This window comes from Choloepus didactylus, chromosome 12, assembly GCF_015220235.1.
Source record: "Choloepus didactylus isolate mChoDid1 chromosome 12, mChoDid1.pri, whole genome shotgun sequence".
NCBI classification, from domain to species: domain Eukaryota; kingdom Metazoa; phylum Chordata; class Mammalia; order Pilosa; family Megalonychidae; genus Choloepus; species Choloepus didactylus.
This window is the reverse complement of record NC_051318.1, coordinates 79,416,845-80,570,277: the sequence shown is the minus strand read 5'-3', so window position 1 is coordinate 80,570,277 and position 1,153,433 is coordinate 79,416,845. Positions and strand designations below refer to the sequence as shown.

The 1,153,433-nt window shown below is 37.9% G+C and overlaps 5 protein-coding genes and 3 pseudogenes across 5 annotated transcripts; 4 read left to right on the top strand and 4 right to left on the bottom strand.

Moving 5' to 3' along the window:
* Window positions 1-128,862: 128,862 nt before the first annotated feature.
* On the top strand, window positions 128,863-131,346 carry LOC119506895 (aldehyde oxidase 2-like). The gene has a single exon (XM_037799923.1). It carries the CDS (start codon window positions 128,863-128,865, stop codon window positions 130,525-130,527), a length of 1,665 nt encoding a protein of 554 aa, XP_037655851.1. The 3' UTR covers window positions 130,528-131,346.
* A 175,613-nt stretch (window positions 131,347-306,959) lies between these two features.
* DIAPH3 (diaphanous related formin 3) lies at window positions 306,960-891,559 on the bottom strand. The gene is made up of 28 exons (XM_037800254.1): window positions 891,263-891,559; window positions 862,516-862,548; window positions 826,747-826,923; window positions 799,146-799,250; window positions 725,704-725,834; window positions 692,052-692,126; window positions 691,894-691,963; window positions 687,258-687,394; window positions 684,428-684,533; window positions 676,783-676,893; window positions 676,341-676,459; window positions 675,414-675,530; window positions 670,665-670,783; window positions 665,585-665,649; window positions 658,289-658,393; window positions 655,848-656,156; window positions 654,218-654,332; window positions 606,635-606,730; window positions 598,404-598,498; window positions 594,417-594,518; window positions 543,583-543,822; window positions 534,010-534,139; window positions 515,943-516,067; window positions 499,009-499,173; window positions 471,928-472,063; window positions 442,022-442,117; window positions 441,465-441,524; window positions 306,960-308,181 (listed from the first exon to the last, which is right to left on the bottom strand). Exons 1-28 carry the CDS (start codon window positions 891,440-891,442, stop codon window positions 307,919-307,921), a joined length of 3,582 nt encoding a protein of 1,193 aa, XP_037656182.1. The 5' UTR covers window positions 891,443-891,559; the 3' UTR covers window positions 306,960-307,918.
* LOC119507142 (RNA-binding protein with multiple splicing 2-like) lies at window positions 415,283-416,985 on the bottom strand. Its single transcript, XM_037800251.1, has one exon. The coding sequence runs from the start codon at window positions 416,951-416,953 to the stop codon at window positions 416,375-416,377; it is 579 nt and encodes a 192-aa protein (XP_037656179.1). The 5' UTR covers window positions 416,954-416,985; the 3' UTR covers window positions 415,283-416,374.
* Window positions 666,513-667,031, top strand: LOC119507143 (40S ribosomal protein S24-like). Its single transcript, XM_037800252.1, has 2 exons — window positions 666,513-666,938; window positions 666,979-667,031. Exons 1-2 carry the CDS (start codon window positions 666,547-666,549, stop codon window positions 666,983-666,985), a joined length of 399 nt encoding a protein of 132 aa, XP_037656180.1. The 5' UTR covers window positions 666,513-666,546; the 3' UTR covers window positions 666,986-667,031.
* Window positions 891,560-923,417: 31,858 nt separating the features above from the next.
* LOC119506894 (protein CDV3 homolog) lies at window positions 923,418-938,013 on the bottom strand. The gene is given in 3 exon segments (XM_037799922.1): window positions 923,418-925,050; window positions 925,053-925,894; window positions 938,000-938,013. Coding segments are annotated over 3 exon segments (945 nt in total). The 3' UTR covers window positions 923,418-924,961.
* Window positions 938,014-939,771: 1,758 nt separating this feature from the next.
* Window positions 939,772-940,485, top strand: LOC119506893 (annotated as a pseudogene).
* A 3,737-nt stretch (window positions 940,486-944,222) lies between these two features.
* Window positions 944,223-944,603, top strand: LOC119506642 (annotated as a pseudogene).
* Window positions 944,604-975,694: 31,091 nt separating this feature from the next.
* On the bottom strand, window positions 975,695-984,785 carry LOC119506892 (annotated as a pseudogene).
* Between the last annotated feature and the right edge of the window lie 168,648 nt (window positions 984,786-1,153,433).

Sequence of the window (1,153,433 nt, the reverse complement as noted above, 5' to 3'; positions counted from 1 at the left end):
AAAAAGAAGAGTACAGAAGAAAAAAGGTACTCTAGTTATGACATTTCTTTAAAAGTGGCATGTAGAACTATTTCACTCTGTTCACCATAGAGATATCTAACACATATGTTAAAGTACACTGGACTCAAAATAATATGGTAAAGTTAAAAAAACAAATAACCAGAGTTGAATCTGTCACTTTATCAGTCCCAAATTTCTTACTTCATGTTTGTATAAGTACCAAGAAGAAAGCCTACATAACTGACAGGACACTTTGCTAGAAACCCAAATAGGAAAGGAGTAATTTACTGCAAACTTCAGGTTACTCGAACCACTAAAGCTTTAAGGTCTAATTTTAGTTTCCTTAGAATTACTTATTCTTCCTTTTTCCATTCTTAAACTCAGTTTGAAACCCTATGGCTGGAAAACTCCGTCTAAGATTTCAGAAGTCAGCTAAGAATTGAAACTTTTACCTGGTCTTTTATAGAGAAAGTTGGAAAGAAGAAAAGCCAGGCTGTTCAGTTGGCAGAGACAATGAAACCTAAGACAGATATTTCTCTTTCAGGGTTGGGGGGAACACAAAGATGGGTCAAGACACAGAAGTGTAGGCAGCAACCTTGTCCCCAGGAGCTGCAAATCAGCCAAACAACCAGAAAGGATAAACTCAAAATAAGAATTACTTCCTATCTCTGGGGTTTCTCATTTTACACAGACCACTCTCTGCATCATATCCCAACTTCATCTCTGACTTCCTTCTGCAGGGAAGTCTGTTTTGACAATTTATATAGACAAAGTTTGCAGTAAATCTCTGTAAGCAGACAACTGAAACCTCGGGGGCAGGTCATTTGAAAACCTGGAGAGATCAGAATTTCACGTTGCATTGAGAATAAGTTTAGAGGAATTATGGATTCGATTTTGTAAAACATTCTGGACTCCACCCATACACACCACACACAACACACAAACACCCACGCAATGAAGTCAATGAGAGAACCTGGGCCCTGAGGCCACTGGATCTGCCTAGCATTGCAGAGAGGCACTCAGTCTAAAATCAGGAAAGCTCTCTTACCACACTTGGGAAAATAGAAGCTGACCAAAATCATATACAGTCTGGCTGACTTCCCCATCAACTCACATATCACCCTACTATCATTCCCATCACCACTTCCATCCTTGTACATATCTATGCAAGGTCACCCCTTCCAATCACCACCTCTCAGGACCTCATCCCATGCCTTTTCTCTGCTCTCACTCTTCACCCCACCCAGAGAGAACCAATTTTAGGTCCACACATCAACATGCTCTCTCCTGCTTACATGCTTCTGCCCGCACCTCCATTGGATAAGTGCTCGTGTATGCTCGGCATTGCACCAAGTGCTCGATATGCATTACTCATGTTCCTGAGAAGGGGCTACAATGATTATTACTATTTGACAGACAAGAAAACCAAGGCTAAAAGAGTTAAGTAACCTACCCAATAATTCACAGCCCTAAGAAGTTGAATTGAGGGCCACCGCCCTGAATCCTGCCTTCAAAATCCATTTCATCATGTTTCACCCCATCCTCTGCCCTTTGCTTAGCTAACTCATTTCCCAAAAATCTACTCAAGCATTACTTTCTCCAGCAAACTTTTCCTCATTCCACATTTTGATTTAGATACCATTCCCCTGTTCTCTCTCAACAGCATGCCTGTTACTCTATCCCAGCACTTACCATGCTCTTCTGCACTGCTTGATTTACTTGGTTGTCTTTCCTCTAGTATCTAGAATAAGCCCATAAACCCCTTGTAATCCCAGGGCTTAGCCCAATGTCTGGCTCATAGAAGGTATTCGATAAATGTTTGTTGACCAGCTCAGGAATAAATAAATGCAACATGGCTATGAGATCATAAGCAGCAGAAAGATTAAAACACAAGTCTATCTGACTTCAAAGCCATTTTTATTCTTATGTACCATATTGGCTCCCAGCTAATCAAATATAAATGTCCTCACTTCACCCACAAAGTAGAAAGAAGGATGTCCTCAAATTAGGGTAGTGAGAGAACCAGAGTTAAAAATGTATTGTTTCTTATGCCTAGAAGCATCTCTGGCACACAGCAAGAGCCCAATAAATGCTTGTTGAATACATAAGCCCGGACCTGGCATTCAGGTAGCCCCTGCCTTGTGTGCCCTTTGCTATCTGTGAGGATTGACTGTGGGCATTATGTGCTCTAGAAGTTTGCTACTCAGGAAGCCTGCTAGAAATGCAGAATCCCAGACTCCACCGCAGACCCATTAAAACAGAATCTGCATTTTATCAAAACCCACCAAGTGACTAGTGAAGTTTGAGAAGCATTACTCCAAAATACAAAGAGTGTATAAAGCTGTGGTTCCCACCCAAGGGACTTGCAATTTAAGTTAGAGAGAAAAATCATCCCAGTCATAAAATACAATAGATTAGCACCATAAAAATATACCATAGCAAAGGAAAAACAGTATTAGACACTGTAAATTGAAAACTGTAGAGAATTAAATTGTAATATTTCAGGAAGCTCTTCTTAAGCAGGGTAGAGAACATAAAGCCCTCAATAAAGGCACTGTCTGCAAGAAGCTGGTGGCAAGCTCACTGCCCTGCACACCCACACAAAATCATGGGGAAGACAAACCACAACAAAAACTACACAGTTAGCAACATATCATAATTTGGAGAAAAGGCCTATAGAATCAGGTTATAGAGATAAGCTACCTCAGTGCAAATCCCAGCTCAATCATTTAGAAACTCAATGATCTTGTGACCTTAGGTAAGTTGCTTAAACCTCAGTTCCTCTTTGGAAATTGGGTTAATGATGGTACCTAACTTACCAAGTTACAATGGGAATGAGATAATTCCTGCAAAGCACTTGGCAGAATGCCTAACACAAATAAGTGCTCAATAAATCCTTGTAATTGCATAATCTTACTCATTCTTGAGATAAATAGGTTTATTTTGGCCTGGCTCCCCTGCCTCAATTAGCACCGTGGGCTGCCCTGCCCTCTGTCTACTTCCCCATCCCAAAATGTGGCTTCTTGTCTCCATTTTAGGGTTCCTAAATTAGGGCACAGTTAGCTCTAAACCCCCTGACCTTATATGAAAATATGGGGAGTAGAAGTATATGTGCACATATTTTGGGAAATGTTCATCACTTTTATCATATTTTTAAAGGCATCAATGGCCTCAGAAAGGTTATTTATAACTACTCCAAATGAGGTGAGATGGTGAGGCAGAGAATGCATAATGACAACAGATTTGAATTCTGGTCCTGATCTCAAATAGGTGTGTGGCCTCTCTGAACATGTCCCCTCATCTGTAAAGTGGGGATAATGCCACTTTAATGATACCATGCACCATGAAGGGTTTTTGCAGTATTCAAATGAGACGCTGCATAAAATGGTACTGTTATTGCAGAGAGCTTCCAGATGTTAGTGATAATGATTAACAAGTGACTTGTCAAGCACCTTCTTCCACGAGTCCCATAGAACCCATGCACCCACTCTAAGGAAACTTGTTCTCAGGAAACATCCTCTTTCAAGTGCTGCAGGGGAGTTGAGCTGGTCAGGAGGCTATGGGACCCCTGCTTTGCCTGCCATGCTTACAAAGATAGGGATGGTTGGCAAACGTGGCAAGATGGAAACAGCAGGGGTGGGGACTGGCTAAAAACAAACGTTGCCCAAGTTTAAGCAGGGTGAATGGTGGCAGCTTCTGGTTTGTCAGCTATGGGTTAGCATCCTTTGATCTCTAGACACGTGTCTGAGGCAGACATGCCCAGACGTGTCTTCCAGCCAGCAGGGTTACTTTTCAGCAACACATTTCCAGGCAGCCTTGCTGTGGCATTTTCATTTGTCAACAACACAAGTGAGTGGAATTCCAAAGTTAAAAGATTTTGCTTCTTTAATTAAAAGAGGTCAAAACAAAGCAGTCTAGAGACAGGGAAGGAAAACAATCTCCACCAGTAGCTCAGGACACGAGTCTGACTTTGAACCCACCATCTCTACACTGTAATCAAGTGGATTGTCAGAAGCCATGAGTATACAGCTGAGGTGCAAGTGAAAATGAGACTGTGAAGGGTGTGATAACAGTTCTACATCCATAACACTTTCATCTTATAGTACACTTGTGCATCAAATATATTTGCCAGCAGTTTCCTGCCTTTCAAGCCAGAATCTAACTGGAAGACTGCAAAAATGAGAAATACCAAGAAGTCAGATTGTTTTAATCACAGGTAGGTCAAGAGTAGGATAGCCCTGTGCTGAATGCACAAAGAAGGCATTCAAGTTTTTAAAGATGTGTTAGTGTCTTCATCATGTCTGAACAATTCATTCCAATCAACTAGACTTTACCAGCTTGCATTCCTTTTGAATTTAAAAAAGAAAAAAATGCAATCTCTCTCTTTTCCTCTTATCACTTTCAAATCAAAAACAAGGAAATTAAATCAGTTCCTGGAGAAATGACATAAGACAGCTATTTATGGCTTCAAATTCTTGGTGATACAGAAAAATAGGATAGTGTCAAGTGTTTCCTGTCTCTGTTTAGAATAAAATCATTGTACATGTTTCCCATGGCCATATTTAGCTGATTTCCTAAGTCCATGCATTTATTCACATTTTCTTCTCTTTGAGCTTTACTGCTTGAACAGTGCCAGTAATGAAGGAAACATATTTGTCTCTCATAACTGTTGGAGATGACACAGAGAAGCAAAATGAATGTGGGTAGTGCTGTTTTGTCTCAAATTAATGAGGGTTTTCAAGTATTTGTGTAAAGAAAAAAATCGACATTTAAAGGGTTGGAATCTATTGCCCTTTCCAATGTTTTCCTATAAGAAAAAATAAATTTTTATGCAGAAAACATTGCATATGCAATTCAACAGAAATGATAGGGACAACTAGAAATGAAATATGAAGAAAAAATTAAATCATCCAGGTACCATAAAGCAATGTATAGCTGAAGGTACCTTATCACTTTAAATTATACCTTTTCATTCCGAATAACTACTATTATATAATATGAATCCTTGATGTTTAATAATAGAAATAACCACAGTCAGATGCCAAATCAAGAAGAACAGATCTGTGCTTTGAAAAAAAGAACTCTCTTAATGTACATGCCACATAAACGTTAAGGGCTTGAGCTCTGAAAGGAATCCTGTGGTGGGGAGCTATTGAGAAAAGCAGTTCTGAGCAAAAGGAGAGGGGAAAAAAGCTAGTTACGAGTCTGGTTCTTGCCCAGTTGAAGTAAGTGACACTATGAAAGTACATCCAGGCCTAGCTCTGTGTGTGTGAACACTACCGCACACTGACACCCTCCTGGTTGCCTAGTAGCAGCTGGCAGAATTCAATGTGTGGCATGTCCATCCGTCAAAAATACCTACTGAAGTGTATAATGAGAAGAGAGTGCTGTGATATGCATCTTAAGGGAATACAAAAAAAATTAGACTTTATGACTCACTATTTATCTGGTAAGACAAAAAGCCAAACATAAAATAGCAAATCTCTGCAGTGTAACATAGCAACAAACACAATGTATTAATATTGCAAGGTGCAATCTATTAATAGTGCAAAGTAGAGAAGTAAAGGGATGCCCAATGTTTTAGTTTCCTAGCTGCTAAACCAAATAATATACATTGAATTAGCTTCAACGAAAGGAATTTAGCGGCTCACAGTTTGGAGGCTAAGTCCAAAATCAAGGCATCAGCTAGGCGGTGCTTACTCCCCGAAGACTATGGCATTCTGGGGCTGGCTACTGGTGACCTTGGTCCTTAGCTTTTCTGTCACATGGCAATGCCCATGGCAGCACTTTCTCCTTTCTGTTCTGTGTTCTGTTGAGTTCTGGCTTCCGGCTGCTCCCTGTGCCTTCTCCCTCTGTCTGACTTGCACTTTGCTTATGAAGGACCCCAGGAATCTGGATTAAAGCCCAAACTGCTTCAACTGGACCACACCTTATCTGAAGTAACATCTTGAAGAGATCCTATTTACAATGAGTCCACCACTACCAGAATGCAGACCAAGACCAAGAACATGTCCAAACTGGGGTATACAATTCAATCCATGTCACCCAACAATAATATTCAATGAGTACCATATAAGGAAGAGAAATACTGAGAATGAGAGTATTAGTTTAGTCATTTACATTTTCCTGGAAGAGGTGAGTTTTTCACAGAAGAGGAATTGATGGAGAAGATCTATGAAAATTCATAGGAGAATGGAATGTGTTGTCCAATGGTACTTATCAGAATGTAATCAGCTCCAAGTAACAGCAAATTAAAGCAATGCAGATTTCTTTGTCACACATAAGTAGTCTGAAATCAGCAGTATTATATTAGTTCTGCACGCTTGCGAGGTAAAAACTGGCATCTCTGATTTTTTGGCCCTCCCTCCTGCTCATGAGATAGCTCTAGCTCAGCTCTCGTCACTGTAACTTCATTGAAGACAAAAAAAAAAAAAAAAAGGAAGGGAAAAGGAAAAGGAAGGAAAGATTAGGGGAGGGACAGCTAGGCAAAGAGAAGGGAAGAAAAGGAAAGAGGGTATGAGTAAATGTGGTATATGTCCCTTTTATTAGGAAAAGCAAACACTTTTCCAGAGACTTCACCCCTCCTGCCAAGTTCTACTTATCTCATAGGCCATAACTGTTTCTCATGGCCACATATTGAGTCTGAAAAAGTGAGCACTGAGTTTTTCTAGTCTCCAGAGTGGGTAGCAGAAAGGAGTTGGGACACCTAATGGTTAACCAACAAACAGTGCTGGCCACAACTGGACAGGCAAACACAAGCAAGTACAGACAATGGCGAGATTAGCTTGAGTAACTGAAACTACCTGGAGGGTATTTTGAAAGACTTTCTAAATCACACACAAAAAATGAGCACAAAAATAAATTGGGGGTAGAAATAACATCTAGAATATCTTGTTTACAAAAACATTCACACCCTTATAACACACTTTCACACTTTTATGCACTGGAAAATTTCTACCCATGACAGAAGAGCAGTCATCTCTGAAACAGGATATGTAGTAATTTGCCATGCAGCACACAGGAATTCTCAGACATAGCATAAGCAAGGAAACAGAAATCACTTTAACCAGAGAAAAACTACAAAGTGGGTTAAAGAACAGACTATATCTGCTTAAAGAATCTCCCACTGATGTTCCACAGTTCATCCTCTCTCTACTCTGGTCTGTTATCAAACAAGTGGCATCTGTGTTATCTGACACTGAGGCACTTTGTCTTGTTTGCGGATGTTTTACTTATTTGCAAGCGCACCCTGCGGAATACCCACTTTGGCTGAGGTGGGGGAAATGAGACGGTACTATTCCCTGCCTAATCCATGCCAGATGCTTTCACATGCATTGGGTCTTTTGAGGTCCGCCACAACACTGTAATTTTAAGTTACTAAGGCAAGCCGACCCAGAAGGAGCTCGACGTGGAGGAGCAGCATGGTGCCAAACCAGGCCGGTCAGACTGCCGAGCAAGTGGTTCTTCCTGGGCACCACACTGCCTCAGGGAATTCTAAGTGACTTGTGTAAGGACTCCAGAAAGTAGCAAAATGTGTACCCCGTGTCAGATGCTGAATACATGAACAAAAGCAATCCTCCACTGACCACAAAAAAAGAGAGTAAGAAGCAGTGAAATATTTTTCAGCTTGGAGAAGACCAGGTCAACTTGATTCAAGCCATTCTGGCCAACTGAACTTTACTGAAGGCCTTTCCATAGTTTAGGGAAAGTCACTAAGCACTGCAGTGGACAAATCTAACTATTTGCAGGACTCAAGGCAATGCAATGCTGTGGAAAGAGTGAGGGCTTTAAAGCAAACCATCCTGGGTGCAATCCTAGTTCTACCTGTTGCTAGCTAATGTCCTTGAATAAGTCTTTGAAACCCACTGAGCTTTCTTTCCTCCTGTGTGCAATAAGACTAATAATATCTACTTCAGTGAGATAATATGTACAAAGCACCCAGTAGAGTTCTTGACATCTAGGGCTGGTGCTCAATGAACAAGACCCAACAGTAGTGATACAAGCTCTGCCTCGGCAGCACAGCCTCCATATGACGATGATTCATGGATTCAGGATGAGGCACTTTCCCAAGGTGTGACCCCCAAGTGGGCTAAGAGAAACAGCTAGCAGGGCTCTGTGCTCCCCATTAATAAAGCACATAACTAACAGCTGATTGAGTCAAGAGTGTTTGAGCACGAGGAATAAGATAGAGAGGATGTCAAAGGTTAGAACCGGTTAGAGAATGGAAAGATAAAAGGGAAACAAAAGGGACATAAAAATGGAGTGGTGAAGGAGGCATGAAGAAAATCAGAAAGAAAAAGAAAAGGAAGATACTCTAGAAGGATTAAATGCCCAACAATTACAGGAGGAAAGGCTTTAATTAAAAAAAAAAAAAAAAAGTCTTCTGAGTTCACAAGGCTACGTTACTCCCAAGAGTGGAGCGAAATGGAATTCCCAGTGAAAACTTGGAAATGGGTGAATAACCAGTGTAAGCTTGGCACTGAAAAGGCTAGAGATGGGACCGATTTGGAATGGATAAAAGGATAAAGCAAGGTTTGGTGGGGGGGGGGTGGGGATGGGGGTGATTGTTTTAAAACAGGGTTTTTCAGCCTCAGCACTACTGACCTTTGGGGCTGGATAATTTTCTTTCGTGGGGACTGCCCTGTGCACTGCAGGACGTTTAGCAGCATCCCTGTCTTCTACCCACTAGATGCCAGAAGCCCCCTCCCCAGTCGTGATGATTAAAAATGCCCCCCAAACACTGCCAAAGGTCCTGTGGAGGACATAATCACCCTTGGTTGAAAACCGCTACTTATAAAATGCAGAGAACTGTGTATGTTTTAAACCACAAGGAAAGAAATATATAAATAGTTTCAATTTCTTGTCATGTCAAGTTTTTCTGTTTCATATCAATATAGAGAAAAAAATGCCAAAATTTCAAATGGTAAACAGAAAAAGGAAAAATAGCAATGACTGTCAACTGAATGGATGGGAATCAGCAGTTCTTTGCTGTTGTTCTGTGCAATTACGCCAGTAAGAATAACTTTGTGGGAAAGACTTGGACTGTAATTTTATTTAATTTCAGGATATGAACAATTTAAGGCCACAGAACCCTTATTTACAAAATAGTAAAATTTCTATTAGTTTGAGAACAGATTTCCAGACAAGAGTTTTGAAAGAACTCAAGAAGACAGTATCCTTACTCGTGGATGGAAAGTAGAAATGAATGTAACAAAAAGTTTTTTATAGCCTACCCTTGTCTTTTGGCTTTTTTAGATATACTGCATTTGGAGTCCTTCAATTGTTCCTACCTTCCAGCTTTCTTTCTATATGAAAGCTTTAGAATTTAGTCATGAAATACTGCACCCCAGTTGCTCCTATTTTTTAACAGATTCTGCAGAGTTGATATTAGTATAGTTTAATGTTTTAGGCAGAAGTCCAAAAAAGAAACAATTCAACCCATGTCTTTACTTAGTCAGATATTAAAGAAATGTAATTTATAATAAACATCTGCTTTCCAGTAATAGCATAACAGAAGGCAAGTAAATTGGGTGTGAGAAACAGCATACACTCATGCATACGTGTAATTAAACCTTTGAAGAATAGCTGAGTGACTTTTTTCATATTGGTCCAAGAAATAATAATACCCGTGTCAATGTCAGGTCCTATGGAAGTATGATCCTAAATATAATGGCCTGGTCCAGTGATAACACCTGTTAAAATCTTTTAGCTTATGGACAACTCTCCGGGGTACATGCTTAGGTGACACTACAGGAAAACAAAACTAGTCAATTCCAAAGGGGAACAAATCAATACAATTGATTAGTTGGCATTGTGAACACAACTGTAAAAAAAAGGTGATCACATTTAATTTTCATTTTCTGATTGTTTGCCTTAAATTGCTTTGATAAGGACTTACAGGAAATTACTACAGATACTGCTTGTGTTATCTTCATGCCAAAATATAAAATGCTTATGTTTTCTTCTGCCTCTTGTAAAATATGCCCTTGGAAAAATAATGGATATTTGAAAAAGTAATTGCTGGATTTTTTGGAAAATCCCCCAAAGATAAGGACTTTAATTTAAAAAATAGCCACTGGATTAATACTAATGAACTCTGGTATAGAGCATGTTGCTAATGAGGTCAAATTCTTGAGATAATTCTGGCGTAAGCTTCTTATTTTGGTTTAGTTCCATAACTATGTATTGTAGCCTCAACCTGGGCCAGCCAAATCAAAATTGCAAGATGTTAATCTAAGAGGGACTGGATGAGAGCGTCTAAGTAAATCAAGTCTAACCCATGGCCTTAACTGGAAAATTAACTCAAATATATAACCCTGCCAAACACATGACCAGTTTGGGTGTGGGGGATAAGATCAACCAGCATGTCTTGTTTGTTTGGTTGATCAATAATATCACCTTCATTTAGGAGGAAAAAAAATTCTGAGTCCTGCATAAGAAAGGAAAGTTCTACAACTGGCTGAAATCCAACCTAACATTACTAGTTACTCACAATGTGTCTCCAACATTCGGCAAGACCAATCTGTAGACGTGGCCTAAAGCTTCACAGTTAAGTCACGGCCTGCATCAGTCACTGTTTTACCACTATTATCAAAGAATATTTGAAATGCCATTTGTTGGAAAGATGACTCCAATTCTAGGATTCAACTGAAAAGAAAGGGCTAATAGGGCAGGGAAGTAGAGCATCCCCAACTCTACAGAATGAAGTTCCCAATGACCAAACAAACCACCGAGAATAATGAAAATGAACATTCTGTTCCATGCCATCAGCACTGTTATTCCAGTTAACCGTCACCCAAAAACTTGAGCCTTGACGCAAGCTGACAAGGAAATTGAAGTGAGATACTGTGTTATTGGCGCTGAAACAGTATATGATGTTTGGAATGCTGTGGAAAGATAATGATAAAAACAGAAAGAAGCTTTCAGTGTTGATTAGAAAAAATCCTGCATATGACTTTGTCTGTTGTTGATAATTAATTTTGCAAAAAAGGCAGCCATATTATCTCATCTCGGAGGTCTTACAGTTGCCCATTCTTCACCCTACTTTTATGAAAATGAGATTAAATAACAAGAACACAAACTGGTAGTAGAGATTCCTTTTTCAAAGCAATCTTCACATCTATACACTTTCAACCTGATTTCGCACATTTATATTTTTACCGTTTACTATAATTGATGTTTAAAATATTTAATTCTAGGCACTAAACAATCTGAAAAGTCAATTTATGTTTAATATACCTGTCTATTAAAGCATAAAATTAGAAAATACATTTTCAAAAGATTATTCAAAAGATATGATTGAAGCAAACAAACAGAAGTTGTGATGATAGATGGGTAATCAGATGGCTTGTGTTCAGCCATGCCAGAAACTGAGCTGTGGCCAAATATCTATGGTGTGTTACAGATTTCTTTTTCAAACAAGCTGCCCAAATTTGCTATCAGCAATTCTCATCCTGCCTGTGTGTGTGTGGTGGGATGGTGGGGGTGGGGGGAGGGGGCAACAGGCTAGTCAAGAGAGCATGTCAAAATGCCAAACTCCAGAGTTCCTATAATACAAATTCTCAATCTTAAGTCAGAGTGGGGTCCAGGGCCTACCTTTCTAATCAGGTAATTCTGATGCAAGTGATGAGTGAGCTATTCTTTGAGAAATATCATGGCCTTCTGCTTAATTCTTGCTATGCCGGTTTGCATATTTTATGTCCCCCAGAAAAAAGCCATATTCTTTAATGCAATCTTGTGGGGGCAGATTGATTCATCTTTTTGGTTAGGGTGTGACCTCTTGATTGAATATTTCCATGGAAATTTGACCCCACCCACATCAGGGTAGGTCTTGATTAGTTTACTGGAGTCCTTTAAAAAGAGCCAACACAGGCCCAGACGCTTGCTGACACTTTGAGATGCTAGCCCAGAGTTTGCTCCAAGAAGCTAAGAGATGACAGAATAACCTAAGAGCAGCTGAGAGACATTTTGGAGAATGCCATTTTGAAACACAATCCAGGAACAAAAGACCAGCAGACACCAGCCATGTGCCTTCCCAGCTAACAAAGGTTTTCCGGATGCCATTGGCCATTCTTCAGTGAAGGTATCCTTTTGTTGATGCTTCAGTTTGGACACTTTTATGGCCATAGAACTGTAAATTTGTAACCAAGTAACCCCCTTTATAAAAGCCAATCCATTTCTGGTATTTTGCATAACGACAGCATTAGCAAACTGGAACAACTTGCAAAATCTTCTCTTCCCAACCGATCTCAGAAATACGTGCTCCTGGAAAAGCCCTCTCCTTACTTTCTGCCTCAGGATATCCTTTTAGGTTCTCCCTCCCAAATCTTCTGGCATCTCCCTGCTTCACTTCATTCTACTGGACTGAGGTTTAGACTGTCCTTAGCTTCCTCAATCTAAGCTTGCCTGACATGAAGAATCTAGTTCCCCTTCAAATGCAATTTTCTGCAAGGTGCAGATACCTCTGTTCTTCCTTCAGCATATCTGTTACCAGAAGATCAGAACATTCCTTATTTGAAAAAGGCAGGTGGTGCAATATAAAGAACTTGAGTCAGGAGACCAAGGTTTGCTTCTTGATGCTGCCAATATGGTTTAGGAACTTGGGAAAGTCGTCTTATACTCTGAGCCTCATCTCCTCATCTGCAAAACAAATAAAATATTACCTATCTCTTAAGGCTATATTTAGGGTTAAATGAGATGCTGTTCATGAAAAGTTCTTTGGAAACTGTAATTTCCTATATGGATATTACACTATTAAATAAAGTTTCAAATATCTTTGTGAGGCAAAAAGAAAAAACCTGCCAGTAATCATTTCAAAGTCCTCACTCTATATGGAAGAAAATATGGAACTTTTGCTGGCTTTTTTCTCACAGAGGGTAAAAAGTATAATTCCTTCCTAGTAATTTAGTCCTTTAGACATCAATAATGTACTCTTTAGTGATCCAGAAACCAATTGTTCTGGATATTTTCCGTTTTCCAAACCCTCTTCCTCTCTTCTCTGCCGTACTTCAGTGCCTGGAGGTTGGCTCCTGCAGACCAAATCTCCTGAGCATGCTTGCTGGCTGGCTTCTGGGTAGGGGTGGCCAATGGAGGCACCAGCAGGAGATGGACAGCAGGAAGAAAGGAGCTAGGATATTTCTTCCCCACTCATTCCTTGTTTACATACCACATCTCTGACAGCAGCTGTGACCATCCACTAAGACAGCAGCCCTTCTTCCACAATCCCAGCCTTTAATGCCTTCAGTTACATTATTTCCTCTCTTCAATTCTAGGTAGGGTAATAGCTTCCTGCTTTATCAGTCCCTGAATGGAATGTTTCACCATTCTTTGTGCATTCCCTTGTTTGACCCCAGCCTGTGGTGGTTTGAAGCTGTCCGTAACCCAGAAAAATATGTTCTTCGATCTACTCCATTCCTGTTGGTATAAGCGCACTGTTAGAAGGAACTTTTGATGAGGTTACTTCAGTTAAGGTGTGGCCCAGCCCTATCAAGATGTGTCTTAATCCTATTACTGGCGCCCTTTTATAAGCAGAATGAAATTCAGACAGAAAGAGAGAAAGCCACAGAAGGAGCAGCCAGAAGCTAGACATCAACAGAACCCAGAAAAGAAGGGAGAGACCAGGAGATGCCACAACATGCCTTTGCATATGACGAGCTAAGGACCAAGGATCACCGGCAGCCAGCCCCAGGACACCAGTCTTCAGGAAGAAAACATCACCTTGAAGTTGCCTTGATTTGGACTTTTTCCCAGCCTCAAACCGTGAATGAATAAATTCATATTGTTTAACCAGCCCCATTTTGTGGTATTTGCTTGAGCAGCCTAAGAAACAAAAACAACCCCTGTAATTACTCTTTTTATTAAAGTCTTCCCATTTGAACCATCCAGAGTAAATTCTGTTTCCTGCTGGGACCTTGATTGAAAACTACACATATGAATTTTTAAAGCAAGACTTAAATTTGAGTTCACTTTTATGACCAGGGTCTTTTGTTACTGTAGATTATATTCCATTCTCCTATTCTTAGTCAAAAGCTGGCATTACTGCTAATATTGAATATTCTGCCTGAGGCAACACAGTGAAAAAGATTAGTGCCCTAAAGCTAAACAGAAACAAACAAATTCTCTCTCACAACGAATCTCTCTGAAGTTTCTTGTTACCACAGTGTACTTTGGCTTTAGGGCGTTTTTTCCTTTCCTTTCTTGGTTTTGTTTAAATGATGGATGGAGGTTTTTCAGTTGAGAGGTGGTATTATTTCTCATCATCATTGTTATTTAGGTGATATGTGAAATGATTTCAATTTTTTCAATGTGTTTCTAAGTTTATAATGTGGATTAAACTCCCTCAATATGTTTATGGAGAAAAAATTAATGAAGAAGTTATTAACACTAGAAAATAGGGTATCTCAATTACACAGTAGCTTCTTCCCAATGGTTTTCTTAATATTTGTATATTATCATAATGGCTCAATACAATTTATACAATATATGGAGCCATTATTGTGAAAAAGACCCATTAAAATAATATCTCCATTCTTACCAACAGAATCAACACTCCATAATGGATCAGAGGGAGTCAAATGCAGGATTACACGACAGCCCAGAAGCTGTGTCATGGTCTACCAGGCCAGGTAAGTAACACACATTTTGTAAAAGAGCCAAGTAAATAGTTACAGAAATAGGAAGGTCTCCGTAGAGTAAATGTGCATTCAGGCAATTATTAAAATATGGATTATGGAAAATTCTCTCCTCCCTTTTCTCTAGGCTTACTCTTTTAATAAGAACAAAAGTAAATCAAATGTGTGTGCACAAAGACACAGAATACATTCTAATAACCTCAGGGACTCTGTTTTAATTGACTAAAGGGATATATTCCAGAGTGGAGAAATGATATCTTGTGACCCCTTCATTCTACCTGGGTGTTACAGCTGATAGGGACCTGTGTGAGGCAAGCTAAGAACAATCCGTGCTATTCTTTTGCTGGATATTATGGGTGCAGCAATAACGAGCGTGCAGAGCTTCAAAGAGCAGAAACGATTTCAACCTTAATAACCCCTGTGGCATTTTTCAATTTTCCAGGCTGCCAGTCAAATGAATGCATGTCTGGGAAGGAGAAGAGACAAGAAAGGGATAAGATTAACCTCTGAGATCCATGATAAAGACTCCATTGGCTAAACTTAGTCATGTGTTAGAAAACAAACACAGGTAGCCATAGCCCTCTCAAAACACTGAGCACGAATGTTAGAACAAAGATTCTGGGAGAGAAACTGTGCTCTACGGGATGGTCTGGCTGAAATAATCTTGGAACGTTAATCATTCTTATTTTCTTCTTCCTCTAGACTGAACGCAACCCAGCAGTCTCCTCCTGATGTTGAAAGTAATTAGCCCAAGAGACGGCTGTTAAAAGACTGGCATTGTCTTTTCAAATGAGAAAGACTTCAGAAAATGCAGACCTGCCACTGCCTAAACCGTTGGATCACCACTGAAGTGAGCAAACAGAGTTCTTGGCGCTTCTCTCTTCCTCATATATGCTCTGCAGCCCTTTCCCCAGGCTTCCCTTACCCATCGAGAAAGGGTAACACTTTCCTCCAGGAGGTGAAGAACCTCTAATTACGGATGCCTCTAAAAGAGCTAAGATTACTTCTATTGCCAAAAAAAGGCAAAATGCAGAATGAATTTGCTCTAAAGATGGAGCCATTGTGCAGGTGGCTCACTGCACCTTGTAGCTTCTTCCATTTCCAGGTATCAAACACTTTCAAGTTTTCCTTCAAAGTGTCTCTCAAGCCATCTGTTTTTCTACCCAGCGCTTCTCCCTGAACCTTTGTGCAAATACTGGACAGTCTGAAAATAAGACAAGGGACTGCTCATTGCTGGAGACAGGGTACTTAAGGGTAAGGAAAGTGACTAAGAGAGAAAATCCACTGATTCTGTCTGAAATCGCCAGGGCCAGCCTTAGAATTTTGGAGAGGGTCACCAGGATACAGCCACGGGGCTGCTGACCCCAGTGGCTTCTCACCTGATCTGATCCTTTTTTCACTAATTCATCCATATAGCTCGTCATTTATTCATGAAAGAAACATATTTGAAGTAGATATTATGTACAGATTTCTATGACAGACAATAAAGAAAAATAAAAGGCAAATGCAATCCAAAGACATGTATCTTACTAAGGAGAGTCTGCCCCCACCATAACCTACCTCTATGGTTTCTAGCCTGGATAACTGCAACCTACCTGGCTAGTGAAATTTCCAAATGTAGTTCTGCTATATTATCCAGTATTTAAAACCAACACAGCTTTTCCCTTCCTGAGAGATAAAGATTAACATTCCTAAGCAGACTCATGAGCCCCTGTGGCATCTTGGCCCAGCCTTACTCTTCAGCCTTACTTTGTACCTTTCTCCCTAAGCATGCTGAATTCCTTGCATTCTAGCTTTTTTTCCTAAAACAAACTTCTAATTTGGAAAAATCTTAGATTTACAAAAAAGCTGCATAATGTTAGAGAGTTCCCATATAGCCCTCACCCAGTTTCAGTTTCCTCTAATGTTGTTGTCTTCCACTACTGCGACAGGTTTGTCGAAATGAAAAAAAAAAAAAAAAAAAAAACAGCATTGGCACATTAACTAAGTCCCAGATATTATTCAGATTTTACCAATTTTTCCATAAGTACCCTTTTTCTGTTCTTGTATCAATTGTGATGGACACTTTTACATCTTTATCTCACGATGGGGTCTTTACACATGCCTTGGCATTGCTTGAAACACTCTCATTTACCCTCATTCCTCTTCCCAGCCCTCTTTGTAGTTGCCTGTTAATAGCTGCTATTCTCAGATCTCAGCTCAAATGACATTTCCTCAGCGGAGGCTCTCTGAATTCTGCATCTGGGATTCCTACATTACATGCCCTCATAGAACTGGGTACCCTTCCTTTGTAGCACATTTCTCAGTGTGTAAGTTCACCCTCCTTAGTGTGATTATTTGATTATTGCCTCTTCTTGCAACTAGACTCTAAAGACCATGAAGGCAGAAACCCTGTTGTTTTTGCTCATCATTGTAACCCCAACACCAATGTCTGGCATGTAGTAGGCACATAATAAATGTTTTGAATGATTGAATAAATAAATGAATGGATGATAAGAAAAGAGTTACATGATAATAGGAGCAAGACTATAGAATATAAAAATGAGTGATACAGGTAAAATATGATGCTGAGATCTGCTCCCCTTTGCTTGCCCACACACCCCTTTACTGGCCCATTGTCCTGGGTTAATAACTGTCCAGATCAGGTTTACAATAAAACCCAAGATAAACTCTAAAAAAAAAAAAAAAAAAAAAAAAAAAAAAAAAAAAAAAATGAGTGATACAGATTTTGAAGAATCACAAGACTTCAAGAAAAGGAGAGACAAAGAGAACAGCAACATTTATGGGAAGACTTTATGGAAATGAAGGTTGGGACTTAACCTGGACCTTTTACTCTCACAATTAACAATTACTGAGTACCTTTTAAGTGCAAGCCCTGGAAGTATTCTGTTCCGTTTAAGCAAGGAAATAACACGAACAGAGTGTCATTTCTACAATGTTTTAAAAGCAACAATGGTACAATATAAAGGATGGATTCGAGCAAGAAGAACTTAGAAAGAACAGTTAAGTTAATAATCCACTAAGAAATACTGAGGACTTGAACTAAGGCAAAGGAGGTGCAGATGGGGAAATATCTATGTAGTTGATTCAACAAGGATACAAGAAGAAATTCCCAGTAGGGGCAACAGCAAGAAAAAAGTTATGAGTTAAAAATTAGCATGGATATCTGGGATACAGTGAGAATATTTCCAAGTTGCAATAAAGGGCTCATGATAGAAGCAATGAAATAGAAACTTAGATAGATGAGTTCTGCTTTTGAGAAGTCAAGGAGATTGGACTTGATTATATTAGTAATGAGTCATTAAGCAATAATGACATCATGAAAGTGAGATATAGGATGAAAAGAATCTAGAAAAAGGTAAGATGCATTGAGAAGTTGCTACAGAAATCTAAACTCCTGCCTTAGAGTTTTAACATGAGAAATGCTGAGAAAGTGGCATACCTATGACACTTTTTTTCAAAGAGACTGATTTAAACAGTACCCAGAAGAGCATCCAACACAGTGTCCAGTACAGAATACTTTAACCTCAATACTTATGATTGAGCTACTCTTCTTTATGGAGAAAACATGCTGGGAGACCAGATTTTGAATATCCATGCATATTCATTGAGAACTCTTTATAGGGCAAATACAGTGCAGCATACAAAAAAAAAAAAAAAACACATGGTCCTTTCTTGGACAATCTTCATCACTCTTGTCAGCTTTCAGGAGAAACAAATGAATAAAATATACTTCTGTGGTAGTCTCTGTAATGGCCCTCAGTGATCTCCACTTCCTGACATTCACACCTTGTATAGTCCCCTCCCACATTGTACCAGGATTGATCAGTGAGCCAAATAACATATCCCAGAAGCAATGTTTTATCACTTCCTAGAGAAAATCTTCTGCACGCTTCCATCTTGGCTCTCTCTATTGCTGTCGTTTAGGTCACTCACTCGGGAGAGCCAGCTGCTGTGCCATGAGGACATTCAGGCAATTTCTGGAGAGACATGTGATGAGGAAGGGAAGCCTCAGGCTCAAAGCCAGTGAGAAACTGAAACCTGCCAACAACCACGAGTGAGCATGGAAATGGATTCTCCAGGCCTACTCAGGCCTTGACATGACTACAGCTGTGGCCGGCAGCTTCACTGCTAACACATAGGAGACTCTGAGCCAGAACCACCCAGCAAAGCTGCTCCCAATTTTCTGACCCTCAGAAACTGTGAAAAATTATAAATGTTTGTGATTTCAAGCCACTAAATTTTGGGCTAATTTGTTATGCAGCAATAGATAACTAAAAAAATTTCATACTACTAAACATTGAAAAACAACTAAAAACCATGTTTCCATCTTCCCCTAGCTGCTAAGAAGTTATAAGCCTAAATATTATACTTGGTTTCTGTTGCTTTTTTTCAGTCTGGAGTTGATATTTCCTCCTTCCCCTTTCCCTTTATTTTTCTGATCCCCAGCCTTTCACTGATTTGGGTTTCATTCTAACTAATTATTTATTGTAAAACTCCTAAATACCTTTTTGGAAATAGATATGCATTTAAAAAATAAAATAAAAATAATAAACATTAGATATGGTTCCAGTCATCCAAGAGATCATAATCGGAAGGGAATGAAAGGTGAGCAATAATATGGTACAGTCGACTGTAAGTTATTCAACCACACAGCAATTGCTATTAGAGTTCAAAGGAAAGAGATACTAGAAAATTTGTGTTTTAGGTCAGGATCTCCAGAAGCAGACCCTGTGATAGGATTTGTATTAGGAAAGTGCTCTCAAAATAAACTACTAAGGGAATGGAGAAAACAGGGCAGGGAAGAGAACGACGCCAAGCCAGGGTGATATTTTAGTCTCACAGAAGATCGCTTCAGGCTGATCCTGCATGAGAAGTCGGCAATTTAAGTAACATCTCAGAGTTTGTCATGAGACAGAAAACAAGCTTCTGTATCAGTCACTCATCAGCAAGGGGCTCTCTGGGGGTTCAGCTCCGAGGCACTCCATCCTCTGCAACTCTCTGGGTATGAAGGCAAAGGGCTCCAGTAGCCCATGAGCAGTCCTCCAAAGAAAGTTTCAGGAAGAAGATCAGAAAGAAAAGCACCCTGAAGCCAAGGGAGGGGAGAACAGAAATGGTAAAGAGATCTAAGGGCATCTGAGTGGGATCAAGGTTTGCTTCATTAGGGAAAGTTTTGTGGAAGGAGGTGGTTCTGCTCTCGTACTGAGCCACAAAGGGTAGGTATAGAAATTAGGACAGCCAGTCAGGAGAAAGAATTTTACAGAATCTATGGTTAAACCAACCAGTTACAAAACTAGTAGAATCTGCCAAGCACCACAGAATGATTTGAATGATAACCTAGATCCTTAATTCTAATCCGAATCCTAAAATGAAGGGTGGGGGTGGGAAGTGTCTTCAATCCATCACTTTCTGGATAAGGAAAGCACCATCAGAAAAGGGATGGTGTGAGGTTTAAAAAAAAAAAAATTTTTTTTAAATGCTTCTTCCAAACCTTAGCAATGTTATTTTTCACTCCATTCTGTCTCTAAAATACAAATACACTATAAAACCCTGACCTCAATCCTGAATAAAAAGAAAACCTTGTAGGAAGAGGATAAGAGGCCCACCCATGTGTTTCAAGACTCTCTCTTCTGTTATTATCATCATCCTGAATTGCTGAAATTTGGGAACTATTTCAAATGCAAGATTTTTAACTTAATAATATGACTCTCTCTTTTCTTTTTTTTTTTTTTTTTTGGTAGAATTTATCACTAACAATCAAAGTGCAGTAATAGCTTTTCCTCTTATGCACGCTTTAGGATAGAGTCTAACTTTATCTGGAGTTAGGCATAAAGGCATAAATCATTAAGCCTCTGCTTGCCTTATCAAGATCCTATCTCTCAGAAAAATCAGGCATCCAGGGGACGCCATTCACAGAAACTCTATTTTCTGGCTCTCCATCAGGATTGCAGACATCTCTCCCCAAGGATTCATCAACCACCAAACAAAGAGGAAGGCAGGTCAATGACACCAAAATCTGCAGCTTCAGCAGCTTCTGAAGTTCCTGACCAGAAAAAAAAAAAAACACAAGAAACAGTGAAAAAACACAATCTCAAAGGAACTTTAACAAATGGTCTCAGAATTCATAGGTTACATCCTGGAAAGGAGACTTTCAAATTCCTATAACAAGCAAGTTTCTGGAGCTTATATAATGATGGGCTCCCAGCCACCCCAGATAGGTCCCCCTACTGTCTTACTAGCTAGAATCTACTTCTCTATTGTGATTTTTTAAAAATCATTTTGACAAGAGGATTTCTCCATGATTACTTTTTTATCATGTTATATCATGATTTAGATGTTGATAAAAGAAACTATAAAAGAGCCAAATTTGTTTGTAGAATATAGGTTTACTGCCTTCCCTTTGGATATTCCTCTTTCAATTCATCCCCGTGTTCATGTAATTTGGCACCACCAACTGATTTCATGGAATCACAGAATTCCAACCCAGAACAGAAACCATTGCATTTAGGGCTGTTGCTTGTTTTATAGGTGTGGAAGCTGAAATTCAGAGAATTTAAATAAACCTTCTTACAGCCACACAAAGCTTGTACTGGAAGCCCAGCCACCAGTCTCCATATCCAAAGCTTTTCCAGTGACATCACAATTCAAGTAAAAAGGTGGGAAACAAATTTAAGCTCCAAAATAGTTATGAATAAATAGAATTAACGTTATTCCAAGTCACAGATACTCAGAGAGGCAGCTGTATGGAAAAACAAAACAAAACAAAACGCTACACGTAAGAATCAAAAGAACTGAGGTTGAGTCCCTCTGCCACTTATTTGCTCTGTGATTTTAGGCCAATTGTCTAACTTCTCCTACACCTCTGAGTCTTCATCTGTGAATGGAAATTTACATAATTTACTTCACAGGACTTTTGAGGAGATCAAATATAATAATAATATATACCTTATAATGTATAAAGTAGTAAAGAATGAATTTTCATCCTGATCGCGGATACCATAAAAATGTAGCAATATCAAGGTATTTTTGAAGGACCATATTCACATCAGTTCAGGCCTTCTAGTGCTCAGGTAGTGTCTTTTTACTACCAAATAGCAGACCCTTAAATTGTGGATTCTTGATATAATAGATCAAGAGAGTTCCTTCCAATGTGTTAGGTTCTATTGCCTCAAAATAATAAACTGCCAAGCAATATCATGTATCACATTAGTGGCAGATTATTCAGTGACACTCCCAAGCAGAGGAACTCACAGCTCACAGACAGATGCTGGGATTCATCCTTTTTTATCTCATCCTTTTTTGTAAAGCCCTGAGTTTTACGGAGTAAGAAAAGTCTTAACTTACAATAATCAGAACAAGATGATTGATGAAAACACTCTAAATTCCTAGAAACACAAAACTTTAAAAGTATCAGGGTAAAAGCAAGATAAAAATAAATCATTCTGGACTTAGAAGAACTACTTTTGGGGCAAAGATTTATAAAGGACTTCAAGGAGAGGGAGTCTGAATATAAAGCATTCAAAATTCTTTTCTAGACATTCACAAGTTCTCAGTGATTCTCAGTTCATTTTTCTCAGGAAGCATTGTTCTTTTGATATCAATAAAAGACTCACATTGACTTCAGCACTGAATCTTTCTCATTAAAGTCTCCTCTCAGTCTGAAATGGGTGGTCTAGAGAATAATCCCCAAGGAAGGAAAGTCCCTATCAGCTACAACCCTTACTTAGGCTCTCACACATCTGAAATGGGCTTTCCAGGAAGAACGCAAAATTTCCCAAGAGATAGAGCTCTCTACCTGTATCCTTTCTCCACAGAAAGTAGATCCCAGTGAATTATTCAACTATCTATTTTTTCAAAGCATTATAGTGTAGACTTAGAAATGCTTATAAAGCAGTAGTCTACTTAGTAGAGTTTCAAAAGAGCACCACACATTTTGAAGCCCAACTCAAAAGGAATTTTCCAATTGTTACTCACAAATCCCAAATATTTAAGGGTGTCCCACTTACAAGTACATAAAAACTCTTTGTGTTTCCTGATATAGTCTAGTACTTGGACCCTCCCAGGAGCCTCTTATTATCCTACCCCAAATGCATCTAATTTACTACCACTACCTACCTATCAAGATTTTCCCTCTGATCTTGGTGGCCAAAACTGGGACACATGTCCACCCTAAATCAGTCACTGGAGAGTGGGGAATTAGACCACCACGCATGGCTCATACAAATCAGGATTTACTGCTGAATCCTGTGGAAAAGGGTAAACACTGAATACATCAGATTCTGCAATGGCCAATGAATGGAAACGCAGCAATATCTATCAGCACTGCCATTTTTTGAGTACGATGCTTACCATTTTAGATGCATTATCTTATTCAATCTTCAACCATCCATGAGGTATTTCTCACTCTCCTTATTTTACATATGAGAAAAAAGTTGCAGAAAGGATCAGTAATATGCCCAGTGTCACACCTCTTTTCATGGTGGAGGCAAAAACCAAAGCCAAATTTGACTGCAAAACCCATGCAATTACCCCTCCCCAATTCCCTGCTGAACTTGAAGTGAGAACGTCAGCAGCTATTGTTTCTGTTGGATTATCATAATGAGGTGCTATAGAATCATCCATCCCTTTTCCTTGGAAATTTTCTGCCAGAACAGATGAAAGATACTGAGCCTAGATCCATTTTTGTTAACCTAAACCAACTTAGATTCACCTATGTTGGGATTTTTCAACAAAATGGCAACAGAGAATTACAAAAAGAACCAAAGGCTTGCCATGAAGTTCTGAAAACAATAGGGTTAGTAGGAGAAGATACCAAAATATCCTTGACTCACTGGAGAAAAGGTTCCTGTTCTGATCCTCACACACTGATACTACAGACGGACCCAGCTTAGCTGAGGCGCTCTCTGTGCTTCAACTGTTTACTTAAATAGCACCAGGGTTCTCAGAAACAGTTGCTATGCCAACCAGCCCCAGGACTATATATATATTCATGACCAGGACTTATTCTTAGGGCTTTGTTACCTCTCTTTCACAAGTTTGATTCTCTCATTGCTAAACTGCTTGCGTTCATGCATCACAGCCTTTGATAGTTAGGCAGCTTCCTTTTCTCCTACAGGTGAGAAATCCAAGTGAAGGATTGCAGCCTGTGCTGAGCGACCATTTGACGTCACAATTTTATAGTCCGGGGCCAGGCTGTCCTACTTGCCCAAGCCTCTAAAAATTTGGTGTTTAGATGATCAAGGGCCGTGCTTTTTGCCATCTATTATTAACTGTCACATGTGTGCATTACCACAGCCAAGAGGAGAAAGTAAAGCATGATTTTGAGATGCCATGATTATTGTGCCTTCAAAATTTCTTTACTGCATTTTTAATGGGACTCATATCTCAGAAGGGCAGCAGCCAACAAATATGGCCAATCAATCCACCTCTAGTCTCCTGCTAGAGATACATTTAAATAAACCTGTAAAAATGAACGCTGATGAGAAAAGGCTCTTTAATTACCTTTTCTCCTGTTTATGTTACTTTGATGGCTTTTGTTCAAATGCATCTGAATTTTCAGTCTATTTTATAATTGTTGAATGTAGCCATTTCAATTAGATTTGATGGCTGATAAAACCATTGTTGACAGGGAGTACGCAAATGAATTTGGGGAAACCAGATTAGTGATGTTTGTGTTGTTGCGTTATATAAAACGGAATGTCCTGGCGACAGCATGATGATTCTGGAATTTTTTTTATAAAGAACAAAAAAGCAACTCTGTGAGGAATAAGATTTTCAACAGAGAAGCCGTTTCCTGTTGAGACATCATTTCAAATCCTCAAGTGTGTAGCACTTCTACTTCAAACATTATAAAACCAAAAAACAATCATATAATCTCTTCTAACAAGAGGTTTGCAGCTAGATAGATTGCTTTAAAGGGGAAAGGAACAGAGAGAAAGTCAAGATCTAAATACTGATAATACAAGCTAAATCCATTTAAATTGATAAGGTAGAGAAAGCATAGTGATAAAGCTTAAGGGGTTAAGGCTTTATGTTCACCCAAAAGATCAATACCTAGGGAAGAAGAAAACTTGGAAACATTTCCATCTCCAATTAACAACTGAAATATACATGGCAGAAGGGGCAGAGTAGAAACAGACAGGCTTTTTCCTCTGCTAAAGAAGGCTCAGGCTCGGTTTGTTATCGATGTAACAATTGTGTGAATGACAGTGTTTAAGTGCTGAAATATTTGCAAAAAGGAACAGAAATCTGCTCTTTCTTCCAAGTCATTAAAGCAAAGTCAGATATTTGAAGCAAAATAGAACCATACATGGTTAGCCAAACTGAATAAAAACTGACATTCACGCAGCGTGTCCTACCTGCCAGGCACGATGGTCGGTGCTGTTCAAACGCCACCTCCCATCACAGCCACAACCATCCAGCATCCTGATCTGGGAGGTGCAGTATATTGGCCACACAGCTGGTCAAGGGCAAAGCTGAGATAAGGACATGGGATAACGACCTGGGACAGACTGCAACACCCATGCTCTCAACCACTTGGCTGGGGCAGGATATCCAGCTTAGTTTCATCTTCTACAACATGCACTTATTGGACTGTCTGTTCTTTGCTGCTCTTTACCCTCCTCACTCAGTGGAATCTGAGGTCTTCACCGGGAAAGCTTAGCCAGGGATGCAAGGGAACAGCAATGTCTACCATCTAAATAGTTGCAAACAGCCTGATGTTAACATATCTTGGAGAACAAATACCAGTATAGTTGATTATACCTTTCATCTTTAATTCAGATGTTTTGATATAATATAATAATCCCAGCTAGCGACCATATAGTGCTTTCTATATGTCAGGCAATTTTCTAAGCACTTTCTAGATAGCAACTTATTTAATCTTCACAAAAATCAGACAATATAGTGATTCTTAAGTTCATCACCCCCATCTTACAGTTGGGGATCGAGAGAGCAGAGGCCCCTCAGCTACTAAGTAGACAAGTCAGATTCAACCCCAGGAATCCAGCTTCAGAGTCCACACTCCTGTCTGGCAATATTTACCCAACCTATGGGGGTAACAGAGTGTATGCATGAGTATGTATCAAACACAGCTAAGTGCTCTGTATCTAATTGCATATCTCTGGTCCACTGGAAAACAAAAAATTGTTTTCTATTACCTGTTGCTTTTCATGATTACTAGTAGTGCTAGTTGACCTGGGCAAAACTTTTTTCTAATTGTTATTACATGCTATGGAATTGCTAATATTTCTATGTCCCAAATTTATGAACAATATATTTATAACCTATTTTCTGAGTGCATTGCGTATATTCTCTACTTTTGCACTAAACAACTTTGTAAAAATAACATCTACTTGTAAACTTTCCATACCTACTCTCCAAACAGAAACACAGCATTTCCTTTAGACCTCACAAGTCCATGAAGTAATATAATAGCAGAGAACCAGGCATGTGGAAATGAAAGACAATAATCAATAGGATCAGCTCAGAAAAATACAGAAGAAAGAGGGAAAATTATGAAAGTGGTGGCTAAAGAAAGTCAAGCTCTCTGGCTCATACCAACTGGTGAACAATTAGACTTACTGCTAAAGGTCCTGGAGCGGTTAGGCAGAGACCTATTAGCCAAGAAATCAGTTACTATATTCTGAATATCATGCCCTGGGCTGCCAGGAGAGGGAGAAGGAGAAGCAGCCAAACTCCCTAACTTTAAAGAACTTACAATCTGAAGGGAGAGAGATGGACATAAGTCAATATAAATAAGAACAGGGTTTCATGTACATTTGTCTTATCTCCTTCCAATAAAAATACTTGAAAAAGGCAAGAGTCTAATTTTTTTATATTCAGATGACCAGAACATGATTATTCCTAAAAAAATAAGTAAAACTATTATAAAATCATTGAGAAAAGAATAAATAGCATAATGAAGTCATTGAGTGAGGTTCTTGAAATGAATGGAAAGGACTTTATTGAGGAATAGAATAAATGCTGAACTTTGAGGAGCTGTTGTAATCCAATGGCTGCCAGAAGTTAGAATCATTTAAAAAGTTACCATTGTTTTAACTCAGGACCAACATCCAAAATGAAAATTAGTTTGGAATTAGAGAGTAACACATAGAAGAAATTAGGAGCAGTAGGCACTGCATTTTTTTGGTTGTTGTTCAGTAGTAAGGCAGGAATCAGAGAAAAAGGAAGTTTTATAATGATATCAAGTCTACATTGTATTTTAAATATGAAGATAATTGCCTTTACCCATTACATTCAGAATACGTGTTTTTAAACTGGTAATAGATAGTCCTTATTCATCTACTCTCTTTCTCGATTCCCAACACCCCTCCCCCCATCCCATGAATGAAAAGCAAATATTTACAATAACAGAACCAAACAGAAAACATCTGGATGGGTTCAGGCATGCATATGAGAGTTGTATTATAAAAATAAAGGGAGCCGGCTCCTATCCACATGGTACAACAGAACCAGGCAGACATACCACCAAAAGCAACAAGAAGGTGGACCAAGGGGTGATTTCAGTCAGACTAAAATAGATGCTTTGCTGCTCTTAATTTCAATTACATATGACAGTGTACCTCAACATAGCCTATAGGTAAAGTATGATTCCAAACCTGAGAAAGCATAAAAAGTTACATTTCTTAAAACTGTATTTTTCATAGATAAACTTTAATCTTACTGTTTAGTAGGCAGATGGCCTTAGGACAGTGTGCCAATTTCTCTGGATGTCTTACTCTTCATCTGTAAAGGGATGGGGGTGAATTGGGAAGGGGTATATAATCAAAGAACACCAGCCTAAAACTCTGATTCTGGCACCGTGACACATACCTAAGCGAGTGGCCTTCAACACGTGACCTGCCGTGGATGCATCTCACCAAGCTACTCTTTCAGTGTTTAATGCAAGAATTCTTCAAGTAAATAGCACTACTGTTTAATAAACACTTATTTTGTTTTCACTAGAATTTTATTTATAAAAAAGCAAGCTTTGTCCTTCTCATCCAACACAGTAGCTTCTGCAAGCTGTATTTTCTGAAGGAAGACAGGATAGTTGATATCCTGTTTCAAGTCAGTTTATCTTTTAAATCTTGCATTCATTTAGCAAGATCTGTTAGCAAGTACACTGCGAAGTTTCTGGGAACAATTCAAATCACCGCCTTTCTCTCCTCTCTCACTCTTCTGTTAGAGCAGAGGAGGGGAGATGAGTGGATAGAAGAGGAGAGGAAGGGAAAGGAAAATCTTATCCAGGTTTCAAAAGATCACAATCAAAATGAAAGGTCTTACAGACATTCCTCCCTTCCAGCAGTCAAAGTGTGGAGTCTAACCCTTCTTGAGGGCTTGTTTCTTGGCCCTCCCTCCTCAGTAATGATTGCCTGGTCCACAATTTCACCCTGTAAGAAAGGAATAAGTTTCGATTTCACATAGAGACAGCATGGAATAAGGGAAATGGAGGCAAAACCAGTTTAAACAAGCCCCAGACAAAGAGAAGAGAGAATCTGCCTGATGTAAAGAGACATGAGGTAGTATCAGAGGCGGGAACTCAACAGCAAAAAAAATAAAAATTTGGGGGGGGATTGGCTAGTCAGTTCAAAATCTCAATAATGAGCTAGTTGGCTCTCTGGGATTGGCTGTACAAATTAAAATCTCAAAAGATGAATTAGTTAGTGTTCTCGGATAGGCTGTAACCTCTGTAGTACCCAGTCAATGGGGAAACGGGAGGGACTTGCGAATTAGGAGTAGGAGATTTAAAGATCGCCATTCTCTTCCTCTGGCGCGCCAGCCTTCAGCGTGTTTGGCTGGACGCCCCATCTTGCAAGATCGTAAATAAATTCTTTTCTCCTCCAGAACCAAGAGAGCGTTTATTCCCTTACAGGTACCACTTTATTTCCGACAACCGCCTGCTCCTCCGTAATCTCTTCGCTCAGCTCTGTTTTCTTAGTGCTCTCCCTGCCCTCAGTGTCTCTTCTGTGATTGCTCTGGCCTCCCTGGCTTTCTCCAAGCTACCTCTGCTCCCCTGTTATCCTGCTCTTCTATTCTCGTAACCCTTTCTGTGCCCTCCTCTGCTCTGCCCCTCACCCCTACCCCACCCCAATGATCTCTCTAGCCTCTGCAGCTTTTCCTATGATCACTCTCCTCAGTTTTCTTGGTGATTTTTCTGCCCTCTCAAGCTTTTTCAGCTTTCTTTAGAACTCAGAAAACCACAAAAATTTCAGAGATCAATTTCAGTGTGGATAAGCACCCAAACTTGTAAGTGCCTATGCCACTGCTTTCCTGAAACTTTTTGGATGGAAAATCTCACTGCAAAGGCCAGCCTTAGGAAAGTTCAAGTGCTTAGTTTTAGTAAGAGAATAACTTCCCCTCAAACACTGGCCTTTCTGCATATTATTTTGGGTAAGGTGAAAAGAAGATGGCTATGTTTATTATGCTTAGCTTATCTGCTTTCATTTGATGTGAGCTACATATGATGAGAAAATTCAGCATGCTGGGAAGTGAGAAAAGACCCAAGCATTCATTTGTTCATTCGTTCATTCATTCATTCAGTAAACATTTATTGAATGACTACAACATGCTGGAACTGCAGGACACTGGACTTGACCTCAATCTCCATGAAATAATTATAGACTTGCTTTCCATAAATATACTATATAGACTGTCTCTACTTGGTATGCCCTTAAACTAGATTGGAAAACGTCAAAATGCTACTGCATACATCTTCCCACCACCTTTGTTTCACTGTCCAGTGAATATCTAGTGATATTGTTTATTTCTTCTCACCATAAAAGATATATTTCTATGATTCCTATCACAGAGCAGATTAGGTGCATTTAAATCAAAAGTTTCTACTGACTCTCCCCTTTGCAAGTCAAGTATGACCATCACGATTAGCAGTCATATCATATAGAATCAGAAATGAATAGGACAACAAAGGTCATTCTTTTGCTTGATTTCTACATCCAATATTTAGGGGGTTTCTTTGCTTAGCTTTTATTTTTACATTTTGTGGGGAAATTGGAAAACTGAATTTTTATTGTCAACATCAAGCCAGATTGTGTAATCTGAAGATATTTGAAGTGCTGAATCAAAAGTTAAGCTCTCTGTTCTGTCCTACCAATTGTTGGGCTTTTGCTTCTCTCTCCCTTTAGCACAGGAATTCCAAACTGGTGGTTTATAGGCAATGTCTGCCAAATGCCATGTCTCACTGGCCTGAAAAAAATATTTTTTTTTCTGATTATAAGTGCTCTAGCCAGACTGGCAATCTCCACTTTGCCACACACCTGTAATATCTATTGTCACATGCTTGTCCTACTTCACACATTTATACTACCCACCTAGTTCCACAGGCCCTTGAGTTTCTGATTCCTAAACTGATTAACAAGTTGAGCCCAAATGACAGATAAGATATGGAGGAATATGAACTTTTGATGATAACTGAGACCATCCTAACAATAGGATTGTTGAAATGCAGTAAAAATACACAAACTTCAATTAAGGCTTATTTTCCCACACCTTCTCCATTTGGATGGATGATTAAGGGTGAACTAAAGGAAGGATGCCCTTCTCATTCCCTGATATTCCCAGGAGAGCTTTCTGCAGTGTTTGGAGTGAGTGGTGAGTTCTCTCCTCTAACAGACACTAGCAGGGATGTGCACTTTCTCCCAAGGATGAGAATGTGGTTTTGTCAGTGATAAATCTGGCTCAAGAATCAGGAGAATTGTTTATAAATAATTCCTCAAACAAAATCACACACATTATCAGCTTATCTTATGTGATGTGGTGAGGTAATGCCTGAGTACAAAGGGCAGTGGGATTATAAGAATTTGTCCATTTCCTTAACTCTGACAGGATCCTACCTCCATAGAAAGTGTTCCTGATACTTGCAAGCTCTTTGAGGAAACCAAGAGCCCAGGAATAAATCATACCTCTTCTAGATATGCTCTGTATAGCCAACTTGCTTAACTTATGTGTCAGGATCTTAAACGGTGTATCTTTTGGGGGGTGGGGGGGAGTAACTATAATTCTCCAGAAATTCTGGAGTTTCTTCCCAAGATTTCTAGTCCTAAAGAGGCCAACTGGTGTCAGATAACAGAGTCTCCTTCGACATTCAGTCCTTTTCCAGCCCACAAAAAGGGTTCAGGGTTATCCAAGAAGGTTAATCCAAGCTTCTATATGATATTGCAACTGTTCCCTCCCATCTCTCCATCCTGTCCCCCATAGCTCTCCCTATGGGAGAAAGCAAAGCCAACCAACGCATCTTTCCTTTATGCTCAGCATCTTATTCAGTAAATTCTCCTAAACCTGTTTCTCAATATTATCTCATTAAGAAAAAAGATAATTGTGATATTAATGTCTTGCTTCCCAACACTTACTGAAGTCACAAGCATTTAACTTCACACTTAAAAGAAATGGATACCAATGTATCTGACACCTAGTATTCAAATGCAAATCTCATAGTGATGCTGAAAACTCAGTTTCTTTTCATTTCTGACTACAAAGAACAGATGGCATTTTCAGTGAACTGATCTCAAATTGCCTGTGGGACCAGAGGAAAAGCACAGGTACGTGTATAGATCCAACTTGGAAAGTAACAAATTATATTTGGAAAAATATACATCTAGACTAATTCAACCCATTATACTAATGACGTGCTGCCAAACATAGGAAAAGCTTTTCCAGTCCTAGAGCAGGAATCTAGGGTCCCTGTGTAGCATGCTCAGGATTTCACCTCTCCTTGCACATTTTCCTTACCCGAAGCCCAGGGCATGACAAATAGGCAGCGCGGCACAGACAGCAAAGTGGCTCTTTTTCCTGTCCCTTCTGCTCACCGAAGGATTGTAAAATGCCAACACAGTGCTGAGCGTTCGGCACAGTCTCTCCTTTATTCCTCACAACAGTCATGTAGGAGGAACCGTTGATTTCTTTTTCCATTTGACAGAGATGGGGAAGCAAAGTTTAGAAAGGTTAAGTAACCTGCCTATTACCAGCTGAAGTGTTTCCCCCAAAAAGATAACCCCTGGTACCTTTGAATGTGACCTTATTTGGAAACAGGGTCTTTGTAGATGTACTCAGTTTCAGATGAGGTCATACTGATTTCAGGTAGGCTCAAATCCAATGTGACTGGTGTCCATATAAGAAACAGAAGAGACAGAGAGAGAGGAGAAAGCCACGTGAAGTCATAGATACACTGTTAAGGTCATGGGAAGACAGAGGTGGACACTGAAGTTATACAACTAAAGCCAAGGAATGCCAAAGATTGTTGCCCATCACCAGAAGCTGCAAGGAAGGACTGTCCTCTAGAGGTTTCAGAGGGAGCATGGCACTGTCAACATGTTGATTTTGGACTTCTATCCTACAGAACTGTGACAGAATAAATTTCTGTTGATTTAAACTGCCTAGTTTGTAGTAATTTGTTATGGCAGCCCTAGAAAACTGAAACACTGCCCAAGATCAAAAAGCTAGCAATAGACCAAATCAGCATTCCAACCCAGTTCTGTCCACTTAAAAACATTTTTCATTGCTACACATTTGGTGCTCTGGTTAATTACAGACTCTGATTACAGCAATTTGTCCTATATATCATTTATGGATTGTTAATTTTCAGGGAATTAAAGTACAGTAAAATAACCTTAAGACTACAGTACTAAAATGATCAGAATATAATCAAATTTTTCTTGGATGTTTCAGATGATACTTTAAACCCTTGGAATGTCTCAGGTGCATCATCCTGCAGAATGATTGTGCTAATGAAATGTAGGTCAGAAGAATAACAGATAAATCAGCTTCCACTTACATATAATCACTATCCTAATTCTCATAAAGACTTGCAGAGTTCATGATGTAGTGATCTACTAACTTTTTTTTTTTTTTTTTTTTAAGTTCAAGTTAACAAATCTCTATCTAGTGCCTTCTACGTGCCAAGCCCTGGGGTAGGCTCTGGGTAGCTGTAATAAGTTGATATAATGCCTGTCCTTAAGGAGGACACACTCTGACTTTGAAACACTACATTATGCTTTTGCAATAGAATTACCTTTTCAATACTTAATTAGCTGTAAGTGGAATATTAGCAGCAGCAGATCCACATTTTTAAAAATTGCAATTGGAATGTCCACTGATGTAAAGTGACTAAATACTATTTTTTCTCTTTTTTTCTTTAGACTGTCTTTTTCAATTAGCAATAGGGACCTTCCCACATCACACAAGCATCTTTTCACAACTCCACCACACACACACACACACACACACACACACACACACACACACACACCTCATAAGTTAATAAAACATTTTGCTGTTATTCTTGGCATTATCTGGCAGCCATCACTGTGCATATTTACAGATCCTGCAGAAAAGTTTCTTATGACTCCTAGGAGAGAGAGAGGGAGGGAGGGAAAACAGGGAACAAAGGTGGAAGGAAGGGAGAAAAGGCGTAAAACCTTCCCTTTGGCATATGTCTGGGAAAAGGAGACTCCTTATGATATCGCTGGATCAAAGGGAGTAAGAAGTTTCCAGGCTGACAGTCACGAAGCCACCAAAACCTCACTTTTAATGAAAAAAGGAACTGTTAACTCCTGTACTGTTGTAACATACTTACCCAAGACACCTTCCCTGCTAAGTGCCACTCATTCCAGAATGAAATGCTGTAACAGAGAAAAATGCCCTGAGCAACCGAGGACCAGGGGAAGGAGGAAAGTGAGTGGTTCAACTGTCCCTGTAGGGGAGGGAAAGCGTCTCTTGCCTTGACAGCTACCCCATTTAACTTGCGTGCAGTCAGCCCTACTTGGCACCAGTGAAAATTCAGCCTTCCAGCAGATTCCCCACCATCTGCCTTCTGACTGCCAGCCTGCAGTCAACACACCTTGAATGCTTAAATCCTGGAGAGCTCCCAGGGGCTGCCTTTTGGGGGCAATTAGAAGATCCGTGGAAAGAAAATCTTTACTTTGCTACTTGGCTGAGGTTTCCAAATTTAGTTGAAATTCTGGAAGAGAATATTTGGGTAAATATTATTTCCTGATTTTTTCTTCTTCACCTTGGTGCTTTTTTAGTTCCCATAGCCAGCAGCCTTGGAGGCTGAGGGAGTGACAAATGGACACAAGGATGGCTTGAGTCTCCAGAAAATCAGCAGAGATGTTATTCAACTGACAAGGAAGAAAAAGAAGAAATGAAAACAAACAAAATAAGCTCAGATTTTGGCCCCAGGCCTCCACCAGGTATCAGCCAATTTATTCACCCTGAAATATGAAGAGATTCCAGATGGAAACATTTTCACTTCTTTTTATTATCTCTTTACTTTATTTGGATTTTAGTGGTTACTATTTGAAAGTTTCCTCATACAGGGATAAGAAAGAAGCTAAGACAATTGCTCAAAATCCGTGGAGGAAAGTGGGGGAAGTTTTGACATTTATTCATTTAGATCACTGCAGTGTATGTTGCAAGAAAGCCAAGATTTGTTCTTCCAAAATGTATCCATCTTACACAAGAAAAAAAAAAATAAACAGGGAGACAATTTTGGTTTCTTTTTCTTACAAAGCACATGACCGGGACTGGGTACAATCAAAAAAATGTCTTCCTGATTCACAAGGGTCCTGACTATTGACCAAAGCTAAATGGCAATCCAGTTGCATTTGTACCCTTTGAGAGCCTGAAAACATAGACAACCTTACGGCATTTTTTACGAGAAGAATCGGGTGAAAAGTCCTGAAGACGTTAGAAACAGTTTTTTAATGTCAGGTTAATATCACCCCACAGGTTCCTTTTTCTTCATTACTTCCCATGATCTCCTTTTAGTTATCACTGAATGATTCCTCTAGACTTGGATTAATAAACTCCTTAAACCTTTTAAATTCAGATCTACATTAAGCAGATTCATAGTTCTACCCATTTTCCTAGGCATACGCATAAAGAGGTCATCAGTTGAGATATAAATACTGTGCCTCAACAACTACACTTTTCTAGCTATGCTACAAAGTACTTTAGAAAACACACTCAAGCTGAAACAAGTTTCCTCGTGAGAATAGGTGGTGACCTACTTTCACCCAAAAAACATATTCTCATCATACTGTTCCCATGTTCCAAGGGCTGTTTAACATTTTCTTGCAGTTATTTAGAAAAGCAATGTAAATTATTCTATAGCATCTTCACATGAATGTCAGTCACTTCCATTCAGAATTAAACTTAGATTGACTTTACAACCAATTAATCGTCTATTTTCCTGGATTTGGGGGAGATAAGAAGTATTTCTCTATGTTGCATGTAACAGTCTTGGTCGCATTAAAAATTTCTACTCTGCCCAAAACAGACTCAAAAGGAGGAAGTGTGGTAACTTTTGTTTTTTTAACTGAAAAAGAATGAAAGACCCCAACTGTATGACTTGTATATGTCAAGTTGCAGTTCAGAGTCCCAGAACTACACAGTGGCGTTTTTCCAGCCCTTAGTTCTCTGTTGAGTTAGCTGGGCTTATCTCATTGGCAGACTCCAGAAGCTAGAAGTAGGTTCCATAAAAGGGTCTGACGCTTTATATTCAATGGAATCTTCAAGGCAAAAATTTTATCAGGGTTCCAATTAGAACCTGAGACTGATTACTTGCATTTATAGACCTCCTGTCTAATTCTCAGCTTCCCTCATCACTGGATCAATGTTTGTTCACAAGTTGATTGATTGTGGAAGCATTTCAGCAGATCCTCCTCTGGAGTCTTCTTTCTATTGCTTTCTGTTGCATTGGAGAAACTCCAAAGGCTTTACTTTAGCCAACAGAGCAAATGGCTACGGAAGTGGCTATGGGGCCATCCTGCTTCCATTTATAACCCAACAGCACTACTTATCAGTGGTATCACCTTCAGCAAGTTGCTAACCCTCTCAGAGTCTGTTTCCTCACACATAAAATGCAAATATATTACAACACCAACCGTAAAGAGTTGCTATGAGGATTAAATAAACCAATCTGTATAAAACACTATAACAGTGTAGTGAGCTCTCAAAATAGGGGATAATATGAGCAATATATTATTAGCTTTTCCTAGTTCACTGGAGTCTTATCCAGGTAAAACACAGCATTATAGTTTTGTCCAAAATGTCCTTGAAAAACTTTTAACTCTTCCCAAATGGTGTTTTCCCTTTTGGGTGCACAACCCCAAAAGACATGGCATCTGTAGCAAACGCTGTGGGGTGTCCTGTTGTTATCCCCTTTGTGTGCCTTAGGCAAACACATGCCACTCTCTTCATCTGGCTATGGGAGCACCCTCAGCCCCAAGCAAGGGTTAGTCGAAGTCTGGCTAGTAAATTCCTCAGAACCCTCAACCAATGACAGATGAGGAGTTGGCAGATAAACATCATTGCTTATTTGGTCCTTAGTTGGAATACTCTAGATGCCCTTGAGGAACTGAGCACCAGATGCTCTCAGAGGTAACCAGCTCACAACACACTTTTATCGTCTTCCTTCCGTTTCCTGATCACTTCTCAATTCTCCCAGTTTTTCATAGGAGGACCTTCCATATATATTACTTACCCTTGAATCCTTGTCTCAGAGTCTGCCTCTGGGGAATTCATATCAACATGCTCTCTCTCAATAAACCACAATAACCATGTTTTTACTCAATGAATATAGAAACAAGTTGTTTCTTTTGGGGTGAAGTCCTAGTAAAATAATTGGCTTGGCTTAGAGGCATCTGATATATATGTATATACCCTTAGAGATGAAATCATGGTGGGACTCCACAGTGTGGCTCCACTTTCCCACTCTAGCTTCCAAAAGAACCGTCTCCATTGTCCTGAGAGGTTCCCTTTGAATATAAGTACTGGATCTGCCTCTTCCCTTCCCTTCCTGAACAATTCACTACAAATGCCATAGCTGGAACCAGGCCAGACAGGCATCTTTAGGGGAAGTACAGAGAGTCACAGCAGCTGCTCATGAGACATCAGTACACAGGTGAGGTGAGAAGAGCAGGGGAGGCCCAGAATGGCAGGTTGGAACCTGAGTATAGCATACCTAGAGTGAAAATGGTGGTTTCTAAATATTATTTTTTGCAAAAAGGAACCAGGGCTGATTTCAGAGTTGGGGCATGGAAACTTCAATGTGATTCTGGAACATCATGTGCCAGGATGAAAGGAAGTGCTCAAAGAATAATGGGGATGTATCAAAAGCAAACAGAAGTCATCTTTAAGGGGTTCCAACTAATCAGATCTGGGGAAAATGAAGAATCACAATAAGGAATGCTAACAAACGATAAACACTGAATAAAATAGAAACCCTTGAGTCCATACTGATAATGAAATTTGAGGAGAAACAGGACATTTACATCATCTCAAAGAACTTCCCAAACAAAGCACTTGTTAATTGCAAAAGAAAAAATGGTTAACTTTACTGTGAAGCAGCCTGGAAGACACCATCTTATTCAAGTGATCAATGTAATATCACTAATAATGAAACAAATCAAAATCATGCACCACGACCTGATAGGATGCAATGAGAAGTTTCACCTTTGTAATATTCCTGCCAAAGATGCATAACATCAATCTAATCATGAGGAAACATCAATAAAACACAAAATTGAAGGACAACGAGAGACATTACACAAAATAACTGGCCTTCAAAAATGTCAAAGTTGAAGAAGTGAGGAACTTTTGTAGGTTGTAGGAGACTGAGAGACATGACAGCAAAATTTAAACATGTTTCTGGCCTGAACTGTTTTACTATAAAGGACATTATGAAGAAACTTAAATGGGGTCAGAGGATTAGATGGTAGTAATTATTTTCCTGATTTTGATGGATTCTTTTAGGCATATAGAAGAATGTCTTTGTATATAGGAAACACACTAAAGTATTTTGGGGTGGTAGAGCATCAAAGCAGTACTTACTCTCAACTAGTGCAGAAAAAAGAGGTATCTGCATTGTTCTTTAAAATTTTTCTGGGAATTTGAAATTACTTTGAATTTAAAAGTTGTTCTTTTTTAAAATAGGCACAGACACCCAGAGAAAATACCTACAAATACTGATATTCCAGGATACTCGAAAGAAAAATCAGTTAAACACTAGAAGACCCAGCAGTCAACAAAGTTTAGCAGCAAACATAGTTTCCATCAGGGATTCAGTGCCTCACACCTAAGTATAAATGGTCAAAAATCATCAAACTCTTAAGGAAGATTTTCAACATGCCAAAACAAATAAAGGACAAAAGGATCCAAAAGAAAAATACACACAGGAAAAAAAGAGCATTGGTTCATTTATTGAGCAATATCTATAGAGCATTCACAGAATTGCTGCCAAGTCTCTACATGCAATAACAGTTGTTTTTTAATGGTTGCTTCCACTCTGACACAAATTTTAATTTTTCCTTATGTACTTCTAGACATATCTTCCCATGTTGTTGTTAACATTTATTGAAAGAATCCCCTGATAGTTCTTTTTAACAAATTTGATGGAGTTGAAAATCATAAATCAAACCCAAATAGTGGTTTAGAATCAGACAGCCTTGGGCTTGAATCATGTTCTACCAGTCATGCTGGATGCTCTTTTCTCCTATTCCTACTACCTCATCTATAAAGAAGGGATAATGATGCCTACCCCCTTAGTATTGTTGTGAAGAATGAGATAATATTCATAAATTCACCTAGCACCTAGAAAGCACTCATGAAGTGGTGATATTGATAGTATTATTATTATTCACCACTGTCTTCTCTGATCTAGACATATTGGTTTTCCTTTTAGAAGAGGCCCTGTGCTCCACATTTGTTTCAGTCAGGTTCCACTGACAAATATCTATGTCTGAGTGCCTTCTGGTCACTCCACTTATTCATGACACCCATGCCACCAACAAGTATCTACACCCTGGTTTAGTTATTAAACTATTGTCTTTCAGATTCGCACCCTCCCTTCTAAATTCTGTTTGGTAATGCCAGGGCTGAGACTAAAATCCTTAATTCTCCTTAGCTGTTCCTTGTCAGGCTCTGCCACAAGGGGGTACTAGAGGGAGAACAAACACCTCTCTGTTTGAATCCTGTTCCTGTTTTGGCTTCTTGTTTGCTCTAACAACCCTTCTTCACCCTGGCAGGAGCAGTTGTTAGTGTATAGCAGTTGCCAGCCTCATCACACCTCCCAGGAACACCCGTTTTGCCCAGCCCCTCCTCTAAGACACTAAGTGTTAATAATTCCAAACTCTTCCCTCTTCTTTCAGCCCTAGGGTGTACCTCTACAATACTTAGTGTTCCCTCTTTTTTTTGCCTTTTCATTTCTTCAATACCTAGTTAACAATTCTTTATTTTAAATTCTTTCTATTAACATACTAGGTGTGCATTCTGCTGCCTACTGGACTCTGACTAATACAGTTGGGCTGTGCTTCCTCTTAGATTCCTCTTCAGACTCGATTCCAGGATCCCCTCTGTGGATAATCTCATGTTTTAAGCTTAGTCAATCTTTCTAGTAGACATAGGCATTTCCTTTGGATAAAGGCATTTCTCCATGATTGTTCAGGCTAACTCCACATTCTCTGTCAAAGAAACACCTGTCCTGCATCTGATCCTTACATTCATGTCTGCTGGCCCCTCAGGGAACAGACAGGTTGGCTTGTACCTGGCTGCCACCGACCATTTCCCTTCACATCTCTTAACACAGTAAGATCACCTGTAAAAAGGCTTTTGATTTGGGCTAGCAACAGCAGGGAAAACTGTGGAAACAGAGGGCAGTAGAGAAAGGTAGACAGATGTATTATTGTACTTCAATCACTTATTCTGCCTCTCTTCCAGTTCTGCTGTCTCCGGGACACCTTAAAGAATTCATTAGTATCTTTCTTAAATATTTTCATCTTAAGAGGCACAGTTCCCTTTTACCTCTCAGATCAAGCCTTAACTCCTAAGTTAGACACCAGATATCATTAGGATAGCTTCAGCCATTTAGACTGACCACACATTACAGTCTTGGACTGTCTTTTCCATTTTGTAAATCTGGTTTTGGTGACAAACTCAAATACTTTCCCAGGACTGTCTTTTCAAAGAAAGAACTTGTTGCAGCCTATGGGAATAGATCCACTTGGGGAAGTGAATGCCTGAGATAAAGACCTATGGTCCCACAGCAAACACTCAGGAATGTGGTGCACCAAGGAGAAGGCCCACAGGGAGCCAAAGTTTCCATAAAACTTGGTAAAGGCCGAGAGGGAATCCCTCCAGAAATGGAGCAAGCTTCTTGGAAGAGTTTGGAATGAGCGTCACCCCAGTTACATGCTGTCAGGGGCTACTGGGCTTCCTCAGAAGGATTTGAGGGCTAGGGAATCTTTTCTGTTCAACCCTGAATGTTGTTATGCCCCTATAATTGGAGGCCTTCCATATACAAGTTACATTCTTTACCTGCTTTTAAAAAGAAACTTGTATAATTTCCTTGCCTCAGTGGGCATTTCCATCTGTCAAGTGCCATGACTCTTGACAATCACACATAACTTACCACTAGAAGAATTTCCACAGGACTTTTTAAAAAATGCTTATTAAAGAAATTTCTGATAACTTATCTTCCATACTCAAACAGTTACAGTGGTTAGTTACTCTAGGTTTTGTTTGTTTTTAATGTCACCTACAAAGAAAATTATCTTCATATAATTCATATAATTCAAAAAGATGGTTCAGGCTATTCCTGTATGATATCATATATACAGCTAAAAATGGAAAGTTTGGTAAATTTTCTGTATTTTTGGTGTACATAACATTAAATACCTAGGTTTTTAAAAATATCTAGACCACTGACATACCTTATAAATCAGCTAAAGAAAAAGTTATGATGTGCAAAACATATTCAAATTTTAGTGTTCCTACTACATTTTTACTTGATTATGATTTTGCTTTAATGTTAAATATTATGTTTGATTTCTTTTTTTTTTCTTATAAGACAACTTGGTACTAAATTATCCTTATTTTTGATGTGTCTGTCATCACTAACTTTTTAATTATATTTACTGTCATTCATTTCTTTTCAGTATTTCTTCTCAGTTACATTCTTAGCTGAAAGTGTATCATGATTAGGGTATGTCATATTTCAATTTTTTTCATTCTCTTTATTTTTCAGGGATTTATATCCTTAACTTAGCTTGATTTCTTAATGTTACAAACCTCTGATTTCAGGAACCTAAAAAAAATACTGAGGGCAAAATGACAGATATAATCAAAAGAAAGTTTGCTAACTGATTTCAAAAAGAAAGGAAAATTTGATGAAGCAGGCTGTCTATTTAAATCATCAATGGCATACTTAACCAGTAACACAGTCTCTGCTTCACATGTGGCACAGTACAAGATATTTCTAAATTCTTCTTTCTACAAAATGAAATGTTTGACTATGAATATATCACTGAAACATGTAGTTTATTCATACTTGAATGTGAAGAACATGCTTCTCTTGATGAATCATCTGGAGGTGGTAAATGTAAGTTGCAATGTATTTATTTTTGTAGAAATGTCCTTTAACCCACACTTGTGGCCAAACTTTGTATTCATCCCACATTTTATTGGCTGCTTTAAGAAAAAGAAAAAAACTTACCTAAAAATAAATAAATATGTATTAGTCAGACATGCTTATTTCTGTTTCTATCTCCTTGGAACTTGGCATTATCTCATAGAACTGAATTTAAATACATTTTCTCATGACTAAATTGCAACTCATCATCAAAGCTCGCCTCTCCTAAGCCAGAACAAGAGTCACTTTGAATAAAATCCAAACTCTTTATCCTGACCAGTAGGGCCCGGCCTGATCTGTTCTTGTCTTTGTCCTCTTCTCTTACCACTCCCTTCTTTAATATATTTCAGCCACACCAGTCCTTATGTTACTTGAATTGGGAAGGCTCATTTTCCCCTTAGGACCTCTCCATTTGCTGTTACTCCTGCCTAAAAGTTGTTTTCCAGATTCTTTGAAGGGCCAGCTTGCTCTCACCATGTGTGTCTTACCTCAATGCTGCCTTCTCAGAGAGGCCTTCCCTTAAACTCCCATCTCAAGGAGCCCTCCTTTCCCACCATTCTCTATTTCACTGTCCCGAGTCATAGCATTTATCTGTACCTGAAATCATTTACGTACTTCTTTTTGTCTGTTTTGGGATGAATCTCTGGATAGCCGCAGGCTCTCTGGCCCTGCCTTCAATCCCGACCATCTTAGTCTAGACCTACACTTCTCTCTAGCTTCCTAGTTTGTTCTCCGGGTTCTAGAGCTTGCCCAAAATCCTGAGTTATTTTCACTGGCCCTGATCTCTTGCCTTCTTCCTACAAGCCCCCGCTGCATCAGGAGTAGACTCAGCTCCCTGAACCCTCGTGTCTTGTTTCCATAGAGGAACCTTCCTAAAACTTTTCTGTAAGAGGCTTTTGCTGTCTTGGCCACAGGACACTACGAGAATCTTTGGATCAGACCTGGGAACTTTGTTTTTTAAGGAGATCAGTGTTCAGTCAGACTAAACATGAAGGCTGTTTGTTCTCTTTCTGCTTCAGCATTCCTGGAGACAGCAAGTTCCCCAATTCCCCATCATTCCTTGACATTTTCAGGAACAATCACCTCTAGGAATAAATGATTTCCTGCTCATCCTATCACAATACCAAAATATGATTCAGATAGCTTAATTCTAGCAACATATGGTACCTTAAGGTGGTTAGTTGCATGAGTTCTGTAGTCAAAGCCTGGGTCCAAATTTCATCCGTGGCATTTATTAGCCATGTGACCCTTAGCCTCCTAAGTATAAAGTGAATAACAACAGTAACTTCCTGAAAATCTTGTTGTGAGGATATAGTGAGACAATTTGACATGTTCAGATCTATGCTGGACATGCTCACCTATTACTTAGGAAGGGAAGTATGCAATATGTAATGAAACTACATATAATATAGACCCAAGGTTACTTGTCAAGGATTTATCTGTGATAGCAAAATATTGGAACAAAACTAAATGTCCAGCCAGAGAATGCTGTTTGACACAACGAAGTACTATGCAGTCATGAAAAGAATGAGAAGTAGTACTATGAAATGATGTGGAGGGATTTCCAGGATATATTAATTGAAAAAAAACAGATACAATGAAATATATGTGTATACCTTTCTACTAAGATAGAAAATAAGAAACCTATGTGTATGCATATATTTACAGATATATTTACATATCTATCCAGATACATATACATGCATTACATACCCAGGCTTATTGCTGGAGAAGTCATGGACACACCTAGAGTTCATCTCTGTGCCATCGCCTACCCCACCTCCTTTTCTATTGTGTACAGATGCTACAATAAGTTTCCATTTTGCAGCCCCGGGGAAAAGTTAGGTCTAATAAAAAGATCCAACCATACCTTAAACCCAGAAACCGGGAACAAGCAGCCCAGCTGCTTATCAGGGTGGGAACTCTCAGTGGCAGGGTCCCCTCTCCCTGGGGTATATAAATACCACCTTTGGGCAGCACAGGTTTGTCTCTAGTTTCCCCAAAGTGGAGCATGCAGAACTACCATCCACCAACCCTGACCCAAGCTTTTAGCTTCCCCAGGCCACCAGGGAGCTTCCCCTGCTCTTCTGGATCCTCTGTGCTGTGTATGTAACAAAGCAGTCATTTGCTGAAAGTGTCTTCTTGTGCATGAGCCTGTGTTCTCTTGACATTATATTTGCCACTTGTTACAATTATATTCGTATATAACTGATTTACTTCTTTTTATAAAATGAAACATAGGAAGACTAAAGCAGAAACTAATGAAAATGGTTATCCATAAGGGGTAGGTAGGAATTGAAAGAGAAACAGGAGTAAGACTTTTCCTAAGTAATTTTTTTAATGTCACTTTGTCTTTTGAACTATGTAAACGTTTTACATATCCAAAAACCAAATTTAAATTAAAAAGGATTTACAAAAAGCAGACTCTAAAATTGAATACAAACAGAAACAAATGAACCTAACTACATATCAACACGATAATATAACCAAAAAAAAAAGAAATAATTAAATACGTTTTGGACACAGTAGTCTGACTGAACATGCTTGGTAGAATATTATCAGACAAACCCAAATTGTGGGACTTTCCATGAGACATCAAAGTAGATGGGGGAGAGGGGGTTGTTCCAAGCGAACAGAAACCAAGGAGATAAGGCAACTAAATGCAATGTGTGATCCTTCCTTGGATCACAGGTTTTAAAAAAGAACAGCTATAAAGGACATTATTAGGACAGCTGAGAGAAACTTGAATATGGACTGTATGTTACAATATATCATTGTATCATTAAATTTTTTGGATATGATCATGATGACGTGATTATGTAGGATAATGCTATTGTTCATCAGAGCTATATGCTGAAGTATTTAGAGAGAAAATGTACTGATTCTATAGGAAACTTACTTTCAAACTTTCAGCAAAAAGAAAGAAAAAGTAATGTGCAAAATATTCATTCTATTACTCTTTCAACTATTATATAGATTTGGATTTTTTCTAAATGAAAAGTTGGGGCAAAACCCCCTAAACAAACACACTGAAGAAGATCTGTGTCTGGGTAGTCAATACCTGTTGCCTATTACTATCTCTGATTCTCCCAATCTGGGAGGCTGTGAGCAGGAAACCTGGAATAAATACACATGATGGATAAATAAAAAAGCAATCATGTACTGGGATCTATTTTCAGCCCACTGAAGCATGTCAGTTGATACTTTACTTATTCATTTCCCATAGGAGGCCCAAACAAATAAAACTGCCTCTAACTTTAAAAAAAGGAATAATACCGTCTCCAAGCTGTCCTGGAAAAAAGCAGTTAAATCTTATCCTTCTTTCACCTCCTCCTCCTTTAGTGATATGCCTTGGCAGAAACTCAAGGGGAGTACCTTCCTAGCCAGGCTCTGGGAAAAAGGCAGACAACACTGCCTCCCACTCTTGTTAATTAGGCTGGCAACATCCCACGGAGTCCAACCTGCCCATCCTGTCAGGGGTGACAAAGTACCAGGCCAAGCAGCAGACCCCTGGATAGACAGGTCAATGCTATTTCAGGTTTATAAATAGCGAAAGTGAGACAGGAAACCCTTCTCCCATATCAGGACAAGGAAAGCATAATCCACAATTGATTCAGTTCACCTTATGTGGGGGAGCGTTTAAAGATCTACATGCTTTTCCTTTTAAATTCCTGCTACACAACTGCCCTAAGAAACTCCTTTAGATACCCACTCTTAAATTATGTACTTTAAAAAAACTTTTTTCCCCAATATATAATATTTGCCCCCACAAAATGATGAAATGACAATTTGCCACTGACCTTCTATTTTCCTTTCTTTGTAGGCTTAAAAGCCTGTTTCATTTCTATGGCAGGATTGTGTCCAGGTAGAGACACATACTCTTTGTAACTGTTTAAAAGCTACAGAAAGTCTCTATTGAAACAAAATGCTGCTCATATCCCCATCCATGCCAAGAGGAATAAATCACACAAAAGCACCTAAAGACATGATTACATTTATAGATTTTTTTCCCTTTTATAGAGGCAGTATCTATATAGAGTTGAAAAATGGTGTATTATCACCACTGGAATTTGAATTCAGCTAATGAGAACTCACAGCAAAGGGAAGACTTCTTGAGAGGCTGCTTTTGGTCTGGGCCCTGCCCAAGGGCCATTTAAATGGGCTGTCTTGCTTCCTTTTGAGGCTACTGCACTGATCTGCAAATGTATCTGAAGTTTCCATTTTTGCATCAATAAAAAATATTTAAGCAAGTATCTCTTTAAAGCATGCATCCTAAGCTAATTATAGAGCTGGATTATTAATGCCAAGTGATCACTGTAAAATAATATCATATTTGCACAGTGTTACCTACATCTGTGCTTCAGTGCACACTCACATATGTAATCTCACTTAATCTTGGGAACTCTGAGGGAAACAGCATGGACATCTTTCCATTAGGTAGTTAAAGCAACTGGACAAGGCATGATCATTCTCAATACAAAAACTTTGTGTCCACCATTTATCAGAAGTGAAAAACTCTAACTTGACAACCAGCAAGATTTCAATCTCAATTCTGTCACTTACTAGCTCTGTGATCCTGGACAAATGACCAAACCTCTCTGAGTCTCGGGTTCCTCATCTGCAAGATACACAAAATAATGCTTACCTCTTAACAGTGGGGTGGATAAACTTAAGAGATGGTTCAGCACTCAAAAATGACAGCTGTTGATTCATTCACTCATTCAATATTTATTTAGTGTTTTCAGCAGTAGATGGGAACAACAGAGATCTAGAGGAGGGAAGTAATACAACTGTATTAAGACACAGTGCCTACCTTCAAGAAGCTCACAGACTAGAAAGATGGCAGACACTTAGATAAATCATTAGAATATAGTGTGACATTAAGGTAAGCAGGCTGTCACCACCAAGTACAGTTGTGAAGGTTTTATACTGCACAATTCCAAGGAACAACATTCATGCCATCATATATGGGAGTGATGACGCCCCCTGGAGTTATGTAATGCCCAACCTGAGCAGCCATGTACAGCAGCCCTGCTGGTAACAGAGAAAGGTTAATAAAGGCTTTAGAAAGGTGATACGTGATCTAGATAATTCCAGAAATGGGGACAAGAACTTGAGAAAGTATGAAATGAATACAGAATTGCACAACCATCATTGTCATAGATGGAATGTGTGCAGGGCAGAAAAATGAATTTGAAAGAATAAAAAGATAACTCATGGTGCAGTGCATTGCCAATCACACCAAATAATTCACACTTTATTCTCAAAACAATAGAAATGTTTTACTGCAAATTTGTGGCTATTGCCTTATCAGACTTTACTACCCATCAGCCCCCAGTTTCTGTTTGGAGATCCACATGGTTCTAGGGATTTCCAAATAGAATAAAACCTACAGCATGTACAGAGAATATTGAGACAAATGTGAAACACTGTGACTGAGAGGGAAATCAGGCTTGGAATAAAGCTGCCACTGCAGCAAGAAAACTAGAGAGACAGGAAGAAACCAGGCTCCTGATGACTATTGAATCCCTGGGTCTAGCCTTGCCTGAAGTCCACCTACTTCTGGACTCTTTAGTTATGAAAGCTGTGGTGATTTAAAACTGTATATATCTCAGAAAAGCATGTTCTTAAAGTTAATCCATTCTTGTAGGCATGGACCTATTGTAAGTAGGATCTTTTGGTGAGTAGGATTTTAACTGAGATAGGATGTAACCCACCTGATTCAGGGTGGGTCTTAATCCTCTTACTGGAGTCCTTTACAAGAGGATGAAATTCATACAAAGAGAGAGAAAGCCACAGAAGCAAGAAGCTGGAAGCAACAAAACTCAGAAGAGAAGGGAAAGACTAGAAGACACTGCCATGTGCCATGCCATGTGACAGAGGAGTCCAGGATCACCAGCAGCCAGTCTTAGGGAAAAAGGTATTGTCTTGATGATGCCTTGATTTGACCTTTTCATGGCCTCAGAACTGTACACCTGTAAGCTAATAAATTCCCATTCTAAAAGCCAATGCATTTCAATGTATCTGCTTTGAGCAGCTTAGCAAACCAGAACAAGAGCCCATAAAATTCTATTTATTATTTAAGCCAATTCAAGTTTTATTTTCTGTTACTTTCAACCAAAGCATTCTTAATGGATGCAGGTGTCAATGAAAGACTTTATGCAAGAAGTGGCATAGTTGTATTTACATTTGAGAAACTATTACTGGCAGCTGTTGGGTAGAATATGTACTGCAAGTGACCAGAAGTTAGCAGAAGAGTGTGTTGCCAAAGCCCAAGCAAAGAAAGACAAAAGAATGAGTTGTTTATCCTGACGTAAAAGAGATCTTAGATGTTTATTTTTAATGAGTAAAGCCAAATCATAAATAATTTATATAAAATATTTTTATTTTTTAAATCCTCATTTAAGTGTTTATATGCCATTTGACTTTTTACTATATATATATATATTCTGTCTGAATTTTTTTAATGAAAATTATATTGGTTGTGTAATTTCTTAAAAAAATTAAGAAATAATGATCAGGTGACAAAAGTCTTTGGCCTTGAAAGGAAAGGATGGATTTAAAAGACCTTTAAATCCCTCCTGAATGCCTCTTTGTTGCTCAGATGTGGCCCTCTCTCTCTAGCTAAGCCACCTTGAAAGGTGAAATCACTGCCCTCCCCCCTACGTGGGATCAGACACCCAGGGGAGTGAATCTCCCTGGCAACGTGGAATATGACTCCCGGGGAGGAATGTAGACCTGGCATCATGGGATGAAGAACATCTTCTTCACCAAAAGGGGGATGTGAAAGGAAATGAAATAAGCTTCAGTGGCAGAGAGATTCCAAAAGGAGCCGAGAGGTCACTCTGGTGGGCACTCTTACGCACACTTTAGACAACCCTTTTTAGGTTCTAAAGAATTGGGGTAGCTGGTGGTGGATACCTGAAACTATCAAACTACAACCCAGAACCCATGAATCTCGAAGACAGTTGTATAAAAATGTAGCTTATGAGGGGTGACAATGGGATTGGGAAAGCCATAAGGACCACACTCCACTTTGTCTAGTTTATGGATGGATGAGTAGAAAAATAGGGGAAGGAAACAAACAAACAAACAGACAAAGGTACCCAGTGTTCTTTTTTACTTCAATTGCTCTTTTTCACTTTAATTATTATTCTTGTTATTTTTGTGTGTGTGCTAATGAAGGTGTCAGGGATTGATTTAGGTGATGAATGTACAACTATGTACTGGTACTGTGAACAATCGAATGTACGATTTGTTGTGTATGACTGCATGGTATGTGAATATATCTCAATAAAATGAAGATTAAAAAAAAAAAAAAAAGTTTACCTAGGGGGAGAACCTAAGATGGCGGCTAGATGAGACAGAGCAAAAAAAAAACACCTCCATGAAAAATAACAGATAAAAACCAGAAAGTGACCCAGAACACCACTTCCAGTGATGCACCAGCTGGACAAGGTCTGCTAAATCCACAGGGACCGTGCACTTGGTGAAACCGGGAGTCTGCATTCTGAAACGAGTAAGCCAGCTGAAATTCCCGCAGCCATGCTGTGGTGTGGGGAAACTGCGGGTTGGCGTTTGGAGACAGACTAGTTCTTTTTTAAAAAAAAAAAAAAAAAAAAAAACCCGGGAGCAGCTGCAGATATGGCAGTGAGAACCGCGCAGTGAAGCACTGCAGGAGTGGGCTGTAGCCAATGCCTCGGTGTCTGGCATGGAAGATAGCCCTCCCCATACCCACTGCTGACTGTCCCGGGGACAGAGGGACAGAGGGGAGAGCCAAAAGGAGAAAGAAACCGCACCTCTTGCAGCCGGCTTCCTGGAATGCTGGTGACACTCCTACCCGGGGCCGGACCCACAGACCAGATCCATGCCAGGAAACTCAGTCTGACAGGAAGTGTATCCCACGGCACCGCGCACATGCCACAATATCGGCCGTGGACAGTGGCCTTGGGTGCACCCACAGCTAGTTGTCCCAGAGCTGGGAAGGTGGAGCTGTGCAAAAAGTGGGGGGTTGAGACACCCCATTCAGCCATTTTTGCATCAGGCCGGGAGTGCCCCTGCACGGCCCGATGGCCCGGGGCTTCCCTTGAGCGACGGTGCACACTTCTGACATAGTACAGCCTTCCCACAGCAGAGGTCCTGGAAGATCACAGCTATCAAGCACAGCAAATGCCAAGAGGCCAAAAACAACAGAAAATCTTAAAGCATTTGCTAAAACCAGACGATATGGAGAACCCAATCCCAAATACCCAAATCAAACCATCAGAAGAGACACAGTACATGGCACAATTAATCAAAGGACTACAGTCAAAGAATGAGAGCATGGCACAGGATATAAAGGACATGAAGAAGAGCATGGCACAGGATATAAAGGACATGAAGAAGATCCTAGAAGAGCATAAAGAAGAAATTTCAAGAGTAAATAAAAATATAGAAGACCTTATGGAAATAAAAGAAACTGTTGGACGAATTAAAAAGACTCTGGATACTCATAATACAAGATTAGAGGAAGTTGAACAACGACTCAGTGTCCTAGAGGACTACAGAACAGAAAATGAAAGAACAAAAGAAAGAATGGAGAACAAAATCAAAAAAATCGAAACGGATCTCAGAAATATGATAGATAAAATAAAACGTCGAAATTTAAGACTCATTGGTGTCCCTGAAGGGAAAGAGAAGGGTAAAGGTCTAGAAAGAGTATTCAAAGAAATTGTTGGGGAAAACTTCCCAAATCTTCTACACAATATAAATACACAAAGCATAAATGCCCAGTGAACTCCAAATAGAATAAATCCAAATAAACCCACTCCAAGACATAGAAAGCAGCAAGGGAAAAGCAATTCACCACATACAAAGGAAACAACATAAGACTAAGTAGTGACTACTCAGTGGCCACCATGGAGGTGAGAAGGCAGTGGCATGACATATTTAAAATTCTCAGAGAGAAAAATTTCCAACCAAGAATACTTTATCCAGCAAAACTCTCCTTCAAATTTGAGGGAGAGCTTAAATCTTGCACAGACAAACAAATGTTGAGAGAGTTTGCCAATAAAAGACCTGCCCTACTTCAGATACTAAAGGGAACCCTACTAACAGAGAAAAAAAGAAAGGAGAGAGAGAGAGAGAGAATTTTAACAGACATATATAGAACCTTACATTCCAAATCACCAGGACACACATTTTTCTCTAGTGATCATGATCTTTCTCCGGAATAGACCATCTGCTGGGACATAAAACAAGCCTCAATAAATTAAAAAAACAAAAAACAAAAAAAACAATTGAATATATTCAAAGCACGTTCTCTGACCACAATGGAATACAAATAGAAGTCAATAATTTTTTTATTTTTAACTCCACTATTTACTTCCTACAGGATATAAAATACATAAACTCTAATGACAAATCAGTGGTTTTGGACTCAATGTACAATATGTAATTTTTGACAAGAACTATATAAAGGCGGGGGAATGGAGGAGTATAGGAACATATTTTACAAGTCCTATTGAAGTTAAGTTGGTATCAAAGAAAACCAAGATTGTTATGGATTTAAGAGGTTAAATATAAACCCCACAGGAAACACAAAGAAACTATCAGAGAATATGACCATAGAGATGAAAAGTAGAGTATGGGTTATGAGAAGTGGGGGAAGGGGCAATGGGGAGTTAAGAAATGAGTGTAGGGTTGCTGTTTGAGGTGAAGGGAAATTTCTAGTAATGGATGGTGGGAAGGTGATAGCATTACAACATTCTAAATGTGATTAATCCCACTAATGGAATGCTAGGGAGGGGGTGGAATGGGAAGATTTAGCCTGTATATATGTTTCCACAATTGAAAAAAAAAAAAAAAGACAGTCTAAATAGATGACAATTGAATGCCAAGGATGATCCTGGATGGGATCTGAGGATGCAGGATAGGAGGCTCAAAGGGACACAGTCGGGACATAAGGAAAAAAAAAAAAAAGGAAATATAGAATGTAGGCTTTGTATCAATGTTGAATTTCTTGAACATCTTAGCTGTGCTTAATGGGATTGCATAAAAGAATGTTCTTGTTCATGGGAATTGTATATGTGAATTATAGTGTTTGTTCAAGGATGTGTGCAGCTTGCTCTCATATGTTTAGAAGACAGAGCAATAGATGAAGGATGATAGGGAGGGAGGGAGGGAGGGAAAGAAGAAATGGCAGTGTGACAGCATGTTAAAGTTGATGGATTGGGGTATCAGGGGAGGGGGGTCAGGGTATGCTGTGTATGGGGTTTGTATTGTTTTTGCAACTGTTCCTGTAACTTTGAATTTATTTCAAAATAAAATTAGAAAAAAAAAAAGTTTACCTAAAACAATGGCTTCAGATAGGTTAAGTTTAAGCCCTACCTCATCCACAACTCTTTTCTGGACTCTCCCTGTCCAGAGTGACCCTCCACCTTGGAACTCCTAATACCCTCACTCTGCATAATCATTCAACCTTCCCATATTCTGCCCTGTACTAAAGGTTAACTTTTCAAGAATCTGTATTTTTTGTTCCAAAGTTCCAGGAATCTTGATTCATGTTCTTTGTAGCCTTACTGTACCCAGCTCAGTGTTTTTCACATAGTAATTATTCAACTATCCCCTGTTCCTCAGTCCCCTGCCCCCTTCCCCCAGCCCCAAACCCCTGACCTGGGGGTAAGAAGCTAGAAATCCCCACTAGAAACCCCCAAAAGTGTTATGCATGCTTCTATCCAGCAATGGGCAAGACTCACTGGGGCTCCAGTTTTAGCTCCGCCTCTATGTTACTAAATAGTCTCGAGAAAGCCTCAACCCTTCTGGCTCTGTCTCTATCTCTAAAAGCCTTCACAGAAATATTTGAGGGGTCAAGATCAAAAGTCAAGATAATCAGAACCTGTGAGACAGAGAAGGAAAAAGTAAGCTGGTATAGGAAGATAATATTGGGAAGGAAATAACACGTCAGAAGGAAGATAGTTAAAGTACACTCCAGAGAAAATGCAATTGATAAAAGACATTCATTTGAGAAAAGCAACAGGACAAGGGGACATAACTAACCAAACAAACCGTCTTCAAATGACTAGGATAAATGTCGCAAAAAGAGTCGATCCTGGTATGTTTTGGTCGTCAAGGTCGTTTACTCAAAATGTTCACTGAGTGTTTCTATTTACAAAGCAGTGTGGTAGATACTAAGATGACACTAATAAGCAAGACAAGTACGGTTCTCAGGGGTTCAGAGAAGACCTTTTGTCTTAATTTCCTAGAGGTACCATTACAAAGGACTACAAACTGGGTGGCATAAACCAACTGAAATTTATTTTGCAGTTCTAGAGGCTGGAAGTCTTAAATCAAGGTGTCAGCAGGGCCACGTTTCCTCTGAAACCTGGAGGAGAGAATCTCCTTGCGTCTTCTCGCCTCCAATGCTTGCCAGTCATCCAAGGTATTCTCCGCTTCATTCATCACGTGACTTTCTCACCTCGTCAGTCTGTCTGGGTCCAGTTCTCCCCTTCTAAGGATACCAGGCGTATTGGATTAGGGCCCACCCAAATCCTGCTTGTCCTCATCTTAACTATTAATATCTTCAAAGACTCTATTTCCAAATAAGGTCATATCCAAAAGTCCAGAGGTTAGTACTTGAACACACCTTTTGGGGGGACATGATTCAACAATAACTACCTCCCAAAAGAAAATGAAACTTAATATTGAATCCAAACGATGAGAAAAAGTTAACAAATCAAAGGGAGAGCTGGTAGAGGGAGGAGGGGAAGATGTTGAATAGAACTCGTTTCCCAGGCCAAGGGAAGAGCAGGTGTAAAAGAGCAAGACACATTCCAGGTCCTCAGTTCCATATAAATGGATCATCTGGTGTGAGTGGCACAGTATGCAAACAATTAGCAGGGACAGGGTCACAAATGGTCTTTTATATGTTTGATAAGAGTTTGGATTTTACCCTAAGAGCGATGAGAATGCTGTATTATGACTAAGGCATTAAAAATAATGAAAACTAGAATCATCTGTTCTATGTAAAATAATTTACAAGCAATCTGGAAGAAAATTTCTGATTTTGCAGCTTTTCCAGCATTTGTACAGCACCACATGGCTGGCATTCAGTGACATTTGTTTAATAAAGAATTGGTTTAGGACTTTTCTGAGGATATAATTCTTTCAATTAAATCAGAGGTTTTAAAAAATGGTATCTTACAGACATGGTAAGACATAGCAATCCATGTAATAATCTTACCCTAGAACCCAGGTTTACATTCTGGTTGCCTCCTAAGACCCCGGATCCTTGAACCTGCCATTCGCAGACTAGCCAGCACTGCGCTGGACTTGAGAAGGCTGAGTTTAAAGCACCCTCTCTGGCCTCCAAAACAATTCTGTACAATCTCTGCACTTCAGGCAAGCTGTCAATCCTTGGATGGTTGTACCACTGCATTTTTACATTGTACATCCTTTTGGGAAACAACAGCTAAATATCAGAGTGTGAAATAATGTTTTGTTCAGGGGTCTGCTGCATATATCAAGTCAAGTTCTTTTTTTTTTCCTTTGGCCTTCAAATTGTTTCATGAGCTCCCATAATAGCATTGTACCACATGGTCTTCAGGAAAACAGACTTTGAAAACAAGAGTTGATGGGTCCTCACAGGCAAGTTTCTTAGGTATGTTCTTCCAACCAAGCATGGAACATAGTTACACTTAGACCTTGGGATACTTTTTCACACTATCTGTTTTGTAAACATGCGTCTGGTAACCTGGAAAAAGCTCACTATGATAAAACTAAGAACTGCAATGGTGGAATGAGTAACATCACAATCCAAGCCTCAGATTGACAATGCAAGCAACTACGCATGGGCCTAAGACCATTACTGATCTCAGCTGGCAGCAAAAAGTAATTTGGAGAAGAAATGTTTCTGTGGTCAATAATGCCTGAACCTCCAATCAGAAATACCAAGCTTGGAACTCAACAAGATAGTCTTCCCACAAAAGCAGAGAGTTCCAAATTGCTTCAGAAATAAAGATGTGTCATTCAACTGTTAAGTAAAATAAAATGACAACCTGGCTTGGGCATCATCAGGAAGGGCCTCTTTCTGAGAAAAGATTTTCCAGAAGACAAAACCAATTCACCTGCAGGGGCTTTCTGAGAACAACGAAGCATATCCTATAGAATTGCAGATAAGCCATACCTAGTGATAAACCAGTTTCGGTCCAGTAAAGATAGCTTATGCGAATGGACAAGCAGACCATGCTAATCAACATTTATCTGCTCCCCATGTTGTAAGATCCCCCACATGAAACAAAAACCTTGAATATCAGCTAGTCACTGTAAACCCCCACTTGGAAATTCCCTAAACGCCTTTAATAAGCAGACGTCCAATGAGACTCACTCCAGCGCCAGCATTTTCTCCTTCAATAAACCTGAGCTTTGATTCTGCTGGTGACTTTGTTTCTTTTTAAAACAACCTAGCCAAAACTCTGAAGGAAGATCAGATGGTGCAGACCTAAAGGATCAGCTCACTTGAATTTTTCACCACTGTTTGGTAAGGACTGGACTGCATAAGTGTCCTTGGCCAACATGTGTTGGAATCATATTAAATACCTACTCTACTAGAATGACAATGACCATCTCCATTGCAGTGTTCTTCTGTCTGCTGGATCCCCTTCATTCGGCTTCAGCTTTCAGCCCCTCTTGCACCAATATAGATAGTCTCTACTGATCACCTTGTCTGCCTCTCTGTCTCTGGTCAGGTACACTGGAAACAGACTGATGGAGAGAGATGTACAGACAGACTTATTGGAGAGTGCACTTAAGACCAACACATGTAAGGGAGTGATGGAAGCAGATCTGGGCAGAGGAAGAAGTTGAACTAGGATGCACCCACAACAGAAGCCTCCATCAGTCAGACCATGAAGCTAGGATGAAGCTAGGATGGCCCTTTAGAGTTGCCCCTGACAATGATGAGTGTTTCACCCGAACCCTGGTGATCTTGGAAAACAGTATAGATTAAGTAATCCCCCACCCTTTGTATTACCATTTAGGTCAGCATCCTGCATTCATCTCTGCTTCCTCCTAAATCCTGTTGGTGTGGTAGGCAATGTCCCAAAGGGACTCCAGCCTGCTTCTACTCCTCCAAAAGGGGTAGACTAAAGCAAGCAGCTTAAGCCAAAGGGTCCTGTGGCTTTAAGTTTTGCAGTGTTTTACTATGTTTAAATATATTTTGTGGCATATTTTAAGGGAGGATTTCTAATACTTGCTTTTAATGTCCTTGCTAGCTTTCAATTGCAGGTGCACAGTGTTCAAGCTAGAGTGTTTGGGTTAGATCATTTTTTGTCCACCATCCAAGAAGCCTTACAGGGATTGTTTATATGGGAAAATGTATACGGAGCTCCAAACACTCCGCTCAAAAGAAGTTTTGGAAGAGAGCCCAGGTGGGGTCTGCCACACAGGTAATGGCTGAAATGAGCACATTACAATTGTCAAACCCTTCAAACACATAGATGGAAAACACAGGCCCATTAAAAACTGAAGTTGCCTTTTAACAGTGCCTTAGTTAAACTGACAGTGCAGGGACAAAATATCATTCTCATCAACTTGTTTCCAACAATTCCAGTACCTCATATTCCAAAACAAGGTGAAGGCCGTTTCAAGAGGTCACACATTTTAACAGGATTGTCCTTCATTTCAGGAACAAGCGCATCTTACCAAAGCGGCTCAGCTGTTGTCACAAACAGGATCTAGTCACTGCTCCCACTCTCCCTAGCATTATGCCTGTTTTTCTGAAAATGAAGCTGGCACGAGGGGCTTAAGTGCCTTTAGCCCTAGACCAGGGATGAGGTCTGCAGCAGGCACTGGTGAAAGCATAGCCTTCCGCAGCCCTGATTGTGGGTTTGCCCTGGCTTGCAGCCCCAGGCTGGCTTCCTTTCCAGCATAGGGGCCAGAAATGTCCCTTTAACTCACTCTCCTTGGCTTGCTTTACCTGTGAAACAGGAGGTGCGGGGGGGGGGGGGGGGGGGGGGGGGGGGGGGGGGGGGAGCCTTTCCCAGGAAGATTCTGTTTTCATTCCCTAATCAAAGAACAATAGCCCTCCCTTCAAGGGGACCTAGAACCCAGCATAGTTTGTGAGTGACTTATTTCCCTCCCCAAAGAGGCTTCAGAATTTCTGAGTCCCTCTGATTCTTTTCACAGCAATACTGATAATCACGCCAACCCTCCCCAGCATGGCTAAAGCTCTGGGTGAAGCCCAGCATCGGAGCTGTGCCCAGTGCAATAATGCTGGTTAAATAATGCCGTTCATCACCTCCCAACAGTCAAGGAGTTTAAAATCTGTCAATTCACCCCACGTGAGGGAGATTATGTGATTTACATGTTAAAGTACCCCTGTGGTTTGATTTGCATAGCAAAGACTTTGGGGGCATGGAAACAAAGGATCAGTGTGCATGACAAGAGTGCTATTAGCATAGAGCATTCGGATTTTCAGACAGCCCAGCCTGGCAAACCATCCAGCAGCTTCACCCCACGCTTTGAGTTTATAGGATTTGACAATTTCTAATCCACAACAAGGGAAGAGCTCAGGGAGTGGGGGTATGAGATGAGGTTTGCTAGAAAGGCTGTCTTCTCAAACAATAATTAGTTTCCTTAAAGGGTTGCCCTCCTCCCCACCTATTTTTTTATTCTTCTTCTGATAAGCATTCCAAGGCAGAAATATTCCTCCTGATAATACTAAAAGAGCCCAGCTACAACCATTTCTGAACACTGGAGAACTCAGGCAGTAGCTCCACCTTCATCAGCTATACCAACCACACACATACACATACACACACAATAACCATCCTACTGAAACCTCCTGGGCTCAAGCTCCTGGGCTGGCCTCTGGCAAAATTATGAAGCAAGTTGAGCTTTTCCTTTTTCATCCCCTTCCAGTCATCTTCTGAATACCCTTTTGGCATTTTATAAAAATTTACATGATTCTATGATTCTATACTTGGTTAATTTATAGTGAGAGACAACTCAACATGAGCCGCGCAGAGCCGGTGATTTTGCAGGTCATGTTTCCAGATTAGAGATGGGAGGTTGCTGGGTGAGCACAGAATCAGAACAGTGTCAATATCCCCATGGGCCCTTCCTTTAGTTGAGAGTATCAGGATGAGTTTCTCCTGTACACATATTCACTCCCTCAACTACTCAATTTCCTAGGAGGGGTGAGACTTTGCAGTTATAAAAATGAATAAAATCCGTGTCCCTGCCATCCAGGAGCTCCCAGTAGAGTGGGGGAAACAAAATTATAAAGTAATGTGCCTAATACTGCAATGCAGAGAAGCACAGGGAGCTCTTAGATGATAAAGGAGAAGTTAAGCAGCCACCACCTGGGTGGTGAAAAGAAGACACCCTAAGGCAGGACGGAAAGGATCTGTGGGGGAAACTGCCAGGTTGAGCCTTCTCAAGCCTAGAAAGGGCTGAATTGGGCTGCAAAAACCCTGACCAACTCGTAGACTTTGGCAATGTTTTGGTTCCTTGCAGACTCTGTCACTCCCTCTTTCATCTCACCTCCTCCCCACAATTCTCCTCAGTTACAATTAAGTGGGTGAAGGCTTTTTGAGAAACACATCCGCTCTCAGTCATAACACTTCTTTCCTGCTTATCTGGCTCCCAAGGATACTACTCCCTAATTATTCTGAGGGCACCTTTTACTCTCAGATCCCCGCTCCCCCTAAATCCACTCCCGGCAATGCACACACACCTACACACACACACACACACACACCTACACACACACACACACACACACACACACACACACACACACACACACACACACACACACACACACACACACACCCTAAAGTGTACTCACATCTTATTTCTTCATTCATTCATGTAGTATTGGTCAAACAGCACCTAATGAAAATACTGACTAAAAAGTTTAGGGACTTGGGTTTAAGTCCTAACTTTGTCACATTTGTTATTTTGGGCAAGTCGCCTAATTCCTCTGCAACCCAGTTTTCTTCAAAGGTGGGGGAAAAAGAAAAGGACTAGAAAAGCTTGCAACTCTAACATAAGAGAACGTAAGACTGTTTAATGGATAGTAATAGACAAATGGTACCATGGGAATGGGGGGGTTGAAGATCAAGGTGAGCATCCCAGAAATGCCACCTTAAAAGTTTTGACACCTGTCCCATTAAGAGTGTGTCACTTACCACCCTGAGTCCGTCTATGGATCTTTAAAAGAAGATCAACAAATGTATCTTAGGGCTGTTGTGAAAGTTAAATATAGTGCTCTATGTGAAAACCACTTTGCGAATTTTAAGTGCGATACACTGACGCTAATGTCTTAATTCAGATGAGATTTGAATTACAAGTACTAGCAGCAGGATGCTGTGGGACTTCCCTTAAACCCAGCAGTTTTTCAAGGGAGAAGAGGAGAGTTGGGTGAGGACCTTACCCACCTGGAAATATACGGCAAGGTCTAGAAACATGTTTGGTTGCCCAGTCAGTATGATCATCAAGACTTGGAATCTTGGAATCGTATGACTCCCAAAGGGTTATTATCCCATGAAGAAATTCCAGTCAGAAAGTTTTCCTCAGAGATTTCATCCCCAAGCTCTTAACTGACTTTGGGGATTTTGATGGAGGCTGCCCAGTGACCCAAAGTACCATAAACAGATGAGCAGAAGGGTCGTGGAGCAGGATAATAATTCTAGAAAACATACTCTTTTTTTATTGAGGGGGAGAGGAAAAGAAAGCCAAAACTATGAAACATTTCTTTAGTATAATTAGGTGATAGGAATCAGGAAAATGATTTATGGATAGCAGCTATTAATACGACGCATCATTCACAGGGTAAAAACCTGCTGAATCTAGTGTATTCCATTCTCAAGCACACAGTAAGGTTGTAGCTACAGAGATCACTCTTCCTAGGAATCTATTAATCTTAAAGGTCTATGAGCATACAAGGTAAGGAGATAAAATATCTGCCTTAGTGATATTCCTTTTAATTTTTGGTTTTAAAAATGTTTGCTCCCTAGCCAAGTGTTATACATTTTGAAGCATGAGTATTTCTACTGGATATCTGAACATTCACTTTGGAAACACTTCTTGCAACTAGACTGACCAGTGAACATAATTTGGCAGATATTTAATGGGTTAGTTTCAGGCTCCAACTGGTTCAAAACCATAGATGGAGAAAAATGAATTATCAAACAACAAACTCTTTAATCTTCAAATAACTGTTCAAAAGGGAAAAAAAATAAAAACATTATACATATTCTTGTTGGTTATTTCTCACCATAATCCCATAAGGAGGATGCTATACTAAATGAGGGAACAATCTTAAGGAATAAGAAAGTTTTGAAGATAGGATTCGAACTCACATCCAATAAGTTACTTAAACTCATGACAGCAATTCTGAAAATGCAATAGTTGCCCTCTATGTATGTTTTCCTTAAATTCTGTTGTTTTGTTCCATGCTATGCCAATATATGCTCTAAAAGGCTTTTTGAATAGCAATAACTTGGTAGGAGAGGGATTGCAGTGCTTTACCATTTTGTCTTGATTTGTCACGTTCATACTAGATTTCTGACCTCGAGCCTGCTGTTAAGGTCTCTGAATCCTGGCATCTCTGACCGGAGCAGAGAGCTCTTTCCTTTACCCTCTTGAAATGTTAGTGGGGGGCACGGGCACTGACATTCCCCACTGAGATAAGAGCCTGGCAGTGAAATTGCCTAGCAGAGGTGAAGCCCTTGTAAAACACAGAGCTAAGGCCTAATAGTTTTAAGGTGGACAGAACTCGGTGCTTCTGAGAGCTCGGTGTTGTGGCGCTAATAACACATTCTGAAACCCTGAAGTAGTCTCTTTGTGAGGAAGCAGCTGATAAAGGCATATGTAGATAACATTCCAGAGTTTTCTTGTGTCTGACTATAAGCCTGGCGCTTTTAAAAATGACATGAAGTCTGGCAAATCACCAGGATGGCATTTTTTAAATTACTCCTAAAAATGAACTAAATGGCAACCGCCAGGATTTACCCTACGTTCACAAATTGTTCTTGTAATTGAAGGCTAAAATCATTTGATAAAGCCCTAAGAATAATTTAAGTCTTAGAAAAATCCAAACTATTTTGGGTCTGCTTTTGTCCAGGTACTCCCCTAGGAAATGAACTCTGAAATTTTCTAATTAGTAGTTTATGGTAAGAAACTCTTTAAAGCTATTCTCCCTCCATCCCTGAAAAAGCATGCACACACACCCTTTCTGTATAGACTTCACTTTTAAGTGATTAGGAGGTCACTTTTAAGACATCAGGTGGTGCTGTCTCCAGACTTGCAGATTATCTACACTTAGGGTGTGATCTTGAGGCTCAGACAGGAAGGGCTGAAGGTAAAAGAAGAGGATTTATTTTCCATAGACTTGTATATGTTTAAACCAGAAGGGAGACACTCAGTAGTGGCAGGGGTAGAGAATCTTACATGTGTGAACAAGGTGTCATCCCTGAGAAATGAGTGGCTGTTCCTGGTATGGTTGCCTAGACTGGGAGGCATCATTTGCCCGCTTGACACAGAAGAGCCTCAAAGCCTTCTGGGTTATCAATCCCCTAGAACTGCAAAGTGCTAAAGGGAGAAAAGTCATCTGAAAGAAAACAATGTTTATTCAAAAATATTTCCAGAAGCTATGCATGCTTCAAGGAGTATTGACTGCGCATATTTTCTTTCACATAATAAGGAAATTGAGGCGATTCCACTGCTGGAGCAGCTGTGGCAAAGAAAGCTCACCAATACAAGGACAAGTACGGATAAGATCCTCAGGCACTGTTGGCATTTTCTGTTAGATTGCAAAGGATCCTGGGAAAAGAGTTATGGTAAACATTCCTGTTTTTCTCAGGATGGGAAGGAGATGCTGACTCTAAGACCAAAGGATCCCAGGACACACTGACTATCTCTGCTTAGGTTTTAAACAGAAAATAATCACCAATATGCCATTTGACATGAATGCATTTTAAAATAAAATTACATAAGACTAACAAACACGGAAGAGGCAAGATGGTAATTACCTACTTCTGGTTCCCTTTAGTAGTAACTTATCCTCAGACCTAAAGTTTTCATATGGATCTTTTAACAGCTAAAGAATCCATTTAAAGATGTACATTCCGAATTTGTTGTTTAGTTTCCTCAGTCCCCACCCTGAAATTAAGCTTATGTTACACTTACACTCTCTTGGTGAAATGTTTAAGGTCAAATGTTTAATAAATTTTTCAGGCTTATGTGAGAAGAGTCTCCACTCTCCCCCATCTTTTCATTTACTGCATTTTTCTGTGTAAGGAACGCCATATCTGAACAATCCATTTTAAAAATAAACAAAAGCTCTGTGGGTGGATGATCTTAGATTGTGCCTGAGAACCGTCTTTAAATCAGCCGAATCTCTCCTGTGTTCCAGTCACAATGCTTTAACTGCCCAAAAATGGAAGGCACTCACCTACAAAACAGAAAATCCATCTTTCAATTGTCCCAGGAGGTTCCTTCTCAAAATGAATATTTCTATGTGCAGTTTATATCCTGTTAATTATAGCCCTATTACTTTGATTGGGAATAGATATTGGTATGTTGAGAGAAACTAATATTTATCTCAGAAATTTCATTTATGTCATTGTACCTTAGTCCCACAGATACATGCAGGATTAAGTTAATGGCATTTCAGACTGGAAAAATTCAGAAATAGATTGTTGGTATACACTTTATCTTCTGGAAGTAGAAGCAAAAACTTTGTCAAAAATTGGGAATTAGAAACTGCTATGATCTAAACCAAATAAATGATGAAAAAAATAGAAATTTATCCATACATTGCAAAACTGTGCCCTCCTGATATCTATTTTTTATACACACACACACACACACAAAGTGTCATATGCATTCCTATTAACACTCTGCCCTAATCAAGGTTAGTATATTTTATGTATTTTATGTACATTTTTTAGTTCAATTCCTCTTACAAGGACACATAGAATTCTAAACACACAGTTTTATGGAAAAATCCAATCTTCAAAATACTTCCCAATAGAGACTGACAATGACAAACTGTTGAAGTTAACCAAAATAGCAGTGGATATTTTGGTTATGATTAAAGGAATGGCAATGCCTAATACATACTGACTGACAGAGAGATTATCAGAGGTTTCTAGGACAAGTGCTTTGCCATCAGACTGTGGTCTTAGATGTCCACCAAAGGCCATTCACTATTCAAGGCTAAGAAAGATTTATAAGGTCACAATGGTAACCGGGTATGACAGTCATTCAAAACAGGATGTGTGAATCAAGATATCAAAAGCTTGTATGGCATAGTGGTAGAACATTAGTTAAGGGAAATTTTAAAGCAGGACTTAGTATGAGAATGGTTCTCTGGAGAGGCTGAAGATAATATTTGTTCCCATGACCTTAGAGATTAGCATCACAAAGCTACCACAGATAAGACTCAAGCTAGCTTACCCTATCATCCTTTTGATTTTTGAGCTCTTATACAATGTTTTGAAACTTGGAACAAGTAGAAAGTTATCAAAGAAAACCTAAGACTCTCTTAGTAGGAAGCCCTAGTATAGCCATGCTGTGATCAGTATGATGTAGTGATGATTCAAATAAAGATTGAAGGTAACCTCCCACAGCTGGTCTTGGTAGGGATCTGTCCAATAAAAGCACTCAAGAAGAAATGGAAGTACCAGAGCCATATTTACGTGGTAGAGAATATGTAATACTTAACATTTTTAGAAATAAAAAGGGACCTAAGATACCTGATCCAACTGTTATTTTACAGATGGAAAAAAAATCGAATTTGGAGAAGCCGAATGTCTTTTCTAAGGTCATGCAGGAACTTAGTGGAAGGCAGTTAAATTCAGTGGAGGAAGAGCGCTTTAAATTTACTGCCCCGTGAATCTCATCTCCACCACTAGGTACCTATGTATGGCTTGAAGTATGTTTCTTAATCAATTTTGGTTTCAATTTTTCCTCTGTAAAATAGATGTAATAATAGTTGAGTAGATGTCCCTTATCCAATGTGATAAATTTAAGTGTATTAAAAGGTCATTTCCATTTCATTAAAGTGGAGCAAATATTGACAATTAGTAGTGAATCTAAGCATAGAATCCTTTTTGATTTTCTTTTCAAATTTCAGTATCTCTTGTGGTTGTGGCATCCATACCTAATTTAAATGCATTTTTTAAAAACAAATATTTATTAAATCCTAATACACTTAACTTAGTTTTCATAAAAAATCATTCTATTGTACTTTGTATTTCATTGAATTTTGTTAAATTTAATGGAAATACGTAATTACATTAGGAAGTGCAACTTGTATAATCAGATTTGGATCCAAACATCTCCGGCTATTGGTAACATGTTACCTCCACTTAGGGCCACAAAGGTGATCGGCTTCCAAGAGAAGGGCCTGGTCTCTGGGAGCTGCCAGTGTGCCATTAGCATCAGTGTGGTTTACAGATGAAATGGAGAAAGTCAAGTGCACGTGGTTACAAAAGCATCTACTGGAAAGCACAGGTGTAAAATGACAGAAAAGGAAGCTGTACAAATACTCTCTACAAGAAAAATGAAAAAGCTGGAGAGACTACAATTAACTAGATGGTAGGCCTGGAACCCGAACTGACATTTAGAACAAGTACAGGAGTGTATGAGGAAGCAAGACACTGCAGATAGTTCAGCTTTTGTAAGTGAAAGCACAAACCGGTGACCAGCCCCCATTGCTCAGCACCTACAGCAGTGGCTGGCTACAGCATCGTGACCCAGATTCTGGGAGTGGCTGACTGGGGCTAGAGCTGGTAGAGGAAACCTCTTCCTCTAAAAGTTGGGTTTTAAGGTCGAGGTCCGGCTGGGGGACCCCTGAGGAACCAGTATGGAAGTTGGCTTCAGTTTCAGCCCTCTGGGCAACAGTGCTTCCAGCCTCCCACCAGCATCCACCTGGACGTAAAGAGCCAGGGCGCCTTCTTTGGCCATTTCCTTCGTCCATCTGTGTGTGGGAATTTCTTGGCACAATATAGACTCCGGCCTTGATTTAAGCCCTCTTGGTTGCAGTGGTTTGTGGCCTCACACCAGCATCAATGAGGACTTTAAGGCCCAGTACACCTTTTCATTGGTTGCGTTTCTTCTTTCTTCTTGTGTTGCTTACTCTGGTGGATCCCTAAGAAACCAACAGACATGCTAACCTTGGTTTCTCTCAGCAGCAACACTGTCTGGCCTTATACTAGCATCTACAGGGACATAAAGAGCTGGTGTAACACCGCCCCACCCCCCCACCCCCACAACCTCCACTTTTTGTTTTGGTTGGTTGGTTGGCTTTTGTCTTTCTCTGTTTAATGTTTTTGGGTCTGGCAGATCCCTAAGGGATGAGAATGGACCCTGGCCTTGGTTTTGGTCTCAAAAGCAGCAGTTTCTGACTTCCCGTTGGCAAATAAGGGATTGGCGAGACAATGCACTTCATTATTTTTTTTCCCTTTCTTTTTTTGTGGGTGTTTTATCTTTGTGTTAATATTTTATTCCCACCACCATCACCACCACCTCTTTCTTTGGTTCCTTGTTTTTTCCTTTTTACATTTTTTTCCTTCTTGTTCTCAGTCTGGCAGAAGAGTGGGAAAACTAGCTTTCCAGAGGGATCAAAACATTATATTCAGAATGTCCAATTCTCAACGAAAAAAAATTACAAAACATACCAGGAGACAGGACAGTATGGCCCAGTGACAAGAAAAAAGAATTTGATGGAAAATGTTACAGAGGAAGTAGTCTCGGGAATAACTAATCAAAGATCTTGGAACAAATTGGATCAATGAGCTAAAGGAAAGCATGGGAAAAGAACTAAAGGAAATCAGGGAAGCAATATATAAATGAAATGAAAATTTCAATAATGAGATAGAAATTGTAAAGAAGAACCAAATGGAAATTCTGGAACTCAAAAATACAATAACTGAAGTGAAATTTTCAATAGAGGGGTTCAAGAGCAGATTGGAGGAATCAGAAGAAAGGATCAGTGAACTCAGACAAAATATCTGAAATTGTTCAGATTGAGGAACAGAAAGAAAAATGAAAAAAAAAAAAAAAAATGAACAGAGTCCAAGGAGCTTGTGAGACACTATCAAGTACACCAATATACACATCAGAGGAGTCCCAGAAAGAGTTGAGAGAGATAAAGGGTATTTTAGTTTTCTTGGCTCCTTAAGCAAATACCATGCAATGTGTTGGCTTAAATTATGGGAATTTATTGGCTCACAGTTTTGAGGTTAGGAGAAGTCCAAATCAAGTCCTCATTGACAAAATGCTTTCTTCCCAATGTTGGGCATCCTGGGGCTGGCTGTCAGTGATCTTTGGTCCTGGGCTCCTCTCTCACATGGCAATGCACATGGTGACCTCTCCTGGGTTTTGCAGACATTCAGCTTCTGGCTGTTTCCACTGTGACTTTCTCTCTGTGTCTGAATTTTACTCTGCTTATAAAGGAAACCAGTAATACGATTAAGACCCATCTGATTGAGTTGGGCCACACCTTAACTGAAGAGATCTCATCAAAAGGTCCTACTTATAATGGGTAGGATCCACAGGAATGGATTAAATTTCAGAAAATGTTTTTTCTGGGGTACATAGCTGCAAACCACCACAAAGGGCCAGAAAAAATATTTGAAGAAATAATGGCAGAAAACTTCCAAATCTTATGACAGATATGAATACACAAATCCAAGATGCCTAATAAACACCAAGCAGGATGAACTCAAACAGATCGATACTAAAACACATTATGACCAAATTGCCTAATGCCAAGGAAAAAATCTTAAAAACAGCAAAAGAGAAGCAATGGGTCACATATAAGGGATCATTAATAAGACTAACACCCAATTTCTCAATAGAAACCACAGAGACTAGAAAGCATTTGGAGGGCATATTTAAAATGCATAAAGAAAAGAACTATTTCCCAAGAATGGCAAAGATGTCCTTCAAAAATGAAAAAGAAATTAAGACATTTCCAATCAATCAAAAATGAGTGCATTCATTACCACAAGACCTGCTTTACAGGAAATGCTAAAGGGAATCCTCCATGTTGAAAAGAAAACAACACCAGACGGTATCTCAATGCTGATGAAAAAATAAAGATCTCCAGTTTAAGTAACAATATGGGTAAATAGAAATGCCGATATTGTTTCATTTTTCATTTGTAATGCTGTCTTTTGCTTCTTACAAGGCTTAAAATTCAAAAGGATGAAGATACAAGTGTAAATGTCTGTTACTGGTTACACAGCGTAGAAAGATTCAATTTGTGAGAGAACCTAAGATGGCAGATAGGAGAGACAGGGCGAAAAAACACATCCATGAAAAATACTAGATAAAAGCCAGAAAGTGACCCAGAACACCAGTTCCAGCAATGCACCAGCTGGACAAGGTCTGCTAAATCCACAGGGATCATGCACTTGGTGAAGCCGGGAGTCTGTGTTCTGTAACAAGTGAGTAAGCCTGCAGAATATCCAGCAGCCACACTGCAGTGTGCGGAAACCATGTGTTGGCGTTCGGAGATGGACTAGTTCTTTTTTAAGAAACCCAAAAGCAACTGCAGATATGGCAGCAAGAACCACACAGTGAAGTGCGGCAGGAACAGGCTGCGCAACAGCCTCACTATCTGGCGTGGAAGACAGCCATTCGTGCACCCGCTGCTAATCATCTCGGAGTGAGGAAGGCAGAGGTAAGCCAAAAGGGGAAATTAACCACACCCCTTGCAGCCAACTTCCTGGCGGGCTGAGAATGCTCCTGCCTGGTGCCGGAGCCACAGCTCAGAGCTGCACCAAAAAACCCAGTGCGATGGGAAGTGTTTCCAGCAACACGCACACATGCCACAATGTCGGTCGTGGACAGTAGCCTTTCACGCACCCCACAGCTAATTGTCCCAGGGCTGGGAAGGCTGAGCGGTGCAAAAAGGGGGGAAATTAACATGTCCCATACAGCCATCCTTACAGCAGGCTGGGAACACACCTACACAGCCCGGTGGCCCAGAACTTCCCTTGAGGGACGGTGCGCACTTGTGACATAGCACAACCGTCCCTCAACAGAGGCCCTAGAAGAGCATGGGTTGGAAGAGGGACCCAGTCGGAAATCCCAGGGACCATACATCAATACCAAGGACTTGTGGGTCAGCAGCAGAGACAATCTGTGGTGAGACCGAAATGAAGGTTTAGATTCCTGCAACAGCATTAAATCTCCAGAAACACCTTGGAGGTTTGATTATTAAAGCTGCCCTGCCTCCTGAACTGCCCAGACACATGGTCCACATTCAAGGTGGACAGCACCATTTGGATCCCCCAAGAATCAGACCCCCACACACCACAAAAACAAAGTTGGGAAGAACTGATTTGAGGGCAATACGTGACTCACGGACACCACCTTCTGGTTAGAGAAAGTGTATGCCACCAAACTGTAGATCTGACAAATTAGAGATCAATCTTTGAATAACCCTACATATCCTAGAAGAACCCTATCAAGTAAAGCAAATGCCAAGAGGCCAAAAACAACAGAAAATCTTAAAGGATATGAAAAAAACAGATGATATGGATAACCCAAACTCAAACACCCAAATCAAATAGTCAGAGGAGACATAGTACTTGGAGCAATTAATCAAAAAACTAAAGACAAACAATGAGAGCATGGCAGGGGATATAAAGGACATGAAGAAGAGCATGGCACAGAATATAAAGGACATGAAGAAGACCCTAGAAGAGCATAAAGAAGAAATTGCAAGAGTAAATTAAAAAAAAAAAATAGATGATCTTTTGGAAATAAAAAACTGTTGACCAAATTAAAAAGATTCTGGATACTCATAGTACAAGACTAGAGGAAGCTGAACAACGAATCAGTGACCTTCAGGACTGCAGAACAGAAAATGAAAGAACAAAAGAAAGAATGGGGAAAAAAATTGAAAAAATTGAAATGGACCTCAGGGATACAATAAAATAAAACGTCCAAATATAAGACTCATTGGTGTCCGAGAAGGGTAAAGGTCTAGAAAGAGTATTCAAAGAAATTGTTGGGGAAAACTTCCCAAACCTTCTACACAATATAAATACACAAAGCATAAATGCCCAGCAAACTCCAAATAGAAGAAATCCAAATAAACCCACTCCAAGACATATTCTGATCAGACTGTCAAATACCAAAGAGAAGGAGCAAATTCTGAAAGCAGCAAGAGAAAAGCAATTCACCACATACAAAGGAAACAACATAAGACTAAGTAGTGACTACTTAGCCACCACCATGGAGGTAAGAAGGCAGTGGCATGACATATTTAAAATTCTGAGAGAGAAAAATTTCAAATCAAGAATATTTTATCCAGCAAAGCTCTCCTTCAAATTTGAAGGAGAGCTTAAATTTTTCACAAACAAATGCTGAGAGATTTTGCTAATAAAAGACCTGCCCTACTTCAGATACTAAAGAATGCCCTACTGACAGAGAAACAAAGAAAGGAGAGAGAGAGATGGAGAAAGGTTCAGTACTAAAGAGATTCAATGTTGGTTCATTAAAGGACAATAAGAGAGAGAGGGAAAAAATATATCTGACAAACATAAACCAAAGGATAGGATGGCTGATTCAAGAAATGCCTTCACAGTAATAATATTGAACATAAATGGATTAAACTCCCCAATTAAAAGATAGAGATTGGCAGAATGGATCAAAAAATATGAACCATTAATATGTTGCACACAAGAGACTCATCTTAGACACAGGGACACAAAGAAATTGAAAGTGAAAGGATGGAAAAAATATTTCATGCAAGCTACAGCCAAAAGAAAGCAGGTGCAGCAATATTAATCTCAGATAAAATAGACTTTAAAAGCAAGGATGTTATGAGAAACAAAGAAGGTCACTACATACTAATAAAAGGGGCAATTCAACAAGAAGAAATAACAATCACAAATGTTCATGCATCCAATCATGGTGCCACAAAATACAGGAGACAAACACTGGCAAAACTAAAGGAAGCAATGATGTTTCCACAATAATTGTGGGAGACTTCAAGACATCACTCTCTCCTATAGATAGATCATCCAGACAGAAAACCAATAAGGAAATTGAAAACCTAAAAATCTGATAAATGAATTATATAGAAGACTACATCCCAAATCACCAGGATACACATTCTTCTCTAGTGATCGTGGAACTTTCTCCAGAATAGACCATATGTGGGGACATAAAACTAGCCTCAATAAATTTTTAAAAAATTGAAATTATTCAAAGCACATTCTCTGACCACAATGGAATACAAGTAGAAGTCAATAATCATCAGAGACTTAGAAAATTCACAAACACCTAGTGGTTAAACAACACACTCCTAATATAAATGGTTATAATGTAGAATGTAGGGGAGATAGCAATAGAGAGCAATTAATGAAGGGGGAACGATAACCCAATAAGAACAGATAAGCTATCGTGGGTAAATTTAACATACTGGGAATGCCCAGGAATGACAATGGTTTTGTTAATTTCTGATGGGTATGGTAGGAACAAGTTCACAGAAATGTTGCTATATTAGGTTATTTTCTTGGGGTAGAGTAGGAACATGTTGGACTCCCTTGTTATGGTTTGTTTGAAATGTTTTTTTAATGTACTTCTTTAAAATTTTTTTTATATAGCTGATTTTAAAAAGAGTTAATTAAAAAAAAAAAAAAAAGAAAGAAAAAATATGCAGAGTCCCCTTGAGGGGCTGGTGGAGAATGCAGGGGTGTTGGGCTCCCCCACCTCGATGGTTGCTGATGTGCTCACATAGGGGACTGGTGGTTTGATGGGCTGAGCCCTCTACTACAGGACTTGCCCTTAGGAAGACTGTTGCTGCAAAGGAGAGGCTAGGCCTGCCTATAATTGTGCCTAAGAGACTCCTCCCAAATGCCTCTTTGTTGCTCAGATGTGGCCCTTTCTCTTTAGCTAAGCCAACTTGGCAGGTGAAATCACTGCCCTCCCCCTACATGGGATCTGACACCCAGGGGAGTAAATCTCCCTGGCAACATGGAATATGACTCCCAGGGAGGAATCTAGACCTGGCATCATGGTATGGAGAACATCTTCTTGACCAAAAGGGGGATGTGAAAGGAAATGAAATGTTTTAGGGGCAGAGAGATTCTGAAAGGAGCCGAGAGGTCACTCCGGTGGGCACTCTTACAACCCTTTTTAGGTTCTAATGAACTGGAATAGCTAGCAGTTAATTTCTGAAACTATCAAACTACAACACAGAACCCATGAGTCTTGAAGACAATTGTATAAAAATGTAGCTTATGATGGGCGACAATGTGATTGAGGAAGCCATATGGACCACACTCCCCTTTGTCTCGTTTATGGATGGATGAGTAGAAGAATGGGGGAAGAAAAAAAAAGAGCACCCAGTGTTCTTTTTTACTTTAATTATTCTTTTTCACTTTAGTTTTTATTCTTATTATTTTGGTGTGTGTGGTAATGAAAATGTCAAAAATTAATTTTGGTGATGAATGCACAACTATATAATGGTCATGTAAATAACTGAATGTATGCTTTGTTTTGTATGACTGCATGGTATGTGAATATATCTCAATAAATATGAATAAAAAAGATACAATTTGTGACAACAAAAAAGGGAGGAATAGAGGAATATAGGCACTGTATATGAAGCTATTGAAGTCAAATTGGAATCAACACAAATTTAATGGTAATAGATCTAGTATGCTAAATGTAATCTCTATGGTAACCATAAAGAAAATATTTTAAAAATCTACACAAAAGAAAAATAATTCAAAATGGTTTATTAAAAAAGATCCACCTAAACAAAAAGGAAGGCAATAATGGAGGAAAGGAGGGTCAAAAAAGGTATAAGACTTGCAAAAAACAATTAGCATAATGGCAAAAGTGAACCTTGTCTTATAGTAGTTTCCTTAAATGTATATGGATTAAACTCTGTAATAAAAAGCCAAATATTGGCAAAATGGATAAAAAAACATGACCCAACCATATACTGCTTACAAAAGACTCACTGTAGATCGATAAAACAAATAGGTTGAAAGTGAAAGGAAGGAAAAATAAACCATTCAAACAGTAATCTAAAGAGAGGAGTGGCTATCTTAATAGTAGACAAAATAGACTTTATGTCTAAAACTGTTATAAGAAACAAAGAAGGGCAGTATATATTCATAGAAGGGCCAATTCAACAAGGTGATTTAATAATTATGAACATATATGCATCTAACAGCAGAGTGCCCAAATATATGAAGCAAACACTGACAGAATTGAAGGAAGAAATAGACCATTCTACAATAATAAACTACCCAAACTGACTCAAGAAAAAATAGAAGACATCAAACCAACAGTAAGTGCAGAAATTGAATCAATAATCAAAACCCTTCCACCAAAGAAAAGTCCAGGACCAGATGGCCTCACTGTTGAATTCTACCAAACATTTAAAGAAGTGTTAATACCAAACCTTCTCAAACCCTTCCAAAGAATTCAAGAGAATGGAACAGTTCCTAATTCATTCTATGAGGCCCGCATTACTCTGATACCAAAGTCTGATAGACATCACAATAAAAGAAAATTACAGACCAATTTCCCTTATGAATATAGATGCAAAAATCCTTAACAAAACATTAGCAAACTGAATCCAATGGCATATTAAAAAGACTATACACAATGACCAAGTGGGATTTATCCCATCAGTGCAAGGGTGGTTCAACGTAAGAAAATCAATGTGATACCTTACATAAATAGAAAATTAAAAAAAATCATTATCTGAATAGATGAGATGCAGAAAAGACAACTGACACAATTCAGCACTCTTTCTTGATAAAAACATTCAGAAATGTAAAAATAGATGGGAACTTTCTCAACATGATAAAAACCATTTATGAAAAACCCACAGTTATCATCATACTCAATTGGGAAAGACTTAAAGATTTACCAGTAAGATCAGGAACAGAAAAGGACGTCCATTTTCACTACTGCTATTCAACCTTGTACTAGAAGTTCTTGCCAGAGCAATTAGGCAAGAAAAAGAAATAAAAGTTTCCAGGTTGGAAAGGGGGAAGCAAAACTATCTTTATTCACAAAGGACATGATCTTATATATAGAAAACCCAAAAAAGAACCTAACAGAAAACTATTAGAGATAATAAGTGATCTTAATAAAGTGTCAAGGTATAAGATCAACTCAGAAAAACCGATTCTGTTCTTGTACATTAGCAATGAACAATCTGAAGAGGAAATTAAGAAAACAAATTCCATTTACAATGGTATCTTAAAGAAAGAATAAATTTAACTAGGGATACAAAAGACTTGTATACTGAAAACTACAAAAACACTGCCAAGAAATTAAAGAAAACCTAAATAAATGAAAGACATCCCATGTTCATGGAGTGGAAGAGTATTCATTACTGATATGTCAGTATCTCCAAAAGCATTATATAAATTCATTTCAACCCGTATTAAAATTCTGGCTGCCTTTTTTGCATCAATGGAGAAAACAATCCTTAAATTTATATGAAACTTCAAGGGGCCTTAAATAATTAAAACAATATGGAAAAAGAAAAACAAGGTTGGAACACTCATATTTCCTGATTTAAAATTGTATTACAAAGTGACAGTAACCAAAGCAGTGTAATACTGTCACAAAGACAGAGACAAAAGATCAGTGGAACAGAATTGAAACTCCAGAGACAGACCCACACATCTATGGAAATTGATTTTTAACAAGGTGCTAAGTACATGCAGTGGAGAAAGAATAGTCTCTTCAACAAATGGTATTGTGTGACCTGGATATCAACATGCAGAAGAATGAAGTTAGATCCCCACTTCCCACTACATACAAAAATCAACTCAAAATGGATCAAGGACATAAATATAAGAGTGAAAACTACAAAACTCTCAGAAGATAACATAAAAATCCTCAAGACCTGGGATTTGGCAATGGATTCTTTAATATGTCATCAAAAGCATGAGTAACAAAGGAAACAACAGACAAATTTGATTTAATCAAAATTTAAAACCTTTGGTCATTGAAGAAAATTATTCAACGAAAGTGAAAACACAATGTACAAATTGGGACAAAATGTCAAACATTTATCAGGTGAAAGTTTGCTATGCAAAATATATTAAAAATCCTATAACTCAACAAAAAGACAACCCAATTGCAAAAATGGTCAAAGGACTTGAATAGACAATTCTCCAAAGAAGATATGCAAATAATGTCCAATAAACACATGAAAAAATGCTCAATGTCTTTAGCCAACGGGGAAATGCAAATTAAAACTACAATGAAATATTACTTAACATCCATAAGGATAGTTGTTATATTTTAAAAAAAGAAAATAAGTATTGGAGAAGATTATTGGAACTCTAATGGTGGCTCCTCAAGAAGTTAAATATAGAATTATCATTTGACCCATCTGTAAACCCAAATGCCCATTAACAAATAAATGGATAAACTAAATGTTGTACATATACACAATGGCATATTATTTGGCCACAAGAAAAAAATGAAGATATTAGACATGCTGCAACATGAAAGAACCTTGAAAAGATTATGTTCAATGAAATATGCAAGACGCAATGATATCACTTTTAAGAGATGACTAGAAATAGCAAATTCACAGAGTAGATTAGAGTTTAATGAAGGAGAGGAGCAAAGGGAGGGCGGTGAGGGATATTTGTTTTAAAAAAGTTGTTCTTTAGAATCTACGGCTAGAATATATTATATGCAAAAAATAGAAAGCATCTAATGAAATCTCACAGAACAGTATCAATGCATAGAGAGTACCCAAATGGTAGCTATTAATATACAAGTTTAGAATTCATTTCTCCTGACTTCCTGTCCACTTTTCTTTCTTCTACCCATTTTTTGCATTAATACACAAAATTGACTTTTTTTCTTCCTAACTCCATTAATAAAAATACCCAGTTGTGCTGATTTGGATGTAGTATGTCCCCCAAATGCCATGTTCTTTGATGCAATCTTGTGGGGGCAGACATATTAGTGTTGATTGAGTTGGAATTCTTTGATTGAGTGTTTCCATGGAGATCTGACTCAATCAGCTGTGGGCGAGACCTGTGTTTGATTGGATAATTTCCATGGAGGTGTTACCCCACCCATTTAGGGTGGGTCTTAATTAAATCACTGGAGTCCTATAAAAGTGTGCACAGACGGAAGGAGGTGCTAGAGCTGAGAGAGGACAAAATGCCCCAAGAGCAGCTGAAGCTGAGACAGACATTTTGAAGACAGCCATTGAAAGGTGACACTGACATTTTGGAGAACACTATTTTGAAATGCAACCCAGGAGCAAGCAGATACCAGCCACATGCCTTCCCAGCTAACAGAGGTTTCCCAGATGCCAATGACCTTTCTCCAGTGAAGGTGCCCTATTGTTGATGCCTTACCTTGGACACTTTATGGCCTTAAGACAGTAACCTTTTAACCAGATAAACCCCCTTTATAAAAGTCAGTCCATTTCTGGTGTTTTACATTCCAGCAGCATTCACAAACCAGAACACCAGTGTTTGCTACAATTCCAGAGTCATGCTACATACAGCTGCCATGATCTGAGAAAAATATTTGTATTGTTTTCATCATAACAGTTGGTTTCTATCCTTCTCACATGAAGATGCAAGTAATTTATAAGTTAAATGCTATGTTTCACTGATTCTAAGGGGCACATTTGTCCACATTTTAATATCTTTGAAATGTGGCTGCCTTCCCCCTGCCCATGACATCTTATACTTGCAGTGGCCCAAGTGGCAGTCATAACACAATCAAACTGCTTGCACATTTACTTTCCTTAAAAGTACCAACATCCAAATTCATAAGTGAGAGCAACCTTGGTAGAAAATTACAAATCAATACAGCATCACTCCTGAAGAATACTGCATCACCAATTATTTCAATGGCATAGAGAGTGCTGTTGTATGGAAAAATACAAACACTGACAATGAGGTATAGTAATTCAGAAGAATCTGAAGATTTAGGAATACCTAATCCAATGTACCTGTTTCTCATGTACATATAGGAGTTACGTATGATTTTTAAAATACTTTGCCAAATAAATACTTTGCCAAATAAATATAAAAGGGCTCTTTCATGGATATAATATAAAGATTATAATAATTTTTTGACTATGGTGGAGCAATTGATACCAAAGTAGCACTGCAGTTGTAAACAACCTTTATAGTACACCAAATATGTGATGCACTGTTTTCAGGCATTGGACACAAGCAGCCCAAGACTCTGATCCTTGAGAAAAGGGAAACTCACCAACATGAGCCCCACAATTGCTCAGCTCTGTGACTGAGGATTTTTGTTTTGTTTTGTTTTGTTTTGTTTGTTTGTTTACTTCAGTGCAGTGAGCTAGAGTCCGAGCAGAGCATGGCAGTACATCTGAACAGAGGAGGCATAGATCAGAGTTTGGGATAGCCAAAGCAACTGGAATCTATAGGGCAAGACACCAGAGGAGGAAGCTGCACAAAAAGGGGACTCCAGAAGTCTGGGAAGGAGTTTCTCATGAGTTGTTAGCCAAGGGCTGGGCTCTGCATGGTCAGAGCGAGATTATAGAAGGTTTACCAGCAAGCATCTGCTATAGGGTGCAACATGGAAAAAAAACAGAAGTGGTCAACTAGTGTTTAAGATCTTACTAACACCTTGTATACCCTCCAAAAACATCAGAAGGCTGCTTCTTAGAAATAAGGACCAAAACCTAGAATAAGGCTTACTCTAGATCTACCCAAGCAAAACCTAAAACCAAGCCTGACAAGATCTGCAGGAGAGACAAAGTTCAGAGGGTGATGTGGAGTTGCTACACAGTGTATCATGGAAACACAAGCTCAGAAACAATAGAGATTCCCAGCAAATGCCTGCTTTATTACATTCACAGCAAAAAGGGTCTAAAAAGAGGAGGGGAAAGATTCCACCATGTCTTCATGGTGGAATCTTTCCCCTCCTCTTTTAGAGGCCAACTGCTCAGTTGACAGGGAATTTCAGCAGAGAAAATTTTTAAAAAGTAAATTTTAAGAAGTAAATTCTACACAGAGGCCAACTGCTCAGATCAGGGTCTGTATGGCAGCTCTGTACATCCCACTTCACATTGGAGATGAGGGATCAAATTGTGACTGGTCCCTGGTGAGGCCAAATACTCAGCAGGTCTGCACACCTCCCTTCTTGATGGGGATGAGGGACACCTGCACCGCCAGGATGCTGGGCTTTTATACACTGCAGGAGGAGGAGGCCCTGCCAATGAGCAAACTTTGCGCCCTGGGACTGGTCAAGATTTAATGTCTCCCCCAATTTCCTGCAGTCTCCTTCAAAATAAAACATACCAAACACCTGCACACAACAAGCATGAGTAGAAACAAACCCCAACATGGAAATGAGAAGGAGGGGAAATGGAGGGGATTAGGTGAGGTCTGGGAGACAGCTGCTGAGTGTGTCTGTGGACTTCCTGAGACGTTGAATCCTACAAAGTTAGAAGGGTTTGGAAAAACCCTTGAAGTATATAACTAAGGCTAAGGTTACAGAAATGTAAGGTGCTTAGTCAATAGTAACTGCCTACTAAAACAAAATTGTCACCCTTCAGGCTCTCTACTCTCTTCAGAGTCTCTACAATTTATGAGCCAAACTAAAAAAAAATAAAAATAAATAAAAATAAATACCATCCCACCATCCCCCAAATAGCCCAGAAGTTAGATTTAACAAACAAGGACTTTAAAGCAACTACTTACTACAAATATTTTCAAAGAAATAAAAGAAAAATGTGTTTGAAAAAAAGAAAGAAAGTATGGTATAAAGGAACAGGTTAACAGGGAATTTCAGCAGAGAAAGTTTTTAAAAAGTAAATTCTACAAGTGAAAGTAAAACAATTAAAATGAGAAAGTAGGCCTAACAGCATATTAAAGAAGGCAGAAGAGTTTAGTGTATTTGATGATGTGATGAGAGAAACTACCAATTTCAAAAAGAACTTATTGAGGAAAAATGAAAAAAGCCCAAAGAGGTTCCAAGTATTACAATTACGTAATAAATACATGCATTTATACATATGTAAGAGGAAGAAATAAGGGAAAAGAGAAGAAGAGAGAAAGAGAGATAAAGAAAAAGAAGAGAGAGAGAGAAGAGAAAGAAAACAGCACAATGATTGGAAAGGAGGCAAGAAGTGGAATTGCCTCTATTTTCAGGCAATATGATTGTCTCGACATAGAATCTTAGGGAATCTACAAAAACCAATTCTAGAATTGATAAATGAATTTAGCTAGCTTACAAGATACAAATTCAATATACAAAGATCAATTTTATTTCTATACATTAACAATTGGAAGGTGAAATTTAAAGGAAATCAATTACATTTATAATAGCATCAAAAAGTATACTTTAAAGGCTATTCTTTTAAAGTATACTAGAATAGCCAAAACAATTTTGAAACAGAGGAAAATGCTGGAGTACTTACACCACCTGATTTCAAGATCACTACGAAGTTACAGTAGTCAAGATAATGTGATGATGGTATAATGATGGATGAATAGATCATAGGAACAAAACATAGTCCGGGAAACAAACTCATACATATGCGGTCAATTGATTTTTGACAAAAAGTCCCAACTTAATGCGACAGAGAAACATGCATTTCATCAGACCATACTGAAACCACTAGATATCTGTCAGGAAAAAAAAAAATGAACCTTGACCCCTATCTCACATCATACACAAAAACACAAAAATTAACTTCCAATCTATCATACCTAAATTTGAAGGCAAAACCTATGAAACGCCTCGAAAAAAATAGAGAAGAAAGTCTTTGAAAACTTGGTGAAGGCAAATATTTCTTAAATAGGACTCAAAACATCCTAACCATAAAAGAAGAAATTGAAAATTATACTTCATAAAAATTTAAAATCTCTGACAGCTGGGATTAAGGTGAGGCAAGTGAAGGCAAGGCGTGCAAGAGCAGCGGGAGATGATTTTCTTTAGATTTGATATTTTGTTCATCATGAAATTTCAAACCAATTTTGATTTTTTTAATCACATTAAAATATTTATCATGATTTCCGAGTTTTTTTGGCATTCTGTTACATTTTGTGATTGAAGCAAGGGGCTTACTTCCCTCGCCTTAGTTCTGGCCCTGATCCTGAGCCCCCTGAATTCTGAACTCAGAATTATCTTGGTTCTGTTCAACTTAGTAGGACCTCCAGGCTCTGTTTTGCACAGCCCCTGTTCTGAGGCCTGAAAACTCTCTCCATTCAGTAACCTGGGGTAATGAGAGCAAAACTCATTTGTTTTCCTTCTCACAGGAATCACTGTTTTACCTATTGTCCAGTGGCTGAACATCAGAAGAGTGACTTGAGTCTGTAGTTTGTCATGGCTGGAAGTAGAAATACTTGCAAGCCTTTTGAAATGTATCTTTAGCATTTGTATCTTTAAAGCTCAAATAAACATGGCAAGCTTTTCAATGCACCTCAGTGTATGCTGGTTTAGAAGAAGGAACTATCAACTTTTCTCAAGATATTATGCTCCTAATCTATATTAACATTGTACAACTCACCAGCATGATTTATTTTTATCATGCTTTTTTTTTAAGTTTAGGAATATTTGGCAATTACTTATATGTCTGCTCTCTGAAGAAGTAACACTGATCTGAAGTTATATTCAATGTGCAAGTGTGAGACACAAAACTGTAACTTGAAACATGATGACAGATGCTGAAAGTTGCTGGATTCCTTACATGAGAATGAAGTTATTTCCATCTAATTTGGGGAGTTATATTCTCTTTTCATGAGGGAGACCTAATATCACAGCAAGCTAGAAATATGGAGAACTTTAAAGAGAGTCGGTTCGCACAATTGCTACAGAAGCTTTGAAAGATGTTCCATCTTGTGTTGTATACTCCTTTCCTTTTAAATTATTCTAGTAGCACATAACCAAACTAAGATTTTCCCTTTTAACCACATTCAAATATATATTTCAGTGCTAATTATGTTCACAATATTGTGCTACCATCACCACCATTCATTACTATCATCCCAAATAGAAAACTGTAAAACTTAAACATTAACTCCCTATTCCCAAATCCCTGAACACTGCTGCCAGAGCAACTTTTTATACTTTTTCTTTCATAGAGCAATTGTAGATTTACAGAAAAATCATACAGAAAGTTGAGTTCCCACCTATCCCCTCCCACACATAGATTTCCCTACTATTAATATTTTGCATTTGTGGGGTACTTTGTTACAATTGATGAGAAAATATTACAATTATGCTGTTTACCTTTAGCCCACTGTTTACATTAGGGTTCACTCTGTGTTGCATAGTTCTATTGTTTGTGTTGTGTGTGTAGAGCAACTTACATACATCAAATTTCCCTGTTTATTCCCAACAATGAATGAGTATATCCATTTCTCTATGTCCTCTCCAACACTGGTTATTTCCCACTTTTTTTAACTGTAGCCATTCTAAGGGGGATGAAATGGTATCTCTTTGTAGTTTTGATTTGCATTTCCCTGATGGCTAATGATGTTGGGCATTTTCTCATGTGCTTTTTGGCCGTTTGTATATCTTCTTTGCAGAGATGTCTATTCAAGTCTTTTGCCCATTTTTAAACTGGGTTGTCTTTTTTGTTGTTAAGTTGAGGGATTTCTTTATATATTCTGGATATTAAATCTTTATCATATACATGATTTCCAAATATTTTCTCCCATACTGTAGGTTGTGTTTTTCTCTTCATGATGAAGTCCTCTTTTGCACAAAAGTTTTAAATTTTAATGAGGTTTCATTACGTCTCTTGTTGCTTGTGCTTTGGGTGTAAAAATCTAAGAAACCATTGCCTAACACAAGGTCCTGAAGATGTTTCCCTATGTTCTCTTCTAGTAGTTTGATAGTTATGATTATTATGCTTAGTTATTTGATCCATTTTGAGTTCATTTTTGGATGTGGTATGGGGTGGGGATCCACGTTCATTCTTTTGCATATGGACATCAGGTTTTCCTAGCACCATTTGTTGAAGAAACTGTTCTTTCCCCATTGAGAGGGTTTGGCACCCTTGTCAAAAATCAGTTGGCTATAAACATAAGGGTTGATTTCTTAACTCTCAAATTGATTCCATTGGTCTATATACTTGTCCTTGAGACAGTACCATGCTGCATTGATTACTATGACTTTGGAATAATATTTAAGAAGTTGTGAGTCCACCAACTTCATTCTTTCTTTGCAAGATAGCTTTGTTTATTCAGGGCCCTTTACCCCTCCATACAAATTTGACAGTTTTTCATATCTCCCCTTTATCATGTTGAAGAAGTTTCCTCCTATTCCTAGTTCTGAAAAAGTTTTTATCAAGAAGGGGTGGTGGGTGTGATTGTGAAAACCTTGCGACTGACATCTCCTTTATCCAGTGTATAGGTCAATGAGCAATAAAATGAAGACATGCATTAAAAAAAAAAAAATAGGTTGGGAATCTGGGGAAAAATACCCCTACATGAACTATGGATAATAGTTTATAGTATTACTTTAATCAATTTTCATCAACTGTAATAAATGTAACTACTACTAAAAAATATAAAACTACAAAAAAAAGTGCTATCATCAATTGTAACAAATTTTCCTCACCAACACAAGTGTTGGTGGTGGGAAGGTGTATGGGAATCCTGTATTTATGCATGATTGTTCTGTGAACCCACAATTTCTCTAATAAATTTTTTTTTTATTAAAAAAAGAGTAGTAGATTTTGCCCAACGCCATTTCTGTGTCAACTGAGATGATCATGAGTCTTTCCCTTCATTATATTAATGTGGTGTACTAGAATAAATGATTTTTACATGTTGAAACAAGGCATACCTGGGATAAATCACAATTGATCATGTATGGTATATAATTCTGCTTTTGGATGGTTTGCTAGTATTTTGTTGAGGGTTTCTGCATCTATATTCATAAGGAATATTGTTCTGTAAGGTTTTTTTCCTCATGGTACCTTTACCTGGCTTTGGTGTTAAGGTGATGTTGGCCTCATAGAATGAGTTACAAAGTATTCCCTCAGATTCAATTTTTGAAGATTTTGAGCAGGATTGGTGTTAATTTTTCTTGGAATATTTGGTAAAATTCACCAGTGAAACCATCCGGTGCTGGACTTTCCTTTCTTGCAAGGTGTTTGATTACCAATTCAATCTCTTTACTTGTTATTTGTCTGTTGAGATCTTCTGTTTCTTCTTGAGTCAGTCTAGTTTGTGTGTTGCAAGGAATTCATCCATTTCATCTAGGTTTCTAATTTGTTGACATATAGTTAGCCATAGTATCCTCTTTTAATAAGTTTTATTTGTATGTGGTCAGTAGTAATGCCCCCCTTTTCATTTCTGATTTACTTACTCATGTTCTTTTTGTTAGTCTAGATAAAGGTTTGTTGACCTTATTCATCTTTCCAAAGAACCTCCTTTGGTTTCACTGATACTCTTCTATTGTTTTTATTCTCTATCTCTGCACTAATCTCTTATTTCCTTCATTCTATTCAATTTGTGTTTGCCTCTCTCTAGTTATCTCAGTTGTGAGGCTATGTATCTGATTTGAGATATTCTTTCTTAATGTAAGCATTTAGAGCTAGAAATTTCCATCTCAGCCCTAGTTTGGGTATGTTGTGTTATTTTCACTTGCCTCAAGATATTTCCTAATTTCTCTTATAATTTCTTCCTTGACCCTTTTGTTGCTTAAGAGTGCATTGTTTAATTTCCACTTATTTGTGGGTTTTCCATTTCTCCCTGTTATTGATTTCTAGCTTTATTCCATGTGATGGGGAGAAGACGAATTGTATGGTTCAATATTTTTTAATTTATTGAGACTTGTTTTGTGACCTATCTTATGGTCTATCTTGGAGAATGATGCAGATGCACTTGAGAAGAACATGTATTCTTCTGCTGTTGGATGATACAGATGCACTTGAGATGAACATGTATTCTGCTGCTGTATTTGTATGTTACATCTAGGTGATTTAGAGAACCATTCAAGTCTTTTATTTCCATATTGATCTTCTGTCTAGATGTTCTATGCATTATTGAAAGTGGGAGTCTCCTACTGTTAATGTAGAACCATCAATTTCTACCTTCAAATTGTCAATATTTGCTTCATATATTTTGGGGCTTTGCCATTAGAGGTATACATAGTCATGTATTCTTGTTGAATTCAGCCCTTTAGCAGTATATAATGACCTTCTTTGTCCCCTGTAACAGTTTTTGGATTAAAGTCTATTTTATTTGATACTAGTTTAGCTACCCCAAGACTTTTGGTTACTATTTCCATGGTATATGTTTTTCCATCCTTTCACTTTCAACCTACTTATGTCTTTGAATTCTAAGGTGAGTCTCTTGTAGATAGCATACAGTTGGGTCATGATTTTTTTATCCCTTTGGTCAATCTCAGTCTTTTACCTGGGGAGTTTAATCCATTTACATCTAAAAGTAACTACTGATAATGCAAGACTTTCTTGTGCCATTTTACTATTTGGTCTTTGTAAGTTTTATACCTTTTTTGACCATCAATTCTGTTAATGCCTACTTTCATATATATTTAATTTTTTTGTAATGAATCACTTTGAGTCCCTTCCCATTCTCTCTGAATATATTTTTCATGTACTTTCCTTTTTGTTACCATGGGGTTACAATTTAACATCCTAAATCTATAACAACATTTTATTAGATACTGTGCCGGTTTGTAGCTGTTATGTATCCCAGAAAAGGTCATGATCTTTTAATTCACTCTTGTGGGTGCAGACCCATTGTGGGTGGGACTTTTGATTAGGTTGTTTTAATTGAGATGTGACCCAACCCATTCAAGGTGGGTCTTAATCCTTTACTGGAGTCCTTTATGAGAGGATAAAAGGCAGAGACAGTTGGAGAGAGTTGAGGGAGAAAAAAAACCCCAGAGATGCTAAGAGAACCCATAGATGCTCAGAGAGAAAGCCACTGGAATCAGAAGCTCCAAACAAAGAAACCCAGCAGTGAAGGAACAGCTGACACCAGCCATGTGCCTTGCTATATGACAGAGGAACCCTGGATGCCAGTAGCCTTTGTTTTCAGAGAAGTTAACCTCTTGTTGATGCCTTAATTTGGACACTTTCACAGTCTTAGAATTGCAACTTGTAACTTAATAAATCCCCATTGTTACAAGTCAAACCATTTCTGATATATTTCATTTTGGTAGCTTAACTTCAATTGCATACGTATACACTGTTCCTATACCCCTCTATCCCCCCACTAAATTTTTGTACTTGTTACAAATTATATCTTTATACTTTTTATGTCCAAGACCATAGATTTATCATTACTTTTTGTTCATTTACATTTTAGCACCTGTATGAAGTAGAGTTACCAAAAAACACAATAGTACTGGCATTTGTAACTACCCATGTTACTTTTACTGTAGGCATTTCTTCATGCTGCTTTGATCTACTGCCTAGTAACCTTTTCTTTCAGTCTGAAGAACCTTATTGAGCATTGCTTATAGGGTTAGTCTAGTGGTCATGAACTCCCTCAGCTTTTATTTATCTGGGAATGTCTTAATCTCTACTTAATCTCTACTTCGTTTATGAAAGTCAGTCTTGCCAGATATAAAATTCTTGGTTGGCAACTGTTTCCTTTCAGCATTTTAAATATTTCCTCCCATGGCATTCTTGTTTCCATGGTATCTGATGAGAAACTAGAACTTAAACTTATTGTGATTTCCTTGTACGTAACTGCTTTTCTCTTGTAGCTTTTACAAGTCTTACCTTGACAGTTGGATTACTCTGTGTCTGGGCATGGTTCTCTGATTTTATCCTGTCTGAGCTTCAATGGGCCTCATGAATGTGTATATTCATGTTTCCTGTTAAATGTGGGGAGTTTTCTATTATCATTTCTTTGTATATTCCTTCTTCCTCTTTCTTTCTTCTTCTGGGACTCCCACAATGCATACACTGTATGCTCAATGGTGTCCCACTGGTCTCTCAGGCTATGTTCACTCTTTATTCTTTTTTTTTTTTTCCCATCCCATTCCTCAGCCTGAATCATTTCAATTGTCTTATCTTTGAATCACTGATTCTTTCTTCTGCCAGCCCTGATCTGAAACCCCCTAGTGAATTTTTCATTTTAGTTATTGTGGTCTCAGCTCTAGTGTTTGGTTCCTGCTGAGAATCTCAAAGAGATTATCGTATCATTCACTCATTGCTTTCCTCAAATCCTTTAATTAGTTCTCTATGTTTTCCTTTATCTCTTTGAACATACTGAGGAATTTTTTTTTTTTTAAGTCTTTGTCCTATATGTCCAGTCTGGTCCACTTCATTGACGGTTTCTGGATTTTCATCTTGTTCACTGAATAAGCCATTATTTCCTATTTCGCTGTAATCTTATATTGCACACTGTACATTTTAATGTTTTAAAGTGTTAACTCTGGGATTCCCTGAGTTGTCTGTTCCTTAAAGTTTTGTATCCAGCTAGAGCTATGACAGAGATGTTCTAGAGTGCCAGGAGCTAACCAAAACAAACAAGAGCAAAAAGCACCTTCCCCAGTCTTTGCAAATTGGCTCTTTGACTGGTGGTCTGGCTTCAGACCTCAGTCTTCCTATCAAGAAGATCAACCCAAGGTGAACAGCAAGTGCAGGGCCCTCTCTGTCTTACCTGTGAGTTGGAATGGCCCCTACTCTCTTTGAAATAGACTTTCACATCCTTTGGGGTGCTCTATTGTGTGACTTAATGCAGGTAGTCCTTTGCCCCAGGTCACTTCCACTTAATTGTTACTTACACTGCCCTGGCTGTCCACAAGCTGCTTCTCTGACCATGACAAACTCTGGGAGTATGCACCCGAGACAAATTCCCCAGCTCAGTCTCGCAGCCTCCCCTCCCACCCCGCCCCCAATACCTTGATACCTGACATACATGCACTCCAGTATGTGTACAGGGATCACTCTGCTCCCTCTGGAACAGGGCCAAGGACTCCCATGAGAGTTCAGGCTGGCTCCAACCCACACTAGGGAGCAGATGGAGGAGGTGAAAGGATGGGGTCAGTAAGGGCACCAGGGGCTCCTCCTATGGCTTTTGAAGCTGAATTTCCTTGATTAGGTAATTGCCCTTTGACTCTTTTCCATAGTTTTGAGGAATCATAGTATCTTTAAGATTCCTGTGCAGCTTCTACCTGAGGGGATTGGGAACAGTGGCTGCTCTTGGAGTGGCCCCAAGTGATTTGAAGTAGCTGATCAAAGTCAGTGATCCGAGTTTCCTGTGATTGTAGTACTGAGGTCCCATTCCTTTGTTGGCTGTCATTTGGGGGCCACCCTTAGCTTAGCTCAGAGGCCTCTCTCTGGTCCTCACACATGGGCCTCTACCTCTCAGACCAAGCAATGGTGCACGGAATCCTATTCACACTTAGCATCTCTCTAACTTTCCCATCTACCACATCCCCCTTAGCTCCTCTTCTGCTGCACTGCTCTGACTTCAGCCAACGTAAGCTCTGTGCTTTTACAGGCTCATATGATTAGATCGGCTCCACCCTGAAAATCCAGGATAACCTCTCTATTTTAAGTTCCATAATCTTAATTACATCTTCAAAGTCCTCCATTTCCCCGTAATAGAACACAACCCGGGTTCCAGGGATTAGGGTATGGACATCTTTGGTGGCCCTTCTGCTTCCCACAGATATTTAAGTGCTATTGAAGTTCAGAGGCGAAGGGAATCATACGAGCTGGGAGGTTAGAAAGTGTTCACAGAGGTAAAACATGAGTTGGATTTTAAAAGAGGCATCATGTAACACCAGGTGCTCCTTGTGTTGGGGAGGGAAAAGGATATGCCTGCAGCAGAAGCCACTCCAGATAAGGAAGAAGAACCGTACAAGTGAGGACACATAGGAAAGCACTAGGCAACTGCAGTAAGTGAAGATGACTAGAATGATAGACTCGAGGAAACAGATGATAGGGAATTATGTTAGAGTGCAGGTTAAGGTCAGCTGGTGGAAAACAACATATGCCAATAAAGGAATTCTGGGTTTTATTCTACAGGCAACAGGGAGTCATTACAAGTTTTTTTAGTGGAGGAATGAAAAGTAAAAATGATCATCTGGCAAGATTAATCCAACCAATATACAGAAAATGCAGGAGTGAGGAGGGCAAGGAGATCGCCAGATAAATTAGAAGGCTATTAATTCTATGCATCCAGTTGTGCAACAATAAGGGTGGATAGAAAAGAAGGAAAACTGGTGAGACACCCTAGGGAAGAACCAACTGGACTGTCAGATTGATCAGGGCATGGGCATCTTTGGTGGCCCTTCTGCCTCCCACAGATATTGCATATGGAATATTGCATAGGAAAAAGTGATCTTGGGGAAAATGGGAAGAGGGGAGGGTAGAAGGAGAGGTAGAATCTACTACTAAAGAGGAGACCCAAGCAGCTTTAGCAGATCAAAAGTGATTCACTTCTGAGGTGAGCAGCTCTGCCCTAAGAGAGAATAGTTGGATTCTGCATCTTACTCAGCCTTCACATCTTGCCATCTTCCTACTTAGTGTAAGAAATGGCTCCTCCACAAAGCAGCTCACTGCCAGAGTCCCCCTGACTTCAAAAGCCACATCTCCAGGCACAATAAAGCAGAGGCACTTTTTCCCCCTGAAAAATTTCTTTTAATATTTAGAGATATTTCCAAACAGCGGTTCAATTAGTGTTTTTAAATTTCTATACTTAATGAAAAACTTACAGCCCCACAGTTGCTTCTGAGGATTCTGTGCACTTATGTGTTATTTTTTTCTGTTTCTTCCTCTTTTTTTTTAATAGACTCAAAATCTTCTGAACTTTAATCTTTGGGAGCATCTCTGCATCTTAGAATTGATGTATATAATAATAATAATAGAAAAAGTCCCCTACTGTACAAGAGGCTGGATTAAGAGATCACTCTTAAAGGCACTTCTTAATAAACATTCTTTGGCAGATCTGAGATTTACAGGGGGCCATCATCAAAGCAGCCATGTAAATGGGGACATATTGACAACTTTCCCCCTTAAAGGCAGAGGAAAAAGGATTTATATGCTTGAACCACAGCTCGCTTGGGAACTCAACAAGGGACTTATTTTGTTTCTCTTTTAATAGCTCCTCTTGGGTACTTTATAGACCAGTTCTCTCATCTCAAGTGTCTGATCCCAAGACATAAATTAATTTTAGAGGCACCTTTTATCCATCTTGTCTGCTAAGGCAACATTCACTATTTGTTTTGGTTGCCATAGAGATAATTGATTTCCTGCGATGGCAGGGGTCTTGTTTGGGGGTATTAAAGGGTTTTGGGTCCAGAAATCCTTTAATTTTCACACCATGAGGAAAACCATTTAATCAATGGAGCATTTGTATACATCTTCCACTTATAATGGGAATGATTTTTTTCACCTTGTGAAATTTCCCTTTTTATTTCTTATCACTTCCTTTTTTATAGTCTAACATCTCCTCTCCAAGTGTTGACTAAAACCACAACAAAGGGCAAACAGTCCATTTATTATTGTTTTGTAGGATAGTCAGACACAGCCTCCCAGCAGAATATTATCTGAAAAAGCAGCTGAAGAATCTGAGAAAACGGTGGATTACAGAACCCTATTTAGGTGGAGGAAGAGGCTACATTTTATCAAGGGAAGAAACACTTTGAATACCAATTCATAAAATCAATCTCCCAGTGACCAACTAAGGCTGCTAAAGACTGGATCCCTCTGGAGTTTATGGGCCTGTTCTGATATTTACAAAGGGAATTGTTGGATTCTGCTACTGTCAGAACAGAATCTGAAAGCCCTTTTCAAGTACGATAAGAAAAATTAAGAAATATCAGTTTTTAAAGCACACTCTTTAAAATACACAAAGAACATAACAAAATATAGTATTTTATACACATTCTTTCTTACCTTCCTCATTTTGACTACAATGACAGAGCCTGAAATTTCCATAACAAATTACCCACAGATCTTTAAAGGTATTATAAAACATAACTACCAGAAACACATATTGTTGCACTCCATCTTTGAGAATCATGAGTTATAGTATTTCTACACATATAACACCCCGAAAATCCTACTGCAATTATCCACAGGACTAATAAATTTTTTTTGGCTGAAGTAACTTTTATTGTAGTTTGAAAAGCTATTACTAAAGGGAAAAAATTAAATCATTGATCAGAATGAAAAATCCTTAGGAGTAATAATTGTGAGCAAAACTAAGAACCTACTTCAGTTCTTTTAAGTGCACAGCACAAAATCAATTTGCAGTGACCCTGAGAATCAGCCTTCCTCACCACATGACAATGAAAGAAATGGAGGAGGAAAACAAATTAAAGTAGGTTCATAAAAGTCTTTTTTGTCTTCCAAAGATTTCAGGGTATCTTTCAACTCTGAAACTTTTAAAGGCAGCTCTTTGAATGTTTATCAATGTCGTTGTGAATTCTTACTGTAATGGCTTTTAGGCTGACCCTAGAAGCTGGTGATTCACTTCCTGATTCCTCTGTCGCTCCCATTATTTGTTTATTCCACAAATGTTTTTTTAGTATCTATTATGTACAATGTGGCACTGGGCTGGGCAATGGAAGGCTAGGAAAACACCTAAAACAATCCAGACAAGCACCAAGGAGAGGATAACACAAGGCAGATAACTGGAGGTCTCCATAACAAAACAAAATGCCAAGGGAATGCAAAGTGGAGGGGACAGTTCCACTACCTGCTTTCCACATATTATCTCATTTAACACAAACAACATTCCAAAAAGGGAGGCACTATCAGTACATCCAGTTCACCAATGGGAATGCTACACTTTAAAAGGAGTTGGTACCAAACAGAATCTAGACTTGAGTCCAGCTCTCTCTGAGTCCTAACCCAAGCACTATCTGCTTCCTTAGTTCACGCATTATAGTTGGCTTCAAAGTTGACATTTAAGCTGGGTCAGGAAGGATTTTAACGCAGATAGGCGGGGAAAGGCATTCCAGAGGAACAAAAGCATATATGGAGACCACTGCATGTTTCCCTGGGATGACACAAACAACAGCTAAGCCTGACAAGGTACTCACTTGTGCCTGACACTATTCTAAGTACTTTGTACATATTAACTTGTTGCATCCTCACAACGACCCAATGAGGGGAGGTACTATTATTATTCCCACTATAAATAAGGAAACTGAGATAAATCTAGCAACTTGCCCAAAGTTAAGCAGCTAATAAATGGCAGAGATTCAAACCCAAGCAGTCTGTGACTCCCTACCCACGCTCTTAACACCAGCACTGCCTGACTTTCTGAAGACAGCAAAGAGGAGTGGCGGTGGCACAGGGCTAGACAACCAATGCCTGACGATAAAGGCTGGGAAGGTGGCTTGGAGCCAGGCTGAGGAGGACCCTCAGCGGCCTTCTTCAGGCTTTGGTGAGGCACTTTATTTATTTTATTTTTTATTTTTGAGCAGGAATAAGCTGAGCTCAGTTTGTGTTTTACAAAGGTAACTATGGAGCAAAGAGGAGCATGGATAGGAGGGGGTAAAAATTGGAGGCAATTTTATTTCACTAACAAATTATTTCTTAATAACCCTACACATGCACATACACACCACACAGTTCACATACCATACACACAACCTACACACACACCACACATACATACACACACACAAGACATACCCCATACACCTCACACATGCACCTCTCAAATATTCTGCACACATGCACACCCAGATGCATACATACATACCAAATACACATATCCCACATATATACACACTCACGATACACACACAAACACACATAGATGCACCATACACATACACACTGACATACACATTCATTCCCTGGCCTCAACCATGAAGTAAATGAGCTAAAAAATGCAATGCTCACAAAGAGTTCTTTACATGATTTCTCTTCTCCTTTCCTGGACACAGACTGGATATCGTCAGGAATCCTGAACCTGTTAGCAAAAGAATGTTGCATATCTCCATCTTCCATTTTTAATGACTTGACATAACTAAGATTCCTCCTCCTCCAGATTAATTTGCATCTTTTCTGAGCTCAAAAGCATGCCAGGGGAGTTAGTCAGAAAAAGGTTCTTGGGCAGCACTGTCCTCAACTATTGCCAATGATGTCCTGGTCACCTATGTTTTAAATTGAGACTAGCTAATAACATTTTAGTTTACCCAATTTGATCTAGTTTCCTGTTTATAAGACTAAGCTTGGACAAAGTCCAAGACAGTGACTCTAGCTCGCCAGAGAATACAAAAGACCTATAGGTAGACTTAATTATGCAATTGTCTTTTTGTCTAATCTTTTACATTTTTATATAAATATACATGTACAGCATTTGTTACTTATAAGAATATACTTGTGTCTAAACAAAATGAAAACATCTATTCTTCAGTCAAAATGGCTGCCACCTAGATGGCAAGTTATATTCAGATTTTGGTTCATACTTGTAAATATAATTTTTTTAAGCCGTCAAGAATTTCTTGAGGGCAAAACAACACATAATTTAAGTTTTGCTGAGGGGCCATGAAAACCGAATCCTTTAGGGCACATGTAGAGCACTTATAGGAAACGTGGTCCAGGAAATGTGGAGCCTTTGTTTGGTCTGAATCAAAGATCACATTTTCATATTTTGAGGTCAAATTACATCAGTTTCTTTCCAGTAAAAAAAAAAAAAAAAATAAAAAGCATCATACTAGAATGTTAGTATCTGTAAAACCAGTGAGACTCAATATTTTGATCTCTCAGGATGATTTACTGAAAACAAGACTGATGAGCTGCAGCAGCCATTTAATACCCACAGTTGTGCTTAGGAGAAAAGGATTTCCAGGATACAACATTTGCAGGGAAAATTCAATTTAGCATCCTTTATATTGAGAAGCCACATTCAGGAGAAGAGAAAAAAAAAAAAAATCCTCCAATATATACAAACATGGAGTTTTAGCCCATTATCATAAGTAGGGCTATTTTGAGTTACTGAGATAATTTACGGATATGACCAGTTTATGACTAGATAAAAACATTTCAGTGAAAGAAACAAAGTGATTTCCATTAACCCCAACCCCCCTTTTTCCTCTGTCTGTTCATTGTGTGGTATTGCTGTGTCCACACAACTGCATGCAAAATCTATTCAATAAACATGTACTGACCACCCACTCTGCTAGGTGCAGAATGAGACATAAAATTGCAGGAGACTTCCCATTTGCCCTCAGTGAGCCTGAAATCCCTCAGGAGAGAAAAGAACATGTGCGAAAATCTAGAAAACAAGAAAGCACAGTTATAAGGACATGCAGGGTGGTGCAGACTGCTTTAGGAAGACAGAGCTGGAGCTGAGAATCACCAGACTGCAGGCTAAAGAAGACATCTGCATAATTCCAACAACAGGAGATGAAATTCCCATTTCAGGGTCATAAACTTTAAGTCTTTTGAGGGATTATCTTGGCTGCAGAAACAGATGTTGGAGACCTTGTGCTAGAAATATGGAGAGTTAATGACTACAGGTGGTTATCATACCAAAATGACAAATAATAATAATAAAAAAATCCATAAAAATCTGAGTGGTTTCTGTTAGGTTTGCTGGCATATTTTCAAACACTGATAAAGGTCGCTCATAAATTACCATTCAAGTTGATTTCCTTTTTCTCAGTATGCTAGCAAAATGCTGTAATGAACAGCCATACCATCCCAGCGGAATTGGGAGTTAGTGTTACATGGGAAAAACAGGTGAGGTTGCTTGCTCAAGGACATAAAAGATGTTTCTGCCTGAGTGATATAGCAATGAACTCACAAATCTCCTGGTTGGTTTGGGACAATCCCAGCAGCCATCCTAGTGAGTTTTGTTTTTGTTTGTTTGTTTTTCAGGCACAGGGAAGTTTTCCTGTGGAATTTCATGAAGGACTCTATCAGAGAATCCTCGAGGCTCTTTCTGATTTAAAAGGCAATCACAGGTTTCTGGAGGGGCACTCATACATACCCCCTCCTTCTTCCCCTTGGCATCTGCAATCTGAATTTCCTGCACAGAATCCTATCCGTATCTATAGAAGAGTTGAATTGCATCAGCGGCACCCCTCACCACGTGGGAAAAGGCTCACCTGTGGGGAAAGGCTCTGTTAATATTTCTGCTGAAGTCTGAGCACCCTAGAACCTGTAGGTTAAGTATATTATCAAAACTGCCAGCCTTCAAGGGAAACAGCAATCTCCACCATTTCCAGAACCCCTATCATGTTCAAGAGCTTTACGTGCATTTCTTTTTTAAACAAAAATTCTGTAAGGTTAGCTATTGTTATTTCCTTTTCACAGGGTTCAAAACATTAAATAATCCGCCCAAGGCCACATGTACAGAAAGTAGTAAGACTCCCTGATCCCAAACCATGTTCTTGTCTGATCTAGGATTGTAAACATAACCCACAAGTGAGTTATAAATTTCAATTTAAGCAACGTTTCAAAAGCAAGGTGATTGACTAGGTAGTCTACTGGACTAATCCTAAGAGATACTGAACAAAACCCTTGAGGAACCCAGACCATAGTGTTCTAGGTTACAAGAAGCTGACAAAGGGATCTTGGCTGGGACACCACAACCACATACAAATAATGAAAGGTCGGTGTTAATGGAGTGTGGCTCATTTTCCCAAGTGAGTTTCAAGGCATGGAAACCCTTTCAGAAATGGTGGGCTTGAAGATTCGTCTACTCACATAGCATGCCTACTAAGGTGTACTGAATGAAGATTTGACCCTAAGCATATTATAAAGCCATGACTTCTCCCTATGGAACTGAATCTAAAAGCAGAGTTGTCAAGTAAAACACGAACATTCAAAATCGCTGTGTTTTCCTTCAGAACACAAATGTCACTTCAAATATTGCTGAAATCTCATAGACTGGAAATGGGCTGACACCAAAGTGCAGGGAAAAGTAGAAATGAAAGAAGAGATCTGTCCTAATAATCTTACTCTCCTACTGCTTAAAACTCAGAGTGGCACACATCCCAGATTAGGCAAATTTCCGAGCATCTCATATTCATATGTAACATGTTTTCATTATTCTTTTGGTTCCCTCGGCAGTGGTTTTTGCAGGGTGCTTGTGTCCAGAGTAAGACAGATGTTCAAGTTCGTGTGCAATGGAGTGAGAGGAGAAACGAGTAAGCGATTAATTCTTTCAATCATTTATCTCAATAATATCTGAGTGTCTCCTTTGTGCACCACTGGGGATACTGTTGAGCAAAACAGAGTCCACAATCCCTGCCCTTGTAGAACTCACATTCTCCTGGGGGGATAACACAAACAAGACAATTAAATAAGACATATTGTTTGTTAAACAATGGTTAGTGCTGAAGAGAAAAAAATACAGGAAGTGCATGGGGTGCAATTTTAAATGAGTTGTTTATTTAACAGAGGACCCCATGTAATCCATGGAAAGACTTCAAATCAGGGAAGATCTCCTAATATTGGTACAGTACACTAAGTCAGTTGGTAGACAAAAATTTTTTAAAAAGATTTCCTAAGCCCTGACAATATCGACAGGAGAGAGGAATTACGAAAGGGGTTGATTGCTCTCATTGTGGAATGGTGATGATATCTACTTCTATATTTAATAAAGGCTAATTTCAGTCCTATAAACATTCACAATGAGTTATTTAATGTAAGCTGGCAAAAATATACCTATGGAACACAGATGTTGTCTTGTCACTATTGGTTATAGACGAAGAAAGGAATTAGCAAACTCTCAGGGACAAGAGCAGCTGAAAATTGGGGAGACCAAGGTCCCCTTAGCCTACCTAGAACAACTCTGCTCTCACTGGGGTGATGATGGCACCTGCTCCAGCAGCAGCCCAGAATGGCCTCCCTGGTTCTTTAATAAGCCTATTTTCTTTTCACACAGAGTAGAAAATATTATCAAGCTAAATCTTTCCCTCCACCAACAACTTAGGGATAATGTGCACCTTGTGGATCAAGCTGATCACATAAATTAAGGCTTTGAAACACAATATCTGAGCATTTCCCAACTGAACAGTTCTTTTCTGTATAAATTAAAAATGTCTAAAAGGGGGTTTATTAGAAGGAGGCTATCAAGGCTTTTTATGAACATGCTTTCTCTTTTGATCTATATAATTTTCAAAACGTGTTAGACATATGAATTCCAGCACAACTGGAATTTTAAGTCTAGGAATCAGAAGGAAGAAATGCAAATAGAAAATACATGATTTGAGGCCATGACTATTTCACCGAAATTAGTCATTAAGCAGAGGAAATGAATTTTGGTAAAAAGCCGACATTATCTAGCACTTTATCAACCAGAGAGTTCCAGAAAAAAATCATTTATAATATCCCTGCCCCCACCCCCCAATACAAATCTTCAATCTATTCACCACAGCACTACAAGGAGGCTGTTATTTGCTTTCTTACTGGTTTGGGGAGGAGAGAGAAAATTACATCTTTGCATCAGTGAGCTTTTTCAAACAATGGTGATTTACATGTCAATCTCCTGATTATTAAATATTATCTATGTGATTTTCAACTGCATCCAATGGAAAAAAAAATTTAAATCACAGATGATATTTTAGAAATACTAACTACTTAGAATTTATATAAAACCTTGGAGAAGATCAAAGTCCTTTCAAGGAGTGCTTGGGGATCACTGAGCCAGAGCAGATCTCAAGTAGTCATTTATTTCCGGGTCTTCCCTTCAAGCATGTCAACATTAAAATATCAGATATTGAGAGAACTTGCAGGTTCTATTATCAATGAATTGAATCCATAGGAGACAAAATTAATAGTGCCTCAATAGGTGTGGGAGACTACCAAATAGCAAGTATAGTGTTCATAACACATCCAGTTTGGTAGTCAGGGGAAGTTGTGTGCAAATATATTGTAAGCACCCTTGCTTGTCTGAATGTGAGCCAAGGAGGCATAGGGTTCCTCTATTTGGAGAGGGTACTCCATCATGTAACAGGCTATGGGATATATATATATATATATATATATATTTTTTTTTTTTAAAGGCAAGCAAAGCAGGATTCAGGCTTAGTGGTCATAACTCAAATTTTTCACTCCCTTTACACTTGAAGGATGAATGCAGGTTTACAGTCATTTGACTGTACACTCTACAACTCTGTGATCTGCCTAAATGGACAAAGAATTAGCAAAATGTGGAATTCTGAGGTAGCATCACTTCCTTAAATATTTGAGGGTTGCCAGTGACTCCTTTCTGCTCTTGAAACAAAGAGGGAACAGCTATATAAATGAATGTGGTGTCAATTAGAAGAAACAAAGCTTTAGAAATCTCAAACTAAAATATGGGATCCACAGGTAGATATCAAGGTCTTGCTTAGCACAGTGTCTGGTACAAGTAGGGCTATCTGAAGAGTGGATTTCTAAGCAGGTTGGCTGCCATCCTACCCTGCAGGTTTGTATCCTTCACCAGACAGTGACCCTTAAGGGAACAGAGATTTTTCACATTCACCAAGTCTTCCTGGTTCCCAGCATGGTAGCAGATACACAGTTAGAGCCTGATAAGTGAATGAATATACCCTCCAGAACTAGCACAGTTGTAAGTCAAGTTGTATGCTTCCAAAATCACAGCCTTTGGCTTTTCTGCATAATCAGATTTTCTGCCCATTATAGCTATGAGTATGGTGGACTGATTTTATCATTAATCATGGGTATTTCGCTTTTTCAATTGCCCTACACAGCCTGGTTACAATGCTCTCTTATCCCGACAAAAAGAGGCAACTCTCAGTATCGACTTCCCCTTGATTTAATTTGTTTATGGCTTGATTAATCTAAATCCCAATCAGGGAAGAGTATAACTATCAATCTGACCACGTGAACTGTGGAACGGTGCCGCTTTTTTTGTTTTAACATAATACAGGGTAATTTGTTTCTTCTAATTAAATATCTGACATTATCTATTGCATTAAAGTTCTTAGTGAAGTGACTCACACACAAAGTATCCTCGTAACTGATGACTGATCGTGGGCTCACTTACATTGCGTGACTGAAAGGAGACCATGTGTATTTTCATCAAGGTCTATGCCAATGTAAGGTTCGTATTTCCTGGCGTAAAGGCTCCTATTCACCAAGATTTCCAGGAAAGTAGCCTGTAAGGAGCACTGGAGACATTTCCCATCACCAACGGGGATGTCAGTAGCAGCACTACTGCCTCTTCCCCTTCCACCCCAGCTTCCTGGAAACTGAGATCATCCCTCTTTGGTGGAAGACCAAGAGTCCCTAACCTGTCCCGAGGGGCTGCAGGGTAGAAAAGGCAGAATAAGCAGCAAAGTGAAAGAGTGGACACTGTTTCCAAAAGTTTCATTCTCATTCTCAGATTATGGGTTATCTGAAGAAAAAACTTAACCAAAAAATCCATTCAGCTCCATGAAACAGAGGACGCATAAACACTTTCCTAAAGAGCAACAAACCTTGAGTTTTTCCTGCTGGCAGGAGCTGATCTTCACGGATACCTGTGCATTACTAGACATTAAGAAGGAAGGTGAACTGTGTCCTCTCCTCAAACATTTTTTGCCTTTCCCCCTCCCTCTTCTACTGAACTCACTATGTTTACAAGTACAAGCTATGACTCTGGAGATGGAAAATCTGATACCGTCAGCACAAGTTGAACAAAATGAAAAGGGAAAAAAAACCTACACCCATCTGGCCTTCCATATGCTCTGTAGCCCAGAGGCTAATATAATTTCTTGAATGTTGGTTATAAAGCAATGTGATATAGATAACTGCTATACATTGAGCTTATTTAGGCAAGTGTTCTTTCTACCCAATAAACCTCTGAAAGGATTAAAGTACAATCATTCCCAATTATCTGTCCGTAAGTTCTCTCCTTCCTGAGAATTGACCATGCCCTACAACTGGTCTCAGTATTTATCCCAGACTGATTCTATCTAATGAACCAAGGATCACAATGTAGTGAAAAGATATGACATTTGGGGACTGTTGGGAGAGTTAAGATGACAGGGGAGCAGCAGGGTAAGTGGCGAAGCAGGAGGCTGATGACTGATCTGCCTAGAGACAGAAGCCAGATTGTGAACGGCCTTGTGTGCCACACAAGGGTTTGAAAAGTGGTAGCTTTTGTCTTAAAGAAATAATTCTGGTGACAGTGTGGACAGTGTGCACAACAAGAGAAAAAGAGATGAGACGGGGACTAGTCGGGGCTATCATATGGTCTAGCAGAGAGACCATGAAGGCTAATCTAAGGCAATTCAGGAGGGATGGAAAGGAAGCACTGGGTTCAATTCTGTAGCCAGATTTATATACTAGGAAAACTTCTCTTGAAAAGAAACAAAGCAGAAGAAAACTCTGAGAAACCCCTCTCAGAATTTTTGCAGCCCCTAATACAAGCATACCTCATTTTATTGCACTACACTTTATTGCACTTCACAGATACTGCATTTTTTAAAAACTGAAGTTGTTTGGCAACCCTGGGTCAAGCAAGTCTATTGGCATCATTTTTCTAACACCATGCACTCACTTCTATCTCAATGTCACATTTTGGTAATTCTCACAATATTTTCAACATTTTCACTATTACTGTATCCATTATGGTGATCTGTGATCTTTGCTGTCATTATTATAATTGTTTGGGGGAGCGATGAACCATGCCCATACAAGATGGCAACCTTAATCCATAAATGTTGGGTGTGTTCTGACTGTGCCACCAACAAGACATTCCCCATCTCTCGCCTTCTCCTCGGGCCTGTTCCCTGAAACACAACAATATTGAAATTAGGCCAATTAATAACCCTACAGTGGCCTCTATGTGTTCAAGTGAAGAGTCACATTCCTCTCACTTTAAATCGAAAGCTGGAAATGATTAAGCTTAGTGAGGAGGGCACCTGGAAAGCTGAGAGAGGCTGAAACCTAGGCCTCTTGCACCAAACATTCAAGCCGTGAATGCAAAGGAAGGAAATTAAAAGGGAACACACAAATGATAAGAAAGCAAAAGAACCTCATTGCTGATATGGAGAAAGTTTCAGTGGTCTGGATAGAAGATCAAACCAATTACAACATTCCCTGAAAGGAATGCCTAATCCAGAGCAGGCATAAGTCTCTTCAAGTCTATGAAGTCTGAGAGACGCAAAGAACCTCAGAAGAAAGGTGTGAAGCTAGCAGAGGTTGGCTCATGAGGTTTAAGGAAAGAAGCCATGTCTATAACATCAAAGTGCAAGGTGAGGCAGCATGTGACATAGAAGCTGCAGCAAGTTATTCAGAAGAGCTAGTTAAGACAATTAATGAAGGTAGATATCCTAAACAACAGATTTTCAATGTAGATGAAAAAGCCTTCTGTTGGAAGATGACTTCTAGGACTTTTATGACAGGAGAGGAGAAGTCAATGACCAGCTTCAAAGCTTCAAAGAGCAGGCTGATTCTTATTAGAGGCTGATGGAGCTTGTGACTTTAAGTTGAAGCCAATGCTCATTTATCATTCTGAAAGGCCTAGGGCCCTTAAGAATTATGCTAAATCTACTCTGCCTATACCATATAAGTGAAAAAACAAAGCCTGGATGACAGCACATCTGTAAACAACATGGTTTACTGAATATTTTAAGCCCACTGTTAAGGCTGGCTGCTCATAAAAAAAGATTCCTTTCCAATTATTACTGTTCATTGACAATGCACCTGGTCACCCAAGAGCTCTGATGGAGATGTACAAGATAAATATTGTTTTCATGCCTGTTAACATCCATTCTGCAGCTCTTGGATCAAGGAGTCATTTAGATTTTAAGAGTTAATATTTAAGAAATACATTTCAGAAGGCTGTAGTAGTCATAGATAGTGATTCCTCTGATGAATCTGGGCAAAGTAAATTCAGATTCACCATTCTAGATGCCATGAACAACATTCAAGATTCAAGGCTTTAGTGGAGTAATTGAAGATATGGTAGAAATAGCAAAGGAATTGGCATTAGAAGTGGGGCCTGAAAATGGGACCAAATTGCTTCAAACTCACAATAAAACTTGAACGCATGAGGAGTTGCTTCTTACGGATGAGCAGAGAAAGTTGCTCCTTAAGATGGAATGGACCCCTGGTAAAGATGCTACGAACAGTGTTGAAACGCCAACAAAGGATTTAGCATATTACATAAACTTAGTTGATAAAGCACTGACTCCAATTTTGAAAGAAGTCCTATTGTGGGTAAAATGCTATCAGCATCATATGCTACAGAGAAATCTTTTGTGAAAGGTAGAGTCAATTGATGCAGCTAACTTAATCATTGTCTTATTTTAAGAAATTGCCACAACCACGCCAACCTTCAGCAACCACCACCTTGATCAATCAGCACCATCAACACTGAGGCAAGATTCTCCACCAACAAGATTACGACTGTACTCACTGAAGGCTCAGATGATGGTTAGCATTTTTTAGCAACAAAGTATGCTTTAATTGAGGTATGTACATTGTTTTTTTCAGACACAAATAGTTGATGTAGTTTCAATAGACTCCAATAGTGAGTAGACATAACTTTTATGTGCACTGGGAAACCAAAAAATTTGTGATTCACTTTATTACATTGGTCTGGAACCAAATCAGCATTATCTCCAATGTATACTCTGTATGAGGAATATTAAGGGAACTTTCAGTGTGCTTGTTAAAGATTACTGTTAAAGAGGGAGAGTCTTAGAATTACAAACCTTACTTCTTTGTTATAGGAGCAACATTCATTAATATTCTAATTTATCTTGACATCAATTTGCTTCTATATTACTTTTAAAAGGCATAATTTCCAGCATCCTAATTTATTCTTTTACCTTGAATATAAAAATGCCCTTGATTTTTGTCTCCTTTCATTTTTTTCTAATGCTGCCTCAGATTTCCACCATGAAAACTCTAGTCACATCCCTTGACCAATGACTTTAACACTCTTCATAATAAAACTAACACTAAACGGATTTCAATGATCTAGTTTAAGTTTTTCTAATGTCTCTTTTATAGACATCCTTTAAAATTGGAGGCCACACAAAGATCTTTGTGCCAGTTACCAAAAATAAACACAGGGATAGTTTGCAGGATACTTTTTTCCCCTAAAAATTTAGCCCCTTGCATTAAAATCCAGTCAAAACTATTATTACAAGAAAGAACTAAACAAGCCCATGATTCAATATGCAGAATTAGCACACGAACACCATCATCACGTTTGCCAAGATTGTGTCATGCTAACAAAAACTCTCTATTTATATATCCTTAGGATAATTGTGTATTACCAAGATTCTCACTTACTAGAAAGGACCAGGAGCCCACCTGAATCCCATTTTGTAGGTCAGCAAGTTCAAGGTCACCCTTTACACACAGCATCAGAAGAGCCCGGGGCCTAAAGAGATTCTAAATTAGCTTCACATACGGACCTGGGCTTGCAGCACTGCTCCTCAGGCCCCACAGCCAAGGGGAGTCTGATGATCTTAGACACTTGACGTAGGTAGATAGAGGGGGTTGTCAGACACATTTTAAAAGAGTTAATGGTTCCTAACGAGTAGGGAGAAATCACGTATTCTCAGAGGTTTCTTGGGGAAGCTGGGCACAGATTCTCTTCATCAGAGAAGCAGATGTTTCCGATTTCTAGTTGTTTTTCTCTTTGCTATGAACATAGGCACAGGTTAAAGAGAACTGCTTTTGCTGGGCCAGTCTGAGAGAGACGGCCTCGGAGGCCCTCACCTGTTCTCATGGCAGGCTGCGCAGACAGACAAGCTCTTGGGAAGTAAACAAGCTTGTCAGTTCGCTAAGGAAGCAGCAGTCCAGCTGTCATTCTATTACACAACACTTAGTTTTTAATTTTATCCTGAAGACATGAAAATAGGCATCCAATACCCCTTCTCATTTCTCTTAAGTAACACAATGGAACTGAGATTCTCCGAGTGACAGGGAAAATGTAATCAGAGTAGCTGCAATGGAGAAAAATAAAATAAGGCACAAGTATACAGCAGCAGCTTACTCAGGGCCAGGTTTTTAATGGGCTTTCTTAATTGTGTCTGCAGTCTTTAACTGCAGCTTCCATTTTCACCAGTATAAGCCCACATTTCAAAAGCAAATTGGATACCTGCATGAACAAGCAGGCAGTTAGGCAGCTAATTACTGTTTGCAATTCAATTACCTAATTACTATGGGCAAGTGTAGGGTGTTTGTGCAAGCAAACAGACCCACCCACCAATATTGCAGATTTGATTAAGAAGGCTTAGGTGCAAAGATCCATGTTCATTGGTAGTACCTAATAAGCTCAATAATTTTCCCTCTGGGCCCAGGGAGTTTTTGGTTAAATGTTCTTCTAGGAGTGGAGTGCAGAAAAGCCTGCCTAAGTGGACATCACAGGCCTCTCCCGGAACCATGCTGAAGGCTAACCTGGCCCCTGGCCCCTTTCTACTCAAAGTGTGGTCCACGGACTGGCACAATTGGCATCCATCCTCTGGGTGCCTGTTTGAATGACAGAATCTCAGGCCCCACTCCAGACCTAGTGAGTTAGGATCTGCATTGTAACAAGATGCCCTGGTGAGTCTGTGTGTGTGAAAAGCACCTCCTAAATACTTGCTCAGGAAATATGGCTTCTCCTTGCTCCAAGTTAAGCAGAGCTAGGTTGAGGTAGAAGAGTAGGGGTGGGCTGGCTTGGAGGCCTTCCTTTAAAATGGTAGAATGGAGATGACCAGTAGTTATTCAGCCACAATGAGCATGCTGTCTGCTTCAAGATAAACCCCATATAAGCAATGATTCATCCTAAATTTGCACATGTGCAATAACCAGGTGGACTCTTTTGGGGATGTCCTGGATTAATATGACCTTAAGTATGGAAAACACAGCATATGTGTATGCCTGAAACTACTCACCGTGGGCCCAAGGAGAGAGCAGAGATGGAGCTGGCTGCCTCTCTAAAGACTCTGCAGATACATCTTTCACTCATCATTCCATGAACATTTTCTACCCATTTGGGATCCTTTCGACTCATGATATTTATCATTCTGTGACTGTCCTCAACCAAGACTTTGAGTTCAATTAATCAGTGCAATCTGCCTCCACAGAAGAATATAAGGACTCCTTTCTGGTCTCTGCCAATCTCTACAGAGACAGCCACACTGATCCACTTGCCCAAACATTACCAAGAGGATCACTGAAAAGCTCCAGGGAGAAACATTTTCTACTCCCAAATAGACTGCTTCAACTACCTCATCAATCTCTCTCACTTTGCATGGTGCGGGAACCTGAGAGCAGTGCCATTCCCAGGCAAAATTGTGTAGTCTGTCTTCATGATGTAGAGGAAAGCACTGCACAGGAAATCAGAGGGCTGACCCTACCGCTAACCAGCTGTATGACCTGGGGCAAGCCACTTAAGTCTCAGTCTCCTCATCCATAAAATGAATTCTCTCTGGTTCCTACAATAATTTGTCATCATCCTTTCCACACTCAAGCTCACAATTTCTAAAGCCACCTCTGGCTGCCAGGTGCACCCCACACAGCATTCTATTAGGGCCTCTGGATTCCAGGTCATTCCCTTGCATGAGACTTCTCTGCTATTTCCTACCTGCACCTCCCTACTGTAAATCTCATCCTCTTCCATGCTTCCTTTGGCTAACTGTTCCATTGGCAAGCTTCCTAAAAGATGTACCCTAAAGTACTAGGAGATAACTTAAACATATTAAACTTTCCATGGAGTATTCAGATTTGTGTGGGAAACTCTTTCCTTAGCACAGAGAACTCATTCTCTCAAACAATGAAGTTTTAAACTTGTTTCCCTAATAAATGAAACTATGGCATCTCTACAAATAGCTGATCAGAAACATTGGCTATAAGGCCACAAACTCCATCTCTCTTTTCATTTGACTAACTGAGGCCCAGAGAGATTAACTCACCTGTCCAAAGAGAAGAAGCGAGGATTATAACTAAAATTTCCTGAATCACAACACTCTCAGAAAGGTCATTTTATTATTACTATTATTATTGTAAAGGTAACTAATTTGAGTTATGCTGACTAATCAGCATGAGCATTAGCTTTGCCTCCCAAAAGATAAAGGGCAGGCAAGAACTCCAGACAGGGAATGGATATCATCTCAGGATTTCTTCTGTAAAGGAAAAGAGAAAGTGCCTTTCATGAGAATGCTTTACGGTAGTTATCCCATCTAAAGTTATTAGGCTCTTAAACAAAATCAACCAATCAACAACCCACAGAGTTGCTGAAAGCCCAGATATTACTACAGCGGACAAAGTACCAAGGGAGAAAAGGGATGCAACAGAATCATAGGAGACATGCTCCCTATCGTTCATGGAATTCAATGACTTGACATCTCTGGCTTGGGTTGGACTTGATCTTTAAGTTATTTCACATTCTGAAAATTCTTTGACCAAATGTAATAGGTACAAATAATGAATCAAACTAAAGTAAACTTTAGTAGGAATAAATAAAAGGTCTGCCATATGGATCCACATTAACAAGTATACAAGGAGAAGGGTGAAGGCAAGGCTTACCAGCTATATGTGAAAAAATGATTTTAATCAAAGTCTTGTGATTTTGAAAGGGTTCATAGGAGTTCAAGCAGCATTGATACATGTTCTGTTTAATATCAATAAGGAAATAATAATCCTATTCTGCTTGGTTAGACCACATCTAGAGTGCTGCATTCCACTTTGATGCCACATTTAAGAAACGTATAGACAGCCAGAAACATGTTCAAAAGAAAGTGGCCAGATTAACGAGGAGATTATGAACCTTGTCACAAGAGGAATATTAGAAGTATGTGAAACGGTTTGTCCAAGGGAACAAAAAAGGTCCGGAGTGATCTCATAAATGAATGGCTGCCATTTTCAGGAGAGGGTGGTGCTTTTCTGTGTAGCTCTTGGAGACAGAGCTGGTACCAGTGGGGCAGAGATGCGAGGAGTGCCTTGCAAGCAATCAGGGACGTCCAAAAGCAAAATGGGTGACCTCCAAAGGTCAGTCACCAGAGCAGTGCAAACCCTCCTGTGTGGTCTTCTCTGAAAAAGACCCAAGCATCAGATGAGTGGGCGAACAAGATGACTTTTACTGGTCCTTACAACCAAGGAGGCTATGAAATGGAGAGAGAATCTGGACAAAAAGAGGAGGAAAAGATGAGCAAATGCCAGGTGTTAATTACTACTTTAAGTGAAGCCATTTCTATCTAGGAAACAGCAATAAATCATTCATTTATCATAGAAACAGCAATAAATCATTATCATTTTTAGTATATCTTGCTAACATACTTTTTTTTCAGAATTAAACTATTAATACTCATTGGTACAGTAAATCTATCACCTATTAGTAAGTTTGGTTTTTTTTGCTAATGAGATACAAACATCTTGTTTTTGTAACTATAAAACTCATGTTTTATTCTATACCTAATATGTGAATTCCATCTATGTGCTTTATTTAAGGCCCTCATATCCATTAGCAGATTTTAATTTTACCTGACTGGTTGAAAAAGCATCATGTTAATGGCAACTCATTAATAAACTTCACAAAGACATGCAATGCCTTCACTTTGTATTCATTCCTGGTTTCTTAGTTGCTGCTGGTGTAACTAAAATTTATTAAGATGTGACTGTCTTCCATAGTGTGACCATCTGTGTTATTAATACAAAAGCAAAACAAAATCTGCTTCTTTTATCTTACTTCCACCCTCTCCTCACCACCAACCAGTGATCATCTTATTTTGACTTGCCCAAGAGACATGGACTGTTGCCTTATTTTAAGAATCCTCATTTTGAGAACTTTTCAAAGTTGACCTCTCTGCACACACAAGGGACTTGACAATATACATCATAAAATGTGCAGATATCCACAACTATTAATTAGCAAAGAAGTTGAAATTATCAACAAAAAACATTCTCCAGTAGTTTGTGTGACTATAGCCTGTTTTGAAATTGTACTATACTACTCCAATAAAAGCCTGGAAATACATGGAAAAAAGATACATCAATCCATACAGGAGTGATCATCTTTCACAATTAGAACAATAAGTTACTAAGTCTTTTTATTTTTTATTTTTTATTTTTTTTAGGAACAGCACAAAGGGAAGTGACTTTTGAACAGTTAAGGCTAAAATGAGAGCTCTGGGTACCTAGAGGTATAGGAAAGTAACTCTCAGAATATTGGAGAGTATGTGTAAGGGAGATGAAAAGACACAAAAGGCCATTTTGTCTGCTTTTAAGTTTAGTGGAACCAACTGCCAAAAAAAAAAAAAAAAAGATTATGCAAAGCTCGTATCTGAAGAGGAGGTATAAAAAGTCTCAAATAAAATGAGCCCAGGGCTATCCTGGAATAGTAAGAATCTCTTCACTCAAAGATCTCTGTAGAGTCTACATTGACTCCTCTCAGGAACTCACTCCAGATCCTCACAAGAAATGTTCATTGAATTCAACAGCTATTCTTGGAGAGTTCAGCCCATTAGCTGCCTTGGGATTTCAAACTCATACTTTCCTCTTGATCACCACCACTTTCACAGAGTTTCTGGCAAACAGTAGAAGCCCGGGAAGGAGCAGGAAAGACACTACAAAGTTAGTTAGTTAATTCTCTTAAGTAACAGAGGACACTGGCCTTCACTGGGCCTCTTCCCAGCAATCCTCTTGTCACGGCAACAAGCTTTCTAATGGACCAGCCTCAGAGAAAAGAGACCTAACCCACAGGACACTTGTCCATTCCTCTACATCTGAACATATGAAAAAAGAATTAATAATGCAAATAAATTATCATTTGCTCTATGCTCTGTTCTTTAGGGGATAGATTTACATATTTAATTTCTCTTGATTCTCAAGACAGACCTTTGAGTTAGCAAGAGTGGATATTATATTCACTCAATTAGTAAATGAAGAAATCAAGGCAAGAAGAGATTGAGACTTTTCCCACCTGTGTCACTCAACTAAAAACTTTTTAAGGTTGTATGACGACTCACAAAATTAGGATTAAAATCCCAGGTGTCTACACTCATAATTTATGGCCCTTTGGCCAAGCCAATTACTCTCCTCCCACTACTATGCAATTCTCTTCAACAAAAAAAATTGCTAATTCAACACTAGTTTCAGGAACTGTTCTAGGCTCTCATGAATTAGTCAAGTCCACAAAAAACTCAACATCTAGATGAAAAGTTAGAGAAGTAATTACATGATTCATGTTGTATATTATAATAGAGGTTCATAAAAGATGCTCTGGGAACACAGCAGAAAGAACATTATTATATCTGAAGAAGTCAGAGGTAGTGATGTTTGAGCTAGTTTTTTAAAGAAGTTTTCCAAGTAGAGAAGAGGTCAAGGCAAGTCCTGACCAAAAAAAAAACAGGGTACATACAGGCACAGAAAGATGCAGGCAAGTGGCATTCTAAAGAAATAGTGAATAGTTCAGAGATAGGCAGTTGTGAAGGTTGGGTTGTGTATGAATCTATATGCCAGGTTAATCAGTTGGGGCTTAGCCTTATAGGTTATGGGGAGCTATGGAAGGGGGTCCCTCTAAAGACTTATCAATGGCCTATTAAAAGCAGAGTGCCAGGTTTCAGACACCATTCTTCTGGCATGCTGACTAGAAATTAGAACAGCAAGGCTCTTTTGCTTATTCTAACCTGTCTTCCCCTGAACTGACATCACCATTCACCTCCCCTCCTACACTATCCAAGAGGCATCTAATGTAATTGAACATCCCTAACAAATTCTATGTTTGCACACTGAATGGAGTCATTCATTCTGGCTACAGGATCTTCATTATAATTGCATGAAGCTTTTATTGTGGACCACATTATGAGAGTATACTCAATCCTGGCACAAGGAGAACGGCCTGGTAGAGCCAACTGCAAATGTCATGTCCAGTTTTTATGCACACAGTGAGTGGGAGTTGAAAAAAAAATCTAACTCCCATTATCATGATTCCTCTTCTTCCGATACACACTAGCATGTCTCAGATTACATTGTCTGGCTCTCAGGGAAGAAATCTAGGACAATGTTGAAAAGGGAAGGGTTGCTACTGCAGTGTAAGGGCTCTCCTCTGAGGCTCCAGCTGCAGACAGCCACACTCCATGCTGAGAGTCGAGCCAAGCTCTTCCCAGATGATGGTTGAAAAAGCCTGTATAAAACAGAATATGAATCCTGGAGCCTAATGCTCCCTGTAGGAGTGGAAGCAGAGAACAGTAGGAACTGACTGTCATTTTCTTTGTCTGTGGTAACAGAACAAGGGAAAGAAGTGTCATAAACATGAGGGAGAAGTGGGAGATCTTTATGTTGAGCCACTAAATTCACTAAAGGCTGAAAACAACAAAAGGTAAGTTTGCATTTGGCATTTTATCTGGTACATTCAAGGGCGTCAGGTGCAAAGAGTTTTAAATGGCAGCTGTCTTATTTCTTGAGAGGAAGAGACCATCTTGCCTAAAAACCTTGGGTCTAAGCTGTGAGGCCCTGGGTGCCTGTATCTATGATGATCCAACCAAAGAAGCAAAACCACTAGAAGATGATTATAGATGTAAAGGTATTTATCATTTATATGTAGATATTGATTTATAGAGAGCATGGGATTTATTACAAGGATTTGACTTTGTAGAATTTTGGCAACTGGTAAATAGTATCTGCAAGGCCAGTGTCTTCCCCATCTGATGCTGCAGCTTGATGTCTGCAGGGCAGGCAGTCAGGAAGGGAAGGGGAATGTCAAGTAAGGGAGAGCAAGGACAAGCTGGAACACATGAGGTCAAAGTAGAGTGTGTATCACTCTCACTGTCTCCTATTTTAATGATGTGGGTATCTTCCAGGAAAAAATGGATCCTTTGTCATGGAGATAAACACACATGTAGCCCAGAAGTCAAAGAACCTAAAGGAGGATCCAGGGGAGAGGCAGACAGTAGTAGGTCTGGCTGATCTCACACCAGTGAGGCGAGCCAGCAGAGAAGCAAGGATGTGTACGGAAGTACCTGGTGACTTTGCTCCGATCTTTTGAGCATAAAAACAATATGGCTACTGTTAAAATTGTGCCCTCAAATCTGGCCCAAAAAATGTCTCTTGTGGCCCACCCTAATGAGAAACATACAGAGAAGGGAATTCTGGGAAAGGCAATCTACCCTGGTCAAGTCTACACATTGGAAAGCCACCACCATGCGCCTTTAGAATTAACTTCATGATTCTAACTGGAAGGTGGAAAACATACAGGTGTCCAAAGGGAAATTCTAGAACAGGAAATAAGTGGAAATCTTAAAACAAACAATTCAACCAAAGAGCATGGGAGCTTAAAAAGGAGCACCTTCATTCCAGAGTATTATGTGTTCAGGAGTGTAGTTAGAACCCCAGTTGTGGCCTAAATTCTCTTGACAGTGGGATTCAGGCAACTCTAGAAGACCAGCAGGCATGCACTTTACTATGTTATCATATTTATTTACTCATGGGACATACAACATATCGTTGCTCAAAAGAGAAAACCTAGGCTCAAGGAGATTAAATATGTCCAAGGCTAAACAATCAGGAAGTCGTAGGGCTGGGATTTGAAGTCAGGACTGTCAGGGTCCATAGAGCATCTACTTTTATTACCCATATTATGTGCACAAAAAATAATACTGGTTGAAGTGAATATTAAACTTCTTTAGGCCATCTCTTACCCTTCAGGGCTCATATTAAATACTATTTCTCTAACTTTCCAGGACAGAGTGAGGTCCTCCTCTAACCTCCCACAATATCTTGATCACAGCCCACTAATTGCTCTCCTTTCACCGTATTACAGTTATCTATTTGTACATCTGTTTCCTTGATGTACCACATCTTATCAGCGCAGTGTTCCCAGTACCCAGCCCAGAGCCTTGCACATAATAGGAACCTAAAACTCAACTGATTAAACTTCTTCAGAAAAGTCATATCTTTACCCTTCCACAACATACTATTTTCAGGCTTCAGAGACCCTGAAGTTCTTTCTTAAGCCAAAAGAAATACTTTTACTTCAATGTAATTTCTCATTTATTTTCTCTTTTCTGAGAAGGTACAAATGACTAGTCTTCAACTTCAGAAAAAAAAGCAGCAGGCAATTTTCTGTCTCCATTTTTAATAATCTCAATTCCATAGCCTAATTTTATGATTTTCTTAAGAAGCACCTTGTAAACTATACTTATGTAACACGTACAGATGTTTAACCTAAAATTTTGTATATACCCCAGCCATGCTTTCTCTTCTATTTCTTCCCTTGCATATTAATTTCCTTGAACTATTCTAACAAATTATCACAAAGTTGATGGCTTAGAACAGCACAAATTTATTCTCACAGTTCCGGAGGCCAGAGCCTGAAAACAGTTTCAGTGAAAAGAAACTAAGGTGTCAGCAAGCCCACACTCCCTCCAGATGCTCTAGGGGAGGATCCATTCATTGCCTCTTGCCGAGGGCTGTCACCACTGCTTGGCTTTTGCAGCCACCTAATCCCAATCTCTGCCTCCGTGGTCACACTGCCTCCTCTTGTGTGTGTGGAATCTCCTTCTGCCTCCCTCTTAAAAGGATACATGTCATTACAATTAGGGTCCACCCAGATAATCCAAGATAATCTCCCCATCTCAAAATCCTTAACATAATCATATTTGCAAAGACACACTTTTTCTTCTGGGGGGGGACATTTTTCAGTCTATCCCACCATGTATTTTCTCCTTTTCCTGCTACTGTTGCCCAGATCTCTAGGAATAAGCATCTGCTTCATCAAACTCACTCAACAGCTTCTCAGGGCAACAAATAATTACCATGAAAATTATACCAAAGAGAGGGAAAAAAGGCAATGTACGAGTTGCTTGGGCTACCACCTGATTTTAGGCTTCCTGATTCCCATTGGCCTTGTCTAAATTTTATTCTTATTTATCTAGTGGTCTTCCATGTGTTCTGTCCTGTGTTATTCACAGTAGGGGTTATAATAAAAAAAAATTATTTTAGCTCTATGGAATCTCTCATTTCCCTAACTGCTCAATCCAAACCCAGCAATGTCCTAGGTCCAGACCACTCAGTGTCCATGGGCCAGCAGCATCAGCAACACACAGAAGCCTATTAGAGGCTATTAGAGGGGTACAATCTTTAGACCCTCCTCAGACCCACTGCATCAGAATCTATAGTTTAACAAGTTTTCCAGGTGATTTATATGCATATTAATTTTTGAGACCTACATCCCTAAGTCACTGGAGGCAACAGAAGTTTAGAGGAAACAACCATGGATTGGCATCAAAAAACCTAAGCTGGAATCCAAGCCCTGTTATATTTCTATCCATGTGACCTCTGGAAAAATCATTTCATATCTGACCTTCAATTTCCTCAACTGTATATGGAAAATGGTAAAGTGATCTGAAAGCCACCAATATCAGATTCCTAGGTCCTACCCTGTAATTCCTGAATTAGAAGTTCTCAAAGATTTAGATATTCCACAAGCTCCCCAGGTGATTCCTATGCACAATTTAAAAGCTACTATAGTCAATAAATAATAAACTGACACCAATTTTATGTACTGACACCAATGCCAGTGACATGAGGGTCAGCTCTAGTTAAATTGAAGGGTGTTGATTTGGACAGTTCTCTTAGTAAGTTGATGTTTGTACCATTATTTTGTCTTCCTTCTTTACCGCCCATCACAGATGAAGGATTGTTAGCCTTTCCCAAAACCAAATCACAGCAGGAGGATGGCTTTATGGGAGAACTACCGGCACAGGCAATCATTCTGCCAAGACAAAGCAGCACAGTGCCTAGCGGGTTATTGTTTTTAACAGTGGCTATTCATTGCTCTTCTGATTTGTCTAAGAATATAAAAAAGATTTCCAAGGAGAAACTATATCTGGCAGTTAAATAAAATGGTGAAAACTTAATTCTTTCTTCTCACTGCTGTGGACGCTCTTGAGACCAAAGAAAACCTTTAGAAGTCCTGTAAGATTAACTAATGAGTAAAAGATAGAAATCAACATTTAGTGAGCATCTCCTACATACCAGACACTGGACTAATTGCTCTACAACTGTTGATTCACTAAATCCCCATGGCAAGCCACTGAGGCAGGATTGTCACATTTACAGAGGATGGATGGGTATGAGTGTCAGACATAAATATCCATTACATACTATTTTAATGCAAGGATTTTTTATTTGGGATCCAGTTAGTTCATGGTTTTAATAAGAGTCTCAAAAAAAAAAAAAAGCTAGAAACTAATACTCTGAGAATATGTAATTTAAAATTCATTCACCACCTAATCCCATTCACAGCTCTCAACTTGACGGTATCACTCAAGTTAATTCATGAAATATTGTTGAGTGCCAGCTCTGGGGCCCTGGCCTCTGGAGGCACATAACTAATTGGCAGGATAAGGGAGGGTTCCACGAGCACTAAAGGATGTTATTGCCTATGAAGACTGCCTTATATCCCAAGAACAAAAGAGCCATAAATGCAAAGTCTTTTAAACAGGATAGCATTTGACTAGAGCCACAATTTAAAAATCACTCCGGCACTTATGGTTGACCAGGATGGTAACCTAAGACACTCCAGGGTATCATTTCCCCCACAGAATCTTTGAACAACTAGCAAACACTAGCAGAGCCATCTTCCTCAAAACTCTGGAAAACAGTTAAAGGGTTGCAATAATGGGGCAGATGTCAAATCAAGGAAATACAGCTTTAAAAGCAGTAGGAGAAGTTTGTGGCAACCTTGTGGGCCCTTCCTCCACCCCCTCCCTGCACAGGGTGGATCCAAGCTGTGCTCCCATTGTGGGTTTCCGGCCCTGTTCCAGAGGAAGGAGAGTAACACCTAGGCACTAGAGTGCCCATATGTTGGTGCCAATCTATCAAGTGGCAGCAAGAAAGACTGAACCAAGAAATTCATCTCTGGCTCAGCATCTCAGAACTTACCCCGCTGGCAGAAGCAGCTTGCAGATAGCTAAAACAGTGTAAGAAACACTTAGAGTAAAGCAACCTGGGTCAAAAGATTACCAGTTTGAAGATATACAATAGAGCTCCTAGAGGAGAGGAAAAGTTTATTTCACAGGGAGTAGAGGGGATATTCGGATTCCCATGAATGGGGGCATTTTTAAGGCCATCAATGATCAGAGGGCACAAGCATGGACAACATGCAGTCTCTCATAAGAGAGAAGAACCTAAATTTCAATTTGCCTCAGCCTGCTCTCCTTGATAGCAGGGCTAAACTCTGAAGGAAAGCACCAGCCAATGCAGAGCAAATTTGCCAAGATTGTGAAATGTGTTTTTTACATTGATTGTTTTTGTTAGCTCTGGCACTCAAGGAAATCTCTGTCCTATCACTAGCTGAATATAAACTTAAGAAACAGACAGTACAGGGAATAAATCCTAGCAGTAACACATAATATTAAAATGTGCAGTGTATAACAAAAGATTACAAGACAAATAAAATAGGAAACAATGACCTGTACAAATGAACACAAAACTATTTTTGATAGACAGTCTATTTTAACTGATATTACTATAGCTACCCCAGCTCTATTTTGCTTACTATTTGCATGGTATTTTTTTTCCTCTTTTTCTTTCAACCTAACTTGTGTCTCTGCATTTAAGGTGAATGAGTCTCTTATTAACAGCATATAGTTGGCTCATGCTTTTTTTTTTTTTATCCATTCTGCCCATCTCTGCCTTTTGGAGAGGCTAGGGTTGGGGGATAGGTGAGGGCTTGGAGACACCACCCTAAGTGGATCTGCTTGATCACAATGGAATGAAGCCCAAAATGAATAATAACAGAGAGAACTGGAAAATTCAACAGCACATTTTTTTAATATTCATTTTATTGAGATATATTCACATACCATGCAGTCATACTAAACAAATCATACATTCGATTGTTCACAGTACCATTACAAAGTTGTGCATTCACCAAAATCAATCCCTGACACCTTCACTACCACACACATAAAAATAACAATAATAATAATTAAAGTGAAAAAGAGCAATTAAAGTAAAAAAGAACACTGAGTGTCTTTGTTTGTTTGTTTCTTTCCCCCATTTTTCTACTCATCCATCCATAAACTAGACAAAGGGAAGTGTGGTCCTTATGGCTTTCCCAATCCCATTGTTACCCCTCATAAGCTACACTTTTATACAATCGTCTTCAAGATTCACGGGTTCTGGGTTGTAGTTTGATAGTTTCAGGTATCTACCACCAGCTACCCCAATTCATTAGAACCTAAAAAGGGTTGTCTATATCGTGCGTAAGAGTGCCCACCAGAGTGACCTCTCAGCTCCTTTTGGAATCTCTCTGCCACTGAATCAACAGCACATTCTTAACCAATGGGCCAAAGAAGAAATCACAAGGGAAATTATGAAATATCTTGAGGCAAATAAAAATGAAACACAACATATCAAAACTTATGAAAGTCAGCAAAGCAGTAACATGGGGGAAATTTATAGCTCTAAATGTTAACATTAAAGAAGAAGAAAGAACTCTAACATCACACCTGGTGGATCCAGAAAAATAGGAACAAACTAAACACAAATTGAACACAATGAGGGAAATAATGAAGCAGAGATAAAGCAAACAGATAATTAAAAAAAAATTAGAATCAAAATGAAAAGTAGGTTCTTTGAGAAGATCAATAAAATCAACAAATGTTTTGCCAGACTGACAAAGAAGAGAGAAGATCCAAATAACTAAAATAAAATAAAAGGTGGGATATATTGCTACTGACCCAACAGAAATAAAAAGGATTAATAGGATACTATGAACAACTGTATGCCAACAAAGTAGAAAACCTAAATGAAATGAATGAATTCCTAGAAACACACAAAATACCTATTGTGATTCAGAAAGAAACAGAAGATCCCAACAAACAGAAAATAAGTAAAAAAAATTGAATCAATAATCAAAACCACCCAACAAAGAAAAGTCCAGGACCAGAAAGCTTCACTGGTGAATTTTACCAATATTCCAAGAAGAATTAACACCAATCCTGCTTACACTCTTCCACAAAATTGGAGACAAGGGAATGCCCTGTAAACTCATTTTGAGACTAACATCACCCTCATACAAAAGCCAGATAAAGATGCCACAACAAACAAACAAAAAAAAAAAAAAAACAGACCAATATCCCTTATGAATATACATGCAAAATTCCTCAGCAAAATACTAACAAAATCCAACAGTACATTAAAAAAAGCTAATAAATGAATTCAGTCAAGTGGCAGGGTACAAGAGCAATACCCAAAAATCAGTAGTGTTTATACATACAAGCAATGAACCATCAAAAGAAGAAATCAAGAAAAAAATTCCATTCATTAACTAAAGAATCAAATATCTACAATTAAATCTAACCAAAGATGTAGAAGACTTGTACATAGAAAACTATGAAACATTGCTAAAACAAATCAAAGACCACCTAAATAAATGGAAGGACATTACGTGTTCATGGATTGGAAGACTAAATATCATTAATATGTCAATCCTACCCAAACCAATTTATAGATTCAATACAATCCCAATCAAAATTCCAACAACCTCCTTTGCAGAAATGGAAAAGCCCCTCATTAAATTTGTCTGGAAGAGGAGGGATCCCAAATATCTAAAGCCATCTTGAAAAAGAAGAATGAAGTCGGAGGACACACACTTCCCGATCTTAAAACTTACAAAGCCACGGTCATCAAAACACCACGGTACTGGCACAAGGGCAGACAATAAACCAATGGAATTGAATTAAGAGCTCAGAAATCAATCCTCACATTTATGGCCAACTGACTTTTGACAAGGCAGCAAAGACCACTCAATTGGGAAACAATAGTCTCTTTAATAAATGGTGCTGGGAAAACTGGATCTCCATTTGCAAAACAAATAAAAAAGGAAGACACCTACCTCAGACCTTAGAGAAAAATCAACTCAAAATGGATCAAAGACATAAGTATAAGAACTAGAACTAACAAACTCCCAGAAGAAAATAAAGGGAAACATCTTCATGCATTAGGCAATGGTTTCTTGTGTTAGATAATGGTTTCTTAGACTTTATACCCAAAGCACAAGCAACAAAATAAAAACAGATAAATAGCACTAATCAAAATTAAAAGCATTTGTGCCTCAAAGGACTCTGTCATAAAAGTAAAACAACAACCTACACAATGGGAGAAAATATTTGGAAACCACACTTCTGATGAAAGTTTACATGTCTGATCAAAGTTTAATATCCAGAATATATAAAGAAATCCTTCAACTTAATAATAAGGAAACAAACAATCCAATTTTTAAGATGGGTGAAAGACTTGAATAGACATCTCCCCAGAGAAGATATACAAATGGCCAGAAAGCACATGAAAAGATGCTCAGCATCATTAGTCATCAGGGAAATGCAAATCAAAGCCACAATGAGATTCCATTTCACACCCATCAGAATGGCTGTTATCAAAAAAAATGGAAAATAAGTGTTGGAGAGGATGTGGAAAAATGGATATACTCATTCATTGCTGGGAATAAAAAGGAAGTTTGATGTCATATATAAGTTAACACACACAGAAAATTAATGGAACTGTGCAACACAGAGTGAAGCCAAATGTAAACAGTGGGCTAAAGTTAATAGCAGAATTATAAAATTTTCTCATCAATTGTAACAAAAGTACCACACAAATGCAAACTGTTAGAAATAGGGAAATCTATGTGTGAGGTGGGGTATATGGGAACTCTGATATCTTCCTGCATGATTTTTCTGTAAATCTACATCCAACTGCTCTAATTTAAAAAGTTAAAAAAAAAAAAGTCACTCTGACAGCAGTGTCCATGGGTTTGGAGGGAAACAACGATACTGGGGGCAGGGGAGGAGGCTGTAGCCAAGCCAAACCAAACCAAAGGCTCTGAACAAGTGAGAATGGAAAGGGGTGGCAGATGACCCCCACCCCCCACCCCCCACCATCCCACTCTATCAGAATGTGGACACCTGGCCCAGGGACTGAACATCAGTAGGAAGGGGGGCAGCACACACCTTAGCCTCAAGAGGCAGCAGCAGCAGGAGGGTAACTGTGGACCTAGAACCGTACTGGCACCCCAGCTGGGTTCAGTTACCTAACTTCTTAGGCTGTGTAATCTTACTTGTAGAACAGCAATAGTAAACTTACAGGGCTGTTGTGAGGAATAACTGAACAGAACATGGGAAACGCCCTCCTTACAGCTTGGCTTCTTTCCTTCCCTACACCTTGTTACTCAAGGTGTGATGCATGGGTCAGCAGCAGCATTGCCTGAAAACGTGCTAAGAAATGCAGACTCTCGTGCCCCATCAGAACCATGGACTCAAAATCTGCATTTTGATGCAGTCCCCAGAGATTTCAAAGCACACAGAAGTTTGAGAAGCATTGCCCTTCAATAATCCTCCTGGAATGCTTCCCATTCAGGCCTCTCTAGCTCTTCTCTGACCTTTTAGCTTTGACCCCTCCATCTTCTCCCCTCCTCCTGTCGTCCAAGAAGACATGAGGCAAAGAGAGAAGAAATGAAGGAGAAAAATATATACCAGAGCCTAGAAAAATGTTCTATGACTATAAAAAACACTAATTTTTTTTAAACAAAACTCACTAAAAGGCATTTTTAAAGCAGTTCTGAAAAGTGAACTTCAAAAATGTTTGAGTAAAAATTACTTTCAAAGACAAATTCATTTAGCAGTTTTTCTGCTTTGTTTTTAAGGGGAAATGTCTCATTTTATTGGCACACCTTTTAGTCAAGCTTGTAAAATAACTGGTAAAAAGAAAAGGCAGTGTACTAGGGACAGTGGTAATCCAGTTTTATAAAGCAACAAACAGTACCCATGACAGAGAGAAGAATCTTTGATTTTGTGGATAAAGGAGCAAACTCAGCCCTGAATACCTCTGTGTTTTGGCCACCATTCAAGCCAAAGCTTTTAGGCTCTTGACATCGTGGAGCAACGACTTGGTAAAGGATCAAAGGATGGAGAATTCTCAGCAAGTGAGAGTTGGTTCAGGCTCTGCCAAGTCAGGTATACTCTGCATAATATCCCCGAGCAAGGGAAAGCTGCTAAGCTGGTGAGCCAGCAGCTCAAGGCAGCAAAACCAACGTCTGATTCCAAACACAGAGAAGGCGGCTCTGTGATCTCTAAGGTCTATGGCTGAGGAATGGCATGCCTGCTGAGAAAACGAGAACCACAAAATAGACAGCCTTGGGTCAACACCTCCAACAGTCATCCAAAGTGGCACCAGCAAAGTCTCCCTAGAGAAGTCCTAAAAATACTTTTAAAATCTACTCGAGAATCCCCTCCTGAATCCCCTAACCCAGGTAGGAATCAGCAGTGACAGAACATCCCCTGGTTTTACAAATAAGTGACAAGTACATAGATAAAAAGTGTATGCTGTTGACTTGGATACTATTCCCATTTAACACAATTTTAGATCACTACGGCCAGTGCCATTGTGATAGAGAATCAAGAACTAGGATGGTGACACTCTCAATTCCCAGTTCCATTCTAAGCAAATAAAAAGTGACTATTTGAGTGCCCAAAGTTGTCAATAATGATAATAATTCCATTTATTGAATAATTACTCTCTGCCACAGACTATTCTTACAAAATGATACCCTACGGATGGTAGCTAACAATATTCCCATTTTACAGATGAAACTTGGGCACAGAGAGAGTCTGTTTCTTAATCAAAGATACGCAGCTGGTAAAAGATGAATCTGGCCATCACAAATACGTCTTTCAGATTCCAAAGCCCTATCCATCAATTCATATTGCCACTGTGTGGAGTGAGTTGCTATATGGTGCATCATGGGAACACATGAAACGTTCAGGCACAAAAGAAACGTTCAGCAAATGACCACTTCATTACTTACACAGCACAAAGGAGCCAAAAGAGTAGGGGAAGAGATCCCATGGTGGCGGGTCTCCTGGGGAGGCCAAATGCTCAGGTCAGTGTTGGTGGATGGCATCTCCAAACACCTCACTTTGCAGTGGACAGGAGAGAAATCTTTGCTGCCCAAGAGCAGGTATTTATATGTCCCAAGGAGAGGGGCCCTGCCACGGAGAATTTCCCATTTCCAGGTTTAAGGTATGCTCAGGACTTTCCATTAGACCTAACATCTCTCCCAGCTGTGGAATGAAAACATATTGAAACATCTGCACATAGACAAAGGTGGGGCGGGCAGTAGGCAAGTGTTGGAGATGGCCCTATGGGGGTCTGTGACTTGCCAGCACTCTGCTAAGACCCTCACCTGGACTGTGCTCAGCTTTCTTATCTACGAAACAAAGACCTGAGGCTGATAGTCTCCTGTGCCCTCTCCTGCCCTGAGAAGCTTTGATTCTCTGTGATATGAGGTTAATTTACATCGTGTAGAGTATGATGGAAAATCATTTATAGATTTTGAATATGGTATTTCGTATTCCTTTGACCCAGACCAGAACACAAAATACAATCAAAAGTGGGAGGAGGGGAGGGATAAAAAAGAAAAAAAATTACAATCAAAAGTAGCCATGTTAAATTTGAAAGTCTGAGCCAAATTAGTTTTAAAAAATTATAATTTTGCTTCTAGCCCTACTACCAGCCATAGTCAAAACCACTTTTGTTTTTGGTTTTCAAAGCATATTCCACAATTTTCCATGATAACTCTCTCAATTATTTTTAAGAAAGGTGTGTTTTTTTTTGTTTGTTTTTTTGTTTTTTTTAACTATCCTAACCCTATCAGGAGATAAGGCATTTCTTTCTTGTCCTAAGTCTGAATGCTTATTTGGTACTTGCCCATGTCCCTAGGACTCTGTGTGCTTCCCTTTATAACAAAAAATTTTTTAAATGACTTTGAGACTATCATGCTATAAACTATTAAAATTCCTTGGTATTATCCAGCAGATTAATGACCCTTAACCTTTGTTTTAAAATTACCAATTCAGTCAGCGAGGTTTCTCTCATCAGATTTTATTCTGTTGGCTGTACTTTTTATCTTGTCACTTAGCCCCTGCCTTTGAAAATGTCTGCAATTAGATTTAATTCACCTGTGGTACCTATCAACAAGAGGCTATTTATATTAACTTATATTAACTAAAATTTAAATAAAATTTAAGAGTTAGTTCCTCAGTCATACTAGCCACACTTCAAGTGTCCAATAGCCACACATGGCTAATGGCTACTATACTGGACAATGGAAGCACAACATTTTCATCATTCTGGAAAGTGCTATGGGACAGTGCTGTTCTAGATGGTCCCCCCTCCCCCCACAGACTCCCAGCCCTTATTAGCATATTAGCAGAGCACTTAGCCGGTAAATAACTTTCAGCTGTCTCATCTGAAAAGTGCGTATAACACTTTTATGACTCAGGAAAGAAGAATGACCCAGATTACCTCTGAGGTTTCTTACTTGTACGATAACCTCACTTCTGTGGCTCCACTAAGAGTTGACCCTTAGTCAGGAAGATAACTACAACATAATAATGTTTCTCTCGGAAAAATCAAATGTGAATTACATCATCTCAACTCACAGAATCTCTGCCAAGAATATAACCGACTTAGGTGTAGGAACTCATTCCAACTTCACAAATTTCTTTGCTCCAATATGGTTAGTGGTACTTACACTCAATCAGTTTCTTCACACCCCAGTAGGCCTTGGAAACACTGTGATAAGAGGACCAGCCTGTCTCAGAAGGGTCACAGAGTCCCTATAAGAAGACATCTGGGAAGCAGAAAATTCATTTAAAAATGCAAACTACATAGTCCTGTGAGTAATTAATTGGGGAACATAAGTTGTATTTGAACTAAAATGGAACCTTTGATTACACTTAATGTCTGCTGGATGATTGATGTACAAAGCATTGACTGTTTACTAAACAAGGGGTTTGTCTTTACCATTTGAAAAATCTTGTTTAAAACAGTTTCAGAGATGTAATCATTTCCCTGGCACTTACTGAACTGTTAAATTGAATTCATGCTGTCCTTCCACATTTCCCAGCCCACTCAGGAAGTATGAAAATGGGAACCAATGAGCAAGCCCTGGATGTTGCGAGCAAGGTCCAAAAGCCATTGCGTGAACGTTTATTAATGCAAGTCAGGCAACATCCCCTCCACGTCTGAAACAGACTAAGTTTCCTAATATGGGATACTATTCATTTCTATGATAAACCTTATAGAAATTGTTGTATATCAGAAGCCATGTAAAATACCCAGATTATGTTTGAATAACAATTCTGAAAACAAGATATAATAGGAAAAGATATCAATCCTCCCCCACCCCCCTCCAGTAGCCATCCTTGTTCTAGGCTTTCCTGAGCAGATAAAATGAATCAGGGATAGGAGCAGGTAACTCTCTCCATCTTTTCACTAAGCTTGCTGGTCACAGATTGTGTCAGCTCAACCTTGTTGTGTCATCCTTCGCGTCTTGCCTCAAAAGGAACCAGAAGTTTCTGGGCAGATTAATGGAACAGTGGTTTTATCTCGGGATTCATCAACCCTCACAAGAGAAAAGCAAAACTATATATATAGGTACATTTCTCTTGAGAGAGGGTTAATAGTTGTCATGAGATTCTGAAAGAAATTCATGACCCAGAAGAGATTTAAAAGTCCTGATTTCAATGGATTTGGACTGCAGACTCAAGTCCCCAGTAAAAGCACAGGCTCTGCCACTAGTATGGGCAATTAGCTGGCACAGCACTGGGGCGAGAGCTCTGTAAAGAGAAGCAGGACTTGGATGCTTAAAAGCCTCCCTTGCATTCCTAACTTTTAATAGCTGAGATGTGATCAATAAAAATGGGTGATGGGAGAGAGGCGGGGCAAGATGGCAGACTGGTGAGCTGTATGTTTTAGTTACTCCTCCAGGAAAGTAGGTAGAAAGCCAGGAACTGCATGGACTGGACACCACAGAGCAATCTGTCTTTCGGCATACTTCATACAACACTCATGAAAATGTCGAACTGCTGAGATCAGCGAAATCTGTAAGTTTTTGCGGCCAGGGGACCCGCACCCCTCCCTGCCAGGCTCAGTCCCGTGGGAGGAGGGGCTGTCAGCTCCGGGAAGGAGAAGGGAGAACTGCAGTGGCAGCCCTTATCGGAAACTCATTCTACTGATCCAAACTCCAACCATAGATAGACTGAGACCAGACACCAGAGAATCTGAGAGCAGCCAGCCCAGCAGAGAGGAGACAGGCATAGAAAAAAAAAACAACACGAAAAACTCCAAAATAAAAGCGGAGGATTTTTGGAGTTCTGGTGAACACAGAAAGGGGAAGGGCGGAGCTCAGGCCTTGAGGCGCATATGCAAATCCCGAAGAAAAGCTGATCTCTCTGCCCTGTGGACCTTTCCTTAATGGCCCTGGCTGCTTTGTCTGTTAGCATTTCAATAACCCATTAGATCTCTGAGGAGGGCCCTTTTATTTATTATTTTTTTTTTTAATCCTTTTTTCTTTTTCTAAAACAATTACTCTAAGAAGCCCAATACAGAAAGCTTCAAAGAATTGCAATTTGGGCACGTCAAGTCAAGAGCAGAACTAAGAGAGCTCTGAGACAAAAGGCAATAATCCACTGGCTGAGAAAATTCACTAAACACCACAACTTCCCAAGAAAAGGGGGGTGTCCGCTCACAGCCACCATCCTGGTGGACAGGAAACACTCCTGCCCATCGCCAGCCCCATAGCCCAGAGCTGCCCCACACAACCCAGTATGAAGGAAGTGCTTCAAATAACAGGCACACACCACAAAACTGGGCGTGGACATTAGCCTTCCCTGCAACCTCAGCTGATTGTCCCAGAGTTGGGAAGGTGGAGCAGTGTGAATTAACAAAGCCCCATTCAGCCATCATTTCAGCAGACTGGGAGCCTCCCTACACAGCCCAGCAGCCCAGAACCACACTGGGGGGACGGCACTCACCTGTGACATAGCACAGTCATTCCTCAACAGAGGACCCGGGGTGCACAGCCTGGAAGAGGGGCCCACTTGCAAGTCTCAGGAGCCATACGCCAATACCAAGGACTTGTGGGTCAGTGGCAGAGACAAACTGCGGCAGGACTGAACTGAAGGATTAGACTATTGTAGCAGCTTTAAAACTCTAGGATCACCAGGGAGATTTGATTGTTAGGGCCACCCCCCCCTCCCCGACTGCCCAGAAACACGCCCCACATACAGGGCAGGCAACACCAACTACATACACAAGCTTGGTACACCAATTGGGCCCCACAAGACTCACTCCCCCACTCACCAAAAAGGCTAAGCAGGGGAGAACTGGCTTGTGGAGAACAGGTGGCTCCTGGACGCCACCTGCTGGTTAGTTAGAGAAAGTGTACTCCACGAAGCTGTAGATCTGATAATTTAGAGATAAGGACTTCAATTGGTCTACAAACCCTAAAAGAACCCTATCAAGTTCACCAAATGCCACGAGGCCAAAAACAACAGAAAATTATAAAGCATATGAAAAAACCAGACGATATGGATAACCCAAGCCCAAGCACCCAAATCAAAAGACCAGAAGAGACACAGCACCTAGAGCAGCTACTCAAAGAACTAAAGATGAACAATGAGACCATAGTACGGGATACAAAGGAAATCAAGAAGATTCTAGAAGAGCATAAAGAAGACATTGCAAGACTAAATGAAAAAATGGATGATCTTATGGAAATTAAAGAAACTGTTGACCAAATTAAAAAGATTCTGGACACTCATAGTACAAGACTAGAGGAAGTTGAACAACGAATCAGTGACCTGGAAGATGACAGAATGGAAAATGAAAGCATAAAAGAAAGAATGGGGAAAAAAATTGAAAAAATCGAAATGGACCTCAGGGATATGATAGATAATATGAAACGTCCAAATATAAGACTCATTGGTGTCCCAGACGGGGAAGAAAAAGGTAAAGGTCTAGGAAGAGTATTCAAAGAAATTGTTGGGGAAAACTTCCCAAATCTTCTAAACAACATAAATACACAAATCATAAATGCTCAGCAAACTCCAAATAGAATAAATCCAAATAAACCCACTCCGAGACATATACTGATCACACTGTCAAACACAGAAGAGAAAGAGCAAGTTCTGAAAGCAGCAAGAGAAAAGCAATTCACCACATACAAAGGAAACAGCATAAGACTAAGTAGTGACTACTCAGCAGCCACCATGGAGGCAAGAAGGCAGTGGCACGATATATTTAAAATTCTGAGAAAAATTTCCAGCCAAGAATACTTTATCCAGCAAAGCTCTCCTTCAAATTTGAGGGAGAGCTTAAATTTTTCACAGACAAACAAATGCTGAGAGAATTTGCTAACAAGAGACCTGCCCTACTGGAGATACTAAAGGGAGCCCTACAGACAGAGAAACAAAGACAGGACAGAGAGATTTGGAGAAAGGTTCAGTACTAAAGAGATTCGGTATGGGTACAATAAAGGATATTAATAGAGAGAGGGAAAAATATGGCAAACATAAACCAAAGGATAAGATGGCTGACTCAAGAAATGCCTTCACAGTTATAACGTTGAATGTAAATGGATTAAACTCCCCAATAAAAAGATATAGATTCGCAGAATGGATCAAAAAAAATGAACCATCAATATGTTGCATATAAGAGACTCATCTTAGACACAGGGACACAAAGAAACTGAAAGCGAAAGGATGGAAAAAAATATTTCATGCAAGCTACAGCCAAAAGAAAGCAGGTGTAGCAATATTAATCTCAGATAAAATAGACTTCAAATACAGGGATGTTTTGAGAGACAAAGAAGGCCACTACATACTAATAAAAGGGGCAATTCAGCAAGAAGAAACAACAATCGTAAATGTCTATGCACCCAATTAATGTGCCACAAAATACATGAGAGAAACACTGGCAAAACTAAAGGAAGCAATTGATGTTTCCACAAAAATTGTGGGAGACTTCAACACATCACTCTCTCCTATAGATAGATCAACCAGACAGAAGACCAATAAGGAAATTGAAAACCTAAACAATCTGATAAATGAATTAGATTTAACAGACATATACAGGACATTACATCCCAAATCACCAGGATATACATACTTTTCTAGTGCTCACGGAACTTTCTCCAGAATAGATCATATGCTGGGACATAAAACAAGCCTCAATAAATTTAAAAAGATTGAAATTATTCAAAGCACATTCTCTGACCACAATGGAATACAATTAGAAGTCAATAACCATCAGAGACTTAGAAAATTCACAAATACCTGGAGGTTAAACAACACACTCCTAAACAATCAGTGGGTTAAAGAAGAAATAGCAAGAGAAATTGCTAAATATATAGAGACGAATGAAAATGAGAACACAACATACCAAAACCTATGGGATGCAGCAAAAGCAGTGCTAAGGGGGAAATTTATAGCACTAAACGCATATATTAAAAAGGAAGAAAGAGCCAAAATCAAAGAACTAATGGATCAACTGAAGAAGCTAGAAAATGAACAGCAAACCAATCCTAAACCAAGTAGAAGAAAAGAAATAACAAGGATTCAAGCAGAAATAAATGACATAGAGAACAAAAAAACAATAGAGAGGATAAATATCACCAAAAGTTGGTTCTTTGAGAAGATCAACAAGATTGACAAGCCCCTAGCTAGACCGACAAAATCAAAAAGAGAGAAGACCCATATAAACAAAATAACGAATGAAAAAGGTGCCATAACTGCAGATCCTGAAGTGATTAAAAAAATTATAAGAGGATATTATGAACAACTGTATGGCAACAAACTGGATAATGTAGAGGAAATGGACAATTTCCTGGAAACATATGAACAACCTAGACTGACCAGAGAAGAAATAGAAGACCTCAACCAACCCATCACAAGCAAAGATATCCAATCAGTCATCAAAAATCTTCCCACAAATAAATGCCCAGGGCCAGATGGCTTCACAGGGGAATTCTACCAAACTTTCCAGAAAGAACTGACACCAATCTTACTCAAACTCTTTCAAAACATTGAAGAAAATGGAACACTACCTAACTCATTTTATGAAGCTAACATCAATCTAATACCAAAACCAGGCAAAGATGCTACAAAAAACGAAAACTACCGGCCAATCTCCCTAATGAATGTAGATGCAAAAATCCTCAACAAAATACTTGCAAATCAAATCCAAAGACACATTAAAAAAATCATACACCATGACCAAGTGGGGTTCATTCCAGGCATGCAAGGATGGTTCAACATAAGAAAATCAATGTATTACAACACATTAACAAGTCAAAAGGGAAAAATCAATTGATCATCTCAATAGATGCTGAAAAAGCATTTGACAAAATCCAACATCCCTTTTTGATAAAAACACTTCAAAAGGTAGGAATTGAAGGAAACTTCCTCAACATGATAAAGAGCATATATGAAAAACCCACAGCCAGCATAGTACTCAATGGTGAGAGACTGAAAGCCTTCCCTCTAAGATCAGGAACAAGACAAGGATGCCCGCTGTCACCACTGTTATTCAACATTGTGCTGGAAGTGCTAGCCAGGGCAATCCGGCAAGACAAAGAAATAAAAGGCATCCAAATTGGAAAAGAAGAAGTAAAACTGTCATTGTTTGCAGATGATATGATCTTGTATCTAGAAAACCCTGAGAAATCAACGATACAGCTACTAGAGCTAATAAACAAATTTAGCAAAGTAGCGGGATACAAGATTAATGCACATACGTCAGTAATGTTTCTATATGCTAGAAATGAACAAACTGAAGAGACACTCAAGAAAAAGATACCATTTTCAATAGCAACTAAAAAAATCAAGTACCTAGGAATAAACTTAACCAAAGATGTAAAAGACCTATACAAAGAAAACTACATAACTCTACTAAAAGAAATAGAAGGGGACCTTAAAAGATGGAAAAATATTCCATGTTCATGGATAGGAAGGCTAAATGTCATTAAGATGTCAATTCTACCCAAACTCATCTACAGATTCAATGCAATCGCAATCAAAATTCCAACAACCTACTTTGCAGACTTGGAAAAGCTAGTTATCAAATTTATTTGGAAACGGAAGATGCCTCGAATTGCTAAAACACTCTAAAAAAGAAAAACGAAGTGGGAGGACTTACACTCCCTGACTTTGAAGCTTATTATAAAGCCACAGTTGCCAAAACAGCATGGTACTGGCACAAAGACAGACATATAGATCAATGGAATCGAATTGAGAATTCAGAGATAGACCCTCAGATCTATGGCCGACTGATCTTTGATAAGGCCCCCAAAGTCACTGAACTGAGCCATAATGGTCTTTTCAACAAATGGGGCTGGGAGAATTGGATATCCATATCCAAAAGAATGAAAGAAGACCCCTACCTCACACCCTACACAAACATTAACTCAAAATGGACCAAAGATCTCAATATAAAAGAAAGTACCATAAAACTCCTAGAAGATAATGTAGGAAAACATCTTCAAGACCTTGTATTAGGCGGCCACTTCCTAGACTTTACACCCAAAGCACAAGCAACAAAAGAGAAAATAGATAAATGGGAACTCAAGCTTAAAAGTTTCTGCACCTCAAAGGAATTTCTCAAAAAGGTAAAGAGGCAGCCAACTCAATGGGAAAAAATTTTTGGAAACCATGTATCTGACAAAAGACTGATATCTTGCATATACAAAGAAATCCTACAACTCAATGACAATAGTACAGACAGCCCAATTATAAAATGGGCAAAAGATATGAAAAGACAGTTCTCTGAAGAGGAAATACAAATGGCCAAGAAACACATGAAAAAATGTTCAGCTTCACTAGCTATTAGAGAGATGCAAATTAAGACCACAATGAGATACCATCTAACACCCGTTAGAATGGCTGCCATTAAACAAACAGGAAACTACAAATGCTGGAGGGGATGTGGAGAAATTGGAACTCTTATTCATTGTTGGTGGGACTGTATAATGGTTCAGCCACTCTGGAAGTCCGTCTGGCAGTTCCTTGGAAAACTAGATATAGAGCTACCATTCGATCCAGCGATTGTACTTCTCGGTATATACCCGGAAGATCGGAAAGCAGTGACACGAACAGATATCTGCACGCCAATGTTCATAGCAGCATTATTCACAATTGCCAAGAGATGGAAACAACCCAAATGTCCTTCAACAGATGAGTGGATAAATAAAATGTGGTATATACACACGATGGAATACTACGCGGCAGTAAGAAGGAACGATCTGGTGAAACATATGACAACATGGATGAACCTTGAAGACATAATGCTGAGCGAAATAAGCCAGGCACAAAAAGAGAAATATTATATGCTACCACTAATGTGAACTTTGAAAAATGTAAAACAAATGGTTTATAATGTAGAATGTAGGGGAACTAGCAGTAGAGAGCAATTAAGGAAGGGGGAACAATAATCCAAGAAGAACAGATAAGCTATTTAACGTTCTGGGGATGCCCAGAAATGACTATGGTCTGTTAATTTCTGATGGATATAGTAGGAGCAAGTTCACAGAAATGTTGCTATATTATGTAACTTTCTTGGGGTAAAGAAGGAACATGTTGGAAGTTAAGCAGTTATCTTAGGTTAGTTGTCTTTTTCTTACTCCCTTGTTATGGTCTCTTTGAAATGTTCTTTTATTGTATGTTTGTTTTCTTTTTAACTTTTTTTTTCATACAGTTGATTTAAAAAAGAAGGGAAAGTTAAAAAAAAAAAAAAAGAAAAAAGAAAAACAAGGAAAAAAAAAAAGATGTAGTGCCCCCTTGAGGAGCCTGTGGAGAATGCAGGGGTATTTGCCTACCCCACCTCCATGGTTGCTAACATGACCACAGACATAGGGGACTGGTGGTTTGATGGGTTGAGCCCTCTACCATAAGTTTTACCCTTGGGAAGACGGTTGCCGCAAAGGAGAGGCTAGGCCTCCCTATATTTGTGCCTAAGAGTCTCCTCCTGAATGCCTCTTTGTTGCTCAGATGTGGCCCTCTCTCTCTGGCTAAACCAACTTGAAAGGTGAAATCGCTGCCCTCCCCCCTACGTGGGATCAGACACCCAGGGGAGTGAATCTCCCTGGCAACGTGGAATATGACTCCCGGGGAGGAATGTAGACCCGGCATCGTGGGACGGAGAACATCTTCTTGACCAAAAGGGGGATGTGAAAGGAAATGAAATAAGCTTCAGTGGCAGAGAGATTCCAAAAGGAGCCGAGAGGTCACTCTGGTGGGCACTCTTACGCACACTTTAGACAACCCTTTTTAGGTTCTAAAGAATTGGGGTAGCTGGTGGTGGATACCTGAAACTATCAAACTACAACCCAGAACCCATGAATCTCGAAGACAGTTGTATAAAAATGTAGCTTATGAGGGGTGACAATGGGATTGGGAAAGCCATAAGGACCACACTCCACTTTGTCTAGTTTATGGATGGATGAGTAGAAAAATAGGGGAAGGAAACAAACAGACAAAGGTACCCAGTGTTCTTTTTTACTTCAATTGCTCTTTTTCACTCTAATTATTATTCTTGTTATTTTTGTGTGTGTGCTAATGAAGGTGTCAGGGATTGATTTGGGTGATGAATGTACAACTATGTAATGGTACTGTAAACAATCGAAAGTACGATTTGTTTTGTATGACTGCGTGGTATGTGAACATATCTCAATAAAATGATGATAAAAAAGAATTGTTGCAGGTAAACTACTCAGGATATTTAATAGCATCTTTGCCCAATTCTATTCTGAAGCAGATATTGAGAGCCTGTCATTTCCTCTCAGAAACACCATCCTCTAAGTTCTTAATGCTTTGCCAAATTTCTTTTATGCCTCTTCTTCCCAAAATTTGTGTGGGGTGTGTGTGTGCGTGTGTGTGTGTGTTTGGAGGTAAGGACAGGAAGCACAGAGTAAATGGAAGAAAAATTCCTAAGGTTTTGGTTAGTCAAGAGAAGAATAAGGAATGGAGCCTGGAATTTTAACTTTTTACCTAAAACTGTGGTCTCTGAAACACCTTGTCCTCGGTTGCCACAAATCAAATGCCTGGTCCAGCAGTTTCTTGTCCAGGACAAGTCCAGGGCAGTCACTCTATATCTTATTTGCTTTTGAATTCCCAAAAATGGCAGCTTCCAACCAGCATGCACCCTCGGGTATCTCCCTGTGCTTGTGCTTAACAGGAGAGGTCCATGCTGGAGGACAGGAGCATTTTTACATGGAAACACAAAGAGCACTGGTTATTCCAAAGACAGAGGACAGAGAACTGGACATTTATGTGTCAACACAGGATCCAGCCCATGTGCAGAAAACAATCTCCTCCACGTTAGGCATCCCCATCAACAGGATCACCTGTTACGTAAAACGAGTGGGAGGAGGTTTTGGAGGGAAGGTTGGAAGACCGGCTGTATTCGGGGCCATTGCAGCTGTGGGCACCTTCAAAACGGGTCACCCCATTCGTCTTGTTCTTGATCGTGAAGATGATATGTTAATAACTGGAGGAAGGCACCCATTATTTGGAAAGTATAAAGTGGGATTCATGAACAGTGGGCGGATCAAAGCTCTGGATATCGAGTGCTACCTTAACGGAGGATGCACACCGGGCGACTCGGAACAGGTAACAGAATTTCTTATACTAAAGCTGGAAAATGCATATAAAATCCGCAACCTCAGGTTCCGGGGCCGTGCCTGCATGACAAACTTACCGTCGAATACAGCATTTCGTGGATTTGGCTTTCCACAAGGAACCCTGGTAACGGAATCTTGCATCACAGCTGTGGCAGCCAAATGTGGCCTTCCGCCAGAAAAGATTAGGGAGAAAAACATGTACAAAACAGTGGATAAAACCATCTACAAACAAGCATTCAACCCTGAGACTCTGATACGATGTTGGAATGAATGTCTGGACAAGCTGTCCTTTCATAGCAGAAGAAAGCAAGTGGAAGAGTTTAATAAGAAGAATTATTGGAAGAAAAAAGGCATTGCTATTATCCCCATGAAGTTTTCAGTTGGTTTTGCTACAAGTTACCATCAAGCAGCAGCTCTCGTTCATATCTACACAGATGGGTCTGTATTAGTCACACACGGAGGCAACGAACTGGGGCAAGGCATTCACACCAAAATGCTTCAGGTGGCCAGCCGTGAATTACAAATACCCATGTCTTACATGCACATCTGTGAAACAAGCACAGCCACGGTGCCCAACACAATTGCTACAGCGGCCTCCATCGGGTCAGACGTCAATGGAAGAGCTGTGCAGAATGCTTGTCAGATCCTCCTGAAACGCCTTGAGCCCATCATTAAGAAAAGTCCAGAAGGCACATGGGAAGACTGGATAGAAGCTGCATTTGAACAAAGAATCAGTCTTTCAGCCACTGGATACTTCAGGGGCTACAAGGCCTTCATGGACTGGGAGAAAGGGGAAGGAGACCCATTTCCATATTATGTTTATGAAGCAGCCTGTTCTGAGGTTGAAATTGACTGCCTGACTGGAGCTCATAAGAAAATCAGAACAGACATCGTCATGGATGCATGTTGCAGCCTAAATCCAGCCATTGATATCAGGCAGGGCCTTGGGGAGTCGGGGATGTTCCTGGGGTCGTCTGTGTTCTTCGCCATTGCTGATGCCGTGGCCGCGGTGCGCAGAGAAAGAGACGCGGCCGAGGACTTCACAGCCAGGAGCCCAGCAACACCGGAACAGGTTCGGATGGCCTGTGCGGACCGGTTCACAGAGATGATCCCAAGAGATGACCCTAAGACATTTAAACCTTGGTGTATACCTATTGCATAACACTGTTGTCATTTTCTAAAAGATGTTTCAGTTTTTCACAAGTAAAAGATGGCTTGTTAAATTAATCCTCACTGGACTCCAGACAGATGCTCTTACACTGTTGTGGGGAAAAAAGGACACAACTTTCAGAAACATTACTCAAGTATGACTACATTAACAAGATGAATCATTAGTTACAAATTATTTACTTAGACTTTCCAACCTAAATATCACCAGAAACACAAGTGTAGTGCTGATTTGTTTCTGGAGAAATCACATCGATGTTGCTGTAAAAGCAAATTTTCCTTCCAATCTAACAGGACTGGGAATACAGGTCACAATCATAAAATGAAAGACATGACTCAGTAGATAAATCTGTGATTATTTTTCCAGTGATGTATTTGATTCACAAGTAACCACAAAGCAGCAAAACCACAAGAGTTCTATAAGGTTGTTTAGTTTAGGTTAGTTTTGTTTTTACCATGGATTCGCTATGGGTCTGTGTGTGTGTGTGCATTTGACAGCAAAGAAGAGGTCTTTTCCTCACGAAGATCTGCTGTTCAACTGGCTAACATTCTTTTGGAATTTGAAAAAACAATTTAAAAACATTTCAATGTATTATCAAAAACCTTTTCTTTCCATTTTTTATTTGTCAAGTTTATGAACAACATCTGATCTGGTATCAGAGTTGCAGAAATACTCCATGGCTCAGTTTCCCATACATCAAAGTCGGTAACACGGAACAAAAGAATTATAAATTGTAATCGCCTCTATGTTTGGTGTTAAACCATGCAGGATCCACCGAATTCCATTCATCTGAGTCGTAGGGGACTTCAGAGGGGGAGAAACAGCAAGTATATTAGGTCAGAAAGTCAGGGGGTAAACTGACACTCCAAAGCCAGAATTTACGTGAACGGCAAGGAATGAGGAAGGCGAGGCGGGGTGAGCGCCACTGTGCTCGAAGGGACCTGGGCGCAGCTGGGCACGGGCCGGTGCGCTGACTTTGGAGGCCCCGCGGGAGCACAAGGCGGGAAGCCGAGCTCAAAGAGAAAGGAGACGGGAGCAGAGGGTCATGGACAAGCCAAAAATTACGAAAGACCCATGAGCAGAAAAGCTGGGAACCCAGAGGGAGTGGTCGGGGTGAAACGAGTTGCAAGTCAAAAAAAAAATTTGTGCTCTTTTGAAAATAAAATCCTTAACTCTTTAATCTAATTAGAAAAAAAAAAAAAAAAAAATGGGTGATGGACAACAAGCCCTGAAATATGGGTGCTGTGCCCAGGCTCTGATTTAATAACATTAATATCTGTTGTATACCTGGATGTGCCAAGCAATTCATGTAAATTATTTCATTCAATCTCAATAATCCCTCAATATGGGTATGATTTGCTCCAGTATGGGATGAAAAAACTGAGGCTCAAGCTGGCTAAACATTTTTTCAAGAAACAAAGCTAACCCATTGCACTACCAAAAGTAGAATCCAGGTTTCTCTGACTCAAGAAGTTTGTTAATTTATTTGCTAGGAATATCTTTCCAGGCTCTAGGGATGTACTTTCCATTCTCCTCTACCACCACCTAAAACTGAAAGGGTGGCCTGTCTAATGAGTCTGCAGGCAGGGGCGAAGTCAGGCTAATTTTAGAAGTCTAATGAGAAAGGATTAAGATATTTCCTGTTAGACAGTCAACACAAGTGGCTCTCATTGGCAACAATGTAAAACCAGTGCCTACAGTAGGCAAAGGAAGCAGCCTCTGCCTGCTTTTGTAATTCTCAGCTGGGTTGCCCCTTTAAGAAGCTTAGCCCACATGGTCATATTCACAGATTCTCCAAATCAAAACCTTTTAAAAACACCCAGGAGTGAGCCCTAACTACCAAGGAGTAAGACATCTTTTCAGGAAAGAACATCGAAGTTTATCTGAATGTCAGTGAGTTTCAGCTATTCAAGAGAAAAACCATCTAGAGAAGTGATTTTACTCAATTTGTGAATTTTATTCAATTCCAGCAAACTTTTGACACCGGCTTTGTGCAGGAATTGTGCAAAATGTAGCAGAAAAAGCAAAAGATGTACAGCATGAGATTCCTGTCCACTAGGATTCACAATTAATGCACTGACTGACAGATATACACCTACACATATAGCCTGGCAGACTACAGTAAGTTGTAAAATTGATTTCCGACAAAAGTGCAAGAGTAGAAGACGTGAGGGAGAGAGTGATTCTAATGAGTGAGGAGGGTAGCTGTGAGAGACAAGCTTCAGAAGGACTTGTGGAAAAGGACTTCCAGACAAATAAAGACAGGTGAGACATTGATGGGAATAGTATCCCAAAAGCATGGAAGTAGAAAAGATGTGTCTGGAAAAGCAATGATGACCTGGGAGGGCCAAGACAATAATGAGCAATAAGTCTGGGAAGGTGTGTAGGATGTCAAGCGCACAGTGCCATCAGGGCCTAGAAGTTCAGGTTTTATCCTGTAGACCCCTGCTATTCAAAGTGTGGTCCAAGAACAAGCCTCAGAAACACCTAGAAACATGTCAGGAATATAGAAGCCCAGGCCCCACTCCAGGCCAACTACAAGAGAATCTGCAGGATTCATATGAATATTAAGTTTGAGATGCACTGACGCAGACAATGGGGAGCCATTGAATGTTCCTGGGGGAGAGAAATAACCTGGTCTTATCGGGGCTTGGGAAATACAACTTTGACAAGGAGTGTGGAGGGCACACAGAGTAGCCACTTGATGACCACCATCTTTATAAAACATGAATAGTTATCTTCTGTAAAGATGATTGTTAAATGATACCCCTGCAGTTACAGCTCCACCATATTTGACTTTGAGATAATTCCGACATTTTTTAGAATACATGTTTATTCAATAGGAAAGAGGATAAGGAAGGGAAACCTGGTAGCTGCCTACAATAGATATTTTTTGCTTTAATTCACTATCTGGAATCTACGTAACTGCTATTTGGTTTTGGATGGTTCAAGTTGTTTAATACTACCTAAAATCTGGTAGCCAAAGACCTTGTAATATGAGATAAGAATAGTCAGGCAGGCTCAGTGCCCCAATTCCAGAATAGTCTTAGCATCTTGCATACTCTCCCCCATTCCCCAAACACCCATTTTGAGATAGTCACAATAATTTTCTTCATTTCCTGCCCAGACAGCTGTGGAATGTTGTAATTCATCGTTAGACAGCTGCAGTGATCCTCCTTTGGAAAGGATACATCTTATCAAGGATGAGATTCTCAATTTTTTAGTTTATTTTTTAAACAATGATATACCCACCACATGGAGAAACACTCCAGCAGTAGAAACCTCAAAGTGAGGTAGCATCTAACATGAACTTCCCTGCTCAGAGGTCAGTGCTACAAACACCCTCACCAGATTGCTTGTAATCTCTGCTCTTTCTGCAAACAGTCCAAGCCACTCTTGTTGGACAAGTCCTGACTCCTGAAAATAACTCCTTACTAGCTGAGTAAACCTTAATCCTCTCCTGCAGGCAGTCTAGTAGAATCTAGTAGGTGATGAGTACCCCGTTTTAATCTTCAATTACCTCCTCACTCCACATCCACAAAACAACCCTGCTATCTTCTGATCTTTACTGTAAGGCTGTGGAAAGGAGAGGAAAAGAGCTAAGATAAAATCTCTTCATTTGTGTATGTGTGCATGCGTGCCTGTAGCTTTGTGGGAGTGAGATAGACACCACATAAAAACTGAAAATTACCTCAGCTGACCGCGAGAGAGACAGGACTTGGAGGACTCAAGAGAGCTGAGATGATTAAAGTGGGTAGGAGTGTCGGGAGAGGTCTAAGAGGTTAGAATACTTAGATTATTTGGGAAATGTTGGACATAAGGTCAAAGGAGATTTGTTACTGACAAGTCCTATAATTTAGATATCACAAATCACAAACAGGACACATATGAAGGAATCTTTTTCCTCAAAAGGCTTCTTCTGCTTTTATAACCTTTTATTTAGTGCTATCTTAAATTTTTAAGGTGCCTTGGAGTTGGTAAAATGGGTCCAGAGGAAGTTCAAGTCCCTCTAGTTTGTTTTGTGAAATGGGTGTTTAACAGTTATTTGGGGGCGTTTTTCCAAATAAAAATTTCATTCTTTCCCCATCTCAATATCTCTAATAATCATTACTGTATTATCAAGTAATGCTAGATTCATAACTTCATAAGGTCAGTCATAAAACTCTATTCCCTTAGCTAGAGAGGGGACAAGGTTCTTGTTCACCAGCCCAGCCTGGAAGTCCTCAGAAACCAGTAGTCAAAAACCTCCTTGAATACCTACTACAGACCAGGGACTTGGCTCAGAAGAGGATGCCAGAAGACAGATAGGCATAAACCCTGTCTCACAACACATGTATTTGAGGGAGACAGTCAAGAAAAGTGTAATTATATTTGTCAATAGAACAGGAGCAGCTTCCTCCTTGGGGAAGGGTGGGTGTCAGAAAAGCCTATCTGACCAATTGGGGAAAAAACTCCCTCCACGAGTGAGTTGTTCTTTGAATTCCAACAGAGATTTTTGGTAGCCCTGGATATGCTCTCCCAGGATTAACCAGCTTCAGTGGTTAATAAGTTGACTGAGGAATGTAAAGTAGAGCTAAAACCATTAGGCACAAGATGTTATCCTAGGATCACAAATTCCAAGAGGTTTAAACTCTTCAGACAGGCTGTGCCCTTAGAGTGACAGTCACATCCTTAGAAAGTCCTCATGTATCAAGTATGTGGTCAGCATCCTCTAGCGTAGAGGGAAAGGCTAGTTTGTCAGAGTACCTCACCATCAAGGTAGCTTAGAAAGGGCAAAGAATAAAGAGAATTGGACTGCCTGGGTTTGAATCCTGCCTTTTCCATGTACTAGATACTTGACCTTGAGCTTCCTCCTCTGAAGAATGGGAATAATTATAGTACCCAACTCAGAAGATGGTTACAAGAAATAAATGTTAATATTTGTACAGTCTTTAAAATAGTGCTTGGCTCTTAATAGATACTTTGAAAGGGTTATGAGGCCCTTGATTAAATGTCTGTCAAGCCAGGGTTGCTGAAGCACAGTTTATTCCAGGTAATACTTGATTTTTGACTGGTGATAGGATAACCTTTCTGTGGGAGAGGAGGCCATGTATCTGGAGCAGCCTACCTTTCAACCAAAAAGATCCACTAAGACTATATATATTCAAAGAGAAATAAAAGAGCTCTATGCCTCCTTTCCCCCCAAATATGAACTAATGAAAGGGATACAATTTCCCAAGAGACTCTCACCAGGTGTGTGTGGGGGGGGGGCAGGGAAGAATTACCTCCTCTTTTGTATTAATAACATTCAAGCAAAAACAAGAGGTAGACATCTCCGTATTAAGGGACTAGAGATCTCAAGACCTGACAAATTAGCATTACATTCTGTTGATACTCTGTCATGTATCTCTTCTTTTCATTTCAACATTGAATTGACCTAGACTGGAATTTGACTTATCTCAGATTATAAAATTAATTTTCATAAATCTTGTTTTCCCAATTATTCTCCACACAAGTTAGCAAATGACCTACCTTCTCTAGCCCCCCAAAAACAACAACAACAAACCAACAGCAAACACTGAGGCATACATATTACCCCTAGACTGACAGACTTCCACAAAACTAATTGCCCCATCCTCTTATCAGAGGTCTGTCCTGAAGCAGCAGCCACATGGAAACTATTTATAAGCTGCACAGGGCAAGTAAATGCCAGGAAGCACGACTGGCCGCCTTTAAGATTTTACACAGACACATTCCAAGTCCCAGAGCAGTTTCTCTTCCAAAATTTTAATAATTAGTCATTTTCTCAAGCTGTGACCCAAAAAAAAAAAAAAAAAAAAAAAATGGAAAGGACAAAGCTTCCTTAGGAGGACACCACTAGGATTGCATTACCAACTTTGTCAGGCAGCTTAATAAGCATCCCACTGAGAGGGCTGCAGATAAAGACTCTGCTGAGAGGCACTGGAGTCCCTGACCTGCCGGCTAATGCTCCCAGCTTTTCCAGATGGCCATTCTCCCAAGCGCAGGCTGCCAAGCCTGTCAAATGGGGCTAGGACCTGACCACCACACCCTCAATTTCGATTCTGAGTAAAATCAGGCTTTGAAGCCAGGTCTCTGAAGATCAGACGCAGTGACATGAACTTGGTCCCCTAATAAATCACAGCCAAAGCTGGTGTTCAGGAAAGCACACGCTCTATGATTCTGCTGGCAAGATGAATTTCATCATGGTCTCACTTGTCCCCTTCTGCCTTGGGTAAAAGCTTTCAAAGAAGTTTAATCAGAGTGTCCAACCACTCCATGCTTATCCTTTGTCTAAAGACATCTTTGCGGTTGTTCTTTTGGGAAGTCATCTTAGAGTTGGCCTCAAAGGGAGAAATATATTTTTTATATTTATTCTGAGGGCTGGGGTTCTTACAGAGGCAACGTTGAGAGCAAAATCCACGTGTGATGAATCTAGGAATTCTAAACGAAGAAAGAACAAAAGGTAAATACCAACCCAATTTTTGAAGTATTTTTACATTTTCTATCTAGAACTGCTGAAAATAATAATGCCTGAAAGTGACAATTTACCTTCTGAATTCAGCTTCTGTTAAGCAGGTGGTACTTATGGAATCACCAGTAAAAATCAAAACATCACAAAAACATTGACATTTTACTGCTATGCTTCTCTTATCAATTTTTAAATGGGCCAAATGATATAATATTTTCAACATAAGACTGAAAACTGCAAATATTTTTTATCTTTAACGTAAAAGTATGCGCTCACAAAGAAAAATCTATTTGTCAACCTTGTGCATACATGACATTTTCATTTCCCCATTTGCTGAGGAGAAACACAATGTGCATTGTTGAATGAAATGACATTTAGAGAATTGTGTCGTTGTTGTTGTTTTTACCACTTTTGTCACACTTACAATTTTTATTTCAAATATTACATGAATAGGCCCTCCCTAAATTTTGGAAATCAAATCAGCAAAATTCCTCATGAGGCAACAAAATTTTCACTCATTCAAATCACCCTTTTATGTCAGTTGTTAAGATGATGCCTATAATGACATCAAAACCCTGAATATACAGAAAACTCAGGCTCTTTGGGCAATATTTTACAAACTTTCCTAAGTTTTCAATTGCCATAAACTGACCCAGGTCCATCCTTGTTTCATGATAGCCTTATCCTAACTGTCGAACCAGATGCATTTAATTTACAGTTCCTGATCCTAAAAGAATCACGTTTGCCTCTTGAAAAAAAAATACCACTGGTCATACCCTATCATTAGAAAAACAGATTTTTGTGGGAAATAGACTGCCTGTCCTATTTTGCAAGCAGAGCAATTTTCTCTGAAGTACCTCCTTATCCTGAGGAAACCCATTATACAGCTTCTCCAAGATGGCAACCAATACCTCAACCCATTCTGGCTTCAAGTGTTTTATGCTCTGGGAAATGAGGGTCTTATTCCACATCAGGTCCACTAAACATAGATGTCAGGCTCTCATCGTTATTTCGTTTGTTCTGTGACAACAGCCCTGTAGCAGTGGTCACCTTATTGTCATTTCTAGCTGAAGAAACAGACTCAGAGAGGTTCAGAGAAGTAGCTTAGCTATCATGGAAACTTGTCTGGCCTTTGAATCTAAAATGTTTGCATTCAAAACCTGAATTCTATTCAGTCACCTTGCTTCTATTTCTGGCTAAAAGCAAAATATTGTGGCTTAGGTAGTAAAATTATATAGTGGTTAAGAGCTAGGTTCAAATCCTATCTCTGCTCCTATCTAGCTGTGGGACTTTGGAAAACAGTATTTCACTGAGTACAATGAGATGAGCAATGTTCATGTCTCATAAGAATTTTGTGAAGATTAAATGAAGTATGTGGAAAGGGCTTCCCATGCAGCAAAGTGTTCAATAAATATTGGCTGCTGCCATTGTGTTATTTTACTTTCAAACTAACTTCTAACAGTCCTGGCTTCTAATATTCAAAGTCTTACCTTGGGATGTGCTCTTGCACAGTCTGCCTTCATGTGTGAAAAACTCAGACTTCACCAGGGAGCCAAAGCAAAATGGAAAATCCTTAAATTAGGGACTCAGAATAGATAGGCTTAAAACAGTACCATTCTGAGCAATGGACACTCAAAAAAATGAAAAAAGTGACCTTTGCAATAGTAATAGTACTATATTATTCATCACCATAATGACTCACAGTGTAATGATTTTTTTAATACAGTTTCACTGAAAGTGTTAAAAATCTCTTCAAACTGCTATCTATCTATATATATATCTATATATATATAGATATATATATATCTATATATATATTTTTTTTTTTTGATTCAAGCAGAGGCATCTTTAGGACTTGTCAAAATCACAGATGTCTAAATATAAATCCTAGGGGAACTCATAAACAACCCACCCTCACCAAACCCATGCCTCAGTTGGTCACTAGGGACCTGCAAATAAACATAACAGGTGTTTTAAAACATCATTGACATCATTGCAAATAGTTGTTTTTCTTATTTCTACTTGGATTCATACTGTAAAATAAGAGTAGAATATACATGAAGCCAAATTCACCAAGCATTTATTGTCTGCCTACTAGGTATAAGATGATTTGGGGGCAAATAACTTGGGGTTTTCATGATTTTGAATTATAAACGGCTACAGGGTAACCCACAATGCTGTCTCTAGTATTTGCTCACTGAAATAGAGTTGAATTTGGAAAGTATTCTGTATCAGTCAGCTATTGCAGTGTGATAAGCCACCCCCAAACAATATTAATTTATTCTTACACATTTCTGCTGTCCAGCTTGGGGCCAAGTGATCTAGGTTGAACCAAGCTGGGCTTAGCTGCATGTTGGTTTAGGGCTGTCCCTTGCATCTTCTGTCTTTCTCAGACCAGCAGGCCAGCTGGCACTTCTTTTTATGGCAATAGACATGCAAAAGGACAAGGCCACCATGTAAGTACATTTCCAGCCTCTGCTTATATCATGTGGACCAACATCCCATTAGCCAAACTACATAACTGTGACCAAAATGAAAGAATCAAGTAACACTTCTCTAGTAGGCATAAGGGGTAGGGGTAGGGGTACCAGGTATAGGATGAAGAATTGGGGCCAATAATTCAATCTTTCACATATACTTTTTAGAGAATGGTTAATGCCTCAAAGACTTTGTGCCTAAATTTAGAGTAATTATTTGGGTGACTTTTGGGATATGTACCCAATCCTTAGAAACTTTAGCTAAGGTTAACATTTCAAAAATCATCACACATTACTTAAGCACTACAAACTTTCCTATTAAAAATATAAATACTTCTTATATAAAAATAAATTTCAGCCGAACATTAGTTACCTATGTCTACATATTAGGATTATAAGAAATTCCATTTAAAGCAAGATTGGAAGAAACTAAACTGCATGCTCTCTGAGGTCAGGAATTATTCTGAAATCTTATCATTGTAGTTGGTACAATGCCTGAATGCAGACCAGACACACAGAAATACTTGTTTACGGAAAGCTTGAAAAACAATTACTAAAATACTTTCTCATAGGCTGGTGCCTTGTTTACACTCCTCGCTTATTATTAGTTTCCGTTTTATCTTTTCTTGGTTTGCAGGCTTCCCAACCCAGGTTCACAAGCCTTCCTACCTCATGTGCTTGTTTATTGCTCGTATATTTGAAGCTATCATCCATGTAATGAAAACTTAACCACTCTTCCCAATAGAGTTGGTCAGATTTGGGGCTTGTATCTGTTGTTTCAGGCCCCTTTTGGCTAGCCTTTATACGTCTTCAACTCTGGTGCTTGTTTTAACAACCTATGGAGCACTGCTTCCTTTCCTGTCTAGAATGGCCAACCCAGCTGTCTCTTTCCTCTGTCTTTCTACTGCCATCTTGCCCGAAAACAGGCACACCTGAAAAAGATGACGATCATTTGTCTGGCAACAAACCATGACCCCGCCTTCAGAACTATGTGTTCACTCTAAAGGACTGAGTCATTAACTCAGTTTCTACCCCCATGATGGTTAGTTACATGCCAACTTGGCTAGGCTATACTACCCAGTTATTCAATCTAACACTAAGCTAGCTATTGCTACGAAGGTATTTTGACAACTACAATCAGTTGACTTTAAATAAAGGAGATTTTCTAAAGTGGGTGGACCTCATCCAATCAGTTGAAGGACTTCAGAGCAAAAACTGAGTTTTCCTACAGAAGAAGACATTCTGCCTCAAGTCTACATCAACTCCTTTCTGAGCTTCCAGCCCTCCAGCCTGCCCTACAGATTTCAGACTTGCCAGCCTCTACAACCAAGTAAGCAATTCCTTGCTTGAAATGTATATAACATAACACATGTAAAACACGCAACGCACGTAAAACACGCAACACGTGCGGCACGACACACCCCACACCACATACCCCACACCCAATATATAACACACCCCATATATAACACCACATATCTAACACATTATGGATATATATTATGTATAACATATATATATACACATGCACACACTCTTTCGTTTCTCTAAAGAATACTTACTGATACAAATTCTAGTACCTGAAAATAGGGGGCTACTATAACAAATACCTAATGTGGAAGTGATTTTGGAATTGGATAATAGGTAGAGGATGGAAGGATTTTGACGGGCATGATAGAAAAAGCCTAGATTGCCTTGAAGAGACTGTTAGTAGATGTTAAAGGCGATTTGGGTGAGGGATCAGAACAGAGTGAAGATTACCATATGTAGAGTGACTTGCCTAAATTCAACTGTCTTGTTTTTTGTTACATTAAAAGAATAGAATGCAAACATTTCCACTTACCTCCTAGGGAAATTCAAAAATTGAGACCTCTCTGCCCAAAAAGAAAGGGAACCTAGCTTCACAGTTACAAACAATTTGTGTATAAGGATGCTGAATTTAACAGGCCATTCACGAAAAAAGGAAAACAGGGTTTCAAGGCAGTTCAAGTCCCTCTAAGAGACAAGATGTGACTCCCCCAGCAGGAAAGTGCATCCCAAAGATGGGGCAGAGAAGGAATTGGTGAATGAGAAGCCTCATCTCAAAAAGGTGGCTTAGCAAAGGCCAACTCTGAAGGGCGTGCAAGAGAGGCCATACAGAAAAGTGATAAAGAGGAAGGACTCTGGAGCCATTCTGCCTCGGGTCAAACTCCAAATGCACTCTACTCTACTGCACGACTTTTGAAAAGTTACATGACATCTATGCTACTCACCTGCTATCTCCATTTCCTCTCCTGTAAAATAGGTTAATATTAGCTTCTACTTTGTGGGGTTGTGAGGATTAAATGAATTGATACCTGCCAAGCCATTAGAACAGTGCCTGGCACACAGTATGTGCTCAGTAGTATCAGTCCTCATTATTCATACAATATTTGAGAGCTCTGGGGTTGGGGCTATGTCATGCCCAGAGTAGAAACTTTTTGCATGACCTGTGTTCACACCCGTGAATTCTCCCATCACAGCTCAGAGAGGAGTCACTCCCAAAAGATCTACCAGTGCACCTGGGGACTCCTAGCAGGAGCAATTTCTGACTGCACCAGAAAGCTTTACCCATTTCCCAAATGTCCCATTGGGACCACTGTTAATCTTAAAAACAGAGCCTACTGAACTCAGACCCCAAAGGATTAGCAACTGAAAGCCAGGGTCCCTTCCTTCCAGCTCCCACTTAACTCTAGTTCACTCAGTTCCCTCATCTGTAAGACAGAAATATCCCCCATCTCATAAAACCATTTTAAGTAGTAAATGAGATGAACAAAAATCAGCTAACAGTGCCTGCCGCATAGCAGTTACTCAAGGAGTATTTATTTCCCTAATTCTTTCCTTTGGCTAAACGCTGTCTTCAATAAACACTATTACTGGACTAATATTTTGAGGCAAAAGCCTAATGGGAGGAGGGGATTTGTTCTGTCATTAGGACACTGCAGGCTATACCACATCCGCTAATTCACTGCTTCCCCAAGTGCTTGTTTTTCATAATGTGGGTAGGTCAGAAGGAATGACTTCAAAATGGGAATAAAATGAGGATAAGAAGAAAAAGATCATTAATAATATCAAGCTTTAGGTTTATAAGAACACTGGCTTCTGTTTCCTGAACAGAAAAGTCTATGATTTCCTTTTCCAGTCTCTGGAAAGCTGAATTTCAATTTATTCCTGCCTGATAGGTAAGTTTTGCTTTGCTGTAGTCATTAAATTCCTTTAAGTTCATAAAACAGGAGGAGATATCCTGGATATCCTTTTTCATCACTGAATGAGCACCTATTGCTATTCCAGAAGTGAAGAAGATAAAGACACGTTAACAAATAAGAGCGAAAAGGCTCTGGTGTAAATATTAATCAGAGTAAAGGTATTAGTACAGAGAGATCCACAACCTGTTCACTACACCCACATGACCACGTGAAAGGTAACGAGGGAGACTGCTGGAGAAGACGCAGTTGGAAGACTAATATAGGAGACACAAAGGTTTACTCAAAGTACAGCTTATACCACACCTCGCTCTCGGCAGGACAGCTAATTTCTCAACCAGTCAGCCCACTGCTAGAAATGCTGAGGAGGGGGAAAAAAAAATCCTTCCTGCACACTTTCCTGTCTTTCCCCCAGATTCTAAATCTTCACACAGAAAATAATTTGCAAGCACAAGCATTTCTGAGATTCAATGAGTTTTCCCTACCACCTCGTTTGTTTCTTCATTCCCAAGGGGATGCTCCTAGCTATCAGGAAATGTGACCCAGAAGTGTGGCGGCACATGTATGCATTGTTTCAGGAAGATGGGCGTTTCTCTGTCTCCACCAGTTGAACTCCCAGATTCAATCTTTGAAGAAAGTTTTAAGCAGTCCTGGCTTATTGGGAGTCCTTTGTTCTCAGGACCAGTTCCAGAAACAGCCCACACAATGTCTGTAAATTGCTTGGTGGTATGTGTTGTGATCTGAATATGTATTTTCAGAGATCAGAATATGCTATTGATATTACCTTTACATGGCTTTTTAGGAAGATTCCTAGTTACCAACCAGTACTATGTCAGTCCTAATCTAGGTCACACTTCAATAATCAATTTAAATTATCACAGGCCAACCAATAGAGCAAACATAATATAAATAAATACAATCTTTAAATTAGTTCTAATTTTTCCCTTTGAGCAGTATAGAATATTAAAATGCTTAAATAATCAGAAATTATGTAGGTATTCCACACAAATATCTATATCTAGCAGAGCTTTACACCAAAATGAACTCTGACCTAGAAAAATGTATCTATACTAAACAACAATATCAATAATTCATTTACTTTACTGGAATAGGAATCAGGGTAGGGAAGTCATAGATGATTAAAGGAAAAGATCAGGGGTTCAAATGGACACCAAGAAACACAAACGTTCCCAGGGCTGCCACTGGCCAACAGGGCAAGTTTGGACAAGGCAGAAACAGCCTGCCGCATCCCCACCCCGACCCTAAGCAGCTGCAGCCCTGTGCGCCTAGGGCCTGTTGACTGGAACAGGTCTGCATTTCAGACCCCATTTGCAACCCCAGGAAGGTGCATGCCACATTTCACTAACAGCACAGTCTCAGAAAGCAGCAGCCCTTCTTGATCCCAAGGCACACGCCACAGAGGATTGAAAGCAGGGTATCGGCGGTGAGCTGTTGCTTGGTAATGGAGATTGTCCTGCAGGTGAGTCTTTCACAAGGTGGCCTCTGCTTCATCCTTGTGGTGGTTCAAGTGGAAGTGAAAGTTTCTCCAATCCCTGGCACAAAACTGAGTAAAAAATATTATCTCTTGCCAACCTTGTCTCCTTGACAAGGGGAGATTTTGAAACTGAAAGGAATGCTCACTCAGCCCCTTGCATCAGCACTAAACAGCCTCTGCTTCACTGTTGGGTTAATGCATAAGGATACATATTTCTGATATGAAAGCTCCACCACACCAAATGCTCTGATACATAAGAGCTCTTACTGTACAAATGGCTCCAGTCCTATGAACGCTTATATTCTTTAAATAGGTTAAATTTCATCTTTCCAAATGAAAATTCCAACAATGGCTCTTCATAAACAAAAATAAGAGTTATGATGGGGAAAGAAGTTAGAAACCACCCCACTTTTTTCTGAATTATCTACCGGCTTCATGTTTCTCTTTTTCCCATCCTCCCACAGTCTGTCGTTGCCAGCAAGGAGACATGAATGCTGAAGCAGAAACAAAGGGAAAACAGAAACATATATTTATATAAACTCGTATTGATTCAACTAGGAAGAAACCCCACAGCTTTCAAGGTCTGGGTCACAAATCATGATCAGAAATTCTGATGTGTGAGGGATACACGAGTACTTTTGCTTGTTATCATGGCTCACGCCTGTTGTGGAGCTAGAGTTAAGCTGAAAAACACCGAATGTAGTTTTAAGCCTCCACTTATCAGTTGATATCTTGGGAAAGGGAGGATGGTGGGGATGAGTCCAGGCCTGTATGTTCAGCAATGTGCTCCATCAATGACAGATCCACGTTTGGGAAAATCGGAGTGAGGCCACACCCCCTTTCCAAACATGAGAAAACTCTGTTCCTCCCAAGATGACCCAAAATGTTCTAATTATTGGCTATTCCCTCTGGTCCATGATGCAGCCAACAAGCAGGTAGAGTTCAGTGAACCCACAAGTGCACAGCTGTTATTTTTGACTTGTGGCCAAAACAAAAATTGGAACAGTGTTTACCCAGACAAGTGTAAAGGCTTCTGTTTAAAGCAGCTATTTTCCAAGCCAGATAAACAGCTTTGAAATGAAGAAGTGAATCCTTTCAGAATGTCTGAATCAAAGCAAGGTCAATGTCTTAAAGACAAAATGTTAACATAGATTACCCACATGATTGCATGACTCTCCCAAAGAATGAGGCAGCCTCCACGCCTCCAAGCTGCCTGTAGTTCTAGCTTCTTTGTCAACTTGTTTCTGTGTTTTGGAACAACTTTCTGCATTTGGGAAAGGTGGCTATGTCTATTCAATTAGCTCATGATATAAGTCAGGGGACAGCAAGATGCTGTGCTGAAAGTTTCTATGAGCCAGCAACTGCACAGCCCAGCAGCCTCACGGCCTCTGAGGCTCTTATTTGGCAGTCTGAAGACAGAAAAACAATCAAAGTTTCACTTTGGCCTTGAGTCAGTGATTCCAACCTTTGAATTTCCACTAAGAAATGGCATCAGCCAATACCTTTATTCTTATAGGAGGCAAAAGGACTGGTAAGTAACAGCCAGGAGAAGCCGGAAAAGTCACCTTCCCTGTTCCTTACACAACCACTGTGCCTGTGCTAATCTCATAATCCATTTTACAAACCCCAAACAGTACAGAGCAAGGAAGGGATTCACACCACAATAATGTTCCTCAGAGGTTTTCATAACTTGATACCTATTGTGCTGCTTATACTGTACCAGCAAGTGGGTATAAAATAGCAGATTTTGGAGCCTACAGAAGCAGTGTCCCAGGTTAGAAGAGGAGATGATTTTTTCAGCAGAGTGAATATGCATAGCAACTACCTAAACAGAGGCCTGGGTCCTGGTGAGCTTTCAGCAGCAGCACATCCATCTGTACTTTCATCTGAAGTGGTCTGTTTCAGTGATAACAAAGCTTATTTAGTAAGGGTTTGAAAAGACTGTCTCTCTTGATTCCAATATGGTTACAGACCACATCTGCAGTGTGGACAGCCTGGAGCCTACCATCAACTTCCATTCATTCCCAAATTCTCCCTGTCCTCTTCATTTGGAGCAATAAAATCTCACCAGTTTCAAATGTCTGGGTTGTCTAGAACAGCAAACGCCATGTATCCAGAAACAGTAAGAACAAGAACATGCATAACTACAAGGTATCACCTGTTCCCAAACACTATCGTTCAGGTAGTCAGCTGCATATTGCTGCTGACTTCATACCCAGTGGGAAGAGATAGTTAGCAGAAGCCCACTGAACAAATGGATGGGAAGTTTCAAGCCTACGAGCATCAAGCTACTCCAAAAGTAACAAGAAGTGACAGCTGAAGTCATGCTTAACAGAATTAGTTCTAAAATGTGAAATGGGTTTTAAAAGAAGCCCTGCAGTTTTATCAGCTGTGAATGAGGCTTAGTGTGAAACATCATAGGTGGGGAAATCCCTATCAAAGCTGAGACGCCTGCTTTGTTCTCTGTATATGAAAACTGGATCTTTCTAGATAATACTTGAAAGGACTAAGACATGGGCAGCAGATGGGTGGGTGGCCAAAGCTGTGTAAAAAAAGCGCTTTAAGAAAGGGCTTCGATGAACTTCATAAGCAGCACCATTCAGACCAATCCTTGTAAGAATTTCAGAACAGTCGCTTGCCTGATAGTTTACATGAAGTGAGCAAGGAAAATTGTGCCCACCACCTTCCTTCCCTCCCCCAGGCCATGTGTTTCTGCTACTGGTTGTGTGGTTATTTTACCCTTGCTCCATTCCTGATTCATGAATTTCTTATAACTCTCTAACAGAGATTGGCAAACTTTTTCTTAAAGCGCCAGATGGTAAATGGATTAACTTTTGCAGGCCATAGAAGCTCTGTCACAACTACTTAGTCTTGTTGTAGCACAAAGGCAGGCATAGATAACACGTAAATGAATGAGCATGCCTGGTGTTCTGGTTTGCCAGAGATGCCATTATGCAAAATACCAGACATGGATTGTTTTTTTTTTTTCATTTTTTTTTATCTTCATTTTATTGAGATATATTCACATACCATGCAGTCATACAAAACAAATCGTACTTTCGATTGTTTACAGTACCATTACATAGTTGTACATTCATCACCTAAATCAATCCCTGACACCTTCATTAGCACACACACAAAAATAACAAGAATAATCATTAGAGTGAAGAAGAGCAATTGAAGTAAAAAAGAACACTGGGTACCTTTGTCTGTTTCCTTCCCCTATTTTTCTACTCATCCATCCATAAACTAGTGGATTGGCTTTTATAAGGGAGATTTAGGTTACAAATTTACAGTTCTAAGGCCATAAAATGCCTTCAAACTAAGGCATCCACAAGAGGATACCATCATTGAATAAAGGCCAATGGCATCTGGAACACCTCTGTAAGCTGGGAAGGCACATGGCTGGGTCTGCTTGCCCTTTGCTCCCAGGTTCTGGTTTCAAAATGACTTTCTCCAAAAAGTTTCTGGGCTTGTCGCTCTTAGCATATCTCTCTCATCTCCTAAGCAATATCCTTAGCATATCATCTCCTAAGAATGCTCCTGTGCATTCTTGCTTGTTCTCCCAAGGCGTCTCTAAGTATCTGAGAGTCCTCTCTTAGCTTCTCCGGGGCAAACTGTGGGGTTCATCTTTCAGCGTAGCATCGCCAAACACCTATCTGTCTGCATCTCCAAGCATCTGGGTCTGTTAGCTTTTAGCTTCTCCCAGGGGCAAACTCCGGATTACATATCTTAGCTTCTCTCCAAAACATCTCTCTCAGCTTCTCTGAGCTCCTTCTCTCCATGAGGTCTCTTAAAGGACTCCAGTGATCTTCTAATTAAGACCCCCTCCCCAAAATAGGTAGGATCACATCTCCATGGAAATGATCTAATCAAAAGTCCTAACCTATAGTTGGATGGGTCACATCTCCATGGAAACAACCTAATCAAAAGGTTCCACCCTAATCAAAAGACTAATAAGTCTGTCCCCACAAAATTGCATTAAAGAACATAGCTTTTGTGGGGGACACAATAGCTTCAAAGCAGCACACCTGGATGCCAACAAAACTTTATTTTAAAAAAAATAGGAAAGGGGTCAGATTTGGTCCATGGCTGAACCCCACTCTATCACACTGCCTCTTGAATAAAGTTAGCCTTGGAAAATAGTAAGTTTTCAGTTCCTCTCCCACATTTTGGTAATCTTTTGGGGTAGATGGGCATGGTCCCCCATCTGTTCATACCTTCCACCATCTATGCCTTTGGGTAACCTCCTCCCACACTGACTCTGGGCCAGACATATTACTTGCTTTTACCGATAGGGCTGTGGCAAACATAACAAGCAGAGACTTGAAGTGTCTCTTTTCTTCCAACCCTTGCCAGCAACCGCGTTTACAAGTCTGGGCTGGCCTGCTGGGTGAAAAGAAAACATGTGGCCAGTCATCTCATTTCTCCAGCTAACAAGTCAACCCCCCAGAAGCAGAGCTGCCTACCTGACTGGCAGCCTGACCACAAATTCTTGAGAGAACCCAGCTGAGACCAGCAAAAGAACCAAACAGCTGAGCTGCTGCTGGTCCGACTTGCTGACCTGCAAAATATTGTTGTTGTAAGGCACTATGTTTTTGGGACGGTTTTTTTTGCACACACTAGATAACTGATACACCTCCCAACTGTTTTCCATATCTTCTCCATCCCAGTACTTAAGATTAACCTCTGTCTCCTGCTTACTTGGGTCACTTCAGAGCTGTACTTCACTTTCTAATACATGCCTACTTGCCCTTTCCATACCATCCAGTCATTCAGTGCCTCATCCAGTCAGGTCACAACTCTCTGCTAGGTGAGTGAATTAGTTTTCTGTTGCCACAGTAACAAGTTATCACAAATTTAGCATCTTAAAACAATGCATATTTATTATCCTAGAGTTCCATAGATCAAAAGGTTAAAAATCAAGGTGCTGGCAGGGTCATGTTCCTTTCTGGAAGCTCTAGGAGAGAATGCATTTCCTTATTCATTCGGATTGCTGGTGGAATTCATATCGCCTTGCTGCTGTACGATGGAGAGCCCTCTTTTCTTGCTGGCTGGCAGCTAAAGGCCTTTCCCAGCTTTTAGATGCCATCCACATTTCTTGGCTTATTGTCCCCTTCCTCCACCCTGATAGCCAGTAATAGTGGTCAAGTCTCTCATGCTTCAAATCTCTCCTGCATCTTCTTCCTCATCTTTCTGTGATTCCAGTTGGGAAAGTTGTTTTTATGGATGCATGGGATTAAATTGGACCCACCCAAATAATCCAGGAAAATCTAATCTCAAGGTCTATAACATTTATTCCATCTGCAAAGACCCTTATGCTATTTTTTTTTTATTTTTTTGTTATCATTTTATTGAGATATATTCACATACCACGCAGTCATACAAAAAAAACATACATTCGATTGTTCACAGTACCATTACATAGCTGTACAATCATCACCTAAATCAATCCCTGACACCTTCATTAGCATGCACACAAAAATAATAAGAATAATAATTAAAGTGAAAAAGAGCAATTGAAGTAAAAAAGAACACTGGGTACCTTTGTCTGTTTGTTTCCTTCCCCTATTTTTCTACTCATCCAACCATAAACTAGACAAAGTGGAGTGTGGTCCTTATGGTTTTCCCAATCCCATTGTCACCCCTCATAAGCTACATTTTTATACAATTGTCTTCAAGATTCATGGGTTCTGGGTTGTAGTTTGATAGTTTCAGGTATCCACCACCAGCTACCCCAATTCTTTAGAACCTAAAAAGGGTTGTCTAAAGTGTGCGTAAGAGTGCCCACCAGAGTGACCTCTCGGCTCCTTTTGGATTCTCTCTGCCACTGAAGCTTATTTCATTTCCTTTCACATCCCCCTTTTGGTCAAGAAGATGTTCTCCGTCCCACGATGCCAGGTCTACATTCCTCCCCGGGAATCATATTCCACGTTGCCAGGGAGATTCACTCCCCTGGGTGTCGGATCCCACGTAGGGGGGAGGGCAGTGATTTCACCTTTCAAGTTGGCTTAGCTAGAGAGAGAGGGCCACATCTGAGCAACAAAGAGGCATTCGGGAGGAGGCTCTTAGGCACAATTATAGGGAGGCCTAGCCTCTCCATTGCAGCAACCGTCTTCCCAAGGGTAAAACCTACGGTAGAGGGCTCAACCCATCAAACCACCAGTCCCCTATGTCTGTGGTCATGTTAGCAACCATTGAGGTGGAGTAGGCCAATACCCCTGCATTCTCCACAGGCTCCTCAAGGGGGCACTACATATTTTTTTCCTGGTTTTTTTTTTTTTAACCTGTTCTTCCTTTTTAAATCAACTGCATGGAAAAAAAAAAATTAAAGAACAAAAAAAACAAACAAAAAACAAAAACATACAATAAAAGAACATTTCAAAGAGACCATAACAAGGGAGTAAGAAAAAGGCAACTAACCTAAGATAACTGCTTTACTTCCAACCTGTTCCTACTTTACCCCGAGGAAGTTACATAATATAGCAACATTTCTGTGCACTTGCTCCTACTATATCCATCAGAAATTAACACACCATAGTCATTCCTGGGCATCCCCAGAACGTTAAATAGCATATCTTTTCTTCTTGGATTACTGTTCCCCCTTCCTTAATTGCTCTCTATTGCTAGTTCCCCTACATTCTACATTATAAACCATTCGTTTTACATTTTTCAAAGTTCACATTAGTGGTAGCATGTAATATTTCTCTTTCTGTGCCTGGCTTATTTTGCTCAGCATTATGTCTTCAAGGTTCATCCATGTTGTCATATGTTTCACGAGGTCGTTCCTTTTTACTGCCGTGTAGTATTCCATCGTGTGTATATACCACATTTTATTTATCCACTCATCTGTTGAAGGACATTTGGGTTGTTTCCATCTCTTAGCAATTGTGAATAATGCTGCTATGAACATTGGCGTGCAGATATCTGTTCGTGTCACTGCTTTCCGATCTTCCAGGTATATACCAAGAAGTGCAATCGCTGGATCGAAAGGTAACTCTATATCTAGTTTTCTAAGGAACTGCCAGACCGACTTCCAGAGTGGCTGAACCATTATACAGTCCCACCAACAATGAATAAGAGTTCCAATTTCTCCACATCCCCTCCAGCATTTGTAGTTTCCTGTTTGTTTAATGGCAGCCACTCTAACAGGTGTTAGATGATATCTCATTGTGGTCTTAATTTGCATCTCTCTAATAACTAGTGAAGCTGAACATTTTTTCATGTGTTTCTTGGCCATTTGTATTTCCTCTTCAGAGAACTGTCTTTTCATATCTTTTGCCCATTTTATAATAGGGCTGTCTGTACTACTGTCATTGAGTTGTAGGATTTCTTTATATATGCAAGATATCAGTCTTTTGTCAGATACATGGTTTCCAAAAATTTTTTCCCATTGAGTTGGCTGCCTCTTCACCTTTTTGAGAAATTCCTTTGAGGTGCAGAAACTTCTAAGCTTGAGGAGTTCCCATTTATCTATTTTTTCTTTTGTTGCTTGTGCTTTGGGTGTAAAGTCTAGGAAGTGGCCGCCTAATACAAGGTCTTGAAGATGTTTTCCTACATTATCTTCTAGGAGTTTTATGGTACTTTCTTTTATATTGAGATCTTTGGTCCATTTTGAGTTAATTTTTGTGTAGGGGGTGAGGTAGGGGTCCTCTTTCATTCTTTTGGATATGGATATACAACTCTCCCAGCCCCATTTGTTGAAAAGACCATTATGACTCAGTTCAGTGACTTTGGGGGCCTTATCAAAGATCAGTCGGCCATAGAGCTGAGGGTCTGTCTCCGAATTCTCAATTCGATTCCATTGATCTATATGTCTATCTTTGTGCCAGTACCATGCTGTTTTGGCAACTGTGGCTTTATAATAAGCTTCAAAGTCAGGGAGTGTAAGTCCTCCCACTTCGTTTTTCTTTTTTAGAGTGTCTTTAGCAATTCGAGGCATCTTCCCTTTCCAAATAAATTTGATAACTAGCTTTTCCAAGTCTGCAAAGTAGGTTGTTGGAATTTTGATTGGGGTTGCATTGAATTATAGATGAGTTTGGGTAGAATTGACATCTTAATGACATTTAGCCTTCCTAACTATGAACATGGAATATTTTTCCATCTTTTAAGGTCCCCTTCTATTTCTTTTAGTAGAGTTATGTAGTTTTCTTTGTATAGGTCTTTTACATCTTTGGTTAAGTTTATTCCTAGGTACTTGATTTTTTTAGTTGCTATTGAAAATGGTATCTTTTTCTTGAGTGTCTCTTCAGTTTGTTCATTTCTAGCGTATAGAAACATTACTGACTTATGTGCATTAATCTTGTATCCCGCTACTTTGCTAAATTTGTTTATTAGCTCTAGTAGCTGTATCGTCGATTTCTCAGGGTTTTCTAGATATAAGACCATATCATCTGCAAACAATGACAGTTTTACTTCTTCTTTTCCAATTTAGATGCCTTTTATTTCTTGGTCTTGCCGGATTGCCCTGGCTAGCACTTCCAGCACAATGTTGAATAACAGTGGTGACAGCGGGCATCCTTGTCTTGTTCCTGATCTTAGAGGGAAGGCTTTCAGTCTCTCACCATTGAGTACTATGCTGGCTGTGGGTTTTTCATATATGCTCTTTATCATGTTGAGGAAGTTTCCTTCAATTCCTACCTTTTGAAGTGTTTTTATCAAAAAGGGATGTTGGATTTTGTCAAATGCTTTTTCAGCATCTATTGAGATGATCATTTGATTTTTCCCTTTTGAATTTTTAATGTGTTGTAATACGTTGATTGATTTTCTTATGTTGAACCATCCTTGCATGCCTGGAATGAACCCCACTTGGTCATGGTGTATGATTTTTTTAATGTGTCTTTGGATTCGATTTGCAAGTATTTTGTTGAGGATTTTTGCATCTATATTCATTAGGGAGATTGGCCGGTAGTTTTCCTTTTTTGTAGCATCTTTGCCTGGTTTTGGTATTAGATTGATGTTAGCTTCATAAAATGAGTAGGTAGTGTTCCATTTTCTTCAATGTTTTGAAAGAGTTTGAGTAAGACTGGTGTCAGTTCTTTCTGGAAAGTTTGGTAGAATTCCCCTGTGAAGCCATCTGGCCCTGGGCATTTATTTGTGGGAAGATTTTTGATGATTGATTGGATCTCTTTGCTTGTGATGGGTTGATTGAGGTCTTCTATTTCTTCTCTGGTCAGTCTAGGTTCATATGTTTCCAGGAAATTGTCCATTTCCTCTACATTATCCAGTTTGTTGCCATACAGTTGTTCATAGTATCCTCTCATAATTTTTTTAATTTCTTCAGGATCTGCAGTTATGTCACCTTTTTCATTTGTTATTTTGTTTATATGGGTCTTCTCTCTTTTTGATTTTGTCAGTCTAGCTAGGGGCTTGTCAATCTTGTTGATCTTCTCAAAGAACCAACTTTTGGTAATAGTTATCCTCTCTATTGTTTTTTTGTTCTCTATGTCATTTATTTCTGCTTTAATCCTTGTTATTTCTTTTCTTCTACTTGGTTTAGGATTGGTTTGCTGTTCATTTTCTAGCTTCTTCAGTTGATCCATTAGAGCCAAAATCAAAGAACTTTCTTCCTTTTTAATATATGCGTTTAGTGCTATAAATTTCCCCCTCAGCACTGCTTCTGCTGCATCCCATAGGTTTTGGTATGTTGTGCTCTCATTTTCATTCGTCTCTATATATTTAGCAATTTCTCTTGCTATTTCTTCTTTAACCCACTGATTGTTTACGAGTGTGTTGTTTAACCTCCAGGTATTTGTGAATTTTCTAAGTCTCTGATGGTTATTGACTTCTAATTGTATTCCATTGTGGTCAGAGCATGTGCTTTGAATAATTTCAATCTTTTTAAATTTACTGAGGCTTGTTTTATGTCCCAGCATATGATCTATTCTGGAGAAAGTTCCATGAGCACTAGAAAAGTATGTGTATCCTGGTGATTTGGGATGTAATGTCCTGTATATGTCTGTTAAATCTAATTCATTTATCAGATTGTTTAGGTTTTCAATTTCCTTATTGGTCCTCTGTCTGGTTGATCTATCTACAGGAGAGAGTGATGTGTTGAAGTCTCCCACAATTATTGTGGGAAACATCAATTGCTTCCTTTAGTTTTGCCAGTATTTCTCTCATGTATTTTGTGGCACCTTAATTGGGTGCATAGACATTTACGATTGTTATTTCTTCTTGCTGAATTGCCCCTTTTATTAGTATGTAGTGGCCTTCTTTGTCTCTCAAAACATCCCTGCATTTAAAGTCTATTTTATCTGAGATTAATATTGCTACACCTGCTTTCTTTTGGCTGTAGCTTGCATGAAATATTTTTTTCCATCCTTTCACTTTCAATTTCTTTGTGTCCCTGTGTCTAAGATGAGTCTCTTGCATGCAACATATTGATGGTTCATTTTTTTTGATCCATTCTGTGAATCTGTATCTTTTAATTGGGGAGTTTAATCCATTTACATTCAACGTTATAACCGTGAAGGTATTTCTTGAATCAGCCATCTTATCCTTTGGTTTATGTTTGTCATATATATTTTTCCCCTCTCTCTATTAATATCCTTTATTGTACCCATACCGAATCTCTTTCGTACTGAACCTTTCTCCAGGTCTCTCTGTCCTTTCTTTGTTTCTCTGTCTGTAGGGCTCCCTTTAGTATCTCCAGTAGGGCAGGTCTCTTGTTAGCAAATTCTCTCAGCATTTGTTTGTCTGTGAAAAATTTAAGCTCTCCCTCAAATTTGAAGGAGAGCTTTGCTGGATAAAGTATTCTTGGCTGGAAATTTTTCTCACTCAGAATTTTAAATACATCATGCCACTGCCTTCTTGCCTCCATAGTGGCTGCTGAGTAGTCACTACTTAGTCTTATGCTGTTTCCTTTGTATGTGGTGAATTGCTTTTCTCTTGCTGCTTTCAGAACTTGCTCCTTCTCTTCCGTGTTTGACAGTGTGATCAGAATATGTCTCGGAGTGGGTTTATTTGGATTTATTCTATTTGGAGTTCGCTGGGCATTTATGATTTGTGTATTTATGTTGTTTAGAAGATTTGGGAAGTTTTCCCCAACAATTTCTTTGAAAACTCTTCCTAGACCTTTACCCTTTTCTTCCCCTTCTGGAACACCAATGAGTCTTATATTAGGATGTTTTATATTATCTATCATATCCCTGAGGTCCGTTTCGATTTTTTCAATTTTTTTCCCCATTCTTTCTTTTATGCTTTCATTTTCCATTCTGTCATCTTCCAGGTCACTGATTCGTTGTTCAACTTCCTCTAGTCTTGTACTATGAGTGTCCAGAATCTTTTTAATTTGGTCAACAGTTTAATTTCCGTAAGATCATCTATTTTTTTATTTAGTCTTACAATGTCTTCTTTATGCTCTTCTAAGGTCTTCTTGATATCCTTTGTATTCTGTACTATGGTCTCATTGTTCATCTTTAGTTCTTTGAGTAGCTGCTCCAGGTGCTGTGTCTCTTCTGATCTTCTGATTTGGGTGCTTGGGCTTGGGTTATCCATATCGTCTGTTTTTTTCATATGCTTTATAATTTTCTGTTGTTTTTGGCCTCTTGGCATTTGCTGAACTTGATAGGGTTCTTTTAGGATGTGTAGACCAATTGAAGTCCTTATCTCTAATTTGTCAGATCTACAGCTTCGTGGAGTACACTTTCTCTAACTAACCAGCAGGTGGCGCCCACGAGCCACCTGTTCTCCACAAGCCAGTTCTCCCCTGCTCTGCCTTTGTGGTGAATGGGGGAGTGAGTCTTGTGGGATCCAATTGGTGTACCAAGCTTGCGTGTGTAGTTGGTGTTGCCCGCCCTGTATATGGAGCGTGTTTCTGGGCAGTCAGGGAGTGGGGGTGGCTCTACCAATCAAATCTCCCTGGTGATCCTGGAGTTTTAAAGCTGCTGCAATAGTCTAATCCTTCAGTTCAGTCCTGCCACAGTTTGTCTCTGCCACTGACCCACAGGTCCTTTGTACTGGCGTATGGCTCCTGAGACTTGTAAGTGGGCCCCTCTTCCAGGCCGTGCACCCCGGGTCCTCTGTTGAGGGATGACTGTGCTATGTCACAGGTGAGTGCCGTCCCCCCAGGGCGGTTCTGGGCTGCTGGGCTGTGTAGGCAGGCTCCCAGTCTGCTGAAATGATGGCTGAATGGGGCTTTGTTAATTCACACTGCTCCACCTTCCCAACTCTGGGACAATGAGCTGAGGTTGCAGGGAAGGCTAATGTCCACGCCCAGTTTTGTGGTGTGTGCCTGTTATCTGAAGCACTTCCGTCACACTGGGTTGTGTGGGGCAGCTCTGGGCTATGGGGCTGGCGATGGGCAGGAGTGTTTCCTGTCCACCAGGATGATGGCTGGGAGCAGACACCACCCTTTTCTTGGGAAGTTGTGGTGTTTAGTGAAATTTCTCAGCCACTGGATTATTGCCTTTTGTCTCAGAGCTCTCTTAGTTCTGCTCTTTTCTTGACCTGCCCAAATTGCAAGTCTTTGAAGCTTTCTGTATTGGGCTTCTTAGAGTAATTGTTTTACAAAAAGAAAAAAGGATTTTAAAAAAAAAAAAAAAAAAAAAAGGGCCCTCCTCACAGATCTAATGGGTTATTGAAATGCTAAGAGACAACGCAATTAGGGCCATTAAGGAAAGTTCCACAGGGCAGAGAGATCAGCTTTTCTTCGGGATTTGCATATGAGCCTGAGGGCCTGAGCTCTGCCCTTCCCCTTTCTATGTTCACCAGAACTCCAAGAATCCTCCGCTTTTATTTTGGAGTTTTTCGTGCTGTTTTTTCTATGTCTGTCTCCTCTCTGCTGGGCTGGCTGCTCTCAGATTCTCTGGTGTCTGGTCTCAGTCTATCTATGGTTGGAGTTTGGATCAATAGAATGAGTTTCCGATAAGGGCTGCCACTGCAGTTCTCCCTTCTCCTTCCCCCAGCTGACAGCCCCTCCTCCCAAGGGACTGAGCCTGGCAGGGAGGGGCGCGGGTCCCCTGGCCGCAAAAACTTACAGATTTCGGTGATCTCAGCAGTTCGACGTTTTCATGAGTGTTGTATGAAGTATGCCCCAAGTCAGATTGCTCCGTGGTGTCCAGTCCACGCAGTTCCTGGCTTTCTACTACTTTCCTGGAGGAGTAACTAAAACCTACAGCTCACCAGTCCACCATCTTGCCCCGCCCTCCCCTTATGCTATTTTACATAATATTCACAGGTCCCAGGAATTAGGATGTGGACATTCTTTGGGGAGGGGAGGGTCCACTATACTGTCCACCACAGTGGGACAATTTGTGGCAATGGAACCTGATACCGCAGTTCTTTGCAGCTCTGTTATCATGAGTTTAAGGCTTACTGCGAACTCTCAGTCTGGCCAAATCCCCGCCACAACCACTATCACAGCCACTTCAGAACTTCCCCTACATATTCTGAAATTGCTGCTCTTATTTATTGTAGTCTTCACCCATATCAATGCATCTCTCTGTCTACACAGCTCTTCTCCATACATAGTTGTAAATTAGGGTAGCTGGATCATGATCCTGTGAACATGAGATTTCCAAGAATGGTGTCAGGAGTCTCTCGTACCACTGTGTTAGGATAATGAGCTCTAACAGGTTGTCACTTTTCTATCCCAGGCTGCTTCAAGCTCTAAGAAACAGCTATGCTTACATATAAGATCATACAGGGAAAATATCGGCATTATAACCAATGTCCTAAACTCCTACCCTCATTGGAATGGTGCAAACTGGTTTATCGCTGTCTATTAAAGCCACTGGGACCCATTCTGGATCAGTTAGGATGCCTTCAGCTGCAAGTAAAAGAAACATTACTATCTCACATTACAAGAAGAGTAGACATAGATTAGACTTCAGCATTAGTTAATTCTGCAGCTCAGCAAAATAATCAAGGTCACAGTTTTGCTCATTCTCTCCACCCTGACATTCTTGGTGTCATCAAGCTGGTAGCAAGGTGGCTACAGCTCTTCCTGGCATCACATCCAATTATAACAACATGCAGAGGAAGGAGAGACACTGCCTCTTTCTGTGCCTTTCCTTTTGTTGTGAGGAAATGTTTTCCCACAAGTTCCCCAACAGACTTCCTCCTCTGGTTTTATTGCCAGAATTGCATATGTGATCTAATTTTAAAGCAAGGCAAGAGTATGAAAATTTGTCACTTGATCAAGGCCTTCTTTGATCATCATTTAAGATAGCAATTGCCCCCCAGCACTGCTCCCAGCATCCCCTTCTGCCCCCTTTTCTAGGCCTTGATTTTCTCCTCAGCTTTCATTGCCATGTTTTGTTATTTGTGCATTTTCTTCCCAACCACTCCCTACCCACAAATGCTAGAATGTCAACACCATGGTGATAGGGATTTGGGACCTTTCCTCCCCACCCCCCACCTAAAACAGTGCCTGGCATGTAATAGAGTTCTCTCAATATTTATTAAATAAGTGAGCAAGAGATAACCCTTGGACCAACCAGGCCCTTGGATCTGGGGGTAAATCTGCTTCCCCTAATCCATATGGCTGGGGGCGGGTGGGGGGCAAGATGGGGGAGGGTGGATTACTGACCAAAATTGAGTTTATATTATACACGCAACTCACATCCCCACTTTTCACCCTATTTCCTCCCCTCTCACCACCACCACCAGTAATGGCCTGGGGTAGCTAAGAAGACAGAGTCTTAGCCATGTCAAATCTCCAAGGGGTTTACTGGACTTGTAATCTTTCATTTCAAACCAGACTCACAGAAACTTCTTTTCAAAGTTCCATTTTTCTTATCATTTGGAGTAGTAGGAAAGGTTATTGAAGCTATCATTTCCAGCGGCATTATTTAATCCTTTGCTATTCCAAGATTTGTAACACCTTATATAATTTCCCCCTTATACATCTGAGGAAGCAATTTCCCTCAATTTTACATAAACCTTCTCCTTAATAATAGTTTATCAGATGAAAACTGGAAATAACCAGATAATCTAAAGCAATTAGTTGAAGCAATAAAAGGAACTGGGGAGAGCAATTAGGCAGATGTCTGGCTTTTCAAACTACCCCACCTGCAGGAGCCTGAGCAGAGCTTGGAGAAAGGGGCAAGTGACCATGTTCCTCATCATTAACATCAAGCTTCTGCAGCATAATTCATAATATTCCTCACGTTCCATTCTCCAGAGTTCTTGAGATGCCCAAGGTAGGGGACCACCAGGTCTCTTGAGGAAACTTTAAACAGACCCATCCCTCAGAGAGGTCCAGATCAGGCATGTTACGTCAGTCCTAGAAATGCTTCCTCCTCTCTTCCAAAATGCCTTTATCCTTGGGAATGAAAGGGGGGGGGGGCATTTGGTTTGTTCTTCCCGTATCATTACAGTGGAACGGTCTTGCTACAACTACTACAACACAACCTAACTCAGGCTCTGAAGGCTCTTTCTCCCTGGAACCCCTTCTGCCTAAGAAATCCTGGGCTCCCCTCAACACTCAGGAGTCTCTTTTACCCCCTCACAGAACTGCTGCCCTCACCGCTCCCCCCTCCCCCAGGTTCTGCTCACCAACTCTTTTCCCCAGGAACTCAAGACAACAGCCTAAGTGACATCCACCTGGATCTTACACTGGGCTCTCCAAGCTCCTTCCCTGCTAGGTACTCGGGGGAACTGATGATTTTGGCCTTCTGGTCTCTACAGCCAGGTCTACTCAAAATGGGCTGACTCTCTTTAGGTATCCTCTGAGGAAACCCAAGTTATAAGCTGATGTTTTTATTACTTCCTTGCTCTATTAAGAGCTCCTTCAGTTTGGCTCCTGTGTCCATACAACAAGCACCCTTCTTTTTCTGAGCACTTTCTTATATTCCAAGATGTTCCAGGCTCATCTTGCATTGTCCCTGCCCTGGCCCAGGAATCAATCACTTCTTTATGGACCCCCTAGTTTCTTTTACTGAGAAACGGTGTTTAGACACCAAGATCTGGGCACAAGGTATATTTGCTGCTAATGTAATGTCATTGCTTCCAGGCCCTATCAGCAGAGAGAGCCAGGAAGTACACGTGTGTACACTAACCCATGCATGCACATGTCTATATTTTCACGTCTTTCTATATATGTATATCAAAGTCTGAGTTTATACGGATACCTCTAATTCCAATTCAATACCACATCTTTCATTTTAGACTTCCTTCCCCCTTTCCTTATCTGTAATGTCTTTTTCCAATAGTGAGAAACCCAGCTCTTCTTATCACCAACGTATTTATTCATTCAATTCTAGTATATACAGTAAACATTTCAGGATTTCCAACCCACACCCCTGTGAGAAACATTAGCTAAGTTACAGCAGTTGTACATAGTAATTTTTGTCTTTAGTTTTACAATATTCAGTCAAAATATTGTTTCCCAGAGTTGCTTAGATTCATTCTTTTTTAGCTAAAAGATCCTTTATTCTGAAGACTCTCTCAAGCTACCTAATATCCCTTCTCACAATCTTGAAACCTACTCTATCTATATGCAATTGGCCCAAAGCATTGGGTTTTGATGTTTTGATACCTTTTCTTCTGGAAAGCAGACATATTTAAACACACTTTTAGGGTCTTACTTTTAAGCTCTACTTTTAGATCCTTAGCCTAAATAAGTGTCAAATATATATTGTGCCAGATCTTTAAATGCCTTCTTTATAAGATTAAAGCTCTTAATTAAAGGAGGAAAATGGGCTTGACTCTTGTGTATACTGTATTTATGCTTTATTATTTTTCTATACAATACTTTGGATGCCTGAGATGATCATTATAAATTTCTTTTTATTATTCTAAATTTGTATTATCCCCTTAAGTAGTATATTGGATTGCTATAGTTCACAACCTCCAGCCATAAAATACAAAGCAATAAAATCTTCTAATTAATGCACACATATGCAAAGTTTCTAATTAAATGCAAAGCTGTAATTGGACCCAGTGCCCCATCTAACACAAAACAGCAACAGTAATGAACTTGGGGGAGGGGAAGGTGGAAAAGCAGCTGGAATACTCGACAGTCATTGAAGTTGAAGGGCTATTTACAGTAACTTAAAGCAAAAATATTATTCTAGATTTTAGGGAGAAGAAACAGCCATAAAACCAATAAGGAGAAAATCTGTCTCCATCTATTATCACACAGAGATAAGGTCTATTATACTCATGACACAATAAGGTGGGGGAAGACAAAAGCAAATTTATGGATGTGGTACCAAACAAAGTAAGCTCATTTACTGACTATAACCTGCCCACACATAGCACTCCCCGCCCCCAAAAAAGTAATATACACACACCACATGCACGCACACCCCTCTATTACTGGGAGCATTAAGTTCCCACTTCCATTTCAGTTTTTGTTCTATAAGTTTCCATGTAACTGTAACTTTTGCTGCAAATGGAGTTGTTCTATCTTTGCCTGCAAGTACTTCCAATGATGGTGGTCAAATGACACACAAAAAACATTTTTCATGAATAACTTGTTTCCAAATAAAAAAAGCTTAGGGGTTCTGAATTTTATAAGAAATGGGGGGGGGATCAAAGTTATTGTATTAAATTAATTTGAAGATCCAAACAACAAAGCTTTCTCCCCTAGTCTTCTGAGTGAGCACTAAATGTCACCACCATCCACACGGTGGCCTAAGCCGGGCCTAGATACCATCCACCATTCCTCCGTTTCTCTCTGTCCCGAGGCACATTCACTACAACAATAAATTCTATCGGTTCCGTCTCCAAAATGCAGCGTGAATTCACCTACAATGTTCTGTCTCTGCTGCAACAACCTTAATCCAACCTACCATCATCATCGTAATTGCCCCTTAATTGTCCTTGCCCAATACCTATTTTGCCCACCTTGAATCCGTCGTCTTCTGTATTACAAAACGAGCAATTTTCCACAAACATTCATGTGATCATATTACTCCATGTATAAAGAATGTTAAAGGCTTCCCATTTCCCTTTGGATGAAAGACCATCCTTGGTCTGGTCCCTGTGTGGGACTCATCTTACCCCACACTCCATCTGGCTCTCTGAACTCCAGCCCACAAGCTTCCTTCAGTTCCTGGAACATTTCCTTTCTCCTCAGGGCCTTTGCCCATCCTTCCCCCTCTCTGCCACACTAATTCCTACTCATCATTCATATTCCAACTCAAACATCACCACCTCCAAGAAGCCCTCCCTGACCCCCATGTACTGAGGCAGAGTACCTGTCACATAGTCTCAGAATACATATATTCCATTCATATACCTGGCCTTTTTTCTTCATAGCACCTATTATAGTTGAAATGTTACATTTACTTGGAAAAATTACTGTCTTTCAACCACAGACTATAAAGAATTATAGCTATTTTTATTTTTTATAATATCCTTAGCACCAAGCAGAGTTAATGTCAAGCACTTAGTAAATGATCAATAAATATTTATTGTATGAATACTATGTAAAGAATAGGCAGAAGATAAAGAAGGCAAAGGGAAAAATTCTGTATCAACCAACAGCAGGTGGAATAAAAATCCTGTCAATGCACGCAAATCTCCTATTGCGATCCCTGAAGCTCTGCTGAGCTCAAGACAGATGGAAACCCTGCAGCAGCCTCACAGAATGGCTACTAGATATGACCCACATACAAAGCAGAGAGCAGGAAGGACGCTCCAGGGCAGAGAGCCAGCAGCCTGTTGACATCCATAAAATATAAGGCTAGCTCCAGCTTTGACCCTCTCAGGTCCGGTAAAACATGGCAAAGATATAGAGAGAGGATGGGCTGCTTTTCTGGAAACATTCCAGAAAATCTGAATAGATGACCAATATCTTGAACATAAGACCATTTAGCAGCTTCTTGTACTACCTGTTAACGTGCTGCTCTCTTTTCAATCTCAAAGAATAGGAGAATCAAATGCTTCACAGTGATTTTTCTTCTTCCTGCCATTTCCAGGTGACACATTGTAGTGAGATAAAAATAAAGATAATGCTTTCTGGTCCTCTCTTTTCTAGCTCCCACAAAAATAATCACATCCTGACCACGAGCGAACCACCTGGGGAGAAGAGACGGCTGTCCCCAGGAGGAAACCACAGGCAAACACTGGGCCTGCACTCAAATGGAGGCATTCAGCAGGGATGTGACCCCAGGGCGCAGCTGAGCCCCTACAAAGAATTTCCATGCCGCAGAAGTTCTGAGCATCCAATGGCGCCTAAGGCACGGGCTGTAAAAACACTAGAAGCAGATCTGAGGCTAAGAAAGGGAATAGTAGGAAATAGGCAAGCAGAATCAAGGCCTGTGGCCAAGCAAACTTGGTTCATTAAGGGTGTGAGAACTGAGAAACAGAGAAGACAAAGCCCAGGAGGCAATTTTCTGTCCCCCTCATCACACTCATTGTCCTTGAATCTTGTGGAAATTTCGTAAGACTCCAGGTCCTTACTGGTTTCATTTTCTGATTTTTGTCCCTCTGACGAACCTGCCAGGAAAATCTCCAACCATCGATCAATTCAACTACCTACATTTCCATTCATATGCTTGGTGCGCTAATTATCTGCCTCAGGAGAAAAATATCCTAACTGTGCAAAATGGCAAGATTATGAATTAATAACCTCTCCTCTCATCTGAGCTCCTGGCCCTCTTTCTCATGATCCCATTCAGAAGTCTTAACATCCCAGTGGGCTCCTTTTTTTTTCATATTTTTTTATTGTAGAATATAACATATATACATAGAAGTGATAACTCTCCAAGGGCAATTTAGTAGTTAGCAAATTTCAAGGAATGGCACAGGTCACAGTTTCAGTCAATTCCCCATTGTGAAATATAACATATACAAAATGGTAATATTTTTCAAAGTATAATTTAACAAGTAGTTATACAGGAAATTTCCAAAGTTTTTATGTTACAGCACCATAGTTTTAGTTATTGCCTGATAGTGAAATATATATACAAAAAGGTGATGACTTTCAAATTACAATTGAACAAGTAGCTATAGAACAAATTTCAAAGAATGCTATGGGTTACAGTTTCATCATTTCAATTCTTTCCTTCTAACTATTCTAATATCCTAGAAACTAAGAAAAACAAAAGTATATAGAGATTAAGTATTCATAATCCTTTGTTAAAATCCATCTTGTCTGTTGCTATCCCTTCCTCTAGTTTAATCATGTTAAACCTTCTCTCTCCCATCGAGTCACAGTCCCACCTTTACTCTCAGCCAACTGCACCTTCTATTTCGTGGGGGAAATAAAAGCCATGAGAAACCTCTCAATCTCTTGCCCCTCCCATCCAATGGGAAAAATTGTCTGGCTCCTTACCTTCCTTCCTGACTCAGAAGATATGATTCTACTGGTACTTAAGGCTAAGTGCTTCCACGTATACTCAGGATTATACCCCATCTAAGTTTTCAGAAAATTTGTTCTGTCAATTATATCCTCTCTTGCTCCTCATGCTTAACAAGTCTCTCTCCATTAAAAAAAAAAAAAAAAGTTTTTCCTTTGCCTCTTTCCTTCTCAACTTTACCAGGTATCTTCTATTCCCAAAGCCTTCCATCATGTCACCTCATCTTCACCTGGCACAACAGAACTAGCTCTCACTAACAGCAGCTGCTCCTGATCAAACACAATGGACCCTTCCGTCTTTATTTTGCTCATTGCATTTGACACTATTGACCACTTTTTCTCTTTGCTTCCATGATACCACTCTTTCCTACTCTTATTCTCGCCACCTATCCCTTCCTTCTTGGTCTCTTTGCAGACTTCTACTTCTCCCTTTCTCTGCCTGTAGTATACGTATTACTTATAAAAGCTAACCGGCCCCAGCCACCACTAACCACATGTAGAGATGACTTTCAAATAGTCAGCCCTTAGTTCCCGACTACTGTGTCAAGAGTCTATCAAACGTTTCCATCTGGACATCCCAGAACTCTAACTCATCACATCCCAAATTGAACTCAAGTGCTTCCCTACCCAACTGCTTTCTTATATAGACCTTGCCCACATGCTCAATTCACCCACAGCCCACCAAACCAGGAGCCTGAGAGCCACTCTAGATTCCTGCCTATCCTTCACCTTTCACACCCACCTGCTCACCAAATACTATTAATTCTGCCTCTAAAATACCTCTTAATCACCCTTCTCATGTCTGTCCCCACTTTAACCAGCATGGTCAGGCTCTCTTCCCATCATTACTTTCCTGAACCATAGCAGTGGACCCCTAATTTCTCTCATGGCCTCTACTCTGCTTCCCTTTAAATATGTCCTGTGGAGTTCTTCTCTGCTTTTATTCCACGGAAGACATACTTTAGGGTAAGTAACAAAATGCCCTAGCATTCCTATAAGGGATTCACAATCTGAAATGGTTACTTCCTCTGATATTAATTATGTTCTTTAGATATTAATACCTACTTTTTTATAAGGCTTAAACAAGTTAATACGCGTAAAGTATTTGGAAAAGTGCCCCATATGAAGAGTGGTCAAAAAAAAAAGATAATATTCCAGTAAGAACTCAATAAATGTTCATTGAATAAACTATAACAGAGACTCAGCAGAGGACTTTATTTGCATCTCAGTATTATGCAGGTACCTGGGGACCAAGTACAGGCAAAGAGGACTTCAGATTCCAGACTAACAGGAAAGAAACTGCTGACAAGATGCCAATTAGGGCCTCAATGATTCAAGGACTGGTGTTTACAATCTGCATTTTGAAAGAGCAATTTGAAATAAAAAGTACATAAAAATTCGGCTGTTTTTTATTTTTGCCTCTATTGGCCAAAAAAGTATATACATTTTAAAAAGAAACTAGCTATTACATTTTAGACTTTTATTTTGCTTACTCTCAACTGTTCTAGGATTCAGAAAAGATGTCATGATTCAGTTCTCTATATAAATATATAAAGATACCTAAGATGTTCAGTAGTGCCTGGCACAGATTAGGTGCTCAATTAATGGCCATCATCTCCCATAGTGCAATGGGGATATGACCAGAAAACAGAGGCAACCATAGAACCATAAATGTGCTTTTGATTCAGGTGATTATATGCCTCTGTGTGTGTGTTAATGTGTATGTTTATATACACTTTTGCATTTATCACATCACATTCATCTAGCAGCCTGTGCAGAGGGCAGCAGAGTCCTAATTGTACTAGTTTTATATATAGGGAAACTGACCCCAGAAGCAGATCAACTCCCCCATAACAGTCAATGAAAGATTTTAGCCTGGAATTCTGCCTTGTAGATTCTTAGCTTCTTGCTCTTTCTCTTGGAAGTTGAGGAAAAGATACAAAGGATGTTGAGGAACAGGGGCACAAGGGAGGTTAAGGGACAAGAGATAATACAAGAAGCTGCTTTCCAGGTTATCTGGGTCCCCCAAATTTAGGCAAGACATAGAGCTGTCAAGCAACTGTGGACATGGCTTATGAAATCTGTCTCTTTACTTTGATATTATCCCTGATAAATTCATTGTAAGCAAGCATTATCTGAACTCATGATTTGTTGTTTACTGTTCCAGTATGAAAGGTCAGAACGCAGCACTATATTCTACACGTAAGGATCACGTTTTTCTTTGAACGTCTCACTTGTTCTAAAGGAGAAGTGAGATTCTGACAAGCATGGGTTGATTTCCCATTGTGTTCCCCAATTTCTTGGCTCAATAAGCTGGACCTTCAATAGTGCCAAGCATACGTTGGCTGCCCCGGATCACCCAAGGTATGTTGGAGGCCTTAGGAGACCATATGTTAGGCATCTGACATATGTTAAAAAGGAGCTGGTCATATTTTTGGAGTGGATTTCCATAATGCATCTTCGGCAGTGTTAGAATTAGCCCTGTGGCCCATCATGTTTAAATTATGGCTAATTACATATGAATCTGTGAACTTTTCCATGAAGTCTTCTCAATTGCACCTCCCCCTTATGACAGTCATTCTTCCTGAATTTTTCAATGCTTTAAACACAAACGTCAATGCCTTGCAAAATTTCATAATTCTATTCTCTGCCATTTTTCATCCAGTCATGGATCAACATAATTTGATGAGAAATGTATAATTATGAAAATACCATCAAGTAGACATCACCTGTGTGAACCCAGTGCTAAGCATTATTGTAATAAGGCAGTGAAGAGTCATGAAATTCTCAGCCAGCCTAAACTTAACAAAACATGAAGTCATTTAACTTAATTGAAAGTGTCAGCCCTGAGTTTTTCCTACTTCAGCAAGAGAAGTTCCATATAAATTAGAGCTGCTTGAGGAAGGACTGCCTTCACAGTTGTCTTCTACAAAGAACAGGCAAAAAGCACCAGGCTTACAATGGCATTTCATAGTCACTCAACCTTTCTATGTACCAATTTATTATCTCCTACTGCCACGTTTAAAGTAAGTCCCATGAAGTGCCGCATCGGAAAATAGAATCATAGCTGGAAGGTACTTCACAGATTATCTAATCCCTGCCATTGATTTTACAGATGAGAAATTTGAGCCTAGAGAGGCAAAGTGATTCTCCTGAGGTCACAGACACATGGCAGTAGAATTGGAACTAGAACACAGATTTCCTGACACCCAAGACAAGAAGTTATTCTGGGCATGTTATTAGAACCTGTACCAGTTTGTATATATTATGTCCCCCAGAAAAAGCCATGTTCTTTGATGCAGTCTTGTGGGGGCAGACATATTAGTGGGGATTAAGCTGGAACATTTGGATTAGGTTGTTTCCATGCAAATGCGCCCCACCCAAATGTGGGTGATAACTCTGATTGGATGATTTCCATGGAGGTGTGGCCCCACCCATTCAGCATGGGCCTTCACTAGTTTACTAAAGCACTATATAAGCTCAGACAGATGGAGTGAGCTTGCTACAGCCAAGAGGGATGCACAGGAGCTGAGAGATGAGCTGCAGATGAAAGACAGTTTGAAGACAGCCATTAAAAGCAGACTTTTGCTCCAGAGAAGCTAACAGAGGAAAAACACCCCAAGAGCAACTAAGAGTGACATTTTTGAGGAACTGCAGTCTAGAGAGGAACGTCCTGGGAGAAAGCCATTTTGAAACCAGAACCTAGGAGCAAACAACCAGCAGACACCAGCCAGTGCATTCCCAGCTAACAGAGGTTTTCTGGACACCATTGGCCATCCTCCAGTGAAGGTACCCGATTGCTGATGACTTACCTTGGACACTTTATGGCCTTAAGACTGTAACTTTGTAACCAAATAAACCCCCTTTATAAAAGCCAATCCATTTCTGGTGTTTTGATTTCCAGCAGCATTAGCAAACAAGAACAGAGCCTATCTCAGTTATGGTAGCTGAGAGATAGAAGAAAATCCTGAATATTTGCTCTTACCTGAGAAATGGAATATTAAAGACTTGATCCTTATCTCCTTCCCCACCCAAACAGGCCATCCGTACTAGTCTGGCTTCATGCCCACAAACCTCACCACTAGAGGTTCTTCTATGCATTTCAACCACTTAGTTCCTGCGAATCTTGATTAAATGAAAATAATACATTATACAGAAAGGGATCCACCCTAAAATGGCTGAAGTAATACTTTAACATGGAGTTCAAGTCAGAAATCAGTACCTGAAGGAATAGGATAGGAGAAAGATAATATTTGATGGAAGTAACTGGTGGAATAGGACAAGAGAAAAGGACATGAGACATGGTGGGGGACAGTGGTGGGCACCTACAGTCTGAAGGTCTGGGTAGCTAATAGGCTTCAGAAGAGCAGAAATGATTGCTTAAGAAAGGACAAAAAATGGGGGCAAGATTCTGATCAAGAGCACTGGAAGGGGTGACCAGTACCCACACACAAGAACCCATGAATAATGATGACCAGTATTTTCCTATATTTAGAGAAGAATATTATCTCCATGGGGCATTTTCCTCTTTCATCCATTTCTCACTCAGAAAATGGATTGAAGTTTCTTGTCTATCTTAAGCACACTTGCCTAAGGTTGTCTGTGGGCATATACTGTAAACAGATGGTTAATCCTCTAACCAGAAATCCATGACTTTGGGCATTCTGCTTCTGAGTTCAGGCAGCAGAGAGAACGCTCCCAAACAAGTCATCACCCTCCTTATCATTTTGCTATGAAACTTCCTCAAGAAGGTTTTGGTCAGTTTTGAAGTCCATAAAATACAGACGAAAGCTATAGCCATTATCTGGGCTTTACCTCCCACTACTTTACCTCCCACTACTTTTCCTCCACACCTTTATACCTCATGCATACTGGGCCGGGCAAGGCGGTTATGGTAACACTCAGGGGCTCTGGACTTAGTGTCCTCCCCTGCTTTAAACTGGGTAAAAATATAATGGGGGTGGGAGGTGGGGAGAAGAGGGTAATTCTCCTTGTGAGGTAAGTAACCCCCTACAGGGATAAGAAGATATTATATTTACAAGTCACTTTTTTGGAGTGTCTAAGTCAACCAAATAGCAAGGGACCAGGCTAAGAGAAAGAACTCAAAGAGAAGAACTCAAAAACTCAGGCCCTGTCCTCAAGTGCTTGCAATCCAATGGTGGAGAGAGACAATTTATGTAGAGGAAATGGGCACCAATATCAAGATCAATTAATGAGAGGAAAGGGGAGAAGAACAGAAGGGAGGAGAAAGATGGGTGGAAAATGAAAACATAAATGGATGAGTGGGCAGGGACAGTGAATGTATCTTTAAGTAGACGACAGTAACAGTTAAGTGAGCACCATGTTTCCAGCACAGTGCTGTGATTTACAGCCATTATCTTATTTGACGATATTTATGACTTTAGATGTCTAGGAAGAAACTAATAATTAGTGTATTAGTATCTGTCTCTAAAGATTAACCTCTAGGAAAAATAACTGAACAAAGAAATATCATTTACAAGTGACAAAGCCAAGCCATTGCCAAAGGTTTGATAGCAGTGAGTCAGTGGTGAAAACTCGACCTGTTACCTCCTTCCTCTAGAAACATCATCTGCCATTTTATCAACTTTGCCTCAAGTGTTCCCTAGTACCTGGCACAGCACCTTGGACGGAGTAGGTATCTATATACATTTGTTTATTTGACTTGGATTATAACTGCTTGCATCCTCCCTGACCCTTCATTATTCTCATTAATGAGGGACCCAATCCTACCCTTCAGTTTGACAGCACTTCAAATTTCTAAATGGCCAAACAAGACCCACTGTGGACGTTTGGCTGATGTATCCTCATCATATACAGTCATAAAAATCTCCCTCTCCTCTCTCCACATGCCCACGAACACTCCCAAGTGCAAAGTTGCTCTGAACTACAAAAAGCACGTGGAATTGAGAGATTAGTGATGCAAAGACAAAGGGTGGTTGGAAAGCAGCAGAGGGCAAAGGAACAACAGCACTTGTCATGCTGCAGACATTTTCAGCGAGAGCCGGCCAAAACCTTTGTCTGCCAGCTTAGTAAGGGCTGGCCACAATAGGCCCTCGGTTTGCCAGAGAGATTCTATTGTGGACTCTCTCTAGGCTCAGAGAAATAATTATTAACTGGGGCTTCCACAGGCTAGGATTACGCCAGGTGGAAAAAACCTCGGGCTTTAATCTGCTGGATCTGCAGTTTCAAATTGGGCCTAAACACCTCCTAGTGCTATAAATGCTGCTAGGAGAGCCAAGCTCTCATTGCCTTGGACCTTCAGCTCTCAACTCAAGCTTTTCTTTTATGTTTCCATGTTAATTAGAATTCTTTGCAAGTGAGAGAATAATTGGTCTGGCTACTATGCACTATCAACAGGCCACTGTTGAGCTTTCACCCCAAATTCAGTGATTAGACCTCAGTCGGTCTGCCTTCCAGTTAGCCTAGCTTGGCCCTTCCTATCTGCTGAATAGACCATAGTCAAGCCTGTAGTTCTGAGATTGGAAAAATATTAGACCTCCTTCCACCGTTAATCTCGGTGACTACAGAGCTCTGAGGGAGCAGGCAAAAGAAGAGACCCTCTACCGAGACCAAAGCAGAGCATAACTCACTGTTATAAAAGAAACAGAGCCATTCAGAGACATGTGAGAAACAGGCCTGAAGCAACACAGGGTCATGCTAGAAAGCTGGGATGCACCCAGACTGGGACACGGGCTCTTAAGAACAGGGTGGGTTGCACAATGCTGTAAAATGAGCTCAGAGCCAGAGGCCATCAGCCTCTCCAGATGGAGACTCTAGATAGTACTGTATGCTGTTGCACAACCAGCTTGAGGATAGCTTGTCACAGCCATTCATTTGCCATCAGGAGCATGGCCTTCATGCATGGAGGGTTACAAAACCAACTAGAACACGAATTCATTAGCTCAGTATGTCACTTGCCTCTATCTAGTTTTTTGATATTGTGAAGTTTCTTTTCCAAGAGTGAAGGGATCTGTGTAACTAAGTTCTCAAAGAATAGCAAACATTGTGTAACAAAGGGTCTGACTCCCATGTTTGATGCCTCCCAGCTAACAGCTTTCAAGCACCACCACACTACCTTCCTCCCTGCCCCATACATGGGCAAACTAATAAGAAAACCCAATGTTTCCTCCCTTGGTACTGGCAGAAAGTTCAAACCATCCAAGTCCCACTCTGCATGGGAAACTTCATCACTGTAGCCCTACCCCCAACTACTATAAAACCCCAAGCCAATCTCCTTTCTTGCTCTCAAGTCATTTTCATATCAGCTTGGGAACCCAATTTACTGTCCCCAGAATGCCTCATTATGTGAATAAAACACATTTTCATACACTCTTGGTATGCATGTGGCGTCACCACAACCAAATTTGGGTGGCGGTCCATTCCATTTTCATGGAGTGACCACAGCACACTGTTTAAAATGCATAATAACAAACATTATTTAAGAGATTTGACCTGGGAAGATTTCCAAGATGTATTCTTAAGCACACAAATTATTTACAAAACAAAGGGTTGTATGATTCCATTTATGTAAAAATAAGTATTTGTTGTGTGTGTGTATCTATGTATAGAAACGAGCTGGACCTTGACTGTTGATCCCAGTTATTCCTGGTCAAAGGAGTGGTGAATAGGAAGGGGTTGAAAGGGTACTTTCATGTTTTAATCTTTATACTTAGGTAAGGCTTAAATCATTTACTCTAGAGGTATTGTTATACTATTCATATAAGGCACTAAGAAAACATAGGACACTGAGCCTAAATAATTTTTAAACTAAAACAGTTTTTATTCACCACACAGGTAGAGACTACTTTTATAGACACATCCAACATTGATGAGGATGTGAAAGAACAGGCCCTCTCTACATTGCCAGTGAGCTGTGCAGGAAACTGAGTAATAAATATAGTCTCAAAGGTGGTTAAATTCTTTGACCTGATAATTCTATTACTAGTGATCAACCCCAAGGAGATAAAGCTATGCACAGCAACTTATGAGAATTGTCATCAGATTATTTCTATCAATGGAATACACACATGCACAGTTTAAACACAATGTTATGAGGCTTATGGGGAACACGGCAGCCTCTGACCAAATATTTTACATACCCCTAAGCCAATTTCTCATATTCCTCCTGTCCCCACTCATTGATATGCTTCTGATATGAAACTCCATTTCTTAAGATGATACACTTTTATCCTACTTCTCGATTCATCAGTTTTGGACTCGATACATTGGTCTTACTATAGTGGATGACCCACGTCATCTTACCTGCCCCCTCCTTCCTCGCTAAACTGTTGTATCACAGTCTTCATATCATAACTATTTTTATACAGAGCCAAGAAGTATGCTATGGTTTCCTTTCTCATACAATATTTTTCCTAAAGCTTATTCTTTCCTTTCTAAATCTAACATTTTCCCTTCCCAGAAGTCCTACCTAGGACTTCCCTGTCTTGTGTTGGAAGAAAACCCCTTTCAGGGGGCAGAGGGGTTTGTCTCCTTTGTTTACTCCCCAGTTTGCTTAAGCATATCATCCAGCAGAAAGGACCCAGGGAGTTTTTTGTTTTGTTTTGTTTTTAAGTAATTACATGTCTGGAAAATTTTCAAGTTTTCTTCACCTTTGTTTTTAGCTTCTTTCCTATTAGTTGGCTATTGGAGTTTCTGGATTTATCCTCCAGAGTTTCCCTCTCTTTCCTCCATTTTTTTTTTTTTTCCTCCTTGTATTTACTGAGAGTTCCCTGAACTTATCCTCCAATCCTTTTTTTTATTTCTACTGCTGTGATAGATTGAGTTATGTGCCCCAATTTTGACATGTTCTTAACCTTAATCCACATTCCTATGGGTGAACTCATTGTAAATAAGAGCTCTTCAAGTTCTTTTTATTTAAGGTGTGGTTCAACTGCATCAGGGTGGGTCTTAAGCCAGATTACTGGAGGTCTAAAAAGGGAAAGCCATAGGAAAGAGCCAGAAGCTCCAAGTCAGCAGAAACCCAAAGAGAGAGGGGAGGACTTTGCCATGTGACAGGAAAGCCAAGAAACCCCAAGGACTGCTGATAGCCAGCATAAGAACACTACAGTCTGCAGGGAGAAAGCAGGCTTTACTGACATCTTGATTTTGGACAATGTCTAGTCTCAAAACCATGAGCCAACAAATCCCAGTTGTTAAGCCAAAACCAGTTTGTGGTATTTGTGGGAACAACTCAGGAAACCTAAGACAATACCATATTTCTAATTTTCCAATACCATATTTCCAATCCCTTGGTTTTTTGTTTTTTTATAGTATATCTTGTGGTTGTTTTATAGATGCAATATCTTTTATTGCCCTAAAGATATTAAATATAGAAATTTTTATTTCTTTCTGCATTATGTGTTTTTATGGGTCCTCTTTTTCACGTGTTTTTCTCTTTAACATTGGAAGGGTTCCTCAAATATTTAGTGATCCTTGGCTGTATGTTTGTATTTAAGGCTGGCAATTCTAAATTTGCTGATTGGAAGCTTGGTATTCACGAGCATGACTTGCCTACCAGCAGAAGTGCAATGTGTATGGGTATATGACTTATTATTCTCTTATGTGCTAAACCGGAAGATAATTCTGAAGTAAATAAGGCTTTTGGTGAAGAACCAAACATCATCTGGAGATCTCTTCACTAGGAGCATTGTATTTCTCCCAAAATTCTCTAATTTCCTGCTGGGAGGGAGAAAGTTCGGCAACAAGGCCACATGACTGGCTACTGGCATTCTAGGAGGAGGGAAGTGGAGATCACTGATGATTCCAGAGATGAGTATGTAGAGTTTCATTGAACAGCCCTGCTTTCAACGCTGTGTGCCTCCTCCACTTCCCATCATCTGTATGACCACTGAAAGCATGGTGATGCCTGGTGCGCCTAGGAGAAGGGAGACAGACAAATTGACAGAAGGGGCAGATGAAGTACTGAGACTAAAGGAACTGTTAGGTTACTGGAATGATGTGCCATGTTCCTCAGGACACATGAGCTGGAGCCTTCTGCAAGACCAGTGTAGTTTACTGACACTTACATTCTCTTAAAGATGACTCCTACTCTTAGAACTAACTCTCACCAACATACGGAGATAAAATGTTGCATGTCAGACAAAAATACCAGGCAACAGCTTCACATAGAACTCTATGGCTAAAATAAATCTTCCCGGTAGCTGGTTAGAAACTTACTGTTTCTGTGTATTGAATTTTAGCCTATTTTTCTAGTCATGCATTCCTGTAAAGACACTTATTATAGACTACAAAGAGCTGACTATGAAGACTAGCTACAAAAGATGAATTATGCAAAGGAAAGATCGTGCATTCTTAATAAATATACTTGTTAACAAACCTGCAGCAAAGAAACAACAAGCTAAGAAACAGCCACTACCCAAGAAATAAATGCTTGTCATTCTAAGGATAGTATTGCTTAGAAATATCCCGCATGATTTGAAAGACTTACGTGAATGACATCCTGCAATTTCAAGCAGATGAATAAGGTTCAAGCCCATGAGGGCCTTAAATCATCACTGGGAGGGAATCAAGAAAACACTCTCTGCCTTCTTTCTAGAGTTCTGGTTGGAGTTTGGCTCATGCCAGGATCAGAAAGAGACTCACTTTGAGGCTTCTTTGGTACCTTGTTGAAAGAGATGAGAAGCATCCATAAGGCAAGTTCAGAGTTGACTTTGGCATGACCTGGATGATTCGAGGTCCCTATCACTAGCCACTTGCACCTTGAGAGTGGTGACTACTTGCTGATAACTGAAAACTCTGCTTCACTAAACTCCTCTGTATACGCAAGAAATTTTATAAAGTACCATGCCAGTGAGGTGAGCTTAGGACAAACTCCAATTTATACTAAAAAGCAATTCAAATATTAGAAATAATGCCACAATATATACCCACGCACATACCTACCCATGTCTAACCATGCCCATGTTATAGTTACCATGTGGTTAAATTATCCTATAGAATGCCCTGCAATCTTCAAAGCCAAGAATAGGTACCCCTCCTGCATGCTGTGATAGTATCCTATACTACTCTTAACCCTGTTTGAAATTGCCTACTTATACACTTGTCTCCTTTCCAGACTCCGAGTTAGATATGAAGGGTATATCAGTCAGGGTTCTCCAGAGAACCGATACACACACACACACACACACACGTTAAGAGATTTATTTTAAAGAATTGGTTCATGTGATTGTGAGGATTTAGCAAGTCCAAATTCCATAGCAGGCCAAAGGCTGGAAATTCTACTAAGAGTGATGTTGAAGTCTTGAGTCAGAAATACATAGGGGAGGCCAGCAGGCTGGAAACTCAGAGGAAGAGAGGGTATAGTCTTGAAGCAGCATTTCTTCTCAGCGAAACCTGAGGTATTGTCTCTTATAGCCTCCAACTGATTGGATGAGGCTCATCCACATTATTGAGAATAATCCCATTTACTTAGAGTCAACTGATTGGAGACAGGATTAGCATCTACAAAATACTCCCACAGCAACTTCTAGGCTAGTGTTTGACCAAACAACTGGACACTGTAACACAGCCATTTGACACATAAAATCAACCATCACAGCATGGATGGGGCCACATTCACCATCACATACCTTGCCCAAAGCCTACCACAGGGTGGGGTACAGAGCAGACATTCAACACACACTTGCTACATCAAGGAATAGCTTACAATTTCTTTATTAAAAGCTCATCATAAAGCTTTTCTCACGTCTCTACTGATTCCAGATTCTAAGTAATCTGGAGATAAATATGAAGGTCTAAAGGGAGAGAGAGAGTAATTGAAAGTCAAATTGTCAAAAGAATCTGTTTTTGAAATGTTAATATTGAAACCACAATTCTGTCGAATTAAAATGACTTGACCAGTGTATAAGCCAACACAATCACTTCAGCAAACAGTTCAGCACTATTTTTTAAAGTTCAAATAACATAGCCTACAAACAGACAATTCTATCTCCATACACTTCAAAAACTCTTGCACATGTGCACAAGGGCAGATGCATGAGAATGTTTACTGCAGATTTATTCATAATGCCCAAGAAATGGAAGCACCCAAATGACCTCTGAGAAGAGAATACCTAAATAATGGAATATCACTCAGCAGTGAGCTGGAATGAAGTAAAGCTACAGTCAATACAAATCTTAGAAACAAACGTTAGAGGAAAAAAGCTTATAAAACGACATACATGGGTACCGTGGTACCGTATTTATAAAGCTCAAAAAGCAACAGAACTAAATATACTTTTATAATGTTTAAGGATTATAAGTGGAAAATATTGTTCATAAAGGAAAAGGAGGAAAAGATAAGCACTAAGTACAAAAACTCCCATTACCTCTGTGGAGGAAAGCAGGATGGAGGGAGAAAGGGGATGCCCAGGCATTCCTTTCTTCATGGTGTCAGTAATGCTCTAGTTTTTAGGTAGACAGTAGGTTTATGCATATTCATTTTATTGAGCTTTGTATATGTGTTTTAACATAGTCTTTATGAAGCAAATATTTTATGATTAAAACTTTAATAACAAATCTTACAGGCACCTATAAAAGAACACTGTGCTGATCTGCTTTTGTTGGCTTAGCCACTGCTTTTAACATGAAATATTTCTTCCTGGAAATCTCTGTTCCTTTCTCTTTAGTAACACTCTTTACTTTTTTCCTTGTTCTACATGTATTTTTCACAGCTCCGAATCCATTAACCACTCTGACATATGGATTTAAATGCCCTATTACACTCTGTTGGAGTGTCTCCAAGTCCAGTTTTCTCAACTCTCTCAAAATCAGCAGCTTTGCTTGTGACCTTTATACTCAACTCTCTCATCCGGTTGTACAGCCATCTCCCTTACACCTGTCTTCCCCAGACTCGTAAGCACATCCCAGGAGAGATCTATAGCCCCTGTTGACTCATTTAGCTTCAGATTATTCCTCCTCTTAACCTTGTTCCTTTGGTTAAGCAATTCTGCTTGGCCAAGCGTTCTTACCTGTGCCCTTAAGTTTCTTTCCTTCAATTCTCTCTTTGACCTTCTCTAATCCAGCTTTTACCCACTTCAGTCCACTGAAATATAAAGCTACCAAATACCTCCTCCTCAGGGGGCTAAGCCTTCTGGCCTCCAGGCCAGCCTCAGCCCCTTGACCTCACAGCTGTTTAGGATCTTGTGAAACACTTTCTCCCTGGGTCAGCTGATGACTCCCACAATGGCCAGCTGAAGGGGTTTCTCACCTAGAATGTAAAGGAGCCAGCAGAGCAGGCTGCCCAAGGTATTTTGCATGCTGCAAAGTAGCTCCCAGTTAAAAGAGGGGAGCTTTGAGATGAGAATCAGTTTTTTCATTTGGAAGCTGAACAAAGGATTGATCGCACAACCTGAAGTACCTTGAGGAGAGAAAAGAGCTGCCAATGATTAGAAAATACAGGCCTTCTTTCAAATAATTTTTCAGCAATTTAACACAGTATAAAATAAAAATTTTGAAGGAATCTGAGTTGGGTCCAAAGTCCACTGTAACAACATATTAGGTTTTTTTTTTTTAATTTTTCTGAGCAGATTTGGGTTTTAGTTTTATGGTAAAAGGTTTCATTGTTCAATTTGTTTTTGTTGAGATTTAGAAAGGGCTAGAAATAATCTTTCTGCTCTGAAATCACACCTTTTAAAAAAATATTCCTTTATGGCCCTTATTGTATTTTGTATGTTAAAGTTGTAGGATATTATTTATAATATAGCTTAGATTTGAGTTGATAATCTGCACTAGGACATTCAAGATAGCCTCTCACAACATAGTCCCAAATTACTGTTGCTAATCGACCTCTATAATTTCATACTCTTTTGATAAACAGGCTCTGTTCCTCCTCCCACCTTTGCTTTCCTTCCTCCATCTCTCTGCTCCCGCAGGTTTTTTGGGTTTTGTTTTTGTTTTCCCTGACTGATGATCTCCTTGCCCTCTCATTTCCACTGGTCAAAATTCCTCCCATTCTTTGACCAGGAGCAGTTCTCAGACTGTACCCTCCCTGACCTTATTTTGTTTTGTGTACTTGCTATATTACTTCTTTAACTTATTTTGAAATAATTTCAAACTCACAGACAAGTTACAAAACTAATACAGAGCAAAATACCCTTTACAGATATACCAGTTTTAACATCTGCAATATTTGTCATAACTTTTGCTTTCTCTGTACGTGTGCATATATATTTCTCTCCTGAACTTCTTTGTAGTAGGTTGCATATATCATACCCTTTTACTGCTTAACAACTCTGTGTATTTCCTAAGAATAAAGATCTTCTTTTATGTAACAATAGTATGGTTAGCAACTGGAGGAAATTTAACATCAATATGATACTTTTTATCTAAACAGTCTACATTTCAATTCTGTCGGTTGTCCCTAATAAAGTCTTTATAACATTGTTCTCCCTTCAGGGCAGGATCCAGTCTAAACTCAGATATTGCATCTAGATATCACGTCAGTGAATATTTCACGATGCAACTAATAACCAATCTGTGGGTAGTCAAAAGAAAGAACATAAACAACCTGCCTATCACATCCTTCCCCTAGATTTAGCATCCACTCTCGGTTCTTACACAATCTTTACTATGATGGCTGAAAAATGGGGAATCTTCAACTCCACTGTTCCACCCACATTTATCTGTCTGTATTCTCCTATAACGGAGAGCCCTCATTTTTCCCTTTCATATTTTCTATTATCAGTATAGACTCAGATTCCTGTTTTATACAACAGGCTGAAATCTTGTTGTCCTTATTTTGATACTTAAGTTTTTGTGTTATTTTTTGGGTTGTTAGGAACCAAGGCACTGGAAATAAAATTTTGAGTAGCAAATAATGCACAAGTCAGAGATTTAAGTTGGTCAAGAATAGTACTGTTGAAAGACCATGACCAAGAGGGATGAGACTTCTCCAGTCACGTAGTGTGTGCTTCTCCACCTTCCTTCCAGTGCTTCAACCACAGTGGCTTTCTCTCCATGCCTTGGAAAAGCCAAGATCCTACCACCAAGGCTCTGCGCTCTTCTCCACACTGTTCTCATGTCTCTTATCAAAGAGGCCATGCCAGGCTATCCCATCAAGACCCTTGTCCATCCTGTTCATTCCTTCAACATAACCTTTACAGTCTGCAATGTAGAAAAAAGATATCAGGGAGTATGGATTTTTGTTCAAGGGCAACAGATTTTGGAAAAGAAAAGGGGAACCATCATGACATTTACGGTAATTGACTATAGATGCACCCTCTCACCTGAGCTAAGAAACCTAACTTAGACAAAAGTGTTCTATCAACTAGACGACTTGCTTGCAATCTGAAAAACTAGAAATGAACAAATCACTGCACACAAATTCGAAATAAATGAAATGTCCCAAGGTGAGGCCCTAAGCAGAACCTCCTGACTTACCTAGGGATGGCACGTCCTGCATTAGTCACACTGTTTGAAAGTACTGGTGTAACCATCAGATGTACCTCAGGGACTTTTGAGAATGTAATTTACAACATCTAACATGGATGAAAGGTGAATGTCTTTCATACCCAGATGTGCAAAGCCGAATGCGTAAGGGCAGACAACTGAAAGTATAGTTGCATTAGTAATAATTATGAAGAACTTTCTCTCCATTACCCCACCACCTTCCTTATTTTTCTGGAAAGTTGTGGAAGAAAGCAAAGTGTCCCACAAGAAACTATTCTGGAAACATTTAAGCACCTAAATTTGGGGTATTTGAGGCCTTGAAAAATAAAAATCAATCAATCTTGGAATTGGATGGTAAAATAATCCAATTCTGATTGCTTTATTCACTCACAGATAAAATGTCTCTAGTTAAGGATTTGAGGGATTTGCTCTCTAAAAAACTAGATATGGGAAAAAAAAAAAAAGATTGGCAAAGATTTTTTTTTTTTTCTGATCATAAGAGTAACATGCTCATTGTAAAAAAAATCTGAAGGTCTAGAATTGCAAAAAGAATGAAATATAACAGCAAGTGTGCCTGTAATCTCACTACCCAAATATGCTATTATTTTCATATGGGATGAGAACTGAAGTCAGACTATAAAGAAACTCCTATATTCTGATTCTTTAAACTAATTTCTATTCTGAGCATTTCTCCTTGTTATTAAATAATCTTCAAAACCATGAATTTAAGTGCCTACACATTTCAGCATGTAAGAATACCCTCATTAATCTAACTTCCTTGTTTTGGGAAATGTAGGTTGTTTCTAATTTTTAGTCATAATAAATAATGTGCATTTCTGGCTTAAAAATGGCAGATTGATCACATACTGTAGCCTTCTGCTTTTCTGATCTTGCTAAAACATCAGTAAAAGGGTAATTGATCCACAAAGAAAGACTGCAGAAAGAAATTTTGGCAAAGAGAAGATTTCAATACTTTCTAGAAGATGGAAAGAGAATGGAGAATGACTTAGAAGAGGGAGAGACTTCCCAAGGGCCTGCAGACGATTCTAATGGGAAGCCACCCAACTGACCCTGCCAAGTGCTGAGAGATTCAGCCCTTGAAAATATTTTGCTGTTTCTTCCCTATAGCTAACTCTTCCTGAACAGCTCTCTGCAATACCAGTCAGGAATGACAACACATTTCTAACCTTGACCAAGCTAAGAATCAGCAGGCTCACAGAGAGCCACCTGCAAAAGAAAACTTGGTCAAGTAGAACTTTCTCAGAAGAGAGAAGTACTAGTCAGTCACTGATTATTTGGAGGGGAACTACCTTTAACTTGAAATAGTCAACAGGGAGTAGGCATAGCCTGTATTGGGGTTTTCCCCACACCTACCCTACTCTCCATCCTTCACTGTCCAGTCTCTTGATCTAATTCTGATCTATAAAGCAACTCCCTGCCTTTCTAGAGTATTTATACACCTCTTCCAGTCTTCAATGCTCCAGAATTTCATTTCACTAGACCCTCCTTTAAGCTAACTGTCCTTCTCCCTGCATGCCATGTAGGTTATTTTATTCAGTACATATGTTGAAAGTTTTTGACTATTTAATTTATTGAGTCATGGCAGCAACTACAACTACAAACGCCGGTTTGAAACTGTTAAGTACCCCAGAAAAGCCATGCTCTTTTAATCCAATCTCGTGAGTGCAGACTTATTGTGGGTAGGATCTTTTGATTAGGTTGTTTCCATGGAGATGCGACCCTGCCCATTCAGGGTGGGTTTTAATTAGTTTACTGGTGTCCTTAAGACACTTGTGACTAGCCCACACGGCACCAGCAAGCTTACTACAAGACTGATAGAGAAGTGATTTTTTTCAAATCTGAGCACTTCTTTTTTGACCCTTTTCCTTGGTGTAGCTAATACCACACTTGAACGCTATCCACCTCCACACTATCATAGCTCTTGTATTAGTGTATTTATCACTCATAATGTAACTATTTGTTCACAGAACCATCTCCCACACTAGCCTATGAGATCACTGAGGTCAGGGACCATATTTTCGATCAACTCATGTTTTTTGAGCACCTGCTGCATATCACAGTGTGATAGGAACAGGATATACAGTGATAAGTTAAACATGGCTTACTTGAGCAAATACAATATGGTCTGAATGTCAGATGCATTCATTAGCAACTGCCACAATAATGTTGTATAACAAACCATCCCAAATCTCAGTGGCTTATAGCAAGCATTTATTCTCACGTCCATCAGTGTACAGTCTCTAGAGTTTGGTTGATCTGGGTTGGGCTTTCATGGGAGATTCTGCCTCAGGCTGCAGGTGGACAGGGATTTGCTCTGGGCTGCAAGTGGGTTCTGGTCTGAGACACTGTGTTCCTTCTGGAGTACAGGCTACTTGGAGCATACTTTCCTCCTGGTGGATCACCGGAGCACTAAAGGTCAAACACATTAAAAGCCTCTGCTATATGGTGTCTCAACTTTCCATTGGTCACAGCAAGTCACATGGTGCAGGAAGTCCCTGCAATGTTACATAAACTTTAAATACTCATTGCATCAATAGATATTTGTTCAATATTTGTCTACATCTCTCCTGTAAGCTCCATAAACGCAGAAGTCCGATTTTTCTCACTGATTGCGCCGGTTTGAAACTGTTAAGTACCCCAGAAAAGCCATGCTCTTTTAATCCAATCTCGTGAGTGCAGACTTATTGTGGGTGGGATCTTTTGATTAGGTTGTTTCCATGGAGATGCGACCCTGCCCATTCAGGGTGGGTTTTAATTAGTTTACTGGTGTCCTTAAGACAGCTGAGAGCCAACAGACCCAGACGCTTGGAGATGCAGAAAGAAAGTAGTTTGGAGATGCAAAGATAAGAGATGAAGCCCAGAAGTTTGCTCTGGAGAAGCTAAGTGAGAGCCCACAGATGATTAAGGGGAAAGTGACAAATCAGAAGCCGAAAGCAACGCAACCCCAGAGCAAAGGACCAGCTGACAAAGGTGTTCCAGATGCCACTAGTCTTTCTTCAGTGAAGGTATCCTTTTGTTGATGCCTTAGTTTGAACACTTTTATGACCTTAGAACAGTAAATTTGTAATTTTATAAATCTCCTTTGAAAAAGCCAATCCATTTCTGGTGTATAGCATTCCAGGCTTTAGCAAACTGGAACACTGTTTATTTGCCAAGTTATCTCTTGCATACAGGTGCTCAAATTTTGAATCAAATTGAATTAAGTATCATGATAAGGGAGTTCAGAGAATAGATCATATGGAGCAGAAATTTTAAATTCTTAAAATTGCCTGCTAAGAGTCATGGGAGGGAGCTTTAAAAGTGTTCTAGGCCTGTGACTCACCAGACCAATTAAACTAGAACCTCCACATTTTAATCACTGCAAACTTAGATAGGGCCCTGGTGTGTTTCAAATACATGCCAGGTTATTCTAATGTACAGCCAGGGATAAGAATCACTGAACAGAGAACACCTAACTTGGATTTGGTTAGTCCGGGAAGACTTCCTGAAGTAAGAGGCATTTAAGCAGAAACTATCCCTGGAATGATAAGCAGATACTGGCCCAACTGAGGGCAGATGGTGGCTATGGAAGGTTTTTAAATAGGATTGCTGCATACGCCAAGGCACGGAGGTAAGAGAGACTGTTTCACCTGGTGTCTAAATCCAGGTGAGGTGAGTGACTAAGAAATGTTGCTCTGGGGAGAATTCTTAGATAAAATAACCAGAAAAGCAGATGTTTCCCGAGAAAGGCTCTCTGCCCTGTCTGATTAACTTCCTTTGGCTGCTGACCAGGATGAGACTTTTGTTTAGTGTGGCTTTTGCCTGAGTTTATTTTTGCTGCTGATGTTAGGCTGAATCCTTTCCAGCTCTTCTTGATGTAACTCTCTAGGCAGCCATCTCATTTCTAGGATATGACAATCTTTCTACACATTTTTGTTCATGATGAGTGTTGAGTTACATTATAATAATAAGCAGGTGGTTTTATTTTTTCTAAGTATCAATATAAGAAATATCCATCCCAAGAAGATTTCTACTTTAAAAACTGCACTTCAAGACAGACTTTATGTAGCTCTATATTCTCCCAATTCAGAGCCACATGATGAATCCTTTTTAAAAATCAGTAAAGGTTTGTTGTTCTTGTCAAACTGATTTGCTTTCCTGAATCCAATAATGAGAAATAGTTATCCACGTTTTGTCTTATTTGCCAAAAAGCTTAGAGCTAAAATTGCACAATATTAGCCCAGGTTTGGGGTATAATTCTCTTTCCCACTTTATCAAGTTTTAATTATTTTTATCTTTAGCAATTCTACTTATATGTGTCTTCACATATCTTAAATACATTTTTGAAGCAAGAACTACAAATTACCAGCTTAAGTAGTCAGGCCTTTAATTAGAGTCTATGGTGAACAGAAAACCATGTTATACTTGGTCATTGGTCTCCAGGAATTTTCAATTAACTAAATATTCAGAGATGAATTTCTCTGCAAATAAGGATTTCAATGAAAGGTTTATAGTTTTTTAGGCCTCCAATTATCTCTACAATAGGTCTAAAACTAAAAGTGAATTTCCTTTCATTCTATCTTATCAGCGGCATAACCATTTTTTATTAAAATTCTTCCTGTATACATAGAAGATTATCTTCTGGAAAGATATATGATATACACACATGTGCAAAGCTAGTGTTAATTATTACCAACGTACCATTATGAAGGTTGCCAAACATGAAATGTTATTTGGAGCCATTCCTGTTTGAAGAGGCAGGCAGTAAGAATGAAATAAATGCATAAATAATTGCTGTCTGCTGCCTTTTTGCAGCCTTACTGAGAAAATAGTATCAATGTGAAATCAAGTAATTTTGAGCCCTGTCATTTTGCAGCAGAGAAGAAAATTTAAGAAAACAGAGAGCCCTGCCCTCCTGCTCTGAGGAAGTTACCAAAACAAGATTCAAAAAACCAAGTGGAGACTTTCCAAAGAAAATTAGGCCATTATGAGGTCAACACCATGGTTTTCTCCCAATCCATTCTTCAAATAAAATGCATAATAAAAAAGGCCCTTTAAAATGATTCCTTGCCACAGTTCTACCTTCTGAATCCAATTAGCAATTTTATCACAACCTCATTTTACTAATATCTATTAATCTTGAAACACTTATTCCTGGCATTCTATTGATCTCTTTCTGGTCTTTATTTATAAGGGGAGAAAGCTTCTTACTTCTATTTACTAACATGAAAAAAACAATTTAAGGCAAGACACTTAAAACTCAAATTTCCATCTAAATGAGCAGTTACAGGAGGGCAGATGGGTCTAGATTACATTGGTAAACAGTGCTGTGCTATAGACTAATCAAACAATTAATGCTAACTGATATACTTTTGTCAAAATTGTACTTTCTTAATTTCTGATTTGTTGCCTTCCATAAAGTTATTTTGGAAACCTAGAGCTTACTGCATTCAGTTCTTACTAATGGGCCACTGACATGACTTAAGTATCATTCCACCCCGAGTATACATATATCAGGTTCAAGATTTCTGTTGGTTCAGAATGGACTGATGCTTACTAAGTCATCCCCACCCACCCACCCAGATTTCTTGTAACATAGCTGAAAACATCAGAAGGTCCAGATCAACAGGTCTTGACTCAAGTCATATTTGTAGAAAACATCACAAGCATTTGTCTCAAGCGACTGTCATTTACAGCTGCTTTAGAAATATTTCTAATGCATTGTGGAGTGGCTTGATCATTTTGTTCAATAAATGTTGCATTTTCAAAATGGGACAAGAATTAAAATTCAATTCAATTTTTTATTTGCTTACAAGTCACAGTGAACTGCTTTGTGGTTGTTCCTTAGACACCAGTGCCTATTTGTTGGGACAAACTCAGGAACCGCAGGAGCCAGACCTCTCACGTGTTATTCTAAAGAAGCTGGAAAGTTGCAGAGCTTCCTGCTTCTCTGGATGTAGAAAAATCCTGCCTGATCCTTCTTCCACTATGTGGTGTCATGACAGACTAAAAACAGCACCAACTCGTGGTGAGCAGTTTTTCTACCTACACTGTCTCCCCCCTTCCCTCACAGGCTCCCTTTTCTTCCTCTATAACTATCTGGTCACATGCAACTCTATAGAAATTTTTTTGGTTAGTTAATTCACATGCTTTAGAAAAAGAAAACACAGCAAAATGCCAGGTTCTATGCTAAGACATTTACAGAGGAGAGTTTAAATTTCCTAGAGCTGTTCACAGCATGGTACGGAAATATATTCAGTTTAATTCTTTTCCTTCTCATCACCAGAATTATTATTGAAAATGGAGTTGTTTTATAGCTATTTCTTTTGATTGGTTTAAAAATTCAGTTTGATGGGAATCGTAAAGAAAAAAGTAACCCACAAAGTTTAGATGTGGTTTGGAAAGGCAGCAGAGGGATTTGGAGAGAACAGATCTGATGAAAAAGAAAAATGTTTAAGCATTTTCAACTGACCATAGTGGAATCAGTGAAAAACAGGGAGTCTCAGAAGGAAACCGCAACAAAGTAAAACACGTTTATAAAAAAAATACTTAGCCGTTTTGAGAGCTGTGCTGGGAAGGAAAAGGTGATTTTTTTTATCTAAGACTATAACGAAAGGATCAGAATTATAGATTTGATGCCTCTATCGGAATCAAACTTTTCCATGACAACAAACTAGACTTCCATCCCTGGCTAAACATCTTGGAAATGTGTGAGAATATGGAACTGATCATATCGAGTTGGTTCCGTCACAATTTCTGGAGAAGCAACACACAGTAAAGGATCAGCGTGATCATTTTGATTGAGAACAGTCTCCATAAAATATAATATGACCAGTTATTAGAGCTGAAAGTCTCCAGGCTTTGTCTATCTATAGACATGAAACAAACAGATTACAGTGTAATCTATTGATTGTTACTATCTGTAGAGATTGTTCTGCAATCAGTTCTGCAGCCGTGATTGCAAATAGAAGTAAACATGCGCAAACAGTATGATGCCCTGAGGGAACACACAAGGAACAGAGGTGACGCTTTACCCTCCTCTCTATTCTGCCATGAACTACCCCTTTCATGTTGGGGAAGCCCTATAAACTCTACTAGTTCCCTCAACTATCAAATAGGAATAATAATCCCTTCTCTACTACCTCACTCAATTCTTATGACTATCAAATGACACGAAAGTAAAAGAACTTTAAAAAGATTAAAAGCACCTAAAACGTAAGGCATTATTAGTACTTTCTAAGCAATAACACCAGAGTTCATTCTTGCATCTACCCAAAGCTCAGCCTTTTGGCAGCACAGAATGTTGTTATTAGTATGATTGTTTTCCAACCCTCTTCCTATCACATCCCTACTTCAAAAATACCAGAGGAGACAGTTTTTGCAAAGGAGACTTCCCTTCTTGTTTTGCTCTAAGTGGAAATGTTCTATTGACAGACTTTGATTTTTAGAACTTGGAAACCTCTGGAGACAATTTAAAATTTAAAGGCAAGTTAAATCCCCTTCCCAGTATTTCAGTGGTAATTGCATTAACAATATTATCCTGTCTGCACTGATGAAGTCCTTGCTTTCCCCTTATGATATCATACACATATAAATTTGAAGGAGACAGAGCTATACTTTCTGGGAAACGCCAGACGCCCTCACACAGGTTCCTACAAGAGGGAAAGGGCCTTGGCGCAGTCATCCTAGGTGTTGGGTCTGAACCTGGAACTTCAGTGCTCAGTACATCCAGGGGTCATCAGGCTCAGAAGAAACGGCTCACGCCCACCTAATTCACAAGTCTGATGTTCAAAATCCAGAACATCAATTTATTCACTAAATAAAAAATAATAATTCTCCATTGGTAGATCTGCTCACCAGGTTGCTTAATGGATATGGAATCAGATTTTTTGCGTAACAAAAAATGGCTTCCATGGTCAATTCATGAGAGAACTATGGGATATCTGGTACTGCACAGGTCCTTGGGCTCACAGGTCAGAAAAACCAGCCTTCTGGACAGGGCTAGAAACGGAAAAGTAACTTTGTACCCTTTGACCAGAACTATTGCTGACAAATCAGCTTTCAGATTAAGCCATCTTTCTTTTGGCTCTAGGAATGCTTTTCCTAAAAGGTTTGCCAGGGACACATTCTGTCTCTAAGGAAACCATATGTATTCACCCTGATATTAAATGTTTTATAGAAATACTTAACGGGTAGTCTCATTTACCCATTTCCAGATTCTTGAGCTACACCTCCCTATGACCCCTGATAGATCACCAACAATTCCTCCTCATGTCCCAGAATCTGCTCCATACTCTTATACTTCTAGGTCTTTGAGCAGGATTTGTTCTGGAATGTTTATTATACCCAGAACACTCCTATAATACCTTCAATACCAACTTAAAAGTCTGCTCCTCAGTACCCACTGAGTAAGCAAGAGATGGTGTTCATTTAAAGAACTGTATCACCAAACAGACTATAGAGCTTAAGTCACTTTGCTTAAAGGGATAAAACAAAAAAAGAGCATCCTCATTTTGCAATAGGAACAATATTGATACAGAGCTTCAAAGAACAGTACCATCGTTTTAGTACTATGGGCCCACTGTGGCTGAGGGGCACCTTCTTGGCTAGGAGGATTTTTTTTTTCCAAAAAAAAAAGTTATATTTTATCCAATTAAAAAGTTGTGTCACTAATCACTAATACTTTGGAATTCAAGCAACCTTGCTACAAAACTACTCCATCCCTGGTCCTGAAGTTCAGAGCCACTGAGAGTTGGACAATGTTGGGGATTGAGTCACGTCCCCCACAAAAGACAAGTTTCAGTCCTAACTCCTGGCCCTGTGAGTGTGAACTCATTTGTAAATAGGACCTTTGGAGATGTTATCAGTTAAGCTCTGCCCAAACTCGATGATGGCAGGCCTTAATCCAATATGGGTAAAGTCCTGATAAGCAAAGGAAATTGGACACAAAAGTAGAATCAGAGGAAGACAGGAAGAAACAGATCACCACGTGACAGAGGATTGCCATAAAGCCATCACCAGAACACCACGGACTTGGGATCAAGTATGGCCTTGCCAACAACTTAATATAGGACTTCTAGCTTCCAAAACTATGATGCAATGAATTCCTATTACTTCAATCAAGTAGTATGTGGTATTTGTCATAAAAGCCCTGGCAATCTAAGACACTGTGGTCAACAGGCTTACATTTGCATTCATAGCAGTGTACTAAGTGTTTTGTATGGATTATCTCATTTAATCCCCACAATGACTTTATGATGTATGTTATTTTAATTAACCCCATTTTACAGATGAGGAGACTGAAGTTACCATTCAAATTGTAGGATGTAGAAGCAGGACCTAAGCCTACTAGTAAAATCTGACTCAATACAGTGACAAAGGAGTCTATCACTGTGCTGATGTGAATCTATTATGTACCCCACAAAAACCATGTTCTTTTAATCCAATCTTGTGGGGGCAGACCTGTTGTAGGTGGGATCTTTTGATTAGGTTGTTTCCATGGAGATGTGACCCACCCAATTGTGAGCAGGACCGTTTGATTAGATTATTTCCATGGAGATGTGGCCCCACCCATTTTAGGTGGATCTTAACTGGTTTACTTGAGTCCTTAAGACAGCTCAGGGAGAGAGAGCTCAGAGCCAATACAGACCCAGACACTTAAGGAAGACAAAAATATTTGGAGCTGCTAAGCTAAGAAATGAAGCCCAGAGTTTGCCCTGAGAAGGTAAAAGAGAACCCCCAGACACTTAAGAGATAAACGCCCTGGGATAAACAAGCAAGAACGCACAGGAGCTGAGAGAGAAGCTAAGGCAGCAGCCCAGGGACATTTTGGAGAAAGCCATTTTGTCAGCAGCACCCAGAAGGACTAGCACACATCACCACGTGCCTTCCTATGTGACAGAGAAACCCCGGATGCCACTGGCCTTTCCTTACAGAAGGAATTATTTCCTCAGGGAAGGAAAATGTCCAAATTATGCCTTAATTTGGACATTTTCATGGCTTTAGAACTAAGTTTGTGAACTAATAAACCTCCATTGTAAAAGCCAAACCATTTCTGATAATTTGCATTCCAGCAGCTTTAGCAAACCGGAACAGTTAGAAAAGTGTGTATTCCTCCCATTACCACAGTATGTCTGATACTAAGTGTAAAAATGGACCTACTTGTCTCACATTTGCCAAACATCTTGGTAAGATCTGGGCGAATAAGGAACCGGGAAGTGTAAAATCTTAGTTTTTTTGATACAGGAATTGTGCAAGGTTCTCCCTGGATCTGCTATGGTTGCCAGCAGACATCTTTCTCAGCTGTCCAGAGCCATAAACACAGCTCTGTGATCCAGTGATCATGCCCTGAGCTGTTCGAGAGACTTTCTCACAACTGGGAAGTATAAAGGTTTAAACTAAAGAAAGGTTTTTGTGCCCTACAAAGCCATAATTCAAAAGTATTTTTTAAAAGGGAATTGTGTATTTAAGGATTCAAGTTCTTGGTTTCAGAATATTAAACATTTTCTGGTTATGTATATTCCTATTTTCCACTTTTAGGCCCATGTGGCAGTATAATTGTACCCCTGGGAGCCCCAAGGAGAATACTGTCTGCCTCACCCAACATTCAGTGTTAGAGAAAAAATGTTCCTTCTAAAAAATCAATAAAGTTCTACCATCATAAATTGACCATAATTGCTGGATGTATTACTGTATCCTCATTCATGTGATTTGCTTATCCAGAGGAAGCTATTGTGTAGGCCATCTCCAGTTTCCACTGAGACTCAGCAGGCTGCAATACCTAAACACAACTGCTGTTCAGTGTCCTTCTGTCCATTCAAAAGCATACATTTGGCACCGACCCTGTCATGATCACTTTGTTATCAACACTCAGCATTTTAAGTTTTATAAGTATACCCAAGGGCTAAATATCATTTGGCCAGTATAAAAATTTGAATACCCATGCTTAATATATATAAAGTATCACTTAATCAATGAATACTCTTGTCAATTTGGACAAGGGAGGAATGCTTTATAGATTGAGAGGGCACTCAGTCTTTGAAACTGGCTGTTACCTCTTCCTTCCTCATCTGTCTTTCCCCCAAATTTGTCTTCAAGTCACCTTCTCACATCTCATACTAACACACACTTAATCAAACAAATCTGTAGACCAGCTACTTGCATGGCTGCTCCATCATTAAGATCTATCACTTCATAGTACCTGACGTTTATAATAGAATTTTCCCCCCTTTTGATTAATATTTGTTCAATATCTCTTGCCCTTGCCAACCCAAGAAACTCTTTCCTGGGGAAGGAAACAAATCTATACCTTTTATCACGATGATTCAGAGGAGAAAAAGAGATTGCCCAACACACTACAATTGCTGTTCAACAGAGCCACATGCTCCTTCTTGAGAAAGGATGGAAAATGAGCTGCCGGCTAAAAACTCGTGAAGAGGATCTCAATTATAACTTCTCATTGGTGCTTTCAGTGACAGTACATTTGACCTACGACAACTGAAACGCACAGATGTACTCCTGAGTCTGCTCATTAGCCTAATGAGGATGGAGTCAGGCAAAGAGTTAATTTGACTAATTTAATCAGCATGCCCTTCGATGTGCCTACTGGGAGAACACCAAAATGACGGAGACAAACACAGAACACACACGAGAGGAGTTACTGAGCTGTGTTTGTGACTAGGCATTGTCACAGTTTGAGAATATTAAAGAACCAAAGCTAGAAGGAAGCTTAATGATTGTTCAACCCAATCACGGCATTTTAGAGTCTAACAAGGTTAACAAATCATAAAAATAAAGTTTATTGTAAAATATACAGGAAAACATTTCATAAACTAAACTGATATGCATGTGTGTAAGATACCAATAAAGCGTTTCCCCAAAATAACAGAAAAATTTAAATGGATACATTGTCATATTTTCATAGAACAAGTACTCCCCCCACACCCCCCCCCAAAAAAATCTGATTCTTCAGCTGTGAGGACACACTTCACCCTCACCTCAGTTATCTGATAAGGATATTGAATTTGAAATTATAAAAATTTTTCTCCAAACTTTTCCTGTTCTGGAAGACTCGAGAAAAATAAAGTACTGATAAGTGTTATTTGAATATTGTTTATTTCCTAAGAGCTAAAACAAATACCATACAATGGGTGGCTTAAGAACAGGAATTTTTTGGCTCACAATTTCAGAGGCTAGAAGGCTTGCATCCTCCCAGGGTCTGTGGCTTCTGGATGGCCATCAGTCCTTGGGGTTTCTTGGCTTTTCCCATCGCATGGCATTGTATACAGCAGCATCTTCTCCTTTCTCTTCTGGGTTATGTTGTCTTCCAGCTAATGGCTGCTCACTGTGGCTTCTTTTCCATGTTCGATTTCCTTTGCTTATAAGGACTTCAGCCATATTGGATTAAGACCCACCCTCGTTCAGTTTGGGCACAGTTTAACCGATAACATCTCCCAAGGTCCTATTTACAAATGGGTTCACACTTGCAGAACCAGGGGTGGGACGTGAACATGCAGGGATGAATGTAAGTTTTTGTTTTACCAGATTGAAAGATTTTCAGTCAATAATTGGTGTGGTTGGTTAATGTTTTTGATCAATGATCTCAGATTTCTTTAAAGTTCCACCTTAAATTAAGTACCATAAAATGTCTAATATTGGCAATGCTCTTGACAGCACACCTTGATCTTACAATTAGAGATTACGCCACTTAACCATCAGATTCTATAATTCTATGAGTTGAGCAAAGGTTTTTCCTGGACAATGGAATGATTATTTCAGTATATTAATTCTCTCATCACTTTTTTTTTCATTTGAATACTACTAAGGCAAATTTTTTAACCAGCTCAAGCCTAAGGAGACAAAAAAAGAGAAATGAGTAGGTTTCTTGGATTCAAGGAAAAAAAAAAAAAAGAGAGAGAAAGAGCTTATGGAGTTACTAAGCTACACAGCCTATAAGTTGGTCCTCTTCTTTTCCTTGATGATAGCTGGAGGAATTAAAATAGGATAGGGAAATTTATATTTTGAGGATAACTGATCTTTTGTAATGTTCTTCCTATTTGACAGATATTGCTGCTAGCCCAATAGTCAGTCTAGGTATACATAATGTTCCCTTCCTGTAAGTTATTCTTTAATTTTTTTATTTATTCAATTATTAATAGAGGTATTACTATGTATAGTGGATATAAAGCTGATATTCTTGCAGTAGAGACAAATCTACAAAATAGTGCCAAAAAGGAAAAGAACTCAATTCTATGAGAGAGAGAGAAAGTGGGTAACCTAATTTAAATGTGACTGGTCAGGGATGGCCTCTCGGAGATGTAAAGAGCTTGTCAAAAATAACAGATGCAAAAGCTCCTGAGGTGAGTTCAAGGATTATCAACCAAGGTCACTGTAGCTGGAGTAAGAGAGAAAGTAGTACAAGATGAGACTGGATAACCACGGGTTGAAGATTGGGGGGTGGGGGGGGTTGAAGAGAAAATGGGGGAACTGATATAAGAATGATGGTAAATTAGGCATTAGCTTCTGCTACCTCCTATAACCCAGTTATAAAAGACTACATATTAAAATTTTTTTTAAGTAAAAGGTATAAACTTCCCAAAACCAAGAGGGATGAAGAGGAGACAATGGCATCAAAATCTTAGTCTCAAAGCATGTGGGCAAGTAGTAACTGACTTATCAAATCTGATAAAGCATCCAGTGTAAAAAGCCAAAAGTTACTTGATTTATAACTAAACCCTTCTAAAAGCTCATAAATTGGCACTGTCAATTTACCTCTAAAAGCAGGGGTAAAGGTGAGGCTAAAAGCAGAAGAACTGGTTGAAAGACCATTCAAGAAGCACTTATTTAGGACCAGTCAGGAAGGGATTTAATACAGGGAAGTAGCTGCTTACAAAACTATTAGAAGGACAGAAACAGCACATGTCAGGGAAAACCACCACTAGCTCTCAGATTTGCTGTCTGCTTTCAGAGAGTCAAGAGGTCACAGGAATTCAGGAAACTGCCAGAAATGATCACAGCTATCTGCAGGATCACAGCTATCTGCAGCATCACAACAGGTGATTTGCAAGGAAACACCATGAGGCTGCTATAAAAATTTCATATGCTGAAGTCCACAAAATTGCGTATAGCAGCAAGAGGGCAATGTTTTCTGCCTTTCTTATGCCTTCCAAATCTTGTAGGTGTGCCTCTCATTGGCAGACGTGAACCTAGATCATGGCCAGCAAGGAATTCTGGGAATGTAATTCCTGTACTTCCAGGCTCTGCTATACAAGAGGAAAGCACAGAAGAGGCAGAATGACCAGGGAGGAGAAGTAAGGTAGCTAAGTTGCCTTCCATAAATCCAGTAGAGAGCCCCTCCAAGATCCCATTGCCCATTTGTTTATCTGGGAAATTGTCCTTTGTCATGTAGGCAGAACACTGGCGGTATAAGACAGACGGTCTTTAGACACTAACAGTTTCAGCTGGTGACTGAGATACAGTTCTTAAAACAGGAGGATTAAGAGAAAATGTACACATTGAATGTTGAGACCACCAGACTTCTTTCCTAATCAATTCTTGTAGTGTTTATACCCCCGTGCTGGATATTGGGAGTGCCTTCTCTAGACAACCTCACCAGCCAAGGGAAAAGTCCATAGAAATACTCTCCAGAAAAAGTCCCTGTCAGATCACTTTATGGAAAAGCCTACAGGGGCAAGTCCACCCACAGGCACAAAGTTTTAAACAGCTATTTAATGCTCCACATCATATGTGAGGCAAGAGTGGAAGGTGACCTCAAAAAGATGGCAGAGTAAAACACCCCTGGTGAATGAGCCTCCTCTTAGAAACAGAGAAAAAGAGGCTAGAATCTGTCAAAATCAACTTTTCCTGCATTTTGGAAGATGATCAAGGCTAGACAACAATCAACAAATGCTGAATCTGTGGGGGGTGGGGGGTGGGGGAGACTGAAAAGGGCAGGAGAGCCACAGGACAAGTTTACTTATCTGGGATCCTTCCCCTCTCTCCTTCCCTCAGTTCCAGGCAGCAGTTTGTGCAAACCATGTGGCACCTTGGCAGCCACGTACATGCAAATGCAGGTCCCTGGGGGCCTGACTATCAGCATACTGAAATGAAAATGCAGAGTGGCAGCCCCAGCTAGCTCCATGGAATACCGACTGAGGGCATGTGCCTAGATCCCCTAATCCAGAACTTACCAAGGACAGAGAAGCAGTGTGGAAAGGGGGAGCAGAGCAGCTCAGAGGAGACTTGCAGAATGGCGGAGCAGAGCTAAGCTGACCACAGCTACCTGGGGCAAATGACAGAATGAGACAAAAAGCACAGCTCAGGACTCCAGGAGGAGATGATAGGGAAAGAAACTACTTAAACTACTTTTTTTCGAGGGGAAATAGTCACACATACTTGGGAATTCCTGAAAGCTGCCACACATGTCCTGGACAAGCCACCTACCTGCTCAGAGAGACCTGGGAAGACGCTAACTTGGAGAAAAGCTTCAAAGAGAGCCAACATGCACTAAAACTCTGGGTAAAAGGGAAAATTTGACTTCCAGAGTTAGCACATCAAAATAATCAAATGCTCAGACGTCATCAAAAGATTATAAAAAGGGAGATGAGGGGTAAGATGGTGGCATAGAGAGGAGTAGAATTTAGTCAGTCCCCTGGAACTAATAAACAATGAGGAACAACTAGTAAATAATTTGGAATAAGGGCTGGGGGACAACCATGACTATCCACACATCATACACCAACCTGGACTGGGAGGAATGCCTGAGATCACAGCGTGGAATCTGTAAGTAAAAGCTGCAGAACTGCACTGGGACTCCCCCACCCCCATGGCAGGGTAAGCTGCAAAACCTTGCTGTGGTAGAAACTAGCAGCACTCTCCAAGTGAGCGAACATAGCACAGCTCAACTCCAACTGGGGTATTAATTAACAAACGTGGATTTCTGAATACAAGCTACAACCCTCCAGCAAGCAGACAGAGGCTTTCAGCGATGACTGATCTTAAAGAACCCAGAAGACTCATCTGTACTAGGAGGAGGAACCCAGAAGACTGTGTTATCTCTGGTTGATGAGTGAAACTGGGGGGGGGGGGGGGGGGGAGGGGCATGTACTGGCTCCAAAAGGGGGCTTTCTGTCCCTTTTTCTCTCTCTCAAACTGAGGGGCTCAGAGGAGAGAGCTTCAGCCATTTTCAGTTTGCAGCACTCTGATCCAGACAGGGGTGGAGATAACAGACTCAGAGAGACTATTCAAATGCAGCTGGTAACTCCCTCCCTAAGGGGTGTATCTTCCCTACGAGTAAGGACGTGGGGCTCAGCATTCCCTTCAGAACTGGACCCCAGAGCCTGGGGGAAAAGAGCCAAAACAGGAACTAAAGAGGCCACATCTCCTTACACCAATTGGGAGTGACGGGCTGACAGGCACCACTGCTGGGAAGGTTAGGAAAAGCACAGTGACTAAAAACCTCACAGGAAAGTCTGTCATTCCTCTACGATACACCCTGAAAATAATCCCATTCTGAGACCTGAACTCGTTCTGGTCTGGAAAAATCTGACTGGGGTAACCAAGGAAACCAGATGCCTAGACAACAGAAAACTACAATCTATACAGGAAAAATGAAGATATGGCCCAGTCAAAGGAACAAACTTACACCTCAATCAAGATACACCTGAGATATTGTTTCACTTTAATGAAACAATCTATTAAAGATTTTCAAAGAGAGATGCTAAATCAAATCAAAAATCAAGTCAACGAGTTCAGGGAAGATATAAAAAGAGACAAAGGGAGGAGGCGGGGCAAGATGGCAGACTGGTGAGCTGTATGTTTTAGTTACTCCTCCAGGAAAGTAGGTAAAAAGCCAGGAACTGCGTGGACTGGACACCACAGAGCAATCTGTCTTTGGGCATACTTCATACAACACTCATGAAAACGTGGAACTGCTGAGATCAGCGAAATCTGTAAGTTTTTGCGGCCAGGGGACCCGCGCCCCTCCCTGCCAGGCTCAGTCCCGGGGGAGGAGGGGCTGTCAGCTCCAGGAAGGAGAAGGGAGAATTGCAGTGGCTGCTCTCATCGGAAACTCATTCTACTGATTCAAACTCCAACCATAGATAGACTGAGGCCAGACACCAGAGACTCTGAGAGCAGCCAGCCCAGCAGAGAGGAGACGGGCATAGAAGGAAAACAACACGAGAAGCTCCAAAGTAAAAGCAGAGGATTTTTGGAGTTCTGGTGAACACAGAAAGGGGAAGGGCGGAGATCAGGCCTTGAGGCGCATATGCAAATCCCGAAGCAAGGCTGATCTCTCTGCCCAGAGCACCTTTCCTTAATGGCCCTGGTTGCTTTGTCTATTAGCATTTCAATAACCCATTAGATCTCTGAGGAGGGCCGTTTTTTTTTGTTTTGTTTTGTTTTGTTTGTTTTTTTTCTTTTTAAATCCTTTTTGCTTTTTCTAAAACAATTACTCTAAGAAGCTCAATACAGAAAGCTTCAAAGAATTGAAATTTGGGCACGTCAAGTCAAGAGCAGAACTAAGAGAGCTCTGAGACAAAAGGCAATAATCCAGTGGCTGAGAAAATTCACTAAACAACACAACTTCCCAAGAAAAGGGGGGTGTCCGCTCACAGCCACCATCCTGGTGGACAGGAAACACTCCTGCCCATCGCCAGCCCCATAGCCCAGAGCTGCCCCACACAACCCAGCGTGACGGAAGTGCTTCAAATAACAGGCACACACCACAAAACTGGGCGTGGACATTAGCCTTCCCTGCAACCTCAGCTGAATGTCCCAGAGCTGGGAAGGGGGAGCAGTGTGAATTAACAGAGCCCCATTCAGCCATCATTTGAGCAGACTGGGAGCCTCCCAACACAGCCCAGCAGCCCAGAACTGCCCTGGGGGGACGGCACTCACCTGTGACATAGCACAGTCATCCCTCAACAGAGGACCCGGGGTGCACAGCCTGGAAGAGGGGCCCACTTGCAAGTCTCAGGAGCCATACGCCAATACCAAAGACTTGTGGGTCAGTGGCAGAGACAAACTGTGGCAGGACTGAACTGAAGGATTAGACTATTGCAGTAGCTTTAAAACTCTAGGATCATCAGGGAGATTTGATTGTTAGGGCCACCCCCCCTCCCCGACTGCCCAGAAACACGCCCCACATACAGGGCAGGCAACACCAACTACACACGCAAGCTTGGGACACCAATTGGGCCCCACAAGACTCACTCCCCCACTCACCAAAAAGGCTAAGCAGGGGAGATCTGGCTTGTGGAGAACAGGTGGCTCGTGGACGCCACCTGCTGGTTAGTTAGAGAAAGTGTACTCCACGAAGCTGTAGATCTGATAAATTAGAGATAAGGACTTCAACTGGTCTACAAACCCTAAAAGAACCCTATCAAGGACAGCAAATGCCACGAGGCCAAAAACAAAAGAAAATTATAAAGCATATGAAAAAACCAGACGATATGGATAACCCAAGCCCAAGCACCCAAATCAAAAGACCAGAAGAGACACACCTAGAGCAGCTACTCAAAGAACTAAAGATGAACAATGAGACCCTAGTACGGGATATGAAGGAAATCAAGAAGACCCTAGAAGAGCATAAAGAAGACATTGCAAGACTAAATAAAAAAATGGATGATCTTATGGAAATTAAAGAAACTGTTGACCAAATTAAAAAGATTCTGGACACTCATAGTACAAGACTAGAGGAAGTTGAACAACGAATCAGTGACCTGGAAGATGACAGAATGGAAAATGAAAGCATAAAAGAAAGAATGGGGAAAAAAATTGAAAAACTCGAAATGGACCTCAGGGATATGATAGATCATATGAAACGTCCGAATATAAGACTCATTGGTGTCCCAGAAGGGGAAGAAAAGGGTAAAGGTCTAGGAAGAGTATTCAAAGAAATTGTTGGGGAAAACTTCCCAAATCTTCTAAACAACATAAATACACAAATCATAAATGCTCAGCGAACTCCAAATAGAATAAATCCAAAAAAACCCACTCCGAGACATATACTGATCACACTGTCAAACATAGAAGAGAAGGAGCAAGTTCTGAAAGCAGCAAGAGAAAAGCAATTCACCACATACAAAGGAAACAGCATAAGACTAAGTAGTGACTACTCAGCAGCCACCATGGAGGCGAGAAGGCAATGGCACGATATATTTAAAATTCTGAGAGAGAGGAATTTCCAGCCAAGAATACTTTATCCAGCAAAGCTCTCCTTCAAATTTGAGGGAGAGCTTAAATTTTTCACAGACAAAGAAATGCTGAGAGAATTTGCTAACAAGAGACCTGCCCTACTGGAGATACTAAAGGGAGCCCTACAGACAGAGAAACAAAGACAGGACAGAGAGACTTGGAGAAAGGTTCAGTACTAAAGAGATTCGGTATGGGTACAATAAAGGATATTAATAGAGAGAGGGAAAAATATGGCAAACATAATCCAAAGGATAAGATGGCCGATTCAAGAAATGCCTTCACGGTTTTAACATTGAATGTAAATGGATTAAACTCCCCAATTAAAAGATATAGATTCGCAGAATGGATCAAAAAAAATGAACCATCAATATGTTGCATACAAGAGACTCATCTTAGACACAGGGACACAAAGAAATTGAAAGTGAAAGGATGGAAAAAAATATTTCATGCAAGCTACAGCCAAAAGAAAGCAGGTGTAGCAATATTAATCTCAGATAAAATAGACTTCAAATGCAGGGATGTTTTGAGAGACAAAGAAGGCCACTACATACTAATAAAAGGGGCAATTCAGCAAGAAGAAATAACAATCGTAAATGTCTATGCACCCAATCAAGGTGCCACAAAATACATGAGAGAAACATTGGCAAAACTAAAGGAAGCAATTGATGTTTCCACAATAATTGTGGGAGACTTCAACACATCACTCTCTCCTATAGATAGATCAACCAGACAGAAGACCAATAAGGAAATTGAAAACCTAAACAATCTGATAAATGAATTAGATTTAACAGACATCTACAGGACATTACATCCCAAATCACCAGGATACACATACTTTTCTAGTGCTCACGGAACTTTCTCCAGAATAGATCATATGCTGGGACATAAAACAAGCCTCAATAAATTTAAAAAGATTGAAATTATTCAAAGCACATTCTCTGACCACAATGGAATACAATTAGAAGTCAATAACCATCAGAGACTTAGAAAATTCACAAATACCTGGAGGTTAAACAACACACTCCTAAACAATCAGTGGGTTAAAGAAGAAATAGCAAGAGAAATTGCTAAATATATAGAGACGAATGAAAATGAGAACACAACATACCAAAACCTATGGGATGCAGCAAAAGCAGTGCTAAGGGGGAAATTTATAGCACTAAACGCATATATTAAAAAGGAAGAAAGAGCCAAAATCAAAGAACTAATGGATCAACTGAAGAAGCTAGAAAATGAACAGCAAACCAATCCTAAACCAAGTAGAAGAAAAGAAATAACAAGGATTAAAGCAGAAATAAATGACAGAGAACAAAAAAACAATAGAGAGGATAAATATCACCAAAAGTTGGTTCTTTGAGAAGATCAACAAGATTGACAAGCCCCTAGCTAGACTGACAAAATCAAAAAGAGAGAAGACCCATATAAACAAAATAATGAATGAAAAAGGTGACATAACTGCAGATCCTGAAGAAATTAAAAAAATTATAAGAGGATATTATGAACAACTGTATGGCAACAAACTGGACAATGTAGAAGAAATGGACAATTTCCTGGAAACATATGAACAACCTAGACTGACCAGAGAAGAAATAGAAGACCTCAACCAACCCATCACAAGCAAAGAGATCCAATCAGTCATCAAAAATCTTCCCACAAATAAATGCCCAGGGCCAGATGGCTTCACAGGGGAATTCTACCAAACTTTCCAGAAAGAACTGACACCAATCTTAGTCAAACTCTTTCAAAACATTGAAAAAAATGGAACACTACCTAACTCATTTTATGAAGCTAACATCAATCTAATACCAAAACCAGGCAAAGATGCTACAAAAAAGGAAAACTACCGGCCAATCTCCCTAATGAATATAGATGCAAAAATCCTCAACAAAATACTTGCAAATCGAATCCAAAGACACATTAAAAAAATCATACACCATGACCAAGTGGGGTTCATTCCAGGCATGCAAGGATGGTTCAACATCAGAAAAACAATCAATGTATTACAACACATTAAAAACGCGAAAGGGAAAAATCAATTGATCATCTCAATAGATGCTGAAAAAGCATTTGACAAAATCCAACATCCCTTTTTGATAAAAACACTTCAAAAGGTAGGAATTGAAGGAAACTTCCTCAACATGATAAAGAGCATATATGAAAAACCCACAGCCAGCATAGTACTCAATGGTGAGAGACTGAAAGCCTTCCCTCTAAGATCAGGAACAAGACAAGGATGCCCGCTATCACCACTGTTATTCAACATTGTGCTGGAAGTGCTAGCCAGGGCAATCCGGCAAGACAAAGAAATAAAAGGCATCCAAATTGGAAAAGAAGAAGTAAAACTGTCATTGTTTGCAGATGATATGATCTTATATCTAGAAAACCCTGAGAAATCAACGATACACCTTCTAGAGCTAATAAACAAATTTAGCAAAGTAGCGGGATACAAGATTAATGCACATAAGTCAGTAATGTTTCTATATGCTAGAAATGAACAAACTGAAGAGACACTCAAGAAAAAGATACCATTTTCAATAGCAACTAAAAAAATCAAGTACCTAGGAATCAACTTAACCAAAGATGTAAAAGACCTATACAAAGAAAACTACATAACTCTACTAAAAGAAATAGAAGGGGACCTTAAAAGATGGAAAAATATTCCATGTTCATGGATAGGAAGGCTAAATGTCATTAAGATGTCAATTCTACCCAAACTCATCTACAGATTCAATGCAATCCCAATCAAAATTCCAACAACCTACTTTGCAGACTTGGAAAAGCTAGTTATCAAATTTATTTGGAAAGGGAAGATGCCTCGAATTGCTAAAGACACTCTAAAAAAGAAAAACGAAGTGGGAGGACTTACACTCCCTGACTTTGAAGCTTATTATAAAGCCACAGTTGCCAAGACAGCATGGTACTGGCACAAAGATAGACATATAGATCAATGGAATCGAATTGAGAATTCAGAGATAGACCCTCAGATCTATGGCCGACTGATCTTTGATAAGGCCCCCAAAGTCACCGAACTGAGCCATAATGGTCTTTTCAACAAATGGGGCTGGGAGAGTTGGATATCCATATCCAAAAGAATGAAAGAGGACCCCTACCTCACCCCCTACACAAAAATTAACTCAAAATGGACCAAAGATCTCAATATAAAGAAAGTACCATAAAACTCCTAGAAGATAATGTAGGAAAACATCTTCAAGACCTTGTATTAGGAGGCCACTTCCTAGACTTTACACCCAAAGCACAAGCAACAAAAGAGAAAATAGATAAATGGGAACTCCTCAAGCTTAGAAGTTTCTGCACCTCAAAGGAATTTCTCAAAAAGGTAAAGAGGCAGCCAACTCAATGGGAAAAAATTTTTGGAAACCATGTATCTGACAAAAGACTGATATCTTGCATATACAAAGAAATCCTACAACTCAATGACAATAGTACAGACAGCCCAATTATAAAATGGGCAAAAGATATGAAAAGACAGTTCTCTGAAGAGGAAATACAAATGACCAAGAAACACATGAAAAAATGTTCAGCTTCACTAGCTATTAGAGAGATGCAAATTAAGACCACAATGAGATACCATCTAACACCGGTTAGAATGGCTGCCATTAAACAAACAGGAAACTACAAATGCTGGAGGGGATGTGGAGAAGTTGGAACTCTTATTCATTGTTGGTGGGACTGTATAATGGTTCAGCCACTCTGGAAGTCAGTCTGGCAGTTCCTTAGAAAACTAGATATAGAGCTACCATTCGATCCAGCGATTGCACTCCTCGGTATATACCCGGAAGATCGGAAAGCAGTGACACGAACAGATATCTGCACGCCAATGTTCATAGCAGCATTATTCACAATTGCCAAGAGATGGAAACAACCCAAATGTCCTTCAACAGATGAGTGGATAAATAAAATGTGGTATATACACACGATGGAATACTACGCGGCAGTAAGAAGGAACGATCTGGTGAAACATATGACAACATGGATGAACCTTGAAGACATAATGCTGAGCGAAATAAGCCAGGCACAAAAAGAGAAATATTATATGCTACCACTAATGTGAACTTTGAAAAATGTAAAACAAATGGTTTATAATGTAGAATGTAGGGGAACTAGCAGTAGAGAGCAATTAAGGAAGGGGGAACAATAATCCAGGAAGAACAGATAAGCTATTTAACGTTCTGGGGATGCCCAGAAATGACTATGGTCTGTTAATTTCTGATGGTTGTAGTAGGAACAAGTTCACTGAAATGTTGCTATATTATGTAACTTTCTTGGGGTAAAGTAGGAACATGTTGGAAGTTAAGCAGTTGTCTTAGGTTAGTTGTCTTTTTCTTGCTCCCTTGCTATGGTCTCTTTGAAATGCTCTTTTATTGTATGTTTGTTTTCTTTTTAACTTTTTTTTTCATACAGGTGATTTGAAAAAAGAAGGGAAAGTTAAAAAAAAAAAAAAAAAAGACAAACAAGGGAAAAAAAAAAAAAAAAAAAAAAAAAAAGATGTAGTGCCCCCTTGAGGAGCCTGTGGAGAATGCAGGGGTATTCGCCTACCCCACCTCCATGGTTGCTAACATGACCACAGACATAGGGGACTGGTGGTTTGATGGGTTGAGCCCTCTACCATAAGTTTTACCCTTGGGAAGACGGTTGCTGCAAAGGAGAGGCTAGGCCTCCCTGTATTTGTGCCTAAGAGACTCCTCCTGAATGCCTCTGTGTTGCTCAGATGTGGCCCTCTCTCTCTGGCTAAGCCAACTTGAAAGGTGAAATCACTGCCCTCCCCCCTACGTGGGATCAGACACCCAGGGAAGTGAATCTCCCTGGCAACGTGGAATATGACTCCCAGGGAGGAATGTAGACCTGGCACCGTGGGACGGAGAACATCTTCTTGACCAAAAGGGGGATGTGAAAGGAAATGAAATAAGCTTCAGTGGCAGAGAGATTCCAAAAGGAGCCGAGAGGTCACTCTGGTGGGCACTCTTATGCACACTTTAGACAACCCTTTTTAGGTTCTAAAGAATTGGGGTAGCTGGTGGTGGATACCTGAAACTATCAAACTACAACCCAGAACCCATGAATCTCGAAGACAGTTGTATAAAAATGTAGCTTATGAGGGGTGACAATGGGATTGGGAAAGCCATAAGGACCAAACACCACTTTGTCTAGTTTATGGATGGATGTGTAGAAAAGTAGGGGAAGGAAACAAACAGACAAAGGTACCCAGTGTTCTTTTTTACTTCAATTGCTCTTTTTCACTCTAATTATTATTCTTGTTATGTTTGTGTGTGTGCTAATGAAGGTGTCAGGGATTGATTTAGGTGATGAATGTACAACTATGTAATGGTACTGTAAACAATCGAAAGTACAATTTGTTTTGTATGACTGCGTGGTATGTGAATATATCTCAATAAAATGATGATTAAAAAAAAAAAAAAAAAAAAAAAAAAAAGACCAAATCAGAACTGCTAATGTGCCTGCTTTGCAGTGAATGGACTCATTGGTGTGTTAGATCTTAGGATATCAATATTTCAGAACCCTGCAATGATTTTATTTCTAAATTCATGTACCATACATCCATAAGTGAAAATAAAGTGTCATATTCTTTTCTAAAAAAAAAAAAAAAAAAAAAAAAAAAAAAAATTTAGTTCTGTCACTATACTAGATGGTTGACCTTGAGCTAACAAGTTACTAGACCTTCTAGTACTTTTCTTTTCTCATCTACAATGGAGAATGCGTTAGCGTTTTGAGTGAAATAAACCAGACACAAAAGGACAAATTTGTATGATCTCACTTATATGAACCAGCTAAAATATGCAAAATCATATAGAAAACAGATTACAGGCTTCCAGGGTTGGGATGGGGGTGGGGAATGGGGCCATAATGCTTAATGGGCACAGAGTTTCTGTTTGGGATGATGGAAAAGTTGTAGTAGTAGTAATGGTGGTAATTGTACCACAATATTGTGAATGTAATTAACACCACTGAATTGTATACTTGAAACTGATAAGATGGTAAATTTTATGTTTTATACCTGTTACCACTAAAAAATATTTCTTAAAAAGATGCATTTGCACCTTTCTCTTAAGGTTATTATGAAGACTAAATAAGAGTTAATATATGTAAAGTACATAGAACAGTCTTTCTCCATATAGTCCAATGCCTTATACTCCCATAGTAACCCCCCCCCAATATTTTACAAATTCATTTAAAAAATTATTTTTGGAGGCCCCACCTCAATCAAGACGGCAGAGGGAGATGCTTCAGGATCTCTCCCCCCACAGAAGCTTTGAACAACTAGCAAGAACTGGCAGAAACATCTTTCTCAAAGCTCCAGAAACATTTAAAGGACTGCAGTACCAGAACAAGTGCTGAATCAAGAAAAAGGCTACTTAAAAGCAATTGGATCTCATGATGCCCTGGCTGGCTCCTCCCCCATCCAGTCACCAGCTCATCAGAAGCCACTCATGTTCCCTGTGTGAATCCCTGGTCCTGGTTCCAGAGGGAGCAGAGTAACCTTCATGCACATACTGGGCATGTGTTTGTTGGCTCAATCTGTCTGGTGGTGTCCAGAGATACTCGCTGTCCCAGAATTTGTCCTGCGTGTAGAAGGCAGCTTACCAAGCTCTCCTACAGAACACTGTGGAAGAAGAGTCAAGTAGAACGTAGAATGTTGTTATATCAACATTAAATTTCTTTAACTTGATAACTGCACTTAGGGTGATTATATAAGTGAATGTCCTTGTTCTTAGGAAATGCTCGTGGTAGTATTATGGGTTCAAGGAGCATGATGTAGCCAACCTATATTCAAGTGTTCAGAAAATGGATTGATAGAGACAGATAGATGGTGGATAGACAGAAGGGCTGATAGAAAGAAGGACAGATAGCTAGAATGGAACAGTGTATGTGGCAAAATGTTAAAATTTGTATATCTGGGTATCTGGGGAGATAAGGGTATGTTAGAGTTCTGTGTAGGGGTTTGTATTTTTTTAATTGTCCTGTAAGTTTGAAAGTATTTCAAATTCTAAAGTTTTATTAAAAAATTTTACAAGTTAAAAAAAAAAAAAAAAAAAAAAAAAAAAAAAAAAGAGACAAAGGCTATAAAGAAAACACTGGTGAACATAAGGTAGAAATCAAAAGTTTTTAAAAAACACTTGGCAGAATCTATGGAAATGAAAGGCACAACACAGGAGATTAAAAACACAATGGAGACACACAACAGCAGATTTCAAGAGGCAGAAGAAAACACTCAGGAACTGGAGAACACGACACCTGAAATCCTATACACAAAAGAACAGATAGGGAAAACAGAAAAATATGAGCAACATCTCAGGGAATTGAATGACAACATGAAATGCATGAATGTACATGGATGTCCCAGAATGAGAAGAGAAGGGAAAAGGGGCAGAAGCAACAATAGAGGAAATAATCTAAAGAAAATTTCCTATCTCCTATTAAAGACATAAAATTACAGATCCAAGAAGCACAACATACCCAAAACAGAATAAATCTGAATAGACCTACACAAAGACACTTAATAATCAGATTATCAATCATCAAAGACAAAGAGAATCCTGAAAGCAGCAAGAGAAAAGCGATCCATCACATACAAAGGAAGCTTAATAAGACTATGTGCAAGAAGGAAGTTGTGTGATATATTTAAGATACCAAAAGAAAAAAACTGCCAAACAAGAATCCTATATCTGGCAAAACTGTCCTTCAAATATGAGGGAGAGTTTAAAATATTCTCTGACAAACAATGAGAGAGTTTGTGAACAAGATACCTGCTTTACAAGAAATACTAAAAGGGAGCAATGCAGACAGATAGGAAAAAACAGGAGTGAGAGGTTTGGAACACCATTTTGGGTGATGGTAGCACAGCAATGTAAGTACACTGAACAAAGTGAGTATGGTTGAAAGAGGAACGTTAGGAGCATGTGGGACATCAGAAGGAAAGAGGAAAGATAAATACTGGGACTGTATAACTCAGTAAAACCTAGAGTGCTCAACAGCTGTGATAAAATATACAAATATGTTTTTTCATGAGGGGGAACAAATGAATATCAATCTTGCAAGGTGTTAAAAATGGGGGGTATTGGGGGAAAATACAATCAATGCAAACTAGAGACTATAGTTAACAGAAACATTTTATTAGGCTTTCTTTAATGTAACAAAGGCAATATACCAAAGCTAAATGTCTATAAGAGGGGAACATAGAAGGAAGGGTATGGACTCTTGGCATTGGTGATGTCTGACTCTTCTATTCTTTAGTTTAATTCTATCTTTCCTTTCATTGCTTTTTAGCTGTCTTTTTTTTTTTTTTTTTTTTTTGGCTTGCTTTTTCATTTTCTTGTGTGTCTCTACCTTCTTTGACTCTTCTTCTTTGTGGAAGAAATGGAGATGTCCTTATACAGATAGTGGTGATGGTGGTGAATACATAAAAATGTGACTATACAGGGAACCAATTATTTACTTAAGATGGAAAGTATGGTGGGTGAACAAAACCATCTTAAAAAACAAACAAACAAAAAAATGAGTTAAGAAACCTTGAGGTCACTACATTGAGCGAAATAAGTCAGACACACAAGGACAAATATTACAGGGTCTCACTGATATGAATTATAATATATAAACATATAGTCATGAAATATAAGTTACCACGATATAGAATGAGGCTCAAGAATGGGGAGCGGTTGCTTATTATGAGCAGAATGTTCAACTAGGTTGAACCTAAGTGTTTGGAAGTGGACAGTGGTGATGGTAGCATGTTATTGTGAGAATAACTAACAGTGCTGAATGGTGTGTGAAGGTGGTGGAAAGGGGAAGCTCAGTGTCACGTTATGTCACCAGAAGTAAAGTTGGAGGTTAAAAGATGGAAATGTATAAAACAGTGAATCTTGGGGTGGACAATGTCTGTGATTAACTGTACAAATATTAGAAATCTCTTTCATGAACTAGAACAAATGTATGACAGTATAACTAGAAGCTAATAATAGAGGGGTATATAGAGAAAAACATACCTATTGCAAACTATATACTACAGTTAACAGTATTTTAACATTCTTTCATCAACAGTAACAAATGTACTATACCAATACTATGAGTCAATAATGGAGGGGGGGTGGTTAGGGGTAGGGGAGGAATTGAGTTTCCTTTTTTTGTCTTTATTTCTTTTCTGGAGTAATGAAAATGTTCTAAATATTGGAAAAAAAATAATCGTGATGGATGCACAGCTGTATGATGGTACTGTGGGAAATTGATTATGCACTTTGGATCTTTGGATAGTTGTATGGTATGTGAACAATCTCAATAAAATTAAATTTAAAAAGATTACACAAAGAAACAAACTTTGAGTCAAACTCTGTTACAAGAGGCAAAGACAAAGGACATAAATGGGTTGACCCACCAAGAAGATATAACAATGATAAATATATGAACCTAATCAGAACCCCCAAATACATAAAGCAAACATTATTTCTTCCTTCCATTTTGTTAAACAGTTCTTGAATAAGAGTAGGAGACTTCAATATGCCACTTTCAATAATAGACAGAACATCTAGGCAGAAGGGCAATACAGATTCAGAGGACTTGAATACTATAAACTGAACAGACCTAACAGACATGCACAGAACACTCCACTCGGCAGAGCACAAATTCTTTACAAGTGCACATGAATCATTCACCAGGATAGACCATATGTTAGGCTACAAATTAAGTATCTATAAATTTAAAAGATTGAAATCATATAATGTATCTTGGACCACAATGGAATGAAACTAGAAATCAATAATAGAAGGAAAACTGAAAAGTTCACAACTATGTGAAAATTTAAAAACACACTCTTGGACAACGGGTCAAGGAAGAAATCACCAGAGAAATCAGAAAATTCTTAGAGATGAATAAAAAAGAAAATATACCAAATGTATGGGATGCAGCAAAGGCAGAGCTGAGAGGGAAATTTATAGCTATGAATGCATATATTAAAAAAGAAAGCTCTCAAATCAATAATCTAATTCCCATCTCAAGGAACTAGAAGAGCAAACTAAACCTAACGTAGTTGAAGAAAATAATGGTTAGAGTGGAAATAAATGAAATATAGCACAGAAAAACAGCCAAGAGAATCACTGAAACCAAATGTTTTGGTCCTTTTAAAACTGCAATATAACTGGCAAACCTTTAGCAAGACTGACCAAGAAAAAAAAAGACACAACTAAAATCCAAAACAAAAGGGTGGGCATTACAACTGATCTTGCAGAAATTTAAAGGCTTGTGAAAGAATATTATCAACAATTATACAAGTTAGAAAACAAAGGGGACAAATTTACAGAAATACACAACTTGACTCAAAAAGAAATAAAGATAACAAACATAACAAGTAAAGAAATCATTGATTCAATCAAAAACCTTCCAATAAATTCCAGGAGCAGATAGCTTCAGTAGTGACTTCTAACAACGATTCCTAGAAGGATCAACACCAATCTTTCTCCAACTCTTCCAAAGATTAAAGAGGGGAGAACTCTTCCTAATTCATTCCATGAGATTACTCTGACAGCATTACCCTAATACCAAAGCCAGTTAAAGACATCACTTGAAAAGGAAACTACAAATTTCTCATATAAATAATGATGCAAAATCCTCAAAATACTAGCAAAGTGAATTCAATAGCATCTTAAAAGGATTACATATCACGATGACAAAGTGGGATTTATCACAGGAATGTAAGAGTGATTCAACTTAGAAAAGTCAACTTCTTATACCTCATTAATAGAATGAAGGAAAAAAAAAATCACATGGCCATCTCAATTGATGCCATAAAAGGCATTTAACAAAAGCTAACATGCCTTCATTATTAAAATACTCACAAAAGTAGGAATAGAAGGTAACTTACCCCACACAATAAAGCATGCATAGGAAAATTCCAACATTAAATTTATACTCGGTGATAAAAGGCTAAAAGGCTGAAAGCCTTTCTGCTAAATACTGTACTGGAAGTAGCCAGAGCAACTAGCAAGAAAAAGAAATATAAGACATAAGTTGGAAAGGAAAAAATAAACCTATTCACAGATGACATGAATATAAAGCCCCCCCAAAATCCACAAGAAAACTTTTTCAATAAATGAATTCAGCAAAGTTGCAGGCTCTAAGATTAACACACACACAAAAAAAAAAAAAAAAAAAAAAAAAATCAGTTGTTTCTATATACCAGCGAAGAACAAAGTAAAATGGAAATTAAAACAATTCCATATGGAATAGCATCTAAAAAACTAAAATACTTAGAAATACGTTTAACTAAGGATGTGAAGGACTTGTCCAATGCAAATCTGCAAAACAGTGCTGAAAGAAATTAAAGACGACCTAAATAAATGGCAAGACATCCTGTGTCCATTGATATAAAATTTAATATTAAGATGTCAATACTACCCAAAGTGGTCTACAGATACAACTCAATACCTATCAAAACCACAGTAGCTATTTTTGCAGAAATCAAAAAGCCAATCTCAAATTCATATGGAATCACCAGAATAGCCAAAGCAGTATCACAAAGGAAGAACAAAGTTGGTCTCGAACTTCTTTATTTCAAAGCTTACTACAAAGCCACAGTAATCAAGAGTGTGGTACTGGCATTAAGGTCGGTATATAGGACAATGAATAGAATTCAGGTTCAGAAATAGACCCATATACCTACAGACAACTGATTTGACAAGGGTGTCAAGTCATTAGTTGAGGAAAGAATGTTCTCTTCATCAAATGGAAAGCTGGATACCCACATGCTAAAGAATGCAGTTGGACCTACCCCACACCATATACAAAAAGTCACCTCAAAATAGATTAAAGAGGTTAAATTTGAGACCATAAAATCTTGGAAACCATAGGGAAAAACTTTCATAACCTTGGATTTGGCAGTGATTTCAGATGATGCCAACAGCATAAGCAACATAAAGGATAAAACTGGCTTCATCAAAATTAACAATTTTGTGCAAAGGACATTATCAAAAAAGTAAAAAGAATCTACAGAAGAAATAATTGCTAACCATATACCTGGGCAGGCTATGATATCTAGAATATAGAAAGAATTTCTACAACTCAACAGCAAAAAAGATTACCCGGAAAGGAGAAGGCAGCGCGCGTCTCCGAGTCCCGATGATGGCGGCCACCGTCCAGTGGAACGCACTGGGAGTCTCCGCTCGGCCTCCGAGCCCCTGGCGCCTCCTGCAGACCCAGTGGCTGGCGCAGCACGTGAGGAAACATGGCAGCCGATTCGCGGGAAAAGCCGCAGTCGCCAAGGCCGCAGCACGGCGCAGGAAGAGGCCCCGCCCCCATCGCCCTCGGCCCGTGTGCACAAGGAGCAGCCGGACAGACGCGCATCTGCCCAGCAGTCCGCGCTGGGAGCTGGGCCGCCAGCAGCCGCCCCACGCAGGCCACTGCTAAAGACCCTCCAGCAGCAAACCTTCAAGATCGACACTGACGTGGAGGAGATGGGGAAGGCACTTGGAAGATAAGATTGAACATGAAAAGGGGAAAGATGTCTTTCGGTGGCAGGCCAAGAATTTATGAAAATCCTTAGTGAGGATACTGCTCTCAAAGAATATAAAATTGATCGGACAAATTTAGTGTAATCCCCTGCTTTACAATTTTTTTTTTTTTACTTAGTTTCAGAAAGAATCTTTGTTACCTAGAATCTAGTCTATTTCATGGCAACAACTGGATAACTGCTTTGTAAAATTGGGAAAAGTTTTGGAGCAACTATAAGCACAAGTGCCAAGTTATTGATGGTTATTGTTGCTGCTTCAAATAAGTATAAAATTAATGTGTAAGGAAGCCCTTTCATGTTAAATACTTAAGGAATGAGGGTGGGGGAGAAAGAGTACTTTCTTAAAATGAAAAACTGCTATTTTTAAATTCTTGATCATTGAATGTGATGAGACTAATGTTTTGAGCAGCTGTACATGTATAGGCAGCATTATTTTCCTGTTTATATTTGTTTCAGGGTTAAAACTTTGTGTCTAGTGTTTACTTCATTACTATATTACAATAAAATTTAAAAAAAGATTATCAAGTCTAAAAACGGGCAAAGGATTTGAATAGACATTTCTCCAAAGATATGCAGCAAATGGCCAACCACCACATGAGAAAATGCTTCACATCATTGGTCCTCAGGAAAATGCAAATCAAGATTGTTGGGGACAATTAAGGTAGCATATATAATATTCACCTTCAGCGATACCAGTAACATGCAACATGGCCGCCAGGGCTGATGCAAGAACAGCCTAAGCTATAATTAGCCTTCTTCAAGGAAGTAACAGTAGTTCCCGCCTAAGCAGTAGCCAGTTCGCGCCAAAAGCTAACTGTACTTCTGCCTTCCACCCCAGCAACAGCAACCGCCAATCCCCCTACATCTGCCTTCCACCCTAGCAACAGCAGCAGCCAATCCTAGGTCGCCACCCGTTCTTACTAGCCACTCCCTCCACCCTTAGAGTATATATACCCTGCCTCTTCAATAAAATTTTGCAGCTTGATCAGAAACCTGTCTTGCTGTCATTCCTCGTGTCTCTTGTCCCATACCATTCTTCCCTCGCAGGAGTCAGAGCCTCGGTTGATCATCCCGTGGGCCAGGACACAAGATCACTAAATATCACTTCACACCTACAATGATGGGTATTTTTTAAAAAATAACATGTGTTAGAGGATGCAAAGAAATTTCAATCCTTACACATTGTTGATGGGAATGTAAAACGGCACAGCCACTATGGAAATCAGTTTGGTGGTTCCTCAGATGAGCAAAGATTACTATATGGCCCAGCAATCCCACTTCTTTATGTATACCATCCAAAAATAAAAGCAGCGACTCAGTAATGTTTACATCGATGTTTATAGCAGCATAGTTCATAATAGCCAAGATGAGGAACCACAAAAATGTCCATCAACCAATGACTGGATAAACAAAATGTGGTATATTATTATATTGTCGTAAAAAGAAATGAAGTTCCGATAAGTGCTACAACATGGATAAACCTTAAAGACATCATATTATGTGAAATAAGCCAGACACCAAAGGACAAATATCATATGATCTTGCTATATCAAATGTCTACAATAAAATTCAGAGACAGTAAGTCACAGGTTACTAGGAGCCAAGAGGTGAGGGGAAGCTGAAATTATTGCTTAATGGGTACAGAGTTTCAGTTGGAAGGGATAAAAATGTCTGGGTAATGGATGTTGGGGATGGTAGCAGAATACTGTGAAAGCAATTAATACAGCTGAATTGTACACTTCAAAGTGTTAAAATGGAAGGTTTTGAGTTGTACATGTTACCACAATAAAAAGACAATAAAATGTGAAGCAAGGATCACTAGCATTTCAAAAAGGCAATGAATATGAAAGTCAGAGCCCAAAAAGGAAAAAGCCACAAGAAGACTTAAGCTATAGAGGAAAAGAAGAAAGTGTCAAAAAAGTGAACTATCGTCCTCAGAGAGAAAGGAGGATGCTATCTTTTCTTGGAAATCAAACTAGGATAGCATAACAAAAATCCTTAATAGAGAGTTCAGAAAACAGTTACAAAAATATCCCAGAAATTAAAGAGACAAGCGATAAAAACAGGAGAAAAGAAATAGAGGATGGTTCAAATAACTGAAGCTCCAGAAAGAACTAAGAAAATTATAAGAGGAAGATAAGAAATGATAGTGGGGATAATTCAAACTAATATACCAGAAATGAAGGATGTTATACCCTGCACAGTGAATGAACATGGGTCCAAACCAAGACACAACAACACTCTTGGGGCACACACACATACAAAAAAATGGTCATATACACTTTTAAAGAAGAAACATATCAGGACTTATACAAGAGGTTGGCAAACTTACTGTGAAAGGCCACATCACAAGTATCTCAGGCTTTGGAGACCATATAGTCCCTGTCAAAACTACTCAACTCTTCATTTCTGCTGTTGTAGCATGAAAGCATCCATTGATATGTAAATTAATGAGCATGGCAACGTTCCAATGAAACTTTATTAATGAAACAGGCAGTGGCTGCATTTGGCCTGTGGGCTGTAGCTCACTAACTGACTTTAAAAACCAAGAATCAGAATGGCTCCAGACTCCACAGACTGTAGACTAGATTGTTGCCGCTCAAAGTCAAATTATTTTTAGCCTAGGATTCTATTCCCAGGCAAATTATCAAATAAATATAAGAGAATAAGATCTCAAATGTTATCTCCATGGACCATTTCTCAGGAAGCTACTGGATGGTGTGCTTCATCAAAATGAGAAAATCAAGAAAGAGAGGATCCTGAAACCAGGAATTAGGTACCATTTCTTGGAGCTCCAAGATTACAATGAGAGAAATGACAAGGCTTCATGTCACTCAGCACAGAGGGCTACCACTCTAGATTAGAGCAAATTAGAAGGCTTTGGTAGATACTGCTTCAGGGAAGTGAAACAGAATATCTACTGTGTTTAAATATATTCAGAGAACACTGGCACAAGAGGGGAGGTTCTAGGGCTGCATAAATAGGCACTTGGGAAGCTACCAAATAAAATAATTCCAGAGAAAACAAAACTTGTGCAAAAAAAAAAAAAAAAGTAATTGATTACCGTATGAGTCAACTCGAATAGTTCTGAGTCATAACATTCTACATTGACATAACCAAACTTATGATAAAGCTAGACTGAGAAGATGGAAGGAATGGCAGTATGTGTATGTGGTAGAAGTGGTATTTCTGTGAAAGAACTAAAACTTCATATTTCATAGTGGGAAGTCAATAGATAACAGACAAGTCCTAAAATATTAAAATAAGTAGTGTTATAAGCATTTATGGTTATATAGACAAATACCAAACAAACCACCTTAGAAAAGTTGAATATGATCCTAGTTATCTGGAACCAGGAGTGAGGAGAATGGTTCTAACAAGCCTTGTGGTACCATTTGATTCTTTACAAGTATATGTATGCATAAAGCCTAAAACAAAAGAAGAATAGTGAGAAGTTTTCAAACAGAATAAATTAACAGTTGGCATAATTAGACATTTTATGGCTGTTAGTGAATGAAATGGAGCTTTTGTGTTCCAAGATGGATAAATAGCAATAACAATGCTAAGCAAACACACTCAACAAAGCAAAATTGCAGAGAGAAATGCAGAGTATCATAGACTTAAAAACTTAAAAAGCTCACAAAGCAATATAATTTATAAATGCATATATATGAAGAATTAAAAACTTGCATGGGAAAAAATAAACCAATTAGAATGTAGTTGCCTTGTGGAGGGAAGAGATCAGAAGGTGTTCTATGAAGTGTTTCCACTAGAGAATGTGGTATATTTAAATAAGAAACAATAACTTATCCTAAGCAAATTAGGTGAATACAGTTATACAAAGCAGGAAGAAGTTAAAGGTACAAGAGGAAGTAGGATAAACATGAGAAGCAATGACTTTAAAAGTCAGAGATTCTTGTCCTGACAACACTTAATACCTCCATCTAAGTTCCTCCTTTCACTTCTTCTCTCTGGGGTTTCTCCAATCAGCACTTTCAAAATGCTCTTGCAGTGATATCTCCCTCCATTGCAGTCTTGCTCAGCCAACTGTTTATACAGGGTCTCCATTTTCTTACCTCCCACTCACTTTTTTCCAAGGTCTTTGTTTTTCTTTCTACTCCTTCATCTCAGTAGGTATATTTCCAAGTAAAATATGGTGTTATCTTTCCATCATGTCTTTGGGGAGGAGGAGCTATAATTAAGAGCACTATGAAATTTGAAGCACAATGTTATTACTGAACATAAGAACTTAGCAAGTAGCTCTTTACAGGATTGGTTCAGCCACCCAGTGATGTCATCAGGAGTAGGTTCTTTCTGTCCTTCTACACTGGCAACCTCAGAACATTGCCCTGGTCCTCAAATCTGCCCCTGGGCAGTCCCGAGATGGCTGCATAGGTCCCATGTCTGCCCAAAACAGAGTTGTTTTTTCCCATGCACCTGCTTATTACAGAAGGAAACTTTCTCAACAACAAGAGCAGACATACCTTCAGGCTGGGTTCTCCAGAACTGGGGCGCAGGCTCAGTCTTTAAGTGCAAAGGGGGCTGGAAAAATTAGAATCTGGAATTTTCAGTCTCCAGAGTAGGAAACAGGCTCTGCCAGGGAGCTAGCAGCTAGTAGAGGTATGGGGTGGCTTTTGGCTAGGCAATCAGTAATGTCTGCTGCTCACCTTGGGTACCTCAAAACACCTATGATAATCAGCCGAGGACACATCAGTGCGTGGACAGAGCCATCACCAGCTTAAGTAGCAGCATCCCCACCCAGAGATAGCATTGCCCAAAGGAAAGGCAGTATGAAATGGAGGCACTGGGGTGCCTAGTAGACACAACTGGTGCCCAACAAACCCAGCAGAGTCCAGCACTGTTCAATATGGTAGCCCCTAACCACCTGTGGCTAAAGTTTAAAACTCAGTTTCTCAAGTCATGCTAGCCACATTTCAAGGTGCATTAGCCACTGTGGCTACCACATTAGACCTCACAGACAATGAAGAATTCCACTTCACAGAAAGTTTATTAGATACCACTGGGCTAGAGCAAGGGAAGAAACTCTTCAATGACTCACCCACATACGTAGGAGTAATAGTTCAAGTTTAGCTGGTCTGCAGGCACCTGTAGGGATGCCTGGAGCCATGAAACTGTCCCTTGGCCAACAGAGGAATGAAGCCTACCAGCTAAATGACTTATAATACGTTGTTTAAAGACTGAAAGTCCCCCAGAGGTGTCTGGCACCAGCTGGTCTATAAGTTATTTGTGAAAGTGATTGATATATACGTTAAGCCTGGTTTACCTAGTCACTGAGCCTGATTTTGGCCATGAGATCAGTGAGGTATAAAAGATCTCCCAGTAAACTTGTCCCTAGTCTTCCACGTCTCATTCACATTTTGGTGGATTGTGATCGAAAGATGAAACATTTGCTGTGCAACCGAGTGCGGGCCATGGAAGCTGTGCTCGGGTGTTCCAGACCTCTGAAATGTTGGTTTATGCTTTCTTGCTCCTGGTACTGTGTATCCTTTGCCTGTAATAAATCTTTCATTAAGTATATCTTGTTAGAGTCCTGTGAGTCCTTTCAATTATATGACCTCAAGTAATTGCTGCACCCCATGGTGGCCAATCAGATTTGGTCATTAACAAATATGAAACACCCTCTGGAAACTGCTAGAAATAACTAGGTTGAACTTTACAAGGTTCCGGAAGTCCCACACTAGCAGGCTGAGCAACAAATAACATTACATGTATAAGATTTTGTTTTCTTGTTCTCTTATATGTTAGAATAGAGTTTTAAATGAAGTGATAGAATCTGAAATAAATATAAACCAAAGCGATTATTTGTGCTCATACCTTTAGAAAAATAATTTTATTCTCTAAACCACAATTTTCTCTTTTGTAAAATGGAAAACATTACGAAGTTTACAGCATTGGACTGTATGAGCAGTGTACACACACATGTAATAAGCAAGTACAATGCCAAGCCTACAGAACACCATAAATATTCGCTCTTACTACTCTCCCCAAAATATATGTGAACATTTATAACAAAGCTGGGTAATGCATAATCTTAAGATCTGAATATTTTAATTCAGTAACAATGCCCCAATTACTTACATTTTTATTTTGGTTAGATGGTATTTTACATAAACATATAGTAAGCTACTCATGTACAATATATCTGCCAACCACAAGTTACAGTAAGTAGTTTCATATATTCTATTAAAGAGTTTGTCTTTTATTTAAAATTCTGTATTCTCATTCTATGCATGGCACTTGCTTAATGGGAAAATTATGAATGTAATCGTTAGACCACCAATCAAATTTCTTCCCCTGGTGTTTAATCAGTTTCTAATCCCAATGGTATAAACTTTCTGGAAGTCTTCTTGTCTGATTGTCATGACAGAGATATTTCACAGTGGTAGGAGACGGGGACTCAAACCCAGTCAGATAAATATTAACGTTGAAGTTGTAAGAATATAAAAAAGACGTCAGGGGTTTTTTGAGGATGATATCCTTTATATAGGGACACCAAAATGTGATGAGAGAAAAACCATTTTAAAGAAAGTACACAAGTCAATGTATAGGACAATGCTGTAGGTGAGTATAGGATATTCACTCCCCCATTAAAAATCCCAGACCCCTAGTTGGAAGCTGTCTTATTCAAGGTCTTTTGTATCTCATGACACGGAGATCCATTCACGATAACTCAAAATGTAAGGCTACCCAAAAGGGGGGGGAAGTGAAGTACAGCTAAGCCTCATGTAAACAAGAATTGAAAATAGAATGCTTAAAGAACTGAGGCTACCAGTGATCTCTCCCTCTGAGACGGCACGTTCTCAAGTTCTCTCATCTTAACTCATGCCATCTTAGCTCTGAATTATGATTTCCTCTGCTTGCTCATCACAAATATGGCCCAACACATCCTGACTCTCAGCTCTAGGGTCCATTATTTGCTGCTACCAACATTGTCTCTTGTTTCTGTAAGGCAGCACCCACCTTGCCAGTACGGTCTGTCTAGATGGTTTGCCCTTGGCTCAGCGATCACTCTCTCTCAAAGAGTTTGGCTGGGGATTTTTAAGCACAGGTGTTTACATGTACCCCTTCCAGGGACCATAGGGAAGTAAATAACTCCACGCAGATACTGTACACAGAAATGTATAAAAGTTGAACCACACAAGGGTAGTCCTTGAGGGTATTCTAGAGATGTCATGAGATATGTGCCAAAAATGCAGTAAAAACCAGGAGTGGTCTAACTGTTCCTTGGTAGCTTATATACACGTGGACTGTAAGTTCTGGAAAGTCTGTATAGGGGACATGAATGTTAAGTGGTATCTGGAAGAATGGGTAGGGTTGACTATGTGGAAAGAAGATGCAAGTGTGTTCCATGCAGGTAAAAGGGCACGGAGATAGGACATATTGAGGTATGTTCGAGGAACGGAGTATTTGAACGAGGGCAGCATGTTTGTTCACAGATATAATAAAAGGTAATGTTGTAAAAGGTAGATTGTGGGCTGAGGAAGGCACTGAAGTCCATGTTAGAGAGGACAGATTTGATTCTAGAGGCACATTTAGAGACAACTTGGTTTTAAAATATTTTCTTACAGTATGTGCAGACAAGTTTGGGTACTGGAGATGTCTGAAGGTTGATGTTGAGTGGTCCAGGGTTGGAAAAGAGAGGTGAGGTGGTGTAGCACATTGTACTCCTAAGACTCCAACCTAAGGAAATTAAAAATGAAGACTAAAAATATTCATGGCAGCACTGTAAGCATGGAAAAAGAAGTGATTTAAATACCTGAGATTTATTAAACCATGTATTTGTAGATGTACTATTGAAAAGAATATTTCTCAAAGAATATTTAGTGATATATAGGGGGAGGACAGGGTCTGCAGTGCTCATTATAAAATATTAAATGTAAAATTTGACTAATACAGTTATAGTTATATATCTAGTGTTGCCTGCAACTTAAGCATGAAGTCTTTAAAAGCTTTGTAATTCAGCCTTCACAACTTAAGATTTTACCATTATTTATACGTTTGACAGATTATAGCAAGCAAGCATTGGTATTTGTTTTATATCTATCTAGGGACTCCACCTTCCTCCAGATTACCTATCTTTCTGTAATGGTCAAAGTTGATTTGGTGTCATGTCCCTGTTCTAACCCATTGGAAGTGGGAAAGAGCAACAAATTCAAGAAACTTGGTTTTTAAGGATGTAACATGAAAGTAAATCACTTCTGTTCATATCCCATTAGTCAAAATGTAGTCACGTGGCCACACTCAGCTGTAAGAGAAGCTGGGAGATACAATGAGAGCAGGGTGTACTCTATGATTTAGAGAAAGCAGGGGAGAAGGGGTATTTGGGGACAAAAGCAATCTTTTCCACATCTTCTAGAACATAGTAGTTCCTCAGGGACCTTTTATTGACTGTTGCCAGAAAACTAAGGGTTTTTTGGTTCTTAGGTCAGTAGCTGAAACTCACTGTGTCACCATTCTCGTTTGTTAACTCAGCAAGCAGGTAATCAAGTGTAACAAGACCTTCTCACCATCAGCTCCCACCCCATCCCCAGACCCCAGCACTGCCCTGAGCAAGTCCGAAGACCTGGACAGGCAGGGTCTCTGGATTTTTTCTCTACTTCAGTAAAGTTCAGGGAAATACTGAAAACCTGAAGTCCCAAGTAATATTAAAAATGACATAAAAAGCTTTTGCCCTTAAGTAGGTTCTGCTTTCTACCCTGCAAAAGTTCCACCTGGTTAAATGAAAGAGGAGGGAAAAAGACAGGAAAGCAACCACAAATAATCACTTCTAAAACTTATCCTGCCACCAACTTGCCAGAATTATGTGTAAAATCAGAACCAACATCCTTCGATACATGGACTGTATTTTGAATTCAGTTTTTCCCCTTCCTAGTTCCTAGTTACTGGTCATATTTTAGAGTGTTGAAAAGGTCAAATAATCTCTAATTAAGTGATGTACCCCATATGAATTTCTCTAGGAAAAAGAAAAAAAAAAAAGAGCACAGCAAGAAGAAAACATGAGAGAGGAAAAGGTTATCTAACCACCGTACTTACAAAGTTCACCCATGATTTAACGACTCTGGGGGGCATGGGAAAGCATGGAGAGACATCTAACACTGAAACCCAGGTACATGGAGAGCCCTCAATAGAACTGATAAGAGGGGAGAAAAAACGCCAACTTCACCCAAATCACAACTAGAAGAGTAAATGGGTCCCCTTCCTTTCTCTAGGCAGCTTCCCTACTGACACCCATCTCCTGAGAGAATAAAACCCTGTCTCAAAATCAGTTCATCTGAGAATAAGATTTCATATTCTTCCAGTTCTTTGCCTAAATTCCAAATATCAGTATTTCAAATTTTTAGAAATATTTGTCATTTTTCTGTAGATTTAACCCAAGTCAGCAATATATGTATCTTTTAAATTTAAGCAAACTCATTAGCACAGTGAAAATCTGACAAGCAGCAGCACGAGGCCAGATCCCTGCTGTGTTTCTGAGCCATTTCTCAGCAGACACTTGGGAGGGTCTTGAAAGTCAAGCAAATAAGCAGAGGATCTCAATATTTAGTATCAGGGAAAGCTCTCTCTACATCTCCATTTTTTTTCCTGCAGATGAAGAAGTGTTGTAAGATGCTGTGGTTGACTTCTTCATTAATGATCTTGCAGAGACAGCAATGGCACTTAAATGAATTTCACAGATAACGCTAAATTAAGAGCTGTTGCTAATACCAGTAAAGACAACCTAGTAGTAAAAAAAATCCACAATGGTTAAAAATACAGAGAAGAAAAGCAGGGATAGATAGGAGACATCTGAAAGTGATAAGGATCATGTACATTTTAAAGGAGATCTATTTTAGGCTAAATATAAAAGACATGGCCCTCCTGGATGGAAGCAATTACACATTCCTTCCTCCTGACTCGTGTGGAACTGAACTTGGAGCTGCCTCTCTAATTTGGGGCACCGTATTCAACCTGGAGAAGTCTCAGAATAAAGAACAAAGCTGAACTGAAGATCACAACGTGTGATGCAAATAAAAAGGTTAATGGGGATAAATATTTATAATTCAGGACTAAAGAAAAGTCTGCAATTATTTGAAAGGTGCAAACACTACAAAGAATAGCAATTATTTAGCCTAGGAAAACGCTTGCAACTAGAAATAATGAAGATAAATAAGGCATTATTTCTAAAATATCAGGAAGCCTTTTTTTCCCCAGCCACAAAAGCTACTAGATAACAGCAGTAGGTACATTAGCCCACCAGTGAGCAAAAGGCCAGAAAAAGCAGAAACCCTGGGCTCAGCCAAACCAACAAAGTTCCCTGAGGACTTGGAGCTGAGGAGTTACAGGCCCAAGCTTGCAAAGCCAAGAAGATGTATTGTAAGAAAGAAGGAAGACTCATCCTTCCCAGAACTACTCCTACTAATCTTGGAAAGGATAAGCAGAAAAGACTCCATTCATCTATTATGGGATTTTATGAATTGCATCCCTTCAAAAAAAGATGTCCTGCCTGACTCCCAGGGATGAGCCTGGACCCAGCATCATGGGATTGAGAAAATCTTTTTGACCAAAAGGTGGAAGAGAAATGAAACAAATGAAAGTTTCAGTGGCTGAGAGATTTCGAATTGAGTAAAGAGTTCACTATGCAGGGTATTCTTATGTGCTATATAGATATCCCTTTTTAGTTTTTAGCATATTGGAATAGCTAGAAGAAAATACCTGAAACTGTCAGATGATTGCACAACCATGTAGCTTACATGGTGTGACTGTGATTGTGAAAACCTTGTGGCTCACACTCCCTTTATCCAGTGTGTGGACAGATGAGTAGAAAAATGGGGACAAAAAGTAAATGAAAAATGGAGCAGAGTGGGGTGGGGGGGATGGAATGTTTTAGGTGTTTTCTTTTACTTTTATTCTTATTTCTTTTGGAATAAGGAAAATGTTAAAAAGTCAATTTGGGGGATGAATGCACAACTGTATGATGGTACTGTGAATAACTGATTGTACACCATGGATGACCATGTGTATGTATGTGAATATATCTCAATAAAACTGAATTTTAAAAATATATGTCCTAAGTCCCAAGCCCAGTTCTTTGAATAGGACCTCATTTTGAAATAGGATCTCTGAAGATGTTAAGATGAGGGCAAACTAGTTCAAACTGGGCCCTAATCCAATATAACCGAAGTTCCTATTAGAAGGGGAAATCCGGGCACAGAGAGAAGATGGCCATGTGACAGAGGCTAAAGCAGAGTTATTTCACAAGCCAAGAAGCCATGGATTGCTGGAAAGCTACTGTCAGAACCCTACAGACTTGAGAAGGAGCATGGCCTTGCTGACAACTAGATTTTTGACATCTGGCTTCAGAAATGTGAGGCAGTAAATTGCTGTTGTTTAAAGACATCCAGTTTGTGGCACTTTGTTATGGAAGCCCCAGAAGACTTAAGACATGGGAAATGCTTAGAAGAGATCGCTGATCCATTAATCTTCTAAGAATTAATTCTATGATGCAAAGTCGCTTACCAAGAATAAACAAATCTCATCAGCGAGTTTTGGTACATTTTGACAATGATCTTACAGTACAGTTGTGACATACTCTCAGGTCTGGCAATTTCTTTCACCTCTTCAAGGTAGTTTAAAGAATTGCATGATGGAGCAGCATAGCACTGCTGAGTAAGAGTTTGGGTTGCTTTCAAGCCTTAGCTCTGCCACATAGTGACTATGATATCTTAGATTACTCAATCTCTGAGTTTCAGTTTTTCCACCTGTAAAAATGGTATCATAATATCTAGCGACTGCCATTTGTCTACACCACCTGAGATTCAGGAATCTTCCTGATCACCTAACAATTTAGCAGGGAAGGAGGTAGGAAATGGATGGTGTATCAGGCAAAGTTTTGATTATGTGCAACAAAAGCCAACTCTAGTAATGAAACAAAAGGAAATGTGATGGTTAGCTTTGTGTGTCATCTTGGCTAGGTTTTATTACCCAGTTAATCAAATACTAATCTAGGTATTGCTGTGAAAGTGCTTTGTAGATGTGGTTAACATTATACTCAGTTGACTTTAAGATTACTCTAGATAATGTGGGTGGGCCTCAGCCAATCAGTTAAGAGGCTGTTCTGGTTTGCTAATGCTGCCCATTTTGCAAAACACCAGAAATAGATTGTCTTTTATAAAGGGGATTTATTTGGCTACTAAATTACAGTCTTAAGGCCATAAAAGTGCCCACAGTAAGGCATCAACAATAGGGTACCTTCACAGAAGGATGGCCAATGGAGTCTGGAAAACCTCTGTAAGCTGGGAAGGCAGGTGGCTGGTGTCTGCTGATCCTGGGTTGAGTTCCAGCTCCTCTCTCATTTCCTGTGTATTCTTCAAAATGTTGTTCTTGGGGCATTTGTCCTCTCTTAGCTTCTCCAAAGCAAAAGTCTGCTTTCAACGGCCATCTTCAAAATGTCTCTCTCAGCTGCAGCTCCAGAATGTCACTCTTAGCTGCTCTGAGTTCCTTCCACTTGTCAGCAGTTTTACATGGCTCCAGTGATTTAACTCAGATCCACCCTGAGTGGGTGGGGTAACACCTCCATGGAAACTATCCAATCAAAGTCTTGCCCACAGTTGATTGAGTCACATCTCTATGGAAACAATCAATAAGTTCCAACCTAATCAACACTAATACATCTGCCCCCACAAGACTGCATCAAAGAACTTGGCATTTTGTGGGACATGATACATCCAAACCGGCACAGAGGCCTTCAGGTCACACTGATGTTCCCTAAAAAAGAAATCCTACTTCAATACTGCAGCATCAAACTCTGCCCGAGAGTTTACAGATTTCAAACTTGCCAGTCACCACAATCACGTGAGCCAATTCCTTGAAATAAATCTCGAGAAATATATATCTCCACATATATATGGAGATTTATGTATGGATATATATATACATATATATATACACACACACACATAGAAAGAGACTGAGATAGATGTAAGTACCTCCCCAACAGTGAATATACATATATCCTCTTCGTTTCTGACTGAAAGAAGATTTTCTTTTTTTAAGGGATATTGGGCAGAAAATGGACTGAAGGCTAAGCTTCCAGAAACAGTGCTCAAACCCTCTCCACAAACACCACTGGTCTGCCATGAAGATGGTCACCACTGCTGTCCAAGATCCCTGCAGGCTTGAGATGCTGCCGTCATCCACCGGCCAGGAACTCGACCTGACCAGAACAATGGTGTCGGCACTCATGCCCTCCTGGTGCCCTTGCTGCTCTGCCAATAATGAGACTCAAAACACCTAGCTATCACATTCCCCTGCCAAACAGATTCCACCCAGAGCCTGCTTCCTGACGCCGTTCTATTCCAAAACAAAGTCTCGCATGTCTGATTGGCAGGACCCGGTCACTACCTGTGTCCTAACTGTAAGGGAAGCTGGGAAAGGTGGGGTTGTAACTTCTACCTCTGGGAGGCAGGATTCATAAAGATGAATATTCTCCAAACTGAAGTAGTGTTTCAAGAGAGGCTGGACAGCCCAAAAACATGACAAATGTCCGCTAGAGGACCTGGCTACCCCACATTACCATACACACACTTCTTCCATTCTTAGACAGCAAACAGAGCAGCAAGAGCAACACAAAACATTCCCAGATATATCCCTCTTATGAACCACCTGCCAAAAGGGAAACAATGCCAATTCTCATCCACTACTGCCTCCAGGTCCAAATCCAAGGTGTGAGTGAGCTCTATTCTGCTCTACACCTGTCACAACTCTGGCCAGACAGTCTTTAAGCTATAAACTATTTTGTAAACTTTACTCATTCTATAGAAAATATTAAGGGGAACAGGAAAAAAAATAGTCAAAATGTATGAACATATGCATGAAGAAACCAGGAAGAAAAAAAAAATAGTTACAATGACCTAACGCCTACAACTGTCACAAGATTATAGTTTTTATTTCCTTCCTCCCTTACTCATTCTGTGTTTCCATTTTCATCAGAAAGCACCTTAGCTGGTCAGGGTTCTTGACCAAGTGGGATAACCCATATTTTATTCCCAAGATACATAAATGCTTGGTGGTCTTGTCTGTGGAGGGTTGTATAGTTCTTAGCTTTTATCACTGAATAAGGAAAAAACAGGAAACAGAGAAATTCTAGGTTCCACATAGAATCCTCCCAGTCTCCATTGTACAGAAGTGACTATTTTCCACTAATTATAAAAATCAATCACCTCATTTAATGCAAAAACTCTTATTTTTACCTATTCACTAGAAGAGGAATGTTATGTGGCCAAGCAGCAATGTCAACACCCAACATTATTTTATCTCTTGATGAAAACATTTCTCTTGATTATTACCATTAAACCAAGAGATTCCAAAGATGCAAGGTTCAAAGACAAAGACTACTGGAGTGATTTGGCTACCATAGTGAGATGTGCCACTTCTACTTCCACCGCCACCTTCCCCACCTTGGTTCCAGAACCCTTGAGTCTGGCTACGAAAGAAACACACCAAATACTGATTATTGGTTCAGATCTCATACTGCCATCTTGCAGATTAGCATCCAGGCTGTGCAAGGAGTTGTTACCCACAGCTACAATTGTAACTGAGTCTTTGATGGATCATTCCATTGTGCTATTAGGCCAGCTGCTCCTGAAAAGGAGAGTTCAGAGCAGGGCCAGAAAATCCCATGTCATGAGCACGTTGGCTCATGTCTTTTGCTTTGAGATCAATTCCTTGTTCCATGAACTCAGGCCCCACCTCAGACCTTTCCAAACAGTTTAGGAGTGAAAAGCCATAGTTCCCAAGACTCCTCAGCATCACAAGACATTCCAACCCACCAACAGGGTTTTGAGAAGCTCAGCAGCCTCTTAACATCTCTTTCATTCTCTCCTTTTAGCCTTTTTCCTCTGTCATTCTTTCTTTTCCTTCCCTCCCTTGTCCCTGTCTGTTAATTGTTTCTTTTCCTTTTCTACCTTGCACTTCCCATCATCATTTTTGTAGTTTCAACCATCTAGTGCCTTATTCAATGGGGGAGAAGCCAGATCTTGATGTAAGTTTCCTAGGGCAACGCTTATCCCACTCAACCCCCAGGCATTCTGTGTTATAGAAAACAGATATGCAGAAAAAAGAACTTGAGTAATAGATTAAATTGTTCTTCCTAGCACACACACACAAAAATGAACCTCTCATTTATCTTTATTTTAAAAATTCAAGCTTTGATTCTTTTACTGCAAAGATTTATGCAATTAGTTATCAGGGGAAGTGTTTGCAAATTCCCCATACAATTGTTACAGACTCTCAGTTTCAACCTCTCTGTCATTTTCCTTTTCAAAACAAAAACTCTTTCACATCTATAATCTTATTACATAATGGAGTTTGAGCATTTAATAGACTTTTAGTCTACCTGAATATGACTATATTTATTTTATCCTGTTAGATGTAGATGTATATTTTCAGTAACAGTACTTTAAATTCCCACTGGGTATTTTCTTACATGTTGTTTTACCATTTTTTAACCTATGCTGACAAATTTTATTTTTTGACTTTGATGTTTAATAAATCTTTAATAAAGTAATTGTTATTTTTGTAATCTAACATCTTGAAAAATTTTGAAACCCAGGCTTAAGTGTTCTCTATGGAATATAGAACATCTGTTTTTACTAATATTATGGTTTTATGGAAAAGATAAAGGATGGCTTAAAATTTCGGTGAAGATATGTTAATTGAGTCATAAATGGGAATGTACAAAAGAAAAACAATTTATTGCAGATAGCATGTGATTAGAAAGGGTCTAAAATAGAAGAAAATTTTCTAAGAATAAAAAAAGACATTGGTATATACTTACACACACACACACACACACACACACACACACACACACACACACACAGGCAGTGGTTCTTAACTTTTTGGGGGGTCTTAGACTCCTTTGAAAACCTAAATAATGCTATGGAACTTCTCCTGGGGTAGGATTGAGGGAACACTGATACAGAGGGTCCATGGATCCCAAATTAAGAACTGGTTTCTAAGTAATAAGGTAATTATTCCAAGTCAAAATGCAGTCTTCCTCCCTTTGTACCTTCAGTCCAAAACCCACTTGTTAAAGCAATTATTAATCCTGAAGTAGAAGTAAGGTCACTGTCATCTGTGCTTTACCCTTCTATTCATTACAATAAGGCAGAGAACGAATGAATAAATGAGTGAGTGAACGCAAGCACAGATCACCATGTGTGTGACTGTGTAAAGGCCACTGAGATCCCTGGTTTGGAGAAAGTCATTCGGAGCAGAAGAGACAACCTGAGCCTGGGGAGGAAACAGAAGCAACATCCTGGATGTGGCAAATTACAAATGTGAAAAGGCAGCGCAAGAGAGGGATCATTCCATGAGGTTGGGGCAGGGGCCCGCATATGTAATGATCAGCACTTAAACTTCATCCAGTAGAGAAAGGGAAGGGATTAAAGGGTGCTCAGCAGTGTAATAACCGGTCAGCTTCTATTGTTAGAGTACCGAGGCTGAAACATGGACAGTGGGTTTGAGGAGGGCAAAATCAAAATGCTGGAAGCAGACATTATAAGGAGGTGGTTGCAGAAGGTCAGGAAAAAGGTGATAAGAGGCTGAACTGAGGCAGCAGAATAAGAAAAAAAAAAAAAAAAAAAACCTGAAATAAACAGGCTGATTTCCCTACCTCACTCAATACACAAAAATTAACTCAAAATGGATCAAGAGAGAGGTGGGGCAAGATGGCAGACTGGTGAGCTGTATGTTTTAGTAACTCCTCCAGGAAAGTAGGTAGAAAGCCAGGAACTGTGTGGACTGGACACCACAGAGCAATCTGACTTTGGGCATACTTCATACAACACTCATGAAAACGTCGAACTGCTGAGATCAGCGAAATCCGTAAGTTTTTGCGGCCAGGGGACCCGCGCCCCTCCCTGCCAGGCTCAGTCCCTTGGGAGGAGGGGCTGTCAGCTCCGGGAAGGAGAAGGGAGAACTGCAGTGGCAGCCCTTATCGGAAACTCATTCTACTGATTCAAACTCCAACCATAGATAGACTGAGACCAGACACCAGAGAATCTGAGAGCAGCCAGCCCAGCAGAGAGGAGACAGGCATAGAAAAAAAAACAACACGAAAAACTCCAAAATAAAAGCGGAGGATTTTTGGAGTTCTGGTGAACATAGAAAGGGGAAGGGCCCTGAGGCGCATATGCAAATCCTGAAGAAAAGCTGATCTCTCTGCCCTGTGGACCTTTCCTTAATGGCCCTGGTTGCTTTGTCTCTTAGCATTTCAATAACCCATTAGATCTCTGAGGAGGGCCCATTTTTTTTTTTTGTTTGTTTGTTTTTTAATCCTTTTTTCTTTTTCAAAAACAATTACTCTAAGAAGCCCAATACAGAAAGCTTCAAAGACTTGCTATTTGGGCAGGTCAAGTCAAGAGCAGAACTAAGAGAGCTCTGAGACAAAACTCAATAATCCAGTGGCTGAGAAAATTCACTAAACACCACAACTTCCCAAGAAAAGGGGGGTGTCCGCTCACAGCCATCATCCTGGTGGACAGGAAACACTCCTGCCCATCGCCAGCCCCATAGCCCAGAACTGCCCCAGACAACCCAGTGTGACGGAAGTGCTTCAAATAATAGGCACACACCACAAAACTGGGCGTGGACATTAGCCTTCCCAGCAACCTCAGCTGATTGTCCCAGAGTTGGGAAGGTAGAGCAGTGTGAATTAACAAAGCCCCATTCAGCCATCATTTCAGCAGACTGGGAGCCTCCCTACACAGCCCAGCAGCCCAGAACTGCCCTGGGGGGATGGCACTCACCTATGACATAGCACAGTCATCCCCCAACAGAGGACCCGGGGTGCACGGCCTGGAAGAGGGGCCCACTTGCAAGTCTCAGGAGCCATACGCCAATACCAAGAACTTGTGGGTCAGTGGCAGAGACAAACTGTGGCAGGACTGAACTGAAGTATTAGACTATTGCAGCAGCTTTAAAACTCTAGGATCACCAGGGATATTTGATTGTTAGAGCCACCCCCCCCCCCTCCCTGACTGCCCAGAAACACGCCCCATATACAGGGCAGGCAACACCAACTACACACGCAAGCTTGGTACACCAATTGGACCCCACAAGACTCACTCCCCCACTCACCAAAAGGCTAAGCAGGGGAGAACTGGCTTGTGGAGAACAGGTGGCTCGTGGACGCCACCTGCTGGTTAGTTAGAGAAAGTGTACTCCACGAAGCTGTAGATCTGATAAATTAGAGATAAGGACTTCAATTGGTCTACAAATCCTAAAAGAACCCTATCAAGTTCAGCAAATGCCACGAGGCCAAAAACAACAGAAAATTATAAAACATATGAAAAAACTAGATGATATGGATAACCCAAGCCCAAGCACCCAAATCAAAAGACCAGAAGAGACACAGCACCTAGAGCAGCTACTGAAAGAACTAAAGATGAACAATGAGACCATAGTACGGGAGATAAAGGAAATCAAGAAGACCCTAGAAGAGCATAAAGAAGACATTGCAAGACTAAATAAAAAATGGATGATCTATGGAAATTAAAGAACTGTTGACCAAATTAAAAGATTCAGGGACACTCATAGTACAAGACTAGAGGAAGTGAACAACGAATCAGTGACCTGGAAGATGACAGAATGGAAAATGAAAGCATAAAAGAAGAATGGGGAAAAAAATTGAAAAAATCGAAATGGACCTCAGGGATATGATAGATTATATGAAACGTCCAAATATAAGACTCATTGGTGTCCCAGAAGGGAAGAAAAGGGTAAAGGTCTAGGAAGAGTATTCAAAGAAGATTGTTGGGGAAAACTTCCCAAATCTTCTAAACAACATAAACACACAATCATAAATGCTCAGCGAACTCCAAAGAGAATAAATCCAATAAACCCACTCCGAGACATATAGTGATCACACTATCAAACACAGAAGAGAAGGAGCAAGTTCTGAAAGCAGCAAGAGAAAGCATTCACCACATACAAAGGAAACAGCATAAGACTAAGTAGTGACTACTCAGCAGCCACTATGCAGGCAAGAAGGCAGTGGCACGATATATTTAAAATTCTGAGTGAGAAAAATTTCCAGCCAAGAATACTTTATCCAGGAAAGCTCTCCTTCAAATTTGAGGGAGAGCTTAAATTTTTCACAGACAAACAAATGCTGAGAGAATTTGCTAACAAGAGACCTGCCCTACTGGAGATACTCAAGGGAGCCCTACAGACAGAGAAACAAAGAAAGGACAGAGAGACTGGAGAAAGGTTCAGTACTAAAGAGATTCGGTATGGGTACAATAAAGGATATTAATAGACAGAGGGGGAAAAATATGACAAACATAACCAAAGGATAAGATGGCTGATTCAAGAAATGCCTTCACGGTTATAACGTTGAATGTAAATGGATTAAACTCCCCAATTAAAAGATATAGATTCACAGAATGGATCAAAAAAAATGAACCATCAATATGTTGCATACAAGAGACTCATCTTAGACACAGGGACACAAAGAAACTGAAAGTGAAAGGATGGAAAAAAATATTTCATGCAAGCTACAGCCAAAAGAAAGCAGGTGTAGCAATATTAATCTCAGATAAAATAGACTTCAAATGCAGGGATGTTTTGAGAGACAAAGAAGGCCACTACGTACTAATAAAAGGGGCAATTCAGCAAGAAGAAATAACATCGTAAATGTCTATGTCACCCACCAAGGTGCCACAAAATACATGAGAGAAACACTGGCAAAACTAAAGGAAGCAAATTGATGTTTCCACAATAATTGTGGGAGACTTCAACACATCACTCTCTCCTATAGATAGATCAACCAGACAGAAGACCAATAAGGAAATTGAAAACCTAAACAATCTGATAAATGAATTAGATTTAACAGACATATACAGGACAATACATCCCAAATCACCAGGATACACATACTTTTCTAGTGCTCATGGAACTTTCTCCAGAATAGATCATATGCTGGGACATAAAACAAGCCTCAATAAATTTAAAAAGATTGAAATTATTCAAAGCACATTCTCTGACCACAATGGAATACAATTAGAAGTCAATAACCATCAGAGACTTAGAAAATTCACAAATACCTGGAGGTTAAACAACACACTCCTAAACAATCAGTGGGTTAAAGAAGAAATAGCAAGAGAAATTGCTAAATATATAGAGACGAATGAAAATGAGAACACAACATTCCAAAACCTATGGGATGCAGCAAAAGCAGTGCTAAGGGGGAAATTTATAGCACTAAACGCATATATGAAAAAGGAAGAAAGAGCCAAAATCAAAGAACTAATGGATCAACTGAAGAAGCTAGAAAATGAACAGCAAACCAATCCTAAACCAAGTAGAAGAAAAGAAATAACAAGGATTAAAGCAGAAATAAATGACATAGAGAAAAAACAATAGAGAGGATAAATATCACCAAAAGTTGGTTCTTTGAGAAGATCAACAAGATTGACAAGCCCCTAGCTAGACTGACAAAATCAAAAAGAGAGAAGACCCATATAAACAAAATAATGAATGAAAAAGGTGACATAACTGCAGATCCTGAAGAAATTAAAAAAATTATAAGAGGATACTATGAACAACTGTATGGCAACAAACTGGATAATGTAGAGGAAATGGACAATTTCCTGGAAACATATGAACAACCTAGACTGACCAGAGAAGAAATAGAAGACCTCAACCAACCCATCACAAGCAAAGAGATACAATCAGTCATCAAAAATCTTCCCACAAATAAATGCCCAGGGCCAGATGGCTTCACAGGGGAATTCTACCAAACTTTCCAGAAAGAACTGACACCAATCTTACTCAAACTCTTTCAAAACATTGAAGAAAATGAAACACTACCTAACTCATTTTATGAAGCTAACATCAATCTAATACCAAAACCAGGCAAAGATGTTACAAAAAAGGAAAACTACCGGCCAATCTCCCTAATGAATATAGATGCAAAAATCCTCAACAAAATACTTGCAAATCGAATCCAAAGACACATTAAAAAAATCATACACCATGACCAAGTGGGGTTTATTCCAGGCATGCAAGGATGGTTCAACATAAGAAAATCAATCAATGTATTACAACACATTAACAAGTCAAAAGGGAAAAATCAATTGATCATCTCAATAGATGCTGAAAAAGCATTTGACAAAATCCAACATCCCTTTTTGATAACAACACTTCAAAAGGTAGGAATTGAGGGAAACTTCCTCAACATGATAAAGAGCATATATGAAAAACCCACAGCCAGCATAGTACTCAATGGTGAGAGACTGAAAGCCTTCCCTCTAAGATCAGGAACAAGACAAGGATGCCCGCTGTCACCACTGTTATTCAACATTGTGCTGGAAGTGCTAGCCAGGGCAATCCGGCAAGACAAAGAAATAAAAGGCATCCAAATTGGAAAAGAAGAAGTAAAACTGTCATTGTTTGCAGATGATATGATCTTATATCTAGAAAACCCTGAGAAATCGACGATACAGCTACTAGAGCTAATAAACAAATTTAGCAAAGTAGCGGGATACAAGATTAATGCACATAAGTCAGTAATGTTTCTATATGCTAGAAATGAACAAACTGAAGTGACACTCAAGAAAAAGATTCCATTTTCAATAGCAACTAAAAAAATCAAGTACCTAGGAATAAACTTAACCAAAGATGTAAAAGACCTATACAAAGAAAACTACATAACTCTACTAAAAGAAATAGAAGGGGACCTTAAAAGATGGAAAAATATTCCATGTTCATGGATAGGAAGGCTAAATGTCATTAAGATGTCAATTCTACCCAAACTCATCCACAGATTCAATGCAATCCCAATCAAAATTCCAACAACCTACTTTGCAGACTTGGAAAAGCTAGTTATCAAATTTATTTGGAAAGGGAAGATGCCTCGAATTGCTAAAGACACTCTAAAAAAGAAAAACGAAGTGGGAGGACTTACACTCCCTGACTTTGAAGCTTATTATAAAGCCACAGTTGCCAAAACAGCATGGTACTGGCACAAAGATAGACATATAGATCAATGGAATGGAATTGAGAATTCGGAGACAGACCCTCAGCTCTATGGCCGACTGATCTTTGATAAGGCCCCCAAAGTCACTGAACTGAGTCATAATGGTCTTTTCAACAAATGGGGCTGGGAGAGTTGGATATCCATATCCAAAAGAATGAAAGAGGACACCTACCTCACCCCCTACACAAAAATTAACTCAAAATGGACCAAAGATCTCAATATAAAAGAAAGTACCATAAAACTCCTAGAAGATAATGTAGGAAAACATCTTCAAGACCTTGTATTAGGCGGCCACTTCCTAGACTTTACACCCAAAGCACAAGCAACAAAGAGAAAATAGATAAATGGGAACTCCTCAAGCTTAGAAGTTTCTGCACCTCAAAGGAATTTCTCAAAAAGGTAAAGAGGCAGCCAACTCAATGGGAAAAATTTTTGGAAACCATGTATCTGACAAAAGACTGATATCTTGCATATATAAAGAAATCCTACAACTCAATAACAATAGTACAGTCGGCCCAATTATAAAATGGGCAAAAGATATGTAAAGACAGTTCTCTGAAGAGGAAATACAAATGGCCAAGAAACACATGAAAAAATGTTCAGCTTCACTAGCTATTAGACAGATGCAAATTAACACCCACAATGAGATACCATCTAACACCGGTTAGAATGGCTGCCATTAAACAAACAGGAAACTACAAATGCTGGAGGGGATGTGGAGAAATTGGAACTCTTATTCACTGTTGGTGGGACTGTATAATGGTTCAGCCACTCTGGAAGTCAGTCTGGCAGTTCCTTAGAAAACTAGATATAGAGTTACCATTCGATCCAGCGATTGCACTTCTCGGTATATACCCAGAAGATCGGAAAGCAGTGACACGAACAGATATCTGCACGCCAATGTTCATAGCAGCATTATTCACAATTGCCAAGAGATGGAAACAACCCAAATGTCCTTCAACAGATGAGTGGATAAATAAAATGTGGTATATACACACGATGGAATACTATGCGGCAGTAAGAAGGAACGACCTCGTGAAACATATGACAACATGGATGAACCTTGAGGACATAATGCTAAGCGAAATAAGCCAGGCACAAAAAGAGAAATATTATATGCTACCACTAATGTGAACTTTGAAAATGTAAAACAAATGGCTTATAATGTAGAATGTAGGGGAACTAGCAATAGAGAGCAATTAAGGAAGGGGGAACAATAATCCAAGAAGAACAGATAAGCTATTTAACGTTCTGGGGATGCCCAGGAATGACTATGATCTGTTAATTTCTGATGGATATAGTAGGAGCAAGTTCACAGAAATGTTGCTATATTATGTAACTTTCTTGGGGTAAAGTAGGAACATGTTGGAAGTTAAGCAGTTATCTTAGGTTAGTTGTCTTTTTCTTACTCCATTGATATGGTCTCTTTGAAATGTTCTTTTATTGTATGTTTGTTTTCTTTTTAACTTTTTTTTCATACAGTTGATTTAAAAAAGAAGGGAAAGTTAAAAAAAAAAAAAAAGAAAAGAAAAACAAGGAAAAATAAAAATGTAGTGCCCCCTTGAGGAGCCTGTGGAGAATGCAGGGGTATTCGCCTACCCCACCTCCATGGTTGCTAACATGACCACAGACATAGGGCACTGGTGGTTTGATGGGTTGGGCCCTCTACCACAGGTTTTACCCTTGGGAAGACGGTTGCTGCAAAGGAGAGGCTAGGCCTCCCTATGGTTGTGCCTAAGAGCCTCCTCCCGAATGCCTCTTTGTTGCTCAGATGTGGCCCTGTCTCTCTAGCTAAGCCAACTTGAACAGTGAAATCACTGCCCTCCCCCCTACGTGGGATCAGACACCCAGGGGAGTGAATCTCCCTGGCAACGTGGAATATGACTCCCGGGGAGGAATGTAGACCTGGCACCGTGGGACGGAGAACATCTTCTTGACCAAAAGAGGGATGTGAAAGGAAATGAAATAAGCTTCAGTGGCAGAGAGAATCCAAAAGGAGCCGAGAGGTCACTCTGGTGGGCACTCTTACGCACACTTTAGACAACCCTTTTTAGGTTCTAAAGAATTGGGGTAGCTGGTGGTGGATACCTGAAACTATCAAACTACAACCCAGAACCCATGAATCTCGAAGACAGTTGTATAAAAATGTAGCTTATGAGGGGTGACAAGGGGATTGGGAAAGCCATAAGGACCACAATCCACTTTGTCTAGTTTATGGATGGATGAGTAGAAAAATAGGGGAAGGAAACAAACAGACAAAGGTACCCAGTGTTCTTTTTTACTTCAATTGCTCTTTTTCACTCTAATTATTATTCTTGTTATTCTTGTGTGTGTGCTAATGAAGGTGTCAGGGATTGATTTGGGTGATGAATGTACAACTATGTAATGGTACTGTGAACAATCGAAAGTACGATTTGTTTTGTATGACTGCGTGGTATATGAATATATCTCAATAAAATGAAGATTAAAAAAAAAAAAAAGACATAATGCTGAGCAAAATAAGCCAGGCACAAAAAGACAGATATTGTATGTTACCACTAATGTGAATTCTGTGAAAAATGTACAATGTTTTATACTGTAGAATGTAGGGGACCTAGAGATACCAATTAGTGGAGGGGGAATGATAATCTAATAAGAACAGATAAACTATGGAGGGTAATCTCAATGTTATGGGAATGCTCAGGAATGATTATGGTTTGTAAACTTTCTTGGATATATTAAGATCATGTTGGAAGCAATAGAGTTATTTTAGGTTTTTTTTTTCTCTTATTCCTTTGTTTTCTTAGGGGTTGTTAATTTTCCTTGGGTATGGTAGGAACATGTTGGAAGCAATGTAGTTATTTTAGATTATTTGTTTTTCTTACTCCTCTGTTTGGACATGGTTTATTAATTTTCTTGGGGTATGGTAGGAACATATTGGAAGCAAAGTAGTTATTTTAGGTTATTTGTTTTCCTTAATCCATTGCTTTGTTTGAAATGTTGTGGGGTTTTTTTGGTTGTTATTTGCCTGTTTGTTTTTAATTTTTTGATAAACAAAGTTAAAAAATTGAAAAAAAATCAGTAGAAAAATGGGAGTAAAAACTAAATGACAAATAGGGTGGGATGGGGGGATGGTTTGGGTATTCTCTTTTCACTTTTATTTTTTATTCTTATTCTGATTCTTTCTGATGTAAGGAAAATGTTCAAAAATAGATTGTGGTGATGAACGCATAACTATATGATCATACTGTGAACAGTTGATTGTATACCATGGATGACTGTATGGTTTGTGAGTATATTTCAATAAAACTGAATTAAAAAAAAAAAAAATGGGTCAAGAACCTAAACCTAAGAGCCCAACCATAACACTCTTGGAAGAAAACAGAGGGAGGTACCTTCATGACCTTGGACTTGGCAATGATTTCTTAGATATGACACCAAAAACCCAAGCAACAAAAGAAAAAAAAAACAAACAGGATTTAAACAAAATTTAACTTTTTTTTATGCAAAGTACTATACTTTTATTAAGAAAGTAAATAAAAAGGACAAAATATTAAGATGTCAGTTCTACCCAAAGTGATTCAGAGATTCAACCCAATCCCAGTAAAAATTCCAACAGCCTTTGCAGGAATGGAAAAGCCAGTCATCAAATTTATATGGAAGGTTAGGAGGTCCCAAATAGCCAAAGCCATCTTGAAAAAGAACAAAGTTGGAGGACTGACACTTCCCCATCTTAAAACTTATTACAAAACTACAGTAATCAAAACAGCATAGTTAAAACAGAGTCGAGAGGCTATCCTGAAGATTACTCATATGCAAGCTCCTGCTAGATATCCCAAATGGCCACAGTATGCCATGCCCTAACCAACAGTAATCCCAAAATACCTAGGAACCTGAGATTCAATAAAAGTTTCACTCACTAAGCGTCTCTCTCAGAAACTTAAATCCCCCAGAGTGTTCCTATACCAGACAAGTCCTAACACCCAGAGACAACAGCCTCTTTAAGAACATCAACCAGATGCCGCCCCCTTTCCCATAATGTCAACACCCCTTTTCAATGTGAACAAGTTAACATGATCACTTGCCTAGACACCCCGGAAGATCGAGAGTGATTAAATGAAAGGAAGGGGCAGCAACAGACACAATAGGATTTAACAAGGGATTATGAATCATAAATATTTTTAAGATGCTAGGGTACTAGAATAGCTAGAAGGAAATAACTGAAATGGTGAAACTGTAACTCATAACATTCTTTGGAATTTGCTCTATAGCTACTCATTAAATTGTACTTTGAAAGTTATCATCTTTCTGTATATACCTCACATTTCACAGTAAGGAAATAATTGAAACCGTGGAACTGTAACCCATGACTTTCTTTGAAATTGTCTATATAACTATTTGTTAAATTGTACTTTGAAAGTTATCACCTTTCTGTATATATGTTATTTTTCACAATAAGGAAATAAATTGTGGAACTGTAACCTATAACATTCTTAGAAATTTGCTCTCTATTAAACCATACTTTGAAAGTTATCACTGTTATATATATGTTAAATTTCCCAATAAAAAATGTATTTAAAAAATAATAACAGCATGGTCCTGGCACAAAGACAGGCATATAGACCAATACAATAAAACTGAGAGGTCAGAAATCAGCTCTCACATTTATGACCAACAGATTTTTGACTAGGGATCAAAGACCACTCAACTGGGAAAGCAGTCTCTTCAACAAATGTTACTGGGAAGATGGATTCCCATTTGCATTAGAATGAAGGTGGAGCCCTACCTCACACTATATACAAAAACCAACTCAAAATGTATCAAGGACTTAAATGTAAGAGACAGAATTATAAAACGAGAAAACAAAGGGAAGTAGCTTCGGGACTTTGGTAACAATTTCTTAGACTATCTTAGACAACAATTTTCTTTGACTTTACATGCAAATCACAAGAAACAAAGGAAAAAATAGACAAACGGAACCTCATCAAAATTTTAAACTTTTGTGCTTCAAAGGACTTTATCAAGAAAGTGAAAAGGCAGCCTTTTCAATGGGAGAAAACATTTGGAAACAACATATCCAGTAAGAGTTTAATATCTAGAATATATAAAGAAAATACCTTCAACCCAACAAAAATACAAACAGCCCAATTAACAAATGGGCAAAAGACTTAAATAGACATGTCTCCAAAGAACATAGACAAGTGGCCAGAAAGCACATGAAAAGATGCTTGACATCATTAGCCATCAGGGAAATGCAAAGCAGTACCTCAATGAGATACCATTTCACAGCCATTAGAGTGGCTACTATTTAAAAACTGCAAATTACAAGTGTTGGAAAGGATGTGGAGACATAGGGACACTCATCCACTACTGGTAGCAATGTAAAATGGTGCAGCCACTGTGGAAGACGGTTTGGCATTCCTTAGAAAGTACAGAATTACTACATGACCCAGCAATCCCACTTCAAGGTATAGACCCAGAAGAAGTGGAAGCAGGGACATGAACAGATAATTTACACACCGTTATTCACAATTGCCAAAAAATGGAAGCAACCCAAATGTCCACCAACCAATGAATGAAACAAAATGTGGAATATACACACAATGGAATATTCTTCAGCTGTGTAAGGGAATGAAGTTCTGGGGTTGAACCTTGAAGACATGTTGAGTGAAGCCAGATAAAAAAGGACAAATACTGTTATGATTCCATTTATGAATTATCTAGAAAAGGCAAATTTCATGGAGATAGAAAGTAGATTACATGTTACTAGGATCCAGGAGGGGGGAGAAATGGAGTTATTGCTTAGTGGGCACAGGGTTCTGTTTGGTTTTGATGATGGGTGATGGTAGCACAACATTGTGAATGTAATTAATACTACTGAGTTGTACGCTTAAAAATGGTTAAATTGAAACAGTTAAGTCAGAAGCAAAGGAGGAAAAAAAAAATAAGCAGCCACACTTGGTAATGGAGTGGAGAATGGAGGTGATGGAAATAAAGGTGACTTAAATTGTAGAACGGACAGCTTTACCATAGCAGGACCGCTCAGCAAGGGCCTTGGGTGGCCTTTCCAGGCTGAGGGCACAGCACCATCATATGGCCTTGTGAGAGGAGAACATCTTTTCCTTCCACTAAGTGATTAGAGCTGGGCATTGAAGCCCAAGACTGAAGTTTGAAAGCAAAAACACTTTCGGGGGTGGGGGGGTGGGCAGGGTAAAGAGTCTTCACAAAGAGGTTTATATACCTACAGGTTTCCTTGCAGTCTCTTACATCATTTCCACACACACAAACTGAGCCCTAGAAATAGTGTGTGTGGCTGGACAAAGGTGAGTGGCCAGAAAAGCCTATCAGTGGCATGCACATGCAGTCTGTTTAGCCAGGATTCTTGAATTACATAGTGCACACACTCTGCCATTCAGTGCCTAAAGTATGTTTCCTTTGATTTTTAAAAGAATCTTTCATACTGAAAAACTGCTCCTGCAAGTACTTAACACTGGTAAAATCCCAGCTTATGATTCATATGCCTGATTCTGCTTCACTTAATTTTGACTATTTATAGCTGATATACTGATTGGGTATTTTCTAATTCCTGGTGAATTCCTTCTTCCTCCCTTCTTTAGGTTGCTGGCAAGTGAAAGATAGGAAGAACCAAGAAGAAAAAGGAAGGTAAGAGTGTGTGTAAGAAAGCAATGTGAACTAATGTAAATTATGGATGGTTGTATCAGGGCCACCCACCTGCCTTCTCTCCACCAAGCCCAGAATGGGTGGCTGTGTCAAAGGATGGCTATAGAGAGGGCTTCAGCTCTACTACCAATGTCCCCTTCCCCAAAAAAAGTTTCCATCTGTGCTTTCCCCAGGCAATCTATATGAAAATACAAGATTTTTTTTTTTTTTTTTTTGGGAAACCGAGTTACAAGTCTCCCATGTCCCCACCTCCAACCAGTTTGCTGGGTCTAACCCACCCCCTTCTAATAGGCCGAAATGTAAAATAACACATTTGATATTTCAATACAGCAAACTCCGGCACTGTCACATGGCTCTTTGGAATATGTCCCTCCTTGAGACTGTAGGGAAGAAAATACTGAGCCATCCTTCCTGCCAGCATCATCTTGCAGACAACTCTGAATCCCCAGTTCCTACTAGTCGACTCTGTGATCCTCCCTCCTGTCGAGTTTGTGTTGGTTCAAAAATGACAAGGATTTCTGAGAAACTTAGGAGTTTGCTTGGAAAAGACCACAGAAAAGCCACCTCCAGTCTAGCTCGTGTCAGGATAATTCATGAGGCGCACAGGCATCCTACAACCAGCCCCCAAGGGCCACGGGGGCTTGCTGTGCTGGGGACACAGCGCCCCCGCATGGCAGTGAGAAAGACGATGCCTTTCTGGCATATTCTGGTCCAGATATTCGGAAAAGACCTCACCCTCCTGCCTACAGAGAAACGCCAGTGTAGATTTTTACAAAATGTGGCTGGTAAGAGAAAACTAAAGAGTCCAAAGTCTGGAGACACTGCTGGAGAAATTCATATCTGTCTTTAATAATCAATAGCTTATGCTGGCCAAGTCAGCTATCATCACACACTCTAAGCCTGCAGAATGATACAATCAAGCTTTCATTTATATTTATGTGAGCAGGGGGACTTTGTATTTGATTTTAAAAGATGCATGGACTCGGCTCTATTTAATTCTGATATATTGGTCTATTATGTATAACAGGCCATTGGCTAAATTGCCATGTTCCATGAGGGTCCAGGATGGAAATTTATCAGAATGATAGGGAAATATTCAGATTTAGGTTTTCAACAGTACAACTTGAAGAATATAAGCATATTGTGTTTCCAAATGACCGCCAGAACTAGACTAAAGAGGACCTCATTGTACAACAAATACATTATTAAAATAGTTTGTTATGCTGCATTAAAAGAGAAGCAGCCTGGCAACTGATGGAGCAGCTGAGATTAGATCTGCAGAACAGCAGCAGATGAAACTGCAGCCTTGGGGAGTCTACTTCAGCAAGCCTGAAGGAGGCACGTAACAGTGAGGGAAACTGACATTTCCAGGTGGTCCGTAACTAGCAGTTATTTAAGTTTGTGTTTTGTTTTGATAATGCACGGTTTATTTAACTTCCCTTGCTGCTAACTCAATCTAGACAAGTCTTCACTTTCCAAAGCCCTTTCATTCATTTAGCATCTATAGACTGGGTGTCTCAGTGTGATAGCTATTTTGATGGGAGTGAATTTTTGAAGAGGAGACTCATGATCCCAACCTGTATCAGTCAGAGTTCTCCATAGAAACAGAACCAACAGGATATGGATACATATGTAGATGTTTATGTATTAGAGAGATTTTAAGGAATTGGCTTACACGATCCCGGGGAGCTGGCAAATCCTAATTTTGTAGGGCAGACAGCAGGCTTGAAACTCAGATGGGAGTTGAGGTTGTAGTCTTACAGAATTTCTTCTTCAGGGAAACCTCAGTTTTTGCTCACAAGGCCTTTAATAGATTGGATGAAACCTTCCCACAGTATCAAGGGACTTCCCCTTTACTTCAAGCCAGGCGATTACAAATGTTATTGCATCTACAAAACATCTTCACAACAACAGTCTAGATTACTGTTTGACCAAACAGCTGGGCACCATAGCCCAGCCAATTTGGCACATGAAATTAACCTTCACCCTACCCTAAGGAATCTGGCAGTCTAGAGAGAAAACACACAGATATACTGCTTAATATAATTCAGGAGTTTAACATTCTTCTTGAAGGAGGGAAACAGAAAACCCCCAATTCCTAGTGGGAATTTCAATAGTATTAAAGAAAGGCATTATTTGGACTATGAGGGTTGCTGAGCATGCCCCTCTCTCAACACAGTGAAGATGTCTTGCTATGGGAAGGGGTTTGTCTGCTATTGTTTCTAGCACTGGTGAGAGGTTTGCACTGAATCATTTATGTGTGCACGTACATGTGTACAATCAGTGATGTGGATTTTAAGGATGCTGGTCTTGGTAAGCAAAAATAATTGACTTGTTGGTAGCAACAGGGGAGATTGAAAACGCATTGGGTTTAGGGTCAGAAGCCCTGAGACTAAATTCCAGCCCTGCCACTCCTGGCCTATTGGACCCTACAAACGATGAATTCTGTCCTTATAAAGCCACATTATTATTCTGATCAAGCAGATTTTGTTTGTATATTGGATATTGAGAATCAAAGAGTAAAGATCCATCCAGTCAATCAATGTATACTGACCATGTACCATGGGAAACAATGGGAATAAGGCAGAGTGCCTTCCCTCCATACAGCAAAGAGCAAAGAAAAGTTCCTGGAATTTACGTCAAGGAGGTCAAGTATCTTTTAGTAGGATGCGTAGAGCTTGCAGTTAGTATCAGAACACTACATCTGAAATGATCTTAGATTATTTAGGCAAACCTGCTCATACTTCATCAGGGAAAAATGAAACCCAAAGACATAACTGTCCCAAGTACTCAGGGAGATAGTGGTATTCTTCATTCATTCAAAATTTGAGTGTCTAGCATTTTGCTAGGTGCTGGGAAAATGACAGTAAACACCTAATGGGGAACACAGATAATGAAACAGGAATTTGAAAAAATATCTAATCTGCTAAGTGTCACAATCTGGAATCCTATTTTGCAGGGGGGGGAGTTGAGCTTTTCTTGAGGGAATCAAGTCTAGGCTGATCTCTGAAGGGTGCAGAGGAGCAGAGCTGGAACTGTAAATTCTAACTTAAATTCAGTTGTCTTCTACGGAGCCTGCACTATGGGAACCAGTGAGCACTGGCTGCTGCTCAGGGGTGGCAGCTGGGGAAAAGGGATGTTTCTGAAGACTGTCCTGCTCTCCAACCTGTCTGCCCCTTTGTGGGGGTTCATGCTGCCCCTTTGCTTTGATGAACTGTGGGTAGAATAATGTGAAGGAAAGGGCACATTCTTCAGTCAGCTAGACCCGGGTTCAAATCCAAACTCTGTCCTGACTAAAGCTGTCACCACTGCCCTCTCTTAACTTCACAATTCCCATCTGCACAATGAGAAAAACACCTCCTTATTCAATCTTGAGTCTTTAGTCTAATAATGAACATAAAACAGCCACAGACTCCAGGAACCAGGCCAGAAAAAGAGCTCACAGAGTGCTTTGAAGGGTCAGGCAACTGCAAACACCTAAAGTTGCAGATTTCTTCTCAGGGGTGACAAACAGACTTTGCAAAGGAAACAAATTCAAGGTCTCTAAACACGAAGAAATTATCTTCTATTCTGCTTCTATGCCTCAGTTAATATTATAAACATCCTTAGGGCTTTATATCAAGTCCATTAAGAAATCTCTCTAAACCCTGCACCCCAAGCTCATTACCACCATGAGCTTACTGAAAGCAAAGACTCAAATGTACAGAATCGGAGTCAATCAGCTCAGCCATAACATGAAAAACAACACAACTTCTGTTGTCTTGTTCTTCAGCATAAATTATAGTTTCTCAAAAGGAAGTTTTAACAAAGGAGCTAATGAAATTATAAACATAGGCCTGGACATGTTTTAAACAAAAACCTCCAGCACTCCATCCTGCTTCCTCTTTCAAAGAGGCTCACCAAGGAAGGACAGAAACACTGCTCCCCAAAAGTGACCCACCTTGATTTGGATTCAGAACAAAGCAAGTGAATAAATGACATCCCAGCAGTAATTCTCTGCAGGAAGCTGGGAACTGTGTCAGTCAAAGTCTCAATCTTTGATGATGACCACCGTAGGTCTTGGCTGCCTGGTTTATGGCTCCATAAAATGTCCTTAAATCCCCTTCTAATGTTTTGGTAAGTTTCTCATAAGACCTTGCAAAAGAGGGAAATTTCCATTTGTAAACTAACATCATGGGTCCTAGTCTGAGCCAAGGTGTGGTGATTCGGGGGTCTGGACGTTGGTAAAATGCCTGTAGCTTCGGTTCTACATATGGAATTCCTATTCTGGCTTTTCAGAAGCAGTGTCGCTATCAATCCTATCTTCAAGGATGTTACATACATCAGTTTCTAGTCTGGTTTTCTTTTTTTTTTTTCCAGTTTAATGACTAACCAATAGGTCTTATTTCCAGCTACAAAAATCCTATAGGATTTCTCTAATTGCAGGACAAGCAACCAGCAATTTCTTTTGTCTCCCCTCTTTACAAATGCCAACGTGGTCAACAAAAGTCGGACTAGCCACATGAGAAAAGGAGCCTAGTGCAGTATCTTTAGCCCTGAGCTTTTATCATTTGATTTCATTAATCCACTTAGTGATCCTTGCATCCTTCCAGCCAATTTTAAGACCTCTATTGATGAGTGATTATCCCATGCAACTTTAATCGTATAACTTTAATGAAGAGAGTCACAATCTCAGAAATAAGCAGAAGTGCACAGAAAGGGAGTAGATGGTCATTCCAACCAACACGAATGCAATTCTAAGTTTTCAAGCTCAGCATTTATCCTGATATCTCTCACAACTTCCATATTATCACTAAACACACTGATGATGTAACAGTTAATGTTATTGAAAGAAACACTTTTCCTAGGTCCTTAATACCTCATGCTCCAAAGCGCTCTTATGTTTCCTTCCAGACCCCCAAGGTCCTTACAGTACAGCTGTAATCTGCATAGTGGTTGTCAAACTGGGGTACTCACAGCTCAGGAGATCTGCAAGGACTTTCCAAAGGCCATGGGAATTCCAGTAATTAAAAGAATCAGGTTCCAGGTTCTCAAACTCTTTCCATACCCTTTCCTAAGGGGATTTGCCTGAGCACAAGCCTCATAGGAGATTCCCTGTTTTCACCAACAGCCCTTTGCCCCCTTTACAAAAAAAAAAAAAAAAAAAAAAAAAAAGTGGAGGGACTTCATTTAACGGTTACTCAAGACACTACATTCTTAGGGTTTCCAGTCATTTCCAGTCATTCCTTGTTTCCTTATCTCTTACATACTCCTGGTAAAGATGAAACTGGGCACTAAAAAAAATGAGAAGTTTGGGGTGCCTGTTGAGATGTTCTAAATTCAGATATACAGTCAAGTAGTTTGGCAGGAGTAATGATAGTTTTTGTGTAATGACTTTTCCTCTTATATCTCACTATTATGAAAGAATTCATTTTTCATGAGGGAGAATCTGTTGAGAGCAAGGCAAAAAGACTATCTGTGGGGAAAATGAACACCAAAAATGGACTTTTAATGTATTTAAATGTAAGTGCTCCTTTTCAGCCATTCTCAATACTCATTCCTAAGACAAGTTATTAGCTAGGGAAAAAGTTGCTTCAGTAACCCAAAGAAAAGTACCTTTCAAAACAATATGGGTTAGTGGTGCAGATCTTTTAAGTGTAAGTAGAATATTTTTGGGACTCCAAATTTTTCAAGACAGATAAGACCCACAGATAAACTTCTGTGTGATTTCTTTCAGGATTTGGTGTGGGTTATTAAATAAGGCAGTTAAAACTGTTCTGTCTGGTCATATCTTAAAATATTAATTCTAAACTTTATCTTACAAAAGTTTACTATTTCTACTCCTTAATAAAATAGAATTGTGCTAGCTGCCAGGCCAATTCATTTTTAGCAGTTTATATACCTTTCTCTTTTGTTTCATACATAGGAACTTTGGCCATAATATTAAAGTAACATAATGGTGGCATTTCTTATGCTTCATTTGACTAATTATACCTAAAAGCCAAACACCAAAATTTGCTACACACATGCCAAATACACACAAGAACACATATTTATGTAAGGCATGCCATGACTTATATTTACAGTTTTACCTATGCATTGCATTACATTGTTACAAATTAAATGAGAAACTACATACATTTTGTTTTTATATTATAAAAGGGATATATCTGTTATATCTAGATCATTTTAATCTTGAATTAACTGCTTTTATCATTTTTATAAGAAGCATTCCATAATGTCTTTCTTCCGATTTTCTCTTGTATACCTCACACATATTAACACATTTAACTGAAAAATGAAGTCAGAGATCTCTGGTTCTAGGGCAAGATGAACACTTCTCTACATTCCTCCTACTAAGTACATCTGAGAAACCTTGGACATTCTATAAAAAACAAGAAGACTGAAAGGTAGAGAAAGGAAACCCGTGAGGGACATCAGAACCAAGAAACAAGATAGCAGCGAGTCCCCTAGTTCTTCTGTTTGCCTTGTATACCCTGGCATTTTAGTTTCACAGGCTGCTCAGTAAGGACCATGAAATGGGCTGGGTTAAACAATGGGAGTTTGCTTATGGTTTTGAGGCTAAAAGAAAGTCCAAATCAAGGCATCATCAAGGTGATGCTTCCTCCCCAAAGACTGTGGCTTTCTGGAGCTGGCTGCTGGCGATCCTTGGTCCTTAGCTTATCACATGACGGCCCTTCCTAGTCTCTCCCTTCTCTTTCAAGTTCTGTTGATGTTCAGCTTCTATCTGCTACCTCTGTTGCTCTCTTGCTGTCTGAATTTTGGTCCCCTTATAAAGGACCCCAGTTATAGGATTAAGACCCATCCTGATTGAGGTGGGTCACATCTTAACTGAAGTAATCTCATCAACGGATCCTATTTACAATGGGCTCACACCCACAGGTACGGATTAAGTTTAAGAATGTGTCTCTGGGGTACATACAGCTTCAAAGCACCACACCTGGACTGGATGCTGGAGAATCCAGCAACCCAGAAACACCAACAGGCACAGAACAAAAGCCTCCAAATTCCCTGCTCTCTTCAGCCAAGGGACCAGCAAAGGAGCTGCCCAGAAAGAGAACTGTTAGATAATAACTGTCCTATTCCACCCACATACCACAAATGGCTGCCAACGACAAACACCCACCAGCAAAGGCCAAGTCAGGACCAACACGTCCCTCCCCATCAAGCTATGACAGTGCACCCGCCCAACCACCAGGGTGATGTCAGAGAAGGCCAAGTGCAGAGCCCGACGGTTCACTACCATCCAGCCATAACACAAAATCTATGTAATTATTACCTGGATTTTAACAAGATCACATCCTAAAGATTCCAAACAAATATGTGAAATACTAAATGAAAGATACAACAGACTGTAAAGAAATACAGAAGTATCAAATTGCATCCAATCTAAGACACCATGGATTATAAGGTGTACTATTTTATGTACCATTAAGAAAGAGAAACAACTGCCACTTAAATTACAATACACTTTCACTTTACACTTATTTATATTTATTGACAGAACTTTAAAAACTTAGATGTAGATTTTATCAGAGTGTATATACATTAAAAGGAAAAAGTCAAATTAATTGGCTAATGTACTTGTAGCAACCCGTGGCCTGAGCAAAACAGGCCTGCAGATCTTTGGTGCACAGCAGTCTGCATGACCTGGGCAGCTAAATGTTTAACCTATTGTCTTTCTAAGCCAGTAAAGATAAAAAGGGTAAATTGACCTTAAAATGTAACCTTATGCAAGCAGGCAGGAAGTGAGAGGCTCTTTGTCTCACAAAAAGAGCAAAATGTAACTGTTCAAGTGTTATTCAAGTCCTTCCTGCGCCACCCCCAGGTCAGAGTGACCTGTTCCTGCATCTATGCTCCCCCCATTCCTTAGAAAAGCCTTTGTCTTAAACCCTTATAAAAGGCTTTCTGCCCATTTTGCATTGCTTGGTCATCTTCCCTGTGAACGCGATGCCTGCCCGGCCTGAGAGAGCCGTCTTGATCTCTCCACGACTTCTCACCCTGTAAGTAAGCCCTGAATAAAAGTTCATGTATCAGAAAATGCTCATTGTCTTCTTTGGCCTCTGGACTGGCATGGCCCTCTTGAGCTGTGACAGTACTCCTGAAAAATGTCATGTTTACAGTTTGACTTTTCTATATCACTGAGTCTAGGCTTTTATGCCTGTCTTTCCACACAGAATAGCCTTCTGTATCCCCAAGAGCATATGTAATGTAGCAATTCTTTTTTCATTTTAAATTCATTTTTTTACTGAGATATATTCACGTACCATGGAGTCATACAAAGCATACTTTCAATTGTTCACAGTACCATTATATAATTGTGTTCATCACCAAAATTAATGACATTTTCATTACCACACATACAAAAATAATAAAAATTGAAGTGAAAGAACAATTAAAGTAAAAAAGAACACGGGGTGTGTTTTTTTGCCCTCATTTTTCTACTCATCCATCCGTGCATTGGACAAAGGGGAGTGTGATCCACATGGCTTTCCCAATCACATTGTCACCCCTCCTAAGCTACATTTTATATAATCATCTTCAAGATTCATGGGTTCTGGGTTGTAGTTTGATAGTTTCAGGTATTTACTGCTATCTATTCCAATTCATTAGAACCTAAAAAGGGTTGTCTATATTGTGTGTAAAAGTGCCCACCAGAGTGACCTCTCGGCTCCTTTTGGAATCTCTCTGCCACTGTAGCTTATTTCATTTCTTTTCACATCCCCCTTTTGGTCAAGAAAATGTTCTCCGTTCCATGATGCTGGGTCTACATTCCTTCCCGGGAGTCATATTCCACATTGCCAGGGAGATTTACTCCCCTGGGTGTCAGATCCCATGTGGGGGGAGGGGGGAGGGCAGTGATTTCATCTGCCAAGTTGGTTTAGCTAGAGAGAGAGAGGGCCAATGTAGCAATTCTTAAAGTGCTTCACCCATGTCTCCAGGATTTTCTTTCAAGTTGTTGGTATCTTCTGCAACTACCTGCAAGTTTTTCACAATGCCCCTTTCTTGACTTAATGGACAAGCAGCCACCAAAATTTTTCTGAAAGTTAGGGCTCATAATCCTTCTTTGAATGGCTCCTTTAGATAGTCTGTTGACTGAAACAATGAGGGTTTGCTATTGTTCAACCATAGTCCCATGAATAGCAACCAACTTGGTGCACATGATAAAACAGCCGCCATGTCATGACTGCTGTCTGGCTACCAATGGCCATAAGATTGTGTCATAGAAGAAGTATATCTTAGATTTGCCATTCTATGGTATTATGAGGGAGAGAACAAATAATTTTCTATGGAATGGTCTGGGATGACTTCTCAGAAGGTCATACTTGAATCCTTTTTTAGTTGATGGACAGACCAGCAGACAAGGGGGTGGGGGGGAGGAGAAAACACGGAGATATAAGGCAAAGGAGCACAATCGATATAAAGTAGTGAGAGCTTGTGACAAGCATGGAAGTCTAGACAAAGATAAGTCACAGGGGGCCTAGACCTCAAGATGAGAGGCTTAGCTACTGGGGTACAGACTATTATGAGCCACTGAAAGGTTAAAGCAGTGTTAAGACTTGATTGAAGAAAGATTACTGCTTGAAGAAAAGTATAAGGCATGTCTTGCTAGAGCAGAAAGAAAATAGGCACAAAAGTCAGTGGCAGCAATGGGACCAGACATAACATGAGTGGCTACTGAAGCAGCTGCAAGTCTCCCAGCAGTCCCACACACAACCAAAGAAGCGTCTACATCCATGATGCATCAAGCCCAGGCTCCTAGTACAGTACTGGGTAGATGGAAGTAGTAGAGACAATCTGGTGTTGGTGTGAATTTCCAGCTGTGGTTCTTTGCCTTCCATCTTTCAGATCTCAACTAAGTCTATCAGGAAAGAAAAAAAAAATACTGCTCAGACTTATAATTCAACCCAAGCATGCCATGGGCCTTTACAACCATAAAGAGCTTTTTGGATACTGAACAGTAGGAGGCTATCAAGAAGAACTGGTTAAATTCTTGTTCTCTACAAAATATAGGATGGACACAAATGTTACTACATGAAAAGAAAGACCACCAGCATGTGTGAAAAAGAAATGAGTTATGGTAGACTGGATTATGTACCGCAGCATAGACATGTTCTTACTCTAATCCACATCCCTTTGTGTGTGAAACCATTGTAAATAGGCTTTCTTGAAGGTGTTATTCTAAAATTCACATGTGGTCCAACTGAATGAGGGTAGGTCTTAATCTAAATTACTGGTGGTCTTAGAACTGGGAAGTCACAGTAGCAAGAAAGGAGAGGACTTTGCCATGTGACATGAGGAAGGGATATTCAAACCAAGAAGCCCAAGAACTGTGGAAAAACAACACCAGAGCACTGTAGTCTTTAGGGACTTGCAAACTTCTAGATTGCGGACATTTAGCCTCGAAACCATGAGCCAATTAAGTCCCCACTGTTGAAGACAACTACTTGTGTGGTATTTGTGATAGCAGCTCCAGCAAACTAAGAAAATAAAGGAATTGGTGCTTCAAGTAGGAGCTGCTATTTGCACTTTTAAAGTTTAAGTGTTTCAATAGTTAATACAGGAATACAAAAGTAAGACTTCCTCCCAGAGGGTGAAGTTCTAGTCAATTTCTTCATGCCTCCTTCTACCTCCTGAACCCACCTTTATTTACTCGCATCAGGATTTAACCCATTCTCTTCTGGGATTCCAATTTTACATATGCTAGGCCTTAATATTATTCCTTAGGTCCATGAGGCTCTGTTCAATTTTTTTCCCCATCTTTTTCCACTGTTATTCAGATTAGATCATTTTTATTAATCTTTAAGTTCACCGTTTCCTGTCGTCTACATTCTGATGTTAAGCCAACTCAGTGATTTTTTTAACTTCAGCTATTGTATCTCAGTTATAGAACTTTAAAAATGGTTCTTTACAGTTTCTATTTCTCTGCTGAGATTTCTTATATTTTTCATTGAACATATTTTCCTGTATGTACTTGAGTATAATAAAATAGCTGCTTTAAAAATCTGCTAATTCTAACATCTCACTCACCTTGGGATTTGTCTCTATGAATTATCTTTCTTGAGACTGGGTCATGTTTTCCTGGTTTCATGGGCATCCAGTCATTTGGGATTGATTGTATCCCAGACATTGTGACTATTATGTTGTGGAGATGCTAGATTCCTTTATCTTCTTCTGAAGAGTGTTGGCTTCCTATTTTAGCCAAAAAAAAAATTATTCGGTTCAAATCAAACTGCAAACCCTGCCTCTTGGACAACACCTTAAAGCTCAGTTCAATTCTTTAATCCTTAGCTGGAGTCTGTCCCACACATGAACGGTTCAGGGGTTAGCCAGAGGTGTGAGTAGAGTTTGTAACAGAACTTGGGACATTCCCTGTCTAGTTCTCTGGGATTTCTTCTTCACTTGCCAGTAGCCATGGTTGTACCCCACTCTGTCCTCTGGATCTTCAAGCCAGAAAAGTTTTCGGTGTGTTAGTGGCATCTTAGCACCACTCATTGTGGCCTGGCCTCATAATAAATACTATTGAAAGAATGAGCAACTTGCTCATGCAATTCTCTTTAAGTGTCTATTCCTCTTCAGAATCTGCCTGCTTCTGTTCACTCTCCAGTACTTTCTGGTCATTAGTTTTTAGGTTTTGCTCAGAATTTACAGTTGTTATCAGCAGGAGTGTGAGGTCCAGCCGGAGCTACTCAGCCACATGAGAAGGGAAATCCAGTATTCCTATGTTTCATAGCCACCTCCTAAGCCCTTGCTCTGTGCAGGAACTGTGCTTTGTGCTTTTCCATAGAATATCTCATTTGGTCCTTCAAGAGTCCCAGTAGGAATGAACTGTTATGTTTACATTTTACAGATAAGGAAATGGAAGTTGAGAAAGGCTCTAAGTCACTCCAGTAACAGGTTCAAATTCAAGTGTTTTTAGAGTCCAAAGTCCTTACTCTTAAACTCCTGCTTGAAGAAAGAAAATGAGCTCTCGCTACCAAAAGTCACCCTGAGGCTCCAAAGACTGCCCCAGGCAGGCTCCTTAATCAAAGCCGACTTCAGACTAGCTGATTGCAGGCACTTAGAAATTCATTTCCTCCTTCACTTTAAGCACTGTTTTCCCAATTTGTCTTATAAGAATCACCTGAGGGGACTCTCTGGCTACAGATCACAGATGTTCTGAATCAGTCTCCAGAGGCAGGGGCTGAAAACCCAAATATTTAACAGGCACGCTAGGAGACTCTAACGTTCTTCCCATTTTGAAAACACTTAAAGAAATAAGCACTTGGTACCCAACACTATTCACAACTCCAGGTTTCCTGGAGTTATTAACGATGTTATTAACGATGTTCCCTGGAGTTTGAGTTATTAACAATGGTAGTAAGACATGCTAATTATCACCTTGAGCTTATTTCAGGCCAGGCAGGCCCTTTTCTAAGTATTTTACATTTATTATCTCCTGTTGTCCTCCCAACAAACCCATAAGTAGTTACTCTTTCCATGGGGGAACTGAGGCACTGACTTGCCTACAACCAGGGTTCTAGAGAGCTAGGGTATAATCCAGGTTGTTTGACTCCATGTCACTCTTCACTACACTGTCCTGTCTGTCCAGTCTCCTGTCCTGAAAGGAGCTTTGGGCAGGAATGTGGCCATGATGCACTCTTTCCCAAGAGCCCAAGAATAAGCTTAACTTACCTGGGAAAGAGCACCTCACTGAAGCTTTGGGTTTGTGCAGAACAGCTCCAAAAGATTCTGCTATTTCAGCAACTTTCAGCAGGAAGATTGGAGAGGAGTAAGAAGACTCAGAGACCAGACTCACAAAATGCATCTAATTATTTTCATAAGCTTATTATAGATGGCCCCACATTAGGTGCCAGTATATAAACCAGGTGATGAGTTTACGGTCTTAGTCTTTTTAAAGACAATGGTGGCCAAAGAAGTTTGAAGTAGAGAGGGTCACCTATCCCTGCTCCTCCCCACAACAGCTTATACTAAAAGCCTCAGACTAATAGATGTTGTATTAACTAAAGTTTTATTAACAGTATAAAATAAAGCATTTGTATGACTTCCATAGAATTAAGATCTACTGATCACCAGTCAGATAATCTGATCACCAAATTTGCATGAAGGCTCATTCTGGGAAAATGCCACAATTCCAGAAGTTGGACTTAGTCTTTGTGTTAGCCAGACAGAATCTAGAGGGCATGGCTAGGAACCAAACCTTTTAATTACAACCTCTAGGAGTACGGTCACGGGCTTTGCTGAATTCTTATGCCATTTACATGCCTGTTTTGTTTTTTTTTTTTTTTTTTAAAGACCATCCACATGTAAATACCTTAATCTCACTGACAGCTCCTACTTAGCATTCTTCATCTTGGGCAACAGGCTATATTTTATGCCAACAGAAACCCATTTCTGACATCTACTATGCTCGTTAGAAAGTATCTGTTGTTGATGGATAAGCAGGGCCTGTGCTAGAGGACAAGTCCTTTCTGATGGAGTGTGACTATCCCCTCAGCTGCAATTTCTTCATAAGTATACTACTGACTACTTTTCTGCTCTTCTTTCTAGACTACCCCCTGGGTACTGGCTAAATATTTTCACTCTATAATATATGGTGATGCTAAAGTGGTTTAAAGTTAGCTACAGACATTGCAACAACAAATAAACTAGGATCCTAAGTGCTATGAAACAAGCCAATCACAGGGTGCTTGCAGAAGGAGTAAGGGAAAACCAATTCCTTCTCAGCAGGGCCCATGGTAGAAAGGCGGGGATTCGGTCTCAGGGATCACCGTTCCCATTTTTCCTTCTCCCAGACTTACTGACCAGTTGTCCAGCAGTTCACGTAGAGGTCAGCCAGGAGGAGATGAAAGGATGCAAGTTAGTCAGAGGGCCTGAGAGGACAGGCGACAGTGCCAGGGATTAATACAAAAGCTTCCTGAAAATCCCCAACCCATACTTTTCCCAGTCATCAGCAGAGTAGCTGCAGTGGTCCTTGGATACCTGGATGCCGTCTCCAGTGTGTCCATAGATTCTCGAGTCCAAGAGCCCATTTCCTCCCACCAACTAATTCAAGGTTTGTTTTAACTGCTTCCTCCACTATTTCTTCCTAATTCCCTCCTCTCTTCAGTCACATCTAATGCATCTCTGGAAAAGAAAATGTAGTGTTTCACACTGTCCCACACAGCCTTTCCTTTCCTTCCTAGTTCCTAGATCATGACAGTTGGTGGATTCTAATTTTTGTATTTCTAGGGGCAAGGGTTTTGGTTTTTTTTTTAAATAATGAAAGTTTTGTTTTGTTTTGCATGCTCATAAAATCAGGCAATGTGGAAAATAAGGGATAAAGCAAAAATCACCTGAAGTTCTACAACCCAGAACCACTATTAGCAAACTTCTACACATCTTACTATAAACATACATAAATGTATGTAGTTTAGATAAGACCCTTTATATATATCAGTTTAACCATAGCTATCTTAACTTTTTTTTTTGGCTTAGTCACTCACATTCTCAATCTTAAACATGTACACTCAGCAGAGTTGGCATGGTTTTTAGTGAACTCATTTTTCCCTTCATCTTGCTTTTCTCACTTATTAATGCATCATGGAACTCATCCCAAGCCAATGGTTTAAATTTCATCCATTCTTTTTGAAGTCTGCTTAACACTCCATGGTTTGCATGACTAGAATTTATTTAGACATTCTGATGATGGACATGCACATTGTGTCTAGTTTTATGCCACTAAAAACATTCTATGAACAGTTAACTTCACATAATTCCCTTATATACTGGGCACTTATTTCTTTGCCTATACTTCTAAGAGGTACAATTGCTGTGTCAACATTTGAATCTTATATTCTAACAGGTTTTGCAAAATTATTTGCCAAGAGACTTTCATAATTCACATTTCTACCAAAATGAAAGAGTACTTTTTCCTCAAACCTCAAAACCTTTAAAAGGTATTAGTCTTTTTAAATCTTGTCAAACTAACAAGAGAAGTGGTATCATACTGCTATTTTAATGAGCGTTTTCATGATCATTTGTGAAATTTTATATTTTATATGTTTATTTTCCATTTAGATTTCTGTCAAGTGTCTATTTATATCCTGTTCACTTTTTTTAAGAAACTTAACTCCTTTACAAAAAGTTCTTGATATTGTAAATTTAATCTATTATACGTTATGGGTTGCACATTTTCCCAACCAGTCATTTGTCTTTTGATTTTGTATTATAATTACTCATTTAAGTGTTTAATCTGCATGAAGTCAAATGTCTTTCTTTGTAGCTTCTGGTTTTCTTGCTTTAAAATTTCTCCCCCACTACTAGATTATACATGGATCTCCTAGATATTTATTCCAGTATTTTAATTTTTTAATATTTGACTCTTCAATCTACCTGCAATTTAGTTTGGGTTATTTTGTGAAATACAGCTTTGCATTCTTATCAGTTGTTTTATCCAGTAATCAGACTACTTTTTACCCCACTAAATTATAAAACGTGAGTTTTTCTAGATTGAAAAAAAAAATTGGACTTCTGTTTCAAATATAAGAGTTTTAAGATACCTTTGCTCTCAGCCTAACAACCTAACAAGCCAGATAAGCGGCATAGTCCCAGTTTTCGAAAACCCATCAGCGCTGAGGACACATGCAAACTGGACAGAATACATACTTTGTAGGATCAGTGAAAAATAGAGAGACAAGTCTCCTTACTAAGAAGTCATTAAGAATTTCAAGACATTGACAAGCAGAGCATTAAGCCAAGCATTGGACCTTCTGCATGTAGGTCTCTGTGGGACCACAGGCCTTGAAGCTGATCCAGCTTACAAACCTAGATGAACTAAACTCCAGAAAGTAGCAGAAGAGACCCATGGCAACATTCATCCATGTAGTCATGGATGGTGGGAGGGGAATCAGCCAAGGATTAGAGTAAGAAGTGAAATTAAATTTTAAGATACTTTTATGGTTACACCTGGGCTGGCATAGTATCTAGAGCCCAGAGGAAACCTAAACAGCTATTTTTTATCCCCACTAGCAGAGCTATTTTTTATCCCCACTAGCCTTCAAGAAGTGCTGGGGGTAGTACCCCTAAATGAGGGCGGGGAAGGAGAGATGTGAGAAACTTCCACAAGTACTTCAGGTCAATAGTACAATTATAACAATATTCGTTCATCAATTGTAACAAAGGTACCACACTAATACAAAATGGTAATAGGAAAAACTGCATGTGTGAGGGGAGATATATGGGAACTCCATATTCTCATGATTTTCCTATAAAACTATAATCTATTAGAAAAAAAAAAGATAGTAGAGGATCTGAAAAGTAAATGCAAAGGCAGATTTTAGAGGAAAATGAAAGCCAGGTGAAGAGACCAGTCCAGGCATGAGTCCTCCAGATTTTATTCTGCGTGGCTTTACCACTTGGGGAAGGCCCCAGTCGTGAAGTTGCAGGAACACAGGCAGCTAGAGAGATGACAACCTATCACGACATCTTTTTGGCCAGAGGAATCACAAAAAAAGTGACCTTGTGGTCCAAAGATTGTGGAGGAATTCCCTGCTTCTCTCTCTTCTTTCCCTTGCAGGTTTGCCCCGAGAGTAACAGTACAGTTAGTTAAGGCCAGGAAAGGGGGTCCTTGGAGGCTACAAAGTATGGGAAGAATCCTGAAATAGCTCTAGACAGTAGGTTCCCTATTTCTGTGTATGAACCTGTACAAGCCCTATACTCATCCCTGAGCTCTGTTTATGCAGGAAAGACATGTCGGACAAGAAGTATGGCAAAGACCTGGAAAACTGAACTGAGATTAATTAGAGCCTCTGTCTACGAAAAGCAACATAGAACTTGCAGTCTGAACCTAACCAAATTGGGTACATTGTTCCAAGTGTCCAGGATACAATCCCAAATTATTCAACATACAAGGAACAAAAAGAACATTGTTCTATGGGAAAAGCATCAACTCCAAGATGGTCCAGATGTTGAAATTATCAGACAAGGACCTTAATGCAGCTAGTGTAACTATGCTCTGTGACATAACCATAAATACACTTGAAACAAATCGGAAGAGAACAGGAAAATGGAAACCATTAAAAAGGACCACAGAATAGTTTTAGAACTAAATATATGACCGGATTTTTTTTTAAATTCCTGAAAGGGCTGAACAGCAAAATGGCAATTGAGGAAAGAATCAGTGAAGATGCATCAGTAAGAGTTATCTACTCTCAGGAACCGAGATAAAAAGGTTGACGATAATGAATAAAACCTCAGGGAACAATAGGACAGTGAGTAAAGGTCTAATGTTCGTGACACCGAAGTCTAAGAGATAAGAAAGATATTAGTATGGTACGATTATCTGAAAAAAAATAGCTGAAAACATCCCAAACGCATAAAACTAGTTTTTATAGACTCAAGAAGCGCAACAAACCCTTAACAGGATAAACTCAAAGAAAACCAGTCACAGACACATCATAATCAAATTGATAGAAAGTCAAGTTAGAGAAAAATGCTTGAGAGCAGCCAGAGAAAAGCATCACGTTACATACAGTAGAACATCAAGCCAAACAACTGCAGCTTTCTCATTATAAACCAGAGGCCAGAAGGCAGTGGAATAACATCCTTAAAGTGCTGAAAAAAATAACCGTCAACCCCAAATTCCATGTCCAGCAAATACATCCTTTAAGAATGAAGGCAAAATAAAGGCATTCTCAATGAAAAAGAATTTCTCACCAGCAAGCTTGCTGTAAAAGAAAGGATAAAAGGATTCTCAGGCTAAAGAAAATAATACTGGAGGTAAACTTGTAAACCTCAAGATTGAGGGAAGAGCAACAAACAGAAAATAACCCACGCTCAATAGACTATTTTTTCACCTCTGATGTTCTTTAAAATATGTATGACTGATGAAATCAAGAGTTATAATACAGTCTGGTGGGGTTTACAATGTACATAGATAATAAATATGACAACAGAAAGTGGAGGGATACGAAGGCCTATATGCTTGAAAGCCTTCCACACTTTCCTTTAATTGGTAGGATATTGACTCTAGGTAGACTGAAGGGTTAGGTTCATGTGCCATAATCCCTAGAGCAATTAGCAAAAAAAGTCAATAAAATATAGCAAATAAAAGCCAAATTAAAACAGAATACCAAAAAATATTTCAAAGGCAGGAAGGGAGGAACAGAGGAAGAGAACAGAGAAGAACAAGAAAGGGATGAACAGGCGAACCTATCATCCAATAATTACATCCTTGTCTTGCTCCAGATCTTAGAGGGAAAGCTGGCAGTCTTTTACCATTGGGTATGACACTAGCTGTGGGCTTTCCATATATGCCCTTTCTCACGTCAGAGATGTTTCCTCCTGTCCCTAGGGTTCTGAGTGTTTTTAATCAAGAAAGGATCCTGGATTTTGACAAATGCCATTTCTGCATTAATTGAGAGGATCATCTGTTTTTTCCTTCACTGTATTAGTGTAGTATATTATGTTAATTGATTTTATATTGGACAACCCTGACTAGCTGGAGTAAGTGCCACTTAATCGTGGTGTATAATTTAGTGTGCTGTTGGATTTGGTTTGCTAGTTTGTTAAGGATTTTTACATCTATATTCGTGAGGGATGTTGGCCTATAATTTTCTTTTGTTGAGTTATCTTTATCTGGCCTTGGTATGAGTGTGATGCTCTCTTCATAGAATGAATTGGGAAATATACTTTTTTTTGGAGGAGGAAGAGTTTGTGCAGGATTGAAGAGCTGTTCTCTTAGTGATGAACTCAGTTGCCATTTATCTGTGAATGCCTGGAACCCTCCTTCATTTTTGAGGGACAGTTTTGCTGGATAAAGAATTTTTGGCTGGCAGTTTCTTTCAGTGCCTGAAACGTTGCTTTCATGTCCCCATTGTTTCTGATGAGAAATTGGCATTTAGTCTTATTGAGGATCTCATTTGTGATAAATTGCTTTTCTCTTGCCACTTTCAAAATTCTTTGGCATTTGACATTTTGATTAGTATGTGTCTTGGAGTAGGTCTGTTTGGCTTTAAGATTTGGGCAGTGTTTGGCCATTATTTCCTCATTTTTTCTGCCCCCCCCTTTTTTTTTTTTTTTTTTAATCATCATTTTATTGAGATATATTCACATACCACGCAGTCATACAAAACAAATTGTACTTTCGATTGTTTACAGTACCATTACATAGTTGTACATTCATCACCTAAATCAATCCCTGACACCTTCATTAGCACACACACAAAAATAACAAGAATAATAATTAGAGTGAAAAAGAGCAATTGAAGTAAAAAAGAACACTGGGTACCTTTGTCTGTTTGTTTCCTTCCCCTACTTTTCTACACATCCATCCATAAACTAGACAAAGTGGTGTTTGGTCCTTATGGCTTTCCCAATCCCATTGTCACCCCTCATAAGCTACATTTTTATACAACTGTCTTCGAGATTCATGGGTTCTGGGTTGTAGTTTGATAGTTTCAGGTATCCACCACCAGCTACCCCAATTCTTTAGAACCTAAAAAGGGTTGTCTAAAGTGTGCATAAGAGTGCCCACCAGAGTGACCTCTCGGCTCCTTTTGGAATCTCTCTGCCACTGAAGCTTATTTCATTTCCTTTCACATCCCCCTTTTGGTCAAGAAGATGTTCTCCGTCCCACGGTGCCAGGTATACATTCCTCCCTGGGAGTCATATTCCACGTTGCCAGGGAGATTCACTTCCCTGGGTGTCTGATCCCACGTAGGGGGGAGTCTGCCCCCCTTTTATTCTCTTTTCCTTTTAGGACTCCTGTAATGTACATATTGTTATGCTTCATGTCTTCCCACAGGTCCCTTAGGCTCTAACTTTCATTCTTTCCTCTATGAAGTCTTCCAACTGTGTAATTTGTGTCTTCCATTTCACTGATTTTTTCGCATGTTCAGTCTGCTTTTGAACACTGACTATTTTTAGTCTCCATTGTGTTCTCTATCCTTGTAAGTTGTGTTATGGTCCTTTTTAATCTTTGAATTTATGTACTGTCTTCTTTATATCCTTTAGTTTTATATACATACTTAATTTCTATCTATATTTTGTTAGCTTCTTTGAATTGGGAGATTTGATTGAATATTTGGTTAGCTTTTCTATTATCTGTTTCTCCTCAAGTTTTGTTTACTTCATTGAACCATCTTTTCCTGTTTTTACGGCTAGTGGTCTTGTCAACATGCTGACATTTGGTTATTTTGACATGCTAACTCGAGTTCAGTTTCTTCTTCTTGCTTATAATTTTATTGTAGATTGGCTGTTTTAAGGCTTTTCAATGTTTGGTGCAGTTTATACCAAACTTTTAAGCAGCCCAAGTTTAACATTTTGGATTTTCTCAGGTCTTTCTGTGCCTGCCTCTTGTCCTGGGCATGCACACTTTTAAGATTATCCCATTATGTGCATACACTTGCCCTCCAGGAGAAGGTCTCCTTACTCTGATACTTTCCTAGTGTCCTGGGCTCCATTTTTATGTAGGTGTTCCTCCCCAGTGGCTAGGGACTTGCCTCACCACCTCTCTCCCTCACTCTGGGTCACCATTTCACTCCAGTTTTCAGTTCTGGGTTTGCCTTTCCTTATAACAGTTCAGTTTTCCTTTTCATGCAGCTTCTCTTAGTAGCTTCTACATATGGGATTCCAACCCACAGGGCCTGATGGGGTCATTATTCAAGAACCTGATTTTTTTCATTTAGATGCTGTTTTAGTTGTCCGGCTGCTGAAACAGATACCATGCAATGGGTTGGTTTATTAGGAATTTATTGGCTCACAGTCTTAGAAGCCAGAAGGCTTGCTTTCTCCCGAGTCGTATCTTCTGGCAGCCAGCAATTGCTGGTGTTCATGATTTTCCAGTCACATATGGCAATACACTTGACAGCATCTTTTCCTTTCTCTTCTAGGTTCTATTGACTTCAGCTTCTAGACGTTCCATGTGCCTTCTTTCTTCATTTTATTTTCCCTCTGCTTATCAAGGACTCCAGTAATCTGGACTAAAGCTCAACCTGATCTAGTGGTTGGGTCACAACTTAATTGAAGTAACATACTGAAGAGATCTTACTTAGAATAGGCCTGCACCCACCAAAATTTGGACCAAGAATGTCCAAACTGGATACACTATTCAAATCACCATTCGTTCCCTCTGGACCCTACATACATGTTCTCCCCACAATCAAAATACGTTCATTCTATTACAACATCCCCAAAGCCTTAAGTGACCTCAGCAACAATGCTAAGTACCAAGTCTCACCAAATTAGTTCTGATTATAGCAGTAGCATGTACTAACTGTACATATTTAATTTAATGACAGCTTTATAGTTCAAATGGGTGAATTGTGTAGTATGTAAAGTGTATTATGTTTAATTTACTGAAAAAAAATTTTTAAATAAACTCTAGCTAGTCCTCACACACAAAAAACTCAGTTATAGGTGTAGTCCACCCTAGGGCAAAATTGCCTGTTCATGGTCCTGCAAAACATTAAAAAAAAAAAAAGTTTTGAATATACAATGGAAAAATAGTCATAGGATAAATATTCCCATTCCACGGGGGAGAAGTAGGGAGGAAAACAGGGGTCACCGGTCCCAAAGGAATCTGAAACCATGTAGAACACACACCATTATATTAAGATCTAGAGTCATCTCTACACTGATGCTTTGTACTCCGGACCTGATAGAGCAGCAGCCCCACCCCTTCCCAGAAATCATGCAGCGGCCATGCTGTCCCTGAATGCTTGGACACAGGCCCCTCCATCTCTAAGCATTAGTGTGGCAGCGCTCTCTCCAAACAGGGCCCAAGTCCTGCCTCCACCAAGCGCAGGGATGGAACAGGCACCCCGACCCCCCACTTTTCCACATGCAGGTTGGGCTTGCTCTTTCATTCTAAGGAAATTTTGTCCCTTGTCTCCTTCAATCCAGGCTGGCAGTGGTTCTGCTCATAAAAGTTTTGCAAAAACCTTGTTGGATTCTATGTTCAAGAGGATCCAAACCAGACAATAGACCTTTCCACAGAACTTTCTTAGATAACTCCATTTCCAATCCCAACTACCTTCCTCTTGAAATGGCCCACTGGAACCATGTTCAGCCACACCCCTTTTAGCCAAGTGTGGTCCAAGTAAACTTACGTGGAGTTCTGGGGACTCACTTCCTGAAAGCTCAGTAAGGTCCCTGACTAAGCTGCTTCTGGCCCTACTCTCAGAGTATACTATCCTGGATAGGGTGGGAATTTAAGGTCAACTGTTGGTTCCTTTCTCCTTAAGAGTTTAATTCTCAGCTTAAGTCTTTCCTCTCACATTTTACTATAGCTACAAGGGGACACCAAGCTGCACCTTCCACACTTAGCTTGGAAAGATCTGCAAACATCTGAATTTATCCCTTTCAAGTTCTACTTTTAATCTGATGTTAGAACACAATTATGCCAGGTTCTCTGCCTCTTCATAACAAAGATTGCCTTTCCTCCAGTTTCCAGTGACAGTCTTTTCCTTCTAAAGCCATACCAGAAGTACCTTTTGCATCTATATTTCTACCAGCATTCTGTCCATGATGAAATTATGTATTCTCCAATATAAGCTTTCTCTATAGCTATCACACATTTGAGCCCTCAATTCTTCCAGCCTCTAACCATCGCCCAATCTCAAAGCCCTGTTTCCACATTTATTTACCTGCAATAGCAGTATCCCAGTTCTGTTACCAAAAACTGGTTTCCAGCTGCTAAAACAAATGCAACATAATGAATTGGCTGAACAGCAGCAATTTATTGGCTCATGGTTTCAGAGGTTCAAAGGCTTAATTCCCCTCTGGGTTGGTATCCTCTGTCTGGACAATTTTGGGGGTTCCTTTGCTTTTCCATCACATAGCAATACACTTGGTGGTATCTTCTCTTCCAGGTTCTGTCAACCCCCAGTTTCTGACAGCTCCCATGGCTTATTTATCTGACTTTCACTCTGCTTATAAAGGACTCTAGTAATAATCTGGATTAGAGCCTAACCTGATTCAAACACAATTTAACTGAAGTAATGTCTTGGATATCTTATTTACAAAAGGCCCACACCCACAGAATGCAGACCAAGACCATGTCCAAATCGGGGTACATAATTCCATCCATATCAGATGTGGCAGCAGTTAGCTACGGGCTGGGAGGATGCACAGCTTGCCAATAGTCCTGCCATGGGTTGCTCTGCCTTCAGGGAACCACTTGCCACCAGTCTTTGTGGGCTTCGGTCCCTTGTCTGAATGTGCATGGATTCCAAGTCACTACTGTGGGCAGTTATGTGTTTAACGACCTCAGTAAGAGGCACCTGGACACAGAGTACCAGTGCTGTGTCATTTAAGCCACAAGGATTGAGCATGGAAGAGGGGTTCAGGCTTGCAAGTCTGTGCCACTACATCATTTTCATGTTTTTTTTTTCCCCTCTTGAACTCTGCATTTGTAGTTATTCTCCACTTTCTATTGTCCTTGAGTTCTAAGTGAGCTGAATCTGCCCTTTCATTTAGCTCGGGGGAAATGTTCCCAGGGATATTGTGGTGGTTTGAAGCTGTATGTATCCCAGAGAAATATGTTTTTAAGTTTAATCCATTTCTGCAAGTACAGATCCACCGTAAGTAGGACTTTTGATGAGGTTACCTCAGTTAAGGTGTGACCCACTTCAATCAGGATGGGTTTAATCCTATTACTGGATCCTTTATAAGCTAAGTGAATATATATAGAGAAAGAAAACCCAAGAGGCTGAAGTCAAGGAAATCCAGAAGAGAAGGGAGAGGCCAGCGGCACTGCCCCTTGCCCTCCCACATGATAGAGGAACAGGCATCACTGGCAGCTGGTCTTTGGGAAGAAAGTATCATCTGACTGATGCCTTGACTAGGACATTTTCGTGGCCTCCAACTGTAAGCTAACAATTCCCTTTGTTTAAGCCAACCCATTTCATGGTTTCTGCTTGATCAGTCTAGGAAACAAATACCTCATACCAGCATCTTGATGAATATATTCTTTAAGCATGTAAGTATGTGTAAAACTGAGCAAATTCTGGGCCATAGAAAGAAACCTTAGCAGACTTAAAAGAATTAACATGGATTATGTTCTTAGACCATGGTGTAATTAATTAGAAGTCAGTAAAAGATACCTGGAAAATCCACTAATGTTTCAAAGTTAAAAACATTTCTGATTAACATTGGAGAGGAGTCACAAGAGAAATTGAAAATATTTTAATAAAAATGAAATACACTAGAGTTGACACTTAAAATTAATATGCAATAACTTGTACATTCTTATCACAATTCATATAGACATACATTAGCAATCCTCATAATTGTCCTTAGCAATTTTTATGTACTTTTTAAAGGAGGTTTATTTTTAACAACCTGGGTTCATGCTAATGTATAGTTAGTGTCCTGCATTTAACTTATCATAATTATAATATAACAAGATTAGAACTACATTTACATTCTGATTGTCTGGGTTCAAATACTAGCTTCATCCCTATTATCTGTGTAACCTTGGGCCTAACCTTTCCCATCTCCAGAATGGAAATGAAAGAACCCCAGTCAGTAAAAATTAAATGACCTGGTACAAGTCAAGCACTTAAGGTAGTATCTGGCACATAGTAAGCACATTGTAATCCAAATTACTGTATTATGAACATTCTCTCATGACGCTAAATGGTTTCTAAAAAAATTTTAATGGTACCATAACTTTCGTATTATGAGTATTCTAAAACCTATTTAACCAATACTATATTACTTTCATTTAAATTGTTTCCGTTTTTCACTACTGTAAGTAAGACTGCCACTAACATTCTAGACTACATGTCTGAGTATTTCCATAGGTTAACTTCCTAGAAGTTAGTAAGTTAATGAGGTGGAACATTTAAGAGTTTTACTGCACACTAGCAAGTTTTTCTTCAGAAAGACTGTGGTCCTTTAAATGTAGATTGGGAGGTTTTTTTTTTTTTTTTTAATTAAATTCAGTTTTGAGATATATTCACATACAACGCAATCATCCATGGTGTACAATCAACTGTTCACAGTACCATCATATAGTTATGCATTCATCACCCTGATGCACTTTTGAACATTTTCCTTACACCAGAAATAATCAGATTAAGAATAAAAAATAAAAGTAAAGAAGAACACCCAAATCATAGCCCCCATCCCACCCTATTTTTCATTTAGTTTTGGTCCCTATTTTTCTACTCATCCATTCATGCACTGGATAAAGGGAGTGTGATCCACATGGCTTTCACAATCACATTGTCTCCCTTGTAAGCTACGTTGCCATCCAATCTTCATTAGTTGACTACCAGGTGGGAGTTTGATAGTTTCAAGTATTTACTTCTAGCTATTTCAATACATTAAAACCTAAAAAGTGTTGTCTTTATAGTGCATAAGAATGTCCAGAGTGAACTCTCAACACCATTTGAAATCTCTCAGCCACTGAAACTTTATTTCATGTCATTTCACATCCCCCTTTTGGTCAAGATATTCTCAATACCATAGTCGGGAGAGTTTTAATAGAGTTGTACTTATTTCTTCGTTAATTTTACTTCGTAAGAAAATCCCTAAGCATAATTTCTCCATCTACATCTCACTCCACCCTGAAAATCTTGACTTGGGCTGGTGATTTACACATTTTTTAATGTTCTTTGTGGAATATCTTCAGTAAGTTCTGGAACAAGAGGAATTTGTTTCCTTTGTGGCAGCTTTCACTATATGACTACAAACCGTACCTCTACACAGCCACTAACTTCGTCTCCCAAGGTAAATGATTTTATCCCTCGAGTTTATAGCCCTGATGTATATAAAATATTGATTGGAATGAAAAGTTGATGAAACAGACCATATGAGGCTGGCTTCATCTTAATTTCTACTAGAAATATTCTTTTCAAGAATATCTGAAAAGAAAGCATCCAAGTTGTTTTCAAACTTAATATCCACCAGAATCACCTGAAGGGCTTAAAGACATATTGCCAGGCCTGGCTCCTGAATTTCTGGTTCAGCAGGTCTTGGACAGGGCTGAGAACCTGTGTTTCTAACAAGCTTCTCAGTAACGCCGCTGCAGCTGCTCTGGGGACAACACTTGGAGCTACTGACTTATCCCACATCCCCCACCTTGTTTTTGTAATGGAGTCCGGTATTTAATAGTCCTCACTGAGGATTTCTATTTCTCCTTCCACAAAGTGCTCCTCTTTATTATTTCTGTCCTGCGATAAGAACAGCTGACCAGCACCTTCCCAGTAAGTTCTTATATCCTTGAAGGCAAATATTACCTCTTCCTCATTCTCCTTTTTCATCTGTCTAGAATCCCGATTCCCTTAGCCTTTCTTCATCATATATCCAACCTGCTCATCACTTTTATTGCTCTTCTCTAAAGCTCGTTTTAAGCCTCCACTCCACCTCCACCCCTGTTAATAAAGAACAGATATGAGGCAGAGAGAATGTGCCAACACAAACCTTGAATGCATAGCTTCCTGGACTATACCTGCCATGGTCTCTAGCCATGATCAATAAATTCTGAGAAGCTTCATAGAAATTGATGCTCAGTGCTACTTTTTTCTTAATTATTTCAAAGATCGTAGTGTTACACCAATGGGTAGCTAAGGAAATACTGGTCTTTTCTTCATTCACTCCAACAGTCAGCTGTCATTTGATGCAAAAAATATCCATTCATTCAAAAAATATTTGAGTACCTAGAATGTGCCAGACACTGGGCACCTTATCTAGCAGATATGGTATCATTTTGTCAGGTCAACTTGCTTAGGAATATCCTAGCAGACTGAGGACATCAGAAAGGTTTCTACAACTCAACCACAGTTTGGCTGAAAAGAAACTTTAGCAATCCAAACACTATTTTGGTCTCTTCAAAAGCCATGAAAGTCAGAGGAATGGACCAAGACTATAGCAAACTTTACATATTATCTACAGGAAAGTAATATTTCTATAATCAAAATGATATATTATAAAAATAATTTATCTCTGGGATACGTTCTGAAGCATGCATATTGTCTGATGCTGTCACAAATAGCACTAATTTGTCACAAGTGTCTGAAACATTTTCAAAAAAAGTTATGAGATTCTTTTCCCCACACCCTGAGCTTTGAGGCAGCAAGAATTTGCATGGTAGAATGTATTATGTCTTCTGGGTCACAGTTAACGCTGAGCCAGCTAGCCCTCTTCTAGGGTTACCCTGTGTTGTGTTCTGCATGTGTGTTGTTTGCTCTTATCAGAAGTTATTCTGGCTTCTGATAAATGGGTTTGATCCATAATGCCCAGTAAAATACATGCAAACAGTGCGGGAGCTAGTGCTGGAGCTCTCAAATGAGAACAAAAAACCACTCTACTGAATGTCAAAATGCAAGTTTCATGATAGCTCAGGTCTTTAAGGAAATGATCATGGAAGGGTAAAAGTCTGCAAGCAATTAGGGATTAACTTAACAGGCATCAGACATCACTGTAGCCCTGGGAGACTGTTCAACTGTATTGAGAAGTAACTGAAAGACACAGTGGAATGTCACTCATGGCTTCAGAGGATCTGAAGAAAGTGAGGAGTGATTGCCAATGTGCAATACCAGGACCCCATCTCCTTTGAGACTGTGCTAATACTCTGTGTTCTGGTATCAGTTTCAGTACTCCCAGGAACGTGTCACACCCCACAGGAAGTGAGGACAATGGGCGAGCTCACTGGCAAGTGTGTGTGCTTCACACCCTCCAAACTAACAGAAAATTCCAAAGAAACCACTAGTGAATTGAACTCAACGGTACCTTAAAGTGATAATCCACCATCACCAAGCACAATCTGTCACAGGAAATTTGTTAATTATATTAAAAATTAAAGATAGATTACAGAAAATTACAGGGTAATCTAAGTATATGCTGAAGAGGCACTTCATGAAAATCCTCCGTCATTAACTTTGAGGTCTCTAAAAGCGAGGAATAGATTATTTTTCTATAGTGATGAATGCCTATCTGAAACCAAAAGGTAATAGATTCAATAGTAAAATCCTATTAGCATTTCTATTAAAGTCAGAATAAAGCAAGGATGCCTATTATAATGAATGAAAATCCATTTCTTCATTCAACAGTATATATTAATTCATACATTTTCTAGGCACTGGGAACACAGCAGTGAACAAAATATTGTCTTAAAAGTAGTAACCAAAAACAGCCATTGGAAGAGGAAAGTTACAGGCAAATGTTACTATTTATGTAGTAAAAACAGATAAATTGAAAATGTGATAAATTGATGTGAGATTGAAAGCACACAGACGTCCCAGATTACTGATGGTAGGAAATTTTCATAGTAGTAATGGAGATGAAATATTCACCATACCAAAAAATATGCAACACCAAATGAATAAAAAAAAGATTTACAGAAAGATCTCAAAGAGTCTGACTAAATGGAGAGGCATAATGAAAAAGGATACAATGTCATTTGTTTCCAAAATAACACAGCAATTTCAATTAAAATAGCAATGAGTTTTTTAACTTCCCAGCAGTGATTCTAAACTTAATCTGGAAATAAAAGGCAAGAGTAGCCAAGAAATTATAAAAGGTAAGTGATAAAAGCAGGTCTTCAGCAGATATTTAAAAATCTTCCAAGCCACAGGAATGACTTTTTAAAATATTTTTCTGGAGGAAGATTCAGACAAAACAGAACTACAGGCTTATGGGACAAGGAATAAGATATTCAATATAAATGATTTTGGTGAAATTGACAGTTTGGAAAAAAATCATTTAGAGCCAAACCTTTGGATTAAAAAAAAGAAACAAAATTAAAGATATAAGTGTACTTTTCTCTAAAATCTGGGTTTGGATGAGTTTTCTAAATATGAAATCATAAAAGAAATCAGAGGAAAAGATGACTAGATTTATGGATAGAAGTAGACTAGATTTGATGGATAAAAGTATTTAAAATTTGATGAGTCACATAAAACTGTACTATATAGATACAATTCAGGAAATGCAATAGTTATGTTCCTGAAACTGTCCTTCTCCGTTCACCTGTTCCCAGCTTCCCTAACTACTGCTAGGAAAAACCAGCCACTCCTTACCCTAGGTTAGAGCTCCAGCTTAAAGAAAATCAGACATTCATAAAGTAACTGTTTCACACCTTACTAACAGCTTGAAATAAACCCTATTGCAGAGTTGATAAATACACTATTTATGCCCCCAAGTGTTGAATTTAAAAGATCACAGCAAGATTTGTCATGAGTCTCAGTTATCTATAAACAGATTTTGCTAGATATTTTTGCTGCTCTGTACAAATTGCTTTAATTTTGTAAAGTTTCCAGGTTGGCACTTGAGTTTTAAACACTTGAGTTCTAGAAGGGTGTCAGCTTTTAACCTTTACTGGAATTTTTTTAAAAAGCTAATTAGGAACATTAAATCCAAAAGGACTGAACCTTTAAAACCTTGGCTTTGTAATGCTGATGAACAATTCAACTCACCTGCTATTTTGGGTGGCTTCTGATTAGTCATTGGAATGAGATATTCAAAGAAACTTAAAGATTAGAAAAATAATTTAAAAGCATCACTAACTTCCTTACTATTAGGAACTTTATTGCTTGGAAAATTAAATCTGAATAGAAGTATTTTAGATTCTCTTATCACTCTTGGCTGAACATTTTCTTAATTTATTATGCAGTTGATCAGTTGGTAAACTTCTGGGGTAATTCCTAGTCATGGTGTCAGCTGGGGTTCCAGAGCCTGAGCATTATCTCTGTGGGTGCCCTGGCACCCCTGGACTCTTACCACAAACAGCTGAGTTCACTGAGGAAATTTAAAAAGCACTAAAGCTTTTTCTTCCTCCAAAGGCGATTCCAGCTAAGGGCACCTGCAAGCTCAGCTGCATTCAAAATTCCCCTTTCCTTCAGCAGTGACCTTGGCCTCTTCAAATAAGTTTAGAGTACCACCTGACACAAATAATTTTTTTTTTTTTTGGTCTTAAATGTGCTCCAGAACCTATGAAATCCCACCAGAATTAGGGGAGAACAAGCTCCTGTGATTCAGCATCTCCATTTGAACTTCATTCTTTCAAATACCAATTGAGCAGAGTGTATTTCCAGTTAATTTAATCCTTGAACACAAAGTTGTGTGTGCACGTCCCCGCCCCCCACCTCCCCATTTCAACTTATGTTTAAGGGCCTACCTTGTATCTGAAACTCTCCTAGGCACTGATGAGAAAACACAGATGCAGAAGTGTGAAAGAGCAGATTAAATAACATGCTATCCATGCCGAGAGAGGCCCATGTGGGGATGGGGAAGTGTAGGCCCACCCATGGTGTGGGGGCCACGGCAAACTGAACCTTGGGAGGCAGGCGCTGCAGCTGCAAGCGGGCGAGAGTTGAAATAGAATGGGAGAAAAGGTGGCGATCCAGACTGTGGTAGCTGGTCCTCAAAGACAGCCACCATCAACATCTTTTCTCCTTGACTGTGCATCATTTGCCTCAAAGCAGAGGTGGCATCTGATCCCCCTTTCCATGAATACCGCTGGCGTTGCTGACACTTCTGAATAATAGCGCATGGCACACTGTGTGACTTGAGATTAGGTTAGAAAAAGCCCTGCCGCTTCTAGTCTGTTTGGGTGGCTTGCTCCTGGAACCCAGGCACCCCATCGTGGGGAGGCCCAGGTCACAAGGAGAGGCCTGGGTGGAGAGGAGCCGGGGTTCTCTGGCTCTTAGTGCCCACCCGGGCTCCCCGTCAACAGCCAGCAGTGGTCACCTATGAGGAACCCTTGGAGATGACGCCAGCCCCACCCACCACCTGACTGCAACTACAGGAACCACCCAGCTGGGGTGAGTCAATCCCTACCACGTGAGAATCATTGTTGTTTTAAGTCACTAGGTTTGGGGGAGGTTTGTCATGCAGCACCCAGAACACAGACACAAGATGAAGCCTGAGGAACGGCACGGAGAGTGGAAGAGCCCGGCGTGGGGCACTGCAGGGTCGCCGTGGCTGAGGAAAGCATGGGAAGATGAAAGACAGCAGGGGCAGGACAAGGATTTCATCCCATCAGCAGCAGGGAAGCCACTGAAGAGGTGTTAAGGAGGGAGAGAAGGTTAATATCAGATTTGAGGAAAACTCCTCTGGCAGAGATGCAGAACGGTTGAGACTATAGAGAATACCGCAGTCATCTCAGAAGGCGAGGGTGAAGGTTCTGAACTAGGGTCAGAACCGTGGAGATGGAGGGGAGAAGACAGAGTTAAACATGCTAAGAATCGATAGGATTTGGTGATTGTCAGGATATAGGACTTAGGGAAGGAGGCATCTAAGGAAACTACATGCATTCTCTAAACTTCTGACTGAGAACCTATTAAATACCAGGCATGCTTCTGAGCCCCGGGGATGAAGCAGCAAATAAGACAGTCTAGGCTCTCATAAGCTTATATTCTAGTCAGAAAGAGACAATAAATGGGTTTAAGTGAGTTTAAGGCAGCCTTAATTTCCAGTTAGTGTCCTTCCTGTCAATCTGTCTTCTCATTTATCATGCAGTGTACAGGAAAAAATGGATAGTTTTCCAGAAAGTGAGATGAACTCCTTGATTTAATATTCTGAACCTGGCCCACCAAGACAGATTATCAGGGGGCTGGAGAGCAGTCAGGGCTTGCTCTTGGAGACAGAGCACACCATGGAAATCCAGAGATATGGGGGTCACCGGGGGACCCTGGGCTGGGTATTGTGGCTTTGGTCCCAGAAATTAGTGCCCCAGAGCAAGAGTAAGCACAAGGGACACTCTTCAGCCGGGGAGGGAGAGTATTTATTTTTCTAAACCTGTGTATGCGTTCACAAATCAACAAATATTCATTGTGCATCTCCTACGTGCTGCCTGTTTTGAGTGTGGGGCACACTGTGGAGAAAAAAGAGGAAGCCCCTCACTTCTGGAGCTTACCTTCCGTGATGGGGAGGCAGATAATAAGCAGCTCAAGAAACAAAACAATCATTGTATCGGTTTCCCATTGCTACTCCAACAAGTTACCACAACGTAACTGAAAACACAAGTTTATTACCTCAGTTCTGGAGGGAAGATGTCTGAAAATGGGCCTTACAGGCCACAGCCAGCCTTGGCAAGGCTGTGTTCCTCTCGGTGGCTCCAGGGGAGAAGCCAGTCCTTACCTTTACCAGCTTCTGAAGGCTGCCCGCGAGCCTTGGTTCATGAGCTCCTTCCAGCCCCGACGTGAGCTTCCATCTCTCCCTGGCCTTCTCTGACGCCGCCGAGCGCCTGCCTCCCTTTTATAGGACGCTTGTGATTCTATTGGGCCCACCTGGCTCGGCCAGGCTGCCCTCCCCACCTGAGGATCCTTAATTTAATCACAGCTCCAACCCCTTTTGCTATAAAAGGTCATATGTTCACGGGTTGGGGGGATTAGGAGGTAGGCATATTTGGGGGATGGGGGGGGCATTATTCAGCCCACCACAGTGAAGTACTTACTGATTGCTATGAAGAAAAATAAAGCAGGGTAAGCAGGTAAAAAATGTGACCAGGGAGAAGAGGAATAAATATGAGGTCAAATAGAGATCAGGTCCTCTAAGGCCTATAAACCAGGGATTTTATTCTCAGTTTGTTGGGAAAACTTTGGGTTGATTTATTGGGTGTGGTATGATTTGAGTTAGAATTTTTTAAAAAAATCTATACTTTTTACTTTATTTATATGTAGTTCTTTAAGGGATTTTGCCAAAGCTCTATCTACCACCATTATAAACTTTGGGAATGTACAATTGTCATGCGATGCGGGATCCCATAGGTCTGTGCTGTCCAGGACAATGCCCACTAGCCCCACGTGACTGTCAAGCACTTGCCATGAGGCTAGTGCTAAAAAGGAAGTGAGGATTTAATTTTGTCTAATTTTAATTACTTTTGTACTTGATTCAGTTTTTGGAAAACTTTTCAGTAAGTTTGGGACAACTTGGGTATGTGAATCTACTTTTTCAAACGTAAATTTTATGAAATCTAAATAGAGAAAAATTGACTTGTGAATTGAAATATGCAACAAGTGTAAAATATCTACTGGATTTTTGAAGACAGAAAAAAAGAATGTAGAATAGCTCATTATTAATATTTTTATATTGATTATATTTGGAAACGGTAATATTTTGGTGAATTGGTTTAAATAAAATATATCATTAAAATTAACTTCCTTTTTTAACGTTTTAAAATGTGGCTCTTGGAAAAGTTAAAACTGCATATGTGGCTTGCATTATATTTCTATTAGACAGTGCTTGTGTATAGACTTGTGGGCCTCAAACTTAGCTGAATATTGGAAAGACCTGGCAAACTTCCAAAAATATAGATTTCCAGAACCTATTCCAGGCTTATTAAATGAGACTCTATCAGAAGAGGTCTAGGAAGGAATCTGTATATTTGTTAGGTTCTCCATGTGATTCTGATGTACCACTAGTTTGTTTTTTAATTAATACATATTATTTTTTGTTAGAGAAGTTGTAAGTTTACAGAAATATGCATAAAATATACAAAATACAGAGGATCACTTTAGATGATGTGATCTTTTGGAATTTTATTCCAAAGAGGAACAGAGAAAAGGGGCCAGAGGACAGTGTGCAAATGAGGTGTTTTTCTGCTGTTGTTACTATTTTTATTTTTTCACATTGGAGCTATTTCAGCAAGTCTCTATACTGACAGGAATAGTCTAGGAGTGAGAGAAATACATACTCCTGGAATGGAAGGGGTTAAAGAGAAGCAAAGTTCTTGGTTGGGCAAGAAGACAATAGGATCCAGGACAGGAGGGGAAGGGTTGATCTTTAGAAGCATGGAGACAGCTCTTCCTTTGTTAAGGAGAAGGCAAGTGGAAATAAATTGGAGCCTGAAAGAAGGCAATCTCCCTTGGGCCAGTAGATCACCAGAGCTATTCAGATACAGAAATCCCCAGTTTCCAGGTTTATGAGGTTTCCAGTTTTATGTATTGATAAAATTAATCCCGTGTTTTCCAAATCCCAGCCTCATTTTGTGCGGGCTGGGCACCGAGATTCTGAAGAATATGGGACAGAAAGTTTCCACCAGGTACACGTCAGATAAATACAGTACTCGTGCAGGGTGGCACAACTGAGAAATGAGTGCAGGAAAAAATCTTGAATCTTCTGCAATTTGTCAGTAAAGCAGGAGTGATTAATGAGTGGGTGGGGGTGAGCATCCTTCTGCCCTTCTGATGGCTCATTTTCCCGTTCGTCATCACCTCTACACAAGAGGTCAGAAAGATGAAATAAGGGGGTGATAGGTAAATCGTTTGACATTACTTCCAATTAACAGCTTCCACGGCAAGAAGTAATGGAAGTTGTTGCCTAAGTGGGTGTTTTCAGTTTGCCTCTTTTGGTGCCCTGAGAACCCTGAAAGCCAACATGAGGTAGTGCAAAGTGTTTTGCTCTTGGAAACAGTGGTTTTTGCACTTAAAATACATATGACCTTGGGCAGCTCAACCTCAGTGCACATCCTCCTATGTAAAGCACCAAATATGTGTCACGTGTATCACAGGCACATTGACTACTTGTTTCATTCACTAACTCTAATTTCTTGTTTTCTTGTTCAAAAACAAGTATTTGAAAACAAATACTTGCCTTCATTTACTAAAAACAGGGCTGCTTTGAGAGTCAAATGAGAAAACAGATATAAAAGCTCCGTTTAAACTATAAAGCAAGGTACAAACACAGGGCACTGGATAACAAGAATCATTTGTTTTCAGTGGCCCTATTTGCTATAAAAATAACAGGACAGGTTTGCCCAAGCCTAAGGGCCTCGTTTCTCGGTTCAGTTTTCTTTCCTTGCTGCTGTTTTTTGTTATTGTTTTTAAGTCAAGGAACCAATCATCAATTTATGGTTTATATTCTATACTAAATTGCCAATCTCAGAAAATAGAAGGTGAAGTTCCAATATTCTTAGGCTACCGAGCCTCAATCCTCTTACAAAATTTGCCGTGACTTTTTCAAACCCACAGTCTCCCCACCCTTTCTAAAGCTCCCCTAGCAAAGTAAAGGGTTTGGAAAAGGAATCCATAGGGGAGCTCTTTCCAGGACTGAGAGGCACTGCCATTAGAATATGATGGCATTCTTGCATTATAATTTACACCTGCATTTCATGCATTTTATTCACTGCCGATAATTATTGAATAATTGCTGTGTTCTCCCACTGAGGTCTCTCTTTGTACTGCCACTTCTTCCTAGGGTTTCAGCTAGATTGTTGCCTTTTGAAAGTTTCCTTCCTTCTGACAAGAAGGCAGGTGGTTTGTAATTCTTATTTTTGAGCCAAGCATTTAAATAGGAAAGCTTTTGACCCAGTAGCCCGTCCTGTCTCCTTGGTTTCCATGTGGACTGTTTATTGGAAGGATAACAGGAAGAAGTTTGTCCTAGGAAGTCACTTTTGCTTAAAGACCTTAAAATTCATGTGTTTGTGATTCCCATGTTACCTATTTTCAAGTAACATCTTCCAAATTTGCTAAGCTGATTTGAATTGAGATAAATTAGACCATTTGCAGCCCAACTTGCCTGCCAAATTCAAATTGGCACTTGAAGCACTTTATCTATGTTTGGGGGTTTGTTGGAAGACAAAATCGTAAAGACTTGCTATGTTGAAGGAGTTTGTTTTATTTTCCTCTGAGGGAAAACAAGTTAATTTCTGCTTTTTCCCTCTCCCTTCTCTGCAAAAAAATATTTCCCCACTGCCCAGTTAGTTTGTCTTCATATCCACTCTCTTAGTCAGAGGAGAGTTTTGTTTCCTTAGTGGAAAATAAGTCAAAACTTCAGAAGTTACACACACAGGGTCCTAGAAGTATTCTAATTGCTTCATCATTCATGATCTTCCAGCCATTCTCGTGTCATTGCTCCTGGGGAAATTTTTAAGGTTGGGATCTTTACTCACTCTTTCTTTCTGTTAAAAACTTGTAATTAATCTAAGAAAGAACTTAAATTTCTGTCACTCCCAGAAAGGTGCTTATTCTGCATCTTAAACTGTTTATTAGGTTTTTGTTACATGCTTTATAACCACAACAAACCTCAGTAAGTGAAGGATTAATGACCAAATCTTCCTTGACCCTGACTGTTGAAATGGAGACAAAAGCTGGTTTGGAATCCAAGCCTTGCACACAGCATCAGGCTGCTTCGTGAATTTCCTCAGCCCTAGAATTTGCAACCAAAGCGACCTGGGCTCTAGTATTACAGCATAATATAATGCTTATTATTATAAGGCAGGCTTCATTTGATCAATGTGGATGTTGCCGAAATTGGTGGTGTAATGCAACACACAGCACTGGCTAAGGCAAAGTGCTTTGCAGTCATGTATTAGTTAATCCTCTCAACGAGGTCTCCATGAAGTTGGTGGGTGGCAGGTAGGAAATAATCCAACCCTTCACATTCTAGGGGTGGAACTGAGCTACTTGAAAACAGTTTGCAAAGAAGCTTTGGACATTGACAGCATCATTTCATTTCCAGGGAGCTCTTCAGTAGGAGTTTCCAAATGTTTTTCCCACAAAGTCAAGAAAAGAGACTGTGATGAATAGAGCATAGGAACGTCTGAAATTTCATTTTGTTTTGTCGTAAATAATACGTTCTTTTAAATAATATTCCTTTCTAGCACATACGTATCCTCACTTATTCATCTCGACTGGTAAACACTGAGGTTTTGGAGAGGACATATTGCCAATCTCTAATGTCCCAATTGTTATAAAATGTTTGATAAAACCGAAATTCACCTCTATGGACTTTTTAGACATTGGCCAGTTTATTCATTTAATAAATTATTAGTGAGCATCTGCTATATGCCAGACAGTGCACTAGGTGCTGGTGATAAAACAAAGAAAACGTAACCCCTGCCCTCAAGAGGCATCCTTGGCAGCTGCTAACAGTAAAATTAGAATCAAAATCCAGGAGGTGCAATTAGCTAAATATAGAAATGACTGACTTCCAAAAATATCTGCCAATGGTAGCTGAGATGTTACAACACGTAACTGATAAACAATCACACTGTGTTAAGTCAGTGCTATTATCTAATACGAATACGGTGAATAGATGAAGTTGAAACAATTAACTGAATTCACTCACTCCTTTGTCAGAAATTTACCATATGCGTACTTTTCCCTGTTCTTGCACACTTATAGCACTTATTTACCAGTTCCTCCTTGGTCTTTCCCTGCTGTGCAAACGCTACCGAATCCATTCAGTTGCTCAAACCGAAAGCTAGGAGGCATTCTCGATTCTTCTCTTTCCCTCAACCTCAGCCTCCCCCATCCTCCCACCCCCCAACATACAACCCAGAAACCCACTCTGCCAACTCCAGAGCCTGAATCTGTCTTTTCCTCCCAATCCCCACAGCCACTACCCCCGTCTCTCACCGGGTCCACCGCAGTGGAGACCTGCCTGGCCTCCCTGCTCCTACTCTTCCTTTCCTACCCCCAAAACACACACCATCCATTCTTGACTCAGCAGCCAGAGTGGTCTTTTAAAAATGGAAACCAGAGTGGACCATTTACCAGTTGTCATGGGTTGGATTGTGTCCCCCCAACAAAGACATGTTCGAGTCTTATGAATGGGACCATATTTGGAAATGGAGTCCCTGAAGATGATTTCAGTTACGAGGATGCTAGACCGGATTAGGGTGGATCACGGTCCAATATGTCTGGCGTCCTTAAGAGAAGGGGAGAAGAGACACGTGGGGAGAATGCCATGTGAAGATGGAGACAAGAAAGAAGGCCATGTGCAGACGGAGGCAGAGATGCGTCTACAGGGCAAGGAACGCCAGAGACAGCGGGCAAAGCCCAGAGGCTGGAGAGGCAAGGAAGGAGGCTCCCTCAAGCTTCACAGGGAGTGTGGCCAACACGTTGAGTTTGGGCTTCTAAGCTTCAGAACCGGGAGACATTAGATTTCTGTTGTTTACGTCGTTCAGTGCATTGTTACGGTAGCCCTAGGTAACTAAGACACCTGTGTAAAGTGGCTTCCCCTTGAACTTGGGATAAAAGCCAAACTCCTTTTTGTGGTCTATGAAGGCATGAATGGTCTTTCTCTGTCTTTCTCTTCAAGTTCAATTCCTACTATTTTTGCCCTCCCTCAACCCCACTCATCTTTTTATGCCTCAAATTCACCCATTTCATCCCCAATGTTGGGCCTCTGTGCAGGCTTTTCCTTCTAATGATCACAGGGCTGGTTCCTTCATTATTCAGATCACAGCTTAGAGTGACATGCCCCGGAGTCTTTCTTGGCCTCTGAGTCACCATCACATCTCCAGCACTTTAAATCTCTGCATATTGCTTATCTCAATATGGGGTTTTTCCTCTTTCTTGGTTTATTTGATGCTTCTCTGTCCCCCACCATTAAAATGGAAGCTCCATGTCTACCTTATCTGCCTCTATATCCGTAGAACCCAGATGGGTGCCGGATACATATGTGATGTTCAATAAATACTTGTGGAATGAATGGGTGAATGATGTTAGCTAGAAAAGGAGGAGAGACTGAGAAGGTGGAGGGAGAGGAGGTGGGGAGAAAAAGAGATTGCGAGAAAGAAAGATATGGAGAGATGTTGAGGGAGCTGGAAAGAAAGAGCAAAAGAGGGGGAGCAATAAACTGAGTTTGAGACTGAAATTCCAAGATTAGAAAATGGTGAAATGCAGCAGGAATATAAAGTGAGGTGGGGAAGACGGCGGAGAAGTGAGCATGGAGAGGCTGGCAGCAGACAGATCATCGAGAAGTTCGAAATCCAAGCAGCGGAGTTTGTGCTTTATCCTAAGGAACCCAATTAAGGGATTTACGCAGGGGAGTGACAGGATCAGATTTGTGTTTTAGAAAGATCACTGTGGCTGTTGTATGAAGAATGAATTAGAAGAGCGAAGACAGAAGAAAAATTATGTTAACAGAAAGGAATGGTCAATGTGGCAGCTTAAACAAAGGGGAGTCAGAAAGCAAGGATTTGGCAGTGTTTTTCCAACACTGTCAGGGAAGCGGCAGTAAATCGGAGGATCTGAGCATTTCAGTGACTAGAGAGGAAGTATATTATGGTGGTTAAGAGACTGTGCCTGGAGTCAGGCAGACCTGGGTTTAACCTCAAATCCATCACGTGGTAGCTTATGTGATCTAGTGCAAGTTATTAATTCTAAGCCACAATTTCCTCTTCTGTAAAAGAGGAATGATAATTGTGAGTTTGTAAACTGCTCAGCCCTCTGCCTGTTATGCATGAGTGCTAAACAAATATTAGCTTTATTATAACGTTATTAGATGTGCTCTGTTATGGGCTCGGTTAATTCTAATCAGTCACACCACGGCTTGGATGAATGATGCGTCAACAGCCTCCCCCTTCTTTTGATAAAAGATTCTCTGTATGTCCAGAAACCCTCTGATTATTCATTTGACTTCCTAGATGTCTGTTTTATGAGTATCCTGGTCACCAAGAAAAGCAAATTTCCCAGTAAATATTAATAAGGTAATACTGTGTTTACCTTTAGTCTCTTGAGTTTGGTTAGCTTGTGTCAGTTCCCCTGAACATATTCATCCCTGCGAAGAGCCAAAAATGGAGACCTGGGGCCTCCCAAGCTGAGGCTCAGGCCCTGGGCCAGAGGGTGCTCCAGGGACACCCACACCTGGACAGTGACCAAAGGCCACCCTGGACAGGGGTTTTGTCTCTTTGACATAGCTGCTTCCTGTTTGCCATATGGAATCACTCTTCTACAAGATAACTCTCAAATTCTGATACTTTAAATTCCTATTTTTCATTTACCCTCCCTACCCCAAATCTTCCCTCGAAGACTGATATCTAGCTAGAATAAGAAACAGCTGGGTTGTTTTATAGTTCTGTGCTTCAAACAGATCAGGAGTGATGCCCACATATGCATTTGATGTGTTTTCCTTTTAATCTGTCTTTGGGGAAAGGGTTATATCTGTTAGAGGTTTAATATTTTTAGAAATTTAATAGGCTTGTTTAGAGACAAATATTTTAAACAGGCCACCCATGCATTGCATTAACTGCGCTTTTCTGTGACATTATCACAAAGGCATCAAACCTTAGGGACTGGGAAAATGTATCACTGTTCAGTAAACTTTAAACTCTTGGTTGATGATCTGAATTCACTTCCCCTCAGTATACATCAGGCTGCTGAGGCGGGTGATATTTCAGTCATTTGAATGTCAGTCTAAAGGCGCGAACATCTCTGCTATACATCGTCCGAGTCCCGGGTCATTTCCACTGGTGCTGGTTTTACTTCACAGCCTGGAGCCTTCCCCAAGCTGCTGTCATCCTGACCTGGGAGCCACCCTTCACAGCCTCCTGACTCCACTCCCAACAGCCTCTTTCCAGCTGACATGGAGCAGAGGCTGACCTTGTCCCAGCAACCACTTATCCACACAGACCCAATTAATCTTTGGTTGCCTGTCACTCTAATGCATTTCTGTCCTTGAATACTGTCTAATTCCATGGAGGGGATGCTTTGGGCTGGGCTTGGCTTCTACAGGGGATGAGCAGTGGCTGAAAGGCAGCTGCCCTGCAGAATGATCTGAAGAGCACTGATGGCCAAAGCTGTCTTCTTGTCAGTGCTGGGGTGTGGGAGCTCACCCCTATTCCCTTTCTTTGGCTCCTCAGGGCTTCTTTCAAGGATGGAGAATTGCTAAAGTGATTAGCCAATTGCCTCTGGGCAGAGAGCAGTGCCCTAAGGCAGAGTCCGTACAAGGATAAGGGAAGGAAGAGGGCTGGGAACAGGCACTAAAAAGGGGACCAGGTGCTCACACACATCTGAAGCAACTGGGTGCCTGCAAGTGTCAGGTCCCCAAGAGAAGGTGTAACATGACTCTAGCATCAAATTACTCTGAATCTAAACCCCAGCTTGTTCAATGAGATTAAACTATTTTACTTGGGCGAAAGACTCGACCTCTCCGAGACTATATACATGTGAAAGATTGAAAGGTATTTTGTCTGCAAACAGCCTGCCACAGTGACCACCTGCTACATAGATACCTAAAAACAAAGATAAATCCCGCTCCTTCACTGTAGAGTTTAACTTTGGCAAGACTCAGCTTCAGTCAGGAACACAAAGACACAAATCAGTTGCTGCTTCATCAAATGTAGGGCGGGGTCCAGAATGAGGACTTGCACTTCCCCTTTCACCATTCAGGACATTTGAGAAGCATTCAGATCACCATAGGAGGATAACTCTTGCTTATGTGAGATGCTCAGGTCGGCTCTGACCTGGATTTGAAGGTCTTCTTGCCCACGACGGGAGGGGAGACTGGAACGTGGGGTTGGGGCACAGTGGGGAGGAGGGCATGGCAGGTGCAGGGGTGCGAAGGTCAGTGGCCCCACATAACTCTGACGCCAGTCACAACATTCATCACACCTGCTGTCGCCTGGTTCCCATGCCGTCAGGAGCGCCCGAGAGGAAGGCAAAGAAGAGTTGGGGAAGATGTTTGGGTCCTGGGGTAGACAGAATGATGGTTCCCCAAAATGTCCATGTCCTACTCCCTGTAACCCACGAACATGTTCCCTTACATGGCAAAGGGAAAGTGAGGTTGCAGGTGGAGGTAAAGTTGCTAATCAGCCAATCTTAAAATTGGGAGATTATCCTGTATTATGTGGGTGGGCTCAATGTAATCGCAAAGGTCCTTACCAGTGGAAGAGGGAGGCAGAAGAGGAGGGCAGAGTGATGTTGTGAGAAGGGGTCAACCTGCCATTGCTAGTTTTGCAGAGGAAGGGGGCTACAAGCCAAGGAATGAAGACAGCTTCTAGAAGGCGGAAAGGGCGAGGGGACGGATTCTCCCCTAGAGCCTCCAGAGAGGAACACAGCTCTGCTGACACCTTGATTTCAGCTGGGCGAGACCCATATTGGACTTCTAACCTACAGAACTGTAAGATGATAGATTTACATGGTTTTAAGCCACCACATGTGTGGTAATTTGTTATAGCAGCCATAAAACCAATGCAGGTCCTTTCCAAAGTGGAAATCCAGGTGCCCACTCACCAGAGACAATTTGGCTAAAATAGAGAACCTTTCTTTTTTTTTTTTTTTCCCCAGTTCTAGGAGAGAGCAGCTTGTCTTTAACCAAAGCCTAAAAGCTTCCTAAGTCCACTTTCTCCCCTGGCATCTACAGTTTAAACCAGCTTCCTTGGGACTGCAGGCATTTGGAAGCTAGCTGTGAGTGGATAGGAGAACTGTAGGAAAAGCATCTGTCATTCAAAGTCAATGTGAAACCTATCTCAGAACTTTTCAGGGTACTACATCAAAAGAAGAAGTAAACATTCAGAAGGGGGTTGCTAGGGATCTAACTAGGCCTCTTTAGAAAAAAAATTCAGATAACAATATGTGTCCTGTATGTCAAGTTTACCTTCATTGTTCCAAAGAATGGCAGGGATCTTAGAAGGCTGTCATCTTACAGACAAGGTGCCAAGTTAGAGATGCAGTGGCAGTATTAATGGGATTGCCTTACTTTAGTAGGTTTAAGGCAAATCCTTAACATTATTTTCCTGCCGTTTTCTAAATTAAATTTATAAGAAATATTATGTATCCTGCTGTGCAGAGTGAAAGCTCTATTCTTGTAAAGGGCTTATAATCATATTAAAAAGCTGGAGGGTGAAGTTTGTTCATACCATCAAAGCCACAAAGTAAAAAACTAGAGTCTTCTGTAGTACATTTTTATAATGGTAATACCTTTTGGGGTATATAACCCCACCAAGTGCTTCACTGATATTGTTCCCTTAATCCTCAGAACATCCCCGCCGGGGAAGTATGTCTTTATCTCCACTTTGCATATGGGAAAACTGAGGCACAGCCAGTGTCAGCAATTTGCCGTGGCCTGCTGGCGGGTGGGTTGGCCACACAGCTTGCACCGAAACTCCAGGATCTTAGCCCGAAGACCGTTCACACCATTTATCAGACACAGTCGTCTTTCTAATCTACCTTTCTGCAGGTACAGAAATAGCTCCAGGAGGACTTTGGCATCTCTCAAATTTTATCTTCAAGTTCCTCAAAAGAAATCTTATAAATAGGTTTTCTGTTAATTCTGCTACACCTGCTTAAAATACAAACAGTCTGTGGACTAGAGAGGGAGGCCCCAGATCAGGGCTCAGAACAGGGGCATTTTTGAGAAGTTAGTAGGAAATGTGGGTGACCTGGGGAAGGCCAATAGAGACACGGTTTGGGGAGCCACAGCCAGGCTGCCTCTCTGGTTAGTTGAGGCTGAGAAGCTGGTTGTTGTCTCCTCTCTAGGAACAGGCCTGACAGGTGTCTGTCCACCAAAATAAGCACACATTTCCTCTTGGACCAGGGAAACTCAGGATTTTCAGGAAGTCATTTTCCTGGGCACACAGCTTATTCCTGCTTTTCTGCAGACTTAGGCCTTTACCCAGGCCCTTAAGCCTCTGCTCACATGCTGTAAACCAGGTGTGGGCATCTTGACCAGAAACTCACCATCACTGAAAGGCTTTACCTCTGTGCTATGGAGGCATGGGATGTCTAAATTCGCACTCTCTGCTTGTTCCCTCAGCTGTGTGACCTTGAGCAAAACAGAAAGCAAAGACTTGGGCACTTGAAACACAATGTTAAGTGAATAAAATATGGTATTGTGCGCCTGCAATCACAGGCATTAGTCTTGGTGCAGGCCTCCTGGGGTCTCATTAGAATTATGCCATCCCTGGTTTACACAGGAGAAAAAGCCATTTACTCAAGGTCATAAGCCAATAAGTGGTGTGGCCAGGATTCAACTCCAGGTCTGATGGGACTGGACCACCCCCTTTTAACCACCGCACTGTGGTTCCTCCAATATGCTAGGACATACGTGCTCTCCATGTGTGCTGTAAGACGTGGACGCCATCCACCAAGGCTGTCTCCCCGGCACAGGGTCGTGTTCAATGCTTGCTGTTTGATGTTTGCATCTTTCTTTGACATCTCACTGTCCAGCCCGATGAGGATGTCCATATTGCTTTTAATGTCAGGGCTTCTTACCCTCAATACCCTGCAACAAAAATATTAGGGGCATTGTTCCTAGTTCTTCCTGGGAACTGATTTAAAACAAAAACAATAGTATTTGGATACTATTGTTTTCCATTTCTTTTCTTCCTGTACCCACATGTTGTATTTGTGTCATTAGTGTGCTGCAAAACGTGCAGTTGTTCCATGATTTACTTATACAAATAATTAATTGACCAGCTGCACAGAAGCTCATCTTAGACCAGTTTCCATTCCAGGGTTAAGACTGAGAGTGGAGAGATAAGAACTTATTCTGCCTATTTCCCACCTGGACAGTGTAGACGGTCTTATATAGTGTTGGTTCTTATAGAGTACCTGGGGCCAACTACCTTAAAGTCTTTTCCATTTCTGGGTGGTTTTTCCCAGACCCACCAGCTCTGCCAAGGTCCTGGCACGCCCACGGTGCACAGCCCCATGTGTATCCTGTTGACTCACTCTGCTCCAATCCCCGCCAATGTCTTCATGCTGCAAGTCCCCAGGGCTCTCTGTCTGGGGGCTTGGGAGTGTCCTCCGGCCATGTGCATACTCAGCCTGAGAGGAGGGTAAGCCAGAAGGGCTGGGAAATTAATGCCGTAACCCATAATGAATGGGAGTCTGTGGATAAATATCCCATCTTCAGTGCTTCTTGGGTGGGACATTTCTGAGGCATATTCTACACCATTTCCCCTCCAGGACTAAATCCAGTTCCCCACAGAAAGAAACTGCTCACTAATCCACCCTATTAGTGGCTTTCTTTCCTTCCCTGTTTCCCTTCTCCAGTCCTGCTGGTGCTTCCTGGGATAACCTTCCAAATAAGCTGCTTCTGCAGGAATGTGACCTAAGATGCCCATGTTTCCCAGACTTCTAGCTTCCTTCGTCATATAAAACACTGACCTACTGAATCAGAGTTGTTCTCGACCTTCCAAGTTCTCTAGGTCCATAAAGATCGTCAGTGTGGAAGAAGAGCGAGAAGGTAGGACTCTGACCATTGCCTTCTCTGGAGCAGGGAACCTTTCTAGTGTCTTCCCTCCTGTTTTGGCACTAATGTTCCCTTTGAACTAAAAGATCTATACTTTAAAACAAAACAAAACAAACAAACAAACAAAAAAACACACTTGAAAACCATGGATCTAGGCAAACTTATTTCCCCATACAGGAATCCCATCTGTATTAGTTTCCTAGGGCTGCCAGATTGAATTACCACAAACTTTGTAGCTAATAACAGGAATTTATTCTCTCACAGCTCCAGAGGCTGACATCCAGCATGTCGGCAGGGCTGCGTTCCCTCTGAAGTCTCGGAGAGGACGTGCTTCTTGCCTTTTCCAGCTTTTGGAGGCTCCTCCAGTCTTTGCCTCCATCGGCCTTTGGCCTCCTCAGCTGTGGCCGTGTCATCACCCCTCTGTCTCTTATAAGGACACTTGTCATTAGATTTAGGGCCCACTCAGATAAGCCAGGATGATGTCATCTCAAGGTACTTAATTATATCCACCAAGACCCTTTCTCCAAATAAGGTCACATTTCTAGGTCCTGGGGATTAAGGCATGGACATATCCTCTGTGGAAACATCATTCAAGCCACTACACTAACCCTAGTGTGTCTGACCCATGACATGATCACAGCTCAAACCTGTAGTGACTGGCAACTCCTTTCCTCACTTTCATCATTTTTTGCTTAACTCCAATGTCAAAAAAGACTTCATATTGTGCCCAAATCAGCAACCCTGTAACTGTCCCCCATCAACCATGGTCTGCCTATGCAGAGACCCAGAGGAAATCCAATTCCCCTCCTCTATGACTAACAGAGCTGAGCCTAAAACATTAAGGGTCATAGAAATATGGAGGCTTGGGAATTCAGGGCAATCTGGGCAACTATTTAAACTTAATTCAACAATTATTTATTATGCATGTACTTTGTGTAAGACACTGTGGTGGGTGGTACAGAGGATTCTAGGATGGTAAGAGTCCAGGACCTCCAGTGTGTTGTCATCTAGCAGGGCAACAGGACATGTTCACACACAGCTACAATATCCAACATTCATGGGAATAACCATAATACAGGGGAGAAGACGGTGGGTTAACAAGTGCAGGGGGAGTTTAGATGATAGAGGGTATGTTTTGTCACTTTCTCCAATCCATTCTCCACACAGAAGTAAAAGTAGAGTTGAAAATTAATTTGAGTATGTTCTTTCAGTCTCAAAACTATACAAGGTGTTTCATGAAAACAAAAAACAAAAACATTCACCCCGGCCTGGCCTTCCAAGACCATTTCTCCACTTTGCCTCGCACACCCTCCTCCTCGCCCTCGGGAACAGGCACGAGCCCCGTGAACTCCCATTCGGCTCCTCACACGTGTGAGCTCTCTTCTGCCCAGACACATGTCCCAGGTCACTCCCTGAGCCTCCGATATTCTAACCCAATTCTCAGTTCATTGTTGGGATCTCCAAGAGAACTCTCTTGATTCCCTCATTTAAATTAAGTCCCTGGTCATATTCTCAGATAGCATTGTGACTTTCTCTTTATACCATATATTTAGTTTACAATCATTCACCAAGGTGTGTGATTATTTATTTGATGTGGATCTTTGCCACTAGATATTAAGCTTCATTAAGGCTCTTACTTCTCATGATTTCCATGTGGCCTTTCACAGTGCCTGGAAAATAGATTGTTTTCGTTTTCCTAGGCTGCTCAAGTCAATACCATCTAATGGGTTGGTTTAAACAATGGGAACTTATTAGCTCACGGTTTGGAGGCTGAGAGAAAATGCAAATCAAGGTGTTATCAAGGTAATGCTTTCTTTCCAAAGACTTGTGTTTTGGGGCTGGCTGCTGGCTGGGTCCTTGACTCCTCTGTCACATGGAAATGCACAGGGCAGCCTCTCCTGGTTTCTCCACTCTCTTCCTGTTTCTGTTGAATTTCAGCTTCTGGCTTCCCGTGGCTCTCCTTTGTTTCAATTTCATTCTGCTTACAAAGGACTCCATCCTGACTGAGGTGGGCCACACCTTATCTGAAGTAACTTCATCAAAAGGTCCTACTTAAAATGGGTTCAAACCCACAGGAATGGGTTAAGTTTAAGAAAATGTTTTTCTGGGGGTATATACAGCTCCAAACCACCACACAGATGTTTAACAACATTTGTTGAATGAATGATTCAGTGATGAATGAATGAGAACAATTGGGTAAAGGCTTCCTGAAAGAAGTATTATTTGAGAGGAATTTTTAAGCAATCATAGAGTTGGGGCAGGGACAATATTCCTGGAGAGTGAAAAATGTATAAATGGGAAGTTCAGGAAAATGGCAAGTAAATAGCATTTGGTTTTACTATATCTGGGCCAGGGATGGACAAACTTTTTCTGTAAAGGGCTAGACAGTATATGTTTTAGGCTATGCAGGCCATAGAGTCTCCATGGCAACTACTCAACTCTGCCACTGTAGTGTGAAAGCAGCCACAGGCAATAGGGCAACACACGGGCATGACTTTGTCCTGATAATATTTTATTTACAAAACAAGTGATGGGCTGGATGTGGCCTGCAGCCTACAGTTTGCTGACTCCAGACCTGATCACTGAGAGGGCTAGAAGTGGAGGCTGGGGCAGGGCCCCTAATGCTAAGCTGCAGAGCAATAGCTCACTAGACAGGTGATAGGGAGCCAGGGCAAGGTTTTGGGAAGAAAAGGTATGTAATTGAAGAGGCTTTTTAGTATGATTAATCTGGTAGCATTCTTTGCTGAACTGAATCAGAAGAGATTGGAGGTACAGAGAGGACCAGTTAGGAGTTGTCATGGTTAACTTGGCTAGGTTATTGCACCCAGTTGTTTGGTTGAATGCTAGCTTAGGTTTTACTGTGAAGGTATTTCATAGATGCAATTTGCATCTACAGTCAACACAGGAGATTGCCTCAGCAATGTGGGTAATCTCATCCAATCAGTGGGAAGTTTTAAAGCCAGAACTTAGGGTTTCAGAGATCAGAAGAATAATTTCTGCCTCAACTTAATTAAGTACTGGCTCTTGTGGGAATTTCCAGCTAGGGAGCTTCCCCTGGAGAATTCAGACTGAGGACTTCAGCATCACCTGTATTGGAGTTTTCAGCCTATGGCCAGTGCCCTAAGAAGTTCAGATTTACCAGCTTCCACGGTTGTGTGAGCCAATTCCATATAATATTTCTCTTTAGGAAATATATTTTTTATATATATATATCTATATGTATATATATATGTATATATGTGTGTATATATATACACATACACACACGTACATAGAAACACACATACATATATCCTGTTGGTTCTGTTTCTCTGAAGAACTCTGATTATTACAGGAGTCAACTGCAATAATCTGGGTAAGAGATGATAAAGATGCTGACCTAAAAAGACTGAAAGTGAAGAGATGAGGGAAATTGCTCAGTCAATGCTGATGTGTCATCCCTGGTAGTAGAAAAGGCTATGGGGCTGAATAGGGAAGAGGTAGAGAAGTTAGGAGGGGGAATAGCTTTGGTGGCGATAGGAAATGGCCAGTGGAGTTTTGCACATGTCCAGTTGAGGGGTCAGAAGGATATACAGTGGGATATCAGCAGAGGAGAGAAAATTTGGGGCACAACAAGGGATTGGTGCTGTTGACCCAGACTTGGGTGAAAGGCTGAGAAAATGGAGAGGGGAGGCATGGGGCCCAAGGACAGTCCTTGGAGACATCTCCATGAGAACCCTGGATGGGGAAAGTCAGTGTTTGTATGTGACCCATGATAACAAAGGGCCACAGGAGGCAAACAGGGAGAATGACTGAAGAACAAAAGGTGAAACTAGGTCCAAACCAATCCATCTCCAGAAAGCAAACAAAAACCAAATCCTCTATTTCTGGAATTACCAAAAAATATGTCTATACCATGGTACGTTAACCAGAAATCAAATAATGAAATTAGCCAGCATGATCCTGGCCTTAGGGTTGGCGCTAACCCCATCCTATTCAAGAACCTGCATACAGGGAGTGTGACACAGAAAAGAGACAGACCTATTTGCTTTCTTTATCCTAGGCAGGCATACTTCAAATGACCTAAAAAAATTCAATAATCTGTTCATCTGTTGGAGTCTCTCTCTGCGACTCCATTGATGTTTGATTTATCAGTGCAACGAGGGCCAGCCCAGGGGCAATCTCTGCCTTTGCTTTGATGCCCTGATGCCAAAGCATATTATCGGGGTGGAGGGCCCTTATTTCCGTAGAGAACAATGGCTTGTGGTTCACCCCACTCTGCGGGCATCTACTACGGGAGATGACTGGCGATAGCTGAGTGCTGAGAGTTCACTGCCGCCTCATCTGCCCTCGTTGAAGCCTGTTTGCTCTGCCTTCTCACCCATCTGCCCTTGCATTCCCAGGAAGAGGGGATGTGTCTGTTCTTTAGAACGAGGCTCTGAATCCTCTTGGCCCTGAGTGAAATCTGGAGGGCAATGCCCAGCCAGCAGAGGATTGGCAAAGGCTGATTTCAATGGGAATTTTACTTCCCACTCTTTGAGTTGAAAGCACTTGACCGCAGATTTGCGTGGTTTGGCCAGCAGAGAAATTAGTGGAAGAAGGAGGGTGATGATCCCTAAAAGCCTTTCTTGGAAAGGGCCCAATTTGTTCTCACCTGCCGAGTTCTGCACTCTTTTCAGGTGCTATTGAATTTAAACTACTGTTTATTAGTTTCTCTGGTTTCTCTTTGTAGAAAGATTTACCGTTCTGCCTTTCTTCAGAGAAAAATAAAAACTTTGGAGGCATCTTTGGGGATTTTACAATAAGGAAGTAGGAAATTGCATTTCAAAGTTGAAGCTAATGAGAGATCATCCTGTAACAGACAGGATACACGGCTGTGTGTCTGTGGAGAAAAGGGATGGAGGAAACCAGCAATCTGCCTGCTGTTGTTCTCTGTCACAAGAAAAATTTCAACTTCGCGATCTAACAGGGAAGGTTTGCTGCCTATATCACGTCACGGCTCAAGTGAAAATCAATTTTTTACCAGTTCCGGTAATCATGCATCTGATTTTCACAAAGTCATCAGGATTCAGGATAATGAGTCAGTTGTTATTTCTCTAGGATGACTTTCAATAGAATTTTCCTATGACTGTATTTCAAATTTTGGTAGCACTACACAGTGCTGCAGGTGTAGAAGCTTCCAGGGCTTGTGCTTGGCATTCACGATTTGCCCGTCCAGATGCATTCCCTGGCTTTCTCCGTGCTCCGGGAGGCTGACCTATATAATCTGCTTGCTCTCTGGCTTCTGGTGGGTTTGTCCAATGGGAGGTGGCAGCAGATCAGAGGGCAGGACGTGAGACAGATCAGGGTCCCTAGTCCTTAACCTGCTTCCACTCACTCTCTGCTCCGCTGAGGTTTGGGCAGTGGCTCTGCTGCTGCTTGATGGCCCCTCTTGCTTGACTACAGCTTTTGAGGGCTCCAGTCACAGGGTCCCTCCCTTTACCCCTTCAGGTCCAAGGATGGAATGACTTCCTGCTTTTGCCCCTCTGGGTGCCTCCCATCCCTGTTTATTCCTTCACACTTGCCCACACTCTGGGAGTGGTCCCTTTACCAACCATTTGTAACATGATAGGAAGGAGAGTATGGAAATAATGATGTCTGTCCCAGTCAAATTTTAACAGGTGTGTTGCGAAACTTGATAGGGTAATTCTAAATTTCATATGGAAGAAAAAACATTCAAGCTAGGAGAAACTGGGGGGGGAGGGAAGCAAAAGCAATAACAGAACTCAATTTATCAGGTATTAAAATTGATTATAACACTTCACCAATTGAAACAAAGTGACACTAGTGCAATAATAGGTAGGAGACAGAACAATGACAGAGAATGGAGAGCCTAGAAATCCACACAAGGATATAGGGAAACACTATGTGAGAATATAGTGTATGCAAATGGTAGTACTTCTAATCATTAGGGACGATAATGATTATTTAATAAAATGTTTAGGGGTAACTGGCTAGCCATATATAAAAAATAAAAAGCCAGGTCTCCAACCTCACTAATTATATCCCCCAAAATTCCAGAGAAATCAAAGATTTTAATCGGAAAAAGCCAACAATAAAGACAAACACAAAAATACTTGGAGAATACATATTCAAATATTTTTATAATCTTGGAGTGAATGTGTATGGGCTAAGTACATCAAGAAAACAAGAAATAACACAGGAAGTTTTATTAATTTTCATTATATAAAATATAAAAATCTGTATACTTAAAAACGATGACATATATAAGGAAAAAATACTGAAAAATACTTTAATACTATAGAATAGATAGCCTGAAAAATTTTCCCACTGAAAACAACAAAATCCTGGATAAAAATAATTTAAAGCTCTTTAAATGTATTGCTGAGCTGGCAAAAAAATTTAAAGAATTCGCAGAGGCCAAAAGTAAAATTAAAGTAGTATTGTTTTAGTTTCCCATCTGTTAAATCAAATACCATACAATGTGCTGGCTTAAGCATTGGCTCAGGGTTTTGAAGCTAGGAGAAGTTCAAAATAGAGGCATCAGTAAGGTAATACTTTCTCCCAGAAAACTGTGGCATTCTGGGGCTGGCTGCCAGCAATCCTTGGTCCTTGGGTTTTCTGTCATTTGGCAATACAGAGGGTGTTGTATGCCCCCTCCTCCCCCAGTTCTATTAACTTCCAGCTTATTTCTGTGGCTTTCTCTCTCTATGTCTGAATTTCATTCTGTTTATAAGGGACTCCAGTAATCCAAATTAAAGCCCAACCTATTCAGTTAGGTCACACCTTAACTGAAGTAAAGCGTTCAAGAGATCCTACTTACAGGGTTCCCTACCCACCAGAATGCATACCAAGATCAAGAACATGTCCAAACTGGGGTGCACAATTCAATTCACCACAAGGACCCTGTGATAAGTGAAGACTGAAACAGTTTCCACTGAGGGTGTCTGCCAACTCTGCTGACATGGATCTTCTCTTTTTGATGGCTGTGCAGGGTGAAGGGGATGAGATAAAGCAAAAACCTGCACAGGGAGCCTACACCATGATTGACGGGTGAATGAGAAATAAGCACTGTTGCAAGGAACGGAAGAGTAAGGAATCTTGCCTGTCACCACCTTGCCAATGAATGGACAGGGGAAAAAAGATCTCTTCTGAGGATTTGCCAGCCCTCCTGGGGCTTTGCAGCCAGAATTCTCATTACCAGACATCATCCAAGAAACTTCAACCTGGCAGTGGCCCCAGGCAACTGGCAAAAGCAAACACCGACTCTCTGAGGGTGTGCAAATTCAACTCAAGTTTCAAAGAAACATCGAAGAAAATGTTCCCCCCAAAATTAGTTTACAGTAAAAATAAAGGACAAAAGTTACCAGCGGCAAGAACCAGGAGATATAAACTTGCAAAGTCTTTAGATACCAGAATTATTGGACACAGACTGTAAAATAAGATATTTAATATATATAAGTAAATACAAGAGAAGCTTCGAAATATCAGAAAGGAGCAAAAGATTATTAGAAGCAACCAAGCTGATTTGGAAAAGAAACAAACAGACTTCTAAAAATGAGTCATATAATAATTAATGTCAAACACTCAGTGGATAGATTAAAAAGAGGATTAGACATAGCTAGAGTAATTAGTGTTATGGAAGATAGCTTAGAAGAAATTATCCAGAATGCTGCATAGAGTGACAAATAGAAAATTTAAAAGCTCTGTTAAGAGACATAGAAGATAGACAAGGTCTTAAACATACGTAATAGGTGTTCCAAAAGAGAACAGAGAAGAAGCACTATTTGAAGAGACAACAGCCAGAATTTTCCAGAATTGTGGAAAGATACTTGAGTGTTAAGTTCATGTGTCAACAGGCCGTTTGTTACTGTAAGAGTGTGTTCATGGATTTAAATCATTAATCATTTAACGATTATATCTATAATCTATAGCTGATTACATCTACGACCAACAAAGGAGATTGCCATCAGCAATGAGAAAAGTCTCATCAAATCAGTTGAAGGCCTTAAGAGAGAACTCTTTATCTCCATTCCAGACAGCTACCTTCTGGGAAATTCATCAAAACCTCATCGGAGCTCCCAACTTGCAACCTGCCCTACAGACTTCGACTTGCCAATCCCCACAGTTGTGTGAGCCAAGTTCTATAATAAATTTCTTAATGTTTATATACATATCTCCTGTCAGTTCTGATTCTCTGGGAAACCCTGTCTAATACACCAAAGCTCAAATTCAAGAAATCCAGAGAATTTTAGGGACAAGAAAGAAAACAAAGCCATACATAGATGCATCATAGTGAAACCACAGAATCCCAAAGATAAAGAAACTTAAAAGCTGTCAGAGAGAAAAGAGAGATTACCTCTGACAAACAGCAGTTAGGCTGACAACTAATATCTCAACAGCAACAATCGAATTTGTGGAATAATATCATCATCATGCTGGAAGAAAATATGCAAACATAAAATCCATCTTTCAAGAACGAGAATGAAATAGAGAAAATTTTCAAAGAAAAACCAGAAGAGTTCATGACCAATAGATTAATAAAGGAAATTATGAAGAAATATGCAAAATGATTCCAGAAGGGTTTGAGGTAAAGTAGAAATAATGAGCAAAGTTACTGGCAAATATAGGATAAATGTACAGAAAAGGCAATTGTGTAAAACAATGGTAACAATATCTAATTTATGGAGCTAAAGAAATCAGATAACTTAAGCATATAATTTTGGAGGGGCTAGTTGGAGTTAGAATATTGAAGGCCTATATTATTCATAAGAGTAATAAAAACAATTCGCTGTAAACTTTTCAAGTTAAAATAGATAGGAAGCTACCAAAAATAGAGTGGATTTTCCAAATTTATAGAGGGAAGAAATGAAGTGAGGAAAAAGGGGGTGGGGGAGGAAAAAGTAAAATATGTTGTTTAGGAGTACATACCTATTTGGAAAATCCACAAAGGAAAGTGAGGGGGCCATGAGCACAATACTCAGGAAGCCCGTGGTGGCTGGACTCAATGTGTGGCCATGCCGCATGGTCTCTGTTAGTCCTGATTAGTAGAGTTGCCTGCAGGATGGTCTCTGAGGTGCCTCTGATTGCTCCGAGAAGAGTGCCCAGAGGATACGCAAGGACCTGCACCCAGCAGCATCTTTGGCAGCAGAAGGAACAGTGGTGAGATGGAGAACAGCAGGGATGGTAATCAAGAGACCCTCCCTGGTTTCCCTGGTACCTTTTTAGCCTGGGAGTCTTTTATGATCCCAAAGAGGGGTGAGAGGGGGTTTCCAGATGTGACCAAGATGCAATTTCTACCAGCCAGATAGGTGATGGCTCATATCACAACATTTGATGTGGGGAAATAAAGAAAACAGATATTTCTTTTGCTGGGATGAAAAAAAAAAATCACCCTTAAAATGTTAGTAGTGATCTTCGGTGAAACTTACAGTGATTTTCAGTTTCTTCATATTTTTACAAAAACAGAAATGTATAAAACTAGACTTACCAGACTGCAGCTATAACAAAGGGAATTTGCTCTTCTTTAGAAAGGCCAGTGTTTGTAATTCCCTAGTCATTGCCGCTGAAAATAAGGCCAGGCCCTTATTATAGGTGGGCCCTCTGTTAATTAACATGTATCAAGATATTCTTAATGCCTTTGTGACCAAATGGAGGAAAAGAAAGGCAACAAAATAAGGTTTCAGTTGCTAAGAATTTCAAATAGAGTTAAGAGGCTGTCCTAGAGGTTACTCCTAGGCAAGCTTCACCTAGATAAGCCAAATGACCACAGTATGATAAGCCCAGGTCAACACTAGTCCCGAAAGCCCTAAAGAATATCCAGATCCCTATCTGAGACTCTATAAAAGTTTCACTCACTAAGTTTATTCTTCAGAGAGTTAAATCCTCCAGAAAACTCCTATGTCAGCTAAGTCCCAAAGCCCAGAGGCAATAGCCTCTTCAGGAACATCAGCCAGATGTGTCCCCTTTTCCCATAATGTCAACATCCCTTTTCAACATGAACAAGATAGGGTGGTCACTGCCTAGATGTCCCTGAAGATCAGGAAAGTGATTCAACTAGAGGAAGGGGTAGCAACAGACAAGACGGAATTTAACAAAGGATTATGAATACTGAATCTCCATATAATTTTTTCTTAGTTGCTATGTTATTAGAATAACTAGAAAGAAAGAACTGAAATGCTGGAACTGTAACCCATGGTATTCTTTGAAATTTGCTCAATAGCTACATATTAAATTGTAATTTGAAAGTTGTCACCTTTATGGATATATATTACATATCACAATAAGGAAATAACTGAAACTATGGTACTATAACTCATAACATTTTTGGAACTTTCCTATATAACTACTTGTTAAATCATACTTTGAAAGATATTACCTTCTTGAATATATTTCACAATAAGGAAATAACTGAAACTGTAGAATTGTAACCTATAACAGTCTCTGAAATTTGTTCTCTAACTGCTTGTTAAATTGTACCTGGGAAGTTATCACTTCTATGTATATATGTTATATTCCACAATAAAAAATATTTTTTAAAAAAGGTAATAAAAAGGATATTCTTATAAGCAGAAAATAAGATTAGAGAAATGGCTGTGGTGGTGACAAGAGCTTGTCCACTGTTCTCCCCTCCTTTAGGCACACAGCTAGATTACATTTCTCAGCTTATACTGAGATGTGGCGCCTAAGTTCTGTGCAAACGAATGAGAGCACAAGTGATATGTGCTACCCCTGGGCTTGGCTGTTAAAACCCCTCACACACCCTCCTCTACACTGTCTTTCTTCAGGCATCCTGGGAAGGTGACTGCCTGCCCTGCAGCCTCCCCACCTCCCCATCCATGGCAACTATGGAAGCCACATGCTGAAAGGGCAGCTACATCAGCCTGGGTCTCTGAATGACTGTGTGGAGCGCCCCACCCCCACCCCCACCCCACTTCAAACCTCCCTGACTGTTAGGTGAGCAGGAAGTAAACCTCTGTCATGTTGAGCCTGGAGTATGTAGGTCTATTTGTTTTCACTGTCTTGCCTAACCTAACGAAAATAGTGGCAAATTCTCAAGAGTTGCTCGTAATGACCTGAGGATGAAACTTCTTTCTCTAATGACTTTTTGTAAAGTCCTTTTGAGATGAATCCTCAAACACTGTGTGGTTTCACCCATGAATGTCAGATTTACCTCATTAGTTAATTTGATCTCCTGGGTGCTAGACTTTGTCTTTTCACTCAGTGTGAAACAGAGACACACTCTGTAGGGTATATCTCAGATGCTACAAGTTAGGCAGAGCAGTATTTCCACTAGACCCATTTGGAGTTTTTACAGTTGTGGATGGGAATGTGATCTGGAAGTGGAAACCACCGTTTTGAAAGTGCAAATGTAGCAGTACTATTATATTTAGATGAAACAAAAGTTTTAAAATGACAGTTATAACAAAAACTAAAACTAAATAATGTGTGTTGTTCTGGAATAGGTTGCAGAAATTTCAGATGAGTTATCTCCTAGAACAAGCCCAGTGTTTTGATTTTTCTTGAAACTGGCTCAGATGTTACCTAAGTATATCTGAGACATCTACACATACTGCCCAATTCTGATTCCAGAAGCCTCAAGAAATAATATGCACATGGATTAAAGGCTTTCTGGAAGGAATGCTGCAGGGCTTTATACAATGGAACACACAGGAAAATGTTTTAAAAGTCCCCTTGACCCATCCATCTCCACTAACTCTACAGTGGCCGTACAAACATTTCTCCCCATGGCGATTGCTTACATTTCCCTCCTCCTTCCTCTCCCTTTTCCTTTACTGGTCCCTCTCTGTTCTTCTCAGTGCAAATCCCGCTACCCTATTCTAGCTCCCCCACCCAATACCCTGACCTCCATGAAAAGGTCTAGGGAAAGGGGTGCAGTTAGAAAGAGGCCGTGATGTTTTGGCCTCTGTCATACTGATAGTATGTATCGATCTTTCCTACGCATTTTCCACTTTTTAGGGAGAAGGTCTCAGTTCCCCAATTGCCCTGCAGACCTTCACTAAGTGAACTGCAAAGGTTTTGGGAAGGGCAAGGCCCAGCAACTGGGATTGAGGCTTTGACCTCTATTCCCATCAGTTGGAATTCTAAGTTATTAATTTTGGGGTCTAATGCTCCAGTCCACTGACATAAATGGATGAGAATTGACTGAAGAACCTTTATGTGTACAAGTGTTTACTTTTAAGTTTCTCTATTTCCATTTTTACCCAGGACTCTAATGCTACAAATTTCATAAGAGAGCAGCTTCTGTAAGGCTTGCTTGCCCTTAGTCATATGATCCTTGAGGGCAGGTACTTTTTCAGGTTGTTTGCCCTGAGCATTCCCTGAAGCAAACCAAATCAGAGCCCCTGCCCAGTCCTTTTGTGTGTGGCTATGCCCACAACCTTGCTTCACAATAAGGAATAACAGTGATGACCTAACACCACCACTATGTCTCAGTGGACACAGGGGCCTGGGCCAGGGGCACTTCAGTGGACCACCACAGCAGGTGATTATGAGACGTCTGACCCACAGTGACGAGCCGAGTGCCACCGTCCTCAGGGCCACCAGCCGAGGAGTCCTAGTCCCTGATGATCTGTTTCATTGTTGGGGAGAGAGGTTCCCGAACTAGAACTTAGGGTTCCAGGGCCTTGTGATTCTGCTGCCCTTCCCACTTCAGCGGAACCTGATGGCTGGCAGCCCAGCTGGTGCTCACCCCTGGGTCCTTTGCCAACCACTTCTACCTCCTGGGTCTCCGGCAGCCCTGCCAACTTCACATTACCTCCCATCATTTCCTTTGTGACCTTTACAGTTGTCAAATGAGCTTATGGTCTTTTTTCCCTCTAGTCTTTTACCCCTGAAGTAAAATAACCCGGCACATTAATCACCTTGGGTTCCCAGACACTTTGCTCTGAGCGTCTTTTGTAGTTCTCTGCTGTCTAATATAACATGCATTTAGAAGCACGGCTGCCCTGCCCTTTCAGAATACATTGTGTTCTCAAAGCTGGCATGATATAAGCTTGTTTAGATGAAAGGGCCAGGCCTGTTCTGGTAGCTTCTGTTTGGCTTATTTGTCTTTGGTGAGATCATATTAAAGTTTCATGCTTTCTGGGTGTGTAAAATTGATGTGCAATAAATTAGTTGGCTGATCTATGCATTTTTTGCTCTATTGTTTGAAAATCACTGTTTCTGGGAAGGTCCCTAGTGGATACAACCTTGCCTGTGTGGATTCCAGACAAAGCTCCACTGTTAGTATTTGTCAGAGAAGTATGCATCTGGGGAGAAAAAAAAAGAGTTCTCTGAAAAGGCAGACGATATGGCTATTTTTACACGATTATTTTTCCCCATCATTTCTAAAGAATGCACATCCCACAGTGATGTGGGTGATCTAACAGCAGCAGTGTTAAAAATTAGAGTGACAGACAATCTCAAACTCTATGGTTATTTTCCGAAATAAACACATGAAAGCATATACTGAAAATGTATCAAGTAGGAAAGTAATGTGCTTGCTTTAAATACCAAGATAATTTAGTGCAGACTGATTCTTGCCACAATTAATAAAATAGCAGATGTTCACCTTGGGATGCCTTAAATATAGAAATCTTCATGCATTTAAAACTAATAAAATAGTGAAGACTTCTAATTTAATTATGTATGTTTTCTTTTATGAAGATGAAACAAAATTTAAGGATGCTCGATATCACAAGAAATTGTTATCTATCTTCCTTTTGCAGTTGGATCAGCAAAATTTATACAACCCTCTCTCAAATTAAGAAACAACAAAACACCAGTGGTTTAAGAAAAATGTATTAGAATGTGTGTTATAGAGGCAGCAGTATGTTAGCTTGGTTGGCTTCCCCTTAATCTCAGACCTATTTTGTACCCTTAAAGCTACATGCTGTTTCCTTCTTCACAGCCTTTGTACATGTTGCTCTCTCTTGCTGGCCGTCTTCTACCCCCTCATGCCTCTGCTTGCTTATTCTGCTCATACAGCAGCACCCAGAAGACCTTCTCTGGGCCCCCCATAAACTCAGCCTCCCATTATATAGTCCTCCTAATGTCCGTCCTACTTATACCAAGCTCACTCTTCTTGTGTGTCTTCCCTGTTGGATTATACATACACTCCTCCAAGGCAGGGACAATATTTGCTTGTTCAATTCTAGATCTCCAGTATTTAGTACAGTCCCTAGTGTTATTGAATGAGTGGGTTTCTATTAAGGATTGCTGTCTGAACAGCTTATACCAGGATCTTATGTTTAATTGCCATTTTACATGCATACATGGGGTTTAGAAAAAGGATAAGAGTTGTCTAAGAATTCTCTAGTGGGTGGATCCCTTGGTCTCCTTTCATTAAGCAGACTGTTCATGAGCTATATTCAACACAGTTGAAGCACACTCTGTTGAGCTGTGTGCCAGATATCACATAGAACTCTGAAGATACAGTGCCGAACAAGACACAGTCCTTGCCCTTTGGAAGCAAAGTCAATAATGGACAACTATGCTAGTGGATCTGTGTGCAAAATGTCAGCAACTTTTAACTTTAGAAGGATTACACTGTGGGAACAAAAGTATGGTTAGATAGTGTAGAAACCTTATGCTGGGATGGTTTAGTAGAAACAGAAAATTTCTTTTTTATTTAAGTTTTCTTTAAAAGATCAATTATTTGTCAGTATTGCTGGGTTGAGAAATGGAAGAAGCATACTGATGGGGAGGCCAATACCACGTTCAGTTTGTCTGCAATAAGTCTCTTACCTTCAATATGACTGGAACATAAATTGCCTCATCTAAGTGATGAAATTCAGGACTCTACTCCAAGTGTATAGCTACATCCTTAAAAAAAGAAATACCTTGATTACTAGACTAGACTCAAAATCTTCACAAATTCTGAATTTGTTAAAAAAAAAAACACAAAACCTCAACAAATGCTAACTTTTAGATACTATTAAAAGGCCTATTTTAAAGAAAGTGACTGTTTTGCCAAAAAAAGTGGCTGTCAAAGTTGATACTTAAGTATTGTCCTTCTATTCCTCCCCAAATTCAGAAAGAAGACAGGGAAAGAAAAACAAAAAATGATGAACATTGTTACTGTGCAGAGATGCTAATGATTTGGGAGGAACTCATCTCTTTCACATCCCCTGCTTACAGAAATTTCATGAAACACAGAGAGGGTTTGACAAGTTGCTTGTCTGTGCAGGAAAGGCTTTCGTAGTGGGAGCAGTGCATAGTTGGTCATTTTCACCAACTATGGCAGCAAATGTACATGTATAAACTTAGTCACCTTAAATTTATGCGTGTGATCATCTGACATTTCCTCTATTAAAAGAGAAGCCGAGATGATGGGAATTCAGAATGAGCAAATATTTTATAAAATGTATCCGTTTTCAACTTTGGTAGATAGATACAATGGAGAGTCTGGGAATTCATGGCATTTTGGAAGAAAATAATGCAGCTGTGGGGTGAGAGTCTTGTGTAAGGGCTACTAGAAAACTGCCTGCAGTTTGGTCCTAATCTCTGGGGTTTTCACAGGAGGCAGTTTAGAGTAGTGCAGGGAGACGGTGTAGCTTAAGATCACAGGGCCTGGAGTTTGGGACTGCTCAGCTTTTAATTCCAAATTCAGTCCTTACTAGCAGTGTGACTACGGTTCAGGAACTTATCTTCTCTCCACATTAGTTTCTTCACTGGCAAATGGGGCTCCTGATATCACCACCTCCTCCTAAGGTTGTTAAATACACAAAGTGAGATAATATGCATGACATGCTTACAACAGTGCCTGGTGCTTAAGTCTCAGCCCATGGAAGCGAATGTTCTGGTGACTCACGGCATCCCCACCTGCAGGCCATACGCTGCTTTGCCTCTCGGGCTGAGGTGAACACCAGCCCAGATCTGTAGCGGGTGCTCCTTCCCACTAGGTTTTTTTCTTTGCCTTTCCAGACCACTCCTTTCTAGGGTAGGGTTAATTTATTTCAGTTGCAAGAACTGAAGCAGGAACATGAATAAACCAAGACAGTTATTATGTCCCTCAAAGAGACAAGCAAGTAGAATATGTGATGGCATGAAGGTGATAAGCCCCAAGGCTAGAGTGCCCACTTATGATTCCATAAAATCACAAAACACAGATTCTAAGAGTGATAAAGTCCTTCAGAGCTCATATATGCCAACCTTCTACCTGAGTGATAGATTCCTTTATTATCTCCCGATCCAACAGAGGCTGGCCTCTGCTGGCTGAGGCTTGGTGAGGAAGGGAGTGGAAAGAGCAAGGAGACGTGGGCTCCAGCTGGGCAAGTCACTTCACCCCTCATATGGAGAACAAGGGGCTCGATTTAGATCACTTCCAAAGTTCCTCATGGGAGCTTGCAATATTCCAAGACTCAAGGAATTCATAACCTTAAAGGAGAGCCTCTCTCTTCACTGGACAGCTCTAACCACTAGAAAGCTTTTCCATATACACACTATTTTTATCCATTTGTCATATCGCTAGCTTCCAGAGACACGGAATAAGTTCATAATCTTTTCCACATGAATCCTTTAAGGATTTGAAGGCAGCTCTCCTGTCCTCTGTAGGTCCTCCCTCCCTCTAAACACTGTCACTGTTCCCACTCAGACCTTCCTGTCGGGGCAGCATTGGCCCATTGGTGAATGAAGCTTCTGAAGGTGGTTGCTGTTTAGCATCATGCAGCTTATTGCAAAGGAACCATATATCCAACCAACAAAGACATCAAACCCAGGGTCCACCTGCCCCTAGTATAGATGCTAACACTATACAGTTGAGGAAAGGCCCTGTGTCTCATTTCTGAGGCTTAGGGGCTGCCAAGAGGCCCATGCAGTACTCATGGACGTGCGGGATATAATTCATGGGACTGACTCAATGGTTACTATTCCGCAGGACATCTGAGGTTGCAGGATGGCTGAAGTATTCCCCAGGAATGGACCCTTAGTGCCCTTCGTCATCTGCTGTCCTATCAGAAGATTGCCTTCACTCGGCTTCTCCTCAAAATACGAGGGGTACGTTTACTGTGGAGGATGGACACTCCAGTTTATTAGCGTAATTTATTATTGTTGCCTCCATCTATCCCTCCACTTTTCTACTCAGAGCTTTGTAGAGTCTTCTGAAAGTTCCATCTTGTCTCAACTCTGTAAAGGAGAATGGAGGAAAGGGAGTTCTGTCTCGGCTTTGTCCTCAACATGGAAGGGAAAGGCCTGGGTGGTGGCAAGAGGGGTCCTCAGACTGAAAGAACTCTGAGGGAGATTGCGATTCAGGGTTCTGTTTAATAAGTGGGCAAAAGTTCTCTCAATTTGTTGCTTGTCAGTTCTCCGTTAGTAGATTTTCAACTCTTATAGGTCAGATATAATTTAAAATGCAAATATTCCCGTCGAAGGGTAACCCTTTGCTAGTACCATGCACCTAAAGAACTCAAAGGGGCTGAGCTGTGGAGAAAGGAGGTCACCAGGACAGTAAGAGCCTGGCTCCTCAGAAAGATGGGGCTTATCAAAGTCAAATGTTGCCTTTCCCGTGCAGTCACTGGGGGATGCCCAGAGGCTGGTCATGCCCCTCCTTCACCTGCAGTTATCCTACCTGAACTGGGCACATGGCCTCTGCTGGCCCATGTGGCATTCCCTCGAGCTGCTGATGTCCTCGTCTCACCAATGTCCTCGAGCTGTGCCTGTTCTACATAAGTGTGCGCTCCTTCGGCTCATCAGACAGCAGCTGTTCAGCCTCTGGAAAGTATGAACAAAGCTATTACAACATACCAGAAAAACTCCCTTTTTAGGCTGAATCATGAGCTAGCAGGGCCCTGGAGGTAATTCTCCCCAGCAACCGCTAGGATAAAGGAACTAATCTTTGAAAAAAGTGGGTGGTAAGTTTGCGGACTTGGTGAATACAGAATATTTCCTATAATTTCTTGGGACCCCAGGAGTTATTAAGGAAGAAGACTGGATACTTCTCGATGAGGTCCTTTCATCTCTCAGAGGCCTTCACTATTCATTTCATAAAGTGAGACATAACATTTAATCTAATGGAGGCAGTAAATGTTCTGCAGAAAACATATGGAGTGACTTCCAGGACATTCTGGCTGACTTTCTTATAAAGATTTTTTTTTAAAAATCACATTTTTCCCTCTAGGTCAGCAATCTTTTATATTTGGGAGAGGCTGTGGAGGCTATAATTCAGGAGGGTGACACATGGAAGGTCAGGCAGGACAGAATGATGTGTGAGATCACGTTAGAAATATCACCAGATTCCTTTGGGAGTTGTAAAGGTTCCTTAATTCCTGTCCTTGCCAAACATCCTGTAATAGTATGACAAAATTTTATTTATTATCACAGTCAAATTGGACTCCTACGTTCAGGGTAGGCCACAGGTGTGGGATGCCAGTCATGGCTCTTATATTGGAAAGGCTCACATTGGATCAATTAGGAAAGGGAAGGATTCGTGATGAGAACTTCCAAAGGAAATGTCATTTTTTTGGGGGTTGGAGGGGCACCTGTTTGCTTTTATTAAGCACCTACTTGGTTTTGCATTGAAAGTGGCAGGTATTTGTCCCTGATACAAGAGAAGGAAAGAAATATCCCATCTTAAAATCAAGCTTCTCTGACGGGTTGGGTACTTTAATTATGAAATCTAGATTTTTGTTGCTTAATTTCAATGTATTTTAATAGATAATGCTTTTCACGTATTGAGGTTTGAAAGGAAATCATTACAAAAGCTGTAAATAGACATTTCTACATATTAATATATTGGTGGACATAACTATATTTGCCTCTATACATGTTAGTAAGTGTGTTAAATTAAATGTACATGTTATTAAATATTTATGGTCAATCATCTGGTTTAGATGAAAAGATGGATCTATTCCAACAGAAACTAGCCACGTCTGTGTGAAAGCAAACAGAGGATCTTGGAAGAAAGATATGGAATACACAAATATCTGCGGTCCCAGTCCTGCTCTCAAAAAAAAAAAAAAAAAAAAAAAAATTTTTTTTACCAGAACTTGTTTCAATCTGTTTGATTTAATTATTTTATTAAAATTTACCATCATAACCTTTGTGTTTGGCCATCAATCACTTAGATTTTATACAAAACACTGTGATGAGATTCTCATCAGAGAATCATCTTTAAAATAAATTTTAGTAACCCATAGTTAGAAAATAAGGAGAAAAAAAGAAAGTTTTAGAAATAGGTTGACATATTTGGGATAAAACATAATATGGGATAAAAATGCTAAGAGAAGAATAGGAAGTCTCAACCTTGAAATACTGTCAAAAGAAAAAAGTTAACATAACTGAGGCTTACTAAAATACTTTAAAAGGCCGTTGTAAAAGAAAAACGAGTAATCTGCTTGGAAAAGATAATCCCAAAATTTGGCTTTCAATTTCATCATCGGCATGGCTTTAAAAACAAGAATATTTCAAAGTAAGAAGTCTGTAATAATGTAGAGCTGTGTAAACATAGAGAATGTTGGTGATATTAAATGTGAGGAGACAATACCTGGGCTTTTTAAACAATTTTTGTCAAACAACTGGGGTTTCAAAATGAGCAATATAGGAATGATCTATCATTTTAAGGTGTTCTGAAAGAAACCAAGATTCCTTTTAAAGTTCCTGCCTTTTGAAGACGCCTAAAAGGGAGGATGTTGTTGAAGTCAAATATGACATGCAAAAAAAATTAGCTGAATAGGAGACAAAGAGGCCCCTACAGTCAAATCCTAATTAGGGGACACATCTGATTTTTGTTCTACTGCAAACCCAGTCCTACCCTCAGTCCTGGTTTTAAGCTTCCTCTTATACCCATGTAGGAATGATGAACTTCTGTTGAGTAAGGTCCATTTATTTTCATTTTATGGAGACATTTGGATACAATTCTGAAATGCCATCCAGTCTCTGTAGGTTTTTGGCAACTCCATGCATTTTATACAACAGTAGCTCTTACAGCAAAATGATTTAACTATTTGGCCCTAGGACATATTTTAAGAACACACACACCTGGCAAGGGCATCTAACAACTACCATTTAGCAATTCACTAGACTAAAACAAGTCCTAATCCACTGCCAGCTACAATTCCTGGATCTCAAAATTTTTAATAATTAATATGAAGGAAAAAGAGAATGAATGCCACATTTTTTTTCAATTAAATTAGCAATTTATATATTAGGAATAATTACTTTCCAAACAATACATAGCGCTCCCAAAAGGGTGCCACAAAAATGTGTTCCTTGTCCTTTGTGCTTACCTTTAACAACTCTTATTTTTGCATAAATAGTACAGCAACAACTAAGAGTTTTGGAGCAACTTGGTATAAATAATTGCATTTTTTCAGATTTGTCAGAAAATTTTGATTTGAATTATTGAAATGCTCATTTCTTCATATAAACTAGATGTTTTTAGATATACTTTGTTTAAATATTCTAAAATGTTCACAAAAAAGGACATATATGCACATGTAATTAGATTGCTTCCTGTATTTTAAAATTACTTTAAATACTTGACTGGGAAAATAAAACAGACTTGTGAGCAGCAGGTGTTTGCTTTTGGGCAACTCAGTGGTCACTTAGTTGTCTGTGAGTTCTGCCAAATTCTCCACACTGACAATAGAGAAGAGGAAGGGGAAGCTATCATGGGTTTTCTCTATGGCACATGTGGAACATCCTCTTTCAAGGGCACTGGGCTGTATCAGATGGTTTCGAGTTGGCCTTTTACCTGCTAATTCAAATGAACAAACTGTTTGATCTGAAACACAAAATTGTATCTCAATATCTGACCGAAAATTAAAGGTCACTGCTACAGTTTCATCTGCATTTGTCTAAAGGAATACCACGGATTTTAAAACCCAACAGACACCACACCCCACTGCTGAAGGGGCAGTGAAGGAGGTATCGCCAACAGAAAATGATCTGTTCCTTGCATCGGCACTTACCTCTCCATTGGCTGTTCTGTGTTTTCCCCTCCAGTGTCGTTCTTCTCTTCAGGCCTGCTCAGAACTGGCACCTGTGGGTACGGGCGAGGGCGTGCTGGCTGCGCACCTATGGGAGCCCAGCACTGAGGCGTCTGCTTGCCTTGGGGCTCCTGGCCCTCCTGCTTGCGGGGCGTCCTTCAGCTCCTGCTGACAGCTGCTCTGGGCACTGACTGCTGCTCCCGTATGGCCTTCCCTGCCTTCCACCGCCCCTGGGAGTCTGTGTCATCTTCACTTTCCTTTACCCGCCAGGCCTCTCCCCAGTGGCTGCTCCCCGGCCCCCAGTTTTCAGAGTGTTTACCTACCACTTGGTGCGTCTAAACTGTCTGAATGAATTTAAATTTTGTTTCTGAAGAGTCCAAGTCCTTCCAAAACCACTTTAAGAACAGATACCTGGAATTCTTTCATTCAATTGCTTTCCTAAACAAAACAACCCTGCTCTGCGGTTCGGGCTGCTGTCTGCTTAAACGTGGAAATGTCCTACACCTTTCTTGATTTTTAAAATTGGTCTGCAGGAAAATAGTGATTTCCACCGGAGGGTAAAATGCACATTTGTGCACTACATAAGAGAATGATTTATTCTCACATTGGCTATGGATAACACTCTGTTCCCCAATGTCTATAAATAGGGCCTGGTTCATAGTTCTAATTAAGTTTATTAACTTGGAGCTGAAAGGAGGTGGCATCTCAACCAAGGAAATAAAAAGCAGTAGCCCTCGCCAGACTAGTTCTTTTAACTGAAGGTAAAAGAGATGTCACTTACTTATGATGTGTTATAAAGCAAAATAGATGCTTAAATAGACTGCATATCAGCAGTCTATCACCAGCTTATCTATACAACATTCCCCAAAAAAGACAACAAAGCAATTTTTTTTCATTTAGTGCAAGTAGCAAGTTTATTTTCTCTGATATGGAATTAGCAGAGCAATGATGCTCCAAATGAGGTAAAATTGCAACATTTGCACATGAAAACTTTCCTTGAAACACTTATTTTATTCAGATCTTTGTTAAAGGTGTCAACTGTCAGATCAAAGAAATTGCAATTCCAAGTTTGTTCACAAAATGAAAAAAATCATTACTTGAGACGTCTCAAAATGGCAAAAAATCATAGTCATGATTAGCAAAGGAAAAAATGTTCTTTCTGCTATACTATGTTTCAACAGCATTGTTATATGGTATATATATCCACTATATGCAAAAGAACCTGCATCTTGCAAACAAAAAGCATGCTTCCTGATGGCATCATTCTTGGAAATGTGCGCAATTGCCTTATAGTCCTCTGCAGGGTCTAACTGACATGAACTCAACAATGATAATAATGAGCTTACCAGTCATTTCCAAATAGTTGCAATATATTCAGTTATATGTTTTTGATGATAGGTTGGTAGCATGGAGATCTCAATTGAAGAGAAACGTGGGCCTGTGTAAATAATATACATGGAATATATATGGATATGTAGCAAGACTTGAGGTTGATGATTCAATATTCATTAATGTTCAAAATAGTAAAGTAAAAAATATAGTGACTTAGAAAGGTGGAATTTTCTTAAGGACATATCGCTGAACACATGGCCACCTACCTGCTCTCTAAAGCATTATGTGTAATTTAACCACCAAATAAAGAACAGAAGAATACCAGGAGACAAAAGCAGCGTGAAAGCCCATTACAATCTTCAATAAGCCAAAGCTTCAAGTATATAGAAAAAGCATTGCAATCATATATTTAGCTTTATACGTCTAATATATATCATAATTTAAAGCTATATAAAGTCACTTATATAAAAGCAATTTTTTCAAGTGTTAGCTTAGAGCATGGCTTTATATTTGGCTTAATCGTTTTTTACCACTTTAATTCATAAAGCTCGTAATTTTGCCAGCAGGGCTTCAACTTCAGGAACTGATTCGTTTTCAGAAATGGAGCCAAGAAGTTCCGTTTCCTTTTTTCTGTTGCTTTCTACATTACAGGCTTCCTTCTTTTCAACTGCCTTGATCCTCCCTGTAGACGGACGAGTGTCTAGATTATAATTAAGCTCCTTGGTGACTGGAGTCCTTGTTGAGTTGCAATTGATATTGTAGTGTGAACGTGACCCTTCTGTCAACTGCACTTTCTGATTTTCTACAGTAAGAAAGAAAGTAACATAAAACTTATTACTGTGATAACCAAGGACTGAGTACATCATGAAACATAAAATAATTGCTATATTCCACAGAGTAAGGTAAGTTTAAAATAAACATGTGGAGGTTAAGAATAAATGAAAATATAAAGGGACAACTTCATTAGAACTAATAGTTAATTCTTTCTTTATGCCTGAAATGCCCATCCCTTGTTTATTAATCAGGGCTTATACCCATATTTTCATCCAGATCTCTGCTCAAATGCCTTCTAATTGGAGAGGCCTCCCCTGACCATCCATCTAAAATAGCACTCCCCCCTTTCATCAGTCTAGTCCTTCAACTCTTACTTTTTCCTGCATAGAACTCAGGGTCACTGGGCACATCATATATACATTTATTTGTTCATGGTCTTTCTCTTTACTAAAATGTATGCTCCCAAACAGCAGGGGCTTCGTTTTGAATACTGCTGTGTCCTCAGTGCCTGGAATGGTCTGGTGTAAAGTGGGAGCTCAATAAATATGTGTTGGGTAAAGAAATTGTTTCCACATTTTATGACCCAAGATAAGCATTGGTTTGAATAATTGTGAGATTAATTTTCTTTTTGAACAAAGCCAAGGAGGAAAGTTTCTAATAAGGATTTAACAAAGTCAACAATTTCTCTAAGAAAAAAATAGTGGATTTAGCAGGCAAACTGTCAAACCTTCCTAGCAAAAGAGAATTGTGCCAGAATTTGTCAACTATGTAGACACACACACATATATAGTCTTTTATTGGTAAGGGACAGTGAATCTGACTGACCAAGGTGGTAAGGAGAGAGTTGCAACAGTTAATGATTAAATAACTCTGGATAAGACTGACTTTCCCAAAGAGCACTAGTTTTTTTTTAATTAACTGACTCACATCACAAACCTTATGAGTGACCTCTCTCATAGATCTCAAACTTTTAAAAAACAGACACCTTCAATATTCATGTAATCTTGAACATGGCTTGAAAATGGCTTCAACAAACTTGACATGACATTTAAAGTTTTTTGGTTATTCGCTGAGAGATGTTCTATTATTCCAATAGTAATGACTTTGGAGCACAAGAAGTCACTCATGACAGTGTGTTTTATGTGAGTGCTGAAAATTCCAACCGAAAACAGCTTGTACATTAAAAGGTGGCTGCTGAAGATATTTACTGCACTGTCATTTCCTGACTAGGGGCTTCCAGTGATGGATGAGTATTTTACACACTTTCTTGGACAATCTCAACAAATTTTAGAAGTATGATCACCTTTTAGCTGTTGGAAGAAAATAAATACACTTTTCCTATCACCTTCTCTATCAGGTGGGCAATTGTTACTCAAAAATCAAAATCTAATAGTACAATGATTTTCTCTTAGAGCACTTAATGCTCTAACGTTCATAATGTACATATTGCATTTGTGGAAAAGAGTATGTATTTCTGCTCACATTCTTGTTTTTCTTTCCTAGCACCCACCCCTGCCCCAAACAGTGTGTAAAAACTGCATTTGTAGCTAAGTGCAGACTTTTAGTAAGCTTATTGCTCCTTTTCCCAAATGTTCTAATTTGTTATTTGGCCTCTTGTAAACTACTCCATCATATGACAATATCTCCAACCAACCAGTTTATTCTGCTACTGGGCAACTCCAATTAAATGGCTGATAGGAGAGAAGAGATTACATTGGGTAAAATATGGGTCTGGATAACACATATAATATATACTGTATGTTCTATGGTTATAATATATTCTCCATGTGGCAAAGCAGCTTTAACAAGTTTTAACAAGTTACCTGACTTCTTTGAGTCTCAGGTTCTAATAATCAACCTCAAAGAGCAGCTGTGAGAATTAAAGGAAATAATGTGGGTGGCCCCTATAGCCCAGTGTCTGGGCACTTGGAGATAACTTTTCTTCTCCTTTTCCTTTCCAGCCTTTTTAAGAGTGTCACTTACACCCAAGGATTGGGGTTTTTTCAGATGCTCTGACTTCTCTGACTTTGTGGTGACCTACCAGTAGGGGCTGAAGTACTATTTTACTAATAGCTTGTGCTTATATAGCACCTTTATTTATAAAGCATTTTAAACATTACTGCCCTCATTTTATAGATTGAGAGGTGAAAGCAAAAGAAGGTTAAGTCATTTGCTTAGACTTAGTTACTGAGTAAATCAGCGACAGAAGCCAAATGCTGTCTCTAGAGATACTGTGGATGTCTTCAAGAAATTTGAAAAGCTTTTTGCCAAAGAAAAGTGCTAAGTAATTTAAAGCTAAGTTTTATAATCACAATGACCAGTACTTATAGTTTAAAAAGCCTTCTGACAAATTTAATTCTCTCAGTCTTGTAAAGCAGATAGTATCTCTATGTCAACTACTTAGCACAGTAGGTCCAAGGTCACACATATCCTCCTTTTCTTTCCTGGTTTCACTTAAATTCATAACCATGAACATCAAGTATGACCTAAATCCCACTACAATTCTCTCCTCCGTCCATTCACTCTCCCTTTCTCCCAGATGACTATTTCACACCTTTTGCTTTCTTTTCAAAGCTTCAATCTGTCCTCCCTCGTTCTCATTTAACTCAATCATAGAAGCAATCAGAAGAGAACTCTCATACGCTCCCACCACATCTACCATCTACCCACTGCAGGCACATACCCCCTCCCCTCCCGTTAGGATGTCTGTGCTCCTTTAACATGAGCACCAGATACCACGGTCTCTTTTCTATTCAAGGACGTCCTTCTGGCAGCTGGGTTTTCTTTCTACTGCATCATCAATGTCACCGTCTCCATGAGATCATTGCCCTCAGTATATAAATATGTTGTAATATCCCTAGGAAAAAAAAATCTCTATTTGACCCCACATCCTGCTCTGTAATGACCTCAATTCTTGGCTCCCTTTCATTATATTGAAAGAATTGCCCATACTTACTGTCTCAATTTCTCTCTTCCCATTTTTCTCTTGAACCCATTCCAATCATGCTTTTGACCCCTTACTCCTTCGAATCAGCTCTTTTTTTTTAAGATCACTAATGAACTGTGTTGCTAAAAACAAGGACTATATATCCACTCAGATATCTTGGTCCTCCTTTCCTTGACTTATACCAGATCCAAGGATGAAATGCCCAGCATAACCTGGGATATTCTGTTGGTGTTCAGTATTTGAACTTTCTTTTTTTTTTTTTTTTTTTTTCCATCTTAGGTGAATGAATAACAATGGGAGGGCAATGTGGACAAAAACATTTCTATCCTGAGAAAACTCAAAATAGCTATAGGCTTGCATTTGGGATAAAATGGTAAGAGAAAACCTGAGATGGTATTTAACTCCTCTGTGGTTTCAGATGGAGAATCTTTCATGAGAAACAACAGGCAAGACAGTATCAAAATGAAAGAAGTCATTCCTGAGACCACTGGAGAAATAAAAAGGAAAATGCACCAGGACTGCTTTAAGAATGAATTTATAGCTCTGTTAGAAATTCCTAGTTAACTACTCTTCACTTCCAAGCCTCACAGGCTTCTCTCAGCAACTCAGTTTTTATCTCTCTGTTTTGATCCCAGCCATGGAGACCCAATCTGTGGAATGGAGGGAGTCCCATCTTAAATTGCAAAGCAGATAAATGAAGGGGGATTGGAGGAGTCTCCTGTTCACTGCAACTAAAGAAAATGATACAGGCAGAGAACACCCCCAAGTTAGACATTCACTATCATAAAAATATATTAATATGATGTTGGTTCAAGGCCAGATGTCTACGACATGACTATCACAGGTGTACCTTGTTTTTTACACTTCACTTCATTGTGCTTCACAGATATGGCATTTTTTACAAATTGAAGGTTTGTGGCAGCCCTGTGATGAGCCAGTCTATCGGTGCCATTTTTCCAACAGCATGTGCTCACTTCATGTCACATTTTGGTAATTCTTGGAATGTTTCCAACTTTTTCATTATTATTATATATGTATGGTGATCTGTGATCTGTTAATATTGTAATTGCATTGGGGTGTCATGAACCATACATACATGAACTTAATTGATACATATTGCGTTGTTCTGACTGCACCACCAACTAGCCATTTCCCCATCTCTCTCTTTCTCCTTGGGCCTCCCTATTCCCTGAGACACAACAATATTGAAATTACACCAGTTAATAACCCAACAATGGCCTTTAAGTGTATAAGTGAAAGGAAGAGTCATATGTCTCTCACTTTAAATCAAAAGCCAGAAATGATTAAGCTTAGTGAGGAAGCCAAGTCGAAAGCAGGACAGGCTAAAGCTAAGCCTGTTGCATGAAACATTTAGCCAAGTTGTGAATGCAAAGGAAGGAAATTAAAAGTGCTACTCCAGTGAACACACGATTGGTTAGAAAGTGAAACAGCCTTATTGCTGATATGGGGAATGTTTTAGTGGTCTGGATAGAAGATCACACCAGTCACAACATTCCCTTAAGCCAAAGCCTAATCCAAAGTGAGGCCCTCTTCAATTCTGCATAGGCCGAGAGAGGTGAGGAAGCTGCTGAAGAAAAGTTTGAAGCTAGCAGAGGTTGGCTCATGAAGTTTAAGGAAAAAAGCCATCTCTGTAACATCGAAGTACAAGGTGAAGCAGCAAGTGTAGGTGTAGAAGCTGCAGCAAGTTATCCAGACGATCTAGCTAAGCTAATTGATGAAAGCGGCTACCGTAAACAACAGATTTTCGATGTAGACAAAATAGCCTTCTAGAACATTCATAGCTGGAGAGGAGAAGTCAACGCCTGGCTTCAGCGCTTCAAAGGAGAGCTAATGCAGCTGGTGACTTTAGGTTGAAGCCAATGCTCATTTACCATTCTGAAAGTCCTAGGGTCCTTAAGAGTTATGCTAAATCTACTTTGCCTGTACCCTATAAATGGAACAACAAAGCCTGGATGACAGCACATCTGCTTACAACATGGTTTACTGATTATTTTAAGCCCATTGTTGAGACTGCCTGCTCAGAAAAAAAGATTCTTTTCAAAATATTACTGCTCATTGACAATGCACCTGGGTCACCCAAGACCTCTGACGGAGATGTACAACAAGAGTAACGTTGTTTTCATGCCTGCTAATACAGCATCCATGCTGCAGCCCAGGGATCAAGAAGTAATTTTGATTTTCAAGTCTTATTATTTAAGAAATACATTTTATAAGGCTATACCTGCCATAGATAGTGATTCCTCTGATGGATCTGGGCAAAATGAATTGAAAAATAATTCACCAAAGTAAATTTCTACTGTGGGTAAAATGCTATCAAACAGCATTAAATGTCACAGAGAAATCTTTCCTAAAAGGAAGAGTCAATCTATGCAGCAAACTTCTTTGCTGTCTTATTTGAAGAAATTGCTGCAGACACCCCAACTTTTAACAGCCTTCAGCAACGACCCCGATCAGTCAGCAACCATCTGTCAGCGAAGAGATTTCAAATTGCTGAAGGCTCAGAACATGGTTAGCATTTTTAGCATTAGAGTATTTTTAAATTAAGGTATTTTTTTTTTTTTTTTAGGCATCATGTTATTGCACACCTAATAGACTATGATGTAGTGTAAACATAACTTTTACATGTACTGGGAAACCAAAAAATTCAAGTGACTTGCTTTATTGTGATACTTCCTTTATTGTGGTGGGCTGGAACTGAACCCACAATATTAAATGTTTGTGATTGGTGGCTTTGTGGAGGCTGACCTGGAGACCCAAATTCCGTGCAAAAACATGCACTTAGTTGATTTCCAAACAACTTAGGGGACACTACAACTTCTGTTAGAGAGAATTCTTTATACATGCTCAGAAGCATGACATAAATTGTAATTTGAGGCAGGTGGGCTCATGCTTTACAGATGAAATTGAAAATTCCAAATACAAGATGACTCACTTGGGGACGTGGGCTCTTTCCTTGAAAGATAAGGCTGGGGTATGAATAAAAAGAGGGGTATTTTCTATTTCTCCTCAACTCAAATCCTTACTCTAAACACATTTTTAAAATGGAAACTAAAAATATTGAGGCAAGATAGGATGATTGTTTAATTCTCCAAAGACAGGAGGCTTGTGCTGTTATATTGTGAATCAAATCTAAGGCTTTCTTTTTCCTTTATGATGTTACAAGTGATGTCTCTGAAGAGAAGTATGATATATCTAGGACTACTGCCAATATCCAGGGCATTGGTGATTGTAGTAGGGATAGCCAAGGAACAGTTGCTATTCTTAGTACCAGATCAGTAAGGGAATCCAATCCTCACATCTTGTATTTGTGTTTCTGTGGAAATGAACATAGTGAGAATACATGCTATTTTCCTTTAAGATAGAAAACTTGCTTATTTCAATTTAATTCCTCATACGACGCTTTAAGAATTGATTCTGGAGTCCCACAACGGCTGTTTTTCTGCAATCAACTGAAAATCCTGAAAATGCTTGAAAAGTTGAATGGTTTTTAAATACAGAGAAACCACTGGACTTAAATATGAGAATAAAGGCCTTAAATTACATCCTGAATTGGAATCCCACATGCCCTTTTGCAGACTATAGATGTGGATGACACAAAAAGCTTGAAAAAATAACCCACCGCCCTGATCTAACACGTCCATTGTTTCTTGAGTGACACAAAAGAAATAGGGAACCAGGAAAGTTGCTGACAAAAAAGTGAATATAAATATATGCAACTTGGCATCCAAATGAGGAAATGTTTCAGCCAACAGTTGTTAACGCTTCTTGAGCTAAAAAGGCAAGGCTAAGGCCCTGGCTGACAGCCCTTGGGGAAAACCCTCTCTGCAGGGTTTATCAGTTGCAGGTACTGCAGGAAATATCAGTTATAGTTCAGAAAGAGGCATTATTCCCTTTAAATCAGTATTGATCCCCTATCATATTGTGGTTCTAATGGGTGCTAGCTGCTTAAAAGTGCCACCTCTCAGACAAAATATAAAACTGAGCTCCTGCCTTTTTGTGGTCAGTGGCTAGCCTGTGGCAGCTTTGACAGGAGGATGAATATAGAAGTCTGGTGTCCTAAATTGACTGCATACATTCAGTCTTCCTGAAATTTGGTCTCTCCTTAAAATTTGTTATCTTTTGTGCGTAACTATTACTCTGACCTAAGTAGCTGCTTTGTTTCACCTCACCAATGGCTTTATTTTGGTGAAAGAAAAAAATGACCCATAAATATAATTTTTTTAAAAGCACCACTGGGTCTACATGATAGTAAAGTATGTGACAAATATATATTTTTAATCTATGCAATAACCAAAGTTAGTGCTGGCCGCCAGCAACCATACCCCTGTGGGTTTCCTTACTGTTGATTTACTGATGCTATAAATAATTGTCTTCCCTTGGTTTCATTTTGTTGTTTATTTTATGTATTGAAAAATATATAAAAATGATAAAAAGAGCAGAAGGACATTTTGTATATAGTTAAAATCTTTTAGGAGTACCAAGAAACTCTTATTAAAATCAATTACTTAAAAACAAAAACAACAAAAGAATTTCTCCCCCAATTCACAGAAAATAGGTAAAGAAAATGATAAAAAAAAAAAAAATAAGATATCTCTCATTCAACCGACAAATGAATTAGAACTTGTTTTAAAGGAATACACTCTTTTGTTCACTTTATCTCCTGTTGAAAAAAAATTCAAAGACAGGACTGCCATTTTGCAATTTTAGGGCTAGAAGGAAGCTTGAGATGATGCTGGCTCCTAAGGATAGGCTATCCGACTTAAATTCAGCCCTTCTTCCAAAGAGAATGGTAATGTGAAGCCATCTGTTCATTTGCTTGTCCTTCTGATTTGTAATATATTACTTGAGTTGCATGTCCCTTTCTCTATTTGATTCAGTCTTGCTCACCTCTCTACTCAGTTCTTTGCAATTCTAATTTGGCTTTCATCCACAAACTCCCTACTGCTCCCAACAAGATCATCAAAGGTCTAAAAATTCTTAACGGTATTTTCTCATGCTTCATTTTCTCCTACATTTGTGACACTCTGGAATGTTATTTACATATTTAAATATTATTATTACCATATTATATAATAATATCCATATCATCACATTATCTTTATATATGGCTCTACAGTGTATAAACATTTTCCCCATACATTCACTCATCTCCTGTGAGAAAAGTGATAGATATATTTACCTTGTTTTGCATAACATTGAGAAAGCAGATCTAACTTTCTGCAGAGCCAATTATAGAACATAAGCCTTCATTTTCCTGGGTAGCATGTTCTACCATGATGTGGCCCTTGCCATGCTCACTGTGCCGGTTTGAATGTATTGTGTCCCCCAAATGCCATTATCTTTGTGGTCTTGTGAGGAGACGTTTTGGTGCTGGTTAGATTTGCTTGGAACGTGCCCCAACCAGCTGTGGGTGATGATTTTGATGAGATGTTCCCATGGAGGCATGGCCCCGCCCATTCGGGGTGGGCCTTGATCAGTGGAGCCATATAAATGAGCTGACTCAGAGAGAGAGAACTCAGTGAGTGCAGCTGTGAGTGACGTTTTGAAGAGGAGCAAGCTTGCTAGAGAGGAAAGTCCTGGGAGAAAGCCATTTTGAAACCAGAACTTTGGAGCAGACGCCAGCCATGTGCCTTCCCAGCTAACAGGTTTTCCGAAGCCATTGGCCATCCTCCAGTGAAGGTACCCGATTACTGATGTGTTACCTTGGACACTTTATGGCCTGAAGACTGTAACTGTGTAGCCAAATAAACCCCCTTTTTATAAAAGCCAATCCATCTCTGGTGTTTTGCATTCTGCAGCATTAGCAAACTAGAATACTCACACTCCTACTTTTTGATGATTCATTCACTTGAAACATACTTTGATAATTGTTTCTACCTTCTCACTTGCTCCTAAACACAGTCATATGTCTTCAGCATAGAACTTCCCCACCTGTAGATCCTTGGCTCACTTCTCTGCCCTTGCTACATTCTGTCCACCAAGATCTCACAGCTTCCACCATTTCCTGTAGGAAGAAGGCTCCCACATGTCTACCTCCCTGGTGACAGAGCTTCAATATTGTCTTTACCATGGTCTACCTAAGTATTTCTACATAAATGCCCTACCAATACTTTGTACAACATAAGCATACTGGCATCCTCTCCAAAGCAGCTTCTGCTCCATGCTAACATGCTTACTAATCCCACTATTTGTTATGACAGGTATCCTGGGCTACTATGCACTCGTGGTCAGTGTGTGGCTTAGCAGCTATTAACTAAATATTTCCAAAGTATAGGCTTGCTAGTAGGTGCCAGATAGTTAATATCCTGATCAGTGGATCTAGTGGCTCATGAGGAAGAGGTAGGGAGACAACAGCACGGGGATATGGTTTGATATTATAGTTACTGAACACATACAATATATCTGATGAATAAAGAATGAGCTTTTTCCATGTTTTTTCTTAATTTCTGCAACAACCCTAAAAAATGGGTATTAACAACCCCATTTTATAAACGAAGAAACTGAGGTTTAGAGAAGTACACAAACTACCAAGGCCACACAGCTTTTGTTATTTGCCTCTGGCAAATTCAATTCTAATCTCAGGCCCTCATGATTCTGGGGGCACATGATTAGACCATGGCAAACAGAAATATTGTGAAACGGAAAGAGCACTCCAGTAACTAGGATGTAGGGTTTGGGGAGAGGCTGATTCCCTGGGCTAATGAGTAGAAGCTGTTTTGGGAAATAAGCAGCTAAATAAATACTTTAGTACCCAAACATTTTCCTGAAGCATTTTAAAGGAGACTCTTACCCTTATGCTTTCAAGTATTTTCCTTTATTTCTCATACTTCCTAATTCAGCATTTATTAGATATTTCAAATGTACAGACATTTCCTCTGAATGAGTACCTTTTGCTATTTCTAGTCCATTTCACTTTGATTCCTGGAATCATATATTGGAGAATCAGGTAATCTCAGAATTGGAAAGGCTCTCAGTTACTCGGTAGAACCATCTATCCAGTGCTTGGAATTCATTTATTCAGCATAGTTTCAAATGGTGTGGGTCCAACTTAAGTGTGGGTCCTCACAACCTCCTGAGGGAATACATTTCTTCTTTAGATGTCTCTGATAATCTAATGTTTTACTTTATATGTATTTGTTCCCTTGAAATCTTGGCCACTGGCCCTATTGCTTTTCTGTATTAGGGCTACATTAAATCTACATCTTCCACCTGCCATGTCCTTTAACCATTCGAAGACAGATGTCATATTCCCCTCATTGTCTCTTCTCCAAGACAAACAGCAGTTTCTTCAACTGTTCTTCCAGAGATCATGAATTGGAGTTATGGTTATGTAAATTCATTAGTTAATTCAATGAACATTTAGCCCAACATGCTGAGTCCATGGAACATTTAAGATCCTGTCATTTCTATTATGGAGATGCAAAATCATACTTTGTTAGTTCAAAATTCTGAGAAAAACAACCAACCAACAAAGCAAACTAGAGTGCCCAGTACTATAAAGCAATACAACTGTATGTTTACAGAGTCCTTTTGATTACAACCTTTCAAGAACTTCCATGTAGACTAATACTTGAGGTTGATTTTCAGAACAGGCTTAATAAGGATCTGTTTAAAACAATCCATTTTTATTCATTAAAGAATTAAATTTCTAATCTTTTAATTAAATCTTGTCATACATTTGTGTTGAAGACCACTGTAAGTTCAAATAATTTTGTATGAATGAATACATAGGAATGTCCCTTTAGTTCCTACTAGTCTGTCACTGAATATATATTGCAGTAGCCATATCTGAAGATAGCAATATGTTCAAGGAATAAAATGAAACAAACTCATATCCACCCAGCGCTGACTTAATTTGCATAGAATGTAAGCTCCGTGAAGGTGGGGAACTTTGTCTGTTTTTTATCTGATGAATCCTTAAGCACTGCCTCATAATGTGCTAATTATTTTTGAGTGACAATCTAAGCCATGGCATTATCTTATTACCTTCTTTCACTTAATGTTTTGTGCTAATCCTTTCCAAAGAAAGTACTTTGGAATAACATTACCTGGATAACAATCGAGCCGATGATATATTATTTTGGTCTAATGTTTATGTGCTTCCTGGTCCTTTGAGGATGCAGCACTGGGTCTGGAACAGTGCTATCCAGTAGAAACATAATGTGAGTCACAGAAGTGAACCACATATGCAACTTAAATTTTTTAGAAACCACATTAAAAAAAAAATCAGGTGAAATTAATTTTAATAATATATTTTATTTAACTCAAGATGTCAAATATTATCATTGCAACACATCAGCAACATAAAAAATTTATTAATGAGATAGTTAACATTCTTTTTCTTTTGTACTAACTCTTCAAAATCAAATAGGTGTTTTAAATTTACACCACAACTCAACTCACACTGGCCATATTTCAAGAGCTCAAAGTCAAATATGGATAGCACAGGTCTAAAACCTGGAGTTTCTATTGGTGTTGTTATCTGTAACATTTTAGACTTGGGTATCTTTATAGAAAATTTCAAGGATAAGTAATGTTATCTCAGGTTGGATTTTGCACCATTATGAAGATAATAATTACTATTAAAACAATTTAGCAACAATGACAAAATTGACAATATTTAAAATGAGTTAAATTTCAAATTTAGAAGAATTTATATCCAAATGGAAATTAATAGAAAGTCTTTATGGTTTTCATTTTCCTATATTTACTAGAAATACTTCTATTATTTATAAGTCACCAGATAGGTTGTGTAGTTCACTTGGCTAGAGCAGAAAGTTACTAAAATCAAGATCATAAGCCCCACCCCTGTATGGAAACATGAACTTGGCTTTGTTCCCCTACAGACTGTTCCCCTAATTATGGTTACTTGTCAAATAAATATGTACTGTTTGAACTTCATAAAGAAATGCAAGAAGAATGCAGACACAAATATATCCCAAATATAGGGAGGAAGTCCCAAAATACATAACCTAGTGAGATTAGTTCAAAAAATGAGAGATAACCTATTAATAGCATCAATCATTAGAGTAGGAAAATGCTTTCCCAAAATTTTTTTAAATTACTTGAAAAACAATCAAATGAAAGAATGCAACATTTCACTATTTAGCATTTCATGACGATTTTGTTTTCCATGAAAAGAAAGGAATAGTTCTACTAGCCTAGGTAATTTGGATTTATGAACTTCTGTGTCTGGCAAAATGGACAATGTCAAAAGATTAAAAACAGACTTGTGAAGCTTGACTGCTCATACTGAGGATGCCCACTGTCGCTAGCACCCATGTTTCAATAAGGGGTCAGCAGTCGCCTAAGCACTGGGAGATCAGGCTACTGCGCAAAAGATTCCTCTGCATTTACCTTACGGTTCTGTCTATATTTTAGTAAATCAGTGAAAATTAGAAATCCAACTTGTTAAATGTGACTCTTCTTTCTAAACCGAGACGGACCTTTATTCCTTGCCATCGTCCCGTTCAGACTCGACAGGACCTACGCTGGGCCCGGGAGTCCCAGGGTCGCCGCCGTGAGAGCTGGCAGCCTCGCCTCTTTCGATTGTTCTATTCATAGCACAGCAGCATTATCTTGTACTGGATTGATGGTACCACATTCATTATGAAATCTGAAACTACTTCCATGATTTTGGTTTCACGTATTCCTAGAAAATGAGTGAAAAAAAGAACTCTGGCATGAGTCATAGATGTGACCTTATTCGGAGAAAGGGAGTGCCTGAGAGGACCTATTTCTGGATTGTCTGTCTTCTTCCTCCAAAGCCCAATTTGATATACTATGGCCTCGGACAACTAACTAGGGAGATACGTGGAATTTTCCGAATTCCTCTGAATTCTTTCCCTGCTCAGATCTGTGACAAAATCCCAGTAAACACTCTTGAACAGGGATTTTATTCCACTCCCCAAAAGATTGGTTTTAAAGGTAATCCACACAATAACATTTGTTCTTTTAAAATTATATTTCACTTTCTTTTGTTCTTAAAATTTTCACTTGTTCCTTCTCCTTTCCCTACAGAGCATTACTTAATATCTCTCTAAGGAAAAGGCAAGAGAAGAAATCTCTCTATTATTTTTACATCTTTTAGCAACTTAATCTAAATGAAAACAAGTATGACACAAGAGTTAACATAAATATAGTAAGAAATACAGCAATTCATTAAATCTAGAGAAATGTTCAAAAACTGTTTCTAAAATGAAAAAAAAGTTCATGACAATTTAGGGTAAATATAAAGTACTCCTTTCTAGAATTAATATGATTGGATCAATGATTTGGGTGCTGGTTGTAGAGTCCCTTGTGCTCAAAACTGCAATTTGACTCCTGCTGGTTTTAGCTGAGTCAAGAATATCATGGACCTTTGTTTTAAAGGTGAGATTTTTGATTGACAAAGTAAATCAGACAAAGTGGACCCTTCTTAGAAGCAGTTCCCTTTTAATGAGGAAATAGTAAAAGGAATGTTAACATCAGTTATCTTGCAAATAAAATACCAAGTTTGGTGCATGGCTGTACTGAAATCTCTGAAAAATTGGTTTCTGTAAACAACTTATTTTTAACACAGCCTCGCCTGGGCCTGTGAGCCTTAAGACTCTGTGGACACAATCGGATCTGAGTATACAATTCCCTCTTTCCGCTTACTGCTATAGATTCCTGCCTCTGGCTTCTTTAGCCAGCAGGGACTGTTTCCTCAAAGGCCTGCTTCCACTCTGTCTTCCTGGGGCTTTAGAGCACCTCCTGTCTCCATGGTAACAAGAAACACAAAGCACTAGAAATGCACCATACAGCAGACAGAAGAGAAAGAAATTAGAGTGCAGTACTCTTGGTGAGCTAAAGAAGGTGCTGACAGCAGGAAAATGGACAAGGAGGACAAGATACAGCAATTATTAGTAGTTCATTTCTCATACATTTTCTTACAAGAACTACAAGTGTTAGCACAGAAAAAGCTTTAAAATAAATGGAATGAGATATTCGAAACTAAAAAATACTGGAGACCTCCATTAGTCATAAATGTTCAGCAATTTATCATTCATTAAACCAATGAGACAAATAAGAGCTTTCAGTTAAGTGATAGACAAAGTATAAAAAGAAAAATTAAGTCAAATTAAGTCAAATACTCCAGTATGGTTTATGTCAAAGACAAAGGGAAAAACATGCATTACTACTATGACACAGCAGAATGATTTCTTTATTATTTAAGACATTTTTAAAAGTTTTTTTCCCAATGAGGGCATATTAAATATAGTAACTATGTCTGTTTAGTTCAGTGGTTTGGAAAAATCAAAGGGTATATGTCTTACAATTGTTAAGTCAATTCCACTGTGTTCTCTGGTGACAAACCACCTCTTAACTCAGACTGGATGCCTCAAAAACATGGTAAAGTAAGATAACAGGTCCTCTATCAAGGAAAAAAAAATCACTAGTGGCTTGATGATGAGCTACTACTGTCATCTGTATATGAGGGACAGGAATGCTATGAATAGGTAGCTGAAAATATTCATATAAACACACATCTACATGATATGAAAGATGTATTATTCATATAGAGATCAATAAAATACACATAATCATGCACAGCTATTCTATCATGATTTTTTAAATACTTCAAGCAAGCCTATGAAACAATGCTGAACACTGATGTTGTGGGCTTGCTTTGAAGTTCAGAATTCACTGAAAAGCTGTAGAAAATGTACTGATTTCCCAAGGGACTTCAGTGCAGGCTCTGCCAACACATTTCAACATCTGAACTCAGATTGACAAAGTTGGTTTTGAACCCTGTTCTGAGAGGCAGTACCCTAACAATTACACTAATAGAACTTGAGGAGAGCTAATCATACACTCACTTGCAGAATTCTCTTATCAGGATCTGAGATTTCTTTCCACAGTCTTAGTTTATTTTCTTAACCAATCAACTGAGACACAGCTATAAACTACAGCCACCTGGGGTCACAAGGTTAGTTATACCTGACAGCAATCACTAAATCTAAGTAGGCATTCGAGTACGTTGAACTTTGACTTAAAAAATATGGAACATCATACATTCTTTTATGACTATTGAGTTACAATAATAATATGTTCGCTAATAACTATTCTATTTGTAAAGGTCTTAGTTTTTGCAATGGTACTACCTCCATTTCTACACTGGCTTTCATTTTATGCTAGAGAAAAGGAACCACCGCAACTAGTGGTATCTAGCAATTTTTGCAATTAATTTAATTTCATGGCATGAAAAGCCCTCTGTCTGGGTTAGAAGAACACAGAAGCAATTTGTTCTGCAGTTTCACCAAGTTTTAGCAACTGTAACACTCATGGACCTTTCAATATGACTAATACTATTTCTTTCTATTTTCTCCTAGTATATACAAATTTTATCTTCTACATGTTGATAGTCCTACTTATCAGAGTAAATAATTAATTATAATGGGTGTTGGGGACATTCTTCATCTGTCCAATTGGGTTTTATGATTTGACATATCAAAAATACTTTGAGGGAGAACCCAAGATGTCAGCTAGGTAAGACAGGGCAAAAAAATACCTCCATGAAAAATACTAGATAAAAGCCAGAAAGTGACCCAGAACACCAGTTCCAGTGATGCACCAGCTGGACAAGATCTGCTAATCCACAGGGACCGTGCATTTGGCGAAACTGGGAGCCTGCATTCTGAAACGAGTGAGTGAGCTGGCTGAAAGTCCGGCGGCCGTGCTGCGGTGAGGGGAAAACGTGGCTTGGTGTTTGGAGATGGACTAGTTCTTTTTTTAAAAAAAAAAAAAACCCTGGGACCAACTGTGGATACAATGGTGAGAACCACGCAGTGAAGCACGGCAGGAGCTGGCTCTCCCGACACCTCAGTGTCTGGCGTGGAGGATAGCCCTACCCACACCCACTGCTGATTGTCTTGGGGCCGGGGGGCAGAGGGGAGCCAAAAGGAGAAAGAAACCACGCCCCTTGCAACCATCTCCCCGGCGGGCTGGGGATGCTCCCGCCTGGGGCGGGACACACTGCCCAGAGCTGCACCAAGAAGCCCAGTGTGACGGGGAATGATTCCCGCAGCACCGCGTACAGGCTACAATATTGGCCATGGACAGTGGCCTTTAGGGCACCCACAGCTAATTGTCCCGGAGCTGGGAAGGGGGAGCTGTGCGAAGAGGGGGAAATTAACACACTACATTCAACCATCTTTACAGCAGGCTGGGAACGCCCCTGCACGGCCCTGCGGCCCAGGGCTTTCCAGGGGTCCTGGAAGAGCATGGCTGAGAAGGGGGGACCCACTCAAAAATCCCAGGGACCCTATGCCAGTGCCAGGGACTTGTGGGTCAGCGGCAGAGACGATCTATGGCGGGACTGAGGTGAAGGCTTGGACTCTTTCAATAGCCTTAAATCTCCGGGAACACCTAGGAGGTTTGATTATTAAAGCTGCCCTGCCTCCCTAACTGCTCAGACACATGCCCCACATTTAGGGCGGACATTACCAACAACACACCCAAACTTGGTGCACCAATTGAACCCCACAAGAATCAGACCCTCACACACCACAAAGACAAAGCTGGGGAGAACTGACTTGAGGGGAATAGGTGACTCACGGATGCCATCTGCTGGTTAGTTAGAGAAAGTGTACGCCACCAAGCTGTAGATCTGACAAATTATAGACTGGTATTTTATAGACCCTGAAAGAACCCTATCAAGTAAAGCAAATGCCAAGAGGCCAAAAACAACAGAAAATTTTAAAGCATATGATAAAACCAGATGATATGGAGAACCCAAACCCAAACACCCAAATCAAAAGATCAGAAGAGACACAGTACTTGGCGCAATCAATCAAAGAACTAAAGTCAAACAATGAGAGCATGGCACAGGATATAAAGAACATGAAGAAGAGCATGGCACAGGATATAAAAGATATAAAGATGACCCTAGAAGAGCATAAAGAAGAAATTGCAAGAGTAAATAAAAAAATAGAAGATCTTATGGAAATAAAACAGACTGTTGGCCAAATTAAAAAGAAATTGGATACTCATGATACAAGATTAGACGAAGCTGAACAACGACTCAGTGTCCTCAAGGACCACAGAATAGAAAATGAAAGAACAAAAGAAAGAATGGGGAAAAAAATTAAAAAAAATCAAAATGGATCTCAGGGATACAACAGATAAAATAAAACGTCGAAATTTAAGACTCATTGGTGTCCCAGAAGGGGAAGAGAAGGGTAAAGGTCTAGAAAGAGTATTCAAAGAAATTGTTAGGGAAAACTTCCCAAACCTTCTACACAATATAAATACACAAAGCATAAATGCCCAGTGAACTCCAAATAGAAGAAATCCAAATAAACCCACTCCAAGACATATTCTGATCAGACTCTCAAATACTGAAGAGAAGGAGTAAGTTCTGAAAGCAGCAAGAGAAAAGCAATTCACCACATACAAAGGAAACAACATAAGACTAAGTTGTGACTACTCAGTGGCCACCATGGAGGTGAGAAGGCAGTGGCATGACATACTTAAAATTCTGAGAGAGAAAAATTTCCAACCAAGAATACTTTATCCAGCAAAACTCTCCTTCAAATTTGAGGGAGAGCTTAAATTTTTCACAGACAAACAAATACTGAAAGATTTTGCTAATAAAACACCTGCCCTACTTCAGATACTAAAGGGAGCCCTACCGACAGAGAAACAAAGAAAGGCGTGCGCGCGCGCGAGAGAAATTTAACAGACGTATATGGAACATTACATCCCAAATCACGAGGACACACATTCTTCTCTAGTGATCACAGATCTTTCTCCTGAATAGACCATATGCTGGGACATAAAACAAGCCTCAATAAATTTAAAAAAGAAAAATTGAATTTATTCAAAGCACATTCTCTGACCACAATGGAATACAAATAGAAGTCAATAACCATCAGAGACTTAGAAAATTCACAACCACCTGGAGGGTAAAAATGAGGGGGAGATGAACAACTTCCTGGATAATCAAAAGCTGAGGGACTTCATCACCAGTAGATCAGTCCTATAAGAAATGCTAAAGGGAATTTAGCAGGCCGAAAGGAAGGGACACTAAACAATTGACTGAAACTACATGAAGAAATAAAGATTTCCAGTAAAGATCACGTGGTAAATATAAATACCAATACTACTGTATTTTTGATTTGTAACTCCACTATTTACTTCCTACAGGATCTAAAATACATAAACTGTAATGATAAATCAGTGGTTTTGGACTCAATGAAAAATATGTAATTTTTGACAAGAACTACATAAAGGTGGGGGAATGGAGGAGTAAAGGAACATTGTTTATGTGTCCTATTGAAGTTAAGTTGATATCAAAGAAAAACAAGATTGTTATAGACTTAAGAGGTTAAATTTAAGCCCCACGGTAAACACAAAGTATCAGAGAATATGACCATAGAGATGAAAAGTGGAGTATGGGTTACAAGAAGTAGGGGAAGGGGCAATGGGGAGTTAAGAAATGAGTGTAGGGTCTCTATTTGGGGTGAAGGGAAATTTCTAGTAATGGATGGTGGGAAGGTGATAACATTGCAACATTCTAAATGTGATTAATCCAACTAATGGAATGCTAGGGAGGGGTTGGAATGGGAAGATTTAGGGTGTATATATGTTTCCACAAGTGAAAAAAAAAAAAAAAAGTCGAAATAGATAACGACAATTAAATGCCAAGGATGATCCTGGATGGGATCAGAGGATGGAAGGCAGGAGGCTCAAAGGGGCAAAGTTGGGACATAAGAAAAAAGAAAAGGAAATATAGAATGTAGGCTTTGTATCAATGTTGAATTTCTTGAACTTCTTAGCTGCACTTAATAGGAATGCATAAAAGAATGTTCTTAATCTTCTTGACCAAAAGGGGGAAATAATAGGAAATGAAATAAGGTTCAGTGGCAGAGAGATTCCAAAAGGAGCCGAGAGGTCACTCTGGTGGGCACTCTTGTGCACAATATAGACAACCCTTTTTAGGTTCTAAAGAATTGGGGTAGCTGGTGGTGGATACCTGAAACTATCACACTATAACCCAGAACCCATGAATCTTGAAGACAATTGTATAAAAATGTAGCTTATGAGGGGTGACAATGGGATTGGGAAAGCCATAAGGACCACACTCCCCTTTGTCTAGTTTATGGATGGGTGAGTAGAAAAATGGGGGAAGGAAACAAACAAACAAACAAACAAACAAAGGCACCCAGTGTTCTTTTTTACTTCAATTGCTCTTTTTCACTTTAATTAATATTCTTGTTATTTTTGTGTGTGTGGTAATGAAGGTGTCAGGGATTGATTTTGGTGATGAATGCACAACTATGTAATGGTACTGTGAATAATCGAATGTATGATTTGTTTTGTATGACTGCATGGTACGTGAATATATCTCAATAAAATTAATATATATATAGAATGTTCTTGTTCATGGGAAATGTATGTGTGAATTATATTGTTTGTTCAAGGATGTGTGCAGCTTGCTCTCATATGTTCAGAAGACAGAGCAATAGATGATGGATGATAGATAGGGAGGGAAGGAGGGAGGGAGGGAGGGAGGGAAAGAAAGAAATGGTGGTGTGACAGGATGTTTAAGTTGGTGGATTGGGGTATCAGGGGAGGGGGGTCGAGGTATGCTGGAGTTCTGTGTATAGGGTTTGTATTGTTTCTGCAACTGTTCCTGTAAGTTTGAATTTATTTGAAAATAAAATTAAAAAAAAATACTTTTTTTAAAATTTTTTCAACAAAAACACAGTCGGCAAATATGGAACTCAGAATTCGTTCTAACAAAAGTATGTGCACTTTCTCATCATCTTAATAATAAAATGATTTTTTGCAAGATCTTTTTTGTTCCATTTTGGGCTATGTTTTAGAACTCATTCTAAGTTTTTACAAAAGACTAACAATAAAATCAATACTAACATATTTGAGCACTTATTAAGTGCCAGGTCTGCATGAGGCGCTTTACATGAATTGTCACACAGCTTAATCGTGCATGATATTTATTCTTTCTGTTTCACAGATGGAGAAGAGAGGCTTGAGAGGTTAAGAAACTTGCCCAGGTCACGTACCAATTTAGGGTGATGCTGGGATTCAAGCCCGAGTCCTCTAACTTAGCTACTGCCTCCTAACCATTGCACTGTTATTTAATAGTTTAAAACTGTAAATGCAGAGGATGAAGCAGACAAATATTACTATATTAGCACAAGGAACCAAAAGGGAAACATGAGACCCTTAATTTTTACTGCTATTTTTTCTGGCAAATGTCTCAAAAATGTGTTGGGCTCTCTAGTTAAACAGAACCAGGAATATCTATTTCCAAGGTTTTTGGTTGTATGGTATAAAGTACTCTCTATACTTATATTAGCTATAATTATTGATATATGAAGCAAAAGCTTTGACCCAGATTCACTAGTACAATCAAAAATACTGCAAAAGCAGCACTTACCATAGCTTTGTGTAATTTATATCTAATGTCTGTCTGTCTCTTCTACTCTACTTTAAGCTCCAAGAGGGCAGAGACCATGTGGGTGTTCATCATGGTATCCTATCAGAGAACACATCGTTTGACTACAATTAAAACCAAAGATAATATTTGTTGAGTGAATGACTGGATATGGAATTTTACACCAATGACGTCCTTTAATCAATGAATTAGTATGAAAACCAACAGTAGTTTGATTTGTATTTAATGGCTAGATCTGGTTTGTGTTTGTAAACTGGAACCGAACTACAGCAATGCTCTTATTATAGGTGTACTCTCAACTACGTTCTATAAAGCAAAATCTTTCATGGGGTCTTACCTGAATGGTGATGTGCCAGGCATAACTAGATGCTTTAATAACATTTCCCCAGTTAATTTCTCACATAACTCTCTAAGTTGGTTGTCATCCCCATTATACAGGCCAAAAATAAATAAATAAATAAGGCCAAGTTGTCAGTTACTACCTATCTATCTATCCATCAGTGGCCTTGGTTTTGAGACTGTGATCTCTTCAAGGTCTCCCTGACCTCAGGCAAGGCAGAAGCTCTTTTGTGGCAGGCAGATTTGTTCTAAGTGAGCTTACTGTCATGGAGCAACCCTTTGGTTTATCAAGCTGTACACTCATTGATTTATTTGTTCTTTGGATTTACATGAAAAAGAACCAGAAACAACTTTCTCTGGCTCATCTGGTTAGTTGCAAACTGTACATTTGTGACTACTTAGATCAGAGGATGCCCTGTTATGGGGTTAGTTTACATATAAAAGGGAAATTTGGTTTTTCTCTTAGCTCTGTCATTCACTTGTTATAACCTGGAATGATTCTCTTAATCTCTCTAGACTTCAGCACCTTTCTTTGTTTACTGGGGATGATTAAATAAGCCAAATTTACAAGGATTTTTACGACAAAAAACAATCTATACAAAAGCGCTCTGAAAAGTACAGATTACCATACAAATATCAAGCATTGTAAAGAGTCCTCTCATTGCAACTCTGAAAGCAGCTGCGTTTGTGCCTCTTTTCTAATGGTTACTGCAAAGAGATGAGTAACAGGCAGTCCTGAAGGTTGATAATTTGGGTCAAAACAGAGCCATTGGTTGCTTTCAGATTAACTGATCATGATGTAAGAAAAAGGAAAAGAAAAAGTTTCCATTTCTAAGACACTTAATGTAGTCAGCAAACTGGTTTATGCTTTACGTAGTATTAAATTCATGGTGAAAATGACAAATCCTGTGCTGTGTACTTATGTGTTAATTTTCTGGGGAAAAGGTGGGTGGATATCCAAATTCTGAATAATATATCTGATGAGAATGGCAGCTGTAAGACTTATGAACTACAGCTCTACGTCATTTAAAATAATCTGACAGCTTCCTCTTAAAGTATGATAACAGCAAAACACAACATCAAATTTGAGGATTTCAGGGCTTCTAGAGTTTTTGAGCAGTGTGAGGGGTGGAGAGATTTTCCTTATTTAGAGCCAGAGAAATGTTTCACAGTTTGCTAAATGTTGGTGCTTTTCTAAGTGATTTCCTTCTACACCCACCTTCCAATATCTTGAAAGAAACTCATCAGCGACATTTACTTTTTTTTTTTTTTAAGTAATTAACATATCATGTTCATGAATAAACTGGGAATGGGAAACAGACTAGGAAGAACCATTGAAATCTCTAGTTTAATTAAATAAAAGACATTGTTTTCATATCCTTGTCTTTTCCAAGTGTCTTCCTATCTTGCTGGCTATCAAATACACATTTAAATAAGCAGGTGTGTGGACACATTTGCACAAAATGCAACCATTTAATCCTCCTGTGATGTGGTTATTGTTTATCTCCATTTTCTGACAAGGAAATTGAGCAAAGAAGTTAAGTGCATTACCCTAATGACAGAGCTAGGAAGAGGCAGATCTAGAATGAAAACCTAAAAATCTTTCATTTTCTAGTGGCACACTTGTCACTTTCTTCTGGATCATGGAGTAGTTGTTCCATTGAAGGGGGTGCTCTTCATTACAGGGTTAGCTAAGATGCGGAGGTGACAAGTAGAGGTAGAAAAGTGGTATTGCCGCTGCTGGTGTGGACGGGGAAGAACATCTGGAGATGCAGGACACCTAAGCAGCTACAAGCTTCGAGTTTAGAGACAGCAGAGTTTGAATAAGAAAAATACAAAACAAAAGTTTTGTGGGTCACGAAACTTGCTTTTATGTGGAACTTTTCTGGGACCCAATATATATATTTTAAAATTCCCGTGTTTCTCTTTTATTTGGTTTTAATCTGAGATTAAACTAAAATCTACATTCAAAGTTAACATTTCAATACTCAAAAGTGAAATCCTCAAATAAATTTGCCACTATCAGTGCCTTTCTGTCCTTTTTTTGTGTGATCTCTAAGATCCTTTTCCACTTTAAATTTCTCTGATTCTGCAAAGAAAATAAAATTACACTAAAACTAATGCCATAAGTATTTGATGGTATAATCTCCTATTAAGTGCAGAAAATGTAAAGCTCAGTCGTTCATCCTTTCTATTGAAACAAAGGAAACAGGAGAAGCCTAACTTCAGATAATGTGATCATAGGGCCCTTCTAAATTTTACATCTGCCAATTACTATAGGCTTATTTAGTATCTTAGACATGTCAATTATGCTTTTTACCTTATACTGTAAGAAAACCATCACTGAAGATATCTATTCACATCAATGTTCCATTTGAAAACAAACAAAACAAAACGAAACAATTCAACTCACAGGTGGTTATCAGGCAAGAGTACTCTTGGGTTCCAAAAGAATGAGGAAAACAATGTAGCACTCTGGGCTCTTCAGGAAAGGTACCCTTATTTAACTCAAAGATCTTCTCCCACTGAGAGAAAACATCAAACGTTTTCAATGACAAACCAAGGTATTCCTTTTTAACATACTTATGTTTTACACACATTTACTTTGTTGTAGCAAATACAGTCTCTAAGTTACTTTGGGCTAGAGATATAGAATGTTCGCAGAAGAACAGAAAAGCTTTTTCCTGGTTTATGTCAGGGGCTTATCACAGCTTACACACCCTGGTTCAGCACATTTTAAAGCAGATCCTATCATCACACATCCTCAGGCAAAACCATGTGCACCAAAGCATTGCAGAAACAGCCTTCAGAAGTAGAACACAGCACTGGCACAGGAATGAAAAGCATTGCCAAGACCAGAACCTTTTCATGATCTTTGACAAGTGATGGTATATAAAAGTGTAACAACTGCAGAGAATGGAGGTGTGGGGATTTGTGTTAAAAGCACCACCCATTTCTCTTTGTCTGCTCCTACTTAGCTGCCCCATAAAGTGTGAGTCTAGACCAAGAGGCAATATTAAAAACAAAAGGTTAGAGATCATCATGGGACATTAATTATGCAAAAGAAGGCAAACTAAATTTAATCAGAAGGAGCAGACTCAGTGCAGAAAGAATTTTCTCTTTTTGACAGAAGCAGTTAGGAAAACATTTATGGTAATACCACAGCATCTGCTGATGGCAGTCAAAGCTGCAGGACACTAGCGTTAAATCACTGAGCCATCCTGACAGCTCCTGGGTACTCGAGTCACATCCAACAACAACTTACAGTGAAATTCATCCAAGTCTAAAAATCAGCCAACATGTTTAAACTAGAGAGAAATCACTTAGTTTGGACTTAATAAAACAATTATAAAAGGGAATTATAGCTGACAAAATTTTTGACCTAACATAAATATTGGTCATCAAAAAATATATGTTTTAAAGAACACAATTTAAATTTTCGATCTATTAACATGCTTTGTGATCAGTAAGGTTTTGCAGTTTATAGGAAGAAAGCATTTTATGAGAAGGTGAAAAATATAGGAAGTAGAATCTTAACTCTTTCGATGAGAAGTCAGGGCAAAACCTGACATCTCTTAATGCTTTGAAATGATGTATCTAAGTGACTTCAGAGTAATGACTTAGAATAGTGATTTTTAAACAATTGTGATTTGGTTGCTAAGCAAATATAGGCAAAACAAAAAGCTCAGAGAAACCATGAACTAAAGAGTAGTGCAATGTGATTATTCTATAAACTGCCTATTGAAGGACATGCAAAGTCAACCACATGCCACTATTGCTCATCTGGAAATTCCTGAAACAGCGATTAAAAAATAACGAACTATGAAATAGTATGCACATTAATAACTAAAACTTCCATGCTTAGGTGTTTCAGTGGGCTTTTCTGTGGCCAAAAAGAAAACAAAAAAAACAAAAAAAACAAACTCCACTGGAATTTAAATTTAAATCCGAATGACACAAGAGCCCAGAGAATGAAAGATTGTATTGAAGTCTTCAGAGTTTAACAGTCACAAAAGTAAATGTTATCGTATTTTATCCAAAATCGGCACCAAAGAGCTTCTTCCCCCAGTTGCTTTGGGGATTCAACTAAATATTATTCATTACATTAGAGATTAAAGGAAGAACGGAACAAAAACTTTAAAATGACTGTTTTTGAAGGAAGTCATTGAAACTGGCCACCAGGGATGGCTCTATTGTTGCCTTTCTCTACGCCAGATAAATTGTTTTGAAATATGTTTTCTGCAGTTAATCACTTACACAACATTCATCTGCAATTTAAAAATCTGAACTTCTTTATTCAATTTATTTTTCCACACACACACACACACACAAATGTCTTCGGACTTCTATCTAGAGACATAGGTTATTGATGGGAGAGAATGCAACTGGGTAATTGAAACCACTGGCTAAAGACTAACAGCTAAAAAGGTCAAAAAATAGATCAACTGAAAATCTCAACTATTAACAAATAAGTCAATACATAATTAAATAATGAATCAATAAATGCTTATTGAGAACCTATATGCATAAATGACAGAGCTAGGTACCACCTAGACATTTAAGTTACTGCCCCAGTCTAAAAGGGACTGGGGACAAAAAAAGAGCTTACGCCAGCTCTTTTTTAGTATTACTGAAGTGCCAAATGAGTTGTGCACACAATAAATGCAACTGGATTTCAGAGGCATGAGGTCCTTCCAGGAATAGTTTAAGTGAAGAAGGCTTCAGAATGGCAGGGTCTCATTTGACTTTTGAAGTATCAACAGGACTTAGATACATCAAAACTGATTTGCAAGAAACCCTCCCTGAGGGAAAAAAAGCTACTATATGCTACAAAGTTCCCATCCAGTAATGATTGCCATTTAGGACAGGTGACTCTTATGCAGATGAACATACAAAGATAATGAAGAAAACATATAACCTGGGTTGCTTATACTAAGATGTTCAGTATTAGATTGTGCTGGAAATTTCATGCAGAAAATGTTTTTGTACTCTGGCTTGACTCAATAACAATTGCTTGCCTAGATGGGGTTACATGTTTGTTATGTACTAGTCAACCCTCAGGCACAGAAGGAAAGCATGGTTGATGGTGAGACAAATGTGAATCTCTTGTTGCAGAAAGTTTAAGATTGCAAGAATTTACCAGCTTCTTTCTTTTGTTCCAGGAAAGTGTCCGGACAGGCCACATGGTTTCTGGGGAAGAAAATAAAGAGGGCTTGGACAACCCGAGGAGAGAGGCACTCTAGTCAGCTAGAAGGGCTTGAGCCTCAAACATTTTGTTCAGTTTAGCAAAAACTTCTGCTATCCACACCCTGTCTCCTCCTTCACCCACACAAAGGAAGGAAGGAAGGAGCCAGGAAAGTGGGATGTGCAGGTGGAATGACAAAAAGACATGAAGGAATTAAATGGATAGCACTAAAAAACAAAACAAAACAAAACAAAACAAGAAGAAGAAGCAAGCAGAGTAGTCATTGGCAAACAGATGGCTCCTAATAGGGAATAAAATGTGATTAGACAGTTAGCTGCAGTATATAGCCACTGTTCCAGAATCAAGTGAAAAATTCTTAGGCAAATCATGAAGGAAAATTTCCCTCTTCATAGATGAAACCAAAATTCTGAGTAGGGAACAAGGCACTTGCTATTCTGCAAGTTTGGATGGGGATAATTTGTAATGGTAGTTAAGTGACTAGTAGATTTTGATGGCCGATGTTGGGGAACAAATTAGTTTGAAGGTGGGCACATTCATCAGAGTAAGGGAAAAAGTTTATCAAGCAGTAGAGACATAATGTAAACAAGTGGTGCCTGAAGCACACTGAACACAGAAGAGTAAATTGATGAAATTTGGACAATAAAATCGTGAGTCCTCTAGGACATCTTTGTTCTGTCCAAATAATTTTAAACATAGATGTCCAGATTGTAAGAACTGGAAGGTCATCTAATCCACACGTTGTCACTTTACCCATGAGGAAACTGAGGCCTAGAGTGATCAACTCACCTGTCTTAGAGTTAATCGTGTTAGAGGAAAGATAATATGGTGCTTACCCAGCTCCCAGACTTAGGAGTCAGGCCCACTGAGATTTAAACACCAACTCTACTATTCTATTTTCCATTCCATTAAATATTTGCAATTCAGTTTATTTTCATTTGTCTGTGGGTACTTCGTATCATGATATATAGATATGCTTCAACGTATTTTTAAAATACATGTCCTTCCTTTTTCTTTAGCAGGAGCACCAAATCTACTGGACAGATGTAGAAACTCAGGCATAGTAAAGTTAAATGATTTATAAGGCAAGTTAGTGAAAGAGTTTGGCCTATATTCAACTATCCTGCTCTTGTCACTAGATCATGTTACGTGTGCCCCTTGGTATTATGTGCCCTAGACTGCTGTTCCTATACAGAAGTGGAATTGTATTTACTTACTGTAATGAAAACATTGCACATTTGTAACTGTTGTTTTATGCTATTTTTCATTACAACTGCTTAGTGTTTCAGCTACATTATGGGTTAAATAGACTCTTGAGGGCTAGCCTGGGAATCTAACCACCATTTATAACATTTATAACATTGTTTCTATGGGAAATTGCTTTGTGAGTTCCAAACAACTGATTTAAAAATTAAGTTTTGGAATAGTACTGGTTACAAAGTAGAAAACTATCTGTCTGACATTTCATGTAATTGGTTAGTTAATTCATGCACTGAAGCAACAAATAATGGAGTGCCTACCATGTACCTACCAGCCATTGTGCTGGGTGGGGATGCAAAGATGAGTAAGATGTTAGACTCTGAGGCACTCATATCTAGCAGAGAGAAGCGTATTATTAAAACAAATAAATTATAAATAAGTGCCAAGTCAGAGATATGAAAAAAAAAATGCTGCAGGAGCAAAGAGGACAGAGGATTAAGCCTCCAAGGTACTTAACATAGACATAACATTTGTGTTGGGTCTTGATATGTAAGTACAAGTCTGTCAGATAAAGAAGGGCAGAAAGGCATCTCAGGTGGAAGGAAGGGCATATAGAAAAACTCAAGGACGTGCTGATGAAAATGTTTTGGAACTAGATAGAGGTGGTGGTTGCACAACATTGTGAATATATGAGATGCCACTAAATTGCAAGCTTTAAAATGGCTGATTTTATGTTACGTGAATTCCACCTCAATAGAAACAAAACATCTAAGACAAGGTAAGAAATTTCCCCCACCAGATATCACAATGCATCATAAAACAATGACAATCAAGCATGTGTGGTATTGGCACTGTGATATAAAAGTAGACCAGTGGAACAGGATAGAGAGAGAAAAAAAATACTAGGATATGAAAGGACCTGGTGTGTTGGGGAGATGATGTCAAGAAAACAGGGGGAAGGGAGAAGGCTGTTAGTTAGTCATATTCCAAAATGTAAGTATTTACTGGAGAAAGGAGTAATAGGGTAAGGATCAGAATTAGTGTATAAGAGAAGTCAATCCATATCGGGCATCTTAAACTATCCTACCTTCTTGAGTTTTCCAAAGGAAAGAGGAGGATCTATCAAGAAAATTAAACAGACCCCTGTCCTGCATGAAAGATTGGAATTTCTATGTACTCATTTCATTAGTATTGCTTTTGCCCGCATATGTCCTATTGACAACCTTCAGCAATCTTTGATGAACTATGAGATCAAATAAAAGATTATGAAAACTTAATATCTAGTGCCTTAGGAAACATGGTAAAGGATCAGCAGTTAAAATAAAAACTGGCACATTTCAACCTTTTCCTTCTGCCTACTTCTGTTAAACTCATGTGCTTTATATTAGCATAATTATGATCTTTTTAACTATAACCAAGAAACTGTCTGATTGTAAACACATATCTCAAGAAAATTCTGAATAAAATTCACCTGATACTTCAGTCCTCTTATAGATCAATTTTATTTAAAGCATGTAAAAATAATAACACAAGCAAAAGAGAAGAAGTAAATGTACAGAAAGGGAAAAAGGGAAATTAGAAGGAAAGGTTTCAGCTTAAGCATGTTTTAAATTTATGAGGTACTTCTTAATATTCAAATACATAATCCATTTGCAGATGGCTGACTGGGGGCCTTTAGGACTATGTAAACGGTATTTCTTTGATGTGAAACATAAACAAAAGGATTGAGTCCACTGATCCTCTGTAAACGTTAGTTAAAAATCATCCCCACCCTTCAGTGAAGCACTTACACAATGCACATGTTAGGACTAAACTACAGTACTTCATGCTTGATCGAAAACAAGTCAAAAAGGATTTTAAAGAGTCAAATATAGAATACCCCAGCTGTGGGTGATAGTATTCTCTGTTCTGTGCTTTTGATAACTAAAAGTAAAATGAAATTTTATTTTTTTCTAAGCTCACATGGTACCAATTCCTCATAGTTTTGAGAAATTAGCGACTAGTTATTTTCATAGAAAACAAATCAGCTTTCACACTTGAATTCATAGTTATTTTCTGCATACCTGAGAATTTATCTATGAATTTTGGTAAGAAAAAAGAGGGTTGAGGTTTAGGACTAGTAGGTTAATAAGGGGTGTTAATGGTAAAGAACCAATTTTGAAGCCAAAGAGGTCAGTTAGTGAAACAGTTTCTACAGTTGTCCCTGTCCCTCATACATTCTGCATCAGCCCACTCTCCTGCATAAAAAGCTCTTGGCTGTATCTGGAGTCCTTGGCATGATTCATAACTATATTTTATCTTCTGGAGACCAAAGAATACTGGGGTCTAAGCCTTACTAGATATTTTTCATCTGAGGTTGATAATATTACAGTCATAGAGCTTTAGATTTCCTTTTACTGATAAGGAAACTGAGTCCAGAGTGGTAAAGAAGCATGCCCAAACGACACAGTGAAATGGTGAGGGCACTCTCTCTCCATATAAAAAACAACCCCCTCCCCTCCAACCACCATCACCACCAAAACCCACCCTATGAGGCCTCTGAAAATCAGTCTGATGTACCTCCTGTATTATACCACATAAGCCTCTCCTTGATTTCATATTTTTCAGGCCATGTTTTGCTCCCTGGGAGATATTCTGGGTCTAATTTACCTGTCAAAAGTGTGAAATACTGATTATAATAAAGTCTTTCTTCTGATTCCAACTCTTTCTTTAATCATAGAGCTTACACTCTATTGGGAGAAGGAGGCATTAAACAAATAATCAAACAAATATGTAATTGCAGCTTGTAAGTGCAATGAAGGAAAAGTAAAGGAGGCAATTATGAAGTGTAATAGGGAGGCATGATTTAAGTTTTAGAGGCAGGGCAGTTATAGGAAAATTTCTATAAGAAAATAATAATTCAGAGAGACCAGAGAGTTAAGAGTTAGCAAGAAGAATATTCCAGGGTGAGGAAACAGCGTGAAGCCCTCAGACGGAAGGCTCCTGAGGTTGGAGTGTAGTGCACAAAGGAGAGAGTGACAGGACTGAGACAAGACAGGTGGCCGGGGCCTGGAAGGTGAGAGTGTTCTGGCACAGAGAGAATTGAGATTTCTTTTAAGAGCCCTAGGAAGCCACTAAAAGATGTTAAGAAGGAGTGTGACATGGTCAGATATGCTTCTATAAGATCTCTCTGATGATCCTTGTCATGGAAGGCAGCTGTAAAAATATATATCATAAGTCTAAGGAATGAAAAGAATTACCAGTGCAAATCCTTATCCACTACCTGACAATTCAAAACAAATGCCCTTTTAATGGTCTTTATATAGTACCATAGTTATTTGCAATCTAATATGAAAACTAATTGCAGACCAAAAATAGCATATTCCCCAAATCATAGAAAAAGTATCAAAGTACAAACAAAATTCATGAAGCATGTTATATCTTTAAAATGGTAAAACTGATAGTATTTTTGTGTTAAAAAAAAACAGGAGATTGTCAAAAATTATGACAAATTTGAGTTTCTTACTAGAAGAATTAACCTGGAGCTTTAAGTTATGTTGAAAATTCTATTATTTTATCTGAATTTTAAATGATCTTTATGAGCCTCATAAAGAAAGCAAGGCCCAAAGTGAATTTTCAAGGAATTATTTTCTGAAATACTTTATGAATATATATCCTTAGTAGTGACCCTGAAAGGTAATATTTCAAATAAGTGGCTTTCTTTTTTGTGAGCCTGAATTATTCTTGTGGTAACATATATGAACCAGAGTCACCTTCAATTTATCTCCTATTACAGAGAAAGCACGGAATGAGAGGCTATTAACTGTGTGTGTGTGGGGAAGGGTGTTGAAATTAATATTAATAAACAATGAACAACCTCAACAACACTAAGAAAAATAATTGTCTGAAAGGATCCAATCAAAGTAAAACAAAAATTGGAGATTTGCAAAAACTCAGAGAATTGTGTATGACCCCAACTGCTACAGGTCTCTCAAGATTTATTTGCTATTAGAATCAAGCATCTTTTCTCAGGCCAGTGTTTACTCCAAGAAAAAAAGTGTACGAGTTTGATATACTTTGATTTTTATTTAGTTTACTACAAAAGAAGCTATGCCACTCTTCATTTGTAGCACAATTCTTAGAAAAATTTAAAGCTCCATGTCAAAAGTTAGTTAATACATTACAGACAAGCATATTTTCAGAGTTTCTAAAGTTAAATTGTTTTTTAGTTGGTTACTTTAACAATCTAAGAAGAAAAGTTATAAACCAGCTAATTTTTATAGCTTCTAAAATGCTTGATTGTTAACTAAATAATGTACTTGGGATGCCTACGTTTCTGCTTAATGAAGTAAATTAGCCTTAACATAACTTCTTAGTGAACATATAACTTTAGTAAATGCTTGCTTTGTTTCTGATTCTTGGGAAAATGGTATTGAAAACAAAACAAAGTTAAAAAAAAAATGTTACAGTTCTGGAATAAAAAAAGTTGTTTAGTCATCTGAAACATCTGGTACTGAATGTGGATTTCTTAATTATTGAGAGGGTCCTGAAATAGAAACATTCACAGGTTCAAAAGAGGGCTGCCAAATAGGTTATCAAGTAAAAAATATGCAACCACTTGGAAAACAAAATCCATCTGTCTGACTGAATTTAGTTGAAATAATTTTTTTAGACTTGTTAGTAAAACCCTTATGTAAAATTTATCTGATTGAAAAATTTACTAAGACTCTTTCCATAAGCATCATAAAGTGCTACAGTTGACAAAAATGAATATATTAATCATCTTTCTAACATGGAACTACTGCCGCAGCTTCTATTGAATATATTTTGTAGGTTACTAGTTAGGCTTCATTGTACCCATAGTCTCGCTTTTTAAAAGCAGGATTCCTATGGATATAGGTGGCCAGTCCCATTAGACACACTCTTTTAAGGAACAGGGGGGTGAGAATAAGTATTCCTGGGTGTAGCTGATATTTAACATCTTTCCCTCAGAGAAGCACACCGTGGTGCCCATCTCATTTTCCCAGGAGACTGGAACTCAAGAGACAGCTGGAGATAGGATGAGGAAAAGCCAATAGAAATAACACTAAACCTAGATTCTCTCACCCAGAACTTGCTTTTGCACATAAACTGTATATTTGGAAATAACTCATGGTTAGAATACATTCAGATCATTCCCGTCTTTACACATTTACAAGTTAAAGGGAGCAGGTATTAAATGAGATCATACAATGTATGTAAAATAAGAAGCTTCACAAGTAGCTTACAGTGCTTCACATGTAAAAGTCACTAAATAAGTATTAGTTTTAACACACCTCAACTTACCCCTTCTTCTAAGTATTGGAAAATTGTAACAGCAAAGTTCCAAACAAAGAAGAAATGTTTACAATCAGGCAAATGATCCATTACTATATGAAATGTCAAAAACAACTCAATTGGATTCATGCGTTTAATATTGAAAATGTGAACTTATTTTTTCTAAACCTCATTAAGAAGTCAATCTTACCCAAACTGATCTGCAGATTCAATGCAATTCTAATCAAAATTCCAATAACCTAATTTGCAGACTTGGAAAAACTAGTTATCAAATTTATCTGGAAGGGAAGGAAGCCTCAAATTGCTAAAAACCTTCTAAAAAGAAGAAGTAGGAGGACTTACATTTCCTGACTTTGAAGCTTACTATAAAGCCACAGTAGTCAAAACAGCATGGTATTGGCACAAAGATGGATATACTGACCAATGGAATTGAATTGAGAGTTCAGAAATAGACCCCAGGATATGTGGGTGACTGATTTTTGATAAGGCTCCCAAATCCACTGAACTGGGACATAACAGTCCCTTCAACAAATGTGGCTGGGAGAACTGGATATCCATACCTAAACGAATGAAAGAGGACCCTACCTCACACCCTATACTAAAATTAACTCAAAGTGGCTCAAAGAACTCAATATAAGAGACAGTACCATAAAATTCCTAGAAGATAATGTAGGGAAACATCTTCAAGGCCTTGTATTAAGAGGTTGCTTGTTAGACCTTACACCCAAAGCACAAGCAATGAAAGAAAAAATAGATAAATGGGAACTCCTCAAAATCAAAAGCCTCAGTACCTCAAAGGAATTTGTCAAAAGGGTGAAGAGGCAGCCAACTCAATGGGAGAAAATATTTGGAAACCATGTATCTGATAAGAGACTGCTATCTTGCATATACAAAGAAATCCTACAACTCAAAGACAATAGTACAAACAGCCCAATTATAAAATGGGCAAAAGATATGAAAAGACATTTCTCTGAAGAACAAATACAAACGGCTAAAAAACACATGAAAAAATGTTCATCTTCACTAGCTATTAGGGAGATGCAAATCAAGACCACAATAAGATACCATCTCACACCAATTAGATTGGCTGTCATTAAACAAACAGGAAACCACAAATGCTGAAGAAGATGTGGAAAAATTGGAACTCTTATTCATTGCTGGTGGGACTGTATAAATGGTACAACCACTCTGTAAGACAGTTTGGTGGTTCCTTAGAAAACTAGATATCGAGTTACTCTACGATCCAGCATTTCACTTCTTGGTATATACCCAGAAGATCTGAAAGCAGTGACACGAATAGATACTTGCACACTGATGTTCAGAGCAGCATTATTCACAATTGCCAAAAGATGGAAACAATCCAAATGTCCTTCAACATGTGAGTGGATAAACAATATGTGGTATATACACACAATGGAATACTATGCGGCAGTAAGAAGGAACGAGGTCATGAAACATAGGACAATATGGATGAAACTTGAAGACATAATGCTGAATGAAATAAGCCAGACACAAAAAGAGAGATATTGTATATTACTACTAACATGAACTCTGTGAAAAATGTAAAATAAGTGTCTTATAATGTAGGATATAGGGGACCTAGAGATAGACAGAAGCTAGTGAAAGGGGAACGATAATCTAATATGTACGGATATGATAATGAGGGTGATCTTAATGGTATGGGAATGGACAGGTGACTATGGTTCGTTAATGAGATTATAAGTATCAGTGATGCATTGAAGGGGAACATGTTTGTAAATGGTGGTTTAAAGGCATGTAACCCACAGAGTAGTACCACAAACCTAAATAACTGTTAGCATGATATACTTATAAGGTATGACACTGGTGCAGAGGGTTAACAACAGAGTGGTATGGAAAAACTACCCATTGTGTACTGAAGACTATAAAGGAATATCTTACCAACTCTACACTAATACTAGGGACGAATACTTGGCAGCTGGTAAGAGCTCTGGGATGTATTATGTTATGATAATTGTTTAAAGTTAAGAGTGATGACTGTACAACTAAGTGAAGATAATGTAAGAAACTGATCATTTATCTTGGGATACAGTATATATTAAATTAAGTTAGGAACCCACTACTTGATACATCAAGCCCTCAACTTGAGGCGTGCTCTTGTGAAACTTAGGACTGTAAATGGGGGGCTGAGCCGTCTATAATTATGTCTAAAAGTCACCTCCAGGGAACTCCTTTTGTTGCTCAGATGTGGCCTTTCTCTCTCCAAGCTCAACTTGGCAAATAAATTCATTAACACCCTCCCCACCCCTGCCATGGGGGACATGACTCCCAGGGGAATGAATCTCCCTGGCGACGTGGGACATGATTCCCAGGAATGAGCCTGGCCTTGGCAGTGATGGATTGAAAATGCCTACTTGACCAAAAGGGAGAAAAAAGAAACGTAGCAAGCTGAAGTCACAGTGGCTGAGAGATCCCAAATAGAGTCAAGAAGCTATTCTGGAGGTTTCTCTTATGCAAACTGCAGCTAGATATTCCAAATGGTCACAGTATGCCATGTCCTTACTTAGAGTAGTTGCCAAATACCTGGGTCCCTACCTGAGATTCTATTAAAGATTCACTCACTAAGATTTATCTTTCAGAAACTTAAATCCACCAGAGTATTCCTATATCAGACAAGTTCTAAAACCCAGAGGCAACAGCCTCTTTAAGAACAACATTTAGATGCAGCCCCCTTCCCCATACTATCGACACCCCCTTTAATATGAACAAGTTAGGGTGCTCACTGCCTAGACACCCCTGAAGATGAAGAAAGAGATTAAGTGAGAGGAAGGGGTAGCAACAAACAAGGTAAGATTTAACAAAGGTCTATGAATGCTGAAACTTTATATAATTACATATATTTTTTGGATGCTGGGGTGTTAGAAGGGCTGGAAGAGGTACATGACATGGTGGAACTGAAGCCTATAGCATCCTTTGGGATTTGCTCTATAGCTGCTTGTTGAATTGTGCTTTGAAGGTCTTCACCTTTCTATATATACCTTGTATTGCATATTAGGCAAGGGACTGAGACTGTGGAACTGTAAGCCATAACAATTTTTGAAATTACCTAGATAACTGCTTGTTGAGCTGTACATTGAGAGTCAAGAACTTTCTGTATGTATGTTATATTTTACAGCAACGGAAATGGCTGAAGTTGTGGAACTGTGACCCATGACATTCTTTGAAATTTGCTCTCTAACAACTTGTGAAATCATACTTTGAAAGTTATCACTGTTATGTATATATGTTAAAGTTCACAATAAAAAAAAATTTTTTAGTACTTAAACTTTTACCAGCATAAGTTTTCCAACAAGAGGACATTAAGTAGTAGAATAAGAGGACCCTTATTTAAAAGAGAATGACAATTCAAGCTGAGTCAAGCAATTAAAAAGAGATGCACTGGTACCCTTTCTTTTAATATAATAGTATGAAAAATTGTCTAAAAAATTCTTTGTTCCACTACCAAAAACCTCTCAATGTGGTTATCTTTAAATAAAATCAAAAGTTACAAAATGAAACAAATCAGAAACTAAGATACATACTCTTATCCCCCAAACTTTTTTTAAGAAAAAAAAAGGTTATTAAATCCTCAGTGAAGAAGTTTGAAAGGTAAAGATACAACTCTTAGTTTTCATTCAAAATAATTTCCATTTTAGCTGTACCTCAATCCCATTCATTAGTTTCTATTCAGATAAGATGGTTACAGTGATCTTACACTGTTGAGGCACAGATCAATCAAGAGAATCTACTAAAAATCAAAAAGGCATGCTATTTAAATTAATAATCATTTTTAGAAATAAAAGATTTCATATTATCTGGATTGATTTTCAGACATTAACAACAGATGGTTATTAATGGTATAAAATTAGAATATAAAATTTAGGGCAGTCTGAAAACCTGTCATTTGACATGTTTTCCATTTGTGAACATGTGGAGTTATTTCTTAGAGACAATTCCATATTCCCTTATGTTACCATGATAGGAAGGACAAATGCCTGCCATATAATGCTATGCATCCCATTAAAATGGGTTCATTCATATTTATAATACAATCTGTGATGTCAATGAAATCACTTTAGATTTCACTGTTATTTCAAACAAATCCATAATTGAGCAAAAGGCAGGATGTTGACAGGAGTTAATGTGGGTTTTACGCTGCTTACAACTGCTTTCTAATCTACTAAATGGCTGTGAAAATTGATGCACTGTTAGGAGTGCTTTTATATACTAGTACAGATAAAGAGTTGTTGTGTTGCAATAATCTCTGTAATGATAAATTGAACTTTCTACAGTGCTTTTTGTTTTCCCTATTTGTACATGACAAGTAAGTTCCTGATTTTTTTGTAAACCATTTTAAAGAAACCAAAAGCATCTTCTCATTTTATTAATTGAGATGTATTTGCTTATACTTCCAGAATCAGTCAAAGTAAACTTGTAATTCTATCCAAGTTACTTTTTAAATACAATTAAAATTTTATTTTACATGAATTAAGGAATCACATTTCTAAGAGATTTGGATTATCCCATTCCATACCTTGGAATCACTTAACTGCCAGGAATTTGACTAGCACATGGTTTATTGAGGGCTATGTAACCTAATGAAAGTTATAAAAATTCAGACATCAATATGCAATATTAATAATAATACCTCCTCAAAAAGGTAGAGTTGGCATTTTAACAACTAATCATTGGGCATACTACGTGCTGACAATATGATAAGTAAGTGGGCAGAAAGGTTTTTCAAAGAAGGAATTGAGGCTCATGTAAAAACATCTGTAATTATTTCACCTAGTTCATCTAAATATCAGTGCAAACAATGTGTGAGTGCTCACTAGTCATCAGAATTACTGGATTGCATTATCTCTTTGGCTGAGACAGACTGTAAGCATGTGACAATTATAACCCTCATTCCTCCCTCTACTGAATTTGACTCCCATTTGAGGCTCGCCATTGGAACCACCTGGAATCTGAGGGCAGCAAGTTGGGCTTTCACTTCTAAAGAAGTTATGAATAAAGATGACTTATTGATAAAAACAAAGAGCAACAAATTTGTTCATCATGTTTTAAAACAACTTTAAGTCATCCAACTAATTATTAACTACCTGTTTATTGTGCTAATGGTTTTATATCTCCAAGAAAGGGGCTGGAAAGAATCGATAATTATCCCTTGATTCCAAAGGGTTAACTGTGATTGTAAACAATGGTAGATTTTAAATAAAATTTTGTTTAGAACTAAACAATGCTCCTGGCTTATTTTTAATTATTATTTTAAATATATTATGTATTAGTGAGTAAAAAACCACTCAGAAAAGTTTAATAAAGTACACATGCCCAAATGTGCATAAACCTAATAATGCTTATTTTATGACTATTGAAATGGGGAGCAGAATACTTTCAAAGAACACTCTTTCTTATCAATACATTTTTATGCTGTTATTATTTCTCTGTCTATGACAAGTTATTACACTGACATTTATAAAGAGCATCATTAAGAAAATTAAATAATTGGGTGTCTGATTACGATTTTACTCTGAGCTTATTATGGGGTTTTAAGATCTTTTCCCTTCTGCCATCTCAGATTCTCTTTGGGCAAACTGGTCTTATCAAGGACTTAAAATAGCATAAAATGATTTATTTCTAATGAAGGAACACAAAACTATTTTACTACCTCAAATATAACTAATAAAAGAAAAGGGGGGAAAAAGAAACTAACAATAAACCTATTATAAGCTGCTACATTTAGAAATCAGAGCTACAAAACACAGCAGTTGCTAAACTAACTTGAATATGAAAATAATATTTAATAATATAGAAGATTAAAAACACCAGCAAATATCCCTTTCAACAATCTTTTAAAAAAATCTCTATTGCACAAACATTAGATAGAAAACATGCAAAAAAAAAAATGCTGCTAAATTAGTGCATGAACAAGTCAGTAACTTTATATCTTGACAAAAGGAATCAAAATAGCATGCTAAGTTACTTCCCTGCTTCCTTAAAAAATAGGATGTAAGCAATATTCATACTTCCTTAAATTAGTTTGAAGTAATTTGTTTCCTGTGAATGACACAAATACTATACGGCAAGGGTCAAGACCTGAAAGAATTCAGATGGCACGATGTAGTGGTTCCCAACATCCACTCTCAAGTGTTCACTGAGGCAACATGCAAAAAATGATTCTTAAATCTAAATTTCTCAAATAAAAAAAAAATTAAGATTGTGCTCTCTTTCCTTTTTCTGGTGTTAAAATTTGCTTATTAAAAATGAAGTATTGATGATCGCAATGGATCATCTTTTATTCCCATTCATTGCTTTCGTAGAGCTTATATTCTGGGGATTAGGCAGGAAGGGCAAACAATAGACAAACAAGTAAATTAATTGTAAGTCAGAGGGTGAGAAGTATCATACAGAAAAAGGGCAGGGTAAATGTGCTGATGATTGGTATTGTAATTTTACAAAAAAAAAAAAAAAACAAAAAACGGTCAAAATAAGCCTTTCTCTGATACAGTAAACACGGAGCGGAGATCTGCAGGAATCGATGAAGTGAGCCGCGTACATATTTTGGAGGGAAAAGGGCTCTAAGCTGAAGGAGCAGCAATTGAGAAAGACTGATATGTTTGAAGAATAGTAAGGTGGCTGGGGTAGCTGAAGAGGATGAACCAGGCAGGAGTATAGAAATCAGGTCTGAAAGCTGATGGGATTTGGCCCTGTAGGTCTCTTACCCACTGAAGCGTTTTGAGACGAGTTACCCAATCTGACCTACAGCTCAGGCTGGATGTTGTATTCAGAACAAATCAGGAGGAGGAGGTGGATGCAAGAAGTCGGTTAAAGGGGAATTGCAAGAACTCAGATGAGATAGATTATGACTAGATTTGTTCTACATGAGAGATCCAGAGAAAACATGAGCTGATGGTTCAACAGCAATCATTTTAATTATGAGTTCCTAATTTATTTTTCAATTTCTCACTCTTTTCAGAAACACTTTTGGGTAGACACTGGTCTTAATTCCAAGTTTTTATTAGAAAGTGATTTCAATAATTCATTCCATTTTAATTTAGAGCTAGATTTTCTCCAAAACTTCTTACGGCTCTGGGACTTTGAACAATTTTGAGTTTGGAATAAGAGCCCATTGGGGCAAGGCCGACAGGGCCTTTATGGGCTCGGGCTGTTGGAGATAAATGAGAATGATGACCTTCCTTGACTGTTTTAATCTTTAAAGTCAGCTGGAAAGAGCTATTCTTTTTTCTTCCTTCTTCTTTCAAACTTCTTGGCATGCCCTTGCTGCCTGTTAAGAATACTGCTCATTTACTCCGAGATATTCTTACTCCTTCAACCACATCTTCTCCCTGTGTCATCCTAAAATGTGGGCATTTCCCAAGAGAGCTTGTCTGTCTCCATGGCTTCTCCTTAGGCTTCTGGCTCCAAACTTTCTATCTCTAGTGCTAAACTCTTCTGAATTGCAGATCTCAATTTCTACCAGTATATGGAATACCTCCTTCTCTTTTTCAAATTACTTATGTCTAAATGTAGACTTATTTTCTCCTAGGGGAAAAACCCTATTCTATCTCTTTATATTCCCTATTTTATTTAGTGGCCCCACCATTTTCCTACATGGCCCACTATTTCTATCATGGGGTGGTAATAGAAAATCTACTAATAGCGTATTTGTCTACAGTGTAACACCTAAATGCTTCCTTCCTTTTTATCTGGCAATCACTCAGTCAGACACCTTTGAAAGAGTAGCCAAATATTCTTTGTTGGGGGATTCCTGTTTCAGAGACCCCTGGGATGGAGGATGCATGTGTGCATGTTCGGGTGCTCACACAAGCACACACAAATGCTTCATCAGGCCTCAACAGTATTTTTGCTGACAAATATCTCCAGAGAGTATAATAGAGGAAGGTGTGGCAGACAGTGCTCACCAAATATTGCATGTGCCTTGCTACATCTCCTAGTCTCCTTCTAGCTCTGGTCAATGAGTATGAGTTGAAGTGATGTGTGCCACATTTGAGGTGAGGTAGGGAAGAGCTGAATTCTCTCCTTCATCCCTGTTCCCAGGCTGCAGAAATGGTGGTCTTCCAGATATAGCTATATGATGGAAGAAGGTTGCCTGATGCATATTGGATTCCATGTGTGAAAGAAATAACCCTTTATTGTATTATGCCATTGAGATTCCAGAGTTTGTCTGTTCTCATTGTAAGATTTAACTATCCTGACTAACAAAGATTGGTTATCTTCGCTAAAATTAACTTTATAAGTTAAATAATAGTTTATTTTAGAGCTGCTGTCATTCTAAAAGTTATCAAAAAATCTTCATTTCCATTAAATTTCCTTCTGGTACCATCTCTAAGATGAGTCCATAAGTGTCTTTACTTAGTAAAGGAAGTTACCCAGATCAAGTTTCAAGAGTATATATCTTTATTCTGGTATTTTGTCAATGTCTTTGCTAACATAAGACAGACAATGACATAGATAAATATATGTCATGCTGTCTCTCAATCTCTGCTTTCAAGTCCAAAAAATTCATACATTTTAAAACTGCTCTTATTTTTGTGTTGATTTTAGTTGCTTTATTCCACTATATCTTGAGATGTATCAGATCCACAGACACTAAATGTTTCAAATATAGATTATAATAACGTTCTGTGTCTGTGACCTGTTTTTTCTTTTTTTTTTGGTTTTAATTTTGAAAGAAGGTAAACAATGGATGGCAATCAGATGTCCCCTCACAAGCCATCTGTGATGTCCTTCTTTCCCCTCTACAGTCTGAATTAGGTGGCCCTCCAGAGCCACCCACAGCACTTTAGAATGGGGATGGGAGCAGTTATTTTATAGCTTACATATCATTATCTATCTCCTTCCCCATGTAACCTACATGAGGTCAGAGGCCAAACTTGTCTGGTGTCTGTCATTCCCACTATTTCTTATAGGCCCAAGTTTATGCCTGAAGTCCAAGAAATACTTTTTCAGTAAATGAATGAATGAATTCAGGAAAATTATTTCTGAACTTTTTATCTAATTCAACACCAACACCTTGAAACGGGTTCCTACAGTGAGGTTATGAGCTTTTTTCCAGGAAAAGGGTTCATAACTGTCATCAGAGTCTTAAAGGAATGTGACCACTCTTCAAAAATGTTGAAAGCTACTGCTTTAGAGTCTCATACACACATTCACACATATGCTGGGTTTCAAATGACCAACTATATCACTGTATGTGCCTAATTCACACTCATTTGCCCACCTACTCGGATCTGCAAGTTCCTGTCTGGAATGCTCACCAATGTATTGATTCCTACTAGAGTTTAGTGTTTCCTAAAACCTCTGATATTTGATCTAGTACTGCCTTTGTCCAGATTATTTGTAAAAATGTTAAGTAAGCCTAGAGTTAATATTAATCCCTGAGGAAAGCAACTTCTCAAACTTCTCAACCTTTTATTCTTACCATTTGTTTTCATTTTCTGTGATTGTTCTTTTACAATAATTAAACATCTCATCCGACCTCAGAGAACAAGGGTTAATTTTTATTTTCCCATCTTGGCTATGAATTGCATTTTTATGTAACTTTGAGCAGGAAGACAGTATATAACCCCCAAGCATTCTAAGTTTTAAGATAATCATTTGGCAGATGAAGAAATGCCTTATCTTTCTAATTAGGTATCTTCTAGCCTCCTAACATACAATAAATGGAAGACTGAGTTACTTGTGTATATGTATGTGTGTGTGTGTATGCCATGTTTAATTTACTAACTTAATGTGGTTATTTTCAATCTTTAGAAAACAGATTGAAAGAAATTGGAAAATGAATAACAGTATTAATCTTCTTACTATGTATTATATTTACAGGGTGGAAAAGCTATTATTTTAAAGAAAGTTATGGTATTTTCTCCTATGTCCTAAGGACTAGGAGAAAAGGACTTCTGAAAACCTACCTCAAAACAAACACTCGCCTTCCCTGACTTTTCACACTGTGTATTTAGTGACACATTTAAGAAGGCATCATATGCCTGTGGTGCTAAGAAGCTGTATGTACCCCAGAAAAACATATGTTTAAATAAAATATATTATAAAAATTAACTCCACCTGTTTTAAGTTAAATGAGTGCCCCACACTGTATGTCTATTGGGCATACAATATAACCTAGGAGTCCCTAAATAATGTTGTGTTCTATCACAGAGGATTCACACTTCTCTCTGCTAGAGTGCTTGAGTGATTGATTACCTCAATCCAAAAAGGTTCTGAGCTGGCCCGAAGCTCAGTCTGATTTGCTTGAATTCCTAGGGCATAGCCTTCCAGGGGTTTCAATTGATTGCCCGGCAGGTCATGATTTCCTCAATGAGAGGTTTTCTGCTAGGATTTTTGTCTCTTGTGCAGTCTCTCACCATCCGCAGCTTCAGAGTTCCGTAAACATCTTAAAGGAGAAACTGGCTCTGTGTTGAGGCCCTTCAAGTCTCCCATTTTGCCATTCCAGCTCCATGCGATTGTCAAAACCTGGCAGATTTCTCTGCTCCCAAGTAGCAGCCCTCTGCCTGGCACTAAGCCAACACTCTTGGCCTCTAGCTGGAACAGCTTCAATTATCAATGTTATCCCCTCTAGCCCCCATTGCTTCCACAGCTCACAGATGATTACTGTATTCCATTTGGCATTCCCATTGTTCCTGGCAGGAATGTTGACCTGCCACCAATTCCAGACAGAAGCAAAGGCTTGTGTTACTTTTTTTCTCATAGCACCCTTTATCATCTAATATTCTATATATTTTAATTATTTAATGTCCTGTCTTCCATCAATAGAATGTGAGCTTCAGGAAGGCTGGTTTTTTTTTTTTTTTAAATCATTTTTGTTTGTTTGTAGATTTGTTGGTTTTTTTGAAATCACAGCTGTATCCTAAGTTCTCAAAAAATGTGGAAAGAATGAATTCATGGTGGCCACCTGCATTGGTAAAATAAGGGAAACCTGAATAAAAGTGATTCTTAAATAAAGATGAACTGATTTGTCCCCTTAATCTTTTTGTTTTCTTTACTAGAAAAGTTGTAGGCTTACAGAACACGCATGCATAAAATAGACTCCCATATTCCACTTTACTATTAAAACCTTGCATTGAGGTACAACTGATGATAGCACATTTTTACAATTGTACTATTAACTATAGTCCATGGTTTAACTTAAGGTTCACTGTTGTATAGCACAGTTCCATGGATTTTTTTTGTTGATTTTATTTTGTTACCATTTATACAACATAACGTTTCCCCTTTTAACCACATTCAGATATACATTTCAGTGCTGTTAATTACATTTTCAACGTTGTGCTACTCCAACTACCATCCACTATCAAAACATTTCCATCATTACAAATAGGAACCCTTTAGATTTTTTTTTTATCTTCATTTTATTGAGATGTATTCACATACCACACAGTCATACAAAACAAATCGTACTTTCAATTGTTCACAGTACCATTACATAGTTGTACATTCATCACCTAAATCAATCCCTGACACCTTCATTAGCACACACACAAAAATAACAAGAATAATAATTAGAGTGAAAAAGAGCAATTGAAGTAAAAAAGAACACTGGGTACCTTTGTCTGTTTGTTTCCTTCCCCTATTTTTCTACTCATCCATCCATAAACTAGACAAAGTGGAGTGTAGGAACCCTTTAGTTTTTAAGCCTTAACTTCCCATTCCCTATCCCCACTGTGTCCCTTGGTAACCTATATTTTATATTCTGACTCTACTAGTTTGCTTATTCTAATTATTTCCTACCAGTGAGATCATATAACATGGTCCTTTTGTGTCTGGCTTATTTCACTCAACTTGATGTCTTCAAGGTTCATCTCTGTTGTTGTATGAATCAGAACTTCATTCGTTCTTATGGCTAAATAATATTCTATTGTTATGTATATACTATATTTTGTTTATCTACTCATTGGTTGATGGATACTTGGGTTACTTCCATCTGTGGGCAATTGTTAATAATGCTGCTGTGATAACTGGTATGCAAATATCTGTTCAAGTCATCCCTGTTTTCAATTCTTTGGTAAATATATCTAGTAGTAGGACTGCTGGGTCATATGGTAATTTTATACTTAAATTTCTGAGGAACCACCAACTGTCTTCCACACCGGCTGTACCATTTTACATTGGAACCAGCAACAAATTAGTGTTCCCATTTCTCTGCATCCTCTCTAACACCTGTAATTTTATGTTTTTTTAGTAGGGTGTGAAATGGTATCTCATTGTGATTTTGATTTGCACTTCCCTGATGGCTACTGATGTTGAGCATCTTTTCATGTGCTTTCTGGTCATTTTTATATCTTCTTTGGAGAGACAGCTGATCAAGTCTTTTGCCCATTTTTAAATTGGGCTGTTTGTCTTTCTGTGTTAAGATGAAGGATTTCCTTATCTATTCTGGATATTAAACCTTTATTGGCTATGTGGTTTTCAAATATTTTCTCCCATTGTGCATGCTGTCATTTTACTTTCATGATAAAGTTCTTTGAAGCACAAAAAGATTTTATTTTTGATGAGGTTCCATTTATCTATTTTTTCTTTTGTTGCTTGTGTTTTGGGTGTAAAGTATAAAAAACCATTGCCTAACACAAAGTCCTAGAGATGCTTCCCTATTTTTGTAATGCATTTTTTATTGCGAACTTTAACGTATATACATAACAGTTATAACTTTCAAAGTATGATTTAACAAGTAGTTAGAGAGCAAATTTCAAAGAATGTCATGGTTCACAGCTCCATAACTTCAGCTATTTCCATTATTGTAAAATATAACATCACACAGAATGGTGTTAACCTTCAACGTACAGCTCAACAAGCAATTATATAAGTAATTTAAAAAATTGCTATGGATTACAGTTCCACAGTTTCAGTTCTTTCCTTATTATGCAATACAAGGTATATACAAGAAAGGTGAAGACTTTCAATGCATAGTTTAATGAGTAGCTATAGAGTAAATTTCAAAGGATATTATAGGTTACAATTCCACCATGTTATTTACCTCCTTCCAGCTATTCTAACACCCCAGCATCTAAAAATATATATATATATATTTATTTATATAAAGTTTCAGTATTCATAAACCTTTATTAAATCTTATCTTGTTTGTTGCTATCGCTTTCTCTCACTTAATCTCTTTCTCCATCTTCAGGGGTGTCTAGGCAGGAGCACCCTAACTTTTTCATATTGAAAAGGTGTGTCGACAGTATGGGGAAGGGGGCTGCATCTGATTGTTGTTCTTAACGAGGCAACAGCTTCTGGGTTTTAGAACTTGTCTGACATAGGAACACTGGTGGATTTACATTTCTGAGATAAAACTTAGTGAGTGAATCTTTTATAGAATCTCAGGTAACTTCCCTTTTTTTTTTTTTTTTTTTTACAAATGGAGATCCAGTTTTCTCAGCACCATTTGTTGTAGAGACTATGCTTTCCCAATTAAGTGGTCTTCACTGACTTGTCAAAAATCAGTTTTCATTGCTGAGGAAGATTTGTTACAATTGATGAAACTATATTTTTATAATTGTACTATTAACTATAATCATGGTTTAACTTAGAGTTTTTAAAAATTCTTACTGTTATCATATATACAATCTGACATTTAGCCTTTTAATCGCATTCAGATATATATTCCACTACTGTTAATTAGGTTCACAATGTTGAGGTACCATAATCACCATCCCTACCAAAACAACATTTCTATCATTCCAAATAGGAACCCTGTGTATTTTAAGTTTAACTTCACATTCCCTACCCCCACTCCATCCCCTGGTAACCTGTTTTCCATATTCTGACTCTATTGGTTTGCTTATTCTAATTGCCTCAAATCAGTGAGATCATACAATATTTGTTCTTCTGTGTCTAGCTTGTATCATTCAACGTGATGTCTTCGAGGTTCAATCATGTTGTCGCATGTATCAGGACTTCATTCCTTTATTTGGATGAGTTATATTCCATTGTATGTATATACCACATTTTATTTATCCATTCATCAGTTGATGGGTACTTGGGCTGCTTCCATCTTTTGACAACTCTGAATAATGCTGCTATGAACGTTAGTGTTCAAATATCTGATTCCTTGCTTTCGATTCTTTTAGGTATATTTCTAGCAGTAGGATTTCTGGGCAATACAGCAGTTCTATATTTAGTTTTCTAAGGAACTTCAACACTGTCTTCCACAGTGTCTCCTCCATTTTACATTCCCACCAGCAATGAATGAGCGTTATTTTCTAATTTTTTAATAGTAGCCATTCTAGTGGGTGTGAGAAGATATCTAATTCCGGTTTTGATTTGCATTTTCCTGATGGCTCATGATGTTGTTGAACATCCTTTCGTGTGCTTTCTGGCCATTTGTATATCCTTTTTGGAGAGATGTCTATTCAACTTTTTTGCCCATTTTAAAAATTGGGTTGTTTGTCTTTTTGTTGTTGCACTGAAGGATTTCTTTATATATTCTGGATACTAAACCTTTATCACATATGTGATTTCTAAACATTTTGTCCCATTGTGTATCATTTTATGTTCAAGAAAAAATCCTTGATTGCACAAAAGTTTTTAATTTTGATGAGGTCCTTATCTATTATTTCTCTTGTTGCTTGTGCTTTGGGTATAATAGCTAAGAAATCATTGCCTAACACAAGGTCCTGAGGAGTCTTCCCTACATATTCTTCTAGGAGTTTCATAGTTCTGGCTCTTATATTTAGGTCTTTGTTCTATTTTGAGTTGAGTTTTTGTATCAAGTATGAAGTAGGAGTTCTCCTTTTTGTTTTTTTGTTTTTTTTTTGCAAATGGAAATCTAGTTTTCTCTGTACCATTTTTTGAAGAGACTATTCTTTCCCAGATGAATGGTCTTTGCCTCCTTGTGAAAAACCAGTCAGCTGTAAATGTGAGGGTTGATTTCTGAGCTTTCAATTCTATTCCATTGGTCTACATGATTGTCCTTGTGCCAGTACCATGCTGCCTTGATTAACGTGGCTTTGCAGTAAGTTTTAAGATTGGGAAGTGTAAGTCCTCCAACTTCATTCAACCTCCTAGTCTTACTACCAAAGAAAGTAGAAATTACTCTACCACCATTTATTAGCTCCTTGCTCTGTGCCAAACTGTGTTAGGAGTTGGGAGTTCAAAAATGAAGAGAGCATGGTTCCTATCCCTCCAAAAAAGATCAGCAAAAAATAGTGATTAAAACAAAGAAAAACAAAAAATAGAAGACAAAAAACAAAAACCTACTTTCTTGACCCACGGCATGACGAGAGAGCTCTGACGGATTTGAAACATCCTAATTAATAATGAACCCCTTCAAAAGTTTCTGTCAGAAGTTATCCTCTGACTCTCATTGACACTCCTCAGGTTCTGCTCAGAACAGTTTCCCTATTTTCTATAATTGCTTTCAGAGCCTGCAGCATCTTTTTCCAATGGTGGTAAGGTGTTTTTTTTTTTTTTTTTTTTTCCTCTCTCTGGAAGGTAGATTTGACTTTAGAAACAATCACTAGCCCCTTGTAGTGAGGTGGGATAAAAAGGAACCCTATAAAATCATTTCTGATCAGTGAGGGAAAACTCACTGGAACTTTTCTTATGTGATTCATAAACCAGCTCTGAAGGCAGTTTCTGGAAATTTGAAATTTTATAAGCATGAAACATGGTTGAAGCAGGTATTTTAGTGTTTTGTTTCATTACTTTGGTCTTATGGTTGAATGAATGATTTTGGAGTGTACATACTAACTGAAAGGTAAGAACTAAAGACTATGGGGAATGGGATTCTTTAGATTTAACAATCCCTGTATGTCATTGTTAAGAAAGCAACATTTACCATGTTAGTATTGGTAAGCAGATCCTTAATAACAAACAATCCTACTTTGTGTTTTATGATACTGAATTCTGCCCATAATTCTTCATCAGTTTCCTCATATACTGTTTTTATCCACTTAGGAATATATACGTAGGTATGTATTTTTTAATCATACCGTTTTGAACCATTCCCAGACTTCAACTTGAGAATACATATAATAAGAAATAACATTTTCAGTTGAGCTGCTGCTAGGCCAAACAGGGAAAAAGAAAAAGAGAAAACACTGGTAACATGAATAAAATACAAACTACAAAATGGAAAGTTGGCTGCAAATAATGGTGATTGTTATTCTAATATGTTTATTAATATATTTCAAAAAAATTCTGAGATTTTATTTATAAACTATTATAAACCCCAACATGAATAGATAATTAAGTGTCGATAAGCCATAAGCTATTACCTCAAGAAGCTATTTCTTTCATTTAGACTCCTGAACAAAATAAGTCTCAACTCTGAGAGGTCTGTTACCAATAACAGGTAATAAAATAGCTGAGAGGTCACCTTTCTTCTTCCTTTCTTTTTCTTTCTGCTGTTAGTAATTCTCAGTTTACTATCAATAATTCAAATTAGTGATATTAGCGTTTTTGGACAATGGTTAAATTGATCTCTTCAAACTGAAACTACTGATAAAAATATGTTAATATTTATATAAATATCACATATTTTCAATGGGAATATTTTGATTGAGTAGTATTGACACATGCATATAAATGCAAGGAAGTAATTATGATCATATTATTAGCAGTCATCCAACTTCAGGAAATAGTTATATCCATCTGTCTGAGAAAACAGATTTTAACACAAAATGAAGTCATATTCATTATATGAAAGAAGTGATTAGAACTGAGTAGTAAAGGCAGCTAAATGTGTTTCTACCAAGCTCCAAGTTTAAGTTTTAATGCATTTTTAAATGTTTCTGGTCTCAAAACATTGAACAGCTGACAATTTCCCCCAAGAGAACAATACCTGGAGGGGAAAAGCAATTAGAATAGGGATTGACCAGTAATCAGTAATCATTACTTGGTACATTAAATGTAGTTCGTTGGCACCTGGTTAAGTAATTTAGAAACTGGTTAAATATCTGGAAAACAGGACTTTGTCAAGTTAAATGTGAAAACTCAGAAAAATAAAATGGACTTTCTCACAGTGACACATATTAGGGAGAAAACTGCAGAATAAGGTTTTAGAAAGCTAATATTGGGTGAACACATTGAAGGCGAATGGAATCAAAGGAATTGAAATAGAAAAATCTACTATTTTCTGAAAAGTTTAAGTCCCACGATGTTTATAACTTAAAAGAGCTGACGATATATTTCACATCAAGTTTCAATCTTTACAGGAAGGTGGTTTAAATAAACTGTACATTTCAAAAAAAAAAGCTTTTATGAAATTCTTAAGGTAGAAGAGAAGAACTGAAAATAATTACTAAACCAGTTAACCAAGAACTTCCAGAGAGTACCTTCACTGGTGTTATCTTCCCCCCTACATATGGGTGCCAAATACTCTACCTTACTGCCCATGTTTACAGATGAATGCTGTAGAAATAAAAGTATAGATTCTGAAGTCAGACTGCTTGGACTCTAATCTAGCTCTACCACTTGCTAATCCAATAAGGTCAACTCCTCCACTTGCAACACAGACCTCAAAACCTCTCATTCTAGGACAATAATCCAGCAATTCTTTCATCTCTTTCTAACCTAACAATTTCCTTTCACTTCATTGGATTATTCAAATTGGCAAAAAAAATCTTCTATTATTTCTTTCATCTCAAAAACAGAGACAGAGAAACTTTTCCTTGACCCCAATTCCATTTTTCTCCTTTTTATAGCAAACTGCCTTGAAAGAATTACCTACAATTTCAGTCTCTAATTTCTCTTATTCTCTATTGAACCCACCCCAATCAGGTATTTGTCCTATCCATTCCACCAAAAGTGCCCTCTTCTTAAGGTCACCAGTAAACTATAATGTTATAAAACCCGATGGTCAGTTCTCAGTTCTCAGTGTGCTTGGCCTCAACAGCATTTGATGTAGTTGTCACTCTCCTTCCTGAAATTTGCTGTTCCTTTGAACTCCATGATATCACACTTGCTTGGTTTTCCTTCTGTTTGGATGTTTCTTCCTCATAACCTCATTGCCTAAATGTTAGCATGCCTCTTTTCTATCTAAACTTATTTCCTGTGTAATCTCCTCCAGTCTCATTGTTTTAAATATCACTTATCTACTAATGACTTCTAAAGTTATATCTCTATAGCTATGACCTGTCTCCAGAGCATCAGATCTGTATATCTGACTGCTTATTAATATCTTCTTGTGGATATCTAATAAATACTCCAAACTTAAATGCTCAAGATCGAGCTTCAGATATTCTCCATGCTACCCTCCACCCTCATCAGAGCTCATCCTACATATTTCCTCATTTGGACAATCAGAAGATCCTTTTAGATCTATCTTTAAAATACACCCAGAGGAGGGGGCAAGATAGTGGCATAGAGAGGAGTGGAATTTAGTTAGTCCCCCTGGAACAACTAATGAACAACCAGGAACAACTAGTAAATAATTTGGAATAACTGCTGGGGACAACTGTGACTGTCCACACATCGTACACCAACCTGGGTTGGGAGGAATGTCTGAGATCACACCATAAAATCTGTAAGTAAAAACTGTGGAACTGTGCTGGGAGCCCCCTTTCCCCATGGCAGGCAAAACCTCCCTATGGTAGAGAGCAGCACCCTCCCAGCTAGAGAATATAGCTCAACCAAGCTCCAACTTGGGTTCTAATTAACAAATGTGTACTGCTGAATACAAGCTACTAACCCCCAACAAGCAGACAGAGGCTTTTAGTGACGACTGACCTTAAAGAACCAGAAGACTCATTTGTCCTGGGAGGGGGAGCCCAGAAGATCAGGTGCTATCTCTGGCTAACGAGTGAAACTGGGGACCATGTACTGGCTCTAAAAGGGGACTTCTGGTCCCTTTTTCAATCTCTCAAACTGAGGGACTCAGAGGAAAGAGCCACAGCCATTTTCAGTTCTCAGTGCTCTGACTCAGACAGGGTGGAGGTAACAGAGTCAGAGGGACTATTCAAATGCAGATGATAAATCCCTAGGGGGTGTATCCTTCCTAAGAGTAAGGAGTTAGGGCCCAGCTTCCCCTTCAGAAACACATCCCAGAGCCTGGGGGAAAACAGCCAAAACAGAAACTAAAGGGACCACATCTCCTTACACCAGTTGGGAGCAACAGGCTGACAGGCATCACCTGCTGGGCAGGTTAGGAAAAGCACAGCGACTAGAGACCTCACAGGAAAGTCTGTCATTCCTTTAAGATACACCCTGAATATAACCCCATTCTGAGACCTGAACCCATTCTGGTCTGAGAAAATCTGACTGGGGTAACCAAGGAAACCAGATGCCTAGACAACTGAAAACTACAATCTATACTAGAAAAAATGAAGATATGGCCCAAAGGAACAAACTTACACCTCAATCAAGACAAAGTTGAGATACTGTTTCACTTTAATGAAACAATCTATTAAAGATTTTCAAAGAAATATGCTAAACCAAATCAACGAGTTCAGGGAAGACACAACACAAGAGATGAAGGCTATAAAGAAAACACTGGGCGAACATAAGGTAGAAATTGAAAGTTTTAAAAAACAACTGGCAGAATCTATGTAAATAAAAGGCACAACACAAGGGATGAAAAACACAATGGAGACATACAACAGCAGATCTCAAGAGGCAAAAGAAAACACTCAGGAACTGGAGAACAAGGCATCTGAAATCCTACACACAAAAGAACAGATAGAGAAAAGAACTGAAAAATATGAGCAATGTCTCAGGGAACTGAATGACAAAATGAAGCACATGAATGTACGTGTCATCCATGTCCCAGAAGAAGAGGAGGGAAAAGGGGCAGAAGCAATAATAGAGGAAATAATCAATGAAAATTTCCCATCTCTTATGGAAGACATAAAATTACAGATCCAAGAAGTGCAGCATACCCCAAACAGAATAGATATGAATAGACCTATGCCAAGACACTTAATAATCAGATTATCAAACATCAAAGATAAAAAGAGAATCCTGAAAGCAGAAAGAGAAAAGCAATCCATCACATACAAAGGAAGCTTGATAGGACTATGTGCAGATTTCTCAGTAGAAAACATGGAGGCAAGAAGGAGTGGTGTGACATATTTAAGATACTGAAAGAGAAAAACCACCAACCAAGGACCCTATATCTGGCAAAACTGTCCTTCAAATATGAGGGAGAGTTTAAAATATTCTCTGACAAACAGACAATGATAGAGTTTGTGAACAAGATACCTGCTATACAGGAAATACTAAAGGAGCACTACAGACAGAAAAAGACAGGAGTGAGAGGTTTGGAACACAATTTTGGGTGATGGCAGCACAGCAATGTAAGTACACTGAACAAAGATGACTGTGAGTATGGTTGAAAGAGGAAGGTTAGGTGCATGTGGGACACCAGAAGGAAAGAGGAAAGATACAGACTGGGACTGTATAACTCAGTGAAACCTACAATGCTCAACAATTGTGATAAAATGTACAAATATGTTTTTACATGAGGTAGAACAAATGAATGTCAGCCTTGCAAGATGTTAAAAACAGGGTGGTATCGGGGGAAAAAATACAATCAATGCAAACTAGAGAATAAAAAAAAAAAAAAAAAATACACCCAGAATTTGACCACTTTCCATGAGCTCCATAGCCATCACTCTAGTCAAAGCCACAGAGGTACAACCATCTCTACCTGTGCTGGTTTGACACAGAAGAGCCATGATCTTTTAACGCAGTCTTGTTGGGTGGAACATTTTGATTGCATGTTTCCATGGAGATGTGACTCACCCAGCTGTGGGTGACAACTCTGATTAAATTATTTCCATGGAGGTATGGCCCCACCCATTCAGGGAGGGTCTTAATTAGATCACTGGAGTCCTTTAAGAGGAACAAGAGCTGACACAGATGCTGATGCTTAGAGATGCTTAGAGATGTGGACAGAAGGACGACTGCTAAGCTAAGAGATGCTAAGCTAAGAGATGAAGCCCAGAGTTTGCCCCAGAGAAGCGAGAGGACCCCTAGATTCTTAGAAATGCTTTTGGAGAAAAAAGCAAGACACAAAGGAGCTGAGAGAGAAGCTGAAAGAGACAGAAGCCAGAGACATTTTGGAGAAAGCCAGTTTGAAACACAACCCAGGAGCAAAGGACCAGCCGATGCCAGCCACGTGCCTTCCCAGCCGACAGAGGTGTTCCGAATGCCACTGACCATTCTTCAGTGAAGGTATCGTCTTGTTGATGCCTTAGTCTGGACATTTCTATGGCCTTAGAACTGTAACTTTGTAACCTAATAAATTCTCTTTATAAAAATCAATTCATTTCTGGTATTTTGAGTAACAGCACCTTTAGCAAACTGGAACACTACCCTGGATTATTTCAATAACCTATTGCCTGGTCTTCCATTTCTGGATTGCCAGTCCCGTATTACCCCTCAGTTTATTCTCATCACTGCCACCAGGTGATACTGTTAAAACACAAGCAGCTCACATAACTTCTCTGCTCAAAAACTTCCATTGTATGTGTGCATGAGAGAGAAGTCAAGAATGATATCAAGATTTTTGAACTGAGAAATTAGAAGAATGGAGTTGCCATTAACTGAAATGGCAAAGCTGTAAGAGGAGTGGGTTTCAGGGAAGACCAGAAACTCAGGTGTGGAGACACTAAGTTTGAAATGTGTATTAGAAATCCAAATGAAGGTGTCAAGAAGATAGTGAGATATACAAGTCATGAATTCAGGTTTGGGGTCAGGACTAAAGATATACATTAAGGAGTCAACAGTGTATATGTGGTATCAAAAGCCAAGAGACTGGATGAGAACACCAAGGGAGTAAGTATAAATGGGAAGGAAAAATGGCTCAAGGATTGAGCTTTGGGACACTTGAATATGAAGTCAAAGAGATGAGGAGATCCAGCAAAGGGACTAAAGAAGAATATGCAGAGAAATAAGAGGAAAACCAGGAGAGTGTAGTGTCCTGGGAAGTCAAGCAAGGAATGTGTTTCAAGGAGGAAGGGATGATCAATTGTTAACTAATAAAATGAAAAGTGAGAAATAAACACCAAATTTACCAATGTGGTGGCCACTGGTGACCTTGGCTAGAGCATTTTTGTTGGGAAGATGAGGGAGAAAGCCAGATTGCATTGAGCTCCAGAGAGAATGGGGAGGAAAGAAATGGACATGTTGAGAACCCTTCACATCTCTTGAGGAGTTTTCTGTAAACACTGCAGTGTAAAATGAAGTAGAGAAGTGGGCCAGTAGCTGGAGCGGTAAGTATAGTTAAAACAGGCTCAGAGCGGTTAAGTGACTTGACTAAGGTTAAATTCCTTAAAAATGGTGTTTAGATTAATGAACAAGCAATTGCAAAGTTACAGCCTAATTAGAGGAAGATTGTTTGCCAAAGCCACTTTCTGGTAGGACAGAGAAATACTACTCATGCCCTCAGTAAGAATTTAGAGCTATTTTCTGAAAGAGCATCTATCTTATATTAAACAAGTACAAATAAAATTTAAGCCAGGATGCAAGCAAATATTTAATCTCATTTCATAGCATGAAGTAATTACCAAATAACTTTTCAAATATTGCTGTGCATGACATCCTTCATTTAAAAAGACAGAATCAGCAGATAAACACATAGTAATTTATAGCGACACATAAAATCTAATTAAACATAGAAAAAATCCTATGGCAGGAGCAAACACAATCTAAAAAATTATAACTTTTCTTGTAAGGGTAATACAGGATAGAGAACAAAAGTACAGATTCTGGAGCCAGACAGGTTGGATTCTAACCCTAATTTTGGCCCCCTCACTAGCTGTGTGAGCTTGGGCAAAGTACTACAGGTCTCAGCACCTGACTTGTCTCATATATTTAAGATGGGGATAATAATATACCTTCCTTATAAGCTGTTGTGAAGATCAAATGAGTTAATATATGTAAAATACTTAGAATAGTACCCAGCACATAAGCACTATGTGTTACTCTTGTTATTATTAATGCTATTGTTTTTCTTATTATTCTTAATGTGAGGTATATGGTAAATTTATTTGTGGATGGTAAAATCAATTACATGAATTAAAGAATATGTCTTGTAGAAGAAGGGAGAATCCATAAAGTTACTGTAAGTTACTGAAAACTTGTTGGTTGAAGGAATTTGTTAGAACTATAAGCTAAATTTCCCATGTCAGAATAGCAAAGTATTAGTTATCTACTGCTGTGTAACAAATTACTCCCAAATTATGAGGCTTAAAACAACCAACATTCATTTACTCACAGTTTCTGAGGGTCAGGAATCCCGGCATGGCCTAGCTGGGTGCTTCTAGCTCAGGGTCTCTCACAAGGCTGCAATCAAGGCATTGGCCAGAGCTGCAGTCATCTCAGGGCTCAACTGGGGAACAATCTTCCAAATTCATATGGCTGTTGGCAGATCTCCTGCTAGCCAGAGATCAGTGCTCTGCCACACGAGCATCTCTGTATAGGGCAGCTCACAGCATGGCAACTGACTTCCCTCAGATCAAACAAGAGAGTGAGAGCAAAAGGGTGCCCAAGGCAGATATATCATCTTTTCAGAACCTAATCTTGTAAGCGACATCTCAAACTCTATTCCTTTGAAGTGGATTAGGAAGTTTAGCCCACACTTAAAGGGAGGGGATTATGCAAAGACATGAATACCAAGAGGCTGCCTACCACAAGCAACTACTAAGATTGAAAGTGGTGGGGTGAAAGGTTGAAAAACAGGGTAAAAGGGTTGATTTGTTGTGGCTATAATGAGAACAACCTGCTACTTAAAATCTCAGAATTTAACGGTTCTTAACTGTAGTCACGCACTGAAATCTCCTGGGGAGCTTAAAAGAGTACAATGCCCAGTTCCCACTTCCAGAAATTGGGATTTAACAGGTCTGGAGTGCAGATGACTACCATGCAGCCAAGGTTAAGAACCACAGCCTTAAATCTGGTAAGGCTAAGTATATACCATCAAACAATGGGAATGCATCTGGGTTGCACTTGGAGTGCTGCATGTCTTGATGCTCTATTGAAAGGAAGAAAGATAGAAAATTAAGTAAATTAAGAATAAAGATGCACTCAAAGGCAGCTGTAGTGTGTAAAGGCCATCCCCTGTGTGAGCTTATCTTTAAAGACAAAGGCTTCAATGAAGCTTATGGGTAAGGATAAGGGCATTGTTTATCAAGCTCTTCAAAGCTTATCATAACGTAGTAGATGGTAAATCTATAAAACTCATTATTCCAAGATGTAGTATAGTTTGAAAATGTAAGCATGAAAATTCTGATAAATTCATAAATGAAAGATCCTTTCACTTCTGATTACAAAGTTCAACTCTAACCTCTCAGGAAATATTCACTCATTTAATGTGTGTAAACAAGTTAATATGATGGTTGGACCATTAAGTCTGACCCTTTACCGCACTTATGTTTTAAAGAGATTTTTAGAAACAGCTATATGGAAGTATAATACAAATATAATAAAACTACCCATTGCAAGCGTCCATCCAGCTTCATGAGTTTTGATAAATGGGTCCTTCCTGGAACCACCACTACAATGTATAGAACATTTCCCTGGGGTCCCTTTGGAGTCACCCCCACCCCCCCACTCCTGCCCCAGGCAATCACTTTTAAAAAGTGTTTTAATTAACTCTCCACAACACTCAGATAGAGTTTGGGAAATGACCTATAGCTTGTGTTCCAGTTATTATTGACAGCATCTCTTGTTTGCAATTTTGACATCATCACTGTGCTTGCTGGGTTCAATTTTATGCACTTCTGAATACTTTAAGTGAAATATATTGCTTTTAATAACAAAATCACTGATTTTCTTCTGGAAAAAAAACAAAGATAAACCTTATTTGTTTCAGACAATCAAAACTAAATTAAAAGTCATTTATTCAAAAAACCTTTACAAACATTTATATATTTTTTTTTAAAAATTAGGGATATAAAGGTAAATAGAGAAGAAACATATCCCCTGTCCCTCCATCACCTACAGACAACTACATTCAGACATACATAAACTCATTAAAATTTGTGAAAAAATGCAGATCTATGTCCATTTGAAACAAAATAGTACCTGCTAGAAAGTTTTTAAATGGACATAAATCCTTAGTATTTTTTCAGATTTTTAATGAAGATATATTTTTTGAGTGAGCCTGCAATTTATAGAATCATTAGCTTAACTTAATTTCATTAAGTTGGTCTTCTTGCAAAATAACAGATTGGTGACAACGAAGGTAGAAAACTTGTTTGAAAAGAAACAATACCATGGTATATTTACAGGCATTTTTATATTATAGACTTTAAATAAAAAAAAAACTTTCTTATTAGCATTTCAAATGTACCCTGTACATTTAATATTAGCTAAAAATGATACAAATGATAAAACTGCAATTTGAAAATGGCATGAAATTTTAAATTTTATGGGAGTAGATTAGGGATATATTAACAAAATGGTGATTCAACTCTCAACAAACTATAGAGCACAAGTTCCAGGGAATTTTAACTCAATCCTTACTCATCCAATTATTGTTAAACAATAAAGGAAGAAGGAATAACAAAGAATTTGCTTTAATGCAGTTAAGAACACGGACTCTTGCATGACCGCTGGCCCCATCCTTCACCCAATTACGGGCATGAGGGTAAGTCTAAGTCTGAATTTCTGCATCTGTAAAATGCTGCCAGTGACATGATTGCTTGAGTACTAAGTGCTTACACATAAGCTATTATTATTATTTTTAATTTCTTAAACTTGTTTACAACCTCTTATTTTTTTATAGGGAGCTTTGTCATAAAAGCTATCCAAATGAACAAATAAAAAGAATTAAAACAGAGAAAATTCAAACTGAGTGCTGAATTGTGCCTGAAAGTTTTTAAACACAATTTATTATAGAGAACAAAGCGGTACTTTGAAATCAGTTTGTTCCGTCAAAAAGACAAAAAAGCTCAGAGGATGTAATTGAATGACTATAATGCACCCTGGCCAAGAAGCGAGGCTTTAACTTGCTCTTTAAAGTACATGCAAGTGAGAATTGTTCTTACCTTTTTAATATAGACTTTCCACCCCTAAATTGACTTTCTGAAAAGAGTTAGATAATTGTTGTACACTTTTAAGTCACTTTGTCAGTGTTCTTGAACTGTGAAAGTAATTCAGTGTTGAACTCATAAAATATACTCTCCAAGGTCCAAGTTTAAGTGAGCATAGTGATTTGTTTCCTAACAATAGAGCCCAACTAAATTTAAAATATTCTTTGTACTGGACAGTCCTTGAAGCTGTGAGTGCCTTTCTTATTCATAGCCCTTCTGAGTAAAGCAGCCACGGGCAGTTTTTTTGTGCATATCATCCACTATTACCAACCTCACAACTGTCATGCTTACCACTCCCTCTACTTTTACCATTTCTGTCACACTATTCCCACTGCCTCAAAGAGTCCCTCAAAGAGTCCACAACAACCACTGACATTCTTACGACCATTATCATCAGACTCTCTCACCACCACCACTGCTACTGCCTCTTTTACCACCAGTGCAACCACTGGAATTCTTACCATCACCACTAATGACAGGCACGAATACATGCATACTATTTGCTAGGCATTGTGCTAAGCCCTTCACTTGCATTACTTCAGTCCATCTTCAGGACAACTTGAGATATGCTGTACCTATTTTATAGACAAAGAAATCGAGGCACAGAGAACTTAAGGATAATTTTTGGCCCATGTTCATACATTTGGTGAAAGGGAAATCCAGGATCGAATCAATCTTAAGAACTGTGAGACATGAGTTTTTCCATGACCCAGCATATGGTTTAACACAGAGCAAATACTGAAAAAACTATTTGTTGCATGAATTCATAAATAAAAACTGCCATACTTTGGGTCACACTGCATGTACAGTGCTGTGGACAAGGGATTAGCATCTGACCAAAGGTCTGAGGCAATCTGGCAGGAGCTTGCCCTACAGGATATTCTATAATTGACATTATCCATTCACCTTGTAAATTCCCCTCCTGGGACAAGGAAACACGCGAAGAGGGGCACAAATAGTATAAGGGCACTGAAGTCAAGGACCGGAGAGAATATAGTGGGTTAGAGGCATAAAGTCATGAAAATCATATGTAAACATAACCCAAAAGGGGGAGAGCACTGCATCCAGCTGGGAATGACAACAGAAACAGAGATGCAGAGATAGACAGAAAGTGCATCATGAGGAAGGCCCAGCACTCTGAGAAAGGGCAATATCCTGAACAGCTTTCTGGTTCTCCAAGTGGCCTCAGTGAGTAGCCACCAACATGCTCTTTCAAGCTTTTTGCTGATCCTCTTTCTCTAACCAAGCAGTGATCCTTCTTTCAGGAGGAGACAGTTGCACCCATTGGCTCAAGCCAGTAACTCAAGGGTCCAATGTTTATTCCCCACAATCGCTTACCATGTTCTGTATTTTCTCTCTATCCCCATCACTACTTTAATTTTGGCTCAAGCTGCCATGATGCCTTGTCTGGACTATGGCAATTTCCTCTCAACTTGTCTCCGGTCAATCTACTCTTGCCCTCCCCAATTCAATCTCCACTCAGCTGGCGCCTATACCTACCTTCCTTTACCTAGCTCGCAGTTATTCAGACCTCACCTCTAAATGCCATTTCTTTAGGGAAACTCACCTTCAAAGTACGGTTGGTTCTCTAGTTCCTCCTGGCTCTTCTCTTGCCTTCTACTTTTCATTCTTAACACTCATCACACTTAAAATTACTCATATATTTCAATATATCTTCCCTTCTAGACTTAGGCTCCTTGAAGGCGACATTGTGCTTGTTTTGTTTAATCCTATACCCCATCTACAGAGTCTGGCCCATAAGAAGTATTCAATAAATATTTGTTCAGTAAATACTTCTGTTTCTTCAAATGATATATCCTATGCAGCATTTTGAGGGATTCTGTTTTTTGAAACCTAAAAACTTTAATATATGATCTGAAGTGTGTTTACATATATTTAGGATTTATAGAACAAAAATCCACCCACCTCCATCAAGGGCTGACATAGTGCATGCACTGAGCTGGGCTGTCTGAGATGGGGAAAGTACGTGTGGTTCTCACTTCATTCCGTATCCAATGGGAGCCATCAACATTTTTGAAGCAGTGGAATGACTTGATAAGTTATGTGTTTTTGGAAGACAAATTTGGTAGTAGTGGATGGAATGAAATGTGTTAGGACTTGATGTAGGCAAAGCAGTGACTGGGGAGCTCTTAGAAAACTACAGGTGAGAGGTTTTCGGATGGCAGAGTCATCCTCCGAAAACAGATGCTGAAAATGCCAACCAGCTTTTCTTGCAACCAAGGTGGCCATGTGACCCAGTGCTGGACACTAAGATTTAAAGAGAAGTCTGTCAAAGGACATCTGGGAAACATTTTCCTTCCTGAAAACAGACAGATGCAAGAGAAGAGAGACCTTCCCCAGACCTGTATGCCTTTGGACATGGCTGTGTGCGGATGTGATGCCAGACTGCTATCTTATAAGCATGAGTTGGTGACTGAGGACAATAGTCATGGAGAGCAAAGAGGAAGGTTAGAAAGAGTCCAAATCCTTGATGACATTGTTGAAACCCTGAATCAAAACTGACTAAAAATAAATTTTAGTTAAAAAGAAAACAAATTTCACTACTGCCTCCTCTTATTTTTTTCCTTGCTCCCTCATTTTATTTGGGTGAAAAGTAGAGGAATTTTTTTTTTTTTTTGGATGGGTAGAATACTTATGTTTGTTCCCCCAAAACCATTTTCTTATAAAATTGAGCTGTTACATGCTGAAAAATAGGGTTGCTTACTCGACTAGCTTATCTCCCACTCCTACCTAGCTGGCTCTCGGATGGACCCTCAAAAGGACAAAAAAGGCTTAGATTTCTTGATAAGTGAAAAAATAAATACACCTCTTATATAAGCATTTTTATTGATAATATGTCACTTGAAATTGGTGCATCCTAACTGATATAAACAGGATGAATGAAGGTAAATTCGTGAGGCTTAGGCATCATATTAGAGGAAGGAGGATGAGAAAAAAAGGTGAGTTATATATTGGTAAAATTATAACTAAAGGTTTATGATTTGAACATGTAAAACTGAAATGATACTATTATCTGAGAAAAAGAAATCAAATGTAGTCTGAGAAGATGATGAATTTTGTTTTGAACATACCAAATTAGAGAGCTGGTGAGACAACCAAGCAAGGATAAATGTCCACAAGAACCTAAAAACAATAACATGCATTTAAATGTCTCTCTTCACTAAATGAACATAGATTGCGGGTACTTTTTTGTTTTAAGCACTTTTATTAGCAAGGTTACTCATGCATGTAAAAAATAAATGAAGTAATGAATTATACATACAGGTAATTTCCATAGTTTCTAACATATATAACATTTGCCACTACAGGAGACTCATCCCCCACAACCCCCCTTTTCCCGGGATTTCCTAGAGCTGGGGACTCCTGCCTCACTCCTGAGTCTGCTCCCAGGGACTGACTGGGCCTCAAGGAGCTGGTAGGGGGAGGCCAGTAGAGCATGCAACCCCATTTTTCAGAAGTAACATACAGCTCAATTTCTTAAAAAAAATGGTTTTTGGAGAACAAAACATAAGTATTCTTCCCATCAAACAAAACAATTCAATATGCCTTCTGTCCCTGACCCCCGACAAAATAGAACAAAGAAGCAGGGAGAAGAATCAGGAAGGGCAAAACAAATATATATATATATATATATACACACACACACACAAATATATATATATATATTTATATTTTAAATATATATATATATATATTTTAGCCAAAATTTCTTTTAAGTTGCAGATGCTAATTACATGCTAACAAATAAGAAAGGCCCTATCTTCCCCTTTACCTATTTGCAGCATATTCCTCTCTTTTGGTTGTCTTCCTCTATTTTATTCATTCAACATTTGCTACCATTTATTGTGTGACTATCTCTTATCTAGATGTCAGTGAGAACACATCATTGCCTCTTTCTCAAAGAATTACTCAGAATTCATCTTAAGAAGAGTTCAGAAATTATCTGTTAGCAAAGTTCCCAGCACATGGTAGGTGATCAAATAATTGTTTAATGTATCTTTTCTGTAGCATTATATTTTTAGAGAGTTTTGAAGAAATCTCATGAAGGTAAAATCTTCAGGATATGGCATCTGATTAGAGGAGGGATGAGGAAACTGTTAATACTAAAGATGGCTTTAAGTTATAATTCTGAGCTTTGGGAACTCCATAAAAGACACATAAGCCCAATAGTTCAGGTAAACTTCAATTTCTTCCATAACATCTCTGCCAAGCAACAATCCTGCCAGTGCTTGAATATTATAACTGGTAAGGCCACTCTATCCTAAAGGAGGTCAGTTTATTGCAGTATAGTTTTGACTGTTAAAATGTTCTTCTTTAGAGTGAGAGGAGAGGAAATTCCCATTTTTGGTCCCAATCATAGCACTTTAGGAAAGTTTAATAGAATTAATAGTCACCTGGTGACACGGATCAGGTGTAACTTTGGACAAGTCATGTAAACTCTCTGAGACTCATTTTTCTTTCTCTAAGATGAGGATGATAATCTTCACCTGACATGTTTAGTGTGAGAAGTAAATGAGGTTATATAAGTGAATGTGCACAATGCTTGGTTGCACATGAAAATTTAAAAATGTGTGCAAGAACGTTATAATACCACTGAGCTCTTCGAAAGATGACCTTTTGCAAAAGGAGAGTAAGTTTAAAACAACTTTTTAAAGTGGACCAGCTAAATTAATGTTAATTGCAATTAAAATCTTAATGTACAAACATATGATTTAACAGATAGCTTCAGCTATATATTATAAGCAGTGGGTTATGGAAAGATTAAATCTTTGGATGACAATTTTTTATTAAAACACATACACAATCATGATTTAACTTTTCTTGCATTATGCACAGATGTTCACAGGAATAATGCTGGGCTTGGACATGGAAGAAACATTGTTTCTGAGGAGATAATTAATGAAGGTGATGTGGACAACTTTAAGGTAGCTATTCCTCAGGGAGACATGCTCTGTGCTGGGCATTATGCTCAATCTTTCATAGGCTTTACAGCTTCTTGTGCTCATAAAAACTGTTTGAACTAGATAGTATAATGGTCACCCCTATTTTACAAATATGAAACTGAACCTAAGATAGTTAAATAACTTGAAAAAGGTCATACTACAAGTAAGTTGTGAGGCTGAATTTGAAACTGGTCTGTTGATGTTATACTCTTTATCCAATAGTAATGGAGGAAAAGTAACGACCTTACTTGTCTATCAAAAACCATTCCACATATTTTTAGTCTGTTAATAAAAATTTGATTGACAATGACTGGTGAAATTTGGCAATATGTATCAAGAATCTTTAAAATGTGTACAGCATTTAGCCTTATAGCTTTACTTCCAGAAATTAGTTTAAGAACATAATCCAAAATATGATGAGAACCTTTATGCACAAAGATATTCATTATAGAATTATTTAAAATAGTAATAAAATAAAACACATTTTTTCCCTAAACCCTTTCTCCTCTAGGCTTCAGTGACTCCCATATGGCTGTCCTCCTCCTTTCTTCTCAGACTTACTTACTGCCTCTCATTCTTATCAACAAATCAGAGTCTAGATGTTGGCAGGTGTCAAGTTAGCCTTGGCTTTCTTCTCTGCTTTTTCTATGCTCACTTCCTAAGTGACCTCATCCAACCTCCCGGGTTTAAAACCAACAATATGCTAACTAATCCCAAGTCTATGTCTCTAGCTCAGACAACTCCAGAATATTTTCACTTGAGTGTCTAATAGACAACTCACACTAAACACGTCCACAGCAGCACAACCATCCTCACCCACAACGTATTCCTCATTCAGTAAAAGGGGCCACCATTTTCCCAGCTCCAGAAATGGAATCCCAACAATTGTTCCTGTTGATAACCCAGAGAGTCTACCTTGATACCTGCCTTTCCTTCACCTGATCCATCAGCTAGTCCTTTGACTCTAACCCCCCCAAAATACCCAGATTTGCTCCACTTCACAATGGTTATTTACCACCATAGGGAAACTGCAGATTGATTTCTAGGGTTCCTTTCTTTAGTCCTGACCTGTCTTCAACTGACACTACTTCTGATAGTTTGACCTCGACATTTCTAGACCACAACTGGTTAAGGTTAATTGGATTATTGCAGGAGCCTTCATAACAGTCTGCACAGAGGGTCAGTCATATGCCAGTCAGTGGTCTTCAGGGCTGTCTGAGCCAGGACTTGTCCGAATCCAAGTCTCGCATTAATTTCTGTCACCTGACAGCCCACCCTTTCTTGTCCACCAAGGCTGAGAGTGTACAGTCTGACCACTCATTCAGACCCTGTGGGAGAAATACTTTTTGGTCATGTGCTGTTAGGTAATAAACAAATATTATACTAATAAAAATACTGTATTTATGACACTAAAAAAAAGGACACTCATAAGTGATTAGATGATTGTTTTTGGTTATCTATGCAAGAAAAACAGTGGTTGACTTTCCCACATAACTATCAATTCACCTCAGCATTGACACCAATGATTTGGAGGCAACCAAAAGAATTATAGGCACAGGAGTATAAATATTCTAAAGGGCTAGCTGGAGTTCGAAAGTTAAAAGAAAGATGATAAATATTAAAAAGGATATCTTATATGCCCCTAATTATACTGAACTTTATATTCCCAAAGAGATCATTTCTATAGAGAACACATATTAATTCATTTTCAGACTCACAACAACCCTTCACAGTTGGAATTGTTACCCCAGTCTTTCAGGTAAGAGAAAAGGCTTAGAGACCCAAGGCTGGGCTGAGGGTCACTTCCCTGACACCAGGCTGCCTGTGGTGAGGAAGAAATACGTATTTAACTTTGCTCCTTTAAGAAGAATATCACAGAACATAAACCAAACTTAAACCTTTAGACAGGGTTCTATAGAAAGTCCGGGTAGTTCCTAAGCTAAATTCCTCTTGTCTGATGTCTATCTGAACAGCTCAAAAAGAAAATCAAAGCTGTTTAGCACTTGATAATCCACTCAAAATTTCAAAAACGTTTTATTCAAGGCAAATCATTATAAATTTTAAACACCAAAATGTTACTGGCCTAAATGAAACACACTACCTAATCCTATTCACAGCTATTGAATGTGAAGTGTTTGATGAATTAGCTTAATGCGATGTGCCTGTTAAGATGAGACCAGGTAGGAAGATCACCATAAATAAGTTTCCAAAGTCTAATTGTACTGCTTTCTAAGAATACCTCTTAAAAATAAACACATATTTATGTGTGTGCTATATAGTATGTGTAATCGAGAAATTTTTGATAGTGGAATATTGAGAAAGGCAGAAAAAGGTAACAGTATTTTTAAAATTTATTTTGAAAAATACTATTTGTTAAATCCTTTTGGTTGGCTGCATTCCAACACATAACATTTTGAGCTGGTTCCAATCATCATAAAGATTAGAGAATGGCTTTCTGTATATTTTATTAAGGCTTCTGGGAGAAGTAATAGATACTGCACGTTCATATATTTTAATGACAGTGCCGTCTGAAAAAAGAAGAGTTTGTTTTTTTCTCTCAATTCTTTGTATAATTTAAGGAAAATACATTTAGAATTCAACTCTGAAATAAGTATAATGACCACTGATAGTTCAATTCTTTCCCTGAGATTTTAGCTCGTGGCCTGCCTCTGATAAGGAAATGAATCTTTCTAGAAACCGTTCATGATTTTAACACAAAAAAAACAGTAGACTGCTCTTTTTCTCCCTATAATGTGCAATGCTTCTCTTCCAGAATAGTTTCCCCCCTTAATATTAAGCCATAAAATGCCTTTGTGGGGACACAGAGCCCCATCCCCTCCTCCATTTTGAGAGCAAGTCACCCACGCAGCCACATACATGACCCAGACAGACCTCCTCAGGGGGGAAAGAATGTATCTTTAAAGCCTTAAAACTACCATCCCCTGATCACCAAATCTCGAGATCCTGCAGAAACTCCACTGTCACACGCTGTGAACCTAAGCCTTTATCAGCCACCCCCTTGGCACTCCCACCTCTTTTTTTTGCTCGTTTCAGTTTCCACGGTCAGCCCCAACCATTGGACAATCTCCTGTCACTAAGTCCCAATTAAACCCACATCTACTTCCAGACACACTGGTATGTTCTTCACTCTTAGGACTAAGCTGGGTTGGAACAGCCTTTCTTGAAAAACACCGTATTATTGTATGCATGTGTTGTAATTTCACTTGCATTACATGTATAATGAAGAGCTGCATTTTTTACTTAAGGAAGATGTCTATCAAATACAATACTTTCTAATTGTTTTGTTGTATATTTCTAGGTAAAAATTTAGTTAAATAATACGCTATGATATATATGAAGAAAGAATTAACTTGCAGATTATAATTTGCTTAAGTTATGAAAAAAGGTTAGCCATAGGCAAAAAGGTGAAGTAAGTGAAGCCTGCCTTTGGCTACTATTGTTCCTGGTGACATTTCATTTTTGCCATTCATCCAGGCAACAGGGCTCTCTCAAGCTGCTCAAGGCCTATCTACTAAAGACATTCCTTTCATAGTGTCCCCTGGGATCTGAACTTTGGTTTCCATCTATTTCCTCTTCTTGGTGTTGGGGAAAGCTCTTTAAAGAGCCAAGCCTTTCTGCACTTACTGACATCCTTCTTTCTGCTCCCTGGAATACAGATATGATGGATGGAATTCCAGTATGAAAATTAGACCAAGAGGTAGCCTTCAGAGCAGAAGCTAGAGGTCAAAGATGGTAGAGCATATAGACCGAAGGAGCCTGAGTGTGTTTGGTGACAGTGTTTTCGGAACCTGAATACAAGCACCAGACTGCCAACTCTTGAATTTCTCTGAATGGGGGGAAAAACCCTGAAGTGTTTAAGCCAACGTTATTTGAGTTTTCTCTTGGTGCACTTGAACCTAATCCTAACCAACATGCAGTTTTGCTAGGAAGGAGAAACTGGGTGGGTGGAGGACAAGGGGAAGAGAAACATTTTTCATTGAATTTTCTTTGGAAAATCTGAATTTTTGAACCATGTGAATGCATTGCTTAGTCAAAAATTAAAATTTGATTTTAAAAACTAAAAAAAATGCCACTGTGTTCACCTTTGAAACCAGGCACCTGTCAGGAATTATGCATGTGATAGGTGCTCAAAAATGCTTGTTGAATGAATAAAGTGCCATAAAATACAACACTACTGCAAAAGTGCTTTCCTCTGTATGTTCTTGACAGTTATCTATAAAACTGAATGTATGAGGAAGACTTTAAGCAAACACAGAGAAAAAAGATCAGAATTTTTGAGCAGAAGCATAGCAGAACACAGTTATTGGTAGTTATTTAAGCCAGCAAGCAAACATTATAAGCCCATTTATTTATCTGCCCCAGTAACTCATTTTCCTCTGCAAGTATTCATTGACTATGCAGCAAAAGTAACAATCCCCATGTGAAGGTTAAAAAAGGATTGATTTGTAGTGGGGTGTAGAGCTGCCAATAAAGAAGCATTGTAAAAACTTAGCCCTAATTCCTATGACTACTTTTTTTTAAATTTTTCCAATATTTTTATTTTACTAAAACAATCCAAAAGAATACATTTTACTAAATGCATATATGGCTAAATTTTTATACTGAAAACTTCCACAAATAACTCTCTAAACATTATATAAATCAAGAATTTTGATTTATATTTTAAATATACACTATAACATATGCTTTTTTCATCCCTATTAAAAAGAAATCACTCATCTTCCACAAGGGATTAACAATTACAAGCAACTTATATGAAAATTTGATTAGAATAGCTCAAATGGAATTTGCAAGTGAAGCCTTTTTATTGAGCAAATCCATGTAACTTTGAAAAGATTGATAGGAATGTGTAACTTACTTTGTCAGTTTCATTTTTCATGTCTTGGTAATAAATGTTATTTTGATAAATAAAGATGATTTTCATGGCATTTATTGCACTGTGATTTTTATACAACCATGGTTCCTCAAGTAATGTAAGAGGAAGAACCATACTTCGGTATTCAAGCTGTTAGCTCATGTTTCTTTTAAGGTTATTTGTCAACATTTCTCCATCTGTACAAGAAGTAGGCGAATTGATGGGATGGGCTTTCTCCAAGTATTACAAAATGAAAATCCCCCCAAAATGAGTGTAATAGCCCCATTATTTCTAATTGTTACTAATTCTACCCTATTTGCTCCTCACCATTGCCATAGAATCTTTTTACTTTAGTTCCATCTGACAAAATAATGGTAATGAAAGTGGGAGAGAAGGCAAAACAATAAACAACAAAACTGAACTTGGGTAGATTTGAGCATGCCCCTCTTGGTATTAAAACAGGCATGATGGTGGGTGAAAGAGGGATGGAATTCCAGTCCCATTGGACGCCTTGCTTGCATTTGGAACCAAAGCAGAACCAATAAGATAGATATTAGGCATTCTGAAAACAGCTTCTCAGCTATTTTCAGTATGTAAACATACAATCATGTGAAGACAGCTTTTACATTTCATATAAAACTGTTGTCAAAACATTACCCACAGGAGCTCAGTTTTCCCTGCTGAAGGTTCTGTGTGACAAAGCCTTTTCCTAGGAATTCAAGGCCCCCCAAAATCCTGCCATTCTTAAAGAATTGGTATGTGACTTTAGAGAAGGAAATAATGATCTAACTTACAGAAAGTCCTTAGGAAACATCCAAAAGAAGTCTGAGATCCTTATAACACTGCCTTTATTGATTTCCCCCTTTGTAGGGTGGAGGGGAATTAGTAAGATATGACTATTACCTGTGAACAAGGTTATGTGTACTAGTTATTGGGATCCACATTCAATGTCCACTCATCACACTGTAGATTCTAAAGTACCACTGCAGTGACTGGAAAGCTAAGAAAACAATCAAAACCTTTTTGCAGTTTGGATATGACTTAGGTATGGCCAGTTTCCAAACAGCTCAAGATGTGGAGTTGAAAGTGAGGTGAGAACCATGCTTTTGCTGATTTTGCCCATACTGTGGCTATAGAGGCATTCTGGTTTACCTAATAGCATCAGTGGAGCCCCCAGTATCTGGTCACTAGCTTTGTGAATGCTGAAATACAGAAAGACAGGTATCTTTCATGCAGGTGTCGCGTGTAACAGGCACTGTGTGGTTCTGTAGATGGAAGCAACAGTGGGACCTTCTTGCACATGAAGCCAGCAGCTGAAGCCACAGCTTTTCTGCTTAAACTGGATCTGGTCTCTGTGGCTAAACCCTGACCTGTACGGTATGCTGGAGCATACATATCTTTTCCAAAAGACGGCATTCCTAATTTTAGTGAACAGGAAGAGCAATGGAGGGTTTAGAGATCTATAGGGAATCGGGCATTCGAGAATAATATTCAACTTCCTAATTTTTACATCTTTGGGAATACAAAATAATTTCTTGTTCACTTTAATGTTTATTTAAGTTAGAAATTTGGCTATACAGGTTTAAAAAAGTTTAGTATCCTGTACTATTGTTGCTGTGATGAATCTATGCCCTACAGCAGAAGAGATATTCTAGAGTTCCAACTTTTGGTTATAAGGCATGTTCTCTATAATACGGAAAAGAGCAGTATTAAGCAATTTAGTGCTTTTATTTGTTAAAAATGTTTTACTGCTAAAATATGAGAAGTGAAAATGTGGTTAAATTTCAAAATATAATGTATATCTGGAAAATACAATAATTCACAGCATAGCTTAGTTTTGCTCAAGTCTGGAGAGATAACATGAAAAATTCTCTGACTAGCGATTTGCTGACTAGGAAATCACTATATTTTCAATCAGCCTAATATGGCAGCTGTTTTTCATCGGCAAAGAAAAGCTAAGAAGACTTACAGTCTGTAGATATTCAGCATAGCTTGGCAAAATTGGGCTTGCTATTTTCTTCTTATCCTTGTTATATACTTTCCATATGGGATTTATTATTATCAATGAGAAGAAATCAAAGAAATAAACAGGAGCAAGAGGAAAGGTCCAGACTGGCATGCATTAACTGCTTGTCAACTATGGTTTTCGTAATGAATTGCCCTGTTGCTCTGTAACTCACTGATTACAGTACAACAGCTTTCATTAGTCACTGCAAATAAGACTTAGTACCATCTTATTTACATTCTATTGCAAATAATTAGCATTTCATATTAGAATCGTCCAAGGCATTTTGAACTCACAGCAAGACTATCTGACACTATCCAATACTTGACTCCATCCTGAACAAGCTTGAAAACCGATTCTGCGCTTTTTAGTCACAACGGTGTCACCAGTGAATTTTGCCATGGCTTAAATTCCTGCCAATATCGTAGCTAGGGATATCAAAACGCTGCTGTAATTAGACCTTGCAAGCCTGACTTCCCTGGTGGTAGAACTGTCACAGAAGGGGAGGAATTGATATCCAAAGTTTATAATAACTCAAACCTCTGCAATTATTGCCAGAACACGAATGCTACCATTTTATACAGCAGAAAGCAACTTAAGAAAAAGCCTTATTACAAAGGTAAAAGACGGAGAAAAAAATAGCATCATATGCTTTGATGACCAATGCCTTTTCTCTGCTTGAAATTTATAATTATTTATGAAAACTCAAACTTGATTATTAACTTGATGAGGAAGTATTTCTCTTAAAAACATAATTGCCATATTTAACAGAATGTAAAGCGTATTCTGTTACATAAATTAGAACCTCACTTCACAATGCATTAATTCTAGAATTAAATACATAGATTTGCATTTTTTTATTTTATATAAAGAAATTTATAGAAAGCACTTTGTACAAAACAAGTTACTTTCATTGCTATAATGTACATATTTGTGTATGAACTTACATACATACAGATCTAATTTTTTAAATATGATGTACCTTTTCTTCAGCATATACACACAATAAAACAGGATAAATCCAATTTTGAGTAAATCCGTTGACCACAGATAGAACTTGTTCATCTGGATGTAAGCCCTAGGAAAGGGTAACCATCAGCCCCAGGCAACCACTGAGTCCATTTGCCTGCTTTTATCTCTCTTAACCTTCCACCTCTGGGCTATGTCCCATATGTAGTTCCTGATACCTACTTCGGACCTCATTTTCATGAGATAATTGAGCCTCCAGGTCCAGTTAATCATCTTAGAAATCCTTCAATCCTTTATGTATGTCTTCCATTTCCGCTTAGTCACAGATCCAGCCCTGGCGGAATGCAGCTCAGAGGGCTGATCTAGTGGCCACTCACTCATAAGAGGGCTGATCTGTTTGACTTTTCCACTCTATAATTCAGTTTTTAGCCAATGGTTTAACTGTCTTCACTAGACATTTGAGAAAAATAGGAGAATGAGTATTATGCAATGCAATAAAATACAAAATTAATTTTATGAGCAAAGAAGTAAATATAAACACATTTAAAAAAAGTATATAAGACTATCAGCTAGGAATTCCCAGTGAATGTAGTAGATATTAGAGTTTAGAAATCAATGATGATATGAATTCTATTCAATTGACAGAGTCCTTTCATATAAATTAACTTTTCCACAAAGAGAATGAAGAACTTCAAAGAAATAGAAAGAGTCTCTTACATTGTTTTGTTTCTCTCCATATGTCTCAGTGGAGCAGTGAATTAGTTCTATCTGAAGAAACTTCTTTCAAAACAAAGCAAACCTTTGTGGATTTCTCACAAGGTCTGTGTGTCCTGCAGTAACAAAGGGGTGTTTACTTTCCCCTGGCAACTACGGCTATGGTTCCTTAAAGTGTGGGCTGTTGTTTAGGAAACTGGAATGATAATTAAGTTCAATATTCACTAGGTTACATACAGCACAGTAAACATTTATCTGATATCCAGGAAAGAGGACTGTTAGAACTTACTTGAGCTAATTCACAGTCTTCCTTCTTCTCAAATGTCTGCATAAAATGAACCTGGGAATTTGAAATTTCTTTCCTACAGTGGTCTATATCATCATTCTTCCTTCTTTTTTCAAGTAAAATTGGACAAATGTATGAATTTAAATCCCATCTCTGCCATTTACTAGCTGTTTAACCTTGCAAGTTACTTAACCTCTCTGTGCCTAAAGTTTCTCATTTCTCTCTCTATATAAATACTTATACCTAATGTGGCTCTTGTGATGATGAAATGAGTTAGTACACATAATGAGCAAAATGCCTCATTACAGTAGTCTATTATTTCTATTGTTCGGAAGACATGATGTAGAGAAAATAAACCATTGTGAACTCATGAACTTAAAACAGGAATTTCATAAAAATGGGGTCCTGTCTAAAAGAGGTCTAGCTGTGGCCTTATACAGCCAGCCTACCACTATACACATAATTTGACACAAGCCCTAAGGCCCATATTTTGGTTTCTAACACTATTTTCCATCACAGGAAGCAAGTGTCTGGAAAAGACTGATTCTAAATCCCCCAACAAGGAAAAAAATTAGTCAAAATGGACCTGGGACATCTTGTTGGGAAAGGTAAGGATATGTTAAAAAATGCCTGGGGTTGGGTGGAAGGGGAGGGGGCATATGGGAACTCTCTTTAGTTTTTGCCCAATTTTTCTGTAAACCTAGATCTGCTCTAGGAAATAGAGCCTAATAATAATAATAATAATAATGATAATAATAATAATAATAATAATAATAAACACCTGGATTGGTTTTAAAAGAAACATAAAGAGGGTTCTTACTGGCCACAACTGATAATTTGGACATCAAAAAGAGAATAACAATAGAGAAATTAGTTCTTTGTGAGTTAAAAATATATTCCTCTAGTTTCTTGTTTGTTGCTTTATGTTTCAATATCTGGTAGGACTAGTCCACCCATTGATTACTCTTCAAGTTATACTTTTCCTAGCTATTTTTGCTTGCTTTTTCTTCCATTTGAACTTCAGAATTTGTCTATTTCTAAGAAAAATTCTGTAGGTAATTATTGTAAATTACTTAATGTTGACTGATATCTTTTGAGATGACACGTAAAGAACTCCTAGAGATAATTAAGAAAAAGTCCAAATAATATAACAAAAATGGAAAAGGGATATAAAGGGACATGCAATACACTAAAAAAAGATACGACACTGGCAATATTAGTTGATTCTGTGAAAGGGAATTTTGTGTATCAAGGACAGGGGTAGGAGTGAAAATTTGGTACTTTTTAAAATTTTAAGCATAAGAATGCATTAATTATAAAATGAATAATAATTATGATTTACTGGAAAAAGTTGAATATATATAAACAGTAATTAATTATGGTAGGTAGAAAAGGAAAAATCAATATAGAGAACATAAAGTAATATAAAAACAGGTGAATGTAACATTTTCTCCATCTTCATAAGTAGAAAAGAGGAACTATGAGTAAAGAACATAGTTCCACAAAGGCAGGAAGTATTCTAAGAAAAAAGAGGAAGAGTTGCAAAGAAGGGTTATTAGAGAATAGATAAGCTAATGTCTTGAGTGGAGAGCTGACTGTGCAGCCTGGACCCCTCCTAGCTCCTGAGAGATGAAATCTCTGAATGACTTCACTAATTATAATGAGATGCTCAGATGCCCATTAATGTGCAAGGTGAAGTAACCAAGACATTCATGTAGTGAAGAAGAGAATCGTCAGGCTTCCTGGCAAGGTGTGGGCTTTAAGAGTTTCACCAGTGCCCAACAGGAAGCTTGACTATAGCAAGTGGCCTGGCCCAGTAAAACAGACCAGGACTGATTTACCTTGGAAAGAACAAGATCCTAGGTGAAAATCAGTCAGGCAGTTGCTTAAAACATTTACCCTCAACTGGTCTTAGATAGTCTTTCTCTTCTGGTCTGGTAAGATTACAGTAACCCTGAGCAGTTATAGAAATAAGAGGTGAAATAATGGCCAGAAAGAACTCCAGTATGGCAGTAATCAGTAATTAAATAGAGATTAGAAAAGAACAAAAGAAAATAATTATTCAATAACTAGTACTACGATGGTTCCTGGCAATTGTGCGTGAGTGTGTGTGTGCATGCATGTGCATGCACGTGGGTTGGGGGGCTGAATTTACCCTAAACAGGTAGCACGAGAGAACTCAGTGGTAATGAAATAGTTCTGTATCTTGATAGTGATGGTTATTACTTAAATTTATAAATGTGATAAAATTGCATAGACTGATATATACACATATTAGAGCACATAAAACTGGTGAGATCTGAATAAGGTCTGTGCAACATACCAGTGTCAATTTCCTGGTTATGTGGTATAGTTATGTAAGACATTACCACTGGGAGAAACTGGGTGAATAGTCCATAGAATCTTTCTATGATTCTATGATTATTTCAAAATAAAAAAATATATTAAAAAACCAACAACATTTAGATCTATGCCACAGACTATGAAACAAAAAAGAATACATATAGATGAATCACAGAATTAAAGGCACTTCTTAAAAACAAGAAGAAAGCTTAATATTTAGTGGCAATCTTGAGTTGCTGTTGAAAGATATTAGTCAGTGAGTTACGTACAACCGCAGATAGGTTTAATCAGATCAGAGTGTTTTTTTAAAGAAGAGCAAAAATTGTTTAATTGTGAGATTTCACATGAAATGACAAAACTTCTGGCTTCTCATGGGAAATCAGAAGAACTGGTAACACAGGCTCCATGTGACTGAACTGAGCAGCAGCTGCCCTCTTCAGACAGGGCACATAATCTCCAATTCCCTGCAGACCTATGCTAGGTGCATCCATATCCATTAAGTGTCCAGCCTTTAATGGCATTTTAGTTTTTATCGCTACTCTAGCACTAGGATGATTTTACATTCTCATGTTTCATCAATCTGGGAGTGCTTGAAAAAATTGTAAAGAAAAAGTGCTGCATTTGACTACATAAGAACAAATAAAATAAAAAGAAATACAATAATCTAGGAAGTTAATAACTTTTAAATTATTTTTCTTATAAAAAGAATTGTAGAGCAGAAATACATCAAGAAAAAATAAGTCTGCTATTCTTTTGTTGCCCAGATTTTTAGCAACTCCAGGAAAATAAACTAAAAAAATAAAAGCAAAAAATGGGAAAGCAAATCTAGGATTAGTTAGAGGTAAAATGAAGTTGGAATAAAAAGTATACTGTGGTAGCTGAGAACATGAGCTCTGGAACCTAGTCTTGGGATTTGAAGCCATTTTCCAAATACTAGCTAGTGTTACACTGCAAGTTACTTAACCTCTTGGAACCTCACTTTTGCCGTCTATAAAGAGGGATAATATTATCACTGACTTTGCAGGGATATTGTGATGATCAAATGAAATGAGGCATGTAAAATACTTAGCACTGTTCCTAGCACCTAGAAAGCGTTTAAGATTACTATTATTGCTGTCAGCATAAAATCCAAACTCCTTGCCTTACCTACAAAGACTACCGTCATCTGGTCCCAGTCTGCCTTTCTAATTTTTCTCACTAATCACCATTCATAGCACCTTTTTGTCAACATCTCTTCCCCCTACCCTCCCCACTGGTTCCTCTAACAAGCCCAGAGCTTTCCTGTCTCAGTGCTTTCATTACTCCTTCCTGGCTCTTGCATTAGCTGGGTCTTTCCAAGTTCTTCCTTCATACTGTAGCTTAAATGTTACTACCTGTTCCAGTTTGCTAATGCTGCCGGAATGCAAAACAGCAGAAATGGATTGGCTTTTATAAAAGGTGGTTTATTTGATTACACAGTTACAGTCTTAAGGCCATAAAGTGTCTGAGGTAATGCATCAATAGAGTACCTTCACTGAAGGATGGCCAATGGCATCCGGAAAACTTCTGTTGGCTGGGAAGGCACACAGCTGGCATCTGCTCCAAGTTCTGGTTTCAAAATGACTTTCTTCCAGGACGTTCCTCTCTAGGCCACAGCTCCTCTTCAAAATGTCACTCTCGGTTGCGCTCGGGGCATTTGTCCTCTCTTAGCTTCTCTGGAGCAAGAGTCTGCTTTCAATGGCTGTCTTCAAACTGTCTCTCACCTGCAGCTACTCTCTCAGCTTTTGTATATTCTTCAGTGTCCCTCTTGGCTGTAGCAAGCTTGTTCTTTCTGTCTGAGCTTATATAGCACTCTAGTAAACTAATCAAGGCCCACACTGAATGCCCAGGGCCACACCTCCATGGAAATTTTCCAATCAGAGTTATCACCCACAGTTGGGTGGGGCACATCTCCATGGAAACAACCTAATCCAAACGTTCCAACTTAATCAGCACTAACATGTCTGCCCCCACAAAACTGCATCAAAGAACATGGCTTTTTCTGGGGGACATAATATATATAAACCGCTATACTACCTAAGAAAGGCTTCTGCCGATATCATACTTTCTCATTTACTTCCTTCCTAGCATTTATCATAAACTGTTATTTTGTTTATTTATATACTGTTTGTTGCAGGAAAAGGTGGACCTTGTAAAGTCCAAGGGCAGGATTAGCTATAGCCCCAGCACCTAAACAGATGCTCTTGGGAGCTGTACAAGAAACATTGGTTGAATGAATTTCTCAAAGTACAAAGTGCTGATGAAAAAATGGTACATTTTACGTTCAACAGCAAATCATATTTCAAGCTCAAATATTTAACAATGGTCAATGTCCATAAAGTTCAAAAGAAAATCCAATCATATAATTATATTAAGAAAGAATATTTGGGACACTGAAACAAGCAAAAGCACAACAACAAAAACTAATGCCATTTTGATAAACATAAGCAATCTAATTAGACAGCCACCAGACCTACTTCTGGTACAGTGTTTTTGACCTGCAAATTTTGCCTTCACACTGCAAAGGCAGCTCAGTAATTACGCCGATCACCACAGTAAAAACACTTAGGAACAGAATAAGCCAGTAAATCAATGTAAAAGACATAACTGCCACATTGGAAGCTCATGGAAGTCTGCTTGTTATCCACAGTCCAGTATAGTAATTTTTTTTTAAAGGAGAAGAGCAAGAAAAAACAAAAAATCGGGTTGCTTAGCTTTTCACAGAGGAAATCAAAAAATTCTATACCTGAATTTAGCAGAATTTACCTTATTTTCTGCTGGTTTCACTTAAATTTGAAGATTTTTAACATCTAGATGGTCTTTAGTATCTGACAGAGTCCTGGTCTCTGTGCCACTGAAAATGTTCAAAACCCTGTTAATATGAGAACTGATTCACCTTTCTATGCTCCTTCAAAATTTAGCTTAAATTATATTTGTTCAACTTTTTCCAGTCTATCCTTATTCTTCTCATTTGTGTAATTTCAGTATTTATTTGCAATTCTATTTATTGTAAATGAGTATTAAGAGGCTTGGTTTTTATTTATTTTTATTAGAAAAATCACATGAAAATACAGAGTTCCCATATACCCCCTCTTACATGCTGTGCGGGTTTGGATGGCTTATGTCTCCAAAACGCCATGTTCTTTAAAGCAATCTTGTGGGGGAGACGTATTACTGTTGATTAGGTTGGAATCCTTTGATTGAGTGTCTTTATGGAGATGTGACTCAATCAACTGTGGGCATACCGTTTGATTAAATTATCTCCATGAAGATATGGAACCCACCCATATCTTCATGAGTCTTGATTTAATCACTGGAGTCCTATAAAAGAGCTCACAAACAGAAGGACCTCAGAGCAGCTGAGAGTGACATTTTTGAGAACAGCTGCAGCCAAGAGAGACATTTTGGAGATGGCCATTGAAAGCAGACTTTTGCTAGTGCACAGTTTGCCTGGCAGAAACTAAGAGAACACCTCCAGACACCTAAAGAGAAACGTCCTGGAAGAAAGCCATTTTGAAACCAGAAATCTATAGCAGATGCTAGCCACGTGACTGTGCCTTCCCAGCTAACAGAGGTTTTCTGGATGCCATTGGCCATCCTTCAGTGAAAGTACCCTATTGTTGATGTATTACCTTGGACACTTTATGGCCTTAAGACTGTAACTTTGTAACCAAACAAACCTCCTTTAAAAAAGACAATCCATTTCTGGTGTTTTGCAAGACGGCAGCATTAGCAAACCAGAACACATGCACAGTTTTCCCTACTATTAATACTTTGCATTATTGTGGTAATTTTGTTATAATTGATGAAACAATATTATAATTACACTATTGACTATTTCCATAGTTTACATTAGGGTTCACTGTGATGAACTGCACTATTTTTTAAAAAAATTTTATTCTAGAAACAAATATACAACCTAAATTTCCCCTTTTAACCACATTCAAATACATATTTCAATATTAATTATATTCACGATGTTGGGCAACCATCTCTACCATCCATTACCAAAACTTTTCCATCACCAAAACTGAAACTCTTTATCAATTATGCATTAATTCCCCATTCCCTACCCCCACCCCAGACCCCTGTAACCTATATTCCAGTTTCTGACTTTATGAATTTGCTTACTACCATTATTTCATATCAATGAGACCATAAAATGTTCTTCCTTTTGTCTGGCTTATTTCACTCAACATGATATCTTCAAGGTTCAACCATGTTGTCACATGTATCAGAACTCCATTCCTTTTCATGGCTGAATAATATTCCATTGTATGTATATACCACGTTTTGTTCATCCATTCATCTCCTGATGGTCACTTGGGTTGCTTCCATCTTTTGGCAATTGTAAATAATGCTGCTATGAACATCGATATTCCTGACTGTAATTGTTTGGGGTGTATACCTAATAGGGGGATTGCCAGGTCATATGGTGATTCTATACTTAATTTTCTGAGGAACTGTCAAACTGTTTCCCACAGTAATTGTACCATTGGACATTCCAACCATGAAGAAGTGTTCCTATTTCTCTATATTGTCTCCAACACTTATTTTTTTAATTCCAAACTTTCTCCTATGATTCTTTTATTTCTCTTGGTTGAAAACTGATCTATCTTCCACTGAAAAAAAATTCTTCCATTGTCATTTCCCTAATAATTAGATCTTATTTAACAAAATAGTGAAATTATAATACATAGAGTGGAGTTTTACAAGCTACCCTTTGTGCAATCAATACAATATGCTGAGTAGATTCCTATGAAACTATGCCTATCTAATTATAATAAAGCCAAATGCCTGAAGAACACATTTCTGTCTCACGTAAATAACTAATAAAGACTGAAATACTTGATGGTAAATGTAACAGAAGCATACCAATAGATACAGAAGTTTACCTCCATTTTCACCACTGTTCATTAGAGAATTTGTAGGTTTACAGAAAAATCATGCAGAAAACAGAGTTCCCATACCCACCCATACCCAATATTAACACCTCACATTTGTGTAGTACATTTGTTACAATTATTTTCTGCTCTTTTAGTAATTGCCATTCTAGTGGGTGTGAAATGGTATCTTTTTGTTGTTTTGATTTGCATTTCCCTAATAACTAACGATGTTGAGCATCTTTTCATGTACCTCTTGGTCATCTGTATATCGTCATTGGAGAAATGTCTATCCAAATTTTTTGCCCAGTTTTTAATGTGATTATTTTTTGGGTTTCTTTCTTTTCTTTTTTTTTTTCTGTTGTTAATTCTGGATATTAAACTCTTATCAGATATATGGTTTCCAAATATTTTCTCCCATTCTTTGGTTATCCTTTTACTTTTATGCTATATTTATAACTGTTATGTCTTCTTGTTGAATTGACCCATTTATCAATATATAGTGAACTTCTTTATAACTTGTAACCACATTTTACCTCAAGTCTATGTGTCTGATAAAAGTATAGCTACCCTAGCTCTCTTTTGGCTACTCACTGCATGGTATAAATTTTTCCATCCTTTCCCTTTCAACCTTCTTGTGTCTTTGAATTCAAGGTGAGTCTCTTGTAAAGAGCATAAAGTTGGGTTATGCTTTTCTATGCATTTACATTTAAAGTAACTACAGATAATGCAGCATTTTCTTCAGCCATTTTGCTTCTTGGTCTTTGTAAGTCTATACCTTTTCTGTCCCTCAATTATTCTGTTAAGGCCCACTTTCATATTTATTTGATTTTTTGTAGTTTGCTAATTTAAGCCCTTCTTATTTCTTTCTGTATATATTTTTTTCAGATATTTTCTTTTTGATTACCATAGAGCTTTAATGTAACATCCTAAATCTATAACAATCACAGTTGATTGGAAACCAACTTGACTTCAAGAGCATACTCATACACTGCTCCTATTCCCCTAGATCCCCTCGCTTATTTATTGTACTTGTTACAAATTATATCTTTATATATCGTGTGTCCATAATCATAGGATTATCATTACTTTTTAGGAATTTTCAACCAGTAAGAAGTAGAAAGTGGAGTTACATTGCCAAAAACTAAAATAGTACAAAGATCTTTATTTCTTTATGTCATTTCAATCCACTATCTAGTGTCCTTTCCTTTCTGTCTGAAGAAATCCCTCTAACCATTGCTTGTAGGGCAGGTTGAATGGTGACAAATTCTCTCAGCTTTTTCTTATCTAGGAATGTCTTAATCATTTCCTCATTTTTGAATGAAGTCTTCCTGAATATAAAATTCTTGGTTGGCCACTGTTTTCTTCTAGCATTTTAAATATTTTCTCTCAGTGTCTTCTTGCCTCAATGGTTTCTGTTGAGAAATCGGCCCTTAATCTTATTGGGACTCCCTTTTACAGAACACATTGCTTTTCGCTTGCATTCAGAACTCTCCTCTTCTCCTTGGCATTTGCCAGTTTGGCTACTATTTGTCTCAATGTTGTTCTCTTCGAGTTTATCCTGTTCGGGGTTCACTGGGATACTTGAATGTGCATATTCACGTCTTTCATTAAACTTGGGAAGTTTTCTGCCATTATTTCTTTGAGTATTCCTTCTGCCCCTTTCTCTCTTTCTTCTTCTGGTACTCACATAATGCATATGTTGATATACTTGATGGTGTTCCACAGGTCTCTTAGGCTCACTTTTCGTTCTTTCTTTTTTCTTTCTGCTAGTCAGTCTGAATAATTTCAATTGTCTGGTCTTCATGTTCACTTATTCTTTCTTCTGCCAGCTCCGATCTGCGGTTGAAACCGTCTAGGGAATTTTTTATTTCAGTTATTTTGGTCTTCAATCCCAGCATTTTTGTTTGGTTCTTTTAAGTATTTCTATATCTTTGTTGAGATTCTGCTATTATTCTTTCATTGTTTTCCTGATATCTTTTAGTTATTTCTCCGTGTATTTATTTATCTCTTTGAACATATTGAGGACCAATGGTTTAAAGTTTTCGTCCAGATGTCCAAAGTTTGTTTTTGTTGTTGCTTTCTTGCTTTTTGTCTTGTTCCTTTTGATGGGCCTTCATTTCCCATTTATTTTTTGTCTTATAATCTTTTGTTGTACATTTTAATATTTTAAAGTGTTAAACTTTAGGATTTAGTCTCTGAGCTGTCTGTTCCTTAAGTTTGTATCTAGCTCTTGACATGACAGAAATTTCCTTAAGTGCCAGAAGCTAACAAGAGCAAATAAACCAATGGAAAAATACTATTCACAGCCTTTGCCATTGGCTCTGCATTGACTGGTACTCTCCTTCAAAGTTTAGCCCTTCTCTCAAGAAAATATGCTTAAGCTGAATGTGAAGTGCTGGGTCCTCTCCATCTTTTCTGAGACTGCATCTTGTCCTGGGTTTGTGCTTGCTCAGAGCCTTAAGAATTCCTCCATTTACAAGAATTCGAATGTTCTCTCTATCCCTATTATATAGACATTCCTCCCCCTTTTGGGTGCTCTATTCTATGACTTAAAACAGGTAATCCTTTTTCCAGGCCATTTTGTTGTAATTGTTTCTTACATCCCTTTGGCTGTGAACAAGTTGCTTCTGCCTTCAAGGCATGTTCTGGGAGGGGAGCTCGAGATGAGTTTCCTGGTTCAGTCTCTCAGGCTGCCACCTAATAGACTGGCACCAACATACAGGCACTTCTGTATGCACAAAGGGGTTACTCTGCTACTTCCAGAATGCCAGGGATCTATAAAGGGGGCAGAGGCCGGATCCACACTGTGCTGGGGAAGGAGTGGAGTAGGAGATGGTAAGGCACCAGGAGCTGCTCTTGTTTTTTTTTTTTTTTTTTCCTGGTACAAGTATTAAGAAAGTGTATTTTATTTTATTTTATTTTATTTTTTTAATCTTCATTTTATTGAGATATATTCACATACCATGCAGTCATACAAAACAAATCGTACTTTTGATTGTTTACAGTACCATTACATAGTGGTACATTCATCACCCAAATCAATCCCTGACACCTTCATTAGCACACACATAAAAATAACAAGAATAATAATTAGAGTGAAAAAGAGCAATTGAAGTAAAAAAGAACACTGGGTACCTTTGTCTGTTTGTTTCCTTCCCCTATTTTTCTACTCATCCATCCATAAACTAGACAAAGTGGAGTGTGGTCCTTATGGATTTCCCAATCCCATTGTCACCCCTCATAAGCTACATTTTTATACAACTGTCTTCGAGATTCATAGGTTCTGGGTTGTAGTTTGATAGTTTCAGGTATCCACCACCAGCTACCCCAATTCTTTAGAACCTAAAAAGGGTTGTCTAAAGTGTGCGTAAGAGTGCCCACCAGAGTGACCTCTCGGCTCCTTCTGGAATCTCTCTGCCACTGAAGCTTATTTCATTTCCTTTCACATCCCCCTTTTGGTCAAGAAGATGTTCTCCGTCCCACGATGCCAGATCTACATTCCTCCCCGGGAGTCATATTCCACGTTGCCAGGGAGATTCACTCCCCTGGGTGTCTGATCCCACGTAGGGGGGAGGGCAGTGATTTCACCTTTCAAGTTGGCTTAGCTAGAGAGACAGGGCCACATCTGAGCAACAAAGAGGCATTCGGGAGGAGGCTCTTAGGCACAACCATAGGGAGGCCTAGCCTCTCCTTTGCAGCAACCGTCTTCCCAAGGGTAAAACCTGTGGTAGAGGGCTCAACCCATCAAACCACCAGTCCCCTATGTCTGTGGTCATGTTAGCAACCATCGAGGTGGGGTAGGCGAATACCCCTGCATTCTCCACAGGCTCCTCAAGGGGGCACTACATCTTTTTTTTTCCTTGTTTTTCTCTCTCTTTTTTTTTTTTAACTTTCCCTTCTTTTTTAAATCAACTGTATGAAAAAAAAGTTAAAAAGAAAACAAACATACAATAAAAGAACATTTCAAAGAGACCATAACAAGGGAGTAAGAAAAAGACAACTAACCTAAGATAACTGCTTAACTTCCAACATGTTCCTACTTTACCCCAAGAAACTTACCTAATATAGCAACATTTCTGTGAACTTGCTCCTACTATATCCATCAGAAATTAACAGACCATAGTCATTCCTGGGCATCCCCAGAACGTTAAATAGCTTATCTGTTCTTCTTGGATTATTGTTCCCCCTTCCTTAGTTGCTCTCTATTGCTAGTTCCCCTACATTCTACATTATAAACCATTTCTTTTACATTTTTCAAAGTTCACATTAGTGGTAGCATATAATATTTCTCTTTTTGTGCCTGGCTTATTTCGCTCAGCATTATGTCTTCAAGGTTCATCCATGTTGTCATATGTTTCACGAGATCGTCCTTCTTACTGCCGCGTAGTATTCCATTGTGTGTATATACCACATTTTATTTATCCACTCATCTGTTGAAGGACATTTGGGTTGTTTCCATCTCTTGGAAATTGTGAATAATGCTGCTATGAACATTGGCGTGCAGATATCTGTTCGTGTCACTGTTTTCCGATCTTCTGGGTATATACCGAGAAGTGCAATCGCTGGATCGAATGGTAACTCTATATCTAGTTTTCTAAGGAACTGCCAGACTGACTTCCAGAGTGGCTGAACCATTATACAGTCCCAGCAACAATGAATAAGAGTTCCAATTTTTCCACATCCCTCCAGCATTTGTAGTTTTCTGTTTGTTTAATGGCAGCCATTCTAACCGGTGTTAGATGGTACCTCATTGTGGTCTTAATTTGCATCTCTCTAATAGCTAGTGAAGCTGAACATTTTTTCATGTGTTTCTTGGCCATTTGTATTTCCTCTTCAGAGAACTGTCTTTTCATATCTTTTGCCCATTTTATAATTGGGCCGACTGTACTATTGTCATTGAGTTGTAGGATTTCTTTATATATGCAAGATATCAGTCTTTTGTCAGATACATGGTTTCCAAAATATTTTCCCATTGAGTTGGCTGCCTCTTTACCTTTTTGAGAAATTCCTTTGAGGTGCAGAAACTTCTAAGCTTGAGGAGTTCCCATTTATCTATTTTCTCTTTTGTTGCTTGTGCTTTGGGTGTAAAGTCTAGGAAGTGGCCGCCTAATACAAGGTCTTGAAGATGTTTTCCTACATTATCTTCTAGGAGTTTTATGGTACTTTCTTTTATATTGAGATCTTTGGTCCATTTTGAGTTAATTTTTGTGTAGGGGGTGAGGTAGGGGTCCTCTTTCATTCTTTTGGATATGGATATCCAAGTCTCCCAGCCCCATTTGTTGAAAAGACCATTATGACTCAGTTCAGTGACTTTGGGGGCCTTATCAAAGATCACTCGGCCATAGAGCTGAGGGTCTATCTCTGAATTCTCAATTCGATTCCATTGATCTATATGTCTGTCTTTGTGCCAGTACCATGCTGTTTTGGCAACTGTGGCTTTATAATAAGCTTCAAAGTCAGGGAGTGTAAGTCCTCCCACTTCGTTTTTCTTTTTTAGAGTGTCTTTAGTGATTCGAGGCATCTTTCCTTTCCAAATAAATTTGATAACTAGCTTTTCCAAGTCTGCAAAGTAGGTTGTTGGAATTTTGATTGCGATTGCATTGAATCTGTAGATGAGTTTGGGTAGAATTGACATCTTAATGACATTTAGTCTTCCTATCCATGAACATGGAATATTTTTCCATCTTTTAAGGTCTCCTACTATTTCTTTTAGTAGAGTTATGTAGTTTTCTTTGTATAGGTCTTTTACATCTTTGGTTAAGTTTATTCCTAGGTACTTGATTTTTTTAGTTGCTATTGAAAATGGTATCTTTTTCTTGAGTGTCTCTTCAGTTTGTTCATTTCTCGCATATAGAAACATTACTGACTTATGGGCATTAACCTTGTATCCCGCTACTTTGCTAAATTTGTTTATTAGCTCTAGTAGCTGTATCGTCGATTTCTCAGGGTTTTCTAGATATAAGATCATATCATCTGCAAACAATGACAGTTTTACTTCTTCTTTTCCAATTTGGATGCCTTTTATTTCTTTGTCTTGCCGGATTGCCCTGGCTAGCACTTCCAGCACAATGTTGAATAACAGTGGTGACAGCGGGCATCCTTGTCTTGTTCCTGATCTTAGAGGGAAGGCTTTCAGTCTCTCACCATTGAGTACTATGCTGGCTGTGGGTTTTTCATATATGCTCTTTATCATGTTGAGGAAGTTTCCTTCAATTCCTACCTTTTGAAGTGTTTTTATCAAAAAGGGATGTTGGATTTTGTCAAATGCTTTTTCAGCATCTATTGAGATGATCAATTGATTTTTCCCTTTTGACTTGTTAATGTGTTGTAATACATTGATTGATTTTCTTATGTTGAACCATCCTTGCATGCCTGGAATAAACCCCACTTGGTCATGGTGTATGATTTTTTTAATGTGTCTTTGGATTCGATTTGCAAGTATTTTGTTGAGGATTTTTGCATGTATATTCATTAGGGAGATTGGCCGGTAGTTTTCCTTTTTTGTAGCATCTTTGCCTGGTTTTGGTATTAGATTGATGTTAGCTTCATAAAATGAGTTAGGTAGTGTTCCATTTTCTTCAATGTTTTGGAAGAGTTTGAGTAAGTTTGGTGTCAGTTCTTTCTGGAAAGTTTGGTAGAATTTCCCTGTGAAGCCATCTGGCCCTGGGCATTTATTTGTGGGAAGATTTTTGATGACTGATTGGATCTCTTTGCTTGTGATGGGTTGGTTGAGGCCTTCTATTTCTTCTCTGGTCAGTCTAGGTTGTTCATATGTTTCCAGGAAATTGTCCATTTCCTCTACATTATCCAGTTTGTTGCCATACAGTTGTTCATAGTATCCTCTTATAATTTTTTTAATTTCTTCAGGATCTGCAGTTATGTCACCTTTTTCATTCATTATTTTGTTTATATGGGTCTTTTCTCTTTTTGATTTTGTCAGTCTAGCTAGGGGTTTGTCAATCTTGTTGATCTTCTCAAAGAACCAACTTATGGTGATATTTATCCTCTCTATTGTTTTTTTGTTCTCTATGTCATTTATTTCTGCTTTAATCCTTGTTATTTCTTTTCTTCTACTTGGTTTAGGATTGGTTTGCTGTTCATTTTCTAGCTTCTTCAGTTGATCCATTAGTTCTTTGATTTTGGCTCTTTCTTCCTTTTTAATATATGCGTTTAGTGCTATAAATTTCCCCCTTAGCACTGCTTTTGCTGCATCCCATAGGTTTTGGTATGTTGTGTTCTCATTTTTATTCGTCTCTATATATTTAGCAATTTCTCTTGCTATTTCTTCTTTAACCCACTGATTGTTTAGGAGTGTGTTGTTTAACCTCCAGGTATTTGTGAATTTTCTAAGTCTCTGATGGTTATTGACTTCTAATTGTATTCCATTGTGGTCAGAGAATGTGCTTTGAATAATTTCAATCTTTTTAAATTTATCGAGGCTTGTTTTATGACCCAGCATATGATCTATTCTGGAGAAAGTTCCATGAGCACTAGAAAAGTATGTGTATCCTGGTGATTTGGGATGTAATGTCCTGTATATATCTGTTAAATCTAATTCATTTATCAGATTGTTTAGGTTTTCAATTTCCTTATTGGTCTTCTGTCTGGTTGATCTATCTATAGGAGAGAGTGATGTGTTGAAGTCTCCCACAATTATTGTGGAAACATCAATTGCTTCCTTTAGTTTTGCCAGTGTTTCTCTCATGTATTTTGTGGCACCTTGATTGGGTGCTTAGACATTTACGATTGTTATTTCTTCTTGCTGAATTGCCCCTTTTATTAGTATGTAGTGGCCTTCTTTGTCTCTCAAAACATCCCTGCATTTGAAGTCTATTTTATCTGAGATTAATATTGCTACACCTGCTTTCTTTTGGCTGTAGCTTGCATGAAATATTTTTTTCCATCCTTTCACTTTCAGTTTCTTTGTGTCCCTGTGTCTAATATGAGTCTCTTGTATGCAACATATTGATGGTTCATTTTTTTTGATCCATTCTGCGAATCTATATCTTTTAATTGGGGAGTTTAATCCATTTACATTCAACGTTAAAACCGTGAAGGCATTTCTTGAATCGGCCATCTTATCCTTTGGTTTATGTTTGCCATATTTTTCCCTCTCTCTATTAATATCCTTTATTGTACCCATACCGAATCTCTTTAGTACTGAACCTTTCTCCAAGTCTCTCTGTCCTGTCTTTGTTTCTCTGTCTGTAGGGCTCCCTTTAGTATCTCCAGTAGGGCAGGTCTCTTGTTAGCAAATTCTCTCAGCATTTGTTTGTCTGTGAAAAATTTAAGCTCTCCCTCAAATTTGAAGGAGAGCTTTGCTGGATAAAGTATTCTTGGCTGGAAATTTTTCTCACTCAGAATTTTAAATATATCGTGCCACTGCCTTCTCGCCTCCATGGTGGCTGCTGAGTAGTCACTACTTAGTCTTATGCTGTTTCCTTTGTATGTGGTGAATTGCTTTTCTCTTGCTGCTTTCAGAACTTGCTCCTTCTCTTCTGTGTTTGACAGTGTGATCAGTATATGTCTCGGAGTGGGTTTATTTGGATTTATTCTATTTGGGGTTCGCTGAGCATTTATGATTTGTGTATTTATGTTGTTTAGAAGATTTGGGAAGTTTTCCCCAACAATTTCTTTGAATACTCTTCCTAGACCTTTACCCTTTTCTTCTCCTTCTGGGACACCAATGAGTCTTATATTTGGACGTTTCATATTATCTATCATATCCCTGAGGTCCGTTTCGATTTTTTCAATTTTTTTCCCCATTCTTTCTTTTATGCTTTCATTTTCCATTCTGTCATCTTCCAGGTCACTGATTCGTTGTTCAACTTCCTCTAGTCTTGTACTATGAGTGTCCAGAATCTTTTTAATTTGGTCAACAGTTTCTTTAATTTCCATAAGATCATCCATTTTTTTATTTAGTCTTTCAATGTCTTCTTTATGCTCTTCTAGGGTCTTCTTGATTTCCTTTGTCTCCCATACTATGGTCTCATTGTTCATCTTTAGTTCTTTGAGTAGCTGCTGTAGGTGCTGTGTCTCTTCTGATCTTTTGATTTGGGTGCTTGGGCTTGGGTTATCCATATCGTCTGGTTTTCTCATATGCTTTATAATTTTCTGTTGTTTTTGGCCTCGTGGCATTTGCTGAACTTGATAGGGTTCTTTTAGGATTTGTAGACCAATTGAAGTCCTTATCTCTAATTTATCAGATCTACAGCTTCGTGGAGTACACTTTCTCTAACTAACCAGCAGGTGGCGTCCACGAGCCACCTGTTCTCCACAAGCCAGTTCTCCCCTGTTCTGCCTTTGTGGTGAATGGGGGAGTGAGTCTTGTGGGGTCCAATTGGTGTACCAAGGTTGCGTGTGTAGTTGGTGTTGCCTGCCCTGTATATGGGGCGTGTTTCTGGGCAGTCAGGGAGGGGGGGTGGCTCTAACAATCAAATCTCCCTGGTGATCCTAGAGTTTTAAAGCTGCTGCAATAGTCTAATCCTTCAGTTCAGTCCTGCCACAGTTTGTCTCTGCCACTGACCCACAAGTCCTTGGTATTGGCGTATGGCTCCTGAGACTTGCAAGTGGGCCCCTCTTCCAGGCCGTGCACCCTGGGTCCTCTGTTGAGGGATGACTGTGCTATGTCACAGGTGAGTGCCATCCCCCCAGGGCAGTTCTGGGCTGCTGGGCTGTGTAGGGAGGCTCCCAGTCTGCTGAAATGATGGCTGAATGGGGCTTTGTTAATTCACACTGCTCTACCTTCCCAACTCTGGGACAATCAGCTGGGGTTGCAGGGAAGGCTAATGTCCACGCCCAGTTTTGTGGTGTGTGCCTGTTATTTGAAGCACTTCCGTCACACTGGGTTGTCTGGGGCAGTTTTGGGCTATGGGGCTGGTGATGGGCAGGAGTGTTTCCTGTCGACCAGGATGATGGCTGTGAGCGGACACCCCCCTTTTTTTGGGAAGTTGTGGTGTTTAGTGAATTTTCTCCGCCACTGGATTATTGCGTTTTGTCTCAGAGCTCTCCTAGTTCTGCTCTTGACTTGACCTGCCCAAATTGCAAGTCTTTGACGCTTTCTGTATTGGGCTTCTTAGAGTAATTGTTTTAGAAAAAGAAAAAAGAATTAAAAAAAAAAAAAAAAAAAAGGGCCCTCCTCAGAGATCTAATGGGTTATTGAAATGCTAAGAGAGAAAGCAACCAGGGCCATTAAGGAAAGGTCCACAGGGCAGAGAGATCAGCTTTTCTTCGGGATTTGCATATGCGCCTCAGGGCCTGAGCTCGGGCCTGAGCTCTGCCCTTCCCCTTTCTATGTTCACCAGAACTCCAAAAATCCTCCGCTTTATTTTGGAGTTTTTCGTGTTGTTTTTTTTCTATGCCTGTCTCCTCTCTGCTGGGCTGGCTGCTCTCAGATTCTCTGGTGTCTGGTCTCCGTCTATCTATGGTTGGAGTTTCGATCAGCAGAATGAGTTTTCGATAAGGGCTGCCACTGCAGTTCTCCCTTCTCCTTCCCGGAGCTGACAGCCCCTCCTCCCACGGGACTGAGCCTGGCAGGGAGGGGCGCGGGTCCCCTGGCCGCAAAAACTTACAGATTTCGCTGATCTCAGCAGTTCCACGTTTTCGAGTGTTGTATGAAGTATGCCCAAAGTCAGATTGCTCTGTGGTGTCCAGTCCACGCAGTTCCTGGCTTTCTACCTACTTTCCTGGAGGAGTAACTAAAACATACAACTCACCAGTCTGCCATCTTGCCCCGCCTCCTGCTCTTGTTTTTAAACCGCAGTTTCTTTATTCGACACTTGCCCAATTATGTAACCCTCCTGAGGAAAATGGTTCTGACAGTTTTTGCTAGTTCTTCAAAGATTCTGTGGAGGAATGGCACCTTGGAGCATTTTACACCATTCTAGGTGGCTGGTTTTTAATAAGGTAATAAATTTTCATTGTGTTTGGCCTATATACATTTTAGTCTATAAAGTCCTTGAAGGCATGGATCTTACTTTCTGGCATTATTATTATTACTTTTTTCCCTCCCAGTTTTGGTTTTAGTATCTTAATAGCATAATCGGAGGATTAGGGTAGAGGAGCATTTTCTAAACTGCATGTCTTTATCCATCAAAGGTGGCATTAAATATTCTTTTTAAAAAGGAATACTCTAGATTAAACAGAATGGATTAGAAAAGAAAATATTAGAATACAATGGATGTAGTAAAGGTAAAAGTTGTGAGATTTTTTTTGTTTTTTAGGTCGTGTGTGTGTGTTAAATGGGTACATAATGAGTCTTGATGTATCATATTTTACTAAATGTGGGTTGCAGTCAAAAAGTTTGAAAGCCACTGGGCTAGATCTTTATGTTCTTTCAACACCTAGATTCTGTTATTTCTAAGGCACTCACCTAGATGTTCTTTCTCTTTTTATATCATTGCTTATTAAGATCTATTACGGAACGATATGCAATTTTATCCAAAGGAGAGCATTAAGAAAAATCCTAAGAGAGAACCACATGAATGCATATGAAAATGTTCATTACTAAATAAAACTTAGAAGAAATAGATTTATAGAAATTTCTTTTTCTCAAAAAAACCTTACAATGCCAGAACATAATTTCCATAAAAGTTTTCCATCTAAAATATGCATAATCTAAGTATATACTGAGAAGAAAATAACAAAAGTTAATAGTGTATACTATGTATCCCATCATCTAATTCTAAACTTTAAAACAAAAATATCTAAGTTTAGATTCTGGAAGATTTCCTAAAAAAAAAGAAAAAAATAGATAGCCTTGATGAATTTTCTACAGATAAAATTTGAAGAATGATATCCAAGATATGTGAGTTTCATTATATTTACTTTAAAGTTTTCTGTACCTTAAATATCATGGCCCTTTAGGTTTCTGATATATCTTTCCTCAAGAACACAAAATTCCCAAGCAAATTTCATGCCAATCTCCTTCTACTAACAAATGCAACAGGTTCAAGAATTGTTCAGTGAGTGCAAATGTATGGTACACAATATGTTGCCCCCCTCTTCAGCACCCATTACAGACATTACTAAATGAGTAGTCTGCTCTTTCCAGTTGAGCCTTTCCAACCCAGTGCTCCAGGAAGTGAATGCCAGTCAATGAGGTGTTGAGAGGAAAGATGAACCTTGCCTGGTCCAGACTAGAATCTATTTAAATCAGAAAACTTTGGTATGCCTAGTATGAAAACCAAGTTGCCATTACATATATACATACACATATATCCACACATCTGTATGTATGCCCAACTGTGATACATATATTTGCATTTAGACATCTGGCTGATTTAGATTATAATGAGCCATTATATAGTCGGTAACTCTAACCTTTTGTGTATTTAGTTCCTGAAGTTACCTGATTTAATGAAACTCAATTTACTCATATTCTTCAAACCCAGGAATTAAGATCACATATGAAGGCAGATATCTGATTCCTATGAGCTCCTTCTTTGCTCCCCATGAAAACTCATACCCCCATCAAATGGCTCAGTAATGGAAATGATATATTATATGTGATGTTCTTCATTAAAACAAATATAGTAAGTAGTATATATGGAAAAACAGAATCGTGAAGGTAAAATAAACAAAACACGAAGGCTAGCTTAATCCAACTAAAAGTACCATAAAGCCTACCTGTTAAAATAAAAACTTCTTTCTTTTGTCTTATCAACATCATCTTATATCAAAAGTTTATGAGTTATTGAATTGCTGAGTAGATTTGCCCCCTTAAATCATCCAACTTTGCCTCTGAGGAGTCATGTCACTTCCTCTTCATGTCAATGTCTTGCATGACTGAGTTGCCACAATCCGCTTTGGCCACTAAAGCTCAAGTCATCGGAGCCATCAAATCAATTATAACAGCCGCTGCTGTCTTCCACTGACAACCAGTGATTGATAACAAAACCTGTCTGCTTTCAATTCGCATCTGACAGCAACAACATATTCCCTGCCTGCTCTTACTGGCATTTGTCATAAATCAGTAGCAATTCCATCACGCAGAAAGGTGCTGGTGACCCTTTTCAGTTCATCTGGTCTAGTTTTATTTACAAATTTTAAACATATAACCATTAAGGAAGACTAAAGCCAAAATTTATTTCTTGAAGTGTCTAATATTACATGTAAGCAATCTCATAATAAAGAACCTCCAGGTTAAAATAAAATTAACACCACAGAAAGTTCCTTTTCTCTAACTCAATTTCTAAAATGAACTACTAAAATATCAGTAAAACTCTGGAAGGGAAAATTTTACATTCTGAAATTTTGTGGTTTTATATATAGTAGACAAAATGACACTTATTTCAGATCACTTCAGATCTGATGCCTTGTTTTTAACTGACTGTTCAAAAATATGTCAACAAAACTTCTCAAAAAACACAGCATTTATTTTTACTAATCAGCAATTTCATTACAAAATAAATAAAAACTTACATGTAATATTATAAGCAGATATTACTCAACAAACATTGAATAATAATTCATGTAGAAGATTATGCTTTGCAGATATGAAGTATAAAATGTTCTTAGTTATTACTTACTGACTGAGACTGGTGGACTTTAAGTATTTTGTGGCATTGAATAACACCTGGCTATTTGCACAAAAAGAGGACAACATCAATATAATTTGCAGAATTGGAGAACACTTTAAGAATCTGTAACACCCTTCTCATCTTTACTATGCAATCTTCAACATAAAAACTTACTTAATACACAATGTGGATATATTTGATATCATATTAGGCAGTATGCTAATTTAAGTAGGAAAGAATGATCCTTGTAGGGATCTTACACAATAAGAGTAAAACAAGATAATTCACAATGACATAAAGTTTTTATATCAGGGGAAGAAAACGAGGAGGAATAAGGTAATAACATGTATTAAGTGCCTATTTTATTTAAGGCACTGATAGGTGCTTCATATACATGATTTCACTGGCTCCTCAAATCTCTAAGGCAGGAATTTTTATTGTCAATTTAGGATATAGGGTCATATCAGAGAGAATGAATTTGTACTGACTTCTGCCTGATTTCAGTGCTCATATTTTTTGTATGCTCATTCATCATTGATTTGCCATTTATTGAGAACCTACTATATGCTCTATGCTAAGTGATAGAAATAGACAAATGAATAAAAGTTAAGACACTGGGGCTACAGGTAAACAAAATGGACAGAAAACCAAGGATGTTGTACCCATCATCAGATATAAAAAGAGAACACAATAATATTTCTAGAGCCCCAAATGCCAACACACGTGGGCTTACAAAGCTTGATTTAAATGCTAGTTCAATAATTAGTTGTGTAGCGTTGGGTAAATTACTCTCTTAACTTTCTCTTCTTTCTCATCTGTAAAAATTGATTTACCTCAAAAAAGTTTTTTGGAGTTACAAATGAAATAACCTACACAAGAAAATATTGAATATATGGTGGTTGCTCATTAAAAATACTAGTTCCACTTCCTCTTTACATACAAACCCTCACCTTAAAACTTAGTAGTCTTCCTCAAAAATATACAAGGCCTATCTTCCTAATTTAAAATGTAAACTTACCCGACATATCATTTAAAATAATGCATGTCATTTTTGATTATAGAAAACTCCATCTCCACTCCAAAATACCCTGATTATATTAAATAGAAGTTATTTATTCATCATTTAAATATCTTTGTCTTATTGTTTGCATCAGTTACATGCCTGCTTTGTGTTCATTAATTTATAACTTTTGGAGAAAGAAGACATGTAGAAATCTGTCTTTGTGTCTATCCCACTGTTTTGGGAAATGGTAATATAACCGAGTATTAATGATGAAAGTTCTCACTAAAGAATCAAGATTTAATAGATGCTACTTTCTAAAAAAGATGCCTGAGCATTTATAGAATTTCTTTGTAGATAATTAAAAGAAAAAAGGAAAAAGCAGTGACCCGGAGCACCTTCCCTGATAGGCAAATGGGAGGGGATCTTTTGTGGGACGTTCTCTGGGGAGCACGCCTGTGAGTTTCTAACCTCAGCGTAGGGAGAGCTGGATATGTGGAGACCCTGCAGGGAGACACAGCACGCTGGGAGAGCCAGAGTGCCCTGTGGCAGCAGGGTACAGGGTGGTGCCTGGAAATTAAGCATTCTCTTCCAAAACTATATATCCACAGGCCAGAACTAGCATCCCGGACAACTATGGCCCAGGTTCACTTCAATCTAGATCCTGGTCAAGGAGGTGACCTGCTAAAGTGAGGGGAACACACTTGTAAGAGGAAGTGGGTGAATGGGGTGGGGTGTATTTGGAGTGGCCCCAACTGAAGGAGTTGCAGTAGGAAGGGCTCAGCGGTGGAGCCCCCAAGGAACACATGAGACCCCCAGGAGACAGTGAGCTCTCTACATTGGCCAGATCCAGAGAGTGCTGATTTGCCGAAGCAGTACACAAATTGCTTAAGAATTGTCTGATTCCTTTAGCTCTCTTCTTCCCTCCTCATGCTATGGGAAAGGCTGTCTCTTTGAGGAGGCCCCAGCTGAGATAGATTTCACCTACTATAAAATATTAACTAAGAAGTATATATGTACAAGAGACTGTATTCCTCAACATTATATGATTAAAACCTATAATTCCACTAATCCATGAAGGTATCTTTGAGGGTCACCACTTCCAAAACCTCCTTCATATAGCAGCTTGCTATAGGCTTTAAAAACCAAGTCTATCTGCATCTGTTCCAAAAACAGATAGGGACTGAATACAAATATATCTTGTCAAATTTTAGATAGTTTGATCACTGTATGTGTACCTATATGCCTCTGCATACTAAGCTATTTTCCCTAACACACTGTCCATCCAGTCCACAAAAACTTTACTGTTTACAATCAATGGTTTTCCCACTTTTGGAATTGTTGTTTTTGTTCTCCCTCTCTCGTTCTTTCTCTTTTTAGCAGCAGTAAAGCAATGAAATTTCATGTATTAAGAACACATCGGTGTTGAAGTTTAAACACTCTCCTCTTGGCTTCCATCTCTCTCGTCCATGCTGTAAAGAACTATTCCTTGTGGTTAGGTCCAAAGCATCCAGATTTACAACCGCTGGGAGAGAGGTTAGTATAGGGACTTGAAGTTTTGAATCTGCATCTTATTAAGAAGGTGATCCTCTAGAATAACACGCTTTTAAAATAAACTAGCTACATTTCATCTACTGAATTGCAATTTGAAGCTTGAACGTATTTAGCATCCTAATACTGAACTGTTGGAGGCTGAAAGGGTATTGTGGGAACCACATCTGACACAAGAGTCAGAGATTTGTTAATCCAAATGCAGCAATGTGAGCTGGTCACTTAACTACTCTGAGTAACCATTTTCCTCATTTGTTAATTGGGCATACTAATATCAATATATGCTCTTCTGCATATTGATGATGATAACACCAGTACCAGTACTGTCAGAAATGCAAGATCATCTATGGGCTTTAATGTGTATTAAAGTATTTTGGGGGGCCAGGGATTCAGTGAAAAGTTTTTAAATACAGAACTTATTTGGAATGCACAGAAATTGGTGAAGTATATTAATTTTATGGACTTCAAAGAAGAAGAAATTGAGGAATAAAGAGCTTAAACATCAAATGAATGTCACAGCTGGGATTCAAACCCAGGTCTGTTTATCCCAACTTGCCTCCTATTACCACCGTGCTATACCAACTCCCATAAAGCACTACAAAAACGCAATGGAGGGCACAGGAAGATAATCAAGGGTATATTTACTTCCTATAATGAAACTTTAGCAGACTTGGTCCATTCACATTCTTGATACCATTTCAGAATATTCTTCCCTTATTAATGGAAAACAAATTTCTGTCAAAGAACATTCAAGGAAAATTTTAAGATTAGCATTTTAAGAGATACCTATTTTGGAGTTGGAAAGACCTGTGTTCCAAACTGCCTCTACCATACTCCAGCTATGAAACCATATACAAGTGACAGCACCTCTCTTTCCTTACCTTGGAAATGGGAATAGTCTGACAGTGTGACTTGCTTCATAGGACTGCTTTAAGAGTTAAGTAAGAGTGTACACAGTGCCTGTCACATAGAGAGCACTCAGTAAATGGTGTTTGTTGATATTAATTACAGTGATGACACTGATATTTAATTAACCTGTCTGCTGGGATTTCCTAGATGCTAAGCATAACACCACGTGGTGAGCCTTCTGCAGCCTGTAAAATTAGCGAACAATGGACATTCAACCAATGAATAAACATGTCATGGAAGAAATAAAAGCAAGTTTAATTTTAGGTTAGGTATTTTGAGAAACTGTCATCACGACGTACGTAAAGGATTAAGAAATTTATAATTTTGCAAGCTAGAATTAGGTAATTTATCCACCTTTCCTTTATAAGTTAGAATCATTTGATCCATATTAATTAGAAAAACAACATGTTTAGTTTTCCCCTCACATTTTTCACATATAATAATGGATGGGTAACAGGTAGTTAGGGTACAGAACAAAAGCAAGAAAGAGTAGTCCCAAAGTATGAATGGCACTTTCTCAAAAGGAGATGGTGAACAGAGGAGTAGCTCAATGAATCTACTCCCAAGGCTGAGAAAGAAGAGATAGTGGAGATGATTAGTGAATCAGACAGGGAGGATAAGTAGTGACCTGGAACTGTGGAAAGCAAGATGATTAGTTATTTCCTGTCCCCCAGTCTAGCCATTACTAGGCCATTTTTAAAGTTTAACCCGCTGTCAACCCTGACAATACAAACATGATCAACTTAAAAGAAACTTTAAGATTAATCAAGCGCTATTTCAAAGAAAGAGAATGAGTGCAAGGGGTGGGGTAGTTAGGTAAGAAGAAAGACGCAGGAAAGCTTTGTTTCTTGAATTTCCTCTCTGCAGGGATATTTTGGGGGTGTCCGCATGGGAGACAAACATACAAAAGAGAAAATGTGGGTAAATACATTATTTATAAAGAGGAAAGAAAAAACTATATTCTGACAGCATTTACGCTATTGTACTACTTACTTGAGTTTCTCACATTCTACGTAATGAAAATGTTACAGATTCAAGTACATCAAAGAGAAGAATACTAATGGAAGGCAAAGCTGGTAAGTACTGCAAGCAATAAGAGACAGGGTTACAAAATGCTACTTTTTAAGGGAGATATTCTACTCCATAAATTTAAAAAAGTCATATAATTGTAAATAGATAAAAATGATTATATAGAATGATAATAAGGATGTCTTGCAAAAATAAAATTTATGGTCAAATTCAGGTATAGCTAATGTATTCATAGTAAAAATTTATAAGATAACTATTAAGTCACCAAATTTGGCCTGTTTATTTGAGTATTATTCAACATAATTTCTAAACAGAAAAAAAGAAGTGTGGAAATTACTTGTATCCAATCATATTCATAGATTATCTGATTTTTTTACCATGGGTATTGCCTCAAATTAACAGAAGAATTTTTTTTTTTGCTTCCTCTGTGTGATGTCAACATATAATGGTACTAAATCAAAATTAAGCAAAGTAAATAAAACATTCTCAAATATTTAAGCTATGTTCTCTTTTGAAAGTTTGTGCTTTAAAATTAGGACTTAAGAATTTTAAAAATTAAGAATTTAAAATATGTTTTGTATGCAGATTTGGTAGTGTTAACTTTGTTACAAGAAAACTGGAAAGTATTATCCTTTAATACTTCTGAAAAAGGACAAAAAATACCCTGTCTCTTATTGCTTGCAGTACTTACCAGCTTTGCCTTCCATTAGTACTCTTCTCTTTGAAATATACTTGAATCTGTAACATTTTCATTAAATATGTAATAATAATGAAAATAATAGATGAATACTTTACAGCACTAAGAATTAGCAAAAAAGTGTTATGTGCAACATGAAGTTGAGTGAAAGTCAAATTTCAAAGGGCACATACTGTGATGTTCCATTTATATCAAGTTCAAAAGCAGGAAAAAGTAACTGACGTTCGTAGAAGCCACAAGCATGTTTATCCTTGGGAGTTGAGGAAGGTGGGAGACAGGAGATGGTGACCAAAAGAGAGAAAATGGGGCTTCAGAGGGTACTGGGTGATATTCTGTTTCTTGATATGGGTGCTATTTACATGGTTTATTCATTTTGAGAAAATACATTGGGCTATACTCTAATGATTTGTGTGTTTTTCTGTGTGTATGTAGTTTTTCAGTAAAAGTTTAAAAAATGAAAAAAAGTATGCAAGTATTAAAACTAAGAACAAAAAAAGCTACATGAAAATTTTTTAAATTCACAATTTTCAATGAAAAATGGAAAGGATCACAATGCCCTATAAACATATCTACAAAACATTGAAATGGAAGATGCTAATTGCTGACACATACCCTGCAGATGTTCAGTAAAATACATGTTTCCTAAAAATAAGAGGCTTTACTGAGTGCCACAACTACTTGGACAATGACAAGCGAAAAAGACCCAGGACAATGGAAAGAAAATATTTGAAGAAACTTGAATCTCAGCCTGAGACTATAAAAACTCACTCTCACCATGCACCCCATCTCAATGCCTCCCCATACTATTTTCAGCAATCGCCAGATGACTAGTACTAAGAGGACCAGCATGCAATCTAAGCACAGATGCTGCCAAAAAGGAGGAAAAAATAATAAGATAAAAGGAATATAATAAAAAGAACAAATCAAGACATATCTATGCTACAATGTAGGTCATGTTTTAATTCTTTTCTTTTATATTTTATGTTTACATTTAAACAGCTTTGACAATTTGTCCTTCATAAATTATAGCAAAACTCAACAGGGATAAAGAAATGTCAGCTTTTTGGGGTGGGCAGTCTCAAAAACAGCATTCAAATTTTCAATCTTAAATGAAATGTTGGAATGTGAAATAAAGAAAAAAAATTCCTAGAAGAGGAAAGAGATTGTACACAGAATTGAAATGTGTGGATCACACTGGGAACTACAAATGGTTCAATTATAACCAAGCGGTGGAATTCGGCAATGGAGTGTGAAGAGATGAGCCTGGAGAAATACATGCATTATCATGCATGGAATTTACATTTTAAACTACTGGAATTTACAAAGCATGAAAATATTTGTATTTTTGGATTATCCCTGTAGTAGTGGTAGTGTAAGGAATGAATTGGATGGGAGGAAAACCGGAAGAAAGGAGAATGACCAGGATGTTACTGAAATAAAACCTTCTAGAAATGACAATGGGCAGAAATAAAGCAGTGGCACGCAAGGAGAGGGAAGACCAGATTTGAGCAATATTAAGGATATGGAATAAATTGTACATGGTGGGCTGTGTGTGGCAATTGTGATGTCTGGGCAAGGGTGTAGGTTTCCTTTGTGAGGGAGGAAATACAGGAGGTTGGGTTGGTGTTAGGGAGTGGAATAAGAGGAACCAGACCCAATACATTGGGAGTGCCTGAAGAATGACCACCGAAGTGGATAATACTCATACTGTCCATCTGTATCACCCTTTATAGCTCTATATAACAGCAAAAATTTGGGTCACAAAAAGTGTGAGGTTTCCTTTTCTGAATATTTTAAAATCAAAATAGTCACCTATCTTTTTGTAATGGCTATTCACAAATCTACTGAAGGGTCTCTTCTAGCCCTTTGATTATGTGACAACAGCCTTTTTCAGAGTCATATGGGGATGCTTCCAGGGAATTAATGGGATATTTGTAAAGCATTTTCATTTCCTTTAAAATTTTTATTTACAATCCATTTACATACATTTAAATGCAGCTAGAAAAGCATATTTAAATTCAATTTCCTTTGAAATTACCAAGGGACTACAACAGAGAAAATAAAAAAGCACTTTCATAGAGGAAAAAAGTCTACATACCACAGGCATCGCTGTCACTTCTTAGTCTCAAAACACACACAGGCACACACACACACAAACACACACACACTCACTCAAGCAAAATGGTGGTAAACCATGCTATTCTTACACTAAGTTTATGTTATGATCATTCTTTATTTTCTCTGGTAAATTTCTATACTGCTAGAAAACAGTATGTATGGGTGGTAGTTACATGATGTGTTCATTATGAGAAAAATAGATTGAGCTACAGTCTTATGATTTTTCTGCATGAATATATATAAATAGTTCAGGAAATTTTTTTTTTTTAAAATTATAGGACCAACCAAAAATAAAACCCCAACTTTTAAAGATGACTATGAATAAGTGTACCAGATGAAGATGTAATATCCCATAACTGGACTGATGATAGCAGTCAACACCCAAAAGTATGTGATCCTAGGATAGATGAAATTATGGGTAGGAACAACAACAACCAAGTTCACTTAATACCTATGTAACAGACAAGTTAGGATTTAAGGACTCATTATGATTACTGAATCATTATATAAATGGTCCTCTTTACTTTCTGGTATATTAGAGTAGACAGAGGGAAGTACCTGAAACCTGGACAGTAATCCAGCTGCCTTGATCTCTGATAATGATTGTATAGCCTTTATCTTGTGCCCTTGTGATTGTAAAAACCTTGTGACTAACCTTCACTTATATCCATTTTATCCAGTTTTTCAACGTTAGTTTTATGATCACTAAAGACAGCACCTAATGTTTATTAACGAAGGGTCATGGGTCAGCCCAGAAGTAACCCACCCCAAAGCCAAAGTTATCTTGATAACTGAAGCTGGATCTAACCAAAATGGGCCCACCTGACATGCACTGTAGCTTAGACTTTAACCTACAAGTCACCTATACCTCATTGTAATACTAAAAATCATGCCCATCATCATATTAAGGCCGCTGTTTTCTTTCATACATTCTGTGACTAAGCATGTAATCAATCTGCGCAAGCTCAATAATTAGATCACTTCTAAATATATCATCTGGGGCCACTGTACTCATTATCCTAAAACCTGCCCATCTTCTGATGCTTTAAAACTATCAGAATTACTACAGTTTGGGGAGACAGATTTTGGAACGATGGGCCATCTGTTCTCCTGTATTGTGCCTAGCAATAAAACTCTTTCTCTCTTTGAAACCCCAGTGTCCCAGGGATTGGTCATTTAAGTGTATCCGGCAAAGGAATCCACCGCCTTGGTCCAGTAACAATTTGGTGACCACGAAGGGATGATGCCCAAGACTCTGGAGCCCCAGAAGGATGGGGAAGCATAGTAGCTGAGCCTTTTGCAGCTGCTGGACTGTATTTAGCCCAAAGGCTCAGCAACCAGGTTTTTCTCTGTCCTGCAGGCACTCCAGACCTTGGTGCCTTGAAAAGCTTCAAAGAGAGAAACAGTTTTAAGTCTGGACATCTGATTGGGTGAGTGAGTCATCAAGGTAAAAATGGATTGGAGAGTTAGTACAGTGGTTCGAGTCCCATAGACCTAGGTTGAAGGCCTGGTTCTCGCTTCCAGAACACTCCCCTTGCTCTGACCTCTACACCTTTCTGTTTTCTGGGTACCATTCTATACAGGGTTTGAGCACCCTGCCTCAAATTTGTCTTTTGGGTATACTCTTGGAAAAAATAACTGTTAGGCATTAGGGAATCAAAGTGAAGAGGGTCTCTGCCCTCCAGGAGCTCCACTCTAGGAGGGACAACTACATCAACAAGTAACCAAGGGATAACAGAGGACCGAGGTACTACTGCAGCACAAGGAGTACTACTGGTCAGGAGTGGGGCAGAGTGAGCAGGGAAGGTGATATCCAAAAGAGAGCCTTGAAATCAAGAGTGTGGCTGGACTGGAAAGAGAAACCCAATCAGAGAGACTGAGCAAAAATGTGGAGGGACAATAGCTTTTTCTTTAGGAATGGCCAGAGTGGAGTTTACAGACAACTTGTAAAACTCGGAGCCTTTTTGTTCCCGGAAGGTTTCTTTCTGTAGGTGCTTTCCTAAGAACTGGAAACTTCAGCTTGCCAGAAAGGCAGAATTTTAGAACTTCAGTTATTTCTTTGTCTTTCATTTTTCCTCCAGGTTTAACACACAGCCTGGGGTTTATCAGTGTATTTAACAAAAACAAAGCAAAAAAGTGAAAGAGAAGGCAAAATAGAAGGGAGACAGGACCCGAAACATATGGTAGGAGCCAATACTACTTCAAGTGTAAATACTGAATTATTTAATCAATGGGTTAAATATCTTTAAAAAAAAAAAAAAGAATGCTAAAGTTTTAACAATTTCTTCTAGCATATATGGAAAGCGACACTTCCAATAGTGGCAAAGCAAAATATCTTGGAAGATATTATAAACAACTGTGTCAAAAGCATTGAGTTCCCAATACTCATGATTTTAGGGTGATCCAGGCAAACTGTTACTAATAAATCGATCAAAACTGAATGCATACAATCAATATATACTTTAGGACTTTCTAAAAATTGTTTTTCAGACAAAGGCATTTTCTAATTAAATTTCAGCCAATTGTGTCTGCTCTGCTGGTTTTGGCAATGTTTTCACTAATGTTTCACTATTAAATATAAAGCTCTAAGTAAATAGTCTGGAAGGACAGAGGATTGATAGTGAATCTTTCCACTCACTAGTTCATGCAAAGACAAATTCTGCACTCACTGTGTTTTGTTTTTTTTAAAAAAAAAAACTACTTTTTACACCTTAAAAAATTATAATTCTATCAGTTTTCTACATTACTTTCATTTTAAATTTACTCTCAGTCAGTAACACATACTAGCTATTAAACCTCATGTTTTCATATCTTTTATATTCAAGCAGTTTTGAAAATATTTTCTTTTTGAGGGAACACAAATAAAACAAGGACCAAAAAAAAAAAAAAAAAGTTAGTTTTCAATATTCCTGGAATGGTCATCAAGATTTGAAGTTTGTTTTCACATTGGAACCTGATATTTCATAGATGAGAAATATTACCCCAGATCATTGTGTTCAAAATGCTCCTCTTGTGACTGGGGGTATCTCAGTTAGTTCCTTGGCACCTACCCTTAGAAGTTCTGATTCAGTAGGTCTGGAATGAAGTTCAGAAAACTAATTTTTTTTAAGAAGTTGCTCAGATGACTGAGATACAGAGACACACAATAAGATTACAAACCACTGATAAGTATGTCTCATTATGTATAATTTATAACTTAAATAATGCTAGTTTCTGGCTTGACTAACCATTTTCATGCCATGATTGACAAAGAGAATAATGAATGTGTTTTAAGGAGTAAAAACTTGAACTACAATCAGCCAAAATTATAAAATAATGCCAAGATGCAAAAAAATTGAATAAATGATGAAACATTCATTTTTGACTGTTTTCTTAGGAGCAATTCACTTACAGCAGGACATAATTAAAACTAATTCAGATAACATTGCTAAAGTGTAAAGAAGACATATTTGGCTGAAAATGATTGAGAACTACAACAGCATACCAAACTGCAAAAACACAAAAATGCTAAAAAAAAAACAAAACAAAAACATAACAGGTTGCCAAGGTGACCTTATTACCAATTTCCAATATGTGATAAAATTTGCCAGAATTATTCACAATCTGTTTTGGCTTTACTTGTCCTATCATTGGTTGTTTTTCAGGACTGTCAATAATGTACATACACTCAATTTTTGGCAGGGCTAAAGGACTGAATTTTCTAATAAATATCCACATGTGGTACACACTCGGCAGCTAGAGTTTTAAATTGGCTTGCTTCCACTTATATATTGCTAGAATGGTTTATCACTCTTCCTGGGAGGATCATCATGGGATACAGCTCCTTCAAACATCCTTTATTTAAAAGGAGGGACAAAGAGCAGATGGTTTGAGCGGGAGTTAAAATAGAATTTTAAAATTCCGGTCACATCCTCTCATTCTCCCTGTGGAATGGTTCACTTAAGCTATTAGGTCCCATCTTGGCCTTGGGGCCTGACTGAGAAGTAATCTCAGGCTGAAAGAGCAGACGATCTCACTTCATGACAACATCTCTTCTTGGGTTTCTTGAGTTGTATCCTACTCTGAACTTTCTCTTTCCTCAAGAAGGGAACTGTTATCTCACATTTGAATGGTATCTTTGATTGCATTCTTCTCCTTGCTTCAGGAAGTGATTGGCCTGCCATCCATACTGCACTGAGGAAGGAGAGGCATGGTTTGGCCCCTGGATTCCTTTACCTTGTGTGCAAGGGAACTCTTCCTTCCCAGGTATACTCAAACTCCAATCAAATGGCCTGATTCTAAAAGCCTACAGACTCTCCACTAGAAATTGTTTGGGAATGCTTCTTCTTGGCCCAAATGAGCTTCCCTAGCCATAACTAGGGCATGTTGTACCACTAAAGGCAAACAAACCACCCAACAAGACAAATGGCTGTGAGTTCTTAGACTGGGAAACTCTGAAACATAATCTGCAGTGGCTGTGATTCTGCCTCTGGAACAAAGTTGGTGGGGGCTGTAAGTATAGCACAAAGCGCTGGCTTTCCTAAAATGAGTTTTAATATTACATGCTTGAAGAAAACTCCTTGATAGCAGGGCACTGTTCATTCCACATTCAGGTTTTAGGCCTTTCATCTCACTGGCCATTAGGGAAAAGAATTTTGGCAAGAGTGAGGGTGGACCGTCTACTCTTATTTCTCCTGCGGGCTGCTGTGGTCTGATTGTGATGGAAATCTGCCTTGCTAGTTATCAACCTTAAGTTTCCACTGCTAAGTTTTGTATTAACACAAATTCTCTCTGCCAAGGAATATTGGAAGTGCAGTCTCATTGCAAGGATATTTTAGACTTCATTTGTTCACAGAACTCCATGTTAGACCTACTCATTTGAGGGGACTTGAAGCCATGACTGGTAGTAAATTTGAGAGCATGTCATCTCTGTTAACCGAGCAATTAAAGTATTTCTTACTGTTTAGAGCTTGTTTCTCACTTATCATCCCGAGAATAAAGTATTTTAGAAGTAAAGGCAAATGTTTTAAAGTTAAGAGTTTAATAAAATAATCTTTTATTATATTGCATAGGACTTATTTTGAAATTTCTGAAATACCTTGCATATAAAAATCACAGATAAAATGTTTATAATATTTTAAAAATTGCACTTGTTATATAGTTTATAAGTATTTTCTTGCCTTAATTAAAAAATTATGAAAAGAAAAAATAATAAGTCTTAGAAAATTTCACATCTTTTCTCCTTGGACATTATAGAATGGAAAGTGATTTTAATCAATGAGATGGGATTAATTTGTTTAGTGCTTGTAGCAGGCAAATGACATACTGGGATCACCATTATCAGAAAGTAATTTTTTTCAGGGCACTGAATGATACTCTGGTTGCTGTCTCCCCGGAAAGAGCAGGATGAGTGATAAAAACATTAAATATACATGGGGTTCTTTCAAGGAAAAAAAAATTCTTTTGGAGTTGAAAGGCCTTCTTTCCCTGCTCTCTAGTAAAGAGAGAAACCTGTAAATATTATTGGTTCATCACCATACCAATTTTGACTATCTGAATACGAACACACATAAAACTATAGTGAGGAATAGCTTACGGTATTAGTTCCTCTGAATTTTAAGAACATTTCAGCCAGGATGCACTATCAATTTATTCAATTGGGAGGCATATACATTAAATTAATATTTAAAAAAAACCCAGAAATTTATTAGCATGTTTACATAGTAGTTTGTTTTAAAAAACTCATGAACTTTACCATTTTTATAGTCAATACACTTTTAAAGGAAAGGTATAATATAATAATACAATAGTAACTCACATGTTTTCTCTTGCCATTATAATGATTTTTCTTCCCCCTATAGCAACTAGTTTTTACAATAAATTACCACTTGCCTTGCCTGATTGAAGAGCATGTTCTCAAATTAAACTACCATTAAGAACCATAAGATTGGTAGATATCACTTTGTCTTTTATTCTTCAAATGGGGTTTGTTCTCATTTATGTTGAGTTGATTTTCAATTTCAACTAATTTCTGGCAGTTAAATCATAATGCTCTAAAAATAAGGGATGATTAAAAAAAAAAGAGGGAGTTACCAGTAGAAACCTAATCTAATACCTATGTGAATTATTACAATTGGTTGGTGCCAATCAAATGGATATTTTTACCTTAGGCTGCCGTAAAGCAGTTTCAGATGGGAATAAAAAGAATAACCATTGATCTCTCTCCTATGGCCTCTGGGCATTCCAGTATCGAGTTCAGCCCTAGATAAACAGTTGTTATGATGGGCCTGGCACCTACCTCTGAGGGACTGTTGTCAAATTAATCTCCATGTCATCAGTACCTTCTCAACAGGTTTTCAACAGTCTTCTCTTCCCCTCTAAGTCCCAGATCAACAGTTGTCAGGGTCTGAGTCAAGCTGTGCTTCTGCCCACATAGTGGCACTGTCAGCACTGTCGGCTGCTCAAATGATTTTTTAAGCAGAGCAGCCGGTTGCCTTCAGCAGCAATGCTTTTGGGGGCACTCCGTGCTGTTCACCCAGAGTCTCTGGCTGCTCTACAACTGTGCTAGTTAAGGGATCGACAGAAGGAACAACAAATGGCTACAATTAGCATTCGCCCTGCTCCCTCAAAAGAATTTCATTGCTATGGCAACGGGAGTTGCCCAGACAACATAGGGCTTTGGCAGAGAACAGTGTACTGCATTATACCAAGTATGGAACAAAACAGCCGCAGATCACACTCTCACTTCATGGCACAAAGATCTCTGCCATCATATTTTTTTTTTTTTTTTTTTTTTTTCAGATGATTTTTTTTTTATTTTGCATTCATATTATCCAGTTTCACATTCTTACAGGACCAGCGATTACAACAGCCACCTAGTCTCCCCAGTCCGAGAACAGCAAGACAGCCACAGCTGCTGCTAAAGGTAAAGCACTGATATGCTCACAAAACAAAGTAACATTGCACAGTTTTTCCTTCATTTCATTTTTCTTAAACTAACACCTGACAAAAAGGCTTATTGCTGAAGAATAGAAACCCTTTTCTTCTTCATGCCTCAAACTAAACCTTAAACTTATCTGACAGAGCAAACAAGGTCTCTTTAATAATTAATTGCACACACACGAAAAATCCTTTATGATGCATAAATATTTTGTTACACGGGGTACAAAAATACTTTCACTTTTTGGTTGGTTTTGGAAGCTTGGAAAGAATGTGGACCAGTGGCTGGGGCGGGGGTGCTGTGGGGAGGTAAGCAAAGAGGGCAGAGAGAAGTAATCTCAGAATTGTTGGCCCATCTGAGGAGGAGGTGGAGGACCCTGGTTTGAAATGGAAAAGTTAACCTGCTGTATTTGGTGGGTTCTTGGTGCTGTCCAGCCTGCAAGCGTGTGTGGGGTGGGGGACCAGGCCGAGCTGAGAGGGTGTCGCGGAGGCTGGGGGTTGGGGTGAGGGGCCAGGAATGAGGAACCATTTGTGGCCAGGACCTGTTGCTATAGTGACACCAATGTGAGAACAAACTGTACACTCACATATATATGTTTGTGTCTTAATTCATGCCAGAAAACATGCGAAATTAAATGCCTAATTTCCTTGAGGTGGAGCTACAGAACTGAGTTTGGATGGGAGGTTGAGCCCCGAGGCCCCTGGATCCTCCCGGGAGGCCTCAGGGAAAGGCTGCGGGGCGGGTGGGGCTGAGGAAGAGGAGGGCAAGGGGACAGGAAGCAGTCCACTGAGTCAGGCTTAAAATTCACAGTCTTTGGAAGGAAGCAGCGGCTCTCCACAGGCCGCCTGGGGGCAGGGGGAGCTCCAGATGCCAGAACAGACTCCCGAGAGTCCCCCAACCCCCAGTGGGGCAGGGGCTTCAAGCTGCGGTGACGAGACTGAGGAACTAACAGTACTGACGATATTTCCATCCTTGCTGGGAGGAGTCCGAGGAAGGGTACCAGCGCACCTGAGCATGGAGGGCGGCAGCGGCGGCAGCTGGGTAGGTGAATGCAGCATGGGAGATGGCTGGGGTCAGCTCTGTGGTGTAGAGGGGGTAGGGGGCCCAGGTCTCTGGGGAGGCGGGAATCAGAGCAGCCCCCATCAGGTCATAGGGGTCCCGGGCAATGAAATGGGCTCCCAGCGCAGGGTGAATGCTGGTGGGATTTGGTGTTGCCATGAGCTTGCTCTTAGCCATCTTGGTGTTGGCTTTGGCAAACTCCAGCCTCAGCGTCTGCGGGTTCTCAGGATCGAAGCGAATACCGTTCAATGCATTCTTGGCCGCTTCTGCTCCTTCCCGGCTGTCAAAGATCACAAAACCAACAGGCTGTCTTGACGTGAGCTTAATCAGGGACCCTTCATACCCCTTGAATGGCCGGAAAAGCAGGTAGAGTTCTCTGGGTTTAATGTCCACGGGGAGGCCACTGACGAACAGCGTCCGGACCTCCTCCTCTAGGGCGCTGCCGGAGCCCGTCTCTGCCATCATATTTAAGCGTAATTAACAAGAACTGATTTCTTAATTCTGGGACCTAAAGTTCTGGCTGTTAATAGCTAGAAACAAAATATCACTATTGATCCATTCTTTTAAAATTCCAATAAAACAATTTAAACAAATTAGATTCCTCAACTTTTTTTTTTTCTATTTGTAAGTGCCTTTACTTTTATTGATGCAACAATGTAATTTATAAACCTTTTTTCCCTAATAAGTTGCTATAATATAAATGTATATAACCTGTGAAAAAATTAACTTGTGCTTCCTTACACCTAGATATTCAACCACATTCTAGATGCCTGCAATTTTATTAAGGAAGGAACAGCGCAATCCAAGCAACTTACAGCAAGAGCTACAATCTTGCAGGTGTTCCAAGTCATTTAAAATTAAACAGGAGAATAGCCACCACCCCATTTCTGAAGTAAACTTTTAAAGCAGGATACAGAATATTTCTTGAGATTGGTTCTGTAGTAGTACTACCAGTAAAATGGGAAAATTAATCTAAATGACATAAAAATAAGCTACTTCAGCTACTATTAAATGCTTCCGCAGTCAATCTCCATTATTGGATCAGTGCCTTTCGTAGTCATGCAAACCATCCGTGGATCTGATTCAGGAGCACTTCTTAATAAGTCAAGAAGGGGGATGTGTTCAGTTAACACAGGCGGATAAGGCTAGCTGGTATAATTTGGCAGATGATGGCCTCCTTCTTCTTGTCTACTAAAATTCTCAAAACCCAAATATTTTCAGAGAACATACAGTCTCTTTCCCTGCCAACATCCTCATCAGCATGGGACCAAACATCATCAGCATCAACAGTTAACATTTATTGAATGCATAGTGCTTTGCATGCCTAGTTTTATTTAGTTTTTGCAAATACTTTATGAGGTAAATAGTAATTTATACTGAGTTTGCAGATAAGGAAACCAAGATGTAAGGAGATTCAGTAACTGCCAGCTTATAAGTAGCAAGGTTGGAATTCAAAAGTAAGTCTACTCTATAGTATTTTATGTCAGCTACATTGTGAGGTTTAAATACAATAAATGATAATGTGGTAATTTTCAAGCTACAGAACCAGAGTAAGTAAAAATTCTATGATGGGAAGAGTCTAAGTAAAAAAAAAATTAATAATGAGTATGATAAATATAATGATGTTTAATTAGATCAAATTTCTTAAAAATTCTGGGGATGTAGGTGAGCAGGGGTGGGGGTGGGGGGTGGGTAGAGGAAAACAGAACTGAACTCTTCACTGTGAACATTAGCTAGTTCTGGTTTGGGGTATTCAGTGTTTAAAAAACATACCCATAAACAGTTTGGATAGAAACTGTTTCCCTTAGAAAATGCAGTAGATGTTTGTTTTCCTTTTATAAACAATTACTTGTAAAAGAAAACACTTCACTAGTCATAAATAGCCATTAATAAAGTTAAGAATATTTTACTGTCTGGTAGAAATCATCCTACTTTACAGCTTTTTAAATGCTACCTGAATGGTTCAGATGACACTGTATTTCTTAGCTCCTAGTAATAGGAGCTCCCGCCTCAATTAAGCAGGGTCAAAAAACAAAAACAAATAATTTTAGGGTTAAAAAATTACTTAATTTATAAATAGACAAATCAACTTGAGTAAATCTAATTTTATTCCCACCTGTAATTAAAAGGCAAATATTGAAGCCTTTCCAGAAATTTCAATATCTGAGGTTTCTCTTCTTTCATTGCTAGACATTTATTTATGTAATTCTAATTTATGAAAATGAGTTTTCATAAATAAATTTCAGTCAAAAGGCAGTACAAAGTTTCTCATGGCTCCAAATGCTATAGTAACACAGATCTGGAAAACATAGTTTTATATCGTACTGACTTTTTGAGACTCAGAACTGTATTACATGGGGAAAATTACTTCGCTTTGAACATGTTTGAACAGTGGCAGCATTGAGATTTTTGTGATAGAAAGAGAAGGTGTAAAATGAGACGGAAGAAAAAGCAAAGATCCTTTCACAAAACTGCCTGATAGCCAGTCTTTTCCAAAAAATATTTACATTTTTATTTTTGATCATAATTAAACTAGTCATTTAATATGAAACAGACACATTTAAATAGGTACGTGCCAAGAAATTCCAGTCCAATAGTGCCTTCCATTCAATTTGGTATAAACATGTTTCTTGTACTTATGGAGTTTTTACGATAATAGAAGCAAAATTGTAAAAGTGCCTACCAACATATTAAGATCAAACAAAATAAGTATGTAAAAGCACTCTGAAAACTGTAAAGTGCTATAAAAATGTGTGTTTCATAAAAAAAGTGCTAGCTTTTAAGGGCTTGAAGAGATCACCCTTGACATTTACTTATTTTAAGTAAATCAAAGGAGAAAAAAGGGGATAAAGTATATAAATTGCATACCCTTCTAACTGACCCCTTCCATTCTATCTCCATTTCTAAAACCCCCCATCTGGGCCATCTCCAGCCTCCTACCCTTGGGATACCTTCAATTTTTAGCTATTTAATGAATTTTAATACATGCTAAGCTGAAGAGAAATCCCTCAGATGACTTTTCCTATTTATTGTGTCACAAAACAGTAAGGAAGTAAATGTAACTCCTGTCTCCTATCTCTACCTTATCTTTCTGTACTCTTTCTGATATTCTTGCATGTATTTTCTCTTCCAGAAAAAGTAATCTCCTGATTCCATTCAAAGAAAGGCAATTTATTGAAGTGATTTAGAGAATGGAATTTGCTGTCACAGATCTGGGTTCAATTCCTGGCTGTATCATTTATCAGGTTTATGCTTTGGAGCAAGTTACTTAACCTTTCTATGCCTCTGGTTTGAGACGATGTAAATAACACATCAACACAATGTCTGACAAGTATTAAGTAGTCAGATACTAGCTCTTTATTCTTTTTTGGAGACTTATATTTCTATAATAGATTCCACTTCCCTTACCTCTTAAGTCTGGAGCAGTCTATTCCCTCTGCTTCTACCATTTAACAACTATCAACTTTGTAGACAGAAGTTCTGAGTTTGAATCTTGGTTTTGCAACTTAATAGCTATAATTACATAGCAACTATAATTATCCACAAAAGCACACTTTCAAATAATGAACACAGTCCATTGAGAATGAAAATCTAAACTCTGTTTGTTTGCAGGAAAATATGCTTAAGGTTGAAAAAACCAAAGGTTCCAGATTAGCTTCATTAGTCACTGAAGAAGACAGACCTAGGACGATCACACTTACGTCAGTTAGCCAGTTGATTATCAGTTGTGTCAAACCAAACCTAGTAACACATTCTACTATCAATTCCTCAATTAATTGGCTCCTAATCCTAACCACTTATTTGAACGGCTGCTGTTCATAGGGTTCTGTTGAGAACTTTCCATGTGTAATCTGATTTGAATCCTTGTAACAAACCAAGGCGAGACAATTACGATCCCATTTAATGAAAGAAAACTAAAGGACAAGGAGCAAGTAACTTGCTCAAGGTTACACAGGTACTAAGTGGCAGCCTGTACTCTTAACCTCTATTCTATACAGCTAGAGTCAATGTCATTACAACCAACTGACATTATGTGCTTATATTCAATGCATAGTTTTTGTGTTTAAATACTTATATGTTCTGTATTATCCATGCAGCTCATGTTTTATATACTGTGTGTACACACACCCACACAGATTCATTTTCCTACAGTTAAAACTACATGGAGTCTGATTTGGTACTTATTTTCAGCTATTTAGCAGTCATAGAACTTGTTTCAATATCACACAACTTCTAGGCACTGATAATGAAGAAAATGTGCATGACCAGGGCAAAGTCAAGGTAGCATCACCCACACAGTGGAAATAATTTGCAATAAAATTATAAAATACTAAAACTTAATGAGCATAGTCTCGATTAGGAAATTGACAATCTGCTCATTATATTTGCAGATGACACTTAGTTGGGCAGGGGTTAAACACTTTACAAGAATGGAATAGAATTTAAAATGACTTTGACAGATTAGAGAAATTGTTCATCAAAACCAGGATGAAGTTCAGTTAGGAGAAGAACAAAATGGCATACTTAACCAAAAACATACCACACAGTTAAGAATGGAAATAAGTGGCTAGGCACAGTGATGGGGGAGAAAAAAAGCTATAAATGAAACAGCTGGGCTACCTGTTGGCAATATGGGCTATTTTTATCTTTATCTATCAGTGGCTCACAATTCTGGCTGGACATCAGTATCACATGGAGAGTTTTAAATAATACTAGTGCCCAGGTCTTATCTTATACTAGTTAAATAGCAACATGTAGAGCTAAGGCTCCATATTTAAAAACTCTCTAAATAATTTACCTTGAGAGTTCACGCCTGCTTTGGTATTTCCGAGCTACAAGGTAAGGACAAGTTTTCATTCTCCTTGAGCAATATTTCCTGATTAACAGTAAATAGTGGGGCATAATGACATGTATGCTAAACCTAGAGTTGGGAGGCTGACTTCAAGTCTCAGCTGTGTGGTAATTCATTTATTTTTTCCCTCATACATTCATTCACATTGTCATATATTCATTCATTCATTCAAAAAATAGTTCTCTGAAGTCTTACCATAACAAAGCTCTCCTGGAAAAATGTTCCTGGAGAACTGCAGTACATCCAGGGAAGCTCCAAGGCCCCCGGATGGCCATGACTTGACAGCCAGGAGGGGGAGACACAACTGGTGCACCAAGGGGAATGTGACAGATGAGGGTAAGGAGGTGGCAGAGTCCACAACAAGGCTGACCTGTGATGTATGTTACTAACCAAGCCTGCCATTCTAAGGCCCTGTACCAGAAGACCTGAGTCAACTGGAGTATAAAAGTCCTTTAAAGTGACAGAGTTCTTCCTTTAAATGTGTAGGTTGACATGCATTTGTGATGAAATTCTAAATTGTGTCAAAATCAATTTAGTCTCAATATGAAAAAAAACAAAACAAAACAAAGCTGATGAACCAAGAGAAAAATGAGCAAAAGACTTGAATAAGCACTTCACATAACAGGATTACCAAAAAGCCAATATGCGTATGAAAAGGTATTCATAAGGGAAATGCAAATCTGTACCAAAATGAGATACACTATGAGAATCTCTGAATTGAAATTCTTATGCATTGCTAATGAAAGTATAAATTGGTACAACCACTTTGGAAAACTGTTTCACAGTATCTCCTAAAGCTGAATATATGCATACCCAAGGAAACAGCAATTGCCCTCCTAGGTAGATACCTGAGAGAACCAAAAGACATGTATAAGAATGTTCTCAGCAACACTATTTGTCATAGCCCAAATCTAGAAACAACATAAATATTCACCAGAAAAGAAAAAATAAATTGTGGTATATTCACAGGGTAATTCTAAAACAACAAGAATGAACAAATTACAACTTCATACAACAACATGGACACAAAGTATAAGATACTATTTATCAAAAGAACAAGGTTAAACTACCTTTGGAATGTGAGACGTGACAAGGAAGGGCAGAAAGGGGCTTTTGTGTAGTCAATTCTTTTTCTTGATCTGGGTGCTGATTACAAAGGTAAGTTTACTTTATGAAAATTCATCAATCTGCAGACTTGGGAACTGGTCACTTTTCTATATGTATATTATTCAATATAAAGTTTACATTTAAAATGAGGGGAAAAGGGAGAGAATATATTGAAAGTTAAAACAAAACAAAATAAAACTTCCTATAGCAGCACAATACATAGGGTTAAGCAATTTAGTGAAACAGAGATGTGAGGTCTTAGCTGAGGCAATAATTGGTACATTGATAGTTTTTTATTCCTGATTTTGAAAGTAGAAATAGTATTTAGTATATCTTGAAAGAGGACAGTAACAGGGCTAAAGGAAATCAGAGTATAAAAATACAAAGACATTATGATAGGCTAGGAGATTTGTTTAAATGAGGAGCGTGTGATGAACTACATGGGCATACAACATGAATAAAATAAGTTAAACTCTTAAAAACAGATAAGCATAGGTGCCAGGGACACAGAAACTACCACAGAAAGAGTGCTATCAGCAGGCTCTGAACTGATAAAAAAATAATTTAAAAGATTACTATCAAAACCTTTCCTTTTTTCTAGTTATTAAAACAAACAAATATGTAGAAAGCACAGAAGTAATTTCTAGGAATATTGTAAGTCTTTAGAACACTGTACCTAGACTTCCTTCCTTCCACTACTGAATACATTTAGTTCACACCCCGAACACATCAAATCTCTTTCTGTTTAGGTGAGGAATGGAATGGGGATGAATGGATAGAGAGAAAGTAGGCTAATAGAATGGAGAGTAACAGGCCATGCCCAGTTTCCAGTGAGTGAGTAGCAAACAGAAGCACTAGTGTTTAAGAAGTGATGAAAGCCTTGAGACTTTTTAGAGAGGATGCTACTGCCAAGAGCTGCGAGCGTAGCAGCGAATCCTGGGACCTCTCTCCTGTTAGTGGTTTCCTCTGCCCTGTAACATTGTCCTAGATAATTCATTATTTCTTCATCAACATCTGTCTACACATTCAAAGAATAGAGCATCACCATAATCATTATTATTTGAGAAGCTGCCTCATGATAGATCACAATGAATTTTAAGACCCTTTGCTTTCTCTTTTTTCCCCTCCTGTGGAACAGGGAAAAACTAAGAAAAAGGTATAAAAATATGCCTTTCACCCAGTGATAAAATAACACTTTGGATTAAATAAAATCCTGTTTCTGGTTTATCAAACATCAACTTAAGAACCATTCAGACTAACTATATTAGCAAGATGTGAGTATTAAAAGGCCTGATAATAAAATATTATTAGTCATATCTTATATTCACAGGCTTGAAGTTCTATAGATTTTGTTATTGGCTTATCAGAACTAAATTAAAAGAAAATGCCACTGACATTTTTAATGCTAAATCTAAACAGTATTTACTGGTTCACCTTTCAAAATGGATATGTTGGTAAAAGAGGAATTTGTTTTTATTTGCATTTCATATTAGGCACTTTTCTGCTGCATAAATGCTTTAATGGGAAAAATATGCACATATAATTTAGTAGGCCCAGTAATCACATTTCAGAATTTTTAAAAAATAGCCAGAATGTGTTAATCCTGGGGTTGCTATAATGGACTAGGTGAGGGTAAATAATGTCGATATATGTGGTAAATGGTGATGGCACTATTGTTTTCTTTAGTATACTTCTGTGTTCCTTTATTTCATTATTCCTCTAGAAATTGGGATAAGACAACTTGTCTAATTAACCAAAAGAGGTTTGACTAATAGGAGATTGCAACCATGATTAGTTAAATGAACATGTGCATAGTACTTAATGATCATTATCATTTATTCTAAAATCAGTGCTAACAAATGGTAAAACTGTACAATAACATAAATCATGGTGAACATTAATAAATTCTAATTTATTTGGAAATCAATGGGACACGCAGCTTCCTTAGTGCATGTCAAAGTTTCCTTCAAAAAATGTATAGAACCCTTTAAATTTAAGTAGAAAAATATTTAGTATTTATCTCCTTACCTAGACTACATAACAAGGTACCATAGCACCATTCCCCTCCAAACCATAAACAGTCTGAGCTATACCAGCCATATCCCTGGCTTTTGTGAGGCCAGAGTAATATATTTAGAGACTTATTTACAAATGAGCCAATGACTATAACTAACATTAATGTATCAAAATGCTAAATCTCATTCCATTCTCTTGCTTTCCCAACATTCAGCAGATACAGATTTGCTATTAAGTTTTTACGCAGCACTGGAAGACTACTTCTACTCTAGAAGGAAAAAAAAAAACAACAAAGGAGTGGTACTTGATTTTCCCTACTACTCATTTCTATATCATTCTTTTCTCTCACACTGAGAATAACAAGGAAAGAAAATAATTCAGCTATGTGCTGCAAAATCACTGGCCAATGTTATCTACAGAACACATACAAAAAAAGTAAGGTTGCAAGACTGTCCATTTTATATGCAAAAAGCACAATTATTTCCTGAGCTAGAGACATGACCATTATTGACTATTATCACCCCCTATCACTCTTTAGGAATGCACATTAAAGAGCACTTTAGTTCCTGGATCACATAAAAATGATAAGCTGAGAGCTAGAAGACTGAGATGGCCCCTTTAGGTTCATATTCAGCACTGGGAGAGAGAAAATGAAGTGGAAAAATGAAAAATAAAAATACAGTGTATTTTAGGAGAAAATGAGAAAACTAATGAAAAAATAGATTTGGGTTCTATCTCCATTTTTCACATATATATATTTCAGAACAGTTGTAGGTTTACAAAAATATCACCCAGACACTGTAGAGTTCCCACATAGCCTTCTCCCCCACCCAGTTTTCCTTATTAACTTTTTGCATTAGTATGGTACTTTTGTTATACTTAATGAAACAATACTGTTATAATTTTGCTATTAACTAGCACATTATTTCCATTAGGATTCATTCATTTTGTTGTACAGTTTGTTGTTTTTTTTGTAATATACACACCTAAACTTTCCCTTTTTATCCCTTTTCCAATTTAGTGGTGTTAATCACCTTCAGGAAGTTGAATCTCCATTACCATCATTCATTGCCAAAACTTTCCCATCACCACAAACAGAAACACTTAACTCCCCATTACTGTCCTGCACTCAGCACCTGGGAACATGCATTCTAGTTTGACTTCATGAATTCGTATGTTCTTATATTTCATATAATTGAGATTATACAGTATTTGTTTTTTTGTTTCTGGTTTACTGTACTCAACATGATGTCTTCCAGGTTCATCCATGTTGTTGCATATATTAAAACTTCATCCTTTTTACAGTTGAATAATATTCCATTGTATGTGTATACCACATTTTGTTTAACAATTAATCTGCTGATGGACACTTGGGTTGGTTCCATCTTTTGGCAATTGTGAATAATGCTGCTATGAACATCAATGTGCGAAGTCCCTGCTTTCAATTCCTTTGGATATATACCTAGAAGTGGGATTGTGGGGTAATATGGTAATACTATACATAACTTTCTGAGGAATTGCTCAATTAATTTCCACAGGGGATGCACCATTTTGCTTTCTCACTAACAATGTATGAGTGTTCCTATTTATCCACATCCTCTCAAACACTAATTTGCTTAAATAATAAGTCATTCTGTGGGTGTGTGATGGTATCTCACTGTGGTTTTAATTGATTTTCTTATGTTGAACCATCATGGCATATCTGGGATAAATCCCACTTGATCATGCTGTATAATTTTTTAAATGAGTTGTTGGATGTGATCTGCAAGTATTTTGTTGAGGATTTTTGGACCTATGTTCATAGGGAATATTGATCTTTAATTTTTCTTTTCTTGTGATATCTTTATCTGGCTTTGGTATATTAGGGTGATGCTGGCCTCAAAGAATGTGTTGTGAAGTGTTCTCTCCTCTTCAGTTTTTTTGAAAGTTTCAGCAGGATTGTGTTAATTTTTCATTGAATGTTTACTAGAATTCACCACTGAAGCCATCCAGTCTTGGGCTTTTACGTTGGAAGGTTTTGATTATTGATTGAATCTCTTTACTTGTTATTGGTTTGTTGAGATCATCTATTTGTTCCTGAGTCAGTGTAGGTAGTTCCAGTGTGTTTCTATAAATGTGTACATTTCAACTAGGTTATCTAATTTGTTGGCATACAATTGTTCATAGTTTCCTCTTATAGTCCTTTCTATTATTACAAGATCAGCAATAATGCCGCCCTTTCAATCTGACTTCAGTTGTTTGCATCTTCTCTTTTTGCCAGTCCATCTAAAGGTTTATAGATTTTATTGATCTTTTTAAAATACCAACTTTTAGTTACACTGATTCTCTCTGTTGTTTTTTTTATTCCCTATTTCACTTATCTCTGCTCTAATCTTTATTTCCTTCTTTCTGATCACTTTGGGTTTAGTTTGCTATGTGTGAGATTTGGTCTGTGATTTGGGGTCTTTATTTTTTTTTTTTTTAATGTAAGCATTTAGAACTATAAATTTCCCACTGAGCACTGCCTTCTCTGTTTCCCATAAGTTTTGATATATTGTGTTCTCATTTTCATTCATCTCAGGATATTTCCTGATTTCCCTTGAGATAGATTGTGTTGTTTAGCTTCCTCATATTTATGGATTTTGCAATTATCCCTCTGTTATTGATTTCTAGCTTCATTGTACTGTGGTCAGAGAAGATGCTTTGTATAATTATAATCTTTTAAAATTTATGTTGCCTTGTTTTATAACCTAATGTGGTATATCCTGGTGAATGATCCATGTGCCTGTTAGAAGAATGTGTATTCTGCTGCTTTTGGGTACAGTTGGGTACTAGATATAGTTCATTTATAATATTGTTCAAGTTCTCCTTTTCCTTACTGATAGTCTGTCTATATGTTCTATCTATAGATAAAAGCGCTGTACTGAAATCTCCAACTACTATTGTAGAAGTGTCTATTTCTCCCTTCAGTTATGCAAATTATTTACCTCATGTATTTTGCAGCACCATGGTTAGGTGCAAAGAAGTTTATGTTTATTATTTCTTCTTGGTGAATTGACCCATTTATCAATATATTCATCTTTCTTTGTCTCTTGTAAGAGTTTTGAACTTGAAGTCAATTTTGTCCAACATTAGTAAGGCTACCCCAGCTCTCTTTTGGTTACTATTTACATGCAATATTTTTTCCATCCTTTCACTTTCAACTTATTTGTGTTTTAGAGTCTAAGGTGAGTCTCTTACAAATAACTCATAGTTGCTTCATGCTTTTTAAAATTCATTCTGCTAATCTGTGCCTTTTGACTGGGGAGTTTAATCCATTTATATTCAGTTGATAAGGCAGGGATTACTTCAGTTCTCTGTACTTTATTTCTTGTACATCTTATATCTTTTTTCGTCCCTCTTTTCCTTTATTGCAGCCCTCTTTTGCATATAGTTGACCTTTTTTGATGAAACTGGTTAATATATGTTCTCATTTCCTTTTCTATATATATTTTAAATATTTTTTGATTACCCTGGGATTCGTAAACAATCTAAGTTTATAGCCTATTAGTTCAAAATGATGTCAATGTAACTTCAAAAGCATACAGTCTCCGCTCCTATACCCCCGTTTTCCCACTCTTTATGTTTTTTCATAAAATATGAAACATATCCAAAGGATTTTTTTAATTTTCTAATTCTTTTTCACACATACATCTTTTTCTATAGAGCTTCCTGTTCATCATTGAAATCTTCGCAATTATTAATCACTGTGTTTTGTTTGGAATGTTTCTTCTGTTCTCCATATGCTCTTTTTACTGAGTTCCTTTGATTTCTTTTTCCTTCTATTTTTTTCATATTGAAGGCTCCCCTCAAATGTCAGTTAATGGAGCCTTGACTCTACATTAATATTTCAGTCAAGTTTGCATGAATGTGTAGTTTGTTAACTAGTGGACCTCTCTTTGGGATGTCTTGTAGTAAGCTGGCTTTTTTGGGGGTGGGGTGGGGATGGGGGGTGGAGCGGGAAGGGATCCCAAATGTCTGTGTCTAACATCTTTTCTCTAGACTTAATTATTTCCAGAGGAATATTCTGTCCTCTGCTTGGAGTACAAGCTTGGCTCATGGGTACTAAGAACTAAGTGGCAGAAAGAGGCCAGGGGAGGATCTTATTGCGTATTTCTTCTTCTTTCTCTTGCCTACCTTCCTCTGTATTTATATAATCCCTGTTTTTAGTACAGCACCTCACCCTGTCTTATATCCTCATTCTAGACATTCATTAGTACAATTTTACCAAACAATGAACCATTCATCTCCTGGCCCACAAGCAGAAAGGGAAAGAGAAAGGCAGTGCAAAATAACGGTTCTAAGTCTGGACTGTGGAGCCAGACTGCCTGGAGGTTTAACTGTTCCTTTACCAATTCCTCCATTTTTAGCTCCATGCCTCACTCCTCCTGTCAGTGATTCTGGCACCTGTAATTCCTGAGCCCTTAAGGGTAATTCAGTCCATGTCTCATTCAGATTATTTGGATTTCAGCTTTTCCCAGCTGTATTATCTTCTTTCTGTCTTCATATATCTTGACTTCATAGGAGTTGGAATTTGTGTTTCTATTATTCCTTCTCCAAGTGGCTTTGTGGTGACTTCCAGGGGTAAAGGGGGTTAAAAACAGCTTTATTACTCTATTTTAAAACCAAAAGTCTCCACAGTCTTTTAATTTTTAAACTTTTTCCCTTCAAACTTGTTCACACTATTAATTTACTTAACAAACCTTCTCTTGCAAACAGCATAAAAATAAATCTAGGGTAGAACCTTTTGAATTAGCACAACCTGTAAATTCATGAGACACAAATTAATATTTTATGTGAAAACCCTTTATAGACATACCCTCTGTTCATTGTCAATATTAAAATTTTAAACTTTAATTGCTTTTTCAAAGTTCATCCCTCACAACTGGATAGATAAATTATCTTTCTACAGTTAGGATATCATTACCAACATGTTCTAGACATTGGTAAAAAGTGAGAACAATAATTATTAAGAATTATTTAATTAGGCTCTAACTCATAAGAGACAAATACCTGATATTTGAATGAGATTGTTAGAATAATCACTTGTTGAAGAGCTGTCATCTATTGTCATATATTGCTCTGGAATATGTAGTGGTAAATAGAAACTAGAATGTGATTTAACTGCTAGTATATATACTAAACCACCCATAATGGTTATCTTTGTTTCATGAGAAGACTGAACTAAACTCATATGGTAAGCTGGTGATTTGTTGTAACTCAATCATTTTCTTGCCCTTAAAAGATACTTAGAAGATGTTTAGAAGGAAACAAAGGAAGGAAAAGAAAGGAACGAAAGAGGAAAAAGTAGGGAAGAACCTTTCTGTTAAATCAATGTTTAAAGGAATATGGATAAATTATAGTTTTATATGTTTTTAATATACATAAACATATTAAAATATATTTTAATATATATCTATATAGTATATATCTATATAAACCTATATTAAAATAGAAAATATTAACTTTGTAGTCACATCACAGATTTCTTCTATATCAAAGATTTTGAAAATCAGATAACAGAAAATATATTTTTCTAACAACATATAACAAAAACACAGAAACACAGACATGCCCTTTCTTTAAAGTGCAGTACAGGAAATGTTCATAGTTAAAAAAAATGAGTCTCTGTCTTTCTAATTAGCGAATGCATTTTACATACACTGTCACTTTGCTCAAGAATTTACAAAGACTTCTATTGACAAGCACATCATGGAAGTAAGGTAAAGGAGGAGGAGGGATGAGGAGGAACTAGGATATATTGAATTGATTGAAACATCTACTCAATTCTAGGTATTGTACTAGAGTAGTTTAATACACCTGAATTTTTCAAACAGCCTATGCAATATGTACTGTCATTTCCCTTTTTACAGAGGTAGAAAAGGAAAATCAAAGGTTGAATAATTAACCAAGGTCATAGTATTAATAAGTCAAAAGTTCAAATCAAGATGTTTGACTCCAAAGCCAAAGGCTGACTCCTGCTGGTTTTCAAGCACTGTCCCTGCTCTAATGCCTTCCAAATACATAATGCTACACCCCACGCCACCCAATCCCCCCCAAAAAAAAAGAAAAAAAGAAAAAAAAGCGGCCAAAAATTGTTGTAACACATTCCAACAGTTTTGATTATTTTCTTAAATAACTATCATAATTTTTTTAAAATATGAAATATTTTCTAAAAAAAGTGTGATGGCTCTGCTTGGCTGGTGCTCTAAAGCACATTCAGTCTGCCTATTGCCTAACTGAGCACCATTGTTAGGTGTACAGATTAATTTTTCGAACATTTAGAATATTGGGGAATCACGCTCTCCCTCTCTACCTTTGTCATAGGGAATAGTAGCACCTTGGCAACTTTGTCCCCCTCAAGCATTGAAAACTGACGTCATTACACAAGCAGTGGTCTCTCATTTCAGCTGGGCCATCAATGCAGGAATGATTTCATGTCTCCCTGATTAGTTACCTCCCCCAGCCCCTATAGGAAATGTGCTGTTCCCACCACTCTTGCCTCCCTTTCCCACCTAGAGGCTATCATTTGCAAGAGGAGACCTTACATCCTAATTCTCAGAAAAAATAGATGGTATTAGAAGACATGTCAAAACTCCTTTACAATGATGGTAAGCACAATACTGTGAACAAAATTAAGAGTAGTGAATATATAATGAATGTGGTTAAACGGAACATTTTAGGTTGCGTATGTTACCAGAATAAAATTAAAAAAAACACAATAACACCCATAGATAGAAGTGTACCCTAAAGTAAACCATGTACTACAGAGTTAATGGCACAATTATAAAAATGTTCTTTTATCAGCTGCAACTAATGCCCCACAGTAATGCAAATTGTTAATAGAAGGGTGGTATGTGGGAACTCTGTATTTTATGCATGCTTTTTCTGTAAACCTGTAACTTCCCTAATAAAAAACAAAATAAAACAAAACTCGTCTACTCAATTACTGGCATCCACTTCTATTCATATGACCCTCCTCTTTCCTGTCCAGGTGCTCACAAGCCTTCCCAACTCCTCTCCCAAGAACCTCACCCTAATTACTCCTCTGTTAAATCTTCACCCTACTTCTCCCAAAGCTTCTTCCCTTCAGAAGACAAAGACAGTAAAAGTAAAGCCTCTGTCATCTGAATGGTAAAGAGACATGACCCACTCATTAAACTACAACCCACTCTAATTCCAATTTTCCTACTCTTTGCTTTCTTTCATTTCCAGGTTTTTAGAAAGCATCACCTCCACTCCTCCTCCAACCAAGGCTGTCTGGCTGCGGTAACTACTATTCTACCCAAACTGCTCTTTCAGAGGTTCCTTATTTGTCCTTTCTGAAGCATGTGGCTTGGTTAACTACTCTTCCCCTGGGCTTCTGTGTCACTAGTGGCTTCTGGGGACCGATTCTTCTCAGTCTGTTTTCCCTGCCTGACCCTCCAAGCCTGCAAATCTCACATGGGCCCTGCATGCCTTCCTGCCCTGGGAGACTTGGAAGATTGACGACCATCCCATGTGCAGATGATGTCTTCTTCCCTTATCCCGAGGGAACCTCCACAGTGACACCATTACATTGCATCTTAGCTGTTTATCCTAAACAATTTGTCACTAAAATTGCAGACTTACCAAACATTTGACATGTTTTCCAGATTTATGACTATGTCAATGGAAGTTCAGTTAAAAAATTATAGTAAAAAAGCTTCCTTTAAAGTATATTACATGTAAAAATATGACATCTTGTAGAAATAGAGAAACATTTTAACAAAACAGTAATCAAATAACAAAATCAATACTTATTTGCTTTTTTATCCTTTTTAAGAATCTTGAGGAAATCAACAGATTCCTTCCTCAGGAAGGAAAAGTGCCCAAACACAAAATTTAAAACAAAAGTTCAAAGGATTTAAGAAGCTTTTAAGGCCTGTCCATTAAATCCCGATAGACCCGGATTCTGAACCTGTTACAGGAAGACAGACATTTAGAATGAGAAAAAAGGGAGGGAATTAAAAAAAAAAAAAAAAATCGTAAGAATTATAGTCCACTACCAAACACAAACATAACAAGAGACATATGAATCAAAACAACTATCTCAAGGGGGTCAAAGATACTACTTTTCTTCTACAGTAGTTCTTTATTTCCTTTTCAACCAATTTCTTCCCAGCCTTCAGCATGCATTTGTGAATGTTCATTAAATGAAGGGTATTTGCTGTTTCTTGTAAATGTCCTTAAAATCAACTCGAAGTCCTCGCTACTTGAGAATTTTCTAACCTGTTCATGATTAAAAGCCTGTTTGATAATGACTATGCCAAAAGGTTGTCCTGCCCTGACTACAAATTGGGAAAAAAGTGCCTTCTGGTCTACCACAAGTAAGTAAGAGCCCTGCTGAGTCCGTTATTCCTTTTGCTTGACTACATAATAAATACAAAGGCTGCTTGAATAAAATGTGACATCACCCAGACTGGTTTTACATTCCTGGCCTAGAAAAGTCTCCTTACAAAATATTTGTCTTTTGACAGCTACAGGTAGCATTTGATTCTGCTTGAAAACCCAAGTACGAGGGTGGCAAAAACAATTCAAATTTTAATAGTTCCCTTTCTTAGGTTATTTGGCAGGCACAAGTTCATCAGAAAGGTAATAAGAAAATATTCTTAATAAGCCAATGACATTTAGAAAAATCATGTAATTTTACCATATTGTTCCTTTTGCTCTTTATACTTTAAGGTAGGATTCAGTTAAAAGAAATGGAAATGCTAGTTGTCAACATACACTACTTTGATAGATAAGTTTCTCTGGACAAGGACTGGTTTGAAAAAGAAGCTTTAAGGCAGTTGGTACTCAGAAGATGCCACTGAAAATCTTAGAAATTCCATAACTCTGCCTCAAGATAAATCCTTGTAGCTTGGGGAAAAGGTAGGTCAAGAAATCAGAGAACTCAAGACTAAATGGATTTGGGAGGGGAGACAGGTATATGTGAAATTTTGATGCATCAACAATAAAACCTATTTTATATGTCTCCCTCAGAGTCTATTTTGTAGAGAAATATTCTAATTCAAAGATATCTAACTAGCTTCACACTTAATTCTGACTTCAAATCTTAGAGTGGCAAAGCAGCTGTGCCTGGAGGCAATACAATCTCATTTCTATAAAAATCTCTCCAAGCTCCAAATATAAGTGGAAGAGTAAAAATAGATAATCAAATCCAAATTAAGACTATTAAGAATTGATTTAGTATAAAGATAATATAGAAATATTTTGTTTAGGATATGGATGTTCATTAAAAGTGTATAATACTTGTTTGCCTAAATTTTTGATTATGTTTTATCTTATTTTGTCACAGTTAAATAGTTTTATCATTAGGGATTTTAATTGCATATAGTTTATAGAATTCTTTCTGATTACTCTATATCCATTTCAGTGGGGAAAAAAATCCCGCTGTACTACTTAAGGAAAAGAGAGCCATCTAATGAGGATGCCAGTCAAATTGTAGGCAGATAGTTGCACCGTAAGGTGTAGCTTAGCAGTTCAAATTCGTGAAGCTTCTGTCACAAAAGTTTTACAGAGAGCTTACAGAGTGCACAGAGGAAGTGAAGTCCCTGAAGAGAACAGGAATTAACGTACCCTGAAAACTACCAGTCACTCAAAGGTATACTGGAGGTTACAGAGGAAAAAGAAAAAAGATAAAAGGAAAAGAAATGAAGAAACAGTGGAAAACAGATGCCAACAAGTATGTTCTTTGAACTGGGGTCTAAGAAATTACTCTTGGGTGCCTGCAAGATTTATAAATTTTGTATTTTCTTTTGTTAATAATTCTTACAAAATTGTTTTTATCAATGTAAGCCAAAGCTTTTTTTTTTCCCTTTAATATAATCATTTACAGCCAGAAGGACATTTTCAAAAAATAAAAATGGGGCCCTTTGGCATCCAACATGGTCCAGAATATGTGCAGGGGTGGCAGGTGCCTTGGGTTGCCTAACCCAAAGCCCATCTCCTTTTCTTTCTATTTTTGGGGCAGGGGTCAGCAAACTTTTGCCCCAGGCCAAATCTGACCAGCATTCAGGTTTTATATTTCTTGAGAACTAAGGATGGCTTTTACATTTTTTAAATGTTTGGGGGAAAAAATCTAAAGAAGAATGAAACTTGTAAAATATATGTGAAAATTATATGAAATTCAAACTTTGGTATACATAAATAAGATTTTTTTGGAACACAGCCAGGCCCATTCATTTATATATTTTGGGTTAGAATTGCAGAGCTGAGTAGTTACAACAGACACCATGTACCATAAAATGAATAGTATTTACTATCTGGCCATTTGCAGAAAAGATTTGCAGATCCCTGGGCCACATGCCCAGCCTGTGGGGCTGAGTCATAGTTAGTCTAAGCCAATCATGAAAATCTCCCTTTTTTGCCAGTGAGTGGTCTGGCATGAGTTCAGTTCTGGTTCTGTCACTTGAACCTCTAGCAGCCTTCCTAGAGGAAGACACCAAAGCTTCCAGTGTCAGAATAGTACCTACCATATAGCAATAAATGAATGAATAATTGCAAAGCCCTCAGAAAAGGGTGTTTCATGAGTCCTCAATAAGTATAAACTATTATGATATTACTCTTATGAGGGGAAAGCCAAGGGAATGGAGAAGCTGAGGCTGCTGAAGTGCTGACCGTGTCTGGACACTGCTACACCTCCAGGCTTCTTCTTGAGAGGGATAATAAATGTCTGTATTATTTAGGCAACTTTTAGGCAAGGATTCTATTACCTGAAGTTTCTTTTAACCTAAAGCTCTAGGCCTCAAACCTCGATATATTCTTTGACTCTTTCCCCAATCCTTTTATCCAATCCTTGTGGCACTGAGTGACTATGAATCCTTTTAATTCTTTCTACTCTCTTATATTTGTCACTTCAGTTCTAGGAAAACTGCTCAGATCTGTCATTTTTTACTCAAATACCCTTCAGTAGTTCAAATTCCTTGGCCTGGCATCAGACTCTCAGTATTACTTCTTCTCTACTTGTTCCTTTTTAAAAAAAAACAGGCCCAGCGGAATCACCAACACCCAAATATGGTATGATATTTATAAAACATGCATTAATAAATATTTGGATTATCTTGACTTAAAAGAGGATGTGAAAGACTACAGAAAATCTGTAGGTCTGGAATGCACTGTGAAGAGAAAAGAAACTAGATAATATCCAAAATATCCTGTACTCAACAGATGCTTTCTTCTTTTGTTTTACTATTGTTAGACTTTGCTTGACTAAGCAAGAGAAAAAAATTTAATAAGAAGAATTCCTGCACTTCTAAACAGTGAATAATCCAATCAAGAGTGAATCCCACCATCCACATCTAGTTTAATAACCTTGGGGAGCACAGATCCAGGACTTCTGATGACAAATAACATTTTAGGGAGAAGATAAGAGGTTGTTAAAGGAGTTCCCAGCTGGAGTTTAGCCAACTGGCATATTAATTCCCATTTTTTTGAGTAACATCAACAAACCTGATTTTGCTCCTCAATATATAGTAATTGTTCCAGTCAAGCCTAAACAGAAGCACACCTGTTCATTCAACACATTCTTACTGAACACCTATGTGTTAGGCACCAGCCACACTAAAGTAACAGGTCACAGCAGTGAACAAAACATATCCTCCTTTGTTGCCTTGCCCCTGCTCTGAGAGAACTCATGGGAGTTGGGCAGACATTGAAGAAACATTTCAAGGGTAGTGAGCATTGTAAAATGGGAAGACCAGGGTGTTATTAGAGCATTGGCTTTGTGGGGTTCTATTAGTTAACAGACATATATGACTATTAGTTCTGTGGGGTTCAGACCAGGGTTCAGAAATGGCTGAGGGAAAATGTGAGCACATGCTGCTACTGCTTCTTGTCTCACCCTTACTGCAGGTTGTTGGGCTTATTTCTACTCCACTAAAACTCAGCTTGGACTTCAGCTCCTTCTAGAGGGATTCTGCTCTCATCTCCAAGTCTGGATTGGGTGTTTCTTCCCAGTCTTCCCAAAACTCCCAAAGCTTTGTGCATTACCTCTATCATGGCATTTACCAAATGTATGGAAATTATTATTGGTCTGTCTCCAAACTGGATGGTGAATTCTTGGAGGGTAGAGATATGCCTCATCTCCATATCTTAAGTGCTTAAGTGCTCAATAAATTTTGCTGAATGAATGAATGAAGGCTTAGCAAGGAGAAACAGCAAACATGTAATTTTTACCTAAGCTTTAACAAGCAAAGCAAAAGATAATCTCAGTAAAGGTTTTAACTAAAATATTTTTTTTGTAGAGAACTAGATGATTCAAGTGTATATGATTTCTGTGCTTTTGGCTTCTGAAGTCCATAGGAGTTAAAATGTTTAAGGTCAACTTTTGCCAAAATATATACTGGAGTATTTTAGCCCCAAGGTCTCATAAGATACTTAATCAGGATTTTTTGATTACAAAATAAAAAATATGAAAAAAAAAAAAAATCTAAGAAGCTTGGGACTATAGCTATGGCTTAAAAACGCATACAGACAATGAAGGGTTAAAACTGCAGATAAATTTGAGTGGATCTTTCTTTGGATGTACAGTTTTTAAACTTCAATTTTCTATGATCTAACAGTATATATTTATTAGAATTAATATAGACATTTTAATAAAAAGTTTATTAAAAAATAAAAATGAGAAACTAAAAAAAGTTAACTATTCACTCTGAACTCAAAAGTGGTCACAATTAATTCCAGATGTAATCCAAGGTTCATTAGGAAAAGAGTCCTATCTAGTGGTTAAATCTAGGGACAAGAGATGAGGCAACCAGAGTCTACAGAACTTCTCTGAGAACTTTTATCTCAGTAGTTCATGCTTATGTCAGAAAAGAAAAATGAACACACCTGGCTCATCAGCTTATGGATGGCAAAGGAATTAGATACTGACTCAAGCAGCTACATGTAGAGAGTGACATGGCAGAGCATTTAAGACCTGAACTCTGAAGTGAGATAGAACCAATGTTCAAAACTCAGTTGGACTTCTGCTCCTTAAGCAAACTATATAATCTATTTAATCCTTGTTTTGTTTTTTTCAACTAGGAAATGGAGATTAAAAATTGACTACCTCATATACACACGATGGAATACTACGCGGCAGTAAGAAGGAACGATCTCGTGAAACATATGACAACATGGATGAACCTTGAAGACATAATGCTGAGCGAAATAAGCCAGGCACAAAAAGAGAAATATTATATGCTACCACTAATGTGAACTTTGAAAAATGTAAAACAAATGGTTTATAATGTAGAATGTAGGGGAACTAGCAGTAGAGAGTGATTAAGGAAGGGGGAACAATAATCCAAGAAGAACAGATAAGCTATTTAACGTTCTGGGGATGCCCAGGAATGACTATGGTCTGTTAAATTCTGATGGATATAGTAGGAACAAGTTTACAGAAATGTTGCTATATTATGTAACTTTCTTGGGGTAAAGTAGGAACATGTTGGAAGTTAAGCAGTTATCTTAGGTTAGTTGTCTTTTTCTTACTCCCTTGTTATGGTCTCTTTGAAATGTTCTTTTATTGTATGTTTGTTTTCTTTTTAACTTTTTTTTTCATACAGTTGATTTAAAAAAGAAGGGAAAGTTAAAAAAAAAAAAAAAAGAAAGAAAAACAAGGAAAAAAAAAAGATGTAGTGCCCCCTTGAGGAGCCTGTGGAGAGTGCAGGGGTATTCGCCTAACCCACCTCCATGGTTGCTAACATGACCACAGACATTGGGGACTGGTGGTTTGATGGGTTGGGCCCTCTACCATAAGTTTTACCCTTGGGAAGACGGTTGCTGCAAAGGAGAGGCTAGGCCTCCCTATATTTGTGCCTAAGAGTCTCCTCCCGAATGCCTCTTTGTTGCTCAGATGTGGCCCTCTCTCTCTGGCTAAGCCAACTTGAAAGGTGAAATCACTGCCCTCCCCCCTACGTGGGATCAGACACCCAGGGGACTGAATCTCCCTGGCAACGTGGAATATGACTCCCGGGGAGGAATGTAGACCCGGCATCGTGGGACGGAGAACATCTTGACCAAAAGGGGGATGTGAAAGGAAATGAAATAAGCTTCAGTGGCAGAGAGATTCCAAAATGAGCCGAGAGGTCACTCTGGAGGGCACTCTTACGCACACTTTAGACAACCCTTTTTAGGTTCTAAAGAATTGGGGTAGCTGGTGGTGGATACCTGAAACTATCAAACTACAACCCAGAACCCATGAATCTCGAAGACAGTTGTATAAAAATGTAGCTTATGAGGGGTGACAATGGGATTGGGAAAGCCATAAGGACCACACTCCACTTTGTCTAGTTTATGGATGGATGAGTAGAAAAATAGGGGAAGGAAACAAACAGACAAAGGTACCCAGTGTTCTTTTTTACTTCAATTGCTCTTTTTCACTCTAATTATTATTCTTGTTATTTTTGTGTGTGTGCTAATGAAGGTGTCAGGGATTGATTTAGGTGATGAATGTACAACTATGTAATGGTACTGTAAACAACCGAAAGTACGATTTGTTTTGTATGACTGCGTGGTATGTGAATATATCTCAATAAAATGATGATTAAAAAAAAAAAATAAAAAAAAAAATTGACTACCTCATAGGATTATTGAGAAGATTAAATAGATGACATATATCGAACATTCAGCACAGGGCTTGGCATTTAGAAAGCTCAGTAAATATAAAGACATTATTATTACCATTATTATCATTTTATTTAGGAAGTAAAATAATTGAAAAAATAATTGTGGAAGATCGTCAAACTTAAAGGTTATGAAATCAATATCAACTACTGTATACTTGTAGAAAATACAAATGTCAGACAATTTTTTAAGTGCGTGAAAGTAAAAAAGTAAAATAGGTTCAATGTTACATTACAATCACAGGTTTCAGTTGTAGGGTTAGTATTTTAGAAGAAAACAAAGTAATTTTTAGAAGTAGAAGGATTACAAAAATGGACTCTAATATCAAATTTTATTAAAAAATGACTAGGATTTTCTTTGCAAATGAAGAAATGTGCCTTGACAAAATCCTGCATTTTTCAATGTCTCGTCTAATAAATCTTTATATATATAGTTCTTAAGAGATGAATTAAGTCATTTGGATTTCCTTCCACTTGGTTATAAAGGTGAAGGGAAAACACAACAGAAATATCAGCAACAAAAAAATGTTTTTATAAATGCTTTAATCCACTAAATTTATATTTGAAAAGAGTATCTGATCTTTATGACATATCTCCTTTAGCTTGCTATATGTATAATCTACTGGCTGCACTACCACTATAGCCTAATAACAAGATAGTGTATATTGGCATTATTAAAGCTAGAAGTAAAATGCTCATCTGCTTTTATATAATGGATGGGAATATCACAATTTAGAAGTAATTATAGCTGAGCCATTGTAGCTCACTTTACTAACATAACAGCCATGGAAGCACTGGGCTACCCCGGGCCAGTGCACAAAGTTATTGCAAATAACTTTTCCCAAATAATACCTAAAATATTTCTTTTTAAAAATATGGGTATATGTATACCATTATAATCATAGCACCATTATTGTGTTTGATTGTGATTCTTTTCTTCAAAGACTAACAGTGGGGTCTGAGTTAGTGATTTACATATTTTATTAATAATAAAAAAATCCAAGTACCTATGCACAATTTTTTTAAAAAAAAGATAATGGGAATAGAACTGTACTATGTTCACAATTGTGTCCCTGATTAGCTCTGTACTCCTTGGAAAGTTTTAGTCTCTGTGGGTTTCCATTTATTTACCTACAAAGTAAAATCACCTCTAAGTTCCAGGGCAGCTCTACTCTCCATTTCCTTTGCCATGATTTAGTATATCACAATGATTCTAAATCACAAACTCCAAATTAGGAATTACTTAATCATCCACAATGGGTTTCTCTGACTTATTACAAGTTGTTTTTCCTTATTGTTAGGGTAGGGAAAAGCAAAAAAAATCATACTGGTGAAGAGTCAAAAGACCTATAAAAAAATCTGCTGCAGATTCTAATCTTCCCTTTCATTTATTAAGCACCCCCTCCCCCCCCCACACACACACTTTACCTTGGTCAGCCAGGATCCATGCAGCTCTTAAGATATTATCATATCCACGGCTTTTGCTTACTTACCTCATGATTTTTTTAGGCTACCCTAGAAATTTTGTGCAAGTTTCTCTAATCAGACACACATTCACAGGTCTAGAAATTAAACCATCAGCACCATCTAAACAACCCTTGAATGAAATCTCTCCAGTATTTTTCCTTTTATAAATCTGGCAAACTTTGGTGACAATCTCACTCTGAATAAATGGCAATCAGAATGGATGAATGTGATTCAGACTATGCAAAGTAAGCAGAACTCCCTAACACACAGCACCAGGGAGAGGGGAGTCAAAGTAAATGAAGCATCATCAACACAAAATGGCATAGATGAGTTTGGGCAGGTAGGAGTTACGTATTTTTGAAGTTAATCTCAGATAAATATCAGAGTCCGGCTTACTGTAACTTCATTTTCATTCAAGTTTTTTAGTACATCTTTCCACAATAATATTACAAGAAGGTCATCTGTATTTATGATTTTACCAAATACTGCTCACATTATCTCAAACTTACTAGAAACAGAGTAAAACACATTACAGATCCAATATTTTAAGTTGTATCTTGATGTAAAGTAAATCCACTACTTAAAATAGCGTGAAAAGAGCACATTGTTTTTTAAATGGGGCAATGGACAACACTGATCAGAAACGTGTGAAGGTAACTTCAAATAAAAAAAAAATCACTCGAGACGTGCCTAAGACATCACCTCACGACAATAATGTAAGGATAGAAAATAGCACATGATCTTATAGCAACTATGCATATCCACCCATTTTTACTATTTTAGTTATAGTGAAACTTGAGAACTTCATAGCAGCCTACTAAAATCACAGATTAACAGGATAAAAGTAGAGAAGAAGAATGTGCAAATTATGAATACAGTTTATTACCATGGTTACAAATTTTCAGAACAGGCCTCTGAGAAACTGGACTAAGACTCTGCCGAATATCTGTCGGAAAAAAAAAAAAGAAAGTAAAAGACACTTTAATACTGAGGTCTGTTCATCTCCGGAAGTCTAACAGTATTAGACATTTTTCCAAGGTTAAATATTTCTAGAAGCAAATTAATGCTTCAGTACCTGAAATACTCGAAACAATATACAATGCTACAACTTTTACTCTCCATTTAATTATGCTACTGCAAACTCCAATGGGATAAAGCACAAATGGTTCTTCAGATGAGGCCTGTCACACTAATCAGGATTTTCTAGGTCCAATGCATTGATTTTGTTAACGTGCTACTGACATAGGCCAAGCGGAATACATCTCTCTCTCTGTGATATTTGAACTGCAAGGGAAAGATTAAGCAAACATAGGAAACTTCTGAACAGTTGTTGACCAGAAGCACTGTATTCCTGACACATGATTTTAAAAGAATTTTTTTTTAAATGGGTTCTTCTTTGTGATAGTTCCCTAGAAAGTAACATGAAACAAGTACCGTGTTCACCTTTCGGCTTCGGTGTCCTTTTCCTTCGGTCGCGGAAGGCAGCCCCGGACTGCAAGGCCTCCAGCAGACTATCCATCACTCCTGTCTCATCGCCCTCTGAGAAAAGAGATGCAGGGAATTCCATCAGCTCAGGGTTACCATAGGGATGTCAAAGCGTACAAAGAAACTGGTGATGGGGATGGTAGGGGGAGAAAAGATCAGATGCCAGAACTAAACCAGCAATTTCAAAATAAGCTAGGACTTCAAGTCTCTCATAAATCAACTGTCTTTTAATGAAATCTGTCTCATTAGTGCCCCAGTTACTGTACACTAAAGAGGACCGAATTCCACTGATTCACTTCTGAGCACTGCTTTTATAGTCCAACAGCACAATAACTTTAAATGGAATGTGGTTCCAGTCATATCTGGGTCTCAGGTTATCATAAATCACACTTCCCTTGTAGAAATGGGGTATTTTCAAGGCATCAGCTCCTATTCTAAAATAGACCAGGTGTTGGAGACAGTTTTTGTTGTTCTTATTGAGATTCTGCTGTCTGAATTCATTGTACAGAATTATATTTTCATCCTAACTTTTGTGAACATTTTACCAACAATTGGTTTTTCAGATCAGAGGATAATTGTTTCCTGACTCAATGTGACATAGAACAATCACCACAAACTTTTGTGGGATGTATGAAAAGTTGATCTTCTATATTGAAAAGTAAACGAAAAGAGGATCTCAAAGATCTAAAGGACATATCCCGTTATGATTAGTTTAAACTGATATTGTCTATAATTAATGATGGATGTGGTTGTATAGAGAATTGTTGCTACAAACAATAGATTATCTTTGCAAAATTCACAGCTATTTATCGTCATCTATGCTAAATATTATTCAAAGGAAGTGGGATAAAAATCTGCAAGAAACTACTGGCCCAACATGAATTCAAGAAAACTGTGAAGACATTTTTTTTTGCACCTTACAAAGAGGTTATTTGCAGGGATTCCCTATGAAACCAGAAGTATGCTATATAGCTATGTCCAAAGTAATGGAAAACTATTCTCCTACGTGTTTTTAATTCTTTTTTTTTTCCTTTTTGTTTTTGAGAAGCAATCCCTTTATTGAGAACAGATGACAAATGAATGCAGTAGAGTACAGTTAACACAGTCATTTACAGTTTATAAAGAGAAATATACATATAAGTATGTATCCCTGTTTCCATCTGGCTCTGTTTCATATTTTTAGAAAGTACTAAATTTTGTAGGTATTATCAGGAAAAAAATGGGTGGAAAATAAGAGTATTTATAGATCATTAGGAGGCTATTTAAATTAAAATACACTGAATATTTCAGTCACCTTAATAAGTAAAGAAACCACCTAGCTATCTTTGAAAATTTACACTCAAACTCAACTGTATGTTTCCTAAAAAGAATTATAGGTAATGCCAAATATTTAAGGTAGTGAATATATTTCATTAGTAAAAGGAAACATTAAAAAAACTAAAGCCTTAAAAGAGCAAGCATGAGAAAAAAGAAAGCACCCTAAAGTTGAAAACAGATGGAAACAAATGAACCTGTATATCATGTCGCTAACGTTAACTTTTTTTTTTAATTTTTGAGATTTTTCACATACCGTACAATTATCCAAAGATCCAAAGTATCCAATCAATTGCCCCTCGTACCCTCATACAGCTGTGCATCCATCACCACACTTTTTTTTTTTTTTTTCAATTTTTAGAACCTTTTCGTTACTCCAGACAAGAAATAAAGCGAAAGACAAAAAGAAAAAAAAAAAGAGAGAGAAAAGGAAACTCGAATCCTCCCATATCCCTAACCAACCTCCCTCCATTGTTGACTCGTAGTGTTGGTATAGTACATTTGTTACTGTTTATGAAAGAATGTTGAAATACTACTAACTGTAGTATATAGTTTGCAATAGGTATATATTTTTTCCCTATATGCCCCTCTATTCTTAACTTCTACTTGTACTGTCATACATTTGTTCTGGTTCATGGAAGAAATTCCTAATATTTGAACAGTTAATCATGAGCATTGCCCACCACAGGATTCAGTTTTATACATTCCCATCTTTTGACCTCCAACTTTCTTTCTGGTGACATATAAGACTCTGAGCTTCCCCTTTCCACCACTTTCATGCACCATTCAGCACTGCTAGTTATTCTCACATCTTGCTACCAACACGTCTGTTCATTTCCAAAGACTTAAGTTCATCGTACTTGAACATTCTGCTCATACTAAGCAACTGCTCCCCATTCTTTAGCCTTGTCCTATATCTTGGTACCTTATATTTCATGTCTATGAGTTTACATATTATAGCTTGTTCCTATCAGTGAGACCCTGCAATATTTGTCCTTATGTGTCTGGCTTATTTCACTCAGTATATTGCCCTCAAGGTTTCATCATCAACCCATTTTTTTTTTTTTTAAGATGGTTTTGTTCACATGCCATACATTCCATCCTAAGTAAACAATCAATGGTTCCCTGTATAGTCACATATTTATGTGTTCACCACCTTCACCACTATCTACATAAGGGCATCTACGTTTCTTCCACAAGGCAGGAGGGAGAGTCAAAGAAGGTAGAGAGGCAAAAGAAAAAACAAAAGAAAGAGGGAAAAAAAAAATGACAGCTAGGAAGCAGCAAAAGGAAAGATAACCTTAAATGAAAGTAGAATAAAGAGTCAGACAACACCACCAATGTCAAGTGTCTGACACCCCTCCCTTATAACCCCCTCTTATCTGCATTTACCTTGGTATATCACCTTTGTTACATTAAAGGAAGCATAATACAATGATTCTGTTAGTTACAGTCCCTAGTTTACATTGATTGCATCCCTCCCCCAATGCCTCCCCATTTTTAACACCTTGCAAGGTTGACATTTGCTTGTTCTCCCTCGTGAAAGAACGTATTTGTACATTTTATCCCAATTGTTGAACCCTCTAGATTTCACCGAGTTATATTGTCCCAGTCTTTATCTTTCCTCCTTTCTTCTGGTGTCTCACATGCTCCCAACCTTCCTCTTTCAACCATATTCATAGTTATCTTTGTTCAGTGCACTTACATTGCTGTACTACCATCTCCCAAAATTGTGTTGTAAACCTCTCACTCCTGTCTTCTCTTATCACTCTGTAGTGCTCCCTTTAGTATTTCCTGTAGAGCAAGTGTCTTGTTCACAAAGTCTCTCATTGTCTGTTTGTCAGAAAATATTTTGAGCTCTCCCTCATATTTGAAGGACAGTTTTGCCGGATATAGGATTCTTTGTTGGCGGTTTTTTTCTTTCAGTATCTTAAATATATCATACCACTTCCTTCTTGCCTCCATGGTTTCTGCTGAGAGATCCGCACATAGTCTTCTTAAGCTTCCTTTGTATGTGATGGATCGCTTTTCTCTTGCTGCTTTCAGGATTTTCTCTTTGTCTTTGACTTTTGATAATCTGATTATTAAGAGTCTTGGTGTAGGCCTATTAAGATCTATTCTGTTTGGAATGCGCTGTGCTTCTTGGATCTGTAATTTTATGTCTTTCATAAGAGATGGGAGATTTTCATTGATTATTTCCTCCATTATTGCTTCTGCCCCTTTTCCCTTCTTTTCTCCTTCTGGGACACCAATGATACGTACATTCTTGTATTTCATTTTGTCCTTAAGTTCCTGGAGACATTGTGCACATTTTTTCATTCTTTTCTCCATCTGCTCCTTTGCATGTAGGCTTTCAGGTGTTTTGTTCTCCAGTTCCTGAGTGTCTTCTTCTGCCTCTTGAGATCTGCTGTTGTGTGTTTCCATTGTGTCTTTCATCTCTTGTGTTGTGCCTTTCATTTCCACAGATTCTGCCGGTAGTTTTTTTGAACTTTCGATTTCTGCCTTATGTACACCCAGTTTTTTCTTTATAGCCTTTATCTCTTTTGCCATATCCTCTCTAAACTTTTTGAACTGATTTAGCATTAGTTGTTTAAATTCCTGTATCTCAGTTGAAGTGTACGTTTGTTCCTTTCACTGGGCCATAACTTCATTTTTCTTAGTGTAGGTTGTAGTTTTCTGTTGTCTAGGCATCTGACCTCCTAGGCCACCCCAATCAGGTTTTCCCAGATGAGAACAGGCTTAGGTCACAGAAGGAGGAAATGTTCAGTATCTGGTTTCCCTGATGGTTTTTCTTAGAGGATTGACACACCCTGTGTTTTTCTGCCTGGCAGGTGCCCCGTCAGCCTATCACAAGTTGGTGTTTAAGGGGATGTGGCCGACAGCTCTCCTCCCCCAGGCTCTGGAGTCTGGTCCCAAATGTAAGACAGGTAGTAGAAAAGCTGGGCCCCTCCCTTTCCTCTTGGGAAGCTATGCCATCTGCATATCAATAAGTTCTTTGTTTCTCTGACTCTGCTGGTCAGAGTGCTGTGATTTTAAAATGGTGGAGACTTTCTTTAGTGCAAAGTGCTGCGGGCTGAAAACAGCTGAGGCTTTCTCCACTGAGCTGCCCAGGTTGAGAGAGAGAGAAAGGGACAGAAAGCTCCCAGATTCACCCGTAGGCCAGAGATTGCACCCAATCCTCTGGGCTCCCTGCCCTGAGACAGATATGTCTCCTGGCTGTCCCAAGGTCAGTCGTCACCAAAAGCCTCTGTCTGCTTGCTGGGGATTCGCTGTCTGTATTGAGCAATTAACATTAAAACCCCAGTTGGATTTGGGCTGAGGTACACTCACTTGTTCAGAGAGTGCTGCTCTCTAGGTCCGCGAGGCTTCCATGAGGGAGGGGTTTTCGGCTCTTGGCTCTCACAGGTCCACAGTTTTTACTTACAGATTTTATGCTGCAATCTCAGGCATTCCTCCCAATTCAGGTTGGTGTGTGAGGAGTGAGCAGTCACGTTTGTCTCCCTGCAGTTATTCCAGGTAATTGACTAGTTTTTTGGTTGTTTATGAATTGTTCCAGGGGGACTAACAGTCTTCCACTCCTCTCTATGCTGCTGTCTTAGCTCCTCCTAACATTAACTCTTAAGAAGGGGAAATAAGAATTAATCCAATTAACTTTTGAACACCCTCAATGGCATGCACTTTAAGAAAAAAAAAAAACAAACTACTAGAACAGTTTGAACTTTCCTTAGTAGTTTTGTTGTTGTTAATGGTATTGATGTAGTGATTCTGAAATGACTATGCGGATTTTAAAGATTGAGCAAATGAGTAAATATGTTGATGTTGGCAACAGGGGTGGTCACTGTGGGAAAAGGAAATAGAAATATGGAATGGGAAGAAAGGAAGAAGCATTTCCTATCTTTGTGTACCAAAAGGGACAAAAAGCAATGATGCTTCGGGAGCAAATCAGCACACCCAGCCCTCAGATATTGGTTTCTAAATCCCATTACTCACTAAAAGGAACCAGAGCACTTGAAGAAATGGCTGATTCTAGGGCTAGTCAGTGAAAGTGAAATGAGCCAAGAATATATTGTTGTACCAGAAAATAAGAAAGTGCTAAAAAATAAGACAGAGAAGTGTTAAAAGAGCAAAAGAGCTAGATTGATGGGATGCCTTGGAAAAATTTAAGATGATTTGGGGCATCAAATAAGTAATGATTGGAATGGTTACCACACATTGAAAAAAAAAAAAAAAAAGAATTATTCTCCTCCATTTTTAGTCCTTCCAGCTGATCATATCAGTACCTCACTTATTAATATACTAACTTAGTCAACATGTATTTATTGAATACCTTGTATGTAATATTAGTACATAATAATTATAATAATAGTACATAAGAATAGTAGTAGTCACAAATTAAAAAGGGAGAAGGGAAAGCTCTTCTTTACTAAAATAATGTCAAATAATAGATGCCAAAGAAACAAGGGAAATCAAAAAATCACCAAAACACAACTCACATAGTAAGAATTGTTTCAGGCAAGAATCACCCATGGTTGCAAAAACCATTGGGTAAAAGGCTGTGGTGGAACAGGATAAGGCACAATCTGGCAGATAACACCTGACCCCAAGTAATCAAATTTGGCATCACCAATAAAGGGTCACACTGACATCAGTTGCCTCCAGAAGTGAGGCACTGGAAGGACACAACATAACTTATGTACTATTATGCACAGAAATACTTAATCTGAATCTAATTGCAAAAACACAATCACACAAATCTAATGTGAGAGACAGTCCATGAAAAAAATGGTCTAGGATCTTAAAAAACTATTAATATCATGAAAGACCAAGAGAAGGAAAAAGAGAGGGGAAGAAAGACAAGGAAAGGCTAGAGAACTAATATAGATTAAAAGAGACTAAAGAGACATGGCAACTAATGAAATGCACAATCCATGATTAGCTACAGATTGTGAAAAAATTATAAATGACATTATTGTTTAATATAAATGATATTGTTCAGATAATTGGGGGAAATTTGAATGTGGATTGGATATTAGATAATATAATCCCTATTTTAAGTTTTCTGAGTGTGAAAATTATATTGCCATTAGGTAGAATGCTCCACTTGTTCTTAGGAGATAGATGCTGACGTATTTAGGCTAATTGGACAACTTATACACAGTTCTATGTGCTCTCCTCCATCCCTTTCAACATGCTCTTCTCTCTATACACTATCTTCCTTCCTTCATAACCAAGCTAACTCCTACTTCTCCTTCAAGACAGAACTGAGAATCCTTCTCTGACCCAACTGACATTAACTGGGTGCCCCTCCATGTCCATGTGGCATATGGTACACAGAACAATAAATCCTTTACAATATCGTATTGTTTGACTGTCTCTACTACTAGACTAGTGCTTGAAACATTTCAGAATAAGTGGCTCATTGAGGAGGGAATGTGGCTTTCATGTATCTCTAGCATCTAGCAAAATGATAATATTACATACAAGGTATTCAATAAATATATGTTGGCTAAGTTAATAAATGAAACACTGATATGATCAGTTGGAAGGACGAAGAATGGAGGAGAATAAAGGCCATAGATGGAGAGGAGACCAGGGAAGCAGTAGGAATGAATTCCCATCACCAGTGTAAACAGCACATCTTTGTTTCTTCTTTCTTTTGTCCCGTAATCTACTTGGATGCCACATCCTGTTGATTCAAATGCCCCAATATCTGCTGAATTGACTCTTTGCTTATTGAAGTTTATTTTCACTTGAAATATGATACAAGTAGCCTTGATAGTCACTTTCCTTTCAGATTCTCTGAAATTCTAAATTCACCCTATACATTATATTATTTAAATGTCCTAAAGCAAAATTATCTTCCATCTCCCAGTCACAAATTTTCAATGTCTCTCAGTTCTCGCAATATAAAGTCAAACTCTTGTACTTGCCATGCAGAGCCCTTGACGGTAATTCCAATTGCTTTTCCAATATTTTCTCTCATTTCCAACTACTGCAAAAACGTCTTCAGACAAAGGGAACTACCTGTGATTTTCCACAGTCTCTCTCCTCTCCATCATTCTTCACCTGGAACCTATAAAATAATCTTGTATCCTGAGTCAATGCTTTTCCTTTTCCTGTGCTCCTACATGGCATAACGGAAAGAAAACAAATACTTGGAGTAGGAAGTCCAGTGCTCTAGGCTGAGCTCTCAACCAACTACCCCTGTAACATCAGACTAGTTGCATAATCATTCCTGATGTGTAATAGAGACAATACCTGTCTAGGGTTGAGAGACTCTGATGAGATAATACAAATGACAGCAATTGGTAAATTGCTAAGTAATATAAAAATACATGTAAATAAATTCATAAATGAAGTCCATAGTGAACTCTAAGAAGTTTATGAAATATCTACTTATTATGAAATGTTTTAAGCACTGTTTCAGATACATTATGAATTAAATAAGTCTTTTATAGCATATTTGATTATGCCCTTAGTTACAGACAAAATCATGTAACATTTCTAAGGAAACTCTTATCTGATGTACAAGTAGAGTGTTGAAATAAAACTAACGTGTAAGATGGGGACATATAATGAAGATGTAACTCCAAATGTTAAAAATGCATTTAGAGCCTGCCGTGATCAGGGGGGCAATGAGATGCTTCCGGGCTCTGCCTATCCAGAGAAGCTTTGAACAACCAGTAAGAACTGGCAGAAACATCTTTCTCAAAGCTCTGGAAATCAGTTAAAGGACTGTCGTAACAGGGTGAGCACTGAATCAAGAAAAAGGCTACTTAAAACCAATAGGATCTTGTGGAGCCCTAGCTGGCCTTTTCCTCATCCCATACTTGTTTGGTACAAAGCCAGACCGATCCCAGTGCAGATCCCTGGTCCCACTTCTGAAGGGAACAAGGTAACCCTCATGCACATCCTGGCAGGATTATTTCTGATCCAATCTGTCTGGTGGTGGCCTGAGGGAATCACCATCCCAGAACTTGTCCTACATGTATAAGGTGGTTCACGGAACTCTCCTATGGAACACTGTGGGAAAGCAGTCAAGTGGCTGCCTAGGGCAAGGGTTTGTTGGCTATAGGATATACAGTGCAGTGTCCAGGACAGTGAAGAAACAAGGGGATTCCTAGGGCCACAAAGGTTGCCCCCCAAAAAAGGCATGCCCAGAAAGGATCAGGAAGGACCCTACACTTTGGCCTTGAGCTATTCTCTAAACTCTTTGTATGGATAAATTCGGAAGGAGCATGCTCCAGCAGGTCAATCTGCAAAGACTGGGGAAGGTGTTTGCTTTTTTTCTGTTATTTTGTTAGCTCCCGGGTTGTACCATTCAAGAAAAGCTCAGTCAAAACACTAGTTAAAGACAATCTTAAGGAACAGATGACTCAGAGTCTAAATTCCAGCAATAACAAATTAAAATATCATAATACACAGGTTTCAAAAAAAGGTTACAAAATATACAATGAAATAGGAAGAAATGGCCCAGGAAAAGGAGAAGATGAAAGCTTTGGAAACCATCAATGAGGAGGATCAGACCTGGGATATTCCAGACAAAAACTTTAAAAATATGCTTCTAAATAGGCTCAAAGAACAAAAGGAAAGCATGGACAAAAAAAAAAAAAAAAAAAAAAAAAAAAGAAATCAGGAAAATGATAGATGAACACAAAGAGAATTATCAAAAGAGAGATGGAAATTATGAAAAGGAACCAAACAGAGCTGAAGACCATAGTCACAGAAATCAAAAATTCCCTTGATAGAACAGGTTGGAGCTGGTAGAAGAATCAGAGAACTTGAAGATAAGACCATTGAAATCATCCAGTCTGAGGAGCAGAAAGAAGAAAGAAGAAACGTGAACAGAGCCCGAGGCACCTGTGTACCATCAAACGTACCAATCTACGCATTGTGGAAATCCCAGAAGAAGAGAAAAAGAGCAGGGAGAATATTAAAAGGAATGATGGCTGAAAACCTCCCAAATTTTACAAAACACTTGAATATATACATCCAAGATGCTCAATGAACTGCAAACAGGATAAGCCCAAGCAGACCCACATCATGGCATATTATAAGCAAACTGTCAAATGCCAAAAATAAAGAGAGAATTCTGAAAGCTGCAAGACAGAAACAGCATGTTACATACAAAGGCGTCTCCATAGGATTAAGTGCCAATTTCTCATTGTAAACTATGGAGGTAATGAAGCAATGGGATGACCTATTTAAAGTGCCGAAAGCCCCAAACTGCCAACCAAGAATTCTAAATCTGGCAAAATTGTCTTTCAAAAAAGAGGGAGATATTAAGACATTTGCAGATATATAAAAACTGAGGGAGTTCATCACCATTAGACGGACCCTACAAGAGATGCTTAAGAGGATCCTGCAGGTTGAAAGGAAAGGACAACAGACATGAAGAAATAAAGATCTTCAGTGAGGGTAACCACATGAGTAAATATCAATGCCAGTACTATTGTATTTTTGGTTTGTGACTCCACTTTTTACTTCCTACAGGATCTAAAAGGCAAATGCAACAAATGTACTGATAAATCAGTGGTTTCAGACTCATAATGTATAAATATGCAATTTGTGACTAGAGCTACAGAAAGGTGGAGGAATGAGGAGTAAAGGAACATAGTTTATGTATGCTAGTGAAGTTGTTAAATTGATATCAAAGCAAATGAGATTGCTACAGATTTAGGAAGTTAAATTTAAGCCACGTGGTAACTATAAAGAAAATAACAGAGAACATACAAGTTCATAGAGACAAAAATGAGAGTACAGGTTGCCATGGGTAGGAGATAGGGAAATGGGGGAATTATTGTATAAAGGGCATAGAGGTCTGTATGGGCAGATGGGCAGATGGGAAAGGTTTAGTAATGGAACGTGATGAGGGTACCGCAACAGTGCAAACCCAGTGAATGGGATGCCTAGGAGTGGTTGAGATGGGAAAGTTTATGTTGCATATATATGTTCCCACAATTAAAGAAAATGAATGAGCATCTAAAAAATGAATGACAATTAAATGCAATATGTGATCTTGGATAGGATCTAATAATGTAGGAGAAAAGACCAAAAAGAACACTTTTGGGGACATATGAAAAAAATAAGAATATAAGACTGTAAGCTTTATATCAATATTAAATTTTTTGAACTTGATAACTGCACTTAAGGTCGTTACATAAATAAATATCCTTGTTCTTAGGAAATGTATATGGGTACTAATGTTCAAGGAAAACTAATTCAAGTGTTCAGAAAACGGATTGATTAATAAATAAGATGGAAAGACCAACGATAGATAGATGGAATGACAGAATGATAGAATGATAGAGCAATGCAGTGAAATACTAAAATTGGTGAAATGGGAATTGGGGTGATAGGGGTATATTGGCATTCTCTAAATGGGGTTTGTATTATTTTTGCAAATTTGAAGATATTTCAAAATACAAAGTTAAATAAATAAATAAATACAAAAACAAATGCATTTAGAACATTCATACTGCACGTGTTTACCGAGGGCCTACCATGTGACAGGGCATTCCTAAGTCCTGAGGATACCTAGGCCCCAAGGGGTTAACAAGAAATGTTTTCTGTCTTCAAGAGGCAGAAAAGTGTGTTAAGTACAGGAGGGATGTGCATGGAGTTACCAGAGATGTAAGGCTTCTAGTGAATGATGATCTGAACAATAAGTAGGAGTTAGACTCGGCATTCCTGGCAGAAGGAAGAGCAGGTACAAAAACCAAAGATATGAATGAAAACCAAAGATAAGGTATAATAAAGTTTAAATAATTAATTTAATTATTTTAATACAAACTAGAGAAATACAATTTAGAAACTTTTTACTGTAGAATAAATTCAATTTCTTTAACTATAAGTCAATTTATATTCAAAATATTTATTCTGTCTCCTGCTGTGAAAATTCTTTTAAACAGACAACCTGCAATAGTTTAAGCTTTTCTATGTCTCACTAACATACCACCTTGTTTAATTCATAAATGAATTTTAAACATCACCAGTGGCAACGGACATGGAGATGAGAGACTTAAGGATGAGATATTTCTAAAGTGGAATGAATAGGAAGTGGGGCCAGGCAGAGGGCGGAGGTGCTAAGCAGGGAGTCAGACCTGTCTGAGGCCTCTGGAGTCAATGACTAAAGGAATAAAAGTATGGAAGAAAGGAAAAATATTAAAAATATTGATTTCGTTGGGGGACAAAGGTTGGCGAGAAATGCTAGCAGAGAACTCCAGGTAACTTCTAGAAGTTAGCTGGAAATTCTGACCTTGAACTCTGACGAAAAATTAGCTAATATTTTTGAAAGTCATTTCCATATTACAAAACAACACTCATTCAGCATTATGGGTCTGGCCCTGAGAAAGGTCTGGAAATATCAGGGTAAGACCTTTTCCTTGTCTCCTAGGTGCTAGAGGCATATGACTCAATCAGGGAAGACAAGATCTTGGGAACCATCTAAACTTAAAGGGCAGGTGGAAAAAGATACACGAGTGATCTGGTAGGAACTTTCCTTTATATCATTTTCCTCATGCCAAGTACAATATTCCAGAAAACTTAGGATAAAATGAAAATCCTAAAAGTTTCAGAAAGTTAACAACAAACTAAAACAGATCACATACAAAGGAAACAAATCAGAATGGAGCTGGACTTCTTGATATCAACACTGGATGCCAGAAGAGAAATTACTTCCAATGAAGAAATTTTTACTTTGCCAGGAAGGTAAGGATAGAAGATAGACATTTTTCAGACATGCAAGCCTAAAGATATAAAAGCTTATATGCATCCTTTCTTAGAAAGCTACTGGAAAGCTGCAAAATAAGGAAGAAAGGCAAACATGGGATACAGAAAAGGGAGAGGCAATACAGCAAAGTGGCAAAAGGAATTTCCTGGCTCTAGTAGCAACAAGAACACAGAGGGAGGGGTGGATACAAAGAACACAGAGGGAGGGGTGGCTGCCGACCCACCCTGTGGGTCTCATGACTTGTGGGGCTATCAGGTGTGTACCTACTGCCCAGTGGTCCGGCTCCTCTGTCGGTTACCATGGCAGCCACCCTCCTAGCACAGGAGCCCTTGCCCCAAGCACCACCTGTTCAAGCCAGATGCCCATGAGTAATTTTAACAATTGGTTAAGGTGAGTATACATAGAAGGATCTCTGTATCTTTAAACTCTGCATCCCAGGCACTCTTCTCATTGCGGGAATGGGGAGTTAAGGCCTAAACTGTATAGAGTTTCTATATGGGTTGATTGAAAAGTTTTGATAAGGGATGGTGGTAATGGTAGTACAACACTGGGAATGTAATCACAGCATTGCATTACATATGTGAATGTGGTTAAAAGAGGACATTTTAGGTTGTATATATGTTACTAGAATAAAAATTAAAAACAAAACAAAACACAGGACAACACAGTGAACCCTACTGTAAATGATGGACTATAGTTAATAACACAATTACAGAAATGTTCTTTCATAAACTGGTGTTAATAAGGTAGTATATGGGAACTCTGAATTTTATGTATTTTATGCATGATTTTTCTATAAACATATGACATCTCTAATTTAAAAAAAAAAAAAAAAAGAAATTCCCTATCAACAAATCAAAAACAAAATGCTTAATGAGTGCAGCATTTCTGTTTGAGGTGATGAAAAAGTTTGGGTAATGGATGTTGGTGATGCTAACACAATATTGTGAATATAATTAATACCACCGAATTGTACATTTTGAGTTGTATATATGTTGCTGCAAAAAAAAATTAATTTTTTTAAATACATGCATCATTTATCTGAAAAGATATAGATCTGTTGGATGACTCCAGTGGTGTATTTCTTTCTTTCTCAGTGCCATATTCTTCTACCATTCAATTCTTGACACTAATTTTGATTATCACCTGATCCATTATGCATCCACTTCTTATACATCTTGGAATATTTCTACCTTGCTATTTAGGAATCATTCATTTTTCTCTGCAATAAATTGGAATAGGGATACCTTCCTCAAGGAAGAAAACTTTGGAAAACAACTTGCATTAACTCATGAACATCTCAGTCTGGAAGACTTGCTACAGAGTCTGTAGGTCACCAGGACTAGCAGCACAGTTGCCCTTCATAGTTCATTCTATAAATAATCTCTTCAGTTCACAAGGTTCCATGGCTATGTGTGGACTCCATCAAAAATTGCCCTTTAAACTTGCCTGGACAAGTGAAGAACATCGTAACGCACCACGGAGAACGATAAAAATGATGAAAGTTTTCTATTAAAAACCAATAAGAGAAGAGCAAGGGCCAAGATCCTTTAGGTCAAAGGAAATTAGGCAAAAGAAGCAACTTCTTGGTGCTCTGGGCTTTTATGTTACATTTCTTCATCTTCATTCACTATGAGACAGAAAATAGTCTGACATTCCAACAAGAAGATGAGATTAGAGTTTCAGAAAGATTTATCTGAGAAAAGACGATTGTTAACTGAGGCCAGAAGTCCAAGGGCATCCCAGGGAACTCAGATATCTAATATTCTTGAAGTGAGTGGCTTGCTGTGGTTTGGTAACTTGAAATTTCTTACTAGACATGCAACTACACACATATATGAACAATTCTCCATTGTTCAGAGTATTTCCCTAAGCTTGGAACTTATCCATTGCTCCCTCTTGTCAGCCATCTTGTGAACCACGTTTGTGCATATTAGTTGCTTTCATCAGGGGGTATGTTGAATCAATATAAAAGGAAAAGTTGAAATCAGATTAATTTCCTACTTCATTAATAGCTGTGCTAAAAAGTCCAGAGAGAAAGGAGATTGAAACTAGCTAAATGAGGGTTTGTATTGTAAGTTAATCTAAATTTTCCATGTCCCCTATTACTGCAGATAACTTAGAGTCAGCTGTGCACACATCTGTGGGTGTTTATAAACATTTACCATCTGTGAGAAACTTATGGGTTGTAAATGGTAAGGTAATTAGTGAAATGCTAGTCATTTCTAATGACAGTTGTTATGGATAAAGATTTTATCCAGGTTAAATTGATCTCAGAACCTTGCTGATCACTGGAGGCCACTCTACCTTTTATTACAAGACTCAGTAGCTACACTATGCTGAACACGTCACACATTAAGATGCATTATAACTAGATCAAGCTGCTAGTTTATGCATGTTAATAAGCTCTGCCTCTAATAGACTTGAAGTGCTGATTGAGCATTTGTCAGGGAAAAGAGAAGTTGTCAATCTGTTAAAAGGTCAACTGATTTTGTAATATATGACATTTTCACTCCTGTTCTACATATATATTAAACACCTTCCATTCAGTAAATTGAGACTAGATAGCAGAGACATTTTATTAATGAAAAGGCTTATCTATTTACACATATACCCATACATACATACCTGCATAAATATGTATTTCCCTAAGTTCCCCCATCAGTAACTTTTTAAAAATACAGCTCTCTCTTACTGATCAAAAATCTAGGGAAAATGTTCTAAAACAGATAAGTTTCTAAATAGTCCTATAACCAACTGGAAAGCAAAGGGCATACCAGACGTGGAAAGAGACTCCATTAACTACTCAAAGAAAGGTGTCTTATAATAGAGCCTGTATTGTTAATACAGAGCAGGATTACAGAACTAATAGAAGACTAAACAAATTTTGATTGCTTGAGTTCTAACGAAAAGCCAATGTTTCTTTACATAAAAGTTAATTTACAGAATAGAGATGGAATTTTCAGAGTTAGAAGGAACCTTATTTTATAGATGAGGAGGCTCAAGTTCTGGGAAACTAGATGGTCTGCTCCCCACTTCCCAGCTTCTGGTAGAAGTGGGGCTTGAGTACTGGACATCCTGACCCCCAGGCCTGGTGCTCAGCATTACATGACTTGGCTTATATTCTGAGAAAACAATGCTGTCCATAACGTTGAGAATTGGGGCAAGCAGAAAAACTACCCTCTCTAAAATTTCATTCTGTCCCACACTTCCCTATCTTCTATCCCTGCTTTATTCTTTTCTTCTTTGAACTAATTAGCTTCTAGCACTATTATTTTCTCTGTTGTCTATCTTTTCCACCAGAATGTAAATCCATGAGGGCTGGGATGTTTGCTTGCTTTGTTTTCTCCTGCAGCCTTAGTGCCTAGGATAGTCCATGACATAATATGTGCTCAATAAATACTTGTTGAATTAAGGAGAGATTCTAATAGGAAGAATTTTTCTCCCACACAGTCATAATTCTATTAATAAAAGAGGTATTCCAATGCTAATTTTTATCTTTACACAATGAAATCATGCACATTTTATCATGCAACATCCTATATATTTATTATGTACTAATATGTCCTTGGAGATACACATAGACCTTCATCCTCTTTTGAATGTCTGCATTTCATTTCCTAGTATGTTATGTACTGTTTTTAATGTTATCACTACTCCTAGTAGATATCCAATGCTAATTTTTAAAATTTTTATTTAGGAATTTAATAATCAGAAGAGCAAAGCATACAAAAGCCTTGAAAATGTCTCTTAGAATGCTAGAGAAGAAGTGATTTTTAAAATATCACTAAATACTAACTAAAACAACATCATATATGCCAGGGGAAAAAACAGCATACACACACACACAAAAGCCAACTTCAATAACGAGAATCCCTGAGCCTTGGGACTAAATTCGGTGGCTGGTTTCAGCTGAAGAACAAGTAGGGTTGGGACATTTTTCTTCAGGAGGATAAGGGGACATAGTATCCTTTTTATCCTGCCCCCACCCCAAGTCTCAGTCAGACTCTCCAGAAAAGTGGCACCCGCAGGTTATGCTAAAGAGCTAAAAATGATTGGGTTTTTGGAGCTTTTTTTGTTAGCCTAGTTATCAAAAAAATGCCTAAACTGTCTTTTAACAAAGGACCTTGCTTTTCTTCCCCTAAGAAAGAAACTAACATTAACTGTGCAGCTATTACTTTTCAGACCCTATGCCAGGCCCTTTCAGGGAAAATTATCTGCTAGATAAAAGGTATTAAATTGGAGACGCGGAATCAATGTCTCCTAAAGGTAGTTACAGGCATCCATCTACCCACTCACCGATGTTTTTTACCCTGGCTCCCCACACCCAATCTGCTGTAAAGCCCTATCGATTCCACCTCTAAACTGCCTTGCCTTTCAAATCCATCCCCTCATTTCTTTCTCAGTACACTGTAGTTTTAGACTTCAGCATTTATCTCCTCCAATATTCCAACAGTCTTAATAACTGGCTGCACTCTTTCTAGTCCTCTCCACCGCCAGTCCTCTCATCCACCTGCAATTTTACCACAGAGCCATCTCTCAGCAGACCATATCCCCGGCCTACTTAGTACCCTTGGAGTGTGCCTATAAAATGAGGCAAAAGACTCAAAGCACAGCACCGTCTCCTGGCTTCCAAAGTAGCCTCATCTCTTCCCACAACTCTACCCAAAGATCACTGCAGGCCTGCGACATTACTTTTTCTCCAAACAAGAATTTCATGGCTCTGTGTCGTAATTTACTTGACCCACTCATTCTCAGGCTTGGAAGACCTGGCCCCTGACTCCTTGTTTATTTGGTACCTGCCTAATTCGAGAGTTCACATCTCAAAGAAGTGACAGAAGTACTCTTTGCTGCCCTACTGCTCAGACCCCAGCCATTCCCTCCCTGCTCACACCCCAGTGTGGAAGACAAAAGGACAACTCAAAGTAGGAACAATCTGCTTGGAGAAGGGCTGTAAATGGAAAAGACCCCTCCATCTGATGGAAGAGAGACTGGGGAGGGAGGAGATTACCTGGAGTACAGAAGCCCTGCAGATGGCTCCTCACTCTGGGAAGGAAGTGGGCACACAGGATAGAATTTCCCATGGAGTTGCAGGAGTGGAATCCAAGAGTGGAAGAGTCTGTGCCCTACACGTGACTCTGCCAGGAATGGCAGATCCACCGAGACACCATGAAGATTTATCCTGCACTCTTGGGATGGGCCGGGGAGCAAGTCCAGGCACGGGAGGGCCGAAGGCTGTGGAAGGAGCAGTAACTTTCTATGGGCCCTGATAGAGAGTAAAAAAAGTGAGCTGAGAAAGAGTAGGCATTTTAAGTGAAGAACAGTTACATTTCTGTGAATCACCAATGTAAGGGAGCAGAGCTAGGAAAGAAGAGAAATCTAACAGATTTTCCAGTTTACCACTCAGGGGCAAAAAAGCCATCACCTTTACAAGGAGCAGACAGGACAAATCATGTCAAACTAGGGAGGCTGTTTCAGACCTAGACAAAATGGAGCCAAGAAGAGTGCTCACCCTTAGAAGTGTGTCTGCCACCTGCTTTCAGACTGGGCATCCATCGTAGGGAGAAGGAAAATGAGAAAGCACAGAAGGGAATTTCAAACATGAATAAATGAATTCTACATTGGAATTACTGAGTTAATACAGAAAGAGAGAGAGAGAGAGAATTGCCAAAGTTGTTTACCATTAGGCAGGCTGGTGAAATTAAACTGCAGTTTGAAACTAAACTGCATTTCTAGAAATAGTTACATCTTTGCATACCTGAGTTTGTTGTCATAACTGTGAAATTCCTACTTGTTACCAAAACTGTAAGGAAGTAAAATAAACTTGACAGATGTCATATCTTGTCCTGGGATTGGGCCAATTTACTTTTAAGTGAGTCTATACAAAAAGAACATGTATCTGAGGACATGAATCCCATAAATATTTAAAAAGAGCTTATTGAACACCTGCTATGGAAAGATACTATATTAGAAATGGCAGCTGACATTAATAGAGTTCTTTATTTTAACGTGACTAATTTTGTATAAAAGAGGTTTATTTCTGAAAGAGTTATTGAGAAATAATGGTATGCTTGATAAAGAAGCAAACTTTTCACAGCCAAATTAGATCATTAATTGAAGTACTGTTTAAAATAACTATAGTAAATGTTTCATGTCATTGTCCTATTTTCTTCTATTTTCTAAAAGATTAGTATTAAGTATCTGTGTTGGCTTGAAGCACTATTACCCCAGAAAATCATGTTTCTAAACTTAATCCATTCCTGTGGGTGTGAACTCATTGTATGTAGGACATTTGATGAGGTTACAATTAAGCTGTGGCCCAATTTAGTCAGGATGGGTCTTAAGACTATCGCTGACATCTTTTATAAGCAGAATGAAATTCAGACTGAGAGAAGACCACAGGATGCAAGAAGCTGAAGGTCAAGGGAACCCAGAGGGGAAGGGAGAAGCCAGGAGGGACCGCCACGTGCTTTGCCACCAAGGATCACTGGCAGCCAGCTGCAGAATGCCAGTTTTGGGGAAGAAAGTTATCACCTTGGTAACATCTTGATTTGGAATTTTTCCTAGACTCAAAACCATGAGCTAATTAATTCTCATTTTTTAAGCCAACCCATTTCATAGTATTTGTTTGAGCAGCCCGAGAAACCAAAACATTATCTAACTAATGAAAAGAGAAAAACCTTTATTTCAAAAGGGCCTCTGATACATTTCTTGGAGGAATACACTAAATTATCAAAACTTTTTTTTCCATTTTTTTTAAAATTATTATTGTGAACTTTAACATATATACCTAACAGCGAAAACTTTGAAAGTACGATTTCACAAGACTCAAAACTATTGATTTCTGGTTTCAGAACTGAACCCAAATCTGAACAAGCTAAAAGCATGTACCTGTCTGTGTACATGCACACACACAAACATATGCCACTGTCAGGATGATTCCCAGATGGAAATTTATACATATATCTAAGATTACTTCATAGTCTAAGGATGCTAAACAGTTTTGGAGATTTCCCCCCTTTCCCTTCTTGCCTCTCTCTTATTGGAGTTGTTGAATGATGACTGAGTTAGTATTCTGTATCTATGATATGCAATATAATAAAGTGCAATACTTTAGGAATAGAATGGTGCCAAATATAAAATGGTAATTTTCTCATGGGGGAGAGAAATGATTTGAATAAAGATACTCCTCTCCAAGCTTTTCCGTACCTCATGAATGTAGCAGTTCTGAAAAAAAGCTCGATATCATTTGATCTCTTCTAATGTTTTTCAGGCAGGGAAAAAATGGCCCTTAAACTCCCCATTGTGCCTGCAAGTACAATAGTAAGTGATTTTATGTTCAATCTCAGCAGATACCATGATTTAGAAAAGAGCAGTTCCTAAGATTTCAGTTCTGTGCGCCTTGAACTGTTTAAATGAAAGGATCAATCAGAATACACTATAACCCAAACCTGGTGTTGCCTTTGACCAAGTTCCTTCAGCTTCCCATGGAAGAGGTCTCCAAAAGTTTCAGGATATGCAGAAGAGTGGTAAAATTACGGTCTCTTCTCAAAGATGAAAGGTATTTCCAAATATTCATTAATGCTATTTTCACCTACCAAAGCCGAAATCACTTATAGTTTAGAGGAATTCAGAATACAATCAACAGAGTCACAGCAAAATGGAAGGTAATTTATTTAAAATATGCAAATAAATGTTTCATGTATTCAAGAAATAATCAATAACTACTATCAAAATGTATTGTAGTTTTTGAGAGAAGTAGAGAACACTGTTGTTCCATAAAAACATTCAGATAAATAATAGAGGGCAAAAGAAAAAGGAAAGCGTATTTATTCACATGTGAATCCAGAAGAAAACACAATCTAATTAGCATTGAGAACATCTATCGGATACCAGAGATCATAATGGCAATCCAGTACTAACAAGATCAATACTTATAAAATATCTGTGAAATATACTAGAAAGACTGCCTTTTTCTTAATTCTTAGTCTGTAAATTAAAATAGCTCTTTTGTTCATCAAGCAAACAATCTTCTTGACTTCATAACACTTTAAGGCTGGTGGCAGTCAAGTTAAAAAGATGAACTGTCACATTTAGAATCTTAGAATTAATGGCAAATCAGATTATCAGAGTTGGAATGACGTTGTAGGGAATCCATCCAACTTCCTAATGCAGTGATCCTTTATACAATACGTTTGAAAGTTAGTAACAGAGCCTCTAACTCAACACCAATTTAACAAAAATCTTTCTACTTTGCAAGAGTTCCTGCCTGAATAACAGTAATAATTTAAAAACCGACATTCAAAACATTATATTAAACTAAAATTACCATCACTTCCACCCATTAATGCTAATTATTGTTGGAAGTTCTATGGTGACAGTTCACTCTAGTCAGGCAATAGTATCTCATGATTTGCTTGTTTCAGAACTGTCAAATTGTTTCTGCCTTGGGGCATATTGGTCTATGCTAAGGCTGCCCTCCATGTTAACTCTGTTAATGTTATGCTGCTTCTAATTTCTTGAAGAGCACTGGATATGTGAGGAAGGAGCTATCCAGGAAACAATATTTTAAAATCCCTACAAAATAATGTCTAATTTTATCTAAACTCTAATGTCTATTTATGCTACTTTCAAGTAACACATAAATATTCAATTTCTCTGCTTAATTTTCCCAATCTTTCCTAGGGTATACTTATTCATCATCAAAAGCTAAATACTACTGAGTTCCTTTTCTCCTCTGTGAGATAATCACTCTGGACTTTGAACAACCCTCATCACCAAGTTCTGCATCATAGAATGGATTTCCTTCAACTTTAAGGATTTAATGTCAGAATGTCCAAAATATGGAGAGAAAAGAGACAGCCTATTAATAAACAAACAAAAACTTGGCTCTCCCTATGACCTTTTGACACACTGATATTTTCATCTCAAAAGATACACAAACAATAGTGGAAATACTGGTGACTATATGGTGGGATAAAAGGAGAAAAGCACAATGGTTATGCTAGATTGGGTACTGAACAATCAGCAGTCCAAACGCTTGCTAGCATTTAAAAAGTTCAACTTCACAACTTTCCATTTCAAATTAATAGAATCTAAAATAAAATAATTCTCTGCTGTCAGATATGTGCTTAAAGATTAAGTTACTCCTAACAACTGCCATGATTTTTATCAATATTTTTACTCATTTAACTACTAGATCCTCATTTTTCAACCCAGATCAACCATTTCGTCAATGCATGCTCTTGGCTACAAGAAGACAGGAAAAAAGTTAACTGAATAGTTCTTGACTCTGTCACAAACAAACAAACAAACAAAAACCAAAGACTAGAGTCTAGGATTATCGATCTATATCAGGAATTGGCAAACTTTTTCTGTAAAGAGCTGGTTAGAAAATATTTGAGGCTTCATGGGTTGTAAGGTCTCTGTCGCATCTACTCAATTCTGCACTTGGAGCTGGAAAGCAGCCATAAACAAGGAAAGGATGGGTGTGGCTGTGTTGCAACAAAACTTAATTTACAAGAACAGAAGCAGGCTGATTTGGCTGGAGAACTGTACTTTGGAGACCACTGATCTAAATCTTTAACTTTCACAAAAAATAACTATAGGCTAAACTGACTACAAAATGGAAGAAATGTCTTTTTGATCAATTAATTTGTATTGACTGCTTGGCAAATTTTACTGAGTGTCTTCTGTAGTATCTACCAGGTTCACACACTGCCCTAGGTCCTATGCAAAAAAGAACATTTAAGCCCATGTTCTTGAAAAACATACATTCTAAAACAGATCAAATGATGAGAATAACCAAATAGTCCATATATGTTATATGGCAAGACTATAATGGCTTACAAGAAAAGCATAACTGTTCAGAGAAGACATTTTGGGAAAGACAAGAACAGAACTAAATCATATTTTGTAGGATTCAGTCAATTAGGAATTAGGAGAAGAGAATCTATGGCAAGGAGCAAACCACAAACCCATGACGAAAAGTAGAAATGACCCTGGTGCCTGTGCAGTAGAGAGTGGATGGTGTAACCAGTTCAGCAGAAACAGAGAGCATTCACTGACAAGTACAAGTCCATCGTTTCCACGAGCTCTGCAGCCAGATGTGAGTCAGAATTCAGAGTTGTTCAGATTTTAGAAAGGCCAAAAAGGTGCATATGCTGTAAATATTATACCCAGCCTGAAGTAGGGCAGCAATCCTCTAATCAAACTTGTCATCTCTGCAGCATGCGTATTCACATTCCATGGAGCCACATATTGGTTCAGGTCAGGTTTTTACATCATATGAGATTGAGCTCTACAGTTACTTAAAAACTTTGGTTTCCAGAGTTTTTGAATTGCAAAAGGGTTTGTGGATTTATAGTGGATTTAGGCTGAGGCAATTGACTTTCTGTGGCAACTTTGCTTAATTGGTTGTTATCTTTTCTTGACCAGCACCAATAAGTTTTAGATTTCAGTGATGGTATATATTTCATCTCTTTTCCAACTGTAATACTTTCTTTTTCTTTTTTTGAAAGTATTGGATGGAGATCTATGAAGGTACCATGTAGGTTCAAAAGTCAACCTTTTGGTGGATCTACAACAATTGGAGGTCTCTATTTCTCAGGTTCAATGCTAAAAACAGATATTTACATAATGTATAAAAGATATGCATAGATAATATAAATAAGTTTCTTAAAAGATGAAAATATTTCTGGTTTTATGTCTAAAAATAAGACAACAACACTCATTTTCTATCTCTGAAATTCAAAAGAATATACCTTCCCACTAAATCCAAATAATAATTCCACTCAGGACTGGCAGTCTGTTTTGAAGGATTTATCATGACAACAACCCACCACTTTTTTTTTCAAAAGAAAGTGCACATTATGTAAACAACTACTAATTAGAGGGGATAGTTACCTAAGTAATAGACAACATAACACACAAAGAAGATGACACTGTGACTGAGTTCTCAATTATAATACAATAGATGTAGTTGATACTATCACAGTTGCAGAGTTCTCCACATTGTGATGAGATCAAATAATGGACTGGTATGATTTAGCCCTAGAAAATGACAGGGTAAATCTGTGTGTGGTAACAGAAAAGTTATAAATAAATGATGTTGGCATAAAAATTTCTTTGGTAAAATTTTTAGAAGTAATTCATGCAATATCATAAATATTTAACTTATTTTGCCCAAATAAAGTTTATGACAATTGGCGTTTAATCTTTCATTTCAAAACAAATTTGCAGAACAAAAACCGAAGTCTATTTTCTATTCAACATATAGTTGGTATTACATAACATTTATAAGCATAGCAATGGAAGAAACATTTTGAAAATGGTTTTTAAATACTGGATGGGCAATAAGTCGATTAGTATGAGGATGTACCCCAATGCTTAACAAAGAGTGACACAGATAATTCTCGAGAAAGTTAAAAGAAAAAAAGGAAAAATTAATCAACAGTTTTAGGAATTCTGTGCTGGAGAAACCGGAGGGCCCCCTCTCCTAACTTCCCTTTTCTGAAATTTGTTGGAAAGGGCATGAGAGCCTTGCATAGCTACACAGAGAAGCCATCTCTCAGTGCACACTAAGGTTGGGCTCTGAATGAGTTTTCACAACTGAAGCGGTGTTATTCAAGTGGAAGAGATTCCTGCACATCAGTGAAAACCTACATAACTGTTAGAGAGACCCCTGGAAAATTTCCCACCAGGACACCTCTTGCTACTATTCACAGAGTGGTCTCTCAGTCTCTTATCAGCTTCCCATGGGAAGGAAAGCATGTTAGCTGGTGGGGTAGGGGTGTCTTAGGGCACCTGATCTGGAGTGAAGCATTTGTGCTCCGTCAAAAGCTACCTTGTCTATCTACGGCAAATTCTCTCGTCCCTTAACTTCTAACCTGATGAAAACAATGACTATATTGGAGACATTTCTATCCTCCTTCGAACTGTTAAGCTCTAAAACTTTGTTGAGCCCAGAACTATTCTATCAAGGCAAGGGACAGTGTGGAGGGTGGGGAGGATGGGCTGCTGACGGTTTTCTGCCAGTCCTTGGCATTGACATTAGGGTAAAAAACCTTCGGATAATCAGAAAAACCAAAGCTGAATCTGGCCTGGAGGGCTTTTGGCAATCCCTACCCCCCCATCCCCCAGCTGCCCCCAAGTTTCCCAACACAAAGGAAGAGGCGGCCAGGCTTGGAAAATCTTTGATTATGGTACCCCCAAAGAGATGGGTGTCCCTCTCATGCAAAGTTTCCAGGGAAAATGATTCTCAATCTCATATATGTATTTCAGTGCTGGTTACCAAATACTAATGTACATTTTGCTCCTTTTTTTCCTGGAAGTATGGTTAAATCATCAGTGGTAAAGAAATAATAAAACAGTATTTTAAAATGTGGTTTCTGGTCAGAAGACTTGAGTCCTGGCTCCACTGCTGGCTAAATCTGTGACCATGTACAAGTTACTTAACCTCTTCAATGAAAATAGTATTGTAAGTTTGTTCTAAGTATTACATGCAATAATGAACATACACAGAGCCTGGCACATAATAAGTATTCAATAAATGTTAGCTATTATTATTATCATTATAATTATTATTACTAGTCAATAAAAGATGAGAGCAAGACAAATATACTGAAGCCAATGAAATTTAATTTGCACTATCTTTCTGTTTTCTCTATAGAGAAATGATTAAAGCCATTGGCTTATTTATATGCATCAATTTCCAATAACTCTAGAAAACAGAAAGCACTTCTGCACAAAACAAAAATATGTGCAATTATGGAAAATAATCTAAGTTTTATGATATCTTTAAAGGACAGTAATTGTCAAAGCCTTTATGAATACGAGTACGAACATTAATTGCATATCAGATGAGATTGGAAGAGATATTCCCAAGTAGTACTTATGTAAGATGCATTTCCTCTAAAATGGAGGCCTAATTGCTTAGTTATCCTAAATTGCAGAATACAACACAAAGGAGCAGTTTTGGCCATGTGGGTAAACAACAGATTTCTAAATGCTAATTATCTCTTTATTCAATACACTGAAGTTGCACTAAATGAGGCATTTAAGACTAATAAACAATAAACAAATTGTAACCTAAAGACTGAAATATAGGAGCTGCTCACATAGTTTTTATTGCTCCATTAAATAAGTTCTTATTTACTTCCCCCAATAAACATAATTATACAACACGAGGTCCATCTCAAGGCCATTCTGATATGCTATTCAAAAATTATGGGAATCAAATTACATACTCAGGAAGTACTAAAGCATAACATTTGAATTCTATTATCAAATGCCCTATTTTTTTCCATGATTAGCAAACAGAAATGGAGTTTGGAAAAAGTACATAATCACAAGAAATCACTATTACTATCTGTCATGCTATAAATGATCACACATAAGGGTAGCTATGCACTTCAAATGAATTCTAGTGTCTGTCTTTACCAGATAGTTTCTATGTCAGATGCTTAATCCTTTGGGTAACTTACAAGTCAAAATAATTTAAACTTAAAAATCAACCTTGGAAAATTTATTCAAAATTCACATACTGATTAAATAGCGAAAATGTAGTGAGTTTGTTTATTTAAAATCAAATCTTTCAGTGCAAACAACCAGGACTGCATATGCAAATAATTAAGAGACCTCCAGGCTCACATTTTTAAAGAAAGCAATACCGAGAAAACAACCTTTTAAGGCTGTAATGATAATTTAAGATTCCTATGCTTTCTTAGTACTGCTGCTCAAAAGAATTTTTAATGCTTCATATTGCTTCTCAGGGAAATTTAGTCCACTGTTCCATCTTTATTTTCATTCTATTAACAAAAATCACATTCTGAAATGATAGTGATAATAAATAGCAAATTGAAAATAGTTGCCTGCTCTCTTGCTAGGGGCAACTAATGATTTATGATGAGTAAAAAAGAAAGAGCAGGTATTTAATTTATTCTACTACTCCAGGTGGTGATAGGAGAATTTGTGAAAATGTGAAAACACTCAATTCTTATTTGCATGATGAAAATACTCAAGTTGTGAAGCTATAAGGAAGGAAGCTCCCTGTGGGTTTATGGCAGGATCTTCTCTTCCTCTATCATTCAGGGATGCAAATCCTGTACACAAAATTAAGATTAAACAAAAATTCTTGATCCAGAGAGGTAACAAAACATTAATGTAAATTCAACAATTCACCCTTCTACATTTTTTAAGAGTAGGAAAGCCAGGATGACAATTTCGACAAAGGAGAAATTAGTTTAGGAAATCAGTTTGGCAACATGAATCAAAGGACCTAAAAATATTTATCCTTTTCTGTTCTGTATCCTAATGAAACAATTAATTTTTCAATTATTTATGCATAAATGCATTTATAACATTGAGAAGTTAGAAATAACTATGGTTCTAAGCCATCATTACTGACTGATGCACGTTAGATTAGAAACGGCATATATAGCAAATGCAATATGACACAAATATTTAAAATTAGAAATCAAAAATTACAAGTTATGAATAAGATGAAAAATTCAGAAAGTTCAGCAAGACACTCAACTGCAGCTTTAGTAGGATCATGGCTACTCTTAAAGGTAGAAAATTTAAACAATGAAAGAACACTGTACCAAAATGTTCAGTGATTCTTTGGACAGGGAGATTATGGGCAATGGTCTTTTTTTTTTTTTTTTAATCATCATTTTATTGAGATATATTCACATACCACGCAGTCATACAAAACAAATTGTACTTTCGATTGTTTACAGTACCATTACATAGTTGTACATTCATCACCTAAATCAATCCCTGACACCTTCATTAGCACACACACAAAAATAACAAGAATAATAATTAGAGTGAAAAAGAGCAATTGAAGTAAAAAAGAACACTGGGTACCTTTGTCTGTTTGTTTGCTTCCCCTACTTTTCTACACATCCATCCATAAACTAGACAAAGTGGAGTTTGGTCCTTATGGCATTCCCAATCCCACTGTCACCCCTCATAAGCTACATTTTTATACAACTGTCTTCGAGATTCATGGGTTCTGGGTTGTAGTTTAATAGTTTCAGGTATCCACCACCAGCTACCCCAATTCTTTAGAACCTAAAAAAGGTTGTCTAAAGTGTGCGTAAGAGTGCCCACCAGAGTGATCTCTCGGCTCGTTTTGGAATCTCTCTGCCACTGAAGCTTATTTCATTTCCTTTCACATCCCCCTTTTGGTCAAGAAGATGTTCTCCATCCCACGATGCCGGGTCTACATTCCTCCCCAGGAGTCATATTCCACGTTGCCAGGGAGATTCACTTCCCTGGGTGTCTGATCCCACGTAGGGGGGAGGGCAGTGATTTCACCTTTCAAGTTGGCTTACCCAGAGAGAGAGGGCCACATCTGAGCAACAAAGAAGCATTCAGGAGGAGACTCTTAGGCACAAATACAGGGAGGCCTAGCCTCTCCTGGGCAATGGTCTTTTGATTCCATTATTTTTCAGGTGTTTTTTTTTTTTTTTTTTTTTTTTTTTTTCCCAGTTGCTTCTGCTCTTTTTTTTTTTTTTTTTTTTTTAATCATCATTTTATTGAGATATATTCACATACCACGCAGTCATACAAAACAAATTGTACTTTCGATTGTTTACAGTACCATTACATAGTTGTACATTCATCACCTAAATCAATCCCTGACACCTTCATTAGCACACACACAAAAATAACAAGAATAATAATTAGAGTGAAAAAGAGCAATTGAAGTAAAAAAGAACACTAGGTACCTTTGTCTGTTTGTTTGCTTCCCCTACTTTTCTACACATCGATCCATAAACTAGACAAAGTGGAGTTTGGTCCTTATGGCATTCCCAATCCCACTGTCACCCCTCATAAGCTATATTTTTATACAACTGTCTTCGAGATTCATGGGTTCTGGGTTGTAGTTTAATAGTTTCAGGTATCCACCACCAGCTACCCCAATTCTTTAGAACCTAAAAAAGGTTGTCTAAAGTGTGCGTAAGAGTGCCCACCAGAGTGATCTCTCGGCTCGTTTTGGAATCTCTCTGCCACTGAAGCTTATTTCATTTCCTTTCACATCCCCCTTTTGGTCAAGAAGATGTTCTCCATCCCACGATGCCGGGTCTACATTCCTCCCCGGGAGTCATATTCCACGTTGCCAGGGAGATTCACTTCCCTGGGTGTCTGATCCCACGTAGGGGGGAGGGCAGTGATTTCACCTTTCAAGTTGGCTTACCCAGAGAGAGAGGGCCACATCTGAGCAACAAAGAAGCATTCAGGAGGAGACTCTTAGGCACAAATACAGGGAGGCCTAGCCTCTCCTGGGCAATGGTCTTTTGATTCCATTATTTTTCAGGTGTTTTTAATAATGTGGAAGTATTCTTTTTAAACTGAAAAAAAATAGCAAATTTAGTTGATCTTAAAAATGGAAATTTCCTTCTGGAGAATCATATTTTTAAATTAGAACATTATTAAGGCTGCATTGGGCAATCTTCTTAAACTTTTTGCTTCTTTGAGATTTTCAACTTTCCAAATTATAACAGAATTGCTGGGGGGTTCTGTGTGATAGGCCTTGGGGCAAACCCCTCACACAATATAGCTGTCAAGTAACTCATTCAGAAAACTCTACAGCCAACACTAAAGAAGCCAATGTACAAACACCAGAATGCTCTTTGCTAGATGGTAATACACTATTTTAAAATTATTCCAGAAGTATATATTTTAGTCCAGGCTAAACGTCTTTGATCTCTGTTTTTAACACTTGAAGGTATTTCTGAGAACATTCCCTGAATTTCAAGTATGCTCTTATAAACAAAAAATTTTGCTTGTATGATTTTTCTTCCTTGGAAGAAACAGTGTGATACATTAAGGTACTCAGTTTTCTTTATTAAACATAAAATATGTTTGTAAAAGTGAAAGTAAAGGCACAGTAGGCTTCTCTGTTTATCCTTGAGAAACCTTAGGTAAATTTGCAGTCATGAATTGTAAACAATGGTAATTTAGCAGTGATGCTGATGGCTATAATTAAAACCTTATGCAATTCTTAGTGGTTTGGAGGTGGAAGAGCCAGGGAGAATTTTCAGGGAGCGAAAAATCAAACTACAATTTACTTAATTCTTTTTGCATCTAAGTTAGTGATATCTTTAGCTTTGGAAAATATATACATATGTTTCCATAAAACAGTAATTTTTCTATTTTTTTGTTCTACCTTTTATCCCAAAACTTTTTAATATAGAAAATTTCAAAATACACAAAAATACAGAAGATAAGGAATGAACCCGCCTCCCCGACCAAGTACCCATAACTCAATTTCAGCAATTATCCATTTAAGACAACCTTGTGTCATCCTCCACTTCATAGACAACCCAGATTATTTTGATTTAAATCCCAGATATCATACCTTTTCGAGTGTAAATTTTCAGCATTTGTCTCTAAAAGATACTTTAATCAAAAGTTTCCCACCTTCATCACTTGTTTCCTTCACATGGAATATTTTGTTCAAGAAATTAGATTATCTATCCTGTAAAATTTCCCATAATCACTTTGCTATGCTTGCTAACTTATAAATTGATATAATGTAGTCAAAGAAATGAAAATATATTGGAGCCGAAAGACTACACAAGAGGGCCAAATCGCCTATCACCAACAATAGAATGAAGACACCACTTGTTATTAAAATAAAAGCGGTAGGGGGAAGCCCATTAAAAAAAAAGAATTATTCTGTGTTTAACTATACAAATGAATGATAGTATTTTTCTTTTCACTAAAGTACACTACAATGCTAATAAGGTAACTAGTATAAATCTTAAGTGTATATGGTTTAAATAGCAAATATGATAGTACTCACCTGTCTTCATTTCTAATAAGCGCTTTTTCTTTTGCTGGCGTTCAAGTCTTTCTTTCTCTGCTAGCTCTTTGGCTATTCTGGCACGTTTTTCTTTTTCCTCTTCTTCTCGTTTTTTGACATTCTCCTTTATTGCTTGCTATCATAAATGAATTTTGAAAATGATCAATTTTAACCACAGAGCTTAAACAAAGAAAACAGAAAGTTATCAATCTGAAATTATGCATGGTAAAACCATGATTAAATATCTTTTAAATGATGGTTACTTCTTAAATTAGTAACACAGTGTTTTAAAAGATATGCACATAAACCATTGCTAAATGCTAAATTATGTATCTACAAATAAATATAACTGTTATATTTAAAACATCTGCATCTCAGTGAAATCAACTAAGAAGGGAGAAGGGAGATAAAAAATAAAAATAAAAAAACATTTCACAAATCAAAACTGGTTTCCCATGTACATTTCCAAAAGAGATCTAACAACTATATTGAGTACACCATACCACCTCTGCCAAGTAAATTATTGAGTACAGGAAAAACTGTGGAAGAGAGAAGAGTTATAGTGAGAAGACTCATGAGGATGACTACATAAATATTTACCATTTCAAAGCCAGGCCCTCTGATTGTTTATTAAAACAATAACATGCTAACCATAAGAAGATCTCAACACACATGTGATTATTATTGAATTTCTTACTTTTAAAGTTTCATACAAATCAAGGTAAACATGGATTTTTGTAAGTGCCAACAAACAGTGTGGCATCACATTAACATCTCCTAAATGTAGATCAGGCACATTTTAAGTGCCAGTGAAACCCAGAAAGGTTATCTTGCTGTTAGTTTATGATCCATGGTATTAAATAGAAAAGTGTGTATGTAATTAAACAACAAGTAACAAGTAGGTAAATTATGTTATTCTCTGGGATGCTTTAATTTCTTCTTTTGGTGCTTTTTTTTTTTAAACTCTAGAGATATTGCCAGTTATTCATTAGAAATCAAAGAATAAATAATATTACAGACTGAAAAAAATTAAAGGAAAAGTAAACAGATAATAAGGAAGAGCAAAAAGCATAGAGGGAATGTTAACTCATCTATCCATTCATTATTAAGATTAGTAAATGCTTCTGTTTTTTGATGAGTATTTTTATATAGTACTATATAAAAACAGTGATGCAATAGAGAATACCTCAGGAGTTACTTTACATTAGATGGACAGATGAGGCCTCATTCTCTGATTTGACATCTAAAACATATCTTGAAGGCCAGTGACATAGCTAGGTGATGATTTGGAAGAACATACCAGGTAGAGGGAATAACTAATTAATGCAAAGGTTTTTGGTGCGTTTGACAGATAGAAAGGACAGTATACTTGTACAAGGTGAGGTCAGGGAGATAGATGAGGCCTAATCATTTAGGCTGACTCTTCTAGGCCACCATAGAGGGTTTGGATTTTATTTTAAGGGAATTGGAAACGCAATGGAACTTATCAAGCAAAAACATGAGAGACTAAGCACTCTAAAATAGAAGCACTAATCAAGCACTTATATTCCAAATTAACTTTTCAAAGATGATTATTTAACAAATGGGTTTGGAAGCTAAAGGTGGTATCTCCCTTAAAGAAATGGAATTATTTACTACTCAGTATAATAAAGAGCATGTCTCCCCCTGGGGTAATGGTCTGGCAAGATCACTGCCCATTATTAAAGATTTGGGTTCCACCTTGAAAATACCACGCTAAGTGAAACAACCCAGACACAAAAGGACAAATATTGTATTATTCCAGCTATATGAAATATCTAGACTAGGCAAATTCATGGAGACAAAAAGTAGATTAGACATTACCAGAGGCTGGGAAGTAGGGAGGAATGGGAAATTATTGCTTAATGGCTACAGAGTTTCTGTTTAGGGTGATGAAAACTTTTGGAAATAAACAGTGGTGACAGTTGCATAAATATTGTGAATGTAATTAATGTCCCTGAATTGTACACTTAAACAGGCTAAATTCATAGTACCTACATTGTACCACAATAATAAATAGATTCAAGGGAAAGAAAGATCATCAACTAGATTTGTCTCCTTTGCTCATAAAGTTGATACCCCTTTTCAACATGAACAGGTTAGGGTGGTCACTACCTAGACATACCTGAAAATTGGGAAAGTGATTAAACTACAGGAAGAGGTAGCAACAGACAAGATGGAATTTAACAAAGGATTATGAATACTGAATCTTTATATAATTTGTTTCTCCTTGGTTGCTAAGGTATTAGAATAGTTAGAAGGAAAAAATTGAAATGCTAGAACTCTAACCCATAACATCTTTGAAATTTGTCCTGTAGGTATCAAAGTATTTCAAATTAAAAAGTTAAAAAAAAAGTCTTTGCTCTACAAGACACTCATTGGTGACTTCAGTTTTGCTCATGAATGTTGTGTTCCTGACAATAGAAGTATGAGTGTACTAGTGAATTATGATATAAACTTAGCAAACTGAGAAAAAAATCAACATGGGCAAAGAAGGCAGGAGAAGATACCTTAAAAATAGAATATAAACAGGGGTTCAAAGACTGCCTATACCTGTATGTGTGTGTGTATGCACACCCTTGAATGTATGTATAAGGTAGATAGGGTTGGAAGAGTATACTGCAGTAGAGAAAAGGATAAACAATATTCAGGACTCAAAACCGTATTTCTTGAATGAGGGACATGAATGAGAGAAACCTACTAAAGATAAATATTGTATCATGCACCTTATTTGTGAAAGACAAAAATTTCTGATGTGAATTTTCTACTTTAATGACTGGATGCATTTAAACAAGATCTTTTAGAAGACTACCTTTCACCAGCTATAACTGCCAAACCCTTTTGGTATTCCATTGGACCATAAAAAGTAAAAATTACTTCCTGGGACCTATAAAAATAATGTTTATATTTGGAAATAAGGTCTGAAGTAGTTTTTAAACCTATTTTGTTTTACGGAAAATGCAGTATTGATTTTCATTTAAAAGTTTATCTCTTTTAAAACATATCTTATTCTGACATAACTGTTAGGAGAAGAATTTTAGCTGGAAAAATACCAATAGACAGCATAGAAATAGGTACTTAGTCTGAAACTAATATCCCAGTCCAAACAGTAATTTGGGATTTTCCTTTATTCCAAATGTTTGAGAAGAAAAAGTGGCCTAAAACAGAAAAAATGAATAGAGAACCACAGTATTCTACATTATTCTATCACCTCTTAGTTACTTTAATCCAGAGAAGAAAGTTAAGGTTGAGCCAGACATAAAGAGAGCTGGCTATGAGATAAATATTTTTTCATCATTTTATTCTTGACCTGGTTTTCTATTTAGTCAATTGGCTAATAAACTCACTGCAACTGACTAATTTCAGCTATGTATTACCAAAAGAAATTCAGAGTGTTTGAGGAATTTTACAGGTAAAGCCTGTTACATGCACGTCTCAGAAATGTCTGTGGATTTACAAGTCCACAGCAATGACTGCAGAGATTCCCAAACTTCAGTCATCATGTTGAGTGTTCACTTCAAGAGCACAATCAATAATCTACCTGAGCAACTAAGGCAAAATATTTTTTATGGTAACAACAGATTATACAATATCTACATAAAAACACATAGAGGGATGATGTCATCAACATAAAACTCTCCAGACAGTTGATGAAAAAAAGGACAATTCTGACTTGTTTGAAATAGACTGGAGAAAGACCCTGCAAATACCGAATTGGAGAAAGAGAAGAATTTCAAGTAGAAATCTTCCATCCCAGACCAGCCAGTCCTCTCCTCTCCCCTCTCACTTGGTCTCATGTGGGAAAGGCACAAAATCAGAAGACAGGACCCTTCCCACCGCAGGCTACAAAACCTCTCACAGCAGTGAGACATAACCCCACCGTTTGAAGACCCGGGGGTTGGGGAGAACATTTCAAGGCCCAGGTCAGTGAGGGATAAAGAGACTGAGAAAACATGGACACAGACTGGGCTTCCAGCCCTGCTTCTGAAAACCCTTCCCCCACCCTTGAGGGAAGCAGCAGATGGTGGCCATTTCCTCGCCTGGGGAATGGCTGGAGTAGTGGGTCAGCAGAGAGAGTCCTCTGCCTGCCACAGGTGGAGCCCCACACAGAGCCAGATTTTGGCCGGCAACATAAGGGCATAGGAATCCCACAGTTTCAGTTCAGTTGTGTAGATGCAGCCTATGCTTGGAGACAGAGCAGCTTCTGAGGTCAATTATGTTACCACATTGTCATCTGCTGGACAATCCAGAAGGTGCAAGGGAATTGAAAAACTTTTAAAAAGATGCTACAGACCCTTTCTTAAGATGACAGGAGCTGGTCTACACACCCTGTACAAAAACCTGGCCCTGTTTTGGCTGAGAAACATGGAAGATCCAACCGTTAAAGCAGGGCTCTAAAACAAAACCAGGTATTTTTGGCCAGTGGAAAGCAGAGCACCACTGGAAGACAGCAGATTTGCATTAGCACACACAGTGAATGTACTGGGGTGCCCAGTGCCTATCTACCATCCCTGTGGCAGGCCACAGTGGGTGCCTGATTTTGGTGGGAACACTGGGGGGAAGAGCCACTCTGACAACTGGCCGGGTGATCAAAGACAATGAACAAGAAAACCCTAGAAAAAGAGAGAAAACAACCTCCAGAATAAACCAATCAGGAAAATCAGATGCCTAGACAGCAAAAACTCATAAGCCACACCAGGAAACATGAAGATATACCCAGTCAAAGAAGCAAACTAACACCTCAACTGAGATTCAGGAGTTGGAAAAACTAATTAAGGATGTTCAAACAGATCTTCTAAATCAAATAAATGAGTTGAATGAAAATATGACAAAAGAGATGAAGGATATAAAGAAGACACTGGGTGACCATAAGGAAGAATTCGTAAACTTGGAAAAAGGAAATGGCAGAACTTATGGGAATGAAAGGCACAACAGAAAGATGAAAAACACAATGGAGACATACAACAGCAGACTTGGAGAGGTACATGAAAGGACCAGTGAACTAGAAGACAGGACATCTGAAATCCTACACACAAAAGAATAGATAGGGAAAAGAATGGAAAAATATGAGCAGGGTCTCAGGGAGACGAATGACAACATAAAGCACATGAATATACATGTTGTAGGTGTCCCAGAAGGAGAAGAGAAGGGAAAAGTGGCAGAAAGAATAATAGAGGAAATAATCAATGAAAATCCCCCAAGTCTTATGATTACAAGTCCAAGCACAGCGCATCCCAAACAGAATTGATCCAAATAGACCTACTCCAAGACACTTACCAATCAGATTTTCAAATGTCAAAGACAAAGAGAATTCTGAAAGCAGCAAGAGAAAACAAATCCATCACATACAATGGAAGCTCAATAAGACTAAATGCAGATCTCTCAGCAGAAACTATGGAGGCAGAAAGGCAGTGGAATCATATATTCAAGATACTGAAAGAGAAAAACTGCCAAGAATCTTATACCTGGCAAAACTGTCCTTCAAAAATGAGAGTTTAAAATATTTACAGATAAACAGATACTGAAAGAGTTTGTGAAAAGGAGACCTCCTCTATAAGAAACACTAAAGGGAGTGCTACAGACAGATAGGAAAAGACAGGAGAGACAGGTTTGGAGAAGAGTGTAGAACTGAAGATATCAGGAGACAGAATGTAGAGATTGGGCATTTGATGCTGAAGGAGTATAGAATGTTCAAGAGGACTGACTGCACGGATCCAGAAATGGATAGCACAATATTGTAAGTATACTGAACAAAAATGACTGTGAGTATGGTTGAAAGAGGAAGGTTAGGGGTCTGTATGACACCAAAAGTAAAGATAGAAGATAAAGACTGTGACTGTATAACTTCATGAAACCAAGAGTGGTCAATGATTGTGATTAAATATACAAATATAAGAATGTTTTTACATGTGGGAGAACAAATAAATGTCAACTTTGCAAGTGTTGAAAATGGTATGGTACTGGGGAAAAAATAAAATCAATACAAACCAGAGTTTGTAGTTTGTAGTTAACAATATCATTGTAATATGCTTCCATTAATTGTAACAATACAATACAATTTGGCAATATGCCAAAGCTAAATGTCTATAAGAGGGGAATATAAGGGAGAGGTATGGGACTCTTGGCATTGGTGTTCCTGTCTGAATTTTTTTTTTTTTGTATTTTATTTCATTTTTTTCTTTTTTCTCTTCTTCCTTCTTTGTGGAAGAAATGTAAATGTCTTCATACAGACTATGGTGGTGAATGCATAACTATGTGATTATACCAGGAATGGTGTTTTAAAACTTCCACTTCTGTGTGAGACCAAAGGAAGAGATGTTTATTTGGTGCAAAATCTGTATTTTCTGTAGCACATTATATAATTGAATCTGTATGGTCAGTTTATTCAAACACCATAATTACATGGAACTTTGAATAGGGAGTGAGACCTGGTTTGTTGGTACAGGTTAGTGTGGAGCCCCAGAGGAATTTAGGCAGAGAAAAAAATGTATTTGCAAAGCCCTCTTGAAGGACTGGGGAAAAAGGTGGAAATATTAAACTTCCCCATCTGGGGAATTACCGATATTTTCACAAGCATTGGGACTACCAATTTAAAGGACAAGCCCTCAGTCTTAGGACTTGCCCTTATGAAGCTTGTTACTGCAAAGGAGATGCTAAGCCTCCTTATAATTGTGCTTAAGAGTCAACCCCAGAGAACCTCTTTTGTTGTTCAGATGTGGTCTCTCTCTCTAAGCCAATTCTGCAGGTAAACTCAATGTACATGACTCCCAGGGGTGTAAATCTCCCTGGCAACATGGGACATGACTCCCAGGGATGACCTGGACCCAGCATCAAGGGATTGAGAAAGCCTTCTTGGACCAAAAGGGGGAAGAGAAATTAAACAAAATAAAGATTCAGTGGATGAGAGATTTCAAATGGAACCAAGAGGACATTTTGTAGGTTATTCTTATGCGTTATAGAGATATCCCTTTTTTGTTTTTAGTGTATTGCAATAGCTAGAAGGAAATACCTGACACTGTTGAACTGCAACCCAGTAACCTTGATTCTTGAAGACAATTATATAACAATGTAGCTTACAAGGGGGTGACAGTGTGATTGTGAAAACCTTGCGGCTCACGCTCCCTTTATCCAGTGTATGGACAGATGAGTAGAAAAATGAGGACAAAAAGTAAATGAATAATAGGGAGGGATGGGGGGATGGGATGTTTTGGGTCTTCTTTTTTACTTTAGTTTTTCTTTTTTTTTTTTGCGGTAATGAAAAGTTTCAAAAATTAATTGTGATGAATGCACAACTATATAATGGTACTGTGAACAATTGATTGTACACTTTGGATGATTTATGGTATGTGAATATATCTCAATAAAACTGAATAAAAAATACATAGGTATAATAAAAAATATAAAAAACATAAATATGTTAAAAATATATAGATATGTTACAATTTTGTGTTTGAGTGTGTTTGTGTGTGTTCTGGAAAATAAATGAGCTCACAGTTATCTTCCCTCAGTTATTTGCCCTTCCAAACACACTATTCAGTGGGATGAATCATATTTGCATATTTTAACCAATGAGTTCCAAACCACTGATTTATTATTCGTGAAAATCAGAGTTACAAATCAAAAATACAGTAGTACTGGTCATTATATTTATTGATGTATTATCTTTGCTGGAGATCTCATTTCTTCCTGTGGCTTCAGTCAATTATCCATTGTCCTTTCCTTTCAACCTATAGAACTCCCTTTAGCATTTCTTGAAAGGCCCCTCTAGTGGTGATTGATAAACTCCCTCAAATTTTGTTTATCTGGGAATGTCTTTGTACTGCTTTGGTATTGTTATGTATCCCAGAAAATGCCATGCTCTTTTAATCCATTCTTCTGTGTGCAGGCCTATTGTGGGTGGGACATTTTGGTTAGGTTCTTTCAAGTGGGATGTGACCTACCCAATTCAAGGTGGCTCTTAATCCTTTACTGGAGCCCTTTATGAGAGGATTAAAATCATTGGGAGAGAGGGCAGAGAGCGAGAAACACCTGGAGATGCTAAGAAAGGACCCACAGACACTCAGAGAGAAAGCAACTGAAAACAGAAGCTAAACCCGGAGAGAAGGACCAGTAGACTCCGGCCATGTGCCTTCCCAAGTGACAGAGGAACCCAGAATGAAGGCAGCCTTTCCTCAGAGAAGGTATCCTCTTGTTGATGTCTTAGTTTGGACATTTTTCACGGCCTATAAATTGTTAACTTGTAACCTAAGAAATCCCCATTGTTAAAAGCCAGTCCTTTTCTGGTATACTGCATTTCGGCAGCTTTAGCAAACTAAAGCAGTCTTAATCTCACCCTTATTTTTGAAAGACAGCTTTGGTGATACATAATTCTTGGTTGGCAATTTTTTGCTTTCGGCACTTTAAATGTCTTTTCACTGCCTCCCTGCCTCCATGCTTTCTGGTGAAATAGGCACTTATTGTTATTGAGGTTCCCTTGTATGTGACATGTTGTTTCTCTCTTGTGGCTCTCAGCATTCTCTATTTTTGGCATTAAGTAGTTTGTTTATAACATGGCATGGTGTGGGTCTATTTGGGTTTATCCTCCTTGGAATTCATTGAGCATCTTGGATGTGTATATTCATGTCTGTCATTAAATTTGGGAAATTTTCAGGCATCATTTCTTTGAATATTCTCTCTGTCCCTTTCTTTTCCTTCTGGGACTCCCATAATGATATTGGTCAGTTTGATGAAGTCCCACAGGTCCCTCATGTTCTGTTCACTTTTCTTCATTCTTTCCTTTTATTGCTCCTCAGAATGGATGATTTCAATTGTCTCATCGTCAAGTTCACAGATTCTTTTGCCAGCTCCAATCTGCCACTGAACCCTTTATGGTAGGCTGAAGCTGTATGTAACCCAGAAAATTTAATCCAAACCTGTGGGTATGAACCCATTCTAAGTAGGACTTTCTGATGAGATTGCTTCAGCTAAAGTGTAGCCTACATCAATCAGGATGGGTTTTAATCCTATTGCTGGAGATCTTTACAATAAAGAATGAAATTCAGACTGAGAGAGAAAAAGCCACAAGGAGCAGCCTGAAGCGGAAATTCAGCCAAACCCAGAAGAAAACAGAGAGGCCAAGAGAGGCCACCATGTGCACTGACATGCAACAGAGGAGCTAAAGACCAAGGACAACCAGCAGCCAGCCCCAGAATGCCACAGTCTTTGGAGAGAAAGCATTGCCTTGGTGATGCCTTGATTCAGACTCCCTTTTAAGCATCAAAATCAAGAGCAAATAAATTTCCATTGTGTAATTTGAAGCATTCAAGCTAGTTGCTTTAGCAGCCTAGGAAACTAAAACATCTCTCTAGGGAATTTTTAATTTCTGTTACTGGGGTCTTCAGTTGTGTTTGGTTCCTTTTCATAATTTTTTCTCTCTATTGTTACTCTACTTGTGTTCATCTATTGTTTTCCTGATTTCCTTTAATTATTTGTCCATGCTTTCCTTTAGCTCTTTGAAAATATTTAACCACATTTTAAAAGTCTTTATCTGGAATAACCCAAATTTGATCCTCCTAATTTATGGTTTCTAAAGCTTTAATCTTCTCCTTTGCCTGGGCCATTGCTTCCTTTTCTTTGTATGACTTATAATCTTCTGTTGAAATTCTGATATTTTGATTACTATCACTGGAATTTAGACTCCTAGGCATCTGTGCCTTAAGTTGCTATTCAGCCAGTGTTATGACAGAGCTATCCTTGAATACCAGTAGCTAACAAAAAAAAAAAAAAAAAAAAAAAAAAAAGAGGAAAAGAAAACATATTTCCAAGTCTTTGCAGATTGACCTACCTCCCTGAGTGCTCTCCTTCAGGGTTTATGCATACAACGAGTCTGGAGAATAGCTCCAGTCCAAAGCGTAGAGTCCTCCTTGATCCTTTCCAGTGCATGCCTCTTGTCTTGGGCATGCATGTGTAGCCCTAGGAATTCCCCTATTTACAGGGATACAAAAGTTTCCTCTTCCCTAGGAAGCAGATTCCTCATGATCCTAAGCCCTATACTGTGTAACCTACAGACAGCAATTACTCGTTCAAGGAAGCATAACTTGACTGCTCTCCCACAACATTCTGTAAGAGAGTTCAATGAGCCATGTTCTACACACAGGGTGAGTTCTATGATGGCAAGTCCCTCAGGCCACCACCCAGACAGATTGGGTCAGACATACACACTGCCAATATGTGCATGAGGGTTACTCTGCTCCCTGTGGAATAAGGACCAAGAATCTGCACTGAGTATGGGCTGGCTCTGTGCCCCGCTGGTAAGGGATAGGAGAGGGGCCAACCACAGCCCTAAGAGATCCTACCAGTTTCAAGTGGCCTTTTTCTTGATTTGACACTGTTACTGCCATCCTTTAACTGTTTTCTGGAGCTTTCTAAAGTTTATGACACTTCTTGCTGGTTGTTCAAAGCTTCTGTAGGGGGATGGAGCCCTGAAGCCTCTCATGCTGCCATCTTGACCAGAGAGGACCACCAGTTGCTTTTGCATCTGAGCTGAATCTGCTGTTTCAACATTAAATTTTTAACTCTGACCATCTGCTTCTGTTTCCATAAGTTCTTTTTGGTTGTTTTCAAAGTTGCTTTGTCATTTTGATAGACTTCTTTTCCTATCTCATTTTATTATCCCATCTTTTATTTTCATAAACATTGCACAAATTGTTATCCTAATATCTGGAATTTTGGGGGTCTAGGTCTATTTTTGTTATGTTTTGTCTTTTCCTGATCATTTCACTGTATAATCTCTTGTTAAGTTTGTGTGTTTTTTGATTGGATTGAGTGCTGTTATTTGATTAATTTGTGAGAATTTTGATGACCTAAATTGTAATTGCCTTCCTGCACAGAGATTTGAATTTGCTTCTGTAAATAACCACGATCATTTCTCACCTGGATGAGTTTAATTTCCTTTTGTCCTAGGCTTGTTGTAAGAGTCTTGTTCAGCATACCCCCCTTGCACTGGGTCTTGGGCTTGATTTTCACATCCCAGGGCCTGGCTCTCCTCTTTGTTTACAAATGCTTAATATGAAAGTTTCAGCTCTGTTCTTTTCTCTTTAACCTTTCTTGCCCTTGAAAATTTCTTTAAGTTTTTCACAAAGCAGCCATGTTTTAAAATAGATTGTTGTTTTGTTGTGGGAAGGACTTTTGAGTCTCTGATAAACCATATTATAAGCACAGTTATCAAAAGTGAGGACTTTGTAAGGTTGACCAACAAAGAGAGAGATCTTTATTTAAAAAATAGTCTAGTATAATATGTGGCAGTACTTGTGCACTATATATTTTTTTCTGGGTACCTTATACTTCTGTGTGTTAAGATCCAAAGGTAAAGAATTGAATATTGGTCAGCCATATAAAATTGGCCTGAGTCGATATCAAAAACCGTTTTGTTGAATTAACAATTAAAAATGTTTTCAGAAATATAATAAGACATTTGCCATTTTTAAATATGAAATGCAAAAACATCTGAGTTTATTACTTCATTTTAGAAAGATAGTATATGGTTAGCAGTTGGAAATCTAAAGTCACGCTATCTTGTTTGAATCCTCATTTGTCACTAAATAGACGTGTGCCTTATGCCTCAGTTTCCTCTTCTATAAAAGAGGGAAATAGTACCTCCTTTATGGGAATACTGCAAAAATTAAATGAATTAATACATGTAAGTGGTTCAGAGCAGTGCCTGGTACATAGCAAATGCCATTTAAATACTAGCAATAATTAATATTGTTTTCATTTTTATTACAATATCATTAATGGAGTACCTGAAACACAAATTTAATTAACCGGCAACAATTCAAGGAAGAGCTATTTATTTAGCTTATGCTTCTATTATATGAGGGGGATGACAATTTTCATAGTTCCTATGAGAATATAAATGCTTTCTTTCCATAGAAGTTGAAATATGATAATCCATTCAGTTGATGGAAGTACCAACAATGGATGCATCCAAGTTGGATTAATATGGTAGGGAAAGTATAGAAGTGAACTAAATACAGAAGTCTGGATGTAGCTCCTGACCTAAATTCCAGCTATTATACCTCTATATTTAATTTACATATAAATCAGCACATTGTTTTCAATACTTCTGGATCTAATATGCATTTATGGGATTTTATTCTGGAAGAGATGTTTCATTTTCCTTGTCTCCCTTCCCCCCAAAGTACCATCTGCACTTGAAATCCACAAAAAATCCATAAGACATTCATGATTAATTAACTTAAAATATTGTCAAGTAATCCAAATAATAGTTGTTTTAACTTTTTTTCACTGAAAGTAAACTTCTAAAAATCATTATATGATTTATATATGAACAGTCAGTTCATAAATGGAGAACTACATTTAGATAATGAACATATAAAAAGTTCTCTACTCTAAGCCAGGGAAATGCAAAAAAAAAAAAAAATGATTATGTGCATTTAACCCCCCTGTCCAAAAAACTGAGGAAATAGTCTATTGTTTCAAAGATGCTTCTATTATATGAGGGGGATGCCAATTTTCATAGTTCTTATGAGAATATAAATGCTTTCTTTCCAGATAAGTTGGAATATGATAGCCCATTTAGTGGACAGATACATCAGTCCTACAAGATAAAACTGCAATAAAATATAAAATATAATACATTAACTACAAGTAGACTGCCTCAGATTCCTGACTTTTTGATGGTACATTATATCTATTTCTGAGTCTTGGTCATTTAAATAGCTTCATCTACCTGACAGCATTTTAAAAAATATTACAATAAACTGTAAATTTTTGTGTCTTAGGAAACTAGCAGAAATTTTATTATTTGAAAAAAAAAATGCTGAAAAGCTTACAAAAGTCCTCTTGTTCGGAGTCGTAGCACTCTCAACATTAATGGATATGCAAGCTATATAAGCCAGGAATCTCCTTAGCACAGGTCTTTCTAAACTTAAAAATCCTTTACATTTGCTGAAGTGCTCAATAATTTACTTAAATGCCTAAAATGAGATTAGAAAAACTGATCTTATATCAGCATGCTCTCAGGGGGTGGGTACAGGCACTATGAAAACAGAGGCTAATGCTCACAAAGTGAACAGCCATGCAAGGATCTGACATTCTCACTAGTCTTGCTTGGAATCTGCTTAACCTTGAGAAGAGGCAATGTTGAAGAACACGTAATGAGGATTCTCTAGAAATTCCTGAAATTGCAACTTCAGGAAGGAAAGGAAATGAAACGAATTTCATCAAAAAATGAAAAAATGCATTCCTGTATTCCTGGCACATGAAAGAAAATGATTTTTCTTTAAATAATATAAATCAAACAACTCTTTAAAAATATGAAAAGTATGTGATCTTTTTATTGGTTTCCCATCAAAATTATTTTCTTTTTTAACTGAATGTAAAAATTTCTACTAATGCAAAAATTACATAATAGTAGTATATTATAACTACCCCATGGAAAGTATTTTATTCTTAAAAACTACTATTCATAATAATTAAAGGTAGACATTTTAGAAAGAAACCTAGGATGAGCATTAAAATAATCAAAATAATTTTGCTAGTATCAAACCCAATAAAAAATCTATCAATTAGAATATGAGAGCTTGACACACTATGCAGTGGCACAAACAATTTATCATCCTAATATTCAACACAAGCTGCTACTGATTGTTCTTTTTATGATTGTGAAACTTATGAAAAGTGGAAACTAACCTTTGAGAAGCAAACTAGAGTGTCCCAGAGTATGTGCAGGGGGCTCAAGCTGTTCATTATTGTAAAGTCAGTCTCAGGTGAAACAACAAATTACTTATTACTCCTTCAGGGACTCAACATTACTGACCCTTCATAATGATGCTATGAGTTTATTTTTAATTCCTTCAAAAACTTTATAAAATTCTCAAATAAATGAGTTACTTCAACCTATTGAACAACTTCTCTAATATATAAATAAAATATGAAATGCCCAAAAGAAGTTTTCCCAAAGAATAATTTGATTTTCCACTAAATGTGCTCTCTTCCCTTCTGTCCTGAAGTAATATACTATAAAAGTAAAATTCTTTTCACCTCCCAATTGTATGACTCTGAAGCTAATGAAGATATCACTAGGACAAGATGGCAGCCAGGAGGTACAAGCTTGGTAATAGGGCAGTAGTTCTCTGAGCTATGCTAATCACCAAGGAAAATATCCATCTAAAGGGCAACATTATCCAACACAAACCTGGTTATGTTTAAAGCATAACATAAAAAGTAGCCTTAGACCAATAGTATGTGCCCTTAATATCATTCTCTCTCTCTTTCATCTGTGTGTGGGTATGTATATGACAGGAATGTAGAAGAATGTCATATCCAATGTACAAAGAACATGCCATTGTATTCATTTTTGTTGGCAGTATCCTAGATTAGTGAAACCTTTCGATTACATGGGTTAATATACCTGATTATTATGTACTAGTTATTTAGTTGGTTCTTTTCCCTCCACTATCAGTCTATTGTTACTATTCCCACTGTTGTATTAGAATAATCTAGGCTTCACCTTGTGGTATATTATTTCAGTGAAAAGGCAAAATACTGAAAATGTAAAAGAGAGGAGGAAGAGCTAAAATGGCAGCTTAGAAACGAGTGGGATTTAGTCACCTGGAATAACTAATAAACAACCAGGAACAACTAGTAAATAATTTCAAATAACTACAGGGGGACAAACATGACTGTCCACACATTGTAAAACAATCTGGATTGGGAGTAATGCCTGAGATTGCAGCATAAAATCTATAAGTAAAAACTGCAGAACTGCACCGAGAGCCCCTCCCCTGATGGCAGGCTGAGCTGCAAAACCTTGCTGTAGCAGAAAGCAGCACTCTCTGAGCAAGTGAATATAGCTCAGCCCAACTCCATCTGGGGATTTAATTAACAAATGTGGGCTGCTGAATACAAGCTACAAAACTCTAACAAGCATAGAGGCTTTTAGTGATGACAGACCTTAAAAAAACAGAGGACTCCGCTGCCTGGGAGGGGGAGCCCAGAGGACCAGGTGTTGTCTCTGGCTGATGAATGAAATTGAGGGGCTGTGGACTGGCTCTGAGGGGGGGCTTTCTGTTCCTTTTTCTCTCTCTCGAACTGAGGGGCTCAGTGGAGAGAGCCTCAGCCATTTTCAGTTTGCAGGGTACTGACCCAGACAGGGGTGGAGATAACAGAGCCAGAGAGACAAAGAAGCTATTCAAATGCAGATCATAACTCTGTAGGGGGCATATCTCCCCTAAGAGGAAGGAGGTGGGGCCCAGCTCTACTACCAGTCTTCCCTTCAGAACCAGACCCCAGAGCCTGGGGGAAAACAGCCAAAAGAGAAACTAAAGAGGCCACACCTCCTTACACCAGTCAGGAGTGACAGGCTGACAGGCACCACCTGCTGTGCAGGTTAGGAAAAGCAAAGCAGCTAGAGATCTCACAGGAAAATCTGTCAATCTTTAAGACACACCCTCAGGGAGACTTGAAACTGACTATAACCCCATTCTGAGATCTGAACCCATTCTGGTCTGGGAAACCCTGATTCGGGTAACCAAGGAAACCAGATGCTTAGACAGCATAGACAGCAGAAAACTACAATCTACAGTAGGAGAAACGAAGATATGGCCCAATCAAAGGAATGAACTTACAACTCAATCAAGATACAGTTGAGATATTGTTTCACTTTAATGAAACAATTAAAGATTTTCAAAGACATATGCTAAATCAAATAAAAAAACCAAATCAACAAGTTCAGGGAAGATATGGCAAAAGGGATGAGGATGTAAAGAAAATACTGGGCGAACATGACGTAGAAATCAACTGTTGGAAAAAACTGGCAGAATCTATGGAAATGAAAGGCACAACACAAGAGATGAAAAATGCAATGGAGACATACAACAGCAGATCTCAAGAGGCTGAAGAAAACACTCAGGAACCGAAGAGCAAGAAACCTGAAATCCTACACACAAAAGATCAGAAAGTGAAAAGAATGGAAAAATATGAGCAATGTCTCAGAGAACTGAATGACAACATGAAGCACATGAATGGACGTGTCATGGGTATCCCAGAAGGAGAAGAGAAAAGGGGCAAAAGCAATAATAGAGGAAATAATCAATGAAAATTCCCCATCTCTTATGGAAGACATAAAATTACAGATCCAAGAAGCACAGCATACCCCAAACAGACTAGATATCAATAGATCTACGCCAAGACACTTAATAATCAGATTATCAAACATCAAAGCCAGAGAAAATCCTGAAAGCAAAAAGAGGAAAGCAATCCATCACATACAAAGGAAGCTTGATAACTCTATGTCCAGATTCCTCAGTAGAAACCATGGAGGCATGAAGGAAGTGGTGTGATAGATTTAAGATACTGAAAGAGAAAAACCACTAACCAAGAATCCTATATCTGGCAAAACTGCCCTTCAAATATGAGGGAAAGCTTAAAATATTCTCTGATAAACAGACAATGACAGAGTTTGTGAACAAGATACCTGCTTTACAAGAAATACTAAAGGGAGCACTAAAGACAGAAAGGAAAAGACAGGATTGAGAGGTTTGGAGCACAATTTTGTGTGATGGTAGCACAATGTAAGTACACTGAACAAAGATGACTGTGAGTATGGTTGAAAGAGGAAGGTTAGGAGCATGTGGGACACCAGAAGGAAAGGGGAAAAATAAAGACTGGGACTGTATAACTCAGTGAAACCTACAATGCTCAACAATTGTGATAAAATGTACAAATATGTTTTTACATGAGGGAGAACAAATGAATGTCAACATTGCAAGGTGTTAAAAATAGGGTGGTATTGGGGAAAAAATACAACCAATGCAAACTAGAGACTACACTTAACAGAAACCTTGTATCATGCCTCCTTTAATGCAACAAAGGCAATATACCAAAGCTAAATGCCTATAAGAGGGGGACATAAGGGAGGGGTATGGGACTGTTGGCATTGGTGGTGTTGTCTGACTCTTTTATTGTACTTTAATTTAATTCTATCTTTCCCTTTTGCTGCTTTTTAGCTGTCTTTTTTTTTCATTCTTTTTCTTTTTCTTTTGTCTCTCTACCTTCTTTGACTCTTTCTCCTTCTTTGTAGAAGAATTGGAGATGTCCTTATATAGAAAGTGGTAATGGTGGTGAATACATAAATTTGTGACTATACAGGGAACCATCGATTGTTTACTTAGGATGGAAAGTATGGTGGATGAACAAAACCATCTTTAAAAAAAAAGGGTTGATGAAGAAACCTCCAGGGCACTATATTGAGTGAAATAAGTCAGACACATAAGGACAAATATTGCATGGTCTCACTGATATGAACTAATAATAATATGTAAACTCATAGACATGAAATGTAAGTTACCAGGATATAGAACGGGGCTAAAGAATGGGGAGTAGTCACTTATGAGCAGAATGTTCAGCTAGGGTGAACTTAAATGTTTGGCGATGGACAGAGGTGAAGGTAGCATGTTATTGTGAGAATAACTAACAGGGCTGAATGGTGTGTGTCTGTGGTGGAAAGAAGCAGCTTAGTCAAGTATGTCACCAGAAGGAAAGTCGGAGGTTAAAAGATGGGAATGTATAAAACAGTGAATATTATGGTGGACAATGTCCATGATTGACTGTACAAATATTAGAAATTTCTTTCATGAACTAGAACAAATGTATGACAGTATAACTAGAAGTTAATAATAGAGGGGTATATAAGGAAAAAATATACCTCTTGCAAACTATGTCCTGCAGTTAGTAGTATTTTAACATTCTTTCATCAATAGTATCTAATGTACTATGCCAATACTGTGAATTAATAATGGAGGGGGTTGGTTAGGGGTATGGGGGGATTTGAGTTTTGTTTTTGTCTTTATTTCCTTTCCGGAGTAATGAAAATGTTCTAAAAATTGAAAAAAAATTAATTGTGGTGATGGATGCATAGCTGTATGATGGTACCATGGGTAATTGATTGTACATTTTTGATCTTTGGATAATTATATGGTATGTGAACAATCTCAATAAAATTAAAATTAAAAAAATATAAAAGAGGAAGACAAATTACGTCATTTAACCATACAGATTATGTAAGTGAAGCTATTTATTTTCACATTGAGCAATGCATAGTAAGAATAAATCTTAGTAAAAGAAAAAAATTAAGTCAATTAGTGTAGGTGTGTTTTTATTGTGGAAAGAATAAAGAGTAAAGATTAGGAGGACTTAAAAGAATAAAATAGGTTTCCAAGGTTGCAAACCCAAAATATTCACAACTGGAATTGAATAAATAAAAGATACTAAAGGATCAGAATTTTAAAAACCCAGTAGGTAGAATATTATTTTGTTCTTGGTTTGGAGCTTTATACCTCTGTGTAAAATCTTAGAATAACAATGGTGCTAATGAGGACATAAACAACATGTAAAAGTATTTAAAATACAATTTTCAAGTCATAACATCACCAAAATAATAAAGGAGAGAATATGATTCCTATTATAATCACACAAGTTGGCTCAACACTCAACCAAAGGTATTGTACATGATTTCCTTTCCTCTGACAAAATATAAAGAATCACTCCACAAGACTTAAGGAGGACAAAGGGAATGCTTAGTGTTTTGGAGTTCCTGATGGTCATCTGATTAGTACATATAATAGCACAAATGGCATTTACAAAGTTGGCAAGCATTGAATTTGCAGAATTTAAATGATCTGGCAGAATAGGTTTTGTTCTGGCTTCCCTCTCCATGTCAAAAAAAACAAAACAAAACACAAAAATTGTGCACTACAAATACCTTTACATCGGATAATTTCCTTTTTAGTCAGAATATTCAGTAGAATAATAAATTGCATTTGATCAATAGACGCAAAAAGATTAAATGAGTTACAATTGATTTTATATTTGTTCACTATAGAAATTTCAATTAAATAAACCAAAAATCAACTTAAAGTCTGCAAATAGCAAGAATGATGAGTCTTTAATGTATGAAACATAATTTTATCAAAATTGTAGAAATAATCTGAAGAGAGGTATTGATGGAAAATAGGTAGCTGTTTAGTTAAAAGCATTCCATATGGAAGCATAACATAAAAAAAAGGTATAGTGTATTTTAAATGTCTATTCTGTTAGAATGAAATGGGAAAAGCAGAACTTATTATAGTTTTATTTGTAGACAGCTAACATTTTGAGAATCTATGTACATTACATCATTTGGTCTTCAGAATAGAAAATCCTTAAGAAATATATGCTATTATTATCAGCAAACTGAGGCACACTAAGGTTGGGTAATTTGTCCACAAATTCATATTGCTAATAACTAGGAGAGAGTGCCGTGATGCCAGAACCTGGACTCTCACCAACTGCTGTCTTCCCACTAGGGAGGTGAACAACAGAACATCACTATTAAAAACAAATGAAGATGGTGAGGCCTATCTTATGCGGAATTCATCAATCACTTAAGATTTGAAGAAATCAGAGGTAATCATTTCTTTTGTTGATTCTCATCACATATAATTCAGATGGGAGTTATGTATGTGGGGAAACAAAAAGTTTAGGGAGGAACCGACTAGAAAATTCAACCGCAAAGTCCTGCACGCATATCTATACCCAATGTAAAAAGAAAAAACCAAAACCAAAAACAAAATACAATGCCCCCCACTTTTTATGTGTACAACAGTAATCGTTTTAAGACAAGGATTGCTTTCTGTTGCCTTCTAAATTCTAATCTGGTTTCCAGATATTCCGGGTTTTAGAAATGATTAATAAAGAAGAATGTCTAGTGGTTTTTTCAGTACTTAAAAATCCTAATAGGAAATGCTTAGGTGCACAGAAAAAAAGCTACAGAACTCAAACTTTTGACTTCTTTAAGTGTAATCACATCAATTCTATAGGAGAAAACATGTTATTGAAAGCTCAGAGGTTCCATATGGCAGTTATATGTCTAATTAAAGTGAGAAAATGTCATATTCTTCCATTCTTCCCATCTCTGTCTTTTGATTGGGGAGTTTAAGCCATTAGCATTCAATGTTATTACTGTAAAGGTAGTACTTACATCAACCATTTTATCCTTTGGCTTTCATATCATTATTTTTGTCTCTCTTTTTACCCTTTCTGTTACCCTTATTGTTAGTCCTCACTTCCAGTCTCCTCGAAGCCTCTCTCTCCTGTCTTTTCCTTTCAGCCTGCAGAACTTCCTTTAATATTTCTTATAGGGAAATCTCTTGTTAAAGAACTTTCTGTTTCTGTTTATCTGTGAATATTTTAAATTATCCCTCATTTTTTAAGGATAGTTTTGCCGGATAAAGACTTCTTGGCTGGCAGTATTTCTCTTTCAGTGTAAAATATATCATACCACTGCCTTCTTGCCTCCATGGTTTCTGATGAGAAATCAACACTCTGTCTTATTTAGCATCCCTTGTATGTGATGAATTTCTTTTTTCATGCTGCTTTCAGGATTCTTTGTCTTTGGCATTTCACATTATGATTAGTATATGTTCAGAGTAGGTCTCTTTGGATTTATTCTGTTTGGAGTATGTTGTGCTTCTTGGACATAGATATTTATGTCTTTAATAATGGTTGGGAACCTTTTAGCCATTATTTCCTCAAATATTCTTTCTTTCCCTTTTCCCTTGTTTTCTCCTTCTGGGACATCCTTGATGCATATGTTTGTACACTACATGCTGTCATTTAGTTCCTTGAGACCCTGCTCAATTATTCTCCATTCTTTTCTCTATCTGTTCTTTTGTCTGTTCCATTTCCAATATCTTGCTTCTAAGTCACTGATCCTTTCTTCTGTCTGTTTAAATATGCTGTTCTATGCCTCTAGGGTATTTTTAATCTCATCTATGGTGCCTTTCATTCTCAGAAGATCTGTTATTTCTCTATGCATTCTTTCAAATTCTTTATGCTCACCTATTGTCTTCTTAATATCCTTTATCTCTTTAGCCATATTTTCCTTCATCTTCTTAAGGTAATTTAGGAGATTTGTTGGAACATCTTTGATTAGTTCTTCCAAATACTGTATCTCCTTTAACTTTTTAATTTGTTCCTTTGGCTGGGCCATATCTTCCTACATCTTAGTATGGCTGGTAATTTTTTTTTTTTACTAATATGTAGACATCTGATTATCTTGATGAGATGACTCTGATGATCAGTTTCTCTCTCTTGCCTAGGGTTTTCTTGTTGATTGTCTTTGGGTTTGCCTGAGTTTAACTGATCAAAACAGGGTCAGAGATCCATGAATGGGATGTACACCAGTTCCAAAGGTCCCTGGAGAGAGGGACAGAAAAGATGCCTAAAAGCCTTTTTACACACACACACACACACACACACACCCCTTCAGCTCCCCAAAGGTGCACTTTTCTAGCTTACCCAGTAGATGGAGCTCTTCACCAAACCTTTCCCCACAACTCTAGGAGGGAATGTAACTTTTTCCAATCTCTACCATGCAGCATTGAAACAATGGCTGTGAGGATTCCTGTTCTAGGCCAGCTAGAACTGTGATACAAAGCCAGGCCTGAAAGCTCAAACTTGCTGATCTGAAGCCACACTTGATCTTCAGCCATGCCTCCCCTCCCCTTTACTCTGGGAAGAAGACCTCCATGCCCCTCTCTGACAATGGCAGCTTGTCACAGACTGTACCTGAGGCTGTTTTGCCTCCAGAGTGGGAGATAGGTGCCTGCTCCTGCTCAGGAGTGATTCACTAGCAGCTTATTGCAGTTTCTCAGTCTTCCCATCCAGCTCCTTCCTGGATGCTGCACAGTATCCCCTGGTTTCCAGAGCCCCAGAATAGTAGTTTTGCGCAGCTTCTGACCACTTGCTGTTTTTGGAAGAGGGGTGAGCCCTGCTACTCCTAATCCTCCATCTAGCTGGAAGTCTCCCAACACATTCTAAAGTACAATTTGGTAGAAAAATTATTCTGACCCAAATAGCAAAGGATACTAAGAGGTGAAAGGATTTGGAAGTATTTCTCTAAGATGAGATATTTAAGCAAAATATATAAGATGTCAAATGAAACCTGCTTAAGGAGCTGAGTGTTGTTGCTTCATGCTAATAATTAAAAGAAAGACTAGCAAAAGAAGTTCCAGTTATTTAAAAAAAGGGAGGTCTCATCATACATCAGGACGAGAAATGAGAATGTTCAAGAAGAAAAAGTGTTATTCAGGCCAATCTGAGTAAAAGAAGTTACAACAAGATTCTCTACTCTGAATATGAGTGGGAAGTAGGACCAGGGCATATATTATGCTTCAAGGCCACAGTGACCAAAGAGATGCAAGAAAATTGTTTAAACTCAACAGACAAACATGAACATGCTATAGCTGTTGCACAAGGCAAACTGGACAACAAGATTCCTAGCAGGAGCCAACAAAAATTCCATAATAAGCTCAATTCATCTCATAGAAGCATAATAGCATGTATTAATAACAGGGATATTGGTAATGGCATGTGACAATGAGTCTAAAACCAGTCATGAGTGGAACACAATGATTATTGTAATACAACTAAAGGCATGAATTTCATTTAGTAGAAGGCCTCATGCCTAGCAGACCACCAATTTACAGTCTACAGTGTGAGATCAAATATTTCTACCTAATACCACCAATTTGAACTTCATATTTCACATGAATCCTATAGAAAATAAAAATCTATTACAGAAAGGCTATATCACTCGCTTCAAGTCTCACCTCAGCAATAAGGCTTTACATTAATAGTCATCTAATTTTAAAAAAAGAACACTTTATACTTTGAAATAGAACTAGACCTGCAAACAGTCTTCTATCATGAACTCATCAATGTAAATAGAAAGTTAGTATATTAAGGAGCATGAAAATAAACTATGCCTTGTACTGACACCCTCTTAAAAATTATATTTTGACTTTCCTTAGAAACTGAGCAGCAAAGTGTAGATGGAACTGTTCAAAGTAAGGCTTTAGAGTTGGGCTAGCCTTGATTCAAATCCTAGCCCCTACCAATTCTGAAGCGCCTCTGCAAAGGTGCTGAACTTCTGTAACTCAGTTACCTCATATGGAAAATTCTGTACCTCACCAAAACGATGTGGAGACTAAGTGGGACAACACGCAAAGCACCAAGCATAGGGTCTAGGAAGAAGCAAACACTCAATCAGCAGCAGTTGTTTTTGGTTTTGTTCCGTTGAAGATGGTAAGAAAGATAGTACTAAATGAAATTACAATGCAAACATACTCCCTACTTCTTGGGAAATTGACAGTTGTTCTAAGTAGAAAACATCCCGAATAAGCATGCTACGTATATAGACTACTGAAAAACAAAAAAAAACTAAAACAAAACAAGAAAACTAATTCCCAGTGGAGAACTCTCAACTACAAAAAGGGTTAAATTGCTTTCAAAATGAAAATTTATTCTCTATAAGAAACTACAAGACGATGAAACTCTCCTCCTTGGTGTCCAAGGCTTGAGGCAGCAGTATGTAACAGGCGTTCCTTCTTCAGCTACTGTAGCAAGGCTCTCACGGAGTAAAACATGAACCCAAAGAGCCATATCTTTCCAAATTATTTGTATAATCCTAATAACACTGCCAAGTGGTTTATAAGGCCTAGTAAAAGGCTCTGAATAAAAGTGAACCAGCCTTTAATTGCTCAATGCAATTCTAAAAATATAAGTATCTGTGAATAAGTTTTCCATAGACTAAATTATCATTACCAGGAAAGGGGCCATATTTTTCATTTTGGGGGAGGGAAAAGTTAAGTTAGGAAAAAACTAAGTTAATTTTCCAGTTAGTTCTGTTTTAAAGTTAGGAGTTACTTGTTTAATATGAGTGAATACAGTTTAGCCATAACATGGCACAGCCTCCAATGTCAGACTGCCTGGGTTAACATCACGGCTCTGTCATTTACTAGCTGTGTAACAACAAGTAAGTCACAATCTCTTGATGCCTCCATTTCCTCAGCTGTAAAATGGGAATAATAACAGTACACATAACTCATAGGTTATTATAAGGACTGAGTGAGTGAACAGAGGTAAGGTTCTTGGAACAGTGCCTGGCACTTGGCTGGCACTATGTAAATGCTAGCTATCAAAGCATGTCACCCCTTATAGACGGGAGCATCTATTGCATGCTATGAACTGCAATACAGACACAAAGGTAACAAAATAGATACAGGTCTTACTTGAAGAAGTGAGTCTGAACTGAAATCAGAAGAGTGAACACAATCATTTAGCCAAGCAAAGCAAGGAGAGAGTGTCCCAGTGTTCCACAGGGTACAGCAAGCCGAGAGTCCTGGACTGGAGAGAAAACACTCCATGGAAAGCTGCCATGGTGGGGGATCACTTGGGTTTGGAGTAAGGACAGTGGTTCCAATCCCCTTGTATGCAATATAAAATGGAACACTACCTAAGGTAAAATTTGCTCATTCATGACCAGAAGTATATTTAATTGCCAGGCGACAAAAAAGACAATGTAGACTTTTAACAGTATTTTTTAAAGAAAATATTTATCTTCACCTATTATATTAATGTGGCTTTTTAGAATCGACCTTCAACACACTAAATTTTCACATCTGTAGCTATATACCTAATTATTTTCATACCGACTCATTCAAGTTAACCTGGTTTCAAAAGATGAGTAATATGGAATTAAATAACAAGAGATCAGATGACTCTCAAAAAACAAGACATTAACCTGAATTGGTGGTGACAGTTTAAAACTGTCTATGATGGGGTGAGTTTTTGCAAATATTGACATTGCGGGTTTTTCAAAGATAAATTTTTTTTTTCTAAAATTAAGCCTTAAAGCCATATTTTTAAAGGAAAAATAGAATACTAAAATACCCGTGCAAAATCTCACCACCTTGGTATAACTACTTCCCTTCTTTCTTCTTTATGCTTTTTTATCCCTTAAAGAAAATTCCATCTTTAACTTAATTTTTATTTAGATCAAAATGTTTTTAATGTTTAGCTTCAAAGATTTTTTTTTGGGGGGGGGTAACGTACATATAACAAAATTTGCCATTTTAGCCATTTTAACTGTATGATTCAGAGACACTGATTACATTTACAATGTTGTACTACCATGAGCTCCAAAGATTTTGATTTCATAAAGGGTGTATGTATATGTGTGGATGTGCCAGCTGCTACTTCTGGGATCTATGCGTACTCTGAAATAGACCACATATAGCTGTCACTATTTTCCCTCCCTTCTTCTACCCTTCATCCATTCAAACACCTTCTCCCTCTGCCCACCACTTAGTAAGAGAAATGCCAAGTTACCCACAGAATGCCTAAAGCCCTCTAATCTTTTTGGATGTCAGGAAGATTTGGAAAAAGACCTGAATTTAAATCCCTGTTTGGTCACTTACTAACAAACGGCCTTGGTCTCATTAGGAAGCCCCACAAATGTCAGTGCATTTATTTGTAAAAATGAACACAATCTACAAAGAATATGGGAGGCAGTGTATAATAGAGTTTAAGAGCACCCACTATGAAGGAAGAATGCCTAGTTTCAAATTCTAATTCCCCCATTTTATAGCTACATGACATTGAGCTAGGTATCTTGCCTCTGTGTGCCTCAGTTTCCTTATTGGCCAGAAAGGCTGGTAACAGTGAAAAGATGTAGAATTATTGTGAGAATTAACTGAGGTAACATATGTAAGACATTTAGAAGAATGCCTGGCTCATAAAAATCTTCAATATATGATGGTTATTATTATTTCATATATCCATCTTAATACTTTTATGTATAACTTATCAAGCAACTGTGATGTGCAGGAACTATAAGAAAGATTTAATATATATTATCTCATTTGTTATTGAAGCACGCTATATGAAAGGAATTAACATCGCTTTTTACATATTTGAAAACCAGGGCTCAGGAAGGTTACATAAGTGTTTACAGTTACATAACTAATTCAGAATACAATCTAGTGCTCTCAGATTCTACAGCCTGCGCTACTTCTACTGAGCCATGCTGCCTCATAATACGTTATAAAAATTAAAATAGTATATTGTATATTGTACATTGTACATGTACATTGTACATGACACACACAGGTCATTGTACATGACACACACAAGTACATCTGTGTGTGTACATGTACATGTACACATGTACATGACACACACAGGTACATCATTAATATAATTGTTCAGCAAATTCATTTCTGGTAGTAAAAAATTAACCTAAAGAATCACTGTGAATTTGTGGGAAGAAATAAACAAGAACTATGAGCAAATGTGTATTTATTGAAGACTATTTTCCTTAAAATACTGGATTTTTATTCAAAAGCTAGCTAATCCTAACCAGCTAGTCCTAACCAAGTCCAATAAATTCAGCAAAACTATTTTCTGATATTAAAAAGATACAGCTCTTTAAATTCAACCTTCTTTTTCTTTACACCTCAAAACTTTTTAATCCCCACAAACGTTTGCTGAAATACAGAATTGACTTACCCATCTATTAAGAATAATGTAATTTTTCATTATAGAAATGTATCATCAGTTTCCCTAGGGAGGCAACAATGCCTTCTCACTTTAATACGTGTGTGGTTTTTTTCCCCTATCTAATCAGCTAATACTTTTCAAAAGATCTTTTTAATGCCTAAATGAAAGGATTCCACATCAAAGACCTGGCCTCCCTATTAAAGCATCTAAAGGAAACCCTAGGAATGTAACACCCATTCAAAGGCAAATCACAGGTAGCTCATTGTACAATGCATTAAGAAAAAAAAACTTCACAAGAACTGCACAGAATTTGGTAAAATTATACCACAAAAATACAAATTGATCTGAAGTATAAAGAAACAAATTCATAGCCAAAAACTTATTACAAAAGTGCTCTGTAATCAGCCAGGAGGGGGGTCTTTATGAAGAACTTCAGAATTTGTCACTTTTTCAATCAAAATTTCTGATTACAGCTCAATGCTGGAAAAGCCAAAAACAGAACAGACCACACATTTTTCAATAGATTTAAAATCTCAAGTTTTTAAAGCTAACTTTCAGCATCAGAAAAGAAAGGTTTTACTACACGGAACAAGAATGGAATGAAACTAATGAAGTAAATAAAAACAATAATAAACAAAATACTATAGAAAAAAGTATTTCAAAAAACAAATTTTATCATACCATGAATGTAGTTCTGAAGTTATTTAAGTCAGTGAAAAAGTCTTCCACAGACATCTTCCTCAAATCAATGGCATAATATCCCATTATACTTTGGTATAATTTTTCCATGTTTTCATGCAATGTTGACAGTTTCTCATATTGTTCTTTTGCACTGATAACAAAGCTGTATATTATAGTTAAGGAATATTACAAAATAATGCTTTAGGAAAAAAAAACATAAATCCAATGTTTTATTGTAAATGTTAGCCAACATAACATCTTCAAAATGCAAAATTACCTCTAATAAAGTCTTATAAGTCAACTATACTGCACAGTAATGAAATCTTAAATTCAATTTCTAATGTTGGCAAAATTTTCAGAAAACTGAAGTATTTTAATTAATATTTCTCTTTATAATTGAGTTCAAGGAATTTTCTTCTTCTAATTTGCCCATCTATAAAATATCAGATCATTCAATATCATTTCCACTTTTTATAGTTTAGTAGTTGCAACCGAGTAATCACAATGATACAATCAACAATACAACAATACAGTCACTAAGCATAACACTTAAATTGGACAACCTGGGGTCAATTCCTAGCTTCTATACTTGGTAATAGTGTGCTTATGGGCAAGTACCTTCATTTCTCTGTCCGTCAACTTTCTCATGTGTAAATGAGAATAATAATATCTTCGATCTCACTGGGCTGTTGTGAGGACTAAATGAGCTCTTAGAAATGTGATTGGTATTTAGTGAGTACATATAAATATTTGGTTTTGTTATTGTCTACTTATTAATTTAAACTTTATTTAAGGTTGTAAAAGCAATAAAAAATAAATTTATAAGACAAATTTAAAACTTCTTATGCTGTGTAAGCAAATGAATGTTTCCACTTCTCCTTTGGAAAGCTGGCACATAATTTCTTCCAAAAATTAGTGATTTAAAAATGATTATATACACACACACGTATACAAACATGTACAGAAATGCCCTTCTCTTACTTATTATGACAGCATAGTCCAAAGCACAGTGGGATTAAGAAGAGTAATTTAATCTGAATGTGATAGTCACTGGGCATTAGAAAACACTTTCTAAAAGAACCAAAGAATTTCCTTTGTGGTATGACAAGTTGCTGACACTGTTGAGTATATAATCACCACACCACATTCTGAAAAGAGGACTCACTCATTTAAAGCATCAGTCTTAATTGTCTGTTGCTCTCCTTTAAACTGTGACATCTGAAGAAATGGAACATACGGGATAAAACTTACTGAATTTGTTTTACTATCTTTGACTAACACAAAAGAATAAACAGATACTATTTTTAAACTCAATAACAAAAAGAATAATTGGACTCAGGCCAAGAGAAAGGACTAAAAAATGGAATATTTATGTCTGAAGAGAACAATCATCCACAATTTCAAAGAGTTATGGTTTCTCTGGTTAAAGCTTTCTCCAGTGGAGGATGAAGTAAGGAAACTGATCCAGGCCCTTCAATTTTTGAGAAGGAAAAGAAAGCAAGATCAAGGAAGAAGGAGGCAGTGCTACCGTCATATAGATAGAGAATTCAAGGTATAATAAAAGAATTCTAAAAGTTAGAACCCAGTCTTCGTAAAAGTCATCTCAGTCAATCACAGCTCACATACACCCATGTCTAACGTAAGTCCACAGAGGATCCATGGCCCTTCAGTGACTGTTTTCTTCATGCTATGCTGGGCTTGGTAATCTATACACTATTTCAGAAGGATGAGTGGACCAGAAGGCAGGGAATCTGGATTCAAACCCAAGAGCCTCACTTTTTATGACCTTAAGAAAATCTACAGATCTTTTGGTGCCTTAGTTTATTCATCAGAATGATAAAATGCCTCCTTACTCCTTCTAGAATCTAGATCGTAATAATGCCAGTGATCAATGTGTTTAACACAGTGATCAATGTGTTAAGACAATGAGGTATGTCTTAATTCTCAGATGAATAACAACAGATTCTGTAAAATTAATCAAATCACAAGAAACTCTAACAATAAAAAGTCACACATGACAGGTTTCCATATACTTTGCCTTGTGAATATCCACATTCCTTACATGTCATAGCAAATGTGAATATCTGTAAATAAAAACCACATCCAAAATGCACTAAGAATCTATCATTTAGGGTAACATGATATTCAATTGTAACATAAAATAAGCATTCTTTAATTTGCGGAGTAAGTTCAGAAATCAATACTGGGTTTATAAATTGGTTGGTTATTCAATCTATAAACTTTCACCCAAAATCATTTATGTCCCAGACACAGAATATATCCACATGAATTAGTTGTATTTCCTCAAATCCTGTCTCAAAGAAATTGCTTTCTAATTTTCCTTGTCCTGTCATTCAAGGCTTTGTTCAAATCTTCCTGAAAAATCTTCTCTCATCTTCATAGCTAAGAGTGACCATTTGTTCCACTGAAAACAAAGCATTTGTAGTCCACTGTACACTTCTAGAAATTCATCAGGTATATTCCTACTTCCCAAACTCTACAGAAGTTGTGATTTTTCCAATCTAGTCCAATAACTTAGAAATGCTTTTTTCTTGCCACACTTCTAACAGGTCTCTGACCGTCAGCCCATTTTCTAAGATGCTGTGCTACAGCTTCTTAGCTGCATTAAGTTTAATCATCTGTAACAACATTGGTACAAATTTTACCAATTTCATTCTTAAATTTTGGTGGGAAGGTAAAAAGTCTCTTCAAAAGTCTGATGAAAGTCACAGAACTTCTATTCATAAAATTGCACACATGCACACATACACAAATTTGGATGTAATATTAAGAGCTAATAGAGTCCCTGAATCATATTTATCCCGTACAATAAGTTAAGGACTCTACTTTGGTGGGGGTTTCTAATAGCTGCTCCTTATCTTACAATCTCACTAATTATAAGATACTGACTTTCACAAATATGAGTTAACTTTTCTCCTAACACCTGGGAATACTCCCATTCTTAAGAGTCTACATGGTAAACATGATAAGATAAAGCTGTATGTATTACCCAATTAAAGGTTTTAGATTTTCAGAGAAGACTCACAAGTAACAAAACATCAGACATATGCCTGTGCATAATTAATAAAAACATTATGATTCCGTTAAAAGATGTGATGGAAAAGATGACCGAGAGCCAGAATATGGAATTGACATGGTCTTGTTCTAACAGATAACTTATAAGAAAATTACAAGTTAACTTTATTATCAGTTTTCTATAAAATTTGCTCCCAAAGGAAATGAAGTGCAGCTTTGTATAACTGGCATTAACCACAAAAATCACAAAATTGTGATTGAGCTGAACAATTTTTGAAACAGCCAAATTTGTCCTTAGAAGTTTAAAACAATTAAACTTCTGATAGGATGGAATAGATGGTCACATGATGAGGTGCTACACATCCAATTGATGAGCTACTGCCTCATTAATGTACCCTTTAATGATGATAAATCCAGATAAAGAACCACAACCACCACCCAGAAGAAAAAAGAAGAGTAGCTATTCTTTTGTCAACTGTTAAACTCTGCATAAAAGCAATGCCCATGGCAGTAGTTAGGATTTATTATTTTTTTTCAAGCACCAAGTACTTAATTTGCAAAGAGTGTTAAGAGAACTATGTGAGATATTCAACAACATAAACATCTGACGAAATTCATTACAAACATATTGATATATATTCAATTACTTGATGCTTTTAAGAAATCAATTTTCTTTCCCTTTACCAAGACCAAGGACAAATTTTCAGTAATTTCTACTTTAACCACTGTAACCTTTCCCTTTCAAAACTATACGACAACCAGCTCTGTGTTCAAACACATTGAACCACAAGGATTTATGTTTTGTCAATTAATTAGTGAGACTAAGATTTGGAATTCAGAAGGGAGTTCTTTGTCTGGTCAGCTGGCATTGCTTATACCCAAACCACCAGTTACAAACAATCCCATGTTAATTCTTAGCTATGCCCTCATCCTTGCTCTTCCCGCACCAAAGATGTTCTTTACTCCTATCAACACATCTTTCAAGGACCAGTTTCAGACAATTCTACATGTCCAATACCTTTTATGTTACTTTTGAAATATGGATCCATCCATTCACCCATCCCATCATTCAATAAATAATCACTGAGCTCTACTATATTCCAGATACTCTTCTAGGCACTACAGAAACAGTAGTGAACAAGACAGGCAAAGTCTCTGCTTCCATGAACATATAGTCAAGAGTTCTGTTATTGATTGAATCATCACTTCCACAAAGACATGTTCAACTCTTAACCCTGGAGCTATGGATGTGTCACAGCCCAAGGGGGCTTTGCCAGTCAAAAGATCAAAGAAGACACTGAGCATTTTCTGAAACATGAACTTTATTTGGGGCTTACTCACAGGGAGGCAGAAAACAAACGGCTTTTTTCTTGCCTGGCAGGTACCGCTTTTGCAGGGAAGTTGGCTGTGCCACTGAAAGAGGACAGCAAGCCAGTTATAAGGGTTTAAGACAAAGACATTCCTAAGGGGGGGAGAGCATCCTGTGACACGGGGGTGGTACAGGAAGGAAAGAATCATAGGATGGGGCTTTGTAAATAACCACAAGAGTGTTAACACTTGGGGGCCAGGAAGCAGGTAGACTAGATTAACATTCTTGCTCTTTTGTGGGACCAAGAGTTTCTCATCTGCTGTTTACTTTCCATTTCAAGTTACAATTTACCCTTTTTCTCTTTACTGGCTTACAAAGATGACAGGTTAAACATTAGCTGCCTAGGTCACGCAGACTACTGCGTGCCAAGGTCCACAGGCCTGTTTTGTTCAGGCCGGGGCTGCCACAGGATGTGAACCCATTTGTAAATAGGATCTTTGAAGACATTATTAGATAAGGTGAGGCCAAACTGAATAAAGTGGACTTTAACCTGATATGACCTGAGTCCTTAAAGCAGAGGAAATTTGAACACAGTAAGAGGAGACAGATAGATGGCAGTGGTCATGTGACAGAGACAAAGATGAAGCTGTGGACTGCAGGCAAGCCACCTGCACAACGCTACCGACTTCAGAGAAAGCATGATCCTGCTGACGCCTTGATGCTGGACTTCCATCTCCTAAACCATGAGACAATATATTCTTCTTGTTTAAGACAATCAGTCATTGGTATTTGTTACAGCAAAACTGGCAAACTAAGACAATATAGAGATGGATATTAAATAAGTAAATGAATGAGATTTTCAGACATGACTGTTATGATAAAAAAACCAAAAGTTTGTGATATTATACAGAATGGTGGAGGCTAATTTAAACTGGGGAGGCAGAGAAGTCATGGCTAAGAAGGGGACATTGACTAAAACAACTGAAATATGACTATAAAAGTTAGAGCAGTGAGCAGTGAGTACTAAGTTCTGTAACAATCTTTTCAGATAAAAACAAGATTATAAATTTGAGGACCCATAGAAGATGTAAAGCAGGACATCTGTCCTGAGCCTTAATAGTTTGTTGAGCACCAGTTAAATGGAAGAAAGGGAGGAGGGGAAGAACAGAAGGAGAAACAGAGGAGAGAGTGAGAAGACCAATTCAAAAGAAAAATCTATTTTCTACACAACTTTCTCATCCTTTCAACTGGCCCATGTATTACACAAGCTTGCATTTCACCCATTCTACCCTTCTATTTTACTTCCTTATACTGGTTTGTATATATTATGTCCCCCAGAAAAAGCCATGTTGTTTTTTGGACACTTTATGGCCTTAATAAAGACTGTAACTGTGTAACCAAATAAACCCCTTTTATAAAAGCCAATCCATCTCTAGTGTTTTGCATTCAGGCAGCATTAGCAAACAAGAACATTCCTAACCACAGTTCAATTAAAGAAAAATGTACAGAGTTCCTTTACCTGCAAAAAGCTATGCTTTGTGTAGTGTAGAATATAGATATAAGTTAAGATATAAGTCTTTCTCTAAAGAAATTAACTGAGGTGGCTTTAGCATTTACCCAGTAATTTCAGAAGTACCTAAAATGTTGCTATAATATGGAACAACAAAAAAGAAAGTCTAAAATTAAACTGGCATTGTGACGAAGAAATTTAAAGAATATAACATGAAAAAGAATGGGAGGAGGCAGGGCAAGATGGTGGATTGGTGAGCTGTATGTTTTAGTTACTCCTCCAGGAAAGTAGGTAGAAAGCCGGGAACTGCGTGGACTGGACACCACACAGCAATTTGACTTTGGGCATACTTCATACAACACTCATGAACACGCTGAACTTCTGAGATCAGCGAAATCTGTAAGTTTTTGCGGCCAGGGGACCCACGCCCCTCCCTGCCAGTCTCAGTCCCGTGGGAGGAGGGGCCATCAGCGCTGGGAAGGAGAAGGGAGAACTGCAGTGGCAGCTCTTATCGGAAACTCATTCTACTGATCTAAACTCCAACCATAAATAGACTGAGACCAGACGCCAGAGAATCTGAGAGCAGCCAGCCCAGCAGAGAGGAGACAGGCATAGCAAAGAACAGCAAGAAAAACTCCAAAATAAAAGCAGAGGATTTTTGGAGTTCTGGTGAACACAGAAAGGGGAAGGGCAGAGCTCAGGCCCTGAGGCTCATATGCAAATCCCGAAGAAAAACTGATCTCTCAGCCCTGTGGACCTTTCCTTAATGGCCCTAATTGCTTTGTCTCTTAGCATTTCAATAACTCATTAGATCCGTGAGGAGAGCCGCCTTTTTTTTTTTTTTTTTAATCTTTTATTCTTTTTCTAAAACAATTACTCTAAGAAGCCCAATAAAGAAAGCCTCAAAGACTTGCAATTTGGGCAGGTCAAGACAAGAGCAGAACTAAGAGAGCTCTGAGACAAAAGGCAATAATCCAGTGGCTGAGAAAATTCACTAAACACCACAACTTCCCAAGAAAAGGGGGGTGTCTGCTCACAGCCATTATCCAGGTGGACAGGAAACACTCCTGCCCATCGCCAGCCCCATAGCCCAGAGCTGCCCCAGACAAACCAGTGTGACGGAAGTCCTTCAAATAACAGGCACACACCACAAAACTGGGCATGGACATTAGCCTTCCCTGCACCTTCAGCTGGTTGTCCCAGAGTTGGGAAGGTGGAGCAGTGTGAATTAACAAAGCCCCATTCAGCCATCATTTCAGCAGACTGGGAGCCTCCCTACACAGCCCAGCAGCCCAGAACTGCCCTGAGGGGACGGCACTCACCTGTGACATAGCACAGTCATCCCTCAACAGAGGACCAGGGGGTGCACGGCCTGGAAGAGGGACCCACGCACAAGTCTCAGGAGCCATACGCCAATACCAAGGACTTGTGGGTCAGTGGCAGAGACAAACTGTGGCAGGAATGAACTGAAGGATTAGACTATTGCAGCAGCTTTAAAACTCCAGGAACATCAGGGAGATTTGATTGTTAGAGCCACCCCTCTCCCTGACTGCCCAGATACACGCCCCATATACAGGGCGGGCAACACCAACAACACATGCAAGCTTGGTACACCAATTGGACCCCACAAGACTCACCCCCCCATTCACCACAAAGGCAAAGCAGGGAAGAACTGGCTTGTGGAGACCAGGTGGCTCATGGATGCCACCTGCTGGTTAGTTGGAGAAAGTGTACTCTACGAAGCTGTCGATCTGACAAATTAGAGATAAGGACTTCAATTGGTCTACAAATCCTAAAAGAACCCTATCAAGTTCAGCAAATGCCAAAAGGCCAAAAACAACAGAAAAATTTAAAGCATATGAAAAAACCAGACGATATGGATAACCCAAGCCCAAGCACACAAATCAAAACATCAGAAGAGACACAGCACCTAGAGCTACTAATCAAAGAACTAAAGATGAACAATGAGACCCTAGTACGGGATACAAAGGATATCAAGAAGACCCTAGAAGAGCATAAAGAAGACATTGCAAGATGAAATAAAAAAACAGATGATCTTATGGAAATTAAAGCAGCTGTTGACCAAATTAAAAAGATTCTGGATACTCATAGTACAAGACTAGAGGAAGTTGAACAACGAATCAGTGACCTGGAAGATGACAAAATGGAAAATGAAATCACAAAAGAAAGAATGGGGAAGAAAATCGAAAATATAGAAATGGACCTCAGGGATATGATAAATGATATAAAACGTCCGAATATAAGACTCATTGGTGTTCCAGAAGGGGAAGAAAAGGGTAAAGGTCTAGGAAGAGTACTCAAAGAAATTGTTGGGGAAAACTTCCCAAATCTTCTAAACAACATAAATACACAAATCATAAATGCCCAGCGAACTCCAAATAGAATAAATCCAAATAAACACACTCCGAGACATATTCTGATCACACTGTCAAACACGGAAGAGAAGGAGCAAGTTCCGAACGCAGCAAAAGAAAAGGAATTCACCACATACAAAGGAAACAGCATTAGACTAAGTAGTGACTACTCAGCAGCCACCATGGAGGCAAGAAGGCAGTGGCACGATATATTTAAAATTTTGAGTGAGAAAAATTTCCAACCAAGAATTCTTTATCCAGCAAAGCTCTCCTTCAAATTTGAGGGAGAGTTTAAATTTTTCACAGACAAACAAATGCTGAGAGAATTTGCTAACAAGAGATCTGCCCTACTGGAGATACTAAAGGGAGCCCTACAGACAGAAAAACAAAGAAAGCAGAGAGAGACTTGGAGAAAGGTTCAGTATTAAAGAGATTCGGTATGGGTACATTAAAGGATATTAATAGAGAGAGGGGAAAAATATATATGACAAACATAAACCAAAGGATAATATGGCTGATTCAAGAAATGCGTTCACGGTTACAATGTTGAATGTAAATGGATTAAACTCCCCAATTAAAAGATATAGATTCACAGAATGGATTAAAAAAAATGAACCATGAATATCTTGCATACAAGAGACTCATCTTAGACACAGGGACACAAAGAAATTGAAAGTGAAAGGATGGAAAAAACTCTTTCATGCAAGCTACAGCCAAAAGAAAGCAGATGTAGCAATATTAATCTCAGATAAAATAGACTTTAAATGCAGGGATGTTTCGAGAGACAAAGAAGGCCACTACATACTAATAAAAGGGGCAATTCAAGAAGAAGAAATAACAATCATAAATGTTTATGCACCCAATCAAGGTGCCACAAAATACATGAGAGCAACACTGGCAAAACAAAAGGAAGCAACTGATGTTTCCACAATAATTGTGGGAGACTTCAACACATTACTCTCTCCTACAGATAGATCAACCAGACAGAAGACCAATAAGGAAACTGAAAACCTAAACAATCTGATAAATGAATTAGATTTAACAGACATATATAGAACATTACATCCCAAATCACCAGGATACACATACTTCTCTAGTGCTCATGGAACTTTCTCCAGAATAGATCATATGCTGGGACATAAAACAAGGCTCAATAAATTTAAAAAGATTGAAATTATTCAAAGCACATTCTCTGAACACAGTGGAATACAATTAGAAGTCAATAACCATCAGAGACAGAAAATTCACAAATACCTGGAGGTTAAACAACACACTCCTATACAATCACTGCGTTAAAGAAGAAATAGCAAGAGAAATTGCTAAATATATAGAGATGAATGAAAATGAGAACACAACATACCAAAACCTATGGGATGCAGCAAAAGCAGTACTGAGGGGGAAATTTATAGCACTAAACACATATATTAAAAAGGAAGAAAGAGCCAAAATCAAAGAACTAATGGATCAGCTGAAGAAGCTAGAAAATGAACAGCAAACCAATCCTAAACCAAGTAGAAGAAAAGAAATAATGAGGATTAATGCAGAAATAAATGATATAGAGAACAAAAAAACAATAGAGAGGATAAATATCACCAAAAGTTGGTTCTTTAAGAAGATCAACAAGATTGACAAGCTCCTAGATAGACTGACAAAATAAAAAAGAGAGAAGACCCATATAAACAAAATAATGAATGAAAAAGGTGACATAACTGCAGATCCTGAAGAAAGTAAAAAAATTATAAGAGGATACAATGAACAACTGTATGGCAACAAACTGGATAATGTAGAGGAAATGGACAATTTCCTGGAAACATATGAACAACCTAGACTGACCAGAAAAGAAATAGAAGACCTCAACCAACCCATCACAAGCAAAGAGATCGAATCAGTCATCAAAAATCTTACCACAAATAAATGCCCAGGGCCAGATGGCTTCACAGGGGATTTCTACCAAACTTTCCAGAAAGAACTGACACCAATCTTACTTAAACTCTTTCAAAACATTGAAGAAAATGGAACACTACCTAATTCATTTTATGAAGCTAACATCAATTTGATATCAAAACCAGGCAAAGATGCTATAAAAAAGGAAAACTACTGGCCAATCTCCCTAATGAATGTAGATGCAAAAATCCTCAACAAAATACTTGCAAATCGAATCCAAAAACACATTAAAAAAATCATACACCATGACCAAGTGGGGTTCATTCCAGGCATGCAAGGATGGTTCAACATAAGAAAATCATTCAGTGTATTACAACACATTAACAAATCAAAAGGGAAAAATCAAATGATCATCTCAATAGATGCTGAAAAAGCATTTGACAAAATCCAACATCCCTTTTTGATAAAAACACTTCAAAAGGTAGGAATTGAAGGAAACTTCTTCAATATGATAAAGATCATATATGAAAAACCCACAGCCAGCATAGTACTCAATGGTGAGAGACTGAAAGCCTTCCCTCTAAGATCAGGAACAAGACAAGGATGCCCGCTGTCACCACTGTTATTCAACATTGTGCTGGAAGTGCTAGCCAGGGCAATCCGGCAAGACAAAGAAATAAAAGCACCCAAATTGGAAAGGATGAATTAAAACTGTCATTGTTTGCAGACGATATGATCTTGTACCTGGAAAACCCTGAGAAATCGACGATACAGCTACTACAGCTAATAAACAAATTTAGCAAAGTAGTGGGATACAAGATTAATGCACATAACTCAGTAATGTTTCTATATGCTAGAAATGAACAAACTGAAGAGATACTCAAGAAAAAGATACCATTTTCAACAGTTACTAAAAAAATCAAGTACCTAGGAATAAACTTAACCAAAGATGTAGAAGACCTATACAAAGAAAACTACGTAACTCTACTAAAAGAAATAGAAGGGGACCTTAAAAGATGGAAAAATATTCCATGTTCATGGATAGGAAGGCTAAATGTCATTAAGATGTCAATTCTACCCAAACTCATCTACAGATTCAATGCAATCCCAATCAAAATTCCAACAACCTACTTTGCAGACTTGGAAAAGCTAGTTATCAAATTTATTTGGAAAGGGAAGATGCCTTGAATTGCTAAAGACACTCTAAAAAAGAAAAACAAAGTGGGAGGACTTACACTCCATGATTTTGAAGCTTATTATAAAGTCACAGTTGTCAAAACAGCATGGTACTGGCACAAAGATAGACATATAGATTAATGGAATCAAATTGAGAATTCGGAGATAGATCCCCAGATCTATGGCCGACTGATCTTTGATAAGGCCCCCAAAGTCACTGATCTGGGTCATAATGATCTTTTCAACAACTGGGGCTGGGAGAGGTGGATATCCATATCCAATAGAATGAAAGAGGACCCCTACCTCACACCCTACATAAAAATTAACTCAAAATGGACCAAAGATCTCAATATAAAAGAAAGTACCATAAAACTCCTAGAAGATAATGTAGGAAAACATCTTCAAGACCTTGTATTAGGCAGATACTTCCTAGACTTTACACCCAAAGCACAGCAACAAAAGGAAAAACAGATAAATGGGAACTCCTCAAGCTTAGAAGTTTCTGTACCTCAAAGGAATTTCTCAAAAAGTTAAAGAGGCAGCCAAGTCAATGGGAAAAAATTTTTGGAAACCATGTATCTGACAAAAGACTGATATCTTGCATATATAAAGAAATCCTACAACTCAATGACAATAGTACAGACAGCCCAATTATAAAATGGGCAAAAGATATGAAAAGACAGTTCTCTGAAGAGGAAATACAAATGGCCAAGAAACACATGAAAAAATGTTCAGCTTCACTAGCTATTAGAGAGATGCAAATTAAGACCGCAATGACATACCATCTCACACCAATTAGAATGGCTGCCATTAAACAAACAGGAAACTACAAATGCTGGAGGGGATGTGAAGAAATTGGAACTCTTATTCATTGTTGGTGGGACTGTATAATGGTTCAGCCACTCTGGAAGTCAGTCTGGCAGTTCTTTAGAAAACTAGATACAGAGTTACTGTTCGATCCAGCGATTGCACTTCTCGGCATATACCTGGAAGATCAGAAAGCAGTGACACGAACAGATATCTGCACGCCAATGTTCATAGCAGCATTATTCACAACTGCCAAGAGATGGAAACAACCCAAATGTCCTTCAACAGATGAGTGGATAAATAAAATGTGGTATATACACACGATGGAATACTACACGGAGTAAGAAGGAACAATGTTGTGAAACATATGACAACATGGATGAACCTTGAAGACATAATGCTGAGTGAAATAAGCCAGGCACAAAAAGAGAAATATTATATGCTACCACTAATGTGAACTTTGAAAAATGTAAAACAAATGGTTTATAATGTAGAATGTAGGGGAACTAGCAAAAGAGAGCAATTAAGGAAAGAGGCACAATAATCCAAGAAGAACAGATAAGCTATTTAACGTTCTGGGAATGTCCAGGAATGACTATGGTCTCTTAATTTATGATGGGTATAGTAGGAACAAGTTCACAGAAAAGTTGCTGTATTAGGTAACATTCTTGGGGTAGAGTAGGAACATGTTGGAAGTAAAGCAGTTAGGTTAGTTGTCTTTTTCTTACTCCCTTGTTATGGTCCTTTGAAATGTTCTTCTATTGTATGTTTTTTTTTATTATTTTATCTTTATTTGTTTATTTTTTTTATTTTTCATACAGTTGATTAAAAAAAAAAAGTTAAAAAAAAAACAAGGAAAAAAATATGTAGATCCCCCTTGAGGAGCCTGTGGAGAATGCAGGGGTATTGGCCTGCCCTACCTCCATGGTTGCTAACATGCCCACAGACATAGGGGACTGGTGATTGGATGGGTTGAGCCCTCTACCACAGGATTTACCCTTGGGATGACTGTTGCTGCAAAGGAGAGGCTAGGCCTCCCTATAATTGTGCCTAAGAGCCTCCTCCCGAATGCCTCTTTGTTGCTCAGATGTGGCTCTCTCTCTCTAGCTAAGCCAACTTGAAAGGTGAAATCACTGCCCTCCCCCATACTTGGGATCAGACACCCAGGGGAGTGACTCTCTCCGGCAACGTGGAATATGACTCCCAGGGAGGAATGTAGACCCGGCATCGTTGGATGGAGAACATCTTCTTGACCAAAAGGGGGATGTGAAAGGAAATGAAATAAGCTTCAGTGGCAGAGAGATTCCAAAAGGAGCCGAGAGGTCACTCTGGTGGGCACTCTTACACACAACTTAGACAACCCTTTTTAGGTTCTAAAGAATTGGGGTAGCTGGTGGTAGATACTTGAAACTATCAAACTACAACCCAGAACCCATGAATCTCGAAGAGAATTGTATAAAAATGTAGCTTATGAGGGGTGACAATGGGATTGGGAAAGCCATAAGGACCACACTCCCCTTTGTCTAGTTTATGGATGGATGAGTAGAAAAATAGGGGAAGGAAACAAACAAACAAACAAACAGACAAAGGTACCCAGTGTTCTTTTTTACTTCAATTGCTCTTTTTCACTTTAATTATTATTCTTGTTATTTTTGTGTGTGTGCTAATGAAGGTGTCAGGGATTGATTTAGGTGATAAATGTACAACTATGTAATGGTACTGTGAACAATCGAATGTACGATTTGTTTTGTATGACTGCGTGGTATGTGAATATATCTCAATAAAATGAAGATTTAAAAAAAAAAAAGGAAAAGAATGAATTAACTTGTGACATAAGTTGTGACAAATACAAAAATAGATAAATGTACATGAAAATGTTTTCTAAGAGACTCGGGGAAAGGAGCAGAAGAAAATAGAAAGGCAAATCCTTGTGCAAGGAGAATTTCAAGGTCAGTGGTCTAGGATGTATTTGCTATTTTCCTCAAAATAGGAAATATCCCAGTATTTTAAAGATCAAAACAAAGGAACAGATATTGCATGAAACAAATCCTGACATTTTCCTCTTTTCATCACTGATAAAAATTTAATATGTATCTATATGTCACACATAATCATTTTTATATAGCAATATAGATTACCCTATGTCAAATTCATGTTACATATTTTTCAATCAAATATTTACAGTGAAACTATTCCACTTGAATTGTATTTCTGATCAGGTTTAGCAATTAGAAAGTAACAATTATTACTAAAAAGTCAATGTGACACATAGAAATAATTGTGCATATATTTTAAAGGATGTATTAAATTCCTATTTTTTTTTACAGTAAGAAGTATAGGTAAAGAGAGAGCATGTAGTGGAAGCATAAAAATACAATATGCCATAACTGAATGCTACTAGGGAAATTTCATATTATAACATTTTATCAATTATAATTTATAATAAACAATTAAATGAACAGATTCTTTAATAGTTCACTAAATCATGGCTCTTTAAAGTACATATGGACTTGTAAAAATGTCTCCTTAACAATTTAAATAATACACATATTCTTTGAGAATTGGTTAAGAAGCAAACATTTGATACATTCTCCTACTAAAAAGCACTTTAACTGAAACCACAAAGTTTGAGCATTAATAACCAACTTTAGTTAAACACATTTTCATTTATTGTGCCTTTTAGTTTCCAAACTCTCCATTTTCTAAGATCTAAGAAGCTCACTATTTGCCATTTTAATAAGATCTGTATAAATGCATTTAATATTCAAAATCTGACTTGTTGCCAGTCCTAATTAAAGTAAACAAAGCTTTGCAATGAATGAATTTAATTACTTCGAAACTAGTATGTCTGTCTAAGATGAAAAGCAAACAAGTGCAATCTAATGTCGGCGAAGAATATTTATGATTATAAGCTTTGTCAATAGCAAAGTGCACCAACTATTCATATATCTGACTTCCAAGAGATACATGAATGCTAATCAATTCATTAGAGGCTTCTAGGTTGTGATATTTAGTGACAGGATGTAGTAGCTTTCTTGTCCATGGAGTATAATTGTACTCAGAATGAAAAACTGTTTCCAACAAAGGATCATACTTCCTGTTTCTGATTTCCTGCTGCTTGGTTTTTATGAGCTGCGTACCTTTCAAGAAGCTGACATATTCAGTTTCTTGTGTCATCTGAACGCAAGTATGGATAGGTTCTGAGAAGGGCTGCTGAGTAGGATTCTGCAACCTTTACTCTGAGCTCAGGAATTTATCTTAGGTTATGTTTTCCAGAAACAAGAGCTTAACAATTAGTGTGCTCACAGTATATTACCAGAAGCTTTATTTAAGTGAAAACTTTTTGCTAAAATGCTTTCTATCTACAGGGAACTATAACAAATACTTCAAATTACAGCACTTGATTAAAATAATAAACTGTCACATATGAATATTTTAACATGAAAATATTTTCATGAGGGAACAACTGAATAATGAAATTGATACACTGCAATAATAAATTCATTTTTTAAAATGCATTATTGTCAAAAATGAGAAAGTGCTGTAAAAATATTTTTTGATGAATAAATACATACTTTAGTTTAAAAACAAATAAAAAACTCTTCTCCAGCAGATTTAAAATGGTGCAGTAATAAAGGTATCCTGCCCAATAAAAGAGAAAAGTAGATGGGAAGGAAAGATACCAAAGGAAACAAACACATTAGCCTGAATTGATTGTTGCTGGAATGCATTTTTATGATATTTCCCAAAAGGATGGTGAAGAAGATAAAATTGAAGTAATTCACAATTAAGCTGAAAGTATATACAATAAAATCTATGGCAAGCCAAATAATAACTTTGTGAATCACTAAATCCCAAGGGAGAATAGCTAGTAAGAGGAAAAGCAGTCATTTGATTTCAAGTACCTCAGTTTAAAATAAACTATTAAGAGTATCTATTTATAAAAGCTCATTTTAGAAGTTGGGTTATCCTTTCATATAGAATTCAGAGAATTTGGAAGAACATATGGGTTTTTAATAATGTATAGTAGTAATATATGCTTACACCACAAAAGATAACAGTCTCTATTTCACAGAATGGTTTGCAAAACAACTCAACATTAATTTCAGGAAATAAAGTTTATTACTTCAGTTACTCATTATAGATTAAGCCACCCCAAAGTGCTAACAAAGATAACTGAATACAAAGGAAACCTTAAATTAAACATGAAGACAAAAGCCTCCTACTTTTAATTTTGTGTATATGTGCATGTGTACAAATTTTATTTGGGGTTTGGAGAATATCAACACAAGCAGTAATTTTGACAAACTCAATTTTGGAATTCTGTAGTATTTCTAAAGGATATATGAAATTTTATGCAGTATGAGTTAATTTCTAATATAAACTAAGCCTTGAAGTTAAGCTAACTAGTCACACCAGTTTATACAGCCTTATCAGCTTCCTGAAAAAACATTTCATAAGTATCAAAGGTATTGAAAGTATCTAAATCACAACATGAATTTAGATTCAAACTTCCTCAAATGCAGTCTTAATATCCGTTCAATTTATCACCAACATTAGAAGGTATTATGGCATACGGAAGGGAAAAGATAGAGAAAATATTATTATCCAAGTTGATAAAAAGGAAGAAAGAATAGGAATCAATAGAAATACAATTGTGAATTATTCATGGGAGAAAGGCACTTAGATAAAATTTCCTCCAAGAAGGCGAAGGTTAAACTTGGTACAACCCAGCACTACAGAATGATCTCTGGCTATGTAAATTTATTTAAAATGTTAAATAAATTGTAATTTTAGTTGACTGGTGACTTAAGTTATTTAGATATCAAAAGGATATGGACATCTTTGTCACAAACTTATCATGTGAGTCCTCAGGAGGGGGAAAGGTTTCCAAATCTTTCTCAAGCTGTTGAAGCTGACTTCCCATCTGCTTCAAATTCTTTTCCAGCGTTTCTACAGAGACTGAAAGAGAGTACATTAAATGCTTTGAAAGGACATAATTATAATATATAAAAAGCAAAACACTCTATAAACAAAACATTTGTAGAAAACCTCACAATAATAAGATAAGAGGATTCACTATAAAAAAGAAAGATGGATTTCACCAAGTTTTGTTTTTTTTTTTAACCTTTTGATTTTTAAATCCAGGAACAAAATAAATAAGAAATTCTTTAAAACATAGGAAATTTAGGAAATGCTTGCATAAACAAACCACATTTAAGAAATGTTTTATTTAAAATTAGATTCCATGACTACTACAAACACTACAAAATAGTCTATTCAGATTGAGAGGCAAAGAAAGACTATGATTTTAAAAATTAAACCAATTTAAAGATAATTTTAACATTTTCCAAAAGCATGATCTCTCGAGACGGAGCAGTGAGTATACTGGAAATGGGGAAGGTATGGCACTCTTAATGTCCAAGCTAATATTCAATAGGAAAGGAAAGGGATCAGAGACTATTTGCAGTAACACATAGGAACAATGTCAAAGCTTTCTTTACTGGGACTCGGAGTGCAATCTATGTTAATTGTCTAATAATTAAGATTTTCCTTCTTTGACTGAAAAGTTTCTCCCGCAGTGCACATGAAGAAACAAATGGCAAAGCAGATCACTGAGGCACTATGAGAATGTTCTGGCCATCCTGCAGGACAAACCTTAGGAATTACCTGTCCAAAATCTTAGTCTATTTTGTATACAAGACATAGTGACCAAACCTTCTGATTGAAAATTTGCCTTAAGTTCAGAAGAAGGAAAAATTCTTTTGTTTCCAATCGACATGAATTACATAGAATATTGCTAAATATACAGCATAAAATAATTCTAGAAAATAGACAAAATTCATGCTTCAAATTTATCGTGAGGTTCTATGGATGAGTCAAGTTTTACCATTAAGGAAGGCAATAGCCTTGGAAGCAATCCAAATGTCCCCTAAAATGGTACTGAGTAATATATATATATGGTTTATAATCTCTGTTCAATTGAATGGAATAGTAAGCAGAAATGAAAGATAATGTAAAAGAACATACAGTTGTTTTTTTTTAAAGTAGCTGTACCCAAAATAACATCCACCGTTACCACAGATATTAAGAGCTGTTAATAAATTATTAACATATTTTGTTGGAAACCTTAGCAAGCTAATTCACAGATAAAATGTTTAATGAGCCTGATGATTGAACTCTTCAGAGAGCCGCACATAATAGTTGCTAGTGTCTTAAGGGTGATGGTACTTTTTATCTTTGGCTCCCACTATTGTGAAGCCATTCTGAAGTTATACTTATGTTATTTTCTTGGTAGCTTTTTGCTAACCATGTATGTCTTCTCTGTGACTCTTAAAATTGAGACAGTAACTCAGATAATGCAATGCATGAAACATTTCTACCATAATAGCATTTACAGCTACAGACAGACAGACAGACAGACACACACACACACTCACTATGATAGCATAATGTACTAAGTCAATCACTTTAACTCATGCCCCCAACATCTTGCTCATGGTGGCAACACATATTTCCTATGTTATGTTCTTTCATTTTTATTTCTGCTTGTCAATTGCTCACAACCACGACATTTATTTTATTAGGTGGGTGGTGTTTCATTTACTCTTCTCATTTCCAAATGGTTTTTTGCTTCTTTCAAAGTTGTCTAACTGCATCATAGAAGAGATTCCTTTTGCTCTCCTACTCTATTTGATCTCACTTCTAAAGTCACATTAGTATTTATTTCATCCATCATTTCTCAAGAAATCTTACAAGTGGTAAAGCTACTTTCATACTTCCTAAAACTTTGAAACTTCTGATTAAATGAAGGTTCAAAGACATACAAAAATCTTTTCTTTCATAAATGTACTCGGAAAAGTTGATAATTCATATATCCATTTTATGCTATGAATTAGGTTCAAAGAAGAAGGCAGTGTATAGGGAGTATAATAAGAGTAGAAGTACTAGTTGTAATAGTAGTAGCAGCCATAGTAGTGGTAGTAGTAAGAGCAGCTAAAATCCAGAGTGCTTATGCATGTCAGGTACTTCCCTATGTATTTCACATGAATTAACTCACTTAATCCTCATAAGAATATCATGATGTGGGATTATTATTATCCCCATTTTACAGATGAGGAAACTGGAGTTGAGTAGGTACATAAAAGTCAAACAACTGAAAAGTGATGAAGCCAAGATTTGAACTCAGGCAGTTTCATTCTAAACTTTATTTTTAACTATTTCTAGCCATTTTAAATCATTACACAGTTTCATAGACATTATCCTTTTATATTTATGAGCATTACTTACCTGCCACTGACAATATTTAAATCTACATCATTGATTTCACATAATGGCTGGTTTCTTATACATTCTTGCCTAGTACAATCATAAGTAAGCCACATATGGCTTAAATGCAGGGAAACATACCTAAGCATTCTGGATGGATGGATGGATGGACAGTTAGATAGATATGCTACTACATTTTTAAAAATGATCATTTAAATTTAAAGTGGCATCCACTTTAAACAGAACCACGTATTTAAAATACTATGTCTGCTTATCCAATTTATGCACACACATCTATTTGGAAATGGTCCAGAGACAGGGCAAATGAAGAGTCAGAGGAATCCCACATGAAAATAAGCAAGAGGCAAGCGTTGGGAGGGAACATGGTCAGATACAGAAGTGCATGTCCTATCAGAGGGCAGGATTTCGGTTTATCTGTGGGGAGGTGTTAAGATAGGCACATTTTTGCTCATGAATTGTCATCCTCAAAGCTGCCAAATGGCCTGAGTCACCCTTAGAGGTCAGCTACTTGTAACCGAAGGTAGAACAACCCTAGTGAAATGAAGGCTGCTCAGTGGCAGGAGAGAAAAGCTGTATTTCAGTGTTCCCTTGAGCCACTTCCAATTCTTTGGTAGCTAGTAGATCACGAGCCACGTTTTATCTTTGTGATCTCAAGTGAGTCCTCACTGGCTCAATTTCCTCATCAGTGAAGTGGGAAGAATCCCACCTCATTTTTACCTCATGGATATTTCATCAAAGATCAAATGCCATTACATGGGGTGAAGAATTTTTTTAAAATAAGAGTGTACTATGCAATATTATTCTTAGAATTGAAGGTAGTCCTTAAAGAAAGAGAGAATATTAGAATTAAAGGAAAAGTAATAAAATTATCATAACCATCATCAGGTCTGGAATAGCATTATGTAAGTCAGGCTAAAAAGAAGAGTTGCTCATTTCAAAAATTTAACTGTTAGGAATATTTGGGCATTTCCAAACATTTAGGGTCTGCATCATAAAGAATAAGGAAGCTGCCTTTTAAAATGGTTCTTGTGACTACTTTACAGATGGAAAGCCCACTAAGTCGTTTCTTACGCTTCATCACCAAGTCTCTGATTACACTGCTTGTATATTACACTTAAGTGGATTTAAGTTTAATTGATCAACCTTTCACTTTTGGTTTTTAAATGACAAAAGCACACTTGGAAGGAAGAAAGGCATGTGAGAAAATAAACTATTATCTAATGTTCAGAGCCATCTGATGGGCAAAACTAAAGAAATGTTCTTGGTGTATTTGTTTTTCAGCAATTACTGTATTTCCACCAACAGATCTTTTCTGTATCTTCAAATATTTATGATTTTAGTCATACTTTCCACACATATGTCAAGCTCTCTGAGGTCAGTGACTATATTTTTGTATCAGAAATCCCAACTAGAACAGGGAGTTTTAAATTATTCATCCTCAAAGGTGTGCTAATTTACTGGTGTCTCTGCATGTGATCTGTGAGTGAATTTTATCTTTCAACTTAGTTACATCAAGAAATTAATTGTACTTTTTACGACTTTGGATTATTTAGAAGAAAAGCAACAAACATAGTCATCAAAGAGTTGACTAGACTATTTTAAGGTGATTTTGAAGAACATATTTCATGTAGTTAATATTCAGTCAGATGGGAGTCTCTCGGTCACCTCAGATGCGAGTCTCTCGGTCACCTCAGATGCCATGTGTCTCCATCCCCAAGCAGCTCCTCATCTAATATCCAGACTCAGTGCACAGTGGGTGGCAGAACAACTGTGCTAGAAACCTGCTAGTCTTGACTCTTCCCTCAGATCCAACAATCAAGACACTTCACTTATGTTACTTGACAAAACAGTACTTAATTAACTCCTTTTTTGCCAGAATACTATTCAAGTCATCATGAATGCTTATCTCTTCTCTGATCACTGGTCTCCTATTGTTTTCCTCCAGGCCCTACTCCATGCTGTTCATGGGAGTTTCCAGAATCACACTAATGTAAAGATGTCCTTCTTTGCTTAAAACCTGCAAATAAACTTCTTACATGACATCACCTCAGCTCCTAAACATTGCCCCACCTACAACTTAGCTCAGATCTATTTCAAATTCTGCCACACAGTACTCCCAAAACACCACACTGCCTTTAGTTCCCTAACTCCCAACCCCTTCATCAAATCTGTACCGGATGCTGGAAATATGCCTCTATGTGTCATTCCCTCTTCTCTCGTGGGTCACTCCTACTTTTTCTTTATGAATCTAAAGTTAAAATTTTCAGGATGCCCTCTGGTGAGGTGCCCTCCATACCCTGCCCACCATATCTGGTAATTACCTCCATCGTTGCAATTACTACACTCTATTACGTTTATCTTTTTACGTGTCTTTCCCTTCCATATGACTGGGAATTCCTTCCAGGGAGAGACCATATTTTATCCATCTTTGTATCTTCAATTACATAACATACTGCAGGTGCTCAAATGTTTGTTGAAGGAATGGATTTTGGATTTAACTTTAACCCCTCTTGAGCATTAAAAATGAAATGGGAAAATACAATAACTGATTAAATATCTAGAATCTAAAATCTAAGACACAGACATGTCTTCAAGTGTTTTGCCATTGTAATTACACACCAGATGTGTTAAAGAAGCTTTTGAATAAAAGTTAAAATAGCAAATATAAATACATAAATTTAAAGCAATCATGAATATAGGCTTTCTGTAACACCATGGCCTCTATGGTTTACTATGTTAAGATTTCAAATAAGATTAGAGATTACATACATTTAAGTAATCTTTGTAATTAAAAAATAATCTTCTGTGAATATCTCTCGAAAATGTTGGTCATTATTTGATAAAAAGCTTACTAAGAAATGCCACATTCATTTTTAAATATCAAGATATAATTTGGGGAAATTGATATCTTTAAAGAATGCTTAAACAACAACTTGTTTGTTACCATTAAGTATTTTAAACCTTCAAAATTAAATTAAACTTCATGCACTTAAACTAACAATCGTTTTGTGAGAGAAACTAGGACCTACAGCATTTCAGGCTCCCATAAAATAATTTTTCCTAGAGGATTGGAATAATAAAGGTATTTTATAAAACTATTGGGACATTTTAGAAGTGAACATTAAACATAATAAATTGGATGGACAGAATGGACAAAAATAAACCTTGGTAGTATGAAAAAAATCCTGTACATTAAGTAGGACGATAGCAAAATCTAAGTTCCAGAACATCATTATAAAGTCATTATTATGATGAAAAAGTACAAAATTTAAGTAAGAATTGTTAAACACACACTCACACACACACACATTCAAAATAAATTGTAGCTTGGTTCATAACAGGCAAAAGATAAATTCAAAGAAGTGGCCAGCTGCCCTCATCAAGCAGGGGTGCCTTCTTCTGCTCAGCTTTTCTCCTTTTCCATTGCACTGATTCTTGATGAGATGCCATGTTAATAACGAACCACAATTTGCATTCCCTAAATAATTTATTATATGTAATCAGTTATTTTTTCTTCCTTTTTAAATCATACTGCAAGAGAAATTCCTGTATTTGCTATGGACACTGGAAAGAGGAGACGCAGAAGACAAGCAGAAGAAATAATGAGCAAAGCCAATTAGAGGTTTCTAGTCAGTTCTGTTGCACCATTTAATCCACTCTGGACGGAAAGAAGCAACACTACAGCCCTGTCCCCTCAAAAAATGAAGAGGATGTTACAGGTAAAGCAGAAAAGTATATTATTGGGAAAAGCCATGTTTACCTGTAAGAATTTGAGAATTCCTTCCTACAAATAAGATGCTCAAGAACATGGCAAATATTAGACAGGAGAGATTCATAACTGGGATGTTTCTAAAATTCAACATGTTCCCTCAAGACACTAGTTTTATGTGCATACACATGGCAGAATTGGGGGTGGGGGGATGCTACTGTTTCTAATGCATCCTGTGGTAAGTCATAAATATAGATTTAGATTGACTGGCTTTCAAAGGATGAGACTGGTTTTCCTATATGGCTATTGGAGGTGATATCAGTCTAACAAGTGCTGGACTATGTATCTCTCCACACTTGAAAAATTCCAAATCTTTTCTCCTGCCTGGAGCTTTCCTCTGAACTCCAACTGCCTACTGGACATCTCCGTTGATACTCAGCAGGATTTGAACTCCCATTTCAAATTGGAATTCCTTATTTTCTCCTATAATCTTCTCCCAAATCTCAGTAAATGCAAATCCACCTTTCCTGGCTGCTCAGGCTAAAATCTTGGTGTTATGACCCCTCTCTTTCTCTCATACCCCACACATCCAACCATAGAGTAAACTGTTGATTCTACCCTCAAAATACATTGTCTGAAGACTTCTCACCACTCTCGCTACCTCTTCCAGGTCCAAGCAATTGGCATCTCTCCTATGGATTATTATAGTAACAACCAAGTGGTTCTCACTGCTTCTTCACTGTTCTTCTATATTTTTTTCTCAACAAAACAGCCAAAAGGATCCTCTGAAAATGTTAAATAGAATATTACTCCTCTGTTCAATGGCTTCCTACTTCAGAGTAAAGCCAGATCCTTACATCCGCCAAGACTGTCCTACAAGACCATTCTCTTGTTACCTTTTGAACCTTATCGCCTACTGTTCTTCCCCACACTCCCGTTGTCCCCAGGAACGGGATGCCCTGAGGCCTATGCACTTGCTCTTCCCTCTCTCTGGAATGTGCTTCCCCCAAACACCCAAATGCCCTGCCTCCCCACCTCCTTTAGGTATTTACTCAAAGGTATTTGATGCCTTCTCTGAACACTCAATTGAGAATTGCCAAAGAACCCTGCACTGACATTCCAGAGCTATCCATCTGATATAATAAATATTGACTTCCATTTTTGTTTTATGTTCTGTACACCCCACCTAAAACGCAACTTCAAGCAGACTTTTCTTTTGTGTTCACTGCTCTTTCCAGTACCCAAAACAGTGCCTGGGAAGGAAGACATGTTCAATAAAGAGCAGCTGAAAAATATGAATGAATGAATCTTATGGAAGTCAAGGTTATTTTGTTTTCTGTCAAAGTCAATCCACAAGTGCCTAGCTCAGTGCCTGCCACAGAGTGAGAGATCCACAAACTTTTCGGAAGGAGTTCTTCCCCTATAGGGTCAAAATGCATCAAAAATTAAATGAGCACTGGGTCTTTTTTCTTTCAAACATGTAGTTTGGCAGACAGTTACTGAGAAACTGCCATCACAGAGATGGACATTTTTACATGAAAAAAGAGCCTATGTATTAATCAAATGGTCAATCTATATTTAAGGATAATCTCTTCTTGGGGGAGAGGTGAATATTACCCAAGATTATATTTTCTTTAGGTTTTCCTGTGCATGCAAATAAATATCTTTTTAGGAATTTCTATTACTTATGCCATTTATCGTAAGTGCATCCATATAGCATTTCTTAATAATTCTGGGTTGGTAAATTTACTTTTAAAACCACATGCATGCCAGGCATGTGCCTTCCCAGCTAACAGAGGTTTTCCAGACACCCTTGGCCATCCTGCAGTGAAGGTACCTGATTGCTGATGTGTTATCTTGGACACTTTATGGCCTTAAGACTGTAACTGTGTAACCAAATAAACCCCCTTTACACAAAACAAACAAACAAAAAAAAAAACCATATGCAAAAACATCCAGAAAAAAATAACCTCACAGGGGCTGGAGAATTGCTGGAGATCATGTGTTTCTAAAAGCTGTTTAGTAACAAATCTTTTTTCAAAAAGAAATCTTATGTCAAATTTCAAAATAAGGAATAAAACTAGGATATCAGACTGAAGCAGAGGAGAGAAAATAGAAACCATTTTCCAAATTCCATTTCTAACACAAGAATGATCAATTTGGGAAAATACATTGACCCGTACACTTGTGATTTGTGCATTTATCTTTATGTATATGATTCTTTAATTTTTGGAAAAGCACAAAAAATTTTGACAACATTAATCTATAAGATTCTTCATGCTTGCAGATTCTGCTTTGGGTAACTTTCAGGCAGCACACTGTTAGAATCTGTTCAAATAACTCTTGGGAGTATACATTACCATTCTATAATAATATATTACTCACACAGTACCAATGTTTACCTCATCATTGACAGCACACAGATGTGTGTCAACTAAAATAATCAAGAAGAATAACCACAATTACAACATACATAGAGAATATTTATATTGTGCTTACTAGGTGCTGTATAAGCTATATACATATTTATACATATTAAACTATTTAATTCTCACAACAAACTTGAGTTAAGTACTACAATTATCCCAATTTTATAGGGAAGGAAACTGAGGCCCAGAGAGGATAAATAACTTGTCCAAGGTCATACTTCTAGTAAGAGGTAGAGCTGGAGTTTAATTCTTGGTATGGTAGGAGCATACTGGAAGCAATGAAGTATATCAGTTATATCAGATATATCAATGAAGTGATATCAAGATATTTGTTTTTCCTATTCCTTTGTTTTATTTTATCTGGAAATGTTTTTTTTTTTTAATTTTTTAAAAATTTTTTGATGAATAAACTTAAATAAAAAAGACACAAGCTCATTAACAATCACCTTTAAACACTAAACCCTCCCACAATTTAGTGATAAATGCTTTCCATACATCCCATGACTGTAATTTCCTTTAACTGTTTCATAATACTCAAAGATGATGTTGCTAGTTCCATGCAGTTGCAGGAGTGATGACAACTATTAATTCAAGACTGCAAGTCACGTAAATACAGTCTGATTTCTGGGGAGCAGCTGGTGATCACTTTCTGCAGCATCTGATCATCTCCACATTTCTTCACCCCAGGGGTCATTACATATCATTCTTGCCAGCAAGGAGATTCAGCAGCATGCCACAAACATGTTCACTCCGTCTACTCCTTACATTTCTTTATAGTATACAGTTTTGCTATATTAAGCTACACTTGAGAATGCTGTCTTTCTTTCATCCACCTTGTTTATAATTTCCCACTTCCTGGTGCAAAACTGAGATGCAGTAAAAACTGCTTCATAGCCAGTAGCTAAGAGAGCTCCAAGACCTTAGTCGTCACTGGTGATACTGCCCTGTTACTTGATGTTGGCTATGGCTCATAAATGACACTGATAGAACCGCTGGAATAGCTATTTCAAATCTGTAGCTGACCAAAAACCTGCAAACACTGTATACTGTTAGTTTCTGCAAAAGATTAATGCTGTATTGACGCCACTTTTAGTCTGCTAACCTCCAAAAAGATATAGAGGTCTTCCCGTTGTGGTTTTCTTCTTCATCATCATCTATCAGCCCAGGCAGCAGCAGATTCAGAAAATGTTCCTAGTTCAGTATCTTTAACAGCAATCTTTAGCTGCAAGTAGCTCCTCCATGCACAGTGTTCTTCAATGTCAGTCTAGAGAATCCTTAATCCTTCTCCTGATTTTGGCCATGCTCTTTCTATTCCATCGTACTGCTTTCTAAAAGAGTTTATATTTGGGCTATAAAATGATTACCCACACATCTCACATCCAAGCCGACAATTTAGACTTTTGATGTCAATTTTATATACATAATCCCAGAAATAAACTGGTAGGATTTAAATAAAATTCTGTTCATTAGAAAACTTGGACCTTGAGGACCCTTACCAGGATACTTCTTGTAGTGGCACCATAAATATTTTCCATAAATCCTATAATTACCTGATGAATGGCCCAGTTACATTTCATTATACCTTTTTAGTGTTAAATGCATTAATTTGTTGAATGTAACATTTTACATATACCACCATTTTGGTAAGTACATAGATACCAATATATGAAATATATTTTTAAAATAAATTTACCTGTACTGTATTTACCTGTAGTATTATCAAAATTATTTTACAATGCTAAATATACTCATTAGATAGCTATGTAATCAAGTTAGATCATTTAGACATACTTACATAGGAGTCATAAACTAGCTTTCCTGACATAGCTTGTTACTTTACAGTCTAACTTAGAATCAGTGATATGCTGCTAGGAGATGCTAAATGTTTTCACTACTTCAGAGGACAATGAAGAAAGGGTAAGACCATCTATCCATATTTCCCTTATGGAAAGGTGTTATCAGATAATCCAGAGTGTTACTAGCCTTTATCACCTACCTGCTTATAATAAAATTAAAACTACTCTAGCAGCAAAAGTAAGAATAAATGGTAAAGAAATAAACATGGGAATATAATGAGAAAAAGAAAGAGACGAAACAAAACCTTCACACATTTTAGTGTAAATGAATGCATTCTAAAATGAAATCCAGGATATGTTCTAGATCTAGCCCTGAAATTAAATGTGAATGTTCACAAATATATTTATTCAGAATGACTCAGTATTTCCTTGTGCATGCACTAATTTGCATTTATATCTATTCAAAAGTGGGAATGAGACACACCACTGATTATTTAAAGTTATATGATAACTCATGGTTGGTACGAGAACCTTTGATGTCCCTAAATTGATTACTAATAAAATCCAATACACCAGGTCCACAGGCTGTTTCTTCAACTTATCTGATGAAGTAGGAAATCACTCAGTATAGGCTACCCTGTTATATAGCCAAAGAATTATAAGCAAACAAGAAAAATGTCTTAAGTTAGAATACATTTTTGCACTCTTCAATGACAATTCAATTAAAGCAGTATTCCACAACTAGATATGTTTTATTATAAATACCCCCAGTCACTGTGTCCTGTCAATTGATTTCATAATATTGCCAGAAATGTCCACTAATGTATATTTTCATATAACTCTAATAGTCTAAAGTTGGTTTGAAATACCAAATGAAATAGATATCTCCCCACAGTTTACAAGTACCTGACCTCTGACCTCCCTGATATAATGGTTCCAATTAACACACTGGGGACAGTGTTATTACCTCTGTTGCCCAAAGATATTCTTTATGTATTTACAATGCACTTAAAATACAAAATGCAACTGAATTAATAACTAATTCTGAACATTCAAAAATTTATCAAACTCCCTAATAAATTTTAATTGGTATTTTTTGGAAGGCTATAGCACAAGGAGGTTAATAGAAGCCTTTGAAAACACTGCCTTCTTGTTATAGCAGAAAGATTTGAAATTTTCAAACACTATGCAGTTTCCAGGTGGTAGCCACTGGAAATTAGGTGTTCTAAGAGCTCACAGTAGATGAATAAAAGACAGACATTTGGTATTTAGTAAGGCATTCATCATAAAATGTCAGAAAGGCATGAATAAGAACTGTAAACTAGGAGGACATGTATTTGGGCAGATAAATATTTGAGTCAGACTAAAGAATTACTATCTAAATGCATACAAATAAAGTCTTAAAAGCAGAAAGATTCTGATCAAATGGAGAGAAAATATCAAATATAAGCTACCAAGGAATGTTCCTGAAAGCTAAAAATTCTGGAACCAAGAAAAGTGACAAAAAATAGAGATAAGCAATCATTGAATCTCCTCTGAAAATAGACTGAATATTGCTCCTTCTCTAGTAGATAATTCCATTCCCAGCAGGCCCAGAAACAGCCCTTGGTCTAGAGTAGAGTTTTTATTAAGTGGACAAGAATTTTCGGGAAAATCTAAATGTTTACTCATGGAAGGAATGGCATACAAAGAAATTCAGATGAGATTCCCAGTAAGCACCAGGAGAAAGAACCAAAGGGAAGGTGACATTTACATAAGCTACTTGATGAAGAAGAGAACTAGACAACGTTCTAGGCATCAGTGCCCACCTCCCATAGATTTAACTAAGACAGAAACCGTCACACAGCTCTGTGTTGAAGTGCTGAAGGCTACAGATAGATGAGGCAAATGAGAGAAAGGAAATCGAAAGAAAGGGGGCCAAGAAGGGTTAAGGCCTCAGAAATTAAGAGCCCCATTTGGGGGCATATAATGATCTTGATACATATTAGACATGCAGATGGAGATGACAAGCAAGCTGTTGTCATCTACGACAAGTGTAGAGCTTACAAGGAAAGTCTGGAATATAAATGTGTGAGTCATTAGCATAATGCTGGTATTTATATCATTGGGTATTAAAGAGATCACCTAAGGAGATGCTGTAGGGAGGAAAAAAAAAAAAGAGAAGGGCTTAGTGTTATCCTACTAACAACAGCAAAATAGGGGTAAGAGCCAACTGGGGCAGAAGCCAGATGTGACTGAAGGACTGGTTTTGTATGAAGAAACAGAAACTTTACCTGGGGCTCACAGCCCAAGACAAGGGCACAGTTTCTGACACAGAGTAAATACTCAACAAATATTTATTAGATGAGTGAATAAATAAATGAGTTACAGAGTAAACTAGCATGGCATTCTGGAATTCCAGATACTATTAAAAGTCAAAGTCGAATAATGGAAATAAACAATAGAGCTATCATCACCCAAAAAAAGACAGGGCTGAGCAAGGTGACACTTACCATCATTTGTAGTTTAATACATTGTTTTATTTTCTACCCATTAATGAAATGCCATCCCAAATTTAATAAATAATCAACAGGTTTTTGTTTTACAGATTAGTCAATTCATTTCCATTGCATAGTCTAGAAAAAAATGTATTCCTCTCTTAGAAGTCTGTACAAGAAATATTATAAGGGTATAGAGAAGTACAATAATAGCCCAAAATATTTTCACTGAATTAACAACAGAAAAGCTGTAGGCCATTAGCTCCTGGAAAAGAAGCCACGCTAATGAAGTAGATTTTTGAAAATTGTCATACGGGTAAGCTCATTAGTTGCAATATAAGTTCCCCTGCTGATCTAGGAGTAGCTAATGACCAGGATTTGTTATGTCTTGAAAACAAAGGTACTTTTTAATTCATGTGATAGCTCACTGAGGAGATTTCAAATCTGGAAACTTTTAAGAGATGATATGTAATATAAGCGCAGCGAAATTCTCCAAAGCAAACATAGATGTGTTTCATCAAAAACATTAATCTATTCCTTTAAAATCTTTTTCATTAATAGGGCAATATAATCATAAAAAGATATTATGCCCAACAATTACCTACACTATTAAAAAAAGTCTTGATGATGGCTTTTCTATTTCAAATATGAAGCCTCTGCTCCCTATGAAACACATTAGTAGTACCTGCTAACCCACACACATATGCGTGCCTCCACTACAACAGATGGAAAGCAAACACCCTAAGGTCCCAGACGTTCCCACTGAAACACCAGAAAACACACAGAAGAATCAAATTTCCAAGTTACTCCTCTATAAGCCCTTATGAAAATTAAATGTTATTGAAAAGCAAAAGATAATATTTATACAGAATTTTAATTTAAATGTCATAAAAATGATATTTAAAAAAATCATTTAAAAATGATATTTTAAATACTAAAGATTACTAGGAAATAAATTCTACAAAAAAAACAGATTTGAAAAAGAAGTATGCCCAGCTTACTCCTTAGTCTTAGAAGTGGTATAGCAAAAGACAGTGAACTCGCCAGAAATTCAAACTGTTATTAACAAAAAATTATTGCACTGAATTCATTCTTGCTAAAGATTTAATGTCGATATAAACTTTTAACCACTCAATTATTTTTCCCCAGGAAAAAAACTCCCTTTACATTTCACTTTTCATTACATTGCACCACTTTTCATCTTCTACTCTGTTACTTAGTAAGCTCAACTTCCACCAAGAATGTCCAATTTCAATTCTTTTTCATTCCCTTTACTCAAATATTCCAAAATTTCAGAAATCTCACTTTAGGAAGTCAATTTAACTGAGTTAATGAAATAATCAGTTAAAAAGCTATTTTCAAGATAGATTTTTGGGCCAACAGACCATCTGATCTCCTGCTTCACGCTTAGCAATAAACTCTTTCTCTCTTTGAATCCCTGGTGTCATAGACTAGATGTTGAATGCAATCAGGCAGAGAACCCACTGATTTTAATCGGTATCAATTTGGTGACTAGATGGGACAAAGTTTCCTAAGAAGCAAGGAGTCTGACTGACTGAAGTTCTGAGCCCTGGCAGGACAGGTAAACATGGTGATAGAGCCTTTTGTGGCTGCTAGACTCTTTTAGTCTAGAGCCTCAGCCACCAGGTTTTGCTCTGCTCTGCTGGCCTTCCAGACCCTTGGAGCCTTAAAAAGCTTCAAAGACAAACAGTTTCCAGTTCCAAGTGTGGACATCTGACTGGATTCACTGCAATATCCATCAAAATTCCAACAACCAACTTTGCAGAATTGGAAAAGCTAGTTATCAAATTTATTTGGAAGGGGAAGGGGCCTTGAATAGCCAAAAACATCTTGAAAAAGAATGAATTGGGAGGACTTATACTTCCTGACTGTGAAGTTTATAAAAAGTTTATAAAGCCACAAGGGTCAAAACAGCATGGTACTGGCATAAAGACAGACATACTAAATCAATGGAATTGAATTCAGAGTTCAGAAACAGACCCTCAGATCTATGGTCAATTGATTTTTGACAAGCCTCCCAAGCCGCTCAACTGAGACAGAACAGTTCTTTAATAAATGATGTTGGAAGAACTGGATATCAATATCCAAAGGAATGAAAGAGGACCCCTACCTCACACCCTATACAAAAATTATCTCAAAGTGGATCAAAGACCTAAATATAAGAGCCAGTACCATAAAACTTCTGGAAGAAAATATAGGGAAACATCTTCAAGATCTAGTGATAGGCAGTATTTTCCTAGACCTTATACCCAAAGCACAAGCAATGAAAGAAAAAATAGATAAACAGGACCTCCTCAAGATTGAATACTTCTGTACTTCAAAGGACTTTGTCAAAAGGGTGAAAAGGCAGCCAACTCAATGGGAGAAAATATTTGGTAATCCCTATTTGATAAAAATTTGATATCCAGAATACATAAAGAAATTCTATAATTCAACAATAAAAAGACAAACAACCCAATTATAAAATGAGCAAAAGATATGAACAGAAATTTCTCCAAGAGGAAGTACAAATGGCTAAAAAGCACATGAAAAGATGCTCATCTTCACTAGCTATTACGGAAATTCAAAAGAAAAACAAGAGATACCATCTCATACCTATTAGAATGGCCACTATTAAACAAACAGGAAACTGCAAGTGTTGGAGAGGATGTGGAGAAATAGGAACACTTATTCACTGCTGGTGGGAATGTAAAATGGTACAGACACTGTGGAAGACAGTTTGGCAAGCCTCAGAAAACTAAATATTGAGTTGCCCTAAAACCTGGCAATTCCACTGCTTGGTATATACCCAGAAGATCTGAAAGCAGAGACACGAATAGACATTTAAACACCAGTGTTCAAAGTGGCACTACTCCCAATTACCAAAATATGGAAACAGTCCTAGTGTCCATAAAGCAATGAAAGGATAAACTAATATGGTACATACATAAGATGGAATACTACTCAGCATTAAGAAGGAATGAGGTCCTGAAGCATGCAACATGGATGAACTTTGTGGACCTAATGCTGAGTGAAATAAGTCAGACATAAAAGGACCAATATTCTATGATTTCACTAATATGAACTACTTAGAATATGTAAACTCATAATCATAAAACTGAGAATAGAGGTTACCAAGAGATAGAATGAGGCCAAAGAATGGGGAGCGATTGCCTAATATGTACAGAACATTTAATGAAGTTCAACTTATATGTTTGGAAATGGATAGAAATGGTAGCTCATTATTGGGAGTATAAGTAACAGTGCTGAATTCTGGGTGAATATGGTTGAAAGGGGTTGTTCAGAGTCATGTATGTCACCAGAAAGAGTGCTAGAGGTTAAAATATGGGATTGTATAACACAGTGAACTTTGTGGTGGACAAAGTTTAGGATTAACACTACAATCATAAATAAGTTCTTTCACAAACTAGTACAAATGTATGACACTTGTACAAAGACTTAATAATAGAGTGGTATACGGGGAAAAATTACCTATTGCAACCTGTGGATTATAGTTAGCCATAATATCTTAATATTCTTTCATCAACAGTAACAAATGTACCATGTCAATACTAGGGGTCAATAAGGCGGGGAGGATAAGAAATATAGGTGTTTTGGTTTTCTTTGTTTATGTCTATTTGTCATTTTTCTTTTTGGGGTAAGGAAAATGTTCTAAAATTGATTGTGAAGATGATTGTCCAACTAGGTGATGATATTGTAAGACACTGTATATGTTGGATGGATTATATGGTGTGTGAATATATGTCAATAAAATTTGTAGTTAAAAAATACCCTTATGATAGGGGTAATTGAATAAGATCCTATTGCCAAATTTCAGTAAATAAACGAATATGTCCTTGAGAGTTACGGAAAAAAAAAAAAAAAAAAAAAAAAAGCTATTTTCAGGAATTACTGAGTTAGTTTTAATATTTCTTCCCTTTCAGTTCTGTGTCCTTTTGCTCTATTTCACATAGTTTATTACGAGAAAATAATTTGAATTTATTTTTCCTTCTTAAATTCCGTTAAAACACCAATAACTATATATGTGGGTATTTTTCTTTTTAAGGCAATATAGGGTCAAAATAATTAATTTACTATCATTAGAACATTAGGTTGCGGTAGTAAAAAATAAAAATTCCAGACTAATTATTCGCAATTTTTTTTCAACGGGTGGTAAGAAGTTTATATTTCAAAGAACTATATATCTCAAGACAAAACTTCAAAGGGCATCTCATCCAATCATTTGGTTATGTGCAGATAACATACTATAACCCCCGTTTTATAGAAGAAACAATTGAAAGGGGACCACATGATAATAGTGCTTTTTTGATCTAAGAAGGAATATTCACTATAATATGGGAAAAAACAAAATATCCTTCTTTAAATCATCAAATTCCAATATTAGGAAGGAAATAGAGAGATTACAAAAATAATTTAACACTACTGATGACCAGTGGTCCACAGAGAAAAAATACAGAGATTCCACCAATTTCAAATTAGTTTCCTTCCAAAAAAGTATTCATAAATTGGTTGTTTGGAACAAGTAAACTTGTTTCCATAGAATTAATGTAATATATAAATGAAAATAGGATTCTTAAAATGTTCACAAAATTGCATATAAACCATATTGTAACCAAATGTCAATGAAAGCTCCCACCCTTTCTAAGACCCTTTATCGTCTGATTTAAACTCAAAGTAAGGGGCTGGAAACAGGTTAGAAATTTGGGCATTAGGAAGGGGTGAATGGGATCTCTGGCAGTTTGGTGTCTTTTAGGACAAAGAGCTCCAGCTGCAAGGTTGGTGAGGAGAGATCTGAAACTCAAACAAAGGGGGGCACCCTTTGGTGGTGCTGGACTCAAGTACATAAGTCACTTGGTGCCTGCGAAATGACACTCACTAAGGGAGCATCACACGGCCATAGTGGAAGAGGGGTTAGCTGCAGAGGGTGGGGTTGGCTTAAACTGCAAAATAATGTAGTTTTGAATATATGGTCCTGTTATCTAACCAAACAAATTAAACTCATAACTCCCATCAAGGCAACTCCTAAACTCCTACAACCTTCTCTTTATTTTAAAGTTAGATAATAAGTGTGAAAACATTCTGACAAAGTGGAAAACATATACGAATAAAAGGCATTATTTTCCGTCTTTGAGTACTAGCTGAAGACCCAGAGCAGTCAAATGTTTTCTATAAAATCACAAACCTTTACTAGCTTTGTCTAAATGTTCCAAATCATCCACAAAATTCAGGATATCTGGGTACTTTTCTTCACATATTTCCACCAGAAAATGAAGCAGTGTTGTTCTCTGATCTGCTGATTTTATATCCTTTAGCTAAATAGAAAAAGAGAGAGAAAAAAACAATAAAAATTATTTCGATAATCTGCAAACTTAATGCTAATACTACATTTTAGATAAGAAATAAATGAATTGTAATATTAGGTAATTCTATTTCTGAAAAAATAAATATTTACTCCAAAAGCTACTTTTTACTTATTTTTGGTCAAAATCATTAATATTTGTTGTAAAGAGGGAATAAGTTTAATCTAATGTTGTATGCAATGTTTCATGGAAAAAACACATATGGTGAAATGCCTAGAAAACAGAATAACTTAAAAGTCTATATAATAGTAGTATTTAAAGCAAACAGCTTTGAGCATTCATCCATTGGCCTATATTTATTGAATGCCTACCAGATACTGGAGGAATTGCGTAACAAAAGCATAATAAGATACCGAGTATTTCCTTAATAAGCTGTTTAGTGAAGACAACAGAAAATATGCATTTACCCTGGTGTTACAAATAGTATAGTAAAAATAATCACAAAGTACTTCTAGGAGGACATGACATCTAAACAATCTTAGCAGACAGGACGTTGTATGTGACAAAGGAAGGTCAGGAGAAAATTTAAAAGAGCAGTATTACAGGCAGACGGAATAACATTTGAAAAAGGCCAAAGATGAGTAAGAACATGGTACATTTGGGGTGTCAGAGTAACTCTACAAAAAAAGTGTGTATGTGTTGGGGGGGGCAAGTAGGAAGAGAGGAAAGATATAAATCTGGAAATACAGAGAAAGACCCAGAAAATAAAAGGAAAGGGAGTTTGAAGCTGCATGAAAGATGATCAGATGTGAATCTTAGCAAGCTCCCGTCAGCACAGTGTGGATAAAAGATTAGAGCAGCAATAACAGAAGCAGAAAGAACCAAGGAAATATTCCAGGCAGGGAAAGAAAACAGCGTGAACTGAGGTCGTACCCTGGAAATGGAAACCAAGGGACAGAGTGGGCCTGGAAACCCAGGTGATGCTGCTAATTGAGACAGAACAGAAAGGATGAGAAAAAGATTTGGGTAGGGTGGAAAAGAAGATAATTGTTTCCGCTTTGGACTCATTGAGTTTGAAGCTTCTATGAGACATCCAAGTGGAAATGAATTTACATACCTTCAGAACATTTCTACCTGACTGTCACAAAGCTAATGACATTCATGAAATAAACTAAAATAGGCATTAGAATGAAAGGAAGGAGGACAGAGGCTTGAGGAGAAGAGCCACACGTGGACTGTTCTGGAAGTCATGGAATACTATCAGAAGGGAGAAGTGGTTAAACTAAAACCTAAGTTGATGAAAAAGAATTAGTTTGGGTTTTGTATAGTGATTTGGGGGAAGGGGGTTGCAGGTGGGGTGTGGCTGGAGGGCACATACATAATCTGGTAGCTTTCCTTACAATTGAGTAATCATTCAGAGCAGATACATATAAGGAAAAGAAATCACTCTTTTCATACCAGAATTTAATTTAGAGCTGGAAATTCTTGGCATACCTAACTGTGCACAGTCCTATTTACTCATTTTCTTTCCAACAGTTGCTTATTTTAAAATAGGCTTCCATATAGATACTACCATATGTAAAAATTTTCAAATTCTACATCACTAAATATTGTATCACTATCAGAAAAATATTGAATAACAGTTAATATTCAATAGTGGCAGAATGAGAGAGATTCTATGCTATCACCAATATATTAATGCACCTCATTACTCACTGATGTAAAAACTAACACATCCACTGAGTTACTCTCCTCGACAGCCTGATTCACAGGATACTCATGTCATAGGTTCAAATGCTATGCTGACCTACTCAACATACACACCATAAGAATGGTTCTTGGCATTTTAAAGATTGACAGAATATGAAACTTAGTCCACTGTTTGATGCCTTGTTTATAAGGAACAGAGAACAACATCCAACTGAGTATTGTGAAAGCATATAACTGAAAAAAATCACTCGATTAAAAGCTATAGAAAATGCTACTAACGTGTGGATGAACTGGTAGCGCTAAAACACATCCTTAACTACTGACATAGCCTTAGGCAAGTTACTGGGCCTTGGTTTTCACAGGATAAAATAAGAAAATGGAACTGGAAATTTTCCATGCTAAAAATATCAAGTGTACATTATAAGAGACCTAAGTGTTAGTACATGTAGTGAAATTTACTTTTGAAAGCAATACTAGAATAAAAATGAAGAAAAACAGCTGTGATCTTAGTTCAGAAGTTGTTTTTGCATGCTTGGGTCAGTCGGAACCTCCCTCTGGGTTTCAGTTAAAACATATATAATATAATATATGTTATATGTAAAACATACACCTGAGAATGTTAAACCTGATTTGCAACAGTTACCTTGACTGTATAATTTCATTCATACTGTCATTTAGAATGGACAAGACCAGATTAAAAGTGGAAAACTTTCACAAATACAATAGTTTGCTCTTGCACAGATTCAGAGTTAGCATAAAAGTTTTTTTTTTTTTCCCCCAAATAAAAAGAGCCTCCCAGTAGCGAAGCTCCTTTATTTTTCCCCTTAGAACATTTAACCACTTGGGGAACACCATCCTGGCTCTGGACTCGCCGCTTCTGGAGGTCACCAGTCTTTAGCCTTCCTCCCATGCTCCGCCCATGTGAATCCAGGTAAACGACCTGCCTGGAATGCAGAGATAAGCACCATCTACCTTTATAATTTGTAAAGCCTGGAAAGAGTTTTCCAGTACTATCTGTGTTCTAGCAAGCAGCCAGCAACTGCTGGGAGAGACTGGATTAGAAAGCAGTATATTGATAAGCCTAATATTAAAAATTATATTTACTGAATAGTAAATGGAAGCACAATTCTCCCATCCTCCCATAATCTGTATTTAATGATCATGAGACTAAATCACTCAAAGTTCCAAATAGAAAAAATAGTAAGAGACAGATAAGCAGCACAGATAATGATGTTTTGTTGACAATGTACTGTGTCTCATTACAACCTGCTATGCCGCTTCTAAATTCCAGGGCACAGATTCTTCACTTGTATCTTAACATTATCTGGAAAAATCATACAATGCTGCCAGGGTTTTCTTTCTTCCTTGATTACTACATTCCCTCCTTTCCTCCCTCCTCCAAAGCCTTTCAAAAGTGAGAAAGCACAACAAAACATATTTATCAAAAATGTCCTTACTATGTGCTCACTATTATTTTTATTTCCTTGGTAAACATTAACAATTAAAAGGCATGTTCTATTGGTGCATATCATTCACGTCATAACCTGTCACTGAGCTAGGATAAGAAAACCTTAAAAGATAGTGCTAATTTTGTTGAAGAGGAAGAACAACTTAAGCACACTTTGCAATGCTAACAGTTGGAAAGAAAACAAAGATAAAATATTTGCTTTAAAAATTTGTTCAAGTTAAGAAATACTCTTTAAATTTTAACAGACATTTCTTGACAGGATTCCTTTTATATTATTGTCAAGAGATTTACCTTACTGATGAGTAATCATCTCTGTTAAATAGAATTTCTTATTTATGTATTGTTTCTTTAAAGTACATTTAATGTGACATAGATGTCAAATAAACAAAAAGATGGATGGAGTTTCTACAACCACTCTGTTCATTCTGCAGACAAAATAATGTTAAAAGCAGATCCTATAATAAATCATGGCCTAGTTGTCTGTCTAGAGAACCCTTTTGTAGCTACAATGTAAGGTGTCAGAATATTTTTAAGGTATTCAGCACGTATTTGGATGGCACTTGGAGAATACCCCATTTTCTTACAAGGAAGAAAATTCTTAAAATAAAAAATAAGTATCTTCAGGTAGTCTCCAGAATCCAAAGAACTGTAACCCTTACTTATCGAATAATAATTTATATCTTAAGAGTATTGTCAATAAGTACCTCTCCTCCCGATTATGTTTCAAGAATATATGTATGTATCAAAACAGCAATGACTCTTTGGCAAACATTGTTGAACAACAGAAACATGACAAAATTATGAGAATCTTGTCATGGCCCCATGAACATTCTAGAAGACCCTGAACTTGTGAATAATAATAATGCCAAGGATGACAGGAGCAGCTCTCATTTGTTTGGCACATACTATGAGCCAGGGACTGGTCAAATGACATAATACATGTTAACTGCTTAACACATACAATATCCTTAAAGCACACAACATCCCTACAAAGAAGGAACTATTATTATACCCATTTTTAAGAGAAGAAAACTAAGACTTGAGAGAGATGATATAGCTTGCCCAGATCCAATTATATTGCTTCTGACAGAACCAAGATTTGAATGATGGTCGTGTGAATCCAAAGCTCTTAACCACTACACAATATGGTTTCTCTAGAAAAGTCTTTATTTATTCTAGCTTATTATTACACCCTAAATGAAACAAAATTCTTAGACACATAGGGGTCAAAAATGGTAATAAGACAATAAAACAGCATTGATGCAATTCAAAATACTAAAGCCCTATGATGTACTAATTCTACCCTGGAAAGCCTCCAAAATCAGATACCCTCTCCCCTGAGTTCATTTCTAGTTCTGAGAGCATGATAGTCTTTCTATTGTTTTATCTAAAGTGAGTTAAATGCCACCTGAGCCTGATTTCTATACTTCTAACAGATTACTACTGACAAAATATTATAGCAATATAATTGGAGTAAAAGATACCTGTAAAGTTTAACCATTAACAGACTTAAAAAAGTGTATTAACCAACATCATATCCCGTATTACATTCATTACTATTCAGTAGATTGTGTGTGTGTGACATAGCACCTCTGTAAGTTAAAAGTATCCACATGAATTTAGATGTATGCATACATACTGACAAAGACTATATCATATCTGCTTAGATATGAAGCTGAAATGGTCAATGTGCAGGTACAAATTCACTAGTGAAACCAATCCCCCTTACAGAATGGATACTGTTTTTGCTGTGTATGTGTGTGTGTGTGTGTGTGTGTATTTGAAATAATTATTGTTGAGTTATTATTTGAAATAGATTGGGTATCCTTCCAAAATGAATGGCAATAAAAATCCCGAGATCAATGAAACAAGATGCTTAGCATAATCTACGCCATGCTCACTGCCATTAATACCTACAATAAAAGTTTATAATGATTGTAAAGATATTAGAGATTGATAGATTTTAGGAACCTGAATTAAATTGTTTTATGGCACTCATAAATAACAACAACTTATATTTGTTGCTTAATTTTCACTTTAAAATGAGAGTGTTAAAACATTAAATAAGCAAGAAAATGCTTTAAACAACTTGAACTTCTATAATTACAGTAAGCTAGTTTCTACCGTATCCCCATAGACACACTTTCTCTGAATTATATTTTTAACGTCTTGCTCTTAGATTATAGTGAGCATAGAAACTGCTATATGAAAAGCATTTTTGCATTTTAGAAAAATTTGTATTTATTACATTATTTTATTGTTCAATGCTGTTTGTTTATTTATGCTATCACCTTATTACACAAAAGATTTGAAACTGCTCAATGCTCTTTATAAAAAGGACTATTTATCAATTCCTTTAATATTAACAGATTAGAAAACATTATGATCATAACAGACAAATGTTTGAACAGGAATAAATAATTCACAAAGGAAGAAATACAAGTAGAATACAAAAATAAAGAAAAATACTAAGCTCTCTGGTGATCAAAGATATAAAAAATACAAGATAATATGTTTCACTAACTATACAGCTCCTTCCCCCAGATAAGAAAGCTTTAACCAAGAATACCTATTAGTGGTAGGGCTGCAGTGACACCGGCACTTTCATATACCGCTTGCGGCATACCCAAATCAGTAATGTCCTTTAGGAAAACAATTTAGTAACAGATATCACGAGTCATAAAAATATTCTCATTTGCAGGTGGTTTTAGAAAACACAATGGAGTACAATATTGTCCAACCAAAGCTAAGTTAACCAAAGCTAAAGTTAACAAAGCTAACTTTAGTTTATTAATAAAATAATGTGTTATTTTAGCGCATAGATTTCTTAATCTAATTGTAAGAATTTTTAATGGGAATGATTAATAACAAATGGAATAAATGCTTAGAAAGTGAACATGTTTAGATCATTAATATAAATGAATCAAATACATTAATTTTAAAGAAAATGCTTTTGTTTTATATTAGAAAAAACACAGGAGCTTCTAAACTTTACATTTAAGGAACTTAAAAGCCCATACTTGACAGATCTCATTTGATATTTTTCAGAGTTTGTCGATGTGGCAGTGGTAATTTTAGTCTGCACCTCCCTACACTGGAACCACATTTCAGAACCACCTATGAACTCGGTTCATCACCACACCTCACCTCCCTCAAAAGACAGATTTTTATAAATAGCATTGGCAACGTATTTTTATGTGGATAATTATGCTGCATATTTTGTCTCTGATCAGAAAAATACAGAAATGATACAGATCCTTGGTAAAAGAGAGGGGTAAACAATAAGCTTCCTTGAGTATCAGAATTGGGGTACTTTATTTAATTTTTGACTTTTTATTTCTAAAATTTATAAAAACAGGGGCCTTGACTAAATGAGTGATGGCTGGTAAGAGTCATCTTGAGAGCCACCTCTAATGAGTAGTAGCTGTCTAAAGCAGTGTTGAGCAGAAGCCTGCAAGTGGGTAACCCTCGGCAGGCAAGGGCAGTTGAAAATTAGCAATGCTTTTTGTGAGTGAGGGAGCGGCGAGATGATAGCACAAAAGCAGTGTATTTGCTGTTCCTGAGCAAAACCTCTCTGTCTTACAATTCTATTAAAAGAGTAATTTATAATGCTTAATAGCAATCAAAAAATCTCACAAAGGTGGTAGGAATAGACTTATTAAAAAACACTGCTTAGTAAAACTGATTACGTATTTCTTGGAAAATGCTATAGATTCAATGTGTTAATGAACAAGTCAAAGAGGGTTAAGAATTCTAAATAGTATTTCAGTGATTTAATTGGCTGGATGTAAAATAAGAAAGGCATTTATTACTTGCAAATCTTTGGCTAAAAACTGCTTTACTTTCAAAGGATGCCAAAATTTACTGGTATGATTTTGCCAATCTGATAAAGAATAAAAGTCCCTTTAAAACATAGTGAATGCAGATGAAATAATGGATTTGTTTGGCAGAGATCTTTCTTAAAAAATAACTCCATGGTGTAAAGGCAAAGGTGATAAACAAGGGTCAAAATTTCATAGAAAAGATTCATACTATTAACCTGTGTGACTGTAACAGATAAATAAAATACAAATTGTCTGTGATAGGCAGAGTTATTTCATCTCATGCCTTTATAATCCCTGACACTTTACCTATACAGTGTAGAGCAGCACAAAATAATTCAGACTGTGGCTATCAAGTTATTTCAGTTCCACTTTGTGCCTGAAATTCATGCTCCTTTTAAAAGTCTTCTTTTTCAGAATACTATTCAGCTTGGCATGAAAGAAAAGCAGCAGTTTTTGGAAATATTTCCACTCATCCACGAATAAAGAAGCAGAGTTCTTTCCTTTTTTATTTTTGTTTTAGTTTGGTGGTGGTGGTGGTTAGTTTTTCTATTTTGTAATTTGGTATATTTGTTTTGTTTTGTTGGCTCCAGACTACAATCAGACACTTTCCATTCTGGGGTTAATAAGTAGGTAGAAGACAGATAAAGTAATTCTCAGTTCAGTTTGTATATTAAAGTCACCTGGGGGAAATTTTTAAAGTTCCAATAATCAGGATCCACATCCACATGTTCTGAGGTAACTGACCTGGGTTGGGGGCCCATGCATCAGTATTTCTTAAAGGGCACTCCAGTGTGCAATGTCCTACAAGAAGAGCCCTTTGCACTTTGAAGAAGTCACTTGCTAGGGTTGGCAGAGGCATTAAAAAAAAGGAAATTAAAATTTTGTCTTTAAAAGTCAACCACATCACAGGTTTGGTGAAGTCATTCACCTTTTGATTCACCTGTGCAGAATTATCTTCCTAGAAAATATCTGGTCACATTGTGTGCCTTGCAGAACTAACATGTCTCTATGACAACTCACAATAAAACATGACATTCAAGGCTCTTTACAGTTTAAACCAATTTACCATCCCAGCCCATTTCCCACTACTTTTCTCCCATTTAGGCTGCAACCATATTGGACCACTCAGTATACTAACACATGAGATGCTATAACCCTCTATGTGAATTGTTGACTCTTGTTGAGAATGCCTTTTATTCTTGGGGAATACATACTCATCCTTCAAGATACAGTTCAAATTCCTTCTCCTCTCTGAATACTAAACTGCCCTCCATTCACTAACCTCTCTTAATTCTGTTGCCTTAACTTTCATAACAGCTCCATTATAGCACTTAATCATAATTAATGGCTTACATGTGAAAAATATGAGTTCACATATGCCAGGTAGGCATTAGTCACGTACATCAAATAAGATGTTCAGGTAAAGCATTTGGCACAGGATTTCACCCTAAGTAAACACTCAGTAAATGTGCAAAGTCTTCAATACATGTTTTAGGAAATGCTTCACCCATATTAGGGGTCTTAACAAAATAGAGAAGATTAAGAAACCAAGGAGAGAAAAATAAAAAGATGGAGATGGCTTATGGGGAAAGTTCATGAGGCAATATACCAATGGGAGACTTAGGTAAGTGAAATTGTGTAAGAAAACTCACAAAGCACCAAGAGAATATCTATTCAGTAAACAGCTAGAGCTGAACTTGTTTCTCACCTTCCCTACCTAACCGGCAATAGCAATAATCAAACTTCTTAATCTGAGAGTGTAGGTGTTATAAGGTCAAGAACAAAATAAATCACTTTTTGTGATGTGTAACTGAGAAGAATTGGTTGTCAGCAGATCAATAAAGCACTGTTACTATGGGCCACTCCTCAGGAAAGACCTCTGTTATATAAAACATTGAATATATTTGCTGATATCCTCTAAAATTATATTTAGATAGACAAATATTTCAAAATCATCATTTAAGATATGTTTATACCTAATATAACTAGTTTCCCTTTCTTTATATAAAGCAGTCTAATTTTTTTCTCTCAATTTTGTTTGCTTACTAAAAATGCAAGAAAGATTTAAATAGTTAAAGGAGCAATCCTGGACAATACTCTCTCTCTATATATATATATAGCATCATATGCAGGTACTTAAACAAAATGTATATAAGGCTTAAATAAAATTTTAATGTTCCATTTCACTAGCTCAAGAGAGCATACATTTATGATATAATTTTGTTATTAAACAGAACCCTTCAGTTGGATTTGCAGATGAGAGAAAATTAAGATTTGGATTTAGTTCAGAAGTTGAGTAAACTAGCTCAGTTCACTCTGGGTTTGAGTTCATGCTTCAGTTCAAGTTCTTGATAAAGAGCAAATCAAAATAAAAATATTTAAATAATGTAATCAGGGCTTACATTTAAAAGTAAGTGTTCAGGAAAATACGTGTTTTTAAAAAACAAACTCACTTTACAGAGAGAGCTAAGGTTAAATCCGAAGGTTTGAGCATTCCGAGAGCCAGCATTCATGTAGTTTCCCATTAGCAACACAAGTTCCAGCAACTTGCTAAAGCTTTTACTCTTCTTTATCTCTTCGCAAGCAGTACTGACAGCCATGATGTCAGGTTTGATGTTGTTCACCTGCTCTTCAAACTGAAGCTTAAAGAGAATAGCACTGAGCCGTGGCCGTAGTCTCTTCACATTGCTCATCTGATTGAAAAGAAAATAGCAGATTTCCTTTAAAATGCATAGTATACTTTAGCACTGTATGACTGCAAGTAATCTGGGATGATTTATTGGTATGACAGTACCAAAGAAGCAATATGTCTCCTAAAACTGATAGCAGTAAGGGAGAAAAGCTCCAATTCTTTTTGTAAGGAATCCAGAGTCATCCTTATAGAAACAACAAAAACAAAAACAAAAACAAGAAAACAATTTAAATGCTTAATGAAAAGAATTAATTAAATGGCTAAAAGAATTAGCAAATATAATTATTTTTAAAAGTAAATTTTAAAAAGGTAACAGGATACATAGGCAACAAAATACAAAGGATTCATATCATTACATTAAATAATTTTTGTTCAAAACTGATATAGGCTAGTCAAAAAGATCTAAAGAGGGTTTGCTGTTCCAAATAGCAACTGCCATTAACAGAAGCCCTACTGACTAACAGTATATGTTAGATAGAGGGAGAGTAAATAGGTCCCAATTTCTACTAAATTGACTTTCTTCAGAAACACAGGAAAGTAGAATGACTACTGACACATACTAAATTAGCAGAGTTAGAACTAGGAAACATGGAAATAGCAGAAGACAATAGTGCAAAGCCACATATCAAGTGCCAAGTTAACCCAGTTTGGGGGCTGCCAGTTTCCCTGTTAGGAATCTAGAGGTTTAGAGGTGTCAAAAAAGAAAAGAGGTCTAGAGAGTCAGCAAGTTCTTGACTTTAAGTTCACTTCTTCATGTTTTATCAGTACTAGTTGGGGGAAAAGGTGCTTATCCAAAGGCTGGATACGAATAGAATTTAAGCTATCTGTGAATTCCTTGCCCAAATGCTTTAGGGATTTGAGACTTAAAATTAAAACATATCGATGGGGTGATAATAGCTAAATTGTTAAACTTCATCTTTTTTAAATATCAAAAAGAGATTGAGGCAAGGTCAGGGTATAAACAATGACAGAACACAACAGAGTTAAGGCAGTGACTGATTCTGATAGTCATAGCCCGTAAAGGAAAGGATAGAAACCAATGCTACATGAACCTCACAGAATGCCAAATACAATAAAAAACAATTGCCTGGGAGACAGAAAGCTATTTGGTCAAAATTTAATAATGACTGCTGTTAAAAAGAAAATGCACCATTCAAAATCTTAAATCATATTTTACTCCAATATGATGATATGGATGTTGCCTTAATCACTTAACAATATAACTCAGAGTAGTTGTCAACTAACAAAAACTGAGCAATGATGAATTAGCTTCCAGTAGGTACCTCTGAGAGAATATCTTCAAATGGACCAAACCATACAGTGACTGAAATGTTTCATTAGTAAATAATATAAATATCTAATTTATATTCAGTATTCTCCACAGCTACATGCCATGTTAAATGTTTATATGTACCCATCCAAGATACTGAGAGCTAAAGTAATATAGTTAATAGGTTCTCTCTACAAAGTACTTTTGTGTAAGGAACATCTTCAAATTCTTCTGTCTAAAGAAAATTTTGTTTTCCCTTATGAGAGAATAAAAACACTGCTTAAAAGGCATTAAAATGAAGGAAAAGAAGCATTACAAATAAAGGTTTTATAGAGAAAGTTTAAATTATATAAAATTACATAAGGAAAAAGAGAGGCCCTACTAGAATATAAATTTTTAGGGAACATGAATTATTTTTGGGAGGCTTTCTACCTCTAGCACACAAACTAGAAGGTTAAGCAGTGATTACTTCTGATAAAGTCATTTGATGTGTCTTAAAATATATTGCATGCCCCCAAATGAATTCATTTCCCTGGAATTTTTATTATTACTTAAATGTTGCAAATGGTAGATATTCATATTATATTGGACTAATTTTTCATAATGCTTTATTACACTTAGAATAGGGAGATGTACAAAAGAGCACTGACATGCAGTACATGTAGTTACGGCCATTCTGAAGATAAATAATTGCCCAAGGCATCTTTTATTTTCAGTCTGTGCCTTGATCCACAATTATGAAATCAGGTATTTGGTAATTTGCAATAAATATGGGAAGGCATTCTCCTGTACCCCATGCAAAACATTAGCATTCCAAAATATATTAGTTTTAACCTATATTAATGTACTACTTCATGCACAAACAGAAAAAAGACTGCTTAAATGCCTACATTACACCGCCCCAAAATATGTTAAAGCTTTCCTGCTGACAAGCTAACCATAAGTACCCAACATAAAGTAATTAATTTTCCTAGAAAAATATAACCTAGATTTGTATGAGTAATGAGTCTATCTGGCACTAGGGACAGGTACCTTGAAAAGATAGAGTAATTCCATGACGTAATGCAGAACAAAGTGCTACGAGTTCAAGAAAAACCCTGACAAAGCAAAGTCGGGAAAGGTAACCTAAAAACAGATCTTTGAACAACAATTTATCAGATGTCCTTTTCATACTGTGCTTTCTTCCAAATTTAGATAAATTAGCATTTTGTCTGATATGAAATAAATGTATTTTAGTAAACAAAACGACTAAGTTGAAAAGGAATGTGACAGATCATCTGACACTAATTCCTGTTATTAGTATACTATTCAGCCATATTGTGATCCCCAAGGCCAAATGGTTGCCTTTCTATTTAAGAGAAACTGTCAACTAAAGCCAGCGTTCCAAGGCCTAAATCTTGGGATCAATACTAATAATAGCAGGGTCCTTTTTCTCTTTTGTTAAATTAAAGTTTATTTCTTCAGATGGGATCACAGTAAAAAAGTAAAGATGTGGGAAAAAAAAAAAAAAAAAACATGAAAAAGAAAAAAAGAAAACCCTGAAGGATGTATCCTCGTCTTCACCTCTTCACATATTCTTTCAATATCAGGGATTTTTATTCTGTTGACTTGCAAAAGAACCTACAATGCTGCCTTCCTTGTCAAAGACTAATGAGCTCAATGCAGAACTGAGAGCTATGGTGGTGTAATAACATTCTGAATGGCAACAGAAAGTCACTAAAAAAAAAAGAAGAAAGGGAGAATTATGGTAAAAGAAGTATAAGGAGGGACTTCTGGGAAGATGGCTGATTAGGAGAGACAGAGCAAAATTCTCTTCCATGAAAAACACTAGATAAAGGACACAACGCATTCTAGAACAGGGCTCCACCAGCTGGGCAGGGACTTATACACCCACAGTGAGTATGTACTTGGAGAAGCTGAGAGACTGCATTTAAGAAGGGTGAGGGTTTGGCCTGGAAAGCTGTTGGGGAATGGGTGGTTGGAGCTGGCTGACCAGCACACACGGGGAGCAGCCTTCCACACCCTAGGCACCTTGGTCAGCACTTGGTTCGGGTAATAACCCTTCACAGACCCACAGTGAAGAGCCCCTGTGCCAGGAACTGGCGGTTGGAGCAGGCAGATTAGTGCAGAAGGGGGCAGCTTTCCATGCCCCTTGAAGCCATCTTTGTAGTTGGCTGAGAAGATGACCCTTCACAGTCCTGGAGCTGAGAGCTTCCTTGAGGGAATTCCTGATTCTGCAGGCTTGTGACAGTGTCCACCCTTCCTCCACGGAAGCCCACAGTGTGCACAGCCTAGAGACAAGTGTACCACACGGAAGTGCCAGGAAACCTCCCCCAATCCCATAGACTTGTGGGTGCACGGCAGACAGGGACTGTGGGCTGTGGGGCAACTGAGCAGAAAGGTGAGATACACAGCTCTACAGCACCAGAGTACTCTACCCACAACCCTGAGAATGGCCAGGACCACTGTGTCATGGAGTGGACACCCTGCCGAACCGCAGGACACGCCCCTCACCCACAAGGCTGGCAGTTCCCTGTGCACATGAAAAACTGCTTCAATGATTGGACTTCCACATGGTTTGGATCCCCACTCTGCATGGATGAAGTTGGGGGAAAACTGGCAAGGGGTGGCTCAAGCACGCCATCTGCTGGTAGGTCAGGGAAAGTGCACTCCATCAAGCTGTAGCTCTGCCAAGCAAGCTCCAGCTAGATATCCCAGATGGCTGCAGTATGCCATGCCATTTCCAAAAGTAGTGCCCAAATACCTAGGTCCCTACCTGAGAGTCTATGAAAGATTCACTCACTAAGTTTTATCTTCCAGAACCTTAAATCCACCAGAGTGTTCCTATGCCAGACAAGTCCTAAAACCCAGAGGCAACAGCCTCTTTAAGAACAACAATCAGATGCAGGCCCTTTCCCCATGCTGTCAACACCCCCTTTCAATATGAACAAGTTAGGGTGCTCACTGCCTAGACACCCCTTAAGATGGAGAGAAAGATTGAGAGGAAGAGGTAGCAACAAACAAGATAAGATTTAACAAAGGGCTATGAATACTGAAACTTTATATAAATATATATACCTTTTTAGATGCTGGGGTTTTGAAATAGCTAGAAGGAGGTAGATGACAGGGTGGAACTTTAACCTATAACACCCTTTGAAATTTGCTCTTTAGCTACTCATTGGACTATGCTTTGAAAGTCTTCACCTTTCTGCATATATCCTATATTGCATAATAAGGAAAGCACTGAAACTGTGGAACTGTAACCCATAACAATTTTTGAAATTACCTATATAACTGCTTGTTGAGCTGTAAATCAAAAGTTAACACCTTTATGTATGCATGTTATATTTTACAACAATGGAAATAGCTGAAGTTGTGGAACTGTGACCCATGAAATTGTTTGAAATTTGCTCTCTGACTACTAGTTAAATCGTACTTTGAAAGTTATAACTGTTATGTATATATGTTACAGTTCACAATAAAAATGCATTAAAAAAAGAACTATAAGGAAGGTAACTACTAGAATGTTTGGAGAAATTAGAAATTCCTGTTCACAGTAGTATCCTTTGAATTTATTATTTAAGAGTCTTAAGTCATAAAACTGAAAGTAAAAATACTTTCATTTCACCATCATTTTTGAAGGCAGGGAGCAGTTACTCCTGCATTCCTTCCAGCCCAACTACATCACCTGTCAGAATGAAGAAACTTTGAAAACTGTAGCTAGTGAAAATCAAACAGGAAGAAATATCCAGTCCCTAAGGGTAATTTTGATTTCAAAATTTGGTAGCTGACAACATATGTGTTGTTGGAGTAGGGACAAAATGAAATGAAAAGACCTTTAGTAAATCAACAAGCCAACAAGCATTGACTGGGTGCAGCTCAGTGCCAGAAGTCAGGTCACTGCCCTTGCAACACATATCATTTAATTCTTCCATCTGTCTTAAAGGGTAAAAGTAGAACAAAGTCTCCAGGGAGATGTAATTTCCCATAATCTTATTATGGCTATGTTTTCCACATAACCTTTTAATCTTATATGTCATTTTTCATGTAAATAACCCAGAATCCGTTTGACATTTCACACCAATTATGCTTACCACTGAATACAGTTCTGTTTATTAGAGTTCATTTTATAAATAAGAGGTTTTCAGTAGCTAACTTTGTCAAAATTTGTAGACCCCCCCTTCCTGCAGTGCAGACTCATATAGGCTCATGTCAAAAGAAATTTAGTACGCACTCCATATCTTTGTTTTTCTTCCCTAGAGTCATGAAACTAGTTAGTTGCTCATTTAACTTTCTTTCTATCACTACAGTAACTTTTTGATTGAAAAGCTAGCTTCAGTCTCAATTGACATTAATCTTTATGATACTCTAAACCTTTAGTTCATTATGTATTATAAAAACATAAGTATAAAGAATAAGGAATAACGGATCAGAGTTTGAGGAAGGTTAAATGACTACTTCAAGGTCACATGGCTAGTAGAGCTAACTTTCTACCAATCAAGTGTTCTTACCACCCAAAGTATTGTAATGTGGAAATTTTTAACCACAATTTAAAAATCATCTGGATTCCAAAACTTCTTTCTACTTAGTTTTCATATGAGTACAAATTTCCCCACAGGAGTTATTAGAAAACCACTATGGAGAATGACCTTACTGTGAACTCTGTCTGCTAATATTTTGATATTTCTTTCCTTTCTCCTTAGTATAAACAACTGTTTCCTACTGTGCTGAATTTTTAATACTTTAGCAAGTCTGTTTTGTTGTCCTCTCCAAACTGCACTCTCCATTCATACTCCTCTGTTGAACTAATTCTTTCTCAGTTCTCGGTAGGAGACATATGACAAGCAGGAAAAATGTGAAAAAACAAAAATATCTTTATGAGAAAAGGGATGGGAGAAGAAAATGGAACCTGAGAAAGAAGTGATCTAATAATGGAATAAAGACACTTAAAAATAATTTCAAATAAAATGTCTCTAATTGGACTACATGTAACATACCTACCCTTCATAGTTAACCAGACAATATTTTCATGACCTCCAGAATTCTCAGAGAAAAATAAAAGTTCATTTCACTTCCAGAGAGAAAAATCCATACTCAAGAAAGTCATAAAAAAAAAAAAAAAGCAAAAAAAAAAGCTATTTGAGTGCCTTATGTACAGGAAGAGCTCCGAATAGTTTTTTTAATTTTTTTTAAAGTGTTCTGTTATGATACTAAAGCCTGCTGAGCTAAAATTAAGAAAACTACACAATGACACACTACATATGGTACATTTTTTATATATTCCATAGGAGTACAGTATAACCAAGAGAAGAACAAAAATATTAAAAAGATAAATGCATATCCCTGCAGTTAGTCAACAAATAGACAACTGCTTACAGATATTACTTTACCTTTTCTCACAAATCCTTATATATTCTAGACCACTAAGAATTTCACAGGAGGTCAAAATAAATTCTGTAGATATTTAAAATTTGCAAGCAGTAAAGAAAGTTATGAATGGTAAAGCTAGAGACTTCCTATTTAATTGGCAATCTTAGCAAACACTCCTAATGCATAAGTTTCATATCTGCTGAATTAAAAAGCTGGCAGAAAGCCCAGAATCCTAGCTTCTTAAATTCATTCATTCATGCCAGTTTCCATACAATCCCCATCGATAACAGGGAACCAATATTTTGATTTCTGTTGCTATTCCTTAGCTTTGTCTGTTCTTGAAATTAATATTAGTGAAACTATATAGAAAATACTTTGTGTCTGGCTTTTGTCATTCAACCAAATGATTGTGAGATTAATTCACATGAAGTGTGACTCAGGCCTTTTTAATTAATGAGCACTATTTCATTGCAAGGGTATATGAAAACTTTCTTTAATCCGTTTTCCTGTCGGTGGACTTAGGGGTTCTTTCCAGTTTGGGGCTATATAGTGCGTTGAATAGTGATATTTCTTTCCTTTTTCCTTATATCTCGGTAGGAGACATATGACAAGCAGGAAAAATGTGAATAAACAAAAACATCTTTATGTTTACTTGATAAATCAAGTCCTAACTCCTGGTACCTGTGGGTGTAACCTTATTTGGAAATAGGATCTTGACAGATGTATTTAAGTTAAGAATCTCAAGATGAGACCTCCCAGGATTTAGGTTGGGCCCTAAATCCAATGACTGGTGTCCTCGTAAGAGAAGGAAGACAAGACACAGACATGGAGGAGAAGGAGATGTGAAGACGGAGGCAGAGATCGCAGTGGTGCACCTGCAAGCCAAAGAATGCTGCAGATTGACACCAGCCACCAGAAGCTAGGAGAAAGGCATGGAACAGATTCCTCTCAGAGCCTCCAGAAGCAGCCAACACTTCCAACACCTTGATTTCACACTTCTGTCCTCCAGAACTGTCAGAAAATCAATTTTTGTTGTTTTAAGCCACAAAGTTAGGGGTAATTTGTTAAGACAACTCTAGGTATAATTCCATTTAATCTCCTCCATCATTTGTGCAATTACTATCATATCTTTTACTTCTATGTTCATTATGGCCCCCAACCTGCAGTGTTGTATTTTCTTAAAACAATAAATTTTCTTTTAAGAAAATTATAAGAAGATAGAAAAGATAGTTTTCATTTATTGCCAATACTCTTCATTCCTTTTTTATGGATCTCAGTTTCAATCTGGAAATCATTTTTCTTTGGCCTGAAGAACATCCTTTAGCATTTCTTATAGGGCAAGTTTACTGGCCACACACTCTCAGCCTCCATATCATTGAAAACATCTATTTTGCCCTGTTTTTTTGAAGAATATCTACTAAATAGAGAATTTTGATTTTAGTTGTTTTTTTTTTTTCCTTTTGGCACTTTAAAGACACCTTTCAATTGTCTCCTGCTTTCCATTATTTCTACAAAATAAGCGAAACCTCTTTTCCTTGTTTTTCTACATGTATTGTGTGATTTTTTTTCCCCTTGAGTTACTTTCCTGAAATCTCTGTCTCTGGTTTTCAGCAGTTTGACTAGCATGTGCCAAGGTGTAGTTCTCCTTTATATTTACCCTGCTTGGGGTCTGCTGAACTTCCTCTATCATAAATTTATACTTTTTACTATATTTGAGATTTTGGTGCATTATTTCTTCAAATATTTTTTTGACCTCAATATCAATCTCTTCTCCTTTTAGAACTCCAATTATGGGGCTGGGTTTTTTTTTTTTTTTAAACAAACAACACTCCCCTATTCCCACTACCCCCCTCTTCTCTTAACCTCTAATCTGCTTTCTATTTCTGTGAATTTGCTATTTCTAGTCATCTCTTATAAGTGAGATCATACAATGTTTGTCCTTATGTATCTTGCTTGTTTCACTGAACATAATGTTTTCAAGGTTATTCCATGTTATGGCATGTCTCACAACTTCATTTATTCTTACAGCTCAATAACATTCCATTGTGTGTTTGTACTGTATTTTGTTTATCCATTCATCTGTTGATGGACATTTGGGCTATCAGGAATAATGCTGCTATAAACACTGGTGTACAAATATCTATTTGCAACACCATTTGCCCTCTCTTTGGTACATACCTAGAAATGGGATTGCTGGAGCTTTTTGAGGAACTCCCATATTACTTTCCACAGTGGCTGCACCATTTTACATTCTCACCAACAATGCACTGGGGTTCCAATTTCTCTGCATCCTCTCCAACACTTATTTTCGTTTTTAAATAATATCCATCCTTGTAGATGTGAAGTAGTACTGCATTGTGGTTTTATCCTGCATTTCTCTAATGGCTAATGATGTTGAGCATTTTTTCATGTTATCATTGGCCATTTGTATATCTTCTTTGGAGAAATACCTATTCATGTCCTTTGCCACTTTTTGAGTTTTTTGTCTTTATGTTGTTGTACGGTAAATGTTCTTTACATATTCTGGATATTAAACTCTTTTCCAATACATGGTTTGAAACCATTTTCTCCCATTCTGTAGGTTGTCTTTTTCAATTTCTTCATAATTTCCTTCAATGCACAGAAATTTCCAATTTTGATTAAATGAAATTTATCTATTGTTTATCAAATCTCAGGTCATGAAGATTTGCCCCTGTTACCTTCTAAGAGTTTTATAGTTTTAGCTCTTATATTTAGGTCCTTGATCCATTTTGAGTTGACTTTTGTATATGGTGTGAGGTAGGGGTCTAACTTCATTATTCTTCATGTGGTTATCCAGTTTACCTAACCATTTGTTAAAGAGACTATTCTTTCCCAATTGACTGGACTTCAAAAATCAACTGTCCATAGATGTGTGGGTCTATTCCTAGACATTTAATTCTGTTCCACTGATCTTTGTGTCAGTACCACATCTTTTTGATTACTGTCACTTTCTAATACAATTTGAAATCAGGAGGTGTGAGTCCCCCAACCCTGCTTTCGTTTTTAAAATTGTTTTGGCTATTGTTTTTCCATTTCTGCCAAAAAAAAAAAAAAAAAAAAGACTGGAATTTTAATAGGATTGCATTGAATCTGCATATTGCTGTGGATATTACTGATACATTAACAATGTTATCTCTTCAATCCATGAACAGGGTGTCCTGCAATTTATTTAGGGCTTCTTTTGTTTGTTTTCACTTTTACAATAGGGATTTATTAGTATGCAAATTTACAGTTCTAAGGTCATGAAAATGTCCAAATTAAGGCATCAGTAGGAGGATACCTTCTTAGAAGAAAGGCCAACGACATTTGGGGTTCCTCAATCACATGGGAAGACACATGGCTGGTGTCTGCTGATCCTTCTCTCCCAAGTTTCATTGCTTTCAGGATCTCTATTTAGGGACTCTTTAATTTCTTTTGGTAGTGTTTTATAGTTTTCAGTATACAAGCCTTTTGTATACTTAGTTACATTTATTCCTAGATATGTAACAATTATGGGTATTTTAGATGATTTGATATTTACCCAAAAGTACCTAACCTCTGCTCACTTTTAATTCAATCATTTTGTTTCCATTCTTAAGATTAAATAATCTCTCTGTATCTGCCTTCAAATCCACTGACTTTTCTGCCATCTCCAATCTCCTGTTAAACACATAAACTAAATTTTTCAATTGAGTTACCAAAGTTTTCAAGTTCTAGAATTTCCATACAGTAAATTTTTTAGTTTTCATTTCCCTGCTTAGATTCTTCTTGTTGTTGTTGTTGTTCCTTTAATAAGACCATGCTTTCCTTGATTCTTTGAAGATAATTTGGTTCTTTGAACATATTTATAATATACATGCAAATGAAATCCAAAATCTTGAGCCATCTCATGTCTGGTTTATGATGACTGTTTGATTTTTTTTCCTTGAAAATGCAACACGTTTTATTGTCCTTTGTTTTTTTAATTTAATATTGACCACTGTATAAGTAAAACATGCAGCAACTATAAATTCTGTAATCTCCCTTTGAAGAATGCTCATTCTTATATTAGTAAGCAACTCAATCAGAGGGTGATTCACAGTTGTTTCAGTTCAAGCTTAAACTTTGTTAGTGTAGATCTGCGAAAAGTCAAAGGTATTTCCATAGTCCTCTAACTTGGTGGGGCTCAATCTCTGAACTCTGTCTCCTCTGAGGTATCTGTCAAGTCTCAGGTATAGCCTTTGTTAGGGTGGGTCTAAAGTGGGTCCTACTTTAGGGCATGGCCCTCATTGCTAAGCTGCAACCTCCCAATTGTTGGAGTGAGCTCCAGAGGCATGTTAAATGAAATGTTAAGAGGAAGATCTCTCTACTGTGGTGGGGCCAAAACTCCAATGTCATTCAGCAATACTGGTCCTGTGGTATTTCTGTTACACTTTCACCCTGTAGTAGTTGTTAGAACTTACTTAGTTCTTAAGTCCGGTCTTCCCTGTTCCATTATAGTTCCAAAGTAGTGTTAGAAGAGAATATGTAAACCTACATAATAAGACTTGCAGAATACAGAAATCCACAACACCAGACAATATTCAGATCTAAAACCCAACCTGAAAATAATGTTGTTTTCAAAGTGATGAATCATAAGAGACCTTTTTGCTTATAACTACAAAATGCTTTAGGCTTTATTTCAAATGAATGATGCATGGCTAGTAATTAGTATGTGACTATAATGATGTTTTGTTTTGCTTTTCCAAATGAAACAAATTAAGCAGATTGTGCCATAAAATTTCAGTACTACATAGATGGTCTGACCAGAAAGCAATGTGTTTCCATCCAAAAAAAAAAACAAAACAAAACAAAAACCCATAATTCCTATCATGGGCTTAAGTGTCCCACTTTTAAGCTGTCTATATAGATAATCTAAATATGTAATTAGTCACAAAGTAGAAAAAGTAGAAATTAACAAAATTTCCCATAAGTTGTTTTCAATTAGCATCAATTTTCAGTTCCTGTTCAACATTCTAATAAATGTGAACCTAAAATTAACTTAAATTTAACCTTCAAATATTAAAAATAAATTGCATCAGTAATGAAGCCTACAGAAAACACTGCTAAAGGTGACTTCAAATTCAGAATACACCTACAGCAAATAGAAACATAAAGTGGCTGCCACAATAAGAAATAGTGTCAAAAAAACACGGTTTACATCTGAGCTATAACAGTTAATCACTGAGTGAACAAGTTGCCTCATCAGTGAAATGGTAATGTCTGTTTCTGGAGGTATGTGAGAATCAGATATAATCACTCATTCATTTATATGTCAAATATTTATTAAATGTTGTTCCAGTTTGCTAGAGCTGCCATTATGCAAACTACTAGAAATGGATTGGCTTTTATAAAGGGGATTTATTAAATTACAAATTCACTGTCCTAAGGCCATTAAAGTGTCCAAACTAAGGCTTCAACAAGCGGATACCTTCAGTGAAGAATGGCCAATGGTTTCCGGAGCACCTCTGTCAGCTGGAAAGGTATGTGACTGGCATCTGCTGGTCCTTTGCTCCTGGGTTATGTTTCAAAATGGCATTCTCTAAAATGCCTCTGAGCTCCTCTCTCTCAACTCCTATGCATCCTTGCTTCTTTCTCCCACTGTATTTCTCTCTAAGCAACCGGAGGCCCTCTCTTAGCTTCTCTGAGGCAAACTCTGGGCTTCATCTCTTAGCTTAGCATCTCCAAACATGCTTCTGTCCACATCTGCATGCATCCCTAAGCATCAACAAGTATCTGTGTCCGTGCTGGCTCCTAGCTTCTCTCTTAAGTACTCCAGTGAAACTAACCAAGACCTACCCTGAATGGTAGGGTCAAATCTCCAGGGTAACATTCAATCAAGAGGTCACACCCTAATCAAAAAGATCAATAACTCTGCCCCCACAAGAGTTGCCTTAAAGAAAGTGGCTTTGGGGGGGGGGGGGCATAATATATCTAAACTGGCATGAATGTTTATCCTGTACCAAACACTGTTTTAGGCCTTAAGAGATTCACAACAAAAATGAGAAAACAAAGACCTGGCCTACATGGAGTGTCTTATAAGTAAGCAGACACAAAGAGGTAGAGAAACAATAAAACAAATCGAAAGACCATTTAAATAGGGATAAGTGTGACAAGAACTAAAAAAAAAAAAATAAAATAGAGAAATGTAGATAATGATGGGGGCAACATCATTATACTGATTTGGCGAAGCAGAGGGAACAGCAAGAGTAAAGGCATGGCAGGGGTGGGAACAAGAAAATGAATATGATTAAAACATAACAGACAAAGACGAGAATAGTTAAAGATGAGGTTGAAGAAAGAGACATGAGCATCTCAGACATTATAGTGAAAATAGAAACCGTTAGACAGGTCTAAGGGAAATTCCCCTTCTGGCCAAGATGGAATAACAGGGACTTGTACTTGCCCCAGCCTCAAACAGCCACTTCAGACACCAGGCAGCATGGCACAATGATGCCTCAGAGATGGGGAACAAACAAAGTGAACTCCAGAATTGCCCCCAACTTACTGCTTAAAGTGAGTTTATAAGCTGTAGCACAGGGTGAAAGAACCCAGGCAGAGCCAAGAGGTCTCCATGAGTTGAGGAGAGAGAAGTGATAGGGAGTGCAAGTAGCCAGAGTTCTCAGGACAGAGTTTCAGAAAAGAGAGAGTTGCATAGACATAAAGATCTGGAGCTCTAAAGAGGTCCCCCCTCAAGTCTTTAGCCAAAGTACTGACCAGCACACTTACCAGAGGAAACTACCCAAGGTGAGGGAAAGAATCATCTATAAGTAGAGTGCCTAATGCTCACACAGGGCTAGGTACAGAACCATTTCCATAAACCAGAGTGGAAAATCCTCAAAATTCATGGAACATTGAGTAAAGTATTCAGATAGCGACTGTATCAACAGTGGGGGAAAATTAGCCCCTATAAAGGCTACTCTGATCTCAACTAACAAAGCTTAAAAACATGCCTTGAAAGTTTTCAAACGGTTTCCAAGTAAATTAACTGCCTCCAAGAACAAAGCTCAATAATATTTATGAGAAAACAAAAGTATCTAGAGCCCCAAATAGTAAAATTTCTATTTGGCATCCAGGTATGCAGCAAAGAAGCAGAAAAATATAACCCATAATGAGGAGAAAAGTTAATTCATATGTTCAAGAAGGTAGAGGAAAAATTGAAGATTTTAAGGATAGACAGAAGAAATACCCAAACTGAACTTCTAGAGAAGAAAACAACAATGTCTGAGATGATGAGATATGAATAACCACAAATTAGACACTGCAGAAGGTAAGTGAACTTGAAGACACAGCAATAGAAACTATCCAAAATGAAATTGAAAGGAGCACCAGTGAGCTGTGTAACAACTTCAAGAGGCCTAATATTTGTATAACTGAAGTCTCTGAAGAGAGGACAGAAGTGCAGAAAAAATATTTGAAGAAATAAAAGCTAAAAAATATCCAAATTTGATGAGGTATAAACCCATAGATCTAAGAAACACAATGAACCTCAAGCAGAAGTATGAAGAAAACTATATTCAGAGGACATCATAATAAAACTGATTAAAGCTAGTGGTAAAGAAAAAATTTTCAAAGCAGTCTGAAAAAAAAAAGACACATTGATAGAGGAACAGAGTAAAGAACAACTGATTTCTTATAGAAAATAATGCAAATGAGAAGACAATACAGAAACATGTTTCAAGTCCTGAAATAAAAACTGTCAACCTGGAATCCCTTACCCATGAAAATAGTTTTCAAAAACAAAGGAGAAAAAATACATACATACATATATACATACAAAAGAGAAAAAAGACTTTTTCAGAAATACACAAGCTGAAAGAAGCACAGTTGCAGTATAAGACATGGTAAAGGTAAACCTCCGAGCAGAAGGGAAGTCATTCCATATGGAAGTCTGAATTCTCACAAAGCAGTGACTTTTTTATTTTTGAAATCATCTAAAGAAAATGGACTACTTAATGCAAAAATAATAATATATTGAGAATTTTATAACACACAGAAGCAAAATGTGTGACAACAATAGCACAAAGCGTGGGAAGGGGAAAAATGAAGAGTATACTGTTGTAAGGCACTTTCATTATATGTAAAGTAGTATAATATCACTTGAAGGTAAACTGATACTTTAAACCCTGCCATATGAATAATCACATTAAATGAAAATGGTCTAAACATTCTAATTAAAAGGCAGAGTCATCAGATTAGATTAAAAAAAAAAAAAGCAAGACTCAACTATATGCTACCTACAACACAAACAGGTTTAAAAAGAAAAGGTTAGATATACCATGCCAATAATAATCAAAGTAAAGCTGGAGTGGCTATATTAATATAACATAAAGTAAATTTCAGAAACCACTGGAGTATTTTAAGGTGCTATAAACTCATTAATTTTAAAATCATAGGTCACTGGCTGCTTTGAGAAAAAGGAGAATGCATATAAAATATGAAGCCTGGGCCTGAAAACCAGTAGCTTATCAAAAAATTGGAAATACGAAAATACATATGGTTACAATGACTGGCCCAGAATCACCATTAATGAAATTTTATCTTTTCTCAACAATATTATTCTAAAATTAATACCCACACTTTACTTTGAATTTGGATTTCCACTGCCGTTTCATTAACATTACTGAAACAAAAACATTACAAACATGGCAATCCCTGTCTGACTTTCAGATTTCCACTTAACAGAAGAGAAATTCTAAGACATCATTAAAATACCATAAACATGTTATTTGCTTTCAAGAGTCACTTTAAGTATATCTTCTGAACTTCCGAGTGGTTAATTAATTACGTGCTCAAGACTGATCACTGGATGAGGTCTTAGATAGTCACAGAATAAAAGGGAAAGTTGGAGCTGGAGTGAGGATCTAAACAAAATATTTAACATCAGAGTCAGATCTTTGTTCATAACTCCAGCCAGCTAACCCTATTATCTCTATTCACAGAAGCTGATATCACTAGTAGATGCTAAAGTTTGGGTAGTATTTGAGGAGGCAGAGTGGGGATTAATGGAGACAGAGACAGCGACGCAGGAAAGTTCCTTTGTACTCAAGATTAGTTTATTCAAAAGTAAAGAAACAATCTTCTCCTATAATATTTGCTAACTGGCTTACATTTTTAAAATAACAACTCTGCCTAAAATACTCTTAAATGACCAATTCCTTGACTTTATTTTGATTTTTCATGAGCCATTTTACAAATTCTTGTTCTTTCTTTGATGCCAGAATATTAATAGCAAAAGTGTTTCTGTATTATTTCAAACATAAGAATAACACCTTGTGTTTCCTAGTATTGACTGGTTACAGTTTTATTCTGTTTCTGCATTAGGACAAATAAAGTTCATTCAGGGACTTCTAAAATAAGTCAATGACCTTTCAAAAATTAATTCTGTGTTTGGGTTCACGCTTAAGTTCAAGCCATTGAATGGTTGGTCATTTTGGGAACATTCAAGTCAAAGCACCACAATACATCTTTCAGGCAACTCTTCTGCCCGTCAATAATAAAGTATGTCCAATGCTTTATCTGAAGATGCCAGAGGGGTCAGGTTTGTGGTCTGATTTTAGGCAGAATGGGAGAACTATGTGGACACTGACTAAGGTGTTCTAAGACAAAGGGAAGTCTACAGAAACTAAGGCTAAGGGTGGGAGTCAGGCAATGGACATAACTAATAAAAGATGAGGCTATACAGTTAAGACCCATGGTCAGGAAAAAAATAGGTAGAAACCTGAATTCTGGGCAGGACAAAGGAGGGGTAAAAGCTGTCTTTTACTGGCAAGACAGACAATTTTTAAAGTTAATAGTCCAAATCATTGTTCCCAAAAGAGATCATATGAATTCGGTAAGAAATAAGGAGCTAAGAATACAGTAGACATAGTTTCTCCTAAGAAAAAAACTTAGAATAGTGAAAAAGCCAAAAAACAAGCAAAAATCTAACTGAATGAGAACAGAACAGCACACAGAGAACTGAGCAAAGAAAGGAAAGGATTGCCATGAAGCTAAGTGAACTAGTTTTAATTACATTCAAAATATAGAAATATTTTTAAAATTCTGGGTCAAACTTAGGAAAACCAAAAATAAATAGCATCAAGGAAACCCCTAATACAAAGCTTCTGAAATCTTAAATCCTTTCAGAATGTACTAGCATTCAATTGATCTGAATGGTTTAGGTGCTTTACTGTGGCTAGGGGTTCCAAGGAGAGCTACTTATGAAAGAAACATTTATTAAATAGAATTGAAAGACTCTATTTGTCCACAGCGTAAAACTGCATAGTCTACTGCAGGAAGAAAAAGACACATAAAGTGACATCAATGAACAAAAACTTGACAGAATAAACAATTGGCCCAATCACAATTTCAACATAAAGCTAAAAAAATATGAAAACCATTAAACAAATTAAAATTTCTACTAGTAAGTTTTGACTATTTAATGTATAAATGAAAGTCAATGGACAGCAAGTGGTACAGTATAAACATACAAACACAATTCTATTTTATTAGCACAGAAAAATTTGGACAAATATAATAATTCAAATGATCTGGTGGTAGTGATGCTGGTGGTATCTGTATGACATTAGCTTTTCAACTAAAGGAGAAAATAAAACACTGTGACTATTCTCTACCTTTTCCCTAACTGAATATATATCTGAACTTAGATACAAAATTGGCATTCTTGGAAAAAAAAGGAAAAAACAGCAATCATAATGGATAATTCTTGAGTTGCAGGCCAGGAAATTTGACCCAATGGTAGAGGAAAGAAAAAAAAAAAATCACATCAATCCTTTCAAAACAGCAGTCTGGTACAGAAAGTAAAGATGTTAAATGAACTATACAATTCAATATAAAATAAAAAAATAAGCAAAAAGAAAAAAATTCCAAGTACTATAATTAACCAAATATATATGATGCCAAAACACCAATACCATCTGTCCCCAGAGCTACAATGTAATTTAAGTTAAATAAAACTTTATACAAATGAGTATTCCAGCAACGTTTTCAAGGGCTCTTACCATTGGCACCAGAGTCCCATTTTCCCTGGTACTCAGAAGACAGAGAAAGGGAAAGGCCTTCTCAGGGAAGGCGGTGGTCAGGCCACAAGAGGTACAAGGAATGAGTCAGACAGGTAGCTCACATTGCAGAGGCCAGAAACCATATTCAGATTCTTCAAGGCAAGATACAGGGTCCTCTCCCTTTGGGGCCCTGTGTTTCTGAAGACAGAAAAAAGTATTGGGTTTAGGAGAGAGAGAGAGAGGGAGAGAGAGAGGTGTGTGGGGTGGGTAGGACAGGATTGGTCCTAAGCAAAAATGGAATATAGGCTAAGTTTCATTAAAAGTCCTTCCTAGCTTTGTGGATCACAATCCCCTTAGCCAGCGTATGGATGGATGAGTAGAAAAACGGGGGCAAAAAAACTAAAGGAAAATTAGGGGGGAGGGGACAATTAGGGTGTTCTTTTTCTACTCTTATTTTTTTTACTCTTACTTTCACTTTTTCTGGTACAAGGAAAATGTTAAAAAAATAGATCAGAGTGATGAATGAACAACTATATGATGGAAATGTGAACAACTGATTGTACACTTTGGATGACTGTATGGTGTGTGAATAAATCTTAATTACAAAAAAAAATAAAAAATTAAAAAATAAAAAACATCTTTCCCTTTGCATTCATTTGCCTTTTTTCCCACTTCCTGTATACATTCACATTTTTGTCAATATATCAAGAACCCTGTACCTGGAAACTGGGTTGTATACTGGAAACAAAATGAAATATACAAAGGTAAAGTCAGAAAACCTGGGTTTGAATCCCTCTGTTTTGCTTATGGAGTGTGGGAATTTGGGGTTAAGCTACCTATTCTACATGAGTTTCAGTTCCTGCAAACTCTAAGGGGCCATTGTAAGGGATTTATCAGACAAATGTATATTTGTGACTGCACATTACTATTCAAAAGTAAGATAATATAATTGTTACATAATATTGTTACATAATAATTTCGCTTCTCTATGGTGGCTGTTTCAGGCCATACATAAGCCACTGACCTGAAATTCAACGCCTTCTTCTAAGTGTAACAAGTCTCAGAAAACATGTTTAAAAAATAATCAAACTAAACTAATGTAGAGTTAAGATTTTAATCTCCTCTAGCCAGTGACAATGTGATTAAGAAAGCCATATGGACCACACTCCCCTTTGTCCAGTGTATGGATGAATTAGTAGAAAAATGGGGGCCAAAAAGAAAAAAAAAAAGGCACCCAGTGTTCTTTTTTACTTTAATTATTCTTTTTCACTTTAATTTTTATTCTTATTTTTGTATGTGTGGTAATGAAAATGTTCAAAAATTAATTCTGGTGATGAACGCACAACGGTATAATGGTACTGTGAACAACTGAAGTACGCTTTGTATGACTGCATGGCATGTGAATATATCGCAATAAAATTGAATTAAAAAAAAAAATCTCCACTAGCTATCCCTTTGCCTGAGATAATTTACAAGCGTAAGGCTAACTGGTTGTTTTCTATCTCATAAAAACTGTTAAATGAGGGCTTTTTTGTTTTTTTTTTGTCCTTGAGCACACTTTCAATAGCAACCGTCCAGCTGTCATTGTATGCAATTGGGTGATCTTAATGTCACAGGATTCCTGAAGTTAAGGTTTCCAGTTGCATATATAAACCTAGTCAGAAAGCTAGAGACAAAAAGCTCTGAGGCTCCTATCTCTGGCTTTAACATGTGCAACCAATATCAGAAGAGAAGCTTATCCTAATTAGTTATTTAATAACTTAAACTATACTCTTGGAGGCTGTTCCTATAAAAAGGAAAAAACACCCCAAGCACATGCCTCAGTATGAGCTGTGGGGGTCCTGGTAACTGAAGAAAACTGAAACAATCCTAAGTCAGCACTTCACTTTATGTCACATCACTGACTCCTTGCCTTTGTTGCATTGTGCTATACTAAAATATACATTGTGTATATTAAAAGCCAAAGTACAAACAGTCTGGAAGATCAGAAGTTGTTCAAAACGGTTTATTAATAAAATAATTATTGGTGGACAAAATCATGGAGAAAGAGGGGAGTATGAGAAGAAAAGAAAGCAGAGGGTAACTCTGAGGAAGACTCCTATTCCTGTGTTAGAAGAAATGGGAGAGGAGCCAGGGAAGACAGAGGCAACACGGGCCAGGAGGCAGAACAAGAAAGCAGATATAACAAACAGGTGCAGTGCTGGCCAGAGGTCAAAAGAATACACAATGAGAGGTAAAAGGATATACTGAATCTAGAATTATGAGGTTGATTGTAGTACTAAGAGAGTAACCCTAGGACAGACATGGGAGCAAAAGTATATATGTGAAACACACTATTTAGGATCACAGGGAAAGAGAAAATTCTAATGGTAAAGGTGGAAACGGTTCTTAGAACGGACTCTGAACTGGATCACAAAAAAGGAGTAAAAAAACATTCTAAGTAGAAATATAACGATGGTGATAGCAACCAACATAATTATGCACTTACTATACGCGTCCATTCTCTACTTTAATCCCACCACAACCTTATGAGATAAATTTCTAAAACTGTGGACTTTTATAAATAAGGAAAATGAAATTAAGGAGTGTTAAGAAGCTTGTTCAAAGTCTCATAGCTAGTATATGAAAAATTTGGAATTCAAACCCAGGTTCATCTAATCAGACTAGAAATGCAACAAAGGATAGTTGAGGGAAATTGATGAAGCTAATTTAGCCCAGATTTATGTTTTCAACACTAGGAACTTGCTACTAGGTGTGCCAGTTCAAATGTATTATGTCCCCCAAATGCCATTATCTTTGATGCAATCTTGTGGGGCAGACATATTAGTGGGGATTAATTTGGAATGTTTGGATTAGGTTGTTTGCATGGAAATGAACCCCACTCAACTGTAGGTGATAACTCTGATGAGATATTTCCATGGAGGCGTGGCACCACCCATTCAGGGTGGGCCTTGATCAGTGGAGCCATATAAATAAGCTGACAAACAGAAGGAATTCAGTGCAGCTGTGGATGATGTTTTGAAGAAGAGCTACAGCCAAGAGGGACGCTTTGAAGAAAGCACAGGAGCTGCAGATGAGAGACAGTTTGAAGATGGCTGTTGAAGGCAGAGGTCTTCGGGACACCATTGGCCATCCTCCAGTGAAGGTACCCGACTGCTGATATGTTACCTTGGACACTTTATGGCCTTAAGACTGTAACTGTGGAACCAAATAAACCCCCTTTTATAAAAGCCAATCCATCTCTGGTGTTTTGCATTCCAGCAGCATTAGCAAACTAGAAAGTGGGGTGCTTTTGCTGCTGAGTTTGCAAATACCAAACATGTTGGAACGGCTTTTTAAATGGATAAGGGAAGATTCTGGAAGAACTGTGAGAAGCTTGATAGAAAAGGCCTAGACTGCTTTGAAGAGACTGTTTGTGGAAATATGGACTCTAAAGATAATTCTGACGAGGACTTGAACAGAAATGATGAATGTGTTGTTGCAAACTGGAAGAAAGGTGATCCTAGTTTTAAAGTGGCAGATAATTTGGCTAAATTGAGTCCTAGTGTTAGATGGAAGGAAGAATTCGAAAGCAACAACCTGGAATACTTAGCTGAGGAAATCTCCAGAATACATGTGGAGGATGTACTCAGGCTTCTCCTTGCAGCTTATAGTAAAATGCGAGCGGAGAGAGATAAACCGAGAACTGAACTCTTGGTTTCAAAGAAACCAGAAATTGATGGCCTGAAAAACTCTGGGCTTCCAGGGGCTGAAACCCCAGAAGCTACAGCCTAATGTGAAGATTTAACCAAACATGGAACCTGAATCCCTTTTCAGTACAAGCCAAGATTGGAGACGGAGTTATCCAGAAAGGATTTGTGGAAAGTCCTATTGTCTGATGGCTTTGACCCCTGTGTGCTTCAGGCGAAGCCAACAGAATTTTTTTGAGATCTTTACAGAGATGCTGCCGGTCTGGACTAGAGGAGACAGACAAGGAACAAATTGAAGGAAAAATTTCTTCAAGGACAGAGCCATGGAGGTTGAGTTCTGGAGTCAAGAGGTCTAGGGCTGGGAGAGCGGAGTGGCCCACATGCATGGAAAGGGTGAGTTTGCCCCGGAGGTCGAGGGTGGGCCTTCCACCTCAATGCTCTGGAAGAGTTTTGCCACCCCAGGCCCCAAAGAGGGTGGAGCACATTCCCAGGGAAATGGGGAGAGCCTGGCTGCCACCACACTGTTCTGAAGGGGTTGAGTGTGTGCCCCGGAGATGGAAGGGAATCCGGGTGCTGCCCCGATGTTTGAGGAGGGTGGGGCCGAGAAGGTGGTCTCCCCAACGTGTGGATAAGTTGGAGAACTCACCCAAGCATTTGGAGAGGAAAGGGCTGCTGCAAAGGCCCTTAGGAAGGGTTAGACTCCCGCTCTCTCAAGCCCCAAGGATGCAACGTCATTCTGTAAATGACTCTCAGACTTTGAAATCTAATGGAGTTTGTCCTGTGGGTTTTAGGAACTGTTTTGGTCCTGTTAACCCTGTTTTCCTTCCTCTTTCTCCTTATGGCAATGGGAATGTTTATCCTATGAATGTCCCTCTGTATATTAGAAGCACATAACTTGTTCTAAGTTCACAGATCCACAGCTAAAGGAAAATTATGCCTTAGGACTGACCACGCCTATAATTGATTTTGATGGAATCTTGTACATAACTATTATTACTGAAATGGTTTAAGTTTCTGTGATATTGTTGTGGGATAAATGTATTTTGTATACGAAAAGATAATGTCATTTTAGGGTCCCGGGGGTGGAATGTGCCAGTTTGAATGTATTATGTCCCCCAAATGCCATTATTTTTGATGTAATCTTGTGGGGCAGACATATTAGTGGAGATTAATTTGGAATGTTTGGATTAGGTTGTTTGCATGGAAATGCGCCCCACCCAACTGTAAGTGATAACTGATGAGATACTTCCATGGAGGCGTGGCCCCACCCATTCAGGGTGGGCCTTGATCAGTGGAGCCATAAAAATGAGCTGACAAACAGAAGGAACTCAGTGCAGCTGTGAGGGACGTTTTGAAGAGGAGCTACAGCCAAGAGGGACACTTTGAAGAAAGCATAGGAGCTGCAGATGAGAGACAGTCTGAAGACGGCTGTTGAAAGCAGACTCTTGCTCCGAAGAAACTAAGAGAGGACAAATACCCCAAGTGCAACTAAGAGTGACATTTTTGAGGAACTTCAGCCTAAAGAGGAATGTCATGGGAGAAAGCCATTTTGAAACCAGAACTTTGGAGCGGATGCCAGCCACGTGACTTCCCAGCTAAAAGAGGAAGCATTAGCAAACTAGAACACCAGGCAAGCCTTAGTAAAAAAAAAAAGCTAAATGATTTTAATTCTTCTGAATTTAAAATAAATAACTAAAGCACCTTAGGGAAATTAATTTTTTCGTTAAGCAGATATTGAGTGCTCACTATGAGCCAGGTTTTGTTCAAGAATAAACCAGTGAACAACCATGAGAAAAATTCCTGCCACCATGGACATTTTTATGATAGATAGATTAGTGGGCAAAAACATAATATAGTAAATAAGAATACCATAAGTACCAGGGAGAAAAATAAAGCAGGGAATAGGAAAAGAGGTACTGTGAGCAACTGCATATTCAAGTTCAAATAGGATGCTCAGGGAACACCTCCAGAGGTGGGCATGTGAACAAAGACCAGAAGTCCATGAGAATGCCAGCCATTTGGACATCTGGGGGAAGCATGGTTGAAGGACAGTAACCAGCACATGTAAAAACCCAACAGCATGTGTAAAACTCCCAGCAATGAGAATGGCATGACTGAGGAACAGAGTAGCAGCCATATGGCAAAAGTTGAGTTTGTAAAGAGGAGAGTGGTAGAAGATGAGGCAAGTGATGCAGGGGGTCGGGATCGGATTACATGGAGCCTTGCAGGATTGACGGCTTTCCTCTGAGATTGGAAGGGGCAACAGGGTTATAGGTTATGGAGACAGAACATTAAACTATTCACTGTTGTATTAAAACAGACTTTGTTGAAGATAAATTCATTCATTCTGAATATTATTGAATACTTTCACAAAATTACATGCATGCTGTTCCAGTTTGCTAATGCTGCCATTTTGCAAAACACCAGAAATGGATTGGCTTTTATAAAGGGGGTTTATTTGGTTACAAAGTTACAGTCTCAAGGTCATAAAGTGTCCAAGGTAAGGCATCAACAACAGAGTACCTTCACTGGACAAAGGCCATTGTCATCTGAAAAACCTCTGTTAGCTGCAAAGGCAGATGGCTGGGGTCTGCTTGCTCCCAGGTTGCGTTTCAAAATGGTATTCTCCAAAATGTCTATGTCAGCTTCCAATGGCCATCTTCAAAATGTCTGTCTCAGCTGCAGCTCTTCCAAAATGTCAACTCTTAGTTGCTCCAGCATCTGGGCTGTGTGGCTCTTTTTAAAGTACTCCAGTGATCCAATTAAGACCTACCCTGTATTGGTGGAGCAACACCTCCATGGAAATTATCCAATGAAAGGTCTTGCCCACAGTTGATTGAGTCACATCTCCATGGGAACACTGAATCAATAGGTTCCAACATAATCAACACTAATATGTCAGCTCCCACAAGATCGCATCAAAGAACATGGCATTTTGGGGGAAATAATACATCAAAACTAGCACACAAGCTAAACATGACTATTTAAAAATAAAACACAAATAAAATTTTGTACATTTCTCAACCAAGTGAAGGGGGGTCAACATTAATCACAGTTGAAAATTCAAACTCTCTAGAAATTCACTAGTGTTAGCAACTAAATGAAATAGCATATTATTCTGACCGTGCTGTGTTTTTATTAGTTATAATAAATTAAAGAATTGCAGAGTTATTTAATGTAGCTGACATTCTACTAATTTCAAGGGAACAAGGGTAACAAAAGCTCATAAGTGAATTCACTCAGAGTTCAATTCCACTTATCCTCCCACTCTAAAAAGAACACAATCGGTAGTATGCAAGTGATTTTCCCCTTAATGGCAGGATTTGATATTACTATTTTGATGTAGATTTGAACTAAATGAACTCAATCCCTTGATTAAATGAGAGGTTTTTTTATCAAGGAATATGCCTGCACATTTTTTTGGCATTTTAACTTTATCTTGGTTCATATAATATTATGATGATGTATTGGGGATTATAAAATTTTCTTTCATACACAAGCAAGGTCTGGAGGCAAAAACAGTTTTTTCTTTCTACCCACAGACATATATTCTCACACCCACTAGCTTCTTTCCTAAAGTCCCTGATGACTTATATACTCTACAAATGCCAAATAGCCCTCTCACCCCAAATCATGCTTAGTTTTTTGAAACAAACTGCAATAGTGTCATATTATAAAATCACCTGGTACAAGTCCCTAGACCAGGGATGCAATTTTCCTCAGAGAGGTGGTAATCAGCAGCAAAAACAAACAAAACCTTGCTGAAGATGAGTCCTTCTCTAGGGAAAAGACTGGGAAAAACAGTAAGGTTTGCATATTTCACCTTGCCTTACAGTCTCTCATGTTACATTTCTAATCCACTCCCCAGGTGACCTCATTCAGTCCCATAGCTTTAAATGCTACCTATATGCTACTGGCTCCCAAACTTACATCGCTAGCCCAGAACCTCCAGCTTATATCTGAACTGCATACCTCAAATGTCCATTTAAATGTCTATAGATATTTTAAATGATCTTCCTCCCACAAACTACTCCTCTTGAAGCCTTTCCCTCATCTCTGTAAATGAAAACTAATTGAGCAGGTCAAGGACCTTGAGGTCACCCATGACTGCCCGCATATCCCAAACCCAATCTATCAGAAATCCTATCTTACCTACTCTCCAAATAAATCCAAAATCTGCCCACTTCTCACCAGTGACACTGCCATCAAGCCTGTCAACACCCCACTATTTATCACCTGAATATTTAGATCATTATAATAGATTCCCAACTGACCAGTGGCTTCAATTTATGTCTTCAGTTCCTCCCCACAATCTGTTCCCTGCACAACTGTCATTTCACTCCTTGTTTAAAACTCCCCTATGGCTTTCTGGAAATAAAATTCCTGGGACGCACACGACAGCATGCACAGCCCTGTATGATCAAGGCTCTGATGGCCTGTCTAATGTCATCTCCTACTACTTACCCTTGTTTAGGATGCGTCAGTGATACCTGAATACACTAGACACACTTATTCCCCAAGGCCCTGGTGCTAGAAGCCCCCTCTGCCTGTCGTGCTTCCCTGAGATATTCACAGAATAACTACAGTCATTCAGGCTTATGCCCAAATATTACCTCTCCAGAGAGGCCTTCTCAGGCCATAGTAATCAGACATACACATATACATAGACTCACTCCACTGGTTCCTATAGAACATTTATTACTACCCAATATTACATCAAATTTCTGTTTACGTGCATATTGTGCCCATCCCTAACTAAAATGAAATACCCATAGTGCTTAAGAGACATGGTCATTGCAATGAACTCAGGGCCTAGAGTATTGCCTAGCACATAGTAGATGCTCAATAAATATGTGTCCAAATGAGTCAATCAATCAATCACTCAATCAATCAACCAACTGATGAAAGGAGACAAAATACTCAAATAAAACATAAAATAAAACTTTGGTGCAGTTACCAATAAAAACTGAAGGTCTAGAAATTAATATTGTCGGAGGCGGGGCAAGATGGAAGACTGGTGAGCTGTATGTTTTAGTTACTCCTCCAGGAAGGTAGGTAGAAAGCCAGGAACTGCGTGGACTGGACACCACAGAGCAATCTGTCTTTGGGCATACTTCATACAACACTCATGAAAATGTCGAACTGCTGAGATCAGCGAAATCTGTAAGTTTTTGCAGCCAGGGGACCCGCGCCCCTCCCTGCCAGGCTCAGTCCCGTGGGAGGAGGGGCTGTCAGCTCTGGGAAGGAGAAGGGAGAACTGCAGTGGCTGCTCTTATCGGAAACTCATTCTACTGATCCAGACTCCAACCATAGATAGACAGAGACCAGACACCAGAGAATCTGTGAGCAGCCAGCCCAGCAGAGAGGAGACAGGCATAGAAAAAAAAAAACAACACGAAAAACTCCAAAATAAAAGCAGAGGATTTTTAGAGTTCTGGTGAACACAGAAAGGGGAAGGGCGGAGCTCAGGCCCTAAGGCGCATATGCAAATCCCGAAGAAAAGCCGATCTCTCTGCCCTGTGGACCTTTCCTTAATGGCCCTGGTTGCTTTGTCTCTTAGCATTTCAATAACCCATTAGATCTCTGAGAAGGACCCTTTTTTTTTTTTTTTTTTAAATCCTTTTTTCTTTTTCTAAAACAATTACTCTAAGAAGCCAAATACAGAAAGCTTCAAAGACTTTCAATTTGGGCATGTCAAGTCAAGAGCAGAACTAAGAGAGCTCTGAGACAAAAGGCAATAATTCAGTGGCTGAGAAAATTCACTAAACACCACAACTTCCCAAGAAAATGGGGGTGTCCGCTCACAGCCACCATCCTGGTGGACAGGAAACACTCCTTCCCATCGCCAGCCCCATAGCCCACAGCTGCCCCAGACAACCCAGTGTGATGGAAGGGCTTCAAATGACAGGCACACACCACAAAACTGGGCGTGGACATTAGCCTTCCCTGCAACCTCAGTTGATTGTCCCAGAGTTGGGAAGGTGGAGCAGTGTGAATTAACAAAGCCCCATTCAGCCATCATTTGAGCAGACTGGGAGCCTCCCTACACAGCCCAGGAGCCCAGAACTGCCCTGAGGGGACGGCACTCACCTGTGACATAGCACAGTCATCTCTCAACAGAGGACCCGGGGTGCACAGCCTGGAAGAGGGGCCCACTTGCAAGTCTCAGGAGCCATACGCCAATACCAAGGACTTGTGGGTCAGTGGCAGAGACAAACTGTGGCAGGACTGAACTGAAGGATTACACTATTGCACCAGCTTTAAAACTCTAGGATCACCAGGGAGATTTGATTGTTAGGGCCACCCCCCCTCCCCGACTGCCCAGAAACACGCCCCACATACAGGGCAGGCAACACCAACTACACACGCAAGCTTGGTACACCAATTGGGCCCCACAAGACTCACTCCCCCACTCACCAAAAAGGCTAAGCAGGGGAGAACTGGCTTGTGGAGAACAGGTGGCTCGTAGACGCCACCTGCTGGTTAGTTAGAGAAACTGAACTCCACGAAGCTGTAGATCTGATAAATTAGAGATAAGGACTTCAATAGGTCTACAAACCCTAAAAGAACCCTATCAAGTTCAGCAAATGCCACGAGGCCAAAAACAACAGAAAATTATAAAGCATATGAAAAAACCAGACGATATGGATAAACCAAGACCAAGCACCCAAATCAAAAGACCAGAAGAGACACAGCACCTAGAGCAGCTACTCAAAGAACTAAAGATGAACAATGAGACCATAGTACGGGATATGAAGGAAATCAAGAAGACTCTAGAAGAGCATAAAGAAGACATTGCAAGACTAAATAAAAAAATGGATGATCTTATGGAAATTAAAGAAACTGTTGACCAAATTAAAAAGATTCTGGACACTCATAGTACAAGACTAGAGGAAGTTGAACAACGAATCAGTGACCTGGAAGATGACAGAATGGAAAATGAAAGCATAAAAGAAAGAATGGGGAAAAAAATTGAAAAACTCGAAATGGACCTCAGGGATATGATAGATGATATGAAACGTCCAAATATAAGACTCATTGGTGTCCCAGAAGGGGAAGAAAAGGGTAAAGGTCTAGGAAGAGTATTCAAAGAAATTGTTGGGGAAAACTTCCCAAATCTTCTAAACAACATAAATACACAAATCATAAATGCTCAGCAAACTCCAAATAGAATAAATCCAAATAAACCCACTCCGAGACATATACTGATCACACTGTCAAACACAGAAGAGAAGGAGCAAGTTCTGAAAGCAGCAAGAGAAAAGCAATTCACCACATACAAAGGAAACAGCATAAGACTAAGTAGTGACTACTCAGCAGCCACCATGGAGGCAAGAAGGCAGTGGCACGATATATTTAAAATTCTGAGTGAGAAAAATTTCCAGCCAAGAATATTTTATCCAGCAAAGCTCTCCTTCAAATTTGAGGGAGAGCTTAAATTTTTCACAGACAAACAAATGCTGAGAGAATTTGCTAACAAGAGACCTGCCCTACTGGAGATACTAAAGGGAGCCCTACAGACAGAGAAACAAAGACAGGACAGAGAGACTTGGAGAAAGGTTCAGTACTAAAGAGATTCGGTATGGGTACAATAAAGGATATTAATAGAGAGAGGGGAAAAATATGGCAAACATAAACCAAAGGATAAGATGGCTGATTCAAGAAATGCCTTCACGGTTATAACGTTGAATGTAAATGAATTAAACTCCCCAGTTAAAAGATATAGATTCGCAGAATGGATCAAAAAAAATGAACCATCAATATGTTGCATACAAGAGACTCATCTTAGACATAGGGACACAAAGAAACTGAAAGTGAAAGGATGGAAAAAAAATATTTCATGCAAGCTACAGCCAAAAGAAAGCAGGTGTAGCAATATTAATCTCAGATAAAATAGACTTCAAATGCAGGGATGTTTTGAGAGACAAAGAAGGCCACTACATACTAATAAGAGGGGCAATTCAGCAAGAAGAAATAACAATCGTAAATGTCTATGCACCCAATCAAGGTGCCACAAAATACATGAGAGAAACACTGGCAAAACTAAAGGAAGCAATTGATGTTTCCACAATAATTGTGGGAGACTTCAACACATCACTCTCTCCTATAGATAGATCAACCAGACAGAAGACCAATAAGGAAACTGAAAACCTAAACAATCTGATAAATGAATTAGATTTAACAGACATATACAGGACATTACATCCCAAATCACCAGGATACACATACTTTTCTAGTGCTCACGGAACTTTCTCCAGAATAGATCATATGCTGGGACATAAAACAAGGCTCAACAAATTTAAAAAGATTGAAATTATTCAAAGCACATTCTCTGACCACAATGGAATACAATTAGAAGTCAATAACCATCAGAGACTTAGAAAATTCACAAATACCTGGAGGTTAAACAACACACTCCTAAACAATCAGTGGGTTAAAGAAGAAATAGAAAAAGAAATTGCTAAATATATAGAGACGAACGAAAATGAGAACACAACATACCAAAACCTATGGGATGCAGCAAAAGCAGTGCTAAGGGGGAAATTTATAGCACTAAATGCATATATTAAAAAGGAAGAAAGAGCCAAAATCAAAGAACTAATGGATCAACTGAAGAAGCTAGAAAATGAACAGCAAACCAACCCTAAACCAAGTACAAGAAAAGAAATAACAAGGATTAAAGCAGAAATAAATGACATAGAGAACAAAAAAACAATAGAGAGGATAAATATCACCAAAAGTTGGTTCTTTGAGAAGATCAACAAGATTGACAAGCCCCTAGCTAGACTGACAAAATCAAAAAGAGAGAAGACCCATATAAACAAAATAATGAATGAAAAAGGTGACATAACTGCAGATCCTGAAGAAATTAAAAAAATTATAAGAGGATATTATGAACAACTGTATGGCAATAAACTGGACAATGTAGAAGAAATGGACAATTTCCTGGAAACATATGAACAACCTAGACTGACCAGAGAAGAAATAGAAGACCTCAACCAACCCATCACAAGCAAAGAGATCCAATCAGTCATCAAAAATCTTCCCACAAATAAATGCCCAGGGCCAGATGGCTTCACAGGGGAATTCTACCAAACTTTCCAGAAAGAACTGACACCAATCTTACTCAAACTCTTTCAAAACATTGAAGAAAATGGAACACTACCTAACTCATTTTATGAAGCTAACATCAATCTAATACCAAAACCAGGCAAAGATGCTACAAAAAAGGAAAACTACCGGCCAGGCAAGATGACGGCATAGAGAGGAGTGGAAGCTAAGTAGTCCTCCTGGAACAACTACAAAAAACCAGAAACAACTAGTAAATAATCCAGAATAACTGCGGGGGGACAAACGAGACCATCCACTCATCATACACCAACCTGAATTGGGAGGAATGCCCGAGAACACAGCATAAAATCTGTAAGTAAAACCTGTGGAACCAAGTCGTGAGACCCCCTCCCCCATAGCCCGAGCTGCAGAGCCGCGTGGTGCCACAGAGAAGCTCTCTCCCAGTAAGCGAATACAGCTCAGCTGAGCTCCAACTGGGGTTTTAAGTAGCGAGTGTGAACTGCTCACTACAGGTACGCAGCCCCAAAAAACAGACAGAGGCTTTGGGTGACGACTGACCTGGGAGAGCCGGAGGGTCGCCTTGACTGGGTCTGAAGGGGACTATCTGTTTCTTTTTCGGCTCAGTGGAGAAAGCCCCAGTCATTTTAAGTTTCCAGGGCTGTGACTTAGGGACCGGTGGAGACAGCACAAGCAGAGAGTGAGACCATTGAAATGCTAATGACCTCCACCTGGGGGCTCTGTCTTCTCTAGGAGGAAAGGGGTGGGGCCCTTTCCATTGAGAACCAGACCCCAGAGCCTGGGGGAACACGGCCACACCTCCTCACACCAGTCAAGAATTATAGGCTAACAGGCGTCACCTGCTGGGCAGAAAAGCACAGTGACCCCAGGCATCAAAGGGTGGAGCAATTTTCTAAGACACACCCGCAGGGAAACCAGATACTGAATATTTCTTCCCTCTGTTCTGGTCTGGGAAAACCTGATTTGGATAAACAAGGAAACCATGACTAGACAACAGAAAATTACAACCTACACTAAGAAAAACAAAGTTATGGCCCAGTCAAAGGAACAAACGTACACTTCAACTGAGATACAGGAATTTAAACAACTAATGCTAAATCAATTCAAAAAATTTAGAGAAGATATTGCAAAAGAGATAGAGGCTGTAAAGGAAGCACTGGACCTGTATACGGCAGAAATCGAAAGTTCAAAAAACCTACTGGTAGAATCTATGGAAATGAAAGGCACAACACAAGAGATGAAAGACACAATGGAAACATAGAACAACAGATATCAAGAGGCAGAAGAAAACACTCAGGAACTGGAGAACAAAACACCTGAAAGCCTACACACAAAGGAGCAGATGGAGAAAAGAATGAAAAAATATGAGCAACGTCTCCGGGAACTCAAAGATGAAACAAAGTACAATAATGTACGTATCATTGGTGTCCCAGAAGGAGAAGAGAGGGGAAAGGGGGCAGAAGCAATAATAGAGGAAATAATTCATGAAAATTTCGCATCTCTTAAGAAAGACATAAAATTACAGGTCCAAGAAGCGCAGCGTACTCCAAACAGAAGAGATATGAATAGGCCTATGCCAAGACACTTAATAATCAGATTATCAAATGTCAAAGACAAAGAGAGAATCTTGAAAGCAGCAAGAGAAAAGCAATCCATTACATACAAAGGAAGCTTAATAAGACTATGTGCGCATCTCTCAGTAGAAACCATGGAGGCAAGAAGGAAGTGGTGTGATATGTTTAAGATACTGAAAGAGAAAAACCACCAACCAAGAATCCTGTATCCAGCAAAGCTGTCCTTCAAATATGAGGGAGAGCTCAAAATATTTTCTGACAAACAGACAATGAGAGACTTTGTGAACAAGATACCTGCCCTACAGGAAATACTAAAGGGAGCACTACAGGGTGATAGAAGACAGGAGTGTGTGGTTTGGAACACAATTTTGGGAGATGGTAGCACAACAATGTAAGTACACTGAACAAAGGTAACTATGAATATGGTTGAGAGAGGAAGATGGGGAGCACGTGAGACACCACAAGAAAGGAGAAAAGATAATGACTGGGACTGTGTAACTTGGTGAAATCTAGAGTATTCAACAATTGTGATAAAATGTACAAATATGTTCTTTTACGAGGGAGAACAAGCAAATGTCAACCTTGCAAGGTGTTAAAAATGGGGAGGCATTGGGGGAGGGATGCAATCAGCATAAACTAGAGACTGTAACTAATAGAATCATTGTATTAGGCTTCCTTTAATGTAACAAAGGTGATATACTAAGGTAAATGCAGATAAGAGGGGGGGATAGGAGAGGCATGTTAGACACTTGACATTGGTGGTATTGTCTGATTCTTTATGGTGGGTAATGTCCATGATCAACTGTACAAATACTAGAAATCACTTCATGAACCAGAACAAATGTATGACAATACAATTAGAAGTTAATAATAGAGGGGCATATAGGAAAGAACTATATACCTATTACAAACTATATACTACAGTTAGTAGTATTTCAACATTTTTTCATAAACAGTAACAAACGTACTATATCAATACTAGGAGTCAACAATTGAGGGGGGTTGGTTAGGGATAGGGGAGGATTAGAGTTTCCTTTTCTTTTTTTCTTTTTTCATCTTTCACTTTATTTCTTGTCTGGAGTAATGAAAAGTTTCTAAAAATTGAACAAAAATTAAGTGTGATGGATGAACAGCTGTATGAGGGTGCCCAGGTGCAAGTGATTGTACACTTTGGATATTTGGATAATTGTATGGTATCTGAACAATCTCAATAAAAAAGAAAAAAAAAAAAAAAAGAAAAAAAAAAAAATCATACACCATGACCAAGTGGGGTTCATTCCAGGCATGCAAGGATGGTTCAACATAAGAAAAACAATCAATGTATTACAACACATTAAAAACTCGAAAGGGAAAAATCAATTGATCATCTCAATAGATGCTGAAAAAGCATTTGACAAAATCCAACATCCCTTTTTGATAAAAACACTTCAAAAGGTAGGAATTGAAGGAAACTTCCTCAACATGATAAAGAGCATATATGAAAAACCCACAGCCAGCATAGTACTCAATGGTGAGAGACTGAAAGCCTTCCCTCTAAGATCAGGAACAAGACAAGGATGCCCGCTGTCACCACTGTTATTCAACATTGTGCTGGAAGTGCTAGCCAGGGCAATCCGGCAAGACAAAGAAATAAAAGGCATCCAAATTGGAAAAGAAGAAGTAAAACTGTCATTGTTTGCAGATGATATGATCTTATATCTAGAAAACCCTGAGAAATCGACGATACAGCTACTAGAGCTAATAAACAAATTTAGCAAAGTAGCGGGATACAAGATTAATGCACATAAGTCAGTAATGTTTCTATATGCTAGAAATGAACAAACTGAAGAGACACTCAAGAAAAAGATACCATTTTCAATAGCAACTAAAAAAATCAAGTACCTAGGAATAAACTTAACCAAAGATGTAAAAGACCTATACAAAGAAAACTACATAACTCTACTAAAAGAAATAGAAGGGGACCTTAAAAGATGGAAAAATATTCCATGTTCATGGATAGGAAGGCTAAATGTCATTAAGATGTCAATTCTACCCAAACTCATCTACAGATTCAATGCAATCCCAATCAAAATTCCAACAACCTACTTTGCAGACTTGGAAAAGCTAGTTATCAAATTTATTTGGAAAGGGAAGATGCCTCGAATTGCTAAAGACACTCTAAAAAAGAAAAACGAAGTGGGAGGACTTACACTCCCTGACTTTGAAGCTTATTATAAAGCCACAGTTGCCAAAACAGCTTGGTACTGGCACAAAGATAGACATATAGATCAATGGAATCGAATTGAGAATTCAGAGATAGACCCTCAGATCTATGGCCGACTGATCTTTGATAAGGCCCCCAAAGTCACTGAACTGAGTCATAATGGTCTTTTCAACAAATGGGGCTGGGAGAGTTGGATATCCATATCCAAAAGAATGAAAGAGGACCCCTACCTCACCCCCTACACAAAAATTAACTCAAAATGGACCAAAGATCTCAATATAAAAGAAAGTACCATAAAACTCCTAGAAGATAATGTAGGAAAACATCTTCAAGACCTTGTATTAGGCGGCCACTTCCTAGACTTTACACCAAAAGCACAAGCAACAAAAGAGAAAATAGATAAATGGGAACTCCTCAAGCTTAGAAGTTTCTGCACCTCAAAGGAATTTTTCAAAAAGGTAAAGAGGCAGCCAACTCAATGGGAAAAAATTTTTGGAAACCATGTATCTGACAAAAGACTGATATCTTGCATATACAAAGAAATCCTACAACTCAATGACAATAGTACAGACAGCCCAATTATAAAATGGGCAAAAGATATGAAAAGACACTTCTCTGAAGAGGAAATACAAATGGCCAAGAAACACATGAAAAAATGTTCAGCTTCACTAGCTATTAGAGAGATGCAAATTAAAACCACAATGAGATACCATCTAACACCGGTTAGAATGGCTGCCATTAAACAAACAGGAAACTACAAATGCTGGAGGGGATGTGGAGAAATTGGAACTCTTATTCACTGTTGGTGGGATTGTATAATGGTTCAGCCACTCTGGAAGTCAGTCTGGCAGTCCCTTAGAAAACTAGATATAGAGCTACCATTCGATCCGGCGATTGCACTTCTCGGTATATACCCGGAAGATCGGAAAGCAGTGACACGAACAGATATCTGCATGCCAATGTTCATAGCAGCATTATTCACAATTGCCAAGAGATGGAAACAACCCAAATGTCCTTCAACAGATGAGTGGATAAATAAAATGTGGTATATACACACGATGGAATACTACACAGCAGTAAGAAGGAACGATCTCGTGAAACATATGACAACATGGATGAACCTTGAAGACATAATGCTGAGTGAAATAAGCCAGGCACAAAAAGAGAAATATTATATGCTACCACTAATGTGAACTTTGAAAAATGTAAAACAAATGGCTTATAATGTAGAATGTAGGGGAACTAGCAGTAGAGAGTAATTAAGGAAGGGGGAACAATAATCCAAGAAGAACAGATAAGCTTTTTAACGTTCTGGGGATGCCCAGAAATGACTATGGTCTGTTAATTTCCGATGGATATAGTAGGAACAAGTTCACAGAAAGGTTGCTATATTATGTAACTTTCTTGGGGTAAAGTAGGAACATGTTGGAAGTTAAGCAGTTATCTTAGGTTAGTTGTCTTTTTCTTACTCCCTTGTTATGGTCTCTTTGAAATGTTCTTTTATTGTATGTTTGTTTTCTTTTTAACTTTTTTTTTCATACAGTTGATTTAAAAAAGAAGGGAAAGTTAAAAAAAAAAAAAAAAAAAGAAAGAAAGAAAAACAAGGAAAAAAAAAATGATGTAGTGCCCCCTTGAGGAGCCTGTGGAGAATGCAGGGGTATTCGCCTACCCCACCTCCATGGTTGCTAACATGACCACAGACATAGGGGACTGGTGGTTTGATGGGTTGAGCCCTCTACCATAAGTTTTACCCTTGGGAAGACGGTTGCTGCAAAGGAGAGGCTAGGCCTCCCTGTATTTGTGCCTAAGAGTCTCCTCCTGAATGCCTCTTTGTTGCTCAGATGTGGCCCTCTCTCTCTGGCTAAGCCAACTTGAAAGGTGAAATCACTGCCCTCCCCCCTACGTGGGATCAGACACCCAGGGGAGTGTATCTCCCTGGCAACGTGGAATATGACTCCTGGGGAGGAATGTAGACCCGGCATCGTGGGACGGAGAACATCTTCTTGACCAAAAGGGGGATGTGAAAGGAAATGAAATAAGCTTCAGTGGCAGAGAGATTCCAAAACGAGCCGAGAGGTCACTCTGGTGGGCACTCTTACGCACACTTTAGACAACCCTTTTTAGGTTCTAAAGAATTGGGGTAGCTGGTGGTGGATACCTGAAACTATCAAACTACAACCCAGAACCCATGAATCTCGAAGACAGATGTATAAAAATGTAGCTTATGAGGGGTGACAGTGTGATTCGGAAAGCTGTGTTGCTCGCACTCCCCTTTGTCCAGTGTATGGGTGGATGAGTAGAAAAATGGGGACAAAAAGAAAAAAAAAAAGGCACTCAGTGTTCTTTTTTACTTTAATTGTTCTTTTTTCACTTCAATTTTTATTGTTATTATTTTTGTGCGTGTGTTAATGAAATGTTCAAAAATTAATTTTGGTGATGAACGCACAACTACATAATGGTACTGTAAACAATTGAATGTACACTTTGTATGACTGCATGGTATGTGAATATAGCTCAATAAAATCAATTAAAAAAAAAAAAACAACTGAAGGTCTAAGTTAATCCATAAAATGTTTGTAACCCAATCCTCTGTGATACCAAAAGGCTGAGCCCTATACTAATGAAAAATTGAGAACTAGAGCCATTTCTTCAGAATCATCTAGTGAGAAGTCAAATCAATATAGGAAGATTCTTAAATATACCCAATCCACCAGCAGTGAAGCAATGTTAAGTTCAACCATAAAAAGGTCTCTAATTTTCCATTAATTTTACTATATTTTGTTAAATCAATGAATCTATTATACATATTATTTGGACTACATGTAAAGAAAAGTTGCCTTCAACAGCTGTGCCAACATGTAACTCCACTGGGTTATATGCAGTAAAAATTGAGAAGAAATTTGGGAGGAAAAAGATATTCAGAGAGAATAATACATTAGGACAGGCAAGGTGAAGATATATTTCAGCTACTAGTTCTACTACTTAAACCAACAAAACCTCCATCAGTTTAATTAAAAATTCAAATGGCATTGTGACTATTACTTAGGCTGCTGAAGGAGATGGAAAGCTGAAATCAGTTCATTAGAAAAAATACAGAAGCATTAAATGTCTGAAGAATTTTAGGCTACAAATCAATGATCACCCAAGGCAAGCTAAATTAATAAGCCCTGAACTAGGTGAAACAAAAACCACCTGTGCTACTGATCTTATATTAAGTCCTAGAAGTTGAGAGAAGGATGTCAAGAAGGTTGTAAGATAAAGTGATGAGAAAAACTGAAAAAACAACAGCTGAGTGCTTATGATATTAAGAGAAGTGTATCTCTAAGATTTAAATAGTTATGAATATAGACATGAGATAATATTTTATTATGCATTTTACTAGGCATTTCACAGTCTAAACAAATGTTCTCCCTGGGTGGTGAAAGACTTTCAAATGAGACTGCCAAACTGTGCTGTCTGAATCATCATGGAATTTGAGGAACCTTGGATAACTGGACAGGTACTTTTAGTACTTTTTACAAAAGTCATGCAGAGGTCCAAAGCCCTGGTCCTGTGGATGTGAACCCATCATAAATAGGACCTTTGGGGATGTTATTAGTTAAGGTATGCCCAAAGCAAATGAAGGTGGAAGTCTTTATAAGCAAGGGGAATTAGACACAGAAGGAGAGACACAACAGAAAGCAGCCAGAAGCCGAAGTCAACAGAACGCAGAGGAGAAAGGAGGAGATGCTGCCCAGCGCAATGTGACAGAAAAGCCAAGGACAGGGATTGCCAGCAGGCATCTCTCAAACGCCACAGTCTTCAAGGAGAAAACACTGCCATGCTGACACCCTGACTTTGGACTCCTTCTAGCCTTAAAACCGTGAGACAATAAATTCTCATTCTTTAAGTCAATGCATTGTATGGTATTTTTTTCAGCAGCCAAGAACTAATACAGGTACCAAAACAAGGCAGTAGCAGCAGACAAATGAAACTTCTATTTTCCAGGAGGACAGACAGTGGATTCTGCTAACTTTAGACTGGCAAGATTAAGTTATCAACAGATAAGAATTGAAGATTAATTATTAAAGAGAAAAGGAAGTGGTAATTACAAGAAGCCAAACGGCTTCTTGAAAAAGAAATCATGTCAGTCTAACTCCATATCTTTTGTTAAGTGTTTTAAAGTGCTAACTCTAGGAAACTTGATTTTATATCTGGACATTTGCACAGCACTTGAAATAATGAATACCTAAGGATGAAAGAAAGACTTAGAGATATTTAGTCTGGAAAAGCAAACTTTCAGTAGAAATAGTCTTTTATCTATTCTTTTCAATCTTGTTTAGTCTTTTCTGAAGGTCTTTCAAAAAGCTATAATTGTTATACCAAATCAGAATTTCAACACCTTTTAAAAATAAAACCACTAACTATCAAAAGAAGTATTGTCTGGGGCACTTTATTTATAGACATAAACAACGTGGCCTTCTGGGTTAAAGAAGGACCAGGAGATCCTCTAATCTAGGGTATGGCATCAGAAGAGCAGTAGAACATTCGGACCAACCTCTTAGTGGCCTGAAAGTCAAGGGGCAGAATAACCTAGGGAAACAGATTCTATCCAAAAAACAAAAACATGCAAAAAAAGGTTGTGAATTCAAGACTTTGTTTTCAAAGGCATTGGTTACTTGATCAACTTTTCAATTAACCCCTATTTAAGCAAAAAGAAATCAATATCTACAGATTGATTTTAACAAAATTTTTTTAAAAATCTCTAAAAATATTAAACATGTTTATCTTAAAAACTGATTTAAAAAACTTTCTTCTACAAAAAACATTCTTGCTATATTTTCCCATACTTTTACTTTATCTCTTCCATATTTCACAATTCATTTAACCAATATTATGAGGCCTAATATGTGCCAGAAGTTGTGCCACATGCAGGGATTATAAACATGACCAAGAGATATTCCAGCCTGTCAAAAAGTTTAGAGCATAAATGAAGATGGTAACTTGTAAAATAACACGTATGTTTCAGTATAAGAGCTATTTAAAGATTTGCAAAAGGTGCTATGGTAACAAAAGATACTAAAATTTGTAGGGAACAACAAAAGTGGTTGTTGAAGGCTTTCTCAAAGAGGGAGGGGAGGGGGTAAAGGGGCATATTGGCAGGCCTGAGCATGGTACTTTCAGAGCATAGTAAGCAGTTTAGCAAAGATGAAGCAAAGGGAAAAAGTAAAATGTGAGGTGAAGGGATGGCAAGAATTGCTTCATTGAAGACTGAATGCCAGATGATGGCTAGCAGACAATTGCAAAAGGGCTGGAGGAAATGTTTGGGGTGATGGATATGCTTATTATCTTGATTGTGGTGATGCCTTCACAGGCTTACTCATATGTCACAATTAACAAAATTGTACACTTTAAATATGTGCACCTTATGTCAATTATACTTCAAGGAAGCTCCCTTGAAGTGGAGCTTCATGGTCAATCCCTGGAGCTTTGGGTATCTGTGTGGCGCCTGGGACTTGAAGCCAGAGTTCGGCAGCTGTGACTGTCAGCATTGCCCCATGAATCAACAGTTAAAGAGGCTGAAAAGGAAATCAGACTTCGATTGAAGATATGAATGAAATGGACTTGGTTGAGATTGGGATAGATCAGACTAAAGGGTAGAGGATGATATTGTGTTTGAAAACTGTCACATCTGTGTGGGAACAAAGGAAGAGATGTTTATTTGGTGCAAAATCTGTATTTTCTGTAACACTATATAATTTAACTTGTATGGTCAGTTTATTCAAATACCATAATTATTTGGAATCTTGACTAGGGAGTGAGATCTTGTTGGTTTGTACAGGTTAACATGAAGCCCCAACGGAACCAACAATAATTTGGGCAGAGAAAAAACCGTATTTGCAAAGCCCCCTTGAGGGACTGGGGAAAAATGTGGAAATATTAAACTTCCCCACCTGGGGAATTAATGATATTTTCACAAGCATTGGGACTACTAATTTAAGAGGCCAAGCCCTTGGTCTTGGGACTTGCCCTTATGAAGCTTGTTACTGCAAAGGAGATGCTAAGCCTCCTTATAACTGTGCCTAAGAGTCACCCACAGAGAACCTCTTTTGTTGCTCAGATGTGGCCTTTCTTTCTAGGCCAACTCAGCAGGTAAACTCACTGCACTCCCCTCTACATGGTACATTACTCCCAGGGGTATAAATCTCCCAGGGATGAGACTGGACCCTGCATCATGCAATTGAGAAAGCCTTCTGGATCAAAAGGGGGAAGAGAAATGTAACAAAATAGTTTCAGTGGCTGAGAGATTTCGGGTGGAGCCGAGGGGTCATTCTGCAGGTAACCCTTATGAATTATATGGATATCCCTTTATGGTTTTTGATTTATTGGAGTGGCTGGAAGGAAGTGTCTGGAACTGTTTATCTGAAGTCCATTATCCTTGATTCTTGAAGGCAAGTGTATAACTATATAGCTTATATAACGTGACCGCATGATTGTGAAGACCTTGTGACTCACGGTCCCTTTGCCCAGTGTACAGACAAATGAGTAGAAAAATGGGGACAAAAAGTAAATGAATATTACAGGGAAGGAGGGGTATGAGATGATTTGGGTGTCCTTTTTACTTTTACTTTTATTCTTATTTTTACTTTTTGGAGTAATGAAAATGTTCAAAAATTGATTGTGGTGATGAATGTACAACTATATGATGATAGTGTGAACAACTGTTTTACACATTGGATGATTGTATGGTATATGAATATATTTCAACAACATCAAAAATTTTTTTTTAAAGGCCTCTACAGAAAAAAATCTACTAGAGCTAATAAATGAATTCAGCAAAAACGAACAAAAACCTGTGGTGTTTCTATATACTGGTAATGAACAATCTGAAGAGAAAATCAAGAAAGTAATTGCATTTACAAAAGCAAACAGAACAATCAAATATCTAGGAATAAATTTAACCAAGATGTAAAGGATTATACATAGAAATCTACAAAACACTGCTGAAAGAAATCAAAGAAGACATAAATAAATGCAAGGACATTCTCATTTCATGTTCATGCTTTGGAAGACTAACTATTGTTAAGATGTCAATTCTACCCAAAGCATACAATAGAATATTGTTTGGTCAAAAAAGGAATAAAGTTTTGATACAGTGGAAAACATGGATGAACCCTGATGACATCATGTTGAGTGAAATAAGTCAGACACAAAAGGACAAATATTTTATGGTCTCTCTGTTATGAAATAACTAGAATAAGCAAAAATAGAATCAGAAGCTAGACTGTAGGTTATCAGGGGCTGGGGTAGGGATAGGAAATGAGGAGTTGATGCTTAATTGGTACAGAGCCTCAATTTCAGATGATAGCAGTTTTGATGATGATAGTGGTGAGGGAAGCACAATGCAGGTTATGTAATTAACACCAATGAATTATTTATATATGTACATAATTATCTATATATTTGAATGTGGTTAAAACGGGAAATTTTAGGTTTTATATGTTACTAGAATAAATTAAAAAAACTGAAACAAAAACCATAGGATTGTACAATACAAACAGTGACCCCTAATTTAAACTATGGACTATAGTTAATAGTATAATCACTAATAGTATAATTATAGTTAATAGTATAATTGTAATAATATCATTTCATCAATTGTAGCAAAGGTCCCACACTAAAACAACATGCTAATAATAGGGAAAACTGTGTGTTAAAGGGGATACATAGGAACTCTGTATTTTCTGTACCATTTTTTTTTTTTTTTGGTACACCTACAACTTCTTTAATAAAAAATAAATTTAAAAAAAGGAAAAGAAATGCCTAATGCCATTCTACAAATTCTGGGCATCAATGCAAGAGTTATGAGGAAAATCTGGACGATTTTTGAGCCAGGGAGGGATATTCAGTGGCATTTCACTCTCCATTTTGCATATTTAGAAGATGCTCCATGATCAAGCCAAAGACTTAACTACTATATACCATGCTCCTATTATGTACAAAGTATCAAGGTTGTTCCTCTAAACAAAGCACATTCCTCTTAATAAGTGAGCAACATGGATTTTAATTCACTTTTTTGTATTTAATTGTTTTCTGTATTTGAGAAGTATATGTTAATTCACTTTTAAAATCAAACTTCAAAAAATGGAAAAACAGCACACACTATAAATAAAGGCAAGGGAGAGGAAATGGGAAAAATTGCAAATATTTATAAAGGAGTAGTACACCAGAGCTCCTACAAACTGTAAGGGAAAAAAAAGAAACACAATACCATAGTAAAGTAAACAAACACTATTAACAGCCACTTCAAAGGAGAAACATGAAATCATAAATATATAATAAACACTTCAATCTCATTTAATAATCAGGGAAATATAAAGTAAAAAAAAAATCACCAAGTAAAAAAAACAAGGATAATATTGTGCATTGGTGACGGTACAAGAAGTCCTCTCCTATACTGTTCATAAAGTGTAAATTGATGTACCTCCGGGAAAGGCAATTTGGCAGTAATTAGCAAGATTACAAATGCCTTTTGATCTAGCAATTCAAATCCTGGGACTCTTTCCTAAAGAAATGATAATTAATATTATTAATAAAAACTAACCTTTATTAAGAGTTTAGAATTACAAGGAAACTTTCACATACTCATTTTATCAACTTATTTAATTCTCAGAACAATCCAAAGGTCCTGTACTTCCCTGTAGTAAGCAGAATAAAGCACTCCCCTCCCCACCACCACAAAGACAATTAAGTCCTAACCACCTAAACTTGTGAATGTGTTATCTTACATGGCAAAGGGACTTTGGATATGTGCTCAAACTAAAGATCTTGAGATGGAGAAATTACCCTGGATTATCCAGGTGGGCCCAGTGCAATCACAAAGATCCTGAAGAGAGAAAGAGGGAGGCAAGGAAGTCAGAGAAGAACTGTGATGACAGTCAGAAGTCAGAGTGGTGCAGAACCACGAGCCAACCAATGTAGGCAGCCTCCAGAAGCTGGAAAAGCAAGGAAACAAATGCTTCCCTTGAGCCTCAAAGAAGAACACAGTCCTGCTAACCGATTTTGGACTTCTTACCAGAACTGGAAGATGGAAAATTTGTGTTGTTTTAAGCAACTAAGTTTATGGTGATTTGTTACAGTAGCAGTAGGAAGCTAATACACAGTCCATTTCATCAATGAGGAAACCGAGGTAGAGAAAAAAAAAAAAAAAACTATCGAGATCACAGAGCAAATAAATGGTAGAGTGGGATTTGAGCCCACAGTCCATTCTTAATCTCTGTGATATGCTGTCTCGTAAGTACATACACGAAGATGAATGCAGGGATGTTTTTAAAAACAATATCCTGAAAAAAAAAAACAACTAACTATCCTTCATTAAGGAAATGGAAGAAAGAAAAAAATCATGGTACATATCCTGAAATACTACAAAAGACTTTAAAAACAGTACAATATGAAAAATATCTCCAAAGTATACTATATGGTGAAAAAGGTTTCAGAACAATGTAGTTTTTAAAGTGCATAAGAACATGTAGACATTTGTAAATACAAAGAAAGAAGAGTGGAAAAAAGGATAACAAACTCTCAAAATTGATTATTTGTGGGGATAATACCGAAATGGTGGAATACAGGGGATTTCTACATTGTAGTCAACATTCTTATGTTAATTGAATGTTTTACAATATGAATAGTATGGTATATTTGTAAATGAGGCACTTTTAATGCAGGGAAGTATGCACAAACTTCTTACAACATATTTTAATTTAAAAAAAAATGAAGACCTTTCCTGAAGAAAGTTTAAAAGCCCTGCCCTACAGTGACACCAAATGGTGGCAAATCAAAATACAGTGCGACAAACAGGACATATGTTCAATTCATTCTTCCGATAAACATTTTGATCTCTTTGAAGAACAGGGAACTTAGCAGAATTAAATTATATGAGGACAAATACTCAAAAACTTAGAATTTTTAATCAAAGAAAGTCTAGTACACCAAGTTCCAATTGCATATTTTTAGGCCTCTTTCCCAACTTCAACTAATCTTCTGATCCCACTGAATATTTACATAGCTTACTTCTCGCATAGCTAAACCATGCCACTGTGAGGACAGTGATTTTGTCTAATGGTTTACTGATCAAAGAAACACTGCAAATATAAAAAATGCAGTCATACAACTAAAGCCAGGTTCTACGGCATGGGAACCAAACTTTGGTCAAGGAGGCTAAACTTGATGGGATGGATAAGGAGGTGCTGAAGCCCAAGAGGGAAGGAAGAAGTCCAAGAGAAGAGATTGACAACTGATCCAATGACAGTTTCCGGGATGACTATTTTCATTTCTTAATCTTATTGATAGAAAATTAATCAAATATAGCAGAAGGTGATCACATCCCAAGTATAAGCCAATTTCTCAACAAGAAAATTTTGTCCTGCACTGTCCAGGGAAAAGAATATTTCAAATTAAGGACATCAATCAGTATTCAGTGTCCTCTGCACAGAACCTTAAAACCAACAAATAAAAACAACATGGAAGCTGTCTCGTTCATTACAAACAACACAAAAGACAACATTACATTTAAAACCAAAATCCACCACTTTCCAGAGGACTTTTCTAAAATACGATATGCCCAGTGCCCTTAATCTCATAGCATTAGATGACAGCTGGTTACTTTTATTGATGCTACAATTTTTCATTTATCAACATCCCCTGAAAACATATCTTATGTAAACATACGATAATCAACTACAAAGATGAATCAATATGACTAAGCCATAAGATCCTGAATTCACACCACTGGACTCCAATTCTAAAAGATTATCAGCCACCACAACCATTACACTCACGGTGTTCAGCCCTAGAACACCACTAAAGTTGCCCTGATTAGACTGGCCAGTGCCCAGTCACAGGGACTACATGGAGCAAGAGTTCAAGACGGCACCTTAAGACTTGGAATTACTGGACACGACGGGTCAAAGACTACACCTTTGGTACCAAAAAAGCACCCATTTCTAGTATGCACACATTTAAGCTTTCTTATTAGGAATGAAAGTAGTATCAGCATTAAAGAATGTTGCTTCCAATTTCAAGGGAGAAACAAATAAAAATGGGTATGCAACTCTTAAATGACAGAAAAGTTGGGGAGAATACAGATACATCAAATGGTTAGGGATGAAGGTATACATGAAGAATATACCATTTAATGGATATTGAAGGAATATTACTGAATAATAAATTTGTATACCATTCTTTATAGGGTTGAAATCACCAGAAAGTTGCATTATGTAATACATAATAAAAGTAAAACATATTTATAAATTATATAGTATTTCTAATATATTCTAATTGATCTTTAATTGACATGAGTTACTAAAAATTTGAATTTGTTCCTTTTGTACACTGCCTTTCTATGCAAGAGAGATTAACTTAAACAGATATCAATGGCCTCAAGGAGCTACATTTTGTTTACTTGCTGATTTTTTTTACATAATCCTACTCTAAAATTTAAGTTGATTATATAATACAAACTTCTGTAGCAAATTTAAACACTGTATAAAGTTTGGATGTTTCTTTAAATAGAACACACTTTTCTGAGGAATTTGTAATTCATATGAACCAAATTACTAGTCACACAATTAGATAAAAGAAAAAGTTAATTTGACTAGCAAGTAACATAAAGTATAGAGTTGTAACTAATTTTTGCTAAAATGAAAACAATGCTAGAAATCACAGTATCAGCTACAGAATCTGAAGAAGAAACAGAGCTAAGAGCAAGTCTATCTATGGTAAAAACAAAAACAAAAACAAATGAAAAGGCAAGTTTGGGCCTTACTGGGAGGAGGAAAGTTCAAAGGCTACTCCAATGCTTGACTATTCCATGTTTGTGATTCTGTGATGATTTTTCTGGTAGAAATGATGAGTACTTTAAAGCTAAACTAAGTAAAAAAGTAAATGTGATTTTAGAGCAAAATAAAAATCTTGCAGAAATATGCAGTTTAGTTCAGCTCAAGTTAATCTTCACCTTTCACATAAAAATAATTTCAAAAGTTTGTTACTTTAAAAATGAAACAGTATTATGGGAATCTTACAGAATTATCTATGGTAATTATAACGAATTTCCTAAAACCATCAAATTCTATTAGTGATTGTTCTAGTTTGCTAATGCTGCCAGAATACAAAACACCAGAATTGGATTGGCTTTTATAAAAAGGGGTTTATTTGGTGTTCTAGTTTGCTAATGCTGCCAGAATGCAAAACACCAGAGATGGATTGGCTTTTATAAAAGGGGGTTTATTTGGTTACACAGTTACAGTCTTAAGGCCATAAAGTGTCCAAGGTAACACATCAGCAATTGGGTACCTTCACTGGAGGATGGCCAGTGGCATCCAGAAGACCTCAGTTAGCTGGGAAGGCATGTGGCTGGCGTCTGCTCCGGAGTTCTGGTTTCAAAATGGCTTTCTCCCAGGACATTCCTCTCTAGGCTGTAGTTCCTCAAAAATGTCATGCTTAGTTGCACTTGGGGTATCTGTCCTCTCTTAGTTTCTCCAGAGCAAGAGTCTGCTTTCAATAGTCATCTTCAAACTGTCTCTGTAAGCTGAAGCTCCTCTCTCAGTCCCAATGCATTCTTCGAAGTGTCACTCCTGGCTGTAGCTCCTCTTCAAAACATCACTCACAGCTGCACTGAGTTCCTTCTGTTATGTCAGCTCATTTATATGGCCCCACTGATCAAGGCCCACCCTGAATGGGTGGGGCCACACCTCCATGGAAACACTGAAAGAATTGCAATCTAATCAACACTGATAATGTCTGCCCACACAAGATTACATCAAAGATAATGGCATTTGGGGGAACAATAACACATTCAAACTGGCACATTTGCTCACACAGTTACAGTTGTAAGGCCATAAAGTGTCCAAGGTAATGCATCAACCATTGGGTACCTTCACTGGAGGATGGCCAATAGTGTCTGGAAAATTTCTGTTAGCTGGGAAGGCACGTGGCTGGTGTCTGCTCCAGAGTTCTGGTTTCAAAATGGCTTTCTCCTAGGATGTTCCTCTTTAGGCTTCAGCTTCTCTCCAAAATGTCACTCTCAGTTGCTCTTGGGGCTTTTGTCCTCTCTTAGCTTCTCCGGAGCAGAAGTCGGCTTTCAAAGGCCGTCTTCAAACTGTCTCTGCAAGCTGAAGCTCCTCTCTCAGTTCCAGTTCGTTCTTCAAAGCGTCCCTCTTGGCTGTAGCTCCTCTTCAAAATGTCGCTCTCAGCTGCACTGAGTTCCCTCTGCCCCTCAGCTCATTTATATGGCTCCACTGATTAAGGCCCATCCAATGGGCGGGCCAACACTCCATGGAAATTGTTCAATTAGAGTCATCACCTACAGCTGGGTGGGGCGCATCTCCACAGAAACACTCAAAGAATTACAATCTAATCAACACTGATAACATCTGCCCATACAAGATTACATCAAAGATAAAGGCATTTGGGGGGACATAATACATTCAAACTGGCACAGTGATATAATTGATAAGCTGAATTAGCAAACTTAAAAATGAGCTTTTAATCCAGAAACGGAACAGAAAATTTCAGGAATTCCACAATGTTCCACAATCTTTATCCCATTTTTTTTTTTTGTTACTTTTTTGGAACTTGAAGCAGGTCTCCTCTTTTTTGCGGGCAGGGGTGGGGGTGGGGGGAATTTAAGAAAGCCCAAAAGTATAAATGGTGAAAAGTTGAAATGGAGGAAAGGTGAAATTGAAGAACATTATTACTATTTGACAAAGACAAAAGGGAAGAATATAAAAAATCCTCATTTTTGCCTCAATTCTTTGTATGTTCTCCAACAAAGCAAATACTGTGCTGCTTTCAATATATGATGTCCCCCAGAAAACCCATGTTCTTTAATGCAATCTTGTGGGGGCAGACTTATTAGTCTTTTGATTAGGGTGGAACCTTTTGATTGAGTGTTTCCATGGAGATGTGACCTTTTGATTAAATTATTTCCACGGAGGTGTGGACCCTGCCCATTCTGGGGGAAGAAGGGAGGGGTGGTCCTTGATTAGTTCACTGGAATACTTAAGAGAGCTCAAGAACTGACAAAGATGCTGATGCTTGCAGATGCAGAAAGATGGAGATGCTAAGCTAAGAAATTAAGCCCAGATTGTGCCCCAGAGAAGCTAAAAGAGGACCCCCAGAAGCTTAGAGAGAAATGCCTTGGGAGCAGAAGCAAAGATGCACAGGAGCTGGGAGAGGGAAGCTAAAAGAGACAGAAGCCCAAGCAATGATGCACAGGGGCTGAGACAAAGAAACTAAGAGAGACAGAAGCCCCCAGACCTTTTGGAGAAAGCACTTTTGAAATGCAACCCAGGAGCAAAGGACCAGCAGATGCCAGCCACATGCCTTCCCAGCTAATAGAGGTGTTCCAGGTGTCATTGGCCTTTCTTCAATGAAGGTATCCCTGTGTTGATGCCTTAGTTTGGACACTTTTATGGCCTTAGAACTGTAAATTTGTAATCCAATAAATCCCCATTTATAAACCAATCCACTTCCGGTATTTTACTTAACAGCACCATTAGCAAACTGAAACACATTTTAAAATGTTGGTGCCACAAAATCAGAACTTGAAACAATGTATTCTGGAAAATTCTTAATCAATGGATGACTAAAGCACTGTTCATACTGTCCATACAAGTTGTTCTTCAATAGCATTACTCTTTCCAAATTGTGTTTCAGTTGTACTCAGTTATGACCTGGTATGGAATAGTAGAATTCCAGGTCAAGTTTGGACTCACATGTCCTAAAATGAAGGTGGTCCAGTCTCTGTCTTAAAGTCAAAACTGTAACCTGCAGCACTGGTATCTGGGAATATACTTGTTTCAACTTTCTGACCATAAGAGGACACTGCAAATCACAGATCTTTGATGCGAAGACCAGATTTTCAAAGAAAGGCATAACCTGGCCATCTTAAATAAACCTAATAATTTATTTGCAGTGAGCTTGGTTTTTCGTGACAATCACGACAACACAGGAATAGCTTTACACCTTTTCTGTGAATGATATGCAACGTAATAAGTTACTTGTTAAATAAACATTTTCATATAAGCTTGTATGTGTTTCAGATTTAATGTGCATGAGAAATGCTTCAAAATTTTAAATGTGCATACCATGATTTTACTTTGAGTCAAAAATGATGGGCAAAAAATCAAAACCCTAAATAGTCTGTGCTTAACAGCTTAGTGCAAATTCTCCTTTATTCGCACTTTCTCACATGGAAGACATAGCAGGTAGAACATCAAATAAGGATCAAGAGAAGACAAAGTAACCAAGAAATAGAAAATGAAGCAACAAAGAAACACAGAGAAAAGAAGACAAAAAAAAAAAAAAAAAAAAGGGTAGGAAAGAATACATGGACAATTGGGTAAAAAAGTGAAAAGTTTTTGTTCTATTTTTACAAAAGACAATGAGTTAAAGCTTTACAATAAAATTATTACTGTCAAAAGGAAACACCTTGCTTTTTTTCTTTTGTGTCCTATTTGGGTGTTTTGAGGGTTTGCTTTTGGGGGACGCTGGGTAAGGAGACCTGGGTAGGGTAGATTGATGGACAGCTGGGAAAGGTCTACCAACATGCCAGACGTGGCAAACACAAAGACATTTAATTTAGTCAGCCAACCTGAATTTTCAAAATTACATCAAACACAGTTCCATCCTGATCTTCATAATAATATGAATGAAGACGAAAGGGAAAAAAATCATCTTATAAAAAAATAAAATACTACTTTAAAGTACTGCCATGATGAACAAGTATAACCAAGTTAAAATGATAATTTAATAGTAGAGAAAAAAGTCAGGGGAAAAAAAGCTTAATAAAAATCTTAACTTTAAGTTGCAATACAGCTAAGCTAATATATAACCTTGGAAAGTCTATTCACCTCTCCAGACCGAAGCTTCTATAAAATAGGGAGTTGGAACAAGATGATTATCAAGGTGTCACAAAGATATTTTTAAAATGCATTCATTTTCAGTCTCATTGCCAAGAAAGATACTATATTTCTAATTTGAGTCCTAACCATAAGATGAAGTAAAATGAGTGATTAGAATGAGAAACTGAAGCCACTCTTAAATATGGTAGAATACACAGCTCTAGGATAAATCATAAAAAAGTTTCTATAAATAAAGAGTATGGTTTTCACTTTACATCTGGACTTCAAACAGAGAACACAGAAAATATAATACTTTTCAAAAGTCGCTTGGACTTCATTTAAGGCCAGGGTTTCAATATAGTTCAGATTAAGATAATCTCTTATGAATATTTTTAGGTTTAAAAAAACAAGATATGTGAGTAACAATGATGCCAAAAAACTTGACATTGTCTTTCTCCCGTTTTGCACAGCAAAAGATTCTGAGAATCAGTACTCACCACAACAGCAAACTGCTCGGGTTCACTTAAGTTGTTATAGTCACTCTCAAACTGAGACAATGAATTTAATTGCTCTTGACCAGGAAGATGCTTTATTAAGTTCTAAAAAGTAAAACCAAAAGAAAAAAAAAATCCTCACTAAATGCATTGCTCAACATTTAGAAAAAAATTTTAATAAACTGTTGGAAGAAAACCAGTGAAGAAGCCAATATTTAGTTTAGCTTCTAGGATAACCTCCTTCTACTAAATCTTAAACAGTCATTTTCCTCTTCTCAGAAATTCCCAGAATTATTACATATTCAAATTAAGCACTACTGAATGTTTATTAGACTGGTTACATAACTTAGAAAGAAGAGCTCAACCAATGCCAAAGGAAGAGCTTCCTCACCTGGATAAATGTGATCCATTACATTTCACTTTAGGGAATTAAATGTTAGAAATTTTAGGCAAAGCCAAACATTTTTTAATACTTCACTAAGGAGGATAAGAGAAATTATTATATTGCTACTAAAAGGCAAGCTAAAGGATAGAAAAGAAATCATGGGAATTTTAATGACAGTACTTAAAAGTTGTAGCCAATAGGATTATAGTTTTAATAATAAAAAGTGAAGACATCTCTAAAACAAAGACAAAGTAATTCTTCTGATGTAAAAATAAAATTTCCAAAGGTATTGAAGACACAAGATGATAGACCTTGGGGATAAAAAGAATGTAAAGAGATCCTTTAGGAACTTAAGTGCCCATGGCTGTAACAGCCCTTTGCCTCTATCAGCTGCAGTCCAGATACCACAGGCTCATTTGGCCGCTTAAGACGCTTTATCCACACACATCCCTCCCAAGCCACACACTTAACCAAGAGGACAGCAACCAATGGAGAAAGACCAAGGAAATGTACATAATTATGCTTCCTTGTTAGAACTTAAATGATTAAACAATCCCTTGGAAGAAGTCTATATAGACCCTCTGTATCAAAATATAATCAACTATAATATTATTATTAAACAAGTTAGTATATAGATATTAAAATTTTTTTAAAAAGCAGTTGGTGCTCAGAATTCCAAACTATCAACCAGTAAATTCTGTACAAGCCCAAAGGCATGTAAAAATTATATTTAAGCCTATATCATGCTATGTACATTTATTGGGGAGGGGGGGTTCCCCAAAAGTGTTATTAGTTAAAAGTCAGGTTAGAGAATGTTATATATCGAAATACTTAGATAAAAGAGCAAGCTATTGACTCACTGTGCATCTTTGGACAAAAGCTTGGTTGACTGGTCAAAAACAAACAAACAAAAGATCATCCCTATAAAAATTATCCACTATTAATATTATTAAATTGAATAAAAATAAAGTCAGAAGATTTTTCCATATCAACAGAAACTTCTCTTTTTCAGTGGAATTGCCTGAGAGCAAGAGTCTTGGTTATTTACATTTTCTTTTCATCATTCCAGTTGATAGTGTTATTATTTGAGTTATTTATAACATTGGGTCACTGAATTTCTTTAGCAAGATATTCCTTTTTAGATGACCACCAAAATCCCTTGACTGATTTTACTCAAAATATAATTTGACTTTAATCTTTCATAAAAATTTGATTTTTCACTTCATTATTTTTGCTTTCTAATGTAATAAAACTATTATCATTCATAAGATCACAGACCCCACCTTTCTCCCCTGACTGTACTTCCCACACCTTTCACAAATCCTAAGCTTAGTTGCTACCACACACCCAGCTTTTCCCTCACAGCTCTTGCTGTTACGCTGTCAGATTAATTGCTCTTTATTACGTTACTCATTTAAGTGTCCTTGCCTCCGTCCCTAGCACTCTCCCAACACATCCTCTAGTTCTAAACCTATCTTCATACAGCTATGTCAATCTTGCATTATGATTACATAAGTAATGTCATTTCCCTTGTCAGACTAAATTCCAAGGAGTCTATGTCTTCATGAGCATAATCCAACTGCCTTACACATGATGGGTACAATAAAATATTTGCTAAACAAAGTAATTAATAAAAGGCTGAAAGAATAAACAAAGGTAAAAGGGCAAAGAATGATATGGAAAAAATGGCATCAAAAGTGACATACTAATGACCTCTTATTATATAAGAATGAATAACTAAACAAAAATAAAATCATAACAGTGAGCAAAGCCTATCAAAATGATGATTACTACAAAATAATGTTCTGTTTCCATATCCTGTTCAAAATAGTTCTTCACTTTAAAATTAGGAATACATTTTTTAAGTTAAAAAATCAGACTTCAAATAGCATGAAATTATCATTTTCTTAAAAAAGAAATAAACAATGGCTTTATATGTGTCAAAAATAAATTTTTAGATTTCAAATTCATAACAGTATTTTTATATTTAATTAGTATGGTAGGCAGAATAATGGCCCCTAAACATGTTCACAACCTAACCCCAGGACCTCTGAATATATTAGGTTACATGGCAAAATGAACTAAGTTTACAGATGGAATTAAGGTTGCTTATCAGCTGACCTTAAAATAGGGAGATTATCCTCAATTATCGGGGGGCAGAGAGACTCAGTGTAATCAAAGGGGTCCTTAAAAGTAGAAGAGGGAGATAGAAGAGTCAAGATATGTGACTACAGAACAATAGTCAGAGAGATGCAATGTCACTGGCTTTCAAGATGGAGGAAAGGTCTATCAGCCAAATAATGTAGCTTCTAGCAGCTGGAAAAGCAAGGAAACAAATTTTCCCTTAGAGCCTCCAAAAGGGAACTCAGCCCTGCCAACACCTTGATTTTAGCCCAGTGAGACTCATCAGACATCTTATCTACAGAAATATAAAATAATAAAGTTGTGCTTTTTTAAGCCACTAAGTTTATGTTATCAATAACAAATTATACAGAGATGACTGTTTTTTGGTCAAGAATGTAAAAATGGAAATCAACTTTTTTTTCCTACCTTTTACACAACAAAAGCCACAAGATTATCCAAAACATTCATGTAATCAAGTTAAAAGCTACTCTGTAAATATTTAAATTAATAAATGCATTATAAAAAATACAAACATGTTTAAGTAGGAAACTTTCTTTAAGGAAAAAGAACACTGCTAAATCAAACATTGTTGAATTTGGCAGTTTATGAGTCTCAGAGACTCACCACACTTTACTAGTAAGGTTATATTATCAACACATTTAGAAGAACACCATTTATTAATAGATTAACATATCTAGGATAATTTTAATCACTTGTTGACATTAACTAATACTCTAGTTTCTTTTATTGCTAAAAAATAATTTTTCTAAATATGTCCATTATAAGAATATGAGAAAGATAATACACTAAAAATATTCTATTGTTATACAATTTGTGTTTTCATTCTTCAACTTCAAATCTATCAAGATACACATCACTGATCTCTTACGTGGGATTCGGCAAGTAAATTTGACACCACAGTAACATTCTTTCGTAATGCTGTGAGTAGAAACCATTTATAATATCTTCTAACCTTCCGAATGAATTCAGAATGCTACACAAACAATCCCTTGTATTCCTAAGAGCATGAATGACCTAAGTAAGGGATGTTAGTAAAGGTAACTCTAAATGAAGAGAAACTCCCTCAACTTTCTACATCAAATAATAATACAACTTTATAAAATATGTAAACCTGAGAAAAACACATTCTGAAAGGACTGTAGAAATAAATTTAAATTAACATATTATTGGTTTTAACTGTAATAAAAACATACATGTAAAATTAAACAATTTACCTTTCAGAAAAATTCATTTAAAATAATTGAAATGTAATCATTTTGATAGCATTATATTTAAGTTGCAGTTACGAGAAAATAGTTTTATCTCCTGGCAATGCAGAAGTTAAGCTAAAACAAATTATGCAGCAATGATTTTTCAGTTGAATGATTTGGGTTAAGAATTTGGCTTCACTTACAGATTTCTATTTAATGAGAAGCTTGCAATAAAATATTGGAATTTAAGCTCTCTGCCTGTTTGTTTACCTGAATCACAGACTCCACCAAATGTGTTTCATCCACTTCCAATATCATCATTTTTATTTCCTCATAAGGCACCCGAAAAGAGCTCAGGAAGATTGCTATTGGGGGGTGGGGGAGGGGAGAGAAAAAAAAGATTTGCAATGAAGAAGGTAAGAAAAGAATTTGAGACGTACCTCTATTTATAATTGTTTTAAAAAATTCCTTGAAATGAGAGATTTTGAACATTTAATATAATCACTGTGGGGGAAACTTTCATTAGCACATTTCATATTCTTCTCCAGTGTTAGAACTAGTATTTTTAAAACAGTCCTGTATTATTATGCTGAATATGAAGCTATTTTTTAGTTTTTAGTTATTAGTCTATCAGGAATGAAGCCAATTTATATGTTATTAAAAAAACTGAAACAGGTTGGTTCACTATAAAAAAATAACTCCCCAGTATGTACATGTGCTTTTTTGTCTAAACATGTGTGCTATTAGCATGTATAAAGTCTTCCAGCCTACTAAAAGGTGCAGAAAAATTATTTTAAGAAAACTGCTAAGGAGTGCATTAACACTTTTACAAGTTATAGCTGCATTTCACTATTAGAAACACTGTGGACAATATGCCAAAAAAATAACCTCTGAATCAAACTAAAGCTTAAACATCCAACTTTAGAAAGTAAATTTTCATGGAAAACTGGCCAAATAGATTAGATGGGATAATACATGATTAATGAGAATTTCAAGCATTTTTATTTTTGGGGGGGGGGATATCTCAAAAATGTAGAGCTATAACATAATGATCTTCTCAAAAGGTATTGCGGTATATAAGGATATTTTCACGGCTTTATATATAATGTTTTTGCTATTTTCCCCCTTAGTATACCATTCTTATGTTCCTTCTCAGTGACGGATGTCACTTCTTGAACATACTCGGCTCTTCATACCAATAGTTTGCTAATTTATTTTATATACTGAACATCTATGTCATTTGGTCATAAAAGACACTATTTTCCCTAAGACTCAGAAAACAGTATCTGCTTCTTTCTAGGACTAAGGCTGTGTTCCAGACTCTTGAGGATGCTATGTATTACCTCCAAATGAAAAACCAGGGTATCAGTTGTGTTCATATCACTAGCTTCAGTCACATATTTCTGGACCCAACTAGTCATAAATATGGGAAGATAATGCTAGAAATTAAGAATGTCTATAATCCTTAATATTCACCAGCCCTGAATTTGAGAGAGCACTTGGTGATAAGAACAAGATGGAAAAAAAGGATCTAAATGAAACGGTAATCAATAGATAGGACATTAATGAAATTAAAAAGGATAACCCGGCAATAGACAATATAAAGCACAAAAATATAATAACTATATAATCTCAAAGGGATAATCAGTGAATAATTGATGAGGAGGGAATAAAATTTAAATCTTCACATCATATACAAAACAAATCGTAGAAGACTAAAGACTTAAATATAAATAACAAAAAATACCAAAATAAATTTAACATGACAAATTAACTCACCTCTGGTTGGAGAAATTCTTAAACACAAAAATCAATGAAAAACATAAATAAAGATTGATATCTGATAACATAATAAGAAAATGCTGATTTCAAAGCACTTAAAACAACTAAAAAGCAAGGCGGCTGGGAGAAAAAAAAAATCTCCCTCAAAATTCAGGTTATTTTTTCGCCAAATATAAACAAACCATCTGAAACAGAATACCCTAAGATCCAAATAAGAAAACGGGAAAAATTTACATAAAATCAAAAGAATAAGAAATTAAAATGACCAAAAATAACACATAAGATGTTAAACCTCAGGAGCAAGCAAACTGAGAGAGTGAATTGTTAAGGCATTTCTGGGATAAAAATTTAGTAAGATAGCCTTGAAGATACTGATACTCTTTCAGAAACAATAAATTCCACTCAAGAAACCTAGTCTATGAATACAACAAATGATGTAAAAAAGTTATCCTTACTAAATTATCCTTTGGAGTATGACTTAAAATGACGTAAAATTGTAAAGAACATAACTATATAGAAATAGCACTGACGTAGAAAAACGTTCACAATGTTAAATAGAAAAATTAAAAGTATAGAATTGCTTTTGGTGCAAAATATAATAAATCAGAGAGAGAGATAGCATAGTTCTATATTTCACGCAGAGTAGAGAGATCCTGGGGACCTCTGCTCTTGAAATATCAGAAAAAAAGATGTTTTTAAATGCATTTCTGAGCTGTCCTAAAATGAAGTAAAAGCAGGAATCCTGGGAGGTTAGTGGAGAACATCTATGTAACCATAGAAACCTGGAACTTCCATCATCATGGCTGGATATTTGACAAAACACAGGATATTAAGACCCAGTAACAAGCTAGGACCATGAAGGGATTCACCCTCAGTGTAAGGCAAAATATGAAATACATTTGCCCTACAGAAAGGAACAGGAAGAAAACTTGGTGTTAGGGAGAAAGGAAAAATTTCTCCTGGGATTTTTAAATACAAGCCAGATTTGGCTAATGGTCTAAATGTAAGCCACTTAAAGAATAGATACATTAATTTAAAGAAGTCCCAAATACTTAGGGTCTCCAGACAACTAGCAGAAACAAAAACAAATCTTCGACTGGCCATATCTGGAATTTGCATTCACTCCCTGTTTGTTCCCTGTTTTCCACAGGGCAGCAGAGGAGGTTTTATTCTGGGCAAGTCTGGGAAGTAGTCTCACACTTTGACAGGTGTGGCTTCTCAGGAGTCTGTTCTCCCAAGACAACCTAAAGAGGAGGAGAACAATGACTCTTTCCTAAATTTAAATAGGAATATCTCTCCAAAGACAAATTTTATGGGTAAAGATTCAATCCCATCTTATCTAAGTGTAAATAAGGAAATGAAAAGCCATCTCTCTGGAATCAGAATTATCATAGAAGAAAAAGCTTTGCCATCAGGCAGTGAACAACAAGTAGCTGATTGTGAAACACAGAACTAAACGATAATAGGTTGGGATATCCAAAGGACATGGGGGATAGGGGGTGGTAACATGGTCTCTGATGTCTTGTCTGAATGGATATACCTTTGAGACACCCAACCTCCCCCCAAAATTAGCCATATTTTGATGAGAACTAACTGGAGATGGGCAATAAATTTTAAAAAGCTTTAAAAATTGGGCAGAAAACAAAAGATCTATTAAAAATAAACAAGAAAATATGAAAAAAGAAGAAAACAGTATTTTTGAGAAATAAAAAATATATTTTACTACGGAAATTAAAAGCAACAGATGGGATTAGATAATAAAATTGATGATGTAAAAGATGCAGTTAAAGAAGTAATCGAAAAAGCATCCCAAAGAGACAAAGAGATGAAAATATATTATGTTATAAGACTTGAAATATGAACAAGAATACCTAAAAGTTGTTTAAGAGGAGTTCCAAAAGGATATCCCAAAAATAACAGGAAAGAAGCATATATGAAGAGATAATGACTGAGAATTTTCCAGAATCACTGAAAGTCACAAATCATCAGCTCAAGGAGACTGAATAAATCCCAAACACAATAAATAAAAAGCCATACTAGATCACTTGTAAAACACCAAACATTGATGAAGTTGTGGAGTGGGAACTCTCAAGCACTGACAGTGGAAAAAGAAATTGGTACAAAGATAAAACAGGAATATACTTTGAAACAGGTATATACTTGGTAGGAGTCACCTGACATTTTCTGTAAAGGGCCACACTAAATATTTTAGGCTTTATAAGCGGTACAGTCTTTGTTGTAACAACTCAACTCCACTACTGTAACACAAAAGCAGCCATAGACAATATGTAAACAAATGTCCTTGAGATTGTACCAATAAAACTTTGTTTAAAAAAACAAAAGAGCCATTAATGTATTGGAATAGCTAGAAGTAAATACCTGAAACTACCAAACTCCAACCCAGCAGTCTGGACTCCTGAAGACAATTATATAATAATGTAGATTACAAGGGGTGACAGCGTGATTGTGAAGACCTTGTGGATCACACCCCCTTTATCTAGTGTATGGATGAGTAGAAAAATGGGGATAAAAACTAAAGGACAAATAGAGTGGAATGAGGGGATGATCTGGGTGTTCTTTTTTCACTTTTACTTTTTATTCTTGTTCTGGTTCTTTCTGATGTAAGGAAAATAATCAGAGATAGATTGTGGTGATGAATGCATAACTATGTTATCATACTGTGGACAATGGATTGTATACCATGGATGATTGTATGGTGTGTGAATGTATTTCAATAAAACTGAATTTAATTAAAAAAAAAAAAAAAAAAAAGAGCCAGATTGGACTTGAAGGCCATAGTTTGCTGATTCCTGCCTTAGTACCAACAAAAATAGGAAACAACCCAAATATCAACCAACCATTGAATGTATAAATAAATGATGATATTCAAAAAACAGAATACCCCACTATGATGGAAATTAATATCCTTAGCTAGAGGCTTATCATGGTATGACTTTATTTATGTAAAATTCAGAACCAGTCAATACTAAATAACTTACTGCTTAGAGACATGTACATGGTTGGAAAACTATGAAAAAAAGGAAAGGAATACATAACCCAACATCCAAGATAATGGTTACTGCTGAGAACGAGGGAGAGACAAGATCAGAGAGGGTCATATAAAACCCTCTAAAGTACTGTCAGTGCTCTATTTCTCAAGCTATAGGTGTTTGATTTATTATTATTAAAACAGCAGCATGCATTTTATATAATCTCTCATATGTTTTAATATATCCTAACAAAAAGGCTAAAAATAATTCAAAATGAATAATATGAAAAAAGTAAGATTACTAAGTGTTAAAGGAGGTCTGGCTTTGCTCTTAGCTCCTAGGAGATAATCTCTAAACCCTTAGAATATCCTGTCTGATAAGAGTGACTTTGTATATCTGGAGGCATTGGTCAGACCAGATAATTTATGCTACCAATACTAAGGTCAGCCACACAGGTAGTCAACCATGTCTATGTGACCCGGACCCAATAAAAATGGGGGACACCAAGGTTGGTAGCACACCATGCATATTGTCACGCAAGGCTGCTGGGAGAAGTTAGTGTGCTCCACAACTCCACTGGGAGAGGATAACTAGAAGCTTCAGGCTTGGAACTCTGCTGGACCCTTCCCCATGCACCTCTTCTCGTGGCTTATGTTATTGTATCCTTTCACAAACTTAACCCCAAGTATAACAGCTTTTAGTGAGTTCTGTGAGTCCCTCTAACAAATCATCAAATCTGATGCTGGTCTTAGGTCCCCTAACTTTGTCAATAAAAACTGTATGATCTCAGTTATACAGTTATGTAAATAAATAATAAATAACATATATGTAGAAAAACAAAGAAAACATAAAATGATAATGGAATTTGCTTAGTGGATATATACAACTTATTCCTTTACATGCTCCTATATTTGAATTTGCCCATTACTTACAAGTATTATTCTATAATTAAAATGGAATATACACTTGAGGATACATATTTTTAAAGATCAAACTAGTTATTTTTTTCTAATAAGCTGTCTTTTGGTAAACATTTGCTATAATAAAATAAGGACAAAAAAATTGGAGTTGAAAATGGCCTTAACATCTAACACAATTCAGAAGACAAGCACAGACCATAATTTTTTAAATACTGATAGAATAACATAGAGGATACTCAGTTAAACCATCCAAAAGACACATTAAAGGGAATCTTTTTACTAACATGCATCTTAGCCTTCAAAACGTGATTATACAGATCCCAGTGGGAAGCTTTGGGTTCAGTTAAGGAGCATAAAGTGTGCAGATTTTGGAATCGGTCATCCATGTTTTCTGCAAAGGAACTTATATTTAATGAATGAATTTTCGATCCTTTCCTCAAAATTCTATAGAATATTCCAGTTAAGAGGCATCTAAGAGAAATTATCGAATGTAGCCTCGCCATTATCTCAACAAACTTTAAAAGAGAATCCTTCCACTTTAATATCAGTATTCTACTACAGACCATGCTTTACTGCAATTCATCTCATTCAAAAAACAGTTGCCACTATCATAAGACTCTTGTCAGAATTTAATGTCTCAAAGACTCTGAATTTCATAGATAAAACCAGCTGTGAATCAAACTATAATTACAGCAAAGATTATAGGCTGCTAAAGCTTCTTAAAGCCTAAATCACAACACTTGCTACAATCAGAGAGAGCAGGAATAACACTAGAATGGATTACATCATGATATGACACCGTATAAATTCTGGATCTTTTGATCCTTATACTTTAAAACATGTTTATCAATTAAATGAATGGGATATGCATCCTTTAGCTAAAGCAAACAAGACAACCAGGATCCTTCTCTATGGTAATAATATGATTTTTGTTATCTGGAAACAGTAAAAGATACATCTTATACCTACTGGCTATTTTTAGAATGAGCAACCTTATTCAAGTCACTTAATAGTTACACCAACCAGTTTTCCTATTTACAACATAAATGCTAATACCTACCTGGTAGAGTGTAGTAAAGATTAAAGGGTCAAGTACAGAACTTAGCACACAAAAGTAATCAGCAAGTGTTGGGTATTATAAATAAATTTGAAAACCTATCTAGTAAATACTCTGTAATATAGAAATAATTCTAAATAACCTATTCAACAAGTCAATTATTTCACTTTGAGATGGATATTAAACTTATCATGGATGACCCATCTAGGAAAAGTTCTACTGAAAATAACATTTCTTCAGTGACCATAACAAGTCTGTGTAGAGTCACTACCAATTTGTAAAGCCAGTCACAGACATTTTTCAAAACAAAGGTATCTTTTTTAGGTCACAGAGTATAGAACTTTGTAGCATTATCTAAGTTACTACCTTGGGGCTTTGAACTGAGACAATGTTCCTTTAGGGGAGAAAATTCCTTGAAATATCTGTATAATGTAACAACCCCCAAAATCTCAGTGTAGGTCTACAAAAAACCAAAATTTATTTGCAATTCATAGTTTGGCTTTTTCTCTCTGTAAAAGCCACACCAGAAAGGCAGGGGTCCATTAGCTATTATCCTCACAGCTAGATGATGGACTCCACTCTGCCAGTCTGGGAGGCAGGCAAAAGGGAGCACCAGAGCCTCTCAAATCAGCAACTAAATACTTACACTCCAAAGTGACATCACTTCTATTTACACTTTGATCGGCCCAAGCAAGTCCTTACTTGGAGGGGACAGGAAAGAACTATCAACTTATGCCCAGAAATAGAGAACTGAATGTTGGCCAACAGCATTAATGCCTCCATACTGTCCATGGGGATTTTTGCAGAACTACACTGTAGAAACAGGATGGCCCTCTGTCATAGCAAGTATGATAATAAGGAGGCTCTAAAACCTTCCAAAACAAATGACAACATGCATTGCATTTACCATAACTCCCTTGTTGATCAATAGCATGGATCTGTATCCTCTCACCAGAGAACTGTTTTGTTCCAGTAGCTGCTAATAATTGAGAGACAGACTAAAAGCCATATTAACTCTTCATCCCTCTAGATTCCCCATGTAATATCCCTCTTGCACCATCAGAAACTAATATATACAGATTACATTATCTCAGTTCCAAGCAGAACTATCTTTGATGCATTTAAAATACAGTTAGAAATGAGTTTGGAGCAAAACTATTTACCCTCTTCTCCCAGAGTAATTCAGTCAAGAAGACAATTCAATACTAAGTATTTAGCTCCTGCACTAGTAATTAAATCTAAAATATTTCCAGTCAGTAATTTTGAGGTGAGGCTTTGAACTGCTCAGATGGGAGAATGGAATTCATTTTACTGATCATTCTTATTTACATTAAAATCCCAACCTCCTTTGGGTGTGATCAAGTATCACAAATAATAGACATTCAAATGTATAAAAGAAATAATCTATCACCAACTTTTTAATATGATGTCACACCTGAATTCATTAATTCTTTATTTTTACACTTTAAAAGTAGACTTTAAAGGGATGTTCTCTTTTTAGTTAAGGCAGACATAATTTCATTCTAAATTCTTTTTCATCTTTATCTTCTAATATGTACAAATATTCTGAAGAATTTAATCCCATAGCTTGCCTAAAGGAAAGGAAAATTATCTCCGAATTTACTATGCAAACAACAATAACAAAATTTAAATAACATAAAATGAAATACAAGTCATAAAAAAATGAAATAATTCAAAGGAACCACCTCAGTGGGTTTTGATAATTTAATAGTATTGAAATATGATGCTTACAAAGGTTCTGAGCAATTTTTGAATCTAGAAATTTAAGTTCTTTAATTTTTTTCTTAACAGCTTTCTTTGCTTCAAAATCTTCCTCTTCTCTTCTCTCTGTAAAAGCAAGGATAGATCCAATGTTAGAGCCAGTAAGACATTCAAAAGCCACAGGGCAGGCAGTGAACTTGCTGTCATCAAAAAAATCTAAAAAAGATATAAATTTTTTAAATTATACAGCTATAAAATAATAAAATAATAGATATACTAAGACCTAAGCTGGGTCAGATATAAATAAGTGGCTCTCAGGCTAGAAGAACTCATAAAAGTAAATATTTGAAGGTCTAACAGGAAAACAAAATTAAAGATGATATGCTAGAGAGTACGAAAGAAACCAATACCATTCGGTGCTAGAATAAAATACAGTCAACTTCATTTGAACAGTATACTGCAATTACAAAAATTAATATACTAACATTCAGGATAGGTTAAGAGTTAGCTCTAAAGTGCATAACAAAAACAAACACACAGCTCTTTTATATTTAGATAAAATATAATATATACCATGCTTATTTAATATGGTTACAATGCATTAAAATATAATATATATCATGCTTAATTAAAAACACAGCTCATACAAAACTAAAAGACTAAACTTTATAATTTGTATGCAAAATTTTTGAAAAATGGCCATATTTTGATATTCAGCTTATTTTATCAGAATGTTCCACAAATCAAATGCATTTAACCCCTCTATCCTTGCTAAAAATACATCATAGAATAAATATGTCATGCTAAACTACTATATATGACCTGTGCTTACAGAACAGTATATGATAGTCAATGTTAACAGCTATAACCATAAAGTGATCCTGTCATCTTTCTTCTATTTTAGGTCCATGGACAATAGCTCTGATCAATGTCAGTCATTTTATAAAATTAGGATCTTGATAACAAAGAACAATGGGGTAAAGTGTTTAGGTAGATATGCATAAGATGGTAAAGAAAAGCACACAAAATTTATATCTGGTAGCAAAAACTTCATATATAAAAAGTGGCATGTTATTATTTTTATATCAGAAAGAAATCTACATTTTATTCAATTGTACTTATTATTCCTTTTGAACTGATGACTCATTAGGAAAGTAGAATTTGTTTTAGTATACATATTGGATGAGATAGGGATCAAATTTCAGATTTTTTCAAAACAACTATTAATAAGTTATCTCTACCATTTTATGAATAATCAACCATCTTTCTCAACTGATTTTAAATAAACCTATCCTATAAATAGTATCTAGACATACCAGGTCCGTGTTTCTGGGCTTCTAACTCTGCTCCATTATTCAGTATGCTACTCTTATGCTACCATGTCGTTCTGTCTTAAGCACTACAGATTTATGAAATATTTCATCAACTGGTTGTCAAAATTATTTTTCTTTTCTGGAGTTTCTTGGCTTTTCTCAGTTATTTTTCCACTTAAACTTTAGAATAAATCAAAAGTTCAAAAAAGAAAATCCATTAGAATTGTATTTGAATTGCGAAGTATTTGTACATTTGACATCTTAACAACTTTGAAATTCCCCAATCATGAACCTTATATGTGTATTAATTACTCAACAGTTTTCTTCATAAAGGACCTGTATATTTATTGTTTGTTGGTCCTAATGATATCTAAATTATACTTCCAGGTGTTATTAGTAGTGTGTGTGTGTGGGGGGGGGGTTGGTTTAATTATACATTTTCCCAATAAACTTTATAATAAGTTACCATTGGAATATAGATATTTTACTGAATTTTGCCATGTTCTATAATCAGCACCTTACTTATTTCTTCTTTCATTCAAATAAGTAATATTTATTAAGCACAAACTAAAAGGAAGGAACTCTGCTAGGCAATGTGGATATAGGCTAGACAAGATAGAGACATTCTTATTTCACAGAACTTAACATCCAATAGAGGCTACTGTAAACAGTAATTACAATACAGAGATATATCAGTGATGTTTTAGTAAACACCATGGACGCATAAAGAGTACTTGTCAGGCACAGTGACCCGTACTTGTCAGTGACAGTCTTCTTGGAATAAATGATATTTAAGCTAAAGCTTGAAAGAGAAATAGAGTAGCAAGGGGAAAAGGTTTCAGGGGTTGGGGGTGAAAGGACACAGATAATGGAAGGATAGTGTTTAAAGATCTAAAGGTACAAGAAATTGGAGGGCACAGAAAGAAGTGAGGATAGTAAGAGCAGAGACTATTAAGTAGAAATAAATGACACCAGACATCAGTCAGATACAAAATTATGCAGGATCTTTTCAGCCAGGTTAAGAAGTCAGAGCAATAAGGAGCCTCTGAAGGTTTACATATGTGAGAGACATCATAAGAATTGCATTTTAGGAAAAACTTAAGCTTGAAGGTGATTGTAAAAGTGGCAAAAGCAGCAATAGAAGGGCATGACAGGAGGGAGTTACAGTAATCCAAACGAGCGTAAAAGGTGCCCTCACCTAGAGCAGCAGCAACGGGGATGGAGAGAAGGGATGAGTCCCAGAACCAGAATCTATGTTGGGAAGTAGATCGATTATTGGTCAAGCTCAGACGTCTTACCCCAATTCCAGACTTGCACATCCAGCTGCCCATTCTCAGTATCTCTACTTCAGTGTCTAACGGGCAGCTTCAAGTTAACATATCCCAAACCAAACTCCTGATATATACATCCTCCCAACACCTCCCACACCTGCTCCTCCAACCATCTTCCTCATCACAGAAAATGTTCTTATTATAGTTACTCAAGTCAAAAATCTTGATGCCATCCTTCTACTATTTCCCTCACAAAAACATTTAATCCATCATACAATCCTCTTGAATCTAACGAAATATTCACCAAATCCAAGCATTCCTCCTCACCTCCAGGGCTATTGTTTCTCCCCATCTTGCAGCCACAATCCTTTTCATCTGGATCACAAGGACTTTCTAACTAGTCTCCTGACCTCCAGGCTTAACAAATTGCAGTCTCTACTCCAGCTGCACTAGATAAATTCTTCAAATGCTTAGTGGAAAAGCCTTCCCTGACTGCCTCATATAGGACAGCAAACTCCCAGGACTTCCTCTCACCATTGCTCTGCCTTTTACTCTCCTTCAAGGCACTTACTCTTCACATGTCATATATTTGATATTCTCTTCTTATATTGGAAAGTAACTCCCTTGGAGACAGAAACTTTGCTCACCACTACATCCTTCCCACGAAGAAAAAGGTCTAGAATATATTAGATATGTATCTATTGGATTTATGTGTATTTGGTTGTGTGTATGTGTGCACAAACCTGCAGAGTAAAAGAGAGAGAGGAGGATGCTTAGGCTTAAGCAACTGGGTGAACGATGACAATACTGTTTATTTTCTTCAGCAACAAATGAGGAGGACCATACTTGGAATAGTTCAGTTTTAGATGTGTTCAGTTTGATGTACACGTTGATGTACAAGGGCAGCCAGAGGCACAGAGAAAAAATAGAGAAATCTGGACTGGAGACAGAGGTATCGATCATAACAGTTACTCTACTGATTGTCATAAATTTTCTAGGTATCAGTAAATAGTGACATTGGTTTCCTTTTCCCAGATTTAAATATTCTGTTTGTCTTGTTACACTGGCTAAAAATTTCAGAAGGCCAACAAAAATGTCAGTGGGCTTCCTTGCCTTTAACCTTACCAAATGACAATCCTCTATGTATTAGAAAATGTATGTATTTCATTTTCTTATCTTTATCCCCAAGAGAAGGGTAGAACAGTTTTTTTTTAAATCAGTGTATTTCTCATCAACATCTGTATCCTTTCACTTTCAGAAACATTTTCTAGTCTACCTAAAGAATAGTCAAAGAAAAACAAGTAACCTTCAATTTTAATTAATTTGAGCTCAAAATTGAAGAATTAACATCTACTGAGCACTTAACAGGTACCGTATTAAACTGTTTCAGTTTCTTACATTATTCTCACAGTCACTGTACTACTATTGCTACTACTACTACCATTTTTAATCATCATTATAATCATGAGGAAAATGCAGCTTAAGTAACTGTAAGCAATAGATGTGATAAAAGAATAAGGATCATCTGGCTTTGACTATTTCCACTGTTTATGAAGTACGTTAGGTATCACAGTTTAAAAAAAAAGCTTACCAACCAACCTTGACCACCTCAATCTCCCAACTTCAAATGGAGACTGAAGCAATTTTATTAAACTCTGCCTTTTTTATAAAATTGCAAATAAAACCCTTAATGTGTTTAATGTATCAGCATACTCAAAATGGAATCAAGTCATGGATTTGCTGCCATTTTCTCTGCTACCATATAGTCAAAGGATGGTGGGTAAAAAAACTTAAATGGTGAGCAAAAAATGGACAGAAGGAAAGGAAGAAGAGTTTTCTGAGCGAAAATAACAGAAATCAAAAACACCAAGGTAGAAACATACAAAGTATACTTATGGTGATATGAAATCAGAAAATCAGTCTATTATGTAAGTGGGTATATTTGGGTAAAATCTTTCATATTGAGAAATAATGGAAAATGAAGTCAGGTGGGGGGGGGTGGAGGAAAGCATGCAGTCAGATAACCGACTGCCTCAAATCAGTAGAAACAAGTGAAAACATTTATGCAAAAGTCACTGATAATGCAGCATCTAAATGTTGGCAACAATACGAAAGATGAATTAAAGAGGTATAAGAATAAATGAGAAAGTTTAGTGGAATAAGGTTTTTACACAAAATACTATTTCAGTTATCCATGCTGATAATATCCCTGTGAAATACTGTCACACAAGAAGAGACTGCAGAATCCTACAGGGTACTAGGGCTTGGAATCCCGAGAGCAGATTCTATATCCCGGCCCCACCACACATGAACCACTGAACCTGTGGCTTGGATCCCTCATCTATAACGTGAGGACACCAGCCTTCTGAGAGCAGTTGTGAGAATGAAATGGGATTAGAATTGCCTCCATGTAACCTCCTCCCCTGCAAATGACAGAGAAGGGACAGAATCAGAGTGCATAACCACAACTCAGCAGCCAAGAGTAGGGAACAGTTTGGACTCAATTCTGTCCACTGGTTGAGATCCTTCTAAAGCCAGTGCAAACACATTTTCACTCAAAGACAAGACTTTTTCAGGTATAAAATGAAACTCTGAATCATAAAATCAGATTATTAGGCCACCTAAGCTTGTGATCTAGTTTTTTTGAATCATGAAATCAGATTATTAGTGCCATCTATGCTTGTGATCTAGTTTTTTTGCCATTAGAGGCCTGTGTTTAATCTTACTTCCTAGAAATGCTGTGGAAGGCTGCAATTTTCCCAAGAGAAGATTAATACTGCTCAAAAACAGTTCTGATCACTAACACAGCATATGCCACATTTTATAAGGGTTTTATATCAAAATGAAGTCATAGATGACAAAACTTTCTATGTTGCTGAGAGCCATGAACTGAAAAAGTCTTTTTTAATTACATTTTCTCTTTATTCTCTTTCTATTTTCAAAGTTTCAAAAATAGCAGCAAAATTATATCAAGAATCTCCTTTCAAAATCTTTTCTTTCATACTAAATTTTTCATTAAAAACCATAGTTCTAAGTACATAGTTAATATAGCTTATTCCAGTTCATTTTCCATTATGTTCTAACTAGATTAATTAAAAATGTGACCTTTTTTTAAGGAATAAAATTCCACATGAATTTATCAAAAATTATTTCACCATTACAAAAATAATTCCTAGAATATGCAGTTCTAAATGTGCAAGTATTTAGTAGAGGCATAAAGGACAATAAAGACTGAAGTTTTTCTTTTCTACAATTAAGTCTTTTAAATCAGTCAATGTAATTAATAATTGTTTATTCTATTTTTGTTGGTGCTACCTACGCCAATGTATCTTATATAATTACGTTTTTAAAATATTAAGCATGTTAAAAACTTTTCTGGTATTCATTGAGTGTAAATGATATTAAATGTTATACAATAAATTAAATTTTTTCCATTAGATTATTATTATACTATATAGGACAAAAGGAAATATATCTGATTAAATAAGCATTCTCTATGATACTGAGAGAAGCCAATAAATTCAACTCAACTACAGAAACAAAGCAAGCATAAATTATTTATTTAGGAAATGAAAAACATGAGGCGTGACAGTCTGCAAATGAGGTGCAGGGTTGGGGTAGGGAGACATCTATGAACTAGAGATTAGCTGCATAATTGTTTTTATTCTTTGCTTTCTAACAACTGAGTTTCTAAGAGGTTAATAAAATACCAAAAAATTATAGGAGCTAACTTTTAGAAGCAGAACAGCCCTTGAATATAGAGTTCAACCCCTTCATTATACAGATGAGGAAACTGAAGGACAGAGAATATAAATCACATGCCCAAGGTCACACAAAGAGCTTGGCTGTGACAAGATCCCAGACCAGGAAACTACTCTCTACCACACCACAGACTAGGGCAGCCTCTGGGACAGGGAATCTGTGAGAGAAAAGCAGTCCGTAACCAAGCACATAAAAGCAAGATAACTTCCCAAGCTTTGATTAACCCAATTTTGCTTTGCTGTACAAGTTTACTGGGAGAGCAAGTGGAAAGATGAAGGGGCCTGGGGAAAAGAAGAGAAAAAGCTTGATCTCTTGAATAAATAAAGCTACGGAAAGAACTATAATTCCAAAGGGAGAGCCAAGAATTCTCCCATAATTACCTCTCCAATGGTGGATAACTGTGGATGGGCTCAGTTATTCAACTATATTAACATGACTGGAGTATACCTGGGAGTTTCAAGGATTGGAATTTGAGAATAGGTGAATTTGAGAAAGGAAAATAGATTTCGGTGGGTTAACAATATTGGTGGTTGTGATAGGACAATATGGTTTCAAAGATTTAGGCAGCCCAGAGGCAGAAGATATAGAATACATAGAAAACAGTGAAAAAATATCAAATGAATTATTTTTAAGTTGGCAATATATTCTTGGCAAAATATCAAAGTAAATGATTTGATATTGAAAACCATAACGGTATAAAGCTTGAGTCATATGTGATCTGTCAAACCCAGTTTTAATATTTCTAGGCATATAAATAAATGGTTATGCATCTAACTACATAGAAAATAATCATAGGAGAAACAGATAGGCTATTTTTCTATTTACATATTAATATATGAGTGCCATAATTAATAAGAGTAGCTTACTAGCAAAAAGATGCCTGTTTGGCAATCTGAGGCTAAGAATTACATAATATATAGGAAGAGTGGCTAAAGCACTAAATTAAATTTTGTGGAACAAATTATTCCACTTTTAGCAATCATCAAAAGTTTAGCAGATAAATGCATATTTCTCTTTCTGTGACACTCCATTTTAGTAGACAATGTCATGAAACAAACAGTCTTGAAGGACACACTCAAGTCCTACATGGATAGGGGAAGATTTTCACTATTAAGCAAAACCTTAACTAAGGTAGAATCTGCATTTTTTTACCCATTGCTACATATTCAGAGGGATTATTAAGGCATTGGAAATATAAAAATGTTAAAACAAACAGCTCAAAATGATAATAACGCCTATAAAGGTGACCTCAGAATTTGTTCCCCTATCTCTTTATTATTATATCAAACAACAAATAGGGCAAAATATTTTATGAAAGTTGCTTGATGTAGAAGGACCTTTGCAACCATAGGAATTAGCAACCTTCCTCATCTCAAAAGTATTATCCCTACAAACTAAAAAGAACCACTCAAGAGTTCCCCTTGTGTGTAAGTACTTCTTCATTCCCAAAAATTTAGACAGCAGGAAAAATAGGAGAACAAAGAAAATAAAATATCATCACCCTTCAAATTCAAACAATTACAACTTTTTTTATCTTAATAAGTTGTACATTAGGGAGACAAATAACATTGATAGGGTTAAGTCTATTTATCATATATATCTTCCTGTTAATTGTTTTAATAAAATAGTTGCAAACTGAGATGAGCACTGATTGAATGAACTGAAGGTCTGAGGAATGTAAGCAAAATGAACCCGGAAAGACAATTTAAAATGCAGCTAAAAGAATAATGAATCATTTTTTCACAGGACTTTTCTTCTTGGCTCATCACAACTTAAATTTTTATTATGTATTCTCAAACTCCCCAGTATGAGGAATTTTTCTAGCACTAGCCCCCTATGAATACTTCCCAAATGCTGGTATTTCCCAATCATGGAATAATACACATATTCATGAAAATTAATTTTTCCACTATCTGTTTTGCCACTGAAACCTTCTCTCATATATCATCTGACGATATTAAAAATTAGAAATATATCACTGCTAAAAGAAATTACAAAGCAAAGACTAAAAGTTAATACATGTCATGGTAATGCATACACGAGAGAATGTACTGAAGGCAAAAAAAAACACAACCTATTACAAAAAGAATGAGAACTCAGCATACAGTGCTAATTTAAAAGAAGGATTAAGTCCAAATGAGGATGCAGGTAATTCAAGCTATCTAGCATGCTGCAAAATGGAACGACCTAACAAGCCAACTTATTAGTATTTGTACACACAGTACTAAGCAAATTGAGAAGAGAAAAAGTAACAATAAATTAACCTAACTAACAGGTACAAAGCAACGCCATATTAAATAGTGGGGAGACTGCCCCTGGTGTATCAGTGTGGGGAAAACACTGTACACAGCTTCATCAAAATAGCCTGTGTGATTATCCAGAACTGTTTAGAAGAAATGTAGTCAGACATAATAAATCACCATTATTCCAAAATACTGGGAAAGAACATATTTCACTGACAGAAAAATGGTCAGGTTTAAGAAGCAGAATTTTATAATGAACTAACTTCTGTTCAGTGGCAACACGTTTGTATTATTCTGGATCTTGTGTTTGTGCAAAGAAACTGATCACAGTGTGGAGTGCCAGCACCAACTTCTCTTTAACAATTGTGTTATTATTAGAAAAATGAAGCTCTGGTACCTCGTCCCTCCCATGGGGGCCATGGACTTGCCTGTACCTACAGGTTAAACTGCCATAGGAAAGGGGTATATATATATCCACTCTTATCAGAAAATGCTTTATTGTATGTGTGTGTTTGTGTCAGGGTGGGAAAGAGAAGAGAGCAGGTGGAAACAATACCTATGTATTTGTTCATTTCGATTCAACCTTTATTATCCAGCCTCTCAGATAGGTAGTCACCTTGTCCCTCTGATTTTGTGTGTGAGTGTGTGTGCCTCAGATTTTATATTCTTGTGTCTACTAGATAGATTGGGACTCCAAGTCATTTTTCCAGTCTCTCAGTTATTCTTTATTCCTCCGTGCTTTAGGATGCTCCCAGCTAGAGTTCTGAATCATTCTGGTCTCCAATTAGTCTACTAATTACTTGCATCTCTGTTATTTTCCTGGTTTTCTAGAAATCAGCCAGCCTGAGCTAATTTCTATTCCCAAAATGACCAGAACTTGGGACTTCTGTTTTCAATCTGGACTTTTAATATTTGTATAACTATGTTAGCTGCCCTTCTACTTAAATCTTGCATTATGTTGACCCTACATAGCCATATAAAACTCCTGATTCACACACAGACCTCTGCCACTGCACCACCTAACTGCAACCCAAATGTCCCATATATTCCTTGCAACTATAGGAAAGACATTAATGGTGACTAGCCAGGTTAGCATTCTCTGATTGGGGAAATTTCTTTCTTTCTTTCTTTTTTTTTTTTTTTAACGAAAAGGATCTTTGTAAGGGTGGGCTTCAAATCATTCCTTTTAAATAATGTTAATTTGACCTCCTATTGATCTGAAAAAGTAAGTAGGAATGAGGACAAAGCCAGTATTTTCTTTTTCAAAATGAAGCGACAGGAATTTAAGCCACTCCAAAATTTTCACACCAGACTTAACTGGCATCATTTAAACTGTATAGGGTTTTCCCCAAAAGGCAGAGAAGACGCTTATTCCCTGTACAATATACATCATGCGTACCCAGTGTTTTGACTGCTTATATGGTGGTATAGACACTCCTGCTGCAAAAGAATCCTTCCTTTCTTACCCGTCATCCTGGAGGACCCCTCCAAACTATGCAAAGAATTCAGCGTTTCAAGAACTTAACCCAATTTCTTTCTTTTTTTTTTTTTTTTAATTCAGTTTTATTGAAATATATTCACAAACCATACAGTCATCCATGGTATACAATCAACTGTTCACAGTATGATCATATAGTTATGCGTTCATCACCACAATCTATTTCTGAACATTTTCCTTACATCAGAAAGAATCAGAATAAGAATAAAAAATAAAAGTGAAAAGAGAATACCCAAACCATCCCCCCATCCCACCCTATTTGTCATTTAGCTTTTACTCCCATTTTTCTACTGATTTTTTTCAATTTTTTAACTTTGTTTATCAAAAAATTAAAAACAAACAGGCAAACAACAACCAAAAAAACCCCACAACATTTCAAACAAAGCAATGGATTAAGGAAAACAAATAACCTAAAATAACTACTTTGATTCCAATATGTTCCTACCATACCCCAAGAAAATTAGTAAACCATGTCCAAACAGAGGAGTAAGAAAAACAAATAATCTAAAATAACTACATTGCTTCCAACATGTTCCTACCATACCCCAAGAAAATTAACAACCCCTAAGAAAACAAAGGAATAAGAGAAAAAAAAAAACCTAAAATAACTCTATTGCTTCCAACATGATCTTACTATATCCAAGAAAGTTTACAAACCATAATCATTCCTGAGCATTCCCATAACATTGAGATTACCCTCCATAGTTTATCTGTTCTTATTAGATTATCATTCCCCATCCACTAATTGGTATCTCTAGGTCCCCTACATTCTACAGTATAAAACATTGTACATTTTTCACAGAATTCACATTAGTGGTAACATACAATATCTCTCTTTTTGTGCCTGGCTTATTTTGCTCAGCATTATGTCTTTTTTTTTTTTTTTTTTTTTTTTTAAATCTTCATTTTATTGAGATATATTCATGTACCACGCAGTCATACAAAACAAATCGTACTTTCGACTGTTCACAGTACCATTACATAGTTGTACATTCATCACCCAAATCAATCCCTGACACCTTCATTAGCACACACACAAGAATAACAAGAATAATAATTAGAGTGAAAAAGAGCAATTGAGGTAAAAAAGAACACTGGGTACCTTTGTCTGTTTGTTTCCTTCCCCTATTTTTCTACTCATCCATCCATAAACTAGACGAAGTGGAGTGTGGTCCTTATGGCTTTCCCAATCCCCTTGTCACCCCTCATAAGCTACATTTTTATACAACTGTCTTCGAGATTCATGGGTTCTGGGTTGTAGTTTGATAGTTTCAGGTATCCACCACCAGCTACCCCAATTCTTTAGAACCTAAAAAGGGTTGTCTAAAGTGTGCGTAAGAGTGCCCACCAGAGTGACCTCTCGGCTCCTTTTGGATTCTCTCTGCCACTGAAGCTTATTTCATTTCCTTTCACATCCCCCTTTTGGTCAAGAAGATGTTCTCCGTCCCACGATGCCAGGTCTACATTCCTCCCCGGGAGTCATATTCCACGTTGCCAGGGAGATTCACTCCCCTGGGTGTCTGATCCCACGTAGGGGGGAGGGCAGTGATTTCACCTTTCAAGTTGGCTTAGCTAGAGAGACAGGGCCACATCTGAGCAACAAAGAGGCATTCGGGAGGAGGCTCTTAGGCACAACCATAGGGAGGCCTAGCCTCTCCTTTGCAGCAACCGTCTTCCCAAGGGTAAAACATGTGGTAGAGGGCTCAACCCATCAAACCTCCAGTCCCCTATGTCTGTGGTCATGTTAGCAACCATGGAGGTGGGGTAGGCGAATACCCCTGCATTCTCCACAGGCTCCTCAAGGGGGCACCACATCTTTTTTTTTCCTTGTTTTTTTTTTTTTTTAACTTTCCCTTCTTTTTTAAATCAACTGTATGAAAAAAAAGTTAAAAAGAAAACAAACATACAATAAAAGAACATTTCAAAGAGACCATAACAAGGGAGTAAGAAAAAGACAACTAACCTAAGATAACTGCTTAACTTCCAACATGTTCCTACTTTACCCCAAGAAAGTTACCTAATACAGCAACATTTCTGTGAACTTGCTCCTACTATATCCATCAGAAATTAACAGACCATAGTCATTCCTGGGCATCCCCAGAACGTTAAATAGCTTATCTGTTCTTCTTGGATTATTGTTCCCCCTTCCTTAATTGCTCTCTATTGCTAGTTCCCCTACATTCTACATTATAAGGCATTTGTTTTACATTTTTCAAAGTTCACATTAGTGGTAGCATATAATATTTCTCTTTTTGTGCCTGGCTTATTTCGCTTAGCATTATGTCCTCAAGGTTCATCCATGTTGTCATATGTTTCACGAGGTCGTTCCTTCTTACTGCCGCGTAGTATTCCATCGTGTGTATATACCACATTTTATTTATCCACTCATCTGTTGAAGGACATTTGGGTTGTTTCCATCTTTTGGCAATTGTGAATAATGCTGCTATGAACATTGGCGTGCAGATATCTGTTCGTGTCACTGCTTTCCAATCTTCCGGGTATATACCGAGAAGTGCAATCGCTGGATCGAATGGTAACTCTATATCTAGTTTTCTAAGGAACTGCCAGACTGACTTCCAGAGTGGCTGAACCATTATACAGTCCCACCAACAGTGAATAAGAGTTCCAATTTCTCCACATCCCCTCCAGCATTTGTAGTTTCCTGTTTGTTTAATGGCAGCCATTCTAACCAGTGTTAGATGGTATCTCATTGTGGTCTGAATTTGCATCTCTCTAATAGCTAGTGAAGCTGAACATTTTTTCATGTGTTTCTTGGCCATTTGTATTTCCTCTTCAGAGAACTGTCTTTTCATAACTTTTGCCCATTTTATAATTGGGCCGACTGTACTATTGTCATTGAGTTGTAGGATTTCTTTATATATGCAAGATACCAGTCTTTTGTCAGATACATGGTTTCCAAAAATTTTTTCCCATTGAGTTGGCTGCCTCTTTATCTTTTTGAGAAATTCCTTTGAGGTGCAGAAACTTCTAAGCTTGAGGAGTTCCCATTTATCTATTTTCTCTTTTGTTGCTTGTGCTTTGGGTGTAAAGTCTAGGAAGTGGCCGCCTAATACAAGGTCTTGAAGATGTTTTCCTACATTATCTTCTAGGAGTTTTATGGTACTTTCTTTTATATTGAGATCTTTGGTCCATTTTGAGTTAATTTTTGTGTAGGGGGTGAGGTAGGGGTCCTCTTTCATTCTTTTGCATATGGATATCCAACTCTCCCAGCCCCATTTGTTGAAAAGACCATTATGACTCAGTTCAGTGACTTTGGGGGCCTTATCAAAGATCAGTCGGCCATAGATCTGAGGGTCTGTCTCCGAATTCTCAATTCGATTCCATTGACCTATATGTCTTTGTGCCAGTACCATGTTGTTTTGGCAACTGTGGCTTTATAATAAGCTTCAAAGTCAGGGAGTGTAAGTCCTCCCACTTCGTTTTTCTTTTTTAGAGTGTCTTTAGCAACTCGAGGCATCTTCCCTTTCCAAATATTTGATAACTAGCTTTTCCAAGTCTGCAAAGTAGGTTGTTGGAATTTTGATTGCGATTGCATTGAATCTGTAGATGAGTTTGGGTAGAATTGACATCTTAATGACATTTAGTCTTCCTATCCATGAACATGGAATATTTTTCCATCTTTTAAGGTCCCCTTCTATTTCTTTTAGTAGAGTTATGTAGTTTTCTTTGTATAGGTCTTTTACATCTTTGGTTAAGTTGATTCCTAGGTACTTGATTTTTTTAGTTGCTATTGAAAATGGTATCGTTTTCTTGAGTGTCTCTTCAGTTTGTTCATTTCTAGCATATAGAAACATTACTGACTTATGTGCATTAACCTTGTATCCCGCTACTTTGCTAAATTTGTTTATTAGCTCTAGTAGTTGTATCGTCGATTTCTCAGGGTTTTCTAGATATAAGATCATATCATCTGCAAACAATGACAGTTTTACTTCTTCTTTTCCAATTTGGATGCCTTTTATTTCTTTGTCTTGCCGGATTGCCCTGGCTGGCACTTCCAGCACAATGTTGAATAACAGTGGTGATAGTGGGCATCCTTGTCTTGTTCCTGATCTTAGAGGGAAGGCTTTCAGTCTCTCACCATTGAGTACTATGCTGGCTGTGGGTTTTTCATATATGCTCTTTATCATGTTGAGGAAGTTTCCTTCAATTCCTACCTTTTGAAGTGTTTTTATCAAAAAGGGATGTTGGATTTTGTCAAATGCTTTTTCAGCATCTACTGAGATGATCAATTGATTTTTCCCTTTTGACTTGTTAATGTGTTGTAATACATTGATTGTTTTTCTTATGTTGAACCATCCTTGCATGCCTGGAATGAACCCCACTTGGTCATGGTGTATGATTTTTTTAATGTGTCTTTGGATTCGATTTGCAAGTATTTTGTTGAGGATTTTTCCATCTATATTCATTAGGGAGATTGGCCGGTAGTTTTCTTTTTTGGAACATCTTTGCCTGGTTTTGATATTAGATTGATGTTAGCTTCATAAAATGAGTTAGGTAGTGTTCCATTTTCTTCAATGTTTTGAAAGAGTTTGAGTAAGATTGGTGTCAGTTCTTTCTGGAAAGTTTGGTAGAATTCCCCTGTGAAGCCATCTGGCCCTGGGCATTTATTTGTGGGAAGATTTTTGATGACTGATTGGATCTCTTTGCTTGTGATGGGTTGGTTGAGGTCTTCTATTTCTTCTCTGGTCAGTCTAGGTTGTTCATATGTTTCCAGGAAATTGTCCATTTCTTCTACATTGTCCAGTTTATTGCCATACAGTTGTTCATAATATCCTCTTATAATTTTTTTTAATTTCTTCAGGATCTGCAGTTATGTCACCTTTTTCATTATTTTGTTTATATGGGTCTTCTCTCTTTTTGATTTTGTCAGTCTAGCTAGGGGCTTGTCAATCTTGTTGATCTTCTCAAAGAACCAACTTTTGGTGATATTTATCCTCTCTATTGTTTTTTTGTTCTCTATGTCATTTATTTCTGCTTTAATCCTTGTTATTTCTTTTCTTGTACTTGGTTTAGGGTTGGTTTGCTGTTCATTTTCTAGCTTCTTCAGTTGATCCATTAGTTCTTTGATTTTGTCTCTTTCTTCCTTTTTAATATATGCGTTTAGTACTATAAATTTCCCCCTTAGCACTGCTTTTGCTGCATCCCCTAGGTTTTGGTATGTTGTGTTCTCATTTTCATTCGTCTCTATATATTTAGCAATTTCTCTTGCTATTTCTTCTTTAACCCACTGATTGTTTAGGAGTGTGTTGTTTAACCTCCAGGTATTTGTGAATTTTCTAAGTCTCTGATGGTTATTGACTTCTAATTGTATTCCATTGTGGTCAGAGAATGTGCTTTGAATAATTTCAATCTTTTTAAATTTATTGAGCCTTGTTTTATGTCCCAGCATATGATCTATTCTGGAGAAAGTTCCATGAGCACTAGAAAAGTATGTGTATCCTGGTGATTTGGGATGTAATGTCCTGTATATGTCTGTTAAATCTAATTCATTTATCAGATTGTTTAGGTTTTCAATTTCCTTATTGGTCTTCTGTCTGGTTGATCTATCTATAGGAGAGAGTGATGTGTTGAAGTCTCCCACAATTATTGTGGAAACATCAATTGCTTCCTTTAGTTTTGCCAGTGTTTCTCTCATGTATTTTGTGGCACCTTGGTTGGGTGCATAGACATTTACGATTGTTATTTCTTCTTGCTGGATTGCCCCTTTTATTAGTACGTAGTGGCCTTCTTTGTCTCTCAAAACATCCCTGCATTTGAAGTCTATTTTATCTGATATTAATATTGCTACACGTGCTTTCTTTTGGCTGTAGCTTGCATGAAATATTTTTTTCCATCCTTTCACTTTCAGTTTCTTTGTGTCCCTGTGTCTAAGATGAGTCTCCTGTATGCAACATATTGATGGTTCATTTTTTTTGATCCATTCTGCGAATCTATATCTTTTAATTGGGGAGTTTAATCCATTTACATTCAACGTTATAACCGTGAAGGCATTTCTTGAATCAGCCATCTTATCCTTTGGTTTATGTTTGTCATATTTTTCCCCTCTGTCTATTAATATCCTTTATTGTACCCATACCGAATCTCTTTAGTACTGAACCTTTCTCCAAGTCTCTCTGTCCTTTCTTTGTTTCTCTGTCTGTAGGGCTCCCTTGAGTATCTCCAGTAGGGCAGGTCTCTTGTCAGCAAATTCTCTCAGCATTTGTTGTCTGTGAAAAATTTAAGCTCTCCCTCAAATTTGAAGGAGAGCTTTGCTGGATAAAGTATTCTTGGCTGGAACTTTTTCTCACTCAGAATTTTAAATATATCGTGCCACTGCCTTCTCGCCTCCATGGTGGCTGCTAAGTAGTCACTACTTAGTCTTATGCTGTTTCCTTTGTATGTGGTGAATTGCTTTTCTCTTGCTGCTTTCAGAACTTGTTCCTTCTCTTCTGTGTTTGATAGTGTGATCAGTATATGTCTTGGAGTGGGTTTATTTGGATTTATTCTATTTGGAGTTCGCTGAGCATTTATGATTTGTGTATTTATGTTGTTTAGAAGATTTGGGAAGTTTTCCCCAACAATTTCTTTGAATACTCTTCCTAGACCTTTACCCTTTTCTTCCCCTTCTGGGACACCAATGAGTCTTATATTTGGACGTTTCATATTATCTATCATATCCCTGAGGTCCATTTCGATTTTTTCAATTTTTTTCCCCATTCTTTCTTTTATGCTTTCATTTTCCATTCTGTCATCTTCGAGGTCACTGATTCGTTGTTCAACTTCCTCTAGTCTTGTACTATGAGTGTCCAGAATCTTTTTAATTTGGTCAACAGTTTCTTTAATTTCCATAAGATCATCCATTTTTTTATTTAGTCTTGCAATGTCTTCTTTATGCTCTTCTAGGGTCTTCTTGATTTCCTTTATCTCCTGTACTATGGTCTCATTGTTCATCTTTAGTTCTTTGAGTAGCTGCTCTAGGTGCTGTGTCTCTTCTGGTCTTTTGATTTGGGTGCTTGGGCTTGGGTTATCCATATCGTCTGGTTTTTTCATATGCTTTATAATTTTCTGTTGTTTTTGGCCTCGTGGCATTTGCTGAACTTGATAGGGTTCTTTTAGGATTTGTAGACCAATTGAAGTCCTTATCTCTAATTTATCAGATCTACAGCTTTGTGGAGTACACTTTCTCTAACTAACCAGCAGGTGGCGTCCACGAGCCACCTGTTCTCCGCAAGCCAGTTCTCCCCTGCTTAGCCTTTTTGGTGAGTGGGGGAGTGAGTCTTGTGGGGTCCAATTGGTGTACCAAGCTTGCGTGTGTAGTTGGTGTTGCCTGCCCTGTATATGGGGCGTGTTTCTGGGCAGTCAGGGAGTGGGGGGTGGCTCTAACAATCAAATCTCCCTGGTGATCCTAGAGTTTTAAAGCTGCTGCAATAGTCTAATCCTTCAGTTCAGTCCTGCCACAGTTTGTCTCTGCCACTGACCCACAGGTCCTTGGTATTGGCATATGGCTCCTGAGACTTGCAAGTGGGCCCCTCTTCCAGGCTGTGCACCCCGGGTCCTGTGTTGAGGGATGACTGTGCTATGTCACAGGTGAGTGCCGTCCCCCCAGGGCAGTTCTGGGCTGCTGGGCTGTGTAGGGAGGCTCCCGGTCTGCTGAAATGATGGCTGAATGGGGCTTTGTTAATTCACACTGCTCTACCTTCCCAACTCTGGGACATTCAGCTGAGGTTGCAGGGAAGGCTAATGTCCACGCCCAGTTTTGTGGTGTGTGCCTGTTATTTGAAGCGCTTCCGTCACACTGGGTTGTCTGGGGCAGTTCTGGGCTATGGGGCTGGCGATGGGCAGGAGTGTTTCCTGTCCACCAGGATGGTGGCTGTGAGCGGACACCCCCCGTTTCTTGGGAAGTTGTGGCGTTTAGTGAATTTTCTCAGCCACTGGATTATTGCGTTTTGTCTCAGAGCTCTCCTAGTTCTGCTCTTGACTTGACCTGCCCAAATAGCAAGTCTTTGAAGCTTTCTGTATTGGGCTTCTTAGAGTAATTGTTTTAGAAAAAGAAAAAAGGATTAAAAAAAAAAACAAAAACAAACAAACAAAAAAAAAATAAAAAGAAAAACGGGCCCTCCTCAGAGATCTAATGGGTTATTGAAATGTAATAGACAAAGCAACCAGGGCCATTAAGGAAAGGTCCACAGGGCAGAGAGATCAGCTTTTCTTCAGGATTTGCATATGTGCCTCAGGGCCCTTCCCCTTTCTATGTTCACCAGAACTCCAAAAATCCTCCGCTTTTATTTTGGAGTTTTTCGTGTTGTTTTTTTTCTATGCCTGTCTCCTCTCTGCTGGGCTGGCTGCTCTCAGATTCTCTGGTGTCTGGTCTCAGTCTATCTATGGTTGGAGTTTGAATCAGTAGAATGAGTTTCTGGTAAGGGCTGCCACTGCAGTTCTGCCTTCTTCTTCCTGGAGCTGACAGCCCCTCCTCCCCCAGGACCGAGCCTGGCAGGGAGGGGCGCGGGTCCCCTGGCCGCAAAAACTCACAGATTTCGCTTATCTCAGCAGTTCCACGTTTCCATGAGTGTTGTATGAAGTATGCCCAAAGTCAGATTGCTCTGTGGTGTCCAGTCCACGCAGTTCTTGGCTTTCTACCTACTTTCCTGGAGGAGTAACTAAAACATACAGCTCACCAGTCTGCCATCTTGCCCCGCCTCCAACCCCATTTCTTTTGAATGTCACAAGCCCAGCTCTTAGATTAAAAATATGGAAGTCCATGTCAAATATACTATCATTAAAGATATACAGGGAGGAAGCAAGTATGGAATTTTATATGAAAGGAAGCTCTAATTTCCTCTTTCCATATTCTTTCTACCCCTCCACTTTAAAGCTCAAGCTCAGGGATGGAGTCCTCTTATCTTTTATTTCCTCTTTCAAAGAGTCGAGCCAGGTAAGTTTGCCTGGCATTTTCCAGCACTGAAACTGATCGCTGCATCTCTTCATTGCTCAGCTAATATATACGCAGCTGGCAAACAGATAAGTACACCATAAGGTTCAGGGGATAGGAGCAGCCTTCAGCCTTAACTGCAAATCACTTACTGAAGCCCAGAGACAAGAGAGCTCTGTTTGGGACATTCAGGCAAAAACCAAGTTAAAAAGGAAATGGCCCTTTGTCTTCCCTTGCTGTGCATCCCTGTGTGAATATCTCACCAAGAAGAGCTCAGTCAAGACAGAATTCAGAAACTCCTGGATGCTTTTAATCCCCAAGCCCCAACAAAAACTCCTAAGAATGTAGGATAAATAACACTTTCACCTCCTTCCCAATGTCCATATTTAAAGTTACAGGCTTTTTATAAAAATGTAGTTTCCAATGTCTTCCAATCTGCCCCTCTAAAAACATCTTACCTTTAACTTACTGACAAAATCTATTAAAATGAAAAAGCAACTACTTAACAAAATCATTCTGTGAAGGAGGGAAGAGGAGGAAACCTTTCATTAATGGAAATGTAGTGACTTAAATTTTATTAGAAAATCTCACTTTAAAATCAATTACTTCACAATTATATTAGGTCACCTGACACTTCAGCAGAAAGGCATTAACACTGTAGTGGAAAAGAATATTACTGGTACTGAAAATATCCTTTACTGTATCTCTCCAACCTAGCTAATTAAAAAATATTTCTAGTTAAAATGCTTCGTGAAAATGTCAGATAGTAAATGCTAATGTTCAAAAGACATATACCAACAAGCCAATGCAGGACAGGAAATGAAATACTAAACAAATAGCACCTTTAACAGTCTAGGAACATCTATTAATTGGAACTCTCTGATGCAGGCTAAAATTTCTAATCTTTAACATCTTTATCACTTTCATATATTTAAGAATATTTTACTTCATGCTGGAAACATCTAACCTGTATTTCATATGAGTATTTGGATTTCTGAAAGCTTCAAATCCCCTCCCCACCCCCAATTACAATAGACGGTGAGAAATCATCTACTGAAAAAAAATCTCATTTTACAAACAAGAAAACTGAACCACAGAGAGGCTAAGAGTCTGGCAAATGGATACCAGGATCCTGACATCCTTGGGCCTATTCCACTCTGGGAAGTTTACCATCCTGGCCACCCAGGGCCTATCTAACCCATCAGTAGAAACTGCAAATTGATGATATGAGAATTGGGTGGAATTAAAGGCAAAATGACTAAAATTGTTTCTACCCTGCAAAAAAAGTAAAGCCAGATAATAATTGGAGATGATAACTGGAGATTAAAAAGGTTTTTTCTTTGCTGAAATTCTCCCTAGCCTTGCCATTTCAGGATCAATGGCTATTATTTCCTTTGAGGAAGGAAGATAAAGTTTAGAATAAGAGGTCATTCCTCAGCACTAAGTATAAAATTAGATTTTGTTAATATCTACAGTGAGACAATAGTCTTGAAAGCTATGTGTTCAATTGCAAGAGCTGGTTGCTTAGAGAGAAAAACCTTTTTAATGCATTCACAAAGCTTTCCTTTAACTATATAAAACTGAGAATAGGGTCCTTCCTAGAAGCAGGTGATAGGAAAGATGCAGAATATGAGGTAAGGACACAGGAAAGACACAAATGCCCTTTGGGGCCAAGGATGAACTTTTGGGGGAACAAGTAGATAAGATCAGAACTTAGATGCAACCTTATAGAGTGTGCTCCCTATCTTCCTTCTGCAGAGAGAAATGGGGTTGGGGAGAGGGGCACAGAGAGTGACAGAGGACCAAAGTGGGTTTTGAAACCCCAGAGCAGAGGGTATTTGTGCTTCCTTTACCAATATGGCACAAGATTTAGAGAAAAAAAATGGCACGTGGCATGTTTAGACAGTGAGTGAGCCTGAAGGAGTATCTCGCTCTGTAAGTAATAAGTGGGGGACATATAAGTGCTAAAGAGCCAGTGAACATATTATTTTCAGGAATATGTCTTTTACTGTAAACTCTCCAACCTAGCTAATTAAAAAATATTTCTAGTTTAAATGCTTCATGAAAATTGATTTTTCAGAATGATGACTGAGAAATTCACTTTGGATACAAATTCCTTTGCAATTCTATTAGGAAAAAGATGCAGCAAACATGAGGGTTCCAAATTTCAAGGAATAAGGCCATGGGAAGGATGGGAAAGAAAACTGCTTTTTCCCAAAGTCAGTAGTGCAAATGTCCAAAAGGGATGCGACACATAAAACATGCATGTCTATTGATCTACAACACTTTATCTAAAATTATCAAATTTAAAATCTTTTCTTCAAACTTAGCCCTCTTTACTTACTTACTTGAATACTCAGAATGCTTTCTCAGCTTTTCACAGCCATTCCTTCCAAGCCTGAGGAAGACATATGCAACTTTCACTTCATCAATTACTTCCCTCCTCACACCTAAGCAAACATTGTTCAGGATAACCATTACACAGATTTTCTTCATTACAAATGTTGTCCCTTTTGATCACAGGCACCATTTGGAATAATTCACTATCAAATACATTGCTTTCTGAATGGAGTTTACTGAATTAATGGAACTTTGTGAATATAATGTACTTGACAGAAATTTCTTTCACTTAAGAAAGCTAGAGTCATTTCTAAGCTGGGACTCTATAAAACTAAACAAATGACTCACATATTTCAATACAATTTCTGAGATTAATTTACATTGATCACCTTTTTACTTTCCCGTTAAACAATACACCTAAAAAATATGTAAGAAAAAAAAAACTAAACGTACTATTTTAGCTAATTGCCCTATTATTCTGGTCTTGTTTGCTCTAAGAAAAAGAAATTAATTTTTTGAAATTCATTGTAAGATAAGCAATACAGAACAACAACAACAAAAAAAGTGAAGGTCCCCCACATATATCTACAAGTAGTCCCCAAAGAAAACTGCTGGTAAAAATAGTAGCCATTAACAAAAGTTATTACTGGTAGCCTTCTATAATTTATATATGTTTGTGTATATAAACACAAACATATGTGTGTGTATATATATACACACACACAAATATACAGTTTAGTTTTTGTTTTGTTTTTTGCTTGTTTTTTAATCAAATGAGTTTGTACCATATACATAGTTTTGCATTTTGCTTTTTTCACAAAGCAACAAACGCTGGAAATATTTTGCATGTTCATATGCATAGAACAACCACATTCTTTTCCACAGCTTCATAATATCACTTGGTACTGTAATTTAACTATGTCATAATTTAACTATTTTCCTTACTGATCAGTAAAACTTGTGTTTTCAAAAGTACTATTACAGTGAACATCCTTATTCATATATTTTTCCATATGTATATAAACATTTATAATTGTACCTATACGGTAATCACATGCTCTTATGAGAAAAAAAAGAATTTACCACAGTTCCACTTCTATTGAGTCTTGGAAGCAATGGAGTTTTCACAGTTTCTTTGTTTAAATATATCTATTAATTTAGTTATTATTGCATGGTTGAGTCAAAAAAAAACACTGCATTTAACACTAATTTAGTTCAAACAAACTTTTCTATGAGTTAGAAAGAGAGGAGCTATGGTTCTTCAAATATGTATTAGAGAAGAGAGAGGCAAAGCCTTTGGAAAGAGCTTGCCCATAACAATCAACCTTTCCAGGCTCATGGTGGGTCACTTTCAAGCCTTATAACACCATCACCTCATCTGTGGGGCTGCAAAACCATGAGCATCAACTTTATTTCTATGCCCTAGGCTAGCAGGCATTTCAACAGTGTACCACATCTTCCTCTGCCCCATTCCTTCTGTTGGATTAGCCTTCTTCTTCTGCCCTATTTTCAAAACTCGTAATATTCTACAAGACAGCTCAAATGTTTTTTTAAAGCTTTTATAAAAAGTCCAGGCTCAAACTCCACCTTCTAGCTATTCTAGCCCTCACATAATATGCTCCAACCATACTGAACTTCCGATGGATCCTAAAGTACAGATCCTTCATAAACTGAGGACTTATGCACATGCTATTCCTTCCAACTGAAGATCTTGTTCCTTGATTCCTTAAATGGCAAATTCCTAATTTTTCAAGTTTTCATTTTAAATGTCATGACTTGGGAATTTTTCATAATTACCATCTACAAAGTAGCACTCCATCATCATATCTTGCTCATTGTTTTCACAGCACATTCAAAAACTATGGTTATTTTTCCTTGTCTATTTACTTTCTTTCTTCTCCACTAGAATATACACTACATGAAGGCAGGAATGATATCTGTCTAGTTCAGCACTGTATCCTGGAAGATAGGATGGTACCCTTCATTGGAGAGGCATCCAATACTATTTATTGATGGTCTGACTGGCTGAAGCCTGGCTAGTCAGCTGACTGCCTAATTTGCCATGATTGACTCAATGATCCAAACCAAAGCCCTGCTTGCTAATGGCAGATAACTGCAATACTAGGTATGGTATTAGAAGTAGCAAGCCTTGAGGGAGTATAATTTGTATATCCAATTTCACACACTGACAGAAAAAAGTCATCCTAAAACTAAGACTTAAGCACTTAGTACAACAGGGATTACAGAGCTCCAAGGAGAAATAGTCCTTAAGCACAAAGCTGCTGGTCTATGAGATAAGAAGGCCCCCTTCAGTAGAGGAATATTGATCTACAGTATAGACGTGGGAAGCAGTGCTAAGACGTACAGGTGGATATTCCTATTCTATTTTTTTTCAGCATGCTGGTTAATGCAGGGGAATTTTCTATAATAATTATGCATTATTTTTATCAGAATAAATTTAAAAACTTATAAATTAAAATTTTTAAAGTATGCTTCATATATTTAAATGATGCTTATAAAGAATCATATTCTGGCTTATTAAAAGCTCATACATTAAGTAGGCAGTGAATTATAGGGAACTGTCTCCACAGGGCACATAAAAAAATAAGAAAATATTTCTCAACAATCAACAAGAAATCTAAATATGTCCAATGATAGTTTTATGAGCAAAAGTTCTAAGACTGTGTGTCTAGTCCTCAATTTTTTCATCCATTTAATGATAAATTGATCACTACAGATCTTACTAACTTTATGATTCTGTGATTAATAAGCATCCCCACTTTTCCTACTTCTGTTGACAAGAAACAAAGCATTATGATGCTTAGGTTTTGTCCTCTCGGCTAAAAAAGGTTAGTAAAAACAAACATTTGTACAACATTTGGCAGTTTACAAAGCACATTCTGATCCCTGTCATGAAGCCTAGCTTTCCATTTGTACCCCACGTTCACAATTATGAACATTGGGGAAAATAATGAGAAAAAAGACTTACCAAACTAAGTAATCCTGTTCCTTCCACTGTTGTCATTTCTTTAAAAAAAAATGTATTTCAAATTCATGCTCAGTACAGGGCACGTGAAATGCATGCTCGCAAAAATTAATTCAAAAAATTCCTAAAGAGTTTATAAGCAGCTAGTTTTAATTAACATACAGATAAAGGACAGAATGCTAAAAAAGCACTTGGGTCATCATTTAAAAATATATGCATACACACACTCACACAAAGAAAGAATACATTGATGAATGCTAGCCCAGACTTATCTACTTGGACAGCTATTGTGTACAGTATTTTAATTTGCTCATATTTAAATTGCAAAGTTTTTATTCTATAAACATAAGCAGATAATAGATATCTTAATTAAAAAAAAAAAAACCATACACCATTGTCAAGCATAAGTTTAAAATAATGTATAATACAAAATGAGAGAATTTTAAAATCTGATACAACAGAAAAAATTTAAAATTGCAAAATAATAGTGAGGCTGAAGTGCAGCGCTGCATCCAGGGGATCAACAACACTGTGTCTATTATTCAGCTGAAACACAGAATTTGCCTTTAGATACCATTTTAATGTTAAATCAAGAACTATCAATCAGTACCATTTGTTTGTAATCTCTCACCAGAACCCATTGCCTCGATCTGAGCATTCATAGGACAGAATGCAGACAGCATATCTGCAACCACTTAACCTTCATCAACCAACATTCAAGCATGCTCATTAACATTTTTTTCATCCACTTTTGAGCATGACAAAGCTCATTCAGTAATAATAACTGGCTGATAATTGTTCAAGACAACAGCTGGACAGAGTGCAGAGGTGAACACTCTCATAGGTTATGGGGTACAGTAATGCATTACAATTAGTATAAAGAATCATATGCTCATATTCAACAGTTTTCAAAAGAAGGAAACATCATTAGCAAAAATAAAATCTCCTCTAACTTTAGCTCTGCATGACTCTCTTAACACTTTGCTATTTTGAAATAAACAAATGACAACCATTGATCTGAGTTATTGTACCATATCATGAATGGAAGTAATATTTTTGATGCAGTACAGTCAGACATAATCTAATCTTATGATCTAACTTAAAGACTATCAAGGAGGAGAGGGCTGTTTTATAGCTTTCTAATAATTATTTTCTACTAAATCTCATAAAAACACTATTTAATATCCCAAAAATCACAATGATGCTTAAAAATATTAATTCAGAAAAATAAATTAATATCACTGAAGAAAACTGGAATGATATCAATAAAAATAAATCTTACATATAGAATTTAGAGACCATGTAGTCCAACATTCTATTCCTATCAGCTTTGGCAGCTACTCAACCTCTGTGCCATAATGCAATACAAATAAAATGAAATTAATATAATAATGATAAGAGTTGCCATTTATGCAGCAATGCGAATCAGATATGCTAGGCACTCAATAGACATTGTCTCTTAATAATCCTGTAAGTAGCTATTAACCCTCTTTTTCAGATTAGAAAATTGAAGTTAACATGAAAGGGAGTGAAAATTAGTCCCCAGTCAAGCAATCATGGAGACAGTATTCCAACCAGGCAGACTGACTCCAAAGCTGATACTTTTCACCTGATCCACTGTTAATGTCTGCAGTAGAATACTGTATACATTTTCATTATTTCATTCCAAATCTCTCCACACAACTCTTTGACTGTAATCTGTAAGATCAGGCCTATTCCTGTAAGATTTTTATTCCAAAATACAGCACTTAAAATTTCACATTTCCCCACTCATGTTATGTCCAAGCTGTCCACTCTTTACCCTCATAAAATCTCTAGTCCCTGTACTCCAATGTGGTTTTCCTTTGACACTCCCCTACCTTTATTTCTCCCACTACCTAGCTTAGACTTTTTTATCAAACTCCTTAAGAGTATCACCTCACTATACCCTTTCTCCATCTTGTTTATATGACATTTAGTCATAAATATCTGGAAGGTAGATCACCAAATCTAATTAATCCAACAGTCCGTTTTTCCAGGCCTACTTAGGATGAGGGATCATTGTTGAAGCAATTCACATAAAACACACTGGGATCCACTATGGAGAACCTCAATAATATGACCCTGCATTTGGCAAACTACAGCCCCATGAGCCAAGTATGGCCTATTACCTATTTTTGTAAATAAAGTTTCATTGGAACACAACCACAACCATTAATTTACACATAGTCTATGGACGATTTTGCAATAAAACAGCACACCTGTGTACTGTGACAGAGACAATATGGCCCACAAAGCCGAAAATATTTATTGGCCATTTTGCTTTGAAAAACTTTGCCAACCCGTCTTCTATAGCAGAGATCCATAAGGGTCCCTCAAATTCAACTAGAAAGAAATAAAACACATTTATCTTCAGCCTGAAATCTACCGGCACTAGCCTAATTCAGGCTATAAACCTATGCCATCCTGTGCTCAGTTTATCAGTTTATCAGTTAATGACTGTATAAACCTGGTTGATTACATCTCCATAAATGTCATCTGAATTTATTTTACACCCATAGCAGTGACCTAGATTCAGGACTCCATCACTGATCCTTGATAATTAAAGTAGTCTCCTAACTGGTAGTCCAGCCTCTAGTCTTTACCTACTACAGCACATACCCTCCCTAAATCAAGTTAACATGCTAAAACACAGATAATAGTATGCTATGTCCCTGTTGAAAACATTTCAAATGATTGATGTTAAATGACAGAACAAAACTTAAATGCCTAAATTTTATATATAAAGCCTTTATTAATATGAACACAAACTCTTTCAGGTTCATCTTCAAGTGGCGTTTCTCCACCTACCTCTCCATTCTCATACACACATACTGAAGTATACTCCATGGCTACCCTTTAGCTCCCAAGCCTACATATTTCTTCCCAAACCCCCAGCCCACATGTGTGGGAGCATTTGTTCACACTCTTGGCTCCCTCTCCCTGTTTGTTCATTGATTTGTCCATTACACATGCTATTAAGCACTAGCGGACATCAGACTCTGCCCTGGGTGAAAGGAATATGGTGGGGAAAAGACAAACATAGATCCTGCCGTGGAAAGATTGCAGTGTAATGGGAAAGGAGGACATTAAATAAACACAAATAAGGATTTTATTAGAATCCAGTGGTATGAATGGAAATTAAAGAGTACAATGAGATTAAGTTACAAAGAGATCTATCCTAATGTAGGAAGCCACAGAAGGCAGTTCCATAAGGAAATGACACTTAAGTCAGGATATGAAGTATGTATAAGGTCAGCAAAGTTACCTCCTTCATGAAGTCTTTCCTAATTGCATCAGTTTAAATCAACATATTTTTAAACATGTTTAGTAGCTGATACAATGACTAGAGGCAATACTATATAGCTATCCAAGATATTATAAAAACTATTTAACAGCATGGAAAATGTGTTATGTTAAAATGACAGGAAATAACACTGCATATACAATGATTTCCTTTATGTTAACAGAACATGAATTTTGAGAAGATAAAAGGAAATTTAACAAAATTCTACAATGAATTCAAGTAGGGTAGTGGAGTTCAGGTAGTATTTTTTTTTCATCCATTTTCTAAATTTTCCCTCACATACTTATTTTATAATGAATACATCACAACAGTTTAAATAGTTAACTGAATTCTTAATACATAATTCTAATAAAATACACAAATAAGTGTCTACTATATAATACCTTATAGTTATAATACAGAATAGCCCATAACAGAGCTATCATGCAAAACTGCAAACTTCTATCATAATACCATTGAATTTTAATACTAGTATCCACTCAATAAATTTTTATAATTAAACATTAATTGTATCTGAGGTTTCCTAACTTGATTAATGCCTTTACTAGCTTCAATTAGGAGTTAATATACTTGATTTTATCTAGTATTTGTTATGCCTAACTGAACTTTTATAAAAGTATAGCTTACAGTAAAGCTTTGAAATTTTTTTCAAACTTTAAATCAACAACCAATGACAACAACAACAACAAAAACAGAAAATAACAAGTGTTGGCAAGGATGTAGAGAAATTAAAATCCTAATACATTGCTGGTAAAATACAACATGGTTCAGTTGCTGTGGAACAGTCTAGTAGTTACTCAAAGTTAAACATAGAATTATCATATAAACAGCAAGTCCACTCCTAGGTAAACAACCAAGAGAATTGCAAACAGGTACACAAACAAATACTTGTACAAGACATTCATAGCAGCACTATTCACAATAGCCAAATGGCTACAACCCAAATGACCCACAGATGAATGGAGAAACAAATTGTGTTAATTAGCCATAATAAGGAATGAACCACTGATACATGCTATAACATAAATAAACACTGAAAACAGCATGCTGAGTACAAGAAACCAGCCACAAAAGACCATATATCATATGATTCAACTTATATGAAATATCCAGAATTGGTAAATTCACAGAAACAGAAAGCAAATGATGGTTGCCAGAGGCTGAATTGGGGGAATAACGGCGGATAACAACTTAATGAGTTCGGGGTTTTATTTTAGGGTAATGAAAAAGTTTTGGAACTTGATAGAGGTAGTGGTTATACAACACTGTGAATGTACTAATGCATATTATAAATTGTACACTGAATTGTACATTTTTAAATGGTTAATTTTGTTATGCGAATTTCACTTCAATGAAAAAAAAATCAACATTTCTAAATTCCACAGCAATGTTCTGGGAAAAAACTAAAAATAATGTTACAATTTGATTCTTAATAGTTGTTTCAGGCTTGCAGACAGCAAATCAAGTCCATCCCACAATAACACACAACTTATACAAAACTTTTCCTCCTTCTTGCATAGATGCTTACTACTAAAATAGAAATGAAGAAAGGTGGATCATTTTAGCATTTAGGTCCTAAATCTAACCCATTCTCAACCAACTTCATTATTCTTTGAATTTTTTACCTAATTTACAAAAGAGCCTTTTATTCACTCAGAGCTAAAGTCATCAGTGGCAGAATTAATTGGAATTTAGATGATTTAAATATTTCTACTCTCCTTTCAAAATTCCCATTTGCTTCAAATTTTAAAAAAGACAGTTTGCTTGGGGAGGATAAAATTATCACATTTCTGATTTAAAGGATGACAAAGCACTCAGTCATTCAGCAAATATTTACTTGTTGCCCACTATATGCCACACACTGTTCTAGATGCTTGTGATACACTAGTAAATGAAATAAAAATCCCTCTATTAAAGGAACCTCAATTCCAATCAGAGCAAAGGGAGAAAATGACAAACATATACCTGATAAATAAGTAATGGACATATGTTAGAAAGTGGCAAATTATACAGGAAAAAAAAAAAAAAAAAGAACAACCAGTACAGGAAACTGTGGTTGTGGGGGTGGGAAAAGGGGCTAGTTGGCAGCATTAAACTGGGATGTCAGGCTAGGGGCCTCATTAAGAAGGTGACATGGTGCTCAAGACCTAAAGGTGGTGAGAGGCTTTACCAAGCAGATATCTGGAAGATGAATGTCCTAGGCAGAAAAGAGCCCAAAGCATGGTGTTTTGAGGTATATCACACCAAGGCTGTCCAGTGTGGCTGAAATGAAAGAAGGGGAAGGTGGTAGGGATCAAAGTCAAAGAGCTAAAGAGCAGGAGAGAGAAAAGTTTCCAAAGATTTTGACATTCCTCCTATTTCCTCCCATACAGAGAAGACAGGGCTGAACCAAGTGAAGGTATAAGAGACAACTGCAGGGAAGATGGTAGCCAGGGACAGAATGCAGGCAGGCTCTCCAGTGCCTAACCTGGTTAAAGACAGACTGTCAATTAGGCAGCAGCATCTCCCATCAGTTTTCTTAGAAGACGGAATGGTTAGGACTGCAAATGGAAAGTTTGAGTAAGTTAAGAGGACACAAAGGGCAATAAAATGTACTGCCAAGTTCATAGAAAAGGAAACCAAAGTTCTGAGAGAGCAGAAAAATGAAAGGGAGGATACAGACAGAAGTATGAATCGGACCTGACTGTCAAAGGCCATGAATGCTGGACAGAAAGTCTTTTTTTCTTTTTAATCCTTTAGTATGTGTGTACACATGGGATATGATAGATATATTACAGAAGAACAAATTGGAAGGCAGTCTGCCTTGTTCAAAAAATACACATAAAGTATAAGGAGAACAAATTGGAAACTACTTAAAAAAAAAAAAAAAAAAAAAGATTTGAAGAAAGTAAAAATGAAATGGACCGATTATTACAATGTCTACAATTTAAGGGACCGAAACAGGAGATGTCACTCTGCTACACAGGTGGTGAGGGTGGCTGACAACAGGTCATTTCCACTCTGATGCACAGACCCCCACGAAGCTCTCAGGCCGTGAGCTCTCTCCTCTCCTCCAGAGTCCCAACAAGAAAGAGAAGCAAGTCCACAAGTGATGGAATCAGGAAGAAGTGAACTCAAATCTTGACTTTTGACTTCTTTCTAATGATGCGACCTGGAGAGCAAGATTTTTAACTTCTCTGTGACTCAATCTCTTCACATTAAAATCTGGTAAGGGCTTAGTCTTGGGGTTTAGCAGGCACTTGTTTCTCCCTACTTTGTCAATCCGTTCTTTCTAGCATTCCTTTTTCCTTCTAGCAGTTGCTCTGGCCTTTTTAAAACCCTAACATAATCAGGAAGAATAAGAAATTCTTTGATTTATTGATATTGTAGGTTATACTTATTCATCAAGAGCACATTCATGAAAATAGCTTTTTGGATAAAGTATACCTCAGAGATACAAAGTGGGTAGGGGAGGATCATGTAAGGTGGTATAGTTACCTTCTCTGCACTGAATGATCTTACCAAGTAAAAAAGATGGAGAAAATGAAAGAACAATCCAGTGATTAATCAACTTCAGATTATTGGGTTTATTTAACATTCTTTCCTCCCTATATGGTAATCTGTATTACAAAAGTAATGTTATCATGCTGAATCTGACACAAATTTCATTTTTGCTTGATAACGGTTCTGAAAACTGCTAAATCTGTAAAAGTATGTAACAGAAATGCAAATGATTGACCCATATTCATTTTTAGATAGATAGTTAAGAATAAAAATAAATTTGGGAAAAAATATTGTTCAGGAAAAGTACCATTTTGAAGTACAAAAAAAATTTTCTAAAGACAAATGTTCCACATTTAAAAACAAACTCAATTATTCCATTGGCTATTTTACTCTTCTGGGTTGAATCTTATGCTGCAGAAGCAGAGAGCCAAACTGTCCCACTGTGACCTCTGAAACTCTGAAAAATAATTGGTTCTCTAACAGAAAAAGAAAAGAAGATTAAAGAAGGAAGATGAGCCCTGCTTCAGTAAAAACGAATCTAAGTTAATATGATGACAGAAGAGCAGACTGGCAAATGACCAAGGGGCAACAATTAAATTAAAATAAATTGATTATATTGCATGCAATGTGGTTGCATTAGATCTTTTGATAAATGTGATCTCCCTCAGTGATGAAATTTTTTCCAATTAAAATAAATTTTCTATATATTGTATTTTAAATTATCCAATGAAATATGCAATTATAATAACGTATTTTCCAGGTTGTGATAAAATTATATATTCATATCCATTTGTAGATGCTTATTAGGAATGAGAGATATTTGGACCAAGAAAAGGTACCTCTTCCTAAAGTTGTTAACACATGAACATGAATATTATTCAGATAAAAACATGTCGTGGAACATCATTGTTCTAGTTTGCTAATGCTGCAGAATGCAAAACACCAGAGATGGATTGACGTTTATAAAAAGGGGGTTTATTTGGCTACACAGTTACAGTCTTAAGGCCATAAAGTGTCCAAGGTAACATATCAGTAATCAGGTACCTTCACTGGAGGATGGCCAATGGCATCCAGAAAACCTCTGTTAGCTGGGAAGGCACGTGGCTGGCGTCTGCTCCAAAGTTCTGGTTTCAAAATGGCTTTCTCCCAGGACATTCCTCTCTAGCAAGCTTGCTCCTCTTCAAAATGTCACTCACAGCTGCACTGAGTTTCTTCTCTTTGAGTCAGCTCATTTATATGGCTCCACTGATCAAGGCCCACCCTCAATGGGTGGGGCCACATCTCCATGGAAATATCCCATCAGTTATCATCTACAGTTGGGTGGGGCACATCTCCATGCAAACAACCTAATCCAAACGTTCCAACTTAATCCCCACTGTTCTGTCTGCTCCACAAGATTGCATCAAAGAATATGGGTTTTTCTGGGGGACATAATACATTCAAACCGGCACATTCCACCCCCTGGACCCCAGAAAAACATATTCTTTCCAAATCCAAAATACATTCATCCCACAATACCACAGAAACTTAAATCATTCAGTAACAATAGTTATGTACAAGATCCCATCAAAATCAAATATAGGCGTGGTCAGTCCTAAGGCATACTTTTCCTTTAGCTTTGGATCTGTGGACTTAGAACAAGTTATATGCTTCCAATATACAAAGGAGGGACATTCATAGGATAAACATTCCAATTGCCATAAGGAGAAAGAGTAAGGAAAACAGGGTTAACAGGACCAAAACAGTTCCTAAAACCTGCAGGACAAACTCCATTAGATTTCAAAGTCTGAGAGTCATTAACAGAACGATGTTGCATCCTTGGGGCTTGAGAGAGCAGAAGTCTAACCCTTTCCAAGGGCCTTTGTGGCAGCCCTTTCCTCTCCAAATGCTTGGGTGAGTGCTCCAACATATCCACACACTGGGGAGACCACCTTCTCGGCTCCACACTCGTCAAACATTGGGGCAGCTCCCAGATTCCCTTCCATCTCCGGGGCACATGCTCAACCTCTTCAGAACAGTGTGGTGGCAGCCAGGCTCTCCCCAAGTCCCTGGGAATGTGCTCCACCCTCTTTGGGACCTTGGGTGGCAAAACTCTTCCAGAGCATCGAGGTGGAAAGCTCGGCCTCGACCTTCAGGGCAAATTCACCCTTTCCATGCATGTGGGCTGCTCCGCTCTCCCAGCCCGAGACCTCTTGACTCCAGACCTCAACCTCCATGGCTCTGTCTTTGAAGACATTTTTCCTCCAATTTATTCCTTTTCTGTCTCCTCCAGTCCAGACTGGCAACGGCTCTGTCTATAAAGATCTTGCAAAAATTCTGTTGGCTTCGCATGAAGCACACAGGGATCAAAGCTGTCAGACAATAGGACTTTCCACAAATCCTTTCTGGATAATTCCATCTCCAATCTTGGCTTGTACTGAAATGGCAGCTGGGTTCCATGTTTGGTAACATCCTCATGTTGGGCTGTAGCTTCTGGAATTCCACCCCCTGGAAGCTCATAATTTTCCAAGCCATCAGATTCTGGTTTCTTTGAACCCAAGAGTTCAGTTCTAAGTTTATCTCTCTCCGCTCACATTTTATTATAAGCTGCAAGAAGCAGCCAGGGTACATCCTCCACACGTAGTCTGGAGATCTCCTCAGCTAAGTATTCCAGGTTGTCACTTTCAAATTCTTCCTTCCACCTGACACCAGGGCTCAATTTTGCCAAATTCTCTGCCACTTTAAAACAAGGATCACCTTTCTTCCAGTTTGCAACAACACATTCATCATTTCTGCTCAGGTCCTCATCAGAAGTATCTTTAGAGTCCATATTTCCATAAACAGTCTCTTTAAAGCAGTTTTGGCCTTTTCTATCAAGCTCCTCACAATTCCTCCAGAGTCTTCCCCTTATCCATATGAAAAGCCATTCCAACATGTTTGGCATTTGCAAACTCAGCAGCAAAAGCACCCCACTTCTCTGGTACCAAAATCTGTTCTAGTTTGCTAATGCTGCAGAATGCAAAACACCAGAGATGGATTGGCTTTTATAAAAAGGGGGTTTATTTGGCTACACAGTTACAGTCTTAAGGCCATAAAGTGTCCAAGGTAACACATCAGTAATTGGGTACCTTCACTGGAGGATGGCCAATGGCGTCCAGAAAACCTCTGTTAGCGGGGAAGGCACGTGGCTGGCATCTGCTCCAAAGTTCTGGTTTCAAAATGGCTTTCTCCCAGGACGTTCCTCTCTAGCAAGCTTGCTCCTCTTCAAAATGTCACTCACAGCTGCACTGAGTTTCTTCTCTTTGAGTCAGCTCATTTATATGGCTCCACTGATCAAGGCCCACCCTCAATGGGTGGGGCCACACCTCCACGGAAATATCCCATCAGTTATCATCTACAGTTGGGTGGGGCGCATCTCCATGCAAAAAACCTAATCCAAACGTTCCAACTTAATCCCCACTATTCTGTCTGCTCCACAAGATTGCATCAAAGAGTATGGCTTTTTCTGGGGGACATAATACATTCAAACCGGCACAATCATAAAACAAGAATAACAGTCTATATTTTTAAATATAGTTAAACTTTTAGGTGGGAAAGTTAAGTTTTTCAGAACTTGATATAAATAACTGTAGAAACAGATATCTCCCAACAGGTAAAAATGTATAAAATATAATGCATTCCTTTTTCTAAAGTAGAATTAGTCTCTCTTTCATCCTTAAAATAAATAGTAACAACTGAGAGTCAAGAACCAATTTATTTTTAAAGGTCAGTTGCTTTTTTACCTAAGATCTTTAAAGGGTTTTTCTAGTTCTTTTTTTTAAAGGAGTATGAAATTTCCCAGAAAAAAATGAAATTACAGTAAGGCCTCTTGTTAAGCAAACTCAACTCACACAAATTCAGGTGTACTTGACTGGCAATTGAAAAAAATAAAAGGCAGAAAGAGAATTAAAATATTTAAAACTTATTTCTAAGTTCACAGAAATGTTGCTATATTAGGTTATTTTCTTGGGGTAGAGTAGGAACATGTTGGAAGTAAAGTAGTTATCTTAGGTTAGTTGTCTTTTTCTTACCCTTGTTATGGTTTGTTTGAAATTTTTTTTATTGTATGTTTTTTTAAATTTTTTTTTGATATAGTTGATTTTAAAAAAAGTCAATTAAAAAAAACAAAATGAAAAAAATATGCAGAGTCCCCTTGAGGGGCTGGTGGAGAATGTAGGGGTGTTGGGCTTCCCAACCTCAATGGCTGCTGTTGTGCTCACAGACACTGGGGACTGGTGATTTTATGGGCTGAGCCCTCTAACACAGGACTTGCCCTTGGGAAGACTGTTGCTGCAAAGGAGAGGCTAGGCCTGCCTATAATTGTGCCTAAGAAACTCCTCCTGAATGCCTCTTTGTTGCTCAGATGTGGTCCTCTCTCTCAGGCTAAGCCAACTTGACAGGTGAAATCACTGCCCTCCCCCCTATGTGGGATCTGACACCTAGGGGAGTGAATCTCCCTGGCAACGTGGAATATGACTCCCGGGGAGGAATCTAGACCCGTGCAATATGACTCTCAGGGAGGAATCTAGACCCGTGGAATATGACTCCCACGAAGGAATCTAGACCCGGCATCACAGGATGGAGAACATCTTCTTGACCAAAAGGGGGATGTGAAAGGAAATGAAATAAGCTTCAGTGGCAGAGAGATTCCAAAAGGAGCCGAGAGGTGACTCTGGTGGGCACTCTTACGCACAATATAAACAACCTTTTTTAGGTTCTAATGAATTGGAATAGCTAGCAGTAAATACCTGAAACTATCAAACTAAAACCCAGAACCCATGAATCTTGAAGACGATTAAAAATGTAGCTTATGAGGGGTGACAATGTGATTGGGAAAGCCATATGGACCACACCCCACTTTGTCTAGTTTATGGATAGATGTGTAAAAAAATGGGGGAAGGAAAAAAAAAAAACAAAAGGCACCCAGTGTTTTTACTTTAATTGTTCTTTTTCACTTTAATTTTTATTCTTACTATTTTTGTGTCTGTGACAATGAAAATGTCAAAAATTAATTTTGGTGATGAATACACAATTATATAATGGTACTGTAAACAATTGAATGTACGCTTTGTTTTGTATGACTGCATGGTATGTGAATATATCTCAATAAAAATGAATTAAAGAAAAACTTATTTCTATGATTCATTTTGTTAACTTACTTTTACTAGAGCACGTTATTTGCCTTGTTTATAAAAAATGTGTGATAGGTATGCTTGGATGAGAAATACTTATTAAATAATGGGATTTGGTATTATACATGATTTTCAACTTACATGAAGGGTGTTGGAATGTATTAGTTGTGTAAAACGTGGTATTTAATACAAACTGGAAAGTATACAGTAAACTATAATACCTGTTGCACATTAATTACAGTACACTTCAATAAAGAAGGAAAACAAATCTTTCCTGGAACTTACAAAGACATAACATGGAGATTCTCCTAAAAATCCAGAAAGGCACTTAGCTGTGATAATAAAAACATTTGTTAATGTGATTGATAAAGAGCCAGAGCTTCATAAACATTTAGTGAATAGAACAAAATTTTAAAAGTTGAGCTACAGTGCATCCAGGATCCTAAAATGGCATTCCAATAAAAGGAATGTGGGGCTAAAGGAGAAACAGACATGATGTGAATGAAATGGAATTTATAGGACCAAGAGGCTTGTGAGATGTTGTGATTTTATGCTAGGAGCTGTCCTAGGCAAAGACAAAGAAATTAATTCTGACTATTGAAAAGGGAGAAGAGGAAACCTCCAGAATAATGAAGTATTTCCCACACTCCTCACCCAAAGATGTTCACGTCCTAATCCCCAAGGTCTGTGAATATGCTCCTCCACCTGGAAAAGGGGACTTTGAGGATGTGACAAGGGTTAAGGACCTTGAGATGGGAGATTATCTTGGCTTATATCTGGGTGGGGCCAATTCAATCACAAGTCCTTAAAAGACCCTTTTGACAGGTCAGAGTCAGGAAGGAGGTGTGATCACAGAAGCGGACGAGAGACGTGACATGAGGACTTGTCTTGCTGTTGCTGGTTCTGAAGAGAAAGGAAGGGGACCATAAGTCAAGGAATACAGGCGGCCTCCAGAAGGTGGAAAAGGCAAGGATACAGATTCTCCCCAAGAGCCTCCAGAAAAGAAAGGAGACCTGTCGAGACCTTGATTTTAACCCAGAGTGACCCGTGTCAGACTTCTGAACTAAAGAAATGTGACATAATGTGTTGTCCATGCCACTAAGTTTGTGGTAATTTGAGCAGTAGGAAACTTATACAATGAGAGAGAACCATGAGCATAGTGGTTTCTCCTTCCTCTGCTAGCTAAACTAGGCAGAAACTAGAGGGAAAACTAAGAAAATGGATGAAAAGCTAACCTGGAGTCTTAATATCCCTAGGATTCTGAATTAACCAGTTCAAGGACCATCAACCACCAGACACCAGACTTCTTGTTTAAATCACTTTCAGCTGGGTATCATTCCCTGCAGACAAACTTCCTCACTGATTCATCAGAAAAAAAAATTATTTATATACACTAACACAGCATGTAAAAATCCAAGGTCTTCTTCCAGTTTTAAATATGGGGGCACTATATCATATTCAGAGATTAATATTACCTAATACCTGACAAACTACCAGAGAAGCAAAAAAATAATACCAATACTTAGTTTCAGTTAAGCTACAACTAAAGACATCTTTTTATGTATTTCCTTAATGGAATGCAAGTATTAGGCTGAACCATATTAAGTTGCCACTTTTGATAAGTCAAAAACAGGAGAATTTCAACAATTTCGTATGGTACAAACAAACAGTTTATGTTAACTTTCCACACAACTGGAGGAGGAAAAAAAGGAGTAACTTTTTCCTAAAAACTCACTCTGAACTTTCTGCTAGCACTGTATGAAACTAAGAAAATTAATAATTATCATTCCTGCAAACCCTGGGGAAAATTGAGGTCATAAGCTTTAGTTGGCACTCTTATTTGCCTAGCAACTAAAGTTTCTCTACGCCTTAATGCATCCCAATTCCATAATTTTATTAACCCATCCATACCTTTCTCACTAATGTTTGAAACCGTAGACTGTCAAAAATAATACTAAATTGTTAACAAGAGCCAGTAAAGTTTTTTTTTTTTTTTTTTTTAAAAAAAAGGCCTGAATGAGCTTTTCAAGATCACTCTGAAGTCATCAGCTCAATTCTCTCAAACTGAATCATGCCAAGAAAAGCAAAGCTCATGGGGGAAAAAAAATCAGTTTTTAAATTTCAAATAATTGAAAAAAAATAAATAAATAAAAATAAAACTGCTGGGCCCCAGCTCCATGAATTACTCATAAACTGAAAGAAAAACCATCTTGGAAAAACAGAAATGAAATTAAATGAGAAAAAATCCTGGCCTTTACTATGTATTCCTTAATTCAACAGATCCCTATCCTCAAGGAACTTAATAAAGTATTTGGCAGGTAAGATATACACAAACAGGAAAGAAACAGGATGTACAGAATATTCTATTACTCCTATTTCCTAAAGTTAATGGTACTGAACACAGTTGTAGAAGTCCTCATAAGTAACTATTAACATAGGTCAGTTAACATGGTAGTTTCGTGGTTAAGAAAGCTTCATTTGGAATTGGGCAAAGGCTGGAGTTAGGTCATTTAACTTGTTACTATCAGGGAAGAGTCAGAGATGATGCACAAATCTTTACAAGTAGAAATGAGGCTTGCGTTCTCAAATTTCAAGTTCAGCTAACATTTCCTGAGCAACTACAATGAGCTGGGAACTGCAAAAAATGCTTTAAAATATTGTTATATAATCCTCACAATAACATTGTAGGATGAGTATTATCTGCCCCATTTTGTAAAGGAAAAAACTACAGCTTTAAAAGCCAGGGTCTCACACTTCTAGGGTGCACGCCATCATCTCTCACTTCTCATGTACACTCCACAGCATGGTGTTAGTATTTACAGCTCAAATACTTACAGAAATGAATAGAGGTACAAAATGATGAAAGATGGTCTTAATAAAAAACAGCAAGTTTTTAAAGCCTTTAGTATAAATTGTGGGATGAGGGTGAACTGCTGTGGGGCAGTGGTAGGGTGGCAGGAGATGAGAGGAAATTTATTTTAAATCAAAGAACAGCACTTTAAATAAAACATAATAGAATTTCTTTTAATCAGAGAAGCAGCAGGACACAGAACGAGCAATCGCTTTCGACTCAGATCTGTATTCCATTCAGAGAGGCTGCTCCTTTTTGCCGAACTTCACCTAAAAAGTGTAACTTTTTCTTAAATACAAAAAGCATATAATATTTGCCTTGGTTCTTTCATAGGGTTGTTCTGGGGATCGAACAAAACAACATAAATAAGGTCAATGATTAACAGCTTAAAAAAACATGCATTACTACTATTATTTTATTATTGTCTGATTAAGAGTGAGTTTGAAATTATTTCTAGACTTGATATATATTTTAACCAACAAATGCATTACAGTGGCATGCTAAAGCAAGATTAAAAAATAGATGGCCCGATGTTGAAACCGCCTTGAAAATTTTCTCTAAGTGGGATGAAATACCTCATTACAAATAATATATTGGCTCTTGAATTACCAAAAAAAATATACCTTTGAATAGGCAGCAATGAAGGCCAGGCCCAGGTTGTGGCACCCACCTCACTACCACCACTGCACAGAAGAAAAAGATGGCAGCAGGGCTCTTAGCTTCTTTTCTGCCTGGGATGCCACTGGCAGGAAGTTGAAGCAGACCTCTTCCCAGAACAATTTTTTTTTTTAATACATAAATAAAATTCATAGGATTTCAAAGGAATCAAAGTATACTGGAATGTAGCTATCAAAATATTTAAACATCAGTTTATAATATAGTAATATACGTGTGAGGCATCCATGGAGATGTGATGCTCAGATCTTCCTTCAGGAAGAACTTTCTCTTCAGCTGCAAGAAGGGCACTTGGATGAAGGAGCCAAGCTATTAGCATCTTCAGAATCCTCAGCTCTTGAGTCCAGGCTAGGCTCTTTCCCAGCAGCCTACAGCTAATGACAGAGCATGCCGGCAATACTAAGGCCTGGCCACTGGGGCCCTATGTGAGACTCCTCTGAACGGCATTATTTGTGCCAGAGCTTTTGTTGGGTTGGTTGAGACTCGATCAGATTTGAATTATGGTCCATGGTTCTTCCTGCCCAGTCCAGCATTCCCCAACTTTACTTTTCATATGCATTACACATCTCCTGCCCCTAAAATAAACCTTTTAAATGCCATCTCAGCATGTGCAATGGGGAGGACCCACATGACAAAATATGGTTTTCTATTAATGTATTACATAACAAGACCTAGATGCACATCTAATAACTACCCTAATTTTGAAGTAGTGATGAATTTTGGCATATCTAAAATATATCTAAAACGATATGAAAATATATATGAACTCTGTGGGTAGAAAAGTTATACGTACCACTATGTTTGTTCCTATTTGTAATTGAAGGAAAAGTGACATTTCAGTTAGAGGTTAGTAAAAGCAATGATGCAATTTTTTCCTAGACAAATTAGAGGTCTTAGCTAAGACCTACCCCATGTTAAGAATCCCTGGGCTAGAGAATGTCTTACTTTTATAAGATCCATTCTTTCAAGGTCTAGACATGCACTTAGACAAGTTAGAGTTGTGGTAACCAAAGGTCCCTAAACTAGCTTCCCCCCTCAGATGCCATGAAATATGTTCAAGCTTGGGTTAAATGCACAAAATATGTTACAAAGTTTAAGGTCGTGTGCTGACACGGTTTAACCTTGGAGGACCAAAAAACCCCAGCTTAATTACCTTGCCTATAACACATAAATATAATACCTCAAAATCTAACTTGCAAAATTCATGGTTATAAAATACATAATAAAGCTATTTTCCTACAGAACTTTTCAATGCTTTCAAAAAAGGATCTATTACACTATTTTTTTTAATATAAAATTTCTCATGACTCTCATACCATGACTGCTGTGTTCTCCATGGATGGGATGCTAACTCCATGAGATTCTCACTCGCTCTTCCAAGCCAGGCAAATGATGTAGGGGGAGAGGGAGCACAGAAGGGAAGTGTACAGCTGGATTTACAAAATATTACTTTAATATTAAAATAGTGTACTCACAGACATAGGGGACTGGTGGTTTGATGGGTTGAGCCCTCTACCATAAGTTTTACCCTTGGGAAGATGGTTGCTGCAAAGGAGAGTCTAGGCCTCCCTGTATTTGTGCCTAAGAGTCTCCTCCTGAATGCCTCTTTGTTGCTCAGATGTGGCCCTCTCTCTCTGGCTAAGCCAACTTGAAAGGTGAAATCACTGCCCTCCCCCCTACGTGGGATCAGACACCCAGGGGAGTGAATCTCCCTGGCAATGTGGAATATGACTCCCGGGGAGGAATGTAGACCCGGCATCGTGGGATGGAGAACATCTTCTTCACCAAAAGGGGGATGTGAAAGGAAATGAAATAAGCTTCAGTGGCAGAGAGATTCCAAAACGAGCCGAGAGATCACTCTCGTGGGCACTCTTACGCACACTTTAGACAACCTTTTTTAGGTTCTAAAGAATTGGGGTAGCTGGTGGTGGATACCTGAAACTATTAAACTACAACCCAGAACCCATGAATCTCGAAGACAGTTGTATAAAAATGTAGCTTATGAGGGGTGACAATGGGATTGGGAATGCCATAAGGACCAAACTCCACTTTGTCTAGTTTATGGATGGATGTGTAGAAAAATAGGGGAAGGAAACAAACAGACAAAGGTACCCAGTGTTCTTTTTTACTTCAATTGCTCTTTTTCACTCTAATTATTATTCTTGTTATTTTTGTGTGTGTGCTAATGAAGGTGTCAGGGATTGATTTAGGTGATGAATGTACAACTATGTAATGGTACTGTAAACAATCGAAAGTACAATTTGTTTTGTATGACTGCATGGTATGTGAATATATCTCAATAAAATGATGATAAAAAAAAATAAAGCTACTATAAACATTAAAAAAAAAAATAGTGTACTCAGAAGGAGGAGTCTCATTTTTATTTCCATGTGAATAATCATTTACACTAATTATGAGTGTGAATCCTGGGTAGTTAGAACATGATACAGACAAGGAAAAGAATGACTGCCTCAGATAGGGAACTGCACCTTGAGCAATTAGAGGGCAATAAGAGACACCCTGGACAAATGGGGAAGAAGGAAGAAGACAGAGGAAATGGAAGACAAATCCTGAGAGAAAGTGTGTGAAAACAACAATGAAATTTAACAACTTTACAGTTTTATTAAGGGGTGATAGCTACAGGTGCACCACTGAAAATTGCCACCAGAATTAAAACGTCAATATGAATTTCCAATACAGAAGAGTGACAACATCACCCAGTCTATCACTAGTCAAGCCACTCTGGGTGACTCTTGTGTCTAACACCATTCGTTCTCCATTGGAAGAAGGAAAAGAGAAGGGGATAAAAGAAAACAAAAAAAAGCCATGTTTAGGTGCACCCCCTCGCCATACACACACACTCCCAAGCCTCTTTCCTTTCTAACTACAGCATCTATACAGTAAACAAGAAATACATCTATTCACAGGGACCTTTAAGATTTCCACCACACCACACCAAAGACATGTTCTATGACTAAGCATGTAGTTGAACAGTTTTGTGGATTCGAAAATCTTCTGTTACTCCAAGCTAAATAAACCCACTGTCATTGGCCTTTCTCTTTAGATTCTATTTCTCCAAAGCTTTCAGAATAAATTTCTATTTCTTCAGCAACCCAACAGAGAACACAATATAATATGTAATAATGAGATACTTTCTAATTGTGAAGCAAGACATTCCTGACCTACCTCATAACTTCTAGTTCTTTTGCAGTTTGGCCACATGCAAGAACCAAAAGATAAGTCCCTAGAGAAATATTTATTTCTCCATTGATTACTTCCCCAATCTTTCCAAAATAGCACTTGTCAAATTTCCTTTTCAAAAACCTTTAGAATGTTTAAGATACCTTGCATTCATTTCCGCAAAATCTCTTTAATGATGTTCATTCCCAAGAAACTTATTTCTCTGTTATAAAGGATAGTGTTCATCTTAATGCAGGCTTATGAAGCAGTTTAGGATTTTTTATACACTATTGTTCATACAGTGGAATAAACTGTAGTTCAAACACACAGAGAAAATCTGACCACAGCCCAAACCCTGCAATAATCCCTGTACCCCAATAATTTGTCCACTGAACTAGGATGTCAGAAATCTAAGCTTGATTTGTTTTTAAGTGGATAATCCATTAATTGTTTCCATATGCCATAACTGTTCAGTTGAGAAATTATTTATAAACCAGTTTATTGCACCTATCTGGCAAATGTGACACACCTGTCACAAAATGTGATTACTTCTGAAAGCTAACAATTGTGGAATCATATTTTCATAATAAATCAGTCTAATGGAATTAGACTATTCACATACTTTCAGGAAGCCTTTTAATCCCTATTAAGTTAACAGTTTGTGAATAATGAAAGTAATTAATATTAATTTTAGTTGACAAATCCAAAACCAATAACCTGTTAGAGTATATACTTTAATCAATTTTCCAACAGCCTGTAAAAATTAACCAACAGATGCTTCCAATCTGGTAAAAAAAAAAAAAAAAAAAAAAAAAAAGATATACAGGCCATTAACATTATTTTGATAATACCAAATGTTTGGTATATGAATATTGTGATTAGATTTCTCAGAGATACAAAAACAATGTTCTTTTATGACCTTGTTGAGTCTTAACAGAAGCCAGAGATAGTAAAATATGGCAGTCTTTTATAAAACCAAAATCAGCATTTGTTGTTCTGCTCCTTATTCTCATGTATGAATGAAGAACTTGACTGAGTTTGATTAGACTAGAAAAGCAACATGAGTGCAGACAGATGTTTGTCTTATTCACCACAGTGTCCCCAATGTCAAACTCCATCCCTAATACACAATATGCACCCAATTAACAGTTGTTGAATTGAATATGGGAGCCAAATGGAGAAAAGAAAAAAAAAAAAAAATCAGGGGAAACCAATAAGAGGAGGAATGAGAAAAGAAAATGAAAAGGATTATCTGGAAAAATGCTCACATGTATTTCATGAAGAATTTAAAATACAGAAAGCTAAGACGTATCTCAAAAACTTAAAAAGGAGAGAAGCAACAAAACCAAAGTTAGATATTTACCAGCAAAATAATGTGCAAAAAAGAAAAAAAGAAAAGGATACAACGAAGCAGGAAAAACTGTTGCTTTCACAGGAAAAGGCTTAGACAGGGGTTCCTGTACTCCTTAAGATAGGACACAGGGGACTTTCTTATTAAAGCACTGTTATAAATATTCACTGGGAGGAGCTTAGTTTATAAAAAAATAAGTAAAATCTAATTGAAAAAATAGAAATATAATAAATGGAAACATTAGTTAAGAGGAAATGTCCAAGCTCTTACCAAGAATATGTAGTAAAAATTAAACAAGTTAACATGAAGACTAGCTCTGGGCTGGTACACAGCAGGTATGCACTCACAGGTAAACAATTTTTCTTCCTTTTCCAACTCTCAGGGAATTAGACCTGAAGATCCAGTAATAAAAACCTAAAAGTCCCAGAAACCTAAAGCAGTGTCTACTGTAAGAAAACAACCACACTTATTGACACAGAATAAAGAATATGGGACACAAAATTTCAAGGTTCTCTTTAAAAGATTGGATTCAGTTCCTTTATTATTACTACTTACCTACTTCAAATGCTTAGGATCAACAAAAGACTAGCATCTACCATTCTAAATGCCTGTGATGACACAATCAGAGAAATGACCCTGGTTCTTAGCCCAAAGAGTTACTGCAATGAAAAACAGAGACAATTCCCCTAAAGACTCGCGACATGCTATTCTTTGGGAATCTGAATTCTTTGTTCTTTCCTGCCTCCTGACTAGTTGTGAGGCAAATCAAAGATGAAAATCAGTGAAATCTGGCATTGCCCTTCAAGTTCATGTAGCCAATGTCCCCCCTCCCTCTGCTTGCTAGGGAGTGGAGAAGCAACTGTTTTTCCACCTTAGACTGAACAATGAATAGGTGATCAGGTTTAATTTTGAATTCTGCAGAAATTACAAAACTGATTCAAAGTAACCTTTGGACTCATGAGGGACGGACAAATGTTAATATTTGGACCTAATTCCTCACAGCAGCCAGACCATGAATAAAGAGACAACATAAAATAGCCTATCCACTCTACCAGCCCTTAGTCTTGTCTAAGCTGCCTAGACACCTTTTTCTCACTCTTTCCTTCCTCTCTGATCTGTCCTATAAAATATCTATATAAAATCTCTTTTTTTCTGAAAGCAGCAATGACCGGCCTTCTTCAGTAAAATTCTTTACTACTAGTAATGCCAAAAAGCACATGTAGGGGAGGGGATCCTCAAACAATGCTTCCTGGGAACTATTCTTTAAAATGCAGACCTCAAATTGTCACCCCCACGGCTCCTCTCCTATTGGCATTGTGAAATGTTGGCGTTGCAGAGGGTCACAACCCATCTTTTCTGTTCACTCTGGAAAATATCATCCACTGTCACAGAGAAAGTGGCATTTGAGCTGAGACAAAAGAAGCTGTAGGCCTCTACAAGGCTATAACCTTTGGACTCAGGTAGAGGGAACAGCATGCATAAAAGCAGGGAGGGATGGAAGTACAGGATATTCAGAAAATGATCATCATTTCCTTACCCTGTTCTTTCTAACTAGGTTTCAATTGAATAAATGGATCTTTTCTCATCAACCTTGAATCTCAAGGCTAAAGTCAGATGACTAAAGAATTTTTTAAAGTCCAATTATTTCATTTAGGTCTAACACTACAGCTAAATTAAAGACATGCTAACAAGTTCCCCTTTTGAACCTCATTAATTAAGAAAGTAATCAGAGTAAAGAGGTAAAAAAAGAAAGAGTAGCTGGATGGCAGCTTCACTTGAATAGCTTGTAGGTACCACTATTTGCACCTACTAGGAAAGCAAAGGGAAAACCAATCAATTCCAGATTATGAAATCTGCAATTCTGAAGTGTTTTACATGTAAATACACATCTAACTGCTATATATTTTCCTTGATTGCCTGGAGAGTGCACTAATCATATTCAAAGAAAATTTTGATTCTCTATCATTGAAAGGTAAAATTAAGACCTGCTTACGTCAAAGTTTTCCTAGGGTAAGCTTGGTGAGAAAATTTTTCCTGTTTTTAAAACCAAAATATATCATTTTTGTATTTTAGTGAAGACCAATGGTGCTCAAAAATATCTGGTAAAGGTTTTGGATCTACCATAAATTCTAGAAACCTACCTTAATTTACAATGATCTCTTCAAAAGAGTTTCTAATTTACAAATATCCTTGAGAAAGTGTTTCAAAGGAATTTAAATGAATTTTTATTTTATCTCCTTGGACACTGTGATGCTCAGGTTAAATCAGACATATAAAGCATCTATCATGTTACCTAGTACAAAGTAGGCATTTCAAGGTGTCATTTCTTTCCACTGTAAACCAAGTCCTCCTACCTGCATCCCCTATAATCCCTGTCCACCAGCTTTCTGTGTTCAATGAGCCCAGGAACTTAGGTGGCATAAGTCCATAGTAAAAAGGTACTTTTTGAAAAACTGAAAGATAATGACTAATCTAAGTGACTTGTGCTACAGACCTAAAAAATAAACTTTACATCATACTTATAACTTAGTTTTATACTATATGTGGGTATTAGTGCTGAAACACTAACTGGTGGGCCCATTAGATGAGATGGAATAAATTAAATTTTCAGACAAGATTAATGCCTAAATAAGTATTTTTTAAAATCACACTGCACAGGTAAAAGCTATCACAAAACAATTTGGGAAATGAATGCCATTACTTTAATAAAAAGACCATGTAACTTACACACACATTTTATTTCAAGTTACTGAAACCTACTTCCTAACTTTCAAGATACTCTACAAATTTCCCACATGATTCAAAATTAATTAAATTATGTGAAGGTCATTTGTGATATTAAAGGGTAGTAAAATTCCGACTAGAGGAATGCTTACATATTGCTTAGGTTTTTTCCTATTTCTCACTGACTGAAAGGAAACTGCATAGTCACATCAAAATTTTCTCCAATAGTATCTTCCTTTATAAAAGTCTGATTCACCCCAATGGGATATCTTCAAGGTTTTATATAGAAAATTAAACAATCATAAAGCTTTACATTAGTCATATCCATTTTAAAAATTGCTCCTTTGACACACTGTATAAAAAAATTGGTTTTAAAACATTTCATTTCATTAGATCATTTGTCTATTAGTAGTGTAAAAAAAATCATATATAGGATTCTCAACAAAATGCTGTCTAGAGTTTAGTACATAAAAAATGGCAATTTTAAGATACTAAAAGTTAAACTCATAAATACCCAAGATGTTAAATTTACCTTTTTGTTGACAACAAAACGTATTCTCAAGTTTACAAAGCAAATCCACATTTTCATACTTATTTTCATTCACTGTTATCCAGAAACAGTTTTCAGTCATTTCGTGAGGTTTGATCTGCAATCAGAGGAAAGGCTGGTTCATAAATACATGGGCATATAACCTGTCCCAGCCCAACTGGTACATGTAAACCCAGGGTCCTATAGCTGCAAGCAAAGGTTTATGAAGTAATCCCTGTCAGATGTTTCCTCACAAATGTGTCTGATGACACACCCATTCTGCAAGATGTTAAGGTTTCATTAGGAAGAAACAGTTTCCATGATCAAGTAGTTGGGAAACTGCTTGGTGAAATGAAGTTTAATTTGTGTCTTCTCAATTCTATTTTCCAGTGTCTTTAATAATGTTCACCTGCACTACAACTTGAAGTATAGGATATTATCACACAACATTTCCCAAGTCTATGTGACTGCAGGGCATCTAGCGTGACCACTGTTCACACAAGCACAGTCTGGCCAGGCTACCAATGATAATCACTTGAGTTGTAACCTTTACTCAGGGTGCTTTTTAGTAAATACAGGAAATTGGAATAGTACTATATGGTAGCCAGATACATTAGAAGAGTTCATAAATAAGGATTCACTAAATAAATGAATGAATGGAGGAAGAAAAGAGAAAATTTTTTCCTTTACTCATACAACCTTTGCAAATTCTTATCATCACTCACATCTACTCCTATCCTCACCACCAATTCCCCTCTAAGGCTTATATCAACCATAAATCTACCAATAAGTTTGATCACCTCACAGCACACACAGCAGCTTCTGCCACAAGATATTCTGGATAGCTACTTACAGGTGGCTGATTCTAAATTCCCCCACTGGGACCAGTGAATTAACAAAGACTGGCTGCCCCCTGTAAAAAACTGTCAATCACAACACTGGGACCAGTCTTCTCCCATTCAATATGCACAGCAAGACTGGAATCCAGGCCCTTCTCCCCATCCACCCCCTGCCCTTATTTGTCATTAAATATGTAAGATCTAGAGAATCAAGATTATTATATAGACTCCTGGGATACTAAAGAGAACATAAGGCCATCCCTAGCTGTCGGAGCAGATATTTAAGATACAGCCAAGCTTACCAAGAAACCACTCTGAGAATTGGAGCCAAAGGTCAGCTATCAATGAACTATACCTTTACCAGGTCTTGTCCACATGCTCCAGGACTTCTCAAAGGAACTTGCAGCTAGTTGAGAATTTAGGGTTCAGAATTCCTGTGCTCCAACGAAACATCCAACTCTCACAATCAGTAATAAAATATAGGAAGTTCCAAAAGACACTAGTTTTTTTGTACTTTTAAGAAACACTTCATAAATATAGGGTTCAGTCATGATAATGTTGAAGTATCAAATTACAAGTGAAATACCATTGTAACAACAAAAACTGATTGCCACCATGTTTATATTTCAGAAAGTTTTAGTCAATAAAAAGGGCTTTGCCTCAACACTGTTATTTAAACCATGTCATTTAATGTCACTTTGATTAGAGTTCCCATTGGATATTATACACAAGTAATTTTAAAATTAAGTTTTAATCTAGTTAAAAATATGTTTCCCCCTTTATTTCTGTTTTACCTTTAACCAGTTTAATCTTCTCATGCTGATTTCAGGTTTAAAATCTTTCTTTGGTTTCAACCCAAATGGCAGGGTTGGTGGAGGAGGAGAGTATTTTCCACCGAGAAATCCAAGGGGAGGTGGTGGAGGCACAGGACCACCAGATGGTATGGGCAGTCCTGGAAGAGGAGGAGGAGGTGGAGGAGGGGGTGGGGGCGGCACCCCTCCACAAGAGGGCAGTGGAAGAGGCGGAGGGACTGCTGCATGGCCAGTTCCATCTTCTTTTGATGGGAGCAAAGAAATACTTGTATCAGCTGGCAAGGCACCAAACTAGAAGGAAAAAAAAAAAAAAAAAAAAAAAAGGAGCAAAACTAAGAACACTCTACAAAACATTTAAAGGTATACTTTTCTCAAAAACAATAAGGTGGTAGTTTATACCAAACATAGTTGAATAATTCCAAGTTCAGGTGGTTTAACCTAGTAACAAAATTCCAATACATTTTTATCTTGATTTAAGAATATAATTATAGCTTTTGTTTTCATAAAAATGTAATTGCCGTTTCTAAAAATTGAACAAAAATTAAGTGTGATGGATGCACAGCTGTATGAGGGTACTCAGGGGCAAGTGATTGTACACTTTGGATCGTTGGATAATTGTATGGTATCTGAACAATCCCAATAAAAATTATATAGGAAAAAAAAAAAACTTAAAAAAAAAAAGAATGTATGTATATTATACTTACATTTAATATACATGTTGTAGGTACTATTAATTCCTTAACACAAAGATATAGTTGCATTTCTGCTATGGAATATTTCATTCAATAAAGTGAGTATGATTGGCTTGAACATATCATTTATGAAGCCAGACGCTCAATCTTGCTCACCATTATATCCGCAGCACCTAACATAGTGCCTAGTTGTTAAGTGACTATATGAACAAAGGAATGAAATCACAGATCACAGAATACATTTAATTTATTCATATTCTGCACTATAGCTGATCAAGGCAAAATATATGCACAGATTTCACAAGAATCACAAACCAAAGTCTAAGTAAAGAATCTGCGAGTTGTTCTTCAACAGTGAACATGGTGGCCAATTATTGTCTCTAATTCCAGGCTTTCTTCTGATCAGCCATAAACACAGGTCATCACTGTGCACAATTTAACACAACCAAGGAATTCCTTGATTTAATTTCAGTTTCAAAACATATATTTATTCCCATTTTTAAAATAAGAACATCATGCAACAATAGCTTATCCAAAGATGGTGAATATATTTCTTATTAAAAAGAATTTTCTAGAGCAAATTAAAAGTAATCCTTCAACAGGACAAAATTATAAAGAAAAGAAAGTTCTCAAATTTATATTTGCCCAGACCCAGAAAAACTGGTCATAAATATTTCAGCTATTGCCTAAAACTCAATCTGAAGTATAGAACACAAGCAAATGTTTCTTTCAATAAGAGAGACAAGGACCCACATGGGTCCCACAAGGACCTACACAGGAAAAATTTAATAAAATGTGGACCCTCCTTCTTGAAGCACTTAAAGAAGAAGGTCAATGAGAATAGTCTTCTTGTAGTTGGGAGATTTTAATGTATATTTTTTCTAAAACTGAACACAAAAAGATAGCTATCTGTTAGGTTGCCTTCAGACAGCCTCTGTAAAAAAACTATGCACTAAGTATTTAAAGGAAACAAAATTTCAAATAATATAGGAAATAGCATTTCTGAGACTATTTCAATATAACCATAATTTAAGATGAAAGAAAAATAGTAAAACTGTACTCACTGCTCATCATCCTATATGTAAATCTACATAAAAAAAATTGAGCTATGAATATTCTACCTCCTTACTTTCATCCATTTAAAACATGTAGGTGATGTATTACTTGCTATCTAAATGTTTTATGTGTAAAAGGTATATGCGAGCTATCTGCTTTATAATCTAGATTTGCTTTCTTTTTTGTCATGTTTTAAATCTGTTTACTTTGGAAATTGAAAAATTATCAGAAAATGTTCTCATTCAGCTAGAGGTTATCTTCGACTACAAGGTACCCATAGATTGAAGGTTCTGAAAAATAAATAGCTTCGGCAATAATTTCCTGTAGTGGAATAAAAATCAATGATGAATGACAAATCTAAGAGTAAAAGACTTTCTTACCCTTTTGGCTTAATTACTTAGGAAACACATGACAATAGGAACAAAACCCAAACGAAACATAAAGAATCAGATTAATTGGTAAAGGCTCAGACTTCCCTAAAAATGCATATAGAAAGCAGCAAAATGAATCACTTGAAAATAAACCCAGGAGAACAGAAATACATATAAACAATACTATGAAAACATACATGGGGAAATTAAAGTTTATACATTTTAGATGCTATAAAAATATTACATGACCTTTGTTCCCCTGGTGACATTTCAAAACCCCAATTCACTAAGGACAGTATTTTACCTGAGATTTAAAAGCTTGTAATTCTGTTTGAAGTTCATTAATCTCTGCCTCTTTTTTCTGTAATTGAGCCTGAGTTTCTTGGTGATCAGTAAACTCTTTTTCAAACTGAAAAGAAAAAAAGAGAGCGAGAAAGATGGAAATGAAAAGCACTATTCTTCACATAGATCTACGACTCTAATGATCTGTCAGTAGAACATAAACTTCTGAAATTGTTTTATGAAAGGAATGGTAGAGTTTTGCTACGTCACCCACAGCCTTTCTCCAGGTCCTTTCAGGTCCCAGTAAAATCATTCATTTGCAAGGCAGCAGACAAAGCTAGAGAGAGAGTCTGTGACCTTCTTCTCTCAGCAGGACAAACTGGCCCACAGTTACCTGCAACCTTGGCATTTTTCTTAAAAGTCCTTAAATATCATTGTGACTTTGGGTAAAATAATAGATAGCAAAGCATTGTGCTGAATTCCCTGCCCCACCCATGCAAAATACTTAATACTTGAAATTTATCTGAAACTTTTTACATGGTTTAAAAGGATTCCATTTTAGTATTTTTAGCTATTAGTATACAATTCCATTCTGTAAATGCATCACTTACTTATTCTTATCAAAACATCATGAGATCTAAGGACCCTAATAGAGACCCTAAACTTCAACAATTTAAGAAAACTAGGTTTGTCTTGACCCTAGAACAATACTTTGAGGAAGGAAGGCAAACAATAAAATTTGGTGAATCTACTGAGTTTTCTCATTTGTATAGCCACTCAACACAAGTTGCCATCATGCATTCAAATAGCTTCATTCTGCCATCATCATGACTGAAAAGCTCTCCTATTAGAGGTGAATATAAATATAAATCTCATAATCAAAACAAGTATTTGACTCTCTTAAAAAAATGGGAAAAATCAATCATTAAAAAAAAAAGAAGAAAGTCTCAACTACTCCAAAAATGTAGCCTTGAGACTTTAAGTACAGTCAACCGTCAGTTAGGAGAAAAACAAGAGAACTCAACAGGCGCTTGAGTTGAGCTTTTTAAGTATTTGTTTCATCCTTAACAACACAAAGAGGTAGTTACTAGCTCCTCATCACACAGCTAGTCAGTAAAAGATGCAAGATTTTTTATTTTATTTACTTTTTTATTGAGATTGTTCACATACCATACAATTATCCAAAGACCCAAAGTATACAATCAATTGTCCATGGTATTTAAGATGCAAGATTTTAAAGCCAAATTTTCTGTCTTCAAAGCCTAAGTTCTTCAGATGAAACCACACCACCTCCCTACAATTAATGTTTACATAATGCTTTACACTTTATAATGTACAAAAATAAAAATCTTGCATTTGACCACAAAAACAACAGATACTGTTATTCCCCATTTTACAGGTGAGTGTTAGGTTTTTCGACTGGGAAGAGAAGAAACCAAAACTCTATCAAAGGAGCTTTATTTTCCTCCGACTGTGCACAGGTGGGCTGAAGCCTAAGATGGCAACAGCTCCAAGCAAGGATTGTTGGCAGGAAGTTCTTTGTCCAGGGACCAGGAGCTGGAAGGTCTAGGTTGGCAGTTTCTCAGTGGCTACTTTGGGGAAGGGGGGTAGCTGGCAGGTTCCTACAGGCTGGTTTGAGAGCGGGAACTTGGGAGTGGAAAAGTTTAAAATTTTAAATGTTATTGCAGACTTGCAGAATTCCTAAGGGTGGGGCAGGGGGTGGCTTATCACAGACTTGCAGAATTTCTAAGAGCAGGGATGGGGTTAGGGCCCAAGGCCTAAACCTAACAGTGAGGAAAGCATATCTCAGACCTCTGACTCTCATTCTCAACAGATAACGTTGTGTTCCTTTATAAAGATGACTGAAACTAATAGATAAAATTTGTCCAAATGTCCTTGCCCAAACCACACCAACATTACCCCTTTTACTACTACTACAGCTCCTTCAAACCCTACCTACTTTAATAATAAAAAATAAATAGCAACCCTAAGCCTATTAAAGTAATTAATCTATCTACCCACCCCCAACCAGGATTAGGTCTCATGCTTTGGTCTCCGCAGAAAATTTCCCTGTCAGTTCTTTGAAGAACATTCCTTCCCACTTCCCCCAAGGACTTGCTAAATCAATTGCCTTCACCTCTCTGTTGCCTTGTTAATCTCTCTATTGTAGCGGCCTTCATCTTATCCCATTATGTAACCTTATTTATATGTAACCTTCTTTAGTCTTCAAAGTCACGTTCAAAAGTGAGTTCCACACTCACTTTTCTGCCCTGTTGAACTACATTCATTTCATTACCCACTACAATTTAGCTATCATTCTTTCACTCTAAAAACTGTGGCTTCCCAAATTCCAAATCCCCTAGACTTCTCTCAGCCTCATATTACTTCAGCTAGAGCTGTGCTATTCAATATGATAACCACTAGCAACATGTGACTATTTAAATGTAAATTTAAATTAACTAAAATTAAATAAGTTAAAAGTTCAGTTCCTCAGTCACTCTAGCCATTTTACAAATGCACAATAAACACACAGGGCTGAAGGCTAATGTGTCAAACAACATGGATTATAAAATATTTCCATCATCCCATACTGGATACTCCTGCTCAGTAGCATTAAACAATTCAAATATGCTTTCTATATTCAAGCTCTTTTCTTCTGTGTGTTCCATTACAACACACTCTTCTGGTTCTACTGCTCTCTCCTTAACTGCTCCTTCCCAATTTTGTATGGGTTCCTGTTCCTCCCTCCAACCCTGCAGTGTTGGCATTCCACAGACTGGCCTCAGCCCTCTGCTGGCTTCATTCCACATTTCTCTAAAGATGTTATCCTCCATAACCACATGCTTCAACCTCCTTTCAGGTGCTGATGTGGCTTCCAAATTCCTGTCACTAGCTCAGCTTCTCATTGAATTCTGGATGACAGATCAGTCCATAAAAGCATTTTTGACTGTTTACTGAACAATTTTCAAGACAGACAAAAATATGATTTTTAACACCAAGCTTATCTCCCACCCTCCAAAAAAAATTTTTTTTTTTAAATAGCACTATTCTTTCTAAAGGACAGTTTTGATAACGTGACTCCTTTGCTCTTAAATCTTCAATGGCTTCATTACAAAGCCTACAATCCTTAATGTAAAATCTAAGAAACTCTCTGGTATCTGGCCCCAATGTATCTACCTTATTTCCCATTGTCCAAAAACTTTGATGAGCCTATGATATGTCCCTCAGAGTGGTAGGTGCTGAAGACAGAGTTCAACAGAGCACGGTCATTGTTCTCGGTAAGTGTAACATCTGGTCACAAAGTAAAGGCAAATTAACAACCCCAAATCCATGAGAATTGCCAGCAATAATGAGACAGACAGTAAGAGAGCAAGAGACTTGGAGTTGAGTGAATGAATCCTGGAGTAATGATGTTTGGTGCTGAGTTTGAAAATCTTCAGAAGTTAACTGAGAAGTGCACCTAGTATTTTAAGCAGAAGGACTAGCACAATGCATAGACAAAGGGCAAGTGATCCCTTAAGAGGGACGCAAAAGTAGGAGAACAAACTGCAGGGGATGAAACTAGAGATGTACACAGGAATGAGAGCATTGAAAGGAATTTTGCAGTAAGCCAAACAGCTATTTAATTTTCTGAAAACCATAAGGAGGTATTAAGAGTATTTATAATAACAACATGATCAAATTTGCACTTTGAAAAATCCTACCACCAACAATGTGGAACATGGACTGAAATAGAAATATTAGAGGCAAGGAAATTAGTGTGGACGCTACTGAAATAATCTGAGCTAGAACTGAGAGCCTGACTGATTTGAGCTGGAAGAGAGGACAATGTAAAAGAAATGAAGTTAGACCACAGAGCCCAAAATAGATGGTATCTGACTGAATGAAGGGCATGACTGAAAGGAGTCTATAATGACTATGGTGGATTGTGGCTTTGCAAATTGAAAACAAAGTGTTATGATTTGAAAAATAAAATGAGGATATAGTATGGGGGGGCATTTTTAGTAAGAAGAAAGATGAATTTGGCTTTGGATAGTTTAAGCTTGAGATACCTAGAGGAAATTCAAAATAGACACTTAACTTTATATATTAATCCTCCCAGGATTTCTCAGCCTTGACTCATACTGGGTAAGCCTTTTCTGACCACCCAAGACTAGCTGAGGAACCCTTCCTATATGCCTGAATACAGTTTTCCTATCATAGCAATTACCACACTATCATATATCACAATATCATATCATATATCTCAATAACAATTTGATAGGGGGAAGCCCTAGTGTGGCCCACCACCTTTCCCTAGGACCCACAGATACATCCTGTGCTCAGGAGCAGGTGTGTCAGCCTGGCAGGATAAAACACAAACCTCATTCTTTCCACTATTGTCCCAAGCATTTGTAAACATTCACCGGAGACTATCTGACTCTGGTGGGCATATTTTATGAGACCCAGCTCACACCCCAGTTGTATACCTGTCCCTGGCAGGAGCAGGTGGGGTTCCTCCACTGCAGCAGCACATGAACATGAGAGAGGAGTGCTGTTCATGAACATCTCCCTGCATCAGCCACACCCACTGGCTATGGGGAACTGATGCCCACTAGTGACGATGACCTTGCTATCTCTTCTTTATGAGAGTAAAACATCTTTCTACCAGAGCCTGCATTGAGTACTGCTTTTGCTGCTGACCCTGACACCTCTATTGGTGTAGGCTGACACCTCTTCAGGTGTCTCTCCTTCAGACTGACAAACACTCACCAACATAGAAGCTAATGGAATGTGACAATATTTTCTATTTTATTGTTCACCTTTTCAATATCTTGTATTTATAATTAAACTCAACATACATTTATCAAATGAAGTAATTGAGTCAACTTCTGTCAAACTTTATAAGTTGAATGACTATGCTAATATCATATATTAATGTTCTCTACTCTTCCAGCATCAGAAATCTTTGCGATTTCATTTTCTCTATTCCCCTTTTTATGACTGCTCAAAGTTTCCTGCTTCATAGCAAGAAATAAAAAAAATAAATAAATTTTTAAGAGAAAAAGAATGAAGAACCTTTTATGCTTTATCAATGTGTGCACTATCCTATTTCATGGGCATTAGACTAAGATTCAGAAAGAAAAAGGATTATTTAAGGGAACCAAACTAAAATTATCAAAACAACCAGAATCATGATTAGCAATTTCTAAGAAAATTTATTAAATTAATTTGGTCATACTGAAAGTATCTGTGTTATCTACCAAAGAGCTAAATGTCTATATCCTTCTCTTTAAAAGAATTAGACTAAATATAAACTTTGCTTTAGCATTTTTATAGTATCTATAGTCAAATCCCTGTAACCTTAGGGATAAAATGAATCTCCATTAAAGGTGTACTCTATAAAAACTGATATGATAGCTTTCTTCTCCAAAAAGAATTACTAAAGCAATATTACACTTACAAAATTACATGCAAAAATGTCAAGAAACACAGTTAAGGTTGAGGCTTTGCTTAATTTCATTCCCTAGGGTAAATGTATTAGTGCATCTGTACAGAAGGTTGATAATTCAATATTCTCTATGTACTTTCTGACATTTCTAGTCTTCATTTTTCAAATTTATGCACCAAAATAAAGAATGTATCTAGCAACCATGATAGCTTCTTGCCTAAAGCAAACTATTTACATGCGTCCTTATAAAGCTATCAAAAGGAAGTTCTTGCTGATATATACAAAATGGTATGGAAATAGAAATCTTTTATGGAGCAAACTATTTTCTGAATATACCTAAGACATATAATTTCTGACTAAAAGGAGACAACTAACCTTGAACAAGTTCTGCTTTTGTTTACATTTAAAGCTTACAATTATAAAAGAATGCATTGAGAAAGTTATCACATTTTACCCCACTTATATACACTACATACCAAAAAATGATAATCAGTAAATTTATACTATCTGGGATGCATCCAAATTGAGAGTTTAAAGTTCGCTACTACTTTCCCTTCAAGAGTAAAAGTAAGCTTGGAATACAAAGTTGGTTGGGCGACAGGCCCCTCAGCCAAACTTCCCTATAACATGAACAACACGTACATCTATCAGCTATAACAATTATGGCACTTAATTGAAATGATCCATCAATTTGTTTTCCTAACTAAATTAACTCACTTCAGGACAATGACAATGTCATATTAACAGCTGTAACCCCAGCTTCCAGCAAAAGGACTGGGGTAAAATATCCTTTCCATAAACGTTTGGTGAACTCAACACCTTAGAACTTCTTAAGGATAGGTTCTGTAATATTGTTATATTTAAAATATTTTTCATAAAACAGAGTCGAGTGTGTGCCTATCATTCACAAGTTGTTTCTTATCTTTATAAAATTTGTAGAAGTGTGCAGTTCTCTCAAGATATGTTTAGGACCAGTTACATCACACACGTGCACACCTCAGTATGGTGCCTAACACATAGTGCATGGTCATTTAGTAAGTGTTCATTGCGGCACTAGTAGTAGAAATAATTATAACTATTACTCCTCCATTGTAAAAATTCTCCCTTTAGAATTCAAACCAGAGTGATTACCTAAAATGTAAGGAGTCCAAAAAAAAGACAGTTAAAATGTCTAGTAAGTATATGCTAAGCCAGAGTTAAAAGGACAAAACAGTAACTCAAAGAAAAATGGTGAAAAGCTGAATGTGAAAAATACTACAAAGCGGAAGCAAACGTACTATTGATATTGGAGAGTTTTTGACCTAAAAAAAAAAAAACAAAAACGGTTCCGCTTGATATAATGAAGCAACTTTAATCAAAATGAAAGGTAAGTTAACGTTTCTCTTAAAAATTTTAGATAAAATTTCATCTTCTAAACAATATGATTTCTTGAGAATTACTCCAATCTTAAAATTCTGATTCAACCGTTTATTCAATTCATTCATTCATTTGAAAAATACTTTTGACTTCCTATACTGGGCCAATAATTCATCTGGGTGCAAGGAAAAATCCCTCATGTGGTTTACTCTAGAGGGAGAAATATATACTATATACATACATAGAAATATATAATATAGATGTAAATAAATACATAAAAGATGTACTATGTCAGATGATGTAAGTACAATGGAAAAAAATGAAATGAGGAAACAGAGATAGGCCGGGTCAGGGTTGGGCATGGGGAGTTTAAATTTAAACACAATGATCAAGGAAGACCTCCTTGAAGGATGACATTTATGCAAATACCTGAAAAAAGGGAGAACAACTCACAAGTCCTTAAGATAGAAGCATGACAGCAGTGATCCCTCCATATAGTCTTGCAAAGTTAATCTTTAGGAAATTACTTACTTTCTTGTGAAGTTCTGATGCTTTCTCTTCAAATTCTTCTAGTTTTGCTTGATCTATGCAAACATCTAAAAGTGTAATGACATGAAATTTTTAATTCACTTTAAAAATAAAAAAAACAAATCATACAAAAGAAAAAGAAATATTGGCAGTATTATAAAGAAATGGAGGCAATAATTTTAAAATTTTCAAAATGAACAAAGCTTTTCTAAGCATGATACCAAGGCCAGAAAACATAAAGGAAAAGACAAACCTAAACTACAATTTTAAACTTCTATGAGGCAACAGACACAAACATAAAAGAGTCGGTGGAAGGAGACTGATTATAACATAACAACACCCAAAGGTTTCTATAATCAATCTACAAACACTCTGAAAGAAGACAACGAGATAGTGTACAACACAAGCTAGGAAAATAGGCCATAGTAGTGAACACCACGTTAGGAAAAAAGGAAACTAAGTATTACTAAAATAAATGAATAGATGTTCAATTTTCTGAATAATATAAAAATATTTTTAAACGAGAAATCATACACAAAGGTTCAATGATCCATAATGCCCAGTGTTATAGATGCATGGGGAAACCAACTCTCCTACACAAAAGGGGAAGTACAAATTGGGGAATTTTGCTGAAGAGAAACTAGGTAAAGTATACTAAAATATAAAATATGTTTTTTCTTTCACCTAGCAATTCTATTTCTGGGTACCTTTAGGCAAGATTACTCATTAAAATACTGTTTATGATAGGAAAAACCTGGAAATAACTTAAAAGCCCATCAATAATGGATTGATTAAATAAGTTATGATATGGCTACATAATGGGATTCTATGCAGGAGAAGTGATCCATATGAATTGACAGGGGAAGATACTCCATGATATATTTTATCCCTTCTTTCTTTAATCTGGTTTAAAAAACATATCATAGCTCTTTTCCTCTCTGGTTGCTCGAGGATCACCGGCCATCATGAATGACACGGTAACCATCCGGACCAGGAAATTCATGACCAACCGACTACTTCAGCGGAAACAAATGGTCATCGATGTTCTTCACCCTGGAAAGGCAACAGTACCTAAGACAGAAATTTGGGAAAAACTAGCCAAAATGTACAAGACTACACCAGATGTCATCTTTGTATTTGGATTCAGAACCCATTTTGGTGGTGGCAAGACAACTGGCTTTGGCATGATTTATGACTCCTTAGATTATGCAAAGAAAAATGAACCCAAACACAGACTTGCAAGACATGGTCTGTATGAGAAGAAAAAGACCTCCAGAAAACAGCGAAAGGAACGCAAGAACAGAATGAAGAAAGTCAGGGGGACTGCAAAGGCCAATGTTGGTGCTGGCAAAAAGAAATGAAGTGTCTGGCAGTGAGCTGGAGATTGGATAACAGAAGGAGTAAAGACTCTTCAATGACTTGATCAGTGATTGTGCAGATTTTACCAGAGGATTAATAAAACTAAAAACTTTTATATGTTTGGTTGTTTGAAATATATTTGAAGTTTACTGAAGTGTTACAAAATCAGTTCTGCTGTTATGACAGATTTAGATTGATGCTCAGGGTTCACATTGTCCCATTAAACATTCCATCATGAAAACTCAATCTAATGGAAAAAAAAAAAAAAAAACATATCATAGAAGGACTTTTAATAAAAAGTAATAAACAAATCACTGCTTCAAAAGCTCAGTTCTACTTTCTAAATGCAATTATTTATACCTCTATTCTGGTGGTTATCGCTTAACTCTGAATAAAATGCTTATGCCACTACCTCTTGATATAACAATTTAAGACATTATATGTAACTTTTACTATCAAAGATGAAAGTGATCTTCCCCATCTAATCCCAATTTTTGGTTACTTTATGTCTGAAATTGGTTGACTGTATCCTGCTAAATAAGTACTTAAACCTTGAATTCCTGTTCCCTTACACAATATTTCTTGATTCCCACTATACTATGCAAAATTATCTGTGAACTATGCTCTCTAACACCTTGCTCCCCTACTGCCCAACCTCTGGTCTTCTCTCAGCTAGTCATGCAAATACAATGACATTTTCTTCTGTAATTAACTCTCCTGCATTTTGTCTATAAATTTATTCTAAACATATAAAATCAATAAATACCATCAATTCATTTTTACTATGTAAATATGTTCCACTTATATGGCCTAGCAGGGTTCAAAGATAGTATTTAGTTCCTTCTCAGCAGTTTAATACCAATGTTCCTAGGCTATTCCAAGAAAAACATTCCTCATATCCAGATGGAATGTATTTTCTTTCAGACTCTTCCACATTTTAGTTTGCTGCATATTAAGACAATGATTTTCTCAATTTTCATGTACCGCACCACCATCCCCCCCCCCCCCCGCCAAGGAATTTCTGATTGTTTCTTTCCTATTGAGAAAAGAAAGTATTTTCTTTATCAGAGACACTAGTATTATTCAGTTCCTTATTCATATAATCCATTTTTCTTCCTGAAGACACTGCTCTGGTACTTAGATAACACATGAAGAAAAAAATGACCTTATACAGAAATGGGGCTGAAAAAAGGGATGTGTATTTTAACAGACCTTTCAGAGTACTGCAGATGTTCTTAGATGTTACAACAAATGGTAGCTTCTTAAAGATAATTTATAATGTGGAATCAAATAACACATTAATTCACTTTTTGTACCCTGCTACTTTAAACTCTATTAGCCAATCTTACACTTTTAATGAATCTTTTATGCTTGCAGAATTTGTAACATCAGGCACTGACCATTTGGGAAAGTCCTGAGTCACGCAGATTTTCCTAATGCTGACACATCATTATACAATATCAACTAATCATACAAGTTAATATCAACATCAGTTTCATGCAGAAATTTTTTTTTCTTTTTAGTATTGAAAAGCTGCCTACAGAGGATACAAAATTTCTAAAATCTAAATTTTACTGGAAAGTTCAAATTTTATCATTGGCAAGAAATTCTATTAATCATTTTCCTTGAAGCATCACAATCACTTCATTTCACGTTTATGAAAGTGTGTGTGTGTGCTAAATACACACTTAAGTCTAAATAACCAGTTTGTAGGACAGGCATTCTTTCAAGTAAAACTGGTGTTCCTTGAAGAAAGTGGCTAGTTCAACTCACAACTCAATCAACTGAACATATTTTTCCATTATGCTTTAGCATGCAGAAGTCCTTTATACCTACTTCCCATTTTGTCACACAGAATGTTAAAGAGCTATATACTCAAGGATTAAGGCTAATCCAATTAGTATTATTTACAGATTCATCAAGGACATTAATTGAAAAAACACCAGATTTTTGTTTTATTCACTGAAAATGAAGAATAAATAACTACCAGTACAATAATATAATTACTACTAGTAATAGAATACTACCAATACTAGTAGTATTCATAAAAAAGGTATGAAAAATTTCACCCACCACTGCTTTATAAGCATCAGTGTAAATATCAACATCATTTATAAAAGGCAAAAAATGTCTTAATATCACTATGAAAATAGTTTTGATCTTAAGAATCCTCAGAAAGGGTCAATAGGACCCTAAGAAGTCCACGGGCCACACTTTGAGAATCAATACTCTAGAGCTAATCCATGTGATGAAGGACAATAAGATTTATAAATAATTGAAATTTTTTTTTTTAATCTTCATTTTATTGAGATATATTCACATACCACGCAGTCATACAAAACAAATCGTACTTTCGATTGTTTACAGTACCATTACATAGTGGTACATTCATCACCCAAATCAATCCCTGACACCTTCATTAGCACACACACACAAATAACAAGAATAATAATTAGAGTGAAAAAGAGCAATTGAAGTAAAAAAGAACACTGGGTACCTTTGTCTGTTTGTTTCCTTCCCCTATTTTTCTACTCATCCATCCATAAACTAGACAAAGTGGAGTGTGGTCCTTATGGCTTTCCCAATCCTATTGTCACCCCTCATAAGCTACATTTTTATACAACTGTCTTCGAGATTCATGGGTTCTGGGTTGTAGTTTGATAGTTTCAGGTATCCACCACCAGCTACCCCAATTCTTTAGAACCTAAAAAGGGTTGTCTAAAGTGTGCGTAAGAGTGCCCACCAGAGTGACCTCTCGGCTCCTTCTGGATTCTCTCTGCCACTGAAGCTTATTTCATTTCCTTTCACATCCCCCTTTTGGTCAAGAAGATGTTCTCCGTCCCACGATGCCAGGTCTACATTCCTCCCTGGGAGTCATATTCCACGTTGCCAGGGAGATTCACTCCCCTGGGTGTCTGATCCCACGTAGGGGGGAGGGCAGTGATTTCACCTTTCAAGTTGGCTTAGCTAGAGAGACAGGGCCACATCTGAGCAACAAAGAGGCATTCGGGAAGAGGCTCTTAGGCACAACCATAGGGAGGCCTAGCCTCTCCTTTGCAGCAACCGTCTTCCCAAGGGTAAAACATGTGGTAGAGGGCTCAACCCATCAAACCTCCAGTCCCCTATGTCTGTGGTCATGTTAGCAACCATGGAGGTGGGGTAGGCGAATACCCCTGCATTCTCCACAGGCTCCTCAAGGGGGCACCACATCTTTTTTTTTTTCCTTGTTTTTTTTTTTTTTTTTTTTAACTTTCCCTTCTTTTTTAAATCAACTGTATGAAAAAAAAGTTAAAAAGAAAACAAACATACAATAAAAGAACATTTCAAAGAGACCATAACAAGGGAGTAAGAAAAAGACAACTAACCTAAGATAACTGCTTAACTTCCAACATGTTCCTACTTTACCCCAAGAAAGTTACCTAATATAGCAACATTTCTGTGAACTTGCTCCTACTATATCCATCAGAAATTAACAGACCATAGTCATTCCTGGGCATCCCCAGAACGTTAAATAGCTTATCTGTTCTTCTTGGATTATTGTTCCCCCTTCCTTAATTGCTCTCTATTGCTAGTTCCCCTACATTCTACATTATAAGCCATTTGTTTTACATTTTTCAAAGTTCACATTAGTGGTAGCATATAATATTTCTCTTTTTGTGCCTGGCTTATTTCGCTCAGCATTATGTCTTCAAGGTTGAAATTTAAATAATAGAAAAATACTCACCTACAAATTGACTTAAATCTAAATCTAGCCTTTTTCGATATGTGAAGTCTGGATCTATTCCATCTCTATGCAATACAATCTGGGAAACACACTCATCAATTAATTTGAAGTACTGTTGCCTAAAACAAAAGAGTAAATGTACACTCAACTTATTAATATAACTTATTCCCTAATAAAATATTTTCCTGGTAAGCGTGACTACAAGTTCAATAATTTATTTTTATATATTTTCAACAGTTGGCATGATATTTAACCTAAGAGTGATAGAAAATATTACCATCACTTCCCTAATGATCTCAAAATAACATATTTTCATAATCTTTGTACTTTTTTCTAAAATTTTTATTGTAGTAACATATATATAACTCAAAATTTTCCATTTTAACCACTTTCAAGAATACAAGTCAGTAGTTGTAACTACATTCACAATGTTACCATCACCAGTATTCATTACCCCAAATTTTTCATCATCTTTGTGCTTTTAACAGACATTAGTATTTTCAAGATGATTTTCTTATAAAAGTCAGAACTTTGACTTAAAAGGCAGCAAAAAAAGAGAATATCAAGATGAAATGGCAACTGCTTACAGTTATCTTCAGTGGACATCATCAATATCCACCATACCATACTCAATAGTCTATCATTAAATAATTCATTTTATTAATACCAACCAAAATACCACTTTCCTAGGAAGTTCTTTGGAAGGTTCTTAAAAACCACACAGTATTTATACTATTTTTGGAATGTTTGTGAAATAAAATTAAAAATTGATACTCTGAATTATGTAAAATATCAAATTAGTATTTTTTAACTAAAAAAAAAGCTAGAGCTTACCCTTACGTATGTCACCAGAAGGAAAGTTGGAGGTTAAAAGATGGGAATGTTTAAAACAGTGAATCTTGTGGTGGACAATGTCTGTGATTAACTGTACAAATATTAGAAATCTCTCTCATGAACTAGAACAATATATGACACTATAACTCAAAGTTAATAATAGAGAGGCATATAGGAAAAAATACATATACCTATTGCAAACTATATACTATAGTTAGTGTATTTTAACATTCTTTCATCAACAGTCACAAATGTACTATACCAATACTATGAATCAATAATGGAGGGGGAGTGGTTAGGGATATGGGAGGATTTGAGTTTCAAGTAAAAAAAAAAAAAAAAAAGAAAGCTAGAAAAATAATTTAGTATAACAAAGTTTATCCAAAAACTAACTTTAACTAAAATCCCTAAATAGGATTCACATTGTCAATAAAGTTAAATTCAAGCCCATCGGCTTTTGTAAGAAGTTGAAGAACTTCCCTAAACACTCAAAACCAACAAATGTCAAAGAAATAGCCATAAGATTTTACAAACAGAACCAAACCAAAGAAATAGAGGAGGTGGGAACTACTCTAATAAGGTAGAGTCCTCCGTCCCCAACTACCCACTGGATCCATTTTTTTCTTCGAAGACTTTAGCACACCCTTCCTCTCAATTTCTCTTTAACATGTACATGATGGGCACTCTTCCATCTGGGCTTTCCTTCCTATGAACTATGACCTACTGCCCAAGGATCTAATTACCTTACACCTAATAAACCACCTTTTATACTGAATAAATTTTACTACAGTTTAATATTAGCAAAGACTAATGCTCATAAAATGTCACAGTGTAAAAGTGTTCAAGAACCTGTTTTTGGGTAAAAATCAAAGCAAGAAAGTTTTTTCTATGCTTTCCTCAATTTTCTCAATGTCTTCCAAAGAAAATATCTCCCATCCCTAATATTTTACCCATAATAACCACATTTACAATTAAAGTAAATTTCACACACATTGATACTTTCAAATTCAAAAATCTAGCAGATGTACTCCATTCCTTTTACTAACGCCTTTCTAATGTTTTAATAACAAAAAACGTTTTAGATTAATAACAAGCTATTTCGTGTCGTTTTCAAAATCACAATTTTGGTAAATTTTTTTTATCATTTCCAGAACTCTCAATTATGAGCTCATCTGTATGTAGCTCAAATTTAATGCAAAAACTTTTCAGCAAGCAATGCTAGCAAGGAATAATGTACTTCTGGATTCTAGAAATGTAAATCCACAAATAATCTCCATGAGCAATATTGGTGAGTTGGTGATTGTGTCATAGGAATATATGTGAATAACCTAATTAAGGAATGAACATAAACTATTATTACTTTGCTGATAAAATGTCATTGTTGGAGGACATTTTGAAGTAATCTTTGTCTTTACTGTCCCATTTTTAACAAATATCAGCAATGCTTTCCCCTTCACATAGTATTTTGCAAGTGGTAAGCCATGAATTATTTGCTACAGAACTAAATCTGATCTTCTCACCCCTTCAGTTACCTTGCCTATATTCTTATACTTGTCTGATTTTCCTTTTCCTTTTTTTTTTTTTTGGTGAGGTGGGAAGAGGGAGGAAGGCACATTGCTGTACACTATCAAATAGAATTCCATTGCAGTGACACTTCTGTTTGTTCCAAATGTGAAAGTAACCAAAGGTTCTAATTTTCCCTTCTACTAACTCTTTGAAGAGAGAATAGTTTGCATTCTGTAACAAAACACCTCATCTGCTTATTTTTTAAATAAAAAAAGCAAAATCTGTGATTGTTCATTAAACAAAAAATGTTCAGGTCATCTAAGATTTCTGACAAGACAATAAAATCCAGATCCATCTGCGATAGACAAAACCAAAAAAATGAAGGTTAAGATCCAAAAGCACAAAATTCACAGAACTGTACATTAAAAAGTGAATTTCACTATACCTAAATTCAAAACCAAATGAAATAAAACTAAATAAAATATTTTAAAATAAATAATCTAAAAATTATATAAATGCCCATAACTCTGACACAATTTTGTAATAAAAGTATAATTTTAGGAAAAAAATAAGTAACAACAGCAATTATAGTAACTAACCATGGGAGTTTTGGAACATGGCAAATCAACAGCACTCATAGGAAGAGCCTTGGGGCATAGAGAGCTAAGGAGGAAAGCAGCATGGATGAGTACCAGATAAAAAAGCTGCTATCCAAAAGATGAGCAGAAGAATTATTCTTTGCCTCACTTTCTTTGGTAATGCTATAATGTAATATTTCTGTGAGATCACTGATCCCACTAAATTTTAAGTTACAGTATCTCCTGAACATGCCCTAGCACAGTTTTGCTTTTTAACCTGTTTTGAAATTAGATATAATTTGCCCTCTTGGGGCACAAACAAAGGGATGAAGTTCCTAAGTAAGATACAGTTCCTACAGCAGTATAGACTTTCTAACCTTTGAAAGCAAACAACACTGTTGAGTTCTGAGGAACTCAAACAACATCAGACAACCAGAGATTACCAGGACCAACAATACACAGAACAAGAAATGGATTGGGTTACTTTAGAGTCTATGGAAGCTTCAATTTCATTTTTATGTAAATTTGAAATAGAAATATAGTGTTACAATTAGCAGGGTACCAAGGATATTAAAGAATCTTAGTTAATTTATTAGTATTTTAATGTAGCACTTAAAATGTGGTTAAATATTCCAACTGTTATATTTTATGTTTAATAAAATATCAGAAAGAAGTAAATTAAGCACCAAAACAGGTTACTCTAACATTTTAGAATACTAATGGGATTTTTATCTCTAAAGGGAGGAGGTTAGATGGATGACAGTTACCCATAAAAAGCTAAGTTTTAACTTTTCTTTGACTCTCATTCTACTATCTTATTAGGTACATCAAAAAGTCATTGATTTACTCCCTTTGACATTACCAGAGAACACTGTCTGAATGCGACATGTCTACCAAATCCTTGCACTTCAAATTAGAGTCAGTAAAGACACACTATCCCCAGTATCTGATCATGAAATTTCAGCAAAGCTAAACCAGTAGCAACAAAATGATTTTATATTCAAAGATCTCAGCTTCCCTCATAAATCTGCAATAAAAATGGAAGAGCAGCCATCTGCAGACCCATGGGGAATAACAATCCACAGGGAAGGCACTAACACGTGGGCTGAGGCCACCCTACTCCTAAAGCCAGAAAGGATTGGGGTGGAGACCAAACACACAAAAAAAGAACAGAAGAACAAGAAAAGATTGTTGTGCTTACACATGTGCCAGGTATCTGGCTAGGTGTTTTACCCATGTTGCCATATTTCATCTTCATAGCAACCCAGCAAGTTAGGTGTTAATATCTATATATAGCTACAGACGATGTGGATAAGGAAGATACAAGATAAACAATTTGTTATGCTCAAAGGACCAGTACATAGTCAAACTTGAAAAGCAGTTTATCTAGCTTCTCTGATACATTTGCAACATTAAATGCAGCTATATTAAGGCACTTTGTACTACTTAAACACTAATAAAAAGGAATATTTAGTACCCTTCACATAACTTAAAAAAAGAAACTTATCAACATCACTCCTATTGCCTAAGGTCTAACCAGAAAACATTATCAATCACATGATAAACTAGTAATTTGTTGCTTGTTCACATTTTTTATTCAGATGAAAGGCTGTAACCAAGAAATCCACTAGAGCTTAAAAAGTAATAGTAACATCATTTTGCCATCATCTATCTAAAGGTATGCCCAGAGGCAACAACACATACTATGAATCAATACTATGACAGATAAAAATCTTAAAATTATTTGCTTGCTCAAATCAAACATCAGGTGTATTTCACAAATTAAATTTTTTTTACCGGTGAAAGAAAACATTAGAATATAGCTTCTTACCTTATAAAATAATCATTTCGAATCAGCAAAAGATGCTGAAGAATAGAAATAAAATATCCCTCTGCTCTAGTTTCCTTAACTGTGTTCCACACCATGTTGTAAACATCATACGCATCAGTAAATTGATTAAGGAATATGTGGATTTATTTATAGTGCATACAGAACAGGTGCAAAATGACTAGAATCTGCTCCAAAAGATAACAAATGATTACTGTGTCTTACCCTAAAATAGGCATCATGTTATATTCAATACGAGATAAACACCGAGTTAGGATGAGGGTAGGGAGAAGCTCTGTGGCAATGATGTCTTGACCTGACCCTTCCTGGTTTCCTCTCTACTGTCAACTCCAACCACCCTGTCTCTTCTAAACCAAGATGCTACTGTGGGAAAAGGTGGTACACAGCTGGTGTGAACACTATATTGGGATCTGATGGTGCCCTGACCAAGAGACCTGGTGCCAGGCTTTATTTATCATGGAGAAGCTCCAGTGGAATATGGCAACCTGCTGGATCCTGGGGAAAGGGCAGCCATCTGCAGACCCATAGGGTTAACGTGGGGTCTACATGAATAAACATCCAGGGCACAGGGAAGGCACTAATACGTGGCCTGAGGCCACCCTACTCCTAAAGCCAGAAAGGATTGGGGTGGAGACCAAACACACAAAAAAAGAACAGAAGAACAAGAAAAGATTGCATGCACACATAAAGAAGCATACCCAACAGACTCTATTAGTGCATTTACATATATGTGCATTCATAAAAACACATTAAACAAATAAAACATTCATCTGATTCACAAAGGTTTGATTTCATATTGTTTAAATAGAAATTGCTTTAGAAGTTTTATTTTTTTAGGGGGTAGAAGTCAGTTGTTCGGTTTTGGCAGTCATTTTACATATGTGACTACAATTTAGAACAAAAGGATATTCAAGTTCAGCTCTAATATCTTCAAGGCGATGAGAGAATTCAATCAAATCCTCTTCTTTATGTTCATCAAAGACTTTGAGTTGGATATCCAGGCCATCATTCTTAATACGTTTTAAATTCTAAAGATATCAAATAGAAATTATGATGAACAACTTTCTTTTTAATTATATAAAAGAATTCATGAAAACCATAAAGCAAAAGTATTCTTTGAAACAATAAACCCACCACTCAACATGATTTACAGCATTCAAACACTTAAAATGTTAAATAATACTCATATACTTATCATCTATATTTCAAAAATAGATTTTTATACTCAAGCCTTTTTTACTCAAGCCTACTTCCACAGATAAATTATTCTTGAAGGTAATTTGTCGGAATTTCCCCCTACTCAAGTACTCTTCTAATTTAAATATTAATAAGGAGACTGCAGGGCACTTACTGGCAATATTTCTTTCAATCCAGAACGCATAAATTCATTTCTGATGTGAAGCCTTAAGTCCAAATCATCAGGAGACGTAATAAGGGCATTGATGAGCTGCATACAAGCTACCTACAAAAGATTACACAACAAGATTCAAACTTGGTTTCCAATTTTAAAGAAAGAATACAAAACTGAAACATCAAGGTTATGCTCTGAGTATTATCAAATTATCTTCTCTCACAGAGATCCTCTTAGAACAATAATTTGTAAGTAAAATATGTAAGTAAATAATAAATTATAGAAGAAATATAGTTGCATTAGAATTTTCTATTTTACATTTATTTGTGGTTTTTTTAAGGTGGAGGAAAAGTGAAGAAATATTAGTCATTGGTACCATGCCATAAAAAATTCCATTCCAATCAAAAGTTAAGTTCTTGTCCAAAAATATCATTTATATCATATATGGACATATCCTAGCTGAAAAACTATAAATCTTTATTGGATGGATAATACCTAAAATAGGGTTATAACATAATTTTCCATTTATCAAGAGAAACCCTATGCCCAAAGACCTCAAGGTGAACAACTAACCTGAATCTGGCTAATGGGGTTGTTGTAACCAAAAACTGTATTATGAAGATTGCAGGTAAAATTAATAATTTATAGAAGTTAATTTATCAGGCAATGATTCTCACATATTGGCAAAAATTCAAAACTACAGTATGTTCTGTTTATTAAGAATCCTTAAATAAATAATATAATTAACTAAATCATTTAGTATATACCTTTAATGACGAAAATCAAAAATCATGTTCATGTTGAATACTCCAACTTTCAACACACACATCCCTTTTTTTAATCCCTGACTGAAATGTATCTTTCACATAATCCGAAACCCATATGATGGAAGAAAAACAAGATTCTCTCTAGAGAAGCAAGGTATTCTTTGTTGTTGATGGTATTATTTTTCTAAGTCAACATTCTATGAAAGTCTAGCAAGAATTACCAAACCTCAATCAATATGTTTAACCTCATGCTGTTACCTAAATTTTCCTTTCCTGATCCCTTAAGGCTACGTTTATATGAATTTAAAATGCTGGTTTTAGATTAAGACAACAACAGGGGCCTCAGTTCCTGCTGGTTGAAATATATAGTTATTGTTGTATTTGGTATCTAAGCACTAAAATCTGACCAGCATGCCTCTACTGTCAAAATTTAAGATTGGTTAAAGTAGGGTTGGTGAAACGTACCAGAAGAGACACAGGGAAAAGGAAAATATACTTTAAAAAAAAACAAAAGAACTTAAAATAGAGTCTACCTTTTCAGTACAGATTCACTCAGCTATAACCAGTTCATGTCAAAAAGTCACGTTTAAAAATGCTTTCTCTACATTCCCTTGCCAGTCATTAGCCTTTTTTCAAAAATACCATATAATTTTAAAAGATCTTAAAGAGCATATAAATTATGCTTCTCTATATTCAGAGAAACTAAATCAGTCCCAGTCACCTGTTTTTTAGAAAATGCAAATTATAAACAACTCAAAGAAACCTACAAAAATAACAGACATACCCCCCAAAAAGTTGTTAAAAGCAAATATTAGCTAAACAAAAACAGATAGGTAGTTTTAAAAGGTAGTCTAATAAATAGCAAAAGCAAATAGTCTTTAGAGAGTCCACTCTTAGGTCAACATGTTCATCCTGGACATAGGCAGATGTTTTTATAAGCAAAATTATGGCTGCACTTCATTGTAAAATATGTCAGCTTGAGCAGCTAAATCCAGATTGGAAACAAGTACCAGTAAAGTGCTTAAATAAAAATTGTCTCAAAATCTGTGAATACTTATTATCTGGGTCTGGAAGATACAGTTCAGGCTGCTATTCATCTTCCTTACCCCAAGGTAGAATCATCTGTCTCTCTTTGCACAATCAAATTTCACATTTATCAAGTTAAAATGAGTAAATGATGCTTACAAAGAAATATGTCACCTTCAGTGCAAATAAAGAAAAACCAAAGATTTAAAAATTCCATATACATGCATTAATTCATAATAAAACCTAAACAAACTACATTAGGTAGACAAATACAGAAAGTATATTAGCAGATGTAAAGTTCGGGAATTTTATTTATACTTCCAATTGAATGCTCTGCAAATGATAGAAACAGAAAGGGAACAAGTCAGAGCTTGAGGTAACTGCATATACTCAACACAGATTTAAAGAAATAAACTGCTGGGCTCAAGAGACTATCATTTACTAGAATAGAAATAATGAAAAACAAACTTGGATTATTTTAATATTTATACACACACACTCACACACACACACACACACACACACACACACACCCGAAATACCATTAATTTCTTGTTTCTATGTCCTCCCAAGCATTTTGTTCAAACTGCTAGTATCACAACTTTCATCTGAAATGTTAATTAGCTTTAAATTCCTGAGTATAAGTGTCTTAAGCACAGGAGTATATTTCATCCATCTTTGTATTTCTGATATCTAAATAGCCAAGAACACAGGACTAGCTGAATAATTAACTGAGTGAATGATTGGTAAATTATAAAACTTTGTAATTACCTTTGAGACATAAATTAATCTTTCTGGTGGTCTACTGTAGTATAAGTAAAGAAATATATTATCTACACTATGTATTCAAAAACTTGCCAATAAATTCTAAACACAATGTTAGCTATTAGTTTATATTCAGAGGCACTCCATATGACAATATTGGTTCAATTAGAATGTGATTTTATTGTGTTTCTTCAATGTCCGTTAGCTTAACAAAGCATATTATTTACTAATGCCTTTTAATAAGTGTTTGACATTTTAATGGAGCCACACTGATATACTAATACTATTGATGCAAACTTCAATAAAAGTCAAATCAGAGAGGAATTAAGACAAACTGATCTCTGCAAGTCTCTGGGATCCCCAAAAATGCTCCCCAAAATAAATCCTATATTATATACTGTATTCTTCATTTGGTGCTTCATTAAATGTGAGATCAATTTACTGAGTTTGAAAATAACTTAAGTTAACCGTGATTTTTTTAGAGGAAAGAAATAGTTAAAATGGAAAGAAGTAGTAAATCAAGATGTGACCATTATGGAAAAAAACTTTATTTGGTTCTGGACAAAGTTAAACTTGGATGAATTTTGAGCATTTACGGGGTCAGGAGAACAAAAAGAACCAGAAGCAAATGGACTTGGCTAAATCCAGAAAGACATTTTAACTTCCAATTTGTATCAGTTCAACTACCCAATATCATATTTGTCCAATTATTGCCCTAAAGCAAATTTCAAAGTATAATGATTACAATCGGATTAAGTGTGATTTTCCTACTGTTTTATATATGCTTAAACTAAACTACTTATAAAACAGGAGTAAATTCTTGATTTTTAAAAAATAAAATAAAAAGATACTTTTTTAAAACTTTCCTAGGGAAAAAAATGAGGTCCAATCAAATTTTCAAAGATCTGTTCTATGACAGAACTAAATGAAATGCATTCCTCAGAGAATGTTCTTAAGCATTTTTTTTCACAGAAATTAAAGAGATTTTTAAAAAATTAAGAAAAAATTTAATTGCCTCTGTGGCAGCCATGAGAATACAGAATATACCTCTCAATCTTCAACTGCAAAGAGCATAAATTACCAACAGTCCCAACTGCTGCTCTCTGGAACTCATCACAATGTCTGAACTGAAACCACACCTCTCACAGTCTCCTCTCAGATAATGTCTGAGTACAGCAAGAACACTTGAGTAGGCCTGTTCCTGGGACATGTGGACTCTGGCTTGAGAATTCCCCCAGAGCCTTGACAGCTCTCACAGCAGCCTCAGTTGCTTCCATCCAACCTTCCATGCCTCTCTTTCTCCTTTAGCTGGGGTCAGATCTGCATGGTGGTCTAATGGCTGTCCTAGTCTCCCCAGGTTCCCTCAGGGGCACACCCCCTAGTCCTTTGCACATCAAACTTTTCCTTTTCAGAGAACCCAATCTAACACAGCCTTATTTTACAAAACAAGTTTCAGCAAGAATATCAATTTTTACTCATCTGATTCATAAAAGTAACTGAAGCTTCATCAATTCATCAACTTCATCAAATTTACTATTTTTAAAATATGAAACAGAACACTTCCACTTGTTCTTCTTGTTCTCTATATGTGACAGGCCTCTGCACTGGATGTTACCATGAAATACTTGTTAAAACCATGTGCATGCCAGACACCTAGATATGTTTGGAACACACTTTTCCTCTAGTAGCAGTTCCAGAGAAACCAAAGGCCTGCATTACATTGCTGGCTTCTGCTTCCTGGAAAAATATCTACCACAGGTATCCCAAAGGATATACCAACTACCTACCTCCCCTGTCTACTGCTTCATCAAGATTATCACTGTAGCTTTAAAAGCCTAAAGAGAGCAACAGCTATGTATTTCAATAGTGGGTAAGGAAATTATGATACTTGAGTTGTTTTTATCAAGCAATAGTAACAATAATAGTTCAAAAGAAGCACACCAAGAACCCAACTAACAAACAGTACCCCTCTTTAGTATGTTAAATCAAATTTTTTGAAACCTGGAGGCAGTTAAATCATACGACTTAACAAGATTTTAAGTGGTCAAGCTCAGAAACTAAAGATGCCATCAGTTCACATCAAAGAATCAAAGACAACAATAATTTTGCTCCTCTGAAATAAGCTTCTCCATCTCTTTCCCTTGTTCATGTTTGTCTTTCGGGCAGAACTTGTTCTCCTCCTCTCTGGATTGATCAACTTGGGAAAACATGCTTTTCCTTCAGTCACTAACTAATGTAGGACAAAGACTCTTGTACACATGAAACAAAATTAATGAAGGTTGTAGTCAATTCCATTACATCCAAGGTACAATGTAAGTGTGAAAACAGCACTAGGAGCATCAGACTGAATGAAAAGAAGCCAAGAAGGTAAGGAGCTTTAGTGGTGTGCTTTCTAGTGCAAGACAATTCTCTAACGGTCCAATGGTACCTCATGTTTCTACACATCTTGCAAGGAGAGACAATAATAGCCTTTGTTCTGGAAATCTTTGCAGGGGTGTTTGTATAGCAAGCAACCTTGGAAATAGTGGCTCACTCCTGACCAAAGAGCAGGCATGCTTCATGCCCAGTATAACAAAGTCAATGTCTCCCTCCGGAATGAAGGGCAGGCATGCTAACAGCTCACTATAAAAGATTTGGATTTCCTTAGCACAGGGTTCCTCTCCTGCAGCACAACTTGCCACCTCCCACCAAACACTGATCTGTCAGCAACTCTGAATGTTTGCCTCATCTCCATTTCCCCAACTGTAGCTGGGTCCCTCTGTGAGTTGGGTGAATGCCACCCAGCTTATGGCATGAACAAAAAGGACAGGTTGGGAACTCTAAGAACTACCAGTTGCCAGGAGGCTACATTGAAAGCACCGTCAACCTGAAGTTCACCCCCTCCAGTTAAAAAAGGTCCTACCTGGGGGACCCCAACAACAATAAACACTTTCTTTGTAAGATAGCCACATGCACCTTTAGGACTACAAATCTTGTGTGTAAGACAGGCATTTACTTGTGCTCTTCTCAGAAACACTATGACTTGCTTATTAGAGGTGGTAGTAAGAGACGTTCAAGCAGTTAAGAAACACTACCAGTAAATCACGTTGCCCTGAGAAAACATGAAGATCTCTCAAATTGAAGGCCACCTTTCGTTACTCTGAGGGCTGCCCTGGAGGGATACCGGACTCATTACTCTTAAAAACTCTGCAGGTAGTTCTCCCTACTATAAGAGTCACCCAATTAGAAAAGGTAGCAAGAAATTTGTCCCTAACTTTAGCTGAAGTGATCAATGACACTCCATCAGCTCTGGAAGACATTCAAGGTATGGTATGGCATGGCTTCTTCTGTATTACTTTTTTGGCTATATACTACCCACACATTGCTCCCAGGCCCTGCAAGCTTCTGTAAAATACCCAATATTCTTTCCTGCTTAAATTATCTATAGTGGGCTATGCTGCTTGTAGCTGGAAAATCCTGTTGATGCACTTGAGGAGGGAAATGAAAGTGATATGCATTTATGTTAAGTATGGTATTTATTTGTTATTATGACCAGACTTTCAAGAATATCTAAAAATCCTCCTTAAAAGTACTATTCAATGAAAGGACAAATGAAGATTTTTTAAAAATTTTCCCGTCTCCTATTTCCTCCAATTTAAAAGCAAGCAAGTGGTTTCTATTTATTCAGTGACAAAGAAGCTTTATTTTTAATGTGGTGATTTGCTAATATCACCCAGACTAGTACATTTTAATAAATGCAAACTATATAGCTAATGGATAAAATGAGCACTTAGTACAATAGCTGCATGGGAAAATTAATAACTCACTAGGTCTAAAATATACTTTGCAGAAATTCAGAAACACCAAAGGGAAAAGTATTTTTAGATATTACTAAAATGTTCCTTGATAATTTTAAAGGAGAACACATTCCTAACCCCACTCACATACCCTCTGACAAGCCCAGAATAAATGAGCGGGCTCCTTTCTAGAAGCTCCAGAAGCCCATGTAATAGGGACCTTCTACTCAGGTTGCCAATCCTGCCTTATACAGATTGAAACAAACAGCAACAACTCCATTCTTCACTAGCCATTCACAAACGTGTCATTAGAAAGTTCATAATAAATACATTACTTTGAAAGCTCCCTACATCTTCTGATTTTTCTTAAAATTCCATTTATTTATTTTTTTAATGTAACACTAAGATTTGGCTCTTGCATTCCCATCAGAACTAATAATAATCAAATGGCCAGTCTACACAGAGCTTTAAATTTTCTTAATCTTTTTACTTTTATTAAGTGTGAAACAGATTTATTCATAGCTATTATCACATTGGTTTCCAAACTTTGCTCACATTAGCACCTTGTGATCTTTTAAAATTCCCAATGGCCAGATCACAACCTATACAATTAAACCAAAAAGTCTGGAGGTGGGAGTTGGGTATGAACATTTTTTAAAGATGCCTATATTTTACTCCAGTGTGCAGCAAAGTTCAGCAACCACTGTATTAGCAATGATTGTAAGTGCACCAATATAAACTTGTGTCTTCTAAAAAAAAAGTGAAATTAAAAGAATACTACTTATGAAGCTCAGATATTACAATGTTCAAGTCTAAATATGAATTTGGGGGAAGCACTTAAAAAGTTTTGTAAATCTGTATCCAAGTGTAAGCAGGATGGGTTAATCTCATTATTACTCAAATAAACTCTCAACTTTTCAAAGTAATGAAAGCTAAAACAATGAGATGCCATAATTTGCCTAACTGGAAAAAACTCTTAAAAATTATAACAATGAATTAATGAAACTAACACACAATAAACAAGCAGAGGACCAAGAATATTTATATATTTCACAGAGAAACCTGGAAATTTAATTTCTAGGAAAGAAATCTATGGAAATAATCATGGGTGTATACCAAGATGCATCTACAAAATAAATTATGATATACTATAAATTAGAATTCCAGTTATTAAAAATAATGTTATAAAATAATATTAAATGGCACGCAGAGTTTCATAATATAGCGTTTAAAAATAAGCTAGTCACAAAAGTTACAAAACAATATGTAAGACATGCCATTTAAAACTAGATTTATATACATGAAACTTACTTGCAGTTGAACCGAAGTATGCCGAAGACCTTCCACAATAGAAGAAAATCTGTCAATTTTTCTTTCTTCTCCAGACGATGTTAAAGCTTCCAAAACTTCTTCAAGTCTATTGGAAATTTTGAATCCATTAATTGAATTGGAAAACAGCAAATAACACAAATGCCATAATACACCTGCTTGATCCTACTAACAGAGTAACCACTCCAAGGCAACCAATAACATGTTAGAAGCAGCTTATTAACTACATAGTATATACTGAGCACTCTTAAAAGCACATTACACATTTTAATTCACTTAATCATCAGGCATTTATTTATATAGCGCTTAGTACACATCAGGCTATTTCAACCACTCTACAAATACTAACTCATTCTAATGTACATGACAATTCTATGAGGTAGATACTATTATTATCCCATGTTCTAGATTAGGAAATTGAGGCAGAAAAAGGTTAAGCAACTTGTCCAAGATCCCATTTCTATTAAATGGTAGCGCAAGTATTTGAAACCAGATAGTCTGCGTAGCGAACCTTAGAGAAATGCTCTAAACCACTAAACTTCACTGCCCTCAAGTTCAAATAAATAAAGTCGAGATTCCTAGAAAATATAGTCAAATATAAAACGTTATAATTATGCAAGAATATGGACTATGACTCCCAGGGAGTAATCTAGACCTGGCATCATGGGATGGAGAACATCTTCTTGACCAAAAGGGGGATGTGAAAGAAATGAAATAAGCTTCAGTGGCAGAGAGATTCCAAAAGGAGCTGAGAGGTCACTCTGGTGGGCACTCTTATGCACAATATACACAACCCTTTTTAGGTTCTAATGAATTGGAATAGCTAGCAGTACATACCTGAAACTGTCAAACTACAACCCAGAATCCTTGAATCTTGAAGACAATTATATAAAAATGTAGCTTATGAGGGGTGACAATGTGATTGGGAAAGCCATATGCACCACACTCCCCTTTGTCTGGTGTATGGATGGATGAGTAGAAAAATGGGAGCAAAAAAAAAAAAAAGAAAAAAAAAAAGGCACCTGATGTTCTTTTTACTTTAATTGTTCTTTTTCACTTTAATTTTTATTATTATTTTTGTGTGTGTGGTAATGAAAATGTTCAAAATTTAATTTTGGTGATGAACGCACAACTATATAATGGTACAGTGAACAGTTGAATGTATGCTTTGTATGACTGCATGGTATGTGAATACATCTCAATAAAATTGAATTAAAAATACTAATTATGCAAGAACTCTTTTCTTCCTCTTTAAAAGAACAGATGTGAACTATTCTCACAATTCTTGATATAAAGTGAATATTTCTATGAATTTTGTTAAGACGGTATATGTTCTTTATATTTTCAGGCTTCACTAAGTGTTAAAATGTATTATCCTATAAATGTTTTTGAAAAAGTACATTTTCTTTAGGGGACCATTTTTTCAACTACCTCCTAACATTTAAACTCTTATTTACAAAATACTATAGTACAGCATGGAAAGTCCTAGCACACTGCAGAAGCTCACATAATCTGTGGGCCTGGGAATGGAGTACTAAAAGTTATTTACATCATAAAAGACACCTAATCTGAAGTCAAGAAGAAAATAAAAATAATATGGAGGAGGAGGAAGAGAAAAAGGAGCAAAAAGAGAAAGAGAATAAAGAAAGACAAGGGAAAGGAGAGAAGGAAGAAGAGGGGAAAGGATGACAGAAGGGGGGGGAGAAGCAGGAAAGAAACTGAGGGAAGAGGGAGGAAAGGGGAAAAAAAGAGGAAGAGGGAGAAGCATGGGAAGTATCTCATGTAGGCATTAAGATTATATTCACTCTTAGGTTTCTACACCAAAATTAATATGGCCTTTTTTAAACGGAAAAAGTACTGAAGCCGTAGCCCTGGCTTTGCATGCTTGGGACTGTGGCTGGGAAGAGCTGAGACTCTTTCATAGACATGTACTCTCAGATTACATGAGGGCAGGGGGCCCACCTGAATGTTGCCCATAACTCTCCAACTAGGGTCATCGAACCAAGCAGTTCAACTCTTATCAGCTGAGACAGAATCACCCACAGCAAGGCTGATTTTCAAATGTATGTATGAGTTCCATTTTATGAGTTTCTACCTACCCTTCTATGAGTAGGATACCAGTGTTAATTCCTTTGGTTGTTCTGTTTTTATATTTTTATCTTTTTTTTAAGGCCATTTAAATAATTTCCAAATGTTTTCTTGTAATTAGAACCCCAATCTCCTTTAAAAAGAAAACAGGTTTATCTTTATAATTATCTTGCAATATTTTTATAATAGCTATTTAGTTACAGTCCTTACAAATGTGGTAATGTCTTTAAAGTTTAAAGTTTTAGTATGTACTTAATGGTCAAGGACTGTGTACCCTCAACAGGTAAAGTACTTCCAAAATCTGTCTGATATATAGATTTTCAAATATTATGAATTTGGTTTCACATGTGGACATACCTGACCTACAGTTTGAATTAATTCTACCAGAAAAACAAAATCATATTTAAAAAATAGCACCTATTTGTATACTTTTCAAAATATTCACTTAGAATTTTGATTTAGGGTTTGAGATCAAATAACATGAAGAAATCAGTTTTTTATAGAAAAACAATTTAGGCCGTAACTATTATATCAGTTAAGAGAAATAATTATTACTCAACCATTTCTGTTTGGCTAATAATCTTTTAAGAATCTAATCAGTGAGTAAATATACTTCAACGTTTATTTAAAGTAAATTCTAGTCTATAGTAGGATAACAAAAACATTAAAAGAATCAGACTATTAAATAATTATATAATTAAAGAAATAAACTAAGAACACTTACATGCTTTCCTCACCTACAATGCATACTGCAGAGAGAAGTTTAACCACATCTGTCATCATACTGGGATGCTCGGGATCGATGGCTTTGGCCAACAAAGAAAGACTCCTCTCTTCACTCATAATTCTTTCCAAGCCATACTACAATATTATGGAAATAATAAGAGGTTACATGTTGTTAGGCGGAAAAATAGTGCCCTGAAGGAAATGCAGTTATTCAAAATCATGTACAGGATAACACATTTTTATACTTAGTAAAGCCTGATATAAAGAACAGGTAACACCCTTAAAAATTCCATTAAAGTATCCACTTTACATCAAGAACTATGAGAATCAACCAAATACAGATAATACCCCAAATGATTTTACATCAGTATGACTGATAGTTGTCAAGACAGTTAGGTGGCCAACTAGAGGAAGAGAGAAACAGTGAGGAATATTGGATTTCCCAGTGGGAAAAAAAAAAATTCACTGGAGCCATGAAGATCTTCTTCCAGGAAGGGAAAATGGTTAGAGATTTACTACCGCAAGTAAATGCCCAAATCAGCACGGTCCAAGAGAAATACAATGCATACCACAGACGTAATTTTTAATTTTCAAGCAACAGGTAAATTTTAATAAAAATAGCCCAAAATACCCAAATATCACTTCAAACAAGTTATCAATACAAAATATTTATTGATCAGATATTTTACATTTTTTTTTCTTCCTGAGTATTCAAAACCCAGGGTATATTTCACATTTACAGACATCTGAATCCTAACTAGCCACATTTCAAGTGCTCAACACCCCCCATGTGGCTACGGTGCACAACAGAGGCCAGGTATTAACTTAGTTCACAGTGGGTAACAGATAAAGGATGATTAGGGCGGATACTACATGGAAACTATCATAATAAGCATATGTGTTCTAATCAGAATTATATTTTATTATCAGGAAAACATATGGTTGTAAACTTATTATATAAATGGGATGATGTTGGATCAAGTTTACTTGCTACTGTCAGTATGTCACCTTTGATGGGAAGATAAGGATTTATGTTAATGACATGGTATTTCTGATTTAAGGGTATACACATCTCCTAGGGTCCATTTACAACCTGTGGAAGATAAGTATCAAATAACACTGAATGAATACAAGGACTAAAACGATAAGATTTATCTACCGTGCATTCCAGAGGATCCTTCTGAAGAGTAAGAAAGTAGTTGATCTGGTACAAGTTACTACTAAGCATTAAAAAGGACATTAATCTCAAACACAGATGTATGAACTCTGGCTTAGACACAAAATTAGTACTAGATATAAATATCAAAGTTGAATCTATAGCAAGCCTAGACCAAAATGCTTTGAGTGTTCTTAAATCCTTTTTATAACTTACCTATTTTGCATACAGCATTTCTGCAAAGAAGCCTTCACACTGTGCTGAAATACTGCATTTGCTTTAAACCACTATCTAAGGAACACAGAGGTACTACAGAGGAAATACAAGGAGAAGAGCCAAGTGCCCCAAGAAATGATTTTTGAGAAAATTTTCTATCTTGCTGGTGACAAGGGAAAGTTTACAAAGAGACAGCTAAACTAGACAGGAAATGCTCACTTTTGTGATGCCCTGAGACATTTCATAACTGGAAACAAAGAATAAGAAAGCAGGCATAGGGCCAGACTAGCCTCGATAACCATTCCAAGGAATTGTCAACAGCTTATAAAGTACCACTGAGATCCAATTAGAAAAGCCAAATCAGTCAATGATTACCAAGTACCGAGGGGCTGGCTCTATCCTAATAAACCTGAGTATTGAGCAAAGCCGCCTCAAGCATTTCCACTTCATTTACTACCCATGTGCTGTCCCTAGCCAACACCTGCCCTTCTGGGAATCAGAAACCTGAGGCAACTCCAGCCACTCAAGGCAACTCCTATTCAATCCCTCCCAACTGCTACTACCTAGCTTCTCTGGCAAGCCCTTCAGCCCTAACCATCACATGTGAAGGGTATAGTATGAACATTCTCTGATTTCATGGTTTTGACTCCTATCTAGTGACCCCCAAATGCCCATCATAGCCAGTATTCTCTGATTTTGCTAATGAATAAATGTTTAGTGCACATCTTAAAAGTGGAATTACCCAGAGTACCAGTACTCAGGATCTATAACTGAAGACAGAATTGCTACCCCTTTGTATAAAATTACTCTCCTTCGGTTATTTAAACCAAAGCAAAACAAAACAGAAAACCTTTGACTCATTGTGAGAAATAGCTAACTTACCAGAGCTGGCATTTACGTGCATTAAATGAAGGATATTATAGTTTAGAGAGGTGGTGACAAATTTTGGAAGGTCTAAGCATATATGTCTCCAGAATGTCAAGGATTCACTCTAGATAATAAGATAGCTTGCCTGTTCTAAACAAAGGACCAATGCCAGGTTACATTCGCATTCTACACGAGGCCTATTATTACCTAATAGATGGAACTTCAGGCCATTACATATGACACTTCAGGTAGGGAAAGAGCACGCTAAGTCTCTGTGTAGGATGGCCAGCCTCCGGGTCCACACTACGTTAGTGCCGGTGCTGAGCAATCACCATGGAGAGCTAATCACAGTAGCAGAGCCCAAGTGAGTAAGGGTGTTGCCTGCAGGAGCAGAGCACCCTGTGGGCACACATTTCAAAGCAACAAACAGAAAGATAAGCAGACAATGAAGACTGTGTCTTCATTAACTTCTAATTTAATTAGATTGACGTTTCATCTTTACTGTCTTCTTCCATTCAGAAATACCATTTAGTCCAAGTTATTGTCATAAGAAATTCACTTTCATATGATGTTATCAAGTTTGCTCATTGTATTAATTATATATGATTACTGGGAACAAATAAGGTACCATATTGTTTTTTCTCATTAAGCCCATTTTTCATCATTAAATGAACTCCAAGACTGCACAGTAAGGTTTGACAAATTTCATACTTACTTATTGGTATGATCAAATAAAAAATTTCACATTTTATGAAGTTTAGGGTTCAGATATTATGATACTAACTCTACATACCAGCAACTTAAATTAAATTTTTATTCTTATTAACACAAGTAATATTACCAATGTAAATGGCAATATTTTACAAGTCCACATACACAAGTTACAAGCAACAAAATCCATTATTATAAGGAATAAATTACATTTTATTAGTTAGAAGAAAAATACATATAAAAATTTACTCTCCCACCAATTCAGTCTCAAATCAAATAGGAATATTATCTTTTAAATACTGCCTTACTTTAACCACAATACTCTTTTCAAACTCAAATTATGATCCAATCCACATGCTCCTTTGGCTTGAAAAAAATGTTCTTGGGTTTTCTCTACACTCAGCTTTTTCATCACCACTGAAATTTCAAATCTCTGTATTCTCACTTTAGAAGGGTCCTGCAAAAGCAGTTCCAGGTACTCAGTATGGTAAAACCTCTCACTATCAGCATTTCTGATAACCTCCTTTATTCACTTATTCTTAAAACAGATTCTATAATTGGTTACTTAGTATATCAAAAATCTAGCACTCACCAAAAAAAAAAAAAAAAAAAAAAAAATGCATTCGATATATAAAGAACTTCTGATATCTAAATCAGATATTTTCCTTGAAAATCTTTTTTGATTGGGGGGAGAAAAATACTTTACTGGTTAAAAATAGAAAACTTAGTTCCACAAAATGCATTAAAAATACATAAATAATTAAGATAAAAAGAATTTGAAAAATTTGCTATAATTGGTAAAAATAAACATAAAGTAAATAATTTAAACACCGGTAGTCCTCAAAAAGGCAAAATATTACAAATTACAATTAATCAAAAATATAGATAGATTTGCTATAAAACAAAAATCACCGAATCACCATAGGTAAACTTTCCTTCCTGTTTCTAACACCAACTAAAACACCTATCACTACTGCACACATCATGAGGTAGATGTGCTTAGATGTTGGAGCTAAAGACAATGCATTTATATGGCATGGGATAAAGCTAATTTCCGCAATTAATAGTATGCAACGAGAAAAACACTTCAGATCAACCTAATTTCAGTAAAATGCTTAAAGAACTTCCCCATTCTGAATACATCCTGTTTGAATTCATATTACTTTGGTCTCAATATTACTTGTATAAGTAACGTTTCTCAGATCCATTTCTGTCTACAGTAATTTTATTATAGATTTTAAATTCTTAGCATATAAGAAATCTCTCCAACTTGATTCTTTGAAAATATTACTGCAGACAATATTTTAATAAATCTGATTGTAAAGCTGAATCATGCTGTACTTCCGAAATTTAAGAGAGAGAGGAAGGGAAGAGAAGGAGGGAAAGAGGAAGAAGGGGAAGAAAGAGGGAAGGAGTGGAAAGGGGAAGGGGAGAGAGGCAATCTATACATGAGGAGGCAAGCACCAAAAGAGGTTCCACTCATCCCAAGTTTCTCCTAGTTGGAAGAATGCTGTTTTGATACAAAACAAGAATTCAGTACAATTCAATATTTTTTCCACAGTGTACCAAAAAGCACAGCAAAGCAATACATCACTTTACTTCAACTGAAAATCCTATATTACAAAATTCTAATTCAGATAAAACTGATGATGAATGAATATAATACAGTTATCTATATACATACCTGAGTATTCATCAAAGCCTTTAGACACTGTATAACTTTGTGCTGATTCTTCTTTACAACTTTTTCTTGGCTGTATTGACATGAAACATAGTGGAGTTGGAATTATAATTGAACATGCAAATGTAGTGTAATTGAAAATAATTCTTAGCAAAACTTACATTTTACCATTAATCAATCTTTCCAAAATGTCTAATAATAATCCAAGCCCTTCACGTCCAAAGCTTTCGACCCAACTGGAAGAAAAAGAAAAAATAATAATTATACATTAAGTAAGAAGAGTTTTAAATGTGTCGTTCTTTGGAATATCAGAATAATGTTATATACCAATAAATATTTTACACTTGTTATGTTCATAATCATGAATATAATATAAGACTATCACCACACACAAAATCATTCATGATTTGTAATCTCTGTAGTGAAAGAAGAAGTTGAGGTGGGATAAGCCAGTGGTGTGCTAGAGCTGGCTCATCTCTTCCCTATTCCATGTGCACTGACATCATGTTGGCGGCTTAAAAAGGCCATTCCGGGAGTATTCACACCTCAAAAATCAGCAGGTGCTACTCTTTGATGTCCCCAGAGAACCAGTCCTTAACACTTACCAGCATACCATTGGATAACACTCACTCTAGGCTGCTCCAAAGAGCATAAATTGGGCAATGGAATAAAGATCTAAGGAGGGAAGACTCAGTGCCAAATAAAGAAAAAAGACAACTAATGAAAATTAATCAAAATATTAAAAAGGAATGCTTTAAAAGACAACTATCCAAACCACCAAAATGAATTCCCATAAATGTTAAGAAGTTCCTAAGTTTCAAAATTTTGGTTGTTTTTGAAAAAGCTCCATCATTGTTTTCTTTATGAATATTCAAAAGAGGAGTCTTAATTCTCTCCTGACCACAGCATAGCCACTAAGTCAACCATAGTATTGTATGCATTGTAGAAAACCACTGCCACTAAACAATGGCTCACCTTGATTATAGGAAAACTACGTTGGTAGAAATTAATAACTTTTCTCAGTGGTGATTTGAAAATTTAGAACTATAAATAAAGTAATGCTAACAATCTGTCCCCAAAAAAGTGGGGGGGGGGGGGGATAAGATGTGTGTGTGTGTATGTTTGTTTGCATGTGTATGAATAGCCTTTGAAAGATAAAGATGTTAAAAACAAAATTTCAATAAATAATCAATAACAGGATATTAGAAAGAATAAAAACAATTTTAAGTCACATACCAGAAGCAAATGCCATTTTCTTACTGAAGAAACAATATTAACATTGCCAGTGAAAACAAGGAAAAGTAAGAACTAAATACAACCAACACATAAGAAAAATTATAAAAAAAAAAGAAATCCATCACCCATCTTCCTTATTTGCATATTTCTGTCAACACAACTTGACCACCTATAAATGTTCAGAATTTCTGATTTTACAACAGAAAAAAAAATAGAAGAAAGATATTTGTCACTTATATTAGCAGTCTGATGTTTGCTATTTTACTGATCTTTTCTCTGTCTAGTGAAAGCCATGGAATAACTAATCCAAGAATGCACTTAAACGGGAAAGCTACACTTCCTTGAAAGAGAAGTCTGAAGATTGCTATTATAGTTCAGGTGAGGAAAAAAGTTAAAAAGAATTTGGTGTTTTCAAACCAGATGCTACTTCAAAAGTGAAGCATTTACTCTCCACTATCAGCAACAGACAGATTACCTGTAGGCATTTCAAATCTTGCTTTCATGTTTCATGAAAACACCTACAGCATCCCACTTAACTGTTGGCCTTGTTGGCATCCTATTTTATATCTATTCTTATTTCACATGCAGCAGGAAGCTTGAAATCCAAACACTTAAGGAGTAATTTCAGAGTTTTACTTGGGCTGGTAATGAGCTACATGGAGGAAGTCTCTGTTCACTTGGCCTTCCTGTATTAGGGCTTCACAGCGGGTCTTCAATATTTTGTTTGAAGTGAATCTTCAGTAATCCCTATATTCAAAAGTAGATTCATAAAGATATTCTAAAGCCAATATAAGTGCTTTCAGATTATTCATTGTGAAGATTAAAAAATTCACTTTTCATAAAACTGCCTTATACCAAAATATGCCAAGTATAATTTTAACTTATGTTAATATAACAAAAAGACTTTGTTGTACCTAATATGCTTATGTTGTAGCCCACAATAAAATTCAGGAAGCACATCAATTTGAGTAGAGCAGTAAGCTTTCTGATCTGAATAATTAATAATGGAACATAGTTATTTTTTAAATATATCACCCCTAACATAACAACTATCACTAAATAGTGGGGCCCACAGAGGTCTCAAAGCAACTTCCTGGACGCACTGGATAATTCTGTTCTATATTGTAGAATTGGAATTATTAAAACTAAACTTATACCCATTCATGTATATTACATGTAAACTAATTCTCTATAAAAGAAGCTTATTAAAGTTGAAATGTAACAAGGCATTATACCAAACTATCTCAGATTACAAACCCTTAACACTTTGTGGGAACTAATTTCTCAGTAACAATAAAATCAGAGAGTGTGGCAGCAGCCATCTGAATGCCAGATTACATTTTTAATGTAATTTTATTGAAATATATTCACATACCATACAATACAACCCAGAGTAATCTGGGTAGAGAATAAAAAGTATTCACAATGCCCCCTGGAAGGACTGTGGAAAAATGTGGAAATATTAAATATTCCCCAGTGGGGGAATTTCTAATATTCTCACAAGCATTGGGGACTGCCAGCTTGGTGGACCAAGCCCTTGATCTTGGGGCTTGCCCTTACAAACCTTGATATTACAAAAGAAAGGCCAGATTACATTTTATACTACATAAAACACATCAAAAACAAGAAAAGTAGGATGGGGTACAGGGAGAAGACTAAGACTTCTGATACCAAAAAAAAAAAAATACTATTTTTCAACATAACAAAGCTGACAAAAATGCCAACTGAAAAGGTAATATTAAAACAAATTAAACATGCATACAAAGCCTCAGTGTTTCCATAAAAATTTTCTAAACTAATGTACTGTCATGTAAAAAGTTGTCATTCACAAACCTCCTCTCAAGAGTTTTAGCCCCACCTCTATTATTTTCAGCTATATTATTTTTAAGGATAGGGGCAAATATCACTTGTTATCTCTTCTGTAAAAGATGTTAAAGATAAAAAAGTGATATTGAGTAGATAGGTCTGTAATCCTGACAGAAGTTTATTGAAATCCATAGCTTTCTACAAAGTGTAAAATTTCTCATCATTAGTGTAAGAAGCAACCTGGAAAAAAAATTATCAACTGATCTATAAATGATCAATCTTCAGGAAACAAAATTTGCACTATTTGTTCTGTACCTGTCAGGATAGTACCATCAGGCATTGTTTGGCTTAACTATAAACTGCATTCATGGATGAATAAGCACGGTACAAATGTTTCTTCTTCATGAATAGAAATGACATAGAGAGCAGTATAACATTTGTATTGGAAAAAAAATGCTTTAAAACAGCACAAACTAGTGTGTTAAATACAAATTTAACATAAAAATCTACCTCTTATAATTCTATAATAGGAAAAATCAAATTCTTCTCTTTTTAATTGCCTCAAGAAAAACTTCTAAGTAGATTAACACTTAGCACTTCCTGATAGGGGTCTCAATGTAGGAGCAAAGAAGAGGTGAAGAAGTAATAGAAAGAAAAGAGTGAGGGAGAGGCAGAACAGGTCTCTTGGATTAAATGTTCAAACCATTTTTACTGTTCAAAGCAGCTTAGTCTTTGAAATTCAAATATTGCTTCCAGAGAAAGAAAATGATATCAAAAGTGTGCAAAGTGGTTTCCAGCATATCGTTGGCCTTAGGAAGCAAGTACCATTGCCTCATTGAGCACTAGAGGCAATATTCAAGTCTCAGATGTACTCTGTGGCCAAAAGGAACAAAGTACTCTCAAGTATTCATCTCATAGATTGACCTTCCCCTACTTTCTTGTTTAGATTGACCCTCCCCTACTTTCTTATCCTGTTTAAAGTTATTACACTTCTTCCCAAATGTGCTCTTCTTAGGAAGGAAAAGACAAATGCATCACTGATTGTCAAAGCTAGAATAAATCAACCAGATCATAAGAGCAACCTCACCCAATCACACACGCCTTGAGGATAGGGACCATTTCTCATTTGTCTTTGAATCTCTAGCACATGAACAGACTAAACACTCAATAAATAGTTCTATAATGAAACTGAATCCCTCTCCATTTTTATATATAAGGAAAGGGACAAGCAGGGAGGTTAAAGTCACTCAGAAATAGTATCTTGGTCTACTGATGCCCAGGCCTGTGCCCTTACTTTATATATGTAGAAAAAGGCACAGAAAGATGATGCATTCTGTGCAGCATTACAGAGCCTGTCTCAAACCTCATGCCAGAAATATCAATTATGATTTCAGAGCTATTATTTATTCATACTAAGCCAGGGACAATGTACCTGGAGTCCATGTCCTGTATCACACTTCAGGACTTGACTGACTGCTGCTCAAAGGGTGATGTTTTAACAACCCAAGTGTTCATTAATGAAGTCAGCTAGCCTCTATTAAGAGCTGTTTATGTGCTTGATATTGCACAAAGCATGAAAGAAAGATACAAAACTGAATAGAATACATATTCTGCCCTTGAAAGACTAGGTTTGCAACAAATTTTGGAAAAAATTATTTCCATAATGTAATAAATGCTAAAATAATGGTGCTAGGTGAACACAGGGTGCAGCATCTACTCCTCCTGGGAACATCAAAGCAGCTTATGCCTGAGCTTAGTCTAGTCATAGAGAAGAAGAGAGGTTTCTAAGCAGGATGGAATACATGCAAAGTCATTAAACATCAAAGACATAGCCTGTGCTAAGTACCACTGGTACCTAGCTGTATGGAAGAGAAAACAAAACAGGTGGAGACAGGGCTTGATCTTGAAAGGTCTTACATATAGTGTCATGGGCAATGGGAAGCTACTGAAGGATTAGGCATGTATGGCAGGCAGTGTAATGCCCCCTCCCCACCATCCAAAGATGTCCATGTCCTAACCCCAGGACATGTGAATATGCGACACTACATAGAAAAAGGGGAATTACAAAGTGAATCAAGGTTGCAGTTGGAATTAAGTTTGCTAATTAGATGACCTTAAAATAGAGATTGTCCAAGTAGGCCCAGTCTAACTACATGAGTCATAAAAGCTTAAACCCTTTCCCAGCTAGGTTAGAGAGTTGAGATGGAAGAAGGGAGATTCAAAGCATGAGAAGTACTCAACTTGCAGTTAGTGGCTTAGAAGGTGGAGGAAAGGGAAGGAGGAAAGCCAAAGAATATGTGTGGACTCTAAAAAGCTGGGAATGGCCCCAACGGAAAGCCAGCAAGGAAAGGAAAGCCTCAGTCCCAAAACAGCAAGGAATTGAATTCTGCCAATAATCCGAATGAGAAAGCAAATGTGGAATCTCCTAATTCATGAAAATGGGTTCTCTCTCCATTTCTTTGGATCTTTGATTTCCTCTCATGAGCATTTTATAGTTTTCAGCATAAAAGTCTCATACATAATTTGCTGGATTTACACTTAGTATTTCATTTTTTGAACTGTAAATGGTACTGTACTTTTAATTTTGATGTCCTCATGTTCCTTGCTAGTATACAGAAATGCCAATGATTTGTGCATGTTTATCCTGAATCCTGTGACCTTGCTGAATTCACTGATTAGTTCTAGGAGCTTCTGTACATTCCTTGGGATTTTCTATGTAAAGAATCATGTCCTCTGCAAATAGGGACAGTTTTATTTCCTTTTTTCCTATTGAAGTGCTTCTTGTTTCCTTTTCTTGCCTCATTGTACTGGTTAGAACTTCCAGCACTCTGTTGAAAAAACAGTGGAGAAAGCAAGCATATACTTTGTTCTCAAACTTAGGGGGAAAACATTCAGTCTTTCATCAAGTATAATGTTAATTGTAGGTTCTTGTAGATGCACTTTATCAAGTTAAGAAAGTTCTATATCCATATTTTTCTGAGACTTTTAATCATGAATTTGGGTTCACTGTTGTCAAATGCTATTTCTGCATTCAACTGATTTAATTATGTAGTTTTACTTCTTTAGCCTGTTAAAATAGAGCATTACATAAAGATTTGTGTGTCTATATTCATGAGGATATGGGTCTACAGTTTGTTGTTGTTTGTTTTTTGTACTGTCTTTTGTATGGTTTTGGTAATGGGGTAATACTAGCTTCATAAAATGAATTGGGAAGTGTTCCCTACTCTTCTGTTTTCTGAAAGAGACTATGTAGAATCGGAGTTAATTCTTTAAATGTTTTGTAGAATTCTATAGTGAAAACATTTGGGCCTGTAGCTCTTTTTGAAGAGATCTTTTTAGGAATTCAATTTCCTTAATAAAGCAATTCAAACTACAGACTTCACACTGGGTTTGTAGTTTGTGCTTTACAGGAATTGGTCAGTTTCCTCGTATAAAGTTGTCCTAGTATTTCCTTATTATCCTTTTGATATCTAAGGATATGCAGGGATATCCCATTTCACTCCTGATATTGGCAAATTGTGTCTTCTCTCTTTTATCTTTATCAATATGATTAAAGGTTTGGCAATTTTATTAATCTTCTCAAAGAATCAGCTCTTTGTTTCATTCATTTTTTCTACGGTTTCTCTGTTCAATCTCATTGATTTCTGCTTTTAGCTTTATTATTTTTTTCTTTCTGCTTCCTTTTGAATTTATTTTGTTCTTTTAGTAGATTCTTGAGATGGGAGCTTAGATTACTGATTGGAGACTTCTTTTCTTTTTTAATGTATGCATTTAGTGCTATACATTTCCCTATCAGCACTGCTTTAGATGTGTCCCAAATTTTTGAAATTCTATATTTTCATTTTCATTAAGTTCAATGTTTATTTTTTGTTATTTCCCTTGAGATATCTTCTTTGACCCCCAGATTTTTTTGAAATGTGTTGCTTAGTTGTCAAATGTTTGGTGATCTTCCTGTTATCTTTCTGTTAGTGATTTCTAGTCTGAGCCCTTTTTGGTCAGTGATTTAGTTTGCTAAAGTTGATGAAATGCAATATTACCAGAAATGGGTTGGTTTTTACAATGGGGATTTAATAACTTACAAGCTTACAGTTATTAGGTCATGAAAATGTCAAACTCAAGGCATCAACATGCAGTGCTTTCTCACTGAAGGCCAGCTACCAGCAAGCTTGGGCTCCTCTGCCAGATAGCAAGGCACATGGTAACATCTGCCGGTCCTTCTCCCCCACGTATCATTGCTTTGAGTTTCTGCCTTCATGGCTTTCTCTCTCAGCTTCTCTGGGGCTCTTTTCTGTGTTTTATCCTCTTACAAAGGACTCCAGTCAAATGATTAAGACCTACCTTAAATGAGGTAGGTCATATCTTAATTGAAATAACCTAGTCAAAAGTTCTACACCCACAGGAATAGATTATAAGAATAATCTTTTGGGGGATACATACAGTTTCAAACCATCACAGAGAAAACACATTCTGCATGGTTTCAATTCTTTTAAATTTTTGAGGTTTGATTTTTGGCCAATGATGTGGCCAGCTTGATATATGTTCCATGGGCACCTGAAAATAGGTATTCTATTATTGGGTAGAGAGTACTATAAATATGATTAGATTCTACTGTTTGTGTCGCTGAGTTATTCATGCTAATTTTTTTTTAGTTATTCTCATTGATTTTGTGTTCTATCAATTGTTGAAGGAACTGAATCTCCAACCTTACTTGTATATTTGTCTAATTCCTTTCAGCACTATTATTTCTAGTTTCAAATGTTTCATACATTTGTATGGTGCATTCACATCTGTTGTTTGGTGCATACACATATGGGCCTGCTATGTCTTTTGGTGGAGAAACTCTTTATCACTATATAATGTCCCTCTATCTCTAGTAATTTTCTTTTCTCTGAAATCTACATTATCTGTTGTTAATATAGTCACCCTTGGTGTCTACTGATTAATGTTGAATGACATTTTTTTAATCTTTTACTTTCAATCTGCCTATATTGATATATTTGAAATCAGTCTCTTATAGACTGCATAAAGTTGGGCCATATGTTATAATCCACTCTGCCAATTCCCGTCTTTTAATTGGTATATATATTTAGATCATGTACATTTAATGTAATTATTGATATAGTAAGGATTAAGTCGCCCATTTTATTTTCCCGTTTTTTTGTTTGTTCTTTTTCATTTCTTTGTTTACTTTTTCCTGCCTTCCAATGATTTACTTGAACATGTTCCAGAATTCCATTTTGATTTACCTATCATGTTTCTGCATAGATCTCTTTTTATAAATTTTGTAGTGGTTGGTCCAGGAATCACCTTATATATGCCTAACACATCACAGTTTATTGATGTCATCATTTTACCACTTTGAGTGAATTGCAGAAACCCCATATGCTCCCTTTACACTCCTTTACCCTTCTAAATTTATAGAATAATTGTTTTAAGTATGCCCTCTACATGCATTTAGAATCATATCATACATTGTTACAGTTTTTGTTTCCATTGTCAAACATAATTTAGAAAACTAAGGGAAAAGAGTCTATTGATTTCACTAATATTTTTATTCACAGTGTATTTTCTTCCTGATATTCCAAAGTAACTGCTTTTATAATTTCCTTTCTGTTTAGAAAATTTCCATTGGTCAGTCTTTTAGGGGTAGTTTGCTGGTCACAAATTCTCGTTTTTCCTTTATCTGGGTTTACTGTCATTTCTCCTTTCATTCCTGATGGATACTTTCATAGCATGTAGGATTCTGGACAGACAGCCTTTTGCTTTCAACATTTGGAAAATTCTGTGTACTTCCTTCTGGATGCCAGAGTCCCTGATGATATGTCTCCTGTTACTCCTCATTCGTCATATGGGTTGTTTTTCCTCTATAGGTAAACGGTCATTTATCTCTTGCTACTTTCAAGATTTTTCCATCTTTAGCTTTCAGAAGTTTGACTATGATGTGTCTGTGGTGGTTTTAGGCTATTATGTACCCCAGAAAAGGTCATGCTCTTTTGGTCCATTCCTGTAGGTGCAGGTCTATTGTGGTTGGGACATTTTGATTAGGTTATTTCAGTAGAGGCCTACCCCAAGGTGGGTCTTAATACTTCTACTGGAATCCTTTATAAGAGGATAAAAGTCATAGAAAAGCAAGAGATGAAATTAAGAGAAGTTCAGAGCAAAAAGTCCCAGAGAAGCTCCAAGAGGACCAACAGAAGCTCAAAGAGGAAGCCAGTGGAACAGAAGCTGAAAGCAAAGAAATTTGGGAGTGAAGGACAAGCAGACGCCTACACATGTGCCTTCTTCCCAAGTGACAGAGGTGCCCTGGATGCCAGTAGCCTGTCTTCAGAATCCAGTATCATCCTGTTGATGCCTTGAGTTGGACATTTTTACAGCCTAAGAACCATAAATGGTAAGTTAATAAATCCCCATTGTAAAAGCCAACCCATTTCAGGTATATTGCATTCCAGAAGCTTTAACAAACCATAACAATGTGTTAGTGTGAATTTCTTCAGGTTTATCCTATTTGGGGTTCACTCAACTTCTTGAAACTGTAGCTTTATGTCTTTTGCCAAATTTGGGACTTTTCAGCCACTCTTTGTTCAATTACTCTTTTAACCACAACTTCAATCTCCTCTCCTTACAAGATTCTGGTAACAAGAATGTTATATCTCTGGTTGTAGTTCCACAGATCCCTAGACTTTTTTCAGTCCAGTTTCTCTCCATTGTTCAGATTTGCTGATTTGGCCTTCTAATTCATTGAATATTTCTTCTGTACCCTTCATTTTCCTGCTGAGATCATCCATTAACTTTTTTTTTTTTTTGGTTACAGCATTTTTCAATTCTAAAATTTCCACTTCATTGTTTAAAGAAGAAGTTTCTTCTATTTCTTCACAGAGACTTTGTTTTTTCTTTTGTTTCAAAAATGTTTAGTATTGCTTGTTGGAGCATTTTTAAGACTGTGGTTTAAAAATCCTTGTCAGATAATTCTAACATCTGTCATCTTGGTGATAACACCTATTAATTTTGTTTTTTCATTCAGTTTGAGATCTTCCTGTTCTTAGTATGATGTAATTTTATATTTAAACGTAGGAAATTTGGGTCTCATATTATGAGATTATAGATCTTCTTTAAATCTCTTATTTTAGATGACTTCCTGTGATACCGTTCCAGTGGAGGAAAAAGAGATGCTAACTCACTACTGCCAGGCAGAAGTAGAAGTCCAAGTTCCTCACTCAGCCTCCATTCACACTGAGGGAAGGGACATCCTCGTTACTGCTAGGCACGGGTGAGTGTTCTGACTCGCCATTAGGCCTCCACTGATACTCTCCTGGCTGGAAAGAGTAGGACTGCCTTAGTACTGCTCACCACATGGCCTCCACTGACATCACGTGGGGAGAGTATTGTCACCACTGGATGGTGATGAAAATCCTGACTCTCTACCAGGCATCTTCTGACGCCACCCCAGGAAGGAGAGGGAGGGGGTACATCATTATTACCACCTGAGGGTGGAAGTCCAGACTCCCACTCAGCCTTTCATGGCATGGGTAGTGATGAGGCCACATTTGTGTGTGTGTGGTATTTGGCCGGAATAGAGTAGTTATTGTCTAAAAATTTTCTGTCCTTCTGGCTGACCCTTTCCTGGTCCTTTGCCTAGAAAGAAAAGACTTTAGTTTGGACTTTTTATTGTCTGAGCCATTTGGTATTTCCTAGTCAGCAGCTTCTTCAGCTCCAAATCTGTGACATGAGAGACAAAATGAAAACCCAGAAAACTCACCACCATGTTGTTCCTAGGCTCCAAAGGTCACTAGCCTTTCTGCCTTTTTATATTTGCCACATATATTATGTAGTCGTGCATGGGGAAAAGGATGTCTACAAGCCACAACATGAATGGATGCTGTAGACAGCATTTTGAGTGAACTACACCAGAAACCAAGGCAAACACTATAATGCCTCACCAATATGGACTAACTACAATGTGTTAACTCAGAATTGAATCTTAGAACACAGTCTAAGAGAGGAATGATTATTGTAATGGTCCCTAGATTGTAAGCTCTTAGAGTAGTCAATCTATTCCTGAATTGTAATGGCTATCTCCAAACTCTGAGATGCTGATCCCTTAGTGTATAACCTGATTGGTCTCTGGAACAATGGGTATCTCTGTGACACCAGAAACTCAGAGCTAGAGCTCGGCAGATATGAATGTCAGTATTAGCACATACAGCAACTGTTTGAAAAAGAAAAAAAAGTTGAAAAAGAGCCCAGACTTCAATTAGTGATATGAATGAAGCGGATCTGGTTAGACTGGGGCAAACCAGGCCAAAGGGTAAAGGTCGAAACTGACTGTTTTAAAATTTCAACTTCCATGTGAGACCAAGGGAAGAGATGTCTATTTGGTGCAGGATCTATATTTTCTAAACAGTATAACTCTACAGTCGGTTTGTTCAAACACCACAATTACATGGAACTTTGAATAGGAAGTGAGATACGGTAGGTTAGTATAGGTTAGAGCTAAATAGTGACACAGCCCAAAGTAATTTGGGCAGAGAATAAAAATATATTTACACGGCCCCCCTGAGGAGCTGGGGGAAAGTGCAGAAGTGTCGGACTTCCACACCTGGACTGATGCTGATGTTGTCACAAACATTGAGGACTGGTGATTTGATGTGCTGAGCCCTCTATCACGGGACTTGCCCTTTTGAAGCTCATTACTACAAAAGAGAGGCTAAACTTGCATATAATTGTGCCTAAGAGTCTCCTCCTGAGTGCTTCTTTGTTGCTCAGATGTGGCCCTGTCTCTAATTGAGCCACCTCAGCAGGTGAACTCACTGCCCTCCCTCCTACATGGGACCTGACTCCCAGGGGTGTAAATCTCCCTGGCAACGCAGGATATGACTCCCAGGGATGAACCTGGACCTGGCATTATGGGATTGAGAATATCTTCTTGACCAAAATGGGGATGCAAAATGAGATGAAATAGTTTCAGTGCTTGAGAGATTTCAAATGGAGTCGAGAGGTCACTCTGGTGGACATTCTTATGCACTATATAGATAACACCTCTTAGGTTTTAATGTATTGGAATAGCTAGAAGTAAATACCTGAAACTATCAATCTCCAACCCAGTAGTCTGGACTCCTGAAGACAATTGTATAACAATGTAAATTACAAGGGGTAACAGTGTGATTGTGAAAACCTTATGGATCGCACTCCCTTTATCTAGTACATGGATGGATGAGTAGAAAAATGGGGACAAAAACTAAATGAAAAATAGGGTGGGATGGGAGGGGATGATTTGGATGGTCTTTTTTACTTTATTTTTTATTCTGATTCTGATTCTTTCTGATGTAAGGAAAATGTTCAGAAATAGATTGTGGTGATGAATACATAACTATATGGTCATACTGTGAACAGTTGATTGTACACCATGGATGACTGTATGGTATGTGAATATATTTCAATAAAACTGAATTTCTTTAAAAAAAAAAAAGAAAAGAAAGAAACAGAAAAAAAAAAAAGAAGAAGCCAGGTAAGATACTTATTAGGAGTGTAAGATCCTTGAGATAATGGACAACAACAGAGTCTAGACAATAGATGCTGGGGTTAAGCAAATTGGCCAAGAAAGTACTATGAAATGAGTCATTTAAGATCAAGAAAACAGCATGAGGAAAGGCACTAATTTGAATTAGCCAACATCAAACAAATCATAACACTAAATTACATAAATTTTTCTTTAGTCAGATAAAAGTTTAACTCCATTAAAGAATCCCAATACCTTTAATAATGCCAAAGGCATTAGAGAAAAAATTGAAAATATTGATCTTCTCTATGCAAGATTCTAAGATTTTCAAATTATTTTAACATCTTATGCCCCTACTGCAGCCACTTGTAAAAAACAAAATAAAATCAACCTAAAATAAATTAAATCCTTTAATTTACCAAAGTATAAAATACATCACATAACTTTTTCAAAGTTTTCATCAGTGTTGAAATTTTTCATTTATTAAATAATGAGGTATTTGGGCTAAAATAAAATATAGAGTAAAACAAATAATGATAATAAGTCTAATTGCATTAAACAATTTGCCTTATTTTTATTGAGTTCTTTATATCAACACAATCAATAGTGACAGAAGTCATTATAAATTCATACCCAAATTTAGCCTAATATTATAAAGAAAAATCAGAGAAGCCTTAACTGTGTAATATATGTTTATTTAACCCACAACAATCTAAATAACTAAGAGATTCTAAATGAAAAGAATATCTTGGAATAATGCAAATACAGTTAGCAAATACTTCCTACAGACTGAAGAGAGGCATGTGGAGAGTGAGGTTGGGGGAGGAGCAGGAAGATGCCAATAAACAATTAAAATTTTGTTAAAAAACACTAAGATAAACAAAGCTAATGAAGCATGTAAGCTAGCCACCTAACCCCAGGAGCTAGAGAGAAATTCCTAGACGATTTACCATTTTTTTGATTCAAAGAAAGCTTTGCCTACAATCTTGACTTGGAAAGATAATCACAATATATTCATTAAGTTTAAAAAAACAGAAATAGTATAGATTAAAAAACTGAATAACTAGATAAATAAATAAAATGAAATGAAATAAAAAATAGTATAGATGGTATTTTCCATTTTTGTTCAAAGATGTTTTTATTCTCATATAGGAAATGTGTGCATGCATGTGTACCTGCACAAGCACATTTATAATCAACATCTACCTAACCAGCTCACTCAATTACCTGCTCCTTTTCCACTCCATGTATGAAACACTCCAATGCCCATGATATAATAAACACTTGGGGCTAATCTGTTTTTATGTCTAATATGCCCCATGCTTTTGCTCCCCCAAGAATTAATTGGTTTGGTTTCAAATCTGGTAATACTAGTTGTACTTATTATTATAATTCCATGGTTTTATTAATATTATATATATAGGCAAAATATAATTGAGAAAAGAGTTGGTGTTTATACAAAAACTAAGCCTAATGGTTTGGAAAGGCTCAAAAAATGAGATATAAAAAAACTGCTACAGAATTACATGTGAGCACAAAAATTGTAAATAATTGGGAGATATCACACACACAAAAAAGAATTTTCCACTCAGGTTACTTTGCAAGAGTCTCGAAGTCCACCTAAGAACACCAAAACCAAGGAGATAAAATATGGGTATGATTTATGCACACCTTTTCCTATTCAAAGAAACTGTCTGGCATAGCAAAAGTCCTGAGAATGAATGCTTGTTTATGTTTTGAATCAAAATAATATACATGGGGTATGTTTGAATAATTTATTTTATGACTCTCAGCTTTAACCAAAATACCTTACAAAACCATCCAGTAGGACTTTAGTAGATACACACACACACACACTTCCACCCAAGAAGTTACAATGCCTAAGTAAAGTGAAACTATACATTTTTTCTTCAGTTTGCTTACTTGTATTATCTTATTTATTTTCCTGTAATTAACAAATTATTTTATAATAAGAAAAATATTTATTTTTAATTACCCAAAAGGATAATATTTTGTAAATGCCTAGGGAAACAAAAAGTCATTTTGCTAACAATCAATATAAGAGGCTTCATTAAAGAGGAAAAAATACACCACTGGTCACATGTGACAGTAACAAATTCCATACCTTAAACTTAGAAGGTCAGCTTTAATACTGTATAATATCCAGATCCAACATACACTCTTCTGTCAGAGTAATATATCACCAATGCTGAATATAATTATAGCTTACTTTAAGCTTTTTTTTTTTCACCTACCCTCAGCAAGGTGACTAAACACTTAAAATGAGCAGTTCTGTGGAGACTACAAAGCAATCAGCCTACCCTGTAGGGCAAAAGAAATATCAACCCACATCCTAATCAAGCCCTATCCATAAAAATTATACTTAATTATAGAGCCAGATCAGGAATTCAGAAACTAAATAATGGTCTGACTGTAAAATCTACCAAACTTCAAAATACACCAATATATATATTTTCTATGAATTGTAAAAAAAATTCAAGCTAGTCATTTATTCCTACTTTGTATATTAGATGAGATAGTAGAGTAACAAACTTAGAACTTATTTCTCCTAATCACTTCTAAACTATAACATATTCAAAGGCATAAAATATCTACAGAAAAATATTTCAAATAAATTGCCTTATGGTCATTACTTACAAATAAAATTAAAAGGGAACCAGATTAAAGGCAATGATCAAAAACAAAGCACCTATACAAGAAACATGAGCTCTTGATTTGTAGATGAAAACATAGTAAGAGAACTATGGATTTAAAATAAGATATTCTACTAAGTGATCTAACCAAAACTTGAGTTCCACTATTCAAAGAAAAATATTGTAGAATAGCAAATATTTAGTTTAAACCATATCAAATACTCCTAAGTAAATTTCCTAATATCAACACGTCATTAACTCTGGAAAGCATTAACCGAATAATTCATTTTAAAAACAGACTGATTGTACCACCAACACATGGAAAAAGAGACATTATGGTCACATTTCAGGCCTTTGATCACTTGTTCCCACCCTAAAACTTGCAAGTACTAGGTTGGATCAGTCCCCAAAACTTAAATTGAATCCATAATCTACCCTTGAATCTATGAAGTTCACTACTGTCTTATTGCCTTTATTCATAATACTCCCCTCCATAGAATGGCCTCTGTAAAGACTGGAATAATTTCATCTTTCAAGGGCCAATTCAGGTCTCCTTTAAACCCTCTGTAACTTATGTTTCTATACTTGCTTACTGGATTCTATCCCCTTGATATCCCAGACAGCACTCCGGCTAGTGCCCATTTCTCTCCTCTTTTTTACAGCAAAAAGTCTCAGGTGACTTTATCACAAGCATGGTGAGTGCTCTTTCACTATCCATTCACTCAATCTCACTTCTGCCACCAACACTCAAAAAAAACTGCTTCTCTAAAAGATCGCCTACAGCCCTCATTTTGCCAATTTTAACAGCGACAGCTTGCCCTACTTCTCGGTAGCGTTCTACAGGGTCTGTCCCTTCCTTCTTTTGAAACATTCTTTCATTGTTAGGTTTCAGGAAGCTACCCTCCTCCTCCCCACTGGTCCACTGTTCTGAGGACAGGGAGAAGACCTTGCACTCTGGTTTTCCAACAGGGCAGTGCATAGAGACACCAAAACACTTGATCTCCTACCCTTAAAAATGAGTAGTAACAACGTTACCATTACCCCAGAATCCTTCCTCATGCTGCCATCTACTTACTTCCACTCAAGAGTACCACTGTAACTGAAGAACATGAATTAATTTTATCTTTTTTACATTTTATAAAAATAGAATCAAACATAGATCTTCTTTCATACAATATTATGTTTGAGAATTCCATCAGTATTGTTGCGTGTATTTGTAGAAAGTTCATTTTCTTTGCTGTGTAGTATTCCACTATGTAGATATATAAAATTTATTTATTTTATTGTTCATGAACATTGGCATAGTTTCCACTTTGGGGCTGTTGTAGATTGTGCTATCATGCATATTCTAGCACAAATTTTTTAGTGAACTTAGGAATGTATTTCTGACGGGCTATGCCTGAGAGTGGAACTGCTGACGTGTTTATACATGTACACATACATACATATATAAGTATGTGTATGTGTGTATGTATCTATATTTTCAGATTTAGTGGATATTGCCAAGCCTTTTTTCCTGAGTAGGTGTACCAACTTTCCACCAATGCTGTAAAGAGTTCCAGATATTTTCATCCTCAACAACTGATATTTATATTTCATTGTGGTTTTGACTTACATTTCCCTGTTCACTAATGAAATTGACAATTTTTTATATGTGTATTGTCAATTGGATATTCTGTTTTGTGAGGTGTCAATTCAAATCTTTCGCATACTATTCTATTGGGTTGTCTCTATTTTTTTAATTGATTTTTAGGGTTTTTTATATACTGTGAACACAAGTTTTTTGTCAAACATATGCATTGGAATGTCTTCTCCCACTTGGTAAATTGCTTTTTTAAAATGTCTTTTAATAACAAAGGTTCTTACTTTTAGTGTAACCCAGTTTCCAATATTTTCTATTGGGGTTGTTGCTTTTTTTTTGTTTAAAAAGTTTTGTCTACATGGAAAAAAAAAGAACAGTAGTAGGCACATGCATTTCACTTTATTTAATGCTTTACTTTTCCTATTCTTTTTTACTATTCAAAGTCATTTAACATGCATTCTGATAATCTCTTCTGAGTCCCATATTAAGGTTTCATAATAACATAATACCTCCTCCTCAGAAGTATATAGCATGGTAGGGGGCACAGATATACATATAGAAAACAGTGCAGTGATTCAAAACAAGAACACAAAGAAAATTATGTGAACTTCTGATCTCTAAAATGTGTTTCCCAATAGGGTAGCTACTAGCCACATGTGGCTCTTTAAATAAAATTAATTAAAATTCAATTTCAAGTGCTCAATAATCACATTTCAAGTGCTCAACTGCCACACATGGCCTGGGTACTGTACCAAATAGCACAGACAGAACATTTCCATCATGACAAAAGTTCTACTGCAAATCTATTCAAATAAGCCAAAGTTCTCCTTATCTATGCAGAGGCATTCCAAATGACCTCAATGGTCCTAACCCTAATTTGGGTGATTCTTTTCTGTCATCCATGGTGACTTTTAACATATGATAAAAGTTGTAAAACTGTACCTGTTTCTTTCTGGCAAAAATCATCCCTTACACTAAATTACTAGAAATCCATGACCAATATAGATGATGACACTGAATTTTATTTCAAAGGCTTTCCGAAAAGAAAAAATTAAAACCACCTTCTATTGCCAATGTTATACATACCTTTGTATTAAGCCCTTTTTCTATATTTACAGATATGTCAGATCTATTAGTCTGTAGTTTTCTAAGGAAACAGAATTGGCAGGAGGTATCTGTAAATATTATGAGATTTTATAAAACTGTCTCACACAACTGTGGGCATGCACGACTCCAAAGTCCATAGGGCAGGCTGCAAGGTGTGAACTCCAGTGAAGGTTTTTGACGAATTCCCCAGGGGAAGCTGGCCAGATGAAGTAGAGATGAAAATTCTCTCTTCTGCATGCCAAAATCATCACATCTTTTAAAGCCTTCAATTGATTGGATGAAATGCCTCTCATTGCTGAAGACACTCCTTAGTTAATTGTAGATGTAATCAGCCATAGTTGCAATCAACTTATTGATTAGTCCATGAAATATCCTCACAGTAACAATTAGGCCAGTTCTTGCTTGACCAGACAACTGGGCACCATTACCTGGCCAAGTGGACAAATGAGCCTAACCATCACATCACAGTCAACTCCTTGTTGAAGTTGTAGCCATACACATCTCCTTACACCAACCTTAATCTCTAAATAAAAAGAGTAAGTCATACTTTTGGCTAACAATACTCAACTTTCCTGCAAACAACTGGAAATGCACTATATCTCCAGAACAGAGTGCAAGTCCTTGGATAATATTCACTCTTAAATTTGATATTGTGTAACTTAAATACTAAGATATGTACTAATGCAACTTACGTCACATGAAAAGGGGATAAAATAGAGGAGACAACATACATATTCATAATTATGTACCTATACAAACACAATGATAACAAAACAAGGAAGAAATATTCATATCATTAAAGTCCTCATTTATGCATCTGGTCACGTGGTTGTAGTTCATATTTATCACTAACTTCTTCCACTACCCACTCCATATTCCCGCTACCCTCAGAAGCACCTCAGCTGACCATGGTTCTTCGCCTGGTGGGGTGACCCAAACTTTGATTCCTGAAGTTTCTGGGCCATTGGTAGTTGCATTTTTCCATTAATCTTTAATCACAGGGCATGGTAGTCTACAAGACGGCCTAAAGGATCTCCTGTAGACCAGGCAAACTCTTCTTCACCTCCATTGCATAGTGGCAGTGCTATTTTCCCTTGATGATCAGTATCAATCAACCCAGCCAGGATAGGAATTCCATTTGTTGCTTGTTGATTCAGAGGAATGAGGAACCCAAAGTGGCCAGGTGGCAGTCTTATCTTCCAATTCAATGGAATTGTGGTTGTCTCCTGGTGGAAGTACTCCTCCTTTTGGAACTAAGACAGTAGACCAACAGAGCAAAAGGCTGCAGGGAAAGGAAGCAACAATTCTTCTAGTGGATCACCAGGGATATAGTGAGTGGTGCTACTCCCATCTCTACCACTTGATTCCTGAACCTTGAATCCTGGCTATGGGAGAAATAGCACCATAGAGTGGACACTGATTTAGGGCTGAAACAGCCTCCTGGAGAACACTGTCTCAGCCCTGCAAGGTATTGTCACCTAGTTGGCACCATAAATGAGTCCTCAAAAGGCGATTTCACCATTCTATCAATCCAGCTGTTTTATGAAGATGGGGAACATGGTAAGCCCAAAGAATTCCATAAATATGTACCCATCCCTACACATGACTTGCAATGAAGTACATTCCTTGATCAGAAGCAATGTTGTGTGGAATGTTATGAAAGTAGATAAGGCATTATGTAAGTTCACAGACGGCAGTTTTGGCAGAAGCACTGCATGCAAGGAAGGCAAGCCCATATCCAAAGCATTTCGTTATTCTAGTTAGAACAAATCACTGCCCCTTCCCTGATGGAAGTGGTCCAATGTAATCAACCTGCCACCAGGTAGCAGGCTGATCACCTCGGGCAACGGTGCCATATCAGGGACTGAGTGTGGGTCTCTGCTGCTGGCAGACTGGGTGCTCAGCAGTGGCTGTGGCCAGGTCAGCCTTGATGAGTGGAAGTCCATGTTGCTGAGCCCATGCATAACCTCCAAACCTACCACCATGGCCACTTTGTTCATGAGCCCATTGGGCAATGACAGGAGTAGCTGGAGAAAGAGGCCAACTGTTAACCACAGAACCAGTCATCCTAGCCACTTGATTATTAAAATATTCTTCTGCTGAAGTCAACTTCTGGGGAGAATTCACATGGGACAAAAATATCTTCATGTTTTTTCCCCACTCAGAAAAGTCTATCCACATACCTCTTCCCCAGACCTCTTTGTCACCAATTTTCTAATCATGTTCCTTCCAAGTCCCTGACCATCCAGCCAAACCATTAGCAACAGTCCATGAATCAGTATAAAAATGCACCTCTGGCCAGTTCTCCTTCCAAGCAAAATGAACAACCAGGTACACTGCTCAAACTTCTACACACTGGAAGGATTCCCCTCACCACTGTCTTTCAGGGACATCACAGAAAGGGGACACAGTGCTGCAGCTGTCTATTTTTGGGTGGTACCTGCATATCATGCAGAGCCATCTGTAAACCAGGCCCAAGTTTTTTCTTCCTCAGTCAACTGATTATAAGGAAGTCCCCAAGAGGCTATAGCTGTGGTGGGAAGAGAAGGTATTATGGCAGAAGTGGGGGGCATGGGCGTTTGGGCCACTTCCACATGTCAGGACCAGCTAAAGCCCTATCAACTATATACCAATCCCATTTTATGATGGGGTGCTGCTGTGTACACCCAACTTTATGGCTTAGGAGGTCAGACAACACGCAGATCATGATAAGCAACTCACATATGGTAAACTGATGATCCATGGTTAAACGTTCAGTCTCTACTAAAGCCCGCAAAAAGGGCCAAAAGCTTTTTCTCAAAAGGAAAGTATTTACTGCAGAGGATGGATGCCAAGGCTTTGCTCCAAAATCTAAGGACCTATATTGTGATTCTCCTATAGGGAGAGCTTCAGACAGCATCTCTTTTTGCCATTGACACTTCCAGCACCTTGGATCAGCTGGATCATATGGCTCAAGAGGCAGAGCAGCTTGCACAGCAGTCTGGACCTTTCGCAGAGGCTACTCTTGTTCCAGCCCCCACTCAAACTAGCAGCTTTTCTAGTCACTCGGTAAATGGGTCGAAATAGCACACCCAAATGAGGGATATGTTGTCTTCAAATTCCAACTAGGTATTGTGCCTCTTTCTTGGTCATGGGAGGGGCCAAATGCAACAGCTTATTCTTTACCTTAGAAGGGATATCTTGACATGCCCCACACCACCGGACACCTATAAATTTTACTGAGGTGGAAAGCTCCTGTATTTTTGTTGGATTTATATCCCATCCTCTGACCCACAAATGCCTTACCAATAAGTCTAGAGTAGTTGCTACTTCTTGCTCACTAGGTCCCACCAACATGATATCGTCGCTATAATGGACCAATGTGATGACCTGTGGAAATGAAAGACGATCAAGGTCCCTGCAGACAACATTATGACATAGGGCTGGAGAGTTGATATACCCCTGAGGTAGGACAGTGAAGTTATACTGCTGGCCTTGCCAGCTGAAAGCAAACTGTTTCTGGTGGTCCTTACTAACAGCAATTGAGAAAGAAGCATTTGCCAGATCAATAGGTGCATACCAGGTACCAGGGGATGGGCTTATTTGCTCAAGAACAATACCACATCTAGAACAGCAGCAACAATCTATGTGACCACCTGGTTAAGTTTAAGATAATCCACTATCATCCCCCAAGACCCATCTGTTTTCTGAACAGGCCAAGTAGGAGAGTTGAATGGGAATGTGGTAGGAATCACCACCCCTACATCCTTCAAGTCCTTGATGGAGCACTAATCTCTACAATCCCTCTAGGAATATAGTATTGTTTCTGATTTATTATTTTGCTATGTAGAGGCAGTTCTAGTTGCTTCCACTTGATCTTTCCTACCATAATAGCCCTCACTCCACAAATTAGGAAACCAATATGGGTATTCTGTCAGCTGCTGATTATGTCAATTCCAATTATGCATTCCAGAACTGGAGAAATAACCACGAATGGGTCCAGGAACCCACTGGACCCTCTGTGAGCTGGACCTGAGCAAAATCTCCATCAATCACCTGATCATAAGCCCCTACTCTGGTGAACCACAGTGACATTCTGAGTCGGAGCCAGTGTCTAACAATCCTCAAATGTCTGATTATTTCCTTTACCCAAATGCAGAGTTACCCTGGTAAAAGGCCATAGGTCTCGTGGGGGAGGAAGATTAACAGTGTAAATTTTTGGCAGTGTTAACAGGGTCCTTCCCCAGGGGGGCCCATCTTTCCCCTCACTCAAAGGGTTCTGGGTCTATAAACTGGCTTAAGTCTGGGAAATTGATTAAGGGGCCATGACTCTGTTTTGGTCATTTACGTTAGAATTTTGTTCACTTCACCTAGAACTTTTCTGCCTATACAGATCAAGTAAAAATTTAGTAGACTGCTCATCTACTTTTACATCTAGGTACCCCATGATCTACTAGCCAACACCATAGGTCTCTGCAAATCAGACTATTTTGATTACTACTTTGAGTCTGCTGTCCATTATGGTAGCCACGCCCATGTTGTCTTCGTTGATTAAGTGCTGCCACTTGGCTTCTGCCAACCTGGGATTCAATCATCCCCACTGTGTTTAAGGATTCCAGTTTAGTGACAGAAGTTCCCACAGTAATATCTGTACTGCAAAGAAGAGTAACCACAGAGGTCTTCAGAGATGATGAAGTTAGTCAAACAAATTTATTCCTCACAGTCCTGCTGGAAGGTGTTTCCTCCGGACATCCTGCGGTGGGTAAGCAGGTCTTACATGGCAAATCCATTCTAACACACCAATCTCTCTAAGCCTTTGGATCCCCTCATCTGTATTTTACCAGGGCACTTGTGGCATTTTGACATCAGGTAACGTTGGCCACCTTTTGGTCCATGTTTCAGCCAACCATCCAAACAAACTGTTAATGTCCTTTCTAACCCTTTGCGCTACCAATGAATTCAGAAGCTTAGCGGGTTCACATCAATAAATTCAGCCTGATCCAACTTTATATTCCTTCCACCGTTATCCCACACCCTTAATATTAATTACCCACACATATTCCCTGATTTCTGCCTATACAAGCTGGAAAACTCATGCAATTCTTGTGGAGAATAGCCTACCTCCTCATGAGTCACAATTTATACCTAATTATTTTATTTGGAGCCTGATGGGACTTCGAGTCTTTTTATCTGTCTGGAAGAAAAGAGGGCTGGAAGGGATGGTTCAGGAAAAGAATTAGAAGTGTCTTGCAAGCCAATTACCTTAGGGCATTCCCTTGAAGTTTCATCTGGTGAAACAGGATTAAACTCTTCAGACAGAGGCGTGAGGGCTGTTTCATCAGAGGAGGTGGTTACAGGTTTATCAGGCACTGTAAAGTTAATATCTTCAGGCAGAAGATAGATGCCAGATTCCTCAGGGCAGACTGAAGGTAGGGAAGCTGTTTCCTCAGGGCAGATCATTACAGGTTTATCTAGCAAACACTCAGCAGAATCTAGGGTTTCAATGTCCCCACACCATCATTATCAACCCATATGTCCTCTTTCCAATTTTCAGGATCCCATTCCTTTCCAATCAATGCCCTCAGTAACAGCAGAAACCCTGCAAGGTTGGAAATTTAGTTTATGTTGTAACTCTGCCATTCACACAATGAGACTCTAGGTCTGGTTTTCAGAGATCTCAAGTCTGTGGCTACAGGAAATGAGATTTTCTTCCAGTGCACAAATAGAGACTTTCATATCCTTCATGCAGCATATAAGTTGCAAATTTGAAGACTTCAGCTCATCCTTTTCTTTTATAATTGTACCCAGTGTGCCAGTTTGGTTATATTATGTCCCCCAGAAAAAGCCATGTTCTTTAATGCCATCTTGTGGGGGCAAATGTATTAGTGTTGATTAGGTTGGAACCTTTTGATTGTTTCATGTAGATGTGACTCACCCAACTATAGGTGATAACTCTGACTGAATTATTTCCATGGAGGTGTGGTCCCACCCATTCAGCATGGGTCTTGATTAGTCTACTGGAGTCCTTTAAAAAGAGCCACGCAGGCCCAGATGCTTGCTGATGCTGACACTTAGAGATACCTGGAAATGTGGACAGAGGAGGTTAGCTAAGAGATGAAGCCCAGAGTTTGTCCCAGATATGCTAAGACAGGACCCCCAGACACTTAGAGAGGAATATTCTGGGAAAAGAACCAAGAGCACACAGGAGCTGAGACAGGAGCTGGAACACAACCTGGGATCAACAGACACCAGTCATGTGCCTTCCCATCTAACAGAGGTTTTTCCGGGCACCATCAGCCTTTCTCCAGTGAAGGTAACCTATTGTTGATACCTTAGCTTAGACATTTTATGGCCTTAAGACTGTAACTTTGTAACCAAATAAACCCCCTTTATAAAAGCCAATCCATTTCTGGTATTTTGCATTCCCACAGCATTAGCAAACCAGAATAGCCAGGCAACATCATTATACTTTTTAACTCCACAAAATTCAAAGTGTCAAAAACACTCTCACCCAGATCCTTGCCTCTTACAAGCATCTGAGTAGCTGTATCCAGTAATGATGTTTTGCCTCTCTTTATCAGTGCTATCTTGATTTTTGCAAATAGAGTCATTAGTGCCTTTGAGTCTAATCAGAGTGGAGAACCCGTTGCAAAAACCCCAGAAACAATTCAGAATTCCCATTTTTAAGATTCTGTTTCTCAAGGACCACTCCCAGTATCAAAGCTGAATTAGTTGGGGTTCTCTAGGAATCAGAACCAACTAGGAGACATCTGTTGTTAATATGAGATTTTATAAAAGTGCCTCATGCAACTGTGGGAATGCATGGGTCCAAATTCTGTCAGGCAGGCTGCAAGCCTGTAAAGGTTTTCGATGAATTCCCCAGGAGAAACTGGCCGGTAGAAGGAGAGATGAAAATTCTCTCTTCTGACTACTAAAACTGTCACTTCTCTATTTAGAGCCTTCAACTGATTGGATGAAATGCCTCTTGTTGCTGAAGGCAATCTCAGTTGATTGCAGATGTAATCAGCCACAGATACAATAAACTTAATGATGATTTAAGTCCATGAAATGTCCTCACAGTAATAATTAGGCCAGTGCTTGCTTGACCAATCAACTGTGCACCATTACCTGGCCAAGTTGACACAGGAACCTAACCATCACATCAGGTAATACCAAAACAAGGATCACCATTTTAAAATCCTTTACTTAATTCACTTAGCAATTCTTAAGAAAGAACAACAGCAACCAGGCCAAAAATAGGTCTAAGAAATAAAATATGTAGGGTTTTTTTGCATGGAATGACCAGAGACTTTAGTTGAAGTTAATAATTTCTCTCATTGCAAAATTATTTCTTTGCCAAAGAAACCAAAATACTCAACAAATAACTTCATAGTGATAGCTATTATCAGTGAAGTTTTCATTCACAGAAAATACAAATGATGATCACTGAAAACAAGGGTAGTTTCTTATATTTCATCTTTATATCCATGAGATAATAGCAGTATTCTTCCAAAATTGTTACAGTGTAACGACATTTTGTTGTTGTCTTTTAAATGACCTTTCCAAATAATTAGTTTGGGGTCACATACTCTCCCTTGACTGTGCTTGAGTATCAAAATGCTCTTTTACAAATGAAGTTTTTGGACCCTATGTTACAGTGTGACTGACTTTAAGTGTTGATAGGATATTAAAAAAAAAAAAAAATCAATCATGGCCTTTCAAGCAGCAATTTATATTTTATTTTAAATTAACTAGGAGTAATACATATATATTTAAACTTTAAGTAGATCTGAAGCACTTTATAATTCTAGGACATTCCAGGTAAAGTATAAATTGAGTTGAACAGCTCTTATTCACTATGTATAGAAAATATGTATTTCTCTGTTAAAACCAATTACTATTTTTTTTGATGTGCTCTCTTTTATTGGTAACTTTACAATCAAAGTCAAAGCTTTTAAGATACAGGTAAAGTTAACTTTGAAAGCAAATAATTGTAACACATTTTAATACATCTGTAAGCTAAAGGAAGTATGAATAACAGCATACAAAAGAGAAAGTCTTCTACCAGAGATAAAAATTGAGTCTTAGAGAAAGTATCTAAGAGAATGACACCAGCATTGGAAAGGCTGAAAGCACTGGAAAGTAGTGGCTTGCTCTTTAGCATAACCAGTTAGCACTTATTTGAAAACATTAATCGTTATTTTCTTCCAAGGCATTTTTCATTAATATTTCATTCCTTTAAAGCATTTTTAGAAAGAACATCAAAATGGTCTAGAATTAGCATTTTCAACAACTATTTCTTTAATAAGCAACATTAAGGGTCATAAAAGTTATGGCCTCTGAATAATAATTTATATAAAAATAAGAAATACCCTAAGATATATGGCAGGGCCTAAATAAAGAGGTAAGGAAGAATATTAGCATCCTGCCTTACCCTTTTTGACTTATTTGAAAACAATCTTGAAAAAATGCTTATAAAAGACAAAAGTTAGCAAATCTCTATGAGTGAATTTCTGATAAAAATCATGCATTGCCCTAATTTTTTAACCTACCAAAGGAGATGTTTCTATGATTTCCATGGTGTACCACACAGCTGTTCCCTTGTCCCCACTATAGGCTACACAATGACACCAGTCAAGGAACACACTCTGTAGCACTGCCTGTCAGACACTCCTCTCCTCACCTTTTCTATTCTTTAGTAGCTAGTATAAAACCCACTCCCTTATCCCTATCCTGATCCTGCAGAGACACACTACTCCCTGCTGAAGGCAATCTCCCTGAGACCACTCATTTCTTCTCTTAGGACTCTTTTCATACGAATACCCAGCCACAGTGGGAGGTTTTAAAAATAATCTTTATACCTGAAACTATCAAACTACAACCCAGAACCCATGAATCTTGAAGACAATTGTATAAAAATGTAGCTTATGAGGGGTGACAATGGGATTGGGAAAGCCATATGGACCACATTCCCCTTTGTCTAGTTTATGGATGGATGAGTAGAAAAATGGGGGAAGGAAAAAAACAAACAAACAAAGAAAGGTACCCCGTTTTCTTTTTTACTTTAATTGCTCTTTTTCACTTTAATTATTATTCTTGCTTTTTTTTGTGTGTGTGTGTGGTAATGAAGGTGCCAGGGATTGATTTTGGTGATGAATGCCATTTGGTAATGGTGCCATTTGGTAATGGTGCCGTGAACAAACGAATGTAAGATTTGTTTTGTATGACTGCATGGTATATGAATATATCCGAATAAAACAAATTAAAGAAAAAATAATCTTTAACCTTTGAATTCTTCCCCTTTGTATGCTCCCACAGTCCTGTATATAATATAGAGAATAGAATAATGCTGTAAATATCGTCAAAGAAGTGAGTGGTTCTGTGCAAAAACTAAGGTTTTAAACTAAGTGTTCAAGCAGCACTGTCTTAACAAATTCTTTTTAATCACAGATGTGGTCTGTATCTGTGGTGCTCAACATGGTAGCCACTAGCCACATGTGGCTATTGAGCACTTGAAATGTTGCTAGAGTGACTGAGGAACTGAATTTTTTAATTCCTTTTTAATTTTAATTGATTAAATTTAAATAGCTGCAAGTGGCTAGTGGCTACTGTATTGAACAGCACAGGAGAGAAGTATAGAAAGTCACCTGCCACTCTCTGCATCATTATTAAAAAGAGAAAAAGAAAAGACAAACGAAATATGATAATATAGCCCATCTACAAAAACCTTCACTCGTCTCATCCATTTCAGAAATCATCATTAATATCAACCTAAATCTGTACAAATTGTTAATTCTCAAACTTTTTTTAACCAAGGCTAATTTCTAAATATTTTTATATCTCATGTCTGCCTAATCTAAAATTCCAAAATATGCCATGAGAGAATAAAAATAAATTAAAACATTATTGTTAGGATGAAACTAAGCAGCAGATTAAGATTTTTTAAAAAAGCAAAAAATGTACATACCATCATATGCATTGAAAATGTGGGGCAAAAGCTCATGAGAAACTCTTAAAAGGAATTTGCCTCTAAGCAGCAAGTCTGCTGGTCAAATGACAGGAGTAAGACTTTTTCCATTTATATCATTAGTGAAATTTGGATTTTTTGACATATGAATGCAATGCCTTTATAATTTAAATTTCTTATTCAATATTTCGTTTTCTGACAGCATATTAAACCATGTGTCCACATCCACCTTTGCAACAACAAATCACTAAAACATGGTTTTAAAGTCATATCTGAGGTGACAAAGAAGTTGAATACTATCTTTAAAAGTAAATTTTAAAGAGAGAAAGGAATTCTGAGGGTTAAGTCAGCCCACAAGCCCCATTTGACCTGCAGAGCACATTGTGAAGACCTGGAAATCCCAAATTTCCTTTGTGATAGATGCTTAAGGTGCAAGGGACAAGAGACAAAGCCCAGAGCCAAACATCAAGTCTAGCATATACCGCAAAATGTGGGAACCTCAAAAGGCTACACTTTTAGCAGGAAGGTAAACTACAAATAAACTTATCCAGTAAAGGTAGACAACAAGGAAAATTCTTCTGAGAATACATAATACAAGTCAGACAAAATGTAAGGGGTTATGCAGTCAATAAAAACCTCAAGGAAGTAATTTTAGTTTAAGGGGGTTCAAGGTTGTTAGTGCCCCTAGCACCCAGTAGTTACAAAAACATAAATTCATTCTATAAAATTTACCTTCAAAGTAAGTCTCATAGAAAAAGTTCCAATAGTTCACAGCCTAAAAATGTGAAACATACAAAGCAACCAAATATCATTAGGAAAAGTGAAAACAACCAACCAACACCAGCATTAAGCCTGGAAAGCCTTCAGGTAAAATTACAGAAACAGAATATAGAATAAGAATATTAGCAGGTTTATAGAAATATAAAAAAGGATTGGGAAAAAAAGTGAGGAAAAAGAACCTATAAAAAGTTCCAAGAATATTTAAAATTATATCAATGGAAATTAAACACAATGTACAAGTTAAGTAGATACAGAAGAATGAGCAGATAGGCAGACATGAAGAGACAAATGGGAAACTAGAAGTTGTAGAAAAATATACCCAGAATGCAGCAGAGAGAAAAAAATGAATGGAAACTAAAAATGACAGGTTAGGAATTAGTCGCATATGGAGTAAAAAGTCTAAAACATGCAAAATCAGAGCAAAAACACATTAAAAGAGATAATGGGTGAAATTTTTGCAGAACTTATGAAAGACACTAATCCTCATATTTGGAGGCCCCCAAATCTCTAGCAGTATAAATAAAAAAGAAATCTCATCTAGACACATAAAACTGAAATTAGAGAACATGATGGATCAAGAAAACATCATAAAACCAGCCAGAGAAAAGCAGCAGATTACCTACTAAGGAATGAGTTTTAGATGAAGAGTCAACCTCTCAAAAAAACAGCAATGAAAACCAGAGAAAGATTAATAGCTCCAAAGTGCCAATAAAACACATAAAACCCCTGAATTTCATGCCCTAGAAAACTATCCCTCAAAAGAAAAAGCAAATAAAGGCACCTTCAGGTAAATACAGTGTTTTACTATCAGCAGACTCTCACTTAAGGAACTTAATGATACACTTAAAGCAAACAGAAAATAATGCAAGAAAGAAAGCACAAGAACCAAAAAAGAATAAGTATGTGTGTGTGTAAACATACATATATATAAACACACATTCATAGAATAACTCAGTAACAATCATGGCACTAAAAAGTTCATTTATAACATTAAAAAGGAAAAAAGATACAATTAAAATATCTTACAATACTAGCATAAAAATCAAGAGGAGTGATTGGTGCTAAGGTATTAGGTTCAAGAGGAGAGAGATGATGATTTTTGTCCCTTTTCAGGGTCATAAGTGTTAACTTTCCTTTTTAAGCGTGTATGAATGTTACATTTCTTTTCTATTATAAGATGAGAAAAAGAATACATCTTCCAACTTAGTTGATGAGGAAAAACGAAATTAGAAATTAAAAATCTATCCAAAAGAAGGTAAGTTACAGGCAATATACTCTATCTTAGCCTTGTTAGGAGTCAGGTGGGTGCTTGTATTACTGTTACGACAAAGACTTTTTTCTCAAAATTAAAATTTATTCAGACTATTTAGGGAACACAACATTACTAAAAATTATACTCAAAATAGTGAACATTTCCATAGAAAATAAGATACCAGAAAATGTAAGCCTCAAAATATGATAAAGGCTTACTTCCACAAAAGCAAAACAATTATTTTCATACCGTTATATATAAGCAACTAGGAATTCCTAATTACTGGGATTAAATTTTGAATTTTGCATTATTTTGTTTAATTTGATTGAATATAATTGTACTCAATTTGAACATTCAAAGTATTTTTTAACTTTAATATTTTATAAAAATAATACAATAAATAAGTTAAAGTATTAGTAACTTCAAAAATTTTGTCCTTGAAAACCTTTTTTTTTTCTACATCATATGATAGCAATGTCGACATTGGTCTCAATGCCTGCCACAAGCTTTTCTATTTCTATCTATCCTCACACGTGTGACACATGGCACAAAACGTAGGTCAACCCCAAAGTCAAGTTATTCCACCTGCTTTTTGATTTTAACTCCAGAGATGCAAAAAACCTAGATTCTAAAAATGACACATTAACTGGAATAATGACATTCAAAAGCTACTTGTATATGTATATGTTTGCTTTGCTACTTGTATATGTATATGTTTCCTTTGTAGTAAACATACACATTTTACAACAAAATCCTTTCAAAGTGATTCTCTGGAAACTGTATTTATCAGTTGAATCAAACCTACTTCTAAAACCTCCTTGGAGGTCTTCTAACAAAAAGATAACTTCGGTGAGAGAATATTTCTTATAAACTTCAAAATGCAAATTTTAACTGTGATTAGAGGAAAATAAAACCTAAAATCACTAGACCCAGAGACCTGAAAAGACTGGATTTTCTGAGATAGAAAGCTTGCCCTTAACAGCTGTATCAAATTGAGATAATGAAGATACATGCTAAGAACTAGTTTGCTATGTACATGGATGAATATGGGGTATAAATGCACGATATAAATCATAATGATGTAAGTATCTATCTCTTTACATTTCAGCCTCAATGTATTCATTGGCTCAAGCATATCTGTTGACTATGTCAAGCTACACCAAAAGTTATACATGATAATTTAAAGAAGTTAATCTTTTCCTTGGTGTTCCAAATATAAAACTGTCTTTTAGCTTGAAACTCTCCCAAGAATATTGTATAATCAATAAATCTCATTATCAAACAGAAAAACTTTATAAAGATTTGATTTGAGGATCATAAAGTAATACACTGGTTTTCACATAATTTACTATCCTAATAGTAAAAGATTGACATGGCTCGTAATTGCTAGACAGTTTCAATAGTTGATGAATGGCTCTAAAAAATATTGCATATCTAGGGGAGCATAGGGGGAGGAAGCTCGTTTCTTGCTTTTTGTTTTTTGTTTTTTACTTTTTTTTCTTGATTTTTGATTTAAATAAACCAGCAGTGCTGGAGAACCACCAATGTTCAGATCTCAAATTTTTTTTCAATTCTACTCACCAACTTTAAAGAATTTCAACTCTGATTTACTCAACGATATCAGTCCTAACAATGACCTCAAAAGCTTATAAAAATTAAAATGTCTTTTCCCTTAGAATTTAGTCACATAGTATACATAAACAAGAGGATATGAAATCCTGACTTTATCAGCAGATACATCGTAACTAACTACAAAACAAAGCCCAAAGATTTGATCATTTGCATAACTTCAAGTCATTTCAGCTGTCATTCCTCAAATTGAAGCTCTGAATGAAGAAATATTCTCAAGTATCTTCTCAGTTCTCTCTTTACATAAACTGTCATGATTTAAAAAAAAATTCTCCATTGATAAGGTTTTTTATACTTTTCAATTAAAGGACTACTTGGTGGGAAATATCCACAGGACTTGAGGTTTTTTCATAAGGTTCAAATGCAAAACACATCTCATCGTTTCCCAATATTTTTAGGTAACATCACAATAAATGATCCCACCCATTGCAATACGCAGAAATCCGTACTTAATATAATAACACTTCAATTTTGTTTCTCTTTGTTACAATATCCATCTATTCAAAAGATGGAGGAGGAGGAAAAGAAAGAAAAGAAGAAGAAAAGGTAAAATGAAGGGACCACTTCTCATTACATTGAAAAACAATGAATGATATTTCCAGTGGCTAGTGGCTGCCAGATCAACTGAGAAATGAGTGTGAGCTGTCTCCCCATTTGACCCCAAAATACCCTCCCTCCTACATTTAAACTCTTCAGGAATAGGTCCTGGATCTCCTTTGCTAAACTCAAGCCCCACGTCTAAGATAGTACTTGGAAAATAAAGGTGCGCAATAAATATTTTTTACATGAATACATTTTACAGGTGCATACTAAGCTGAAATCAAAGCTTTTCATATGTAACTATAACTGGCAAAATAAATAAATTTATGTCATGATCCAATCTCAGCTTCTAACAATAAGGAAGGACTAAATAAAGCTAAAATCAAAACTTCATCATTTGACTCACTCAGCAAATCTTTACACAGCACTTTCTATGTGCTAAGCACTATACCTGGAAAGAGAAGCAAATAAGACATGTGAAATACCTGGTCTCGCACCTAACTACTGTTGTACAGTCTAGAGAACAAACTGGAAATGGCAAAATAGGAAAAATTTTAAAAATTTAAATACACTAAAGATTATCTGAAGACTTTTTTTAAATACTTGCACTGTCAAGAATTTTTTCATATTATATCCAAACCTCAGAAGCATTCAAAAAAAGCACTAATCTGAGAGAATGTGAAGAGATTATTTTACATATCATTAATGTTCAATTATAGTATGACATTCCAGCCCTCAGGATATATAGATGCATATTTTTTTTCTTATGTAGAAATTTATTATACAATGAGAAGCCAAAAGTGATCTACCCTCATTGCTTGCAACTCCAAAATTCTCTGATCCTTGAATCACCAAGAGATTTCGTAACAACAACTTCTAGCTTGAATTGTTCAAGAATACTCTAGACTAGCTACCTACTTAATTCAGAGCTAGCAAAGAGCCTCTGAAGAGATTCCAACACTTCCATTTAGATACTATAACATTCATGACACACTTGAGGTATATCTTGTTTGGTTTTTTTGTAAAAAGTCTGTGTCTTACCAAATAATAATCTAACAAGTTTAAATATGCTAGTTTATTAAAATATATAAATAAATATTAACATTTCCTATGCAGTTATTTCTCAGAGGCAACAAAAATTAATCCCATTCTAGAAGTCTAAAAATTTACTTGTGAAGAAAACTATAGTATTGTTGCCAGATGAAATACATGACAACCAGTTAAATTTAAATTTCAGATGCACAAGAAATAATATTTTACTATAAATATGTATGAAATTCAAATTTTACTGGGCATTCATATTTTTATTTGCTAAATCTGACATTAGCCTAGGGCTCCTACAAAGATATCACTTCCATTAAAGGAAAAGAAAAAAAAAATTAATTGATGGCATTTCTTGCTATGTCAAGCATGGATCAGCATGAATATATACAATTCCAAAATTCACAGTGAAACTCAGCCACATTAACTCAATAAAGTTTCTAAACATGATTGCTCTTTTAAAAAACGCCTTAAGTTTTTCATAGTTCTAAGAAAAACAATGTAAGAATTAGTTTTCTAAGACTGTAGGCTATGCATAACTCAATAATAAATAGCAAAAGTTACTACCAAGACTGTATTTCTTCATGCATATAAATAGTATGTATTTAAAGTCTACCTTACAAAGTTGTTGAGGTATACCAGCTTTTTATTTAAAGGTACCATGAAGGAAGTTGTAAATAAAAGTGAAAGATTGATGACATCTGTCAAATTCAATAGCATGCTCTGTTCAGACAGGTGAGTTACCTGACAGGGTTACTGGTCAAAGACACACGGAGGGACTCCAGGCATGTGACAAGTCTCTCATCTGCAGGTGCCATTTTCAGTTCATGGATAAACTCCTGAGGTGAGATCTGTCGACTACGCTTAAGACTTCCCTGTAAAACAGGTCAAAAAAAGAGTTATTAACTTATCCTGAGTGAAGATTACCTATAAAAATAATAAAAATTAAATTCATCTTATCTCTCAATCAAAAGTTGAACGTAACTTTGGGGAGTAATTTCCTTCTATGTATAAATCTATAAATTTCTAAGATCAATAGGTTTTCAAATTAAAATAATTGCTTTTACAAATCCATAACGCCATTGGGAGCAATTAAATGTGTATAATAGGAAATGAGTCTTAATACTTCAAGAGCAGAGGATCTAAGATGGTGGCATAGAGAGGAGCGGAAGCTAGTTAGTTCCCCTGGAACAACTAATAAACAACCAGGAACAACTAGTAAAAAATCCAGAATAACTGCAGAGGGACAAATGTGACCATCCACTTATCATACACCAACCTGAATTGAGAGGAATGTGCGAGATCGCAGCATAAAATCTGTAAGTAAAAACTGTGGATCCAAGCTGGGAGCCCCCTCCCCCCACAGTCTGAGCTGCAAAGCCTTGTGGTGCTAAAGAGAAGCACTCTCCCAGCAAGTGAATATAGCTCAGCTGAGGTCCAACTGGAGTTTTAATTAAGCATGGGCTGCTCTCTACGAGCTATGAATCCCCAACATGCAGACAGAGGCTTTTGGTGATGACTGGCCTTGGAGAGCCGGAGGGTGGCCATGGACTGGTCCTGAAGGGGGCCTTCTGTCCCTTTTTCACCTCAGTGGCGAAAGCCTCAGCCATTTTCAGTTCTCAGTGCTCTGACCCAGACAAGGGTGGAGATAGCACAGGCAGAGTCCATTCAAATGCTAATGACCTCTCCCTAGTGGGGTTATCTTCCCTAAGAGGAAAGGGGTGGGGCCCAGTTCTACCACTCGCCTTCCATTCAGAATCAGACCCCAGAGCCTGGGAGAAAACAGGCATGTGCCACACCTCCTTACACCAGTCTGAAGTTACAGGCTGACAGGCACCACCTGCTGGGCAGAAAAGCACATAACCTGATGCATCACAGGGTGTACCAATTTTCTAAGACATACCCTCAAGGAAACCTGATACTGAATATTTCTTCCTTCTGGGACCTGAGCCCATTCTGGTCTGGGAAAACCTGATTTGGGTAACCAAGGAAACCATGCCCGGACAACAGAAAACTACAACCTACACCAAGAAAAACGAAGTTATGGCCCAGTCAAAGGAACAAACTTACACTTCATCTGAGATACAGGAATTGAAACAACTAATAATAAGTTAATTCAAAAAGTTTAGGGAAGATATGGCGAAAGATATGACCCGTATAATGAAAACACTGGGCATACATAAGGTAGAAATTGAAAGTTCGAAAAACCAACCAGCAGAATCTATGGAAATGAAAGGCACAACATAAGAGATGAAAGACACAATGGGAACATACAACAGTAGATCTGAAGAGGCAGAAGAAAATACTCAGGAACTGGAGAACAAGGCACTGGAAAGCCTACACACAAAAGAACAGATAGAGAAAAGAATGGAAAAATACGTGCAACGTCTCTGGAAACTTCAGGACAAAACAAAAAGCAAGAATGTATGTGTCATTGGTGTCCCAGAAGGAGAAGAGAAGGGAAAAGGGGCAGAAGCAATAATAGAGGAAATAATCAATGAAAATTTCCCATCTCTTATGAAAGACATAAAATTACAGATCCAAGAAGTGCAGTGTACCTCAAACAGAACAGATCTGAATAGGCCTATGTCAAGACACTTAATAATCAGATTAGCAAACATCGAAGATAAAGAGAGAATCCTGAAAGCAGCAAGAGAGAAATGATCTATCACAAACAAAGGAAGCTTGATAAGACTAGGTGTGGATTTCTCAAGAGAAACCATGGAGGCAAGAAGGAAGTGGGGTGATATATTTAGGATACAAAGAGGAAAACCACAAACCACAAATCCTATATCTGACAAAACTGTCCTTCAAATATGAGGGTGAGCTTAAAATAGTCTCTGACAAATAGACAATGACAGAGTTTGTGAACAAGATACCTGCTCTACAGGAAACACTAAAGGAAGCACTGCAGACAGAAAGGAAAAGAAAGGAGTAAGAGAGTTGGAAAACAATTTTGGGAGACAGTAGCACAGCAATGCAAGTACAGTGAACAAAGATGACTGTGAGAATGGTTGAAAGAGGAATGTTGGGAGCATGTGGGTCACCAAAACAAAAGATGAATGATAAAGACTGGGACCGTGTAACTCAGGGAAACCTAGGGTGCTCAACGATTGTAATAAAACATACAAATATGTTTTTACATGAGGTAGAACAAATGAATGTCAACATTGTAAGGTGTTAAAAATAGGGCGGGATTGAGGGTAAAATACAATCAATGCAAACTAGAGACTATAATTTACAGAAACATTGTATTATGCTTCCTTTAATATAATAAAGGCAATATACCAAAGCTAAATGCATATGGGGGGTTGGAGAATAGGGGAAGGGTATAGGACTCCTGGCATTGGTAATGTTGTCTGACTCTATTCTAGTTTAGGTTAATGCTATCTTTCCTTTTGTGGCTTTCTAGCTGTCGTTTTATTTTGTTTTGTTTTATTTTTCTCTCTTTCTCTTATCTTTTTCTTTTGTCTCTCTGCCTTCTTTGACTCTTCCTCCTCCGTTGTGGAAGAAATGGAGATGTCCTTATATAGATTGTGTTGAAGGTGGTGAATACATAAATACGTGACAACACAAGGAAGCAACGATTGTTTATTTAGGACAGAATGTATGGCATGTGAACAAAACCATCTCAAAAGAAATGGGTTGATGAAGAAACCTTGAGGGCACTAAATTGAATGAAATAAGACACACACATAAAGGCAAATATTGCAGGGTCTCACTGATATGAACTAATTATAATATGTAAACTCATAGACATGAAATATAAGTTACCAGGATATAGAACGAGGCTCAAGAATGGGGAGCGGTTGCTTATTATGAGCAGACTGTTCAACTAGGGTGAACTTAAACGTTTGAAAATGGACAAGGTGATGGTAGCATGTTGTGAGAATAACTAACAGTGCTGAAAGGTGTGTGAAGGCGGTGGAGAGGGTAAGCTCAGAGTCACGTATGTCCCCAGAAGGAAAGTTGGAGGTTAAAAGATGGGAATGTATAAAACAGTGAATCCTGTGGTAGACAATGTCCATGACTAGCTGTACAAATATTAGAAATCTCTCTAACAACTAGAACAAACGTATGACACTATAACTAGAAGTTAATAATAGGCATATAGGAAAAAAATAATATACCTATTGCAAACTATATACTACAGTTAGTAGTATTTTAACATTCTTTCATCAACAGTAACAAATGTACTATACCAATACTATGAGTCCATCATGGAGGGGGGTATGGTTAGGGATGTGGGAGGATTTGAGTTTCCTTTTTTTGTCTTTATTTCTTTTCTGGAGTAATGAAAATGTTCTAAAAATTGAAAAAAAAATTAATTGCATTGATGGATGCACAGCTGTATGATGGTACCATGGGCAATTGATTGTACACTTTGGATCTTTGGATAGTTGTACGGTATATAAACAATCTCAATAAAAAATATATACATATATATGTAAAAGTATATTAAAAAAATTAATACTTCAACATAGGAAAGGCTGTAATTCATCAATTCGTTTGACTGACATTAAGCACCCAGCTAGGCACTGTAGACACAGAGATTAACAAAACCTAAGTCTGGAAAGAGGGACACAAGCTAGGAAATGATTTTTCAGTGTAGTCTAATTCCTATAAAATCATACCAAGGGGGCCCAAAGGAAGAACACCTAACTTGTCAGAGCAGACCAGGGAAACCTGAGTCACATGTGAAAAGCAAATAAGAGTCAGGGAGGCAAAGATTTACAATGGGAGTACCTCCCAAGACCCAAACATAACACACATGCAAGCTTGCGTGCACACATGCACACACATACACAGACTCACACAACTGAAGAGGGAAAGTAAAAGAGTGTACTATGTGTGTGCTTAGGGCACACTGGGAATGGCAAGGAAAAAGACAGAAGACATTGATAGGCCATATCATAAAGAGCACCGTTCTACAATTAGTTTTCCCAGGGGAGTTTTGGAAGGATCCCTCTGGCAGCCGTGTAAAATATGGATCAGAAGTGTTGGAATTCATTCATTATTCAACAAACACTAACAAGTGACCACCAAGTGCGAGGTACTCTTCCAAGTGCTGCAAACAGAGCAGTGAACAAGAGACAAAAATCCCTCCCTGGATGGAACGAGATCCTAGTAGGGAGAAACAGGCAAAAAATGAAAGAAGTAAAATACACTGTGTTATAGATAGTGGCAGTACTATGGAAAAAAATAAAGGCAGGGATGGGGAATAAGGAACATGGTGTAGGGACACAATTCTAAATTGAGTGGTCAAGAAAGGTCTCATAGCGGAAAGTTTGCAGGCCTCACATTAGAGTGTTTGAAGAGAGAGCTGAAGGAGGTGAAGGAAAGAAACATACACATATCTGAGAAAAAGGTCACTGGGAGGACTTTTTTACTATGAGATTAAAAGCAAAGAGATGAGAAGGTACGAACTAGTAGAAATGGGAAATGATGTGGATGCTGAATTAACAATGAAGAAAAGTCCAGAATTTTATCTATTTAATTTACAGATTACATATTCAAGGGCACGGAAAGGAATTGCACATTTATAAACAAAAGTAGATTAGTTGGGATAGCAGGAAATTAAGTATATATATTTTAATTTCTTTTGATTTTTATTAATTTGCTAAATGCTGTTCAAGAAATGTTTCCTATAATGCAAAACAAATTAGTGCTGTGAAGGCAAGCTATTTTCATTCACATCAATAGTAAAGTGATAATTTACTAGGAAAAATTCACTGGCAAAATCTTAAAAGAGAATTAAAAAGGGTAAAGAAAAAGTTGAAAGGGGATAGTGAAAGCATTGACCAGGAACATCCAAGTTTTACTTCAGAGAATATGGTAGGATATATTCAACTTGTGCCAGCATGGCATTCACCAATGACTCTTTTTTCCTTAAATTACCAACATAATTGCTTGTTCAATACAGAGCATTCGGAAAACAAAGAGCACTAGGAAAAAAAAATGTGGCTCAAAATGACCACTAGTAATTTGATATTTCCATTTAAAGTATTTTTTCTCATATAATACTCTCTACAAATAATTTTCAATATATAACAGTCTACATATTTCATACTTCAATACATATATTTATGAAAATATTATATGATTCATTTTGTTCTACAAGCCATTTTCATCATTGAGCAATAGTTCATTAACAAATTCCAATATCAATAAATATGTTTTTAAGAGTATGAATTTTTTATGGTTACAGAGTAAATGACAGATCATTACTTATATTACTATTCCCCACCTCTTAGGCATAAAGGTTCCTTACAATTTCTTGCTGTCATAAAATGTTCAAGTTTCCTGCACATGCTCTCAGGTCAATATTTTTATCCAAACGTATATCAGTGGAGTTTGAACTAAATGATCTCTTGCATCCCTTTCTAAATTTATTACTGAAATAATTATGATTTCAGTAGGATCAAACCACAACTGAATAAATGGATTGTTTCTTTCAACAATATATTGGCAAGCCCTTTGTAGTAAATACTTCTTAAATATTAGACTAAAAAGTAGTAAATACATTTGGATAAAAATAAGTGATATTAAAAAATCTTTTTTTTTGAATCAGAACCATCTGCCCCACCTCTTAGCCGTGCTTCACAAAGGGAAACGCTATTAATTCCCTTAACTATTTTTTCTGATAGCTACTTAATATATCTAAATAACATGCTTATTCTGATATTTCTTTAATTTGTAAATTTTCAATATTCCATTTGACTTCTGTTATGAAAGATACGGATGTAATTGACCAGCGGAGCCTCTACTCACCTGTCCTCTAAATACAGTTAAAACTCGACTGAACCAAAAGATGCCATTCCATGAAATGGCGGCTAACTGAATACACACTCTATGGGGTCCTTAAGGCAAAGTCCCTAAAGAAATGAGTTCAGGCATACAAAAAAAGTCAGTAATATTTTCATTCTTTTTAATGACAATGAGAAGGGACATTATATATCCCCATCCATAATGTCATCCAGCTACTAAAATGTCCCCATTGATTAAACTGAATGCTTTCCCTCTAAAATTGGGAACAAAGGAAGAATATCAGCTCTCTCAATATTGCACTGGAGGTTCTGGCTAGTGCAATAGGGCTCTAGTAATAATAATAATAATAGGCATATAAATTAGAAAGGAAGATCAAAACTGTCTGTAATTGTAAATGACATGATTATCTACATGAAATCCTGAGGAATCTATTTTTGAAAATGCTACAGAATAAAACACAATATATGAAAATCAATTGTGTTGCTAAACACTACCAACAACTGGAAAATGAAATTTAAAAGTATACTATTTTTAGCAACATCAAAAAACAAAATCATTAGGGAAAATTTTACCAAAAGAAAGGAACGATCTGAAAACAAACAAACCAACAAACAAAAAAAAAACATTGTGGAGAAAAATTAAAGAAGACCTAAATCCATGTTCTGGATCAGAAGACTTAATATTATTAAGAAATCTATTAAGAAGTCCATTTTCCCCCAAATGAATCTATGGATTCAATATAATCACTATCAATATCCCAGCAAGCATTTTTGCAGAAATTGACAAGCAAGTTCTAAAATTCTTGCAACAATGCAAGGTACCAGCAAGAACTTGCAAGCGTGTCCAGGGGCCATGGCAGACTGCCTCTCCCAACAATAAATATATCTGATCAAGGACTTGTATTCAGAATAACTAAAGAACCCCTACAATTCAGTAGTAATAAGGCAAACACCCCAATCGAAAAATGGGTGAAAGACTGGAACATACTGTGGTGGCTTGAGTTATGTATCCCAAATTTAGATATGTTCTTGGTCTTAGTTCTCATTCTTGTAGTTATGAACCCACTGTAAATAGGATCTCTTGAAGATGTTATTTTTAGTTAAGGTGTGGCCCAACAGAATGAGGTTGGATATTAATCTGGACTACTGGAGTCCTTTATAAGCAGAAGAAATTCAAAAATAGTCAGAGAAGGCCAAGGCCAAAAGAGAAAGGAGAATACATCAGTATAAGAAAAAAAGGCCAAGGAACCCAGCCAGTCAGCCAGAATGCTATCAACCCCAGCAGGAAGCAAGCTTCCTAGCCACTGAAACCATGAGCCAACAAATTCCTAATATTAAGTCAACTGATAAGGTGGTATTGGTATCAGCAGTCTAGTAAACCAAGACATATACATTCAGTTTACAAAAGAAGATACAGGAGGAGGGGTTGGCCTTAAAAGGTGCAGGTAGACTTTATCTCTGATAAAAGAGCAAAATTCAAAGTTTAAGAGAACAAATTCCAATAGATTGTCAGATCTGGTGATAAAGAGGATTAAGGTATTGATCTAGTTTGCTAATGCTGCCAGAATGCAAAACACCAGAAATAGACTGGCTTTTATAAAGGGGGTTTATTTGGTTACACAGTTACAGTCTTAAGGCCATAAAGTGTCCAAGGTAACACATCAGCAATTGGCTACCTTCACTGGAGGATGGCCAGTGGTTTCCGGAAAACCTCTGTAAGCTGGGAAGGCACATGACCAGCGTCTGCTCCAAAGTTCTGGTTTCAAAATGGCTTTCTCCCAGGACATTCCTCTCTAGGCTGCAGTTCCTCAAAAATGTCACTCTTAGTTGCACTTGGGGTATTTGTCCTCTCTCAGCTTCTCTGGAGCAAGAGTCTGCTTTCAATGGCCATCTTCAAACTGTCTCTCATCTGCAGCTCCTGTGCTTTCTTCCAAGTGTCGCTCTTGGCTATAGCTCCTCTTCAAAAGTTCACTCTCATCTGCACTGAGTTCCTTCTGTTTGTCAGCTCATTTATATGGCTCCACTGATCAAGGCCCATCCTGAATGGGTGAGGCCACACCTCCATGGAAATTATCCAATTAAAGTCGTCACCCACAGTTGGGTAGTGCACATCTCCATGTAATGGTGTTTGGGAGGGCATAATACATTCAAACCGGCACAGGTAAGATTACGGTATGGCAGTTCTGTGATGATTACATCTACTTTCTCAGTGAAAGAAGCAGCAAAATAATCAGGTAAAAGTGAGGAAGCTGAACTGGAATAACGAGAAGAGAAGAAAAGGAGTGCAATCATTTTCAGAAAGTGAGTGAATGCACTAACAAGGGTCATGTGATAAAATGTATGAGCACTGCTAAGGGCTCGCCTATCAACTGTAGTTGTTCCGAAAAGAGTGGTCATCATGGCTATAGATACATGCTGTGCTGAGGTGCAAGATGCAGAGAACGTACAAAGCTTGATTCAATCAAGAGCAGAATTTATATAAGTGAGAATGAAGGGATGGAAAGGCAAATGAGCTGATGGCTTATGCAAGACAGTAAAGGTCTGTGGGGTCTAAGGTGGATAAGGAAAGAACTGAGGGAATGGTTGGAGTAAAGGAGATGATAGATATGAAAATATGGCAGTCAATGGAGAAGCAGTTCTAATGGGGTTACAGAAGTCTTAAAGTGAGAAGACTGAGAAAGCTGGAAAGATATTGATTAGAGAAAGATATCCTTGAAACATTTAGAAGTGGTACTCTACTGTCCACGGTAATAGGTGGTTAGATTGGGTGGAAAAATAAAGATCGTTGGAAGTGATGAAGTCAAGGAAATGAGAGGGTGGAATATTGGATGAATCATCTAAGTGGATGATGAAGTCACCAAGGACAATGACAGCAGCCATAGCAAGAAGAAAAGTAGTGAGCTAGGTAGCCAAATCTCCTAGGACTAAGGAGGAGTCTAGCGGTATACACCAGCATATCTTTAATGGGCATCTTTTTCACTGGAACATGTCTTCCTAAGTCAGCGTCTGCTTCTGCCTGGTTCAACACTGTATCGCCAGTTCCTTGTAATATGCCTGGCATTCAATGAATGAATGAGATTACAGTAAAATGGAAGGTATATATAGACTAAGGATTAAAATAAGAGAGGAGAAGAAGAAAAGTCATTAAAGAAGAATCTATTCCAAAAGACGAAATGAATATTTCCAATTAAAGATATAGGAAATAGACTAGATAATTGGGAGATTAGTTTTCAGCACAATTTCCCCACTTTTGTATTACTATCAAAATACAGGTATGAAAAACAGGAAAATGCAGGGAGAAAATATTACATGAATAATCAGAAATATTCCTTTTAAGCACAGCTCTTCTTGTATCTTTCATTTTACACAACTTCAAAGGAAGTGGGAAGTAGGGGGAGAGAGGGTGATGAGGATACTCATGTCTGCATATCTGAGTCCATTAGCGAGATGAAAATACTTAGAAAGCTTTATCCCCTGTAGTATCAAAACACATTAGTGAGATAAGGATGTCTGTTTGACATCACAAAAATTAGGAGGATATTTATCCAATATAATTTTTAAATCTTCTTTAATCCCTTGGTAAATTTTATTCTACAATACCAAATGCAGGATAGAAAGAAAGTACACATATTGCTCTTGTCATATTCCTTAGTAAATGTATTTTAAGATATAAAAAGTAATACACTTTCACATACACATTTCCCATTTCTATTTCTCTAGAACCAAATATTCTTTCTTTTGCTATGTAATTATTAAAGGTAATAGCAACCATTTTCTTTGACCTGTCTAAGAACACAGTATTTTGTCCCCGCCTCAATGCCTACATTTGATCTCAGTTCAGGTGCAAAACTTATATTCACTGTATGTTTCTTGACGACTGTATCTCATTTATTTGTTTGCAAAGTAATCTGGAATGCCATTTCCACAGCAAAATAGAATACATCATGTTTCCAGTTACCAGTGGAAAGTACTGAAGAATTGACTCTTTCATTACTCAAATAATCAAATGATTTTTATATAACTGTGGAGAATCCACTATCTAACAAAGACTTGATTTTAAAAATAATAAAAGCAGAAAACTAAATCTAGAAAGCCTTTGTGCTCTATGGGAAGATGACATAGCATAATGTCAATGTGGGCCAAAGCAATAACCTTCTTTTGTGTGCCTAGTAGAGAGTCTAAATTTAAACAAAAGTTTGCCTCGATGGCCTCGGACATCAATTAAGAGTCCAAATTATTCTCTTTAATTCTATTCCAATCAATGTAAACGATTACCCAGTTCATCAACCCATACCTTATTCTTCCCAAAAAGTAGCCTCTACCAAAATTCACCATGCAACAGCCTCAACTGTAAATAGTGTGATTTCTAAAATTCACTATTAAATCCGTAAAGAGAAACCAGCATTTTTTACCATGAAGACCTAAAATATATAGCCTCTAGAGATTAAAAATCAAAATATTGGGGGACTATATCAATAGACTGAAACCAATTTGTTCTTTGCAAAATTAGTTACTAGATTCTAGTCCTTCCTTCTTCATGACATTAACTCAGTAATTTTTTAAAGTAATAATTAACTTTTACTGAATGCTTACTTTGCGTTTTTTGAAATTCATTTTATTGAGATATATTCATATACCATGCAGTCATACAAAACAAAGCGTACACTCGATTGTTCACAGTACCATTATATAGTTGTGCATCCATCACCAAAATCAATCCCTGACACCTTCATTACCACACACACAAAAATAACAAAAGTGAAAAACAGCAATTAAAGTAAAAAAGAACACTGGGTGCCTTTGTTTGTTTGTTTGATTCCTTCCCCCATTTTTCTACTCATCCATCCATAAACTAGACAAAGGGGAGTGTGGTCCATATGGCTTTCCCAATCACATTGAACTCAGTAATTTTTAACAGGTACATTACAGATATAAGAAAAATTCCCTCAACGTAAAACCAAAATAGTCGAAAAGCCTGAGTTCTTTCAGTAATGTGAGAGCATGCATGCATTCTTCATGGGTGGGTACATGTGCCTATCTGTATCTCCATGTGTTTTTATTTAAGTCAGTAACCATAAATTAACTGCCTCAGTTCCTCTTTAGTGTTTTAATTTCTGGATTCCTGGTACCTATTCAGCTGATGAAACCTGTGAAGAAGAATGAGATGACACAAAGTGAAGACTATTTAAAGAAATAGTTTGCATTGATAATGGCAATATTTTAAGAAAACAGCAGAGTCAGCATTATACAAAACAAGAGTAAGTACAGTTGTTGCCAAGGGGGTAATTATAATCTAAATTACTATCACGTATATTGCTATTAAAATGCATTGCAACAATTTTCTTCCTTTTTTCAAATGATTTCCAGCATCTCTAATGTCACTAATCAACAGAAACACTAAGATGTCATTGCAATATGAATTATTCTTTTTCAGAACATTTATAACTCCAACAGATTCCCAGTGCCAATAAAATCAGTTATTCACAGAAGATTTTATGCAAACTCATAGTAAGAAGTACGAGAGCTGAAAAGCACAGCAGAAGATGCATTCATCAACAAAATAAAGTGTATTAAGGAATTCCCTTAAAGAGTTCCTTATTAACATTTTTTGAATAAACATTTAATGAGCAGCATTGTGTGCCAAGAACTCTGCCTATAATTGTGGAAGCTGCTTTTACTGTACATTAAAAATAGCATATGTTAAAAGTTTATTATTACCAAATACATTTACAAAGAAATACGATAAAATGCAGAAAATCCACCACTCCACCACTTTTAATTTCTAAAATATCTCTACTTTTAAATATATATACATATTGATCCAACACTAATTTTGGACACTTAGAAAATAACTTGAAATAATAAGAGAAATTCAACATACTAATAATAAAAGAAATTCAACAGTATCCATCAATACTAAACAGCCTCCCTTTTATTCACTGGAATGTTTTCCTACATTCCCCACCCACTCAGGGTGAGTCTTGATTAGTTCACTGGAGTACTTAAGAGAGAAGCTAAGAGCCAACACAGACCCAGATGCTGTCTGACACTTGGAGATGCTTGAAGATGCAAAGAGAAGTATGTTTTGAGATGCTAAGCTAAGAGATGAAGCACAGAGTTTGCCCTGGAGAAGCTAAGAGAGATGCTTAGAGAGAAACGCCCTGGGAGAACAAGCAGGGTTGCACAGGAGCTGAGAGAGAGGAACTAAGAGAAACCCAGAGACACTTTGGAGAATGCCATTTTGAAATGGAACCCGGGAGCAAAGGATCAGCAGATGCAAGCCACATGCCTTCCCAATTGACAGGTGTTCCAGATGCTACCGGCCATTCTTCAGTGACGATGGCCTCTTGTTGATGCCTTAATTTGGACATTTTCATGGCCTTAGAACTGTAAATTTGTAACCTAATAAATCCCCTTTATAAAAGCCAATCCATTTCTCGTATTTTGCATAATGGCAGCTCTAGCAAACTAGAACAGAGGGGGATCTCCTAACTGTCAAAAGTCAACTACTTTTCCCCATATCCAGAGGACAGAATCTCCCTCTGCTCATTTCCACATGACTGGTAGATGGGAAAACCCTCAAACAGAGATGTAAATCATTTCCATTAGAAGGAATTTCATTAATTCATTTGATGAGAGGTCACTGAAAACCCACTATTCTAGGTGTTGGGGATACAGTGAGGAACAAAACAGATAAGGTCCCTGCTCTCCAGAAACTCCATTTTAAGAGGGAAGGAAGCAGACTATGCACAGGTATACACACAACAAGAAATACAATTTCACATAGTGATAAATACCATTAGGAAGGTAAAATATATGTAAAAGAGCGTCATGGCGGAGGAGGAAGCTGACCTAGGAAGGTGTCACTGATGGTAACATTTGATCTGAGATTGAAGGAGAGGATAGAGCCAGTCATGATCACAGCATCCCATCCAGGCAAAGGGAACAGCGATTATTTAACAAATAAGGCCCCCAATATGGCAATGAAATTAGAGTGATACATAAACACAAGGAAGACTGGTGGTGTAGAAATTACAGTACTCAAGGCAGGAAAGCAGGAGGAGGTAAAGTTGGAGAAGCAGGCACAAAACAGGTCCCATTGGCGCATGGTGACCTAAGTGAGCCTGGATTTTATTTACTGTAAATGTAAAGTATAAAGAGGAGCTGTTGGAAGGAATTAGGCAGGCAAGGAATGTGATCAGACCTAGGATTCAGAAAGATCACTCAGGCTTTGGGTATGGAAACCATAATTAAGATATTTAGTTTCTTAGAACCATAATCCTTAGTTTACAAAAAAAAGAAAAATAGGTAGCATTTGTAGATGGAGACCTTTTTAGTTTTGTTTTTTTTTTCCACTTTTTAAATATTTTATTTTATCTATGGAATTGCTAACATATTCTTAACAATCTTGTACTGAAAGTACAAAACTTTTCTTCTCCATTTTCTTTCTAAAGTTACTGCAATTTTTCTTAACTTGTTAAGAGTTAGTTTTAATATCTATTAATGTCTCATGATCTTCTCTGTGCCACACACCCCCTAAACTGCTGTTAAAAGTGACTGTAGAAAATTTAAAATCATCAATACTACATATACTGTTGAATTGCTTTGTAGAGATGAGATTTCTGTGGCTTTTATATTTTGCAAATCATTTACATCTTTACTACATAATACAGTCGATAGGTAAAGTGTGATTCATTGACATACTCTGACATGGGCACTCCCCCAAACTTAATTTTCATCAAACAACTATGATACTACTGAGCAACCTTTTTCTACCATTTTAATTTTTACAAGCTCCAGAGAGTAAGGTCAAGAATACTGAGCTCACAAATCTCTTAATATGAACTTTTTGCCCCCAGCCCTAGACTTGACATGAAGCATAAAAGTTTTATTTTGTATAAACTTCTAGTTTCTGAAATATAGTGTGTTAACCCCAACGTGAACTCTGTGAAAAAATTTGAAATAAATATTTTGTATTGTAGAGTGCAGGAGACATAGAGACAGACAGCAACTAGTGAAGGGGGAACAGTAATCTAATAAGAACAGATAAGCTATTGAGGGTAATCTCAATGTTATGGGAATGCTAAGGAATGATTATGGTTTGCAAACTTTCCTGGGTATGGTAGGATCATGTTGGAAGCGATGTAGTTATTTTAGGTTATTTGTTTTTCTTAATCCTTTATTTTGTTTTGTTTGAATTTTTTTTAATTTTTTTGATAAAGTAAAAAAAACTATTGCATTAAAAAATTAGCATAAAAGTAAATACATGTTATTTCATGTTTCCATTTTATTGTTCTATATCAATTTTATAAGACAACCTAATTACAACGAATCAAAATTAGTATTTTTAAATAAAGTTCAACAAGCCAACAAACTCAAATTTGTACACTACCTATAGCGGGGAATCTTGCAATATCTAACAAAGCTGTATACCCATTTACATTTTGATACAGAAATTCTACTTCTAGAAATTTACTCTGTAAAGATTTCCAATAACAAAATACTACAGCATTGTTTGTAATTGCAAAATATTTGAAACAATCTAAATGTCTACACATAGAACAGTAATTAAATAAACCATGGTGAACCATACAACAGAGTAACATGCAGTATAAAAAAGAATGAGGCTATCTCTATGAACTGAAATGGCATGATTCCCTGGAAATATTTTTAAGTGTAAAAAGTGTAAAAAGAATATCTATAGTATATGACCTTTTGTTTGTGAAAGAAAGAGAACTAAGGAAATACACATATAATTGATCATATGTGCAAATAAGACACAGGAAGAAATAATCAGGAGTTAACAAGATTGGTTACCTTCAGGGGGCAGATGGTAGAAAAGATGGATTGAGAACTCCATAGAAAGGAGAAAAGGCAAGTGACAGAGTATATTTTTTTATATAGTTCTGACTTTTGTAACCATGTTGATATTTCATATATTCAAAAAAATTAAAATAAACTCAAGAAAGATAGAAAGAAAAACATAAAATGGAATGAATCCAAAACAAATGAAACTGTAATTGAAATGAATCATAATGGCAGAGAAATTAGTTAAAATATGAAAATACAGAAAGCTAGAATGAAAACTAAAAACTTTGTAGTGTTGGACTCTAATTGAAGGTATCAGAATGAAATTGTTGTTAGATAGAAAATATATATAGATTGGTGTGTGTATATACACATATCATTTCTTTTCCATATATGGCTATACATACATTTTTATATAGGTACATTTATACACAGATATAGAAGCATGTGTGTCCATACATATGCATATATGCACACATGTATATCCATGTGTCTCATATATATACATATATATAAATGTACACATGCATGTGTCATACATATTTCGTGAGAGGGTCTAGAAAGAAAGACATCTCATTAGTAGACCTAGCACTCAGATATTGGTTTCTAAATATGATTCTCCACTAAAAGAAAATAGAGCTCCTTAAGAAACGGCTGGCCCAGGGCTAGAGCTACGAAAGATCAGGATAATCTTGTGCCAGGTGATAAGGGAAGTACTCAGAGAATGGTGAGGACATGTCAAAAACACAATGGAACAAGTCTGAAAGGGTTTCTACTGGTCAAACCTAGGATAACTTAAATACAAAAACAAATAAGGATGGTAAAGAATTATAACACATTGAATAAAATAAGAATTCATTTTCCACACTGATCTACAAACATACACTAATAAATAAATGAGAGAAAGAGAAAGCTCTTCTTTATAGTAGAATTCCAACTAGTAAATATAGAAGGAAAAGTACCATTTTACAAAATGCATAACAACTGATTCAATTAAGAATCACCAACGGATACTAGAAACAAGTGGTAAGAGTTTGATGAGAATCAGAATAGTTACAGTCTCAAACTATCTCCCCACAAGATAGTTATTAACAACAAAGAGAAAAAAAGAGTAACTCTGGGAAAGAAGGCTGGCAGACTCCATCTTAACATAGTATGAATAGTTAACATCCCCAGTAATGGGACAAAATATCATGTGATCCCTGATATGATGTGCTGAGAGAGACAAAACAGCACTAACATCGTATTCTTACCAAAAGTATATGACCTGAATATAATCATGTGAAAACATCAGCAAACCTTAATTGAGAGACATTTTACAAAAAAATGAGCTTGAACTCAAAAATGTCAAAGTAAGGAGAGGCAAAAAAGACTGAAAAACTATTCCAGATTAAAGGAAATTTACATCACAACTAAGTGTAACATGGACCCTGGTTTGATACTGGCCTAGAAAAAAATTAATTTTTTAAAAAAATTTCTATAAAGGATATCATTTCAACAATTGGCAAAATTTTAATATGGCCAATAGATAATATACTATGGTGTCTAGATTAGGTATTATATCAATGTTAATTTCCTCATTATGATCATCATACTGTAGTTATGAAAGAGAACATCCTTAGTTTTTTTAAACTACAGTCTTTAATATTTAGGGATAAAGGAGCATCATGTCTGAAACTTAGTATCAGTTCAGAATAAAGTTGTGTGTGCCTGTGTGTATGTGTGTGTGTGTGTGTGTGTGTGTGTGTGTTGAGAGAAATTAAATGATAAACCAAGGAAATGAAATGATAGAGCAGTGTTAACATTTGGGGAATATGAGTCTAGGTATGGAAATTCCTTTTACCACTCTTGCAACTTTTCTCTAAGTCTAAAAATACAATAAAAAAAAAATTAGAAGAAACTAATCTGTAGCATTAGAGAGGAGGAAGGTTAGTGACTGGGACCTTTGGGCTTGCTGGTATTATCCTTTTGCTCAAGGTGAGCACTGGTTATATGGCCGGGCTTACTAACTCTGATAGTTTGTCCAGTGGTACATTTAAGATTTGTGGACCACGATATATGAATTCTATAATTTAAAACTATTAAAAAATAATTTTCAATTTTACTAATTTTTATGCTTTATGTTATTTCTAATGTTAGACAAGTACATTCAAATTGAATGCTTTTTAAATCTTTAATTTAGATTTTAAACATGCCATTTAAAATAACTTATATTTACTATCTTCAGTATATCTTTTAGAACTGCAAAATGTTTAGCTTCATCATAACAATAAATTGCACTTTAAAGATTAAAAAACAGTCCATAGCATGGGGTGGGAGAAAGCTGATTAAACAAACATGGATGTTCTCATTTGCCAGCCTCTATTTGATGGTTCAATGAGGGATAAAGATCTACTCAGCACATTTGAACAGAAAAAAAAAAAAAAAAGCCCTGATACTCTTAGTCATTGGTTCATTATTTTCTTTATTGTGTTGATTGTGTTTATGTAAAAAGAAAAACCACAACAAACCTCACTGAGCATCCACCAAAAAAGAAGAGGTAAGAAAACACCAGCTGTTCCAGTGCTTAAAATTAGGCAATTTGTTTTTCAGTCCCTCAAGGTAACTGCCCATTTATTTGCCTCCACAATCCTAAGTGGTATTTTCAAGCCTCATTGTTACATTTACAGTGTTAGTCTGTCTTCCTTTTTTTCCTTCTTGCTTTTTTTGATTTACAGAGAAAACAATGTTACTTCTCCATGTAAACATGCTAATCTGTTAACGCTAGTACAAAGCTTAAAAATACAAAAAAGTACAAAATCTAATACATTTTTTTGATTACTCTTTATAGGAATAACATAAACAGCTAAATCTAGGACCAAAATAATAATAATAATAAGTAGTGGATGGAAACAAAAAAATCTTTAGATCAGAATCACAACCAACTAGGACTTTGGGCTCTGATTTCCTCAGTGCAGAATGTTCACAGTGGTTAATGAGCACAGAAAGCTGCAAAATTGAGATACATTTGGAATTTGCATGCTTTATTTGATATTGTCACAATAAGCACATATTACTTTTTCTTAATGTGTAGTTTTAAAGTTATGCAACTTACAGGTCAAAGCAAAGGAAAGGAAGGAGGCACCTAGGACCACGGGCTGGGAGAGGGAGCAGCATGAACTAATGAATGGATCAAAATAAGGAGAAGCAACTAGTGTCCAGCAAAAAGATGTCCATTTATTTCTGCTTCTTCCTCTTTATAACCAAGTAGACAGATGTGAAAAGACCAAAATTAACTTATATTTCTTTTATGTTCCCAGAATCCCTGGCAATATTATATTCTAAGCAGGCTCTCTATAAAAGCTTCATACATAAATGAAGGAGTAAAGAGGACAAGGGACCTAAATTTACTATGCTCTTGCTCAAACATTCACAACTGTTCAATTTTTAAAGTTTGATAGTCCCATGATAATGATTTTTTAAGTTCACAGTTTCTAGGATATTCTGTAAAACCCAGCATCTCACAGATTCAATAAAGATGGTTGTAAATATCTATTATGAACCAAGTATTATGATGAATAAATGGAACTCAAAGGGGAGTAAGAGAAATTTCTTTCCATGAGGAGCTCACTGTCAGGTGGGAAAGAGAAATCCAAACACTTACTAGGTGGGGAGCCTGGATATAAATTCATACTCTGTGAGCAGAAGAGAGGCTCCCCCAATCGTTACTTGGGTAGTCAGATAAGACTTAAGATAATTCAGGCACCAGGTCTTAAAGGATAGGGGCAGAAGGCTAAATAACATACACAACATCCACCAAGGCACAGTACAGTGAAAGAACCAGTGCCTTTGGGGAAACCACATGGCTGCATCACAGGTGTGGGGAGTGGAGGAAATGGAGGCACAAAAAACCCAGGAACCAGAATGTGTAGGTACCTCACGCCAAAGAAAGTAGACTTTAACCCACAGATAATAGGAAGTCACCGCAGGATTGGATATTAAGTCAAAAACTTGTATGTTAGAAAGATGCTCAGGCAACAGTGAGAGACAGACGTAAGCCTCTGAGGAACTTTATAAGGTTAAAGACCCAAGGAGTCCAGTTCAGATGAACTTTTAAGAAAGAATTCATCTTCTCAGTTCTATTATAACCTTAAAGAAACAAAAAATAGCTGAAAAGAGCTATTACACGTGGTCACAAGAGTGGATACTTCACATAAGGAAACCTATAATGTTCTATATCCAAGGCAATTACAACACAAAATACAGGGTTTTCTTTCTTAGTAGACACAAAGGATCTCTCTCTAACCATTGCAATCTTCTCAAAAATATTCAGTGCTCCACTAGAAACACCATCTAAATTTCCCTAAACCTACCTTTACAATCTCAGACCTCACTGTTCTCTTTCATAGGAGTTCACACTAGGTGACATGGACAACTTCCCAATCCATATTTGTACACCAGGTTTTACCTAACATCATACCTTTGCTAGTGTGATTCCTACAACCTCCTACCTTCCACATAACCTACCTCCAAATGTTCAAGTCCTACCTGTCCATTCCTATGCAAAGCCTCTTCCTCCGGCAACCCTTTCTGTTTCACTCAGCAGGAAGTAATACTCTAACCTCTGAATTCCCAGTCTAGATTTGCTTCTCCTATTATACTTTAATCAATTCTACCTTGTTTCATCAACCTATATATTCATGTTTTATAACTCTTACCAAATGATAAACTCCTTGGGAGTAAGATAAATGCCAGATTCATCTTTATATGCATTCCAGTGAAAAGTAATTCAAAAAATATGAATAAAGAAATTTTTAAAAAACCTACCCTGATCAGAACTACATTGGGAAGGTTGATTAAAACAATCTAGTTACACTTGTTCATTTATTCAACATTTGCTGAGTACCTACCATATGCAAGTAGTATTCTTACATGTTAAAAATATTGAATGAACAAAACAGGCAAAAATTCCTGCTCTCATGGAGCTTAGATTCTGATAGAGACACAAAATAAACAAAGCAGTAGAATGCATATATCAAATAGTGTTGACTACTATGGTTAAAAAAAAAAAAAAAAAAAAAAGCAGAAAAAGAATAGGAGTATGGGACAGAAATGTGCAGAAGCTATTTTAAATAATATAAAGGCCACTCAGATAACTGGTGAAACTGAAGTACAGTCCAGAAGGAAGAGGGGAAGCAAGCCACATGAGGGAAGGGCATACAAGCAAAAGGGAATGGAAAGAGCAAAGGTCTTAGGCCAGGAATGTGATGGGAACAGACTTAACAAGAAGGGTAAACAAGCAGAGCAAGCAAGGTCAGAGGTAACTGGAGGACAAATAATATAGGGTCATGTAGCAAATGCAAACCACTGGGTACGTCAACAGAAAGTGCCAGAAGTATAAGTAAACATAAAAGTAGTTATGCCCATAGATCCAGAAATAGATAGCATAATACTGTGTGATGGTAGCACGGTATTGTAAGTACACTGAACAAAGATGTCTGTGAGTAAAGCTGAAAGAGGTGGGATAGGAGAATGTATGACACCAGAGGTAAAGATAGATGATAAAGACTGGGACTGTATAACCTGGCAAAAACTGGAGTGGCCAATGACTGTTACTAAATCGACAAATACAGAAAAGTTTTTGCATGTGGGAAAGCAAATGAATGTCAACCATGTAGAAATTTGAAAAAGGGATGGTATTCAGGAAAAAACATAATCAAAGCAAACTGAAGTCTATGGTCAACAGTAACATTGTAATATACCTCCATTAAATGTAACAAAGACAATATGCCAATGCCAAATGTATATGAGAGGGGGATATAGGGGAGTCATATGGGATTCTGGGTAGCGGTGTTATTTGCTGTCCTTACTAGTATATTGTATTGTATGACATGTTATTTTTCTTTTTATTATTTTTTCTTATTGCTAAAAAAAAAAAAAAAAAAAAAAAAAAAAAAAATTTTTCTTGTAGTAATCAGTATGTTCAAGTGCTGATTGTGGTGATAAATGTACAACTTTATGATGATACAATGAACAACTGATTGTACACTGTGGATAAATGTATGCTATGTGAATATAACTCTATAAAATTGTAGGAAAATATATATATAGGAGTAAAAGTGTTGGAGAAAACATGGTGAGAGGGATGATGCCTCACCAATATGGACTAACTACAATGTGTAAACTCAGAATTGAATCTTAGAACATAGCCTAACGTGAACACAATAATTGTAATAGTCCCAAGATTGTAAGCTCTTACAGCAGTTAACTCTCCCTGAATTGTAAGGCCTATCTCTAAAACTTTGAGATGCTGATCCCCTAGTGTATAACCTGATTGGTCTCTGGAACAATGCATATCTCTGAGACACCTGAAACTCAGAGCTAGAGCTCAGCAGATATGAATGTCAGTATTAGTGCATACAGCCACTGTCAAAAAAAAAAAAAAAAAAAAAAAAAAGCTGAAAAAGAGCCCAAACTTCAATTAGTGATATGAATGAAGCAGGTCTGGTTAAGACCAGGGCAAGCCAGGCCAAAGGATAAAGGTTGAAACTGACTGTGTTTTAAAACTTCAACTTTCATATGAGACCAAGGGAATAGATATCTATTTGGTACAGGATCTAAATTTTCTAAATGGTACAACTCTACAGTCGATTTGTTCAAACACCACAATTGCATGGAACTTTGAATAGGAAGTGAGATACGGTAGGTTAGTATAGGCTGGAGTGAAATAGTGACACATCCTAGAGTAATTTGAGCAGATAATAAAAAATATATTTACAGCCTCCCCCTCCCCAGCCCCGAGGATCTGGGGGAAGGTGCGGATGTGTTGGACATCCTCACCTGGACTGGTGTTGATGTTGTCACAAACATTGGGACTGGCAGTTTGATGTGCTGAGACCTCGAGCAAGGGACTTGCCCTTATGAAGCTCATTACCACAAAGGAGACTCTAAACTTGCATGTAATGGTGCCTAAGAGTCTCCCCCTGAGTACCTCTTTGTTGCTCAGATGTGGCCCTCTCTCTCTCTAACTGAGCCATATCGACAGGTGAACTCGCTGCCCTCCCCCCTACGTGGGACCCGACTCCCAGGGGTGTAAATCTCCCTGGCAACGCAGAGTATGACTCCCGGGGATGAATGTGGACCCGGCATCGTGGGACTGAGAGTATCTTCTTGACCAAAAGGGGGATGCAAAATGAGACAAAATAGTTTCACTGGCTGAGAGATTCCAAATGGAGTCGAGAGGTCACTCTGGTGGACATTCTTATGCACTATATAGATAACACCTCTTAGGCTTTAATGTATTGGAATAGCTAGAAGTAAATACCTGAAACTACCAAACTCCAACCCAGCAGTCTGGACTCCTGGAGACAATTATATAATAATGTAGATTAGAAGGGGTGACAGTGTGATTGTGAAGACCTTGTGGATCACACCCCCTTTATCTAGTGTATGGATGAATGGAGGAATGGGGATAAAAACTAAAGGACAAATGGGGTGGGATGGGGGGATGATTTGGGTGTTCTTTTTTCACTTTTATTTTTTATTCTTGTTCTGGTTCTTTCTGACGTAAGGAAAATGTTCATAGATAGATTGTGGTGATGAACGCATAACTATGTTGTCATGCTGTGGACGGTGGATTGTATATCATGGATGATTGTATGGTGTGTGAATGTATTTCAATAAAACTGAATTTAATTAAAAAAAAAAAAAAAGTAGTTATGCCCAGAAGAACTATAATAGTTGGACAAGCCGAAATTAAGCTCTGGAAATGGTCCCTTTTTTTTTTGGTTTTTTGTTTTGTTCTTTTATTTATTTATTTTTTTAACCACTTTTCAGGATAATTCTTTCCTTTGAAGAGTAGTTTCTCTAATCACTTGGACCAGTAACCCTGTATAATACTTCTCTCAATTACTTGCCAAGCCTTTATGTCGAGATATCTGCCAAGCACTGTCCCTAATGGAACATGTGGATAAACAAGAGGATCCATCCAGGTAGAAAGGAGGAACCTGTCAGATTCACAAGTCCCATAGTACTAGAGAGGAAATTTTTTTAAAGTTTTAATAACAAAAAGTAACAAATACAAATTGCTTTAGTTCCCAGACCTGATCTTATTTATATATTTGTTTATTGTCTGTCTCCCCTACTAAATGTAAGCTCGGTAAGGGCAGGGACATAGCCAGTTTTGTTCATCACAATATCCCTATTATCTAGAACACTGGGCACAGAGCAATATTTGTTGAAAAAAAACAAATCAGTGAATGGATTAATAAGAGATTAAACATTTTTCCTAATCTAAGAGACACATTACTGTAACAATGACTCAAACCAAAGATTTTGCCTTGGAGAACTGCCTTGAGTCAATCCACCAACCTATTTTTCATCTCTGGATGAGATTTTCAAAGAAATAAAAAGGTCCATAAACAATTAGAGTAGCTTACAAATAGGCTATTTTCCCAGCCCCTGTCATTAACTACCAAAATCAGTGCTAATTCAAGAGGAGAAAAAAGCCCACCAGTCACAGCTTTGGGCAACAAAAGATGATGTTACATAAAGATAGTACAAATTCAGGTATAGGAAAGACGGAAAGGCGTAATTAAGTATCTTTCTAATTTGTCAACAGAAAACCAAGAAGAAAATATACTGGTACTGAAAAGGCATTATTTAATCATCAGTTTCAACGATATTTCAGAATGATAACTAGATTATAATTAGCATGGTAAATTGTAGAAATTTACATATTCTCTATAAACAGTGTGTTGGGGATTGAATCATGACCCCACAAAAGGCATGTTCAGGTCCCAACCCCTGGTCCTATGGGTGTGAACCCATTGTAAATAGGACCTTTGAAGATGTTATTAGTTAAGCTGTACCCAAACTGAATAAGGGTGAACTTTAATCCAGTATGGCTGAAGTCCTTATAACAAAGGAAATAGACACGGAAGGAGAAGCTGCAGAGAGCAGCCAAAAGCTAGAAGTCAATGGAACCCAGAAGAGAAAGGAGAAGATGTCACAATGTGTATTGCCATGTGACAGAAAAGGCAAGGAACCCCAAAGACACCCACTAGCTAGAAGACCCTGACCCCAGGAGGGAACAAGCCTTCTAGTCTCTGAAACTATGAGCCAAAAAATTCATGTTGTTAAGTCAATCCACTATATGGAATTTGTTTTAGCAGACAGGAAACTAAAACATTGTATATTAAACATCAAAATAAAAATTAATACTTCTCAGAAATAAAAATATTACTTTAGAAACAGGCTAAGAAAATTCAAGAAAATAGAATAAATTTAACAGAAATGTAATTTTTAAACCTTATTTGTACTCATTAATATGTATCATAAACAATAAGATATATACTGAGGATAAAATAAATCAGGTTATCCTTGAAGCATCACCACCCACAAATCTAATAAAGGAAATGGGGTAATTTATACTTGGAATAATTTTTTTAATGATAAAGAATGAAAAAAAATTATACAATTTAAATGTCAGAAAAGAAAATATCCTGTATGTTATATTTAACTAATTTCTGCTAAAATAATTAAATCACAATTTCCAATTAATTTTTACCTTCAACAATCATAGGTCATATTCATAATTAAACACAGTGGAGTTGCTGGTAAATTTTTAGCCACCAGCTCTTTGGGAAAGGAAAAAGAAAAAAACTTATTGGTAGTGTTTACCAATCTTCATGATGTAAATATTACCACCATGATCAATTTCAATCAACCAATATGATGTCATAGTGCATGAACTGGCTCTAGAACATCACTAAAAAATACCTTGTATTTGCCACATACTATAGCTATAAATCACTTTCATTCATTCATCAATAATTAATTATGCATATGCTACATTCCAGGCATTGGCAGGGAGAGGATGAACACAATCCTTGCCCTCAATGAAATCAAGTTTGTCTGAAAATCAGACAAACACAATGCCACATGAATTTTCAAACTGCTTAATAGTCTAGGACAAATTGAAATTTATTCCTGTCCATCTTCAATGAGCTTAAATCCATTTTAAATTGCTTAACCACTGATCTCATTGAGCCCCACATCTCAGTGTAAGTATCAAGTTAACCTAAAAGCATTAAAATGAAAATGAATTTAAGATCTTTCCTAAAACATGTGTATTTTATTACATATATGTAATTGGTATTAAGATTAATTTTAAAACATCTATCTTGCTGCAACACTGTTCCCCTTTTGATTTACAGCTTACAATGTATTTATTCAACAAATATTTATTAAATGTCATGTGCATAAGGCCTGAGATATATATATATATCTCAAGGGACCTAGCATATATATATATATATATATGCCAGACCCCTTGCTAGAATGTGGAAATACAAAAACAAAAACAAAAAAACAAAAAAAAAAAACACAAACAAACAAAAAAACAATGCAGACAAATCAGCTCCTGAAGTCTGTTATCTTCACAGTAATTCTATTTACCATCTTCAACTTACGCCCCAAGGTTAGGATATTTATCGTTTCTCAACTTTCAACTTCTTTAGCTTCAGCAGAAGAATTTAAAATACAGCATTTGTTAATCCTTTAGTAGTAATAACTTGATGAAACCAAACTTTTATTCCTCTTTTGATACGGTTTTTTTTTTTTAATTTTTAGAATCAATTTCTTTATTCATTTATCTGGTCATATATAATTTCATACATCTATAAATGTTAGAAAATACTAACATTTTTACGTGCAGTTTTTTCTCTTTTTTTTAACTAACTTCCCTTCCCTCTTCCCACAAGGTAACCCCCCACATAAAAAGGCTGATATACACCCTTCCATATTTTAATCCATATACATATAATCCTATATAAGTATATATATGCACAAATGTACAGGTACAAGATTTGTTTTTAATGGAATCATTTTTCTGAATCTTGCTTTTCTCAATAATTTATACCTCATAGAACTTCCTACAAATTATTTGGTATTATTCTAATTTATTATTTTTAATATGGGCATATGTGCCGGTTTGTACATACTATGTCCCCCAGAAAAAGCCTTGTTCTTTGATGCAATCTTGTGGGGGCAGAAATGTTAGTGGGGATTAAATTGGAATGTTTGGATTAGGTTGTTTGCATGGAACTGCACCCCACCCAACTGTGAGTGATGACTCTAATTGGATAGTTTCCATGGAGGAGTGGCCCTGCCCATTCAGCATGGGCCTTAATGAGTTTACTGGAGCACCTTATAAGCTAAGACAGAAGGAGCGGGTTTTGCTACAACCAAGAGGGACACTTTGAAGAATGCACAGGAGCTGAGAGAGGAGCTACAGATGAGAGAAAGTTTGAAGACAGCTATTGAAAGCAGACTTTTGCTCCAAAGGAAATAAAAGAGGAAAAACGCCCCAAGAGCAACTATGAACGATATTTTTGAGGAATTGCAACCTAGAGAGGAATGTCCTGGGAGAAAGCCATTTTGAAATCAGAACTTGGAGCAGACACCAGCCACAAGCCTTCCCAGCTAACAGAGGTTTTTCGGACACCCTTGGCCATCCTCCAGTGAGGGTACCTAATTGTTGATGACTTACCTTGGACACTTTATGGCCTTGAGACTGTAACTGTGTAACCAAATAAACCCCCTTTATAAAAGCCAATCCATCTCTGGTGTTTTGCATTCCAGCAGCATTAGCAAACTAGAAAAGCATACTACTCCATAGTATGGATAAACTGTAATTTATACAGCCATTGCCCTTTTTTTTTTTTTTTTTTTTTTAATTTCTTGAGGCTTGTTTTATGTCCCAGCTTATGGTCCCTTCTGGAGAAAGATCCGTGTTCACTGGAGAAAGATGAGTGTCCTGGTGATTTTGGATGTAAGGTTCTATACATGTCTGTTAAAATTCTCTATATCTCTTTCTCCTTTCTTTGTTTCTCTGTTAATAGGGCTCCCTTTAGAATCTGAAGTAGGGCAGGTCTTTTATTGGCAAAGTCTCTCAGCATTTGTTTGTCTGTGAAAAATTTAAGCTCTCCCTCAAATTTGAAGGAGAGTTTTGCCGGATAAAGTATTCTTGGTTGGAAATTTTTCTCTCTCAGTATTTTAAATACGTCATGCCACTGCCTTCTCGCCTCCATGGTGGCCGCTGAGTAGTCACAACTTATTATTATGTTGTTTCCTTTATATGTGGTGAATTGCTTTTCTCTTGCTGCTTTCAGAACTTGCTCCTTCTCTTCAGTATTTGAGAGTCTGATCAGAATATGTCTCGGGTGGGTTTATTTGGATTTATCCTATTTGGAGTTCGTTGGGCATTTATGCTTTGTGTATTTATATTGTTTAGAAGGTTGGGGAAGTTTTCCCCAACAATTTCTCTGAATACTCTTTCTAGACCTTTACCCTTCTCTTCCCCTTCTGGGACACCAATGAGTCTCAAGTTTGAACGTTTTATTTTATCTATCATATCCCTGAGATCCATTTCGATTTTTTTGATTTTTTTGTCCATTCTTCCTTTCGTTCTTTCATTTTCTGTTCTGTGGACTTCTAGGACACTGAGACGTTGTTCAGCTTCCTCTAGGCTTGTATTGTGAATATCCAGAGTCTTTTAAATTTGACCTACAGTTTCTTTTATTTCCATAAGATCTTCTATTTTTTTATTTACTCTTGCAATGTCTTCTTTATGCTCTTCTAGGGTCTTCTTTATGCTGCTTATATTCCGGGCCATGGTCTTCTTGATGTCCTTTAAATCCTTTACCATGTTTTCGTTCCTCGTTTGTAGTTCTTTGATTAATCATGCAAGGTACTTTGTCTCTTCCGATATTTTGATTTGTGTGTTTGGAGTTGGATTCTCCATATCGTCTGGTTTCATCATATGCATTAAGATTTTCTGTTGTTTTTGGCCTCTTGGCATTTGCTTTGCTTGCTAGGGTTCTTTCAAGCTGTAAAAAAAATTTCTATCTAATTTTTCAGAAACACAGTTTGGTGGCGTACACTTTCTCTAACTATGCAGCAGATGGCGTCTGTGAGTCACCTATACCCCTCAAGTCAGTTCTCACCTTGTCTCCACGGTGTGTGGGGAAATGATTCTTGTGGGGTTCAGTTGGAGAACTCAGTTTGTGTGTGTTGCTGGAGCCATCTGCCCTGAATGTGGGGCATGTGTACGGGTGGCCAGGGAGGAAGGACAGTTTTAATATTCAAATCCCCCAGGTTCCCAGGGATTCAAGGCACCACAAGAGTCTAAGCCTTCATTTCATTTCAGTCCCAGAACCTCTCTCTCGCTGTCCCACAAACCACCGGACTTGTTGTAGTGTCCTTGGGTTCTCTGAGAGGGTCCTCCCACCCAGCCGTGATCCTCCAGGACTTCTGCTGAGGGAATGCCGTGCTACGTCACCAGTGTGCGCCATCCCTCAAGGGAAGCTCCGGGCCGCCGGGCTGTGCCGGGGCACTTCCAGCCTGATGCAAAGATGGCCGAAGGGGGCGTCTCCACAACCCCTCCTCACACAGTTCCTCCTTCCCAGCTCCGGGAAAACTGGTGGGGCTCTGGGCTGTGGGCACAGCCCTGGGCAGTTTATACAGCCCTCCAGGAAGCCAGCTGCTAGCCGCGGGGTTTCTTTCTGCTTTCGGCTCTCCCCTCTGCTCCCCCAGCCCCAAGGGTATCTGCAGCAGGCTATCTTCCAGACCAGACACTGAGAGGTCAGCCCAGCCCCCTCTTGCTGTGTTTTACTGTGTGGTTCCCAGTATCACAGCTGCAGCCGCTCCTGGGTTTTTCCCTTTTCTTTTTTTAAAAGAGCCCGTTGGTCTCCAAACGCCAAACCTTGGCTTTCCCAGATCGCCGCATGGCTGCGGGTCTTCCAGCCAGCTTACTCACTCGTTTCAGAATGCAGACTCCCGGTTTCACCAAGTATACGGCCTCTGTGGAACTAGAAGACCTCATCCAGCTGGCGCGTCGCTGCCATCGGTATTCTGGGTCACCCTCTGGTTTTTATCTAGTGTTTTTCACGGAGGTGTATTTTCCCCCCGTCTCACCTAACCGCCATCTTAGTTTCTCCAGCCATTGCCTTTTATATTCATTTATTTTGTTTTCAAGTTTTTAAAACAGTGAAGAACACTTTAGAAAACACATCTTTGTGCAATATGTCCTCACCTACTCATTTTTTTTCAATGTCATTGATTCCCAGGAATTGAATTCCTGAGTCAAAAGACATGTGTACTTTCATTTTTTGTAGACATTTCAGATAGTTTTCCAAAAATGTCAAATCACTTCACATTTCCACAAACCATGTATGAAGGTACTTGTCCCTCAAATCCCCACTAGAAGAGTAAAAGTTAACTGATGGTATAAAGTTAATTTACTTTGAATATCTATAACTATAAATCTTTACATATGTATTTATGTAATTGGATTTGTTCTTCTTGACTTGTCTTTTCAAATCCTTTACCAATTATTCTTTTGGATTTTTTAGTCATCATTTTCTAGTCAGTTCATAAAATCTCATTGGAGGGTATAGGTATTATCCTTTGTCAAAATCATTAGACATATTATTACCAGAGGTATTATTTATCTACTGCCTATATTTTACAAAAGTTTTTAGTGTTTTTTACAGTTGATTATAGTTTAAGAGTTCCAGTATTAGTTAAAATTCGTTTGCCTTAAATAGTATGTGCATTTTCCTGGATGTTCTTGCAACTTTTAAGGCTTTAGCTGGAATTTATTTTAACATATAGTTTAAGATGGGGATGCATTCATTCAAAAAATATTTTTAAAGCACTCTTTATATGACAAGTACCATTCTGAGTGGTGAGATAGAAAAGAGAACAAAACCATAAAAAAACAAAATAAAATAAGCTCATGAAGATTACATTCAAGAGGAAAAGAAACAAACTATACAAAAAATAAATGAATAAGGAAAATGTATGGCATATTGGTATGCCAGATTGTTATGAATAAGATGAGAAAAAATAAAACGTAGATTATCAGGGGGGTGAAGGAGCTGAAATTTTAAAAACCTCACTTAGAAGGTGACATTTGAGAAAAGACCTGATGCAAGTGAAGGAGCCAGCTAGACAAAACGGATTCCAGGAAGAGGGAACAGCAAGAGATCCTGAGGTGAGAACATGCCTGGGGAGTTTAAGGAATAGTAAGGCAGCCAATATTGATTTAAGACAATCTCCATTACCCATATTAAGCAAGATGGGGAGGAAGGGGATCATCTTTTTAGGTTAATAATTTATACATACTCCCTTGAAGCAACCCTTAGAGAAGAACTTAAAAAAATAGTTAGCTATCTTATAATGTTATTAATTGGTTCTTAATTTATTGGATTCTAAGTTTAAACACAAAACAAACTTCAAAAGTTGAACAAAGTTATATCAGCTAATTGTTTTATCAGCACAACATCCCTCCCTATCTCTGGGGAATACCTCTTTCTGGGGCAATGTTCCTATTCCACTTTAGCCATCTGGGACCCGAGAGAGCTACCAACTACAATGCCCTCCACTGTGGCCAGAGAAGTGACTACCTGACCCGAGGACAGCCCACCAGTCTGTTCTGTGGATCTGTCCATCTGTAACTAAGTGCAGAGAACTCCCTCCTCTTTGGTGGTAAAATGAAAGCCTACAAATATGACTTCTGCCTCTTGCAGAAAAATGCTCGGCAGCCAGAAAATAGGACACCAATGATCAGAAAGCAGCTAGGGCAGAAGGGAGAGAATGTCCTAGCATGAGACCCTCACTCTATTCATTCAGCCTTACCCCTCTTTTCCAGGAATACAAACTAATATATCCCCCCTTTTGCTCAGGTTAGTTCAAGCTGGGCTTCTATCACTGACAACCACGAGATCTGACTAACAGTGCCATGAATTTAGCCAACTGAATTGTTAAATTGGCTAGACCATGGTTTCTATGCCAGTACTGAGAAGTAGCACTATATAAATTATTTCTCTTTGTTACTAGCTATGTCAACATTCCTAAGTCTCCACAAGTTAATGCAATAAAAATATCACCACATGGTTTAAGGAAAATGGAATCTGGTTATTTCTTATGGAACAATAACTAATGCTTCTGAGATTGATGGATTGACAGTATTGTTAATTTCTTCAGGATCCATAGTAATGTTGCCTCTCTCTTTATTTTGTTTATTTGGGTCTTCTCTTTTTTTGATTTTTGTCAGTCTAGCTAGGGGCTTGTCAATCTTGTTGATCTTCTCAAAGAACCAACTTTATCTATTCTATTGTTTTTTTATTCTCCATGTCATTCATTTCTGCTTTAATCCTTGTTATTTCTTTTCTTCTACCTGGTTTAGGATTAGTTTGCTGTTTATTTTCTAGCATCTTCAGTTGTTCCATTAGCTCTTTGATTTTAGTTCTTTCTTCCTTTTTAATGTATACATTTAGAGCTATAAATTTCCCCCTCAATACCACCTTCACTGTATCCCATAAGTATTTCTATGTTGTACTCTCATTTTCATTTGTCTCTATACATTTAGCAATTTCTCTTGCTATTTCTTCACTGATTGTTTAGAAGTGTGTTGTCTACCCTCCAGGTATTTGTGAATGTTCTAAATCTTTGATGGTTATTGACTTCTAATTGTATTCCATTGTGATCAGAGACTGTGCTTTCAATAATTCCTTTTTAAATTTATTGAGGCTTGTTTTATGGCCCAGCATATGATCTATTCTGGAGAAAGTTCCATAAGCACTAGAGAAGAATGTGTATCTTGGTGATTTGGGATGTAATGTTCTATATATGTCTGTTAAGTCAAATTCATCTATCACATTGTTTGGTTTTCAGTTTCCTCATCGGTCCTCTGTTTGGATGATCTATCTATAGAAGAGAGTGATGTACTGAAGTCTCCCATAATTATTGTGGAAACAACCATTGCTTTCTTCAGTTTTTTCAATGTTTGACTCATGTACTTTGGTGCACCTTGATTGGGTGCATGGACATTTATAATTGTTATTTTTTCTTGTTGAATTGTCCATTGTATTAATATATACTGTCCTTCTGTCTCTTATAAGATCCTTGCATTTAAAGTCTATTTTATCTGAGATTAACAGTGCTACTCCTGCTTTCTTTTGGCTGTAGCTTGCATGGAATATTTTTTTCCATCCTTTCGCTTTCAATTTCTTTTGTGTCTCTGGATCTAAGATGAGTCTCTTGTAAGCAACATATTGATGGTTCATATTTTTTAATCCATTCTGCCAATCTATATCTTTTAATTGGGGAGTATAATCCATTCACATACAATGTTATTGCTGTGAAGGCATTTCTTCAATCAGCCATCATATCCTTTGGTTTTTATTTGTCAGATATATTTTTTCCCTCTCTCTCTTTATTTCCTTTAATGTACCCATACTAAAACTCTTTAGTTCTGAGCCCTTCTGCATACCTCTCTCTCTTTTCTTTTTTTCTCTGCCAGTGGGGCTCCCTTTAGTATCTCTTGTAAGGCAGTTCTCTTCTTAGCAAATTCTCTCAGCATTTGTTTGTCTGTGAAGATTTTAATCTCTCCTTCACATTTTGAAGGAGTGCTTTGCTGGATAAAGAATTCTTGGTTGTCAATTTTTCTCTCTCAGAATTTTAAATATGTCATACCACTGGCTTCTTGCCTCCATGGTGGCTGCTGAGTAGTCACTACTTAGTCTTATGTTGTTTCCCTTCTATGTGGTGAATTGCTTCTTTCTTGCTGCTTTCAGAACTTTTTCCTTGTCTTCAACATTTGACAATCTGATCAGAATATGTCTCAGAGTGGGTTTATTTGGATTTATTCTGTTTGGAGTTCAGTGGGCATCTATAATTTGCATATTTATGTCATTTAGAAGGTTTGGGAAGTTTTCCCCAACAGTGTCTTTGAATACTCTTCCTAGTCCTATACCCTTCTTTTCCCTTCTGGAACACCAGTGATTCTTATGTTTGCGTGCTTCATGTTGTCCATCATATCCCTGAGATCCATTTCAAGTTTTCCAATTTTTTCTCCATTCGTTCTTTTGTACTTTCACTGTCCAAAACATTTTATTCAAGTTCGTTTACTCGTTCTTCAAGTTCATCTAATCTGCTGCTATGTGTTTCCAGGATCTTTTTAATTTGATCAACAGTTTCTTTTACTTCCATAAGCTCATCTGTTTTTTAATTTACTCTTGCAAACTTTTCTTTATGCTCTTCTAAGATCTTCTTGATGTCCTTTATATCCTGAGCCATGATCTTGTTGTTTGTGATTACTTATTTGATTAGTTGCTCCAAGTTCTGTCTCCTCTGGGTTTTTGATTTCGGCATTTGGGTTATCCATATCTTCTGGTTTCTTCATATGCTTCAAAATCTTCTGTTGTTTTTGGCCTCTTGGTATTTGTTTATCTTGATAGGGTTCTTTTAGGATATGCAGACTTATTTGAACAGTTACCGATAATTTGACAGACCTATAGCTTGATGGAGTGCACCTTCCCTGACCTACCAGCAAATGGCGTACCCCAGCAGCCTATTACCCTCAAGCCAGTTCTCCCCAACTTCATCTATGCAGCAAGTGGGGATCCCAACCTTGTGGAAGTTCAATCAGTGCACCAATTTTCCATGTGCAGTTGGGACCGCCAGCTCTGAGGGTGGGGGGTGTGTCCTGGGCAGTTAAGCAGGAGAGATGGCTTTAAGACCCAGAACTCCCAGCCATTCCCAGGGCTGTGACTGGAATACCCTGGGGCTCTTACACGAGGCCAACCCTTCAGCTCATATTCCCCACAATCCCTCTCTGCCATGGGCACACAAGTCCCTGTGATTGGTGTGGGGCTCTTGGCACTTCTGTGAGGGACCCCACCTCTAAGCTGTGCACTCTGTGGGCCTCTGCAGAGGAAGACTGTTCAACGTCACAGGCAAGCAGAATCCCTAAAGGAAGCTCTCGGCCGCAGCACTGTGAAAGGGCGTCCCCCAGCCTGCTGAAAAGATGGATATATGGGGCATGGTAACTTCCCATTTCGCGGTCCTCCACCTGCTGCAGCGACCCGTTCCTGGCTCCAGGACAATTAGCTGTGGATGTGCGAAAGGCTATCACCCACGCCAGATACTGAGGCAGGTGCATAGGGCGTGGAAGGCACTCCCCACCACACTCAACTGTGTGGCTCTCACTGCCAGATCCACAGCCGCTTTCTGGGTTTTTAAACTAATCTGCCTCCAAATGCCGAACCCAGGTTTGTCCCCACTGTGGTGCGGGTTGGCTAAAGTTTTCCCAGCAGCCTCAAACACTCACTCAATTCCAAACGCAGTCTCTCAGTTTCACCAAGTGCACAGTCACTGTGGATGTAGCGGACCTTATCCAGCCAGTAGAACCCTGGAACTGCTGTTCTGGGGCACTTTCTGCTTTTTATCTGGTGTTTTTCATGGAGTATTTTGCTCTGTCTCTCCTAATCCGCCATCTTGGGTCCTCTTGACAGTATTGTCTCAATTACTCCTAAGAACTATGGTAAGTTTAATGGCAGCCACTCTAATCGGTGTTAGATGGTATCTCATTGTGGTCTTAATTTGCATCCCTCTAATAGCTAGTGAAGCTGAACATTTTTTCATGTGTTTCTTGGCCATTTGTATTTCCTCTTCAGAGAACTGTCTTTTCATATCTTTTGCCCATTTTATACTTGGGCTGTCTGTACTATTGTCATTGAGTTGTAGGATTTCTTTATATAGGCAAGATATCAGTCTTTTGTCAGATACATGGTTTCCAAAAATTTTTTCCCATTGAGTTGGCTGCCTCTTTACCTTTTTGAGAAATTCCTTTGAGGTGCAGAAACTTCTAAGCTTGAGGAGTTCCCATTTATCTATTTTTTCTTTTGTTGCTTGTGCTTTGGCTGTAAAGTCTAGGAAGTGACCGCCTAATACAAGGTCTTGAAGATGTTTTCCTACATTATCTTCTAGGAGTTTTATGGTACTTTCTTTTATATTGAGATCTTTGGTCCATTTTGAGTTAATTTTTGTGTAGGGGGTGAGGTAGGGGTCCTCTTTCATTCTTTTGGATATGGATATCCAACTCTCCCAGCCCCATTTGTTGAAAAGACCATTATGACCCAGTTCAGTGACTTTGGGGGCCTTATCAAAGATCAGTCGGCCATAGATCTGAGGGTCTATCTCTGAATTCTCAATTCGAGTCCACTGATCTATATGTCTATCTTTGTGCCAGTACCATGCTGTTTTGACAACTGTGGCTTTATAATAAGCTTCAAAGTCAGGGAGTGTAAGTCCTCCCACTTCGTTTTTCTGTTTTAGAGTGTCTTTAGCAATTCGAGGCATCTTCCCTTTCCAAATAAATTTGATAACTAGCTTTTCCAAGTCTGCAAAGTAGGTTGTTGGAATTTTGATTGGGATTGCATTGAATCTGTAGATAAGTTTGGGTAAAATTGACATCTTAATGACAAGGACCCAAGATGGCGGATTAGGAGAGACAGAGCAAAATACTCCATGAAAAACACCAGATAAAAAGCAGAAAGTGCCCCAGAACAGCAGTTCCAGGGTTCTACTGGCTGGATAAGGTCTGCTACATCCACAGTGACTGTGCACTTGGTGAAACTGAGAGACTGCGTTTGGAATTGAGTGAGTGTTTGAGGCTGCTGGGAAAACTTTAGCCAACCCGCACCACAGTGGGGACAAACCTGGGTTCGGCATTTGGAGGCAGATTAGTTTAAAAACCCAGAAAGCGGCTGTGGATCTGGCAGTGAGAGCCACACAGTTGAGTGTGGTGGGGAGTGCCTTCCACGCCCTATGCACCTGCCTGAGTATCTGGCGTGGGTGATAGCCTTTCGCACATCCACAGCTAATTGTCCTGGAGCCAGGAACGGGTCGCTGCAGCAGGTGGAGGACCGCGAAATGGGAAGTTACCATGCCCCATATATCCATCTTTTCAGCAGGCTGGGGGACGCCTTTCACAGTGCTGCGGCCGAGAGCTTCCTTTAGGGATTCTGCTCACCACTCTGGAAGTCAGTCTGGCAGTTCCTTAGAAAACTAGATATAGAGTTACCATTCGATCCAGCGATTGCACTTCTCGGTGTATACCCGGAAGATCGGAAAGCAGTGACATGAACAGAGATATCTGCAAGCCAATGTTCACAGCAGCATTATTCACAATTGCCAAGAGATGGAAACAACCGAAATGTCCTTCAACAGATGAATGGATAAATGAAATGTGATATATACACACGATGGAATACTACGCGGCAGTAAGAAGGAACGATCTCGTGAAACATATGACAACATGGATGAACCTTGAAGACATAATGCTGAGCAAAATAAGCCAGGCACAAAAAGAGAAATATTATATGCTACCACTAATGTGAACTTTGAAAAATGTAAAACAAATGGTTTATAATGTAGAATGTAGGGGAACTAGCAATAGAGAGCAATTAAGGAAAGGGGAACAATAATCCAAGAAGATCAGATAAGCTATTTAACATTCTGGGGATGCCAAGGAATGACTATGGTCTGTTAATTTCTGATGGACATAATAGGAACAAGTTCACAGAAATGTTGCTATATTAGGTAAGTTTCTTGGGGTAAAGTAGGAACAGGTTGGAAGTAAAGCAGTTATTTTAGGTTAGTTGTCTTTTTCTTACTCTGTTGTTATGGTCTCTTTGAAATGTTCTTTTATTGTATGTTTTTTTTGTTTTTTAATTTTTTTTTTCATACAGTTGATTTAAAAAAGAAAAATAAGTTAAAAAAAAAGAAAAACAAGGAAAAAAAGATGTAGTGCCCCCTTGAGGAGCCTGTGGAGAATGCAGGGGTATTCGCCTACCCCACCTCAATGGTTGCTAACATGACCACAGACATAGGGGACTGGTGGTTTGATGGGTTGAGCCCTCTACCATAGGTTTTACCATTGGGAAGACGGTTGCTGCAAAGGAGACGCTAGGCCTCCCTATAATTGTGCCTAAGAGCCTCCTCCCAAATGCCTCTTTGTTGCTCAGATGTGGCCCTCTCTCTCTAGCTAAGCCAACTTGAAAGGTGAAATCACTGCCCTCCCCACTACGTGGGATCAGACACCCAGGGGAGTGAATCTCCCTGGCAACGTGGAATATGACTCCCGGGGAGGAATGTGGACCTGGCATCGTGGGACGGAGAACGTCTTCTTGACCAAAAGGGGGATGTGAAAGGAAATGAAATAAGCTTCAGTGGCAGAGAGATTCCAAAAGGAGCCGAGAGGTCACTCTGGTGGGCACTCTTATGCACACTTTAGACAACCCTTTTTAGGTTCTAAAGAGTTGGGGTAGCTGGTGGTGGATACCTGAAACTATCAAACTACAACCCAGAACCCATGAATCTCGAAGACAATTGTATAGTAATGTAGCTTATGAGGGGTGACAATGGGATTGGGAAAGCCATAAGGACCACACTCCACTTTGTCTAGTTTATGGATGGATGAGTAGAAAAATAGGGGAAGGAAATAAACAAACAAACAGACAAAGGTACCCAGTGTTCTTTTTTACTTCAATTGTTCTTTTTCACTTTAATTATTATTCTTGTTATTTTTGTGTGTGTGCTAATGAAGGTGTCAGGGATTGATTTAGGTGATGAATGTACAACTATGTAATGGTACTGTGAACAATCGAATGTATGATTTGTTTTGTATGACTGCGTGGTATGTGAATATATCTCAATAAAATGAAGATAAAAAAAAAAAGAACTATGGTGATGTTCATGCGATTTTCATTCTTTGAATTTTATATCTTTTCTTGCCAGAAGGCAAGTAAGCCTCACATCTAGATAACAGGCTAAATAGAGTTGGATACAATGGCTAAAACCTAAATTTAAAAAATATTTACAAGTTTATATTTGTTCTCATTTAAAAACCCAGATTCCTAAAAACTTTATTCCTACAAACTTCCACCATCCTCCTCTTAAAATTTAAAGGGAGAAGAGAAAAAAAGTTGGACTGTATAATAGCCATTTAGAAATGACCAGATAAGGCAAAGGAGCAGTAATAAGACCCAAAATGTACATGAACTTTTTGCAGTCCCAAATATTCTCTATACTGGGACCACCTCAAGCTTGGAGGGAATTAGTGAGAAAACAGACATGCAAGCTAACCAAACCCATGAACTAACAGAAGATGTATAAATGCAACTCTCTGAATCTGAGGCAAGAACTTATCGACGAACCCCCCTTTGAGATCTCTAAGACATTTTAATACAGCTAGAACTGGACCTACCCAAAGTTGACAGGGTACCAAAACTCATTCCTCTAACTTTGGAAGTTGCACTGGAAGGCAGCAGAGTCACGGAAGCACTTGGTGGAATTTGGAACAGGCATGAAATAGGACCTTGAAAAAGCCTCCAAACACCAACACGCACATGCACATACAAATATACATCCAGGAGCAGCATTAACGTTTAGTCCCCAGACCTCTTCTCGGCCATAAATTTAAAAAAACAAAACAAAACAAACAAAAAAAACCCTCAAAGTTTTCCATATCCTACGGGAACATAAAGATAGACTGAAAGCCAGTCACATGGTATTAAACTCATGCCCTGTGCTGTTTTTTTTTACCACTTCTCTTTCCGTCTCCCAACTCCTGGAAGCACTGGAAGTACTTCTGAAAGTACATGGACATCTCCGATCTCATGCTGCTTCATTCTTTCAAGAATTTCTTAGGCATAAAACTGGCTTTTTACTTGAATTTCTGGAATTCATTTGCTTCTCCTTCTGGCCTTAACCTCAGGCCCACTTACGTTTGTATTATTCAACGGATCTGAATTGTTCTAACCTATCTGTAGCCAGGGAAAAGCTGACACCACAGTGCCCTGTATAGTCATGCAATACATCAGTCTCGCTTCTCTGTGTCATCATTCTTTTCTGTCCCCTCTATTGCTCTCCCATCAAGACAGTCTCCATCAGTCCACATTATGTCCCTCAGGGCTGTAGCTACTACAAGCTGTGGTGAACCACAGGACAATTCTCTTTTCTTCAAACAAAATAACTCTATTCCTATCTTTCAGATACAAGGGGTTATGTGTAAGACTCCAATTAAAAAAAAAAAGATTCTTGTACTAAACAGCATGTGAGAACCATTCTTCTGCATTAATATTTACTTATATTTTCCAACCTCAACTAGGCCCTCCTGATAGCTTTCAGACATTTCTATTCATGTACCATTTTCTTCAACACCTGTTCAAAATCTATTAGCTATTTTCAAAACTCTATCCCTACTTCTGCCCCACTGTTAACACATGACTTTGCCTCCTACTTCACTGAGAATATTAATAGATTAACATAATTTATGTCGGTGGCACCAAGTCAGTATACTTTACTGGGTTCCTCTTCTTCTATCCACCTAATAGAAGATTTCACTATTGCTCCATCTTTGCTCTCTTCTCACTAGGTTAACTTCTTTAAGTTTTCAAACACATCTTTACATGAATGAATACAAAAACTAATCTATAAATGGCCTGACAAATTTCATTAATTTCAGAGAAAAATGTATATTCCCTCTTGTTCTCTACACATTGAATTTCTACCAAACTTGATGGTTATATATGCTGTGTCAGTTTGAATGTATTATGTCTCCCCAGATGCCATTATCTCTGATGTAATCTTGTGTGGGTAGACCTATCAGTGTTAATTAGATTGCAATTCTTTGAGTGTTTCCATGGAGACGCGACCAACCCAACTGTGGATGTGACTCTGATTGGATAATTCCCATGGAAGTGTTGGCCTGCCCATTCAGGGTGGATCTGAATTAAATTACTGGAGCACTATATAAGATCAGACAGAAGGAGCAAGCTAGTACAGCCAAGAGGAACACTTTGAAGAATGCACAGAAGCTGAGAGAGTAGCAGCAGATGAAAGTTTGAAGATGGCCGTTGAAAGCAGACTCTTGCTCCAGAGAAGCTAAGAGAGGACGAACACCCCAAGAGCAACTAAGAGGGACATTTTTGAGGAATTGCAGCCTAGAGAGGAAAGTCCTGGGAGAAAGCTGTTTTGAAACCAGAACTTTAGAGCAGATGCCAGCCACGAGCCTTCCCAGCTAACAGAGACTTTCCGGATACCATTGGCCATCCTCCAGTGAAGGTACCCTTTGTTGGATACCATTGGCCATCCTCCAGTGAAGGTACCCTTTGTTGATGGACACTTCATGGCCTTAAGACTGTAACTGTGTAACCAAAAAAACCACCTTTTATAAAAGCCAATCCATTTCTGGTGTTTTGCATTCTGGCAGCATTAGCAAACTAGAATACATACAAACTTTAAAATTTTCTTGAAATGCAAAATTGCATAATAACAAAACATGCTAGGCAACAAATATATTTTTATCAGAATACCTCATACAAGTTACAATAAGTTACAGTTATAAGGGCCTCTAGCAAATTTCAGAATAAATGGAGTTGGAACACACATGTTACACTACTGAAATAAAAAAAAAATCAGAAAGAATGCTAACACACTTACTAACTAAAGAATGCACTTGTCATTAGTATTGCTAGATACTTTACCCAACATATGCCAGATACCGCACATGCAGTAATAACATGCACTATTCTATTTATTCTCCACAACCATCTTTTGAGGCTGGTATTCTCAACCCCATTCTTAAAAAAGGAACCAAAAATGTTTTAAAATTATGGATGGTTCTTATTTTCTCCTTTTTTGTTTTTTGTATTTTCTACATTGATCATAGATTATTTTTGAAAAGGTATCAAGATGAAGACAACAAGGTTTCAACTAAATGGCTTTGGAAGCAGAGATTGTAACTGAGTGCCATTTCCTGGTAAAGGAAAGAATCAAAGAATTTTCAGAAATGGAAAATAACTTAGATCTAATAAAATAGATGCAGTCCCCTAATTTTTCAGATAAGAAAAATCAGTTTAGATAACACTAAATAAAAGCTAAGGCAGAAATGAAAATCCCATGAAATACTTCAAATATAAAATAATAGTTCACATGTATTTTAATGTATTAATAAATCTCTCCCCTGAGTCAAGTCTCCAGGTTTCCTATATTTTTCATTTATGTTGATTTAACAGCATCCAGCATTGTCACACATAGAGAAATGTTTAATAAACACTATTAGGCAGTGATCACAAACTGAACATTTAAATTATTCATAGATTTATCCAGATGTTTCCAAAATTTCAGTTCTGTAGATAAACATGATTATTAAATGAATGCCAATTTGTCGCAAGAACATAAAAACGAAATCTGTGTGCTGTTCCAAGTTACACTTAAAAGTTTTGCAAACAGCATACTATTAGCTCTGCTGATTCGTTTTTATTTTTCTAATTGAAATGTGGTCCATGTTATCGGGCCATCTGCACCATGGCAAAATTACTGGTAAACAAGCAAAAATAGTATTCTTTGTTAGGGAAAACATCAGATTGTTTGGTTTCTCCTAAGGAAGTCTTATTCTCAAAAGAAATTTGCTGGTACCAATGCTAAAAACTTGAATAAAGGAAGCCATGGGAGGAGCAGCTTGTTAGAGTAACTCCTGCAGTGCTTATGTCGCTAGGTAAAATGTAGACTTCCTCTGTGCAGTGTCTCCCATAAACTCCCTAAGTCAGTCTGATGCATTTTCGGCACTGTGCTGTTGGCAGGGTCCCACACTTCACCGTCCACCTAGGACTCACATACCACATTATATTCTTCTTACCTGCTTATACATTTTGTCTTTCTACTAAACTGTAAGCTCCTTGAAGTACAAGAGACCTTATCTAGTTAACATTAACTCCCTCAGTATCTTTTACATAGTAGGAGAAAGAATGGATTACTATAGCCTAAAATCAAAGAGCAATCATTTAGGCTTATGGTTCACATCTCTCTACAACCAAGAGTTTGACATAATCTGGCAGACAGCTCTATACCCAATGTCCTCCTCTTCTGTTTTATGTCAAAAGCTGTTTATCTTGAGAAATACACAAAAACACCATCAAATAAAAGTCATCCACTTTAAGTATATAAGGAAATGAAAGTTCTTGTCCCAGTTTATCCAGTTTTACCCAAGAAGACCACCGCAAATGCTTTTATAAATTTGGCAAGACTATTGATCAAGTTTTTCTTTAGATAAATACAAAGTCATCTAATATTCATGTATATACTCACACCAACCAATTTTTTTAAACAAAAATTCGTTCATACCATACACTTGATTCCATATGTTTTTAATATCAGGCAAGTTTCCAAATCAGATCTAACTCATTCATTTTAATGACTACATTGTCCACTACTGCATGAGTGTGCTAAAATTACTTTTTCATTTCTCTATTGATGGATATTTTGGTTGATTAAAATTTCTTGGCATTTCATACAATGCTATAAGTAACACCCTCATACGTAGATCTTTATACAAGCTATTATAAAAAGATTCAAAATAGTGGGATTGTTACATCAGTAGGGTTTACAAATTTTGTTTTGATAGATACTTTCAAATTATACTCCAAAAAAGTTGCATTGATATTTATTTCCACACCATCACCAAACACTAGCAGTCAGCAACCTTTTTTAGCTTTTTTATTTGACAGATGAAAAATGCTTTCCATACCTATTTAATTTATATATTAAGATTGAACATCTTTCCAAATACCTGTTTGCCATTTCCTCTTGGATGAATTGCCTAATCATATTTAATTTTTTTTTTTTCTATTAGGTTGTTCGTCTTTTCTTAATGATTTGTAGGTGTTCTTTACACATTACTGAAATGTAGCAAATACTTCCTTCCAAATTTTTTTTTTATTTCTTTTAACTTTATGTTTAATCTCTCTCTCCCCATCACCACCCACATAGGAGTTTTTAATTACTGTATTTAGCAAATATGTCTATCTTTTCCTTTATAACTCCTGGATTTGAACTTGATTAAAGACACTCTCTTACTCCAAGGTTATTTTTAATATTATCTCCTTAGACTGACATTCTAAATTTCATATAACTTATCTAGTCTAGTAAGGAAAAGTGAGATTTCTCTCTCAACTGAAGAGCCAAGTCTAGGTTTAAAGTTCCTCTCACTCCAATCTGGACCTCTCTCAGGCTAGGAAAACTCTACAGTGACAAACAGGCTATGGGTCATCACTATTTTCTCACCTTACTCTTCAACTTTCATCAAGTTTCCTCCGGCATCTGTAGGATTGGAGGGAAGACACAGAAACCTGCTGTAGCCAGGTGTCAATATTGCACTCCGGTGCCACTGTCCTCTAGATTTGGCTGATAACCAAATGCTGACTTCCTCTGTGCAATGCTTATGTGGGTTACTCGGGGAGTCCCTTACTTGAGACTTAGCTATTCACCCTACAAAGACTCTCTGTGTTGGGGTCATCTCATGAGCAGGTGGTGTCTTCGGACAAAACTCCTTCCAAGACAAATCAAAGTTTACTCCTTCTGAGAGGTTTTAAAAGAAGCCTAACTTGTTCCAACAATAGACCTAATCCCTTTCCTTGCTCTGCCACCAGAGCAACTCACACAGACTCTTGCCTTTAGACCCTACCATTTGCAAGCCAAGTAGGTTCTCCTTGGAAGAGATACACATCAGTGTCTCAAATGTTCACTCATCTGGCACCACTCCTCACTAGGAGTCAGAGATAATCCATAGTACCCTGACACCTCTTCCTCCAAATAAAGCATCTCTAGCAATCTCCCAATTCTTAAATATCCTGGACCTTTTCTTATATAGCCTGGAGGTAGATGACAGCTAATGGTGGCACAATCAGTTTCACAGTCTCTTCTCAGCCAGGTTGTTCTGGCACCCACTATCCTCAGTCTTTGGACTTCTGCCAAAACTCAGGCAACAGGAAAAGTCACATTTAATATTTCTGTTATGGGAACTTTAGTTTTGCTGTTATAATAATTCCTTTTTAGGCTTTTTCAAAATCAAAACATTAGTATCTTGGCTCAATGGCTCATCTCTGATCAGTAAGATTTTTCTTTTATTTCCTTCTTTGTGATATCTTGCATTTTCTAAATTTTCCACAATGTGTCATTTTCTAAATAAGGGAAAAAGCATTGTTATATTTTAAAGTGCTTTATTTTAAATGATCTTTATTTATCCATTCCCCATTATACACATTCTTAACTTGGGCTTTGTCATTATTTTAAGCATTATACAAAGGAAAGTAAAAAAATATATAAACCCACTTTATTTCTTTGTTTGTGCATTTAGATGGTACTTGATTCTGACCATATTATCACAAGAATAGCATTCCTTTTAAAACAGTTACAGGAAAAATATTTAGAATCCAAATACCTTTTTCATATAAGAAGACCAGACAAAGCAATAAGGTAATAAGAAATTATTCCACATTAGTTGAAGACTGCCTTATTAAGTGATACTCCATCTTTTTAAGTTGCATCTCTGATTTTAATAATTTTAAATTTGAACATTTGAATAAATGAATGATACTTGGAATGTTACTTGATTACTAAACAAGTCGCTCTTAGAATTTCTAATCATTTTATTTTGATTATCTGAACAGTCTTTGTCCTAAAAAATTTCTCAGAAATGACAAGAAACGTGTAAAGATCATGACTTATAAAATCTAAATAGTTAGAAAATAAAATGAGAACACCAGTTCCTATCTGATTCTCCAGGGGAAGTGTACTTTAAAGAAGATTCATTTTGCCAACTGTAGGATATCTCCAAATCTTAAATTACAATTAACTTCAGACAATGAAATTTAGGAAAACCAAAATACAAGAAATAATATTAGCCTCTCATTAAAGTGACCCAAGAGACTACACATGTGCACCAAGATCAAGTGTGACCTCAAAATAAAATAAATTAGAAGTGTGAGGACTTACACTCCTTGACTTTGAAGCTTATTATAAAGCCACAGTTGTCAAAACACCATGGTACTGGCACAAACATAGACACATTGATCAATGGAATCGAATTGAGAATTCAGAGATAGACTCCCAGATCTGTGGCTGACTGATCTTTGATAAGGTCCCCAAAGCCACTGAACTGGGACATAACAGTCTGGGGCTGGGAGAGTTGGATATCCATATCCAAAAGAATGAAAGAGGACCCCTACCTCATACCTTACACAAAAATTAACTCAAAGTGGATCAAAGAACTCAATATAAAAGACAATACCATAGAACTCCTAGAAGATAATGTAGGGAAGCATCTTCAAGACCTTGTATTAGGCGGCCACTTCCTAGACCTTACACCCAAAGCACAAGCAACAAAAGAAAAAATAAATAAATGGAAACTCCTCAAACTCAGAAGTTTCTGCACCTCAAAAGAATTTGTCCAAAAGGTGAAGAGGCAGCCAACTCAATGGGAAAAAAATTTTGGAAAATATGTGCCTGACAAAAGACCTGCACATATAAAGAAATTCTACAACTCAATGACAATAGTACAGACAGCCCAGTTTTAAAATGGGCAAAAGATATGAAAAGACTGTTCTCTGAAGAAGAAATACAAATGGCCAAGAAACTTGAAAAAATGTTCAGCTTCACTAGCTATTAGAGAGATGCAAATTAAGACAACAATGAGATACCATCTCACATCACTTAGAATGGCTACCATTAAACAAACAGGAAACTACAAATGCTGGAGAGGATGTGGAGAAACTGGAACTCTTATTCATTGTTGGTGGGACTGTATAATGGTTCAGCCACTCTGGAAGTCAGTCTGGCACTTCCTTAGAAAACTAGATATAGAGTTACCCTTCGATCCAGTGATTGCATTCTCGGTATATACCCAGAAGAACTGAAAGCAAGGACAAAAACAGATATCTGCAAGCCAAATTTCATAGCAGCATTATTCACAATTACCAAGAGATGGAAAGAACCCAAATGTCTTTCAACAGATGAGTGGATAAATAAAATGCGGTATATACACGATAGAATACTATGTGGCTATAAGAAGGAACGATGTCATGAAAGATATGACAACATGGATGAGCCTTGAAGACATAATGCTGATCGAAATAAGCCAGGCACAAAAAGATATTAATATATTAATCTATATTATATATGTAATGGATATAACATATGATGTACTAATACAATGGACATGTTTATAATAAACATATTGGCGACATTTATGATCAATTCTTTTTAATAGATAGGGTGAATGACCTAAAATATTTAGAGACTACAGACTTGAAATATAGTCCGGAAACTGGAGCTTCAACCATCTAGATATATCTTGGAAAGAACCTGCATGAATTAAGCCAACAGAGACACACAGAAAATACACAGAAAGACAACATTTAAGAAAGTGGTTCTCAGATCAGCTGAGATACAAAGATTCATTTGAGAACCTGGATCCTGGCCTCCCTGAAGTCAATATACCCCTGGACTTCTCAGCTTCGTGTGCCAATATATACCTATTCTTGTTTGAGTCAGTTTGAGCTAAATTTAACTCATTTCTAACAGAAACAGAGTAGAACAATTAAGTGGGGAAAAAATAAAACAAGTTGCAGAACAATATATTTTTATGACCCCAGTGAGGACAGAAAGGGAAGAAAATAAAATTCAAAACAAAATGAAAGTATAACTTGTTTCAGGTGCTGGAGATAAGCACACAATATTAGGCTTTCCATTATTCTGTAACACATAGTAAAGAATGACCAGAGTATGCTGTAGGCTACACATATCTACTCCTTTGAAATGAATCCTGTGAATACCAAGAGATGATTATGTTTGTTCCCCAAACTGTTTATGAACAGCTATAACAGCCGAATTTTTTAATGTTACCATATATGAGAATGAAAAGAAAGAGTTGTTTCTGTAATAATTTATTTTAATGCTTAGGAAAGACAAAATTAGGTGAATTGCTTGAAAAACTTCTTTCATGTTAGGTATGAGCAAGATAACTGAAAAGATCATACTGTAAAACTCATACAAATCTCTTACAAGTCTTGACTTAGATTGTTTTCCAGGTATAAGTTCTTGGTCTGCTTAAGACACACAGTCAAATGGAAATCACAAATGATGCTTCAAGGGTATTCCTTTCGTAGGAAAAATCAAGGCAGGAGCCACTGCTACACAAAGATAATGCCTTGGGAGAACCTAAGATGGCGGCTAGGTGAGACAGGGCAAAAAAACACTTCCATGAAAAATATTAGATAAAAACCAGAAGGTGACCCAGAATACTGGTTTCAGTGATGCACCAGCTGGACAAGGTCTGCTAGAACCACAGGGGCCGTACACTTGGTAAAACCGGGAGTCTGCATTCTGAAACGAGTGAGTAAGCCAGCTGAAAGACCCGCGGCCGCACTGCGGTGTAGGGAAGCCGGAGGTTGGCGTTTGGAGATGGACTGGTTCTTTTTGAAAAAAAAAAAAAAAAGTAAAAAGAAAAAAAAGAAAAAAAAAAAAAAGGGAAAAACCCAGGAGTGGCTGCAGTTGCGACAGTGGGAACTGCGCAGTGAAGCACGGCAGGAACGGGCTGTGCCAACTTCTCGGTGTCTGGCATGGAACATAGCCCGCTGCAGATTCTCCCAGGGCCAGGGGAGTGGAGGGGAGAGCCAGAAGGAGAAAGAAACCCCGCTGCCTGTAGCTGGTTCCCGGGCGGGCTGGAGACATTTCTGCCTGGGGCTGTGCCCACAGCCCAGAGCCTTGCCAGTTGTCCCGGAGCTGGGAAGGAGGAACTGTGTGTGTGGCGGGGGGGGGGCGGGTTTGAGATGCCTGTTCAGTCATCTTTGCATCAGGCTGAGAGCGCCCCTGCACGGCCCGGCAGCCCGGGGCTTCCCTTGAGGGATGGAACGCACTTGTGATGTAGCACAGCATTCCCTCAGCAGAGGTCCTGGAAGATCACAGCTGAGAAGGGGGGCCCGCTCGGAAAACCCAGGAACACTACGTTGATGCCGGTGGTTTGTGGGTCAGTGACAGAGAGGGTCTGGAGCAGAACTGAAATAAAGGCTTAGACTCTTGCAGCGGCCTTGAATCTCCGGGAACATCTGGGAGGTTTGAATACTAAAGCTGCCCTGCCTCCCTAGCCACCCAGACACATGCCCCACATTCAGGGCGGACAGCTCCAGCAAAACACCCAAACTGAGCTCACCAACTGAACCCCACAAGAATCATTTCCCCACATACTACAAGGACAAAGTTGAGGAGAACTGACTTGAGGGGTATAGGTGACTCTCAGAAGCAATCTGCTGGTTAGTCGGAGAAAGTGTACGCCACCAACTTGTACTTCTGAAAAATTAGACTGGTATTTTTTTTTTTACAACTTGAAAGAACCCTATCAAGCAAAGCAAATGCCAAGAGGCCAAAAACAACAGAAAATCTTAAAGCATATGACATAACCAGATGATATGGAGAACCCAATCCCAAACACCCAAATCAATATATCAGAAGAGACAAAGTACTTGGCACAATTAATCAAAGAACTACAATCGAGGAACGAAAACATGGCAAAGGATATAAAGGACACGAAGAAGACCATGGTACAGGATATAAGGGACATAAAGAAGACCCTAGAAGAGCATAAAGAAGAAATTGCAAGATTTAAATTAAAAAAAATAGAAGATCTTATGGAAATAAAAGAAACTGTTGGCCAAATTAAAAAGACTCTGGATACTCATAATACAAGATTAGAGGAAGCTGAACAATGATTCAGTGTTCTAGAAGTCCACAGAACAGAAAATGAAAGAACAAAAGAAAGAATGGAGAAAAAAATCGAAAAAATTGAAATGGATCTCAGGGATACAATAGAGAAAATAAAACGTCCAAACTAAGACTCGTTGGTGTCCCAGAAGGGGAAGAGAAGGGTAAAGGTCTAGAAAGAGTATTCAAAGAAATTGTTGGGGAAAACTTCCCAAACCTTCTACACAATATAAATACACAAAGCATAAATGCCCAGCAAACTCCAAATAGAATAAATCCAAATAAACCCACTCCAAGACATATTCTGATCAGACTCTCAAATATTGAAGAGAAGGAGCAAGTTCTGAAAGCAGCAAGAGAAAAGCAATTCACCACATACAAAGGAAACAACATAAGACTAAGTTGTGACTACTCAGTGGCCACAATGGAGGCGAGAAGGCAGTGGCATGACATATTTAAAATTCTCAGAGAAAAATTTCCAACCAAGAATACTTTATCTAGCAAAACTCTCCTTCAAATTTCAGGGAGAGCTTAAATTTTTCACAGACAAACAAATGCTGAGAGAGTATGCCAATAAAAGACCTGCCCTACTTCAGATACTAAAGAGAGCCCTACTGACAGAGAAACAAAGAAAGGAGAAAGAGATACAGAGAATTTTAACAGAAATATATAGAACCTTACATCCAAAATCACCAGGACACTCATTTTTCTCTAGTGATCACAGATCTTTCTCCAGAATGGACCATATGCCGGGACATAAAACAAGCCTCAATAAATTTAAAAAAAAAAAAAAAAATTGAATACATTCAAAGCACATTCTCTGACCACAATGGAATACAAATAAAAGTCAATAATTTTTGAATTTAACTCCACTATTTACTTCCTATGTGATATAAAATACACAAACTCTAATGACAAATTAGTGGTTTTGAACTTAATGTAAAATATGTAATTTTTGACAAGAACTATATAAAGGTGGGGGAATGGAGGAGTAGAGGAACATAGTTTATGTGTCCTATTGAAGTTAAATTGGTATCAATGAAAAACAAGATTTTTATGGATTTAAGAGGTTAATTTTAAGCCACAAAGAAATTATCAGAGAATATGATCATAGAGATGAAAAGTAGAGCATGGATTAAGATAAATGGGGGAAGGGGCAATGGGGAGTTAAGAAATGAGTGTAGGGTTGCTGTTTGAGGTGAAGGGAAATTTCTAGTAATGGATGGTGGGAAAGAGATAGCATTACAACATTCTAAATGTGACTAATACCACTAATGGAATGCTAGGGAGGGGGTGGAATGGGAAGATTTAGGCTGTATATATGTTTCCACAATTGAAGAAAAAAAAAAAAAAAGACAGTCTAAATAGATGACAATTGAATGCCAAAGATGACCCTGGATGGGATCTGAGGATGGAGGATAGGAGGCTCAAAGGGACACAGTTGGGACATAAGGGAAAAAAAAAAAAAAAAAAAGGAAATACAGAATGTAAGCTTTGTATCAATGTTGAATCTCTTGTACATCTTAGCTGCGTTTAATGGGATTGCATAAAAGAATGCTCTTGTTCATGGGAATTCTATATGCGAATTATAGTGTTTGTTCAAGGATGTGTGCAGCTAGCTCTCATATGTTCAGAAGACAGAGCAATAGATGATGGATGATAGATAGGGAGGGAAGGAGGGAAAGAAATAGCGTTGTGACAGCATGTTAAAGTTGGTGGATTGGGGTATCACGGGAGGGGGGTCAGGGCATGCTGGAGTTCTGTGTATGGGGTTTGTATTGTTTTTGCAACTGTTCCCATAACTTTGAATTTATTTCAAAATACACAAAAAAAAAAAAAAAAAAAAGATAATGCCTTGGCTCTATAGCCAAAGATGGGAATGTGAATGTATATTTGTATATTTTAAATGGAAAAGAATACCATACTTATGCATTATTTTTTTATGATTCCCAGTTTTAATGACTTTTTATTCAACTACTAGTTCAACATTAATCAAATTTAAGTGGGCTTCTGTAACATATATTTGCCCAATTCTGTTTTACACTTTACTTGGAACTTTGATAAGAAGATTTGAACTACTAAGAGTCTTTAAGCATTACCCCACCTTCATTTTATACTTTCCTTCACAAAAACCCCTAAATTCTATAATTTATGAAACTAAATCCTAGAGAGGAATAATGAATTTTCTGAAATCTCAAGCTAGAGGCAACAAAGATAGATTGTTAAATCCTGAAAACAAAGCATAGTCTGCCATTAAAAGTAAAATAAACCTTTATAAAATATTGTACATACAACCACCTACAGAAAATATAATGTATACTTTGTTCCTAACTATTTAAAATCATTAACGATGCTATACTTCAAATAATATTTCAGTAATTTCCTCAGTATTTAAAGCAGTATCTAAATACAATTACTCACTGCCTTTGTAATTTATTTTACTACTGTATAAAGTCCAAATGTCCATAACATTTTACAATGTGTTACAGAAATTGATGAGTTTAATTACTTAATGTGCACGGATCAATTTAAAATAAATTGAAAATGAACACACCATACTCTCTAGTTAATCTTGTTACAGTCTTGTTTCAGAATTCACTTTATAATTTGCAACCCAGTAGGTTATATTTTAAAATAATAAATGGAAAACTTTTACATTTCACAGCTTAAAGCCAAAGCAACTAAAGCTAGGCAGAGTTCTACTAGTCAAGAGGTCTGACCTCACAGAAAAAAAAAAGATGCTTTGTTTCTACAATCTAAGCCAACTCATTTGGCTTGTTTATTATAGTCTTTCTTTTTTTTCCTTCTTAATAACCGGAATGAAATAACACTACACCTCTTCTTGGTCTATAGAATATTTTTAAATGAATTATAGACACATGCAGCAGACAAACTAATTGTTAGACAAGTTAAATGACCAAGGAAACAATCATTCCATGTCAATTCCATTTGGTTAAGAACTGCATATTTATGGTGAATAATACATCTTCATTCTAAGTAATATAGGGTCACACATCAGTTTTCACATTGCTGAACCCTTTTAAAACACAAGGTGATAAAAACTCTTAGACGCCTATGAACTCGATTTACATGGAGTACATCACGAATTTTTTAAAATGCATTCATATTCAAATTTGAGAAATATGATTCTGAGCTCATCAGGTCTGCTTAATTGCACCAACATCTGCAATCAATTTGAATTTCTTAAGATAGTCTTTCACAGTGCTTGAAGTGATTTCACACTGTGATAGATTTAACACATCCACTAATTTGTAGACACATACAAGCAGATGAGACTCGTTTTTCTGGGGGAATGGGGGGATGAGGGTGCGTAAAGTACTAAAGGGCAGTCTGAATTTTCCAATGATCAGTGGGATACAGAAAAGGATGCATCCTTCATAGCTTATTAAAACTACACGAAAAGGTAATAGCACTGCACTGCACAAACATAGAAATTAAGACCAAGTCTAGTGTTTTATTTAAATCTACTTGTAGGTCATGGACCATTAAGAAGTTTGATGAAACTTTATGGATGAAATAAACAGCAAAACTTAGAGCTATCACTTCAAGTTACATTTTAAAACATGTCATTTTTTAACATATCATTTTCTCCCCTACAAGTCAAGGGGAGGAAAAACTAACAACCCAGATTGTTTTTTTTAACTGAAGACATAAATAGCATAGAATAAAGAAAAAAATATGGAATTAAGAATCAGAAGAGTGGAGGATCTGGGTAGATGGCAATGGCATAACAGTTTTTTAAAATTCCAGAATCCCCACAGAAAAAGACACAAAACAACTAAATAGTAAAGGCAAAAACCCAACAACACTGAGTGATATGGGGTGTCCACAATCCTCTAAATATAAGCAGCTGGAGACAAACCACCAAAGGTCCCAGGATCTGCTCAGGATCAATGTCTGTGTGGAAAGAAGCAAAGGAAAGCAACAGAGTGTGTTATGAACGTGAAAACAAGAGAACCGCAAAATAACTCAAAGCCAAACTCAGTAAGCCAAACTGAGAACAGCAGCTGAAACAGCCCATGCCAATTGTGGGTGAGTAGGGAACTAGGGCAAAATCCGAAGAGGTTGGGGTAGTTTATATTGCACTATGAACATGAACTATTGATACCAACCTCTTAAGGTTCCCTTCCAGGACAGGACTCCAGATTCAGGAGAAAGTGCCAAGAATAGAATAAAAATTGAGCAGCACAACCCTAAGAAGATGAAAGGGCACCACAAAGACACACCAATAAAATAGATCAAAACTGCAACTTACAATTTCAAAGTGACCTAAGAGATATTAAAAGAATGATACAAGACACTGTGGATAAATGTATGGTATGTGAATATAACTCTGTAAAATTGTAGGAAAAAATATATATAGGAGTAAAAGTGTTGGAGAAAACATGGTGAAAGGGATGATGCCTCACCAATATGGACTAACTACAATGTGTAAACTCAGAATTGAATCTTAGAACATAGCCTAACATGGACACAATAATTGTAATAGTCCCTAGATTGTAAGCTCTTACAGCAGTTAACTCTATCCCTGAATTGTAAGGCCTATCTCTAAACTTTGAGATGCTGATCCCCTAGCGTATAACCTGATTGGTCTCTGGAACAATGCGTATCTCTGAGACACCTGAAACTCAGAGCTAGAGCTCAGCAGATATGAATGTCAGTATTGGTGCATACAGCCACTGTCAAAAAAAAAAAAAAAAAAAGCTGAAAAAGAGCCCAAACTTCAATTAGTGATATGAATAAAGCAGGTCTGGTTAAGACCAGGGCAAGCCAGGCCAAAGGATAAAGGTTGAAACTGATTGTGTTTTAAAACTTCAACATTCATATGAGACCAAGGGAATAGATATCTGTTTGGTACAGGATCTAAATTTTCTAAACGGTACAACTCTACAGTCGATTTGTTCAAACACCACAATTGCATGGAACTTTGAATAGGAAGTGAGATACGGTAGGTTAGTATAGGCTGGAGTGAAGTAGTGACACATCCTAGAGTAATTTGGGCAGACAATAAAAAATATATTTACAGCCTCCCCCTCCCCAGCCCCGAGGATCTGGGGGAAGGTGTGGATGTGTTGGACATCCTCACCTGGACTGGTGTTGATGTTGTCACAAACATAGGGACTGGCGGTTCGATGTGTTGAGCCCTCGAGCACGGGACTTGCCCTTATGAAGCTCATTACCACAAAGGAGACTCTAAAGTTGTATGTAATGGTGCCTAAGAGTCTCCCCCGAGTACCTCTTTGTTGCTCAGATGTGGCCCTCTCTCTCTCTAACTGAGCCATCTCGACAGGTGAACTCGCTGCCCTCCCCCCTACGTGGGACCCGACTCCCAGGGGTGTAAATCTCCCTGGCAACGCAGAGTATGACTCCCGGGGATGAATGTGGACCTGGCATCGTGGGACTGAGAGTATCTTCTTGACCAAAAGGGGGATGCAAAATGAGACGAAATAGTTTCACTGGCTGAGAGATTCCAAATGGAGTCGAGAGGTCACTCTGGTGGACATTCTTATGCACTATATAGATAACACCTCTTAGGCTTTAATGTATCAGAATAGCTAGAAGCAAATATCTGAAACTACCAAACTCCAACCCAGCAGTCTGGACTCCTGGAGACAATTATATAATAATGTAGATTAGAAGGGGTGACAGTGTGATTGTGAAGACCTTGTGGATCACACCCCCTTTATCTAGTGTATGGATGAGTAGAGGAATGGGGATAAAAACTAAAGGACAAATGGGGTGGGACGGGGGGATGATTTGGGTGTTCTTTTTTCACTTTTATTTTTTATTCTTGTTCTGGTTCTTTCTGATGTAAGGAAAATGTTCAGAGATAGACTGTGGTGATGAACGCATAACTATGTTATCATACTATGGACAGTGGATTGTACATCATGGATGATTGTATGGTGTGTGAATGTATTTCAATAAAACTGAATTTAATAAAAAAAAAACCATAAAAAAAAAAGAATGATAGAAGACATGGGGAAAAAATACTTAGAGCTACGTAAACTTAGGAATGAGAAGAGGAAACTGAAGGAACTCAGGAAAAAATAAAAATAAAAAATAAAAAAGTATTTCAGAAATGAAGACTAAAAAGCAACGCAAGAATAAGCTACAATAATGTCAAGAGATTCAGAGACGAAATAAATGTAATTTTTTAAAATCAAAAAGAAATGAAGAGTATATCTGATGGATATAGTAGGAGCAAGTTCACAGAAATGTTGCTATACTAGGTAACTTTCTTGGGGTAAAGTAGGAACATGTTGGAAGTTAAGCAGTTATCTTAGGTTAGTTGTCTTTTTCTTACTCCCTTGCTATGGTCTCTTTGAAATGCTCTTTTATTGTATGTTTGTTTTCTTTTTAACTTTTTTTTTTCATACAGGTGATTTGAAAAAAGAAGGGAAAGTTAAAAAAAAAAAAAAAAAAAAGATGTAGTGCCCCCTTGAGGAGCCTGTGGAAAATGCAGGGGTATTCGCCTACCCCACCTCCATGGTTGCTAACATGACCACAGACATAGGGGACTGGTGGTTTGATGGGTTGAGCCCTCTACCATAAGTTTTACCCTTGGGAAGACGGTTGCTGCAAAGGAGAGGCTAGGCCTCCCTGTATTTGTGCCTAAGAGTCTCCTCCTGAATGCCTCTTTGTTGCTCAGATGTGGCCCTCTCTCTCTGGCTAAGCCAACTTGAAAGGTGAAATCACTGCCCTCCCCCCTACGTGGGATCAGACACCCAGGGAAGTGAATCTCCCTGGCAACGTGGAATATGACTCCCAGGGAGGAATGTAGACCTGGCACCGTGGGACGGAGAACATCTTCTTGACCAAAAGGGGGATGTGAAAGGAAATGAAATAAGCTTCAGTGGCAGAGAGACTCCAAAAGGAGCCGAGAGGTCACTCTGGTGGGCACTCTTATGCACACTTTAGACAACCCTTTTTAGGTTCTAAAGAATTGGGGTAGCTGGTGGTGGATACCTGAAACTATCAAACTACAACCCAGAACCCATGAATCTCGAAGACAGTTGTATAAAAATGTAGCTTATGAGGGGTGACAATGGGATTGGGAAAGCCATAAGGACCAAACACCACTTTGTCTAGTTTATGGATGGATGTGTAGAAAAGTAGGGGAGGGAATCAGACAGACAAAGGTACCCAGTGTTCTTTTTTACTTCAATTGCTCTTTTTCACTCTAATTATTATTCTTGTTATTTTTGTGTGTGTGCTAATGAAGGTGTCAGGGATTGATTTAGGTGATGAATGTACAACTATGTAATGGTACTGTAAACAATCGAAAGTACGATTTGTTTTGTATGACTGCGTGGTATGTGAATATATCTCAATAAAATGATGATTTAAAAAAAAAAAATAAAAAATAAAAAAAAAAATAAAAAAAAAAAAAAAAAGGGATTTGAGATAAAGACAAGCAAAAATCCAATATACAGATAATAGGATCCCTGAAAAAGAAAACAAGGAAACAGAACATTGAAATGAAATTTTAAAACAAATTTTTCATAACTACACAATGAAAGAGAATATAGCATGCTTGAGTCCAAATAAGACAATTAGACCACAAGAACCAAGGACTTAAAAGGAATAAAATTAGTTATCAGCAGTCATTTTTACAGTAACACCCTATGCTAGAAGAAAATAGAATAATATATTTAAGATCCTAAGAAAAGAAAATGTGAGGATTCTATAGCCAGTGAAACTGACTTCTGAGTATAAAAGGCAGAGAAAACTGTTATCAACATACAAACTTCAGGGGACACTGGACGCATGCGTCTTTCTGAGGAATATTCTAAAGAATGAACCTCAAACAAAAAGAAGAAAATTGACAAAGATTGGTGGTGAACATCAAAATATAGTTGCTCATAGAGGTAAAGACCAAATGAAGGCTAAAAGGGAGAGAGTATAAAATGCAACGGCTAAATGCTCTATCAACATAGGTATCTTATAACCACAACAAAAAGAAAAAAGTAGGAGATGGGGACAGTGTACACAAAAGAAGGTTTTTAAATACACATGCACATGTGCATGTGTACACACACACAAACCACAGACATGTTTTTATTTTTTTTTTTTGCTATCTGTCCACAGAAAAGACTTAGAGAAAAGTGGCTAACACACTAGCAGGAAGCACCCTTGGCCCCCAGATTATAGTCTTGAAATATCATTTCCCACTAAAATAAATGGCTGATTCTAGGTCTACAGTGGGAAATAGAGAAGTGGAGTAGAGGAAACTGGAACATCTTATCTTACAAGACAGGAATGAAATAATCAAAAACTATTAGGGACATGTCAAAAGGTCTAAGAACCAACTGAACAAGGGTCCTAATGGCCAAAGATGGGACAAACTGAGCTTCAATAACAATAATGATACATAAATTCTTAATGATATTTAAAAATAACCACCTATAAAGGATGGAAGGGAACCAATTCAATATTTTGAAAACTGGCGAACAAATTCCTACATCACAAGGTAACCAAATAGCATTTGGGGGGGAATATCTCTTTTTAAAAGTATTCCAACTAATAAGTGAAAATGAAATTACAGAATCTTAATTATAAACCAGACATTAAGTGCCTTCTCATGAAAGAACACAATACTTCCTATAGTCTGGCCAAAGGGATCAAACCTGAATCTGATAAAGCCTCTGGCTCTAGCTGCCATCTTCCAGGAAATACAAAGAATAGAGAAATATGTTAACTTTGCCGTGGGTAAGCAGTCAGCAAATCCCTGACTATCCTGGATAAAATAAAGAGATGGATGGGGACACGAAGATTAAAAAAGACTTAAAAGATACGCCAAATTTAAAAATATGAGCAGGATTAAACTAGGGTATCTGGGGGCACATTTTTGGGTTATAAAATCATAAACTAAAGGAAGTGATTCTTACAAAAGTCATGATAGTGATTATTTTAAGGGAAGAAGGACGTTTGAGAACGGGACAGGACACATGGAGAGCTTTCTGGGGTGGCTGGCAAGATTTTGTTTTATTGTTCTTCTTACAAAAATTCATTAAGCTACACATTTGATATTTGTGATTTTCTATACCTGGGTTTTATTTTACAAAAAAAAAAAAAAAAAGGTTAAAAGAAACTCAGAAATCGAATTTCTAGTCCTAGACGCAGCACTAACTTGGGACGACACAGCAACTTTGGACCTTTCCTCATTTGCAAAATGCAAACGTGCTCTAAGATATTCCAGAACTAGTATAAATAAAAAAAAACAATCTAATAACTACTAAAATTGTCTACTAAATGGAGTGAAAATAAGAAAATGAATTTTAATTCACTGAAACAGTTTAATACAGTTTTCCCAAGAAAGTCTACAAAGAAAATCTAGTGCATTTATAACATTCAAGGAATAGTCAAACTTAAGATTGTTTGATTGTAACTGATTTACCTTTGTACTAATTTGTTTTCACAACTCAATAAATCCCAAGAAAAGAATAAAGTAACCTGAGTTACATAATCTGTCCTGAAAGGTTTTTTGATAATGAGGGAACCATAAAATTAGCATCTTTAGCATGTGGAGATAACCTATTAAGAATTTTTTTTAAGTATGTGGAGATAACCTATTAAGTATTTTTTTTTAATTTATTCTATTTAAAAATAATTAAGAACTGAGAGGATGTCTGTTAAATCCAAATAAACCCAAGAAGGGTTTAGGTTTATTGCCACCAACTAAGAAGGTAAAGTAAGTCCACTGAAGCCTGTTCTAGTTTGCTAATGCTGCCATTATGCAAAACACCAGAGACGGATTGGCTTTTATAAAAGGGGTTTTATTTAGTTACACAGCTACAGTCTTAAGGCCATAAAGTGTCCAAGGTATCACATCAGCAATCAGGTACCTTCACTGAAGGATGGCCAATGGTGTCCGGAAAACCTCTGTTAGCTGAGAAGGCACATGGCTGGCATCTGCTCCAAAGTTCTGGTTTCAAAATGGCTTTCTCCCACGATGCTCCTCTCTAGGCTGCAGTTCCTCAAAAATGTCACTCTTAGTTGCACTTGGGGTATTTGTCCTCACTTAGCTTCTCTGCAGCAAGAGTCTGCTTCCAACGGCCATCTTCAAACTTTCTCTCATCTGCAGCTCCTGTGCTTTCTTCAACGTACCCCTCTTGGCTGTAGCTCTTCTTCAGAATGTCACTCTCAGCTGCACTGAGTTCCCTCTGCCCGTCAGCTCATTTATATGGCTCCACTGATCAAGACCCACCCTAAATGGGTGGGGCCACACCTCCATGGAAATATCTCATCAGAGTTATCATCTACAGTTGGGTGGGGCGCAGTTCCATGCAAATTAATCAGCACCAAAAACGTCTGCCCCACAAGACTGCATCAAAGCATATGGCTTTTTCTGGGGAACATAATACATTCAAACTGGCACATTCCACCCCCTGGACCCCAGAAAAACATATTCTTTCCAAATACAAAATACATTCATCCCATCACAATATCACAAAAACTTTTTCTCATTTCAGTAACAATAGGTAAGTACGAGATCCCATCAAAATCAATTACAGGTGTGGTCAGTCCTAAGGCATAATTTTCCTTTAGCTGTGGATCTGTGAACTTAGAACAAGTTATGTGCTTCCAATACACAAAGAGGGGCATTCATAGAATAAACATTCCCACTGCCATAAGGAGAAACTGAAAGGAAAACAAGTTTCACAGGACCAAAACAGTTCCTAAAACCTGTAGGAGAAACTCCATTAGATTTCAAAGTCTGAGAGTCATTTACAGAACGATGTTGCATCCTTGGGACTTGAGAGAGCGGAAATCTAACCCTTCCTAAGGGCCTTTTCAGCAGTCCTTTCCTCTACAAATGCTTGGGTGAGTTCTCCAACATATCCACATGTTGGGGAGACCACCTACTCGGCCCCACCCTCCTCAAATATCGGGGCAGCACCCAGATTCCCTTCCATCTCCGGGGCACACACTCAACCCCTTCAGAACAGTGTGGTGGCAGCCAGGCTCTCCCCAATTCCCAGGGAATGTGCTCCACCCTCTTTGGGGGCTGCGGTGGCAAAACTCTTCCAGAGCATCGAAGCGGAAGGCCCACCCTTGACCTCCAGGGCAAAATCACCCTTTCCATGCATGTGGGCCACTCCACTCTCCCAGCCCAAAGCCTCTTGACTCCAGACCTCAACCTCCATGGCACTGTCTTTGAAGAAATTTTTCCCTCAATTTGTTCCTTGTCTGTCCCCTCCAGTCTAAACCAGCAACGGCTCCATCTATAAAGATCTTGCAAAAATTCTGCTGGCTTCGCATGAAGCACACAGGGGTCAGAGCCATCAGACAATAGGACTTTCCACAAATCCTTTCTGCTTAACTCCTTCTCCAGTCTTGGCTTGTTCTGAAATGGCGGCTGGGTTCCATATTTGGTTGCATCCTCATGTTGGGCTGTAGCTTCTGGGGTTTCACCCCCTGGAAGCCCAGAGTTTTTCAGGCCATCAATTTCTGGTTTCTTTGAAACCAAGAGTTCATTTCTCAGCTTATCCCTGTCCTCTCGCATTTTACTATAAGATGCAAGTAAAAGCCAGGCTACTTCTTCTATGTTTTGCTTGGAGATCTCATCAGCTCAATATTCTAGGTCATCGCTTTCAAATTCTGCCTTCCATCCAACAACAGGACTCAATTTTCCCAAATTCTCTGCCACTTTAAAACAAGGATCGCCTTTCTTCCAGTTCACAACACATTCATCATTTCTGCTCAAGTCCTCATCAGAAGTATCTTTAGAGTCCATATTTCCATAAACAGTCTCTTCAAAGCAGTTTAGGCCTTTTCTATCAAACTCCTCACAGTTCTTCCAGAATCTTTCCCTTATCCATTTAAAAAGTCGTTCCAACATTTTTGGTATTTGCACACTCAGCAGCAAAAGCACCCCACTTCTCTGGTTAGGGTTCTCTAGGGAAACAGAATCAATGAAAGGTGTCTCTGACTATAAAATTTGTAAAAGTGACTCACACAACTGTGGGTATGCACGAGTCCAAATTCTGTACAGCAGTCAGCAAACTGTCAACTCCAAGGAAGATGTCCGATGAACTCCTCAGGAAACGCTTCACTGGGCAGCCAAAGAAGAAGTGAAGGTCCTCTATCTGTCTCGCTTATAAGTCTTCAACTGATTAATTGGATTAAATCCAGCCAACTGCATTCTCTCATTGTGGAAGACATGCCCTTTGGTGAGTTATCAGTCACAGTTGCAGTCAATTGACTGATGATTTAATAAACCAGCCTGTTGGTTTATTAACCAGCCACAAATGCCCTCACAGCAATTGTTAGGCCAGTGTTTGCTTGACCAGACAGCTGGGTACTATCACCTGGCCAAGTTGACACATGAACCTAATCATCACAAGCCTTAAAACCAGGCATACCAGTCCCCTTGAAAACACCTGTTCTATTGGGCATCTTTTTCCAAAATATACCAGATTCTTCTATCTATTAAAGTAACTACCCTTCCCTTTGATGATTTCCACAAGTAACCAAGCATCATAGGGAACTTCTTAGTAGCTACAGTATGTCATTTAAACTTTCATTTTAATGTTATGTACATGCCACCAAGCATTGAATCAATAGTGGCTTGAGAAAGAGTTTTATGAGTAAATGTTCACCAAACTTAGCCTTTAAATTCTATCAATTTTGGCCCTGAGGCGCATATGCAAATCCCGAAGAAAAGCTGATCTCTCTGCCCTGTGGACCTTTCCTTAATGGCCCTGGTTGCTTAGTCTCTTAGCATTTCAATAACCCATTAGATCTCTGAGGAGGGCCCCCTTTTTTTTTTTTTTTTTTTTTTTTTAATCCTTTTTTCTTTTTCTAAAACAATTACTCTAAGAAGCCCAATACAGAAAGCTTCAAAGACCTGCAATTTGGGCAGGTCAAGTCAAGAGCAGAACTAGGAGAGCTCTGAGACAAAACGCAATAATCCAGTGGCTGAGAAAATTCACTAAATACCACAACTTCCCAAGAAAAGGGGGGTGTCTGCTGACAGCCATCATACTGGTGGACAGGAAACACTCCTGCCCATCGCCAGCCCCATAGCCCAGAACTGCCCCAGACAACCCAGTGTGACGGAAGTGCTTCAAATAACAGGCACACACCACAAAACTGGGCGTGGACATTAGCCTTCCCTGCAACCTCAGCTGATTGTCCCAGAGTTGGGAAGGTACAGCAGTGTGAATTAACAAAGCCCCATTCAGCCATCATTTCAGCAGACTGGGAGCCTCCCTACACAGCCCAGCAGCCCAGAACTGCCCTGGGGGGACGGCACTCACCTGTGACATAGCACAGTCATCCCTCAACAGAGGATCAGGGGGTGCACGGCCTGGAAGAGGGGCCCACTTGCAAGTCTCAGGAGCCATACGCCAATACCAAGGACTTGTGGGTCAGTGGCAGAGACAAACTGTGGCAGGACTGAACTGAAGGATTAGACTATTGCAGCAGCCTTAAAACTCTAGGATCACCAGGGAGATTTGATTGTTAGAACCACCCCCACTCCCTGACTGCCCAGAAACACGCCCCATATACAGGGCAGGCAACACCAACTACACACGCAAGCTTGGTACACCAATTGGACCCCACAAGACTCACTCCCCCACTCACCACAAAGGCTAAGCAGGGGAGAACTGGCTTGTGGAGAATAGGTGGCTCGTGGACGCCACCTGCTGGTTAGTTAGAGAAAGTGTACTCCACGAAGCTGTAGATCTGATAAATTAGAGATAAGGACTTCAATTGGTCTACAAATCCTAAAAGAACCCTATCAAGTTCAGCAAATGCCACGAGGCCAAAAACAACAGAAAATTATAAAGCATATGAAAAAACCAGACGATATGGATAACCCAAGCCCAAGCACCCAAATCAAAAGATCAGAAGAGACACAGCACCTAGAGCAGCTACTCAAAGAACTAAAGATGAACAATGAGACCATAGTACGGGAGACAAAGGAAATCAAGAAGACCCTAGAAGAGCATAAAGAAGACATTGCAAGACTAAATAAAAAAATGGATGATCTTATGGAAATTAAAGAAACTGTTGACCAAATTAAAAAGATTCTGGACACTCATAGTACAAGACTAGAGGAAGTTGAACAACGAATCAGTGACCTCGAAGATGACAGAATGGAAAATGAAAGCATAAAAGAAAGAATGGGGAAAAAAATTGAAAAAAATCGAAATGGACCTCAGGGATATGATAGATAATATGAAACGTCCAAATATAAGACTCACTGGTGTCCCAGAAGGGGAAGAAAAGGGTAAAGGTCTAGGAAGAGTATTCAAAGAAATTGTTGGGGAAAACTTCCCAAATCTTCTAAACAACATAAATACACAAATCATAAATGCTCAGCGAACCCCAAATAGAATAAATCCAAATAAACCCACTCCGAGACATATACTGATCACACTGTCAAACACAGAAGAGAAGGAGCAAGTTCTGAAAGCAGCAAGAGAAAAGCAATTCACCAAATACAAAGGAAACAGCATAAGACTAAGTAGTGACTACTCAGCAGCCACCATGGAGGCGAGAAGGCAGTGGCACGATATATTTAAAATTCTGAGTGAGAAAAATTTCCAACCAAGAATACTTTATCCAGCAAAGCTCTCCTTCAAATTTGAGGGAGAGCTTAAATTTTTCACAGACAAACAAATGCTGAGAGAATTTGCTAACAAGAGACCTGCCCTACTGGAGATACTAAAGGGAGCCCTACAGACAGAGAAACAAAGAAAGGACAGAGACACTTGGAGAAAGGTTCAGTACTAAAGAGATTCGGTATGGGTACAATAAAGGATATTAATAGACAGAGGGGAAAAATATGACAAACATAAACCAAAGGATAAGATGGCTGATTCAAGAAATGCCTTCACGGTTATAACGTTGAATGTAAATGGATTAAACTCCCCAATTAAAAGATATAGATTCGCAGAATGGATCAAAAAAAAATGAACCATCAATATGTTGCATACAAGAGACTCATCTTAGACACAGGGACACAAAGAAACTGAAAGTGAAAGGATGGAAAAAAATATTTCATGCAAGCTACAGCCAAAAGAAAGCAGGTGTAGCAATATTAATCTCAGATAAAATAGACTTCAAATGCAGGGATGTTTTGAGAGACAAAGAAGGCCACTACATACTAATAAAAGGGGCAATTCAGCAAGAAGAAATAACAATCGTAAATGTCTATGCACCCAATCAAGGAGCCACAAAATACATGAGAGAAACACTGGCAAAACTAAAGGAAGCAATTGATGCTTCCACAATAATTGTGGGAGACTTCAACACATCACTCTCTCCTATAGATACATCAACCAGACAGAAGACCAATAAGGAAATTGAAAACCTAAACAATCTGATAAATGAATTAGATTTAACAGACATATACAGGACATTACATCCCAAATCACCAGGATACACATACTTTTCTAGTGCTCATGGAACTTTCTCCAGAATAGATCATATGCTGGGACATAAAACAAGCCTCAATAAATTTAAAAAGATTGAAATTATTCAAAGCACATTCTCTGACCACAATGGAATACAATTAGAAGTCAATAACCATCAAAGACTTAGAAAATTCACAAATACCTGGAGGTTAAACAACACACTCCTAAACAATCAGTGGGTTAAAGAAGAAATAGCAAGAGAAATTGCTAAATATATAGAGACGAATGAAAATGAGAACACAACATACCAAAACCTATGGGATGCAGCAAAAGCAGTGCTAAGGGGGAAATTTATAGCACTAAACGCATATATCAAAAAGGAAGAAAGAGCCAAAATCAAAGAACTAATGGATCAACTGAAGAAGCTAGAAAATGAACAGCAAACCAATCCTAAACCAAGTAGAAGAAAAGAAATAACAAGGATTAAAGCAGAAATAAATGACATAGAGAACAAAAAAACAATAGAGAGGATAAACATCACCAAAAGTTGGTTCTTTGAGAAGATCAACAAGATTGACAAGCGCCTAGTTAGAATGACAAAATCAAAAAGAGAGAAGACCCATATAAACAAAATAATGAATGAAAAAGGTGACATAACTGCAGATCCTGAAGAAATTAAAAAAATTATAAGAGGATACTATGAACAACTGTATGGCAACAAACTGGATAATGTAGAGGAAATGGACAATTTCCTGGAAACATATGAACAACCTAGACTGACCAGAGAAGAAACAGAAGACCTCAACCAACCCATCACAAGCAAAGAGATCCTATCAGTCATCAAAAATCTTCCCACAAATAAATGCCCAGGGCCAGATGGCTTCACAGGGGAATTCTACCAAACTTTCCAGAACGAACTGACACCAGTCTCACTCAAACTCTTTCAAAACATTGAAGAAAATGGAACACTACCTAAATTCTATTAATTTTTAGGCTATTGTTGAATTAATATGAGACTAAGAAACATCTGGTGATAAAGCTGTCTTCAACTGCCCAGTAGTTCTCATCCTTGGCTGCACAATGGAATCATCAGCAGAGCTTTAACAAATTCATATGCCTGGATTCCACCCACATAAATACTGATTTAATTGTTAGTAGGGCCTGGGCAGTGGGATTTTTTTAAAGTTCCCCAGATGATTCTAATGGCTCTCTAGGTGGACAATCATTGTTTCTGGACACTTGATCCATTTTTTCCCCATTTCCCATCTTCATTCACCAAAAGACATATATACATTTAGAACTTTTCATTTTTTTTCAGAACTGTTTCTTCTTTCAAAAAGTTCATTTCATATGAATATTTTCTTATCACTTCCATTTCCTTCATAATTACGTGCCTCTTCTTGCTGGCACTTTCAAAGTTTTCACTACTTTGGCAGTTATCAGACTGACAAGTTTAATGATGGTCATAAAAATCTAAAAAGTAACTATGGGCATAGCAAAATGTCTTACACCAGGAAACAACTCAATGGCCAAGATGAAAACTACCTGGGATGATCTCTAATGGCCACCAACTGGTATAAGCACCATTATTCACTTCAGCCTCTAAAATTCAGCTAGCAATTAACAGTGTTTCCGTATCTGGTGAGTCGTTTTTAAAATGCTATAATAAAAAAACATATTAAAAAATCTAAATATCTATAATATTTTTAAAAGACCAAAAATACACAATTCTAATTGGAACCTAATATGATTTATTGCTCAAAAAAAAAAAAAAAAAGAAAATATGATCAGTTTTATCAACAGAAACACAATGCAGTAATAACAGAGATCATTAAAAGCCACTAGTGCTACTCAGAAACAACTCATAAGAAAGCTGGATGAATCTGAGCTGTTGGAAGAGAATTTTAATTGTACATAAATAATACCTGTCCTATATAAGCACAAATGGAAATTAAAGTGCCAGATTCATTATTAAGAAATTCTCTTCACAAGAAATTGGTTCATTGCCCCGAGGCTTTGAGATTTTCTCCTCGTCACCAAACAAGACCTAGAGACAAACAGGCAAAGAATCATAAGCAAGGGCACTGCTGTTGTCACGCAACACTTACCTATTATCAAGTACTAGCCACAAATGTTTACTAAGCTTTTGTGTTATAAGGGTGCTTTTATCAAATACCTAACCTGCAATGTAAGCCTAAAAATAGTACTTTACTATGAGTGTATAAAACTATGCCTCATTCATCTAAGTTTCTAATGGTTAAAATATAAATCTGTTTTAAAAAATAAGGAAAGATGAGGGAAAATAAAAAAAGAATAACTTGATTTACTAGCATCTGACAATGTTGTCCAATATTAATATGTGAAACTAAGCCCTAAGCAATAAAAGTACACACTGAAAGACATGAAAATGCACTCACTAATATTATAAAACTAACAAATCAATACTAAGGCTAACAAATCAATTCTAGATTTTCCATCTAGAGAAAACACACAAATATGAACATATGACTAATATTTTCTCAAAACATAGTTCTTCTCTGATCTGCCTAGAAGGATGACACTACAGCATACCAAGTCATGTCATGTCTTCTTCCTCCATACTTGAGAATACCATAGAACAAGAGATAAGACCTTTTAAAATACTTTTAGACAGGAAATATATAATACAAATATATATATATACACACACACATTCCTGAGAATCTATAATCCTATACTTAATTCAGACCCAGAGTCATTTCATCATGCTGTTTTAAAAACTTCTATTACAGTCTTTCCATGTGCCTTTTAAAAGTTATATTCTATAATACTTTATATTTAACTTTATTTCTTGTTCAAGTAGCCTGACTAAGGACTACAACAATACTTAGGGAAGAAGGTTAAACCATTATACAAGCTTTTCCAATAAATGCCTCAGGGGAGCTCTTGCCTTCACTTAGAAACCAGATGACTAGGAAAGAAAAAAACTGAAAAGCCAAGTCGGAGAGTGCTAGCAACTTCCAGGAGGTGTAAAAGAGGAATTTGGCTTCTTCGCTTGGAAAAAGAAATTTTTAAAAAAGAAAAAGAAAGAAGAAAAAAACTAAACATAAATAGGAAGTAAAGGATGGACCTTCTAATTAAGAATCTTACCAATGTGTGATTAAGTCTTCCTTATTAGGTAAGAGCCCACCTAAAATGAGCACATTACTTGCAGCCACGATACAGATGCCACTAGCACACAGATGAAGAGGAGGGGGGTAGGGGAAGCCTGTAAGAACGTTTGATTCCAAGCTACTGGATTCCAGGAGAGCTTTTAATTACAAGTATAAATTTCAAAGAGAAAATTTTAAAGCATTTTACCCACACTTAATGGTACAGCCAAAACAGAGTAAGAGCTAACAGTTAATAATCCATTAAAGTCTGCATGTAAGTAAACTGTCTGGAAAGCCTCATCATCTTGCTATATAAAAGCAACTTAGGGGTGGGGGTAGGCGGCGGAGACTCCAAAAGCATCGATGAGCAAATGTTCATCCCTACTGGGGAATTCTTGGAGACCTAACAAAGACGTTATATCACATAGCATAAAGCAAAATTTCCTTCTAAAGCTCTTTAAATCCCTCACCCGGAAGCCCGCTTTTCCACAAAGGAACAGCCCTCTCTCTGGTTCTCTCTTCCTGGCTCTCACACCTCCTCCCCAAGGCTCTTCCTCATTCTGCTCCCCTCTTGCCATCTCTGAACCTCTTGTTGCTGAGATCTCCCTTCCTTCTAGGGGTCTGCTTTCAGCCTCTCAGGACATCTCTAGTTTCATATTGCCAATAATCACCAGGAAAAAAGCCTAAAAGTGGAACAGCAAATAGAAGATTCTTCTCAACAGATGGGAAAGGAAGGTACAGTGAATGTTTTATTTTTACTAATCATTTGTGATAGAGGAAAAAAAAAGTATCTTTTTGATCTAAAATCTAACCTGTACGGGTACCCTTAATAACATAATCCTTAATTGTGTACAATTAATCAATGGCCTTCTGTTAACCTTGTCATTGGTGAATTTCACAGTACCCAGACATAATATATCTGGTGACAGCTCATACTGAATACAACTCAAGCACCTACAAGAAAAGAAAAATCAAACAGAAAAAAAAAACACAACAACTATAACACTGGTGTCAAAGATATAGGAACTAATCTACCCAAACTAAAAAAACTTGGCTAAGGCAGCAACTCAATATTTCCTAAGTCTGATTTGTCCACTCAAAGCACCAGAATCCTGACCACAAAAATCGTCTCTTAACAGTATCTGCAGGGGTGCTTTAGGAATTTTAAGGGGAGGAAAAAAGATTAAAAACAAACCACACTACAAAATGAGAACTATACAGTACTCACATTTAGATTAAGCATAATTAAATACATTTATATAGTAAACTACTAATTAATTTCTAATTCCCTGCCATTTAGAAAACAGTAAACATTCTCAGTCAGTGTTTGCCTCAGAGACTATCCTCTGTTCTGTTCCAGAATTTTCTTCACCTTACATAGTTAGGGACTTGTAAATCCTCTTCAGTTTAGACTATCACTTGACATCCTATTTTCAAGGTCCTTACCACTAACTGCAGAATAGTCTTACCCTCAGCCAGTGTAATCAAACAGGAGGAAAATCTGTATCATTCTTTTTGAAAGAAGTTTTCTCCAAAACTTGCTACTAAACATAAAAGGTGAGTTATTGTTTTAGTTTCTTTGGCTGCTTAAGCAAATACGATGAAATGGATCAGGTTAAACAATGGGAATTTATTCGCTCACAGTTTTGAGGGTAGGAAAAAGTCCAAACCAAGGCATCATCAAAGCTTTCTCCCCAAAGACTGTGGCGTTCTGGGGCTGGCTGCTGCCGCTAATCCTTGGTCCTTAGTCTGCCATGTGGCAAAGCACAAGGCAGCCTCTCCGGGCCCCTCCCTTCTCTCTGGGTTCCATCAATGTTCAGCTGCTGACTGCTCCCTCCGGCTTTCTCTCTCCAGTCTGAATTTCATTCCATTTAGAAAGACTCCAGTAACAGGATTAAGACACATCCTGATTGAGGTGGGTCACACCTTAACTGAAGAAACCCATCAAAAGGTCCTATTTACCCTCAGATGTGCCCCCCCACAAGCCTACTTGTCAGGTGAACTCACTCCTTCCCTCCCCCCTACCTGCGACATGACACCAGGGGTGTGAAACCCCTGGGGATGAGCCTGGACCCAGCACTGGGATTGAGAGGATCTTCTTGACCAAAAGGGGGAAGACAGATGAAACAAAATAAGGCTCCAGTGGCTGAGAGATTTCAAACGGAGTAGAGAGGTCACTCTGAAGGGTATTCTTATGCACTATATAGATATCACCTTTTAGTTTTTAGTGTGTTGGAATGGCTAGAGGCAAATACCTGAAACTGCTGAACTGCAATCTAGTAACCTAGATTCCTGAAGATGATCATATAACTTTGTAGCTTGCACAGTGTGACTGTGCAATTGTGAAAACCTTATGGCTCCCACTCCCTTTATCTAGTGTATGGACAGATGATTGGAAAAATGAGGACAAAAATTAGATGAAGAATAGGGTGGGATGGAGGGGATGGAAAGATCTAGGTTTCTTTTTTGCTTTTATTTTTATCTTGGAATAAGGAAATGGTTCAAAAATTGATTCTGGTGATGAACGCACAAATATATGATAGTGCTGTAAATAATCGATTGTACACTGTGGATGATTTATGATGGATGAATATATCTCAATAAAACTGTATTTAAAAAAGTAAATGAAAATTGGAGGAGGAGGGTACAGGGATGTTTTGGAAACTATTTTAATTTCTATTTTATTTTTTGGAATAATGAAAATGTTCAAAGACTGCGGTGATGAATGCACAACTACATGACGATACCATGAACAAGTGATTGCACAGTTTGAATGACTGTATGTTATGTGAATATATCGCAATAAAATTGCATTTTAAAAAAAAAAGGTCCTACTTACAAAGGGTTCACATCCACAGGAATGGATTAAGTTTAAAAACATGCTTTTCTGGGATACATAGCTCCAAATCACCAGTCATTTACCAGAGAGTGCCTTACCATGGCTTTCTCAAGTCTATGTTCTAAGTACACTGGGTGAAGGAAGTGTTTTTGAAGATGCTCTTTCCAACGGAAACAGTAATTTCCAGAATGAATTACAGCTAAAGAGAGATCCCATTTATGCAAAAAAAAAAAAAAAAAAAAAAAAAAGCGCCTGAATGGTATATCAGGATGCTTATGGCAACAAAGGAAAAACAACCTAAAGCAACTGAGGTGTCATCTCACCCAAGGAAGAACTGTAGACAGCACTGCCTGAGGCCTGAGCAGTAGCTGCCTGGTGTCATGCTCAGGTACCCCACAGCCTCTACAACCGTGGTCAGTGGCAGAAACAAGAGGCTCACCTACTCTGGTTCCTGTCATGGGAGAGGAAAACCTTTCTCAGAAGCCCCCCAGCAGATCTGCCCAACAGACTGTACTGGTCGTGCCTGGATCACATTTCCATGCCCTCGGAAGTTAAGAAAACACGTATATGGCATTTTCAGCCTCCAAATATGACAGTTCCTTAATAAAACTGTAACAATCTTTCCCAACTGTAGAAATTCAATTTTGCTATTTAGCACCTATACTCAAACTTACTAAGGTCTTAGAAATGATCTAGCTTGACTGATGGTGCCTTTTTTTTTTCTGTTCTATAAACAAGATTATTTATTTTAGCGCTGGTTTGGAGGGTTAACATTTCTAAAACATTTTCAAATCATCAACTGTATGCATCATGCTATTTTCCAAAAAAAAAATTAATAATAATATTAATAGCATATCCACAAAAAGGTATCTCAAAGTGAATTCTAAGGCTAAAATCTGAACAAAAGTATATCTGACACACACTCCCACATCCTCTCCAGAACAACAATTGTATTTTTGATTCTGTTTTCCTCAGAGTAACTTTTTCAGTGGTCATTGATCATAAATAAAGTGGCACAACAAAGTCTGTACCCTAGAGTTAAGAAAATGTGTTTCTAATTTCAGGACAAAAATAGGTAACTGGTCGGCTTGAATTTTCCATAATGCTAACTATATGCCAAACTATTAGAACCCCCTTAGAAAAAGCCATGATCTTCCACACAGTAATTAAGTGAGTCAGTGCTGTAATCATATGTCACATCACCAATCTAGTCCAATCCTTATAATTTAATTATCTAATTCCAGTAAATAAATTTCAACCTTAGTCCAAAATAGAGGATTAAAGTTATAAACGGTGAATGCAAACTGAAATAGATCCATTGCGATGAAGTTCAAAATGGGTTTGTTCTTCTATTAAATAGTCTGTGTATTATCTCAAATTTAAAAGTAAAATGCACCAGTATGCCAAGGTTTTTAAACTACTTCTAACTAATCTATCTATTATAGTTATATTAATTAAATTCATGCTTATTGAAGTTACAATTCCCAAACAGGGTGGCTGTGCCAGTTTGAATGTATTATGTCCCCCAAAATGCCATTATCTTTGATGCACTCTCGTGTGGGCAGACGTGTTAGTGTTGATTAGATTGTAATTATTTGATTGAGTGTTTCCATGTAGATATAACCACCCAGCTGTAGATGATAAGTCTGATTAGATAATTTCCATGGAGGCATGGCCCCAGTCATTCAGCGTGGGACTTGATTAGTTCACTGGAGCACTATATAAGCTCAGACAGAAGGAGCAAGCTTGCTACAGCCAAGAGGGACACTTTGAAGAAAGCCCAGGAGCTGAGAGAGGAGCTGCAGATGACAGACAGTTGGAAGACGGCCGTTGAAAGCAGATTCTTGCTCCGGAGAAGCTAAGAGAGGACAAACACCCCAAGAGCAACTAAGAGTGACATTTTGAAGAGGAGCTGTGGCCTAGAGAGGAACGTCCTGGAAGAAAGCCATTTTGAAACCAGAACTTGCAACAGACGCCAGCTACGTGCCTTCCCAGTTACCAGAGGTTTTCCGGGTGCCATTGGCCATTCTCCAGTGAAGGTACCCGATTGCTGACGCATTACCTTGGACATTTTACGGCCTTAAGACTGTAACTGCGTAACCAAATAAACTCCCTTTATAAAAGCCAGTCCATTTCTGGTGTTTTGCATTCTGGCAGCATTAGCAAACTGGAACAGCGGCCTTCCCTGATTGCCCTAAACAAACCAGCTATACCATATCCTCTCACTCTGCTCTGTTTTTCTCCACATCTCGTTTTACCTCCTATTACATATGCATTTATGTGTTTCCATCTGTCTCCCTTCCTAGAATGTTGCCCCAAGAACATGTCATATATTATCTTGGAGCTCCGTCTCCAGTGCTTAGAAGAGTGTCTGGCATGTTGACACTTAATAAACATATGTTGCATGAACATATGAACATCTTAGAAACGTGGATTCATAAATAGTAAAACATTTTTAATTATGGTGCAAAGATGTCAACAGCAAGAATAAACAAACTACAAAGAAAAATAAAAAATAAATAACAGCCACCCAACCAATTCTACCACGAGCGGCAGCTACTAGTTATAAAATATCTATTATTGTTCTAAGCATGGAATAAATAAATGATTTAATTTAATTCTAATAACTCACCTATGATATAGCTATTATTTCCATTTTATGGTCGAGAAAATTGAGGATCAGAGAGATAATATAAGATGCCCACAGACAAATAGAGAATAAAAAGCAGATCCAGAACATAAGAACTCTTGACTCTTCTTAAACCCCTAATGCTTATTTGTGTTCTGTAAGTATCATTAAGCAACAAAAGCAATTAGTATTCCAATAGCAGGAGACAGATCCCGTCCACATGAAGAGCTGGAAAAAGCACAGTGCTCACAGTGATTTCTACAACTGAAGGTCGAGATGCCAAAACATGAGACATGTTTAAAAATTAATATCACTTGAGTCTTTCTTCCAAAAGATATACCTCAGAGTCACAGACTGTTCTGGCAGATAAATGGAGTTAAAGTATAAATAACCTATATTCTTATAACCTGGCCTTGGGTTAAAGTCTCCAGTGAGAACCACAATGTGTTAACCAATTTTTCTATAATCCAATTCTATTTTAAATTCAGACAGTCATCTTCTACTATCTTTTTACCATTCTCATCCTCATTAGCTTCCATGTTATGTCTTTCATCCAACCCATTTATTCACAATTTTTATATGACTAGTCAAGCTCATTTGCTGTGCATGAAATAAATGCACTTGATTCTATATGCCACTCATGGTTTCTTAGATGTTTAGCCACTATTTCCACCCACATATTTCATGTTTGCCTAGATAATTGGCAGCCACGCGGATGCTTAATACTTCTTTCAATACCAATATTTATAATTGTTACAAGCCAATTATATCCACAGAGAAACTCATATTAATGACATACCTCTAAGCCACTATCATGTATCCTCATTCAGTTACAGTAAAATCACATTATCATTTTTTTAACAATACAAACATTATCCCTATTTATAAATGACATTAGAAATCAATAACCATCTTAATTCATGAACATGGAAAGGTATTTTCGAGTAGGTAGACCAACCACTGTGCTTCTTAGCAACATGATTGGCTCAAAAACAAAAACAGTTTAAAAGTTATAAGTTGGGAAATATTTTTAAATTAAACTTATTAAAATACTTGTTTGTGCCTTTAATTATACATTTAAAAGTCTTCTGATTACAGCGGCCTGTAAACTTGAGCACTTCATTAGGCAAATGCATTGTCTGCCATATTACAATATATTTCAGCAGTATTTTTCAATTTGACAGCTTTACTTACTGTCTTAGAAGCAGTATTAATGTACTGCATCACCATTTCTTTTTTGATACTGAAGTCCTTTTCCCGCAATGGTGCCTTTTTATCTTCATTTAAATTCATATCTTCCTGGAAAACACAATTAAAAAGACTCATTTCAGAATCTAAGTAGAGCAGCAATTCTACATACACTACGAACAAAAATCAATAATTTGTGACTAAAGTAGCATTAATTGTTTTGGAATGATTTACATGTAGTTCTGCCTGGAGGAAGAAGAGACAAAAGAGCCGGTGGGACATTGAAGAAAATATTCTAGATCAACTTAGTAAGTAAAACACTTGCACCACAAAAACTTTTCTAAATTCACAGCAGGCCAGTGAAATTACATATACGTCACTATAGATAATTAGACAGTTGAAAATTTCTGCCTTTTATAAGGTTTTTAGGATTCACAATTAAAATAAATATATACATATATTTTATAACAGCTGCACCTGAAGCTACCTTGCACCATTTTGAAAGAGCTGCCCTGATTGTATGGTCAAAATTAAAAGTAAATAAAGCAACAACTCTCCAGATTGACAGCTACAAGCACATATCATTATCAAATACTTAGTACTGATCTCTGCAAGAGACAAAGCATTTTAGTTTTAATTGTCTTTTGTCCACCCCTATTAAAATATTCCTGCAGTAGTTAATTTATTCAATGCTTGAAATCACACAAAAGTTGCACTCATAAAGAGAGTTACCACTTAAAAATCTAGCATTTCTCAACAGCACCAATGAAAATAAGGGTTTAAGTAACCTAGATCTTGCCACAGGTCTAATTCTGACTAAAAATACAAATCAGGTATAGTCACATAAATATATGAATTGCTACCAGGATCTATTGCTTAAGTTGCTTAAATAAGAGGCTGTGCTGACACAGGAAAGATTGCGGGCTGAAAGAGAAGGACAGTTCAAATGGATTTCCTCCTGATCTTAGCCTTGGGTCATTTGTGAAATGCAATATAAAACACTTGGTTGTATATAAACTCCACATCCACTCAGAAACAGATCCATAAAAATCAGAACTTTAGATCACCTATGGAGCCCAGCAAGTTAAATTTCTTCCAACTTTTAGAAAGGTGCTACATTCATCTGACGCAGTAATTTATGCCTTTAGCTGACTCACTTTTTGGCTAACCAACCCGTCAAGCACTTAAAAATCAAAAATCCCTTTACTTATCTTGATAAAAATATTTTAAGATCTTAGAAGTTGTTCCCTGTGACACTCTAATAAAAGGTAGTGATTAGTAACAGTCATTCTTGCTATTATATTTAGAAATATCCTACTATGTGGATAATGGTTTATTTTGTTTCATTTTCTTGTCTCTAAGCTAGTGATTCTCAATAGGCCATAATACCAACTAGAAAGCAATCTAGATATTTTGCAAACTTCTGGGGACATTTTGGTTGTCACAGATTGAGGTGCTGCTACCAGCATTTACAGGGGCCAGGTGTGCAAGACATTCCACAACACGTAAGCTAGTCCTACAGAATAAAGAACTGTCCTGGGTTTCACAAACAGATTAATATACCTCAAAAAAAGAGAGTCATAATTATCTGAGCCTAGACTCTAACTCAATGGAATTAGATATAAAATGTAAAATGGAATTAAGGTGTAAAATGTTACATGTTAAATAATTTGCAGTGCTTGGTTTTAGGAATTCTAAATTATAATTACTCTGTTTTTGTTTTTTTAAGCTTTACCAAAAATTGTGCTTTACTTCTGAAATTTAGGTATGCTACTGTGGTATTTGATTCACCAAAAGAGCACACCCGTATCAGTCTGCATTGTAGCTGTCACACTCACAGTAGCATGAAACAGAGATTCATGGATGCAATCACCTTATTGTACCTTCTTGAGTAGTCATGGCCAATTCTTTAAATTGAAATACATATTATTTTATTATATCATACAGTTAAGGCATTGTATTGATTTTTTTTTTAATTACGAGTTAATTATCTGCAAAGAATTTCACGGGAGGAAAGTAATGAGGAAGTTAGGGAATAACTATTATTGGTGGTAGGGGGGTGGTCTGAGAGTACTGAGAACCTCTGTTTAAAATTATTCACTGTATTTTTATTTTCTTTCTTTCTAATGGCCAAGCATGATACAGCCTCTTTAACCAGCAAACTGAAATATATAACAGATACAGAATACTAAAAAATAGAAAGCCCATTAGTCATGACTGAAATCAAAATAAAATTTCAAGGTGGGCCTTTCTAGAAAGTTGACATCTTCAGAATGCCTTCTGCTCATACACAAAAGTGGCATATTTGGAATTAAGAAAAAACTCAGAGTTATCCCACTTCTTTCCCCTGGCTTATCTCACCTTTGTTGTCTAAATATGTCACTCACCTTCCTGACAAAAGTGGGCTGATAATACCTATTAAAAAAAAAAAAAAAGGAAACGAAGAAACAATACTACAAAGAAATTTGAAATCAACTACGTAATAATACACAAACCTTTCATTAGCACTGGCTAGGCATAGAACTTCATCTAAAGGGTGGTTATTCTCTTACTTATATGTCCAGGAAAAAATGGTATTGGAAAAACTTTGCCCTCTACAAAAGGAAAAAGAGAAAAAAGGGAAAGATGGAAAGTATTAACAGTTATGTAGGTATAAAGGGTGCAGAATTTTTAGAATATATTTTAAATTTCTAATGGGGAAAAGAGAAGAAAGAAAAAGCCACTGAGGCAATGGCATGCAACTTTTGGAGGTCACAAAGTCCTTGGGGACCCCAGGGAAATTTATTGGAAGTTTTGTTTTTTTTTTCCCCAGAAAATGCATATCCATATTCATTTTATATACAATTCTAGAGGAATTAAGCATCTCCTTAAGTTATCCAAGAAGGGGTTGGGGGATGGTGTTGCCAAGCATCTTCATTTAATAAATCCCTGCCTTAAGGGAAAATCTTCAGCATGAGTGAGGATAGTGCATAGCCTAAGGTACATGCAGTAAGGACAAGCTTACAGACATGAAACAACTTTTAAAAGCTTGTGGTTATTAGAACCCCGAAACTGGAGCCCAGGCTCCCAGGCCTGGTGCTCTTTCCAAGTAATCATGTAACCCTTGTGAGCAAGTCATCAATTTCTGCATTTCCTTGTTTACATCATCATACTGTATATCCCTTGTCTTAGAGCTGGCTCACTAGAGGCAGAGCCTGAGACAGGGATTCAGATGCAAGCAATTTATGGAAGGGATACTCTCAGGATGAAGAGAGTGAGGGAAGCAAGACAGGCCAGGGAAATGAGCCAAATCAAGATGAGGCCTCTGCTGTACAAAACTAAATATATAAATGGACAACGGCCAGGGAACTAGGACCCATTTTCCACAGCAACCAGACCAGGAAACTGACCCCACTACTAACACCACCTACAGCAACCAGTCTGGGGAGCCAAACCACAATCCCTGTATCAACCAACCCAAAATAGCCTGGACTTATCAGTAACTGACAGCATCCCTAATTTTTGCACCCATTTCCAACTCAGGACCAAATGGAAAAACCAAATATGCTTCCCTAACCAATCACATAGGATGCTCCACTTCTGGTTCACCTGTCTCCAGCATCCCCATGCCCACAGCCCCCAGTCAAGGCATACCTGAAGTCTTCCCTTTTTCCCACTAACCAGCTTTCCACTCAGCCTGCCTCTGGGTCTCTGCCAAAGGCAAGTGATAGTGGCTGGCTCCTTTGAGACAGCGAGCTCTGAATAAATAGCCTTTGCTTGTTCTTTGTTTATTTCACAGCTGGATTCTCATTTCAGCCAGAATTGCACTGAGTGGGTCCTCCCTTGAGGTAGAGGCCAGCCTCGACATCACTGGCTGCAGGGCCCCAGTTCCTCTGAGGGGAAATCTCTGGAGAAGGGACCAACCCTCGTATCACGTAGCAAATGAGTGCCCCAGGGCCCAGGAGGGGCACTAAGAGCAACCACTACAACATTGGAAAATATGTTCTTTTATACTAAAATAAGGTTTCTTTCCAAATAGAACTGAATAAATACAGTAACCCACATATGAACAGATTCTTTCATTCAAATATAGGTCAGGACACCTACTACACTGCAGAAGGACAAAATGATATTACAGCTATAAATTTTAAAACAGCCCTGAAATTGCAGTTGACTTCAATATATCAATATGCCAATACATATGTATGCATTTCATTGAATGTCTATTATAGTAACATATTGAGCAAGGAAATACACAGAACACATAATTGACGAGTAATTTAAATGAGCCTGAAAATTCAGCAGCTATATGAGATAAATATCTACTCTTAAAAATGGAAAAATCATACCTGCTGGCTATTTGGCAAGATGTACCTCATTCAAAAATTATTTGAGCATACACCAATCCAAAACATAAGTTTCTGTCTGTCTGAAGAGCATATTGTTGCTAAAGGTCTATAAATACATTAGCAGCATACATTATAAATTAACTCATTCATAGCACTACTTTAATATACATACAGACACAGTTTTGCCTGGGGATATTGGGACTTGCAATATCGGAAAGTAATTTTCCTTTAGTTAATTACTGTCTAATTAAAAACTACCTATATACTGAATCACTATGTGAGTCTGGCACTAGGGATAGATTTCAGAAATAGAGAGAAAGGATTTTTTTTTAACCAACACATGAGAACACAGCTATGCCATCAAAAAAGATTAAGGTTAAAAAGACCAAACAGATGTGGTACCAGAAAGTAAGAAAAAGTACCCAAAAAAGGCAGGGAGTGGGGGGTGGGGGGATGGAGAAGGAGGTCAAAAGGATAAACAAGACAATCTCATAGAGCATTGGATTATACCCAAAGAATTAAAAAAAGAGAGAGATTTTTAGACTCTGCAAAAATCCTTAGTGAAGTAATCAGACACCACCTTAGTGAAGTAACCAAGGTTAACCACAGCAGTAATAAGACATACCCCTGATATAATGCACTGAGAAGGGTATAACACCTCTGTGGATATGTTCCTCCAATAAACCACCACTGAGTCATGAGGAAAAAAAAAATCAGACAACCCCAAATTGAGGGATATTCTACAAAATAACTGCCCAGGATTTTTTCAGAAGTGTCAAGGTCATGAAAGATAAGGAACTATTAGAGGTTGGAGGAGACTGAGTGACAACTAAATGCAAGGTATGATCTTGAATTGGATCCTAGAATAGAAAAATTACATTATTGAAAAAACTGGCAAAATCCAAATAAAGTCAACAGTTTAGTTAGTAGTAGAATTGCGCCAATGTTAAGTTTTTTAATTTTGATAATTGTCCTAATGTTTTGTAAGATGTTCATATTAGGAGAAGCTGAGTAAAAGGTGTATGGGAATTCTCTATGGTAGCTTTTTTTTTTTTTAACTCTTCTCTGTCTGAAATTATCTGAAAATAAAGTTTTTTAAAAGAATGAATTGAAATATTCACAAATAATACTGCAATAAAAATTTGAAAAGAATGAGAAAATGAAAAATCCCTCATGCTTAAAAAAAAAAAGAAAAAGATCCCCTAAATATAAAGAATAGATTTGTAGACTTGCTACAATAGAGAGCCTCTGACGTGATGAGCAGAACAGAATGGAAGGGAACAGAACAGAACAGAACAAAAAAGAAGAAAACATTCTTAAGCCAACCCAAGGCTACTGAAAGGATGGTTTAAGGCACAGGTAACAGAATTTCCATCCAGAACCTAGAGGTTAGACACCCTTTGGAATTTTCCAAAACACAAAGGTCTCCAGTTGGTTATATTCCCTCCTATCTCATTCCAAATCTACTCTGTGAATGTGCCTCCTACCATACTCCCAGCAAACTTCTCTACCACTTTTCACAAGGACCCCAAATATTTCTATAATTTTAAATAATAGTTAAGTTCTTGAGTCAGGCACTGTGCTAAACACTTATAAGCCTTATTTATTTAATCTTTACCAATGACTCTTTGAGGTATTTACTATCATCTGTTCCTTCCTGAAGAGAAAACTGAGGTTTGTCCTGCAGCTTAAATTTGAACTCTAGTCTGTCTTATCTTTCCATCCTTATTTCCGTATTATTTCTCTCCATCCTCTTATAAAATCTCATTTGCTTTGGAGCGAACACTATTTGAGTGAACATTTTTGTCACCATCACTTTGTTTTTGGGTTTTTTTAAACTTTATCAAAAAATTTAAAAAAAATTTCAAACAAAACAAAGGAATAAGAAAAGCAAATATCCTAAAATAACTACATTGCTTCCAATATGCTCTTACCCCAAGAAAATTAACGAACCATAATCATTCTTGACCATCATTTTGTAACTTCTCCAACACCATCACTTCTCAGAGATCAAGACTTGCTATAACCCACAATAGCCACCCCCCCCACCCCGTTCTTGGCTTTCCTCACCACCAGCGGCTTTCATTTACACTTTCCTCACACTTTGCTCCAAGACCACATGTGGAGCTTTCCATTATCTAAAAATTGTTCAACCTCAGGTATCATCATAATCTCCAGGATCCGTTTCTCTGACCTCAGTCTTCTATCTTTTCACTTCTCCCACTTCCAGATCACCTTTTTCTTGACTTTAGTTGGAAGCATAAATACAAAATGAAAAGAAAAAAATTAATTTTCCCTGATGCAAAAAAGGGAAAGAACCCCCACCCAACGCCCCCTTTCTTGGAAAGTCTTCTTTAGAAAACAAGTAATTATAAATTCTTTCTCTGCCCCTTTGAGATGTGTGTAAATCTTTCTAAAAGCCAAATAAGCCTCTTCCCAGCTTTATAACCCAGGAATGTCTTCCTCAAAAACCTGGGAGCCATCTCTCTGAAACATAAGCATCAAGGAAGATAACATCCTTATCTCCCAATCTCCATGGGAGTTTATCTTGGGCATCTAGCTCCAGATGTTAACTACCTGCCTGTCAGAAAGATATAAGATATTTTATTATTCCTTTGGATAAAGACAATTAGCAAACACAAAGGCAACCCCAATTACAAGGTGAATTTAAGATGAACTATGTGTGACAAATGATGCTGTCAAGTCCTCTTACTTGAGGACTAAGTATCTTCAGAGCATATATGCAATGGGTTCTATCTGGTTGGCAACATAAAAGGGTAAGATTTCTTTCTTTGCAATCTCTTTGGGGATTGATTGCCTGGGATGTGGATCACATTCTGATTTAATGCTTATTCAATAATAAAATTGTTTTCTTTCTCTTCTACCTTTATGGAGAGGTTTTCTAGGTTGTTTTTAATTCTATTTCCCCAACACAATAAGATCTCCATTTTCTTTAATACTCCATTTTCTCCAATACTCCATTTTCTCCCAGTGCAGGATAATTCTACAATCCATCACCTTCACATTTATGGGAAATTCTTCAAGTCTCTTCTTTTCACATTCCCTAAGGTACTAGCTAATTTCAAACTTTTGCATTCTCCGGAAGCTATTAAACCACTACCTCCACCTATCATTTTCAGTAAGCAAGTCAAACTCAATTTCATCTGTGAAAAGAAAGCTATCATTCAATTTCCTGTTTCCTGTATTACCAATTCATTTACACACTAATCTTCTTCCCTGCCGACCCCTGCTTTTATCCAAAAATAATCCCATTCATTTATATTATGGATCCTATACTCCTACTTTCTAAAAGGGTATTGTACCTTCAATTACCCTTTTTCAACCCTGTTTTACTGAATTCTTCTCCGTAGGTTGGGTCTCAATATATCAACATGTTAATCCTTAGAGGATCCTTTAGCAAAACTGAGATGGAAAAAAAAAAAAATGTGATCTTAATACTATGTACATATGCACAACTAGTTAGAGCAACTAAGAAGTAATCAAGCAAAGAATGACACCCAGAGAGCAGACATTTTTTCAACGGAATAACAAACATTAGACTCAATATTTTCAGCCATGGATGTGGATTTTACAAGACAGCATACTCATTAAATTTACATACATCAAGTTGAGTGGGATAGTTAACACCATGGAGAGTCAGATTAAATTTAAAATGATTGACTATTTGGAGAATTAAGTAAATATATATAAGCAGCAAGTTGTTGAAGATGGTCAGGTGCAAGGTAATTCACCCAGAGAGGAAAAACACTGCAGACAGGTACAGGCATGACTAGATTTATAAACTGAATCCTGGAAAAGACAGAATTATAATAGATCGAAACATACATATGGATCAATAAGCACAACATTGGAAGGTAAAAATCAGAAGCACAGCACTACCAAAACCAACAATTAATTTTTATTCAGACAACAATAATCATCTGAATTTCAACAAAATATTTTTATTTCATGGGTTAAAGCAAATTTTTCTCACTAGAAGTCTCTGTTTTGCTAGGATTTTATTACTACAGACACAAATTCATTAAGCAAATTAAGAGGTCCTCAATATCCCCTTTACCTGAGATTTCAGAGTCCAATAGCCTACAAGCATAAAATTTTAGCCATATTTCTTCTACAAGTATAATTCTGTTCATCTTCTATATCACATAATGTCAAAAGGTCTTGCTGATGTTTATCCCTACTAAGGTAGATTTTTACTACCATGAGCTACTTAGTGACAAATAAGAAATGCAAGATTTCATGACCTCATTTCAGGTCATTACATACTCTCAAATAGAGCAAGCTAAATGAATCTAATCTATGTCTATAATTTAATAAATTGTATTCTTAGATTTGGTTTAAGCATATTAAGGAAACTAAAAGATAAATATGCCTAAGAACCTGGAACTTGGAATTATTGTTCTTACTACCTTTTTATAGTCATATAGGCAAGAGGTCTATAAATATGCTAAAACTATAAAATAACTTTTTTTCTTTTGTCTATCATTTTTACCATGTTCTTATATAAGCCTTTGAAATAATTCTATTTTTTCTACATAAATGTAATTATAAAGGCTATACTTTCTGGTTTGAGCAGTGATGTGGATGGACTTTCACTGTTTCATCCATAGTGACTTATTCAATCCTAATTAAAATTAATAGAAAGTCAGAAGGCTAGCTCATTAACAGGAGAACAGTCAGAAATTGCCAATTATACAGAGATTGCCAAAGAACTCATAAACACTATTATTAGACCAAATATTCTAACTGGAGCTTATGGAAAGAGTATAAGCTATCTTAATTTGCAATCAAATCTCAATTTATCCTAATACTAGTCTCAAGAAACAAAACAAGAAATTTAAGTATAATATTTCTTTCATATACCATAAATTTTAGAATGAATATGTAGGGAGCTGCACAATTTCAATTTATTTTAGAGTATAACCTTGCTGGAGCCATTCAAACCCATACATAAGCACCTGCAAGTACATACATCAGTTTCATAATCCTGCAGATAAGAACACTGCTACCTGATAAAATGGATTTCATTCATTTATTTGCTTTTCAAGTTTTCTAAACAAATGGCAATTTCTTCATAAACATATATAAAGGATAAAATGGTAATTTGACCTAAAATACAAAGCCTTACTTTTCTACAGAAGAAAGTAAGACTCAGAAAGGCCTTCACAGTGTTAAAATGATGTGCGTGCACACTTCCCAACTGGTGAAACAGCATGCTTAAACGTTACCATAACATTTATCCTTTTAAAAATCCCTTCTTTAACCATATTATTGGCTCTACAAATTCCCACCAGGCAAAATCCAATGCTTCTAAATCATTTATTTTCTCATTTATCTGGACCTAGAAGAAACAGCTAAGCATTGACATTATCCCCCTGACAAACACAACCCATGAATCAACTTGACAATTGCCTTATACTTCTGTACTCTCATCCTCCCACTCCTCTTCATATTTGGATTATTATTTGGATTGCTTTTAAACTTCCTTTCCCTGAATCTTTCAATTTCTACCCAAAGGAGAGGGAAAAAGGTGACAACGAATAGATCAGAACAAAACATTTCCACAGAACCACTCTCATTTTATCTGGTAAACCGATATATATACATATATATATATAGTTTTTAAGAAATAAAAAATGCTCATGATACAGAAATGTAGATTTGTAAAGAATACTAATACTTGAGTTAACCAACTGCTGGTAGGAATCTATAGCAGTCAATAAACACTTAGAGAATTAACACAAAAGGCCCTTTGTTGGTTTCTTTTTTCACTCAGAATCCAGGTGACCTCAAAGATATCATTTACACATTCAGAATAATAGGCATCATTTATCTGACTACAGGAATAGGTATGCATAAATCCTTAACACTAAGGATTACAGAGAAAAAAAAAGATAGAAAAATTGTCAGCATGTACACCGATAGTGGCAACATGGAACAGGGTTAACAAGATGAACCCTTCTCCCTCCAACTGTACCACAAAGCATCAAACATAAAGTCTGATTTTATCAGTTCACTTCAGCTCTTCTTTCTTCCTCTAGACCTTAAGTTTCTCCCAGGCAAAGATGTCTATGCTTCTGAATTGACCATGAAAATTAGAAGAACACAAAGATATCTCAATATTTAACTCATGTGAACCGACTAGTATCATTTGGTTGCTTAAACATGGTGTATTAGTCAGGGGTTTCCAGAGAAACAGGATGGGCAGGATATATATGTAAATATTAAGAGTTTTATTATAGGAATTGGCACTCACAACCATAGGGATTGACAAGTCCCAATTCCACTGGGCAGATCACAAGCTGGGAATTCAAAGATGATGTTGAATTCCCCAGGAGAAGCCACTAGTTGGGAACTCCAATGAAGGAGATGATGAATTCTCCAGGAGAAGCTGGCTGGCAAAAAAAGAGATAGCAATTCTTCTGACTGCTGAAATCATCAGTTCTTCCTTTAAGGCTTTCCACTGATTAGATAGAGAGACTTCTCTCATTGCTGAAGACAACCTCCTCTACTGACTGTACATGTAATGAACCATAGGTGCAATCGACTAATGATTTAAATCCACAAATACCCTCACAGTAACAATCAGGTCAATTTTTACTTGACCAAACAACTGGATGCCATAACCTAGCCAAGCTGACACATGAAATTAACCATCACACGTGGCGCTTACCAAAGCAGTAAGAAACATCAACTCATTCAGTTGGACAAATGTACATGAGTACATGCAATATGTACTGTGAAGGCACTAAGGGATGAGTATTGATTAATACAGTTAGATGTTCATAGCCCAATCAAATATGGTCCTGATATAAAGGTTGAAAAACTGACCTAATAAATCAACAAATAAAAAGAGAACAGAATTGTATCATACAAAGATACTCAGTTAATCAGTAATTAAGGATAGACTCAACTTAAAAGATAAAAAATTATCAGGGCCAAACATCTAACTTGTAGGAAATTCAGTCTAGTGAGTGACTAGGCAGCTTAATTCAGTTAACCGAAATGAAAAATGAAAAGTACAAAAAGAGGACTATAATGAATACTTTAGGAACAGAAAAAAAGAAGGTATTAACTATTTTTGAGGGTTTCAAAAAAGGCATCATGAAACTGGTCATTTTTGCATTTTGAGGACAGAATGAGATATTTTTGGAAGGTGGGGCAGAGGGTAGATACAAAGAGAAATTATCCTAATACAGGGTTTCTTTATTATGCCTGGAGTCAAAGGCTCAAATCTGAAAAACAAACATTTGAATCAGATAAGAAGACAGCTATAATTTCTTTTATTGTACAATCCTACCCAGAAAATGAAATAAAAGGCATAAGAATTGAAAAAGAAAAAACAAGTTATTATTCATTAGATATTCTGATTATATACACAGAAAATATGAGAGCACCTACAGATTATGAAAACTAATATGAGAGTTTAGTAAGGTTGCCAGATACCAAAATAAATAAATGAAAGTCAACAATATGCTTAACAAACAGACAACTTAAATTTTGTAAAAGATATCATTTACATATTAGCAGTAAACCTAGAGATAAATCTAATAAGAGATTTTCAAGACCTTTAAGAATAGATTTAACTTTTTACTGAAGCTCTAAATAAATGGAGCTATAAGGGTATACATTGCTCATGGATGGGAAAACAATGTCACAAAAGTACGCATCTTACATAAATTAATCAATAAATTCTTTGCAATTCCAGTCAAGATCCCAATAGGATTTATAATGGAATTGAACTGATTCTAAAATTAACATAAATAAGCCAAAGGCCAAGAATAGTCAACACGATTTTGAACAGGGGTAAGAGGGATCTCAAATATAAAACCTTAAAAAGCTACAATCATTTAAGACAACAGATAAAAAAGTATAGAGCTAGATAGACCAATGGACAAAATAAAACCTCAGAAAAAGACATACAAATGTGTAGAAACTTGATCTGTAACAGAGGTGACACTAAAAATGATGGAGAAGAATGGTCTACTTAATAAATAGTGCTGGGAAAACTGGTTAACCATGTAAGGGAAAAAAAAGTGGCTCCATACCTCCCATCAAACTCAAAGATATATAATTCTAAAATTTTTACAAGAAAATAAAGGAAAACATTTTTTTGACATCAAGACACAGAATTTCTTAAATACACAAAAGTATAAACCATAAAAAGACTGCTAAATCTGACTACATTAAATTTTACATTCAAATTCCCACATCTCCAAAAAAGTAGAAAGACAAAGACTGGAACAAAATATTTTCAACACATATAAACAGACATGTGACTATTACTCGGATATATGACAAATTCTACAAAATAGGTAAAAGATATTAACAATAAATTTAGAGGAGAATAAACCAAGGGGCCAAGACACATGTGAAAAGATGTTCAACCTCACTTGTGACCAGAGAGAAAGAAATTTTTAAAAGTATGAGATAATATATTCAATTCCAACAGATTTGCAAATTTTAAAAGTCTGACAATACCAACACAAATTGTGGGACATTTTCAAATTAACCAGCCTAGAATCTTCAAAAGTGCCAAATTTATATACTATAAGGAAAGACTGAGGAACTTTTTCAGACTGAATAAAATTTAAAAGATAGGATAACTGAATGCAACATATGATTCTGAACTAAATTCTTTTGCAATAAAGGACATTATTGGTACAACTGGTAAAACCTGAAAAAGGACTAAGGATTAGTTAGCCCTTTTTCAATGTTAACCTTCTAATTTTGGTTATGTAGGAGAATACTCTTATTTACAAGAAATAGAAACTAAAGTATTAGGGGACTATGGAGCATTGAGTGAGCAACTTACCACTCAAAAGTTCAGAGAAAAAAAAGTTTTTTCCTAAACATTTCTGATTATTACCAAAGAAAAAATTGACCATATGGGAACAAAAATCATCAAATTCAGAATACTTTTACCTACAGAAGAGAGGATGAGGAGAGAATGGGAATGGAAGTGGTATACAGGGACTTCAATTGTATTGGTGATTGTGTCTCTTATGTATTTTTTATACTTCTTTGTATGCCTGAAATACTCTGTAATTAAAAAACACAGTAGAACAAAAATCAATTCTACTGTATATTATATACTGAAAATTATTTTCAAAGTCAAATGTGAATGCTTTTAGTATTATCTGAATTATGTTACTCGACACTAAAAGCCATATGTCTTAAAGAGTAGGTCAACTGAACCCTTCATGACAATAGACCCATGCTTAAGAGAGAATGATGATGCAAGAAAAGATGAGAGGGAGGCAGGGCAAGATGGCGGAGTGGTGAGGAGCAGAATTTCGTCTCTCCCGTAGAGCAGCTGGCAGTTACCCAAGAACTATACGAAACAGTGTTTTCAGGATCTCCAGTAACCAGTCACACATTGGACACAAGTTTGGAATTGGAGGAAAAGCGGAGATCGCAGCGAACATTGCTGACCAAGGAATCTACCTGGAGAGGCCCCAGAGAGGAGAGAGGAGAAGGGAATAGTGCCCCTGAGAGACAACTGGAATTCTGAGGATTGGGAGAGTGGAGGGAGGCCCAGCTCAACTGGCAGTCCTCCTTCTGGGAATTCAGACCCCAGGGGCTGGAATTCAGATTCCAGCTTCAGTCAGCCATGCCCCTGACAGGATCAGAGTCACCAGGAGAACTAAAGGCTCCATACCTCCTTACACTGGTGGGGGAGCTGCGGGCTGGCCAGCGCCACCTGCTGGACAGGAGAGGAAAAGCACCAATTCTAAAGGCCTCATAGGAGGGCCTCATTCTCAGGAAAACTCCATACCCTCCCAATGAGACCTGGGCCTCACTAGACTGGGAAAATCTGACTAGGGTCGACCACATCTAAGGAGACCCACTCACAAAAAGGTTACATAGAGGCAGAGCAAGAAACAGAAAAAACAAGAGGGGAAAAATTCCAATCAACTAAATAGAACCTAAATTAGAGGTCTAGAATAAGTTGAACTGAATAACAGAGGCCAGAAAACAAAGCCAACCAACAAGAAAACCACTAAGTAAAAGACAGAAAACAAGCTCCAAAATAAACTAATCAAGAGAATCAGATGCCTAGACAACTTAAGATAACAAGCCATACCAGGAAACACGAAAACATGGACCAGCCAAAGGAACAAACTAATAGCTCCGCTGAGACACAGGAGTGGAGGCAACTAATGCAAAATAAATTTGATGAAATGAAGGAAGATATAGCAAAAGAGCTGAAGGATATAAAGAAGACACTGGCTGACCATAAAGAAGAATTCATAAACTTAAAAAAAAATTGGCAGAACTCATGGGAATGAAGGCCACAATGGAGGAGATGAAAAACACAATGGAGGGAAACAACAGTAGATTTGAACAGTCAGAAGAAAGGATCAGTGAACTGGAAGACAGGTCATTCAAATTCATACACACAAAAGAACAGATGGTGAAAAAAATGGAAAAATATGAGCAGGGTCTTAGGGAGCTGAGTGACAACATGAAACGCACAAATATATGTGTTATGGGTATCCCAGAAGGAGAAGAGAGGGGAAAGGGGGCAGAAAGAGTAATAGAAGACATATTCACTGAAAATTTCCCAACTCTTATAAAAGACAGAAAATTAGAGATTCAAGAAGTACAATGTACCCCAAATAGAATAGATCCCAATAGACCTACTCCAAGACACTTACTGGTCAGATTGTCCAATGTCAAAGACAAAGAGAGGATTCTGAAAGCAGCAAGAGAAAAGCAATCCATCACGTACAAGGGAAAGTCAATAAGACTATGTACAGATTTCTCTGCAGAAACCATGGAGGCAAGAAGACAGTGGCATGATATATTTAAGATACTGAAAGAGAAAAACTGCCAACCAAGAATTCTATATCCAGCAAAACTTTCCTTCCAAAATGAGGGAGAGATTAAAACATTTTCAGACAAACAAACACTGACAGAGTTTGTGAATAAGAGACCGGCACTACAAGAAATACTAAAGGGAGTGCTACAGGCTGATAGGAAAAGACAGGAGAGAGAGAGTTGGAGAAGAGTGCAGAAATGAAGATTATCAGGAAAGGTAAAAGGAGAGGAAAAAATAAGATATGACATATAAATTCCAAAAAACAAAACGGTAGTAGAAAGTACTGCCCTTACAGTAATAACACTAAATGTAAATGGATTAAACTCCCCAATAAAAAGACACAGACTGGCAGAATGGATTAAAAAACAGGACCCATCTATATGCTGTCTACAAGAAACTCACTTTAGACACAAGGACAAACATAGACTGAAAGTGAAAGGCTGGAAAAAGATATTTCATGCAAACAACAACCAGAAAAAAGCAGGAGTAGCTATATTAATATCAGACAAGTTAGACTTCAAAAGCAAAACAATTAAAAGAGACAAAGAAGGATACTATATATTAATAAAAGGGTCAATTCATCAAGAAAACATAACAGTCATAAATATTTATGCACCAAATCAGAATGCCCCAAAATTCATGAGGCAAACACTGCGATCACTGAAAGGAGAAATAGATACCTCTACAATAATAGTTGGAGACTTCAATACACCACTCTCATCAATGGATAGAACATCTAGACAGAGGATCACTAAAGAAGCAGAGATGTTGAATTGTATGATAAATGAACTAGACTTGACAGACATTTATAGAACACTACATCCAACAACAGCAGGATACACTTTTTTCTCAAGTGCTCATGGAACATTCTCTAGGATAGACCACATGTTGGGTCACAAAGCAAGTCTCAACAAATTGAAAAATATTGGTATTATACAAAACACTTTCTCAGACCACAATGGAATAAAGTTGGAAATAAAAGGCAGAAGGTCATAAAATTCACAAACATATGGAGGCTAAACAACACCCTCTTAGAAAACCAGTGGGTAAAGGAAGAAATTACAAGAGAAATTAGTAAATACCTCGAGGCAAATGACAATGAAAACACAACTTATCAAAACTTATGGGATGCAGCAAAGGCGGTGCTGAGAGGGAAATTTATTGCCCTAAATGCCTATATTAAAAGAGAAGAGAGAGCAAAAATTGAAGAGTTAACTGCTCACCTGGAAGAATTAGAGAAAGAACAGCAAACTAACCCCAAAGCAAGCAGAAGGGAAGAAATAACAAAGATTAGAGAGGAAATAAATGCAATTGAGAACAGGAAAACAATAGAGAGAATCAACAAAACCAGAAGTTGGTTCTTTGAGAAAATCAATAAAATCGATGGACCACTGGCTAGGCTAACAAAAAAAAAAGAGAGAGCAGATGCAAATAAATGCAATCAGAAATGGGAAAGGAAATATAACTACTGACCCTGCAGAAATTAAGGAGATAATGAGAAGATACTATGAGCAACTATATGCTAATAAACTAGACAACTTAGATGAAATGGACAACTTCCTAGAAAAGCATAAACAACCAACATTAACTCAAGAAGAAATAGATGACCTCAACAAACCAATCACAAGTAAAGAGATTGAGTCAGTCATCAAAAAGCTCCCAAAAAGGAAAAGCCCAGGACCAGATGGTTTCACATGTGAATTCTACCAAGCATTCAAGAACGAATTAGTACCAATCCTGCTCAATCTCTTCAAAAAAAATTGAAGAAGAGGGAAAGCTACCTAACTCTTTCTATGAAGCCATCATCACCCTAATACCAAAACCAGGCAAAGATACTACAAAAAAAGAAAATTATAGACCAATTTCTTTAATGAATATAGATGCAAAAATCCTCAACAAAATACTCGCAAATCGAATCCAGCAGCACATTAAAAGAATTATACACCACGACCAGGTGGGATTTATTCCAGGTATGCAAGGCTGGTTCAACACAAGAAAATCAATTAATGTAATACACCACATCAATAAATCAAAGCAGAAGAACCATATGATCATCTCGATTGATGCAGAAAAGGCATTTGACAAAATTCAACATCCTTTCCTGATGAAAACACTTCAAAGGATAGGAATAGAAGGGAACTTTTTCAATATGATAAAGGCAATATATGAAAAACCCACAGCTAACATCACACTCAATGGGGAGAGACTGAAAGCTTTTCCTCTAAGATCAGGAACAAGACAGGGATGCCCACTATCACCATTGCTAGTCAACATTCTGCTGGAAGTTCTAGCTAGAGCAATTAGGCAAGAAAAAGAAATAAAAGGCATCCAAATTGGAGAGGAAGAAGTAAAACTTTCACTATTTGCAGATGACATGATTCTATATGTAGGAAATCCAGAAAAATCTACAGCAAAGCTACTAGAACTAGTCAATGAATACAGCAAAGTAGCAGGCTACAAGATCAACACGCAAAAATCTGTAGTGTTCCTATACACAAGTAATGTGCAACAAGAGGAGGAAATCAAGAAAAAAATCCCATTTAAAATAGCAACCAAAAGAATCAAGTATTTAGGAATAAACTTAACCAAGGACACAAAAGACCTTTACATAGAAAACTATAAGAAACTGCTAAAAGAAATTGAACAAGACCTGAAAAAATGGAAGAACATACCATGTTCATGGATTGGAAGACTAAATACAGTTAAGATGGCAATTTTACCTAAACTGATTTACAGATTCAATGCAATACCAATTCAAATCCCAACAACTTACTTTACAGAAATAGAAAAACCAATAACTAAATTTATTTGGAAGGGTAAGATGCCCCGAATAGCCAAAAATGTCTTGAGAAAGAGGAGTGAAGTGGGAGGTCTCACACTACCTGACTTTGAAGCATATTACAAAGCTACAGTGCTCAAAACAGCATGGTACTGGCATAAGGACAGATATACTGATCAATGGAATCGAATTGAGTGTTCAGAAGTAGACCCTCACATCTATGGACAACTGATCTTTGATAAGGCAGTGAAGCCGAAGCAACTGGGAAAGAGCAGTCTGTTCAATAAATGGTGTTTAGAGAACTGGATATCCATTTCCAAAAGAATGAAAGAGGATGTCCATCTCACACCTTATACCAAAATTAACTCAAAGTGAATCAAAGACCTAAACATTAGCACCAAGACCATAAAACTCTTAGAATAAAATGTAGGGCAATATCTTAAAGATCTTGTGAAAGGAGGTGGTTTCTTAGACCTCACACCCAAGGCACGAGCAACCAAAGAACAAATAGACAAATGGGATCTCCTCAAAATTAAACACTTTTGTACATCAAAGGACTTTGTCAGAAAAGTAAAAAGGCAACCTACACAATGGGAGATGATATTTGGAAACCACATATCAGATAAGGGTTTAATATCCTGAATATATAAAGGAATCCTGCATCTCAATAACAGAAAGACAAACAATCCAATTAAAAAATGGGCAAAAGACATGAACAGACATTTTTGTGAAGAGGAAACACAAATGGCTCAAAAGCATATGAAAACATGCTCAACTTCACTGGCTATTAAGGAAATGCAAATCAAAACCACAATGAGATATCACCTCACACCTAGCAGAATGGCCATTATCCAAAAAACAGAAAATGACAAGTGCTAGAGAGGATGTGGAGAAAGAGGCACACTTATTCATTGTTAGTGGAAATGTAGAATGGTGCAACCACTCTGGAAGACAGTATGGAGGTTCCTCAGGAAGCTAAATATAGATTTGCCATATGACTCAGCTATTCCACTGCTGGGTATATACTCAGAGGAACTGAAACTTAAGACACAAACAGACATTTGTAAACCAATGTTTATTGCAGCATTATTCACAATTGCGAAGAGATGGAAACAGCCCAAATATCCATCAAAGGACAAGTGGATAAACAAACTGTGGTATATACACATGATGGAATATTATGCAGCTGTAAGACAGAACAAAGACATGGATCATGTAATAATGTGGATGAACCTTGAGGACATTATGTTCAGTGAAGTTAGCCAGAAACAAAACGACAGATTCTGTATGGTCTCACTAATATAAACAGACATTAATGAACAAACTGTGGGAGTTAAAAGCTGACAACACAGGTGACCAGGAGATAGAAAGAGGGCAGAGATCAGCCATTTGATGCTGAAGGACTACAGAATGTTTAGGATTGATTGCACAGATCCAGAAATAGATAGCATAATACTGTGTGATGGTAGCACAGTATTGTAAGTACACTGAACAAAGATGTCTGTGAGTAAAGCTGAAAGAGGTGGGATAGGAGAATGTATGACACCAGAGGTAAAGATAGAGGATAAAGACTGGGACTGTATAACGTGGCAAAAACTGGAGTGGCCAATGACTGTTACTAAATATACAAATATAAAAATGTTTTTGCATGTGGGAAAGCAAATGAATGTCAACCATGTAGAAATTTGAAAAAGGGATGGTATTCAGGAAAAAACATAATCAAAGCAAACTGGAGTCTATGGTCAACAGTAACATTGTAATATACCTCCATTAAATGTAACAAAGGCAATAAGCCAATGCTAAATGTATATGAGAAGGGGATATAGGGGAGTAATATGAGATTCTTGGTAGTGGTGTTATTTGCTGTCCTTAGTAGTACATTGTATTGTATGACATGTTATTTTTCTTTTTATCATTTTTTCTTATTGCTAAAAAAAAAACAATTTTTCTTGTAGTAATCAGTATGTTCAAGTGCTGATTGTGGTGATAAATGTACAACTTTATGATGATACCATGAACAACTGATTGTACACTGTGGATAAATGTATGGTATGTGAATATAACTCTATAAAATTGTAGGAAAATACATATATAGGAGTAAAAGTGTTGGAGAAAACATGGTGAGAGGGATGATGCCTCACTAATATGGACTAACTACAATGTGTAAACTCAGAATTGAATCTTAGAACATAGCCTAACGTGGACACAATAATTGTAATAGTCCCTAGATTGTAAGCTCTTACAGCAGATAACTCTATCCCTGAATTGTAAGGCCTATCTCTAAACTTTAAGATGCTGATCCCCTAGCGTATGTTGTCACAGACATTGGGACTGGCGGTTTGATGTGCTGAGCCCTCAAGCATGGGACTTGCCCTTATGAGGCTCATTACCACAAAGGAAAGTCTAGAGTTGTATGTGGTGGTGCCTGAGAGTCTCCCCCTGGGTGCCTCTTTGTTACTCAGATGTGGCCCTCTCTCTCTCTAACTGAGCCATCTCGACAGGTGGACTCGCTGCCCTCCCCCCTGCGTGGGACCCGACTCCCAGGGTTGTGGATCTCCCTGGCAACGCAGAGTATGACTCCCGGGGATGAGTGTGGACCCGGCACCGTGGGACTGAGAGTATCTTCTTGACCAAAAGGGGGATGCAAAATGAGACGAAATAGCTTCAGTGGCTGAGAGATTCCAAATGGAGTCGAGAGGTCACTCTGGTGGACATTCTTATGCACTATATAGATAACACCTCTTAGGCTCTAATGTATCAGAATAGCTAGAAGTAAATACCTGAAACTACCAAACTCCAACCCACCAGTCTGGACTCCTGAAGACAATTATATAATAATGTAGATTACAAGGGGTGACAGTGTGATTGTGAAGACCTTGTGGATCACACCCCCTTTATCTAGTGTATGGATGAGTGGAGGAATGGGGATAAAAACTAAAGGACAAATGGGGTGGGATGGGGGGATGATTTGGGTGTTTTTTTTCACTTTTATTTTTTATTCTTGTTCTGGTTCTTTCTGATGTAAGGAAAATGTTCAGAGATAGACTGTGGTGATGAACGCATAACTATGTTATCATACTGTGGACAGTGGATTGTATATCATGGATGATTGTATGGTGTGAATGTATTTCAATAAAACTGAATTTAATAAAAAAAAGAAAAGATGAGAGCATCAATGCTCATATTTAAATACAGACTGCAATCTTATTAGACCATTTCTTCCATGACTACAAGTGATGACAAGAAGTCTGGAATAATTTTTGTCAAAATATTTTTGTCATCATTGGCACTCACTTATCGCCTGTTGATGACATTTTGATACATGACATTTCTTGCACAGTTTCATTCTTTCAAAAGATAGTGAGTCAGAACCCAAGCTTTGGCAACCTTCTCATGTTCCCACATGTGGTCGGTATCTCTGAATCTTCCCCGCCACTACCTCTTACTCAGGGTCTGCAGCAGGGGGAACAGACCAGCGGGGAAAGAGAAGGGCAGGTAAGGGAAAGTGAGAAAACCAGAAAAGGACTGAATGCATAAAATCGTCTTCATTTCTTCATTTTAATGTTTTTGTGTTACTGGGAAAATTATCAATTAAAGCAAACTTCTACCTAAACACAGTGTCGAAAGTAAACAGAAAGATATTATTTAAAAAATCTTAAAAGGTAGAAGGTTGTACTTAATGCAGTATACATTACCTTAGAACGATAAGCCAGTGTCACTACGTGACTATAGGGATTTAATCTGGTCTGGATACAGATATCAAAAAATAATTAATTAAAAATTTAAAAATTTATTCCATAAGGTACTCATATTCAAGCAGTTGTGAGAAGCAGAAATAAGGACAGCCTAAGTCTGAGGGAGCATGGGAATATTTCAGAGAAAAGTAATGTTCAAGTCTAGATTTAAAGTTGGCAGAGACATGGAAGGGCTGATGGATGAGGCCACTGCAAACACTGCAGGTGTGAGGTGATGAAGGCTTGAACCAAAGCAGGGGGAGAAACAATATCAGAAGCTAATTAGGACAGACCAGTGAGGGATGTGGCCAATGACAGAATGGAGGAGGGCTCAAGGATGACTCCCATCCTTGGGAACTAAGGGGGAAAAGTAGGTTTTTTAAAAAAGGATATAATGAATTCAGTTTCTGGTGTGTTGAAGTTTAGCACCTTTTAGAGAGAGCCATATTATAGCTATTCTTCTACAGAAGACATAGCAATTTATGAGAATATAGGAGATATTCTACAACATGAGAAGGGCTCCAACCCCCAGGAGAACTATACAAAGAACCAAAGTGTGTAAAGGAAAGACAAGAGGGACAAAGGTAACACTCAGAGGAAATAAAAGACAGAAGAGACCTGAAAAGTAAAGTGAAAAGAACTGGCTGGGAAGGACAAAACCAGGAAGGGGAAAAAGATGCCATGGTAACCAAGGGAAAAACAGAAATTCAAACACGAGGGATAGCCAGCAATGTCACATGTTGCAGATAGGATCTGATGATCAGAAAGCCATTTACGATAGAGGAGTAAACAACTAAAACAAAAGAACAATAACGTAACTGAGAATTAACAAATATAATTATAGCTTACTGAATTTTACTTAGATGTTTACTAACTTCTGATATACTGTAATATAGCCAAAAGGTAAATACTTGTGTTATACTTCACTGAATTATAGCCCAGACGCCTTGATGCTTTGTTTTGTAACTGTAACTAAATAGCCTTATAATAATCTAGTGACCCTGCACTTGTCTTGTTTTGTAACTTAAGTCTTGTGATTCCATTAACAGCCCCCTAAGTGTTTATTAATGAAGAAACCTGAGACAACCCACCCCAATTCCTACCTCATCAGACTAGACAGGGCCACTCCTAACCAGAGACAGCAGGTCTGACATACACAGTAGCACAAAACTTTAAACTATAATAACCTAGGCCTCATTGTAATACTAAAAATCATGTCATCATATTAAGCCACTATTTTGCTCACATATGTCCTATGACCAAGAATGTAAGCTGCCTGTGCATGCTCCATAATGAGACTATCTCTAGCCTCGTCATGTCAAACCACTGTACTCATTACTACAAGCCCAGCTTTGCCAAGATGCTATAAAACTCTCAGAAGCTCTCCAGTTCAGTGAGACAGATTGGAAGACTGCAAGCCTCCTGTGCTCTTTGCATTGCGCTTTGCAACTAAACCGCTTTCTCTCTCTCTGAAACCCTGGTGTCATAGACTGGCTGTTATGTGCATTGGGCAGTGAGCCCGGCCTGGCCAAACAACAACAAAAAGTTAAAAGCTACTGGTTAAAACAGCCCAAGTAAACTGTCTTTTGTGGAAGACAGGCTCTAGAGAGAATAAGATAGAAGAGAAGCTAAAGCAAAGCATACATTAGCTTCCTACGGACAGGCAGTGGATTCCATGAAAGAAGCTGGCCTGGGTTATTCTAAGAGAGACCACATCCAAAAGGACCAGTTGAAAGAACAAAGTGAACCCAACAGAAGAAGAGACCCATGGAAGACAGGGGCAGATGTCACCAGTGACAAGGGAACTGCAAGTGAGATTAGAGGGAGGGGAGCCACAAAAATACTATGGAAACCAGGAATAGCATTTGTATATCTTTCACAACTGTGGTAGGCAGAATGATCCCCCCAAAGGTATCCACACCCTAATTCCTAGAACCTGTGAATATGTTACATCACATGTAATTAAGATTGTGAACCGTTAGAAAGGGAAATTATCTTGGACTGTCTAGGTGAGCCCGGTCTCATTACGTGAGCTCTTAAAAGCAGAGAATTTTCTTTGGATAGGAGTAGAAGTTAAATGCAGAAGGGGAAGTTAGAGAGATTCCAAGCATGGGAAGGATTATTGCCGTTACCTGCTCTGAGATGTAGGGACCCATGTAAAGGTCAGGAGAAAGGATTCTAGGAGTTATGACAGGACTCCAGCTGACAACCTCAGTCCTACAGCTGCAGAGAACTGGATTCTGCCAACAACCCAAACAAGTCTGGAAGAGGAGACTTCAAAGCCTCCCAGTAAGAGTCCCGTCCTGCCAGCACCTTGACCTTGGGAAACTTAGAGAGAGAAACCAGTCAAACCAACTGGACTTCTGACCTACAGAACTATGAGATAATAAATTTGTGGTAGTTGGACACAGCAGCCATAGATAACTAATATAACACCCTCGGGTAGCAACGCCGGATGGCAAGTGCTATAGGCCTTCCTGCCTCCTTCTCCAATCTAATCCTGGAGAAGAAAGAATCAGTCTAGTAAGGAAGAAAGAAAAACAGAAAAGCAAGGTTGGGAAACAGAGAAAAGGCTAAGCACACACACCACACACCCCCATAACAAGAACCCCCACTGGAGACCCCAAATGCAGCAACCTTAAGTTGCGAAAAGGGAAAAGCTCCCTTTGGATGAAAATTAATTGTTTTTTAATTAAAGCTAGGTTTTTTAGTATTGGCAACAGCAACCAGACAGTCATGGGACCTGCCTGGGATTTTATCCAGGGGCAGAAAAGAACAGTCTTAGAGGGCTGATTTGAAAAAGTAACAGCTGGAATAAACAAGTCATTTTCAGCTTGTACCTACCATACCCACCTCATTCAAAAAAAAACCAATTACAAATGAGTTCAAGAAGAACCACTAAAACTGACTTCCAGAAATGGAAGTTGTACATACAATGATCAATGATGTTTGCAGAAGTAATTCACACTTCTGAGATCCAGGGGGGAACAAAGATGGGCTTTCAGCTAAATATTCTGCTTTCACCAAAAGACAAAGGTGAAAAAAGACCTTCAGAAGTATAACTAGGAATTCATCACTAAGAAAGCACACCAAAACTACACTATTATGCAGAGACCAAGTACATCAATTGGCTAGGTAAAAGTAAAATGAGTATAAATGTTGAAGTATTACACAGTACTTGGCATACATTAAGTAATCAACTCAACACACTCTCTTTCTAAGGACTGTCTTGATGGAGAAAAAGAGGTGTTCTTCATAACGGCTTCATGTAAAAATCATTTAATCACCTTTGATAATGTTAAATAATAACTTTAAAAATTACACAATGCAAAAACAAAGGATCTAGATGCCAAAAGGTTAAAATGCCTGATTTATTATTGAATTGCTTTCTCCAAAGAATTGTTCTTAACAAAAATATTATAGATATGTACAAGCCAAAAATCAAACCCAATTCAGAGCCACCATCCTCTGCAGACACAGAAACAGTTTTAAATTTGTCAAAAGTACAGTACCCTGAAACCCTGAGAAATATCACTAATCTGTGTTTAAAGAAAGAAAAAGACCTTTCCGACCTTCAAAGACCTTTTGACTTTAGAATCATCAGCAGGTTTTCCCTACTGATTACTGTGATGCAGTCAAGGAATCAGAAAGGGAAGGAAAGGAACTGTTCCTTATTTTCTAAGAAGACCTTAGTTGTGACTAACTTATTCTCTAGCAAATTAGGCAGCCCTAAGAAAGTAACAATTCGACTTCACTTCTGCTGAGTAAAGTGAGCGTTTGATTACAAAAGATCTGCTGCCAACAGGGAGACTTGATTAAGATTTAACAAGTGATCTGCCCCAGTTATTAAATATGTATTCTGTAAATGCCTCAAAAATGTCAATATCTATCTGCCCTGTTTATACAATTACAATTGATAGTCTTGCCCTTCTCCTGGCTAAGAGTAACAGACAAATACTTCTAAGGTAATCTTGTTCAGAAGAGAATACTGTAAACTATATTCAATATTTTCTAGGTAGTTGTATTTTTAACATCTCCTGATAATAAAACGTGGTCCCCATAAATCTTTAATTTCAATGGGCTACTTGCTCAGGTGGCACCAGTATTTAAGATCCCTCCCTCCCCCCAAATTTTTTAAAAAGGTGAACCAAAAAAGTACTATTTCAGAATCTCACAGTTAATTTAAGTGAGTGGTTCTATGCCTGATGCACAGAGGGGGAGGAAAGGGCACTTTACTATCGAGTCCTCAGAGGTAGTATTGAAGAGGACCTGCACACGAGCCTCATTAGCAGATGTGAAGTCTAGCAAAAAAGAATAAGTTTTCTTTGTTCTTGGCTGAAATTTTATCACCTCATGGTGATAAAAAGAGTTAAAGAGTGATATGTGTGTGGTTAACAAAAAACAAAATTAATAAGCACTTCATGAAGACCTGACAGGTACGATTTGCCTAAACCAAGCATTCATACCAAAAAAATAACAATAAAAATGATGCTCAGCAATAAAAAGTTAGGAAACACTGAAACTGATGAAAAACTCTAAGAAGACCAAAACTAGGTATTATTTCTCTCTCGGATCTTCTGAAGCTCCACGTGTAATGCCGGGCACAAATACTTATAGACGAATAGGAAATAAGGTAGTGTGGTATAATGACAAAATACATGGTCAATTTCAGTTGAGGCTGGCTATTGACTTCTTGTTAACTTTCAAATACATCTTAAACTCTAAACTAAACAGGAATGTAATAGTTTCCATTAAGAACTAAAATGCTTACAAGGCTGCCAAAACCATTATGTGAAAGAATAGACATACAGTATAAATCCAACTCTGAAATAATATACAACTCCTCAGAATGGCATACAAAATCCTTTCATAGTCTTCTCCCCAAATTATCATTCCAATCTAATTTTTCCAACCTCTCACTGGTCCTCCCATGAGCTATTTGTACACTAGTTTTCTGTCTTTGCTTATTGCTATTTCCACTACCTCAACAGAATTCCCTCCCTCTGCTTATCTAATCTTATTCTCTCCAAGACCTAGTTCTAGTTCACCCTCTCTACTAAATTTCCTAAACTACTAGAATATCCTTTCCATTTTGGTTTCCCTTAAGACAATTAGGTATCTCAAAATTTAAAGTAATTTGTTCCTAATCTGAACTTATAAAGAACTTAATCATTAAATACTACTTTCAAGCATTTCTTACTCATTTAATTTTTCAAATGTTTGCTTTCAATCCTAGGAGATAAGCAACTTGAGGATAGGAACTATATATGTAAATAGGTATGTTTAGATTAAATTAGCACTGATTTTGTGGTAAACGGTTTGAATATATTAAACATATTTGCGTTATTGGTCAAATTAGTTCAGTGAGTTTGAAAGCCAGGTGGTGAGCCAGTCAGAGAATTACCATTATTTGGAACCAGCTGAAGAAGGCCCCAAATAATACCAGGTATTTTCTACGAGAAAAGCCACACACCCCAAAAAATGAGTGAGTTGAAGTCTCTACAGATATAACTGTCGCAGGAATATTAAAAAACTGGTTGTCTAAACAATTTAAAAGGAATAAAACAAGCAAGTAATAAATCAACATACTCAACAACATAAATAGCAGAGCAGTGTGGTGTCACTCAAAATACTACTGCACCCAAACAGAAAGACCACTTAGATAGCCATTCAAGACAAAAATATGCCACTCCATACTTCAGAGTGCTTATATTCTCCACACAAAATCTAAAACTAGTGTGACATTTTTCTTCAGATTATTTGCTAACCCTAAAGTTCTCTATGAATAAAATGCTATCTTAAGTGACATCAGAAATCACTAGGGAACAAGAGTTCCAAGTATGTTTTGTGTTCCACGAACATGAGAAAAAGCTAAAGTTTTTTCCTCAAACAGCATTTTATAAAGAATCAAAATTCTCACCATCATCTTTTCAAAAAGTTCTAAGAGTTTGTTCTCTGTCAGTGGCTTTGGAATATTTTCCATCATTTCTGAAGACGGCGAGGAATAGTCACTGCTTGCAAATGCAGTTTTCAGGCTGGAAAGTGGAGGTCTCTCTTTCTTGCTCCCTGGAATTCTTATGCTGGCAAATTTGTCCAACTACAGAGAAAGATAAAATAGTACATGGGTAAGTATTTCCTTCATCGAAAGCATTTATCTAATTCCAAAAACGGAAAAAAAAAAAAAAATCAAGGTTAATGACTGTGATATCATCAAGAGTCATTCAGCACTGAAATCTTTAAAATTAGAGATTAATAATAAAAATAAAAAGTAGGGAGGTGGGGCAAGATGGCGGACTGGTGAGCTGTATGTTTTAGTTACTCCTCCAGGAAAGTAGGTAGAAAGCCAGGAACTGCGTGGACTGGACACCACAGAGCAATCTGACTTTGGGCATACTTCATACAACACTCATGAAAACGTGGAACTGCTGAGATCAGCGAAATCTGTAAGTTTTTGTGGCCAGGGGACCCGCACCCCTCCCTGCCAGGCTCAGTCCCGTGGGAGGAGGGGCTGTCAGCTCCGGGAAGGAGAAGGGAGAACTGCACTGGCAGCCCTTATCGGAAACTCATTCTACTGATCCAAACTCCAACCACAGATAGACTGAGACCAGACACCAGAGAATCTGAGAGCAGCCAGCCCAGCAGAGAGGAGACAGGCATAGAAAAAAACAACACAAAAGACTCCAAAATAAAAGCAGAGGATTTTTGGAGTTCTGGTGAACATAGAAAGGGGAAGGGCAGAGCTCAGGCCCTGAGGCTCATATGCAAACCCCGAAGAAAAGCTGATCTCTCTGCCCTGTGGACCTTTCGTTAATAGCCCTAATTGCTTTGTCTCTTAGCATTTCAATAACCCATTAGATCTCTGAGGAGGGCCCTTTTATTTTAATCCTTTTTTCTTTTTCTAAAACAATTACTCTAAGAAGCCCAATACAGAAAGCTTCAAAGACTTGCAATTTCGGCAGGTCAAGACAAGAGCAGAACTAAGAGAGCTCTGAGACAAAAGACAATAATCCAGTGGCTTAGAAAATTCACTAAACACCACAACTTCCCAAGAAAAGGGGGGTGTCTGCTCACAGCCATCATCCTGGTGGACAGGAAACACTCCTGCCCATCGCCAGCCCCATAGCCCAGAGCTGCCCCAGACAACCCAGTGTGACAGAAGCGCTTCAAATAACACAAACACACCACAAAACTGGGCGTGGACATTAGCCTTCCCTGCAACCTCAGCTGATTGTCCCAGAGTTGGGAAGGTGGAGCAGTGTGAATTAACAAAGCCCCATTCAGCCATCATTTCAGCAGACTGGGAGCCTCCCTACACAGCCCAGCAGCCCAGAACTGCCCTGGGGGGGCGGCACTCACCTGTGACATAGCACAGTCATCCCTCAACAGAGGACCCGGGGTGCACAGCCTGGAAGAGGGGCCCACTTGCAAGTCTCAGGAGCCATACGCCAATACCAAGGACTTGTGGGTCAGTGGCAGAGACAAACTGTGGCAGGACTGAACTGAAGGATTAGACTATTGCAGCAGCTTTAAAACTCTAGGATCACCAGGGAGATTTGATTGTTAGAGCCACCCCCCCTCCCTGACTGCCCAGAAACACGCCCCATATACAGGGCAGGCAACACCAACTACACACGCAAGCTTGGTACACCAATTGGACCCCACAAGACTCACTCCCCCACTCACCAAAAAGACTAAGCAGGGGAGATCTGGCTTGTGGAGAATAGGTGGCTCGTGGACGCCACCTGCTGGTTAGTTAGAGAAAGTGTACTCCATGAAGCTGTAGAGCTGATAAATTAGAGATAAGGACTTCAATTGGTCTACAAACCCTAAAAGAACCCTCTCAAGTTCAGCAAATGCCAAGAGGCCAAAAACAAAAGAAAATTATAAAGCATATGAAAAAACCAGACGATATGGATAACCCAAGCCCAAGCACCCAAATCAAAAGATCAGAAGAGACACAGCATCTAGAGCAGCTACTCAAAGAACTAAAGATGAACAATGAGACCATAGTACGGGACACAAAGGATATCAAGAAGACCCTAGAAGAGCATACAGAACACATTGCAAGACTAAATAAAAAAATAGAAGATCTTATGGAAATTAAAGAAACTGCTGACTAAATTAAAAAGATTCTGGACACTCATAGTACAAGACTAGAGGAAGTTGAACAACGAATCAGTGACCTCGAAGATGACAGAATGGAAAATGAAAGCATAAAAGAAAGAATGGGGAAAAAAATTGAAAAAATCGAAATGGACCTCAGGAATATGATAGATAATATGAAACGTCCGAATATAAGACTCATTGGTGTTCCAGAAGGGGAAGAAAAGGGTAAAGGTCTAGAAAGAGAATTCAAAGAAATTGTTGGGGAAAACTTCCCAAATCTTCTAAACAACATAAATACACAAATCATAAATGCTCAGCAAACTCCAAATAGAATAAATCCAAACAAACTCACTCCGAGACATATTCTGATCAAATTGTCAAACACAGAAGAGAAGGAGCAAGTTCTGAAAGCGGCAAGAGAAAAGCAATCCACCACATACAAAGGAAACAGCATAAGACTAAGTAGTGACTACTCAGCAGCCACCATGGAGGCGAGAAGGCAGTGGCACGATATATTTAAAATTCTGAGTGAGAAAAATTTCCAACCAAGAATACTTTATCCAGCAAAGCTCTCCTTCAAATTTGAGGGAGAACTTAAATTTTTCACAGACAAACAAATGCTGAGAGAATTTGCTAACAAGAGACCTGCCCTACTGGAGATGCTAAAGGGAGCCCTACAGACAGAGAAACAAAGAAAGGACAGAGACACTTGGAGAAAGGTTCAGTACTAAAGAGATTCAGTATGCGTACAATAAAGGATATTAATAGAGAAAGGGGAAAAATATGACAAACATAAACCAAAGGATAAGATGACTGATTCAAGAAATGCCTTCACGGTTATAACGTTGAATGTAAATGGATTAAAATCCCACATAAAAGATATAGATTCGCAGAATGGTTCCAAAAAAATGAACCATCAATATGTTGCATACAAGAGACTCATCTTAGACACAGGGACACAAAGAAACTGAAAGTGAAAGGATGGAAAAAAATATTTCATGCAAGCTACAGCCAAAAGAAAGCACGTGTAGCAATATTAATATCAGATAAAATAGACTTTAAATGCAGGGATGTTTTGAGAGACAAAGAAGGCCACTACATACTAATAAAAGGGGCAATTCAACAAGAAGAAATAACAATCGTAAATGTCTGTGCACCCAATCAAGGTGCCACAAAATACATGAGAGAAACACTGGCAAAACTAAAGGAAGCAATTGATGTTTCCACAATAATTGTGGGAGACTTCAACACATCACTCTCTCCTATAGATACATCAACCAGACAGAAGACCAATAAGGAAATTGAAAACCTAAACAATCTGATAAATGAATTAGATTTAACTGACATATACAGGACATTATATCCCAAATCACCAGGATACACATACTTTTCTAGTGCTCATGGAACTTTCTCCAGAATAGATCATATGCTGGGACATAAAACAAGCCTCAATAAATTTTAAAAGATTGAAATTATTCAAAGAACATTCTCTGACCACAATGGAATACAATTAGAAGTCAATAACCATCAGAGACTTAGAAAATTTACAAATACCTGGAGGTTAAACAACACACTCCTAAACAATCAGTGGGTTAAAGAAGAAATAGCAAGAGAAATTGCTAAATATATAGAGACGAATGAAAATGAGAACACAACATACCAAAACCTATGGGATGCAACAAAAGCAGTGCTGAGGGGGAAATTTATAGCACTAAACGCATATATTAAAAAGGAAGAAAGAGCCAAAATCAAAGAACTAATGGATCAACTGAAGAAGCTAGAAAATGAACAGCAAACCAATCCTAAACCAAGTAGAAGAAAAGAAATAACAAGGATTAAAGCAGAAATAAATGACATAGAGAACAAAAAAACAATGGAGAGGATAAATATCACCAAAAGTTGGTTCTTTGAGAAGATCAACAAGATTGACAAGCCCCTAGCTAGACTGACAAAATCAAAAAGAGAGAAGACCCATATAAACAAAATAATGAATGAAAAAGGTGACATAACTGCAGATCCTGAAGAAATTAAAAAAATTATAAGAGGATATTATGAACAACTGTATGGAAAAAAACTGGATAATGTAGAAGAAATGGACAATTTCCTGGAAACATAGGAACAACCAAGACTGACCAGAGAAGAAATAGAAGACCTCAATCAACCCATCACAAGCAAAGAGATCCAATCAGTCATCAAAAATCTTCCTACAAATAAATGCCCAGGGCCAGATGGCTTCACAGGGGAATTCTACCAAACTTTCCAGAAAGAACTGACACCAATCTTACTCAAACTCTTTCAAAACATTGAAGAAAATGGAACACTACCTAACTCATTTTATGAAGCTAACATCAATCTAATACCAAAACCAGGCAAAGATGCTACAAAAAAGGAAAACTACCGGCCAATCTCCCTAATGAATATAGATGCAAAAATCCTCAACAAAATACTTGCAAATCGAATCCAAAGACACATTAAAAAAATTATACACCATGACCAAGTGGGGTTCATTCCAGGCATGCAAGGATGGTTCAACATAAGAAAATCAATCAATGTATTACAACACATTAACAAGTCAAAAGGGAAAAATCATTTGGTCATCTCAATAGATGCTGAAAAAGCATTTGACAAAATCCAACATCCCTTTTTGATAAAAACACTTCAAAAGGTAGGAATTGAAGGAAACTTCCTCAACATGATAAAGAGCATATATGAAAAACCCACAGCCAGCATAGTACTCAATGGTGAGAGACTGAAAGCCTTCCCTCTAAGATCAGGAACAAGACAAGGATGCCCGCTGTCACCACTGTTATTCAACATTGTGCTGGAAGTGCTAGCCAGGGCAATCCGGCAAGACAAAGAAATAAAAGGCATCCAAATTGGAAAAGACGAAGTAAAACTGTCATTGTTTGCAGATGATATGATCTTATATCTAGAAAACCCTGAGAAATCGACGATACAACTACTAGAGCTAATAAACAAATTTAGCAAAGTAGCGGGATACAAGATTAATGCACATAAGTCAGTAATGTTTCTATATGCCAGAAATGAACTGAAGAGACACTCAAGAAAAAGATACCATTTTCAATAGCAACTAAAAAAATCAAGTACCTAGGAATAAACTTAACCAAAGATGTAAAAGACCTATACAAAGAAAACTACATAACTCTACTAAAAGAAATAGAAGGGGACCTTAAAAGATGGAAAAATATTCCATGTTCATGGATAAGACGACTAAATATCATTAAGATGTCAATTCTACCCAAACTCATCTACAGATTCAATGCAATCCCAATCAAAATTCCAACAACCTACTTTGCAGACTTGGAAAAGCTAGTTATCAAATTTATTTGGAAAGGGAAGATGCCTCGAATTGCTAAAGACACTCTAAAAAAGAAAAACGAAGTGGGATGACCTACACTCCCTGACTTTGAAGCTTATTATAAAGCCACAGTTGCCAAAACAGCATGGTACTGGCACAAAGATAGACATATAGATCAATGGAATCGAATTGAGAATTCAGAGATAGACCCTCAGATCTATGGCCGACTGATCTTTGATAAGGCCCCCAAAGTCACTGAACTGAGTCATAATGGTCTTTTCAACAAATGGGGCTGGGAGAGTTGGATATCCATATCCAAAAGAATGAAAGAGGACCCCTACCTCACCCCCTACACAAAAATTAACTCAAAATGGACCAAAGATCTCAATATAAAAGAAAGTACCATAAAACTCCTAGAAGATAATGTAGGAAAACATCTTCAAGACCTTGTATTAGGCGGCCACTTCCTAGACTTTACACCCAAAGCACAAGCAACAAAAGAAAAAATAGATAAATGGGAACTCCTCAAGCTTAGAAGTTTCTGCACATCAAAGGAATTTCTCAAAAAGGTAAAGAAGCAGCCAACTCAATGGGCAAAAATTTTTGGAAACCATGTATCTGACAAAAGACTGATATCTTGCATATATAAAGAAATCCTACAACTCAGTGACAATAGTACAGACAGCCCAAGTATAAAATGGGCAAAAGATACGAAACGACAGTTCTCTGAAGAGGAAATACAAATGGCCAAGAAACACATGAAAAAATGTTCAGCTTCACTAGCTATTAGAGAGATGCAAATTAAGACCACAATGAGATACCATCTAACACTGATTAGAATGGCTGCCAGTAAACAAACAGGAAACTACAAATGCTGGAGGGTATGTGGAGAAATTGGAACTCTTATTCATTGTTGGTGGGACTGTATAATGGTTCAGCCACTCTGGAAGTCAGTCTGGCAGTTCCTTAGAAAACTAGATATAGAGTTACCATTCGATCCAGCGATTGCACTTCTCGGTATATACCCGGAAGATCGGAAAGCAGTGACACGAACAGATATCTGCACGCCAATGTTCATAGCAGCATTATTCACAATTGCCAAGAGATGGAAACAACCCAAATGTCCTTCAACAGATGAGTGGATAAATAAAATGTGGTATATACACACGATGGAATACTACGTGGCAGTAAGAAGGAATGATCTCGTGGAACATATGACAACATGGATGAACCTTGAAGACATAATGCTGAGCGAAATAAGCCAGACACAAAAAGAGAAATATTATATGCTACCACTAATGTGAACTTTGAAAAATGTAAAACAAATGGTTTATAATGTAGAATGTAGGGGAACTAGCAATAGAGAGCAATTAAGGAAGGGGGAACAATAATCCAAGAAGAACAGATAAGCTATTTAACGTTCTGGGGATGCCCAGGAATGACTATAGTCTGTTAATTTCTGATGGATATAGTAGGAACAAGTTGACAGAAATGTTGGTATATTAGGTAACTTTCTTAGGGTAAAGTAGGAACATGTTGGAAGTTAAGCAGTTATCTTAGGTTAGTTGTCTTTTTCTTATTCCCTTGTTATGGTCTCTTTGAAATGTTCTTTTATTGTATGTTTGTTTTCTTTTTAACTTTTTTTTCATACAGTTGATTTAAAAAAGAAGGGAAAGTTAAAAAAAAAAAAGAAAAACAAGGAAAAAAAGATGTAGTGCCCCCTTGAGGAGCCTGTGGAGAATACAGGGGTATTCGCCTACCCCACCTCGATTGGTTGCTAACATGACCGCAGACATAGGGGACTGGTGGTTTGATGGGTTGAGCCCTCTACCACATGTTTTACCCTTGGGAAGACGGTTGCTGCAAAGGAGAGGCTAGGCTTCCCTATGGTTGTGCCTAAGAGCCTCCTCCCAAATGCCTCTTTGTTGCTCAGATATGGCCCTCTCTCTCTCTGGCTAAGCCAACTTGAAAGGTGAAATCACTGCCCTCCCCACTACGTGGGATCAGACACCCAGGGGAGTGAATCTCCCTGGCAACGTGGAATATGACTCCCGGGGAGGAATGTAGACCTGGCATCGTGGGACGGAGAACATCTTCTTGACCAAAAGGGGGATGTGAAAGGAAATGAAATAAGCTTCAGTGGCAGAGAGATTCCAAAAGGAGCCGAGAGGTCACTCTGGTGAGCACTCTTATGCACACTTTAGACAACCCTTTTTAGGTTCTCAAGAATTGGGGTAGCTGGTGGTGGATACCTGAAACTATCAAACTACAACCCAGAACCCATGAATCTCGAAGACAGTTGTATAAAAATGTAGCTTATGAGGGGTGATAATGGGATTGGGAAAGCCATAAGGACCACACTCCACTTTGTCTAGTTTATGGATGGATGAGTAGAAAAATAGGGGAAGGAAACAAACAGACAAAGGTACTCAGTGTTCTTTTTTACTTCAATTGCTCTTTTTCACTCTAATTATTATTCTTGTTATTTTTGTGTGTGTGCTAATGAAGGTGTCAGGGATTGATTTAGGTGATGAATGTACAACTATGTAATGGTACTGTGAACAATCGAAAGTACGATTTGTTTTGTATGACTGCGTGGTATGTGAATATATGTCAATAAAATGAAGATAAAAAAATAAAAAATAAAAATAAAAAGTAATGAAAAGTTTTCAGTAACATCCTGGGAAAACAGACTACCCCAAAAGATTCCTTCTAATTAAAATGATGGAATTATACAATTGAGATTTAAGTGACAGGTAATCTTTGCTTTATAAATTAGCAGTTTTAGAAAGGTCACTTAGTTAGTGGCAGCACTCACACTAGTACTCAGTGCCCTTCCCTCCAACTGGTCCAGTGCTCTTTGATAATGCATACTACCTCCTGAGATAAAAACAATTTATAAATTTGGAGAACTGAATTCTGCTTTTATCTTCATTGCTTGCTGACTGAAGAAACAACACATTTCCCTTTTTGCTCAGGCTAGTTGTCGTAATTTGAATTATATACCCCAATTTAGACACGTTTTTAATTTGCATTCCTGTGAGCGTGAACGAATTGTAGATAGGATTTCTTAAAGATGTGATTTTTTTAAAGTGTAGCCCAACTGAAAGAGGGTGGTTCTTTATCAAGATTAGTGGAGGCCTTCTAAAGAGAAACCACAGGAAGGAGCCAGAAGCAGGAAGTCAGCTGGAACCCAGAAGAGAAAGGAGAGGACACTCACATGTGACGGGAAAGCCCAGGAACCACAAGGGTTGCCTGCAGCCAACACCAGAACACTACAGTGTTTGGGGAGAAAGAAAGCCTTGCCCGTATCTAGATTTTGGACTTCTCCTAGCCTCAAAACAGTGAGTCAATAAATTCCCATCGTTTAGGCCAACCCATTGTGTGGTATTTGTCATAGCAGCCTAGCAAACTAAGACACTGGTCTGTATTGGAACTTCATGAACTTCTATGGAATAAGGTGGCAACAGCCTTAGGAAAAGAAGCTAGAATTTTATTGTAATGAGATTTCTTCTACAACAAGGTCATCAAATAGTAATTGCTTTAATTTCACAAGTCCTATTCCTCACAGAGAACCTAAACTCATGGAATGTTTCTAGTGGCAACGATCAAAAAGGCAAAAAGTCTTCAACTATATTAGGTATTAAGAAGTATACTTCACAAGCAAAAGCAATGATCTATGTACATTATTAAGCTACTGTTTTTTGCCATAATACAAACAATATATAGACCTGTGCTGTTCATTATAGTAGCCACTAGCCATGTGTGGTTATTTATATTTAAATTATATTAAATTAAAATTAAAAATTCAGTTCCTTAGCTGCACTAGCAACATTTCAAGTGCTCAAAAGCCACAGTACAGTGGCTGCTGTATTGAACAGAACACTATTTGAAACATTTCCATCACTGCAGAAATTTCTATTGGACAGAGCTGGTATAGGCCATTAATTTTATTTAATTTTAATTTAATTTTAATTATCAAATTAAAGGAATAACTCACAATATTGATTATTCACTTCCTAAAGAAGGAGAATTCCTTTAAATAATGAGATGTAAAGATAATGCTTATCTTTCAATGTAGGTCTTAATTCACTATGAAGACAATGCCTGGGAAAATACTTCTATGAACCTGAGCTCAAACATGGTCCATCTAACATGATTCGAAAACCAAAGTAAGAAGGATATGATAGCTTCCAATAGAACTTAGAAAGTAGTCACAAGACACCATTGCTCTCATTGTAACAACCAAAACAAGCTAGAGAACCTACAAAATCATATTTGTTGTTGTATTTAACATATCAGAGAACTGAAGACACACACACAAAAAAACCTATAAGAACTAAATACCAGGAAGTAACAAGTTATTCTTATCCCTGTTGAACAGCTGGAAAAGAAGTTAGACAAGGGTAAAGACAGACCAGTCAAACTTTTAATAAACTAGTAACAGTTGAACACGGGAGCTAACACGACAGATTGGAATCTAAAGATCCACATGATGAAGCCCCAGTCACCCACCTACCAGCTCTTTCCCTTAAGTCTTCACCAAGTACGTGTGGTAGTGTGCCAATGGCTGGAGGCAGGGCAGGAAAGCTCAGCAAGATATCTCCTGAGCCAAGAGAGGACTCTCCCAAGTGCTAGGCAGCTGCGCTCTGAAGGCTATGGACTAAGCAAAAGAGATGACAGAAATTTCCAGTATATATCCTAAGCCTTTAAAGAATGTATGGAAGCTGCCACCTGAAGGCTGGGGGCAAGTACCAGGTCAAAAACGGATTTCCTGAAGAGACAGAGAACTAAAAGAACTGAAAACAAAGAAAGCTCTCCATTAACACAAAAAATGAGTGTCAGGACTTGAAAGCTGTAAGAGATACCTCATGATTTGGAAAGCTAACAGCTCAGCTATAAAGCAAAGAAAGAAACTGCAAGAATCTTAATAATATTAAGATCCCAAGTCATCAAAACATTTGAAGGACGTGACAAGCTGAATCAAGCCAAAGCTGCAACGAAGCCCAGACCCAACTGAACTGAAGATCAAATTTACTCAGCCCCAGACTCCAGCAGCCTGAAAGGGTCACACCCTTTCATGGAGGCAAATATTATTTGAATTAGTTTCTCATATGTAAATAAAATATTCACCATACAATCAAAACTTGCTAGATACCCAACGGAACAAGAAAAATGTGACTCACAGTCAAAAGAAGCAGACCTAAAGATGGCCAAGATGTTTCAAATACTAGATAAGTAATTTAAAATAAGATGAATAAAAATGCTAAAGGACATAATGGAAAGGATAGACATCATGCATGAAGAAATGGGGACTTACAGTAGCAAAGCCATGGAAACCAAAACAAGAGCTAAAAAGATCTATTAGAAATGAAAAATATATCAGAAACAAATTCATTATATGGATGTAACAGCAATCTAGACATTGCTAAGAAAAGAATCAGTGAACCTGACACAGGTCAATAAATAGTACCCAAATAGTACATAAAGAGAAAGAAAAGAATAAAAAAAAAAAAAAAAAGAAAAAGAACATAACTACTGAGATCTGTGATACAGTATCAAATGGTATAACAAAATGTAATCATGGTCCAGAAGAAGGAGTGAGAATGGTACAGAAGAAATACTTGATGAGATAATGACTGACAAATTTCTAAAACTGATTTTAAAATAATCAACTTACACATCCAAGAGGCTCAGCAAATTCCTACAAGAATGCCAAAAAAAAAAAAAAAAACAAAAAAAAACCACATGTAGGTACATTTTTGAAAATTAAAAATAAAGAGTAAATCATAACAGTGCAGTCAGAGAATAAAGACACATTGTATATAGGAGGAAAATGATGCAAATGATAGCTAAGTTCTCACCAGAAACAACAGTGGCAGAAGAAAATGGAATGGAAATTTTTAAATGCTGATTAAAAAAATATATATTGCCAATTTGGGATTCTATACCCATTGAAATGTCTTTCACAAATAAAAGGACAATAAAGACATTTTGAAACAGACAAAAGCTGAGAGAATCCGTCTCCAGCAACCTGTACTACCAAAAGTGTTTTAAAGAAATTCTTCAGGCTAAATAATACAAAAAACAATTCCAGATCTGCAAGATGAAATGAAAAGCAATGGAGAAGTTACTATATTAGATGTTGGTGATAACAAAGGTAAATAAGCTATATAGTACTTGCCTTAAATAACATACAATCTAGTGAAGGAGACAAGCACACAAACAGGAAATTATAAAGTTATAAAGAAAATGCAGTAAAAAATGCGTACAATGCATTACAGGAACAAAGAGAAGGGACACCTAACTCACCAACATAAACACTCTTTACTTTGGCATAACCCAGAAATACAAAATCATCTTGAGTGAATTCATGTCCAGGAACTACTGTTCCTATATACATTTGTACCTCAATTCTTGATATTTGTTTTAAAAACTGGGAGACACCAAAAGAATTGTTTTACAAAATGGGACTGGTTAACTCTACCGGTCCTCTGAGGCACTACTTCATCGCCATCACTTATGTACAGATAAGATCGATTCCTGGGTGTAGAAACTATCCTGACTCCTCTTCACACAAAATTCTAAAAGTGTAACTTAATTAATATGCTAAACTTATAATGAAGTGAAATTAAGCAAAACATCATTAATGCAACAGCAATATTATAAATGTAAACATGTCAATAAATGGGAGCAGTAAGCTTAAGCACTTCACAAGCCAATTTGTAAATGCATAAACTAAGGGTTCTGTCAACCATAGAAGACTTAAAAATTTTTAGTTTTGACCAAAAACTCCAAATTTATAAATATGAATCTCTAAAAATAAAAAAATAACAATGGCTGGTATTTACTAAGTCCCTTCTACACGTCAGGTACTGTACTAAGAGCTTAACATGTAGCCTTAGGTTGAATGCATTTGTTTAATCCTTAAAATGAGGAAACTGCGTATCTAAAAAATAAAGGGCAAGCTCCAAAACAATTTATACATAAAAATTTAATAGTATTTAGCTTTTAAAGGAAAAAAATCAACCACTAAGTTTTTAAAAGTAGAACTGCATCTGTATCAGTAACAATATAATTTTTTAATATAATAATAATTTAAAATAGACAGAATTAGCAAACCTTCCTCTTAAGCTTATCATGTAACTCTGGGGGAAGGTTAGGTTTTACCTAAGCAGAAAAACAAATTTGCACACTACACTAACATAGTTGGCAAAAGCAAGAAAGAAAAAATAAACATTTCCCTTTTCTATACTCTAAATCTAAAAATGTTCAAATAGTAAAATGAGACACAAAAGGATCAATGTTTCATAATTTCAATATAAGGCTTTTATTTATTTATTTTCTCTGATTAGAAGGAATGAAAGACCAAAAAAAAAGCCACAGGAAAAAAATGTATACAATCATTCCTCCTATACTAGAGCAATAAATTTAATTTTTGAACACCTCAGGCTTATAGTAAAAGCATTCACAGGACGTGATGCTCCACTGAGCACTACAGGTGCATTCCACGTCATCTGGACCCTATAACAAAGCTGGGTGCAAAGTGAACCTCACTACCAAATCATTTTAAATGCTCAAGACATTTCTTTTTTTTTAAAGGAACATTACTATGACTCCACTCATAAATGGAAAAATCACTCCTAATTTATCTTTCATGGAAATGCCTATACAATTTGCTTAAAGCAAGGCAAAAAAGAACATAAAAGCCAACTTTAAAAATACTTTTGTACATAAAAACACAATAGAAACCCCTGTCTTATTGATGGTGAGTTGGTTGTTATTTTGTATTGGGCTATTTGGCTGGGGACAGTTTATGTGTGTTTTACAATTTGTGTGCTTGCATAGCTACTTTTAACTTTATGTAGAATTCTTATCTTAAATCTTAGCTAGTCATATAACACAAGCAAGTAAAGAACACTAACAATTTGCATTTGTTGAAGAATTGGTTAAATACACACAAGACTGAGAGAATTCTATTATATCACTTGGAGAGAGAAAACTACTTAGTTAATATGGCTTTGTGCTTTGGATGTACTAAGTTTTATAAATTAATATCACTTCTCTTCAGGACAGTTAAAAAAAGCACCCTACTGTGTATTATCTCATGCTGAGTAAACACACTGATAATCAGTAATGACAGTTTAAATAAAATTAATTAAACAACAACAACAAAAACAGTCTAAAGATTTCTATCTGGATTTTTAGCTATGGTATACCATTGTAATAGTGAAAACTCAGTTTTTGGGGCTCTCACTATTACAATGTTTTATATATCAACAGAGCAGTGATATACATTTTTTTTTAACATTTAAAAGGAAAAGAAGAAATTGTAATTATTGGTCATCTTACCATTTCAAAAGTATGAAAAACTACATATGGTCATAAACATACTCCCTTAGAATCCAGAAGGGAGTAGAAACTTCCATGCAATCAAGGCAAATTAGTAAACATATATAAGTTCCTTCTAATTATAGAATCAACTATATTTGAATGCATACCTAAGATCCAGAAAAAAAAAAAAAAAACACTGCTTAAAATTATCTATCAATTTTCATGTAATCTTCTACTATATTTAAAAGAAAAAGAAAAAGAAAAACCCTAACAGCTAAAATAGCTAATTAACTTTATTACTAAACAAGCAACTTGCTGATTAAAAACATGGCTCCAGAGTCTGAGTTCTGAATCTGGCCCAGCCACTTGCTAGTTGTTTGACCTTGAGCAAGCTACTTAACCTTTCATGATAGTACCTACCACAGAGAGTTGTTACCACTCTCACCTTTCAACTTAAAAGGTCTAAAATGCCTTCCTTGATTTTCTATCTAAAATGGCACATGCACCCACCCACGCCCACTGTCTCTCACAGCACACAGTTTATTCCTACCATATGTCTTTTCATATGACTTATGAAAATGTATAATTATTTCATTTGTTTTTAAGTTGCTGTCTTTTTCCCAGTAAAGCATAAGTGCCATGCTAGACAAATCCTCAACTGTCCCACCACAGTAGCCAATCTTAAAGATGGCCCCTTTGATCCCCTCACTTGTATAAGCAATGGGAAACTCTGGAAATTATGGACTATGATTTCTAAGACTAGATCATAAAAGACATTACAACTTCCGTTTTGCTCAGTCATGGATCATCACACTGTCTTCAATATTCCTAAATGTTACTAGTAAGTTTTGCAGTCTCTTAATCTGTATTATAATAAAGTTTATAAAAAGCTTATTAGCCAGAGGCGTCTTTGAAAGGAAGAAAATTCACCAACCCAAAAAGTATATTTAATCCCCTACTTAAATATATCGTTCAAATTTAGATTGTTATATTTCTCTAACATTATCAAATGAGCATAATAATTATGCTCTTAAATTCCTTTAAATTGCTTGAAAATAAGTTACATCATGCAATATATACTCTATAGCCATCTTTAATGTCATGAAGAAGCCTGTAGAGATGCCTGCATAGCAAAAACCTGAGGCCTTCCACCAACAACTGGTACCAACTTGCCTGATAGCAATGGATTCTCCAGGCCTACCAAAGCTTCAGATAACTATGGCCTGAACTGACATCTTGATTATAATCTCATGAAAGATCTCAAACCAGAACCATCATGCTAATAAACTGCTTCCAAATTCCTGATCCAAGAAACTGTGAATTATGTTACTATTGTTTTATGCTACTAAATTTCAGAATAATTTGTTACGTAGCGATAGATAACCAATACAGAGCTCCTCACAGAATAATATTTTTAAATGCCTAAAGTAAAATATATACAATCATAAAGAGAACTAAAGTAAACTAGTTATCCTAATATCAATAAGAAATCTAATGTCAAGTTACCATAAGTAAATTTTATTACAGTAAGACATGTCCTTAATTAATGCATTATATAATAAGAGTTAATAGAAAGTGTAATTTTCAAAGTGTTGAATATAAACCATTTTTGAAATTTCTTCAGTAACTGTAATGTGCTTTGAAAATATCTGTGACTTCTGTTGGTGATGGAAATCACATCAAGTTGCTCTGTGGGTTTTTTTTTTGTTTTTTTTTTTTTGGCCCATATCATAATTGAAGGAAATATAAATTTCAATTTAAGCCTAATGACAATAAAGATTTAATATTCTTCCAATTCAAGTTCAAGGGTACCATGAATTCTATCACAGACCTCTTGGTGGTCTAGGGACCCCAGGTTAAGAACCCCTGGTAGGTCGATATAAGATGCAACAGAAGTAGAGATGGGAAAAAAGGAAGTAACTCAAGTTCTAATGCCTTTGATGAATCACTAGGAGAGACTAGAAGACCTACAGTTGAGACCAACAAGGAGAAATATATACTCTGATGGTTTGTGCTTCAAAAAGAGCTGGCAGCTTTTGAAGGAAGAAGCCACCAGGAAGTAAAGCTTCCAAAGGACATCTAAGTTTCAATTAGAGCAAGGAAAGAGAACATTCAAAGATGACAGGCTTTGAGCTCTAAAGGGCAAAGCAGAGGATTTGGGAAACCTGGAAGAGTTGAGAAAGGAAGTCAGATTAGGACCTGAATGGGGAAAGAAGCATGCAGGTGCCTACCGATGATACTAATTGATTACGACTGAGGTTAGCTGAGAGGTTATGTGAATTCTGATAATTTTAATGAAAATTTAAAATCATCAAACCTTGTGGACTATCCATCTTAATTCATCTTCTTTCTGTCACTACTGCCACTGTCCTCATTCAGGCCACCATCAAGTCCCACTTGGATAACCACTACAGCCTCCTAACTTGCCTCCATGTTTCCACTGCCCCCCTAACCCTATCACTCTGAGCAATTCTCTACACTGACACCATTTTAATCCTACCGAAATGCAAATCCACGTATGTCCCTCACTCTTGTGCTTAAAACCTTTCAATGGCTCCCTATTACTCAAGAGCATGAAATTTAAATATCTTATTGCAGCTCAAAGGCCCAACATGATCTGAACCTTGCTTCCTCTTCAGATACTATGTTTCCCAGTCCATTACCCTTATACTGTATGCTCTAAATACAAGTAACCTGCAGTCTCCTAAATACATACATGCTTGTTCCTTGCACACAGAATCTGTTCATGCCCACAACTCATATCTCTTCTTTAAACAGCTAATTTCAACTCAATCTTCAGGTCTCAGGAAGAAGTATTGGATGCCAACAGACCAAATGCTTACCATTATACAATACATATGCTATTCTGAAACTTCCTGTTAACATATATGTTTGCTGAATTAGGCTTTAAGTCCTTAAGAACAGGGATAGCTATCTTACTCATTTAACTACCCCCTCCTAATTAATATGGTTCTAAGCATAGAATGGGTGTTTCTATTAATATTTAAGTGAGTAAATTAGTTAATAGCTCCATATTTTCCTTATAAGGAACACCAGCCATTGCTTCGTGACTTGCTAAATCCTCTCAAAAAGATTTTAAAGAATATTTAACATAGCATACCAGGGAAATTGTTAGGTGTTATGCCTTCAATATACTCGATAACAAAATCCAGACTCTCTGCAACACTAATACTTCAAACAACAGATACCTGTACTAAAAACAAGCAGGAACTTCTGCAATTTAATAAAAGGAAATAAGGTAGTACAGTGTGCTGAACAAAAATCATCTCTCCAGAACTACAGAATTTAGCCTTATTTGGAAACAGGGTCTTTGCAGACATACTTAGACAAGAATCTCAAGAAGAAATCATCCTGGATTCAGGGTGGGCCCTAAATCCAACGACTGGTGTCCTTATAAGGAGGGAAGGATAGAGTGAGACAGACACAGAGAAGAAGGCATGTGACAACGAGGCAAAAATTGGCATTATGTTGCCACAAACCAAGGAGGGCCTAGGCCATGAGAAGCTGGAAGAGGCCAGGAAGGATTCTCCCTTAAACGGTTCAAAGGGAGCGTGGCTCTGCTGACATCCTGATTTCAGACTTCTAGTCTCCAGGACTGTGAAGGAATAAATTTGTGTTTGTTTGTTTGTTTTTCCAATTGTGATAGCATTTTTTATAACATAAAATTTAGCATTTCAATCATTTTTAAATGTACAATTGAGTGGTATCGTAATGGATTAAAATAACATAGGGGCTCTGCCCTAAGACCATGTTGTTAGGTCCCTCAGTGACATCTGCTTATACAAGATAGTTTTTCCCCCTCCTTCCCCTGTCTTACTTGGGGTTTATACGTCCACAAAAATCAAACACAAACTTCCCAATCCCCTCTACTGTTTCACTCACTGCTACAGCTCCACCTATATAACATTACAAAGACAAAGTCCCTGGGTCTTCCTTACCTTTGCCCCCTGCCTGCTTGGTTGAGCTTATCATTCCCTCTCTGTTCTAGGACCTGTGAGTATTAACAAACATTTCTTTCATACACCTCTGGTGTCCCTCATCATTGCCACACCTGACTATCCATATAAAGATCCTTACTCACACAGGCATTAATTACTTTTAACATGTTGTGCTACCATCACCACTTTCCATTACTAGACATATTCATGACCCAAAACAGAAACTCTTTACCCATTAAGCAACAACTCCCCATTCTCCATCTCCCCCAAACTGTGGTAACCTCTAGTCTACTTTCTGTCTCTATGAATTTGCTTATTCTAGATACTTCATATAAGTGGAATCATACAATATTGTCCTTTTGTATCTAGATTATTTCACTTGGCATAATGTTTTCAAGCTTGATCTGTATTATAGCATGTATCCTTTTCATGGCTGAAATATTCCACTGTATAGATATAGCACATCTTGTTTATCCATTCATCTGTCGATGGACATTTGGATTGTTTCCAACTTTGGCTATTGAGAATAATGCTATTAATATTGATGTAAAAGTTAACTGTTTGAGTCCCTGCTTTCAATTCTTTGGGGTATATTCCAAGAAGTGGACTGCTGGGACATGGTTTTTCTATGTTCAACTTTCTAAGGAACCACCAAACTGATTGCCATAGTGGCTGCATCATTTTACAATCCCATCAACAATATATAAGGGTTTCAATTTCTCTGTATCTTTACGAACATTTGCTATTTTCTGTTTTTTAAATAACAGCCATCCTAACAGGTATGAAATAGTAACTCACTGTGGTTTTTGACTTGGATCTCCCTAATAGCTAATGATGTTGACCATTTTTTCATGTGCTTCTTAGCCATCTGTGTAGCTTCTTTGAAGAATAATTTCCGTTGTTTTGAACCACCCAGTTTGTGGTACTTGGTTATGGCGGCTCTAGGAAACTAACACAGGTAGCATGGAAAATAACCACTCAAAGGAAAGAAACACAAAATCTGAGAAACATAAGAATTTAAGATTCAAGAAATCCCAAAGTTATATCTATATACATCTATTTCCAAAGTATAATTCTAATTGCATATATTCCAATATCATACTACTATATACTTAAAAGGAAATACAAATTAACTATATATAAATATTACAATTTATTTTTTTAAAGCATAGACCAGTATTATCCATACACAAAAACCATATGATTACCCCATGAATTGCTGTCTACATGCCAACCTAACACACTTTCAGTAGTAACCCATTCAGTACCTCATCAGTTGATACCCAGGAAGTGAACTTATTCCAGTTTAAAGAATTATAGCCTGGTTCTCCCAGCAACCAAAACCAGCAGACCACATTCCAACTTGTTCTTCAAATCCCAGATGAAATCACCTTCTCTGTGAATCTTCCCCATGATCAAGTTGACATCACCACCTCCACTGTACCCTATAATACTATCACAGGAACTATCACACTATACTACAATCAGTGATGGTAAACACATCTGCTTTGCCCACTGTTCCCAGAGGGCAGAGACAGACTTATTCATCTTTGTATTCCTACCAAAGGACTAGGCACTCAAAATATGCTTAATGAATGAATGGACAAAAGAATGAATAAACTAGTCTGCACACCCTACTACATCTTTGTATATTCAACTCTGAGAGCCCTTGATCTTATTCCTAAGTTTCTACTGTTTTGAGGAGGCACTCTCTAAACTATCCCATAAATATTTAAAGATTCTAAAATAGTACTTAAGTGTTACCACTAAAAATCCAAGTACAGGAAGTCCTAATTAACTCATATTAATGGGCTAAGAAAGGACCACCTGTCTTAGTGAATAGTTTAAATTTTAGAGGACTTGTTTCCATGTATTTTACCATATTTATTCAGTTGTTCCAGTCCATTCTGTTACTTCTGCTTTATACAGAAGAAAGAATATATTTCAAATATATGGTTTTAGGAAAAACTGTGAAAATATTATCACACTTTCTGCCCTATTACTCATTGTTCTTAACTTAGCAAGAAAAATATAAAAGGTAGGTTAATAAAACTTCAAAATAAACAAACTGTAGAACAGAAAACCTCATATCCGATGAGGCCAATAAGATAAAACTACTTTAAATAATTCTTTTAATTTGAGCTCTATCTTTTGAAGCTAATGATTTCTGTTCTGTTACCTGACTTACAAGTTAGGCATAAATACAAGTAATCAAAATAATTTTATTTTTTCATAAATTTGATATATCCAACAGGACACTTCACATCTAGGTAGTTTCCGAAATAGTCTACACGTAGACAAAACCCGGTCCTGTTAGGCCACGTTCATCTGGAAAATCTCTTCCTTGAGTGAGCTAGTCTTACAGAAAACATTCAGGAATGTCTGAAGTTCTTTGATAGCAGTGAGTTATACCGAATGTGTCTGTCAGCAAGTGTACAGAGAACAATATGGAGGCAAAAGAATACAGCGGGTAGAAGCTACTCAAAGCAATGATTAGAACCACATCCAGATTAGGGGACAGACCACACTTCCATGGGGAACTTTGAGGAGAACCAGGAAAGCTTTCCTTATATCTGGTAGCAGGTTGCAGTTGTTGCCAAACCTGTGAAATACTTAACACACAGAAAAAAATTGTCTTGTCCCTTGCAAAAAAGGACAGCTCATATCCTTTACCTGTTGACATCTCTCAGTCAAACATATCACTGTTCCATTGAGGTGGAATTTTTTGTTTTGTTTACTTGTAATATTTGAAATAATTCATTTTCTTATCACAGAAAAGTTCATAGATACAGTATGTTTTTACATTGAGTTCTTCACAATAATTTTCTCAGGCTATCACACAATTTTTCCTGGTCAATTTAAAGGTCAGAAGTCTCAAACAGGTGGCTTCAAGGGAAAAACAGAAAAAAATGAGATGTATTTCTAGTTTTTCAACTTGGCATTCTCAGTGGAGAGGATACTACTCAAGTGACAGTATAATGTTCTTGGTAAAGATCATAGACTCTGGAGCCAGCCTGTCAGATTTTTTGGCTGCCCCACATGACTTTGAAAAAGTTACTTCATCTCTCTTGCCTTGGTTTCCCCATCTTTAAAAATGGAAATAATAACACTGCCTACTTAGAAGCTTGCTGTGACAATTCAGTGTTTATATAGCTAATATTTAGATCACTACCTAGCACATCGCTAACAGTTTCATAATCCTCACTATTAATACACCATTTTTCTATCCAGCAGCTACCATTTCTTAGCTATGTTTTTACCGTCCCTAATAAATTTTCCAACAACTTATCACATTTGTTATTTCTAGGGCGGCACTTGCAGGTTGACTGAGAGATGAATATTAAGTTAGAGAGGAAGAGTTCTTCACTGAGGCCTTATATGTCACATTAAAGAGCTCAGGCACACACGGTCAGATATGCAATTTAGGTCACTCTTGTCATCTTGAGGGAGTGATAAAAAGTTATTATGAGAGTCCAGACAAGAGATGATGTGGGAAATAGCACTCTGATAGAAGGAATGGAGAAAAGGAGATAGATTCAAGAAATAATCAGAAAGTAAGATTGGAAGGGTAAAGCTACTCCTAAGAGAATATAGGAGTAGAAAAAGTTGGGGAGGAAAAATGAAGGGTTTAATTTGGGACATGTTGACTTTCAAGTACAAACAGGGAATCCTTATGAAAGTATTCAGTAGGTCACTGCATTAACTTGCCTCAACTTGAGGTGATACAGATATGTGGAGATAAAGATGGTAGTTGCAATCTTCAGAGGTGGTCATTTAAGTAAAGCTCTATATATAGAGGAGAAGAATAGTAGGTTCAGGAAAGAACCCTGAGAAATGACAATAGTGTAAGATAGGCAAAGGAAAAAAACACATAATAGAAATGGAAAAGGAAAGGTCAGGGGGGTATGAAAACTGAGAAAGTTTGATGTCACAGAAACAAGAAATCTTTGTTCTTCAAAGAGCAGCAGACAAAGTGAGTCAAGTAAAGCAGAAAAATCAAGTAAATTTCCAAGGACTAAAAAATAAGAACTATTGCTTGGGACAAAAATGGTCATTTCATAATGAAAAAGGATTTATAACAATCCTAAATGTATATGCATTTAATTGGAGAGGTTCAAAATACATGAAGCAAAAACAACTGATATTCCTGAAGGAAGAAATAAACAAATTCAAAATTGCAGATGAAGACTACAACCCTTCTCTCTCAGTAATTGTCAGAACAAGTAAACATAAAATCATAAGAGTAAACAAGATTTGAACAACACCATCAACCAACATGATCTATTTACCCTTTAAAAACCAATTCTAACAAAAGCATAATACACACAAAGCATTCAGAAAGACAGGCCACATTCTGAGACATAAAGCAAGACTCAAAAACCAAAAAGGATTGAAATCACACAAAATACAGTTACTGGCAAAAAGGAAACTAAATTACATAGCAATAACAAAGATATCTGGAAAATCCTCAAATATTTAAAAACCAAACAACATATATCTAAGTAACCCATGGGTCGAAGAAGAAACCAACAGAAAAATTAGAAAATATTTTGAAATGATTAAAAATAAAAACACAACATATTAAAATCAGTGGGATACAGCCAAAGCAGCAATCAGAGAGAAATTTATTGTATAAAATTCTTATATTAGAAAACAAAGATCTCAGCTTGATGATTTAAACTTCCACCTAACACATCCAAAACAACAAATAAAAGGAAGGAAATAAGAAAGATAAGAGTACAAATAAATGAAAACAAAAGCACTGTAAGAAAATTTTAAAGCTGGTTCTTTAAAAAGATCAATAAAATTGACAAACCTCTAGCCAGGCTAGTCAGGGAAAAAAAAAAAAAACAGAAGACACAAATTATCAATATCAGGATGGGATAAGGTGGCACCAATACAGATTCTACAGGAAAAAGATGAGGAAAAAGATAAGAAAATATCACAAACCACTTGATGCTCAAAATTCAACCACATAGATAAAATGAAAAAATTCCTTGAAAGACACAAACTTCCAAAGCTCCCTTAAGAAGAAACAGATAACCTGAATAGCCCTATATCTAGTAATAAAAATTTTAAAGAAGATAAGAATGGCAAGTAAGCACATAAAAAGATGCTCAACATCATTAGTCATATCTGTTAGTTTCTTACGAACAGGCACAACATACGACCCCCAAAAATGAAAATGTATGTCCACACGAAGACTTGTACTCAAATGTTCATAGCAGCTTTACTAATAATAGCCAAAACCTGGAAACAATACAAATTGTTGAATGGATAAACCAATTGTGGCACAATGTGGACAATGGAAAATGGAATACTACTCAGTAATAAAAGGAATGAATCACTGATAACACCCAACCACTAAATGAGTCTCAAAAGCATTTATGCTAAGTTAAAGAATCCAAACACAAAAGGCAATATCCTGTGTCATTCCATTTATATGAAATTCTAGAAACTGAAATACAGTTATATAAAATTCTAGAAACTGAACTATAGTTCAGAAAGCTGATCAGTGTTTGCCAGGGGAACAGGATGGGGGAAGCAGATTGACCGCAAAGAGGCTCAGAGGAAACTTTTCGGAATAATAGAAACATTCTATATCATGAATGTAGTGGATAAATGATTGTATACATTTGTATACAATTCATCAGATTCACCCTTAAAATTGATTCATTATATTATATGTAAATTATACCTCAATAAAAAGAAACAGTGCATGTTATCAATCCTACCACTAATATCATGATGGATGGTGTACCAAACATTTTAATATACATTAATCTGTCCCTTACACAAACCCTATAAAGAAGGATACCAAGGCTCAAATGCTAAATGATTTATGCAAAGACAGTAAACAAATAAGAGATTAAATTAGGGTGCTTAACACAAGCAATCAACTCACCAATAACACAAGACAATAGGCAAAAGGTGATGATAACCTAACAGCCCACAGCTCAAGTGAAGAGCCAGCAGCACTAATACAATAGTGAACCTTGTTCCTTTATCTGCCTCTCCCCGTGTATGTTTGTCTCTAGATTTCCCTGGCTCATATGTATTCTCCATTCTACAAGCTGCTGCCATTTTTGAGCACTGAACTGAGCCAACCATGTATTTAATGCTTTTCATGTTATGGTAGCCAGAATAATGGCCCCCCAAAGATGGGCATATCCTAATCCCTGCAACCTGTGAAAAAGTTACTTTAAATGGCAAAGAGAATTAAAGTTTCAGATAGAATTATGGTTGCTAATCAACTATCCTTAAAATAGGGAGGTTATTCTTGATTAGCCGGGGTGAGCCTGATATAATCACAGGGGTCCTAAAAGTGGAAGAGGGAGATAGGAGAATCAGAGAAATGGCAGCAGCCCAATGTTGACCACTTTGAAGATGGAAGAAGGGGCTATGAGCCAAGGAAAAGGGGTAGTCTCCAGAGGCTGCAAAAGACAAGAAAACAGTTTTTCCTTGTGGTGGTTTTGAACTGTGTGTACCCCAGAAAAACAAGTTCTTAAACTTAATCCATTCTGATGGGTGTGAACCATTTGTAAGCAGGAACTTTTGATATGGTTACCTTAAGTAAGGTGTGCCCAACTCAATCAGGATGGGTCCTATTACTGGAGTTCTTTATACGGGGAATGAAATTAAGGCAGCTAGAGAGAGAAAAGGGCAGGGGAAGCAAGAAGTTGAAAATCAAAAGAACCAGGAAGAGAAGGGAGAGGCCAGAAAAGGCTGTCATGTGCATTGTCACATGGCAGAGGAGCCCCTGGGTTCCAAGGATCACCAGCAGCCAGCCCCTGAATGCCAGACTTCAGGAAGAAAGCATTGCCTGGATGATGCTTTGATTCAGACTTCTCAGCATCAAGACCATGAACCAATAAATTCCTGTTGTTTAAGCCAACCCACGGCATGATATTTGCTTGAGCAGCAAAGAAAATTAACACTCCTCTAAAGCATCCAGAAGGGACGCTGCCAACCAACATCTTGATTTTACCCCATTGAGACCCATTTTGAACTTCTGACCTCCAGGACTGTAAGATAATAAATTTGTGTTGTTTTAAGCCACCAAATCTGCAATTTGTTACAGCAACAATAGGAAAGTAATACACATGCCATTTCTCATGTAGTCCTCACATAACCTTGTAAGACTGATATTTTTACTAATTCCATTTTAAGAAGGTGGGGAGAGGTGATTACAATGCTATAATCTCTTTCTTTTCAACGCTTGCCATGTCACCTGATGACTTCCTTTAGTTGCTGGTTATGCCAATGTTTGTTTTTCTAGCTAAAGCTGTGAACCATTTGTGGGTCATGAAATCAGTTTCGTGGATTGGTATCACCTTTTTTTTTTTTTTTTAATGGAATGGAGAAGAGGGAAGAGGAATGGAAAGGAATGAAAAAGAAAAGATCAGAGTTTATTATGCATAGAAATGTTAAATATTGTTCCAGTTTTGTTTCAACTGAGAGAGAGAAAGCATGTGTACATGTGTGTCCTGTGTATTTCTTACAGCGGGTGCTAGTCAGAGACTGAAGACCACTTCTACAGGTTAAACAAGGGATGGTAATAATGGCCGCAGTGAAATAAATAAGGGAAGAAGAAGATCAGTTAGGAGTACTGTACTTTAGACAAATTGTTGAGAGGGACAAGAAAGAAAAGCACAAGTCAGAAACAACTCCTAGACTGCAAAACACTTATTGACCTCTACATTCAGTTCCTTCCAACTTACCTGTTCAAACTTGTCTCTATTCTCTCCCTCCTCCCAACCATTTTGCCTCAGTGGGGAAAGTTTTCCTCTCATCCAGGCGATAAACAATGGAAGATTATAAACTAAAAAGATTTCTTCACCTTTGGATTTCTCTAGCACCATGGACTGTACTACATACTTGGAGAATGCTCGAGCATTTGTAGAACAAACACCATTTAAAGTGCATTATCCTCTGTCTAGAGATCCCAATACCATAGTAATCATTCATTCCTTTAACAGGACTGTGTCCTATGAAATTCAATTCTGACAGTAACTCAAAAAATATCCTTGAAATATGAAGTACTTTTGCAGGCCTTTAACAAAACAACTTAAAGAGATGGGTTTTTACCTTAATGTTTCCCACAGTGTTTCTTTTCAATGTTTCTAAAATACTGTTATTCAAATTTATGGCTACAGCAGAACACCATTCTTGTATGCTTTCTCTCAAGTTCTGCCCACAAAAGGTTATTCTCATTAAGAAGTTCTAAATTAAAAGCACATATGCAATGTACATTCACATTAAGAAAGTCTAAATTAGAAGCACATACGCAACGTATATGTTGTAGGTGTGGGAGTGGCAAACTTTAATTATAAAACATATTGCCGGCACCTATCAACGCACCAGTGGCAAATGCTTCCCCAAGCTCTAACACACCAGAAATAGTTTAAAGAGTCCTCAGAATATCCAGCTACCCTTTCCCTTCTGGCAGCTCCACACTGATCTGTAATATGCGTCCCCTGTAAGGCTCAGATGCAAATGTGTCACACCACCTCTCTGTCCACACATCAGGAAATGTTTTTAAAAGGACAGAATTGAATGTAGCAGTTTAACATACTTTAGCTTAAGTGAAACTCATCAAAACATTGTGAGGAAGGGAGGAATAAGTAATTCTGCATAACAAGTAAGCAAATAACAAATAATTGATTTCCCAAGGTCACAGATCTAATAAGTGGTGAAATGCTATCTTGCAACAAGTCTTCTGACTACAAATCCAGTGATCTTTCCATATGCATCAGTCAACAATGAGTAAGAAAAAATTTACTTTGGGAGTCTCCTATTCAAGGTAGCCATGCTTACTGTCTGACCTCCACAACAATGGATCCAGCTGCCTTAACTACATGCCTGTAAAGTCCTTCCATGGACTAAATCCCTGACTTACTCAGGGACAGGCTAAAGCACAAGATCAAGAGGGAGAGGGCTATTCAGTCATCAGCAAGTTACTATGAGGTGGGCAACAAGGAATCCAGGAGAAATGGCCAAGTTTACGTCTAAGATGAAAGCAGGGAGGGCAATAGCTAGCAATGCAGGCCGGTAGTCAGAGAGACCAACAGCATGTCCTTCTCAAAGTTTCCATATTCTGTGCAAAGGCAAGATTCCATCTCTGTGCAAAGGCCAGATTCCAACCAGCCCCTGATCCAAGAAAACCACAATATCAGGCAGTTTATCAAGGTGGTGACTCATTCTTTCTTTCATTCATTCAACAACAAATTCATTAAAATGCTCACTATATATGCCAAACAATGTGCAGAATAGTAGAAATATTACATTGCCTCTGCCTTCAAAAGGTTTAAACTAGTAAGAAAGACAGACAATAAACAATCTAATGCTTTGATAAAAATATGCACAGAGAACGCACTATGGTAGCAACCCAGAAGCCTCAAGGATTGTAAGGGTGCAGGAGAGGTAAGAAATGGGGGCAAGATGGAGGAGGAGGATTAGGAAAGGTTTCATTCAGAAGGAGCCTCATTATTAATACAAGATCAGAGCAAGATGGCTTCTGAGTGGCCTGGTGAAGCCACTCCCTGGGTAGACATTGCGGGATGGCAGTGTGTGAGGACAGAGTCCTGTAATGAAGGTAAGGGTAATGTTGGAAGGAATACAATGCAATGTCCTTAAAACAAGATGGAACTCAAAAAAATCACTGTGTGGAATACTATTCGACAATAAAAAGAAACCAAGTAATGATACATGCTACAACATGGTTGAAGCCTGAAACAAACTTGCTAAGTAAAATAAGCCAGCCACAAAAGACCACACATATACTGTAGAACTGCATTTGTGTGAAATGTCCAGAATAGGCAACCCTGTAGGCAGAGAAAGTAGACTGGTGGTTGCTAGGGATGGGGGATGGGGTTTCTTTTTGGGGTACTGAAAATGTTCTAAACTTGGTTGTGGTGATGGTTATACAACCCTGTGAATAATACTTAAAAAACAATGAATCATATATTTTAAATGGGTGAATTGTATATGTGAGTTATATCTCAATAAAGCTGTTAAAAATATATCATTGTATACTGTCATTAAAGTTCAAACATAGGTCAGAATAAAATAAGATGTTTAGGAGAGGAGTGTTTACTCTCTGCTCACTTCCAGATCTGGGTTGAACCAGTGTAAATCTGCAGAGAACTCAGCTGCTTTTCCTGTCCACCTAGAAGGAGAGTTTTCTCCCCAAACAGGCAGTCAGAAGTGGTGGTGGCGTGACTTTAGAGCCATAAAGAAAAGCCTGAACTGCCAGGTAACTCTTCTTGTCTCTTAGCATTTTAATAGTCCATTAGATCTGTCAGGAGGGCCCTTCTTTTTCTTTTTCTTTTTTTCTAAAACAGTTACTCTAAGAAGCCCATTACAGAAAGCCTCAAAGACTTGCAATTTGGGCCCAGGCAACAGCAGAGCTAAGATAGCTCTGAGAGACAAAGCAGTAAGTCTAGTGGCTGAGAACATTCGCTATGCACCACAACTTCCCAAGAAAAGGGGGGCGTCCCCTTACAGCCATCTTCCTGGAGGGCTGGAATGGCTCCTGCCTGGCATCAGCACCACAGCCCAGAGCTGCCCCAAACAACACAGTGTGACAGGAAGTGTTTCCAACAACACGTGCACACACCACAATATTGGGAGTGGACAACAGCCTTTTGCGTACCCACAGCTAATAGTCCCCAAGCTGGGAAGGCAGAGCTGTGTGAAAAGGGGGAAATTAACATGCTCCATTCAGCCATCCTTTCAGCAGGCTGGAAATGCCCCTACATGGCCCTGGGGCCCAGAACTTCCCTTGGCGAACAGTGCTCACCGATGACATAGCACAGTCTTCCCTCACCAGAGGACCTAGGAGGGCACGGCTTGGAAGAGGGACCCACTCACAAGTCCCAGGGATCATACGCCAATACCAATGACTTGTGGGTCAGCGGCAGAGACATACTGTGGCGATACCAAACTGAAGGATTAGACTTTTGCAACAGCTTTAAATCTCCAGGAACACCTGGGAGATTGGATTATTAAAGCCGCCCTCCCTCCCTAACTGCTCAGACACATGCCCCACATTTAGGGCAGGCAGCACGAACTACTCACACAAACTTGGTGCACCAATTGGACTCCACAAGACTCAGACCCTCACTCCCCACAAACACAAAGTTGGGGAGAACTGGCTTGAGGGTAATAGGAGGCTCGCGGATGCTACCTGCTGATTAGCTAGAGAAAGTGTACTCCACGAAGCTGTAGATCTGACAAATTAGAGATAAGTATTTGAATCAGTCTACATATCTTAAAATAACCCTATCAAGTTAAGCAAATGCCAAGAGGCCAAAAACAACAGAAAATTTTAAAGCATATGAAAAAAATAGACGATATGGATAACCCAAACCCAAACACCCAAATCAAAAGATAAGAGGAGACACAGTATTGGGAGCAATTAATCAAAGAACTAAAGACAAACAATGAGAACATGGCACAGGATATAAAGGACATGAAGAAGACCCTAGAAGAGCATAAAGAAGAAATTGCAAGAGTAAATTAAAAAAATAGGCGATCTTATGGAAATAAAAGAAACAGTCGACCAAATTAAAAAGATTCTGGATACTCTTAGTACAAGACTAGAGGAAACTAAACAGTGAATCAGCGACCTAGAGGATGACAGAACAGAAAATGAAAGAAAAGGGGAAAAAATCGAAAAAATTGAAATGGACCTCAGGGATATGATAGATAATATAACACGTCCAAATATAAGACTTATTGGTGTTCCAGAAGGGGAAGAAAGGGGTAAAGGTCTGGGAAGAGCATTCAAAGAAACTGTTGGGGAAAACTCCCTAAATCTTCTAAACACCATAAATACACAAATCATAAATGCCCAGCGAACTCCAAATAGAATAAATCCAAATAAACCCACTCCGAGACATATTCTGATCAGATTGTCAAATACTAAAGAGAAGGAGCAAGTTCTCAAAGCAGCAAGAGAGAAGCAATTCACCACTTATAACAGGAAACAGCATAAGACTAACTAGAGACTACTCACCAACCACCATGGAGGCAAGAAAGCAATGGCATGACATATTTAAAATTCTGAGACAGAAAAATTGTCAACCAAGAATTCTTTATCCAGAAAATCTTTCCTTCAAATTTGAGGGAGAGCTTACATTTTTCACAGACAAACAAACGCCGAGAAAATTTGCTAACAAGAGACCTGCCCTACTTGAGATACTAAAGGGAGCCCTACCGACAGAGAAACAAAGAAAGGAGAGAGAGAGATGGAGAAAGGTTCAGTACTAAAGAGATTCAGTATGGGTACGTTAAAGGACATTAAGAGAGAGAGGGAAAAAATATATCTGACAAACAAACCAAAGGACAGGATGGCTGATTCAAGAAATGCCTTCACAGAAATAACATTGAATGTAAATGGATTAAACTCCCCAATTAAAAGATATAAATTTGCAGAATGGATCAAAAAAAATGAACCATCAATATGTTGCATACAAGAGGCTCATCTTAGACACAGGGACACAAAGAATTTGAAAGTGAAAGGATGGAAAAAAATATTTCCTGCAAGTTATAGTCAAAAGAAAGCAGGAGTAGCAATATTACTCTCAGATTAAATAGACTTTAAATGCAAGGATGTTATGAGAGACAAAGAAGGCCACTACATACTAATAAAAGGGGCAATTCAACAAGAAGAAATACCATAAATATTTATGCACCCAATCAAGGTGCCACAAAATACATGAGACAAACACACTGTCAAAACTAAAGGAAGCAATGCATGTTTCCACAATAATTGTGGGAGATTTCAACACATCACTTTCTCCTATAGATAGATCAACCAGACAGAAGACCAATAAGGAAAGTGAAAACCTAAACAATCTGATAAATGAATTGGATTTAACAGACATATATAGAACATCATATCCCAAATCACCAGGATACACATTCTTCTCTAGTGCTCACGGAGCTTTCTCCAGAATAGACCATATGTGGGGACATAAAATAAGCCTCAATAAATTTAAAAATATTGAAATTATTCAAAGCACATTCTCTGACCACAATGGAATACAATTAGAAGTCAATAATCATCAGAGACTTAGAAAATTCACAAATACCTGGAGGTTAAACAACACTATCCTAAACAACAAGTGGGTTAAAGAAGATATAGCAAGAGAAATTGCTAAATATATAAAGACGAGTGAAAATGAGAACACAAAATATCAAAACCTATGAGATGCAGCAAAAGTGGTACTGAGGCAGAAATTTATAGCACTAAACACATACATTAAAAAAAGGAAGGAAGAGCTAAAATCAAAGAACTAATGAAGCAATTAAAGAGGCTAGAAAATCCTAAAGCAAGCAGAAGAAAAGAAATACCAAGGATTAAAGGAGAAATCAATGACATAGAGAACAAAAAAACAATAGCAAATAAATAACACCAAAAATTAGTTCTCTGAGAAGATCAACAAGATTGACAAGCCCCTAGCTAGACTGACAAAATCAAAAAGACAGAAGACCCATATAAACAAAATAGTGAATGAGAAAAGTTACATTACTGCAGATCCCGAAGAAATTTAAAAAATTATAAAGAGGATACTATGAACAACGGTATGCCAACAAACTGGATAATGTAGAGGAAATGGACAATTTCCTGGAAACATATGAACAACCTAGACTGACCAGAGATGAAACAGAAGACCTCAACAAACCAATCACAAGCAAAGAGATCCAATCAGTCATCAAAAAGCTTCCCACAAACAAATGCCCAGGGCCAGACGGCTTCACAGGGGAATTCTACCCAAGTTTCCAAAAAGAACTGACACCAATCTTACTTGAACTCTTTCAAAACATCGAAGAAACTGGAACACTACCTAATTCATTTTATGAAGCTAACATCAATCTAATACCAAAAACAGGAAAAGATGCTACAAAAAAGGAAAACTACAGGCCAATCTCCCTCATGAATATAGATGCAAAAATTCTCAACAAAATACTTGCAAATCAAATCCAAAGACACATTAAAAACATCATACACCATGACCAAGTGGGGTTCATTCCAGGAATGCAAGGATGGTTCAATATAAGAAAATCAATCAATGTATTACACCACATTAACAAATAAAAAGAGAAAAATCAAATGATCATCTCAATGGACACTGAAAAAGCATTCGACAAAATTCAACATCCCTTTTAGATTAAAACACTTCAAAAGGCAGGAATTGAAGGAAACTTCCTCAATATTATAAAGAGCATATATGAAAAACCCACAGCCAGCATAGTACTCAACGGTGAGAGACTGAAAGCCTTCCCTCTAAGATCAGGAATGAGACAAGGATGCTCTCTGTCACCACTGTTATTCAACAATGTGCTAGAAGCGCTAGCCAGGGCAATACGGCAATACAAAGAAATAAAAGGCATCCAAATTGGAAAGGAAGAAGTAAAACTGTCATTATTTGCAGATGATATGATCTCATATCTGGAAAACCCCGAGAAATCGACAATACAGCTACTAGAGCTAATAAACCAATTTAGCAAAGTAGCAGGATACAAGATTAATGCACACAAGTCAGTAATGTTTCTATATGCCAGAAATGAACAAAGTGAAGAGACACTCAAGAAAAAGATAATATTGTTAATAGCAACTAAAAAAATCAAGTACCTAGGAATAAACTTAATCAAAGATATAAAAGACCTATACAAAGAAAACTACATAACTCTACTAAAAGAAACAGAAGGGGACCTTAAAAGATGGAAAAATATTCCATGTTCATGGATAGGAAAGCTAAATGTCATTAAGATGTCAATTCTACCCAAACTCATCTACATTCAATGCAATCCCAATCAAAATTCCAACAACCTACTTTGCAGACTTGGAAAAGCTAGCTATCAAATTTATTTGGAAAGGGAAGATGTCTCGAATTGCTAAAAACACTAAAAAAGAAAAACGAAGTGGGAGGACTTACACTCCCTGACTTTGAAGCTTATTATAAAGCCACAGCAGCCAAAACAGCATGGTACAGGCACAAAGACAGACATATTGATCAATGGAATCGAATTGAGAATTCAGAGCTAGACCCCCAGATCTACAGCTGACTGATCTTTGATAAAGTTCCCAAAACCACTGAACTGGGATATAACAGTCTTTTCAACTTTTCAACAAATGGGGCTGGGAAAGTTGGATATCCATTTCCAAAAGCATGAAAGACCCTTATCTCACACCCTACACAAAAATTAACTCAAAATGGATCAAAGGTCTCAATATAAAAGACAGTACCGTAAAACTCCTAGGATAATGTAGGGAAACATCTTCAAGACCTTGTATTAGGCGGCCAATTCCTAGACCTTATACCCAAAGCACAAGCAACAAAAGAGAAAACAGATAAATGGGAACTCCTCAAGCTTAGAAGTTTCTGCACCTCAAAGGGATTTCTCAAAAAGGTGAAGAGGCAGCCCACTCAATGGGAAAAAATTTTTGGAAACCATGTATCTGATAAAAGACTGATATCTTGCATATATAAAGAAATCCTACAACTCAATGACAATAGTACAGACAGCCCAATTATAAAATGGGCAAAAGATATGAAAAGACTGTTCTCTGAAGAGGAAATACAAATGGCCAAGAAACATATGAAAAAATGTTCAGCTTCACTAGCTATTAGAGAGATGCAAATTAAGACCACAATGAGATACCATCTCACACCAATTAGAATGGCTGCCATTAAACAAGCAGGAAACTACAAATGCTGGAGAGGATGTGGAGAAATTGAAACTCTTATTCATTGTTGCTGGGATTGTATAATGGTTCAGCCACTCTGGAAGACAGTCTAGCGGTTCCTTAGAAAACTAGATATCAAGTTACCCTTCACTCGATACCCTTCCAGCAATTGCACTTCTTGGTATATATCCGGAAGATCTGAAAAGAGTGACAAGAACAGATACCTGCACACCAAGGTTCATAGCAGCATTATTCACAATTGTCAAGAGATGGAAACAACCCAAATGTCCTTCAACAGATGAGTGGATAAATAAAATATGGTATATACACATGATGGAATACTATGTGGCAATAAGAAGGAACGATGTCGTGAAACATGACAACATGGATGAACCTTGAAGACATAGTGCTAAGCGAAATAAGCCAGGCACAAAAGGAGAAATATTATATGCTACCACTAATGTGAGCATTGAAAAATGTAAAATAAATGGTTTATAATTCCCACAGAATGTAGGGGAACTAGCAATAGAGAGCAATTAATGAAGGGGGAATGATAACCCCAAAAGAACAGATAAGCTATCGTGGGTAAATTTAACGTTCTGGGAATGCCCAGGAATGACTATGGTTTTTTAATTTCTGGGGGGTATGGTAGGAACAAGTTCACAGAAACGTTGCTATATTAGGTTATTTTCTTGAGGTAAAGGAGGAACATGTTGGAAGTAAAGTACTTATTTTAGGTTAAAAAAAAATTGCAGATGATCTTCTTATTGGGCTTATGAAGCCATTTGAAGGCTAGAGAAGTCAGCACAGTAAGTGAATGGGATTTGGAACTATGTGGAACAAGAGTCAAGTTATGGCTGTACTACCTGCTAGCTGTATATTCTTGGACAAGCTATTTACATAATCCATCTGAGCCCCAATGTCCTCATTTGTAAGATGAAGACAGTAGCTAACTTGCAGGGTAAGAAAACATATATGTAGTCTCATAAGGGCTCCATATTGCTACCATTTTTTATAAGTACTATCATATGAAAAATAAATGTTAGCCAGAAAATTTTACATAAATATATTTTATAGAAACTGTCCAGAGGAATAAAACTAATATTCTAATTCAAGTTTTTAAACCTTCATGTCCCAGTGTATGTCTCACTCATGTTTACATGTCCACTTTACCCAGGTGCTAAGAGGGCCCTCTGGATATCAGAGGTTGTAACCATCTTTTGAATGCTTACGTAGTAGTTCTATGCACCCTGCTTTGAACCTGACGTGATGAAGGTGAATTTCAAAACCGGAATGATCAAGTGCCATGCTTTTTTCCTCTATATCATACTTCTATTTTTGGTGTTATTCTTATTTTGGGGTTTTGTTGCTATTCTTGTTTCTCCTTTGCTATTAAACAGGATTACAATAACATTAAATTAACTGTATAATTACATTATATTAAACAGACATCTGTTCAAAAATATTTTTCTAGGAAAAATCTACTTGAATATTCAAGAATCTGTAATGGTCCTATAAAGTGATAGTTACTTATAAGGAAACCCTATTATTTTCAACATGCAGAACATATCCTAAGGCATGGCTTGGTTCTCACATTTTTGAGCAAAAGCTTTTTTTTTTTTTTTTTTAAATTAAATTCAGTTTTATTGAGATATATTCCCATACCATACAATCATCCATGGTGTACAATCAACTGTTCACAGTACCATCATATAGTTATGCATTCATCATTCCAATCTGTTTTTTAACATTTTCCTTACACCAGAAAGAATAAGAATAAAAAATAAAAGTGAAAAAGAACACCCAAATCATCCACCCCCACCCTATTTTTCATTTAGTTTTTGTCCCCATTTTTCTACTCATTGAGCAAAAGCTTTTAATATACATGCATGATATTTCAGTCTGTTTTACTTTAATTAGCAACTATATATTTCTGAAAAACTGACATGCCTTTAGTTATTTTTTCAACCTCATTTTAAAGTGTGCAATTCACCCCCAAAGAATGAGAGCTGATTTGAATGATTCAAAGTTGACTAACAATTTGTAATCAAACATATTTTTTAAATTAACATATTGACTATTCCCATTTACTGTTTAAAAGCAACAATTTAATGTATTTTACCAGTTCTGCCTCTTATTTTAGCACTACAAAAATAGTACATCTCCAGAGCATGCAGTTTTAAGCAATTTCAAAGGAAGGTGTTAGCACAGCAAGCCATCAACATTACAGTTAGTTAAGATTCACAACAAAGGGAACACTGAGGATAGCCTTACCATATCATCTGTCAGTGTCCTAATATTTAAGTGCTGCAAAAGAAAGAAACCAATGATATCAGTAATTTATAACAGCTTTATTCTATTTTAATCAATGGAGTACATCTAAAATCCTACAATTCTAAGTTGAATATAATTAAATTTGAGTTTAATAAAAATGCATTCTATATTGTTTTAATCTCATTCTCAAAAAGATGGGTAAACGGTACCCTGAAAGCAGCAGTTTCAAATTTTTACTAAAATTTTTTGGCTTTGTATACCTCATAAAATAGAAACCTAATTTCAGTACAATAAATATATTCTTCCAATTATTAGTATTAGTTGTTGTTAATTTTGTGCACTTACAACTCAATGTATATAGAGATATATAATTGATTTTTAGGAAATTTTTTACATTATAAAACAATGAAACTTTAAATCTACCATGGCATGCAGCATAATAGATAATGAAGTGCTTTGTTGGCTTAATTAACTTAATTCTAGTAAGAAGAAGAGTACACTGAATGACTTTGCATCTTTAACATCAGTTTGATTTATCACAGTGATAATGGTAGACAGTTTTTCATTTCATTGCTAGCTTCTTAGAGAACACTTTTGCTGATTTCCTTGCTAGTCAAACATAAGGCCACTTTAGAAAGTGAATAAATTATTATTTTCCTTCAAAATGGGGTTCAAAAGAAAAAAATGAGTATTCAGGAAAAAAAAAAGAGAGAAATCTAAGTTTCATAAGAGTCAAGCAAGATTTTGTATTCAAATCAATTACCGGTTCTCCTGTCTCTTATACATTGTAGAATTAGATCCTTAAAAGGGTAGAGAAAGGGTCAAACACATTTTCTAAACAGTAAACCAAGTCTATCATGTTAAAAGTATAAAGGGGCATATGTTAGCAATCATCATCCAACAGAACAAGTAGCACATAGTTAAATTCAACATTTATTGAACAGGATGAACTTTACCATTCAGGTTTGTAAACTGTGGTACATACACCTTTTTGTTCATGTATCTACGGCAACAATGATCCAGTCTGTACAGTGTGCATGACTATTTCCAGATTCTCCTCTCCCTTTCTTTCACTAAGATGTTCTTTCTTCTAGTGCAGAAGATATAAAAATAACTAAAGGGACCCAAAACGTGCTTTTACATACTTAAGAGAATGTAGCCAAGTGAATGACCATTATTAGCCACACCACTAGGTTCCAGCGTAAACTGCCTGTTAAATTACAACTACCTTCTCTGACTGGGGACATGAAGAACAAGGGAGTAATAATGGATTAATTAGGGCTAGTATCTAATCCTTGGTTGTAATGTTTGCTATTTATCAGTATCTTCAGCCTTTGAAACTAACAAGAATGCACAATGGTCTTTAAGAGTAACTGTGATCCTGGGCAGAATTTTAAAATGTCTAGGATACTCAGGGTGGGTACTCAGGGCCAGTCATCCCCGTGTCATGTTCACGTTGTAGAATGAAGTCAAAACCTATGTGGCTGTTGAGTTTCCAGAGAAAGGAGTGACGGGAATGGCTGTGTGGGGCTCCCTTCCTCTGACTGCCTGCTGTCTATATCGTTTCTTGTCAAAAGAGGTTTCCAGCCCTATTGCATCTGGTTAACCACATCTCAATCATGTCAGTTAGTTCTCCAACCAGAGATATCCCCCCCAGACACTACCCATATCACTCCTGAAAGGGGTCATTTCAAGTTCCTGTGACAAGAAAAGAGGAATATAGCCAACTTCTGACGCACTAGCATGCCGTGGCCTAATGCATAAAAAGGCCAAAGAAATAAAGCATAAAGCTGAAATCCTACCTAGAATGGTATGCCACAATTAAAGAGAAAACATCTACTTAAACAAATGAAATGTTCCCAAATACCAGTTTGACTTGCCTGAAGAAAATGCCATAAAAATGATGTTAAAAAGAGAGAGAGTAGGAAGCAAGGCAAGATGACAAATGTTAAGGAGTCTGAAAAAACGAGATCAGGCTTCAACTAGAGATATGAACAAAACAGCCTTGGTTAGGACTAAGGTAAATCAGACTAAAGGGTAAATGACGATATGGACAGTATTTTTAAAACTTCAACTTCTGTGTTGAGACCAAAGAAGAGACATTTATTAGATGCAAAATCTATATTGTTTGTAACATACTATATGATCTAACTTGTATGGTCAGTTGATTCAAACAACATAATTACATGGAACGCTGAATAGGGAGTGAAATCCCAGAGTAATTTGCACAGAGAATAAAAATGTTTTTGCAAAGCCCCCTTTTTGGAAATATTAATTTTTGGTGGAAATATTAAATTTCCCCACCTGGGGAACTGATGATATTCTCACAAGCACTGGGGGCTGCCAATTTGGAAGGCTGAGCCCTCAATCTTGGAGCTTGCCCATACAAAGTTTGTTACTGCAAAGGAGAGGCTAAGCCTACTTAAAATGGTGCCTAAGAGTCACCCCTAGAGAATCTCTTTTGTTGCTCAGATGTGGCCTCTCTCTCTAAGCTAATTCTGTAGGTAAACTCACTGCACTCCCCCTACGTGGGACATGACTCCCAGGGGTATAGGTCTTCCTGGTAACGTGGGATATGACAAGTGGGATATGACAAGTGGCCCTAGCATCGTGGGATTGAGAAAGCCTTCTTGGATCCCCAAGTGGGAAGAGAAATGAAACAAAACAAAGTTTCAGTGGCTTAAGAGATCTCAAATAGAGTCGAGAGGTTATTCTGGAGGTAATTCTTATGCATTATATAGATATCCCTTTTTAGTTTTTAGTGTATTGGAATAGCAGGAAGGAAATACCTGAAACTGTTGAACTGCAACCCAGTAGTCTTTACTCTTGAAGACAGGATTGTATAACTATATAGCTTATACTGTGTAACTGTGTGATTGTGAAATCTTTGTGGCTCCCACTCCCTTTATACAGTTTATGGACAGATGAATAGAAAAATGAGGACAAAAAGTAAATGAATAATAGGGAGGGATAGAGTGCATAGGATGTTTTGGGTGTTCTTTTTTACTTTAATTCTTATTCTTTTATGTGTGTGGTAATGAAAATGTTCAAAAATTGATTGTGGTGATGAATGCACAACTATGTAATGGTACTGTGAACAATTGTACACAGTGGATGATTGTATGATATGTGAATATATCCCAATAAAATTGAATTTTAAAAAAAGAGAGAGGGAATAATGAAAATAGACAAACAATGTTAAGAGAAATGAGACGAGGGCCCATGCCAGATTTATGATCTAAAAGCCACCTAGAAAATACAGAAAGTAGAGTACTAGGTTGGAAAAGTAGGGGATTTAAGTTACAAATCCAGAAAATATAAATATCCAAGAGAAATATTTTTATATACTATTTAAAGGCCTAAAATTGGACAACCTTCTAAATTAGGGTTGGACTCCTAACTTTCAGGAAAAAGTATAATCACACTTGTGTAAAAATAGGACACACTAAGATCCACTTTTTTTTCATAATTTTTTTTTTAATATTCTTAAACTATCTCATTGAGGGTCTGGCTTTTAAAAGGATTAACTATTTTGTTAAATGCTTGACCTGTTTATACTTGTTTTTTAAAAACCACATAGTCACATATGTTAGTACAGTTATAATCTATATTATGATACACAGAAAAAGTGGTAATCATAAAAGAATTATAGTGCAGAGAAATAAGGCAACTCAAGGGCATGTGGGTGTGGAAAGTAAAACAGTCTAAGAGAAAAGCAAGAAACTAAGGTCAAGTTCATTATTCCTTCTCTTCTAGAAAACTTCCCTATTGATTCTCACCACCAGCAAGAGAAGCCAGTAGGGCAGGAAATGACAGCAAATTCAAGGGCCCGTGACAGGAATGGAGACACTGACTAACAGAGTAAGCAGCTGGAAAACTGATCTATGAATTTTGTTTCTATATCAAAACAGTAAAGTCAGAATACGTTTCATTTAAAGATTTAGCTTTCAGAAAACAGAGATTACAAACATGCAGTCTCAAAGAAAACAGTACAGACCTGTTAGCTTTAAACATCTAAACAGATTAAAGCAGTAGTAATTTCCCCTAAAAACTGAAATTTCCAATCATAGTCAAGTTCAAGCATGACTTATTGAAAAATAAAATAAATAAACACTAAATAGTGGGAAAATGGAAAGGCTGGCAGTCTTTTTTAGGCTGTCTGAAGGTTAATATTAAATGTATCATTAAAAGGTTTACAGTATCTCAAGGTCCTTTCTGTTTAAATTATACTTCCAAAAAGATGACTACCCTTTAAATTAAAATTGCTACCTAAAAGACAGAAAGAGAATCCTCAGACAATTCTGTAGGGCTTTTCTCTTACCTTTATAGATACACAATTACAGGGGTAATAGCCTTAATTTTAAAAAGAGAAAAATTTCATTATACAAAAATATTGCTTTTATACTGGTAACTTGAGGTACTGTTAAAATGTCTGATTAACTAAGACACTTAAAAACTGGAAAAGTACCTCTCTTTTATAGCCACCAGAAATATCCTTTACTATCTTCCAGTTGAGGAAAATAGGAATTGCACACATCAATCCAGTTCATGAGTAGCATTTGCTGTCATCCACTCCACAAAGGAAACAGAAACATAAAATTGACTATTAAATGAAAGTAAATAAAAACACCTTAAAAAAAAACCTGATAGCAACTTTTTGAGGTTGTATTTGGAAAAAAAAAGAAGAAAAAGAAAAAAAAGGCATACAGTTTTAAACATATTAAAACATTCACACCTAAAAGTGACTTTTGACTGACTACCTGGTCTGTGATTCTGTAGGTGTAATTAATGCTTTGTAACATTGGATAGAATAAAACTGATAATATCAAAATATAAACAGTTCTGTACACAAGACCAACAGTAATTGGTTAAGCTATGATATTAAAGAGCATTGGGGCTCTTTTCCTAAAGTTCTCTCTCATATATGGAGCCCAAAAGCTCCCTTCTTTCTGTTGCCCTATGTTTCTCAACTTGATAATTCTATTTGCTCTCTAAAAAAGCAAGGAACCCCAAATATATACAGAAAACAATGTTTTCTGCTAGTGACAGTTCCTATGATGTATGGACAAGAGGATCACTCTGGGATTGAAAGAGAAAAAAGTCTTCATAGATTTTTCCTCAAAAGAACACAGGATCAAAAAAAAAAAAAAAAAAGGTAGAAACACTGAACTTAGGTCTCTATGTTCCCATTTAAGCAATGCATCAAAACTTTTATTGAAGATAGTACATGCTTTCAAAAACACAGATCTAGAGCTTTCAATGCACTGTGCCAAACACTGTAAATATCAAGAGGTCTTAGGAAACAGTCCCTCTCCCACCCAACTCAGTCCACAAGCAGATAATAAAGAACAGATAAATTATATAATCATACAAAGAACATGCAAACCCCTGAAGTCCACAAGCAATGAAAAAAATTTCAAGCCATAGCCTAAGACTTTAGCATATTTTATGTTCTCTTATGTTCTCTTTCATTGGCTAGCACCTTTGAACTAGCAGGTCAATGGGGCGACAGATCTGTCCATTTATGTTACTAGGTACATGACAGCCACCGCCAGGTACCAAGCTAGTAGGCTTGACTCAATTTATCATTGTTGTTGGAGCCAAATGTATATTAATTTTTTAAAATAATTTTTGGCTATTACAGTCTAATCCCTTTAAACTTCCATCATTTAACTGGGTCACCATGAGGGATTACCAACAAAAAGAAAAACTGTTAAGATTAAAGCCTCCTAACATACTTGTCTCAGACCCAATTTTCGTAGATTGTACTCTCCACCAGCTGGTTTTCATCTTCTTCTCGTGCACAAGAATCATGTGAAGATTTTTTTCCACCTCCCAAATGCTGATGGGGTAGGTCTGAGGTGGAATTTAGAACCGGCCTGCTTCAGGGGCCTCTCTGTGAGGCAGCTGTAGCTACCCCAGACCCTTTGAGAAACCCTGCTCCACACACCACCTCTACCAGCCACTAAACATCCCCTCGGCCTGCACACCTATGAATTTCTTGTCATATAATTCACTTAAAAAAAAAGACATCCCTGAAACAAGATCAATGAAAGGTACAGATAAAAAGTACAAGATGATTTCAAAGAAGTGAGAGACAGGGGCTGTGAGAGTTGGCACAGGCTTTACATGCCATCAAAGAAGTTACAGGTACCAATTAGGATTATTTTAAGAGAATTCATTGGTCTCTGGTGTGAGAGATAAATTACCAATTTCATCATTATTTAAATGCTTAGTCTATCTCTGAGGTACAATCACTTAATCTCATAAGCACATACATAGTACCTAAGTATCCAAGTTTTTCGTTATATCAAACTATGACACGACACTATTTGCCTGACAAGATGAGTAAACGACAGGTTAGTGACTAATACATCAAAGTTATACCTTAAGGGAAAAAAGCAAGTATCAGTTTTCTCTTAATCATAATTTATGGTTAATGATCATTTATGAAAGTGTTACATTCTCCTAAAACCCAGATTATTCCTTTCCACCAGCACATTTATGAATATGTACTTTAACCTAATCACATTTGTGGTTTCATCACCAACTGTAGAGAAATGGGGATATAAGGTAATATTACTGCTAACCATGACACTAAACACACCTGCAGAGTCTAAGGGTCAACTCGCTGGCAACTGCACAACACACCTATGTGTAGAAATACCATTCTTCAAGGGCTCCGGATTTAACAATATCTCAAAAGCTCCAAAAATAACACTGAAGCTTTCATGGCACTGAGGACAAGACTACAGGTGGCTTTTGATAATGTAAAGATAGCTTTTAAGTTGACTGATTCTAGCCATGTCATTTTCTGAGTATGAGATGGAGAAAAGTGAGAGGAGATGTTAGGAACAGGTGAGAATTAGGAAAAGCTCTCAGCCTCTTTTAATCTGTTCATTTCCATTACCCATTATCCAAGGCTTCTCTACTCTCCCGCATCCCAGAATCCAGACCCCCCTTCTACATAATTCTTACATTATGAAAGGACAGTCATCAAGAAAGATCAGCTTTCAGGAGGATAAGGCACATTCTAGCATCCACAGAAGTGGAGAAAAGAAATTCATTTTTATAAAAACAAAAGAACATTTTCAAAAGGATTAAAAAGTTGCAATATACCTGCTAGGAAAAGCCAATTGTCAAACTGTTGCTTGGAAAGCTCAACTAGATTACAAATTACAGGGGCCAGGCACCTAAGAAGTCATTTTTCACTCTAACATAATTCCAGCATTCTTTCTCAATAAACTTATGCAACACTGAGTTCAAAAAAAAGGGAAAATATAAAGGTTAATTCTAGCATCATAGTTTTAATACCTATTTTAAGACGTTCTCTTCTACTGTCCCAGTTCTTTTTCCCTATAAGAATACACCAAACCTCTTCTGCAATACAGAGAAGAGCAATTCAAATCCTCACACCACTTTACAAGTAGGTTTGGTTCTAGGTCACAAGAATTCAAGACTTTTTTCATTGTCTGAAAAAGGCTAAAAAGCAATTAAATTATTTGCTACAAAGAATTTACTATGGTACCAGAGTTCCCAGAACCACCTTGAAGCTTACCCAAACTACTAGGTTACTTCTGAGAGTGCCTCAGCCTTCTAGGTATCTTGTCAAAGACACAAATTTAGACTGGATATTCCTTAGGCTAATAAAGCACCACATATTTCACACATGCTTGAAGGGAATTTTATTTGTTAACATTCTAGCTTCACCATAAGGGAAGGAAATTTGGTTAAGACATTCATAGAGAAAATTTTGGTAAAAGAAATCCTATGTCCATACTCATTAACCTAGTAATTCTACTTCTAGAATCTATACTTACGAAATCAGAATATGGCCAAAGGTTTGTCTGTGACACTACACGGTTATTTTAAATAGCTGGAACTGTAATCAACCTAAAATTCCCAAAACTTGGGAAAGATTAAATAAATTATCACTCTGTCAAATGGACTATAATGACATGGGAAAGTGTTTATCATATGACGTTACATGAAAAATATATTTAAAATTGCATAGACAATATAATTCCAACTTAATTAATACACACACATTTATGGAAAAAATAAGACAGGGACCATTGTTAATTACATATATATCTGATTTGTGGGATTGGGGGCAATTTTTCCATCCTTTTCTACATTTTCCCAATTGTCTATAATGAGCATATTTAATTTTATAACGATAAAAGCTTTTTTTTTTTAAGTTACCACAGATAATATTTTTCACACAAGCAGAAATATAGATTAGTTCCTTTTCAAATACAAATGTATGTGTCAGTCAATAAAAAAAAAGAAAATCTGAGAATCAAATAAATACTGTGAGCACAGACTTTTTAAGAGGCTGGGCTTTTGCAGGGGGTTAGGGGGAGGCATGTTTTCAAGTATGCCAGAATATATTAAGTATATTATTCATTTGTTTTCTAATTCCCATATATAAATTAACCAGTCTCAAAAGCTCCTTGGCTTTTTGAATTATTGATGTTGTCACCTGCAAGAGACTTAATTCCAAGAAAAATACACGAATCACTACATTACAAGCACAAATCCTTTTGACACAAATTCAATTCTTGTGGCAACAATAGTATATTGACTTAGAGTTATTTTTATATTTTATGACACTTATTACTGGCAGAGATAAAAGAAATCTATCTTTTTTTATTGTAAATGTAAACAATATCATGCCATCTTGAGAAAGTTAAGGTAAATACCACTCACTTTATAATACCCTAACATAAATGAGGACATGATAACAAAATATAAGAAATAGAACATCAGACCAACGATTTTTCCAGCAAGACCCAGTCTCATAACCCTAATTTTTTTCCCCCAATAAACAATATAATTAGGCTGCCACCATTTGCAAGACACTACATTAAACAGAGGACCCAGTCCCAGCCCTTAGGAGCTTACAACCAAAACAGAACAAGTTAAGTAAGCAAATAACCAAAATATAGGATGGTGGCCTTCAATGGTGAATGGAAAGAAAAGACAGTCTCTACTTACTAATTATATATGATTAAATACATGCTAATTAACATGCAAGCATATAGCAGTGACCTAAGACTAAAGTCTAATAAAAGTTTAGCCCTGGGCAGAACCTAAGACGGCAGCTAGGTGAGACAGGGCAAAAAAATGCCTCTGAAAAATACTAGATAAAAACCAGGAAGTGACCCAGAACACCACTTCCAGCGTAGCACAAGCCAGACAAGGTCTGCTAAATCCACAGGGAACGTGCATTTGGTGAAACCAGGAGCCTGCATTCTGAAACAAGTGAGTAAACCAGCTGAAAGTCCAGCAGCCACGCTGCGGTGTGGGGAAACAGTGGCTGGCATTTGGAGATGGACTAGTTCTTTAAAATAAAAAGCCCGAGAGCGGCTGCAGATACGACAGGGAGAGCCGCGCATTGAAGCACAGCAGGAGCGGGCTGGGCTAACGCCTCCATGTCTGGAGTGGAGGATACCCCTTCCCACACCCACTGCTAACTGTCTTGAGACCAGGGGAGCAGAGGGGAGCCAAAAGGAGGAAAAAAACGCATTCCTTGCAGCCATCCCCCTAGCGGGCAAGAGACTCTCCTGCCCGGGGCCAGACCCACAGCCCAGAGCCGCGCCAAGAAACCCAGTGCAATGGGGAGTCTTTCCCGCAGCACTGCACACACACCACAATATTGGCCATGTACAGTGGCCTTTAGTGCACCCACAGCTGACTGTCTTGGAGCTGGGAGAGTGGAGCTGTGTGAAAAGGGGGAAGTTAACCCGTCCCATTCAACCATCCTTGAAGCAGGCTGGGAATGCCCCTGCATGGCCCGGCGACCCAGGGCTTCCCTGGAGGCCGGTGCGCACTTGTGACATGGCACAGCCCTCCCTCAGCAGAGGTCCTGGAAAAGCACAGCTGGGGAGGGGGACCCACTCCAGAAACCCCAGGGACCCTACGTGAATACCAAGGACTTGTGGGTCAGGGCAGAGACAATCTGTGGAAAGACTGAAATGAAAGCTAAGGCTCCTGCAATAGCCTTAAATCTCTGGGAACACTTGGGAGGTTTGATTATTAAAGCTGCCCTGTCTCCCTAACCACCCAGCCACGAGCCCCACATTCAGGGCTGACAGCACCGGCAGCGCACCCAAACTTGGTGCACCAATTGGACCCCACAAGAATCAGACCCCCACACACCACAAAGACAGAGTTGGGAAGAACTGACTTGAGGGGAATAGGTGACTCATGGATGCCATCTGCTGGTTGGTTAGAGAGGGTGTATGCCACCAAGCTGCAGTTCTGATAAATTAGGGTTCAAGTGAAGCAAATGCCAAGGGACCAAAAACAACAGAAAACCTTAAAGCATATGATAAAACCAGACGATATGGAGAACCCAAACCCAAACACCCAAATCAAAAGATCAGAAGACACACAGTACTTGGCGCAATTAATCAAAGAACTACAGACAGGCAACAAGAGTATGGCACAGGACATAAAGGACATGAAGAAGAGCATGGCACAGGATATAAAGGACATAAAGAAGACCCTAGAAGAGCACAAAGAATAAATTGCACAAAGAAGAAATAAAAAAATAGAAAATCTTATGGAAATAAAAGAAACTGTAGGCCAAATTAAAAAGACTCTGGATACTCATAATACAAGATTAGGGGAAGTTGAACAACCACTCAGCCTCCTCGAGGACCACAGAACAGAAAATGAAAGAACAAAAGAAAGAATGGAGAAAAAAATCAAAAAAATCAAAATGGATCTCAGGGATATGATAGATAAAATAAAACATCCAAATTTAAGACTCATTGGTGTCCCAGAAGGGGAAGAGAAGGATAAAGGTCTAGAAAGAGTATTCAAAGAAATTGTTGGGGAAAACTTCCCAAACCTTCTACACAATATAAATACACAAAGCATAAATGCCCAGCAAACTGCAAATAGAATAAATCCAAATAAACCCACTCCAAGACATATTCTGATCAGACTCTCAAATACTGAAGAGAAGGAGCAAGTTCTGAAAGCAGCAAGAGAAAAGCAATTCACCACATACAAAGGAAACAACATAAGACTAAGTAGTGACTACTCAGCAGCCACCATGGAGGTGAGAAGGCAGTGGCATAACATATTTAAAATACTGAGAGAGAAAAATTTGCAACCAAGAATACTTTATCCAGCAAAACTCTCCTTCAAATTTGAGGGAGAACTAAAATTTTTCACAGACAAACAAATGCTTAGAGATTTTGCTAATAAAAGACCTGCCCTACTTCAGATACTAAAGGGAGCACTACCAACAGAGAAACAAAGAAAGGATAGAAAGATATAGAGAATTTTAACAGATTTTTAAGAGAATTTTAACATTACACCCCAGGTCACTGGGACACATTCTTCTCTAGTGATCACAGATCTTTCTCCAGAATGGACCATATGCTGGGACATAAAAACAATCCTCAATAAATTAAAACAAACAAACAAACAAACAAAAAAAAAAACAAATTTGTTCAAAGCACATTCTCTGACCACAATGGAATACAAATAGAAGTCAATAACCATCAGAGACTTGGAGAAATCACAATCACCTGGAGGGTAAAAATGAGGGGGAGATGAAAACATTCCCAGATAATCAAAAGCTGAGGGACTTCACCACCAGTAGATCAGTCCTATAAGAAAAGCTAAAGGGAGTTGAGCAGGCTGAAAGGACACTAAACAATTGACTGAAACTACATGAAGAAATAAAGATTACCAGTAAAGATCACATGGCAAATATAAATACCAATACTACTGTATTTTTGATTTGTAACACCACTATTTACTTCCCACAGGATCTAAAATACATAAACTGTAATGATTAATCAGTGGTAAAAAAAAAAAAAAAAAAAAAGTTTAGCTCTGATTTAGGTAAAACTTGAAATACAGAATTTGTTATTCTTACAGAATGAGAGATTCCTAATATGTTCAATCATTCATTCATCAAATATTTATTGTACACCTACTATCTTCTTGACAAGGGATACATCAGTGAATAAAACTTAAGATCCCTATGCTAAAGGAACTTACCTTCTACTGGTGAAACAGACAATAAGCAAATTACAGAGGGTATCAGAAGATGATGAATACTCTGAGAAAAATGAAAAGTAGTTTAGAGCAAGACAGGTCTGGAATGCAGGGCGGGAGGGTTTGCAAGCACATAGTTAAAAGTGGATACTTAATGGGCTGATACCAGGAGACAACCCTGTGTATCCTCACCATTCCCTTTTTCAAGCTGAAAGTGGTAACCACAACTCTGACTACAAAGTCAGACCTTAAAAATTCAGGTGAGTGAGTATAAGGAGCTGGGAAAGGGGGTGTGATTTCCATAAATTGACTAAAATGCATGCTTTGCTAGAGGTTTACCACCTTTGTTTTTAAAGTTCCTCCTTTAAGTATCTATTAGAAATGTAATGAATATTTTTTTCACATTTACAGATTTTTATAAGCTTTAGTGTATACCACAAGCCTTATAAATCATGCTTTCACAATGAAACTAAAACATAAGGCACAAAATTCCAACATGTCATTCAAAAAAAAAAAAAGTCAGAAATTAATTTCAGGACAGTAACTAATTAAATAATTTTCATTTTTAAATTACTGATAAAATTTTAAACTTTTTAAACTAAAAGTCACTATTGTTTTCTTGCACAATTTGATTACTACCTTTTATCAAACTACCTCTGAATTGTTTTATCATTTAAAACAAGTCAGAGAGAAGATTGCATATTACAAAATTGATGTCTGACAAAAAAAAAAAGGGAGGCAAAAAATCACAATTCCAGCTCTTCCATGCAGTCTGAGTACTCTGCATCAAATGTCAGGTATAGTTTACATTTCTTTTAGAAATATAAACCCAGCTGGATTTATTTATTGAGCATCTAGGCTAGCAAACACCAAACTAGGCACTGGAATACAAAGATCAATAAAATATGCCACAGTCCCTGAAGGAGTTTACAATCCAGTAGGTAACAATAAATAGCTTGGGTCACTTATTTTTCCATTTTTGGTGATTCAAAAAAAGTAATAGAACATCAGTAACTGTCCCACCAGGGCTACCCGTACTAAAATAAACGGGTTCTTCACCTTAATGCTTTCTCTTGCACTTCTCATCCAAAAGAATTGGGGGAATTTGGAGAAAAATGAATGGGATTAGATACAGAGCAGCCCAATACTGAAATGTGCTTGCCCTGTCATATGGCGACACAGTCAAAGCCAACATATAAAGTTATAGGACACATGTTACATTATGAGCACACTGATTTCTGTAGTCAAGCTACAAGCTCAAGCAACTGCTGCCTAACTGCCCTTGGCAATCTTCCAACAATATCAGCCGAGTCAGCAATGACTCTCTAGTAATAACTTACACATGTTTGTTTAGGACTTTTAAAAGTACAATAGTTTTATGTCAATTATCACACCATTCAAGCGCACTAATAAAACAAGTCAACAAAGCTTGTGGGGAAGCCAGCAGCTGACAGCAGGGGAAGGCACCCGGTGATTTTAAGAAACTGGAGCAAATTAATGTGGACAGCAGACCTTCCAAAGACACAAGACTAACTCTCCCATGCCTGTTTCTCTCATTGCTGATGTTGTTTTCCTGTACACCTATCACTGAGGGTAGTTTCAGAAGCTATGAAGGTGCATCATCTTTGCCAGATAAGATCCACATTATCGGCCCAGGGAAAACTGTCATATAATCAGAGGGATGACTGAAAGAAACACCTGACTTGCAGAAAGATTCAAAAGGCCACAGGAAATCTCTTTCAACATTAATATAGGCCTAAGTTGTAAGCTGAAGGAGAACCAGGGTTTTAAATATGCTGCACGAGTCAATTCTAACTATGTGTCTTCTGTCCATTAGCCCAGAAAAGGCACACACAAAAAAAGTCACCGGAAAGTACTGCCATTTTTGGAAGACCGAGGAGCCAGGTTTTTAAGTATAGGTGATTGGGATGGAAAATGTAAATTCATTCAACAGCCTGCTTGGTACATATTGAGAATTAGAGATTGAAAGAATGGAAAGTTTCTCCCACACTTGACAGTCTAGCAAGCCTGAAGGAAACTTCACTACCTAAAGGTACAGTGAGATGAGTATGACCACAGACCTCAGTCTAAGACACAGCAGCACCACAGTGGCGAGCAGACATCCCAGGAGGCCTGCTCAAGGGGCCAGGGGAGACCTCAGGTTTCAGAGTCACTTCAGGTATTGCAAAGGGAACACTGGAATAGACCAGACAATGGAGGTAAATTCGAGACAGAATATCTAGCTTGTAAAACAACATTGCAATCATTCAGGGATATGCAAGGAATTTGCATGGGTGAAGAATTGGATTTTAGATGGCAAATTTAGGAGATTGGGCTAGAAATGTGGACAAAGACAAAATCATTAAAGGGTTAATATCTCAAGCTAAAGAGCTTGACCTTTAAACTGTGGATCATGGAGGGGAGAAATGGAAGGAATTTAAGCAGATTCCATAATCACATTTGTGTTCCCAAAAAATTGTTGTGGCAGCAATGTGGTGGAGTAGGGCAGCAAGACAAGAGCCAAGGAAATCAAGTAGCTAAGAAAGATACTGCAATAATCTGGTAGAAAAAAAAAACAAGCCTCACATGGGTCAGGGACAGTAAGGATAGAAAGGTAAGGAACACTGTAATAAGTTCCTTGGTAAATGGACAACCAAATATTTGTGGAAGTTAAAAATCAAGAAGTTGACAATAATTCCAAGGGTACATGATGCATTCACTCAGAAAATACAGAAAAAAGAAGTTTGTGCAGGAAGGAGATAATGAGTTCAAGTTGAGATATTTTCTATTTGAGGTATCTCTGGGCCATCTATGGAAAATAGGAAGTTGACTATTTCGAACAGAAGCTCAGAGGAGGATCCTAAATAGAGATAGAGTTTAAGAAGTTATTAGGGGAGTGATATCATCAACATGATGATATAAACAGCCACTGAAAACTTCTCTCCAGAAAATCAATGAAAAAAAGACAATTCTGAATTGTTTGAAACTCTGGAAGGGGATATAGACTGAAGAAGGACCCTGCAAATGCCGAACTGAAAAAAGAGAAGAAATATCAGGTAGAAATCTTCCATCCCGTAACAGAAGGTCCTCTCCCCTCCCCATCATTAGATCTCATTGAAGGCAAAGAATCAGCAGACAGGACCCTGTCTCATAGCAGTGAGACATACCCCCACCGTTGGGACAGGGGAGGACATTTCAAGGCCCAGGTCAGTGAGGGATAACAAGACTGAGAAAACGTGGACAGAGACTGTTTCCAGCCCTGGGTCTGAAAGCCCTTCTCCCACCCTTGAAGGAAGCAGCAGCCAGCAGCCATTTCCTTGCCTGGGGGCAGCTGGAATACTGAGTCAGCTGAGGGAGTACTCTGCCACGGGTATAGCCCACATCAAGCCAGATTCTGGCTGACAAAGTGAGGACATGGGAATCCCACAGTTTCAGCTCACCTGTGCAGACGCAGCTTGTGCTTAGAGGCAAAGCAGCCTCTGAGGACAAAGTTAACGAGCAGTAACATCTGCTGGACAGTCCAGAAGGCGCAAGGGAATTAAAACACTTTCAAAAAGATGCTGCAGACCCTTTCTTAGAACCACAGGAGCTGGTCTACATGCCCTGTTCAGAAACCCAGCCCTGCTTTGGCTGAGAAATACAGAAGACCCAACTGTTAAAGCAGGGCTCTAAAACAAACCAGGGCTTGCTGGCTGGCAGAAAACAGAGCACCACTGGAGGCCAGCAGATTTGTATTACCTCACATAGTGAACTTGCTGGGGTGCCCAGTGCCTACCTCCCATCCCTGTGGCAAGCCATGGTGGCCACCTGATTTGGGGGGGAAGACGGGGGCAAAGCCAATCTGACAACTGGCCAGTGAGAGAAACAAAGAAAAAATAGAGATCAAAGACAACCAACAAGAAAACCCTAGGCAAAGGAGAGAAAACCTCCAGAATAAACTAATCAAGAAGTCATTAGCATCAAGATCTGAGCTTTCCAATATGGCAGCAACTAGCCACTTGTGGCTATTTAAATGTAATTTATATTAATTAAAATTAAATAAAATTCAAAATTTAGTTTCTCAGTAGCACTAGCCATATTTCAAGTGCTCAACAGCTACATGTGGCTAGTGACTACCACACTGGACAGAGCAGAAAAGAACATTTTCGTCATCGCAGGAAGTTCTACTGGACAGCACTGAGCTAGGCTAATGATCTAGAAATGGATGAGCTCATGATCTAAGGAGGTAGAAAGTAAAATGAAAAGAGGATCAAAGAGATAACTATAGACACACTAATCTGAAAGAGGAAGAGAGATGAGCCACAATCGGAAGAGAAGAACGTCACATAGTTTATGGCAAAGGCTTCAAGAAGCAGAGGCCAGTGCTAATACTCTGAAGAAGTCAAGTAAGATGAAGCTTGAAATTCACCCACTGGCTCTGGTAATCGGTGATCTGCTGAAGCAATTTCAGGGAAATGACAGAAGCAAAGGCAAGGTTAAGGAACTAATGGGAAAGTGACTCAACACCTCCTTTAAGAGCCTACCCTACCATTTACAGATGATATAACAATAATAATGGCTGCTAGCAAAGAGTTATTTAGTGCTTTTATGTGCTAACCACTATTATAATACATTGAATCATCATATCTTACTTGTAATACATGTACTACTGGTTCCATTTTATAAATGAAGGGGAAAAAAAAAGAGTAATTGTCCGATGTCATACAGCTATCAAATAGCAGAGCCAGAGCCAGTATTTAAATCTAGGTTAGCACCAGAGTTCTTAAAGATTACGCAACATAGACTTCCCAGTAACATTTCAGCACACTTGGTTCACATATCTCTTTTGATACTAAATTGGTTGTGAGCCTCTTGAAGTAAGAGGATCAAACTATATCCACGTGGGCTAATAAAAGCATTCAAACATTTACTGAATAAACAAAAACAACTAATTCAAGAAATGTGACTCTAAGAAAAGGAAGTAGAGCATGGTATATAGAGGGGACAAAGAATCAATGGAAAGTTGAGTAGTGGGGTTGTTTGGTTTTGTTTCTGCTCCTTTCATAATAGGAGAGATGTGAGCATTCTTATAGGATAAAACCTATACAGTGAAACATCCCTGATGAAATCGGGTTGCATCAAGAGCAGTGGTAAAGGAACTAACCTTGAACAGGAAAACAGACAGTTCTTCAGTAAATACTGGAGGAGAAAGAACGAAGAATGGTGGCAGATATAGAAGATTACAGCTGCAGTAGCAGGAAATTGAGCAAGTTCAAGCAAAATGGCCTTTATTTTCTCTCTGAAGAAGGTATCAAGGTGAGTGCATAGAGTCAGGAGCAACTAAGATCCATTGAGTGAATGCTGTGGTATGTACCCTTGTGGGTAAAGAGAGGGTGGGAGGATATCTACACATACACAGATGATCATTAAAAGAATACAAAAGAAAATGAAAGGCACTGTTGCCTCTGTGCAGGGAGAAACCCCCCCACCAGGACATACAGCCAGCCATATTTGAATACAGTCCATATTTTAACTGATGGACGAGGATGGCAGCAAGATTAGAGAATTTCACTCTATAATCTTAACACAATGGACTTTTTTTTTTTAAACAGGTGAATACATTACTTTTTCAATAAAAAAAAATTGTTTACAACAAAAAGGAATTAGGCCATAGAGAAGGTAAAAAGAATGATAAAGGTTTAGCATAAATGCTGAGAGAAATGGGAAAGGAAGTGACCAAAAAGAGACATTAAAAGCCAGCTTCAGAGCCAGACTACCTGGGTTCACATCCAGGCTTACCTATCCCCAGTTGCAGCACCTGAGGAAAGCTACCCAAACTCTCTATCTGCCCCAGCTCCACCATATGCAAAACAAGAGTTAAGATAGCACCTACTTCAAAGCATTGTGTAAGAACTGATTAAAACAGTGCCCAGCATGCTGTGAGAGCTGAATTAATGAAGCCATGTGACAATGATTATCATCCAGCAGCTAATCTCTGCAGGCCAATGACCAACAGGCATCAGTTCACACAGTTGGGAGAGATTTCCCATGAGACGCCTGTCAGGTTGCTCCAGGCTTGAAGAACTGAGTAACTGGACAAAGCCAGAGGTTCTATTTATTTATATTCTACTTTATGTGACATTTGAGGAGGTAAGGAGTTCAAAGACATCCTGGTTGAAAGATAGGGTCAAGGTTACTTTGTGGGCTATGGGTTTGGCAAGGAATAAATACCGTCAGGAGAAAAAGAGGCAAGGTCAAGGAGCTGGAAGTCTGAATGGAGGGGAGTATGTACAGGGGCCAAACCTCCTTTATGTGCCCTGCTCCAATGAAGGCAGGGTCCCTGGACACAATAGGGGTATCCAGTGGAAAAGAGGGAATGAGGCAGGAGAGGAGAGGGGAAGCAGAAGGAGGAAGGTCAAAATGCAGCTAATAACTGAGATCCTGTCCCATCTCCTTCAAGATGACCAGCCACGGAGACATTAAAAGCCAGGGCTCTGAAGCCAGACTACCTGGGCTCACATCCAGGCTTACCTATCCCCAGCTGCAGCACCTGAGGAAAGGTACCCAACCTCTCTCTCTGCCCCATCTCCACCATATGCAAAACAAGAGTTAAGATAGTACCTACTTCCTTAAGATAGAGAACTTAACACTACAACTTGGGGGGTCTCTCCTAATTTGAAGTCTATAAAAGAATTAAAAGAATAAAACTAATAATAGTAGTCATGTATTAAGTGCTAGACACTACCTAGAGCTACTGTAACATGCATTAACTCAACTAATCCTCACTAATACTCTGCTATGAGTATAGATGCTGTGATTATTCCCATTTCCCAGAGAGGAAAACTGAGGTGCAGAGATTAATTAACTTGACCAAGGACATACAGCCAGCCATATTTGAAAACAGTCCAGGCCCTTTATATCACAGTGGTTAGAGATCAGGCTCAAAAGCCACATTGTCAAGCTCCTGGAGGAGCTTGAGGTGGCAGGCTCTGTTCTCCAATGACCTATATATGTTTCTGGTAGTCTTCACCTGCCCTTATCTACCACTACTGGGATCTTTTATAAAAAGAAATGGACATTTGGGGTATATCAATAGAATTTAAATTTAAGTCAATCATGAATGGATTAATGAACTAGGTGGTATAAGGTTAGAAGAATAATTTTGCATAGATTTTCAATTAACCAAGCATTCGGATTCCTACTAACGTACAAGTCTACAGCAAGCACCAGAGAAAGAAAATTACTTCCAAAAGCTTACAAACACGTGCATAAAGCAACTAAAAGCAGTTTCAAAGTAACATATCAATAAGAGCAAAATACTTCTCTCAGAAGAGAGGCTAAGTGAAGTTAGAACAGTGGTTTTAATTGGAAACCATCACCTTTTATAAAGAAATAAACTGTTACATTGAATTTCTAAATGCAGATTATATGCATTTCATTTTTCATATTCATTTCCCAAGCTGTCAAATTTTTTATTAAAATATGAATTATAATTGTCATTCTGAATTGAATTCTATCCAAGATTTTGATAAATAAAAAAGTTTCATGCTATATTAAAGCCGATAATTAATGTCACCAAATTGCAAACCTTTTATTTAAAACCTGATCTTACGAAGTTTCATTTTATGACTCCCAATAAGTAGCACACCTTGGGAGAATGCAGGAATTACAGGATAAATTCACCACATCTTGGAAATATACTTCATAATAAAATTAACTAGATAAATAAGGTATTATGGATCTTAAATTAAACTAATTCATGTATCTTATTAAGCGTTTCAAGAAATTCCACACCATAATTCCAAGAGATATGCACTTTTTTTTTTTTTTTTTGACTTCTGGAATGGCCTAGAATTAGCAGTAATTTCCTTGGAGAGAGCAGTGACATTCTTAAAAGGTATTTGGCCATCTCTAACCCGTGAGGGTCTGACTTGGAGCTAGCTACTTGGATTCACCCTATATCCCTCAGCACAAGGAATGCCCTTACTTCATATTTGATGCTTTAAATCCTAGCCCCCCTTCCTTTCTAGTATTTAAGAGGTGCTACAACACTCAAAGATGGAGAAACTAGAACACTGAATATTAATTCCAATTGCAGCTCTACTTTTAGGGAAAAGAGATAGGAACACTCAAGAAACCAAAACACTAATCAATGTTGAAATGAAGGAAGAGAAAGGAAAAAAAAAAAGCCATGTAAGCACTTACCTAAGAAAATGAACAATAAAGATTACAAGGAGCTATGGATATGGAGGAAGAAAATGGACATACCAATAAAATTTATGTTTCACTTCATAAGCTAACTGGTGAGTATAAAACATTTAACAATATTTTTATACCTCTTTTGAATGATAAATATAAAATATATTTGTTTAAAGATTGCAAGGGAAAGCCTTACCCTATGAAACTTTAGAAGTAAACTGTTCTGAAGTACATTGTATGCCTCCTGTACTACCCATAAATACTTACTAATCACTTTTATCTCATCACTAACCAAAGGACTAAAGATGCAAAACCTTTGCTTGGTTCAAGTACTCTTCCGACTTCTTGATAAGTCATCTTAGGGTTCCTCAAACTGAGGTCTGTGGAGCCTTTCTATAGAATCTCCAGTTGAATAAGGCTTTCTAAATTTTGTATTTTCTCCAGATTATCTTAAATAATAAAAGTAAAGTAAACATAGTTTGAACCATCTGAATGACTACTCTGACATAACTGGGTTCCACCCGACACTTTTGGTGACCATACTTGCATTTGTGTTTACTGTAAAGACGGTGCCAATTGAGGCCAAAACATGACACAAGAAATTTTCACAATCGCCTCCACTTAGAAAGGACTTCTGCTCCAAAAGTGTAATCATAATTCCAGAAAGACACTATTCCAGTAACCATGTACCTGCAGCTATGAAAAGTTAAACTTCATGAGAGAAATGAATATAGATGCTGGTGGTATTGGTTCTGATTTTTTTTTTTTTTGTCTTTTTCAACTGCTTCATACAATTTATAAAATATTGTTTACATAGCTATTTTATTACCATAATTAGATTTATAACAGTTCACTACTTCATCCACACTCTCAAGTGAAAACCCTGTGCCCTAAACAAAAATAGTGGTGTTTGTCATAATTACATGGAAATTTGAATAGGAAGTGGGATCTAGTAGGTTTGTACAGGTTAGTAGGAAATCTCAATACATCCCAAAGTAATATGGGCAGAAAATAAAAAAAACATTTTTGCAGGGCCCCCCTGAGGAACTGGGGGAAAATGCAGAACTGTTTGACTTCTCCACGAGGATTATTATCAATATTCTCACAAACATTGAGGACTAACAATTTAGTAGGACGAGCCCTCAATCTTGGGGCTTACCTTTATGAAGTTTATTACTGCAAAGGAGAGGCTAAGCCTACTTATAATTGTGCCTAAGAGTTTCCCCCAGAGAATCTCTTTGTTGCTTAGACGTGGCCTCTTTCTCTAAGCCCACGGGGCCCTCCCCACTATGTGGGATTCCCAGTAGCATAAATGACTCCCAGGGGCATAAATCTCCCTGGCAACGTGGTACATGACTCCCGGGAATGAGCCTGGACTTGGTATCCTGGGATTGAGAAAATCTTCTTGACCAAAAAGGGGGAAGCAAAATGAAACAAAACAGTTTCAGTGGCTGAGAGATTTCAAATGGAGTCAAGTGGTCACTCGGGAGGGCGTTCTTACACGCTATATAGATATCCCTTTTTAGTTTTTAAAGTATAGGAATAACTAGAAGGAAATACCTGAAACTGTCAAACTGCAACCCTGTAGCCTTGCGTCTTGAAGATGACTGCATAACTATGTAGCTTACATGGTGTGACCTGCGACTATGAAAACCTCTTAGCTCACACTCCGTTTATCCAGTGTATGGACAGATAAATAGAAAAATGGAGACAAAAACTAAATGAAAAATAAGGTGGGATGGGGGGTGGGATGTTTTAGGTGTTCTTTTTTAACTTCTTTTTTTTTTTTTTTGAGTAAGGAAAATGTTCAAAAATTGATTCTGGTGATGAATGTACAACTATATGATGGTACTGGGAATACTGATTGTACACTGTGGATGATTATAGGGTGAGTGAATATATCTCAATAAAACTATATTTTAAAAAAAAGATAATGTTGTTTGATGCAGGCCTCAACCAATAGTCTAAGGCTGAGCCTTCAGATTCATCAGTCTGTGCTTATCTTCCTCAAGCCTCCCGGATTCCATTTCATCCAGGAATCAAGCTGACAAAAAGAAAAACATAAAACCGTATATATCTTTCCAGTTTTAAATCTAATAATAGTGACTTAATTTCAGAAACACATTATCATCAATCACATTAAATTAATGTTGTTGTTAATTTGAATTTTATTGGTTTTATAGTTTTGTTTTGGATTTTATATGTAAATCTGTTTGTTTTATAGTTGTAAACAGTCATAACCATAAAGAGTTTATACTTAGGTTTTATATCTGTACATATATAAGTAACATTATTTTTATTATCATTCCAGTCCATACTGGAATATCACAAGAATTCTATTTTTAAGTTTGAAGATGTTTCCATTTTAGGTTTCTTTCGTGAAAGTTTCAATTGTGCTCATGTTTCACAGTTGTATGATCCTCATTTTACAAACAAATATGCCCCTAAAAAAGTTCAGGACCTTGCTCCAGCCGTTCAGAGTCCTGATTCTTGTCCATTGGAATCAGGACTCAGCCTCAGTTCGAATGTCTCCTGGCATGCCAGGAAAAGAAATGGGAATAGAATGGCTCTGCCTTCACCACATCATGAGAAAAAAAAGCTTAAAAGTGATTTTTCTTGTAATTTTAAATAAAGATCTGCTGTCTTCCCATAACCCCCTAACCCAATTAAGATTTTGTGGTTAAGAAAGTTATTATCCAAATATCCAGGGTAATATCCCTAATATAAAATATAGAGAAAAACTATACTGTTACTACTAATAATAACAAAAAGAACAATCATATAAATAGCAAATATTAATATGGAGCTTACAATGAGCCAGGTACTATTCTAGGTCCATCACATATTAACTTGTACTCTTCAAAACAACTCCATTTTACACATGAGGAAACCGAGCATAGAGAGAGGCCAAGGAACTTGCCCAAGTTCACACCACTAATAAATGACATAGCTGGGATTAGAGCCCAGAAAGTGGTACAAGTCACTGTTTGTAAATGCTATTCACAATGCCTCTTCTACAAAACTTTAAGAAAGGATGGCAGTGAGTCTTTTGAAGAATAAAATCCATGGCAAGCATTTCCAAATAGTTTTTATTAATTAGCTAGGAATTTGAATATTCCAGCACCAAAAACTTAACTTACTTAAGCTCTTAAATTCTCCCCTAAGTTAATAATGTCTATTTGATTTGCTATTTGAGAAAATTGCTCCCAACAATCAGGTATTTCAATGCTACCCTGCTGCTATTGAAAGAAAAGTTACCTTTGTAGATCATGTTCAAAGAAAGCCCATGCTCTGATCCTTAATATCCCATGAAGTAAAAGGTTATGCTTAATCTATATTTTATAGATCTAAAAGTCAAATTAGTTTCTGGAATAAACAAGCAAGAGTATGATGGTAAGCATATTCTTTAGCATTTATTTGATTCCTAGTTTGGATGATACTATGTGCTGAGTTAAAGACAATTACATTAGTGTAATACGTAGCAGTTTCTCTTGTATTATTCTGCAAGCATAAACAAGTTATACACATGTTAATTTACATTCTATATAAAAAGCCAATTTTAAATCCAATTTATAAGGCTATAAATACATAAAGATTCTAGGACACAACAATAAAGTTATGCCATAAAGCAGAGTTAATTCAAGACAACAATAATAAAAGCATGACAAATTTTAGCATTCCACCAACTACACAAAGGTGTTTCAGGTAACATCTGTTCAGAAGCAATTGCTACAAGATAGACTAGATGAGATGCAAGGTTTCACAATGTAATAAATGTATGTCAGTTTGCTTGCTTCATAATTAAAGACATGAGTCTGAAAAAAAAAAAGCAATTATTCCTTGCTCTAAATCTGAGACAATCATCCCTACCCCCACCCCATCCTCCCAAAAAGATCCAAAGGAACCCAGAAGTAACACCATCTACTTCCAGCAGCTAAAAGTAGCCCCCCAAAAAGCCACTTGACATATTTTTGTTTCTTTGGATAAATCATATATTAACAAACAAAATTTTGGGGTTGTTTCCTATTAGGAAGGATAGAATGGAAAGAATATCTGGGAAGGGTCAAAGCAATTTACTGAATAAAATGGTTTTAACTTTTTATGAAGGTTTCAATGTCTGATGTGTTAGACAGAATTCTGACATGAATAAAACTCAGGTACCTAAGCTTTCAACTAAGAACACTATCTCCAAATCTTGACAGCTTAACTGTAGGACAACTGAAAGCATCTTGAAGCTAAGGGCTCATGAAGGAATAAATTCAAAAAAGAGCATGCAGAAATTGCCTCCATCTTTTCTCAGCATCCTAACAACTATGAAAATGATGCAGCAGACTAAAATGAATGAAGTATCTGGTTGTTATTCCAGGAGACCAAACCGTGGTTATCTTTTAGCCCCCTAAATTACAAACCTTCTGAAATAAAATACCACAAGGCAGAGACTTAAATTAATTTGATGGTTCTCCTAAAACATACATTTATAAACTGTATGTTTCAGCATGGTCAGCCTTATAGCTACACCTGGTTGTATTAGTTTCCTGTGGCTGTGGTAATAAGTTACCACAAAATTTTGTGACTTAAAACCATACAAATTTATTCTTTCATGGTTCTGGAAGCCAAAAGTCCAGAATCAGTTTTCCTGAGCAAAGTGTTGGCAGGGCTGTGCTCCCTCTGGAGGCTCTAGGGGAGAATCCATTCCTTTTCTCATCCAGTTTCTGGCAGCTGCCAGCATTCCTTAGCTCATGGCCTTATCCCACCAGTCTGTGCCCCCTTGGTCACACTGCCTTCTCCACTTCTGTCAAATCTACCTCTGCCTCCATCTTATAAGGATACATGCATATTTAGGGCCCACCCTGATAATCCAGCATTATCACCCCATCTTAAAATCTTAATCACATCTGCAAAATCCTTTTTTGCCATATAAGGTACTATGCATGGATTCCAGGAATTAGAACATGGATATCTTTGGGGAGACCAGTATTCAGCCTACCATATCTGCATCCCAATAAACCCCACGCATTGGGCAAGCAAACACTAATCTCATCAGGGGTACTCTGAGTTCAATTCCATTCAAGTTCCCACTACAATAAACAAAGGTTCTCTAACCTGCCTATAGTCAGAAAATCACAAATTCTATATTTATTAAAAGCCCTGCTCATTATTTTTAGTGGTTCCTGGTTGAGAAAACAAGTCATAAAGATTAAAACTCTCTATAGCCATGGGAAGATAATACAGGACAGTGATTAAGGATGTGTACTCTGGAGCCAGCTTGCCTTGGTTCAAATCCCAGCCTCACCAACTGGCAGACCTAAGGTAATTTCGCTTCTATACCTCACTTTCCCCATCTGTAAAATAGAGCTAATAATACTACTTACCTCAGAGGGTTGTTGCAATTAAAGGAGTTGATATTTATAAAGTACTTAGACAGTGCTAGGCACTCACAGCAAGTTTGCCTAAAGGTTAACTTATTAACATGCCCAAACATGGTAAACATAGATATTGATGGACAAGGACAAGTCCTTAGATCACAACCAGCATTGAGGGCATGGCAATGATGTAACAATAATTAATGATCTATGTGACAGAAATTATAATATTTGATGCAGTATTTATCTAAAGTCTGTGAGAACTTTTAAAGGATATTCCTCCCTAAAAAGAAGAGCTCCTCCCCTAACTCAGGCCATCTAGCTTACAGGCCTCCTTTCAAAGGACTGACCCCCACTCTAGAGATGGTGACTTCCCCTGAAAGCTGCCACGTCATTCTGGGTTTGGTGTCCACCACCAGGTGTACTTTGTGTATAGCTAAAAACAATGGGAAGTAGGAATGAAGTGCCCAGGGCCATTTAAGAGGTTTTTCCCAATGAGTAGGGCAAATGTTTTGCTTCATTATTTGTTTCTAGAAGGGAAATGGGATTTGAGTACAGGTACTGAGTGTGTGACCTAAGACAGGTACCAGGTTTAATGATCCTACTGAATTCTATCTCCACAAAGACTTCATTCTGTTACCTGCTTGTTCTCCCAGATTCCTCCTGTTACATCGAGTCCCCCAGTAACTATACCCAGCATCTCAATACTCATGCTTAACATATTCTCAACTGAAACTAAGTTCCTTAGTTCACCCAAAAGCAGTTGGCCCCAAAGCAGTTGATGATGAATGATGATGATGCAGCCAAACTATCATACATTTAAAACAGACTAATTCTTACTGTTTTTACTATCTGTGGGGAAATGGTCCATGTTCACACAAACTTTTATACAAAATTTATAGGGCTCACAACTATACATGCAGTAGCCATATTTAGGGCTCAAAATAAAATTGGATGATGGTGGATATCAGAGCTCCTGCTCTCTTAAACAGACAGGAGCAAGTGACAAGTTTACCACTCAGTTTTACTACAAGGTTGCAGTTTTGTAGAAAGAGCAAAACACTTAACATCTAAATTATCCTTACTTATGTCACATGGCTAACCTATACTACTTGTTCCAGTCAAAAGCATCTGCCCCAGGTTCAGATACTAGTCAGGTAACTTGAAAGTTTCAGGCTAACATCACGTCACCCCGAATCAAGAGAAAGCCAAGACTTAACTTGATATTCAGTGGTACAGAAGCCTGAACTACACAACAATCACTTTTTGAGACATTGCTGTGATCTCCTTCCAACCCCAGAAATCACTTTCCACCCAAACATAAAAATTACAGGGACAAGGTTGAGAGCAGTGAGCCCAGAAGGCAGCTCTGACATTGGAATACTGAGCCTTGGGTCAGGAACAGAGTTAGAGACTTATCCTGGGTCTCCAGCCTCTCTTAAGGGTCCCCACTCAAGAGGGAGATGGTCCAAATTAGCGGCACCCCCAAGTTTCTGGTGGAAAATACAGTCAAATAATCTCTAAAGAAAAACATCCCCAGTTTAGCCTTCCAGGAATCCTACAGGTTCAGATCAAGTAAGTTGCTTACAAAGATCACCTACAGAGGACAGAGCAAGCCCCCATGGTACAAGTAAATTCTGACAGCCCAAAGATTGCAGGTACCAGAACTGTTAAATAGAAAACAGACAGTCAGGTATGAATTGTTTAAAAAAATAAATGACAGACCCACAAAGGTGAGTAAGAAACAAGAACTATCAGAAAGGTCAATATGACATACATATTTCACCAAAGAGGCAAAAAAACAGCACAAAAACTGGAAACCAAATCAACTAAATTAAATTCAATGAAACTAAAGCCTAAATATTAATTATTTAGGTCTTGTTTTTATGGCCTCCTTGCTGGGAATGAGTCACAGCAAATCACACCTCCTGAATGTATTCTAGGCCACAGGAGTAAGAGACAAAATGGGATGCATGTCTTAACCCAGAGAGCAGGCTGCTAAAGGAGGAAAGCTATTGCTCTGGTAGATTCTTCTCATATTGGGCAGAATCTTTTATTGCCATGCTAACTCTCTCCCACTTATTTTTCAGCTCTGTCAAGACAACACTCATCAAGTATGTATTTGATCCTCCTACTAAATAGTTGAAAACATACAAAATTTCACCATTCCTATGGCCATCTTGATAATTAATCTAGCATAATTAATCCATGTTATTTCTTGCTTCCTGTGTCCTTATATATCTCACAGATTTGCTCTCAGTTTTATTCCGCTCCTATTATTCCACTTAGTGACTCACTCCTGGTTTACAAACCTTTATTCCCTTAATTTGTGAATCATGAGTTACATTCCTCGCAATATTTAAATTTTCCACACAGGGCACATGCTGTACTATAAAGTTTCACCTACAACTAAAAAAAAAAAACAAAAAAAACCGTTTTCCATAACATGTAAAATGGAGATGCCAGCATTAAATTTTCAGTTCTGTTGGACTCACTCCAAATCTATCAACCCACTATGTAATTTATTTACACAGACAGATACATATCATAAATAAAACAAAAAGATTTACAAGAAGCTAAGACACTTAAGTTGAGTGTTAAAGTAAATAAGAGAAGCAACCAGAATAGGGAGTTTCAAATATTTGGACTTCCTCCCAAACTAAACAAAACATTCTTTAGTAGTGACCACATGGTCTGCCAAGTTTTAAAACGAGCTATTTCAACTTGGAAAATTATATCTACGTTACAAAGTTCTTCTTGAATTAAACTATTAAGCAGAAAAAGAAATATCAATGCCTAAAATTCACTTTTATCTGTTTCATACCCATTTACACTGGGGTGGGGGAGGGGAAGGAACGCAACTTTAAAAAATGCAATGCTCATCTAGATGACGTCGGTCCAAACACACTTGAGTGCTTTTCACGTCATTCTTAAGAAACGTGGGGCACCATAATGCTCAGTTTAATTGTCACAGGCTCAAAATAGAACCTGTCGTCATCAATCTATGAATGGATTGGCAATTCTGGGAATCCAGATCAAAATGAAACCTCCCAGGACCGGTGACACCACCCTCGGCTGCCAGCCAAGTCGGAGGTGAGTGAACTTGAAGGGTCCCCCGACCTGAGATGTAGACCCTCGGCCGAGCGGGAGCTGCCCCCACCCAAGCTCCAGGTGACACTTACAAACTTGGGGCGTTTCTCCCCAGGCTCCTCGAGGCCGCCGGGCAGCGGAGGGTGCTGGGGACCCTTCCTGCGCGACATCTTGCTCTCACGGCAGCCGCGGAGAGAGGCGGAGGAGGGGTAGGGGGCTCCCGGGGCGGAGCCCTGCGCCTGGTGGTGCAGGCGAGGCCGGTGTCGTTCCATCCTTCCCCGCAGCTCCGGGGAGCGGAACCAGAAGCAGAGAGCTCAGAGATATGCGACAGTGCCCACGCGTCCGGCCGCAAGCTGGCCCTCGCTGCTTTACAGACCACAACGCCGGCCCGACCCGGCCTAACTGCTACCGCGGGGGTCACAGCCAATACATCCGAAATCTCCCGCCACCACGGGCCCGCCCCTGGCCGACCAATCCCGCGCTGCTGAATCAATGACACGCCCAGGAACCGCCCCTTCCGGGTTTCCCGAAACGTGATTGGCTGCGCCGTTCATCAATTTCACGCACTCAATCCTTAAAGCCATAGGGTCCGCTGACCCAGAGTGCAGGGTGGGGTTTGAAAAAGCGCCCATGACCAACGAGAAAGTCACTTTTCCGTATTTGGTTGGAATTTGAAGACCGGGTTTCTGTTAGCCTGGAAGGCAGGCAAGAGCGCGTCTGCGCCGCCATTTGAGCAGCTCTGGAATAGGAAATCATCCGCTAACCGTCTCTTGGCACAACTCGGTTGGCCGTAGTGCACTGGCTGCCTGAAGAAGCAGTTGTAGTTGTGCAGGGGTGCTCGGCAGGGGGAAGCGATAGCTCCCACGGCTCTCCAAAAGGAAGCGTTCCTGAGCATCTGCTGATTGTCACACTTCGAAGGTCACGGTGGAGTGGGAGAGGAAGGTCAACAAAAAGAGCTAGTCCTCCACTCTTTAGGAGCTCACAGTCTAATGTGGTTCGCAAGCTTTTACGCAAATGAGAAGTAATATAAATATTATAGCAGTTCCTTTAAAAGTTCATTCAGGACTGAAGTTTGTTGAGACATTAAATCTGATGGAGCAAATCTGGCAAAGGCAAAAGGAAGATGCACAGGCTTTCATTAGACAGTAAACAGTGACAGGATATTGCAGATAAAGGACACCCGTAGTCAGGAAAAGAATAAAATAACACTGAGGTTTCGAATACAGGGGAATCCTATACCGCATTCAAAATAAATAACTAAACCTCCATGTGGATAAATCTAAAAATAAAGAGAAAAAGCAAATTGCAGAATGCATAATAGGTACCATACGATACAAAAAAAAAAAAATTATATATTGCTAATGGATGGATGCATATGCAATAACACTGCAAAAACACAGAATACACACAGCAACTTCACCTACTCCCAGAGAGAGCACGGGAGGGAAAGAAGGAAGAAGGGAGAAGAGATTAAAGCTGGAACTTTATAGCAAAAGTATCTCTAAATGTTTTATTAGAAGAAAAATCTAAAGCAAATCTAGCAAAATATTAACATACTTCATCTCAGTGGTGGGTATATTGGTCTCTTATTTTATTTTCTGTAATTTCCTTTTTGTTGGAAATGTTTCAAATCAAATTTTTAACAAAATACACAAATAAACAGAAAAATAGAAACTCTGGAGATTATCTCCTTTAACTTTTCCTATTCCTCTACAAATGCTTGGTTTATTGGCATTGAGACCACAAGGAGCTAGTAAATCCATTTAAAGAAGAGTAAAATATTTAGTTTCCTTTTTGGACCAATTTATTTTCAATTTTCTTTTTTTAATTCTGAGTAATGAAATCTATTGTCTCCCCTTCACCTTGTCTTTCCTCTTCTATTCTTCTCACATCCCTTTCTGAGCTTTTCCCTTCTTCCAAGGAGTGCAAAGGCAGAAAGCCAAGAATTAAGGAAAGCCACTGCATCTTCCTCTCCCAATTTCAGATTAAACTAATGATTTAGTCCTTTGCCTTGCATGCTTTCCAAGTCACCGATGGGTTAAAACAAGAGTTATTTAATAACAAAGCTAATTCAAAGCCTCATTGATTGAACCTCACCACTTTCTCCATTTAATCACTTGACTACAGCCAAGGTACACCTCTCTGCCGGTTTGTATATTTATGTCCCCCAGAAAAAGCCATATTCTTTAATGCATGCTTGTGGGGACAGATGTATTAGTGTGGATTTGGTTGGAACCTATTGGTTCAGTGTCCATGGAGATGTGACCCACCCAACTGTAGGTGATAACTCTGGATAATTTCCATGGAGGCGTGGCCCCACCCATTCAGCGTAAGCCTTGTTTAGTTTACTGGAGCACTATATAAGCTCAGACAGAAGGAGCTCATGGTGAGCTGGAGCTGAGACAGACATTTTGAAGACGGCCATTGGAAGCTGAAGCAGACATTTTGGAGAACGCCATTTTGAAATGCAAACTAAGAGCAAGCAGGTGAGCCACATGCCTTCCCAGCTAACAGAGGTTTTCCAAATGCCAATGGCCTTTCTCCAGTGAAGGTACTCGATTGTTGATGGACACTTTATGGCCTTAAGACTGTAACTGTGTAACCAACTAAACCCCCTTTTATAAAAGTCAATCCATTTCTGGTGTTTTGCATTCTAGCAGCATTAGCAAACTAAAACAACCTCATTGTTGCACACCTCAAATCTACACTGTTTTGTAGCTAATGATAGGTTTTAGAGTAATTATCCAGCCATTAGCACTGACTGCACCTACATTTCAAGTTCTCAACAGCAAGAGATAATAGTGTTGCTTGCCCTACCAGATTTGAGGCATGGGCCAAAAAGTAAATGCCCCTTTGTATACACTAGCAAAGAACAATGTGGAATGGAAATTAATAAAACAATCCCATTCACAGTAGCATCTAAAAGAAGAAAATACCTAGAAACAAACTTAGTCAATAAAGTGAAGAACTCGTACACTGAAAACTACAAAACACTGCTGAAAGAAATTAAAGGATACCTAAATGAAGGCAAAACATCCTAAGTTCACGGATAGGAAGGGTAATGTTGTTAAGATATATGTACTACCCAAAGTGATCTACAGATGCAACCCAAAACTTATTAAAATCCCAGCAGCCTTTTTTGCAGAAATGGAAAAGCCAATCCTCAAATTAATATGGAATTAGGGGCCCCTAAATAGCCAAGTCAATATTGCAAAAGAAGAACAAAGTTGGAAGTCTCACACTTCCCAATTTCAAAGCTTACTACAAAGCTACAGTAATCAAAACTTGCATAAAGATAGACATAGAGATAAATGAAATAGAATCAAGAGTTCAGAAATAAACTCATACATCTATGGCCAAATGATCTTTGGGAAAGGAATAGTCTTTCAACAAATGCTGCTGGGAAAACTGGATATCCACAGGCAAAAGAATGAAGTTGGAGCCCTACTTCATACATATACAAAAATTAACTCTAGATGAGTCAAAGACCTAAACATAAGAGCTAAAACCGTTAAACTCTCAGAAGAAAGCATACATGAAAACATTCATAATCTTGAATTTGGCAATATTCCATATGACACCAAAGCCACAAGCAACAAAAGAAAAACAGATAAATGGATTTCATCAAAATTTAAAACTTTTGTGTGTCAAAGTGCATTACCAAGAAAGTGAAAAGACAATCTACAGAATGGGAGAGAATAATTGATAACCATATATCTGATATGGATTCAATATCCTGAATATATAAAGGACTCCTACAACTAAACAGCAAAAGACAACCCAATTTAAAAAAAAATGGATAAAGGACTTGAGTAGACATTCTTCCAAGGTAGATCTACAAATGGGCAATAAGCATGTGAAAAGATACTCAACATCATTAGTCACCAAGGAAATGCACATCAAAATCAAAATGAAATACCACTTCATACCCACTAGGATGGCAATTATTTTAAAAATGAAAAATCACAAGTGTTTGCAAGGACATGGAGAAACTGGAATGCTTATACATTGTTGGTGAGATTGTAAAATGATGCAGCCTTGGAGGAATTCAGTTTAGTGATTCCTCAGAAAGCTGAACATAGAATTACCATAACTCTGCAATCCCACTTCTTGGTATATATCCCCAAGGAATTGAAAGTAGGGGTTGAACAGGCAAAAGGTGGAAGCAGCCCAAGTGTCCATTAACAGATGAGTTGATAAACAAAATGTGGTGTATACAGAAAATGGATATTTTTCAGCCCTAAAAAGGAATAAAGTTTTGACACATGCTGTAATGTGGATGAACCGTGAAGACATCATGTTAAGTGAAATGAGCTAGACACAGAAAGACAAATATTGTAAGATCTCACTTATATGAAATACCTAGAATAACCAAATTCATTGAGACAGGTAGTAGATTACAGGTTATCATGGGCCAGGGGGTAAAGGGAATGAGGAGCTATTGCTTAAAGTGTGCAGTTTCTGTTTTGGAGGATGTTTGGGAAATGGATGTTGGTGATGTTTGCACAGTATTGTCAGTGTAATTAATACCACTGAATTGTACACTAGAAAATGGTTAAAGTGGGAAATTTATTTAAAAAAAATGTAAATGCTCCTGCCACACTATCCACATGCTTCTCTGTCTTAATTAAGCTTACAGTTGTTTTACATCATAATGCTAGATGGCAATAAGTGAATTATATGCAGAGAATGATCACTGATAAAGTCAGATAATGTGTATGTCTATACCAAGGTTTCTTAATTTTGGCACAATTGACATTTGGGGCTGTATAATTCTTTGTTGTGAGGGGCTGTCCTGTGCATTATAGAATGTTTGGTAGAATTCCTAGATTCTACCCACTTGCTGCTGTAACTGAGAAGTTTGGATTTGAGAACTAATTATGATTACTGAATCGTTATATAGATATTGCTTTTTACTTTCTGGTATATTAGAGTAGGCAGAGGGAAATACCTGACACCTGAATTGTAATCCAGCTGCCTTGATCTCTGATAATGATTGTATAGCCTTTATCTTGTGCCCTTGTGATTGTAAAAACCTTGTGACTAACCTTCACTTGTACCCATTTATCCAGTTTTTCAACTTTAAAGTCTTATGATCGCTAGACAGCCTCTAATGTTTATTAATGAAGGATCTTGGGTCAGCCCAGAACTAACCCACCCCAAGTCCAAAGTTATCTTGATAACCAAAGCTGGATCTAATCAAAATGGGCCCACCTGACATGCACAGTAGCTTAGACTTTAACCTGCAAGTCACCTATACCTCATGCCCATCATCATATTAAGGCTGCCATTTTCTTACGTACATTCTATGACTAAGCAAGTAATCAATCTGTGCATGCTCAATAATTAGATCACTTCTAATTACATCATCTGGGACCACTGTACTCATTATCCTAAAACCTGCCTATCTTTTGATACTATAAAACTACTGGAATTATTGCCATTCAGGAAGACAGATTTTGAAACAATAGGCCATCTGTTCTCCTGCTTCATGCCCAGCAATAAAACTCTTTGATCTCTTTGAAATCCCGGTGTCTCAGGGATTGTCATTTGAGCGCATCAGGCAAAAGAATCCACCACCTTGGGCCAGTAACAAAACCAGTAACACGCCCACGGTTATGACAACCAAAAATGTTTCCATACGTTGCCAAATATCCTCAAGGGGTAGGAGTAGCAAAATTGCCTCTATTGAGAATTGTCAAGGATATGGATAGGATTAATTAAGTTTTTAACCCAGGGTGGTAGGATACCAAATTGCTTTCTTTTTTCTTTTTGTCCAATCTTTCTACATGAACATGTAATAATCATATAGTGAAAATGAGAACAAAAATATTTTAAATAGTAAGAATGATTTTCTTTTAACTCCAAAAAGTTTTTGTTTGTTTTTGTAAATTAGGCTTTTGGCTTTGCTAGCCATATTCCCCTTACTTATGCCACAAAGAGAAAAATTTCCTAAGAAAACTAAATGCCCCTCAATATTTTTTCCCTCTGGTTTACTTATTTGTATGTGGGTTGCTTCTTCATAAGTTGAACTGCCCTTAAAAATACATTTTAAAAATCATTTTATTATAAAATTCTGCTTATTAATCTGTATTCTAGCAAAGTGAGAATATTTATTCTTTTTTTTTAACATTTTAATTTGAAAACTTTCAAACCTACACAGAAAGGAGAAGTCTTTTCAACCATGTTCAACAGTTATCAGCATTCTGCAGTTCTTATTTTATTCACCCTGTTTCAGTTTCCTGGCTGCTAAATCAAATACTATGTAATGGGTTGGCTTAAACAACAGGAATTTATTGGCTCATGTTTTTGAGGCTAGGATAAGTCCAAAATAAAGGTATCATCAAGACAACACTTTCTCCCGGAAGACTGTAGTTTTCTAGGGCTGGCTGCCGAGGATCCTTCGACCTTGGCTTTTCTGTCACATGGTAATGCACATGGCAGTCTCTCCTGGCCTTTCCTTCTCTTCCAGTTACCTTTGACTTCCAGCTTCTGGCTGCTCCCTGTCACCTTCTCTCTCTCTCTGTTACTTTCCCTATAAGGCCTTCAGTAATAGGATTAAGACCCATCCTGATTCAGCTGAGCCACACCTTAACTGAAGTTACTTCATCAAAAGGTCTTATTTACAAGGGATCACACCCAAAGGAATGGGTTAACTTTAAGAACATGTTTTTCTGGGTACTTGGCTCCAAGCCACCACACCCTCTCTGTTCTTTTGATACAGTATTTTAACGCAAATCCGGGGCATCATGTAATTTCACCTGTGTACTCCAGCATGCATTTCTTAAGGATAAGGATTATTTTAAAAACATACACCATCATCACACCCAATCAAATTAACAATAATTTCTCAATATTAACTAATACCCAGTATGTGATTCATTTTCCTCAGCACTCCATAATATATTTTTACAGTTAATTTGTTCAAATTAGTATTGAAAGAAGTCCACAAATTACATTTATTGTTATGTCTGTTAAATCTGTTTTAATCTCTTTCACTTCTGCCTTCCTTTTTCCTTCAGGCCATTTATTTCTTGGAAAATTTTAAATGAGGAAGGGATTTGCCTTATAGGATTTCTCACACTCTGAATTTCTCTGAATGTCTGCATGATGTCATTTAACATGCTCTTCTATCCACAGTATTTCCTGTAAACTGGAATCTTCACTTGATTAGTTTTGGATTTTATTTATTTTCTTAGCAAAAATAGTTGCTGTCTACTTCTTTTTGCATCATATCAAAACATACATAAACTGATTTTCCGACTGTTGGTAATGTTAAGAATGATCAGTGAGTTTAGCTTTAGCTAATAAGATAACAACAGCCTGGCCCATCCATTATAAAATTCTTAATTCAAACTGATTGTCATGGCCTAAGAGGCCTTTTGTAGCCAAAGGACTAAAGAAAGCACTGGACACGTTCTGAGACATGAGCTTTTATTAGAGGGCTTACCTACAGGGTGGGGAAGTCGAGCCATGTTGCCCTGAAATCAGGAGCTTCTCTGAATGGATTCAGGAGCTGCTCTGAATGGCGGCCAGTTCAGAGCACAACGTGGAGGAAACAGTCCGCACTTTGGGGGGCTGAATAAGCTGCTTATAAGGGCTGGACATTTCAATGGGTATGAGAGCATAAGGCAGGGAGCAGGGCAGGGGGAGGGAGTTGTGCAACGTAGGGAGGGGTTGATTGTAATCAACAGGGAGGAGGAGAGGATTATAGAGATAACAGTATCTCAGGGAATCTCAGGGAGGAGCTAGTTTCTGTTATAGATTACAGTTAGCATCTGATATTAAAAGGAGAATGGGTCAAACCTCAACTGACCTAGGTCACACAAGCTGCTGTGTGCGATCTTCAAGGCCGTTGGTGAATGCCTTGTGCCTTGTTCCCACACCGATCTCTTCAGTGTTACATTTTTTTTTTTAATCATTTTATTGAGATATATTCACATACCACGCAGTCATACAAAACAAATCGTACTTTCGATTGTTTACAGTACCATTACATAGTTGTACATTCATCACCTAAATCAATCCCTGACACCTTCATTAGCACACACAAAAAAATAACAAGAATAATAATTAGAGTGAAAAAGAGCAATTGAAGTAAAAAAGAACACTGGGTACCTTTGTCTGTTTGTTTCCTTCCCCTATTTTTCTACTCATCCATCCATAAACTAGACAAAGTGGAGTGTGGTCCTTATGGCTTTCCCAATCCCATTGTCACCCCTCATAAGCTACATTTTTATACAACTGTCTTCGAGATTCATGGGTTCTGGGTTGTAGTTTGATAGTTTCAGGTATCCACCACCAGCTACCCCAATTCTTTAGAACCTAAAAAGGGTTGTCTAAAGTGTGCGTAAGAGTGCCCACCAGAGTGACCTCTCGGATCGTTTTGGAATCTCTCTGCCACTGAAGCTTATTTCATTTCCTTTCACATCCCCCTTTTGGTCAAGAAGATGTTCTCCGTCCCAAGATGCCGGGTCTACATTCCTCCCCGGGAGTCATATTCCACGTTGCCAGGGAGATTCACTCCCCTGGGTGTCTGATCCCACGTAGGGGGGAGGGCAGTGATTTCACCTTTCAAGTTGGCTTAGCCAGAGAGAGAGGGCCACATCTGAGCAACAAAGAGGCATTCAGAAGGAGACTCTTAGGCACAAATATAGGGAGGCCTAGCCTCTCCTTTGCAGCAACCGTCTTCCCAAGGGTAAAACTTATGGTAGAGGGCTCAACCCATCAAACCACCAGTCCCCTATGTCTGTGGTCATGTTAGCAACCATGGAGGTGGGGTAGGCGAATACCCCTGCATTCTCCACAGGCTCCTCAAGGGGGCACTACATCATTTTTTTTCCTTGTTTTTCTTTCTTTTTTTTTTTTTTTAACTTTCCCTTCTTTTTTAAATCAACTGTATGAAAAAAAAAGTTAAAAAGAAAACAAACATACAATAAAAGAACATTTCAAAGAGACCATAACAAGGGAGTAAGAAAAAGACAACTAACCTAAGATAACTGCTTTACTTCCAACCTGTTCCTACTTTACCCCAAGACAGTTACATAATATAGCAACCTTTCTGTGAACTTGTTCCTACTATATCCATCAGAAATTAACAGACCATAGTCATTTCTGGGCATCCCCAGAACGTTAAAAAGCTTATCTGTTCTTCTTGGATTATTGTTCCCCCCTTCCTTAATTGCTCTCTACTGCTAGTTCCCCTACATTCTACATTATAAACCATTTGTTTTACATTTTTGAAAGTTCACATTAGTGGTAGCATATAATATTTCTCTTTTTGTGCCTGGCTTATTTCACTCAGCATTATGTCTTCAAGGTTCATCCATGTTGTCATATGTTTCACGAGATCGTTCCTTCTTACTGACGCGTAGTATTCCATCGTGTGTATATACCACATTTTATTTATCCACTCATCTGTTGAAGGACATTTGGGTTGTTTCCATCTCTTGGCAATTGTGAATAATGCTGCTATGAACATTGGCGTGCAAATATCTGTTCGTGTCACTGCTTTCCGATCTTCCGGGTATATACCGAGAAGTGCAATCGCCGGATCAAATGGTAGCTCTATATCTAGTTTTCTAAGGAACTGCCAGACTGACTTCCAGAGTGGCTGAACCATTATACAGTCCCACCAACAGTGAATAAGAGTTCCAATTTTTCCACATCCCCTCCAGCATTTGTAGTTTCCTGTTTGTTTAATGGCACCCATCTAACACCGGTTAGATGGTATCTCATTGTGGTTTTAATTTGCATCTCTCTAATAGCTAGTGAAGCTGAACATTTTTTCATGTGTTTCTTGGCCATTTGTATTTCCTCTTCAGAGAACTGTCTTTTCATATCTTTTGCCCATTTTATAATTGGGCTGTCTGTACTATTGTCATTGAGTTGTAGGATTTCTTTGTATATGCAAGATATCAGTCTTTTGTCAGATACATGGTTTCCAAAAATTTTTTCCCATTGAGTTGGCTGCCTCTTTACCTTTTTGAGAAATTCCTTTGAGGTGCAGAAACTTCTAAGCTTGAGGAGTTCCCATTTATCTATTTTCTCTTTTGTTGCTTGTGCTTTTGGTGTCAAGTCTAGGAAGTGGCTGCCTAATACAAGGTCTTGAAGATGTTTTCCTACATTATCTTCTAGGAGTTTTATGGTACTTTCTTTTATATTGAGATCTTTGGTCCATTTTGAGTTAATTTTTGTGTAGGGGGTGAGGTAGGGGTCCTCTTTCATTCTTTTGGATATGGATATCCAACTCTCCCAGCCCCATTTGTTGAAAAGACCATTATGGCTCAGTTCGGTGACTTTGGGGGCCTTATCAAAGATCAGTCGGCCATAGATCTGAGGGTCTATGTCTGAATTCTCAATTCGATTCCATTGATCTATATGTCTATCTTTGTGCCAGTACCATGCTGTTTTGGCAACTGTGGCTTTATAATAAGCTTCAAAGTCAGGGAGTGTAAGTCCTCCCACTTCGTTTTTCTTTTTTAGAGTCTCTTTAGCAATTCGAGGCATCTTCCCTTTCCAAATAAATTTGATAACTAGCTTTTCCAAGTCTGCAAAGTAGGTTGTTGGAATTTTGATTGGGATTGCATTGAATCTGTAGATGAGTTTGGGTAGAATTGACATCTTAATGACATTTAGCCTTCCTATCCATGAACATGGAATATTTTTCCATCTTTTAAGGTCCCCTTCTATTTCTTTTAGTAGAGTTATGTAGTTTTCTTTGTATAGGTCTTTTACATCTTTGGTTAAGTTGATTCCTAGGTACTTGATTTTTTTAGTTGCTATTGAAAATGGTATCTTTTTCTTGAGTGTCTCTTCAGTTTGTTCATTTCTAGCATATAGAAACATTACTGACTTATGTGCATTAATCTTGTATCCCGCTACTTTGCTAAATTTGTTTATTAGCTCTAGTAGCTGGATCGTCGATTTCTCAGGGTTTTCTAGATATAAGATCATATCGTCTGCAAACAATGACAGTTTTACTTCTTCTTTTCCAATTTGGATGCCTTTTATTTCTTTGTCTTGCCGGATTGCCCTGGCTAGCACTTCCAGCACAATGTTGAATAACAGTGGTGACAGCGGGCATCCTTGTCTTGTTCCTGATCTTAGAGGGAAGGCTTTCAGTCTCTCACCATTGAGTACTATGCTGGCTGTGGGTTTTTCATATATGCTCTTTATCATGTTGAGGAAGTTTCCTTCAATTCCTACCTTTTGAAGTGTTTTTATCAAAAAGGGATGTTGGATTTTGTCAAATGCTTTTTCAGCATCTATTGAGATGATCAATTGATTTTTCCCTTTCGAGTTTTTAATGTGTTGTAATACATTGATTGATTTTCTTATGTTGAACCATCCTTGCATGCCTGGAATGAACCCCACTTGGTCATGGTGTATGATTTTTTTAATGTGTCTTTGGATTCGAATTGCAAGTATTTTGTTGAGGATTTTTGCATCTATATTCATTAGGGAGATTGGCCGGTAGTTTTCCTTTTTTGTAGCATCTTTGCCTGGTTTTGGTATTAGATTGATGTTAGCTTCATAAAATGAGTTAGGTAGTGTTCCATTTTCTTCAATGTTTTGAAAGAGTTTGAGTAAGATTGGTGTCAGTTCTTTCTGGAAAGTTTGGTAGAATTCCCCTGTGAAGCCATCTGGCCCTGGGCATTTATTTGTGGGAAGATTTTTGATGACTGATTGGATCTCTTTGCTTGTGATGGGTTGGTTGAGTTCTTCTATTTCTTCTCTGGTCAGTCTAGGTTGTTCATATGTTTCCAGGAAATTGTCCATTTCTTCTACATTGTCCAGTTTATTGCCATACAGTTGTTCATAATATCCTCTTATAATTTTTTTAATTTCTTCAGGATCTGCAGTTATGTCACCTTTTTCATTCATTATTTTGTTTATATGGGTCTTCTCTCTTTTTGATTTTGTCAGTCTAGCTAGGGGCTTGTCAATCTTGTTGATCTTCTCAAAGAACCAACTTTTGGTGATATTTATCCTCTCTATTGTTTTTTTGTTCTCTATGTCATTTATTTCTGCTTTAATCCTTGTTATTTCTTTTCTCGTACTTGGTTTAGGATTGGTTTGCTGTTCATTTTCTAGCTTCTTCAGTTGATCCATTAGTTCTTTGATTTTGGCTCTTTTTTCCTTTTTAATATATGCGTTTAGTGCTATAAATTTCCCCCTTAGCACTGCTTTTGCTGCATCCCATAGGTTTTGGTATGTTGTGTTCTCATTTTCGTTCGTCTCTATATATTTAGCAATTTCTCTTGCTATTTCTTCTTTAACCCACTGATTGTTTAGGAGTGTGTTGTTTAACCTCCAGGTATTTGTGAATTTTCTAAGTCTCTGATGGTTATTGACTTCTAATTGTATTCCATTGTGGTCAGAGAATGTGCTTTGAATAATTTCAATCTTTTTAAATTTATTGAGGCTTGTTTTATGTCCCAGCATATGATCTATTCTGGAGAAAGTTCCGTGAGCACTAGAAAAGTATGTGTATCCTGGTGATTTGGGATGTAATGTCCTGTATATGTCTGTTAAATCTAATTCATTTATCAGATTGTTTAGGTTTTCAATTTCCTTATTGGTCTTCTGTCTGGTTGATCTATCTATAGGAGAGAGTGATGTGTTGAAGTCTCCCACAATTATTGTGGAAACATCAATTCCTTCCTTTAGTTTTGCCAGTGTTTCTCTCATGTATTTTGTGGCACCTTGATTGGGTGCATAGACATTTACGATTGTTATTTCTTCTTGCTGAATTGCCCCTTTTATTAGTATGTAGTGGCCTTCTTTGTCTCTCAAAACATCCCTGCATTTGAAGTCTATTTTATCTGAGATTAATATTGCTACACCTGCTTTCTTTTGGCTGTAGCTTGCATGAAATATTTTTTTCCATCCTTTCACTTTCAGTTTCTTTGTGTCCCTGTGTCTAAGATGAGTCTCTTGTATGCAACATATTGATGGTTCATTTTTTTTGATCCATTCTGCGAATCTATATCTTTTAATTGGGGAGTTTAATCCATTTACATTCAACGTTATAACCGTGAAGGCATTTCTTGAATCAGCCATCTTATCCTTTGGTTTATGTTTGCCATATTTTTCCCCTCTCTCTATTAATATCCTTTATTGTACCCATACTGAATCTCTTTAGTACTGAACCTTTCTCCAAGTCTCTCTGTCCTTTCTTTGTTTCTCTGTCTGTAGGGCTCCCTTTAGTATCTCCAGTAGGGCAGGTCTCTTGTTAGCAAATTCTCTCAGCATTTGTTTGTCTCTGAAAAATTTAAGCTCTCCCTCAAATTTGAAGGAGAGCTTTGCTGGATAAAGTATTCTTGGCTGGAAATTTTTCTCACTCAGAATTTTAAATATATCGTGCCACTGCCTTCTCGCCTCCATGGTGGCTGCTGAGTAGTCACTACTTAGTCTTATGCTGTTTCCTTTGTATGTGGTGAATTGCTTTTCTCTTGCTGCTTTCAGAACTTGCTCCTTCTCTTCTGTGTTTGACAGTGTGATCAGTATATGTCTCAGAGTGGGTTTATTTGGATTTATTCTATTTGGAGTTCGCTGAGCATTTATGATTTGTGTATTTATGTTGTTTAGAAGATTTGGGAAGTTTTCCCCAACAATTTCTTTGAATACTCTTCCTAGACCTTTACCCTTTTCTTCCCCTTCTGGAACACCAGTGAGTCTTGTATTTGGACGTTTCATATTATCTATCATATCCCTGAGGTCCATTTCGATTTTTTCAATTTTTTTCCCCATTCTTTCTTTTATGCTTTCATTTTCCATTCTGTCATCTTCGAGGTCACTGATTCGTTGTTCAACTTCCTCTAGTCTTGTACTATGAGTGTCCAGAATCTTTTTAATTTGGTCAACAGTTTCCTTAATTTCCATAAGATCATCCATTTTTTTATTTAGTCTTGCAATGTCTTCTTTATGCTCTTCTAGAGTCTTCTTGATTTCCTTCATATCCCGTACTATGGTCTCATTGTTCATCTTTAGTTCTTTGAGTAGCTGCTCTAGGTGCTGTGTCTCTTCTGGTCTTTTGATTTGGGTGCTTGGGCTTGGGTTATCCATATCGTCTGGTTTTTTCATATGCTTTATAATTTTCTGTTGTTTTTGGCCTCGTGGCATTTGCTGAACTTGATAGGGTTCTTTTAGGGTTTGTAGACCTATTGAAGTCCTTATCTCTAATTTATCAGATCTACAGCTTCGTGGAGTACACTTTCTCTAACTAACCAGCAGGTGGCGTCCATGAGCCACCTGTTCTCCACAAGCCAGTTCTTCCCTGCTTAGCCTTTTTGGTGAGTGGGGGAGTGAGTCTTGTGGGGCCCAATTGGTGTACCAAGCTTGCGTGTGTAGTTGGTGTTGCCTGCCCTGTATGTGGGGCGTGTTTCTGGGCAGTCGGGGAGGGGGGCTGGCCCTAACAATCAAATCTCCCTGGTGATCCTAGAGTTTTAAAGCTGGTGCAATAGTCTAATCCTTCAGTTCAGTCCTGCCACAGTTTGTCTCTGCCACTGACCCACAAGTCCTTGGTATTGGCGTATGGCTCCTGAGACTTGCAAGTGGGCCCCTCTTCCAGGCTGTGCACCCCGGGTCCTCTGTTGAGGGATGACTGTGCTATGTCACAGGTGAGTGCCGTCCCCTCAGGGCAGTTCTTGGCTGCTGGGCTGTGTAGGGAGGCTCCCAGTCTGCTCAAATGATGGCTGAATGGGGCTTTGTTAATTCACACTGCTCCACCTTCCCAACTCTGGGACAATCAGCTGAGGTTGCAGGGAAGGCTAATGTCCACGCCCAGTTTTGTGGTGTGTGCCTGTTATTTGAAGCCCTTCGGTCACACTGGGTTGTCTGGGGCAGCTCTGGGCTATGGGGCTGGTGATGGGCAGGAGTGTTTCCTGTCCACCAGGATGGTGGCTGTGAGCGGACACCCCCGTTTTCTTGGGAAGTTGTGGTGTTTAGTGAATTTTCTCAGCCACTGAATTATTGCCTTTTGTCTCAGAGCTCTCTTAGTTCTGCTCTTGACTTGACGTGCCCAAATTGAAAGTCTTTGAAGCTTTCTGTATTGGGCTTCTTAGAGTAATTGTTTTAGAAAAAGAAAAAAGGATTAAAAAAAAAAAAAAAAAAAAAAAAAAGGGCCCTCCTCAGAGATCTAATGGGTTATTGAAATGCTAAGAGACAAAGCAACCAGGGCCATTAAGGAAAGGTCCACAGGGCAGAGAGATCGGCTTTTCTTCGGGATTTGCATATGCGCCTTAGGGCCTGAGCTCCGCCCTTCCCCTTTCTGTGTTCACCAGAACTCTAAAAATCCTCTGCTTTTATTTTGGAGTTTTTCGTGTTTTTTTTTTTTTTTCTATGCCTGTCTCCTCTCTGCTGGGCTGGCTGCTCACAGATTCTCTGGTGTCTGGTCTCTGTCTATCTATGGTTGGAGTCTGGATCAGTAGAATGAGTTTCCGATAAGAGCAGCCACTGCAGTTCTCCCTTCTCCTTCCCGGAGCTGACAGCCCCTCCTCCCACGGGACTGAGCCTGGCAGGGAGGGGCGTGGGTCCCCTGGCCGCAAAAACTTACAGATTTCGCTGATCTCAGCAGTTCGACATTTTCATGAGTGTTGTATGAAGTATGCCCAAAGACAGATTGCTCTGTGGTGTCCAGTCCACGCAGTTCCTGGCTTTTTACCTACTTTCCTGGAGGAGTAACTAAAACTTACAGCTCACCAGTCCTCCATCTTGCCCCCTTACATTTTTTTTTAAATTAAGGGTTTCATGATGAAGATTCCAAGTTAATGATCCTTTCAATTCAAAGTTAAAACATCAAAGAAATGTCTGTCTTTGGTTTCCAGCTATGATTATTCTCTAAACCAGGAAGTCAGCACACTACATTCCATTGGCCAGCCACCTATTTATTAAATAGCTTTATTGAGATATATTTCATATATCATGTGATTAATCACAGTGTACATTCACATGGTTTTTAATATATTCACATATATGTGCAACTCTTACCATAGTCAATTTTGTAGCATTTTCATCGCCTCAAGAAGAAACCTTATATTCTTTAGCTATCACTACCCTATCCCCCAACGCCCCTTTCCAGCCCTAAGCAACTAGTAATCTGCTTTTTGTTCATATATATTTTGCTATTCTAGACTTTTACATAAATAGAATAGTATATGTGATCTTTTGTGACATAATGTTTTCAAGGTTTATCTATGTTGTAGCATGTATCAGTACTTCATTCCTTTTAATAGCAGATTAATATTCCATTGTAATGATATAACACATTTTGTTTATCCATTAATCAGTTGATGGATGTTTGAGTTGTTTCCATCCTTGGACTATTATGAATATTGCTGCTATAAATATTTGTGTACAAGTTTTTGTGTGGACATGTGTTTTCAATTCAACAGGGTATGTACATAGGAGTGAATTGCTTGGTCACATGGCAACTACATTTAACTGTTTGAGGAACTGCCTGATTGTTTTCCAAAGTGGTTGCACCTTCTTACATTCCTACCACTGGTGAACGAGGGTTCCAATTTCTCCACATCGTGGCAAATGATTGTTATTATCTAGCTGTCCCAGTGGTGATTCTAGCCATCCTAGTGGGTGAGAAGTGCTATCACTTTTTGATTTTGATAGATGCCTATTTTTGTACATGACATTTTTATTGGAATACTTTCCTTTTGCATATTGTCTATAGCTGCTTTTGCACTACAATATCAGGATTGAGTAGCTGTGACAGAGACCATATGCCATGAAAAGCCTAAAATATTTGCTATCTGGCCCTTTATAGAAAAAGTTTTTGTCTCTTAATAAATGACTTTTCCCCTATGGTATATCACAATTACTTATTTTTCAGTTTTTCCTTTTTCTTCAATGATAATCATATTCTACTAAGAAGCAAATATTAATTTTGGACAAATGTTTGCTATGGAGCTGAGTATTCCCCTTGTCATATCACACACACACACACACACACACACAGGTTTTAATACCTTTATTTTTAAATCTATTTAACAAGTTCAAGAAGATCTTGTCACCATAACAAAACTCTGTGGAGAACAGAATTGATTTAAGGTAGGTATGAAAAGTAAAATTATTACATGGATGTGTGATTCTTCCTAAAATACAGTCAAGCAATTTGTGCTCTGATATGTTTTCTCCAGGGTCTTATGCTGTAAGTTCAGATAGAAATTCTTCATACGGAATATAATTAGTATAACACCATTTAATGTCATGCTTAATAGTTTCCCAGAATGTTTTGATTAAAAAATTAATCTGCCCATGTTTGTAGATGATATAGTCATTTAAAGGAGAACAGGAATATCCCTATTAGTGTGAGACACTTAACTAAGGTTCTGTGGAAAATGTTAGATGTCACTACCAGATCACACTCCCAATATTTGAAATAAATAGAAAAAAGGAATTAAGTAATTATTACGACTGTTGTAAGATTAAGGTTTAATTCCTTCATATTAAGGCACAATTACTAAAGACCAAATCCAATTTGTTGAATCACTTTGAAAATAATTTGTCTGACAATAGCAGATAGTAACTATGTCATTCAAAGCTAATAAATAATAAGCACAAAAATTCTATGGTATCCAATAGAGATTTTCACATTTTCCTTTTCTTTCATCTATGTCTCTATCTCATCATGATATATATTTATCTTTTTTTATCCTCAGGTGAATTGCTGCGCTCTGGACATTCTGTACAATCAAATTACATAAAACCTGTCTTCATGGAGGTCTCTCCTAAAGGCGTCCAGTTGTGTGCATTATTTGCTTTCTGTTCTAATTCTGTAGCCAAACCTATCTTAACACAGCAGACTAAAACTGTTTCCTTAATTTGCTGTGATTAATGTATTGGTGTTTCTATTCAGGGAATGAAAGATGAGTACATAAATAGTTGCAATAGCTAGCAAAGTTAGCATCCTTACATTTTTGTGGATGATGTCCGAAATATTTACAATTTCCTGTGAAATCAAGCTCTGCCCTCACAAGTCCTAAAACTGCGGTCAAGTCACCAGAGAATTTTATACTTTTGAGTCTTCATTTTCAGTCCTTATTCCTCCAATTGCCACCAGGGGTTACAAAATCCTTCTTAAACATCTCTCCTCACATTTCTCTCAGCATCTCTCTAAACCCCCTGCCCTCTGCTCTGGCTTTTCTTTCCCTTCTGTCTTCTAGTGTGGTAGTGGGCCTCATTATCTAGTGTGCCTCCAGGTAGAAGGCCTGATTCCCTTCTCTCCATTCTGTGGGCAATTCCCAAATAATGAAATGACCAGAGGAGTTAATGCTTACATGTTACCAAGCTTGCCTCCCTTTACTTAGCTGCAAAATGAGAAGGTTAAATTGTGTTCCTCAGACATTCAAAACCAAGAGCTCCAAGCTTTCATGTCAGTACCTCCAGGGAGGGAAAAGGCATCCAAAGGGGCCCTCACAGCAACATTTAAACCAACACTGCTTTTACGTGTTGTATGTATTATTGTTCAACATGAGGTTTCGCGTGAAACAAAAAAAGGACTCTGCAAAAAATGGAAAAGGAGTAAAAACTTTATTAAATGAAATGGGCTCTAAATCACTGTTTCCCAACTTTTTGTTTTTCATTATTGCCCCATTAACAAGTTTTTTTAGACATTTTATTCTTAATTGCCCCTCCCCATGAAATTTTACTACCTTAGATATAGTGTATTTGCTTATGTACTGTATTTATATCTGTGCTTTAAACATAAAAAAAGAGTTTGATTTTTTGCACCCTAAGAACCAATTTTCACCTCCTTGGAGGTTATATCACTGCCATTGAGCATGTAAGCCCTAAATAATCCACTGAATAACTGAGTGACTTTGAGTTGCTTACTCATCCTTACTTATCCTCTAAGAATCTCTATTTCCATTTACAAATAATTTACAGGGGGGAATAATTTACAGAAATAACTTATAAGCATATTATCAAGTTTAATTGAGGTAACATATGAAAGGACACTAGCAAAGTACTTGGTGCATTTTACATGCTTAGTTAATGTTAATTTTCCTTCGCTTTGAAAGTCCCTCCCAGTCTGATATCCTACGAAATCACAATTCCACTTGGATATTCTGAATTTAAACATTCAAAAAACTGAACGTCTCACAATCCCGTTCCCATCACCTTCTCCTCCCAATTGCCAACGTATGCCAGCATCACCATTATTCTTCAGTATTCTAGGAAGAAAACTTGAAAGTTCTCTTTGACTTTCCCCTTTCTTTGACAAATTATACCCAATTCAAGGTGGCAAAGAGTGAGCAGTGAAGGTCACCCCAAAATCTGGAAAGAATGAAATAAGGTTGCCCTGCTGAGAATTAAGCTAATTAAATGAATATATAATGTGAGGAAGGTTTTTATTTTTTTTAATTAAAGTACTGATAGCTATGACTTCAAGAGCATACAGATCAACTTAAGAGAAATATTCATAAAAAGTTTAGCGGTCAAAATTGGACAAAAGGAAAAATGAGACTATCCTACAGTTATCTTAGATTAAGACATATAAAAGTGAACTCGAGTTAAATATTGCATGATTCCATTTATATAAAATGTCTAGAATAGAAAAATGCATAAAGACAGTAGTTTAGAGGTTAACGGGCTGTGGGAGAGGGGTGAAGAGTTATTGCTTAATGGATACAGAGTTTCTGTCCAGGGAAATGAAAAAATTCTGGAACTAGTGGTGCTGGTTGCCAACATTATGAATGTACTTAAAGCCATTGAACTGTACACTTAAAATAGTTAAAACAATAAATTTTTGTTATGTGTATTTTACCACAATAAAAAAAATTTTAAGTGAATTCAGCATCTTTCCTCTATGCCTGCCTGTCACCCAGTAAGCCTGCTTAATGAATAGCATCACCACCTTCTCAGTTACCCAAGCAGAAACCTGCTCCATTTTACACCCAGCCTCTAAATCCTGTCAATTCCTAGTCCTTAATACCTCTCAAATCCATTCTCTCTGCACCATTGCCCCTAACTCAGACTCTGCCCCTGCTCACCCGGATGGCTGAACCAGCCTCTGAGGGCTTTCTCAGACTCCTCTCTAATCCCTCCAATGTTTTCTGCAGGCCACTGCTGGGGTTCTTTCTCTGAAAACGACATGTGGTCATCCATGTTACTCCTTGGGTTTAACATCCAACCACTCCACCTTCATACTCCTTCCTCTCAACCCCCACCCCGCTCACTTTAGCTTTCAGGATCGGCTTTACATTTCCTTGGATTAGACACAGAAATCATGTCCAATGCCCACCTGCATCTACTGCCACACTCCCTCCTCCCCATCCCTGCTTTTATGTACTTTTTTATTGAGCTTTTTGGATTCTTCCCAAATTCATCATCCGATGCTGTCATCCTTAAGTTCTTCTCCTGTGCTTTCCAGCTGCCTACACTACTTCCCTCCCACCCCCTTTAGAAGAATCCAAAATAAATGTTCTTTTACAAAACATCTCTGATTTTTCCAACCTTCTTATCTGAATTGAAAATTCCAATAGGAAGTTCCAGTCTATACACTGGGACCATTAGTGAGATTGTGCAGGGACTTTGGGAACAATGTGAGGAAATGGCAAACCTCAGGTAGAGGCCAAGGAAAGAGGCCAGTAGGAGGCCCACATGGCTGCAAAGCCATGGACTCCTGAAGGCCACCTATGAACCCCTAAGAACCCGGGAAAGGGGAATTCAGAGCCATCAGGATCCTATCAGGCTCTCTTTATGGCCCATTTGTTTTTACTCTCTCAGGGCAAGTCTCTGCATGTCCAGCCACCAACTATTTCGGGCAGATAATTCTTTATTGCATGGATAAATCCCATGCATTATAGAACATTCTGTATCCCTCACCCCACCCCTAAATACCAGTATTTCCAGTCATTATGACAACAAAAACACTTCTACTTACTTCTAAAACTTGTCCTGGGAGGTGAGGGAGTGCTGCCCTCAGTTGAAGACCACTTGGTCTGTTCTCCTGCACAAACTCCTGGGGGACCCAATCCTGGGCTAGCGCTCCAGAGAGCAGTCACATTCCTATAAACAGAATAAGAAAATGCCCCTTCACAGTAACTGTAAGAAAGGAATAAGTTTCGTTTTCACATAGAGACAGCATGGAATAAGGGAAATGGAGGCAAAACCAGTTTAAACAAGCCCCAGACAAAGAGAAGAGAGAATCTGCCTGATGTAAAGAGACATGAGGTAGTATCAGAGGCGGGAACTCACAGCAAAAAAATAAAAATTTGGGGGGGGATTGGCTAATCAGTTCAAAATCTCAATAATGAGCTAGTTGGCTCTCTGGGATTGGCTGTACAAATTAAAATCTCAAAAGACGAATTAGTTAGTGTTCTCGGATAGGCTGTAACCTCTGTAGTACCCAGTCAATGGGGAAACAGGGGAGGGACTTGCGAATTAGGAGTAGGAGATTTAAAGATCGCCATTCTCTTCCTCTGGGGCGCCAGCCTTCCGCGTGTTTGGCTGGACGCCCCATCTTGCAAGATCGTAAATAAATTCTTTTCTCCTCCAGAACCGAGAGAGCGTTTATTCCCTTACAGGTACCACTTTATTTCCGACAGTAACCTTATATTTAATGATTATTCATGCTCCCTGAGGAAGAAAGAAAAAAAGAACAAATTGCGACTGTCAACTATTATTTTCAAGTGACTCACACCAAGATTTGCATGCCCCTTTCTTCAGAAATATAAATTTTGCATTACTTTAATAATTATAGTAATGGCTGCAAAGTTCTAGTTCTAGTCCTTGGATTAAAAGATGAGTTCAAATGTCTCAAAAGAATGAGGAGGTGGAGAAACGTCTGCAGCAGAAACCAGTATGACAATATGCCTTCCCTTGAGAAACTTTTGACTAGTTGCTTGATTTCCTGAAACTTCCACCTTCTGTTGACCTTAAAAGAATCAATGTTGGGCCTGATGTAGAGAAGGTGGTGACCCATAAAGTTAGCAAACTTTTAACACAATCAGCTTAGTGGCCACCACTGGACAGAGAATTTTCTATGCACTTTAAAAGAATGGACCCCGAACATAAAGGAGAGAACTGCATTTCAAAAGTAGAAAATTCACTCAGTTTATTTTGAAGGTCAAAATGTTTATGCTTATCATACATGAATAGTTTCTTTGGGTACTCTGTTTACGTTGTCAGTGCTTTTCTGTTATTCCTATAATTAGGAAGCCTGGTTCATAAGTCGGTATTGTTTAAATTACTATATATTTCCTTTCTTCATTTTTCTAGTTTTAATTGTACTTCAGATCTCTCCAAAGTTCTTCAATTTTCTTCTCTTTTCCAATAAATCTTTTTCTTTACCTCAGTTTGTGTCTTCCTAAATAAGTTTCCAAGATTTTTCTTTTCTTAAAGGCAAATGCTGGAATCTAATTATCATCCCACCATCTGGTTTCTCTTCTCTTCTTTATTCCTCAAAACTATCACGCAGTTCTCCGGCAATTGCTATCGAAATTCATCTGACCTCTTCCCATTATATTTGTACACCTGTAAACCTACCATCTGCTGCTGTCCTTCAGTCAGTTGCAAATCCTGAATTCATTTTATGGTCTTGCCATTTCTATAACTATTTCTCACCTTTCTCAGTTATATGATTCTGTAAGCCTAATTTCCAATTCTTGCTAAGAAGAGGAAGTGAATTATGGTAAACAAAATAAAACATCCTCTCTTCATTTCCACTATGACAAGGAAGAGCTGCACCTCATCCATTCCCTGAAAAGGGTTTTGACCAAGGACAAAGTATCCTGGCCAAAGTAGACGTGAGAAGAACTACTGAAGACCCTTGAAAGGACAATTCTTCTGGTACACATGGCCCTGTTCAAAAACCTTTGGAGAAGGAACTCCTAGGGACTGTAGGACAGAATTTTGCTGAAAGCTACAATTGCAAGACTGTGGGAGGATATGGTTGACCTTCTTCAAATCCATGTAAACCCTAATGTTCAAGTTTAGTCTACTTTCTTTTGGTAACCACTTATTCCTCTCCTCAACAAATCAGCTATTAATAAATTTGTCTAAATGCTTTTAGAAATCAAATTTTACTGCTAGTTTGGCCTAACTTTCTAAACTGAAGTTTCAGAGAGCAAGACCTCATTCTATTTCAGAATTTGAAATATATATTCTTGTTCATATAATTAATATATATGATTTGATACATTTGACCGTGCCCTCCCTTAGTCTTCAGTATTCTGGCTGTAAATGTTCCCATCTTTGAGTTCTGTCTTGATCCTTTCCACTTTTTTTGTTGCTCATACATGGATTTTCTCTACTTCCCTATGTCATTTTTAACATATGATACAACCAGAACCACTAACTGACTTTCAGATGTGGATAAACCATGCTTTTTTATGGCAGTGGAATAATATGTTCAAAATATTCAAATATGAATATTGTTTACCTGTCAATGGCCCACTGCTCCTGTTCAAAATGGACTCTCTTAAAGCAATATATTGTATGTAAAAGCACTTTGTATACTGGAAATCTCTCCAAAATATAAATTATGATTTACCCATGGCACACATTTGCTGCATGTGTTATATATATGTTTACATATTTATATTTATATATATACTTTTTCAAATATATATTTTTTCCTTAGAATGTTGTTAACATTAGTTTTCATTCCATGAACTATCTAATTGATGTTGAGAAGCTGACTAAAAGCATGACAGATGGCAGGAAAATAGCATTTAGTGTTAAAACTGTGTCATAAATCATTCATAAGTGAATAATTTATCCTTCCTACATAATCAGGGGTTTATGGTATCAGAACTGGAGGACTGGTGGAAAGTGCAAGTTTGGAAATGTATTTGTCAGGACTGCTTGCATTTTAAGTCACAAATTCACAATTCAGACTAGCTTAAGTACAAAAGAGCATTTTCTTTTCTCAAAAAGCTGAGAAAGACACTGAGGATGTTCACATTATAGAAGAAATTAAATCTCAGAAGCTGGAGCTAGAGATCAAGACCGGCCACATAATTTGCGAAATGAAAAATCAAGGTGCCATGTTCAAAAATTATGAATTTCACCACAGCGAACTCACAACATTAAAACAAGTGCGGTCTCATCTAAGTGTGGGATCCTGTGGGACTGCACAGCTTACCTGCCCACGAAGGTGGCCCTACTAGAGATTCAAGTCACCAGGACTTTCCTTCTCTCCCTCTCCCTTACTCTCTCATATCCACTTTTTCCATTTCTTTCTCTATGTTTTCCTCATTCTTTCCTTCTGCAGAGAAGCTTGGCCAGTCATCTTTAGCCAGCCCATCAGAGACAGCTGTGATCTGTCAGTCCTGAGTCAAAAGCCCAACATTGTTGCTGGGGCAGAGGTGGGGAGAGGTAGAGCTGCACTGTGGATAATGGGATTGACAGATACATCCAAACCACAAGGAGTTGGGGACCAGTTCTTCCAAAGGAATTGGGGTGTACTTACCAGTAAAAAAAAATGAGATGGAACAGTATTCTGGTCAGGCAAAATTGAAATTACCACAAAAAATCCCCTGGGTTTCACTTGTCACCTTCATGGTTTTAGTTTTTAATCTTTCTTATCCCTGGTTGTGAAGATTAAGGGAGATGTTTAATACTACATTACAGGCATTCAATAAATAAGTATTTTTTATATTTCCTAATGTAAGTGTAGACCCCCAGGGTGTAAGAGTATTTGATCATTGATTTTGGGTAGACACACAGATTTCAAATTTATATGTAAAGGTAAACTGCAGTGATTCTGGCTAGCTCTGAGCCTTTCCTGCAAAACCCATATGGAGAATGACTGGAGAAAGCTGGAGGACAAGTGGTGGGGCAGGTGACAAGAATCTTGTTTGTGCTTACAATACGAGAACTATGTTTCTTTTTTCCAAGGCAGGTTTTCACAAATAGAGATAGTGCAGAATATTTATAAAGATTTTATCTGTCCCTTAATTCCCCTCAGCACACATGGACAGGCTGTAAGGGTAAACAAAGCTCTCCTGGAGATTTGAGGATAACAGGAGGGCATTAAAAGAAAACTTAGCAAATATAATTTTTCTAAAAATCCTAGGACAAGCCCTTTTGTAGAGACTCCTTAATGGGCATAACTTATTCAGGTATCCAGCCTGCTTTATTTTTGTGCCTCTCTTATCCAACTTTCCGAACTATAGTCCAAAAGCTTCCTTTCTTTTACACATGGGTATACATGCGTTATCGAAAGTTTATCAAAGAACAGAAAGAGGCTCTCCATACCCTCAGAGGGAAAGAAATAAAGTTTAATTTCTGAGAGGAGCTGAATAGAGAACTTATTATTAAAAAAAAGAAGTGGTTAAAGAGGAAAATAAAGGGAGAATCAACGTTTTGGTTGTTGTTACACAGGAAGAGGAAATGGTGAACTGACTGCTCACCAATGTAAGTAGACAATTTTCTTAAAAGCTATATGTTTTAAACATCATGAATACAACAGCAGAGAAAACAAGCACAGATGCTACCAAACCATCAGGCTCTTTAAGTCTTTTAACATCTATAAAAGGTTATTTGATCTTTACTCATCAATTTAGTCTTGCAAATTCAATCACTACCCCTCACTGATACATTTTCTCTAAGTCTGAATATTTGCCCATTATTATATTTAAAGGCATGATTTAAATGTGACCGGTTTTGAAAGAAATGAATGACTTCTACTTAAATTACTCAACATCAAGCATGTTCTAGAAAACCTTTTAGATCAGGATCCATTTTTCTATTATGTCTACCTAATACTGCTAATGCTAAAGTGCCTTGGTCTGCTTAAGGAGGAAACTGACTTGGTCTTCCATTATATAGTATAGCTGACCAACAGAATATTTAAATAGGTTTCAAATTTTAGGTTAATGTTCTTACTGCTATCCTGCTACTTATCTTAATTCATCTTAGTATTTTATGGTTTTAGATATTACTGTCTGCATAATGATCACAGGAGTTTTAAATGTAGTACTTCCTTTCTCCTCATTAATATTGCTACTAAACTTCACTCCCTAAAGAAAAATGATCATATTATATACTTATTTCCAAATGGATAATTATAGTATTGAATGATATTACCTTGTGTTACTTTATTTGTGAGAGGTAAAACCTGATTATAAGCACCTGGAGGATACGCACTAAGTTTACCATTTTTTAAAATTATAGATATAAGGTGCCTATGAAAATAAAACAAATTCAACATTACAGAAGATTATAAAGTGTCAAGTTAAATTTTCCCATTTTCTGCTCCTACTCCAATTTGGCACACACAACCATATTTCTCTGTATTTAGTTCTAGTTCTTTTCATCATTGCCTCCTAATACTGAATATTATGCTTGTATCTCATTTTCTAAATTCATCATTATTCAACAGTGTCAACTGACTCTGTTATGAAATGTGAGAAAATTGGCTTACTTCTACTCCCACTGCCATCCCCTTCCTGTCCTCCCAATTTTATTAATTCTATTTTTGTTAATTTTTATTCAACTACTTATCTTTAATTTTATTCATATATGTACACATATTCTATTTACATCTATCATAAGTATATAAATGTGATTATATTATGTTTTGTTTTGTGATTTTTTTCTTTCCATTTTTTGCTTAGTTCTTCCTCATGCAATTCAGAAAAACAAATCCTCTGCAGTAAGACATATTTACAACCTATTAAGAACCATTCATATTTCTCCTTTAATATATAATCATATACCATAATATATCTAATATGTAATATGTACATTTACAGACAGTCCTCACTCTGCATAGATCCATGCATGATTTCAGTTACCACCATTTAGTTAAATAGCACCAGTCCCCCAACAACACGGTTCAAATTTCAATGGCCAAAGTTTATTAACTGTGAATAACTGCATAAAGTACAAACTTTGCTGCTAGTTCTTCAGTCTATGGATCACTATGTAAATAACAGATGTGCATCAAGATCAGTGACCAATCATGTCACTTCTTTCAAAATCTTTCAGTGATGGGTCATTTTTATTCAGCTCACACACAGAGAGCAAAGCATGTTAGTTATGTTGCCCCCTTGTCTCCACGTGATAAACCCATGTAACATTTTACAAAAATTGATCTTCTAAAGAGGGAACTGGCTGACAAAAGTGGAAGTACAGCAAAGAAATGAAAAGTGATCAAGCAGGAAGTGAAATTTGAATTGAACGTAAATGGAGCTATAGAAGAAATAGCTGGCCATGGGTTTGTTGACACTGCCTGCCAGTCAAGAGACTACAGATATGAAGCCAGGGGCACTTAGTGAAGGTGAACTTATCTACATAAATGAGGAAACTGGTTGTGATGAAAATGTTGAAGATGTCCCAGAGAAAGTGACACCAACAAAACACTTCACACTAATGGGCCTTCTGAAGAAATTCTGCAACATTAAGAGCACAAAGGATAAAACATCAAAAGCTGATCCAAACTTAGAAAGGAGAATGATAATTTGCCAAGACATAGAAAAGATGTTTGCTTCACATTGTAGGTTATATGCAGAGGAGAAGAAGGTAAGCATTGTTCAACATATTCTTAAGGTATTTTGTATGATAAATTTTTTACAAAAAAATTGACTCTAATTCACAATGTTTTAATGTTTTGAGTTACAGTGTATTAAATAAACATTAATTTTCCTTTTTTTTATTTCTCTACAGTTATAGCTGATAGTAAGAGTTTTTAATGTCTTGACTAAAATGTTTAAAGGTCAAAACAGTGGTAGTTGTCCCCACTGATTATTAAGATCACTCTGCATGGTTTCAGTTTGTGTGGCTGCTACACTTTCCTGCATTTTGCTTTCCTTACCTAACAATTCCTTGTGAAAAGCTCACTAAATCAACTGGTATAGCTTTAAGGAATTCTTTTTAAATAGCTTCATATTTCATGATGCGCTTGTACTATAATTCATTGACTTTTTCTCCTACTAATGGACATTAGCATTGCTTCTGGTTTTGTGCCACTATGAACACTGCTTCAATAAACATCCTGTACAAATGTTCTTAAATGTGGCTTAGTTTATTTCTAGGATATAGATTCACAGGAGGATAATTGCAAGGTCTCAAGATATACATGTTTTTAATTCTCTTAGATGTCATCAGAAGTCTCAAAAAGTTGTAACAATACCCATTTCCAACAGTAAGATAAAGCTCCCTTTCCTTGTATCCTGAGCAAAAATAGATATTAGAGCTCTTGAATTATTGCCAGTCTGTTAGGATAAGATTATAACTCATTGTTAATTTAACTGAATTTTTTTGACCCTGAGAGAATTTGAACATAGTTTTATATACTTTTTGGTCATTTGAATTTATTTGTAAATAACCTTTTTGTGTTCTTTACCCATTTTTAAAATTGAGCTGTGTTTTTTCTTGTCCATCTTATGCTCTTTGTACATTATAGATTGGAAAGCCAATAATTATAGGAAAAAAAAGTAATTTGGATAGGCTCAGAACTTGCTTGACTACATAGTACAGCATGAACTCACCAAATCAATATGATATAGATATTGCAAATAAATTCATTACCCTCCCCCCTACTGAGACATGACTCCCAGGGGAGTGATTCTCCCTGGTGACAAGGGACATAACTCCCAGGAATGAGCCTAGCCCTGGCATCAAGGGACTGAAAATGCCTCCTTGACCAAAAGGAGGAAAAGAAAGGTAACAAAATAAGGTTACAGTGGCTAAGAGATTTCAAATAGAGTCAAGAGGCTATCCTGGAAGTTACTCTTATGCAAGCTCCAGTTATACATCCCAAATGGCACAGTATACCAAACCCTAACCAACAGTAGTCCCAAAATACATAGGTCCCTATCTGAGACTCTATAAATGTTTCACTAAGTTTACTTTTGAGAAACTTAAATCCCCCAGAGTATTCTTATGCCCGATAAGTACCAAAACCCAGAGGCAATATTCTCCAAGAACATCAACCAGATGCATCCTCCTTCCCCACAATGTTGACACTCCTTTTCAATATGAACAAGTTAGGGTGGTCACTGACATCCCTAAACATCACTAGACATCCTTGAAGATTGAGAAAGTGATTAAACAAGAGGAAGGGGTAGCAATAGACAAGATAGGATTTAACAAAGGATAACAAATACTTAATCTTTATATAAATATATTTTTTTTCTTAGATGCTAGAATATTAGAATAGCTAGAAGGAAATAACTGAAATGGTGGAACTGTAACCCATAACATTCTTTGAAATTTCCTCTAAAGCTACTCGTTAAATTGTACTTTGAAAGTTATTGCCTTTCTGTATTTATGTTATATTTCACAACAAGGAAATAACTGAGACAGTGGAACTGTAACCCATAACATTCTTTGGAATTACCTATATAATTACCTTTCTGTATATATGCTATATTGTACAATAAAAGTGTATTAAAATATGGTACTGGTATAGAAAGAGATAAATGGATCTGTAGAAGAGAATACTCTCAGAAACAAAGTATACATATGATAATTCATTAAATTTTTAAAATTTATTCACTTAAGTGGGAAAATGGTACCATATTTAATAAATTTTGCCAACAAAGCTGATTGGCCATATGAGAAAAGAAAAATTATACCCCTTTTAGAAAAAAAAAAATTCCACATGGATTAAAGTCACAAATGTAAAATGAAAAAAGTTCTTACACAAAAAACTAGGATATGATATGTACAATCTATAGATAGAAAACCTAAAATCTCTGAGAGAAAAGATAAGACATTTGACTATAAAAATTTAAAGTTTTCATATGGCAAATATGTTTACAAAATCATTAGACAAATTATATATTTGTGTGTATATATATATAGGTATGTATATGTGTGCATTAATTATCTATTGCTGTGTAATCAAGTATCTAAAAATATTTCTTACCTGTTTCTTTGGGTCAGGAATCTGAGCATGGTTTAGCTGGGTGCCTCTGGCTCAAGATTTCTCATGAGATTGCAGTCAAATTGTCAGTCAGGACTTTAGTTTCCACAGAGCTGCCTCACAATGTGGCAGCTGGTTTCCACCAGGGCAAGTGATCAAGAGAGAGGAGAAAGCATGCAAGGCAGAAGTCACAGTCTTTTTTCATAACCCTAATCTCAAGTGACATCCCATCACCTCTGCTGTATCCTGTTCCTCAGAAGTGAGTCAATAAATCCAGCCCACACTCATGACTATCAGGAGGCAGGGATGATTGGGGATCATCTTAGAGGCTGCCTATCACAATATGTGGCATTCATAACTTTAATAGACATACTTAAATCTTGTTTCTTATTTCGACATCTTTAGACAATATCTCAAAACTTCCCACCACAAAATGAGGACATTGGTTTCCTCCACTCACTGTCTGCAGCTCCCACCTGCTAGATCATGACGTTTACATTGTCAAAATTTATAACATTGACCTTACAAATAAAATGAAATCTAGCAATGGTCTTTGCTTTAGGTACATGATCAAGGAATGGGCAGAAGTCATTTCCTCTCTCACTTTCCAATTTGAGGAGGGCTTACTGAGATGAACACAACCCCCACACTAGAAAACTTATCTCTTCCCTGAAAGATCATTCCATTTATTTTTAACCTGGAGATGAGGAAATGAAGAAACCTACACAGCTGATCTATAGACACGTAATCACCTTGATTTCTGTCTCACTTCCCACTCCCAATTTCTAAATTTGCCAGAGGATCTGAAGTTTCCCAGGACTTGGCAGGATATAAGCAGTGCTTTTCTGTGCAGGTTTTGGTCTGCAGATTTCTCCACTCCAGATTATTCATTGATATGTTCCTGTCTACTTTCTTTCTTCTATGAATTCATTAAAACCTCTTACCTGCTGATATTCCCTTTCCTTGCTTTTTTTATGAATGACTTCTCCTATTTACTTCTTTACTAATATTTCTATGGAATTCTGGGAAGAATGGGGGTTAAAAATAATCCAGTGTGCTTGCCATCTTGGAACAAACCTTGAACTAGCCTTATCTATCAGCAAGGTTGCTAATGAATGCTTATCTGCAAGATTGTTAATGAATGCTTATATGGTGAATTAATTAATGATTTGAGGTAAATGTGATTGTTACTAGTTTTCTATCACTGCCATTACAAGTTACCAAAAACTAGGTGTATTAGTCAGGGTTCTCTAGGGAAACAGAGTCAATGAGAGAAATCTATAAATACAAGATTTATAAAAGTGTCTCACACAACTGTGGGTATGCACGAGTCCAAATTCCATACGGCAGGCAGCAAACTGGCAACTCCAATGAAGATGTTCGATAAACTCCTCAGGAAACGAACTGGCAACTTCAACAACTCCTCAGGAAACGCTTCACTGATAAGCCAAAGTAAGAAGTGAAGGTCCTCTATCTGCCTCACTTAAAAGTCTTCAACTGACTGATTGGATTAAATCCAGCTAACTGCATTCTTTCATTGTGGAAGACACGCCCTTCGTTGACATCATCAGTCACAGCTGCAGCCAACTGACTGACGATTTAATAAACCAGCCTATTGGTTTATTAACCAGCCACAAACATCCTTGCAGCAATGGTTAGGCCAGTGCTTCCTTGACCAGATGGCTAGGTACCATCCATCACCTGGCCAAGGTGACATATGAACCTAACCAACACAGTAGGTTTAAAGAAACAGATTTATTATCTTATCTTTCTGGGGGCCAGAAATTCAAAATGGGTCTCTCCAGACTAAAATCAAGATGTCCACAGGGCTGTGTTCATTTCTGGACACTCTAGAGGAGGTATCCACTTATTTGTTCATTCAGTCTGTTGGCAGAATTCAGTCCTTTGTGGTTGGAAACTGAGATCTCAGTTGTTCTCAGCTTCTAGAAATCACTCACAAGCCTAGGCTCATCAGAATCAGCAATGGCAAGTCAAAGTCCCTCTCATGCTTTGAATCTTTTCTGCCTCTTCTGTTTTAGCATCTTGCCAACCTACCCTTCCGCCCTTCTCTTCTGCTTTCAGGGACCACTGTAATTGCATGGGGCCCACACAGATAATCAAGTATATTCCTTCTATTTTAAAGTCAGCTGATAAGCAACCTTAATTTCATCTGCACCCTTAATTTCCTTTTGCCACATAAAGTAACATAGTCACAGGCTCTGGAGATTAGGACATTGGTGTATTAGGGTGGGGGGGGGGGCTTCTGCCTACCACAGTGACCAATATCTATTGCCATTTACTGGAAAAGGCAACTGTCCAATTCTCCTTATTTGTAAAAGGTTTATAGTGGGGAAGTTGAACATCAGGAAGGCTATGGAGAAGACAAGGAAGAATACTTGACTGCTTCATTTTTTTTTTTTTTTTTTTTTTTAGCAAGGGGCACCATTTTATTCAGTTTAAAAAGTCCTTCACTTCCCAATACTTTCAGGCTGAAGCCTCAACTCATCATATCCAAGAACTTCTTTGACCTGGTCCTCATTTCCCTCTCTCGGTCTCACTCAGTCAGCAAACATTTTCCTGACATACACTGTGTACTAGTCCCTGTGCTATGCACTGAGGATGCATTTTAGAGCTACTGTAAGTGTTTTCAAATCTCAGTTTCCAATTGTTCATTGTCAGGACAAAGACACATAGTTAATCTTTGTATACTGATCCTATTTCCTATGACCTTGTTCAACTCACTTATTAGTTCTAGGAGCTTTTAAAATTGATTTTATGGGATTTTCAATCATGTCATATGAAAATTGAGTTTTGTTTATTCTTTCCAATTATTTCATCTTTCTTTTATCTCTTCCTTATTGAACTGGCTAAAATTCTTAGTACAGTGTTAAGTAAGTACAGATATCTTTGTCTTTTTCCAGATCTTAGGGGGAAATAAGTTAGTCTTTCAAGATTAAGCATAATTATAGATGTAGTATCTTTGTGCATGCCCCTGGTGAGGTCGAGGAAGTTGTTTTCTTCCATATATTTACTTTGTTTTGAATCTGTTAATGTTGTGGAGTTCCTGCACTGCCAAAACCGTGCCTGAGACTTCCAAGAAATGGTACAATGGACAGCCTCATTTACCCATCACACAGTATATAAAAACTTGATTCATGTCCATTTTCATAATTTCACAATATTTTAAAAAGTGGTAACAAGAGTTGGAATTTTAAATCTGCAGCAGGTGTCCAGATTTCTAATACAGAATGCCATTAAATAACATCTCCACGTATTCATGTAAGTTCATTCCTCAAATACATAACACCCAACAAGATTTTGCTGGAAAAGATACATTCTTTTCAGGGAAAATATGTTGCTCGATGTCCAAGAGATTATTTGTTAAGGTTTTTGGTTCCCAAATGAAATCTTCAGTTTAACCAAGAATCCGTGTGTCTCTTTGAATCATTCAACCTTTCCTTGGCTCAGCTACTTGCCCAAACAGATCAGAAGGCAGGTATCCTTCCTGCCACCTCAAATGATGCCAACATGATTGCCCAGAAGTGGTAGACAGATCCTGTCAGGGGACACAGGAACCTTCCTAGGAGTCCAATTCCTGTATTGCCACTTTCATCAAGACTGAACACAACTAGTGCAGCAAATCTGAGGTAGTCAACCCTTACAAAGGCTCAAAAAGATTTTGAACTGTCCATTGGCTGGAGTTGTTTTTTCGTTTTTATATTTCCAGGGTACTTATGAAAGACAGTGCTGAATCTATTTCACACATTTATACAACAATGAAAATTCCCCTAAATCCAATAGACATAAAGAGCAGTTGTGACAGTTTAAACATCCTCAACAGGGCTGATCACTTATACCGAGGGGTCTGCATCAGTTGCTGTAGATCCAGCAGAGATCAGATAATCGATGACTGTTCATGGTGGTTGGCTGTGGTCTAGTTACCTTAGAAGGGTTAGCAACGACTCAATGTCTGTGTGTGGCTGCTTTTCTGATTTTCAAGCCCAGCATACTGGTTGTCTAGCTGAAGTTTAAGGGCCTGCTTTTTGAAACCTCATCCATTCCCCTACGTTTGTGACTTACTACTTCAAAGCTCTTCACTTCTTTGTCCCTCCGGCTTTCTACAGGCTGGCAGGGGCAGCAGGGAGGGGACTGCGGGCTGCTGTCTGTTCCCGCCGGTTCTCGTGTTTTCCCTGTTGAGGTTAACCCGTCCCCGGGAGGTCTACACACACCCCCGGTCATCAGTGGTTCTGGGGTTTCTGTAACAATTCCGGGAGCAGGAGGAGCTTGCATCAGAGCTGTTTTATTCCAGGGACCTGAAGATTCCTCTACACCACCAGCACCTCCACCTTCTTCCCAGCTGTCGCCTGGATCTTCTCTCCTTCCATCGTCATCTCCTTCCTTTGCACTTATTTCCGCTGCCCGGACCCGCAGGCTGCTGTGTTCACCCTCTTTCTGCTCAAACTCTTTCCACTCACCTTCACCCTTCTTCAGGGCCCTGGAGCCCGGGGAGTGAGGTCCCCGCACCCGCGGTCCCGCCGTCGCCCGGCTGCTGCTCCTCCTCCTCCGTCTCCTTGTCCCTCTCAGCGAAGGAGTCGTCCAGGCTCCGTCCTCCTCGGCCCGGAGGGTGGGGCCGGCGGCGGGCAGGGCCCGACGGGTCGCGGAGCCGTGTGCGGCACGGGCGGCTCCCCCGCGTGCTGGCGGGCAGTAGGACGGTCCGCCCTGGGCTCCGCGCCGCTGCCGCCGCCACAGCCCGCCCGGGCTGCGCTGCTCCCGCCCGGGGGACAGGATCCCGCCCGCCCCGCAGCCTGAGAGGAAGAAACCCGCGAGCCTGGGGATCTCGCGAGAGCGCTGGGGCGGGGGGCGGAGGCAGGAGGGAGATCGACTGCTTCATTTTAAATTAGGTAGCAGTGAAAAAGAACATGAAGCATGAATTCTCAATCATATCGGTGGAATAAATAATTGGGGCCAGAATGTCCTTTGTCTAGGTCATTCTACTCATAAGTAACTAAAATATTTTTATATCAGAACTGTTATGTACAAACTAAGGCAGATAGTTAACTCAAAGAAATGTATATTGCTGGAAATAAAAATAGGTGTGGGCAAAAATAGATTTTGTACAATTTGCAAAGATTTTTCTGGTTGAACTGAAGATATCTGCAGATGAACTACAATGAAACTTGAGGATTCAAAATGTGTTTCCTTAAAGATTCAATATATGTAATAAAGACAGTGAAAATAAGTTTGCTGGATTATACTAAAAATGATAGTTATATAAGTTTTAACTATCCCCTAAAATCTGAAAACAAAATCATTCACAAAATCCTTATTTCCAGAGACAGAAGAAGATGGCATCATAGAGAGGAGTGGAAGCTAGTCTGTCCCCCCTGGAACAACCAATAAACAACGAGAACAAGTAAATAACCTGGAAAAACTGGGGGAGACAAATGTGACTGTCCACTCATCATAAACCAACCTGAATTGGGAGGAATGCCCGAGATTGCAGCATAAAATCTGTAAGTAAAAACTGCAGATCCAAGCCAGGAGTCGCCTCCTGCCACAGCCAGAAGTGCAAAGCCTCGTGGTGCTGGAGAGCAGCACTCTCCCAGCAAGTGAATACAGCTCAGCTAAGCTCCAACTGGGGTCTTAATTAACAAGCGTGGAATGCTCAATACAAGCTATGAATCCCCAACAAGCAGACAGAGGCTTTTGGTGACAACTGACCTTGGAGAGCCGGAGGGTGGCTGCAGACAAGCCCTGAAGGGGGATTTTAGTCCCTTCTTCAGCTCAGTGGAGAAGGCCTCAGCCATTATCGGTTCCCAATGCTCTGACCCAGACAAGAGTGGAGAAAGCACAGGCAGGGAGACTATTCATATGCTAATGACCTCTTCCTAGGGGGGTTATTTTCCCTAAGAGGAAAGAGGTGGGGCCCAGCTCTACTACCTGCATTCCATTCAGAGCCGGACCCCAGAGCCTGGGGGAAAACAGCCATGGGTCTCACCTCCTTACACCAGTCTGGAGCTACAGGATAACAGGTGCCACCTGCTGGGCAGAAAAGCACAGTGTCTTGAGGCCTCACAGGGTGCATCAATCTTTTACGACACCCTCAGGGAGACAGGATACTATTCCCTCCTTCCAAGACCTGAGCCCGTTCTGGTCTGGGAAAACCTGATTGGGGTAACCAAGGAAACATGCCTGGACAACAGAAAACTACAACCTACACTAAGAAAAATGAAGTTATGGCCTAGTCAAAGGAACAAACTTACACTTCAACTGAGATACAGGAATTTAAACAACTAATGCTAAATCAATTCAAAAAGTTTAGGGAAGATATGGCAAAAGAGATGACGCATATAATGAGAACACTGGGCATACATAAGGTAGAAATCAAAAGTTCGAAAAAACAACTGGCAGAATCTATGGAGATGAAAGGCACAACACAAGAGATGAAAGACACAATGGAGACAGACAACAGCAGAAGAAAACACTCAGGAACTGGAGAACAAGGCACCTGAAAGCCTGCACGCAAAAGAACAGATAGAGAAAAGAATGGAAAACTATGAGCAATGTCTCCAGGAACCAAAGGACAAAACAAAATGCAAGAATATATGTGTTTGGTGTCCCAGAAGGAGAAGGGAAGGGAAAAGGGGCAGAAGCAATAGAGGAAATAATCAATGAAAATTTCCCATCTCTTATGAAAGACATAAAATTACAGATCCCAAGAAGCTCAGCGTACCTCAAACAGAGTAGATCTGAATAGGCCTATGCCAAGACACTTAATAATCAGATTAGCAAACGTCAAAGATAAAGAGAGAATCCTGAAAGCAGCAAGAGAAAAGCAATCCAACACATACAAAGGAAGCTTGATAAGACTGTGTGGATTTCTCAATAGAAACCATGGAGGCAAGAAGGAAGTGGGGTGATATATTTAAGATACTGAAAGAGAAAAACCACCAACCAAGAATCCTATATCCAGCAAAACTGTCCTTCAAATATGAGGAGAGGTTAAAATATTCTCTGACAAATAGACAATGACAGAATTTGTGAACATGATACCTGCTCTACAGGACGCACTAAAGGAAGCACTGCAGACAGAAAGGAAAAGACAGGAGTGAGTGGTTTGGAAAATAGTTTTGGGAGATAGTAGCACAGCAATGTAAGTACACTGAACAAAGATGACTGTGAGCATGGTTGAAAGAGGAAGGTTAGGACCATGTGGGACACCAGAAGGAAAGATGAAAGATAAAAACTGGGATTGTATAACTCAGTGAAACCTAGGGTGCTCAACAATTGTAATAAAAGGTACAAATATATTTTTACACGAGGGAGAACAAATGAATGTCAACATTGCAAGGTATTAAAAATAGGATGGGATTGGGGGAAAATACAATCAGTGCAAACTAGAGACTATAATTAACAGAAACATTGTATTATGCTTCCTTTAGTATAACAAAGGCAATATACTAAAGCTAAATGCATATGGGGGATGCATAGGGAAAGGGTTTGGGACTTCTGGCATTGGTGATGTTGTCTGACTCTTTATTCTACTTTAGTTTAATGCTATCTTTCCTTTTGTTGCTTTCTAGCTGCCATGTTTTTCTCTTTTCTCTCTCTCTCTTTCTTTTTTCTTTCTCTTTTGTCCTTCTACCTTCTTTGACTCTTCCTCCTTCTTTGTGGAAGAAATGGAGATGTCCTTATATAGATAGTGGCGATGGTGCTGAATACATAAATACGTGACTATACAGGGAACCAATGATTGTTTACTTAGGACGCAATGTATGATGTGTGAACAAAACCATCTTAAAAAAACATGGGTTGATTAAGAAACCTTGAAGGCACTACATTGAGGGAAAAAAGACACATAAGGGCAAATATTGCAGGGTCTCACTGATATGAACTAATTATAATATGTAAACTCATAGACATGAAATATAAGTTACCAGGATACAGAATGAGGCTAAAGAATGGGGAGCAGTTGCTTATTATGAGCAGACTGTTCAACTAGGGTGAATTTAAACCTTTGGAGAGGGACAGAGGTGATGGTAGCATGTTGTGAGAATAACTGACAGTGCTGAGTGGTGTGTGAAGGTGGTGGAAGGCGTACGCTCAGAGTCACATATGTCACCAGAAGGAAAGTTGGAGGTTAAAAGATGGGAATGTATAAAACAGTGAATTTCTGTGGTGGACAATGTCCATGATTAATGTACAAATATTAGAAATCTCTTTCATGAACTAGAACAAATGTATGATACTCTAACTAGAATAACAGAGGGGCATATAGGAAAAAAATATACATATCTGTTACGAACTATATACTACAGTTAGTAGTATTTTAACATTCTTTCATCAACAGTAACAAATGTACTATACCAAAACTATGAATCAATAATGGAGGGGGGGGCTGTGCTTAGGCATATGGGAGGATTGAGTTTCCTTTTTTTTTTTGTTCTTTATTTCTTTTCTGGAGTAATGAAAATGTTCTAAAAATTGAAAAAAAAATTGTGTTGATGGATGCACACTGTATGAAGGTACCATGGGCAACTGACTGTACACTTTGGAACTTTGGATAATTGTATGGTTTGTGAACAATCTCAATTTAAAAAAAATCCTTGTTTCCACTTTTGCAGTGTGATAAAGCCAAATATCATGCTCTGTAAAGAAGTGAATATCATTTTCTCTATTACAGAAAAAATTTTTCACAGAATAATATCTCCATTAATAAAGTTTTGAGGATTTCATTGCTAATGTATGCAAACTAGAATTGGAAGGAAACTTGGCAAAGGAAAACATTTGACTTTTCTTAATGGATTGTAGGTGAGTTTTTCTCTTTTACATGGTTATAGGGAAAATGTACTTTTATAGGTCCTTTTATTGTTGTTACAGTCATTTGTGTGATAAATATATAAGTATTAGTAAATAAATTGGTAGTTATATTGTATATTTCCAACTCTGTGTAAAAATAGATCACTGATACTTTTTCTAATACCAGATAAAGTACAGCAGAACTAAGGGATAGTTTCAGACTTTCATTTGAAGACTGACTATCTGCCAATATTGATGTATTCTGTAGTATATTAAATAAATGTCTTATATATATAATTGATGAACATACAGGTGAATACAATTCATCCACAGTGCTAAGCTGACTACATATGGTGCCTACTGGGATATCATATTGCTAAGAAATGCACCTTTAACATGTTTCAATATGTGCATAAACATTGAAAGCTGAACTGAACATAAATTTGTTAGTGTTTTCCACAAGTTGAAGAGTTTAACGTGTGATTAAAATAAAAAGTAAATGTAACTCATCAGCTTTAAATATATATTTAATGCTCATATTTATTGCTCACAAATGCAAGAGCTACCCAAAGTAGATGTCAAAATCTTTAGGAATGCTAATTTCATTTAATAAAATTCTTCTACTAATTTCTTTGTTCACAATGGAATTTCCAGGTAATATTCCTTTTTAATGACTACAATACCATCCTGACATCAAATGACGGTTGGGTTTATGAGCATTTTTATAATGTCAGAATTTTAATATTTTAATTGTAAATTCTTCATAATGTGAATTCATTCTTCTGTACTAATTCTGACGTCTTTTCTTTTACAAAGGAATTTGTAATTCTATTTTAAGCAGAGCAGTACCAGTATTTATGTGCTTAAAATTACCATTTATTTCATTTTGTGCCTCTTATAAAGGGAGTTAGATAAATTGAGAATGCTTTTGGGCTGTTTTAGGGCTTTATCAGGAAGAGAAAAATGACTAACTCTCTCTTTTTCTTTCTAATTGTTCATTTCTTGAAGACTTCTCTCATGTGTCATCTAAAATATAACAAAAACTAAAATCATTTATGATGCCTTATTCTTGTACATTTCATATCCTTAGTTTTTCAACTAAGTGGACTCTTCTGATATCTTTGCAAATCCCCCAACTTCTAAATACCACTATAAAGTATAAAAATTGTTTTGCCATAAAATGTGTGTAAACCTTAATAATCACTAACCACAAAGTGAATTGGATGATGAATGTGGATGTGGGATGTGGGATGAATGGCCAGCCTTACTCAATAGCTATGGGACAGCAACTTTGTGGCACAAAGAACTAAAACTAGCATCACCACAAAACTATAAATTACCGTATGGCCTGAAAATGTGGGGTCATTCACACTTAGTAAAAATTGGGAATATCAAATATATAAACACTTAAGAACAATGTATTAGGTATGATTTCATAAGGTAAAAGTTTATAACTATTAATCTTACTTTTAAGATTTAAGGGAAGGCAAGTGGAGAGGGACTCTGTCTTTGAATAGCAAAGAATGAAATGAAAGCCTATAGGAAAGAGTTGAGAAATTTGAGTCAGCAAGAGAATTGTAGTGGCACCATATGGTATATCAGGAAAGCCCTACAGTATATTAGAAATTAGATCCAAAATCCAATTCCTCTACATCTCTTCCTCTCCTAGGCCTTGTTTTCTCTTCTGTTAAATGAAATGTTGTACTCCACCCTTTTAAACCACACTCCCTTGCAGAGATTTAATGTACTGAGAACCCAACCAAGACACTAGCAAGGGGGGTGTCAATCCTAACATGAGGTCTGAGGATACATGCCTTTGAGATTTGGCAAGAAGAACTAGGTCTTGAATTGCTTGCCATTGCTGTTTATTTATTCTTTGTATCAAACTCTGTTTATTGTTCTGATTTCCTGTCTGCACTATCTCCTCTAGAGCATTAGTTCCTCTGGCTTTTGACCATACATGTAAAATGTATTTCATAACTATTGGCTTATTGTCTGTGTTAATACATTCTGTTCACCATTCCAAGTCCACTATTCACCCTTCTCCACCCAGCTCTGGTGTCTACGAGATTGACCTGTAGAATACATCTATGAACTCCCTTGCCTCTGGCTTTCAGGTGGGTCAGCTAAAGGGAGCCTTATTAATATATTAGAAAGGAGAACAATGATGACCTAGAAGAAATTATTCTCTGTTATCTCTCCATGTAGCACACATTCTCAACAGACCGAGAATCACCCCAGGGGGGTGAAAATTGGTATTTAAGGGCAAAAAAATCATCTTAGCTATCACAATGGTTTGTGACTCTCCAAAGGGCCAAAGTACATAAACAGATATACACAAAATATGTGGTATTAAACTTTCACAGGGGAGAGGTGAGTAAGAATAAATCGTCTAAAAAGGCTCCTTAGGGGAGTAGTAATTAAACAACCGCCCTACAGAATCACCATGACCTAGCTCACCCCCAACTCAAAGTCCAGATCAGGCTACCCTCTCAACAAATTCTTTCTCTTTCTGTGTTCAGGTGGTTGCTCTCTTCACATTCAGGTCTAGTGTAATAATTGTATCCCACTGCATCTGCACTATCTCTGTGGCATGCTGTCCATACCTTTTAAAGTACTCTCTTTATTAAAAACTCTCCTCAAATTACCTAATTTCTGTATGCCATCAGTTTCCTGCCAGAACCCTGTTGGACTGATGTATTATATTACCTTTAACCTCTTTCACACCTGAAAACTGACCATTTAAACTGGACCCTAAGACATTTACCTGTAGAGATAGCTGAAGGATTCAGCCTTTTGGGGCCTTTCCTGGAATCTTGGGCTCCTGTTCTTTACTTGGGCCTGGAGAACTGAGCCACAGGCATTTTCCAATAAAATTTTATTGCGGTCGCGGTTGCTACTTCTAGGGGGAGAGGCGGCCGGTAGCCGAGCCCTCAGCTCTCGGGGCTGCTCAAGGGGTACCGGCGGCGGGGGCTCTTTCCCGGAGGCGAGGGCGAGGCGGAGGACGTGGCCAGGGTCCTCGGCGAGAGGCGTGCAAGGAGGGCGGCGATAGGGACAAGACACTCTTCATCCAGTAGGAGTATGCGCCAAAGAGATTTATTCAGGGGTGATTACAGGTTATATAGGCTGGTAAGAAGGGCAGGGCTGGAAAGGAGGTGAAGCAGCCTTAAATGGCAATATTGAAGGGATAGGGGCTAGGATTGGTTCTGAGAGAACGCCGGAGCCGTTGCAGCGGGGCGGGGGTTGTTCTGGCCACGGGCATGCGCGCTGGCGGTGGCAGGAGTGGCCTTGGCACCAGGGAGTGAGTGGGTAAGATAAGGAAGTGGGGAAAGGGCAGTTGGGAGAAAGGCGGTTTCCTCCGGCAAGCCTCCCCTGCCAGTGGCATTTTGGGTGAGGAAAAGGGAGCTGCCTTGACCTCGCTCCCCAGGCTCGGGGGGGCTGCAGAGGGCACTCACGCCCGTACCTACTACCCTCCCCAGGGGGTGATCAGGTCCCCTGGCCCAGGCCTGGTAAGTTGAGGTACAAGCTCAGACACCCGCAATTCCCCTTTCTTTTCTAATTAGAGGAAGAGGCTTTACCGGAGAGGCCCACTACGGGTGAGGGAAGGGGGAGGTTAGGGAAGGGAAAAAAGGGGTTGACGGTGGCTCAGCGAGGCTGGAGCTTAGTGTTGGTGTGGTGCCCGGGCGCTTGACAATGGCTCCGCTGCAGCGGGCTGGGTGAAGGTGAGGGGTTTAAAGTTCAGGGGTTTAGAGAAGCTGGAACTCGAGGTGAGAACGATGTTCAGGTGATTGAGAAGGGCCTCGCGGTTGGCGAGTCGACCGGTGGCGTTGAGGTCGCGGAGGGTTGGTTGTCATTTTGGAGTGGGGGGCGTCAGAGGTGGCGAGTCGCTGATACTGGATTTGCACGAACGAGGAAAAAATGGCATCTGTTTGTTTTCTTACAAGCTGGACAATTTTGCGGATGAGGCAGGGTCCTAAGATGAGAGCTAGAATAATTATTAATAGGGGGCCAAGAAAAGGGAGGATGTATGGGAGGATGGGAGTGAAAAAACTGGACCAATAACTGGTGGCTTCATGATCTCTTTTACGCTTTTCCAGTCCCTCTCGGACCCTTTTCAGGCTATCCTCGACGAGACCTGTGGAATTGGCATAAACACAGCACTCTTCTCCTAGGGCGGCGCAGAGGCCTCCTTCTTTGAGGAGGAGAAGGTCAAGACCTCGGCGGTTTTGGAGCACTACCTCAGAGAGGGAATCGACAGAATTTTTTAGATGGTAAATAGCGTTTTGTAAGTGATGAATGTCCTCGTCAACAGCCGCCCTGAGGTGAGTTAGGGCGGAGTCTTGACTGGCTAATGCAGCGATTCCGGTGCCAGCGCCGGCAAGACCTAGGAGGGAGGCAATTGTAAGGACGGTGATGGGCTCTCGCTTTTGCAGTGGGGCAGGAGCCGCAGTTTTTTCCAGACGGAGGAAGAAGTCTTCTTCGCTGTGGTATAAGACCCTAGGGATAAGGACAATTAGGAGGCAAGTTTCTTTATATTCATTGATGACATTCGTGCTGAGACAGGGGGTAAGTCCTGTAGAGGAGCAGAGCCATTGGGAGGAGTTATGAGGAATGAGAAATTTTGCCGAGCTGCTGGGAGATGAATAGCTGGCACAGGCAGTGAGGTCGGGAGAGTTACTGGAGCGAGGGCGGACGCACTTTCCCGTATAGGAGACTGAATGAAAGGTCAGGGGGACGGCAGAGGTATTCCAATTGCATTCCAAGGGGCTGTTTTCTGTGCTTTCTGAAAAGGAGAGGTTGGAGGCAACGGGCTCATATAGAGAGGAAGAGGTGGAGAGGCAGAGCCAGCAGGAGGAGGTAAAATTGGGGTTGGAGGAGTTTACTGAGGCAAAGGCGGTTTGGATGAGGCTGAGGAGGGGAGAGGAATAATGAGAAGGGGGCAGAGGAAGCTGGGGTGGTGGGGTTGGCGATGCGTTGTTTGTAGTTGAGGTGCGGCTGGTTGGAGCTGAGGTGCGGCTGGAGAGCTGTGGAAAAAGGGGGTTAATGACTTTATTGGGACCTATGTTAAAGGGCTTTTTTATAATAGTATCTTGGTATGGTTGGCTTACAGCCTCCTTTTTTATTAGAATAAGTGATTCTCGGTCGGTTCCTTTCTCATAGATTTTGAAGCCTTAAGTTTGACCGAGTAACCAGGAGGGATTAGTGGGGAGCTGCACTGTAAGATTAAGATGTGTGCAGGATCCCTTACTTTTTTGGCCGAGCTAGTTAACTGTAGGGAGTTTGCACCCTGTAGGGGCCCACTTTAGGGTAAGGTAATGATTAGGAACAGGAGGCTTCCAATTAGTGGCTAATGTTTCACACCCCCAGTATGCACAGTAGTACTCGTTGGGGGAATTACAGTACGATTTTCCAGGATTTGAGGATGGGCATATGTAATATTGGGCCTGGGGATTACTTACCTTTTGAGCACAGGTTTCTTCGACTCTGGAGACAAAGGTGGTGAAAGGCTTACTCGGCTCCTGGAAGAGCTTGGTGAATTTATTAGGCCGACAGGCAGAGCAATTGGCAAACGCGCGTAAGGCGATGCCTCTGAGGATAGTCCAGAAGGTGGCAGGGACATTAATATAAGCAGATGCATTTAAAAATGCTCCAGTGCCCAAATAGGCTTCAGGGGGATGATAGACTCCAAGGGCTGCGTCTTGCTCACTTTGCTGAGCTGCTTCTGCCTGGAAGTGAGCACGCCAGTCAACAAACTGACCGGGGTTAAGAATGGAACGGGCAAGCGAGGCCCAGTCTTGGGGGATGCAATAGTCCATGCCGAGATCCTGCAGTATTTGGGAAGCATATGGGCTACCTAACCCGTCCTCCCTGACGGCCCTGCGAAGCTGCTTAATAATATCTGAGTCAATGGGATACCAGTCATACGGTTTCTGTGGGGTGGGCGCAAGGTTAAGAGGAAAGCAACGAAAAGCACGAGAGAAAGGAGGACGCGCTTGCAGAAGGCTTGGCGCGGGAGTGAGGGTAGGGGGAGTGTTGCCCCAAGGGTTGCCTTGAGGTGTAGAAGGCAGCCAGGGGTTGTTAGCCGGTGGAGTGGAAGGAGCGGCGGCAGCTGCCGGTAGCGGCTCCGAGGGGGAGCTCGCCGAAGGGGGAGGCGGGAGTGGGAGGCCCCAAGCGTCGCAAGATGGCGGCGTGGTGGGCGTGGCTAAGACACAAGATGGTGGATCAGCCCCGCCCTGTGAAAGGGTGGGGCCCAAGGCATAAGATGGTGGATTAGCTCCGCCCTGTGAAAGGGCGGGGTAAAGCATACGTGGTTTCCGGCCCAGCTTAGGGCTGATGTCATCGCCGGAGCATTTCCTCCCCTCAATGGACAGGGGGGAGGGAGCCTTGAAGGCAGGAGCGGATGGTTATCAAGGTGGGGAGCAAGCCGGGAGGGAAGCGCTTGCTCTCATGTTCCATGGCATTAGTGACCCGATCAATAAGACGATCATAAGTAACAGGGTCCCAAAGATGGCAAGTGGTGAGCCATGGGTTAAAGGGCAGCAGGAGGTCCCAGTACACCTGCAGCTGCCGGACAGACACTTTGCAGCGGTGTGTGTCTAAGAGACCCGCTAGAGCACGAACTTGAGGTGCCTGACATGTAGATATACGATTACCCATAGCTGAGGGGGGAGGAGGGGGGGTTACTCCCGAGCCGGGCCGGCCGGCTGGCGGGGAGGAGGAGGAGGAGTTGTTTACCGAGCAGAGAGAATGAGATAAGCTGTGGCCGCAAGGCCGAAGGAGACGGCTAGAGCGGAAAGCAGTGCCCTTTGGCAACGGGAGTAGTCGGGGGGGGGGGCGGTTGCAAAGAGGCACACAGCACCAAATGAAGAAATAAAGATACAAAGAATTACAGCAAAGTAATGGAGGGGAAGAGGGAGAGCGTTAGGAGGAACGGGGGTCATAGAAGTGCGCATACAAAAGGACGAAGAGAGCGTAGGGGAAGGGAGGAGTTCCTACTGGATGAAGAGAGCGTGGGGGAAGGGATGAGCGGCTTCGGAGCAGGGAACCTTCCACAGCTCCAGAAGCGGCGAAGGAGAGGCGGCCCTACCTTGCAGGCGAGGAAACGGGAAGCTGGAGAGGCGTCCGGGCGAGCGATCGACCTGCTGAACTGTTGTGTGGAGACGTTCCTCACACGGGGCACCAGTTGCGGTCGCGGTTGCTACTTCTAGGGGGAGAGGCGGCCGGTAGCCGAGCCCTCAGCTCTCGGGGCTGCTCAAGGGGTACCGGCGGCGGGGGCTCTTTCCCGGAGGCGAGGGCGAGGCGGAGGACGTGGCCAGGGTCCTCGGCGAGAGGCGTGCAAGGAGGGCGGCGATAGGGACAAGACACTCTTCATCCAGTAGGAGTATGCGCCAAAGAGATTTATTCAGGGGTGATTACAGGTTATATAGGCTGGTAAGAAGGGCAGGGCTGGAAAGGAGGTGAAGCAGCCTTAAATGGCAATATTGAAGGGATAGGGGCTAGGATTGGTTCTGAGAGAACGCCGGAGCCGTTGCAGCGGGGCGGGGGTTGTTCTGGCCACGGGCATGCGCGCTGGCGGTGGCAGGAGTGGCCTTGGCACCAGGGAGTGAGTGGGTAAGATAAGGAAGTGGGGAAAGGGCAGTTGGGAGAAAGGCGGTTTCCTCCGGCAAGCCTCCCCTGCCAGTGGCATTTTGGGTGAGGAAAAGGGAGCTGCCTTGACCTCGCTCCCCAGGCTCGGGGGGGCTGCAGAGGGCACTCACGCCCGTACCTACTACCCTCCCCAGGGGGTGATCAGGTCCCCTGGCCCAGGCCTGGTAAGTTGAGGTACAAGCTCAGACACCCGCATTTTATAAAATGAAAAATAGACAAATTTCTTCTGAAAACCAAAAATGAAAGTGATCCTGAAGTTATTTTTGGTAATAAGGATGAAAAATATACAAACACACAATTTTCTGAAGGATTCTGCTTGAACTAGAAACAGGTTATTCTTACCTACACTACCTTCCCTAAGCCCGACCCTGTCCTATTGCTTGTCTGCTGTCCTGAGAGAATGGAGGAAAGGAAGAAAGGAGAGAAGGCAGGAGGGAGCTGAGGGGCATTCTTGATTGACTTTAACCATTCAGAAATGAATGATGAGAATTAAAGCTTCCAAGGGAAGAATCAGAAGGCTTCTCTTTCTCCTTCTCTTTCCAACCTTGATTCCTGCATCTCGTCCTATTTTAATTTATATTTTCCCCCAGATCAAACCTTTACCTGTAAATCAATTAACATCATTTAATTTCTAATATCCTACATGAACAAAGAGAGTTTTAATAAAGATGAGTATCTGTAGGGTGTATTATAATTTACATAGTTCTTTCAATGATATCTTATTTTACTCCAAAAATGACTCCTCGTATCACCATTTTACAGATGAGGATACTATAACCCATCCAAGATCATAGCCAGTAAATAGCAGTGCTAACACTCAAAAATTTAAAAACATATTTCATGCTTTTTCCATTTCAATATGTTGGCTCAAGTTTTTCGCTAATAACTACTTAAGCAGAAGTTGTCACACAAAGAAAAAATCCCAAAATCCAAATAATTCTCAGAATAAATCATCTTATTCCTACAATAGTCCTTAATGTTAAATCTTTGATTCTTATGTAATACAAAAGAGGTTGACGACAATGTCTTAAGCCTTTTTTTTTTTTAAGGATTTTTAAGAGATGTTTATTGATGAAATACAAATAAGTGTTTTGTAGAACACTGCTGATATGGGTGCAAAAACTTGCTAACTCCAGTTCAATATATTTGACTATATAATAACACACGAAAATAATTTCAAATAATCCAAGAATTCAGAGAAAAAAAATGTATTAAAATCAAAAGGAACAGAAGACACATCTAAGAGATTTTAATTAAAGCCCAGCATATCAGTTAACTCCTCTACAAAGGAGGACTCTGTAAAACAAGTGGCTGATTACATACTACTAAAAGATTTTCTGACAAATAAAATTTGTGTGGGAAATGAGAGGATAACAAGGAAGCAAAACGAACATACCAGATAAGAGACAAGACTGGTTGAAAAGATATGTTATTTGCAAGTAAGCACATATTCTAATAATATAAAGGATTAACACTAATCAGTAGAGTGTTAATAAATATATCAGGGGAAGGAAATACAAAAAAAAAGTAAGTTTGCTAATAAACGAGGACAAGCATGAAATTAATTATGTCTCTAAAATGCCTGTAACACGGAAGTCATTTTCAAAAAATCTTTCTTTAACAAGAAAAATGAAAAGAAATTTGTGCAATTTAGAAATAATAAAGATCTTGCCAAAGTAACAACTGATAACAAGCATGATAAGGCATTCTGGACACACACAAATCAGCAGACTCAAACAACAAGCAGGCCGGTGATGAAAAGCAATTAGAGAGAGGGCTTATTGGGTTCCTTGCAAATTTAATTGTTAAAAGCTAGTGGATATGTTTAAAAAGAATCGTTTGAAAAGAAGTTTGCACAGCTGAAGGAAAAGGTCAAGGAACCAAAGCAAAGCAAATGACCATGGGAGATATGTATTTAACCATTAGCAAAATGGTGGTTTTATCACTGCAGGAGAAAAACTGTATACATCAGGGGGAAAAAAATGGCTCCAAGAAAAATGAATAGCAACACATTATCAAGATAAGAAAAAATCCCATTCAAAATTATCTTTCTTTCATAGAATTATCGAGAAAATGTTTGGTATTTTAACATTAATGATATTTTCATGCCGTCTTCCTAAACTTTGTTGGACAAAAATGAATTTGATTTAGATAGAATGTGGTCAAGAGGAAACAAAGCTTTGTGAATGTTTGTAGTAAAGATTCGAAAGATGAAAATATATCAGACATTTTCTTGCAAGTCTCCTGGACTGAGCTTCGAGAATCTAGAGCAAGAACAGAAACGGCAACTGTTTTATAGCCAATAAACAGGAAAAGATGATTTACCTAATAGTCAAAGATATATGTATTAAAATACCGTTTCAGAAGCCTCTTGCCTGGAATCTCCGCTCCGGCGGCGGCTTGGAGGTGGATCCGGGTCCCGGGACCCACGCGTTGCCGCTGGCGGGCCAGGCAGGTCGTCGGCCTCGGCGCCCTCACCGCGGGGACGCAGCGCGATCTTCGGCACCATCTAGGGGCGTGGAAATCTGGCTCCTTCCCGCGTCTCAGCCTCCTGGGCAGCCTCGAGCACCCACAGGAGGAGGTGGTGGCCGACATCCAGGGTCTGGTGGTCAGCAGCTCCCTCCCGGCGGGCTTCTCCCGGGTCTTCAACTCCCTGGACCCCAAGGCCTCTGTGTCCAAGAAGAAACGCGGGTATATGAAGCTGGTGCCTCTGGGGACTGCGGGCACAGCCCTTTTATGACAAACGCTGGAGTGAGAAGACCAAGACGGGGCTTGAATACCTGCGAGTAGGGCCCAGGGACGCCCACAATGCGGAGGAGCGACTCCATCTACCAGGTCTCTAGCCTCCACGGCATCTCGGCCATAGATGGGGTTCCCTGCCTGCTGCACCCCAGATTTGAGGGCAAGAGTTGCAGCTCCCTGGCCTTCTTTGTCTCTGCTGACTTGAGCATCAAACTCGACGAGGAGTAAAACTACGGCCTCTTGGTGGAGAAGATGGCCGCTGCCCTCTTGCCCCCCAGCATCGTGTAGCCCCTCGCTTGCCCTAGGAAGCGCCCCTGCTCGGCACCCTCAGCCAGCACGCTGAGTCCGCCCGCCAAGGAGCCTTCTTCACTCTCACCGGGCAGTACAAGCCTTCAGCGACCGGTTCGGAGCTCCAGCCCCGGAGGAAGAGTGATGGGGTCTCCCCACCCCAGGCCCTGCAGGGAAGAGGGGGAGCTACGCGGGAAGTCAGCCTCTTCCAGTCACCCACATCTCGCGCTCTCTGTGCCTGTGAGGGAGGCGGCCAGAGCATCCTGGTAATAAATGAGGTCTCGAGACCTGGCTCGCGGGCTTCACCCAGGCTTGGCGCACACCGGGGGCCCCACATGCACCCAACAGTCTGGCAAGATGGCAGCCTCCTGGCTGCAACTTGCTGCGGCTCCTGCTTTAGAGGGGGAAACAGGCTCAGAGAAAGTCCTGGCTGCCGTCCATGGGAAGGAAGGGCAGGAGCTGACGTCGCTTTCGGTATGTGCCTGAGAACGTTCTGGAGTGTTCCTTCACTTCTTTAACTGCCCAGAGGGGGATGCCCGGGTTTTGTCTCCATTTCCCAGATAGGGAAACTGAGACAGGGGCAGCGCTCCGTGTGCATTGTGGGGCGGTCCCTGGCCATATGCATATGCACCCGCTGCTCCCCCGTCTGTGCTCCCAAGCCCTGCAGGCTTGACCAGTCCCAGGCCTTGGCAGTAGACAGAGGCAAGGGTTCTGTTTCTCCTTGACACCATGTGCCCACGGTGAGAAGGTCGCTCTCCCACTGAGAGACCCGGGGCAAGAGCCCCACCGGAAGTGCCCCACAAAGCTCTGCTTACAGCGTATTGAGGGGGTGTCAGGGGACGGGAAGTGTGGGGGGGCGCTGAACAGCCCACCCAGGAGGTGGAGACCAGGAACTTGCCCTGGGGTCTGAAGGGAGGCCCAGCCCTGTCCTCGGGTTTGGTGGGGGAAACCTGACCCTACCGTGAGGGTCAGGGGGTGGGTGGGAGGGGTGGGGAGTGAGAGTGGGTGAGGGGGTAGGGGGTAGGGGGTGGGGAACGCACCCAGTGCTGCAATGCGGAGTCTGATGGGGGAGAAGGTCCCAACCTAGGAATCTGAAGCAGGATACACGGCCATCCCCTGAGGTCTGAGCAGGAGGGTGGTGGTGGTGGTAGGGGGAACACATGACCTACTCTGAGGTTCTGAGAGTGTCTTTGGGAGTGGCCAGTGCAAAATGTCCACCCCCAAGCTTCAGCTCTGTGGTAAATTAATCATGCCCCCCACAAAATCATGTTCCCATCCTAACACACACACACACACACACACACACACACACACATCACGAACTTGTTTGTAAATAGGATCTTCAAGGATCCTGTTCAGGTGGGTCGCTTTGAATCGGAGCAGGCATTCGTCCTCAGCAGAGGAGATTCCCACGCAGTCAGCCAGAAGGACCCAAAAGCAGGAGACGGAGGGCTATGCCAGGCTCCAAGAGAAAGCCTGGCCTGCTCACGCCTTGATTTTGGACTTCCAGCCTCCTAAACCTTGAGACAGTAAATTCTCTTATTTAACTCCCCACCTCACCCCCAGCCCCAGTGTGTGATATTGGTCATAGCATCCCTCGCAAACTAAGACTACTTTGGTAAAGCCAGGCCTCCCTCCGGGCTAGGGCGTGGGTGTGCCCTAGCCCTAGAGCAAGCTTCGGCCTGCTGGGTCTGTGTGTCCCCGGCTATCTTCCTCCTGCTGGACCCGGCCCGGCCTAGTGTGGGGACGTGGAATCTGACCCGGCAGATTCTCCTGGTGTCATTTTCCCAACTCTGAAACCAGCTGCGATCACCCTTCATTGGTTCTGCCTGTTCTTGAGCGCTATATGAATGCAGAGTCCCAATGAGTCCCCTGTTCTGTCTAGCTTGTTTCATTCCCCACTCTGTCTGTGACACACATTTCTTGCATTGCCATATCTGTCTGTAATTCTGTTTTATGGATAGACCACAGTTTGTGCATGCATCCATCACCTGGTGATGGTCATTTGGGTTGTTCATACTTTTTGACTACCATGAAAGAAACTTCTCTGAACACTTTTGTACATGTCTTTTGAGGAATACACGCTCATTACTGTTGGGTAAATACCCAAGGGTGGAATTGCTGGGTTGTAGGGGAGACCTATGGTTAGCTTTAGCAGATGCAGCCAGGCAGTTTTCCAAAGTGGTGGTACCAATTTACTTTCCCACCAGCAGTGTATGAGAATTCAAGTTGCTCCATGTCCTTGTCAACACTGGGTATTGGCAATATTGCTAATTTGAGGCATTCATCTCACTAGATTTTGAATTTATTAGCCAGCACATACGCTCTGTAAAGGAAGCATCCTTTTCTCATCTTGCTTATCCATCTGCTCTTTTTATTTGTCTTTGGATAATAAAAATGGTCCCAGCCTCCTGCTGTTCAGCCTGTATTATCCCCTACCCTTGAGTGTGGACTGGACCTGGTGACTCACCTTCAGCCAAGAGAATGCAGAAAAGGTGATGGGCTGTCACTTCCACAATTAGGTTATACAAGACTGACTTTTGTCTTGCTAGAGACTCTCTCTTGTTGGCTTTTCTTAAGTAAAATAAAATGGCTGCCTGTATTGGACATTGTCAGGAGAAGATCCTTTTCTGAGAAGGACTTTTCCAGAGGACGAAAACAATTGACCTGCAGGGATTTTCTGAGAAAATGGAGCACACCCTACAGGGTCCCTGATAAGCAACACCTGGTGATAAAACTAATTTGGTCCTGTAGAGAGAACTTATCAGAATGGACAAGCATAACATACTAATCAATGTCTATCTGCTCCCCAGTTTTTAAGAGGACCCCCTCGCCTTTATAAAACAGAAACTTAACATCAGCCAATCAGAACGTTTTCTGACTTATTTTGTCGTGGACCTCTCTGAGCTTCCCCTTTCCATCCCCTCGGGGGAGCTCTCTTCTACTTTCTGAATGGGATGCTGTCTGATTCATGAATTGCTCAATAAAGCTGTGAGATCTTAAAAAAAAAAATCATTTCAATACTATTTTTCATCTATTAACAGAATAAAGAGAAAAGACCAACACTTATGTTTGGACAGAATGTGCATAAACTATGACTCACAAATACTGTTGTATTTATATATATATATTTTATGAGAGAAGTTGTAGGTTTACAGAAAAAGCATGCACAAATTAGAGAGTTCCCATATTCTACCCTATTATTAACACCTTGCATTACTGTGCTACATTTATCACAATTTGTGAAAGAACATTTTTATAGTTGTACCATTAACTGTAGTCCATCATTTACAATAAGGTTCACTGTCGTATAGTCCTATGCTTGTTTGTTTTTTAAGTTTTTATTCTGGCAGCACATATACAACCAACCCATTTCCCTTCACTGATATATATTTGAAAGCAAAAATCAGTGCACCCAAAGGGATGATTCCTCTTTTTCTTCAACCATAAAAAACAAATAAATAAATAAAATAAAAACAAAACCAACTTGGCAATGTTTCAAAATCTAAAATATGCTTACATTTTACCAAGAAAATCTAATCCTAGGGCGTTTCCTTGAAGAAACACAATACTCATCAGAAATATATGTACAAGAATATTCTGTTCTGGACTTTTATACTTGTAAAAATTTAGCACAATCAAAATGCTCATCAAAAGGGAATTAGGTTGGAAGCGGTGCTTCTGGTCAGTGTTACCTGTCTGAGGTCTGTGAGTCTGCAAATCTTCCCAGGTAAAACATGGCTAAAAGCTTATGGAGTAAGTGGAAAAGGAAGATGCATGCTGAAAAGAGGAAACGAGTGCACCAAAGGAGCTCAGCAGACATAAAGGTATTCTCAAAGTAGATAGTGATCCTTTAATGAAAGATGTTAAGAGATAGCAACTGTGTTGATACCTAAACATTACCAAGAAAAAATGCAATGTGCAGTGGAAGATGAAAAAGATGATATAAAAATGGAGACTGGTATTAAGAGAAACAAAAAGATTCTTCTAGACCAGTATGGACAGTACCCAGTATGGATGAACCAGTGGCGAAGAAAAAGACTATAGGTAAAGTGAGAGCAAGGGAAGGGGAAAAGCAAACAAAAGCAGTGAAGGCAGCAAAGGGTTTGGCCTGGTAGACTTGTAAGAACTTGAAAGATGACACTGGGACAGATGTTTGATGGAGTGTATAGTATACATTCATTTCACTTTCCATATTGTTTTTCTGTTTGTTTCCATATTTCAACTTGGCCTTTTCTTCAATTCAAAGCCAACATAACTCCTTAGTTTGGGGAACTTAAATATTTTCGTTGATGAAAAAAAAGGGAAATAGGTAAGTAAATTCTGATGTAGCCATATAATGGAATATTCTACAATAATTTGAAACATTGATGGAGGTCTATATGAACAGGGGTCAACTGTGGTGGTATCAGCCCAGGTTCTCATCCCACCTACCACTGAATCATTGCACTCCTTGACTCAACAAGAGGACAAATAAAACAGAAGCAAGTATGTTTGTGAATGAACTTTAAACTTAGATTGAGAAACATTAGACTTCCTAGAGATGGACTTTTTGAGAAAAAGACATTTAGTTTCAGAAGATTGGGTTTGGTTATTAAAAGCCAAACCCCTGAAGGGATCTGAAAAAACAATAAAATTGGGAGAATTCTTGTCTGACCATTTTTTCCGTGTTTCTGGGCAGAGAAATGGGTTTATTTTTCACAGAGAGTAAAGTAATATTGGTTGCAGGTGTTGGTTTCTGAGACGGAATATAATTTTCTGCTACCCCCTAGATCAAGTATTGGAGGTTAGATGGATGGGGTCATGGTTTAATGTCCTAGCTGACAAAACAAATGCCATGCAATGGGTTGGCTTAACCAATGGGAATTTATTGCCTCATGGTTTGAGGCTAGAAGTCCAAAATCAAGGCATCAGCAAGGCTATGTTTTCTTCCAGAAGACTGTTGCACTCTGGGACTTGCTACTGGTGATACTTGGTCCTTGGCTTTTCTGTCTCATGGCAGTGTTGTTACATGGCACTGCACATGGCAGCCTCTCCTGGCTGCTGATTTCTCTTCTGGGTTCTGTTGACTTCCAGCTTCTGGTTGCTCCCTCTGGCTTTCTCTCTGTGGCATTCCCTATAAGTAGTAGGATTAGGATCCAGCCTGATTCAGCTGGCAAACACCTTAACTGAAGTAACATCATCAAAAGGTCCTGTTTACCAGGGTTCACAACCAATGAATGTATTAAGTTTAAGAATATGTTTATCTGGAGTACACAGCACTAAGCCACCAGAGGACAATAGAAATTCAATTGAGTTGGGGAGGGGTACCCAATGAAGAGGGGACCATGTTTTCTTCCTTAGGTATAGCTCAGGGACACTCCAGGCCTTTCAAGAAACTATGTTCAGTGTGTTTATTTGTTTCCTATTGCTGCTGTAACAAATTACTGCAAATTTAGTGGCTTAAAACAACAAAAATTATCTTACAATCCCAAAGGTCAGAAGTCTAAATTCAGTTTCAGTGGGTTAAAATCAAGGCATTGGCAGAGCTGCACTCCTTCTGAAGGCTTTAGGGGAGAAAGTATCTAGATTCTGCCTACATTCCAGCTTCTAGAGACTGCCTACATTCCTTCACTGGTGGCCCTTTCTTCCATCTTTGAAGTGAGCAGTGCAACATCCTCCAGTTTCTCTCTTTCTGCTGCCATTGTCATATCTCTTTTCCTGTTCTGACCCTCCTGCCTCCCTCTTATAAGGGCCCTTGTAAATCCATTTGGTCCACACAGATAATCCAGGGTAAACTCTCCATCTCAAAATTCTTAACTTAATCACATCTGTAAAGTTCCATTTACCATGTAAGTTAACATATTCACAAGTTTTTTGAATATCCAGCCTACCACAGCATGGTACCTTAACAACAGAAGGGCAATGGCTATGTTAGATGTATCAGCAGGTAGTTCCAAGGGCAACCTCAGTTAGGCTTTTGGAAAGCAACTGGGAGGACACAGAATAGAGGCCATTGGCAAAGGTCAGATAGAAAGCAGCAGAGGACAGAGAGGATCACCAAGGAGTCAACCTGTTCTCACTGCTTCCCAGATGATTCATAGCCCTTAACTGAAAAGTCACCCCAGGAGAAGGGAAGGAGGAGGGAGAGAGAAAAATTCTGAAGTGATGTGACTGGGTAAAACTTTTTATTAGCACTCGCTGCCTCTCCGTGCCTCACGACACTATGGATGCTGTTCCTCTTTTTAAAATTATCAAACCAGCCGGGGCTGGCCTTAAAAACTTCAACACCGTCATCCCTTGGTCCCAATTTGCTTTTCAAAACATTGGCATGCAACACTTGCTTTTTCACATATTATGGCTTCCAATACACTGTTGCCCACTAACTGCTTCTCATTTGCCCAAATTAATAACAGCTTTTCAACTTCCTCAAGTATTTGGAAATGCTGTTTTGTTACTGCATTAACTTCTTTTACATCAGCCTTTTTTTTTTTATCGCTTTCTTATTCTTAATGATGATGGAGACCGTTGTTCTAGGCATACTGTATTCCCTAGCAAGATAATACGAATACCACTGTCATATTTGCCTATTCTTTTTTTTTTTTTTTCTGCTCAATGTTGGTGTGAAGTAATTTTCTTAGGACCCACAATGAGGAAAAAAGCTCAAAAATACAGAAAATGAACAGAAGCTAAGACCACAAGGGGATGTGCACAGTGCAAGAGCTACCTTGTGACTAATGCATGACCCTTTGTTTTGGCTTGAAAGGGTAGCAAGTCAGAAGGCAACTGACACCAAGTTATAGCTTGCGCATTGAGCACCAAACAAATGATGAGTACTAGGACAAAATTTTTGCGTCAAAATGCATCAAGTACCAAATTCAACAAGTTTCAAAGCAGTCAAGTACTAAGGTATGACTATATACATTATCATCTTTTGATTATTATTTTGTATTTACATGTGCTTATGCATAGAAAAATGTCTAAAAGCTTTATACTCCTAATAAACCATGAGTCTCTTCAGGTAGTTGAATGACGAGTGATTTCTACTTTTTTTTTTTTTTTTGTACTTCTTTTTTTCTACCCAACTTTCAATCTGCCCAATTGTTTTTTTTTTCCTCATGTCTTTTTTTATCTTCATTTTATTGAGATATATTCAAATACCACGCAGTCATACAAAACAAATCGTACATTCGATTGTTCACAGTACCATTACATAGTTGTACATTCATCACCTAAATCAATCCCTGACACCTTCATTAGCACACACACAAAAATAACAAGAATAATAATTAGAGTGAAAAAGAGCAATTGAAGTAAAAAAGAACACTGGGTACCTTTGTCTGTTTGTTTCCTTCCCCTATTTTTCTACTCATCCATCCATAAACTAGACAAAGTGGAGTGTGGTCCTTATGGCTTTCCCAATCCCATTGTCACCCCTCATAAGCTACATTTTCATACAATTGTCTTCGAGATTCATGGGTTCTGGGTTGTAGTTTGATAGTTTCAGGTATCCACCACCAGCTACCCCAACTCTTCAGAACCTAAAAAGGGTTGTCTAAATTGTGCGTAAGAGTGCCCACCAGAGTGACCTCTCGGCTCCTTTTGGAATCTCTCTGCCACTGAAGCCCATTTCATTTCCTTTCACATCCCCCTTTTGGTCAAGAAGACGTTCTCCGTCCCATGATGCCAGGTCCGCATTCCTCCCCGGGAGTCATATTCCACGTTGCCAGGGAGATTCACTTCCCTGGGTGTCTGATCCCACGTAGAGGGGAGGGCAGTGATTTCACCTTTCAAGTTGGCTTAGCTAGAGAAAGAGGGCCACATCCAAGCAACAAAGAGGCACTCGAGAGGAGACTCTTAGGCACAAGTATAGGGAGGCCTAGCCTCTCCTTTGCAGCAACCGTCTTCCCAAGGGTAAAACCTATGGTAGAGGGCCCAACCCATCAAACCACCAGTCCCCTATGTCTGTGGTCATGTTAGCAACTATCGAGGTGGGGTAGGCCAGTACCCCTGCATTCTCCACAGGCTCCTCAAGGTGCCCAATTGTTTTTATAATGAGCATGGATGATTTGAATAATCAGTAAAAACAATAAAGCTATTTCTCTTTTGCAAAATGCTATGGTAAAAGTTGCCATCATTAATTTTAGATAGTGAGATGGCAAGGAAAGGACACTGAACTTGTTGCCAGCAAAATGAGATCCACTGCCTGTTTTCCAGCTTACTAGTCATGTGCCTTTGCGCAAGCCACCTTTAACTTCTGGACCTCATCTGTAAACTGGAGATAATAATGCCAGCTATAGTACCTCACAGTAGTTCCATGAGCAATGTATTGGGCTTGACATTTAATGTGTTATGTCATCCTCAAAGCAACTCTTGATTTGGCTGTTATTACTCCCACTATGTAAAATCAATTATAAAGAATATATATTTCATCTCCTTGAAAAGCATAGCATAAATCTACAATATTCCTGCAACATAATCTAAAAGAACTGTTTGCAGTGCTCACTTTAGGTATTGATGCCATGTACAAACTTTTAAAATAACATATAGATAAATTAGTTTCCTTTTTGAATAGCAGTCTCCTTTAAAATGTTCAGCAATTTGAAGAGAGATCTGTTAGTTCTCTGCCTAAAGATAGCCTCTTTAAAATCAGATTACATTTCACTACAACTCTTTCCTACCCACTGTCAGAGACCTTGATTAAAGCTTTGCCTCTGAGAAGTAGATCATTGAATGAAATTATCAATTATAAACATGTGTTTACTAAATTCTAGGTGTTTTCCATAGCAGCACTGTATGTGTGTGTACATGCATATAAATCTATTCTATAGAGAGATATGTAAGTATACACACATATCATCATTTTAAGTGCAACTATCACTAATTGTCTAGTACTCTGGTTAAGACAAGTTATGTTATAAATTATGGCTACTAAGAGGATGAGGAAACTAAGATCAGGAACACGGACCACGTATAATGCCAAAAAAAAGTAAAAGTGTCTGGTATAATTCCATATAACCTAAATAGAAAAACTTGTACAAATACACACTCCCTTATCTAAAACCTTTGAAGCTAGAACTATTTTAGAATTCAGAATTTTTGGCTTTCAGAAAGGTAATACAATGCATACACCTTACATTTTGTACTGATATATTATATTATGTAACACTCCCAGTAGGTGTGGGGCAGTGTCTTGTAATCAAGCACATTGTTATTTCTTCAGAGAAATGAATGAATATTCATACTAAGTGGGATAAATAAAGTCTTTAAACAGCCTTATATCAGTTCAGGTTTTGCTGCCAAATGAGTTTGCACCAAACTTAGGGAAAACTTTTTAATGCAATTAAACTCCATAGTGAGAAATTAAGTGCTTCTCATTTTTTTCAAGTTGTTTTCAGGTTTTCATTTGCTCTTCCTTCTCCTACTCTTGTTGACGTGCTGAGAAAGGCTCACAGTTGTAGCAGGAGATAATGTGAAGGAACAGTGCTGATTCTTATCGGAAGCTTCATCTCAAATGGTGATAAGAAAGTTGTCTATAGGGAGGGAAGTTCTTCCTTAACAGCATCAGTGTGCACACTCTAGATAAATAAAACCTAGCCATGTCAGTGGATGTAGTGGAGAGTGCTTCCTATGTTAAAGCTTTTAGAAACCTTTAGTTTGTTTGAAAACCTAACTCTTGACTTCTGCTCTCTGGGCTTCTGCTAATGGTAATGCTTGATATCTATTTCAAGTTCTGATGACCTTGTTGCAATTATTTGTAATGTTGATACACTTAGGACTGTAGGGACTTTCATAATTTAAGTGATTATGTGAGTAAAGCGTATATTTTTCCTGGACTTAGGATAAAATATTTCCATTAGCAATAGGTCAAACATAAATGGTGAATTAAGGGTGGAGAAAAGTTTTCAAGCAGTGAATCAGAAATCTTTCTGGTTCAAAAGCAAGCAGATACCTCAACGTTGATGTCAGTGCTTAGAATTTGGGGATAGTGTATATCAGCCAACAATTGAATGCTTGTCCTGTGAGACATTCTATAACTTTTACTTTTTTTTTATTTTTTAATAAGGAGAAAGAGCCAGTCTCCAGTCACCTCTCTCCCACTTCACCCCCCACCCCCTACCCACCTTCCAATCTTCCAGCTCTTCTGGCAACATAGAGCCAACTGTAAGTGAAGAAAACAAGCTGATAGCATTCATCAGACCATGGGGAAGGAGCCACATAATTGTAGGTTAGCAGGAACAAAACTTGGGTGGACCCTCTCAACAACCTAGAAAGGAAAGAATTACCCTTTCCCTATCAATTGGATACTGATGCCCAGAGAGGTTCAGTAAAGACCATACAGACTTACGTAATACAGCCTGCAGCCTTACCTAGTTCAAAACCTGGAGTTAGAATGACAATTTATGTAAACAAAAGGAAATAATTTTATTTCATAAACTACATAACCAGGTTTTAGTACATATAGCCATGCTTTGTTAAGTTGCTCCTATAAATATGTATTCTTTGGGGATGCATTTTAAAGCATAGGAATGGTGGCCATTTATGATCAGGAAAGAATTGACTAAAATAGAGGAAAGGAAAACCCATTAACTGATTAAAACAAAGCAAACTGTTTTCTCAGCATCTGTATTGGCAGCATGGACATCGTTTCTGCAGGTCTGGAGTAGGAATAAATTTTATAACTGTGTGCAGTACCCATCCAATGTGACAAAAGAGTAGGAGATAAAAACCTAACACAAAAGGCAATTTTGCGTCCTGTGACAGTACAAAGAGCAAGCAAAATCTTGCATGCCAGCCTGTTTAAATTACTTTCTTGAGACAGACTTTAAGAGTAATTTGGTTCCTAATCTGTGGTAGCAGAAATACATCTTTGTGCCTCTGTGTTTTTTATTAATTTTTCCTGTGTTTAAACTCACACACCTACATCCACCACCCGCTCCTATACACATAATACCACACAAAATACATGTGGAATAGGTCTTTCCCAGACTTAATCACAAATAAAACATCCCTAACGGGGAAGATCCAGGCATTGTAAAAGACCTGTGGGAAACGATGTTTTACTTTCCTATATTCTAATTAGACCTTATGCCGACTGGTCCCCTAAACAAACGGTTGGCCCTAATAGAGGACTCATAAAATGTTTTTGTTAACACTAGCTCTTCACAAACTGGTGAACAGCATTACTTGTTGAAAGTACATACTGGTTAAATTGTTTTATTCCCATTTTGATGTCTGCATGGGGTGAAAAAGGGAAAGCTGGATTAGGTATTGAACTAAACATGTGAGCATGGTTCTTAATAAGTCAAAATCAGTGGAGTCATCGGCAAGAACTCAGAGGATTGAGAAAGCCTTATGGATCTGATATCCCTGATATATATTCCCAGCTTAGTATAGTTAAAACAAATAAATATAGAAGCAAACAAATTTAAAAAAATTGGTCTGGGAGGCAATGAACATAAGTTTATTTTTAATTAGATTTGTGACCTCCTGTTTTCTCTTTCACTATAGGATAATTTTGTATGCCAACCAGATAAAGTTGTGAGAAAATTATTATAAACACAACTGTTTTTAAAACCTGACATCTTCTCTATGTCTAAAATAAATTAGTACTTCTGGACAATGAAAAATTACTAGATTAAAATATACTGGTCTGAGGGTTACTCTTCTAAAGAACTCATTAAATTGATATGAAAAACAGAGACCCCCATAAGAAAATGTGCAAAGAGCAGGACCAACAGTACATACAAACAGATAATTAGCCAAGCAAACATATGGGAAAATGTTTAACCTTTCTAGTTATCAAAGAAATACAAGCTAAAATAGCATTGCTTTAATATCTTACACCATTTATATGTGCAAAATGAAATAATATTCTGGTGAATTCTACCAAACATTCAAAAAAGAATTAATAGCAATCTTATAGAAAATCTTTTGAAAAATAGAATACAAAGGAACATTTACCAATTCATCCTAGATGACAGTGTTACCCTGTTACCAAAACTAGACTAAAACATCACAAGAAAAGGAAACTAAAGATTAGTTTCCCATATGAATATAGATGCAGAAATCCTCAACAAAATACTAGCAACATGTAAAAAGGACTGTACATCATGATCAAGTAGGAGTTATCTCAGAAATGCAAGGTAGGTCTAATAAACAAATAAATTTGATGATTGGTTTTACCATTTCTGCAAAGTAGGCTGTTGGAATTTTGGTTGGGATTGTGTTGAATCTATAAATTAATTTGGATAGAATTTACATCTAAATGATATTTAGTTTTCCAATCCCACGGAATGTCCTTTGTGCCAGTTTGAATGTATTATGTCCCCCCAAACGCCATTATCTTTGATGTAATCTTGTGTGGGCAGACCTATCAGTGTTAGATTGTAATTCTTTGAGTGTTTCCATGGAGATGTGCCCCACCCAACTGTGGGTGATGACTCTGGATAATTTCCATGAAGGTGTTGGCCCACCCATTAAGGGTGGGTCTGAATTAAATTACTGGAGCACTATATAAGATCAGACAGAAGGAGCAAGCTTGCTACAGACAAGAGGGACACTTTGAAGAAAGCACAGGAGCTGCAGATGAGAGACAGTTTGAAGATGGCCATTGAAAGCAGACTCTTGCTCTGGAGAAGCTAAGAGAGGACAAACACCCCAAAAGCAGCTAAGAGGGACATTTCTGAGGAACTGCAGCCTAGAGAGGAATATCCTGGGAGCAGATGTTTTCCGGACACCATTGGCCATCCTCTAGTGAAGCTATGCAATTACTGATGTGTTACCTTGGACACTTTTGGCCTTACAACTCTAACTGTGTAACCAAATAAAACCCCTTTTATAAAAGCCAATCCATCTCTGGTGTTTTGCATTCCATCAGCATTAGCAAACTAGAACATCCTTCTATTTATTTAGGTCTTCTTTGATTTCTTTTAGCAATGTTTTGTAGGTGCACAGTTAAGTCTTTGATTTTAACTCTTTCTTCTTTTTAAATATAGGTGCTTAGGCAATAAATTTCCCTCTCAACACTGCCTTTGCTGCATCCCATAAGTTCTGGTATGTGGTATTCTCATTTTCATTTTCCTTGAGATATTTACTGGCTTCCTTGTTATTTCTTCTTTGACCCACTGGTTGTTTAAGAATGTGTTGTTTTGTCTCCATTAATTTATGAAATTTCCAATCCTCTGCCTGTTATTGATTTCCAGCTTCATTCCCTTATGATCAGAGAAAGTGCTTTGTATAATTTCAATCTTTGTAAATTTTTTGAGACCTGATTTATGACCCAACATGTGGTCTATCCTGGAGAATGATCCATGAGCACTTGAGAAGAAAGTGTATTCTGCTGTTGTGGGGTGCAATGTTCTGTAAAAGTCTGTTAAGTCTGGTTCATTTATCATACTATTCAAGTTCTCTGTTTACTTATTGATCCTCCGTCTAGATTTCTATCTCTTGATGAGACTGGCGTATTGAAATTTCCAGCTATTATTTTAGAGATGTCTGGTTCTCCCTTCAGTTTTGACAGTTTGCCTCATGTATTTTGGGGGACCTTGGTTAGTGAGGTGGGTTGCCCCTTTTATCAATATATAATTTCCTTTTTGTCTCTTAACAGTTTTGAATTTAAAGTCTATTTTTTCCAGTATTAGTGTAGCTACTTCAGCTCTTCGTTGGTGACTGTTTGCATGGAATGTCTTTTTCCTACCATTCACTTTTTTTTAAATTTTTTATTTTGGAATAAATTCAAAGTTATAGGAATAGTTGCAAAAACAATACAAGCCCCATACATAGAACTCCAGCATACCCTGACCCCCCTCCCCTGATACCCCAATCCACCAACTTTAACATGCTGTCACACCACTATTTCTTTCCCTCCCTCCCTCCCTCCCTACCATCCATCATCTATTGCTCTGTCTTCTGAACATATGAGAGCTAGCTGCACACATCCTTGAACAAACACTATAATTCACATATACAATTCCCATGAACAAGAACATTCTTTTATGCAATCCCATTAAACACAGCTAAGAAGTACAAGAGATTCAACATTGATACAAAGCTTGCATTCTATATCTCCTTTTTTTTTTTCCCTTATGTCCCAACTGTGTCCCTTTGAGCCTCCTGTCCTCTGTCCTCAGATCCCATCCAGGGTCATCCTTGGCATTCAGTTGTCATCTATTTAGACTTTTTTTTTTTTATCTCAATTGTGGAAACATATATACAGCCTTAATCTTCCCATTCTACCCCCTCCCTAGCATTCCATTAATGGGATTAATCACATTTAGAATGTTGCAATGCTATCTCTTTCCCACCATCCATTACTAGAAATTTCCCTTCACCCTCAACAGCAACCCTACACTCATTTCTTAACTCCCTATTGCCCCTTCCCCCATTTCTCTTAACCCATACTCTACTTTTCATCTCTATGGTCATATTCTCTGATAATTTCTTTGTGTTTACTGTGGGGCTTAAAATTAACCTCTTAAATCCATAACAATCTTGTTTTTCTTTGATACCAACACATAAACTATGTCTCTTGTAGACAGTATATAGATGGGTCATATTTTTTTAATCCATTCTGCCAATCTGTGTCCTTTGATTGTGGACTTTAATCCATTAGTATTCAATGTTAGTACTATAAAGTTTAATCTATTAGCATTCAATGTTATTACTATAAAGGCAGTATGTTCTGCAACCATTTTATCTTTTGGCTTCTGTATGTCCTATCTTATTTTTGTCTCTCTTTTTAAAATCCTTTTATTTAACCTTATTTATTTCTTCATTTTTACACTTTCCTTCATGCCTCTATCTCCTGTCTTTTCCTTTCAGCCTGCAGAACTCCCTTTGGTTTTTCTCACAGGGCAGTTATCTTGCTGATGAATTCTCTCAGTTTCTGTTTATCTGTGAATATTTTAAGCTCTCCCTCATTTTGAAGGGCAGTTTTGTTAGATAAAGAATTCTTGGCTGGCAGTTTTTCTCTTTCAGTGCCTTAACTATATCATGCCACTGCCTTCTCGCCTCCATGGTTTCTGATGAGAAATTGGAATTTAGTTTAATTGAGCATGCCTTGTATGTGATGCATTGCTTTTCTCTTGATACATTCAGAATTCGCTCTTTGTCTTTGGCATTTGACATTCTGATTAGTATGTGTCTTGGAGTAGGGCTATTAGGATTTATTCTGTTCAGAGTAAGTTGTGCTTCTCAGACATGTACATTTATGTCTTTTATAAGAGTTAGGAAATTTTCAGCCATTATTTCCTCAAATATTCTTTCTGCCCATTTTCCGTTCTCGTCTCCTTCTGGGACACTCATGACACATATATTTGTGCAATTCATGTTGTCATTTCCTGAGACCCTGCTCAGTTTTTTCCCATTTTCTCTATTTGTTCTTTTGTCTTGAATATTTCAGATTTCCTATCCTTTAGTTCACTGATCCTTTCTTCTACCTGTTCAGATCTGCTGTTGTATGCCTCTAGTGTATTTTTAATCTCTTCTATTGTGTCTTTCATTCCCATAGCTCTGTTATTTTTTTTGCATGCTTTCAAATTCTTCTTTATGCTCACTCAATGTCTTCCAGTGTCTTCTTAATATCCTTTGTCTCTTTTGCCATATTTTCCTTCATCTCCTTGAATTTATTTATGAGATTTGTTTGAACATCACTGATTAGTTGTTTCAAAGCCTGTGTTTCATCTGAAGTTTTAATTTGTTCCTTTGACTGGGTCATATCTTCCTGTTCTTAGTAGTGCTTGTAATTTCTTTCTGGTGTCTAGGCATCTGGTTTTCTGGATGAGTCTACTCTGGAGGTCAAATTCTCTCTCTTGCCTAGGGTTTTCTTGTTGACTGGCTTTGTGCTAAAGCACTCCTTTGACATTTAGTTCAACTTATTCTATTCCTTTAGAATAGCTTGTATTAAATGATCAGATTTTTTTTCATCTCTTATTTTGTGTTTGCACTATTTGTGCAATTGTGAAACATCCTTTCCTTTGTTCCTCCTCCTGTTCTTTTTGTTTTTTATTTGCCTCTCTACATTTTTAACACTCCTTTCATTATCTCTAGCTGCTTTTACCTAAAGGGCTAATTCTGGGAGAAGGGTCCACCCAGAGACAACTTCCCCAAGTCAGTTTTTTCCAGTCAAACCAGGTTGAGGGACCCACAAAGGGGGTGTAGAGCAGTTCCTAAGTGCTCTGGGGAGGGGATCAGGAAGGGCTTTGCTTTCCTAGCCTGCCCAGCAGATCGCTCTTTAGCCAACTTTGCCCCACATTCCTAAGGTGATACTGTGATTTTAATTCTCAGCCAAAGGGCATGGTTGAGACAGAGGCTGCCAGCCACTTTTGGCACAGATGGTTTGAAACCGTTGCTGAGATCCTAGTCCCTGCAATCTGAATTCTCTAATCAAAAGCTGCAAACTCTCTGGGCCATGCCCCTGCCTTTTCTTGGGTAAGAGCTGTCCTTTAGCAAACTGTTCCCCACCACCCTAAGAAGGCACTGTGTCTCTAATTCAGCCCCACCTTCTCCCTTGCCAGGGGTGGGGTTGAAACAGAGGCTGCTGGCTGCTTTCTGTTTGGGCTGGTTGGGATTTTAGCTGGAACCCAGCAATCTGAATTCACTAATCAAAAGCCACAATCAGTACTTAGCTGTGTTCCTCCACCCCCCCCACCCCCCTTAGGACAAAGGATTTCTATTTCCAGCCCGGTAGTGGCTCCCAAGGCAGCTGCTATGCCAGTGGCTATGGACGCTAGCCTCTGCAGCAGAGAGAGATCTACTCACTGATCTTCACCACATTTTATCAGTCTCTTCCTTTTGCTCTTCCCTTGATATTGTTTGGTGTTCTTCTGGTCTATGGAGCCACCAAACAGTTGTTTCAGGAAGTTTTTGGCTGTTTACTAGCTTCTCTGGAGGACAAATTGAATTTTAGAGCTCTCTATTCCACCGTCTTTGCTTTGGCACTCAAATTGATTATTTTTCATTGCTGTGTAGTATTGCTATAATCTGTCTTCTAGAGTATTTAGAAAGCTTAGTGAATTTCCTTTTAATTCAATTTCATTCTGATATAAAAGAAATGTGTGATTAAATAAACTATCTTAAGAGGAGAAAACTTGAAATTAAAAAGAAAAAATGTATTTTCTTAAAAGGATTTGGCCCTGACAAGTCAAACCATAGTCAGCTGGAGAGCTGTCACTTCTGAATAAATGAAATGGGTGAAGGTTGGGTAAATCTAAAGGGCTGCATGGAATCCTGTGGAGACTACAGGAAGAGCTAGAAAGGAAAAGGATTGTCCAGCTTGGAAAATTGCGTATTTAACAGGGTTTGCTGGGAGCAATAGTGTTAGCAAAACCCTTTGGGCTTCTGGGTTTGAAGCACGAGCCCAATTTGACTCCAGTGGCTTGTCTTGTTCTACCATAAAGCCATCTCACCTGTTTCAGGCAGAAGACCAAGTTAGGTTCTGTGTTTTTGTTTTTGTTTTTGTTTTGACTTTTGGAATGCTTTACTCGACAGAATGGAAGTATACAAATGAATTTTCAAATAGAATCAGTGCTTCAATGAGTAAGATTTAACACGAAAATGCCCACACCTGCAAGCTGCTCTGTGCAAATACCAGGCTTGTAGAAAACAGCAGAGGGTCTTTGGTCAGAAAAGGATAATAGATGCCTAAGAGCTAGTAAACCATGCTCCAGAGCTTGCTCTGGAAGGACATCAGAGGTTAGATTAAGTAAAATAATAATAGTAATAGTAAGGACATCAGAGGTTAGATTAAGTTAAATAATAATAGTAATAATATTGTTCTTAATGTACATCTATTATTATCTAATATGGGAGATTGGGGTAGGTGTTTCCTCCGTCTATATCTGGTGATCTTCTTAGTTGTTTAGAGAAACCTCTCTGCAGAGTGCCTTCTCCCTCTCAGAGCTTGGCAGACTGAATCTCTATTTCATAGAAAAGTAAGGGAATTACTAACATGTCACTCTATGGCAGCTGGCAGGTAAGCTCGTTGGCTGCTTGCCAACCTGACTTTCTATTGATGGAAAAAAATTTCTTCTGTTTGTCATAACTAAACATATTAAAATGTATAGAACATATTTTCAACAGTTAAATAATTTTACTTTCTCCATAATTAAGGTAAAAACAAAATTATGTTCTAGTGTAAGTTAGCATTCTGTCACAAAGATCTGTGTATGTTGGGCAAATTACTTCTTGGAGTATGAGTTTACTCAACTGTAAAACTATGAGCTTAAATTAAGAGATCTCTAAAGTGCATTTTTAAATGCTAATGTAATTTATTTCTAAATCAAGTCATGTAGAGAACCTAAAAAAACAGTTCCCCTTTGAGTTAGGCTTAGCCGTACATTAGCATTGACCTCAGGATCCAAACATGTGACTTAGAATGACTAGAATTATATTCTGCTTGAGTTTGGGCTCCAGATTTGGAAATCACAATGTACTTTACAGAAGCAGCATGTAAAACCCAGGAAGCAAAATAGCAATAACCTCTTGAAGAAGAGTGATGAGACCCTGTCCAAAAGAGGTCTTTTGGGTTTAGATAGAGAAAATGCCAAATGTCAGATAACATTGATTAATTTGAGGTCCAGAGAACACTCAGGTCAGGCTAACAAATTTGTCTTTATTTGAGTTCTTAGCAACCTGTATACCAGGTGTTTATTACTCTTAGACAAGTGCCTTCTGTTTATCTGGGGATAGTTCATTGAGACATGAGTCTCCATTATATAGGTGTGACAGTAAGGGATAGAAAATCGGCATGCCAAGTCCATGTTCTAAGGGACTATGTTTTACTAGAAGGAAGAGTTCATGATTAACAATTTACATTGGGTTCATGATTAAGAATTAGACTATTTAATTACTCTATAATTAAAGTAGAACTAGAAAGATTGGGGGTTAAGGCTTAAAAATGTAATTTCTATTTGGGATGATAGAAAAGTTTTGGTAATGGATGGTGGTCAAGGTGGCACAACATTGTGCACATAATTAACAGCACTGAATTACATACTCGAATGTGGTTAAAAGGGGAAATTTGAGGTTGCATATGTTACTAGAATAAAAATTAAAAAGAAATCCATGGAACTGCTCAGCACAAACTGTTAGCTCTAAGTTAAACCATGGACTATAGTTAATAGTACAATTATGAAAATGTGCTTTCATTAATTGCAACAAATGTACCACAGCAAGATAAGGTATTAATAATAGAGTGGTATATAGGAACCTAGTATTTTATGCATGATTTTTCTGTAAACCCATAACTCCTCTAATAAAAAAGAAAGAAAAAAATGCAATAGCCAGTGCTGGCAAGGATTGGGAAATGATGGCTCATTAAATAATATTTGGGGCTGCAAAATAGGACATTACTGGAGGACAAATTGAAGGTGCTTTAAAAAACAAAAAAAGGAATTTCCTAAACAAAATGTAGGTTAGGCTTATGTTTAAATTGTCTCTGACTATATGAAGTACATCACCAGAGAAAATATGAGGTCATCCTCCGTAGAATTGTGCTTATTTCAGGCAAAATTATTTTTGACACCTGTCCCTCATCTTTAGTGACCAAATATACCATAATTAGCTGTCAAGTGCTGATGCAAGGCATGGAAATTCCATTTGTTTTCTCTTCTACAGGAAACCAAAGATCCTCCTATGCAAGCTTCGTGGCTATTGTCATACAGTATGATTTATGTATTTCTTATATGTTTCTTTCTTTTTAGATCTGAAAGTATACTCTTTTGTTTTATTGGGCTATTTATTTTCTTGACATCTTTGGGTGTGAGTTAATGGAACCATGATAAAAAGATAGAGAAGTAGAACAAACAAGCCTGATGGTATAGATTCAGGACTGCCTGGCAGATTAGGGATGGCAAGGATAGGAACAAAAGATAAAATGACCTGATTCATGTGCATTGGGATGGTCCAAATAAAACCAGTGCTCAAAGGTTTCACTATGTTGTGAATCTGAAAAATAAGTGGCATAGAGATTGTGTTATGATTATAGAGATTAAGAAAAGATATGTTCTTTTTCCTTTAAAATCCTTTTGTTGCATAAAACTAAAAGCTTAGTTAAGGAGCCTAGCACAATGCTTTGCACTAAATTAGTAATTTAATAAATACTTGTTGAATAGAGTCAGGGATGGGTGTTCATGGATGTGAAGAAGAGGGGATGGAGTGGAGCTTTATTTTCTCTGCCTAGAAGAGCACACATCCCCTTCCTGGCCATGCTCCATTCATGTGGCTATGAATGGAAGCTGCCATCTTCCTTCAGATCCTGCTGCTGTGATTGGTGTAGAGAAGGAAATCCAAACTAAAACAATCATAGTGCCCCCCCCAACCCCAGTAATTGGCCCATAGAAATATAAGTAACTCAAACTGAGCCAATCAGAGGGCTTCCCCAGTATTTTTCAAGTTAGAACCATGGGAAGTCATAATTCTTGAGTGATAAAGCAGAAATAATGTAAAACTTGAAAACTGCTGATAGATACTGTTCCGTAAGCAAGAGAAATTGAGTCTGATATGGTGAAGTCGACCTAAAGATAGAGGCAAGAGAGGGGAGTGAGTCGTGGCCACATTTGTCCCTGGTTCTAGCTGTCTCCCAGGCCCAGCTTTTTCCTTGTCCTTTGTGAGATTGGTCACATGAGCCAATACTACCCCCTTTTGCTGAGGTCCAAAGAGTCCTACCCAATCCAAGGGACAATTAAGTAGAAGTAAGAATGATTTGGGAGTAATCTAGAATCTAAGCAACATGAGATTGAGGACCATGTCTTTTCACCTTTATAATCTCAGTACATAAAACAGTGCTTGGTACACACTTGGCACTTAATAACTGTACAGCCATTCAAAATATATTTTTTACATTTCTGGAAATCTGCTAAGTGCTGAGAATCAAGTAGTGAACAAGACACATGCAGTCCTTGTTTTTAAGCTTTCAATCAAGTGGAGAGCACAGACAAGATCACTGGCAATGGTAATAAAAAGTGATACATTTTTTGATAGGACAGAGTATATTAATTATAGTTTTGGGGTGACAAGTACATAACCTAGCTAAGGTAAATTAAAAATGGAATTATTAGGCAACAGGGTGTTTCACAGACCACAAGGGGAGGAATGCAGCCTGACGTCAGGGCAGACAGGAACCAGGAATTGGGAGAGCCATCGACGACCAGGGAGATTGGCTTTCTGATTCTCCTCTCTGCTTCTCTTTCTCTTCCTCTGAAGACTGACTTCTATGCTCCCCAGTCGGCTGCTGTTACAAAGCTGGTCACATTTTTAAAGTATAGACCTGCCAGGAGATGAAGACAATTATATTCACCAGAATTTCCCTAAGGAGAAATACCTAGTTTGGAAGAAATATGTTGCTAAGCTGATTGGCTTAGTGGGTGAGCGCTCAGGGAGTGCTCAAGTTACAAAAGATGATTGCTCCAAACCACTGTGCATAAAACAAGGAGACAAATTAGTGTAGCTCAGGAGGGAGACAGAAAGGGGCAGGAGATGGAGAAGGAAAGGGACTGAATGACCTCCCTGTACTCCACCCCAGTTACAATAGAGACTATAAACAGTATAAGATGCTTGTGGTGATTGACTTTTATAATGGCAACTAGTGAAGGAACTGAGTTCTGTCTGGGTTGGAGCAAAGCAAGACAGCACATGATAGACAAGAAGTGGAGACGTGAGTTCCACATTTCAAAGGCTCAGTCACTTGGAAAGACTGACTCTTTTTTTTTTCTTCATTAGAGAAGTTGTGGGTTTACAGAAAAATCGTGGATAAAATACAGCGTTCCCATATACCACCCTATTTTTAACATCATGTCTTGGTGTGGTACAATTGTTACAACTGATGAAAGCACATTTTTATAATTGTACTGAGGCAGGGTTAGAATTAGAGCTGTGGCTGGCTGATGAGCAAAGGGCAAATTCCAAGAAACAGGCCACAAGGAGAAAGATATTTCTAAGAAGAATAGCAATAAACAGCACCTGGGGCTAATGGACCCCATCCAAGTGAGTCATCTACGATCAAGCATCAACAATGGAGGAGGAAGGGGAGGGTAGTAAAATAGTCAATAAAAATTACAAAAGGAACAAAAAACTGTAAAATCAAACCCTTCCCACAGTGCCATGCCTCTTGCCTCTCACCTCTTCCCTTGCAAAGGCACCCATATGCTCCTCTCCCAAGCATAGTTAGTAAACTTTCTACCTGCTTACTCAATCTGTGTTGTGCCTTTGAATTCTTTCTTGCGGTCTGGCCAAGAACCTAGAAACTCAACACTGGCAACAGTACTGTTAACTATAGTCCACGGTTTAACACAGGGTTCACTCTTTGTGTTGTACAGGTCCATGGATTTTTAAAATTTTTTTTTAAATTTTACTGACAAATATTCAAAGTAAAATTTCTCCTTTTAACTACATTCAAATATATAATTCAGTGCTGTTAATTACAGGCACAATGTTGTGCTACCATGACCGCCATCCATTACCAAAACTTTTCCATCATCCCAAATAGACTCTCTGTACAATTTAAGCTTTAACTCCCTATTCCCTACCCCATCCCATCCCCTGGTAACCTACTTTCTAGATTCTGACTCTAAGAGTTTGCTTATTCTAATTATTTCATATAACAGTGAGATCATACAATTTGTCCTTTTTGGCCTAGCTTATTTCATGCAACGTGATGTCTTCAAGTTTCATCCATGTTGTCACATGTATCAGAACTTCATTCCTTTTTATAAATGAATAATGTTCCATTGTATGTATATACCACATTTTGTTTACTCATTCATTGGTTGATGGACACTTGGGTTGCTTCCATCTTTTGGCGATTGTGAATAATGCCACTGTGAACATTGGTGTACAAATATCTGTTTGGGTCTCTGCTTTCAATTCCTTTAGGTATATACCTTGAAGTGGGATTGCCAGGTCACATGGAAACTCCATAGTTAGCTTTCTGAGGAACTGCCAGACTGTCTTCCACAGTGGCTGTACTATTTTACATTGCCACCAGCAATGATATGTGTCCCTGGTTCTCCATATCTTCTCCAACACTTGTAATATGGAGTTTTAAAAACAATATCCATTTTAGTGGGTATGTAAGGGTATCTCATTGTGGTTTTGATGTGCATTTCTCAAATGGCTAATGATGTTGAGCATCTTTTCATGTGCTTTTTGGCCATTTGTATATTTCCTTTGGAGAAATAGCTATTCAAGTCTTTGGCCCATTTTTAAATTGTGTTGTTTTGTTGTTGTTGTTGTTGTTGTTGATGGGTTGTAGGATTTCTTTATATATTCTAGATATTAAACCCTTATTGGATGTGTAGTTTCCAAATATTTTCTCTCATGGGGTAGGTTGCTATTTTTGGGAGCCCTGGGCCCCCAAGTATCTTGAAGACTGCACACAGGAGTTTGCTTGACCTTGGACAGTTAAGGTTTGACCCATACTCCTTGTAATATCAGGTGCTACATATAATCTATACCTAAAACTACCTCCTTCCTGAGACTCCCTGAGATACTGTTATCTACAAGATAATCTATAATCCTCCTCTCCTCCCTGTTGATTACAATCAGTCCCTCCCTGGTTGCATGACCTCACTCCCCACCTTATGCTCTCATTCCACTGGAATGTCCAGCCCTTATAACCAGCTTATTCAGCCCCCCCAAAGTGTGGACTATTTCCATGTTGAGCTCTGAACTTGCCGCCATTCAGAGAAACTTCTGAATCCATTCAGAGAAGCTCTGAATTAAGGGCAACATGACTCAACCTCCCCACCCTATAGGTAAGCCCCATAATAAAAGCTCATTTCTCAGAATGTGTCTGGTGCTTTCTTTAGTCCTTTGGTTACAGAAGCCCTCTTGGGACGTGATACCATTTTACTTTCATGATAAAGTCCTTGATTCACAAAAGTTTTTAATTTTGATGAGGTCCCGTTTATCTGCTTTTTCTTTTTTTGCTTGTGCTTTGGGTATAAAGTTTTAACAAGCTATTGCCTACATAAGGTCCTGAAGATGCTTCTTTATATTTTCTTCTAGGAGTTTTATAGTTACGGTTTTTATATTTAAGTCTTTGATCCATTTTGAGTTAATTTTTGTATATGGTGTGAGGTAGGGGTCCACTGACTCATTCTTTTGATCATAATTACAAATTGCCAGGGAAGAAACTGGGATTGGCTGAGCTTGGAACAGGTGTGGCAGGTAGGGGTATGGGATCATGTTGTGTACATTGGCTGCTGGGTCCACATTTATGGGGGTGGGAGTGGGGCTGTTAAAGGGATTTCTTGTGAGCTGATCAGACATTCTAAAATGTATACAATTCAGGGTAAGACGGATGTTAAAGGAATATAAAGGAGAGGCATCTAGCCCAGGCTAATTATTCTTTGAATGAAAGAATAAATAAATGGAGCTCCATAACAATAGCACCAAGAAAGAAAGAAAAGAAGGCAGGAAGGAGGGAAGGAAGGAAGGAGGGAGGGAGGGAGGAAAGAAGGAAAGGAGGGGGGGAGGGAAGGAGAAAGAAGAAAAAGAAGGCAGGCAAGCAGGGAGGCAGGGAGAGAGAGGAGGAAGGAAGAAAGTAAGATAGAAAAAAGGAAGGAACTAAAAAAAACAAGCAAACAGAATCAATTTAGCATGTGCATTTTTATACTCAATAACCACCTTCTCCAATTGCTGTTCCTTTCTCATAATGTTTTCCCCCGCATCCCCACTTTTTTATTCACTGTATTCCTTACTCTCAATTTCTAATCAAAATCCTCTCCTACCTGTCTTTCTCCTCTCTTTGTCTATTTAGTTACAGCCTGATGATGTACAGATCCACACCAGGTTACTCAATACTTGACTTATGTAAAAATTCGACCTTATAAAAATTATTACATAAGGCATATAATAAGCATTTAGGAATATAGAAAATTTTGCATTAAGTTTGGAAACAAAAAGTAATCTAGTGCATAGAAGCTAAGAAGTGAGACCCCAATTTGCCTTTACTAGGAGCTGAGCAATGGCTCCTCACCTTTTCTTGTCTCCTGAGGCTTCTCCCTGCGTTGATGTCCTTTGGTAGCTGCACTTTCCCCACCAATTTCATCTTACTTTACTGTTGTGCTGTATGCAGGTAAGTGCTCAGATAGTGGGCTCCAAAGGCCTGGATTTGTATTCTTTTTCTACCATTTACTAGCTGAGTGACTTTGGTTAAGTCATGTAACCCCTCCAAACCTCACTTCCCTAATCTATAAAGGTTTCCTTCCTTAGAGTTATTACACAAAACAAGTCAGATAATCCTAGCATAAAGCCTAGCCTGCAGTAAATACCTTGCTAATAAATTGAGAGCCTGCTGATGCTGACTCTGATGACAATCTTCTTTCTTTCTTCATCTGCAACTTAAGTCCTTTTCAAACTTTTGAATTATGGAAAACCAGAAGACAACTATTTAAACTGGGGGCATCTGTTAATAGAAAACATGGTGCTGTAGTGCTTGAGGCCTAAAATTACTTTTCTTTTTTCTTAAATTGGATTTATCTGAATTAATATAATGATGACATGAGCTTGAAATTCCTCTGAATCACTTCCAGATGTTTGGCAGCAAGCTCTATTCCTTCTTTCCTGATCTTTGGCAGTAGTCTTTCACTCTAGTTTCTCCTGGATTATTAAGTGTGGAAAAGTCAAAAGGCACTTAAAACTGGTTTGGGAAAGGTGTGAGGGGAGGGAGAGAGTAATATTTAAGGATTGTAACCTAAATATTCTCCCTATAAAAACATACTTCCTCTAGAGACTCAGTTCAGATGTCTTTAAACTACACAGTACATGGAATAAAACATTCTCCAGCTCTCTCTGAATGGAGAATTTATCAGGCTCCATTTAAAAAAATCTCCTTTTTTTAACTAGTGAGAGTCGCGGGAACCATGTTCATATCCATAATAATGAAGCTAGATAAGGATGCAGGACTCAGATTCCGCCCATCAAAACAAACCATCCAAGCACCATGTGAAAGGCTTTGATAAGGCCTTGTGAAGACAGCTTATACAGTCCTTTCATTATTAAATATAGTTTCATCCTTAGCACAACATTTCAAACAGCTTGATCATAGTCTAAATTCCAGTAGTGACTTTGCAGTGCTTCCAGATTAATTCTTTCTTATTTCTGTCGTGTAGCACATACAGCCACTTTTCTCCCTTACCAATGGTTTCTAAGTTTGATTTTTGAGCTGAGGACACTCTTTTAGCAAGTAAAATCTTACCCAGAACTCAAGCTAGCAGAGAAGGACTATGGGGAAGATCATTGGAAAGCAACCGACCTATAACAAAAAATGCTGTTTGACTGACAGACTTCGTAGTCACAACAGACAAGTAAGAAAAATAGAATTTGCTTAAAGAATGGAAATTCCTTAAGTAGGACATACATAGAAAATAATAATTTATAGTAATGACATTAATGAAAAACTTCCATTGCATTACAGTGGTATGCATTGTCACCAGACTTAGAAATGGCTTATGGGTTCAAGGCCCGATTTCCATGTCTGCATCCCCTACCTTCCTCTGGATATGGTAGGCTGGGGCTCTGGAGCCAAACATGGCAGTTGGCTCTCCTGCCTCTTTCCTGAATAGGTGTCCTCCCAGCAATTAGAATTTGTATATAGCCTAGCTCCAGGTCTTTCGATCCTGGTTGACTGATACAAACTCTGGAAATGTGGGTCCAGGTTATGGTTCATCTAGAAGGGACATGGACTAGAGGTAGGTCAAGGACATGCTCCTAATTACTCTAACTTTGATGTAGAACTGGGGAGAATGGAACTTTTCCTCCAATCCAGGCATACCAAATTCTATTTTGTCAAAAGGAACTTTGATCCCAGAGAAAACAAGCCATACATAACAAACTCCTGTATTATATTCCGGAAGCCTAATTGTTTTTCTGACAAGTCCCCATTTTCCAGCTCCAGAGCAGGATCCTAGGGCTGTATATACTTACAGAGGAAACATTTTTCAAAGTTACCTGGCACAGTAGTGGAGTAGGGCCATTTCAATAACAAGGCCGTATTTGTATAACACAAAGCTAGATGTGTCAAAGCATTACAAATTTTTCAGAAGATGTGAGAGTCAAGATAATATGTTTTAATCTTGTACCCCTGCTTTGAAAAGCTTCTTTTCCTGAGTCTCCCAGTTTCTCTTATTCTTTCAAGGCATGCAGCCACTGTCCCTGAGAACTGCTGCAATTCCTATTAATGAGGAGTTTTATGCTTCAAGTCTGTCTCCTCATAACTGACTCTTTCACTTAGGCTGATAAGAGCAGGTGTGTGCTGGAGCAAGGTCATATGGGCACATTAGAATTGAGTATTGCATTTTCATGAATTTTTCAAGGCATTTTGAAAATTTAAATTGTATAAACTTCCATTTGAATAGATTATTTAAAAAATAAAGGTAATCAATAGTCAAAATTCATCAATTCCTAGTTATTTTACTACACTTTATAACTGTCTATGCTCTTCAGATTATTTATGGCTATTTTATCTGTATGGTGGAAATATTATATAATGATATTGTATATAATGATATAAAGATACTATATTTTTATATTATATATAATCATATTATATAAAGTGTCACTCTTCCCCATTCCACATTGCAACATCAAGTTGGTAGCTTAAAATCAACTGTGGAAGGAGTATTTACACCAAAGAAATTGGTAAACACTAAAAATTAGGGCTGTTTTTTCTTTCTGCAGAGCTATTTGTTAGACATGTAACAGCATGCCATTTGGTAAGGAGAGTGTGAATTGACATCTATTGCTTTGCTGATACCTGACAAAACTACTACTTAGGTTTACAGGGCTGGCTACTGGGGCATTTTGTCATCAACTAGCCATTTTTATAAGTTTGTGAACTCTGATATTCAGAAGTGGATTCCCTCGTTCTTTATCATCAGTGAAAATTGTAAATCAGCAGCAATAAAACATTAAGTTAAGCTTCAACAAGAAATAAAAACTATGTCAATCAACTGTGTGGGTAACACTTTATATTGCTAGAAAAACAGTAAATATATGAAACTCATAAATCTGTTGCATGAATATAGCAGACAGAGAGAGTAAAACTTCTCATAAGGCAAAGGACATAAAATGTGCTATGTAAACAGAAAGAAATGTCCTAAAATAAGGAAATGTACTGCATGGGTTCATAATTTGGTAATAACTTGAGCCCATCAACAAGAACCTGATATATTCTTGCTGGGCAGTTAACAGTTTGTTGTTGGTAGAAAGAAGACTTTACTAAAGATCCAATGGTTAGGGCAGAGAAGAACAATGTAGTGAATATCTAGTGATGGTGATTATATGTGCTCAAATCCAAAGGGAGACCATCCAGAGAGTGGTCCCTGTGGGTGACTTTCTGTCTAGGGTCCTTCACTAGGGAAGTCGTTGAGCAGTTGTATTCTTGAATCCAGGGCCGTTATACCCCTGAGCCCCAGGGGGTGTCCACCTCACCTAACACCTCACTGCTTGATTGAGGACAAACCTCTTCCCTGGATGACAAATCCTCAGCATTTTGGTTAATGGGAAGGTGTGTGTGTGTCAACCTGAGCTGAGACTAGGGTAAGGGGAGTGAGGCACAATTAAGGGGCACCAAAGCACTCAGTAATCAAGACAAATAATACCTGTTTCAAAAAAATTTTAATTGTAGTAACATACACATATCACACAAAATTTGTATCCATATTTAAGTGTACAATTTTATGACACTAATTACATTTACAATGTTGTGCTACCATCACCACCATCCATTACCAAAAATTTTTCATCACTGTTCCCAGTTTTCTAATGCTGCCATTATGCAAAATACCAGAAATGGATTGGCTTTTATAAAGGGGATTTGTTAAGTTACAGGTTTACAGTCCTAATGCCATAAAACTGTCCAAACTAATGTATCAACAAGAGGAAACCTTCACTGAAGAACAGCTGATGGCGTCCCGAACACCTCTGACAGCTGGGAAGGCACGTGGTTCATGTCTGTACTTCTCCAGGGCAAACTCTGGGTTTCATCTCCACAAGTCCTTCTGTCCACATCTCCAAGCATCTCTAAGCATCAGCCAGCATCTGTGTCAGCTCCAGCTCCTCTTAAAGGACTCCAGTGATCTAATTAAGACCCACCCTGAATGGGCAGGGCCACACCTCCATGGAAATTTCTAATCAAAATGATTCACCTACAGTTGGGTGAGTCACATCTCCAGGGTAACAACATAATGCAAATATCCCACAAGATTGGATTAAAACATGGCTTTTGGGGGGACATAATACATCTAAACTGGCACAATCACCCATAACAGAAACCTTGTGTCCATTAGCAGTTTCTCCCTATTTCCAGCCCCTGGTAACCCCTAATCTACTTTTTATCTCTATGAATTTTGCCTATCCTAGTAAATATTTCATGTAAGTGAAATTGTGCTGGTTTGAATCTATTATGTACCCCATAAAAGACTATGTTCTTTTGGTCCAATCCTGTGGGGGCAGACCTATTGTGGGTGGCATCTTTTGATAATAAATTGTTTCCAAGGAGATGTGACCCCGCCCCTTGAAGGTGGATTTTAATCATTTTACTGGTGTCCTCTATGACAGGATAAAAAGCAGAGACATTTTGGAGAGAGCTCAGAGATGCTGAGACAGAAATGCCCTGGGAGGAACAAGCAAGGACACATAGAAGCCCAGGGACATTTTGGAGAGAAGGACCAGCAGACATCACCATGTACTTTCCCATGTGACAGAGGAACCCTGGATGCCATCGGTCTTTCTTCAGAGACAAGGTATCTTTTTTCTGGATGCTTTAATTTGGACATTTTCATGGCTGTAGAACAGTAAATTTGTAACCTAATAAATTTGCATTGAAACAGCCAGTCCATTTCTGGTATTTTGCATTCTGGCAGCTTTACCAAACCGGGACAGGAATCATACAAATTTGTCTTTTTGTATATGACATTTGAAATAGCTTAATATTTTCAAGGCTCATCCATAATGTAGCATGTATCAGAACTTCATTCCTTTTTGTGATTAAATAATATTCCATTGCATGCATATATCACATCTTGTTCATCCATTCATCTGTTGATGGACACTTGCTTGTTTCCACCTATTGGTTATTGTGCATAACACTACTGTAAACATTGGCATACAAGTATCTGTTTGATTCCCTGTTTTCAATTCTTTGGGGTATATACCAAGAAGTGGGATTGTTGGGTCATATGGTAATTCTATGATCAACATTCTAAGAAACAACCAAACTGATTTTCATGGTGGCTGTGCCATTTTACAATTCCACCAGCAATCTATAAGATTTTCAATTCCTCTGCATCCTTGCTAACACTTGTTATTTTTTTGTCTCTGTTGATAATAGTCATCCTAGTGGCTGTGAGTGTGTATGTAAGTGTGGTTTTGATTTGCATTTTCTTACTGACTAATGATGATGAGTATCTCTTGATGTGCTTTTTGGCCATTTGTATATCTTCTTTGGAGAAATATCTGTTTGTCCTTTGCCCATTTTAAATTGGCTTGCCTTTTTGTTGTTGAGTTACAGCAGTTCTTTATATATTCTGATTATTAAACCCTTATTAGACAAATGATTTGCAACTATTTTTTCCCATTTTGTAAGTTGTCTTTTCAGTTTCTTAAGATAAATAATATTTTAATATAATAATTTTTAAAAATCAAAATTGTTATGCAAAACCATGATTTACAAACTGTGAAATTTTTAAAGACAGGATCAAAAAGGTTGCAAGTTCTCAACAGTAAATGAGTCTTTCAAGTCTTTCAAGTGGAACACTCTTTCATTTTCTTTTGCCTTCTGCGGGATACTGATTACGTGCTTCGACTTGGCGGGCCTGGGCTGGGGGACCTGATCAGCCCCTGGGGAGGGTGGTGGGCACGGGCGACAGCGCCCTCCACAGCCCCCCAGGCCTGAGAAAGTGAGGCCGGAGGCAGGCCCCATTTCCTCACCCAAAATACCACCGTTAGGGGAGGCTTGCCGGAGGGAACCGCCTTTTCCCCACCCCCTTATCTTGCCCGCACACCCCCTGTTGCCAGAGCAACTCCCGCCACCACCAGTGCGCATACACTGTTGCCAGACACCGTTGCCAGAGCAACTCCCGCCCCTTTTCAAACAACCTCCGCGCCCTCTTAGAACCAATCCTAACCTCCACACCCTCTCAGAACCAATCCTAGCCTTTATCCCCTCAGCATTGGCTTGTAACAACCCCCGCCCTCTATGCCAGCCTATATAACCTGTGCTCACCCCTAATAAACGCTCTTGGCTTTACCCTCCTGAAAAAAGCGTCCCGCCTGTTCCTTTCTCGCCGCCCTCCACACCTTGCACGCCACCGCCGGAGACCTGGCCAAGTCCCCCGCCTCGCCCTCGCCTCCGGGAAAGAGCCCCCGCCGCCGGTACCCTCCGAGCAACGCCGAGAGCCGAGGGTTCAGCAACCGGCCGCCATCCCCCCAGACGATTTAACTGCGACCGCAGCCTTCCATGGGACTTTGCTTCATTAGCTATTTCCTCTAATCCCTAGATTTTCAGATTCCCCCTCTCTGTTGTCCCCTGGTTCCAAAGCCTATAAGCATGCTCAAGTTTCAATAACCTTTAAAGTAAAAACAAAAGCAAGACCTGCCTCACCTCAATTGCCTCTATTCCCCTCTGGGTAGCCCCTCCTTACTTCTTCCCTTTATACCAAAGTCCTCAACAAAATGGTTCACACTCAATGTTGCTATGTTCTCACCTCCTATCTGGCATTTCCCCACTCAGCAATGTTGATAATTCCTGCCTCCTCCTGTGACTTCCACGACACCACGTTTCTATTATTTCACCTCCTTTTTCCAGACATTCCTTCACAGTCTGGTTTACAGCCTCTTTTTTCTCTGCCCTTTCTTAAGATGTTGGCAATCCTCAGGTGCTGATGCCAGCCCTCTTTGCTCTTTGCGCTTTCCCAACATCAACTCCTTTGACGTAACTATCACAAATAAACTTATGACTCTCATTTCTCATTTCCTGTCCCTCCTGCTCCACAGATTCCTATACAAATGACCCACCAAACATCTCCTCTTGGTTGCCCCCAAATTGAAATGACTACCCACCCCCACCCCACTCCCTTGCAGTCTGTCTTTTCTAGACTATATACCTGGTTGAGTGGTGCTAGTAATCCCACAAAGAAGCCTGGAGTCACTTTTGAGTCTTCCCTTTTCTCAATGACTGCATCCACAGAGCCCCATGTGGTCTTGGAGACACCATCAGTGCACCTGCCAATGGACTCCAATTTGATGACAACACAGGACTTACAAGAAATCTGTGCTCCTGGAAAGACATCCCATCATGATCTGCCCAAGTGCATCCACATCATTTTCTTCCTCCCTGCCCTCATCTGCTGCCCCTCTCTCCCTTGCTCTCTCTGTTTCAGAAACACTAGCCTTCTGCCTGCCACTGCACCTTTCTTTCCCAGATACTCATGTGGCTCCCTGCCCTCCTCTGTTCAGCTGGCTGTTGATGTAAAACTATCAGGGAGGCCTTGCCTGGTCACCCTGCACAAAACAGCAACCCATTCCCACCCTGTTCTCTAGTCCTTCTATCCTGCTTCATTTTTCTTCATAGAACGTACCAACACCTGACTTATATTCATCTGTTGGTTATTCTCTCTTTTCCATTGACTTTAAATCCCGAGAGCCTCTATGCCCTCCTTTGACTTCCATATGCTTCTTTGACTTCTCTATCCTCAACACCTAGTGCAGTGTTTGCCATTTAGTAGGTGCATAATAAATACTTGTTAAGTGCATGAATGATCAATTCCTGTCATAGCTACTTCTTTAAACTTTGTTGTCTCTATTAGTTCCCTCTTTAACTTATTCAATAAATATTTACTCGACCCCTCCCATGAGGCAGGCATAGTGCCAGGTGTTCTCCATTTTCCCTGCTCCAGATCTCATTGTCTCCAGCGGGGACTCTTGTAATTGTCCCCAGACTGGTTTCTTTGATTGCAGTCAGAGCTCCTTTTTATCTGTTCTTCAAGCTATTGCTAGATTATCATTCCACCTTAGTTCAAATTGACAGTTCCTTGGTGAAGTCTTTCTCAATAATTTCAATAAAATTACTTGACCCTTCCTTGTGCCTCACTGTACCTTGTAGGATGGCTATCATGGCATATACAACACTTTATTGCACATATTTACATGTCTGTCACCCTTTATGTGTCTGTAAACACACTGAGGACAGATTTTAATTTTTATTTGCCCCAATTCATCCTCACTATTTAACACAGTCCCAGGCCTATAGTGAGTGTTTGATAAATATTCGTTGAAACAGTGCAGTAAAAATATATTCAATGAATTATCTTTATGCCAGAGAGCCCAAAGCACTTACACCCAAAGCTTAGCATATTTTTTTCACTCTTAAAAAATGATGTGAACATACTTCTCTATATGAGAGGTAAAAAGCAGGTACTATTATCTCTTGCTAACAGAGGGAGGATTGGATTTATACCTGTTCCCTAAGATTAGTTTGCACCCAAAACTGGATCGATAGCATCAAGTCCAATGTGCAGAATATTAAATTAGATGCTGAGGGATTAGCAAAGAAAAGTAGAAACATTCTCTGCCTTTGAGTATCATAATAACTATCTAAAGAAGACCAAAGGCATAGTAAGTACAGGTTCATCGAACTCTTTCAATTATAATCCTAAAAATGGACTACTCAAACACTGAGAAAAAAAAAAAAAAGGAATAATGCTGAAAAGGCCTTTTGTGGCCAAGCAAGAACTTCTTTCACAGAAGAATAGCACCTTTAATCAGATGACAACTGTCCTATCTGGAGGGCTGGACACTGAAGAGGACACACGTCCCCTCTTCCAAGCCTGCCCTGTTCCCTAATGGCCAGCTGTCCAGGGCATGCAGCAGCATCTCCCCGATTCTGACAGTTCAAGTCTGAGCATTGCTTCTACAATTTACCTGGAGAGACGTAGTGGCTGGGGGCAGAATGCATAGGGAAGTAAAGACACATTACTGATGATTATTCTAGGTTACATATCACCAAACAATCAATAGGGAGAAAACTCAATTTTGAAGGAAGCAGCTAAAAAATAAAAAGAAAAAAAAGAGACTAAAACCATGTTTCTAAAATGAAATCAAACACTATCAGTTATTCAACTTCAAAATCGTGGTATTCTGTTTTTCTGGGAAATAACTGTGTAAAAAAGAATGAGGCAGGGAAATAAATGAAATTGATAGGGCTGTTCTTTCAAATCCTCTCCCTCAATTAATCTTCACAACAATATTGCGAGCCAAATATTATTATCTCCATTTTTATAGATGAATATATTGTGGAAGAGCTACACCCACATAACCATGTTAATTATTTATTTCTGTCAGTATGGACTCATGGATATTTGTTTTATTTTGTATGCGATGATCTATTACTCTCAATATTTATTTTCTGGCTTTTCCCAGTCTTGGCCATGGGAAACTCCTTCTCCTGGGCTCTTGTGTCCTTTAAACATGCCCCCATCAGTTTTTGAGCATTGTCTTACATTTGGGCACCACAAGGTATTTCAGGCTACTCTTGTATTTTTCTTGCCCCAGTCCTGGGATCAACCAGGGAGACTTGGTTCCTTTTATTGAAGAATGGCTTTGCAATGAAACCAAGATCTAAGTGCTAGATGGGCTTGTTGCTACTGAAGTGTCACTGCTTCCAAGTTCTTACAGAGAACAGAAGTAAGAAACATGCACATATACACATCCATACATTCCATATACAGATATGTATCTTTCTCTCTCTCTAAATATATGTGTCTATTACTTCAACTTTTTTCTTTCATAATTGAGATTTTATTGGTTGCTTTGAAGATCAGCACACAGACATTATGAACAATTTGTACACAATTACTGTGCATACAGAAAATCTAAAAATCATATAGTTGCAATTCTTTTCTAAAGACATTCTGTGACTTTCCAGCTTAAAATTTGGAGGCAAGTTTTCCCTAAGAGGATATCAAGTAGCAATATCTTCAAATGTTACTAAGCTTTTACATCCTAAGTCCCACTAATTTACAATTTAATATCATACACACTACATACTCACATTTCCTATCTTTCACAGCACGTAACAAAGTTATTAGGAAAACTGGACGACCACAACCAAGGATATTACAGAGTACACACAATTCTAACAGGGAGAGCCAAGATCAAGGAGCAGTTTTAAGAAACAATTCTACTAAAAAACGTGGAAATAGAAGTAATTTAAAGTGTTCAACAGATATTAAACGCATGATAGTGACTCCAAATCATCATTTAGTATGCATCGTATTATAGGGTATAAAACCTGACACCTCCACTCTCCCCATGTGTGGAATGTTAAAGTTGACATCCAAGACAGTGAAAGCCTCCCATAATTCAGTATCCCACTATTTTCTGATTGTACCAAAAAATAAACAATCAGCAAATTATTTCTCCTCTTAAAAAAAAGCATTTACACTTTAAAAATGGGATGAGATGGGATTTCAATCTCCTTCTTAAAAATGTTTCTTCTAGATATGTGACTATGTTTCAATAAAATTACATTAAGAATAAAAAAAATGTTTCTTCTAGAGCTACTAAAAAACTTGCATTTACAAAATAGTTGATAAAAATATTCCTCTGGAAAGGAGAAAAAGGGACCACTGATAAGACACAGTATACAAGATTAATCAGACTTGTCTGCTTTCTCTCCTGCTTCATCAGAGGCTGGACTCTTTTCATTTTTAGTTTCTTCATTTTCTGCAGGTGAATCTTCTTTCGTTTCTTGGTTAGCCATTTCAGCCTGCTTTCCCTTTGCTCCTCTTTTCCATTTTGGTTGTACTTTTTTGTCTGAAGACTTATGCTTTCCCGCTGCTGGTTTTGGCTTTGTTTCCACTTCTCAGGAGCAGGCTTAGCTGGCAGCCTCACCGACTTCCTCACAGGCTCCTCCTTCCCCACGCCTTCCGCTGAGCTGCCCTTCCTCTTGGGCATCTTGGCAGCACAGCGGGTGCTTGCTGGGTGCTGCGGGCTGTGGGGCACTGAGAGCCTTCATGAAGCTGGGCTGCTGGCAGCCACCCAAGCTGTTGAGACCCGCCTTTTCAACTTTTTATTTTGAAATAATTTCAAACTTATGGGACAGTTGCAAAAATAATTCAAAACCCAAACAGAGAACTCCAACACATCCCATCCCCCAGATACCCAGATCCACCAATTTTAACATTTTGCTTCATTTGATGTATCATATTTACATATCCTTCCATCTATCAACCATCTGTCTATTTATCTGTCTATCCATCTGTCTATCTATCAATTTTCTAAACATTTGAGAGTATGTTGTATACATCATGGTCCTTGAACTCAAAATAATTCTGGGTACATAGCTCCTCTGTCACATGGTGTTTCAGTTTGCTAGAGGTGCCATTATGCAAAACACCAGAAATGGATGGGCTTTTATAAAGGGGATTTATTACATTACAAATTTACAGTTTGAAGGCCATGAAAGTGTCAAAACTAAGGTATCAACAGGAGGATACCCTCACTGAAGAAAGGCCAATGGCGTCTGGAACACCTCTGTCAGCTGGGAAGTCTTGTGTCTGGCATCTGCTGGTCCTTTGCTCCCAGATTCTGGTTTCAAAGTGGCTTTCTCCAGAATGTCTCTGGGTTTCTGTCTCTCACAGCTTCTCTCTCTCAGCTCTTTGCATTCTTGCTTGTTGTATTAGTTAGGGTTCTCTTGGGAAGCAGAATCAATGAGAGATGTCTCTGATTATCAAATTGTAAAAGTGACTCACACAACTGTGGGTATGCATGAGTCCAAATTCTGCAGAGCCGTCAACAAACTGTCAACTCCAAGGAAGATGTCCCATGAACTCCTCGGGAAACGAACCGACAACTTCGGCGAACTTCTCAGGAAACGAACCGGCAACTTCGACGAGCTCCCCAGGAAATGCTTCACTGAGCAGCTGAAGAAGAAGTGAAGGTTCTCTAACCGTCCGGCTTATAAGCCTCCAACTGATCACTCGGACCAAATCCAGCCAATTGCATTCTCTCATTGTGGAAGCACGCCCCTTGATGAGTCATCAGTCAGCTGCAGTCAATTGACTGATGATCCAACAAACCAGCCCGTTGGTTTATTAACCAGCCTCAAATATCCTCACAGCAATAGTCAGGCCAGTGCCCGCTTGACCAGACAGCTGGGCCACCTAGCCAGGTTGACACATGAACCCAACCATCACTCTTGTTCTCTCAGGTTGTTTCTCTCTAAATGTCTGGGGGTCCTCTCTTAGCTTCTAAGGGGCAAACTCTGGCTTCATCTCTTAGCTTAGCATCTCCAAACATACTTCTGTCTGCATCTCCAAGTGTCTGGGTCTGTGTCAGCTCTTGACTTCTCCTGGGGGCAAACTCTGGATTACATATCTTAGCTTCTCTCCAAAATGTCTCTCTCAGCTTCTTTCTCTCCATGCACTCTCTTAAAGTAACTAATCACTGGATCGGTGGGGTCACATCACCATGGAAATGATCTAATCACAGGGTCTCACCTACAGTTGGGTGGGTCACATCTTTGTGGAAACAACCTAATCAAACATCCCACCTATTCAAAAGACTAATAAGTCTTTAAAGAAATGACTGCATTAAAGAACATGGCTTTTGTGGGGCATGTAATAGATTCAAACCAGCACATATGACAAGGTGCATGGTAGCATCTGCTGGTCTCTCCCTTCTTTTCCAGGTTTTGTTGCTTTCAACTTCTTGCTTCTGTGGCTTTCTTTCCATATTCATCCCATTTATAAACGACTCTAGTTAGAGGATTAAGACCCATCCCGGGCCACACCTTAACTGAAGTAACCTAATCAAAAGATCCTACTTACAGTTGGTTCACACCCGCAGGAATAGATTAGCATTAAGAACATTATCATCACAGGGTATATACAGTTTCAAACCACCGTACTCCATTGCATCACAGTATCCCAAAGGCCTTAAATCATTTCAGAAACAATGCTAAATACAAAGTCTCATCAAAATCAGTTATAGGTATGGTTATAGGTTATAGGTTATAGATCTGTCCCAGGGCACAGTTCCCCTCAGTCAGTGGACCTATGAAACTTAGGGAACAAGTTATCTGCCTCTAATATACAATGGAGGGACAGTCATAGGATAAACATTCCCTTCCCATAGGGAAAAATTGGAAGGAAATCAGTCATAGCTTCCAAACAATTCTGAAACTCTGGGAGTCATCTATGGAAGGATGTTTTGTTCTCTAGGCCTGATGGAGTGACACACCATCCTTTTCAAGTGCTTGCACAGAGACCAATGCTTTCCCCCGAATACTGGGGTGAAGGTTCTCCCTTATCAAGCATAGGGGTGGTGGCCAGACTCTAGACTCCACCCTTGTCAAACAGTGGAGTGGTGGCCAAACTTTCTGCAATCCCTCATGCATCTGATAGCCCTGGGGTGGTAACACTATTCCTGAATAACAAGGCAGAAGGCCTGCCCTCTCCAAGCTCCAGGGCATACTTACCCTTTCCACACACATGGATGGGCTCTCTCTCTTGGTCCAAGAAGATGTCTTTGGTCCAGAGCTCAGCTTCCATGGTTCTGCCTTTGAAGTCACTTTTACGTCAATCTGTCCCTTTTCTGTCCTTTTTAGTCCAGGGTGGCAGTAGTTCTGTTCATACAGATCTTGCAAAAACTTGTCAGTTTTGCATGTAGCACACATGGGTCCCAACCATCAAACAATAGGACTTTCCACAGATCCTTCCTAGATCTGCACTAAAATGGCTGATGGTTTCCATGTTCAGTTAAACCCTCACATGGAACACTATTCTCTGAGGACTAATTTTCTGGAAGCTCAGAATTTTCCAAACCATCAATTTCTGGTTTGTTTGTGCCCAGGAGTTCAGTTCTCAGCTTATCCTTTTCATTTGTGTTTTACTATAAGCTGGAAGGGGAAGCCAGGAAGCCTACGTTTAGTTTGTAAATCTTCTTAGCTAAATATCCAAGCTCATCAATTTTCAAATTAATTCTGCCTTCCATCTGACATCAGGACTCAATTTTGCCAAATTCTCTTCCACTTTAAAACAAGGGTTGCCTTTCTTCTAGTTTGCAATGACACATTCATCTTTTCAGTCTAAGGCCTCATCAGAAGTAGCTTTAGCAGCCATGTTTCTACCAATAGTCTGTTCAAGTGATCTAGGCCTTTTCTATCAAGTACCTCACAATTCTCCCTGACTGTACTTATTACCCAATTGCAAAGCCTTTTTAACATTCTTAGTATTGGCAATAGCAGCGACCCACTCTTCTGACACCAAAATCTGTTTTAGTTTGCTTTGCTGCCAAAAGCAGATCCCATAAAATGGGTTGACTTTTAACAATGGAAATTTATTAACTTACAAGCTTACTGTTTTTTGTGGCTGTGAAAATGTCCAAATCCAGGCATCATCAAGATGATGCTTTCTTCCTAAAGACTGGCTACCAGTGACCCTGGACTCCTCAGTCACATGGCAAGGCACATGGCAGCATCTGTTGGGCTCTCCCTTCTCTTCCCAGGTTCATTGTCTTCAGCTTCTCATTTCTGTGACTTTCTCTTTGTGTGTTCATCCCTTTTATAACAGATTCCAGTAAGAAGGTTAAGACCCATCCTGGGCCATGCCTTAACTGAAGTAACTAATCAAAAGTACTACTTATAGGTTTACACTTACAGGAATGGATTAGCTCCAAGAACATGATTTTCTGGGTTATATATATTTTCAAACCACCACATGTCCTTTTGTGACTTTTCTCCTTCATTATTAGATCCAGTCCAGGATTCTGTATTGCATTTAATTGTTATTATCTCTTTAGTTGCTCTCTAAATATATTCTTTAAAAACACGAGTTTATTTCTGTTTCATGGTCAAGACAGAATCAGAGGCCATGGATACTGACAAATGATTTTGCTGATTTCTTCTATTTCCATGACTATATCTAGTGCTTCATCTTGATTTATAAGCAGAACCTGAAAAGCATACAAAAATAAGTGTTTTGTGGTTTATCTAGGAATAGTACAGAAAATATTGCTGTTATTTTTGGCGAAGAAAATCAATTTTGTACAGTTTATTTCAATCTAAATAATAAAGTATGAATTTTGTTTAAAAAACAACAAAAACAACAACATGAGTTCATACTGATAGCATTGCCCCCAATGCAACACCAGAGGGTTTATTTTAGCCTGTTCCATTTCCTCAGTGGTAACTCTCTTCTCTAACAGTGAGAAGCATGGCTCTTTTTAGCCACAATATATTTATTTATATGCTAAATCCTAGAATGCACTTGAAGTAGTTTTTTAATTACTAACATGTATCCCTGTGAAAAACAAATTTAGTAACTAACAATATTTGTGTTCAGTTGTTTTTGTCTTTAGTCTTAGAGTCAACAGAGTATTTTCCAAATTTGTTGCTGTGTTAGTTCCATTTTGAGTTTCCCCTACTTCCTGGTTCATTTTAATTGTTTATTTATTGAATATGACTAACGTTGCCATGATTCTAAAAGCCAGTGCCATACAAAAAGATATACTCAGAGAATGTCACACCCTCTGAGTCCTCCTACTCTGTTCCCATTTTCCCATTCTTTACATCCTGTTTCTACCCATTAAACATACTATTGTACTCTTTTGCACTTTCTTTTTTCACTTAAAAAAGTATATCCTAGAAATTAATCCATACAGGTTAATAGAGATCTTCCTCATTGTTTTTTATAGCTGTATAGTGTGCCATTGTATGGATATATCAAAGTTTATTCAACTACTCTTTGATGTGTGGGCATGTAAATTGTTTCCAACATTTTGCACTTATATATATATGCTGAAACAAATACCCATGTGCATATGTATTTTCAGATTGTTGGAGGTGTATTTCCAGGCTAAATTCCTAGAAGTGGGAAATTAGGTAAAAAAGTAAATGCAAAATTCTCCAAAAAATGTTGTTCTGATTTACATTCTTACCAGTTGAGAATGTACTGGTTATATTCCACAATTCTCCATGTATGAGAGTGCCTGTTTCCCCATAGCTTGCCAACAGAATGTGTCATCACTCTTTTTAATATCACTAATCAGATAGATGAGAAATTGCATCTCGGTGTCATTTTAATTTTAATTTCTCTAATTATGAGTGAGTATGAAAAAATTTTCATACACATATGAGCCATTTCAAAGAATCTGTTTGGTTGAATTTTCTGAATCTTTTCTCCATTTTCTATTGCATTTCTGCCCTTTCTTCCTCAAATTTCAAATGATCTTTTTTAATATTAGGGATAATAGCCTTTTGCTTGTGATATAGTTGGCATAGTTTCTCCATTTTGTCAGTTGTATTCTAATTTTGTTAATGGTGGGTTTTTTTTAAAAACAGCTTTATTTGAAATGTACACCATAAAGTTCACCTTTCTAACATGTACAATCAGTAGTCTTTAGTATATTCACAAGGTTGTGTAATCAATGTACTATCTAGTTTTAAAATATTTTCACCACCTCAAAAAGAAAACCTGTTCCCAATGGCAGGAACTCCCTGTTCCTCCATCTCTCCAGCCCCTGGCAACCATAAATCTACTCTCTGTCATTACTGAGTCGCCTATTCTGGACATTGCATATAAATGAAATAAAATAATATGTGATCTTTTGTGTCTGGCTTCTTTTACTTAGAATAATGTTTTCAAGATTTATTGATGTTACAGTGTGAGTCAGTACCTCATTTGTTTTAACTGAATAATATTCCATTGTGTGGCAAACCAAAGTTACCACATTTGGTTTATTGATCATCCATTGATGGACATTTCCACTTCTGGATATTATAAATAATGCTACTATGAAAATTCATGTGTAAGTTTTGTGTGGACATATGTTTTCCGTTTTCTTGGGTTTAAAAGTAGGAGTGGAATTTCTGGGTCATATAGTAACTGTATTTAACTTCATGAGGAACTGCTAAACTGTTTTCCAAAGTGGCCGCATTTTATAATCTTATCAGCAATGTAGGAGGGTTCCAGTTTGTCCACATTCTCACCAACACTTGTCTTTTTGTATGTGATAAAATATATATAACACAAAATTTGCCATTTAAACAATTTTAGTGTACAATTCTGAGTCATTAATTACATTCACAATGTTGTGCAACCATCACCACTATCTATTTCCACAACTTCTCGTTACCCCCTCAAAAAACCCTGTACCCATGAGCAGTTACTCCCTGTTGCTCCCTCTGTCCAGTCCCTCTAATCTTTTTCTGTCTCTATGAATTTGCCTATCCTGGATGTATCATACAAATGGAATCATACAATGTTTGTCATTTTGTGAATGGCTTATTTATTTCACTTAGGTTAATGTTTCTAAGGTTCATCCATGTTGTATGTATCCGAACTTCCTTCCTGTTTATGGCTGAATAGTATTTCACCATGGATATACCATGTCTTGTTTACCCACTCATCTGTTGATGGACATTTGGGTTGTTTCCACCTATTGGCTATTGTGAATAATCCTGCTATTAACATTGACGTACAAGTATCTGTTTGACTGGCTCTTTTCAATTCTTTTGGGTTCACATACCTGGGAGTAGAATTGCTGACTCCTATGGTAATTCTATGTTTAGCTTTCTGAAGAACTACCAAACTGTTTTCCTCAGCAGCTGCAGCATTTTACATTCTCACCAGCAAAACACAAAGATTCCAATTGTTCCACAGTCTCACCAACACTTGTGATTTTTATTTATTTATTTGGTAATAGTCATCCTAGTGGATGTGAAGTGGTATCTCATTGTCATTTTGATTTGCATTTTCTTAATGACTAATAATTATGAGCATCTCTTCATTTGCCTATTGGCTATTTGTAGATCTTCTTTGAAGAAATGTCTATTCAAGTCCTTTACTTATTTTTATTTGGGTTAATTGTCTTTTTATTAAGTTGCAAGAGTTCTTTGTATATTTTGGATACAAGTCCTTTATCCATTATATGATTTGAAAATATTTTCACCCTCGCCTTGGGTGTTTTTCACTTTCTTTATGGTGTCCTTTGAAAAACAAAAGATTTTAATTTTGATGAAGTTTGATTAATTTTAGACACTTGTGCTTTTTGTGCTGAAAAGAACTATTGATGATACGTACCTGTGCTTTCTTCCAAGAGTTTTATGATTTTTAGCTTTTACATTTAGGTCTATGATCATTTTGAGTTAATTTTTGGTATCAATTTTTGTGTGAGGTTGGTGTCCAACTTCATTCTTTTGCATATTGACATCCAGTTGTCCCAGCATCATTTGTTGTAAAGACTATTCTGTCTCCTATTTAATTTTCTTGACACTCTTGTCAAAAATCAATTAGCCATAAATGTAAGGGTTTATTTCTGGACTCTCGATTCTATTCTATTGATCCGTATGTCCATCTTATGCTAATACCACAGTCTTTACTAGCTTTTTAGTAAATTTTGAAATCAAGAAATGTGAGTCCTCCAATTTGTTCCTTTTTTCAAGATAATTTTGGCTATTCTGGGTCCCTTGCATTTCCATATGAATTTTAGGATCAATTTGTCAATTTCTATTATTTTTTTCCTACCATTCAAAACTTTTTATTTTTAACTGGTCAAGTTTATTAATCTTTTCTTTTATTGTCTCTGAATTGTTACTCGTAGTGAGAAAGTCTTTCCATACATGAGGGTAAAAGAGGAAGTCACCTATAGTTTTGATTCAAGTACTTATACAGTTTCACTTTTAAAAATTTAGATCCCTAATCTATTTGGAGTTCATTCTTATGTGTTTTATAGGAGCAGATCTAATATAATTTTTTCCCAAAATTATCCTAGCACCATTTATTTAAAAATCCATGTTTGTTCCAGAGATTTGAGAAGCCATCTCTATTCACATACTAAATTTTCAATTGTTGTTGAGCCTATTTCTGGGTGTTCTGTTCCATCCCATTGGTCTCCAACAGGTCTTCTGAATCTTCTCCAAATTTTTGATTTTCAAATGGATAAGGACTGTTTAGGCATCTTTGTATCCATGTGTTATTTGTTGATCTAAACAAATTCTGCACATGTGATAAATTTGTTTAATGTATATTTCTCATGTTTTTTTTCTAGAAGGAACTTACAGCACTTCACATATTTTATTGTAGTTACACTTTTTTGCATTTTACAAATATAAATTTTAATCACCATGTGGTTAAATTACACAGCAGAACCAGAGAAAAAAATTCATGCAAGACTCCATGCAATATTTATTTAGGAAAAAAACAAAAAAAAAATTAAAAAAAAATATTCCAACCTGGCCATCTTATGACCCTGACACTTATTCCTATAAAAAGGAGGTGATCGCTTCATAAGTACTTGCTCTCATGATAATACAAATATAAATGGAGAGAATGAAGAAATAGAGAAAATGAAAGTACCTAGAGGTTAAACAGCTTTCTAAGATCACATACCTAATCGAAGACTGAGCTGTGTGACTTCTTATTATTTAAATGGTTTCATTTAATATTTTATTAGTTCTGAATTTATTAAAGTTTGCAGACTGTACTAAACAAGGTGTTTCCAACACCAGAAAGAATAGAAACATAGGGCATATGGAGCTAACAAGGCAAGGAATGTGTGGGTAGAAAATCATGACGTGAATAATCTTGTTAAAACACCTACTAATATGCAGTGAGGGAAAAACATTCGTATTTCAAGTCAAATCAAATCCATGAGGATAAAATTCTGAAGAGCTTGGTAGTGGTAAACATATTCATTAATAATATAATAAAATAACATACGTAATCTGAAGAAGCTTGAGGAACAATTGAGTAATAATAATTGGTTGCATTAAGAGGTGTTCATCACCCACATGAGAAGTCACAAGTTAGTTCTGTCTGGCCACATTCAGTTAGTCAACATTTTTTATTGGTTTTACAACATCTGTTTTTAAAATTTGCATTTGAATTAATTTAGGCCCTACCACTCGTTTTCTATTTTTTGGTATTTGGCAAATTTTGCTCATTGGCCACTTGCAAACATTTGTGTTTGTTAAGTCTTTTGTATTCTATAACACCCCATTCCCAACCCACCACCCCTTTTTAAATGCCATTGATTTGTTGAAACTGTTGTAGAAGGTACTACATTCTGGATTTGGCCAATTGCTTCACTGCTAGGCCATTTAACTTGATCTTCTGTCCATTATATTTCCTGAAAATTTTAAGATATATTTAGAGCAGGGATTAGTTTTCTCTATAAGGCAAGATAGTAAGTATTTTGTGCTTTGTGGGCCATAGGCTCTCTATCACACTGACTCAACTCTGCCTTTGTAGCACAGAAGCAGCCATTCCCCAGCATGTAAACAAATGGCATGGCTGTGTTTCAATTAATACTTTATTTACAAAAACAGATGGTACAGTGTCAGTTGGGGTAGATAGAATAGCATGCGTGAAGACCTGAAGACAACTGAGAACATGTCATGTCCAAGGATAGGAAAGAAATTCAGAGTGATACAGGGTAGAGTGGGAGAAAGGGTGAGTGAGGACTACGTGCCCGCAGTAACATTACCGAGGACTTCAGCTCCTTCCTTGAGGCTTTCACCTGGAAATTCTGCCGTCCTCTCTTTCTCCTAACTGTAAGTCATCTACAACATACTTGTAGGTCACACTTCTAACAGCTGTTTTATAGTTGTGATCACATATGTAATTACGGAACAATCTCCCTAAAAAGAGAAGACTATTGTCTGTGTGATAGAAACAGAGGAGCTGTCTTTCTGGCAATCTTGCATTCATTCAACAAATGTTATTGAGAACCCACTATGTGTGAGATCTTGTTGAGGCACTAGGGGCATGATGTAAACAAAAGATAGAGCTTATAGTCTAGCAGGAGGAGGAAAGACATTAGTGAAATAATTATAAAAATGAAACAGAATCATCTGAATTGAGTTAAGTAACATAAGAGACATGGATCTTAGAGAGTATATACAAAGAACTTGGCCCATGCTGAGAGTAAAGGAAGTCTTCCTTGAAAAATGTTTCTTCCAGTCAAATTTCAGTTTGTCCCTAATCCTTCTGGAGGGTTCCAGCTAGGTTGAAATTCTTTCTCCTCACTCCCTACTCCCATCATCAGTAATATTCCGGCTGAATGTCCCTGGTCAGTCAAGTTCTAGAACCCTGCTTCTCCCCAGTTCTACTGCTGGCAAGGGCTCAATTCCCCTGAGTGTTTGTCTCCTCAGGATGGCAAATTCTACTGAAGCAACACTTGTCTCTCTTCTATTTTTGTTCTTCTGAGAGGAACTATAGCCTACATCCCTCCGGGATTTAGACACTGTCCCTATGGCATGGCAAAGCCTGGATACATCCTTGAATCCAGGTGTTCAAAGGGTTCAGTACTCTTCGGGGATCAGGTTGCTAGGATCCTGTGTGCAAAAATGAAAAAGAATCCTCTAGATAAACTTATGGACATAGAACTAGCATGCAAAGAGAAGGGCACTGGTCTGGGATGGGCTTTACCTTTTCTTACCCTCCTCTCTTCCCACCATGCTGAGGGTTGCCTATGAGCCATCTCCACTTCTTTTCCCTTTCAAGGCAACTCTAATGCTTATTGTGTCTTCTTGCCTCTATATGTCAGTGTTAGATGGGGGATTAGTTCCTTTCTCCAGAGTTTCCCCTTGTCCAATGAGACCACCAGATAACAAACTTACCAAACTAGTTGTTTCCTATATAGGCTTTCAAACACCCAACCAGTCTTGGCTTTTGCTGGTTCCTCTTTCCAGAGTGGCTTTCTGTGTCATCTCTATCTGGAGAACCCATGCTTGGCTGATTAGTATATCACTTCCTCTTCACATGGCCCCAGGCCCCCTTTTCCTGGAAACACAGTGGAACTAATTCGTTGTCTCTCCTTTATGCTTCTACAGCTCCCTGTACTCTTTTATTATGGCATTTGCCACATGATGTCATTATATTCTAATTAGGTGTGTGCAGAGCTGTCTCCCCCACTAGACCATGACTGCTTGAGGCCTGTGATTATTATGTCTTATTCCTCTATGTCTCCAGAGCCATGCAGAATCTGCCACATAGTGAGTGCTGAGTTATGTTTAAATGATTTCATTAACTGTATTTCTTTGTCACACATGCCTAGTCATTTAGCACAGATACAGAAAAGGCACAACTCCAAGGAGATTTTCACGCATTCTGCTAAAGGAAAGGGGGAGACTAAAGCCCAATGGTTAGGGGAACATTTTCTGTTTTTCAGCTGGTGGAGTATGAAGTCTTGCCCCCCTAAAACTGAGAGGTGCACTGAGTAAAATGACCAGAATTTCCACAGGCTGAATCCAGTCCTGCTGGGGAAGTTTCACTCATAGCGGTCTTCCTGCTTGGACTCAAAGATTCTTGGCGTTGTAAAGACAGGTTAGCTCACGGGATGGCAAATGCCTGTAAACATTTAGGTCTCACTTGATTGCATCTCAGTCATATAACAACTGGTCTCATTAATTTGATCTTTCACTGACCAACAAGCTGCTGACCCAAGGACTAGCATTCCCTAGAAGAGTGAATAAGAATAAACTAAAACCAAAGTCCAACATTCAGCTGCTTATCTCTCTAAAGTACTAACACCATAATAAAGGTTTTCCACTTCTGTTTCATTATGTGACAGGCAGAGATGGTAAACACTATCAGTGGCAGAGAAAAATTGTCTAGAAACAAATATGAAAAACTAAAGATGAAACTGGGAATATGTGCACAGCTTATGCTTTGGTATTTTGTGGTCATGACAGTTTCTGCTCTTATGAAAGTACTGTGTGTGGCGTTCTTTTTCTCTGTAATGACTTCTGAAACTGTTGACTTGTAGAATTTGCCTTAAAAAAATGCAGCGAGTGTTTAATAGCTCCGGGTGTGAGTAACCACATTCTGTTCAAGGATGCTTTCAGCCCCTGCTTCCCTCCTTACCAGCGACAGTACTCCAAACACTTGTCTCAATTTTCAGATCAGAGCTGATGAAAACCAGACCTCTAAAGGGTTGAATTGCTGTCTGCATTTTTTGTTCATCAGAAGAAAATAGCTGTACCACTTGAAAGGGCTGAATTATTTTAGTGCCTGCTCTTTAGATTGTGAGCTCTGCTCTGCCTTTCTGTACCTTTCTGCTTTGCTTATTTCTTATTCTGTCAATGATATCTGCTTCATGAAATGTATCTTTTAGTTAATTATTCTCGTCTCAAATTGTCTTCTGTGGCTCACTGTCAGGGCAAGAATTCATATTTGTAAAATAGGATCTGTTACTAAAGGGAACTATCTTGACTTATTTCAACATGGAATTTATCTCATTACACTAATAATCACCTTAATGGGCTTTTCAGATAAATCTCTTTATTGTTTATATTTTCTTTGAAGTTGCATACAGCATGGCTTTTCTACAAAGAGTAGAAATTCAGAAGCATGAAAACACTAAATTATAGCATAGCCTAGAAGTCTGATTGGGAAAAAATTTGGAGAGAATTCCAAGACTAGAAGCTAGATTCAGCAACAAAAACAAAAACTCCATCTGCATTCTGCTTTATGGAGAATCTCCAAAATATCCCCTCAAAAATCTCATTATAAAAAATGGGTAATTTTATATTGATTCCATGTGAATTTGCCTGGGTGTTTATTAAAACAATGGAAGCAACTATAAATAATACAGAAAAGATTTACAAAGTAAATTAAGATAAATGAAGTTGAATGATAAAATAAGCAAATCTCTGTGACTTTTCCAAAGACATCCTTTCAAAACAATGGTGATTTTCAAAGTTCACATATTTACTAAAGAGAATAGATCCAAATTTTCCTATGCTTCAATGAACTGTAATTTAGTCTGTTTCAGAGGAAAGTGAAGTCTGAGGATTTACATATGTTTCTGACAATCTTTTCAATGTTACCCTTCAGGAATGAATCTGTACTGCTATCCCAAGAGCAGGAAATGAAAGGCACTCTTCTTATTTCACTGCAGACAGATACTGGGAATGCTATAATGATGTGATGTTTAGTCATTAAGACCAACTGAATGGTATAGAAAGGTCACTGCACCAGGAATGAAAAACTCTACATCCTTGGCTCAGATGCACCATTGACTGGTTTTGTGATATTGGGAAAAATCAGTGAATTGAACAAATATTCCTTAAGCTCCAAGGCACTGTGCAAGATGTTGGAGATACAATGGCAAAGGAATACATTCATGTTTCCCAAGGTCTTTCCCCTAGTAGAGAGAGATGGCAGTGAGGAAGACGTTTTAGGAACTTTAAGCCCTTTGATCTTGCTGGCATTGAGGGTACTTGACAAGGTGGGGCAAAAGATCAAGCGTGTTAAAACACACATAACTGCCCTTGAATGATGACATCAGAATCTCCAGTGAAAGGACCAGGAAACTGGTGTTTTTTATAAGCTCCTCAGGTGCTTCTAATGCACACAAAAGTTTGAGAGCAACAGTATAGTCAGTGGAAGTTGCTGAGGGCCCCAGAGTAAGGGAATAATGCCAGACCTGTATTTTAGAAAATCACTCTGCCAAGAGTGTAGAGAATAGACTAGATGGTCATGAGCCTGGAGAGAGAGTGACTGATTAAATGACTCTTGCCCCTATGCCCCATGACCCAGCATTCCTCTCCTGGGTATATATCTGAGAAAAACTTTAATATATGTAACTCAGGAGGTATGTACAAGAATGTTCACAGCAGTTGTGTGTAGTAGCAAAAAATGGGAATATCCTAAATATCCACTAGCAGGAGAATGGATAAATTGTGGCATGTCCCACAATGGAATAGTCTACAACAGTGAAAATGAACGAATCAGGTCTGTGTGCAACAGAATGGGTGGATCTTACAAACACAGTTTTGAGAGTAAACAGCGGGTAACAGAAGACTACATTCTATATGATACCATTAAATAGAGTTTAAAAACAAGCAAAATGTATACACGCACTCACAGTTTTCCAACGAAGCAAGGGAATGAAAGCATACAATTCAGAATAGTATATAAACACTTGCAAGGGGCAGGGGATAGGATCAGGAAGAAACACAAATAGCTTCAACAGTATTGGTAATATTTTACTTCTTTAGTTGAATGGTAGATTTATGGCTGTTTGCTTTTTTGATTGTACTTCATCACTTATATTTGGTAACCAGTCTGCAAAGATGGCACTCCAAGTGTGCCATGCCTCCCAGTATCTATGCTATTGTGTAGTCCCTGCTCGCGTTGAACCTGAGATTGTAATCAAGAGAATGCAGAAGTGATGCTGTGTGACTCCCTAGCCTAGATCATGGGAAGACTTGTGGTTGACTCCTTGGCCTCTTAGAACACACATTTTGGGGGAAGCAAAACACAATACTGTGAGGAAGCCCAAGTTAGGCACTTGGAGAGGCTGCATGGAGTCAGGGAGACATCTGGCCAGCTATTCCATGAGGGGCACCAGATATGGGAGTGAAGAAGCCATCAAGGGTGTCCGGCACAGTTGAGCCTGCCATCACCCTCTGACTGCACCTACATGAGAATCCCCAAGTGGTAACTGCCCAGCTGAGCCCAGTCAATCTTCAGAACTCTGAGAGGTAGTAATAAATGGCTGTTATATGCCACAAAGTTTGGAATGGTTTGTTATGCAATGGATAACAAGAACATTATAAATACGCTATGTATTTTCTGTGGTATGCATCAGATATTACAATTATTTTTCAAAAAATGAGATGACTACAATAATTTGTTGGAAGCAGAAAGATCTGGCTTCAAAACCTGGCTCTGCCACTCACTAACTGTGATTCTGGCTAAATTACGTAACCTCTCTAAGAAGCAGTTTTCTCATCTGAGAAATGGGGAAAATAGCGCTTATCTCATAGGGAGGTTGAGAGGCTTAAGCAAATAGGTTTTGTATATTCTTATCCTGGCAGAGGTTAAATGTTCAATAAATTGTAGAGATCAGACCATACTACCCAAATTTGCTTCCAGTGGATCAAAGGAGAAAAGAATCTTTTTAAAATGGAGTGGATTGTGGCTCATGAATGTCTGTGCATTATATCTCATGAGTATCTATGAGATACATGAGCTGAACACGATTCAGCTGGACCAAGTGACTATAAAGTCTTTCCACTCTGAGGTTTTATGAAGATTCAGTGATTTCCCATGGTTTATTCTGGGTATAAAACATTTGAATTCAGATCCCTGGTGACAGGAAAGCTGAGCATTGTATGTGACAGAAAAGCCAAGGACCAAGGATCATTGGCAGCCAGCCCCAGAACAACGGTCTTCAGGAAGAAAGCATCATGTTGCCGACACCTCGATTCTGGACTTCTCCCAGCCTTGAAACCATGAGCCAATAAAGTCCTGTGGTTTAAGCCAATCCATTGTATGGTATTTATTGTAGCAGCCAGGAAATGAAAACACCTAGGGACAGACTACCTGGTTCTTTCCCTATTTTGAGCATTATCATAGTCCTTGGCATCTCTCTCCTGGGGTGCTTCCACTTTGGGCCCTCATCTCATATCAGTGACAGCAAGAAATGAAGGGGCAATTCAATCCATCCATTTGGTGGTTGGTTAATACATCGTATAGGAGAAAGGGGCAAGGAATATGAGACTGAACGGATGTTCTCACTGGAGGGTAGTTTGGAGTCTGGGCAGAGAAATTCGGCAGGTGACATTAAGAAGCAATCTTGTTTGCAAAATGATTACACTCTGTGAAGGAGTGAAATATGACCTCTGTGTGTCCCAAGATATCCTTAGGGTAAAAGGAAAGGCAATTTCCTTCCTTTCGTGTTCAGAAGCTTGGTCTAGAAGCAACACAACTCAAGAGGATTAGCAATACCAGCTGGGAGGTAAGCACTGATGTCCCAAAGAGCTTGTTGCCCGTGGAGCTTGTGAACCACAAAACATCAAAATGAGCTGGAGGAGACACACGGGGAATCAGGCATGTTCTGACTATAGCCTTCACCTGCCTGCACAGGTGGCAGGCTCTCTATCTGCAGATCCTGGAGCTTGCCCTCATCAGAGGATGACTTCCATCTGTTCTCCACAACCACCAAGGGCAGAACAAAAGGGAGCCGGGGCTATGTCACAGGAGGAGGTATTTGGGTTAGATGAGCTCCAGAGGTCTCGTTAAGCTCTAATTCAGTTAAGAGCGGGCTTTTCATATCTCTTAGAAGAGGAAGCATTCCAAAAATAACGGATAGTGTACTTTTGAAAAATGCATTTGTGATATATTTGTTGAGACTCATAAATGTTTGTACTTTTTTTTTTTAAACTGCTAGCAAGATGCTGTAGAACTTTCAGGCTTTAATTTAACTCACATAATCTTTCTCTTTACAGATACCTTCCTTCTTTCCCGGAATTTTGAGAAGGAAATACAAGGCATTGCCCTTTCAAGGAGTCCTTCCTCTCCTAGCAGCCTGCTGCTGTTTATAACGGCAATTCTAAATGTCAGAAGTCAAGGTAAGACCAGTGTTTGGAACCTCAAGATAGGACTAAAAAAATTTACATAGCGAGTTCTCTGGTTGTTTACCCATTTGCAGTATCTAGAGGGTTGTCATTGTTCTTACTTTCCTTGGGGGAAAAGATGTAGTTTCATCTCTGCTTCATGAGCTTTCCTAATAAATTGGAAGACCTTAAAAATGTGTTTTTAAAATTTTTTCGTATAATCTCACACTTATAGAAAAAAATGCAAGTACAGCACAAATAATTTTCTTTCTGAACCATATGAGGTAAATTGCCAACTTGAAGCCCAATAAACCCTTAATATTTTAGTGTATATTCCCTGGAAAAAGGACATATTCCTATTAAAAAAAAAACAATACAATGGCCCAAATCAGGAAATCAACATTGGTATTTTACTACCATCCGACTTCAGATCCTCTTCAAGTTTTGCCAAATGTCCAAATAGTGTCCTTTATAGCAAAAGGATCTGGTTCAGAAGCAAGTGCTGCATTTAGTTGTCCTTTTAGTTTCCTTCAGTCTGAAACAGTTTCTCAGTCTCTTCTTGACTCTCATGACCTTGACAGTTTTGAAGATTACAGGCCAGGTTTTTGGTGATTATTGTTTTGCATGTGTGTATGTGTATTGTTGGTGATAGAATATCCCTCAGTTTGTTTCCTCATGACTAGATCCATGTATTACATCTTTGGCAGGAATATTTCAGAAGTGATGCTGTGCTCTCATTGCATCCTAGCAGGTGGAATGTGATTTTGATTGGTCTCATTATTGATCATGTTAACTTAGATTACTAGATTTCAGTAGTTTCTGCCAGGCCTGTGGTTTCATTTTTCCCTTTGTAATTAATACATATTTTGTGGGGAGATACCTTAAGACTATGCAAATATCCCATTCCTTATCTAACTTTCAATTTATAAATGTATTTATTTATATCAAAATACAATCATGGATTCCTGTTTTATTCAGTGCTTTATAATCCATTACTATATTTATTTCGATATTCAAGTTGTTGTGGATTTGGCCAGTGGGATTCCCTTGAAGCTGGTTCCCATGCCTTTTTGACATGTCATCATCATTCTTTTAGCATTTCCTTATTTTCTGGCACAACAGGATGTTCCAGGCTCATCTTGTCCTGTTAGTGCTGTACCTCTTTCAATGGAGAATAGTATTTAGAGACCAAGATGTGGTTGCTAGGTTTGCTTCTGTTGTCAGGGGGTTGCTGCTGCCAGGGCTCTCCACCCTTTTAAGTCTTTTAGATTTTAAGAAACTTATCCATTTATCATATTTGCTGCAAATAACTACCCTCTGTTTGAGGTTTATCTTTTGGCTTTATTTACGGTGATTTTTCTTATGTAGAACAATTGTTTGTTTTGTGGTCCAATTGATCAATTTTTGATTTTGGCTTCTAGCTTTTACATCTTACTTAGACATTCCATATTTCCCCCCATGTTTTCTTCTAGTACTTTAATAGAAAAAGCTTTAATAGAAAATGTACATCTCAGCCTGTTGGTGAGAGATTTCTATTTCATTTGGAGAGCAAGCTTGGAAAGCAAGCTCAGTGCTACAGAACAATATACCATCTGAGGAAAACCAAAACCAAATCCAGTTTTTTTGGATATGTATGTGTTCTGTGAACAGTTCTAAGATCTCCTTTCCCGAACTAGTGGTTCTATTCAGGTTGACCATTACCATTATCTTAGGAGCTACCATAAAACATACTGGCACCCAGTATCCAACACACAAAGCAATTGTATCAGAACCTCTGGGGATTGCTGGGTAAGGATTTAAAAAACAAATAAAATAATCATAATCATAATCATAAAATCCTTGATAGGTGATTCTAATGTGCTTCTAATCCTGAGAACCACTCATCTAAACTCTATATTCTAACAGCTGCCTGAAATTCTGCCACTAGTCACTACTGCTTCCTTTGGATGAAGTAATACCTTTTTGGTTATCTTCTTTTAAAACATAAACACTTTAAAAAGATGTAAAGCACTTGGTTTCTAATTACTTAGCACTAATGAGTTAAGCAGACTTTATTTTACCAAGACACAAGCATTAAAATTATTTTTGTGAAAAAATGATACATGCAGCACACTGGCTCCTCTGTGCTGGTTGTGTACAGAAGGCAGTAGTGTGCCTAGGCAAAGGTGACATGCTGTGAAAACAGGCAGAAGTTCTTCCCCCAGACAGGTCCCAAGAGGAACCTTAGCGATGGTGTGGACTTCTTGAAAACAAGAGAAACCTGGGAGGTGTATAATATTAAACACATGGCCCAATATCTGTGTAATTATGGAAAAGTTACTTCACCTCTGAGGACCTCCATTTCCTTATTTGCAAAAGTGAAACTAATACTAATACCCTTTCCTTGGAATTGTTGTGAGATTTAAATCAGATAATAAAGGTAAAGTTTTTAACATAACACCTGACCAGTAGGAAATACTAAGTAAATGACTGTTTTAAACAAGGAATTCCTACTCTCGCTCCCTCTGAGCAGTTCTACTTCTAATGGATAACTAGTTCTGCATGAGCCAAATTGTGAATTGGTTAACATTTGCTTTTTGAGTGTCCTGTTAACAGTATTCAGTAAGACCATTATTTAATACTAATGTTAGAATGAGAGAAGTTTCAAGCTGTTTTTTTTTGTTGTTGGTGGTGGTTTTTTTTTTTTTTTTGGTAATGATGATGTATTACTGGATTTCTAAGGATAATTTGGTAAAAGAAGAAAAACTACTACACTTAAAAGAAATTAATTTAAAAATAGTTAAATTGCTTAGCCTAATTGAGTTGATAATTGAGTCCAAAGTGGTAAATACGCTATAATTGTTTATTGTACTAAAATGCCAATGCTGTAACTTTTGCACTATCCTATGTAAATCTCATATATTCTGGAGAAAAGTGATATTAAAATATGAGGTGGTCATGGATGATACTGAACATAGGAATTTATTATAGTATTTAAATATATATATATAAATAAATATATATAAATAAATATAATATTTCTTATTTTACCTGATGCATGTTAAGAATCAACCGACCTTGTGACAGCTTGAAATAATAGGCAAAGCCTCTCTGAAATAGGCTCAGAATTATGTAGCCTGAGGCATGCACAATTTCCTGCAGTGTCAAGATAAATGAATACGAAGCACATCCTTAATAAGCAGAAACAAAAACGGATAGCTCTTACAAAGGGGGAATTCTCTTAAGCTTTATATATATGAAAAATCTATCGACACAGGAAATTGATGGTGTAAGTAAACTGTATTTATATAGCCATCAATTCTCTTTGTAAAGATTTTCCACAGGGAAATTTTTGCACCTGTTAATCAGTTCCAAGACACAGTCAGTTGAAGAAATTAGTATTGAGGCCTAAACCAGGGCACAGTTTGTGTGGGTAGGCAGAATATCAAACCTGTTTGCTTTTGGCCAGTAGATTTTTATTAAGCCTCCAGGATGAGCTAACTCTGTATTAGGGACTGAGGGAAACTCAAAGAATGTTTAATCTAATAGAGGGGACATGAAATATGCTGGAGAAAAATTTACATCTTTTTTTAACTAAACTGAAATATATGGGGAGTTCTGACAGGGGGATATTTATATTAATTGAAGTCCTCAAAGAAGGCTTGGTGAGATAGGACTTGACTGGGGTCTTAAAAGGGTTTGGGTAGAAGGAGTGGAGGAGAGAGGAAGGAGGCATCCAGGAAAAACGTTGTGCAAATATTAACACAAAGGTGGGAGCAAGCATGGGATGTGTTGGATTCACATTTTTTGGATATTGCTATGTAACAAATGACCTCCCAACTGTGTCTTAAAATAAAGGCCATTTGCTTTTGCCCATGATTCTAGAATTGGCTCGGGGTCTGTGCTGATCGAGCCAGGCCAGGCAGATATAAGTTACTAACCAGTAACTAACTTACATGGTGGGCAAGGTAGCTGGCAGTTGGCTGAAGTGCCTTGGCTCTCCTCCCTCTGGACTCATCCTCCAGTTGGCCTGTCTGCTTATTCTCCAGAAGAGCAAACACGGAAGCAGACCAAAGCCTCTTGAGGCCTAGACTCAAACCTGGCACACTGTCATTTTGCCACATCTTCCAGTCAAAGCATAGCATGAGGCCAGTCTGGATGCCAGTGGTGGAGAAATAGCCTTCACCTCTTCCCAGGAGGAGCTGCAAGGTAACATTGTAAAGGGTGTAGATATAGGGAGGGTCATTTTTGCCAACAATCCACCACAGGGGTAACCTCACTGAAGTACACAGGATGTGAGAAGAAGAGGAAATAGTGAGGACAGTGTTTTAAGATCGGTTGGCAACAGCCCACACTCAGATTTGAGAATCATGGAAAAGAGACTGAAGTTAAGGAAATTGGTAATCCTGCTAAGAGGTCTTAAAGTCTGGACAGAGATGGTGGCAGTATTGTAAGGAGGTTTCTTGTTTTGTTTTGTTAGAAGTTATCACCAAATAAATGGTTACCTCCATTTGAAAACCTTCTGGGGCGTATTTGAATTGTCCTTGGTTCACAGCTGTGTTTCTGAAATGCATCTTTTGTTGTACATACTTTTGGGCTGGGGCCTGTCCTTGGTCTCTGGCAAACCATGAGCACTCAACTTGGTGCTGCCTCTCCAGAACAGTTCCACATCCAACAAATCTGCTGGTATGTGCACTTCAGTTGCACATTCATCAGTGTTCAGGTGATTGACAACTGTTCTAGTTTGCTAATGCTGTCGGAATGCAAAACACCAGAAATGGATTGGCTTTTATAAAAGGGGGTTTACTTGGTTACAAAGTTACAGTCTTAGGGCCATAAAGTATACATAAACAAAGGGTACCTTCACTGGAGAAAGGCCATTGGCATCTGGAAAACCTCTGGTAGTTGAGAAGGCACGTGGCGGTTGTCTGCTTGCCCCCAGGTTGCATTCCAAAATGGTGTTCTCCAAAATGTCTGCATCAGCTTCCAATGGCCATCTTCAAAATGTCTGTTTCAGCTCCACCTCACTATGAGCTCCTTCTGTCTGAGCTTATATAGTGCTCCAGTAAACTAAACAAGGCCCACGCTGAATGGGCAGGGCCACGTCTCCATGGAAATTATCCAATCAGAGTTATCACCTACAGTTGGGTGGGTCACATCTCCATGGACACTGAACCAATAGGTTCCAACCCAATCCACAGTGATATATCTGCCCCCACAAGAATGCATTAAAGAATATGGCTTTTTCTGGGGGACATAATATGTACAAACCAACACAACAACCAAAGGTTGTTTTGTTTTTTTTTTTTGTTTTTTTTTGTTTTTTTTTTTTATGGTCTTTGCACTCTCTTGAGCTGAAAGGGAAGATTTGAAACAAATTCCAGTCTTGGTTTCTGGGGTCTTGTTTGCAACCTCAACTATGCTTACTCAAAACTGGACTAATTAAGCACCTTGCTTTATGCTTTTGTTGATGGGACAAGTCCCTACATGATGTCATCAAATGTGACCTGCCACTTGCCAAACATCATCATGTATTAGCCATTGACTCTATTTAGAGCAATAAAATGATGATTTTGTAGCTTCTGGCAACTCCAGGCATCTCATCAGGTTTAAAAGGAGAAAGGTATTATTAATTTAAATATCCTAGGACTTCTGTAACAGCTAACTTTCATGGGAATTATACAAATAAAACAAATATGATGCTGATATTTAATAGTACTTTATTTCCATAGGAAGTCTGAAAAAAATAATTGAGTCAGGTACTCAAGGATCCTTAAGAGGTCAGTTTCAGAATGCTTGTCTTAGAAGAGAGGAATTGTTAAGTTCCAAGTAAAGATTTCAGATACTCATCATACTTCCAAATTGATTAAAAAATTTATTGCTTTAATAACTTAAAGTTCAATTGTAATTATCTATCCTGATACCCTTTTCAAACGGTCACACTGTTTTTGTTCTAATGATTTTGCTTCTCCAAAGACTTGTAAATCTTATATGCAAAGATTTAATTGCTTCCTATGAAGGAAGGAGGAGACGAAAATGCCTGGTGTGGGGCTCCAGAAAAACAAAGCATTTATCTCTATTTCTGTCTGTTGAGATGTTTTAAGGTTAATAATTGGGAATTGTTCATTTAAAAAGCCACATTGCATTAAAAAAGGCACATGCTTCCTGCTGATAGGATTTTCAGACTGCCTAGAATTTATTATAATTTTATGAGAGAAAAATCTTAATAGCTCAGTGATCAAATACATTATAAAATAATTTTAGAAAACCCTAGTATTTATAATTTTTCTAATTGTTCCTTGTAAATTTCACTTTCCTCTCTTGTACAGTTATGTTATCAGGATTTGGAATTTTAAATTGCAGCTTTCATTCATTTTACAACAGTCTGATGAGCATTTTATCTTCCCTGGGAATTATTATTTCCAGAAGTAATAAGAACAGTCATCTGTTGTATGGTCTGTATTCCTGGAGTTGTTTTCTGTGCTTTTTATTGTCATCTTAGCAAAATTAATTATATTAATTCCCTAAATTCTAGAGAATATTATTAGATATCAATTAAGCATTCAGAAATCGTTATTTTAGATAGTAGTTTATAGACTAATTTTAAAAGAAAGTAAACCCTTCTAGAGTCATATATTTTAATGTTTAGTCTTCATCATACACCAGAATATCTGTTAATGTTGTGATTATTTTTGTAGGAATCTAGTAAACAGTTGTTCATATGGATTTTGAATAAAATATTAGCTGACTTTGAGCATTATCTTCCTGTTTGTTTCTTCATCTATATTTTCATATAGGCCTTGGTACGGCATATCCTCAAAAAAAGAAAATCACATACCCAAAACAGATTGGTTGGTTGCCAGATCTAAATGCCTGACAGAATACCTGTTAATTTTATGCTTTTATTATTTTAAAAAAATGTATTTTTTTCTAAATAGTTTTCAAAAAGCCAACATACAGTTTGACAAACAAGTAAAATTATATATAATATTTCCTTGTCCCACTTCTTCTCAGCCTCCATACTCAATCTCTATTGATACCAACTTCAAATGCCTAGCTCTTTTTTATTTTCTGGTAGATTGTATTTCCCACCCCCCTTGCAGTTAATTGCAACCATGAGACTGAGTTCAGGCCAATGGAACACAAGTAAAAGTGATGTATGTCACTTCTCCATGAATTAAAAACCTCCTAAGTACTATCCCCAGTTTCTGGTTGAATGGAGAATGCTGTGGCACATTTTTATATATATGTAGCACTTAGCCCACCCTAACTAATATACATTTCTTGGCTTATGTGTTTGTTTAAATCTATTATGTCCCCCACAAAAGTCGTCTTATTTTAATCCAATCTTATGGGTGCAGATGGAGATGTGACTCATCCAACTGTAGGTGAGACCTTTTGATTAGATTATTTCCCTGGAGGTGTGACCTGCCCATTCAAGGTGGGTCTTGATTAGTTTACTGGAGTACTTAAGGGAGTTCAGGAGCCAACACAGACCCAGACACTTGTTGATGCAGACAGAAAAACATTTGGAGATGCTAAACTAAGAGATAAAGCCCAGAGTTTGGGAGAAGCTAAAAGATAGAGAACCCCCAGACACTTAGAAATAAATGCCCAGGGAAAACAAGCAAGAATGCACAGAAACTGAGAGATAGAAGCTAAGAGAGACAGAAGCCCAGAGACATTTTGGAGAAAGCCATTTTGAAACCAGAACCCAGGAGCAAAGGACCAGCAGACACCAGCCATGTGCCTTCCCAGTTCTAGACACCATCGGCTTTTCTTCAGTGATAGTATCCTCTTGTTCATGCCTTAGTTTGGACACTTATGGCCTTAGAACTATAAATTTGTCAACTAATAATTCCCCTTTATAAAAGCCAATACATAGCTGGTATTTTGCATAATGGCAGCTTTAGCAAAACAGAACAGCTTATTACATCATTTTTGTTTTTTACTGCCTATTCTCCAATATCTTGCCAGGAAAAGATAGATAGCAGGTAACATTTCTGAATCATTATATTTTTGAAAACATCTTTTTTTATTCTCAACGATATAATAATTCGATCGAGTTTGAAATTTTCTTCAACATTTTGAGAGCATTGCTCCAGTCCCTAATGTTGCCTTCTTAACTCCGTTCCCTTCTTTTATTCATACGTGTCCCCTCTGGACCTCATCGACTTATTTTTTTATCTTTTCTTTCCTACATTCAACTATTTGCCTTTTGGTTATATTTTCTTTATCTGTTTAGCACCTTTATCACATATCTCCTAACCCTTCTTCAGAATTATTTATTTCTTCGTTAATATTTTTAATTTCCAGGAGCTACTTTTATCTGCTGTTTATTCCCTCTCATCTTTTTCACAGATGCAGCATCCGATACACAATATCTTTTTCCTTTTCTAGACATATTATTGACAGGTTTTTTTTTTTAAACTCTTTTTTTCTGCTTCTTCTATTTGTCTATTTCCTCTAGAATTACTTTTTCTGATTTTTTTTTTCTTTTACATTGGAGAATTTCCTCTTATACTTGGTGGTCTTTGAATGTCTAGCCATATTTAAGAATGAAACCCTAAAAAGCTAATTAATTCTATAGTACTTGTTTCTTAAATATTAGGCATGGCCTATGGTTCTTTCAACAGTATCAGTGGCTGAAGTGTTCATTGTAGCTTTTGCCTATTGTTTTTCATGTAGTCTTTTAACCACTTTTACTCCACCAGAAAGAGCAAGTCATTCCCCAGTTACATGTGGCTTTTTGCCTCTGCTATTGTATAAGAAAACTCAAAAGGGTTTCTAAAAATGTATCATCAAACATCATGAAATTTTGTCCTGGATTGACTATCACATGTCTTTAAATGGGGCTGAAAATGGTAGACATTTGCTTCATTGAAATATGTGGGTTTTTTTTTTTTTTTTTAAGTCTTGCCAATCACAAGGACTTTGCTCATATCTCAAGAAACAATATATACCCCTGGAAGGGTTCATTGATAATATTAGTAGATGTAAATCATATTTCAAATAGCCATTCATTTTAGCCAACTTGAAGTCAGATATTGGAGTCACAGTTTTGACTTCACAGTGTGTCTACCAAGAACTCATTCCAGGTGTAGTAGAAGTAGTATTATCATTGCCACTTTATTGTTTGCTTGTGTTTATATTTGTTAGTATTATTTTCAATCACTGATTTGTGTGTAGGGATCCTTTTAGAAAAATTGTCTGTTTTATGAAGATTAATAGTTAATACCAGATAATATAATTAAAAATCTATTGAACAATATGTTATACATGCAATAAATGGTAAGCTGAAATTAGAAGAAAAAAAGTGCCACTGTCAATGCCTCCAAGTTATCAAATACCCACCCATCCTTCAGGATACCTTACATATTACACATGTCAAGTGCTAGGGTATTAAAATAGCTAGAAGGAAAGAACTGAAGTGGTGGAACTGTAACCAATAACTTTCTTTGAAATTTGCTATATAGTTACTTGTTAAATTGTTATTTGAAAGTTACCACCTTTTTGCATATATATTATATTTCACAATAAGGAAATAACTGAAACTGTGGAACTGTGACCCATAGCATTCTTTGAAATTTGCTCTCTAACTACTTGTTAAATTGTACTTGGAAAGTTATCACTTCTATGTAAATATGTTATATTCCACAATAATAATAAAAAAAAGAATGTGTCTGGACTGACCTGGGACCTTTAGCAGCTCTCTTCACCTGCAGGTGAAACACAGCGATCCCATAAGAGTATGCCCCTGTAGTTTGGAGAATTTCTCTGGGATTCTATTGCATTGAGTGGTATCTCTGGTGTTCCTGGTTTCTGACTTGTTGCCTTACATTTGGATTCTGTCTCTCAGCCTGGACCTCTTGGATAAAACCCAGTTAAGCTGGCTGCCTACCTCTCTCTTTCATATTGATTCCTGGTTGCTGATTCTTGACATAATTTCAGAACCAGACAGCATACTCTGGGTTTATCCTGACTCAGTCCTGCTTGTGCAAGAGAAGAGTCTGATCAGAATGAATGAATGAATTATATTCAGGTAAAGCTGTTCTATGGAAGTAGGTGGCTTCTTGTTTCATTTTGCATTGTTTTGATATGTATAGCTTGTTTTGTCTTTGCTTTTGCCAGCATCAACACAGTAGTTAAATAACTTTGTTTTCTTTACACTGGTGTTTTGTGGAGCATAGGAAATTGTCAGTCACCCTCCCCTAGTGTGACACCAGGCCACATATCGCATGAGAGAAATTATTTTTCACCATATCACATGAATGAACATGAAGTTTTTAGATTATTTCAAACAGCATCTCACAAGCTGGCCCTACGGTTTCTATTCTCGACCTTAGATGAATATGCAAGAATTTACATCCTGAGTATATTTTATTAATTAGTGACCTATTTGTACTTCAATCATAAATAATAAAATTTATTAGTTAAATGAGCCCTAGTGTTCTGTATTTACACTAGTACTTATTTATAGTCATTCACCTAAAATAACAATTGAATGGGAGACCCTCAGAATCAAGAAAAGACTGCCTTGTCTGTTACTGTTCTCTTTTTTTTTTTTTTATTAAACTTTCCATTTGGAAATAATTGTAGATTCATATGCAGTTTAAGAAAAAAACACACAGACGTCCTGTGTGTCCTTTACCCAGTTTCCACCCACACTAACATCTTGGAAAACCTTAGGACAATATCACAACTGGAATATTAACACTGATTTAGTGAAAGTACTGAACCATTCCATCACCACAAGGGTCCATCCTGTTGTCCTTTTACAGCCACAACTCATTGCCTCCCATCTCACCCCCTCGTTAACCCCTGATAAATGAATAATATGTTCTCTGTTTCTATAATTGTATCATTTTAAGAATGTTACAGAAATAGAATCATGCTGTATGTAACCTTTGGGGGTTGGCTTTTCCCCTACTCAGTATAATCATCTGGATATTGAATGTAGGAGTGATTCAGTTTCTGCACTCCCTCGTCAGCTTTTGGTGCTGTCAATAATTTTATTTTAGCCATTCTGATAGGTGTGTAGTGATATCTAATGTGATTTTAATTTGCATAGCCCTAATGGGTAATTATGTTGAACATCTTTCCATGTGCTCATTTTCTATCTGTATGTATATTCTCTTTGGTGGTATGACTCTTCATGTCTTTTGCCCATTTTCTAATTGGATTTTTTTTTATTGTTCAGTTTTGAGAGTTCTTTATACATTCTAGAGAATAATCCTTTGTTAGATATATGATTTGAAGATATTTTGTGCCAGTCTGTGGCTTTTAAAAAATCATCTTAACAGGGTCTGCCACAAAGCAAACATTTTAAATTTTTATGAAGTCCAATTTATCAATTTTTCCTTTTATGGATTCTGCTTTAGACATCAATTCAAAGAACACTTTGACTAGTCCTAGAAACCTATGTTTTTCTCCTATGTTTTTCCCTAAAGGTTTTACGGTTTTAAATTTAAGTCTATGGTTCAATTTTTTAAAATATAATACTCTTTATTAATATAACAAAGGAAAAATTCATATGATCACCTCAATTGATCAATTGATGCAGAAATGGCATTTGACAAAATCCAACATCCTTTGTGATTAAAAAAAAAAAAAGGCACTTAATAACAAACTAGAAATAGAAGGGAAATTCCTCAACATGATAAAGGCTATAAATGAAAAACCCATAGCTAATATCATACTCAATGGTGAAAGACTGAAAGTTTTATCCTAAGACCAGGACATGGTTCAATTTCAAGTTAATTTTTTAATAAGATGTGAGACTTAGGTTAAGGTTCTTTTTTAAATTTTTTGCCAATGAATGTCCAATTGCTACATTTGTTGGAATGGCTATGTTTCCTCCATTGAGTTATTTTTTGCATATTTGTCATAAATCAGTTGGATATATTTGTGTGGGTCTATTTCCAGGTTCATTAAATGTCTATTATAGCCTGTTGGTTAATGGTGTTCTTGAGTTCTTCTATATACTTGCTGATTTTCTCTCTAGGTGCTCTAGCAATTATTGTTTGAGTGGTGTTATAGTCTCCAACATTAATTGTGGATTTGACTATTTGTCCTTTCAGTTTTATCTATTTTTGTTTGACATATTTTGCAAACAAAATATGTCTCTGTTTGCTGCATACACATTCAGGATTGCTAAGTCTTCTTTGGGGGTTGATCCTTTATCGTCTTATAATATCCCTCTGTCTCTGGAAATTTTCTTTACTCCAATGTCTACTTTATCTGATATTATGATAGCCACTCCTGCTTTCCTTTTTTAAATGTTTGCCTGCAGTATGTTCTTCCATTATTTTATTTTAACCTACTTTAAAAAAAACCTTTTTATTTTGAAATTCTTTCAATCTTACAGGGCAGTTACAAAAATAATACAAACCCCTTATTGAGAACTCCTGAGAACTCCTACATACTCCTACCCCACAGAACCCAGATCTACCATTTTTAACATTTTCCACATTTGCCATATCTATCTATCTATCTATCTATCTATCTGCCTATCTGCCTATCTACCTACCTACTTACCTACCTATCATCAATCAATTTTCTGAATACTTGAGTGTATGTTGTATTTTTCATGCTCCTTGAGCATTGAATACTGCCATGTACATTTCCTAAGAATAAGGGTATTCACTTATGTAAACACCTTAAGTGCAGTTATCAAAATCAAGGAATGTAACATTAATATAATAACTTAAAGTCTATATTCCAATTTTTCATATGTCCCAATAATGTCCCTTTGAGTCTTTTCTCCTCCATTGCTAGAACCCCTCCAGGATCATGCATCGTATTTAATTGTCATTGTCTCTTTAGTTGCTCTTTCTTTTGTTTTAATTGTGGGGATATATATACAACATAAACTTTCCCATTTCAACCACTTCCAGGCCATACCATTGAATGAAATTAATAGCATTCACAACATTGTGTTATCCTCACCACCTTCCATTATAACATTTTCCCATCTCCCCAAAGAGAAACCCTACACCCATTATGTATTAACTCCCCAATCCCCCCGTCTCTTGCACCTAGCAACCTGTACTCTAACTTCTGTCTCTGTGAGCTTTCATATTCTCCATTATTTTCTTTGTAATTGCCATAAGGCTTAAATTTACATTCTAAATCTATAGCAATCTCATTTGCTTCGATATCACTTAACTTCAATAGTATACACAAACTATGTTCCTACACTACCTCTGTCTACCCCACCTTTATGTAGTTCTTGTTACAAATTACATGTTTATACATTATGAGTCTAAAAACACTGGTTTATCATTACATTTTATGCATTTGCCTTTTAGATCTTGTAGAAAGTAAAAAGTGGAGTTACAAGCCAAAAATATAATAGTACTGCCATTTATACTCACCCACGTCATTACCCTCACTGGAGAGTTTTATTTCTTCATGTGACTTCAATCTATTTTCAATAGACAAAAGACAATAGATCAAGCCTTATCTACTCCCTTTGGAACTGAGACCAGGGATCTGCATTGGGCCTGCAGGCTGGCTCTGTGTCAAGCAAGTGTGAGATGGGGCATGCGCCAGCCAGGGCACCACAATATCCTACCACTTTTAAGTAGCCTTTTTCTTGATCTGGCACTTGCCCTGTTACTGCAGTCCTCTAACTGTTTCCTGGGGCTTTGAGAAAGATGTTTCTGCTAGTTCTTCCTGGTTGTTGAAGACTTCTGTGGGGCGAACAGGGGCTTGAAGTTTCTGACTCTGCCGTCTTGAATGGGGTGTCCTCTACTTTAACTTACTTTTACTTTTAACTTTTACTTTCAATTTTACAATCAACTATATTGCTATATTTGAATGCAATTTCTTAAAGACAATATATAGTTGGGTCATGGTTTTAAACCTATTCTGTCAATCTCTGTCTTTTAATTAGTGTATTTAGAACATTTACATTTACTATAATTATTGATATTTTAAGGTTTAAGACTTCCACATATTTTTTGTCCTCTGTTTTATTTTTCCTGCCTTTCCATTTGTTACTTGAACATTTTTTTTAGAATTTCATTTTGACTAATTTGTAGTATTTTTGAGTGTATCTTTTTTTATAGTTTAATGATTGGTCTGTGTATTACATTATGTATGCATAACTAATAATGGTCTACCAGTATTGTCATTTTTACCGCTTTGAGTGAAGTATAGAAAATTTACCTCCCTTTACACCCTATTACCTTCCACATTTATAATGTCTTAAATATTTCCTCTACATCAGACAGTGTTATAATTTTTGCCTCAGTGTCAAACATAATTTAGAAAATTCAAGAGAAGAAGGAAGGTCAATTGTGTTTACCCATTTATTGCTTACCATGTCCTTTTTTCCTTACTGATATTCCACAGTTCCTTCTTTTCTTATTTTATTTGTAGTTAGAAAAGTTTTTGGCCATTCTTTCAAGGGAGTTCTGCTAGTGACAAATTCTGTTAGTTGTTCTTTCTTCTGAGAATGCCTTGATTTTCCCTTTGTACCTGAAGGATATTTTCACTGGGCATAGGATTTGGGGTTGACAGTTCTTTACTTTCAGTATTTGAAAAATATTGTTCCACTTTATTTTGACCTTCATGGTTTCTGAAGAGAAATCCACTGTCATTTCAGTTGTTTTTCTCATATTGGTAATGTGCCATTTTTTTTCTGCCTCCATCCAAGATTTGTTTTAATCCTGAATTTTCAGAAATGTAATTATGATGTGTCTTGTCATAGATTTCTTTGGACTTATCCTGTTTAGGGTTCACTCAACTTCTTGAATCCGTAGGTTTCTGTTTCTTGCCAAACTTGGAAAGTTTTCAGTTATTATTTCTTTTAGTACTTTTTCAGTCCTACCTTCTTTCTGTTCTCTTTTTGGGATGCCAGTGTCACAAATTTAGATCTTTTGTATAGTGCCTCAAGAACCTGAGGCTCTGTTCATTTTTTGTTTTCAGCCTGTTTTCTCCCTGTTATTCAGACTGAGTGATTTCTATTGTTCTGTCTCCAAGTTTTCTGATTCTCTCCTCTGTCCATTCCATTCTGCTGTTGTGCCCATCCACTGAGCTTTTTATTTTGGTTATTATATGTTTTAGTTCTACATTTTCCTGTGGTTCTTTTTCATACTTCTGCTTCTTCCCTGAGACTTTCTATTTCTTTATTGAGGTTTTCTTTTTTTTTTTTTTCATTTGTTTCATAATTGTTCATTGAGGCATTTTTATGATGACTGCTTTCAAATCTTTTTCAGATACTTCTGAGAGCTCAGCCATCCTGGTGTTGGCATCTATTGGTTGTCTTTTTTTATTCAGTTCACAATCTTCCTTCTTGTTGATATGATGAGTGATTTTTTTATTGAAACCTGGATATTTTTATGACATGAGACTCTGGATCTTATTTTAAGTCTTCTCTTTTAACATATTTCTCTGACACCACCCCATCAGGGAAAGGGTGGGGTCCTCATTACTGCCATGTGGACATAGAAGTGCAGGTTCCCCACTCAGCTTCATTGATGCCTGAGTGGGGGTGGGGGTAGGTAGATGTTACTTCTCATTACTGCTGGGAGGGGGTGGCAACTCCAGCTCTCCATATGGTATCTACCACACTGAAGTAGAGGTGGCTCTGTTATTGCTGGGTGATAGTGAATGTCCTGACTTTCCACTAGGCCTCCTCTGACACCACCACCACAAGGGGAGGGAGGGGTGCCTTATTACTGCTGGTTGTAGGTGGAAGTGCAGGCCCCCATGTGGTTTCCACTGACCTGTTGGGGGTGGACCCTGGTTTTGGCTGGCCAGGATGAAGGTCCTGTTCCCTATTTGGTCTTGTCAGATGTCAACCCACTGGAGTGATGGGGTGCCTTATTACAGCCCTGTGTGAGTGGAAGTCTCAGCTCCTCACTCTAATTAGCCTTTGTTGGCGTGGGTGAGGATGGGACCACAGTTTTTTTCTGGGTGCTTTGCTTTTATTGTCTGAAAGTTGTCTGTTTTGATAGGCTGCCCCTTTCCTCGTCCTTTGATTAGAGGAGCAGGTCTTTATTGCACTTTTAAAATTTATTTGTACTTGAGTGTATTTCCGTGTTCCTGGCTTCCTCAACTTCAAATCTTGGATATATGAAGCTAAAAGAAAACCCATGGAACTCACCACCGTGTCTTTTCTCATGTCTCAAGATCTCTTGCTGGTCTGCCTTCTTCTCTCCACTTTTCAGTATCTTCTTATGTTCTTGTGTTTTAAGTGTATAATGCCCAGAGATTTTAATTGTACTTACCAAAACAAATAGAAAGAATATATCTACTCTGCCTTCCTGGAAGCAGAAATCTGATACATTCCCTTTTTTTCTTTTTTAGAGCAGTTGTAGGTTTATAGAAAAATCATGTGGATGGTACAGAGTTCCCGCTGATACACTGAATGTTAAGACGAAGATATTGAAGCCTCAGTAACGATGCACGGCTTTGGCATGACCACAGTAGAACTCTACTTCCTGGACTCTTTGTCGGTGTTCTTACCATTCTAGTAATGCAATTTGAGTGTCTATCTTAAACTCTGATGATGTAACATGAGACAGTGTTATGAAAACCCAATAAGGAACACCTTAACTGCCTCCAGGTGACTTTTTTTCTCTGTATCGCTTCAGAACCTTCATATAGTTTTGCTACCTCAACATGTTGCCTGTCTACAATGGTAGGTCAAGAATTCTTATATATAAACATCTTCTGAATGTTCAGACAGCAATCTGAATTTAAAGGAGGGCTGGGGTCTTGTAGCTGTATTTGCCTAGCTAATGCTCTGTTTTTTCCTTAATTATTTGTTTATTGGAGGTATGGGGAAGGCTGATGGAAATAGGGGTGCTAAATCTCCTCAAGTCATCCCAACATGATCTGCATTCTGTTAGACCACAGTTATAACAATATGCTGATGCGATAGTCATTGTTGCTTTTAATTAATTCATTTTGGACAAAGGTAGGATATTTTACTTAAATATAAATCTGAGGTTATATTTGCCATTAGAAGTTTAAAGAGGACCCTAATAAATACATTTGCTTATTTCCCCCTACTGTTGGCATTAGGGACACATCCTTATTCAAATAAAAGCAGAATCTGTTATTCTGAGTCCCACTTATCCTCACATAAGTCTCAAGTATCAAAATTGATTTTTTAAAATGTGAATTTGAAAAACAGCAGAGATAAGATTCAAGGGTACTTGTTCTTAGGTAAGGATTATTTATTAAGGGAAAGATTTGTCCTTTGAAAATTATTATAATAATTATCGCTAAGAACCCAATTCTATGTTTCTTATTAAGGCAAAATCCCTATTGAGGCTGATACAAGAAGGATGTTGATTGCAGTGGGATTTCTGTCTGAACAGGGCTAAATAATCAGCTTTGAAATGTCACTCAGAGGGACTCAGCAGGGCAGAGGCTAAGTCCCTTGCAGGTTGCAATACAGTTGCTTGGAATTGCCAAGGGTTTGACATGGTCCTTGCATAGATGCTTGTTCTAGATAATTCCAGAAGCAATAATTAGGACTTGAGGAAAACTTATATTGGACACAGAAAATGGTATAGAAATCCAAGGGGCCATCTCAACTCATAGATTATGTTAAGAGTCATTGAATTATGGACTCCTATCATTAAAGTCATAGGTCCCAACTCCTGTTGGTGAGTACAGCTTCAGCCCCCCTGCCATGATGTTTTTCTGTCTCATGCCAGGAAAATTAGAGACCAGCAAACACAGCCCCCTTTAGCCTCTGAGTGCTGACTTTCCTGTCTTCATTTGGAGGGACTGGCTTATTCCTTAGGGCCATTCAGTGGTTTTGTGAGTAAATAGTGAGAATGCAATTTAGCTTAAATCATTTTAGAACATTAAAATCCTCAATACAATAGGTACTTGACATTTGGAAAAGCTACATTCTAAAAGTTTTTAATATTCTCTAGACATGAAAATATTGCTATAGGACATCATCTTTTCCCTAAATTGCATCAAAGCCTCAAGTGGCAAATTATAGCTACCTACCACCAAGTTTCCAGATATTGAGTATTTGACTAGTTTCACTCACTGCCCAAGAATTCTGTAGAGCACTTTACCTTTGTAATTCCCCATCTCATTCATTCATTCATTCATTCATTCTTTTACTTATTCTATAAATATTTATTGAAGGCCTACTATGTGCCAGACACTCTACTAGGTCCTGGGCACTTCAGTGAATAAAGCAATGCTTTCTCTGTCCTTAGGACATTCACAGTCTGGTAGAAGAGACGGTCAATAATATCTTGGTTGCATAGAGCTGCTGTAAAAACACACTACAGACATATTGGCTTAAACAACAGAAATTTATCATCTCACATTTCTGGAGTCTAGAAGTCCAAAATCAAGCTGTCAGAGAGCCATGCTTCCTCTTGAAGGGGAGATGCCTTCCCTGCCTCTCTCCTGGATTCTGGTGGGTACTGGCAATCCACGGACTGCCTTGGCTTGTACCAGTGTAACTCAGTCTCTATCCCCATCGCCTGGCCACTTCTCTGTCTGTCTGTCTGACTGTGTCCAAATACTCTCTCCTTATAAGGTCAGCAGTTATTTTGGATTAGGGCCCACCCTAATCCAGTTTGGCTTCATCTTAACTGGTAATATCTTCAGTGATCCTATTTCCAAATGGGGCTTCCTTTACGGGACTCAGGGTTAGGACTTGGACAGATATTCTTTGGGAGACAATTGAATTCATAACAAGTAAACAGATGCATATAGAAATACAAATTGTGATAAGTGCCTTGAAGGAAATAGGGTAGAGTAATACACAGTATGTTGTAGAGGAGAAACTACTCAGAATCCATAGGCTGCTCTGAGGGAGAGGCATTTGTGCTGAGAATTGAAAGAGTCAAACACATAAAATACAGTGGAAAGAGTATTCTCAGTGGAGAGAAGAGCATGTGTAAAGTCTCTGAGACGAAAGAGCATGGGGCCATGAGGGTTGGAAAGGTCAAAGTCTGGAAAGTAGTGACAAGGTGGAGTGGGGAGGAGATGAATTTTGTCAGACAGACAAGGGCCAGATCCTGTGGTGCCCTTGTAGGCCATGGTGAGTTTGGATTTGATTCTTATGCAGTAGTGTGCTTGTTTGACTCTGTTATGAACCCCATAAAAAGACTATTGTTCTTTTAATCCACTCTTGTGGGGGCAGACCTATTGTGGGTGGGACCTTTTGGTTAGATTATTTCCATGGAGATGTGACTCCCTCCCATTCAAAGTGGATCTTAATTAGTTTACTGGCATCCTCTATGAGAGGATAAAGCCTTTCAGAGTGCTGACACAGACACCAACATTTGGAGTTGCTAAACTAAGAGATGAAGTCCAGAGTTTGCCCCTGAGAAGCTAAGTGAGAACCCACAGACGCTTAAGGAGAAAGCCAGAAGAATCAGAAGCTGAAAGCAGTGCAATCCAGGAGCAAAGGACAAGCAGACGTCAGCCATGTGCCTTTCTCCCCAGCTGACAGGTGTTCCAGACGCCATCAGCCTTTTCCTCAGAGAAGGTATCTACCTCTTGATGCCTTAATTTGGACATTTTCATGTTCTTAGAACTGTAAATTTGTAACCTAATAAACCCCCTTTATCAAAGCCAATCCATTTCTGATATTTTGCATTTTGTCAGCTTTAGCAAACCAAAACAAGTAGGAAGTCATTGAAAGTGTTTTTTGTTTGTTTGTTTGTTTGTTTTTTAATCAGAGGAGTGACATATTCACAGATTAGGTCAAAGTTGTGGAACTCCAGAGTAGCTGTTTTGCAAATAGAATATAGAATCTACTTGTTAATTCCAAGGAAAGGCAGCTGGTAACAGAGATTATTGTGGTTGCTGTGGGGCAAACAGGTTTGAGGACACATGAGTAGCGGTAGCCAGAAGGAAAGTCAGCAAAATAGTCTATGTGAGATGATAGATGAGACTCAGGTGACAGAAGTGGAAGTGAAGAAAGTGGAAGGATTTGACCTACTTTTTCAGTGTAGAAATGACAGACATATTGTGTTGATACTGAGCAGCTAGAACGGGTAGACGGTGGTGCCAGTTGCTGAAATGAAAGTTGGGAAGGTTTGGGGGTGGGGGTGAGATGCATCATCAAGGGAGCAGTTTGGGATTTGTTGTATGTGAGATGCTGGGAGTCGTCTGAAAGGAGAGGCCTAGCAAGCATCTGGAAACTGGAACTCTGAGTAGAAATTTGGGGTGTAAGTTTGGTAGTTGTGAACATATAGATGGTATTTAAGGCCATGGGAACTAAAGACATCACCTGGAAAGAGGGTAATAAGGAAGAAGATAAGTGGGTTCAGGATGAAAATCTTTGGCAACAATTATAGGTCAAGGAGAGAAGTTGCACAAAGGAGTCTGATGAGGATTTGGCATAGAGGTAGAAGGCAAACCAAGTAGGATGTCAATTAAGGAAAGAGTTGGAGGATGAGCGAAAGAGAGAAGGACAAAGTGGTCTGCTGCTGAATGCTGACAAGACACTGGTTCCCAACCTCACCATGCATTAGCATCAACTCAAAATAAGATGCATTTATCATTTCAGTTATTTCTGTGTTTCACTTACCAGGATCTCTCTCCTGTTCATCTGCAGAAATGATGACTACTAAGTCACAAACACCATCAAATCATATATTTTAAAACAAAGTCTTTAATCTTTAAGGATTTTGCTTCTAGTTCTCCAGATAATTTCTAGTTTCCTCCATTTTGCTGTCATATGCAGCCTCTCTAATTGTCAAAAGCCTCCACTCATCAAATGCAAAACTATTTTAAATTCATTTTATTATTTTTTGAAAATTATCCATGTTCATTTAAAAACATATAGGTTCTTCACCTTCAATTTACTTGAATTGCCATGCTGTAGGAGACTGGAATATTAAGCTTATCTGGAAGTTAGGACAAGTTTTCCCTTGAGGGTGGAGAGTAGTTTTATATTTGAACTGGGGAAAAATGTTCCATATCTTAAAATAGCAGCGTTTTTTTTCTCTGTTTCACATTCTCTCAAGATCTCCGCAATCCTTTTTAAACTATTTATTGTTAAATACAAGTAATTTAGCTCCTTTGTAAGGTTATGCAAATAATTCATCCAGAATTAGCATTTAACATGCAGTTCTTATATCCACACAAATGTTTTGTATAAAGTTGTTTTAAAAAGATTCAAATCTTTATAATTAGGAAGGGAAAATATATTAATAGGAATAAAGGGATACTCTGCTAATCTCCGGTATGTAAATTAGTTTATAATTTCCATCATTTACTTTAGAAGCAATAGAACAATGGAACTTTTATTCTTCAATATTGCTGTTTCTCTCTTTCTCCTGCTAGAAAGTGTGTGCTTATACATGTATATCTAAAGAAAAATGGCAAGGAATGTTAAATACTTGAGTTTTGTGGGAAAGAGATGGGTAAATGGGTAACTCGTGAGTGGGATTGAAGTTGATACTCTTGTTATTGTCTGTGCTTTGGTAGTTTGAGGGATATATTGCAATGCAATCCTCCTGGGTTCTCATTTCAACTGGTTGTCTTTCCTTGTCTTCTTTGTTAGTGGGTCTGACTAGGAGCCTAAATCTAGGATCCACCCTTGCCCACCTGGACCCTTCACCCCCAGTCTTTCCATCCCCTCCCAACCTTTCTACCTGGAAGAAATTATTGTAGAATGTGTGGGGAAATTGTTCACTTTCTTGAGAGGCATTCTCTTTGCTCTAATCTGTAGCTAGGCCTTTGGAAAAAGGATCATGCAGATGGATATTGTTCACTAGAATAGTGTTGTCTAGATTCTTCAGGCTCACTTATCTTTTGGAGCTTGGCTATTCTTTCTCAAGATTCCAGAAATGCCATCCTGAGTCCTGGGGGTTTAGTATAACTAGGTGAAACAGGACAGTGAAGGATTCAAAACCAAGTCAGACAAAAAACCAATGAGAGGATTAGGCTGTTGAACTTGGACATGGAGAGGGGGACTTTAAAGAGACTTTCTAGAGGAAAGGGGTCTAAATATGTTCCTCATGGTTGTACAATGCTAGACCTAGGAAAATGGGTGACACGTATAAGGGATCATTTATTTTTCCTTCAACAAACATTTAGGCAACTACCATGTACTAGCTAGAGTGCTGGAAACAAGGCTGGAAACGAGATAAAAATAATCATGCATTCACTTTAGGGAAATTACTGAGCAGTAGGGAAAGAGACATACAAATAAAACAATCATATTAGTCATGATGAATTCAACCATGGAGGTGTGTGTACTCAATGAGAGAATAGAGAAAGGCAGTTTGTTTTGGCCTGGGGGGTGGGTCCAAGGAAAGCGTGAATACAGCCCACTTTTCTCCATCCCTGCTGACACCACCTCATTCAAAACTCCTTTATCTCTCTCCTAAACTACTGCAACTGTCTCCTTGCTGGTTTTTCTGTCCAGCTTTACCACTTTCACTCTTTCATCCACATTGCAGCCAGAGTAAAATTTCCAAAAAGGAAACCTAATCATGTCACTTTCACATTTAAAAGCTTTTCATGACTTTACTCCATAAATAAAACCCAAACACTGTATTTGGTTTATTAAGTAGAACAGACCTCTGCTCCCATCTTTCATTGCTCCCCACCTTGAGCTCCAGCCACTAGGGAATACTTGCCATTCTCCTAAGTCACCATTTCTTTTTCCTTTTTTTCTGATCCCTGGGCCTTTGTGCATGTAGCTCTCTCTGCCTGAAACCCCTTGCCCAGTCCTCAAAATTCTCATAGACATACAAAAATCCATGTGTGAGCACACACATACACACACCCTATCTACCCTTACATGTATTAAATCATATTCTTCCCTCTGGTCTACAACACCCTCAGTCTCACTGCTAGTACACTTCTTTGTAGCCCCCTGTGAATGGACCTAATCAATGAGCTGGTCACACTATTGTAGTTGGCTGTTTGCTTCTCTGTCTTTTTCACTGGAGGGAAAATTCCTCGAGAGTAGCAGTGTATCTTAGTCATTCTTATATCCCCAGCACCTAACATAGTTTCAGGTACATTGCAGAGGGAGACTATATATTTGTTTATTAGATAAATAAATCAATAAACTTTAACATTGCTATTGTATTAGTTAGTGTTCTCTAGGGAAACAGAATTCACAGAAGATATCTGTAAATATAAGATTTTATAAAAGTGTCTCACGCAACTGTGGGTATGCACGATTCCAAATTCCATAGGGCAGGCAGCGAACTGGCAACTCCAATGAGGGTGTTTAATGAACTCCTCAGGAAATGCTTCACTGGCTAGAGGAAGAAGTGAAGGTCCTCTTTCCTCCTTAAAAGTCTTCAACTGATTGGATTAAATCCAGCTGATTGCATTCTCTCATTGTGTAAGACACACCCTTCGTTGATGTACTCAGTCACAGCTGCTGCCAATTGACTGATGATTTATTTATTTATTTATTTATTCTTTTTTATTTTGAAATAAATTCAAAGTTATAGGAACAGTTGCAAAAACAATACTAACCCCATACAAAGAATTCCATCATAACCTGAACCCCCTCCCCTGATAGCTCAATCCACCAACCTTAACATGCTGTCACATCGGTATTTCTTTCCCTCCCTCCCTCCCTCCCTATCATCCATCATCTATTGCTCTGTCTTCTGAATATGAGAGCTAGCTGCACACCTGATGATTTATTAAACCAGCCTTCTGGTTTATTAACCAGCCACAAATATACTTGCGGTAATGGTTAGGCCAGTGCTCGCTTGACCCAACACCTGGACACCATCACCTAGCCAAGATGACACATGAACCTAACCATCACAGCTATTAAAAAATGTGAGGAGATAAGATCCCTGTCACTGTTAATATACACATTTATGTTAAATAGTTCCTCAGTGGAAACTTTGAAAGTTTCTTCACATTCTAAAAGACTAAGATGCAATGAATCTGCCTCGGATCCTTTTTAGAGAGACACAATGTATAAATAAATAATTTATGAACTACTTCTTACCCAGGGGCAGCAATGACAGAGACTCCCTGATTCTTTCTATGAGTTGGGCAAAATTCTTATCTCGCGGTGAAACACTGAGGGTACAGTCGCCGAGCCAAATTGTCCGGCATAATAGCAAAAGTGCAGCACAGCAAGCTTCCTAAACCAGGCTGCACGTATTGCTAGGACACAGGGCCATTTAGCAGAGTCGGTGGACTGGCATCTCTCACATCTTACAGAAAAAAACTGGCAGCATCCTCATAACAGAGCCATCACCCCATACTCATTCTCTTGCCCCTACCGCTTCGGTGCACGCCAACTACTAGCACCTACATTTCTTTGCTTCACACTTTCTTTTGCTGCCAGAGCTCATTTAGTAATCTATTGGGCAGGCCGGCAGTGCCAGGAAATTGACCCCCCTCCTCAGCCTTAAACCAGAGTTGGTATCTAGCTGCCGCTCATGTGGGATAACTTTAAGGCATGTGTCCTGCCCAGGCTCCCAAAGTTTCTCTGGTGGGATTTGGCTCCAGCTGCCTGCAAGAACTGGCGTGAGAGTGCCCGTTTCTGGGCTTTCATCCAGTTCCCACCTCCCTGTCCCTAGTCCCTTAGATGGTTTCCTGGGATCATCATCCAAATAAATGTCTTGCACTCAAAACCTTGCTCAGGGTTTGCTTCTAGGGGAACTCCAAGTTAAGACAACCCTTGACAAGTGAATGTCCTCTCATTCTTGGGCATGACTCTGTTAGAGAGGCCTGAAAAGGGCAGGAATTGCCATGAGGGGCTTTCCTTCCTAAGAGAGGTTAGATTAAGGAGCAGAAGGTTGAGGATTTATGCTGGCTCAGAGAACAAGGTTTACCAAAGTGGCTTAACAGGCTGCTGTTTGCACTGTACACTAAAGAGAATTATACCTGCTCTTATTCGTATATATCATATAAATTTGATTAGGCAAAATATTATAGTGTCTAAGCAGACTATGCTCAATATTAACATACCTATCCACGACCTTGGAAGTTGGCAGATGGTATTTACAGCCAACAATGGCAAAGCTCTAATCTGAAAATTACTCCTTTCTAGTCCCAGAAGGAGTCAGAGTCAAATCAGAGAACCTCAGCCTTTAGAATTGGGGCCTTCATGTTTATCTAATTCTACCACCTAATTTTGCCCCTGAAGAAACTGAGTCCAGAGAGATGAAGAATGGTATTGACCACATATAGTTTCTAGGTCTTCCCACTGTATCTGAGCACCTAAAAAAACAAGCCTGACCGAGTTAATTTGAATGTCTCTTGTCTCTCTTCCCCTCTGGTTTCCCGTTTATGTTAGACCAGCTTTTTCCTTTGACTGAATGAGTCCTTAGTGGGAGGCTGTGCCAGTGTGGATGAGTGCCATTATCTTTGATGCAATCTTGTGTGGGCAGAGGTATTAGTGTTGATTAGATTGTAGTTCTTTGATTGAGCATTTCCATGGAGATGCGACCCACCCAACTGTAAGTGATCACTCTGATTAGATAATTTCTATGGAGGTGTGGCCCCACCCATTCAGTGTAAGCCTTGATTAGTTTAGTAGAGCACTATATAAGCTCAGATAGAAGGAGCAAGCTTGCTACAGCCAAGAGGGATACTTGGAAAAACAGAGGAGCTGAGAGAGGAGCTGCAGTTCACAGAGACATTTTGGAGACAGCCTTTGAAAGCAGGCTTTTGCTCCAGAGAAGCTAAGAAAGGACAAACACCCAGAGAACTGAGAGTGACATTTTGGAGAGAAGCTGAAGCCTAGAGAGGAATGTCCTGGGAGAAAGCCATTTTGAAACCAGAACTCCGGAGCAGATGCCAGCCACGTGCCTTCCCAGCTAACAGAGGTTTTCTGGACGCCAATGTCCATCCTCCAGTGAAGGTACCCGATTGTTGATGTGTTACCTTGGACACTTTATGGCCTTAAGACTGTAACTGTGTAACCAAATAAACCCCCTTTTATAAAAGCCAACCATTTCCAGTATTTTCCAAAAGCTAGCATTAACAAACCAAAACAGAGACCAACACTGCTCGCAGCCAATCTGTGGTGTCCAGGATTCCAAGACACTGTTTTAATTTGGGGGTCTTTCTTCCAGACACACCTAAGCAAGAGAAAGGCCTAAAGGTGTGACTTTGTCTATAAAACCAGACCTCTCAGCATCAACTGGGGAAAAGAATTAACAGTTAAGTCTACAGGAGACTTTCTTCCCTGAGGCCGTTGGGGTATCGGTTACTCGGCTGCACCCATCAGAATTCCTTCTGCTGCTGTTGCAAGGCAGCACCCACCTCTAACTGCCCCTTCCCCACCAGAAAAAGGGGATATTATGTAGACAGAATTCTCTGCAGGAATGCAGTGATTATTGTTAATCCTTCATAGACTTAATTCAGCCTTTCCTCAGTCATGCAAGCTCAGGTATCCTCCTTCAGAAGACATGTTCATTAGTCCATTTCAGAGCCTTACCTTGGCTCTCCATAAACTGGTTGCTATCTTATTGCTCCTTTTTTATTGGTAATGTGATATTTTGAGGGTATAAGGAACTCAGCTTATCTCAAGTAATGAGGAATTTATTTTTAAAAAGTTAAATGGGCATGAGGACATTAAATATTTCAGGGAATTAGGAAAAGGCTTTTAACCATGCTTTGTGTACTCTGGTATTTTGCAATTAACACAACTTAACTTCTTTCTCCTTTTGTTTCTGAGGGAGTTCTCTGTCCATGCCCATTTTCTATTCTAGGGCCCCAGCATTATTAGAGCTTCTGCTCATTTGTAACCTTTGCTGATTCATGGCCTCTGTAAACCATCTTCTCTGTATGTCATTTTGCCTTCAACCCCTCCACTAATTGCTCAGCTCTGTCTCTTGTTTTGCTTTCAAATTCCGGTGAGACAAATCTCATTGCACCAACTAATCAACATCATCCGTTTCTGGACAAAGCTGTTGTGTCAAGCTACCTAATGAGCCACTTGACAGGCTGTATACTGGTTGGCCTTCAGGGGTGTCCTTGCTTGATTGAGGAGGTGGCAGGTTATGCAAGGTGCTGTAGCAGATGCTTAAGGGACCACCTAGGTCTCCCTTCCTTGGCCAGTCCAATGTTGGTCTATCTAGTCTGTATCCCAGAGAGAGGTGTGACTGTGATGATGACTATGATGATGACGTCCCCCCCACCTTCAAGCACAGAGTGAGGTGATCTCATGGCTTCCAGAAAAATAAGCTGTGCTGCTCCTCCCTCCCCCAAACAAGATTCCATATCCCTGTAGAAAGAAATGATGGTAACCTAAAAAAGGGGAAAACATTTATATTTGCGTGTGCCCAACTTTATTTCATCCAGTGATTTATGCAACAGAGAAAACTGGACTCTGGGCGTCTCTGAACCAATCCTTAAATGCATTTTGGTATATGATTTAGGTTCAGAAAAAATTATTGGCTGAAACCTTACCTTGTGATATTTTGGATATTGAAAATGATGCATTTGTGTTTTGGCTATCTTTATGGACGAAGGAGCTTCTGAGTTATGGATGATTCATCCCTCACTATACAAAGCATTTGGCATTACTAAATGAAGTTTAAATTGGAGAGACACTATCCATTACACATGGATAAAATTTGCATTTTAACATCTCTAGAATGCTATTAAATATCTCAGAAAGATCCATAAAGGAAAGTGTGTCCTAGAGCTTGAAATAGAAAGTGATTGGAAAAAAAGTGGAAATAGAGTCCCCATTTTTCAGAAAAGAGCCATATCATCCCATAAATCTTTGGAAAGAAGTTTTCTGGGGCTCTGCTCTAAGCATTCAGATACTTCCCAGGAGCACCTTGACCTTAAATTAACATTTATAGAGTTTAGCTGACATCAAGCTTTGCAGTTTAATGGAAGGTTTAAAGTTGAAGAAGGTAAGTAGTCTAAATTGATATTGTATATTAAGTCCTGAATATGGATGCACTTCTACAACTACCTCCATTTTCATTTATTTTCCCCTCTAGAACAATAATAACAATTGGCAAAATATATGAAATGCATTTGCTTTCATGAATAATACATTTTTATATGTTAACCTCATGGAAACAAGAACAGTTCAACAATAACAATGGAATTAATGTTGTCTTCTGAAGAAAGGGTATATGTGACAATGTCTGTACTATATGACCTTGATAATGTTGTTTTCTGTGGAATGTAGGAGATAAATGTAGTTTGTAAGAAATATTAATCCACTGCTAAAATAATAAAGAGGCATCTTAAAAATAAAGAAAAGAAGAAAATATTCAGTATTACCTACAGCTTCTATTACAGATCAAATGAAAATGAGGGAACTTCCGTTATGTTCAAACAAGGAATGCAATCTAAATGGAAAATGAATGTTTGGAGAGTAATATATAAAACATGAAGGTGGTGTTTAACACCACTAATGAGTTGTCCCTTGATTGCACTGTAGATAAAAAAGGGCTGCCAATATACATACACATTTCCACACTGTATAAAGCCCAAATTAGAAATGCTTGGTGTTATTGCTAAACAAAGGCAAAGTCCATTTCTCCAAATGTTTAGTCTGTCAGAATAACAGTGACTTTGCCTTCAAAAAAAGATGCTTTTGAAAAGCAGGTGACTAGGCAAGCTAATATCTCCATTGGACGTGGGCAAAAATGCCCCAGCTCTGGGCTCTGGGCTCTGGGCCAGGGAGAACCCATTCCCAACCCTCCATCTTTCCCCCATGCTTTGGAGTGCCTTCCTCAAAACTGTCTCAGTCCTCCCCTGAGGGTGCTCTGAGCTGGGCCGGGACCAGGACCCTTTAGGATGCTCTCCAATCTTTTATCACCCCCCCACACCCCAATCCACCCAAGTGTAGGGATGTCCAAATATGCTAAAGAGCTCTAGGACTCACAACTGTAGGGTTGTCCTGGGGCTTTGGAACTATCTGACCTGGTGAGCAGGTCACTCTTGCTGTCTGGCTCGGTATTTCTTTTGTGGGACTGGATGAAATTAGGCTGTCAGAATGGTGCTAACAAGCTGGGTTTGAGTGACAAGTGATTTATACAGACAGGGGCCCTGTAGAAAATATTTGCCTGGGACCTCATACACCCGAGGAAAGCAATATAAACAATGAAGATTAAAAACCTAACTGGAGTAAAATAAGACAAGAAAATTTCCTCTCTTTCCAGGTTGGTGACATATCACCTGCATGAGAGCTAAGAAGTAAATTAGTTCTTATTAGTGGGATGTCTGCAAAAGTGAGATGGTGCATAAAAATAAGAAAATACAAACTAGGTCATAATGACAGGTACTTTCTTATGAAAATATTTATGGTAGCATAGAAGACCAGATCTCTTATGTAGAAGACTTCCTTGCTTAAACCTGTTTGAGACTTTCAGACCGATCACATCCTCTTGTGCACTCCCTCACTTACTCTTGGTGTTGCTTTCTGTTGGAGCTGTGGCTAATGTGAACAATCTGCTCAAGTTCTGACCCATTTTGTGTTGAAAGCACTGCTTCTTTCACAGCCTGCCTTCTCTGGGGTCTCGTGGTGCTGTAGTATGGGATGCCCATGACCCTCGAATGTAAAGGAATTAACTCCCAATGAGCAACGCTCAATCAGTGAGATCCAAGGGAGGCCCTAGAGTCCATGGACAGATGCTTCTCCTTTGAGTGGACAGTGGGAGGGACAGTCAGAAGGTACCAGCAAGGTAGAGCCTCAGTTGCCCACGTGGTGACCAACTTAGTAATGCACCCTTGATTTGCCTTCTCTTTCTTCCTGGTTTCGCTCTCCCTGGATTGCCCCTCCCTTCTGTCCCCTTGGGGTTGCTTTCCAAAATAAATTGACTGCACATAAGCCCTGTTTTCCCAGGAGGAACTGAGGCTTTGACAGTGGACTATACTACAGGTGCCTGTAATTGTTCCTCTGACTTCCACATGGCCTCTCTTCCATGAATTATTTATCACGTAAGCATTTCTCAGTGCAGTCCAAAGAGCCCTCCATATAGGTATGTATTTGTAAAGTTTATCACACTGATATGAAGACACACATGATTATCCCATCACTTCTTGCTAAAGACTATCCCCTAATAGCATCCAGGATGATGTGCTGCATTTACTCGGTGGTCCATGGTGTTGGCTCACTGGTAAACTGCAGAAAGTGGCCATACAGATGATTCTATATATGGTAGACCTCACTCAATGCAGTCAGATGAGTAAAGGTAAGAGATCAATCTCCTCTAACATAAATATTATGAACAACAAGGCATTAAATTTTATAAGATGTCTAAATGGCTTTATAATGATCAGACATTTATTGTCTACCTTCATACCAAAGTCATTGCAATTGGTAAAAAATCATTAACTGCTGTGTTTGTATAGAATAAAATGATTGTCAGAATAGTCCCAAAATTTCAACATTCATAGGCTTTTGTGTTTTAGTGAAAATATTAACAGCTATGGTATAGTAAAATTTAGATGACTGAAACCAAAGCTGCTGAGATATTTAAATTTAAGACTTAGGAACATACAGGATGTATAGAAAAATGGAGATGTATTTGTTGAAAATGAACAGGCAGGTCAGAAATAGAATAACAACGTAAGTTATACACAGTCACACATACATACTTAATACACATGATCAATTGGGCCTGCAACATTTGCAAGTGGCAATTTCCCATGGTCCCAAAGGGAGAGTAGGATCATTAAAGTGTTTCTCTTGGCCAAGCTTCATTGCTCTTTAAAAAGGAGAAAACTCTAGTTAACATCAGGTTGAGATTCATTATTGAAATGTATCCCAGACCTTGCCTCTTTTGGCCAAACAGCTGGAATCTTTTTATATATATATATATATATATATATATATATAAATTTGATCTGCCTACTTTTCACCTTCTTCTGGTGGGGGGAAAAAACCTCATGAATGGCAAAGAAATATATCCACTTTCCAGGCACCTATTCTGTGTCAGGCATACATGTAATATTTTACATATGTTATATCTAGTAGAGTTGCTGAGAAATGCATAACTGATAAGCTGTCCAAGAATAGGTGTAATCAGCACACTTGCAGGCATTGTTGGGGGAGCCAAACATCAACATAACACCATCTCTAACTAGTTGAGACAATCAGAAAGTATTTTCAAGTAGAGAATTCCATTGATTTTATTTATTACAATAGATTATATGTATTACTCTAGTTGGGCATTATTCTAGTTTGCTAATGCTGCCGGAATGCAAAACACCAGAAATGGATTGACTTTTATAAAGGGGGTTTATTTGGTTACAAAGTTACAGTCTTAAGGCCATAAAGTGTCCAAGGTAACACAGCAGCAATTGGGTACCTTCACTGGAGGATGGCCAATGGTGTCCGGAAAACCTCTGTTAGCTGGGAAGGCACGTGACTGGCGTCTGCTCCAAAGTTCTGGTTTCAAGATGGCTTTCTCCCAGGACATTCCTCTCTAGGCTGCAGTTCCTCAAAAATGTCACTCTTAGTTGCTCTTGGGGTGTTTATACTCTCTTAGCTTCTCCAGAGCAAGAGTCTGCTTTCAACAGCTGTCTTCAAACTGTCTCTCATCTGCAGCTACTCTCTCAGCTTCTGTGCATTCTTCAAAGTGTCCTTCTTGACTGTGGCAAACCCGCTCCTTCTGTCTGAGCTTATATAGTGCTCCAGTAAACTAATCAAGACCCATGCTGAATGGGTGGGGCCACACCTCCATGGAAACTATCCAATCAGAGTTATCAGCCACAGTTGGGAGGGGTGTATTTCCATGGAAACAACCTAATCCAAACATTCCAATTTAATTCCCACTAATACGTCTGCCTCCACAAGATTGCATCAAAGAACATGACTTTTTCTGGGGGACATAATATATACAAACTGGTACAGGCATAATATCCCATAGCAATCAGTGCATAGTCAGGAAAATAGGAGCCAAGATGGGTATTTCTAGCAGAGGGGATTTCCTTTGGGGAATTATTTACATAGGAGTTTGTAAGCTAAAATGAGCAGAAAGGGAATGCTCAAGTAGCCCTGATATTCGTAACTTACAGGGTGCAGCTACCACCCTTAGGCCGGGGAGAACAAAAGCAAAATCATCAACCCATAGCTCTGTTATAATTATTAACTAAAGCACTACCTTTATATTTAAGTGTTTTGTATTGGACAGGCAAATTTTACTTTTTTCTTTAAGACTTTAAAATTATTTTGAGTTGTTTTATACCTTGGAGATTTGTGGTCAAAAGGGGTACAGAGTAAGGTTGAATTCTATCATTTGCAATACTCTTAAAACGTTATTGCAAGAAGAAAATATTATATTGATGTATCATTAATTCATATACTCACAAATATAAATGATGATTTGAAGCATTTTTGTTTCATTTGGATTCTGATTCAACTGACAGATAAAAAAAAATTAGAAGGCAAGGTGAGTTTCTACTGACTTCAAATCTAAAGCTCTACAAAACTTGAGGGTGAGTTAAGCTATCCAAATTCTGCATCAGAGAGTGTGATTACAGATCTACTTTCATTAAACATTGTTGAAGCCAAATTTCCTCATAACCATAGTGGGCTTGAATCCTTAATTGGCTCTAAATTAGTAACATGTAGCAATTCTTCCTAACCTTTTCAATTTGTCACCCAGTGGCCTTTTCCCTAAGACCTCCAGAATATTTGTTTTCTTATATTGCACCTTTATATATAAAGACGTATTATGTATTGACTATGGCTGAGGCAATGCCCAAAGTTAGAAGTAGAAATGCTTTCTTTCTGGTGAGGGAAGATGGTGAGTAGGGGAAAAATGGATTGAACAAAACTTGAGTTGAAACTCAGTTATGACATGTATTATCTGTGGTATAATATATCTGTGTTGTATTACTTTTATAGCAGGGTTTCTTACCCACAACACAATTGACATTTGGGGCCAGGTAATTCTTTATTGTAGGGAGCTGTCCTGTGCATTGTAGGATGTTTAGTAGCATTGCAGGAATGTACCCATCAGATGCCAGGAGCGCCCCCTACCTTGTGACAACCAAAACTGCCTCATTGCTAAATGTCCAGGCATTGTCTCCAGGTAACACCCTGCTCGCCCAAACCCTTCTTTGAGAGCCACTACTCTAGGGTATAAATTTCCTCAGCTAATTCCTCCTGCTTCCTCGGGTTGTTCTGAGGATATGAGATATATTTTTATCAGTGGCCCTAGCATGTGTCCAAATTAGCAGACCTGGGCTAATTGGTAAAATAGGGGATGTTGACGCTTGGAGTAAATTAAAAAAAATATTTTTTGACTGTGGGCCCTCACTCAAAATAAGGATCAGACTCAAAAATTTTCAAAATATTACATTAAAATATTTATTTTGATTACTGAATTTCTTGGCAGTCCTGTAAATGTTGTACCTAATCCTGACCCTGATAAATGCAAAATCTCCCTTCCAGGACAGACTTAACTAAATCAGAATCTGCATTTTAACAAGATCCTTAGATGGTTCGAGAAGCTCTGCGTAGTTAATGGAATAAGTGGTAGTGTCCGTGGGGTCGGGAGGAGGTTGGGTGTGGGGGAGAGGCAGGGAAGAGGCGGATCTGGGGAGGACAGCCAGGGCACATTTCAGATACGGGTCCCTCAGATCTTCAAGAGAACTGCAGCAGCGCTGCAGGAAAAGCTGAGGGAGCTGTTTCCAGGAGGGGTTCGGTGAGACATCTGTTTGGATGCTTATCTGATAAAGTGTGACACAGAGTGGGAAGGAGGGGCATTCCCTCCGATCCTGTGACAAACATGGTGAAGCGTCAATGAGAAGCCATCAGGAAGGCGACAACCGTCCTGAAAGACCAGTCTGCAGCTTGGGAAAGCCTGGGAGACAGCGCCTTTCTCATGGAGAACACTGGCGCCCCCAAGCGGGCAACGAGTGGGAGTTGAAGAGAGGAAAAGACCAGATCGCGGGAAATGCTTTGCGAAGAAGATGCAGAAGAAATACACTGTTGGGGTTTCGGGGGTGGGGTGGCAGAAGCCAGTTGAAGATTACAGGTAATCCGATAACACGGCAAGTAGCCATAGCCTCGGGAGATGGATGAAAACTTAGTTACGTCCATTCATTTGTTTATTCAAAAATTTGAGGGTCTTCTCTGCCCCAAGCAATGTATTTAAAGCTGGGAAATGCACAGGGTTTGTCTTCAACAAATATTAATTACATAAATGCAGGAATCCTAATTTGAACACTTGACTTGGGCCATATTAGCACTATTCTCTATGTGAGTAAATTATAGACCCAGAAATAGTTATTGCATATTATGGTCCTAGACCAGGGGTCCTTAACTCTATGGAACCCCTATAGAACTCAGTTATCTTTAAGAATAATTTTTATTATGTGTACAGAAATTGCATTGACAATATGCTATGTCTCACACAGATGTGTACTATCCTGTTAAAATATATGTAGAGCTGCTATTGGGACTTATAAAATAGAAATTCATTTTTATTTTTCCAAAGTTAGCTTTATGTCTTTCTGAATTTTCTCCTTTAAGGAATACCAAGTGTATAATTAATTTCACATGGAAGTCTCTGTGTCTACACACACATATGTACATGAAAATAATGTATATTGTATTTTACATATTTTCAAGGGGGCTCTTATGCTTTAAAGTTGAAAGCTCTCAGTTATGGACTATACTTTTATGCTCACACTTAATAGATGAGCACACTAGAACTCTAAGAAATTAGAGTTATGTCTCAGATAACTAAAAAATATATAGTGTCCAAGTAGGTACTACAATTTTGTGCTCCCAACTCTCTAGCCTCAGGCTCAATCCTCTCTGTCACTCTACCTCGTGAGGCAAAAAAGTAAACTCTAAGAAAACAAACTATTTTAACTATAAAAGGTGACCTAAAGAAAAATCACTTTAGGACCAAGTTGGTTGCAGCAAAATTCATTAGCCTCCTCCAGGATGGAAGCTGGTGTCTGGGTGACATTCCAAGGTTACTAATGTTTGTCAGTCCAAAAACTTGCAGACTGTACATGATGGGGAATCTTTGGGGTTTGGCATCAAAGGAGAAAGGATGTAAAAATGGCCCTGATGGATGTTCTGAAGTTGTTTGATCTGAATCCAGAGAAAATAGCAGCTATCACAGCTGATGGAGTACCCGCTATGACTGGGAAGATGAATAGTACGAAGGGAAAAAAATTAAAGTCAGAAAGCTTGTGCCAGACATTTTATCATATCTTTTTTGTTTATTTTTTACAAACCAAGCTTGACAACTTGGAAATCCCTTTGTACAGTTATATAAAATAATGAATTCTAAATGAAGGCCAGTCTTCACCAACAGACCAAGCAATTATGTAAACAGTTTCTGTTCCCCAATATGGCTCCCTGTCATTACATTTCCAAGTCAAATCGCTTCCATGAGGTGGAACAGTAATACATATGATGCATATCTTTGAAGCGTTAGTTATCAGACATGGTGAGAAGCCAGCTTCTCAACGTCCCAATGACAAGAAAGGTACCCCTTGTTATATTTCCACTTCTGATTTACACTAGAGAAGAGTCAACTGAAAGACAAAAGTGCTACGGGATAATTTGTATTCTTATATCATTTCTCCTATATTCAGTGGCATTGCTCTCTGATTTCATTACCATGGCGTGTTCTTACTTTCAAACTCCTTTTCAACACACACCACACACTGAAATACAACTCTTTAAAGTTGCAATTAGCTGTGCAATTTCTCATATGTGTCTGCTTTTAAAAGTGTTCACTTGTATAGTTAATGCTGTCCTTTCACTCGTTTACAAGCTCCTGGAAAACAACTACCAATTGTATCATGCCCTTAGTGTTTTCTACACACAGTGAGTGTTCAATAAGTACTATTGACTGATGGACACATCTCCTTCCTTTTCTTTTTGTCTCTGATGCCTCTGCTTTCTTTCAGAAATGTTATCTTTTAAAGTGGCAATATTTCCCCACTCTGGACTTTATAAAAGCTCTTCTCAATCTCTAACTTTTTCTTTATGTAAGATTTTTGAAAATAGACACGATACAGGTGGAAGGAAACCGATATTCTATTACCCCTTAACAATAAATCTGTGTTTAATTGGAGTGTGACAAGTATCTTAGAAAAGGAAAGTTTTTTTCCCCAAGAGCAATACTAGCATGAACATCTCTGTTGAAGTAGCCATTGAAGATAATAATAACACCTCCTGCCTATCCCATTCACTCCAAACACCCCTGAATTCAGGGCAGGAGGTTAATGGACAGCCTCAGCTTTATGCTGCTTCTATCACATGATGAGCCAGGGACACTGTCTACATTCACTATCTACTGTTCCCAAGTCTGTTCTCCTTTTGGAATAGAAGCCTAAACCATGATTATTTTTTTAAACTTAACTTAGGAAAAGTCTTGGTAGTTCAGTGATATCCAGATTTACGGACTTTTCAGAAGACATTAAAGTGTACGCTCTATCAGCCTGAGCTTTGTTTGATCTCACAGAGGCAAGGTAATGTAACTTTATTACTGTGTACTTTCTCTCTCCCACCTATTATGGGTTGTACAATTGAGGGAGATGATTGTTGTAAGGAGGTTGCTCTGGTGTCACATCCTCGTATTTGGGCCAGCCTTCCTGGAAAGAGAGCAGGTGAGAAAGCCTCAACCCCATGCACCACCTGTTCTTCAGTCTGACTCTACACTCATGGCAAGTTACCAGCGGGGCACAGTTCTTGGTGGTACTGTTTCCATATCCTGGTTCTTTTCTCCTAATACACCTAGTTTAAAGGTTCTTGGAACAGAAGAATATTTAGAAATATCCTAGGTATGAATAAAAGTCATAGAGATTAGCACAAAATGCCAGTCTTTATGGTCATTTCTCACTTCCTTCCCCTGCTCACAGGTCTTTGCATTTTTGCTGCTTATGGTGCACTATCTGAAACATCGGAAGCAGTGGACCACAGAGTTCCTTTACCTATTTCACTAGTGATACCACAGAAAAAACCCTGACAAGGGCTTAGGTTGGGCTTCCCCAAAAGCGGACCAGAGATGAGGATTGTAGTGCAAATTGTTACTTAGGAGCTGATCCCAGGAAACCAGGTAGGAGCATGGGGAAGTAAGACCAAAAAACCAAGATGGAAGTCAATTAAGGGGCGCTAGCTAAGCTTGTTACCACTGTGCAGTTGGGAAACAGTGTAGACCATTCTTCTCAGAGTTATCCCACCCAAAGAGGGAGGGAGCTGGGGCATTTAGAGACCAAGTTCTCTCAGTCACTGGTTGAAAGTTGCTGCTCCAGGGGCTAATCCACCAGTACTTCTGATTTGCTTCCCTTGAGGGCAGGGAAAGCCGTCAGGCAAAAAGTTCAAGGGCTGGTGGTTGGAATCAAACCTGCTGCATTGACAATGGTAAAGGTTTGAGGACATGGCCAGGTACCGTTCTTCTCTGCTACTTTGAGGAACTACAGTTGTGAAATTGAAACTTGTCTAATATAATATAGACAATATAGGTTCTGGAACAGTGTTGATTTTGGTGTCTGACCTTTAAGAGCCCCACAACTTCCATTTCAGAAATATAAAAAAAAAAAAATCATATAATAAACAGAAAATTCCAGTCCCATAATTCATTCAGCAATCAGTTAATAGAGATTATAGTATAGTAGGTCATCTGTAGTGTAGGCTTTTGTGATTAGTCTTGGTGTAAATCCAGTAGAAGCTTCCTCACTGTGTGATCTTGGACTAATTATATAATCTTTCTAACTGTGGTTTCTCAACTGCAAAGAGAGATAATAGTATGTACCTCTTAGTGTTGATGTGGGAACTCAAAAAGACAAGGCATGTAAAACTTTGTGAATGGTGCCAGAGCACCCAGTAAGGATTAAGAGCTGTCACAGAATAGAAAGACTAGGCCCCCTGTAGATGTTGGGGGTTAGGGAATGTGTTCTAACTGGGTGGCTTAAAACAATAGGAATGTGTTCTTTCACAGGTCTGGTAGCTAGAAGTCCACAGTCTAGGTGTAGGTAGATCCGTGCTCCCTCCAAAGGCTCTAGTGAAGAAGCCTTCCTTGCCTCTTCTGAGTGTCTGGTGATTGCTGCCAGTCCTTGGCATTCTTTGGCTTATAGATGCATTGCTCCAATGCTGCCTCTGTCTTCACAAAGACTTCTCCCTTGTGTGTCTGTGCTTCTGTGTTCAGATTCTGTCTTTATATAAGGACTCCAGTCATTGGATTAGGTCCCACCCTAACCCAGCATGACCTCATCTTAACCTGACTATATCTGCAAAGACTGACCCTATTTCCAAAAAAGGTCACGTTCACAGATACTGGGTACACAGGAATTTTGGGGGGGGGGGGGGGGACACCGTTCAACCCAGTATAGAATGGTGAGTCCACAGAAAGTGACAAAAGAGAGTCCACCCCGGAAAAGAAGTGACAGTAGTTCCTCAGATTCGCAACAGGCATCGTGAAAGGAGACATGCCCCCCCCCCCCCCAACACACACACACGCCTGCAAGGCAGAAGAGATGGAGCCATCTGGCATTAGAGAACTGGTGCTTTCACAGTTAGGTGAGGGGAGCAGTGTCCACAGTGAGATGGCTCCGTTTTCTGCATGGTGCTTGTTCTAGTTTGTTAATGCTGCCGTTTTGCAAAACACCAGAAATGGACTGACTTTTATAAAGGGGGCTTATTTGGTTACAAAGTTACAGTTTTAAGGCCATAAAGTGTCTGAGGTAAGGCATCAACAATAGGGTATCTTCACTGAAGGATGGCCACTGGCATCTGGAAAACCTCTGTAAGCTCTCAAGGCACATGGCTAGCATCTGCTTGCTCTCAGGTTATGTTTCAAAATGGCATTCTCCAAAATGTCAGCTTTCAACGGCCGCCTTCAAAATGTGTCTCAGCTGTAGCTCCAAAATGTTACTCTTAGCTCCTCTGCGTCTGGGCCTGTGTGGCTCTTTTTAAAGTACTCCAATGATCCAATAAAGACCCACCCTGAATGGGTGGGGCGATACCTCCGTAGAAATAATCGAATGAAAGTTCTCGCCTACAGTTGATTGAGTCACATCTCCATGGAAACACTCAACCAGTAGGTCCCAATCTAATCAATACCAATATGTCTGCCTCCACAAGACTGCATCAAAGATAATGGCATTGTGGGGGCCATAATACATCCAAACCGGCACAGTTCTGGTCTATCTGCCCATGCCTGGAAGCAGAGCAACGTGTGGGAAAGCATGATGCAAAGAAGGCAATGAAGAGAAGAAGAAAAGTGGTGCCTGTGGCCTCTGCTTTCTGGCAGTTCTCTGCACCCAGGTAGAGTTACCTGTGGAGTGGCATCCCTGCCCAGACCCAGGTTCAGCAGAAGCAGCAACCCAGGGTGTGACTTCTTCAGTGGCACCGGGGCAGACACAGCTGAAGGTGGTCATGAGAGAGTCTCAACATTACCCCTTCTTACTTTTTGGACCAGAGAGAGGAAACTGGATGAACTAAGGCCAGAACAACCATTGGGCTCTTAATTTGCTCCCTGAACATGCCCCTAGACTGGTGAGTCAGGAAGATGATAATAAAAAGAGGTGATAGTTATGGGGCAGATACACGCTTTCACACATTGCCAGCTACCTTTACAGAGGGAAGCCGAAGCTTCCTGACAGATTAAGCATCTTGGTCAAGTCATGAGGCTGGTAGATGCAGGGCTGGCATTTGAACTCTGGGCCAACTCCAAAGTCCACTCAGTAACCATCTCGGGAATAACGTTTACATCTACATTCTTCATTTGTTGCCATTTTCACAATGTAAAGGCAGAAACAGTGATGCAGTGTCTTGGGAACTGCATAGCTTCCTTTGTGGTATTCTTGGAATTTAAATGTTGTGCCTGGGGACACCAGGCCTCTTTATTATTGGTATTTGAAAGTAAAAACATGGTTTACCAGAGGAAGCAGGCCCAGAATAGCATTCTTAGCATGACATCAGGCCTTATGCCTGGGATTATAAACTCAGTTTTGATGCATTGCTTACCTCTCCCATAACTGCATACTTTCCCCATCCAAATTATCCAAGTAAAGAAGTTGAAACCTTCTGTGATGGTTAGGTTCATGTGTCAACTCGGCCAGGGCATGGTGGCCAGTTGTCTGGTCAAGCGAACACTGGCCTAACCATTAATGCAAGCACATTTGTGACTGGTTTATTAAATCATCAGTCAGTTGATTGCATCTGTGGCTGATTACCTCAATGATCAGCTAAGGGAGTGTCTTTCACAATGAGAGAATCCAATCAATTAGATTTAATCCAATCAGTTGAAGTCTTTTAAGGGAGAAGAGAAAACTTTCATTTCTTCTTCAGCCAGCCAGCCTCTCCTGGGGAGTTCATTGAAGACCTTCATTGGAGATGCCAACTTGTGGCCGGCTCTACAGAATTTGGACTCATGCATCTCAACAGTTGTGTGAGACACTTTTATAAATCTCATATTTATAGATGCCTCCTGTTGGTTCTGTTTCCTTAGAGAATCCTGACTAATACACCATCTTTCCTTCCAAGGCAACGACTACAACCAGCCAGCTAACCCTTTGATGTTTCTGTCGAGAAAATGTGCCGAGCATAATTATTTGGGTAATTTTTTCCTCCCAGGAGAACGGACAGTTATTTTGACAGCTTACTTCAGTGCTCTGGATAAAGTTTACATTGTCAATTAGTGGGCATAATCCAGGTAATAGTCATGAGCTCTCAGGAGATGATCTCAAAGCCATTTCCAAATGTCCTTTATGGAAGCATATGGTCGTATCCTCCACTTCATCACCAGGTCAATCAGCAGTTGCTTTTTAATATGGTATGTTCTTCATGCACCAGTGCAATTTCCAGGCTCCATCACAATTTTTTTTTCCCCTATGGTGCTTGAAAGTTGCTTAAGCCACTGATTATTGCCCTGCCACGAGCTCTGATCACTCTTCTGGATGGTAGGCATTCACATGTCATCTTTAATTTGCAATATTAATATTGAACTCCATCACTGTTCAGTGGTTTTAGTGAACTATTTACATATAGACTAGCAAAGTGTTTGAGCAGTGCATTGAAAACTGTCCGCTCCTAATTGGAACCGTAAAGTTTACCACAGCATCTGCATGACACAGATACGATTTCCAGTTATAAAGTGGCCTTGGAGGTTTGCTTTAAAAAAAAATGAGAAGTGATTTTCACAGCCCTGTATTTCCCCACCCACTGGCAGGGATGGTACTCTGAGAACTGCTTTGTACAAGCTTGCATACTTTTAAGGAAGATGAAGTATCTCAAAGAGTTTTTACTGGGAATCACATTTAAAATTAATGAACTAATTAGTTGAGAAAGGTATGACTTTATTATGAAAAGAGAAACCTTGCACCATAATGATAGTATGAAAGGCACAAAATGTCCTTTTATTTTATGACATTAGAGGAAGGTGGACGTGTTAAGGAACATTTGGACTGCTATTATCAATTATCTGATGTAACGATCACCTCACCCTGTGAGAAAGATGGTTATCAATCAGTCTTTGAGAGATTCAAAAGGATGAGAGAGAGAAAAGGGGAAAAGCTAACGGAACATCTTCCTGCCCATGTTGTTAGATGACCTTGTGCCCTGGTATGTTTAAATTGCTTACTTCCTATAACTCTATAAACTTCTGTGTTTTCATTTGCTGGATTAGATTGAAGTGTCAACTATATTTGATGAGTAGCATTGGTAATATATGTTCGTGTTCATCTTTGCTCTTTCTGCTTTTATTTATATAGAGCCAGTATAATTTATTTCTCCTGAAAAAGCTTTCAGCAAAAAAGATTTTTTAAAGTACAAATACTTTTAACAGGACTCTGGGGTTTGTGATGATCAAATCACTCATCTTTCCTTCTTCTTTCTAGTTTTTTTTCCCCCTTGCTTATTTTTCTTTTAAGTCTGGGGACTAAAAAAGAACATAGAAGAGTTGCACCTAAGCAGAACAAAAAGTTAACATTGAAAGCAAGCCTTTAGTTCAGTTTATGCCTTTATTAGCAGAATGATATGAAGAATTGTGCAATTACCTGGATAATTTAATTAAAATATATCAGTCTGCAGTCTTCCCTTATGAAACACTATGTTCTTTCCTATAGCAGTCCAAGCATATGGTTGTGGATTCGTTGTAGTTCTAGATAGGTAGGAAGAATTTGTTCATCTCTAAGGAGGGTGGGCTTGGGAAGGAAGTCTCTGGTAACCTTGAAGTTAAGTGGAGTACCCTGTTAATTATGTAACCAGTTGCTCTCTCTGGTTTTTTACATACATCCAAATATTCTGTTTAGGTAGATAAGCATGCCTATCTATTTCAAAGCTCCCTGAGTGTTCATAGAAAAGAAAGGGGAAAAGGGTGGAGGGACAGAAATCACAAAGTCAGCCCAGCTGGACTCTGAAAATGACCTCGCACAGTCATGCCTAGAAAACAGGAGGTAGAAAAACTGGGGAAACTATAAATAAACACAAAGCTGAATTCGATGCAGAATCCCTAATTTGTTCCTTCCTTTCTTTTTTCTTTTTAATATTCTATCTTTACCCTGGACTGCATCTTTCCCCCATTTTTCTTTTCATTCTTTTCACCATCCAAGAATTTCTCCTGCTAATTGAAATCCAAGGCCTTTTTATTGTTCACTCCAAGCCTGTTGAAACAAGTGATAGATTTGATAAAATACCCAAGTCAAGCCAGTTCAATCACAGAAATAACAACATGCATATAGCTGTATTTCCGCTTCGCATCTCCATTTGTCTCTGATTTCAGAAATGATGAGTACCAGATCCCACTTGCCTGGTGACAGTGCAATCTGAGAGTATTGTGGGCTTAGATCCCAGCTTCTCTGGAAATCTATGAAACAGAAAGAGGGATGATGTGCACCCTTTTGAAGACACTGGACACATTTTTTTTTCCTGACACTAAAGGGTCAAATAAGATGAACTTTAAAAAAATGAGGAGAACATTTAAGTAGCAAATTTCAGTCCTGCATGACTGAACACCAGATATAAGCTTATGAATTAAAAAAAAAAAAAGAAACAAATTAAATTTTATTTCTCATGTACATTTGGATAAAGTAAGATAAATTTTTAAAAAATTTTCAAACCACTGATAACACAGATAACTTTGGAAGTGAAACCAACAGCAGCCAGAACAAAAGACAATTCATGTTCCATTTTTTTTTAACATAAAGGTTTCTGAATTGTGCAATTAAAATGCAAAAGGAGTTGTATCAAAGTCTACTTTTGCATATTCTTATAGAACTCTCTACAGCTTGTTGTTACAATTCCTGTTCATCTGAGAAAGGAATATGGGAGAATATAAAAATAATGTTAATTTTAAACAATTAGGTATTCATATAACCACAAAAGCAATCATTTGAGGGGACTTAAAATTATAAATATATGAAAATGTTTATGACTTTGGCTCTAGAATGAGCATCATCATATTTTGATCCCTACATGTCCAAGAGAGGTCTTAAAAATAACACAATCTAAGCTGAACTCTTGATATTTTATCACCCCACACCTTGCCCCAAACCACTTTTACTGCAGTTTCCCCCATTTTATTCTTCCAGTTTCCATTCTTTCAGTTTGTTCTGGTCAAAAACTTTGGCATCTTCCTTGACTCTTCTGCTGCATTCACACCCCATGTCCAATATTTTAGCAAACTCTGTTATTCAACCCTCAAGATATGCCTCAAATCTGACCACTTCTCACCGTCTTCATTACCACCCACTTGTACAGGCCGCCATCCTCTCTCCCTGATTACCATCAAAGTTGGCTAACAGTCTCCCTGCCTCCACCTTTGCCCCTGCAGGGTCTGTTCTCAAGAGAACAGCCAGAGAGATTCTTTAAAAATGTAAGTCAGATCACAGTTCTCCTCTGCTGAAAACTTTCCAAGGGCTTCCTTGTCACTCAGAGTAAAAGTCAAAGGCTCCCAATGCCCTACGTGATATGTTCCTGTGCTTCTTTGCTTTCATTTCCTGTTACTCTCCCCTTTGCTCATTCCACTTGAGTCACCTTCATGTTTTTGCTGTTTCTCAAACACACCTGCCTCAGGCCTTTGCACTTGGTGTTCCTTCTCCCTGGAATGTTCTTCTCCCAGATAGCTTCATGGTTTACTCCATTAGCTCTTTCAGATCTTTGCTCAAAGGTCAAATTATCAAAGAAATCTTCAATATACAATTGGTTTACACTCCTGGCACTCCCTATCTTCCTTCCATGCTTATTTTTCTTATATTTTTTCTTATTTTCTTAGTACATATTACTATCTGACTACATATATATACACACACACACACACATATATATAATGTTAGACTTATGTTAGTAATACTAATTTTATATATATATATTTATGCATAGTTATTTAACATACTATGTATTTACACAATGTTTTGGGTTATATATATATGTATATATACACACACACAATACAATTTGTTTGTTGTCTGTCCTTCTCCACCAGAATGTTATGTCTGTGAGGGCAGAGATTTTCGGATGTCTTGCTCATTGCTGAATCCCAGCACTTGAAGCAGTGCCTCACACATAGTAGATAATAATTGTTAATATATTCAACAATAAATAATTCTTAAATGAATTACTAAATTAATGAATAAACTTGTCAATAATATTATATGGCTTTTTTGTTTCTTGAAGTATATCATAAGTGAGACCATACTAGGTCTCTCTTGGTATTAGGCCAAACATGAAATTGCTATTTGCTTTTTTGACCTATATAAATAGCTATGGCATACAGTTCAACTTAACATTAGTCTAAATTTCCCTTCTGTTTCTTACCTTTTGTCTCCTTCTGTCTTCCAACCTCTTTTAGCATCTTGGTTTTTATCCCTCATACTCACCTAATACTTCTAAATACCCCTGCCAAAGTGAAGAACTGGCATGGCTGGTGTGGTGGTTTGGAGCTGTGTGTACCCCAGAAAAACATGTTCTTAAATCTAATCTATTCCTGTGGGTGTGAACCCATTTTAAGTAGGACCTTCTGATGAGGTTACTTCGGTTAAGGTGTGGTCCATCTCAATCAGAATGGATCGTAATCCTATTAATGGAGTTCTTTATAAAGTGAAGGAAATTCAGACAGAGAGAGAGCCACAGGAAGCAAGAAGCTGAAGGTCTAGGGAATCTGGAGGAGAAGGGAGAAGCCAGGAGAGGCTGCCATGTGTATTCATTGCTATGTGACAGGGGAGCCCAGGACCCAGGATCACCTTGAAGCAATGATTAAAGTGGAAATCTCCTGGGATAAGAAAGAAAGGGAAATTGCTCCTCTGATGATGCAGATAATCTTTTTCTGACTGTGCAGTACATATAGCATCTCCTACCTGACTGAGGATTGACTTTATCCCTGTCCTTCACCCCCACCCCCTCACCCCCCAGACATCTCTCCCTGTAACTCCCTGGAGGCACACCAAGCTGTGGTTGCTATAACCTTGAACATGGCTTCCCCAAGTGCATCGTTTTGAGAAAAGAGCATATCCAAGACATTTTCTCAAAACTTGCATACAAGGCCCTGACATTTAGCCACCTCTGTCCCTGTAGAGCGATCACCATAGGTATAGACGTACTTGAGTGAACTTCTTGCCAGTCTCATTGTCTGTCATGAGGTGGCGGCAGAATGCTCAAGGACTGATCACCCTGGCGTTCAATGCTCTTTCTTCAGAATCTCAGTCATTCCTGTTGTGGAGCAGTCTGGGGGCAGTCCTGCCTGAGTCTCCTCCTATTTCTTCTTTTGGGGCAAGTCTTGCTGCTGATTCAGTGGAGTGCAGCAGACAGATGGAGACAACTTTGTATGCAGAAGGATCTTTTTGTCCTGGTTTGGCTGATTTTTTTAAAAACTTATTTAAGACACAAAGGAATTGCAAGAGTTTCTGTGTATCCAATGATAGCTTTTATCATTGAGGAAATTGAGAATGGTAAGATACAATTAACAGACAAAAGGATCTTGTTTTATAATGATAAAGGTAGAACTTCCATCTTAGGTTACACTTACTTTTGCCTAGAGTGAAAGTAACTCAGAACAGCAGCTTCTTTTCTGCATTTTCCTTTTCTCTCTTATTGATGAACTATGATTATTAAGAGTTGGATGGTTGGGTAGTGAGTTAGCAAGTGTGCTTGAATCCAACCATGCCATCCAGTTTTACCACTCCTTGCATGTTCATGTTTGCTTGATTCTGGGTCTGTGCTGATCTCTGAGATGTGTGACTTTCAAATCAATGCATGTTATCAAACAGCCCATTCCTGGTGCTCAGACATGTTAAGGACCAGCCGCGGCAACAGTCTTGCGTCTGCTGATTGTGAGAGGACCATTTGTGTGGTGTGCTAGCAAATCAAACTTCGTCTCTTTCAGTCAGTCCTGGCTATTTCTAGGACATCATGTGGCTTCATCATTTCTTTTATCCTAGCCATCCCTCTAGAGCTTTAGTGCAGTCTATACCACCCACAATTTTGATTTTCCATGTGAATTGGATACAGATGGAGGTGGGTGATGAAATTGTGCTTTCATTATGGGTCAGGCCCAGGTGGTATGTATTCCCCTGTCTTCTTCACCTGTGTATGGTGTTTAAGTTTAATAGTTTCACATTTATTCTAGTCCCAGCAGCCCCAAATCCTTCTTGTATCAGCTATTTTGAACAACTGTCCCAGGACTTCATGAGGATTAATCAAAGAAAGAAGGGGGGCTCCCTAATAGAAGGGGCAGCAGAGCTTCTCTCCTGGAGTTTCCAACGTCTTGTCTGCTGGGAACTTAACCATAAACAGATACAGCTGCCTTGGATCCATCTAAAGGACTTGTCCAAAGCTAAGACAATAATTTCATCAGGTGTCATGAAATTATGGGTCTTACTTTCACTTTGGTTTGACAAATATTTTCTTGGCTGAGGCTTGGGCATTGTGCTGAATCTAATAGTCCTCTCTAACTATGTCTGCATCCAACTGTTGATTTTGAAGACTACAAAGATGCTTACTATTGTTAATCATACAGAAAAGTTGTGATGGCAAGATGCTCAAAACTTTTCTTGACCTGACAGACTTTTTTATAAAAATGGAAAGAGATAAAATGCTGTAATTGTTTCCTGGCAAACTGAAGGAGGAGGACAATTTGACTTCATCTTCAACCAGGATTTCTTTCGGAACACTGTAGTAATTAGAGTAAAAATTACAGACGTTTTCTCCCAGAATGTAATCTTCAGAGACAAGTTTCAGTAGGAACCAATGTTTCATGATGATGTGATTGATAAGAGACAGCAGTATATGCACGAGACCATAGAAATGACTTCTCTTATCAGTATGAAAAGAACCAATTTTTGCAAGCATGGATAACCTGGAAAAATTGGAGATTGATGCACTGTTTTGTTTTTTTTTTTCCAACCACAAATAATGTGTATCACTGGCAGTCTGTTAAAAAATATTTATAAGAGAGAGTGTGGAAGGTACACGGCAGATTAAACTATAATCCTAGGGCTACATAAAAAACTCAGGATTCTAGATTATGATCGTTTACATTTTTGGGGAAAGATGTAAAAAGAAAAAAAAATAATAAATGTTTAACACTTCTTAAAGTTAATCCCACTACTGGAGTCTGTGACAATGACTAATGTTTCTTTTGGTTTTGCTTTTAATTTTAGCATCCCTGGCCTGCCCCTGCCCCTCCACTCTCAGCAAACAGTCTTGCCTCCCAATTAATCAAGAAAATTGAGGCCGTTGAGCATGATCCTTCTTAAATCCTGACCCCTTATCTATAAACTATTTGTATTCACACCCATACTCAGTTCCTTTGCCTCATTTCAGAGGCTAAAGCGTTGTGTTCTTCTGTTCAAGACCAAACCCTCTTCCTGTCTCTTGAGTCAATACCTTCTGCTACCTCCAGGACATTGTTCCGTCTTTACACTCCATTCCAGAATTCAAAGTCTGTGCAGAAATGCCTCTGCTAAACATGAGATTCTGGAAGAAATATTTTTCTTCAATTTTGATTAGCATTTTCCCTCTGTTATTCTCTACTAGATTGATATTTAAATTCCCTTTCTTAGCCAGTGCCAAAGATACTGGCTTTTGAGAGTGGCTAAAATGCAAACAAATGTCCACATCACATTGATAACTTCCTTTTGAAATGTTTTTTATTAAAGGCACAAATTTGGTACATATGGAAAAGCAATTAGAAACAATCTTTTCTATATTTAAAAAGTATAACTCAATTCAAATCCCCTGTTGATTCAAGAAGGCAGTTTTATCTTATTTAGACACCTGGTTTTTAAAATACGACACATATACTCTTACATGCTGGTATTTTGGTAATTCACACTGATTACACTGGACTAATTTCTATTTGAAATATTTTTCTGGGTTTACCTCCCCCTTTTTTTTTTTGATGGAAATATGCTTTTAAATAAAATGTAGCATTTAATAAAAAACTCTGTAGGGATAAATTGAGCATGTCTTTTTCTCTTGCATCATGTTAAGTCTATACCGTATATACTTTATATTTTTTCAGATTAAAACCTTTTTTTCCTCTCCTTGTTATTTGACTGAGGCAGACTGACAATATGACCATTAATGATGAATAATAATAATAACAATTCTAGTGGCAATAAAGTTGGTATTAATATAGTAAGTCACAAATGACAAAGTGCATCACAACATTATCTCATACTATCATTAGGACAGTAACAGTGGCATATACCGCAAGCATTGTTAGCTCCTTTTCGCAGATAAGAAAAGTGAGACTCAGGAATATAAAGTGACACAGCTGGAGACAAAGTTGAATGTAGAACAAAATCGTCTGACATTTAAAACAGTAATTCTCAGTTAAAAATAAAACCTAAAAAAAAAAAAGAAGAAGAAAGAAAATAAGTAAAACACCTGGCTTGATACCAGTATTTATACATGAATATAAATAACAAATAAATATATTTGGGGGCAGGCGTTATGAGCTGGTAGATCTGTTTCTGGTATAATTCAGGTGGTTAAATATAATCCTCTACTTTCACATTTGTTTAGATAGATAGAGGATAGGAAATTTTTTCTCGTTATCATTTTTATTAGTTAATTTCTTCCCAATATTTACTTTGTGCTATTTGTTTGGTATTTCCCCAAATACACAATCAGTGTTTGCTTGGGAAAGGCTCTAAGTCCTTCTGCTTTAGTTTCTGCTAACTGCATCTCCTTGAAACCTCTGGAGGGGAAACTCTGACCCAGTGTATCGTGATTGCCAGTGATTAATTTTCTATTTTTTAGTTTCGATGAGACTGTGGTTTTCCAAAATTGTTTCTTCTGAGAATTACATTCCTAACCACAGCACTTATTCACCTTTACTATCTACACATTTGAGCACGAAAGCTGAAAATTCATATATGCTTTTGATAATGTTACTGCTTTTTGCTCATCATTTCTGGATTTTCTCTTGCACGCCCTTACTGCCTCCTTCAGTGAGCCTGTACTCCATCATCTTACATTTTCATAATATTTGTGAGCAGATCCTTCATTTAATTTCTCAGCTTTCGCTTTCTTTCTCATTGTGTAATGCCTTTGAAGTTCAGGCTGTAAATGTTGTCACCCTCTCTCTCTCTATTCTGTATCTTGTGCCTCTGATACTCTTATTCTTATCTCTGATTACTTCCCTCAGGTCTTATTCACTCACAGTGGCCCCTTTCCACTCCCGGGCACCCGCTGTTAGATCATTCACAGAACCCCGGGATAGCCAGTAATTGCTTCCTGAACACTTTCCATTTCTTTTTCCTATTTGCTCCCTTATCCCTTCTCTATTGTACTCAACATGGTCTCCAGTTTTTCAAATTGCTTTTCTCCTTTTTTTCAGATTAACTTCTCCTAATCATGAAAATTATTTGAAATAAATTTATCAGGCCATCTCTATAACTCAGGCATAACATGTGGACTTCTATAGTCATCTTTTTGTACTGCAAAAATTGCTCCACATCCCTTATTCTGAAATAGGCTTTGTTTTTGTATACTGAAAATCTCACCAGCTTAAACCTAACTTACTCAGGATTTTTTTTTTTTTTTTTTACAACATACCAAGGATCCTCTCTAGTACTTTCTGAGAATGAGGTGTATGAAGCTAAACTCTACTGTAAATAAGATTGAGGGAGCATATTTAAAATCCTCCAATTACACCATACTTTTCATAGTAATTATATATTTTAATAAACTAATTATAAATGATTCATCTATTATCAACAAAAAATTTCATTAGGTTCTTCACTAGGTAATTGATTTAATAATTCAAATTTGGTTCAATAATATAAATATAAATGTCTACTATTTATATTTCATTCATTTAAAAAGGCTTCTCCAAAGTTTCCTTTAGAGAGGTTCTTACTGGGTTTGTCTTTCTATGGAAGTTTGTAGTTCTTATATTCTATGTTGGGCTTAGTTTTCTTCTCTGTTTACTGTTCTAATCATACGTTCATTTACATCAAATTCTGAATGTTGATAAGAGAAAAATTTTTTACGCAGCTTAGGATCTCACAGTTGTATTGTGTGATTAATTAATCAGTAGCATCCCATCTAGAAAGTAGCAGGGAGCTTCTCCAAGGGGGTGGACTTGGGGAGCACGTATAGGGCAAATGTAGAAGCAGGTGAGGAAATGTTCTGATTGGCTGATGTTAAGTTTTTAATTTACATGGGGGTCTTATAAAATGGGGAGTAAATATACATTGGTTATTATAGCATACTTGTCAACTTGTATTTAGCTTTCCCTACTGGACTGAGACCAGCTAATCACTAAATGTAGCAAAAATTGCAACTCTGTTAGGACTGCTACACTCTATTAGAAAGTCCTGACCTCAGTTCGTTTTTATCTTTAGAAATGTTCCTGCCATGTCTTAGAAAGGGGGCTGCTCCCAGCCTCTCCCAAATGCAGATGGTTGTTTTATTTTTATTTAACACTGTCCATTGCCTCCTATCCCTATTTTTCTGAGACATAATTTAAGTTTTAGGGGCTTTAAGTCTTCATTTCTTAACTTGTTAAAGTTCTCTTCAACATAAAAACTAAAGTTGTAGACATTATATCCCTAAAAGTCAATATCCCTTGAATTGTATACAGATTTTTGACTGAGTGAATCCAATTTATTAATAACTTGATTAATTATATCTGTTCCTTTTGAGTGACATGAACTAGGAAAGCATCTTCACGTTAAGTCCAATTGCATAGTAGAAACAAAAGCTTTTCTGGTATGTTGGCCATTGGTGGAGGGGAAGTAACTGATGATTCTGGTCATTTGGAAAGAAGGCCTAATATTGGCCCACGTACCAGGTAAATAGCCAAAGAGAAACCATGAGCCACTGTCAAACCCACTCAGCTGCATTGCCAGTGACACAGAAAGATCCTACAATCCTCACAGAGGCAAAGTAACATTGTAAGTTTAAGCAATTTTTATTTCTACTTCATTTACCTCCTTGTTTATTTGTTCTTTAACTTAAGTACTACTTTGAAAGTAGCAGCAAGGATTGCAAGAAGGAAAATAGGGAAGAAGAAAAAGGAATGAGAAACAAGGCAGAGGTCAAAACCTAATGTAACATTAAGGAAAAAATATTTTAAAAACAACTTTGTCATTCATTTGGATTCAGGGCTGCTGTTAACTCCATTGATTATTCATACTGAGGACCATTTTCAATAAATACTCCTTTGTCTGTTCAATTCTTTTATTTTTCATAATTAATATTTATTTCCTACCTATGGGAATCACCTTCTTTGTAGGAAATGTAAATACCCAAATAAAAGACCTTTAAATAATATGAAAAGATGAAATTTATCTCTCTCCTATTTCTGTGTCAATCTGGGTATTTAAAATTATTTGGTAGTTAAACCATGGATGGGCCTTCATATTTAAGGATTCTACAATTGTTTCTCAATGTCAGGGAAAATGTGGACAAAATTAATACTATTCTAGGTGAGGATATTTATTTTCATCTAACCCCTTGGAGTTTGCTGCAATGTTTTAAGGAATATGAAATAAGCCTTGAGAATTGAAATGCAAGGATGAAATTACATATTATCATGGCCATGCTATGTAACATTTCCTTTTATTAAAAATGAATACATCAGTTTAGATTTATTTGACAATGGTTTATACCTTCAGAGTCCAAGCTTTAAAGGTTCATTCTGTACAGTAATACTTCAGCAAACTACATCTCCCTCATCTGGGGGATCTCATTTATAAGCTAGGCTCACCTTCTGCTTCCTGAGTAATAAATGTATTTGCCTGCAAGATTTTAGATGAGATATTGTGTTCCTCCCCTTTTCAACCTATTGCCCTGTAAGAAGGGTGTTTCTTTTTTGTAGCCTTTAAAGGGTAAAAACTAACTTTGCTCATTTTTCCAAAGCAGCTCTTTTAATGTGTTTGGAATTGCTTCCTGAATACCGTCTCTCCTGTTACTGTTTGGATGTTTTGTTATCCATGTGAGAGAAATAGGAAAAACCATTTAGACGACTGCTTTCTTGATTAGAAAATATAGCTTCAGTTCAATAAAAGAGGTTTTTCTCAGGTTTCTATGTCTTTGAGGCCTTTGATGTTTACACAACTTATGTAACAACTGAGGGAAAAAATGTATTTAAATATGCATAGAAAGCAATGTAAGAAATAAATTCTACCACCCAACCACCTTAAAACACACTATCACTGGAGTGATTTTTAAAAGAGAAGATGGTATATGCTTTCAGAGCATGCTCACTTGTGTGTGCAGGGCAAAAAGTATCCTTCTTTTGTCCTCCCCAGCTGATTAACAGACTTTTTTCCTAACCGTTGTTGGTTCAGAAGGCGTGAGGAAGCCCTATTCAGGCACTGAGTGGGGTTTGGTCCATTCCCAGTGCATCCTGTCAGGTCCATTTTCCAGCCTTATGCCTGGTCAGGCCATCTCTGCTTTAGCCTTCTGTGCAGGATCCCCCCTGAGGAAGGGGCTCTCCAAGGCAGCTTGGGTTTCGGAGGGCTGTAGAACATTCCTATTATACACAGAAGATGGCCAAGCAGGTGTGCACTGATCCCAGTGATACTCCAGGGGAGACATGAAGAGTGGCTGAAAGCATGAGCCCTGGACCAAGGAAGAGCAGCCACCCAAATACTGTGCCTGGGAACTGGGCAATTAACATCTTAAGTCTCTGTTTCCTCATCTGTGAAATGGGGGCAAGAAGATCTGCATCAAAGCAGGTTATAAGATTAAAAGAGCTTCAGGGCATTTAATAAATGGTAGTTATGTTACAATTTTATTTTAAATATATCTTAAAAATAAGGAGACTTGTTCAAAACCCAATTCAGTTTCACAAAACACCTACAATTGAAGTCTTTTTTGGGTTAAAATTCCTGGCAATGTCCTTGCCATCTTATTTATCCCTAATTGCCTCTTTCATTTGCCTCATCATCACTTGGTACTTTTCCCCTTAATCTCATAAATTTTTCTCCTCTATAAAACCACTTCCATTCATATAATTTTATCTTATATTCTTCTTGTCATGCAAGTTCCATGTTCCTCTTCATCCAACATTATCAAACCAAACAGTACACATAACAAAAACCTCCTGGAGGAAAACTTTTAGACATCCTAATTTGAAGTGTGGAGCATGTAGCTGGGGGAAACATGTTGTCATTTCCCCCTCAATTAATCTGATTATGTCCTATTCCTACTTCTCAGTTCTGTGCAGTTATGTAGTATCTGGAGGCCCTTAAAAGCTTTTTGTTTTATTTTTTCTGAAATAAATATTTTGGCATTAATGATTCTAGAATGTTAAAGGATTGGAAATGATGGAATAAAGTTAAGCCTTCCAAGATTTAACTGGAGAAAATATTCTTACCTCTGTTTCCCATAGTTACATTTGGTTTAACTGGATAATTTAATTACATTGCAATGCTAAAAAAAAAGAAAAAAAAAAGCACATTATGAAAGTAACCATGCCAAGGACTATATACAGAGAGAGTACACTATGCCTTCATTTGTTTTATTGTATAAGGGAATGATTTTAGAATGATTTCCTACTGCCCTGTTACAACATAGAAGTTAAAATATATAAATAAATTGATATTAAAAACAATAGTGCTCCTACTATGTGCTGGGCATTGTCGTAGGTGTCACAAATGCTCCAAAGACAAACTAGTCCCTGGCTGCTCACAGCTGACAATCATGGGTGGAAAATAAGACAATCTTCACAAAGAGCAAAACTACAGAGCATGTGGGAAGTGAAAGAAAGGTAGAAAAAGTACTGTGGGAGCAAAAAATAATGGAAGCGAGCATTTCCTGCTGAGCCCTTTAGGAAAGCTTTACAGAAGTGGTGGCATTTAAACTGGATAGGATTTCAACAGAAGGGGCAGGTGAGGTTAGAATGATCCAGGAGAAGGCAACAGTGTGACAAAGGCGAGGAAACAGTGCATGCTCTAGTTGGGCTGAATATACAGCAACAGTGAGAGAAGGTGTGCCCTCTCCCAGCATGGTTCTCATCAGGAGAATGCACCCGTTTGAGGGACAGTGACAGGATATGAGAGAGCAGCAGGGAGGGAGAGAATGGAAGAAGGGAAGGTCTCAGATGACATCAAGACCTAGAGGAGGGGCCATTCTTGTGAAACCAGAAAGAGAGAGTGTTTGGTGCTGGGGCTGGGGAAGGGCAGTGGAGAAAAGGATAAAGAAAAGACCAGTGTTGAAATATTCCGTTTCTCTCTCCTTTTGAGAAGATGATGTTCCAGGCTGAGGAACAGGGAAATCAGAGATGTAGGGAGGTCCAACCAGGCAAGCAACATCCTTCAAAGCACACCTTAAATACGACTTTGTCAAGGAAGTCTTCTTTGCCCCCCACTCTCTCTGTCTAAATTAGGTCAGATTCCCCATCTCTCTGCTCTGAGTTAGTCAGGATCTTAACAGAAAATGGGCCCACACACAAACTGGGAAACTGATGAATTCAACAAAGAAATCATTCACAAAAGTGTGTGCAGGACTAAGGGAAACCAGCAGGGATGGCGGGGAATGCCCAGAAGGCAAGTGGGGAGCCACCACCACCCCAGGCATGGGGACAAGGGGAAGACGTGGTTCCCAGAACTTGGAGAGAGGAGTGAAGTCTCCGCCACACCATGGTTGGGCAGGGAGGGAGTCCAGGCACTAATTAACCTCACTCCCCTTCTGTCCTACAATCTCTTGCTAAGCCCAAAGGGTAACCAGAGGGCAAGGAAACTCACGATGCAGCCCAAAGAGGTAAGCCCCCAGGACACAGAGCAGGGCAGAGAAGAAGAGGATGGATCTGGAGGGGCACATGGAGACTCTCCTCCATGTGTTCTCACAGTTCCGTGTGTTTCTTATTTGTAGCACTTTTCACAATTGTAACTAAAAAAATGGATTGTATGATTAGTTGTTTTGCATCCATCTTCCTTTAGAATGTAAGTTCCAAGAGGGCAGAATACTCTTTGGGTCTTGTTCTCTGTAGTATTTCTGGTCCCTGGTCCAATGCCTTACACATAGACAGTCTCAACAAATATTTACTGAATGAATAAATTTGATAAAGACAGGATGAACTTTATCTTCTAATTATTTATTGTAGGTATTTTGAAAAGGATAAAAGTCCAGAAGAACTCAAGTGAGATGTACTTTACATTTAGTTTTGGATTAATTTTAAATTATATTTAGAAGAAAAATGGCTGAAATGTAGTAGTCCCAATTGTGGCTATCATTTTTTATTCCACTGATTGTCTTACCTGGAGTTAAGCTCCTAGGATAGGTCTTTGTGTGATTAGCAACAGAAGACTGAAGATCCTCAATATCTGTTACCATTCCACATGTGGCTATGGCAGCTGGCAGTTTAGAGGCACAAAAATTACACACGCAGAGTCCTTTCATGTCTCCAAGACTTCTACAGATTGCCAGCATTGCTGTTTTTCTTGCCTTATGATCATCAAATAAGGATTGATAAATCTGAATTGAGCAAAAAAAAAATGTGCTTGAATCGGTAACAAGATCTTTTAGAGTCCAGGTGGGAGTAGGGTCTCCCGGAGTGTCGGTATGTGTGAAATACAGAGTCACAAGGGAGAGGCAGACAGAGTAGAGAGTCATCCACTTATTTTTATAATAATTTTTTATTAAGGACCTCCTATTTTTCTTGACACTGTTCTAGTTGCTTGGATTATAATAGGCAAATTCCCTGCTGTAACAGAATTTGCAGCATAATGAGAGAGGCAGATGTAGAGGAAAAAGAGTGGGATAAAGTTGTAGGGGAAGAATGACGAGGGATGAGTAGGCTGCTCTGTGCCTAGGGAAGAGTGACTGATACAGATATGGGGGAGGAGTGAAAGAACAGGATATCTCGATAAAGTGGTATCTGGGCTGGAAACTAAGAGAGGAGGAGGTAAGGTACTTTTGGAGTGTATTCTGTGTATAATGGGATGCCGTTAAAGGGCGGGCAAAAGGTGCCATTTACATTTAAACAGATTACTCTTACTAGCTGCTTCCAGCAGAATGGGGCAGGAGTGGAAGTGGAAAATAAACTCATTCAGGAGAATGTTGCAGTACACTGGAAGAGAGTGATGGTTGTGGATATGAAGAGAAATGGTAGAATCCAGATATATTTGGGGGAAGAAATAAATGATAGGATTTGCTAATGGATTGGAGTAAGGAGAGTTGAAAAAGAAGAAGCATAGTGTACCTTGGATTTTTTTCTTGAAATTCTGGGTGGATGGTGGCTCCATTGTCTGAATTGTGGATGACTGTGAGACAGATGATTTTAAGGAGTGGGGGATGCTTTGCACATAGTGTTAAGATGCACATTAGACATTGAAGGGGAACTATGTTGTTGGATATATGTGTCTGGAGCTCAGGGAAGAGGTGAGGCCCAGAGATTTAAATTTGCTAGTAAGCAGCGTATCAGTGATATTCTATATCAATGAAAAAGGGTTCAAGGAAAGAGCATGAAGTCCTCTCACATTTTTAATGGCGGTATTTCCAGAGAAAGGAAGTTTTCAACTGTGTCAAAAACTGCTGAAAAGTTAGGATGAGGACAAAGTGCCAATTGGATTTGGCAACCTGGAAGTTATCAGTGACTTTATGAGAGCCTATCAGTGGAATGGTGGAGGCAGAAGCCAGATGGAAGTCTGGAGATAGAATAAGAGGGCAAGAAGTGGAGACAGTAAGTATAGAACCAATTTGAGGGTATGTTGCAGTGAAAAGCAAAAGAGAAATAAGGAGAAAGCTGGAAAGAAATGTTGGGGTTAAGGAAGGTAGTAGTTGTTGTTTTGAACAGGACACACCAAGGCATGTTTGTTGTGCTGATGGGAATGATCCAAAGGAAAGGAAGAAACTGATGATGCTGAAGAAGGAGGAAATCCTCAAAAGAATGAAGTCCTTGAGAGGGAGAGAAAAGATGGGATCCGAGGCTCAAGAAGAGGAGCAAAGACACTTCTTTCATCATAATTCAAGAAGGCAGAGAACATGAGAAGTAGATAGATTGTTTGATTTGATATAGGAAGAAGATAGTGTTCCTGATTCTGTTTTATCAATAAAGAGTAAGGATATGTGATCTACCAGAGGGAGGGACTAAGAAAGTAAAGGTGGTTTGAGGAGAGAGGAGAAGGTTGGAAAGATTTGGTTGCAGATAGTGGGAAAGCAAATTCATCAAGGAATTGTACTGGGATTGTTGGGCAAAATTGGATGTTCATTTGGGGTTTACGATCATGAATTTAGATGAAACCAGTCACCCCATGAGCCCAGTGTGTCATTTTCATATGAAAGGTCAGTAATTTAGGTGCACATATGGGTTCAAGCAGATGGGATTTTGACAGGTGAATGTGATGGGGGAAGAGAGGGGAAAGTGTGTTGAGGGTGTCTGCAGGGAATGATGGGCCATGAAATCTAAACTGGGAACAGGCTGTGGAAAGAATGATGAATAGTAGAAAGTGGTCACTTAAATGTGTCAAATGTGTCAAAAGAATTGTTAACAGTATATATATCCAAATAAGTGGGCAGGAAAAAGGAAATGGTATTTAAAAGGTAGCATGTTGAGTATGAGATTTCAGAGAGGTGGCTTCTGGTGTTGACAAAGACTAGGCTGTGACCATGGGTGTGGGCAGTTGAGGAGGCTGGAAGAAGAGCTTACTGGAGCCGAGAGGGGCAAGATCAGAGAAGCCAGGGTGTGTCATCTTTGTAGATATCAAAAGCCACTGAGAATGATGACAACTGTAGGGATAGAGAGGAAGAAATTGAGCAAAAATCTTCAAAGAGGAGTTTTTCAGTTTGCTAAAGCTGCTGGAATGCAATATACCAGAAATGGGTTGGCCTTTACAATGGGGATTTATTAGTTTACAAATTTACAATTCTAAGGCCATGAAAATGTCCAAATTAAGGCCTCAAGAGGATGATACCTAGAAAGGCTGCTGGCAGCTGGGACACCTCTGTCACATGGGAAGGCACGTGGCTGGCATCTGCTGGTCCTTTGCTCCCAGGTTTTGTTGCCTTCAGTTCTGATTCCAGTGGCTTCCTTTCAGTGTCCTGCAGGTCCTCTCTTAGCTTATCTGGGGCTTTTCTCTCTAAGTTCTCTCTGCTTTTTCTGTCTTTTATCCTCTCATAAAGGACTCCAGTAAGAGGAATAAGACCCACCTTGAATGGGGTGGGTCACATCTCAAATTGATGTCACATCTCAAATTGATGTCCCACCCACAATACGTCTGCACACACAGTAATGGATTAAAAGAACATGGCATTTTCTGGGGTACATAACAGTTTCAAACCAGCACAAGGAGTGTCTAGGAAGGGGTTCACGAAATGACAGCAAAGAAGGTAAGAAAATGTGGCTAAGAAGAAGGCAGGAGGCTCAAAGCACCAGGGACTTTGAAGAAAGAGAAAATGGTGTAGGTCTGGAAATGAACCTTGAGATAAATGAATTGTGAGAAGGTTCCAAAGGAATCATATCCTTAGAGAACAGCCAGGTTTTAGTTAGATCAGAGGTGCAAGGTCTGTTCAGGAGGCTGGAGACATAGAGAAGTTGGATGATGATGGATCTAGAATTCTGCAAGGCACAGATAGAACTAAGGGAGGTCATGAAACAATGAGGGATTGGGTGAGATTAGGCACTATAGAAGGAAGAAAGTCTGGAGTAGGACCAGAAATAAGATGAGAAAAAGATGGGTGGGGGAAGAGAGAGTCTTGTGACTACAGATGGAAATTGGGCACCTGGAGACTATGAAAACTGGGCTGAGGGGAAAGGACCGTTTCTTTAGAGGTTTCCAAAATAATTTTTTTTCCTACTGCTCTGAAACTGATACTAGCTCTCTATTGGGATGAGAGAGTGCAACAGAAAAAAATACTTCTTTAGGTGATTTGCAAAATAGAGTATCTCTGATCACAATATTATGACCTGTTCTTTCCTGACAATTTGAAAAGGGCAGAAATTTAAAGAAGCAAGTAACAATCTCTTAGAATTTCTCCACTAGAGAATACCATTGGTAAGATTTTTGCAAATTCTTGCCTGCCTCCCGCAACACACACACACATGCATTTTATTTTTTTTTATTTTTTTATTTTTCTTTTTTTTCTTTTTTTTTTTTTTTTTAAATTAAATTCAGTTTTATTGAAATATATTCACATATACAATTATCTATGGTGTACAATCAACTGTTCACAGTACCATCATACAGTCATGCATTCATCACCCCAATCTATTTTTTTTTTTTTTTAAATCATCATTTTATTGAGATATATTCACATACCACGCAGTCATACAAAACAAATTGTACTTTCGATTGTTTACAGTACCATTACATAGTTGTACATTCATCACCTAAATCAATCCCTGACACCTTCATTAGCACACACACAAAAATAACAAGAATAATAATTAGAGTGAAAAAGAGCAATTGAAGTAAAAAAGAACACTGGGTACCTTTGTCTGTCTGTTTCCCTCCCCTACTTTTCTACACATCCATCCATAAACTAGACAAAGTGGTGTTTGGTCCTTATGGCTTTCCCAATCCCATTGTCACCCCTCATAAGCTACATTTTTATACAACTGTCTTCGAGATTCATGGGTTCTGGGTTGTAGTTTGATAGTTTCAGGTATCCACCACCAGCTACCCCCATTCTTTAGAACCTAAAAAGGGTTGTCTAAAGTGTGCATAAGAGTGCCCACCAGAGTGACCTCTCGGCTCCTTTTGGAATCTCTCTGCCACTGAAGCTTATTTCATTTCCTTTCACATCCCCCTTTTGGTCAAGAAGATGTTCTCCGTCCCACGGTGCCAGGTCTACATTCCTCCCTGGGAGTCATATTCCACCACACATGCATTTTAATCTTCATTGAGACTCAATTCTCTATTGAGAATTGCAGTGGAGAGGAGGAAAGCTGAGAAAGCTCACATTCTATGGCCTTGATGGTCTCAACAAGACGAGGGGTGATATTTGCAGCAGAGAGATAAAGGAATAAGGAGGGCTTTGAAGTGTAAAGAAGGGTGGAAAATGTCTATAATGGCTGCTATGGTGGGATCAACAGGGAATCAACATGGGAAGAATAAAATAGTTACTGAGCAACACTGAGCACTTAGTTAGCTGAATTCTATCAATTTTCCCCCAGGATTCTAAAGGTGAGCATTCTACCAACTCCCACCCTGCCCCACCCCAATATGAGGAAAGCATTCGTTGGAGAGTGTCATTTATTCTGTAAAACTCAGAGCAATTTTTAAAAGATCACAGCAGCCTAATTATTCTCTCTTCAGTAGGAAATGAGTTTCAAATTCTTCCCTATAGTCTCTGCAAACACTATTGGTAGATACTATGGGTTGATCTTCTTCTCCCCAGCTAATGTTTTAATAAATAAAAGAAATAAAAGAAATAAACTAAGAGAAATAAATTTGGCAAATAGCAAAATAGAGGAAATGACTTTTCAAAAGAGGGGCTTTCTGTCCCTTTTTTGGCTCAGTGGAAAAACTAGTAAATAATCTGGAATAACTGCTGGGGGGACAAACATGACTGTCCACTCATCATATACCAACCGGAATTGGGAGGAATGCCTGAGATCACAGCATAAAATCTGTAAGTAAAACTGCAGATCCAAGCCAGGAGCCTCCTCCCCCCACAGCATGAACGGCAAAGCCTCATGGTGCTAGAGACTAGCACTCTCCAAGCAAGTGGATATAGCTCAGCTGAGCTCTAATTGGGGTTTTAATTAACAAACATGGACTGCTCAATACAAGCTACAAATCCCCAAGAAGCAGACAGAGGCTTTGGGTGATGACTGACCTTGGAGAGCTGGAGGACCTCTCTTGGAGTGAGGGGAAGCCCAGAGGACCGGGTGCTGTCTCTGGCCAACCGGTGAAACTGAGGGGGTCCACAGACTGACCCTGAAAGGGGGCTTTCTGTCCCTTTTTTGGCTCAGTGGAAAAAGCCTCAGCCATTTTCAATTCCCAGTGCTCAGACTCAGACAAGGGCTGAGATAGCAGAGTCAGAGACTATTCAAATGCTAATGACCTCTCCCTATGGGGTGTATTTTCCCTAAGAGGAAAGAAGCGGTGCCAAGCTCTACTACCTGCCTTCCATTTAGAACCAGACCCCAGAGCCTGGGGGAAAATAGCCACACGCCACACCTCCTTATACCACTCTGTAATGACAGGCTGACAGGCGCCACTGCTAGGCAGAAAAACACAGTGATTTGAGGCCTCAAAGGGTGTATCAATCTAAGACACCCTCAAAGAGAAGCAATACTATTGCCTCCTTCTAGACCTGAGCCTGTTCTGGTCTGGGAAAACCTGATTGGGGTAACCAAGGAAACCAGATGCCTAGACAACAGAAAACTATAACCTATGCTGAGAAAAACGAAGTTATGGCCCAGTCAGAGGAATAAACTTATACTTCAACTGAGATACAGGAATTGAACAACTAATACTAAATCAATTCAAAAATTTTAGGGAAGATATGGCAAAAGAGCTGAAGCATATAATGAAAACACTGGGCATCCATAAGGTAGAAATCAAAAGTTCAAAAAAACAACTTACAGAATCTATGGAAATGAAAGGCACAACACAAGAGATGAAAGACACAATGGAGACATACAACAGCAGATCTCAAGAGGCAGAAGAAAATACTCAGGAACTGGAGAACAAGACACCTGAAAGCCTACACACAAAAGAACAGATAGGGAAAAGAATGGAAAAATATGAGCAACGTCTCCAGGAATTGAATGACAACATGAAATGCAGGTATGTACGTGTCATGAGTATCCCAGAGGGAGAAGAGAAGGGAAAAGGGGCAGAAGCAATAATAGAGGAAATAATCAATGAAAACTTCCATCTCTTACGAAAGACATAAAATTACAGATCCAAGAAGCACAGCGTACTCCAAATAGAATAGATCTGAATAGACATACACCAAGACACTTAATAATCAGATTATCAAAATGTCAAAGATAAAAAGAGAATCCTGAAAGCAGCAAGAGAAAAGTAATCCATCACATACAAAGGAAGCTTGATAAGACTACATGCAGATTTCTCATTAGAAACCATGGAGGCAAGAAGGAAGTGGGGTGATATATTTAAGATACTGAAAGAGAAAAACCACCAACCAAGAATCCTATATCCAGTAAAACTATCCTTCAAATATGAGGGAGACCTTAAAATATTCTCTGACAAACAGACAATGACAGAGTTTGTGAACAAGATACCTGCTCTACAGGAAACAATAAAGGAAGCACTGCAGACAGAAAGGAAAAGACAGGAGTGAGAGGTTTGGAAAACAATTTTGGGAGAGAATAGCCGAGCAATGTAAGTACACTGAACAAAGATGACTGTGAGTATGGTTGAAAGAGGAAGGTTAGGAGTATGTGGGACACCGGAACAAAAGAGGAAAAATAAAGACTGGGATAGTATAACTCAGTGAAACTTAGGGTGCTCAAAGATTGTGATAAAAGGTGCAAATATGTTTTTACATGAGGGAGAACAAATGAATGTCTACCCTGCAAGGTGTTAAAAATGGGGTGGGATTGAGGGAAAAACATAATCAATGCAAACTAGAGACTATAGTTAACAGAAACAGTATATTATGCTTCCTTTAAAAAAACATAGGCAATATACCAAAGCTAAATGCATATGGGGTGGGGCATAGGGGAAGGGTATGGGACTTTTGGCATTGGTGCTGATATCTGACTCTTTAGTCTACTTTAGTTTAATGCTATCTTTCCTTTTGTTTCTTCCTAGCTGTCATGTTTTGTTTTGTTCTGTTTTGTTTTCCTTTCTTGTTTTCTTTTTCTCTTGTCTCTCTAACTTCTTTGACTCTTCCTCCTCCTTTGTGGAAAAAATGGAGATGTCCTTATATAGATAGTGGTGATGGTGCTGAATACATAAATACGTGACTCTACAAGGAACCATTGATTGTTTACTTAGGATGAAATGTGTGGTGTGTGAACAAAACCATCTTAAAAAAAATGGGTTGATGAAGAAACCTTGAGGGCACTATATTGAATAAAATAAGACAGACACATAAGGACAAATATTGCAGGTTCTCACTGATATGAACTAATTATAATATGTAAACCCGTAGACATGAAATATAAGTTACCAGGATATAGAACGAGGCTAATGAATGGGGAGCAGTTGCTTATTATGAGCAGAATGTTCAACTAGGGTGAACTTAAATGTTTGGAAATGGACAGAGGTGATGGTAGCACAATGTGAGAATAACTACCTGCTGAATGGTGTGTGAATGTGGTGGAAAGGGGAAGCTCAGAGTCATGTATGTCACAAGAAGGAAAGTTGGAGGTTAAAAGATGGGAATGTATAAAACAGTGAATCTTGTGGTGGACAATGTCCATGATGAACTGTACAAATATTAGAACTCTTTCTCATGAAATAGAACAAATGTTTGACACTATAACTAGAAGTTAATAGAGGGGCATATAGGAAAAAAATATATACTATTGCAAACTATATACTACAGTTAGTAGTTTAACATTGTTGCATCAACAGTAGCAAATGTACTATACCAATACTATGAATCAATAATGGAAGGGGGGGGTTGGTTAGGGGTATGGGAAGATTTGAGTTTCCTTTTTTGGTGTGTCTTTATTTCTTCTCTGGAGTAATGAAAATGTTCTAAAAATTGAAAAAAAAATTAATTGTGGTGATGGATGCACAGCTATATGATGGTACCATGGGCAATTGATTGTACACTTTGGGTCTTTGGATAATTGTATGGTATGTGAACAATCTCAATAAAAAATTATTTATATAAAAAGAAAGAATATAATGGTCAACTTTCTTTTTCAGAGATACCACAGTGTTAGGTGAGAGGAGGCCCAACTCCCCAGAAAAGCAAAGTCACCCTGTATTCACCCCGAATTAGATAAAATAATTGAGACCTACCCAAATGCTTTTATTTTTCTAAGGCTTTCAAATGCATTCTCAAATAATTCTCTAGAATTCTTTTCCTAAACAAAACCTCATTTTTAGAAACTGAAATGCTGTCGAAAACAGTTTTTTTTCCCTACTTGTTTTCTCCCTGTCTTGCCTGCGATATAACTGTCAATAATTCTGCTGCTGTAAGAGTCTTAATAGCCAAGGTCATGATTCTTGCTCTTTGTTTCTCTTGTCAGCACCGAGGCATGAGGTGGTGGCAGGTTCGCAACACTGCTGGCCTGGAGGGCGGTGAGGTGGCAGGGCCAGGCCAGGCGGATGGCAGGGCCTGAGAAGGCGGCCAGCAGACAAGCAGGCAGCAGGGGACGAGGAAATGAAGAGAACCTCACAGCAGGGTCAGGCACAGGGGTCCGTGGTCCCTGGCCGGAGGTGGAGTCTGGTGAGAGTGAGTGGGAGGGGCAGGATCAGCAGCTGCAAATGGAGAAGATGGGTGATCTTGGGGGTTGGGGTGGGGGACCCCTGCCTGGCTTGGCTTCTGGGTCTTTCCAAGTCCATAGTGACTAAGGGCATAAATAAGGAGCCCAAGACATGTGATTTAGGTGAAGGGCTTGTTCTTTGATGCAGTCTGAACAAGAAATTCATATAGAATCTTCATGAATCTTTTCCTCCAACAATTTGAATTTGAGATAAAAATTCTCCTGCATTTGTCCTTACTGAATGGAGAAGGGTTCATAATGCATAGATTTTTTTTCAACCAGGCAATTGTGTTTTTATCCAGTATAAAGAGGACCCTCAAAGTCCATCTTCTGCCCCTGGGATCTTATGTCCTTCAGAAACCAAAGATCCTCTCTTATCTGTCCCCTCACTGTACAAAGAGGAATGGAACAAAGGGGAAAAACAACAGACAGAGCAGAACCCATGGTTTTATTTCCTTTTTCCTCATTTTGATTCTTCAATGTCTTTCTTCTTTCAGCTCCAGCCCTTTACTTTCTGTAAATTTCTCCTCTAGTTCAGTGTTCCTGTGTATTTATAGCTGATAGCCAAATCTGGCAAAAATAATACCTACCTTTAGAATGGTGTCCCATGGAGAGCAGGTTTTCAAAAAACAATTGAATTCCACTTATAGGTATATACCCCAAATAACTGAAAACAGGGACTCAAACAGATATCGTACACCAGTGTTCATTGCAGCACTATACATAATACCCAAAAGGTGGAAATAATCCGTGTCCACTGACAATAAATGGATAAACAAAATGTGGTATATACAGACACACAGCCATAACAAGGAATGAAGCTCTGATATGTGCTACCACATGGAGGAACTTTGAAAACATGCTCAGTGAAATATACAAGACACAAAAGGATGACTATCGTATGATTCCATGCATGAGAAATTTCTAATCTAAGCAATTCATAGAGACAGAGAATAGATTAGAGGTAACTAGTGGCTGTGGGGATGGGGAGCTAGGGAGTTATTGCTAAATAGGTACAGAATTTCTATTTGGGGCCATGAAAAACTGGTAATGGATGGTAGTGATGGTAACACAAATAATAAATGTAATTAATGCCACTGAATTCCCTTAACATGGTTAAAGTGGCAAATTTTATGTTATTATATGTGTTGCCACAACAAAAATTTTAAAATATTTATTGAATTAATTTAGAAAGGATTGTTATCGTCAGCATGAATAAGCACTTATTACATGTGAGACTCTGCATTTGACAGTCATTATCTCATTATATCGTCACACTAGTCTTATGAGATTGGTATTATTATCCCTACTTTATAGGGAGGAAACTGAGTCGCAAAGAGGCAGTGCTGCCTTTTTTAGCATGTATCAATCCTGCATGCTAAGAAGCGTTAGCACCAGGATTAGAACTCACATAGCCAGAACCAGACCATACTCTCAGTCACTAGGGATGTAGGTCCCGTGTGGTCAGAATCATAACATAAGGTGGGGTTTGGGGAAACAAAGCAGACACATAGATACCAGGAGGTTTTAAAAATATGTTGTAAGGATTCCTTTTTGGTTTTTATTATGAAAAATTCCAAACATAAATAAAAAATTGAGAGACTGTTATAATGAACATCCATATCCTCATTATTGGCCAGTTTCAAAAAATATCAAACCTGTTTCATTGATACCCACACACCCTGCCCTAAATTAGTTGAAGCAAATCCCAACAATATGTCATGTCCTCTGTAACTATTTCAGTGTGTTTCTCTAAAAAATAGGAACTCTATTAAAAACGCACAATATTACTATTTTGGCTAAAAAATAAGAATATTCTGAGTCCTTAAAGGTTCAATTAGATTTATCAAATTTAATAATTCAACAAATATCACATACTATTCCTTAAGATGGAATGAAATGGGGAGAAACTGCCTCCTGGAGACAGATATTCCTGAAACTTCGAGAGTCTAGGTTTCTCTTTTAACAGAGGATAGGGTAAGGCTGTGTTAGTCTTGGATATAAAGTGGTGAATAAAACAGACATAGTCTCAGCCTGTCAGAAGAGACAAGCTTTTAACAAATACTACCCAAAATATAAAGTTAGAGATTAGGAAGGAAAATAACAGGATGTGCTAAGAAATAATAATGGGGAAACCTATTTGGATTGGGGGAGGATGGTGATGGAAACCCATTTTGAGGAGGTGATATGTGACCTGAAGAATGACTGGAGAGAATTAGATGAAGAGTCTGGGAAAGAGGGTTTCAGACAGAGAAAATGGCATGTGCCAAGGCCCTGAGGCATGCAAGAACTTGACATGTTCAAGTACCCAAAGGAAGGTCAGTGTGATTGAGTATAAAAGACAAGGCACATGTGGGTAGGATGAGGATGGAAAGATACACAGAGCAATGAAGACCATATTAAAATGTTTGCATTTCATGTAAAATGAAAAGCTATTAAATGGTATTAAAGCTGGGAAGTGATTTGGTCTTTTAAAATATTTACAAATATTTAGAATATTTTAAAGATCAACTTGAACACCAGTTAGGAGAGTATGGCTGTCATCCAGGCAAGAGAACATGACCCAGGAAAGAGAAAGAAACCTAGAAATTGAAGGTATATTCTTGGGCTGTGGAATTCATAGGAACAAATGATAAATTGTTGATGTGACTCCCAATAGAGCTCATATCAAGATCATCAACTTCCTCCCAGGTCTTGGGTTCTTCACATAAGAATCCATTCTAAACACTGATGTCCCTGACACTTGTATGGCCGCATATTATACTGATAATACATGAAAATATTAATTGAGCACTTACTATGTGCCAAATATGGTGCTAAGTGTTCTACTTTTATATCTTGTTTAATCTTCCCTCTGACTCTACTGAGTATGTATGATTTTTAGAGATTAGGAAAACGAAACTTACCACAATTCAGCCACTTGTTGAAGCACGTGGCTAAAACGTAACAGATCTGGAACTCCAACCTTTTCTGTCTGATTTCAATTGTCTTAGCAGACTTAAAATAAATGACATTTATTTAGACTGGTTCTAAGGTGGCTCCCACAATCCCCACCTCCTGGTATCCAGTGCTTGGTGTAATCCTCTCCCTTTGTGTGTGGGCTGGGCCTCATGACTTGTTTATAACAAACAGAATACAGCAAAAGTGATGGGATGCCACTTCCATGATTAGATTGTTAAAAATTGTGACTTTAGGTTTAGCAGCCCTCTCTCTTGCCCTCTTGCTCATTCCCTCTGATGCAGCAAGCTGCCATAGTGGGAAATTCCCATGAAAAATGGAATTCTACCCACAACCGTGGGAAAGAGAAGGGCAGTAGATCCTTTCCCATTTTATCCATGAGATTTCTCCAGACTACCTGACACCTGATTGCAGCTTATGAGAGACCCTGAAGCAGTGGCCCCTGCTAAACCATGTCCAAACTCCTGACCTACAGAACTGTGAGATAAGTGTTGTTTCAAGTCACTGAGTTTTGGGGTAATTTGTTACATAGCAACAGGTAACTGATACAAATGGTTATCTATTGCTATTAATAATATTAACAGCTATCATAACACTTTGCATCTGTGTATTGTTTTATACTTTTCAAAAGAGAAATAAAGTCCCAAAATAGTAAAATTAGAAAAAATATATTTCAGTTATCTTCCTCTAAAATATAGTAGCTGTACTTGAAAATACCACCTGTATGTTCAACAACAAACACTAGTATTTATCACCTGATTTTCATTACCTAAATTCCCATCTTGAAAACCATTTGAAACATGGTATCTAGCAAGGGAGTTATTTTCTTCTTTGTACTTAGATATTAGAAAGAGGCATGTTTAAACCATCTGGCCTGGGTGTTTGTTTGGATTTCAAATTTGTAGCAGCTGGTTGGATTTCTTACTCTGAGTTGGGGTTTCCTAATCCCTATATTAATTCCTGCTTCAAGAGAGGGACACGGATTTTTAGCTGTCAATCAATATTCTTGCCAGTTGAGATGAAATATAAGGGGTGAAATAAAGAAATTAACATAAGACCAGTGCTCACATTAGGCAAGAGCACAAAGAATTTTCTAAAAAGTTTTCCCAGAAGGAGCTAATTACTATGGGAGAAAATAATCTTTGTGTTTTGGCTTGAATAACCAGAGAAACAACAAAACGCAAAATTTTTTTTTAAATGATGAGAATTTAAAGGAAGAAAAATTTTGATTGCCCTCTCAGGAGGGCTTAATTTTTTTTTAATACTGAATATACGTGTAAATGTATATTCATTCCAACACATACACATTAACAGAAAGAAAAATATAGGGAATATGCTAAATATTCATTCATTTTGCAAAGAGTTATTGAGCACGTAATATATGCCAAGCAAGTCCTGGATATAAAACATATGCATCAGACAGAATAAGGCAAACATAGTCTCTATCCTGATACAGCCTATGTTCTAGTGGGAGAGAGAGATAAGTAAAAGCTACAGCAATAAATCAATAAATAATTACACGTTGCAATAGTGACTCAAAGTAAGAAGGAAGGAATTGTGTACATTGGATACTCAGAAAAAGGCTTGTCTGAGAACTAGGGAAAGAGGCATAACACAAGCTGGGTGAAAGTTTTGGAGACAAAGGGAATAGTGAACAGGAAATCACCAAAATAGGAAAGAGCATAGCATGTTCTGGAAACATCAAAGGCTGGTGAGCCTGATGGTGATGTGAGATGAGGCTGCAGTAGTCCTTGGCCAGATCACAGAGTTGTATGCCATGGAAAGGGTGGGATTTCACTGAGTTCAGAGGGAAACCATTGATGGGGGCTTGGGGGTTCAGAAGACATGATTTGATTTGTGTTTTCAAAAGATCACTCTTGGATGTTTAGTTGGTACAAGATCTGTATTTCCTAAACAATCTAACTCGTACAATTTGTTCAAATACCATAATTCCATGGAACTTTTAATAGGAAGTGAGACCTGGTAGGTTTGCATAGGTTAGTGTGAAATAGAGGCACATCCCAAAGTAATTTGGACAGAGAATAAAAATATATTTGCCAGGCCTCCCTGAGGAGCTGGGGAAAATGCAGAGGTGTTGGGCTTCCTCACCTGGATTGTTGCTGATGTTCTCACAGACATTGAGGACGGGAGGTTTGATGTGCCGAGCCCTCTATCACGGGACTTGCCCTTATGAAGCTCATTACTGCATAGGAGAGGCTAAACCTGCTTATAATTGTGCCTAAGAGTCTCCCCTTGAGTACCTTTTTGTTGCTCAGATGTGGCCCTTTCTCCCTAACTAAGCCACCTCAGCAGGTGAACTCACTGCCCTCTCCCCCTACGTGGGATCTGACACCCAGGGGTGTAAATCTTCCTGGCAATGCGGGATATGACTCCAGGGGATGAATCTGGACCCGACATTGTGGGATTGAGAACATCTTCTTGACCAAAAGGGGGATGCAAAATGAAACAAAATAAAGTTTCAGTGGCTGAGAGATTCCAAAAGGAGCTGAGAGGTCACTCTGATGGGCATTCTTACGCACTATATAGATAACCTTTTTTAGGTTCTAATGCATTGGAATAGCTAGAAGTCAATACCTGAAACTATCAAACTGCAACCCAGTAGCCTTGACTCTTGGAGACTATTGTATAGCAATGTAGCTTACAAGGAGTGACCGTGTGATTGTGAAAACCTTGTGGATCACACTCCCTTTATCCAGGGTATGGATGAATGAGTAGAAAAATGGGGACAAAAAAAAACTAAATGAAAAATAGGGTGGGGGGGGTACTTAGGTGTTCTTTTTTACTTTTTTTTTTTTATTCTTATTTTCACTTTTTCTAGTACAAGGAGGATGCTCAAAAAATAGATTGGGGTGATGAATGCACAACTATATGCTGGTACTGTGAACAATTGATTGTACACTTTGGATGATTGTATGGTATGTGAATATATCTCAGTAAAATTGAATTTAAAATAAAAAAGATCACTCTTATAGAGGTGTAAAGAATGGACTATGGATAACCAAGAGTGGAAGCTGGAAGCTGAGAAGACTGTAAGATTCCAAGGCCAAAGATGATAGTGGCTTGGAGCAGAGGGTGGCCATAGATGTGAAGAATAATGGAGAGGTTTTGGAAGTAAGGTGAAAAGAACTTGAAGGTGAATTGGCTGAAGGCCTGAAGGAAAGGATGAAACAAGGAAAACTCTTGGGTTTTGGTTCAGGAGATTGGTTCTGAACATGCTTAGTTTGGGATGCCTATGAGATATTCAAGTGAAGATGTTATTTAGGAAATTAGATACATGAATTTGAGCCGGATATGTTACGCATAAAGCCAGCCAGTTTCTATGGTTAACCTAAATATACAAATCTATAAGCATGAAGGATTACACATGATAATTTAATCCTTACATTTTTTAAAGAGCTGACCCCTTTAAGTCATTTCATACGTTTAATTGTAGTCCAAACACAAACCAATACCATTATTTATTTATTTATTTTAGTTTCATGCTTTCTAATTTTTGAATACTCTGATTCTTCATTATAAAAAAAAAAAGTGTTCTCATCTAGTAACAGAAAGGGCACAACCTCTAAAATTTATGGAACACCTATTATAAAACAGTCAGGGGCAACATAACATTATTTCGCTTAATCCTGGTAACAATCCTCTAGGATTACCTCCCTTTTGCAGGTGAGGAAGCTGAGGTTCAGAGCATTTAAATAACATGCCCTTTGACATAAGGTCAGGATTTGTAGCCAGGTTTTTTGTTTGTTTGGTTGGTTGGTTTTCGTTGGGCCCTAAAAGCCACATCCATCTTTATAGAGAAAGTAAAGTACAGAGCTACTCCTTCTGTTTCTCCTTTAGTTTCCATATTTCTTTACACTATTCTTACATCTCTTTTTCAGTTCACTTCAACTGAATTCAAGAAACACTTACTAGGCAACCCTACATTTGGATTGCTGCTCATTGCATTTCTGCTGGGCTGTGGACATGCTCCGTGCCTCACGTTGGTTGTGGTATCCTGCCACTGTCTCAGCTGCTTAATAAAAAGAAATTCCCAATATCCCTTCTTCTCACGAGGTCATAAATAGCTGCTATTGTCTTGGCAATTTTCTGGACCTCCGCATCCAGTGAGGATTGGCTGTTACCAAAACTGTTAATTTTCTTCTGGCAATAATCCACAGGAAACTAGATTCATTAACTCTGAGGCTTGCTTAATGGAACAAACAACTTGGTTTTATTCCTCTTTTCTCTTTGCTCTTCCATAATATGTTTTTTTTTTTTTTTTTTTTTTTTTTTTTTTTTTAATCATCATTTTATTGAGATATATTCACATACCACGCAGTCATACAAAACAAATTGTACTTTTGATTGTTTACAGTACCATTACATAGTTGTACATTCATCACCTAAATCAATCCCTGACACCTTCATTAGCACACACACAAAAATAACAAGAATAATAATTAGAGTGAAAAAGAGCAATTGAAGTAAAAAAGAACACTGGGTACCTTTGTCTGTTTGTTTCCTTCCCCTACTTTTCTACACATCCATCCATAAACTAGACAAAGTGGTGTTTGGTCCTTATGGCTTTCCCAATCCCATTGTCACCCCTCATAAGCTACATTTTTATACAACTGTCTTCGAGATTCATGGGTTCTGGGTTGTAGTTTGATAGTTTCAGGTATCCACCACCAGCTACCCCAATTCTTTAGAACCTAAAAAGGGTTGTCTAAAGTGTGCATAAGAGTGCCCACCAGAGTGACCTCTCGGCTCCTTTTGGAATCTCTCTGCCACTGAAGCTTATTTCATTTCCTTTCACATCCCCCTTTTGGTCAAGAAGATGTTCTCCGTCCCACGGTGCCAGGTCTACATTCCTCCCTGGGAGTCATATTCCACGTTGCCAGGGAGATTCACTTCCCTGGGTGTCTGATCCCACGTAGGGGGGAGGGCAGTGATTTCACCTTTCAAGTTGGCTTAGCCAGAGAGAGAGGGCCACATCTGAGCAACAAAGAGGCATTCAGGAGGAGACTCTTAGGCACAAATACAGGGAGGCCTAGCCTCTCCTTTGCAGCAACCGTCTTCCCAAGGGTAAAACTTATGGTAGAGGGCTCAACCCATCAAACCACCAGTCCCCTATGTCTGTGGTCATGTTAGCAACCATGGAGGTGGGGTAGGCGAATACCCCTGCATTCTCCACAGGCTCCTCAAGGGGGCACTACATCTTTTTTTTTTTCCCTTGTTTGTCTTTTTTCTTTTTTTTTTTCTTTTTCTTTTTTTTTTTTAACTTTCCCTTCTTTTTTCAAATCACCTGTATGAAAAAAAAGTTAAAAAGAAAACAAACATACAATAAAAGAGCATTTCAAAGAGACCATAGCAAGGGAGTAAGAAAAAGACAACTAACCTAAGATAACTGCTTAACTTCCAACATGTTCCTACTTTACCCCAAGAAAGTTACATAATATAGCAACATTTCAGTGAACTTGTTCCTACTACAACCATCAGAAATTAACAGACCATAGTCATTTCTGGGCATTCCCAGAACGTTAAATAGCTTATCTGTTCTTCCTGGATTATTGTTCCCCCTTCCTTAATTGCTCTCTACTGCTAGTTCCCCTACATTCTACATTATAAACCATTTGTTTTACATTTTTCAAAGTTCACATTAGTGGTAGCATATAATATTTCTCTTTTTGTGCCTGGCTTATTTCGCTCAGCATTATGTCTTCAAGGTTCATCCATGTTGTCATATGTTTCACCAGATCGTTCCTTCTTACTGCCGCATAGTATTCCATCGTGTGTATATACCACATTTTATTTATCCACTCATCTGTTGAAGGACATTTGGGTTGTTTCCATCTCTTGGCAATTGTGAATAATGCTGCTATGAACATTGGCGTGCAGATATCTGTTCGTGTCACTGCTTTCCGATCTTCCGGGTATATACCGAGGAGTGCAATCGCTGGATCGAATGGTAGCTCTATATCTAGTTTTCTAAGGAACTGCCAGACTGACTTCCAGAGTGGCTGAACCATTATACAGTCCCACCAACAATGAATAAGAGTTCCAATTTCTCCACATCCCCTCCAGCATTTGTAGTTTCCTGTTTGTTTAATGGCAGCCATTCTAACCGGTGTTAGATGGTATCTCATTGTGGTCTTAATTTGCATCTCTCTAATAGCTAGTGAAGCTGAACATTTTTTCATGTGTTTCTTGGTCATTTGTATTTCCTCTTCAGAGAACTGTCTTTTCATATCTTTTGCCCATTTTATAATTGGGCTGTCTGTACTATTGTCATTGAGTTGTAGGATTTCTTTGTATATGCAAGATATCAGTCTTTTGTCAGATACATGGTTTCCAAAAATTTTTTCCCATTGAGTTGGCTGCCTCTTTACCTTTTTGAGAAATTCCTTTGAGGTGCAGAAACTTCTAAGCTTGAGGAGTTCCCATTTATCTATTTTCTCTTTTGTTGCTTGTGCTTTGGGTGTAAAGTCTAGGAAGTGGCCTCCTAATACAAGGTCTTGAAGATGTTTTCCTACATTATCTTCTAGGAGTTTTATGGTACTTTCTTTTATATTGAGATCTTTGGTCCATTTTGAGTTAATTTTTGTGTAGGGGGTGAGGTAGGGGTCCTCTTTCATTCTTTTGGATATGGATATCCAACTCTCCCAGCCCCATTTGTTGAAAAGACCATTATGGCTCAGTTCGGTGACTTTGGGGGCCTTATCAAAGATCAGTCGGCCATAGATCTGAGGGTCTATCTCTGAATTCTCAATTCGATTCCATTGATCTATATGTCTATCTTTGTGCCAGTACCATGCTGTCTTGGCAACTGTGGCTTTATAATAAGCTTCAAAGTCAGGGAGTGTAAGTCCTCCCACTTCGTTTTTCTGTTTTAGAGTGTCTTTAGCAATTCGAGGCATCTTCCCTTTCCAAATAAATTTGATAACTAGCTTTTCCAAGTCTGCAAAGTAGGTTGTTGGAATTTTGATTGGGATTGCATTGAATCTGTAGATGAGTTTGGGTAGAATTGACATCTTAATGACATTTAGCCTTCCTATCCATGAACATGGAATATTTTTCCATCTTTTAAGGTCCCCTTCTATTTCTTTTAGTAGAGTTATGTAGTTTTCTTTGTATAGGTCTTTTACATCTTTGGTTAAGTTGATTCCTAGGTACTTGATTTTTTTAGTTGCTATTGAAAATGGTATCTTTTTCTTGAGTGTCTCTTCAGTTTGTTCATTTCTAGCATATAGAAACATTACTGACTTATGTGCATTAATCTTGTATCCCGCTACTTTGCTAAATTTGTTTATTAGCTCTAGTAGCTGGATCGTTGATTTCTCAGGGTTTTCTAGATATAAGATCATATCATCTGCAAACAATGACAGTTTTACTTCTTCTTTTCCAATTTGGATGCCTTTTATTTCTTTGTCTTGCCGGATTGCCCTGGCTAGCACTTCCAGCACAATGTTGAATAACAGTGGTGACAGCGGGCATCCTTGTCTTGTTCCTGATCTTAGAGGGAAGGCTTTCAGTCTGTCACCATTGAGTACTATGCTGGCTGTGGGTTTTTCATATATGCTCTTTATCATGTTGAGGAAGTTTCCTTCAATTCCTACCTTTTGAAGTGTTTTTATCAAAAAGGGATGTTGGATTTTGTCAAATGCTTTTTCAGCATCTATTGAGATGATCAATTGATTTTTCCCTTTCGAGTTTTTAATGTGTTGTAATACATTGATTGTTTTTCTGATGTTGAACCATCCTTGCATGCCTGGAATGAACCCCACTTGGTCATGGTGTATGATTTTTTTAATGTGTCTTTGGATTCGATTTGCAAGTATTTTGTTGAGGATTTTTGCATCTATATTCATTAGGGAGATTGGCCGGTAGTTTTCCTTTTTTGTAGCATCTTTGCCTGGTTTTGGTATTAGATTGATGTTAGCTTCATAAAATGAGTTAGGTAGTGTTCCATTTTTTTCAATGTTTTGAAAGAGTTTGAGTAAGATTGGTGTCAGTTCTTTCTGGAAAGTTTGGTAGAATTCCCCTGTGAAGCCATCTGGCCCTGGGCATTTATTTGTGGGAAGATTTTTGATGACTGATTGGATCTCTTTGCTTGTGATGGGTTGGTTGAGGTCTTCTATTTCTTCTCTGGTCAGTCTAGGTTGTTCATATGTTTCCAGGAAATTGTCCATTTCTTCTACATTATCCAGTTTGTTGCCATACAGTTGTTCATAATATCCTCTTATAATTTTTTTAATTTCTTCAGGATCTGCAGTTATGTCACCTTTTTCATTCATTATTTTGTTTATATGGGTCTTCTCTCTTTTTGATTTTGTCAGTCTAGCTAGGGGCTTGTCAATCTTGTTGATCTTCTCAAAGAACCAACTTTTGGTGATATTTATCCTTTCTATTGTTTTTTTGTTCTCTATGTCATTTATTTCTGCTTTAATCCTTGTTATTTCTTTTCTTCTACTTGGTTTAGGATTGGTTTGCTGTTCATTTTCTAGCTTCTTCAGTTGATCCATTAGTTCTTTGATTTTGGCTCTTTCTTCCTTTTTAATATATGCGTTTAGTGCTATAAATTTCCCCCTTAGCACTGCTTTTGCTGCATCCCATAGGTTTTGGTATGTTGTGTTCTCATTTTCATTCGTCTCTATATATTTAGCAATTTCTCTTGCTATTTCTTCTTTAACCCACTGATTGTTTAGGAGTGTGTTGTTTAACCTCCAGGTATTTGTGAATTTTCTAAGTCTCTGATGGTTATTGACTTCTAATTGTATTCCATTGTGGTCAGAGAATGTGCTTTGAATAATTTCAATCTTTTTAAATTTATTGAGGCTTGTTTTATGTCCCAGCATATGATCTATTCTGGAGAAAGTTCCGTGAGCACTAGAAAAGTATGTGTATCCGGGTGATTTGGGATGTAATGTCCTGTAGATGTCTGTTAAATCTAATTCATTTATCAGATTGTTTAGGTTTTCAATTTCCTTATTGGTCTTCTGTCTGGTTGATGTATCTATAGGAGAGAGTGATGTGTTGAAGTCTCCCACAATTATTGTGGAAACATCAATTGCTTCCTTTAGTTTTGCCAATGTTTCTCTCATGTATTTTGTGGCACCTTGATTGGGTGCATAGACATTTACGATTGTTATTTCTTCTTGCTGAATTGCCCCTTTTATTAGTATGTAGTGGCCTTCTTTGTCTCTCAAAACATCCCTGCATTTGAAGTCTATTTTATCTGAGATTAATATTGCTACACCTGCTTTCTTTTGGCTGTAGCTTGCATGAAATATTTTTTTCCATCCTTTCACTTTCAATTTCTTTGTGTCCCTGTGTCTAAGATGAGTCTCTTGTATGCAACATATTGATGGTTCATTTTTTTTGATCCATTCTGCGAATCTATATCTTTTAATTGGGGAGTTTAATCCATTTACATTCAACGTTAAAACCGTGAAGGCATTTCTTGAATCGGCCATCTTATCCTTTGGATTATGTTTGCCATATTTTTCCCTCTCTCTATTAATATCCTTTATTGTACCCATACCGAATCTCTTTAGTACTGAACCTTTCTCCAAGTCTCTCTGTCCTGTCTTTGTTTCTCTGTCTGTAGGGCTCCCTTTAGTATCTCCAGTAGGGCAGGTCTCTTGTTAGCAAATTCTCTCAGCATTTCTTTGTCTGTGAAAAATTTAAGCTCTCCCTCAAATTTGAAGGAGAGCTTTGCTGGATAAAGTATTCTTGGCTGGAAATTCCTCTCTCTCAGAATTTTAAATATATCGTGCCATTGCCTTCTCGCCTCCATGGTGGCTGCTGAGTAGTCACTACTTAGTCTTATGCTGTTTCCTTTGTATGTGGTGAATTGCTTTTCTCTTGCTGCTTTCAGAACTTGCTCCTTCTCTTCTATGTTTGACAGTGTGATCAGTATATGTCTCGGAGTGGGTTTTTTTGGATTTATTCTATTTGGAGTTCGCTGAGCATTTATGATTTGTGTATTTATGTTGTTTAGAAGATTTGGGAAGTTTTCCCCAACAATTTCTTTGAATACTCTTCCTAGACCTTTACCCTTTTCTTCCCCTTCTGGGACACCAATGAGTCTTATATTCGGACGTTTCATATTATCTATCATATCCCTGAGGTCCATTTCGAGTTTTTCAATTTTTTTTCCCCATTCTTTCTTTTATGCTTTCATTTTCCATTCTGTCATCTTCCAGGTCACTGATTCGTTGTTCAACTTCCTCTAGTCTTGTACTATGAGTGTCCAGAATCTTTTTAATTTGGTCAACAGTTTCTTTAATTTCCATAAGATCATCCATTTTTTTATTTAGTCTTGCAATGTCTTCTTTATGCTCTTCTAGGGTCTTCTTGATTTCCTTCATATCCCGTATTAGGGTCTCATTGTTCATCTTTAGTTCTTTGAGTAGCTGCTCTAGGTGTGTCTCTTCTGGTCTTTTGATTTGGGTGCTTGGGCTTGGGTTATCCATATCGTCTGGTTTTTTCATATGCTTTATAATTTTCTGTTGTTTTTGGCCTCGTGGCATTTGCTGTCCTTGATAGGGTTCTTTTAGGGTTTGTAGACCAGTTGAAGTCCTTATCTCTAATTTATCAGATCTACAGCTTCGTGGAGTACACTTTCTCTAACTAACCAGCAGGTGGCGTCCACGAGCCACCTGTTCTCCACAAGCCAGATCTCCCCTGCTTAGCCTTTTTGGTGAGTGGGGGAGTGAGTCTTGTGGGGCCCAATTGGTGTCCCAAGCTTGCGTGTGTAGTTGGTGTTGCCTGCCCTGTATGTGGGGCGTGTTTCTGGGCAGTCGGGGAGGGGGGGTGGCCCTAACAATCAAATCTCCCTGATGATCCTAGAGTTTTAAAGCTACTGCAATAGTCTAATCCTTCAGTTCAGTCCTGCCACAGTTTGTCTCTGCCACTGACCCACAAGTCTTTGGTATTGGCGTATGGCTCCTGAGACTTGCAAGTGGGCCCCTCTTCCAGGCTGTGCACCCCGGGTCCTCTGTTGAGGGATGACTGTGCTATGTCACAGGTGAGTGCCGTCCCCCCAGGGCAGTTCTGGGCTGCTGGGCTGTGTTGGGAGGCTCCCAGTCTGCTCAAATGATGGCTGAATGGGGCTCTGTTAATTCACACTGCTCCCCCTTCCCAGCTCTGGGACATTCAGCTGAGGTTGCAGGGAAGGCTAATGTCCACGCCCAGTTTTGTGGTGTGTGCCTGTTATTTGAAGCACTTCCGTCACACTGGGTTGTCTGGGGCAGCTCTGGGCTATGGGGCTGGCGATGGGCAGGAGTGTTTCCTGTCCACCAGGATGGTGGCTGTGAGCGGACACCCCCCTTTTTCTTGGGAAGTTGTGTTGTTTAGTGAATTTTCTCAGCCACTGGATTATTGCCTTTTGTCTCAGAGCTCTCTTAGTTCTGCTCTTGACTTGACGTGCCCAAATTTCAATTCTTTGAAGCTTTCTGTATTGAGCTTCTTAGAGTAATTGTTTTAGAAAAAGCAAAAAGGATTTAAAAAAAAAAAAAAAAAAAAAAAAAAAAACAAACGGCCCTCCTCAGAGATCTAATGGGTTATTGAAATGCTAATAGACAAAGCAACCAGGGCCATTAAGGAAAGGTGCCCTGGGCAGAGAGATCAGCCTTGCTTCGGGATTTGCATATGCGCCTCAAGGCCTGATCTCCGCCCTTCCCCTTTCTGTGTTCACCAGAACTCCAAAAATCCTCTGCTTTTACTTTGGAGCTTCTCGTGTTGTTTTCCTTCTATGCCCGTCTCCTCTCTGCTGGGCTGGCTGCTCTCAGAGTCTCTGGTGTCTGGCCTCAGTCTATCTATGGTTGGAGTTTGAATCAGTAGAATGAGTTTCCGATGAGAGCAGCCACTGCAATTCTCCCTTCTCCTTCCTGGAGCTGACAGCCCCTCCTCCCCCGGGACTGAGCCTGGCAGGGAGGGGCGCGGGTCCCCTGGCCGCAAAAACTTACAGATTTCGCTGATCTCAGCAGTTCCACGTTTTCATGAGTGTTGTATGAAGTATGCCCAAAGACAGATTGCTCTGTGGTGTCCAGTCCACGCAGTTCCTGGCTTTTTACCTACTTTCCTGGAGGAGTAACTAAAACATACAGCTCACCAGTCTGCCATCTTGCCCCGCCTGCCATAATATGTTTTTGTACTGTATTTCATTAACTTATTTGTTTCACTTTTAATTTCATTATATTTTTTATGCTTTTTGAAAAACTAAACCAATGGCCTTTTCCAGTCTCAGTTTTTTTCTGCATTTCTATTTTCTGAAATAGTGCTATTTGAACCTCTTTCTAGGTCTTATTACTTATTGTATTCATTTATTTACACAAGCTAATAACTCGGGTATAGGACTTGACCATTCGACTATTTCAGTAGTATTCTACTATTCTTCTATTTAAGTATTTTTCCTTGGGAGATACACCTATATTAATTAGATACACTGGTCATAGGAACTCCCACATTATTTTTTTAAACATACTCCATTATAGAAATTTCTAAGTACCATTCACTCTTATAAGCTATGATTGCTAAATCGCTTAATCCTTCCTTACAACTCTGTGAGATGGGTACTATTATTATCTGCATGTTACAGGTGAAGAACCTACAGGAAATATAGAACAGGAATTCAAAACCTAGACTCTATATCCTCTTTTACTGATGGAAATGGAACCTAACCCTGTTCACCTGCTGAAATTTACATTTGGGCTGTTGTATGATGGAAAGGGGGAAAGAACCAGGAAATGGAGTCTTAAGATGCAAGGATGTGGAGTGTTCCCAGGATCGAGAGGGGAATTCCAGATGGGTAGAACTGAAGAAGGGGCATGACAATGCGCATGCAGGAGAGGCAGGCTGTGAAGGGAGATTGGCCTCCTTGTGAAGGTAGAAGTTTCTGGTGCCCTTCCTTTAGATACCAAAATTAAAACCTTATGTTAGCTAGAAACACTTTCCTTTTCCTTCTAGCTCTCCAGTAGAGAAATTGCCAAACACCTGTGCAGCATGATGTGCTGGCCTGAAGAGAGAAAGAATGTGGCAGCCCGGGGGAAGGAGGCAGCAACCTGTTGAGTGAACTGCAGGATGGCGTTCCAGGTATGATTAGCCATATACCATTGGGCAGTCCCAATTGGGAGCAGTCTTAGAGGAGCATTCTAGAGAAATGTAAGGCCGAACTTGGTGACCGTATAGAATGGGGAATACTTTCCTGAAAGGGGAAGGGAGGGAACTAGGAAATATTTGCATTTCATGACACACATGAATTGTTTATACTTTATGAAAAGAGTATGTGCATGATTTTATATTTTACCTTAAAAATAACTCAGCAATTTTATGACACCCTGATAGCATGTTGTAAGTTTAAAAAACATCACAAATCCAGTGGTAGCCCGTCCCCAAGAAAGTGTCCTTGTACAAACAAGTTTTTTGTGAGGTACCTTACATATCTGCTGTATCAGTAGCAACATGGCCAAGTTCTATTAAACCACAATGTCTACATGCACTAAAGTCTAGTATTTGGAGAATTATAGAGGAACTGCAAATAAGCCTCCTTTGTAAGCTTAATCAAAGAATACAAAAGAAACTAAATTGATAATGATGAAGCTAGCAGTCCTGTATAATTAAATGATAAGAATAGTAGTGAATAATAACTATGACCAACACAGCATAACATTGTTGATACACTGATAATAAATGATACTTTCAAAGAGTAGGAGGAATTTCAACTGTCTTCAATGCCTAATACCTAGTAAACACTTTGCCACAACATTTAACAGTAAATAGAATACTGATTTAGAGTCCTTGGTAAATTCTAGAACAAGTTTAATTTAGCTTATGAATCCTATGTTTTAGTAATTCTTAATAACTCACTCTGTAACAGGAATGCTTTAGGCTGCATGTAACAGAAAACCCTGGCTGACAATGGTTTAAGTCATAAGAATATTTATTTTTTATGTAACAAAGGGCTGGAGGCATATGATTGGGTGATTAGTTCAGTGGATCCAAATTTTAGGGTGTTTGGTTGATTTCTCTGTGATTCTCTTGGCCTTCCCTGCAGCACCAGCCATTATGTCCTCAGGCATGAGAACTTAGAGACAGAAGCAAGAGTGTGGCCAGGGTGGTGAGGGACTCCTCTCCAATACCTCTCCCCTGAAATCAGGGAGGAAAAGTCTTTCTCTGAAGCCTATCCATCAGACTTCCTTTTAAGTCAAATAGACCAGAACTGGGTCCCAAGGCCACGTAGGTTGCAAGGTAGGCCAGGAAAGTGCATACGTCATTTTTTCAGCTTCTAGAGAAGGAGATGGGCAAGGGAGAAGGAAGTTGGGATGGCAGTTCAGTAGATCCTTCATAAGTCTCAGCCCTATTTTCCATGTTTTAAATTGCATACTTTCACTGGATTTCTTCCAACATAAAGTTGCGATGACTTATCATGGCATAAGTCTTTCATAAACGGGTGTCTGCCAACTGCTCTAGTCTCCTAGCTCATCCTGCCCCCACACCACCTGGGTTCTAGTTATCGTGTACCTCTGCAGTTCTTACAACCCAGCATCCTGTCCTACACCTCCATGCCCTACCTTCCCTATTCACCTTTTAAAGAAATAGCTCTGTGAAGTATTCTCTGCAACCCCAGGAAAATTCAGTCACTCTCCTCTAAATTATCACATCCACTATTTTGATATAGCACTTGATCACATTGTTTTGTATCTCTTTCTTTATTTGTCAGTCTTCCTCACCAAACCAAGCTTCTTAAGGACAGGGAAGATATTGTGCTCATCTTTGTGCAACACCCTGTACAGAGTGCCAGGCATATAATAGCAGCTTCATAAATACTTGTTGGATGGATGAAAGAATGAATCATTGAATATTACTAAATCTTTGCTGTCCTAGGTGTAGGCATGTTTTTCTCTCCTCTTTCCTGCAGTTTTGTTCTCCTGCACATTTTGCACTAGACTCTTGTCTTACTGATGTAACTGATGTAGGATAGTCCTGAGGGGCTTCTGCTGCTCTTTTCGTTTGTCACTTCCTTGAAGGCAGCTTTCTTAGTCTCAGGCTCATTCTGAAACCTTGTGGCATTTCCTCTCCCTGCATTTATAGTGGGTCCCCTCTGTGTTGTTTGCCTCCAATAAAAAGGATGCACAATCTCAACAGGCTTCAAAAAGGCCCTGTTCACTAAAGTAAGCCAACTTCTCCACTTTTCACTGAAAATGTTATTTTTAACACTTCTCTTACTGATGAAGCATCAGTTGCTCATGTTTATTGTCCATTTTTGGAAGTTAATCTGTCCTTTCTCTGGTTACTTCTAAAATTTTCTCATGATACTTCAGTTTGATTACTTTGTTCTGCAATTTTCCTAAAATGTGTCTAAAATGGATTTTTAAAAAAATTCATCTTGCTCAGAATTAATTGCACTTTTTTTAATCTGAAGTTTTGTCTTTATTCACTTCTGGACGTCTCTTAGCCATTTTTTCCTCACATCCAGATCTTTTCATTCTATCCTTTACTTCTCTTAACTCCTCTTTTATATTTTGCATCTTTTTATTTCTCTGTGCTGCACTCTGGGTTATCTCCACAGATCTTTCAATTCATTAATTTTCTCTTCTGCTGTATCTAAACAATTATTTAACCTGTTTGTTTAGTTGGGTGTTTTGTTTTTCTTTGTTTTTTTTTTTTTGTGACTGTTGTTTCAGTTTAATGATTTATAAATAGTTCTTTGACAAATCCAATTTCTTCTAGATTTGAAGTCCTGCTCATTAAAAATATATGTATTCCACCTCTTTGAACAGTTTCAGCATGTTTATATTAAAATTCCCTTCAAAATATTCTGTTATCTTAGTGGGAAAATCTCCAGTTCTCATGTTTGCCTCTGCAAGTCCTCTTTGATTTCTGCTTACGTGTTCATCCTCCTAAGAGTTATCTTTTCACATGGGCTCTGGATGGTGGATGTATCCCTTGGTGTGTCTTTATGTTGCCTCAAGTGAGGTGCTGAACTACTTATCATGTTTCTTAGTTTGAGACTACTAAATAATGGGGAAAGTGTGAATTTAGACTTTCACCTGAGATCAATTCGGCTCTCCCGTGTGCCTATTTCCACCGCATCCCCAGGCAGATGGCTGTCTCTGGGCTCCATTGAAGCCTGCTGGCCTCACAGAGGTACAGCTCTTTCTCAGCTTCCGACAGCAGGCAGGGAACCAAGTTCTTGCCGGGTGCAGGGTCTGCACCTTGAGTCTTGCCTCCACAAAGTTTTAAAGCCTTGTTATGGTATCCTGGTGCCTCACCAGCAGTGCAGCTTTACTTCCTTTTGGCCCTGAGACTTTGAATTCTTTCTTTGTTTATGTAATCTGGAGCTGTTTTTTGTTTTTTTTTCATATGTTGAGTTTTGCTACATACTTTAAAAATATTTTTAAATGTTCTATCCAGATTTCTATATATTTTGTGTTGGTGAGGGTAGAGGCCTTTTATCTCTTTACCCCAAAAGTATTTCTTACTTTGGTACAGATTAGGTGTTCAAGAAATAGTTGTTGAAGTTTTGAAATTATCTATGTAACTGCTTGTTGAGCTGTACATCAAAAGTTAATACCATTCTGTATTATGTTATATTTTACAATAATGGAAATAGCTGAATCTGTGGAACTGTGACCCATTCTTTGAAATTTGCTCTCTAATTACTTGTTAAATCATACTTTGGAAGTTATCACTGTTATGTATATATGTTAAAGTCACAACAAAAAATGTATAAAAAAAGAAATAGTTGTTGAATTACTGTATAATTAAAATGTGTATCATATTCTGGCTAAGTGGTACCTTATATAAAGGAGCTTTAAACCAACATTACAGAAAACACACAGAGCCAGAGACTAAAGCTGTTTTTGGTGGAGTGTCAACTTGCTTAGTCATTTCATTATGGATTTTTTTCCCTCCTTTTCACCACTTAATTGCCTCTTAGGCTTATCTGAGAAATTGATTCTTTATAGTTCTGTAATTAAGTGAAGGAGTCTTGGGCTTTGGTCTCAGCAGATTCTGGGTTAAAATTCCAACTGCACCATTCTCAAAGGTTCATGTCACACAGTAGGCACTCAATAATTACTTGCTGAATGAATAAATGAATGGATAAGTGGTATTAACGGAATATCAAGTTCCTCCCAGGTAAGATGTGGATAATAATAGTGATCATGTCATCGGGTGTTGAGAATTGACTGAGCTCATGCGTGTGAAGAAGTCAGCATAGTATCTAGCTGTAGAGTGTACAGTAAGAGCTCTATACATGTTAACTACTATTATTTTTCAATAGAGTTGTTTGAAATGCATATCTCAGGGTCTGAACATTCAAATGAATTTAAATAATTGTGCATTCTCTTTACTTTTTTCTTTTATTTCGCCAATAACTTCCATTATCTGTATCTTCTTTTGAAACATGTCTACTCCTTATTGGGTCGTGCTCATGGATGGCATGAAGAGTCCAATTTTAACCTACAGTTCTATAATTTCCCCAGACTAAATTTCTTTTAAAATGCCTGATATTTTCATGTATTAATAACACTGGAATGGTTGTCTCCAGGTACATATTTATTACATTATTAGAAAGAAGGAATCTCTAAATAGAGATCTGGCATCTCTGCACCCATGGAGATACCATAACATATTATTCTAAAGAAGAAAAGTCTTTCCTGATTTAATAGATATTAAAAACAAAGGAGAAATTAAACCGAAAAATTTTTTAGTTCATTCTGATTTTCACTGATTACTTTTTAAAAGGGAGATAAATATTTTAAAGGAAATTAGGTCATCATATAGCTTTGTGCTATTACATATCCTTTAATATTCAGCTACAATTTATGTAATTTAAACTATAAATTTTAGAATTCTATTTCCCTGCTTGATGATGTGGAAACTTGCAGTGCCACCTTGTGACAATGCTGCAGAACTGCATTGTATTAACTTATTTGAATAAGTTGAAATATGGTGGGGAAAGGGATATAGAGCTCAAGAGTTGTGCATAATAAAGATTAATCAGAATATTTCTGCTGCTGTAGCTAAATTTAATACTAAAAAATAGAATCTAGGTGGGTTTTCCACCCTCCAAAGCTATTTCAATAACATAGATAATAGCCTAGAAGGTCAAAAAGGACCTTCTTTTGAGTTTAAAGTGTGCAAGGGAAATTACCAAATTTCAAAACATTTGGTTCCAAAAGGAAAAAAGGAGAAGGGAGGAAATTATGCTTGGTGCTCTGAATTGCAAAGCTGCATACATCATTGAAACAAAGATGTTGCTAAATACAATTGAGGGGAGAGGGAATTGTACCCAACACTGGATAAACGCCCATACCGTGTACTCATCAAAGCCTACACAAGGCAGGAACACACTTTAGATGTCATAGAAAAGAATCTGGGGAGCTGACGGAAGTTATTGTAACTTACAGAAAAGAGTTGTTCTTTATGAATGAGAGTGATTCAAGAATAATTACTGTATTTTGGAATGGAAAGATGCAGGAAGCATTTTGTTTTTAGGCTCAAAAAGGAAGCACATTACAGCTAAGTTCAAGGACCTTTGAATGACTGATGAAATAGAGAAAAGCTGCCAATTGCCATCTTATTCAGGAGACTGTCCTTGCCTATTTATATTAGAACACCCACATGCATGGATGCTGTAAACAGCCATGCATTTTCATCAGGACGATACAGAGACCTGGTAAAGGCACTAATAGAGGAAATGGATTTGTATTAGAGATGCAAGAGCCAAATGGAAAGAACAAAGAATGATTGTTTTTGTTAGTTTGGACTAATAGAAAGAATAGAAATGAAGATGAGGAAACAAAATCTGGGAAGCAGAGATAGTTGGGATTGGGAGGTGGTTGGGACAGACAAAGGGTGGGATAATAGCATTTGAAATGGAATCTCAATTTTTTTGTGGCAGCGTTTTGATGGTTAAAAGATAGCTGCTGGGAAGTATGCTGAAGAAATTACCAAGGACAAAGATATAATGAGAGAACAGTAATAATGAAAGGCTTCATTTGGGAAAAAAAAAAAAGCGTATCATTCCCTTATAATCCTGCTCCTATTTCTAAAGATCCGTGGGAGTTGTCATCAGTTAAATAATTTAATTGTCTTAGTCCCGCCTATATTTTTAAGGAAGTGGTCATAAACCTGCAGTGAGGCATGAAACTGAAGAAATTTTATTTCTAAAACCTTGCTTTGAATTTTCTTGCCTTCATGGATTTAACATAGATCCTTTAATGCTATAATAATTTGTTTTCATATTGAATGTCCTTTGGGCTTTCATAGCCATTTATTTTTTTTAAGAAGTTTTCTATGAGTTCAAAATAATTCTTTTGGTGAAAGGGCAATTCAATTATAGTGACAGTATAAAAGGAACCCAACATGATACAATTCTCTTTTGAGATCAGGTTTATTGCTAAACCCAGAAGATTTTATAAAACCAAAATTTGTATTTGTATTTTGAGACACTTGACTGAGAGGCTTGATCAGAAACTAAAGCCTCAAATAAAAGTGAATCTCTCAACTATAAGGCAGAGATAAATTAAGAGTTTAAGTAACCCCTTCCAGAGCCCTAAGTTTCCATGGTACAGGCTTTTAAGAAGATTTTGCAAGCACATTTGCTAGGTACCAGTTCTCCCCTAATTCCTTTCCACTCGTAGGCAGGGGGGAAAATGTCCAATTCCTTCCGTATCATGGAGGGGGTTTCCCATGCCATAGGAATGGTTAACACACACACACACACACACACACTCCCAACCTTGCTACAAAGGTGAGTACATAGTACTGTAACTAGTTTTATTTTAAAAGGTGCTATTTTTTGAAGACCTAAGTGCCCATCAAATTCCAACTCCATCATTCTATGGCAAAGTGACCTTAACCTCTCCCAATTTCAGTTATATTCAATCTGCAAAATGGGGTGATATTAGTACCTATCTCTAGGGCTATTTTGAGGATTAAATGAATTAGTACATGTAAAGTCCTTAGCACAACATTTGGCATATTTTAAGCTCCCCATCAATGTTAGCAATCATTATTATTTACAAAGACTCAACATATAAATGTAAACTTACAACATGTGCATGTTTATACACTACTGGTGTTCATAAGAATTAGATCATGAAATTGGTCACTGGATGTCGGGAAATTGAACTTTTTTAGGGGTAACTGATAATCAAGGATGAGACGTTAGAAGCAGAGAATTCTGAGAAAGTTTAAGTGAAGCAAAGGAGGAGTATTAGGGAAGTAGTCGAGCAGAGAGATGCTTTTGTAGAAATGGAGAAAAAAGTTGTGAGTAGCTGCTTAGCAAATTTTTAGACTAGGAGTTGAAGGCAGAAGTTTAGAGTAGGACCAGAAATACTGAAATGAGTCAGGAGCAGCCAAGGGGCAGTTACTGAGGAAGCAGCGCAGACCAGTGAGATTTGGGAGACCCTTTCCATTCTCAGTTTCTGGAATATTTATCATAGCACCTATACCTCTTTATTGAACTTAATTGTATGCCTGTCTTCCTCTAGTAATATTCAAAGTGTGGTCCTAGGAGCAGCAGAATGGGCATCACATGGGAATCTGTTAGAAATGCAGAATCTCAGGCCCCACCCTACACCGACTGCATTAGGGGCTGTAGTTTATGAAGATGCCCAGGTGTTTCCTATGCACGTCACAGTTTGAGAAGCACCACTTTCATAGCCGAGCCTCTAGCATGGCGCCTTTCACTTAGTCCGTGCTTAATGGAAGTTTATTGAATGAATCAAGTTGAATTCTTGGAGGCCACTAAATCTAGCTTCAGATAGAGATGAAACAAGTAATTTTAACCCCAAACCAAAGCCTTGACCTAGAGCTAAACTTCTGCAGTGACTATAGAAACTAAGAAAACTCCTCTTATCTGATAGAGTGTTTATGAAGGCTGCTTCTATTTTAATTGTTGGAGAGTCATGATTTATTTCATATTCTCAATAGAAGATTATCTGTGTGAAGTACTTTTTAATGAGCATTGTAAAGCAGTTTTCTAATAAAATGGAATCGGCAACCTAATCTTATAATACAACACACAAGAAATGAGTTTAGGAATAATGGATTAAACATTTTACTTATCTGAGAATGAATATATATTTCCTATTAATTGTATTCTTTTGCAATTCAAGTCTTATTTTAATATTAAAACCTCACCGAAACTAATTTTTTGAATTCTCATTTGGCATGAAAGATGCAAATATTGAAAGCCTATGTCTTACCCTTCCCTCAACCTTGAGTAATTGTAAGGACTGAAAATTAGGTCTACTGAGAGAACATCTTGAATATTAAATATGCAAAATACTATAAACATGAAAATATATCCGCACAAAGTCAATGGTTTGACTGGTTGAAATATTGATATCTTAATTTCATTTAGAAAATTGATGTATTAAAATACAATGCAGTTTAATACTTCAAATTAATTTTATTTACTACTGGAACACTGAGGTTGTAAAAAGAATATTAATCTAGAAATCAGGAGCTCTATGTATTAGTTCCACCCCTGCCACCAATTGTGTGGTCTCAAATACTTAATTAACCTCTCATTACCTAAACTAGTAAAATGAGAGGAGGCTAATCTTGGGAACCTGTAAAGTTCTTCCAGTTCTATAATTCTATAATTTAAATTGTGTCTTAAACTTCTAAAGTAAAAATAACTAGAGGCACATTTTTGTAAATGTTATATGTAATCTGCCCTGTTTCTAATTTCAGATAGGTAATTGCTTCCAATTCATAACCTAGTCTCTTCTCAAACATTTCTATTTGGAATTACTTACTAGGACCAGATAGGAAGCACCCATATAGATGAGTTTTAATTAAAATACCAGTGTACTATGCATGGCAAGGCATATTATAAACAAAGTTGCAAGTAGTTTATCACAATGAAAAAGGAAAATTCTCTCTTTGTGATGGTTAGAAACAGGATTAAAATTAAGCATGTTTCTTAAATCAACAATGTATTTCATCTGCCACAAGATTATCATTAATGGTATTATTTAAAAGGCCACTGTTGATATTCTTATTTATAATGCAGTATGTGCTGCATCAGTATGAAATTGGCAGTGTGTGTTTGTGCTGCAATATCTTCTATTAAAAGTATGTTTCTCTGGTCCAATAACCAAAGTCAGCGTATGCAAATCTAAGCAGTGATGCTGACTTTCTACATACCTTCCCCAATATTAGTAGATAAATGTTATACTTACTTCCTTTGATCTGCTAGTTCCTCTTTACTGCTCTCTTCACCCCCTCCCCCTAAAAAGATATGTATATTATACACGACCATTAATTTGGGGCATTTTCTTAGTAAGTTTACTGTCTTCTCTAATTTTAAAAGGCAGTAGAACTTAACCTTTGACTTGATAAATGTGATACAATTGAGTTAAACTGCTGTTCTTCTGGAACTTAAAAGGTTAAATGCCAGCATAAATATGTGGTAATTATCACAAAACTGTTCATTTTTAACTATTAAATTTAAACAAAGAGCAATTGCTGTTTGTTCATGCAAAACAAACAGTGCCTGCTTAAGATCTTTTTGATTAATCTCCTTCCCTGCGTGCAGATTCAGAAGAAAACACTGCCTCCAGCTTAACACACACATCTAGGGAATGAAAAAAGCTGTGCTGTCCCAGTTGATTGCTGGGGTTTTCCCAAAGCAGGGTTTAGTGATAAACAGTGCAGCATCTGCTGGGGGAAGGGTGACCAAACCTAGGGAACAGTGTATCCAAGAGTGTATCCAAGGCGCGGCAGCCGCAGCCCAGTTCCGGAACAAGCGTTGGAAACGAGGTGCTTTGTTGGTGGTGGTGGCGGCGGGGAGAATGGTGATTGAACAGGTGGGAAGTGGAGGGATTTCCAAGAAGGAAGGGTTATCAGACATACAGCCAGATCATACTAGAAATTGCATCCAAAACAAGTATGAAGAAAGTAGGTAGAGACTTTTTTAACCCTAACTCCTGGCAGATTAAGCAGAGGTGCTGTTACCAGTGTGAAAGCCAGACGTCCATCACGGGGGCTGGGCTCAGCATCACAGGAGAGAACCCCAAGGAGTGGGAGAGGTTGCTAGGGCCAGAGAGTAGAAGGCTTGAAGAAACCCCCTTCCCCCATGCTCCCGAGCCTCCCCAACTTGAGTAAAAGTCCACAGAAAATTACAAAATATTTTAGTTGAGTAGATTTCTTGTAGAAACTGGTGGTAAGGTACAGACGGATGTTCAGGACATAATGAAGCATAGTGAACACCTTCCCAGAGTAGCTGAGGGAAGTGAGCTGTAGGAAATCACAAGGAGGGTTCCGGATGGGCACGGGCCTGTGGGCAGGAATTTCTACCAGATCTGAAGGGAAAGGGAGCCCCAGATAAACACTAGGTTACCCTAGAGAAGAGAAATGACAATCGGATAGCCTTCTATATTTTAGGTACGGGCTAGACCTTTTAATATCACTAGTGTCACCAAATCAATGGAGGGCAGGAGCTGAGCACAGTCCCCTGGGAGCCAAACTGGAAGGACCGCAGGGGTGGGTACGTCCCACCTCCTGGCAGGAAAGATTGGCTGACTCCCACGGGGCGCTAGGGTCAAGGTGTTTAAGGTTGTGTGCGTGATTGAGCATGGGGGGATGGGGTGGGTAGAGAAAGTGCTCCCAGGAGAGAGGAATTCTAGAGACCCAGGCAGAAGACGTCACTTAGGCAGCTTGGCCCCCAGTGGAGTCATTTATCAGGTCCTCCTAGATTGCTTTATGGACTCACTTCACAAAACCCGTCTCAGGCTTGAATATTTCACATCCATTTGGTTCCTTGGATGAAAAAGTTGATATGCATATTTAATATGCTCTCATTAGATTTTGAAGCAGGGCAGAGTAGTGTGCAGATGTGGGCAGTTGGGGATAGGGTGAGGGTGAGGCACAGGGCCATCCGGAAAAGGGTAGGATAGGGACAGGAATTGCTATTAATACGGACAGAGTTTGATTTCTGAATAGGTGTAGGGGACAAGACTTGTGAAAGATGCCTCATTACAGAACAAGTCAAGACACTCTATGATCAATCGCTGTTATGTGACAAAGGCTGGTTAGGAACTGGGTGTTGTAGAGCATTAACTCACATATTGAATACACATTGAGAGAAAACGGTGGGACAAGAATCAGGGTAAGCACTAAAGATACAAATGAATGGCCCGATAACTGCTGTCAAGAAGGTCCTTGCCTGGTAGAGAAACATGAGTTAAAAAAAAAAAAAAAGCCTAATGTGTCACATCAGATGTAAGGACAGAGTGCTATAGAAGCCCAACTCCGCCAGAAAGCTAGGGAGCGCCTCCTAGAGGAAGTAAGTCAAGACAAATCGGATGTCACACATTTTAAAGCGTGAGACGGATAGTGGGGAGAGGGAGTCCTAGATTACCAAATCCTCTTTAAAGCGGTGGACCCTCCATTCGAAGTCCCACAGAAAAAAATGTATGTTCAGAGACTAAGGATTGATTTGGGTCCTAAAACCCATTGAATGTGAGTGAGTTAGGACTGACCATGGGAACTTATGTGAGCCAAGTTGTCTAGAACAAAAGTAACCCCATGCCCCTTTTTGCCCCCTTCTGGCCTGTTCCTCACCCCTGCTCCCACAGTCTAAGCTCATTGTACCTCTTCTGCAACAGACCAGGCAACTACACAGTGTACGTGGATTCTTTAGACTCCTTTGCTCAGCCCTGGGGAAAGCTGTTTTCCTCTCACGGTGATCAAAAAAAAATGCCTTTAAAATCTTATCTGTCTTAACAATATTCCTCTAACTTGAGGGAGGTTCACTGATGGGAGCCCTGAAAGCTGAGTGTGCTGTATGAGTTAAGTTTTGAAGCACAAGGAAGCCTAGAAATGGTCACCATATACTAAAGGTACCAGGCGTGCGAGCTCCCAGCAAGGGAGGGAATGTCAAAGAATGCAGGATAGCTGGACCGCAGGCTGTGTGGAAGGAATGCGGAGGGCAAGATAAGAGGGGAAATGCTATGCAGCTAGGATATCATTCTGTAGTGATCAGAGGGTCACTGGAAGATCAGAAGTAGCAGGGACATGATCAGATGTCTATTGTAGGAGCAATCACTTGCTCCAATAAAAAGCCTACCTTACGCCTCTTCTGTACTTTGTACTCTCCTGATTTTCATCCAGTCTGGAACTTATGATAATGAGATTCATAGACTGGGTGATTAACTACATGCTCAGTGCAAATTGGAACATGTTGGAGAGTGTCCAGGAGGAATGAGGCTCAACTAGTGTGAAAACAGCCTGGTAGTCTTTGGAAAGAAATGTACTGGGCACATTGGGCTGAAACCAAGTTTTAAGACCACCAAGCAAAAGAGACATGAGCCACATTTTAACTTCCCAAGGTAGCATACCAGATGGGGAAGCAGCTCACTGAGGAGAAAAGCAGAATGAATCTCCTTGGTTCAGGGCCTTAAATAAGGAGTCAGTAAGGACAAATAATTTTTTAGAGCAGTTTAGAACAAGTTCATATGTATTGACTCCCAAACCAAACCTAAAGAGAGCTTGTGCCAAGAATTTTGCAGGAGGGGCAATGTATCAGTTATCTACTACTATGTAACAAATTATCCCAAAACTTAGTGGCTTAAAAAAAAAACAAAAACCACTTTCCATCTCTCAGTTTATGTGGGCCAGGAATCTGGGTGTGGCTTGGCTGAGTCCTCTACTTTCAAGGGCTCCCACAAGCTGTGATTGCAGTTCAAAACTTAACTCAAATCTCAGGGTTCAGCTGGGGGAGTGTCCACTTCCATGTTCATCAGGTGATTGTTGGCAGATTCATCTCCTTCTGGGCCATTGGCCAGAGACCACCCACAGTCCCTTGCCATGCAGGCCTCTGCACAGGGCAGCTCACAAAACGGCATCTGCCTTCCATGAGAGCCAGCAAGGGAGAGAGCAAGAGAGGACAAGCAAATGGGAAACCAGAGTCTTGAAACCTGATCTTGAAGGATCCCCTCACTTTTGTTGTATTCTAATTACTGGAAACAAGTCACTAGATCCAGCCTGGTGTCAAGGGAGGCGGTTGATTACACATAGTGTGAGGAACAGGAAGGAGACTTGGAAGTTCTTTCCCACAGGCAGGAAAACACAGAAAGAATAAGCCCCATTAAAAATCTCTCTGGGGTCACCTTGGAGTTGGAGCCTGAGGTTGCCTTGTTTGTAGGGAGAGGGAGCACGAGAGGCTGGAGTAGAAGGAGAATCCTCCTCTCTGGGCACTGGAAAGAGTGTGAGATGCCAGAAGTTGGCCAAGAAGAAATACTGTCAGGCTTTCTGGGGGGAAATGGGAGACATCTGCAGGGCAAAGAATTACAGGATTAGAATTCCAACAATTTTGCTGTTGATGACTTATTAATCAGAATTCTTCTGTAACCTGGAAATCTAGGGGTTGAAGAGTCACAGCTAGACATAGGGGTGTGAAAGCTTCATCACGGCTTGCCTCTCTGTGTCTGCATGCAGGCTTGCTCCACGTGGCTGATTAAGATGGTTCTGATTGTGCCAGGCTCCCATCCTCCCATTTAGTAATTCCAAAATTTTTCTGTCTGTAAACATACATCATTACCATAAAAGGCTGATTGGCCCAGCTTTTCTCACATGTCCACTACTGGACCAATCATTGCATCCAGGTCTGAATGATTGGCAGACCCTAAGACTTATGCCCTGCTGTGTGGCTAAAGGCACAATGGTAGTCATTAGATCTGCTCAACAATATTTCTGCTTGCCTTCCAGTCCCATGGTAGGATTGTATACACTTTCCTTCCCATCATAGTTGTTCGTGTGACTTTCTTTGACCAATGAGAGTGAGAAGTGACGGGTGTCACTTTAACACAACAACTTTATTGAGATATAATTCACATACCATAAAATCCACCCTTTTAAAGTGTATGTCAGAAGTTTTCAGTACAACCATGCAACTATTTAATTACAGAACATTTTCTCCATGCTCAAAAGAATCCCCACACCCATTAGCAGTCACCCCCCACTCCCCCTGCCTCCATCCCCTGGCAGCTACTAATCTACTTTCTCTCTCTGTGGATTTGTCCATTCTGGACACTTCATATAAATGGAATCATATAATATGCGGCCTTTTATGACCTTACACTCTAATTGAGGAGACAGAATATATACATGGAAAATAAAGTACAAGACAAGCTACCATGTGATAAACAGTGCTACAGTGGTATACGGAAGGAGAAATCAGAGTAAGTAGGATGGTCAAGAAGGGCCTCACTCTGTTGTGATTTAAGCTTAGACAATCAAAGAGGAGAAGGAAGGTACAGTGGTGGAGGTAGAAGGCACGTTAGACAAAGAAGTAGCAGTGCACTTGGAAGACAAGGAATAAATAGACCAATTTACCTGGAAAAATAAATTCTGTTGAGAAGCAGTTGTAAAAAGTTTGGAGGCTAACTTGAAGATCTGTGAATGATGAGTCTAAGTTTTATTCTGTAGGTGGCAGGAAAACATTGAAAATGTGTGTATAGAAAATGATGTTTTTGTGAAGCTCATCTTATGGCATTGTCATTAGAAGCAGTAAAAGTATTCTACTCCCTCACCTCCAAAATGCCCTGTAAAGGTAACTCTTTAATGGATCTGATACGCTATAGCTCATCAGTGCAGTCCTATGGAAACCTGACAGTGACAATTGCTTCACTATCACCCTCTAAACTACAATCAGACTAACTGAGTATTACCACCTCCGTATCAGATTTTTCTATACTGCATAGTATCTTGCCAGGTAGCTGAATAAAAATGTGTATCAGAATGGTCCAAAACATGCTGAATATAGGCTTTAAATTTTTGGATCCATCAGTGCCTTGCAAACAGACTCCAGAGACAAATCGTAGACTTCAATAGTGAAGGAAATTGAAGACTCAGTAATCTGAATGTGGCAATCATGAGCCATTTTGAGTGAGAGTTAGCAAATATTTTCCCAACTGTCAATTCTAAGAAACATGCAAACAGAATCTGTGTAAGTGAATGCAGCAGTGAACCTGTGTCTCTGTTAAACCACAGAGAAATGAAATAAGCTGATTTTAAATTTCTAAAGGGAACTTAAACCACCTGCTAAGTTGTAGAATTTAATTTGCAAGATGAATACTTGGCAATGTGACACTTCTTTCATAGCTTCATTTGCTGTTTTAATAAAAATGTTCACAATGCTTTGGTTCCATCTGTTAGAGAAGTGAAAACAGCTAACTGCTATTCAAACAAAAAAAAAAAATACGGCTTTCTAGAAAACTATATCTGGTTCAGCCAAAATGTAAAGAGGTATTTATAAATTTTATACTCTGCCTCACTTCTAAAGAACATTGTAATAATTGCACTGCATCTTGGACTCAACGTATAAATAATTTATGCAAAAATTTAAAATTTAAATTATTCCCCCCTACTCCAAATGCAAATAAATTGCTTTCAAAGTTATCATGACCATGAATCTTAGTGCAGCAGGCTACAGATTTTCATTATAACAATTTGTAAGCAAATATTTGGTTATTTTTGTAAGCCACAAATCTGGCTGAAGGAGAAAATGATATGTGATAAATAAAAACTGTGCAAACCACAAAGTATGTTTGTTGTTACATTTCCAGATTAGAGATAACAATAAGCTATGGTATGCCAGCCTTCCTACATTATTGATTGAACTTCCATAGCCATTTTTCCTCAAAATAGGTCGGGATTTTCTAACTTTCAATAAGAATTACTACTCAAGTGCTAACTCCATTACTTAAAACCATGTTGGCATATAGTAGGCACAAATATGTTTTTGATGAGTTAAAGAAACATGACAGCAGTCACCATAACATTAAAGAGAAACAATGAGGGCAGAGAGAGAGAGATGGGAAACAAAATGTAGAAAAAGGAAAGTAAGCATGGCCTTTCCAACTGTCCCGTAGAATTACCGCAGACATCAGTTTCAGTTTTACCTTCAGACACTTGGTAAAACTGAATTGTTGTGCAGAAAGGGGAACTGGGGCAGACCTTGCTCCAGTGGGGAGTCTGTGGAATATCCTGTTGCGTTTCCCTGCTGTCCTGTAAAGAAACTGTATATTCACCTTTTCTGCTGAAAGGTAGGGTGTTGAGAACCTCATCTTGTGAGTCAATCTGGTGTGTCATTCAAGATGCATGGCCTTGTCTCAGTTCAATGGACACTGAGAGTTGGTTTCTTTGAATATTAGTTTTAGACATTTGAGTCAAAACCTAGGCACTTTAAACATAATGAGACTGAGATCCATGGAAGTTAATGACTAGTTCATCTGCTAAATACCCATAAAACAGGAAATAAACACTGTATCTCCTTAAGTCATTCCTAATTCTACCTAATTTAAAATTCAATTTAAGAAGGAAATGACCAATAAATCAATTTACTCTTTTACCTGGTCATTTCCTGACAACAGCAAACTCATGTCTCCCTGTTTTAAGATTGGCTAGAGCAGCTAAAGGAAAGATACCTATGCTAAGGGCAAAGAAAAGTACTAATTTCCATACATTTGATAATGAAGCCTAGATTTTGAGAGTAGACATACAGACCAATTTCCAGTTACTTACTAATTGGGAAAATTTTATAATCTCTTTGATCCCAATCTCCTCATTTGAAAAATGGGAATTTTAATTTACCCCATCTAGTCTATAGAGTATTGGCATAAAACAAAAATAAGAGCATGTACCCAAAGTTCTTTATTAATTGTAAAATGTTAAATAAAAGTAAGATGTCATTGGCAGTGTGGTTGTAGTGGTTTAATAGCAGTGCTCCTGAACCCTTTCATAGTAAATAACTACAAAAAGCCTATATAGAAGATCTCACTCATTAAACATTATTAATCTGAAAAAGAAAGTGGCATAGAATTGATATAAAGATACTAAAGAAATAAGATAGAAGTGAACAGCAATATCGATCAAGAACTGAACACTCTCCAAAAACAGTGATACCACGGAATAGTTGACAATCAGGGCTAAGCATTTCATATTGAATTTTTGAAATGGTAAATCACTTTTGTGAAAGGAGGCTACAGAACAGAACTATATATAAGAACTTGAGTAAGAAGATGTGAAATAACAGGAAGAAATGAAATACGAGCTGAAAGAACGCAAAACAGAAGTAAAAGAAAAAAGCGAAAAAGCCATTACTGAAATGAATGTAGATGAATGGTAAGAGAACAAGGAAAAAATAGATACTGGAAAATAAATAAGGAATTAAAAGGATAAAAGGGGTAGAAATTTGAAAAGTGAAAAAAAAAAAAAAATAGAAAAAAAGTAACAAAAAATTAGAAACAACAGGAAAGCCAGGCAAAAAAGATCCATATTACACATAATTGGAGACCAGATCAGTAGAAAATAATTGAAAAAATTTCCTAAGGTTAAATTTGTTTTTGAATCAGCCTATTGAAATGGTGTTTACTACTTCATGGAAAATTGACCTAAAGTAGTCAATTCTAAGACATATCCTACTAAAATTAGTAAGCTATTTTATATCCACCCACATTGTCCCATGGTGCTTCAAGGCCTCAGAAGAATATTCTGTACACATAATAACTCAAGGAATATATTGCCCATGAGCCCTTATAGGGAAAATTAGAGGACATAAACTTCATCCACCAAGAATGACTAGGGATACAATAAGAAAATAACTTGCAATGAGAATTTTATGTATTTAACTGAAGAGTAAGACTAAAACAAATAAGGAGACTAGGGTGGCAGAAAGTAAATCTTATATATCCCTGCAATTTAGAAATTAATTGGCTAACAAAATTGGGAGAATAAGGAGGAAAATGATGGAGATTGGCTCATCTATAAGGCCTGGGAGTCAAAAGGTACTATTTTAAGTTGACAGTCAAATACTGGAAGTAAAAGCAAATTTAGCAAAACACTAAGAAATATAATTTTATGGCTCATAATGAGTCACAAAACAAAATGAGGAAGAGAAAACATTCTAATACTATTACTGGTCATAATATGGAACAAATAGTTTCTAAAGAAATAAAGGTAAATAAAGAAATAAAGCTATAGGCCTTCTTAAATATTAAAAAAATCCCTAAATACACCTAAAAGCAAACAAATTACATTGGAAAGATTTTTTTTTTTTTTTTTTTTAATCATCATTTTATTGAGATATATTCACATACCACGCAGTCATACAAAACAAATTGTACTTTCGATTGTTTACAGTACCATTACATAGTTGTACATTCATCACCTAAATCAATCCCTGACACCTTCATTAGCACACACACAAAAATAACAAGAATAATAATTAGAGTGAAAAAGAGCAATTGAAGTAAAAAAGAACACTGGGTACCTTTGTCTGTCTGTTTCCTTCCCCTACTTTTCTACACATCCATCCATAAACTAGACAAAGTGGTGTTTGGTCCTTATGGCTTTCCCAATCCCATTGTCACCCCTCATAAGCTACATTTTTATACAACTGTCTTCGAGATTCATGGGTTCTGGGTTGTAGTTTGATAGTTTCAGGTATCCACCACCAGCTACCCCAATTCTTTAGAACCTAAAAAGGGTTGTCTAAAGTGTGCATAAGAGTGCCCACCAGAGTGACCTCTCGGCTCCTTTTGGAATCTCTCTGCCACTGAAGCTTATTTCATTTCCTTTCACATCCCCCTTTTGGTCAAGAAGATGTTCTCCGTCCCACGGTGCCAGGTCTACATTCCTCCCTGGGAGTCATATTCCACGTTGCCAGGGAGATTCACTTCCCTGGGTGTCTGATCCCACGTAGGGGGGAGGGCAGTGATTTCACCTTTCAAGTTGGCTTAGCCAGAGAGAGAGGGCCACATCTGAGCAACAAAGAGGCATTCAGGAGGAGACTCTTAGGCACAAATACAGGGAGGCCTAGCCTCTCCTTTGCAGCAACCGTCTTCCCAAGGGTAAAACTTATGGTAGAGGGCTCAACCCATCAAACCATCAGTCCCCTATGTCTGTGGTCATGTTAGCAACCATGGAGGTGGGGTAGGCGAATACCCCTGCATTCTCCACAGGCACATTGGAAAGATTTTTAAAAACAATTATTATCAGACAACCTAACAGATAACAATAGTTAAAAAAAAAAAAGACCAAACAGATCTATCATATCAATTAATGTAAATGAGTTTAATTCACCTAAAAAAAGAAAAAAATATTTTCAGATTGGAAGCAAAAACAAAACTCAACTTTATCCTGTATGCAGGCAAAACATCTAAAGCTTTTGGGAAGAGTTGAAATTAAAGTAGGTGTTGAGATGTTAGTATCAGAGAAAGTAGAATTCAGGATAAAAAACATTTAATAACAAATATGCTTTATAATGCCAAAGGGTACACTTGAAAATGAAGATACAAAAGTCATAAAAGTCCATGCACCAATCAAAATAGCAGTAGCATTTGCAAAGCACAGATAACAGGAATTAAAAGGAGAAATAGACAAAAAATCACAAGTATAGGAGACTTAGGTCTTAACCAACCTAAATAACATTATTAAAATAAATCTAATTGATGTATGTCATATTCTGTGAAAATAAAGAATACAACTTGTTTTCAAATGCACACTGGGCAGTCATGGAAATTGATCATATATTAGGCCATAAAGGAATTCTCAATTAAGTTATTTGATCACAATCAAATAACTCTTTTACCACATTCAAATAAAATTAAAAATAAGTCAGAAAATAAAAAGGCTGTCTACCTGATAATTTTAAAAATCTTAACTCTTAGATCAAGAGCTATAAACTGAAATTGCAAAATTTCTAAAAAAAAAAAGATAATGAAAATATAATAGTGCTTAAAGAAGGCCATAACCCTAAATATTTATTTTAATTTTTTAAAAAGGAATAAAAATAAATGAATTAAGCTATTAGCTAGTATATTAAATTATTACAAAACTTCAGACAAACCAATTGTTCCAGTTTGCTAAAGCTGCCATTATGCAAAATACAAGAAATGGATTGACTTTTTTTTTCATTTTTTTAATATTCATTTTATTGAGATATATTCACATACCATGCAGTCATACAAAACAAATCGTACACTTGATTGTTCACAGTACCATTACATAGTTGTACATTCATCACCAAAATCAATCCCCGACACCCTCATTACCACACACACAAAAATAACCAGAATAATAATTAAAGTGAAAGACAGCAGCTAAAGTAAAAAAGAACACTGGGTGCCCTTGTCTGTTTGTTTGTTTGTTTCCTTCCCCCACCTTTCCACTCATCCATCCACAAACTAGACAAAGGGGAGTGTGATCCCCATGGCCCCCCCAATCCCACTGTCCCCCCTCATGAGCCACATTGTTATACAATTGTCTCCAAGATTCATGGGTTCTGGGTTGTAGTTTGAGAGTTTCAGGTATCTACCACCAGCTACCCCAATTCATTAGAACCTAAAAAGGGTTATCTATATTGTGCCTTAGAGTGCCCACTAGAGTGACCTCTCGGCTCCTTTTGGAATCTCTCTGCCACTGAAGCTTATTTCATTTCCTTTCACATCTCCCATTTGGTCAAGAAGATGTTCTCCATCCCGATGCCGGGTCTACATTCCTCCCCGGGAGACATATTCCACGTTGCCAGGGAGATTCACTACACTGGGTGTCCGATCCCATGTAGGGGGGAGGGCAGTGATTCCATCTTTCAAGTTGGCTTAGCTAGAGAGACAGGGCCACATCGGAGCAACAAAGAAGCATTCGGGAGGAGGCTCTTAGGCACAATTATAGGGAGGCCTAGCCTCTGCTTTGCAGCAACGGTCTTCCCAAGGTCAAATCCCGTGGTAGAGGGCTCAATCCATCAAACCACCAGTCCTCTATGTCTGTGGGCATGTTAGCAACCATGGAGGTAGGGCAGGCCAATACCCCTGCATTCTCCACCAGCTCCTCAAGGGGGCTCTGCATATTTTTTTCCTTGTTTTTTTTTTTAAACTTTTTTTTTCCTAAATCAACTGTATGAAAAATAAAATAAATAAATAAATAAATAAAAACATACAATAAATAACATTTCAAAGAGACCATAACAAGGGAGTAAGAAAAAGACAACTAACCTAAGATAACTACTTTACTTCCAACATGTTCCTACTCTACCCCAAGAAAGTAACCTAATATAGCAACATTTCTGTGAACTTGTTCCTAGTATACCCGCCAGAAATTAACAGACCATAGTCATTCCTAGGCATTCCCAGAACTTTAAATTCACCCACGATAGCTTATCTGTTCTTCTTGGATTATTGTTCCCCCTTCCTTAATTGCTCTCTATCACTAGTTCCCTACATTCTACATTATAAACCATTTGTTTTACATTTTTCAAAGTTCACATTAGTGGTAGCATATAATATTTGTCTTTTTGTGCCTGGCTTATTTCACTCAGCATTATGTCTTCAAGGTTCATCCATGTTGTCATATGTTTCATGACATTGTTCCTTCTTACTGCCGTGTAGTATTTCATCGTGTGTATACACCACATTTTATTTATCCACTCATCTGTTGAAGGACATTTTGGTTGTTTCCATCTCTTGGCAATTGTGAATAATGCTGCTATGAACATTGGCGTGCAGATATCTGTTCGTGTCACTGCTTTCCGATCTTCCGGGTATATACCAAGAAGTGCAATCGCTGGATCGAAGGGTATCTCTATATCTAGTTTTCTAAGGAACTGCCAGACTGACTTCCAGAGTGGCTGAACCATTATACAGTCCCACCAACAATGAATAAGAGTTCCAATTTCTCCACATCCCCTCCAGCATTTGTAGTTTCCTGTTTGTTTAATGGCAGCCATTCTAATCGGTGTGAGATGGTATCTCATTGTGGTCTTAATTTGCATCTTTCTAATAGCTAGTGAAGCTGAACATTTTTTCATGTGTTTCTTGGCCATTTATATTTCCTCTTCAGAGAAGTGTCTTTTCATATCTTTTGCCCATTTTATAATTGGGCTATCTGTACTATCGTCATTGAGTTGTAGGGTTTCTTTCTATATGCAAGGTATCAGTCTTTTGTCAGGTACATGGTTTCCAAAAATTTTTTCCCATTGAGTTGGCTGCCTCTTCACCTTTTTGAGAAATTCCTTTGAGGTGCAGAAACTTCTAAGCTTGAGGAGTTCCCATTTATCTATTTTTTCTTTTGTTGCTGTGCTTTGGGTGTAAAGTCTAGGAAGTGGCCGCCTAATACAAGGTCTTGAAGATGTTTTCCTACATTATCTTCTAGGAGTTTCATGGTACTTTCTTTTATATTGAGATCTTTCGTCCATTTTGAGTTAATTTTTGTGTAGGGGGTGAGGTAGGGGTCCTCTTTCATTCTTTTGGATATGGATATCCAACTCTCCCAGCAACATTTGTTGAAAAGACCATTATGACCCAGTTCAGTGACTTTGGGGGCCTTATCAAAGATCAGTTGGCCATAGATCTGGGGGTCTATCTCCGAATTCTCAATTCGATTCCATTGATCTATATGCTTATCTTTGTGCCAGTACCATGCTGTTTTGACAACTGTGGCTTTATAATAAGCTTCAGAGTAAGGGAGTGTAAGTCCTCCCACTTTGTTTTTCTTTTTTAGAGTGTCTTTAGCAATTTTTTTTTTTTTTTTAAATCATCATTTTATTGAGATATATTCACATACCACGCAGTCATACAAAACAAATTGTACTTTCGATTGTTTACAGTACCATTACATAGTTGTACATTCATCACCTAAATCAATCCCTGACACCTTCATTAGCACACACACAAAAATAACAAGAATAATAATTAGAGTGAAAAAGAGCAATTGAAGTAAAAAAGAACACTGGGTACCTTGTCTGTCTGTTTCCCTCCCCTACTTTTCTACACATCCATCCATAAACTAGACAAAGTGGTGTTTGGTCCTTATGGCTTTCCCAATCCCATTGTCACCCCTCATAAGCTACATTTTTATACAACTGTCTTCGAGATTCATGGGTTCTGGGTTGTAGTTTGATAGTTTCAGGTATCCACCACCAGCTACCCCAATTCTTTAGAACCTAAAAAGGGTTGTCTAAAGTGTGCATAAGAGTGCCCACCAGAGTGACCTCTCGGCTCCTTTTGGAATCTCTCTGCCACTGAAGCTTATTTCATTTCCTTTCACATCCCCCTTTTGGTCAAGAAGATGTTCTCCGTCCCACGGTGCCAGGTCTACATTCCTCCCTGGGAGTCATATTCCACGTTGCCAGGGAGATTCACTTCCCTGGGTGTCTGATCCCACGTAGGGGGGAGGGCAGTGATTTCACCTTTCAAGTTGGCTTAGCCAGAGAGAGAGGGCCACATCTGAGCAACAAAGAGGCATTCAGGAGGAGACTCTTAGGCACAAATACAGGGAGGCCTAGCCTCTCCTTTGCAGCAACCGTCTTCCCAAGGGTAAAACTTATGGTAGAGGGCTCAACCCATCAAACCACCAGTCCCCTATGTCTGTGGTCATGTTAGCAACCATGGAGGTGGGGTAGGCGAATACCCCTGCATTCTCCACAGGCTCCTCAAGGGGGCACTACATCTTTTTTTTTTTTTTTTTTTTCCCCTTGTTTGTCTTTTTTTTTTTTTTTTTTTTTTTTTTTTTTTTTTTTTTAACTTTCCCTTCTTTTTTCAAATCACCTGTATGAAGAAAAAAGTTAAAAAGAAAACAAACATACAATAAAAGAGCATTTCAAAGAGACCATAGCAAGGGAGTAAGAAAAAGACAACTAACCTAAGATAACTGCTTAACTTCCAACATGTTCCTACTTTACCCCAAGAAAGTTACATAATATAGCAACATTTCAGTGAACTTGTTCCTACTACAACCATCAGAAATTAACAGACCATAGTCATTTCTGGGCATCCCCAGAACGTTAAATAGCTTATCTGTTCTTCCTGGATTATTGTTCCCCCTTCCTTAATTGCTCTCTACTGCTAGTTCCCCTACATTCTACATTATAATCCATTTGTTTTACATTTTTCAAAGTTCACATTAGTGGTAGCATATAATATTTCTCTTTTTGTGCCTGGCTTATTTCGCTCAGCATTATGTCTTCAAGGTTCATCCATGTTGTCATATGTTTCACCAGATCGTTCCTTCTTACTGCCGCGTAGTATTCCATCGTGTGTATATACCACATTTTATTTATCCACTCATCTGTTGAAGGACATTTGGGTTGTTTCCATCTCTTGGCAATTGTGAATAATGCTGCTATGAACATTGGCGTGCAGATATCTGTTCGTGTCACTGCTTTCCGATCTTCCGGGTATATACCGAGGAGTGCAATCGCTGGATCGAATGGTAGCTCTATATCTAGTTTTCTAAGGAACTGCCAGACTGACTTCCAGAGTGGCTGAACCATTATACAGTCCCACCAACAATGAATAAGAGTTCCAATTTCTCCACATCCCCTCCAGCATTTGTAGTTTCCTGTTTGTTTAATGGCAGCCATTCTAACCGGTGTTAGATGGTATCTCATTGTGGTCTTAATTTGCATCTCTCTAATAGCTAGTGAAGCTGAACATTTTTTCATGTGTTTCTTGGTCATTTGTATTTCCTCTTCAGAGAACTGTCTTTTCATATCTTTTGCCCATTTTATAATTGGGCTGTCTGTACTATTGTCATTGAGTTGTAGGATTTCTTTGTATATGCAAGATATCAGTCTTTTGTCAGATACATGGTTTCCAAAAATTTTTTCCCATTGAGTTGGCTGCCTCTTTACCTTTTTGAGAAATTCTTTTGAGGTGCAGAAACTTCTAAGCTTGAGGAGTTCCCATTTATCTATTTTTTCTTTTGTTGCTGTGCTTTGGGTGTAAAGTCTAGGAAGTGGCCGCCTAATACAAGGTCTTGAAGATGTTTTCCTACATTATCTTCTAGGAGTTTCATGGTACTTTCTTTTATATTGAGATCTTTCGTCCATTTTGAGTTAATTTTTGTGTAGGGGGTGAGGTAGGGGTCCTCTTTCATTCTTTTGGATATGGATATCCAACTCTCCCAGCAACATTTGTTGAAAAGACCATTATGACCCAGTTCAGTGACTTTGGGGGCCTTATCAAAGATCAGTCGGCCATAGATCTGGGGGTCTATCTCCGAATTCTCAATTCGATTCCATTGATCTATATGCTTATCTTTGTGCCAGTACCATGCTGTTTTGACAACTGTGGCTTTATAATAAGCTTCAGAGTAAGGGAGTGTAAGTCCTCCCACTTTGTTTTTCTTTTTTAGAGTGTCTTTAGCAATTTGAGGCATCTTCCCTTTCCAAATAAATTTGATAACTAGCTTTTCCAAGTCTGCAAAGTAGGTTGTTGGAATTTTGATTGCGATTGCATTGAATCTGTAGATGAGTTTGGGTAGAATTGACATCTTAATGACATTTAGCCTTCCTATCCATGAACACGGAATATTTTTCCATCTTTTAAGGTCCCCTTCTATTTCTTTTAATAGAGTTATGTAGTTTTCTTTGTATAGGTCTTTTACATCTTTGGTTAAGCTTATTCCTAGGTACTTGATTTTTTTAGTTGCTATTGAAAATGGTATCTTTTTCTTGAGTGTCTCTTCAGTTTGTTCATTTCTAGCATATAGAAACATTACTGACTTATGTGCATTAATCTTGTATCCCACTACTTTGCTAAATTTGTTTATTAGCTCTGGTAGCTGTTTCATCGATTTCTCAGGGTTTTCCAGATATAAGGTTATATCATCTGCAAACAATGACAGTTTTACTTCTTCCTTTCCAATTTGGATGCCTTTTATTTCTTTGTCTTGCCGGATTGCCCTGGCTAGCACTTCCAGCACAATGTTGAATAACAGTGGTGATAGCAGGCATCCTTGTCTTGTTCCTGATCTTAGAGGGAAGGCTTTCAGTCTCTCACCATTGAGTACTATGCTGGCTGTGGGTTTTTCATATATGCTCTTTATCATTTTGAGGAAGTTTCCTTCAATTCCTACCTTTTGAAGTGTTTTTATCAAAAAGGAATGTTGGATTTTGTTGAATGCTTTTTTAGCGTCTATTGAGATGATCATTTGATTTTTCCCTTTTGATTTGTTAATGTGTTGTAATACATTGATTGATTTTCTTATGTTGAACCATCCTTGCATGCCTGGAATGAACCCCACTTGGTCATCGTGTATGATTTTTTTAATGTGTCTGTCCTAGTTTGCTAATGCTGCAGAATGCAAAACACCAGAGATGGATAAGCTGTAATAAAACGGGGGTTTATTTCACTACACAGTTACAGTCTTAAGGCCACAAAAAGTCCAAGGTAACCCCTCAACAATCGGGTACCTTCACCGGAGGATGGCCAATGGCATCCGGAAAACCTCTGCTAGCTAGGAAGGCAGCTGGCATCTGCTCCAAAGCTCCGGCCTCAAAATGGCTTTCTCCCCGGACATTCCTCTCCTGCAAGCTTGCTCCTCCTGAAAACGCCACTCACAGCTGCACTCACTTCCCTCTCTTTGAGTCAGCTCATTTGTATAGCCCCACTTATCAAGGCCCACCCTGAATGGGCGGGGCCATGCCTCCATGGGAACATCTCATCAAAATCATCTCCCACAGCTGGGTGGGGCACATTCCAAGCAAATCCAACCAGCACCAAAAACGTCTGTCCCACACAAGACCACAAAGATAATGGCATTTGGGGGACACAATACATTCAAACTGGCACAGTGTCTTTGGATTCAACTTGCAAGTATTTTGTTGAGGATTTTTGCATCTATATTCATTAGGGAGATTGGCCAGTAGATTTCCTTTTTTGTAGCATCTTTGCCTGGTTTTGGTATCAGATTGATGCTAGCTTCATAAAATGAGTTAGGTAGTGTTCCATTTTCTTCAATGTTTTGAAAGAGTTTAAGTAAGATTGGTGTCAATTCTTTTTGGAAAGTTTGGTAGAATTCCCCTGTGAAGCCATCTGGCCCTGGGCATTTATTTGTGGGAAGATTTTTGATGGCTGATTGGATCTCTTTGCTTGTGATTGGTTGGTTGAGGTCTTCTGTTTCTTCTCTGGTCAGTCTAAGTTGTTCATATGTTTCCAGGAAATTGTCCATTTCCTCTACATTATCCATTTTGTTGCCATACAGTTGTTCATAGTATCCTCTTATAATTTTTTTAACTTCCTCAGGATTTGAAGTAATGTCACCTTTCTCATTCATTATTTTGTTTATATGGGTCTTCTCTCTTTTTGATTTTGTCAGTCTAGCTAGGGGCTTGTCAATTTTGTTGATCTTCTCAAAGAACCAACTTTTGGTGTTATTTATCCTCTCTATTGTTTTTTTTTGTTCTCTATGTCATTTATTTCTGCTTTAATTCTTGTTATTTCTTTTCTTCTACTTGGTTTAGGATTGGTTTGCTGTTCATTTTCTAGCTTCTTCAGTTGATCCATTAGTTCTCTGATTTTGGCTCTTTCTTCCTTTTTAATATATGCATTTAGTGCCATAAATTTCCCCCTGAGTACTGCTTTTGCTGCATCCCATAGGTTTTGGTATGTTGTGTTCTCATTTTCATTCATCCCTATATATTTAGCAATTTCTCTTGCTATTTCTTCGTTAACCCACTGATTGTTTAGGAGTGTGTTGTTTAACCTCCAGATATTTATGAATTTTCTAAGTCTCTGGTGGTTATTGACTTCTAATTGTATTCCATTGTGGTCAGAGAATGTGCTTTGAATAATTTCAATCTTTTTAAATTTATTGAGCCTTGTTTTATGTCCCAGCATATGATCTATTCTGGAGAAAGTTCTGTGAGCACTAGAGAAGTATGTGTATCCTGGTGATTTGGGATGTAATGTTCTATATATGTCTGTTAAATCCAATTCATTTATCAGATTGTTTAGTTTTTCAGTTTCCTTATTGGTCTTCTGTCTGGTTGATCTATCTATAGGAGAGAGTGATGTGTTGAAGTCTCCCACAATTATTGTGGAAACATCAATTGCTTCCTTTAGTTTTGCCAGTGTTTCTCTCATGTATTTTGTGGCACCTTGATTGGGTGCATAAACATTTATGATTGTTATTTCTTCTTGTTGGATTGCCCGTTTTATTAGTATGTAGTGACCTTCTTTGTCTCTCAAAACATCCTTGCATTTAAAGTCTATTTTATCTGAGATTAATACTGCTACACCTGCTTTCTTTTGGCTGATGCTTGCATGAAATATTTTTTTCCATCCTTTCACTTTCAATTTCTTTGTGTCCCTGTGTCTAAGATGAGTCTCTTGTATGCAGGATATTGATGGTTCATTTTTTTTTTATCCATTCTGTGAATCTGTATCTTTTAATTGGTGAGTTTAATCCATTTACATTCAACGTTATAACCGTGAAGGCATTTCTTGAATCAGCCATCTTATCCTTTGGTTTATGTTTGCCGTATATATTTTTCCCTCTCTCTATTAATATCCTTTAATGTACCCATACCGAATCTCTTTAGTACTGAACCTTTCTCCATGTCTCTCTCTCCTTTCTTTGTTTTTCTGTCTGTAGGGCTCCCTTTAGTATGTCCAGTAGGGCAGGTCTCTTGTTAGCAAATTCTCTCAGCATTTGTTTGTCTGTGAAAAATTTAAGGTCTCCCTCAAATTTGAAGGAGAGCTTTGTTGGATAAAGTATTCTTGGTTGGAAATTTTTCTCACTCAGAATTTTAAATATGTCATGCCACTGCCTTCTTGCCTCCATGGTGGCTGCTGAGTAGTCACTATTTAGTCTTATGCTGTATCCCTTGTATGTGGTGAATTGCTTTTCTCTTGGTGCTGTCAGAACTTGCTCCTTCTCTTCTGTGTTTGACAGTGTGATCAGAATATGTCTCGGAGTGGGTTTGTTTGGATTTATTCTATTTGGAGTTTGCTGAGCATTTATGATTTGTGTATTTATGTTGTTTAGAAGATTTGGGAAGTTTTCCCCAACAATTTCTTTGAATACTCTTCCTAGACCTTTACCCTTTTCTTCTCCTTCTGGAACACCAATGAGTCTTATATTTGGACATTTTATATTATCTATCATATCCCTGAGGTCCATTTCAATTTTTTCGATTTTTTTCCCCATTCTTTCTTTTGTGCTTTCATTTTCTGTTCTGTCATCTTCCAGGTCACTGATTCATTGTTCAACATCCTCTAGTCTTGTACTATGAGTATCCAGAATCTTTTTAATTTGGTCAACAGTTTCTTTAATTTCCATAAGATCATCTATTTTTTTATTTAGTCTTGCAATGTCTTCTTTATGCTCTTCTAGGGTCTTCTTGATGTCCTTCATATCCTGTTCTTGTATCCTGCTCTTCTTGATATCCTTTATATCCCATGCCATGGTCTCATCATTCATCTTTAGTTCTTTGATTAGTTGCTCTAGGTACTGTGTCTCTTCTGATCTTTTGATTTGGGTGCTTGGGCTTGGGTTATCCATATTGTCTGGTTTTTTCATATGCTTTAAAATTTTGTGTTGTTTTTGGCCTCTTGGCATTTGCTTAACTTGATAGTGTTCTTTTAGGATTTATAGACCAATTGAAATCCCTATCTCTAATTTGCCAGATCTACAGCTTCGTGGAGTACACTTTCTCTGACTAACCAGCAGGTGGCGTCCATGAGCCACCTGTTCCCCTCAAGCCAGTTCTCCCCTGCTTTGCCTCTGTGGTGAGTGGGGGAGTAAGTCTTGTGGGGTCCAATTGGTGTACCAAGCTTCTGTGTGTAGTTGGTGTTGCCTGCCCTGTATAAGGGGCATGTGTCTGGGTGGTCAGGGAGGTGGGGGCGGCTCTAACAATCAAATCTCCCTGGTGTTCCTGGAGTTTTAAAGCTGCTGCGATAGTCTAATCCTTCAGTTCAGTCCTGCCACAGTTTGTCTCTGCCACTGACCCACAAGTCTTTGGTATTGGCGTGTGGCCCCTGAGACTTGCGCGTGGGTCCCTCTTCCAGGCCTTGCACCCCCTGGTCCTCTGTTTAGGGATGACTGTGCTATGTCACAGGTGAGTGCCATCCCCCCAGGGCGGTTCTGAGCTGTCGGTCTGTGTAGGAAGGCTCCCAGTATGCTGAAATGATGTCTGAATGGGGCTTGTTAATTCACATTGCTCCACCTTCCCAACTCTGGGACAACCAGCTGAGGGCGCAGTGAAGGCTAATGTCCACGCTCAATTTTGTGGTGTATGCATGTTATTGGAAGCACTTCCATCACACTCAGTTGTCTGGGGCAGCTCTGGGCTATGGGGCCGGTGACGGGCAGGAGTGTTTCCTGTCTACCAGGATGATGACTGAGCGGACGCCCCCCTTTTCTTGGGAAGTTGTGGTGTTTAGTGAATTTTCTCAGCCACTGGATTATTGCCTTTTGTCTCAGAGCTCTCTTAGTTCTGCTCTTGTCTTGATCTGCCCAAATTGCAAGTCTTTGAGGCTTTCTTTATTGGGCTTCTTAGAGTAATTGTTTTAGAAAAAGAAAAAAAGATTAAAAAAAAAAAAAGGGCCCTCCTCAGAGATCTAATGGGTTATTGAAATGCTAAGAGACAAAGCAATTAGGGCTATTAAGGAAAGATCCAGGGGGCAGAGAGATCAGGTTTTCTTCGGGATTTGCAAATGAGCCTCAGGGCCTGAGTTCTGCCCCTCTCCTTTCTATGTTCACCAGAACTCCAAAAAGCCTCCACTTTTATTTTTGAGTTTTTCTTGCTGTTTTTTGCTATGCCTGTCTCCTGTCTGCTGGGCTGGCTGCTCTCAGATTCTCTGGTGTCTGGTCTCAGTCTATCTGTGGTTGGAGTTTGGATCAGTAGAATGAGTTTCCGATAAGAGCTGCCACTGCAGTTCTCCCTTCTTCTTCCCAGTGCTGACGGCCCCTCCTCCCATGGGGGGTCACCTGGCCACAAAAACTTACAGATTTCGCTGATCTCAGCAGTTCCACATTTTCATGAGTGTTGTATGAAATATGCCCAAAGTCAGATTGCTCTGTGGTGTCCAGTCCATGCAGTTCCTGGCTTTCTACCTACTTCCCTGGAGGAGTGACTAAAGCATACACCTCACCAATCCACCATCTTGCCCCGCCCTCTGGATTGAGTTTTATAAAGGGGATTTATTAACCTTTTATAAAGGTTAAAAATTTACAGTTCTAAGACCATAGAAGTGTCCAAACTAAGGCGTCAACAACAGGGTACCTTCACTGAAGGAAGGCCAGTGGTGTCCAGAACACCTCTGTCAGCTGGGAAGGCACATAGCTGGTATCTGCTGGTCCTTCGCTCCTGGGTTGCATTTCAAAATGGTTTCTCCAAAATGTCTCTGGGCTTCTATGTCTCTTAGCTTCTCTCAGCTCTCTGCTTGGTTTTCCTGAGGCATTTCTCTCTAAGCATCTGGGAGTCCTCTCTTAGCTTCTCTGGGGCAAACTTTGGGCTTCGTCTCTTAGCTTAGCATCTCCAAACATCCTTCTGTCTGCATCTCACAGCGTCTCCAAATGTCTGGGTCTGTGTTGGCTCATAGCTTCTCCTGGGGGCAAACTCTGGATTATATATCTTAGTTTCTCTCCAAAATGTCTCTCTCAGATTCTCTGAGCTCCTTCTCTTCATGAGCTCTCTTAAAGAACTCTTGTAAATTAATGAAGACCCACCCTGAATGGGTGGTTTCACACCTCCATGAAATAAATTAATCAAAAGTTCTCACCCACAGTTGGGTGGGTCACATCTCCATGGAAATATTCATTCAAAGGTTCCCATCCCACAAGATTGGATTAAAAGATCATTGCTCTTCTGGGGTCCATAACAGCTTTAAACCTGTACACCAATAGATTAGAATAAAAATTTCAGAATTAGAGCCAAATATATACTAAGTTACATATTTTAAATTAGTATTTAATAAATGTGGCATCTCAAACCAGTAGAGAAAAGGACTATTCAGTGAATAGTGTTGGAGAAACTGGGTTGCCATCTGGAAAAAAAAAAAAATTAAGTGAGATACTTCACATCTTGTGGAAAGCAGAATTATAAGGTGATTCCCAAGATTCCTGACCCCTGGAGTACACACTCTGTATAATCCCCCCTACCTGATGGTGGGAGGGACCTGTGAATGTGAGGGGTGTTACTTCTGTGGTTAGGTTACAATAAATAGCAAAAGTGAAGGGATTTTTCAGATGTGATTAAAGCCTTAATCAGTTGCCTTTAATGGAAAGGAGATTGCCTGGAGTGGGCCAGACCCAATCAGATGATTCCTTTAAAACAGGGTCTAGACCTCAGAGATTCTCCTGCTGGCCTTGAAGAAGCAAACACCCATGCTGTCAGGGGACCTGTGAGAGGCCCCATGACAAGAAACTGAAGGGGTCTCTCAGAATCGAGGGTGAGCAGTCAGCAAGAGGGTCCTCAATCCTACAACCACAAGGAATTGAATTCACCACCAACCACGTGAGTGTGGCAGAGGACTCTGAACTCCAGAAAGGGTCAGAGCCTGGCCAACACCTTGTCTCCACCTTGCGAGACTCGGAGCATTAGGCCAGTGAAGCTGTGCCCAGATACCGGACCCAAGGGAATGGAAGTAATAAATTGTATGTTGTATTAAGCCACTGAGTTTCTGGTGGTTTGTTACAAAGCAAAAGATAATGAATTCATAACGAAAAATCTACATTTGGAAAAGGATGAAAGAATTAGATGTAAAAATTGCAACCATTAAGTAGGACAGAACATAAATGAACACATATGGGATGCTGATAATTTAATCAATAACATTTTAAGGATGTTGTTGTTGTTATTTAGTGTTTCTCCAACACTATTCACTAAATAGTTCTTTTCTCTATGGGGTTGAGTGGTCACATTTATGATATACTGATTTACAATATGTAGCTCGGTGTGTATTTGGCTCTATTTCTGAAATTTTTGTTCTGATCTCTTGGTTTGTCTGAAGTTTTGTAATAATTTAATATTTTGTAAGGCTGAAGTGTTGAATATTCTAGTCTGGAGTTTACAGAAATGGAACTCCCTGACAATTTAGAAATTAACAATAAGAACAACTCAGGGGAAAAAATTCTATGGGATATGGCCAAAACTATATTTTACATGAATAGTACACACAGCTGAAAAGACCATCCTTTAACTCACCACACATATGGCTTCACATTCACACTGCTTGCAAAAGGATGGATTAGTGAATAACTGGTATTGGGACAATTGACTCACTGTTTGGATGGGAATAAAGCTGGATCCTTACTTTCCACCTGATGGCAAAGCAAATTCCAGAGGGATTAAATGTAAATAATTTGCCTAACATATATCAGAGAATAGTAGATCAATATCTATATAATCTTTGGGAAGGGAGAATATTTGTAAGCATAACACTAAATCCAGTAACATAAAAAATTTTTTATTCCTATACACTAATAAATGAATAACTAAACATTAAAATAGATATTAAAGCCCATGAGCAAATCTAAAGTACCAATGAAAAATAGGGGGAAAACTTACAATTTTATAGACAATTGATAATTTATAAAGAGCTTTTCAAATTAATAAATAAAAGCCAAATACCTCAGTTTTAAAAATTTGGGTACTTATTAGAAATAGCTCAACAGGATTATTAGAGAGGCAAGGTTGAAACGTTATAAAGCAAATATTGTGCAAGACATGGAGGAGTATCATGTAGCATGGGAATTAAAATTATTCACTCCTTCAATTAGTCATTCAATAATAATCGCTCCTTCAATTATCACTCAATAAATTTATCGATTGTGTCCTCTGTACTAGGTGCTAGGAAAACAGTGGTGAGCAAGATATGGAGCATGCATTACAATTGTATGAAACTATAAATTAATAAATAAAGAGAAAGTGAGAGTGAGAGTGGGAGAGCATGTGAGTGAGAGAAGAACTATGCCAAGAATTAAAATTTAATTAAAAGAATTAAAATGATGTAGTGACTCTGGGAAATAGCTACAGAATCTTTTAGAAAAGGTTAGGAGAAAGATTCACAGTCACAGTTTTGATAATATTAAATGTTCCTTCCTCAAGGGTAACTAGACACTTTTTTTTTATTCTAATGGATGCTGGGTCTATGAACTGACTCAGGTCTCAGAACTGGCTCTCTAATGAGGTGTCTTGCCTCAGGCTTCTCTTCACCAGATCTAGTGTTTTTATGGAACAGTAGAAATTTATGGGATGAAATTTATGGGATGCTCTTCTATATTGGATTCAGGGGCATCAATGACTAAACAACTACCTCTAAAGACTACTCTGATTACCATATTAGATCCACTGACTATAAAGATAACCACCTACCCCTTGCCTCTAGTGGCCAATTACTTAGGCTTTGCAATTATTGGAATCCGTCATCATCAATGAAATAGCAAACCCTTTTCATCTGTAGTTTCTCTCACTAACATCCTTGGTTAGCAGAGAACAGCCACAAAAAGGAGTCTTTCATAGTGAATGATTCTCCTTTCCAGATCACAAGGATTGCCTCTGGGCCCTCATTTGGGGGCATGGTTGGGTCTAAGTGAGTGAGTTACATGTGATAATTCCACCCCAACATTTCCATCTCACTAAGTCCTCGGATTCATTCTTCTCTATTATACCAAGGAATTTTTGGCATCTCATCTTAAAAGAAAAAAAAAAAAAGATGAAGTGACTGCTTATAATGTGTGATTATGGAAGACTCCTCTGAAGAGGTGAAATTCATGCTGATATCTGAATGTCAAGAAGCCAGCTTCTCAGAATCATTCCAGGCAGAAGAAAGAGCTAGCATAAAGTTCCTAAGGTACAAACAGGTTCGTCTGAGAAGAAGCAAAAATCAGCTGACCATCAGTAGGTGAGATGGAGGTTGGTCCAAAATAAAGTTGATAAGGTGTCAGGAGCCAGATCCTTAAGGCTTTGTTAACTAGGGAAGAGATTTTGATTTCATCATAAGTGCAATCAGAAGTCATTGGAGATTCCCTTACTTCATTTGCTTGAAGTATGTTCTTTGATCAGAAGCAATACCATGACCATTGTATAAAGAATTCTGTAAACCCATGGAGTGGTAGTTTTGGCAGAAGTATTCCATACAGGGAAGGAAAAAAGTCACTGGCAACTGAATGGCAACATGGTTGGACCTTGAAGATATAATGCTGAGTGAAATAAGTCAGATACAAAAGGAGAGATATTGTATGTTACCACTACTATGAACTCCCTGAACAATGTAAAATCAGTGTCTGATGATATAGAATATTGGGGGCCTAGAGACAGACAGAAGCTAGTGAAGGGGGAATGATAGCCTAATATGTTCGATATGTTAATGAGGGTGAATTTAAAGGTATGGGAATGGATAAGGGTGATGATTGTTTGTTAATGGGATTTTAAGTATTAGAGCTGCATTGAAGGTGAACAGGATTGAAAGGGGTTATTTAAAGGCATGTATCCCACAGATCAGCACTATAAGTATAGATAGGTGCTTGCATGATATTCTTCTTAGCTATGACTATTACAGAGAGTTGTCAACAGAGTGGTATATAGGAAAATGTACCTATTGCATACTAGGGACTATAATTAATGGGAATACCTTACTGGTACCTCACAAATACTAGGGACAAATAATTAAGGGCTGAAAAGAGCTATGGGGTGTTTTGGGTCATGAGAATTGTTTAAAATGGAGAGTGATGAGGATTTTACAACTAAGTGATGATAATGTGAGATACTGATTGATTGTCATTGACAGAACATATGTTATGTGAACTGCTTTAAAAGTCAAGCCCTCAATCTTGAGACTTGCTCTTGTGAAACTTATGGTGGTAAAGGTGGGGCTAAGGCCACCTGTAATTATGCCTGAGAGTCACCACCAGAGAACCTCTCCTGGTGCTCAAAAGTGGACTTTCTTTCTTTAATCTTAATTCTGCAAATAAATTCATCACCCACCCCCCCCCACCCCCGACTTGGGACAGAAACCTGCAAGTGAGTAAGTCTCCCTGGTGACGTGGAACACGGATTCTGGAAATAAGCCTGAACCTGGCATCAAGGGGTTGAGAATGCTGTTTTGACCAAAAGAAGGAAAAGAAAGGCAACAAAATGAGGTTTCAGTGGCTAAGAAATTTCAAATGGAGTCGAGTGGCTGTCTTGGAGATTTCTCCTGTGCAAGCTTCAGCTGAATATCCCAACTGGCCATATTATGATAAGCCCAAGTCAACAAAAGTCCCTCCAAAAACCCTAAAGAATACCCAGATCCCTATCTCAGACTCTATAAAAGTTTCACTCACTAAATTTATTCCTCAGAAACTTAAATCTTCCAGAGAACTCCTATGCCAGCTAAGTCCCAAAACCCACAGGCAATAGCCTCTTCAAGAACATCAACCAGTTGCATCCACTTTTCCCATAATGTTGACACCCCTTTTCAACATGAACAAGTTAGGGTGGTCACTGTTTAGACAACCCTGAAGATTGGGAAAGTTATTCAATTAGAAGAAGGGGTAGCAACAGACAAGATACACTTTAACAAAGGATTAGGAATACTGATTTATACAATATAATTTTGATTTATAATATGATTTATATAATATAATAAAAGAAATATAATTTTCTTTTTCTTAGTTGCTATGGTATTAGTATAGCTAGAAGGAAAGAATTGAATGGTAAAAATAGTTTTTCTCTCATTATTTTTAATCTAGAGTTAAGTTAATTTGATTTACTGATCATATCATAAACTTCTCTATCTCTTATTTTGGGGTATCATCCTTTAATATATTGTGAGCCATGTGTTTAAGTGTGGAGAATTGTAAAATGAAGATAATAGGGTGATTAATTTGAACACAATAAGTACAAATTAAGTTTTATCAATCCTATGGTGGATATAAGTATCTTTATGCATTATCTCTTAAAGTATAGTTAGACTTTTTCTATTTAGTCATAGCATATTCAAGCTGCTTTTAAATGAGTTAAGACCACTAATTGTTTTCAATTTTGTTTTACAAGTTAGGTAAATTTGTATTAGAATTCAAGAAAGTGAAATAGAAATGAGTATATTAGTCTATAAGAAATTTAACTCTTCATGTTTACATCTTAAAAATGTTAATTCTGTTTTACCAATGAATTATAATTCTTAGCAACACTCTCTTTACATTTTTAATTTTAAAGAGAAGATGCATTTAAGTAATTACTAGTAAATTGCTCTAAAGTAAGCACAATTCTTGGAACATTTGATCCTCATATTCACATAAACTCATGGTAAAGAAGGTTAAACTAAGAATGTATTGAATTAGTTCTTATGAATATTCCACAGTCCATCTATTGGGCTCAAGAAGCTAAAGGAAATGGGAGGAAGGAGGTGTCAAAGGGACTAGAAAGTTATGTAAACTATTAGGTTTATTTATTTCTTTTATAAAACCATGTAATGGAACAAGAGTTCTGATTCCGAATGGGGGCAAAGTATGGATCATTGTAGTGAAACAATAGCCAGTTGTCAATTATTCTTATCTGTGGTCATGAATAGGAAAAGTCTACTTGTCTTCTGTAGCTAAAGAATGGACTCTCTGAATGGGCAAATCACCATGGCCATTCTAGCTGTTTGGGAAAATCCTAATGAGACCCCCTCCCACAGGTGAAATTTCCCTCCACCTTACCCACGGTACCCTCCATTGTGTTGTTCTCCATTGCCTCCAGAAACACTCTCATCTTACATGGCCTTGTGGCAGACCGTCGGATTTATATCCTATTGCTGCTTTCTGCTCAGCCCTATGGACTTGGGTCACCTCTCCTGGGAATCAGACCTTGATTGATTCCCAGTCTAGATCAATAAATATTTGCTTAGTACAATTAATTTTTTAAATGAGTTTCCATTTCCAAGGTAATTAGCTAATTTTCACAAATTTGCTTGTTGGTGTAATTAATTTTGTTAATTGTTTCCTCCTGTTATAACAACCTTGGATTTTGTGGATAAACCTATTACTTAGAGTAAAACATTTTTTATTGTGTATCTTTAGAGTTAGATTTTACTGTTCTCCATATAACCGTTCTCTGATTTACAATATTCAAAAACTGGCAGCACAACATTTGTATTAGTTGCCTATTGCTACTGTAACAAATTACCACAAACAGAGTTGCTTAAAACAGTACAAATTAATTATCTTACAGTTCTGGAGGTCACATATCAGAAATGGGTCTTACAGGGCTAAAATCAAAATGCTGAGATATGACAGCTAAAGCACGAGCAACAAAAGAAAAAATAGGTAAATTGGACTTCATCAGAAGAATTATCCAGAAAGTGAAAAGAAAATCTACAGAATGGGAGAAACTATTTGGAAATCATATATCTGACAAGGGTTTAATATCCAGATTATATAACAAACTCCTACAATTCAAAAACAAAGTACCCAATTAACAAATGGGCAAAGAACATGAATAGACATTTCTCCAAAGAAGCTATACAGATTGCCAATAAGCACATGAAAAGATGCTCAAAATCTTTAATCATTAGGGAAATGCAAATCAAAACCACTGTCATGGTGGTCTCTTTACACCTCAAGCTAGTGATCACCGTTAAACAAGACTAAACCTTATCTGGTCGCTATTCAGTAAGCTGGGCTTCAAGCAACCTTCCACTCAAATAAGAGTATTGAGTGGGCAATAATTTTAAAATAAAGAGCACTCAAGACAAGAATTCAAATTCTCTGTATATTTACTAAAGGAGCACTTAAGGTAAAAGTAACAGGTTTACAAAGCAAATATAAATTAATACATTACCAAGCCTGGAAACTCTAGTCTCTCCAGTCACCGCTGAATATGAGAAGAGAGTTCCTGTACATTCTTAGCACAGGGAATTTATATTGTAAATGATAAAATTTGCATCTTCAACCAAATGAAAGTTTCTGGCACTGGTATAGGAGGTTCTTACCTAAAACTATAAAAGATAAATAGACATATAAAAGATAAGATACATGTATATCTGGATTAGTCATTAGTCTTAAATAAAAGCATTACATCATTTTAGCAAGCATGTAATTGGTTAAGAATGTATTCATAATCTTGTGACTCACTATAATTTATATCATAAAGAGCAGGATGGTCTTTCATTGTCTGTGGTTGACAACATTGGGGAGGTTCTTATTACTTTTACAGTTTCTTAGCCTTTCTCAGGCTCTACATCATTACTTCTTCTCTCCCTTTCTTTTGGGGCTAGTTTTGCCTTCTTCTGAGTTATAATTAGGATAGTCTCTGATATAGGATTTATGGGGTATGAGTTATTTGTTCCAGTCATTATAGTGAGGCCTTTCCATTTCTCATTTTTAGGGAATATTACTTTGGTATTTTTAGGTAAATATTCAGATAAATATGCCTTGTTATCAGAGGGTATGACAGGTTCTTCACTATCAGAATCAAAAATATCTGGTGGTATATGAGGACAATGAGGTTCTTCAGTTTCCTTACGCTGACTGCGTATGGAAGAATCAGCATCTTCATTCTCAGATTCCTTACTAGAGGTACTTTCCTGTAACACCATGATGAAATACCACTTCATACCCACTAGGGTGACTGCTTTGAAAAACAAGTGCTGGTGAGGATGCAGAGAATTAGGAATCCTCATACATTGTTGGTTGTTGGTGGGAATGTGAAATTGTGCAGCCACTGTGACAATTTGGTGTTTCCCCAGAAGTTAAACATAGAATTACCATATGATTTTGCAATTCTGCTTCCAGGTATATGTTCAAAAGAATTGAAAACAGGGACTTAAACAGATATGTGTACACCAGTGTTCATAACAGCATATTGAAAATTGTCCAAAGGTGGAAACAACCTAAATGCCCATCTATATATGAACGGACAAGTGAAATGTAGTTATACACAAGTTTTCATTTCCTTGGCTGCTCAAGCAAATATTATGCAATGGATTGGCTTAAACAATGAGAATTTATCAGATCACAGTTTTGAGCCTAATAGAAGTCTAAATCAAGGTATCATCAAGGTGATGCTTTCTTCTCGAAGACTTGTGTTCTGGAGATGGCTGCTGTCTATCCTTGGTCCTGGGATCTTCTGCCACATGGCAGCCTTTACTGGCCTCTCCCTTCTCTTCCTGGTTCCACTGATGTTCAGCTTCTAACTGCTTCCTCTGTGGCTTTTTCTTTATCTGTTTGAATTTTATTGCACTTATACAGAACTCCAGGACTAGGATTAAGACCCACCTTAATGAGCTGGGCCACATGTTAACTGAAGAAGCCTCATCAAAAGCTCCTACTTATAGTGGGTTCATACCCACGGGAATTGATTACGTTTAAGAACATGTTTTTCTGGGGTACATAGATCCAAAGCATATATATAACATATAACATATGTTGGGATAACATATAATGGAATATTATTCAGCCATAAAAAGGAATGAAGTTCTGATACACGCTATAATATGGATGAATTTTGAAGACATGTTGAGTGAAATAAGTCAGAAACAAAAGAACAGATATTGAATGATTTCACTTATATGAAATAGCTGGAATATGAAAATTTATAGAGACAGAAAGTAGATGACAAGTTATCAGTGGCTGAGGGGAAGAAGGAGAATGGAGAGTTAATGTTTAATGGAGTTTCTGTTTGGGGATGTGGAGAAGTTTTGATAAAAGATGTTGGTGATGGTGGCACAGCATTGTGATTGTAATTAACACCACTGAATTGTATGCTTGAAAGTGGTGAAATGGGAAATTTTGTGTTGTATATATGTTATCACAATAAACAAACAAAGAAAAAAATAGGTTAAAGTCATCTAATCCCACCATTCTGTATTTTTTTTAAAAAAGGCGTTACTATGCAAAATGAGACAAAATGGTTTCAGTGGCTGAGAGATTCCAAATGGAGTCGAGAGGTCACTCTGGTGGACATTCTTATGCACTATATAGATAACACCTCTTAGGCTTTAATGTATTGGAATAGCTAGAAGTAAATACCTGACACTACCAAACTCCAACCCAGCAGCCTGGACTCCTGAAGACAATTATATAATAATGTAGATTACAAGGGGTGACAGTGTGATTTTGAAGACCTTGTGGATCACACCCCCTTTATCTAGTGTATGGATGAGTGGAGGAATGGGGATAAAAACTAAAGGACAAATGGGGTGGGATGGGGGGATGATTTGGGTGTTTTTTTTTTCACTTTTATTTTTTATTCTTGTTCTGGTTCTTTCTGATGTAAGGAAAATGTTCAGAGATAGATTGTGGTGATGAACGCATAACTATGTTATCATACTGTGGACAGTGGATTGCATATCATGGATGATTGTATGATGTGTGAATGTATTTCAATAAAACTGAATTTAAAAAAAAAAAAAAAAAAAAGGCGTTACTAATAACCTGTTATCTTCGAAGAGTGGAAAAGGAAGGAGTTCTTCCCCAATCTGATCCAGTCAGGTTGGCTTGTGGGGTGAAATTCTTGATAACTCACAGTATCTGTTATCCACTGTATTGTAAGGCTCTTTATATAGATAGTCAGGTGTGGCAAGGATAGGAGACACCAGAGATGTATGAAAGAAAAGTTTATCAGTATTTGCAGATCCTGGAACAGAGAAGAGTGGCAGGACTCACAGGGTCTTACAGGGAAACACATTAGAGCATAGGCTCAACCAAAAGGTGGAGAGCAAGAGGATACAGTGGACCTGGAGATGCTGCCTTTGTAGGGTTATATGGGTAGAGTCATAGCAGTTGGTCAAGTAAGAATGGAGATTGGGGGGTTTGTATTTGACTTTCACAGAGGTGTGAATACAGGTAGGATGCAGGGAGGGGAGGGGGAAACTGTTTATCTTATATCAGCAGGTATCAAGGGTGGTCACGGAGGGACCTAACAAGATGCTGAGGCATCATGGCAGTACAAAGCTCCTTATTTTACTATCAAACTCAGAGACACTGAGGCAGCATGATGGTGTAGAAAGTCCCTATATTATTTTAATTTACTACATCTACCAATGAATGGGTTTGATCACAATTGAAGCATACTTCAAAAAAAATTCACGTTTCAACAGGATTGTATTCCTTCTAGAGGCTCTAGGAGACAATCCATTTTTCCAGCTTCTATAGGCTGCCTTGGCTTGTGACTTCATCACTTCATTTTCTGCCTTTGCCATTCTGACATCTGTGACCTACCTGCCTCCCTCGTTTAAGGACCCTTGTGATTATATTGGGTCCAGCCAGATGATCCAGGATCCTCTTTCCATCTCAAGATCCTTAACCTAATCACTGTTGCAAATTCTCTTTTGCTATGTAAGGCAACATATTCACAGGTTCTGGGGATTAGGATTTGGAAATCTTTGGGGGACTGTATCTTTTCACCACAGCATTCATAGCTGTTATATCAAAGGAGCAAAGAAACATAAAAAATTGAAACCAGGTTTTTAAATGTTAATTAAACATTAATACCAAAATATCAAGTTGCATAGAAAAATATTATTAATATAGTTAGTAATGAGATTATGTGGAGTGGAGAGTTAATATAATAATCAACAAAATTCAAGCTTGCAAAAAAAAAAAAAAAAAGCTATATGTATTTGAAACCAAAGTCTATTTAATCCAGTAACTATCTAAGATTAAATTGTGTCAGGCCTTAGTTTCTATGGTATCAACCTGGATATACAAACATTCAATTCAAACCCTGGTCATTTACTCTTTTTTTTAGTTATTTCTTTTTGTAAATACATACATGGTAAAAAATTTAGACAAGTCAAAAGAGTATATGGGGAAGAGCTTCCTCAGGGTTATAGGGAACAGTTAGTTGAAGGGATGCATTTGCTGGGCAAGCCAGAAAAGCACAGCCTTGGGGAGTCATCAAAAAGGTTTTGGGCATCTGTTCCAGTTTTTATATATTACGTCCCCCAGAAAAAGTTGTGTTCTTTGATGCAGTCTTGTGGAGACAGATGTATTAGTGTTGATTAAGTTGGAACCTTTGGATTAGGTTGTTTTCATGGAGGTGTGACCCACACAACTGTAGGTGATAACTCTGATTAGATTATTTCCATGGAGGTGTGGCCCCACCCATTCTGTATGGGCCTTGATTAGTTTACTAGAGCCCTATATAAGAGCTCAGACAGAAGGAGCTTGCTGCTTACAGAGACATTTTGAAGATGGCCATTGAAAGCAGAGTTTTGCTGATGCTTTGGAGGTACTAACCCAGAGTTTGCCCCAAGAAGCTGACACAGAGACATTTTGGAGAATGCCATTTTGAAACACAATCTGGGAGCAAGCAGACGCCAGCCACATGCCTTCCCAGCTGACAGAGGTTTTCTGGGCACCATTGGTGTCCTTCAGTGAAGGTACCCTATTGTTGATGCTTTACCTTGGACACTTTGTGGCCTTCAGACTGTAACTTTGTAACCAAATAAACACCCTTTATAAAAGCCAGTCCATTTCTGGTGTTTGCAAATTGGCAGCATTAGCAAATTAGAACAGCATCCTTCCTAATCCCCTCCCCAGGGCATGTTAGAGCTGGTCTGTGCCCCCTTCATGGTTCTCTGGTCCTAGTATTTCTTGTTGGGCATGTCTCATGTTGGGAAATACTGACTTGGGAGGTGACCCTCCTCCCAGAATTTTCCCTCCAGGCAAAAGCAGCTGGAGACAATGAAAGGAGAGTAAAATACTATAGAGGCAAAACAAAAACAGATAGAGCAGAATAAGATTCCTGGGAAAGGAACAAAGGAAGGGAAGCTTTCTCCTGGAGGTGAAACAATTGTACAAAAAGTGCAGTCTTAAACATTGTACCACATATACAGGGCAAGAATCAGATGAAGACAAGCTGAAAAATTCTGATCAGTTAAACACAGGCTATTCAAGAGATCTAGAATAAATTGAATGAAGCATCAAAGAAGAGCCTTAACGCAAAGCCAATCAAAAATAAAACCCTAGCAAGAGAGAGAAACTGACATTCAGAGTAAAGACATCAAGATAAGCAAATGCCTAGATATCAGCAAAAAATTAAAGGCCATATTAAGAAGCAGGAAAATATTTCCCAGTCAAGGGAAAAAATTAAAACTTCAGAGGACATGAAGAATTTTGAACAACTGATCAAAGATGTTCAAACAAATCTCCTAAATCAATTCAAGGAGATGATGGAAAACATGACTGAAGAGATAAAGGATATTGAGAATACAATGTGTGAGCATAAATGAATTTGAAAATAGAAAAATAAACATTACAGAAATTATGGGGATGAAAGACACAATAGAAGAGATAAAAATACACTAGAGCACACAACAACAAATTTGAACAGGCAGAAGAAAAAATCAGCAAGCTAGAAGACAGGACAATTGATATTTTACAGAGAGAGGAACAGATAGAGAAAAGAATGGAAAAAAATAGAACAGGGTCTCAGGGTTTTAAATGGAGGCATGAAGCACACAAATGTATATGCCATGGGTGACCCAGAAGAAGAGGAGAAGGGAAAGGGGGCAGAAAGGATATTTGAGGAAATAATGGCCCAAAATTTCCCAACTTTTATGAAACACATAAATATACATTTTCAATAAGAGTAACATACTCAAAACAGAATAAATCCTAATAGATCTACTCTGAGACAAGCAGTAATCAGAATGTCAAATGCCAAAGATAAAGAGAATTCTGAAAGCAGAAAGAGAAAAGCAATTTGTCACATACAAGGGAATAGTAATAAAGACTAAATTCTGATTTCTCACAGAAACCAGGATATGAGAAGGTAGTGGTATGATATATTGAAGGCTGAAAGAGAAAAACTGCCAGTAAAGAATTCTTTATCTGGCAAAACTGTCCTTCAAAAATGAAGAAGGGTTTTAAATATTCACAGATTAAACAGAAACAGAGACTCTGTCGACAAGAGACATGCCCAAAAAGAAATACTAAAGGGAGTTCTAAAGGCTGACTTTAAAGATATCACAAAGCTACAGTGGTCAATACAGCATGGTACTGGCATAAATATAGACATATTGATCAATAAAATTGAATTGAGAGTTTAGAAATAGACCTGCACATTTATGATCAATTGATTTTTGACAAGGCTGCCAAATCCACTCAACTGGGACATAACAGTCTCTACAAGAAATGGTGCTAGGAGAACAGGATAGCCATATGCAAAAGCATGAAAGAGGACACCTATCTCACACCCTACACAGAAATTAACTCAAATTGATCAAAGACCTAAATATAAGAACCAGGACTGTAAAACTTCTAAAAGAAAATGTAGGGAAACCTCTTCAAAATCTTTTGGTAATAATGATTTCTTAGACTTTAAACCCAAAGCACAAGCAATGAAAGAAAAAAATAGATAAATGGGACCTCATCAAAATTAAAAACTTTTGTACAGCAAAGGGCTTTGTCAGAAAAGTTAAAAGAAAGTTAATCCATGCATAGTTTTTTTAAATTCAATTTTATTGAGATATATTCACATACTATACAGTCATCCAAAGTTTATAATCAGTTGTTCACAGTACCATCATATAGTTGTGCATTCATCACCCAATCAATTTTTGAACATTTTCATTACTTCAAAAAAAAAATAAGAATAAAAATAAAAGTTAAAGAGAACACCCAAAACATTCCATCCCCTTACCCACACCATTTACTTTTTGTCCCTATTTTTCTACTCATCTGTCCATACACTGGATAAAAGGAGTGTGAACCACGGGTTTTCATAATCACATGGTCACACTGTATAAGCTATATGGTTATACAATTGTCTTCAAGAATCAACGCTACTGGGTTGCAGTTGAAAAATTCAGGTATTTGATTCTAGCTATTCCAATACACTAAAAACTAAAAAGAGATATCCATATAACACTTAAGAATAACCTCCAGAATGACCTCTTGTCTCCATTTGAAATCTCTCAGCCACTGAAACTTTATTTTGTTTCATTTCTCTTCCACCTTTTGGTCAAGAAGGCTTTTTCAATCCCATGATGCCAGGTCCAGGCTCATCCCTGGGAGTCATGTCCCACATAGCGGGGAGGGCAGTGAGTTTACCAGCAGAGTTGGCTTAGAGAGAGAGGCCACATCTGAGCAACAAAAGAGGTTCTCTGGGGGTGACTTTTAGGCACAATGATAAGTAGGCTTAGCCTCTCCTTTGCATTAACAAGCTTCATAAGGGTAAGCCCCAAGAACGAGGGCTTGGCCTACAAATTGATAGTCCCCAATGCTTGTGAGAATATCAGTAATTCCCCCATGCATACATTTTGATATATAAAACTTTCTCTATGCCAGTTATACAACCATTAAAAATAATTTCTATTAAAACTTGAATCCCTTTTCATAAATAATATTTGATGTTTAACATCTGATAAAGAGTGTATGTCCTGATGATCTACAGTATGTTCTTTGATAAATAGATCCTTGATGACATTTTAATTTTATTTTTATTTATCCTCCAAAATGAGCAACTGTCATGTGGATGTTAAAGCATGAGAAAGCTCTCAATACAGTGTCTGGGTTCAAATCTTGGCTATTCCAATTTCAAGGTGGACTCTGGTCAAGTTAGTTGACCTCTTTTGCTTTGTCTTCTTCATGTGTAAAATGAGCATAATAATAGTACCTACCACCTAGGGTTATTCTGAGAATGAAATGAATTATTTCATAAATCATCTTCTATTTACTAAGTGTTTAATAAATATAAGTATTTATAAACTCCAGTAGATGTGCAAGTATTATCTTCTTGCATTTGTTCTATTTATCTTAGTTGCTAGTGATTATTATTATTCTACATTTAACTAATTTACCCAATATGAAAGATTACTGTCCCACAATTCTCAAAGTTACCACTGGTATCTTTCTTATAGATAATAACAACTTATGTTCATTGAGAGCTTATTGTGTACTCTGTGCTAATATGCTCTTGCTGCATTAATGTTTTTTTTTTTTTTGCACTTCACACAAACCCATGAAATTGGTGGTGTTATTTTTATCATTCTCATTTCAAAGGTAGGAATCCAAGGATTAGAGAAGTTGAAGAACTTGCTCAACCTCTCTCAGCCAGTTAGAGGCAGAGCCAGGATTTGAACCCAGACAATTCTAAGCCCAGCATCCACACACTAATTACTGAGCTCTTCTGCCTCCTAAGGACAGCGCTTATTCTGGCATTTCTCTACTCCTCAGGCTTCACTCACTCATTCTTTTATTATTTTTTTTTAGCAAACATTTATTGAATGCCTATGATATTGCAGTTATTCTCGTAAGTAAGGCAATGTTTGTACCTAGAGCTCACAGTGGCCAATGGCAATGAGTTATAGATTCTGAAAAATGGCACCAGAACATATTAGAGACTAGAACATGTAGTTTCTAATATTTCATAAAGTATCTGCTACTTATCTCATTCAAAGGACGATATGGAAATGAGAACTTCCCTCACATCTTTCTCTGACTGAAATGAATGGCTCATTTGTTCTCTCAGTTCTTGTCTGTACATGTTTTACACAGTGATTATTAAATGCCTCTCTAGCAAGAGTCCTACCTTAAAATATTTTAGAAATTTCTTATCATTGACTTTTTACAGTTTTTTAGTTTTTTCTAATTCAACAGTTTATTTTGAGTTAATTGTAGATTCATATGCAGCTGTAAGAATGGAATAGAGTACCTCTTTTAAAATGTAAAGATTGCTCCAGTGGAGGGTCAAGTTAAAATAAAATTATTTGACGGAAAAACTACAAGGCTCATCTTGAATTGAAATATCAATGATTTATAGAACTGAATACTCACACAGGTGTGAGCATGTACACATGTGCACAGACACACACACATACACACGAGTACCAATAAAACTGGGGAAGTCTGTATAACATCAGTGGATTATATCAATGTCATTATCCTGGATGTGATGCACTATTGTTTTGCAAGTTGTTACCATTGGAGGATCTGGGTAAAGGGTATATAGGATCTTTCTGTTTTCTTCCTTCCTTCCTCCCTTCCTTTCCTCCTTCCTTCCTTTCTTCCTTCCTTCCGTCCCTTCTTTCTTTTTTTTTCTTTTTTGAGTAAGCGCTGTTATTGCTCTCATATTATATTCATTTTTAAGCAGTTTTATTGAGATATATTCACATACCATACAATCCATCCAAGGTGTACAATCAATGGCTTTTTGTATAATCACAGAGCTGTGCATTCATCACAATCAATCTGTGTTATTTTTCAACTGCATATGAATCTACAATTATCTCAAATAAATTGCTGAATTAGAAAAAAACTACTAAAAATGCCTTTGACTCTTTCATATGTTGAAATGAACGGGGTGAGAGAACTCTCTTTCCCATAGAAGTTAGTGTGCCATTAGCAATTGCTGTTCTCCACTTCACATTGCTTGAGTATGCGCAGCTCTAAAACCTTAGGCTTTTAGCCCATTAAATACTGCAAACTTTGATTTTTGAACTGTCCTCAGGGTTTTGAGAAATGTTTGCTAGTCTCACTATTTTTATACCCACTGGGGAAGATATCCAACCTGCTATGGAACAGGCTCGTTAACTGAAGCATCCACTAGGAGATGGAAAGTACATAATGTTATAAAGGAAGTCACTGCCATGAAATAATACAGATGTATTCTTTCCAGTGAATACTGTGCAAATACCCAGTCAAGCTGAGACTTCCCTGATTATATACAGGGAATGTATTTCAGAAAATCACCAGCTGGGTTTTTTAGTGGTTTAAAAGGCTGCTCTGCTGTAGCATTCTAGAATAAAATAAGCAAATACCACTACCAACCAGTCAAGTTTTTTTGATGCAATATCTCTTTACTTCAAAGCTTATAATGAAATTTATTTTCAGTGCTTTTTCATTTCAACTTGCAAGCTCCCATGAATAACTACTCTAAAATAATTTCAACTTAGGAATGTTCAGGAACTGGTGAGATATTGGTAGTGACTGTTTTATGCTTAGCCAAAAGATATTGAATAAAAACGTAAAGGAAGAACTTGTGTGTTTAGATTAGAAGAACCATATGATAAGGAGACAAAGAGCCAGAACATGATTTTCCATGATTATCATAGTAATTTAAAACTTTGTTTAATTTTTAGTGGAATGGGACTGAATCCTCAAACAAAAAGAGGTTGCCTTGCCTGGGGAATTGGCAGAGGCTGTAAATCAGATTCTAATGTGTTCATTCCTTGGAGTTAATTCATTGATTATGGCTATCTGATGCTAAAATTTTGAAGAGAGGTAAAAAAATATTCAGCAAATCATCTAGATATTTGGAAACTCCTAGATGATAGAATTTTAACCTTGCAATCATATAGATAAAACTGTGTTGGTATTTATTTTGAAGGCATGTGTTCATCCATGTTCTGTGTGACCTGAATCTTATACAATTTGGGGTGTGGGGGCCTTCTATACAAAATTATGAATAGAAAATTAGGTAAGAAAGTGAGTATTTATTTAGAAAGATAGAAATCACAAATTATGAATTGTAAAAACTTTAAAAATACCACAAAGATCACAAAATCAGAAAATTAACAAAATGCTTTTAATTGATGAATTGCCTGATACACATCTCTTTAATGCTTCTTTCCTAACATTTTTTTGGCTGCATAATCATTGATTATCTTTTCCTATGGCAATAATATCAGAATAAAATTTTCTGTAGAAGGGATAAAAAGATAATCCAGCCTTTCCTCTAGCATGGTTAATTTAAACTTGTTTATGGAGAGTTTAGAAAAGCTTCAGCTTCACAACTCCGTGTTGGTAATGTCATGTATAATTTTAAGACAGTTGCTAAGTTTGGGGCAACCTCTATCAAGTTCCTAACATATATGAGCTATAGGATTTCTGTACATTTCAAAATCTCTTGGGGAGTGACTAATCTGGTGGCACTCATTAACCAATTTGCCATTGAGGTCCAAGTGTCGTGATGCGGGTGGGTGTTTACAGTGGGGGCTAGCGAGATTCCTGGAAGCCATTCCTATACTTGTACAGTGAGCAATAACAACTGCACAGGGAATTGCCTGTAACACACATGAACATATGCCACCACGCCCAAACTAAACATATTCCCAATTCAGCTTCCCCTTAGGAAAATCCCCACAATGCCTGTTCTGGTTTGCTAAAGCTGCCAGAATGCAATATACCAGAAATGGATTGGCTTTTACAATGGGGGGTGTATTAGTTCCCCAGATTAACAGTTCTAAGGCCATGAAAATATCCCAATTAGGCATCAACAGATGATACTTTCTGTGAGGAAAGGCCAGTGGCATCTGGGGTTCCTCTGTCACATGGGAAGGCACATGGCTGGCTCTGCTGAGCCTTTTCTCCTGGGTTAACTTCTGGTTTCAGTGGCTTTCTTCAAAATGTTTCCAGGCTTCTGTCTCAGCTTCTCTTGTGGGGTCCTTCTTGCTTCTCCCAGGGCATTTTCTTTCTAAGCATCTCTGAGTTCTCTTCAAAATGTCTCTGCCTTTTATCCTCTCATAGAGGACTCCAGCAAGGAGATAAAGACCCACCCTGAATGGGTGCGGTCACATTTCCATGGAAACAACCTAATCAAAAGGTCCCACCCACAATAGGTCTGCCCCCACAAGATTGGATTAAAAGAACATAGGCTTTTCTGAGGTACATAATGGATTCAAAGCAGCACAATGCTTATAATAATTCCAACACAGAGTATAAAAAGACAGTGGTCTTGACTGACTGGGATTAAAATATACTTCTTTTACAAATTTTACAAAACAGGAGTCTCGAGGTCCAAGAGCTTGAAGCCGGGGGCTAGATCCAACATTTGGTTCAATTTTATCTATTCCCTTGGAGATGCCCTCTGGGTTCTGAGTGAGCACTTGGTCTAGCCCTAGCACAGAAAATTAAGAATAAATCCCTGGATTATTGCGTTCTGTTAAGTGTCTGAATTTTTTTCCAAAGATGTAAATTTGGTGCCTAATTTATTTCCTTTTTTGCCCTGCACAAATTCTCAGCTTTCCTTTCCTCAACCTCTAGCCTTTCTGAGACCCAGCTGAATTCTGACATCTAAGACTGAACTTGGGAATTTACCTGACTTTCCTGTAATGGGGGAACAAAGAATTCCTTATGAAGATAAAATGCTAAAGAAATACATTATTTAAGTAACAGAAAAAGAAAATATAGCATCTTTGTTCAATGAAAGCACAAATATATTATTTAAGTGTAGATCATTAAATATAAGAAATTAATTAATTTATGTATAGATTGCAATTTACTTGTACCAGATGATACTGAATTGCTTTAATATAAGTAAAGCTTTGCCTTAATCAAAATCCCATACTCTTTCAAAATATATTTAGTTTTATTTGTGACTTTAAAGGATGTTGTTAGGACTGTTGCAATAATTTGGCAGAGTGGGGAGTTTCCAGTACAATTTTTATTTGAAAGACACCAAAAAGTCAGCTTGTTCCAAAATATTTCTACATGTCATAGCAAAAAGGGATGTGTTACTAGGGAATGTTCTTCTTCTATTATGATGATATAAATTATTTAATTATGTGAGCTATTTATCATCGTGATTTCTGTAGAGACAAGAAATCTGACAGGCCTGAGGGTCAATAAAATTGAATAGAACACGGTAGAGACAAGTCTTGATGGCAGGAGAATGTTTGATCATAGATGACAGGGCTGGGGCTTTGTAAAGGAAACCAGCTACTGTGAAATGCACATTTTCAATATAATTTGGTAAACATGCCAGTGTTTGTCTTATTTTTGTATTAGTTTTCTAGTTTTTAAAAAGGTAGTAGATAGGGAATAAGATAATCAGTATTCTATCTTTCCTAAATGAGATTAATTTTTTTTTTAAATGGTAGCATGCTATTTAATTAAAGAAGCAGATTGTAGTTAAGGGAATCTGAGGAAGCATCAGTATTAAAATATAAAGCTTCTATAATCTAGTGTAAATTTTTCTTTTCAATTTGAAATAAGCTAAGAGAAGTACTTCAAATAGTTGTAAGAGATAGAAAATCCAATTCAAACTGACTGATGCAAAAAAAAAGAGAGCTTATAAGCTCATGTAACCCAGTTTCCTCAGGTTTTGCTTGATCAGGGGCTAAAATAAATCAATGCATCTCTTTCAACCATGCCTTTTGTGGTGGGATAACATTTTAAGGCCGCAAATGATGACTTCTAGAAGTTCCAGAAATTCCAAGATTCAGGTCCAGGAGTTAAAGAAAAAATGTCTCTTAATGGCAACTCCTGAAGAAATCCTAGGGTTCATTGTTATTGGATCAGTTAGGGTCGCATGCCATCCCAGATCAAATCACTCTCTAGAGGAAATCAGTGGCTAATTGGCCAGACCTAGGATCCCCAGAATAAGAGATGTATTGTACCTCAACAACATGTGTAAGAATGGAAGATGAATGGGGCCCCAAAGGAAATCCTAAAATGATACTGTTCCCCAAAAAGGGGGCTGAATGTTAGAGAGGGAAAAGCAGTTGTAGTCCACCCTTTTGTAACTCAACATCAATGCACATCAGTTTTCATATATAAACTTCCAAACATGCCTTAGCCTAATAGAATGGCACACTTGCACAGACACTCATGTCCTTCCCAAAGGGAGACATCTTAATGTTTGGCTAGTTATTCCATCTATCTATAAATCGAGGCTATCTGGGTGATGCATGTTTTCAACTAAATCTGGAAATAATTGTCATGGTCTGACAATCTATTGCTAAATTATAAATCTACCCCCAATATACTCAAAATACAATTGTAAAATAAAATGGGCTAATTTCAATATAGTACTCTTATAGAGAAAAGGATAGAATGAGAAACAACTCAGAGCAATCACTGATTCAATAGCATATTCAGATCCTGCAAATGAGGAACTATCTGGTCTTTTTTTGCCTGGGCACAAAGAAAAATCCATGGTCAGCCAATCTGGCTGCCTCTGGGCCTCTCTCTGGAAGGATCTCCCAGGTCTGGAAGGATTATCTATGCAAGATGAGTACTAGGGAGGAGATCCTTTCTGGTAAATGCATGTCTTTAGCAGTCCAGTTCCTATTGGTGCAGAGGAGGTTAAATGTGTGACAGCTGATTGTTTACATCTCTTCCCTACTCCATATTCAGTCACATATACCAGTAACCTGAAATTGTCCAAGATGGGAGCATTTTATTTACACCATGAAAATCAGCAAATGCTCTGAATCAAACACCCCTCACCACCCTACCCTGCCCCAGCCAGTTAAGTGTTTACCAGTACACCAGTTAGAGAGGACCTAGGGATTATTTAGGATTTAGTTGTTAAGCAATTAGCAACTTTTGTTTACTAAACTTGATATTTTTCTGGCAATACAGTTGTCTGAAGGATTTAGTTAGCTCTGTGCCTGCAGTTCCAAAGGTTAATCACCAAAGACATTGATCATCTCAAATTAGACTCTTTCAACTTAGAACCTGGCCAGGGGATTTGTACCTATTAGCAACTACCTTCAGTTCCTTCTTGATTTGCCCAGACCTCAGTTTCGAGGCCTCTAACTTGGCCTCTGACTTACAACACAGTGAACATATGGTCTGTAGGTGAAGAGGCAATGGCTAATCAGCTTTTGGACCCCAAGATGCATGCCCACGGAATGTTTGCAATTACAGCAATTATTCCCTTTTGCAGGAAGGGAATTCATAAAAAGAGATGCTAAGAAGGAGGCTGAGCATTAGGATTCTTTTAAGTGCCAGTTTCATCTCATGCTAGGTTTCCCACCTCCTGCTTTGTTTGCATTTCTCTAGCTTGGTTCAGAGAATTTTATTTTTACAGTATTGCAAATCTGCAGATCACTGGACCCTCAGGCATCTGGGATTATAGAGCATTGACCAAGAGTGCCTCAATTAGCATAGATCTATTTTCTTCCCTTTCTCTTTCAAATAGGTCAATTTCTATGAAGTCTTTCTCTTAAGAGAGTATCGCATGCTACAAGCCAAATGAAAACTATCTATCAGGGAGGAAGAACTGCTCAATTGTGCTAAATGGCAATGCGCTTAGGTCAAGAAAGATTAACCACTGGATTGGCAGTGTAGAGGTCTTTGATGACCTTGATGAGTAGTTTCAATGGAATAAAAGGGGAAAAATGGAGTAGGTTTAAGTGAGAATGGGAGCAGAGGAATTGCAGAAAGTGAGCCTTTGAAGAAATGTTGTTGCAAAGGAGAGGGTCTGATATTTCCACCCCTGATAAGTTCTGACTTCATGACCTTGAATATATTTCCTTCATTAAGAAGGGTATTTCTCTACTGGGTTTGTCACATTCCTATAACTGCCTTAGTGGGCCCTTATTTATCACCACCTGATAGCACCTGTAGATATTACAAGGATGAGTTAAATCTTCTTTTTTTACTTTTTTCAACTAGTCAGCATTATAACAAGGGTCACAGGTAGAGCTATTGTTGAAAATTTATAATGGCTAGTATGTTTATTGACTTGAATTACTCAGGGTCCCTGAATTCTGCTTTTAAGTCATTTACCATCAAAATTACCAAGAGGCAATTACCTAACTTCATATATATATATTTTTTCATCCGTAAAATGAAAATTAAAAGTCTACCTATACAAATGGTTCAGCCACTCTGGAAGTCAGCCTGGCAGTTCCTTAGAAAACTAAATAAAGAGTTACCCTTTGATCCAGCAATTGCACTCCTCAGTATATACCCGGAAGATCTGAAAGCAGTGACACGAACAGATATCTGCATGCCAAGGTTCATAGCAGCATTATTCACAATTGCCAAGAGATGGAAACAACCCAAATGTCCTTCAACAGATGAGTGGACTAAATAAAATGTAATATATACACATGATGGAATACTATGCGGCAGTAAGAAGGAACGATGTCCTGAAACATACGGCAACATGGATGAACCCTGAAGACATAATGCTGAGCGAAATAAGCCAGGCACAAAAAGAGAAATATTATATGCCACTACTAATGTGAACATTGAAAAATATAAAATAAATGGTTTATAATGTAGAATGTAGGGGAACTAGTGATAGAGAGCAATTAAGGAAGGGGAACGATAACCCAGTAAGAACACATAAGCTATCATGGGTAAATGTAATGTTCCGGGAATGCCCTGAAATGACTATGGTTTGTTAATTTCTGGTGGGTATGGAAGGAACAAGTTCACAGAAATGTTGCTATATTAGGTTATTTTCTTGGGGTAGAGTAGGAACATGTTGGAAGTAAAGTAGTTATTTTAGGTTAGTTGTCTCTTTCTTACTCCCTTGTTATGGTTTGTTTGAAATTTTTTTTTATTGTATGTTTTCTTTTTAAAAATTTTTTGATATTAGTTAATAGTTAATTTAAAAAAAGAGTTAATTAAAAAAAAAAACAATGAAAAAACTATGTAGAGCCTTCCTGAAGAGCTGGTGGAGAATGCAGGGGTGTTGGGCTTCCTCACTTCAATGGTTGCTGATGTGCTCACAGACATAGGGGACTGGTGGTTTGATGGGCTGAGCCCTCTACTACGGGACTTACCCTTGGGAAGACTGTTGCTGCAAAGGAGAGGCTAGGCCTGCCTAAAATTGAGCCTAAGAGCCTCCTCTTGAATGTCTCTTTGTTGCTCACATGTGGTCCTCTCTTTCTAGCTAAGCCAACTTGGCAGGTGAAATCACTGCCCCCACTCTTACGTGGGATCTGACACCCAGGGATGTAAAGCTCCCTGGTAATGTGGAATATGACTCCTCGGGAGGAATCTGGACCCGGCATCGTGGGATGGAGAACATCTTCTTGACCAAAAGGGGGATGCAAAATGAAACAAAATAGAGTTTCAGTGGCTGAGAGATTCCAAAAGGAGCTGAGAGGTCACTCTGGTGGGCACTCTTATGCACAACATAGATAACCCTTTTTAGGTTCTAATGAAATGGAATAGCTAGCAGTAAATACCTGAAACTATCAAACTACAACCCAGAACACTTGAATTTTGAAGATGATTGTATAAAAATGTAGCTTATGAGGGGTGACAATGTGATTGGGAAAGCCATGTGGATCACACTCCCCTTTGTCCAGTGTATGGATGGATGAGTAAAAAAATGGGGCAAAACAAAACAAAAGGCACCCAGTGTTCTTTTTTACTTTAATTGTTCTTTTTCACTTTAATTTTTATTCTTATTATTTTTGTGTGTGTGATAATGAAAATGTTCAAAAATTAATTTTGGTGATGAGTGCACAATGATATAATGGTACTGTGAACAACTGAATGTATGCGTTGTATGACTTCATGGTATGTGAATCTATTGCAATAAAATTGAATTAAAAAATTAAATTAAAAAAAGAAGATACATAGTAACAAAAAAGTCTATCTATACAATTATGGAACAAGAACAAAAATATACTTAATAGCTAGTTTGAGGTCTAATGAACAAAAATGATGTAAATCCAAGGTATTATTAATCTAGTTACATTTTTATCAATTGCATTTAATTCCACTTATTAATACTTATTTGGAAATCTCATTTGATTTTGTTAAAGTCAGAATAATCAATTTTTAAGATATCATCTACTGTAACATCTACGTTTGAGAATGGGTGAATTTACTTAGGCTTTTCTAAGAGGCTTGAATTTTAAAAAGACTTACAGTTTGTATATAATAAAGTTCTATATCCCCCATTATTTATAGATAAAATGTGCATTCCTGATGTAATACCATATTGGCTATTTGCTGGAGATTTCTGCAAAGAGCTTAAATATAAGATGAAATGAAGAGCAATGATAATAAAGGGAAATGTGGAACAGTATTATTATGCAACTCATTTCTTATCTCCTAGCTCTTGCACACTGTTTTTAAGTAGTAGGGGATTCCTTAGTCTTACTTTTCATTTTCATGTGGAAAGGAGGAAATTATCTGCAGTCCTTATAAGATAAAGGGATTGGCATGGATGGGAGACAGGGTTCATTTTTGCTCTATTTCAGGAGTGCTCTCCTGTTCCCCCTGGGAAAGACATCTGATTTCTCTGTTCTACACAGTAACTTCCCCTTCAATCAGCCAATGTCCTGTATTCAAGACTATGGCTTCAGGCAGTTGGCAACTCATTATTATCACGGTCCAGAGCCAAGAATAAGGTTAACTTATACCCAGTCAATTATCCAGATTTAATTCATCCTCAGGGTGAGTTTGATACTGAAAAATGCAAAATGTTTCAGGTTCCTGGAGGGGTAACAGAGCAGTATCAGTGTGGTGGTTTGTATCCTAGAATAACATGTTCATAAATTTAACCCATTCCCCTGGGTGTGAATCCATTGTAAGTAGGAACTTTTGGTGAGGATACTTCATTTAAGGTATAGCCCACCTCAGTCAAGATGGGTCGTAACCCTGTTACTGGAGTCCTTTATAAGCAGAGTGAAATTCAGACAGAGAAAAAGCCACAGGATGTGAGAAGCTGAACATCATCAACAAAACCCAGAAGAGAAGGGAGAGACCAGAAGATGCCACCATGTGCCTTGCCATGTGAGAAGCTAAGGACCAAGGATCACCAGCAGCCAGCCCTGGAATACCACAGTCTTTAGCAAGAAAGTATTGCCTTGATGATGCCTGGATTTGGAATTTTCCTAGCCTCAATGCATGAGCAAATAAATTCCTATCATTTAACCTGACCCATTTCATGGTATTTGCTTGAGCACCCTAGGATGCATAGTTTGGAATACTGAGTTTCATGTTATTTAGTATAGGGCTAAGCATAATGCTAACCATTGTTATTTTGTAAGAAAGAACAATAGAAAACTATTGTACCCTAGTTCCTACTTTTCCACCATTAGTCACCATTTCTAAAGATATTAAATACACTATCCTATTATTAACACCCTGCATTAATGTGGCACTTTTGTAACAATTCATGAAAGAACATTTTTATAATTATACTATTAACTATAGTTTATAGTTTCCATTAGGTTTACTGTTTTATACAGTCCTATGTTTTGTTTGTTTTTTTAATTTATTCTAGTAACATATATAAAACCTAAAATCATATTTTTAATCAAGAAAGGATTTACAATGTAACCACTAATTTCAGTCTGTTTAGGTCCTAATCTAACTTACATATTTCCAATTAACCAGATGATAAAAAACACTTATTTCTTATAATGACCAATGTTTATTGAGCGCTTACTATGTAATACGCACTGTACATGTATTTTATCTTATTTAGTCATCAAAGTACTTCAGTCAGGACAGCCTGATGATGAGAATCACAGAAGCTAAGTAGCTCTTCCAGTATCACCCTGCTAGTAAAAGGGACAGCCAAGACTCAAACCCTCTCTGGTAGTCAAGGTCATGCTCTGGGACCGTGCTAGGTAGTAAATGATGAGAAATGGTCCCTGCCTTTAAGCACCTCACAATTTGGAGGGGAACATGGATGGATACTTTTCCGATTTGCTAATGCTGCCATTATGCAAAATACCAGAAATGGATTGGCTTTTATAAAGGGGGTTTATTTGGTTACAAATTTACAATCTGAAGGCCATGAAAATGTCCAAATTAAGGCACCAACACAAGTATGTCTTCACCAAAGGAAAGCCAATGGTGTCCAGAAAACCTCTGTTAGCTGGGAAGGCACATGGCTGGCATCTACTGATCCTGGGTTGTGTTCCAGCTCCTCTCTCAGCTCCTGTGTGTTCTTCAAAATGTTGCTCTTGGGGTGTTTTGTCCTCTCTTAGCTTCTCTGGAGCAAACACTGGGCTAGCATCTCCAAAGTGTCAGCAAAAGTCTGCTTTCAACAGCCGTCTCCAAAATATCTCTCTCAGCTGCTCTCCAAAAATGTCCCTCTCAGCTGCTCTGAAGTCCTTCTGTTTGTGAGCTCTTTTATAGGACTCCAGTAATTCAATCAAGACTCACCCTGAATGGTCAGGGTCTATATCTCCATGGAAATAATCCAATCAAACGTTTCACTCAAAGTTGATTGAGTCACATCTCCATGGAAGCACTCAACCAAACAATTCCAACCTAATCAACACTAATACGTCTGCCCCCACAAGATTGTGTTAATGAACATGGCATTTTGGGAGACATAATACGTCCAAACCGGCACAGATACGTAGATAAATGGTATCAGTGTGGTACAGTAAGAACTCTAGAGAATGGATGTACAAAATGGCAAGTGAGCACAGAGTAGGGAGGCTGTAGTTGTGTCAGGGTAAATCCAGTCAGGTTCACAGAAGTGACCTGTGAGGCAGGAAGAAGAGGGGCATTCAAGACTAAGAGCACAGTAAGCAAAAAATAACCAAACCCATCACTGAGAAAAAGATATTAGCACATTATGGAAATCATGTGAAAGTTTGGTATTAGAATAAAGGTGCTTGTAGCCAGAGCATTGGAATTAAATATGGAACTACTGTGAGTTTACTCTGTTGAATAACTGAATATAAAAATACTCTGTAAGGATCAGGGAGCATAAGTTAGAGGTTAAATGACTAAGACAGGACTTATGACTTGCTAAGTTTTTAGCTAAGTCTATTTCTCTAGTTATTTTAATTAATTTGTCAGCATCCTTCAGAACACATCCTTTCTGTAGATTTTTGCTTCAGGTCAACAACTCTATGTGCATTTCAGCTAATGCTTCATTATTATGCTAACTGTATTTCCTTTGTTGAAACTCTGTGTTACAGTGTGTTACTATATATGGCAGGGTATGATTTGGCCTTGCCAAACTTTGGGCCATTACCAGTAGCTTCAGATTGAGCAGGGTTATTTTGAGGTCATACACTGACTCTACAAAGAATTGAATTATTTATGACTTTAATATTCACCAGTGTTTCTAGTTCAAGATCCAATATACCATTGAATATTATCTGTCAACAAAATACTGCATCTATTCCATTTATGATGACCGATAAAACAAAGCCCTTTGAATTGCTGTTTTGGACTCATATGGGTTGAATTTCCACCCTCAAGTATTTTTATAGTAATAATATAATATTTATGTCTAACACTAACTATCACTAATCATAATTAAGCATAAAATTAAACATATATAACAGTATCTATATGTATATATCTAATTTACCTTTATTAGTATATTAACTATTTTTATTTTTTCATATTAGAGACTGATTGGGGGAAATTATGTCAAATACTAGCTATATACCACTGCTACATTTCTGAAACAAATAAGATTCTGACATACAATATATTTAAACAAAAATTAAAACTGTCAATATGTCTATCTCAGTCTACCACTTTTTTCTTATACTTCTTACTGTCAGTAAAATTTAAGAAAAATGAATATTAGTTAATATGAGAGAAGAGGTAGAAGAAATATTTCAGAATAGTAACTAAAATTCCTCATTTTAAGGGCATCTAAAAATAAAAATATTGATAATTTTACAGAACTAAATCTTAGAGATGTCAGGCAGTTTAGAGTTTAATTTTAATCATATAAAAACAGTTATATCAAAATTGTCAACATGGAAGCACTTCAATCTAAGCATCAACCTTGCAAATGGTTCTCTATTCCTTCATTGTAGTTTTCCCTCTAACTAACCAGGCAGTTCAGGGCTCTTCTGAGAATAGCACTGGGGAGTGGAACATCTTATAGTAACAGGAACAATATTATATCTGGGAGTAGTACAACTCCTACTGACTAAAAACTTGGCATAAAATAAATCAAAGATCTGTTCAATAAAATAGCATAAAAGGAAATATTGAATTATAACAAAGACTAAAGGAAATGATGTAAATAAGGGGCCCAGGGCAGTGCCTGGCATATAGTAGACAATTCATACAGATTCTCTCATTCCATATTCTGGTTACTTTGTCTGCCTAACAAATTAAGCCCAAAACATAATGGCTTAAAACAATGATAAATGTTTACTATCTCTCATGGTTTTTGTGGGTCAGGAATTCAGCCAGGGCCCAACAGGCTCAGCCTTTCTCTGCTCGGAGATGTCTGAGACCACAGGTAGAAGACACAGAGCTGAAGGCTGAATCATCTGAAGGCTCATTCACTCACATGTTTGGCAGTTGATGGTGGCTATTGATGGGTGGGGTTAACTAGGGCTGTTGCCTGAAACACCTGTATGTATGGCCTGAGTTTCTTCACAAGACAATGGCTGAGGTCTAGGGACAAGTGCAGAGAGAGTGAGGGAGAGAGAGGCAGAGATAGAGATGGACTAACCTGAAGCTGTGTTGCCTTTTATGATCTAGCTTTGGAAGTCAAGCAGCCTTACTTCGGTGACCTTCTGTTGCTCAAGGAAGTCATAAGGATTCAAGAAGATGGAATAATAAACTTCAGCTCTCAGTGGAGGTATGTCAATGTCACACTGTAAGAAGAGCATGTGGGAAGAGATGTATATATTGGTGCTGGCATTGTTGGAAAACACAATAAAATTATATTTGAAACCATAGGTTTTTGTTTTTTTTTTTACTACAAGAAAAATTGTGTTTTTTTTTTTAGCAAAAAGAAAAAAATGATAAAAAGAAAAATAACATGTCATACAATACAATATACTAGTAAGGACAGCAAATAACACCACTACCAAGAATCCCATATTCCTCCGCTATATCCCCCTCTCATATACATTTAGCATTGGCATATTGCCTTTGTTACCTTTAATGGAGGTATATTACAATGTTACTGTTGAACATAGACTCCAGTTTGCTTTATGTTTTTTTCCTGAATACCATCCCCTTTTCAACTCTCTACATGGTTGACATTCATTTGCTTTCCCACATACAAAAACATTTTTACCTTATATCTTTTTTTTTATCTTCATTTTATTGAGATATATTCACACACCACGCAGTCATACAAAACAAATCGCTCTTTCGATTGTCCACAGTACCATTACATAGTTGTACATTCATCACCTAAATCAATCCCTGACACCTTCATTAGCACACACACAAAAATAACAAGAATAATAATTAGAGTGAAAAACAGCAATTGAAGTAAAAAAGAACACTGGGTACCTTTGTCTGTTTGTTTGTTTGTTTGCTTGTTTCCTTCCCCTATTTTTCTACTCATCCATCCATAAACTAGACAAAGGGGAGTGTGGTCCTTATGGCTTTCCCAATCCCATTGTCACCCCTCATAAGCTACATTTTTATACAACTGTCTTCAAGATTCATGGGTTCTGGGTTGTAGTTTGATAGTTTCAGGTATCCTCCACCAGCTACCCCAATTCTTTAGAACCTAAAAAGGGTTGTCTAAAGTGTGCGTATAAGAGTGCCCACCAGAGTGACCTCTCGGCTCCTTTTGGAATCTCTCTGCCACTGAAGCTTATTTCATTTCCTTTCACATCCCCCTTTTGGTCAAGAAGATGTTCTCCGTCCCACGATGCCGGGTCTACATTCCTCCCCGGGAGTCATATTCCACGTTGCCAGGGAGATTCACTCTCCTGGGTGTCTGATCCCACGTAGGGGGGAGGGCAGTGATTTCACCTTTCAAGTTGGCTTAGCTAGAGAGAGAGGGCCACATCTGAGCAACAAAGAGGCATTCGGGAGGAGGCTCTTAGGCACAATTATAGGGAGGCCTAGCCTCTCCTTTGCAGCAACCGTCTTCCCAAGGGTAAAACCTATGGTAGAGGGCTCAACCCATCAAACCACCAGTCCCCTATGTCTGTGGTCATGTTAGCAACCATTGAGGTGGGGTAGGCCAGTACCCCTGCATTCTCCACAGGCTCCTCAAGGGGGCACTACATATTTTTTTCCTTGTTTTTCTTTTTTTTTTTTTTGACTTTCCCTTCTTTTTTAAATCACTGTATGAAAAAAAAGTTAAAAAAAACCCAAACATACAATAAAAGAACATTTCAAAGAGACCATAACAAGGGAGTAAGAAAAAGACAACTAACCTAAGATAACTGCTTAACTTCCAACCTGTTCCTACTTTACCCCAAGAAAGTTACCTAATATAGCAACATTTCTGTGAACTTGTTCCTACTATATCCATCATAAATTAACAGACCATAGTCATTCCTGGGCATCCCCAGAACGTTAAATAGCTTCTCTGTTCTTCTTGGATTATTGTTCCCCCTTCCTTAATTGCTCTCTATTGCTAGTTCCCCTACATTCTACATTATAAACCATTTGTTTTACATTTTTCAAAGATCACATTAGTGGTAGCATATAATATTTCTCTTTTTCTGCCTGGCTTATTTCGCTCAGCATTATGTCTTCAAGGTTCATCCATGTTGTCATATGTTTCACGAGGTCGTTCCTTCTTAGTGCCGTGTAGTATTCCATCGTGTGTATATACCACATTTTATTTATCCACTCATCTGTTGAAGGACATTTGGGTTGTTTCCATCTCTTGGCAATTGTGAATAATGCTGCTATGAACATTGGCGTGCAGATATCTGTTCGTGTCACTGCTTTCCGACCTTCCGGGTATATACCGAGAAGTGCAATCGCTGGATCAAATGGTAACTCTATTTCTAGTTTTCTAAGGAACTGCCAGACTGACTTCCAGAGTAGCTGAACCATTATACAGTCCCACAACAATGAATAAGAGTTCCAATTTTTCCACATCCCCTCCAGCATTTGTAGTTTCCTGTTTGTTTAATGGCAGCCAATCTAATCGGTGTTAGATGGTATCTCATTGTGGTCTTAATTTGCATCTCTCTAATAGCTAGTGAAGCTGAACATTTTTTCATGTGTTTCTTGGCCATTTGTATTTCCTCTTCAGAGAACTGTCTTTTCATATCTATTGCCCATTTTATAATTGGGCTGTCTGTACTATTGTGATTGAGTTGTACGATTTCTTTATATATGCAAGATATCAGTCTTTTGTCAGATACATGGTTTCCAAAAATTTTTTCCCATTGAGTTGGCTGCCTCTTTACCTTTTTGAGAAATTCCTTTGAGGTGCAGAAACTTCTAAGCTTGAGGAGTTCCCATTTATCTATTTTTTCTTTTGTTGCTTGTGCTTTGGGTGTAAAGTCTAGGAAGTGGCTGCCTACTACAAGGTCTTGAAGATGTTTTCCTACATTATCTTCTAGGAGTTTTATGGTACTTTCTTTTATATTGAGATCTTTGGTCCATTTTGAGTTAATTTTTGTGTAGGGGGTGAGGTAGGGATCCTCTTTCATTCTTTTGGATTTGGATATCCAACACTCCCAGCCCCATTTGTTGAAAAGACCTTTATGAGTCAGTTCAGTGACTTCGGGGGCCTTATCAAAGATCAGTCGGCCATATATCTGAGGGTCTATCTCTGAATTCTCAATTCGATTCCATTGATCTATATGTCTATCTTTGTGCCAGTACCATGCTGTTTTGGCAACTGTGGCTTTATAATAAGCTTCAAAGTCAGGGAGTGTAAGTCCTCCCACTTCGTTTTTTTTTTTTAGAGTGTCTTTAGCAATTCGAGGCATCTTCCCTTTCCAAATAAATTTGATAACTAGCTTTTCCAAGTCTGCAAAGTAGGTTGTTGGAATTTTGATTGGAATTGCATTGAATCTGTAGATGAGTTTGGGTAGAATTGACATCTTAATGACATTTAGTCTTCCTATCCATGAACATGGAATATTTTTCCATCTTTTAAGGTCCCCTTCTATTTCTTTTAGTAGAGTTATGTAGTTTTCTTTGTATAGGTCTTTTACATCTTTGGTTAAGTTTATTCCTAGGTACTTGATTTTTTTAGTTGCTATTGAAAATGGTATCTTTTTCTTGAGTGTCTCTTCAGTTTGTTCATTTCTAGCATATAGAAACATTACTGACTTATGTGCATTAATCTTGTATCCCGCTACTTTGCTAAATTTGTTTATTAGCTCTAGTAGCTGTATCGTCGATTTCTCAGGGTTTTCTAGATATAAGATCATATCATCTGCAAACAATGACAGTTTTACTTCTTCTTTTCCAATTTGGATGCCTTTTATTTCTTTGTCTTGCCGGATTGCCCTGGCTAGCACTTCCAGCACAATGTTGAATAACAGTGGTGACAGCGGGCATCCTTGTCTTGTTCCTGATCTTAGAGGGAAGGCTTTCAGTCTCTCACCATTGAGTACTATGCTGGCTGTGGGTTTTTCATATATGCTCTTTACCATGTTGAGGAAGTTTCCTTCAATTCCTACCTTTTGAAGTGTTTTTATCAAAAACGGATGTTGGATTTTGTCAAATGCTTTTTCAGCATCTATTGAGATGATCATTTGATTTTTCCCTTTTGACTTGTTAATGTGTTGTAATACATTGATTGATTTTCTTATGTTGAACCATCCTTGCATGCCTGGAATGAACCCCACTTGGTCATGGTGTATGATTTTTTTAATGTGTCTTTGGATTCGATTTGCAAGTATTTTGTTGAGGATTTTTGCATCTATATTCATTAGGGAGATTGGCCGGTAGTTTTCCTTTTTTGTAGCATCTTTGCCTGGTTTTGGTATTAGATTGATGTTAGCTTCATAAAATGAGTTAGGTAGTGTTCCATTTTCTTCAATGTTTTGAAAGAGTTTGAGTAAAATTGGTGTCAGTTCTTTCTGGAAAGTTTGGTAGAATTCCCCTGTGAAGCCATCTGGCCCTGGGCATTTATTTGTGGGAAGATTCTTGATGACTGATTGGATCTCTTTGCTTGTGATGGGTTGGTTGAGGTCTTCTATTTCTTCTCTGGTCAGTCTAGGTTGTTCATATGTTTCCAGGAAATTGTCCATTTCCTGTACATTATCCATTTTGTTGCCATACAGTTGTTCATAGTATCCTCTTATAATTTTTTTAATTTCTTCAGGATCTGCAGTTATGTCACCTTTTTCATTCATTATTTTGTTTATATGGGTCTTCTCTCTTTTTGATTTTGTCAGTCTAGCTAGGGGCTTGTCAATCTTGTTGATCTTCTCAAAGAACCAGCTTTTGGTGATATTTATCCTCTCTACTGTTTTTTTGTTCTCTATGTCATTTATTTCTGCTTTAATCCTTGTTATTTCTTTTCTTCTACTTGGTTTAGGATTGGTTTGCTGTTTATTTTCTAGCTTCTTCAGTTGATCCATTAGTTCTTTGATTTTGGCTCTTTCTTCCTTTTTCATATATGTGTTTAGTGCTATAAATTTCCCCCTTAGCAATGCTTTTGCTGCATCCCATAGGTTTTGGTATGTTGTGTTCTCATTTTCATTTGTCTCTATATATTTAGCAATTTCTCTTGCTATTTGTTCGTTAACCCACTGATTGTTTAGGAGTGTGTTGTTTAACCTCCAGGTATTTGTGAATTTTCTAAGTCTCTGATGGTTATTGACTTCTAATTGTATTCCATTGTGGTCAGAGAATGTGCTTTGAATAATTTCAATCTTTTTAAATTTATTGAGGCTTGTTTTATGTCCCAGCATCTGATCTATTCTGGAGAATGTTCCATGAGCACTAGAAAAGTATGTGTATCCTGGTGATTTGGGATGTAATGTCCTGTATATGTCTGTTAAATCTAATTCATTTATCAGATCCTTTAGATTTTCAGTTTCCTTATTGGTCTTGTGTCTGGTTGAGCTATGTATAGGAGAGAGTGATGTGTTGAAGTCTCCCACAATTATTGTGGAAACATCAATTGCTTCCTTTAGTTTTGCCAGTGTTTCTCTCATGTATTTTGTGGCACCTTGATTGGGTGCATAGACATTTACGATTGTTATTTCTTCTTGTTGAATTGCCCTTTTTATTAGTATGTAGTGGCCTTCTTTGTCTCTCAAAACATCCCTGCATTTAAAGTCTATTTTATCTGAGATTAATATTGCTACACCTGCTTTCTTTTGGCTGTAGCTTGCATGAAATATTTTTTTCCATCCTTTCACTTTCAGTTTCTTTGTGTCCCTGTGTATAAGATGAGTCTCTTGTATGCAACATATTGATGGTTCATTTTTTTTGATCCATTCTGCGAATCTATATCTTTTAATTGGGGAGTTTAATCCATTTACATTCAACGTTATAACCGTGAAGGCATTTCTTGAATCAGCCATCTTATCCTTTGGTTTAAGTTTGTCATATTTTTCCCCTCTATTAATATCCTTTATTGTACCCATACTGAATCTCTTTAGTACTGAACCTTTCTCCAAGTCTCTCTGTCCTTTCTTTGTTTCTCTGTCTGTAGGGCTCCTTTTAGTATCTCCAGTAGGGCAGGTCTCTTGTTAGCAAATTCTCTCAGCATTTGTTTGTCTGTGAAAAATTTAAGCTCGCCGTCAAATTTGAAGGAGAGCTTTGCTGGATAAAGTATTCTTGGTTGGAAATTTTTCTCACTCAGAATTTTAAATATATCGTGCCACTGCCTTCTCGCCTCCATGGTGGCTGCTGAGTAGTCACTGCTTAGCCTTATGCTGTTTCCTTTGTATGTGGTGAATTGCTTTTCTCTTGCTGCTTTCAGAACTTGCTCCTTCTCTTCTGTGTTTGACAGTGTGATCAGAATATGTCTCGGAGTGGGTTTATTTGGATTTATTCTATTTGGAGTTCGCTGAGCATTTATGATTTGTGTATATATGTTGTTTAGAAGATTTGGGAAGTTTTCCCCAACAATTTCTTTGAATACTCTTCCTAGACCTTTACCCTTTTCTTCCCCTTCTGGAACACCAATGAGTCTTATATTCGGACGTTTCATATCATCTGTCATATCCCTGAGGTCCATTTTGATTTTTTCAATTTTTTTCCCCATTCTTTCTTTTATGCTTTCATTTTCCATTCTGTCATCTTCCAGGTCACTGATTTGTTGTTCAACTTCCTCTAGTCTTGTACTATGAGTGTCCAGAATCTTTTTAATTTGGTCAACAGTTTCTTTAATTTCCATAAGATCATCCATTTTTTTATTTAGTCTTGCAATGTCTTCTTTATGCTCTTCTAGGGTCTTCTTGATTTCCTTTGTATCCCGTACTATGGTCTCATTGTTCATCTTTAGTTCTTTGAGTAGCTGCTCTAGGTGCTGTGTCTCTTCTGATCTTTTGATTTGGGTGCTTGGGCTTGAGTTATCCATATCGTCTGGTTTTTTCATATGCTTATAATTTTCTGTTGTTTTTGGCCTCTTGGCATTTGCTGAACTTGATAGGGTTCTTTTAGGATTTTTAGACCAATTGAAGTCCTTATCTCTAATTTATCAGATCTACAGCTTCGTGGAGTACACTTTCTCTAACTAACCAGCAGGTGGCGTCCACGAGCCACCTGTTCTCCATAAGCCAGTTCTCCCCTGCTTAGCCTTTTTGGTGAGTGGGGGAGTGAGTCTTGTGGGGTCCAGTTGGTGTACCAAGCTTGCGTGTGTAGTTGGTGTTGCCTGCCCTGTATATGGGGCGTGTTTCTGGGCAGTCAGGGAGGGGGGGTGGCTCTAACAATCAAATCTCCCTGGTGATCCTAGAGTTTTAAAGCTGCTGCAATAGTCTAATCCTTCAGTTCAGTCCTGCCACAGTTTGTCTCTGCCACTGACCCACAAGTCCTTGGTATTGGCGTATGGCTCCTGAGACTTGCAAGTGGGCCCCTCTTCCAGGCCGTGCACCCCGGGTCCTCTGTTGAGGGATGACTGTGCTATGTCACAGGTGAGTGCCGTCCCCCCAGGGCAGTTCTGGGCTGCTGGGCTGTGTAGGGAGGCTCCCAGTCTGCTGAAATGATGGCTGAATGGGGCTTTTTTAATTCACACTGCTCCACCTTCCCAACTCTGGGACAATCAGCTGAGGTTGCAGGGAAGGCTAATGTCCACACCCAGTTTTGTGGTGTGTGCCTGTTATTTGAAGCGCTTCCGTCACACTGGGTTGTCTGGGGCAGCTGTGGGCTATGGGGCTGGCGATGGGCAGGAGTGTTTCCTGTCCACCAGGATGATGGCTATGAGCAGATACCCCCCTTTTCTTGGGAAGTTGTGGTGTTTAGTGAATTTTCTCAGCCACTGGATTATTGCCTTTTGTCTCAGAGCTCTCTTAGTTCTGCTCTTGTCTTGACCTGCCCAAATTGCAAGTCTTTGAAGCTTTCTGTATTGGGCTTCTTAGAGTACTTGTTTTATAAAAAGAAAAAAGGATTTAAAAAAAAAAATGGCCCTCTTCAGAGATCTAATGGGTTATTGAAATGCTAAGAGACAAAGCAATTAGGGCTATTAAGGAAAGGTCCACAGGGCAGAGAGATCAGCTTTTCTTCGGGATTTGCATATGAGCCTCAGGGCCTGAGCTCTGACCTTCCCCTTTCTATGTTCACCAGAACTCCAAAAATCCTCCGCTTTTATTTTGGAGTTTTTCATGTTGTTTTTTTCTATGCCTGTCTCCTCTCTGCTGGGCTGGCTGCTCTCAGATTCTCTGGTGTCTGGTCTCAGTCTGTCTGTGGTTGGAGTTTGGATCAGTAGAATGAGTTTCTGATAAGGGCTGCCACTGCAGTTCTCCCTTCTCCTTCCCGGAACTGATAGCCCCTCCTCCCACGGGACTGAGCCTGGCAGGGAGGGGTGGGGGTCCCCTGGCCACAAAACTTACAGATTTCACTGATCTCAGCAGTTCCACATTTTCATGAGTGTTGTATGAAGTATGCCCAAAGTCAGATTGCTCTGTGGTGTCCAGTCCACGCAGTTCCTGGCTTTCTACCTACTTTCCTGGAGGAGTAACTAAAACATACAGCTCACCAGTCCACCATCTTGCCCCACCCATCTACCCGTAGGGTTTTATAATCCAACTATTTGGGAAAGTCAACCCTCTGTAGAAAACACAGCATCCCAGAGAAGAAATGATCTGTGTGTGGCCATTCAACTGATTGCCAAGAGTTGAACAGAGGTTTGCTGAGTCACAGTTCTATCTATACTAACTTAACTTGTAAAAATCATATAAAATGAGTCTGAATTTGCTTACTGATCAGAAAAAGGGCTTAATGTATTTGAAACTCCAGCCATGTTAAAAAAATACCATTATTATATATGAGAAATCTGAATTACTGAAACTAATATTGGGAGAGGGACTTTCCCAGCTGGAATTTTTAAAGTATAGGTGTGTCTGATAAACTCATTGGCTGGTGACCTCCCTGAGCTGCATGTGAAAGGAAGCAGTTTCAGCAAGATAAAAGAGCTGAGAGGACAGTGTAGTGTCTGTTCCTCAGTCTTGTTTCATGCAGTGTCTTGTCTGAGCTTTGGGGAACCAGAGAGCTGAAGCAAAAGCTATTTCAAAAGGAATTTGTGAGACCCAGAGTTTGAGAAGGGTTCCAGGTGGCCCAAAAGCAACTGGGATTTGGAGAGGCACAGTGTCTTAGTTTGCCTAATCTACAATCACAGATAACACAAACTGGTTTTGGCATAAACAATAGATATTTATTGGCTCATGGTTTCAGAGACCAGAAGTCCAACATCAAGGTATCTGCAAGACTTGCTTTCTTTCCAAAGTCTGTAGCATTCTTGTGCTTGAGGCCAGTGACCCTTTGGGTTCCTTGGCTTATTTCTGCTTCCTCACATGGCAGTGTCATCCCTTTTTCTTCCCCGTTCCTGTTGACTTCCTGCCTCTGGGACTTTCTAAGGCCTCCAGTAAACAGGATTTAAAAACCACTCTCATTCAGTTGGGCCACACCCTAACTAAAAATAACATCTTCAAGAGGTTCTATTTACAATGGTTTACACACACAGGAATGTGGATTAAGATTAAGGACATGGCTAAATTGGGGTATAATTCAACCTACTACAGGCAGTCCCCATTTAATGCAAAGTACTCATTGGGGATGGGGTGGGGTGGACACATGGCCATTTGACGACTATGTTTTGCAGAGTTGGAGGCATTACAGACAATTCCCTAGGCAGAGAAATGGCCTATTCAAAGAGGTCACTGCAGCAATTATAATATATTGGTGCTTCCTCTAGTGGGTTGTGAGCAGTCGTGTCTTAGTTTCCTAGGGCATTTTGTAGCAAAGTTCTACAAAATGGTAAGTTAAAACAATAGAAATTTACTGTCTTCCAGTTCTGGAGGCTACAAGTCTGAAAATCAAAGTATTGGCAGGAACATGATTCCTCTCAAGTCTGTAGGAAAATATCTGTCCCATGCCTCTCTCCTGGCTTCTAACAGTGGCTCACTAGCAATCCATGGTGTTCTTTGCCCCAGTTGTCACGTGGCATTCTCCCTTCTGTCTGTCTGTGCCCAAATTTCCTCTTCCTAAAAGGAAACCTGTCATATTGGATTAAAAGCCAACCTTATTCCACTGTGACCTCATTTTAACTCTCCTAATTCCATCTGTAATGACCCTATTTCCAAATAAGTTCACATTCTGAAGTACTAGAAATGAAGACATAATTTTGAGGGGGACACAACTCAACCCATAGCAGCAGTGAACATTAACAAGAGGTCAGAACAGAAGTGGAGAACTGTAGCCACCCATGTGTTATCCAGCTCCTGAGGGATCCTCACAGTATCAGGAGTAGACTAGGGGTGGAGGTGGGGGTGATGCTTAAATCCTGTAGTTATCTTGGGAAAAAAATGACAGTAAAATTTGAGTATAAATGCTAATGTAGCTTCATTTGACCCCATAGGCAGATGAGGCCTGTGAAAATTTAGATCACATTAATATATGATCTATAATTAACACTTAATTAGCTGTGATTTTATTTGACTTAGAATTTGAAGAGTGTTTGGAGGAATGATTTGGAAGACTTATGTCTAAAAGAACCTGAAATGTTACCTTCATTTCCCTTTATTCTGAATCAAGTGGAAGCATATAAAATTATTCCATTTATCATTCTTTAAAAACTGTTTACTGAGGCATCTAACTATTTGATTGTTGTGTTTTTTTTTTTTGAGGGGGGGGACGGTGATTGAAATTTAGATATCCACAGCCTATTTACTGTTTTATTCTTTCCTGTTCCCAGAATCCTAAACCCTTCTTTCCCACTTGCAAGTCCACCCAAAATCCAGGGCAGCTTTGGACGTTCACAAAAACCACAGAAGTGGAGTAAAATGGTGTGTACAAATAGAGTGGCGTTGAGTGGAGGGTGGATAACTTGTCTTCAGAAGTTTAGGCTCAAATTCCAGCTTTGCCATTTACCAGCTATGTGAATTTGGGCCTTAGCTTCCTTATCTGCAAATGAGGGTTTTATACATATAAACACACACACACTCTTAAAGCTTTATTGTTAGGATTAAATGAGCTAGCACATAGAAAGATGGATAATATATAGTAAGAAGTCCCCTTACCTAAGTCATTGGAGAGGTTATGAACAGCACTAGTGGGACAGAGGCCCCTCTGCCCAGCACCTCCTTGAATCCCAGCTCATTCGATAACTCATCTGGGTGAACTGACATGTGTCTAAAGATCTTTCTTGAGAATTGGATAGTTTTGAATGAGCAGAAGGGTAAAAAACAAAGCTTTGAAAAGTAATAACCACTTTTTATTTATTACTGAGACATTTTAGGAATAAAAGTGAATATGAACATTATTTCTCTTGGGCTTAGAAATGACTTTTAAGTCCTTTGTAGCAAAAATTAGCAGAGGTGACTCCTGGCTGGTGACTCAGAGGTCTCACTATTTTTAGCCCTGGAAAGCTAGTGAGGAGAGCTGGACTGTAGAGCAGAGTCTCAAAGCCCGGCTCAACTTTTTTAGCCTAGAAACATTCCATCAAAGTGCAATATGCCAGCTAGAGCCCTGACAGCTGGTAAGCAGGAATTTTTAAAAAAAGAAAAGAGAAAAATCTTCCACATGAGATGGATAATCACCTGGAAGGCATCTTGGATCAGTGCTACTGGGAGAGTTACAGGAATGGAAGGAGGCAAATAAATAACTGATCCCTGGCATTATTAAGGTCATGATTAAGGATTTCACAGAAAGGGAGAAGGTGTTTAACATAATGCAATTTCCCCTAAATTTTAATCATTCACAGGCCACCCTCACAATTTTGCCGTATCTATATACTTTCTGAATTATTGTTTACTCAAAATAGATTTTTTTTTAACAGATTCACTTTTTAAAATCTTATCTATGTTTGGACAGGAAACTTTATTCACTATTGTAAATGGAAAGCAAAAATAATTTGCCATAAATAGAAAGCTTCGGTAAAAAAAAAAAGTACAATGAAAAGAAAACATTGTAATTAAATTCTAGTTAGATATTGTCTACAAAAGATTCTGACCTTGAATCTGAGGGCCTGCTTTCTTTTTGTAAAAATGGAGTTTGGGAATTGTTAGAGGGATATTTGAGATACTTGCTACAAACCGATATCTCCTCTTTGAGGTCATCAGAAAAACTGAAAGAGAATTGGAAAAGGAATACCGTTCACACTATGTGATTGTTTCAATAAATATTTATTGATTCAATGTTACTTAATGTCATGACCACAAACGCCTAGAAATGATCTCCATCTCCACTTTTCCCACATTTCCGGAATACTGTACTAGTTAAGAGTGTGTCTGAGTGTTGGATTTAAGGATTTAAATGCAAGATTTGTTATTTAATGACCCAGTATCTTAGAAAGGTATTTTTACTGCTATAATCCTCACTTTCCTCATTTGTATTTAAGAAAATATTTAGCACATTCAATACATTCTGTTGTGATGATGAAGAAGATAATGTGAATATTGATGTATAGGATGGGCTAATGAAGGGGCTGACTATATATGTTTTGCTAGTGTTTTATTAAGGCTTTGTCTACATGTTATCAAGCAAATACATTTTAACTTAACAGTTCAGTGTATTTGTTTTGACAATCCATTCATATTATTTGTCCTTCTAACATCATAGTTCTTCTAGCAGTTGGACTACAGCTTCTCTATTTTTTTTCTGCAGTGTTCTCTTTCTCTCACTGTTTGCTTTGGCTTTTAGGCACAGTCCTTGAGCCTCTACTCAGTGTTTACACTGTTCCTCAGCAGCCTGTTTCTGTTCAAGGCTTTAACAATCTCTTGTAAGAAGATGACTCCAAAAATCAGTATCTCCAAATCTGGCCTTCTGCTGTTTACAGCCCAAATCCTTATTTGATATTTGGCAACTCTTGTCACTTTAGATTCAACGTGACTAAAATCAGTACATTCAATTCCTCCTCTTCTTGCCGATGATCCCATGGTGCTTCTGATTTCTTATGAGTGTAGAGGCTAAATGAATGAGCTCTGAAGTCAGAATACTCTGGAATCTTGGCTCTACCATTTACTAATTTAACTGAATGTTGCTCTTCAACAAGACTTTATTAATATATATATAATTATTTTTAATATAATATATATAAAATGTGTCAGATATATATTTGGCTGATAATATATATTAAGTATATATATAATTATACTAAATTGTAATATATATATAAAATTTGTCAGATAAACAATACTTTATTAAGTATATGTATATAATTATATTTAATATATATAAAATTTGTACTTCAGAAAAAATGATACAATAGAGGAAGAAATAGTTCTATAAAGACATATAGCTAACATACTTTTTACATCAAATTAGTTGAAAAATGAAGGTGAAGAATAAAGCATATTGGCCTTTTCTTTGACATAGGTTCTTGAGAAATTTTAGTTCTAAAATTAATTAAAATTAATTAATCTGTTGAAAAGTGGCTAAGTAACAAAGAGCAAGGATAAATGCCAGTTATTGAGCTCTGGGGAAGGTCTGAAGAGGGGGCTGCATATTAGGTCAGGTATTAGCGGCAAGCTTTGAAGAGAATAAATGATTTGTAAAATATTTAGAATATGATAATTTTGAAGAAGGTGAGAAAATACAGGAAGTAATCTTGGCAAATTTCATTAAGTATGAAATTTATAGCAAAAGTCTACAGATTTTGTTTGGTCATTTTCCACTTTCGCTGTAAAAGCAGATCACCCTGTGCATTGTGTCAGATCATGTTGTGAACACAAAATAGCTGTGGTCTCTGTCCTAAATAACTTAAAAAGGCAGGTTCAATGGTTCTAAGAAACATGGCAAAGTTTAGCGTTTGAGTGAATTAAATGAAATAATTGAAATATGTATAGCATGAGCTTTTCTTGTGATGTGAAAGCAAAACAGTCCCATTCCTTTTGTACATACTCATGAAAAGGCATGGTATAAACTGTTGGAAAGTGACTGTGACTTTTATTTAAAAAATGAATATGGAAAAATTGAAATGTATCCAGAAGATACATTGAATTGTGATTATTCATTTTTTAAGTGGCTGCAACTAGCATTCTTTTAAATTATAGGTTCTTTGGGTGATTTAAAATATAATATGTAATAAAATTTTGATTTATATATGTTTAAAAGGAATACGTCTGTGATGGATATCTTTTGGAGTGTCTGCTCAGGCCAAAATGACCCCATTTGAATGCCTGCTTCTCTCACTTGGTGGACCTCTGGCAGGCTTTGTGTAAAATGTGACCCCATCCTCTGTCCATATTTATTGGACATGGGGTGAGCTCCTTCTCCACACCATGCCTGAGTGCCTTTCTTAGGAGTTCCCTTTTGGGGTCCAGGGTGAGCATTAGTTTCTCTGGGCCTGAGACAGTAACATGTATACTCAGGAGCTATGGGCATATACTGACATGCAAATTATGAAGTAAAGAGGAGAAAGAAAGGAGACATGTCGGGAGAAGCAGAAATATAGAAAGGGAACTCTGCCTGGGAGGCCAGTGGCTTTAAGCTCTTGCTTCTTGTCCTTCTTAAGGTCCACTACTTTTCTGTTCTTGGGTTCCATGGGATCCTCTGTATCCTTAGACATTATATTATTATTATTTCACTTAAGTTAGGTGTTGTTGAAACCAGAGTCCTAAGTAGATACTGCATCTACTACACTTACAATTTGGTATATCAAAACTATGTTAATCTAGATTTGGAAATGTTCAGGAAGTATAAAAGACATAAAGCACCCAGTGACTTATAAAAAGTCATTATGCGAAAAGGATGTGTGGAATACCTAGGGGAAGTAAAGTCTAACACTAGAGAAATAGTATTTCAAATACGTAAATGTAATTTACGGCATACATAACAAATAACAAAGAGAAAATAACAACTTAAACAGAAATATAAAATATATGTCATAAGAAACATTGCAGTATGTTACATGGTAAAATCATTAACAAGGATGGAAGCATTTTCAAATGATACAGCTACCAACCATATTGCACAACTACGTGAAACTCTTAGACTTCATAGAATAAAAGGTGCCAGATAAATTCATTCTGCCATATTCTTACTGTTTCCATATATTCTTTTAAGAGTAATACATGCTAATTTTGGAAAATACAAATATGTTTAAAGAAGAAAATAAAATCATCCTCCTCCCACCACCCAGAGATTTACACTAGTAACATTTACATGTCTTCTCAGTATTTTTCTTCACTTATAACTCATTTTGATGGATTTATGTATAATTATGCTCATATACTGTTTGTTCTATTTTGTAGTAGTTGCCAGGAACCACCATGATCACCTCTAATATTTAATAAAAAAAAATATGGTTTCTTCCCTAAACAGTTAGAATGAAATCTCTATGAGAGTCGGGACTCCATTTCCTTATTCACTGCTATTATCCCCATGCTTAACCCCTAAGTAAGTACATTTTTGTTAAAAGGATATTTTCATGAATAGATAATCAACATTGTCATTCAGAGACACACATAAATGGGACCAAATCAAGTTAGTTAAAAATTAATCATTTTAATAATTAAAATATAAATTCACCGTATCATAAGATCTTGGGTTTGGCTAGAAATTTTCATTGTGCTTATTAAATTGTAGTTAATTAACTAACTATGCATAAATGATTTGTTTAGTGTTTTTTCCTCGGAGAGACTATAAACAACAAAAGGGAAGGGCTCGTGACTGCCATTCTTACTACTGTACAGTGCTCACACAGTGATTGGTTCATGGTACGTGTTCATTAAACCACTGCCAAATGAATGACCGGTTTAATCTTCTAGACCAGTGGTTTTGTTTGTTTGTTTGTTTGTTTGTTTCATTTTTTAATTAAATTCAGTTTTATTGAAATATATTCCCATACCATACAATCATCCATGGTGTACAATCACCATCTATGCATTCATCACCCCAATCTATTTTTGAACATTTTCCTTACATAAGAATCAGAATAAGAATAAAAAATAAAAGTACAAAAGAACACCCAAATCATCCCCCCATACCACCCTATTTTTCATTTAGTTTTTGTCCCCATTTTTCGACTCATCCATCCATAAACTAGATAAAGGGAGTGTGATCCACAAGGTTTTCACAATCACACTGTCACCCCTTGTAAGCTACATTGTTATACAATCGTCTTCAGGAGTCCAGACTACTGGGTTGGAGTTTGATAGTTTCAGGTATTTACTTCTAGCTATTCCAATACATTAAAATCTAAGAGGTGTTATCTATACAGTGCATAAGAATGTCCACCAGAGTGACCTCTTGACTGCATTTGAAATTTCTCAGCCACTGAAACTTTATTTTGTTTCATTTTGCATCCCCCTTTTGGTCAAGAAGATATTCTCAATCCCATGATGCCGGGGCCAGATTCATCCCCCAGAGTCATATCCTGTGTTGCCAGGGAGATTTACACTCCTGGGAGTCGAGTCCCACATAGGGGAGAGGGCAGTGAGTTCACCTGCTGAGGTGGCTTAGTTAGAGAGAGTAGCCCAGTAGTTTTTAAAACTCTTTTATTGTTGAACCCTTTATTCAAATGAAATCTTTCATGCAAACTCTGTATATAAAACAGACAAAAGGAGTGCTACTTTGCTTCGAGTGGGGCTTAGAGACCTAGAATCCAACTCTCTGACCCTTTTCCTTGTCTCCTGCTGTGATTCCTGAGGCACCACCAAGTGAAGCCACTAGGGCTCCCTAGAAAATCCTTTGAAAACCACTGTGACAGTCTATCTGGTTCCTCTCTATAACCTAGGCTTAAATACTTCCAGTGCTGGGGAATTCATTCTGTTCTGAGGCTGCCTGTTTCCTGGTTGTGTTGTATTCATTTAAGGTTCTTTATTGTATTAAGCTGAAATATACTCCCCTTTTGTGCTAGGACTACCTTCTGTGACTCACAAGAACATGCTTACCACAGACCATTCTATTTTATGAATATACTAACCTTTCTCTACCAATTTCTCCCCAGTTGGACATTTGAATTGTTTCTAATCTTTTACTATTTTCAACAATGTGGTAGTGAAAACTGAGCATCTTTCTCTAGAATATGTGATCTAGAAGTGGAAATGCTTGATCATAACATATGCACTTTTCAATTTTTCCATGTAAGAATCTTTCAAATTCTGAAGGTCATTATTATAGTAGCACTTCTTTTGTCTTTCTCCTTTATTTTTTGGTTCCTTGTTTTTTTCATACTAAACAATTCCATTTTGAAGCAATCAAATGCATCAAAAGTTAAAACTAGCTTTTTTTGAGATATTTAAAATGTAACAAAAGTATAAATAATATAAAAGCATCCCTTTTCTTGCCAACCAAACATCAGTAACTAATATATTGTCAAAATTGCTTCCATTCTTTTTTAAAGAAATAAACTTTACAGATAAAGGAAAAAATCCTCTTTGGCAACTACTCTCAGACTCATTACCTTCCTTCCCCACTTTTACAGAATCAACCAATAACCTGTTTGTTGTGCATCCCTTAGATATATTTTTTAATTTAAATTTTATTTTGAAATAAATTCAAAGTTATAGGAACAGTTGCAAAAACAATATAAACCCCATACACAGAACTCCAGCTTACCCTGACCCCCCTCCCCCAATACCCTGATCCACCAACTTTAACATCCTGTCACAACGCCGTTTCTTTCTTTCCCTCCCTATCTATCATCCATCATCTATTGCTCTGTCTTCTGAACATATGAGAGCAAGCTGCACACATCTTTGAACAAACAATATAATTCACATATACAATTCCCATGAACAAGACCATTCTTTTATGCAATCCCATTAAACGCATCTAAGAAGTTCAAGAAATTCAACATTGATACAAAGCTTACATTCTATATTTCCTTTTTTTTCCTTATGTCCCAACTGTATCCCTTTGAGCCTCCTGTCCTCTATCCTCAGATCCCATCCAGGGTCATCCTTGGCATTCAATTGTTATCTATTTAGACTGTCTTTTTTTTTTTTTTTTTCAATTGTCAAAACATATATTCAGCCTAAATCTTCCCATTCTACCCCCTCCCTAGCATTCCATTAGTGGGATTAATTACGTTTAGAATGTTGTAATGCTATCACCTGCCCACCATCCATTACTAGAAATTTCCCTTCACTTCAAACAGCAAACCTACACTCATTTCTTAACTCCCCATTGCCCCTTTCCCCAATTCTTGTAACCCATACTCTATTTTTCATCTCTATGGTCATATTCTCTGATAATTTCTTTGTGTTTACTGTGGGGCTTAAATTTAACCTCTTATATCCGTAACAATCTTGTTTTTCTTTGATACCAACTTAACTTCAATAGGACACATAAACTATGTTCCTATACTCCTCCATTCGCCCACCTGTATATGGTTCTTGTCAAAAATTACATGTTTTACATTGAGTCCAAAACCACTGATTTGTCATTAGAGTTTATGTATTTTATATCCTGTAGGAAGTAAATAGTGGAGTTACAAATCAAAAATTATTGACTTCTATTTGTATTCCATTGTGGTCAGAGAATGTGCTTTGAATATATTAAAAAAAATTTTTTTTTAATTTATTGAGGCTTGTTTTATGTCCCAGCATATGGTCTATTCTGGAGAAAGATCCATGATCACTAGAGAAAAGTGTGTGTCCTGGTGATTTGGGATGTAAGGTTCTATAAATGTCTGTTAAAATTCTCTACATCTCTCTCTCCTTTCTTTGTTTCTCGGTTGGTAGGGCTCCCTTTAGTATCTGAAGTAGGGCAGGTCTTTTATTGGCAAAATCTCTCAGCATTTGTTTGTCTGTGAAAAATTTAAGCTCTCCCTCAAATTTGAAGGAGAGCTTTGCTGGATAAAGTATTCTTGGTTGGAAATTTTTCTCTCTGAGAATTTTAAATATGTCATGCCACTACGTTCTCGCCTCCATGGTGGCCGCTGAGTAGTCACTACTTAGTCTTATGTTGTTTCCTTTGTATGTGGTGAATTGCTTTTCTCTTGCTGCTTTCAGAACTTGCTCCTTCTCTTCCGTATTTGACAGTCTGATCAGAATACATCTTGGAGTGGGTTTATTTGGATTTATTCTATTTGGAGTTGGCTGGGCATTTATGCTTTGTGTATTTATATTGTGTAGAAGGTTTGGGAAGTTTTTCCCAACAATTTCTTTGAATACTCCTTCTAGACCTTTACCCTTCTGGGACACCAATGAGTCTTAAATTTGGATGTTTTATTTTATCTATCATATCCCTGAGATCCATTTCAATTTTTTCCTCCATTCTTTCTTTTGTTCTTTCATTTTCTGTTCTGTGGTCCTCTAGGACACTGAGTTGTGGTTCAACTTCCTCTAATCTTGTATTATGAGCATCCAGAGTCTTTTTAATTTGGCCAACATTTTCTTTTATTTCCATAAGATCTTCTATTTTTTTATTTACTCTTGCAATTTCTTCTTTAT

What these genes read in the sequence shown, in the direction of transcription:
- LOC119506895 (XM_037799923.1), top strand. Translation starts at nt 128,863, where the DNA reads ATGGCAGCTTCCAACCAGCATGCACCCTCGGGTATCTCCCTGTGCTTG.
- LOC119507142 (XM_037800251.1), bottom strand. Translation starts at nt 416,953, where the DNA reads ATGATGGCAGAGACGGGCTCCGGCAGCGCCCTAGAGGAGGAGGTCCGG.
- LOC119507143 (XM_037800252.1), top strand. Translation starts at nt 666,547, where the DNA reads ATGAATGACACGGTAACCATCCGGACCAGGAAATTCATGACCAACCGA.
- DIAPH3 (XM_037800254.1), bottom strand. Translation starts at nt 891,442, where the DNA reads ATGGAACGACACCGGCCTCGCCTGCACCACCAGGCGCAGGGCTCCGCC. An exon ending in AGGCTTTGATGAATACTCAG is followed by an intron (nt 687,395 to 691,893) that starts GTATGTATATAG and finishes ATAATATTGTAG; the next exon opens with TATGGCTTGGAAAGAATTAT. An exon ending in AAGGACACCGAAGCCGAAAG is followed by an intron (nt 441,525 to 442,021) that starts GTGAACACGGTA and finishes TTTTTCCGACAG; the next exon opens with ATATTCGGCAGAGTCTTAGT.